Here is a 961347-nt window from a genome sequence, read left to right as displayed (position 1 = left end):
AAACTGAAAGACTGAACACCATAGGCCAAGTACCCCAGGTCTGGTTCATATTCGTCAACAGGTCCCGGTAGGGCTGGCCTATAGGGCAATCAAGCAGTGCCTGAAGGGGCAAGTGTGACAGGTCAGTGTGTAGTCCCATTTTATGGCTGTTTGTGGGTCTGTTTTATGGTCAGCTGGGTCCGTTTTTACTCTTGATGAACCTGATATTTCAACAAACTTCGCCTGCAGCAAGCTCAAATCCATGCATTCTTCCATACCTTACAAAATACTTATACAGCCTGTCCCTATAAGTTGGAAACTGCCCCAGTCTGCAAACATGGGACAATTTATTTGCTTTCTAATCCATCAATGAGCGCAATGTATATTTTTTTATTTTCCCTATGGTTGATAAAAGACTACACTGCCTTGTAAATCTTTGCCTGAGACACTGCCTATCTCAGAGCCCCACCATGGCATCCTTCATTATTGAATACCAATTGGGAAATGTTTGACTAGTGATATTAGTCCTGTGATCAGCTGTTTGTTCTCATTGCAGTAAAACTGTATGATATTTTTCTCCCTCAATTTGTTAAACAGAAATATCCCAATGAGAACATATTCCTCTTTTTTTATATACTACTTCTGCAAGTTCTCTCAACCCCATTGAACTAGGGTTTATTCTCTAAACAGGTCGCTCTTTAGGATAAGAAATCCTCTGATCCAAGGTGTTCTAATTCAGGGATGTAAGGCAAATCTGTAATACGATGGTAGGATTCAATATGGCATCTCAACCCAGTGAAGGTCTGAACTTCAGTTCATTGCTGTGTGCATGTAACTTGATTTGCTGAGAAAATATTATTTTTTTCGAGGATTTATTACATCATTATTTGCCAAATTCCAAGTGGGAGCAATTTGTCTATCAATGCAAGAAGTATCCTAGATATTATCTGGAGCCTCCTTCTACCCCAGGCTGGAAAAGTAAGTAATGTACTTAATACACTTGTTAAACAAGTTTATCTGTTATGGGTGCCCGCTGCAACAATGCACCCATGGCAATGAGTTATCATGCCGATCATGAGCATCACATTCTTTTGTAAATATGTTGGGCCCGTTGGGCCAAATTGAATGGGATTTGTTGCTTCTTTGCTACTGGTGAAGCGCTACAAACATTTACTGTGCTTTTGCATGCCTCCTGACCCCCCAATGTTTAATGTAACATTACAGATTCTGTACTCCATGGAGTGATCCCTCCTTCTTATTATATGGTTCCTCTCCTGTCTTCTCAAAGGTCCTACCCTAGTGCAGGGGTTAGAAAATTGAGATTGATTATATAAAGAATCTAGAGACGCCACATCACCCCTCTGCCACTGCCTGGTATTTCTTGGGAGCAGCCCCTGGGCTGTCCACCCCCTTCATAGCATTATGGAAATGTTTAAAGTTGCAATTGAAGCACAAATATGAATGCCCTCGCCCCTGAGACATACTTCCCCCATTCAGATGCGTTGTGCCTTCTCTGACTTTAAATGAAACGCCTGTGGTGACTGGTCCCAGAGTTCTGCTTGAGCTGACTTTGTCTTTGTTGAGATCATCCTGTCTTGGGTTGGTTGAGAGAGAAAATTAATTACCTTATGGTGACTTCTTCCTGCCTCTCCTCCTCCCAGGAAAAGGCTAATCCCTTCAAATCAATCTATTGTTCCGGATAAGCGTGGAGGTAGATTCTAGCCCAGAATAGTAATTAACTTGCCCAACAGCGTAGCTCAAAGCTTGCATTACCTTACGCGTGGCTCAAGAATGTTTTTACATGTTAAAGAACATAAACAAATGCAACCAGGACAAAACTGACTCTGCATTTAGGACCTAGGATAATATAGGAAAAACCATGTCCATGAATTGCCTATGTCATACCATTCTTAAGCTGTATTTTAGGTACATTATACCTGTGGTGTAAAATCAGTTACAAATTAGATATTCTGCCCTTAAGCTAGGCAAACATGGGAATTTTTTCTTGGGTATCCAACTAAATTATAAGGCTGTAGTAGGCCATAATCAATTTAATCACAATTCTGTCTGGAATAGTGTTCCCTGTGTGCCGATACTGGACCCAGACAAGCAGTACCCCTTTCAGGCTCTACACATGTGTGCATGCAGGTGAACCTACATCTTTGGCAATCAACTATAATTCCTTTTATCCAAGCTGTCCACAGCAGATGGCCATATTTTGAATGGTGGACACTAAGAATTGAAGCTCAAGTCAATTTTAATTTGGTACTTAAAGCGAGTGGAGTTCCAGTAGGGAGACTCACGCAGACCATAGGCTCAAAAACACAGACGTTCAAAAGAAACTGGGGAGTTTTATTGATCAGTGCTAACTTTTTTTGCAATAGTGAATTATTTCTGTTCCCCAAAATTACCATGGCCTGGTGGATTTCCTTCAAACTCATAAGGAGAGCATGTGTCTTTACAGCACTCTGATTTTCAAATCATGTACGTTTAATAGTAATGAATACTACATCAACCTGTAGTATTGGTGTTTTGTCTTTTGGAGAATGTGCATGTGTGTACATGATTGTGAGTGAATGTTTGTGCAATCTTGGGAATGCACTGTGTAGCTCTAATAAGACATCCCACAGTGATTGTGAGCACAGTACTTGGTGACCAGCCTGGAGACTGAGCGCTTGACAGACCCTCGCTTCATTGCAAGACCACATTTCGTTCACTATCATCCACCAAAATCTATGGTTTTCAAAGATATTTTGCTATGCATTCATAGATTCCTAACTGACAACTGCTAAACTAAGCAATAAGACAGATGTTAATGTTATGTTAATGTTAAGTGTTTTGTAGAATGTGCAAATACCAATAAGGTGTCTTGGCCCTGGTGTCCCAGAAACCAGAGCAAAATTGAAACAATGGTGAGAGATAACAATGGAGCAGAACTATAGACACCAGGAATCTAGAAAATAAAGTGAAATTAAGCTACGAAGTTTAAAAGCCAGGTTTTTAAACTCTTTCTGAATTTCAGAAGATTGGGTTGGATTCTTAGATGGTTGGGTATCAAATGACATCATTTTGCTGCAGAATAGGAAAAAAGTCTATGACCCCATTGGGATTTTCTTATTCTTGGGACCCATAAATTGTTTGGAGTACAAGACTGTAAGGTACAAGAAGGGGAGTACCAATTGAAGATGTCCTGCCATAAGGATGGACCGTCTTGATGTAATCCTTTGTGGACCCAACAAAGGGGCAGATTTATGAAGGCCCTGCCCCGCCGGTGCGTCACTTTTTCCCATGTTAAAAGTGACGCACCGGCGGCGCAAGGCCTTCATAAATCTGCCCCAAAGTGCTTTGAATTGAACTAGTGACTAGATGGGAAGCCAGTGAAGTTCCCTGATAGCGTTGGAGATCCAGCAGAATTTGCAAAGCTTCACCAGAACTCTGGCTGCTGCTTTTCGAAGTGTCTGGAATTATTTATGCAGACATGTTTGAGATCCTACAAATAAAGCATTACAGTAATCAATTTTCGAAATAACTAGGGCAAGAGTCAATGAGTAGAAGAAACAGCAGAATTCTTTTAAAGGAATTTGAGCATGAATAAACAGGAAGAGGTAATCTTTTTCAAATGCTCAGAAGAGTCTAATTTTTTGTAAAAATGACACCCACATTTCTTAGCATCTACACCGAAGCGGGAAAGGGGCCTAGATTCGGTGGCCACTAAGTATTTTTCCAGAAAGAAATATTGCTGCAGATCAATAGCACCTCCAGTTTACCAGAATTGAGCTTTAAAGGGTCCTACACCTGCTAACACTGATATTACCTCACCAGTGCCACTAGCCTTCTAGTGATTCATTATAAGTCAAGTCTATTACAGCACAGAAGTGCACAACCGACCCAATTTGCCTCTTATTTCCACGGTGGTGTATTTCGGCTGTCTCAGTTTCAGTTTATCATGTGTTTCGTAATGCACATTCCTAAATCTCCTATTCATGTTGCTACATCACAGCCAAGTATTGCTAAGAAATGACTATGTACAAAACACTGTCACGCTGTAAACCCTCTGCTTTAAAAATTACCAGGCTTGCAAACAAAAAGGAGATTTAGGAATGAACTAAACACCTTTTGTGAGTCAGAAAAATATTTTTATTATGATGATGATTAATATGATGATGATGATAATTATAATGATAAGGATTGTCATCATCATCATTATTATTATTGTATTTGTTGTTTTGTTGTTGTTATTGTTATTATTATTATTAGCCTTTAAGCCATTTGGCCTCAAGCCATTTAAACATAAAGGAAATAGGTCCAACAACAATAAAAAAACTCCAACAATGGTAAATAGTTCCTAATTACTTACAAACAATTTATACATTGAAAGGATACTAAACTTGAGTACCAAAAATATAATTTTATTAAAATTGTCCATTGGAGGTCATCAGCCCACAAAGACGTTCAGTGCACCACTCCAATGTATGCAGCACTGACACGGAAGCGTGTGATGCTAGGCCAAAGTCAGTCACCTGAATAGATGCATGATGATTCCATTTGGCAATATTGCAGACGGCGAAATGTGTATGCTAGAACATTTGTCTAGTTCAATGGAAACTTTATAGCTTTAAAAAGAGTCCTACTCCTGCTTTAGTAGGTCTTCTATATGCAGGTGAATAGTGCAAATACTGTAAGCAAGCAGGCTTCAGGCCTTTTAAGACTGCCTGCCGAAATACCAAATCGCACATCAACTGTTGATATTGATGCTGATAGACACTTTTCTTTCACTCCTCCTGCACACTGCTAGGCAAGCAGGATATTAAGCAAGCAGGAGAATTCAGCCAGAGTATCCGGTCCTCTTGAACACCCCCAGGACGTTCAGGCATATGTGCAATACACAGCATGCAGGCAGAGCAGGGCAGCCTATAGAGCACACCACTGGTCCCATGTTTTAAGTTTAGGGGTTGGCTGGTCCACCTTTGTGAGACAGGCTCCAATCCCCTAAGAACACAACAGACTTCTTCATCTTACTGAAATGGGGAGCAATCTTAAGGTTCCTGAACAGCTACAATGCTTACCTCTATAATTCTTTTCTGGGCCCTGTCTTAAGGTAACCACATACTGTAAGTAAACAAGCCTCTTCACTTATAGGCTTCTTAAATCTAATGTGTGACTTTCCCAAGATTTCAATGCGATGGCAAGCTGAAAATGTGTTTAAGACGTCCTTTGCTGTTGTGCCACAGACTTCTTGGTATATCAAATAGATCTCATGTCTTATGGCAGTACACAGGAAGAGGTTTACTTTTTCTTGAAGTAACAAAATGACTGACGTTTGAAGAATTACTGACAAATGTTCTTCCCAGGTCCTTAATTTCAAGCTGTTTGACCTTCTTTGCCAACTGGTTCTCAAAGTCCCTGTTGACCTGAATGTCTGCCTGCTTCTGCTTTTGAAGAACCCAGCCTCCTTTTTCCAGATGCAGTTTTTCCACTCTGTTTCATCTGGTGCACAACATTTGCATGAAGCTTTTTAACTGATTTTAATAGGATTAAAGTGGTTGAAGCACTCACTACATCTAGTTATGCGTGGCAGCTTTATTCCCTTTATCTCATGGATGTTCCATTTCAAAGTTCTATCCTGCATCTTTTGTCCTGCCAGACCTTTAACTGTGTCTGTATCTCTGGTTTCTTGAGAATGGAACACTGTTGATCACACCAAGAAAGCCCAACAAACGTTTTGCATAGCACCGATTCTAAGTGTGAAGTGTCAAAGAAACTAGGACCACCCTAGGCTCCACATGCACTTCCAAGCATTCCCAAGGCTGAAGCTTTTGCTCTACAGCTGGGAGTGTAATGCCTTCTAGGGTCTGAGTCTATAACTGCAGGTTATTTGGCTTGAAGGTTGTTAAAAAAACACAGTCATATGATTGATGTTTAAACACCGGTTAGAACAATCCTTTAACAGACGTGAACTATAAGAGTCAAGGGAAAGGGGTAACAGGGACTCGGGGGCGGAGGGCGGGGAGGAATGTTGCTGTCGCACGTTTACTGTACTTTGGCAGGGGGGAGGAAGGAGGAGAGGGAGGGCAGGGTGGGGGCATGGGGGGAGGGGACGAACTACACAAACATTAGCAAATCCGTGGAGACACTCTTTTTCTTTCTTCTTTCTGCTCTATCACCATTCCCAAGCACCCACTAAGACCCCAGGGGGGGGGGGCAAGTCCACACACAAACCAGTAGACATGGTCGCAGGTCACGCCGAGAGCCGGGGGAACATAGCGGAACAAGCGCAGGCATAAGCGAGGCACACACCACACCATGACTACACAGCCTACACACGCGCAGCCAAAACTAACCTCAGGCATCAAGATTGTGTCCATGAACGTCAAGGGCCTAAACCACCCTATAAAGCGCCGGAAGACACTAGAACACCTAAACAAACTCAAAGTAGACATTTTCGTCCTCCAAGAGACTAGAGTGAGCGAGGAGGACGCAAAACGACTTAAGGCACGGTGGATAAGCGAGGTGGTCAGCTCTCCGGCAGTAAACAAAAAGGGGGGAGTTATCACTATCATTAGCAAGAAAGCGAAACTTAAACTACAGGACTGCCGTGCAGACACAGAAGGTAGGAGGCTAATCACAAGTATGAAGAGAGGTGATGACACCATACACGTGGCTAATCTCTATGGCCCAACCTCAGCAAACAAACAATTTTGGGAGGAGGTAGAGTGCGAACTCAGTGACATCCTACTGGGAGAGATGCTAATAGTAGCGGGAGACCTGAACTTAGCGATGGATAACGCCACAGATAGACACCCACACAGAGCCAGCCATACGACACTAGAACAAACTACCCTCAAAAACCTCTGCGCCAAACTAACACTGTCAGACCCATGGAGACTACAACACCCCAGCACAAGGGAATACACCTTCTACTCACACCCACACAACTCATATAGCAGTATCGACTACATACTCATGTCCTCCACACACATGCACCTCACACAGGCAACAGAAATTGGGCCCATAACAATATCAGACCACGCACACATCACCCTCTCCCTAAGCGGGAAACACATTGTGAGGCCTACCCGCAACTGGCGCCTTAACAGTGACATTCTAGAGATCCCCTCGAACATAACGGAAATAGAAGAGGCAATTAGAGAGTACCTATCCTTCAATGACAACCCAGATACTGACACCTTTACCCTATGGGAGGCACTAAAGGCCACGGTAAGAGGGAAACTCCTGAGCATCAAGGGCAGGATGAACCGCAGCAGGAACAAAAAAATACAGGAGCTAGAGGACCAGATCAAAGAACTAGAAAAGAACCACTGTGCAAACCTAATAGACAGGAATACACTCACCGCACTAACGAAGAAAAAATACGAACTGAATAGGACAATAAGTGAGAGGGCCGGTAATTGGATCAACAAATACAAGTGCATCAATCTCTGCTCGCCCAACAAAGCGGGCAAAGCACTAGCAGGGTACCTCAAAGCCAAACAGAGGCAATACTCAGTCGCAGCAATTACAGACAACAAAGGCAGAACACACACGGACAACAAATCAATCCTGGAAACCTTCAGGGGTTTCTACAAGGAACTATGCGCGGCCGACAACTCGCTGGCCGCTGATGGAGGCATCAGCCTTCTAGACAAACTAGACCTGCCCAGCCTAACAGATGAACAGAAAATATCATTAGAGCAGGACATATCCGGGGCCGAGGTGGAGATGGCCATAATCTCCCTGAAACAGAACAAGGCGCCGGGGCCGGACGGCTTCACGGCGGCATTCTACAAGAAGTTCCAGCCCCTCCTAAAAGATACCATGGTCAGGGTCTTCCAAACATGTGCAGCCAGGGGGTGCATGACGAACTCTATGGCAGAGGCGAACATCATTGTCATCCCCAAAGAAGGGAAAGATCCACAATTCGCTCGGAACTACAGGCCTATCTCACTAATAAACGTGGACTGCAAGATCTACGCCAGAGTGATGGCGGCAAGGCTAAACACATACCTCCCTCACCTGATACACAGATCACAGGTAGGGTACCTTAAAAACAGACTTTCACAAGACAACACCAGACTTCTCTGTCACCTCATAAACCGCACAGCCAACAGCACAGAAAAGGCAGTAATGATAGCACTAGACGCCGAAAAGGCTTTTGATAGAGTCTCATGGCCATTCCTCAACGAATGCATGCGCACGTTCGGTTTAGGCGACAAATACAGAGGGATGATCATGTCGCTCTATCAAAACCCCCGAGCACGCGTGGTAGTCAACACATCCACGTCGGCGCTGCTCACCCTAGAAAGAGGGACAAGGCAGGGATGCCCTCTCTCGCCACGACTATTCCTACTAGCATTAGAACCACTCCTCCATATGATCAGAACCAACCCACTAATAACTGGAGTTCGCGTAGGGAAGCAGGCATTCAAACTGGCAGCGTACGCGGACGACATCCTGATCACCACCCACAACCCAGAATCATCAATCGAAGCCCTAATGACCACCATTGAGGAATATGCCCACGTCTCGGGCTACAAACTGAACCGTGACAAATCCGAATGCAAACCGATGAACTGCCACACGACAAGGGAGGTGCTAGGCGTCTCCGGTCTGGCGTGGCAGACAAAACCCCTGAAGTACCTAGGCCTCCTCTTCGGCAGAGACCTGAGGACAACGCTAGACCACAACGAGGAGGCAATGCTAAAGAAAATAAAGAGCAAACTGGAGGAGTGGAGCCCGAGATACATTAGCTGGTGGGGTCGGATCAAAACGATCAAAATGATGGTGACGCCTATGTTAAACTATCTGCTGAGCATGCTACCGCTAACACTAACGTCGGATTTACACAATAAATTAGACAAAGCGCTCAACATATTCCTATGGGAGGGGAAAAGAGCCAGAATCAGCCTCTCAAAACTCAGACTGAAGAAAGACCTAGGAGGGCTCAACCTAACTAACTACAAGGCATTCCAAATGGCATGTCTGGCGAAACAGGGCATACACTGGATCTCCCTCACACCGGACTATACGCCAGTGTGGTTGGATGTGGAAAGGAACATCCTAGGGGGGGCAGACCCACTGATGGCACTAACGGCAAGCAGACACCCAGAAGCGAAAAATGCAATCATCAGGAACACCAGGACAGCCATGCTCAGGGTGGACAAAGAACTGGAGGTCAGCATCAAAAACTCCAAATGGGAATCCTTGTGGCACAACCCCAGAATAACATACAAAGGAGACACACTAGTGAATGTGGGGTGGTGTAGCATAGGCATCACAGTACCGGCCCAACTGGAGCTAAACAACAACCCACTCACATTCGAGGCCCTACAGAGGGCACACAAGCTACATAACAGAGACTTTTACACCTTCCTCAGCATCAAAGCAACAATCACTAGAGCCAACTTATCAAAACAGAGGCCCTCAATCATACAATACACACAGAACCTAAACAAAGTGGGACACCAAACAGCGAATATCTATAAACGTATCAACCCCCTCACCACAACGCTCAACAACAAGACACTAGCATTCTGGGAGGGGGAGTACCAGAAACCACTGAACGAGCCAGCAAAAGCCAAACTATGGAATTCGGCGTCAAAAAACAAAGTTACACCCCAGCTAGCCCAAACAAAATACTGGCTACTGCATAGACTACACTGGACACCAGCCAAACTAGAGACAGTGGGAGCCAGAGACAGTGACACCTGCTGGAACTGCCAAAAGGCTAGGGGGGATCTAGCACACGTTATATACGAATGCCCCAAGGTTAAGGTCTTTTGGCGCAGGGTACACGAATTCACAGACACACTCACAGGCAGCCAAACCACACGCGGCCTACCAGGCATCACCATGGCCTTCATGGACACATCGCTTGACTCGAAAGGAAACAGTGACCTAGTGGATGTCCTGTTCACAGCTGCCGCCAAAACTATCTTGGGTAACTGAAAGGACACTGGGAAAGCACTTTCAAACGTTGGTTTAACTGGGTGACCTTCCTGCGGGTGGGCAGACAACATCACCGCAAACCACCAACCGGCCAACCATACAGCAAGAAAGGGGATGTGGGCAGCCCTAGACGCTCATCTGGAACAATAAACCCCCCGCCCCCCCTCTTTTCTCTTTCTCCTTCTTCTCCACCTAAAACCAAACAGCCAAGTAAATGTTTCAAACTGTATTGTATTGTATATGCAAAATTTTATTTTCAATAAAATACTTTGAATTAAAAAAAAAAGAACAATGCTTTATTTAAAAGTATAATTCACAAGGTTTTATTCAATGCGTTATTTAAAAAGGCTACTCACCATGCTTTATTTAAAAGTGTGGTTGGTATTGATAGTAATGCTTATTCCTGAAGGGCTGCACTACTATATTAATGATGTGAGTACATTAACACAATGCTTTATATGCCTAATAAGAGCAGAGGGATTATGGTTACTGAAGTCAGTGATGAATGAATCATTATCATGACATGTAATTCTGGTATTGAAGTGTGGTAACATTGATCTGATGTAAACTGACACCCCCTACATGGTTACGTGCTGTCTTTTGTATAGAAGGGGGTACAGTGAGGTTTGGGGACATGACCTTTTAGGGGTCACTTATAATGTTGCCAAAGGTTTTTTTCCACCAACCTTATATATATTTGTAAATAACTGAGTAGTACTGAGTAGTGTGTGTGTAATAAATGTACCTTTCCTTCTTTAAAGAAAAGGCACAGACTGGCCAATCATTTAATGATTATTATGGCGTGCCAGGGAATTGTGATTACTAGCCCACGCCACCTCCCTTTAATAGGCCTTCAACTACTCTGTATCAGTACCCTGAGAGTGTCAAGCGCTACAAAGGGATTTTGGTTCTCAGTGAAGGGCATATGTGGATTCATCACTTGTGCAGGCTACACAACTAATGGCCTGTTTCCGGACACTGCTGTGCTCTGTAGTCCTGCCTTCTGGGAAAAAGGTGTTCCCTCACCCAAGTTAAATAGCCATCTACTGGTCTATCTCCCACCGCCATCTTTTAGCAGAATCATAGAGAGGTAGGAGACAAGTCAGCTTCAAGATTATGCAGACCTACCCACCTTCTCTGTCATCACCAGTTTAAATTCATCCCTGGAAGGAGTGCCAAAACTACTTTGGCTAACATGTGGGAAACATTCCTACTGCACTTGAGTGAGAACTAAGAAGAGTGTGTGATGTCTTCAGATACAGATTTATTATTCTGATGCATGTACATGTGATGATGCTCTCGGAATGGGAATGAGGGGAGAATTTTAAGGAGAGCAGTTGTATTGTGCATCTGAGCTGTAGGTCCCCTACTTGTCATTTTCTGATGAGGAATAAAACCAGTACAGCCTTAAAGGAATCTGCGTAGATTATAACATATTTTTGGCGTCGAGTGTCTGCACAAGGGGCAGATTGTAAATAGTGACCTCCACCCCTGGATGGGTACCTTGATACCAACTGAGAAGGTATCGCAAAGAAGGATTGTGGAACTGGAACAGTAAGTTGCCTTTTGAGCTCCGTAGGGCAATTGTTTAGGACATTCAATCACGTGTGTAAGACATGACACTGTGACTCGATGCCTAGAATTGAAACTGAACTTCCCATGCTGAATGAAATATAGGCATTGTTGTATTTGTTTAAAATAAGCAATGTGCGCTCTTCTCTCCTGCACTTTAAAAAAAATATCAGCATCATTGTGTTTAAGGTAAGGATTGAAAGGAAGTTTTTACTAAAATATAACATAATATAGTTAAGTCACATGTGCAACGTTAATGTGCAACGTATTTTGAACTGACACAACATTAAAATATGTAAAAACGCAGTATGTAGTCAAACCTATTAGTACTAGGCCTCAAAATGTTTAAGCAAGATTATTTTTACAAATGATTAAAGCAAATGTGCTGAGATGAGCTTAAAGGGGCTTATTTACTAGTCCTCTACGCCACCGGTGTGTCACTTTTTGCGACACACTGCCGGCGCAACCTCCTGCCCCATATTTACAAGGACATGGAAAGCCACCCTGCGTGGCTTTCCATGTCCTTGTAAATATGGCCCATTCTCACGCAACACTTTGCGTGAATGGGGTGTGACATTGATGTTGCTGTGGGTGTTCCCACACAACACCCCTGTATTCTGCCGCACTTCCAGATTTACAAGAATTTGTAAATCTGGAAATGCGTAAGAATGCTATGTCACCCTTGAGGCGCAACAAGGAGAAAGTTTTAATTTCTACTAATTTTTTTCCACTTTCAAGTGGTGCTGCATTTTGCAGCACACATAAGAAGAGGAAAACACCTCTTTTTATTTTTTTTTGTAATTGTTTTTGTGCAGGAAGGTAGCCCTTCCTGCACAGAAACAATCTCCCTGCAACGCAGGCACCCTCGTACCATGATGATATGTGTCATATTGTTGTAAATATGATGCATCCCTGTGCTTTGAAAGTGCTGCAGAGTGGCGCAGCCAAAGGGCTTGTGGTGCCGCTCCATCGCTCTTTCTTGCAAATGAGCCCCAAATTTTTTTAAAGTTGAAATTACCCTGAAATGCTTTTAATGAAAGCTCATATTGTATTGCAGAATGTTCCTGATAAACAAAAACGTTTTGAAATGTTTTGCTATAAAACACTTTATTGTTGAATAAAATAAATTCTTATTTCACAATCTTAATACAATGCATGAATTGAAAATGTTGATTTCTTTTTACGTAATTTTATAATTTTATAATGAAGCGATGGGAAGCTGAATAATATTAGTTGCAGCTGGTGTTTCTATTTCACATAGCCTATTGTTTAGCTAACATTCGATTTATTTCATTAGAATCTTAAGAATATAGTCATGCTCACAGGAAAGGAGGTCTAAGAATCGAAAGGTTGAAGAGGCATACAACATATGCTGTTTTACTTGAGTAGTTTAATCTCTGTTCACCCACTACATGGAGCGTCCCACTGGCACGGAGGTAAACAGCAACTGACAATTGCTATTTGAACCCTTACCAGTGTCCGCTCCATGCACAAGTCTATGTTAAAACATAACAATTACACATTACACAGAACAGAGCAGGGAACGTACACGAGAACCATGTTCAATACAACATCACATTACACCACCTTCTCCCCTTTAAAACGAAACAGTAATAATGAAATTACTGAACGAAAATCAAGCCATATAAACTATATAGGTGTAACATTTAATATCTAATGAAGTCATCAAACATTTTTAGGAACGTTTCTGACCCGAAAACTATTCGTACTTCCCATACTATTATGACTGGGATCAACCCTTTTGGAATCTGAAGTTACCACCTGTCTGGTGCCATCATCCACACCACCAGACACCATTTTACCCTCCACATCAGACTGCAACCAGTGCGCCCAATCTTTGTCATTCAAGCAACACTTCTTCTGTTGCATGATGTTAGCTTGCTCCGACGTAACCTTCACAAGTTGTCTCCTGTTCCACCAACCTTTACCCACCACAAATGCTGCCACCGTGCTAACTTTATTCATTTGCTCTGGCATGGAAAATGTAGATTCCCCTTTCCTTACTTTGAGGGGTTTCTTAATTAAAGTCCAGCCACCGACTGACACGTCCCTGCCCCCAAAGCGACACTTCTTGTCAAAATTATTTTTCATAGCAACCTTAGAAGATACCTTTTCAGTAATAGACCTAGTACCACTTCTGGGCACAGTTTTCATCTCACTCAAACAGACAGGAACAAAGACGTGTGCACATCCTTGCCCCTTAACAGAGCAAATTAAGTAACCCTGGTGGTGCAGTGTGTTGACGTATTAAAATTACACACTCCACAAGGCCATTCAAAGTGGGTGAGTATAATACAACATTTAGGTGTTTTATGTCCTGTGAGCTCATGAATTTACACATCCTTTCTGACAGAAATGTGCGCCATTATCCTCGACTATGAGTTTGGGCGCACTTTCAGATAAAAATATTTTACTCAGGTACTGAATGGTTGTGTCCATAGCTGGTGTGTCCACAAACCTATAGTGAATCCATTTTGAGAAATAATCAACAGCCAGAATTAAATACCTCATATCTGAGGGCAATACTGAATATGGACCTGAAAAGTCCAAATCCACCTTTTCCCATGCTGTGCTTGGAAATTGAGTTGGGTGCAATGGAGTCTGTTCCATCCTGAAATGTTTATTTGATAGTAGACATTCGGACATTTATCATTTAACATTTTAACCTTAATATCAATAGCTGGCACCAATAATACTGCTTTATTTTCATCCCAGTTTTTGTGGAACCAAGATATCCGTGGTGTGCTTTATTTATGATTACATTACGCAGATCAGCAGGTGGGACAGCCTGTCACCCTGCAACACTATGTCATTTTCCACAAATAACTCCTCTGCTATGTGTGCAAAAAATTTCAAATCCCCACCTTAATCAAAGTCTGATCTTTACTGCAAGACTCCCTCCAATCCTCTACAGATATTCGTGACTAATACTCTGCCAAGGCGTCCACCACTGCTATACACTCAATGTCATCAACATGCAAATCATCCTCATCATCGTCTTCCATAAGAATTCTGGACAAACAATCGGCCCGGAAATTCTTCCCCCCAAGATGTGTTTGATCACAAAATTGGATTCTTGCAGCTTACACACTTATCTTGTGAGTCTGGCAGACATGTTATTGCTCCTAGCCTTACTAAAAATATAGACCAGTGGCTTGAGGTTTGTATATAACTCAAAATTTTAAACTTTTGCACCGCCCATACACATGCATGAGCTACCCGCTCGATCGTGCTGTATTGGCATTCAAATTACTTAAGTGACCTGGATGCAAACGCTATGATTTGCTCATGATCACCCAGCCTCTGGCTGAGCACAGCATCCAGACCATGTACGCTAGCATCAACAGTTATAAGTGAGGTGTAATCCTCATGAAATGCATGCAGCGCTTGTGCCGTTATGATTAACTCCTTCACTTTTCCATACACCCTGTCTAAATCCTCTGACCAATCAAACACTTGGCCCTTCCTGAGTGAGGTACATAATGGTTTCACCATTTGAGCATAATTAGGCACAAACCTGGCATAGTACTCTACCAATGCAAGAAATTAATGAGGAGTATTCTTCTCTGTGGATACCTCAGTATCGCTAATTACTCTAACAACAGAAAACTTGGGTTTTATACCAGCGTCCGACACGTTGAGCTCTAAGTATTCCAACTTCTGCACACCAAACTTGCACTTGTCTGCCCGACTGTCTTGTGTCTTTAATATAGATAGCACTTCCTTCAATATAACATCATGCTCCTCCAAGGTCTCTGCACATATCAGGACATCATCCAGATATGCTTGTACCCCCCTGGTGCCCTGAAACATTCTATCCATAGGTTTTTGGAACACACTGGCTGCTGAAGCCAGACCAGAGGAGACCCGTAGAAACTTATAGGCACCAAAGGGGGTCACAAACATTGTCAAATTCTGAGACTCAGCCATCAATGTCACTTGGTGACATGCTGACCTTACATCGATCAGGTAAAACCACTTGGCCCCCTGAGATTTGCCAACAACTCATGAATTCTGGACAGTGGGTGGCAGTCTATGATAATATTTTTGTTTTGGCCACGTAAATCAGCACAAAGTCTGATCCCTCATGACCTTTTCCCTGCGACGACAATGGGTACGACCCACTGCAACAAATCCGTATGTTGAATAATCCCTTGCTAGCATAAATTTTATAAAGTGATCGTCAATTCTTTCCTTCCTGACACTCATAAGCACAGGGCATATATTTTGTGCTACTGGCTGTGCATGTGATGGAATGAGGAAGTGGAACACGCTGCCAAATTGAAAGACAGAATCACAGAATTCGATGGCAGTTTAAAAGGGGAACCGGCACACACCGGGACCTTCTGGAAACGAAGGCGGTTTGGAAGCTTCTGCGAGCTGCCCATATCTACAACTCCGGACGGCTCGAAAGAAATTCATGATTGATGTGAAACAAGAGTGGCAAAACAATAAAAAGCCATAATTCAAAACAGAAAATCGCAGTAAACACCTGGTTCTCTTCTTGCCTTAGATCCAGAAGGCGCACAGACTCAACAAATCCATCTAAGTGTTTTGGATGAACTGAACTTACCTCAAGTCCCCAGAGGTTTAAAGAACGGGGGAAAGAATTCATTTGGCCCTGAAGAGAGTTTGTGAAGAAATCTCCCAAACTCGAAACGCGTAGGCGAACAGGATCAAGTCCTAAATCTTGAAATATAGATAAAACATTTAGGAATTTAAAGCCTACTAACATTTCCACCGAGAGGTTGTTTTGTTTTCACGCAGACTCATTGGAAGGCTGCTTTGTGGTCAAATATTGTTTTTTGTGATTAAGTGCATGTTTGCTTAAATGCTCATTATGATGTTACTGAAAAATACTTTGACAATTTTCCCTTCTTTGTGAAATGTTATCACTTTTTTGTAAATTATTTATTAGTTATATGTCTCTACACTGTATGTATTTTGATTCAAGTTTTCGTGTTGTAAAGATTAGGCATCACGTATTTTGATTCAAGTTTTGTGTTGTAAAGATTAGGCATCACGACTTTCATGGTCAGTACGTGAAAGGCAGTGGTATTTCTCTTGACTTAAATAATATCCACCAAAAGTTGCTTTTTTACAAAATTGATGAATAAAACGGCGCAAATAATCGCCAAGATAAACATATTAAGTTTTGTTTATCCTTTCATCCGAAATTGAATGGTGTGAAATATAATGAAGTGTGGGTTCCTTCCTCTCTTTTTTATAAAGTATTCGGGCCCTTACCCCACTTCTGTCCACATGGGCCAAACTCTTTTTTGAAAGACTGGCTGTGCATCCGGCATCAACTTAATGTGGTGTTTCACGCTCTTCACTGGTCCAACCTGGTCACTAAACACAGATTGGAATTCAGATAAGATTTCCTTTTTGGAACCACCACACAAGCCACCTGGCAAACTGACAATTCCCACCCCCTTACTGGGTTCTCGTCCCCCAGAACCAGCTACAGGCCCATACGTGCCAAGTCTCTCCAACCAATGATATTCTTTTCCTCCACAGCTACATAAACCCTTGTATTAATTTCTCTGCCCAAACATTGTACTTAGGTTAAAATCACCTCAATGTCTTTTTCCCCAAACACCTTGGGGTTTACATCTAACTGAGACAAAGAAAAATCCTTCCCCCATTTTTCATAAAAGGTAGTATCTCTTATGATGGTTATAGGTGACCCCGAATCGGCCAATGCCCGGCAAAGAAATGTTTTTAATGATGGCAGTACTTAATGAACCTTTGACCACCTTCATTCCATCATCACAGTCCAGGGGTAGAACTGCGTTATTAAGAGAATCTGAACATGTATCGATCTCCACATCAACACTGTCAACCCTTACTGGTTTCTTATTATTCCTGCAAACATTCTGAAAATGCCCTAATATTTTACGAATTAAGCAACTTTTGTTAACAGCTGGACACCCAGCAAATTGCTTATATGACTTTTGGAGCTTCATCTGAACCAAAAAATGGGCGATTCTTTGGACAGAAACGCTGACAATTTTCACATAGCAAATCATCCTGGTCCAAGTCTGCTGACGAAACCATACTGATACCAGTGATGGAATCTGCATGCATTGCTTTAGTAGAGATAGCAGATATTTGTATGCTCAGATCCAAATTAAAAACTTCCGACAGTGATGGATTTTTGCAGCTTAGTAATCTTTCCTTAATTTTCCGAGACACACAGTTAAATACAAATTGATCCCTAATTTATTCGTTCGACATAGGGTCAAAACCACGCGTAGTTGCCAAAACGCTGAGCGCTGAAATGTACTCCTCTACCTTTTCACCCTCCATTTGCTTTCATTTATAAAAATTATGGCATTCCAGCATAATGTTAGGTTTATCTGAAAGCAGTTTCTTAAGTCTTGCTACTGCCTCATTCCATTGCCAAGCACCAGGTAACATAATCAATTAGCCGATATATTGATAATGAAGTACAACAATATTGCATATCAATAAGACATAAAATGCAAAAAGTGTGTTCTAGAAATATGCTTCCTATTCTAAATAAATGAGAATTGAATGCAATAAGGAAAAAATGTGTCAGTTCAGATACCCATGAAGGTTTTTTTTGTAAAAGTATTTTTATTGAATTGAACAATAATAAATCACGTAGTAATTTGAAAGATATTTGGCATATTTTATCATACATAACAGTCATCTGGGTAATACAGTCATTGCAATCAGGGTGGATTTCTGTACGTTGCAGTTCTAATTCTGTTGATGGGGACACACATAAATCACCTTGATGCGCATTCCACTTGCCACACTTTTTATCCCATTTTTTAGGGCACCCACTCCCTTTGAACACCTCTTTTTCCAGAATCATGCATTTGTCATATTCTCCAACCCACGTCTGGAGTGAGGGTTTGTTCGCTACTCCCCATTTCCTCGCTAGCTCCCTCTCCCATGAAGGGTTTTGATGAGATGTAAATTGATACTTGTATAGCGCACTACTCACCCGCAAGGGTCTCAAGGCGCTTGTACGAATACCGCTGCGGAACCCATCCTGGCTTTCCCTGTGAGGTGTCCACTCCTGGGCACCCCCAAGGTGGAGGCCAGGCATCCTTAGCGTTGTGGGGGCCGTTGTGGAGATTAAGCAAGCTATTGCCCAGAGTTGCAGAGTGGGACTCCATGATTGGAATAGGCACCGAGGCGAGAATTATCAGGTCCGTGGACATTTTGAGCCCAAGACCCGCCGAGGCGGGGAATTGAACCCTGGTCCCGGGCCAGACTCCTGCATCAGGGTCTGCCGCTCTAACCATTGAGCCACACTTCTCCTGAGAGAATTGAGCATAAGCATTCCTTTGCCCAAAATTGGAAAAGATTCTAAGCTCAAATAACAGCTGCCCAAGAAATAAGACTTTTCATTAAGAGATGTCTACAAAAACTCGGTAGAGAGTCTCCTTCTCAGAGAGTCAGGAAAGGGACAAACATGAAATGCTGTTCTCATTCTAAGGAATCCAAAATGGGGTCTGAGCCTTCTAAGTCTAAAGAAGGAAAGGAATGGAGTGGATTTCCTAGTCTAAGAACATGCTCTAATATAAATATAAATATAAATATACATTTTGTATGTAGCGTTAGCAGTAGCAACATTGATGTTCTTTCTTCTTCACGTAACCGATAGGATTTCAGCATGCTCCTGGGAGCAGCTATACTCCCCAACTTCTCACCAGAGTACAATCTTCTTTCAGACATGTATCCTTGAATGTTACAAGCACATCCTCTGCATCTTTTGCGGTGATAACCTCACTATCAGTCATCTAGAACAACAAATGTCTATTCATTAGCTAAGAAACAGCATCTTCCAAAACTGGAACATCTGCAACAAAGAGAAGAAAAACATCTTGCACAATGGTAATTAAATGTGAAAAACAACCATTTTAATAATTATAATACTCTAATACATGACATTGCCAGTGATGTCAAACTTAAAATCCATGCCTCATTTCTATGTTACGAACCTATGGTTTATAATTATGGTGGACTACTACAATTTTTTCATTTAATAAACTTCATTTTTAAATGAAAACTCCGCACATTATGAATTTAAATAAAGCAATCTGCAAATAACTAAATGCATGTTAGCAGTCACATCCAAAAAGTCAGTATCAATCATTTAAATTGTCCATATGCCCAGCATTTGCAGCATTCCTGAAACATCATCCCTTTCTGTCTTATTTTGACATCTACATAAGTCCTCTGACAGACCTCCTTGAACAGTATCAGGTAAACGTTTACATGTATGGTGATGACATACAAATCCACTTCTGCTTGGAAAGTATTCCAGTGAACCATTCCAACATTTTTTCATGTTTGGATCATGTGTTCCACAGGATGGCGGATAGCTTCCTGTGCATGAAGACCAATATTCTAATATTTGAAGACACTGAGTGCAGAGCAGGGGGGTTTGAGAGGACCACGGCCAAGGTCACTTAGAGAATTAAGGCCTGATTTGAGAACTTGGGAAACGATTGCGGATACCCAGAGCAACAGGTCGAGGGATGATTTTGACCATGGAAACCAGGAAAATAGGGGGGTGTCTCACTGCGCGCCTAGCGGAAACAGGCCGGAATGGGATCGCGGAAGTGTGGAAAGTAGGGGGGGCGTCCTACCACGTGCCTAGCGATAATAGACAGGAGTGGGACCGCGAAGGTTGGGAAAACTGAAGGGTTCCCCATAACACACCTGAAGAAGACAGACGAGTGAGTCAGGACTGTGGTGGGAGGGACTCTAATGGAACTTCTAGCCAAGGTACATTGAGGGCGGCGATAAAGGCAAGAAGGATCGATGTGATGAGACTTAAATCAGAAGTGGAAGAAATAGTGGAAGGTACATTGCCACTAGAGAGAATCAAACTCTATGAAACAGATGAACTGTTGTTTGTGGCGAAAGATGTTACTCGAAGGGCTAGGACAGCTCATGAGAAATTGTCTGAATTAGCGAATAAGTATGCTGTGGATTTGACAAGGACAAAAGCATTACAGGGTGGCCATAGGTTGCAGTACTCGGACCAAGATCTAGAAGAGAAGAGGGTGATCGGATTAAAAACCCACATCAAGGAATTGGTTGTGGGACTCCGAACCTGGATCCAATTGGACAAATGGGAGGAAAGGTGGTCAAAGAAAAAGGGTGCTAGGCGAAGCGCTATTGAGACATCTCCGGGAGGAGGGTTGATGCATGTGGAGGCGTACCCCTTGCGGGAGGTGGCTCACAGGGGATACGTACATGTGCCCTGGAGTAGAGGAGATTTGGCTGCCTTTACGAACTCATTTCCGAAGTTGCGCGAGAGTCCAGTGGAATGGTACAAACAGGTAGAGAGGTTTGTTAAGATCTCAAAGATGCTGTGGATTGATCTAAACACACTGTTTGACATTGTGGTTCCAGGAGACCTGTGGATAGCATGCAAGGTCAGTGTTGAATGGCCCACAGTGGAGCCAGACCGAGATGCTGCCACGAATGGACCCTCACCCAGGGTGATGATAAAGTATGAGCAGGCGATCACGTGGTTGAAGACTAAGGTACCACCACAGGACATTGACTGAGTGAAGATAGATCGGACTAGGCAGGAACCAAAGGAGACAGTTCACGAGTATTATGAGCGACTATTACAGATTTTTAAGCAGTACAGTGGATTGGATGTGATGGATCCAAAGGACATGGGACAGTTTGTGTCTAAGTTTGTTCTGGGACTGAGACCTGATATCTGTCTCACGATACAACAACATTTAATTTGTTGGCAGAACAAACCTCTTGACGAGATCTTGAGGTACGCGAGGTATTGCAGTGACGAGATAGATTCTAAGACAAAGAAGCTCAAGGATAAACTGATGTTAGTCCAGATGCAATCGGGAGGACAAGGTCAGTCAGGAAATGGGACATTAGGGAGAAAATCGGGGGGACAAAAAAGGGACAATGAGGACGGCCCAAGACCCAGGATAGATCTGGCGACTCTGAAAAAGACGACCAAGTGTCATCAGTGTCATGAGGTCGGACATTGGAGACGCGAGTGTCCCCATAACCCAGAAAATCAAGAACAGGAAGAAGAGGAGGAGGAGGTTCAAGCCCCTCCGGTACAGAAAGTAACAGTAACCAAGTTCAAGACGGCTAAAGGGGGGACTTCAGCCCCTAGGGCTCCGGTTCCCCAGCCACCGAAGATTTCGACAGGGAACAAGGTTTACAAGCAGATGCCTTTCATAGTCGAAGGGGACGAGTACTATTACTTTGACCCAGTGACAGGACGGTGCCTGAGTGGGGAGGAGGACTGTACCCTTGGGGCAGTTTTGGAGGTAGACCAGAGGGGACCATTCGTAGAGGCCGATGTAGATGGACATCCCACCACCTTTTTGGTTGATACTGGTGCTACCCGTTCTACTGTATGGTCTGCGGTAGTCCTCAACGTACCCCTTTCAGGACAGACTATCCAAGTTGTAGGAGTTGCAAACAGAAGAATGACGAACCCACTGACTGAGCCGGTCCCAGTGAAGATCGGAAATTTCAGGGACAGACACCAATTCGTAGTGTGTGATTCCAGTCCTGTGTGTCTGTTAGGGAGAGATCTCCTGTGTAAACTCAATTGTACCATCTACTGTACCCCCAAGGGAGTGGAGTTGCAGACAAATGATGATGATGCTGCCTTTAAGGTTGCAAATACGCGTGTGTGCATATAATTGTATCCTGCTTTAACTGTGGAGGAACTCCCTTGGGATTTGAGGGATACAGTCTCACAGGAAGTGTGGGACTTTACAGGAGAGGAGATCGGTTTGATTAGAGGAGTAGTAAGGCCGAATGCTGAGTTCCCAAGAACGCCCCAATACAAGTTGACTCCGGAAACTATTGCAGGAATAAAACCTGTGATCGAATCCATGATTAGACAGGGAATTCTGAAGGAAGTCATGGGCAGTCCATGCAACTCCCCGATCATGGGTTTGCAGAAGCCTAGCGGGAAGTGCAGGATTTGCGAAAGGTGAACAACATAGTTGTTCCATGCTGTCCAGTGGTACCGAATCCATCAGTGATACTGTTTCAGATACCGTTCCAAGCTGAGTGGTTTACTGTGATTGATCTGTGTCAGGCTTTCTTCTCGATTCCTTTGCATGAGGAGAGCCAATTTCTTTTTGCGTTCAAGCTGGAGGATCGTGTTTTAACGTGGTGTCGTATCCCTCAGGGGTACACGGAGAGCCCATCGATCTTTAATCAGTTGCTGAAAAGGAATCTTGAGAGTCTGGTACTGCCGCAGAACTCCGTTCTTGTACAGTACATAGATGACCTCCTTGTTGCGTCAGAGACAGAAGAAGCTTGTAGAGTTGACACCATTGCCTTGTTGAACCATTTGGCAGAGAATGGGCACAAGGTATCCCCCAGCAAGTAACAGTACTGTTTGTCTGAAGTACAGTATCTGGGTCACAGGATAGAGAAGGGAAAGAGGAAAGTGTTGCCTGACAGGATTGAGGCGATCATGAAAATGATGGTGCCTTCGACCCAGAGAGAAGTTAGGATGTTCCTGGGTATGGTTGGCTACTGTCGCCAGTGGATTGCCAATTTTTCACTGAAGGCGAAAGCATTGCAGAGACTGACGCACAAGGATGTGAGTGATCCGGTACCATGGGACAAAGACTGTATGATGGCTTTCCTTGGGCTGCGAGAGGACTTGTATCGCGCTCCGGCTCTGGGAATGCCCGATTACACCAAATCATTTTCACTGTTCTGTTGTGAGCGGGAGGGGTGTGCTTTGGCAGTCTTAGCACAAGACCATGGAGGAGTCCGTAGACCAGTTGTTTACTTCTCGGCTACTTTAGACCCAGTAGCCGCAGCGTTGGCCGGATGTCTTAAATCCGTTGCCGCAACAGGTGTCAGCATTGAGAGGTGTGAAAGCATTGTGATGGGTCATTCACTGACTGTACATGTTCCCCACTCAGTGGAATTGTTAATGACCAGGACCAAGACGCAGCACTTGACAAATAATAGGCTCACAAGCTACGAGCAGGTTATACTTGCTGCGGAGAATGTGACCCTTAGGAGGTGCTCGGTCTTGAATCCTGCTACTTTGATGCCATTACCAAATTTCTTAGACGATGATTGTGAAGACCATGATTGCCTTGATGTGACTGAACTGTGTACCAAACCCAGACCGGATATTGTTGATGAGCCACTGATAGACCCTGATGAAATTTTCTTTGGTGATGGCTCATGTGTAAGGGACAATACTTGTCAGTTAAGAGCAGCTTTTGTTGTTTGTACTATCTCTGGAATAGTCGAAGCGCCTGCCTGGAAGGAGTACACTCCGCTCAGGTGGCTGAGATAATTGCGTTGACGTGTGCCTGTTTGGCAGCCAACAAGATTCGGATCACCATATATAATGACAGCCAATATGGGTTCGGTGTGGTTCATGACTTCGGTCAGTTGTGGTCTCAAAGGGGTTACATGACATCATCGGGTTCCCCTATCAGGAATGGAGAATTTGTCAGGTTACTGCTGGAGGCTTTGCAGGGTCCAGCAGAGATAGCCGTTGTGAAATGCACTGCACATAGCAAGGGTACCGACTTTGTGTCCCTGGGTAATCGTTATGCTGATGAAGTTGCACGTTACTGTGCCGAGCAGGGATACTCGTTTACTGAACAAACTGTCGAAGGGGCGCAGGGGAGGACTGAGTTAAACATGATGCTTGAGGTGGCTGATACCTGGCAAGAGTTGAAGAGCATGCAGGAGCAGGCGTCAGACTATGAGAAAAGGGTGTGGGGGACAGCTGGTTGTGTCAAAGGAGAGTTGGATTTGTGGGTTTCGGCTGATGGGAGAACGGTGTTGCCGAATGAACTGGTGAGTCCGATGGCACGACAGATACATGGTCCTGTACATCTGGGAAGAGATGCGATGATGCGTGTGTTCAGACAAACTTGGTACAACCCAAAATTCCGAACGGCTGCGGAAGCAGTGTGTCAGAGGTGTGTTACATGTCAACAAATGAACGTTGGGAAAAGAACACCAGTCACATTGAGTCACATTGGGAGGTCCGGCGGACCTTTCAATAGGATGCAACTGGATTTCATTGAGATGCCGAGGTGTAATTGCCTCAGGTATGTCTTAGTGATCGTGTGTGTGTTTTCCAGGTGGGTTGAGGCATACCCAACTCGTAGGTGCGATACACTCACAGTAGCAAAGTTATTGTTGAGGGAGCTTGTGCCACGTTTCGGGGTTCCGACCTCTTTGGAATCGGACAGACGGACGCATTTTAATAGCGAAATTGTGAAAATGCTCTGCTCTGCACTGAACATTGACCAGAGACTGCATTGTAGCTATCGACCAGAGGCGTCTGGCATAGTGGAGCAAATAAATGGAACCCTCAAGGCCCGAATGGCGAAAGTGTGCTCATCTACGTCCCTGAAATGGCCAGATGCATTACCGTTGGTGCTAATGAGCATGCGTAGTACGCCAGACAGGAGAACAGGTCTCTCACCTCACGAAGTATTGATGGGGAGGGCTATGAGGCTGCCATCTGTTCCTTCAACAGCCTTGCTAAATATCACAGATGATCTGATTCTTGATTATTGCAAAGGACTTTCTGATGTCATCCATTCTGTGTCCCTTCAGGTGCAGACTGCTGAAATTCCGGCTTCTAGAGACCTTTGTCACGACCTGTGTCCGGGTGACTGGGTCCTGGTGCGGAAACACGTAAGGAAAAGCTGCCTGGATGTACGCTGGAGAGGACCGTTTCAAGTTATCTTGGTGACGAACACTGCTATGAAGTGTGGAGGATTGCCAAACTGGGTCCATGGTTCTCACACCCGACGAGTCCCAGCACCTCTAGAAGAAACAGCTCCTCTTGTAAATGAAAATCCAGCCGTGGAGGAAGATCCACTAGAGGGGACAAGTCAAGCTGTGGGGGTGTCTGAAGAGGCTGGTAACTCATCTGATCGAGCTGAAGTAAATCACGACGACAGTGACGCTGAGTCTACCTCTGAATGGGGAAGTTGCTGTGAAGGTGATTTGAGCGCAGAACAAGCTGAAAGCAGTGATGAGCAGGGTGTGCAAAGGAGAAGCAGAAGAGTGAGATGCGCAGAGGCTCATTGGCCTGAGAGGCGGAGGCGATTGAACGTACGACTGGCTTCCGAAAGAGATCTTGCTCACGTATCTGAAGAATCAGACCAGGAAGAGGGAGAACAAGAAATAGAGCAAGGAGGTTCGAGAAGGTCCAGGAGGGTGAGAGTACCTTGTCGAAGATACGCCACTCCTGAGTGGACCTACCCTGTGACAGATGCCCGGTGTACTGAGATCAGGGAGGGTGAGGGCTGTGACAGTGATCAGTACGGATCCCAATGTTAAGTTGGATGTGGTGCTGTTGGTACCAGGACTTGAGATCGAAGGCGTACTGACACTCACCGTTCCTAATCCCTCTTACCTAAGCAAGATACGTGATTTAATCCTGAATAGAATGATCTTTCCTACATTTGGTCCAGAAATACCATCTCACGAATCGATTGTGCTTCGCATGGAACTTCTGGAATATGTGCTAAGTGCAGTTGGAGCAAGTGTGATCATTGATTATTAAAGACTTTTGTAAATAGCTGTTGAACTAACTGAGAGCCGAGTGGAAGAAGAAGAAATGTAGGGACTTTCCACAGAGGACAGAGAAGGGTTAGGGTTGTCTGTTGTTGATGCAAGTGAAGAACTAAAACGGGGATTTCTGCTTTCAGAGGTGTGGTTCGAGAGACTCAAATAACCAAGAAAGAGACTTTGGGTTGGTGCTGAGAATGAACTACCTTGTTCCGAGACCATGGAGGCTGGAAACCCGACTCGTAGGGCTAAGTGCATTGTAGGCACCCTTGTAGGAGGAGTGATACTCTTTATTTTCTTAGTAGTTATAGTTTCCTGTTTAGTACCACACGGGCAGGCAGTGGAGGTTGAGGGAACACCGACACCTACCACTCCTAGCAAGAAAGAGGTCAAATTAGGAGCAGAGAAGGCTTTGCTAGAAGAGAGTCGTAGGTTACATGCAGATCTGTCTAAGGGCAATTTTAAGCAGAATGCGTATGCAAAGTTGTTGTATGAATACATTGATGCGATGGATGCGAAAGACTGCTATGTGTGTATGCAATTGCCGGCTTCAGTAGATGAGGGTATCAGATACCATCACCTTCCATTGACATATGGAATTTCATGTAGTTTGCTGCTTAGCATATTTTATGGGCGAAACCATTTTGAGTATTTCTTTTCGAATTATGATGTTGTGCTTCCAGAAGTCCCTGCTTATAAACACCTGAATAAGTTTGATTATTATAAGTCAGAGGACAGACTTGGATATTTCTTCATTCCAACACAAGAATCAGACACCTCATATGCTCACCGACACAATTTGACATGTTTGCTATCAGAGACAGAGAAAAAGTTCATAGAGCAAGTAGAGGACAGGTACAAAATGCAAAAACAGTTGCAAGATTCAGGGCAAGGTAAAGTTGATTGGACGGATGAGGAAAAGCAGCACAGGTCAAGAGGGAGTTTTGGTCCCAATCTCTAGATGAAGTGCAGAAAGGGAAGTTGTGCATTCACAGACCACAGACGTATTATGAAAATGTGTATGTGGGTCATACTACATGTGAACACACTTTCACATTGGAATATTACACGAAGGATTTCTTGCAGAGCGTGGTGCAGGTGATTCCTACGGTTTATTTTGTCTGCGGAAGGAATGCGTATGTAAGATTGCCGGAGAAGTGGTATGGGACGTGTTATCTAGCGATTATTTTTCCTAAGATTTACCATACTGAAGATTTTGCTCTCTTGGAGGGAGGACATCAGACGAGGGTAAAGCGAGGGGAAAGTGCTGGTGCAATAGTTGGAGATGTGTTTGGAGCAGTGATACCCATGTTGGGAGTGATTTTGAACGACGTTAAGATACGGCGATTGGCAACTGTGGTGGATGAACTGTCAATGAGTACAGCTAAGTCATTAGTGTTGGTTGAGGGTGAGATGTTGTCGATAAGGACAATGGTTTTACAGAACCGTCTTGCCTTAGACGTCCTTCTAGCAAAAGAAGGAGGAGTCTGTAAACTTTTGAAGGTCCAGGAATGTTGCACGTATATTCCAGACAATTCCAAGGATCTGGAGAAATATATAAGTAACATTACTGCCATTCATTATGAAATTGAGGATTTAACGCAAGAGAACGTGTGGGAGAAGGTTGGCAAGGGATTTGGGAATGTTGGAAACTGGTTTGCAAATCTGGGAAGGAGTTTCCTTGGGTTTGTACTGAAACCCCTCATCATAGTTGTGGCCTGTGTGATTGGGTTGTGGGGTTTGGTAAGAATGTACAAGTGGTATAGGTCAACTAGATTGGAAAGATCGATAAGAGTGCAAGAGCAAAGAATGGAGAGACTGCAGGACAGTCAATATCGGAGCTTGAGAGCGATGGAGATGCTCAAGCGGGGGAAAGTGGCGACAGGCTCTGTTTAACTCGGTTCTTACCCTCCGGGATGGTGTGATGATGGTGATGACACAGGTCATTAAAGGGGGGAACTGAGAGAGCGCCAAACGGAAGTAAAATTTGTAGGGGTGTATCATATGCACAAGTTGTCAACACCCACATATATAGAGGATTTATTAATCGTGTTCAAATGCAATGTAGAGCTGAGAACTAATGTACTTGGTATTAAAAATACATGGAGAGCTAATGTTAAAGAGTTTTGAAAATCAATAATGCCGTTTTAACATAGAGATGTCGTTTGATGTGAAGTCCTTTACTAATAAGAGATGTGTTTTAATAGATCCCCATTGTGACTCTAGATCTGCTTTATTAAAATTCATAGTTGTGTCTTTTTAAACGTGCTAAAACTGCTGAGGTAGAAAATGTATTTTGCTTTAAGATGGAGGCTTAAAGAACGAAGGATATTGTTCATGTTAGGATGTTGGGCACATAAACGTGCAGAGGCCCAGTTCATGGAAATCGTGTAGGCCTGATTGAAGATGCCTTGCTTAGCATTAAATCGTAGAAATGTTTTTGGAAGAAAGCTGCCTTTAGCTAAAGTCAATTGCAACATTAAGAACTTGTGAGCCGATTCAAATGCCTTCCTTTGCAGGTGCAGGACCAAGTAGATACTGGAGTAGAAGGGCCCATTGTGTATGAGTGTTAGGATACTAGGCTCAGACGTGGAGGAGTAACCGAGGAATTTAAGGAAGCAACTTGAAGCAAAGGAGAGCCTGGGACCCAAGGACGTTTTAACGGACAAGGATGGAGAGGTGCCATAATGGAAAATTCTGAAAACCAACACCTTCGAGAGGGGCGTACCTGAAGGCGTGTCGTCCGCATTGTGGGGTTCTGTATTAGGGACAGCACCCCGAGGGAGAGGCAGAGTAGATGAGCGGAGGAGCGAGAGGGAGCGGTGGACCAGGCAGAGAGCTTAGCTATGATTGAGGAGTCTTTAGATTAAGTCGTATGAAAGTGAGTGAACTTCTTTGGAAGTCACCACTGCTGACACCTTTATTAGGTTGGGCTATTGTTGAGTAGGGATGTCACTTAGTATAGTGTAGGGACAGATTGACCTGAATTAATACCTTTTATCCATGCATACTAAAACTCAGGTTATAGCAATTCTTGTTAGCCTGATGATTCTTGAATTGATTCTTGTATTTTTCCTGAGCCGTCTGAGACTCTTCCGTAGGATTATGTTTGTATTAGTGCCTGTTTATCTTCTAAACCTTTTGCTGAGATGTTTATACATTCAGTTGTTTTTGGCTTTGTAATAAAATTTTTAACTTAGTCCTTAGTCGGTGGTTCTTTGGGGAAACAGTGGGAATCGTTGAAATTGATTGACTATTGGTAGATAGATTGCCTAATTCATTCTATGACAGGTAAAAAGGTCCAGTCAACCTGAGACGGGATTCTGGAGAATGGTATGCAGACTCTAGAAGGAAAATCCCGCCCTTTCAAGAGGATTAACATAAAGTCCAATCATATGTATAGTTAATTCCATTCTAAGCAAAGGAAAGTCTAAGCACAGCGTCAAATATTAATCTGTCATAGAGGCTGCCTTCCAAAAAAGAGCAAAATGTACTAAGTATAAAGTCAACAGACAGACTACCGTGGGTTCTGCCTTTGATAGGGTAATCGAAAAAGTCTGGTGCACAGACCAAAAAGAGAACATTTTATAGATGTTTAGACAGTCTTAGGCACACTCTTCACATGGTGTGAAGTGAGATCATAGGGCTCACAACAAATCATCATTCCTATAAACAAGAAACATTTAGTAACTTCTCCTTTGAATGCATAATTAAACATTAGGTCATATGGAAATACTTTTGCAACACCAACCAATAAGAGACTCAGGAAATAAATAGGCTACTAAACAAACCTGAGCAAAAGACCTTGAGTTGTAACTGTACTAGTACTCCAGGACACTGCTTCATTCTAAGGCACATAAGCAAATACATTTTATTCAACACTAGAAAAACAACACCATAAAATGGTTCACTTGAGGGAAAACATACATGTTAGAAAGCTTTTTCACAAGACAGTGAACTGTACATGGATGCAGTGGGAGCAGGCTGAGGTCCAGTAACGCTAACTTGAGGACTAGTTATATCTAAATGTGGCCTACTGATGTTAACTTAATCATATTGAAATTAGCATTATATTCTAAGCAACAAAAGCGCTCTAACACCTACAAACCCTGCACCTCGCTACACTCCTACTAACACCCTTAATGTAACATTTAAACAATTGTTCAAAAGAAAGAAACACAGAGGCAGATCACTGGGCATGGAAGGACACAGAATCAGGAACCTCTAACCATTTCATTTGATGTTCAGGAAACATCTGAAAACGGAACTGTTCTGCTGTCCTTGAACTAATATCTTCACAGAAGAGGGTTAAAAAGTGATGAATTTTGGACATGGTTCTCTTATCCTGTCCAGTTCGACTCCAATCTCCAATCCAATAAGTAAGCTCTAGTTCCATCCTGGAAAGTGCTCTAAAGTAACTGAAAGCTGACACAGAATCTATTCTAAGCTCCTACTAAATAAATAAACACATACACTTGTATTTCTTGTCATGCCTAGCGAAATGAGTTATGAACTATTAGTCTAAAAGGGTGTTGTACCCAGTAGCGGCAATTCACTGAGCAGCAATTACTTGGATGCTGCCATAGAGCATGAGTTGGCCCATGCAGGAATCATCACTGTGAAGAGGAGAACTGCCCTGGTACTTTTAAAATCTAAACTTAAGGCTGTCCCCAGCAGCTCCCCATTTAAGAGAGATTCATCATAATAAACTATTTGCCCAACTGATTGCAGTGGATCCTATTGGGTTCTCCTTCGCGGATTAGTCTGGGGTCCTAAGCAGGCTTGGCGGCTATTGTGTAGGCCAAGGCAAACTCCCCCACTCCCCCACTCTGTTGAACCTCTTTACCCACTCTGTGTACTTCTTGTCTCAATCCCACTTTCTCCCACATGTAAAGTGCTGCTGGCTGTGCCTATCTCAGCTCTCCAGTACATATATGTTACTGGCCTGGGGGGATGCAGTACTCTCTCATTAGTGCTGCTGTCCTGTTTGAATCTTATGGCAGGCTTGGCAGGAAGTAGCTGGTTCAGTGACAGCAAAACATCATGCACATGCTCATGGAAAAGGGCACCTAGGTGGGTAGTGCACAGCCACGACCATAATGGGTTGGGTGTCTGCATGTTTGTAGGTCTGTGTGAAAATTGGTGTCTGTTGGTTTGTTGGTCGGCATTCATGGATGCAAGCTGTACATATGCATGTGTACCTGTTCACTGTGCAGTTCTCTGTTCATGCACAATACAAAGCAAAACCTGATGGCACTGTTATTTTTAGGTCTGGCTTAACATCACAGCTGTCTGCAACATGTATTTGTACTAACTCTTTAAAATATACAGAATTGTCTTGGACTCCATCCAGTGGAGTATTACTCACTCACCACGTGCTATTGGCTATTTAGCTTACAATTGTGCCTCTGTGTACACATTGAGGCACCATTTTACATCTGAAAAACGCACTCAATCAAAATAAAATCAGTTCATTATCTCATACATGCATTGTATACAGAAAGCAGTCCATGTTGGTTGATTTGTTTACTGCAGTAGGCTTTCTTTTTTTTTTTTAACTTTATTTTTCAATTTTGCAAAATACAAATGAAGGAACCCCCCTCCCCCCAGCCCCCACCCCTAGGCATCGTTAAAAACATTTGTTTACAGATCAACAGGCACATCACGGATTAGGACAACATCTTAAAAAACGGAAGTTCATGTGGTACTATAGCATAAAACAGTATATTACGGACATTGTGAGGGAAGACAGGCCAGGCCCCGTACCGCTCACCCTGCAAGTAACCCCTCAGTGATCTTCACCCCCTCAGACTCTGATTCAAGTGCTGAAAATAATTCGCCACTAGTCCCCTCTGAGTCGCTGTGTGACGATTGCCCGTCTGTAGCGAGACCCGTCATACACGTGGTGTGCCACGCCAACAAATCATCGTGTAATTTTTCATCTTTCCTAGTGGTTTGCATGTGTGTTTGCTCTGCGAGGGTCCATTCCCTCACATCCTTAAGCCAAGTGTCCACCTCAGGGGCCCTCTGTCCCATCCATGTGATGGCGACCCTACGCCTAGCCAGCACCAACATCAGTTGTAACAATTTAAATGGAAGTTTCCTTTTCCTAGGCTTGGGTACTAATCCCAACAGACAATGCAAGGGGGATGGTTCGATTCGGAGGCCAGTCGTAGCCGTTATACGACCTACAACCCCTGTCCAGAAACTCCCCACCAACGGACATTCCCAGGCCAGATGGAGAAACCCCGCGCCCCCCACACCACACCTGGGGTAATTGTTCCTTCTATCTTCAGAGTAACGACTCCGCGATTTCGGAGTTAGGTATGTGCGGTGAAGAAAATTAAAATGAATAAGCTTAAAGCGTGCCTTGCAGGACACCCGCTGTGTCAAAATCCCTATGCGCTTGCGCTGCCCCTGGTCTAGGTTCGCACCCAAATCTTCCTCCCAGGCCGCCCACGATGGTGGCACCGGGGGGGCGGAATCACATTTAATAGCCGCGTAAAGTAAGGCTATCAACCTCCGTCCTCTGCCACAGGACAACAGTATATGTAAGGTATGGGTCATCGGGGGTATCTCCGGACACTGCGGCCAGACCAAGCGCACTATTGAGCGCAATCCTTGATAATGCAGGTATTGACCTCCGCTAAGGCCGAATGACTCCTCCGCCTGCTCGTGTGACAAGAAGCTCTCCGAGGGGTACAGATCTGCAAGAACCTCACACCCCCCCTCCTGCCATTCGCGAAATGACATATGCTGCTCTATTTCCACCATGGGTTCAAATATCCAAATCGGTAGTTCCCTGTGAAATGGCGCAGAGCGCAGGACCTTTTCTATAAAGCGTTGCCATACACCAGCTGTATCCCTCACCACGGAAGGGAGCTCAGCATTAGCTCCGGACCCACGCATCAAAGCCATCTGGAGCTCCTGCACCGTGGCCCGTCCCGCTAACAATCGTGTCTCCCACACATCTGTGTCTGCGAACCAACTGGCCGCCGGAAGGAGCTGCGCAGCGTAATAGTATAGATCGAAGCGCGGGGCCTCCAATCCTCCCTCCTCAAAGGAGCGCACAACGGTACTAAGGGCCACTCTGCTACGTCGCCCTGCCCAAAGCAGGGATGTGAGCAGCGTGTTGAGGGTCCGGAAAACCCTAGAAGGAAGAAGACACAACGAGTTTTGAAGGACATACAGTGTCCTCGGCAGCATCACCATTTTAGCGATCACTAGTTGCCCCATGAGGGACAGTGGTAGGGTATTCCAGAATGTTATGGATTGCCGGAGAGACGTGAGCACCCTATCCACGTTACGGGCGAGGGAGTATTCCTCCGTCAAGGTCACATGAATCCCCAGGTATCGCAAACTAGTTCGTTCCCATCATAGCCCAAGCTACGGTAAGTCCTCTAGAGGCACCATGTCAAAGCCGGAGAGTGGAAAAATTAGGGACTTACTACGATTAAGTCGCAAGCCCGACACCTCACCAAAACGATCCAGGAGGTGCAGCAACCTCGGGAGCGCCTATCTGGGGGTTGTCAAATAAAATAAAGATTTGTCTGCGTATAACGACAGGACATTGCACGTGTCCCCCACCTGGATGACCCATTGCCACAGTTCAGTACGAATCTTGACAGCAAACGGCACTATAGCCAGAGCAAAGAGTAGCGGCGAGAGAGGGCACCCCTGTCTCGTGCCCCGACCCAGCCGCCACTCCTCCGATCTCGCACCTCCCAGACGCACCGGAGCACTAGGGGAGCTGTATAGGATCCGAACCCAGCGGGCGAAGTTGGGCCCAAAGCCCAATGTCCGAAGGACCTCCTGCAGGTATCCCCAGTCGACAGTATCAAACGCCTTGGCCAGATCTATTGAGACCAAGACCGTCTGCTCTTCCTTGCCATGTACCTCATGCTGAATGTGGGTCAACCGTCTCAGGTTCATAGTCGTGTTGCGCCCGGGAATAAAACTGCATTGGTCTTGGTGCACTAAGTGCTCCATATGGGGTGCCAGCCGGATGGCCAATAGTTTTGTGAGAATTTTGATATCCGTGTTGATCATGGTGATCGGCCGATAGGAGGAGGGGTCATGCTTGTCCCCCCCAGGTTTAAGGATCATGCAGATTTCCCCTTGAGCCATGCTCTGTGGGAGTTCTCCCCTTTCGAAAACCTCAAGGTAGACCTGCAAAAGGAGCGGAGCTAAATTATCTCGGAATTCATGATAAAATTTCGGAGGGAACCAGTCGCTCCCCGGCGATTTTGCACGTGGCAAGCAGGCCAGCGCCCCACGAACTTTGAGCAATGTCAGGCCTGCGTCCAGTTCTTCCCGATCCGAATCCGAAAGGGTCGACACAGGCAACTCCTGCAAATCGGGGAGATAAGAGGCCTCATAAATATCCGAGTCCGCCACGTATACTTGCCGCAAATGGGAGTGGAGAACCCCCAGGAGGGCCTGCTCCGAGTAGACCAACTCTCCGTTACGGTCCCGAAGGGCAACAATACGCTCAGGGGTCTGCTCCCTTCTCAGAACCCAAGCCAGTAGCCTCCCTGACTTATTGCCCTCCCTGTGGAGGCGCTGCCTATATTGGCCCAGGGTGTACTTGTCAGGCCTATCTAGGGTGTCATGTAGCCGTGCCTGGGCAGCCTGTTCCTCTAGTCTCTGGTGCTCGCAAGGGTCCACCACATGTTGGGCCTGCAGGAGGGTATCTTCCGCCTTCTGGAGATCTTGAAGGAGCTGTTTCCGGACACCATAGGTGAGCCCCATACAAGCGCCCCTTACTACCGCCTTCAGGGCCTCCCACTTGGTGGCCAAGGACACGCTACCCTCCCCCCAATTGAGTTCGACATAGTCCCCGATGGCTTTACCCACGTGGTCCTTTCCCACTTGGTCTTGGAGGATATCCACTGGGAGCCTCCAAGTACGGGGGCGAATAACCGGGGACTCCCATTGAACCACGCAAGCTACTGGAGAGTGGTCTGACAAAAAACAGGACTGGTGCGTTACATCCACGGTCATGTTAAGCTCGGCGTTTGTCACTAAGACTCTATCTAGGCGACTGTATGTATTGTGTGTGAGGGAGAAGCATGTGTATACCTTCTGTGCCGGGTGTCTGAGGCGCCACAGGTCCACCACCCCCAAGTTTTCCATGACCTCCTTAAGCTGTGCAGTCATACGGGGTTTTGTGCCCGCCCAGGGTGGGGATCTATCTAGCACTGGGTCAAGAATACAGTTAAAGTCTCCAAACCAAAGTATCGGGGTCCCCAGGTCGTGAATCAGGGCATTCTGCAGAGTCCCGAAGAATGTCGGGTCATCAGTGTTGGGTGCATAGGAATTTAAGATAACTATTTCCCTGCCATCAAGCTTGGCCCTAAGGAGCAGGTATCGACCATTGATGTCCGCTTCCATATACTGGATAGCGAATGGTACCCCAGGCGCCACCCAAACCAGAACCCCCTAGCATATGTAGAGAAGGACGCATGAAACAGCTGACCGTGCCATTTTCTCCCCAACTTCTGCGCCCCGTCCTCCACCAGGTGGGTCTCCTGCAAGCAAGCGATGGATATTTTGTGTCTTCGAAGGAAGGAGAGGACTCTGTATCGTTTAGTGCATGTGCCTAGCCCCCTCACGTTCCAGCTCATAAACTTATACCCCATGATTTCCAGTAGAGTTCACCCTGCTGCATCAGGCTGTTCACAGAGTATGTCCCCTCCAGTGCCCGACTTGTAATACAAATTATGCCTAAAACATTTCCCCTCAACAATCCCCTCAAACAGTCCCCCCCCCTCCCGCGAGCAAAATATGAGCAACAACCATACACGCCAATATGCCCTTACCCTGCTGGTGCCAAGACGTGCACAGCCACCCCATTCGCCCAACGAGGCAAATTCACTCAAGAAATAATGAAAAAACTTCCCCTCCCACCCCAACTCCCTGCCAGACCCGTTATCAATGCAAAGAATACAGGCTTGACTAGGCGGTCCATATCCATACTCACTCATCCCCCTGTCCACAGTCGCACTCCCCCCTTCACTCATACACTACTCATAGAGAAGAAATCCCCCGTAAAGGATATGTCACACGGGCACTGTACACTGGAGTGGACCCAATGCGGTCCGAGGACCCGGCATATGCCGAACATGCATTATACTCAATCCATAGGTCCCTTCAAGAAGGATCCGCCGCCTCGGGTGTCTCGGTCCCCCCAGTCTCTGGGATCACCAGAGCGGTGAGTGACATGTCCTTCGCCGTGACCTGCAGTGTATCCGGTAAGCATGGGCGTAAAATACGTTCCGCTCGCGGAATCTGCGGATTTTCGGCAAATCCGCAATCCGTGAACTCTCGCGAATTTGCCGAAAATTCGCAAATTCGCACGAAGCGGATTTTTTTGCTTGGTCGCGCTTGACAAATACAATATTGCAGCGCGCGGCGTTCACTTACCGTCATTCAGCGTTTGAAGAGTTGTTTTTCTCCATGTTTGCGTGTGCTGCACCATTTTGGATCTTGCTGCGGGATCCCGCGGGAGTTTGTCGACCGCGATTACGTCATCGAGGCTTACCACCTTGCACAGCGAGAGTTTGTCAACGCGAGTACGTCATAAAGGCCCAGGATTACGCATCGCGTGAGTAAACACTTGCGAACACGTAGATGCGGCGGGCAACGACAATCTCGCGTTTGCGAAATTGCAAAATTTGCAATTCTGCACAAGAAATCCACCAGCAGGCGGCATAAACCTTCTGAAAATGATGATTTTTATCAGAATAACTCCTCAGGTTGACATTTGCCTGCACTTTTTTTGCAAGGAGTCTATTTTGGGGGGGGGGGGGGTTGGAGGAAGGAAGTGCCCCACAGTCGCCAACTTCCTGTTCCTGTCCAGCAGGCTCCTCCCAGTGCTTTCTTCATGTCCTGGTCACTTTGATTTGGATCTTGACCTGGTAGGATTACTTTTTGTGGATGCTGCTGGATATTTGGATTTGAGGCCTTTTTGACTTTCTTTGGATCACTTTTGGATTAGAAATTTCACAAGTAAGTTTGTTTGGGGCATCACAGTTGCTGCAACTACAATTTTGGAACTTTTTCAGAACATTAAATAAAATATATTGTGGGTAGCCACAGTAGTATCCAGTAGGACCAGGGTTAGTTATGGGTGCATGATACAACTGTTTTGTTGAATTTCAACATGATTTAGGGCATGGATGGCATTGGATTGTGGTGATTTTTGTGTGTTTTTCGATTTTTTGGCTGTTGTTGGGGCCTTTTGCCCAGGGGTACTCAGTGGTGCATGGGCCTAGTCTTTCTGTGGGGTCTCTTTAATGTAAACATCATGGAGGGCATGGATGGCATTGGATTGTGGTGATTTTTGTGTGTTTTTCGATTTTTGGGCTGTTGTTGGGGCCTTTTGCCCAGAGGTACTCAGTGGTGCATGGGCCTAGTCTTTCTGTGGGGTCTCTTGAATGTAAACATCATGGAGGGCCTGGATGGCATTGGATTGTGGTGAATTTTGTGTGTTTTTCGATTTTTGGGCTGTTGTTGGGGCCTTTTGCCCAGGGGTACTCAGTGGTGCATGGGCCTAGTCTTTCTGTGGGGTCTCTTTAATGTAAACATCATGGAGGGCATGGATGGCATTGGATTGTGGTGATTTTTGTGTGTTTTTCGATTTTTGGGCTGTTGTTGGGGCCTTTTGCCCAGGGGTACTCAGTGGTGCATGGGCCTAGTCTTTCTGTGGGGTGTCTTGAATGTAAACATCATGGAGGGCATGGATGGCATTGGATTGTGGTGATTTTTGTGTGTTTTTCGATTTTTGGGCTGTTGTTGGGGCCTTTTGCCCAGAGGTACTCAGTGGTGCATGGGCCTAGTCTTTCTGTGGGGTCTCTTGAATGTAAACATCATGGAGGGCATGGATGGCATTGGATTGTGGTGAATTTTGTGTGTTTTTCGATTTTTGGGCTGTTGTTGGGGCCTTTTGCCCAGGGGTACTCAGTGGTGCATGGGCCTAGTCTTTCTGTGGGGTCTCTTTAATGTAAACATCATGGAGGGCATGGATGGCATTGGATTGTGGTGATTTTTGTGTGTTTTTCGATTTTTGGGCTGTTGTTGGGGCCTTTTGCCCAGGGGTACTCAGTGGTGCATGGGCCTAGTCTTTCTGTGGGGTGTCTTGAATGTAAACATCATGGAGGGCATGGATGGCATTGGATTGTGGTGATTTTTGTGTGTTTTTCGATTTTTTGGGGTGTTGATGGGGCATGGCCATGTGGGTGGGGGCCATTTTGAGGACTGGTACAGGCAGGGCCTGGCCATGTGGTGGGGGTCAAGGGGCCATTTTGAATACAGGCAGTGTGCTTTGTGCCATAGTCCTGCATCCAATGTGCCTTGCTTTCATCCATTATGCCCAGGGTTACTCAGTGGTGCATGGGCCTAGTCTTTCTGTGGGGTCTCTTTAATGTAAACATCATGGAGGGCATGGATGGCATTGGATTGTGGTTATTTTGTGTGTTTTTCGATTTTTGGGCTGTTGGGGCCTTTTGCCCAGGGGTACTCAGTGGTGCATGGGCCTAGTCTTTCTGTTGGGTCTCTTGAATGTAAACATCATGGAGGGCATGGATGCCATTGGATTGTGGTGATTTTTGTGTGTTTTTCGATTTTTTGGGGTGTTGATGGGGCATGGCCATGTGGGTGGGGGCCATTTTGAGGACTGGTACAGGCAGGGCCTGGCCATGTGGTGGGGGTCAAGCGGCCATTTTGAATCCAGGGAGTATGCTTTGTGCCATAGGCCTGCATCCAATGTGCCTTGCTTTCATCCATTATGCCCAGGGTTACTCAATGGTGCATGGGCCTAGTCTTTCTGTGGGGTCTCTTTAATGTAAACATCATGGAGGGCATGGATGGCATTGGATTGTAGTGATTTTTGTGTGTTTTTTGATTTTTGGGCTGTTGTTGGGGCCTTTTGCCCAGGGGTACTCAGTGGTGCATGGGCCTAGTCTTTCTGTGGGGTGTCTTGAATGTAAACATCATGGAGGGCATGGATGGCATTGGATTGTGGTGATTTGTGTGTGTGTTTTTTGATTTTTTGGGGTGTTGATGGGGCATGGCCATGTGGGTGGGGATCTAGGGGCCATTTTGAAGCCAGGCAGTGTGCTTTGTTGTGCCATAGGCCTGCACTCAGTCTGCCATGCTTTCATCCATTATGCCCAGGGGTACTCTGTCAGTGGTGCATTTTATTGGTCTTTCCATTTTGGGGGGTGGGTATAATGATTACTTGCAAACTATTAATTGAAGCGCTACATATGCAACATTTATTTAACTGATGTTCCTCTGGCTTCGTTTGCTTTTAGGTGCAGAAAGACGAATCATCAACCTCATCGTTCCTCATGAGTGCCAGGAAGAAGTCCTGCTGCGGTGTGTGCAGCACAACGTCAAGTGTGGCCACAGACAACTCTGCAACTTGTGCAACTGCGGCCTGCTGTTCTGACATCTGAAGAAGATGGCCCCAAAAAAAGTTGCCCGTAGCTCCTCTAGCAACAAAGTTGCCAGTAAGGAGCAGAAGAAGCAAGTGGCGCCACTTACCAAGGAGACTGGTGTGCCGACTACCGCATTTTTTGGGGGAAAAAAGTACGCCTGCAGCAGCAGCGGGGTCTGCTGGGGACCAAGCTGGAAGCAGCACCTCTGCTCCATTGGGCTCAGTGCCACCACCACCACGCCAACTTAGGTCCAAGCCCTTGAGTGCTGCAGAGGCAGCCAGTATAGTTGTTCAATCACCATCGACCAGTGATGTTGGCTCATCGCAAGAAAGTAGCAGCATCCCTCAATCAACACAGGTTGTTGTAACTCATCTGACGAGTGTTCAACAACCACAGCCGCAACAACAACCACATGTGCAAGTACAAGCCCAAGTACATGTGGAAGGAGAGGCGGCGCAGGGAGAGGCGCAAGCAGAGGTGCATGGATCGGCACAAGTGCCCACAATAGTTGTTCCTCCCAAAGTAGGGGCACATCAGGAAATCGACATTCAAGCCGAGGTATCATATGAGGAAGCCACTCCTCCTGATGATTCATTGTCTTCCAGATCCCCAGCAAGGAAAAGATCAAAGATCATCTTCTTCAAGCCCCCTTCCTTCTGATGATATGGATGAAAATTGGGAACCACCAGCGCTGTCTGAGAGTGAGGCACACCATGATCTGACAAAGGTAGCTAAGCATAAAAGGAAGGTCCCCGAAAGTCTCATAGTTATGGAGTGTGATGATGACGCTGAACAAGAAGTGGCGTACACTCCTGCTGATGAAGACTCTCACCACGACGACGCAGTCATCATAGACGTCACTCCAGCCTCAGCGGGCATGCAGCAAACAGTTATTTTTAACCTATCCCAAAATGCTGTTGAGCGTGATGTTGGCGACGTGTCAATGGGACCACCACCAATGCATTTAACTAGTACACCACCACCTACAGCTTCCATATTTTTTCGCCAGAAGGGACCTCCATCCACCTCGACCTCCATTTCCTCAATTAGTGGTGCTGTAAGTGCACAACGTAGTAAATTTCGGCAACACACATCCTCCACTTCATCTGGCATTAGCATTCCCAGTATCGCCTCCTCCGCCCCCCACAGATATTTGAAGTCCGCAGTTTGGGGCTTCTTTAGTGTTAGCCCAACAAGGGAAAACATAGCCATTTGTACCATTTGTAAGGTTCGAGTTAGTCGTGGTAAGCTTGGTACCAACTATGGTACCGGAGGCCAGAGAGGTCATCTTGAGAGACAGCACACTGTCAAATGGCATGCGCACCTAAAGGAGATCAAGGCAGCCCGAATTGCAAGTCAACAAATTGTATCCGTTGATGCTTCATCTAATGATGACGAGGAGGAAGAAGCGTAAAACATTTCTTCACTTACACCCAGTACCCCTGTCAGCAGCACACCCCCTGCAAGATATATGAGCCACACTAAGAGTGTGGGAGAGAGTGAGACACCAATGCAAAAAAGTTCATCATCACCGAGTGTAACTGGGTCGAAGAAGTCATCATCATCCCGTAAAATGGTCCAGCCCACCATTAGAATCATGTTGTTTTCAGATGTGCCATTTGAACGCAACCACCCAACGGCACGTCTGTATAACAGTAAGCTGGCTAAAATGCTAGCGCTGGACCTTCTCCCTTTTTCTTTTGTGGAAGGGGTGGGTTTTCTTGAATTAGTGGCAACGCTCTGCGCTAAATGGAAGGTTCATAGCCGGTTCTATTTTGCCAGAGTTGCGGTTCCAGCACTACATGAAGATGTGCTGGAGGTGATTGGGGCAGCTTTGCAGAAGAGTGCTGTTCACACTATACATCTGACAACAGACATGTGGACCAGTTGCCAAGCCGTTGATTACATGTGCATCACTGCACACTGGGTCTCTTTTTCAGGGGTTAAAGCAAAGGTAACCGCAGGTGTTGACACGGACAAAGTTTATAAAGCTGCTCGGAAACATGCAACACTAGCCATGTTTGCCATGGAGAAAAATCATACAGGAGAAAACATTTTGCATGAGTTTAACACAAAGGTCTTTCAATGGCTGTCCACAAGAAAACGCATAATTGGTTATGTTTCCACGGATAATGGCGCCAATGTAGTTAAGGCCATGGATATGGGTAACTATTTCGGAGTGCCGTGTTTGGCGCACTGTATAAACCTGGCTGTTAAAAAATTCTTGAGTGAAGAAAGTCCAGTGTGCGAGTTACTGACCACCTGCCGAAGAATGTGCACACATTTCAACCATTCTTTTAAGGCCCGGAAGCAGCTGAGGTGCCTGCAACATGAACATAAAGTGCCAGTGAAAGCACTCATCCAGGAGGTGGTAACACGTTGGAACTCAACCTTCTACATGCTTGAGCGTCAGTATGAACAGTATGCGGTAGTCGATCAGTATTTCTTTCAACTGGGTACACCTATGATGGACCTGAGGATACAGGTGGAGCAATGGGGGCTAGTTAAAAGCCTGACAGACATGCTTCGTCCTTTTGAGGTCTTCACGCGTGCAGTCAGCAGGGAGGACTGTAATTTGGGAAAAGCTATCCCATTGTTGCGCATGCTAGAGCACCAACTGAAGGCGGTGTCTCCTACGTTACAAAAAGATGGAAAGCAAGAAGCATTTGAGTTGGCGGAGAAGTTATTACAGCGCCTACTTTGCGATGAACGTCTTCAAAAGATCCACACAGAACAGCATTACATTTCTGCTACTATTCTGGATCCACGGTACAAAAAGGCAGTGGCAGGCAGAGTATTCTTTCCTTTTGATGACGCAGATGTTACAAAGTACAAACATTGGCTAGCTGTGTCAGCCAGTCGGTTTGAAAGAGAATGGCAGGAAATTGAAGGAAAAGGCAGTACATCAGCATCAGCAGGCCATCCGGAGTCAAAAAAATCCACTTCTGCATCTGTGGCTGTGGCAGAAGTGAGTGATTTTCCCTCTCAGCCGTTAACGACACCAGCAACCGTATCATCTGCACCAGGCACAACAGTAACATTGTGTGAAGAAGAGTATTGGCTAACTCAGCTTGGGTTTGCTTCTCAAAAGGTCCCAGAAAAAAGTAAGCAAAGTGGAGGAACCCTGGAGAACCTTGAGTCGATGGTGCAGGACTATCTGAATGGCTCAACAGAGGTCTATGTTCATGATGACCCATTGGCATATTGGCATGGGAAAAGAGATGTGTGGCCAGAGATCACCAACCTGGCTATAAATTACTTGTCTTGCCCACTTGCAAGCGTGTCTTCTGAACGTGTTTTCAGTGCTGGTGGCATTGTAACTTCCAAAAGGACCCGCCTCTCGCCCAAAAATGTGGAGAGGTTAACAATGATCAAGATGAATCAGCACCTCATACCACCAGATTACAAAATACGAGAATGCACGCAGGAAGAAGACGAGGAGGACATAAACTTAGATGAGGGAAGTTCTTCTCTGTTAACTGACGCTGACCTACTCCCGTCTGAATTCGCAGAGTTTGAGGACGAGCTCTTATTCCCTGACACCGAGCCCTGAAAATGAGTCAATGAATCACTAACTTTCTTTTTTATCCTTATTCACTTTTATTCCTGTGTGTCTGTCTTTCTTTGTTTTGCAAAATCTATAAAAAAATACTTTAATCACCTAATCACAAAAACAAGCCCATCAGCAGAACTGTCTTCACTTATTTGCTTATTGATTTGAAGGTGCCGTAGTCTGCATTCCTCAGGTTCACAAGTTCACAAGAACATGCTCCTCTATCCTCCTTCTCCAGACTCCTATTTCCCTCAAAGCAGATGGCTGGATTACGCCCAATGAAGAAAGACTCTGCACTTGTGGGGGTGTTCTACTTCTTTGCGGGTGAGTTGATGGGTCTGGGGCATTGCTGTGAAGGTCTAATACCGGATAAAAGTGGTTTGGAGAAAATCGGAGCAGAAAAACTTTTTGCGCTTTTGATCACTTGCCTGTCTTTGGGGTGCTGTTTGGGGGCTTTTAGGTTGTTTGGGGTGGGTTTTGGGGTCTGTGAGCACTGCTGGCATATTCTAATGTTGATTGCGTTTGTTTTACAGGAAATCCATGGTGGAAAAGGGGAGTTGGGGCCTAGCTGCAGAGCGCATTTGGACTGCATTCCAGGTAGGCCAAAAGTTTCCTAAGTGTGGCTTTTCCCGGTTTTGCTTTTCAGCTTTTTGGGGGGGTGTAACTTGTTTTTGCCCGGGTTCACGGGTCTGGGGGCCTTGCTTGGAAGGTGTAATACCGGCTAAAAGTGGTTTGGAGAAAATCGGAGCAGAAAAACTTTTTGCGCTTTTGATCACTTGCCTGTCTTTGGGGTGCTGTTTGGGGGGCTTTTAGGTTGTTGGGGGTGGGTGTTGGGGTCTGTGAGCACTGCTGGCAAATTCTAATGTTGATTGCATTTGTTTTACAGGAAATCCATGGTGGAAAAGGGGAGTTGGGGCCTAGCTGCAGAGCGCATTTGGAATGCATTCCAGGTAGGCCCAAAGTTTCCTAAGTGTGGCTTTTCACGGTTTTGCTTTTCGGCTTTTTGGGGGGGTGAAACTTGTTTTTGCCCGGGTTGACAGTTCTGGGGCCATTGCTGGGAAGGTCTAATACCCGAAAGAAAGTGTTTTGGAGACAATCCCTGGGGAAAAAGTTTTTGCATTTTCTGAGATTTCGCTCACTCTACCGTTTTCGGGGGGCTGTTTGTGGAGGTTCCTGGTGTTTGTGGGGGGGTTTGCGAGTCTTGGAGCAATGCTGGGTATGGATACTTTTGCTTGCTTGCAAGTGGTTTGAATACAATCCATGGTGGGTAAGGGGAGATTTGGGCCTACTTTACTTTCAAAGTACGTTTTGTCACCATTTTCTACTAGGCCTCGTTTTTGGAGATCTGATTGGGGGTCTTCTACATTTTTGCGACTGGGTTTATTAAGGGTCTGGGAGCACTGCTGGGAAGGTCTAATTTTGTTCTAAAACACAGTTTACAGTACACCTAGCTTGAGGGGAAAGATCCGCTAAATTAATTCGCCCATACTTATTTATCCTTCAAAAGGAGACTCAGACAGAGTACGCACTTTCAAAAATATTGTACTGTCTATTAGGAAACTCAAAGTGTGACTTTTTGCACTACACAGCGTTCATACCTTATATTTATTTGTCAGTGGTGTTCTAATATCACTTGCTGTTTTTCCATCAATAATTACAGGCCGGGTTTCAGCCTGTGCAATGGGAAAAAAAGGTTGAAGTCAGGCTTCACATTAGCGAGCCGCAATTCAGTATTCGCCGGGCAGGCAGTGGACAGGGTGTATTCTGGTCACCAACATTGATGGACGGAGCGTCAGATGGAATGGAGGAGTCCCGCTAATAAGAGGAATGGTTGGATGCATGCAACTTACCAAATTCAACAGGACAACTACACAACATACAGATACAGTATCCGTTCTTTTCTAATTATCTTTTAAGTAATGTTATTGCTGTGAACTTCTATGAGTGTGACTCTGCATTTCTTTGATCTCTGCTTCTAAATTCATCCCTACAGCCATTGTATAGGTTTTACTTCTGCTATTTTTCAAACCTAATTTAATGTACGAAGTGTTTCTCTGAGTGCAGAGATAGGCAAGTGAAAATGCATAATTATTACTGCAGCCCTGTACTGTCGCATTCTTTCATTCACGGTTGTTGAAAGTACTACTTACTTTTCAGTAACCATGCATGCAGTAGTGCATGCACTTCCTTTATGTCACTTAAAAGATTTATGGATAGCTTTGTACCCAAAGATTTGTTTATCTTCAATTATTGTTTGTCCATGCTGTGCTTTTTTTTTCTTCTCTCAACAAAACTTTCCCAAAAAAACCCATTCCCATCCATTTTCCAAACCCTAACCCTCTTCCCCCGGGCTGTGTGGTTTTGATTGTTGTGTGACTAAATGACAGCAATAATTCCACACACTTGCTGGGGAGCATAAGGTCATAGCAACAGGCTGGTGAAGGAATCCGAGGATATATTCTTACTCAGCTTGATACAGAGTCACTATTGGCAAATGAAAGCAGATTTTCATGTGCGCCATCAACTTGATTGGTCATCAAGAACATCCTCCTCCTAGACGTGGCAAATTATTACGCTGCTGTGTCCTTCACCTTCAGTACTATTTCTTGTAGTAGTAGCCAATGTCAAAGAAATTCAACGCAAGTACTAGTTATACTTTCAATACTTTACCATTTGTTAGGCTACATTGTGGCACTGTTCTAGTGTACTGTCACCTGCTATATTCTCTATCGTACCGTTCTAATGCTACGTTAAGGACAAACAAGGTTTCATTTTCTTTTTTTTCATATGCTGCAACTGCCACTGTGTAACACCACTAGTACCACCGCAATGATGACATTTCATCCGCCCAGGATTGCCAACCTTAATCGCCATTTCCCGTGCAGCCAGCCCTGTGCCTAGCCCTATTTCCAAACACAAATTACAGGTAAGATAAGCGTTTGGGGGGAGATAGTATAATGGAGTATTAGGAGAGACGAGAGACTGAGGGTAGTACTAGTAAAGTCCTAGGACTATTGAATTCACTTACTCTGTGAGAGGCACTTAGTTTTGAAAACATTTGGGCAATTAGTAATTACTTACACAACTTGAATCAAGATGCCACTTACGTTTCAGGAAAACAAACTTACTGTTAAACCCCCACCCACCAGCCTCAAAAGCAGTAAAAAACATGTATGCTAAGATAAAGTTTAAAGTATATTTATATCCCTAACATAAATAATCTCCCGCAGGACCCAACCCACCCCCCATCCCTAACCCCAACGAATGTCCGTGAAAAGTCCCAAAAAACCAACTCCCAATTCCCACCCCCCAGAAGTCTTTAAAAAAGGGGCCAGGGACAGTCTCCTCCTACTGCTGGCTGCTGTTGACTTTTCGGGCCAGGTCGGCATGCTCCTTGCGGAGGGTCTCGAGCAGGGTTTTGGTGTTGAGCAGCTCCTGCTCGAGGTAGGACACCCTGAGTGAAAGGCAGTGCAACCTTTTTTTGGTACTGCTGTGGGGGGCAGCTGATCTTTTTGCTGCTCGGCGGTGGCGGGTGGCTGCGGTACCCCGGCTCCGTACCGCTGGAGACCTGCTGCGCTGACTGGCTGACCCAGGGAGCGCGGAGGAGGATGCAGCTGTACCGGTTGATGTTGTGGTCGACTGCGTGTCCCCCTCCTCCTGGGCCACCAGCCGCCGATATTCGGCGACAGTCGCCTCCAGCCTCCGTTGCCGGGCCCTTTTAGCCAGCTCCTTCCGTGTTGGTTTGGAAGGAGCATCTATATGAAGAAAGAAAGACATAGTCTGTAACCAATGCTCTTTAAGATTAACACAAAATGATTCAGCAGAAAGTTGTGTCACAGTAGAACTAGCAACTGGCAAGCGCAGTACATAACTATTGTGGCCAGTATCTATCTAACCTCCCACTTCTTCATCCTTGCTCTAACATTAGTGGGAGTTTAAGGAATCAATTCTACGAGCACTATGGACTCACTCCATTAGAGTCGACTATGACAGTACACCAGCCTTATTCTTCTTCTTCTCTCAGTCAACTTGCACCCGAGAAAAACAGACGCCCGCCATGATGAGTGAGACAGACTTGCGTTACTGTACCGGTCCAGTACATGCAGGTGGTGATGCTCTTACTTTTCTATTGCGGGTGGCACTGAGAATACTCTGTTACAAGGGCTACTGCTTAATTAATTTAACTTTCACCCTACAGTGCCAATGAATACTAGAAAAGTAAAATGAAGAAGATAAATAATCTGATTATCTATCACTGCACATGGTATGTATTTGCTTACATATAGGATGACTTTAGGTGCTTTGCTTTTTATTGAGTGAACAGTGATACATCCACTCATGAATGACCGAGTTCTACTAAACTTATTAACAGAGGTAGTGAATGGCCATCGTAATAGCCGGATATATGCTGTGCTTGCAATACAAACTACTGCTTCTATTCATGGTAGTATTAGGACAAAATTAAAACTTCTTTTCCTTGCCTTTCCTACACTGGAACGGACGTGCGGGTGCGGTGTTACATGCTCTTCAAAGTAACACTTAGTTCATCCAGTGACCGTCTACTCTCTTTAGATACACATATGCTATCTAAGAGTCAGATAGTACCATGATCCAGGCATCCATCCATTCAAACTATATGTCAATCATTCTTCTTCATGTCTCTCATCCGGACAAACCTTACGTTTTCTCACGGGGAAAACAACCTTTTCATTTTATTTGAGAAACCGCAAGCCATACATCCGTGCTTGACTTGCATTTGAATTTCAACCAAAGGATATATTGCACACACATACAGTTTCTGTTTCACCCACCAAGGCTGTTCTCCTTCTACCCATCCTTGCTTCATCCTTCACCCAGCCATGCATCATATTCCTTCCCAGCCACCTCGGGCACCAATCAAACACGTATCATTCTTCTCTGTCAGTCATCATTACTTTTAACTTGCTCGTCCTTCCACACTTACTTACACCCTTCTTTCGCTTTTCGTTCATCCCATCCATCAAGTTCAACTCTGATCTGATTTGGATTCTCAAAAAGAAATTCACCGCTGAGTTGAAGTACATTTAGAGGAGGCTACTACCTGGTTGATAAAAACTTCTAAATTTGAAAGTCTTCTTAACAGTATAGTAACTTAACTGTACAACATATATACGACACCCGTGCAGAGAGCACACTCTGCAGTCTGCAATCTTAATAAGTAAGGAATATAAGAGCTTACCACTGCCCGCCACTACCGTGGCAACCCTCACAGCAGTTTCCTCCGGCACTTGCACCGCCTCCTCCCCAGAAGTGTCCTCCTCCACCTCCGCGCTGGCCCCGGCACCAGATGTTCCACCTACAAAGTACATTTAAGAATGTTAGATGTCATAGACATACACCACTCACTAGTATTTTGTCTAGGAATGAAGAAATGTGAATACAGAAACCAATCTAATAATTTGTGACTGTCTACTCTAAAGTAAAAATGTCCCTTTTTCCAGGGAAGGGTGTTGTCTTGCTGCACTTTTTGGCACAACTGATGAATGCTTGCTTTTTAACACGCACCATTTTTCTCATAACAGACAGAAGCTTCACTTCTAAGAACAAGAGCAAGATCAGATCATCATCACTAGGACGGAGTGACCAACGATTCAGCACCAAAAAGAAAAATTAAAGTTCAAACCAGGTGAGGGCTCGGCTCGCCCACAATAAATGTGTGAAATAAATCACTAAGCACTTTTCCATTTTTAATCAACCGTTTATGTTTTTTGACAAACTTGATTTTTAATGAATGTTTTTACTTTTAATAAAGCTTTAAAACTTAAATAGACTCTGTGGTTTTTGGTCAAGAGTGACTGAGCAAAAGGTTTTGCAATTTGCAAGCATGAGTCCGTGCCTCTGACACTTCTGGACTCTGACTCCGTACTCTTGTCCTGCGTTGGATAATCATCATTGGGGATCAATCATCGATGAATTCGGGAGCTAAATGACTCTGCCACACTATCTAGTCAGTAAGGAGATTGGGGGTTCTTCAAAGTCTGTTATCACTGAGATATGTGGAAAGTCTACCTGCGCCTATTATAATTGATAAACAATGCACTATTTAGTGTCCATAGTTCTGTTTGTGCAGATTTGTCCCTGCAACAGTAGTAGTATGGATTGTCCTCCTATCCAAACCAAAAGTAAAGTAGTATCTTATTCTTTCGTGGTGGTCATTCGCATTTTATTGTTGGGAATTGTCAAAGCATTAACATTTTGAAGACTTTAATGGGAGTTTCGTTTGACACCTTTTGCCAACTGTGCAATCTTAGTTAGCTACACAGACAGACTAATAAGAATAATCTAGTAATACCACAGGGAGTCGTAGTAGAGGCAGGATAAGAATTTAGATACAGTCTACAAGAAGATCAAAGACGATTTAGAAAAAATCGAATGAGGAACGCTAGGAAAAAATAGGTACTCTATATTAAAATGAAAACTTACTGGGGCCAGCCCTCGCCTGACCAATCCTGGCCTTCTACAGCAGCAGCAGCAACCACCTCCTCCTCTGTCCTCATGCCCCTGGGGGGAGCTGATGTACAACATGAAAGAAAGAAAGACCCGAAAACATGGAGGATTGTTGTCAACCAAATCAAACATTTAAAAAGAACAATAACAAAATATTTTGGCGAAATAGCAAATAGACAACTATTCCACGGAATATATTGACCGATCTCATGTGGTCTACTACGATATTAGTATTGCTTGATTTGCGGACCGTCGACTTGGAAAGTTATGTACCTCACTAAACAAAGTACTAAAAAGGTTTGCCTAGGACTGGCAGGCAGCAGTCCGCAGCACGCGAAGTGACATACAAACTCCATTGTGATTGCAGATCAGTGACAACACTAAACAGTTTCCTACTACATTAACCAGTCATTAAAACACTCAAACTATCAATCCACCACCACTATTTCTTCTTATTGCCAGGTGTACAAAGGAAGGACTGGACTTGAGTCTGTAGGGGCAGATTTACAAGCCCCTTGCGGCTCTTTAACTCCGTTGTTGCGTGACTTTTGTGACGCAGCGGCAGAACAAAACAGGTGCCGTGGTGCGGTGTATATTAACAACGTGACGCATATGGGAGATGCATCATGTTATGAAGCCCTGCGCCATCAGGGGGCGTTCCGGCGCAAGGGAGGGCATTCCTGCGCAGGAACGCATCCTAAAAGTGGCTGAGGGAAATCTACAAGATTTCAATCAGTCACTTTTAGGACAATGATGCATCACTCAAACCCTGCGCCTGCTTGAAGCAGACGTATGGCTTGACGCAGCATTGGGGAGATAGGGCACCCCAGAGCATTGCTGGAGCTGCGCCATCGTTGCGACGCAACTCCAGCAATGCGCCGCCTTTACGGCACAGATGCGTAACGCTTCGGTGACGTTTTGGGCCCATGGTGCGCCGCATTGTAAATACGGCGCACCATGGGTGGTGGTGGCGTGGCGCACAATTACTGGTGCATCCCTGCTACTTTGCAGGGATGCGCCGGTAATTGCAAATCTGCCCCTTAGTGTCTAGCATTACGCAGTTCTGTAAACTACACTCATACATAATTTCTCAGGCCAATGAAATGAACACAAAATCCAAAACAAATAAGCATAGTAGCAACGCTACTGAGAAGGAGAGCAGTGCACCTGAAATGCACAGAAGATTTTGAAATATAATTAATTACCTACAATGTAATCGGCAGCATTACTGCTCTTGATAAAAAACACAAATTTGCAATATAATAACACACAGAGCAGGAGAAAACAGAGTAGTGATGAAATAGCTACTACTACTCACCAAGCCCGGGGATCTCGACGCCGAGCAGGTCGAGCAAGTCGCGTTCCCGGTCCAGGAGATCCGTCCAACGGTGGGTGGCCTGGTTGTAGGTGCGCCGGACCCGAGAGTGTTCAAACATGGCCCGGCACACCTTCTCCCACCGCTCCCGGAGCCCGTAGCCGCTTGCGATCTTGCCGCCTGCCGCGATGGTCCTGGGGAGGCGGTGCTGTACAAAGAACACTAGTGCGGCCACCTCCTCCGCGCTAAAGATCTCCCGTGCCATCACTAGCTCCCCCCTCAAACGCCCGCACGGGAGCCAGGCACGGGGTGCGGGACCCTTCCCCTTCTCGGGCTGCTTCCCGGCTCCCTTTACCATGGTCTGGGCAGAAAGGAAGGTAAATAATAAAGAAGAAATAGAATAGGGAAGAAGAAAAGAAAAGAGTTTAAAAAAGTAGTTTAAAATTAACCAAAAGTAGCAGAAAACACAAAAATATAGAGCTAGAAAAATAGAGGGATAGATAATAAGTAAAATAGATTAAAAAAACTTCAAACAAGCAAAGGATGGCAGAGATTGATAGAGGATACAGAAAGGATGCCCAGAACCATAGCAATGAATGAAAAACAAGATGGCCGCGCCCGTTCACGACCGCGTGGGTAAGTTCGCGCGAGATTTCCCCCGCGATCACACGCGAACTTGTACTAGCGAGCCGCACACTTTGCGAGATTACACGTAGCGCCCGGAAACGGAAATACGTCACGCAAACAAGATGGCCGCGCCCATGTACGACCGCTAGGGTACCTTCGCGTTGTTGCGCTATAAGCGGCTTGCGAAAACGCAAAAAATCACGCGAACTAACATGCCGCAAAAAAACAAATTGCATATTCGCACGAATTTGCGGCTTCGGAATTCGATCTCGCGCAAACTCGCGCCCCGCGAATCGCGCGAAATTGCAGAAAAACGTTTTTTGTAAAACTGAAAGCACTCAGCAGGTGCAAAAGTTCAATCTCATCATTAGTAACCATTCCCTGTAGTGCTTCCTGAGGGGCCCCTCCAGAGTTCAGTTGCCTACTTGCAACTATTCAATGACCCTGCTCTGACCCTCACAGTAGGCTCAGAGAATAGCTACAAGTATGCCACAAAGGTCCTGTTAAAAAAAATTACACTGCAACACAAAGCAATTACAGATAAGGAAGCAGGTGCCAGACTGGAAGTTCAAATTCAGTGACACATTAATCAGCCCCTAATTCATTCATGTCAGTTGAGGCAGGGCAGGTGTGCTAACGAATTTTGCAAAACTGAAAGCACTTAGCAGGTGCAAAAGTTCAAGCTCATCATTAATCAGGAAGCACTTACAGCTAAGGAAGCAGGTGCCAGCTCAAATTCAGTGACACATACATCAGCCCCAAATTAATTCATGTCAGTTGAGGCAGGGCAGGTGTGCTTTTCCCCCCATAATCTACAGTGATAAACCAGAGGGTGGCAGTGATGAACCAGAGGGTGGCATGGGTGAGCCAGAGGGTGGCAGTGGTGAAACAGAGGGTGCTGTGATGAACCAGACGTAGAAACAACATGGTCGCGACCGTTGCGACCCGACAAGTAAGTTCGCGTTTGCAAACTGGTAAAAAACCCTCGCGAACTGGCAGAAACCCTTGCGAACACAAAAAAAAAAATCCACAAATTCGCTAAAGTTCGCGAATTTTGCGGATTGCGAATTCGTAAATACGCAAATTCGTGAACCGCGAATTCGCAAAATTCGCCCATGCTTAGTATCCGGGACCAGTATGTCTTCGGGCTCATGAGGCTTCAAGGCCCCGGACTCGTCTTCAGCATCAGACGGGGCCAGATGTAGCGCCCCATCGTCCCCCACTGTGACTCTGCGGCGCTCCTCACTCCCTGCGGCCTCGGAGCGTCGTCGGCGTCTGTTGGGGCGTTTCCGTGGTTGTCGAGTTCCCCACTTCTCGCGGGGTCCCCCGCGCTCACCCGGTGGGAGGTCATCTCCCCTGATCTCCAGCCATTCCCAGACCTCTTCCGGGGAATCAAAGAAGTGCGGCTTCCCTTGGGACAGCACCTTGAGTTTGGCCGGGTATAGCAGCATGTACTGCAGGTGCATCGCCCGGAGCTTCTGCTTAACTCCCAAGAAGGACTTCCGTTGCTCTTGGACTTGCTGGGTACAATCCGTATAAATGGAGATCCTACTGTTTTCAAAGGTAAGGTCCGCTGTCTCCCTTGCCGCACGCAGAATACAGTCTCTGTCACAATAATTTAGAATTTTGGCAATGAGTGCCCGCGGTGGAGCCCCCGGCCGCGGCGGGGGAACCAGAGCCCGGTGGGCCCTCCCAATCACAAAGACCTCCGACAGGCCTCTCGGGCACAACTGAGTATGAATCCAGTTCTCGAGGAAGCGCTCTGCGTTGCCTGCCTCCTCTCGCTCCGGCACACCAAGAACCCTGATGTTGCTGCGACGTGCCCTCCCTTCCGCATCCTCCGCTCTCCGCTCCAGGGCTCCCGTCGTGGCCGTAAGTTGTGAGACCGTCTTCCTGTGGGAGGCCACCTCACCTTGCAACTGTTCTATATTTCCCTCGGCATCCGAGACTTTATCTGCCACCTTGCGGAGGTCCGTCCTCAACAGGTTGACATCAATGGACACTGTTTCTATTTGGCGTTCCAGTGCAGTGTGGGATCCCTGGATCGCCTTCAGCAACTCCGCCCGGAAGGGTTCGCCGGGGGCCTCCGCCCTCTCGTCCTGGACCGACTGCCGCGTGATCCGCTGAGACGGCAGCCGCTGGGTGGTGTACTACATTATCGTGTTGGGCTGCGTGGAGCGAGACATCCTGTCTTTGCGCATTGCCAGTGCCCCAAGTGTCCTTATCAGCTCCCTGAAGGGGTAGCAGGGACAGCACCCTGTAACGCCTGCTCTCTTTTAGTACAGTTCGCAACCCCAAGCCCTGGATGCACTCCGCAGCTCCACTCGGCAACCGATCCTCACCCCTCCGCCAGGTATCCGCAGCCAGTAGGGGGCAGCCAGTATCGTATGAGTGCCTATCTCTGCTACCTGTGACCGCAGCAAGGGATCAAGACCCACTGCCCGCCGGCGCTCCAAGCTTCAAACACCTCAAGATCAGGGGGATGATGTGGTGTAGGGACGCAGGAGGGCCACTAAACATCCGGGTTTCACTCGGTGCCTCAGTGATGGTGGAACCACCCCGCAATGGGACTGCCCCGTGAGTCTAGGCTCCCCAAGCGCCGCACCCCGAGGCGCCGACAGTTCTCTCCCGTTCACCAGTCTGCTGCGGCCAGCAGTAGTCCCCCCCGTACCTCCGGTCCACCTCCAGAGCGGCCCGACTCCTGGGGACGTGTCCGGCCCACTTCAAGGGCCACAAGCGTACCTGGCAGGCGCAGCAAACTGGGTCTCTGCTTTTCAATGTCCAATCCTCGGGGCAAGTGCTGCAGGGAGATCCTAGGAAAGGAGGACCGGCTCTCCAGCAACGCCAAATCCTCAGGGGTGCCGTGCAACCAGTGGCCCCCAGGACCTCCTCAGTGATTCTAGCTGCAAAGGAGCAGAGATCCAGCCGAGTACCCCCGAAGGCACACCACAAGGGACGAAGGCCACTGAGTCAGTTGGCAGGGCCCCGCCAGCGGCTGGGCCCTAGGCGCTGCAGGTTCCTGGATCACTTTGGGCCTGTTGCCGGAGTTGGGCAGCGCAGGCCGCCTCCCCCCACCAGTGCCGGCTGGCGCGTGTGATCTCCCAGTCGCCTCCCCGGCTGGGGGCTTATGGGCGTCAGGATTGGGCTTCTTCTGGCTGCCTGGGGACAGCGGGCCCCCCGCCGGGCCTACCGACACTCTCCACCAACCCCAAGGGCCGTACCCACCTGGGTCCGAGGCGCTGCCTCCACAGTTGCATAGGCCGCAGTCCGGGGCCCCACCTAGCAGCGGGCAGCCTCTGGTCTTCCGGACGAGGGTTCTTCCGAGACCCGCTGGCACCCCTCAGGTGTAGGGCGCCCCTCCAGTTGGGCAGCGTCTTCAGCAGTGATATTTTCCCCGCAAGAGAGAGGCACCGGGAGGAAGGGCCAGCTGCCGTGCCCGCCACTCCAGCCATAGGAACGGCAACAACAGCGCAGGTCTCCGTCGGCCCCAGCAGGTACCTCCCAGTCCTTTCCAAGTCGGAGCCCCAGCTGGCAGCGGACTCCGTCGTCCGGTCAGCGTCCCTGTAGGTGCCGTGTCTACGGGCCGCTGCCGGCACCCGATCTCGTTGCTCCGCCACCCTCCGACAGCAGGCCGCAGACCCCGGCCTCGCGTAGTCAGAGGTCCGGGGCGCCACAGCTCAGGCAGTTCACTCTGCTGTACTCGCGGGGGCCCGCCTCATTTCGCCAAAGTAGTTAGCCCCAGGCAGAAGGGGATCATGTGACCCACAATTCCGTCCCATAGGAGCCCGGACAGGATAGATTAGCAGGATTTCAGGGTCCGTTGGCCGGGAGCTGGCGGAGCTCACGTCCTGACGGCCATGCTGCTTGGCCATGCCCCACTGTAGGCTTTCTTACCTGTTTTGTCGGGACTAAAGTAAAAGTTGTTACCACCACCACCTATACAACCACCATCATTATAAACACAATTCCCAACAGCACCAAAATACCACCTTTTCCACAACTATTACCATCAGGGTCAGACTGATTTGCATTAGGCGATGTCTGAACTGGGGTGGCTGAGTGAGCTAAAGAATGGTGATGGATTACACCAAGATCAGTTGACTGGGGGTGAGTGTTTGATTTGCTCAAACGCTCCGTCCATCATCCCCTTTTGTATCGCTTTGTTCGCCCTAAGTTGGCAGGGTATGCTCAGACGTGATTCCCTTGCTCACTTGGCCACTGGATTCAAGATAGCCTGGCTGATGAGGATTATGAATCCGAAACCGGTCCCAGGATGCTTGTTCCCGGTCCAGGGAAGACATGGCTCAGCAGTTCGGGCTGGACTGTTCCCATGAGGCACAGGGTCAGACTGATTTGCATATGGCCATGTCTGAACTGGGGTGGCTGAGTGAGCTAAAGAATGGTGATGGATTACACCCAGATCAGTTGCCTGGGGGTGAGTGTTTGATTTGCTCAAACGCTGCGTCCATCATCCCCTTTTGTATCGCTTTGTTCGCCCTAAGTTGGCAGGGTATGCTCAGACGTGAGTCCCTTGCTCATTGGCCACTGGATTCAAGATAGCCTGGCTGATGAGGATTATGAATCCGAAACCGGTCCCAGGATGCTTGTTTCCGGTCCAGGGAAGACATGGCTTAGCAGTTTGGGCTGGACTGTTCCCATGAGGCACAGGGTCAGACTGATTTGCATTTGGTCATGTTTGAACTGGGGTGGATGAGTGAGCTAAAGAATGGTTATGGATTACACCCAGATCAGTTGACTGGGGGTGAGTGTTTGATTTGCTCAAACGTTCCGTCCATCATCCCCTTTTGTACCACTGTTACCACCCATCACCAATACCACAAAAACAATTACCACAAGGCCAGCAATTGGAAAAAGTTGAAATTTACTGATATCTTGTGGTCTGCTTCAATGATAAGGTCTCCTTCCTCCAACATAAGCAGGACCAGCAGAGGAAGGGTAACAATTTACTTTTAGCATTTAACTCATTTCTAAGTAATTTTTAACTAAGTTCTTCGAACTGTGCAAACTCTAACTCAAGGCCACAGTATATATAAACCTCCACCTGCATCTTAACTTGCACCCTAACAGCACTCTAATCCTGCGTTTGGGAGGCATTTTCACTCTTTTTAGGTCTCGTCTAGGCAGTGCATGCACTGTCTCGTCGAGAGATGCTGTATACAGTATAGTGGGGGAAGCTCCGCCCACTTTCCAGACTTATTTTTGATTTGCTTGAATCATAATTTCCGCATTCTGATTGGTGCTTGGCTTGGTAATCCCGCCTCCTGACGGGCATGTTGTCATTTTTTTCCCTCCGAGGCTATTGGCCCCTTTACTTTAAAAACATTATGGTTCCCCTGACTCTCCCCGTTCCCTCTCGTAGTCCGTGACTTCTTGAACCACCACCACCACTCCCACCCCCTCCCGTTTGTGCCTTCGTTGATGCCAGCACTTCCGTTTAAAATGCAATAGGTCTCGCGTAAATACGAGTCCTATTGCATTTTAAATGCTTGTTTGTCCTGTGATTGGTGGGTAAATTCGTACTCGTTTTTTATTTCGCATGCGCGCGATACCTCCTTGGCCTGCGCCAAACACACTGTATGCCATGATTTGCAAGGAGACCAGGGTGGAGAGCATTGTCAGCGCATTAGCCCAACTTAGCGTGATGAGAGGAGGTGCTGAAAAACTTTGTGTTCCCACGTTCATGCCTCATCGCTGCATGCAGTGTGGGAACCTCTAGCTGACCCCGCCCCAAGCCTGAGCCACGGGAGCTGCTCGTGAGCCAGCCTCTACCATCCGGGAGAGACAGAAGAGGTGAGGGCAAGAGAAGGGAATACAAACCTGTCAGCCAGCAGGACCCAAAACCAAACTGGACCAGGCGACCTAGCCGACCCAGCCCACCGCTCCCTTCCCAGCTCCGAAGATCAGCCTCGGGTCCGTAGCTGACGGCACGCAGCCAGCATCAATGCGGTACAGACCCAGGATGATGCCGGTAAATGCTGACCTCCTCTGCAAATGCTTGTTTTGTTCCTGCGCACGCGCAAACAGACCCCACTCCTAGGACGCCGTACTTTAATTTGTTATTCTTGCCTCCCTGTGCCTTGTTATTTATTTGTACATGCGTAAAAGTGTGTGTTACAAACCAAAGCAGGTACACAACTATCGTGTAAAGATGACTTTGCAATCACAAAATACGCAAATGTTGGCCAGAATTGCTAACCCGCTTGCAGTCTTATTATGATATAACCAGTAAAATGATTCTCTCACCAATAAAGTGACGAACCAGCTGGCTCACTTCTTCACCCCCTACCCTACCCTGACTCAGTTGCCTACTCGCTTGCCACCCGCCGACACACACGACCCCTCAGTGATTCCAAAACTTCCTGATGACTACCATACACGTCCTCTGTAGACGCAGGCTGACACTGCAGCCCCAGTGCTGGGGGGCGAATGGGTGGCCGGAAGCACACAGCCACTCTTCACATGCGTGCTTTCACTACATTAATAGACAGAATAAGGACTTCATGAAGACTGCATAATAGAGATGTTTGGTTTTCTCACCCGCGGGCGCACTTGCATTAATTAATTTCCTAGTGGACCTTCGGCATGCCGTGGGTATCATTCATACCAACAGGTTTTTATCAGTTCATTACAAAGCAAATTGCAGCGATCCAGCTTGGCCAAAGGTGAGCAATTAGTCTCTTGTTTCACTGGTTTCTACTTGTCCCTTTACCAGGCATTATAAGAATTCATGAGTGCTTCTCCCACACCTCAAGAAAGCGCTTTATGCGGTTCAATCTTAAGCCGATCAATATAATGAGAACTAAACCTACAAGTCCCAAAATGCAAAGTGCTTGCTAATTATGGGGTGAAATGCCACAATACAGGTCTCAACACTGTTGATTTATTTGGATATTCTGGACAGCCTCGCACGTTTCCTTGTTTTTAGTTGAAATCACATACCCTTACCATCATCCTTTTGTACTGCATGGCAGTAGCTTCAAGGAAGAAGGATGTTTGGGGTGTTACACCCCCTGATAATTGTATTATTTCATAAATAGTTGGGTGAAGGAGGTTTCAGTTAGGTCTGGTAATGTGCAAGTCAGATTTCATCTCAGATTTGTAAATTCTCACTCACTCTCTGTTTTAAACATCTTAAAACATGGTAAATTTACAAAAAATTTGTTTTAAGTACCTCTCTCTATCCGCGCTCCTTTTCCTTTTCACTGAGCCTTAACCCCTTTTCATGCGTTGCTTTCCCTCCATGATAAAGAACAGTAGATGTTTCAGCAACCACGCTAATATGCTGCATAGCTAAATACATGTGGGGTCCCAAAGGCAAGACTGTTTGCATTGCAAATGCTTGTTTATATTCATCTTCATTTTTAATTTACACATTAGCAGCTCTTCACCCCGATGATTTTGTAAAGTACTACACTGATGCATTGGTATGAATTGTTATTGACAGCCACTGATATTTTTATATCTCACTCATAGTCGATGCACTTTACCGCAGATGCATTTTAACTCATATGAGCTGCAATGGACATGGAGTCTTAAAGCCTAGTGTGTTGAAACTAAGTGTGACAAGAATTTTATTAAGGATGTGTGTTTTTAAGTATGAACTTAATAAAAATGTTTTATTCTGTTTTGTACTTCAATAGACTTCATTGTCTAAATAAGGTATTTCTCTACTTCAAGAACCACCCTTTCCACACCAATTATTATCACCACCACCGCTACCACCACTATTATTACTGCGCTGCATTTGAGAAGGTAGTTGTTTGCATGCTTTACACCACATGTGGTATTGTCTCATCAAAAATCGAGTGAGAGTGACAGCTTGAGTGACAGCAGAATGCGAGTGACAGCAGAGTGAGAGTGACAGCAGAGTGAGACTGACAGCATGAGTGACAGCAGAGTGAGAGTAGATAGCCTTTGCTGGAGATTTACATTGGCGGTTTCCGTGAGCTGTCGACAGTGTAGCACGAAGTGTAGATCTAGCGTTGCAGGTCGTCTATGGCGGTTGCTGTAGTATGAAGAGTTGGGTTCTCCGGAGCTTCGTGTTGGCGGGGGTGGTGTGTGTGGCAAGATCTTGGTGCAAATGGGCCTGCTACTCATTGCAAAGAGCCCAAAACTTCAGGATTTCTGCTTTTCCTCAAGAAATTAGAGCAAAAACAAGGGAACCCTACTCACTTGGAAACAGGGTAATGAAATTATTATCCTGTGGCCAATCAGTCAAACAATCTCATTGTATAAATGCACAATGGCAATGCAAAGGGGTATTATGATGTTGGAAAGAGACGGAGCCAAACACACCTTAGATTTGAATGTCATACACAATTATTTATATAATCTTTTTAGACAAAAAATGCATTGATGGTATTACATTAACCATTTAGTTTTTAGTGGGTAGTGTCCCAGTGAAAAAACGGAACCTAGAGAAATAGTGACATATTTGTGACATATATACAAGGTTTCCACGCTTTATACAATGATAAGTGCTGGTTTTGAATGGTTCGCTTTCAAAAACTGTCGATGGCGTTTCGACCCTGTGTGCAATGTAGGGTCTCTTCAGGACCTAAAATTGTAGGGACACCTGATGGGTAAATTTGCACAGTCTTGTGTAGAAGGTGTGGCACCGTGAAAGAAGTAAAGAATCGGATAATCACATGGGACCCAGCTGGGCGCCCATGTGAGGTTTGTGGTGAGCTGGTAAGATTCGAATGGGCATGGCAGGAAAATTCCACGTGTAAGATTTGGAATGCGCGGTGAATGTGCTGTCCAGGCATCTACTCCAATGGGTGTCTTAGCGCCTTATGGTAACAGGCCTCTTCTTCATTACGTCAGGACCGAGTAGAAAGAAGGCACGCTGGCTCTTTGTACCTCCAATGGTAGGAGATACTTCCCTCCAATGCGGGGTCTTAATAGCGGAGTGAATCTGCTGGAGCCTGTATCTGGATTCTCACGTGGCAGAACAGCGTCTGTCTGTCTGCTTGGGTACAGTGACCTCAAGGAATAGCACAACTGATGCCACACCAAGGGTTTAGGACCTGGGAAGCATCTCTTGGGGGTCATACATGCACTCCAGCAGAGGCCAGCAGGGCTCAGGCAGGTCCAGCTGCAGGTCCAGACAGGTTCAGTTGCAGTAGGTCAACTGGACAGTTACAGAGGGACCCTGGAGTTTATTGTGTCCTTATAGCTCAGAAAAGAGTCAGTCAGCTGACTCTTGGAGTCACTCAGCCTGGGATGAAGACAAAAGGCCCAATCTTCCTTCTCAGAAAGCAGGGCAGGCCTCAAGCAGCGGGGCAGCAATGCATCCTTCTTATGCAGTATCCACAGGTCCAGGTTGATAAGTGATATTGGTTTGTAGTTTTTGGCTCTTTTATATACTTCCTTCTTTGGTATGACCACTATGATGTCTTCTGCAGTTGTATCCTATATTTTCCCAGAGAGTGTGAAGTGTTGAAATAAGTCAATCACTGGTTTTCTTAGTTGAGATCAATACGTCTTATAGAATCAGGCTATAAAAATTGTCTGGAATTTGTACCTGCCTACATTTTAGAGTTGTATTATGTTGGATAAAGTCTTCAGAGGAGCCAGCCTGAGGGTTCCAACTTTATACCTGTTGCCCAGTTCGAAGTGGGAGAGCATCTGGAGGTGCCTAGAATAGTCTGCCTCTCTTTCCATGATTCCAGTCTGTTATGGGAAAAATAGGCTACATAAAGGACAATTGCCAACTACACCTAGTAATGTGACCCAGTAAACAGGCTGCAAGCACTAAATAGTTGGGACAAGAAAATGCCAGCTTTCTAAAAGTGCCATTTTTTGAATTGTGATTTACAATCCAACTTTACAATTAAATAGGGGTTTAAAATACAATTCCTCAGGCAGCACACATGACTTTTCTACCTGCTCCCAATCCAATGTTACTACTTATAAAATGTAATAAGGTAACCTCATGTTATCCTATGGTAGAGTTAGGCTTTGCAGTAGTGAAAAACGAATTTGAGAGTTTTTCACTACCTGGACATGTAAAACCTAAGTACATGTCCACCTTTTTAAATGCAATGCACCCTGCCCTAAGGGCTGTTTAGGGCCTACTTTAGGGGTGACTTACTTGTATAAAAAAGGAAGGTTTAGGCCTGGCAAAAGGTTAATTTTGCCAGGTTGAAATGACAGTTTATATTTCACACACAGGCTGCAGAGGTAGGCCTGGGACATGTTTGAAAGGCTACATAAGTGGGTGGCACAGTTAGTGCTGCAGGCCCACCACCTGCTTGGCAGTACAGTCTGTACTGTTCCCATGAGGCACAGGGTCAAGACTGATGGCTGGGTCTATACTGGGGTGGCATGGTGAGCAAAAGAACGATGGTTATAACCCAGATCTCTTGTCAGGGGGTGAATGTATGATTTATTCAGCATTCCGTCCATCATTTGTTTGCGTGGCCCTGGATACCTCTACTACAACTTTCCTAGGGACCTACAAGTAAACTAAATGTGCCAACTATGTGTAAGCCAGTTTCACCACGTTTGTAGGAGAGAGCACTAGCACTTCAGCACTGGTTAGCAGTTAAAAGTCTGCAGAGTTTTAAGGCCAGTAAAAAGGAATTCAGCAAACAGGAGGAGTGATGGCAAAATATTTAGGGGGAGACCTCCCTAAGGCTGACAGGTCTAATACAGAGGAAGCAAAACTATTGCATTTTATATGGTAAGCAGATAGCAACATCTTCGAAACTGGGAGTACCACACAAGTTGTTCTTAATGGGCAAAACACAACTTTTACTGTGGCAAGAATGAAATGTGCTAATTTGCACAAATTCATTGAAACATGCTGATACTCTATAAAGAACATCCATTAGAACTTCTTTTAAATTCTAATGATATGTGGAAAATGTATTTGTTGCATGTGTGGGGGAAGGGAAGGATGTTTCCTAGGGAGATTTGTTTATTGTTCGTGAATAGACCGTCCAGAGTGTGGCCTGCGGAGTGAGTGGGTTCTGTTACTAATTGAGTGAGTCCCGTTGCTACTAGTTCCTCTAGGAGGGCTGAAGAGTCATGGTTGTTGTGTGCTTCAATGTGGAAATTGAAGTCCCCTAGTAAGGTGAAGTTCCTTTCTTCAGCTGAGGGTTCTAGGAGATGCACTATGGAGGAGAGAAAATTGGCTCGAGGTCCTGGCGGGCGGTAGAGGAGAATGCCTTTGAAGGCGTATGAATGTGTGAGTAGTATTGTGAAGGCAAAGGCTTCGCGGGTATTGATAGGGATTAATTCTGTCCTTATTGAGTAATATTCACAATAGATAAATGCCAGTCCACCACCCTTTTTGGTAGATCTGTCGAATCTGCTGACGCAGTAGCCATCCGGGGTTACAATGGAAAAGTCTGGTCCTGAGGATTGATCTCCCCTTGTTTCTGTTCTGAAAAGGAGATCAAGTTTATAGTTTTCTAGAAGATTATAGTAGTTCATATTTGTGTTTGGGTAGGGAACGGCCCTTTATAAGAGCTGAATTGATTGTAGCGTGATTGATGGGGGATGGAGGGCGCATGGTGAGTGGGTGCTTTTGAGTGGTGTTTAGGGTGAAAGGGCAGTTGGGGCAGTGTGTGGGGGTTTGGGTGGATAAGGTTGCCAGGTTAAGGAGAGGGCAGGTATGTGTGTCCTTGGAGGCATCGGGAATGTCTTTAAGTTGTTTACTGAAATAGTATATTATATTATTGTGTAGGTTTGATTGGGATTGACCAGGGTGGGTGGCCTGGGCACAATCCAGGCGCAGAGGTGCGCAGACGGGCTTGCCTTTGGCGCGCCTTCAGCACACCGGCGGCACGTCCGCAGCGCGTGGAGAGAGGCATCCCGTTTGTAAAGAGGCGAGATCAGCTGCTGGTCAGCTGACTCTGCCGAAGTACCCGGAAGTAGTAATCACTTCCTGTCTGACTTAATTTTGTGAATTCCCTCCACTGCATCCGCTAGTCTGCGCTGGACTGGGGAATGCGTGTGAAACAGGTGAGTGCAGGGAGTAAATGTGAAAGTGGCGATAATATTTTAAAAGTGCAATTTAAAAACGAAGTGCAAGTTTGAGGAGCCCTTTACCAGGCACTCCTGGTCCCCGCAGTGTCAAGGTCTGTCTCACCTTAAACCTTACGATTCTGTAACTTGTTACCGAATCACAATTTGCTTTTGTGATTCGGTATTAGGAAGGGGTGTGTTTAGGGCATCCCTTCCTGGTACTGTATAGCACTGGTACGTATGATTGTTTTGCTACTGGAATGTGGTCGCAAAGCATTCATAATTTACCGATTCCGTAGAGGAGGTGGTAACCCATTTGCAAACAAAAAGCGATCCCCAAGGGACCCCTTCCCCTTAGTGAATGTGGGTGAAAATATTTTTTAAGAGCTGGCAGAGGACCACTGCCTGCTCTTAAAAAATGAAAAGAAAACTTTTCATTTTTATTTTTGTAATGCAGCCCATTTTCCTTTAAGGAAAACGGGCTGCATTACAAAAACAAAGATTGCTTTATTTAAAAAGCAGTCATGGGCATGGTGGTCTGCTGACCCCAGCAGGCCACCATCCCTGTGATTGTAAGTTGTTCCCAATGGGTCGCAAATTGCAACCTGCCTCATGAATATTGATGAGGCAGGTCCATTTGCAACCCATTGGGAATCACAGTGTCTGAGACACTGTTGTACATAGCTGTTTGTAATTTCCTAAATCGCAATTAGGAAATAGCAAACTGACTTTTTTGTACATCTGGCCCATAGTCACAACAATACCGGTTTTCCAGGGCGTTCTGCGGGTACGTTAATAAAAATATCTAAAATGCTATGCTTCCAGGGCATTGTGGGCAAAATATCAAGATATAATAAAGCCTTGAGGCCAAAATATTGTTTACCAAAATATTGTGAAGGTAAGTATAGGTTTACTGTAATTAGTATACTTATCTCCACATAAATGTATCTTGATGATATACACTCAAGATACAACGATCAGGAGAAGGAAACATAATAACAAAAAATTAAAAGAAAACTTTTAAATTGTATTTTTGTAATACAGCCCATTTACCTTTAAGGAAACTGGACACCATTACAAAAAAAAATTGCTTATTTAAAAAGCAATCGCAGACATAGTGGCCTACTGATCTCAGCAGGCCACTATCCCTGCAATTGTAGCCATTCCCAATGGATCGCAAATTGCAACCTGCCTCATGAATATTAATGAGGCAGGTCCATTTGCGACCCATTGGGAATGACAGTGTCTGAGACAATGTTGCACATAGCTGGTATTGTTTTTACTGTACATCATTGCTATCTTCCATCTCCTTTCATTTAAACACCCTGCCACCTTCAAATAGATGTCGAGTCATAAATTGTCCTAGAAATTCTAATACCATCTAAATAGAGGAGTGATTTAGCAAGAGCCAGCGACCCTTTTAACCCCTTGGGCGCGGCTGCGATTCTGCGCCTGTGCGGCGTTTTTTGAAGTGGGCGGGTTCATGACGGCCCCCAGGGCCGTCATCAGCATCGACGGGGTTAATGGAAGAAGGGGTTAGCAATTTTGGATTTAGGGCTTCTCGAAATTTCTAAAGTACAGCAAAGAAGGACTGCTGCAAGAGGAGATCGGTAGAGGGATGGATTTTGGAATCTATTTATCCCACTATTGTGGGTCATCCATCCATTTTTATATCGTTAAGCCATAAGGAAGCATGGTTAGATTTTTGCATTTTCACTCCAAGTTTAGGGCCATATGTATCAAGCCTTTTTCCCGTTTGCAAACGGGCAAATTGCCATTCATTCCTATGGGCCTCCTAGCCCATAGGAATGTATAGGAAGGTATTCCTTAATTGCGAATCTCAATTTGCGATTCGCAGGATTCGCTAAATTTTTAGCAAATACTACATACATTGCATTTTCACTAAAAATCACAATTTGAGAATCGCAAAACGCTTTTTTGATACATATGGCCCTTATGCCTTAGTAAGAGTGGGACTTAGTCATGATTTCTAAAGTCAGTTTTGAGTGTTTTTTAATGACACATTTTCATTCATTTTGTGGCTTTAATGGCACATTTTTATTCATTTTGTAGTCACAGCGCCGTAGGTGAAAGGCATAAACAAAGAATAAGTCAATCGTAATACACACAAAAATACCAAACAGAGAAAACCAATCCACCTTATCCACCCCCTCCCCGGTACCCTAACCTATCACCTGAATCCTAATTGCGATCCAAGGCAAAGAAACATAAACCTGTAGAAGACCTTGTTAATCAAGCCCCACTTGTCTGAGACATGACCATCTGGGGTCATGACCCCTCATTTCAGTATCAGTTAAAAGTGTTATTGGAGGCAATCAATCTATCACAATCTCTCTGTATTAGCACTAAACCGAACAAATCTTGGAGGGGTTCTGTGGGCAACCTATGGCCATGTATATGGACTTTTCCATGCTCATACAGAGTTCTAGTCCTTCTTTCACTCCCCCAACGAAGGGGGCAATTCCAAATACGGGCAACGTCTCTTTTGGCCGCTGATAATACATCTTGTTAGAGGCCTTATCATCCAACTTTTCTATATTAAGGATATAGCTTGATGCAAGGGAATATTGTTTGATAGTATTGATCAGGGTAGGTGTGGATTTTGGAGGTGATAATTATTGTTTTCCGTTTTTGATTGTATGATAGAAGAGTCTTGGGTTATAATTGTAACTAGAATAATTGTCTGTCATGAACTCTGTTTGTGTTGGGCGTATACTGCTAGGGAGGAGTCTCTCCAATCTGTGGACACCACCTTAGAGTATATCTTGCAGTCTAGATTAATAAGTCATTTTGGTCTGTAGTTTTTGGCTCTGTTAAATATTAGCTTTTTTGGTATGACCACTATGATGTCTTCCACTGTTGTATCCTGTATTTTCTCAGAGAATGTAAAGTGTTGAAATAAGTCAATCACTTTTGTTCTCAGTTGATTTCAGTTAGTCTTATAGAATCAGGCTATGAAATTGTCTGGGTCTTGTGATTGCTTACATTTTAGAGCCGTATTATGTTTTAAATTTCTGTTTGTTCCATTAGTTTATGTAAAAAGACTGCCTGTCTAGCTCGAAAATCGCGTGAAGGGTGTTATTCTGGAGATGCTTCAAATATATTTTAGTGTTTATAATTGAGTTGGTGGCATATAGATTTGAGTCAAATTTTCTGAAGATCTCAGCAAAATATTGTGGTTTTGTGTTGATTTCCCCTTTATTGCCTTTCAGGAAAGTGGATGGTGGATCGAGCCTTCTTGAATTCATGGGAGGATGCTAGAGTTACCCACTTTATTAGTGTTGCATACCTATGTTGTTTTATGTTTTGTGACACATATTCTGGCTCTGAAACTGAGAAATATAATATATTCATATCTTTGTTAGTTAAAAGTTTCTAGTAATGCAGTTAGAGAGTTGTATATTTTCTATCTGTAAAAGAGACAGTCTTACATCAGCCTCTATGTTGGCACCCATTAAACCATTCATCAGGCCTCTGACAGTATGATAAAAAGCATCACACAAAATGTGTGAGGTAGAGTGGGATTGTACATTCTCCACAAAAGCAGCCTGAGATGGATTTTTTAATTGAATTTTTATTGCCATGATCATTTAGCATATTTTTGTTCATTCTGTAGTATATATTAATAACAATGTCACCTTCCCACTCTAAAGTCATTAAAATGCACTTGGGTGTTATATAGGTTTCCTCTAATAGGTTAAGGTGAGGCCCCGGAAGAAGGAGGTAATCTATTAATTTATCCTAGAGTAAGTTTGGTTAGGGAATGGGAAGATCTTGAGCTCACAAGTGTCAGGTGTTAAAGACTCCTTACTGCCCATAGCGAATCTGTCATCAGACTAATCAAAGGAAAGGTTGTTACCTCCTAGCTCCCTAGGGCATTTTTCATCATATAAGATTTATTTTCTTTCTCAGGGTTGACACAAATAAAAGGTCGTCACCAGCTGATGAATAGATATTGTCATCTGCATCACAGCAATTACCTACATATTGGATTTTGTTTTAGATCTGAGTCACAATACCAATATTTGTATTTAGCAGGGGAGCCGTTAATATCATTTAACCAGTTATTTTTCCGTGCCATAGCTTTTTTCAGGCCTATTTTGGTCTCTTGAAGAAACACAATGTCACCCTTTAGTTTGTAGCAGTATTCTGAAATGGTCCTTTTCTTCACATTATGATTTATCCCTTTAGTATTGAGGGACAGGGTTATAGCTACGTTCTTTGTAGTATTCATTGAGAAGGAGTGAATGCAGTATTTTGAAATGATGATAACCGGCTCGCTACTATAGACATTTATGACTAAAGTACTACATTGCAATTGAGAATGATAACTAAGTCGCGGTGAATCAGTGGACTCTAAAGGAATCATTCAGAAACCGTTTCCATAACAACCATTGCACTCACCTACCAATCTACCACATAGGTATGGGTAAAAGAAGTAAGACGTTAGGGAATGAGAAGATTCTTCTTCAGAGCAACCTAGAACCAAGGTTTTGCACCCTTGAATACACCTAATGGCTGATGTGGCTAAGTGATCTGTGTACTAGCACAATCTTGAATGGACCTACTGTCCTTGTTCTATTCAAATTTTCATGCCACCAAGATTCAGTGCTTTCACAACCACAGAGGCAACCCACCAACCTGAACCAGGGGCAGTAAATAGGTATTCTGAACAACAGTTCAGGAGACAAATAATAAATCACAATGTCAAAAACAATAAATTTCGATTTATAGAAAAAAGTCAGAAAATTAAGAGAAAAAGAGAAAGAAGGAATAAAAGGCAGGGAGACACAGAATAAAAACTGTCAACAAGGAATTAAAAAAGTTATCACAAATTTATTATAAATAGTGCGCTCAGAAGAATAAGGGCTGGTTTATACAACAATACATAACCTACAAACAAAACCAAATATGTGGCAAACAATAAATATGTTCCAAAGAAAGGTACAACATATACAAAACTCATGTGTCCACTACAATTTATGAGCCACAGATACGTCAACGGCGTTTCAACCGCTGTTAAAAGTTGCGGTCATCATCAGGACAGGAATAATTCATAGAGCGACAAAGTTATTTAAAATCCAGGCCAAAGCTATCACGTTCTAATCACGTATGCTTACAGAAACTCCAAGGTTGATATATTAAAAAGTGATTGCAACATCCCAAAAGAATTTTTTGGGGGGGATTATAACTTGAATACTTCGTATAAAATATGTCAGGAGAAAAAAGGAATTCAGTCCTCCTTCGGGGGCTTTTCAATCAGGAGCCCGTCTTAACGACCAGCGGCAGGTCTGAAAAATCCTGCGGCGTGGTTACTTCAATGGAAAGATTTTATACGAAGTATTCAAGTTATAATCCCCCCCAAAAAATTCTTTTGGGATGTTGCAATCACTTTTTAATATATCAACCTTGGAGTTTCTGTAAGCATACGTGATTAGAACGTGATAGCTTTGGCCTGGATTTTAAATAACTTTGTCGCTCTATGAATTATTCCTGTCCTGATGATGACCGCAACTTTTAACAGCGGTTGAAACGCCGTTGACGTATCTGTGGCTCATAAATTGTAGTGGACACATGAGTTTTGTATATGTTGTACCTTTCTTTGGAACATATTTATTGTTTGCCACATGTGGGAGAGGTGTGGCGCCGCGGCCAGGGCGACTGACGCTGGAATCTGGGGACCACAGTTCGATCCCCGGCTCCGGCGGCAGGTTAGCCCAGCACCATGTGACTCTGGGCAATAGCTCGCTTAATCTTCCCGACGGCCCCCCAGCGCCTAGAGACCCTTACGGGTGATTGTGCGCTTTACAAATGTGGACTTTACTTTACATGTTTGGTTTTGTTTGTATGTTATGTATTGTTGTATAAACCAGCCCTTATTCTTCTGAGCGCACTATTTATAATAAATTTGTGATAACTTTTTTAATTCCTTGTTGACAGTTTTTATTCTGTGTCTCCCTGCCTTTTATTCCTTCTTTCTCTTTTTCTCTTCATTTTCTGACTTTTTTCTATAAATCGAAATGTATTGTTTTTGACATTGTGATTTATTATTTGTCTCCTGAACTGTTGTTCGGAATACCAAGATTCAGTGGTCAGCAGATTTTGCAGTTCGCAATTTGTATATGTTGGATTAGTGGATTTCAGGGAATCGCCATTGGTTTTGCGACCTATTTCCACCAGGATTATGTGGATTGCTTCTATCGGGTGAAGAGTTCCATAGATCTGCCATCTTCTTCTCTAATGTACATATCAGGGCCCTGTTTCTTAAACAATCTCTTAAATGTATTTATACAAGGGAAACGTTGATTAATCAATTGTCTTCTATTTTTTCAGTTCTCCCAATAAACAAACCATTGCAAAAACAAATGATTTTACACCTTTATTTCAAGATGTGTATTTTCTTTATATAATGAGTAAAAAAAGACTAATATCTATTGTTTCAGAAAATGTGTTATATCCGCTGCTGCTTCCTACACACATTTAAGAAAACACATGAAAAATGCAAGAACATAACAATACTGTGTTTACAATACTGTATCCACATAGAAATGTGGAAAACAAGGCTCATATTTTGTTTTCTGATGTTCTCCTTACTTTCTCTGTTAATGCTTTGCTGTTTTACATTTTCATTTTCTTTCTTCCAATTTTTATTTCTCTGTGTGAAAACTGCCCCATATCTGATTTGATCCATTTGGACAAGAAGGCAGGAGGTTGAAATGCATGGACCAACTTGTAAAAATTTATAAAACTTTAATTGTAGAAAGGTAACTGACTCATTCATGCCTTTTGATCTTGGTCAAACATGCCGCTGGCCCAGTCTTTCCAGTTTAGTGGCCCGTCTCTCCGGGTTAATGGAACTGCATTACATTTCTCTTTTTTTCCAAAGTTCCCAGCTCTGGAACAGTTGTCTGTCCTCCAATTCCAAAGGAGGCCTTGTGAGAATAGGTTACACATTTGTTTCGAGCTCGTTAATCTCTATGGTGCAGTGGTCCTTACTGTTGGAAGGCTCAATATGGTTCTCCACTGGATCAATTTCCGGCTCCATGTCTATGTGATGGGATTCTTTCACTGTATCCTGCTGGGGCATATCATTCATGTTTTTCACACAGCCATTTCTCTGATACGCCATTATCTGGTGGATGCTGATATTTTTTGTTTCGCAGATCAACGGCACCTACAGGTAGAAGTAAGATGTCCATGTTAAATCATCCATCAAGGTTTCAGATCTTTTATATATTAAAGCTATCTGTGATCTTTATAAATTTAGTTAACTTAAAGAAGAGTTTGAAATGTCAGACATCTTGATTCCACTGTTTTTTAACATTATTAGACATACAATACATAGAAGCAAAACACTACAAGGTTTTGTAATGCGTATAACTTATTAAAAATAGAGGGCACCATTAACGAAGGTATATTTGATTGTTAAAGCATGTTTATAACAGAATTCACCCTTTTTTATACCTTATATAAATTCCTGGCAAGCTTAAGTTCCCTAATGTGTGTGCAGATCTCTGATCCGAGTATGAAGTTCTCTGCGTGCATAAATCTCAATCAAGGGCAAGAAAAATGGGTGTTTTAATTCAAGTCATCCTTGGAACTTTGTGAACACTCATAAACATGAACATTTGTCACCATTCACTAAATCCCTCTTTCCCCTTTCTACCATGGAAAGGTCGGATTTTCACTTCAGCCAATAGCTTGCATAAATACCTTTCCGGGGTAGGATGAGGAATGGATTTAATCCAAAGTTGGTGACAAGATGTTTCTACAGAAGGAAAAAAGTTTTCACTGTGGATTAAAAAAAATGGCATTTGAACAAGTAATCCTATTATTCCTTACAAAGTTGTTCACTAGGGTGCCCTCTGCTTGAAGTAATTGGATCTAGCTGGGACATTCACAGGATAACACATGGAAACCTGCACCTAGCACAGGTTCTCATGCCTATTTCTGGGAGTACTCGAACAATGGTGCAAATCTGTGAGCGAGGGTTAACCACTTTCTTTGTAAATCAGGCTCTAACATCTTTGTATTACTACCCTAATTTGTTTTGTAGCCCAGGATATCAGTTAATGGATTTGTCTCTGCTTGAGTGTCTTTTTCAAGTTTTATTTTGAGCTATGACAGCACAGTTTAACATTGTATGGACTAAAACTGCAGTCGTCTAAAGAGGCTGCCATTGAATGGGCAAGGCTTTACATCTCAATAGTGCCAGAGAGGTAACAAATTAATGGACCCCCCCTGCAAAATGTGATGTGGGGCTCCTGAGTCTCCCAAGTGTTAGAGCTATTCATTGACCATTGGCTGATTAGGGGACCCCTTCAAGGTTTTGGGGGCCCTTTGGAAGGTTGGGTCCCCCGTGCACGGCAGGTGCTGCTAGGGTTTGCATTACACCCCTGCACTGTGCTGAATGACATCACTGTATTGACTCACAGTATTCACTCACAGGTCTCTGGAAGGCTTGCGATTCAAGATGTACTGACATGAGAAGCACCTATGCATCTGTGTGTGTATATGTGTGTGCACTCGTGCATTTAGGTGTGCTCTTTTAGTTGTAAATGAGGATTATTTAATGTTAATTGGGAGCCATCTGTGTTTAAGTTCTTAAATTCAATCGAGCGAGGAATGTGGAATTTTTGTGTAAAACAAATGGTCTCACAGACCTTGTGATTGTCACTAAGAGTCTGATAACTAGTTTGGTGGAGAGGTGCTGGGTGCAACCCACAGCTGGACTGCAAAACCCGTGGCTGGGCCGCCTACAAGTATTTCTCATGTCTGGTGGGCTTTTTTTGATGTTCCCATGGTCGTGCCCTGAAAATGGGCACGCCAAAACAGTTCCTGCACAACATGGACTGTAAAGTCCATGTCATACAGGAACTGGGGAGCATACTCACAGGGGGGCACATGTCGTGCCCCCCTGCATGCACCACAGAGTGCAGAAAAATAGACAGAATCAGTTCTATATTTGGAGCGACATATCCAGCCGGATAGAGGTCTTCAAATTTACTCAATAAACAAATGATTTACACAAAGAGAATACCTTCAACATTTCACCAGTGTGGTACACAAGCCTGTGCCCAGACACTGTCAGATCAAGTACAGAAGGAAGGTTTACGAACAAAGAAGGGCTTTTTAAGGCAAAAGTAACGTTTTCTGTTTCAGATTCAATTGTACAGAAATATAAACAAAGCACCATTACATCACGTATAAATCAGGTTTTGTATAGGGTGCTTAGATAGGTCGACGGCGTTTCGGACCCCTTAGTCAATCATGGGGACCATCATCAGGACATTCAATTAATGCCTTAACGTTATTAAGCCTCTAATTGCCAGGCCACTAAATCGGCCGTTTGAAGGCAAGGGGGTGACGGTAAAATGACCGCAGGTCAGCCCAGGGTCGGGCGATTTTTCTGAGCCGCGTTACAATAACGTAATCCGACGGCGCCAGGCTTCTACCGGATTAGTCGGCAGTTCGATCTGTGCCCTGGCGTGCTCCCGCGGTGGAAACACTGGGAATTGAGCGAGCAGAAAGATTCTGATATGTCGCTCCAAATATAGAACTGATTCTGTCTATATTTATTTCATTTATATCTACATGCATGGGACCGCTGTTGTTCTAAAAAGTATGTTCCCCGAGGTCCCCTGCTGACTGAATTGGGGTCCCTTGTTGTTGTTAATACCACAGAGTGCAGAGGCACAATTTCCTCTCTGCCACGGTTTTCAAGTAGGTGGAACCACCATGAAATCCGCAGCGGAAAGGAAACTCGTCATATGCTGGGAAGCATATTGGGGCCTCCTGACCGCTGCAACACCACCAGGGAACCACCATTCCCTGGCAGCTGCGGCGGTTCCCTGGAGGTCCAACAGCCCTAATTGTAATAGAGCATTTGGAAGATTTTTTAAATCTCAAAAACTAAAAAGACAAATGTTACTGAAGGAGGCAATTTTTTTAAATTATTCTATTAGAAATATTATTTTCAAATGAAATAAATAAATGTATTTAATAATTCAAAACTCATTTAAATGTATGGTAGATAGATAGATAGATTGTTTTATTGCACAATTAATTACAATCATTTCAATCATATTGAATTAAAATCAAATATAAAGTGAAAAATGTCCTATATTATGAAAAAGTATATAATAGTTTGTCATCCTGTGGATTTTTGAGATTAAAAATGTGGACACCGTTTTGTCAGCTGTGAAAACTTGAAGGTAAAAACGATTGCCGCGGCATTGTGACTTACAGTTCTGTGTATTTTTCAAAGTCCGGCATAGCTTTTACTGGGATGTATGACGTTACAACGCATACTTTTACAACGCCTACCTTTACATCGCAAGTTTTATAACGCATACCATTACAAAGCATAATGCTTTTGGGCGCTGGATAGTGAATAGTTTAATTTACTATTCCAACTCCAGTCCCCGTGGATAGTAGGGAAGGTGTTGGATAGTACATTAAACCTATTCCCTATTCTAGAGCGCCCCCCAGCGCTATGCGTTGTTATGGTTTGCGTTGTAAAAGTTGCGTTGTAATGGTAGTTCGTTGTAAAAGTTTCGTTGTAAAGGCTGTATACCCTTTTACTGCTGTCAACAATTTCATGAAGCTTGCTGCCAGTTGCACTTAGTCACCTTTCATGCACTCTACCAGCGCTTCTTAACATGTCTGCACATTTAAAATGTGGCAAATGGGGTGAAGCCAGTAGATTCTCAAGGTGCGCAATTTCTCACAGATGCACAATATGTGCACAGCACTGTATGGCTGTATGGCTACATTTCTTTTATGCCGTTGGCCATACTTGTATGCCAACAGCGGAATCAAGCCAAACCGTAGTCTCATTAGTTGGTGTCTCATTGTTGGCTTTAAGGGAGAGGAAAGGTAGTGTGGCAGGCCCCCGCTGTTGTAAGGTTTAGCCACCCAACTTCCGTGACTTAGATTTTTCAAGATTAATGCGTCAATTTTTTAGCCCATATTATCTTTGCTTGTTTGGTTAATAGTTTAGCTGCTGCCATTGTAGCTATGGAGGCAGACCATATTTTGCGAGCTTCCAGTGCTTCCACGCAGTGTGTTAAGAATTCGTGCCAGGTTAACCCCGGGTTGCTTATCATTAACCAGATGTATTTCTTTAGCGTTGTGTCCCGTGCTTGTTTGGCTTTCAGGCAGTAGTCTATGAACCTGGCTTTTAGCCAACCAGTGCTGTTAGTAGTGTACTGTTGGTGCCCCAATTTTAAATTTTAACCACAATCACGGGTGGGCCACACTGTCGTAAGCTGGTTGGAAATCTATATATGCTAGATACAGAGACCTCTCTGTTTTTTGCAAGCGTAGTCTCAATCAGGTGGAACATACAACCAAGCTATCTTCAATGTGAGATCTCTTTTAGAAGCCTGTTTGCGTTTACAGGATCAAATTACGTGCTTCCGCCCAAGCCGTCAGTTCTTGCAGTAATATACTGGCATAGCACTACCCATCTACATCTAGGAGTGCGATCATCCGGTAGTTTTTGGGTTGGATCGCAAGCCTTTCTTGTATGTTGGGACAAAGAGGGAGTCCCTCCATGATTCGGAGATACTTCTTCTCAACCTATACTCCCAATATAAAGGAGCCATTAATGAAGCCCATTTCCGTACCGTACCTTTGTACATCTTCTCCCTCATGAAGTACCCTGAAGACACCAGACTCAGCTTCCAGGAAGGAATGAAAGGCGTTGTAGCCTGAATGAGCAACAGCTGCCTAAAGCTCAGCTCGGAGAAGACAGAAGTCCCCGTCCTTGGACCCTCCCCACTGCCTGGGACAGCACCTGGTGGCCCTCCACCCTCGGAAGCCCACCCACCCCGACGGACTACGCCCAGAACCTCTGCGTCATTCTAGACTCTTCCCTTACCATGACTCACCAGGTCAATGCCGTCGCCTCCACTTGCTTCAACTACCTTTGCATCCTTCGCGAGGCGTTCAATCGGATTCCCCCAGAAACCAGAAAGACCATCACCCACGCACTCATAACTAACAGACTGGACTACAGAAACGCCCTCTCCACTGGAATCAACAAATCCCTGCAAAACAAACTCCAGACCATCCAGAACACTGCAGCCAGATTTGTCCTCGGCACCCCACGACATGAACACATGACCCAACACCTGCGAGACCTCCACTTGCTCCCCGTCGAGAAGAAAATAACCTTCAACCACTGCTTTTTAAAACTTCTTTTGTGATTACATGATCTCTGCAAAACAGCTGTGCTGTCACTCCTGACCAAACATCTATTGAAGGACAGAATTATAGGTGCTTTTGGGGACTAGTTCAAACATGAATTATAGGTAATTAAAATAATATTTCTCAGAACCCTACTTGTGTATGGTCAGTTTACATAACAAGTCTTTATGGAAGTGTGGAACATGGAAAGGTCTCTTGCATTCCTATTGAAGAATATATTCCCATTACTATGTCTTGTGCTACAATTGGGGATTTCATTAGGGCTTAAAATGCTCTAAATGAAGTAGCTCCAGATGGTTGGATCAAAAGCAATCATAAGCCACAAAGAAGCTGGAGGGTTTCCAGCTACTTCCAATTTATAGATCAATTCATAACGAAAGTAAAATGCCTCTAATTTGAATGGTAATATACTAATTCCAGTGTGATATAATATAACTGATACTTTAAATTACTGTTTGCTCTCCTTGCTTGGCCAACCAATCACAGTTACTTTTTTAAATAACCTAATACTCAATAGAACATTTAATATTTTTTGGAGTACATGCTTGTGTCAAGAGCTGGATGCTGAGATTTTCCAAGTAACTTGGTTCTAGCTTGTTTGAGGAAAAAGTGACACCTTCTGGTAATCAGACTTCCATTGCACTAATGTGAACTGAGTTTGGATCATGTGCTCATGGTGGAGAGTACAGGAGGAGAAAGCCGTACAGACATAGGAAACTTCCTGAAACAGTCTAATCCAGAAAAGACAGGAGAAAATAAAGTATGAAGAAAAGGAACCTGGAAAAGATCTGCTGCAACAGTGTCAGCCTTATATATGCTAAAAAAGGTAATTAACTCTTGACCTGGATGTTAAAACAAATGGAGCCATGTTGAATTGTTAATAGTACTCAACAATTTAGTACAGGGGGGCTGGAACAATGATGGAGTCAGAATAGAGCCAGAATGCCAGAACTCGTTCGTCATGTCAATAAACACCCGAGGAGGTCACCTCCCAAAGGTGTTATGCCCCATACATGCCAGACATGGTGGCAATGCAACATGGAGACCTCAGGTGGGAACACCACAATGAGCCAGAGATCATATGCCTGTAATGGGAAAACTGGAACAACATGCTCTGGGAGCTTTAACGGGCTGCTTCCCCTGCAGCAAGCAAGGTACGCTTCTGCTGCTTTAATGGAAATAAATAGGCACTTTTGTACTAGGGCCTATTTGGTGTAATATCTCAAGTTGGTGATTTTGAAAACATACTGGCAGCATTTACAATGAACCCCTCACTCCCAGACCCAGGAAAGACGTTTAATTCATCAATGCAATAGACATGAAAAGGATGCTTGCTATTGTTTCACTTTCTGTGTCTTATGTCAACCAGATAAGCAGAAAATAAGTTTTGACAAAACCCTAATTAGGATTTTTGGCTAATCCAGATTTTACTGGGAGCCCATTAGCAAGAAATACTCATCTTCCTAGCACAGACAAATATAGACACTGGGAGTGTCAGTATTATACTCACTTGCCTGCTACTTCTCCCTACAGCCCACATTTTTGCCTGAACTTCTCTTGAGGCCTCAAACCTGGTCACAATGGCTGAAATCTTGAAATCAGGCTGTGGTCCTCGGAAAGACTGCGCATCTCGGTTTGCCCATGGTTGTGCCATCTATTGACAAGCACCAGCAGCCACAGAGTCAGACGGCCACTCTCAGTACACCTGCATCCTCTGCTTGTCCACAGCTGGGCCAAACATATGTCCCAACGGCTGCCATCTTGGAAACAGACAGTCGCCTCAAGAGAGATTGCAACTCTCTGTCCACAAACACCTTAGCAGACACCTGCCCTCCTCTGGAAGTGTCAGTCCCTGCCTGAGGGCCTCTAGGCTACTCACCATAATGACCAACATGGTAAACTCCTCTCTCCAATAGGGCCTATTTCCAGAATGACTAAAAGTGGGTCAAGTTTCTCCTCTCTTTAAAAAACAATCTCTCAATCCAGAGAACATGAGCAACAACCATGTAGTATCCACACTCCCATATTTTTTAAGCAAAGTCATTGAAAGTTGTGTAGCATCCCAACTCGGTACAAACACCTCCTAACACTCTCCAATTGGGTTTCCGCCAGGGTCATAGTACAGAAACTGCAATCCTCCAACTAGTTGATGACTCTGTTTTAATCCGCGACTCCAGTAACTCCTGCCTCAAGGTCCTCCTGGACTTGTCCATTGTATTTGTCACTGTCAAACATCTGGACCTCCTTTGCACTCATGAATAACGCATGGCATGTGGAGTTCTGTGGTTCTGAAAAATCTGGATTTATATAATAGTACTGGACTCGAGAATAAAAACTTCGTCGAAATAGGACGAATTTGGTATCAAAAGACCGAGAATGACGAGTACATCAAGTACATGTATTTTCGGCGTATTCGAGTGACGATTTCACCTCGAAATCGTCATTTACATTCTAAACCCTTAGCTACATGTTGCCCTTTACATAGGCCTTAATCCAGTTGAATTTGATTCCACAAGGACACATACTCCTTAATCGACTTCTCCCTGACCCCAGTACAAGTTAGAACCATTGCCTCCAGGCCGAACTCGTTAGGTCAGTTCCCTCCCAGTGGCCGAGCAAGATAGCATCTAGGTTCAACCAGCCATAAAACCATTTGAGCGCGCACACCTGCCATATCTCGCTCACATCTTTTCTCCACTCCTTTTCTTCACTTGCTTTGTGATGGGGAGGTGACCGTTTTTATTAGGGGTCCAGCGATATCTGATGAAATGTTGGGCCTTGCCGGATGATTTGTTATGGGCAGCACGACGTGAAATATGTACATGTCATCATGACTCTGCTTTTCTTTTGTAATCAGTAACTATAAATGAAATACCACGAATCCAAGGAATGTTTTGCCCAAGGCTGAAAATTATGTATAAGAAGAGAAGCCTGACTTCGTGAAAGTGTGCAGTCTCCTGAGAATATACCCGTGTTGTACTTCTAGGACCCTGTTACCTTGGTTGCAGCCAATAAACTAATCTTTGACTTCACCTAGAAGACTCTGAGTTTCTGTAGGTCTGACTCAGGAGAACCCGAGGTCTCTGGGTGTTGATCCCCTGGCACCGCTGGGTTACCGGTTCTGTGCCGGTTCTTAAAAACCCAGTACCTCAGTTCTCAACTGGTTCTCCTCATACTTAGCCAACCGTTCCCAAATTGTAAAATAGGTAACTCTCTCTCAAGACCAGTCAGTGTACATGAGGGGGGGTTTCTCAAAGCTCAATCCTCTCCCCACCTCTCTTTAACCTGTACCTAGAACTCAGAAATTCTGGGATTCTCTTCTACCTCTACACTACCAGTCAAATATACATGAAAATCTCATTCCCTGAAACACTGACCTCCTTTCAAACATGCTCCTAAAGATTCAGAACTGGATGTCTACCACCATCTAAAACTCAACCCAACTAATGGATGGCCAACTTTACCGCCATGGGTGGTAGCCCTGCCATTGTCCAGAGTGCTTGATCACTTGCTATCATCCTTGACAGTCATCTGAATCTCCACACAACATAGCAGCCACGGCCATTAGCACATGACACCAACTTAGGCAGCTTAGGGGCATCAGATAATTGATCCCAGAACAAGACCTCAAAATAGTGATGCACTCTCTCATTCTCTCCACGCTAAATCATAGAATAGCCCTTCTCTCAGGCATTTCTAAAGTTCACCTAGGCCCACTGAGAGCAGCACTACATGCAGCAGTGCACCTCGTTTTAAGTCTCAAGTAATTTTATCACATTTCCCCTGCCCAACTAACCCTCCAATGGCTTCCCATTGAACCGTGTGCCCAATTTGAAACTGCAAGAAACTGAAAATCCCTGGGGTACATAGGGGTTCTAGTAATGTCCAATCCTACTCCTGGAACCCCCCACCTTCAGTCGCGAAAGGTACATAAGCCAGTCATTCTCTGGTAGTGCCATAGGAATATGGAACTCGCTACCTTCCTCCCTCCACCTAACCACTTTCCTGGTCACCTTCAAAATGGGCCTCAAGTTCCTCCTATTTCACAGACACCTTGGTTAATCACCCTCAACCATACTAAAGTACGCTCTACACCAGGATATGAACTAACTTCATTATGTGAACCCACCATCTTAATTGTTGTGGGGTGATGTGGTGAGCAAAAAAACGATGGACTAAACCCAGATCTGTGACCGGGGGTGAGTGTTTGAAACGTTTCAACACTCCGTCCATCATTTTATTTTGTGATGTTGCTATGTGAGTCCTAAGTGGCAATGGGTATGCCCAGATGTGGGTCCATTGTTTGCTGAACCACTGAATTCAAGCTATCCTGGCTAATAAGGTGTGATACCCTGAAACTGGTCCCAGGATGCTTGTTCCTGGTCCAGAGATGACCTGGCTTGGCAGTTTAGACTGGACTGTTCTCATGGGGAGCAGGGTCAATGGCTGAGTCCAAACTGGGGGGATGTGGTGAGCAAAATAATGATGGATTAAACCCAGATCTTTGACTGGGGGTGAGTGTTTAAAAGGTTTCAACACTCCATCCATCATTTTATTTTGTGATGTTGCTATGTACGTCCTAAGTGACTATGGGTATGCAGGGCCGGACTGGCTACCGGGCGCTTTTTGCTGGGATGGCAGGGCGGGGTCCAGGTTCACTGCTAAGGGGCTGATTTTGTTGCTGAGGAGCTGCCGGCACTCCGAAATAAACAATGCATAACAAATAGCTTTAAAGCGTACTTTTATAAACATTTGTTCTGCATTGTTTATTAAGGAAAGCCCGGTAGCCAGTCCAGCCCTGACGGTATGCCTAGACATGGGGCCCTTGCTCGCTGCACCACTGGATTCAAGCTAGCTTGGCTGATACATCAAAACTGGTCCCAGGATGCTTGCTTCCAGTCCAGAGAGGACCCGGCTTGGCAGTTTAGCAGTAGGGTCAAGACTGATTTGCATATGGCTGGGTCCAACTGGGGTGGTGTGGTGAGCAAAATAATGATGGATTAAATCTAGATCTGAGACTGGGGTGAGTGTTTGAAAAGTTTTAACACTCCACCCATCATTATATTTTGTAATGTTGCTTGAAAAGATTTAGGGCCAGATGTACGAAGGTAAGTGTTTGCAGTTACCAAATAGCAATTTTTGCGATTCATTATTTGGTAATCACAAACAGCAATTACAAATGTGTGTTTTACACATTTTGCAATTCCCAGTGGATCGCAAATAGACCTACCTCATTAATATTAATGAGGTATGTATCGGTTTACGACCCATTGGGAATCACAAAAATCACAGGCCTTCCGGGGTCAGCAGACCACCATGTATGTGACTGCTTTTCAAAAAAGCCATTTTTTTTAATGCAGCCGGTTTTCCTTAGAGGAAAACAGAATCTGTTCCCAAAAGAAAAATCTAAAGTTTTCTTTTCAATTTTTAAGAGTAGACACTGGTTCGATGTTTGACTCTTTCCGCTTATGGCGCAAAGAAGCCAAACAAAAAGAAATTAAATTAGCTAAGAAAAATAAGAGAGAAGGGGGACTTTCAGTAATGCAAGCTGCCGTGCAGTTTAAAGATAATGAGGAAGAGCAGATAAATGAGCAGTTGCACAGGCAACGTAAAATGGCAATAGATAAGTGTTATCCAGTTTTGCCGTCTCTTCAGCAAGGGACAGCAAAAGAGCGTGAAAAAGACCCACTAATGTCGCAATTATTAACTTCACCACCCCCCTATGCGCAGAATGCCACAGCACCCCCGCAACCTTTAGTTGCACAAGCTGCGCCTCCGGCTCTTCCACAGCACCCGCCAGCTGTTCTTCAGCTGGCTCCTACTTCTTTGGTGCAGCCTCCTCCAGGCCCACCGACCACTTCTGTTTCACCTGTGTTTTCTACGATTTTGCCTACTGTACTTTCTACATCTCCTAATGCCCCCTCATTGATTTTGCCTGGTACCACATCTATTATTCCTGATACCTCTTCTGCCATCTCTACCCCGCCTTATCTCACCCCGTTTTTTCATCTGTTTGTCCTTCAGTTTCACCTTCCATTCGGCAGAAAATGGCCAGCACTGTTACTAATCTTCTTCTACCTCTTTTCGGGTCGCCTGCTACGACCCCTAACATAGGAAGAAGACAGTTGCGAAGTCAACTGCCTGATTATCAAGAGAGAGATTCCCTGAATAGTTTAGCTCGGAAATGGGTCATGGACACTGCAAAATATGATGTACAGTCTGTCATGAAAGTCTTCCATCAATGGGAAGCAGCGACACAGAGATATGTGTTCGAACAGATGTGTGTTTTTCTTGGCGAGGATTTAGAAGACAACGATCAAGAATGCATCCCGCGAGAGATGTGTCGTGTACGATTTAAGTTTGGAGAGGGTATGATTGTAGGTCCCGATGTGGAAAAGGCAGTTGAAATGCTATTATCATATCGAAGTAAGGGAAGCAGTTCTGGGTCACCATCGGAATTTAGTGCATCTAGCAGGAAAAAGGCACGACAATACCCTATGAGAGAAGTTTGACCACAGTGGAGAGAGGGTGACGCGACAGCTGTCCCACCTGTCCTGCCCCACTTTCACCGCGTATGGGTACATGTCCCATGGAAGCGAGCTGAAGTTTTAGCACTCAAACAAACACTACCAGATCCGCGTAAAAATCCTGCAGGGTACTATAAAGAATTGTCGCAAACTGCTGGGTCATGTATAATGAATTTGGCCGATATCGATATGTTATTCGGGAACGTTGTTCCACAGCCTTTATGGGGAAAAATTCGTCATGTAGATCATGACCAGGAATTAGGTGACACGTGGGCTAATATTACTGCTGCAGATGCGCGACAAGTTGGTGGTGCCAAGCCTGAGCCTCTGATAGCGGAACTACCTGGTAGAATAGTAGATTACATGAAAACGATAATGCCTGCAATACGCGTAAATTGGGATAAGTTATCTGCATGCAAGCAAAAGAAAGAAGAAACTGTTTCAGATTTCTTCACCAGATTTGAAGAAATATTCATTGACCACAGCGGTCAAGATATGACCACAGAAGGTGGTCAGAGATTGTTTGTCGATAAATTTGTGCACAATCTGCTTCCCGATTTGTGTAGGAAATTAAAAGATTCGGAAAGTTCTTGGGCAGTCTCATCTTCAGCCCAGATATTAGCTACCGCACAGTACTACGAGAATAGAGACAAAGATGAGAAAGATAAAGTAGAAAAGAAAACTAGAGAACTCAAAACGAAAGTTTTGCTACAGCAAGCCTATCCGCCACGTGGTGGTGGTATTCAAAATAATAATGGTCAGAATCACTACCAGAACACTTTTCAGCAGCCTCAACAATATCAGAGAAACTTGCAAAGATTCGATTACACTCAACACCGCGTAGGTCCCAACCAGTGTTTATATTGCAAACAAGAGGGTCATTACAAATATAACTGTCCTGCCCTACCACAACGTGCAAATGGAATTTCTGGCGTAAGAGGTCGTGGCAGTCAGCAAGCGCCTCGAGGTAGAGGGCGTGGAAACGCCCCTCAGGACGCACGTCCCCTTCCACCACAAAACTCTATGAACAGGTTTGACCAGCAAAATACCGTATCTGACAGGACAGCTCAATACTACATTGATGAGTATTACACAGAAAATGAGCAGTGGGAGAATAATGATTGCTAGGACAGCCTTAGACAAGGAGAGGGAGTTGTTTCAGTTCCAGTAGATCAGAATGGACCTTACGTTGAGGTGATTACATCGGGTGTGTCAGAACCTTTTCTGTTGGATACTGGTGCTACAAAGAGTTCTATTATGCACTCCAAACTCCCTGGCACACCTTTGTCTGGCGAAATGAACGTTTCCGTAGGTTTTTCTGGCGCCCCGGTTAGAAATCCGATTTCTGACCCTTTATCTCTTTATGTTGGTCCTTGTGAATTCGAAGCACCCCTTATTTTGACAACAGGTTGTGGTGAAAATTTGCTAGGATTAGATTTGCTAAAAAGATTGTATGCGACTTTGTACTGTTCTCCCTCAGGAGTACAACTTACTTTATGTAAGAAAGTGGTTTCTCCCATGTATTTGTCGAGAAATGCACTTCCAGCAGAATTGGCACTTCTCCCAGATATTCTTTGGGCTACTGGTCCGAATGATGTAGGTCTTTTAGAAATTCCACCATATGTTGTAACATTGAAGTCGAATGTCAAAATGCCACGAATTCCCCAATACAGAATATCCAATGAGGGCGAAAAAGCTTTGCTAGCGATTGTTTACGAGTTGATTGAAAAAGACGTAATTGAAGAAACACGAGGCAATGTTTGCAATAGTCCTGTTCTGCCTGTTTTAAAACGAACTGACCCTTCTCAGCCACCTGTGTATAGATTTGTGATTGATCTTAGAGAAGTAAATAAGATAGTGGTGCTACAATTCCCAGCTGTCCCCGACATTACAACATTAGTGACTATGATTCCAGCCTCTGCCTCCTGGTTTTCGGTGATTGACCTGAAGAATGCTTTCTTCAGTATCCCGATTGCTGAGGAAAGCAGGGATATTTTTTCCTTTAGTTTAGGAGGTCGCAGCTTCCGCTTTAAACGCGCTCCCCAAGGCTACTGTGAAAGCCCCTCAATATACAGTCAAGCTCTGAAAAGTCAGCTTGACACAATGGTTTTGCCCAAGGGTGCCACTCTCGTACAGTACGTGGACGATTTGCTCATCGCTGCGGACACTGAGAAAATCTGTAAAATGGCCACTTTGACATTACTGCGTCATCTATGTGATCTGCATCACAAGGTGTCACTTTCCAAGCTTCAATATTGCCGACAAGAAGTGACCTACTTAGGTCATCTCTTATCGAAGGAGGGAAGGAAACTGACCCCAGAAAGAATTCAGGCAATAGCAAAATTGAATGTGCCAAGAACGCAGAGAGAAGTACGCGCTTTCTTGGGCATTACATCGTACTGTAGACAGTGGATTCCAAATTTTTCGTTATTAGCCAAACCCTTATTGGCACTAACGTGTAAAAATACACCCAATTCCATTCCTTGGTCTGATGAGTGTCAGAAAAGTTTTCTCGAATTACGCACAGCATTATGTTCGGCCCCTGTGTTAGGTAACCCCAACTACAGTAAGCCTTTCACATTATATGTCCACGAGAAGGAGGGCTGTGCATTGTCTGTGCTGACTCAGTTATACGGAGATAGACAGCGGCCATGCGCCTATTTTTCGTCAACTTTGGATCCGGTAGCAAGAGTATTGCCAAGTTGTTTAAGGGCCACAGCAGCAGCAGCTGTTTCTATTCGACAGTCTGCAGGTCTAGTAATGAATAATACACTAATCGTGATGGTCCCGCATGCAGTAGACACATTGTTAAATAGGACCAAGACACAGCACTTAACTAGTGCTCGACTGTCCAGTTATGAATTGACGCTACTGGCGAGCCATGTGCACATAAAAAGGTGCAGTACCTTGAACATAGCCACATTGTTACCAATTGCAGAGGAATCGGATGCTTCAGAACAGCACGATTGCTTCCTTAGAACAGAGGAAGAGACGAAAGGGAGAGTTCATTTGTTCGACACTCCTCTTGCTGAATGTGATGGTACATTATGGGTGGATGGTTCATGCTTTAAACTCCCAAATGGTAACGTGACTACAGCATATGCTGTCACAACTTTGCACACAGTCATTGAAACTGCACAAATACCACATGGTTCAGCTCAAGCCGCTGAACTCGTGGCACTGACGAGAGCATGTGTGTTATCTAAAGGAATGAAAGTGACTGTCTATACCGACAGCCAGTATGCTTTTGGAGTGGCTCACAGTTTTGGACGATTGTGGAGGGAACGTGGGTTCCTGACTTCGCATGGAGCTAAGATTCAGCATGGTCAGTTGGTGAATGAGCTTCTTGAATCACTGACGTTGCCCCTGAAAGTAGCGATCGTGAAATGTAGTGCTCACAAGAAAGTGATTGATGATGTTGGTCGTGGAAATGCATTTGCTGATGAAACTGCTAAGGAAACTGCAAAGAATATGATGAGCCGAATGTATGTTGCGAGCCCAGAAAGATGGACTGGTGATGTTGGAATATGTGAAGACCCGATAGAAAGTGTGAAGTCCATCCAAGCTGAGGCCACGGAGAAAGAGTTAAGCATGTGGAGAGAAAGTACAGGGAGAATGGATGCAAATGGTTGTTGGATTGAATCGACAGAGCAACAGAGATGGTTGTTACCCGATGCATATGTGCCTGCAGTGGTTACAATGGCTCATGGGATGGCCCATATCAGCGCGAAAGGGATTTGCGAGTTGTTGGCCCCAGTGTGGAAGAATTCGGGGATTCCCAAGTGTGCAGAGAATGTTGTCAAGAATTGCATGGTATGTCTGAAGCACAATCCTGGTAGGGGAACCCCAACTCCAGCTGGTCATTTTGCACCTCCTACGTATCTGTTCGAGGTTTTGCAGCTAGATTTCATACACATGGAGAGGTGCAACAACTTAAAATACGTGCTCGTGGTTGTTTGTGCCTTCTTAAGGTGGGTAGAAGCCTATCCCCTAAGGGACAATACTGCCTTGTCCACAGCGAAAGCCCTTGTGAAAGAGTTTTTCCCCAGGTTCGGAATGCCTAGAATGATCTGGTCTGACAACGGAAGTGAATTTGTGGGTTGTGTGATGAAAAGAGTGTGTGAAGGGCTAGGCATTAGGCAGAAGTTCCACGCTGCAAATCACCCCCAATCAGCTGGATTAGTGGAATGTTACAATGGCACGCTTAAACTTAAATTGGCCAAAATCCAAGCGAGCACAGGTGTCATGTATTCCTATAGGTTCTGAATCGATCCCCCTATTCCTGACCCTATTCTGGTTAAACTAACTATCAAGTTAACTAACAGTCAGCCCATGAGGCAAGACAAGCCCCCATGATGCAGATACCGTTATCTGACGCAGTCACACTACAGCACAGGAACGTGTTATCTGATTAGGTCATAACGCTTGAGATCTAATTAGACAAGCGACATTCCTCCAGCCCCTGATAAGGCATACGACGTTCTCATAACAAATCAAACCTATGACAACCTGGAAAATCCGTGCGACCATTGTTTTGATTTCACAGAGAACTTCAGTAAAAGAATGTGCTAACGAGCAAGTCGTATGACATCTTTATTGACGTATCTATGTCCATCCTTACGTCAATCTCGGCACCTTTAAGGTATAAATATTGCCGATCTTGCCCTATGCAAACACACGCGTGGTGACGAGACGGAGCAGCCACACTTGCCGAAGCCGAGAGCAGAGCAGACCCCGCTGGCAGCAGCCCCGCCTTCCTGATGCGCTGAGAGAAGCTGCTATCTCCTGCCGAGAGACCCAGCACCGGCGCTTTCGGGCAGCCCTCGCAGGCGGCCTGGAATATCGAGGAAAGAGATACCATTCCTCATTCATCCTAAATTCCAGGTACAGAACTGAATAACCCCTCACAGAGAATTCTTTAGTTATTCACTTGGCAAGAACAAACTTAACTTAAACTGTAACTTTCTATTCCCGCCCACGCATTAGACTTAGGTCAGGTACACGGGGTAGGCGTATTTAGAAACACCAGTTGAGTACGTTTAGTCAAATGTATATGTGTATGTAAATATATTTTAATCATTTTAAACATCATATGGCTCAGAAACCATATCAATGTTTTTACAGTATTATTTTATACTATTGCTTTTAATGTATGCACTTTACTTAACTATAAGTATTGCAATAATATCGATCCATTTCTCTCGTACGAGAAAAGAGACTGATCAATAAATAACACCTTTTTATTGAACACGCCCGTCTCTTCCTTTTCTCTACATTCTGATGAGACTAAGAATGCACGTACTGACTGAGTAAAATAATTGCCTTGTGCTCACACGACTCTGGAGATACACTCTTGATTAGGGGAGAGCAAAGTTGTCATGTTCTATGGTTGTCAGAAACTAAATCCCTTCTTGTCTAATCAGGGGAGTTAATTCTTTCCTGAACATTCGAGAAAGTTTCTAGCGAACTCTGAGCTACGCTGGCAAACCCAAAACTTAAGTCTAGTATCGACAGTAGTAGACCTAGTTAACGTCTGGCCTAGGCCTTTACTGCTGTAGGTATTATTCCAATGCGCAGAGCCTATTGGGAAGATAGGAACTACACTACATGGCGCCCAACGCGTTTGGAAAGGGCGATAAAACTAACGTAAGACATTTAGAGTAACTCAGTCGTGCTTTCTCACTCAGACCCCTTTTCCCACATACTCCAAAGACGTCTGGAGTGGGTGAAAGGTTATATCCTCCAAAACCTCGCAGGAGGGAACTCCTATGTATGGTTCTTGGTATAGTCAACGTTGAAGGATAAACAGTTCCAAAATATTGTGCATCTAATCTCTGTTTCCATAAAGAAACCTGATCTGCAAACAAACAAAATAACCTTCCTGACAGTAAAATGTCAGACAATGAAGAAGAAAGAGAAGCAGTTAGATTAGCAGCTGAAATAGCAGCAGCTGATACTGCAGCACTAGATGCGGACGGGGATATAATACTCATCCCGGTCGCCAAAAGGAAATCTATAACCTTAAAACTTATAGAAAATGGACTGACACCTAGAGGTGGTACAGTCATATTCGTAATTGAGGCACACGAATATCGGCAGACAGAGGTATACTATACATGGATACATTTTCCAGCAGCAAATGCTGTAACAAAGTACTTCCACTATTACAAAATAGAGGAACCTCCTAATGAGTACACTCCTTTCGAGGAGGTGGAAGTACCACTCAAATTCCAAGAGCATTTGCTCTTATTTGATGGCGCCCTAAAACATAACAATCACATCACCAGGCTCGGTCCTTTAGGTAGACCAGGAGCAACGTGGCCGGTCTTAGCCGGATACACACCACACCCAGACATCGAAGGAATGTCTACAGGAGAGCTGTTAATACAGCTAAAACAATTACTAAAAATTCATAGACAATTAGTACAGTATGTGATGCGGACTTCAACAATTCAGCCAGCGATTAAACTTCCACAGCTGACCCCTCACCAGGGGAATACAAATAAAATTACACCACAGAACATCCAATCCTGCCTAGGTAAAGTACCGGCTAAACGGGAACAAATACCATTCTGGTTGGCACAAAAAATCACCCAAATAGAGGCGGTGTTTCCTGACACCACGCCATTAGAAAAACACAGGATTCTGACTATCTGTCTTCCAATGGGAATCGCACCACACATAGAGGACTGTGACACTTGGGGTACAGTCTTTGCTTCCATCTACACAAAAACGCACGGTGTTCCATCCATTTCGGTGATACCAGATGTGCTAAAACAAATTCAAGACGAATACGGTCCAGAGCCCGCTTTAACTCTTGGTATGAAATTACTAAAAGACTTCAAGCAGGTCTCGGCTATATTATTAGCCAACATAAAGGGAGAAGCAGCAAACGTGGCGATCCGCCAGAGGTTAAAAGAGACAGATATAGCAGACCAACCAGCTGAAATTGCCAGAATCATAGAAAAATCCTATGAGGAACTAGGTAGAGATAGTTTAGGTGGAATACCAGTAAAACCGCAACTGACTGAAAGTCCAGAAAAAATATTCTTTAATAATAATTCACCAAAAAAGAACTGGGATGGAAACAAACAATCCAATCCTAAAGAAAAGAAATTCCAGTCCAGAGGAAGGTCTCCAAGGCGAAGAGAAAAATCTCCAAACCGAAGACAGAGGTCACCACAGAGTGACCCCTCTGGGAATAGATATAACCTTAGAAATAGGGATAATATTAAAAAACCTGATAGATATCAAGACATTGATACACGTCCCTCTCAATCTTTTCAGAATTCCTCGCAGAAATCGGAAAGAAGAGGACGATCAGAACAAAGAGAAGAGCACGCCAAGTCAAAAGACAAGGAACCTGCTCAGCTAAAAAAGAAATTACAATTTCCAAAAAAGAAGGTAGCCAGTATCAAGGTAGTTAACAATGCCGAGAATACTGAGGACACAACTGAAAAACGGAGAGTGGGCTCAGACAATGCTAGACAGTGCAGCAGAAGTGAGCATAGCTCGCAAAGTCCTTATGAATTATCTGGAGACAGTGGACACGAATGAATATCTTCAAGTGGAAACTGCAGACACCAGAGTTAGCAAACCCCACAAGATATACGAGATAACATTACGTATAGAGGGAGATAAGACTAGGAAGATAAGGGGACTATTTTGGGATAATCTCTCCAAGGGCTACGATATCCTTCTAGCTGAAAAAGACTGGCCACCAGAGTTTGTCAGGGAGTGCCCTCATGGCGAAGAAGTAATTATGCCTGCCTTCTCGAATAAAATCCCGATTCATAAAAAATATACACTTGCCAGAAAGTGGGCAGTGGCTCTAGCACCTGCTTTATATAAAAATCAAGTAGGATGGGATGAGGATTCTCCTCCTCACAAAATCCAGTTAAAATCACAACCAACTGCACAAAGGCAGTACCCAATTAAGCAAGAAGCTAAAAAACAGGTAAATGAAATACTAGATGAGCTAGAATACCAGGGGGTGATTGAAACTTGCACCTCACAAATGAACAATCCTTTGTTTCCGGTCTCCAAACCAGACAACTCATATCGTCTAGTTTTGGATTACCGACACCTTAACACATGTTGCAAAACTTTTGCAGTGCAAAACTCACACAGTGCTGCACTAATGAATAACATAGTGCGCAAAAAATACAAAACTACCTTGGACATCTCCAATGGATTCTTTTGTCAAAATATAGCACCAGAGAGCAGATATTTAACTGCATTCTCAGTAAATGGCACTCAAAAACAATTCTGTCGGTTAGCCCAGGGGTACAAGAACAGCCCGGGGGTATTCTCAGCGAGAGTAACAGAATTACTACAACTATATGATGATGAAGCATTATCTTATGTCGATGACATTTACTTAACAGATGATGACTTGGAGACTCACTTGAAAAGAGTGAACACCATAATACTTGGGTTCGCTGCAGAGGGTTACAAATTCAACTTTAAAAAGTCCAGAATTGCCCATCTGACAGTCTTGTACGTAGGATATGAATTATTAAATATAGCCTGGTTGACAATTTTCTAAAAACTAGAAGAAATGGAAAATCTAGAATATGAAAAAACATACCCTCTGCCAATCGACATTCTGCCTCTACGACATTACGCCTGTGTAATCTATACAGACGGACATGCTCAACCCTCAGTTTGGGGAGAACAAGCATACAACCCCACATGTGAGATTACAAAAGAAGTGTGGCGCGGAGGTAAACTAAGACCTCTATTAACAAAATCACACTCAGTAGAAACTAATTCAGAAAAACAAACTGAAATAATAGCATTGAAAATGGCGCTAGATAATGCGGATCGCGAATTCCCGACACTTATAGTGTCAGATTCATATTACTGCGTCAAATCATACAACAAGGATTTGCAGACATGGATTCAAAACGGTTAGAAAGATAACACAGATGCACCAATAAAGCAGAAACTGCTCTGGGAACAAATAGCTCTTTTACAAAAAGAACTACCAAAGACTCACGTGACTCACTCACTGAGTCATCAGCGTGATGGCGTTCACGTTGTAGGGAATTCATTGGCTGAAACAGCCGCAGCGGCAGCCACTAAATCGTCTCCCGTAGTTCGAAAAAAGCGTACATTAAAATACATTGACGGTAAAACAGTGCTGGCGGTGAAGACGTCATCAAAAGGCGACTGCTCAGCGTTACCGATCAACTATCCACTCAATTATACATACATAATCGATGCAAACTCCGTCCCTTTTGCTCGAATCCCTGGAGTGGGGGATAGAGTGATTCCAAACATGGACAGGAGAAACTTGTTAATCGCAGACGCACATATGGGCGAGGGTCTCAGACACCTCAAACTAAAAGATTCTCTGGAAGAATTACAATCAAGGTACTGGTGGCCAGGCATGAGCCTGCGTCACACCATGTTTGTAAAACGCTGCCCAAACTGCAATAGAGATCGCAATGGGGAGAGAAAGAGTTTGATACCTCGTCGTATTACGGCAGATAATATGACCAGTAAAAAATGGCTTGCGATTAACATATACAGGCTAGTTTCCACTTATAATGTAGATCCTCAGCACTCGGCTGACGTCCGGACTGTTATACAAAGATTTGCGAGTCTAAATGGCATATACGCTAAGAGCATGTTACGTTTGACCATTGTTTTCACTCAGGCCCACAAGCCTGGGGGGAAACATGGCCAAATGAGCACAGCCCAGCGGGAATCTTCTCACTTCCTTCCTGAGGGTACGGGATGGTGTAAAGAAAAAACCAAGGCAGAAAGCAATCTATAATAGAAAGGATATTAGGTTCGGGAGCTGGGTGGGTCAAACATCTAATAAGTGTCCAACGTAGTCTAAATAACTTGCCAAGAAATTCTCTGAAGGGATTCAGTCCGTACGAATTATTATTTGGAACTAGAATGATTATCTCTGACCTCGACAGTCAGACTTCAGTGGTTAAAGAAAAAAGCTTTGATGTCAAAGACCGTTTGGCTATTTTGCAGGACTTAAACAAAACAAGAAAAGACCTGAGCAACATACAGTTGAAACAACAGCCAACAACCACTGAAGAATCACCACCTGTCCCAGCAAGACCTGTCTGGATTCCAAAAGTCGGGGATCTAGTCAGGGAGAAGATCGCGGTAAAGAAGGAATTTGGGCCTTCTTACAGAAAAGCAGTTCCTGTCTTGTCTGTCAACGGGACAAGATCAGTTGTACTACCGCCACTTGCTGGTAAAAAGGAGAACCGAGTTGTATCCATCGACCTGGTAAAACCACAACATGTGGCCGATAACAAACAGTAGGCCAAGTGGACTCCCAATAAGTAGCAGAACACCAAGGTTTGCTACCAATACAGAGGTCCTATCAAAGAGGCTCATCACATTCGAAACGCCTACAGAAGAACAACAAGGACTATGCAACAATGCAATAGAACTCAGACCTCTGAAAACCCAAATAAAAACATTTAGCAGAGACACACCAATCTACAATGAAGTACCAAGTGAAAATGCAAGAAACAAAAATCCTGAACTAATTGGAACAATTGACAGAACTGCATCCGGCTACTTCATAAACTTCGATGATTCCTCTGAAAGCCTCAGTGAATCAAAGACACAGCCATCATCAAAAACCTTTAAAGACAAAGCTAAAGAACTTTTGAACCAACTGAAAGAAACATATCTAATTTCTCCATGGATTGAATTTTGGGTGGGTTTTGGTGCATTTATCCTCATACTTTGGCTCATCATGGTATTAACTTTGGGACGCTTCATTGAGGGAAAATATGCTAAAATGGACACAGCAAGTCAGAACATCAACTTGGTCCTCAAACCACACACATCTTCACACGTCGAGAAAAGAGAACTTTCTTCAGCCAACTTCACAGCCAATCCGATACCTGGTGGGGTAGCCTGGGACAACACTGACTATGAAATTTATGGTCCGGTCGAGATCCTGAAATATCCACACCAAATTAAGATCTCATTGAATGACTTTGCAAAACCAAACTCATTTGCTGATGATTGGGACTTCGAAAGCGTTAATAATATGATGTCTGACTTAGTAATGTCTGCTAAATTTACCAAACATGATTATTTGCAAGGTTCTACAAATTATGACAGTATGTATTGCTATAACCACTATGGTAATCACTTTTTACATAGATCTGCACTACCTAGAAATGTTTTAAATTATAATCAATGGGAACATTGTGCAACACCTCCAAAAGGGAGCTCCAGAAACGTTTACGACAAATATTCATATTTTTCAGGTTTTAACACAAGTAATGCTGAAACATTTTATTTTAAATTGTCAAACAAGACAGGGATGAAAACGATGATAACCAACACAAAATTGTTATATTCAGACTCATTTTTTGAAAAAATGAATACTTTTGGATTTGATTATTGGGACAAAAATGTTGATTTGAAAAGTGTTTGGGGTACAAAAGAATGGCAAGTACAGGGTATAGAAGCTTTGTTTAGAGCCTGCATGATCCCAGAACAAATGATATTTTTAAATGACACTGTTCAACAAACCACCTGTCTTGGCTTAGCCAAAATCAAAGATTTAAATAAACCGTCTATTCCAAAGCCAACAATGTTTAGCAATAGCTCTGATACAGATGAAGAGATAGACGTAAACCATATATTAAACCAAAACAGAACACATCCTGATTGGAAACAGTGGTTGATCTGGCCCACAGATACAAATAACTGTCAAGACAGATTCCTGAATAAAACACAGGGGTTCAAAATGACCAGGCCAGACCCTAGATATCCCCAAAGACATCACCCAGGGATAATAACAACCTACAGTGTGGGGAAATTATGCCTTCAATGGCTACAAACTTCCACACTGCCTGAAATTAAGCAACACCTAACTTTACTTACTGATGGTGCTGACTTGCGTGATTTCACTTTGGGACCACGCAAACAGCGTCAAAAGCGTTTCATAGCAGCCTCTGTATATGCAGCATACAATGAGGCCTGGAAGGTTACTCAAATTGAAACAGCAGAGAGAATACGGGAAATTGACCGTATTAATTTGGAAAAATCACTTTCTGTAGTGGACAATGGGTTAATGACTCTGTCCTCCAGAATTTTTTCATTGGACAGCATTGTGTCGTCAGCAATCGATATATTATCGCAAGACTTACTGTTATTACAACATGGTCAGTCACAATTGCGTTCTATTGTACAGCTTGGCTGGACGTTACAAAATCTGCGTTCAGGCTATGTGCCTTGGCGTTTAATCAACACAACGTCACTATTCCAAATCTTTAACCTTACTGATAGACAAATCGGTATGGCGCAAAAGGGTGCTGATTATACAATCTTGAGCATTGAAAAACTTGAAAGATTACCAATGACAATGTCAGAACGACCTGTCAGTGAATGGATAATACACGGAATCATAAATATTCCAATCTCAACCTTCAGGTTTCAATACTGCCAAAAATATATACAGGCTGGCATGTACGAGAAATTGGGAAAGGGGTACATTAAAACAACTTGGAACCTGCCCTATTCACATGCTTGTGTCAGTAATAAAGGACAGAAAGTGTTTCTTAGTGGCAACAATTGTGCTATGTCACTAAGCGGCACGCTTCTGTGTAACGGAATTAGTTTGCATGGAGCCTGTGAAGGGAATTCATACAACCTTTCATGTCACCAGCAAGGCGCACCTGCAACTGAAATAGAACCATTCTTTCAAAGACTCTATAATGGGAGTTACATTCTTATTGTAGACCGCAGATGTTGTAGTCTTATGCCCGGGACTCCTTATCTAGTCACTACGACTGCGAAGGTCAAGTGCTGTGGACGTTCTTTGTTCCCCAGTTCCTTTCCAGACAGGGAGGCAAGGGCATGGCCCAATTTGAAAATTACTTCTATTCGAATAGATACTTTAAGCAGAATGAAAACAGTGCTTCTTCAGACGCCTACCAGGCTCTCGTCATCTAAAGAAACGTATGATCTACAAGTCGCAAGGACGACTGCAGAGATACATACATTATTATCTACTAATTCCCCCGTACATTTCGCGGAAATCCTGAGCGAAATCTTAAATATTTCTGATACCACAGGGGTCTCAAAGGTATTTAAGACAGTATTTTCGATGGCATTAACACCATTCAAAGCCATACTGGGTATTTTTCCAGATTTCGTCCATTCGATTTTTGGCGGACTTCCCCTGATCCTGGGACTAATTGCAGGAATCCTATTCTTAGTCCTTATTTTTCGGTATGGCAACCCATGTCACAGATCAAACTCTCGCGACAATGGAAGATACAATCCTAGCCATTGGATACCGGGACCGGATATCAAAAATCCTGGGACTCTCCCGGCTTAGAGACCTAAACATGACTTGGTTTCTATCATTTCGACCAATGTGGCAAAGATGTGTTTTACCTGTATTGAGGTGTCTGCTATGCGGAGAAGAATGCGTGTTAGACACCTGTCTGACGCTACAATCGGATGCGCCAGTGGATGCAGATACATTGTTGGTTCCTACCAAGGTTCACGCTTTGTGCTGCCCTCAAAGGCTGCCAATCCTGATGACGGCATTCGTGGAATCTTCACCACTACGATTGAAGAGTAGTGAAGTTCAAGATGAAAGCAGCATCGAACAGGTACGACCTTCTGTCAGCAATGCGAATCAGAATGTCAATGGAGACAATCATGCGCACGAATGCATGGTTACACCTATTTCCGACTTAGTGGAACTTTCCCATGAAGCTGTTGACAGTTTTTTCGAAAGCCTTAATGATATGATGTTCTCTCCAGAACAGAAATAGAGACTTTTGAGCAAGCTCGCACACGGCGTTCCCTGAATTCGGCCTTCAATTTTAAAAATAAAGTCACATGAACAATTTTTCCCACCAGTTCACGGACAGCAATTTTTTAGCAGCCCCAAATTATTTTTTACAAAATTTTCGGGACACTTATCTTCTGCTTAAAGTAAGAAACTATTCCTAGAGAACTAAGATTTCTATTTTTAGATACTTTATAAACTTTAGTTGCCCGCTGGTATGTTCACAAACATTTTATTATGTGATGAAATGGTCTCGAACTTTCTTTCTGTATAGCCATATTAAGAGCCATTTCATGTGTATTTCTCATATACCAAATAAGCAATAATGTATACAAATGCGTGTTTACTTTAGCGTTTAATTCATAGCTTGCGTGTATACAAAATATATGACTGCAATTTTTCAGTATATTTGAAAATTTCAAAATGCATTTATGTATTTTGGGGTGGTAAGGTATACACTATACTCTATAGTATGTTGTACTATGTTATACTATGCATAGATTAGTAAATATGACCATAGTTAGCGTGGAGTGGGTGTCATGTATTCCTATAGGTTCTGAATCGATCCCCCTATTCCTGACCCTATTCTGGTTAAACTAACTATCAAGTTAACTAACAGTCAGCCCATGAGGCAAGACAAGCCCCCATGATGCAGATACCGTTATCTGACGCAGTCACACTACGGCACAGGAACGTGTTATCTGATTAGGTCATAACGCTTGAGATCTAATTAGACAAGCGACATTCCTCCAGCCCCTGATAAGGCATACGACGTTCTCATAACAAATCAAACCTATGACAACCTGGAAAATCCGTGCGGCCATTGTTTTGATTTCACAGAGAACTTCAGTAAAAGAATGTGCTAACGAGCAAGTCGTATGACATCTTTATTGACGTATCTATGTCCATCCTTACGTCAATCTCGGCACCTTTAAGGTATAAATATTGCCGATCTTGCCCTATGCAAACACACGCATGGTGACGAGACAGAGCAGCCACACTTGCCGAAGCCGAGAGCAGAGCAGACCCCGCTGGCAGCAGCCCCGCCTTCCTGACGCGCTGAGAGAAGCTGCTATCTCCTGCCGAGAGACCCAGCACCGGCGCTTTCGGGCAGCCCTCGCAGGCGGCCTGGAATATCGAGAACAGAGAAAGAGATACCATTCCTCATTCATCCTAAATTCCAGGTACAGAACTGAATAACCCCTCACAGAGAATTCTTTAGTTATTCACTTGGCAAAAACAAACTTAACTTAAACTGTAACTTTCTATTCCCGCCCACGCATTAGACTTAGGTCAGGTACACGGGGTAGGCGTATTTAGAAACACCAGTTGAGTACGTTTAGTCAAATGTATATGTGTATGTAAATATATTTTAATCATTTTAAACATCATATGGCTCAGAAACCATATCAATGTTTTTACAGTATTATTTTATACTATTGCTTTTAATGTATGCACTTTACTTAACTATAAGTATTGCAATAATATCGATCCATTTCTCTTGTACGAGAAAAGAGACTGATCAATAAATAACACCTTTTTATTGAACACGCCCGTCTCTTCCTTTTCTCTACATTCTGATGAGACTAAGAATGCACGTACTGACTGAGTAAAATAATTGCCTTGTGCTCACACGACTCTGGAGATACACTCTTGATTAGGGGAGAGCAAAGTTGTCATGTTCTATGGTTGTCAGAAACTAAATCCCTTCTTGTCTAATCAGGGGAGTTAATTCTTTCCTGAACATTCGAGAAAGTTTCTAGCGAACTCTGAGCTACGCTGGCAAACCCAAAACTTAATTCTAGTATCGACAGTAGTAGACCTAGTTAACGTCTGGCCTAGGCCTTTACTGCTGTAGGTATTATTCCAATGCGCAGAGCCTATTGGGAAGATAGGAACTACACTACACAGGTCTTAAATGGCCTGACGCTCTACCCTTAGCACTCCTATCCACCAGAATGACTGTGCATTCGCGAGTGAAACTCAGCCCCTATGAAATAATCTTTGGTCGGCCAGCCAACATATGGGGAGTGCCTAGGCCCACGAAGTTTAGCGAGCTGCAACACCCCATTTTGCTTGACTATTTGTATGAATTGACGGCTAAATTGCGTGTTTTATATCAACAGGTCCACAACACCTTGCCTCCGGTCTCTGAGACACCGGGTCACTCCATTGACCCCGGTTCCTGGGTGCTTGTCCGCAACTTCCAAAGAACAAGAAACGACCAGCCCAGATGGACCGGGCCTCACCTCGTCCTCCTGTCTACAAGGTCGGCTGTTAGGGTGGAGGCGAAGGGCCATTGGGTCCACGGGATCCATTGTAAGAAGATACCCTTCCCTCTGCCACATGACCAATGGGTCCGGAAAGGGGGCACTGACTCAGAGCGCACAACTGATGAACGTGTAAAAGAAGCTAATCCTGATTGTGAAAGTGGGAACATTTTTCAAGAAACTGCGCCACCACCAGAACAATTGAACTCTGTGGAACCTGAGCTACTATTTCTGGACCAGACAGTACCCGGGAAAAGACGCTACAATTTGCGACCAAGAAAAACAGACTAAAGTAAAAGTGATTTATTTTATGAGCCGAGAGAAAAACCTGTGGACTAATAAAAAAAATGTGTTTTTCCCCAAATCCTATTTTTGAAAGTGCAGATCTCCCATCTAGGTAACTTGCTTATTTTTGTTTTTTCGAACCGCCATCCGGGTTCCGCTGCTAGGGTCGCGGTTGATTAAAGACTTTTGGGTGCAGCTGACGACGTTAGGTCGCTGGTTCCGGTTGGTCCAAGGGAGCTGCCCTAGACTGACGGAAGCATCCTTTAGCAGAAACAACCTACCACCGCGGGCAGCACCTTAGAGAGGATGGAGTTTCCTGATGTGGAGAGGCCTGCCAAACAAATGAACTTTAAGCAGAGACTTTTGAACACGATGACGAAGAAAAATGTTATAATAGTGTGTATTTTTATGCTATTCAGCGTAATGGTCTTTTTGATAAGCTATGTTTTATTCTCTCTTCATGTGACATTTGCGCCCACTACATCACCCATACCTCCTCCTACTGTTTCCTCTCATTCTTTCCACCCTTTGCCTGACCACGAATCAAATAGGAGATTAGAATTCATCAATAACTCCTTCGTTCAGTTACTACACCAACACCAACTTGTAATGAACACAACTAACTGTTGGGTGTGTGGTCTCATGCCCCACACCACGGATAGAGGTATCCCCTATTTGGTCCTGCCATTTAGTCACAATGGGTCAGTATGGGCATATAGGACAATGTTCATATATGCACGAGAAATCCAACCCCTACGTTCTGTAAAAGACAACCTCAAGACTAGCGCCCTAGTCAAAGGTATAGTTGACATGATCAAGGAAGTAACTTCTTATGAAGATACCCCGGATGATGAGATACTTGCATATGTAGGTTGGAATGTGACCGGATATGGCACTACATTTAGTGAGAAACAGCAAGCCAAAAGATCGTCCCCTATCTGGATCGTACCCCATCAAGGTCACCTGTGTCTACAAGGTATTGGCAGGAATCCCAGAGCTCAGCTAGGGAAGAGTGTCTGTACAGAAACGTATGTTTTTGGATCTCAGACTTCCCCTGCCTTTTTAGCCGCTAAGGGTACTTATTTCATCTGCCATGATAGAGCCTATACATGGTTGCCCCCTGACTTCTCGGGCTCATGTTTTGTTTCATTCCTGTTACCTCCCACCTACACAGCAGCGGCGGATTACCATCGGACAAGGGTAGCTAGAGGTGTTTTGAGTAAAGAAGACACTGCAGGTCAAGAATTTGGTGACTTTGCAATGGGTTTTCAGCCGTTCTGGGGAGCCATGGCTAACAGCAGAAACATAAGGCAATTGACAAGGGTAGTTGAATCCACCGTGATTTAAACTGCTGGTGCCCTTAGTAACCTGACTGCTGAGCTCCAGTCGGATCGACTTATGACCCTTCAGAACCGGGTCGCTTTGGATGTAATACTTGCGGACCGAGGTGGAGTATGCAAATTGATCCAGTCCAGTTGTTGCATTTTTATTCCAGATAATGCTCCGACAGTGTACGGGGCCATCTCCAAACTACATAAGATTTCCGTATCTATTCATGTGGATAAAGGAGATTGGTCGTTAATGGGATGGTTCTGGGAACTGATATCTGCCTGGGGATGGAAAATTCTGATGGTCATTGGGATGGTCTTAGCCATTCTTTTCCTGTTCTGTCTATGCATACAGTGTGCTCCTGCAATATGTGGCCTCTGTGCTACATCATGTGTAAGGAAGCCTGTGTCAAGACATGAGCTCAGCACTAGAATGATGTTGCAGCAACATCTCAATGACTTTAGGAATATAGATCTGGACTCAGATTAACATGAGGATAGATTAATTGCCTATGTAAGGGCAAAAGGAGGGTCTGTGGTTCTGAAAAATCTGGATTCATATAATAGTACTGGACTCGAGAATAAAAACTTCGTCGAAATAGGACGAATTTGGTATCAAAAGACCGAGAATGACGAGTACTTCAAGTACATGTATTTTCGGCGTATTCGAGTGACGATTTCACCTCGAAATCGTCATTTACATTCTAAACCCTTAGCTATATGTTGCCCTTTACATAAGCCTTAATCCAGTTGAATTTGATTCCACAAGGACACATACTCCTTAATCGACTTCTCCCTGACCCCAGTACAAGTTAGAACCATTGCCCCAGGCCGAACTCGTTAGGTCAGTTCCCTCCCAGTGGCCGAGCAAGATAGCATCTAGGTTCAACCAGCCATAAAACCATTTGAGCGCGCACACCTGCCATATCTCGCTCACATCTTTTCTCCACTCCTTTTCTTCACTTGCTTTATGATGGGGAGGTGACCGTTTTTATTAGGGGTCCAGCGATATCTGATGAAATGTTGGGCCTTGCCGGATGATTTGTTATGGGCAGCACGACGTGAAATATGTACATGTCATCATGACTCTGCTTTTCTTTTTTAATCAGTAACTATAAATGAAATACCACAAATCCAAGGAATGTTTTGCCCAAGGCTGAAAATTATGTATAAGAAGAGAAGCCTGACTTCGTGAAAGTGTGCAGTCTCCTGAGAATATACCCGTGTTGTACTTCTAGGACCCTGTTACCTTGGTTGCAGCCAATAAACTAATCTTTGACTTCACCTAGAAGACTCTGAGTTTCTGTAGGTCTGACTCAGGAGAACCCGAGGTCTCTGGGTGTTGATCCCCTGGCACCGCTGGGTTACCGGTTCTGTGCCGGTTCTTAAAAACCCAGTACCTCAGTTCTCAACTGGTTCTCCTCATACTTAGCCAACCGTTCCCAAATTGTAAAATAGGTAACTCTCTCTCAAGACCAGTCAGTGTACATGAGGGGGGGTTTCTCAAAGCTCAATCCTCTCCCCACCTCTCTTTAACCTGTACCTAGAACTCAGAAATTCTGGGATTCTCTTCTACCTCTACACTACCAGTCAAATATACATGAAAATCTCATTCCCTGAAACACTGACCTCCTTTCAAACATGCTCCTAAAGATTCAGAACTGGATGTCTACCACCATCTAAAACTCAACCCAACTAATGGATGGCCAACTTTACCGCCATGGGTGGTAGCCCTGCCATTGTCCAGAGTGCTTGATCACTTGCTATCATCCTTGACAGTCATCTGAATCTCCACACAACATAGCAGCCACGGCCATGAGCACATGACACCAACTTAGGCAGCTTAGGGGCATCAGATAATTGATCCCAGAACAAGACCTCAAAATAGTGATGCACTCTCTCATTCTCTCCACGCTAAATCATAGAATAGCCCTTCTCTCAGGCATTTCTAAAGTTCACCTAGGCCCACTGAGAGCAGCACTACATGCAGCAGTGCACCTCGTTTTAAGTCTCAAGTAATTTTATCACATTTCCCCTGCCCAACTAACCCTCCAATGGCTTCCCATTGAACCGTGTGCCCAATTTGAAACTGCAAGAAACTGAAAATCCCTGGGGTACATAGGGGTTCTAGTAATGTCCAATCCTACTCCTGGAACCCCCCACCTTCAGTCGCGAAAGGTACATAAGCCAGTCATTCTCTGGTAGTGCCATAGGAATATGGAACTCGCTACCTTCCTCCCTCCACCTAACCACCTTCCTGGTCACCTTCAAAATGGGCCTCAAGTTCCTCCTATTTCACAGACACCTTGGTTAATCACCCTCAACCATACTAAAGTACGCTCTCCACCAGGATATGAACTAACTTCATTATGTGAACCCACCATCTTAATTGTTATGGGGTGATGTGGTGAGCAAAAAAACGATGGACTAAACCCAGATCTGTGACCGGGGGTGAGTGTTTGAAACGTTTCAACACTCCGTCCATCATTTTATTTTGTGATGTTGCTATGTGAGTCCTAAGTGGCAATGGGTATGCCCAGATGTGGGTCCATTGCTTGCTGAACCACTGAATTCAAGCTATCCTGGCTAATAAGGTGTGATACCCTGAAACTGGTCCCAGGATGCTTGTTCCTGGTCCAGAGATGACCTGGCTTGGCAGTTTAGACTGGACTGTTCTCATGGGGAGCAGGGTCAAGACTGATTTCCATATGGCTGAATCCAAACTGGGGGGATGTGGTGAGCAAAATAATGATGGATTAAACCCAGATCTTTGACTGGGGGTGAGTGTTTAAAAGGTTTCAACACTCCATCCATCATTTTATTTTGTGATGTTGCTATGTACGTCCTAAGTGACTATGGGTATGCAGGGCCGGACTGGCTACCAGGCGCTTTTTGCTGGGGTGGCAGGGCGGGGTCCAGGTTCACTGCTAAGGGGCTGATTTTGTTGCTGAGGAGCTGCCGGCACTCCGAAATAAACAATGCATAACAAATAGCTTTAAAGCGTACTTTTATAAACATTTGTTCTGCATTGTTTATTAAGGAAAGCCCGGTAGCCAGTATAGCCCTGACGGTATGCCTAGACATGGGGCCCTTGCTCGCTGCGCCACTGGATTCAAGCTAGCTTGGCTGATACCTCAAAACTGGTCCCAGGATGCTTGCTTCCAGTCCAGAGAGGACCCGGCTTGGCAGTTTAGCAGTAGGGTCAAGACTGATTTGCATATGGCTGGGTCCAACTGGGGTGGTGTGGTGAGCAAAATAATGATGGATTAAATCTAGATCTGAGACTGGGGTGAGTGTTTGAAAAGTTTTAACACTCCACCCATCATTATATTTTGTAATGTTGCTTGAAAAGATTTAGGGCCAGATGTACGAAGGTAAGTGTTTGCAGTTACCAAATAGCAATTTTTGCGATTCATTATTTGGTAATCACAAACAGCAATTACAAATGTGTGTTTTACACATTTTGCAATTCCCAGTGGATCGCAAATAGACCTACCTCATTAATATTAATGAGGTATGTATCGGTTTACGACCCATCGGGAATCACAAAAATCACAGGCCTTCCGGGGTCAGCAGACCACCATGTATGTGACTGCTTTTCAAAAAAGCCATTTTTTTTTAATGCAGCCGGTTTTCCTTAGAGGAAAACAGAATCTGTTCCCAAAAGAAAAATCAAAAGTTTTCTTTTCAATTTTTAAGAGTAGACACTGGTTCGTGGGGCCACCGCCTGCTCTAAGAAAAAAAAAATTCCAACCGTTCTCAGACGGGAAAGGGTCCCTTAGGGATCCCCCCCATTTCCGAATGGGTTACCAGTTAATAACTTTATTTCGGCCAACTCGGGCCATAAAAGTACATTAATGCAGTCATAAAACCACAAAAGGAAGCATAAAAATGTAGATAACGGTAAACAATACAATACAATCATATATCTACATTTGTTACAATATAAAAATATTGACGAACCATTATCCTAAAATCAAGTAAAAAACAACTGTAAAATTCATTTAAAGTTGTTAATTAAAAAATAGAATTGTTAAGTAGTGCAAATGTCCCCATTGTGTGAGCCTCCATAGATTTGTTGAAAAGGGGCACACATAAGGCTCTCCACACAATCACTTCAGGAAGCCCCTGCGCTTATGCCACATACCATTCAGGAAGCGCGAGACAGCAAAAACAATAGGGGGATGAGTGTCGTATTTTAATATCCTGTATGCCTGTAAACAATGCCTGAACCCAAGATGTCTGCATATTGGGGCTAACCATTGTTTGCGTGGTATAGAGTATACAGGGCAGAGGAAAAACACATGGGGCCTCACTTATGAGGCCTTTCGTCAATTTTGCGCTTCCGATGCGTCACTTTTTGTGACGCATCGGCGGCGTAAAACATGCCTCCTGTTGCGCACTATTTACAAAGTGACGAATCTAAGCAGATGCGTCACTTTGTAAACCCCTGCGCTACATTATACCTGCTTCAGGTATAATGTATGCAGGGACGCGTTCCCCCGCAAAAAGCCTCATAGAAGTGACGCAGTGAAATCTATGAGATTTCACTGCGTCACTTCTAGGACGCTGTTGCGTCAAAATCTTACGCCTGCCTCACAGCAGGCGTAAGACTGACGCAGGCCCTTTCACATGGGACTTGCCCCATGTGAAAGGATGCATTGCTGGAGTTGCGTCACTTTTGTGACACACTCCACCAATGCGTCACTTTTGCGCCATACAGACAAGTCAGAAATACTGACGCATCTGGAACTCCTTGCGACATGATGTGTCACACAGTAAATATGACGCATCAGGTATGTCGCAAGGAGTGTGCACTGAGAAGTGACGCATTGCTGCTTTCACAAAGCGATGCGTCATTTCTCATAAATGAGGCCCATGGATTTCAGACTCTACCCTATATTTACACGCCGGGCATTCTTCCTTCTTTTCTTTATCCCATTTACTGGTGAACGTCATAAGTGGAAGAGTCCCCAATCTAAATTGAATAAAGAGTTTCCTGGCCAAAGGAGGATAGATCACATCCAGGTACTCTTCTTTTCTATATTCAGCCTTCACTTGTAGAAACTCTAGTGTCAGCCGCCAACCGGTGGACCTTTCTTGGAGGATTGTTAGATTGTGGTGCCTTTAAAACCGCAAAAGATCTACCCTGGTTATTAGTGGGCACGCTAATTCGGGTGTTTTCCAGAGGTCCTGTCTTCTTATCTTGGTACTGAGAGCCTGTATGTGGTCAAGCCACAGGATTTTCTCATTAATTAGGCTAGGTAGGACCTCCCTGTGTTCGGCTCTGTAGCAGGACAACTCTGGCGTTGCCCAGAGCCTACGCCAGAATGTACTAGGCCTTAGGGCGATCTCTTCCCCGATGGGTTGCAGGCCCAAATCCATACGGAGGGGGACTAAAGGGGTGCTACGAGGGAGGCCCACCAAATGCCTCATTAAATTGTGCTCTATTTTCATGAGGTTACCACAAATTTGAAGTTGGTGTTAAAATGTGAATGTTTCGCGACTGCATTTCATTTTCAAAACATGGGAAGGGATGCCCTAAACACTCCACTTCCAAATACCGAATCGCAAACCCTAATTGCGATTCGATAACAGGTCACCGAATCGCAAATTGGTACATATAAAAATGCCTTTTTACGTTTGCAAAAGGCCCAATTCTGCAAATCAGACCGTTGCAAATGTAAAAATGTTTCACAGCCATAGCCTGTGCAGGTAAGAGTGGTGAGGCTGGGTGGGGGGGGGGGTATTTTGACGGGTGACGACAAGGGAAAATTAAAAAAATAATTAATTTCCCCTTGTCATCGTCCATCAAAATCCCCCCGACCCTACCGCTCTTACCTGCAGGGGCCGCGGTTGATGCTCCATACATCTGGTCCTTATATCCTTAAATGCACCGCATGACTTGAATAGTTGTGTGTCTTTAACCTTGACTAAATATTGTCCCATGCTCTTTGTGACACTAATAATTAGTATTGATTTGATGTTACCTATTGGTTTGTTTTACTACAGTTTTCTCATGAATGTAGCAAGTAGTCTTATACACAGCATGTTCAATGCTAGTAGAGGGCAATGGATACAAGTTTAAACCACTCAACCCATGTAAACTGTAAAGAAATGGCAACTGCAAAATTCATTGCTCAGTCAGATTTCTGTACCCTGCAACACTTGTAGTTTCTGATATGGTTTGATTTCTCAAAGCCACCCTCACAATAAAAGGTACTTCTGGGTATAGAAGAATATCATCAAATGTATTGTAAATGTTTACATATTTATAATCTGAAAAGAAAGGAAACATTATGGTAAAGTTTCTAATTGTTGTCGATAGTATAGTAACCTATCAATGCCTTTGGATAATCTGAAGACAATACTCATAAAGTTATTTGTCTATTAAGAACGTTTGCTACAATATTAATTAGTACTCTATGGAATATTAATCTGGTGTAAGGTAAAACTCTCATGCTTGCTAACAGGCATCATCTTACCTCATCATTCTGCTTTTCAAAGTCCTTTCTGCAGACGTGGGCCATGATACCGGCTGCCAAGGCATCTCCCAAAACGTTGATCATTGTTCTAAATCGATCTCTGCAAAATAATGCATTTCATTTGATTATCATTAGATATTCCAATGCAATGTTAAATGCCACTTTACTCCAGCCAGTACGGTTGTATGATGTTGCAACGCGATCTTTTAGATCGCGGTACATCACAACGCATCTTTTACAACGCAATTCATTACCACGACTTGCGCTGTAGGGTGCTGGACTTAGGAATAGTAAGATTTACTATTCCAACTCCAGCCTACGTACAGTAGCGAAGGTGTTGGAATAGTAAATCTACTATTCCTTAGTCTAGAGCGCCCTCCAGCACAAGTCGTGGTAACGACTTGCGTTGTAAAAGACGCGTGGTAATGGCAGCGCGGTGTTTTGACCGCGTTGTCATGGATGTTCCCCGCCAGGGCCCACCCTTTGTGTATAGATAGATCCCATGCTTTCCATAGTATCCCTTAAACTAGATGTACAGTCATCACAATGTATCTTTACTATGTCCTCAATATAGGGACACCAATGAAATACAGATTAAGCCAATGTGATTTCATTTACATTGTTAATAAATAAATGCACATTTCCAAAGTGCACAACCTAAATCACTAGATACTTCTGCAGTGCCCTTAGCTGTCAAAGACTATATCCTCACTTGCATAGTGACCCAAGGTGAAAAACTGAACAAAGAAAATTAAACAAACAAATGTTTTATCCAACATATTATGGAAAGTTAATGAGGATTTTCTACACACTTTTAGTACAATAGTAATACATGATTGAATGAATAATTAAAACTAACCAGCGATCTTTACTAACAGTCTCTATTTTTAGGTCTCGCCTGTCGATGCGCATGCGCATCGAGCTTGCGAGCCTATTGCGGCCTAACCACGCTTTAACTAACAAGCAAGGAATCGTGGCGATTCCTTGCAGTGCCCGTGACTTTTAAGCTCAATGCGCATGTGCATTGAGCTTAAAAGCGCGTGCACAGCCGCCCGCATTCCTCCGACACCTTTGAAGTGAAGCTTAGCTTCACTTCAAAGGCCCGGCTTCTTCACACCCACATGCCGCTCTCGCTCTCCCCGCTCTCCCCGCTCCGCCCCCTCCCCTGCCCGCCGTGTGACCTCGGCTTACACTCACCCCTCCTTTCTCCCCTTTAGGCTGCTTTCGGATGCTTTGTTCGCAGCTTGTTCTTCTAGCCACTACAGTTAGCCTAGCGCCGCACCATCACCCACCTCTGCAACTCCTCCCACAACACTGCCTGCTAAGTACACAGACTGTTCGCCGGTATGTGATGCGACTGCATTTCCTCTGACAGCGCCGCAGGGAGTTGTCAGCTGCTTCATGTTACTTTTGACAAATCAGGAGAGGATAAAAGAAACCACCAGTTTAAGCACATGCACAAGTAACTCTACGTTACGTCTGCCCCACCATCCGTTCTTGATGCAGACAGAATAGTTGCTAAACATTATGTATGTGCTACGTACATAACTCTGCCTTATTAAACAGAATTCCATTTTAAATAGCGCTTGTTACAGTTGTACTAATGTACCATTAGTCTAGACGTTAATTCCATTGGCACAGCTTCTGGGAGCTCGCATTCCATCATCAAAGGCATCAGCCTCGCTCTGGCCTCACTTCTCCTCCCCCCTAATTGCTCTCACTCTCCATCTCTTGCCACACGCATCAGTAGGCAGCCCACCCCCTCCCTCTCCATTTGTTTCTATGCCTACTGGTTTTGCAGCACTTGTGAAATCCTTCTGGTGGGTGATGCAAGCGAGGAACATACGTGGTGCACACTCAGCTCAGGCGCCTGGATTCCTTGCTGCTTGTGGCCTGGACGAATATATTAATTCTCCCATCTGGTAGTTATTGTTTGCTGTTCATTTTTTCGGGGGTGATGGGCTACGACACAGTGGACTTCTCTCTCTTTTTTTTTAAGGTATTAAATGAGAAGAAAATGTGTAGAGCAAGAATCGATCATCTAAAGGAATTTTTGCCCCAGCCGTGAACAGGAAATGCTAATTACCATACATCCCTCCAGAATCATTTGCGCACAAAACATCGTGTTTAGGAGGCTGACAGGTAATAGAGTACAGTTCGGAGTTTTGCTCCTGCTTTCTTATTGCCCATTGACACTGTGGTTTGCACACTCTGTCAATTTGTTTTTTATTCTACCACTGGGCAAAGTACCATTAGATGTGTGCTTAAAAATATCAGCAGTACTTATTCACTCGTGCACGGCTCACTCTTGGATTTATTTTTATTGGCCATTAACTCTGTGGTTTGCGCACTCTGTCAATTTCTTATATTCTCCCATTAGGCAAAGTAACATGTGCTGTGGGCTTAAAAATATCAGCATTCGTTAATCACTCGTGCATGGCTTACTTTTTTTTATCACTTGTGTTTTTTGTTTCTCTCTCTCTCTCTCTCTCTCTCTCTCCTTCCCTTCCCTTCCCTTCATTTACTCTCTCTCTCTCTCTCTCTCTCTCCTTCCCTTCCCTTCCCTTCCCTTCCCTTCATTTACTCTATCTCCCCTTATTTCTCTCTCTCTTTGACTCCCCTTCATTCACTCTCTATCACCTTTATTCTTTTTCCTCTTACTCTCTTTTCTCTCACTCATTCCCACACTTGACAGGACCAACAGTGGGCGCTTCTTACATACAGGTACAACAGAGCGCGCATCTCACACAGACAGGAACAGGGGCCACATCTCACACAGACAGGAACAGAGGATGCTTCTCACACAGACAGGAGCAACAGAGGGAGCATCTCACAGACAGGAACAACAGGGGGCGCATCTCACACAGGCAGGAACAGGGGGCACACACGCAACGCCACTCTCACACGCCACTCATCCACGCAACGCCACTCATCCACGCAACGCCACTCATCCACGCAACGCCACTCATCCACGCAACGCCACTCATCCATTTGCAAAACGAAAAAAGTTAAACTCTTCTATTGCGAGACCTATTGCATTTTCAATGCTTGTTCTATTTCTGGTGAATCCTGCCATAACAGCCTGCAAAGTACAAAGTGTTATTGCATGATTGATCACTGTGGTAGTCTAGGTGAGGAATAACAGACAGGAACATTGTTACTGATGGTGAATTATGCATCCTTCCTAGTCAGTTCAGTTCAGTTAGTTTTTATTTTGACAATTAAAAATTATCATAACAATACATAATAACAATACATTGTAACAATACATTTACCCGTAAAATATCATTAAATTACATTTCTGAACTTTACAGTAGTATTTAAAAACAGTTAGATAAAATTGAGCACCAGCAGCAGAACATATAAGTCACAAATAGAGGTAGACATGAGTTCCAATTCACAGTTAGATCAATTTCTTGTGTTTCTCAGTCTAACCGCTACTTTTAAAAAACTTGAGATAGCACACAAGGTATACATATCGTTTGCTTTCTGTAGGAATAGCTAGGCTGCTTTCGCATGACGTAGTTTCTGTTTTCTAAGGATGTGGACCAGGAATCGGCGCCTAGGCAGTTGATAAAATGAACATAAAAGTACAAAATGAAGGGTGTCCTGCGGAGACCTATTGTCGCAGCCGCAGGCACCCTTCTGCTCAATCGTTTTAGTAAAACCAGAAGGATAGGATAAAGTATTAGGTAAAAGATTGAGCCTAAAACGACACATTAAAAATCTCGCCTGTTGGTCATACATCAGGAACAAATAAGGTTCCATGCCCACCCCATTGGCCACTAAACCATGTGCAATTACTGACGTCTTGACCTTTGCCGCATTTGCTCTGGTTGTTGCAAACTTTTCTAGAAGCAATTTCTTTATAGTAATTTTACAATTGTTTGTAATTTGCGACAGGTCGTGAAACACATGAGACTGGTCAATATTTATCAAAGTGTTTTTAACATATCTTAACCAGGGGATTTGCATTGCATTGTCCCTTCGCAAACAGTCTTTGGTGATTTCCCTGCTCAATTCAGCCTCTGGGTTAGTCCATATTCTGATCCATGCCGTGATTGGCCTAATCTTCACTTGATCCGAGATGTATTGGATCCCCAGTTCTGAATGGGCAATATCAGCGGCGGTGGAAGGTGGGATTTTAAGAATTCTACGAAGAAATGTATCTTCTTCGGTCTGCAGCTTTTTCGCGTCCCTAAATCCCCACACCTCTGCACCATATAGTGTCTTTGGCATTGTGACTGATTTGTACAGGGTCATTATTTGTTCAGGGCACCAACGTCCCAGTCTATACGCAAAGCTTAGGATTGCCCCATTAGAAGACACCAGTTTTGAACAGTGTTCCTCCACCAATGGTTTAAAGTGCATATCGCCATCCAGCAAGAGGCCCAGGTAGGGGAAAGTATTAACTATTTCCAACGTGTGTGACCCTATTCTAAACACAGGCTTCTTAGCTGGTTTCTTGCCGGCCACCATAACAAAGGATTTTTTTAAATTTACCGACAGGTCCAGGTCGGCCATAAACTTCACAAAGCCATTCACCAGTTGTTGTAGGCTGCTCGATGTGCGGGCCAGGAGGACTGCGTCGTCCGCATATAACAGTACTGGGATCTGACGGGATCCTACTCTCGGGCAATCCAGGGCAAGGGAAGTGAGGCTGCTTTCAAGACCATTGATATATAACGAAAATAGAAAAGGCGCAAGGATGCATCCTTGCCTAACGCCTCCTGAACAGGGGAAATTGCTCAGTTCGCCCCCCCTCTGTGCTGAAGCGCACCCTAGCCGTGGTATTCCAATGGAGCTCTTTAAGAATGTTAATGAGCTCCACCTCCATTCCCATGTTGTACATCATGGCCCATAGTTTGCTTCTATTAACATTGTCAAAAGCGGCAACCAAGTCCATGAACCCCATAAAAACCGTACCACTACTTGCTTTGGTGTATTTGGCCGTTAACAGATACAGGTTCAAACACTGATCACTAGTAGATCTCCCCGTTCTGAAACCATACTGGGTATCCACTATGGTATGGTGTTCCTCCGTCCACTCCATTAGTCGATTCAAGATCACCCGCCCTAATATTTTCGCAGAGACATCGATTAAAGAAATCGGCCTATAGCATTTGGGATCTTCTCTGCTCCCTTTCTTGAAAATCGGTACAATCAGTGCGGTGGACCAAGAACGTGGTAGGCCAGACCTAATGGCTGCATTCAGGACCATTGTTAAAATTGGTGCCCAGAGATCTATATTACTTCTATAAAGGTCTGGGGGTGTTCCATCAGGTCCTGGTGCTTTATTGGGGGTAAGACCTCGAATCGCCGTTTTTAACTCTTCCACAGTGAAAGTTACTTCTACACTCCTGACGCCCTCCCATTCTCCCTCCTGCACGCCTAGTCAATTTTCCATCGAACTTCAGCTTGCGGTAGTCACTGCTGGAAATTAATGCAGGATTTTTAAATTCAGCAGGATGATAATACTGCCAAATAATCCTACAATTTTGATGCTTTTCTGCTAGTACATTGGCATATATAGAGAAGCGGTCAGTCCATGCATAACCTGATATACAGTGATGTCCCTTACAATGGATAAAACCAGATCTTGAGTTAAATAAGTGGTGTACTCATTGTATTTATTTGATGACCTTCGTAAGGAAGACATTTCCAAACCCTTTGTAGCTGGTAAAGAAAGCTCCTCTTATCTTTACAATGTAGTTTAACTTTTGGGACTACCACAGAGCAGTCTGTGGAAACTATAATTTTCAAAAGAGCTGGAAGAGATACAACTGAAATGTGCGATATGAGTGGGATACAGAGTGTGGGAAGGTAAGAGGACGTATATTACATTTCAGACCACAAATGACCTTTACACCCACTTGTGGCCACTCAAGACAATAGATGAGATTTCAAGACATTTAAAAACAGTGTCACTCAATAGACAATGGGTACTGGTTGCTGAACCAACAATTAACCCATTATTGTCTATTGTGAAATCTGTGTTCTTCAACCAAAAGTGAGAATTGTTGTCTAAGGTTCGTGTTACAGTCGATGTCTAACCTCCCCTATATTTTAAGTCTGGTACATCTTACAGACAAACAATTCCATAAAAATACTATAGCTTCATAAGAACATTTTTCAAATGTTTTCTACACAAAAGCACATATAGGTCTAAAGATTCTCCATTTACTTACAGTGCCCAATCAACGGCAATGATCAGGGTGATGTCATCAGTGGGCAGCCCAACGGAAGTGAGCACGATGACCATTGTAACGAGACCCGCTTGTGGAATTCCTGCTGCACCGATGCTGGCGGCTGTTGCTGTGATGCTTTCGAAAAACAAAAACAAAAAGACGCATTAAGCGTTTAATGTGCATGTTTTCTTTGCAATCATGAAATGCCAAAGGTATGCGAAACTAATGGACAAATTAGTATTTTTTCATATATCCTGCTCAAATTAAAGAGGCCAAATCCTTTAAACACGTGTTTGTTTGCGCATTCCCAAGTTCCGAGTTCGTAATAGCCTCTCCGAAATGTACATGAGCGCAGTGCTTAATTATAGCCGGTGGTTGCGAGTGAGGCCCAGTGTCACTAAGTTTTCAGGACATCTTCCTCAGATGTTGACCGCGAGTAAGAGAGGGAAAAAAACACAAACGGGAAAAAGGGGGAACAGAAAGACGGAGAACCGGCACAGAGGGCGAAAGCAGGGATGTCAAGGCTGAGATAAAGGCGGATATAGGCTGTAGCTGTCGGTGGTGGGAGTAGCTGCCGGGCGGTGACGTGGAGAGGGGCAGGGTGGGGGTAGTAATGTATGGATTACGGAGGATTACAGGTAAGTAAACATATAATTAAAAATAAAACAAATTTTGTTGCTGCGCACTGCATTCCCAAATGCGATGCAGTGGACGCAACGAAATTCGTTGCCCGGCAGCTACTCGCACCACCGACCGCTACTGGACATAGTGTCTGGTATTCAGTGGTGGAAGTGCATTTAAAAAAGTATGGGAACTGTCATCCTGAGTTCAATGCGGGTGGGGTCCGTTAGTTTGGGGGCGGGATCAAAGTCATGGTATAAAATAACACAATATTCTGTAACTATTTAGTTAGTCTTTCGCCTTCAAGTAACTGCATACAAAATAGCACACACATTAAATGAAAAAAGAAAATGCAAGTTAAACTAATCATTAAGAGATGCACTTTTTTTGGTAGTGCAGTGGGAAATAGTGTCTTGTGAGTTTTAAGCGTTAGGAGGTCCTTGCCTGCAACAAAAGCACTGTGAATAGGCACAGAGTTACACATGGTGTATATAAGATAGCCTTCCGCAAAGTGCACAAAAAGAATTAGGTTTAAGATTAAAAAAAGTGCTTCCAAAATAGAATACTGAGTAATATGCAGAACTGTTTTTGTTAAATTAAAAAAGTACAGGGACGTCATGACCCTCAGATCCTGCCTACTTCGACCTCTGCTGGTAGTGGACTAAAGATGCCTGCGATGAATCGAAGGCTCTACAGTATTCGGTGCGCTGGTATTTAGCAGCACTGCCTGAGCACAGCTTTGGGCACCTACACTCATTCATTTACAAATTAAGTAATGCAAGAGTGCAATACTTTGGTTCACTGTATAAGAAAGATAATATCCTAATTAAGAATATATTGTCAACTAGACACGCAATGTGAAAGAACTCACAAATGACTTTCCTTTGAGGTCGCATTGACAGCAACGCAGCTCTAAAGGTAGGTAAAGTACCAGGACCACACTGAGTCATGCTAGTCCTGGTAACATTGAATAGGAATATTTGGGCGTTTAAAAGGATTTTCAGCACTTACGGACTGATAACTATAGCGGTCGGTCGGAGCACCGTCTGCTATCACAGCAGACAGGAGACTGCCCGACAAGCAAGCGGTAGTTTGACTGCCACAGTACGATGCCACTGCCGGGCTGGTGGTTGCGGCCCAGGAAAAAGGCCACAGCAGAAGCCGCTGTGGAAAGGAGCACTTCCTGCACATCCATACATCGTGTCCCATGGCACACGGAGCATGGAGGTGAGTAGGGGCACTAGTTGTATCCTGGCCCACGATGGATGGGGGCCCTGTTTGGGGCCCACAAATCCATTTCCAAAAGCCTTTTCATGGCGGTCTTTCCGACATGAAAAGTCTGTCGAAAAGGGATAGCGTGATCCCAACGGCAGTGCCTGCCTAGGCACCGCCTCCATTTAGGATTGCTATTCTGACTGCCACCCCATCGGGATCAGGTGATCCTGTCATTGGTGGCGGTCTTCCCCTTAACAGTTTGCGTCCAACCGCCTGCATCGAAATGCGGCTGTTGGACAGAAGGTCTGTTAGCTGTCGGACTGCTACCGACGGCCTGTCAGTGTGCGGTCCAACCAGCATCATAATCAGGGACTTAGGGTCCGATATCCAACACCATTTCTGAACGGAGTGCTGGAAGCAGGAGTGAGGGAGTTGCTGCAACGCCCCCAAGGTAAACTAACAGCAGTTCAGAAAACCTCAAATGTTTTCTAGCACAGAAATACATTTACATACTGTAACGTTCGTTTCTCCCACAGAGCACACTGGAGCAGTAGGGTGAGTAACACTGGTTTATTATTTCACAACATTAGGAATTAACTGGAGCTAAGGGCGCCGAGCGTCTAACTGTCCCAAGCTCCGGTCGCCAACTCTCGTTATTGTCCTTCGCGCCTATTCCTTCCTGCTTCTTGCGCATGCGCCGCCTCTCCGCTCTAGTCTAGTGCGTGCCGCGTCATCGCGTATGCGCGCATAGACTAGAGCGCACACCACATATCTCCCCCCTTTAATGAAAACAAGGTTAAAGCGTTCCCCCCCACCAGGTTGAATGTCCTTCAACTGTGAATTGTCTTGGTGGGGCACCCAGGGAGGGCAGCACCCAGCTATTGTCCTTCCATCTCAAAGTCTCTATAACGAGAGGGCATAATAACTGCCCTTCCGCTGCGGGTGTGTCTTACCGGCATGTTCTCTCCCACTTCTGTCTCTCCTCGGGCCACCCCAGCTTCTCTCGCATCTGCTCTCTGTTCTGCATTCGCCTGTGCATCACCGCCGTCGGAAATCCTGGCTCCCCGGGCTTCCGCTTCACTGTCGTCCCTTGCACTTTCTTCGTGGTTGTCTGTGCCCTGCTCCGAGAGGGCTCTGGCCTCCTGGTCATTCATGCTACTCTCTTCCACCTCAACCTTGGGCCAGACTAATATTTTGTTGACTCTGGCCATGCGGTCTTGCGACCAGACCTTTCCGTCGCTGAGGAGAGCCGCCCTACCACGCACCTCCTTGACTTGTAGCGGCTGGCTAAATTTACTTTCGCCTTTCTTTTGCAGAGTGGGGAGTTTGATCCTAACCCACTCCCCTTGTTCCAACGCCGTGTCCTTCGTGCTGCGTCGCTTGTCATAGTGGGCTGCATAGATCCTCTGGGCCTTCTCCAGATTGTGTTGCACCACCGCTGGGACCACTTGCTGGTGATGGTCTTCTCCCTCCATGCTACATTGTCCCGGGTGAAGGGATGACGTCCCCTAAGCACTTGGAACGGACTGTACCCCACCACCGAGGGCGTTATCCGGTAGGCCCACAGCATGTTCATCACTTCCACCTCCCAGTCTTTTCCTTGCGAAATGGCCGCCTGAATGGAACCCATGAGCACCCTGTTAAACCTTTCGACCTGGCCATTGCAAGCCGGATGGTACACAGCCGTGTGTTTCACCTCGATCCCATTCCTCTTCATGTATCTCCCCCACTTGTCCGACACAAATTGCGGTCCATTGTCACTAAGAATGGATTTGGGTATTCCCTCTCTGAGGAACACCGAGGTTAGGAACTTAAGGATCGTCTCTGTGTCCATCGACTCTTGTATGTCCACTTCCGGCCATTTGGAATACTTGTCAATTATCACACAAATGTACTTATTCACTCCTCTGCTGTCCAGCACAGGCCCCAGAATGTCAACGGCCACTTCTTCCCACGGGCCTTGTGGGGTGTCGAACTTCCCCAGAGCTGGTCTGAGTGGGCGAAGCACCTTATCTGCTCCTTGGCACTGTTCGCACTCCCTCACTTGCCTCTCAATGTGATTATCCATTCCAGGCCACCAATACATCTGTTTGACCAGCGCCTTGGTTTTTACGATGCCCAAATGCCCCTCATGGAGCAATTTCAGCAGTCTTGGTATCAGTGTCACTGGGGGCACCACTTTCTCTCCTCTGTACAAGAATATTCCCGAGTCACTCAGGGACAATTCTTCCCTTATTTCATAGAATCGTCGCACACCCTCCTTGAGCTTCTTCTTGTCCGGCCAGCCCACGGTAAGGTGTTTCCTTACTTCCATCTTTTCCTCATCGAGCTCGTAAGCTGCCTGCCATTCCTGTGCACTGATTGACATTTCGTGATCCTCCATGCTGGCCACCATCTCCTCTGTGTCCGGGGTCTCACCCGGCGCCTCCTCCATTGCTGCTGCCCGGCTGAGGTAATCAGCTACCTTGTTCTGCGTTCCTGGAAGGTATTCTACATCATATGTATAGTCTAGCAACTTCAAGGTCATCTTCGCTATTCTCGGGGTGGCAGTGTCATGACCCGATGACGTCAACACTTTGATAAGTGGCTTGTGATCCGTTTGAAGTCTGAATCTCGTGCCCCATATGAACTGACGAAACTTGCTCAACGCCCACGTGACCGCCAGCATCTCTTTTTCAATTACGCTGTACCTTTGTTCCGTCGGGGACAGCGCCCTGGATGCAAAACAGATCGTTTCCTTGGCACCATCTTCCCTTTCTTGCGCCAAGACAGCTCCCAAACCCTTGTCGCTTGCGTCTGTCGTCACCACAGTTTTGCCGGTGGGGACATACCCTTGCAGTGGGATGGCGTGGCTGATACAGTCTTTAATGGACTCGAATTCGGATTGGGCCTCCGCATCCCATTCGAATTTTGCATTGTTTCTGATTAGTTGTCTCATCCTGTGCGTTCTAGTGGCAAAATGTCTGACAAACCGGCTGTAATACTCGGCCATTCCGAGGAATGACCGCACTTCCTCTTTGGTAGTTGGGGCCTTGGCGTCTTTTATTGCTTTCACATTTTGCTCCTTCGGTGATATGCCATGCGTCCCTATCTCGTGCCCCAGGTAGGTCACAGAGCGGGACCCTATTCTACACTTGCTCCATTCCGCCGTCAATCCCCTGCTTTGCAGCACTCCCAGCTCTCGATGTAGTTTCTTATCGTGCTCGCTTTTGTCGGAGCCCATCACTAGGATGTCATCTTGGAAGTATTGCACTCCCGAGATGTCCTTAAACAACCTGTGCATAAGTTTCTGGAACACGGCCGCAGCAGATGCTAGGCCGAACGGCATTCTCCTGAACTGGTAGCATCCAAAGGGCGTTATGAAGGCTGTGTACTTCCTACTCGACGGATGCAGTTCTATCTGGTAATACGCAGACGTCAGGTCTATAGTGGAGAAGTGGGTGATCCCTTTTGTCCTAGCCAGCATCTCATCTATTCTGGGGAGCGGGAATCTCTCCACTATGAGGCTTTTGTTGAGCTCCCTTAGGTCCACGCAGAGTCTGACCTTGCCATTTGGCTTCTTGACCACTACCAAGGGCGATAGCCATTCCGCACTGTCCACTGGTTCAATGATGTCTTGCTCTTCTAGCTTCAGTAGTTCTTGGCGCACCACCTCACTCGTGGACATCGGTATGTTCCGTACCTTATGCACCACTGGTACTGCTCCCTCCTTGAGGACCATCTTGTGCACGAATTTGTCCAGTTTTCCAACCGTGCCCTCAAAGACCTTGGGGTATGCTGCCTTCCAGTCCTCCTCCTTCGAGAGGGGCCATTCGTCTGTTAGCAAAATCTGTTCTTTCCCCCCAGGGTTGAGTATGATACCGAGATCACCTGCATCTCTCCATCCCAGTACCGACGGGCCTTTTTCTGCTACATACAGGGTGCACGTGGCTGACCGTCCTCTGAATTCGAACTCCAGGTCCCTGCACCCAACCAGGGGGATGGTATTCTCGGTATACGAGATGGGTCTGATGTCCGGCGGCATTAGGTCCGGGCCTATGGCAGGCGCGAAGTCCTCTTCCCATATCGACCTTTGTACAATGGTCCAGGGGGATCCTGAATCCACAGCCACATGTACTTTGACGCCCCCAATGAGCATGTCGGTGCGGGGCTTGTCTCTTCGCTTGCCGGACACGTCCAAAACTTGATCCTCTATGCACAGGACCAGATCATCATCATCCACTTCGTCTTCCTCACTTACGTTGGCCGTGGCTGCATCGATGCACTTAACAGTGGACTTCGTCCCTTTTTTCCGGCAGACTTTTTCGAAATGACCAGTCAACCCACAGAACGAACACCTGGCGCGGAACGCGGGACAACGCCTGTCCTGGGCCGCGTGTGCTGCACTGCCACATCTGTAGCATGCGAATTTTGTTCCCGGGCCGGAGCGAGCCATCTGTTTCCCAGACCCTCTTATATCCTTCCTCGGGTCCCCGTAATTGCTTTTGGGTTTACTGGATTGTGGTGCCTCATCAATCTTGTTGACCATCTGTCTTGGGCCACTTTCCCTTTTCGCCGCGTCTGCGCCTCTCTTCGACATTTCGGCCTTTTTGACCATCGCCACCACTTCTTTCAGGGTTGTCTCGTTCATTGCCCATAGCTTGTCTTGCACCGATCTGCTGGTGGTGTGCATTACAATTTGGTCCTTAATGTACTCATCCTGCAGGTTCCCATACCTACATGTGATTGCTAGTCGGCGAAGGGCTGCCACATAATCATCAATGGACTCTCCCGCCTCCTGTTTCCGCTGTTGGAAGTTATAGCGGTCTATCGAGACGCAGACCGCTGGGCGGTAATGGCTGTCCAGGTCATCCAGGGCATTCGCAAAAACATCCGTCTCCGCTGCACCCCTCTCCTTGGGCACCAGGTTCTTAAACACCCTCACCCCTTCCGGGCCTAAGTTGTGGAGCAACAGTCTCTTTTTTCTTTCCGGCGTGTATTCACCTTCACTCTCATCTCCCAGAGCCTCAATGTAATTTAGGAAATAATCCTTCCAGTCTTCCCATTTTAGTTGGGGTTCACCTGGTCTAGGTAGGAACGGGACTGGAGCCATCAGGGCTGACGCCTGATTCGCCATTCTTTCTTCGCCTCTAGGTTCGCCTTCCTGGGCCCTCCTTTGGGTGGGTTCACCAGACACTCCTGCGCTCTCTGACGTGTCAACTTGGCCCCTTGGGCTCCCTGGGGTGTTATCCCTCGCACTGTGCGCAGTCTGTGCACTCTCCCCCCTTTCCTCTGGCTTGGGGGAGTCTCCCTTGGTTGCCAGGTTGCTGCTTGGGGGCTCCTGGAGTCTTGGGCCACACTAACCTGGCTTGTGTAGTTGGTGTTCAGCTTAGTGCCGTGCTGCCGCGCTGCTGCCACGCCCTTTGCTCTTCTTTGCCAGTGATGTGCCTTACTGACTCGTGAGGGTGGCTGTGGGGGTGTTTGCTGTCGTCCCTGCACCTGGTGGTGTCCGGGTCCCAGCCTCGTCGCCACTGTAACGTTCGTTTCTCCCACAGAGCACACTGGAGCAGTAGGGTGAGTAACACTGGTTTATTATTTCACAACATTAGGAATTAACTGGAGCTAAGGGCGCCGAGCGTCTAACTGTCCCAAGCTCCGGTCGCCAACTCTCGTTATTGTCCTTCGCGCCTATTCCTTCCTGCTTCTTGCGCATGCGCCGCCTCTCCGCTCTAGTCTAGTGCGTGCCGCGTCATCGCGTATGCGCGCATAGACTAGAGCGCACACCACACATACATATAATTGAACTTTACAAATACTTCAAAATATATCTACAGCAAAAAAAGTCAAAACAATGAACTTCAGGCTTTTTTTGTAATTCTAAAGTGTGATGAAAAAAACGATTTTAATGGGATCAAAACAATCTAAGACACTTTACTTGTGCGATGGACAAGTGATAAATAATTGCAGAAATAAGATCACCAGAAGCTGTCATTTTTGCACTGAATAGGTTTAGTAGGAAAGCTGCATGACTGAAACACAATGGAAATGTGCTCTCCGTGAAAGGCAGTAACCTAGCACACAATCCATCATTCATACTTGGGACAGTCTGTTCTACAATGCACCACTAGACACGCACAACTCACCCAACATACTCCTGCCAGATGGATGTGGCCAATTTGCTACACTATGAGTCACTCACACATTCATTTTTTACAACCCCATTATTTTACTGATATAACATTGATGGCAGCACCCCTATCTCTGAAAATTGTTCCAGCTCCACCGATGAGAGGTGGTATTAAACAAATACTCGCTTAAGTACTCCTACATGCCGTTGTGACTCACCCTTGAAAACTCCAACTCCATGTTAGTAAAAGTTCAAAATGTATAGCCCTTTCCATTCATACTTATTATATACAAACATTCCCAGGATATTCACATTTTCGATCTAAGGCATGTAAGAGTATGCAAAAGAGTAGTACAAGAGTACTCGTTTACATGTTAAAACAATGCCTTTATGAATAGGCACCTTCATCTGTATCACAAGCATGGAAAAAGCTATAGTAATACTAGTATTTAAAAAAGATCAAACTAATGTTGGGCCTCATTACGATGCCGGTCAGACTGGCTATCGCAGTCCTGTGGGAGGCAGTCTCATCGAAAGAGGTCATTCTGAATGCCGGATTACGATGCATGCATCATGTACTTTGACTGACCGCTGAAAGACCGCGGACTCTGACAGCCTTTCTCCGACTGCCAAGATGGGTGTCAGAGAAAAACAGAATCCAGAGGGCAGCGCAGGGATCTCCGACCGCCGTCCGGATTGCAATGTGGGTTTCTGATGACCCGACTGTGGTGGTCCGACCGGCTGCTTTGAGTCATCGGAAATGAAGGATTTGGGGTGCACAATCACCCAAATCCACTTCTCTCCAGCAGTACCCGCTGTGATTCCCTTCCTCCAGGTACCCCCTATACCTGGGCAGCTGAACCCCAATGACTCTGATCCTGTGGATGCCGGAATCCAGGTAGGTCCTTCTGGGTTATGTATCCCCATTAACTTGACTGTGCACATTCAGCCACAATCTACCAATGGAGTACATGGTGTACAAGGCATATCCCCACATATGTCATGCATGTGTGTACAATTCACTGTTTTTATGCATTTGCAGTGACATGCTCTCCGATATGTGCTCTGCCATAGCTGCAACTGCCTCACGAGCAGCAGTTCCATCGTAATATGGCGGGGGGGCCTTCCCGGCCTCAACAGACGGATAGGGCTCTACCGTTGGTCCAATTGGCATTGTAATGACACCCTTTGTTCGTAGATAGCCATGATAAGGTGTTTGGTAAAATAGTTCCCTGTTTGCTGTAGAGATTGATGTTATGCTAATGGGGTCGCTGACAAATACAACTGCAGTAGATCAGTACCCAAACCTGTTCTGTAGTGCTGCAATATGAGTTATGGTGTACAGGAAGAATTTACAAAGGGCATCAATGGGCCTACAAACCACATTTGATACGGTTCATAGAGAAACTCTTTTGGGGCTCTTAAAATAGATGGAATCGAAACCTGAATTAGGTTTGATGTAAACACATATTAAACAATGGGATAGAAAGAGATAAGACAAGGTTTTGTTTTTGCACCACTTTACATGCTGTACATAAATGAATTTGAACAATGCTATCTGATGTGCCACAATTAGGAGGAACTCAATTCTATTGTTTGCAGATTTTGCCATGATTATTGCAATTACACTCCCAAGACTCACTGAGAGATTCAATACTGCTTTTCAGGACTTCAGCAACGGTAAGTTCCTTAAGATGAATCACAGCAATTGAAAAGTAACAATATTTGAGATACAATGCTGTATAAAATAATTTACATTTGAGTTAGCATATTAAAATGAATTAAATATTTATTTAAAAAATATGTTAATATGGCTGCCGCATTTATTTTTGTTCTACATTTAAAATAAATTTGTAAAATAATTTACATTAACAGCACAACAAATATTTCCATTAATTCTTTTAAAAAGTCGCTTTGAAAATTGTACCACCAGAAGATCTCTGCCCCGGTGGCAGAGAACTTGACCCACATGTGAAAAGAAAAGTTACTTGTAGTAACTTTACACTGTTAACTTAATTTTATATTAAATATTTATGAATTTAAATATATTACATACAAAAATCATTTTTAAAACTGTATTAGAAACATCCCACCTAAAGTAAAATGTTTGTACTTACCTATTATGTTTTAAAAATTACAAATATACATATTTTAAAAATTATTGGTAGATTATTTTTTTATTTATAAAGTATTACCTATTCTGTCACACAGTACATTTTATTATATTTGTATATACATATATATATATATAAATATATATATATATTTATATATATATATATATATATATATATATATATATATATAAAAAAAAACAGGGTCCTTCCGGGTACCTCCTCCCATAGTCAGGTGGCGTGGCAAATCGGCAAACCCACAGCCGAGTAAGTTTCAATCCGCTTTTTTTCAATTTTGCAAGTAAGCAAAGCCGCGCACTCAAGTATATGCCTCTCCCCTCTCCCCTGTTGCCAGCGCATTAAATACACGTCACGCGACGTGTATTTAATGCACTGGCAACAGGGGAGAGGTTGTCGTGTGATCAAGACACCGGGGGGTGTCGAAACGCGTAGCGTTATCTGGAAATAAAAATCTTGTGACTGCATATACTTGAGTGCGCGGCTTTGCTTACTTGCAAAATTGAAAAAAGCGGATATATATATATATGTATATATATATATATATATATATATATATATATATATATATATATACATATATATATAACGTTTTAACATTGAATTAAATGTAAAATTCAATCTTAAAGATTTATAAAAAAAATCGCACCTACAGCAAAATCTTTGAATTCACTTACTAAATAAAAAATTATGAACATTTATGTAGAGTGTAATTTAAATTAATGTAAGTATTTTTAGAAAAGTAATTAAAATATTTTATCATATATTTCTTTTTTATTTCTATATGATTGTCTAACATTGATTAAAATGGATATATATTTTCAAAGCATCAAAATAAACTAATTTATGTTAACATTATTTGCAATGAGGTTCTGTTGTTAGTCCATTATTTGTTGCAGTACCAGTGGCTGGCCTTGTGTGGTGCTGGACTTACTCAAGGTCTGAGCTGGAGTAAATGTATTACTATTTTGGGTGCCTTGTGGATGTAATAACTTTATACAAGTAAATATGGGTCAGGGTGGAGACATACAAGCTCCACTTTATAGTACATTTACACTCAGAAATGGTGAAAGCCCAAAGAACCATATCTATTACAAAATAAGTGCTTAATTTGTAAAATATTAAGTACCAGGGCTCTGACCAGGAGGCCACTGCAGCGAGCACAACCCATCGCCCCTGTCATTGCTGCCAAACCAGCTAATAACCATCTCTCTCGCATGTAAATGCGTCACTTCAGACTATTCCAGGTCCCCAAAGCTAAAGGAATGGCTGAGGAGGCAGGTATTAGCAATTTCAATGCATATTGTATTCCTAAACTATCGTTGCTCTGCTCATCTCTAAATTAGATGAGCAGCGCCACCATGTGGTGGACTGTTCTAAGTATGGTGTTGACAATTAGGTACAGTGCCGAGCACCGGAAACTAATTAAGTGCAGGTGCTTAACACCGGAAAGCTCTGGCTCAAATTAAGCACTGTAAAATGGAAGAGTACATTTATTCACATGCTAATTTTCTTTTTTGAATAAGCCCAGTCAGGATGAGGTAAGTGAGTGGTTCAAGGACATTGCATTTTTATTGTGATTTTATGGTCAAACTCTGAAATAGGTTGCTTTCACATCGAGTACGCCTTGCAGCGTTTCAAACTCATTAAATGGAGATCAAACTAAGGGTCAACAGTGAGTGTCCATACAGTTAGGGCACTTGGTAACACGTTACTAGCCTGTGGACCATCCTCCATAAAATATTTTCCATCCTAGTTGATTTGATTCTAATGTGGGGTGTTTGTGTTGGAGTGTGACACAAAAATCACTCACGTGTTCCTGGCATCCTGCTGCAAAGTTCACAAAATCACTTCTCCTTTGGCTTCTGCGATATGTTAAATCACGCCTTTGAATTTTAGACCCATCCTTAATGCTCCTACTAAACAATTTTGTTACAGCAATGCATTTATCCCGATAATCCTACCCAGATCATATTGTAAAACAAACCAAGGGATTTTTCTGTAAAGCCTGAATAGTCAGACACCGAGAAGAGAGAAGGCCTATAATACTTTCTTTGTATGTTTCATTTGCTCCAGTGAAACATCAGAGAGAACTCAACTGCATACTAATCTCAAACTCAAGGAAATCTGTAAAGCCCACTGCTTTTAAAATGTATGAGATACATCCTCTCAGAAGGCCTGTTCATCATGGGTCATAATCAAAATGCCACCTAAATAAATATTGGTACCGATGTATCAAGTCTTTTACTAGTCGCAAATGGGCCGATTCGGCCAGTTTGCGAACGGTAAAGAAGCCTTTTGGGATGTATCATCCCAAAAGGCATTAGCAAAATAGGGAATCGCAATATTTGCAATGACCTATTATGCAAATGCATTTAGGGAATCGCAAATTGCGATTCCCTAAATGCAATGCAGGAAGCAGTTAAAAATTGCGACCTTGCTTTAAGGAATTGCAAATTGCCACCAACTTCAAGTTGGTGGTAATTTGCAAATTCCTGGAAAAATGCAAATTTTTGCATTTTTCTTAGTGCCATGTGGCGCACACACATGCCCATGTGCACGCTTACCTTTTTTGGAGGGGCATCAAAGTGGCCTTTTGGCCCCCTATCACCCTTGTAATTGGATTCGCAATTTGCGATTACCAATTTGGTAATTGCAAATTGCGAATGATTTTCTATTCATTCCTATGGGCCTGTAGGCCCATAGGAAATGAATGGGAAGACATTCCTTTAATTGCGAATTATAATTTTCAATTCGCTATTAAGGAATATGAGTGAATTGCAATTTATTTTGCGAAACCTAAATACATTGCATTTTGCGATTCCATAATAGCGAATCGGTAAAATTCGCAATTATGGACTTACAAAATTCAATATTGATACATCTGGCCCATTGAGCCTTATTCCTCTCAAAATGAGCAACATTACTATAGGCTGAAAGGGCCAGATGTATCAACATTGAATTTAGTAAGTCCATAATAGCGAATTTTACCGATTCGCTATTATGGCATTGCAAAATGCAATGTATGTAGGTTTTTTGAAAAAAATGCAATTCCTACATATTCCTTAACAGCTAATCGCAAATTGCGATTCACTTTTAAGGAATGTCCTCCCATTCATTCCCATGGGCCTAGAGGTCCATAGGAATGAATAGGAAGATATTTGCAATTTGCGATTACCAAATTGGTAATCGCAAATTGCAAATGCAATTACAAGAGTGATGGGGGCCCAAAGGCCACCCTGATGCACCCCCAAAAAAGGTAAGTGTGCACATGTGTGTGCGCCACATGGCACTTAGAAAAATGCAAACATTTGCATATTTGTAGGAATTTGCAAATTACCACCAACTTGAAGTTGGTGGTAATTTGCGATTCCTTAAAGGAAGATCGCAATTTTTACCTACTTCCTGCATAGCATTTAGGGAATGGCAAATTGCGATTCCCTATTTTGCGAATTCCTTTTGAGATGATACATCCCAATTGGCTTTTTACCGTTCGCAAACGGGCCGATTCTGCGAATCTCTCTCTCTCTCTCTCTCGCTCTCTCTCTATTAAACCCAGTGCACACTCCTAGAAGTCACTGATGCAATGCTTAGTGAACAGGCGACAATTTCCGAAAAAATCTCCCCAACATTACTAATTACCTTGCCTTCATTTTCCACCCGGATAAAGAATTTTCCAAATGCATGCCAAAGGGATTCTCATGGTTACTTTAATTTAGGATACTCTTTACTTCACTCTTTGGTTGCAGTAAGCATAACAGTGTGGATCCATTTAGCTTAGATCCTTTTGAATGAATGAATGAATGAATGAATGGAGTCTTGTAACGCGCAACCTAGCCCAAGGGCATCATGAAGAATGATTGCATGGCTCATATGCTCTTTGATTCAGGATGCTCACAACATTTACACAAACAAAAGAGAAGGTAGCCAGGCTAAAGTAGGCACTCACAGGATGTCGGGAACTAATATCAATTCTCAATAGTTTAGTGGTGATCTAGAACCAGGCTGGCTACCAAACAGCCTTAACACACACCCACAGGATGGGGTAAATGCACTAAATAAATCATGAAAGTCCTGAGCACTCAAAAAGTCCCACAAGTTCCAGAAGATTAAATGGTTCAGGGCTTCTTTATTCAATTTCCCATCCATTTATAGGGGTGAAGACAAGCACTTCTGTAAAGCATCACAAGAACAACCAACACATGCCTTCAGTTTTGAATACTATTGCGTCTGTATCAGGAACGATCAGTAAATGCCAAGTGTAAAAATCACAGATCCCACCTGCAGTGTCCAGTATTGTCTCTACTGACTGCACGAAGTGTGTGGTAATTCAGTATAATGATGTCAAGTTTCCAAAAAACATTTAAACATCCAGATGCCCGAATGTTAAGGCCATCAGACAGAGAGTGCTCCGCATGACAAGTTTCAGCATTCACCCTTTAATGTAGTGCAGCAGAAAGTGCAGGGCCTGTAATACTGAGGTACCCATCACACTAGAGAAGTACCTTGTATAGCCCGTGTGTAGCCAATGGGAGATGAGCCATGGTCTAAGTAGGCACTTGAGATGTTGTTAAAAAATCCCTTAGAGTGTCTGGGGAGAAAAAGGAGGGAATTCTAGCAAATGCATGGCACATACACATGCTAGCTTCTCACTCTTCAACAAATGCCTTCTCAAATCATTTGATATCTTGTATTTTCCTTTCTATACATCTAAATATGTGCATTTTAACTAACTGAATAACAATGAAGGCTCCTTGACCATTCAGGAGCCTGTTACCTGTCATTATTCTCAGTCCCAATAATCTACTTCTTTCTTATTTGAAGGAGGTGAACTGTTGTTGAAACACACCAGCTTTGTCTAGCAAAGGGGCCTTTCACGGGATAAGAGACTTGGATAACAAATGACTTTGTCGTGTCTGGGAAAGGTGAGAATTGCCACAACTGAAGCACAGAGAGGTGAGAATAGCTCTCATGCATAGGAGCTAACTTACATCAAGACAAGATAACATTGGCACTGAAATCCCTTCATATTCTTACTAGGATCAGCAATCACAGACACCACCCCAGGTTTTGCACTACACAGATCAGGCAAGGTAGGGTATGCATGGGATTTGTAGCCCTAAAAAATAATGGGAGTTATAGCAGGTGGATCCTTGGCTTCAAGAAGACACCATGCAGCAACTTGCTCTTGAAAGAGAGCAGCCATGGTTGTATATATGTGTGTATGTTTGTGGTATTTATAAAGGCAGCCAAGCACTCTATAGGATCCAAGGCAAAGACACAGTAAACGTATGATTGGAGGGGGTAGCTGGTTTCTAAAAGCGAAAGTGGATTGCTACTGCATCATGCTGTAATGTTCTTTAAAAAGATGCATTTTTATCTCTTTGCTAAACTAGAGATGGGTTGAGAAGTCCTGATGGATACGCGTAAGTCACTTCAGATACCGTGTTCATAAATGGCAAAGGCGGGATGTCTTGCTTTTAGGTCTCGCTATGCAGTGCGTAAGCACTGCTTAGAGGGACCTATTGGAATCGCTCAGCACTTTACTTGAAACTCATGCATGTTTTGCACAGCTTCCTATGAGTGCTCGTGCATGTATGGCAATTCCCTTGCAGGATGACAGGCCTCTGTTATGAGAAAAAAGTTTTTGGATCGTGGTTATCCGCACAGACTCTTATACAAGAGCGCGAGTTTATGATCGCAATGCCTTATTAAGATTGAAGGAACCAGCTGCTAATGATCGACTTGTTTGCGTTACAAGACATTCAACTTTGAATGAACGCATCAGACAAATCATTAATGACAATTGGCATATCTTGAATTGCAATCCTACCTCTAAAAATAATATGGTGAAACCTCTTTTTGCACATAAGAGGAATAAAATTAACAAAAATCGTATTGTCCATTCTAAATTTGGAAAGAAGTTAATCCCTGCCGGATCAAATCAAAGTCCCTGTTAAACAACCTCCCAGTAAGTGGGACAGTTAAGTGTTCGTCATGTAAATCCTGTACTAACATTCTTGGGGGCGAACACTTTTCCCACAATGGATTCTCCACCAAAGCATGTGAAATTTGGAACTGCAAAACAGCGAATGTTGTGTATTTCATAAAATGCCCTTGTGGTTTAGGCTACGTTGGAGAAACCTGAAGACCCATCCAGGTAACCCTAACAGAACATAGATCTGCTGTTAAAACAGGTAAACTTACATCCCCCTTAGTGAAGCACTTCCTAGAAAACAACCACAAGGCAGATGATTTTCAATGGCGCATCCTGGAAAGAATTAGGCTACCTGACAGTAAGGGTGGTTGCGCCATTCGTAAAAAGAAAGAAGTGTATTGGATTTTTGCATTGAACACTTTCAAGCAGGGACTAAATGGCGAAATTCCATGGGAAAATGCGATATTTTAAACCATCTTGAGCATGGTGTTTTATTATTTGATACTGCTTTGATTGCTGCACAATGACTATGTTGAGATAAGTACCGTGCTGAAACTGACCTTACGCGATTCTGGGTTTCGAGGATCATTATTCTCTGGTCCATTTGAGTATAATTAGATTTGCCTGTACGTATTTAATAAGATATGCTAATAATAAATAATTAAAAAATATTGGGTACCCTTTGTTTGTTTGGTGCATGATTGCATCATTAACTGATGTTGGGTATTAGGTCAAATATAATAATATTAGAACGTTAGGTGATCCAGCATCTCTTGAGCAGAATGGGCGATACTCGTATTCCTGTTCTCTCATTGTATTACGGTAGTCTCCTCGATCCTGCGTTACATTTCACCTAATTGTCGCTGTTTCTTTAAATTCTACCGCGGTGTAAGTCACATGACCACCTAGAGGAATGTATTTAAATTCTAACTAGGCTCTGGGCCGGTGATGTAGAATCTAACCGCCAGAGGACGCCGACAGCCATCTTCTGTCTCGGCTCTCGTTGACCAGACAAGCGGCCACGTCCCGGTAAGTGGTCTTTAGCGTAGGGCATATATTCAACTTACAAGATTTAGATACAAGGACTAGCGGTATCTTAACTGATCAGAACTTTATTCTATTTTATTTATTTTTTGTTTCATGTAGACTCGCACAGTTTGAGCCTGTATCACGGTATTCAGCCATAAAGAGAGAAGTCGCATTTGAGTGTACGCTTCTGTCTGTCCCGTCGAAATAACCCGAATTGTTCACTATTACATAGGTGATATCGAAACCCCTTCTGGTGAGTATAGACTGTATAGATTTCATTGTGCGACCAAAGATAGCCGTTGTTTATATTAGACACACGCAATTAAGTATCTTTTTGCGGTGTGTCGTTTTTTCCAGACATTTTCATGTTAAAGAGTCTCAGTCGATCCGTCTGGAATACGTGCTACCGACTATCTATCAGTTTGCACGTTGATAAAAGAATAAAATAAAAAAAGAGAGAAATTTACTTGACGACAATCGTAACGATTGAGAAGGTAAGCGCATAAAGTTTCACTTTAATATATCTCTTAAGTTAGAAATAGCTTAGAATTGGAATATTTTATCGTTTGTTTTGTATGCTTTTTAGACACGACATAAATAACATTTAGAAAGCACCACCCCAAGGAAATTATATCTACAATCCGTCCTCGCTACGTTCCCGTGAAGGAACCAATTTTTAAGACATTATGACCAATTTGAATCGGTTAGCTAACTGGAATAATATTATTCCTATGGATATTGAGTCGCTGTATAGTTTGATTAGAACTGTATTCTTTTTTATAAAACAAATCTATTTTTGTTTCCATCGATCATAATTAGGCAAAGACTGCGATACTTTTAATACGGCTATATCCGATTCAAAAATAAAATCAGGCCATCATTATCACGATATTGAACATTGACATATGAAGTCAACCCCTCTTCTTTTTTAAGTAAGTCTTTGACTGTCGTTACAAATATTCTTCAGCATCGCAGTATAATGTTCCCTATATATAAAATGGTGTCTTTGAGCCGCAGAAATTGGGGCCCCTTGGCTTGCTTGGCATTATTAACCCATGTGTTCTCTAGATTATTTCTACGATCTGGAGGTGCATTAAGAGTGGTGTTACATTCACCTTTCTTTTATATTGTAGTCATCTTGATCAAATATTATCAGTACACGTGATTAGGTCCCACTGACAATTGTTGGAACTACAAAATTAGGGTTTATTAGGTCCCCTAAAATGCAACTGCTCAAATTTTCTATATATTTTTAATCTAAAAATATGTATACTATGTTTGTTGTATGTAGAGGGATAAGGGTTGCTCGTCTAATGAATTAGATTATGTATTTGGAAAAAGAGTTTTATGAATGTTTTTAACTTATAAAAAATTGTTTTATGCAAAAAGGTAAAAATAGTTATATTCATTTGTGTTTTTTTAAGAAATATTTGTGGCTCCTGAAGAAGGCGTTCTTCCAACGCCGAAACGCGCGTCAATACTAATGATCGCCACTTTTTGATTTTAATTGATTATTAGATAATTGCATATGAATTTTTGTAATTAATTGTTTGTAACTGTACTTTGTTAAATATGAATTACGTTTTTCATTATATGTATGTCTAATTAAAAATAATACCGTTTTTTAATAGATTTTGTCTCAATTGTTCCCTCTTTGCAATCCTGTTTACCTCTTTGTGGTTTTAAATGCCTAGGTTTGATATACACACTATGTTTTCCCTGTCCTAGGAATTGTATCTATTTTCTACAGGGGGTCCTTGTTGTTTACATATTAATTCCCTTGCAGGAGCCAGTAGCAGCTCCCTCTGTTAGCAATTATCGGGCATGCGCTGCTGGCTCCCGTAAAGGAAACGCTGTACATGCACAACTTTAACTTTCGCTGCCACGAGGCCGCGATGCTTGTTTCTTTTGTGCCCTTATTCGTCTCCAGTCTGATGATGCCCTGGTTAAGGAAGTGCTGAGCTTCTGGAGATAATTAGCTTGTGAACTTGATAGAAAAGAATCAGCCATAAATTCTTTGTGTTTGAGGCAGCTGGTTATGAAGATGGTGAGTGCTGGCAAGGGAAATTAGTGATGTTCCTTGAGGGTGGGGGTGATGCGGTCATATTCCTTCAGTCCCTTTATGAGATGTACTGCTGCTACATTTATTATGCTTTCGGGTGGAGGGGAGGTGAGGAGTTTGGGAGACCATGTAGAAGGGCATCACCAACATCAAGATGTTAGAGTATAATGGCTTGAACAGTAGTTACAGTAATTCTGAAGCCACTTTCTGGGAGGAAAAGATTAACTTTCTTTAGTAGAAGGAGCTGGAACCATGCCATCTTAGTTATCTTGGTGATGTGTTCCTTAAGGGTGAGATCAGTGTTCAGGGTGAATTCGAAAGGCTTGACCTTTGGTGAAAGTTGAGGTTTGAATCTATCCATGTTCATATCATTGAGCCTGGCCTGGCCTGGACAAGCTGTTGCTTGTCATACTCTGCAAACACTAATAATTCAGTTTTGGTAGGGTGAGCTTCAGGTACGAGCTGGACATTCAGATCTGGTTATGGTGCAAACTGTGTTCATGTTTTGTTACAGGGATGTATATGTAAATTGTGTTTTTCCATTTCTATGGCCTTAGAGCACTGTCAGAGATTTGCTACTTCCCCTGCATGGTTGCAAGGATTGTGTCACAGGCAAGAAGCTGATTTCTGGTTGTTGATAAGGGCTTTATTACATCTTTTTAGTGGTCCACCAGCAGCACCGCCACCGTGCCATCTGCTGGAGGGCCGCCTAGGCCATGGTGCGCCTGCCTGATTACAATTGTAATCAAAGGCATGTGGGCAGTGCAGCGGCAGTCTGATAGGAGTGGATTGTTAGGCTCATGGGAGACATGCAGACCGCCATAGTTAGAGGGCAGACTGCATGTTCTACACAGTGTGGCATGCGTGCCACACCATGCAGGAACTGGGGGTGCAAATCCAGTGGGGCACAACATGTGCCCCCCTGCATACACCTCCAGGGCCAGGAGCGGACTTAGTTGCCTCTGTCAACCTTTTCATGACATGCTCACCACTATGAAAGGGGCCGTTGAAAGCCAACTCATAATATGCTCTGCAGTGTTGCAGCGGCACCACCAGCATATTGGAGCACCTGACTGCTGTGTGACTGCCGTAGGATCCAGCAACCCCAGCGGATGAAGCGATCCTGTGGCAGTCCGACCACCACACTCGTAATACTGCGGGTAAGCCCACAGTGTGGCAGTGGTCAGCAGCCACTGTGAGTACCGTTAACAACAATGGGGAAACCCTATGTCCCTCGGAACCCAGGTAATAGTCATAAGAAGCCACAAGTGGTTCAAAAGAAAACTACTTTTTTTCCTCCAAAAACATTTAAAGCGACTGTGTTTAATGCAATCAATTATTGTCAGTATTTGCTCAAAAATTAAAGTAACACACCCCATAAGATGTACAATGAATGAATATTCAATTCAATTAGTTTTTCCAAAGAAACTAATTAGAACAGGCTGTCAAGCAAACACGAAAAGAACGATGACATCACAAAAAAAATTTGATAAGTGATTACAATGACTAGTAGTGAAACAAAAAGCAGCCCAGAGGCCCAGATGGCCAAAGACAAAACAGCTCCTCTATACATGGAAGGAGTATGTTCAAGGAGATGAAATTATTCACCTCTGGCAACTATCAAATGGTGGTGGGTTCGAACAGCACCTACAGGAGACTTCATGCGCACTACGTTCCGTCTGGCAAGATTAGCACAAGTCACTCATTTGTGATAAAGGTAACAACGCCCACTTTAGCGCCCTCTTACTCACTTTCTTTCCTCTATTTATTCCAAATGCCTCCGAGGACGTGCAGCGGACAAGTGCAGCGGGCGCGTCTAATGCGCGCCGAAGGTGCGCCAAAGGTAAGCCTGTCTGCGCCCGTCAGCGTCCTGGAGGTGCCAGGTGCTGGCCCGGTAGATGGATCCCTAGCCATCACTTCTGGTATTATGCATAGGTATGATTCAAGCTTTTTAAAAAGTTTAAGGGGAAATACTGGATGCTGCTGTCCTGTGCTCCCTATTAACCCCAAGGGCGTTTCACGCCGCACTAGTTGTGGTTGGACACTTTATAATATACCATCTAGTAAGGATATCGCGTGGTCTTCAGGCCCCTCTGACTCTGTGATGATCAGGGGAAACCATCAAAAAAACTACTCCTGCATGTTACTCAACACGCGGTCCCTGGGTAAACATGCCCTCGATCTTTTTAACCTATTAACCGAGTCTAACCCTGCATGCCTCTTTTTGACACAGACCTGGCTCGGTGATTCTTCGAGTCCTGACATATCTAATGCTCTCCCTCAAAATTATTATATAGTGAGGAAAGACCGCGCTGCGGGCAAGGGAGGAGGAGTCGCAATTGTGGTGGACAACCTCTACTCCTGTTCAGTTGTCACTACGGAGGATATTCCTGTGGTGGAGTCACTCGGTTTCTGTCTGTCATTTTCACCTCATCACTCGTGCGCCGGATTGTTGCTTTACAGACCACCTGGTCATGCTGGTTTCTTTCACGATGAACTTCATACTGCTATCTCCCCAATAATTATGAAATGTAAGTATTGTCTGCTTCTGGGTGATTTTAACATCCATATGGATGTTGCAGATGCAGCTGACACCATGAAATGAAGGTCATATCCTTGACCAAATTTTTTCAACAATTCCCATCATTTCTTCCCCTCCTCTACCTCTGACCTGGTCCGACCACTACTTATTGAACTTTGACATTTTGCGCGTGTCTAAAACGGCCAGTGCTGGCTCTGGCCCGCTGCCTATGGCCACTCGCTCCTATCATCGTGTCTCTGCTGACATGCTGGAGCAATCTTTTGCTATGCACCCTTGCCAGCTAACAGGTGATCTGGCCAGTGATCTAGTTCTTTTCCAGTCATGGCTCTCGCAGCGTCTTGCCGAGATAGCACCTCTTTCTATCCGGTCCAAAAGAAATTTGCGTGCTTCTGCACCTTGGTTCACCCCTGCGCTTCACGAGAGTATAAGGCTTTGTAAGAAAGCAGAAAGAGCTTGGCGTAAAAACTATGATGCCTCATTAAAAGAGGTATACAAGGAACTTATCAAAATGTACCATAAGGATATAGTTACAGAGAAAAAATCTAATTTCTCTAAAAGAATTGAATCAGTCAAAGGGATTTGGAGCACCCTGCTGACACGTCACAGCTGAATTACCTCATGCATCATGGTCGATGTGGTTCAGTGTTACTCGCTTCACACACAGTTCTCACAGTTTGTTGGCCAGTGCCAGTACCAGTATTCTTTTCAAGTGTATCCCCAGACACGTGTTTCTAGATTCCTCTTTCATCAGTGGGGAAAATGTTCATAGGTCGCTGGACGTGCTGCCGCAGTTTCCTCAGGGTTAGTGCCACTCTCAGCACGCAGGTGCTCACAGAGCTCGTCAGCTCACGGCCCACGGGAGCCATCTTAAACAGTCAAAGGGATTTGGAGCACCCTGCTGACACGTCACAGCTGAATTACCTCATGCATCATGGTCGATGTGGTTCAGTGTTACTCGCTTCACACACAGTTCTCACAGTTTGTTGGCCAGTGCCAGTACCAGTATTCTTTTCAAGTGTATCCCCAGACACGTGTTTCTAGTTTCCTCTTTCATCAGTGGGGAAAATGTTCATAGGTCGCTGGACGTGCTGCCGCAGTTTACAGCAGCTAATATTAGCAAAGAAATATTTTCAATAGTCAAGGAATTCACCTCCCCCGCTTCTCTAATCTGTAAATTCTCACCCACAGAACTTTGGATCAAACAACTGGCCAGCTTTTTCGCCAATAAAATCAAAAGTATTCAGGCTTCTTTTATGCCAATTGGCTCAATAGGCGACTCTGGTTCAATTCTTCCTGCGCCTCCTTCTCTCCCTGAGAGCCATACGCTCTCAATTTTTCCTCCCTTTTCCCTACAAGCTTCACTGGACTTACTATCTAAATTAAAGTCCGGTTCTCCGTCGGATCCTTGTCCTGCGAAGTTTTTGGCCAAGATAGCACACATTATTAATCCTATCATTAATCCGGTTATCAAATCCTCTCTCAAAACCGGTATTGTTCCCAGTACATGGAAAATGGCTCATATCCTTCCCCTTTTGAAAAAACCTAATTTGGACCCCCTCGCCCACTCTAATTATAGACCGATTTCGCTACTCCCTGCTTTTGCTAAAATTGTGGAAAAACATGTCCACTCCACCCTCTCGAATTTTCTCGAAACCCATGATATTCTCCATCATACTCAATCCGGGTTTTGCTCGAACCTAAGCACGGAGACTGCGTTGCTGGAGGTTACTGAGTCTATAAAGGAGGTTTTGGACAATGGAGGGAAGGCGATGTTGGTTCTACTCGATCTTTTGGAGGCTTTTGATACTGTCCCTCACAGCCGTCTTCTTTCAAGACTCCAGGAGATTGGTCTGAGAGGGACGGTATTCAGTTGGTTTGAATCTTTTCTATCGGTCGCCAACAATCGATTTGGGCCCCTCCATTCTCTGCTTCAGTTCCTCCGCTAGAGGTGGGAGTCTCACAGGGATCGATTTTGAGCCCCACGCTTTTTAATATTTACATGTCTCCCTTGGCTGATTTGGTTGAATCTTATGGAGCCCGGATTGTTTCCTACATCAACGATACGCCACTTCTGTTCACCTGCGATAAGAACACAGACTTCGCCGGCGACATCATCATGAGCTGCCTCGAGGCTGTTTTCTCGTGGTTCCAACTGAACCAGCTTAGATGCAACTCTGATAAATCAGAGGTCCTTTTTTTCGGCTGCTCCCCTGAAGCCAATTGGAAATCTTGGTGGCCTGCCGATATGTATCCTCCATCGTCGGCTACTTCAATGGCGAAAAATTTGGGCGTGAAAATTGATAATGCCCTAACCCTCAAACCCCAGATTCTTAGTGTAGTTGGCCAATGCTTTGGCCTTCTAAGAACTCTTAGGAAATGTCTTCCCTTTTTGTCACATACCCATAGGAGGATTACGGTACAGGCTCTGATCGGTTCACGGTTGGACTATGCCAACATACTCTATCTAGGCCTCCCTGAATATCTCCTTACCCGTCTCCAATCTGTTCAGAATGTGGCGGCAAGGGCCATTTTTGGCCTTAGCCGAAGGTCTCACACCTCTACTCTTCTGAATTCGCTCCACTGGCTGCCGGTGCGCAAACGAATTAATTTCAAGACTCTCATTACGGCGTTTAAATCTCTTCACGGCACCGGCGCTTTCTATCTAAGGAGAAGAGTGTGGTTCTATTTTCCCTCTAGATCTTTACGATCCGCCTCTCAAGCGCTGGCTATTGTTCCTGCAACCAAATGAGCGCACATTGGAGGACGCTCATACGGACTGTTGGCACCCCTACTATGGAACAAACTGCCTCTTTCCTACAGGAAACTAGACAACTTGCTCTCCTTTAGGAAGGGGCTTAAGACCTGGTTGTTTGGACAGTAGTTCGCCTGTTTTCAGCCTAGCTTCTGCAGGTCTGTATAGCGCCGGGACACTCTGCCCGAGTAGCCGAGCGCTTTATAAGACCACTATTAACATAACATAACATAACTGGTGAAGTCCCACAGGTCAGAGAGGGGACCAAATCCTAATAAGACCAAAATCTCAATGAGGTTGGGTTCCAAAAATCCCCCTCGGATTATAAGCACGTCTACATCACCTGCAGTCAATTTCTTACACCCGACGGCATGGTGTGCTCGATCCCGGCTGACCTCAGCATAGGACCACAGTACTCGTAATAAGGACCTTAGAGTGTGTGCTGCCTAACTTAAAGTTTCTGTCTGATATAATTGTGAGCATGGTTCCCTTTTAAGTTTCAAAAAATAAGTTTATTGAAAATATAACAAGATATAACATCACATAACATGACATCGCAATCTAATACAAAAGGTATCATCAATAGCATATAGGCAGGTATTCTTACAAGAAAAGAAACATTTATGGCTGGAAAAAAAAGAGTGAAAACGGGCTCAGACCTCATTAAGTGTACCACTAGAGTCAAATTAAATTGAGACAAATACATATTATAATAATCACAGAAAAAGAAACAGAAAAATTCAAGGGGGTTGAGCAACTTCTTGAGCACGTGGTTACGGAGCATAAGATCTTTTAGCACTGGTATCTAGAAATTGTGCAATCGGAGACCACAAAAGTAATCTTTTTTGTTTGAGAGATAAGGGAAATACAAAGGTTGTGTCAAGTCTATGGTTATGGCATGCAGAACACCACCAGGCTAAGTACGAGAGTTTTGAAGTATATGAGCATGGTTCCTTTTTGATGAGTCCATATTATCCCTTTCGCTGGGCATTCTGTGGAGGGTGAGGTGGATATTGGTTTGAGTGGTTATACATTTTTATGAAATGGTACACTGTTTTGTGAAGAGAGGGTTGCTGTTATGCTTGGAGACAAGAGGTCTCACTATATAGTATCCGTGAACTGCAGCGGCTATGTGCATGTGGGAGTGGAGTGGAGTGGTGTGGCTCACTGGTTAGAGGCGGCAGACCTGTAAGCAGAGAACGGCCGGGACCAGGGTTCAATTCCCGACGCGGCAGAATCTTGGACCAGGGTCAATGGACTCGATAATTCTCGCCTCAGTGCCTACTCTAACCAGACAACACACTCGGCAACTCTGGGCATTAAGCTTGCCTCATCTCTACAACGGCCCCCGACAGACGCTGGGGATGCCTGGTTTCACCCTGGGGATACCCAGAAAGGGACCATCTCACAGGGAAAACCAGGATGGGTTCCCCAGCGGTCTACAGCGCCAGGACACTCGGGTAGAGTAACAGTGCGCTTTACAAGAATCCCACAATTACAATTACAATTACAATTTCTGTATAATGATTAGTTTGGAGGTTATGATTGTAATTATGATTAGTACTATTCTGAGCCGAAACAAACTTTAGGGATTTTCAGAACTGTATTGGGTCTTTGGTGAGTGTTCTTCCTAATGTGTTCTTTGTTTATTGTGTGTCTTTTGCCAGGTGGAAGGTGGTGCCGTGTGTACAGTGATGTAAACGTACATTTTGCCCCACTGTGGTGCCACACCCATGTCTACAGCCTTGTCCAGTGTGCTCTGTGGTATATCTGTTGTTTATCATGGTGGAAAGTGTAGTAACCTCATTGTTTCCAAAAATATGCTGTGTGTCCGAGCTGCTTTGGATTGTAGTGCCCAATAAAGGTTAACAAGGTGTATCGAATATTAGCATGTTATTGAAGGGGCTGCGATTGTGAGTGTGATAATTCTCGACAATTCTTAGTGTTGGGTGTGTGAGATTGACTAAGTCTCATGATGCCTCTTGGATGCTGGGAGTTAAGAGTAGAGATAACCAGTTGTGTCAGCTCATTACTTGCCCTAGTGTGTCTCAGTATAAAATCTCTGACAAGAGGTTTGATGGACTTATTGTCGTCACCCCCATCCCCACCGCGCAATAACTCTCCCACTGGGGATAGAATATGTGCGTCAGTAGACTGTGTTGCAGATAATGAATGTCTAACACGCATTTTGCTCTATTCTCTCATCTCCATGCATTCATGACTGGGCGAGAACCAAAGCACTGCTCTCCTTCCAACACTATTTGATCTTGGCTGGTGTCTCCTTACTCCGTGAATGGCCTTCTAATCCTCTTTCATTTCCCTGATGCAAGTGTTGCTACATCAAAGCCATTTCTTTGGCCTGAAGAACATGTGTCCTGCCAGCAGATATGTGATCTGTGCAGTCAGTACCTTCCAGGAAAATAACTGGATTAGAGCCCCTTCCTCGAAGGGTACATTTCTTGGCATTTCTCTGTGGCAAGCAAAGAAAAGAGCTAACAATGTGTGAGAAACAAGATCACTAACTTCGTGTGAGTCTAGTTACTTATTTACCCGTCACAATATTTGCAATCTGTCGTTTTTGGCGCTCTGAGTGCAATATCTCCTATGTTCTATTATTTCTATCTTGGAAGGAAATTGTACTTAGCCCATTTCATTTAAGTCGGAGGGGAGACGATGCAATCCTGAATGTTAATAGGGAGATGAGCAAAAGAGAAGGAGATGAGAGTGTTTGGCGTCTGTTGTACCAGTACTGCACTCTTTCATCCCTCTATCCGACTCCTGCGGCTTCTTGCCCTGACAGTGGTGCTGATAACTTCTGTTGTAAATCCTAAACTCTCCCACAGCAGCAGTTATCACGTGTGTGCAAAAATTATGATTCTGCTGGTGGAATTGGGTGAAATGTGTAATTTTGACTTCATGATGTAATTACAAAGTTATGAACTCTATTGCGTAACTAAGCCTCTCGTAAAATACTTCAATTTTTAACATAATTTTCTCTGGTAAAACGTCAATGCGCTGGTATTTCTAACATTTTGTTTGAAACCCTCCTCGGGCGATTGATTGATTTCTTTTTGAGCCATAGTAAATGTGTCTGTTTTTCTCCCATCAATACGTATTGTTTCTCATTTTGAAGTATTAGCTGCCTGTTCTAAACAGAATCATAGAGTGGGCTTCCGGTCTGCTCTATACTGCCATTGGCTTACTTTGTTCAGCCTTGTTAGTTTCTTGTGTGGTCCATTTAGTAAATTATTGCTTTCTTCTACTTGTAAGAACAAGTACATTTTTTTGTGCTGATTTTGCTCTGATTAATTTTTTCTGTTGCTTTGTGGGACAACAGTTAGGAAAGTTGTACTGCCCGCTTAAATTATGAGCTCCAAATTCATGTATGTGTGAATACTTGATACTTTTATCTTGATTTTAGTGTGGTGGTGAAAAAGGGTTGCTGGTTGCCTGGGGTGTGAGCCAGAGTCAAGTAGCAGCCACAATCTTTGTCAAGGTGAGGCACAAGCCAACCCTAATTTAATCTGTGTTAAACCCTCTAGTAGCTTGGCACAGATCATTCAGGCTTAATTTAGAGGCAATGTGTAAAGTATGTATGCAAAACTTCAAGGGTAATACAGTTAAAAAAACAACACACACAAAAAAGATATCACACCAAGTTAGAAAAATAGAGTAAAATATAACACATAAAGCAAGCCCAAAATGAAAATAATCCTTTCCGGAGATATGCAATTTGAAAGATTTTAGTAAAAGTAGCACCACAAAGCGCCAAATTTGGCAATCAAGTCACACCGGACCTGGACAAAATCACAAATTCTGACCAACCGCCATGGAGTGTGGCTCAGCTACAGAGACCATGTACGGCCCACTGAACACAGTACCGTAAATCCTGGGTTGCGGAGCCTTGCAAGGATATGTGTCAAAGATACGTTGTTCAGCCAAAGCGATGGGTCGATTCTGAGGTGCGGCGAGGTTGTGAAGCAAGGAGCCTGCATTGTCATTGAGGATCCTGTCAACGGGGCTTGCGATGCGAAGTCCGGCATAGAGGATGCAGCGCGCAGTTGAGGCGATGAGTTACTTTCTATGAGAGCTGTTAGGATGTGATGTGGAGTCCGGCATCATTATCGAGGCTGCCGTCGATGAGGGATGTGGTTGCCTGCACCAAAGTTGCTTCACATAGTCAGGGCAATGCGTCAGTTCCAAAGGGCTGCAATGTGGATCTTTGTGACGGGTCCAATCCATGAGGCAGAGTTGATGCGTTGGTTTTACTCGGGTTTACGCCACACAGCAAAGGAGATGCGTAGGCTCCAAGGGTTCAGGACAGGGGTGGCACCACTTGGCAGGGTAGACTCACAGATAGCACAGTCCTGTTGCAGATGCAAGGTTGTTGGAAGCTTGTTGTGTCCCTGAGGCTTCAGATCGGCAGGCCAGTGAACTAGACCTTAGGGTCCTTCTGGTTTCTGGGTGCAAGAGATGCAGGTACAGTCCTTCTCACCCAGGCAAGAAGCACCAGGGAGCAGTTCAGTACAGCAGAGCAGCAGTTCCTTTAGTGCAGCAATCCAGAAGAGTGGCAGTCCTTTCAGCAGCACAGCAGTACTTGTTCCTGGCACAGTATTCACAGGTCCATTAGCCTACTGAAGTGGTGGTGTCTAATGGCCAGTATTTATCACAAACTGTGGCTTTAAGTGGGGAGGAGCATCCAGAGGCATGCTTTTGAAGTGCACAGGTGCCCTGCCTTCCTGGCCCTAGCTCATACTAACTACAGGGGGTATGCAGCCCTTTTGTGTGGAGACCGGACACAGCCTATTCACGTGTAAGTGGGGCTGGGCCCAGCTTACCCTACCATCCTGTCAATGATGGTGTACCCAGTCACACCTTAGCTCCCCATAGGGTCTGGCTGTCTAGGAGGAATACACAAAGCTGTTCTCAGTAGGACAGCTGCCGGGGGTAAGATCCAACAAGACCAGGATGACCCTGTTGCCCATGGCTGTTTCAGGGTCTAGAGGCCCAACAAAGTTGATGCCTACCCTTTCAAAGGGGGTGCCACTGACAGATAAAGGTTACATAGGAGCCTTGCGCTTACCTCCTGGCTTGCCACTAGCCTGGCAGGTAGAAAAGGGCCTGCAGAAAGCATCTGAGGTCCTCCTCATTTGATGACAATAAAAGTGAGTGACAAGCCTGTCAAAGGTCTTGTCCTTCCCCAAATGACCTGCCAGGGGTGCATCATGAACCAGCTCCAGTAGGAAGGCCCTGTAGCACCGAGGGACAACCAACACACATGTTGCCCCAGGTTCAGAAACCTTAGGCTCGCTATAGAAGAGATCATTCTCCCAGTAAATCAGGTTATCATGTGAAGTGTCACCAGTTGCCAGGCACCTATCCTGCTGCCGCAGGCCCTCAAGAGTAGGGCACTTCAACTACACCTTGAAGAACTCTTCCCTGGTGGGACCCTCTTCCTGCTGCCAGCTAGCCAGCTCCGTTATGTTCCCCCGGACGGCAATATCCTGGCCCATAGGCTCTGGGACATCCCCTCAGATTCAGCCTCATCCTGGACCGTGGGACTTTCAGGAGCGTGTTTCCCACACCCCTTTCCCTTCCCTTTTTTGCAGGCACCTGGGCCATTCTTCTAGACTCAAGGTCCTCCTGACTACCCTCTCTGGTGACCATGGACCGTGTGATCAGGCACACCCACTCAAGTAACTCGAACATCTCCAAGTGCAACATGAGTTGCACCTCTTACCAGATGATTTGCTACAGGTCATTGCCAAGCGGACAATCCACAGGCATGGAGGGACTCACAGCTACCCTCAAGGAACCGGAGGACCCCCCACACTCAAAGGGAACCAGAATCTTTGGGTAGTGACTCTCATGGTTGTCAGCTGCAACAATATGGTGGAACAAATTAGGGACTACCTGCTCCAAGGTCACCAGATGGATCTATGCCTTGCTCACAATCTGGGAATAATGATATCCAACAACCTGATCTTTACAGAACATGTAAAAAATGTCTGTACTACTAGTTTCCATCTCCTATTTATAATCAGGAAGATCCTTCTTTTCACACCATGCCTCTAGAAACGATTTGGTGCAAGCGCTGATTCTGTTCAGAACAGACTACTGCAATGCTTTACCAGTTGGTCTACCTAAACATCTACTTCAACAATTGCAGCTGCTTTAAAACACTGCTGCTAGGTGGATTCTAGGACTAAAGAAAAGTGCATCTATCTCAAAGCATCTGCAAAACCTTCACCAGTTGACAAGAGATGCTATGTTAAGGCCTGGTGTCTTTACCATAAGACCATCTCTGACACTGAACAGGAAGCCTACATGGCATCTTTTTTTCCTGGCACAAACTTTCACAGGATTTAAGATGTAAATATTTATCTTTGGTCAAAATGTCAAGATTACAAAAATCCAGATTAGGAGAATATAGGTGTGACATCTAAGGCTTGGAACTTGTGCTAATGTTCCTCCATCCAAACCAAAACACTCCATTTTCAGTAAACAACACAAGAATTAAAACATTTCTGCACACACACAATTTCTAGTGATGGGTAGAGAAAGTTCTTTGCAGTTTTGTCTTTTCTGTTCTTCTCTCTTCTGCACTCTCCTCTTTCCCCTTCTTGTACGTGATTGGACTGTCTCTGCTTGTTTTCTCAGGAGTACCAGGTCATCTGTTGGCACTCTATAAATGGTTTCAATTACTAAATATCTGTTGATCTTGCTCCGTTCTCTTTCTCGACTGACCAGACCAAATTCTGTCAAATGCAATCATTTGAACCCCATTGGAATTAACACGCAACTCACTAGGGCCGGTCTGTTGTCCTACATCTGCTGTAACTATGTAGCATTTTATGGTTCTGTAGTAAAATTAACTTGGGGAGATTGCTGTTTAGAAAAACATATTTTTAAGTTATTCACTAATTTATTTAGAGTTTAAAACATACTTTCCCCCAGCTGTTTTGTAAACTTTGTTTTGTTTAAGCTTTAACCTCTCTGCTGCTGAGGATATTCCCCTGCTGTGCTGGTAAATCGTGAATCCCATTGTTTCATGACGAGCTGGGCTCGTCATGAGCGTGCGAGGAGGCTACACCATGACGAGCCCAGCTCGTCATGAGCGTCGAAGGGGTTAAATAGAGAGCAACCATATATAAAAAGTTCCAACCCACAACAACGTTTTCAGTAACATATCAATGGTAAAAATGTCTTCATGAATTCAACAAGGATTAAGAAATAGTGGGAAGTTATAACTAATGTGCAACTCTATTTAGGTTTATACAACAATTGTAGATGTAAATATGTTAGAAGTAGTTAACAAAGGAAATAACTATAAACAAAACATTTCAAACAAAAAAGAAGTTTGGCCATGGCATTTTATTATTTTTTGTATGTGACATGGAATGTTTCTACCTCTTTCCCCAAACTCAAAACACTGGGTTGACGTTCAGGTCTTTATTGCAGCTATGATAATTTTGAGTTGGACTCTATCCAGACTCAACCCTACACCATGTTTTTGGAAATAAAACTTGAGTCGCGTCCACGCCTACTCTGATAATAAAGGGGACTTGGGAGGTATGTAGTGTTTCGCTCTGAAAAGACTAGAGACGACTCAATTACTACAAGGTAATCTTTCCATCACAGACTGAGGGCCTCATTATGATGCTGGTGGAACTGGCGTCTGCGGTCCTGTCGGAGGCGGCTGGACCGCAGCGGTCTCGACAGAAGCGGTCGGTCAACCGCAGACTACAATGCATGCATCGTGTCGTTTGACCGACCACCAACTGCCTTTCTCTGACCGCCAAGATGGTGGTCATAGGAAAAGAGCATCCATGAGATAGTACAGGAATCTCCGACAGCCATCCAGATTACGATGTAGATTTCCGATGGCCCGACCGTGGCGGTCCAACAGGCTGCCTTGAGTTGTCGGAAAAGTAGGATTGGGTTGCATAGTCACCTAAATATGCTTCTCTCCAGCAGTCTCCGCCATGATTACCTTCCTCTAGCTCCCCCACTACAAATGGGCAACTGAACCCTGATGACTACGATCCTGTGGGTGCATGAATCCAGGTAATTCATTCTGCAGCATGCATCCCCATCGACTGGACTGTGCACATTCTGCCACACTCCAGCAATGAGGTACATGGTGCACAAGGCATATCCCCACATGTCATGCATGTGTGTACAATTCATATGTTTAATGTGAGTTTTGTATGCATTTGCAGTGACATTTTCGGAGATATGCGCTCGGCTGTAGCTGTGACCACCAAGGTAGCAATGGTTGCATCATAATTTGGCGGGGGAACCTTCCCGGCCTCGGTGGTCAGAAAGGGCTAGCAAAGCCGGCAGTCAGACGGTCAGTCTGATTGGCATCGTAATGATCCCCTGAGTGTCTACTGTCCTGGTTAGTACAAAATACCCACATTCTCATCTTTTGTAGTCAATGTGTTCGGCCCTTCAACACCAAATATTGGGAAGAAAGTCCAACAGTTTGTCCCATGAATCAAGTAAACTGAAGATTACTTAAATTAGTAACCAGGTACAAGTGCTTCCAAGGTGTTTGGATCACTGACAAAATATCAAAACCAAAAATATCATGATACAGAAATATAGTGCCAAAAATATCGATCTCAAAAATATAGTTTTTCGATATATATAATGGTAAATACAAAAATATCGAAAAAAAATATTGTTTTACCCTAATATCGAATATTATCTTTTTTTAATATATATATATATAATCATTGGATCCTGACTCGCGGCCCACCTGGATTCTGCAAGAGAGGCTGGAACGTCAGTGGGGGCCAGAGGAAGTCTGTGGACAGCATTCCAAAACAGGGCCATCCATCATAACAGTACTCACCTTTCCCTGAGGATTTGGACATTCAAGTTGTCTCCCCCACGCACTGCCTCTTTCATTATGGTGAACTGTGGGAACTGTAGGCAAGATTCTAAAACTACAGCAGGCATGCACACTAAGGATCGTGGAACGGAGCTCTCCAATCAATGGGAGAGCGGCAGGAGATTCTAAGGTGAGGATGGAGCTGTGCATGGTCGCAAAGGCACCTGAGGAAGGTGAATGGTAGCCGAAATGCATTATGCCCAGTGTCCCATTAAAGGCTTCTGAAAGGATTAATTACCTACTGGCGGTCGCCAGTTGGTAGTTATAGTTAGGACCAAGTTTCCATAGGAAGAGCATTTTTTTGTTTTTGCTTATATCTTTGGCGTTGTTTATTTATTTGCGGGTTTATAACGCGCTTGAATCACTCCTACCGGAGTATCTCTGCACCCATAACACCAGAAGCATGATCAGCGGTCAGTGGATAGCAAATTACTTCTGAAAAAGGAAAGTTTTGAGCTTCTTTCTGAAGCTCAGATGTTTAGAACATTGCCTCAATTCAAGGGGAAGTTTATTCCATAGAACAGGACCAACTACAGATAAGGCCTTGCCACCCTGTCTGGCCTTTCTCACAGCAGGCACTCTCAGGAGAAGCTGGTTGCTGGACCTAAGGGACCGAACCGGGTTGTATGGAATGAATTTATCTCTCCAGTGCGATGGCCCTAGTCCGTTTAGGCTCTTATGTATTAAACAACAGGTCTTAAATTTTACCCTGTTACGGACTGAGAGCCAATGCAATTTATCCAAGAGAGGTTTAGACGGTGTTCTGGGGGGGGCGTTTAGTACCAGCCTGGCAGCAGTGTTTATAATCATCTGGAGTTTGGCTAGTACTCCCTCATTGGCTGACAGCAAAAGGCCGTTACAATAGTCAAAACGACTAAGTATCAGAGCTTGCACCAAGGTTTTCCTGGTGAAGTCCGGTAGCAGGGGAAGACCTTTCGAAACAGTCCAATAACATGGAAGCAGGAACCCACAGTGATGTTACAGTGCTGCTTAAAAGAGAGTTCACGATCCAAGCGCACTCCTAGATTCTTCACAACCAATTTAGGGTCTGGGACCGGGACAAGATCTTGCGGCCACCAGTCCGGGGTCCACAGAATCTTCGCTTCCCCAAAAAGTACAACCTCCGTTTTACCTACATTGCACTGTAGGCAATTAGAAGTCATCCAATTTGCTACCGCCTTCATGCCATTGCAGAAGGAAGTTTTCACTTCGTCTGTAAAGATTTTAAAAGGAAACAGGAGCTGGGTATCATCCGCGTATGATACTGGGATGAAATGAACTCTCTCAAGATTTTAGCCAGGGGGGCCACATAGATGTTGAAAAGAGTTGGGCTCAAACAAGAGCCCTGTGGCACCCCCTTGGTAATCTCAGTTTCCACCGAACGAAATGTGCCCATACTAACCGATTGAGTCCGGTTAGATAGGAAACTTCTTAACCAGGCCAGAGCTGTACTCACAAGACCGATCTTAGCAAGTCGTTCGAGCAGAATCTTATGGGAAATAGTATCGAACGCTGCCGACAGATCTAACAGCACCAGGACTACTGCATGACCCCTGTCCTGGTACATGTGTAGATCATCCGTTACTGACAGTAGTACCGTCTCAGTACTATGATTCGGCCTAAAGCCAAATTGCGAATAATCTAGACTGCCGGCACGTTCGATATAGTTCGAAAGATGCTTGTTCACATGTCTTTCAGTGAGCTTTTCCATGAATGGAAGCAGGGATATCGGTCTAAGATTAGACAAATCCGTCCAAGGGATTGTAGTGTTCTTCCTGATCGGTCTTACCGATGCCTTTTTCAATGCCATGGGCACTCGGCCTTCAGTCAATGATAGATTCACCAGGTGCTGAATCCCTGTGTCCAGTGTCTTAATCACCACCAGCATCATTTTAGCTGGAATAGAGTCCAAAGGGCTGCCACTCTTGGTTTGACTCACCAGGCATTGCACCTCGTCCAACGAAATAGGAGGGAATGCACTGAGAGTGGCTGAGCATGCTTCTTCTTCAGCTAATGGGGATGGTATTTCTCCCATAGAAAGCCGGTTGGTATTGACGATGGTATCATAGATCTTATCTATCTTCGTTGTAAAAAATTGCGATATTTCATCGCATAACTGTTGTGAGGAAAGTTCAACACTCTCACAAGCCACTGGTTTCACAAAGGATTGAAGAATTTGGTATAGTTCCCTGGGAGCATTTCCTGCGGCTGAAAGAAGGGACGCAATGTGATTCTTGCAAGCAATCCGAATAGCCTTATGATAGAAGGTAAGAGCTGACCAGTAATCTTTTCTGTCATCCACTCTATGTGATGTTCTCCAGACCTTTTCCAGCTTTCTGGCGGCCTTTTTTAGGGAGCGTAGATGTTCCGAAAACCACACTTCCTGCTTACGTGCAGGACGTGGATGAAACACTCTCACAGGGGCAATAGTATCTACCGCTGTGCGAATGGCGTGATCGTACTTAGCCAATGCCACTTCAATTCCCTCTGTAGGATTAAGAGAAGGCTCACAAACTTCTCTTGAAAAGCTTCGGAGGTCACCTTGTGCCATTGTCTCCTTCTATTGGGCAATGCCACCGGTCGAGGGAGAATCTTGTCTAGATTTAGTGTGTTAAATTCCACGATAAAAATGTCTGTCCATTTTACCTGGGTGGGAGTGAAGCAGGTGATATTTGAAGTATTCGAAAAAATAAGATCCAGGGTATGTGTTGGGCCTATGTTTTTCTGTGTAAGACCAAGTAGAGCAAGATCTGTCAATAATGACTGTGCATCACCACACTCCTTCGACTCACTATGGACATTGAAATCCCCAAGAAGTAGGAATTCACTTCCAGGATCTATGTGTGCAGCCAGAGTCTCCAACAGAGTAATGGAGAAATTTGCACAGGGACCAGGGGGGCGATAGACTAAAGCTCCCTTACGAACTATTTTATTTGCCATATTAATCTTAAAAATCATCAGTTCTAGATCAGAAGTGGTACATTCTTCCAGAATTGAGATAGAAAGGTGGCTTTTATAAACAATGGCTATACCTCCCCCCGTTTTAAGTGGGCGGTCCAGTCTTAGTATCCTATAGCCATCCGGGATCCCTAATGTAATTGCTGGGACAGAGTGTGGTTTTAACCAAGTTTCAGTAAGGAAACATAGGTCTGGCTTTCGTGACGAAATTAGCTCCCAAACTTCAGAATAATGTTTGGGTAGTGAACGAATGTTACACAATAAGTTCTTACAGCCTAATGGCATATTGGGTACCAGTTCTCTAATGGACACACGCTGTAGTCCATCCAATTTTTCATCCCATGATGCTTGGAAATGATAATTTTTACAAGAAAAAGGGCCCTCTGGTGGATTTATCGTCTCACCTGAACATCCCGGCTGGGAGGGTATACGTAAACCTAATAAGTCTCTAGCAGTATAGTTTACCTGAATAGGAGCAGGACAGCCTGGGACAGCAGTTGGTAATGCCATGGCCCCTGGCCCCGTCCAGTCGCGGACGGGCGCAGACGGGCTTCTCTCTGGCTTGTCTCAGGCGCGTCCTCAGGCGCTCCCCTGCACGCGACCGCTGCACGCTCTGAGCGACGAGAGGGCTAAGTAGCCCCTCCTTGTGGAAGACTAGACCGCTACCCGCTTCGTGCTAGCGGAAGTGGAGTGAATGTCTGGCTCTTACCTGTCCGTCCTCCGCTCTACGGCGCTAATTGCCGAGTCGTACCGGGGCAGGCAGGCTACACCATCGAGTACAGACTTCCTTGTATGTAAGTAAGTTTTAATCACCCCAGTTGTACCCAGCCGCGTGAGAAATTGTTTTAAAAACGGCGATACAAATTTGTTTTGAAAACTAATTCAGATTGTGCAATATTTAAAAAAACATCAATCTCCAAAATTCAGGACATAAAATGCTTGATCCGATTTTTAGTTAGGCTTGTAATAGCTTACTGGCGTCAAGCGGGTCGGGGAGACACTGCCACTGTCCTCCCTAGCCGCGGTCAGCCGGCAGCTCCTCGCTGCCTAAGTAGCCCCTCCTTGTGGAAGACTTGACGGCTACCCGCTTCGTGCTAGCGGAAGTGGAGTGAATGTCTGGCTCTTACCTGTCCGCCCTCCGCTCTACGGCGCTAATTGCCGAGTCGGACCGGGGCGGGCAGGCTACACCATCGAGCACAGACTTCCTTGTATGTAAGTAAGTTTTAATCACCCCTGTAGTACCCAGCAGCGTGAGAAATTGTTTTAAAAACGGCGATACAAATTTGTTTTCAAAACTAATTCAGATTGTGCAATATTTAAAAAAACATCAATCTCCAAAATTCAGGACATAAAATGCTTGATCCGATTTTTAGTTAGGCTTGTAATAGCTAACTGGCGTCAAGCGGGTCGGGGAGACACTGCCACTGTCCTCCCTAGCCGCGGTCAGCCGGCAGCTTCTCGCTGCCTAAGTAGCCCCTCCTTGTGGAAGACTAGACCGCTACCCGCTTCGTGCTAGCGGAAGTGGAGTGAATGTCTGGCTCTTACCTGTCCGCCCTCCGCTCTACGGCGCTAATTGCCGAGTCGGACCGGGGCGGGCAGGCTACACCATCGAGCACAGACTTCCTTGTATGTAAGTAAGTTTTAATCACCCCAGTAGTACCCAGCCGCGTGAGAAATTGTTTTAAAAACGGCGATACAAATTTGTTTTTAAAACTAATTCAGATTGTGCAATATTTAAAAAAACATCAATCTCCAAAATTCAGGACATAAAATGCTTGATCCAATTTTTAGTTAGGCTTGTAATAGCTAACTGGCGTCAAGCGGGTCGGGGAGACACTGCCACTGTCCTCCCTAGCCGCGGCCAGCCGGCAGCTCCTCGCTGCCTAAGTAGCCCCTCCTTGTGGAAGACTAGACCGCTACCCGCTTCGTGCTAGTGGAAGTGGAGTGAATGTCTGGCTCTTACCTGTCCGCCCTCCGCTCTACGGCGCTAATTGCCGAGTCGGACCGGGGCGGGCAGGCTACACCATCGAGTACAGACTTCCTTGTATGTAAGTAAGTTTTAATCACCCCAATAGTACCAAGCAGCGTGAGAAATTGTTTTAAAAACGGCGATACAAATTTGTTTTTAAAACTAATTCAGATTGTGCAATATTTAAAAAAAAACATCAATCTCCAAAATTCAGGACATAAAATGCTTGATCCGATTTTTAGTTAGGCTTGTAATAGCTAACTGGCGTCAAGCGGGTCGGGGAGACACTGCCACTGTCCTCCCTAGCCGCAGTCAGCCGGCAGCTCCTCGCTGCCTAAGTAGCCCCTCCTTGTGGAAGACTAGACCGCTACCCGCTTCGTGCTAGCGGAAGTGAAGTGAATGTCTGGCTCTTACCTGTCCGCCCTCCGCTCTACTGCTCTAATTGCCGAGTCGGACCGGGGCGGTCAGGCTACACCATCGAGCACAGACTTCCTTGTATGTAAGTACGTTTTAATCACCCCAGTAGTACCCAGCAGCGTGAGAAATTGTTTTAAAAACGGCGTTACAAATTTGTTTTTAAAACTAATTCAGATTGTGCAATATTTAAAAAAACATCAATCTCCAAAATTCAGGACATAAAATGCTTGATCCGATTTTTAGTTAGGCTTGTAATAGCTAACTGGCGTCAAGCGGGTCGGGGAAACACTGCCACTGTCCTCCCTAGCTCCCTAGAATCTTCATGACATTTTCCAAACTAATTCTTTGTTCATATCAGCTCCTATGTTGAAAGTTTGGGGGTGATTCATCAAGGGGGGGCTTAGAAAAAGGGGAGTCCCAAAACTTGTTTTCTCCATGCAATTTCCATAGGAACTTTACACAAGGCTACAGGTCAAACGGGTGAATGAAATTACCCCATATTTGCCAGGGAGAAGGGTCTTGGTCTAAAAAGCACGCTTTTGTTTATTTGATGTAAATCCGTTCAGTAGTTTTGGAGAAATATCGAAATTTACAGATATCCATATTTGGGAATTCTGCCATCTGATTGGCTGAGGCGTTGTGAGCATGAGCTTGCTGCTTATTGGCTGCGAACTGTTAAAACTAGGAACTGTTGGCAGCCATTTTGTGTTTCCGTTGAAGCAAGTAAGGGGGAAAAAGGGTAAACAAAAGTAGGAAAGAGGAGGGTAGGAGCGCTGTGAGCTCTGTGGGGTGGTTAGGGTGTGCTATACATGGAGTGTGAAGTGAAGTATTTACCCCTACCGGTGTGAAAGTGCTGTTTTGCCCACAGTGAGATGGTGCTGAGTTGAGGTGCCGGTACACTTGGGGAGAAAAGCGTGCGCCTAAACCGTGAGCTGAGTGCTGTAAACTGATGTGCTCTGGGCGCTGTAGCATAGTGGCCGAAGCAAAGTACTTACCCCTAACGGTGTGAAAGTGCTATTTTGCCCACAGTGGGATGGTGCTGAGGCGAGGTGCCAGTAAACTCAGGGATGAAAGCGTGCGCCTAAACCGTGAGCTGAGTGCTGTAAACTGATGTGCTCTGGGCGCTGTAGCATACTGGCCACTGTAGCATAGCTGTGCAGGTGGTGTTAGTATGCGTTTAGACTATAGCGGGAGTGGGAAGCAAACTGCTCACTGGTACCGGTCTGAAGACTCGGGGATTAAACCGTGAGCCCAAGCTGTGAGCTGATTGCTGTAAAGTGATGTGCTGTGGGCGCTGTAGGATAGTGGTCGCTGTAGCATACCTGTGTAAGTAGTGTTAGTATGCGTTTATACTATACAGAGAGTGGGAAGCAAACTACTCACCCCTATCGGTCTGAAGACTCGAATGCAGTGTTTTAGCAAGCAGGAATAAAGAAATAATCATGAAGAATATAATGCAGAATGTTGCAATGCCACGGAAGAGAATAGGTGAAATCAGGTGTGTCTAAGAAAGTGGCTGTGTGTAATAAAGCGATGGATTCTGAAAGTTATATAAAAAGTGTCTTTATTTAAGTGCCATAAATGGACCCACTGGTGCAAGAGCTAAGGCATCCGGCTGAGGCAAACTCGAACTGCTTCTGCTGTATTCAAACCTAAGCTTCTGCATCAGTCAATTTCACATTACATGTTACAGTTCCATGTGACATAATCAAAACCTATAGACTCTAAATTCTATAATGAAAATAAAGGTAGGATACGATTACCACATGTATCCTTTAAGAAAACAAAAAAGAAATTGCAAAATGTAATCATCAAACTTCTTAGGTACCCGGGTACTCCTTTTTTTGTAACACAAAATGATCAACAGTAGAACAGTCAGCAATCTCTTCTACAGTAGATTCAATCTGGTGTGTGTCAGAATTGATAATAGTTCTACCCACATCGGAACTTTGAGGAGGAACACAAACATTGCGCTTCTGAGAAGCACATTCGGTACCCTTCTTGGCAAACCATACATTATTGTCTTCAGCTCTTTCAAAAAAACATTCTTGTGCAAAGAGCTAAGGCATTGAGCTGAGGCAAACTCCAACTGCTTCTGCTGTATTCAAACCGAAGCTCCTGCATCACTGAATTCCACATTACATGTGACAGTTCCATGTGACATAAACAATAGCTATTAAACATGAATGACTAAATTCTATAATGAAACTAAAGGTAGGATACGATTACCACACTGTGCCAACCAGTTCCTAAACAATGTCCTGTTTTTTGATCTTGATCGGCAGCTCGTGAACAGAGGCTGAGGATGAGTAATTTTGTGTGAAAGGGCTTGATGGATAACAGGCAGGCAGAGAGACGTGTGCACAAAGAATAGACATGGTTTCAAAATGGATGTCGGGTTTAGGCTAATTTAGCAAGTAAATAGCGTATTTGCATAGGCCATACATCACCCATCCCTGGTTAGACTGGAGACGTAAGGGGCAATAATGAAAACAGAGTTTAAATGCCTGAGCATACTTAGAAAGCTATTATATGAAAATAGTTCAATTGAAGTGTATTAAAAAAATGTAAAGGAAAAAGTAAAAAAAGTTGGAAAAAATCAATCCAAGAATAACGTGAATTCCTTATAAGTCTTGGAGATTTCAGTCTGCAAGTTCTTCAGCAGCTTGAGATGCGTAATGTTCCAAGAGGTCATTGTTGCCATCGTGTGAGAAAAGCAAAGCGATCCAATTCATATCCTCGAAACGACAGTAATGTTCCCCAAATGTTGGAGCGGCAATTTGAATTGGCAGGCAAACTGCAGTATTGTCAAAGGTCGCACGTTGCAGGAGATCTTTTGCGGCTCTGCAGAAATCCTATTTCGCCACAATACATTTTTGCGTTGCATCCGCCATTTCTCCACTGCCCGAACAATCAAGTTCATGGTTTTCAAGATACTCCATTACCTGCTGGATATCGGGAGCGATTGTTGGGATGTTGGCAAGGCATAGATCCATTCGCCAGTCGAATGGGCAAGCTTTGCAATAAAAAGAGTGTTGCATGCAGATTGCATATGTGTAAATAAATGTCATGTTGTAGCTGGCTCCGATAATAGATAGAGGCAGACAGCCGAAAAGTTGTTCCATTTTTTCACTGTATTGATGTAGCTTCGCGTAGAGGCGTATTCTGTCGGACATGGTTGTTACCACAGGGAGCGCAGCCATTTTTTACAAGCAAAAATAGTAGCAGGATGGCCGCAAAGAGGGTGAGAATTATGGGCACTGTTCCTGATATTCCAGAGATGATCGAATGAATGAAGTCTGATATTATACCAAAAACAGTTTGAAAGCCTGTGACAAGGCCGGAAAAAGTGTGCCAGACTTTGAGTGTGAGATGTGTTAAAAAATGTGTAACAAATCACAAAGTATAATGGGAGATTAGTATTTAAAAGGGACTGTATTTTACTTGAAGTTTGTGCTATATGCATTCAATACATTTATTTTGCAGAAGTGAGGGACACTTCTGTTCTGAACAAAAGCGCTTTCAGTTTGGTCAGTTTAATGAAATCTGTTTTCAAAGTAGGTATTAAAGGCCAGGTTGAAGTTTGGGAGTTACTTTGTGTGGGTGGGAATAGACATTGCCACAGGAAGTTACTCAGTTTGAAATAGCATGGACATACGGTATGCCAGCTCACATTCCGTAGGAGTGGATGTTAATGAGAAGCAGATAACTGCCGTTAGAAAGCTGTGCGAATGTTGGTCTGATTGTGGGGGTTGGCGTGCTTTTAAGAAAGCACGGAAGATTGGGGGCTGTAAGCTTAGAAGCGTTGTGCAGGTGGACATTCTTGGATAGTAATGAATGACTGCCATTGTGGTCACACTTTTCACCTGTGAGAAAAAGTTCTGTCTCCTCTTCAAGACAGCGATATGTAAATGGGAGAAACCACTGCTCGTGAATAAACGTGCTACCTTGTATAATCACATACACTATGACAAACAACATGTACACCTAGTAGACACAACAACACTACGTACTGTGGGAACCGTGGCTAGCCATGTACACAAACCAAACATGGCATGGTACCTCTGTTATACAATGCAGAATACGGGGAGAGATGGGAGCAAAGTATGTGCGAAGGAAGCAAGTGATTCTCGATTATAAAAGTATACAATGCAAAGTGTTGACGGGATGTGCCGGACAGACTTGAGTATGCAGAGCACAGACATGTACATGTCAACATACACCGATGGTCTATTGAGTGAAGTAGACAGTGGACGCAACCATGATAGTACAGTCAGTAGGGAAGATTACGAAAACATAGCGGGTATGTGCCCCCTCCACCCCAAAATGTTTAGCGTAGCGGGCTGGCTCGGCATGCGCAAAGCTAGCGTAGAGGTATGAATAAAAGGCACATTTTGCTGGGTGTGATTTTGTTCCGGAATGGAGAACGTGTCTGCCAGGTCTGCGCAGCTTACACCGTCACAAGGTTGACCCCGTGAGCAAAGGTGGCTGCATGAATGATGCTCTCAGCCTGCTGGTACTCAGAAGCCGTCATGGCCGCTGCGACGCATATATGCCGCACAGTTCACCTTTCGACACCGCCGTATGTGAAAGAGGGCCCCCCACGTGCCGGCGGAAGCTCCTGGGCCGAGGTCTGTGAGCTCGGAAGGCTCCTGAGATCAACGCTGGATACCGCGACACAGGCACACAGTGCCCAGCCTGAGGCCCAGCACAGTGGAGTGCTCTGTATACTACAAACACAGTAGTCGAACAGGTACCAACAGTGGAAGGGTGTCTTGATCCCACAATGGACGATGTTAGAACTGCATCTGAGAGTGGAGATGAAGGTACTCCCTTCGACCAGGTGCAACCAACTCTAGATCCCAACAGTGGAACGGTGTCTTAATCCCACAATGGAAGATGTTAGAACTGCATCTGAGAGCGGCGATGGAGGTACTCCCTTCTACCAGGTGCAACCAACTCTAGGTCCCAATAGTAGAACGGTGTCTTGATCCCACAATGGACGGTGTCCGATATTACCTGCTGCTTGGTTTTCATAGAACTCCCTCCGTTGAGGTGCATCAGACTCCGTGCTTCTGTAGCTAACTGCTGCACATGAATATTGGGCTTAATTGACTGTAGTCGCTGGAATACACCGCAGTACAGCAGGTCCAAACAGTGAAACAGGGTCTTGATTCTATTTTTGAGGATGTCAGAAGTTAAAGTGTGTGATGATTTCTGTGTACCCCCTCTGATCAGGTGCAACCAACTCTAGGTCCCAACAGTGGAACGGTGTCTTGACCCCACAATGGATGATGTTAGAACTGCATCTGAGAGTAGAGATGAAGATACTCCCTTCAACCAGGTACAACCTACTCTAGGTCCCATCAGTGGAACGGTGTCTTGATCCCACAATGGACGATGTCCGATATTACTTGCTGCTTGATTTTACACAACTCCCTCCATTGAGGTGCATCAGACTCTGTGCTTCCATAGCTAACTGCTGTACATGATTATTGTGCTTGGTTGACACCAGTCGGTGGAGTACACCGTGGTACAGCAGGTCCGAACAGTGAAACGGGGTCTTGATTCTTTGATTGAGGATGCCAGAAGATAAAGTCTGTTATGATTTCTGTGTACCCCCTCCGATCAGGTGCAACCAACTCCATGGTTTCGAATCCAACGGCACGTGGCTGTGAGGCGTTAATGACCACTGCCTCTAGCCTACACTGCGGTCAGCAGGGCTCACAATTCAGATCGAGTGGTGATTGTTTAATTACAGAATCCAGTAGTCAAGTAACTACAACGTCTATTGAAATATACACAATATCCTTTTAGTATACTTGCTTGAAGAACTTTTTTAGATGAGTTATAGGTTTAGTACAAAGACCAAATTCTTCTTGGTAGAGGAAAAGAACACTGAATAACAATCTACACTGTGGACAGCAGAGATCGCAATTCAGATTATTTTGATTTATTTATTGCAGAGTTTTCTGCTATTTGTGTTGTTGTATTTTGTGAAGAGGAAGTGAGAAAAAGTATTCATGGATGTCTGTGTGACTACTGCCTTCAATTTACACTGCAGACAGCAGTGTTCACAATTCAGATTGAGTTGCTATTGTAGATGAAGCAGTCCTGTAGGCAAAAGACATTGCTCCAGTGTGCTCTGTCCGCACCACGCATACGCATCATTGCAGGCTCCGCGCACGCTTTTTGTTGCTTCGTGTATTACAAACTGGGCAGCTCAAGTCCACATTACGTGACTGTGGGCCCTTGCTGACCGCTCTCTCTGGCCTACACTGCAGACAGCAGTGTTCACAATTCAGATCGAGTCGCTATTGCAGATGATGCAGTGTTGATGGCAACAGACATTGCTCCTAGTATGGCCCGCCCGCAGCACGCATCATCGCTGGCAGTGCACATGCTGAATGCTTTTGATGTGGCTATCCGAGTGCACTAGAACTGATGGACCCTTTATGATACAATCTTTTTGTGTATTATTTTAGATCTATTGCCTGTGTCTCAGAATACCACAAGTTGTGGTTCTTTTACGATATATTTTTTTCTGTATTATTTCACATCTACTGTCCCTACCTTTCTACAGCACAAACTATTGACTCTTTTATTATTGAATCTCTGTGTGTGATACAATGATTACTGTTGTAGTTGATGCTAGCAGCAACCATTACCTGAGGGCTGGTTTACACTCACCCCACACGCACCCAGCACAGACGTCACTGGATATGTGACCCTGGTAATAAAAAGGTGTTGAGCGCACGTGCCCATACCCACTTCCACTATCTATCTGTGTCCGTGTGTTCATTATCTATGCATGATACTGCCCCTGGGCTGTACCACATTACATTGTGCTGTGGACAGCGTACACAACCATGTTACCTCTGGCAGTGGGGAAAACTTCGGTTATGTAACTTTTAGGTGCATGACTATCACAGGTGGAAGGCTACTTTACAGACTATGAATATTGATCAAGATGATCGTTGCATGTTGTGTGTAGTATAAGATATGTGTACACAGCAAAAAACTTTTCAAAAAAGCTCTCTGTACAGAAGGGGTGTGTCTCATCAAACGTTGTAGAGAGAATGACTAAAATGGGTGGGGTCCTCCAACTGTTTTAATGGGAAATGTTATGAACTAATCAAATGCTTTTTTAAGGTCACATGGCAATCGCGCATCGAGCGCGCAAGGAGACTGCACCCGACGTGATTTTGAGAAAATATATTTACCATGATATACGTTTATTACAGTTAGAAATATATAAATGTTTAAAATATTTTAGATTTTCACTTGCTCTCATATACATTTTAAAGTTATTCAGATATAGTTTTGAGACATAAAATAAAAATGAGGGAATGGCGTACTGGGCGCAACACCATACGTCTATGACATAACACAGGGCCTGGCAGCGTGCACTCACCGCATACGCAACGAGCAGCAGGCGCGACCCCATACGTACATGACGTAACGCGCGGCTTGGTACTGCGTACCCGTCCCATACCAAAGTAGCAGCTGGCACGACCTCATATGTATATGTTGTTACGCGGGACGCGGTGCCATGAACCCGTCGGATACGAAATGCGCATCATTTATGAGTTTAGCAATATGGCGATAGGATTCGCGTGCTGATGGAGCTTTGTAAACTACTGGTACGGGACTCTAGTTTTCTTAACAAAAAAAAAGATATACATTTTTTTTAGATATAAAATATTACATAATTTTTCAAGTTAGAAAAAAATGATAATAGAGTTCCAAAATACTAGAAAAAAATTTGAAAAAATATAGGTTTTATAAATATTAAAATATGAAATGAACATTTAAAAAATCTTCAAAATTCATTGAAAAAAACATAGGTTTTACAGACATTATAGTTAGGAATTAGCATTTAAAAAACCTTTGAAATTCACTGAAAAAAACGTAGGTTTCAGGGACGGTATAGTTAGTTGGACATTTGACTCATATAAAACCAGAGAAATTCGCCTGTTCTTGTTAGTTGAGCTAACTATAAATCGCACACCCGTAATGCACTGCTGATGACACACATATTACATCACTCATGACACGGTCAGTGACATCACTGATAACATCTCAAATGACATCACTGATGGCATCATCCAGTGAATGTGTGTTTCTGTAAAGTTTAAATATTTTTCATATATATCTATGCCAAGGTGTATTGAAGAATGAGTGGATTTACAAGTGCCTGAATGGATTATTTAGTGGGTGACTCTATAAGTGAGTAATTGAATGTATTTTACTGAATGCATGGGTTAGTGACTAAACTGTGTGAAAGTCTGTATTAGTCTCTCAGTTGGTGTGTACGCGGCTGCATGGGTTGGTGAGTAGCTACATGAGTGTCTATATGGGTTATTGATTTGTTGTCTGAGTATCTGTATGGGTGCCTGAGTGTCTGTGTGGGTGGGTGGGGGTGTGTGACTCTGTGCATAGATGTCTGAGTGGGTGATGCACTGGTTGTATGGATTCAAAAGTACATCTAGGAAGGGCTGTATGGGTGAGTTAGTGTGTGTATGGGTGTATTGGTGAGTGAATGAATGTGTCAGCGGTATATGTGTGAGTATCTACATATGTTTTAACCCCTTCGACGCTCATGACGAGCTGGGCTCGTCATGAGGTAGCCTCCTCGCACGCTCATGACGAGCCCAGCTCGTCATGTAAAGTGCGATTTAAAAAAATCTCAGCGCCGGAGCAGAATTCCGCACGCACGCATGCGGTTAAGGCAGTATATGTGAGTGTTGGAGTATATAAATGACTATACGTGAAAATAAGTTATTTGAAGAGTGGGTGTATAAATGAGTGTCTGCTTGTATCAGTGATGGTATAAGACAGTAAGTATTTGTTAGTATCTGCATAAATAAGTGATGTGGTGTGTGCATAAATAACTGAGTTGGTGTGTATAACTGTATACATGAGTAAATGGGTATGTGATTCATTCTTTGCATGACTGACTAGGTGTGTGAGTAACTCTATGGATGAGTGGCGGAGTGTGACTGTATGTATAGGTGCATGAGTGCATATTATAGAACTGTATTGATGAGTAACTGCATGTATAAGTGACTGGATGTGTGTATAGACCTAGGAAATAGTCGGTGGTATGTAGTATCTAGCATTGTTGGGTATATGGTTTCAAAAACAGTAGTCTGTATTTTAGAGTGGGTGTATCAAAGTTTATATTAGGGCATCGGTATGTGCATCAGATTATCACGTGGACGATGTCATCAGTGATGTCATTTGAGATGTCATCAGAGATGTCACTGACCATGTTATGAGTGATGTAATATGTGACGTCATCAGTAGTGCATTGTGGGCGTGCGAGTTATAGTTAGCTCAACTAAAGATAACAGGCGAATTTCTCTGGTTTATATGAGTCAAATGTCCAACGAATTACAATGTCCCTGAAACCTATGTTTTTTGAGTGAATATAAATATAAATATATATATATATATATATATATATATATATATATATATATATATATATATATATATATATATTTAAAACCAGTAGATATTTCAACATATAACATTATTATAATGTAAGTTAAATATGTTTAATTAATATTTAAAAATATATAAATGCAAACTTATTTAAACACACACACACATATATATGAATTTATTTATATACACATATATAATATAAAACTATTTTTTTTTAATAATTATAATCTATATTAAAATGTTCTAATGTTTTTTAAATCTACCACTATAACAACTATATATGAATATATTTTTCCATACTCATATAAAAATATTTAATGAATGTAACAAGTAAACAGCAAACATTGTAAAATATTTCTAATTTAAATATATATAAAACAGTAAACAATTTTCAAAATACATTTACTAAAAATATGTTACATTTACATAAATGTATATTTATATAAATATAAAATTAAATAAATAACCACATAATATTAATAAATACGTAAACAATACAACAAAAACTATTTAACTCCAAGAATAATATATATACTATTCCCACTCCAGTATGTGCAACGGCAGGGAAAGCATTAGAAACAGAAGGGGTAACATTTACTATTCCCACTCCAATGTGTGCAACAGGAGAGAAAGTGTAGGACTCAGGGGAGGTAACATTTACTAATCCCACTCAAGTGTGGATTCAGCAGGGGTGAAATTTAGCATTCCTACTCCAGTAGGTGTAAATAGAGAAAGCATTGGACTCAGGAGGAGGACAATGTACTATTCCCACCTCAGTGTGTGCAACAGTAGAGAAAACATTGGACTCAGGAGGGATTACAATTACTATTCCCACTCCTCTAGGGGCAACAGTGAGGAAAGTGTTCGACTCAGGAAAGCCTACATTAATAATTCCCACACCAGTTGGTGCAACAGTAGGGAAAGCGTTGGACTCAGTGGGGTCACATTTACTAAACCCGTTCCTGTCTGTGGAACAGTAGAGAAAGTGTTGAGCTCAGGAGGGGCAAAATGTACTATTTCCACACCAGTTGATGCAACAGTAGGAAAAGCATTAGACTCATAAGGGGTACAATTTACTATTCCCTCTCCATTCACTGGTACGGTACAGTACAGGGTATTTCAATTCAAACAAATAACATATTTTAACAACTCTATTAAATTACCCAGAATATAAAAATCAAGATATAAAAATATAACGTCTTAATTTTAACAAAAATAAAAAAATCTTAAATAATAAACTTTTTATACTTATTATCAATTAACACAAACATTATTAAAATAATTAGAACACAACACTATATTCCCACCAACATAACAGCCAACAATTAAAATGTAATAGAAATAAACAAAGTATAACACAATTTACATATTAAATAAAATAAAATACATTTAAATAAATTAATACAGAGGAGCTTCGCGCGCACCCAAGATGGTCGCGTGAGCACAAGGCTCCCGGACCCTCGCCACCTCCATCGACTATCCTGTACTTTATCCTGGTTCGGACGACGGGTGTTTATTGGCACAGTTCTACTGCTCATTTATTTGTTTCAGCGAACTTTTTTGGACTTCGGGGTCCGGAGCTACAGACTGTCGCAGTTTTCTGGCCTGCTCCATGGTGACGCCCCGTGCTATCTTGTCTCGCTTGCCGTCCAGTAAGTGAACAACAACGGACTGCCAGACTTGCGTGGGCTGGCGACCGCTTTCGGTTTCGATTCCTGTCCGGAGCTCAACCTGACTTTGTCGGCTCCGTGGACGGCCAGACGCTCCTACACCCTTGGTCTCTCCGCTTCTACTGCTGATCTCTAGCGGCTTCCAGATCTGAGACTGGCACCACCTTCGCCCTTTTGGTCCTACATTTGCCACCGCAGTCACCATTTTTACCCGTCAACAGGCGACCCGTATGGGTCCAGGATCGAAGATGGCCACCAAGCCTGAGGGTGAGAAGCGCGGGCCTAAACCGGGCGTTCGAGGGAGTGCTCTGCAAACGAACATTATGGACCGGTACACTCTAGCTAAGGGATCGCCGGGAGCAGCAGCTAAACCCTCGACGACAATGCCGGAGGACTCATCGATTGAGGACGAGCCCTTGCTGCGAGATCTCATGGGTGCCATCACCGGTATGAAGGCCTCATTGGGGCAACAATATGAGGCCTTGACTCTCAAATTGGACACGGTGTCGATTGATGTCAATCTGATCAGGGCGGAGTTGGCGAAGACAAATGAAAAGGTCAAATCCCTAGATCTTAAGACCTCTAGCCTGGTCACCGACGTCGCCGACTTACAGGCTGAAGTCGGGAATCTGAGGAAAGCCAATGATTATTACTCTGGGCGCCTAGAGGACTATGAAAGCCGTGCCAGGCGCAATAACATCCGCCTGATTGGGGTCCCGGAATCATCGACTGCTGCCTCGACGTACCTATTGGTGGAAGACCTGGTGCTGAATCACTTGGCGCCCAAGGGTCTCAGCAAGTTTTTCGCTGTCGAACGTGCACATAGGATCCCCGGCGGCACACCTAAATCGGGTGCTAACCCTCGACCCATCATTGCGAGGATCTTTCATTTCCGGGACAGAGACGCTATCCTGCAGGCTTCGCGGCAGTCTGGTCCCATTGCCTTTGAGAACTCTACTGTCAGCTTCTATCCGGACTTTACACAACAGGTCCAGAAACAGAGGCTGGGGTTTCAAGGGGTCCAGAAGAGACTCCGGGAAAGGTCTATGAAGTATGCCATGCTCTTTCCGGCCCGTTTGCGGGTGGTACATAGGGATCGTACTTTTTTCTTCGACCATCCTGGGGTCGTGAGTGACTGGCTTGACACGCTGCCTACGGATCATGAACCTTTTGAGGACTCTGGCAAGTCGGATCGGGCGGAAGGTGGCCCGACGGAGCAGGAGTAGCTGTTGACTTTGACCCCGTACACTTCCCGTTGGTTTTGAACTGTGGTATGCTGTGTTCTTAATGTTTGCAAGTAATAGTCTTTTTGGGGGTCGGTGGGGGGCGAACGGGTCCTTTCTCCTCCTGGGTTTCTTTTCGTAGATTAGTTGGGTGGTTGGGCGACAGGCACACTGCAAGTTTATGGGGCTCTTTGGTCTTCAGCAGGGGTGCGGGGTGGGGGGTATAGTTGTTTTGACAATGTTGGGGGAACTGGGTTGTTTGTTTGAATTTTATCGTTACTTGCAAGGCGAAGGAAAGGCGCGCTCCTGTTTTTTGCAGTTGCTCTGGGTGTGGGGCGGGGGAGGGGCTGAACACAGGGATGGGGGGTAGGGGACTTCGGTTATTGTGTTGGAACGTGAACGGGTTGGGGGATGGGATTAAGAGGAGGGTGGTGTTGCAATTGCTGAAACGTTTGACTCCAGATGTTGTTTTACTGCAGGAGACTCACTTGCTCGGCAACAAGTGCTACGCTTTGAATAGGCGTGGTTATCGCCTTGTGGCGCACTCGGGTTTCACTTCGGGCTCTAGGGGGGCGGGTATTCTGGTTCGGACCTCCCTCCCCTTGGCCATTGATGATGTCATACTGGATGATAAGGGACGATACGCTGCCATTGTGGGGCGCTGGGAGGGGAAGGTTCTTATTCTGATTTCTGTGTACGTGCCCCCGGGCCTCCAGGCCACCACATTTGCTGATCTGAGTGGACTTATCCTGGGTCTCCCCGAGGGTCTGCTTTTGGTTGGGGGTGACTTTAATGCGGTGGTCTCGGGGATGCGTGATCGTCACCCTCCCAGGGAACTGCCGAGGGCCCAGACTTGGTTGAGTGACTTCCTGGAGACGCTGGGGCTCACTGATTGCTGGCGGTTGCTTCATCCGGGCCATTTGCAATATACCTATCATTCTGGTGCTCATGGTAGTCTCTCGAGGTTAGATCATGTATTACTGCCCTCGGCCCATGCATCCCTCATACGGGAAGTTAAACATCTGGCACGGGGTATCTCGGACCATTCTCCGCTTTGGCTGGTGGTTGATGCACGGCAGGGTTCGGCGGGCCGAGTGGCTCCGATCAACCCCTGGTATTTGAAGGACCCCAGGGTCAGGGATGAGCTGGTTAAAGTACACAATTGTTACTTTGAGGAAAATGTGGGCTCTGTTTCCTCCCCTAGTTTACTTTGGGAAGCTTACAAGACAGTCATTCGTGGCCAGGCCCTCTCACTGATTGGTGGCGTGAAGTTGGCCAACCGCGCTGAGATGGTTCGACTTGAGGGGGAGGTCACGGCCCTGGAGGAGTGCTTGGAATCTGGGGTCACCGCTGAGGGGTTACATCTACTGGAGTTGAGACAACATGAATACAGAGCTCTGGTCACTGAAGCTGCTAAGGAAATGGGAAGGGAACAGCAGGGACGCCTGTATGATGTAGGTGATAAGGCTGGGAAACAGCTTGCTTGGTTGGATAAGAGAGAGAATGCAAGTCGTGTCGTCCCTGTGATTGTTGCGGAGAATGGAGAGGGTTGTACAGACCCTGTTGATATTGTTGCATGTTTTGCCGATTATTTCCGCGAGGTGTACTCCCAGGTGTCTGATCGATCAGAGCAGGACTCCCACCTGCTATTGCGTGATATTGCACTTCCCCGATTGTCTGATATTGATAGAGATGCTCTGGATGCTCCGCCTACTGTGGACGAGATTGCCGCTGCTGTCCGTTCGGTCCGATCCGGCAAGGCCTCGGGCCCTAATGGGCTCCCCATTGAGCTATATAAACTGCGCCCGGATTCGCTAGCTCCTCATCTGCGCTCTATGTTTCTTGAGTCTTTGGAGGTGGGTTCTCTCCCGCCAGACCAGAGACTGGCTTCCATTGTTATCATCCACAAGGATGGTAAACCTTGGGATCGCTGTGCCTCTTTTCGACCCATTTCGTTGATTAATGCGGAACCTAAAATCCTGGCCAGGCTGCTGGCGACACGTTTGGCGACCGTCATTGAGGACCTGGTTCACCCAGATCAATCCGGCTTTATACCGCATCGTAACACGGCGCTTAACCTCCGAAGGTTGCATGGCGTCCTGGCACGGGCCGAGACGCTGCGCGAGCCCGCCATCTTGGCGTCCTTAGACGCTACGATGGCGTTTGATACGATAGAATGGCCGTATTTGTGGGAGGTTCTTGCTAAGTTTGGTTTCGGTTCGGAGTTCGTTCGGTGGGTCAAATTGCTTTACGCCGGTCCCATGGCTCAGGTGGTGGTCAATGGTCGGGTCTCTGCGCCCTTTGCACTGAGCAGAGGGACGCGACAGGGCTGTCCCCTGTCCCCCTTGTTGTTTGCTCTCGCCTTGGAACTGCTGGCGGCCTGGTTGAGGTGGGAACCGTCCCTGAAGGGCATTAGATGGAATTCGGAGTTTGAGGACCGTGTATCTCTCTACGCTGATGATATTCTGCTGTATCTTACATCACCCCGTAAATCCCTCATTGTGCTGTTTGATGTCTTAACATCCTTCCGCAAAAACTCGGGTCTTGTCATCAACTGGTCGAAGTCCTGTGTATACGTCCTGTCGGGTGCCGCCCCCCTTCTGCCAAGTGGTTGTCCTATCGCGATTGTGAAAGATGGATTTAAATACCTAGGCATTTTTATCACGCTGAGCCCTGCACTGCGGTTTGACCGTAATTTACTGCCCCCTCTTCAGCGCCTTCGGGCAGATGTGGTCGCCTGGGGGAAACTTCCTCTCTCTCCCCTGGGTAGAGCGGCATTGTTTAAGATGATGTCACTGCCCCGCTTCCTCTACGCATTGCAAAACACACTTGACGTTGTCCCGGCTACATACTTCCGTGAGGTTGAGAGTTTACAGAGGCAACTGGTGTGGGGGGGTAGGCCCAGGATCGCCATTGCTAAATTGTCGCTCCCGTGGTACGACGGTGGAATTGCTTTGCCTGATATCCGTCGCTATTATTGGGCGTCTCAACTGGGGGCAATAAATCACTGCATGTATGGCCCTTTGCCGAATCCGGCCTTCGAGATGGACAAATGGTTGTTACCGGGGGGCGACTACAATAGAGCCCTCTACTCGAAACTCACCCCTCGCAACGTGACGGGCCCCACTAGGACGGCCGTCCAGGTGTGGCGACATGCTTCCATGGCGCTTGGGTGGACTGATAAATTGACTCGTGCCACCCCCCTGTACGCGTCTGATAGACTTGGCTCACTTTGGCAGTCCCGGGGGTTTGATAGGTGGGACTTGATTGGTATCAGCAGGATTGATCATGTTTGGACTAAGGGGAGAATGAAGACGTTCGAGGAATTGAAAACCGAGTACGCTTTGAGCAATCGCGAATTTTTTCGCTATGCGCAGGTCCGCCACGCGGTGCTCTCGGTCTTCCCTTCGGGTGTGGAGATTCCGGAGTCGTCCCCGCTTGAGGACAGGGTACTGGACGGACATGTTCCTGATAGTACGATTTCGCTTATTTATAAAAAATTAATCAACTCCAGGTCTGATCTCCTGTCTCGCCTCAGAGAGGTCTGGACTGGCGATGGGCTGGAGCTGGACGATGAGGACTGGCAGGCGGTGATCTCCTCCCCTAAAGAGGTGGCCATCCAGGCGCGCCTTAAATTTGTGCAACTTAAAATCCTGCATCGAGTGTATGTCACTGGTCCCCGTTTGGTACATATGGGCTTTTCTGTGGATGGTTTGTGTCAGCGTGGATGCGGTCTCCTAGGCACCTTTTTAAATATCATCTGGCAGTGCCCTGAGATAGTGCGATTCTGGACCCGTGTGCACGAGGTGATGAGTGAGGTTACGGGGGTGCGATCGATGCCGGAGGCTAGGAGATGCCTGCTGAACGTATGGGAACCGAATGATTACTCCGTGTCGCAGCTTCGGTGGGTGACCTTGGGTAATATGATTGCCAAAAGGGACATTGCGCAACTGTGGGGCGCTCAGGGGCCGCCCGGGATTCGGAAATGGTAACAAAACATGGATTGGTGCATGTTCAGAGAAAAAACTGTATATATTTCTCGAGGTACCCCCCGAAAATGGGGGAAGATATGGACTCAGTGGAACACTTACCGTGGCGATATATGTGCCCCTCCTCTTCCTGACCCAGATGTTGCACCTACGTCCCCGTAACCCGAGGGTTCCTCCACATACTATTGTATACTGATTGCAATTTGTTCTTCTGCCCCCCCCCTGTGAGACTCTTTCTCGATAGAACGAACGCTCATTGGATTGTCCTTCCCGCCCCAACACCATGTACTGCAACGTTGTGTATATTGATGTCTCTTTTTCTTCACTCCTTGCAAGTTGTTTGTGTTTGTGTTATAAAATCAATAAAAAGTTTTTTTAAAAAAAAGTTAAAAAAAAATTTAAAAAAAAATTAATACTTTTTCAAATGTATGATTACCTAAAAAACTCCCCCATTTCTCTACAAACTAAACTACACCCACCCAAAATATAACTTAACAAATATGATAAGTTCAACATTAACATAATTACCAATTAAATAATAAAGTAATAATTAATTAATAATACATTATTTCTTAATTAACTTCCAACCCTCTAATCCTAAAAACACAATCCCCACCAGCATATTGGAGCCTCTGACCGCCGCGCCACCTTCAGGGAACAACGGTCCGACTGCACAACTTGTAATTGGGTCGTCGGACCGCCGGTGCGGCAGTGGCTGGACTGCTATTTCCATGCCACCACAGGTGTGGTGGTCCTCGGACCTCTAGTCTTGTAATTTGGCGTTGAGTGGTAGATACAACTGTGTGTGTGTGTGTGTGTGTGCGCGCGAATGTGTTTCTGATGTAACTATTGGGTGCATGTGTGTTTTTAAGAGAGAGGGAGGGAAGAGAGATGGAGAGAAAGAGAGTAAGAGAAGAGAGGGAAAGAAGATGCATTAAGATAGATTCTGAGAGCATAACTTGTGAATCTGTTGAGGAAATGTAAAAAAAGGGAAGTGAAATGAAAAACTAAAGAATAAGTAAGATATATTATAAAGAAAGTCATGGGTCACTCATAGGCAGAGGGCATAGTTCATATTTCACTTCAGAAATCAATAGGGTGCACAAAAAACTAAAATTTGGTATACTGAGTAAAGGAGTCAACTGGATCAGATATTGCAGAACTAGGGTCAACATCAAACTACTTTAAGTAAGGTAAAGGAAAAGGTCACAAAATAATAGTTAAGAAATCTCTGGAAACCACTGGAATAGCAGAAGAACTGATGCTTTTTTTAAAGTTAATTCTGGAATTCGCTATAAAGATAACACAGTACCTTCAAGTAAAATAGTAATCATTGCAGTCTGTGTGCATTTTAGTGTGCATTTTAAACTTCCTTTTTGACCTGGCAAAAAAAACCTCTTGCCAGGCCTAACCCTTCCTTGTCAACCCTAGGGTAGGTACTAAACAGCCCATAGTGTACAGTGCATTGTATTTAAAAAATGTCTACATGTGCTTTTAAGTGTTACATGTCATGGTAGTAAAAAAAACTACATTTGGTTTTCACTATTGCAAGGCCTACCTCTCCCATAGGATAATATGGATTACCTTATTACATATCATGAGTGATCATTCTTGATTATGAACAGGTAGAAATGTCATGTTTGGTCTCTAAAGAATTGTAATTTAAAATCCTCTTATGGTAATTAAAAGACACAAATTAGTGGCATTCAGTCACAGTTCTGAAAACACCAGCTTTAGAAAGTTAGCATTTTCTAGTCCTAACCATTTGTTACCCGCAGCCTGTGTCCTGGGTCACATGACTAGGTGTAGTTGGCAGTTGACCTTTGTGTATTCCTTCAAGACAGTATCACAAAAGGTCACTTGATGTTGGCAGGATGGGGCACCATGGCCTGATGGGAGGGGCAGATATGTCTCCTACCACACTTGCAGTTCAAAAGAGCTGTCTTAGCACACACACAAAGAACTTCACGCAAGGCTTTTGCCTCCCAAAGTCCTGGCCCCTTGGTGAGCATCATAGTTCACTTCTCTGAACCCAAAGGAGAAATCCTAAAGTTCTGGGCTCTTTGTGACCACAAACAGGCCCGTTTGCGCCAAGGTCTCGCCACCCACCGTGACTGCCAACATGAAACTACGGTTGACCCCACTCTTCGCACTACAGCAACTGCCAGCGGCATCCACCAATGCAAAGCTCAAGCAAGGAGCAACCGCAATGGCAGAGAGGATCTTCACGCTCCAGTGATGACCATCTGTGACGTTCTCTCTACTCCTAGTGGCCTCTGTGCTCCTTGTGGCCTCATCCACTGTGAACTGGATTTTTTTTATTTTTTATTTTTTAGTGTGACCAACCTGGCCCCTTATTTGGCCCACACTTCATCATGGTCATCCTGGAATTGAGAGTTTCTCCTGGTCTCGCACAGCGGGGTGACACTGAGATGTGATTTCTGCTTTTAGGCATTATACTTGCCTAACAACTTTGAAATTGTATATCTCTGGTTCTACTGAATGGAATTTTGTTGTTTTGGTGTCAAATAATTTATTAAATGTTACCCTACTGTTCCAAATTGGTGTGGGATTTTTCTTTTGCAGTGTTTTAACTTTTTGTGTGCAGCATAAATACATTACACATTGCCTTAATCCTGACTGCTTTGTTCCAAGCTACCAGAGGGTTAGGCATAGGCTAATTTAGTGATTTGTTTGTGTTTCATCCTGACAAGGGGTTGTGTTGTTGCTTGAGGTGGGTTTCACCCCCCTTAACCAATATCTCAATTTCAGACACATAGCTGTGAATTTTTCCATTATCAATTACATAGGGCTTTTTTATAGGATGACTACATTTAGGGACAGGGATGCCAGAGGTTTAGAATCTTCAAATCTGGCTTGTATTGTATCTCGATTCCCCATAACTGAATCTTACCATTATGAGTAAGTATGAGCGCAAAATCCGTTCCGCTCGCGGATTTTGCGAATTTTCGGTAAATTCGCGATCCGCGAACTTCAGCGAATTTACCGAGAATTCGTAAATCCGCGAGCAGCGGATCCGGGGGCAAAAGTGGAAGCCTTGAGCTGCCTGGCCTGTTGTAACTATTTTACGATGGCGCCGGCAAGCTGCCAGAGCCATCCTAAAATAGTTACTAAGTTAGCTTCAACAGGAAGGTCTAATAGATAAAACAAACTGGTGCTCGATTTTATCTATTAGAGCTTCCTGTTGAAGCTAATTTAGTAACTATTTTAGGATGGCGCTGGCAGCTTGCCGGCACCATCGTAAAATAGTTACACAGGCCAGGCAGCTCTAATTCAGTGACTCATTCATCAGCCCAAAAACAATCGTGCGCGTCATCGAGGCTGGGCAGTTGTGCCTTCTTCCCAAATCTACCGTCGAAAATCAGCTGTGATGCTGGATAGAGGCCTTTGCATCCTTGACTTTCACGAGCGCAATCCCTTTGCTGTTCCTGTGACCAGGAGCTTCTGTCTCTTCATCTACTGCTCTGATCGGTCTCACACCTTTTAAACACACAAGAGGCATGTGCACTCGCATGGAAGCCCCGCCCACACACTCGCGGTGTGCACCGTCTTCCCGCCATTGACCCACTATGATGGACAGCTCACCCAAGGGACCCCTGCGCCCCTCGGGGCGATTGCACAGTAACACACACATGGTCGCTGGAACTAGTTGAAGCTCAAAATCAGTGACTCATTCAGCAGGGCAAATCCGCAGATCCGCAAATCCGCCGATTTTGCGGATCCACGATCCGCAAATCCGCAGATCGTGGATCCGCAAAATCCGCCCATGCTTAATTATGAGTGAGTTTTTGTCCCTGGAAGGGGGAATAAATGTTCACGCCCAGAATTATTGGGTCCTTTTTGGCTGGTTTTCCCTGATCCCAGGAACAAATCTGCTGATATTCACAAACTGCTCTGAGCAGATGGATAATGTAAGTGTGAGGCTGGTGCAGGTACAGAAGTATGGTTGAGGACCAGAAAGGGCTTCCAAAATGAGTGGAGGCTGTTTCCAGGAAGGGGGAGTGCAGTTTGCTAGCCCCGTGGTACTGACAGCGGTAAACTTCTCTGTACTGCCTTCTGACAACTGCTTTTCCCCTACCAACGTCGAGGCAGTCGGCGAATGGTTGGCAGTGGTGGCAGTGCTCCAGTGGTCTTTGTTCAGCAAACCGCCAACATCGTAATACGGCGGGCGGACAGAATAGTCGGTGGTGTGAATCCGACACCGATGCGACAACAGTCCGAACACCGCCAAAGTCATAATCAGGCCCTATATTTCCAGGCTATTTAAAAACATAGCAGTCAATACAGTTAACATCCGTCAATAATAAAAAACAAGTGAGAAATACTTAATGTATACCCTAAAATGAATGTGAATAAAAGAAATGAAAACATATAAGAATATCGGTGGTGCAAAGAAGATTTTCAAAAAAGGCATACTCTACTTCATTCTTAAGCAATAGAAAGATTTAGAAGGAAAATTAAGGCAGATTTACATTCCTTAATGCATATTAATTTTAAAATCAGAGTTAGGATTTGTTTATAGAAAGTGAGATAAAAGTTTAAAAAAATGTGAAATGCACTGGACTCTTATGTAAATATTAATCACACAGGCAAAGACAATTGACCCAGAGTCAAACTGTTTGAAGTGAAAACTCAACAGCCACCTAATGGAGCCAAATCTGAACCTTGTAAGCAAAGAGGGTGCCCTGGGGTTGATTGCTAGGCCCAGATAGGTTTCCCAGGCTACAGTAGTTTGGATTACATCCTATTCTCTAATAGAGGAAGTTTTGCATTTAGCCGTAAGTCTCGCTTTGTGTTGCATCCAAAAAGGCATGTTTTAACCAGGCCCTGTCTTTATTCTTAACTTTGATTTGAAAATAAAGACACCAGCCCAATTGGTCAAGTCTATTCCTGATATAAAAAAGCCAAGGTAGCTCAAGCCCATGGTCACACGCTGGACAATCTTCATGAATAACAAAATTGGGGCTGCTCAGATGCACCCCAGGAGGCATGGCAGAACATACTTTTCTTCAACTTGGAAGCTGCTTACATCCATATACCTCCAAATACTAGATCCATAGGTCAACACCAGAATACATTATCTGTTATAAATTTCCAACAATGATGCTAATGGTTTGTTGCCTATGTTCGCTGTCAGGTTAGACATGAACCCTACGGACTGAGCAAATAGTTGTTTCTTGCTCATCAGGCATTGCTCCATGTGCCCACACTAGGAAAAGTCACGCCTAAGTATGGAAACTGATAAGTCCTTTGATGTGATGGCCCTCTATTGGAAGAGTCTGGGTCTTAAGGTTTTTATGCCTGCCGGCCATGTAAGATGCCTTTGTAAGGTTAGTTTTAATGTTCAATTCCTTCATAAAGTGAACGGAGACTTAGATACGACGTATTTAAGCCATTTGCACTTCGGGCGATTAGAACCGCATCATCTGGATGCATCAGAATTGGTATAGGCTTGATCTTTACCACCGGCATCTCGTGCCACTTTTCAAATAAACACGTTTCTAGGTCATTGATATATAGGAGGAACAAAATTGGTGCTAGAACACATCCTTGGAGCATCGCACAGCTAATTTAAAAGAACTGATGCATTTGCCGTTCTCCCTGTATCTGACCATAGCGGATTAATTGCAATTTGGAGCCCGTGAAAAGTCCACCAGTTCTTTTTCAAGACCTTTAGCAAGCACAATTGGCCACAATTTGAATCTATTAATGCAGTCAAAAGTGCTCAATAGAGCCATAAAGGACAGGTATAGGGAACATGATTTTGATGCTGAGTATTTATTCATTAAAAGATGTAGATTTAAGCATTGTTCAAGTGTCCCAACACCTGTCCAAAACCCAATCAACACAGCCACACTGGACATAGGTTTTTCACAAAGATAGGGGTATTAGTAGCCTTCCAAAAAGCACCAATGTCTCCTGATTTACAAGAGGAGCCCAAATCTTCTCAGGCCTAAGTCTGAATTTCTTTTCTTCTGTTTTTAAGGGATTGTTTATGTATGGACAAACACTTAATTATCAAATCCCTATCTCTAGGCTCTCTTCTCTATGCCTGGCGTAGCCTTCTATTGGCGAGGCTGCATGCTTTGTCAAACCAGGCACTTGGATCTTGGCAAGTACGTTTTATAGGCTTTAATAGTAGTTCTCTTTTTTATGCCCAGCAAAATAAAAGCCTCAATCACCTTCACTGGGCTTGCATCCAGAAAAAACACAACAATAGATAAGCTCAAGATTGGCTGAAGCCAGTTCATTCAGCAAGGAACCCAGGTCAGCGAATTTCTAGGTTAGTCACATTTTCTTCAGTTCTTAATCTTAATCTGACAAAATCCCCCGCTTTTCCCTTTATATCGCCCTTTGGAATAAGGAGGGTGACGTAAAACAAAGTGTGGTGCGATGCTGGGAACATCTGCATCTAGGATATAGTTACACACGTTTATATATATAAAAATATATATTCAACCATGGACTTTTGATGAAAATCCTGAATAAAGGGGCCTTCAACAGGTATCAAAGTTATAAAACAAGGTAGAGTAACTCATAACCATTGCAGAATATGTCACTTGTCGCCTATGTCTCCTGCATTAACAAACTTTCAAAATCATGTGTGAATTCTAACCAAGACACCCAGATGTTACAGCTGCCAATCTAAATCATCGATGAAGTACCCTTTTGGTACATGGAGAGAAACAGAGGAGGATACGCTCTTCCATAATGTCAATCATTAGAGCTTGAGTCTGAAAGAGGGCAAACCTATTGCAGGGGCCAACCTGGAGAAAGGGTTCTCCTGAGAGTAGGTATTATTTGTTACCCTTGAGCCGCAAAGCTCACCCCTTAAGTGCCTGTATAAAACAGTCTTGTGGCAGTTTCCTTATCTGATGATGTCTCACTTGTTGTCAGAGAGCACTCCTATGGCCAGTTGAGGATATATACCGTTTATAATCAAACAACCCCTCTCAAAAGGGAGTGCCCAAGCCCAGAGAGCTCCCAGCTTAGTGGTGGAGAAAGGCATCAATGCAGCATACCCTCCAGCCCAATAAAACCCCAAATTAGCACCATTTTGGCAGAGCTACTAAAAACTAAATATCCCATTGGTCGCTCCCTGCAGCATCATCACATGGTTGGTGCACTAAGACAAGGTCTACTGCAGCTTATAATGCACATTATAAAGGGAAACAAATAGGAAGTGGCTTCTTGTGCAGATTCACACAACAACACAACAACTGTTCCAGTCAATTCATGAACAGGAAACACGTCATACATCATGGCAGATAGGTACAACAAACAATGGGATAATGAAAATTTCAACACCACTTATAAAAACCAAGAGAGAAGCTGTCCTACTGCATCAATACATATTGCATCGCTGACCCATATCATTGTTGTCTAGTGACTATATAAACTCTGTAAAATAGTTAGCGGTTTCCATAGCCAGACCTAAAAATTCCAAGTCAAAGCATACACACACATGTAAGTACATATATGATTAACTATGTATAGCATTCGAGCATCGTAAGTGTTTCAAACCCAAATGTACCTAAATGTAGTACTAGCTTGTATAAACAAGCATTTGCAATGCAATAGGTCTCGCAGCATTAAAGTTTGAGTTATTGGCATTGTATATGACAATGTGTTGCATTAAATATTTAGCAAAGTATGTATTGGTCTATAAAGATGATTTGCAAGATGATAGCGATGGAGTGGGGGATGGATGGATGGATGGAGGGATGGAGTGGAGGGGATGGATGGAGTGGGGGATGGATGATGGGGGATGGTTGGAGTGAGGTGGATGGAGTGGGGGGATGGAATTGATGTGTGCATTAAAAAGAGGAATCTAAGGATAGAAATAAACGGGGCACCCTCCACTCGCATAGTGTATATAAATACTAGCCCCATTTATGCACCGCTCATTTCATTGTAGTGGGTGGTGCCCTACCTTCTGTACTCAAGCGAAAGGGGCAGCTTTATCCCATCTTAGGTAGTGAGATCCAGCAAACTGACTGATGCAACAGTTGACAAACTTGGAGACAGCAACTTACTCACACTCCTTCATGTACAACATTCCCTAACTAGCACATATCCTGCCCCTTTCGCCTGCTTACCCTCACACAGAGGAACACTCAGATGGCGAAAAGCGCAGGGAACTGTACGACGTGTTCATTGCACCCTTGAATTCGTGAGGTGTCTCCTTTTATGCACGGGTGAACAATTGTGGCTTATGTGGCACTTCTCAGACAGGGCACCAGCAGCTCCAGAACGAGTTTAAGCTATCGGCATTGTAAATGACAATGCCATTCATTTATACTTTAAAAACAAAAATAAAAGGCTTTGTTATGTGCAATGTCAATAGCTTAAACTCACGTAAATGTGGGACCTATTGCATTGCAAATGCTTGTTTACAATGTGCCCAAAAAGAAGGTTATCTCTCAGAATAAGGTAAGCCAATGTCTTAAGTGGCCTGTTCTTGTGCCCCATTGTTGTGTCTGCAGTGGCCAAAACAAAAATGTGTATTAGAGAACAATGGATGGGCTGACTGACAGCCCCTATATTTATGTATAATATATGTAATATTACTAAAATCAACAAGCATTGGCAAAGCCAAAAGTCTGGCAAACAAGCAAAGCCAAAAGTCTGGAAAACAAAACCAGAACTATTAGGTTAGCCAATGCTTGTTTTGAATGTAGTAGATGTCAAAGAAGGCTGACTGAGCACACAGACAAGTATTTTTTGTGTACTACTTATGTTATATTTATACAGTGCACAAGTGCACAGCTTATTGGCACTAGCTAAAGTAACGTAACACATAAGAACAAAAAAAAGCATTAGCATAGCCAATAGGTCTCGCCTTTGGGATGGTGTAAGTTGTTGGTTAAAAAAAAAAGCTTCCCAAGGACCACACGCATAACGTGCTGAATTAACCGTTTAGAGTTGCTTGCACTTGAGCTGTAATAGGGGATGAGGCTACATTCAGAAGTGTCCTCATCACAAGCGAGCAAGAACCATTGCATGCACAAATTTGTCAACAAAAATACATATTATTAAAGCATGGGGGATGGGCCATGGTCGTACAATGTGCCCACATCTATGGAGCACCTTCAGCCCAGCTCTTAGAGTTCAAACCAACGTCGCAATCTTTAATAGAATACTGAACACCTTTACTTTATGGGAGCATTCAAATTAATGCTGGAAGCACGCTAATTCAGTAAAACATAAGCTGCGACATTCAATGAAAACAATGCACGCAATCCAGTTCCCATGCACTCACCTTGCATGCTTCTGTCTCTATCTTGCCACTATGAAATGGAACACATCGAACAACTCCACGTCTCCCATTGCTGGACAACGTACCACCCATATCCACGCTGCCCAGACTACATGCTGCTCTGTGCAATCACAACGAGAGCAATAAATTAACCAGAAGGCAACATATTTTACTCAATATCAAATTTAATGACAACAACAAATACAAAGGCTGCAGGTAGATCTCTGCAATGGACACACTAACAAATTGAGATACCCTTCCCGACTCATGGCTGTAACCTGTAAGCTGGCACAATAAGTGCACAGCTTTAGCAGCCACATGATCACCTGGGCTATCTTGCTATCGGTCAAAACGGTGACCTAAGGAATGCACACGGATCTCTCGTGCAGGTGCACAGCACACTCAGCTAGCTCACAAATATGTCATTAAAGGCAACAGGCATTCTAAAATATACATCTAAGCCGATGGCACACGAGTAGATGCAAACAAATATCAGCTAAACTGAATCAGAAGTAAAAACAATGTGTACATCGTAGCCCAAACAAACCGATAAACAAAATAAGTTGTAAACCATACGCAAGACAAACCAATGACAGGGAAAGAGTAAACATACGGAAAGAGTGAACTTTAAGAGAATGTATTCATAAATCACAGGCATTTTTCTGGTTTTAGAGGTAAGCATTAATCACAAAGGTTCACACAAAGGCACTGGATAAACAACTGCGATCAAACTCCAGGAAACAGAAGTAACTCGGTAATTAGACTGCTACCTGCCAAGCTGCCCTTTCTTTCCTTCACAGCACAAAAGCGGTCTCCAGTGATGAACTCATCACTGGCGATGTGTATTTCGTTTAATTAAACTTCTAAAACGCCACAGTATAAACGTGTATGCGTTAAACTGGCAGCGTTTGCACCCAGTGCTTTAAGTGGGATGAAACGGTGTGTGGGGGGTGGGGTGGGGGGGGGTATCTGTAAAATGGGTATGGCCCATATAGTTATAGCCCGCGTGCTGTGGTCTAAAAACGTAAAGTACATTTCTGGGATTCTCACTGTATGGTACCCAAGCAGTATTTTGCTTTGTCTGCGCTTTCTGTTAATGCATACAGATATAATAACACGGAAACTGACATACAACAAAAAAACAGCCTGGGTTATTGACTTTGGCAGTGGTGTGCGCTCTGCAGAGAGGTCAAACATTGAATGACCATGTATTCTGAACACCTTTGAGCCACTGATAAGCCACTGCTTGAAAGTTTCACTGCCATGAGTCTGAACACCAACATCATCATTTTCTAACTTGGCCATTATAAACACCTGGAGGCGACTCAGCTGAAAGTATGCACTATACAAGAGCTGAATGAAAAAACATACAAAAACACCACGTCCTGGCAATAACGAACACTATTGGAGTGCAAAATTCAGTAAAACGGGAAATATAAATGAAAACGAAATCACTGACATAAATTACTTGAGCATGTTGATACAAGCAGAGTCAGCTAGATACCAAACACACCAAGAGCCGACAGGAGCACATGGGCAGAGAGAGCCCACCCACCAGATGAAAGGATGTGCATTTTATCTATCCGGCATTGAGATAGAGGACTAGGTGGTTCATACAGATATAACAACAAACTGTGGTCTAACAGGTGCCCTTCTCGTCCATATGGCCCGTCAAAAGTAATGTAAGAAGATTTGAGAAGGGAACTCAAGGAACAATGCCAGCGTACCTTTTACAGTCACCCCTTCACGTTTCCGTCCTCAAATTTAGGCTTCATGTGTTGCCTCAGTTCCTCTCTTTCAATTGCCTCTTTCAATCACAGCAATATCGAAAGCTACTTGTACTGCGCCCTCTCGCTCGAAAGGAGGACAGCTGGCAACAAGTTCTGGCGTCCCGCGAGTGCTGCTAAATAAAACAAGCAAACAAATCCCCCCCCGGCCCTCACTTACCTACCTCCGGCCGCTGGAACACGCTGTGACGCACACCGCAAGTCGGCCTGGAGTGCGCCTCGGCAGAGACGCGGGAGGACAGGCGCGTGACGCGCGTGAACGTGCACGTTGACGTTCCCGCGCGTTCACGGACCTGAGTCGGCTCGTGCCCAGGTTTGGAGCTGCTCGTTCTCAGCTCTCACTCCCTTGGCAGGGAGGATAGTGACTATAGAACTCGCTGGCGGGAGCGCTTCGCGCTCCAACGCCAGGCGAGCCCTAATCACTCCCTTGGCAGGGAGGATAGTGACTATAGAACTCGCTGGCGGGAGCGCTTCGCGCTCCAACGCCAGGCGAGCCCTAAAAAGAGAACCGCTAGAGAATTCAGAGAAAAATAGTATTCCATTTGGTACCGTACCACAGTACGCTGAATTGTATCCACCACATTAAAGTAATTTCATGGAAAAACTTGATTAGAAACAGAATGGTCATGAAATACTTTAAAAGTCTTGACAGTTTCACAAACAGAGAAAGGCAGAAAGGGGTTAGAATGCTTCACATTAAGAAAGAAGCTGAAGAGACAGCCAAGAGTTAAGGTTTTTGAATGTAACGAGCCAAAACTGTGTTATTTGCTTATTTGGGGTGACAGAAGGTTAAACAAATCGATTTCCACTTGGAAAGAAAAATATTCTTGACAAGAAAAATGGTCATGAAACAGTTTTAATTTTTCAGTCAACAAAACCTGAATATACAGCTATTAAAAATATAACGACTTATTTCAGTAAGATAGAAAACTATATATTGCAACTCAAGAGGCATTATAAACAGATTATTAAAAACAGAACAAAAAAGGAAAAGGCAAGAAGAACTTAATTGACTTGCATAGCTATATTGTACTGAGGTAATGTGAGAACCGCCCTATAGTGCGTCACCTCTGTCTGTCCATCAAAGCCTACTAACTCAACATAGCTTTCTACATTCCCACCCCGACAAACATCTCCCTTGGAGGGCCACAAAACCAAACACTCTTATAAACCATTCTTAATGTCCATGCGCTCCAACTGGTGATCAACACTTAACACTCAGGTCTACTACAAAATCTCTATCACGCCAAGCGACTGTAGGTAAACCCTACACTGCCAGGCAGACATTCACTGATGGATGAACTACAACTGGAATTTCTTGAATGTCTCAAGAATGGAGGTTATGTTGGTCGGACTGAAAACTCCCACCACTGACTAATCACCAAACTGTATCTAATCTTAGAACCAACATATTCTCAGATCAGAAATGTCTTCAAGAATGCGTTCTGCTTACAAACAATGTAGGACAATCCAGCTTTCTGTTTGAAAAGAAGCCAGTGAAGGGTAACCAATACAGGGCTAATGTGATCCATATGTTTAAATCTAAGGATGCGGAGGGCCTCTTGTTATTGGAAACGTTAACGCACCATTGCAATATTGATGAAGAAACCTATATAAATTCCATTGCAGCACTCCATGCAGGAGAGCACCGCTGAAAAAGGGAAGGTAATACATTTGGACAGGGTTGGGAGGGACAGGAATTTCATACACTTAGCATTGTGCACAAGACCTTGTATCAACTTCACAATACCATCCGACAAAACAGAGAGACTATGTACATACAAATGAGACTCTAAAGTTTTGTGACAGTAACCTATGGGTTCAAGGTGTTTCCTTTGCAGCTTTCTGGCCATAACTCTATGCCATACACAGAACTAAAGAATGCCGGGGAGGTCTCAAACCCCACCTGTTCTAGCAGGTGTTTGGACTTCTTTTCAGCTAAAACAATAAACTGAAGAATGCCAGGAATATTTCAAATTCCACCTGCACTTCAAGACTTCCTTGCGGCTGAAACAGTACAATTTCACCTTCATACACTTGCCTTTTAAACATACAGGTCTTGGTGTAGACCACAGAGACTTCAGTGCAGCTTTCCAAACTGCATAACTTTCATCTTTTCATTTCGAATTGTGAGGGAAAACACCCTTGTAATTTCTTACTATGTGCGGTTAGATTCCATGTAAACTTATTTCTTTTTGAAAGCAAAGATCCTCCAGATATTACCATAACTTAAGTAAATATAGCACATAACCTGGATTCATCCTTGATGGAGCAATTGCTCCTCAGGAATGGCTGCCATCTTGAGCGCAGCCTACAGGAAAAAGTAGTTCAAATCACAGGAGTCGTTTTGGACTTGACTGGTTTGAAGAAAGCTTCATATACAAGGTTGATAAGGTGCAATAGAGAATGGCTGTTCCTGCATTCTTCCTTCAAATGTTAAAGGACAATGAACTTTGGTGTAATTTTTAACACCACATATTCAGGCTACCATGACTCGTTTTCGAATGACTACAAGGAGTAAACACTTTAGTTTAGAACAAACACAAACTAATCCACAAGGTAAAAATTAGGATACCCTTAAACTTCCTGTTTTGCTGAGGAATTTGAGGGATTGTAATATTAGAAGTGAATAAATTCTTAATCAAATCATTTTGTGTATGTATATGTCTATAAGTTTCTTAAACACAATGTGGTTAATAAATAATATTCATAACTTCACATCTACATAATTTGAAAATATTATATATATTTATATCTGTATTTGTAAATACGCGGCTGCCACGGTCTAGTTTTAGGGCCTTATTATGACGATGGACACACTGGCAGTCCGACTGCCCCATAACGATTCGGGTGGTCAGACCGCACTGGCACCACCACCAGGGATCCCTGGCAGTGTTGCAATAGTCTTGAAGTAGCAATATGCTTGGCAAGCCACTGTGACAAGTTCCTGCAAGGCATGAACTGTTAAGTCCATGCCCTGCAGGAACCTGCAATGGCGTTCCCATTGTGGTGCCCGTTACGGCTTACTTATGAGCCTTTAAACAGGCACTGCTGTGGGTCAGCCACGGCAGGACTGCCCGACCTGGATTCCAGTCAGAATCCGGCAAGCGGTCTAATTATGACTTTGGCGGTGCGGGAGCGGGGCACTGGCATGGCGGCCCGCTCCCACACCGCCAAAGTGATATAATAAGGCCCCTAGTTAGAACCAGATGTCTATAGGAAATTGATTTTTTGGTTTGCTAATAATTTTGGCGCTATTTGATGAATCTTCACAAGACTTTCCACAAAAAAAGATGAAGCAAACTCATCTCCTTCCTGACAAGTTTTGGGATGATCTGTCAAGTGGGAGGGCCAATAAAAAGGGGGTTCCAAAACGGATGTTCCCCATGCAGTTTCCCATCAGAAAATTGAACAGCACTACAGCCAAAATGGCTGAACATAATCACACCAAACTTGGAAGAAAGCTAGATCCTTACCCAAAAAGTGTGCTTTTCTGTTTTGGCGTAAATCTGTTCAGTAGTTTTAGAGTTTAAAGTTAAAATTTTAGGTATATCTAGAGACCCAGTAGTATGGCTACCGGCAGATCAAAAGGTAATGACTTGATTGATTGCAGTCAACATCTACACAGATGTTGCAGCAAGCATTCTAGGACTCAGACACTGAGTCCCTGTGTCCTTAAATAAAAAGAACATATAGGGAGGTAGGGTTGGTCTTGTGGAGGGGTTCCAGAGGGACACCCAGTGGGGCCATTTTGTTTTTTTGCGGCATTACTGTACTGCAGTAACTTTGAAAAAAAGGGCCGCCTTTTCGATTTGAATCGCCCCACGTGGGCCAGGGCTGGGGATCGCCACACCACCAATATAAGCAGAGAAGCCAAATAAGGGACAGACTTTGCTTCTACTGCCATCTAGAAAGCTGCTGCATGGGGCCCAAGTAATCCCTGCACACTGACGAGTAGACTCCTTGCCACATATTACCAGTTAACATACCCTGTGCATCTCTCTCTTCCGCAAGCAGTCTGCAAGCCTGCAAGGGACATGGATAGGGCTGCCACCTTTCTGCCATTTGTCATTGTTTTAAGTCTGCATAGGCCAGACGTGATACTAAATAGGATTTTAAACACAATCTTATGTATTTATTTGTACCATGAAACTTCTTTCTTTGTTAGCTTTAATTATTAGTCGTGGATCATTAACTCAGCTCTACAGCACATTTAAAAGTATTTTAATTCATATTTTTTGCTTGAGGTATGTACAAATAAGAGCTCAAACATCAGCTGTAGGTGATATGTCTTTTTTCTATCTAGCCGGGACATTAAAATGCCAGTGGAGGCAGCAGAAAAACGGCTAGGTGGCAAAATAGATCACTGAGAAGAATAATATTCTACATTATTAGAGGCCCTGTATGGTTATAGATGGCTGTAGGGTGCATACATGCCAATAGACCCAATTCCAGCAGGAGACTCCTGATTGTTGAAGCCAAAAATGGCTTGATTTTAGCTGTCTCGTGCATCAAATTGCCTCTGCTTCGAAAGAAGTTAACAGGGGAAATATATTCTCCCAATTTATCTTCCACCTTCATCTTCTAAAATGTTGGCATGTATTAGCGTGGTGAAATCTAAGTAAGGTACAATGTGAGGTAATGTTTGCAGTTGAATGCTCTGCATTGCTAGGCATGAAGAGCAATTGTACAAAAATGCCATTTACTGAGCATGTGCACCCTCTGCAATGCAAAGCAATGGATTTGGTGGAGAAATGTACTACGATAGCTGGGAGCTCAGACTCTGCTCCCACAGGTGTAAAGAACACATTAACAATTCCCAGTCAAGCGGTGTTCAGTGATTGAGAGGGTCTCGGCAATGCTCTGACAGTGGCACCATCAATCCTATGTTCATGCAATTCTATGCTCGCAGGTGTGACACTGCAGTCACCCCACCACCTGTGCTACCCACAGGAGCTCCTTGGCAGTCGGTGTGCAGGGTACCATGGCAGTGGATGCAGGTAGACTCCAATATTATACCAGCAAAATGCTATAATTGACCTGGATACCCAATGACTGTTATTTGGGCTTACCAAAAATTTGACTAAGACTGGCGTCAAAGTTTAGGAGTCTAGGGCAGAAGGGCGCTCACTCCTTGTCTGTTCGACAAATGCTGTTATGTGCACAAATCCAAAATGTGAATGCCAGTACAAATGAACATTGGCTTAAAGGGCTGCACAAAACCTTCTAACTACATAGCTGTATATTTATTGTAATATGTATTTCCAAGAGCCCGGCAGGCAGCTGAAGCAAGCAGGCCAATCCTAATAAAACGATAGGGCACAGAACTAATGACAAACCATCATAAGGATCCAACAATGCCCACAGACAATGACAAAGAGCTGGCCCAGGGCGGAACTGAGACGTAAAATATGAATTCAAATCAGAAAAGACTCCTGGACCCTGACCTATAATCGCTTCAGTCAGCAGAACCACCACCGAGGATTACCGTTCTAGGAGACTAGAAGAGACCATTAAACATATGTCTACAGAAATGGAACCACAAGCAGTGAAACTTTTCACACTAAAATCTGAGGTCTGGAAGGAAATGGGCAAGGGAAAAAACAGAGGTCCAGCATGCAGCAATTAATTGAGGAAACACCCTATAGAAAACCATAATCACCACCACAAATAGTATGTAAGCCAGGAGATACATGAAGTTCCATTAGCCCAAAAAAGGTGGGTTTTCTTTCAGATGAGAGAAGCCACCCGGAAGGGAGGGGGGACCTTCTAAACTGGTAAGAAAGATTCGGATACATTCTCCCGGAACCTGAATTTCAAACCAATCAAGTACGTGTCTGCGAATGCAAAAGAAACCCACAGAACCAAAATAACATTGTTGGGCGTCTTGAGATTTGCGGGAGGAAAAAGCTTTCCTTTTATATACAATCCTCACTCACTCTAGTAGTGACAAGCTTCATCATCATCGGGCTCATCCTGGCTGCTAAAATCCAGGGTGTGCTAGACCATACTCAAGGAAGCTCTTTGTATATATACTCTTTTTTAAATAGTGACTGGAGATTAATATTAAAAATCACTCATCCACGCCCAGGTATCCCTTTATTAGCAGGGTGGATGGGCACTATAAAAATAATTATACTAATGATAATTATAGGAAGAGGCAATCAAGGAGTACAATGGTCCTATGACCCTCAGCTTGTCAACATGTTTCTTCCCTATTCTGAGGGCCCACATTGACCCCAGGAATTCATCAGGACAAAACGAAAATCCAGGATGGAAATAGTTTGTGATTATCCTCACAGGTGTATGGATGTTTACTTACTTTGTAAGTCATTCTTGACCTGTAGGGCCCACTTCCTGCCCCTTGTGGCATATGTATTTCTACATGATATTACATCATGCTAGTATGATATGTGTGAGTAAATCGATTTTCGAGTGTAAAATGAAGCCGTAAATTTTCTCACATAAATCATACTATATGCATACCTAAGTGGAAATGAGATGTGAACATGGTTTTAATATTGGGCCCTACTTGTGATATTCATTAACTACACCATCTTGCCTCTTACAACTGGTAAACAATGTGACGTCAGTTGCGCTGATGCACCACAACAGTGTCTGGTCTTGGGCACATTTTCTTCTTTTCCTTTGCAGAACACTCAACACTAATTGTGCCAGGAAGTGCCTTTTTGCAGTTTTTCGTATCTGTCCCGTACCTATGAAATATCACTAATTTGTGGTGGTTCTTAGTGGATCGTCGGTGCACACGGTACAGGAGAGTGGTGAAATCGCATCCAGCGGAACAAATTTACAAAAACATGGCAAATTTGTTCCAAGAAGCGTAAGGTTTCTGCGGGTGAACTTAGCGATTTCACATTTCAGTGAAGTGTTTAGCCCTCACTACTGCTGATTTGCACAGTGAACCGGTTCTAAACTATTGCAAGAAGCCATGGCCTCTCAAGCAATGAATGGATGCACAGCTGCTCGGCAACCTGGATCTGATACATATTAACATCTGCAAGCAAGCTGTCGGAAAGTAGACGTGGAACAAATAAATATTTGAATCTGGCTTCCTGTTGCAGATCACACATCTCTCGGTTCCTATGCTATTTGTTAATCTATTTCCAGTCCCTGAAGAAGTCTGTCAGTGTTCTGCATTATGTGCCTAATAGTGTATAATTAAAAGATAAACTGCTATACTGTCTCTAAATAAATGTAATAACAGAAAGTGTTCACTTCATATTCTTTTGGTGCTCCATTCACAGAGTCCTAGAAAGACACCACCCTGCATGATTCCAAGTTTTAACACGTGGGGTCACGCAGTGGTAGTTGGGAGCTGCACGCGGTAATGGACCCTGCAATTCCAGGTGCTACAAATGGCTCTACATTCTGACCCGGAAATACATGCCATGAACGGGGAAGATAATAATGGCTGGAATGGATAACTAGGTCGATAACTTCTCATCCAGTGACCTGGGAATGAGGGTTTTGCTGGCTAAATTGTCAGTAGCTGGGTTATGGTAGTTGCAATAGTTCAACAAGTGTTGTGGAAAATAAATCCCAGAGTTTCTTGCTGGTGCGCTTTTCAAGTGTATATTTTTCAAGTGATATTGTGAAGGAGTATGTCCTGTTCAGTGACCTGTTATTGCTTCAAACGTCATTGTGATATAAATGGAGAGTGATGTCAAAAATAGGAGCGTCAGCGTTCGTGAAAACGCTCTTAACAGACCAAATGAGCCCCATATTCTGCAGCCTATGGGCCGGAGGGGTGGTGGCCGGTTCTGTGTCCACAGGGGCCGTTCTTTTCACTGCAGGCCGTTATTGCAGCAGTACTGCAATATCAGCCCCCTGTAACAAAAGTGGGAAGAGTACTTCTCACTACCTGGTCGAGCCGCAATCTGCCAAGGCTGGTTCCTGTTCCCAGGCCGGCCCTGTTAGCCTGAGCTGAACAATGTCAGTTACTGCCAGCGTTCTGAATCTTTCGAGAACACGAATGTTCGTGAATGCTGACATCAACCCTCATATCGTCATTGGAGCCAGGCCAAATGCAAACAAACTTTGGTGACAAAATACGAGGAAGATGCTGCAACTGTATGCTTCATACCTAATCATTCTATTGGGATGGTCCAGCTGGAGGGATGAACAACATTCATTGGAGGGACATGATGGGGCTGTGGAGAGAGAGGATGTAATGCAATACGTGGGAGACCCCCTCTGAAAAGGCAATGAAGGTCAGGGAGAAGAGGGGAAAATATGACACAACACAAAACGAGAGCTCCCTCTAGACCTTATTCTACAACTGATTTAATTTAAACTAACTAATGTGAGCACCCAAGACAGAAATATTTGACAAATACTCCAACAGTTACAAAAATATATTATTTTATTTCATTTCTGTTATCAAAAATGTTTTCATCATTATACTTTTTTTTGTGAATTGTTGTTTTTATCAGCATCAGGTATAGATTCATTCATAATCACAAAAAGGCAAAAACAATGATTACAATATAAATAGCACAGACCCAGGTAGAGAAATATAACCAAACTCATACACCACCATTCAAACCATACTCACACCAACCCAAACAGACCTTCACATTCATAACATCTCTGGGGAACTCAACTACAGAGTGACAATGTAATTGGAAGGACCAAGTACAACAACTGCATATAGCAATATGTAATCAAGGCAGTGGTTGACGCGTTTTGGTGGCTGCGAAATGTTGGAACGCCACCTTCCTCAGGACCTGCCAGATATGAACTACTCCACCTGGGAAAAAGGTAACACTGTAAAAGCAGTTCCACTGTGGTATATTGCAATACCAGGAGACGTATATGTATACAACGGCTCAAGACCTACCACTTCTCAAAGAGTGGTTACGGAATACGGCTCTCAAGTCCTAAAGCTCCTCAATGCTGTATATTTTCACTTGTCTCAGAGAGATAGTGGTCAGACTGTCCCCAAACTTCATTCCTTGGAGCACATATAATGGCACTAGAAGATCACTCTCCAAAATCCAAATACGCGGGAAAGAATGTTCTCCGACCTACTCAAGATGACGTTGCTTCTAAAATATGGTATGTGTCCTCACATAAGCTGTCTTCTGAACTATCATAGGCCACCTACACTCCAAGCTACCGGTTTCTCACATCTTCCACAGTACCTCCTTCCTCTATTTTTTTAAATAATCAACTTCAGTATTTATTTAAGCTTGTGTAGCGGAATACGGCTCCTACAACCGGTAACACGCAGTATCCTCAGTCCACCCTATCAAGAGAGAGAGAATGTACACATGAAGACTTGTACATGGGGTGTTGGAAGTAGGGCTGTGTATGGAAGTTCATGCCAATGCAGGTGGTCGTTTGATATTCACAGGACAAGTGTAACCCCTGGAGAGATGTTCACCATACAGATGGCTAGGAAGAGATGTTTAAGTGCCCTATGGGCTGTTGAGAGATATTCTTTTTAAAACATTTTTTTTATTGTCACAAAGGGAAACACCAATACATTTTTCATTATTACATAGCACGACATAAAATAACATAGCCGGTAGCAATACTAGTAATAATACATTCTAGTTCATATCCGGATTTTTACAGAAAATAAATAGATAAACATAAATATACCTTCTATGTATAGAGGGCAGCCACACAGTCTATGGCATACCATATCATCGTTAAAAAGAATAATAAAAACACATTCCAACTCCTTTCCAACCCCGCCCAAGGTTAATAATTAAATCTTAGTGTCTGCCTTCCTTTATTCTAGAAAGATACTCCAAATTGCTCTAGTACTTTTGGCACCTTCAATACAGCTCCATATAGAGTCACATTCCATTACTGAGGGAGGTTTAAGTGATATCCAAGCCCTGGCTATAGAAAGCAGAGCCGCCACCAACATAATTGAAATTATACGTGTATGCCCACAGCTATCCTCCTTGTAAACCAACACAATTTCAGTCGCTGATAAAACATAATCACCACCTAGTCTCAGCTTCATGACATGAGATATCTTCTGCCAGAATATTCATAAGTCAGGGCAAGTAACAACCATAAGCATGATGTTGGCTGCATACAATCCGCAGTTGGGGCATTTGCTGTGATCCCCCCCCCTGTTCCCCTCCCTGTCCTCCCCCTCTTAGGGCCCACCCAGCAATCCTCTCTGGAGTATAGTAAAGTGTGCAGATTGTACGGAACTGCTGAAATCTTAGACTAACAGAATGTATCAATCTGCCAATAGTACCCAACGCAGTCTCGATTACTTCAGACGGAACATTTATCCCCAGGGTCTCGCTTTATTTTGCTGCCAACTTTTCACACCCATTTGTTCTAAACTGACCCAGTCATCGATACATTTTACTAATGGCCAATCTCTGATTCTCCCCATACTAACACTCCCATACTCCAGATCTTGAGACCATTAAGAATGCCTGGTGTCTCATAATCTGAAGGTATTTAAAGAACATTTGGCGGGGAATGTCAAATGCAAGCTGCAGACTTTCAAATGACCGAAAACTATTATGGTCAAACAGGTGGACCAGTTGGTCAATGCCATAGATTGCCAACCGCCTACCCGCCAAATCCTGAAATACCTTCGGCAGCATTGGATTACCCCATAAGGGGAGATTGTCATGGAAGAAAGAGATAGAGCACTTGGGTATAATACCCTGACATATATGTACACCATCCCTGATGGTCTTAAACCGAATCAGTTCAAACTATTTAGGGTCATTAACTCTATATAGAAACAATTGACTGTCAGATCCTTAAACCAACAGATGCCAAAAATATTGTTTTTCAGGGTTCAAAAGGCTACGAAGCCGCCGGACAAACGCAGCCCAGTAGTACATTTTAAAATCCGGGTGCTCTAGCCTCCCTTGATTAAACGGAAGTTTCACTAAACCTATAGCCCATCGTAACTTTTTATACCCTAAATAAAGCTACTCAGCACCCCATCCAGGTTCCTAAAAAAGGAATTGGTGATACACAAAGGGATTGACCAGAATAGATACAAAAACTTTGGGAGCACCTTCATTTTTATAACGTTACACCTCCCCACTATGCTAATACGCAATTTATGCCAGCTTCTCAATTGCTTAGTTACAGCTTCCAGCAGTGGGTCATAGTTTAATGCAGGAATGAACTCAATCTTTGGAGAAATGCGTACCCCTAAATAGGTAGCTGTAGCGCAGACCCCAAAAATAGGTTGTTCCACCTGGAAGTTAAGAAGCACTTGCATCTTCTCCACATTCAGTCTACAATCTGTAATGTGGCCACATTTATTTGCTTCAGCTTCTATAGCATCCAATGCAGGTGCAGGATCAGTAGTACAGACGGCTATGTCATCCGCATAAGCGGTGACTTTGAGATGGCTCTCCCCTGTAGCTAGAGGGGATATCTGTACATTATTCTTCAGTGCCCTAATAAATGGCTCAATGTATAACGCAAAAAGGAGAAGGGAAAGAGGGCAGCCTTGTCTACACCAGATTGGGAAGGGAAATGTTTGTAAACTGTAATACAGTTTAGCCTAGGGCTTACTGTACAAGGCTTGTACCCATTTACTGTATCGCCCTCTAAGGCCAAATAATGAAAGTGTTGCCCACAGATACTCCCAAGTCACCCGGTCAAAGGCCTTTTCGGCATCTAGCAGAAACATGCCCAGCCTCAGCACTGATTTCCTAGCTAAATCAAAAGTCCCCACTGCAGTGTTGACATGAGCCGTGGTGTCTCTGCCCTGTATAGAGCCATGCTGCTGTGTAGGAAATAAGCCGGACATTGTAGGAGGCAACCGGGTGGCTAAAATGTTTGCAGAAATCTTGACATCTACATTTATAAGGCACAGCGGCCGGTAAGAGCTACACTCCTCAGGCGGCTTGCCTTTTTTCAAGAAAAAAACTACATTTGTCCTATTCCATGACTTCGGAGCCTGACCCTCTGATCCAGTAAGTTGAATGACCGCCCCCAGGAGAGGAACAAAAGCATTTTTAAAAGCCTTATAAAACTCAGCTGGAAATGAATCTTCCCTAACCGCTTTCCCCGATGTTAACCCAGATATTACCCCCCTGATTTCCTCACGCGTGATTTCCTGTTCCAGCAAGGCTGCATCCTCCTCACAAAAAGACGGCAACTTGCTCCCTCTTAGATGTTTCTGAAGTCCTCCCTCATTTGCCCCTACGTTTAGTATCTAAAGTTCCTGATAAAAGACAGAAAATTGCTCAGCTATTGCTTTTGGGTGCATATATAGGGGTCCATTACCATGTCGGGCGGATCGCCACCGCCATGGTGGCAGTGGCGATCCGCCCGACAGAAATGCCCGCCCGCCACCCTTTTCCCCCCCGCCACATTACAATGGCGGGGGGGACCGCAGCGGAGGCAAACACTGCCTGCCACTTTTCCGCGCCAGTCGCCTTGCGGCCGGGACGGAAAAGGGTTCATATGGTGGCGGGGTCTATTAGACACCGCCAGCCATATTTGGATGGGCGTCTGCAATTGCTTTTCCGTGGTGGCAATGCCGCCACGGAAAGGCAGGCGGACTTCACTCTGGGGGCCCGTGTGGGCCCCCAGAGTGATGGAGAGTACGGGGGTGCACACGGGGGGTACCTGTGGTACCCCCCTGCATTAGCATAATCGAAGCGGCAGGCACCGCGCGGTGCCTGCTGCTTTGATTATGCAAATGCTGAAATGCTTTTTTAGCATTGTGGCAGGGGGGTGCAGAGAGCACCGCCCGCCACAATGCTTAAAATACAGGATGTGCCCTCCACTGTGGCGGGCACATCCTAATAGTCCCCACGGGACCCCCGCCCTTATGGCGGGCGGTCCCGATTACCACGAGGATGGCGGTCGGGCAAAGTCCGGCCGCCATCCTAATGACCCCCATAGTATGCCGTTTTCCCCCTTAATAGCTTTTATCAATGTTTGAGCTCAATTATCTGCTAGCTGATGGGAAAGTACCTTCCCAATTCGGTCCCCATATTCATATTGTAACGATCTATGCTTATTATAACTTGCCGCAACTTTCTCCCTAAAAGACCTGCTTATTGCCAGTCGCTCATCTATTAAAGAGTTATACAACAAATCCTGATCGAGGGCACCATGCCGGATTGCATCTGCGTGGCGAAGTTCACTTGCTAATAACGTTTGAAGTGCAGCTCTATCCGCAGTATCCCACTCCCTATTATGGCGCCATATGTATTTCTGGATAATCCCCCTAATGTACGCCTTCACTGCGTCCCACACTACCCAGGGGGTAGCTGTTCCCATATTATTCTTAAGGAAGTCCGCAAGTTTTTGATGGGTAAAAAGGAAGTAGTCGCTATCAGAAAGTAAGTAACACTGGAATGAAAAAGACCGTTGTGTTTTAATCTCGATCTTGACCTGGAAGGATAGTAAAATGGGATTATGATCACAGACGATCCTAGGGCATACTTCCAGCAAAGCTATTGATAGTATTTTATCCGAAACCCAAGCCATATCTATTCTCAAGCACTGTCTGTGCGGGGCAGAATAGTAAGTATACCCAGGAGCCTCTGCGTGTAGAGAACGCCAAGCATCATTTAAGGAGTGCAGCCACCCCAGTTCAAGAATCGAAGCTCTCACCTTCCCCATTCTCAGAGTGGCTGCTCGATTTGGGGAATCAATAGCATAATTCATAACACAATTAAAATCCCCCATAATTAGGTGCTCCCCATGCCAGTCTAGTAACTCTAAACTGATAAAGTAAATACCGCAGGGTCATTGACATTGAGTCTGTAATTTTAACAAAAAACATACTTCAACCCCTTAATTTCCAGCTGCGCCCATCTCCCTCACTGGTCAGCCAGCATCTTAAGGACTCTATGATCTAATAACTTGCAGACCATTATAGCAGTTCCCCTTATTGGAGCACTCTGGGAAGTGTAGATGATTGTTTGATACCCCAGATGTTTCAATAAGCCTCGATCTTTATAAGCTACTTGAGTCTCTGTAAGAAGCACAATATGGCCTGTACGCTTCAGCTCCTCCCAAACTAGCTGGCGCTTAACTTCATTATTTAGTCCTGACACATTCCAGGCCATACATTTTATCAGAGCCATAATTATTGGTAGTCTATGCTCCTGCCACTTCCAAGTACTTTAACAATGACTCCCCTATCTATCTTCAGACCGCCTTTGTGTCCCCTAACCTTGCTACCAACCCCACTCCTTGCCTCCCTATGTGATCCCTTTGTGACCTTTTCCCCTATGCCCCCCTCATGTACCCCCTGCTTCCCTCATTCCCCTGTACCATAAAGAAGGAATTATCCTCCTTATAGGCTGCCATTGGATTGGCAGCTAACAGCCCACAGTACACTCCGGGCTGCCCACCGTCCACCCACCCCTGAAGTGCCCAATTGGCAAGAGAGGAAAAACAATCCAGAATCGAAATTGCAGTAAGAAAAACAAAATAAAAGGCAAAAGCATTCCAATTATCAATAGAGTCATGTTCCAAAGAAGAGAGAAAACCAAAAAAAGAAAGCATGCAAAAAAATTCTGTTGTCTTGGGCCTATAAGACCTTTTAGGTAAGTCTGGGCAAAGAACTCCCCTGCGCTCGTAGAGTTTGCAGATAATCTGCACTCTGAGTTACGCGGAGCTCGTGGAGTTCTGAAAAACTCTGCTTCGCGGAGTGGAGGTTTTTCCTCGCTCGTGTTTGACAACATCAAGGTGGCGAGCACGAGCGAGGAAAATCCACCTCCCGGCGAGATTTTTCCTCGTTCGCGATCATCAACATCAAGTTGGGGAGCATGGAAAATCAACCTCCCGGCGAGATTTCTCAACACGGGCGGTCAGATTTCTCATTGCGAGTGATCACGTATGCTCGTGGCTCGGGTTGAGAAAGCTGCCTTTCGAGTAAAAATCTACTTGAGCAGCAGAAAGGAAGAAGCGCTCGCTTGCACTGTGCATGGTGCTGTTTGCGATGATTGCACAGTGCGGACAAGCACCTGGCACTGAAAATCACAGCGAACAGCATTTATCTCATGCACTCCGCTGCTCGCGGGGCTCCGCGTAGCGCGGTGGAACATCACGAACTCTGCCTAGGCTTACTTTTAGGGGCCCCTTCCAACTGCCATTGGCTTAAAGCTTGCTGAATGTTGGAATAAGCGACATGTACTTCTTTGACTCACCTATAAGTGGTCCTTATTCGCCTTAAACGCTAAAACGGAAAATAATAAGTATAGAGATTATTGCTTTAGCCCTGAGGAAGTCTTTTTGGGGATGTACCAAAGACGAAACATGCATGTTGGCTGTTGAGTTGTGATCTAGATACAAGAGACACATTTCTGGAGAAAACTGTCTTGCAAATCCATGTGGAGAAGAGAATATTGTGATACAACATAAGATAAATTACATACTTCCTTGCTCAGGGAGACCAATCAAAAGGAGACTTTATCAATGCAAGTGTAACAAATTGCAATCAGGCAGTACAGGGTGGTGGCTGTCCGGACTCCCTTGGTAGCAGAGTGTAAATAATTTACAACAGAAACACCTAAACCATCAGACATTACGCAGGAATACCTTACTACCCAATTGTTGAAATTTAAAGCTTGCTTGGCCTCTTCATTCATGAGGAAGAACTGCCAATGTCCGCCTTTTATGGCTTTTAGTTGGGCCGGCTCTAGTAAGAAGACCTGAGCGCCTTCCGCCTTTAATGGATCAATAAGCTGCCTCAATTTCCACCGTCTATCCATTGTGGCTCCACACAGGTCTGACCTAACAAAGATAGAGAGGGTGTTGAATGCTAAAGGACTACAAGGGCAAGCTTTAATGGATATTGCCTGTCTTAATAAGAAGTTACCAAAATAGATCAACAGAGGTCTAGAATAGCGAGGGTTTGGCTTATGCAGGAATATTGGCAGTCTATGCGCTCGCTGAATTTGGCAGTCCCAATTCCAGTCCGCCAGATCTGGGAAGGCCTTTTGAAGTAGTTGGACAACGTAGGTGCGCCGGACAGAGCCCTCCTTGCCTTCTGGGACCCCAAACAGCCTTAAGTTATGCCGGCGCTGACAGTTTTCCAGATACTCTATCTTCGTTCCAATAGCTGATATCTGCTCGTCGTGGCTGTGTTCAATGATGGTTGTTGTAGTCAAAGTCTCTTCTATATTCGCGTTCCGTTGTTGCAGCTCTTCGATGTCTCTTGTTAGTGCCCACCCCTTGCTTGTCACCTCGGTTAGAGATTGCGGAATGCTGAGGTTATCAGCCCTAGCCTGCGCATAATGTTCTTGTACCGCCATCCTTTGATCCTTCAGTGCCTGCAATATTAAAGAGAGTGATGGCTCCTTGCTGCTTGGAGTATCATTTAGCAGTTTGTTCTCACCAGAAGCCTCCCCATCCCCTTCACCAGCAAGATTGAAATTCCCTGGGAGCTCCGGTGTATCAGGGGTTTGTGCCTGAGTGGTAGGGAGGGCAGGTATGTCTAACCGGGGGCCCGGAAGTGAGCTAGATAGATCCCTCGAAACACCAACTGAAGTCTTATGGTCCAAGCCTAATCCCAAGCCCGAGCCTGATATCCGTGAGATTAGGGATTTCACTACCCCTTTGATTGAACCCATTTGCGCAGGGGGCTGGCATCTACGGTGATCTTTTTGCAGGCACTGAGGCTATTATGTCGATTGCTACCATGCAGCGACTCTAAGCCTTCTTTCCAGGGTTTGCATGACTTAGATTTACCCTTGTTTCTTCCTGAAGGTGACTTGAGTCCGAACCTTTACGCATCTTTGATTTGACCAAGCCCAGCAAGGGGGAAGTATCAGAGCCTAACCCCAAGGCAGATAATGAGCAGTTATTGGCCTCTTGAGCCTCATATGATGTGAGCCTTTCATGTCTACCTGCTTTAGCCAGCAGCAGTTCCTGGACGGTGGCTTGTGTTACAGAGTCAAGGTCCTTACTAGACCGGTCCACCCCAGCGTTACCTCTCTCCTGGCCACTCTGGGCTGTTAACAATGCCTCCCTCCGGTCGCCTGAGTCAGGTTGTCTATCCTGATGAGCCCTGGGGATGTGGAGAGAGAGGATGTACACATGAAGACTTGTACATGGGGTGTTGGGAGTAGGGCTGTGTATGGAAGTTCATGTAAATGCATGTGGTCGTTTGATATTCACAGGACAAGTGCTCCTAATTCTGTTTCCTGCGCTCCCCTAACGGTGCCGCTCCTCCTGGCGTAACTGAGGCTCTAGCTGCTCGGCTTCCCTTCACAGTAGTTTTCGGTGGAGCCATCTCTTTGCCGCAGGAGAGAGCCAGGGCACCTGCCAGACCAGACCAATAGATTCCTGGCGAGTGGGAGCCAGCAGTCCAGAAGGCAAGTTGAATTAAGAACAAAAGTCACTTGGCAGTCCTCGTTGCTGAAGCGAGCATTTGTTCTTGAGACCCATGGGCAAGTCCCTTTCAACTCAGTTTCTTTTCCCCGCTATGCTTCATTCTCATTTCCCTCTCTTGCCGTTATTCCCCTAAGGCGCTTTAATGCTGTCTGCATGGAGAGGACCGGAGCTGCTCCCGGTGCCTGTGAGCAGAGGCGGCGTCAGTCCGCCATCTTCCTTCCCTTTCGGGCTGTTGAAAGATGTTCAAATGACAGACTAAGCTTGGAGAGAGATGTTTATAGAAGAGGTGGAGGCTGTGGAATGATGTACATGGGAGAACCTGGACATACTGAGACAAGTTCAGATTATACAGAGGCTTAGAAGAGGTGTTCATGGGAAATGTTAATGTAAGAGACTTGCCTTCTGGGGCAAGACACAGAATAGAGAGAGATGTTCAAAGGACAAGGGCTGAGGAGACCTGCTCCTTAGACTCGTTAGCCTATGAAGAGATGATCGCAAAACAAGTGCTATGAAAGAACATTCTTACTGGGAAGGGGCTGTGAAAAAACTGCATTCAGAAGTATGGGGAGATGGTCTAATCCGCATAATGTTCTTTTAGAAGGAATTACAAACAGTCTTATTCAAAATCAATCAATCAATCAGTCATTTGTTAAGCGCACTACATACCAGCGAGGGTCTCAAGGCGCTGGGGGGGAGGGAGGTGGGGGCCACTACTTTTCGAACAGCCAGGTCTTTAGTGTCCTCCTGAAGGTCAGCAGGTCTTGGGTATGTCCTAGGCTCAGTGGGAGGGTGTTCCATGTCTTGGTGGCGAGGTGGGAGAAGGATCTCCCGCCCGTGGTTGTTCTTCGGATGCACGGGACGGTGGCGAGTGAGAGGTCGGCTGAGCGTAGCTGGCAGTTGGGGGTGTAGAAGGAGAGCCGTCTGTTGAGGTAGGCTGGGCCGGTCTTGTGGAGTGCCTTGTGTGCGTAGATGAGGAGCTTGAAGGATATCCTCTTGTTGACAGGGAGCCAGTGCAGGTTTCTCAGGTGGGGGTGATGTGGCCGTGTCGTGGTACATCGAGGATCAGTCGTGCCGAGGCATTTTGGATGCGTTGAAGTCGATTGATGAGCTTGGTCGGGGCTCCCGCATAGAGGGCGTTTCCGTAGTCGAGTCTGCTGCTGACGAGGGCCTGGGTGACTGTCTTTCTTGTATCTGTCGGGATCCATCTGTAGATCTTGCGGAGCATGCAGGGGGTGTTGAAGCAGGAGGAGGAGACGGCGTTGACTTGCTTGGTCATTGAGAGCGTTGAGTCGAGGATGATTCCCAGGTTGCGTGCGTGGTCGGTGGGGGTCGGCCTGCCCCCAGTGCCGTTGGCCACCAGGAGTCATCCCAGGCTGATTGGTTGGAGCCAAGGATGAGGACCTTCGTCTTGTCCGAGTTCAGCTTCAGACGGCTGATCTTCATCCAGTCGGTGACGGCCTTCATTCCTTCATGGAGGTTGGCTTTGGCGGTGATGGGGTCCTTGGTGAGGGAGAGGATCAGTTGAGTGTCGTCAGCGTTGGAGATTATGTTGAGGTCGTGCTGTCGGGCAACATGTGCAAGCGGGGCCATGTAAATGTTGAACTGTGTCGGGCTGAGGGAGGATCCTTGGGGTACGCCGCAGATGATCTAGGAGGCTTCGGAATAGAACGGGGGAGGCGGACGCTCTGGGTTCTGCTGGGGAGGAAGGAGGTGGTCCATTCCAGAGCCTTGTCTCTGATCCCTGCGGCGTGGAGGCGTGCGCGTAGTGTGCGGTGGCAGACGGTGTCAAAGGCGGCGGAGAGGTCTAGGAGGATGAGTGCTGCAGTCTCCCTGTTGTCTAGCAGGGTCCTGATGTCGTCGGTGGAGGCGATGAGGGCGGTCTCGGTGCTGTGGTTGCTGCGGAACCCTGACTGGGAAGGGTCGAGGATTCTGTTCTCTTCGAGGTATCGGGTTAGCAGTCTGTTAACGATTTTCTCGATGACCTTGGCCGGGAAGGGGAGCAGAGAGAGATGGGTTGGAAATTCTTGAGGTCTCTTGGGTCTGCCTTGGGTTTTTTGAGTAGGGCGTTGATCTCGGCGTGTTTCCAGCTCTCTGGGAAGGTCGCGGTCTCAAGGGAGAGATTGATGACATTGCGTACGTGGGGTGCGATGGAGCTGCTTGCTTTGTTGAAGACGTGGTGCGGGAATGGGTCTGACGGAGAGCCGGAGTGGATTGTGCTCATGGTCTTGATGGTGTCATCAACGCTCACGCTGGTCCAGGCTAGCAAGGGGACTTGGCCGATGGTGTGCGGAGAGTCTTTTGTGCTGCTGTCTGTTGGAGCTGTCTGGGTGTTGAAGCTGTCATGAATGTCTGCTATCTTGTGGTGGAAGAAGGTGGCGAGGGAGTCGCACAGGGCTTGTGACGGCGGGATGTCGTTGGTGTTGGAGCTGGGGTTGGAGAGTTCCTTCACGATGCTGAAGAGCTCCTTGCTGTCATGCGCGTTGTTGTCGAGGCGGTCTTTGAAGGAGGTCTTCTTGGCAGCCCTGATGAGGTGGTGGTGGTTGCGGACAGCGTCCTTGTGTGCTGCGTGGCTGTCCGGAGTTTGTTCACTGTGCCATTTCTTCTCTAGTTTCCGGCAGGCTTGCTTGGCATCTAGGAGTTCTGCGGTGAACCAGCTGGCCCTCTTGCTGGTGTCTCTGTGGGGGGGGTTTCTTCAGCGGGGCAAGGGTGTTGGTGCAGTCCTTGATCCAGCGTCTGAGGTTGTGGGCAGCGACGTCGGTGTTGGAGGGTTCGGTGGGTAGGCTGAGAGCGAGGTTTGCATGTAGTTGGTCTTCAGTGATTTGGCTCCAGCGGCGGCGGGGGTTCTGTTGGGTGCGGTGGTGTGTGGTGGGTTTCTGGAAGGTGAAGTGGATGCAGCGGTGATCGGTCCAGAGGAGTTCGGTGGTGTGGCTGACGGAGACACGCAGGCTTGAGGAGAAGACGGGGTCGAGCGTGTGGCCGGCGGAGTGGGTGGGCACTGAAAAAACAAATAAAGCTAAAGGCCTGGTGCAGACATCAACTTGTGCAATTGTTCACACTGGTGGAATTATATTTCTGAGGAAAAGTGCATTCCTCTGGGTCAGGGGTGTGATGCGGTGTTCTCCAGAGTGCATCTGATTGGTTACTTAAGTTACCCTCTCTCCTTTTCATCAACCTCCTTTCACCGCCCTCATCCATCGCAGAAGCAACAGGAACAGTAAAATCTATCCCATTTATGCAGAAAACATAATCAGTTTGCAAGTGAATCACAAAACCAGTGAACTGAAATGTCCTACTTATTTGCTAAAGGACAGTCTGCTTACGGGGTGCTGCGCTGGCAACCATCCAGAAACTCCACGTCATGCAGAGGGTGTCAGGCCCCAGAAGGCATTGGCCCAGCGCACAGAGGGGAGCCTAGGGATAGATACACTTCTCACCTAATCGCTAGAAAACAATTCACTTGTTTCTTCAACACCAAATGAGATAAAGGTTCGCTCGTGAGTACTGATACATTGTTTAAAGTGCATGCAGTGAGAACATTTTACAAGGTAGGCGACTGCGCGGTCACTGAGGGAAAGAGGCAAATTTCCCATTTCGCTATAAAGGAGTAGGCAGCCTACAAGCAGCACTGCAAGATAGCATCAAAGGGGGTCACCAGAATGCTTGACAACGGGCACAGTACTTCATGGTGTACGTTTTGCACACTGCAGGGGCCCTGTACGGTGGTATGTGTTAAGAAAGAGTTTGAGTTTGTGCTATGCAAAACTACAAAAAACAGGTTAATGACAGGGCTCCGTATGCCATTGAGTTATATTCCCTCGCAGTCACCAGTATAGAAGCCTGAAGACTTCAGCTGTGCCGGTGCTGGGCCTACTGTATCCGTGTAGTGTACCTGCCTGCCAACACCATAGACCAGCTCCACCTTCACTTGGCAGAATGGAGCGGACTCGTCTGGCCAGTCCTGCAGCGAGATTGATTCAGGGACTGACCTGCACTATCAATATCCCGGATTGCGTTCAGTTCATCCGATGAATGTTGCAGGCAGCTGAGGCTGCAAAGAAAGGGGTGGCAGGTAGTACGAGGGAAGCAGAAAGACGAAATGACACGCTGGCTCTGTCCAAGAGTCGAGTCTAGGGAGCCCGACAAAATGTTTGGGGTGGGGGCATGGTTGCTTTTTTTAACTCAAGAGTACAAAAATTAAGTCTTCCCTTATGTAACTGAATTTAAAAAATTGCACTGCGAGCCAGCGCCCGGCATTTGAACACGTTGTGCTCTATCTTACCAGCTTACACGCTGGTCTTAGACCCCAGTACTTCCAGCGACATCTGTTACGAAGGAAAGAGTTCTGATAATGTGAGGACATCACCACTGCTGTCGCAGCAGATCTGTTGAGTCAGCAGAAAAGCAGCCCCCTTCTACACTGTACGTCATTGTGATACGAATAAAGAGTGATGTCAAAAACAGGAGCGCAGGTGAAAAACGTGCCTAACAAAATAAACTACAGCCCAGACCTAAAAAAGTATTCCTAAACAATGCATGAAAATGAGCACAGCATATGTTCAGGAGTGGTTGGCCGGTGCACTCATGGAGGGCTAAAGACCAGAAGAGGCATGACGTGTGCATGCCCTTGACAAATGCGGAGAGCACAAACTGGAGCGACAATCGTGACAGCATATGGAAAGCCTAGGGGCTGGCTGGAAGCCTCAAAGCAGATACAGCATGTCTCAGTTCGAGACAGCGCATGCACTCTATCTAGAGTGGAGACCTAAAAAGAGCATAAATACAAAGAGTTCCCTGGAATATGGTTGAGCCCATCCTGGCTATTAGCAGCCAGGATGAACTTGATAACGAAGCATGTCACTACGACAGTGAGTGAGGGTTGCACATACATAGAAAAGCTTTTCCCTTCCCTGACTCTCAAGTCACCCAACAACGTTATTTTGGTTCTGTGGGCTTCTTTTGCATTGGCAGGTGGGTAGTTTATTGGCTTGAAGACCACCAGACAATACAATAAGGATGAGTTTATATGCAGACAGGAAGATGACGCATGTCGATTGAACATAGATACACCTGCAAACTAAATACCGGATAGAAATATGATAACAATATTATAAAAGGGTATTCAGGAGCAATAGCTACTTGTAGAGATTGCCCATGGAAGAGTCACAAGGCAGGAACATCCAGCATATGTACATGCTTGTGGATATTGAGGAGCATCATTCTGAAATGAGGATAGGTAAAGGAGGATCATATTATATCAAACACAACATCACCAAAACCCATGCAGTCAAAGACAGCTCGAGTCACCAAAGGACTGGAATTGCAATAGAGTAAAGTGGACCTTGGAATAGTGGTATACGGGATACACTCATCTAAAAAGGATCAGAATTTCCAAGTTTCCCTTGGCTCAAATTCTGGTGGCAGTAGGACTTAGTCCATCTGCTCTGTTGACAAGCACTTTGGAGCACTGAGGAAATGCTTCACTGATGCAGGGATTTAACACTCTGAAATACACTTTTGTACGTTAACTCTTACGTTGGGAGTAGTTTTCTCAGATTTTTGGAATCCCTTATATATTCCTGGAATTCTAAAACATGTTTACACTACTAGTACTTTGGAATTTCCACAAGTAAATTCATTTTTCTGGGATAATATTTAAAATGTTCTCACATTGCCTGGATCCTCAATAAATTTAGGGATGATATCTTACCTTAAAGGCTATGGAGAACTCGGGTTTTTTAGAAGTTCAGGGAGATACTGGGCGCACAGCACACGCTAGTGTAGACAAAAGGTTAGGTCAGGGTGCAAAAAGGTGAGGGGAAAAGGCCCTAAACCCCTCTTAAGGGTGTGCAGGGCACACGCTTGACAAATACAAAAACAAATACCAAATGCACACCAATATACAGTACAGAAAGAGATGTCTCAATGGGCATAAATTAGTACAAATGACAAGGTTCAGAGCAGAAGAGGGGAAGCGAAGTAGTGCGATTCCTCTTTAATTGTATGGATGGCCAGCCGACACGTGTTTCGTCGTCAAGCGGTAACAATGCTTGTACGACTCATCAGGGCTGTAGCGCGAAGGATTAGGACCATAGGTCGCTAAGCCGGTGATACTTCCGACCCGGCCCCTGCTCGAGACCAGGTAGACGCTCGTCGGTGGTTATGGCTCCAAATTCAAGGGTCATGTAGTATGGGTGATGCTTTGTGTTGAAAAAACACTGCTCCAGGCTATTCAGGTATGTGAATGCCACAAGTGAAGTACAACAAAGCCTCTGCTTCTGGGGTGCTGGAGTGACTCAATGGGACGATCCGAATTGATCGTTAAGGTTCTTTTGATCACACATGGATGTGTGTTCTCAGAAGTTTGAGCACAAAGCTGATAGCGGAACCGCTGCGAGGAGGTACTCATCTCGCAGGTCGCGCTATCAGCTTTGTGCTCAAACTTCTGAGAACACACATCCATGTGTGATCAAAAGAACCTTAACGATCAATTCGGATCGTCCCATTGAGTCACTCCAGCACCCCAGAAGCAGAGGCTTTGTTGTACTTCACTTGTGGCATTCACATACCTGAATAGCCTGGAGCACTGTTTTTTCAACACAAAGCATCGCCCATACTACATGACCCTTGAATTTGGAGCCATAACCACCGACGAGCGTCTACCTGGTCTCGAGCAGGGGCCGGGTCGGAAGTATCACCGGCTTAGCGACCTATGGTCCTAATCCTTCGCGCTACAGCCCTGATGAGTCGTACAAGCATTGTTACCGCTTGACGACGAAACACGTGTCGGCTGGCCATCCACACAATTAAAGAGGAATCGCACTACTTCGCTTCCCCTCTTCTGTTCTGAACCTTGTCATTTGTACTAATTTATGCCCATTGAGACATCTCTTTCTGTACTGTATATTGGTGTGCATTTGGTATTTGTTTTTGTATGATATCTTACCTTACCCACACTGGAAAGGCACTTGCCCTAACAATTACCCCTCTTTGTGCAAGGCGTCCTACCCAGAAACACCTCCTGTCCCGTCACAATAAATGTAGGGCAGTGGAAATTGACCATGTCTCTTAGTAATTCCTTTTTTTTAAAAAATTGGATGGAATATTTAGCTGCTTTATTTGGGGCTACCGCAAAGCCCGGCGTTCTGTGGAGTTGCTCAAAGCCGCACCGGATAATGGGGGATTGAATTTCCCTGATTTTAAGTTGTATTTCTGGGCGACTTTTTTGGGACGCTTACGGGGCCTACTTAACACAGATAACCAACTTTACTTTTTTACTTTCAAGTTAAATACGGATTCCAACTTGTTTTTGCTTAGGATACACAATCCTAACTTTTTCAAACGGGTGAGATTCAAGACCGCCAGGGATTTAGTTAAAATTTGGCGCAATATTTTGGATTTTTGCCATACTTCTTTTTATCATCCTAAACTCCGACTATGGGAAAATCCTGGCCTCCCTGGAATTTTTAACGATGGTGCGTGTAATAGCTGGTCTACATGTGGTATAAAAACACTGGGGGACTTATATGGGGCGCAAGGTTTTTTGAGTTTTAAGTCGGTCAAGATTTTATATAAGGCTACAGAATTAATGAGGTTTAAATATATACAACTGCATGATTTTTTCATTCGTAAAATGAAACTTTTTGAGCTTTTGGATTCGGATATTTGGGATTGCTTGTATTCTGATAAGAATAAATCTTTAATTAGTATCGGGTATAAATGTTTTAATTCATATAAAGTTAGTGATTGTTCTAAACTAGAGGGAAAATGGAGTCAAATGTTAGGGATTAATATCACCCCGAATTTGATTAACTTATCACTTCGTAACAGTTATAACTCCACTTCCTCTTCTAGTTTAAGGCTTCAGCAGTTTAAAACCACTTGTATGCTCTACCATACTCCAGAAAAAATATCCAAATGGTCTACAAATGCCTTATATACTGAACGAACTAAATGCCCCAAGTGCGCACTAGCTGCTGCGGATTTGGCACACATGCTATTTGCGTGTCCTATGTTATCAGAATTTTGGTCGGCTCTGGACAAAATTATGAAACTAAAATTGATCTGTTCCCCTCTTTTAGCAGCACCGTTAATTTTACTTGATATTCATTCTGTTAATGTTCCACAGCAAACTTTAATCACTGTTATACTATCTTGTGCAAAAGTAATAATTGCTCGTGCTTGGATCTCTCCTATCGCTCCTCATATTATGGAATGGTGGTCTCTGCTTAATGAAATTTATTTGATGGAATCTGCTTTGGCTAAACAAAGAGGTGTACAATCACTAATGAAATTTGAGAGAATCTGGGACTCTTTCTGTAAGTGAAGGTTATTATGTGTTTAAAGCCGTCTTCTGTTTCTGCAACATTCAGTGTGCTATTATATGTATTCAGCTAAGATTCAGACTGATGGAAAAAAATTCATTCTGTTCTGTTATATTTGGAACCTTTTTGTTACAATGTGTATCTTTTTCTCTATGAGTTGCAATAAAAATAATTTTAAAAAAAAGGAAATCGACCATGCCCATGCCATTGAATTTACTGAAACAGATTGAGGTGACTTACGGCAGGCAATTTCTCTCCTGCAATTGGAAGTAATAACTTCTGTCGGCTTTCCGAATGTTGAGTGGTGAGAATGGGCTGTTGGGGCATCTCTAGTACAGTGTGAGAAATTGGGCAATTGCTTTGTAATATACATATTTGTGTGATGACACTATAGACACACATATGTTCCAAAGCATTTTTGAATGGCAGTGTGGTCTATGCACTGTTTTCAAGTATTGTCTGTACTACCTTGGTACAGAGAGATTGGTAGACTTAGCAGTTTGTGAGCTTCTGAAGTTGTTATATTGGTGGGTTTTTATGGTTTTATAATTTTCATACGAATAAAGATTTTCCATAACATTTTTTTTTTAAATCCACAAATATGTGTTTTGCTACATTTGTGGTGATTAGGTTTTTTTGGCACATATTTAACTTAATTCAATAAAGATGAAAAGTATTATTACTTGCGCTTTTTGATACATATTTCACTTAATTCAATAAAGAAGAGTCGTTGTGGTAGTTAGGGTTTTGGTACTTCTGTAACTTAATTGAGCAAATATGTGCCAAAAACATCAAAACAACGACAATGTATGGGGGAACACAACTTTACAAAAGTGGACCCCCCCCCCCCCCCCTCGCACACAGACACACACGTGGGCGCCCCGCCCGTAACGCCTCAGCTAGAGACGCCTTCACGGGCCGGACAGAGCCCCACCGGGAGGAGAGCCGCCAGATTGCGAGAGAGGGGGCTATGGAGAGAGGAAGTTCCCCGTGGTAGTGCACAGGTGCTAAAGCCAGCCCTGGGCTGCTGCATGAACTGTAAGAGGGCGCCCTGACCCGGCCTGCCCCCTGGCACAGGGCACGGGTGGTTTGAGGTGTGCACACACTGCAGCCGCCCACACCGCACGAGGCACGCGTCTGCTGTGTGACCCAAATCCAGACCTAAGACAACACAGCAGTACATTCAGAGCAATCTTTATCCAAACAGAACCAGAAGTTTGTTTTTCATTTTTTTATTCTGAAACTTTTTCTTTTAAGGTGAAGTCCCTGTGCCAGGCCGGCAGCTCCTCTGGGTGGCGCCGGGTGACCAGGACCTGAAATGAGCCCTTCTTTTGGGCGCTCCCGCGGCAGCACCATCTTTCATCGTCTGCCAAGGCGAGGTCTGGCCCGCGGCGCAGGCCTGTCATTTCCTCCACGTCTGGGCGAGACTTCCGGTGGGGTTTCCCAGCGGTGCGGCCCTGCCCTGCGGCCACCCGGCCAGGGCGGCGGGATAATGGGCGCCGGCGCCCCCTCATCACGGGGCGGGGGAGCGTGATCAAAAGAATCCATGCAGGCTTGCGCCCCCTGGTGGCTGCAGGACCTCATGCGACATCGCAGTATGCCCATCCGAAGCTTGGCACCTTGGCTGTGAGCTGGTTCACCCATCCCACAGGCTGGCACTGCCTGCTGGGCATGGAAGCTGACAGGACGTATGGTGAACGCATGCATTCCTATTTGGCCTCATGCGTACACCGCAGTGTGCCCATCCAAAGCTTGGCACCTTGGCTGTGTGCTGGCTCACCCATCCCAAAGGCTGGCACTGCCTGCTGGGCATGGAAGCTGACAGGACGTATGGTGAACGCATGCATTCCTCTTTGACTGTTCCCTGTGGCCCTACATTCAGGCAAAGGAGTGCTAAGGTGGGCTAGCCCCCGCCCTGACACCGCGTCACCCACCAGGTGCACAGGAATGCGGAATCAATGGTCTCGTTAAAGTGAACACATGACCAGCCCAACCACATCCCGGAAGCAGCTGGCAGCCTTCCATCTTAATTCGTGCACATTTCCAGGGCGGTGCCAAGTTTTTACCAAACTTTGCGAAGTATATGGGAACGTTGCAACTTCTTCTCGAGGTCAAGTTTTTTCACTTTGACACTTCCGCAAGCACCTCTTGACTTTGGTACCAATTTATGGCACTCACGTCATAATTAACGCCAACAAACGGTTCTGAATAAATCGTTCTCAGCGTACAATGGTGTTCTTTTTTTACGTACAGCTCGGTGCTTTAGTTACTCAGCCAATCGATAATCTTGCATTCTGGGATTTGTAGTCCTGATATTACAGCAAGTTAAACAATGTTATAAATCTCAGCAAGCAACCAAAAACCTGGACTGGATCTGGGACACTAGAGAGTTCTGTAGAATATGCTCAGCGGGAGGTAAAGATGCTGCTTGTCGATGAGAGGTACTAAGCCTTGTGGACTTGAACCTTTAGTAACACCAATACAGACTTAGCTAAAAATGTAATGCAACCCATTGTCATATACAATGCCAATAACTCAAACTTTAATGCTGCGAGACCTATTGCATTGCAAATGCTTGTTGGGATTATTGTTGTTAGAGCTGGCATGAAGCATCCCATGCTCTCCTTCGCCTTTTAATCAGAGCCAAGATGTTGTTATTCATTTATTTTATCAGCCCCAAACCTTAATAAAGAGTTGTACAGTGAATACAAAGACAATATGGATGTAAAACAATGATCAAGATTTGGTAAATACAGCATAAAAATAGTCTGAGGAAAAGCATTCCTTGGATGGGTGCAAGAGAGTGTAACATGATCCACATGAACATGATTACATTTAGGAGAGAGCACTGCATGAAAGCACTCAGCACGCTCAGAACCCACATCAAAGCAGCACAGGCAGGCAAAATAGACAGTGGACATCAAAGATAATAAATAGCTACAGACGAGGAGACAAGAGAGGACGCACATGAATATTTCTTCAGTTTGAGGGCCTTATGACCTTGAGATAAAGATGTGATTAATGATCAGAAGAAAGTCATGTGTGAAACTGTCAGGCACAGCTCAGGGTGAGCAGTGCCATAAGCAAACACAAGACAAAGTACAGATTTAACCATATGGCAATATTTCTGTTTTGTAAATAAACGTTCTAGTTGTGTGCACCTTCTACGTGCTATGTGTGTCCGCTTTCCCATGCAACACTATTGCACATGGCCACCTCTCATTGCATCTGCCTAAGTAAAGACTATCTGGTCTTTTTGATAAGCTCCACCCACAGCCAGCACATACAGAACACACTTTAAACTTACTACTCTTGTCACACAAACCAGCAAAAAATGCCATGTGTCTACTGTAGAAATCCCCACCAAACAAAAAATTGTTAGAAGTGAGTTTCTTTGTCACTGTCTTGTAGGCATACCTCCTCATCTGAGGGTCCTTCACATATGTTTTTTTAAACCTCGCACCTGCACTCTTGCCCCATCACTGAACTATGCGGTTGAGTGCTGGGTACAAACATGCATGGGGTCTTAAGAAGAATTACCACAGCACAAAAAAAATCAGATGAGACACTGCTGATACCAACCACACTTTTCGATGAGATGCATCAGCTGGGCTGGCCAATGTAAGGACCAGTTCTAGGATGGTCTTAAAATTGGGTCCTTTTATTTTTATGAGATGTGGGCAGAGACATTGTAAAAGTGCTCAGCCTCTCATGGATAATGAAATGAATGACTGCGCCCTCTTTATTGGTGAGCTCTGGGGTGCTCATCAAATGCCCAGTAGAAATGTTAGTCACTGAACAACCTTGCTGAACAAAAACATAAGACGAATGTATTCCAGCTAACAGTTATAGAAACCGCCCCCCCCCCAATTGACACTCTTGCTTCAAACATGCCCCCAATGACTAGCCAACAGTAAGGGAATTTCACACCTCATTCCCATTTCATTAATTTACTTGCAGCTCAGATGAGCTGTACACTAAATAAATAGAAATGTTACTCATTTAATTGCACTTCTTAGCATTTCACATGAATTTACTTTCCAAAGAGGATTTTTCTGGCACAAAAATGTTTCTAAAAAGCCTTAGAATGATTGGTGGAATGCTTGCAAAAGTTTCAGACACTGGTGATTACTTGGCCTGCATCCCACTTTTTGCTTTTTGACCACTATGCTGCTGCAAGTAGGAACTAACCTTATACCAAAACTGACCATGCTGTGCTCCAGCAAAAACAGTCCAGCACAAACATCCTGGACATCTACCATCTGAAAGAGAATATATCCTACCCCCTACTGTTTCTGGGCTTTCCTGACCTTATTCGTGTGGTGTCAATTGAGTCCTGGGGCACAGTGAGCACAAGCCCCACATCTGGGCATTGCATCTCACTCAGGGGTGTAGCTTTGTCTGTAAGACTGGGGGGTTGTGAGCTTCAGATTTTCCAACAATCACACTGGCATATCATGTTAACTATTATATGAGAAGCAGTGCATGAGAGGGGCATAAGGCCCAATGGAAAGGGAAAGGAGTGCGGATTGTGAGAGGTACTTAAAACACAGTATTTTGTAAAATAACTATTTTTTAAGACCTTCAAAACATAAGAATGTGCAGTAGCGGCCAGTGGAGGGAGTGCCGTGGGGCGGTAGAGCGGGGCAGGTGAGGGTCAGGGTGGGGGGTAGTAAACTGCGGCTCACGGCCGACCGGAGTAATGTAAATAAGTAAATAAAACAAATTTCATTGCGTGCGCTTAAACGCATTTGGCGTTTCAGCGCGCACAAAAAAATGTGTTTCATTTATTTAATTATTTACATTACTCTGGTCGGCCGTGAGCCAAAGTTTACTACCCCCACACTGCCTCTCCCCCGCCCCACCGCCCCGCGGCACTCCCTCCACGGGCCACTACTGAGAATATGTGTTTTTGTCTGAGTGAGTATATAAAAATCTGACAGACAGCTCAGCATACCCGACTGAAAGCTCCTGTGCCCAACTATTTACTAAATAATATATTTATTAGGGGGGTGTCACACCCCAAACACCCCCCTTGAAGCTACGCCCCTGATCACACTTAGGGCATAAAGTTGAGAAAAACAAAAGTGATGGGTTGGATATTTGCAAACATCTCCCCCACTGATTATTGCTTGGGGTCACATTCCAGCCATTACTGTTTGCACTCCCTTTGCCACGCTAGATAGGGTTCAGACCTTATGCAAATCAGAAAAGTTCCTAAACCAAGAAGAATAGTTCATTCTGAAATGCTAGGCCATGGTCCAACTGAAAATTTAAACAATTATGACAACCAGTACTCGTTGTTTCAGTAGCATAGACAAATGTAAATGTTTTAAAACGATCTGCGAAAGTAATCAATGGCTGCCCACAGAGAATCTAAATGACAATTTATTTATATTGATCTGAAATCGCCCTTTCCTAAGGGTTCCTAAACGTTATTAGACATGGTAAGTGAGGCCCCAGGAGATGCAGGGATTTAGCCAGGATCACAACACATTCAAATGCAAAAGCAAAGCCTAGAACTCGCTTCTACCTTCACAAACAAATTAAGGACTAGTCCATAGGTCTTAAATTGACTGGTTTTGTCACAAATTCTCAAGAAAAAGTGAAAAATTATGACATTTTAGACTTGATCATGAAGAAGGCTGATAAAATAAGCAAACTAGGTAGGCAGAGTCATACTTTTCTGTCATCACTTTCCATTTTCGTTGCTTATATTTTTCAAGCATATTGAAAGAAAGCATGGCATATCCACAGTCAGAACTATTAAAATGCAAATCACTATAGCATGCCTACTCTAAAGCAAAGTACTTGACTAAGTCAGCCAGCGGGGCTAGTGTATACCTTATGGTAATAATCTGCCCAAAGTCCAGTTCATAGTTGTTCACTTGAGCAATAAAGATGGCGGCCACGGCTTCGTAGAGCGCGGTTCCGTCCATGTTGATCGTTGCTCCCACAGGCAGCACAAACCTGGCGACTCTTCGGTCGATGTGATTATTCTCCAGCAAACACTTGAAGGTTATAGGCAAAGTGGCCGAGCTGCAAGAGACAATAACACGAAGCACTTAAAACAATACTTTACTGCTAGAAGTAATATTTACAAGAAACTCAAGCGTGGACTCCTGCCACACATGGTGGAATTTAATAGCTCACTTGGCTGCCATTTTGTTCGCTCTCTCTAGTGAAAGGTTCTTTTCTACTTCGTTAAGTTTTGCAAATACTGCTGGAAGCAGATCAGGACATTGCAGAGAGTTGCCAACCACAACAAGATGATGGAAAACACGCTCGGTGTCTGGATTTAAAAATGACTGAAGATTTGCTCTGTTATTTTCTGCATTATCCTCTGTGGGCTTGCTCCAAAGGTGTATTGCTTTGAGTTTAATGAGTTTAACTTACGCCAGAACATGTCAATAACAGTAAATAAAGGAAAAGGGAAAAATAATCTAAAAACTTTGCTAGAAAGGAGGGGCTAGTGTCAGCGAGTAATTGGGCGATCTACACCTTTATTTACAGTCAAGCCCCAGGGGTTATGGTAAAACAGAAACTGGCCGCCACCTGCTATGCCAATGAGCACAACTCTGTCTCCTGTGGGGCACAGCAAGGTACCTTCAGAATCATTGCAAAAGTACCTCACATCTTAGAAGATAAACATGCTTGTTACAGCTCAGAAGTCACCCTGTATGATTTATTTAAGAACAGCTGTAAAATGAATACTTCCAGCTGCTCAATCTGTCGTCCATCACCTACTGCAGTAAATAATACACACAAATCAACACAGAGCAACATTTATAATACAAAACAATTCAACAGTCAGCAGTTGTCAACCAAACGTTTAAATGAAAACAGATTATTAGGATTCTTTTATAAAGAAACATAATTTCATCTGATGTATCATTTACGTGGAATGCAATTTGTTTTCACAGTGAACCAGGGGGGGCAATGTACTTACTTTTGCGGTGACAAGCCCGGCGATTTGCAAAAAGGGGTCCTGCAACTCATTCTGAATTGCAATTAGAAGGGTGAGAGAAAGGGATGGACCCTCCTAATTATGATCTAATGGCTTGTGACCTCAATTGAGTTCGGAAACACTTAAGAAGTTACCAACCCCCAAATTGGTGTGATACTTAATTTGGAAAGGGAAGCTGTCTACAGGGAGTAAGTAGGTGGTGGTCCTGGGGGAAGCAGACAATGGTCCTTAGATGTCTTCTGAAATAGTTTTTAAAGCAGCACCTGACTCTTTAAAGAACATGGGTTGCTGGAAAAAATCCTATTAGAAATTGCAATGACAGAGACAGTATTTCGCAGTCCCTGTCCGGCCCCGATTCTTCCATTTGCAGCCAATCGCAGGGCACTACAGCTAGTGACTTTCTTATTCAATATTCATTAGGTAGATCACTTCATGAGCCACTGGAAATGGGCATTTTGCAATGCAACCTATTAGTGCATAAGATGCTTCGCAAGTTGACAATCAGGTCACAATCAGTTAGGGAGCAACTTGCACCCACTTTTTATGACCTCCCTGCATCTTTATCAGACCATTCATTTGATGTGATTGGAACCTCTTCTTAAGAACACATCTAAAGGTATTTTGCTGAGCATCATTGTATAGGGTAAAAAAGTAAAACAAACTGCCTACAGTTACATACACAAACACACACACAAAGTGAAGAATACATCACATTTCAAAAATAACTTCAATATAGTCCTCAAAACAATCTTCTCCACATTTCAAGAAAGTATTACCACACCTACAGTAGATGGGTGATGGACACCTGTAACAAGCAAGAAGAATAACAAGCAATTTGATACGGCCTTCTAGAATCACCTACACAAATATTTAAAGGTGCCACATACAAAAGAGGTACTTTTCCACTTACTATATTGACTGCAAATCTTCATTTGAAAAGTAATTCCTGGACTACTGAAAGCACTACAATGCCATACGAATGGCAGAATGTGTACAATACAAATGGCAATTTAAAATATCTAGAACACATTCCATAGTTTCCATCTTCAGCTTTCCGGGACCTGCAGTCTAACTTAACTTATGGTAAACTCAAGCTTTACAGACTGAGCCAACAGCTTGAGCACGGGGTATTTCGTGACTTGTCAAATAGAACACAATTATAAAGATACGTGGGTGCCTTTAGGAAACCAGACTGCTAAGCTAGGAGGTAGCTGTAGATGAAGCTGACCAGGCCAGGACTGGCCATAGCGGGCACCGGGCAATACCCCGGTGCGCCGCACGGGTGGGGGCCGGTTTTGGGCCCCTGGGGGCCGTTTTTGTTACAGGGCCGTTTTTGCAACAAAGCTGCAAAATCGGCCTTGTACCAAAATCGGCCGAAAACCGGCCCGGGCAAAGAGCTCGGCGACACCCCCAAACCCCCCGAGTGGGGAGGGGGGGCCGGCAGAGCACTTTGCCGGGGCCGGTTTTGTTTCCCAGTCCGGCCCTGAAGCTGACTCTCTAGATAGTGTACTAAAATTAAGTGCACTCTGCAGAGAGTCCAGTGGGTCCCAAATTGGTACACGGGGCAAAAGTAGATAATACTAACGCTATATTTGTGCTAGTCTTGGCAAGCAGGTATGCTTATCAGAGGGTAATATTATGCATTTGTTTTACTAACAGAGGCAATAAATTAGACACACACATGCAAGAATAAATCCAAAACCAATTTACACACACTGATTTTTATACAATTTTTACGACCAAAAACTTTGAACACAGGTAAGTTCTTTTTCAGTTATGAGTTTTCAAAGTTCGGAAAATAGTTCACTGTTGTGCGCAATTACACGCAATGATAGCGTATGAAAGAAAATAACAAAAATGCATTTTAAATCAGACAGTCGGTTCTAGGGGTTCACCTTCGGAGTTTAGGGTAGCAGCATGCCCAGGTTCAATGTTCACCAGGGGATTGCCAGAAGTGTCCTGGATTCCGCCAGGAGGAGGGTGCTGAGGACATTGGTAGCTGGAGCGCTAGGAAGAAGAGAGTCACCTAAAAATAGACTGCACAGGTTGACTTACAGGTAAGTCCGGGGGATCCCAAACAAGGGATCAGGTTGCAAGGGCCTCAGTACCACAGGAGAACAGCTGGTTTGTCAGTACCCAGGCACGGCAGGCTGGGTGCAGAGCAGATAGGTCAAACGGGCTATGTGCGTAAAAGCAGTCTTTGCGGTCATGGGGCAGGCAGGTTTCATTGACGATTTCCGGACAGCTGGGCCACTCACAAAGTGGGTTTCAGGGGTCTCGTTCTCCCATGATTGGTGCTTGCTTACTGGGCAGTTGGTGTCCGAATTGACCCTTCATCTCGGTTGCAGGTGGTCTGGTATGTTGTGTATTGCTACGGCACGGCTCCGGTAGGGCCTCGCATCCTCTCTCTCGTTGATAGGACAGGTCTAACCCTCCGGAGAAGGTGTACTTCTTCTTGCTTTGGTGCTGCGTTGGAGTTGTCGGGAAGCAGCAAGTTAGTAAACTCAATTCTGTGGGTTTGGTGCCTGTGGACTGAATGGGAGTAGTATCTCTACTACAAGGAAGTTTTCTGGTAATTGGTGAAGAGCTGGAGGTACGCCGAGGTTCTCCGAGGCCTCACAGCAGCAAGATGATACAGCACACCACAATTTTTGGGTCCTTAAGGCAGGGGGCATGTCAAAATTCTGTAGCAGGTACTCCGTTCTCGGGTCAGCAGCTCTTCTTTGTCTGTTGTCTTCTAAGGTCTGTTGAATCTAAAGTTCAGGGTCCAGGGGTGCCACCTAAATACTAAATTTAGAGGTGTTACAGGAGGTGACAGATAGTAGCCAGTGGGCTACCTATCTTTAGAGTGTCTACAGCCTTTATGTTACCACTTCATTCTCAATTAACGTAAGAAAGCAGGGGCAGGTTTGCTATTACACTGAGCAAGTGTCGGTCCCAAAAGGACCATTAAAATGGAGGGACCGTGAGGTTTCTATGACATCCACGAGTCCTGGCACAGGGAACATAGACTGGGGGTAGTGCTGGCACGTGCTGGTAAACAAAAGGATCGTCAAAGAGATGTTAATGTTCCTATATACATTATTGCAGTTTTCCAACATCTCCATTTCAACAGGCTGGAAAAGGATTATACTTTTATTTCTAAGCATTGTCCCCAGAGACATATCCCTGAAGTAGAAGGAAACAGTGCATCAGCTGCTGTTTATGTGCTGAATTTTCCTTCCAGTGTCTTCTGTGAGAGTAACCCAGCTGTCACAATTGCTTACCATTACTCGTTCCAGTAATGAGTGACTGCAGGAGTTGCTGGCTCGCACGGCATGCAGACTAGATAACACATCTGCAGTCATTTGGACATATTTTAACAATTTTAACTTTTTCATATAGCTAATTAGTCATACTACTTTCATAGCCATTCTAAGTTAATTTGTCCAATTTTTCTGTCAGGCCCCCACTGAGATGTACAAGGATTGAGTCATCCTAAAAAACGCCCATTCCTTCCACATCTGCTGCTTGTTGCACATTAGTCTAAGAAAGAACGGTTCCTGCCGTGTGTTAATTTCACTTGGCACACATCGATTCACAGGCTGTTTCAGTGTTATTTTATGGCCTCTCTAGGCCACATGATGCTGCCTCAGGCTGAGCTTGTCCCTCAACAGTGGAGTACACAAGAAATTCTAAACTTTTTGGCACTAGTCGCACTAGATTTCCAGATAGTGTATTCCTTGCTTAAAAGAGGCATATAGCGATGGGTGACAGACCACACCTTCACCATCCTAGATTACATCACTTTAAACACACTTCTTTAAAAAAAACAAAAAACGTCCTAGCTTTAGTATCTTAAAACAATCTCAAAGAGTTAATTCAGCGTGGGACTCATCTTGGCTTTCGGCTTGTGCGGACATGACTGCAAGAAATTGGGTTATTAATTGAGAGGGGAGAAAACCCCACAAAAGTAACAAACACAATACTTGTCAAGGTGTACCACAAAAGTCGCTAAATAAACCTGTCCATTAACCTTCTGGTAGCATGGCACAAAAGTTGCCAGGCAATGTGTAAAGCATTAACAGCAACACTTAAACAATAATAAAGCAAAAAGACAACACAAGAAAACCCCAAAACCAATTTTGAAAAATAAAGAGAATTAAACATTTTTAAAAATTACACTAAAACAACAAAAATCCAATCAGTAAAACAGGAGTAATGATTTCTTAAAGTTAATTGTGAAAATAGCACTAAAAAGGTGTGTGGAGCAAACTACAGGTATCCAATCACGCCAGGCCAGGACAAATTGAGAAGTTCAGGCTAACCTCATTGGGACATTGGTCAGGCACAGGAACAGGTGTGGCCTGCTGGGAGTGCAGTGCTGCTTTGCGAAGCTCTGCATCGCGCTTTGTCGGGTCCATTGAACCACGGTCAGAAGCTGTGCAGCCCTGAGTCCTCCTGCACCATTCTACTTCAAACCAGTGAATCCACCTGTCATGAGATATGAGGTGCTGCAATGTGAGGCCTTGTGTTGTTCTGCGCTACGCTGCATTAGATCTGGTGAGCAGTAAGGAGTACACTCTGACATCAGAAAAGGAGCTAGGAGCTTCGGGACAGCATTTGGGGTCAGAGGTGTGTCAGTACTCACTTCTACAGAGGCCAGCAATGGAGACCAGGTCACGTCCAGTTGGGCCTGGTCAGCTGGAAAGCAGGAAAAGCCTCTGGATGTTTGTGGGTGTCGTTCATGTAGCACAAACAGGAGATCGGCTAACTGACCCTTGAGTCGCTTCTGGCATACAGGGTTCAAGGCAAGTTGGTAAAATCTTTCTTTTTCATAAAACAGGGTAGTTCTCCTTCTGAATCTTCTCACATAAACAAGTGTTTTGATGGGAGGTTCTTAAGAGTGCCAATTTTATATCCAGTAATGACCTGTGTGGGCGAATACTCTCTTTGTCCAACCTTCCCCATTGAAAAAACAAACAGGTGTGTGGAGGGTCGGGGGGAAATATTTACTGACCTTGCTGCTCGCTCCCCTATACCAAGGTAAAAAAACACAAAAGAGCAGCCAAGGTCTACAGATGGTGTTTGACTGCAGTAGCAACCGTGAGGCACTGGTGGAGAGCGCATGGGACAAAGGGTTGTTAAAAATTAAAGACTATTAGTCACAAATAGGCTAAAATAATTCCCATCAGACCACCCATGTGGTGGAATTGCGTCATATGGGAATCAATGATCATCCCAACCCAAATCTGACCATATAGTGTCGATCCGGGAAGGGTTGTCAAAAAATAGTCCTGTTGTGACCACATGAAGTGTTGTGAATGGACAAAGTGCAGTGCTAACAAAAAATGTGTAAAATAAAATTAACTACCAGGACACCAGAGAGCATTACAATAGGAGTCCAAGTGTCAAAGATTAAAAACACGCCAAGTAGTAAGACTACTCAAAGGCGCTGTGCAGTACGGTCGACATGTTTCAGCTATAAGAGCCATTAGCTCAGCTTTCTTCAGGACCTTGAACAGGAAAACAGCTACTGCAACTACATATGATACGTATAAGTGAAAAACAATGTAAATATACTGATACAGAGTTACATGTATACCAGGAATTAGTATACTTAAATGTCCACTCGAGGGAAAGAAAAGTGTCTTCTTCCTAGCAAGAGAGAAAAAGAAAACGCAAAAGACAGTATGTCAAAACAACACCGAATCCAACACGCTCACCCACCGTACACACACAGAGACCGTACAGACACACCTGCAGGAATAATTTATATTCTGCATTCTAACAAGCAAATTAGCTATAATCACTCAGAGGCATTTCCTCTCAGTGATACTCACCCAGCTTTGTGTGGGTGATGACCTCACCTCACCCGGCAACCGCTCGGGAGTATGAGGCCCCGCTCTATAGTATAGAAATAAAAGACACAGTAAGCACACAACTTTACAATGTCCTACTCAATGGTTCTATACATATAACCCAACTGATGTGTGATAGTACACAAGATGTCACACCCAACCCTGAACACCACAGAGATTCATAAGGGGTACATAAAAATCGCACATCCTGCGATCCTTAACATCACACAGAAAACTGGTATCTATGTGTATCTCAAGGAAACTCCTTTGCCTATTGGGGACTCCAGCGTTACTATATGGGAGAGAGGTTTATTCAGGGGCATTACCCCTAAGTTGCTACCTAGGCCAACCCTATTAAGGGGCTGCTGAGCTCTCTCCCCATATCCAAAAAGCAGGATACCCAGGACCAACCAAACATGACAAGGTAGGGGCCCTACCGGGTCATCCTGAGCTGATTAGTAGACCGGGAATTCCCTGGCCTTAACCAAGATAGAAGAATAGGGGCCCGCCAGGTCCTCATAACCTGACTGGTACACCGTAAATAGATTCCTCACTGAACTCAAAAGCGGGCACTCACTGACTCACCTGTCCGTCGGTGCTCTCGCTGCAAATACGAGCGGAAGTGGAGGTGAAAAAACCACTCCATTAGCATGTCCCATCGTACGTATGACACCTGGAGACTCATGCTAATCACATTCTTGACCTGGGACAGCTGGTCCCCTATTTACAATTCTTGACCTGGGACAGTTGGTTCCCAATTTATAACCTATAATCACACGCTACGGTGGCAATAGTGCAACATTCTTTGTTTCCATCACTAATTGTTGATATATATTACAGGAGCTCTGCATGATGACATTCGCCGATTTGGTGCTATTTAAACTCTACCTTCCGGGGTGTTATGTAAATGTGATCCTCAGAGCACAATGGATCTGCCATCATACATGATAAAAATATTCGCTCGTTAAAGCTCCTACCGGGGATTTATATTTCCGCTGTTTGGCGAGTCCGAGGGTCGGCGCATGCGTTATAGATTAATGGTTCCTTACCTTCACGCATGCGCGAGAAAGTAGCAGCTTTCGCTACGCGATTTACCGCGACTACCTTTAACCCTGACTCATTACCCAACCAACGAAGGTTTAAAAGCAGGAAGGGTGTGAATATTTTTCACCTCCACTTCCGCTCGTATTTGCAGCGAGAGCACCGACGGACAGGTGAGTCAGTGAGTGCCCGCTTTTGAGTTCAGTGAGGAATCTATTTACGGTGTACCAGTCAGGTTATGAGGACCTGGCGGGCCCCTATTCTTCTATCTTGGTTAAGGCCAGGGAATTCCCGGTCTACTAATCAGCTCAGGATGACCCGGTAGGGCCCCTACCTTGTCATGTTTGGTTGGTCCTGGGTATCCTGCTTTTTGGATATGGGGAGAGAGCTCAGCAGCCCCTTAATAGGGTTGGCCTAGGTAGCAACTTAGGGGTAATGCCCCTGAATAAACCTCTCTCCCATATAGTAACGCTGGAGTCCCCAATAGGCAAAGGAGTTTCCTTGAGATACACATAGATACCAGTTTTCTGTGTGATGTTAAGGATCGCAGGATGTGCGATTTTTATGTACCCCTTATGAATCTCTGTGGTGTTCAGGGTTGGGTGTGACATCTTGTGTACTATCACACATCAGTTGGGTTATATGTATAGAACCATTGAGTAGGACATTGTAAAGTTGTGTGCTTACTGTGTCTTTTATTTCTATACTATAGAGCGGGGCCTCATACTCCCGAGCGGTTGGCGGGTGAGGTGAGGTCATCACCCACACAAAGCTGGGTGAGTATCACTGAGAGGAAATGCCTCTGAGTGATTATAGCTAATTTGCTTGTTAGAATGCAGAATATAAATTATTCCTGCAGGTGTGTCTGTACGGTCTCTGTGTGTGTACGGTGGGTGAGCGTGTTGGATTCGGTGTTGTTTTGACATACTGTCTTTTGCGTTTTCTTTTTCTCTCTTGCTAGGAAGAAGACACTTTTCTTTCCCTCGAGTGGACATTTAAGTATACTAATTCCTGGTATACATGTAACTCTGTATCAGTATATTTACATTGTTTTTCACTTATACGTATCATATGTAGTTGCAGTAGCTGTTTTCCTGTTCAAGGTCCTGAAGAAAGCTGAGCTAATGGCTCTTATAGCTGAAACATGTCGACCGTACTGCACAGCGCCTTTGAGTAGTCTTACTACTTGGCGTGTTTTTAATCTTTGACACTTGGACTCCGATTGTAATGCTCTCTGGTGTCCTGGTAGTTAATTTTATTTTACACATTTTTTGTTAGCACTGCACTTCGTCCATTCACAACACTTCATGTGGTCACAACAGGACTATTTTTTGACAACCCTTCCCGGATCGACACTATATGGTCAGATTTGGGTTGGGATGATCATTGATTCCCATATGACGCAATTCCACCACATGGGTGGTCTGATGGGAATTATTTTAGCCTATTTGTGACTAATAGTCTTTAATTTTTAACAACCCTTTGTCCCATGCGCTCTCCACCAGTGCCTCACGGTTGCTACTGCAGTCAAACACCATCTGTAGACCTTGGCTGCTCTTTTGTGTTTTTTTTTTTTTCAACCTTCCCCATTCCCTGTGCTTGGCTCCAATCTTTCTAGAAAAACAAAGGGCAAGCATTCGCCAGGGACATGATAGGCATCTTCAGAAGTCGGGAAGGGGCTGGGTACAGCCATCAGGTTACACTTTGAAGCTCAGGAAGGGCTGAGTGTATCCCCAGGCCATCCTTCTCAGGAGAGGAACAACCTTCCTCTCACCAAAGGCCTGTTTTTCCCCTGTCTGAAAGGAATCCACATCACACCACTGGAAAGCCATAAAGAGTAATGTGACCCTGTCAGCAAACTGCATTTGGTTTGGGCAGAAAAATATCAACTTTGTAAACATGGCATTTTCAGATTACAAACCAAAGTTACCATTAAAGAGGATATGTAACCCAGTGTTAGATTAGGGGAGAGGTAACCTTGCTGCAGTGAGAAATGACTGCAGATGTTTTTCACTTCCAGGACATGTAAAACTTAAGAACATATGTCCTACTTTTTAAATACCATTCATCCTGTCCTATGAGCTTTTAGGGCCTACCTTTGAGTTTATTTAGAAGTATTAAAATGGGAGGTTTAGGCCTGACAAAGGTTTATTTAAACTGCACCACAGGCTGAAGTGGCAGGACTGAGACATGTTTTAAAGTACTACTTTAGTGGGTGGCACAATGAGTGATGCCGCCCACTTGTAACATTGAATTTACAGGTTCTGGGAATATGTAGTTCAATATATTAAGGACCTATAAGTAAAGTAAATGTACCAATCAGGTGTATTTCAATTCTACAATGGTTAAAAAGGGGAGAGCACCAGTACGTCACCACTGTTTGGCAGGAGTAAAATGCGCTGAGTCCTAAAGCCAAGAAAAACAAGTTCAATAAAGGAGAGCAAAAATCGGTGGGTCCCTGCAGAAAGGGTCAAGTCCAACAATGATGCAAAGAAGGAGAAACATCTTTAAAGTAGAGATCCAATTGCAATGGTTCTATACACGGTGTTGTATGGTGGCTACCTCATATGTGAAATGGTAAATCATAAGCCCAACTTCAATGAGTTAATGTTGACATCACTCACAAATGCACAAATGGGTTATATGCAAAATAGACTGAATTATACACATGGCCGCCCTTGGTTTGTTGATGTATTTCAAAGGAATTTGATAACAATGTAAAACAAGGAATATGGGACTTATTATCAGTGGCACAGTAATCTCGCATTAGGTGCAAGCAGGTTTTTGCATCTATCTGAAATTACAAGCTGTGTGTTCTTTGCATACTCCCAAGATTTTGACCATACACATTTCACCAGAAAAAACCTGGTGAATTTTTCACTGGAAAAAAAAAGAAAGTAAATGAATCTGATCTCTAGTTATAAAGTTAAGGACATAACTATCCTTAGTGTAAAGGTATAAGGGGACTGCATCAAAGGGGTGTGAAGACTGAGGGGCATATTCTCAATAAAAGTATCCCCTCATTCACAAGCTGGTGCTTACCTGCGATAGCATCGGTAAAAAACATTGCCACAGATGACCCCTGCAACTAACGCTAATGATATGCAGAGTAGGCGTTCCCGTGCAAAAAAGCTGCAACAACACCACGTCACAACATTATCAATGACCAGTCAGATCTGCAATAAGATCACAAAACAGGCGATAAGGCGCGTTGGCAGCAGGAACTTAACACCTGCTCTTACCTGGTGTAAAGTCGGACCACAACATGCACCATAAAAGGGAGCCCAGCCCAGAGCCACACCTGAAGAACAACAGATGCCATAGAGGCAACGATCTTGCAGCTCGGACACCCAAGAGGGCCACAATACCCACTGCCACCACCCCCAGGACCTCCCCCACCCCCGGGGCCCTACCCTGGGCACTCCCACATCCCCCCGACCAAGATATTGCACATCAACTTCACGAAATCATGTACAAAATCTTTCGCCTGATGTCGCACAATTACAATAATTACCATTCATGTGTGGTCCGAAAAAGGAGAATCATTCATTCACCACTGAAAGTCCCAAGAAAATAATACAATTAAATTTGACTCGAAATAACTATTTGGAAGCGACATGGCGGGTCATCCCTGGACAATCTGTAAGTCACAGCCTGTAGGACAAAATCCAAGATAAGCAGGTGTGTCAGGCACTCATCAAAGGACAGACAGATAGAGAAAGAGAAAGAGAGAGAGAGAGAGAGAGAGAAAGAGAGAGAGAGAGAGAGAGAGAGAGAGAGAGAGAGAGAGAGAGAGAGAGAGAGAGAGAGAGAGAGAGAGAAGAGGGATAGAGAGAGAGAGAAAGAGGGATAGAGGGAGAGAGAGAAAGAGAGGGAGAGAGAGAGGGGGAGACAAAGAGAGAGAGAGAAAGAAAGAGAGAGAGATTGAACAAGGAGGGCAAGGCCAATCGGGCTCTTGGGTCATACATGCCAACTTTTGTGTGTGTATCGCAATTGATGCACCCAAAGTCTAAGACCTGGCATCATTTTCAGCGCGAAGGCCACATCACAGCTCAGAAATGCAAGCAGTAGTCAGACTAACATTAGGAAAGAAAGCTCCTTTGTCTCAATACACAAGGCGGACGGACATCTGAACCTACAACCTTGGTCTTGAATTCAGCTGGCACCCCCTGAGTGAGATGCCATACCAGATTTAGACGACTCCCACACCATGAACTGCGCTAATGAAAGACCAACGTGTCCACACCTCACACACACTTGTCCCTGCTTGAGGTACACCTGCATGAGATGGCCTTGACACAAAAGTAAAAAACAACCCATATGTCCAAACATTGCACACATATACAACTCATTGCTCAGAGCTGTGGCATGTCATCCAACACAACGGTAGCTGAACTGGATTATGACTTGTGTGTGTGCCCCCTGTTGGCCCAGTGCATGGGATGCCTTGATATGTGGCGAATGTGGTGGCAGTAGTGGATGGGAGATTGCACAAGTCCTCGTGTGCAGTGACCACCTCGAGGCGCTCCCCTATTGGACTGTGTTGCGGATTGGTGTAACGGCGTGGACGGAGCACATCTGTCCAATTAATGACCAATTAATGGTTTGGCTCTACCGCATGTTCGTTGAAATCGAGAACATCGTACTCCTGGAACTGATTGCCCATGAAGCTGCGCTGGCATTTATGGACGAGTAACTACGTTCCTGCAGCCACAACTGATTGTCACCCAGAGCACATGTCCCAACACTGTGTTGCATCTTGGAGGAATGGTCACAATTCCACCATAACAGTGGACATGACTGCATTCGACCGGACTCAGAATGCATGTGCGGGCACCTACCCGTGTTGGTACACACCTTTGCAAGGTGATGCTGTCCCATGGTTGGAGCTGCACAGCGTCGTTTGGCAAAGTTCACATATCTGACATACTGCTGGAGGGACAGTACACACATGGCAATGTAGTACGACATTTGACCTCGTTGGACCCTTTCACCTGCTCACTGTCAGCAGAGCATACAGTCTGCGCAGTCCAGTGGTACAGCTCTATGCAGATCCAATGGGCTGTGAGTTGTGTCCACTGACACGGGGCAATGAGCAGATGCCAAACATCACATGACTAGTCCAGCAAGGCAGGGTGGGCTGAGCGCATTGCCATACATAATGATTTGTGTTAATTTTTGCCTCCCCATTTCTTGCACCCCGACATTTTCCTATGCTGCCTGTAAGTGTCTTAAGCATTTGTCTGAATGTTGTGGCCCTTGCCTTGCCCGTACTGCCACGCACATGCTAATAAAGTCTGCGCAACTTCACCAGTGTTCAACTGTGATGAGTGTTGATTAGAATGACAAATCGAGTGCCTCAATGAGCATTGTCCGTACACAGGGACGGACTGACTGATGCATGTACATTGGGGGTGAGTCCCTATTGCCAGCTCCACCTCTGTGTGCCAGACATTGTGGTTGGGATTGTTGCTAGTAGACCTGTGCTCTTACCTGTCCTCAGCAATGTGAGTATGGTGTTCAACGTCTTGCCATGTGAATCAATGTGATCAAACAAAACTGGCTGTGTCGACACAGATGTGTGTGAGTAGATTATGCGAAGAGATGTTCTGTTGCCACATGTGATGGGGACACTACGTCAGGCCTGCTACCGATTGTGACATTTCTACACACAGGCCTGTTTAATACATGGACGTAGGGCTACGTTGGGGGGGTTGCGAGATTGTTGTTCATGTGCAATGAGGCCACAGCTAGTTCACACCTTCACAGTCATCTAATTGGCCATGTGGGTCAGGGTCAAACATGAGTGTCGGAGCTGGAGCAGTACATTGCCATGCCAGGCCCACATTACATGGTTGCACAGTGGAGGGCCGACCAGAGTCCTTGTGTGAATGAAAAGTTAATCGGAAGATGAAGAGTTCAGTCCGCAGCCGGATTGCAGTGTCATTGGGAACCAGAGCAGATATGGCAGTCCATGTCGGGGTCCAGGTGCATGTCGCAGAGTGTATCGGGGGGCAGTGGGAGGTGTTGTTCCATGGCATGATGCATACGGCTGAACCAGGCAGGGATAGGCTATATGGCAGGGATGAATGCTACAACCTCCTTCCTCACACAGTCATTACAATCCACATCCTACTCCTGACATACGTCTTCTGTGTCCGGTGTGTCAGGTGTGTGTGGTGGTGTTATGACTGCATCACTGTGTGCCACTGACACATCAAGGAGCCGAGGTGGTAGGGCCACATCACTGTGTGCCAATGACACATCAGGGGGCGGAGAGGTGTGTGTCAAAGTTCCTGCAGCAGTCATCTGGGACAGGCTCTGTGGCAACAATGGCAAGGTGAGGATCTGCAGGGCATGGAAGATCTCAGCTACATCTCGCTGGTGTTCAGCCGTCGCAGCCATACTTCCAGCCTGCATCTGCTCCATGGTTTCCATTGTCCTCCTCATCTGTGCCAACTCTGTGCTGTCATCGCTGGAGCCTGTCTGACTAGACAGTTCTTGTATCCGAGTAATGGCCCCAGCAATGTCAGCCAAGGATTGTTGGAGAGCATGGAGCGAACAGTCGTTGTCCGTTAGGGACTCTAAGTGGTCCCTGATGGGACTCAGACTCCCATGTATGGCATCTAGTGTGGCTGCCATGAGGTCGAACCCCACCCACAGCTGATCAGCCATCTTCTCCTGGCACCCTAACACATGCCATGTGTTGGTTGGTCGTGGGGGTCCTGTGAGCCAGCTGTGGTGGTGTGTGCTTCCTGCTTTGGGGTCACCTCGATGCAGCTGGGCTGCCTTTCTCCTGGAGGTGGGGTGCAGAGGCTGTCTACGATATGTTGGAGGGTGTCGGAGCAGATGACCAGGGGGTCCTCTTCATCATCACTGAAGATGTGTCTTGTCTGCTCTGCAGGAGGTGTACATTGTCCCTCTGCAATGTAAAGGGGTGATGCAGGTTAACAGTGTGTCCCATGTATGTTGACGCATTGTACATGTTTCCAGATAGACAGCATGACACTGTACACTGTACATTGTGACTGTTTTTGTGGAGCTGCCTATTTGATGCGGGACAGTGGACATTTCGACTACATGATGGATATGTGGTTGTACTCGTACATTATCATCTCACAGTTTCATGCAATGCCAGATGTGGTTGGCCAGTTTCTACGAACAAGCGGCACCAATTGTGTCCTCTGTCCTGAGGTGTAAGTGTTGCACTTTGTACCACATTGTCGTCAGTGTTAATGTGCTGTGATTGCTATGTTTGTGTGCTGCATTGTGGGAGAGTCGCCCCTGCAGCTCTGATTTAGCATCCCCTTATCCCTTTGAGGCCGTGTGCCTTTGACTTGTGTGCTTTTCGGGTGCTGAGGTTTGTACGACTTGGGTCATTTGTGCTCTTGGACAGTTTTTGTACTCTTGTGCATTGTTTGTCTGCAGATGTGTTGTTGACATTAGGGGTTGTCTGTGCATGTGGATGTGTCAGAGATTGACCTGCTACTTTGAGGATGTGATCTACACTGGTCCACCTCAGTGTTGTGTCGTGAATCATGTCATGTATTTTGGCTGCAGCCATGAAATGTCTCTTGCATTGTCAGTGTGGCTCACAGAGCCGCGGCTTTACTGGATTCAGCACATATGCATGGGTAGATTGTGGGATTGGTGATAGGGAGGGGGGCCCCTTTGTGCACATTGTGGACAGGGCCCTTCTTGGTGTTTCTATGTGTGCTGCAGTGTGCCAAGGGTATCAGGGACATGTTCCACAATCATTGTGGGTGTGCAGTGTGCTACACTTGAATGTGCATGCGTGCCATGGTGCCCATCTCCCTCCGTCCCCCCAGTCACTGGTTGTTACTCACCCTGTTGCTGTTGGGTCTGGTCATGTTGAGCTGTTTCTGGGCTCCCGACTCCTTGCACCGTATCCACACTGATGACTGTGGCCACCATTTCCTCCAGCTCATCCAGCTCCTCCTGTGGCGCATGACTACCACCTCCAGTCGCCTTTGCTGCCTTCCTGTTGGCAGCGAGTTTCTGTTTGGTTTGGCTTTGCACATCATGCCAGCGCCTCTTGACCTCCTTCATTGACCTCCTTGACACTCCGACTGCATTCACGTTGTTCACGATGGACTGCCATATTTCCGTTTGTGTTGCCAATGACACAGTGGAGGTGACGAACAGTTGTTGGTAGTGTTCTGTCACCTCTGTGACGATGATCCGGTCTTCCTGCGGACGGAACCCCGTCTTCCTCTTCCTCTTCTCCTTGCCCTTCTGAGTACACAGGGTTCCTGGCTGGTCCTCTGTGGGGCTTGTGGGGTTTGGGTTGTCCTCTGCACTTGGTCCAGGTGCATCCATGGTGCTACGCAGTTTGGTTTTGTTCTTGTGTTGCTTTTATAGTGCATTTTCCCGTATGACGCGTGGGAATTGTAGTCCTGTCGCTGGTTGTCGCTGATTTTTGTATCGCGATTTGGAGCGTCGCAACTTTTTTGGGGTTTGTGTTTTGCATTTTTTGGGCGTTGCATTGATTTTTACGTGGTCATTTGGCGCATTATCCTGCTACAATCACATGGTGGCGTCGGGTTGGGAATACAACTTTAACACAGTGTTATTTTGTCGAGAATAAACTGCGATGTGCAAAGTTGCGTATAGCTAATTTTGCGATGATTATCACACGTTCTTGAGAATATCCCCCAATATGTTTGTCTTTTACTACTCAACAGGGATGTGAGGGCCCATTTTCCTTGCTTTCATTAGGACCAATGGCACCATGCTGTACATCTGAAACAGCCATTACTGCATTGAAGTTTGGTAGTCGTGGAAAAGCTTACTCAGGACTCCATCATTTGTGCTGATAATCATTTTAGGTCTGGAATAAATCAAGACTTTATTACCAATAAATATAAAATACATATAATGGGCTTTGATTCAGCCTCTATCAGCCATTTGCCTTGTTGGCCCAGGACTCTTCAACCATTGGATTGAGACATTGCCAATTACACCTTGGATCAGCCCGCAAGATTATTTTAGTCTCACCATCATTCTGTTACTGTTTGTGTGTATCCTTCCAACTTCATTGTGATGAACGAGGGACTATTTTCAATCTGAAAGGTATAGGTAATCATTAAATTTTTGCCGCATTCAATTAGTTACGTAAGGGATGCATTTTTTTCATAAAAAAATTCTTTTTTTACTGTGGCATCCATTATTCAGATGCTTTTGAAAACACTCCAGGAGGAAAGTTGCTGACTGGTTCTCAAAATGGTAGATCGGACATTTCGAAATAGAAATGTACACAGTGAATTATTGTTTTACTAATAGTAGATGCCATTTAGAATTAATGCGGTAGTGGTGATGCAGTGTCACTATTTTTCATTTGCATTTAATAAAACATTATTATTTCATGTATATAGTAAACATTTTCATTATGTGCACAAGATATTTGCATTTAGGTTAACAATAATGAGTAGGTTTCAGATAATTATTAACCATGGTTAAAGCATATTCATACTAAGTTAAAGAGAGTTATGGTAGGCCTTAGAATAACTGACTCCATTTTAAAATGAAATGTTTTATTTCTGTTTTTTGTATATTATCTTTTTCTTGTTGCAGGCACCCAGAACTCCTGTGATCATGTTAGTCTGGAATGTTATCATTGAAACTTCATGTCAAGGTTACAGTATCTGCCAGTGGATTCCTCATTGGTCTCCCATATCAGGAGATCAGAAGATATACAGAGAATTCCATTTGGAGTAGAAACACATAAATTAGCTCTCTTCACCAATGATGTCATCCTTACATTGGGAGAACCATCTTGATCCTTAGAAGGCCTACTTAAACAACTGGTAGAATTTGAACGGCTGGTAGGGTATAAAATAAATGAGACATCAGGGATTCTAAATCGGCCGTTATTCCTGAACGAGGTAAACATTTTGTGCAACATGTATGTTAATTATCTAGGAGTTAGAACCACATTGCACATACAGAACTTGTATAAAGCAAACTACCCCTTTCTCCCGAATGAGATACACCGAGACCTAAACAGATGGGTCCCTATTCCTATCCTGGATTGGATGAATTAATGTAATGAAGATGAATGTCCTTACTAGAGTTCTCTACCATTTCCAGGTGTTACCAATCCAGATAAAGGAAAGATCTTTGCATCTTGAGAAAATGCAGTCAGTAGATTTATTTGGAAGCTTAGCCATTTAAATTTGTTGCCATGCGACAAAAAAGTTTGAGAATGTCTCGCCAGCTTATCGTCTCAGAAGGGCCTCATCTCTAAGACATATGCAATACTATTAATAACTAAAACTAAACCTAAATAGATTTTACAAATTAGGAGGGATAAGGCGATTGGTAGAGAAATCACACACAGTCAAGAAATTTGCTACAAGTTGCTTTTTGTATGGCATTACAACCCCACTAAAGTGCGCAGAATGTTTCCAACTGCTAACCCCATGTGCTGTCAACAATGCTGGTGGAGGAGCTCATCGATTCATGATTGGTGGGAATGCTCAGGTTTACAATAAATCTGGAAGGAGATAGCAGGGGCACTTAAGGAGATTTTGGGGTACCACCCTTCAGCACACACTTGACCTGCTCCTGTTGGGATTACAGCAACCTGGCCTTAGATACTTTACCAAAACCAACAATACTGTACAGTGCAATTTCCATGGAAAAGCCAGCTAGCATGAACCCTATGGTGGAAAACAAAGGATCCAACCTGTATCTTTGATTGGTATGTCTGTATGTGGAATATAGTTGCTGAGCAATTTGAGGGCGGAACATATGAGCGTTGAAGGAATCTGGGGCCTAGTAGTGTACTGTGTATGATGGGAATATTGCCATGATTAACTGCAGGTCATTAGTTGGGGTGCATAGTTGACTACTTCTAGATATATCAAATGATTTGAATTATGTTCACCAAGTTATCACGGTGCAAACACCATCCTTATTTTTTCCTCTATCAGTATCCATCATCATGTAATGGTAAAACAATTATATACTTTGTAAATAGCCGATCCAAGATGGCCACTATAATTAGGATCACATGGTGGGCATCTTAAAATCACTACCAGGATCAACGCCGAAGCCTACTTGTTTTTAATATATAAAACAAGCATTGGCAAAGCCATCAGATCTAGTTTTATTATGCCAACACGCACACACAGGCACAAATGCACACTGATGTGTGCCTATATGTGCATGTGTTAGCAAGTTCAAGTCAGGCTTGCTGGCATTGCCTATGCTTGTTTATCTCTTCGAGCCCCCTGAAGATACTCTTTAAGAACTGTCTATATTCGAAAACAGTGCATCCTGCAATAAAGCTAATTCAGCTAGCAATAGCCTACAGAGATCACTAACTGAGACAAGTTGACATTTGATCTTTTAATATTCGTTGTACAGTTGTGTATTCAATGTTTCCATTAACATGAAGAAACCGTGATTGTGGAACGTTGGCAGCCCCATCGCTCACCCCACTGCTAAACTACCCCTTCTGCACAAGAATGAAGCCCAGACGAGAAGGTTAATTGTTTAAATAAATTAAAGAATGTACTCACGCAAACAGTTTCTAAAATTAAACAATTTTATGTCACAAACCAGACACTATGAGGTTACATTTGTAAAAGAGAAGGACATGTTCCCCAGTAAAAGGTTGATTTATTCTAATAAAGCCCGGCACAGAATACTTAATGGCAAACACTATGGAAAACTCTTCTGGCAGAAATGCAAGCACCTGCAGTAATTGGACATAAACCGCAGGGCATATTTCCTTATGCCAAAACACGTGTCAGTGGCTGCAGTGAAAACAGCCCCCTGCAGCAAAAAGCGGCGACTGGAACTCAGTGCAAAAGAAATGTTTGGACTAATAAAGGACAGATCGGTTGTTCTTCTGGGAAATTTCCAGGGCTTTAAGTGCGCCGGGTCCCTTCGGGTCCCAGGCCCGATAGTAACTAAAAACGCACATTGAAACGCTTCCTTATCAGCCCCTATATTCATGTCCTCAACCCCACTGGCAAACATTGGTCGATATCTGAACAATTAATGTAAAAAACAAAAAGACAGTCCATGTCAGCGATTTAGTTCCTGTTTACATTTCACATGTTTTACCTAATGTTGCACCAATATACCGGTCAGTTGGCACACTATAGAGATCACACATGTAGCTTACGTATTTAGCAATGCCCTTAATTACACAGGCCAAAGTCCCCCTTTTTTTGCACGCCACTAAAAGCCATGAAAATTGCTATTTAGTTATAGTACTCTGCGATTCCCCACGGACCCTTTTGTGGATTTATAACAGCAAAAGCAAACTGTGTTTTAATAACGATCGGATTCAAATATCGGTACTTGTAAATCAAAAAGTGTGCTAAATTCACAGTTTTGTCGCACAATAAATGAAATTTACCATTGGCTGGTGCCACCCGTGAAAACTGCATGGAAGCGTACGAATGCCATGGGTACAGTAGAACATGTCTGGTTCGAGGATAACATGTCTCTCAGTATCACACTGTCTACTCACCCCGTCTCTCTCGTGCATAAATCATGCAAAATGTTCTGTTATGCAAAACGGTGAAAAGATCACGCTGTGTCATGCGAAATTCCAAAGTGATATGAGGTTTCGCCAGTGGAACAGGTATTTCGCACAGGCCTAGAGAAGCATCTCAGGTGTGTTTGAGAAACTAGGAGGCATACAGCCTGATTCATGTACGGGCCGTTTTGCGTGTCCCGAATAGCGATTTATAGCGACTCGCTATAGAGGAAACGCAAAACGGCATTCATGTACTTTTCGGGGAAAAAATAGCGACTCGCACGCGGGCGCTAAAGCCGTTAGCGACCAACTAAAAACGCAGAAAAATCGCTATTCCCGGCTACCTGCGATCGGGATTGCGACTCGCAATCCCGTGCGATCGGGATTGCGACTCGCGCGATCGGGAAAACGGGAAGACGCATTCCGAGCACCGTGATGACATCACATCCAGGAAGCAGGCAGTTCCCACCCCCAAACACCACAGTGACGCTATCCTACGAGTGAGCACGTCGGAAAGCAGACGCCTAACCAGCGATAGCGACTCCAGAAACGCCTGAAATAGCGACCGCCATGTCTGAGGAACCTGTCCCTGGCCCCAGCAACAGCGCAGGACGAAAGCGCAAGCTCAAGTTCTCTGAGCAGGAGCTCGAGAACCTAATTGAAGGGGTGGTGGCCAACCATGACAGGCTGTTCGGCCTCAACTCCAGGAAGGTCCCAGAGCAGGACAAGCGGAGGATCTGGCTGGGAATAGCCTCCAGCGTAAACTCGGTGGGTGTGGCCGATAGGTCATTGGAGGAGCTAAAGAAGCGCTGGTATGACCTCCGAGGTCGTGCCAAGGAGAGGGTGGCGGAGCGCCTTGGTGAGGCATCGGGCACTGGAGGTGGCGGACCGACAGTCCCACCCAACACACCCCTGGAGGACCAGGTTGAGAACACCTTGGAGAGGGAGGCGTGCGTTGGCGTGACCCCTCTGGACTCCTCCCGCCCCACCCAAGACACCCAAGGTAAGTGGCATGCGACTGCGACCCTGTCCCCTATGACCGTCCCTGACCAAATAGGCTCACTCATTGGCCCTTAGTCATGCCTATGTTGTGCATCAGGAAATGCCCTGAAGCATTGTGGGAGATGTAGTATGTCCACAATGTAGTAGTACCACAATGCAGCCAGAAAGGTTCCAAAGTACGCAAATCCACAGCCATCCAGGGAATGTCACCCAGCATGCATGTAACATCTGCACGTCTGACAGTCACATGCAACTAATGAGTATCCACTTACCCTCACAGGTGGCGCAGATAGCAGTGACAGCGAGAGGCTGCAGATTGATGAGGAGGCCCAGGAGGAGGATTCACAACCCGAAACCCAGGCACCAGCCCCTGCCGCTGCACCAACACCAGCAGCCAGGCCCCCCACCATACCTGCTCCTGCATCTGCCGCTGCACCAACACCAGCAGCCAGGCCCCCCACCGTTGTGGCCCCTGCATCTAGCATCCCACCGGCAGCCAAGGCCAGGCCCCCCACCGTAGCTGCATCTGGATCTGCCGCACCACCCGCAGCCAAGGCCAGGCCCCCCACCGTAGCTGCATCTGGATCTGCTGCACCACCCTCACCCAAGGCCAGGCCCCCCACCGTACCTGCTCCTGCATCTGCCGGCCCACCGGCAGCCAGAGCCAGGCACCCCACCAATGTGCCTCCAGTTCCTGCCGCACCAGCAACACCTGCTGCGACACCACCTGCAGCTCGTGCAACGAGATCTGGGCCTGCGACAGCGGCAACACAGCGGCCGATCAGCAGGAGGGGCAATGGGCATCTCCATGCCTGTATGAGCGTTGAGCGGCGCATGCTCAGAATCCACCAGCGCCAATCGCAGCAGCAAGGAGCCATCCAGCTCCAGCTGCACAAAATTGGCCGCAATGTGGCGGGAGTTGGAGACAGGATGGACCGCATGACGGCGGCCATGGGCCGCATGACTGCAGCCATGGAGGAGAACACTGCTGCGCTCATCAAGCACCGCAGTGTAGCAAGCAGGCGCCACCACCAGCTAATGAGCCGGCTGTCGTCCTATAGTAGGTCAAATTATGTGGCAGCAAATGCCACCACCCAGTTGTCGCGACGCTCTCTCACCCAGCAGCACCAACTGGTCCAGTGCTGCGAGGACATAACCAGGGTCCTGGAGCACCTAACCACCGCCGTGACGGCACTTCACACACCTGTGCTACCGGCCACTGTAGGGGGAGACGATGCCAGTGAGGGTGCCTCCAGCGTGAGCAGCCAATCTGCCACGCAGGTCCCGCCACCTAGGCGCAGCACCAGGGCAACGCCTGGTACAGCTGCCCAAGATGAGGATGAGCCTCACAGGCGCCTGGGCATTAAGCGCCGGAGGCGCCTTTGACACTGTCTGAGGGACACTGGCACAGGCTGACGCTAAGCCTGCCAAGAACCTTCACACTGCAGTATGCAGGAATACTGTAATTTATAAATAGTTGAAACCATAACCTTTTTCTTGTGAATGAAACAAATACATTTATTTTGCTGCACACATTAGCCTTGTGTAATCATTACATTTTGCATGCAATTGTGATATGTGGGTTGGGGGAAGAGGGTGGGCTAGAAATTGTTCGCTGTGATGTGGTTGCGACGTCTGTGGCCTTCAGCTGGGTTCTCCCCGCGTGCATGGTGCGCATGTGCTGGTGGCCGGTCGTCCCCCTCAGATTCACTGCCTGAGATGTCAACAGGTATCCGGCGCTTGGTTGCAATGTTATGAAGCATTGCACAGACAGCCACAATGCGGCAGCACGCTGCAGGACTGTAATACATCGCCCCACCTGTCTTGTGCAGAATACGGAACCTGCTCTTGAGCAGGCCAAATGTCCTTTCTATACAGTTCCTTGTCCGGATGTGCGCAACATTGTAGCGCCGTTGCTGAGGTGTGGCAGGGTTGAGGTAAGGGGTCAGGAGGTATTCCCGTAGGGCGTAGCCACTGTCACCTGAATGAGAGGAGCAGATGTTGATTGCCTGTGCAGCGCAGTTACTTCATAGCAATGTGACATTGTCGACAAAGTGTACTTACCAAGTAGGTGTCCTTCCCCAAACTCTCCCCTGAGCAGTCGTGTGTGGAGTCCGCTGTGCCTGAAGATAAAGGAGTCATGGGTACTCCCTGGGTACTGGGCCACAATGTCAGTGATGATGGTCTTGGCATTGCAGACCATCTGTATGTTGAGGGAGTGGTAGGACTTCCTGTTGCGGTACATATACTCCGTGGCAGCTGGTGGGCAGATGGCGACGTGGGTACAGTCTATGCAGCCGAGGACATGGGGAAAATGGGCGACATTATAAAATTGTAGTTTTGTCAGGTCCAATTCCTGTTGGGTTGTGGGAAATGTGATGTGGCGGTGGAGCTGGGTGAGCATGGCGTCAACAAAAGTGTGGAGGCAGCGTGACATGGTGGGCTGGGATATCCCCCCAGCAGCCGCTACTATGCCCTGGAAACTGCCGGAGGCCAGGAGGTGCAGGCTGCACAATACCTGCACATGTGTAGGCACAGAATTGTTTCGCCTTGTTGGGTGCTGCATGATGGGGTCGAGTTCTTGTATCAGCCAGGTGATCATTTCCCCATTCAGCCTGTATTTGGCATAAATCTGTTCTCTGGTTTGGCCCAGCAAGGTGACCCGCTGCCGGTAAATCCTTTCCTGCCTCATGCGTCTCCTCCGTGCTGCTCGCTGTAGCCTTCGCCGCCTCACCACCATGTACATTCCTGGCATTGTGGAACGCCTAATGCTGCTGCTGAATGTCCTTATGTGTGATTGGTCAGGCCTGGACCTGTTGGTGATTGGCCAACTGTTTTTCAAATTTTACTTAATCATGGCTTTTATGGTTACCACCTGCTTTGAGTTGTCCTTAATTTGTGCCGCGCAAAAATGCGATTTTGGGGTTTTCCGCTATTGTTTCTTTTTCATGAATGCCGATTGAGAATAAATTGCGTTTCGCTATTCATTTCGCAGATTCCGTCGCTATTCTGTGTTTGCGTATTCGCTATTTTGTACTTGAATGCCGATTCCGTGTTTTGCACCCGCAATTGCATTTTCGCAGCCATTGCGGGCGCTATTTCGCTTCATGAATCAGGCTGATAGTGATTACGATATCATGCAGCGCAGCGCAGCGCAGCGCAGTGCAGTGCAGAGAAAGGACAGGAATGCACCGTACTTAAAAATATACTGAGCATTCCTGCCATTTTCCAGCGCTGGGGTACAATGTGGCTGGTAGTCTTTCCAGGCACTCTTGCACCATGGTGCAAGGGCGCCTGCGTTGAAAGCAGTATTGTTTTTGAGCAGGAAGGCTCGCCTTCCTGCACAAAAACAATTCCCGGAGACATATTCCTCTATTGTGTGCGGCAGAATGCAGCCCACAGAGATGGAGGAAGTAACAAGGAGAAATAAAGATATTTCTCCTCGTTACGCCTCACCTGGGAAGGTGTAGCATTCTGACACATTCCCTGGTCCACTAGTAATGGTAAATCTGGGAATGCTTCAGAATTCATGGGTATATGTGTGGGAATACACAAGCTCCACCACAGGAATGTCTTCCCAGGGCAGAGTAATCCAACGCAGCGATGTGCGCTGCGTTGTGTTACTCTGGATTTACCAGGCCATTCAGGGCCAAGCAAGGTGGCCTCGCTTGGCTTGATAAATCCTACTTAAGTTTGGCATTACCCTTGAGCCCCCTTGCGTGGCACAAGGGTGATGGAAAACCTACAAAAATATGCCTCTGGGTTTCCATAATTTTTCCCACAAGGCACTGGTCATAACCACACACACATCATATACTGCGTCACAAATGACCACTAATGACAGCACTTCTGGGCATCACATATCGCGTAACCTTTGGCATCATCAATGACATCACTGAAATGAGTCAATGTCAATGTCTATTTATCTCAAAGCTCACTGGATTGAGTCTCTGGTCCTGCCAGGTGAGACCAAGAGCACTTCAATTTCCACAGGTCAAATGTCGTAATTAGGTTTTTCTATTGTTGGGGCATCAGTGTGATTTGCCAGAACATTGGCAGGCACGTCTGAAATATAAAGATTAGAAAGTATGGGAAAACCAATACATCCTTGTTTAAGGCCCTTAATAGAACTCATTTTCTTTCATTACTTCATCTCGCACCCACATTTTGCCATACATTTCTATTAGTATCAAAAGTAAACCATTTATCAATTACTTGCACATCTTGTCACAGTCAACTTTTTCAAACGCTGATGCGTTTTTCTTGGACATTGAAACTAAAACATGAAAAAAATAACTTTTTCAAATGCACCTGGGAAGCCTAAAATGTGCAACACATTTGTAAGGACTTTGTTTTTAGGTTTTGCCTTGATTACCTCATGTTACCAATTAAGTACACTTTAGTATGTGTATATAAGTAGTGGCTCAGTCACAGAATGCATGTTTAGTATGCAGCAGGCCACTGGTTTGTTCTCAGCATACTTCACTTTTCTGTTCTCTCCCCTCTAATTCCATTACTTTCACAGACTCAGCTGACCAGCCCTTCGGGTTAGCTTGGCCCTGCCAGAGACTGAGCTGAGGCACTCATACACTAGTCGTAAAACTAGTCCTATCTCAGATGCTTGCGTGAAGACAGTCAGTGTTTGGATGATGGGGTGGACCCACTATGTGCCTATTTACGAGTCTGGCAGTCTGAGGACTCATGGTGGCACGGCGCTGGTGGTGGTCTAGCCACCGCCGGTCTGACCGCCCTTTTACAAGTTGGGTGGTGGCACCATAATTGGACCACTGGCTCTGCTAGGGAACTATCATTCCCTGGCGGTAGCGCAGTGGTCAGGGCCATTGTAAGATGCAGGTGGTGCAGCTGCGGTACTGCCAAGCATAGTACAAGTTTCAGGACTGCCAGCCTTTTCATGGCAGTCTTTCCTCTATTAAAAGGCTGGTGGCATTGAAACAAAGGGGGCCTTGGGCCCCCTTTGCCCCCTCAGCCTGGGGATGCATGCAGAGGGGGGTGCAACATGTGCCCCCCTGTGTGCATGCGCCCCAGTACTTGCACGGCATGGACTTAAAAATCCATGCCATGAATGAAGCTGTGTGGCATTTTCATTGGGGTTCCTTTTTCAAAGGCACCGCCGCCTTTAAAAGAAGCAAAGCCGCGGGAACCGGCATGCCGCCCCCCATGCCAGAAAATGACTTGTGATCTGGCATGTGGCAGCAATTTTTGGCGGTGCAGGGACACGGCAGTGTCAGGTACTGACAAAATTCGTAATCGGGCTCTATGTATACACACAACAGTGTTCTCTGTTGCAGTCAGCGGCGGCTAGTGGAATTTGAAAGTGGTGAGGCGTGAGACTTGTTAGCGAATTTTGGTGTGAGGAACGAGCCAGAATTTTGTTATGGATGATCTACTATGAGATAATATTTTTAAATTGGTGCACAAAGGTACAATTTTCAGCACTATTTCTGTGATAAATGGGACAAAAACACAGTTCATATAGGCATTTATTAAGGAAAATTAATAAAATATTTCATACACAAAAGATATCTAAACTCGACCTGAAGGTATCGGAGCGCTTTACATGAACATTTGTTACATTACACAAGATCACATTTCATTAGGTCTCGTCCTACGCAGCGCGCATGCGCTACATAGGAAAGAGACCTCTTGAAATTGATGCAGCTTCCCAAGCAAAAACGTGCACGTGTTGCATTGTTTTCAATGCTGCACGTGCACGGTTTGGAGATTTTCTTGCGGGAGTACGCAGCGCCATTTTGACGCATACTCCCGCAAGGGAAGCGCTTCCTGCTCTTGGCTGCACCCCACCCCCCCCTCAGGTGCGCCTGCGCATAATGCTTGCTTTTGTAAGCATTGGCCGAGCGTGCACACAACTCCCGCTTCTCCCCCTCCTCACCTCGTGCGTGGCCAATGCTTGTTTGCATAGTTGTGCCCAGGAATCATTTCTGGAACAGTCATAAACTCCACGTCTGAAGTTTTAAGTCATTGTAATCACCCGACACGTAAACACACACAGTGATCAGGGAGAGCGCAGAGGGTGCCAAGAGAATAATCTCTCTTGTTGTTTGGGTGTGTTGTGCCTTGTTCCTCTGCCCTAGTTTCAAAGGAGAAGGCAGGCAGGGCCAGCCCACTCGGCGCTGACACATGTTGTAGAGATATGGGCGGCAAACAGAGCAGCCGGGCTCAGACCGGGTCCAAAGGCCATTGTCTGTTAAGAGAAAAGCAATACGCACTTCTTGCCCCAAATGCCACACTTTACCTCATCTACCCGCAACGCCCACCCCCTGGAAGCTCAGATGTGTGCGATTCTTAGCTGTTGATGACACGCCTTGTCTAAGTGGATTACAGCTCTCAGGAGATATATCGCTCGTAGGATCTCAGTCGCTTTGCCCACTCCATTCTTGAAGGCATTAGGGGGCTGGCATGGCCTGCTAGGTGCGAGTTAATGGGGGCGGGAGGGATAGGTGTGGTGTGAGTGGGGTAGGTGTGTATTGTCTTCTGCGCATCCGACGCACTGGATAAAAGCAGTGTACTGTCCAGGGCAGGGCACTGCTTCTTGCGTCCTCAGACCGGTTCCTGCCCAACAGTGACTGGGAAAAGTTCAGGAGGGGGGCAGAGGAAACAGTCACCCCACCGCTGGTCGTTGTACCGTGAGGACAAAGGAGAAGTCTCCTCAGAGGCAGCCCCTCTGCATTGGGGCCCATGGAGAGACCTCCTCACCACCAGGCATAGTGCTTTGAGACTGGGCCAGGCGGAAGTAGACTGCCCTTCACTTCCGTGCATGCTTGCGGCTCTTCGAGACCTGCCAGCAGGAGGGAACTGAACTTACTGAGCAAACAACAGACAGAACCGGTATAGAAAGCTTGTTAGTGGTTTTAGGTATAGGTATTTCGGCGTCACTTAGAACTTTCACACAATATTATACTAAGGGCTAAATTCATAACGGTGCTATAAGGTAAAGAGAACCACAAATCTTCTTTAAATCAGGCTACTGCCTTCTAGAAACAAACCACTCCTTAGCACACGTTATACATATGTTGAGACTCAAGTGAGTAAGTGTTTCCACACGTTCTTAAAGTAATAAAATGCAAGGGAAAATCTTTTCTTCTTTCTTGTCCACTTTTATTCCTGTGTGGTTTTATTCAGGAGATAGTTTCACAGCCGACACGTGTTTCGTCGTATAGGGAACAAGAAAGAAGAAAAGATTTTCCCTGCATTTTATTATTTTAAGAACGTGTGTCACATGATGCAACCCTGTAAAGAAATGATGTCGTCTTATTTCTCTTTGTTCCTTGCAAAGTTGTGTTCTTTAAAATTAATAAAATGTTTAAAAAAAAAAAAGAACGTGTGGAAACACTTACTCACTTGAGTCTCAACATATGTATTACGTGTGCTAAGGAGTGGTTTGTTTCTAACAGACAGAACCCTCAGGACCTTCGCAGGTACGTGGACCTAGTTCAAGGGAAAGGAAACGGGAGCCTGGCGGCATTAATGCTCTCGTGACCGGGTGAGAGGGATGTTGGGAGACACTCTCTCTCTCCCTTTTCTGTAGTGCAGGCTTTGATCTTCACCTGTCTCCTGCTCCTTCACTTTTCGCCATTGAGCTGTCTCTACTGGCTCTGTTTAGTTTCCACCAGTTACCGGTAGCCACCGAAGTAAAAAAAAAAACACGTATTCACCGGCATCTGCAGAAGCATTCTGGATGGGAACCATAGTGGTTTATGTGGTGTTAGTCAGGGATGGTTCCAGTCAGCAGTCCGTATAATATAATCAAAGTAACATTTTTACAGAATTGTGATCTGGATGAATTTGAGGTATGTTCACAAATAATGAGGCTAAAATTTGTATACTGCACACCACGAAGCATAAATACATAAAACTAGGGTTCTGGAGAATCCTGATTATTGACAAGAGTCATGAAAACGGGTGTATAGTAAAGGAATCATGTGGGTTCTTTATTTGAAAGTGGAAGGAGCTAAAGACGTACATATTTAAGGCTCTGTTCCTGTTGATACACAGCTTACCACCAAGGTCTGCTCTTGGTAATATCCATGCTGTCCTGAGCCTGGCCTCTGGCCTGAAAATCCGAGCAAGGTTGAGCTGTGGTTGAGGTGGAATTGGAGTTGAAATCTTTTCAGGTTTCTAAGTTGAACTGGGCTGTGAGTTAGGGTCTCTGTGGGACTGGGGGTGGTCTCTAGTTATAGGCTGGAAGACAGGCTGGCCTAGGCTGGGTTTTGGGCCCAGCCGGAGTGATTGATGAATTAGGTGCTCGTCTAGGATCTGAGCTGGCCAAAAAAACAAAACTCTAAACTTGAGTGGGCTCTGAGCTGTGCTGGGTCGTCAACTGGTCTGGGAATGGGCTAGAATCATTAACCCTCACCCGGTTGGACAGAGAACAGGACTGGAGTGAGCTGCAGACATGGGTGCGTTGAAAACTGGTGATAAAATGGCTGCACGAGGGAGGCTGATGCTGGAGTTTACTCACAGAAAGCACAACTGGATCAGATCCGCACCTGCCACACATTAGAAGGTGGGAGGCCCAACAGAATTGTCAGTCTTCCCTGTAGAATATCTCATCACCTGCAAGAATACACCTTAGACAGACTGACAACACTTACTACTCACACATCGCCTCACAAGAAAAGGGAGTGGCTCGCAAGCAGCTCTTGTTTCTGGCCCAGGCAGGGTTATGGGCTAGGTCATTCTGGCTAGGGTTGGGTTCTTCTGGACACGGTTGGGTTCTGCGCTGGTTTCTTCTGGGCAGGGTTGTCTTCTGAGTTGGGTTCTTCTGGACAGGGTTGGGTTCTGCACTGAGTTCTTCTGGGCAGGGTTGGGTTATGGGCGGGGTTCTTCTGGGCAGAGTTGGGTTCTGGACTGAGTTCTTCTGGGCAGTGTTAGGTTCTGCACTGCGTTCTTCTGGACAGGGTTGGGATCTGCACTGAGTTCTTCTGGGCAGGGTTGGGTTATGGGCTGCGTTCTTTCTGGGCAGGTTTGGCTTCTGAACTGTGTTTTCCAGGCAGGGTTGGGTTATAGTCTGGGTTCTTCTGGGCAGGGTTGTGTTCTGGATTGGGTTCTTCTAGATAGGGTTGGGTTCAGGGCTCGGTTCTTCTGGGCACGGTTGGGTTCTGGACTGAGTTCTTCTGGGCAGGGTTAGGTTCTGGACTGGGTTCTTGGGTTCTGGACTGGGTTCTTCTGGGCAGGATTGGATTCTGCACTGGGTTCTTCTGGGCAGAGTTGTGTTCTGGGTTGTGTTCTTCTGGACAAAGTTGGATGCTGCACTGGGTTCTTCTGGGCAGGTTTGGGTTCTGCAATGGGTTCTTCTAGACATAGCTGTGTTCTGGGCTGGGTCCTGTGTTAGGCCCTGAGCTGGACTCCACCCTCGTCTGAGCAGGGAAAAGACTGGCTCTTGGCTATGCTGTGAGAAGGAAAGGGCTGAGCCGAGGGTAGGATAGATTTAAGGGCAGGGTTGGGTTGCACTTGCAAAGAGAGGTGAGCTGAGGGCAGGACTGGTTCACTGAAGGAGATTAGCTCTAGACTTGGCTGGGGTGGGTTGGACCCAAGGCTGGGTTCTGGGATCTTCAGACTTGGGCTTGAAGTGAGATGTCTCTGTGTTGGCATAGCCAATAGGTCTCGCCTTTGGGACCTTATAAGTATTTATTTATGCAGCACAATATCCTTGGTGCAACAACATCAGCTGTTACACTTATAAAGTCCGAGACCCATTGGCTATGCCAATGCTTGTTTTTCTTTAGTCACAGGGAGATTAAGTGATTGAAATGTGTCCGGAATCACAGGATGTTGAGCCAACGCAGAGACTCAAACCTGGTTTCCCCAAGTTCCAAAGTTGTAAGCTCTGGCCTTAGGGCCACTTAGTCAAGTACACTGTTATGCAAAATATATGGCATATATATATTGCATAACAATGTACTGCCGCCATTAACCCCTTGCATTCTGCGCAGGTGAATTAATGAGTGGCCGGGTTTGGACGGTCCCTGGCCATCCTCCGCACACACCCACCGTGACGTCGGACGGCCAGTGGCCGTCTGAAGCACGCAAGGGGTTAAAGCACTCATTATCAAAACTGCTTTTTTACCATTAGAGAGTGGTGCCTCCTGTTTAGTTACAGGCGGCTTGGAGCCCACCCAATTCGAACTGTAGTGTAGTTCCTATATTCCCAATAGGCTCTGCGCATTGGAATAATATAAACAGCAGTGTAGACGTAGGACTGTGGTCATCTAGGTCTCTACTGACTATATTAGACTTAAGGTTTGCCAGCTAGCTCAGAGGTCACTAGAAACTCTCTCGAATAAACGAGGAGGAGTTTAACCTCCCTGGATAGACAAGAAGGGATTAGCTTCTGACAACCATAAAACATGACAACTATGCTCCCTCAGAATAAGAGTGTATCTCTAGAGTCGTGTGAAAACAATAGACAGCTATTTTACTCAGTCAAGTGTGCATACTTAGTTTCACCAAAGTGCAGAGAAAAGATAGACGGGCGTTTTCAATAAAAGGTGTTATTTATTGAGCAGTCTTCTTTCTCATGCAAGAGAAATGAATTGCCACAATTGCAATACTTATAGTAAAGTAAAGTGTGTACAGTAAAAGCAGGATTATAAAATAATACTGTAAAAGCATTGATATGGTTTCTTAGCCATATGATACTTTAAAATAGATCAAATATATACATACATATATACATTGACTAACGTACTCAACTGGTGCTTCTAAATACGCCTACCCCGGTGTACCTGACCTAAGCCTAATACGTGGGAAGGAGTAAGTAAGTAGCAGTTTAAGTTAAGTTGGGTTTGCCAAGAATCTGACTCAAGAATTCTCTTTAAGGGTTTAGTCAGCTCCGTACCTGGGTAATAGAAAGCAGGAGGTCTTGTATCTCTCTCTCAGGACTCGATATCCCAGTAACCCGCGAAGGTATCTGGAAACACCGGAGCTGTATTTCTCGGCAGGAGAAAAGACAGCGTCTCTCTCAGTGCGTCAAAAGGGAGGGGCAGCGTCCGTGGGCTCTCGCATCAGCTGGGCTCTCAGGCGAGTAGATAGCTGCTCTGCTCCAAAACCACCACCGTGTGTTTGCTTAAGGCAACGTTGGTATATTTATACCTGAAAGGTGCCGGGTTTGACGTAAGGTTGGACATAAGAAGTCAATAAAGATGTCACTAAGAACTGGCCGTTCTTACAGTGCTTCACAGGAGTTCTAGGACGGAATCAAAACAAAAGCAAGGGGGATTTCCCAGGTTGCTGGAGGTTCGGTTTGTTTAGAGAACTCGTTGTGCTTGCAGAGGCGGACCCCCGTAGGGGCTAGGGAGCCGTCGCCATAACCATACGGCGAGCCCCCGAAAGGGCAACAAAGGGGGGAAGACGGCCCGGGAAGGAAAGCAAAGTGCGGGAAAACGGGGTCTCCCGAGGAAGCAGGGGGACCCCGGAAGGGCCGGGCTCCCCCCCCCTCTCTGTTTCCTGGCTTCCCCCGCCGCGCGCCGGCCAATGGGGGGGCAAGCGATATTCAAACCCCCCAATGGGGGGGTTCCCCAGGTGGAGACATACTTGGTGGAGGGGCATATAAGCGCGCTCCCCCCAGTGATACTCCTATGCACAGGAGCGGGGGGAGCAGCACGGCGCAAAGGAATCTTGGTGGTGGGCACAGCAGACGACGACGGACGACGGTCGACGGGAGACCGTGCTGCCCCCGGAGGAGAGACACCGGCACTGGGAGCGAAGACGACCGCGGCAGGAGCCCACACGGCGCGGCGAGCCCAGGGATCGAGCCGGGGGGCGACGGGGATCGGGAGCATGCCGTAGCCTGCCCAGAAGCCTGGGAGAAGAGAGCGACCGGAGCCCACCGAGGCCCATACGGCGCGGCCGGCGCGGGGTAACGTACAGGCGACCCGGAGCGTGACCGGAGCCCACCCGGTTGTCAGGAAGGAGACTGCGACCGGAGCCCACCCGACGCGGCCTGCACCTAGCCTGGGCCATCGGGTGTGAGGGGCGGACAGGAGAACGACCGGTGCCCGCCCGGCGCTACACAACAGAAGACCGCGACCGGAGCCCACCCGGCGCGGCCTACCACCCGACGCGGCCTGCAAGTAGCCTGTGCCATCGGATGTGAGGGGCGGCAGGAGCTTGACCGGTGCCCGCCCGGCGCTGCACAACAAGAAGCCCGCGACCGGAGCCCACCCAGCGCGGCCTACCACCCGGCGCACCCCCCAGGACAGCGAGCACGACCGGAGCCACCCGGTGTGCCCAGGAGCCAGTTGACAAAGACAACGGTGCGCTCCGGAGCCCACCCGACGGCACCGGCAAGCACAGCCAACTCGGAGGTGAGGCCCCCCCCCTGAGTGAGGCCCCCCCCCCCCAGCGGTGTCCCCTGACTTACCGGTACGGGGAGACTCCCGGAGCCCGCCCGGCTCATCCGAGAGCCGACAGAAAGTGCAGGCAGGGAAACCGGTGGGCGCCCTCTGGTGACTGAAAGGAGGACTTGCAAGCAACGGAAAGGCCCAACAAACAGAGCCCAAACAACGGAGGCAGGGCAGCTCCTGCAGGGTCAGTGATCTTGGTGCATAACTTGCGGCGGCTGCACCCCGCCACGGAGAGCCCCAAAAGGGGGCTTTGGTGCACAACTTGCTAGCGGCAGCACCCCGCTTTACACACAGCCTACAGCAGGAACAAGGGCAGCCCAAGCACTAAGGCATGGCCAAGAAAGGGGGCCCAAAGAAGGGCCAGGACGACCTGAACGACCTACTGCGGAAGATCCGTGCAGCATCAGAGGCGCATGGGGACGGATGGCTGCAGGAGCATCTCAACCGCGACCCAGAAGAAGGAAGGAGCAGGGGACGGGGCAACGCGACCAAGCCCCCCTCGGCTAAGAGAAGCAGGAAGGCGCCAGCGAAGCTAGCGGATGGAGCACCGACCAAGAAAGCACCAAAAAGAACCCAGCCAATTGCAGCCAGCACGGCGGTGGCGGGGGCGGACAAGGGGACCAGCGACACGACAACCAATGGTGAGCATATTAGCACGATCATACGGGAATGTTGCAAAGCAATGGCGCCACTGTTGTTGCAAGGGCTGGGGGTCCAGAACACGGGGGGTGCAAGGGCACAGCCGGGTGAGGGACAAGGGACAGGGCGACCGGGGGGAACCACGCCCCCGCAGGGGGAAGGGGCCACAGGGGCTCCCTGGTACCTACTCAACCCGGGCGCGGCGCGACAGCAGCAGATAATAGAGCAAGCATATACTGGTACAGGGGGCGAGGGGGGGTCACCCACAGCAGCGTGGGGGGAGGCCCAACGGGCGAGTGGGCCCTCAATGACCACAGTAATAGCGGGGGCGTACGCCAGGCCCTCCCCAGGCCCCGCACCCCTGACCACCAGAGCGACAGGGTTAGCCAGCCTGATCCCCGTGGCAGTGAAAGAAAGAATATGGCGGAAAGAGTTCATAGACATCTTCTCCTTATTGGAAATACAACTAGAAGGGCTAGACCTGACCACATGTGACAAGAAGGAGGAAGACAGGAGGGAGAGGAGAAGGGAACGGAAAGAGCGCTCATTTGATAATTGGTTGGACGCATTCAGGATTATGGCATGCATAATAGTTGAAAAGTTCCCACAATGCGCAGCGGATTTATGGTTATATGAGGCAAACATACACAATGCGCAAAGGCAGTTCCCAGGGGAGGCGTGGCTGGAATACGATAAGGGTTTCAGGCTAAAAATGCAGACCCACCCCGAGATGGAGTGGAATGAGGAGGATGTGTCAGGTTTCATCCATAAGATGATGGTAGCAAAAGAGGCCAGGTCCTGGGGGGGGAGGGCCGAGCACTCTTATCGGAGCTCCTTTCAAAGAGGGAACGGAAGGCCATTTCAGAAACATAAACACTTCAACACAGGAAAAGTATCTCACACAAGCGGACCACCAGCAATATGCTGGAAATTCGAGACCAATGAATGCACATTTGGGGCGTCATGTAAATTCTCACACACATGTTCAGCATGCGGGGGAGGGCACCCGGCGGCAAACTGCAAGCGCAGAGAGAGCCAAAAGCACGACAAGAAAGAGGGGAAGAAGCAATGAGGCGTGCAGGGCGGACCACGAGGGGGAAGCGCGACAGGGTACCCCCTCCCTAGCCTGGTCCCCCATCAACACTCAACGGCTATGCGCGCTAGCCAACAGATACCACAACAAGTCAGACGCAGAAATATTGGTCCAGGGATTTGAGGAGGGTTTTACCATACCTTTCAAGGGCCCCCTCCCCCCCAGCTGTGGGCGGAACTTGGCATCGGCAATGCAGCACCCAGGGGTTGTGGCGAAAAAGATAGAGAAGGAGAGGCTGCTGGGCAGGATTGAGGGCCCCCTCCCAGCCTCGGCGAGGGAAGGACTGGTCACCTCCCCAGTGGGGGTGGTCCCCAAAAAGGAAGCAGGGCAGTTTAGACTGATCCACCACCTGTCGTTCCCAGACGGGCTGTCAGTCAATGACGGGATCGAGTCAGAGGTGTGCTCTGTTAGCTACAACACGATAGACGACGCAATAGACCTGATAAGGGCCTCAGGGGGCGGCACACTCATGGCAAAGGCAGACATCGAATCAGCGTTTCGCCTCCTCCCAGTCCACCCCGACAGCTTTCACCTTTTAGGCTTCCAGTGGGAGGGACAGTACTACCACGACAAGGCAATGCCAATGGGCTGCGCAGTGTCATGTGCCTACTTCGAGCTGTTCAGCACATTCGTCGAATTGGCATTACACGACCACCACCCAGCGGGCGGTAAGCTGCACTACTTAGACGATTTCCTATTTACCGGCCCCGCCGACTCCCCGGTGTGCAGGGACACGTTGAGGGCATTCATCAAACTTGCTGGGGAGTTAGGGATCCCTTTGTCCAAAGAGAAAACAGAAGGGCCCACAACAAGGATCACGTTCTTAGGGATAGAACTAGACTCAGTAGCAGGCACGTCAAGGCTCCCCCTAGAGAAGGTAGAGGACATCCGGGGAGAGATAAAAAGCATGCGCGGGCGGGACAAAGCCACACTGAGAGAGTTGCAGCAACTGATTGGGAAACTGAATTTCGCCACCAGGGTTATCCCAGCGGGCAGGGTGTTCGCAAGGAGGCTGACAAAACTCACGCGCGGCATCACACACAAGCACTACCATGTGCGCCTAGGGTCGGAGGTGAAAAGGGACCTGGAAGTGTAGGATGCCTTCCTAGCAGACTTCAACGGGGTGCTGATCTGAAGGGAAGGTTGGCTGACCTGCAAACAGGTCGAGCTGTACACGGATGCGTCAGGGAGCACAGGGTTTGGCGCGCTCTTGAGGGACAAGTGGTTGCGGGCCAGTGGCCTGACAGCTGGCGCAGGCAGGGTGTCACGACAAACATAACATTTTTAGAGCTGTTTCCCATTGTGGTAGCACTAGTAATTTGGAGAGAAGAACTCAAAAACATGAAACTGACCCTATGGTCGGACAACAAGGGCGTAGTGCAGGCTATCAACAGGGGGTCGGCCAGGTGCCCAGACACACTGAGACTAATGCGCCGTCTGGTTACATTGCAGTTGGAAGGCAACATAGACCTATGAGCAAGGCATGTGCCAGGGGTGGAGAATGAGATAGCGGACGCCCTGTCCAGAGGCATGATGAACAAATTCAGGGAGCTGGCCCCCAGGGCAGACTCGGAAATGACCCCTTTCCCGCCCCAGCTGTGGAAGCTGGCGGGGCAGACCTCTCGGAACTGATCACCCAAGCCCTGGCCCCAGGGGCTGCGAGGAGATACACAAAATACTTAGCCACAGTGCTGAAAGTAGGGGGCATACACTCACTAGCCATACCGAGCGCCACGCACAAGGCGGCAGAACAGCTGGGCATACAAGAACGGCAAATCCAGGTCATGGACACAAGCCCACCTTGCAGCCGTGTCACACCATGCGAAGCTGGAAACAGGACACAACCCACTGGCATCGCACTACATAAAGATCGCAATGAAGGGGTGGAAGAGGAAGGAAGAAAAGAAAGAGGACACAAGGCGCCCAATAGACTTCACCAGATTAGGGGCGCTGCTGCAGGCACTAGACAGAGTGACAGCGGGCGAATACGAGCGTGTGCTATTCAGGGCAGCATTCACCACGGCCTTCTTTGGGGCGTTCCGCATCAGCGAACTGGTGGCCCCCGCCAGGGAGGGCCAAGCAGAGCGCTGCCTATGGGCTAGCGATGTGACACCAGGTGCCGGGCGGGTAGATCTGGCGCTGCGGCGGTCAAAGACGGACCAGGAGGGAAGGGGGGCCACGGTGACCCTACACTGCATCCAGAACCAGGAACACTGCGCAGTATGCTGCCTCTTAGCCTTTATGGCAATACGCCCGGCGGGACATGGCCCCCTGCTCATCCACAGGGATGGGTCACACTTGAGTAAATTCCAGTTTATAGCAGTGATGCGCCAGGCCCTCAGCAGCGCGGGTCTGCCACCAGGGGCCTTTGGATCACACTCATTCCGAATAGGGGCGGCCACGACTGCAGCACATCACGGGATGCCCGAGGCAGGAATTCAGGCAGTGGGGAGGTGGCGATCGCGAGCATACAAATCTTACGTGAGGCCCCAGCTACTGTGACAAAAGGACAAGCAGGATAGGCGCGAGAGTGACCAGTCGCTTTACATTTGCGTCAACAGGGAGCAGACCCCGCCTCGTGTGGGTGGTGGGCCACTCTTTCATCAAGCGGATGGGTGCGTGGTGGGAGCACAAGGGGCGACAGCTCAAGAACAGACCACAACACACGTGCATCCGCTGGTTTGGCCTGTCAGGCATGCACTGGTTTCAACTCGGGACGGCCCTCAAGAGAATAAGGGAGGGGGCAGGGCGCCACCCAGACGTTCTGATCATCCACCTCGGGGGGAACGACCTGGCCACAATGGGTCGGAGGGCCCTCCTCTTTGGAATACAGAGCGACCTGGTGGAAACAGCCAGGAAGTGCGGGAAGACCGCGATAATTTGGTCTGAGGTGATCAGCAGGCAGGAGTGGCGAGGCGCCGAGTCGTATAAAGGCGTGGAAAACTCGAGGTAAAAGCTGAACCTCACAGTAAGCAAATTTTGCAGAGCAAACGGCCTGGGCTTCATCAGGCATGGGTTGATACACACCGGGCGCCCGGAATACTACGCAACCGACGGGGTGCACCTGTCCGAGCAGGGGATGGAGATCTTCTGGAGCAATCTGTGGGGCGCCATGGTGTTAGCAGGTTGCCAATGAATAGCAGGACGCAAGGGGGAAGCCGCAGGAAGACTGCAGCCTCCCTGACGGCGTGGCGAAGGGCTACGCGGAGAATGGTTGGTACGGAGGCACACCGGAGAGCGGTGCGCCAGAATAGGTACACTCACCTTCAGATGCCGCACGGCTGGGTGAGATGGCCTAAGGACAGCGGCCCTGGGATACCTCACGGCTGGGTGACATGCGACGAAGGGAAGGGGGAATATGCAGAGACGGCGCTCGCAGCCCAGCCCCCGCCGGATGGCAGGGCACAACAAGGTCCGAAAGGTAGCGAGGCAGCCTAACTCTGGGACAACGAATATCCCCTTCCCGCGCTGAGGAAGCGCAAGGAAATCCAACCTACAGAAAAACCGCCCTAAAAGGGCTAAGAGACATTGGCAAGGAAATGTATATGAAATAACATGCAAATGCAAGTAATACCTGTTTCCTTGTAACCCTTAATAAACTGCGGCCAACAAATGACCACCACGAAGAAAGGTGTAGTGGCTTTCTTGGTGGGAAGGGAAGTAAGAAAAGTTATGCGTAATTCACTGCGGGAGTGGGGGCAGAGTGCGTAGGTTATTGCAGAGGCTGACCCCCGTAGGGGCTAGGGAGCCGTCGCCATAACCATACGGCGAGCCCCCGAAAGGGCAACAAAGGGGGGAAGACGGCCCGGGAATGAAAGCAAAGTGTGGGAAAATGGGGTCTCCCGAGCAAGCAGGGGGACCCCGGAAGGGCCGGGCTCCCCCCCCTCTCTGTTTCCTGGCTTCCCCCGCCGCGCGCCGGCCAATGGGGGGGGCAAGCGATATTCAAACCCCCCAATGGGGGTTTCCCCAGGTGGAGACATACTTGGTGGAGGGGCATATAAGCGCGCTCCCCCCAGTGATACTCCTATGCACAGGAGCGGTGGGAGCAGCACGGCACGAAGGAATCTTGTCCCACCCACCCACACCAAGGGATCAGCATTGTCGCAGGGCTTAAATAGGGAAAGAGCTTCGCGAAGGGCTACGCGGAGAACGGTTGGTACGGAGGCACACCGGAGAGTGGTGCGCCAGAATAGGTACACTCACCTTCAGATGCCGCACGGCTGGGTGAGATGGCATAAGGACAGCGGCTCTGGGATGCCTCACGGCTGGGTGACATGCGACGAAGGGAAGGGGGAATATGCAGAGACGGCGCTCGCAGCCCAGCCCCCACCGGATGGCAGAGCACAACAAGGTCCGAAAGGTAGCGAGGCAACCTAACTCTGGGACAACGAATATCCCCTTCCCGCGCTGAGGAAGCGCAAGGAAATCCAACCTACAGAAAAACCGCCCTAAAAGGGCTAAGAGACATTGGCAAGGAAATGTATATGACATAACATGCAAATGCAAGTAATACCTGTTTCCTTGTAACCCTTAATAAACTGCGGGCAACAAATGACCACCACGAAGAAAGGTGTAGTGGCTTTCTTGGCGGGAAGGGAAGTAAGAAATGTTATGTGTAATTCACTGCGGGAGTGGGGGCAGAGTGCGTAGGTTATTTCTAGGAGTCCGGGGAAGTAGCCTTGCTTAATGTGACTGCATGGGCTACGACTAAATATCGATATGATTCCTATGCTTTTATAGGGATATTATTGATTATAACCGAACAAGGGCATAAAATAGAAATATCGATTTAGGTTCCTAGATAAAAACACAATAAAACTATTGGTTGACTCCATTATCCCTCTCATTTCCTTGCTTCTCATTGACCTGTGTGTGCGGGCTTCACATTGTCTAATGTTTGTCTCATCTGGGGAGCATGGACTAAGTTCTAATTAGTTCAGGTGCCCAGTGTCCTTCCACTGATCATGGTTGGAGTGAGGTACTATTTTTTTGGCTTCCTGCATACTGCATCGTTTGGCTGTCTCCCCACCCCCTCATTTAAAACTGCTGCTAAAATGCTGCCACAAGGTGCTTCTGCCAGGTACACTCCACCATTTTGAATGCATTTATTGACAGCCTGCATCTCTAATAATGATAATAATAAACAGGGATGAGAAAAATTAATGGAACATTTCGGACCTCCCTTGCTGCAATGTGAAGTTTATATCATCTGATCTGACGGAATGGATTATCAAGCTTTGAGGTCAGAGCATAATTGCAGCAAATAAGTAGCAGTTTCGAATGAACAGTGGGGTCATATAGAGGGTGAAAGGTTCAATTGACTCGGCCTATGATTAAATCTAATCTGTTTCTCACGGGCTCACGATGTAATCAGGACACTACACACAGTGTGCAAAGTACAAATTAGTAGGAGTCAATGCCAAGGTTGTTCACTATCCCAGATAAGAAGCTGATGCCTGCGTGACATGTTTTTTATATTAAACTTTTCCAGTTTGAACAGTCTGCTTTATAAAAGGTTTGTGTTAACATGCCTTATCACCTAAAATACGTGTTGTGATTTCTTTTGCTGTCCCAAAATATGACTTTATGACTGCTGAAACTTCTTCTGAAATTGGGATGGTAAACCAACACATTGTTCAGTTGCCTTAGAATAATGTAAATGTTGTAACACTTACACTACCCGTGAAAAACAGCGTGCTGCCAATAAAAGTGTGAAATTGCACACATCTCGCGAGGAGGAAAGCAGCTGTTTCCAGGTAACGTTGTCTAACACGCACTCATCTGGTGAGTGCCACTAAATGTGGGGAGAGGATGTATGTAGCCTTACAGCTAGAGCTGCCGACTTTGGAGCTGGGGAAGCGGGGTGGAACTGCGGCGTCGGTTCAGCTCCTGGCAAATAATTGTCCTTGTGCAAGGTAACTGGCGCTCATGTAAAGGAGTCCAATACCTTTGTGTCGAGTTCGCGCTATACGAATCTGCAAAAAGAAAGTAAACTGAGAGTCATTTTTCTTGCACTTTTATGAAAGGAACCAAACCGGTTTGACTCTCTTCAAACTTGCTCGGGTACACTAGTAATTGCATATACTACTTGCAGGGGCTGTGTTGGCGATCCACTATTTATTTACAAAAAGCGCCTAGAATCACAGGATGAGTCAAAGGCCGCAGGTAAAACTGAGACTCCCCACGAGAGATGGGGTGAATTCTGCAGACCCCCCTGCCCCCGCCTCAGTTCGTACACACAGCACTGTTAGTAGATACTATCAAACTTCACCAGAAAGTAAGTATATAAGCAGAGGACACTGAGTTTAACCCTGATTGTATGGTCGCATGTACATGCTGGGGCGGGAGAGGGGGGGCTTACAGAAGGTGAGACTTGAGACCACTTTACATGATGCTGCCTGCGCGGCATCTGTTCCTTTTTGAAGAGGTGCGTGCACCAAAGAAAAAAGTCTGAGCACTTCAAGAATATAATTAAATCTAACTTCATGCAGCAGTGGAGCACTTTACTAACAGCGGGAGGGCCCGTAACAAAATTCAATTCTCCAGCATGGAAAATGCAGTCACTGTCACTGGCGCTGTGCATGAGGGGAAAGCATTGCGTCACCCTTTAAGAAACATAGCCAATCATTGTGTGGCTTGATAATAACGCTAATCTGTGATGGGTTATGTTCTTTAATTATCGACACAGCCAGAACCCTGTCCAACCCCACATGCGCACTGGATCTCAGCAGGCTGCCATTGACAATCCTCAGGATTGGCGTCTCCCTGGCCCTACACCGCCAAACAAACACATGAGGCAAACGCAGTCTTCTAAGGAATCCGGCCTGAATTGGGAAGTTTAAAATGATATGATTGTGGCTGGCTGCACTCAGTAGGGGGTCAACGTCCCTACCCCCCGAAGACCAACCGCTGCTGGTTGCAGAGAACCAGCTCCTCTCACAGTAGGCAGATCTCGCTTGTAGAACTTGAAGATTTCCCAAGTTCCAGTGGGAGAGCTGCTGATCCCCATCCAAACCACCACAACCCCCAACACCTTCAGGTGGCTCTCGTCCAGAGATGGCCTACTCTGTGTACTGTTAGCCACCAATCGAAAATGTACACATAATGTAAACTGCAGTGAAATGCTATGGAAGATCCAAAACATGATAGACAGCACATCAAGCCAACGACTGACGAAGGTTGGCACAGAAACCCTTTCTGCATGTATGTTGTATATCTATGTGGTTTGTTTACATATGTCTGTGAGGTGCTGACATGAGATCTCGGGACACCAATCTATTTTATTGGCTCAAACACTGAGTAAACCCTGTTTTTAAATATTTCTGACTCTATACACTCTATTTCAGTTTTATGATGCCTGCCTAAAATTGAAATTAAATTGGATGGGCTCAAAAAGATTTTGATGGGAAAAAGTCTGGAATGGTAATTACTGGCACATTGCATAAATCATTCTTTGGAACCTACATCTGGGGTGGTGCAGAAGTTTACTTATCAAAGTGTTAATAACTAGAGCTATTAACTAATTAATCATAAATTGGGAATGTCACGAGAAGCATGAATAATCTGAACTAAATAAATATTACCTCTCTAGGTCTTTGTTGGTAAGTTGTCTTGCTAGAAGCCATTATCTGCACTCTGTTAAACTCAAAATGTAGCACTTTACTAAATCAGAAACATGTTTCTCATAATTGGCATGTTGCTATCATCACCAAAACCTTTGACTAGATCGAAACAATTTAGTTTATACTGATGTTCACCAACCTGTACGGAATGGGTACAGGTTGGTGAACCTGTACCAGTATCCATAGCTTGGCTCAATGGATCAGATTTCATATACTAATGCCACTGACAGTATGAAGCCTAAAAGTGTTGAGTGAGATTAGGTGGATGGCATCTAACAGGCTTATTGGGCATAGACTGGATATTCCCAGATTTGGGGCCTGGCTATTATCTTGGTGTAATGGTCCCCCTTCCCTTTTTAGACTCACAATAACTTGTACACAGTCACATATTGGAAAATACCTGCGAGTCGCATCTGTGAAAGGTGGTACAGTTGCCATTTACAATGAACAACTCATAAAGTTTGATGGTAAGTTGACTTTTGGAGCAGAATTGTCAACACAAGAGTGTATCCTGCTCTCGCACCCATTTTAAGAAGCAGAATCTAATTTAAAAATGTAATGGCTTTATTGAAGAGATGAGATACATACAAACCCCGGCAGGCTCTCTACGTCTCTCCAGTTCCAGAACTCCTTCACTTCACTGTAGATTTCCCAGCATTAAAACATAACAAAATCGAAATACAATATGTAGGACTGGGTCCTGGGAGACTCCAGAGAATAGAAAATATGTATGAGTGTGAACCCATTGTTTGGAGCGATCAGGCTCAAAATTAGTGTGGCATCAGGAAAGTCAGTACCTGGAGCACAGTGAAGAATATGTGAAAGAAAGCTCAGATCTAGCCACCCAGACCTTCAAGAGCCCCTCCAGTTGTTGACTGATGATTCGTCAAATTCAAGGTGATCTTTGGGTGCGAGTACAGAACACCTTCCTTTCCCTCTTCCATAAGATAAGTTAAAAGAAATATAACTGAACTGGACCCTATCCCGTTTTCTATTTGCTCTCCTACCTCCCCCAAGAGGAGGATCACTGGCATAATATTGATGCATACAATATCAAAACACAAAAATATCACAGAATAAATATCAATAATAAATATATAGACTTCCTATACTTAGCTATTAAAACCACATATATAGAAAACACAAATATCATTGATAAAAATATCAATTTGTACTTATTTCGACAACACAAATATTGAAAACCAAAAATATTGTTACCTTTAAATAAACATATATGTCAAACATATCGATTTACACAATATCACCCACAATAATATTGCTAACATAATTATTCAATAATATTAAAAAAATCCCTTTTTATGTAAAACAATAATGCCAAATAAACCTAAAACGGTTATACACATGTTTAAAATAAATAGAAATATGTTACATCAGCAAAGTGATTGCCATTCACCCCAATATATTATATAAATAAAATCATAACAATACAACCCAAAAACATATTATCATTAACTGCAAATATTTAGATAACAAACTATTAATAAATATATACACATAAATACATTTATATTTCATCCTCATAGAAAACTTTAGTCGATCCTTCATTAAATCAGATCATAAAAGTACATACAAAATACATAAAACCACTGTATAAAATCACATCTAAACACAAATCATATACTAAAAAGTCCAACCTAATCAAGTTCATAAATCCATGCCCCCATTACTACGCACTTAAGGTCATAAAAGATACAATAGATTAAAAAAGTTACTAAAAAGTTTTTTTTTTAAACCACAAGCAATGTAAGGATGCCCAAAATTCATTCATAAGCCACGTATTTCCTTTTCCGTATGCATGCCCACAAGAAGGATGTCACAGAAAAACAAACCAATGGGTTGGGTAATGATTATTTAAAATATAACGCAACCCGACATGAGCGAAAGTGGTACCTCTTTAAAATTGGGATAATACATTTCTTTCTTTCCTGGGCATACAGACTACAGAAAAGTACCAAGTGTGGATCGTTTTTGGGATGACTTGAGATCACAATGGCGCAGGGTCAAATCTGAATGCTTGAATCTTCGGGCCGGATATCCCAACATCAATGGAATCAGGTTCAGACAGAACCGCATCAAGATAAATTGATGGTTTGAGAATGAGACCTCTACTAAATAAGAGAACTCTCCCTCTACCAGTGGAGGGGACAGTTGATACATCTGGACAGTCTGCACTCCATAATTCCTCTCCCTGCGTTAGTATTGAGCCCTCAAGTTAAAAGTCTTAACCAGTCTATACTTAGAGAATTTTTTACAAAGATTGGGATCCTTAAAAGGATTTATCAAACCTAAGGCGGTGAGTTCACGCTCGACATAGTTTAACCATCTGCTCTTACTATGGTTTTCAAATTTTAGTAAATCGCTAATGATTAAGGGGAATAGTAACCCTACCACAGATTGATAGCCAGAGCAGTAGTGGGGCCATGCACATTAAGTCAGTGATATATGGAAGACCCAGTTCTTTATGGGTAACATAATTTGAATATGGTTATGGCAGGGAAGTTAATGATTTAAAAAATGTATTTTCAGTTGACTGAAGGGTGTCAATGGGGACCATCCCCCATACCCCTGCCCCACAAATCACAGCTGATACTGTTTTAGCGTGATAAATCTTTTTATGGGGTCTAGAGGTTTGAAGCCTAGCCTCCAATAAAAACAATTTTAATGCCGCTAAACTCCTGTCCATAACCATAACCCTTCCTTCCACCAGGTGTGTCCATGAAAGGTTGTTATCAAAAAGAACTCCCAAATAAGGCAAAAAGTTCGCCACCTCAATTTTTATGGAGTCCATATGGAAATATGAGATTTATTCCTTTTTTCCTGCCCATACAATTAATATAAAAGACTTTGCCTGATTAACTTTCAGATCCAAAGTGTTCATAAAGGCCGCATACTCTGTGATGAGGCGTTGGAGGCCTAAGCCCGTTCTGGAAAGGAGTACGGCATCGTCGGCGTATGTCAAAATGGGGATACGTTGGGAAACAAAAGTAGGGACGTCCAGTGTTTCACCCATCAGCGCCTCCTCCACACCGTTTGTGTAGATTGAAAAAAGTAGCTGTGCGATGACGCAGCCTTGCCTCACCCCTCTTAAGATGTTGAAGGGGCGGGTTCGCTCCCCATTCTTCCCATACCAAACTATCGCAGAGGCATGACAATACAGTTGCCCAATTAAATCAGTTAGGGGCTTATCGATTCAGCCATAATATTCCAGAGCTTAGGGTGGGACACGCAGTCAAAAGCTGAAGATAAATCCATAAAGGCAAGATATGCTTCCCACCCTTGGCTCTGGTATATTTGTCCATAGTAAGGGAGAGGTTCAGGCACTGATCAACAGTGCCCTTCCCTTGTTGGAATCCATACTGGGTCTGCATTAGAAGATTCCTGTCTCTGACCCGGAGTTCAAGTCTAGACAGGAGGAAACAAACCATCAATTTAGCTGTCATGTCTATAAGAGATATGGGTCTATAGTTTTTTGGATTCCCCTTATCTCTCTTTTTGTGAAAAGGGACTATTACACTCGTCCTCCACGAAGGTAGTGGACCTGTTTGTGCAATCTTGTTAAAAAATTTTGTCAGGTGGGGGACCCAGAGATCTTGATCCACCTGAAAGAAATCTATTGGAACCCCGTCCGGGCCTGCTGCTTTCCTCTTACTACATGACTCTAAGGCACACTTTACACCTAAGAGAGAGAACACTAATTTATCCTGAGAATTAAACCCTACTGGGTTATGGGGACTGGACGGGGTGTCCATAAGGGAAAAAATACTTGAATAATGTACCACCCAATCTTCTTCACCTACATGGGACTCTAATGTGGGGTCTCATTGCGTCTTAAAGTAGGGGGCATTAATCACATCCCAGAACTCTTTACAGTTTCCTGTTTCTGAGGACTCCTTTAATCTTCCCGTCCCTTAGTTTCCTTTCCCTGGACTTTCTTGCCAATTTAAACTCCCTACGCAGTGATGCAATTAAAAATGCGTCTCTAGGTTGGGTCCTGAGTGCAATTGCCAGAGAGATATTCGAATCCAAGCAGATTTCGATGCTATCAAGAGAGTTGTTCACCATTTTGAAAAGGAATTTAGAACTATCAATCTGGGCCCACTTGAGCTGGTATCCACTTCTTCTCGCTAAGAGTGGTGGATCAACGTCCTGTTTGGTGGGCACTTCTCTGGGGGCAGATCCAAACTCACAGGTTAAGATGGCTTGATCGCTAGAAGTCGTGAATTGGGCATCAACATTAGTACAGGTCTCATTTAAAGGGTTTGAGACCAGGATAAAATCAATAGTTGCTTCATAGTCAGACCGTAGCAAGGTTTTTAACAGGGAGTCTGAGAGGGAAGAATAGTTATTCACAATCACCAAATTCCTGGTTGATAGTATTCAATTAAGACTGTTACCATATGTGCAGTGTAAAAAATAACATAGCGGATTACCCGTGAGGTCCACCAAACCACATACATTATCTAGGTTATATTTACAAGGAAGAATGTTAAAATCTCCCAGCCATATAATATTTATGGGTTCCTTTAACCTTGGTAATATTTCATCCAAATTCCTATTTTCTTAGTCTACAGCCAGGTACATATTAGGCCCGAAATTGTTATTGTAGAAGTTTTTTTTTTTTTTTTTGTAAATTCTGTTTATTGATTTTGTAACATATAAAACAGATTAGAACTATCAACATACATGGATACGGAACCACGAGGCATTAAGACATCATGTGTGACAATGAGCAGTGACAGTATATAGCAGTTCGAAATCATAAGTAGCAGCACTATGTTGTTCTCGGGGTAAGTACAGTGTGCAGTGCTTAGAGGTAATGTCAAAGGACGAGTAAGTATGGTATGGAGGGCATAGCATAACACATGGTATAGAGATATGTAATGCGAGTAACTGGTGGTGTGGGCAGAGTCATAGTGGGTAGGGATGGAGCACGCTAGTCAGTAGAGCATAGGAGAATGTATGGGATTGTTGAGCTTAGTCTGAGGTCAACCAAAGGCGGACGTATCGGCGGGCAGAACCCCACATCCTCAAACGTCAGTATGAATCTGAGTGTCATCCCCCTCAGGGTTGTTGTCTCCATCTGTCTGATCCAGTAAGTAGCCAACCAGAGGACCCCAGATGTCTTTGGGTTGACATGAAATCAGTAGCAGCTCAGTGAACGTTATATGTTGCTCCTGACAATAAGTCATATCCGCAAGCCAGTCTTTGAATTTAGGGGCTCTTCCTCGGTTCCATCGGCATGCCACTCGTCGCTTCGCCAAGAGCAGTGCAATATCTAAGAATTTCCTGCAGGTCTTAGGGATACGTGGTGTGTGCCCAAGGAGCATAAGTAGTGGGTCTGTAGGTATGGCTTCTCCAGTCATTGATACTAGAGCGTCATGTATTTGTTGCCAATAAAGGCGAATAGGGGGGCATTCCCAAGCAAGATGCAGGAAACCCGCATGTTCTGCGTGGCAACGTTCGCATCTGTCGTTATCAGTCAGTCGGAACCTATGTTTTTTAACCGGGGTGTAGTATAATCTCTGCAGGAATTTGTAGTGTATTATCTTGAGTCTACTACTAGCCCATATTCGGGCCGTAAGGTTGCAACAATATAGCCATTGTTCATCGGTAATTTCTATTGCTAGGTCAGAGGCCCAGTGCGATCGAGCCCTGGCTTCAGGTATCGGGCCGCATTGTAGAAGTTAACGAAAAGCCATATGCCTTGTTTAGCCACCTCAAAAATAAGGATGTGGAAAAGCTGGCTCTTGTCTATAAACTTCTTTATTTTCAGGGCCGACGTGTTAGGGAACAGTGTAAACAAGCCCCCCTTAGACCTCCCTGATGACGACGGAGCAGCCCTAGTTTGAAAAGAGTGATAGTCATTTGCCCAGGTTTCTTGGAAGGAAATTATGTCGCAATTCTGCCAAGTTTTTACCCACTGTTCATCACCCAACTTATTTATTATGCCTGCAACATTCCAGGATGTTACCAAAAATGTACTAGGCTCCCTTGGCTTCTGGTCAGACAATCTAGGGGACTTGGTAATGTCATGTGGTACAGTTTGTAGTAGGGAGAGACCCTCAGGTGGCCTTGGGGGCAGTCTGTCGCAGAGGTCCATACCTGAGAGTGGGGCAAATCTATTTGGGGTAGGTATGCCCGAGTTTCCCAGGGAGGTAAGATTTGTATGACCCTCCATATAGTTCTGTATTGGTTCCAGAGCTATATGAGGTACAGGGGTATAAAAGTGACTTAAAGGGAGGGCTGCAAACAGGGCGACCCTAGGTGGTACTGTGTGTAACTGAAACAAAAACGATCTGGATATTGATGAGTTATTAAAGTTGAGTACCACACAATCGCCTTCCAGGTTTTTGGGGGTCAGTCCCAACCACCTTACCCTTCTTGCCATAATATTATGGCTTGCAAGGCGTGACACCCCCCTTCATCCAGCCTGTGGTATGGATAGACAACCAGTGAAGAGATTTATCAATTAACTGGATCATGGATTCAAACTGACCTTCCCTCAGAATGGGGACATTACCTAAAACCAATACAAGGGCAGCCGCTGAAGGAGGTAGATGCAGCAGTTCCGACCTAATATTTTCCCCCTGATTTAAACTGACAACATTGGCTCCTACGGTTTTACTTAAGTGTGGATTACAAACAGGTCTATCGGAGGTATTACTACGGATTAGGGGGGAAGTAGTTGCGAGTTCCCTCAAATTAGAGGAGTTGCCAGTCCTTTGCAAGATGGTGGTTAGCCCCTGCGGGGCAAGGGATGGAGCAAGAGTACTCAAGTACATATTTCAACAAGGTTTCTGTTTCTTTTCTCTATGAGTCTTTTGACCTTCTTCCATTCCCGCAGTGGAGTGTGATGTATGAGTGTGACCCTGCAAACCCAGTCCCTCTAGTTTGGCCAGCCTCCATTCAATTTCAGATAGCTTCAGCTGCAAGGGGCTTAGTGGCAGCATAACCAGGGTCTCCATTCATTGCCAAAATTCATCTCCGTCCAGCTGGGAGGGCAGTGTTGACTAGTCAGAGGCCAATGAAGTAGGACTTTGCCCCTGTGCGGGATCGCCGTGCCCTTTAGGTTTTGTGAGTTCGGCTAAACGAGCCCCTTTAGTTGGTTTAGGTTTTTGTGCCCCTTCGGCCCTCCTTCGCCTTACTGGAGGTTCACTCATTAGATCATCATTATGTGACTTGGAAGCCTGGTCCGTTATTCCTGTACTGGACCCATTTGGAGTATCAGAAGAGATAGGGGCATCCGGGTCTGGGGGAGGGTGAGGCGAAGGGGGGTTTATCCCAGCGATGGGAGATAATTGAGGAATGCTGGTCGAGTTGTCAATGCCTAATGAAGAACGTCTCTACAGGGTGAGTGGGTCAAGTGAAAGACGCCACTCAGTTAACTGGATCTCATGAGTAAGCATTGATTCAGTGCGTGTGATAAAAGCATCTAGGGTTCCCGCTACTCATGTACAATCAGGACACCCCTTGCGCTTACTCATTTTTGAATTTTGAGTTTCTTAAATAGGTGGGCTGGGGGAATGTTAATAACTGTTTAAAGAAATAAATAGTACGGTACCTGAAAGTTAAAGGTTCACTCTCTGCTGGACCAAATGTTAGTGGGGGGCCCAGCCCAGCCTCTGACGGGCGTGGACTGACCCGCCCTTTGCCCGTGCTTTGCCCAGAGGAGGGCCGGGCGCATCCACGCGGGCGTCCCATGCCACGGGACTCCAAGCGCACTATTAAGCGCGTTGACGGTGTTGGCAGTGATGGGGCTGCTGGGACTCAGAGTCCCTCCCAATTCACGGTGCTCCCAGGGGGAGGAAACAGCCAGGAGCAGCGGAAACTATCAAACTCTATGTCATGCATTATAAATTAAACCTAAATTAGAGTTTACCATAGAAGGACATAACTGATAGAACAACATTCAAACTTGAACTATCCCAACCAATAAAATAAAAGTATAAATAACTTTAACCAATAAAATCAAACAATTAAATCAACAATATAAATGGCACACTGATTTAAGCAACAAAATACTTCAAAAACGACAAGGACACTGCTGTATTCTCTGACCAGACCATTAAAGAAGAAATATATCAATCTCAACAACTACCTAAATAAGTTAGTAAAACTTATTTTTAAACTAAAACATACTTGTTAATATATTTAAAAATATAAAATATCAAATCATTAGTAAGACACTCTCCAACTTGTATATCTTTACATAGGCTTCCTAAAAGAAAAAAAACTGCCAGAAAAAACACAGGTATCACAAACCAGCAAAAAGATATAGGAAGTAAGTATAGATAAATCAAAAATTAACCTAATGACCTCAACCTCTACAAACTACCAATAAATTAACATTTAAAATGAAACTGACATTTTGTTTTTCATCTAACAGCAAAGAAAGCACCTGCTCCACATGATAACACCCCAATCAGAAAAGCTGCAAAACAGTGTGAAACATCTAAACAGAGCATACATGTAAAAATACAATAAAAGATGTAGTTGCATATTTTTATATGTAAATAACAAGCGTACAAACTTTAAGATCTTGTAAATATGTATACAATTAGACTACTTTCAGATACATCGACAAAGGCAGCAAAAAACATACCATTGCAGAAAGGAGAGTACTTGCAAAATCACACAGGTTACACATACAGCCAAGAAAGTGCATCAACAGAAAATATAAATAGCAAATATGGCAAAGCGACGAGCGTCTGACCGTCATTGCCGTCGGAATGAAACTGCTCGACATATAGTTAGCAGTTCCACCTGTCTAATTACAATGCAACTGCCATGTAGACGTTCGGAAAAATGCCTTTTTCCATTGCAGCTTGTGCTGAGGCCCGGACAAGTCGCAATGGAAAATGGCATTTTGCAAACATCCATGAACCATATGCCAGGCACCATGTGGTGCTTGGCTAACGGTGCATGGGTGTTTGAGGGGAGCCCACGTGTGCCCCCAGGCCCGATAGCGGAGGCCCTGCGGGAATGGGGACCCTGCTAGGGGCACCCAAAGCCCCTTTTTGTCTGCCTTTACATTGTGGTTGGACCGGCATGTAGCCAGAGGGAAAGGGACATCGTAATTCCTATGGAAGTGCCTCCACAGGAACCGCCCCCATTTTAGGCATTGCTGACGCTCCATCAGGGTACATGTCCCTGCACCGCTACGGGCCCCCAAAACTGTTTCTGCCATTCATTTTGCTGCGGTTTGTATGCAGCAAAACAAACGGAGGACAGGGATATCATAAACCCTACGGCAGTGCCGCAAAGTTAGCCAATGTTTTAGTGGCGGGAGGTCTCTACGAAAACAGTATTACGATCGCGGAGGGTCGGCCACTGACCAGCTGCTGGTAGCGGACCCTCCGCTATCGTAATGAGGCCCTAAACCCTCTATGAGAATATTTCAAAGACACTTGGGTGGGCAGACTGCATCACTCTGGACACAGACACCCACCCAAATTCCAAATACCATGGTGGAATGTCTAAGACAGCACCTTGGCACAGAAAGTAAAAAAAAACAACTCAGTAGAAGGATGGCACAATGCCATCCAATCCACCATAGGCAGAACCCAAAATACATTCTATACATTTATAGAAACATGGCAAAAAGACTAAAGTTACCAGCAACTAAAAATTGAGCAATCTGTTAGACAGATTGCCCCTATACTTAGCAAACAAACCAGAAGAATGTACAACATGTTATACTTTAAAGTGGAACTCTTCATAAATAACAAAGGAGTAGATGTTACTTCTGATAGCCAAAAGCATAAAAAAATAGTAACCAACCAAAGTTCCCAAAAACAATCACAAAATCTAAACCAACATGACAATTTTTTTTATAAATAATAAATATAATATTTATTGAATCAGTCTAAAAGGTCAATAAAGTTTCAATGTTAATGAAGAGTAAGATAATAAAATAATACTTAAATTATTTAAACAAAATATGTACCCGCAATAAACCAAGAAACTAAAAACAAACTCAATCCATCACATAAATTAATTAGAATATATAAACCACAAAATTCCAAATAACAATCACATAATATTAACAAAAACAATGAAACATAACATTTCCCAAAGTAAAACAAACAAAATAAATAAAACTTACTACTGTGTAGCTGCAGATCTTCCTTTGAATCCATGTAGTAAAAAATAATAATCCACCAAAAATAGGAAAAGTATTAACCAAAAGTCCAAAAAATATAAAATTAAAATGAATCCAATAGAAATCCCTTAAAGCAATCCAAAGTATATAGGAACCATAAAAAAACAGAAAACTTGTTAAAAAAAAGAACGCTCCTAGAAATCTGAAAAAGGAAATCGATGTAAGAAGCATGGGTTTATTATAAATCAAATTTGATTTCTGAAACTCTCAATGCCCATAGGACATGTTGGTAGACAAAAACCTATAAAGTAAATAGGAAAACACACTCGCAAAATTCACTACATTTCCAAAAATACATATGCATCACACTTAGAGCCTTATTACAAGTCTGGCTGTCCTGGGGACAGCTGTACTGGCTGGGAGGTCCAAGCATTGAGATCTCGGTGGTACGACCTTCGTATTACGAGTTGGGCGGATTGCTTTTGTGAAGACCGTGGGTGGACGTTTGAGACTGCCAGCAGACCGCCAGCAGTCTGCCAGGTTCATGGTCGGGCGAAGGCAGCCACCATAGGGCGGTACAGGGGAGTTGCACCACCAGACGTATTACAAGTTGCCTTTTCCACAAGCTGTCCACTGTGGTCCGACCACCTGCTTCAAGGTGGCAGACAGGATGGATTTGGGGTGCACGCTCACCCCTTTCTTGTCCTTCCAAGCAGATGTGGTTCCATTTCTCCTGATCCCCCCTTCAAAGCAGGATCTTCACTCCAAGGAATACAACCCCGTTTGAGACAATCTACAGGTGAGTCCTTTTCGTACCATATAACCATTGCCAGAACAGCCCACATATGGGCCAGACTCCAGCAATGGGTAGATTTTATTTTCCACATGTATCATGCAAATGTGTGCATTCGACACATATGTAGTTGAAACTCACACAAAGGCATCAATATAGTTGGTAAAAGTACTCACCACCACCACAAGTTCTCGGCATCCACACTGCCGGCACCGTGGTCTACTCGCAATATGGCGATCTTTGGACTGCCAGCTGTGGACTACCGGCAGGAGCAGATGCGGTCCTCGGGTAGTCGGACCGCCAAACTTGTTGCCAGGCCCTTAATCATCAAAATCTAAGTTACATAACAAAGTTTAACAAAACCTTATGATACATGACTAAAATAACATACGAGAGCCCAAATCTACAAACTAGTGAAAAACGATACTATTATACATCTAAATATACAAGAACCCAGAAACAACACTATCATTATTTTATACCTACCCTCAAAATTATAAAAAAATCGTTAAACTAGGACTTACTTGTTTGAATGAACAGCAGCACCTTACTGCAACCTGGTTCCAGGAAAATAGAGCAAAAAAACACCAATAGAATACAAAATAGAAGGCAGCAGTAAAAACAAAATGGCCACAAAATGAAACCAAAAAAAAGACTGTCTCCCCAAGAAATGAATGTGAAATAATGTATAAATATTGAATAAATAAAAAATGTTTTAAAAAAGTATTAAACATATAAATAATGTCAAAAATGTTGTAAGAAAATGTAAACAAATGTAAACTAAATGATAGTATAAAATATATACAATTATTTAATACATACGGAGTAAAACTTATGTTAAAATGATGTAGGAAATATGTAAATAAAACAATGTAAGAAATATTTTAAAAAATGTTAAGCAATGCAAAATAAAAGTGTAAAATTTACAATAGTATTTAAATGTAAATTGAATTTTTTCTTTAATAATAAAAAATTATAAAACTGCTTTATTTACTTAACTATATATAAATGTTTATTTTTAAGTTGAAATATATGTTTACAAAAGTAAATATATACATTAAATACATTTTTAAAACATATATACAATATATATATTCTATACAAAATATACCTAATAATATTATTGCTTACAAACATACTACAAAGTATTTTTTATTATATTTCTAAACACCCACAATACTAATGGTATAACACAAACTATTTCTACCACATACAAATAAAATGAAACAAAGCGTTTCAAACCAAGATTATAGAATTAAATAAATACACTCCAACATACACTATTTTGAAGAAACTGGTGGAAACTTCGGCCCGATTACGAGTCCACGGTAGTGACGGCCTCCTGACCGCACTATTAGGAGTCGGGTGGAGGAACTGCCACAGCCTCCCCGCAGCTGCCAGAGAGCCACCATTCCCTGGCAGTGTTGCAGCGATCAGGAGGCAGTATATGCTTTGCAGCACCGATGCGGTCCCGCCAAGTATATTACAAGTTTCCTCTCCGCGGGCGGTGTCATGGAGCTTCCTCCTCTATAAAAACCGTGGTGGAGAGGATACAAAGAGGGTTCTGCAGGGCCTCCTTTGCCTCTTCTGCATGGGGATGTCACAACACATTCTCCCCCCCTTAGTGCATGCATCTCAGTTACTGCACAGCATGGACTTTGCAGTCCATGCCATGCAGGAACTGTTTTTGACGTTTTTAGAAGCACTGCCGTAGGAACGATAAAAAACAGCCTGCCAGACAGGAAGAAATTTCTAATCTAGTGGGCGGTCTGACCACTGCTTTGAGGGTGTAGCGGAGGGGTGGATTCAGCACCGCACCGCTCAAGTCATAATCGGGCCCAAAAAGGGTGTCATTTACTATTTCCACTCCAATCCATATCAATTTGGAGAAGATGTTGGACACTAAAAGGGTAACATTTACTGTTCCCCAATTTATACCAATTTGAAGAAGGTGTGGGACACCAAAAGGGAGGAAAAATGCTATTCCCCTCAAATCTAACCACTTTGAGGGCAGTGTTGAACACTAAAGGGGTGATATATACTATTTCCACTCCAATCTAAACCAATTTGGGCACAGTGGGCACTGAGGGGGGGGGGGACATTTACTATTTCCACTCCAATCTATACCAATTTAAGGAAGGTGTCGAACACTAAAAAGATAACATTGACTATCCCAGCTCCAATCTACACCAATTTGAAGAATGTGCTGGACACTAAAGAGAGGAAATATACTATTTCCACTCCAATCTAAACCAAATTGGGGAAAGTGTTGGGCACTAAAGGGGTCATATGTACCATTCCCACTCCAATCTCAACCAATTTGGAGAAGGCTTTATACTGTAAAAGGGTGTCATTCACTGCTCCCACTCCAACCTATTCCAATTATGGGAAGGTGTTTGTCATTAAAAGGGTATAATTTACTATTCCCACTCCAATCTGACCATACTGAGGTGAGGTGATGGAGACTAAAGGGGTTACATTTACTAATCTCATTCCAATCTAACCATAGTAGGAGAAGGTGTTAGCACAAAAGGGGTGGTGTTTACTATTCCCATTCCAATTTAAGGCTATTTGAAGAAGGTATTGGACCCTAAACAGGTGAAGTTTACTATTTTCACTACAATCAAAAACATTTAAACTAGGTAATACAAATTAAACACTTTATATACACAGGCAATACTCCATACTCACACACATTTTTTAACTATAAAATGAACTACAACTTAATCTAAAAACACACTAACAAAACCAAACACACATATATATATTGATATTTAAAAATTAACATATAAAAAATATCTGTATTAATATTGATAATTAATATAGTTTTACAATACAATGTTTACTACCTTTCCTAAACTTTAACCCATAAAATAAACAATGTAATCATAATCCAAAATTGACAATCATAATATAAAAAAAATATATAAAAACAATTTCTATTTACAAAGGTATTTATTTTAAATATGGAACATAATTTAAAAAAAGTAAAATTTGTGTCATATTTATATTAATTTTCAGCAAAGATTTAAAAAATGTAAAACTTTGATATAAAAACATTCAAATTGCATTACTTTGTTAAAATGCATGTTTATACATTTTTGATTTTCACATAATTTTTTGTTCCAAAAAATATATATATTTAAACATTTTTATTTAATACTAATAATACCATTGAATATATTTGGATTATTTCAAAAATAACATTTATGAAATATATTAATGTAATAAAATACATTTAAAAAACTGGCATGTATTAATTTGCACATCAGTAACATAACATAACATGTATTTTAAAATATACATCTGTTTTAAATCAACTCTCCATCATCCCCTAAAAACCCAATAACCTACTACAAAAAAAGTATAAAACCATTATGTGTATACATTAACACAACCAAAAATATAAATCTCATCTATTTCATAATTAATACATTAACATTATAAAACACAAATGAAAAAATAATAAACATTTAGAATCAAACACTATAATAAATGACATACTAATTAACACTTACAAATGATATCACGTACAGCTATATTTTCTACATCAATATTTTTTACAATGATATTAAAAACAATATTTTTACCTTCAATATTCCTGTTGGTTATGTTTATGACATATCAAAATTCTTGACATGATATTTTTATATCATGATAAAGCTTTACCAATAATTTGTCACAACACCCCATGGGATAAGCTGTGCCCAAGACCTGCAGATCCTTCTGTGTTAACCAGAATGTGAGTGGATAATAAGAAAGTTGTGATGGGGCCCGGACAATCTAAACGAGTCACACCTTTTCCGAAATGAACTCCTGCACTTACTATATGCCGCCAATATTGTATACGCATTTACAAATACTTAAAGAAGATACTTCGGTTTACTAATGAGGATGCAAATAAGTCCTTTCCGGAACTTCAATACAAAACCCTAAGAATGGATGCCCAGCAGTGCCTCTCTACATACAGTGCAATGAGGAGGCACACAAGCAGCAAAAATATGATTCCAAGGTCCGGAGTATTATAAATACTCACGAGAAGCTGGAATATTAAATCAGCCACCTTAGGGATAGAGTCAGGGTGCTCTACCTGCTTCTCCTCCTGTATATCTATTCCCACAGATCATTGAGCCACAGGCACAAGGGAAAGAGTGCGAGGATCCAAAGGAGAAGAATCTGTTGGACATGTTCTTAATGCCAGGCTATAGGCCAGCGGGGTGCCACTAGTGTTGCACCCAGAAACGGAGCAGCGCCTGTGGGACAGGCGCACAAGAGGTTAATGTGCAAGCGAGTGAACCAATTGGCTAACAGCAAAGCAACCAGGTCAGAGGGTGATTCTACTTCTGCTACACTACTGTGGATCAGCCTAGAGCATATGCATGCTCTGCCCTGAATAGGGACCAGCAAGACTGCAGTCCCACGATCCTCCATGAAAGCTTAGGACAAACTGCAGGTCGACTACCTAGTTTGTTTCCTCCTTCCAACCAAGTGAAGATAATGATACATACCTGTTCTCCTTTACCTTTCTCCCTTTGAGGGACTATCCAATGGCCAGAGACAGAATTGAGGTTAATGTTCCATTGACCGCCCTCTGGCTTAATGAACATAAAGAAACATTTCTGAAGCATTCAGCAAAATGTAACTCAAACTCGAGAAGAATTACTGACTGTGATTGAGGTGCACAGACTACATTGGGCTATTGTGAATCAGTTGTGATTGATAGTGCCAAATTAAGTGAGAGAAATACTGGTGGGGAAAGCTCCATGGCCAAGGTAGGCTCCTGGGAAGCATGGGGAGTTGGATGCCACAAAGGATGCGCTGTTGAATGAGATTCCAGAGATATACCCACTGAAAATAGATTGAACTAGATTTTCCAATTGTAAGCTGAACATGGGGGATATATCAACTAACTATTTGGGCAGGCTTATGGATGTGTTTGAACAGTATTCATGTATAGCCCTTCAGATAGAGATGTTTCAGAAAGCTGCCAGTGCTGCTTTTGTGCAGGGGTTGTTGCCAAATGTTAAAAACTAAGGGGCTGAATATGATGGCGGGGAGACCGCCACCGACAGGCTTTCCCCACCATCGCATTAATGTTTCCTGCACGCCATATTACAATGGCGGGCGGGGGAGATGGGGGTCGGAAAGACCAACTGCCAGGCATGCAACAGGCTCCTTAAGCCCGCCGGTGCGTCAGGGAGAATTGTATTCCCTACAATGGTGGCATAGGTATTACAATGTTCCTTTCCACTGGCCTTTTCATGGCGGTTAACCCGCCATGAAAAAGCTGGCGAAAAGGGACACTTTGGGGTCCCGTAGTGAGTCCCCTTTCCCACCTAGCTCCCGGACATGGGACCACAGGTGCCCCCCCACATATCACTGCACCATGTGGCAGGCACCGCATGGCACCTGCCACGTGGAGCAGGGATATGTAAAATGGCCCTTTTTTACACTGTGGCGGGTGCTGCAGCCAGCAGCACCAACCATAATGAAAAAGATAGGCTCTGCGACCGCCGTGGTGGCGTTCGCATTGTGATGCCTATTGTGGGACCACCACGTTGTAGGCGGGCGGTCCCAGTCCCTGATACGATGGCCCACGGACTGAAGTCTGTCCACCATCGTAATCAGCCCCTAAATGACAACCAAATGTATTGGAATGCATACTAACAAGCTAGCAGAATTAGCAACAGTCTCCAATCACTGCTTCGCCACTGAGGAGAAAAAGAAAGAGCATATTGAATCAAAATTATTATCTCTGGAATTGCAGAATATGCAGCCAGTGGTTAAAGGATTGGGATGAGGGACTCAGCAATGGGGGGAATGCAAAAGACAGGAAGTTGTGAGAAATGGTAGGGGAAATGGGATGGGCTAGAGAGAGGCTGAGGGTCTATGAAGTTCTGACTTTTCATGTGGTCAGCTTGGACATTGGAAATGGGATTTCCCAAATACGACTCCCAATGTCCCTGGATTCTCACACCACCCTAGGTTTATCAAATTTTTCAAAATCCATACCTTCAATTTTAGGACAGCCCAAGAGGTCCAGACTGTGCCATGAATATCTTAAGCCTGGAAAATCAAAATGACCCCATGTAGTTTGTGTCATTAATGGTAATTGTACTACTTGTCTTATTGGCAAGGGTGTTCAAGTTCAAGTTCAAGTTCAGAAATTTGTATAGCGCGCTATTCACCCAGAGGGTCTCAAGGCGCTTGAGGGAGGGAGGTGAATTTACTTATCGAATATCCAGGTTTTTAGTTGCTTTCTGAAAAAGAGGTGGTTCTGAGTGAGGCGGAGGTGGGTGGAGAGAGAATTCCAGGTTTTAGCCGCTAAGTAGGAGAAGGATCTTCCCCCCATGGTGGATCTGTGGATGCGCGGGATTGCGGCGAGGGCTTGATTGGACGATCGTAGTTGGCGGAAGGGGGTGTAGAAGGATAGACGCGTGTTGAGGCATTCGGGTTCTAGGTCGTAGAGGGCTTTGTGTGCGTGGGTGAGTAGACGAAACGTAATTCTCTTGTTGACAGGTAGCCAATGGAGGTTTTTTAGGTGGTCGGAAATGTGAGCTTGCCGAGGGATGTCCAAAATGAGCCTGGCTGAGGCGTTTTGGATGCGTTGGAGTTTTTTCTGTAGTTTGGCTGTCGTTCCGGCGTAAAGGGTGTTGCCGTAATCCAATCAGCTAGTGATCAGTGCGTGGGTGACTGTCTTTCTTGTTTCGGTGGGGATCCAACGGAAGATTTTTTTGAGCATTCGTAGGATGTTGAAGCAAGAAGATGAGACGGCGTTGACTTGTCTGGTCATCGAGAGGGAGGAGTCTAGGATGAAGCCCAGGTTACGTGCGTGGTCCGTAGGTATGGGTGCGGTTCCGAGGGCCGGTGGCCACCATGAGTTGTCCCAGGCAGAGGGGGATGGTCCTAAGATGAGGACTTCTGTTCTGTCCGAGTTTAGTTTTAGACGGCTGTTTTTCATCCACTCGGCTACTTCTTTCATTCCTTCGTGTAGGTTAGTTTTGGCGGTGTTAGGGTCTTTTGTGAGGGAGAGGATCAGCTGGGTGTCGACTGCGTAAGAGATAACGTTGAGGTTGTGTTGGCGCGCGATGGATGCGAGGGGACTCATGTATACGTTGAAGAGGGTGGGGCTGAGTGATGATCCTTGTGGTACGCCGCAGATGACTTCGGTGGCCTCAGATTTGAAAGGGGGGAGGCGGACTCTCTGGGTTCTTCCGGTGAGGAACGATGTGATCCAGTCTAAAGCCTTTCCTTGTATTCCGATGTTGCTGAGGCGTTGTATGAGGGTGTTATGACATACTGTGTCGAAGGCTGCGGAGAGGTCAAGTAAGATGAGAGCAACTGTTTCTCCGTTGTCCAGTAGTGTTCGGATGTCATCTGTTGCTGCGATGAGGGCGGTTTCGGTGCTGTGTTTGGCACGGAATCCTGATTGAGAGGAGTCGAGGCATTTGTTGGATTCTAGGAAGGCGGTGAGCTGACTGTTGACGGCTTTCTCGATGACTTTGGCGGGGAATGGGAGGAGCGAGATGGGGCGGTAGTTCTTAAGTTCGGTTGGGTCAGCCATGGGTTTCTTCAGAAGGGCGCTGAGTTCGGCATGTTTCCAGTTTTCTGGGAAGGTGGCGGAGTTGAGGGAACAGTTGATTACGTCTCGAAGATGGGGTGCGATGATGGAGTCTGCTTTGTTGAAGATGTGGTGGGGACAAGGGTCGGTTGGCGATCCTGAGTGGATGGAATTCATCAGGCGGATGGTGTCTTCAGTGGTGATTGGGTTCCAGGCGCAGAGGTTGTTAGAGGGGGGTTTTGGTTCGGAGGTGGGTGGAGTGGGCCGGTCTTCGGACTGGTTTTGAAAGCTGTTGTGTATTTCGGCGATTTTGTTGTGGAAGAATGATGATAGAGAGTCGCAGAGGTCTTGGGAGAGGGTGATGTCGTCAGTGCTTGCGGAGGGGTTGGTGAATTCTTTGACGATGTTGAATAGTTCCTTGCTGTTTTGGGCATTGTTGTCAAGTCGATCTTTAAATGCTGATTTCTTGGTGGATCGGATGAGTTGGTGGTGTTTGCGGGTGGCATTCTTGAAGGAGGCCAGGTTGTCAGTGGTAGGGTTATTTCTCCAGGTTTTTTCGAGAGTCCGACAGAGCTTCTTGGATTTTTTAAGGTTATCGTTAAACCCGGGGGCTTTTTTGTTCCCTTGCTTGATTAGATGGTTTTTCAAGGGTGCTAGTTCGTCTGCGCTGTGGGTGATCCATTGTGTGAGGTTGGTGGCTGCTTGATCTGGGTCCGATGAATTGGTAGGAGTATTTTGTTGAAGCGACGAGAAGAGCTGGTCGGTGTTGATTTTGTTCCAGTTTCTTCGGGGAATAGGTTGTGGGGGGTTATGGGACGTGGATTTTTTGTTGTGGAAGTGAACGCAGCTGTGACCCGTCCAATGGAGAGCTGTGGTGTGATCGAAGGAGATGTGCTAGCTGGAGGTGAAGATAGGGTCGAGCGTGTGTCCGGCGGAGTGGGTGGAGGTGTCAACGAGTTGTTTGAGTCCGAGATTGGCCATGTTGTCCAGAAGGGTGGTGGTGTTGTTGTCGTTTTTCTTGTCCAGGTGGAAGTTGAGGTCTCCCAGTAGAATGTAGTTCTCGGATGGGATGGCATGTGGGCTGATGAAGTCAGCGATGTCTTCATTGAAATGTGAGCGGGGTCCTGGTGGTCTGTAGATGAGGGTGCCTCTGAGTGTGGTTTTGGGGTCGGTGTGTATCTGGAAGTGAAGGTTTTCGGCGGTAGCGAGGTTATCGTCGGAGCTGGTCGTGATGCGGATGGTGTTCTTATGGACGATGGCGATGCCTCCTCCTGTTTGGTTGATGCGGTCCTTTCGGATGATCTTGTAGGTGTACGGGATGGCTATGGCGATGTCGGGGGCTGATGAGGAAGGCGATATCCGGTGATGTAGTGTCGAGTAGGTTACAGAGTTCGATGGAGTGTCTGTGGACTGAGCGGGTGTTGAGCAGTAAGCACTTTAGGTGGTGTGACGGGGCGGGCGGACCGGACATGGTAGGACCCAAGGACTGGTGGTCTGCCACCCCCCTCTCACCGTGCCCATTGTCCCCACAGCTACCGCAATGCACCTGGACGGCTGACCCCGAGGCCGACTGGACCGACGATATCCACGGAGGCGGCCCCTTTAAGGAACTGTATAGTGAGGCCGAGGCTCCGCCCTTTGACGAAGACGTCAAGTCAAAAGCAGGAAGTGCCCAGAGCTCCGCGGACGGCGTTTCCCCGGAGAAGACGAGCGTGGAAGGAGACGAAAGGAGAGACTTCGAGCGTGGAGAGAGCGGCAAGCCAGGAGGCCAACAACAAAACGCATCGCCCAGCCACGGTCCCGCGGGAGGAGCGTGGCTCCAAGAGGTACGTGGACGGGTAGCGGGCTGGGTTGGGCGGAGGAAACAGCCCCGAGAGTGAAGAGCACCGCCCTTACTTCCCCTCCCTCTGCACGAGCACTGGCCCTCACACCCGACTGAGTGAAACGAGCACTATTGCATGGGAGTTGTGTCTTCACCCCCGGCCCTGTAATAATTCTGAAAGCGTTGCAAGTACCTGACCCCCGTTTCCCTTTTCTTTTGGTACCGGTGGGGGAAGCCTCGAAAGACGCACCTGGGACAGACATCACCACGCCTGTCAAGACCCCTGGATGTTAGAGCTGAATTGAAGCCGTATATGATTTGAGACCCTGTTATCTTATTGATTACAAGTGGACTGCCTTTGCCAATGAAAAAGACTTATATACCCATTAAACCTTCTTTAAAACCTCTCCTGAAGGCACCTGTGTTTCTCTTTACCAAAGCCTCACAAGACAGTCTCGTGGTAGATTCCCCACAAGTCCCAACCCCTCCGGGACAGGTGGTTAGTGTCGGAGCTCTGTTTGGGGATTGAGGATTTGGTGTGGGTCCAGATGCAGTCAAACTTGCAGGAGTGGCAGGTGAAGGGTCCATGGGTGTGTCTTGGAGCGGCTTGGTAGCAGTTAGGGAGTGGGCCGGGGTTAAGTGCTGAGAGGGTTGCGTCGTCGTATGTTATGCGGGTGGAATGGGAATTGCGTGGACCAGGGGGTCTGGCGCTGGGCGCGGTCCAGGCGCGGACGGGCGTAGACGGGCTTACCTTTGGCGCACCTTCGGCGCGCATGGGGCGCGACCGCTGCGCGTGAACGCTGCGCGCGTATGCATCTGTCATAAGTGGAGAGTGGAGGGGGGGAGGGGGGAGGGAGGATCAGCTGGGAGGCGGGAGCGGGGCGGAGATCCGGGCAGGGAGGTACAACAACAACAACAAAATGGCCGCAGGCCAAAATCAAAACCGGATTGGGGTACAAACACAACAACGCGATGCAAATGGCAGTGGCACCGGCACAATCAGGCACAAATGGTTTCAACAGGCAGCACAGCACAGTTCAAAAACTTGTACAAGCGCACTATGGCAGTCTAGCGCTACGGTAAGGGTGCTAGTCACTAGGCTCTTAAAATATTTTAATTCCCATTTTACCTCTCTCAGGCCTGTCCATAGATGCAGTCAGTATTTCTAATCAGAGTTCCCCACCATATTACAGACCCCATGTCCATTTCTGTAGGACCCATTAGTGATAAGCATTTTTCCTGCTCACCCAAGCATCTCACTCAAACTTGTTAGGTTCAAATAGCTTGTGAAAATTAAACAATATTGTGTTTCTATCCTGGAATGGTTGCTCTTGAACATACCTCGACAATAAGAGAGTAAACTGATTGCATTACTATATGAAAGCGTGAGTTGTTCAGAAGAATTAGGCCCTATTGTCATATCTCCCGATATAACAGTTATCTTCCCTGATACTGTCCATATTGTGGTACGCAGGAGACAATGATGAGGGGTACATCTTTTTTCTGGAACATGTAAAGGTACATTTTGACACTCAGAAGAAGGGTTAAAACCTGAGGTGGAGAAATAAATCCACCCTATAATAGCGGATCTGACAAAGCAAAGGGTTCTAGTACCTATTATTAGCATGTGTAGCACCCCGATTCTTATGATATGCAAGGCATGGAAAGTCATTGTATACACGTTCATATAGGATCTTAGGGCAATTAATAATGTGGTTATCCCAAAATTCCCTGTGGCCCCCAACCCTACTACTATTCTCTCCTGCATCCCTATGAAAGGCTCCATCACCTACAAATGACGATTGGTTCACCGTGGTTGATCTTTGCTCGGCTTTCTTTTCTATGGCAATTCATGGGACGAGTCTGTAGCTCTTGTTAACATTCCAAAGGTCTCAGTTTTCATGGATCTGACTCCCTCAAGGATTTACAGAGGCTCCCTCAATCTTTTCACAAGCCCTGTAGAAGGATTTGGACACATTGGTTTTCCTCTGGGGGTTTACTCTGATTCAATATATAGCTAATTTATTGCTCTTATACTGTAGATCGGTGCAAGAAGGATTCGATTTCCTCACAGAATTGGCTAAGTTAAGAAGGGGAATAAAACCTAAAATGAAAAGATTTAATTCTGCCTTCCCAGAGTGCAATGTCCATGTCATGAAATTTCTGCTTGAGGGGCGACTTGTCCTCTACACAAGTTGAAGCCATCCATAAGTTGCCCCACCTTGAAACTGTTTCCCAGGTAAGTACCTTTTTGGAAATGGTGGAATATTGCTGTAGTGCTGGACTAACTACAGTTTTTTTAGTAGTAACGTACGCTGGGAGTTTATGTATACCGAAAAGTAGTAAACTTACTCTAGAGTGTAAACCTATCCAAAGTGTCAGATACCTTGGTGTATCAGGCCCCCAAGGTTAAGTTCATTCAGATGTTACAAAATGTGTGCTACAGACCCTCATTACCATCTGTAATCAACATACCTTGAGGATGTAGCCAGAGCTATGAGCAAGGCTTGAAGAACACCCCGGATGAAGACAATTGGATTCTTCTTGGTGATGAAGAGATACATCATTGGCAAAATGAAAAGTCCATGCACGACTAGTCCACAAACCACGGTGATTGCGTAGAAGCCCAGCTTCTTCCCGATAGCTGTGGGGTCATCCATTTCTAGTATCTTTCCAGCGATGAGAAAAACAATGCCAAATGGGAAATACCTAATGAGAAGAAAAGGATGCCATAATGTTAAAATGTCACACAAACTAGTCAATATGCAAAAGGCATGCATCGAGGAGGCCAGGGAGAGTTTGACAGTGACAAAATTACCACAAAAAGAAGAAATTGTGATAAATATTACACCGTTGGCAAAGGGATGGAAATAAATGGACATTTCTAAAAAAACAACTTATCATATGAAATTTGTTCAAGTGTATTATGATTTGATAATCCCCTCTCCCGCACAAAAAGTTCACTTTCTAACCACTGTTAAACAAGCTTTGACACCGCCAATTGGTCTAGTTTTCTTGTGTTAAAACATACCAACTGAGGCATGAACAAATGCTTTAGTAAAGGTAATGGTGGTAATAAAGGTATTAATAGTAATGGTGGTGGCAATAGTGAGGGCACTGGTTATAATTGGGATAGTGATAATGATAGTAAAGCTGGTGGTGTAATAGTACACACAAGTCCTGAAAAAAACATTAAAAAAACCTCGTACTGCAGTAAATTACAGACAGGCGTTGTGAAAGCCAACTGGTGTCACATTTTACAAGCAATTATGAACTATTGATTTCGTTGATTTATTGCTGATTCTGTACCATATTGCAAAAAGAAAAAAATGTGGCTCTACCGATGTTGAACAGCATCGACATAAAAAAAAGAGATTGATGATATGTATGTGTACATGCCCACTGAAGCTAATGAAGCCCAGTATGATGCAGCCATCATTTAGCCTTTTTTATTTACTGTTCTAAGATGGCAAATGGCTAACTTAAAGTGGCACAGAAAAATAAATTAAGTTTGTGCAACATGTGTCACAAAAGGAGCATCCCAGCATTAAATTGGTTAGCATTGATGTGATTTAAATTTGAATATTGACTGCTTTTTCAATGATCTTGCCAATGATTTGTCGGTAAGTGATGGAGCGGTAGTTAGTAAGGTCCTTAGGGTCTTCTGAAGGTGTTGAGTAGTGAATTAGGGAGTTATGGTTGTGTTGGTTGCCATACACCTGGGAAATGTCAGTGGGGTTTAATATTTTGTAATGTAGCTATACAGTTTTTTATCCTGATGCTTATTTATAATGTTGTTTAGTTCTGCTCTTGGTAACTCATCATACCTTCCATTAACAAATGCTGTTCTGTAAATATTATAAATGTTCATATATATTTTAAGTCAAGAAACAATACACATTATTGTAATATATCAAAATCTTGTTTTATTCTTATCCGGGGTAGGTTGAGGGTAGTAAATGACTAAACACATTTTACATTCTTGCTCTGAAGGGGTGAGAGCCAGAGCGTCTGAGGAGGATGATTTTTTTGGGTGGGCCTGATGCGGGCAGGACATTCTGTATTGGTGTGTGCAGTATTGGAAGGATGCTTTCTTTCATGAGTGTATGTTGTGGTACCCCCCCTGCATTGTCATAAACATGGTGGCAGGCACCTCGCGGTGCCCGTCACTTTGTGCATGACAATGCACACAGTGCATTCCCTGCATTGTGGCGGGCGGTGCTGTGAGCACCGCTCACTACAATGCTGGGAAAGGAGGATGCCACGACCACGGTGACGGTGGCATCCTAATTGCACGTGCGGGACCGCCGCACTACTGGTGACCAGTCCCAGCACCACTAGGGTGGCGGGCGGACTTTAGCCATCCTAATGGGCCTCTAAGGGGTTCATTAGTATTGCAGGCGGACTTTGTCCGCCCACCATACCCCCGGGAAATGGGACCCGCCCGCAATGCATGCAGGTCCCGCACATCCCATGTGCGGGACCACTAGTGGAATCTGAAAGCTCAATGGGCTTTCTTTCGCACCTACATCATATTTTCAACTGCATATTCCTTTGTCAATTTAATCTCAACAGACCTCTCCAGTAATACTGTATCTTCCTTACACCATGGGGGCAGATACATTTTTTATGGGGACTACTACACCTTGTCTTTAAAATTCGTTCTAGACTGGTCAGCATGCTAGAAAAGTCACAATTATACTTGAATTAGCTATGAAAGTCTAAGATCAGGATCAAATGAGGCGAGCTATTTTCTATCAAGGTTGCACTTTTTTTATATTTGCTGCAACCCGATGGCTTACAGAATACCTGAAGAAATAAATGTTAGCATTTTACCTCATCATTTATTGCTGATTTGGGGAAAGCAATTGAGATAGAGCATCTTTCTGTATCTTCAAAGAAATAACAAATTATTCAGTCATTAGTCTACATAAATCGTAGTAATAGCACCACTCGAAAGGCCCATTTGCTTGTATCCATTTAAAACCACCTCTCTAGATGTGATTTTACTTTTGAAAACATCAAATCACTCTGAAAACAGGAAATGGTTACTTACCACACAGAAACAGCTACTATCTTCATCACAGATTCATTTAGACACTGACAAAAACTGACCACAGGGACACCACTGTTGCCCATCCTTCCCAGCATTATACCTGTAACACAAAAAGAGAGTTGCACTTTTTTATAATAAAGTGGTTGGAAGGAGGCAACCATGGGGTATTTAGGCAGGTAGTAGGGCAGGCAGGCAGGCACAGGGTAGAGGTTTGAGTGACTTGGGTGCTAGGGTTTCTAGGGAAGAATAAGGAGGGAGGATGCCTTTTTGATCACTCGCCACCCTCAGCAGTTCTTTCTGTTGGAAGGTATGCCTGTGTGGGTTGGAGAGGATTGGGTGATAGTGGCAGGTGTTGTGAGTAGGGGAGGTAGTAATGAGAGGATAGCAGTATTATAGATTCACTTGTGGCAGTAGTAAGAGGGTTGTGGCTGAGGTGTTATTGCTGAGGAATGCAGGTTAAGAGGATCTCTTGGTTGCCGCATGGGTGGAGCAGGTGTTTGTGTCCTTAGGTGGACCGGGTCACAACGACCGTCGCTGCAGGGGGTGGGTGTTGCATTTTTGGCCTGTTCACCTCTGTGGCAGTACCAGCATTGGGTGAAGTGGGCAGTTACAGCTGAAGCATGGAGGGGTTCCATTGGTTCGATGTTGTATGGGGAGGACAAAAAAAGGAGCGCATGTGGACTAAGGTATGGGAGAACACAATCCCTTCAAAGAAGCCAAAAGGTTAAGACTCAGGATGGAACCAATACACAGACCGACATGCTGCAGGCAGCAATTGACATGCCTCCAGCGCAAAACGCACCTACGCTGCAGGACATACTCTCGGCTGTCACAGCTGTGCGCACATCACTTGCATCTCGCATCGATTCTGTCTCCATAGAAATCGCACTCATCTGGGCAAACTTTCACAAAATAGACGAGTGAATGAAAGAAGTGGAAGGAGTAAGCCAGAACCTCACCAATACCGCTAAGAACCTTGAGAAACAGGTCCGGGAACTACAAGCTACCAGTCGGGCACTTGTGGATTAGCTTGATGACTATGAAGGCAGGGCTAGAAGGAATAATGTTAGTATCATTGGGGTTCCTGAGAAAGCAGAAGGTCATGCCGCTGATTTATTTGTGAAGGAGTTGATCACGCAATGTCTGCAGCCCATGACTCTCTCAAAATTTGTCTCTATTGAACGAGCACACCGAGAACCTGGGGGCAAACTCAAACTGGGCCAGCATCCCAGGCCCATACTAGCGTGGGTTTTCAATTTCCGTGAAAGGGATGTGATCCTGCAGACTGCGCGGTGTGCCTCTCCTCTCAAAATCAATGACAGCACCATCAAGTTTTTCCCAGATTTTACAATCAAGATCCAAAGGCAGCGCAGAAGTTTCCTTGAAGTCAAAAAAGCCCTGAGGGATAGAGAGTTGCCTTATGCTATGCTATTCCCCACAAAACTCAGGGTAGAGTCCGAAGGTAAAGCATGGTTCTTCACAGAACCAAAGGCTGCCTGGGAGTGGCTGGTGGATGGAGGCAGGTGGGAGACCCAAATAACTCAGACGGGCGTTGGAGGCGGACAGGGAAGGATCGCACTGAGGCTACATAGGATCGAGAAGAGAGTGACACCACTCACGCCGATCGAACGGAGAGCGGACGAACTGGCCCGGCGTGACACAGAGGCTATAGTTACTCACTCAGAGACACACATGTAAGGCCCAGGGACTACGCATACGAACTTTTAATCCGCATGGTTAAACAGTGTTATGTTAAAGACATGACAGACCCACCTGATTGCTTGTCAGTGAACAGACGGAGCAGAAGAGCTCTCGAGTTGGACTGGCTGAGTATACAATTTGTAAACTGATAATTACAGCCTGTTTAATATAATGGCATGCAGGTCCTAATGGATAGTGGGATCTAGACTCAATGATTCACATCTCCCCTGAAATTGGGTGCTCTGCAAAGTTGGGGTGGCGGGTAGTTTGAAGTCCGTCTTGCAAGGAAGAAGGGAGGAATGGGCACGTTAAAAGGGTTTTACACTGTTCAATTGTTTTGTACTTGGTCACAGCACGTACTGGTTACTGGTTCCCGAGCATTCCACCAGACATACATATACTGCCACATATAATATAAGCATCTACTTTACATGCTAACAAGACATCTTTGCCCCAAAACATACTCAAGACAATGAGCCTAATGCGGGCCTCACGCAAAAGCTATGAAGGTTATGGATGCCCCTGGAGACATAAGAGTTGAGGTGGCACTAAAATTGCTCTCCTGGAAGGTCAATGGGTTGGAGACAAAATCAAACGGGGGGTGGTGCTCCAGTATATCAAGCGGCAAGCTGCAGGTATTATTCTGCTGCAAGAGACTTACCTCGTTGGACACACCTGCAAGGCACTGAACCGATGGGGATAGAAGTTTATAGTCCACTCAGAATTCACTACCAGGTACAGAGGGGTGGGGATACAAATGAGGAAAAGTCTCCTATTCATAGTGACTCAGATGCATATGGGAAAATATGGGTGCTTTGTGGCGATGTCAGGGACCTGGGAGGGGAGGAGTGTGAATGTCCTTTCGGTATACATACACCCAGCCTTACATAATGTGGCCCTGCCGGACCTGAGTAAAATAGTTCTCGACTTACCAGAATGTGAACTAGTGATAGGAGGGGACCTCAACATGACGCTGTGTGACCAAATGGACAGATGTCCTCCTAGCGAGGCCCGATGAACAAAAAACACAATGGCTGAATTTCTGACAACTGTGGGCCTGATGGACGTATGGCGGGCGACTCATCCACATGCACGGCAATACACTCATTATTCAGCTTCCTATAAAAGCAACTCCCGAATTGATTACATACTCACACTGGCAGATACTGTGCATTATTTTGATGAGGTTCAACATTTAGCTAGAGGCCCTTCAGATCATGCCCCCATAACCACACGATACGCAATACGTACAGAACCCACTTGCAGGGCGATCACGATCAGCCCATGGAGCCTTAAAATCCCACATATAAGGACCACACTGTTCAAAGACACTGACCATTACTTTACGGAAAATGTGGGGTTGGTCCAATAATCGCAAGTGTTGTGGGAGGCCTACAAAGCCATGATTAAGGGCCGGGCCCTCTCCCTTGCAGTGGGCAATACGAAAGAGAAAGATAAAAAAACTAAGGGAACTAGAGCAGGACATCCTGGCATGGGAACAGGCCTTGGAGGGCACTCGGGATGGGACTGAAAATCACATTTTAGAACTCAAAAGGAAAGAATACAAGGATCTAGCAACTGAAACAGCCAGAGGGGAGCACTGTGCCAAAACATATAGAATATATTAACAGGGCAACAGAGCCAGTAAGCTCCTGGCATGGCTAGATAGAATGGAAAGAGCAGAGCGGTGGATTAGAGTAATACATGGGCAGAGTGGGACGTGCCTGCGGAACCCCAAACAAATTGCAGATGGGTTTGCATGTCATTATGTGCAACTCTATTCTCCCAGCTCAACAGCCACCATAGATGAGGAACGGGAGATAATTACTGACATACAATTCCCACAATTGACCACAGATGAGCAGCAGGCACTGGATGCGGACATCTCCACAGAGGAAATTACAGCAGCCATACTCAGCATACAGTTAGGGAAAGCTGGAGGGCCAAACGGCCTCCCAATCGAGCTCCTCAAAACCACGGTATCCAAAGTGGCACCCCATCTCCTAAATATGTACCTTAAAAGTAAAACTGTTGGCGCGCTGTCCAGGGACCAGAGGATTGCCTCATAGTCCTAATCCGCAAGACAGGTAAACCAGAAGAGGAATTTACATCGTACCGGCCAATATCCCTGTTAAATGTGGAAGCCAAAGTACTTGCTAAAGTACTGCTCCCCATAGTCACACAACTGGCCTGCCCGGATCAGTCTGGGTTAATCGCTGGCTGCAACACCGCACTAAACCTACGCCGGCTAAACGCAATACTTACGAGGAAAAGCACCATCAGTGAAAACGCAGCCATACTATCTCTAGACGCCTGTATGGCTTTCACCACGTTGAGTGGCTGTATATGTTTGCGGCCCTCGAGCGTATGGGCATGGGGACGACAAATCTTGAGTGGGTCAAACTCCTCTATGATGAGCCTCTTGCACAAGTGGTAGTAGATGGGCATATATCCAAAACATATACCATGGCCCGTGGTACGAGGCAGGGTTGCCCGATATCCCCCCTTATCTTTGCTCTTGTTCTAGAGCCTCTCGCTTGCTGGATATGTGGAGACCCATTAATACAGGGGCTGAAATGGGCCAACGAGAGGGAGGACAGAATTTCACTTTATGCAGATGACATCCTAATATACGTTGCCTCCTCCGTTCCTCAATTAACAAAATACTCCAGATCTGCTCTAATCACGGCAGATCTTCCGGGTACACTATTAACTGGTCTTATTGTATTACCTGTATTTGCTTCAGGGGCCATCGCCGTCCCTGCCGGCAGGTGTGATGATGTCCACAGTAACCACGGTCGCAGGGCACTAGGACCTGCCCGAGGTGGGACGAGGGCGGGCGGAAAGGGAGGAGCTGTTAGCCCAGGACGAAGAAGGACGTGAATAAAGACGCTGTTAACCATACCCTGTGTCCGTGTGTTCTTACAGCAGAAAGGACACTACAGAAGAGTTTCGCTATCTAGGCATATATGCAACGGCTGACCCATCACTCTTCTATGATCAAAACCTTCTGGGCCCTTTGACTCGACTGCAGAGCGATGTCCGCCACTGGCAGGCGTGCCTCTATCGGTGTCAGGACGTGCAGCGCTGTATCAAATTATGGCTCTGCATTAGCTCTTGAACGCGCTACAGAATACCCCTTACAGCGTGCCTGAGATGTATTTTAAGGCAATAGAGGGGGAAGATAGAAGCCTGCTTTGGGATGGTAAGCGCCACGTACTGCAGGGCCCAAACTAGTCTGGGGGTGGTATGACAGGGGAATCGCTTTGCCAGATATTTGCTACTATTATTGAGCTGCACACCTCTCAAACATAAACAAATGGGTATATTGCCTACAACTGGACCCAGCGTGTCAGATTGATACATGGAAGATGGGGTTGGGGGGATATAGAGAGGGACTATACACAAAATCACGGAGACAGTTCACCGGCCCTACCGCCCTAACGATCGTACTATAGCACTCCACCACTAAGAGATGAGGATGGTGTAATAGACTGACAATAAATGACTCTTCTATGGCACACAACCATATTGGGCAACTTAAGTAAAAGTAAAGGTTTCGACAAATGGGACACCATAGGCATATCGCAAGTGGGCAACTTAGTAAAGAAAGGGAAAATACTGACGTTTGCAGAACTACAAAAGGAATGTAAATTGTCCCACGCGAAACCTTTCGTTACTTACAAATACGGCATGCCTTGCAGGAGGTAACTAAAGAAGTAGACGAGGTCCTGGAGTCAACACCACTTGAGGATAGACTACTTGCAGACCCCATGGAAAGTAAAGTAATCTCACTCACTTATAGAAAAGTAATTAATATTTCATAAGTCCCACTGAAACGCCTTTATGCATGCTGGCAGATCGACTAGGGGGAATTAAAGGAAGAGGATTGGTGGGATGCGCACTCCTCACCGCTAGAGGTGGCCATACTATCACGACTGCGACTGGTCCAGCTAAATATTTAGCACCGCACATACATTGCATGCACCACACTGTTCAAGGTAGGTCGATACAGTAATGCAGAATGCAAACGGGGTGTGGGGCGACGGACACGTTTTAACATACACTCTGGGAATGCCCAATCATTCAGATATTTTGGGAAGCGGTTAACAAGGTGGTTAGTGAGGTATGTGGGATGACTCAGACTATGTCCCCCAAGACCTGCTTGCTTAATATTTGGGATGCCACCGACTTAATTTGAATGGACTAACTGTGGGAGGTCACTTGCGAAGCATAACATCGCTCGTAGATGGGGAGTTTCTGAACCGCCAACAATAATTGAGTGGGAGCGAGATGTCAATTGGTGCATGTTAGCTGAGTGGGCAGTTTACACAAACAGAGGATGCCCCAAAAAGTGCAAATAGGTTTGGGGGAAATGGAGCACATATAGTGGCAACATCTTCACCTCCCCGGCAGCACAGGGGATCGAGCCATTAGAGTTAATGCATTACACATTTCCTGTAGTGGTGGGGGTGGGGAGAGGGATACTTGAGATGTTTAGTGACAAAACTGATTGTCTGTTAAGATCCGATGATTATATACGTGTGTGTTCCGTATTATGCAGTGCCAAAATGTGCAACAAAAAGAATTTAAAAAAAATGAAGAAACCAAAAGGTGACTGGTTAAGTAAGAAGTGGGACAAAGGGAGCAGGGGGTCAGCCTCAAAGCCTGATTAGGAAGCTAGGGCGAGGATTTCTGCTGGCACAACTGAAAACCCTCCAAGTGTGGCTCATGGGACCAGTTGTCAGGTGGTGTTGCAGGCAATAATTAGGCCTACCAGTGCAGAAGTGGCAGCAGGTTGTACAGTATCAGAGAGCATGGCCCACAAAGAGGACTGGCAGAGGGAACAGGGGAGAAAAGGAATGCAGCTACAATCACCCAGGTAGGAAGAGCCTGGGAAATAATTTTGGCATCAGAAGAGGCAAAACATTAGCTTAGTATTAGAGGCACTAACACTGAATGGAGATGAGGTATAAAGGGGCAAGACACTGCTCTTTTCAGTGCAGGGTAAGAGAGTTTTTCCCCACTAATGCAGGAAGTGGTAGGAAGGGAAAGCTCAGGGAGGAGTCTAAAAAAAAAGAGGAATGGGCAAGGATGGGAAGCAGGATGCTTGGGTCTGGAGTACAGGTGTTATGAGGAAGCAGGGTGGAGGACAGCACGGCGGGTGCAACTGGGAGGTTGCTTTAGGTCCAGAGTGCAATATGAGGTGGAAGATCGGCAGAGTAAAGCTGATAGATGTATTTTTATTGACGATGCAGGTACTAAGGCACTTAGAGGTTCCAAAGGGGCCCAAGGTGACAAGGGTTAGGTATTCCCATAAGCTTAGGGAGGCCAGTGGGGTGCAAAGTTTGGTATGATAAGGAAAGTCACAGCTTCTGGGAGAATTTAGTGTGGCTTGATAACCCCATTCCATTGAGAAGGTCTGTCCCAGTGAAGCAGGCCTGACAGGAGCAGCAGATGTCAGTGATAAGAGGAATTGCTGTCATCACAGTGGACGAGCTGGGAGTTTCATTTATTCTAGATGCATAAGCGACTTTGTGGGTTACTATGTTTGCCATCCTCGCATAACCAGGAGGTCTGAGTATAACTAGAAGCAGGTTTTCCCCTGATGAAGGGACGGCTCATCCCAAAAAGCATTGGGCGAGGACCATTTCTTTGAAGAGATTGTTAATATAGACACTGAATGTTGTATAACCGTCCACTGTATTTAATATTATATGAAATGTGATGATTGATTTCTACACGAAACGTGATGTTTGAAAACATTCATGTGAAAATAAATACAGAAAAATTGTTTATCAAAATTATAATTGTGACACAATTGATGTAAATCATTTAAAGCAGTGCACGCTTGAGTCCAGGTCACCTCAAAAAACCTGGCCACACGTATAGCAGTGACAAAAAAGACACCTGAACGAGTTTAGAAATTCTAATTTTTGGCCAGCAAGATGGCAGGCCGGATGTAGCCCTGCAGAGTTCCTTCGTGGTCTCAGTTACCCTGATTTAAACCTGTGACCCTATGGCTCATCACTCTCCTAATTTCACAGAACGGTGTCTAATAACACTGGGGGCACATATTGGAGTGAATTTTGTTGCCCCACAGTGTCTGCCGTGGCCAATTGCTGAACTGCAACCAATGAGGAGCCACCCAAAGAGCCTCAAGATGGCGGCTGCTGGAACTGCTGTTAGCGGTGAGCTTCCTCCACCTACCCGCTGATACCTCAGGGTGGTACAGCGATGCTATTTCCTGGCCTGCGGTCCCCCCCACCTCCCCTGCCCTCGCCCGACCTGACGACTGATACAGACATGGGCTGGTGTCTGTGAGGGGTGTGGTGCAGTGTGTGGTGGGCCCTCGGTGCCTGGCGTTACTTGGATACTGGAGTTCCCCTTGAAAGTTGTGGTGCCCCTTCGGGCGGCTGCATGAGGCAGACCCCTGGCAGAGATGAAAGTTGGGGTGAACTGCATCAGTAGGCACATGGGACAGACTCAAAGAAGAAGCCTGCTGCCTGGTGTTGATTGAGATGGCAGCATACCAAAACATGGTGTGTGCAGCGGAGACTTGAGGGCCATGAGGGAGGAGATTGCCGGCACTGGATGCAGTCAGGGAGGATGGTGCCTCCCCTTTTGCCCCTCCCATTTGACTGATTTACACCCTGGATGAGACCTCTGGATGATAGAAACTGCCCCCCCCGTGGGCTGATGGTACTATGGGACCGTGCCCAGGCGGAGAGCGGTGGATCTGAAATACCGAGTCACAGTCGCAGACCCTGTCTGGCCCCCTGCTGTGGCTGTGTGAGGTCAGGCCCCTGGGGAAGTTCCCTTCTTTGACTTTGCAGCTGCCCCTGTGTGCCCTCCGTGCTGCGGCATAAGTCTAAGGGGGACACAGACTAAGGCGTATAACTACACACAAGCAACAACTGTGTTACCTCAATTGTAGGATCTGTTTCTGATTGGGAGAAGACTGATAGTAGTATAAGTGTGAATTTGTATGATTGTGCAAGTGTGACTGGTGATTTATGAGTATATATCAGGGTGATGTTTTGTATTATGTAACTCTCTGAGCTAGGTAGCTGTTACAAATGTTTTTTGATATGATGCAATGCACTTTTTATAAATTAATTAAATCTGTACTATCAATCATGTTACTGATGTATATGGAAGAAATGAACTAAATAGGGGGGAAAAAGGAAAAAAAATATATTTTTTATACACTACAGAAAAAATAAAACCAAATACAATTATAAAATGAAAATCGTGGATTGTGGTGTACCTATATGAATTAGAAGGCTAATGAAATAATTTGATGAGACTTATCCCATGATAAAGTAAATAATGACCACCGGGGAATCTCTTATATGTTAAGGAGAACTTACACCTTTGGGGAGAGTGCACTGCATCATCTAGGCTACGTTTGTTGCCGTGGCAGTCACTTGTAAAGGATGGGCCTTCCTGACACAGTGAGTCGGGAGGCGCTGGCTGGGGCCTGGCCCTGAGGACTGTGACTATTGCACCTCAGGTGTGGTCCCCTACATTGACACTGCTGCAGGGGGGAACCTGCCTGAGCCTCTCCATGTCACAAGGCGCCTGACTAGGAGCTGTGTTGAGGGGCATTGCAGAATGCTCTGCGGAGACTCTGCAGGAGGTTTTCTCCCTTGTCCCCCTAGGGCTTTGTGTGGCGGCTGTGAGACTCGGCAAAGTAGAGACTTTGAGGCGGCTGTCACCTTGGAGATATGCTCTGTGGGGGCCTGCTCCTTTCCCCCCTAATTCTCACTTTGCCCCTGCACTTGATTATGGCAGCAGTAACGGATGATATAGTGAGCGCCTCACTTTACTTTCCACGATGGTGACGGATAAAGATCTCAAACCTCCTCGCCAGTGGAAAATTAACAGGTACACTAAGGTGGTTGATCCTCTGCAGGATGACCCAGTGGTCCCCTCAGTGCCCGATAATACAGCCTTATTGGCTGTGATTCAAACATCTAGGATGGCCCTAGAAGCCAGGATTGGTGAAGTACAGTCTGAAGTCTCACTTCTGCAACAGGATCTGCGAAATACCACAGACTGTGTGACAGCCGCAAGGAATAGGGTGTCTTAGCTTGAAGATATAATACATTCCCTAGGAAAAGACCAGGCAGAGGTGAAGGCCATCACAAAGGACCTAGTGTGGAAGATTGATGATGCTAAAAACACACAGCACAACATTTTGAGACTGGTGAGATTCCCAGAGGGGGTTGGAGGCTCTAACATTGTCAGCTTCTGGGAAATTTACATGGATGATATTCTCCTTTGTGTCACGGAACCCCAAGCCACGCTTCTGGAAATGTTCAGCTATTCTGGCTACAAAATAAACTGGGGTAATAAATCTGTGCTTTTCAACCCTTATGGATCCCCGGATAGTGCTGTCCTACCGGATAGACTGCGAGTGCATACCTGAACAACGCATGCCTGTACCACGCGGTCTATACCACGACTGATTCTCTTAGCACACATGACTTTACCACTGATGGAGCGAGGTTCAGAATAATATTTTGTTCTGACTCGCAAAGTTATACTTCCATAATATAACCGTATTAATCGGTGTATGTTGAAATGTACTAATCAACCTAGTTTAAAATGCATTAGACGACACAAGGGAAAAACATATGTGCTTTATGTTGCAACTGCAATTTCGTAAAAACTAATAAATTAATCTTGTCTATTGTCTTTGTCAGTATTAAATGCGGCTGTTTTAATTAATGGCATGTGCTTATTTTGTGTGCTTATGTTAAGTCTTTCTGTCTTTTATGTGGCATGAGTTTGTAAACTCTTTGTGCTTCAGCTTTTGCTAGGTAATTTTAATTAACGGGTTAATAATTAGTAAAGGGGGTGGGTAACAGAAGGGTTTTCAATGCTCTAATTAATGGATGTCTTGTGTTTCTTTAAATACTAGTTCTCCATGAGGGAGGCCTAAGGCTTGAGGCCTAGCGTTTTGAAAATGAATGTTTGGAATCCTGTCGTGAAGAGCTGAGCACAGAGAAATAAATAATAAAATTGATTGTGCAAGATGAGCTCTGCAATTGACAAAATCAAGGACACACAGGATGTAGCAGACCTGCCAAGCCAAGGAAGCCACGGACTGTTTCAAATATTGTTGCATTTCCGAGGAAGCTAATGGTCTCGTGAGAAAATGGACAATGGTGTTTTAGAAAAGTTTAACTTTGGATTGAAAAGGAGGTGACCTCATATGGACTGACATCTGTCAGCCAATCCGGACTCTGGATGGTTGAGAAAAGAATACTTTTTGGTGAGATTAGCCAGTTAGAAAGGTATAAAAATGTAGCCCTAACACGGGAAGGGGCTGCTTGCCTCCCGAATCCTGAAGGGCGTGACGTGCTGACGGACATTTGGCACACGTAAGGATAGTAGGCCTTAATGACTTTTCCTTTTAGATGGAACGAGTTTTAGACAGGGAAAATAGAACTTAGGGTTTTGGAAAACTGAATATTTGCTTTAATTCAAGCTAATTGATGATTCTTTGAAATGTCAGTCTAATATGCTTAATCCTCATTCAATGCTGCTTAATTGCTAATAAATAATGATTTAATAAAGAAGATGCTTTTTCTTTCAAGAATAAAATTAATGAATTAGATTTTGAAACGACAAGCTGGTCTTGTTTATTCATGGTCAAGTTACCATCAGTTGATCCATTTACCTAAGTGACTTAATTAAAAATGTTATTTGCATAAAAACCATGGTAAGAGATGATAAACTGCAGATGTATATAAATGTGTAAATAGTTTTTAAATAGGTTTTGTTTAATTAGGTCACATGATTCAGCTGCCCAAAATTTGTCTCGGTAGTTTATGGGCCTTGTGAGAGTTTTATAAATAATGGTAAGTATTATGGAGAAGGGTAGTGTTGTTGAGACAGATTTTCTATAGGGGCGCTGCATCACCACAAATGCCTTTACCACACAATTTCATGGTACAGACATGAGGGGTAAAGGGGCATGTGGGCTAAAGATCATACCCCTGCCCCCTGCCCTGTAAACTGTCCCTCTCCCCCTACCTTGAGCCCTAAAAATTAACCCCACGCATCAAAAATTACCCCAGCCCGCCTGCCCTGAGCCCTAAAAAACAGTTCCCTACCTCCATGAAGTACCCCCAACTCAGCCCCTCACCTGCCCGGAGGCCAAAAATTGTCCTCTGCCCTGAGCCCTAAAAACTATCACCTACATCCCTAAGCCACCCCGTCCCTGCCTCCTGCCTTGTGAACTATCCCTTTTCCCCTGAGCCCTAAAAATTAAGCCCATGCCCCAAAAACTACCCGACCCCAGCCCCACTGCCTTGAGCCCTAAAAATGATCCCTTACATCCCTAAATTACCCCGACCATGCTTCCTGCCTTTTAAACTGTCCCTTTTTCCCCCACCCACACCCTAAAAACTACCCAACCCCCTCCTGTGTACTAAAACTTACCCCACCCCGAAAAACTACCCCTCCAGCCCCCAAGACCAAGCTCCAGTCCCACTTAACTCACTGTCTCCTCTCTCTATTCCCGATAGTCCTTCCTCTTCCTGTCTTCTCCTTCCTGTTCCTCCATTTGGCAACTAAACAGCGCATTACTTTAACCATACATATGCTTTGTTAAGGCACACGTGTGATTAAGGCAATCTTGGTACGGCTTGCGGGGAAACGGCACGCGTGGCTCAGCCCGCGTTGTTAAGGCCGTTTCCTATGTCTAACAACTAACCTGGGGATGGTATACACTGCCTTTCGAGGAGATGTAGAACGCTGCCGTGGGCTGCCCCTGACTATCCTGGGGAGAGATACCACCTTTAAGATGATAACACTCCCCAAGCTGCTGTATAGCCTCCAAAATACATACTATACAATGCCAGAGGATATGTTTAATAAAATAGAAAGAGCAGTAAGGCTATTCCTATGGGGTGGGAGACTCCCCAGAATGGCTTTGCGAACACTACATCGGAACTCTTACAATGGAAGAATATCCCTTCCAGATGTCTGGCCTACTATTGGGCTGCACACATCTGATACCCATCAACGATTGGCTGTTTGCACTACTGGATCGCCCGACTTTAATATTGGAGAGGGCCCGGTTCCCGCTGCCCACCCCATTACATTATATATATGAAGGTGCCGGGTCGGGTAGAATATTACTGGCAAAACAGGTGATGTTAGGAGAGTGTCGTAGAGCCTCTGAGACGATGGGCTGGGCATCAAAGGTTACATGGGAAACACCCCTGTGTGGAGAGGGCATGGGGAAAGAAGGATATAGCGAGGATTTGAGCCCTGGGATTTCATAGGCAAAGACAAAGTCGGTGATGTACTGGAGGATGAGACCCTCGTGTATTTCCCCTCTTTGAGGCGGGAATACAAAATCAATACCTGAAATCCATGCAACTCCCAGGCCTGTAATCTGGGCCTGATTGTTGCAAAAAGGCAAGAGGATAAATACTGGGGTGTACAGTGGCCCCCTACACTGATTGAATGGAAGGTGGGTATAGATATGTATATGGCTGCAATGAGGCATATAATTTACGTTTCCCTGCCCGAATCGTACTACCACATAGTAATGCAGTTACAGGTATTATTAGTTATTGTGGACACGTAGAGTTCTATACCTCTACCGCAGCGGATAGTGTATGTGTTGATGCTAATGATATGATCGAGATTTATGGACTTGGATTTCTGGATTTCTACAATTCTCGATGAATAAAACTTGAACTTTGGTAACAATGACATAATCTTCATTGGATGAAATAGGTTTACTGTGTCACTCTAATATAATATTGTGACTATGTTTTGATAATGTGGGGTTGCATGCTCAGGTCAATTTCTCCTTCTTGAAGAAGGTATATAGGATGTTTTGAGTGTTAACTTTGGGGATACATTAAGGACAATATTTGTTTTCAGTGTGTGACTGCAGGAGTGCTGTCCCAACGTGTTGACTCATGAATTTGGACCCTGGAGGCAACAGGGTAAGTGATAGCACGAGTGTTGAATGCTCACGTGTTTTTGCATGAAATCTTTTAAATAAAAGTGCATCACATGTGTGACACGTGCTACTATTTTATTAGCTGTCTTGGGTAAGTGACTCGCCTCAAATTTTTCTGTCACTTACTGTGGACAGAGTACCCAGATTAGATTAAAGTTGCATTTCTTGTCCCTCTTCCAGGAGAAGACGTTGATGTGACGGTTAGGTGTAAGACATATTCTTACCTTAGTGCGTGATTGCTCGCGCAGGATGGACGGTAGCGGTACTGTGCCATGCAGCAGGATGGACTGTAGCGGTACTGTGCCATGCCCTGATGAAGGCCCTGGACCCTCCCTCCCGGATTTTTATCGAAGGAGGGATCCTATTAATGGCTGAAACATATTGGCACTTAATTGGTGTGATGAGACATTGAATCTCAAAATCACCCAGGTTTAACACTTTTTAATCCTGCCCAGTGTGCCCTCTGAATAAAGGGGTAGTTTTTTAATATGATATCTGGACCCCTTGATTAACCAACATCTACTTTATTATGAGCTCCCTTGTACAATGGTTAAGACAACAGTGTTGGCACTGTTCTGACACAGTGGGGTAGACTGGCCAATGATGAAGCATCCCACAAATAAGTGGGTGATGCCTTTGCAGTCATAACACGCGGGTTTCTTTGTTCATGGAGAACGGGAATACCCTTAGAGTTGAGCCGAATGAGTAGTTGCCATACCGGGTGTGAATATATTTCAGTATGTTTCTCTCTACCCCTCTAGTTTGTTGATCAATGTTGTGGATGAGCCATTGGATTACCATGATGATTGGTCGAAGAGTTGGAAGAACGGGAACTGGTGGTGTGCTAGAGAAAAGAAGCAGTGATAGCAGTGATAGCAGTGCACAGTGTGAACAGCAGTGGTGGGTACATGAGTTGCTTTCATAAGGGAAGGGGGCAATGAAGGTTAACTGACTAAGCGGGATCACTGTTTTGCAGAATGTGGGCTGGTATGTAAACCTGGCACATAACAGAGGAAATTCTGAAAAATGCCTGGCTACCAGGAAGGGGGCTGCAGAGATGACAGCAGTGTTAAAGCCAGGTACAGAGAAGATTTTGATGATGGCTTAAGTGGAGTGAGATGTTGAGGGTGGTAAAGAAATAGAGATCTGTGGGAGGTGACCTGAACATTTTGGAGAGCAAAGGGTGGGCAGAAGACAGAAAAAAATATGCAGGACGAATAGATTGGTACATAGAAAGCTAAGGAAAATGCAGAGGAAGAGTAAGCACAGAAAATGGAGAATAATGGTGTGGCTAATTGTGTTTAAGGGAGTAATAATCAGGAAGGGGCAGAACAGAGTAAATCACAGAGATTGTATTACATGGGGATAACTAAGCGCCGGAGGCTCCTCTCCACACCAGGGCTGTATGGTTCTCCCGGACCTGCAGGATCACCATGCAGCCCCCGCCGAGAAAGGTGAGCCCTGGCCCCACTCCGCGGCCGCCCCACGTCTGCAGCAGCCCCCGCAATTCTGGGCCAGCAGAGACGGCCCGTGCGGAGCGGCCCTCGGGGCACACACACCCCTCCCCAAAACAAAGCAGCGGGCCGTGAAACACCAGATGCAGGCAGCAGCCCAGCAGCCACATTCGAATGAAAGAAACTACGTCACGCACTCTCATGGACTTCTTTACTTTTTCTTTTGTCCTGGCCTCCATTTTGCTGCTGCTCTCGGCCGCTTTTCTCTGGACCCTGACACGCTATCTTGTCCATTCCCTCGTCCTTTACCCTTTTCCCTCCTTTTCCCTTGACGATCCTCAAATGTTTCTTCCCTTTTCTGATTTGCCTTTTCTCCACTCCCTTGTATCCCTCCCACCCTCACTTGGTGCTGTGACTGCATCCCCCCTCCGACCCCACTTAATGGAACTCTGCTCTTCTGTTTTGTTTTTTTAGTCTTGACCTGAGAAAATCTACTATGTGTATATATGTATATAGAGATGACTCTAATCACTAATATATGCAGTAGACCTTTGTACTCTCTACCATTCCTATGTGACTCGTAGGGTATAACTATTTGTTCCTTGAGTTTCTTTACTATTTGTACATTTACAATTTTTCTTTCTGTTTGTATCTCTTCCTTGTGTGACTTTACATCTTGTACATTTGCAATTTTTTCTGTTTGTGTCTTTTATGTAACGCATGTAATCCTAAGTCCTTATGTTTTGCAACTGGTTCTTATGTAAAGCGCTCTAACACCTTCGAGTAAAGTTCGCGCTATTTAAAATCGCATAAAAAAAATTTGGGAACACATTTAATGGTATTGATTAAAGAGAAATTTTAAAGAGGGGAGTTCACTTAGGTTTTTCACATTTACATAGGGAGTTGAGAATATTGGGAAGAAAAATAGTGGGTGTTAGTAACTGGGCTTAAGGTTCCCATGATGATAGAAAAGTGGATGTCACCCTTTTTAGGTCTCGCCTACGCAGCGCGCATGCGCTGCATAGGAGACCTTTAGCCGTTATTTAGCTCTTTTTTGAAGCACATACTCGTGCTTGTGGCGGCATACACCTTGCGGGAGCGCACCACAAGCACAAGTATGTGCTTCCAAAAAGAGCAGACTGCTTTCCCCAGCGCGCACCACTCACTGGCTAATTAACTTTTGCGGCCGCGGGCCGCGCTTGTCTTCCTCCCCACTTTCCTCTGACTACTGTGTGCTTTTGTTTGCCAACTGCGCTTCTCTCATGCTATTTCACCCACCTGCTCTCCTATGCTGCTTTTCCCCCACCCTGCTGCACTTGCTTCCTGCTTTCAGCCCTTGCTTTCATCTCCCTGTACATTCCCTTCACTCCAGGAAAAGTCACATCCCCGAAAGTATGCACTTGCTCTACCGTAGGTTAACACACTTCATCCCAGGAACACTCCGATCACTAAAGGTGTGCGCTCCTCTCATTCCATGTACACCTCCTGCAACTCAGAGGATTTTACATCACATAGGGGCATTCCCCTCTCCCCATATACACACACCTTGCTCTAGCACACTCTATTGCCCCAGCTATGGTGCATTACCACATGCACACTCTATTCCTCTCCTAAAGGAGCACTCACCTTGGCCACCCCTGTCACACTTAAATGTAAATGGACTCGCCCATGACACCGTGCACTCCCCAAAAAAGGTTGATGTGTGTATTCTCATCCATTACACATTCCAGGTACACGCCTTTGAGCCAGGCTCACTTCCTTCAATCATGCATGCTTGCACAGAATATATCACACCCACCTCTTCCAAGGAACACACTTTCCAACTCTGACTCACTGCAGCTTCACACACCTCATCTAAGTTTCATTCCTTATATTCCAGTAAGCCCCTTTACTCATTTACTCATCTCTCAACTGGAGTACACGCACCTTATCCCAGACAAACTTCCTTCGTTTTGGTACTTTCAGTGCATCTCGGGAACACTCCTCAATCTAGTGCATTTATTTCTACCCAGATACATTCCCTCCTTCTTAATCCTTCAGTGGCGGCATGATGTGTGCTTTTGTGGATCACTTAAATGGCGACACGAAGCAGCTTCTAGAGGGGTGAGTGTATCATTTGGGAGGCAAGTGAACGCCTCCTTGCCACATCAATGTGTGCGAAGATGAGATCCATTGCTAGGGAGGATATGTTTGTCTAGTTAAATCAGAACTTACGGTACTGTCGACACACTTAGCACCACTCCAAGAATGTCCATAAAATAGAGGCAATAAGCCACCACTCCCTTCAACAGCAAAAATCTGTTGGAATTATTTTTTCACTCCAGCCAGCAGTTTCTAATATTCCACCATTTTAGGTCTTCACAACAGTCAGCTTTTAGCTGTCAGTGAAAGGCCTGTTGTGGACTATACCAACAAGCATTGGCATAGCCAATAGGTCTCGCCTTTGGGGCCTTACAAGTATTTAGTTATGCAGCACAATATCCTTACTGCAACTACATTAACTGTTGCATGGCTAAACACTTATAAGGTCCCAAAGGCGAGACATATTGGCTATGCCAATGCTTGTTAATATATGCCAGTGTATATTATGAATAGGTTTCTGTGAAGAATGTGGCATTATTTAAGTACATGGAGATAATATGAAAGGCTAAGTTGAGTTTTAAGAGATGTTTTTGTGTATGGTGCGATAAAAAGTTCCAATCGCTATTGACGGACGACTGTGGTGGGAAGCGGGGTGAGCTAGACAATGATTTATGATTACTGTGGATGGCAACTACAAGGCTGGGCCCATCAGGTGGCTAGCAGTGGAGGGACATGCAGTCAGGGACAGCCTGTAAGCCTCTCAACAAGTAATACAGCAACAAGGAAGGATTTTAAATATAATCATTAATGTACAAAATTTAGGGAGTAGTATCGAATCACCCAATGTTCCGGGCATGTAGGGAGCTAATGGCAAGTTCCTGTTGGCATGGAACAAGGTATCCCAAACACTATGGGAAATGACTCACACAGCAATTAAAAAGGCAGACCTGGAATACTGGCTGAGCTGGGCAAGGATGCGATTTTGTTGGAACATTTTCAGGACCATTTTACATTAGGCCAGGTTTCTCCAAAGTCGGTCCTGGAGGGACGGATCCATGCAAGATTTATAAGACAACTACATTTATATAAATGGGGAAATGCTAAACATCTGGCATGGATCCAGCCCTCCAGGACCGACTTTGGAGAACACTGGTTAGGCTATCAGTGACCGATGGCATGAAGGTGGGCAGAGATTACGAAGTTAGCAAAGAACTGTCCTCTAAAAGTGCAGCCTTACCATTGCAGCTACACCACAAGAATATCCACTTCTTATCATGCACAATAGCAGAAGACTTCCCACATAGGCCAAACTTGCACCCCACATCCTTCCAGACGCACCACTACTTATAAGCTTAAGCTCTCTGTCACTCATACCTTTTTGGTCCACTGCACATCCAGACTCAGTGATGTTTAACTCAACAAGACCACAACTGTGGAAATCATGAACAGCACCAGAACACTTCCCAAAGGAATTCACGAGGCAAATCTACATCCTTCCAGCCGAGCACAACCTAAGGAGTACCGTGCTAACCATTTCCCACCACATTTTGAGTCCTCGTAGGTAGTATGAAGTGTGATCTAATGCAACTGCAAAACAGTAGAATTAAAGGTAATGTGTTTGAAGTGGAGTGTGTGTACTGTACTCAGACATGGTTATCAACAGGTTTCAGTTGAGTTTACTGTGTTTTGTTCTTAAAATATAAACGCGTACTGCAGTTGTTACTGATCACACATACCTGCATAATCTTTGTTAGTATACACAGATGGTGGTGGTGAATGTACCCTCGAGTTCACAGGACATATAACCACCACACAGCTCTTTCAAAAAGTTTCTTATATCGACATGTTAATGTACTTAGATCACTGATGAGAACTGATTCCCTAAGTTTCGTATGATTGGTTGTTATTGTAATATTTTGACATTCCCTACACTCTTGTCTACTTCCAATGCAGAGGAAAAATGCTATCTCGTGATAAATTAGACATTGGAAGAATATGCTTTTCAACTGTGTTAATTTTTTAAGGTCTCACTCTCAGGTTTTTGCACAAATGACAAGAGAATAACATAATTCATGTTTTAATGAGATTTGTGTTTTGATAAAGTGCTGCTAAAAGTAAAAAAATCCTTTTATTGTCACATACTCGTAGTACACCTATATAAGGACAAAAACTAGACGAAGTACTTAAAGGTTTTATTAGAGTTTGTCTTTAAACATGGACTCCCACACCATGCGTCCTCGTCTTTAAGGAGGAAACTGCATCTCACACTGCAGCACCCACTCCCTGTCCTTCATATGAATATCAACATTTTTCTTAGCGCTTTGCTCCAGTATCCTTCCTGCCATGTTGTTTGGTCTTAAGCATTGAGGCTCAAATCCTCATGTATGAATGGTGTAAAAGACATGTTCAGATGCAGACATTTATTGAGCACTGGTAGATTCATGGCTGCCACGTCATGAAACCACCCAAGAGCTCATCCATCAATTACAACAATAACCCTCAACTGGAAAATCAAAATGGCGCAGCTCAGTAAGTGCGTGTGATTCTGTCTCCAAATCAAGCCACCGGGACACAACTTTCTAATACCGGTTTTACTTCTACACATCATTGTCATCTTAGGTTACTAGACGACTCCATGTTACCAGGGAGCATTTTAGATTAGTGTACCATTTACAAATAATTGTTTTTAGTTCCACAAGTTCCTCTCTGACCACTCCGCGCTACACACCCGTTAAAAGCCTGTTCACGCACATGGATAAACACTCGACACCGTTCTCATGTCCAAACCTTCTTCATCTGACTATGTCATCCTTTAGGTATTAGCTTAAATCTCTTTCAATGCATGCCTACAAAAACAGCCTCATAATCAAATGAACATATCCACAAAGACCTTTACCTTCAGTCTGAAACCAAATGCTTAACAGCCGTGAACGACTCTTTAACTCGACTTCTTCGGGCAATTTCAAGGGCACACTGAGACCTGCATTCATTTGAGCCAACTCTATGTAACATCACCTCAGACACCCCATGCCAACAGTCCAGGATTACATACAAAATCCACACTAAAACAAGAGTGTGTGCAGTCCTCTACAAATGGTGCAAGGATGCGACCTCAGAGCATTTAGATGCTTACAAAGATGTTATGAAAGACCTCACAGGCACTGAACACTCGCAAATTCAACTCCATTCTTGAATTATTTTCTTTTTTTGCTCACATCCTCACAAATCTGCCAGTAACATTCACTTTCCCCTACACCTACCTCTCTCATCTCTCACTAAATTGACTTTATCTCGCACAGACATTGCCTCTTTAATTGCATTAAACACACACCGTTACCTCCTTTCTAACAAACCCATCACTTTCCTTCTACTTCCCTCGTGTAGCCCCAATAATTGACAGTAAACTTTCTGCACTGAAGCCCACATCTGATGAATGTGTCTCCCTATTGAAATCTGCCAGTTCCTCTTGTGCACTGTCTGATCTCTTCGGTCTAGAGATTGTTAAATCCTTGGCTCTAAATTCCTGCCTTGCTTACCCTCTCTCAATTACTCTCTCATCTCTGGTTACTAGCCTCTATGCTTCAAGGAAGATGTACTATTACCTCTACTAAAATAACCCACTACTGACTTATTTATTCCATCCAACAATCATCCCAGGTTCCATGGTGCCTACTTCTCTATAGTTTAGGAACGTTTTGTCTTCAACAGATTATCTTCTTTTCTGACCTACCAAAACCTATTTGACGCACTATAATCAGGTTTCTAAGCCCTCCACTCCAATGATACTGCCCTCTCTCATGTGTCTAATATTATCTCATCCGCCCACATTACACTCTATTGTCTATCTTATCTTTCTAGACCTCTGAGCTGTCTTCAAAATTGTTGATGACTCCATGCTGATGCCTACCGTTCTCACTCTTGATATCACTGACAAAGCACTTATCTAGTCCTGCTCCTGACTTTCAAAATAAACTTTATCCCCCTCGTGGTACTCACTTTTATCATCAACAACTCCATAATCAGTTAATATCCCACTGGGTTTAGTTCTCAGCCATCATTTTTCTGGCTCTGTTCTACATCCTTCAGTAGCTTTATTTCCCTTTTTGCTTTTTCATAGCATCTCAATGCAGATAATACAAAAATTGTCTCTTTTCGATCTTTACTTCTGCCCTTCACGATTCCAACTGGCTCACTGCCACCTAGTACTAATTGGTTCTCCGGCCCCATATGCTAAACTCTTCTATGATGGAAACTAGCTATTTCTCGGCTACAACTGCACCCTACCTCTCACATACCCATAAAATTTTCCCCTCACTCCCTCATCCTGACTCCAGCATCAAGAAACGTTGGTGTAATATTCAACCTTACTCTGAACCTGGAGCCCTTCATAATAGCCACAGCCACTGCTGCCAGATGTCACTTCTGAACCTTTGCAAAATCTGCCCTAAGATCCGCTTCAACACTGGACTAATGCAACAGCTTATTAGTAGGCCTCCCCCAGCATTAATTTACCCTGCTGCATAAGGTACATTTTGCCTCCAATATTCTCGATAAACTCCAAGAAACACACTTACTTCAAAGTATCATCCTTCAAAGTATCATTCCCAGGCTAGAAGGAGATCTGCCAAACACAACAGGGCCTTAAACTAGTTGTCCTGTGTTTTCAACATTACAAACGAGACACTTTTTCTAAATTGCATTTAGCTACAGAGTTGACATCCTTGGGTACTCACCCTCAGGGCCAGCTTTAGTGCTGGGGGCGTCTGCACCTGTCACACTGACCTAAAACGGGCCCTGCTCACTATCCCTGAGTCTTCACTCAGCTAACTAAAATCTGCCCTCTCCATATTCAACATTGACATTAGACACCAATCCTTTATGGTATTTATATATGTTCCAAATTGAAGAGGCAAGATAACAGGTATAATGAGTTGTGGGCAAGAAGCCATGAATTATACAGAATACGTTCTTGATATCCCATGGATAATCACAATGCAAGATGGAGGAATGGACCACAATGATCATATGAAAGAAAATCTATCTGCATTCTCATGGCTCAATAAAGGCCAAGTAACCTCTCTGGTCAAATAATGTTTCCATATTAAATGGGGTAATTGTTTTATGTACATGTATTTGCACTGGTCCTAGGGTGTCTTATTTTGTACTGCCAAAATATACATCTGTATCAATAATCTCTTTGGGTTGGTTACAAACACCCCTAAAGCATTTGATAGACGTATGACTATCTGTGTTGACGGTCCATGGGTCTATAATTAGAATCTTTATATATCAGTATATATGAAAGCAGCACTTGTTCAGACAGAGACTTATATCACACAGGTTTCCATAAAACTTTAGAAATATGTCACTCAATTTCATGGATATTTTTTAACTTACCCATTGTTGCAGAAAAGATGACAATGCCCAGCACGTTCATTCCTTCACTGAAGCCTGGTTCAGATTTGTAAATCACCTCTGGAGGGGGAGTGATGTCCAGTGCAAAGTTCTGGATGTTTGATCCATTCTCATCCTGGATCCCATAGACCAGGATCCTATGTGTAATGCTTTCAGATTGAGAAGCCTTTCCAGCTTTGACTATAGGACTGTTCTTCGTACGGTACTAGAAAGAAAAAAAATATTATCACAGGGCATCCAGGAGTCCTTTAAATAGCAAAAAAAATATTGGTAGTCCAAAAACATTATGGTCTGAGATTAGTTTAAAAAATTGTTATTCTTTCCTTGGGACCCACATCTATTTACCATTTTAATGTCTTTCAAGTGACATATTAGTGTTTGCATTAAAAATGAATGAAAATGTAGAAAAACAAATGGAAAGAGACATAATTTAGACAAGTAGGAAATTAGACTATAAACATATAAAATATATATAGACGTCAAAGCAAATAGTACAAAAGGCATGTGATGGATTGGGTTAGGTTTTATAAAAAAGAATTTAAAAAAAATGTTATTGTCAGTAAGTAAACATCATTACAAAGTAGCAGAAAAAATCTTCATAAGTAATGCATCGAAACATGTAAAGAGAAAAAAAAAGCATTCCTAAAAGAGACCAGTATAGTATCATACCAATCTTATTATTGCTCAATCCCCGTTTCTTCTTACAAAAACCTGCCCTGCAAATTATAAATTTAGGGGTTCATACAATCAAATCTATTCATTTTATATATCTAATGACAAGGACCCCCATATAGTATCTAACTTTATCAAAGAGCAAGTTCCTCTTACTCGAGCGAGAGCTTTCTCCATCTCGTTAGTGTCCCTTACTATATCACACAATTCACTTATGGTGGGGGGTGTTAGAGATATCCAAGCCCTGGCTATAGTAGGTCGGGCAGCAACCAATAAGATTGTAATAAGCCCCTGCATACCCTGACTCTCTTCTTTATAGCCCAATATAATTTCCATAACTGTAAGAGTGAAATCTACCATATTGCCTTATCATCTGGGATATCTTCTGCCAAAACACTTCTAAGCGACAAACATATGTACTATGCCTGGAGCGTACAACAACATTTGGGGCATTTTTTCCTATCACCGCCTTGGGCCCTTGGAACCCAGATAGCGATCTTCTCAGGGGTATAATAGAGCATGCAAACTGTACGGAATTGCTGTAATCTTAAATTGACAGAATGAACTGATTCTTCTATAGTTCCTAATGCCAGCGTAATATTTTGTGGAGTGATCTTTGTCCCCAAAGTCTTAGACCATCTTGCCACCAGCTTTTGACAACCATTCTGTCTGAGACTGCTAAAACATTGATACACCCTGCTAATTTTCAATTTAGCTTTTTCCTCGTACAAACAATCCCAAACTTCTGAGTTAGACACTGTCATTAAACCCAGATGTTTCACTAGATAAACTCTAATTTTGGAAATACTTTCCTATCTGTAAGTAAATACCATGGGAATGAAAAAGATCTAGCTGTCTTTTGAACTATTTCGACCTTAAAGGGAAATAACATAGGATTGTTGTCATCATTCTGTGTCATTTTTCACATAATTGCCATCACATACATCCACTTTACTCCAAAACACACAAGCTAAAACCGTTTACCTTACAACACCAATAGCTCTAACTCTAAAAACAATGCGTGACCTATTGCATTGCAAATGCATGTTTATATTTTCTGCTCTTTTACCAACTTCCTCCGTTAAGGTTCTGTGCATTTTATACCCTCATCTGCTTTGATGGCATATGAAGGTGCTTTCATTTAAGCAGGTTTGTCCAGAGCCACTGTGATTCTGAGATCAAAGGATTGCTTCCTTTGGGCTTCAAAGGTGTCCTTTATGAGAACATTTCCATACGTGACAGTGGCCGTAGTGGGCATTGGGTGTTTTCCTGTGAGGCTGGAAGGGTTTTACAGCAGTCGGGATTTGTTTTGCAGCGGTGCAGCAATATCGGGCCCCAGTAACACTAGCAGTAGTGCTTCACTCTTGGACCCCCTGCCCCGCCCCAGGGCGGAGGGGGGCTGGTCCTACAAAATTGCCAGTGCTGCTTTGGGTTCCCAGTCCGGCCCTGCTGCTACGTTTAGCCTATTAAAAGTTACAGACAACCTACACTGCGTTTAGTATGAGAAGAGTGAAAGTCTTTGCAGGTGATCCTAATGTTTTAAACACTTTAGTACATCTACTTAGATATATAATGAAAATATCACTGACCTGTTTAAATGTAGCTTCAACAAGGTTCGACGGAAACATGTTCCTAAAAAACAAAACAAAAAATCTGTTAAGATTTTCGGAATCTGAAGTAGTCTAATTTTAATAAAGCTTTGTGACGTCACTAAGTTTGGGATGTGAGACAGTATGACGCAACATTATAAGCAGATGGGCAACCAATTCATGCTAGGAAACTACATTTACATTTAGTGCAGTAGCATGTGCATCACCACTTGCTCAGTGGCTGATTTGAAAACAGGCCTTGTTTGTAAGTAACTTTGTATTTTACAAACAGGCTCTAGTAAACACAATAGTGCAAATACAAGATAACCATAGAAACTGCAATAATGTACATATGTTCCTTAACCATTATTTTATAATTCAATTCAATTAAGCCCGTTTTTAAGACACCAGTGACCATTAGATTTCAATCAGAGAGTATGATTGAGTATAATACCTGGATGCCATGCTTACATTTTTATAAAAATACTTTATTTACTAAACACTAACATAGTTACATAATGTGTCAATGCAAACAGCAATGTGTTCCCAGTTGTGCCTTACAGCAAATAAGCATTGACAAAGCCAATTGGATTTGACTTTTATTTAGTGCTGGCACACATGCAGACAGATTAGACAACATACTCCATGTCATACATGACAGTTTCCAATCCTAAACTTCTGTAAGGCAACCAACTACATTTGTGGTGTTGCAGGCTTTTTTTTTCCATTGAACTAATGAAGAGCAGACTTGAGACCTGTGATTGGGTGGTTAAAATTCTGAACAATACAACGCATACTAAGAGCATCAACATTGTGTGTGGTAGGAAACTCCACCATTGATCAGAAAGTAGTCATTTCTATGCAGCACCCATACTTTTTGTCTCCTCCTGGGAATTCAGCGAATAGATGTATGAATGGACCACTAAAATCGTTTTAGGAGCCTCTCATATTCATCTGTGCATGTATCAGCGGGACCGCCACCCCCCGGGGCTTTATTATAAATTGTGCGTGGGGGGCTCATAGACCCCCAGCCCCAGGGACCGCCACCCCCGGGGCTTTAATCATAAGTGGGCGGGGGGCTCAAAGGCCCCCTAAGACCCAGGGACCGCCACCCCCAGGGCTTTTTTGCCAATATGTGTGGGGGGCTCATGCCCCCCGGGGCTTTTTTTAAATAACAAAACCTGTGTGGGGGGGCTTGAGCTCCCCCACATGCCCCGGGGACCGCCACCTCCCCGGGGCACTCAGTTTTTAATTTGGGGGTCCGTTATGGACCCCCAAGCCCCGGGGACCACCACCCCCGGGGCTTTTCAAATGATGGGAGGGGGGCCCTGCAGCCCCCCACCTGGAGCCCTTGATGGCCCTGGGGACCGCCACCACCCAGGGCCGGCTCCTGCAGTGTGCCGGGGTGCAGAGGGGGAACAAATTCCCCTTGAATACTGGGGGTCCCTGGGGGCCAACTAGCCCACCAGGTACCTCCAGTATGCGCCAGGGAGCTGTGTTGCAGAGAGGTATTCTGAGGCCACGCCCCTTTTTACAACACAGCTCTATGGCGCTTACTGGAGGTAGCTGGTGGGCTAGTTTCACCCCAGGGACCCTCAGTATTCAAGGGGAGTTAATCCCCCAACTTAAAACGTGCCACGGGGCGCATTTGAATAGTCATGAAGGGAAGGGGTGGGGCCTGAGTTCACATGTGTGCAAACACGCCCTGTGGCGCTTTTTAAGTTGGGGAATTAATTCCTTGTCAATATAGAGGGTCCCTGGGGGCCAACTAGCCCACCAGGTACCTCCAGTAAGCGCCACGGAGCATGCAAAGTGTATACTAATTTGCAAATTGCATGTAGTACAGTACCAAAACTGTGCTTAATCACATAGGTAGCAGCTAACTCAACCACACCCTAAGATGCTTTGAAAAAATAATGTTACATGCTTAAAAGCATATAACCAATTCATAAAAGTGAACCTTTACAATGAAAACATTAGGCAATGAGAGAGCTGATGATTTTGGGGTCCCCCCTAACCTAGGGGGAGGACCAAGCAGATGCCTTGAACACAAAGAGCATAAACAAAAAGCACATTTTGTTGAACTTCAGTGGTGGTCCCATCCTCTTAGGACCAACCCAAGCACAGTTATTGGCAAAAAAACAATCCCAACCAAAGGCCCTGCAAAGCATTATGGGACGAGATTAGCAGTGGGCAGTGAATATTATAGTATCCAATATCAAAATATTTCTACAAAGAGCTGCAGTTCACCTAGTCGTTACTAGATGTCCCTCACGAGTCAAATGCAAAGCACTGAAATTATTCTTACATCAAGCTGCAGTTCCACAAGTCGTTACTAGATGCCCCTCACGAATCAAATGCAAAACCATTGAAACCCTTTCATCAAGCATTTGCATTTGACTTGTGAGGGACATCTAGTAACCACAGGTTGAACTGCAGCTCTTTGTTGAATTATTTTGATATTGGATACCATATAATATTCACTGCCCACTGCTGATCTCACCCCATAATGCTTTGCAGGGCCTTTGGTTGGGAATGTTTTTTTGCCAATAACTGTAGTGTAGCAAAAGCACTATACATTTACCCAACGAGGTAGCACTTACTGATTAGCCAGTAGAAAGTACTCCAGTTGAATAGAGGTATGGCACAACGCGGTGGCATCTTCGTAGATAAATATGCAGGCAGGATTCATTTTGGCACGATGCTCCTGTCACAAAAATTAAACCTCAACAGGATATAAGCAGGTGCCCGAGTTGAAGCTCAAATTCAGTTGCGCATTATAATCAGCCCAAAAAACTAGAGAGCACGGTCCAGGTGTGCTTCCTCCCCATATCTACCACCTAAAATTAGATGTAATCCTTGATGGAGGTCTTTGCATCCACGAGTTTCTCGAGCGCAATCCCCGTGTACTTCCTGTGACCAGAAGGCTCCTTTTTTCTCATCTGCTGCTCTGATCGGTCTCTGATCCTTTATAAACAAGAGGCATGTGAACTCGCATAGAAGCCCCACCCGTTTGGCCCCGCCACACACACACACTAGGGTATGCAAGGTCTTCCCGCCTTTTCCTCACTATGATGAACAGCTCACTCGAGGGACCTCGGCGCCTTTCGGCGCAGTGGCAAAGTTACAGACACACGTGGTCACTGGAGACAACTCTTCTGGCCCTTTACGCAGCTGTAGTGTAGCAAAAGCACTATACATTTACCCAACGAGGTAGCACTTACTGATTAGCCAGTAGAAAGTACTCCAGATGAGTAGAGGTATGGCACAACACGTGCCATCTTCGTGGATAAATATGCAGGCAGGATTCATTCTGGCACGATGCTCCTGTCACATAAATTAAACCACAGTCCAGGTGTGCTTCCTCCCCATATCTACCGCCTACAATTAAATGTAATCCTTGATGGAGGTCTTTGCATCCACGAGTTTGTCTAATGCAATCCACGTGTACTTCCTGTGACCAGGAGGCTGCTTTCTTCTCATCTGCTGCTCTGATCGGTCTCTGACCCTTTATAAACAAGAGGCATGTGAACTCACGTAGAAGCCCCACCCGTTTGGCCCCGCCACACACACACTAGGGGTATGCAACAACTTCCCACCCTTTCCTCACTATGATTGAAAATCCGCGAACTTGCGGATTTTTTTGCTTTTTCGCGCGAATTCGCTGACCGCGAATCCGCAAAATTCCCCATACTTAATTGACACACCAATACCAATTTCTGAAAACCCACTCAGTGATTCCTACATCTACACACACATCTAAACACTTACCTATAGATTCACTCATACATGCTAACAAAGATCAATAGAACACTATTAAATATACTTATACACCTACATCGACATTACACACAGCACACATCCTATTCACTTATTCAGTCATCCTACTCAATTATGCAAACAATTGATCATACTTACATTTACTAAGCTACACACTTATACAAATACCACTTTATTGATTCATATAGATAGTAACTCATACTAAGTGTGTTATAAAATCACTATTACAAGTATACAGTTTTCGATTCAGTCACTGAGTCTTATGTATACTTATTTATAAACAACAACTGTCACATACACTGCCTTTTATATTTCTACTTTGTTGGACATGTATCATTGAGAAATATATTTACTCATCACCACACCCATAAAGAGATTCACTCACCCAAACATCTGTTTCCACATACAGTTTTATCCTCATATGCCCACTAAATCAACTATTTATACATCTTGAGACAGTAAAACACCTCCCACCTAACCACACACATATTCACTATCCCATACAAATACTCAATTAACTAGTTAATACTAATATAGACTTTCACAAAGCTAGTAACCAACTTATGTAGTAGTTTACACAACAAGAGATAGAGTGATACAGGTATTCGCACAGTTTAATCACTATCCCATATATTTAGTGAGACACTTTAAATTAGTCACTAAACAGTCAATCACATTGCTACTAAATCCTCCATTCAGACACTTATACATCCACTCAGTCTTCATTGCAGATTGCTATATATATAATACTTATTTAAATATCAAACCAAACCACATTCACTGGATGATGCCATCAGTGATGTCATCAGTGATGTCATTTGAGATGTCATCAGTGATGTCACTGACCATGTCATGAATGACATAATATGTGACATCATCAGCAGTGGATTGTGGGCGTGCGAGTTATACTTAGTACAACTAACTATAACGGAGGAATTTTAATGGTTTTGTACGAGTGAAATGTCAGCTAACTATAACACCCCTAAAACCTACGTTTTTTTCAGTGAATATATATATATATATATATATATATATATGTATATATATATATATATATATATATATTTATTTATTTTCTTTTAGATAACTGCTCATGACTTCCACTCTGTTTTTTATCAAAGCAGACACGGACCACAAGGTATGGGCTTCAAAGATGATTTATTTGTCGGTCATAACGCGTTTCGGTCTAGCCAGACCGTGATCACATGACAACGCTGCTACGTTTTTCACAACCCTTTTAAAGTGACAAGTGCATACTTTGATTGGTGGTAACTCGTAAACATGGAAGACATAGTTCACAGAGAGTTTATACTTTGGATGTTAGTCACATTTACATTGGAACAAGTTTTGCGGCCCCCAAATTTCATATTCAAGTAAAAAGTGCATTTTGTGTATATGTTAAGATAATTCTTGCATATTAAAGTGTATATATAAATAAATGTACTCTCAGGCCGTCTTGGATGGCCCGTTCTACACTACGGAGGTTGGAGTCGCAGTATATTATTGATCTTCAGACCAAGACTCCATGTGGTCTTAACAGTAGCGAATACCTTGCCATACATCTTGGGGAGTGATAACTGTAGTAATGATTCTTATGGAATGATCCCTTACCCCTACCAAGAATCTGTTATCATGTCTAGATATCTACATTACTGTTTAAATTAATATGATGAAATGTGCTCATGGTTGTACAAGTAATATTTTGTGCAAAAAGTAGCCATGGATTGGCTGTTTTAGTTCTAGTTTAACTGGTTCCACCCGAAGGTGTATTCACTATTTTGGTCTTACTCATTTTCCCTCTTAATTTTGCTGTGTGTATTTTGCCAGTATATCTGTGTATATTAATTTGGAGGCAGCAAACAGTCAAGTTGATTACAGCATTATGAATTTGTAATTAATATCTTACCCCATGAGCCCATTCAGGGCGTGATTGGTTTTGTAGATGATTGGTGATGGCCCATTTGTGGGCATTATGTAATATCATTTCACCTTGCGAATCAATTATATATATAATTTATATGTATAATGTGTGAATTTTGACATTTAAAGATGGCGCTGATTTAACTGAGCCAGGACACCATGACGCCGCAATACTGTGGCAGTCCCTTCTTTCTGTCCATGACTGGGAATGTATGTTTAAATACCTTGACTGTGTGGCGCTTCGGTAGACATAGAGAAAGGTCTTTACCGAAACGCATCTGTTTCTTTGTGCGAAGTTTGCTGTGAATAAATCAACAGTAATCAGCCCCCGTGAGTGCTTCCTTTCCCGACGGAGGTCATTCATGGGAGGAGAATTGAGCTACAATTACGATACGGGAGCACCCCCATAGGAAAGAGCACCCGCCTGCGAGTGCACCTCTTTGGTGTATTGGAGCGAACATATATATATATATATATATATATATATATTCCAAGAATAATCCGATGTAGCGCAGAGATTTCAGTCAGCTGGCAAAAACGGACTTGAACCCAAAATTCAGTGCAAAAGTGTTTTATTTAGCAAATAGTGTTCCCAAAGTCATCACGACGCGTTTCGCGCTTCACAGAGCGCTTGATCACATGACACAGGTAATCACCTGACACACGTTTAAATACAGTCTACCAATGAAAGGCTAAACTACAAGTAGGATAGAAATAGAAGAGTTCGCTCCATGCCAACTACTCACAGTTTTTCACTCCAATGTTTTACAGATACATTTCTTACTTGTAGTATACTTGAATGTATTACAGCATTAATGCTTAGAATGACCAATTGCAGACATGTAAAATACGTGCGAAGTGAATCTTAAGTGATAATAAATAAAAAGTGAGTTAAACCAAGTGAAAAATAATTTTGAATCAAGGTAAAAATAACCATTAAAATTCGTTATCAGTTTTTAAAGTGAGGTTTTCTGTAGTGGTCGAATTCTGATAATCATATCGGTATAATACCTTTTCCCAAGAGAACCCTACTGTTGTGGCAATCGTCCATGTGGAGCCCCACATGTGCATACAATGCCCAGTAGAATGTGCAAAAATACAAGTCACGGAGAGTGCTATAAAGTGCAAATGCAAAGTGCATGGACAGTTTCCAAATTACTGAGGACCCATTCTCCACTAGCAGCAACGACAATGCACAGTAAAATAGAGAGATGATTTCTGTAAAATACATGATATTTTATATTTTTTAGTGTCCATGTGGAGCCCCGCATGCGCATGAGATGCCCAGAAGAATGTACAAGATTACAAAGTTACAAAATTACAAAATTACTAGTCACGAGCAGTATTTCTAAAGTGCAAATGCGAGATACCTGGACAGTTACCACGTTTCTGAGGGCCTATTCACCACTAGCAGTATCGACATAACACAAGAGGTAAAAAACCCATTATTATATATATATATACGGTTTCTGTAAAATACATAATATAGACCAAGTGCTTGTCGTCCTCCCAGAGGAAGTATATGAAACAAATGTGCAATGTTAGCAAGAGTTATAGCATTATTTACAAAGAGTCAATTGTACAGTATACCAGGGTTGGCCCAGTGATTTAAAAGACATAAGACCAGTCATAATTCATACATAGACCTATAAAAACCTTAAAATGGTTGTTATCATAAAAAGTCAATGAATCTGTATCACATGTCTAAAATCTTCAAAATTTGTTAAAATAACAGTTATTTGATGTATGTGGTAAAAAAGATGTACAAAAAGACATAAATAATCTAAAATACTCTGTATGTAGGAGAGGCCCATAGGATACTTAAGTGTATTGTATACTGCGGAGTTTTCATAACATCTGTACATTTTATTCATAGGCAGGTATATAGGTCCTCTGTGATATTCAAACCTGAGGGGTGCTTGGTGTTGAGCTCAATGATATATTGCGTCTCGAGGCGGCGTAATTTGTCTTCTCTGTTGCCTCCTCTCCTGCTTGCCTGTACACAGTCAATTACATAATATCTAAGCTCACTGCTTCTAGAGTTATGTTTTGACTTGAAATGCCTCGCTACAGGATAAGTATTATCCTGATTCCCAATTGCCCGTAGGTGCTGCAGGATTCTTTTATGTACTGGGAGCTTTGTGCTCCCGACGTACAGCAGATTACAGGGACATATTAACACGTAAATGGCAAATTCTGTCTTACAAGTTAATAATTTGGTGATTCTATGTTCCCTGCTATCAAAGGGGGAATGGTAGCTCTTTTTGTTGATCGCTTGTTGGCATGCTTTGCAGACTTTACAGTTATAAAAGCCTGTGTGTGTTAGATACCAGGTTGACTCTTCCAGTACCTCAGGGCTGGTTTTGACCAATTCATCCCTCATTGACTGCCCTCTACTGTACGTTATGCTGGGCCTCTTGGGGAGATCCCTCCCTATCACTGGGTCACTCAGGATCAAAGGCCAGTTTTTGTAGATGATTTTAGCTATATCCTTATGTTGGGCATTATACTGTACAATAAATCTAAACTCACAATTTTTAGTAGTGGCATCCTCAGAAATTATTAATGGGGGCGGGTTGCCAACCAAAAGTGTAGTTCTATCTTTCTGATTAGATTTCAAGATTGCTGCATCTATGATTTTAGGGGGATACCCTCTAGCTAGGAATCTTGTTTTACTGTCACTCTGTGCCAGATCAAGGTCAATTTGCCTGCTGTGTATCCTTTTAAGGCGCAGCATCTCGCCATAGGGGATACTATTTATGAGGTGCTTAATATGGGAACTTGTAGCATGAAGAGTGGAGTTTCCGGCTGTTGTCTTGCGATGTAGTCTGGTTTCCATCTTGCCCTGTTCTATAAACACCTCAGTATCCAGGAATGTAATGGATGATTTGCTTAGTGTAGCTGTGAACTGGAGGTTCAAAGTGTTATTATTCAGGTCAGAGATAAACTTTTCTGCTGATGGCATGTCCCCCTTCCAGATCACAAAGAGATCGTCAATAAAACGTAACCAGGTAACTACCTGGGCCTGCATTGTTGTTGAGTGTGAATCCATGAGGACCCTCTCCTCCCACCAGCCCATGTGAAGACATGCGTAGCTGGGGGAGAAGCTGGCCCCCATGGCCACACCCCGCAACTGCCTGTATATGAGATTATTAAACATAAAGACGTTGTTATCCAGACACATTTTGACCATTTCCAACAACATTGTCCTATGTTCAGGCATGTTAGGCAGAGATCTCTGTAGATAATAATCAAGAGCATTTAGTCCATCCGTGTGTATGATGCTTGTATACAACGAGCAGACGTCCAGAGCAATGAGTATTTAGTTTTCCTGCCATTGGATATTTTTTATTTTGTTCAAAAAGTCACTGGTATCGCTGACGTATGATGGGAGTTTTTTAACTTCCCCCTGCAAGAAAAAATCTACATACTGAGACATATGTTCAAGACAACTGTTCCTCGCTGAGATGATGGGGCGTCCCGGAGGGTTTACAGGATTTTTATGCAGCTTGGGCAAAAAGTATATAGTTGGTACTACAGGGTACTCATTAAGTAGGAATTTGTGCTCCTGTTTGGTGATAAGTCCTTTTGATTTCCATTTAGAGAGATTCTTGTGGCAGCTTGAGTACATATTCTTGAGTTCTGCACTGGAGAATCTAGTGTAACACATTCTATCATTTAATTGAAGAAGTGCTTCTTTCACATACATTTCTCTATGAAGTAGCACGATATTCCCACCTTTGTCTGATGCTCGGATGATTACTTTTCGGTTACTCTGTAATTTAGAAATAAGAGCCCTGTAGTCCGCTATTTCTTTGTTGTACTTGTGTTTGCCTCTGTGTATCTTGGTATTCAGATCTTTCAATTGGTTGGTGACTTGTTCGTGGAATAGATCTATTGAGTCCTTAATATATATATACACACATATATATATATATATATATCTCGAAGCAAGAAGAAGCAAAACTGCCGTCCCGGATCCCCAGGAAAGCAGGCAACTCCACGAATCCAATATTCAGGCAAGAGTTTTTATTAAGCAACGCTTAACAGAGACAAGAAAACTGACGCGTTTCGGGCGGAATGCCCTTGATCACAGTCAATTGAAACCCCTCACACCTGAACTTTTTAAACTGCGTGTGCATACCATGTGACACCTATAAACATGGACAACATACTACCACTACATATATTCATGGCAATTGTTTGGGAAAAGAGGGATACAAAGACACATGAAATTAATGTGACTTAAATTGCCTGACACACAGTAAAAACTTAATTTCTGAATGAATTCATTTTCGTTAACAGTGGTGACAAAAATTATAACAGCATGAATGCCTAATGTCACCATTTTCTCAAAGTTTTTCAAAGGCAAGAGTAGTACAGATTCTTTCACTTGTAAATATCAACATTAAAGAAATAAATTGAATAAAGTAAATATCATAATTATATCACAAAATAACCCAAATTTTAAGTTAAATATGTTGACATTATTGATTAATCAATGTCTGTACAGGAATATAAATATACACCTACAAAAATTAATGTCACTTATATATGTACAAATATTTGTCGTTAGTTTACTCTATATACAAACGACCATATTTTCATATGTACACCTGTGTTGGGGAAACTATATTCAGTGAACGATATTTTGATACTCAATAAATACTATACAGATATATACAACACTACTTAAAAATCAAAAACTTCATGCCCTGTTTGTGTATAGATGGGGACATCGTTAGAAAAGGATGGCAACCCCACCTAACTGTGCTAGCTAAGAGGACATCAGACTACTGATGGCAGCCTCTATTTTCCCAAACAGCTTTCCTACGTCTGATAGTATAATTACCCCAACAAAATTACTGGGATTGTGTAACCACAACTAGTGAGGAACCAAAAAATAAACAAAATCATAAAATATCGTTTGACTTTGAATAAGGTAGTTGTACATGCATCATATTTCAACCTACAATGATGGAAAATTTGATTCAAAGTTCAAAACGTGAGATATATACAATGGGCGAAGTGAAGGAAAGTAAGACACCTTACTAACAAACAGAAAAAGGGGTGTATATACAATTATTAATTAACTTTGATGAATTAATTAAAGTGATCTACGTGGGGAGGCGGACTTCCTTAATGAGTATTTAGGCAAAGAAATACACAAAACCTCCTGATACCAGATGTTATATTCAGGGTTGTGTATACAAGGTAAAGTGACTTTATAGGAAATGATATAGGTCCTCAGTGGTGTTCAACCCATTTGGGACCTTAGTATCTAGCTCTAATATCATTCTGGATTCCAGTTGGCGAAGTAGTTTGTCTCTGTCTCCTCCTCTACGGGGACGAGGCACAGAGGTAAGGACAAAGTAGCTGAGACTTTCCAAGTTGTTATTGTGGACACTCTTGAAATGTCTCGCCACTGGGTAGGCATTATCATTATTTACAATTGCCCGGAGATGCTGCAAAATCCTGACGTGCACCGCAAGCCGAGTACTTCCAACGTACCGCAGGCCGCAAGTACACGTCAGGACATATACAGCAAACTCCGTTCTGCAATCATATTTGCCTTTGATTTTGATAGGCATGGGACTGAAAGGAGTCATGTAAGTACTGGTGTTTACACCGAACTTGCATGCCCGACAACTGGAGCATTTAAAAAAACCCTGATATATATATATATACACATTCACTCCGCGTTACACCAAAACCGGATCACTCCTGGACGGGTGCTGTGCATGGTGGTGCTCCACGTAATATCGCCGCTCCTTACTCTCTCCTTTTGCCACAAAGACTTAAAGCACTCACGGGGAGAATTTTCTCATGTTGTGTTATTTCGCAACAGATAGACAAACACGTTTCGGTATGCTTTCTTCAGTGTCTACTATTGACACTGTTTGGGGCCATTTTAAAGTATGTTACATCATTTTTTCATGAACATAGAAAGAGACTTCTTAGGTAACAGTGACTCTCCCGCCATCTTTGAGTGATTGAATACTTTAAAAACATCATTTCATGTATTAAATTTCATTCATTTACATTTGTGAAGTATAATCATACATGCTAAAGAGGTTGCGCGTTGATCAGAACTATGTTTACATATTTTAAAACATTCAATTCTTGCTCACATTCTGAACAGACAATATACTGCAATTACATGTTTGCAATTTCTAATAGTATGCGAGACCTCATAGGCTTGTACTGCCTGATTCAACATATCAAAGTACAACATTTTCAGTAATTTTAAAATCTCGCAAGACCTCGTTGAGCCTGTGTTGAGTGAGTTAGCCGTGGATCAGCAATTGTCACTGTATCCTACTTTTAATATCTCGCCAAGTAATGGCAAATCTCAATCACTATATTATAAAATATTGACACTCTGGAGGAGGTCAGGTATATGGGGTCTACAACCTCTCTTCTTATTTGCCCAAATGTACCGCCAGTTCCTCGCTTTAATTCAGTCCATAGGGCGCTAGATTATTATTATTGAATTTGTATGGCGCAACAGCTACCCGGAGGTTCCCCGGCGCCTTGGACTTTCACTGGGCCATGGAAGAGTCAAAGGAGGTATTGATTAAACAACCATGCCTTAATGCTCTTGTGGAATTTTACATAGTTCTGTTCATGTGGGTCATTCTAGGTAGATGGTATAACAGTCTGGCTGCAGTGTTTTGGGTCACTTGCAGTCGACGAAGAACATCTTTATTAGCTCCTAAGTATAAGATGTTCCCGTAGACCAGCCTTGATGTAATCAAGGCTTGGACTACTTTCCTTTGTGTCCCTTCTGGAAGCAGCCATAGGATTTTTCTCAACCATTTTAAAATGGCAAAGCATGTTGAGGTGGTCTTAACTGATTGTTGTTGCATGGACAATTGGTCATCAATAATGATGCCCAGGTTGCGGACGGACCGCGACGGTTGAGGAGTTGGACCCATTTCAGTCGGCCAGTGCAAAGTTCCCCAAAGCTCCTTCTGTTCACCAAAGATGAGAAGTTCTGTTTTACCGCCGTATAGCTTCAATTTATTGGAGTGCATCCATTCTGCAATGTTTTGAAGTCCTGTATGAAGGGGTGACACCTCAGACTTGTCCACTGACGATAATGAGAAGACAAGCTGGGTGTCATCTGCGTAGGAGAATATGGTAAGACCCGCTTTTTCTGATATAGTTGCTAACGGACTGATATAAACATTAAAAAGCAGTGTACTAAAAATAGAGCCTTGAGGCACTTCATGAGGGGAGGTGAGAGAGCTGGAATTATTATTCTTGGAGAAGACCTGGAAAGTACGATTTGATAAAAAAAACTCTCCAGCCATTTCACGGGCAGTGCCACCAACACCCTTGGATTTAAGAGTTTGGATTAGGGTCAACTGGGATATGGTATCAAAGGCGGCACTCAAATCAAGTAGTATGAGTGCCACTGTGCTACCCTTGTCCAGCCTCTGGCGAATTGTATCCGCCACTCCCAGGAGTGTGGACTCCTTTGAATAACCTGCTCTAAACCCAGATTGGGACGGGTGCAGGAGATTTTGAGAGTTCACAAATTCAGTCAGTTGATTATTGACATGCTTTTCCAAAGTTTTGGAAAAAGCAGGCAACAGTGATACAGGGCGGAAGTTGGAAAACACTTCTGGATCTGCGTTCGCTTTCTTCAGTGAGGGTAAAACCATTGCATGTTCCCATAAGTCCGGCACCACTGCTTCCTCAATTGAGGCATTGAGAAGATTCCTTATCTCATTTAAGATCCGGGTATCTAGCTCTTTCAGAATGCGTGCAGGGAAAGGGTCCCTCGGGGAGCCTGATTTAATACTGTTTACTATATCCATAAAGGATGTTGTATTTAGCAGTTGCCAACTAGTCAGTAATTCCCAGAGGGTTCTGCCGGCTCGCTGAAAGGATTGGAGGTAGTTGACATTTGAGTGGGTTCTGGACTCTGTACTTCGTTTATACTAAATTCGGTATACATTTTCTCAATTTTATCATTAAAGTAATTTGCTAGCTGATTACATTGTGTTACAGATAGTTTAGGGGGTTATGATTGGTGAGCTGCTCCTGACAATTCTTGTACTACTTTAAGAGAAGTTTCAGAATATTATGTGCAGCCAGAATGTTGTTTTTAGTGTATGCCGCCTTTGCCGCCTTGCTTGATGACTGGTAGGCTTTAATAGCTTGCTTGTAAGATAGTTTATTCACCGGGTCATAGTGTTTTCTCCACTGCCTCTCTAGCACCTTACATCTAGTTTTTTCCGCTTTAAGAGTCTCCAAAAACCATGGGGCTGGAGGTCGGTGGTGCCTCGGTTTGTTCTTCGTTAGTGGGATAAGAGTATCTGCCGCCGCAGTTAACCAGTTATTAATTATGTTTGTATCCGAGGTTTTGACTTCCTTTAAGTCTGGTTTAGAATTAAGTAATTGGGCGTTTAAGAGGTCCATGTTAAGCCTTTTCCAGTTTCTGGACCAAATTGCATCTACATTGTCAAATGATGATTTCTGATTCGTTCCCTGTTTGAGCTTGAAGCTAACTAAGTAATGATCTGACCATAATAAAGGTATATTAGGCTCACATGTTAGTTTATTTAAGTTGGAGAAGATAGGGTCTAACAAGTGCCCTGCTTTGTGTGTGGGTCCGGAGTTGCGTAGCGGCAAATTAAGAGCGTCTAAGTCGGAAAGTAGCGTCAAGCAAATGGAACAGTTGTGGTCGTCAAGATGTAAATTTATATCTCCTAAAATCGAGAAGTTAGTGGCTTCAAGTAGATAAGGGGAAATGAAATCCGGGACAGCAGCTGCCCAGGCTCCTGCTGATCCTGGGGGGCGATAAATTAGCATCCCTGAAAAGGTGAATTGGGGTGTGAGGGTTAATTTAAATAGGCCCGCTTCACAATTATTAAGCGGTAATTCCTCCCACTTACAGACGAATTCCTTTTTAAAAATAATGTCTAGGCCTCCACCTGTTTTATTTTTTTTACGATCCCTCCTGAAGATCGAGTAGTTCAGGGGAATTGCAGTTGCTATGTTTGGTCCAGAGCTGTCGTTAAGCCATGTTTCTGTCAGGAAAATGGCATCAGGTTGGAGATCACTTATTAAATCGTATATATCTTCTTTGTGTTTTGGCAGCGATCTACAGTTTATGCTAAAAAATTGATAGTCTTTGGTCGAATTTCCCTCTTTGTGCTTCACATAGGAAGTAGGATTATTCAGAACCAAAGTATCAGCTCCCAAAAGTAGAGGATTCGAGGAGAGGGAGAAGTTACAGCCCGGGCTAGGGACTGATGGATTACCTGGGTTCAGCATCTTACAGTTCTGTAGGCATTTAGGGCAAAGATTGCTGAGATCTTCGTAGGATTATATATGAGCAAGCTTGTTTCGAGCAGGGAATATGGCTCCTCCGCAGCTTCCGTACCCGATCCCCACCCCTTGGGTCTACTGGCACATGATCTAAAGCAAAGTATTGCAGCAGATCCCTGTTGCTTTTGTGTTTAATGGCGAAGTGTCTGGCCACTGGGTAATTAAAATATTTATTTGCAATAGCACGCTGATGTTCTAAGACCATAATCTTTACACTGTGTACAGTACTGCCTACATAAATGAGCCCACATTGGCAAATAAGACAATAGACAGCAGGTGTGGTGTGACATGTGAGGAATTTGTTGATTTTCTTCCTTTGTTTTAAACCTGGTATATCGTGCGATGTTACCTTTTTACTCTTCGCACACACACCTTGCATTTTCTGCAGGGATAGAAGCCTTGCATGTCTCTAATCATCCCTATTCTCTCTGGAATTTTTTTATATCATTATCATTATTGGAAAAGATGTTCCTCGGGTCCCCTTGATCACATTTAGAAAAGCAAGATCAATGCGGGACAGATTGGTACACAGCCATTTACAAATAATATCCACCAAAGTTGCCTCCTTTCTAAAACAACAGAGAACACAGCGGCTCTTGCACAGGTAGGTTTTATTTCGTCTTTGACATGACACGTTTCAGCAAATGCCTTCCTCAGATGCCAAACGTGCTATGCTGGCGCTCAATCACAGTTCCCAATTTAAATGCTTCATGCATGTCTCCCATTGGAGGTAAACAGAAACTGCAAGTCCCAGCATCCCATTTGATAGACACTTCAGCTTGCTGCCAGTCACCAGAGTCTTTACCTTTGAGACTCCTTAAGCCCATCTGTGCATAACCTACATCCTCTGCAGATTCCGAAGGCGGGTATGTTCGGGAGGGGCTGTGTGAGTACACTGCAACTCACCATGTAGTCATGGCCCTATTTCCGGCCAAACGTCTGCCCACCCGGGTCTGCATCGGTCCAGATTCATTAAATCCCTCGTCCACTGTCATAGCATATGCCACTCAATTCTGGACTCCCTGGGACCCTTAGCGTGTTGTGGCCACATGCAAAATATCCACCAAAGTTGCCTCCATTTTAAAACAACAGGGAGCACAGCGGCTATTGCACAGGTAGGTTTTCTTTCATCTTTGGCATGAAACGTTTCAGCTAATGCCTACCGTAGATGCCAAACGTACAGTACTGGCGCTCAATCACAGTTCCCAATTTCAAATCAAATCAGGTGTTTGTTAAGCGTGACTACTCACCCGTAAGGGTCTCAAGGCACTGGGGTTGTGGGGGGGGTTCGCAGGTTCCAAGTCCATCAAGAAGGGGGTCTGTCGAAGAGCTAGGTTTTGAGGTTTCTTGCGAAGATGGGGAGCAATGTTATCTGTCTGAGGTGGAACGGAAGGTCATTCCAGGCACTGGATGCGCAGAAGGAGAAGGAGTGGCCTCCCGATCTGGTCTTTCTGGTGCAAGGGACCACAGCGTAGGAGAGCTGGGCTGATCGATTTAAATGCTTCCTGCATTTCTCCCATTGGAGGAAACCAGAAACTGCAAGTCCCAGCATCCCATTCGATGGACAATTCAGGTTGCTGCCAGTCACTAGAGTCTTTACCTTGAGACTCCATAAGCCCATCTGTGCATAACCTACGTCCTCTGCAGATTCCGAAGGCGGGCATGTTTGGGAGGCGCCTTGTGAGTACACCGCGACTCCCCATGTAGTCATGGCCCTATTTACTTTAATGAAAGTCACTCATATATTTCGTTGAGTTATAAAGATGTATTTACCATAAAAGAAATGTATGCTTTCCTTAACCTACATTAATATAATCATTTATGCTGACTGTATTCCTTTAAGCCTGTTATATACCTAATGTGACATAACTTGTAACCAGGCCTCAGTGCACATGATACAGTTTACAAAATATTCTGCCAGTGTCATGTTTTTGTCTTTTCTGCAGGTGGCTTATGAAACACTTCTTAAGTTAGAATAACCATGTTGTTCAACTTGCAAGGTTAGGGAGGATTGTTTTTTAATTAAAATCCGGAGACGGTGGGAAAAAGCCATCCCATATCAGGTAGACCGGACTGATGTTGAATTCAAGGTCGTCCAGGTGATTGTTCCTTTGTTGGAAGCTGGGAAAGTTAGACTATTTTCTCCCAGGAACACCATTTATGATCGGCTTGTGATGGAAAGAGATAAAGAGAATCCTTTTTTTGTAATCCTTTTATTTCACTTTGTAAGTGTGCGCTGTTTAGAACAGGGACACAGACCCTTTCATGAATTTGCTGAGAGAAACCTACCAGATGGTTAAACTTCATGCTTGAATTCTCAGAGACTTACCACTGAACCTTGAATGTGGCTAAAATAGTGCTGACACCTTCCCCATAGAATTTCCCTTTGCTACTTTCTATACTATATTTAGAATAGGGAACTTTCTTTATGGAACCTGTTTGGGTGATACTTTGTTTGCTGTATGAGATACTTGCTTGAATTTTCTTTGTAATTATCTATAAATTTAGACTGCATGATCATTTGAACATGTATGCACTTATGATATGTTCACTTAACTTCTGTTGATTGATTCATTTTGTAATCTGAATTTATTTGATAATACACCTATAGATTTTGAACACCATCTTCTCTGATGTTATTGTGAAGCCACATGGGTTTCACTGTACTTGAAATGCATTCCTGATGTTAGCTGCTCTTTTACACTTCAAGTCGATAATCAAAGGTCCATACGACCTTAGGAGAAGTGTGGCTCACTGGTTAGAGGAGGCAGACCCTGAAGCAGAGGTCAGACCCGGGACCAGGGTTCAATTCTCGACGCAGCAGGGTCTTGAGCCCAAATATCCACGGACTCGATAATTCTCGCTTCGGTGCCTACTCAAATCACGGGTTCACACTCTGCAACTCTGGGCAATAGCTTGCTTAATCTCCACTACGGCCCCCCCGCGGCGGGATGCCTGGCTTTCACCTTGGGGATGCCCAGTTCGGGTTATCTCACAGGGAAAAAGCCAGGACGGGTTCCCAAAGCACGCGCCTTGAGACCGTGCGGTGATAAGGCGCTATATAAGAACCTTTGACATTGACATTGACATATGACCAGTGGGGGATTCTGTTGGATTATTTTACCTATGATTGACCCTGCTCCAACAACATAATTACATTTAGGAGGTATTAGACTCAGAATATTGCACCCTAATAATAACTATTGAACCCCTAGTCTTCCTGGGCTATTTGAGTATTCAGGCTCTAACTAGCCCCTAAATGACCTGGATACAGTACCACCACAATGATGGAAGAATGATAACAAAGAGCCATAACAGCAGAATACCCAAAATGTGACACACAAATGTAGTATATGCTGAGTCTTACTAATTGGAGGAACCGATGGGAATTGGAGAAGAGAAACAACATAATGGGGTAGGAATTCAGAAATGGGTGTGAACTAGATCATGAACAGCAAAGGGTCTCAGCAATAACTAAATAGTTTCCAGGCATGGGCTTCTGAGCTTAACTGCTCCTTGTACTGAGCCTTCGCCCGCTGCCTCCAGAACTGCACTGTTCCTTTTCCTGTTGCTGTTTTCTTTTATGTAAAACATAGGATTGTGTGCATGAGTGATCTGTGATAAACTATAATCTCCCCGTCTTTTATTTATTCTTCTTCCGTTGGCTATCTTACAGGTGACGGACAAACGAGTGCATGACCTACCCTAGTGACAACAGAAAAAACTCCAGCATACCACAGTATGACAAAACATAACAAAATACACCATACATTAGCCCCTTCCATGCTTCTGTCGGCCGTCGCGAGCACTACCTCCGTAGTGCTGCACACGTCCGTTGGCTGACGCGGCCCCGCCCACTGCGCTAAACAGCCGCACTGCGGCAGAATTGGTGCCGTGGCTAAGCGGTCATAAAGCATGATACTGCAAATATATATATGTATGTATATATATTTTTAGTATCATGCTATGTAATATATATATATATATATATATCACAAGCAAATGTCCCAGGCGGGGGGAGCTCCCCTCTGCCTGGGACATTTGCTCGTGATTGATTCTAAACATGGGGGAGAGCCCGGCATTCTAACATTGCGAAACCAAGGTGATTTGGGAAAAACGTCGAACATCCGAACAAGCTGAGTGCCGTGTAGCGGCTCTGAACTGAACTCTTTACTGACGCCATCAAGGGATTTTGCACTTACAGCCTGAAAGCAATGTGACTCGATTCAAAACGGAAAAGAAAAGCAGCCTGGATTTACCGGTTGAGCGCCGACTGGTAGTGTCGGAGGACACCAACAGCGACGGGAGTCTCCCGGGTAAGTTCAAACACTGAATCCAGTGCCGTTATTTCCATTTTCGACTGAATGCTGCAGCGAGTGTTATACAAGATTACGTCTTTGACTTACTAAAGCTGATCTTTCCTGTGCTCAACAAAAACCCAGAACAACACTCACTCCAAAAATCTTCAACTTCGCAAACGTGAGGAAATACTCGCTTTTAAACAGGTTCGATATCCATTCCCTACAACTTAACGAACTTGTCACGCAAAGATAACAATAATTAGTCTTTTGAAATATCAAAGAGACCACTTGGCTAATCACACCCCTGGCACTCAACATCTTTGTCTGAGGATGGAAAAACGAGCAGCCCTACGTCTTGAAAGAGCGGAAAGCATGTTTACAATAAACGCATCTGCTTCAAGCGGGACCGTAAATAAAACAAGCACATCTAAAACCCTCAATCCAAGTATAAAGCAGCTATTCCAACAAATGGAAAAATTACTGCGAAATAAAATCTCGCGCAGCTGGGAAATTATCACTCTTGAAAAATACATTGAATTGGGGCTAGTACCGCGAGGACTGCGAATTTTTACTTTGCCCAATCACCCAGATACGAGTGCGGAAATGTTGGAAGAATGGGGGCAAAACAATATGAACTGCTCACGCAGAATGATCCTAATCATAATTAAACATGCAAACAAGAATGTGGAAGATTTGCACACAAAAATAAAAGAATTGGAAGATCAAATACAAGCCCTAGGAGAAAGTGAAGACACAATGAAAAACTTGCGCCAATTAATGGAGAAAAACTTGGATAAACATGACGAAGAGATTCAAGAAAGAAAACAACACAAATTTAGACGTGATGAGTCTGACTTTGCTAATGGGACAATCTTTACCTTTGCGAAACGGTTTGATACTTTCAAAAAACAACAGTACACAAATCCTCAACCTATGGATAATGACACCATTCCCAGTGAAACAGAATCAGAAGTCAGTGATGGCGAACAAACACCTGTAGGGGCAAAGAAATGTTCTTTTTTAGAGGAAATGCAAATCCTCTACCAGGATCAACTAAAACCCAACACAAGGGGAAGAGGACGGGGAAACTTCCAAGTGAGAGGAGGAGGAAGAGGACAAATGACGAACCAAAGCCAAGGAGGAAAACCAGGAGAAGCCGTAAATCAAAGGTATCCCCTGCGAAACAGGACAGCACTAAAGAAGTAACCATAAAAAAACCAACAAAAACAGATCCAAATGTGGTTATTAACTTGTCAAATTACACACTAACATAATCGGAACATACTTTATTGAAAAAGGGTCTTACATTCTGCCCCGACAAACACCAGGATGAGGTTGAGACGCGAATTGATGTATATAAATACATTAGAAAATTAAAACTCAAGAAATTTTTCGCAAAAAAAAAGAAAAATTGAACGAACATCCATTGAATGTAATTCTGAGACAAATCAAGAACAATTTAGGGGGGGTGATGTACCAAGCATACGAGCAGCTAATGAATTGGCCCACCAACTTGAAAAAACAGAATACACTGACACTCAAGTAATTTCAGAAATGGGAATATCAACAAAATCATGTTCCAAAACAAACCTCAAAAGTAAATCCCGATTCTGTCCTGTCCTGTACCCTGGCAACCGCATAGACACTTACCACGATTTAGTGGTGACAGAATTGGAAATGATGAACAACACATTGACAAAAAAAGAAAATGTAACGAAAAAGGAACGCCTTGCCTGGAAAGCGCTTGAAATGAATCCCCTAATTGAAATAATACCGGCAAACAAAGGGGGGAATATAGTCATTTTGAACAAAACAGACTATGTGGAGGAAGCCAACCGCCAATTAGACAATGTGATGAACTACAAACAATTACAACGAAATCCATCTGTTGATATAATGATCAAACTACACAAATTAATTCAAGAATGGCAAGACAAGGGATTGATCAGCAAGGAGGAAGCAAAGTACCTCACTGTAACACATCCAATAACCCCTACCATATACTTCTTGCCAAAGATACACAAAACATTAATCAACCCACCAGCCCGACCAATAATATCCAGCTGTGGCTCTTTGTGTGAAACTGTAGCGTCATATGTGGATTATTTTTTGGCACCGATTGTCCCTACTCTCAACTCATTCTTCAAAGATACCGGTGACTTTTTAAGGATAATCATGGAGACAGATTGGCATTCTGAATATTGGCTAGCGACCATCGATGTCGTCTCGTTGTACACGTCAATACAACACGACATTGGCCTAACAGCAATCAAATATTTCTTGAAACAAAGACCATATCTGATTTGAGACACACCAACATGCTGTTAACCATGATAACTTTTTGTCTAACAAACAATGTATTCCTTTTCAACAAAAACTTTTATGAACAAATATGCGGTTGTGCCATGGGCGTTTCCTTCTCTCCAAGCTATGCTAATCTCACCATGGGTTGGTGGGAGAAAAACATAGCTTGGAGAGAAGAAAACGAAAAATACACCATGGACGTGGTGTTGTGGCTCAGGTTCATAGACGACCTGTTCCTCATCTGGAAAGGTCCAAAACACAAATTGATAGAGTATAAAGATATGCTCAACCAAAATGAAGTGGGACTGAAATTCACTTTTAATATCCAGAAAACAGCAATTGATTTTTTAGACACCAAAGTCTATGTGAAAAACAACAAATTAGAGACAACAGTATTCAGAAAGAAAACCTCTACGAACAGTGTATTACACGGCACGAGCTTCCACCCTACATCATTAAAACAAAGCATTCCATATGGCGAATTCTTACGCATGAAACGTAACTGTTCTGAACCATCAGAAATGGGAAATAAGTTCAAAGAAACCAAAGATCGTTTGGCTAATCGTGGTTACAAACACAAAGACATATTACGAGGTGAACAAAGAGCGAGGGCGAAAACAAGAACTGATACCCTCATATCAAAGGACAAAAAAATTCCAAAAGCAGATGATGACAAACCACGACTAATTCTCACTTATTCAAAGGAAAGCTTAAAAATACGACAAATCCTAACAAAATATTGGAGTGTTTTAAAAAAAGACACAGAAATAGGAACATTGATAGGAGAAAGACCACTGATCACATTTCGCAAAGCTCCTTCAATCCAAGACACGTTGGTAAACAGTCATTTCAGAAAAGATAAAATCATTACTTGGCTGGATAAACGACAAAGAGGCTTTGCCAAAGGCCAATCATGCAAAGCATGCAAAATTGGTCAGAATCTCAAATGTCTGAAAGATCCAAAAGGAAGAACCTTTGAAATAAAAGACAAAATAACTTGTGACTCACAGTTCGTGGTTTATCAACTCCAATGTTACTGCGGTCTAAAATACATTGGCTCAACCATATGTCCTCTGAAAAAGAGAATACTTGAACATATCAGATCAATTCAAAACAATGATCATAGTTATGCAATTGCGAAACATCTGAAAAGCCATCCAGGAAAAACTTGGAAAGATATCAGATATGCGGGAATTGCAATGATAAAAGAAAATGAACGTGGTGGAGATAGAAACAAAAAACTAAGACGCCTTGAATCAAAACTGATAATCAGATTCAAAACTCGTAGCCCTCGGGGACTGAATGCGGATGAGGAAATGCATGTACATCTCTGAAACTGTTATAAACTATGAACAATTAATGATTCATTATTAATGCTGACATGTAAAGTGAATAATAACCCGATTGAATTTAAACTTGGACCTGTATAAATGCAACATAATCTGTACTCTGATAAATACACGATCGAAAGACATGTTAAATGATGTTATAGAACTAATTGACACCCCAGCCTAGACAGACCTTAGATCGACATGAACGATTCAAGTGGACTACAGCAAATACAGGCACTAAGCCAATACTGCTTAATGACACTTAGTCAAAAATGAGAACAAACACGCGCTTATAAAATGCAAATTAGTAATTTATTTAATTACATCGGCAATCATTTAAAAGACTGAGTCCAATCATGTCCCATTTTGTCTTGAAAATGTCGAGCAGAGGCCTGCCAAAAGCTGGGGATGAGCCCAAAAAACGGGCACATTAAAAACTACCAAACCCATAATGCAACGTAACACTGGTACATGGTGCTTATGGTATAAAGAGGTGAAATAAACAAGGGACAAATGTTTGTTACAACCATGATCAGGGACATCTAGTGTCGGAAATGCGTAGGTGGGGAATACCTATATGAAATAAAAAACGAACAAGAACCTCTGGAGTGGTGTGCGGCGTTCTTCTTCATTGAAGGTCTGTTTGCTTCTAAAAATATATATATATATATATATATATATATATATATATATATATATATATATATATATATATATATATATATATATATATATATATATATATATATATATATATTAAAGCTCCAGATACACCGGTATCGTGGGTCACTCTTAGTGTCGGGTGCCGGGAAACGCAGCGGTGTACCGCGTTTTAAAATTGCAGCTCCAGTCCTCTTTACCCATACCCAGCCGGGCCGGGAACGAAGACACAGCACTCACGGGCTCAAGTAATACAGCAAAGTTTTTATTCAAGCAAACGCGTTTCGGGACTGCGTCCCTTCGTCAGTGGTTCAATAATGAAGAACGCGGCGCCATTCTTAAGAAACCCAAAATTGGTCACAAAAATGAAAGACGGACTGATCGTAACCGCAATTAGGTAGCGCCATCTTGGAGTGTCTATGAACGGCTTCAATGCCCACATTCGAGTGTACAATTCAAACGAGATTACTTTAGATTTTGAATTTCGACAAAACATTTCGCCGTGTATCGGCAAGCAAGCCTCTAAAATTATGGCATAACTCCCTCGTATATTGTGTATCTTGAGGTGTGTTCTCTCGATTTGGGCTCAGCAGTGTGAACTCAATTTATAAGTGTCATAATGACAGTCGCAGTCTACAAACCACAACATCAATTATATTTAGTAAAACCTACTAGAGGTTCAATCTTGCCGTGGATCGGCAATTGCAGCCAAACGGCTGCATGGAGTCACATATGCTTCGTCCCTCTCAGAGGACACCCTCAATGCCAATTGTTTTGGTTAAGCCGTCACATGTTCAAAAAACTCACAGACATCGATCCCCACCACCCACCACAACTTTTAAAATTTTTCTGTGTCATTACAGATCTCATCTTACATCATTCCAAAAATCACATCGTCTATTTCATATGCTTCTCAGTGTCATCCCAAATGAGTTGCCATTTCCTCCCCCATATTGAGACCTCCTGGTGCCTTCGTTTCAAGGTCAACAATGTAACGAGATTCAAGTCTCCTGAGAGTCAAAAGTCTGTTCCCTCCCCTTGAACTTTCCGGGACACAGTCTAAACAGAAAAACTTCATAAGGTCTCTGTTGCTGTTGTGCTTAATCGCAAAATGTCGAGCGACAGGGTAGGTGAAATCTTTGTTCATAATCGCTCTCATATGCTCTAAGACTCTCAGTTTTACAGGATTGATTGTGCTGCCAATATATTTTAATTGGCAGGGACACATAAGGCAATAAACCGCATGGTCTGTCTGGCAGGACATGAACTTACTGATCTTCCTTCCATCTCGGCACCCTCTCACTTGATAAGTTAATGTGCGTTTACTGAAAGCGCAGGCTTTACATCTCCCGCAGGGGAAGAAACCCTTTGCCTCCTTTAACGTACCTTTTGTGTTACGTAATGGCTCTAGTTGGCTGTGAACCATATGATCTCTTAAGGATCTTGCCTTCCTGAAGGTAATTTGTGGGGTTGCAGGTATATCTGACTCCACAATATGATCTGTCTTCAGGATATGCCAATGTTTGTTCATGATTGCTCTACGTTTGGAGGAGTTCGCCGAAAAGGCATTGGTATGTCTATTGTATTGAAAATGTTATTTTCTATTTTTCAATGTGTGTAATAAAAGTTATATTAGGGTGAGAGAAGATCTGCCACTCTTCCACAAGGATGATGTCATCAGTGATGTCATCAGTGATGTCATCAGTGTATCAAGTAAAAGGTTCGATTTGTAGCTGGGGGCGAAGCAGGTGCCCATAGCAGTACCACATATTTGGTGGTACAATTCACCATTGATAGAAAAAGAATTTGCTCTCTAGACATTTTGCAAACCATTCTTATGATCATCTCAGTGTGTGCCCACAATCATATAGGCCTCACCCCCAAAAAATGCTTCATAGCCTTGAGAGCATCTGTGTACCTAATGCTTGTATACAGTGTGGACACATCTATGTTGACCAACAAGTAATCGTCTTCCCATGGGAGATCGTAAATTCTTCTGAGAAAATCTCCTGAGTCCTGTATATACGAGGGGAGTGACTTGACTAAATTCTCAAAAAATAACCACATGCGTGCTCAAGACGAGCTGAGCTCGATGAGTGTGGTCATTTGAGATGTCATCAGTGATGTCACGAGTGATGTCACTGACCATGTCATGAGTGATGTAATATGTGACGTCATCAGCAGTGCATTTGCGGGCGCGCGAGTTATAGTTAGCTGAACTAACTATAACGGGGGAATTTCAATGCTTTTATATGAGTGAAATGTCCAGCTAACTATAACATGTGTCCAACCTACGTTTTTTTCAGTGAATTTCAAAGGTTTTGTAAATGCTACTTCCTAACTATAACGTGTGTAAAACCTACGGTTTTTTTCAGTGAATATATATGTATATATATATATCTCATCACGAAGTTGCCCCACCTATGAGAACGCACACAAGGAAACGGTAGAATTCCGCTTTTTTTGTCAGCATTTTCCTTTATTTTATGCAACCAGCAAGCAGTCTCTTGTCCCCACTGGAGGGCCGTCCACTGAAGGCAAGTAAGAACAAGAACAGGTGACCCTGACCTTAACCCCTTTCTGCCTCACTACATGACCGCCCGTGAACAAGGAACATGGAGTTCCGAAACGCGTAGGGCTTTAAATTAAACAAGAGACTGCTTGCTCGTTGCATAAAATAAAGGAAACTGCTGACAAAAAAAAAAAGCGGAATTCTACCGTTTCCTTGTGTGCGTTCTCAAAGGTGGGGCAACTTCGTGATGATATTGATATATATACATATATATCACCACATTCGACCCCTCCACCAGTAAGCAATCGGAGGCACCAGGGGCTTCAGAAAGATTCTTTTTTGACATGGCATGACGGGTTTCGGCAGGAGTGCCTTTTTCAATTGCCTTCACACTGGGCTATGGCTCCCAACGCAGTTTTAACAGTTTAGCGTATTCCCCTTTGATGGCAGGTTAGCTGGGCTGTGTTTTCTTTGGAGCAATGATGGAGCCCACGTCGGTGAGCAACATCTCCCAGCAAGCACCATGTCGGCATGCTTGGTAAGTATCTCTCCATAGACACCATATTTCTCATAGTGAGTGCTGAAGTATGGTATGCTAAAAACATAGTTGGCGCACATGTAGATGCGGGTCCGATGCTTTTGAAATATTCCTCTTTCTTGGCTCCCAGACGTCCAGCTACATCAGCCCAAGTCTTGCCAAACCAGAGACAGAAATGCAGTAATATTCATCTCTCCCTGCAGTCACGAACTGTGCCTTCACAGCAGTTTATTGCAATCATAGGACGCGGCAGTCACAGAGACATCCAATACCTTGGAGTCACCTTAGTTCTTTGCCCATGAAACTTCGGACACTTTTTGGATGGGTCACCTCAGCACACCAGGGGCTATTGCGCAAAATATCACCACATTCGACCCCTCCACCAGGAAGCAATCGGTGGGACCAGGGCTTCAGAAAGATTCTTTATTGACATGGCATGACGCGTTTCGGCAGGTGTGCCTTTTTCAAATGCCTTCACACTGGGCTATGGCTTCCAATGCAGGTTAAATATATGTAACTTAATACACCATATGGCAGCAGAGCATAGATCTTAAGACAGGCTAGCACTGCAGAACACAGTAAACCACAACAGACCACATCACAACACAATGAACAACATCTCACAGATTAGTAAAGCTTTACACAACAGTACATAGCTAGCACTACAGAACAACAGAGCACTGTGTACATGTAACAAAGAGCCATATGTACAGAGCGTTAGCGAATCAGTTTTCAGTTGCAAACTGAATACTGGTCCCTAAAGCGTAGAAATGGAATTGATGGAACCCCTTCTCAGTCCTCAAGTTAGCGTTGTAAATGGTCTCTCAGTCGGTAATTTAGCGGCTCAAAATAAGGATTCTCAAATAAGAAATTGTTATTTGTGAATCACTATTCATATCTCCATCACAGCTGCAAATAGCGAATTGTCACAAAACAGCAAATTACACATGCAATTTACCACCACCTCAACCCAGGTGGTAATCATGTGCAACCTGTATAAAGTGCCCCAGAATGCAGCAAAGGTTTTCCAAAATTACTGATCTGTATGTCATGGCACGGAGAATGCGTATTTTGGCTGGGTGACAGGGAAGGTGGAGAATACAAGCGAGGAATTTCATACTGAGGGTCACATTGTTTGAACAAACAGAGGAGGAGATATACACCAAGTATAGGCCATGTAGTGAAGCAATCCTAGATTTAATTGCTGAATTAAAGTCTCAGCTTGAGAGACACACCTTATTTAGCGAGGCAATTCCCACCCATGTGCATGTTTTATGCAGTTTGCATCGGTTAGTTTGTGGTAGCTATCAATATGTGATTGCAGCAGCTGGTGGTGTATCCTAGAGTTCAGTCTCGTGATTTTTCTGTGCATTCCTTTATTCTATGTTAATGCAAATCAAAACTCACATATATTGCCTAGCAATGACCATGAACTGCATGTAACCAAGCTTCAATTTTACAGGATAAGAACATTTCCAAATGATATTGGATGTGTAAATGGTACACGTGTCAATCTGCCTTCCCCCCACCGTATTTATTCCACAATAGGAAGGAAAAATAAACATTCTATAAATATAAATGTTCTGTGTGAAGAGTATATATTCCACAATAGGAAGGAAAAATAAACATTCTATAAATATACAAGTTCTGTGTGATGCAAAACATGTGATCACAGACATAGTAGCATGTTTTCCTGGGATCATCCATTAGTCATTCATATTTCGACACAGTGGCATCCATGCAAGGCTACAAAGTGAAGAGTTCAATTACACATACAATTTGGGTAATAAACCTTTTTGACATAACATCTTTTTAAAATGTGATGTGTAACAATATACATTACAATTTCAGGCTATAGTGCATATGCCATACGCCCCTGGATCATGACTCCATATATGAATCCATCCACACGCAGTGAGCGTCGCAACAACGTGGCACATGAGTGCGATTGGGTGTGCATTTGAAATCCTAAAAAAGTAGAATTAGAAGCCTGAATAGGAGTGGCGGTGCCTTACAGTAATCTCCCGGCATCTGCTGCAAGATTGTTCCAACATCTGCAATTCTTTACGATGTGCCAACTCACAGAGGTTTAACTGTTACTACATCTGACTCTGAAACTGATGAAGAACAGCTACCACCACGTCTGCAATATGATCAATTGGGAGTAGCAGAGGGTCTGTGCCAAAATTACCGATAATTATTGTTCTGGGTGAGGGAAATCTTGATAAACTAATAGTAAATAAAACTCAAAGCCATTTTGTGTAGGTAAAAAAAAAACCTACTTTTTTAGGACTGTAAGCATAGAAAATGGCATTACTACATATCACCAATAGTATAGAAACATAATTTGACATATGAGTTATGACATATAATGCAATCAACATAAGCACAAGGATATCAGACTATGACTTCCATTTGGTATGACCAGCAGTGTTGGCATGCAGATTTTCACCTCCAGCAGTATTTCACGCACACTTATGGTATCACTGACATACATACTACTCACACTAAAGAGGTCCTTGCTCTCAGGATTTACTACCTGGCTGACACCTGCTTTCTGAGTGGTTTGCAATGTCTCAACAGAATTAGTGATCTGTACCAGTCTATAGGCCACATCCCCGCTGTAGTGTCCCATTTCTACCTGGAGGTTGACAGTATGTCTTGATAACACAGATATTGTGTGTGCAAGTCTGTTTATTGGTTTTATTAACCCATCCATGCGGGCAGACTGCTGACATTCACTACATCTGTATTGTACATGGTCTGTATTGATATCTAGATATAGGGTATTCACATCTTTTGTCATATTATCAGTCTTAGCATTCAGGTGCTGTTGATTATCATCCAGAGATGCTGCAATGTTCTTCAGTCCTGGTACCATGCTATTCTGAATATTAGTAAGCTTGTTATTAATCTGCTTTATTTCCCTCTGTTCTAGGCACTGAACTTTCAGCATCGATGCCTCCAATCCAGCAAACATTGCAACATTTTGTGCGGTCACCACTTTCAAGGTTTGTGGGGGTTGGATTAGTAGACACACAATGAGTGTGACGTCTATGTATAAGTCTGCCACACGTTTCTTGTGACCAGACTACAGGTTCCTGGATCGTCTCATAGTGCTTCCTGCACTCCATACATTGGATGAATGTGACTGTATTTGCACTGTGCTGCTCATCGGTGTCAATTGTGGGAGTGGTTCTTCATTATCATCAACAAGAGGCCCTTCTTCTGGCACTGGAATATACTCAAGGACCTCACCTTCTGAAACATCAGTCCCATGGGCATGGTTATCCCTTTAAAGATGGAATAAATATTATTTACTGTATTATGGATGTGTTATGTGAGTATATATCAGCTGCATACTAAATTGTTTACAGCTGTGTAGTTTAATTTAGTGTTGCTACTTCATATGATTCGCGTGAACTGTGTTTCTAGATCAAGCTACGGAGTAGAGAGGTTGCACAATGTCGAACATCAGGGGAGCACTTAAGAAGAGAAAATGCTCATTAGAACAGAGTTCTGACAATCACAGCGCTATTTATTCTTAAAAGACTGACTTCGTTTTTATATATTTTTGAAATTTTTTATTGGTATTTTCACATTACAATATGTGACATGACATATAACAAGTAACAACATTTCGCGGCTGGTCACGCCGGGGCACTCGTCTTTCAGTTTTGGCTACATGTATTTGTGGGGCATACGATTTGGGCATATCAGCCTGCGCTTATTTGCCCTTCTGACTTGTACACAAATAACATAGAACATGCAGGTTTTTGTGGTTGTTCTCGGTTCTAAGAGGTTCACACAATATAACACAAAACATATAGGTCTTTGGCGGTTGTTTTGTGGCTGACCGTCAGCCTCGTGGGGAAGTTTTAATCCACTGACTAACTTGTCTCCCTATTTTGCCACTACATCGCTCTCCCTCAGCCGATCCCTTGTGGGTGTATATTACTGCAGGTGCAGCATACTTTACGTTGTTCATGGGGGTTCGTATGGGTCTAGGAATTTGTCTAGGGTTGACCACATCCCTCTGTTGGGGTTCTTCCATGGTGTGTTTCTTAGTGCTGTATTGTCGGCTCCCCTAAGGTATGTCACCCATTTCAGCTACCCCTTGAACTTGGCTTTGACTGTGTCCTTCCATTTGGCTAGCACTGTTTTGACTGCTGTTTTTAGGAGGAAGTCCAGGAGGTGTATGTCTTGTTGTGTGGCTATGTCCGCCGTTTTGAGTGCTGTGGGGATTGTGGCAAATTCTTCTTGTAGAGTACAGCCTAGGGCCTTATTAATGAATTCGACCACCTTTTTCCAGAAATTTCTAACCTTAATACATTGGAAAATAAGGTGCGCTAGGTCTCCCTTTTCCGAGCCACAGTTCCAACAGCAGTCGTTTTCTCTAAGTCCTAGCGAAGCTAAGCAAGCTGGTGTCCAGTATGTTTGTTAGCGGTGAGGAGAGCCATAGGGTCGGTGTTGTTTAGAATGGCCTTCTAGATGGAGAGCCAGGTTGGGATGTATTTCTGGTTTGGTAGTATCTAGTACATTCCTTGTCTAGCTATGAAGGCCATCTGGAATGTCGTGAGGTCCGCCATGTTTAGTCCTCCTAGTCTCTTATCTAGTTTTAGTTTTGGGAGGCTTATTCTAGGTTTTTTGTCTCGCCATATGAACTTGTTTATCATTTGGTCTACCCTGCGGTGGAATTCATCTGTGAGAGTGAGGGGGAGCATTCCCACTAGGTAGTTTACTACTGGAGTGATCGTCATCTTTATGATGTCTATTCTCTCCCACCAAGTGATGAACTTGGGCGACCAGGTTTCCAAGAGCCCTTTGATCTTTTCTAGGGTTAGTTTCTCATTCTGCTCGAGCGTGGTCTTCAGGTTCTTCACAAATTGGATCCCTAGGTATTTGACAAACCCTGGTTGCCAGGCTAACCCTGAGTCGCCTATTACCTCTCTGGTTGTGTGTATGTTAAGTGGCATACATTCAGATTTCTGTTGCGGCCTGAATTAACCAAGGGCCAGATGTACCAAGGATGTTAGCGGTCAGAAAGCATTTGGTGCAGTAAATCAGAGGGTTTGCGGACGCTAAAACTGTTTTTTAAATGTACTAAACCCACTTAATGATTGGAAAAGGATTTCCAAATTGTTAAATGGGTTTCGAAAATTATACTGAATTGGTGTTTGGAAGGGACCTGTTTAGGGTGTCCCTTCCAAATAGCAATTTCCTATGGTATGTACTAAAGTACTGCGACTGAAATCAGGTCACAATACATTAATAATTTATCAAATATAGTGGCAACTTATTTACAAACAGGAAGATATTTATTTAGAAGCAATCACGGACATTGTGGTCTGCTAACCCCAGCAGCCCTCCATCCCTGTGATGGTAATGAATCATAGTGAGCTGTAATTTGCGAGTCGACCTACCTCATTAATATGCATGAGGTAGGTCAGATTGTGACCCACTATGATTCAGATTTTTAAGAACCAGCCTCTTAGTTCATAGGTCAGTTCTCAACAATTCTTAACAATCTTTACTAATCGGAAAAATAATTTGCGACAAAATATGAGTTCAAATGCCCCCCCCCCCCCTCCCTAGTGACTTCATGCCTGTGTCCTAAAATGCCTTAGGGATTATAGAAGACAGGGTTTATGCATGATTCTAGTGTACTGAAGCAGGATCGCTAATAGAAAGGCCCTTTTAATTTCACTATTAAACATAGTAGAGAGGCCCTTTAAATTCACTATTAATTATTTTGGAATATTTGAGCAGCACCCTGATACTACAGATCTCGAAGTGAAACAGTTCTTGTCTGCTTTGGGAAAATGATCGGAATTGTTCTGAATAATGAGCGTTCATTCGGGAGTAAATGTGGAATCCTGATATATTTACCTAAAACTTTTGAGGGGATAACTCTTTAAAGTTTACTGGTTTTTTTGTTTGTTTTTTCCCAAATGGATGAATAAATGCTATATTGAATAGTTAATAAAGATAGCCTCCGTTTAAAAAGATCTCTCTACCTGCTTCTCAATATAGAATATTTAACTTTAAAGAAAAGTCACAGTCAAAGATATTCTGAAGGGAGAATGACTTTAGAAATACTCTCAAAAGTTTGTCTTGTTTGCTTTCTTGCTTGAGCCGTTCACTCTAATACTGGCTAATATTTTACAACCTTCCACCCCTTCTCCTAATCCACCATTTGAAAGGTTCTTAGCTTCCACTGGTTTATCAATGTTGTCTATTTTGATTTTGGAGTACTGTTTCTGTGCGCCATCGAGTTGTTGTTGTAGTTAGGTTTGTGATTAATAGGTCGACATTCATACATATATATTCTTTATTTTCACACAGAACTAAGGTGACGCATAGCGCTTAAGCCTCAAGCTTGGTGCCAGGCAAGCATGGAAATAGAAAAAGCAAAAATCCATTGAGGAAGAAATTCTGGCTTACTATCTGATAAAAAAAAGAGATGCGTGCTCATCAGAGGTTCATCGTGCACTGGCACTGCTTATATTTCGCATCCCAAAGGTTTTTTCTTTAAAGTATAGTACCATGCACTGTGTGTGCACCGTTTAGTGATTTACAATCAATGGATGAATGTTGGCGGGAAACATCATTTACTACGAAGTAATTACCACTAATAACGTTTTCCACGAGTCACTTACCACGAAAACGTCTTTTAAACGCGGGTGCCTTCCACGACCTCCACTACCACGCAAGTACGTTCTGCGTGGGCTTTGGGGGGGAGACGTGGTAATCCTTCCAGTCGTTCTGCGTGGGCTTGGGGGCTGGGGAGGGGCTGGGGGGGGTACTTGGGGGGGTTGGGGGGGTCTCCCCCCCCAAAAAAAAAAAACAAAGGAGCAGGTTACTTCGAAAATAAAAATACGCACTTCAGTATCACTGAAGAAAAAGGAAAGTGCCTCCCCCAAAGACGTGCCGTGTACGTCTAAATAGCAGTCCGTTTTTAATGTTGGTAGACGTGTTTTGACGCTTGTTTCGATGGTGGATGGAAGGAAGGGCTGCTGGTGAAAGACGGGAAGGTGTAAGGTAAGTAAATAATCTTTATTTAAAATATATAAATATTTAAGCGCACAGTAAAATAAAAGAATTTATAAATCTAGGGTAATTTGTTGTTTTTGAATGTTGAAAAAAAACGATCGAATGGGTTAAGCAGTTACTACAAACTCTAGACATACTTTTTTTGCCTATCAATTTCATTATGTTTCATTTGTGCTTAGTGGACGTTTCTACGCGTGTTATAATCCATTGTTGTAAATTCCAGCGTGGTAAAGCCACTTGCGAACTAAAATTCGCGTGGTAATGCCATGCGTGGAACTTGCAATCGTGGTAACATCATATATTCAATGTTGGCATAGTCGTGTTTTCCATCCGGAGACCATGCGATATGCCTGGTATTGCTGTGGCTACTTTCGGAGTGTTCCTGAAGCCACAATTAGTAGCGTTTAGGTCAATTTCAGATTGCTCTAAAAGCAAATGACATGCATCTCCGAGGTAGATTAACTGCTATCCAAATTTGTCGAGGATTGGAGCCTGTGTTTCTTATCCACCACTAGCCCGCACGCACGTGACAGCTGGCTGCTAATACTGGCGCTGGGACTGCCTCCAAAATACGTTAATATGTTGTTCCCATGACCTATTTTGTTGTCCGACTTGGCCGCTGCTGCTATACAATGCCAGCTGGATTGTTTCAAAATTCATTGAATACCTGTGTGTTAAATAAACTATTTGATGTTTTGTTCAGCTAATTTCTTCTTCTGTGTCTGACCCACAGTTGTGTTCTAAAATCAGTGCTTAACAATAAACCAACAAATGAAAACAGAGCACTATGGCGGCTTTTTATGCCATCTCCCAGGCTGTCTACCGTGGTCGTGGAGTATTGGAGAGACAGCTGTTCAGCGACAAAGGGGGCTCTACATTAAGGGGCCGATTAGGATGGCGGTTTTTCTGCATCCTCCGGGCCGGCGGACACTTCCGCCGGCCCGGAGGATGCGGAAAAACCGCGGCGGAGACTCCAAAGACCCACCGCCAAATTAGGATGGCTGGTGGGTCTGGAATTCCGTCCGCCGCTTTTCCGCTGCGGTCGGCTTCCGACCGCGGCGGAAAAGCTATAACATGGCAGGCGGTGTCTATGAGACACCGTCCGCCATATTATGATGGTTGTGTAAAACTGCTTTTCCACGGCGGCTTTTCCGCCATGGAAAAGCATACGGACATTCACTTTGGGGGCCCGTTGCAGGCCCCCTGGGTGAATGGGGGGTGGGGGGTGCACATGGGGGGTACCTATGGTACCCCCCTGCATTTGCGTGCACAAAGCAGCAGGCACCGTGCGGTGCCTGCCGCTTTGTGCATGTAAATGTAACACATGCTTTTTTAACATTGCGGCGGGTGCAGCTTGAAGCTGCACCCGCCGCAATGTTAAATATAGAGGATGTGACCGCCACCCTGGTGGTCACATCCTAATCAGCACGGAGGGAACGCCGCAGCCCCTGCGGACGTTCCCTCCTCCTCAAGGGTGGCGGACGGACGCAAGTCCGTCCGCCATCCTAATCGGCCCCATAGTCTTTAAATGATGTATATCATTGATTTGTGTGTGCCCTCGAGTTGTGTGCAGGGCACAAGTCCTAAAAAAATAAGTGGGGGGACGCTGCCACCGGAAGTGACATCACCACAGGAAGTGACGTCACGAAAGGTGGCTTGCACCATCGGGCTCATTGCCTCCCCTCACTCACCCCTAAGATGCGATTGCATCTGAGAAGTCAGCGCGTGAGCAGCATTGCTGTGAGCAGCGTGCTGTGCGCTCCGAGCTCCTCATCCCAGAGAGGCCAAAGAGTGAAGTCCTGCTGTTTGGCAGGGGTGACGGCGTCCACCCGGTAAAATAAGTGGGGGGACGCCGTCCACCTGCGTGGTACCCCCGACTTGAGCCCTGGTTGTGTCTTGAGCCTGTTTCGGTTCTTGTGGGATTCATGTTCTGGATTGCCCAGGCGAGTCGGGATTATTATAACAATTGCCAGTGGCGATTGGAGACTCGTCTTTACTGGATGCGCAAACAGCCCAGGCTCCCTTTAGTCAGAAATGAACTCTACTCAAATTTGCCCATTTTGGTATACGGATCACTCATTACATAACCGTGCAATAGCCTAACTCCAAGCTGTTAGTGAAGCGTAAAAGGCCATTTTATTAGGACAAGGTTGCAACAATGAAACTTTATTAACAATGCATCAATGTAAACATATAACTTTATCATAACCATAACTCTCGTTCTACCCCAGCCATTCTCAAACCATCTCACCAGTTTCACTTCTTCCCTTTCATTTTGCGACCTACTTCATATCTCCATTCTCCCCTGTCACTTGCCCTCCAAACATCTTCTCATGAATTTGTTTCTGTGCATTATTACATCCTGCGCCCCACCATCAGTCATCTATATACCCTTCGTCTCCGAATGTGACTCAGCACCCCTCCAAAGTACTCCAATGCCTATGCCCCACAACCTGTCCTAAACTGGCACACTAAACAACCAACCCCTAACCCTGTCCTACAAAGTGTAGGGTGGTAGGTGGACTAACTTAAACAAAAATCCTACCCTCCAGGTAGTGCTAGGTGTCAGGAAGAAGCTGGCTCCTCCCTTACCGACACATTTATATCCCCACCCTTACTCCCGCCCCTTCACTTGCTTTCAGTGAACCCCTCCCCACCTTGTCCTTTAGGCCCTGCACGAAGTACCCTGGGGTAAGACTAGTTTGCGACCTTCACTTCCCCCGAAGGCCGGCATTGGCGATGAAGAACTCCCTGAGAGCTCACCGTGTTGGTCGCACTTTGACACGGGCCATTTTTTTGGGCAAGCAGTCTGTATTGAAGACACATCAGTCGATACCAAAGTTTCAAGTTTCAATTCTTGTCATTTCACTGGTGTGAGGTACAGTTTATTATTTATTTTCATTTCGTTTTAGTGTTCTCCATGGCCTCTAATCAGCTGCTGCGAAAACTTTTTCTGCAACCCCAGGAAAACCTTCTGTTCACTAGTCTTGATCCCAAAAGGAAAGCAGTGTTATTTTTCGGTCATTTAGGTCAGGAGTGTCAGCAATTTTTTTTATATTTTACCTATAGCGTAAGCTTGTGTTGGTGTTGGTGATGTCTGGAATGAGCACGAGGAAACATTCATTCGACTTAAGAACAATTTTTCAGAACAACCGAGTGTGACTTTGGAAAGATTCATTTTTTTCAGAAGAAAACAAGCACCTGATGAAAGTACCTAGGAATTTTTGTCATGGTTAAGATTCCTGGCTTCAACCTAAAACTTTGGGGCTTTTCTTGATGTTTATATTAGGTATCGATTTTGTACAGTTGTACTTAAAAACAAATTCAGGAACGCCTGCCTAGCTGTAGAGATCCCACTTTAGCAGAAATTGTAGACATGACCAAACCTATTGAATACTCATTGGTGTCCAGTAAGCTCATGGCTTTGGAAATTGATTATTGTGTCCTGCATTTGTCAAATGTAGTGCTCACCATTCAAACTACCCTTTGTTCTGAAAATACTGTCACTTCCCAGGGTAAAATTAAAGGTCTATCGTGTGAGGTACACATAGGCAAAGTCACTCTATCTATGATAGCCAATTCGATACCATCATACCTAATGATGTTTTTCATTTAATTGGGGCAAGAATTGTCCTCTCAAATTACCAGATATCAACCTCAAAGCCTTTGGTGAGCATGACATCGATTTGATGGGTTATTTTGTTTAATCAATCTGCTGTCTGGGTATGTCTACCATTACTAAAGTGTATGTTGCATTAAAGGGCAGAAACTTAGTGGGTTTGGCGAAAATGGGTTTGATGTTGGTTTCAGGTTCGGAAACACAAGTTATGATCTCAAATGTTTGTGTTTCTTTAATTGATTCTAATCCCATGAACATTGTCACAACACTTTGTCAAAAATGTCCTGATGGATTTAGTGACAGTATTGGGTCTATCAGAAATGTTGAACACAGGATCAAACTCAAAGCTAACGCTATACCAGTAGTACACAGGCTTGTTCATTTCAGTAGTAGGGATGAACTAAAATCCCTGTTGCAGAAATTGACATTGGAAGACACCATACAGTACAGTCTAGTGATTTAGATGAATGCATCTGAGAAGTTATTGTTAGGAAAACGTCTGGTGATCTCTGGTTGTGTGCTGACTTCCGCACCCTTCACAGCAACATTGCGGTTGACTGTCACCCTTTGCTTAAGGTGCAGGATCTGTTAGCCAATGTGGGAGGAGCCAGATTTGTTTCCCTCATTGACTTGCGGTCTGTATATCATCAAATTCCCTTATCAATAGAATTGCAGGACTTAACCACATGCATAACACCATTTGGTGCATTCAAATGTTTCCACTTACTGTTTGAGGTAGCCTCTGCAGCAAGTGTTTTCCAAAAATTTACAGACACAATTTTGAATAGTAATACTGGAGTTTCGGCATTCCAGGACACTGTTTTAATTTTTGCACTTACTGTGGAGGAACATAACACTATCTTATAAATGTTTTATCTATTTTCAGGGATGTAAGCATCAGTCTCAGGTGTGAATAATGTATGTTTTTAATGCAAGAAGCTGATTATTCGGGTCATAGATTTAGAATTACTCCTATGGATGTTAACCTAATGTTTTCATTGATTCAAGCATTTCAGGAGGCCAAGTCACCTAAGGACAGAGAAACCCTTAGTTCTTTTTTAGGTCTCAGTAAATATTACTTCAGGTTTATACAGGACTGTGCATTTATTGTTTAACTGTTGTGTGCCCTATGCAAGAAAGGTGTGAAATGTGTTTGGGACACGTGATGATGAAGGTTTTACAAAATTCAAGGAGCTGATAACTTCTGCACCTGTCCCTTTTATAGCTGGAAAAAAAATTCTGACTATTGATGCTAGTCAGGTTGGATTAGGTGCAGTATTGTCGCAATGGATTGATGATAAAACACAAACAGTGGCTTTTGCTTCTCACGGTTTAAGTTCAGCTGAGCATAACTACGTATGTATGTAGGCATGTATGTATGTAGGCATACTTATAGAGCGCAGCTGTCACCCAAAGGGTATCCTGGCGCTTTGACCACAGACATTCCTACCGATGTTAACTACACTGCTCTCGGGAAGAGGTACGTTTTGAGATCCTTTTTAAAAGACGAGAGATCCTGCTGGCACCTTAGGGACAAAGGTAACAAATTCCAAAGCTTGGCGGCCGTAAAGCTGAATGAGCGGCCGCCCATTCTCACCCTTTTTATCCTGGGAACTGTGACCAGGAAGGCCTAAGAGGATCTCAAGAGTCTGGCAGCGGAGTACCAAGAGAATCGGTCTCGCAACATCACTGGGCCCAGCCCATGCAGGGCTCTGAAAACCAGACAGGAAGATTTAAAACAAATCCGTTTTTGAACCGGTAACCAATGAAGATCCGAAAGCGCAAGAGAAGACGAGGCAGACCAAGGCCGTGAGAGAGATAATTTGGCTGCCATGTTCTGCACCCGCTGTAGCTTCATGACCAAGATGTTGGGGGCCCCCAGAAGCAGTGCGTTACAGTAGTCTAATCTACTGAGGATAATACTACGCACTGCTTCCGTCCTTGCCGAGGGGGGAAGTAGCGGAAGAATTCTCCGCAACATGCGGAGCAATAACATGCAAGTCGCTGTGGTTTTGTTGACGAAGGCATCCAGCTGGAGGCTAGGCCCGAACAGGACGCCTAAGTTGCGGACAGATTCTGCCGCCGCTACAGAGCCTAGAGTAGAAGAAGGCCAAAACCCCTCTGGCAAAGGACGAGGCGTTCGGTCCAATGAACAATAGAGGACTTCAGTCTTTGCTCCATTGAACTGTAGCGAGTTCTGACGCAGCCAGTCCGCTGCTGCAGTCATGCAGCGGTGAAAGGATTCCATGGAGACCGCTTCCCTGCCCTCAACGGAAAAAATAAGTTGAGTGTCATCGGCATAATTGATGACAGACATGCCAAATGACTTCATCAAACGTATTAGAGGGCGAAGATAAAAATTAAAAAGGATCGGGCTGATTGCAGAGCCCTGCGGCACACCCTGTTTTACATCTCTTACAGCTGATCGAAAAGGCGGCAAGGCCACTGATTGCTGCCTATTACAGAGGTACGAGGCCAGCCAGTCTAAGGCCAAGCCAGTCACCCCGGACTCCCGGAGCCTGCCAAGTAAAACCGCATGGTCAACCGTATCGAACGCGGCCGACATGTTGAGCAGCACCAAAAAGCGGCTCCTCCCATGTCGACACGCGAACGCAGGTCGTCCAAAACGGTCACCAAGGCAGACTCCGTGCCGTGGGCCGGCCTGAATCCAAATTGGGCCACGTCCAAAAGATCGTTCGATTCAAGGAAGCTGGACAGGACCCTAGTGACCAATTTCTCTAAGATTTTTAACGAGAAAGGCAGAAGTGAAATAGGCCTATAATTGGTCGGACATAAAGGGTCCAAGGTGGCCTTTTTTAGCAGTGGCGTAACCACTGCCAGTTTCCAGCTACCCGGGACCGTGGCCGTGGCAAGGGACTGGCAGCAGATGGAATGGAGCGGTGGAAAAAGCTCCCCCTGAAACAGCTTCCAGAACTTATGTGGTAATGGGTCTAGCGGGGAGCCAGATGACACGCCATTAGCCAACAAACTGAAGTCCTCCAGGGAAGGAATGGGAAAGCAGGTCAGCCGGGGCTGTGCTGCCTCCTCCACAAGAACCTCCCGAGTTGCTCCACTGACCAGATCTAAAGAACAAGAGGCAGAAAGACTAGTCAGATTGGAGACAGAAAGTCCATTCAAGATGGTATTAATTTTTTCCTCAAAAGCCGAAGCTAGAGAGTCACATAGTTCCTGAGAGGCCGGAATTGTAGATGTAGCACAGGCTGGGTTAGAAAGGTTCTTAACCAATTTAAATAACGTTTGGGACTTATTACCTGCTTTAGCCAAGGTAGCCTCTAGGAACTTGGCTTTGGCCATCCTAATCTGAACTTTATACTCCTGGAGGGTTTTTTTATAAAGCAATTTATCTGCTTCCAAGTAGTGCCTTCTTCAGACCCGCTCCGCCTGTTTGCAGCGAAGTCTCTGCTGGAGAAGGTCCCTAGAGAACCAGGGGGTGGCTTTTAGCGGCTTGTCTTTCACCCTACGCAGTGGAATCACCTTATCAAGCGACTCAAGGAGCTGCTGGCAAAGAGTGGAAAAGCTCTCCTCCACATTCTGACCCAAGGCTAAAACCCTAGGCAGAAGTGTGGGTAAATTAGAGCCCTTCAATAGCCGAGCCCATTGCCTCCTAAATTTAGGCCTGGCCGGGACGCTATTACTCAGCGAACCAGATGGTAGGAGAATAGTAAAATGGATCAATGCATGATCTGTCCAGCATTGGGCCACAACATCCTTGATCGAGACTAACGATTCAGCTGCAAAGATCATATCCAAGACATGGCCTTTAACATGAGTATGGGCAGACACAAGCTGCATGAGGTGAAGATTATTGCACGCTTGTGGAAGGGCGAGATTTTGATCGATACCTTAGCACTATTGATCTAAACCTCGATCTGGTCGACTGAACCTTTGTTGCCTGTCTTTAAGGTACAAAGTACATCCATTTCCAAGTTAGTTCACCCAATAAAGGACTCTACTCCCAAAGATCACAAACAACTTCTAGCTTTCAAAAGTTTATTGTAAGGAAATGATAAGCTGCAAATACAGGCATCTCAGAATGAGATTCACGAGATACACAGGTCCAATTACATACATGTGCTCTCGGAAAGCCCTCAGACGAGCAACGGAAATCACTAACACAAGTTCTAAGAATAATAAAGCTATCAGCATTGACGCATATCTCTCCTTCATTTAAGTTGGAGGAAAACGCACAGGTTAGGCTGTCCCTACCCTGCTCTAGATGGTATCCCTACTTAACCAAGTCCCAACCTAACAAAGGTGTCAGCAGTGAATGACCCCCAAGGGAAGTCACTCACTCTAAGTCTCTTGGTGAAAACCTATAGTTCTCCAGTCATGACCCCTCTCTGCCTACCCATCCGCTCTCTAAAGGGTCCTCAGGTATCTGCTCTAACTCCACCCAGGGGTGCTGTCCCTAATACAAAACAGTCAACAACATTTGAGACGCCCCTCTCGAGACGCCCCTCACGTGGTGTAGCTTCTGGTTTTTTCCATGATGCCTTGTATTGGGCCTCGTACGTTAGAGTTGACCTTGCTTCTCAGACTCTTCTCCGGCCCGCTGATACCCCTTAAACATTCCGGAACCCTCCTCCATGTCTGGGCCGTCTACTGAACAGACCTCTATTCATTCATTTATAATTGGATCCCCCCTTTCCTCTTGCAGACAGATATCTGCAGCCAAGAACCCAACTCTCATAGACTTCCAAAATAAAGGCTTGCAACATTTCTCAGCCCAGACATGTACGTGTAAATCAATGTTAAAACATTTCAGGCCTACAATATTTCTCATAATGATTATAGCATTCAACTTCTTCATTAATTAAAGCATGTTAATACTCTTATTCTATTATTCAGTAAACATTTTTATAAATCCTGGCCCATTAATGCAATGACCAAAACATTAATACAATCTGTGTCGTGAAAAGAAACATCTTCCCTTTCCCTCCAGCTCTGGCCCTAAGGCCTACCACATTCTGCGTTTAACCACCTACCATCTTACATTTAAAACAGCTACACGACATGGATTCAGGAATAATCACATCTAATAAAATCATATAGTGTCACACATTTCTGTATTAGTTCCACTTCTACTTAAATCTCTATATTAGCTATACATTTAGAATATAATTGCAGATACTATTAGCACTCATGGCATTTCTCCTCATGATTTGTGCTTACTACAGGTAAGTGTGATGCACTCATACATTTAGGTCAGTTTGCGCTCTCTCAGTTCCCCCCTTTGATGACCTCTCGGGGTCATCACTAACATTTAAACTGCAGTAATTGGCAGCATAACTTGTCTCTGCGCTTCCAGAGCCCTCAGACTCCTGTACTGATTATCTTGTATGGCAGCCAATCTCTGCAGCTGCTCTCTTTGGGCCCTTTCTGACCTTCTTGCTCTGTACCATTTGAATACCCTCACCAATCCCCACAATATGATCCCACAGATCAATATTATGATGACAGGTTTTAGAATATACCACACAAAGCTTTTGCCTAAGGTGGAAAACCACCCTCCAACTGCACTCATTCCGTGGCCCACCTTTTCCCAAACATTTTCTCTACTCAAGTCTTCGATCTCCTTGTGAATATCAGTTATGTTCCTAATAACCTTCTCAAGGGGTTTTGAATTGTCTGGAATGTAAGTGCAACATTCCTGGACCTTCAAAGCCTTACAGACTCCGCCCTCTTTTGCTAGTAGGACATCTAATGCAAGACGGTTCTGAAGAACCATAGCCCTTATCGATTGCATCTCTCCTTCTACCAGCATTAAGGACTGAGCAGTGCTGGCAGACAACCTGTCGACGACTGTTGCCAGCCGTCTAATTTTAACATCATTAAGGATTAGACCTAAAAGAGGGAACATAGCTCCAAAGACATCTCCAACCATTTCGGCATCTCCTACATCTCTCCTTCCCCTCGATGTTGTCTTGCCCTCAATGATCACTAAGTCTTGTGCATGATATATTTTGGGGAAGACAATTGCTAGGTAACATGATCCATACCAGTTGTCAGGTAGTCTCACGTAGGCATTTCTTCCACATACAAAATACACATTTGGAATCACTTGCATTCCCTTCAGGAAATCTTTAGTATAGTACTCTATATTGAAAGCATGTTCACAGTCAACTTCTCCAACGTATACATTTTCATAATACGTTTTGGCTCGGTGAAGACATAGCTTCCCTCTCTGCGTTTTATCTAAAGCTATTGGACCACTACTACCCTTTCTCTTGTGTGCCTTCTCTTCCTCTGTCCAATCTGTTTTCCATTGTCCTGATTTTTTCAAAATCTTTTGTCTCCTGTAACGATCATCCACCTGCCCTATGAACTTCTTCTCGACTTCTGACACCTTGCATGTCAGGTTATTTCTACGGGCATGTGAAGTATCTAAAGTAATCCAAGGAATGAAGAACTTGGCCAATCTGTCTTCACTCTTCCAGTAATCCCATTTGTTCATCTGCTTATAATTTGGGACTTCTGGCAACACTGAATCATAATTGGAGAAATAGTATTCAAAACTATCTCTCTCATAAAATATACTAAGCAATAAGCTACATGTAATGCCATATGTCAGCGGGAGGTGATGATATCGAATTCCTTCATCTACAGACGCAGGCAACTGCATGCAGACATAGCAATCCTTAACCTCCATGGCATCCACGTATTCATATAAGAGTTTAGCATAAGCATTTGACCTAAAGTCTCCTTGGGACTCATCTACGTGTAACCTGCGGGCTTCTGCAGCTAATAACGCTTTCTCTTGAGTGTTTTCCCCTTTTTCACCAGCAACAGTAGGTGTAAGCGTTTCTACAGAATTCACATCAATTACCTTTGCCTCTTCCTCATGTCCCTTTACATAAGAAATTGTTACCACTAAAGCTATTAATATTATCACTCCTACTATTAGTGTACCTATTATACATTTTGCTCTGCGGTTCGGGGTGCCGGCCTCCATTTCGTCAGACAATATGGCTCTCTCTTATCTTTGCAAAAGTTCTTTTCCTCTCGTTCCTTTACAGTCTCTTTTTAATCCTTTTGTCTTTAGAATCCACACAACTGGAAGCTGACAACCTTCTCCGCAAACGTCCTTTAACAGTTCAATAAAGACAACCCTAGCCCTTCTCCATCAACTCAAGGGAAGTTCCCTAATATTCTCTGCTTCCTGGGCGCTAGGTAATCTTCTTTTTTCTGCTTGCTTTATTTACAAAGTCCTTAACAGTCTACTATCAAGCCTGTGCCTGCAGCTTCGATAGCATAGTTCAATATTTCCAAACGAAGATTGTGCTCTTCATGTGCTGTTATCGTGGTACCAAAGTCGGGGAATTGCAATTCTGAAAGAAACATGTGTTTTAACTTGCTGAGGCGGGGAGGTCTGGGGAGCATGAATGTTAGTGACCCTTCTTGTTCGACACCGGGTACCAACAGTCGTATTTCCACGGTGATAATGGGCTCAGAACTGGACACCACCACCGCTCGGATCCTCCCTGTCTCCGGTTTCACAGACATTTGTCGCCAGATATGTCCACTCAGGTGTGGAGTATCTTCTGTTAGGCACACGCACTCTTCTTGACCTTCTTCGGTCTGGTGCTTCAGCGCCCTGAGCACCTTCTTCCGGATCTGAGTCTTCTGATATTGGAGGAAGGGTTACTTCTGGAGTTGACCTCAGGCTCGAGCTCCTTCTTTGCGGCCAATTAGCTTCTCCACGTGCCCTTCTACTCCTTCTCCTTCTTGTCTGTTCTCTCTCTCTTTCAGACCTGTCAGGGTCTGACTCGTACTCCCAGCTACTTTCTCCTTCTGTAGCGTCGTCTGTTTCGCTGTTGTACTGACCGTCCTCAGCTTGGTCAGACTCTTCCCCTGCTTCCGCTGGCACCTCTACAGCTTGGCTAGCCCCCTCTATGGCTTCTCGGTCCTCTGCTGGACGTCTATCCGAGAGAGGAGCTGTTTCTTCCAGAGGTGCTGGAACCCTTCGCGTATGTGACGCGTGGATCCAATTGGGCAGGCCTCCCACCTTCACAGCTGTGTTCGTGATCAGGATGATCTGGAAGGGCCCACGCCAACGAACATCCAGACAGCTTCTTCTCACATGTTTTTTCACCAGGACCCAGTCCCCAGGATACAGGTCATGACACGGGCCCTGGCACGATGGAACCTCGGCAGCCTGCACCTGAAGGGACACAGAACGAATGGCGTCAGACAGTCCCTTACAATAGTCCAGGATCATATCATCTGTGATATTTAACAGTGCAGTAGTTGGGACAGATGGCAGCCTCATTGCTCTCCCCATTAACACCTCATGTGGTGACAACCCTGTTCTTCTGTCTGGGGTACTACGAAGGCTCATGAGGACCAATGGCAGGGCGTCAGGCCAACTCAGGGTCGTTGAGGAGCACACTTTTGCTATTCTGGCCTTGATTGTGCCATTGATCTGCTCCACAATCCCTGAAGCTTCTGGTCGGTAACTGCAATGCAACTTTTGGTCGATATTGAGCGCTACACAAATCATCTTCACAAGCTCGCTGTTAAAATGCGTTCCCCTATCTGATTCCAAAAAGGCCGGCACCCCGAAGCGCGGAATGAGTTCTCTGAGCAGTAACTTGGCCACGGTGAGGGTGTCGCACCTACGTGTAGGGTATGCCTCAACCCATCTGGAGAACACACAAACAACCACCAGGACATAGCGGAGGCGGTTGCATCTTGGCATTTCAATGAAATCTATCTGCATTCTGTTGAATGGACCTCCAGACCTTCCTATGTGACTCAGTGTAACTGGTGTTCTTTTTCCTACGTTCAGCTGCTGACAGGTCACACAACGCTGGCACACTGCTTCTGCTGCTATTCTAAACTTAGGATTGTACCAAGTCTGTCTAAACACTCTCAGCATAGCATCTCTCCCTAAGTGTACGGGACCATGTATGAGTCTGGCCATAGGACTCACCATCTCATTGGGCAACACTGCTCTGCCGTCTGCTGAGACCCAAAAATGGGACTCACCCATTACACATCCTGCCTTTTCCCACGTTTCCTTTTCAATATCAGGAGCATTTTCTTGCATGTTTGACAGTTCATCCCAAGTATCAACAGTTTCCAATATCATGGCTAATTCAGTTCTTACATTTATTCCGCCCACTTCCACCTCTGTGAAAGAGTACCCTTGCTCCGCGCAATACCGCGCAACTTCATCTGCATATCTATTGCCTTTTGAAACAAAGTCCTCATTTCTGGTATGTGCGGTGCACTTTACAACTGCGATACCTGCTGGGCATTGCAACGCCTCTAACAACAGGCGCACAAACTCTCCATTGCGAATGGGAGAGCCTGAAGAGGTCATGAACCCTCTTTGAGACCATAACTGCCCGTAATCATGAACTACCCCATAGCCATATTGGCTGTCGGTGTATATGGTGACTCGAATCTGATTGCTTGCTAAGCAAGCACGTGTCAGGGCAATGATCTCGGCTACCTGAGCGGAGTGTACTCCTTCCAGGCACCCAGCTTCCACAACTCCAGCAATTGTACAAACAGCGTAAGCTGCTCTCAACTGCCCAACCTCGTCTCTTACACATGAGCCATCGACAAAGAAAATTTCGTCTGGGTCGGTCAGTGGCTCATCTACGATGTCGGGTCTGGGTTTGGTGCATAGTTCAGTCACATCGAGGCAGTCATGGTCTGTACATTCATCATCATCATCGATATCATTTGGAAGTGGCATCAAGGTGGCAGGGTTCAAAACAGAGCATCTCTTGAGGGTCACATTCTCTGCAGCAAGAATAACTTGCTCATATCGCGTGAGCCTGCTGTTGGTCAGATGCTGTGTTTTGGTCCTGGTCATTAACAGTTCAACAGAATGGGGCACGCACACCTCTAACGGGTGCCCCATGACGATATTTTCACATCTTTCAATGCTGACACCCGTTGCAGCAACGGATTTGAGACATCCGGGCAACGCTGCGGCTACTGGGTCTAAAGTAGCCGAGAAATAAGCAACTGGTCTACGGGCATTCCCATGGATTTGGACCAACACAGACAACGCACAACCTTCTCTCTCACAACAGTAAAGAAAAAATTGTTTATTGTAATCAGGCATTCCCAATGCCGGAGCACGACACAGGTCCTCTCGCAGCTGTAAGAATGCCATCAAACAGTCTTTGTCCCATGGTACCGGATCGCTCACCTCCTTGTGCGTCAGTTTTTGCAAGGGTTTTGCTTTCAGTGAAAAGTTCGCGATCCACTGTCGGCAATAACCCACCATCCCTAGAAACATCCTGACCTCTCTCTGTGTCTTAGGCGCATTCATTTTCATGATCGCCTCTATCCTGTCTGGTGACACCTTTCGTTTGCCTTTCTCTATTCTGTGTCCTAAGTACTGCACTTCTGTCAGGCAGTACTGCAATTTTCCCGGGGACACCTTGTGCCCATTGGCAGCTAGGTGGTTTAACAAAGCAATGGAGTCCTCCCTGCAAGCTTCTTCTGTTTCTGACGCCACGAGGAGGTCGTCTATGTACTGGACCAGAACTGACTTCTGGGGCAGCACTAGACTTTCAAGATTTTTCTTCAAAAGCTGGTTAAAGATCGATGGACTCTCTGTATACCCCTGAGGGATACGACACCATGTTAGGACGCGATTTTCCAGCTTAAATGCGAAAAGAAAATGGCTTTCTTCGTCCAGAGGGATCGAAAAGAAAGCCTGACAAAGATCGATCACTGTGAACCACTCTGCTTGGAATGGAATCTGAAACAGTATCACTGATGGATTCGGTACCACTGGACAACACGAAACGACTATGTTATTAATCTTTCGAAGGTCCTGCACTATCCGAAATTTCCCATTTGGTTTCTGCAGACCCATAATCGGGGAGTTGCATGGACTACCCACGATTTCTTTCAGTATTCCCTGTTTAATCATGGACTCGATCACGGGTTTTATGCCTGCAATCGTTTCTGGAGTCAATTTATATTGGGGTGTTCTTGGGAACTCAGCATGCGGTTTCACTACAATTTTCACTGGGTCTACCCCTTTGACCAAACCTATCTCTTCCCCAGTGAAATCCCATACTTCTGGTGCCACTGTCTCTCTCAAGTCCCAGGGGAGCTCATCTACTGTCAAAGTAGGGTACAGCTCCACGCATATTCTTGAGTTTGCAACTTTGAAGTCTGCATCATCATCATTGGTCAATACCTCCACTCCCTGAGGTGTACAATATATAGTACAATTCAATTTACACAACAGGTCTCTTCCTAGCAGACACACAGGGCTTGAATCGCAAACCACAAATTGGTGCTCATCGCTGTACTTCCCTATTTTCACCTGTACTGGTTCCGTCAATTGGCTGGTTATTCTCCTATTTGCGACCCCTACCACTTGTATGGTCTCTCCAGACATGGGCAGGTCTGGAACTGCAGCTGATCTGATCGTGGACCTAGTGGCTCCTGTGTCCACCAGAAATGTCGTAGGGCACCCTGCTACTTCTGCTTCGACATAGGGTCCCCTCTGGTCCACCTCTAAGGCTGCCCCGAGGGTGCAGTCTTCCCTTTCTACTCTCTGTCCGGTTAATGGATCCACATAATAGCACTCTTCACCTTCCACAAACAGGGGCATTTGTCTATAGGTCTTACCCACAGTCCCTACTCGAGGAGGTTGCGGGAACTGGGCTCGGGGAGGAGCCCCCCCCCCTTTGAGCACCTTTCCTTGGTATGGCGTCACTCCTCTTGCAGGTGTGCTCTGGACCTCTTCCTCCTCTATCTCTTGTTCTCCTATCTCTACATTGTAGGGACACTCGCGTTTCCAATGCCCCACCTCGTTACACTGGTGGCACCTAGTCGTTTTCTTCAAGGCAGCTATGTCTATTCTGGGTCTAAAGGTAGAACTCTCCTCATTGCCCTTGTTCTGACTGTACTGCTTCTTTCCTCCTGTGCCTGTTCCTTGCTGCTGTTGCTGCGGTCCCCCCTTTCCTGCTGCCTGCATCTGTACCACCATCAACTTTTCTTTTAGTTTCTTAGCCTTGGAGTCTATCTCATCACAGCAGTACCTGGCATATCTCAGTATTTCGTCTAGGGGTTTACTTTGCCAACAAATCGAGTGTTGCTGAATCATTAAGCTAATATCCGGTCTCAGTCCCAGGACGAACTTGGACACAAATTGCCCTATGTCCTTTGGATCCATTACATCCAAGCCGCTATACTGTTTAAACGCCTTCAGCAATCTCTCGTAATATTCGTGGACTGTCTCTTTGGGTTCCTGTCTGGTTCGGTCTATTCTGACCCAATCTATGTCTTGCATTGGCACTTTCTCTTTCAGCCAAGTCATCACTCTCTCGAATTTTGCCATCACAATCTCGGACGGCCCATTAGTCTTAGCATCTCTCTCTGGCTCCGTTGTGGGCCACTCAGCGCTAACCTTGCATGCTGTCCACAGATCTCCTGGTACTACAATGTCAAACAGCGTGTTCAGATCTATCCATAGGACCTTTGAGATTTTTACAAACCTCTCGACTTGCTTGTACCACTCCACAGGGTTTTCCCGCAATTTGGGGAAGGAGGTGGTAAAAGCAGCTAAATCTCCCCTACTCCAAGGGACATGCACATAGTTCCCATTTGCGACTTCCCGCAAAGGGTATGCTTCTATTCCCTGCAGTCCTGGTGTCATACCAAGCGTGCTTCTCCTGCCGGTCCCTTTCTTGGACCACCTCTCTTCCCACTTATCTAGTGCCCTCCATGTCCTTATTCCAGCGATCAGTTCCCTTATGTGCGTTTTCAGCCCAATCGTTCTCCTCTCATCTAGGTCTCGATCTGTGTAATGTAGCCTGTGGTTACCCTGTAATGCTTTGGTTCTTGACAGATCCACCATATATTTGCCTGCTAGTTCGACTAGCTTCTCATGGACTGCTCTCGCCTTTCGAGTGATGTCCTTTGCCATATACAGTATTTCATCCTGCTCATACATTTCCATTCTTTCTAAAGGCAGGGTACCATCTACCATGTCATCCAGGTCTGACCTTAAGCTGGTGACATCAAGTCTCTTGGCTTTTATCTCAGCTCGCAATATGTCTTTCGAAGGGGGCTCACTGGTCTCCCTACCATCCCAACTTCGAGCTCTGCGTTTGGGCTCGGGAGAGTTAATGGGTGCCCTCCCTTGCTCCCATCTCTCCAGGTCCCATGCTTGGCCATCCGATCTTGGAAGGTGATGGAACACGGGCCTGTTACCCCTACTCTTGCTCTGCCCACTCTCTTCTTCTTCTCTCCTCTCACCGTACACCTCTCTGTTATTTTCCCTCTGGTCGCTACTCTCCCTTTGCCTCGTATCGCTCAGTATCCGATACGATCCTTCCTGGTTCCCCATATTCCCTGGGCTGCGCTCATTTCCGTCATCACAGGGTCTATGGTGCGACCTCTCACAACTCCCATTCAGTTCTCTGGTGCCAGGCACACAGTGTGGACACTTAAAGCTGTTTCTGTACTCTTGTGCTCTCCTCTCCCCTTCACTGAGTATTGGGGGCGACACCCCTTCACCCCCGGGACCCCCGTTTTCCAGGTCTGTTCTATCTCCACTCCGGGCCCAATGGGTGACTCCCCTACTATCTCTCTCTCTACAGTCCCACTCCGGGCTGCTCTCCCCAGCCCCGCAGTGAGTCCGAGCTCGGCTGTCCTGACTTTCCCTTTCAGCTTCCGCAGCTATGATGTTCTTTTGAGCCTTCACTGCCTCATCCCACTGCTTCATGTACTCATTTAGCTCTTGAAAGGATTTTCGTCCAGATCCCCTCAGATCCACTGGCCATCTAGGGCCCCCAGGATCTCCTCCTGGGTCCCCTCCTGGGTGCACCGGAGTGCTCCATTCTCTTGGTATCGGCATCTGACTTGGGGAATTAATCGTATCGTTCCTCCTTGCCGTCCCTGCTCTTTCTCTGTCCTTCTGTACCCGTTCTTCCCCTCTTGCTCTTTCTTGGTCATATATCGATATTATAGGACCTATGGTAACAGGTACCTGTAGTGCATCTGGTAATGTGTAGGATGTGGCTCTCTCCGTTTCCGGCGCTCTTTGCACCACAAACCTACCGACCACCTGTTGCACCTGACTAGGCTGGGACAGCTCTTTCTTTGCCTCAGGGTCCCACTCTGAACTGGGAAGCGGTCTATGCTCTCCTGCATTGCCCCCCTTTTCTCCTTCTGTATGCTCGACCTCTCCCCCTGCTCTATTATACGGGGGTGGCCTGTCTGTCAATAATCTGTTTATCAGGCTGTCCTCTGTTTCGCTCTCATCATCTTCTTCTAGGGGGCTTTTATTTACGGGCACCTCTAACACTGGGTACAGTTTATTTACTTCCAGGTTATGCACTCTCCATCTTTTAGCATCCGCATCCCACCTGGCATCCTGCACTGCCCTTACCGATCGTTTCACCCTTTCTTGTCGTCTGTTCATATTCTTTTCATGCGCTGCCCTAATCCATGCTTCAAGGGCTTCAAACTGGGTCGGTCTAGGCAAGGGTCTCATTGAGGTCATGACTGATTTTAATCGATGTAACACCTCTAATCTGAACGTCCCGTACTTCGGGAACGTCAGTTCCTCATTTCCTTCCGTAATCTTACTCCACTCTGATATCCAGAGGATCGTATGCAACCCAACATTCACTGCCATGTAACGAGCTGGCGTACCCTCCGGCGGGGCTTCTTCCCCTTCATACGATCCCCGCTTCTCTTTTTTAAACACCGCTTTCAACCATTTAAAACACTTCATAATTATGCGCACAATATCCAGCCTCGCTACTCTGTTTACTTCCTGGTGACAATCCACCAATCCTGTCGCGGCTTTGCTAACTTGGCCTATCGCAGCGCGGTCTTTCTCCGGTCGGCCAATCACGTCGCGACCCTGTCTGACGTATTTGCTAGCTGGCCTATCACAGCGCGGTCTTTCTCCGGTCAGCCAATCACGTCGCGACACTTTCTGACGTCACTTTTCTCCGCTTCGCAGCAGCACCCCTCCTTTCTCAACTCGTCTCCCGGTTATGCATGCGTCCCATTCATACACCGAAAAATGACTACTTCCGACCAAGCGGTCACTTCTCTCGACTGTACGTCCACAGTCTATATGTAATTGTCAACACAACTGACGAAATGTCTATCGTCTCTCTGATAGGTTGCTTACGCACACAGTAACTTCCGACCAGCGTCCGTTACTCACGCACTCACTCTTACGTTCCCCCTATCTCGGTCTTTCGGGTGATCAATGGTACCTCATGACCCCCTTCACACTAGTTGACAATTACTCTGGGTGTCCGATACACCCGAACCACTTAAGCTCTCCTTGAACTTAAGATTTCCACCGGTTGCGCGCGCTCACAACCTGTTCCACAGTCACTCTACAGACATTCAACTCCGCCTGACATTACAACATAGATACAATACAAAACACCGCAATCTAACACGCATAACCCTTTATACTCACTCTCGACCGATACTGCTGCTGTTTCTGTCTCACGTCATCCGGATCTTCTTCAGCGGGCTGTTCTTCCAATCATCGATTTCTAGGGGCCTTGGGGTAAGCTAACCTGGCCTAGGTTACCGTCCTCAAGAAGGCAACCATCCTCTATAGCTACCAACTGGAAGGGCGAGATTTTGATCGATACCTTAGCACTATTGATCTAAACCTCGATCTGGTCGACTGAACCTTTGTTGCCTGTCTTTAAGGTACAAAGTACATCCATTTCCAAGTTAGTTCACCCAATAAAGGACTCTACTCCCAAAGATCACAAACAACTTCTAGCTTTCAAAAGTTTATTGTAAGGAAATGATAAGCTGCAAATACAGGCATCTCAGAATGAGATTCACGAGATACACAGGTCCAATTACATACATGTGCTCTCGGAAAGCCCTCAGACGAGCAACGGAAATCACTAACACAAGTTCTAAGAATAATAAAGCTATCAGCATTGACGCATATCTCTCCTTCATTTAAGTTGGAGGAAAACGCACAGGTTAGGCTGTCCCTACCCTGCTCTAGATGGTATCCCTACTTAACCAAGTCCCAACCTAACAAAGGTGTCAGCAGTGAATGACCCCCAAGGGAAGTCACTCACTCTAAGTCTCTTGGTGAAAACCTATAGTTCTCCAGTCATGACCCCTCTCTGCCTACCCATCCGCTCTCTAAAGGGTCCTCAGGTATCTGCTCTAACTCCACCCAGGGGTGCTGTCCCTAATACAAAACAGTCAACAACATTTGAGACGCCCCTCTCGAGACGCCCCTCACGTGGTGTAGCTTCTGGTTTTTTCCATGATGCCTTGTATTGGGCCTCGTACGTTAGAGTTGACCTTGCTTCTCAGACTCTTCTCCGGCCCGCTGATACCCCTTAAACATTCCGGAACCCTCCTCCATGTCTGGGCCGTCTACTGAACAGACCTCTATTCATTCATTTATAATTGGATCCCCCCTTTCCTCTTGCAGACAGATATCTGCAGCCAAGAACCCAACTCTCATAGACTTCCAAAATAAAGGCTTGCAACATTTCTCAGCCCAGACATGTACGTGTAAATCAATGTTAAAACATTTCAGGCCTACAATATTTCTCATAATGATTATAGCATTCAACTTCTTCATTAATTAAAGCATGTTAATACTCTTATTCTATTATTCAGTAAACATTTTTATAAATCCTGGCCCATTAATGCAATGACCAAAACATTAATACAATCTGTGTCGTGAAAAGAAACATCTTCCCTTTCCCTCCAGCTCTGGCCCTAAGGCCTACCACATTCTGCGTTTAACCACCTACCATCTTACATTTAAAACAGCTACACGACATGGATTCAGGAATAATCACATCTAATAAAATCATATAGTGTCACACATTTCTGTATTAGTTCCACTTCTACTTAAATCTCTATATTAGCTATACATTTAGAATATAATTGCAGATACTATTAGCACTCATGGCATTTCTCCTCATGATTTGTGCTTACTACAGGTAAGTGTGATGCACTCATACATTTAGGTCAGTTTGCGCTCTCTCACTTGGCAAAAATCTCGATATGCGAGATCATAAGGACCACTGGGCCATAGATTAAAATCGCCCAAGATTAAAAATCTGGCATGGGAGTTGGATAGATTGTAGATCAGATCTATCAGATCTTGAAGAGATGGTATCGCACTGGTGGGAGGACGATAACAGAGTAGCCCTGCAACCAGTGTTCCACTCTGATCTTTCAGAGAGAAGCCCATGAGCTCAAAGCCCTTGACTGATTTAACTTCCAGATGAGAAAACGAAAGAGAGTCCTAAAAAATAAAGCCCACTCCACCGCCTCTCCCATTGGTTCGCGGGATGTACCTAATAGAATAACCTGGCGGGCAAGCCCAGCCAAGCTCCACACTGCTCTCCGACCTGGTCCACGTTTCAGTCAGAAACATAATATCCAGCTGCAGTGAATCAATAAGAAGAGCCGTCTCTGCATGATGTTTGCAGAGCGAACGGACATTCAATAGGCCGCAATTTACACTCACCAAAGGGACCACCGGGGAGGCCAGTTGTTCACCCATACTGAGGTGTTGGTTCACCAGGCAAAGTTCTTCCCTGGAGTATGCCAGGCGCGTTGGAGCAGCGTGTCCAGCGCTAAGCACGTCCGGAGCGCGAACGGGCGCAAACGGGCTTACCTCTGGCGCACCTCCGGCGCCCCACCGGCGAGCCCGCTGCGCGCTTGCCTATACATCTCCTCTTATAGTGTCCCGCGTGGGAGTCCTGAGAGTGAAGCCACTGGACCCACTCAAAGATGGCGCCTAAAGTTGGCCCGAATCGAAAGCAGCCCCACCTAAGATGGCGGCCAAAACACCACAAGCAGTGCCCAAAAGAAGCCCTAAGATCTAACCAAACCCCGCAAATGCGGGTGGGTCAACAATTACAGTGCAAGTGAGTACCTGACTGTATTCCCCCTAGATACCCCCTGAGTACAGCCACAAGCGCCCACAAAGACTTTACAGTCTACTACAGTACCATTGAAAGGGAGGTCTTCTCCTGTTCTTAAGCTGAAGAGAAATGTAAAACATTTTTTATGGGGTACTGAGTTTGAAATCTATCTGGATCACAAACCATTTATTTACCTGCTGAACGGTAATGGTGTTGGCAAAGCATCTTCGAGGCTCGTGAGACTGCTCTCACGTCTACAGGAATATTGTTTTCCATTAAATACATTCATGGAGGTAAGAACAAGAGATCAGACTTTCTTTACAGAATGCCTCTAGAATCAGACTTGTCAACTGATGGTTCTCATGAAGTTGAATGTGTTTTGTCTTAAGTGGATGATTTATTTGAAGGTAATGGAGCTATATCTTTGACTGATTAGTTGGGAGCTTTGCGTGCAGATGGGACTTTGCAAACAGTTATTACTTTTGTATGGTCTGGTTAGCCCGATGAAGGAAATCTGGACCTGGATGTGAGATGTTTTGCAAAGCTTTCTCAGGAATTGTCTTTCATCAAAGGTGTATGAGGAATGATGTGTTTGTACCCCCAATTTTGCTTTGTGATTCCCTGATCAAAATAACCCATGCAGGTCATCTGGTTATTGGGTGTACGTCTAAAAATGTGAAACAATATTTTTAGTGGCATTCATTGGACAGTCAAGTCAGCATTTGGGTCAATAATTGTCGAATGTGTCTCCTCTCTGATCAATATTGGGAAACTTATGAGTCACCCTTGCCTCTTATACCATTACCTGATGATGTTTAGATCAAAATAGCCTTCAACTTTGCAGGGACTTTTGGGATGTTACCTGCAGGAACGTTTTTAGTGGTCTTGACTACTTTTCAAAATGGGCTTATTTTGAGTTTGTGGCACCTCCCAATACCACTTCAGCAATCACGTTTCTAGAAAGAGTGTTCCAGTTTGAGGGGGCACCTTAGGAATTAGTTACGAATAATGGAATGCCTTTTACTACGATCAAAATGAGGAAGTTTATGGAGTGTTACTCTATCAAACATTTGAGTAGCGTTTTATTCACCCACCTCTAATGGCTTAGTGGAGTGAATGAATACATTTCTGAAAGAAGCTGTACAAATAGTGATGGTGATTAGTGTGGATATAGAAGAGTTTTTAGATAGAAAGATTGAGCGTGTTCTATTACTTTACAAAGCACTACAGGTGTGTTTCCATCCAATTTGTTGTAAAAGAGTACCCAGAGTGGATGTGTGTCCTGACTGGCTGAACCATCTTGTTTCCAAAGATGAAGTTGCTTGTTCACATAAGAATGTGACTGACAAAGTGTTATGAACGCAGACAGTTTCTAAAACTCTTTTTGATAAAAAAACATTGAGTCAAGGAAATTTCCATTGATTTTGGTGATTGGGTCCTTGTCAGGAAACCGTACAGGGTAAAGAAGGGGAAATCTAAGTTCACATCTCCGCTTAAAGTATTGAAAGTGTCTAAAGGTGCTGCTTTGATTGATGGTAGATTATGATGGAGCAGAAGATGTTTGGTGAAGGTGACTTCCAAGAAAGCTCAAATTGTATTGGGTGTTAAGAACAATGAGCTTGTCCCACTCTGTACCAAGTTATATAATCTAGTGGTCAGTTCACCGTGCCAGGGGCTGGTCAGGAGGACAGCCAGGGGCTCCCAATCAGCCCACTTTAGTAGATAAGCTTCTAGTAGATACAGCTCCTGCAAAAACAAGTGCTTATGTCGGGCTGTTTCAATCACAGGTTTGTGAATGGGCTGAACAATGTTTGTGGACGCTGACAATGATGGTTGTTGTAATGGAGCAATTGCACATACTACTGATTAGGCTCATTAAGATAGGTTGAACTTTTTTATTTGTTGGAAGCCTTTTATTCTTTAGACAACAATTAGCAATCCTGCATCATTACTCGCCTGAAAGGTGGGAAATCTGTTTAATGTAGGAAGCACATTTGATCTGAAAGACTAGCCCATATGTAATCAAGGTGGCTATCAATATTTCACCTCTGGCCCACAAAAAATAGGAGGGGTGGTAATCTTTTTAAATCACAAATTCTAGGGAGAAGTGACGTATTTGAGCAGGGAGGGTGGGAGGCCGTTGGTACTTGCCACATGTCAAGGCCATTACAAAAGGACAAATACCTCAATATATGCGCCCAACATTAACCCTGAAAAATACATCAAGCCTGTTCTCAAAGACGTCCTTCGGAGACCTGCGGGTGATATTATAATTAAGGCTCCCAGTTAATTGGTATTTAATTTTTGGACATTTCCATATTTATTTTTTGCTAATTTTATCTGTATTTATCCATATTTATTTTGGGTTTTGTGAAAAATGTGAAGGTAAAACTGGTATATTTCCACATTTATTTAACTGATAAATATGCTCTCAGGCTTGAACGCCTGCCAGACTTCAGTGATATGTATACCCAAATAAGATAAATCAATGCACTTATATGAATATATATGCAAATTTAACTATCAGCCTTGTGTATATTTACTGCTGTTTGAGCCTCTTTACTAAAATATTTTCTTTTTTAATCCCTTCCCTATCAATCCACACAGATATTTTTTTTTTTTTTTTTTTTTTTTGGGTAAGACGTTTATTACACATTGTCACTTGAATTGTACAGTCAATCTCGCCTACAACCACAGAAGGCCGGCTTTGCAAAATACACAGGAGTAAATAAACATCTTATCTTTACACAGCCCATCAGCCGACAACCATAGGTCCGGCGGCGTGAGTTCAGTAGCGGTGAAGCTGATGGTTTCGACAATGCAACCGTATGGTAGGTTCGCCTGATCAGTCTTACATTTTCCAGTTTTTCTTTTTCTGATCCTGTCAAACAAAAAGAAGACCCCCATAACCTAGGGGGGGTATCTCGAACAACATAATAACAATCCCCTGTGAAACCCAAAGCACTGTGTCACAGCATTCTTCCCCCCTCACTGCCCCATCAAGTGTAGCTCATAGCGGTCATAAGTCCTTTGCAGCCAGGCGCTCAGCCCTCACTATCTACAGACGCCACTGTCGTCAGATATTGTTGGAAAGGCTCCCAGAAGTCTCTGGGGCGGGAACCCATGGGCAACTCTTCCTCATACGTGACTAGGGTGTCTCTACAATAGGCCAGATCTTCCAGCCAGTGCTTCACTGTTGGCTTTCGCTTACTATTCCAATGCAGGGATATTCGTCTCTTCGCCACCAATAACGCAATCACACAAAGCTTACGCCTTCTTGCCCTCAAGTGTGGCACCAATCCCAGGAGACAGACTTTGGCAGTGCACGGCAGTTGGGCCCCCAGCATAGTGTTGAGTGTCCGTATCACCTGGTCCCAGTAACGTGCTACTACAGCGCAGTGCCATGCCAAGTGGATGAAATCTGCATGTTCCTGCCCGCACCTAGTGCATCTAGAGTCTTCTCTCAGACCATATCTGTGTAGACGTGCAGGGGTGTGGTACATCTGGTGCAAATATTTATAATGGATCAGTCTAAGATTCCCGTTAGGCGTTAGCATCCCCGTAAGCATGCAGGAGGCTTCCCAGTCCGCTTCCGTGAGATCTTCCCCCAGTGCCGTTTGCCATTTCTCCCTAGCTCTTGTTGAGGAGCCACCATTGCTAGATTGTGCACAGCGGTATAGTCGAGATACCAAGTGTGCCGCTGAGGGAGTGTTGATTACTAGTGTCAGTGGTGCGAGCTCTAGTGGTTCTGCCGGAAAAGACACAAAGTGTTCCTTCACCGCCCTCTGTAGCCTATAATAGTTGAAGCTAAACAACAGAGTCGGGTTCTGGATGTATGTGAGTTGCTTCAACTGTACAAACTGCCCTTCTTTGTACAGATCCCCAAGAGTGTCTATGCCTGCGCGCTTAAGAAGATCCATCCCCACCTGTTCCTGCGTGACAGACAGTGCCGGGTGGTGAGCCAATGGGAGTGCCGGTGCATAGAGTGGTGTGCAATGCGCCATCCTGCTAAGTGTCCTCCAAGCATCTATCGTGGTGTTCACAGGGTTTATATCATGGTCGTGTAGCCTGGGGCGTTTGTGTGTAAGGATGCTCGTTAGTGGGATGGGGTCAGCATCCCCATGTTCCACAGCCACGTGTGTCAGGAAGGGAATTTCGTGAAACCAGTAATGCGCATATTGCGCCTGCGCACACTGATAGTACAGGTAGATGTCCGGCACCTTGAATCCACCCTTGGCGTATGGGAGTGTCAATGTCTGCAGGTCTAATCTAGCCTGTTTACCCGCCCAGATGAGGGAAAGGATGAGGGATTTAATGTTACGGAACACCTCCGCCGGGGGCTTAATAGGTATATTATTGAAAAGATATAAGAATTTTGGCAGGAGCACCATCTTCACAATGGCAAGCCTGTCCGCCAAAGAGAGCGGGAGACCGATCCATCTCTTGACCTTGTCTTCCAAAGCAGAGACAGCCCTCCCATAGTTGGTGCGGAGTACGAGCTCTGGGTCCCTGTGAAACCAGACACCTAGGTACTTTGTCGGTTCCTCTTGCCATTCCATGGGATAATCCAGTTGCGTGGGCTGGGTGCCATCTGTTAGTGGGAGTACGAGGGACTTGCTCCAATTGATGTGGAGCCCTGAGTATTGGCCAAATTTAATGTATTCCCGCATTAGGGGGTTAAGGTTGGACTCCGGGTTTTTCACGTATAAGACCATGTCGTCAGCGTACAGGGCAATGTGTATGGGTCGTGTGGGTAGCTGAATAGCGGAGTAGTGGTGATGCTGTCTTATTTTACACGCCAGCGGTTCCAGTATAAGGGCAAACAGCATAGGCGACAGGGGGCAGCCTTGCCTGGTGCCGCGCCCTATGACGATCGGTGATGATAGATGTTTGTTTACCCGTATGCGGGCCGTTAGGCCCGAGTACAGCATCGTGATCCAGCCGATAAATAAGGGGGGGAACCCCATCCGGAGCAGGACTGCTTGTAGGAAAGGCCAGGCAATCGTATCAAATGCCTTAGCCGCGTCCAGTAGGACAGCCACCGCTTTGATATCCGGTGCCAGGTAGTGCGCCAGAGCAAAAAGGGTGCGAGTGTTATGCGCAGTGGACCGGTCCGGGATGAAACCCGCCTGGTCCGGTCTTATTAACATCGGCATTAATGGCTTCAGTCGGTCCGCCAGGATGCTGGCTAGGATCTTGGTGTCAACGTTTATCAATGAAAGAGGGCGGTATGAGTCGCACTGTTCTTCGTCCTTACCAGGTTTCAGAATGGCAATGATCAACGCCTCGCGCATTGACGGTGGTAGGGTTTGGGCTTCATGGGCGGCCTCGTACAAATTTACTAAATGAGGTGCCAGCGTGCTAGCGTACATTTTATAGAATTCTATGACGAAGCCGTCTGGGCCCGGCGCTTTGCCATTAGGGAGTCTTTTGATGGTGTCGATGACTTCCTGTGTCGTAAGGGGCCTAGCTAGATATTCCCTGTGTCCGTCCGCCAACCAGGCAATCTCAACATCAGCCATGTATTCTAGTATCTCCTCCCGTGGCACCTGCGCTCTGGCCTCATATAGAGCCCCATACGATTCCCTGAATGCATCCATAATGGTTGGCATGTCGTGTGCGCGTGTGCCCTGTTTAGTGCGTATGGACGCTATATGTTGTGTCGCTCTGCCCGAACAAATCTTTTCCGCCAAGGCCCTGCCCGGTCTACCTCCCTCCCCATAGCGTCTGGCCGATGTTCTCTTGAAAATATATTTGAGTTCGTCATCAGCAAACGTGTTATATTCTAACAGTATTGATTGTATGTCACTCAGTATTGCTGTGTCCCCAGTGTTCGTGTAGCGCTGTTCCAGGTCCCTAAGCATCTCCTCCCTCCTACTAAGTTGGTGACGAATGTCTTTCAGTATACCAGCAGATGTGTTAATGCACACGCCCCGTATAGTCGCTTTAAAAGCTTCCCATAGGAGGCACGGGTCCTCCGTGGTGGGGGTGTTTAGTTCGAAGTAGTCGGTGATCGCTTTTTGGATTGTGTCCACATAAAGCGGGTCGCGCAGAGCCTGCGCGTTGAAGCGCCAGGTGTAGGGTGGTGGGACATAGTGTGGAATTCGTAAACGTAGGAGCACAGGACTGTGGTCTGACAGTGTTCTCGGAAGATGCGTTATCTGTTCCACCCAGGTGAGAACGTCTTGTGTGGCTAGCCAGAAGTCCAGTCTGGACCAGCTCCTGTTCGCAGCATTCACGTGTGTGGCCACCTGCTCTCCCGGGTGTAGTATCCTCCACAAGTCACTGACATGCAATTCAGACATTACGTCAAGTAGCATTCCCCTCGCCTTAGTGTGTTGTTCCAGTGTGTGTGCAGCCCTGTCAAGCCCATCCTGTAACGTGACGTTGAAATCCCCTCCCCAGATAACGTTGTCCGCTTGGACACCAGCTACAATATGCCACAGCCTTTCAAAAAAACCTGCATCATCTATGTTTGGGCCATACACATTCACAAGTGCCAATTTATGGTGTCTCGTCTCGCCTACCACTATCACAAAGCGCCCCCCTGGGTCAGTGTGCGTGTCAGTGATTTTGAAGTGAGTCCCTTTTTTTATCATTATGCTGACGCCGCGGGAGTATGATGAGTAGTAGGAGCCAGTGGTGGATTCTGCCCATTTGTTGCCCAGCCCGCGTGTGGAAGTGGGTGCCATGTGAGTTTCTTGTAAGAAGGCCACATCGACCCTAAGCCTGTCAAAGTACGCAAACATTTGTCTTTTCTTTTTTGGGTTCCCCAGCCCCCTGACATTCCATGTTATGAAGTTGAGTGTGTCAAGGCGCGCCATTAGCATGCGTTACAGTAATAGTGTGCATCGCGTAGTCTGTGCGGCCATCTATGAAACAGCGCAATCCTGACAAATGCATTGAAGGCAGTAAAAGAGGTCGCAATGCTTCTCAGACACAGAGCAAACATAGTTATCACAATCCGCTTCCCCATCCCCCCCCCACCCACTTCAGCACCCAAACTTTGCCAAAGCCATTCCCCCCCGAACTTCAAAACAGTGAGTAAACTTTTTGTGGGGAACACCCTCCTGGGGGTGCCGCCCGAAGCACACTTCTCCATCCACATAGTGGATGTGGACGGGCGCAATTTGCGTGCTAGTTAAATCGACAATGTTTACACCCTATCCCCCCCATCCCGCCCCCGATCCCCCACAGGCTCTTAGTGACCATCATCGTTCCTCTCAGTCCCCCACAGTATAGGAACGCTCGTGGGTGATGCCAGTCTCCCCAGTGTCAGTGTCTCAGGGCACCCCAGTATGGCCGTACATAGCTTATCGTGCTAGCCACTTGTCCTTTGCCAGCGAAGGCCCCAATGTTCCTGTGGAGGTACTAGATTAAAGTCGCCACATAGTACTCACTGCGATTTCGCCCTGTACAGCTCCCGTTCATAGTCCGACAGCAGTGGGAGTCCCAGTCCCGTGGCGTATCACGTGAAGTTTCACCCAATTCGCAGTGTCCGTCGTGTGTCGCCAGCAGTGCTGAGGCTGTCTGAGCAAAAGACGCTCGGCGCGCCATCCTGTCGTCAGTCGTTGTCGCTCATTCTGCCCGCATTCTCTTGATGTTTTCGACGTTTGATGAGGGTCTTTATATATTCCTGTGCGGCTTGTACCGTCGTGAGGACCACCGGCTTGCCATCCGTCAGAATTTTAAGCTTTGCAGGGTACAGCATCGCGTATCCGATATCCAGCTCTCGAAGTTTCTTCTTGACAGGAGCAAACTCCTTCCTGGCCTGCTGTACCGCCATTGTGTGGTCTGGGTAGAATTGCAGCGAGTTGCCCTGATGTGTGATGGCTCCCTTCTCCCTCGCCAGCCGAAGTATGGTGTCCCTGTCTCTGTAGTTGAGTAATCTAGCGATAATTATGCGAGGCGGGGCCCCTGGTTTCGGAGTGGGGGCCAGAGAGCGGTGAGCACGTTCGATCAGGAAGACCTCAGAGAAGCTACCAGCCCCAAAGATGTCCTTCAGCAGGCCCTCCACGTACGTCTCCATCTTGCCCGTGTTGGTCGATTCCGGCAGGCCCGAGATGCGCACGTTGTTGCGACGGGACCTCGCTTCCTGGTCCTCCACCTTTGCCTTCAAGGTTTCCAGTGTCCTCTCAAGAGCGCTGTGCGTTTTGTCAGTGTCTCTGGAATGATCCTCCATCGAAGATATCCTGCGCTCTGCCTCCGTCAGCCTCTCCTCGTGTTTCTCCAGCGTGTTAGATAGAGAGTCTACCCGCGCCACGACACTGTCCATCTTGCCATTCATGTCGTGCAGGCTCTGCTGGATAGCCCTCAACACCGCTTCCATGCCAGTTCCTTCCTCTAGTGCCTGGTCTCCGTCATCATCGTGGGCAGCGCCCGTTTTCGTCGCGAGCTTCCTTGCTTCGAAGGGCAGCTTTGACTGTTGTTTGTCCGGCTTGCCCATTGTGCCCTGGGGGTCAGCTGAGCTGGAGACTGGTGAGCTCGTTGGGGTTGCCGGTTTGGCCGTCGGCCGTGTACGTCGTAGCAGTGCTCCAGTCGCCCTCCGCGCCAAAGCCCCACTCATCAGGCCGTGCTCATCGCTCAGTTGCAGTGCAGGTCAGCCCAGCGCGCCATGTAGGAGTGTCCTGCGGTGGTGTGAATGGCGTAGGGCGCTCGCCGCGCTCTTCCCTGGTCGTGTGTGGTAGTCGCGCTTGTACTCGCGGGTCTAGTATGTCCCCTCAGGGCGGCAGACAGCAGTGACCAGCAGCCTCCAGCCTGCGCGCTCCGCGCCGTTCACCTCCAGTCGCTTCTCCTTGCAATGCGCCGCAGTAGCTACGCATAGAAGTGTTTCCGCGCCTTTTGGTTCATCAGTGCTGTATACTGGGAGCTGGTATCGCCTGGCACAGGGTCTTCAAGTTTGCGTGTCACCGCCGCCGCCATTTTGGCCGCCGTGGAACGCACATCGTGCGCCGGGATTTCTGCATTGTCTGCAGGCACCTCGTACCTGCAAGTCGCCGTTTCTAGCAGCCTCTTGCTAGCGTGCCAGGGGGAGGTTCGTCCTGTGGCCGTCCAGCGGCGGTATCACTGGGTTTCATTCGCGGACATCCCAGTCGCTGTCCGCCATTTTGGGGAGCCGGTCCGGTCCGCGAGTGGTCTTGCCGTTTTCTCTAGCGTGCGGCTTCAGTCTCGGCTGGGACCGTCACAGCGCGTAGGCGAGCCCGTCAGCCATCCATTTCGCCGGTTTGCGTGAGGATCGGGACAGTTCTGGGGCCAGGGGTTCCGATGAGATGCGCCCGTCCGGCGGAGCCGACTTAGATGTCAGCCATCTCGCAGTGCGCCCTCTAGCGCCCCCCAATCCACACAGATATTAGCCTAGCAGTCATGTCAGAGGGTATTTAGAATCACACAAAAGTAACCCAATTTCTGTTTTTATCCACATTTAAAAATAAATACTGACAAAAAAGATTTTTTTGTCTGTAATTATCTGAAAAAACAGTAAACACGTAAAATAAGGATCATTAATTATAATGGGTGGTGATTTGAACTTGGTGATGAACGGGAATAGAGACAGGTCTTTGAGGATGACAGGACAGATGGGATACACTTCAGAACAAGCATTTGCAATGCAATCGTGCTCGGATTTGGGACTTTATATGCATTTAGCTATGCAGCACATTAGCCAGGGTGCTGAAATATTTACTGTTCTTTAACATGGAGGGAAAGTAAGCACCAAACTGCGCGACACACTAGGTATGGGAACACATGGCTAGAAATATTGCCTTTCAGCTGGAAATGGTATAATCCAAAGCTCTGTTTTAATATAAAAGCAGGGCCTTCGGGGGGCATATCACTAAAAATACAAGATTTGAATAAAATATTATTGTCTACTGGTGCTCGTGGAAAACAATCTCTATGGACTGGAATCTAGAGAATGGTAAAGTGATTCTGGTATTTTACTGACGTCTGCTGGTCGTTTTCTATCAAGAAAGTTAAATAGAGACAGTTGCCAGAAAAATGAAAAAAAGAAAGTCCCTCAGAAGAAAGCAATTGTGGTATTTTACTGACCTCTGCTGGTCGTTTTCCATCAAGACAGTTAAATAGAGGCAGTTGAACAGAAAAAAAAGTCCCTAAGCGGAAGCAGACAAGTCCTAGGGCTGATCTCTAAAGCCCACAAAGTACATACACATATAAGTATAGACTAAAGTTGATACTAAAGTATATATACTAAAGTATATACAAGAAGTCTTGAATGCCTTACCTAAAAATGTAAGATATAGTTACAACAAATTGGATTTGTAGATATATGATGGAAACACCACCCAAATAGTATTGGCTTCACACAATACTCTGCAGCATGCAAGACCTATGCACGCCTCCATAATTTTCTACAACAAGTTAGATGTAGCCCAGTATAGATTCAGCTAATACAGGCCCTATAACTTTGCTGGACAATGATCAATCACACCGACAATCCATCGTCCTCCAACTAACTATATGAATAGGGCTTGGAATCTGAGAGCTGCAATTCTGCTCAGTAGGGAGGGTATAACTGCTGTCGTAAAAGTTATCTTGAATTTCCTAGCGGAAAACAGGGAGGGCGAAATTAGTGAGTGGTAGATGGGAAACCCTGAAAACAGTGATGAGGGGCATTTAATTTCACACACTGCTTGACTCACACCAGACGATTCCTGAGGCGGAAAGCTGGGAATCTTAGCCTTCTGAGGTTTTTAACTTTTTCTTTGGTAATTTAAAAAGTAAACGGTATTGTATTGCTCATTACCTGCCGCACCACTCCACATTCTGCCCCGCAGCCAATTAGGAGCTGCTGGGAGACCTTGGAAGACTTCCCTGTGCAAACATAAGGCACCATCTTAGGGGGAAGGGGAGTCAGCGGGCTAGTTTCTTCCTGCACCACCTGACATTAGGGCATAAAAGCCGAACAAGGTTGGTCGCGCACACACTAGACGATTCCTGAGGCGGAAAGCCGGGAATTTTAGCCTACGAGGTTTTTAACTTTTTCTTTGCTAATTTTTTTAAAAAACGGTATTGTATTGCTCATTACCTGCCACACCACTCCACATTCTGCCCCGCAGCCGATTAGGAGCTGCTGGGAGACCTTGGAAGACTTCCCTGCGCAAACATTAGGCGCCATCTTAGGGGGAAGTGTAGTCAGTGGGCTAGTTTCTTCCTGCATTACCTGACATTAGGGCATAAAATGCTTCCACCATCCATCCATTCATGCCCCTCCAATTCAGGAGATTTGTAATTCCTCTATCTCTAAGGGCTTTATTCCAATTGCGTGGAAGGGAACCCATGTCCACCCAATTCTTAAAATACAAACAGCAGACCCGAAGGTCTTGAACAACTATAGACCGATATCGCTGCTACCTTTGTTGGGGAAGATATTGGAAACCTACATAAGCAAACAGTTCAACTTTCAACTTTATTCGGATACAATAGTACCCATAAAAGCACAAAAACATAAATACATCACAATAATTAATACAAAAATTAAAATTCCATATTTATATACCCAAAGTGCCTAGCACAAGACAAGCCATCATTTTAGCATATAATGGTTAAAACAATTCTCAAGTTGTGTCACATATAATCAAGGGTCCATGATAGACCTACGCGCCCTTATCGCAGTCTTAAGATAAGTGCCAGTGAGGAAAATCAGTTCAACATCATCTAAATCTAATATGCGCCGATATGCTACATCCAAGGTGATTGGTCTTCTCTTATTAAAATATGGATAACAAAACTGCTTAGAGTATTTAAGATAATATTTACAGAAGAATATAAAGTGCATAATAGATTGCTCACTCCTCCCAGCACAGGAGCACACATTTTGGTTAAAATTTGGGGTATAACCCAGTGGAAAACAAAGTGCAAATCGGATTGTGCCAGCTCTTAATCTAAACGAAAGGCTCCTTTCCCAACAACTCATCTGTAAGGTTAAATACATATGAAGCGGATAACAGTGCTGTTCAATGGCCATGTAGTTGCGCACAATTGTTTTCCTAGACTCCACCACATCCCGCACGTTGTTATATAGGGAGTTCAGAGCATTCCGCAGTTCCTTTTTTGGAACTGATTCTGCTGATATGGGGTCCAGGAAAACATTTTCTCTTTTTATACTGCGCAAACTGTGAAGCACACCACTTAGCCATGGGATTTCTAAGCTTTTATCACAATGTAAACAATCCATAATAATCTGCTGTGTCAGAGATGCCACTTTGTTCTTCCACACTGATACCCACAAAGTGCCGGTCATGCACGAATAAAATCAGTTATACAATTATTATTGAGCTCCTTGTGACATATATATTGGGAGGTTGAGATTGGGGGGGCTCAGTAATTTCCTGCTAAACCTATTATCTTCCTATGGATAATTAAGGAATTAGCTGTTACCCAAATCTCGGCACCATATGTAGCCACCGGGGTGCACTGGAGTTTTGTATATTTTCTGAACTGCTAGAAGAGCCTCAGTGGTCTTAGGGCGGGGTAGGCTTAAGATCAAATTGGTGGCCTTTGAGAACTTGCTCCTGGCATGAGCTAAATGCTCACTCCAGGAGCCGTTCGCAGCAAAGGGCAGCCCTTACAGAAGTCAGTTTTTGACTATCTACTGTGATCGAGCCTATTTCACGCTTCTCTGGCCCACTACACATTAAAACAGATTTCTTCAAATGTACCCGCAGAACTAACTCCTTCATATAATTGTTAACATTTTGGACCAGAAGACGCAGGGAATTTGGAGTGAGGCCCATAAGAACCGCGTCATCTGCTTAAAGGAGCACGGGGATGGGCTTCTTAATAATGTATGGGACATCTCGAGTAGCCATTTTCAAAGAGCTATTCAACCCATTAGTATATATATCAAAAAGCAGAGGGCCAACACGCAGCCTTGTCTGACCCCCCTGCCAATATCAATGGTCCCTGAAACCTCACCTCCCATGCTAATCCTTACTTGAGCCTGAAGGTCTCTATGTAAATACGCTAAGAATTTTACCAATGTTTCGTCAAACCCTCCTGCCAAAAGGATTGCCCACAACTTTGACCTATTCACTAGGTCAAAAGCTGTGGACAGATCCATAAAAGTCATATATATGGGGGTCCTCCGTGCAATAGTATATTTCCCGACAATTAGATTTAGGTTGAGACATTGTTCGATGGTTCCAACCTTGCCCCTAAAACCCAGCTAGCATGGATCTAAGATGGCATTCGCTTCTGTCCATACCAAAATTTTATTATACAAGACTCTTCCTAAAATTTTAAGAGTATTGTCTTTTAGGGAAATAGGTCTATAATTGCATGGAAGAGATCTATCTCCCTTCTTAAAAATCGGGACTATTATACTGCTAGCCCAAGTCTCGGGTACTTTTGTCAATGTTAAATTATTAAAAACATTCAAAAGCAAAGGGGCCCAGAAATCCGGGTTCCACTTAATTAAATCGATAGGGAGCCCGTCTGGACCCGGCACCTTATTACCTAGGCTCTGGTTGATGGCTTCTACAACTTCTAAAATACTTATTTCTATAGGTACTGGGCTACCTGGAGTAAAAGTTGCCTCACTTGAAAGTGGTGAGGCATAGATTCCTGAAAAATGTTCAACCCATGCATCACTGGAAATATTACAGTTAATCGGCATCGAAGACTGGCCCATAGAACGAAGGTCCCTTACTGCTGCCCAAAAGATGTTGCCCAATTTTTGGCTAGCAGCCTCAGACAATTTGTCCCAATGTTCACTCAGGAGATCCTTCTTCCTATCTCTGATCACCTCATTATACTTCTTTCTGGCCAGTTTAAGTTCTATTCTACACCTCGGAATAGCTGAAAGTACCCTACGTAAATTCCTATTTCCTTGTGTGCATTCATGGTTGAACCATCATGGGGTAGGTGCCATTTGAGGGGAGGGTCTGGAAAGGAGGATTTTGATCGTCTGACAAAGCTTACAGAAATCCTCAATTATCTGTGCTGATGGTAATTGTAATGAGAGGCAGGAATCAATAAGGGACATTTTGTCCCTTGCCAATTTCTTAAATATTTCGGAGTTGTCAACCCCCTTCCAACACAATCTTAAGTTGCCTGTTGACATCGTTAGATTTGTAGCCCCACATTCAGTCTGAAAAATCGGCCTATGGGCAGTGTGTATCAATATCTTAATAGGGTTATGGGCTCCAAAGTTAGAAGGAACAACTTCGGCAGATACTAACTGTTTTTCTATCAGAGGGCATACAAAGATAAAATCTATTATAGAACTGCAGCCCCTTCCCCTATAAGTTGGATGATTAGTCGTGGTTGACCCTACATAAACAAACAATTGAGCCACTACCTGAGACCAATAATATTCTGGATCCTTCACAGTCAGGCTTTCGGCCAGGTTTTAGTACTGAGTCTGCCCTATTGGCAGTCGAAAATTCAATAAGATTGACACTTGATAAGGGAGGATCCACAAAGCTCATTCTTTTAGACCTCTCTGCAGCATTCGATACTGTCTCCCATCGACTGCTTGTGGAGAGGCTGCAGGAATGTGGTGTTAGGGACCTTGCTCTCAAATGGCTGATAAGCTTTTTGGCTGACAGGAAACAAATGGTCATGTTAGGCCCTTTTAGGTCAAAAAAATTCCAGCTTGATAAGGGAGTCCCGCAGGGCTCATGCCTGAGCCGGACTCTTTTCAATGTTTATATGGCCCCGTTGGCCAAAATCGTCCGACATTATGGGTTTGAGGTGGTCTCATATGCGGACGATACTCAACTGGTCTTTTCCATCGGAGCAAATCTAGAAGAGAAGAAAGTGCGCTTTTCAGAGAGAATATTGGCTATTTCAAATTGGATGGCAGAATCCTGCCTCCAACTTAATCCAGAAAAAACAGAGCTGATGATTCTGGGAAAGGTGCAGGATCTGACTCTGGCCGATTTGTGGCCTGCCCAGTTAGGGACGGCTCCTACCCCCTCAACATCAGTAGAGAGCCTACGAATACAACTGGATGACAAAATGACCATGAAGGATCAGAAACATCATGAGTTCGTGCTACTACAGTCTCTGACTACTTCGTAGAATTATTCCATATCTACTAGTGAAACATCGCAGAACGGTGGTCCAGGCGATGGTGGTGAGCCTTCTGGATTACGGTAACACTCTACTGGCCGAGGTAGGTGAGACTCTGACAGCAAAACTCCAAGTCATCCAAAATACAGCAGCTAGGATGGTCTTAAACCACCCCCCCGGGCCCGCCGTCACTTCCCTTGTTGAAAGAGCTCCACTGGCTTCCAGTGAAGAAAAGGTCTTTTTTTAAGATTTGTTGGACGCGTTTAGGGGCCAAACCCTTCTCATACATTGCCCCTAAATATGGAACTCCCTACCGGAAGCTCTGCGCAAGTCCACATCCTATCTTGTTTTTAGGAAACTATTGAAGGCTTTTTTATTCTAAAATATCTCTGCAGCTTTGATACCTAATTTTTCCTCTTTAGTTTTCGTCTAGTAAGCGCTGAGATGCCCCTGGGTGACTCCTGCGCGCTAAAACAGACCCTTAACATAACATACCATAACCCAATGAAGAACGGGGAAAGAATTGTATTCCTTAGAAAATCAATTAAAAGAGCTCGGAACAACACGTGACAAACTCATAGAAAACATGTCTTAAACTTATTGCATTAAGAGCACAGGTGGAAGCCTTAGACATTGACAAAGCTGAATACCTCTTACTGAGAACTAAGCAAATACTATACAACTATCAATAAGCAAGTTAGGCAGCTGCCCTGAAACTACATCCCAAAAGGAATAAAGATGGGATGCACAGTATATAGAATAAGGATGCTCAAGTTAAAATGATGGACCAATAAGTAGCCAGAATCTTTAGAGACTTTTACAAGAATGCACTTCAGAAAGTGTATCCATTGATGAAATATCTCAATATCTGATGAACTTCCTAATTAATCCTCAAGGCTGAGCAGGCGAAATCTTTAGTAGACCCGATACAAACTAATTAGGTATTAGGAGTGATTGCTTAGCTCAAATTCAATAAAGCACCAGGTCCAGATGTCAATAGGGCCCTGCTTTATTTATTTATTTACTGAAAGTTTTGGGGGATTGTGCTACAAAGCAAACAGTACAACTCCAGATTCCTGGTTATCTCATGGAAGATCCTATTAATACACGGAGCATGTGCATACTCAACTGCTAAAATCAGAGGTTAGGTTTCCTCTGAGAAAACAAGAATAGACAAAGAGGAATCCGAAATGGAATACAGCAGTCAAAGTCTATGCTCACCAAAATAAAAAAAAGCTTTAGCAAAGTAAATAGGTCCTGCCTATGTAAGAGCCATTGGCTTTGCTAATCTGTTTTAGCTTATTGTACACCAGGGTGGCTGCTGTTCAGCATGGCTAAAAGCTAGTGAGGTAAGGGAGAGTGGCATGGAGTGGAGTGTTGCAAAGTAGAGTAGAGTGGAGTGTTATGGAGTGGCGTAGAGTAAAGTTGAGTGGCATGGAGTGGAGTCGGGTTTAATGGAGTAAACCATCATAGAGTGGAGTATCGTACAGTGTAGTATTGTAGAGTGGCGTAGAGTGAAGTGGCGTAAAGTGCAGGGAAGCGGAGTACACTGACATATAGTGCAGTGATGTAGAGTGCATTAGTTTTGACTAAAGTGGTGTAGAGTGCATTGTTGTAGAGTGGTGGTGGAGAGTAGGGTGGTACAGAGTAGGTTGCAGCAGTATAGAGTGCAGTGGCACAGAGTAGATTGTTTCAGAGAAGAGTGCAGTGGGGTAGAGTAGAGTGCAGTAGCGTGGAATGCAGTGGTTAGAATAGATTAGAATGCTGTGGTATAATGCAGAGTGTAATGGCAGAGAGTGTATTGGTATAAAGTGCAGTAGAGTGGCATTAAGTTGAGGGGTGCAGAATAAAGTGCAGTGGCATAGAGTTCCGTGGCATAGTGTTCAGTATTGCAGAGTAGAGTGGTACAGAGTACAGTGGAGCAGACTAGAGTGGCGCAGAGTAGAGTGGTGCAGATTAGAGTGACAGAGATTAGAGTGGTATAGAGAGCAGTGGTGTAGAGTGCAGTGGTGCAGAGTAGAATAGTGCCGTAGAGTGCAGTGATGTAGAATGCAATGGTGTAAAGTCACATAGCATGCAGTGGCATAGATTGCAGTGGTGCAGAGTAGAGTGGTGTTGAGTTCAGTGGCGGAGAGTGCAGCAATGTTGCAGAGTAGCAAGGAGTAGAGTGCAGTGGATGGTGCAAAGTAATTGGCATAGAGTGCAGTGGCATAGAGTACATTGATTTTGAGTAAAGTGGTGTTAAGTGCATCGTAGAGTCCAGTGGTTTAGAGTTGAGTGGCGTAGAGTGGTGCATCGTAGAGTAGAGTGGCATAGCGTGAAGTGGCATAGAGTAGAGTGGGGAATAGAGGAGTAGTGTTGCATGGCATGCAGTGGCATAGAGTGCAGTGGAGTAGAGTAGATTGTTTCAGAGTAGAGTGTGGCATAGAGCAGAGTGATTCAGGATAGAGTGCAGTGGCAGGCATAGAGCACAATGGCATAGAGTAGATTGTTTCAAAGTAGAGTGAAGTGGCATAGAGTGGAGTAGTGCAGGGTAGAGTGCAGTGGCATAGAGTAGTGGCATAAAGTGCAGTGGTATAGAGTAGAGTGGTGCATAATAGAATAGAGTGCAATGGCATAGAGTGAAGCTGCGCAGAGTGCAATAGAGTGGCATAGAGTGCAATGGCGTAGAGTAGATTATTTCATAGTGGAGGGAAGTGGCATAGAGTACAGTGGTGCAGGGTAGAGTGGAGTGGTGCATGCTAGACTGAAGTTGCATAGAGTAGTGGCGTAGAGGTCGTGGAGTGGTGCAGAGTAGAGTGGAGTGGCCTGGACTGGAGTGGTGTAGAGTGCAATAGTGAAGAGCCCCATGGTGCATAGTAGAGAAGGGTAGAGTGCAATGGCACAGAGTAGAGTGGATCAGAGTAGAGTGCTGCAGCATAGAGTGCAGTGGTGCAGAGTGGAGTGGCGTATTGTTCAGTGCAGGAAAGTGCAGTGTCTGAGTACAGGGTGCACAGTAGATTAAAGTGGCATAGAGTGTAGTGGTGCAGAGTTGAGTTCAGTTGTGCAGAGTAGAGTGGTGCAGAGTTCAGTGGTGGAGAGTGAGGTGCTGCAGAGTAGAGTGGTGCAGAGTACATTGGTTGTGAGTAAAGTGGTGTATAGTGTATTGGTTTAGGGTGCACTGGCATAGAATGAAGTTGTACAGACTAGAGTGGAGTATTGCAAGGTAGAGTGCAGTGGCCTAGAGTGCATTTGCATAGAGTGGCATGGAGTAGAATGCAGTACAGAGGCATAAAGTGCTATGGGGTAGACTAGAGTGGTGTAGTTTAGAGTGGCACAGAATGCAATGCTGCAAAGTAGGCTGTCATGGAGTGCAGTGGTGTTTAGTAGATTGACATAGAGTGCATTGACATGGACTGCAGTGGCATAGAGTGGTGCAGAATAGAGTGGCGTATAGACCAGTGGCATAGAGTATGGTGGTGCAGTGTAGAATAGAGTGTAGTGACATAGAGTAAAATGGCGTAGAATACAGTGATGTATAATGCAGTGGTGTAAAGTTTGGCTGAGTAGAGTATAGTGGTGTAGAGTGCAGTGGTGCAGAGCAGTTTGGCGTAAAGTTAATTGATTTTGAGTAAAGCGGTGTAGAGTGCATTGTGGTAGAGTGCAGTGATGCAGAGCAGAGATTAGTGGCACAGAGTAGAGTGGAGTGGCACAGAGTAGAGCGGAGTGAAGCAAAGTGGAGTGGCACAGAGTGTATTGGCACTGATTGCAGTAGCACCAGGTAGATTATTTTCAGAGTGGAGTGGTTTACAGTAGAGTGCAGTGACATAGAGTGGACTGAAGTGCAGAGTAGATTAGAGTGGTGTAGAGTGGATTGGCATAAAGTGCACTGTAGTAGAATGGAGTGGTACAGAGTAGAGTGCATTGGTGCAGAGTGCAGCGTTGCAGAGTAGAGTGGCATGGAGTGGTTTAGATTCCAGTGGCAAAGAGTGCAGTAGTGCATAGTAGAGCACTGTAGGGAAGAGTGCATTGGCATAGGGATGTGTAGAGAAGAGGGGCATTGAGTGACGTGGTGTAGAGTAAAGTGGTGCAGAGCAGAGTGCTGTAACAGTGTGGTGTGGTGTGCAGTGGAGTCGGGTGGGGTATGGTGGCATAGCATGGAATGGTGCAGGGTAGACTGGCGTAGGGTAAAGTGAAGTATACATGGTGCGGTAATACATTTGCACAGACATACAGTTTTACTGATAAAAGTATACCACGCACAAATGATAAGGTGTGGAAATGTCATCACCTAGTGCATTGATTTGCTCTGATCGTAATAAAATATTGGTTTCTACCACACATCAGAATTACCAGAAAATGTGCTTTATTTGTTGTTTTCTAATTTCGATATATTCTGAATTATCTGTAAAATGGGAAGGATTGGTCATGGCACGTTTTACCCCATTGGTTAGGCGTGCCCAAGGGTCAATACAACCAACTAGCTAGTGTGAGGCATAAATGTGGCATCTCCAGGCACCCAGTTCGGAACACCTGGACCTGTGGAAGATCAGAAGAGGACTGTACCTACTGTCTGAGACTCGAGAAGAATCCTAGAGGATTGAACCTGCTGTTCCCCATTTACCTAGAGCAAAGATGTGGACTCCAAGGGTCATAAGGCTGACCTACTGTTAAAGCTACAGGGACACACCAAGCTACAGGAGGTGTTTTCCTGCAACTACCCAGCTGACCAGTGGTACTGGAACCTGCTGTTTGGCCACAGCCTAACACCCTGTGAGTTTCTAAATACCTCACCTGAGGTACTAGGGTGCTTTAGAAGTGTACTCCTGTGGTGGATTGGGATTGAAATATTAAAGTCAGAAGGTAATTTTTTTGACCAGGAAGAACCTCGTTGGTGTATCCAACCTGTGCAACATAGCGGTCAGTTTCAAATTGTACTTAGCAGTCAACTATTGACTTTCACAGGCACTTTTTAGGTCTCGCCCAGCTATCGCGTAAACGATGCTCTGCGAGATATTAAGTAAGGGGCTTTTCAAAGTGCTCCCAAAGTCTGCAGGCGGATCAGGTACAGTGCTTGCGCGCCGGGCATGCGCACCATTTGTCAGCCTGCGTGATCACTTTCGCGGCCGCTTTGATGTTCTCAGTGAGCCGCGCGGCCACTGAGTACATCAAAGCGGCCGCGAAAGTGATCACACACACCCTGTACTGCTTCCTTCCCAATTTGCAGGTCATAAAGCATGCCCCTGCCACCAGGGTCGGAGTGTGCTACACAACTCTTACACTAAGCTGTTGCAGTAAGAGCACACGCTCTTGTAAGACACCTTGTTGCAATTAAATAGCTTCACGCTTGATTAGGTGTGTGCTATCACTGTGGGGGCCATAGTTCGAAATCATATATAGAGGAGGTGGAGTTGTGCATCACCCAGTCGGTACTATTTTAGTTTTCATAAACTGCACAGGAAAAACAAACATGCATCACTTTTATTTTATTTTCTCTCCTGCGCCCTCGCTAATTCAAACGTGTATGTGCCTGGCACTTCACAGCAGAGTGGATGCTGATGAGGAAAGATGTACCACATGTACTGCTGGGGCTAGCAGGCATCCCCGCACCCTCCCCTCTAACATTCAAAAGCATTTTCAGGTAATGTGTTCTCCGTCCTTTCTCCTGCAGAGACCAGCGCTGTGTCCCATGCTGCACCTGAGCGCTGCCAATAATGATGGTCTTTGGCGTGGGCACACGGGACATGCACTGTCCATGTGTAAAACCTCTTTACATGTGTGCCGAGCGCTGGGCTGCTGATCCCTACAGCCACAGAGCCAACCCTTTCAATCTGCCGATAGAAAAAAACACAGCCGTGTGCCCACGAATATCCTCCTGAAATGTAGCTATCAGGTTTGGCGAAATGCAGAATTATGGGCTGCAAGCGCAAGGAAGGTGCATACAATGTAATTCCATGAACAATCTGTTTACTCTTTTTAAATTAAATAGTGGTTTCTCTCAAAGCGTAACTGGTGATCAGTTCAACTTTGTTTTATGAATAATAGGTGACATATTTGTCAATCTGATTTTTTGTAACATCTTGCTCGGTTGTTGCTTGTTCCCTATCTCCCAGAGTGCACAATTTTTAAAACAAATTATTGTGAGGCTTCTCGGGTCCAACATATTGCAGAAGACAAAACAGGCTAATATGATTTGAAATAACATCATTATTTTTGTGTAGGCTTTGTCTGCTTCTGTTGTGCGTTCTCAACTACCTCCAGTTGCAAATTAGTCACGGGGTGAGATACAAATTAGCAGAGAAGCAATACATTAAAGCAATCAGTGATTTATTAAATTAGTCAGAAAACAGAACTACAAGTCCCACAATGCCTAGCGCTGTTGGTTTACATGTCAGAGTTTCCTGTAGATAAATCCATCCACTTGATCCCTCACTTGCCCCTCCCTCTCCAGAAGTGACAGCGCATAGAAAGCAATGTTAGAGCATTTGAGACCAGCTTTCCATTTATTTTCAATGGAATAATGTCTGCCTCTTGAGAACAAAAGCTCCCATTCATTATCATACATCATCATACATCAAGTAAAGCTGCCAAAGCCACCTCATGTCATGTTTGATTCTTTCAGCTCAGACGTCTTAGCCACCAGCAGGTTGCATTCTGTGACAAGTAGTGATTCTATATTGTGCGCAAGAGCTCCTAATTCCCCTGCATGTGCGTGGCTGAAGGATAACAAGCATTGGCATAGCCAATAGGTCTCGTTTTATTTTACAAAACACCTTCAGTTTCTGATAAAAGTGCACTGGTTTTGTGAGCGTTTGAGGAATGTGCTTCCTTGAGATAAGTGTTATGGGGCTTCCCTTGCTTGACCAGAAGAATTCCTTGGGTTTGCTTTTGAAGTGGAGTGGGGCGGGTGTTTTATGACCCCTCCGTCCGTTTGCTTAGAAACGTTTTGCAGAAGTGAGCTGCATCTGGTGCCGCGTTAGAAGTGTTGAGCCAACATATTTACTGTTTGTGATCAACAAAGGCTTGTTTTACTTACAGCTGACAAACCCGCGCTGCGCTGTATTATCTGGAGCAGCGGCTTTAAAATAGGATTTCCTCCCCCACCCCCAAGCAGTGCCCACGCAGTGCGTGCCACTTTCCTGCCTTCCCCACCAGTAGCCGGGCCAGAGTTTTAGCACTGATGCCGGACCCGAGCATTCATTACCTCCTGCCGACATACCAAGTTGCAGTCAAACTGAAAGTAAATTATTCCTGTCACCATTTCCGTTCCTCTGCGTTTTTACTGTTTTTAAAGAAAATGTGTGAAACGCATCTCTCAGCGAGTTGTCATTGGAGAGTCGGGCTTCCTTATCGCTGGAATGTCTGATTACAGAATACCACTTTCCTGCAACGAGCCAACAGCTCGCTCAGGTCATCCAGGGCAAAGCATCTCTCACCCACACATCTACCCATCCTCTCACCCACTCATCTAACCACCCTCTTACCCACTCATATCAGCATCCTCTGATAAATTCATCCATCCTTTCACCCACTTATTCAACCATCCTCTCACTCATTCATTATTCTATCCACCCAACCATCCATCTTTCACCCACCCACAAATGCATCCTTCTAGCCACCCATTCATCTTTCACCCACTCAGTGTTCATCCTTTCACCCATTCATCCATCCATCCATCTTTTCACCCACTCATACACCCATCCTCTCACAAATGTATCCATGATTTCATGCACCCACTCATCCATATATCCTCTTATCAACCCATTCTTTCATTAGCTCATCCATTCATCCTTTTTCCCCTTTTCTACTACAGAAGAGGTACATATAGAGCCCCACCCCGCTCTAACTGCTAAAGTGGAGGGTTTACAATGTCAATGCAATAGATCTATGATCTGTGGCTTGGAAGCTGGGGCGTGGCCTTTGGGGATGCTGCCCACCGGTTATTCGCAGCCGTCTCTCCCGCCTCCTTGTGTCCTGCCCCTCCTTTCACCAGAGGCTCCCCGTTTCTAACCCGGTCACTTATTTGATCTCGGCCTTTCAGTCTATCCTGTGGCACTCCCCACCACCACTCTAGGCTGTCTCTGCGCTTTCCTGGTCACCCTGTACCTTCCTTCACTAGAGTCTCTGCTTCTTCCCGGTCTCCTCCAATCACTTCACCCCTTCAGTCTCTCCTAATTGCCCTACCCTTGGGCTGTCTCTCCCTCTCCGAGTCACTCCGTTCCTCCTTTCACCAAAAGCTATCGGCTTCTTAGTGGACTCCTCCTGTCACTGTCTTCCAGTGGTACTGCCATCCTGTTCTACACGGGCTATCTCTCCCCTCGTCATTCTGTCCCTCCTTTCAGCAGAGGCTGTCCTTTTCTCAACCAGTCACTCATTTAATCTCAGTCTTGGTGAGGATGGGGATGGAAGAAAGACTTGAGGGGACACCAGGGTGGAACAACCACACACACAACTACACAACCACAACCACACACACAACCACACACACACACAACCACACACACAACCACACACACAGAACCACACACAACCACAAACACAACACACACAACCCCAACCACACACACAACCACACACACAACTACACACATAACCACACACACACAACCACACACACACAACCACACACACAACTACACACACAACCACAAACACAATACAGACAACCACAACCACACACACAACCACACACACAACCACACACACAACCACACACACACAACCACACACAAACACAACCACACACAACCACACACACAACTACACACACAACCACAAACACAATACACACAATCACAACCACACACACACAACCACACACACAACCACAAACACAACACACACAACCACACACACAACCACACATACAACCACACACAACACACAACCACACAACCACAACCACACACACAACCACACAAAGTCAAAGTCAAAAACAAAGTTTATTTAGACTATTGATCTATAAACCACAGTTCATCATATAAAATCTACATCTCACAAATTCATATTCTTAACAATTAAAAATCATATTGTCCTAAAAACTACATTTATACAATTTAAAATCAGGAATTCATTTGAATTATAGAGCTACTAGATACTTTTAAGCCTCCAGCCTTCCAGGGAACTTATACACACCCTGCATGTATTTCCCGATAGCTATCGCGATATCTAAATTTTCCATATCAACTAGTAGCTCCCATGCTTGTGAACGCTCCTTAACATCATATTTTAAAAATAACGGGCGCAAAAACTGTTTACGTAAATTTAAAATATATAACAATCCAATAAAATTTGCAAAATATTACATTTCATGTCTAATTTACAAACAGATTTACCATCAGGATGCGTTAGGGCAGCTTTTATTGCACTATTTGCGAATATCGGGCTAATACCTATTCTTAGCTTAAAAACTTCTATTCTTAGCTAACGGTTCGGTAGCAAATCTATATAAGGAAAGCTTACATCGTTCTCCCAACCTGGGAGCATACATTTTACAGAGTCTTTCTTTTTCAAATACTCTTGGTCTGTTACCCTAGAAATCTCTTTACCCTGCACTTTGAGTACACTCTTTATTACATTTATTTGGAGTGTCCTTGGGTCAATAGTCACATTTAGGTGCTCACAGATGGCCAGGAGTTTCCTTCTCGTTTCCTTAGCCCATTTTAACTCACTGGTCTGAATTTATTTCATGCACCATTGCGACACCTTTGTAATTTCCCCCTGCCCCAACCGATTCCAGAATCTGAGGAGGCTCTGCTGCACCTGTACATTCCATGCGGTTAGGCCTAATTCCAGTCTGACTGCCGGGATCATTACCGACCCAGGAAGAGACAGTAGGGATTTTAAACATTTCCCCTCCTCTTTGTCCCAAGAGCGTTTACCGTCAATGCAGAGTATTTCCGCCCCGTATTGGAGTTGTGGGGGAATCATGGCCTTAAAGGCTGTCAATAGAGGTTTGTGGGACATATCGCCATAACTATGGTTAAATCTTTTCAGCCCACATACCGCTAAGTGTGCTTTCAATTTCTGTGCTTCCAAATGTGAGCCCCACTGCAGAGACCTTGTAAACCATACTCCGAGGTATTTGTATTCGCTTACAGTATCCAGCTTGGTTTGGCCCAAATACCAGCTAAACTTCGTCCTCTTCTTCCCAAAGCACAACATTTTTGTTTTGTCCATATTTACTGTAAGTCGTTTTGTAGTGCAATAATCATTGAATACATTTAGCTTCCTCTGAAGCCCCACCTCTGTTTGATCCATTATTACAAGGTCATCAGCATACAGCAGACAAGACAGGTGCCTACCATTTATTTTTGGGCTTGCACCTCTGGCTGTGCCCAAGAGAAGCGGCAAGTCTGCTAAAAATATGGCAAAAAGCAGCGGGGCCAAGACGCAGCCTTGCCTCAACCCATTGTTTATCCCTATTTCCATTGTAAGGCTGCCAGAGGTGTCTTTAATTACCTGTGCCCAATTTTGCCAAACAGTTCCTGGATTACCCGCAGGAGATTAGCGGGGACCTCGTACTTTCTCAATGTCTCCCACAAACAGTACCTATCCACCAAATCAAAAGCCGCACGAAAGTCCACAAAGCAACAAAACAATTTGCCCTGCTGCTCCATGGACTTCCTTGCTACGGCCCATAATGCGAAGCAGTGATCAATAGTGGAATGTCCTTCCTTAAAGCCGCCCTGCTCTATTGAAACTATTGACTGCCGTCCCGCCCACTCTTTTAAGCTGCCGAGGATTATTTTTGAGAAGACCTTTTCCCCAATGTCCAATAAGTTGATCAACCTATAATTTTTGGGGTCCTTTTTTTCCCCTTTTTTATACAATGGTCTAATTATGGCCCCTCTCCAGGATTTGGGGAAGTGGCCTGAATCCAGAATTGCTATAAACATGTGGGATAAGAATCCTGCCCACCAATCTATCTGAATTTTAATTAAGACGGCGGGAAGATTATCGGGGCCTGCTGCACGTGATAAATTCAACTTCCTAATTGTTTCTTTTACTTTCTCTACAGAGAAAACAGATTTTAGTCTTTCTATACCCCCTGTCCAAGTTGGTCTATTCATCTCGATTTCCGAGGTCCTATTTGCTTTATATAGGTCGCTTAAATAGTTTACCCATGCCGCCTCTTCCACTACACAACTCATAGCACCCGGCACCCTTCCTGCAGCTTCCTGTATCAACCTCCAGAAACCTTTTATATTTTTATTTTCAATTGTCTCTAGAAGGGTTCCCCAACATTCTTCTTTAAAAATTCTTTTCTGCTGCCTTACTAGAGATTTATATTCTTTTTTCAAACTAAGAAGGAGCTCTACATTCCCAGGTCATAGCTCTTCCTCAGCCGTCGCTCTAATTTTCGAATCACACTTTTTTTACTCTTACATTCTTGGTTAAACTACCTGGGCTTTCCTTTGCTGGGCTGTGTTTTTACCTTTGTTTGTTTCTTATCTTTTAGGTACACTCTAAGACACGTCACCGCTTGTACTATTATACCCTCATACCATTCTACCTGATGACCTTCGAGCCTATCCTTCAGTAAATTTTGTTGAAAACATGCCAGTTTCTCAACATACTCGTCCGTCAGTTTCGTAGTCAAACGCTTGGGATATTCCACATTTTGGGGGATCACCCTTTCACAAGTACTTAATGACCCCCCTACAATTTCACAAAACAAGGCATTATGATCACTATCCCTACGTTCAATTACTTGGAACTTTTTTACTAGTACGTAGTTCCAGGCCTGGATAAAGATATAGTCTATGGGGCATTGTTGATTTCCTACTCTAAAGGTCTGGGAGGCAGGGCGGTCAGGATCCATCCTGCCATTTAAACATATTAAACCTTTAGAACCCAAGAATTTCCCAAGGGCTTCATCCTGCCTGGAGGTTAGACACAGTGGGAAATCTGCTCTTCCTATATTATAGGCACTCAGCATGTCCTCTAACCAACAATCTATCCTTCCAAAATTGAATTTGTGGTTAAAGTCTCCCATTATCACCAGAGTGTCCATCCCATACTTTTCTATTAGGTCAATTATATCCTTCTTGAAGAGGCCTAATTCCATATCATATTCTTTTTGAGACCCCCATTGAATGTATACATTTATAATAATCAAATGGGCTTCCTTCCCTTCAACGCCCGGGTGACATACCTTACAAACCAATAGTCATTTACATAGAGAGTTAATTAGTTTGGTCTCTTTAACAAGCCTAGTTGAGGCCAGAGTCATAATGCCCCCTGAGGGGCGACCAAATTTTTTCTTTTTACTGGCTGTTTTGTGGAATTGAACAAACCCTTCAACTACCTGAGTGTCGCCGCATAGCCATGTCTCCTGTAGACAGATAATATCTACGTACTTTGCAACCTGGTTTAAACCATCTGCTTTTGTTGTTCCTCCCAACCCATTTATATTCCATGAGATCAATTCCAGGCTATGCGGCAACTCGGTAACCTAGTCGATCTCACTGAGGCACCTTGACTCGTTCAAACCCCATGAGCAGGCACTATTATCCAAGCTCCAGCTACCCCAGTCATTACTATGCTTTGGGTTCTCTACAGCTATGGTGATGTTAGCCTTCTCCCTCCTACCACTAGTTTCCCACCTCACCTGTCTTTCCCCCAAACCTGCATGAAACCTCAGAAAGCCTCCGTCTTGCTGTTTGCCTGCTTCTACTTCTTCTTCCGGAATTACCCTTATACCTTCTTTTAGGATTTCTTTTTCAGCTTTCTGAATTGCAGCTTTAACGAGCCCTGAGTAGACTAGGACCTTTGTATATTCGGCACCATTCTTATCCCTGCCGAACTCTACCTGTCTCAGGTCCTTTGTACCAATTTCTTTCAGGGACGAACATTTTGCAAACGAATGTAAGAGATGGGAACGATTTAGTGGAACTACCTTTCCTTGTTTTTTCCTTCCATACTGTTGCTCCTTGGGTTTCAAGTAGATCCACATTGTATTATTGTTGCTTTTATATGAGGTTTTTAAAGCCCAAACGCCTCTTCCCTCCTGTACCTTTGTTCTAGGGAGAGTGTCTGCTAAGCTACCCCGAACAGCTGAGCTTCTTTGGGGTTCTTTCCCTTCTATCTTTTTACCAGTAGTTTTGGTGTTTGCCGCATCCCTAGGGGGTCTATTCGTATCTCTTCGTGGTGCCCTTTTCCTTTCAACTTCGGCCCCAGCTCCTGCAGGCACGAGTTGCCTCCCAGTTTTCCTTATTTCTCTTCCCTTATTTTTCGGCAGGGCATTTTCTTTACTTATTGCCTTAGCCTGCCTTTCCTTGATCTTCGCTTCATTTTGGACCCTCTGTCTTCCCTGGGCAAGGGATAGCCTTTTATAGGAGTTCCTAAAGTTCTGATGTTTAAAAGAATCTCCCCGCCTCCTTACCAACATTGGCCATCTAGAGATATAAACATCATTCAGGGAACCTCCCTCTACTGTATGCTCTTTGTTCCCTTCGATCTGGCCCTCTGTCGCTGAGTCATGTACTGATCTGACCATTGTGGGCATCAGTCCCCTTATCCCCTGTAATTCCTCTATCATTTTCTTAAACTGTATTTCGTGATTGTTTAACAGGGTATTTTTTAACACAGACACCTCTAACAGACCTTGCAGCATTTTTTGTAGCATCAACATAATGTCTAGCATCGAGGCAGAGGATGAAGTTGTAATATCCATGCCCAATGTACCATTCCGTAATATTTCGTTTAGGGAGTCTAAGGGTTTTGGACTTTGATTTTCTACTTGCTCCATACTTCTGTCAAAGCTAGTTCTTGCCGCTGGGTTTGACGTATTGGAGCTGTCCCCCACCTCTTTGGCCCCAAATCCTACCGAACCTTCCTCCTCAACCCTTAGTGAGGAAAAAATTCTCGGAGAGGATGAAAGTCTTGGTTCAGTTTGCAGGATCCTGCGGCTTAGATTACTCTGAATAAAGGAGGAATCAACAATCTCCACGACGTCTTCTATACTTGGTATCTCCTTATTAATCTCATTGACTTGGGCTTGAGCATGTCCTTTGCCCAGTGTGTGTGTTCTCTTAAAATGTTTCCCCACAAAGTCTTTTATTGATTTGGACACTAAGCCGCCATCTTTCTCGCAACCTTGTAGTTTACTCTCAATAGTGGCCTTCTTGGCAATTTTCTTCCTCTCCTTTTTATCATTTACCCCGGGAGAAATCGATATAGCCTCATCGGGTCCTTCTGCGACTGCTGTCACGTCGAACTCATCAGCTTTTTCCAGATGGTCTAGGCATATTTCCTTTGGCTTTGCCTTTCTTGGGGCCATATCCAAACGTCTCGCCTATTCCGTGGATTTTGCCAAGGTTTTGCCAGGAAGAATGGCCTTTCCCCTGTTCAACTGGGGGGCCTCCAAACCGTTTAGGCTTTTCCTCCCGCCCTTCTTCTTATGCTATGCTTACTTTGTATTTACTTGCGCGCTAATCCATATGCTTGAAAAATTTAATATAACATATAAAAGCTATTACCACTTACCTTCCCTGTGTGTCGACTGGCTGGCTGACCAAGGTTTTCTTCTATGTGGCTGCCTTAAACCTGCCCAGTACCCAGAGGGGCCCCTATAACGTCTCCCCGGGGTTTTTAGGCTTCCTTATCACAGTTCAGGAGGGAGCAAATTTTTAATGCTCTCTTGTTAGCGGCTCGACGCCCCCGCCTGGCCCAACTTGCACCAAACGAAGGGCCCAGGACTGGGGGGGGGGGTGGAACCTTTGGGAGCTGTGGCGTTTCTTAGCTGAAAAAGCCTCCATACGGCCCTTTCTCTGCGCTCCCGGGCGCGCCCGATCCGGCGTTTTCCACCGCGATTCCCCTGCGGGGGTGGGGAGGGGGCGGGGGGAAGATTTAAACTGGTGCGGATTACTCGCCGAATTACTGCTTCGCTCACTGCAACGCGACTTCTCCACTTCTCTCTCTGCCTCCGTCTCGCCGTCGGGCTTCAGCGTCACGTTCCACATACGTACGTTTGCCGTCAGCCACAGCTTACCACACAGGGAAGCAGGGGTTCCTGTGTCAGTCAATGTCTGTCAGTTGAATCGTGCAGGGACAGGCTGAGCACCATTTTGCATTGCAGTTTCAGTAATATAATATAATGTTTTTCACCTGTTTTTCAACTGTCCCCACATGCTCACAGGCGCATGCCAAACGCACTTCTCCACTCCTCACAGCCTCCTCACAGCGTCCCACTTACCTCTGTGTGCCTGGCCTCCTAGTGGACCTCGTGCCCGGCTCCTCTGCTCGCTTATTGCAGGGAGCTCCCTGCCCCCAACGTTTTCTGTCCTCCTCTTTCTTTCACGTTTTTTGATTTCCACACTTTATACTCTGTTTTTACCGATTTTCGGCTTCGTCCCGATTTCGGCTTTTTGTGCCTTGCTATGGGCTTCTTCACATTGCAGCCACGTCGCGTTTTCGAGCTGATTGTGCTCTCGGCTCTCCCGGCGCCCCCAGCACCTTCCTTCCGTTCCTTCGGCATCCTGCACCCTGCTCTTGCCGTCACCGTCACCATCTGACGCGGGGGCGGGGCGAGCTGTCTCTGAGGCGGAAGCGGATGCGGAGGCAGGGGCGGGCTACGGGCTGCGTGATCAGCAGTCAGGCAATCCACAACCACACACACAACCAAAACTACACACACAACCACACACACAACCACACACACACAACCACAACCACATGAACAACCACACACACACAACCACACACACAACCACAACACACACACACAACCACACACACATACACACAACCACACACACACACACACAACCACACACACCCAACCACACACAACCACACACACAACCACACACAACCACACACACACAACCACAAACACAACACACACAACCACAACCACACACACAACCACATACACACAACCCCAACCAGACACACAACCACAACCAGACACACAACCACACACACAACTACAACCACACAACCACACACACAACCACACACACAACCACAACCACACACACACACACTACCACAACCACACACACACACAACCATACACATACAGCCACACACAACCACACACACAACCACACACACAACCACACACACAACCACAACCACACTCACAACCACACACACAACCACATATACAACCACACACACAACCACACACACACAACCACACACACAACCACACACACAACTACACCATCAGTGCACACTTTCACCAGGCACAGACACCATCAGTCATAAGTGCACGCTTTCAACGGGCAGAAACACCATCCAGCCGTCAGCGCACGCTTTCACCGGGCACAAACACCACCAGAGGTCAGTGCACGCTTCCACCAGGCACACACCACCAGACGTCTGTGCACGCTTTCACCAGGCACACACACACAACCAGCCGTCGTGCGCGCTTTCACCAGGCACACACACACCACCAGCCATCAGTGTACGCTTTCACCAGGCACACACACACCACCAGCCGCCAGTGCACGCTTTCACCAGGCACACACCACCAGCCGTCAGCGCACACTTTCACCAGGTACACACACCACCAGCCATCAGTGCACGCTTCCACCAAGCACACACACCACCAGCCGGCAGTGCACACTTCCACCAGGCACACACAGCACCAGCCATCAGTGCACACATCAATTGTTAACGCATCCACAATTAACTATTGTAACAATTGCAGTATGACGCACTTAACGTTTAAACATATTTATCTGAAGCGCAGCATGCCAACATTGTAAATGCTTGTTGCTTCTTGGAGCTGTTCCTACTTAACTTCAAAAATTCATATCTCCTGTTCCCTTCATTGGATTTTTGTCACTTTGTGTAATACATTTTACTCTAATTTTCTTAATCCAGTTTGGGATTTTTATTGTTTGTATTTTTACTTTATTACTGTTTTGGCACTGAATAATTACTTTACATCTTGCCCTAAATTAAGCCTGTATTCTCCATGGAATAGCTACCAGGGGTTGAGCTCAGGTTAATTTAGTGACTTCAAGGGTGCACAGTGAAAAGGGCTGTGATTATTTCTTGAGGTGGGTAATCGCCCACTCCATAAAATAATCCAATTTCTTACAGTCTGCCTTGGTACTGGTAAAACGGAGAAGGGAGATGGAAGTTGGGGTGCACTATTTTGGTGAAAAACCTCCAGTACCATACCGGCCAATAGTTGTAGGCAATATATGTGTGGCTTGTTCTACTGAAAGCTGCAATTAGATCAAAGTTAAACCATTAAAATATTTGCTGATCCTACTGAGATTGCCAACTATAGACCTATTTCTCTTCTGTCATTTTCTACTAAAATTCCAGAGAGCTTTGGGAACACTCAGATATCCATCCATTCAGAGGCTAATTCTGTTTTAGGGCAACGTCAATCAAGCCTTTTGTGTGCTGCATTGAATGGAAAACATATTGTTCTCAGAGGTCAATAAAGTCTGCATGAAATTGTCAAGGCGGGTACACTTGCACTTCAACTGCTTTACCTTCCTGCAGCAATTCTCATTGTCTCTCACTCCATTTTACAGGCTTATGGGACTGTGTGAGAGGCTGTGCTCTGGTCTGGTTCACTCTGGGAATAAACAGCGATGCAGAGGAACAGATAAACCAATAATTATATATCTTTTATTGATTTTTTTGTTATTCACTCACAGTATTCAACATCAAATGAAGCGGGATAATTCAATATGACATCTTACAATCGTTCAAAGTGATGCAGAAAAAAGAAAGGAATCCATGAATTGCTACAAAGCATCTCATTTGTGTCACATCACATAAAGCAATACGAAGAAACTAAAGATTTAAAAAAAAAAAAGGGAAAAGCATAATTTGCTCTCACAAGGACCCTATCATGGTAAGGAGAAGTCATGTGTCTCAGAAGAGATAGCTCCATTGTAAATAGAAAGGGTAGTTTGTGAGCCAGGATTATGTGGTAAGGCCTCTAGCATAATCTGTGCGAGTGGAAAAGGTGCGTGCATTATAATTGGTTTTAGAAAGTGTACAGCCTTATAGGCATACAACTTGCGCTTTTCAGGTCTGCGCGCGTGTCAATGAGGTGTAATGACCTAGCCGTGTATATATATAAGGGAAAAAATATACTAGTCCCAATCTGTGAGTCCTAAATATCTACAATGCTTTATTTCTTTTATTTTCAAACCAATACTGAATCCAAAAATGGTTGTAAAAAACATATATTGTATCTGGTTTTTACCACAAAACACAAAAGAACAAGTGTGCAAATATACAAAAGTACATACATATATATATATATATTACCTACTGGCGGTCGCCAGTAGGTAGTTATAGTTAGGACCTAGTTTCCATAGGAAATCCGCAACATTCTATTGGGAATAACTTTGGACCTGGTGGATGAATGTTTGCGAATTTCTCAAAGAAGATGGCTCGGTCCGCTCCGCTCATTCTGTGAAAGTTTTGGGGGGATTGGTGAAGTGGGGGCTGAGATAAAAGGGGGGTCACAAAACGTGTTTTTCCCATGTTATTTTCCATAGGACGTTTAGACACGGCTACAGCTCGAACGGCTGAATGGATTTGTAAGAAATTTGGTAGAAAGGTAGAGTGTGGGTCGCAGATCACGCTTTTGTTTAAATGGTGTAAATCCGTTCAGTAGTTGCTGAGAAAATTAAAGTTGAAATCAGTTATATATCTGTAAGCGCGCATGGGTGCGCGCACTTATGCGGGTGTGCGCGAGCGGCATTCTGATTTGCTGTTAAACGTCTGTCAACATTCGATTCGGAGGAAATCAGGAAGTGTTGTCCTCCATTTTGTTAGTGCGAGTGAATATATAATACAGAACAAAGGGTTAGTACATGGAAAGGGGAGAAGGTAGAGATTGTCTCGCCGGGTAGGTTTTCTAAGGGGGTGCAGTATGGACCCTGAACGCGAAAAGACCATTTTTTTTTGGGAGAAAACATTTGCGGGGTGCATGCATTCGGTCGCGCACCCCTATTTACGAGACTGTGAAAAACTATAGTGGTGAGAATGGAAAGGGAGCAGGGTGGAGAGTGTTTGATTTGGTAGGTTTCTTGAGGGGTTTATTAAGGATGAGGAAAGTCTAAAAGTAGCTTTTTATCGTAAATAAGTTACGAGGTGCGCGCACTCGGTCGCGCACGGCGATGAAAAAACATAAAGAAAGATGGAGATAAATTACAAGTTTGAATGTTTAGATGTAAGGTGGCTCTTAAAAGAGCCCTTGTGTTAATTGAGTTTTTGTAGAACTTATAAGTAAGTTCCGATGCAGAGTCTCATGTTACAGAGGAAAATTTTATTTCCCTCATCCGTGAAATGAACACCATCTCTACGATAGATGCCTTCCATGTTGAAACGTAGGTTGTTGTTGTACATAGAACCCATGTTATATTCTCTGAGGAAAGCAGAAACAGATATATTTACATGTTTCCTTGCTTTCTCAATCTGTGGACAACGTTCATTGGACCAATTCCATTTTTGTCTTTGGCATATATTTGAATACTGAAAACATAAATGTGGGGGAGGGTCTAGGGGAATATTTAACGACCTGTCTGTTAGAACCCCTATTCATAATACTTAACACAACAAGAAAACAGAACAGGTCTACAGATAGTGTGTAGCCATGCCGGAAACAGCGAAACAGTTAGGTGTGTATGTGAAAAGATAACGTTACATGACAAGAGCTAGAACACTGGCTAGAACACATCCCATCAGGCCACCCTCGTGGCGGAATATCATCATATGGGAAGTGATGGTCACTCTCAAACTCAACCGACCATCAAGTGTCGGAAATCAAAGTGATAATACTTATCAAAAACGGTGAAGATGAAAATAATAATATTAATCATAAACACAAGGTGCAGTGCTAAAAATAATCGTGATGAGTAAGATTAACTACCCAGACTCAGGGAATGTTCTGACTGCAGTCAGGGTGTCAAGGTTAAAAACACGCTGAGTAGTAATAGACTGGAACTACTCCTTTGCGCTATGCAGAGTGGTCGACATGTTTCAGCTTATGGGGTAGAGTTACCCAGCTTTCTTCAGGACCTATAATATTATATGCTACTGCAACTTACAGTGAATTGTGAATACAAAAATGACACAGACAATACATATCTACCAGGAACTTAACAGTCCAATGTTCACTGGAGAGAGAGACATAATTTCTTCCTGTCAAGAAAACAGAGATACAGAATAGTGACTCAACTTATCCAAAGTTACATCTACACACACACACGTCTGCATGAATACACAGTCGCCGTACACTCAAACACACCTGCGCAAGTAATTTACATCGCGCTTAGTACAAGAAGCAGACTAACTTCATCACCCAGAGGCATTTCCTCATGGTGATACTCACCCAGCTTTGTGTGGGTGAAGACCTCACCTCACCCGGCAACCGCTCGGGAGAATGAGGCCCCGCTCTGCAGTGTAGAAATAGGACATAGTTAGCACACAACCTATACTACGCCCAGTCAGATTACACTGCATATAAACCCAACAGACGTGTGACAGACACCTAACTGTCCGACCAACACTCTGCAAAAACCCTACATACGTAGAGAGATAATCCTTGTGCCAAAATGTAGTGTCAGTGCTAATAAGCACCACTAGCTGTCTATCTTTAAAACTTACAAATCCAATGGAGGACAAACATTACCACAATATGGTCGAGATACATCTATTTGATGGAATATGGAGACTAAGATTGATGTAATTTAAACTCCAGAACAGGAAGGGAACTTCCCCAATGACTATCTTTAAACTACCCCCTCCTGCTAGGCTCTTAAAATACCACTAACGTGTGAGCAGGGTCTATATTAAACAGGGACTTTCCAAACCACTAGAGATAAGACTGCCTTGATATACACTCAAAAATAATGCAGCCCAAACGTCTTATGTCTCACCTATCCGTCGGTGCCCCTTGGTAAGGTCCAAGCGGAAGTGGAGGTGTTTGGTAAATGCCGCCCTCCTATTTTATACCGGGCGCGCGGGTTTACTAATTGGTCACGTGGGACTCCACATCTAATTAACCGATTACCAAAGTGTCCGCGTTCGTCAGACAAAGTAGAAAATCACTCGAGACGCCGAGATCAGTTTAGTTTGTTCAGAGTGTTGACGCGATTTCGCGCATGCGCGTAGAGCGAATGGTATTTCCTCGCGCATGCGCAGTAACAAACAGGGAAATGGAAAGGCTGACATACCCACAGGTATCGCCCCAGCCAATAAATCACCTGTTATATCATTTAAATTGGTTTTGGTGATAAACTGCAGTGAGAAAACTACCAAAAAGTGTGGAACATATATTATTATTAGTTTAAGAAAGGCTGACATACCTACAGGTATCGCCCCAACCAATGAATCACCTATTATACCATCTAAATTGGTTATGGTGATAAACTGCAATGTGAAAACTACCAAAAAGTGTAGGACATATATTATTACTAGTTTACTGTCCACTTATATTTGTTGGCGCAAGATGCACTACTTGTGCATATTTAGGAGACGGACACGGAGCTGGCGAAACAGTAGAAGCAGCTGGCAAAGCTCGTGCCTTGCAGACTATGCACTCACTGAAATACTTAATAATCAGGAGTAGAGTGGTCTCAAGAATAGACAGTCAATAATTCATGAAATCTGACCATCACAAATCTCATACAAGTCCCCCAGTGATGGACTGAGTTAGACATAGAAAAACATTTGGATGTTGCAGCAAAGAGATAGTGTTGACATAGGACGGCAGGGCGGTGCCATGCACAATTAAGTTGGGTGAGCCCAAATATAAACAACAAGGACGTTTACATCAATCATCAGACCCGCAACTAAAAAGTTGCTCTTAATACTGAAAACATAAATGTGGGGGAGGGTCTAGGGGAATATTTAACGACCTGTCTGTTAGAACCCCTATTCATAATACTTAACACAACAAGAAAACAGAACAGGTCTACAGATAGTGTGTAGCCATGCCGGAAACAGCGAAACAGTTAGGTGTGTATGTGAAAAGATAACGTTACATGACAAGAGCTAGAACACTGGCTAGAACACATCCCATCAGGCCACCCTCGTGGTGGAATATCATCATATGGGAAGTGATGGTCACTCTCAAACTCAACCGACCATCAAGTGTCGGAAATCAAAGTGATAATACTTATCAAAAACGGTGAAGATGAAAATAATAATATTAATCATAAACACAAGGTGCAGTGCTAAAAGTAATCGTGATGAGTAAGATTAACTACCCAGACTCAGGGAATGTTCTGACTGCAGTCAGGGTGTCAAGGTCAAAAACACGCTGAGTAGTAATAGACTGGAACTACTCCTTTGCGCTATGCAGAGTGGTCGACATGTTTCAGCTTATGGGGTAGAGTTACCCAGCTTTCTTCAGGACCTATAATATTATATGCTACTGCAACTTACAGTGAATTGTGAATACAAAAATGACACAGACAATACATATCTACCAGGAACTTAACAGTCCAATGTTCACTGGAGAGAGAGACATAATTTCTTCCTGTCAAGAAAACAGAGATACAGAATAGTGACTCAACTTATCCAAAGTTACATCTACACACACACACGTCTGCATGAATACACAGTCGCCGTACACTCAAACACACCTGCGCAAGTAATTTACATCGCGCTTAGTACAAGAAGCAGAATAACTTCATCACCCAGAGGCATTTCCTCATGGTGATACTCACCCAGCTTTGTGTGGGTGAAGACCTCACCTCACCCGGCAACCGCTCGGGAGAATGAGGCCCCGCTCTGCAGTGTAGAAATAGGACATAGTTAGCACACAACCTATACTACGCCCAGTCAGATTACACTGCATATAAACCCAACAGACGTGTGACAGACACCTAACTGTCCGACCAACACTCTGCCAAAACCCTACATACGTAGAGAGATAATCCTTGTGCCAAAATGTAGTGTCAGTGCTAATAAGCACCACTAGCTGTCTATCTTTAAAACTTACAAATCCAATGGAGGACAAACATTACCACAATATGGTCGAGATACATCTATTTGATGGAATATGGAGACTAAGATTGATGTAATTTAAACTCCAGAACAGGAAGGGAACTTCCCCAATGACTATCTTTAAACTACCCCCTCCTGCTAGGCTCTTAAAATACCACTAACGTGTGAGCAGGGTCTATATTAAACAGGGACTTTCCAAACCACTAGAGATAAGACTGCCTTGATATACACTCAAAAATAATGCAGCCCAAACGTCTTATGTCTCACCTATCCGTCGGTGCCCCTTGGTAAGGTCCAAGCGGAAGTGGAGGTGTTTGGTAAATGCCGCCCTCCTATTTTATACCGGGCGCGCGGGTTTACTAATTGGTCACGTGGGACTCCACATCTAATTAACCGATTACCAAAGTGTCCGCGTTCGTCAGACAAAGTAGAAAATCACTCGAGACGCCGAGATCAGTTTAGTTTGTTCGCGTTCCTCCTCAGAGTGTTGACGCGATTTCGCGCATGCGCGTAGAGCGAATGGTATTTCCTCGCGCATGCGCAGTAACAAACAGGGAAATGGAAAGGCTGACATACCCACAGGTATCGCCCCAGCCAATAAATCACCTGTTATATCATTTAAATTGGTTATGGTGATAAACTGCAGTGAGAAAACTACCAAAAAGTGTAGGACATATATTATTACTAGTTTACTGTCCACTTATATTTGTTGGCGCAAGATGCACTACTTGTGCATATTTAGGAGACGGACACGGAGCTGGCGAAACAGTAGAAGCAGCTGGCAAAGCTCGTGCCTTGCAGACTATGCACTCACTGAAATACTTAATAATCAGGAGTAGAGTGGTCTCAAGAATAGACAGTCAATAATTCATGAAATCTGACCATCACAAATCTCATACAAGTCCCCCAGTGATGGAATGAGTTAGACATAGAAAAACATTTGGATGTTGCAGCAAAGAGATAGTGTTGACATAGGACGGCAGGGCGGTGCCATGCACAATTAAGTTGGGTGAGCCCAAATATAAACAACAAGGACGTTTACATCAATCATCAGACCCGCAACTAAAAAGTTGCTCTTAATACTGAAAACATAAATGTGGGGGAGGGTCTAGGGGAATATTTAACGACCTGTCTGTTAGAACCCCTATTCATAATACTTAACACAACAAGAAAACAGAACAGGTCTACAGATAGTGTGTAGCCATGCCGGAAACAGCGAAACAGTTAGGTGCGTATGTGAAAAGATAACGTTACATGACAAGAGCTAGAACACTGGCTAGAACACATCCCATCAGGCCACCCTCGTGGTGGAATATCATCATATGGGAAGTGATGGTCACTCTCAAACTCAACCGACCATCAAGTGTCGGAAATCAAAGTGATAATACTTATCAAAAACGGTGAAGATGAAAATAATAATATTAATCATAAACACAAGGTGCAGTGCTAAAAGTAATCGTGATGAGTAAGATTAACTACCCAGACTCAGGGAATGTCCTGACTGCAGTCAGGGTGTCAAGGTTAAAAACACGCTGAGTAGTAATAGACTGGAACTACTCCTTTGCGCTATGCAGAGTGGTCGACATGTTTCAGCTTATGGGGTAGAGTTACCCAGCTTTCTTCAGGACCTATAATATTATATGCTACTGCAACTTACAGTGAATTGTGAATACAAAAATGACACAGACAATACATATCTACCAGGAACTTAACAGTCCAATGTTCACTGGAGAGAGAGACATAATTTCTTCCTGTCAAGAAAACAGAGATACAGAATAGTGACTCAACTTATCCAAAGTTACATCTACACAAACACACGTCTGCATGAATACACAGTCGCCGTACACTCAAACACACCTGCGCAAGTAATTTACATCGCGCTTAGTACAAGAAGCAGAATAACTTCATCACCCAGAGGCATTTCCTCATGGTGATACTCACCCAGCTTTGTGTGGGTGAAGACCTCACCTCACCTCACCCGGCAACCGCTCGGGAGAATGAGGCCCCGCTCTGCAGTGTAGAAATAGGACATAGTTAGCACACAACCTATACTACGCCCAGTCAGATTACAGATTACAGATGGTATAATAGGTGATTCATGGGTTGGGGCGATACCTGTAGGTATGTCAGCCTTTCTTAAACTAATAATAATATATGTTCCACACTTTTTGGTAGTTTTCTCACTGCAGTTTATCACCATAACCAATTTAAATGATATAACAGGTGATTTATTGGCTGGGGCGATACCTGTGGGTATGTCAGCCTTTCCATTTCCCTGTTTGTTACTGCGCATGCGCGAGGAAATACCATTCGCTCTACGCGCATGCGCGAAATCGCGTCAACACTCTGAGGAGGAACGCGAACAAACTAAACTGATCTCGGCGTCTCGAGTGATTTTCTACTTTGTCTGACGAACGCGGACACTTTGGTAATCGGTTAATTAGATGTGGAGTCCCACGTGACCAATTAGTAAACCCGCGCGCCCGGTATAAAATAGGAGGGCGGCATTTACCAAACACCTCCACTTCCGCTTGGACCTTACCAAGGGGCACCGACGGATAGGTGAGACATAAGACGTTTGGGCTGCATTATTTTTGAGTGTATATCAAGGCAGTCTTATCTCTAGTGGTTTGGAAAGTCCCTGTTTAATATAGACCCTGCTCACACGTTAGTGGTATTTTAAGAGCCTAGCAGGAGGGGGTAGTTTAAAGATAGTCATTGGGGAAGTTCCCTTCCTGTTCTGGAGTTTAAATTACATCAATCTTAGTCTCCATATTCCATCAAATAGATGTATCTCGACCATATTGTGGTAATGTTTGTCCTCCATTGGATTTGTAAGTTTTAAAGATAGACAGCTAGTGGTGCCTATTAGCACTGACACTACATTTTGGCACAAGGATTATCTCTCTACGTATGTAGGGTTTTGGCAGAGTGTTGGTCGGACAGTTAGGTGTCTGTCACACGTCTGTTGGGTTTATATGCAGTGTAATCTGACTGGGCGTAGTATAGGTTGTGTGCTAACTATGTCCTATTTCTACACTGCAGAGCGGGGCCTCATTCTCCCGAGCGGTTGCTGGGTGAGGTGAGGTCTTCACCCACACAAAGCTGGGTGAGTATCACCATGAGGAAATGCCTCTGGGTGATGAAGTTATTCTGCTTCTTGTACTAAGCGCGATGTAAATTACTTGCGCAGGTGTGTTTGAGTGTACGGCGACTGTGTATTCATGCAGACGTGTGTGTGTGTAGATGTAACTTTGGATAAGTTGAGTCACTATTCTGTATCTCTGTTTTCTTGACAGGAAGAAATTATGTCTCTCTCTCCAGTGAACATTGGACTGTTAAGTTCCTGGTAGATATGTATTGTCTGTGTCATTTTTGTATTCACAATTCACTGTAAGTTGCAGTAGCATATAATATTATAGGTCCTGAAGAAAGCTGGGTAACTCTACCCCATAAGCTGAAACATGTCGACCACTCTGCATAGCGCAAAGGAGTAGTTCCAGTCTATTACTACTCAGCGTGTTTTTAACCTTGACACCCTGACTGCAGTCAGAACATTCCCTGAGTCTGGGTAGTTAATCTTACTCATCACAATTACTTTTAGCACTGCACCTTGTGTTTATGAATAATATTATTATTTTCATCTTCACCGTTTTTGATAAGTATTATCACTTTGATTTCCGACACTTGATGGTCGGTTGAGTTTGAGAGTGACCATCACTTCCCATATGATGATATTCCACCACGAGGGTGGCCTGATGGGATGTGTTCTAGCCAGTGTTCTAGCTCTTGTCATGTAACGTTATCTTTTCACATACACACCTAACTGTTTCGCTGTTTCCGGCATGGCTACACACTATCTGTAGACCTGTTCTGTTTTCTTGTTGTGTTAAGTATTATGAATAGGGGTTCTAACAGACAGGTCGTTAAATATTCCCCTAGACCCTCCCCCACATTTATGTTTTCAGTATTAAGAGCAACTTTTTAGTTGCGGGTCTGATGATTGATGTAAACGTCCTTGTTGTTTATATTTGGGCTCACCCAACTTAATTGTGCATGGCACCGCCCTGCCGTCCTATGTCAACACTATCTCTTTGCTGCAACATCCAAATGTTTTTCTATGTCTAACTCAGTCCATCACTGGGGGACTTGTATGAGATTTGTGATGGTCAGATTTCATGAATTATTGACTGTCTATTCTTGAGACCACTCTACTCCTGATTATTAAGTATTTCAGTGAGTGCATAGTCTGCAAGGCACGAGCTTTGCCAGCTGCTTCTACTGTTTCGCCAGCTCCGTGTCCGTCTCCTAAATATGCACAAGTAGTGCATCTTGCGCCAACAAATATAAGTGGACAGTAAACTAGTAATAATATATGTCCTACACTTTTTGGTAGTTTTCACATTGCAGTTTATCACCATAACCAATTTAGATGGTATAATAGGTGATTCATTGGTTGGGGCGATACCTGTAGGTATGTCAGCCTTTCTTAAACTAATAATAATATATGTTCCACACTTTTTGGTAGTTTTCTCACTGCAGTTTATCACCATAACCAATTTAAATGATATAACAGGTGATTTATTGGCTGGGGCGATACCTGTGGGTATGTCAGCCTTTCCATTTCCCTGTTTGTTACTGCGCATGCGCGAGGAAATACCATTCGCTCTACGCGCATGCGCGAAATCGCGTCAACACTCTGAGGAGGAACGCGAACAAACTAAACTGATCTCGGCGTCTCGAGTGATTTTCTACTTTGTCTGACGAACGCGGACACTTTGGTAATCGGTTAATTAGATGTGGAGTCCCACGTGACCAATTAGGAAACCCGCGCGCCCGGTATAAAATAGGAGGGCGGCATTTACCAAACACCTCCACTTCCGCTTGGACCTTACCAAGGGGCACCGACGGATAGGTGAGACATAAGACGTTTGGGCTGCATTATTTTTGAGTGTATATCAAGGCAGTCTTATCTCTAGTGGTTTGGAAAGTCCCTGTTTAATATAGACCCTGCTCACACGTTAGTGATATTTTAAGAGCCTAGCAGGAGGGGGTAGTTTAAAGATAGTCATTGGGGAAGTTCCCTTCCTGTTCTGGAGTTTAAATTACATCAATCTTAGTCTCCATATTCCATCAAATAGATGTATCTCGACCATATTGTGGTAATGTTTGTCCTCCATTGGATTTGTAAGTTTTAAAGATAGACAGCTAGTGGTGCTTATTAGCACTGACACTACATTTTGGCACAAGGATTATCTCTCTACGTATGTAGGGTTTTGGCAGAGTGTTGGTCGGACAGTTAGGTGTCTGTCACACGTCTGTTGGGTTTATATGCAGTGTAATCTGACTGGGCGTAGTATAGGTTGTGTGCTAACTATGTCCTATTTCTACACTGCAGAGCGGGGCCTCATTCTCCCGAGCGGTTGCCGGGTGAGGTGAGGTCTTCACCCACACAAAGCTGGGTGAGTATCACCATGAGGAAATGCCTCTGGGTGATGAAGTTATTCTGCTTCTTGTACTAAGCGCGATGTAAATTACTTGCGCAGGTGTGTTTGAGTGTACGGCGACTGTGTATTCATGCAGACGTGTGTGTGTGTAGATGTAACTTTGGATAAGTTGAGTCACTATTCTGTATCTCTGTTTTCTTGACAGGAAGAAATTATGTCTCTCTCTCCAGTGAACATTGGACTGTTAAGTTCCTGGTAGATATGTATTGTCTGTGTCATTTTTGTATTCACAATTCACTGTAAGTTGCAGTAGCATATAATATTATAGGTCCTGAAGAAAGCTGGGTAACTCTACCCCATAAGCTGAAACATGTCGACCACTCTGCATAGCGCAAAGGAGTAGTTCCAGTCTATTACTACTCAGCGTGTTTTTAACCTTGACACCCTGACTGCAGTCAGAACATTCCCTGAGTCTGGGTAGTTAATCTTACTCATCACGATTACTTTTAGCACTGCACCTTGTGTTTATGATTAATATTATTATTTTCATCTTCACCGTTTTTGATAAGTATTATCACTTTGATTTCCGACACTTGATGGTCGGTTGAGTTGGAGAGTGACCATCACTTCCCATATGATGATATTCCACCACGAGGGTGGCCTGATGGGATGTGTTCTAGCCAGTGTTCTAGCTCTTGTCATGTAACGTTATCTTTTCACATACACACCTAACTGTTTCGCTGTTTCCGGCATGGCTACACACTATCTGTAGACCTGTTCTATATATTTGAATACACCAAGACAGTTCGAGGAAAAAGTGACATCAATTGAAGAAAGGTGTCTTTTAGAAGCATTTCTAGACCTACACCTGTTAATGTGCCTAGATCATTCCCACCACAGTGCACAATTATCAGGTTAGGTTCAGGGAGATGCATAAAAGTTTTCACCAATGGTATCAATTGGTGACATTTTAATCCTCTTTGCCCAATCCACGTAATCTGCACATTTGGTAAGTCAAGGTTAGAAATTCGTCTGTTTGCAGCATATTTTTCACTCCAGTGAATATAACTGTGTCCTACAAGCCAAACCTTCATTTTCAAGGTAGATGCAGTAGTACTCCGATGGGTTCTGGAAGTGGAATGGCAAGTAGATGGTGAAAGTCACGATAAAAAAGTGTGTGAGGTTTGGTGTTAATGAAAAACTGAACATGATTGGTTAATTGATATACATCAAGATTGAAGACTACGCTGTATGTTACAGTTTTTTTTACAAACAAATCTTCTATTGGTCGTGGAAAAAAAAGAAATGTAAAATAAGAGTGGATAGACAGGTGTGTTTGGAGGGAAATTACCGTTTTTGCTTGGATTTAGAACGTTGGGATATGAACTTTTGACCTGTGCCTTCAGCCAGGTGCAGAATGATCTGTTACCATGGTAACAGCCAGAGAAGGCAGAGGGTGAAGGGTGACCGTTATGTGACTTTGAAAATATTGAAAGGATAACCAACTGAAATGTTAATTTGAATATGAAATTGTGCGGGCACAAATATGATTGGTTGAAGAGACATATATGAGTGTGTATTGACAGAAAACCTATGCCATTATTCTTTGGTTGCAGTGATAGAAGTATTATTGAGAGCTCCGTCAAACGACTATCGTATTACAACTATCATTGTTCTACATCTGATAAAGCATTGGTAAAGGTGAGTGTATAACTGATTGTTTCATGATGTACCGTTAAATGTGGTTTGATCACTATATTTGATTATTTGAGTTTGTGTGTGTGTAAGGAAGCACATTTTTGAGTTACATACAGCTTGAGATAATTTCAACTAATGTTCCATTTTATAATATCAATGTTTTGGAACATTGTATCTTTGTAATTATTACATAAAAATTACGATTAATTAATTTGATTAAGGATAGTGGAGTTCAGTCATGTTTTTAAGTTATGAGGTACTGTTAGGTCTATGAATTAAATGACACTTAGAGACTGATCTGCAACGAAATTAGGGGGGGAAGGAAGGACGTAAAAAAATAATTTTTTGTAGGGGAACATGAACGTGTAATCAGTAGGTAGAGTAAAGGTGGAGGGGGTCAAATAATGGGTAAAAGAAGTGCAAGGCCAAATTAATATTGGAATAGTTCTTTATAGAGGTGTGAAACGCTCAGGTGCGGCTCTGTGTGTATCTGGGATGTGTTTTATTTTGGGTTTCCACAGCAGACTTGAGGGGGGGAGGGGTTGAAGTTCTGTAAAGTTAATGGAGGTTGTGCGCCGTTTCTTCACTTTCTTTTAAGTCTGAATTATAGTTTAGGATGTATTTGTGGTAAACTAAATAAAAAGAATATAAAATGTAATGAAATAGACAGAAATTAATAAACATTTGGGAGCGTTTAGACATAATTTGTAAAGTTGGTTACCGATCAAAAAAAAAAGGAATTGGTAGAGCATTGATAATGCATGTAGAGAGAAAAATTGTTGATTAAATGTAATATTGTTGAAAAAAAAGTGGTAAAGCTTTAGGTATTTTAAAATTTAAGTTTGATGAAAAAAATTACAGTATGGCTTAGAGCCGAGGGATGCAGTGGTGGGGGTGGGGTGAGAAGGAAAGGTGTCCCAGTATAATGAAATGAAAAATTGTGACCATGAGGTTGTACAGAGGTTTGTGAAGTATATGCTTTTGATAAATTGAAGTAGAAGACCAAATATATATAGAGGTTTCTGTGTACCACAATGTGAGAGACCATTTTTATCTGACTCTTGATTTCCATATCAGTTGCTTTGTGTTATCTTAGTGTGTGTATGTGTGTGTGTGTGTGTGCGTGCGTTCAGTCTGAGCTGAGGAAGTTTGTTCTGCAGGCAGAGACAGTTGTTACAGTGGAGATGAAAGGGTGATACGTACTGAAATAGGATATAGCGTGTGCTCTGTGGATGCGGGGGATCTGTGATTAATACACTGAGTGAACCCTAACTGCGGTCAAGTTTTGTTGCAGTAATAAATAATTTTTTTGTCAGAGGTACGATTGATGCTATGGTTCACAACTCGTAAAGAAAGGCTTGAGTGACCGTCGCAGGCCAGCGGGTTAAAGTATGAGAAATTCAGGTTGACAAATGAAAACATGATTTGAGTGCAGTTGAGATTACGTGAAACACATGAATACAGTTTTAGAATATATTATTTCAGTTGTAAATATGAGTTAAAAGAGGGAACGTATATTTTTCAAATTTTTATTCAATAATGCAGTGTTTTGATACGAGGTAGTGATTTGTTGTAATTAGAGCATCATGAAATGTTTTGAATAAAATCGAGGAGGTGTGGAAAGAAAATTAAGTCCACATAATTAAAAAAATTCACACCAGCCGGAAATTGCAATGTCCAATGTTAGTAAAGTCAATAGGTCATCTTTCATATAACATATAACAATAAAAAAAATAAGAAAAATTAGGAAGGTAAAAAAAAGTCAAGACGTCAATGGTTTACAGAACAGCTATACTTCCATTGAATAGGCAAAGTAAGTGGCAACTGCTTCTAATAGAAAGTCATTGTTATCATCCGAAAACAAGTCAGCCATCCAATTTAAAAGAGGAAATGAACAAACATGGTCATTAATTAGTGGAGCCTCTAGTTGCATCAGAGGGCAAGTCGGTGAATTTTCAATGTAGCTGTGTGCCAAGAAATCGCCGCTGCGAATATATTCCAATGACCCAGAACTCCATGTATCGCTGCAAAGGCCATAATCCCTCCGTCGGAACAAAGCTGTTCATGATCAAGTAACGGATTCATGAGATGATTGTAATTCACTTCAGGAGACACCGAGTTGCAGACACATAAGTCCAGGGCCCACATGAAATCACAGCTCAGGCAATGAAATACAGGTTGCACACAGGTGAAATAGGAAAATCAAAATGATAATCCATATGATGCACTCAAAGTCGCGAGTGGTAGGATGCTATAGTATTCAAGCATCTTGTGGCGAAATAGTTCTAAGTGTTCCAGCTCGTTTCCAAAGGCGGGACGGACCTCCATTTTGTAATAACGAAAATAGGAATAGAAAGGTTGCAGCTGCTGGTAATAGATGAGGATGTCAAGAAACATAGATCAGAGAATATGGAGTGAGAGTAGCAGAATGTCTTTAAATAATTTGGTGGAAAAAAAGCACCAAACCATTGGTTAGTAGTTGTAAAAAAATTAGTGCAGCTGGGAAGTGGAGGAGCGTTAAAGATTATGAGAGTCACCTTAGAAAATTGTAAAGGAAGGTCACTATTTAATAAGATATGCAGTTTTCTACGAGTGTTAGCTAAGTGAATGAGATATGTTTGTGAACAGATGCTCGGGTAGCTTGATTTTGGGACAATAAGGCTGTTGTTCAAGTTTTGGGATGGAACTTTGAGTTCAAGGTAGTTTTTTTTTGCGCCCAGATGCACACATGAAGGTTCTCATGCGTGGGTGGGTGAAGTTAATTTTTAGAGAGAAACATATGCAGAGTGACTACTTCAGACTAAAGCTTGTCGTTTAAAAAGTCAAACTAATTAACATTGCTTGAAAATCAATAGTTACTGTTGAGTGTTATGGTAAAATTAAGCATTATAGGGGATACCGGTGTACCTTTGAAAACACATGCAATATTACAGCGCTTTATGTTAAACAAGTTATGCAATTGGTAGTGCTTGGATGTGTACGATTATGTGCGACATTGATATTTTTGACAGTGTGGGCCTCATTTATGAAAATTTTGCACTATAGATGCGTTTCTTTTTCTCATGTTAAAAGTGACACACCGGTGGCGCAAGGGCTTCATAAATAAGGCTCTGTGGGGCAGATTTATGAAGGCCCTGCGCCGCCGGTGCGTCACTTTTTCCCATGTAAGGCCTTCATAAATCTGCCCCTGTGTACTTATGACAAATGGAGAAATGACGTAATGAAATGATGTTAGGTGAGTGTAGTGTAATTACGGGACGAAAAACCTTTAAAGAGAATTACATTTAGTATGGAATAATTTTAAATTTTTTCCACAAACTAAGGTATAAAAATATAGTAACTGTGTTAGCGGAACTGTAAGTTGAAGTTTGATAAAGATTAATGAAATAAGTAAATTTTGGGGAATTTAATATGTGCAGAGAATAATCTTTGAGAAAAGGTAATAGTCTACAAACTTGAAAATAGAGGTACGGAATCCAATGCGCGCACCAAGTAACTTTTTATGGAGAAAAAAAAAGTTTCGTTCAAATTCAGGGTCTATACTGGACTACCTGATAAAACTTACTCGGTTACATAATCTGTACCTTCTGTCCTTTCCATGTTCTAACCCTTTGATCAGTACAATACATTCACTCGCAGTTACAAAATGGCGGCGAACACTTTCGGATTTCCACTGATTCTAATGTTGGCAGATGTTAAACAGCAAATGAGAATTTTATAAAATGTTGTTTTGGCATTCAGGGTCTATAGTGCATTCCCTGAGAAAAAATAGTCGCTTAGATAATGTGTACTTTTTTCTCTTTCCATGTTCTCACCGTTTGTTCGGTAGAATATATGCAGTCGCATTAAGAAAATGGCGGCAACACTTCTTTATTTCTTCCGATTGGAATGTTGACAGACGTTGAGCAGCTAATTATAATAAATGCTATAAAAAACGGTTGCAATGCATGTATATTGTTAAAAAGTCAGCGATATTCATGCAATACCGAGCTAATGCTTTTAGCCATGTTATCTAGGTCCCATTGGATAAAATGACTTGATCAGTACAATATATTCACTCGCAGTTACAAAATGGCGGCGAACACTTTCGGATTTCCACTGATTCTAATGCTGACAGATGTTAAACAGCAAATGAGAATTTTTTAAACTGTATATTTTTGTAAATTTAAAAAATAGGCAAAATAAGTAAAGTTAAAGATCTGAAACGATCTTTAAGTGTCGTCTGCCTTTGCACCATTAAATTTTACTTATAAAGCATGTGAATCACAGTCTTGTAAATAGGGTTGCGCGATCGAGTGCGCGCACCACGTAACTTTTTACTGGAAAAAAAAATGTTGTTTTGGCGTTCAGGGTCTATAGTGCACTCCCTGAGAAAACGTACTCGCTTAGATAATGTGTACTTTTTTCTCTTTCCATGTTCTCACCGTTTGTTCGGTAGAATATATGCAGTTGCATTAAGAAAATGGTGGCAACACTTCTTTATTTCTTCCGATTGGAATGTTGACAGACGTTGAGCAGCTAATTATAAAAAATGCTAGAAAAAACGGCTGCAATGCATGCATATTGTTAAAAAGTCAGCGATATTCATGCAATACCGAGCTAATGCTCTTAGCCATGTTATCTAGGTCCCATTGGATAACATGACTAAAAACTGCTCAGGGCAGATGTTTGCTTTTGGAGATATTCATGCTTAGCGCAAATATCTGCAAACTTCGTAATAGGCGATAGTAATGTTAGCGCCTGTTTCCAGATGCTATCATCTTGCCACGTTCACTTTAGGATATCATTAGTGATAATTATTACTGAGAAGCAAAGTGGGGCACAAGATGGTTGCTATCTGCTAATAGGTGTTGCAAACTGGTGTTAGCGACAGCTACGTAATAGGGAGATAATTTTATCTTCGCTTTGTTGGCTCTTGAAGGCAAAAAAGTGGAGATAAACTCCCTTGATAATATGCCCTATTTGGGGGAATTCAGAAAGTGTGAAGCGTTATTATGTTAAAAAATTCCCTGCACATAATGTATATGTATTTACATAATAAATATAGAAAGTAAGGTTGTGTTGTAGTGCTTATCAAAAATATTGCATGTAGTTTCTTGGTAATGTTTGTTAAATTACATTGTATATAGTGATTGATTAAAACAAAATGTAGGGGGAAAAATGTTATAAAAAAATGTGGTTCACAAAGATATCTTGGGCTTTATTTATGAAGGTGTTGCGCCGCCCGTGCGTTATTTTTAACATGGAAAACAGTGACGCACCGGTGGCGCAAAGATTACATAAATAAGGCTTCTTAAACATAGATTTTATGATATATATTGGATAGAAAATTAAGGAATGTATATGATAGGTATGATATTTGGTAAAATGGGTGTATGTTGTGAAATATATATGTGTGTATTATGTTAACTAAAATTCAGTTGTGTATTTTTTTTAGAGAGTGTTTGGTGCTGAAAAGCAATAACCTGACGTTGAACGTGACAGTATAGAAACAGAAAATCTTTTTTTACAGGTGAGTTGATAAAATTAAAATGATAAGTTATTTGTGAGAAGATTATCATAATATGCATGTTTTTTAAAAAAAATTTAACACTGCTTCTGTTATACATAACGGTTTTAATTTGTACTTTAAACATATCTAAACATGCTTGTAGTACATATGTATTTTGAAATACAATTTTATACTCAATTGTTACCATCTTTTGATTGGCCAGGTTCATGTGTTATTTTATATACAGTTTGGGTTTATCTATTCTTTGACTGTAAGAGTTTGCTGTTTACCTTGGTTAATTTTTGCTAAGTCATCATTAACTCTCAACTTTATGCTGTATCATTTGTGTACAGTAATGATTGAGTAATTATAGAGGTATATTATGATATGGCTGTTGGCGTGATGGACAATTCGGATGCATTTTTGTGACTGTACTATCTATTTGCATTCTATTATATGCATTTGCAGAAGTGTATTATGATGAGGTCAGTCGGACGCCATCGAGGGAGTAATGGTAGGGCCTGGGAGCGAGGGAGGGGGAGGTGTAGGGTACAGAGATCTAAAATATGATACATAGATAAATGTAGGAAAGTATATATTTTAATTAATAAAATAATTTTTCCAGTGTACACTGCATCGCAATTTGGAATGTAGTGCACACTGCAAAATTAATTTAAATAATTAAATTATGTATTTACTACATATTATCTGTATCCTGGTTTTTAGGTCCCTCCAGCAAAGATCTTTCTCTCTTTGTCTCCCTGACGCACCATAATTGCCTCCACGAGTTGCGACTCATTGTGGTTTCATATGATTATGATGAAATGTTTTACATTAGATGAAATTTACATGACGAGTATTTTGTTAAAGGTAAAAGCAACTGCCTCTGTGGGAAGTAGCAATCGGTTTAGTGATTGTTTAATTGGTATACTGTGAGTTATTCTTTCACTTTGCATACAGTTTGAATGACAGTTTATAGTGGTAAAGTTAAAAATAGATCTGTACAATAAAATTAGAAAGTGTTTAAATAGTTCTACAGCCTGAAATGCAGAAAGCAAATTTCACAGTGAAATATATTTCTGTAGCACAATTGTAATTTACAAAATTAAATAGAAACCTGTTAATCTCTAGGATAAAAGTATCTGTTTCTTAATAAAATAAAGATGAAGGTATTATAATAATCAATGTAGTTAATGACTTTAAAAGTATGAAAGGGTATGTAGTGAAAAGATTACTCAAGGTAATCATTGGTTAACTAATTATAAAAAAAATATAATCTAGTCTTTATATTTTTTTAAAAGGAGACAGAATATAGAAAATTAATAAAAACATGGAAGATTTGAATGAAAATGAGAATATCAATTTTGAAATGGCACAAGAAGTCCTAGAAGAAATACTTGAAGGAGTATTTGAGGATGAGATTTCATCTGAAAATGAGGACTTTTTGGACAGCACATTTGACAGTGCATACTTAGAGATGGTGGAAGAAGAGAATGTGGAAGAGGAAAATAACAATGAAATATCAGATGAAATAATGCTAAATGTGATTCTAGAATATTAATTATTAAATGGATAAAATTATTTATGATTAAATAAAAAATGTTTTAAAAATATTATTGTTGTACTCTTAATTAGTATTCTCTTTTTTAAGAATGACAGTAAAAGTTGTGCAAAGGTGTATAAAAGATGAAAGTTATAAAAATAAAAAGTATTAGCAACATCGACAATGCTTGAAAGTCAGAATAGTACTTATATGTCTCAAGAAAAATAAATAAAACAAAACATGTGTAAGGATAACATAGATATGGAGTGTCACAAATTTAGAAACAATATTCAATTTAGGATTTGCTACTCTGACCAGAGACTGTTTCTTTGTCTTTATTCAAGTTATAAAATCAAGTATTGCTTATAATTTGTATGGTATATGAAAGTAGGGGTCTATAATATTTTTTAACTTTTTTCAAAACAGGTTATCATTGACATCAGAAACATCAATCAGTATGCCGACGAGAAATGAGAAAAGAAAGCTGTATAAAAATACATACCATTTGAAGAGAAAAGAGGGACAAGATTTACGTACACAACAAAGGACGGACAAAAACAAGAGTGCTCCTGGTAAGAGCAGTAAGGAATTTTTAAAAAAATTGTGCCAGAGAAAAAGTCAATTGGATAATATTGCTAAGGAAAAACAGTTTTCAGGATCTACAAGGAGAAATGGACAAAAAAAGAAAACTGTGTTGGAAAAGAGTGGTGAAGAAAATATGTACAGTAAAAGACGTACAAATCAATTTGCGGAAATAAGGAAACGTATGTTTCATAAGAGAGTTGTTATGAATTTATTACAAAAGGAAAAAGTTTCTAAAAGGAAATCTGCTTTTTATAAGAAAAAAATATATATAGAGGACGTTGTGGATGATGCGTTCGAGACGAAAAAAAAATTGTTTATTTTAGTGCTGAAAAGAATAAATACACTAAATAAGGCAATTAGAGTTTTAAAAGCTAAGAGTAAATGGAAGAGACACATAAATAGAAGTAATTTTTGTAAAATCTTTTCTGGTAAATGGATGCATACTTCAAACTCTGAGCCATTTTTTAATGAAGAGAGTTACTTTCAAAGTAACAAGTTGTTGCATGCAGTTGACACCAGTGGTCGAGCGTATGAAGTAAAGGATGGCTGTCCTATTGAGAAAGAGAAAATTGAGGTCAGAAATACAGAAGGGGAAATAGGTGGAGAAGTTTTACAGGGATCTGTTCATGCTCCTGTTTATAGTTGGAATTGTAGCAGTATTTGCAGTGTGCGACAGGATTCAATTGATTTCTTTCGCAATTTCTTACGTAAGTACACTAAGGAAAGTTTAAAGAAAAAAATGGTACTGTTGCAAGAATTAGATCGGTGCAGAGTGAGAGAAAAAATAGGTTTGCAAGGACATTCTTTGGCTTGTCTTTCAAAAAAAATATGCCAGAGTGTTTTTCACCATTTTAGGATGTTAGCAGTGCATCATACCAAAATGAGAAAATTAGTCAGAAATATGTATTATGCAAAAAGTCCAGCACTTAAATTGAAAGAGTTAAATAGTGCTCTTTTACATGGATGTGTATTAGATGTGAAGCATATTTGTGCAGAGATTGAGGTAAGTTATTTTGGTCGAGGTGAAGAGAATGTACAAACTGATGTAGTTATAGAAGGAAATGTGTTAGAAAATGTTGGACATTTTAATACTGAAGAATTTGAACAGGAAATAACAAAATTTAAGGTCATTGCAGGTGAAAAACCAAATTTCACTTGTGTGTGTTGTCGACGCATTCATTACAAAAGTCAAACTAGGTTAGTTGATTTATATTTAAAAAGTGAAGATGAAGATAATACTCAGTGGAGAGAGTTTGCAACTTATTTGCTGGTAGAAAACTATTTTGATTTGGGTTTTGAACAACGTATTTGTAAATATTGTTATAATAAATTAAATGAAAATAAAATGCCTGCTAGAGGTGTTCATAATAATCTTGAGTTGATAAATATTCCATCGGAACTGAAGGATTTAAATACTTATGAGACTATTTTGATTCAATGTGTACATCCTTTTCAGGCTATTGTTCGTATGGAGCCTAAGACTGGGAAATTAAATCCTACAGATTTACAAAGAGGATTAAAGGGTAGAGTTGTATATTTGCCACTTGATTTAAAGAAAAATATAGAGACAATTGGCATTGAAAATGTAGAAGAGGATCCTCTTGTTATTCTAGTTAATGGTGTACCTACAAAGAGTAAGAAAATCTGGCAAGATTTAGTGGATGTTAGGAAAGTGAAGAAGGCAACGTTGTATTTAGGTAAAAACAATAAATACTATAAAAATATGTATGTAGAACAAGAAGATGTAAGTGATGAAGAGAATAATGATTTCTCTACTGGACAAATTGAAAAAGTCGACATGTCCAGAAGTGAAGAAATTTATGAACATTACAGTGTTCATCCACTGCATTCCAAAGAAGCATTGGGGAATGCAATTGAGTTATTTCAGATGAAAAAAGCAGAAGGAAGTCCTATTAGTGTGTGGGAAAAAAGTTTGGAAGGTCGTTGTTTCCCACACTTATTCCCAACAGGTGAAGGTGCGCGATATGATGATCGTGCTATGCAGATTCCTGCATCTGAGTACCGGACAACAAGGTTATATGCAGAAGATCCCAGATTTCGTCAATGTATTCCATATTTGTTTCATCTTCTCTTTGAGAGTGACTTATCTGGTCTTTCTTATGCAGTAAACCATGTCTTAAAAAGTGGAGTGCATCTACATAATGTTTCAGCTAAGGATTTCATGGATAAAGTGCATCAGAAAGATAGTGTTTTGGATGCTCATCTAATTAACTTAATGGCATGTCAGCGTGGTACTAATGAATATTGGTACCATCGTCATGGAGATTTAAAATGCATGCTACGAAACTTGGGAGCACCAACATGGTTTGTAACTCTAAGCTGTGCAGAGTACGCCTGGGAAGATTTACTTGAATATCTTCGAGAGGCGAATGTAAATATTGAAAATATAAACTACAAGACACCAGGAGAATTGTGTTCGTTGGATCCAGTTAATGTTTGCCGATATTTTAATCATCGATTTGAAGCAATGATGTCGTTTCTTACAAACAAGAAGAATCCACCGCTTGGTGAAGTTTTAGATTTCTTCTGGAGAAAAGAGTATCAAGCTAGAGGTGCTCCACATATTCATATGTTACTATGGATCAAGGATGCTCCCAAATTTGGAAAAGACTCAGATGAAACTGTACTGTCTTTTATTGAGGAATATGCCACTTGTGACATACCTAACAGAACAAGTGATAAAGACTTAAGAGGAAAAGTGTTACGGTTTCAAAGACATCGTTGTGGAAAGTATTGTCTGCGCAAATTCAAAACAAAGGATAAGTTCTATACAAAATGTCGTTTTGGATTTGCACGACCAGTACTTTCAAAAGGAAGAGTGAATAATTTGATGTCATCTTTGCGACATAACATCACTAGAAGATCACCTAAAAATACTTATAATTTAAGAAGAGGAAAAGAGTCCAAATATATAAATGACTACAACCCTGTCATTTTGTCCATGTGGAATGCCAACATGGATATACAATATGTTGCGGACAACTCTATTGCTGTGGCTCGATATGTAACGTCTTACATCACAAAATCTGAAAAGACGGAATTGAAGGAGATGTGGGAAGATATTTCTCATGAAAAGAGCCTAAGCAAGAAATTGTATACATACAGTTTGAAGATGTTATCACATCGAGAAATTGGAGCATATGAATGCTGTGATCGATTGTCATCAGCAAGTCTTTATGCGAAATCTCGAAGTATCCTGTGGGTGAGTTTAGGTCTAGCAGGAACACGAAACCGTGTATTAAAAACTGTGCAAGAAATTGAATATTTAGCACAGAAAGAACCCAATAGTACAGACATTTTGAAAACAAATATGTTGGATACATACTATCCAAATAGAAGTACTCTGCTAGAAAATATTTGTCTGTATGAAGTTCTTGAAAAATACACATTTAAAAGGAATATTAGAGAAAATGTTGAAAAAGGTATCTACGCTGTAATTGGACAAGAAGGATGTCTGGTGAAACAAACAAAAGGACATTTGATTAATCACCAAAAACTGAGTTGCGAAAATCCAGAAAAAAGAGAATTTTACTATTTAGCTCTTTTGCAACTCTTTAAACCATGGCGTACCGAAGAGGAACTACTTGGAGAGTTTATAAGTTATGAGGATTCTTTTAATGCATCTAAAAGTAGTATAGAATGTCCTGCTTTTAGTAATTATCTGAAAATGTTGAACGACGAAATAGAGCAAGAAGCAACAATTGCAGCGGAGATGGCTAGAGAAAGTTCACAAGAAACACAAAGTTCAGCATCGTTGAGTCAGGATCCACTGGGAGAACCAATTATCCGAAATGAAGCAGCCACTGCCATGGATGAGGTGGAAAGAGCAATGGAGCAAGCTCAAGAGGATGTAATAAACTTAGAAGATTTGGAGAAGGAATTTAATCTTGAGCAAAGACAAATATATGTGGAAGTGACAGAGCACATTGAGCATGGTTTTCGTCATGAGAAAAAAGAATGCTCATGTATGTAATTTCAACCTATTCGACTATATGTAAGTGGAGAAGCTGGTACAGGGAAAAGTTTTCTTATAAAAGGAATTACTGCATATCTACAGCAAAAAACTCAGTCATCATTATCTTGTGTGGTGACAGCTCCAACAGGATTAGCAGCACATAATATTAAAGGTATTACTTTACATCGTTTATTGATGCTGCCAGTTGAACATGAAAACAAATTACAATATCACAAGCTATCTGGAGATGATTGTTATGAAGTTTCAAGAGTTCTTAAAGAAATAAAACTTCTTATTATTGATGAGGTAAGCATGGTATCTAATTTAATGCTTGCTTTTGTACATTTAAGAATGCAGCAGATACTTAAAACTGACTATGATGTATTATTTGGAGGGAAACATGTCATAGTTTTTGGAGACCTACTGCAACTAACTCCTGTAAAAGGACAATCTGTAATTGAAACTGTGAAACATGAAGACACCAGAAAGTGCCTTGGCAGTATTGGAAATGTAAATATATGGTCACATTTCAAATATACTGAACTGATTCAAAATATGCGACAAGCAAAGGATACTAAATATGGAGATATTCTTCAAGATATAAGGATTGGAAGACTAACTGAAGATGCAAAAGAAACTCTACAAACTCGATTAATATGTAAGTTGTTTCCCAATGAAGAAAATGTACCAGAAAAAATATATAGTAAAGAGGTAAAAGATAAGTCAGTTATATGCTTGATGCCAACTCTAAAAGAATCCTCAGTTTTCAATGAGAAAATGTTGAAGTTGGAAAATCAAGAAATTAAGAAACTGGAAGCAAAAGATAAAATAGAGTATGAAGGAAGTACTATTGTTTTGTCTGATAATTTAAAGTTAAAATTGGATAGTCTACAGACATCTATATCTAAAACTGCTGGTTTAGAGAAGAATCTGTATGTATGTTTAAATTGTTGGATTATTTTACGGAGAAATTTACTTGTAGAAAGAGGTCTGGTGAATGGAGCAATGGGTAATGTTGTTAGTTTTGTAAATTACCCAAATAGAGATGAGATTGAATTTTTACGAATAAAATTTGATGAAATTGAGGAAGTTCAACTAATCAGTCGCTGCTCAAGTAGTTTTTTACTTGTAAAAGACTTGTATGTCCGTCGGAAACAATTTCCAGTTTGTTTGGCACATGCAGTGACTATTCACAAATCGCAAGGTTTAAGTGTAGATTGTGCTTTGGTAAATATTGGAAATAGTGTATTCAAAGAGGGTATGGGATATGTTGCTTTATCACGAGTTAGAACTTTATCTGGGCTTTATCTAATTGATTTTGATGAGACAAAGATCAGTGCAGATTTAAAATGTGTACAGGAGTATAATAGGCTAAGAAGAGAATATGCTCCACATTTACCTCAATATCCTTTAATTAAAAAGCGTATAGTTGGTCAGAAAAGGAGAAATGAGAAACAATGTAGTGAAGTTTTAGAGAAAAGAAGAAAAAAAGATGAGACTGCCATTGATAAGAGTAAGAAAAACATAAGTTCTACAGAGATTGTTGGATTTAAATTTGAAAATAGGTCTGGTGTCAACTGCTATGCAAATGTAGTGGTTAATGTGTTTTTTTTTCTAAAAAGGTTACAGGAACAGATTAGAGAAAATCAGGAGCAGACATTTTGTTGTTCTTTAAATTCTGTGCTTGAAAAATGTACTAGTGGTAATAGTGAAGTAGCAAGTGTTTCAGAAGTAAGGAATGTTTTAGACATATGTGCAGAACTAAATCAATTTTCTCAGAATATTCAGCAAGATTGTCAGGAATTCATTATGTATATGCTTACAGTTTTGGAAGAAGAAGGTGTAGGTATTGATAGTCTATTTGGCCTTTCTTATAAATGGGAACATATTTGTGATAATTGCTCATTTACAAGTAGTACTGACATACACACAGAAAGATTTATATATTTAACAATACCAGATTGTAAAACAGTGTCCTTTAATAAACTAGTTAAAGATGCATATCAGAACATGGTCTGTTCTCAATGTAATTCAGAAATGTTATCTACGTTATTTATTCATAGATATGGACAATATCTTATTTTAATGCTTCAACGATGCAGAGCTGACGGAACTAAATTGTCAACTTTAATTCAAAATTTTGTGGCTTCTCAAATATCTATTTCTAGAAGAACATTTGTAACTGTAGCAATTATTTTTCATGAAGGGGCATCTATATCATCAGGACATTACATAGCTTATTTGAAGAGTGCAACTGGTTGGACGCTGTGCAATGATAGTCAATTAAGTTTTAAGAAACGTTTGCCTTCTGAGTTAAGAAATTCTTATCTGATATTTTTGCAACCAAAATTTCAGTGAAATTAGTTGGACGACTCAGAGTAATACTGTAAAGATATGAAAATGTGTCCTTTAGAAATATGATGTGATTAAGGGTGTTCAAATATGGAAATGAAACTATTATGTGACAAAGTGATAGCATCAGGTAAGGTTTCATTAATGTTTCTGGAAGACGAGACGTTGGAATTAACTTATACTATTTTGCAATACGGAAAACAATGAGATATGGAAATGTTGGCTTAAGATAAATGTTTTTAGAGTATACTTACTTGGAAGTTTGTGGAGATGTACTCAAAAAAAACGATTTAACTCATACCATTTGGCCTTGCGGAAATGTATGAGATATATTAATGTGGAATACAGATAAATGTTTCTAGAACATACTTAGTCGCGAGTTTGTTGACAGGTACTCAAAAAAGGACTTATCTGATAGTATTTGGACATGAGTAATCAAAATGTTGACTTCAGATAAATGTTTTAAGAACATAGATGCACGGTTATTTGTGGAGTGGTATTTTAAAGTAACTGCTATACTTTAGTTAGTTTATAATTGTGAAATATGTGGTGTACTTACTCAAGAAATTGCGAATTAGAGAAAAACATTTAAGACATGTTTTTTTCTAGGTATTTATAGTATGTATAGAGATCTTTTATGGGTTTTTTAAATACAATCATTTTGATTGTGTTTTTTTTCCCCGCAGTTACATGATGATTACTATTGAAATCACTGTTTATAGTGAATCAATTTATCTGAAGACAGCAAAAATAAACCAGTAAATATGTTATTTAAGATATTTTGTTACATTTGATTTAGAAGTATGTATTATAACAGATTTCTTTATTGTCTTCCACAGAAATTACATTTTTAAGGTAAGCACAACTAATCATATCTGAAAGTTTTGGGTATCTATCTCTTACTCTAATTTTCTTCATCCTCTTCCTTTGATAATGGTGTTTAGATATGGTTATTTTCTTTAACTCATGCTTTTACTTTTACATCTTTTTTGTTAGCATTCTATTCAGTCTTTCTATGTCTTCAGTTTCTAACTTACGTTGCTTTACAGAGAGTCACCTTCATTGATCTTTTATTGGCTTTCTTTCCTGAATCTTAATTTCTTTCTCTTACTATATCTTACAATTTTTTCCCTTACTCTGCTATCTTTATTTATGAATAATTTCCAATCTAAAATCTATAGTTTAGTTTTCTCACCCTACTTTATTTTGGTTTATATGTCTCTGTTATACTACATGTTTGTTTGTATTTTATTCATCTTCTGTTACTCTACCTTTTGACTCTTTTTCTCTTAGTGTTGATTCTTTATTTTATCTTTCTCTTTAAGATATTTAGGTACTCTTACTCTGTTTATTTCAGAGATTGTTTGGTTTGTGTATTGTCAATAATCATACTCTCAGTTTGGCTATCAGTTTACTTTGCTTCAGACTGTGATTCTTTGAGTGCTTTTATTTCTTTCAAAATATTCTGTCTCGGTCTCTTTCTGTCCTTCTGTTTTTTGTTTTTTCACTTTTTGGTTAAATCAATTCTACTTAGCTTTGTTTAATGAAATAACACTTTAACCATATTTTTACTTTTCTTTCACAGATACCATGTTTTTCAAATATTTAAAAGTTTTCATTTATTACTATTTCTTAGGTAAGTATAAATAATAAAAATTATTTTTAAACCCTGTGTTATTTCTTTGAGTATCCTGGTCATACTAGTGTTGTGTTTTATGTAAGCATTTCCATGGAGGAGCAGCTGCACAGTTACAAGGAGTGTCTAAGCAAATTACTGTAAGAAATGAGCAACATTTCAGTCACTCAGTTTACTAATGTTGATGTGTAAAAAAATTGCTGGTAAATGTAATGTATTACAGAACTTTTCAGGAAATTATCAAGGGAGTTTTATTCTGCATTTTTAATTTTAAAAGGCAAGATAGTGCAAATAAAATTGTCTCAGTAGTATGTAGCTGATGCTAACACCAGTTAGTGACAATTAATTATAGATAATAACTATATTGGGATTTGCTTTGTTTGTCTGTGAAATTTAATATAATTGACATATAAAGATAACATTGCAAAATGTGAATGTAAGTGTTGTTGTTTTCATGGCTTTACGTAGGGTCGGATTGGGATTTCATATCTTCCCGGGCAGTGACGAAAAAAGTGGGCTAAATTCATGAGACGTGGTCCATATTTAATGGGTGTGGTCCACATTCAAGGGGCGTGCCCTTTTATGAAACACCATTTGCATATACAAGGCATGAAAGTGGGAGGAAACTGTTGTTCCATAGGACACAAGACCAAGGTGACAATGGTAACATGGTGAGCAACTAAAACAAATAGCAAGGCCCTTTACTGTCACAAAATTATTTCAGCCCTTTAACACAGAAGCATTTGAAAAGCAAAGAAGCCGGCGCTATTACTAACCGACATAGGGGCATATTACCAAGCAATAGCGATAATTATCGCTATTGCTTGGTTAGAGACAAAGATTTACCGCTGAGCTGCGGCGATTTTTATCGCAGATAAACCTTGGTATTACCAAGGTTTATCGCAAATGCGATAAAAAACTACCGCAATGCATGAATATCGCTGAAAAGTCAGCGATATTCATGCATTACCGAGCTAATGCTCTTAGCCATGTTATCCACCTCCCATTGGATAACATGGCTAAGAACTGCTCAGGGCAGGTGTTAGCTTTTGGAGATATTCGCGCTTAGCGCGAATATCTCCAAAAGTTGGTAATAGGAGATAGCGATGTTAGCAACTGTTTCCAGTCGCTAACATCTTGGCACGCCCACTTTGCATGTCATTAGTGATAAATATCACTGACATGCAAAGTGGGGCCCAAGATGGTCGCTATCTCCTACTAGCTGTCGCTAACTGGTGTTAGCGACAGCTAGGTAATAGGGAGATAATTTTATCCCCGCTTTCTTGGCTTTTAAAGCCAAAAAAGCGGAGATAAACCCCCTTGATAATATGCCCCTTACTCCTTCCCAGGCCTTCAGCTTAGAAGTACTTGAAGAGAGGTAAGGCTCCTGCAATTAGTTAATTAATTAGGCCTCCAGGGCTCGGCAAAATATCCTGGCAGGGGAGCACAAAACATAGTCAGGTAGGCAGGGGAAAGTTGAGGTGTAGCTGGTGCATGGGAAGTGCCTTCCCAGTGTGTTGTGGCAGATTGAGTGTTTACAATTTAATGTAGTATTATCTATGTACTTGTGGATAGTACTCTTTTGTTACTAGTACACTTCACTTTTTGTTGGCATCACAGTGTATGCAACCTCTCATTTTTGTTTGTTTTAGAAACTTGCTGCATGGGCCGCTTGAGCCCCAGGAGGGCCGAGGTGAAAATGTCTGAAAGGTCTCAGAAACAACTGCCCCCCAGGGAGGTCGATTCTTGGTAACAATGAGCTCTCCCCAGCCCAGCATCAGCTTCATTGTTTGGTAGGGCAGGGGTGTTCGGTCGCACAGGGAGGCTGGTTTCATTTTCGCAGTCTGTCTCTGTGTACTCTGTGGGTCGGCTTTTTATTTTCTCCCCTTTTCAAGTGTACTCTAAGTGGACTGGGGAAGGGGACAATAAAACGGCCTACAGAGGGTCACGAGGCACTGGCCTTTCGGCCCATGTCCGCATGCCCACTTTGGTAATCCGCCCTTGACTTTCAGCACTGTTTTTTAAAAGTAAGGAGTTTTTTTAAAGAAGGTGTTGGATGTTGTTCTGTATGCAGATGAAAGCACCTAAACTAGAAATATGCGTGTAGTATAGTGTGGTGCACGACTGGAGGTATGTTGTATGTCTTATTGCATGTAGATATGTAGTTTAACAAATACTTTCATACAAAGAAGAAGCAAAGACTATTGCCTTTCAGAATAGGTGCTAGTACCTTTAAGTTGGAAAGCAGTAACCATGGAATTGTTGAATATGTTAATTAAAATATTGCTGTGTAAAATTTATGAGACAATGAAAGAACGTTAATCTGATTTAATAATTTTCATTCATAGACTTTTTAACAGAAACTGTTTCATAATAAGCCTTGATGGTGTTTTTACTTTTTTTATCTAAAACAATGGATGTATGACTAAACATCTACTCCCTTAACCACGACTTCCTGAACCACGAAAGCTTAACAACGAGCAATGCTAAACCACTACTACTTTTACGACGACTTCCTAAACCACGAAAAAAAAACACCTTGTTACTTGCCTATAGATGGCACTATTGTAATAATAATACTTCCATGAAATACGTTTTGGCAATACCACTGGGAAAGTACCTTAGCTTGAGATGAAATCTTCTGTCCGTATTTTTGTGATGTATTTGTTTTTATTACTGATCATACTCGTCACATATTCATTCTGGGACTAACCAGAGGTGTTTACTGAAGGGATAACTTCTTGTTCAATGGCAGCTCTCTAGCATCCTGATTCAATCGGGCAGTAATCAAGGGATGACCCGAAGGAGAAGAGTCAAGGCACTATGTTTTTTTTACCATGCCAGACGTTTGGATTTACTTTATGAAATTATGCAGAAATATGAGTTCATCTCATAAAAGTACAGACTACTGTAATTGAATTTACATCTGTGTCAAGGAACTGAGTCAATATTTTCATTCAAAGATATTTATTTGTGTCTATTCTTTACCTCGCCCGATTTCATTAGCTTTTCTTGATTCAATATTCAGCTCTACTTTCACAAGAATCTCTGCTGCCTATGCCCCTACCGGTGAGCTGTGTCTCAGCTTGCCTATAGTCTCAAACTCGAGCTGAGCAGTGAGAGAGATCTCACGCAGCACAGGCTGTTTACCTATTCTGTGCTTCGATCTCTGCTGCCTCCGCCCCTTCTGAGCAGTGAGAGTCCGAGTCGTGTTTAAGAACGTCGTGGTTCTGGAATTCGTTGTTCGGAATTCCTCGTTGTTCTTACTTCGTTGTTCAGGTAAGTCGTGATTTAGACTTCGTTGTTTAGGATGTTTCCCAAAACAATGTCTTCTGTTCATTGAGGTAGGAAGCTTTTTTTAGGATTCCAATGCGTGGGAGGGGTGCTCCTGCTGCAGTAAAATTCAAGGCCATTTTAGCATGGACTGTCAGCGTTATCATAGGGGAGGAGCGCGCAGCTCTCTGAGATGGATATAGTTACACATAAAAGGGTAGTGACGTCTGTGGAATTTACAGACGGTTAGGCAACCTTGAGTGCGCCGTGCCCTTGGCACCTTATTACGCGGAGTAGGGAGCCGCGGTGTACAGTTTGGGAATCATTAGTTTTAGAATTAAACTTTGATAATTGTATCACTCCTAAGCGTTAAAAGTCGCTGCTGGTCTACAAATAATTATTGGAAGTAAGCTAAGATAGTGATAATTTTTGTTAGTAGTATACGGTAAGTAGATTTCTAAAGGAAAAAATGGGACATTAAATGAAAATAGAAGGAGCATTATGCTTTCACTTCTAATGATGAGAGTGCATGTTAGCAGAGAATTACAAAAGAGGCAGTCTGAACATAATTTGAATAAATATGTAATACTATCCCTGTGACAGTTAACATTACCGCATGAAAACAAGTGTTCTTTTTATATGCACTAATGTGTGCTATGTAAATATGAGAGGGGGTTGATTTCGTTTCATTTTCACACCTCCACGTTAAGACTGCCAAATGCTTCATCAATGTTGCCCGTGGCACTCGTACGATAAATACGTTTATTTAAACTGTTTTTGTAACAGGAGCCGTGTACGAGATAGTATTTTTGCCTTTTAACAGGATTTGCAAGTAGTTTAACATACGTCTACTATGCATGTCATTAACTGTCTGTGCGCAACACATGTAAAGTGGTTTTATCGCAGGCGGTGTTATGACTTTCTCGTAATGTTAGATATAAACGCATATAACATACGTTTCAATTTGAATTTTGAAAAACATAGGGGCATATTACAATGGACAGTGAATGCATTTTCATCGACAGGAAATTGGCGATAAAGCGGCGATAATGGGTTTCATAATATGCCCTATGTTATGTTATACCCAGCTCCTCTTCACCTGTGAGAGGGGTGCGGATTTCGATGGAGGTAGGATCCAGGGTTGCCTTGAGGCTGTATTTCAGTGGTTCCAACATAACAGCCTCAAGTGCAACTCGGATAAATCCGAGGTCCTCTTTTTCGGGTGCAGTTCGGATCCGGACTGGAAAGTGTGGTGGCCTGAGAACATGTTTCCACCAGCAAGTTCGTCCCAGGTGGCAAAAAACCTTGGGATTAAGATTGACAACGGCCTCACACTGCGCTCACAGATAATTGGCCTCACGGGCACCTGTTTTGGCTTGCTCCGGATGTTGCGTAAGTTTCTCCCTTTGTTATCGGAGGAACACAGGAAGATCACAGTGCAGGCGATAATTGGCTCGAGAATTGACTATTCTAACGCTCTCTATCTCGGCCTGCCAGAATATCTGCTTCAACGGTTACAGGTGGTCCAGAATTCAGCAGCTCGGGCCATCTTTGGACTATCTCGCCGTGCTAGAGCCTCGGGTCTCCTGGAGGCACTGCACTGGCTTCCTGTCCGGAAGCGGATAATTTTTAAGACCCTGACTCTGGCGCACAAAGCTCTGCACGCCTCCGGTGCGAAATACCTCCAAAAAAGACTGACCTTCTACCACCCAGCCAGGTCGCTGAGGTCAGAATCCTTGTTCCTTGCTGCAGTGCCTCGTGTGAAGAGGGCACGCATTGGAGGCCGCTCTTTTAGACTACTGGCGTCCCAGTTGTGGAATAAGCTGCCAGTGGCCCTGCACAGCATTTCAAACTTGTTGGCTTTTAGGAAGGGGCTCAAAACCTGGCTTTTTACTTCTTAGTTTTTTCTGGGCTCCGTTGGTTTTCTTTCTGTTTTTTATCTGTTTTCCTCTTGTTATGTTGTGAGATCGGTGTGCAAAACAAAGCGCCGGGACACTCTTTGAGTAGCCGTGCGCTATATAAAACCCCAGTATAACATAACATAACATAACATAACGTAACATATGTCTCTTCATCGTATGAATTGAAAAAGAATATTTTTTGGATGGATTTCCTCTGGAAAGTACTGAGCCAGAAATTGTGCACGTTACTTTCGGAGCATTTACTTTTTTTTGACCTTGTGGAAAGGTAAAAAATTGCCAAATAAAAGATTCCTTTTTTTTTCTTAAAGGAGGATAAAGATTTTCTTCGGACTCCGAAGAAGAATTACGTGCAGTCGCCATTTCTGGATAGTGTCCGGAAAGATGAAAAAAGTTGTTTTCGCTTCAGCGCCAAATAGATAGTGAGGGAAGTTGGTGGTTTCTGCAAAAATTGCGGAATAGAAACTACTATGAACCAATAGGAAGTGTTCTTCTCAAGTCACATGATTTGACATGCGCGTATTAGAATGTGTACCCGGTGACGGAATCCGGACACGTACGTGACTTAGAAGTATCAGTCAAATTTAATAAAGTTTTAAAATGTGAAAATGAGGAAAGATATATATTGTCAAATATTAAATACCTTCATATGGGGACACTAGAACAATGCCGATAAAATTTCAAACCTTTTTTTTTTGTTTCAAGAGTGCGCGCACGCTGTCGCGCACCCTGGTACGTTTTACTACATGTGACAAATCTGAAAACGGTAAAATAAAGTTAAGGTGAAGACTTTGTAAAGATTTTGAGACTTGCATGGAGTTCTGAAGCAATTCTGACAGTGAAGAAAAGTTTATAATGCTATGAAACTATTTTTTGATAATCTAAAATATAAATCTAGAATATATTAAAAAATATTTTATATTTCCCAAAATATTATAACCTAAGTAATATAATGAAATAATATAATTTATAAACAGCTTATAGTTAAGAAGTAGCCTTTACAAAACCTATGAAATTCACTGAAAAAAACATAGGTTTTACACCCGTTATAGTTAGGAATTAGCATTTAAAAAACCTATGAAATTCACTGAAAAAACCATAGGTTTTACACACGTTATAGTTAGGAAGTAGCATTTAAAAAACCTATGAAATTCACTGAAAAAACCATAGGTTTTACACCAGTTATAGTTAGCTGAAAGTTTTACTCACATAAAACCATTGAAATTCCCGCGTTATAGTTAGTTGGACTCACTATAACTTGCGCGTGCAATGCACTGCTGATGACGTCACATATTACATCACTCATGACATGGTCAGTGACATCACTCATGACATCACTGATGACATCATCATTGTGACAGAGGGAGAGACCTCCTTTCACTGTAATGTAACCCTTGAAACACATATTAAAAAATAGAAGTTAATTCAGTAATACCACCATCAATATACACATCCACTCATTCACCAACAGTTCTATACAGTCACTCATACATATACTTACTCATCATATGTAGTGATATATCTATACATCCTGTTACACACCGACAGTCATTCAAAAGTTATAGACACACATACTCACACATGCAAATAAACTATTGAACATCCATTTATTTGCATATACAGCTATACACATACTACCACTTTTCTTCTGAGGAAACTTACACATACTTACTCTCTTAAATAATAACTTATAGAAACACATACTAACTTAAACAGGAACTCTTACAATCCCTCACTCTCACATATACTCACTTATATACATCAATATTCACATATACTAGATTAAATTAAATTAAAACATATGTAGTTATTGACAAAGACACTAGTGAGACAGTCATTCACTCACTTACACCCACATATACACACTCATCCACCCATACAGTCCTGCACATATGCTGTCTTCAAAACAGATACAAAGAGAGAGTTAGTCATTCATGCATTTATGTGTTAAGTAATACCCCCACCAAACCATACAGACACTCATACTGATACTAAAAAAACATCTAATAACCCATATACATACACATGTAGCTACTCAACCAACCCATGCAGCCACTTATACTCAAAGTGAAACACTAATACATATATTTAAATATTTAAACATTACTCACTAATATTTATTTATCAAAAAGACACACATTCACTGGATGGTGTCATCAGTGATGTCATGAGTGATGTCACTGACCATGTCATGAGTGATGTAATATGTGACATCATCAGCAGTGCATTGCACGCGCAAGTTATAGTGAGTCCAACTAACTATAACGTGGGAATTTCAATGGTTTTATGTGAGTAAAACTTTCAGCTAACTATAACTGGTGTAAAACCTATGGTTTTTTCAGTGAATTTCATAGGTTTTTTAAATGCTACTTCCTAACTATAACGCGTGTAAAACCTATGGTTTTTTCAGTGATTATATATATATATATATATATATGTATCATGTGATGAAGGCACTTTGGTGCTAAAACACGTAATAGCCGACGGATTTCAACCCAAGTAAAGGAGATTCTATGTTCTGTGCTCCTACTTTGTTTGTATGCAAGAGCCGGCTGGCAGTGGAGTTTAAAAAAAAAAACATATATATATATATATATCTCTATAATCAATCTTTCCTGCCTGTTATATTTACATATGGATGCAACAGCAACATAATTCAAAAAAGCAATCCCTTACAAAAAGAGGTAGTCACATACACATTCTAGGGGATACATCAATCCTCCACCAGCTTTAAGGAAAGTGTACACAAGTTTTTAAAACATTAATCAAGATCTGATGGACTCCTCCGTGTTGTAGGGTTGACGTGTTTTGGCCCATTCATTCGGGCCTTATCAGGATGGGAGAGGCAAGAAATGGAGAAGCTCGGGCAAATGTATAACTAATTATCACTGGAATCCCGGAAGAGCTTCCAAAGTACCAAATGGGGCAGCGTGGCTCCTCCTGAAATCATCCTTAAGGTCACTTTTTGCTTTTCCCACAACCTGAATGCATCCTGCTAACTTAGTGGAAATAGTCTGCTGCTATGGATCACAAAGCCCCGTGTTGTTAAAAACAAATCTCAAGATGTCATACCATTTGCTTACTGGTCCAATTTCAGATCCATTACTTGTGGGATGTCTGTGGGCTACAAACTCAGCTCCTCCCTTTTCACGCTCTTGGTTGGTCCTCTGGCATCATTGAAAAGCTACTTTAGCCCACTGTGTTTTGCCTATGCCAATGACACGATATTAATGTTGACCTTTTGATGATAGCTATAGTTTTCAAACACATTTTAGAAACTGTTTGTGAGCCATTAAAAACAGGATTAACAGTAAGTCACTGCACCTTAACGCTTCCAAGAATTAGAGGTTGAATTTCAGGAAATCTCTTGTCCTGAGGAGCAGACTGATGACGTAGTGAGCTTGATCTACCACTTTCATTCGTGTTCACAATCTGGGAATTACTTTTCACTTTTATCTTTTAAAGAACATATGTCCAATGTTGCAGTCACTTACTTTTTTTTATTAATAAAGGTCCTATGAGTTTTTCCCACCTTTTCCTGCTTCCTTTTGTGAAATGTTTGTGCAAGCACACAAGTTTCTAGACTCTGTTATGACAGCTCCCTCTATGTGTGTCTGCCGCAATCTGTGCACCATTCAAGCCCATTGAGTTAGGCAGTCTACTACTGGAAAATAGCCTGCACTGGAGACAATGATTTTGTTGTGATTTACTGTTGTATTACACCTATAGTTCTCCTACAATTCAAGCGTAAGCAAGGACTACAACAAGAATAAGTCACAATTCCTCATGAAAAAATCGTAGCAAACCAAGACCATTGTTTTTCTGAGCATTCAGTGTCTGTGGCTTGATGTTGACTGCTAGAGGAGCTAACCTTTTAGTCCTTCTTTTAATAGGACTAAATTGTCAGCTTCTTATTAACCATTTTTGACAAACTATGTTACTCCTTCTTCCTTGTTTGTTTATAAATGAGGGTTGGCTCTTAGAAAACTGACATTTTAGTCCTACATACATAGCTATTTTTTGACTGCTAGTCAGAGACAGTTCTAGGTCTCTTTCTTTATGTCTCTGTTAGAATAGAAACTATGTTTTAGCATTGTTAACGTAAAGTTAGCATTCGCTGCACCATTTTATGTATGGTCGCCATTTTAAATTGTAACCAAAACAAATCCTTGGCTGTTTTCGAGAAATGGCCTTCTCTAGGTTGTTTCTTCAGAGCTGGGTTCTGCTACACCAATGAATACACTGTTCTCGTTAGCGCAAACCTTTGTTGTTAGATGTAGACCTTCTCCCACTTGTCTAGCGGTGGGTACAGGCAGAATGACCTTGAAATGCGTGCCCGGCCTAGAATCGAAACTTACTCCTTTGTAATTTACTGTCCAGCTGCATCTGCTTAGAAAATTCCGTGGTGGGTGTGCTTTTATTGGTTTCGTAGTGTATATAATGTATCGTTATGCTTGCTGATGTAAGTCCCTCTGCAGCACTCCTAGGTGACTGGGCCGACCGGGCTCCACTCTGAGTGTATTTGAATAAACAAGTATTGGTTTGTATTCTCTATTGTTTGACCGACTCTTCATTTGGTATGGAAGGTGGTCGTGAGTGACTCGGGTGACCCTATTTGGGCATTTTCCTTCATCTCCACACTGTGGCTGAAGGTTGGTTAATGCTGCAAACTCTGCCACCTGATGCCTCTGGGAATGGTCCAGATCACTTGGCTTGCCAGGATTTCTTCAAAACATAAGTGTCCCTTCAAAATATCTATCAAAACATGGCTTTTTCAGACACTTTGTAGGGAAATTCTGCTGAAAGACTCACCATTTTGAACTGTTGAAATAAATAAAGGTAGGATATCTCTATAACCGCAAACTACCTTTAGGGAGAAGGGGAAATGAACTTGCTCATACAATGTAGCTTATACCCACCACTTTTCAAATTTGGCTGCTAGTGGTATGGATCAGTCTTTGAAAGATGTATGCTAAAATTAAGAGGCTGGAAAAAGAGAACTGCTTAATGAACTGGAAACTGCGGAAGCAGCTGGTAGAGGAAGAACTTAAGCTGGATATATGTTTATGTGTCTCAGTACCCATTCATTTCAAGAGTATATATTAGCATGGAGATAAATGGACAATTGCACCATTATATCGAAATCAAACAATTGCTAAGAGAAAAGATAAATGAGGATGTACCCAAGAGACAGATAAATACGTCATTAAATCACTACGAATCAAGATATTTTTATCTAAAGAGCAAGCTCACCTCAATAAGTTGACTTAAGGTCACAGACTCTTTAAAATGTTGGCCAGTCCCCTAAAACAATTCGATGAATGCTGCGATATAGGATACATTTTCTTCCAGTTGTTTGCTGTATTAATAACTAGAGTAATGAATTCCAGATGTAACTGAGATGCGGCCTAGGTATGACCCAAGATTATTTTTAATATTGAATAAAGAAATCTCAAGAATAATATCCCTATTTGTCTTCAAGGCATTATTCTTTAGAATGTTTGAATTCTTTTTAAAGATGCTGCTCCACTTCGCACAGACAGCAGAGGATTCAGCGAGCATATGAAGATGAACTACGCCCTCATCATGGCAACCAATGAGAAGTCTTTAAATTGGGACAGTGTACTGCAATATACAATGAAATTATGCAGTGCTGCTTTCAATACACACTTACACATTTTTTAAACGACATCAAATGCAAAGGCAGAGCCCTTCATTCTGAAGGGGTAGATGATATTGAGCACATAAACGTACTGGTAATTCCCTATGTGTGTTTCTTAGAGCAATTCAGAGTTAATGATCAGAGAATGAGGATTCACATGGTCTTTCTCACCGGTATAACCTCATGGTATTCCGCTTTGCCCACTGTCTGGGCCTTGAAATTTCTTCTAGGTAACAAGCAGCCAAATCCGTGATACATTTAACAAAAAAAAAGTCGATAAATGCCACAGTCGCATGAGAAAAAATGATTTGACCACCTTCAAGGCTTATTTGTACATTAGGTGTTTACAGTCATTTTCAGAGAGTATCCGAAAACATGGCGTGTGCAGTATGCATTGAAGCTATTCCCAATTAAAGTTCTGCATGTTTGGGGAATGGCTATCTAGACTGAAATAGTCATTACACAATAGAGCTCATATGAAGGTCACTTCATTAACTATCTGAAACACATAAGATCGAGTTTAAACAAATGTGAATTTCCTCTACTGAATGTGCAGTCTGATAAATGAAGACATTCTATCCAGTGCACATTTGAACCTTCGAACGTCCAGTTGCACCAGACAGATCCTCAGAAGCAAATGTGCATTCATATAGCATCTGGTTCTGGACTCAGTAAAGGAGGGGAGCAATTGGGAAAGTATTCCCTCATTGAAGAGGTCCTGGTCTTTTGTGTCTTCATTTAAACATTAATCTTGGAAAGAATGCCTCAATATAATTGGTCTATAGAATAAATGAGCTATATCCTCAACAGCCTCTGCGACGTTTGTGTGTACTTTTGTAAAGCAGGAAGAAGTGCACTTACCGAATGAGGTCTAACAAGGCATCGGCTGAGCTCATGATGGGCTTTCCACTCTGGTCGGTGTTCTCCTTCTGGGCGGCGCCTCCAGGATGAATGATGGAGACCATCACAATGCCCACTATCACCGCCACAAAGGTGGTCCACAGGTAGTAGGCTATGGTGAATATGCCAAGGCGGCTGGAAGTCTTGGCATCCAGAGCAGCCAACCCAGACATTAAGCTGCAAAGAAGAATACAACAGTTATGTCAGCATTTATATAGTTTTTAAGGTTGTCATACCATATCTGTTAAGAAACAATAACTGAAGTCGATGATTATAGAAAACTGCATGGAATGCGTTGCAAGGAAATAATAAGCCCTAGGCAACCGATGAACGACTACTAAGTTGGGCATTACGAATTGCGAATGTAAAGCATAAACTTCAATTCAGCAGTGAAATAACACATTATTTGACATCTGATGAAATCACAAGGTACAGAGAGTGTCCTACCATCAGCCCCATAATTTGCTACTAGGACTAGGGTAACACAAGCATTTGCAATGCAATAGGTCTCGCATTAACGCGAGTTTGAGCTATTGACATTGCAAATGACAATGCCTTTTATTTATGTTTTAAAAACAAAAAAAAGCCATTGTCATTTGCAATGTCATTAGCTCAGACTCGCGTAAATGCGAGACCTATTGCATTGCAAATGCTTGTTCCAACAGCTGTCCGCATTGTGAAAAGCACGTTGAAAGGTTCTGAAATAAAAACACAAAAAGATATATTTTTTTAATTAAATAACACCTTTCGCCTTCCATTCACCCAAGCTGTGGCCCAGATCAAAGTCTGCAAAACCTGTATTTAACAGGGGTCTCCCCCTGTCTACGTCAGCCGTCTTTAATGCCAGCTCTGCTGTTTCACGAGGTTGACCCCATGCCAGCACCTCACAGGGGCCCTCATCTTCCAGCTTAAAACAGGGCAGTTAGGGATCCAATTACAAAGTTAAGCTCTCTTCGGGTAAAGGCCGCGCTATATAAAAACGCATAAATACATTTAAAACAAGCATTACCCTGCTGCCGTTGTCCTCGTGGTAGACGCCCACGTGGGACGTGCTCGTGGTGCCTTGGCGGGGCTTGCTTGTGTGCTTCCCAGAGAGACAGGAGATTGGGAACGCGCGCGCGTGGCCGGCTCCGATCGCTTTCCTGAGCGTGCGCGCGCCAGTCTCCTGTCTCCTGGGAAGCAGACTCGGAAACTATAGTATCGCGCCTGGCGCGATGCATATGGCTTCGCCATATGCATCGCAGGCGCGAGACCTAAAAAAGGAATGGAAACTCCTGAAATATACAGGGCCCTGGAAGACCGTTGTCTTTTCCATTCCTACCGCAGCCATCACAATCCTTTACACCAGTGTTTCCCAAACTGTGGTCCGCGGTGACACATTCCCAGAGGGTCTGTAGGCAGCAGTTTTAAAAGCACAGAAACATTTCTTGTATAATTAGCAGCTTTCCAGCAACAATAAAAGTGTCAAGAGAATGCCAGTGATTAATGTACCTGCTGGAGCATGAGGAGAGCTTTGTTCAGTGGCAGCTTTGATTTAACTAATGAGGCACAGAGGGTTAATGTGCCTACTGCAAAGAACGTGTAACATGCATCTTAAAAAGCAGCATTTTATGTGCCTAGTTTCATGGCTGGTAGTGCCTTCTATGACGCACTCTTCCAATTTCCATTAGTGTCCACCTAATAGTGTGCAATGTCCTGGGTGCCTCCACCCTTCATAGCAGGGTCTCCTTCACCCTCAAGCAGCTCTTTTCAAGCGGCCTCGGTAAATACTTGAAGCTGCAGAAAAGTTGAGTCAACCGGACGGTATGTTCTCAGTCATAGATCAGCCAGTGTTTGTTCTTTGGGCTAAACAAGCTCTAGAACAACAGTTTGGGAGGTCAGTGAGTAGATCTGACTGGCTATAAATGAGGTGCATATAATTTTTGTTAAAAGCCTTGAGGGTGAGAAGGCTGTCTCTGTGTACAACGCCGGGCACACAATCTGTTTCTGAGTTCATGTAATTTTTAAGAAGTATATTGTGCATCGCTTAAATGGTATCATTCCTTTGCACTTGCAGCACAAGTTAACAAACATAGGGGCCAATTTGCAGTTTGGTGGAAAGGGTATTCTCTCGCAAAGGGGATGGAGTCCTGTGGCAGAGGACTTGCTCGCGGGTGGCATTTGACTTTTGATTTTAAAAATACCTTTGTCTTTCCATCGCTGACTACAAGCAGCCCAGCCCAGCCTCGCCGTCCTGCTGATTACGAGCGCTGGACGCTACTCTCTTTTTAAAAACCCCTCCCAACCTGCCCTGCTGACTCCGCCCACCCTGGTCATCAGCCTATTTAGGCTCCGCCCCTTTTTCGCCACTGTACTCGAGCAGTCCTGTGGCAGAGGACTTGCTCGCGGGTGGCATTTGACTTTTGATTTTAAAAATACCTTTGTCTTTCCATCGCTGACTACAAGCAGCCCAGCCCAGCCTCGCCGTCCTGCTGATTACGAGCGCTGGACGCTACTCTCTTTTTAAAAACCCCTCCCAACCTGCCCTGCTGACTCCGCCCACCCTGGTCATCAGCCTATTTAGGCTCCGCCCCTTTTTCGCCACTGTACTCGAGCAGTCCTGTGGCAGAGGACTTGCTCGCGGGTGGCATTTGACTTTTGATTTTAAAAATACCTTTGTCTTTCCATCGCTGACTACAAGCAGCCCAGCCCAGCCTCGCTGTCCTGCTGATTACGAGCGCTGGACGCTACTCTCTTTTTAAAAACCCCTCCCAACCTGCCCTGCTGACTCCGCCCACCCTGGTCATCAGCCTATTTAGGCTCCGCCCCTTTTTCGCCACTGTACTCGAGCAGTCCTGTGGCAGAGGACTTGCTCGCGGGTGGCATTTGACTTTTGATTTTAAAAATACCTTTGTCTTTCCATCGCTGACTACAAGCAGCCCAGCCCAGCCTCGCCGTCCTGCTGATTACGAGCGCTGGACGCTACTCTCTTTTTAAAAACCCCTCCCAACCTGCCCTGCTGACTCCGCCCACCCTGGTCATCAGCCTATTTAGGCTCCGCCCCTTTTTCGCCACTGTACTCGAGCAGTCCTGTGGCAGAGGACTTGCTCGCGGGTGGCATTTGACTTTTGATTTTAAAAATACCTTTGTCTTTCCATCGCTGACTACAAGCAGCCCAGCCCAGCCTCGCCGTCCTGCTGATTACGAGCGCTGGACGCTACTCTCTTTTTAAAAAACCCTCCCAACCTGCCCTGCTGACTCCGCCCACCCTGGTCATCAGCCTATTTAGGCTCCGCCCCTTTTTCGCCACTGTACTCGAGCAGTCCTGTGGCAGAGGACTTGCTCGCGGGTGGCATTTGACTTTTGATTTTAAAAATACCTTTGTCTTTCCATCGCTGACTACAAGCAGCCCAGCCCAGCCTCGCCGTCCTGCTGATTACGAGCGCTGGACGCTACTCTCTTTTTAAAAACCCCTCCCAACCTGCCCTGCTGACTCCGCCCACCCTGGTCATCAGCCTATTTAAACATCTCCCCATGCGTCAGCGCAGCGGACGAGCGCAGCGGGCGCGTCGGTGGCGCGCCGGAGTCGCGCCAGAGTTAAGCCCGTCTGCGCCCGTCCGCGGCCGACTGCGGCCTAGGGCTACTACCCCTGGTCGAAAGATCTACTGGACTAGGGAACAACTACTTGGTTTCCGCCCCCACACTGCCTCCTCCTGTATGCACGGGATGATGAGCAGCGACAGGGTATGCCCTCATTGCAGCTTTTGCATGACTACTATGCCGCGGGACACTACGGAGCAGGCACTGTCCTGCGGCCTCCTGAATGTCAGGTCGTTACGTAAACACAGGCTCGATGTGTTCGAGCTGATTACGGAAAAAAAACTTGATTTACTGTTTCTAACTGAAACGTGGTTAGATCAGTTTTCCGACTCTGACATTATTGAAGCTACACCGGAGAATTACTCCTGGGTCAGGCAAGATAGGCCTGAGGGGGTGGGAGGGGGGATTGCGATTATCTTTAAGGACACTTTGGGTTGCTGCTTAGAACGCACGCCGATCATGGAGAGTGAGGCGGGTCTCTTCTCGATTAAAATTAATGGGGCCATGACGCTTAATGGATGTCTGGTATATCGGCCCCCAGGGGCCTGCACTAAGTTTAGGGAGAGCCTGTTAGAAAGCCTCATGGAGGCGACCCTGCGCAGGGATAAATTTCTCCTTTTAGGAGATCTCAACCTGCACCTCAACTGCCCTGAGGCTATCGGGGTTGAGGATTTTGGTCGGGACATGCTTGCCCTGCAACTGGACCTGAAACTTAAGTCGCCTACGCATCGACTGGGACACCTCCTGGACCCGGTCTATGCTTATTGGGAAGGTGTGGAAGTGTCAGGTGTTGAACCCTTTCCCTGGACCGACCACTTCCTGGTGGCATTCTCCATACAGAGTAGAAACTCCAACAAAACCAGCCAGGTACCCGCTAACTATCTTAGGAGGAAGTGGGCCAAATTCTCGGTGGCAGCTTTTAACCAAGCCCTAACTAGGGACGGTTTGCCAGGGGGTGAGGACATAGAAACAGCTGTCCTCAATCTGAATCAGCGCATTACGGCAGCGCTTGACCAGACAGCCCCACTCTGCCGCCCTACTACTACAGGCGCCCGGAAAGATCGCTCAGCTCCTTGGTTCAGTGCTGAGTTGAGACTGACAAAGGCAGACTGTAGGCGGGCAGAAAAAGTCTGGAGGGTGTCTTATGACAACCAGGCCAGGGATCTATTTCTGGAAAAAAGGCGCATTCACCACAGGCTGATAAAAAAGTCTAAGGCAGCCTATTTTGCGGAACAAATTCAGGGGGCGGAAAACTCTGCCAAGGAACTTTTTGGCATCTATAAATCCTTGACGTCGGTGCAGGCATCTACAGAGCCGGAGAGCTGCTCTACGGAGTCTTGTGACCGAATTGCAAACTACTTCTCCGCTAAAGTAGAGAAGATTTATTCAACTTTCCCTATTCGGCCTATAGGGCTGGACCTAGAGGAAGCAATAGGGCACACAGAGACGGCAGGGCATATTACACGCTTTTGCACCCCTCCTCCTGAGGAATTATTAGTGGTGTGCCGCTCTGTAAAAACAGGTTCCCCGTGGGACCCGGTGTCGCCTAAACGCTTGGCAGACAGTCTGGTAGTCCTGGAGCCTTATATAAGGCATATCCTCGGTGTATCTTTCGGGTCAGGGAAGCTGCCGGTCGGATGGAAACAGGCGGTGGTGCTCCCGCTCAGGAAGAAACCACATTTAGGCTTCGAGGTATTAGAAAATCTGAGGCCCATCTCCCTCCTGCCTTTTCTGTCAAAAGTGGCGGAAAAGGTGGTTAATATCCAAATTATGAAGCACGTAGAGGAAAGGGGACTGCTCCATGCGACGCAGTTTGGTTTCAGGCCACGTCATTCCACTGAGTCCGCCCTCCTCATGGCAATGGAACATCTGAGAGAGGGCGTGGATGCAGGCCAAACTATGGCTCTGATCTTGTTGGACCTCAGCGCGGCGTTCGACACTGTAGCACACAACATCTTGCTACAGTGTCTGAACAGAGGTGGCATCTCTGGCACCGCGCTGAGATGGATCCAAGACTTCCTCAATGAGAGAAGTTTTCAAGTCAGGCAGGGAGACTGCTATTCTAGGGGGGTGCCTTTGGGCCAAGGCGTGCCGCAGGGCTCGTCCTTGAGCCCTACCCTTTTTAATTTGTACGTCGCGCCTGTTGCATCGATCGTGGAGAGTCATGGCCTCCAACTAGTCTCTTATGCCGACGACACGCAGCTGGTAATCTCCCTGTCGCAGGCGCCCTGTCTTGCTGCCGATGGCTTCCGTTCGTGTATGAAAGATCTTGCCGAATGGATGGCCAACAATTGCTTGAAGCTGAACGGCAGCAAGACAGAGGTGCTGGTGGTAGGGAGAGCCCAGTCTGCCTGGTCGCCGGCATGGTGGCCCTCCTGCCTTGGCCCCACCCCTACCCCGTGCCTAGAGGCGCGCAATTTGGGGGTATGGTTTGACGTAGGGCTCACCTTTGGCCCCCAGATTAATCGGGTGGTGGGAGTCTGCTTCGGGATTCTGAAGAAGCTGAGAAAGGTCCTGGACTTACTCCCGCTGGAAGCACGTCAAACCCTGGTTCATGCCCTGGTAACAGCTCGGGCGGACTATGGGAACCTGCTGTACCTGGGAGCGCCAGAAAAAAGCATGGCCCGGCTGCAAGTGCTGCAGAATGCGGCTGCACGGCTGATACTCAGACTGCCAAAAAGGGCGCACTCTAAGGCGGCCCTCCAGCAGCTACACTGGCTCCCTGTAAGGAGAAGAGTGGAGTATAAAGCCCTATGTACCTGTCACCGTATTTTGAATGGCAGGGCACCCGTCCCCCTGACGAATTTGATCGAAGCCTACATACCAACACGGGCACTTAGATCAACAGGGGGTGGCTTACTGAGGACCCCAAGAATCAAGAAGGCCCGCATGGGAGGCAGGTCTTTCAGATATTTGGCGGCAACTTACTGGAACAAACTGCCAACGGACCTGCGTCTGGAACTAGATGAGGCCAGATTCCGGGCAAAATTAAAAACCTATCTTTATAGCAAATAAGGGCCCGTGATGTCTTTGCTCCCTGTCATCTGTCTACTCCCACTCTCAGCGCGTGGACACGCCGGTGTGCGTAAGCGCAGCGCTCAATAAATGTCCCAATAATAATAATAATAATAATAATAGTACTCTTGTTGCCAAACTGAAGGTGCAACCGCCTCATTCAGAGACAGACAGGACTTCCGGATGTTCTTTCTCAAACACTTTCTGCTCTTCTGTCTCGTTCATTCACCACTTCCTTTACAAACTACCTATCCTTCTCTATCTTTCATTCTATCTATTCTGTGCAGCTCCCACTTCTATCTATTCACCATACCACATAATTCCACTACGCAAATACACCACACAATTCCACCCCACACATTCTACATCTAACAATTCAAATACAACCCACATAATTCCACTCCACACCACATACATCTATTACACTCCAAACCAAAACACATATGTTAAAGACATTGTTATTTACAACACCAATAGCTCTAACTCGCATAAACGCGAGACATATTGCATTGTAAATGCGTGTTATTTTATTGTCTTTATTTTCTTGTTTCAATGGAAATGGTGTGCGCAATACAGCCACACTTGTTTACCCTCTTATGGCGTGCATGCCTGGGGTTTTTTCAAGGCTGCATAGTTATAATAAATAATGAAAAATAAAGAATAACATCGTAATCAGCTACAGTTGATGATATGGTTTACAAGTTGTCCAACACATGGTAGTCACTGTAACTTGTGCCTGACATGATGATGTGGGATCACTCCATGTGACACTGCAAACATGATAATGCATAAAGGTTGAAATGCCCAGTTGTATTCTAGTGCTGGTGGATTTCACATGTGAAGAAGGAGACAGATCTAATAGTGCACACACCTTTTCCCATAAAACCGCACACAGCCACATGAATATTAACAAAAAAGCCCACTTAACCTGTATTTTTCCACATCTCTGGACTATAAACATGGTCCTATGACAATCTATCTGACCTACATTTTTTCTCACTGGAGAGCCACTTCTAACTTATTTTAAAACTATTTATAAAAACAACCCTTCTAGGGTATAACAGCCATGTTGCAACTTCAATGTATGCTGCTGCAAGCACTTGGAAAGTACCACCCCGAATGAGCCTTCTATCTCCTGTGTCCTCCAAATACCTCCAACACGGCAACCAGATTATGATCACCCAGTACAGACATGTGTAAACTATGTATTTAGCCACTTGATCTTCCATTCTTTCAATTGTCTTATCCTCAACATATGTTAGAATACTCCTGAGGCGGAAAGCCGGGAGTTAGAAACTTGCACGAGCGATTGCTTTTTTAATTTGTAAACTGTAACACCGAGTTCAGTTCTCATGTTTTAAACTTGCACTTACCTGACTAGAGAAATGCCTACTTCAGGAAAATTAAACTTGCACTTACCTGACTAGAGAAATGCCTACTTCAGGAAAATAAAACGCTCAAAATCAGACTTCTTCAGCCGTCAGCTTGACCAAGCCAAAAATCGTCCGAGAAAGCTGTTTGAGCTTCTCCGAACACAATCCAAAGAACAACCCCAACCTCTCAACACTATGTGCGAAGCTCCCTCCTGCGAAGACTTCGCCTCTTTCTTTAACCAAAAAACTGACAACATAAAGAATGATCTCCTCATGGACGCAAGCCTCTATCCCAAACCCCACTGCATAGCACCCACTAAACCAAAAAACAATGCCACTTGGTCAACCTTTGACACCTACACGGAAGAAGAAATACGCAGACTGCTCAGCACTCTGAAACCATCCAATCACCTCACGGACCCCCTTCCTGCTAACGCTGTCAAAGTCCTTACCCCGTCGCTCCTTCCACTCTGGACTAAAATCATTAACAGCTCACTTCAACAAGGGACCATTCCCGACTCCCTCAAAGTTGGACAAGTCACACCTTTGCTAAAGAAACCTACAGCCGACCCCTCTGACCTAAACAACTACCGTCCCATTACCAACATTCCGACTCTTGCCAAACTGCTGGAAAAATGCGCACAAATACAATTGACTAAACACATTACTCAGTTTGATCTCCTCAACTCTCATCAATCAGGCTTCCGAGCAAATCACAGTACTGAAACTGCTATGACTCACATAATTGACGACGCCCTTCAAATCCTAGATCATAACGATACCTGCCTCCTCATCCTCCTTGATCTCTCCTCCGCATTTGACACCGTCAAACATGAGAATTTACTTGAACTATTAAACACAAGAATGGGCCTATCTGGAACTGTGCTCAAATGGTTCACGTCCTTTCTGCATAACAGGTCGCAGAAATTCAAGAGCAACAACGTGATGTCCGCGCCAAGACCTGTATCGCTAGGCGTACCACAAGGATCCTCCCTATCCCCAACTTTGTTCAACCTAGTTATGGAACCTCTCACCACCTTACTACAAGAATCCAATGTACACTTCCACATGTATGCTGATGACACCCAACTTTATCTCAAACTACAATCACCCAAAGACATCACGCTCTTGAACTCAACGATCAGAAGCACCCAATCCTGGCTGGCCGCTAATCATCTCAAACTCAATGCCCTTAAAACAGAGTTCCTTCTGATCTCACATCCCGCGAAAATCACTACCGCACAAATGTGGCTTAAACACCTAACGGCCCTCAATGTTCAACCCACCATCGTGGACTCAGCAAAATCTTTGGGCATAACACTTGACACCAATCTCAGCATGCAGGAACACATCAACAAAGCAACTAAGGGAGCGAACTACCAAATCAACACCCTTAGGAAACTTAAACCCTTCCTTCCAGCCAAAGACTTCCAAACTGCGGTACAATCACTAGTCATACCTCGAATAGAATACGGCAGCACCGCCCTCTGCGGTCTCCCCCTAGCTACTACGGCACCCATAAGAGCCTCTTTAAACGCCGCAGCGAGACTTATCACTGGATCAAAAAAACACTCACACATTTCCCCTGACTTCAAATCCCTGAACTGGCTGCCTTTTGAAGCCAGAATACACCTGAAAATCGCTTGTTTGATGCACAAGGCTGTCCACCTGAGTTCACCTAGATACCTCGCTCAGAAGCTGACGATGTCTGGAGGCTCCAGAAACACTAGAGGCACAAACAATCTTTTGCTAAAGCCTAAAAGATTCCGCAAGGAAAAAACGTATAAACGCTCTTTCTCAGGAATGGCTCCCAGGATTTGGAACTCACTCCCCCCTGAAACCAGGCTCATCCCCTCTACCATACTTTTCAAGAAAGAAGTAAAAGCGATCCTCATGGCTAAATACACTTGAACCACTACTGGGGATCAACTTCAAAGACTCGATACTGATCTGTACTACTTGTTCGAACCCTTTGCATTTTTGTTTGACTTTGAAATTGACTTACTTGATTGTTTATGATATCACTTCACTGTACTTTTAACACTATGATGTATCTGTGTATATATGCTCCCCTCCTCTGTAAAGCGCTCTGATATCTGCAAAGATCTTGTTCGCGCTATATAAAACTTTCAAATAAATAAATAAATAAATAGAGGTTTCTTTGTCCCTCGCTCCACCGATTAGGTGCGGAGTCGCCATGTGTTTGTGAGCCTGCCGGTCACCCCACGCCCACCTTGCTGACGGGACAGTGGGGGCGGCGGCCTAGCCTTGTGACGCGCTTAGCGTTAGTACAAAGGGAGCTTCTGGTGCGCAGGCGCCCCACTTAGAACACTCCTGAGGCGGAAAGCCGGGAGTTTAGAAACTTGCACGAGCGATTGCTTTTGTAATTTGTAAATTGTGACACCGAGTTCAGTTCTCATGTTTTAAACTTGCACCTACCTGACTAGAGGTTTCTTTGTCCCTCGCTCCGCCGATTAGGTGCGGAGTCGCCATCTGTTTGTGACTGAGCCTGCCAGTCACCCCTCGCCCACCTTGCAGACGGGACGGTGGGGGCGGCGGCCTAGCCTTGTTACGCGCTTAGCGTTAGTACAAAGGAAGACGGCTATGACTCCGCGCAGCGGACGCGGACAGCGGGTGCCCCTTTTGTGCTCCGAAGGTGCGCCAAAGGTAAGCCCGTCTGCGCCCATCCGAGCCCCGACGAGTCCAGAGGCCATGATCCCTGCGCTTTTGCAGTCAGATTCTGAGGTGCAGTCCCAGATTAAAATTGCCTACTCTCCTATGGAGCTTTGAAATATATTGAGGGTAGCCTCCTTGCAACAGGTGGACATGCTAGTCTGTCCTCACAAATTTCCCTTTTCCATGGAAGGTCCGGTAACCTGTAGGAACTGCGCTTTCCAAGGTAACCAATTCCTCTGTCACGTCCCTCTAACTCGTTCCTTCAGGATCCCGCCACCGGATGGTTTATCCTACATTCTCTGCAATGTCCGTTCTTTAGCCAGACACCCTTTGGAAATCTGGGATCTGATACACTCGCATGCCCCAGAGATATGTTTCCTGGCGGAAACTTGGCTGAATCCTGCCAATTTGCCAATGGTAAACGTGGCTATCCCTGACAACTACGGTTTTATTCAGCTGGACAGGGTGGGGAAAATCGGGGGGGGGGGGCATTGCCATAGTTTTCAAAAAACATCTCAAAGTCACATGGGTTAGAAACATTTTCTGATAAAAATCTGGAGTTGGGACTTTTTAAAATTATTTTTTCACCATCGGAAAGTTGGACAGGTGCCTTAGTCTATCGGCCTCTAGGCCCTAAACTGGATTTCACAGACAGACTGGTGGATTTGATAGCCACTTACGCCCTGGCCTCCAGTAAATTTTTACTATTGGGCAATTTTAATTTTCATGGCGAGCTACACTCGTCCCCTGATGTGAATAAACTCTTCACAGACATGGAGCATCTGGGGCTGTCTCAAAAAATTCAAGGTCCCACCCATAAAGGGGGGCACACGCTTGATCTATTATTCACGAACATTGCCTCACTGGTGTATGAGGCCCCTTGGCCACTTACGTGGTCTGACCACTCTATGATTAAATTTACGAGTCATACCTGTTTGCTGACATCTACGGGACAGCCTCTTAGCAGAGGTCAACGGATCCAGCGACCATGGAATAAGTTAACTCCCCAGGCTTTTAAGGAAGTTTTCTCAGTACTTCCTATAGTAGAGGAAAGAGAGGTCTCTAAAGCTTTATCGACCTTTACGGTAGAGCTGGGGAGAGCTCTTGACTCAATCATTCCAGCGAAAAGGAAATCCAGACTTTTGCTGAACCACCGCTCAGCACGTTGGTATACCTCCGAATTAAAGCAGGAAAAATCCACCTGCAAAAGACTGGAAGGACTCTGGAGACGAAGCAAATCCCCCCAGTCGAAGACACTTTTTAAAGTCTCACTAAAAACCTACCACCATAATTTAAGGGTAGCGAGATGTTTGTTATTTGGCACATCAAATCAAGAACTCTACGAATTCTTCTAAAGCATTATTTGACATAGTAAATGATTTTGTATCCCCGGTGGCATGTAAGCAACCGTCCATTGAGTCCCAGGATTTATGCGACTCACTAGCTAGGTTTTTCCAGGAGAAAATCGAAACTATTTACTCCAAGTTTCCACTTTTTGCCCTCCCCCCCCTAACTTAGGTAGCCAACTCACACATACGGACTGCTCCCTTGAAACCTTTAGATCAATCTCCTTACTTGAAACTCTTAAAGCCCTGGAGACTGCGAAATCGGGCTCCCCGGTGGATCTATGCCCTCCAAAAGTTATGGCACTAGTCTCCCATTCATTGGCGCCTTTTATTCAGAAAATGTTTAACATCTATTTCAGAGGGCGAAATCCCGGTCTCCTGGAAGGAAGCGTTTGTCCACCCTATATTAAAAAAACCAGCTGCTAAACCACTAGAGCTGGGCAACTACCGGCCGATTTCGTTGCTCCCTCTTCTGGGTAAAACACTTGAAAGTATGATAAATCAGCAACTGAACATCTACCTCGAATCAAATTGTATTTTGGATGCCTTGCAATCCGGATTCCGCAGGGGTTTCAGCACAGAAACAGCGCTTTTAGCGGTAACTGACTCCCTGCGGATGACGGTGGATGCTGGAGGATCGGCAATTCTGATTCTTCTTCACCTCTCCGCGGCCTTCGATACCATCTCACATGCTAGGCTGGCAGAGAGGTTAAGAGCCATTGGGATCCAGGGACTGGCCTTAAAATGGCTACTGAACTTCCTGATGGATAGATCCCAAACAGTTATCATGGGCTCGTATCAGGCAGAGAAAACCCTGTTGGACAAAGGCGTTCCCCAGGGCTCCTGCCTTAGCCCCACCCTCTTTAACATCTATATGGCACCACTGGCTAAGGTAGCGGAAGCTCTGGGGTTCAAAACTATTTCATACGCCGATGACACCCAACTGTTGTTCAACATCGGTCCCAACCAGGAGGCGGACAGACTACGTTTTTCCACAGGCATCCTGGAAATCTCTAACTGGATGACCAATAATTTTCTCCAGTTGAATCCTGGGAAGACGGAAGTCCTGCTGCTGGGAAAGGCGGCAGAAATCTGGTCCAAGGAGTGGTGGCCTTCACAGCTGGGTGCCCCTCCCACACCAAAAGAGTGTGTTAACAACCTCGGTATTAAGATCAACCACTCGCACTTAATGCAAGATCATGTAGCGGCAGTGGCGGGGTCCTGCTATTTCAGGTTAAGGCTGCTGAGGAAGATCTTCCCCTTTATCCCATTAGAGCATCGCCAAACTCTGACCCAGGCCATGGTTATCAGCCGTTTGGATCACGGTAATGCCCTTTTAGCAGAAGCTGGGCCAACATCTCTCAAAAAGTTACAGGTGATCCAAAATACCGCAGCCAGGCTGGTCTTGAATATGCCTGCTAGATCATCTTCGATGCCACTGCTGAGAAAGCTGCACTGGCTGCCTGTAAAGCAAAGATCCATCTTTAAAGTTTGCTGCCTGACTTTCAATGCCCTCCAGGGGCGAGGCCCAAAATACTTGCAGAGTAAGCTGGTGAAACATATACCCATCCGGCCACTGAGATCTAGTTCACAACTACTGCTACATGTACCCCGAATTAGACGCCACAGGTCAGGAGGCAAGGCCTTCTCCTACCTAGCTCCAAAATATTGGAACAGCCTCCCTATTTCCATCCGAGAAATTTCATCCGATCAAACCTTTAGGAAACGTCTAAAGGCTTTCCTGTACTAAAGGCTTCTCTTTCTTTTGCTTCTTCTTCCTCCCTCGGATAGGGTTCTGAGTAAGCGCCGAGATGCCTCACGGTGATTCGTGCAATATACAAAAGGATATAACATAACATAACATAACATGTTCACAATTAAAAAACACAAAATAAGACTAAAGTCTACCAAACGGGTGAACTATTAGGGGCATCTGCAATAGTCATCCCTTCAAGCTGTACTAACTTAAAACACTTCCAATGCGGCCATTATTTTGGTTAAACAATTCTGAACATCCACATTGAGGGAGGACCCAACCTCAACTTTATGCTGGCATGCACCCAAGTAGCGCACACTCAAACATGGCAATCATGCCAGAGTATGTAACCAACAGTCATCAGACCGCATGCATGACTCCAGCACCAGAACTTCAATTCTTGAATGCTTCCTCACAGATAATTAGGTGTGCCACTTCTGCTCCCCTTAAAAAGTAGCCATGATTACTGCTCTCACTGTTTTAATCATGAAACCGGTTGCTGTTATAGTGACATCGCTCCTACACCCCCTCTGTTCTAGAAAGTGATTTCTACTTACATTACCCGAGCTAATAAAGACACCGCAAGTATATTTGTTGCTGCTATGCACTGTGCATCAGTGTCCTAGTGTTCCCATCGTCTATCTGCACAGGACGTGACATCAATGGTTTCCTGACAAAACCATCTTTAAAAGAAGATGCCAAGCAAGAGGACTTAATTTTCCATCATCCATGTGCACAGAAAGTGATATCACAGATTTCCCACCAAAATGTCATTAAAAGAAGAAGCAAAGCAAGAGGACTTAATTTCCCATCATCCATCTGCACAAGAAGTTTCATCAATGGATTTCCCATTATCCATCTGCACAGTAAGTGACATCACTGGATTTCTCATTATCCATCTGCCCAGGAAGTAACATTACTGGTTTACTGGCAAAAACATCTTTAAAAGAAGAAGCCACGCAAAAGGACTTCATTTCATATCATCCATCTGCACAGCAAGTGACATTATTGCATTTCCCATCATCCATCTGCACAGGAAGTGACATTATTGCAATTTCCCATCATCCATCTGCAAGAAAGTGACATCACTTCCTTCCTTCTCCCTACTTCAGTCAACATTTCAGCCCACCCCATTGCCCGGGCATCCACAGCAAAGGGTGGACACAGGCAAGGACATTGTCCGTTTAGGTCTGTTAGGGCCTCGAAGAGCCTTGGCCTACAACACCTGTTATAGTGAAACCTATATGGTCAATGAATCAATCAATCAAGCTGGATTTGTATAGCCTGGCTAATCACCCGCAAGGGTATCCAGGCACTGAGAGTACTGTTAAAGGGAGCTAGTTGAACATCCAGGTCTTGAATCCTTTTGTGAATTCCAGCAGAAATGATGAGGCAATTGGGAATCTATGGCAGTCTCAGATACCAGCTAGAGATTGGCAGCTGTGGGGGAGTGGCACGCTGACCAAGAGGTCAAGGAGAAGGTAAGATTATAATCATGTCCATCACTCAGCATCTCATTCTGCCAATCTGCACGATCAAAGACGAAGACTACACAAACACTCACATAGCTCTTGAACAACATATTGATCCTACCTCCTACATATACCATTAACTACTACACATCCTCAAACTACAGAATACACATTCCTATACATGCTTGTTAATGTTCACACTGCTGTACTCCACGCACCAGACATCACAGACCTCATTACCTATCACAAGCTTGATGCCCGTTAAATCACATAAATATGGTTCACTCCCCCTCACATCTTCGCACATCCTAGATGTCCTTCTTCCCACAGGCTACAGCATCCATTGTGTAGATGACGCATATAAGAGGGAGGAGGCCTCCCTGGAATCTATAAGTCTTCCAAGGCAGACAAGCAACATTAGCTGCATTGAGTTGCTGACATGTCATTTCCCTCTCTGTGCAACTCAGGCTGCCACATTCCATCTAATTTTTCGCCCTCCAGGGCAGAACAAGGACTTTATTGATTAATTCTCAGATCTCCTCACTACCTCCTCCATCCGACAAGCCCACACTGCCTTCTTGTATGACTTCAACCTCCCGGACAATAGAAGCTCAAAAAAATGAGAGACACCTTCTTCTTTTTAATCGATACACTCAACGTGCTACAGCATGTCACACAACCGGCACACTCCAAATGCCACACCCTCGTTCTTGTCTTCTCAACAACACCCACAATCCAATGCAAACCCCCTATAAACTCGGAATGGATTGACCACTTTGCCATTCTCATCTCCCTGTTCAGCATACTACAAACAATTCCAACAAACCAAGGTCAACACAAAAAAGAAAACCACACTTTCCGATCCTTCAAAGACTCCATAGACAAACTAATGCTGGAACTCATCTCTCGTCCCGTAAACTCCACGTCAAATGCCAACACCCTTTTAAACAACTTCAGCAATTGAGAAAGCGCAAACATAAGCCAAAGCTCTCAGCACCCTGGTATCCTACAGCTCTTGCTGACAATAAATGATCCATTTGTAGATAGGAAAGAAAATGGAAGAAAAACAGAACTCTTGAGGACCTCTTGATACTGAAGGCCCCCTGTGCAAATTCCGACAGACCATTAATAAGCTGGCTAGCCAGGTGGCTGGGCCTTTTAAAGATCTACTGAACCAAGTATGAGTTCAGGGTACTACCCCAACATTTGGAAGAGGGCCTCATTTCTTCCTATAGACCCCAAGCGGGTGGACAGTTACAGACCAATCACCAGACTCCCGTCTAGCACTAAGGTGCTAGAAAAGGCTATGAATGTGGAAATCTTGACATTTCTGGACACCCATCAATTGCTTGACCCCGTTCAATATGTGTTTAGAGCAAACCATTGTACGGAGATCGCACTGGTGGCCGCATCAGAGCAAATCAGAGTCAGGCAGAACAAGGGCGGCAGAGCTGCATTCATTTTACTTGATCTCTCTGCCTCCTTTGATACGGTCCATCACGTGCTTCTCATGAAACGCCTGCGTTGCTTCGGCTTCAGGAGCACTGCACTAACTCTGCTAAGCTCTTTTCTCAAAAACAGGGAAACAGTGGGTTGAGGTGGGGGATGCAAAATCCAGCTCCTTCTCCCTTCCCTGCGGGGTGCCTCAGGGAACAGTACTCATCCCCACACTTTTCAATGTGTACAACACCCCCCTGGTGAAGCTTATTCTGAGTTTCAGCCTGACCGTACTATCTTATGCAAATGACACTCAGATGGTGGTGTCCGTTTCATCCCAGTTTGAAAAGGATGCCAACAATTTCTGCAACTGTATGGCTGCAGTTGCAAGCTGGATGAAGGAGAATTGTTTTAAATTAAATTTGGAAAAACAGAGGTTCCTTATGCAATGGATCCTGGTGGCTCTGGAGCTGGGAGACCTGCCCAAGCCTGTGCAGAAGGCAAAAAACCTGGGAGTCATCTTTAACACCAAACTATGTTTCGATGCTCATATAAATGCAGTGACCACGGGGGGATACTTTATGCTTTAGGTTCTCCAAAACATTCTGAAAAAAAAAAATCCCAACGGATTTACAGAAGACCGTAATGTTGGCCCTTATAGGATACAAATTGGATTTCTGCAAAGCCCTTTATCTGTGCACTTCGAAATATCTGCTCAGAAAATTGCAGTCCATACAGAACGCTGTGGCCAGAACCCTCTTGAACATCCCCAAGTTCAAACCAGTATCTCACCTGCTACAAGGCCTTCATTGGCTACCGGTGGAGAAGAGAATTTCATTTAAGTCTCTGTGTCTAATACATAAGGCTCTTTATTGTACCGGTCCGCTCTTTTTCCAAAAACGTTTCACCTGGTATACGCCCAGTAGGACACTAAGACCGAGCTCTGCGCACGTGGTCCTGATCCCCAGAATCAAACAAGCAAACTGGGGCGGCAGAACGCTGACCTTCCTGGGCGGAAAGTTATAGAACTCTCTTCTTCTTCCACTCTGGTCTCTATCTAGCTTGCAGTTATTCAGAAAGCTGCTAAAGACCTGGCTCTTTTCTGCTGGTAACAACTAAGTGACATAGACCTATCTCGGCTTGCTGCCATGTCCTCGGTCCTTGATCCGCCTAGCACTAAGACACCTCCGGGTAATGCGCGCTTTATAAAATCACCTCATTCATTCATGGTTTGACAAAAGTGTAGATTACTCCTTCTCCACCGTGGCCAAACTTTTCTGACACCAGACAGCGTGCGGGCCATCAGAGGCTTGATTGCATGTCCTCCCACCATTTTTCAAATGCCTCCCACTGCCACAAAATTCCTGGCGGTAAGGGGCAATGAAAAGTGCCCATGGCAAGTGGGGCATTGCTTTTTTTTATTTTCAAAAAGAAAATTCAGCTTTGGGATTTTTTTTTTTAATATAAAACAATTGTAAGTTTGATGCAAGACTCTGTCGCGTTGACGGAGCAGTCCATCCACTTTCAATTCATTGACAGGAACTGTTGTGACAACGGTTCCTATTAATGCTTGAAATGTCTGCTGAGCCATCGGATAATTCACAGTTTTGTGGGTGGCTACTTCATCAGGATAACAGAGTAGTGTACTCCTTAACCCTGGCAGAGGATAGGCGGTCATCCAAAAATTAAATCGGGCTTAAAGACAACCTAGTACCAGCTCTCTCTTCTAAAGAAAAGCAAAACTATTTCTTTCAGAAAGAAACTTCAGAACTGCTTTTCAAGCCCTTGTACTCTTGCATTTGGATGATGATACTGCCCTCCCCTAATGCCTCTTTGATTCCACACAAGCACCCCCTTAGGGGCATCCTACATACCACTATATGTCCCATCCAGGACCTGAAGAAATGTAATTACATCAGCTACCACACAGATTCAACTCCATTGGCTCCTCTTGTCAGCCCACACCATCTTCAAAACTAGCTGATGATTACAAAGCCATCAAACCAGAACCCTGCTTATCTTGCAGACAAGCTCACCACCTCTGGTAGTTCTCGTCACACCCTCAGAAAGCACACCATCAGATTGCATACTAAATAATGTAAAAAAGAAAAACACAAGACAAAAGGTCTTTTCCATCTATGCATTCAGGATCTGAAACAACATCTCTGTATCCATCAGGTTCACCCTAATACTGCTTCAAACCTAGGAAGGAGTAGAAGACTCCCTTCTTTAAAGAACACCACGTCACAGTGCATTAATCATCCACAACTCAGCTTCCTCTCCTAATACTCGTCGACCTTATGCTTGTCTTTGACCATGTACAATGCCCAGCTGGTTTTGGCTAGGTTAGCGTTATAGAAATACCATGTACTTTCATACTGAGAGAAAGTGGATTATTAGTTGGGGTAGATTATAGTCCTCTAAAAGCAATAAAGCCACTATCCTTGTTAGGCCCAGTAAAGGGTTTGGTCTTTTAAACCTGTGCTCAAACCCTGGCAGCCATGGCACAAAGTAAACTGGCTTAACTTAAAAGCATGTGTAAAGAAAGCATTTAGAAGTACCAAAACAGTTGAAAAGTTGAAAATGTAATAAAAATCCCACTCCAATTTATAAAACTAGAGAATAATCTAGCGAACAAAATGATACTAAAATGACAAAAAATCCAATAAAGGCAACCGGAGATATGAATCTTTAAAGTTTGAAATAAAAATGGTGCCAAAAAAGCCTCAAGTGCCAACAGCTGAGGTGCCGTCTTTAAGGATCCCATCTGCTCTGTTATGTTGCTTTTGCTGTTCTTTGTTTTGACTTCTACCGTGAGCCTTGCCCCCACCACCCATCCCCCCATGTACTTCTCTTAATGACTAAACTGTCACTCATACAGGCGATGCTGGTAAAATTAGTGTGACCTAATACCAGTGAAGCCTATTGGACTGTTCTTGCACTATTTATTTCAATAAAACTTCACTTACTAATTGTGCTTCTAGCATGTGGTCGTACAGTCTCTGTTAGACTTGGGGTACACTTAAAGGAACAAACAAGTCTTTTCATCCTCCTGTGACCGTCTACCTGTATATTTGACTTTGTACGCACATGTAACACTCGCTTTCAAGAGGAGTCATGTCTCAAATGACTGCACGAAAAAAATAGAGATAGTTTTAAAGTTTTTCTGTCTTCAGCCAGGCTTTATCAAAAGAAAAAGTTATATAACAATTGTAATTCTGAAATTAGCTTTGTGTGAGCTTCTATATTATAGCATTATCATAAGACAAAGTATGAGTTTAATTTAGTTAATTCTAATACATAAAGTTTAACTTGATTGAACCAAAGCACTTGGTCATGAGTAGTGCAGGAGAGTCCATAAGGCGGGGTAAATTCTGTTTCACAACTCACGTAGCAGTTTAGTTTCTATCAGCATTTTAAGAATAATGTTGTTGCTTGACTTGGGTGTGATCCCTGATCAAGCAGGAACCATAGTCCTTGTCAGGGTAAGGCATAAGGCACGAGGAAACCCCAAATTAACCTGTGCTCAACTCTCCAGTGGCACAGATCAGTCAAACTTAACTTAAAGGCAAAGTGTACATTATTTGTGCAGCACTACCAACAGAAACACAATGATAACACACCACAAAAGGATTCCACATCAGTCTAGAACAATAGAGCAAACTTTAATAAATAAAACAAGACCATAATGACAAACACCCAGTCAGTAGAACCGGAGTTATGAATTTTTAAGAAGTTTAGGTTAAAATAGTGCCAAAAAGCATAAAGCGCCAACTGGGGATATCTGGTCAAAAGTTCAGGTCCACCACGGTGGGGTGCAGGTTGGATACAGTCACCAGGCTAGGCCCTCTGATGTTTGCATTGGAAGAGGCAGGGAAGAGCCCGATGAGCGTCACAGGAGGCTGCCGACGCACCGCAAAGAACAGGCCAGGCGTCGCAGGCAGACATTACTTGAGCTTTGTGTTGGCAGTCCCCAGGAATGGTTGATGCTGCAGTGCGAAGAGACGAGCTGCGGGAGCTTCGTGTTAAATCTAAGGCCTGCAGCACCACGGTGCAAACCAAGGAATTTGAACATAATTAACGCAAAGTGCAACTAAAATCACACACTAACTGCAATACATCTAATATAATCTATGCTATAGTGTGTCCTTGCAATCAGATCTACACTGGCCAGACTAAACAGAAGGCTAAAGTAGGGTTCCTTCAGCACACTAGTCGGATTCGATGCGAAGTACATGGTGCACCGCTTGTTAAACATTTCAAATCTGCCCCACATCCCCCAGACAGTTTTAAATGGGTGATTCTAGAGAAAGCAACCCTTGGACCCCGTGGTGGCAACATCATCAACATCTTAAACACACGGGAGTTGAAATGGAGGCTTTATTTTTATTCCATCCAGAATGGCCTGAATGAAAATGATAGCTCCTTCTCACAACTGGCCACGCTGAATTAATGTGGGTACTGGTGAACAATATATCTATCTCTGCCATACCTTGACTCTTTGTCACCAACCTCTAAGAGTTATGATAATGCTGTTTCTGTTTGATGTGGCCTTTACCGTCATATGACAGGTACGCCGCATTGTGATGTCCTAATGACAGATCTATATCCATGTATGATCCCTTGCCTAATTCACATAGTGATACATTGTTTCTATACTGTTGTATGCCCATTTCTGACCCCTGAGATGCTCGGCGGCAATTATGTCTTTAACTTCACTGTCAATATGCCCATGCTAATGATCTTGTACACGGGCAGGTATTTTACACATTTACTGTCCCTTCACTAATGTGAACGACATTGAGTTTTACAGCGCACCCGCTACTCCAACTAGGCGATTTATCATTTGACCTACTGGCACCAGTCCCACAGCCCCAGCTTTAGTCTCTCTTCCATTGTTGCATGGACCGTCAGAGGTCACGTGTTCATGTTGCCTTGGCCACCCGCCTAACAGGAAACAGCCGATCGCCATTGTTGGACGTGAGTCGGCACTGAGACGGATTAATTCTGCTCCCGGCAGGTTCATTTGAATCATGTCACTGCCCGAACCGCTATTGATGCCTCTTTTCAATCGTTCTCATCCCCATCATCCATCTTGGAGACGAGCAACCCCTGGTATGTCTTGTCTACCATTTTAGTGTGCTTAACTAATTAATTAATTTTTTGACTCAAACACCATACTTTATTGTAAATTGTAAACTCATTGTTCACCAAATAGGTCTCCTGCCCCATCCCCGTCCTGATGAAGACCCCGATGCAAGGATATAACTAACGCCTGCAATTACTAGAGGGTCGAAACGTCGACAGCTTTTATGTTTATTCAGCTTCACCCCATGATCCGGTCATTTATTGTGATATGTGGAGCATGATCTTTACCTAATGAATTATTGAACCAATGGTTTTTTGCTTTGTCTATGTTTGGACTTTGATACATAGTACAGTGAGGCCGTCTGGCCGGTTATTATATTGTCACTATCCTATACCCACACTACCTTGCACTATATCACTTCCCTCCCTTCTAGGGGGCACTACGAATATTCTGTGATTGTGTATTCAAACTGTATGATAATTAACATATACCTACATTGTGAATAAATAACAATGCAGGCTAATTGAGTTTTCTTACTATTATTTAATTGTTTGAATTTGTTGCTCATTGCTGGAACCCCTGTCCTCAGTACTAAATCTTGTTGAGAGCAGGCGCTTTCACGGTCACGAAAAGCAAATAAGCATGAATTTAGCACAAGTGAATTACACCAAAGGTTCAGGACCTGAGCGGCACCACTTGGGGTCAGGAACGCACTGCAGCTGGTTCCAGGGACTGGTGCAGGATGTTAGAGTGCCTTTTATGTCCCTGAGGTTCAGAACAGGAGGTCAGCTGACTAGTGGGCAGGCCGTCAAGGTGTGAAACAAACTGGCATGTGTTCGGCAGCATGATGCCATAATGTGCAAACCATATATCAAAAACAATGGTTCTTGTGGCATATTAGTTATATAATTAATAAATATAATAACCGTTAATCAATAACATATAGGAAGGGTTTTTAGAAGGATGTCCAAAAGCGAAAAAGAACTCTATTCTATTATTATTACAGATTTGTAGAGCGCATGGCTGCCCGTGAGCGTCCCAGCGCTAGTGCAGAACAAGAAGAGAGGGAGGGGGGAACTAAAGGAAACAGCCATGTCTTGAGAAGTTTCCGAAAGGGAAGGATGTCAGGTTGGGCTCGAATGTTCAGTGGGAGGGAGTTCCACAGTTTGGAAGCATTGTAGGCGAAACGACGGCCCCCTGAGCGAGCTTTCTTGATCCTGGGTATGGAAGTGAGGTGGAGGTGGGAAGATCGGAGTGTTCTATTGGTTATGTGTGGAGTGATGAGATCCTTCAATATAGGAGGGGCCTTATTGTGCAAGTTTTTATGGGTGGTGCATAGAGCCTTGAAGTGCACTCTTTCTTGAATCGGTAGCCAGTGAAGGGACTTGAGGGAGGATTTGGCCGAGCAGTAATTGCTTGTTCCCGTAAGAAGGCGTGCAGCCGTGTTTTGAACTACTTGGAGTTGTGAAATCACCTTTATAGGGGCTCCAAGGTAGAGGGCGTTGCCATAGTCCAGGCGGGACAATATTAATCCCTGTATCAGGAGTTTTTGGGACTGAGGGGGGAGCAGCGGAAGAATTTTCCTGGAGGTCCGTAAGAGGCCATGGCAAATACCCGCGGTTTTCCGTGATTGGGTGGAAAAGGTGAGTCCTTCATCTAGCCAGATCCCCAGACTTTTGATGGCACATTTGGGAATAGGGGGGGGCCCATACATGGGGGCCGGTGGGACTCTGGGCGAAAATGAAGTTTATTGCCCAGAACCATAACCTCGGTTTTTCCACTGTTCAACCTCAAGTGGGATCCATCCATCCACTTGGTGATTTCTCCGAGACATGTGTGGAGATCAGGGGAGGAGTGGTTGGGTTGGTTAAGTGATACTACCATCTGGGTGTCATCGGCGTAGGTGAGCAGCTTGATCCCAAATGGAGCGACAATCTTCTCCAGGGGGGACATATAAACATTAAAAAGGGTCGGGCTAAGCGACGAACCCTGGGGGACCCCACAATGAATTGGTAGGCTGTTGGAAAGTAGGTCCCAGTCCGCCACCTGGAAAGATCTATCGCTCAAAAAGGAGTCAAGCCACGACAAGGCAACCCCAGCGATACCCAGGTCATTAAGTCTACGGATCAGCAGAGAGTGGTTGACGGTGTCGAATGCCGCGCTGAGGTCTAGGAGGGTCACTGCCACTGATCCTCCTTCATCCATGATCTTTCTGGCTTCCTCGACCACCGCCACCATAGCGGTCTCCGTACTTTGGCCTGGCCTAAAGCCTGTCTGGGAGGGTCTAAGTAGGTTGTTCATTTCAGATATATGACGGTACCACGCGTACTTTTACAACGCGTACCGTTACAACGCTACTTTTACCACGCAAGTCGTTACAACGACTTGCGTGGAGGGGCGCTGGATAGTAAATTTTTTAATTTACTATTCCAACTCCAGTCCCCGTGGACTCTAGGGAAAGGAGTTGGATAGTAAATTAATCTATTTACTATCCTGGAGCGCCCCCAGCGCAAGTCGTTGTATCGACTTGCGTGGTAAAAGTAGTGTGGTAACAGTACCGCGTTGTTAAAAATGCGTGCTAACCGCTGTATACCGTTCATCTCTAGATAGTTGGAGATCTGTTGGTTGATTATTTTTTCAGCAATTTTACTGACACCCGGCAGAAGGGAGATCGGGCGGTAATTATTTATTTCAAGGGGGTCCAGCTTTGGTTTTTTAATCAGAGCTTTAACAATTGCCCTTTTCCAGGTGGGACTGTTCCATGGGAGAGGGACAGATTGATGAGGTCGACTAAGTGAGGCAAAATGGTCAAGGAAACTGATTTAAGAATGTTGAAAGGGGCAGGGTCCAATGGAGAACCACGTTTGATTGACTGGAGGACAGGCAGGAGTTTGTCTGCTGTAGTCAGGGCGAACCGGTCTAATTTGGGTTTTTGTTCTTGGGGTGGGACTTCAGCCTGTTCACGCAGTACAATAGTCTGTGGAGGGAGTGATGGAAGAGATATCAGAATATTTTTGATCTTAGTGTCAAAAAATTCAGCCAATTCATTACAACGGCTGACCGAAGGCTCCACTAGGGTGGAGGAGTCGGGAATTTTTAAAAGGGTTTTAACAATATTGAACGTCTCCCTCGAGGAGTTCGCCTATGCCCTGATTTTTTCTTCAAAGTAAGAGGATTGAGCAGATTTAAGTTTTTTTTTATAAGTAAGCATCAGGCGCTTGTATTCTAGCTTCTTTACCAGGTCAAAGTCCTTTCTCCACGCCCTTTCAGCTTTTTTACAAAGCTTTTTTTGAAGGCGTACTTCTGATGTATACCAGGGCGACGACGTTTTTTTTCCGGGGTTTACAGGTGGATCTTTTCGGGAGGACAACGTCCAGGGTGTCCCTTATCCAGAGTGAGAACTCAAAGTCGGCCAATATAGGATCTGATCCACCCCTTGGGGTGTTACGCTCCAAGTGGTGCTTCCAGATTTCTGGGTTGAGCTTGGCCCACAGGCGTGTAGGTCGGCTCGACGGAGGTATATGGCGCGGGGGGCTTGTAATCTGCCATTTAAATGTGACTACATAATGGTCTGACCAGGGTATTGGAGAAGGGGGGGAGATTGAAAGGTCCGGAACGTTGGAGAAGATAGGATCTAGGAGATGTCCCAGCCTATGGGTTGGAAGGCGACTTTCTAGCTGGAGATGAAAGGATGCCAAATCTAAAGCAAGGTCCGAGGCCAACTTATCTTCCTTCTTATTAAAATGTAAATTTAAGTCTCCTAGGATTATGAAATTGGAGTAGGTGGTGGCCATTGTAGAGGAGTGTGCCACTAGTGAGCTGCAGAATTGACCTGCGGCTCCCGGGGGGCGATAAATAAGAAGGCCTGATAGGGATTTGCATGGCGACACCTGAATTGTGAATAGAGTATTTTCACAGTCTGACAGGGGACTGCCTTGGAGCCGACATGAGAGGTGCTCCCTATAAATGATGGCAATTCCCCCTCCCTTGCCCTTAGGGCGGTCAAGATGTTGTATGAGGAAACCAGGTGGGAGAGACCTAACGATGTCCGGGTCGGTTGAAGGTCCTAACCAGGTTTCCGTCAAAAAGAGAACCTCCAACTGGAGATCCTCTAACATGCTATAGATTTCTTCGGCATGTTTAGGGAGCGATCGGCAAATCAGTAAGGCCATATGCATGTCCATGGAGGCGGAGGAACTAGGAACATTGGTGGTGAGTTTAAAAGAACAGTTATGACAGTGTTTAACGGAACCATTCACCAGGATAGAGTGGAGACAAGGTGGGGAGATCCTCGGTCTCATGAGGAGTAGAGCTTCATTAGAATACGAGAGGGGGTCCTGGGGAGTGATTTCCAAAGAGCTAGGCTCTAGGCTTGGTCGAGCGCAGACAGGCTTACCTCCGGCGCACCTCCGGCGCGCCAACGGCGCGCCCCCTGCGCTCGTCCGCTGCGCGTACGAGTGGGGGGAGGCATTTAGTAGTGGGAGGGCCTAAATCACCCTCACCACTAGACCGCCGAGCAAAATTACCCCAAAGATGGTGCTCGTAATCCTGAGCCCGCGTCCTAGGAGCCCTAAATCGGCAGCCTAAGGACGTGTGGGCCCTCGGGAAGGAAGTGGAAAGGTAAGGGTTTGTTTTGGAAGGTCGTGCACATTAAAATGCGATATTACGCTAAACAGACAATTTCCCACAATAAAGTTAAAAACGGGTAGAGAATTCCTCGAATTTAAAAACAGTTCTAAAATATCGCCCCTGACTCCCGGCTGTGCCTCAAGAGTCACGCTTCTAACTTCTAACTCTACACAATAAGATGTTGCATCATCATTTATATTTCATTTTTCATTTTTTCTTTTTAAACCATCATTTGAATTTTTTCAATCAAAGTTACATTTATACACATATAGCGTTTTAAATACAAAATGTGCAGAAGTGACTCAAAGTGTATTTAGAAGAACCAAAAAACCACATGAAATAACAATTACAAAGTGAATTATCAAAGGTTTCTAAGAGGATTATTATACAAGGAAAATTAGAAAAACGACCAGTTATTCAATGAAAAATGACAAGAATTTATGTCTCAGTGACTATCATGAATCATAGCCGCTGTTTGTAGGGTTCGTTTTCTAGGGGCGTCGACGGCGTTTCGACCCAATTAGTATAGTGGGTCTCGTCAGGACTGGAGAGGTGTAGGGGACTTCTGTGAGTTGGGAAAGTAAATAAAACACTATTACTGCCGTGCTTATTTTCATTTAGTTTACTTTAATGTAGGAGGCTTACTGGCGGGTTACCTGATTTACGTTGGCAAAACTGATATTAGGGTGGGAGTACAACACCATATGTGATGAAAATAATTACACTCACAGTTAACCCAGCCGGGTACTGTTGCGCGATGTATCAAGGAGAAGGGATGTAACAAGGAGAGAGAAATTAGTATCGAATTAGTGTCCTGTTACTTTACGTCTCATTCAATATAGTATGTTTCTCAAGTAACTTACCACTGTAGTGGTGTAATTATACAGTCCCTAGGTGGATGAAGACTGGATAAATCATTGTGGCAATCATGGTGGCACCTTTAAAAAAATTATTAGAAGTAAAGACCTTCGAATTACGTCAAAACACCTTATGTCATTTCACTAATGTAAAGAGAAATAGTTCTTACCCGATAATACAGGTATGCTCTTCTCTATATTCTTAGTCCATTGCCAAGTTGAATAAAAGATAAATTCAAAAATTAAGGAAAGTTGCGTAGTTGCACAATGGCAACAACCAGGCGGGATGATACCTTTAACATAATTGCAAATGTGGCACCAAACACAGTACACAACATTTCGAGTGTTACAGTTTGAGAAGAAATCCAATTTATATTCCGATTCACCTTGTCTAAATGTCGTTGTGTTTTCCGTGAATGGGCATATGACACAATTACCACATTTATGGTGGCCAACAACGGGTGGAACACCCCATACTGTTTCCAAAGTACCTGGGTTTTTTGTCAGATGGGGTAATGTTATCCTTTATCTCGTATGTAAAGTGGAGCGTGGTTATGATCCTCAATTCGGTGATCGGTGACTATGGCATTTAGTGATCCTACACGAGACGATCTACTACTCGTCTACACGTCCCTACGTAGACGTACAATGACGAGCGGCTCCATCTGCGTCCTCGCGCACCTTGTATAAACATGCGTGAGGTCGCGTAGTCCGTCATCGATTCCCATTGTAGGAAGAACGGATAGGCGATCCTGCTTCATGCCATCGGGTAAGACGCTGCCCGCTATATTAAACGCTTAATTACGTGAAATACAGGATATGAATTCTGTACTAGATTCACAGTGCCACATTTGCAATTATTTTAAAGGTATCATCCCGTCTGGTTGTTGCCATTGTGCAACTACGCAACTTTCCTTCATTTTTGAATTTATCTTTTATTCAACTTGGCAATGGACTAAGAATATAGAGAAGAGCATACCTGTATTATCGGGTAAGAACTATTTCTCTTTACATTAGTGAAATGACATAAGGTGTTTTGGCGTAATTCGAAGGTCTTTACTTCTAATCATTTTTTTAAAGGTGCCACCTTGATTGCCACAATGATTTATCCAGTCTTCATCCACCTAGGGACTGTATAATTACACCACTACAGTGGTAAGTTACTTGAGAATCATACTATATTGAATGAGACGTAAAGTAACAGGACACTAATTCGGTACTAATTTCTCTCTCCTTGTTACATCCCTTCTCCTTGATACATCGCGCAACAGTACCCGGCTGGGTTAACTGTGAGTGTAATTATTTTCATCACATATGGTGTTGTACTCCCACCCTAATATCAGTTTTGCCAACGTAAATCAGGTAACCCGCCAGTAAGCCTCCTACATTAAAGTAAACTAAATGAAAATAAGCACGGCAGTAATAGTGTTTTATTTACTTTCCCAACTCACAGAAGTCCCCTACACCTCTCCAGTCCTGACGAGACCCACTATACTAATTGGGTCGAAACGCCGTCGACGCCCCTAGAAAACGAACCCTACAAACAGCGGCTATGATTCATGATAGTCACTGAGACATATATTCTTGTCATTTTTCATTGAATAACTGGTCGTTTTTCTAATTTTCCTTGTATTATAATCCTCTTAGAAACCTTTGATAATTCACTTTGTAATTGTTATTTCATGTGGTTTTTTGGTTCTTCTAAATACACCTTGGGTCACTTCTGCACATTTTGTATTTAAAACGCTATATTTGTATAAATGTAACTTTGATTGAAAAAATTCAAATGATGGTTTAAAAAGAAAAAATGAAAAATGAAATATAAATGATGATGCAACATCTTATTGTGTAGAGTTCTTTTTCGCTTTTGGACATCCTTCTAAAAACCCTTCCTATATGTTATTGATTAACGGTTATTATATTTATTAATTATATAACTAATGTGCCACAAGAACCATTGTTTTTGATATATTGTGTATACCCTGGTTCTCTAGTGAGTAGGGTCTCCTTGTCCTTGTTGTGGATAATATGCAAACCAGCATGCAACGCAGTATGGGTGATGTTGCATGTGGGGCCTGTTGGGGCGCTGAAAGCCAGCATGATGATTCAGGCGGCGGTGTGGGGACTTTGAGGGCTCAGGCTGATTCGACCGCAGCAGGAGTCACTTTTGAACTGGCCGATGGGAGGCAGTGTTCTCGGGCCTGGCAATCCTGGGTTGGGATGAAGGAAACAGACAAGTGTGATTCTAACATTTTATGTTTGTTTTCCATGTGCGCAGCATAGCAGTAGTTGCAGCAGCTGCAAAATGGACGGACTTACATGGAGCAGTATATTTTTTTCCTGGAGAAAAGATAAGAATGCAGAGAACAGGCGGGACCCACAGTACAGGGGTGCAAACCGGGGCATATTGGCCTTGCAGATCCCCTCGAGGGGAGTCGTCTGCAAGTATATGGTTATCTTAAAGCCATTGCTTCTCAGCTCTGGTTAGGAGCAAGTAGTATCGGCTCTTATCAGTTTCATATCTGGTACATCCTCCATCTGGGGACCGTATGGGCCTAATTTACAAGCTCAACGGGGGGGGGCTATTTAAAATCAATTGCTTCTCATCTCTTGACTAAGATCAAGTGGTGTTAGTTCTTATCAAAATAATATCTGTTATGGCCTCTATCTGGTGATCATATCGGTCTAATTTACAATCACAAAAGTTGGGGCTCATGTACAGCACCCCGGTATTTTCGAAAAAAGGGCCTAGTTTGCGCTACATAGAACTAAAAAGTTGATCTATTATGGAAAGAAACGTCAACAACTTTGCTGTCTTTTGATTGACAGTCATGGCACCAAAACGTGTGCGTTCATCCACCGACAACTGGGCAACGCAGACGGAACTTTGTTCTTTCAGCAGCTGTGGAAGGCGTTAAAATTCACGGCTTTGACTGGGCACTGAAGAGGGTGTTGGCGGCCTTGGGGATGGAATAGCCAGCATGGGCAACGCATCTTAGGAGTGTTCCCAAGCGGTACAAGGACGCTCTTCCAGCGCCGGCATCAGTGGTTGGAAATCAGCCTCAAGCAACGCACAGTGCGGAGGGTGAGTCTGCAGGGCAAGTGGCACCTACTCCTCTGATGGACCAGGGCACCACATTGGCGGTTTACAATACAAACGTGAGGGTGGTGGGGCAAAGTAATGTGGTCAGGGCTCGAGTTGGGGTACCAGGCGGGTGGACGGCGTCCCCCCACTTATTTTACTCGGAGCTCAATAACTGGAGCAAATGGAGTCATACATTCACTCTTTGGCCTCTCTGGGGCGAGATCAGAGCTCATTCAGAACACTGCTCACACTCTGGCTTCTCTGATACAAGAGCATCTAAGGGTGAGCGAGGGGGGGCAATGAGTCTGATGGTGCAAGCCACCTTTCGTGATGTCACTTCCTGTTGAGACATCAGCGTCCCCTCACTTCTTTTTTTAGGACTTGTGCCCTTGATGGAGCAAGGTGGAGAAACAAAATTTTGTGCACCCCTTGTGAAGTCACACTTCCATAACAATAAACTGAACTAATGGATTGGTGTGTGGAACTAATCAATTTAGAGTAAAATTGCACCTACACAAGTACACGTGGGAACTAACTTTTCTTATGTGTTTGCAATCATAATTAACTAATCGTGTGATTTTGTCGTGTCCTAAACTAATAAGCAGCTTTGAAATAATAAAAATGCAGCATAAATGTGCTTTTGTTTACGTATTTGTGGCAGAAATCGAGGGATAAGTAAGTATATTACGCTTAAGTGTTGCTTATCTGCTAGGTAACTACTAATAGGGAAAACCTTAGCAAGGGGGGAGGTAAACATAAGGGCTAAAATTCTCAAATTAACGTCTATTTTGTGTTTGTTTCTATGATAGTTCCCATTCTGGCCCGTGAGGCCTACTAGAAAATGGCTGCCTTAGTAAACTGCGAAAGAAAGATGAACTGAGCATGTGCAGCTCCAGCCCGAGTCTGAATGCGAGCTGCCTGTGCCGGAATGAAGTTAGTTCAAGGACAGATTGCCCTGGAAGTCCAGATGACTGCCAAGTATGATGAATGCATAAGCTACTGAACGTGAGAAAAGACTCTGAAGTTGCGAACTGAGAACAAGGCTAGGCCGGACATTTCCGTAAAACAATAAGCCCTTTGGATTTTAGCTGACGGAAGCGGAATAGATGTTGTAATGATGAGATGATGTTCATCGACCCCAAAATTGTCCAATCAGAACTCGAATTTATGTTGAAAGTTACACTTTTAGATAGAAAGAGCTAGTGAAAAAGGTATAAAAAGGGCTGATTTTAGTGAGGGAAAAACTCCTTTTCGATTTCCTCTCGAGATGCTGTCCGTAAGCTGATTTTTCCTGAGATGTAAGACTTTGAATAATTTTCTTATTTCTTTAGAATGAGATTTGAACTTTAGGTGAGATTATTAGTTAGGGAAGTTAGGAGAAAGAATGAATTTTGGGAACTATCTGTCTTTTGCTAAAATACTTGCATTTCTGCAATCTAAATAAATGTCTATTTCTGAATTTTTTGAAATAAATGAAATTGACCGTTTTGAAATAAAATCCTTATTTTCCCTTTAAATGTTGTTTTTGAATAAAGAAATAAATAAAGTGAATAACATTTTAGACATGATAAAATTTGCTTTTAATAAAAATTAGATAAATGGAGAATTAAAAGCTGGTCTTGAGTTTTCCTACGCTTAATTTTTTTACTAGCATATCCGTCGACCACAGTGGCGGCGCGTCTAAATAAATGTCTTATTAATGAAAACCATTGTAAACTCCTTTAAACTGCAGGTGTAAATAGAATAAATATTCAGTTATAGTTTAGACATCCCGCTATGATACAGCAGCTCTCCTTTGAATCTCACCGATCCATGGAGTAAGGTGTAAGTATTTTGTGAGTGACTCGCAGTGTCATGGGCCCCACTGTCGAGTACATGTATGATTTTGTACTTCAGGGAAAGGTGTCATGGTTTTAGAAAATATTTCCAGAGAACTGCTGCATCACCCTGAATGTTCATCATATTCCCGACGCTACAGGTTAAGGCTATACCTATAGCTGTGACAGACCCCAGCACCTCGCAAACAGCTCCAAGCACATCCCTATTGCCTAATCTGGGTGTGGTTAACCAGAGAGTAGGGTGTGTGACCACGCAGTTGCCCATGCCAGTATCAGGCACAGAACCAGTGGTGTTGGCTGGGATAGTGGTGGAGGGTAGTAATTCCAATGCCAAAGCAGCGCAATTTGGGCACAACCAGGGATGGGGATGCCCCCTGCTAAGGGTGGCGGAGCAAAGGCCTCATTCAACTCCAGCCCTGTTCAGCAAGGCATTACCCACTGTGACTCCCTCATTGTCAATAGCATGGCACACACCGGCAGAGACGAGTTACAAGATTCGCAAGGGGAGGTTCTGTGATGTGTTCGATCTAATTAATGTGAGTGTGATCCCCGTGAAAGGTAAATTGGGGAAGGAAGGTGAACAGAAATCAAGGTATGGGTGGAATGTTCCCTGAAGAATTGAGTGACAGGCTTCTCCATTTATTCAGCTATCTTTACAGAGAAGTTCCCTCCTTTCACACCACAGCTATTTGGGTACGTCTTTGCAACACAGCCCCACGTCGTAATTCCAAGGCACAGCCTGGTTGCAATTTGACACAACATTTGGGCATATGAAGGCAATCAGACCTGAGGTGGCATGGGACCAGAGGAAGATTAATATTTGACACGCAGAATTCAACATGGGGTCCCCCAAGGGAGGTACTCCCTACCGCAGTCCTTTCGGCAGAGAGAGAAGCAGGGGACAAGGAGTTCAGCCTGCTGGCAGTACAAGTTTTCCCCTGAGGCGGAAGCCGGGGGCATTTTGCTTTCTCTGCTAACTACTAAAATCGAACCTGTATGATTGTGTGCTCAGAAATTGTTTGTGTGGTGACTTATGACCTGTATGCAGTCACGCTGACCGGCATTTTAAACATTGTAATTATTTTAATTGTGGCTCTTTTAAAAATCGGTTACTGACCGCCTGCATGTTTGGACGAGATTAAATCGTCACAGGGGTCCCGATCTCCACTTCTTCACCGGTGCAGCCGAGCACAGCGCTCTCGCCGGCTGGGCAAAGCGGAACCGCCATCTTGGGGGGAGGCCGGGTAGCGCTCCAGCTCCTGGACGCCTCCCGCCCTCCCTCACTACTTAAGGAGTGTTAGTAATTGTGGAAACTGACTACTAGTTTTCCCCTGAGGCGGAAGCCGGGGGCATTTTGCTTTCTCTGCTAACTACTAAAATCGAACCTGTATGATTGTGTGCTCAGAAATTGTTTGTGTGGTGACTTATGACCTGTATGCAGTCACGCTGACCGGCATTTTAAACATTGTAATTATTTTAATTGTGGCTCTTTTAAAAATCGGTTACTGACCGCCTGCATGTTTGGACGAGATTAAATCGTCACAGGGGTCCCGATCTCCACTTCTTCACCGGTGCAGCCGAGCACAGCGCTCTCGCCGGCTGGGCAAAGCGGAACCGCCATCTTGGGGGGAGGCAGGGTAGCGCTCCCGCTCCTGGACGCCTCCCACCCTCCTCCCACTCCCTTTACGCTATGGATATAAAAAAACGACTTTCCCATCCGCGCAGCGGGCGGGCGCAGCGGGCGCAGCGGGCGCGCCGATGGCGCGCCAAAGGCGCGCCTAAGGCAAGCCCGTCTGCGCCCATCCGCGCCGGACCCGCGCTCAGCGCCAGTCCCCCTGCCTCTCATACCTGCATGATCACCTGGTCTTCGGAGCAACTTACATTATTACGCCGTAACACTTGTAACCCGCACAAACACTGTAACCCCCAAACTTTGGACAATTGTTCTTATTCTTGCCCAGGGTGTAATCTTTTTATTCCCGCTTGCACTACACGCTGTTTACCATCCAACAGTGGTACTCACTGCTCATCCTCGCCTACCATTCATGCCGGCCTAATTAACTGCCGGTCTCTTCCTGCACATGCATCTGACATTTGGCTTCTACTAGATACAAACAAGTGGGATATTTTATTTCTCACTGAAACATGGCTTAAAGACTCGTCCATGCCAGATATTAACTTGGCCATTCCCTCCGGCTTCCGTTTGATAGGCATTAATCGTGACGGTCCTAAACCTGGAGGGGGTCTGGCGATCATTGCTAAATCTCATTTTACTCTGAGCTCGACTCAAATTATTAACCTCGGTTTGATCGAGGCCATGTATTTTGTAATTAAGGACGCTGCCCGCATTATCTTTGCTGGTATCCTTGTATATAACCCTCCCCCCGTTACTGCCTGTTCTCTCAGTGCCCTTGCGCACTCAATTGCGGATTTTTCCCTTAAACACTCGCACTTCACAGTGCTGGGAGATTTTAATCTTCACATAGATAATCCTTCCTGTGCTCAAGCCTCTTCAATTCTGGAAACCTTACAAGGACTGACCTTGTCCCAACTAGTAAAAGGCCCTACGCACAAAGCCGGTCACACATTAGATTTGATTTTTTCAAATCATCCTTGCATAACGGTTTTTCCATCTTTCCCTCTTACCTGGTCTGACCACTTTTTTATCCCCTTTCATATTGACAGACCTCCCCTTCCCCCTACCTCTTCCCTTAGCAGAGATAGTGGTCGTAAATGGGCTAAGGTGACCTGTGATGCCATTGAGTCTCAATTTCAGTTCCATTTTAATCAGACGGTGGATCTGGATACGGAAACGGCAAGATACAACTCTGTCCTTACCTCAGTACTTGATTCCATTGCTCCTCTTGCTCCCCTGGCATCCGCCAGATCTCGTCCCTCGGCTCCCTGGTTTACCCCCCTCCTTCGCGAGGAAAAAAGCAAATGTAAAAGGCTAGAACGCATTTGGCGTCAGAAATATGATCCAGAGGCTAAACTGGCCTATAAATCTGCTTTAAATAAATTTCAAATGCTCAAACGTTCTTCCATGAGATCATATTTCTCTAACCGTATTCAACAGGCACAGAATTCATCAAAAACTCTTTTCTCAATTGTGAAAGATTTTGTTACTCCTCAGGCCATAAAAACTCAATGCAGCCCTACCCAAGATCTTTGCAACGGTCTCTCTGATTTTTTTCAGGATAAAATTGCTAAACTTGCTTCTTCATTTGTCTCAGCCATGCCCAACCCAATTTCAGACTCCTCTCCCCTTGTGCAAAGTTCCTTCAACTCCTTTAATGAATTATCATTTGAGTCTGCTTTATCTCTTCTTCAGCAAGTCAAGTCTGGCTCACCTTTAGACCCTGTTCCTGCTAAAATAATGGGCAATCTTGCCCCTGTTTTAGCTAATCCCCTTCTTTCCATTTGGAACGCCTCCCTGACCCAGGGTCTTTTTCCTTCAGCATGGAAACAAGCTAGGCTGCTTCCCATTCTTAAAAAACCCAACGCTGATTCTTCCCTGTTCTGCAGCTACCGACCCATTTCGCTTCTGCCTAAGCCAGCTAAGATATTGGAGAAAGTTGTTCAGAAACAAATGGCCCAATTCTTGGAAACAAATAAACTGCTTCACGATTCCCAATCTGGGTTTCGAACCGGCTACAGCACCGAGACAGCGTTGCTGGAAGTCTCAGAGACAATTAGGGAATCGGTGGATAGGGGTGAGGAGGCCATGTTGGTTCTCCTCGACCTATCCGCCGCATTCGACACGGTTTCCCATGTCATTCTTACATCCAGACTCCAACAGCTGGGGATTGAGGGCACTGTTTTAGCATGGATCAAATCCTTTTTATCCGGACGGACCCAAAGGGTACTGCTGCATCCTTACCAATCTGAAGATAAACCCCTCCTGTGTGGCGTACCCCAGGGCTCAGCTTTGAGCCCTTTATTGTTTAATGTTTACCTGGCCCCTCTTGCCAAGGTAGTTGAGTCTTTCGGAGTCAGGGTGGTCTCGTATGCTGATGATACTCAGCTTGTTTTTTCATTTAGAGACCATTCTGACTCCCTCTTTTCCAACTTTCGAAACTGCCTTGGCAATATCTGCACTTGGATGGCTGCTAACCATCTTGCCCTTAACACTGAAAAAACAGAGGTCCTTTTTTTCAGCCAGAAAACTGCTCCCCCTTCTACCCTCTGGTGGCCTGCCATTCTGGACCCTCCTCCTGTACCAGTGCATTCAGCCCGCAACCTGGCCTTTATATTTGACAATACCTTGTCCGGAAAAATCCAGGTTAATAAAGTGGCGGCTGCTTGCTTTAATAAACTGCGCATGATCAGGAAGATTTTTCCCTATCTCCCCCAATCTTCCCGTAAAACAGTGGTTCAGGGACTTATTACGTCTCATCTTGATTATGCCAACAGCCTCTATGCCGGTGCCCCCCAATATCTCATTGATCGACTTCAGATTATACAAAATGCGGCTGCAAGGCTGATTGGCAACATCCCTCCACGCAACTCGGTCAGAGCCTATCGAGAGGAGCTTCATTGGCTCCCAATTGCCCGCCGCATTGATTTTAAGGTTCTGACCCTTGCCTTTAGGGCAATCAATGGCATTGGCCCCTGCTATTTGAGCAAAAGGCTTAATATAGCTTCTTCAGTTAGGCATCTGAGATCTAATAGTCTACGCCTGATGACGGTTCCTCGCTTCAGACTCACGCGTACTGGTGGTAGAACCTTTACCGTTCTGTCCGCTAAGCTTTGGAACAGTCTTCCCTTGGATCTCAGGTTTTCCGAATCAGAACAAGTCTTTCGCCGTAAACTGAAAACTTGGCTATTTTCTAAGCACTAGTCTACAAAGCTTCTGTACACTTCCAGATTTTTTATGAACTTGGTACTCCCCTCTGTGATAATCAAGTAGTCTTAGCGCCGGGACACCCCCTCTGGAGGTAGCCGTGCACTCTATAAAATTCTAAATAAATATAAATAAATAAATAAACAAGAAGGAGTGTCATAGCGTGTCGGCATGTAAGTTTGAGCACTTATGCACATTTTGTGGCACCCAAAGGTCACCCCGAAACCAAGTGTTTTAAAAATCACAGAACGGCAAGGGAGCAGCCCGTCCCCAAGGGGCACTTGCACCCACATTCCACTAGACAAGGCTAGCACCTCTATTCGCTTGCACATCCTGGCACACTTATTGGGTAAATTCAAAATTGGTCATGATGCCCACCTGCTTTGTTATGGGTTTAGGGGTGGATTCTGCATCCTGTCAAGTGCTACACCATCCCAAGACCCCCTGGGAATCAACAGTCAGTAGTGAGGCAGTTAGATATAGCAAGGGCAAAGATACTGAAGGAGGAGCATCCCCTTGGGTAGGCGGGGAGTGCGGGTAGCAGTGTTCTCAGCTTTGTCTAAGGTGAGGAAGAGGCTCCAGGAGCCACAATATGGTGGTCGGAGGCGATTCAGAGATAGCTTTGGTCTGGGGGTGGGACACCCGCGAGGGCAATGAATAACTCTGTTAAGAAGCTTATTCAATCTGTGGATTAGATATTGGTACCCTCTTCTATGAGCATGATTCTGCAAAAGTTGCTTCACAGCACATTCCTGAGGATCCTGGCTGAGGTAATCCTTGCATTGAAAAGGAAGAGGGCAAGTTCCCATATAATTTAATTGCCTTGTGGTGGAAGGACTAGATGCAGAGAAAAGGGGGATACCCCAAAAGTGGACTGATTTCATGGACTGATCCCTTGGCAGGGTAGGGATTTGAGAGCATGGGACAGGCAGGACCTTTCCGTCCTAACCCTGAGATGCCTGGATGTTAATGTTTAAATGCGGCTATTCTTGGTTTTAGGTACCCCGGCAAGGAGATATCACTATGTGGTGCCCTGGTGCTCTGTGTTGAGATCAAATGAAGGGTATTGCCCAACCCTCTGGGCAGAATAGGGGTAGTACACTGTAAATTTATGTCTTGAGGACTTTAATGTATATATGTATATGAAATTGTATATGGGATTGGGGCGTCCTGGTGCTGTTTCCAATAGCACAAAGCACATCCCACGAGAGTGTTTGGACCGCAGCTTTAAAAAGCTAGTGGCGCGAAAAATAGATGTTTCCTGGTTGCAGGGAGGGCGGAATAGACTGACTTCAACAGAAGAAGAGGGAGCAACAATTAAGGCTTGCGGCAGACTGAGGGCACTTTCTTTCTTCTTTTGAATGTAGAGCCCGGCTGTGGTGCATACGGTGTGCTTTTGTTTAGGTATTCATGTCAATTGCAGTGCCGTAACGAGCTGCGATTAACATGAATACTTTAAACAAACGCACATGATCTGCCCACAGTGGTTCTTTAGTAACAAAAGAAATTCAGCAAGTCTACAAACACAGCGTGTATAGCTCACGCCATGTTTGTAGACTTGCTGAATTTCTCTTCTTAACAGAGCTGGGCTACGGGGTGATTGTGTGACTTTGTTAAGGTTTTCAAGTTAATTGCAGCTCCAGACGGGCGCTGCGATTAACCTGAAATTTTTAACAAAGGCCCACAATCACCCCGCACCTGCGCTCTATTAAGAAAAGAAATGCAGCAACTCTACAAACATGGAGTGTAAAGCACACGCCGTGTTTGCAGACTTGCTGCATTTTTCTTCTTAACCTTTTCAGCGCGACCGCGATTCCCCCTCCGGTGCTGGGCCGTAATAAAAACGGGTGTGGTCGTCATGAGCACAGCTCAACCGTAGCTCATGACGGAACCGTTCCGTCATGAGCATGGAAGGGGTTAATAGAGCTGGGCTGCAGGGTCATTGTGTGACTTTTTAAAACTTTTCTTTGCTTGGCATAGTGTGCAGCCCGACTTTCTATTTTCCTGTTTCTGCCAGTGCATACAGAAATATGATACAACAAGTTGCATCATACCTACAACAAGTCGGACTATTGGCTTTGTAAGTGGTTGCTAGTTGCATAACATAAATAAGCAGCAACTATGGCTTTATAAATTAAATCCATCTGAATTTGAAAACAGCAAAATTCTCCAGCCATCTTTCTAGTTGTGATGAAGCTGCCAATGACAGAGACTTGCTTGAGTGTTTGTTATGGTCCCGCTGGTAGTACAATTTTAACAACCCCCTTAGACAAAATGTGACATTTTAACAAGAAGCAGTTTGACAGATAATGAGATTCCCATTTTGTACTTGCATATATTAGGGCGAAAGGGAGTGATCTTCTGTACAAAACTCAGCTCTGTAGATCATCAGGTTAAGCAGACTGTCTTGCGATAGGAGCTTGCCATACATCTATAGTGCAGCTACCGTACTGTGGTTAGGACAGAAAAGTGACTGATTGTAATTCAACAGTTGGCTTGCTTCTAAATATTGTTCAAATTTTAGGGTGATTATTCTTTCTAGGTTTAATGAGGTCAGAGAAAGGAAGAAATGGGAAATGTATGTGGTATTTCTTTGTTTTTTAATGTAAGTGCTCATTATAGGCAAGTCTGAAGAATAGATGAGATGAACCTTGACCCAGTGAGACACTGATGATGGTAACAGTAGCCTCGAGCAGTGAAGGAGCAGGGTCTTAATTATTGTTCTATTATTGTCTCGAGAAACTGACATCTAGAAAAAGTGGGATTTTTTTGCATGATGAGCCGTGACCTGAGCATTCCACGGGACTAGGTGATTTACAAGTGCAGTGATGGTGCAGGTTTTCACAGATCTCTTGTAAGCGTTGTACTGTTGTTCTAAGTTTGTATTTTTTCAAGGATTTGAAAGTTGCATGGCAGTTCAGTCATCACTTTTCTCACCTATAAAAACCGCTAAGCGCACTGCCCAATCTAAGTCATCCCGTTTCACTTCATCTGAAAGTTTTCTTGTTAATTGCAGCTCAAGACGGGTGCTGCGATTAACCTGAAATCTTTAACAAGGGCTCACAATCACCCCACACCTCCGCTCTATTAAGAAAAGTAATGCAAGAACTCTACAAACATGGTGTGTAAAGCATTTAGAGCTGGGCTGTGGGGTGATTGTGTAACTTTTTTAACTTTTCTATGCTTGGCATAGTGTGCCGCCCGACTAGTATTTTCCTGTTTCTGTCATTGCATCCAGAAATATGATACAACAAGTAGCATCAAACCTACAACAAGTCGGACTACTGGCTTTGTCAGTGGTTGTTAGTTGCATAAGATAAATAAGCAGCAACTATGGCTTGTATATAATATTGAAAAGGCTTGCACTTAAAGCCCTGGTGACACCACGACAATGTTGCTGCCCCTGAGTTTCAAAAAGAGAAGGGAAGCAAGGATTAGGGAAGAGAATACTCCTGACAGATGGATCAGTCATTTACACATTTGCAGCTGCCATCGGCTCAGACCTGTATCTTGGCAAGATTGAAACTCTTGGCAAGGCCTAACCAGCCTTCCACCCTTCTTAGTTCGTTCAGGTGAGCACAGTTACATAGAGCGGGTGTTTAGAAATGACAAGATGGTGGAAAATGCTCCATATAGAACCCCCAACGTCGATATGCAGAGACACTATTTCTGAAGTATTGCCATACCACACTCGCTGTCTTCTCTGACACGTCTTTTGTCCTTTTTTCTTCCACTCCCCAGCTGCTCTCGCCGTCTCCTTCTCTTCTTCTTTTTTTCTTCCACATATCAGTCCCGCTCCCCATTTACCCACTTTTCTCCCCATCCCATTCTTGTCTCCATGTCCCTCTCGCTGCCTGTTCTTTGCTTTCTCTCTTACCAGTTTTCCATTCTCTGTTCACCCTCCCAGTTCTTCAAAGCCTCTGGCTGCCTTTCTCTTTCCGTCCCTCTCTTAACAATTTCTCCATAACCCCTTCTTCATTTCTCGTATTTGTGCCCTGACTTTTTTTCTACTTTGTTCCTCTCTCCCCCTTTCTCTGCCAACATTTTTTATTTCTTACTAGTATCCTCTCCTTTTCCTTCTGGGTGCTACGCTACAATTTTGAAAACACACGCCACTATCCTTGAATATTAGATGGAAGCACATTTAGAACTTGGACCAGTGTGCCTCTGCAGTCTCGGTGACCTGGCCAAAAAGGACATGAAAACATTGAAATTGGATCATAAATCCAAAGCTGTTCTGATGAGAGGCTCCAGAAATAAGTTTGGCCCAGGGCCCTCAAAATCTTTAAGCTGTCCCTGTGCACTGTGCACTATTCGGGGGGTTCTGTCGGTGTAAACTTCAAATAAGCAGCAGCCGAGAGAACCCCCATTACAGCGATTTCCCATCACCAAGCAGGCTAATTGTTTCATGGCGGATGGCGCATTTTACCGGCTTATTTGAAGTTTACACCAACAGAACCCCCCGAATAGTGCATTCCCACCCATCATTAGATATTAGGTATCACTCCACGCATCTATTGAAGACTGTACACAGCCCATGTGAAGACAGCATTCAACAAGTGTAAACTTATCAGTTCCATCGCGTCTGCACCCAGACTCGAAGGCCTCATACTCCGCTGACATTACCAGGAATTTGTCTCTGGAATTACCTCCACTACGCGGACACATTTAGGTCCATACTCAGTTCTAACTAACCAAATTATCTTTGTGGCCCCCGTTTTTAGAACCATCTGTTCTTGGTCTGGTAGGCGTACCCCACATATCTCAATCTGGTCTCTACTCGAACTTGCCTATTTGTATTCAGTGCAATAGACGGTAACCTGATGAAGGCCCACATGCCGAAACACGCGTAGTTTTCATCTACCGCACTGCCTCCATCTAAATGAGCCTTATGTTATCCTGATTGTTTTTAATACGCCTGAGATATATACATGAATGTTTATAACCAATATCAATTTTTGAGATCAAATCTTTATATCTATACATAAAATGAAGCTAATATAGAGAGCTATGATCTCCCATATTCTTATAATTATATAAAAAAAATACCAAGAAATAAAATGAATATATTTTTTTCTATCACTTATGTGTGACACGTCTTGTATATGTGGGAAATAACTATTGAAACAATCATTTTTTCAACCTGGAATTTTTCATGAATTTTTTATGTATTTATTGTCAAATGTCTGACTGACTTAGCTACAGACCTTTATTCAAACTAGTTATTTTCCCTATGTGTAGCAAGTCTATTAGATCTATAGGGGTCCCCATTTTTTAAAAAAAGGCAAGGAACACAGCAGCAGGTGCTTTTAAAACTGTTTTGTACTTGAAAAAACAGCGCCCAGAAAGATATACATATCGGAAATAACACCCCTCTCTCCTCTTTTGGAATTCATGAGGGATTATTTTAAGACACTGAAAGGTTTGTCAATGCAATTTGGTATGTGATCAATGTTTAATAGAGGCACAGCAATTTATTTTAAATGCACTACTGCGAGCATGTTTTCTTTAGCTGTGAAGTTAAACATTCAAACATAGTTCTGTTGCAAAGGCTTGCTTTTATTTCATCTGCAGCTGTTTTTGAGAGGTTTTAGCCTTTCACAGACCTGCTCAATCACTAATGTCTTTCTCCAAGCAGAAACCCTAGTAAAATGCAGGTCATATAGTCCCTTCTTGCCAAGTACTATTCATGTTATAAATTAACTTGTCAAAACTCATAAATTACCAGACCTGAGCGCCCAACTGAACAAGTGAGCTCTTCCTTTCAGCATGGCTCTGGAGGCAGTCACATCTTTTCATATCCTGCCTCTCTCTCTGTAGAGAGGACTGTGCGACCTCCTCTGCTCTCCCAACAGTCACGCATGAGGGTAGGCAGTAGTGTGCAAATAAATATAATTGCCACTGTGCCTAACTAGTAAGTTCCTGTCGGCAAATGGGCACATTCACAGGATGCCAATGGCATGTGATGCGTTCTGGCTCGGGCTGCGTGACTCTCAGCAGCAATATGCAGCCAGCCCAAGTCAAGCGGAGAAGGCAGTATTGATCCCAGGTTTTCTGATACCACATTGTGCAATTTCATTCAAACACTAAGTGTTGGACCCGTCTGCTTCTAAGAGTCCCCTCACCAATATGATTTCTTTTGTTCCCCTGAACCTCCCAAAATTTGTCGCTTTTTATTTGTCTACCAGGACCTTTTTGTGTGTTGTTTCATGGGGCTAGGTGTTCCTTGACACCCAGTTGCTCACAAGGTTTCTGGCACCTATGTACAAGGCGCCTGGCGAAACCTGTGGACATGAAAACTGAGGTTGGCAACCTGTGTGTGTTTAACCTTGAAATGGTGGACACATATTTCCCTCATGTGAGTGACTCCCATTGGAGCCTCCTTGAACCCTGACCTTTTGAGGTTTTGGCGCCCTTTCTGGTTGGCGCGCTTTCCTGATAGGAATTTAATAACTTTCCTCAGGTACACAAAATGGCTTCTCCAGAGCCCCAGTACGGTGGCTCTGAGTGACCAAAAGACACCTCAAAAGTGCCATGCCATTGACACAGCCAGGGAAGGTTCTAGAACCTTCTGGCTCGTGCCAATACCTCAGGGCACTGGCTATATAAAGCCCAGTCCCTGGCGGCCATTTTAGATGTAATTCAGATCCCAGACTTGACACCAGAGTGACACCTGCCCTGCTGACCCCTGAGGTGGCTGAGAGCACAGGCAGCAGAGTGGCATGGGTTAATAGCCTGATTCCTGACTGGCGTTCCAGTCAGGCGTGTTCCAGTAACCTTGCGCCTACAGCGCCTGCCCAGCTAGTGCCTCATTGCCCCAAAAGACTGTGGGCAAGTTTATGTGCCTCCCCGCCCCCCCCCCCCCCGGTGGCAAAATCGTGAAGAAAAGGCGAGTCGCGACCTTCCACAGTGCCCCCTTCGTGAATAGCGCCTATCGCGGGGGACTCGGACGTCTCCGAGCCCCACCAGCGTTGCGCGCTTCCTGGTTGTGCAGTGATCGAAGGTGAGGTGGTGCGCCGGGGCGGGGCCGGCCTTCATTGGGCGGGATTAGCGTCCCTGCCCTTTCCCAGAGACCCGGGAAACTGTTGCCGTGGGCGGGACCAGCCCCCGTATGAGGAAGTCGGAGGGAGGTCCGTGAAGCCCCTGAGAACCCTGATGCTGGCGTAGGAAGTGCTGTGCCCCGACTGAATCGCTATTCGATTGCAGCCGTAGTGAGGTGGGTCGTTTCCCCTGGAGGGGTGCCGCGTTATCAAGGAACTGTGCACCGGCGTTGATTTGAGCGAGCGCTGAGACTGAGTGACCCCGCTGGCAGCCGTTCGTTCGTCTACTGACTTCGAACTGTGCTACCCTGGTGCCTGCGATATTGCCGTAGGCTCAAGTAAACCACACCGGCAAGCGGATATCCTTCCCCGGTGGCAGCGGAGGACCAAATGTCATATTTACCGTGTTTCCTTGTCTTTAGGTACACGCGCATGGGCCCCGCGTGAACATAAAAGAGTCCCCAGTGCACCGTGAATCCAGAGAAGCCCGCATGCATTCCCCATGATTCCACAAGTACTGTTATCCTTTTCAACGTGGGTTTATCTTGCAAATGTAAACTTCCTGATTTATTTAATTGGTGGCAGCGATACCAGAATGAAAATGTGGCTATGCATTTAAATAAACCAGGCTTTATTATTCCATGTATTGGTGATATATAAACCTGATATTTATTTTATTTATTGATAGAGCTATTCCTAATAGTTATGCAACACCAGTGTTCCTGAAGTCCTATTTACTGTATTTATTCTCAACCTGAATCCCAGAGTGCTGTAACAAATGAAATGTGAATGTGCTTCCCCAATTGATCCCTATTTACAGCAGAGAACTTTTATATAAAGGAATCGTATTTTTCTACAGCAGTGGTGTGGTGTCCTTCTTTTTGGTGTGACTGTGCAGAGGGTTATTATTGGGTCAGAGCCGGCTTAGCACTACAGCCTTCACTGCCTTGACACTTGAGCCAAGCTACCCCCTTTGTGCTGGGCTTGCCCATCGCAGGTCCAACATAAAATTGGTGCTCAGCGGTTGGGATTGCGAGCCGTGCTTGTTCTGTACCCCATAATAATTCAGTGTGCATCACAGGTACACACCCGGAGTTTTCTCCCAGTGGCCCTCTGATTTAACATTTAGTTTTTTCCAAATTCTCTTCTGGAGGTGGGTGGAGGTGACCCTCGGAATCTCATATCCTTATAACCTACTTCGTGGTGGTTGTCCACACTTTTCACTGACAAGATGGAATTCGAAATGTCAGAGCTGGAGTCCTATACTGTGGCACAGCTCAAGGATTTCTGTCAGGAACGGGGAGTGTTCCTTAGGCGAGGGGCCAAAAGAGAGGAGCTCCGTACTAGTCTGCGAGCCTGGGTAGAAGCACACCCGGAGGGAACGGTAGAGGAGGAGGAGTCAGACAGAGGTACTGTCATTGAGGGAACTGCGGAATGTCCCCTGGGGGTGGGTGAGATGTCAATCAGCCCCAAGGTAGCCTCACGGGAGGGCAGCAGTGTATCCTCAAGAGGGTTGTCAGAGAACGAGTTATCCGACAGGAGAGAGGAGAGACAGTTCAGATGGGAGTTGGCCAAGCTGGAGATGGAAGATAGGAGAGAGAGAGAAGGGAGGAGGATGGAACATGAGCTCAAGCTACGAGAGCTCGACCTCCAGGCCCGTAACATCACTCCGGGGGGTGTCGAGTCAAAGGAATTTGTCAGGGAGCCCAGGCCTCATTTACCCAAGGACGTGGTGGCCAGTTATACCGCTGGAGACGACATAGCCAAGTGGCTGACCGCCTATGAGGTCTCCTTAAGAGCCCATGGGATCCATGAGAAGCATTGGGGTGGTGGATTATACCGGTACATGCCTCCAACAGGTAGGGATGCCCTATTGGCCCTAGACCGGGAGGAGCAGGTAGATTACCCCGCCATGAAGGTGGCGCTCATCAGAAAGTTTGGGTTGACCCCAGAGAAATACCGGCAGAGGTTTAGGGGCAGCCACAAACTGAGCTCACAGAATTGGGTTGACTTCCTGGATTATGCCAAGAAAGCCCTAGGTGGGTGGGTCCAAGGTAGTGAGGTGGAAGACTATCGAGGGTTGTACGACCTAATACTCAAGGAACATCTACTCGAGAAATGTCTTCCCGAGCTGAGGCAACACCTGGTAGACAGCAAACTTACTTGCCCCCTTAAGCTTGCTGAGGAGGCGGACATTTGGACAAGTACCCGGGTGTCCACGAGGGGGACAGGAGGAGATTGTCAGAAGTACGGACAGGGCGCTCCCCAGAAGAAAGAGGGAGGAGATAACAAGAAAAAGGAGTTCTCCAAAGGCCCCCAAAATAATTTTAAGGGGAAAAGTTCCTTTCCCAACTCTAAGGCTAACCCGCTAAAGAACCCTAATCCTGGCCAGAGTCAGCAGCCAAGGGTTGTCCATTGCTTTGTGTGCGGTGGTGTTGGACATTATAAAGGAGACGTGAAATGCCCAAAGAGACCACCCCCTCCCACTGGAGGAAAAGCCCCGGGAGTCGCTAGTGTAGTGTTCGGGGAGGAGTGGGCGGGTGTCACCTTAGTGTCCCTGGGTGATCGGGAGATGGTTCCAAAGATCCAGGTGCCCTCAAATACTACCAAGTATGGGCAGTAGGTCACCATCAACGGCCATAGAGGGGAAGCTCTGAGAGATACAGGAGCCAGTATGACTATGGTAAGGAGTCATCTGGTGTCTTCAGAACAGGTGATTCCAGGCGTACTTCACCCAGCCGCGATGGCTGATGGCAGAATGTGCCACTATCCCGTGGCCGAGGTTCCCTTTGAGTGGGGAGGGGTTACAGGTTCACTTCGAGTTGCCGTAAGCCCTGCCGTGCTAGTCGACTGTCTACTGGGCAATGATATGGAGCACAATGCTTGGAAGGAGGTGGAATACCGGACTCATTCTGAGATGCTGGGTACACCTGATTGGGCCTGTGTGAGTACCAGGTCTGCGGCTGCTCGGGAGGAGAAGTTGCATGGGTTGGAGCCAGGAACAATGGCCCACCCAGCTGCTGATGAGGGAGCATCTCGAGGACAGGAGGAGCCTGCCTCTATGTCCGTGCCCCGTGAGACGGATAGGCCACCTGTGGAGGTGGACCCGGAGTCCGCGGAGGACATGGTTCTGATAGAGGACCTACCTATCCCCGCTGAGTGGCGAGTGGAGGGAGGACCGTCCAGGGAGGAACTAAGCAAGGGACAGAGGGAATGTCCCACCCTCGAGGGTCTGAGGCAACAGGCTGAAGCCCAGGCAGCAGGTAACGAGTCTGGGAACCATCGTGTTTACTGGGAGGAAGGTCTCCTCTACAGTGAACCCAGGGCGCCAGTGCACGGACTGTCACGGGCCCTGGTAGTCCCACAGTGTTACCGAGCCTTCCTATTAGAGTTGGCTCATGAGATTCCCTTGGCAGGACACTTGGGTCAGGACAAGACCTTTGCCCGGCTTGTCCCCCACTTTTATTGGCCTCGAATGAGGGTGGCGTCCGACACATACTGTTGGTCGTGCGTGTCATGCCAAGCCAGTGGGAAAACAGGGATGAAGCTGAAGGCTCCCCTGGAACCACTTCCCGTCGTTGGCACCCCCTTTGAAAGGGTGGGTATCGACATTGCCGGGCCCCTAGATCCACCGACATCATCCGGTCACAGGTTTATCCTGGTACTGGTGGATCATGTCACAAGGTATCCAGAGGCAGTTCCTCTGAGAACCATTACTGCACCGGTAGTGGCGAAGGCCCTGATGGGGATCTTTACCCAAGTGGGATTCCCCAAAGAAGTTGTGTCTGACAGGGGGACCAACTTCATGTCAGCGTATATGCGGGCAATGTGGAAGGAGTGTGGAGTGACCTACCGGTTCACCACTCCTTATCACCCACAGGCCAATGGCCTCGTGGAGAGGTTCAACCAAACCTTAAAGGGTATGATCAGAAGTCTACCCGAAAGCCTGCGGAGGAAATGGGACGTCCTCCTACCCTGTTTGCTCTTTTCCTACAGGGAAGTACCACAGAAGGGAGTGGGCTTCAGTCCCTTCGAGCTTTTGTATGGGCACCCTGTACGTGGACCTCTCAGCCTGGTGAGGGACTCCTGGGAAAAGTCTCCCCGGAAAGTTCCCCAGGATGTGGTGAGCTACATGCTGGCCTTCCGAAGCCAAATGGCTAAGTTGTGGAAGCAAGCTTCTGACAACTTGGAAGCCAGTCAAGCAGTTATGAAAGCGTGGTATGACCACAATGCTCACCCAGTGGAGTTGGAGCCTGGACAGAAGGTGTGGGTGATGGAGCCGGGGGAGCTGAGTGCTCTCCAGGACCGTTGGACAGGCCCCTACGAGGTATTGGAGAAGATGGGCAAGTCTACCTATCTGGTGGACGTAAGGACCCCTCGGCATCCGCATCGGGTGTTACATGCCAATCGCCTCAAGCCCCACTTCGAGAGGCCCGAAGTCATGTTGGTAATGGTGACTGACGGATCGGAGGAAGAGGACACAGAACCTCTCCCCGACCTCCTTGCGTCTCAAGAAAAGGATGGGTCAGAGGAGGGAGTAAAACTCTCACCATCCCTGACTCCTGAGCAGCAGGAGGAATGTCGCCAGGTCCTGGGGACATTCGCTCCGCTGTTCTCCCTTGTCCCGGGTAAGACACATCTGTGTACCCACGACGTGGACCCAGGAGACAGCCCACCTGTGAAGTCAAAGTCTTACCGGCTGTCTGACAAGGTGAAGGCCAGCAACCGAAGCGAGGTAGCCAAGATGCTGGAGCTAGGAGTCATCGAACCTTCTAACAGCCCTTGGTCCAGCCCGGTGGTTTTGGTACCCAAAGCTGCCCCACCTGGCACCACACCAGAATTACGATTCTGTGTGGATTACCGAGGACTCAATTCAGTTACGAAAACCGATGCTCATCCGATCCCTCTGGTGGATGAATTGATTGACCGGTTGGGAGCTGCCCAATATCTCAGTACCATTGACCTCACTGCAGGGTACTGGCAGATTCCCATGACTGATGGAGCCAAGGAAAGGTCAGCCTTCTCCACACCTGATGGACACTACCAGTTCTGCGTTATGCCTTTCGGGCTCAAGAACGCTCCTGCCACTTTCCAGCGGCTGGTGAACACGATCCTCACCGGGATGGAGTCATTCTCTGCTGCTTACTTGGATGACATAGCTGTCTTCAGTAGCAGTTGGGAGGATCACTTGCAGCACTTGCAAGCCGTTCTCCAGGCCCTGGAACGGGCTGGCTTGACGATCAAGGCCAGCAAATGTCAGATTGGACAGGGGTCGGTAGTGTACTTAGGTCACTTGGTGGGCCGGGGAACGGTGCAGCCCCTTCAGGCGAAGATTGAGGCAATCATGGCCTTGAAACCCCCAAAGACCCAGACTGAGGTCCGAGCCTTCCTGGGCCTCACAGGTTACTACAGACGGTTCGTGAAGGGGTATGGCACTATCGTGGCACCCCTTACAGAACTCACGGCCAAAAAGCAACCCAGGAGAGTCATCTGGATGGAGGCTTGCCAGCGAGCCTTCGACACTCTAAAACAAGCATTGTGTAAAGCTCCAGTCCTGAAGGCTCCAGATTTTTTGAAAGAGTTCATTGTCCAGACAGATGCATCCGATATTGGCATTGGGGCGGTGTTATCGCAACTCAATGAAGAGGGTCTGTATCAACCTGTGGTCTTTTTGTCACGGAGACTGCTTCCCCGGGAACAGAGGTGGAGTACCATTGAGCGGGAAGCCTTTGCGGTGGTCTGGGCACTGAAGAAGCTGCGACCATACTTGTTTGGTTCACACTTCCTTGTTCAGACAGACCACCGACCCCTTCGCTGGCTCATGCAGATGAAGGGGGAAAACCCCAAACTGTTGAGGTGGTCTATCTCCCTACAGGGAATGGACTTTCGGGTGGAACATCTGCCCGGAGTTGACCACGCCAATGCAGACGGTCTCTCCAGGTATTTCCGCCTTAGTGTTGAGGACTCCCAAGGGGTTGGGTAGTTCTCCCCACTTTCGGCTGGGGGGGACGTGTGTTGGACCCGTCTGCTTCTGAGAGTCCCCTCATCAATATGATTTCTTTTGTTCCCCTGAACCTCCCAAAATGTGTCGCTTTTTATTTGTCTACCAGGACCTTTTTGTGTGTTGTTTCATGGGGCTAGGTGTTCCTTGACACCCAGTTGCTCACAAGGTTTCTGGCACCTATGTAAAAGGCGCCTGGCGAAACCTGTGGACATGAAAACTGAGGTTGGCAACCTGTGTGTGTTTAACCTTAAAATGGTGGACACATATTTCCCTCATGTGAGTGACTCCCATTGGAGCCTCCTTGAACCCTGACCTTTTGAGGTTTTGGCGCCCTTTCTGGTTGGCGCGCTTTCCTGACAGGAATTTAATAACTTTCCTCAGGTACACAAAATGGCTGCTCCAGAGCCCCAGTACGGTGGCTCTGAGTGACCAAAAGACACCTCAAAAGTGCCATGCCATTGACACAGCCAGGGAAGGTTCTAGAACCTTCTGGCTCGTGCCAGTACCTCAGGGCACTGGCTATATAAAGCCCAGTCCCTGGTGGCCATTTTAGATGTAATTCAGATTCCAGACTTGACACCAGAGTGACACCTGCCCTGCTGACCCCTGAGGTGGCTGAGAGCACAGGCAGTAGAGTGCCAAGGGTTAATAGCCTGATTCCTGACTGGCGTTCCAGTCAGGCGTGTTCCAGTAACCTTGCGCCTACAGCGCCTGCCCAGCTAGTGCCTCATTGCCCCAAAAGACTGTGGCCAAGTTTATGTGCCTCCCCGCCCCCCTCCCCCCCGGTGGCGAAATCGTGAAGAAAAGGCGAATCGCGACCTTCCACAGTGCCCCCTTGGTGAATAGCGCCTATCGCGGGGGACTCGGACGTCTCCGAGCCCCACCGGCGTTGCGCGCTTCCTGGTTGTGCAGTGATCGAAGGTGAGGTGGTGCGCCGGGGCGGGGAGAGGCCGGCCTTCATTGGGCGGGATTAGCGTCCCTGCCCTTTCCCAGAGACCCGGGAAACTGTTGCCGTGGGCGGGACCAGCCCCCATATGAGGAAGTCGGAGGGAGGTCCGTGAAGCCCCTGAGAAACCTGATGCTGGCGTAGGAAGTGCTGTGCCCCGACTGAATCGCTATTCGATTGCAGCCGTAGTGAGGTGGGTCTTTTCCCCTGGAGGGGTGCCGCGTTATCAAGGAACTGTGCACCGGCGTTGATTTGAGCGAGCGCTGAGACTGAGTGACCCCGCTGGCAGCCGTTCGTTCGTCTACTGACTTCGAACTGTGCTACCCTGGTGCCTGCGATATTGCCGTAGGCTCAAGTAAACCACACCGGCAAGCGGACATCCTTCCCCGGTGGCAGCGGAGGTCCAAATGTCATATTTACCATGTTTCCTTGTCTTTAGGTACACGCGCATGGGCCCCGCGTGAACATAAAAGAGTCCCCAGTGCACAATGAATCCAGAGAAGTACTGTTATCCTTTTCAAAGTGGGTTTATCTTGCAAATGTAAACTTCCTGATTTATTTAATTGGTGGCAGCGATACCAGAATGAAAATGTGGCTATGCATTTAAATGAACCAGGCTTTATTATTCCATGTATTGGTGATATATAAACCTGATTTTTATTTTATTTATTGATAGTGCTATTCCTAATAGTTATGCAACACCAGTGTTCCTGAAGTCCTATTTACTGTATTTATTCTCAACCTGAATCCCAGAGTGCTGTAACAAATGAAATGTGAATGTGCTTCCCCAATTGATCCCTATTTACAGCAGAGAACTTTTATATAAAGGAATCGTATTTTTCTACAGCAGTGGTGTGGTGTCCTTCTTTTTGGTGTGACTGCAGGGGGTTATTATTGGGTCAGAGCCGGTTTAGCACTACAGCCTTCACTGCCTTGACACTTGAGCCAAGCTACCCCCTTTGTGCTGGGCTTGCCCATCGCAGGTCCAACACTAAGTCTACATTGTCCTATTTATTTTTTGTAAATCTTAGAGCCCTTGCTAACAATCTTGTCTTCAATTGCAAGTTTGCAGTCGGTATGGTATTTGAATTTGAATGGTCAGGTGTGAGTACCCACAAAGACAAGGTAATTCTGTTTACATTCCTTGTTGGATTGGGGGTTGCTGGGTAAATAGATTCACAATCTGCACCCCTTTTCTTTTGCAGGTTTGTGAGACCGTACTATGAATACAATTGCACAGGCAGAGCAAACAGGTAATTGTTTGGTAGAGTTAAACTGGTGTATCTTGTACATTGTAGTATATACCTTACCCGCGTTTTCTTCTGTTGCAGGTTTCGCAGATAGCACCGCACATATTTAAATGGGCATACGTGAGTACAAGCAGAACAGGTAATTGTTGGGTAGAGTTAAACTGGTACATCTTGTACATTGTAGTATAACAACATACCTTACCAATGTTTTCTTCTGTTGCAGGTTTCGCAGACAGCACCGCACACATTTAAACAGGCATACACGAGTACAAGCAGAACAGGTAATTGTTGGGTAGAGTTAAACTGGCGCATCTTGTACATTATAGTATAACAACATACCTTACACATGTTTTCTTCTGTTGCAGGTTTCACACACAGCACCACACATATTGACACAGGCATACATGAGTACAAGCAAATCAAACAGGTAATTGTTTGGTGGAGTTAAACTGGTGCATCTTGTACATTGTAGTATAACAACATACCTTACCCATGTTTTCTTCCGTTGCAGGTTTTGCAGACAGTACCCCAATTATTTGAACGGGCGTACGTGTGTACAAGCAGAACATGTAATTGTTTTAGTAGAGTTGCTTTATGGTGCACATGGTATATTGCTGTATCACAATGTGCTTTAGCAATCTTTACTTCTATTGCAGGCTGTACGGACAGTGCAACATATAAGCTTGGAAGGGCAGGGCAGAGAACAGAAAAATCCAGGTAATTACACTCTACGTTTTGCATGCGATGCCTCAGTACTATGTGACAGATAGCATTCATGAGCTTAGGCATCAACTTTAGCCATGTTCCTTTATTTTGCATGCTTTGCGGCACTGCACGACTAAACCGGTTTGCACAAAAATGTTCAAGCGCAAAGCTGTACCTTCTGCAGAGTGCGGTGCTTTACCACAAAGGACGAAATGTTGCCTTGTATTCAAGGAAGAGTGGGTGAAAGAAATTGTGGAGGCTGAGACACAGAAATCACGAAGTAAGATTTGCGTGCAACTTGGGGAACTATTTCAATACAGTCCAGAGGTGGGCTTGATTTGCAAAGCATGTGCCGAAGCTAAGATTGTTGGGGACTTTTCTACAGGGAAGAAATGGAGTAATGGCTGGAAACTGGATTACATGAAACGCCAACTAATTAGCAACTATCGCGAGTCTGCCTTGGTGATATTGAAAAACAGAAGTGCAGCTGCCAGGTTTGGTTATGGAGTACGGACAATGCTGACAGAAACTGCCACCGACAAAACAAACAGAATGGAAGTGGTTGAATGACAAAGATCCCTGCCTGATGAGTGAAAGATTCTTATGAACAACGTGTTGCTGGCAGTCAAGATGAATACTTCAATGTTTATTTTTATTTATTTATTTAATTTTATTTAATGCGATTTTATATAGCTCGAACATTACCCGAAGGTGTCAGAGCGCTTTACAAAAGAACCAGTTGCGATACATAAGGACTTAGGATTACATGAGTTACATAAAAGATACAAACAGAAAAAATTGCAAATGTACAAGTTGTAAAGTCACACAAGGAAGAGATACAAACAGAGAAAATTGCAAATGTACAAGTTGTAAAGTCACTCAAGGAAGAGATACAAACGAATAAACTAAGAATCACATAGGAATGGTAGTGAGTACAAGGGTCTACTACATATACAAGTGGTTAGAGTTATCTCTATATACATCTATATACAAATAGTAGATTTGCTCAGGATTACATTTTACTAGCGATTAGGCTGGACAAGTATATATCACATATTTACACAGTTAACGGGGAAATAAAAAAAATCAAACGGGGTAGAGAGCGGTAGGTGGGGCAGAAGAGTCGGAGGCTGAGATTGGTGAGAGGAGAGAGGGGGACCTGAGGGGGAGAAAGAGATAAGGCAGTCCAGCAAAAGAGAAATGACTGAAGGTCGGCAGAATGGAATCCAATGGACCAAAGGAAAGGACAAGAATCCACAAAATGGCAGACCTGGGTCGTGGGCATCGATGGAAACCATCCCAAAATAGCAAGATGCACCCAGGTCAGGACCCAAAAACCATGAGAGCAGAGTTCCATTAAGTGGGGTAGGAGGGGGGATGCAGGCAGATCACCGAGGAGCACTCCGCCATCTTGTGCTCAGCAAGCATGCATCTGACCCGGAGAGTTTAAGGCCGGTGGGGGGATAGGTCATCGGAGCCCCCCACCGTCAATAACAGAACATCTGGGGGAACACCAGAATGATTAGCAGTGCCCCTGGTCATTGTCTACCATCCCACGGTGCGTCACAGCAGACAGTGGAGAGACCCCATGCATCCAGCGCTGTCTGTCCAAGACATCCATGAACACCTAGCTTTGTATGTGAAGATACTAGACAGCTGGAGTAGCAAGAACTATGCCTTTGAGTTCCTTGAGGCCATCAATAGCGTGATACACTGTGAAGCTCTGGCAGAACTTTGTAACTCTTTGTATCATACATTGATAAGAGCACAGATATTTCTGTTACAAAAATGTTCATCCTGTATTTCAAGTTCTGACTTGTTACATCAATAGAGCACAAAACACTGTTTGGGGCAAGGTGAAGCTGATTAGTTGTAATGCTGTGAAAGAATTCTATGCTGCCAATGAACTGGACCTTGTGAAAATGGTCATGTTAACATCCAATGGTGTGTCTGTGATGCTGGGTAAGAATAATGGTGTTGCTACTCGCCTCAAACAATCCATTCCTCATCTAGTTGAGCAGCATTGTGTTGCCCATCGAGAAGATTTGGGAGTTGATGATGCGTTTAAGAAGGTTCCAATGATTAAAGAGATGGAGATATTATTGAGGACTATCTACACTGTGTTCTCCAGATCTTCTTCAAGGAAGACCAAGCTGGATGAAATTGCATCAGTCACTGAATGTGAAGTGGTCTCTTTTCGACCATTGAATGAAGTCCGGTGGCTTTCAAGGCATTTTGCAGTTGGTGCACTAATTCGGAATTACGAAGCTGTTAAGTACTTTGAGCATGAGAAAGTTTAGGAGAATGATCCAGTTGCTAAATGTTGTTACAAAAAGCTATCAGACTCAAACTACCATATTTCCCTTGCATTACTTAATGACATTCTGGGTGAATTTGCATCTGTGTGCAAACTGTTCCAAAAAAGTTATTTGACTACTGTTGAAGCTTTACAGTATTCAACGGCAAAGATTGGCCAATTTAAGGAACCGCGTTTGGGGGACACTGTGTTTTGGAGCAGCACAGTAAGAGATCTGATGGTGTTGCACAAGGAAAGGCATTAGTTTGACAGTGGACCTGTTTTGTCTTTTGTTTCCCTTCTTTGTAAGCAAGTTTTAAATTCCAGGCAGTTTCAACACAATCACATTTTGATTTTGGGACTTAGAATGTACTAAGACTTGTTGAAAGTATAAAAATGTCTTGGCCCTGAGTGATTGTGAAACATCGGAAGATGTTGTTCGACATTACAGAGAATATAAATATGTGGTGGTGGAACATGTAAATGGTGGGTTATTTACCACTTATCAAGACATGGTTAATTTCACTGAATGCAATGCTACTCATTATAGTGTGGCGTCTCAGCTTGTTCATGCCTGCGCAACATTTCAAGCAACTAGTGCAGATTGTGAACGAGGATTCAGCCTCATGAACACTATCAAGAGTAGATTGAGAAATAGACAAGAGCAGAAGCATTTGGATATGCCGATGAGGACAAAGACCTACCTCCTGAATGGGAAAGTTGATCTCGACAGAGTTCATCAGCACTGGAATAATGGCAAGGATGGACGTGAGAAGCAACCATGTCACCCATCTAGTGATGGCACTTGACTAGTGTGAACGGCCCTCTCCCACAGTCCATGTTTGCCTGGATGTCACACATTTGACAACTATCTCTGACGGGAGAGCCCAACATTACTCAGTAGCTTGCACATCAAATTGTAAATATGTAAATATGTTATGTAATTTTGTAACTTATTGTGTATATGTAATCTTGTATAGGCTCTCAACATTTCCCCACCCAATGAACAGTGCTCCAGTTAAGAATCTTAAGTAAAATCTTATGATGGTACCCCCGCTGGAGTCTTGTGCTTTTCTAAACCTGAAGTGTACTTGCCTGTGTAACCAATTTGTGTCATGGCGTATGTATCCAATTGCAAATCTGCCTTAAGACCTTAACGTGGCGCTGTATGTGTGGAAATGCACCGTCTTTTCATTTTTTTAAGCAAAAGTTTGGAGTTATATTTGGCGCTGCACACAAAGGCTGTCTGGTTCCTGGTGCACATTGCGATGGCTGCAGTGCACAGAACCCCTATACTGCGGCACACAGAGGAAAAACAATAGAGATAACTTTGCCTACTGGCACAATGCATTCTTTAACGCTTGTGCTCCAATGTAGAAAGTGTAAGACGCTGAGGTTTTGTTTTACAGCCTATGGGCTGTGGCTTCCACTGTATGCAATATCTGGTGAACCAATGCCAATGTTTCAGCTATTCCTTTTGGGAACCATGTGAATAATGGCTACGTCCCAGTAAACCACCATAACTGAGTTGAATTGTTTCATGGGACAAGGAAGGTAGGGGGCTGAGTCAGCAGGGGAGGGGCAGCGACTTGCTTGTTGTGTGCGTACAATCGAGGCAAAGGGAACTTTAGGTATTTGCCCAGAATCAGAGGGTGCTGAGCCCACACCGAGATTTCAACTTGCTTACCCAATTCCAAAGTGAGTAGTTCTTGCCACAAGGCCGCATCTCCTTCAGGTGTTACCATATGTCCAGTCCATGCTAACATTGACGTAGCGGACCAAAGCCTATTTAGGTATTGAGGACAGAAACGATAACTCGCAGGTTATACTGTCGGATATTGTAGCATTTCCACGCTCCTGCAAACTTTGCCCAGGTGAGGGGAGCCAGGGTCGGATTGGTAACGCGGGCACTCTGAAAATGCCGAAGGGCCGGTAGCCGAGTTCCAGCCATGGGCTGCTTTTTTGGACAGGCTGGGGGCTGTCTGTGCTGTTAGCATGCTACTAGCAGCCCAGTGGGCAACTAAGTGGCCTTTCTAGAGACAGATAGGTGGAGGTATCACTCCCTTTCTCTTGCTGGGCCGGCCCATTGTTTGCTGATTGAGCGGGGGCAGGTGGCCTGGGCAGAAGTGGTCTCACTTGCATTCATGTGTGGCTCAGCAGTGTGAACTAATCTGTGATTTTTTTTATCTAAGTGAGGTTAATAAAACATGCCCCCATCCCCTTTCTTTTCATAAAACTTCGCTGAAGCAGTGTTTTGCTGAAAGCAAAACGCAAATGTGAATACGCAAATGTAAGCCACGTTTTTTTTGGTGTGCCCGGGACGACTTTGATTCCAATCCGACCCTAGGCAGAATCTAAGTACGACTCTTGTGAATGAGGGTCTTGTCACTATTGCAATCTGAGTGTAGGTCTGTACTGTTTACATATTGTTAATCTGCCTCCGGACTTCGTAATTAGGTCTGAAATTGGTTTTCGTCATTGCAAGAACACGGTGGAAGGAGTTTGTATAACACATATTCAGATTATTTTAGCATTACAAAATATGACGAACAAGTCGCCCACTGAGCAAACAGAATACATTTGTTCCATCACGTTTTATAAATATTTTGGAAAGTGGTTACTTTTATTCAAAAGCCAAATTGCTATAAGTAAACAAAGCAAGTCAAAATGTTTCCTCTGCCTTGTAAAAACTACCCAGGGCTTTCAGGTGTTTCCTGTGCTCTCAATAAATCCAACAAATTACACAATTTTCTATGAAGCATAGCAACTACTTAGCGCGCAAATAAACACTGGAAAGGGCAAATGGAGCTAAAACCTCTCCTGTTATCCTGCATTATTTGACTCGGCCACGATCTTGTGCAGCATTGCACTTGCAGGAAGCCCTTGTGCGCTACCCGGAAGTTATTGACTAGGGAACTGGTGGGTGCGTCCTGAGGGGAAGCTAAGGACAGAATACTCTACCTCAGGGATACTCAAAGTACGGCCCGAGGGCCGCATGCAGTCCTCCTGACCTTTAATTGCGGCCCCCTTGTGAACAGCACTGGACTGTTGTTCACTTGGATGTACGTCTCACCACTGCATGATGAAATCCTCAGTTGTAAAATAATTTACTACTGCCAAGAATCTTTTTATGTATACTTGGCAGCAGTAATGACCAGGTAGAGCATGAGTACTCGCAAACATTTCTCTGGGGGCCACAAAATACGGTCTGTGGCTTTCTGAGGGCCGCACCGGTGCCAGCAGGTTGAGGGTCGGGTGTTGAAAGGTGGATGTAGGGGAATGCAAAGCAGATGCATGCTAAGGGTGAGTTGTCTAGGATACATGCTTTGGTTCTTTACCTTTAATTTCGTTAACGTGTAAATAAAGTATGCCCGTTTCATAGCTTTCTAAATGTTTCTACTCAATTCACCAATTTCAAGCAGGTGTTATAAATCAACCATTAGTGGAATTACAAGGCTCCAAGTTGTCCGTTTCTACTTATTTGTACAGATAAATACAGACAGAAAACAATGTGTTTCCTGTCTGTATTTATTTTTAAGTGTGGAAAAATACAGAAAATTGTGTTTATTTTGAGTGACTCTCTGTGTTGTCCACCATGATTTCCAGGTCAACAGCTGAACTAATACACAGCTTTAAGGATTTAAATAAAGGATGAGATTGTCTAAAATACAGACATATCTTAATATAGATTTGTATTTACTGTTAATATTTACCTGCGGTTGTATGGTTTTGTTATATTTGGCTGCTTTATTTGCTAAAACGAAATTGGTATCCATGTATAAGTGCGTGTTCAATTCAATAAAATGTGAAAATATACAATTTTATGACTCCATTTATTCTCAAAACATAAAATAAATATGCACAAACATGGAAATGCTAAAAAAAAAACATAAAACTGGGACTATCCTAACTAAAATCAGTGGTATATTCTTCCCATACATTAGAAAATAAAATACACTAAAGTTACCGGATGATTGCATGTCACCAAAGATTCAATATTCCAGTCCCGTGCTTTTCCCAGTGCTAATTATTCTTTTCAGGTGGTGATGTTTAATTGGATCCACTGAAATGCATCACAACTACAACTCCCAGAATGCATTAGGCTGCACACCAAATCCCAGCAATTACGCATTGCTGCCTTGATGGTATGAAGTTGTCTTGTAACCTTTGTGTACACGTCGTGGATGTTTCTTTTCAAGGTGAGCTTCAGATTCAAATTGAAAGCACGCTCCTGAAATGAACTGTGTCCTGATGCTAAACCCCAATCCCACGCGACAGTGTAAACCTAGTGAGCTAGAGGCCTCTGCATAATCACCGCCATCTTTTGTCTGCTGAGGTCACTGTCACACGTCTCCCGGGTTAACTTCTTAAAGGTAAATAATAAGCTTGTCCAGTGCTGTACGATCAAACCTTTCCGTCACTGCATCGCTACACCAGAAAAGTGCTGTAAACTAGTGTAAATTACATAAATAAATAAATGTATGCACGCACATTTACACAAAACACCGGCAGCTGCCCTCAGGTGAGGTAACCACAGAGCCTGTGCAAGGCAGGCCTTTGTCCCTCACAATGCGACGCCATCTGGATATTGCTTTGAAATAGATGGATTACGGATAAAGCTATCAAAAGGGATTGCTGTGATTAGGAAGACGTTAATCCTGTCAAGAAGTAACGGTCAAGTATTAACCACCAGTAGCCGTTACCGGCATCATGCCTGCTTTCGCTCACCCCTCCCCCATCGCTCATTTCGTAATTGCTCGCCATGAAAAGCCCTTCCCTAGGGAGGGATCTCCGCCTGGCGCGGCCGGCTGGGCACGCGGGGTGTGCACGAGATCCATTGACTTCACCCGGGCCCGCACGCGCCGATCGGATTGTTTAATAAGAATTTCCAGTTGTGTGATAATTATCGCATGCCTGCTGTTTCCCTTTGACTGATTCCAGCAAGCAAACTGCCTGAATGAATTAGAGGAAAAAGCAAGGGAAAAGGCACAATATGAGAATTCTTTTTGTTAATTAATTAAGTACTGATTCCTAGCCGTATACCTCCTTTCTAAGTGAAAAGCTTGGAACTGTAGTTGTTTATTGCTGACACTAAATACCTCACGCCTTTCTGACCCACTCAGATTGGAAGGCCCTGGCCTATTAGATTTTCTTTCACGTCAACAATTGTATGCATCTCATTTATGTACACATCAGGCAACTGTCGGGTGTTTTATTCGATTTTTTCTCTTTGCCCCCCCCCCCTTATTTCCCCTGTATTGATCTTCATTATTTGAAAAACTAAAAAAGCTTCTTGAACAAAAAAAGATAAGAATGTTGTAATGATAGTCCTACATCAAATTATTTTGGCGCTGTAAGAGTAAGGGGTTATTGTGATGTGTGGGACTACTCTGGGATTTGTGACTGGCTAAACAACAAAAGTATGTAACAGGTATGTTTCAGGAAGGAAGTTTAGATTTTGCCTGTGTTAGATCGGGGGGTCGCTAGTTGGTCTCTATCACCTTTGTCCAAATAGGGACCCTTACTTCTAAATCAGGATAAGGGGATTACACTCCTTAATAACCCCTGCACACCCCCTTGGTAGCTTGGCACGAGCAGACAGGCTTATCTCATGGCATGTTAGGGGTGGTCAAACCTGTCAACAGCGCAGTTCCTTGTGGAACCTTTAAAATTTTGAATTACACCAGATTCATTGGTAGCTCTGCAATCTAAGGCACCTGAAACTAGATGTTTTAAGAATGCTCGCCGCTTCTTTTTTTAACTCTTTTCCCGACTATATTAACGTGGTGGTCTGTTGAGTGGACATAAAGAGCTGCCAAGTGTCCCCTTAGCAAGTGTCCTACTTTAAGTCAGTCCTGACCTTTTAACAGACATCACATTGCATTAGAACCCCAGCAGTAAACTGCAGTTGGGTCAAAGCCAGAGATAGCTGAAGGTATCACACATAACAATGGACCACCTTGCCACTATGAATTTTTTTGGTATGTGGATAGTCTTATGTTTTGACTGATGTGCATGGTGACAACAGTCTTTTCATAGGAACCTGTCACTACACCTTACATTGAATGTTTAAAGTCTGGGGTGTTGGGCAGTTGACCTGCTAGCAATACCGACTTGTTAAAAAAGGGAGCTGATGTATCAAAGTGTATGCCCATTCTGTGACTGTGGGCAAATGTGATAGTATATATTGGCCAAGATTCGTATGAGCCAGTCATTTCGCTAATCACTGAAAGATTGAAACATAGCCAAAAGATCAACAATTTTCAGAGACTTCACAGTGTACAAAATAATTAGACCTTAAAAATGTGTCTAAACCCTACAACTTTAATCCAAGCACACAAAACTGGAGTAAACAAAAGGAAGAAAACCAATATTTTATTGACATTCCTAACAAACCTCAAGTAGAATAATCTTAGACCAGTTTTTCTTGCCCTTATCTTGCATAACACAGTTACATTGTGTTGCTCCTTCAGGAAGAAATTAAAATGGCTTGTTTTCTCTCTTACTTTCCTTTCTTTGAATGGTATTTTAGTTTTTGGTTGTGTAGCTGTTTATCCTCAGTGTTAATATGTTTACACTGATGAGACCTGTTTCCCTTTCATAGAGTTTAATCAGCTATCATAGGTGTAAACTTAAAACAGGATAACCTAATTTTTTAGTTTAAAATGGCTGGGAACAGCAGGAATATACTAAATTAAAGTCCTCTCACATGCACTTTTCACAAGCCGGCACTTATTCACACATTCTGGACTAAATTTACTACGGTTAGCGTTGGCACTTGTGCTGTGTATTTTGACACTGCACAAATCTCTGCAGTACTTGCGGGCCTGTTCAATGTTAAATAAATTGGGCCAATTCTCTGCACCATGCAAGTATCTACACAAACGCTAGTAAATAAAATAACATAACTATCCCCCTCTCTCTCTTTCTCTCTCTCTCTCTCTCTCGCTCACACATACACACCCTCTCTCTCACTCACCCACTCACTCTCTTATCACATAAATATAGTCATAAAAAGACATGGTCGCTAGTAATCTCACACATGCTCTAATACACACTTTCTGACATTGCTGTCTCAATCTTTAGCACACACATGCATACACACACAGGTTCAGAATAATGCTCACTGTCACAATAACTTTCTAGAGTGGCTTGCAGAAGAAATAGATGGAGGTCATAGAAAATCAAAGAGGGAGAATGAAGGCTGCAGAATTATAATAAATAAAATAGGACAGATTACTATGTCCTTAGAAGAGGGGCAGGCAAGAGTCTAAATGCTAGACTTATATGTACTAGTATGGGCTCCCTGTACTATGGGATGAAATTATACCCAGCTGTCTAAAGGGAATGCACGCTGTATTTCAATTTCATTGGCAGTTCAGGACAAGCATAGATAGACCAATAGAGCACACTGCAAGGGTTTTAGCAAGGGGTTTTGCCAGTTTGGTAAATAAGCGATTTACTACCACTGTCTGTCTCATCCTGGTCTATAGAGCAATCTGGCAGTTCCAGAAGGACTAACCTGACAGTCTAGTGTGTGGGTCGTTTTTTGGCTGGTTGCTGGCCTATGTTTTTGTCTGGTGAGTACTATTGATTACACTAATATTAACGCAAATATTGCCTGCTGCAAGCACAAATGCATACAGACTCCCATACTTTGCAAAACAATTATTCAACGTGTATAGTTCAAGCATGCCCTGATTTGCAATTGTGAGCCACTTTTTTTTTTTACCCGATTCGCTAGTGGGTGCTTGTTGCAAAGTTATCCTGTGCCCTGGGCACCCCCCAACTTTTTGTTTACTGATACTGGTGGTAACTGATTTTGACTGACCCTGGGCTCTGCCTAACCAGGCCCAGGGCCAGTGCTAAGCTGAAAGAGACACATTAGAATACAGTTAAAACACTTAACATACACCAGGGTACACTATGGTATGGTGGGATACCCCTGTAATTGGCATGACCTACCCCATAAGTCCCTAGTATATAATAGGGGAGGGGATTGAAACCACCTAGAAGTCCCCAGTACCCTGGAGCATGGCAGTTGAGAGGCCAGCAGCTCTTTTTGAACTTGCATGTGTGCACTGCTGAAGCCTGAGGTCAGTTTAAAAACAGACCTGGGTGCCAGGACTGCTTTTAAAAAGTAAATTATGCCCAAACTCGACTTTGGTGGTAGGGGCACTTAAAAATGGATAACCTAAAATGTTTCGGCATATTAGGGACCACCAGGGTCTCACCTCGGTATCTCAGGGGCGGGGGTCAGTTATCTATAAGGTACACCCTTATAAAATGAGTTTCTATATGCCTGGGTAAAGTGAAATTTCACATTTCCCTCCCCACATTGTGGTAAAGTGGTGCTCAAATTCGACTTTGATGCTAGGAGCACAGTAAAAGGAGAATCTACAATATTTCTACAGATTCAGAACCCCTAAAGCCTCCCCATGTTGCTCATGGGGCGGGGTTCCTGTAGATATAAGACAAGTACTTATAAAATATGTTTGTGTAAGCCCTGGTGCTTGAAAAATGGCCCAAGTAATTTTTCCCATTGCAAATCCCTTGTTACATAAGTTAACATTGTAGGAAGTTATTGCTTAACAACTATTGATAGGAGAGGACTAGACTGGCCATTCAAAGACTTCGCAGAATGGTAGTAGTAAATCCAACAATATCATATTGTTGAATTTCTCCTAAAGTGTATATACAAGAAGTTATAGGACTTTCTTGTTTGTAAGTCCAAATTCAGCCTTCCAGTGGTCTGCCCTGATTGGTCAGAGGTAAGATGATTAGCCAGGCTGCCTTGAAGAGGCCATAAAGAGCCCCTGGGGTTAACCAGCTCTGCTGGCTGGGCGGTGTGTTGTTCAATAGGGATGCCAGGCCAGGCCAGGGGGAGGGGTCGTAAACCATGGTCTTCAAAGACAGAGTGATGGCCACAGTGTCAGTTTCCACTTTACACTTTTGACCCCCACCAGACCCAGGATTAGGGAAGGTATGTGCAGACGATAGGGGGAGAGTCTACGGAAATAAGCCATCTAGGCAGTATGTTTAGCCAGCTCTTACCTCCTTGCTGGAAAATCAGCCATAATGGATTTGGAAGATTTGATGGATTCTCGGACAAAATATTGCCACACTCTACAGGATGTGGTCATAACTATGAGGAGTTACCCTGCTTCCATGAGTCAGAAGTGACCTCCTGCTTGACCCAGATAACTTGGAATAAGTATCTGAGAGGGCGAGAGCCCTCTAGATCTGCTGCTTGAAACTTAATGAAGCAAGAAATGCCCTGCTGAGAAGTTTTGCTGTGCAAAGATTTCTAAGGCCTGTGGATTGCACCAACTGAAACTGCAGCCCTGTGGATTACGTTGCTGTAAAAGGACTAAAGAGTGGACTCCCTGCAAGCTACAGGTTACCAAAGCTCACCTGGACATCCACCCAAAGAATTCCCAGCCTGGAGTACCAGTGGATTTGTAAGGATTGTGTTCAAGTGGATTGGGGAATTGAAGTTTCACACTTTCAAGGACCCTCTTGGAGATTCCAGAACCTTGGACGGTGTGTTGGATACTTTGGGACCCGCAAGCAGAACTTCAGGAAGGAGTTTTAACGGGACCCCGCCTGCTGGTGAAGGCAGCATAACACATTTGGTAAGATTCTCCAGAAAAATTTCTAAAGGTGTCCCTGTCAGAGAAAACAAAATGACTAAAAGGGGCACTGTTGGTTTCTAGGCACTAGAAAGTGACTAATCTTTAAACTTAATATCTCTGGTTCCCTACAGTGGATTATTTTCATTTTGTGTCATTTAAAAGATAAAAATGTTGCCTAATTTTATAAATTGTTGTTGGATTTATATTTTGTGTTGTGTCTTAATTATTTACTGAAATGGTGTGTTTAAATGCTTTACATACCTGTCTTTGAAGTTAAGCCTGTCTGCTCGCAGCCACGTTACCAAGGGTTGAGCATAGGAATAATTTTTTAAGACCTATGCTGGGTCCTACCATGCGTTAGTGGCCTTACTGCCAGTGGCAGACCTACATTTGCCCCTACCAATAACCCGCTATCCAACAGTGCTACATTAATTTTGGTGCCTGGGCCTATTCTCTACCCCAATCCAACTCTGACCACTGTCACATATTTATAACCGCCTCCCCTGGAAATGGGTGCAAATTCCCATAATAAAAGTAAAAGTGATGAAAAACCACAAAACCTGAGCTGCTGATGACAAATAGCTAGCCACTATGCTCAAGCAGCCTGTATTATGTGAACTGCCCTCACCCCAAAAAACTATCCAGCTCGGCATTTTTGATAATCTGCATGAAACACTTTGAAGGGGTGGAAGCAGGCATGCAGCTTTCTCCAGATGCAGTCATTCCCACCAGCTGCAGTAGCTCATAAAATGCCGAGCATAAGGCAGTGTCACACTGGTCTGGAACGATCACTCAATCAGGTACCACTTCACCCATCCACATCTGAACAGAAAAAAGACTAACACAAGAGAAATGAGGAGCATAGAACACATATTGCAGGGGATGTCATGTATTACTGCATCCGCCCATCAGTGAACACACCGGACGCCAGGTATGGTTTCAGTATTCTTTATTGAGATACATTCTTAGGGTGGCTCTGCACATCCGTCCTCGTCGTCGTCCTCGTCTGGAGTGTCCTCTTCCTGTCCGTCCACAGGAAGTCGTGTCCAGTGACCTGGATGCTGCCCTGTGGCCCACAAGGTCCTAGTGCCCTGTGTTGGTGGTCAGGTCACCACATCTCCCCCTTTGTCACCAACAGAACGTCTTTGTCACATGTACAAGTCCGTGGCACAGTATCTCATGACGATGAGATAATAGACCGATGGTGATGGAGAGAGAGAGAGAGAGAGAGAGAGAGAGAGAGAGAGAGAGAGAGAGAGAGAGAGAGAGAGAGAGCGTCTACATTTCTTCTAGTAGTCTTCTTGTCTTCTTGCACTCTCTTTTTGGTCTTTGGTCTCTGCTCTGTTCTTGTCCTCCGCTTTCCTCTTTTGGTGTTGTTGTCTCTCTTGTTGTTCCTTGCTCTCTGTCTTCTGTTGTTGTTGCACGTTCTTCCTCTTCCACTTTGAATTCCTTGAAATGGGAACTGTTTCTTGTTATTCTTCTGTTGTCAGAAGCTGCAGTCACCATTGACCCTTTTACGTCAGTCACAACCAGCGGGTCTCTTGAGAATGGGCTGTCCGACTTTCTTTGTTGTTTCTGTCGCACTACCACCAGATCCCCTTCAGTCAGCTGGTGTTCAGTTGCATTTCTCCTTTTGTCAGCATATTCTTTCATTCTCTTCTTTGCTTGGTGATCTCTGTCTGCGATGTCACTTCTGGTCGTGCTTTCCGTGGCGTCTATCTGAGGTAACCTTGTTTTGCTTGATCTCCCTAGCACCAGTTCTGCTGGGCACCTGCCAGTGGAGCTGTGAGGAGTATTCCTGTAGTCTCTGAGCACTTGACAAAGCGCTTGTCCAATTGATATCTGCGTCAATTTTGCCCGCTGGATGGCTTTCTTGATCGTCCCCATGAATCGTTCTGCCATTCCATTGGCCTGTGGCCACAAAGGAGTTATCTTCCGATGCTTGATCCCCAGATATTCCAGGAATCTACGGAATTCCTCTCCAGAAAATGGAGGACCATTATCTGTTTTCAGTGTCTGTGGGGAGCCCCAGGCGGCAAATATGTCGTCTAGCACTGGTAGTGTAGCACTTGCCGACGTCGACGATACTTCTCTCACTATTGTAAACCTTGAAAATTCGTCGATGACCACTAGCAGGTACTTTCCATTCTCCAGTGGCCCATAAAAGTCTGTTGCAAGCTCTGTCCATACTGCAGGTGGCAGTTCCGACATTTTCAGTGGTGTCGGTTTGGCAGGAGGTCCTGTTACTTGACAGGTGTGACAGTGCGATATCTCCTCCTCCACCATGTTGTCCAATCCCGGGAACCACACTTTTTCTCTCAACATCTACTTTGTCGCTACAATGCCTCGATGCGACTCGTGTGCTAGTTCGACTGTTCTCTTTCTTAGCCGACGTGGTATTACAATTCTTGAGCCCCTCATCAGAATTCCCTTTTCCGTTTCAGACAGCTCTTCGCCTATCTTTTTGAATGCCAGTAGTTCTTCTTTATTGACTCCTTTTTCTGTGATGGTGCTGCTGTTGACGTGTCTCCACCTCTGCTGCCGTACCACCACTCCGATGGCCTTCATTGTCGGGTCTCCTTTTGTTTCTCGCTCTAGTTCTTCATTTGTTATTGATGCCGGAGTGTTCTGTCTCACAATGAAGTTTAGATACTCTTCTGCCATTGTGGGGCCACCTTTTTGATAGGGAAGCGGATGCCGTGACATGTAGTCCGCTGGATTTTGATCTTTCCCTGGTTTGTGGACAATCGTGAAGTTGTAGTCCATCAGCCTGATCCCCCACCGTTCAATTCTTGGCGGTATCTTTGCGTTTGGGTTTCCGTATATTGTTACTAGGGCTTGATGATCTGTTATTATCGTGAACGGTTTTCCGTATATGAACATGTGATAGTGCTCACATGCCCATACCACCGCCAAGCTCTCCTTTTCTGGTTGAGAGTATGCCCTCTCAATGTCCGACAAACTCTTGCTTCCGTAAGCCACTATCTGTCGAGGGGAGTCTTTTCCTGGCTTGTGTTGTGCTAATATCGCGCCAAGGCCTAAAGGACTGGCATCTACTGTCAGTTCAGTGCATAGTCTCAGGTCGAAATAGGCTAGGTGGTCCACTGCCGTTACTGATGCCCTTATTTCTTCAAACGCCCTTTGACACTCTATGGTCCAGTCGAATTTTTGGCCCTGCTTTGTCAATTCTCTCAGTGGCGTGCTCACTGTCGCGAAGTCCTTTATGTATCTCGCGCAGTAGCTGGCAAGGCCGAGGAACGAGCGCACGTCAGCGACATCTTTTGGTTCTTTTGTTTTTTCAAGGGTGTCTATTTTTCCACGATCTGGTCTCATTCCTTTCTTTGAAAAGATGTGTCCGAAGAATACTAGTTCTTCTCTGCCCAGCTCACATTTCTTTTCGTTTACTGTTAGGCCCACCTCTACTAGCTGTGAACAAACTTCTCACAAAGCCTTATCGTGTTCGTCATCACATTTGCCAAACACCAGGATGTCATCACTATAGTTCAGACTGTTTTTGATCGGTCTGATGATCTGCCTGATCGTTTCCTGGAAAATCTCTGCTGCTGACGATATTCCGAAGCTTAATCTCTTGTAGCGAAATAATCGGAGGTGCGTTGAGAAGGTCGTTATGTATCTGGACTGCTGGTCCAGCTCCAGTTGGTGGTACCCTTTGCATAGGTCGAGCTTGGAGAATTTCCTCATTCCGGTCAGGCAACTTATCATGTCATCCTGGGTGTCGTTCTCGTTCGATGGCTGTGTTGGGTATTCTGATGTCCACACATATTCTAATTTGTGCAGCGTCCTTTTTTGGTACCGCCACTATTGGGGACACCCATGGCGTTGGCCCCTCTGCTGGCTCGATGATGTCCTGTTCTAGTAGTGCCTTTATTTCTTCCTCCACCTGAGGTTGTAGATGAATGGGCACCCTTCGGTGATGCTGGGCCACTGGCCTGACTGATTCATTTATGTGTAGAGTTATTTGTCTTCCTTTCAGCTTTCCAAGTCCGTTTGTTAGCTTTGGGTACTCTTGTAAAATGTTCTCTCTGTCCGACATGTGATACATCATCTTTAGTAGGCCCATTATTTTTGCCGTTACGTTGCTCAGTAGGCATGGTGTGGGAATGTCTCCTCGTAGCACATGTATTTCTTCTGTGACAGTCTTGCCCTTGTGCGTCATGGTGTCCGTGAATTTTCCCATGTTCGTTACTGGATTCTGTGCACCCCAGGTGAATACTTTGACATTTGACGGTCTAAGTGGTGGCTTCTTCTTCATCTTATCATATTCCGTAGCACACATGATGTTACATGGGGCCACACTATCCAGCACAAATTCTGTTTGATGGGGCCCTACGTCGATGGTCACCCAATCCGTCTTCTTTATTGACTTCCTATCCACTAATCTGATGTGCTCCTCTTCATGCCCTTCCTCCGTGGACATGAGGTAAAGGCGTTCCACCTTTCCAGCTGCTCTTTCCTCTTCTTCTCATCTCCCGACTCTGCCGACGAGTTTCTTGTTGTCGCTTCCATGTGCCGTACATGTCTGTTTGTTGTCGCCTGGTCTTCCTCGTTCATTTTTGAAATGTGCCCCTTGGCACATGGGGGCAAAATGGCCGCTTTTGTTGCATTTTCTGCATGTCTGACCGAATGCCGGGCATGCTCCTCGGTGTGGAAAATCCAGACCGCATCTGTAGCATTGAGAACCTTCTTTCCATGTCCCTTGTTCCTTTGCTCCTTTCTTCCAGTTGCCCATCTTGCGGGTATCTGTCATTCGGTGTATCTGTTCTCCTCTCCGGTCCATCTGCCTAGCTTGCACCATTGCCCTAGCTTCCGCTCTCGCTAAATCTAGAATTTTTTCTACAGTGGTGGGTTCTTTAAGTAGCCTTGTGCGAAAGTCTGTGTCGCGACAGCCTTCTATCAATCTTAGGCGAAGGGCCTGTTCATTGTCATAGTTTTCAAATTGACAGTGAGCCACTAGCTTTCTCAGCCTTGTTGCGAAATCATCCATTGACTCATCCAGCTGTTGAAATGCCATGTTGAAATTATATCTTTCAAAATCGACGTTTCTTTGGGGGTCGATCTTGGTCGTTAGACATTTTATCAATTTGTCGTATGTTTTTTTTTCGCTCGGGGGCAGTGTTATGAGGAGGTCCTCCACTTCATCCCCCGCGAGGTTGAGGAATAGTCCTAGTTTCTTTCCGTCCACTACATCGGTCGCCTCCACGTAGCGCTCGAATTTCACAATCCACTTCTCCCATCGTATTCCCACTTGTGGCTCTGATACACTGAATGGTAGTGGTGTGCGATACTGCGCACTTTGTTTTGTTTCTGGCATTTTCTCTTGTCTTGTTTCTTTTGGTGCCTTTGTGCTTTTATTTATTTCCTTGCCTTTCACCTGGCTGCCTTTTGCTCCCTCTTGTGCTGTCCTTTGTATTTTTTTATTTGCCCCTTTGCTTTCCTTCTTCTTTGACCTCTTTGCACCTTATTTCGGAGCTTTTTTTTTCTTCTTTGGGCCTTTTTCGACTTTTTTGCCTGTTTCTATGATGGCGGCCCGTTTTTCTGCTCTTCCTATTGGCCCGGGCGCCTGACCTTAAGATGGCCGCCAATTCTCGAGAGCTTTCGCGCCCAATCCTCGTTTGCCTGACTTCAAAATGGCTGCTCCGCTTTGCTGCGCTCCTATTGGTTCAGACCGCCTGACCCCAAGATGGCCGCCGAGACTCTCGCGAGAGCTCGCGCCAATTTCGTCTCCTTCGCGCGCTTCTCCCCAGCGCTTACCCGATCCGGTGGGGGCTCAGACGGCGATCCTGCTCCCAGTCCACTGTTAGTCGGGGTGGGCTCCCGCGTCACCGCACTATATCAAGGGGCAGCTCTTCCGTCGTATTCCGGCGACGCAGGGCGTGTTCCTGTTCTTCAGTCTTTCACGAGGGACACACACGCGTGGTGTCGTCAAGTTCCTTCATCGCCAGTTGTCATGTATTACTGCATCCGCCCATCAGTGAACACACCGGACGCCAGGTATGGTTTCAGTATTCTTTATTGAGATACATTCTTAGGGTGGCTCTGGACATCTGTCCTCGTCGTCGTCCTGGTCTGGAGTGTCCTCTTCCTGCCCGTCCACAGGAAGTCGTGTCCAGTGACCTGGACGCTGCCCTGTGGCCCACAGGGTCCTAGTGCCCTGTGTTGGTGGTCAGGTCACCACAGGGGAGAGTAACATAAAAGTGTATTTCAAGGGGGATAAGTGAAGGGGGCGAATGAGAGAACCTGCACTTTAAGAGAAGTAGCCTGTATAATGGAAAGAGGGATACCAAGAGGGAAGGGAAGGGGTGCTGGTGCATTTTATATGGGTAATGAGCGACACCAGGGACAAGCACCAAAAGTGCGGCATAAAGTAGTACAATGATGGTCTTTCTTATGCAATTTACCTCTTCCACGTGTGAGTAGCTGACGCAGACACGATGATTTTTCTTTGTATTCTCAAAGTTGTAGTACTCTTAAACCCATTAGAAAATCAGGACCACAAGTCCCAAAACACAGAGACAAAAGTTGGACTGAGTGAGCAACTCACTGGAGGATCTAAGAGTAATCGCAACTCTGCATACCCTATGCTGCAGCAGAGCATGAAGGGAATATACCTACAGTTTTTGTCAGTGCTCTGTTGTAAGATCAACATGCATTTTAAGGACATATAAGTCATGTTTAGCCCATTGAAAACCAAGCTGCCCTCTCCTTCCACACACGTTCCATGTATTATTATAATATTGTATGATCCATGGAAAACAAAGCTTTCTCCTCCTTCTACACACGTTCCATGTATTAATATATTACTGTGTGATGTAAAGAAGCAATTTGTAAGCCCCTGGAAACCTGCAGCCGCGATCATTAGTCGAAACAGCACTGATTTGGACCTTGAAGCTTTAACGGCAGTACAAAAAATGTCACGTTCTTTCAAGTCCTCTTTCAATCCAACCTGATGACTGGCTAATGATAGGCCAATCTTTTACTATTTTTTATGGGCTTTTCGATTTTACATATTGCTTACATTTTGACACACGTCATGCAGCTTCTCCACTCTTTTATGACAGGCAGATTGTTAGCTGAGGAGGCTTTAGAGTAAGGCTTTTATCCTTCCTTGTGGGGTCCCTCAAGCCCTACCCTTTTTAACCTCTATATGACCCCTCTGGCAGAGCTGGAAAGATCTTTCGGATTACAGGTGCTCTCCAATGCGGACGACACACAAATCATTGTCTCCACCACCAATGATTTGCAATCAGTCACAGAGAAGCTTAATCAGTGTATGTCAAGCATTATTTGGTGGATGAAGGGCAACTCATTAAACATCAATACAGACAAGACAGAGGTGCTAGTATTCGGCTCACAGAATTCCATCTGGTCTAATGCTTGGTGGCCTGCAGACTGCCGCCCACTTCCCGGTAAGGACAACAAAAAATATGGGGGTTATTTTTGATGAGGGCTTAACCTTTGATGCCCAAGTCTGCCGCACAGTCAGTCCCTGTTTCTACATTCTAAGAATTCGCAGAAAGGTGCTCCCTTATATTCCATCTGAACTTCACCGGAACACCATCATTGGACTGATTACCCTGCGTCTTGACTACTGCAACGTCCTATACCTTAACATCAATGTGGTATCACTGAATAAGCTGCAGGTGGTACAGAACGCAGTGGCAAGACTTATTCTAAACATTCCCAAACATCAGACCACCAGGGAGGGGATTCGAACCTTGCACTGGCTCCCGATCAGGAAGCATATCTCCATCAAGGTCCTGAGCCCGGTATACAAGGCCAAGGTTGACCCCAGCTTAAATCTATGTTTCAATGGTACACTGCCGGGAGGACCTTGAGATCATCCACACAGAAACAACTGGTCTCGGCCAGATTTCACAGGTCCAGATGGGGCGGCCGCTTCTACTCTGTTGCCGCCACCAAGCTCTGGAATTTGCTGCCCCCTTTCATTGCCAATGCAGGCTCTCTCTCGGTCTTCAGAAAACGTCTAAAAACTTAGCAATTCTCTTCATAATCGGCTGATTGCGCTTCTCTCTTTGGTTCTGTCTGCCCAGCGCCTTGACACCTTCGGGTATAGTGCGCTTTACAAATACCATCCTATTCTATCCTATCCTATCCTATATGTTGCATCAAAGTACAGGAAATTGGCATTGTTATGTTCAACTGTTTCTTTCATTCTAGATGGTTGCAATTTAAGGTCGAGGACAATCTATGGGAGATTGGTGAATATTCAATACTGATATAAACCCTTTCTTTGGACATATGAAGTGTCAGTTGTTCTTCAGCAAGAACTGTCTAAGACTTCACTGTACCCACTCCCAATTTCTTCTTCCGATCTCCTTTGATTTTATTATTCTATACTGTGCTCTGTAGTTACGCGTGAAAAATGTAATATGTAAGTTAAAATGTATAAACTAAATAGTAACAAAAAACCTTTCCTCATACGGTTTATGCTGTGCAGGTAGAGGTCTACCCCATCTTTCCTCCTACAGCACCCTGCAGTGTTTGCTGCGGTCAGAGCTCAGGCTCGTATGTATTTTTCTTCTCATCCATTGTGTACCAAACTCAAACTTACCCTTGTCTGTGATGAGTCGCCTGCCTGTGTCTGGTGTAGAAAATCTAGACACCTTCTCTGGGATGTAGTTTTAGAAAGTAGGGACCCCTACATGTAAAAATGGGCTAGCTAGCCGTAGGGAAATAAACATTAAAGGGAAAAAAAGCTTGAAGCAATTATGCAGTTAACAAAAATTATAAATTTCAAGGCAACACAACAATAATATATGAAAACAATGCACATTATTGTAAGGTAAAAAAACATGACTATGATGGCCACTAACATCATAAAGTTTAAGATATTGTCAATATACCAGTAAATACTGCTGTGCATCTGTAACACGAGAACCAAAATTACCACCACCTTTAGATATACCCATCTCTAATACAGAGGATACAAATCTCCATTTCCATCTGAAAATATCGAACATACTGTTCAATTATGAGAAATCCATACAATACAGATAGAGAGCACCAGAATTCTATGACTGTTGTGAAATTATTTTAATCTTTTATGCTAAATATAAGGAGACCATTTATAATTCTGCGTTTTCAATAACATCTGCAGGAAGTGAAAATAACAATTTTGAATATGTGGCATCCAACAGTACTTTTAGATCAGTGCACAGGAATTGAAAAAGACCCTGTCCAGCAGAAGATCATGTTTCCATATAAAACACAGGTACTATGAACACCTTGCATGCGTCGGACGGCCCCTGGCCATCCTAACTGCGCACGCGTGGAATTTTGCCGCAGCACGGCAAAATTCCAGCCAGGTTCAAGGGGTTAACCATCCCGGGTAATGACACATATTGATAGAGAGTCTGATATCTATGATGATTAGTTCCAGTAAAAGTCACTTGCGTTTTTCCCTATTTTTGACTCAATATAGATAGGCACTTTCAACGTATTATCCAGTCAAGAAGTAAAGTCTATGTCTTTTTGCACCCCTTTGTCGATATAGGAATTGGTAAACACATTTCTTGGAAGCCACCTCTATAAGGACCACATACTGGATAAGCATGGGATATCACCGATCACACGTTACCACGAGTAATGCATGTGTAGTTCACCAGGTAAGATCTCATTCAAATCTCAACTCATGCCGCTATGGCCCACCCTAACACTGCAATTTATATTCCTTGGGACAGAAGGTAACTGCTGTAAATAAGCAGGCTAGTAAATTTCTCTAGCACGCATACTCAAGATGACTATAAGTGGAATATGCTTTTAATTTTCCAATTTCTTTATTCTTCGTTTCCCTCACTGATCTGTACTTAACATAATCTATCAAGACGAAGAGAGTAAAATACTGAAACTAATTTGGGGCAACTAACATACATATGTGCATACATATCCTTATTTTTGTTTACTCTGTATTTCATGCAGTGAAAGTTGAGACAGTCCCCTGATGAAGGCACCCCAGTCGAAACGCGAGTAGCTTCCACCTACCACCATCCTTCCCATTGTTCACAGTGAATTTGGATCTCCCTACTTGTTCACAACATGCAATGACACAAATTATTACTTGCCTATTTCAATTGTATTGTTTTCTTATAGACACATGATTGTGTTGTATTATTTTCTATACATTGATGATTTTAACTATTCAACTATTTATCACAAGTTAAGATTTATTTTTTGACATTGGATATAAATATAACAAAAAAAAGAAAAATTAAAACTAAAATAAAAAGTTTTGATAATAAACATATCAACATGGTCATATTTTTCAACTTACAATAATGCACATTCTTTTATATATTATTATTGTTGTGTTGCCTTGAAATTTATAATTTTTGTTAACTGCACACTTGCTTCAAGTTGTTTTCCCTTTAACCTTCTCTGGGATGTAACAGGACATCTTGACTTCATTTTTTCGAAAACATTTTTCCATAAATGGCTTTGACTTAAAAACAAAATCATTTTCAACACTGACCAACAAAGATTCCCCAGCCCTAAACAACACTGGCAGCTGCGGCAGCTGGCTCCAGGTATGGCTATAAAACCACACAATTATAAGCAATACATTAACGCAATACGTTAATAAAAAAAAAACTAACAAAATAAGTCAAAATGAAAATTCTATATGAACAATGAACAAGACAGACCCCTATAGTTTCAGATGAGTTTTCTCTTCAAGAGCTGTGTTTTCAAGTTTCCGTTCATGTCTGTGTAGTTCACAAGAATAAACATGTTCTTTCTTCACCACCTGCAATTGTTGATGCCAATTTCCCATTAAAAAAATCCAGCACCTAAAAACAATGACCAACGTTCCGTGACCAGCAGATTGAATTCCAAATTATTGATGGCACACACTTTGGTGTAGACAAATTGGTCAACACAACTCTACAATGACGGGAGTCTGACCATGTACTGTCAAGTGGCTCAGAGCTGCATGGGCTCACCCTTCTACTTCATACTCTGCTGTACCTAGAATTGTGCTCCTGGTGCTGTAAAAATGTTTTGTGACCAAATGACTCATGATGATGGCAGGGGTGGCTCCTCCGTCATAGCGGAGGAGTATTCCCCACTGAAATGACCCGAGATGAAAAATAATCATTACCATTTTATTTTTTGTCACACCATCCCGAACGGAGTGTCAGGAAAGTGCGGGGCCTGCTGCACAGCAGGGTGGGATGCCTTTGCACTTGGTTAAAGTGTGCATGTCCCTTTGGCTGGTCACCTTGCAACGGCCAGCCAGACATGCGCACTTAAAGCCTCTCAACCCAGATGTATTAAGACAGCTGGGTTGATATAAGTGCATGCCTTCAGTGCGCTGTGGACACAGGCTACTCCCTCCAATCAGGGTGCTGCTTTCATGCTGGTTAACAGCATGAGAGGAGGTCAGGATTAGCTCAGGAGCCTGCCTAGAGGGGAGAAAATGATTGAGGACGTCACACTCATTGCAGAAAGGTAAGTGTGTTTTATTTAATTTATTGTATTTTTTATTGTGCCACCTGCCACACCACCCTTCTGGACATGCCAGCCACCACTGGATGATGGATGTCTGTGTTTCAAATCTTTCATACAACATCAACACATTAATGATTAACATAGAGCAATCTGGCCAAATGCTCAATGTCCTGTACGTGCTCATGAACGAACACCCACACACGTACTGTCCAACAATAATGTACGATGTTGGGGGCATGGCTTGGACAACAAGGCAATGGAAGCATAAATCTGCCACTCCCGTTAGAGCAGACCTTTGATGTGGATTTACATTTTTTTGTTTTTGCATGAATTTTATCACCGATATCTACAGTGACTGGAATCTCCTGGGAATGAAGTAAAACGGAAAACTTTTCTCCACTGTTTAATTCTGGGAACTCTGTGATGACTCCAGCTTTAAGAAATGCACCACAAAATGGCTGCTGCTGCCGATACAGCCAATCTTGACCATACAAACCTACAGGTACCCACACTAACTGAGGTAGCTGCTAATCTTTTTCGTACCTTAACACAAAACCGCTTCAGCACGTCACATCTCCTGCATTGCCCACGGTGACGACTCTGGCTGATCGTATTGAACTTGCTGAAGGTTCACTACACTAGCATACTTGACCCTAAGGTGGCGCCTGTGAGGATCACGTTTTCGTTCCCGCTCCATTAAATCTAAATCTGGGCACAAAAACATAGGTCAAACATTGCCCTACTAATCCAGCGCGATCGCACCTAATGTTGACTCATTCATAGGGGCTTTCTCTAAATCGGGATAGTCATGATGATTTATGCCAGTCTGCCGACTTTGCCTGACCCCAAGATGATGTTGCAGAGCTCGTTGAGCGTGAGGCCCTAACTTGCCTCCATCTCACGTTTGTCCTCCATGATCTTCTCCTTGACTGGCACCAGGGTGTTCCAGTGATTCTGAGCTACTTTGAAATGATTTGAGGTGAATCAAAACTCCTGAAGGACAGTGAGTGCCTGATGCTCTCTACAGGTACCCTGCTTTGTGTCTGCTGCTGCACCATTAAATGCTGCGAGTCCTTGACCGATCTATTCATCTATACCTCACCTGCAGCTCTATAACCCATAGATTATCGCACTAGCTCTGAAACTTCACTTTGTACTACTAACTGAGCATTTTGAGGCGCAAATGTTTTGGGTCATATTTGCTCTTTTCTGCTCATCTTGCACCATCTCCTGCACCAGCTACCACATTTTGTTCTTGCGTCTGGAAGTCTCTAAACCCCGATCACTAAGCTCCTCTGAACGCCTTCAAGCACCACCAAACCTTTACACCATCAGGGAAAAAGACTCCAAAGCGTCTCTAAAGCTGTCCACCCGGCTCCAGACTCACGGATAAAAGGGAAAATGGACATCAATGCAACAATGAAAATGATTCTAAAGAGGCTGGCTGATGTTCATGAGCTAGCCGGGTCTACTAAAATGAACAGGGACACCATGCAATTGGAACTATATACTGTAAGTTTGAACATCAGCAACATAATAAACAAACTCTCAAATGCAGACCAATGAATCAGCGTTGTGAAAGGCACCTCCTCAAAAACAGAAAAATAACTGAAATCACTCAGATAATCTACTAAAACACCACAATAACACTCCATAAAGAGGTCGAAGAGCTGGAAGACAGGAACTACAGGGGCAACCTGCTTATCTTTGGCGTCCCGAAGGGTTCAGAGGCCTCTAAGCCCTCCGGTCTAATTTTCCTTGAGAAATAGCTTCCACAAATTACTGACATACATTTCACCAAGGATTTTGAGCTTGAGCGTGCCTACCGTGCTCCTTCTTTCAAACCAGCAAACAAATCCATAGCTCATTAGATCATCTGAACACCTCTCCTCTTCTAGCACACGGAACTGATCCTCAACTACATGCGCAGCCAAATTCATATTTCCTGGAATGGCACAAAAATTTACATTTCCAAAGACAACTCCAAAGCAACCGTTAAGACAAGAAAAGGCTTCCTGGTCCTGCGCCAAAGAAACGGAATCTCCAGTTCTCTATTGCTGGCCAAGGAAAATTTAGAGTTCTGGTGGAAGGTACACACCACATTTGCCCAGAAGCAAAACACCTCTCTACTTTTCTAGCAGAACAAGAGGAGTACTCTATGGAAGTTCCAACAACCAGAACATTTGACATTGTGGTATTGCTATACTGAATGACTCTTGCTGACCCTAACATCACTTATTGACTGATAAGTTTCTATTCCTTTTGTCAAATTCAAGTTCAAAAGACTTTATTCGAATTGAAATCACAATTCATAAAAGTGTACAGATAAAAATCACAATTTAAAATGTCATTTTCCCTTCTGGATTAAACATTACTAAGGTTTGATTTCTTAGAGTAAAAAAGGAAGATTAAAAGGAATAAAACAGTACAATCAGTTAAAATGCATAGTAGTTAAGAGCATTTAACTAACTCTTATTATCCCATGACGATGGTCCTTCTCACTCTTAAAATTGTGTTCAGAAAGAGGTTCACTGTACTGATAGTAAGACAGTCATCTAAGGACCTAAGTTTATTATAGGCATCTCTTGTTTTCCTTAGGCCCCAAGTTAACAGGAGAGGTTTTAAAATTTGTCGTCTGGAATGGCTATATAAAGTGCAGAAAAGAGTACAGTGTATATTAGATTGAAATGATTTGTCATCACAAGGACAGCGCCTTTTTACCCTCGCCCAGTCGTTGCAGGTCGGGAATGATACGAGTCTATAAAAGGATTCCAGGCGAAAGTATGTCAGGAGCCTACGGTGTTGTAGGGGGTGATCTATTACAAGATACAACTGGGGACCCCTCTGAGATGTCACTTCATCATGTCTCATGATAGATTTTTTGGTCCTTTCACCCTTCCACCTTTGTAGTTCCAAATGTTCCAGCAGCATCTTTTTGAGCATAGATCGCGAGAGTAATTCCAATGAGGCTGGGTCAGTAAAATATTCAGGATGACCAATTTTACTGACAAAGTTCTTAATGTAAGTAAGCCATTTGATGTTTTTCAACCCATCACAGCTTAAGCAGTCCTCTATATGATGGATCTGTTCAGTTCTATGGCAGGGTTGGTCCAAACGTTATGCCAAAGTAAAACTGGGGCAAGTTTTATAATGTCCGTGATGAAAATAAGAGCAACTTCGGCATGTAATACATATATAGGAGTACTCCTCGGTGTAGCAGTTATAAATCGGAGGAACCTATTCTCAATTCGCTGAATCGCCTCCACTTGCTGCCAGCCCCAGATGCCAGCCCCATAGGTCCCAATAGCCACACATTTTGATTTGAATATTTGAAGGAGCTCCTTAACTGGCCTGTTTCCTATTTTTTTTGCAAAATTCATAAGAGCACCAACTGCTCTATTAAATGCCACGGCCCTAGCATTCACAGCAGACTGCCTGGTGCCTTGCCTATCGAAGTAAACCCCCAAATAACAGAAGATGTCGGCTAACTCCACCTTCCTTTTGTTTAAAATGATTGGGCATGGTAATCTATGTTTATTTGGGCCGCACGACATAGTGAACGTCTTCGAGACGTTTACACGTAGCCCTCTGGTGTTCATGAAGTTAGTGAAGGTCTGTACGGCTTTCTGGAGACCCACCTTGGTCTGTGAGAGGATAGCCGCATCGTCAGCATAAAGTAAAATGGGGATGGGTTTGCCATTGATTACGGGGTAATCATAATACTGTTGTGTTAGGCAAGAACCCACTCCATTGATATATAGGTTAAAAAGCAGGGGAGCCAAAATGCAACCCTGCCTTACCCCTCTATTAATATTAAAAAACTCTGTGCATTTTCCCCTCTGACCGTATCTAACTCGAGCACCTGCCTCCAGATAGAGATCTTTGATGTAGTCTATTATTTTGTTGTCCAGCCCGATATCCCTCAGAGTCTGCCAGAGATTGTCGTGCAGAACGCAATCAAATGCGGAACTGAGGTCCACATAGGTCACATACAAACTTGATTTCCTTGCATGAATATATTTCGAGATGATTAGGGAGAGGTTTAGCCCCTGCTCAATTGTCCCCCGCCCTCCCCTGAACCCATACTGGAAAGGTGATAGCACTTCCTGTCCCTCCACCCAGTCCTGAATGCGAGCAAGAATGACCCTGCCTGCCATCTTCATAAAGCCATCTAACAAAGAGATGGGCCGATAGCAGGCAGGGTCATTCCTGTCCCCCTTTTTGTATATCGGGACCAAAATTGCCTCCTTCTATGGCCATGCAGTTCAGGACTCTGGTGAGTAGAAGAGCCCAGAGGTCTGAATACATTTTAAACACATCAATAGGGACAGAGTCTGGTCCTGGTGCTTTCGAGGCTGAACTTTCCTTTAGAGCTTTATATACCTCCTCTAGTTTAAATTGAATGTCTAGAGGGAACGGGGAATCCTCAACTTCCATAGGTATTGCTGTTTCAGAGGCAAGTACAGGCAAAACCGTAGTGCCATACAGGGCTTGGAAGTGGGATACCCACTCCTGAGCCGTGATGGCATTGTCTAGATGAGGGCCTTGGTCGTCTTGATAAAAAGGAGCATTCACAGCCTTCCAAAAAGCAACAGTGTCCTTTTGTGTTGCTGCTGCATGGAGGGCCTTCCAGGCTTCAACTTTTAGATCTTTCTTTCTGCTAGTCAGAGCGGCACGGTACTTACGCCTTGCCCTTTGAACCTGTGCTCTATCTAGTGGGGTAGCATGCAATGCATTTTTGAGTTCCCGCAATGCCCTGGAGCAATTTGGATCAAACCACCCTGGGGATCTCTTAACTATGTTACGCGGATTTCTAGTCAGGAGGTGTTTGATTAAACAACAGATTTTATTAAAGGAGACCAGAACTTGTTCTTCATTCTCTTCTAACGTCAAACACTTAATGATTTCTTTGTGAGAAATAGTCACTAAATTTTTTTGGAAGCTCTCTGGTATTACCTTCTCCCATTTAATGCAAAATCCATTACGCTGACTAAGAATAGGGTTAAAGTCATAATTACATTGAGTATTAAGGGGCCGCGTATCCAGATTTAGCTTAAAAGTAACTGAGATGGGGTAATGATCGCTAATGCCACTTGTAAGTGTCTCCCAGTTATTAACTAATGAAGCATAACGTGACGATAGTAAGGTAAAATCAATAATTGACTTTGCCCCTCTTGCATTAAATGTAGGTGCAAATGTTTTTGGCGCTGAACAAGCCTCGTTAATAAATATCATAGAATGGTCCACCACTAAATTATTAAGCAAGTCCCCTAGTTTTGTATGGGCAAAGTGGCTTGTTGGCCCTATAGTTTCATCTTCCCAACCACACACTCCCTGTAGGCTCCTTGAACATAGTGGGCAATTAAAGTCCCCTACCCACAAGAGGGCCAAATCCCCTGAACAGCTATCTACGATCGTCTTGAGGGTACTTGACAATTTCTTAATTGTGATTTCCACTTGTGCTATCGGGATGTTATTATAAAAGTTAATGATAGCTAGATTTTCCAGAGCTCCCCAGGATACCCTTAAGATCTGATAATATGGGGAATCCAAGAAGCTCCCTAGGACCGTGGGACCTGAGCAGATAGACAGGTACATGGACAGACCTCCCTTATGTCTACCCATTTTGGTGGGAACTGCCGGAGTAAAGAAAGTTTTAAATCCCAACAAATGGGATTGCTCCCTAGCCCATGTTTCCTGGAGAGCTATAATTGAGTGGGTCATAGTTAATGATCGCCAGTCTGCATCATTGATTTTTTGGGGCCAAGCCCGCTATGTTCCACGTTATTATGCTGCCAGGAACTTCTATGTTTATTGGGGTTGTTACAACCGTAGGTATCACAAGGGCTGGTTCCATTATGTCACAGGGCATAATCCCAGACAAATTATCTAACTGGGGACGTAACGTTATTTCTTTCCCAGATACTTGTATTTCAAGATGAGGAACTATCACAGGGCAGGATTCTGGGGTGGTCGTGGTATGTACAGGAGCCAGAATATAACTTTGGGCAGTCGAATTATCCTTTTTGCCTTTTGTCCTATAGATTGGTGACATATTAACAGGGGGCCCCAACTGTCATTCGCAGTCATCCAAGCCTGAGAATGCTTCAAATCTGTTAGTGAGCTCAAAGGGGGTAAATGGCAACAAATGGTCCATTCCCCTAATTCCTTGTGAGTGGTCTGGCCCACTATAGTTATTTCCATGTCCCCTGTATGGAACGGTGTTCCACCCATAAACATTTTTTGGCATCATGGAATTGGGAGCTTACCACATGTATTGGTTATTAAATGTTATGGGAGGATTATTCCATAGGCCAGAAGGGACCCCTAGAGACATTAAGGGAGTTACCTGGGATCTTGGGTAGAAATAGGTTAGGTCACAAGGAGCAATGGTTGTACCATTGGTCCTTGGTTTCCAATTTAGGATGTGGTTGACCGCACCTGGATCTCTAAAGTTTATAATTATGAGATCACCCTCAATGTCTTTCTCTCTACTCCCCAACCAGGAGATTCGCCGAACATGGACGATCTCACCATTGATGTTACTTGGGAGCGGTCTGTGCTGGCTAAGCCAATGCATGGCTTTGTTTTTTAGTTGACTAAAGCCTTCTCTCCTGCCATCTTGTAAGGTGGGGACGCCCGTGAGTTCAACCACGTAGGGGACCGCGTCAGGTGGTAATTCGACTTGGCGGCCCCTATGGTTTCCTGGTCTGTGTGGTTGTGCCCTCCCCCCAAGCTCGTGCTTATTTCCTCCATGAGCTATACTTGCCCTCTTCTGGAATTCCTTAGGGATATGTGGGGCGAGTTGATGGACTGCTTTGGGTGGATTCGCCCCTTGGTGATTGCAGCTCACAGGGTTACTAGATGGATTTACATCCTTTTGGATTGCAGGGGTAGAGGTTGGGACTACGGCTGCGGGGAGTAGAACTGGCTTAGCTGAAACTTTCGTTAGACTTGCTTTGTTAGTAATGGCCATTTCTAAATCCCCCAGCCGTTGCTCCAACCTCCTCAGCCTCTCCAGTATGGGAGATGTAAACGACTTAAGTAAGTGTTCAATGTTGTCGAGGGAGACGGAGGACAATTGTTCCTTGGTGGTACAGTTCCTGGTAGATGTTGAGCCAGGACTGGATACACTCAGTGTGGGGGTATTTATAGATGATAGTATTTCGTGTGAGACCTCCTGACCTAGATCGGGAGGTAATATAGCCTTTGTGGTAAGAGCAGATGTATCAATAGCCTTATTTCCCTTCCCAAAGTCAGTATGGCTGATCTTAACTCTTTGTGGAGCACCTCCCCTCCTCCTTCTCTTGTTTGGTGGCGGTCCAAAGACTTTGACGACTTCCCGTTTCCCTGGTTTCTTTTGTATATTCCCCACCACTACTCGGGGAGTATCGGGTATGATTTCTATAGCTACGTTAGTGTCACTAGTAGTTAGAGTGTTATTTTGTTCCACGCTATTAAGGGCAGTCGCTGAGGGAGGCGTATCTCGCAGGAGCATAGGGATACCCTGCGTAGATAACGGATCCTCGGTTCCTAATATCAAACCTACACCCGCTGGATTCATCTGGAATGGTACGTCCAAAGGGAGTCTGTTTTTAATAGTTTCAATCAAGCGGCGCCGCTCTGCCCTGCGTTCAGCCAGTGAGCAATCCCTTTCCATATCGGGGGGAGGTTTTCTAAAGTAGTTATCCAGGGTACCTTTGCTATTTCCCACTGCTTCAGCTAGCATATTTTTTTCGGGGTTAGCGGCCATAGGTGCTGATAAAATCTATGTTAGTGATACAATGGTGCTCAATATCAAAGAGGTGGCAGACTTACTCCATAAGGTGGTGGCGTTTAAACAATATTAGAGAATGGGCCCAGCCCAGCCTCCTTCAGCCACCGAACGGCCACAAAACGGCCCGCCCTTTGCCCGGACTTCTCCCGGCACGCTCCCGCACACTCCCGCGTAGCGGTGGCCTGTGTTCTCCAAATAATACGCAAGACGTCCTGTGGGAGGGGCAGACAGGGAGCGCGGACCAGGTGTGCAGGGTCAGGCAGGGACTCCTGGGTGATTGAGTCCCTGCAGCGCTACAACCTGCCTGTTGCTTCTCAGGCCTCACGCGCCCATAGCGCCTCCAGTTCCCCTTTAAGCGCTGGTCGCGCTAATGATGGACAAAGCTGCTCCCGCGGAGCGGGTGCAGCGAACAGCTGGCCAGAAAGCCTCCCAGGCAAAAGTCTCCTCAGCTCCTCACGGGTTCCACTCGGCGAACAGCAAATGCACCCCACAGGTAGGCAGCAGGCAGGGGGATTTGAAGACTGCAGTAGCCAGTGGGCGTGGCAGACAGGGAGTGCGGACCAGGTGTGCAGGGTCAGGCAGGGACTCCTGGGTGATTGAGTCCCTGCAGCGCTACAACCTGCCTGTTGCTTCTCAGGCCTCACGCGCCCACAGCGCCTCCAGTTCCCCTTTAAGCGCTGGTCGCGCCAATGATGGACAAAGCTGCTCCCGCGGAGCGGGTGCAGCGAACAGCTGGCCAGAAAGCCTCCCAAGCAAAAGTCTCCTCAGCTCCTCACGGGTTCCACTCGGCAAACAGCAAATGCACCCCACAGGTAGACAGCAGGCAGGGGGATTTGAAGACTGCAGTAGCCAGTGGGAGGGGCAGACAGGGAGCGCGGACCAGGTGTGCAGGGTCAGGCAGGGACTCCTGCGTGATTGAGTCCTTGCAGCGCTACAACCTGCCTGTTGCTTCTCAGGCCTCACGCGCCCATAGCGCCTCCAGTTCCCCTTTAAGCGCAGGTCGCGCTAATGATGGACAAAGCTGCTCCCGCGGAGCGGGTGCAGCGAACAGCTGGCCAGAAAGCCTCCCAGGCAAAAGTCTCCTCAGCTCCTCACGGGTTCCACTCGGCGAACAGCAAATGCACCCCCTATTCCTTTTGTCTTTTTTGGTTCATTTCCACAAACATGTTGGTTGTTTGTGACCTCCTTAAACTGGTCTAGCTGCACATTGACAGCTCAGTTACAGCTCATTTACAGCTTTTACAAGCTCAATTGTCACTTTCTCAGTTTATTCTCCTCTACTTAATTGTTTAGGAGCCTTACCAGACACCTTCATCACAAATATCCATTGACACATCTTGCGCATGCATATAACAGGTTTTTCCATAAACTTACTACTGCCTTCCATTCCTATGAGTGTTCTAACACCTACATCAGACCTCAATTCGCAGCATAAAGCCTTGTCTTTCTCTCATGCTTACAAGCTTTCAAATACCACGTACCACAAAACTCTTGACGCTATTTACCATGCTCTCATCTACGAAACATACTCCGTCATTAAGTATCACTCATCGCATTGTTAAACATAATGATCTATAAGGATGTTCTCGATGACCAATAAAGTTGACTTACAAGGATGTTCTAGCATGAAACTGAACGGATCACTAATGTGTGATTAAGCTCATATACAATACTATTTTTACTTCCAGTTTCCTTATGATAGTAAATCTTCCTCCCAATTTGTTTCCAAAAATGTTACTATTTTACTGGTCTTGCAACCGTGGGGTGATGTCATGTTGTCGCCTCCTCCTATTTACCTCTTGTGGGTGAGTTGGTTGGAGGAGAGGGGGGTGGGAAGTTTTGGGACCTTTTTTAGGTGTTTTTGCAGGCATTTACTTTCAGTCATCTTCTTATATTTCTTTATGATTTGTTTCCAAATTGTCTTCTTAGTTCATTTCCACTTTACCAAGGACTGTGTAGGCAATGCAGGCCTGGGTGGAGTTCTCGGAGTCACAGTATGCGGAGCTCCGCCAAGTGCCAAAAAGCCGCTGCCATGCTACACTGAGTTCTGCTAGCGGCAGAGTCTAGTTCGTCACGCTGGTCATGCTGATTTTTAGCTCCAGGAGTTTCTTCTGTTCTGTAAAATGAGGGCAAACTGCATCATGCGGACTGCCAGAGCGTGCTGCTTCTCTCGGCATCTTGAGTAGATTTTCTACTCAAGTGGCAGTTTCTCAACGCAAGCTGCAGCTTTCTCAGCGCGAGCTGTAGCGACCTGCTGCAACCGGCAACATTCGAAATCTTGCCGGAGGTGGGCTAGTGCGCTACTTCTCTCACTCACTAACTTAATGTTGCTGAGCCGTGCACCACCCCCAATTCTCTTCTTTTCGTAGGGAGCGGTAACATGGCGGCGGTGTATTAGCCGCTAGCATCCGGAGTTCTGCGCCTACCCGCCACTATGGATCCAGGGGAGTGAAGGCACCCTGCCGTGACTAACTAGCAGAGGAGGAGGAGCAGGGGAGCTGTTAGCTGTTACCAGTAGTTGGCGGCTGCATTGGAGTGCTCCATTCCTGGCTTTTTTTGTTGCTCTGCTAGCCGCGGTCGGTGCTTGTGCTTTCTGCTGGCGGCGTGGTTTTCCCGGGGACGGGTGGCGAGGCAGGGAAGCACTGAGGAGCGTTCTGACAGGGGTGGCGCCTGGGACTTTCGCTACTCCCCCCGGCTTGGGCTGGCGTTTGCGGTGTGAGGCGAGGCTGTTTTCGCGGGGTTTTCTGGCAGAGGAGGGAGATACTGGAGCTGGACGCCCGGGTAGCCAGGTCAGCCAGGGATGTGAACAGGGATGTGCCTGTTGGAAGCCGCACTGGAGCTCCGGAGAGGGTGCAGGGCAGTAGCGCGGGGGCTCCTCAGGGGGAATAATAAAGCTAACAACACCGTTTTTTCCTGCGAGAGAAGGATTTAGACAGCGGCAATAAACAGGAGCAGAGACAAGAGCAGGAGGAGGACGGAGTTACCTGTAAGATTGGAGTGGAGGGAAGGGAGGCCACTGGTATATTAAAGAGAAGCAGTGAAGGTGCATTATTGAGTGTAGGGGGTCAGTCCCCTTAAGGTTGCAGTATTTTGGTAAACCACAGCCTCCTCTTAATATACAGGAGGTTATCTCTCCAGCCCTGTAAGTCCTCAAGTATAAGTAGGGGCAAAACAAAAGAAAACACCAATAGGGGCTACAAGGGACTCTAAGAAAGCTAGTGTAACCAGTAAAATGATTAAAAAACCTGCTGCTGAGACAATAAATATTGGTAAGGATCCCCCTGAGGCTGTGGCATTACAAAGCCTTACTGCAGCTGAGCTCTTTTCTTCCCGTGAAGCACAGTTGATAACAGCTGAAAGATCTAAATTTACCAGTGGCGACTCCGCTTTCCAGGTCTACCAGGTGAAAGGGATGTCTATTAAAGCTAAGAAGCAAAAAATTAAGGCGGCCAGCAGTGTGGTTAAAGTGACTCCTTCATTACGCTCCTACTTCAGAGTTCAGCCAGAACTGTTGGTTATTTATACACGCCCTGGACTATTGGGTCTAGGTTCAGCAAGTTATACTCCCTCTACACTATTATCTATGTCATCAGACACTTTTTCAGATACAGTGCCTATTATAGAGATGGAGTCTGGGGTCGATTTGAGGAAAGCAACAGACACAGACACATCCATACCAATCGCTCTAGTCCCCCAAATAACAACAGGTTTGATTGCCCAAACGGAAGATTTTGGGGGGTCTTCAGGGAATTTGTGTGCTCCTAGAGACGACCCTTTGCTCAGTGTCCCAAGTTTAACACAACCACTATCAGGAGTGTTTTATAATGGCACTGCAGAAGTCCCAGAGAGCGGCTCCTCCCAAGTGCAACCGGCACAGCCGGCTTTATCTTTGCCTGCAGGTCTGGAGAGTCTTTTTGTCGCACTAATTTCAGCTGACAACACACGGTTAGTACTCAGCGCTTGGACGCCCCCGGGCAGCTACTGTGCGCTTTACAAAACTCATTTTCATTTCATTTCATTTCATATAAAGAAAGGATTCGCTGCCTCAACAGCAAATCAAGGGGAGATCAGGAACTATTGTGAATCATTGGAGAAAAAAGTTGATCTTATAAATTCCAGAACTGTGACTCTAGAGAATGCAGTGGGGGAAATGAAAGAAGATTTGGGTCAGGCAAAGTTGGAAATCAGACTTTTAAAATCAGAGCACCAGGAACTTCGAGATAGGGTGGAGAAATTAGCGAACAACCCACGCAGGAACAATTTACGTTTACTGAATATACCTGAAGGAAGCGAAGGATCGGATATTCGGGCTTACGTTGTTTCTCTACTCAAGACTTCTTTGCAGCTCAAACTCTCTGAGGAAGAACTTAGCCGAGATACCCAGAGAATACATAGGGATCCTTTTCAGAGGAACCCTAACAGACCCAAACCTAGAAAAATCCTCATCAATTTCCTCACATTTGCCTTGAAGGACAAGATCTTAAATTTAGCAATAAAGTCCAAATCAGTGCGGACGAAGGACTTTTCATTTGAGATTCGGCCAGACCTCTCAAAGTGCACTCTAGAGAGGCAATGGGAGTTGGGCAAGAGGCTGGAAGAGTTTAAAAGGTTAGGGGCGGTAGCACAATTAAGATTCCCTGCCTTTTTAAAGGTGATGTATAATAATAAAATGTACAACATAAGGTAGGTACAGGAAGCAGATGAGTTGCTGAGCAACATCAGTAAGGGAAGTCAATAGTGGGCCCAAAGTATAGGATAGTCAGTGAGGTGATGCCCCGCCCACACGGGAAGTGTATAGTAATGAGATTTCTTAAATTTGAGAGGCTGTGCGGCGCGGTGGCGAGCGCCCCCTTTCTGGCTGCTTTAGCATAATCATGGCCTCTCTGTTTTTCTTTTGTGCTCTGTATCCTCTTCTTAGCTTTCTTTTTTGGGTGTCAGTCGAGTTATGTTTATAAAGGTGGTAGTGGCGCAGATATCTCCAGGACGCAATTGCCTGGACTCCATCTGTCCAGATAATTGGGGTATGGGTTCCTAAGGAGGGGGGGGGGGAGGGGTCGGGGCACGGGGTAGAGATGGGGTTTGGTGTAGAAGGAATTTGTTTTAAAAAAAATCCTCATTCGCCGTTCTTCTGATTTTTTATTAGATGTACTCATGTTAGGGTTTTGGAGCTAGGCTGGAATAATCGCTGGTATTATTGGTTGTTATATTTTCAAACCTCTGTTCTTAGGCTGTACTCTTCAAAAGATATAACATGAGTTCTATACAGATTTTCTCTTGGAATATTAATGCCCTGCGAACTAGACCCAGAATAGATAGGATAGTGTAGTATCGCCAAGATTCTTCAGCTCAGGTCCTGATCCTTCAGGAAACACATCTATTAAAAGAAGAGATATGTTCCCTTCTTAAAAATAAAAGATGGGTAGGTTAATACATATGTACGAACCAGACAGCTAACATTAGAGGAGTTCTCATAATATTTAAGAAATCATCCCACGCTCAAGTTGTACAACAATTAGTTGACCCAGGTGGCAGATGGATCATCGTTAAAGTTAAGATGATGAAGACCCTGTTTACGTTGGTCGGATATTATGGACCTAACCAAGAGGATCCTTCAATACTTAAGACTATCTTCTCCCATTTACTAGACTTTCCTGAGCCAATAATTATGGCCAGAGATTTTAATGTAGTCTTAAACCCGGACTTGGACAGAATGTAAATAGTAGAGCAGTAGTCCCTTTAAAATCGCGTGTTTTCCTCTTAGAGTTGATGCAGCAGTATGGTCTTTTAGACATATGGAGAGAAAGATCAGGCTTGCAGCAAGGGGTGTCATTCAAAAACTATAAATATCGACATCAATCTAGAATTGATTATATCCTGATAAGTTATTCGCTCAGGGACAGTGTTAATAATATCACCTATTTGGCTAATCATCTTTCTGACCACTCAGGGGTTCTCCTATGCCTGGATGCTCTACCTCCAGTGCCCATTCGTTCATGGTCATTTGATCGATCCTTACTTTTGATAGAGGATAAAAAAGTTTTCTTGCTACAAGAAACCGAATGGTTCTTTGAAGCAAACTTGGAATCAACATCAATATTAAATGTGTGGGACTCTTTTAAGGCCTTCTTGCGGGTTCAGATCACTAGCAGAGCAAGCTTCAGGAGCAAGAAATATAAGGAGGAGGTATCTTCCATCGAAGGGAAGTTGAAAGATCTAGAAGCCAATACATTCCTGTTAGCTTCGCTCGAAGCTCACCAAGAGTGGAAAGTTAAAAGGGATAACTTAAAAGGGCAACTAGAAAGTGTACTTCAGTCCAGGCTTATACGCAGATGGGAGGCCAGTAAAATTGCCCATTTTGAATATGGTGAAGGTGCTGGCAAACTCATTGCCTGGAAGGCTAAGTCTGATAGGGCAAGGAATCAGATTAATTAGATCATCAGTGGAGATGAGACTTTTTGGACGGATCGGGGTATTAGTCAGGCCTTTCAGAGGTATTTTCAAGATATATACTGTGAGGACCAAAATGTGGATGCTGCTAGTGTTCAAAACTGGTTAATGGATATCCCCCTCAGGTCTCTAGAACAGGACCAACAGCAACATTTGGATCAAGCCTTTACTCAAACAGAGGTTAGAGAACCCATCCAACGTTCTAAGTCGGGGAAAGCGGCGGGCCCTGATGGCCTCCCAGCAGAAATGTATAAGATGTTGGGAGAAAAGATCATTCCCGTCTTGACGCAGTTGTTCAATCATGTCTTGGGCCTCTCTCCCATTATCAATCTTGGGAAGAACCAATCTGGTCAAAATGACCTTACTCCCAAAGATCTCTTTTCTTTTAAATTGAATACCCCTCTATTTTGAAAGACCCATGATTGCAAAACTTCAGAGTGACATCAATTCCTTTATTTGGGCATCTAAGGGACCAAGGATTGCTTGGACGAAGCTGAGGCGGAAAAGGGAAAAGGGTGGCTTAGCCTTACCAGATCTCCAGCTATATGCTTGGGCCTTTCAATTTTCACACTCACGTATGTTATTGAAGATGTCCGTTGACACCGGGGCTGGAGGGATGTTTTTGGCCATGCTGAGGGGTGCTAAATTGGCAGAGACCAGATTTTTGTTTAAATTCGGAGATCCGAAGTTTAAAAAAAACAATCAGACTGAAGGTTCTTCAGGGGGCAGCTAAGACTTGGGCCGAAATCAAGGGGGCAGTGGGGTTAGACTATTTTTCCAGCTTAGCTCCCCTTTGGAACTCACCTGGCACCCCAGAATGTTTAAGGGACAGTTTGGCAAAACCCTTGAGTGATGCAGGGCTCTTGGTTTGGGGAGATCTTTTCGCAGGAGGCACACTCATCCCTTGGGAACATCTTCAGGATAGGGTTGGGGAGGTCTCTCTCGGTTTAAGTATTATCAACTTGTAAGTTGGGTGCATTCTCACCCACGGAAGCAGGCTTTGGGCAGTGGTAGCATTTTAGAACACCAGCTCGTGACTAAGCCCCCAGTGAAGAAAGAAGTCTCCTTTTGGTACCAAACCTTGTTGGAGGAAGTAGATGGTGAATTCAAGCTAGCCAAGGAACTGTGGGGGGGGGGACTTATGCCCACACAGATTGTGCTAAGCTATGGCAGAAATCATGTAAGATCTTATATGAAGCTGTGAAACCTGCTTGGCTGCAAAGAAATCACCTGTTCACCATCCACATGGACTACTTTACTCCACATAAACTGACATAAATTTCAGACGGGCCACCAGTCAGTTGTAAAAAATGGAGTGCCCTTCTCTCGCTACTTTCTGGCAGGAGGTTGGAGACTTTTTGACAAGTGTTTTAGGATGTGCTATCAACTTAGACTTGCCTTTAATAATATTTGGTCTCGCAGAAAACATCACTGGGCTTGCTGGAACTCTGCTTTTTTACTCTGTGTTGTTAGCCAGGAGGCAAATCTGCATAAAGTGGACGGAATCTAGTCCTCCTACTTTTGCGGACTGGCAGACATCAGTTCTTGCAGTCTCCAAACTGGATTTAGCTAGACAGGGAAGTAGCAAAGGGAAGGCATTCTGGAATCTTTTGCAACTTAGGTGGGGATCTTAGATGACAAGGAGAAATCGTGTTTTTTTTTTCCCCGGGGTCCTATGATTATGCTGTTAATACTCTTCTGGCTAAGCCGTGTGAGGTCAGGTGTTATGGCCAATTATCGGCAAAAGTCAACTAGCCTTTGGAGCTTGGTAGAAGAGGTATCTCAGTGGTTCCTTCATTTTATATCCAGGGTAGATCTGGTACTAGTAGGTGAGGCCCCACTCCAACAGCCTACTTTCCTCATTGTTGAGAGCGAGTACAGACGCCCAGGGTAGACATTGAAGTGAGATAGACGGCAAATGAGGACAACAACAAAAAATAAAAATAATTTAAAAATAATGTTGGTGAGCCGTGCAAGAAAAAAACAGCATGGCACTGCGATGGAGATTAGACCTGCTTGTGCAAGGAAAAGGTCGACATGTTTCAGCCAGTGACCTGAACAGTGTTGTGGCATTCTTCAGGGCCAAAAGAAGTGCTGCTGCTTATGGTGCTCAACAAAATGTAGAATAACAGGTATTTATACGGCACCCCTAGTGATCTCATGAAGCCTCAGTAGGTGAAGCATTCACTGGTGGTATATGATGTTGTTGGGTGTTTCACCTCAACTGACCAGGGTATGGGGTGCATGGAAGGGAGAGGTATTTTACCTCGATTCCGTTGTGTCGGCAAACGGCTCAACACGCACCATCAGCAGTGCCACGCTGTTTTTAATCCTAGCACATGGAAGCCTGAATAAAATACTGTATCTGCGAACCCTGGTTCATCAATTGTGTATTTAGAATGTACCTTTCAGCTTGAAAACATCCCTGTGCTCCTTCCTCTTAGAGAGGGTGTTGTAGCCCGTGTTGTGTCTAGGTTTCACACCACAAGGAGGTTTCCCAATGATGAAGAATGCCACTCTCAGGTAGATGAGGAAAACCGTCCTCTAAAAGGAATGCCCCCTTTTCCTTGTAGTCTCTCCCTTGTGTTATGGGTATGAATCATTGACTAGTTCAATAGACCCAAATGTCTGAGTTCTGCGTTTTCTGATTCTTGATAGGGGAGTCAACCTTTGTTGGTCTTTAAATCTCCTCTGCCCCACCCCTTGTGTGAGCTACCAATTGATTTTACCAGGCTGGGTGCCTTTTTACAGGCACTGCCCGACGTCTACAGAATAGACAGGGAATTAAGCCTGTTCAGGGCCACCTTTGCAGTGGCCGCTTTCAGAGCATACATGTTAAGTGAACTTGCAGCAGCATCCAGGAGCAATCTGGGCACCGCCTGCCTGCGTTTGAAGGATGTTTGCATGGGGTAGGTGCTCATGGTGATAAGACTGAGGTGGTCAGAAGGGGAAGGGAAAATTCACACGCCTAAACTGCATCACATCTCCCATGTTCTGCTCTGTATGCTTAGCACAGGAATACCTATGGATAATACCACAAGGGGGCACCCCACTATTTGTACACCAAGAGGGTATGTCTCAGCAAGTTCAGGTTCACAGCAGTACTGTGTCGGGTGCTAGATTGAGCATGTTTTCCCTCGCAGTGTTCCTCATAGAGGCAGCAGGAATCGCAGCAGTGCATGGTCTGGGGTAAGATAGCATCAAGCGACTCGCCAGGTGGAAATTCCTGCCTTCACGGTGTACATTAGACTTGAATACAGTTATGGCAAGGCATTTTTCTTGCTGCAGGGTGTCCTGAAGGGAGTCGGTAGGTCTGGGCCAATTTTACATCACACAGGCACAATGCTGGCAGCTTTGAGAAAGAACTACATAGGCATCTGGTTGCACAACACCACTGTGGTGTGGATAGGCAAACCAGGGATGAAGTAGGCTCACCTGTTGCAGACAGTATGTGAGGCTCTACAGACTCTGGGTAAGCCAGACGCATTCCACATACATTTGGGAGGGAACGACATTGCAGAGCTGGGGAGACCTAAATTCATGGAAGAAATGAAGACAGACCTAACGACGGCTGCCATGTGGTCTGTCCCGCCGACATTGCCTGGTCAGAAGTGATAGCGTGATTCAAATTGAAGGGGGCACTGAACCATGGGGCAGTGGAAAGGTCCAGGAGGCAACTGAATATCTTGATGAGCAAGTTCTGCAAAGGCATTGGCTGGGAATTCGTCAGGCACTGCCTCATTCATCTTAAGATTGAGGTCAACTACATGGTGGATAGGGTCCACCTATCTAGGATCGTGATGGACATGTTCCGCTTGAATATTGTGGGCGGCAGGAAAGGGTGGAGCTGACGGCGGTTGGAGCACCGTCTGCAACAAGGCAGAGATAACACCAATGAATGCCAGCGATAATGGGAGAGGAGTTGGCCTAACGGCTAGGGTGTCCGACTTCGAATCTGGGGAACTGGGTTCGAGTCTCGGCAATGAACGGCGCCACCCGCTCCTATGGGCGTGGCGCCCTTAGTGGCATCCGGGGCAGGAGCCAGCAGAGACGTTTTTGACTCAGAAAACAAGGACAGGGAAAGAGTCAGTAAGAATGGAGATTAGGCATGATTACGTGAGCCTATCACGCGAGCCCAACGTCAGCAGGCAGGCAGGGACGTCCTTCCCTCCCCCGAGGGTACAAAAGCCTCGGGGGAGGCTGAACTAACCCTCTTTGTCCTCTCCCCACAGCTCCGGCGGCAGAAGACCAGCAAAGAATTACCCACCCACCCATCCCTGCAACAAGGAAGAGAATGGCGGGGTCCCAGGCAAGAAAAGGGTGTGGACTTCCCCTTTTGGTATGGACTGGCGGCCCAGGGAAAGGGCAAGCAGTCATTGTGGGGCTCTGGGCTGGCGGGAGAGGGGGGACTGACCTGCTGGTGGTCCTGACCACTCCTGCCCTACCCGTATGACGGGGTCTCAGCTTATAAACATTGGAGGGGGTATACCCCGGTATGTTCGTCACAAGTATTGGCAGAATATTTACCTGCGGCTCTGTTGACCGGAGGGCGGTCAACTTAAGGAGAGCAGGCTATCTTGGTTGTGGCCTGCTGGCACAGCCCGAAGGACAACTAAAGACCCCTTGGAGAGCGGGGCGTAAATATAATGGCAATGTATAACTTTGAGATTATTTAATGCTGTGTGTTGATAAGCAAGTATTTTTAAAGATTTACCTAAATCATGATGAATAAAGGATTAATGACACTGCTTGAAGTTTTAATAAAAGACTATGCGGTGAACGACAACAACCTGCTTCATGTCTTCTATGGGGGGGGTGCGGCGACTCGCACCCGGTAGGCACACTATGACGCTGATCCTGTGATTCTGGGCAAATCACTCAATCTACCCGTGCCTAACAAAAACTGGTTCTATGTAAAGTGCTCTGATACCTGATTCGAGTCGAGTTTGCACTATATAAAACTCTGTTAAAAAAAAAAACGACAGTAGAGCAGAAAAAGAGCCGTTTGAACAGGGAAGGATGCCTCGTGGCATAGATACTGGAGGGCAAAACTAAAGGACGACAAAGGGTCAGTACAAGGTGGACATGGCTCTTGCAGCCCAGGCATGGTCAGAGGGCAGCAAGTACTAGACATCAGTAGCAAGGAAAGCCTAACAGCCAAGGCAATTAATACCAGGGGGGCTATTGAGCAAAAATGCTGTCAATTGGATGATTTATGGTGATGGACTAACGTGATTATGATGCAGCAAGGAGTGATATTTGGCTTTGAGGTCATTTATGACCCCCGATTGACCTGATGTACAATGTAATGATTGTTCTATGTTCTAAGTAGCGCATGCTGTATGGTCATATTAATGACTGATGTTTTGCGTTTAATTATGACCCAGAATGGTTTGAAAATCACTGTTTAAGAAACTGCACCCATTTACACTCTAAAGAAGGTCTTTCTTGAAAAGGGGGTGCCTGAAGGCTAGAGATTCAGAGAAGAACCTAAGCCAAATGTTTGCCCTTTTTAAGTTAACATAGACAGGGTATGGCTTGCAGCGACGCTATTTTGATTCACATATGAAAGGGCTATGGGCACATATGTTCCTGCCTGTGAGATCCTTTTCCCTCCACAACCCTATACTTTATTTTCCTGGTAGTGAGATTTCATGAACCCCGAATGAAGGACAGAACAGAATGGTCTACCGTTATTCAAACTCCCCAGGTTTAAGTAGCATAACTTCAGAAATCTGATGCAGGAAAACGAAACATTTGAAGTACAAAATGTTACATATTTTCTGAAACAATGCGTATGTAGATTAAGGAAACATGGAAAGTAAACATAGAAAATTCCAGGGATTTTCTTATTGTGTTTGGGTGAACTGAAAGAGGGAGCTTCTCCATCCGAGTCATAAGAGTGCATGAGGATGCTGGGGCTGTAAGCATCAGAGATCCAAAGCACCACTGGGTGCTTCCTAAGGGTAGTTAAAGCGCTGGGCACGTGGGTAAGAGGATACATTTTTCACTTCATTATCACTATTTCTGAAATTACATTTTGTGATACATTTTCAAATTCCAAATTCTGAAGGTTACTATAACCTTGATGGAGTGTGTGTCACATTGTCTACAAAATATGTGCAAGACTTTTGTGATCTGAAAGGCGGTTTACACGAAAGACATCCGCGAAGGTCAACTTCCACCTCTGCATGACCAGCATGTCCAGCATCGCCAACTGGATGAAAGACAACTGCCTCAGACTCAACCGAGAAAAAACTGAAGTAATGACTTTCAGAAACACTGCCTCACCTTAGGACGACTCCTGATGGCCCACCAACCTGGTCCCCCCACCACAGATCAAGCCTGAAACCTTGGTAGCATCCTCAGCAACAAACTCACCATGAGGAACCAGATCAAAGTAGTCTCCTCTGCCTGCTTCTTCACCCTCCGCATGCTCTGAACGATCTTTAAGTGCCTCCCAATCTCCTCTAGATGTACTGTCACACAAGCCCTCATCCCCTGCTGTCTGGAGTACAGCAGCGCTCTTTACGCTGGAATTACATCAGGAATTACATCACACCTCCCAAAGAGATTTCACGTCATACAAAACTCAGCAGCCAGAATCATCCTGAGCTACTCCAGGCAGACCCATATCATCGCACACCAGAGGAAACTCCACTGGCTCCCATTACACAAAAGATGCCAATCAAAGATGCTGACACACGCCTACAAAGCCCTTCAGCCATGACTGAGATTCCACTTTCCCTGCAGACCCTGTGTTCCGCCTCTCTCTCCCTCACCGAACCCCTGCATCTGCTGCTGCAACAGTGGAGGTCGATACTTCTCCTACCTCACCTCTAAGGCATGGAACAACCTCCCCATCCACCTCAGAACTTCCCCCTCTCTCTAAGATTTCAGAAAAGGACCCCAGATCTGGCTCTTCGACTGATGCATTTACCAGCCATACCATGCGCCTGGATACCCTCACGGGCTATTTGCGTGCTCTACAAATCCGCTTTTGATTTGATTTGAACACAGAAATAATGTTCATCGCCTTAGGAGTAGACCCTTTTATTACACATTCATGTAATAATGACCTGTGATTCCTTCACTGAAGGAAACCAGCCATCTAGTATATAAGTAAATCAAATTAGGTACAAAAAATAAGGCCTCTGAAAGCTGTGTCAAAGTAGCAAAATAATAGAACACAGATGGATTGGATGGGAAGAGACAGTAATCCAATTGCTAGCGGACCACTTAATATGGAGGCTATGTTGTAGATAGCGGGTATTTTTTTTTAATGAGCCAGATATCTTGGACAGATCACAAAAAGGTGTTGAAAATTGCACAGCAATGTTTTGCGATTGATGTACTAATAGGTCGTGTCGCAAAATCTCTGGTAACAGGGAGTCGCAGAACGACGTGCCTAATGACTATAAATTAAGATATTTGTAACCCCTTGGGATTGGCTGGAAACACAGAGAGGGTGGTGTGCAAGGAACATTTCCCAAATGGGAAACCTTTTATTTTAAAGCGTGTGTTTTCTCTCTGTGAATCAGTTTGTTGCTAACTGGTCAATAGTTTTCAACCAAAGCTGCGACTGCAAACCACTGATACATGTCATACTGAATCGCAATTAGGAAGGAACACCCCTTTTATGCCCCTTCCTAATTGCTAGTCAGCACGGGTCACAAAACCCATTTTTTTTATTCAAAAATGCATTTCCAGCTTGCAAAATGGGTTTAGTACATTTTTTAAAAACAGTTTTCGTTCACAAAGCTGGGATTTTGCAACTCACAAGTTTTGCGAATACAAAATGGCTGTGTACATGGCCCCCTCTATGTTCTGGTATTTGTATCCTCACATATGGCTGGCTGTAGATCAAAGAATGGCATCTCGTGACTAATAATCTGCTCCAGTAATTATATGTAATGGGTTCTTAACAAGCCCTGTGGGATAATTTCACAATTATTTGAACCTTCTGAGCATGCTTTTCCCTGTGCAGCTATAGTGAGGTGATTCTGCCTGACATGGGCCGACGCATCAAAACGATTTAGGGACCTATTTACAAAGGCACTTCGTTGAACATAAAGTTGTAACTCTGTAGTACTCCTTTACATATCCTTGCATGCCTTTCTTTGTGAAGTGGGCTCTAAACGTCTAAAATGGGAAAATCTGGGTAAAATGTATAAACAGCACACATAAAAAGGACTATGGGCCAGATGTAGGAAGGCAAATACCGGTCGGTAACGGCCGATTTTGGCCGTTACCGACCGGTATTTGTTTTTTGAGATGTAGGGGCCCCAAATTTTAACGATTCTGTAAATTTACCGTTTCTGTAAATTTACAGATTCGGTAAAATACCGAATCGGTAAATTTACCGAATCGGTAAATCTAGATGTAGGTGGCACTTAAAATAGTGCCACAGGCCCTTAAGAATTTGTTATTTACCATGAAATACTATTTCATGGTAAATAACGAATTCCTGTGTACATGCACATCTGTGCATGTACACCTGTGCCATGTATGTGTGTCACATGGCATGTATGTGTGTCACATGGCACACAAGCCAGAATCAGGGGTGCAACAGGGTGTCAAAGTGACACCCTTTCCCCCTTGTCAATTCGGTAATTTTACCGAATCGGTATTTACCGATTCGGTAATTGACATTGATTCCTATGGGCCTTAATGCCCATAGGAATCAATGGCAATTACCGAATCGCTAAATACCGATTGATTCGGTATTTTTTACCGATTTTTTACCTACATTGGATTTACCGAATCATAAATAACAAATCGGTAAAATTCGGTATTTATGAATCGGTAAATACAATTTACTTACATCTAGCACTAGGCCTTTATGACAAAAACAGTCAGAATTTGAAGGAACTCATAACTAATTGTGACATGTCAGCTGTATTGACCATCACAGATAACTCTCACTCGCCTATCTCCAGTGGTGCCGCTGCCACAGATAGGCCATTTAACAGAAACACTTTCAGGTTTTTTTGCTAAATGTGACCACTGCCACTCATGTAACTTTTTTTACCAGAATGAGAGACTTTGCAGTATCAGAAAGGAAAAGAGAGGGGGGACAAGTACTTTGAGTAGAAGAAACCATCTTTCTTTGGCAGAAAGAAGAAGAGCTGGGTTACAGAGAAGAGCTGGGGTTTTCTTTTTATATGTGCATGGAAGTAGGTGACTTTCTGAAACTTGTGGGACACATAAAAAAGTGATGAGTCTGTGAGGTCTAGGTAGGTTCCCTGGGCACACCAAGGTCGCCTAACTAGGTCTAAGGTAGTTTGTGGTTCTCTTCAAATGGGACTAGCCCTGGAAGGGTGGGATGGAATGTTCCCCTTGGAGTGTGACCAAGGCTGACTTGCACATGGATAGTTCTTATTTGAAATGGTGTGCTGGGCAAAGAAAACGATGGACTGAGATTGAACCAGACATTTCGTTTTCCTTATATCCTGACACCTGGGCAGAATACGTTGACGTGAGTCCAAGACTACAGAACAAATTTTGATTGGACACTTTGTTCAGTGTAAGAGGCCTGGACACAGGGAAGATCAAGGACCTTGCACAAACAGTCTGTGTAAAGACAGTGAGAAGATCAGAAAATGCAGCCGCTAATAACAAAGTAAGAAAAACACAGTGGAGGAGATATACCACCTTTAGCCAAAGATTTACTAAAAGTTCACAGAAAACTCACTGAGCCAGCTGGGCATATAAGCTGTCATGGTATTTGAAGAGCAACAATAAAGAACTGGTAGAAGTTGATTTACAAAATGATTGTCCCTTATAGATACAGTTCATTAAAAAATGGCATTAAATCTTAGGGCTGATTCACAAAGGCATTTATGAGTTTGGGAAGGAGTATTACCAGAGTACTTCTTTACATATTCTTACACGCTTTTGTGAATTGGCCCGAAACATCCAACTCCCTCGGTGAATGTGCAAAGAGAGTGCAGTTATTTTGGTTTGTACAAATGCAAATTGGTTATGAATTTTTCCTGAATGTTTCCATTTTATTCCCATTCTAAAAACAAAGTTGGATGCAAGGTAAAAGCATCCCGATGTCCCTAGTTTTTTTGTTTGCTGTGATTTAGAGCATGTTCGGTGCACTGACATCACTGTAAACACAGTAAAAGCAGACCACACAGTTAGGCACAGTCTGCTTTCACTTTGGTGCGTGCAGGGCATAACTCTGTCTCTCTGTCATTTCCAGCAGTGCCTCTCCAAAATGGATTCCTGCTTGAGGATCACCACAGGACCACACTCCCCAGCTAGAGATCCAACCAGGAGACCAGGGTGGACACATGCTCCCCCGTCCCAATTTAAAAAATCATATAGTCTTTCTTCTGCCCTCGGGGTGTGATTGTGGGAATTTACAGCAAATTGTCTCCCCGGGGGAGCAGCAAGCTGATTCTAGGGAATTGAAGAAAAATGAAGGGATGGAGGTGGCCCACCCTGTCATCTGGCCGTCCCCCACTCCCAAAAAAGGCCCCTGGTGCCTGTGTAGCTGGGCCTAATGACCACGACGGGAACAGAAACTGTGATTGTATAAAGTCAATGTGGTCTACGCGTTGTCCCTGGTATGCTCAGATCCTCGCCTGGCTGCTAGGCCGAGCCACACAAGTGGGAGAATTTTTTATCAGGAGAACAGTAGGAATTCTGGGTGGTAGGAAGTTTGTGGATCCCAAGTTTTCCAGACGTTTCCCCGACAGAAATGTGAGGAAAATGTGATTTTAGCCAAAGTATAGCTTTTGAATGGCCTTCTGGGTAAGAAACATTGTGGGATTCATGCAAGTCACACAACACTGTACTCCTCTAGGCGTCTAGTTGTCAGAAATGTCTGTGATTAGTAGGTTTGCTTGGGTGTTGTCTGAGCGAGAGCCCAAATACTGTAGGTACCCACATTGTCAAACTGCTTGTGAAAATTTGATGCCTCTGCTTTGTATTTTGGGGGCTTTCTTGTGACAAGCACATGGTACACCCACACTAGTGGGGTAACATTTTTATCAGGAGAAGTGTGGGAACACAAAATAGTAGAACATTTATTATTACCAATTTAATTTCTCTCCATTTTTGGCCTCCAAATGTATGCCGGTGTGCAAGAGAGAACACATTTTGCAAAATGCCCTCAAAATCTACATGACAGTATGTGTAACTTGTTTTTCTGGAAAATCAACTATGTATTTCTGTGACCAGAGGGATCTGACAGATTTAATGGTATATTATGTTTGTAAAGCATCCATGTGGGAAAAATTACAGATGAAAACATCACCAATTTTATTTTTTTCTCACGTTTTTACATTAATTTGAATTCAACAGTTAGTCTCTATGGGTAAACAAAGAGTGATCTGCTCAAATGACCCCTTGATGAATTAGGAATTTTGTCTTGTTCTCAGTAATTTATACCTTTCTGGATTCACCCATAGGTTTTACACCTGCTCCCATCACAAACTGCAAGCAGGTTGAGACCACAAGTGGGAAAAATGAATTACAACTTAGAAAAATGCAAACTCTGTGTTGCCTTTTTACAACTCTGGCTACTCCTGGAAGCAAGGGACATAGTGATCCTGGCGCAGCACAACTTTTGTTGATGCCATTTGTAGAAAAAAATACACTTTCTTGCACATTACTTTTTACCATTTAAAAAAAGACAAACTTTGCTATATTTTGGATATTTTCTTAATTCCCTCCAGGGGAATCCACAAACCCTGGGTATTTTTAGTACCACCAGCATGTAGGAACAAGCATTGGCATAGCCAATTGGTCTCGCCTTTGGGACCTTATAAGTGTTTAGCCATGCAACACTTGATGTTGTTGCACCAATGATATTGTGTTGGATAACTAAACACTTATAAGGTCCTAAAGGCGAGACCTATTGGCTATGCCAATGCTTGTTTTCCATCTCTTAAGGTATCCTGGCCCTGCTTTAACACATCCTATTGCCATAAGGGAGGAACTATGCATGTGGTGCTGTGTCCAATGAACCAAACCTCAAGTAGGTTCTCATTGCTCTGGATAATAAAGGTGTATTTAACACCTGCATTTGTTTTCAGAGCAGTGTCAACATAATGCAAACATCTGCACCTCAGCTCTACCCTCCTCTTGCCTGATAAACCATGTCATATTGTCAGAAATGTTACAGCAATTGTATGTTCTCTTTGTGGGTTGTGATGAATTGGTTCTGGTCACAATAAAAATCTTTCATATCACAACATAAAAAAAAATGTATGTTTAACTTTTATTTACCATACAAACGGTGTATAATTGTACAACATGGTGTAATAGCATATTAGCATCATTACAGGAACTACGCATTTCAAGCGTAACTTCAAATTGAGTGAGATTACGTCTGTGCAAAGGAAATTTTACTCAAGCATAGTTGTAATGGGAGCATTGCATAATACATCTGCTGTTCGTTTGGTGTCCCTGCTGCTTTAAATCTTCCCCCCAGGACACCTATTGTAGCCCAGGTGAGTGTGTATTATTATATAAGTGAAACTACAAGAAGCAATGAACAATAAAGCAGAGATAGAGGCCAATAAAGCTGTAAGTATTTCTCTAAACTCTAGCAGAATGAGAGTGCCCATCTGAGTGGGCTGTTGACGGAGGCCAGGGGGGCTGGAACCCTTTCAGCCCAATGGGTGTTGTGTCCCTGTAGCCCTTAGGTCTCAGTGGGCACCAAAAGGAGCTTTTTGTGAGGTGTGTGACTGTTTTGGAGAGTTCGAGATTCTTTGTTTTGTTTACAAGATTTTACTGAGAAAACCTTATTGAAAAACAAATTGCAACATATGCAGGTAATTTTGTTTTCCAGAGTTTTATATAGCGCGAAATAGACCTGAAGTTATCAGAATGCTTTACATGGGCACCAGTTGCGTTACAGACGGACACATTAATTTTGTTAGGTGTGGGGAGGTTACGTGATTTGCCCAGAATCACAGGATGTTGAGTCCCTGCCGAGACTCGTTCCCGGTTCCTCAGCCTTAAGGTCGACCACTCTAGCTGTTAGGCCACATCGGGCCTCATGTAGGTAAATGGTATTTACCGATTTGTAAATACCGTATTTTACCGATTCGGTATTAACAAATCGGTAAATGCTATGTAGGTAAATATTCAGTAAAAATTACCAAATCGTTAAGATTCGGTAATTACCAACTCGGTATTTACCGATTCGATAACTGCCATTGATTCCTATGGGCCTTGAGGCCCATAGGAATCAATGGCAATTACCGAATCGGTAAATACCGAGTCGGTAAAATTACCGAATTGTCAGGGGGGACAGGGTGTCACTTTGACACCCTGTTGCACCTCTGATTCTGGCTTGTGTGCCATGTGACACACATACATGCCCTTAGGGAATGTATGTGTGCCAAATGGCACAGGTGTACATGCACAGATGTGCATGTACATAGGAATTCGTTATTTACCATGAAATAGTATTCCATGGTAAATAACGAATTCTTAAGGGCCTGTGGCACTGTATTCAGTTCCACCTACATCTAGATTTACCGATTCGGTAAATTTACTGATTCGGTATTTTACAGAATAAGTAAATTTACCAAATCGGTAAATTTACCGAATCGTTAAAATTTGGGCCCCCTACATCTCAAAAACCAAATACCGGTCGGTAACGGCCGAAATCGGCCGTTACCGACCAGTATTTGGCCACCTACATATGGCCCATCATTGTTAAACACATTAAAAAATGTTTATAAAATTCGGTGAATATAGGAGAATGAGCAAGGGAAGGCATTGCAAGGTTTCTATGAATGCGTTTTAAGAAGAAAGGAAGGGTAGGAGGAGAAGGAGATGAAAGCTAATAATATATAGGATGAGCCAATTCATAGCAATCTGTAGTAAACTTAAGTGAAGAATATTTAAAAAGAAAACTGCAGAAGAAAAATAAAATACTCCAAGAATAAACATTAAATACAATAATAGAATACATTCAACAGGAATGAAAAGTAGTATCATTCCTAGCAGTAAGTGAAAAATAAGTGGTAAGGGGGTACATAACCAATCACATTTGCCTGATAACTGCTCAACAAATTTCCCAAACATTCTGTTAAAATACCAAACCTCATGCGAGCTACCAGAAAACAATAAATCATGTCAAAAGGATATTTGAACCTGAGTGATAGCTATAATATGTACCCACACCATAGTAGACCAAAAAGTGAATCTAGTTTGGCAAGAACAAAGCAAATGAAAATACGTTTCAGAACGACACCAGCAAGTGTAACTATCTGCAAGTCTAGCCCTAAAATGACGAGCGGAATGTACAAATATATATTGTAAAAAAAATATAAAGTTTGAGTGAGGCTAGCAGTACATGCTGTAGAGTGTATTTTGCACTAAACGCCATCCCACAATGAGATCCAGGAGATATAGAATAAGCAAGCTTCTCACAGTGTGTCTGTGGTTGTTTTGGGCCTGTCTGGGTCGGGTATTCTTAGGTGTTTATAGGTGATCGCAGCCTTAGCAGATATAGACAGTGCAATTGGGTGAGGAGATGGGCTAACATGGGAAAGTGCAAGAGAGGATTGTTGTGTAAAGAATCATGTACCAAAGCAGAGAACTCGGTGTACTGGGTGTGCATGACAGATGAGAAATTGTACAAGGACGATAACTCAGCAAATTAAATGAGAGAGCCTAAGTGGTGTAGCTGTTTATGCCTTTGTTCATACAGGTTTTCCATCTTAAAGTCTTTCCATTTTTCTTGAGTAAGTTGTTCTGCCAAATACGGCTGTTCAAGAACTTTTTGATAGGAGTTAGGGGAGAAACAAGAAAATGTTTCAATAACGTATGCATGGGACTCAGTGGCAGGCACCAAAAACTTAGGAGGGTTGGACATGAAATGAATATGATTGTGAGAAAATGGAGATAGCATAGCAGCTTCAAGAGAGAACCATAATTTGTGAGGATTGTCAAAATATTGGGACAAATAACATTGCATTTGCTTAATGCAAAACGCCCTGTGATTATGGCGTGGCTCCGAGCTACATGCGCTGCTAATTCCCCAATATCGAAAGCAGAATCTGTAACACTGCACCTGAGAAAATATAAACACCTGGAGCACCAAAATAATTAATCGTTTCTGCCCAGATGACAGAGGGAGCCGAACGAGGCCTTGAGGCAGAGCTGGGCCGGGCCAGGTGCAGAGCGGGACTACAATGGGCAACAACGCCTGGTCGAGGGATGGTGCTCGGAGTCGCCCATCCGGTGGTGCAGGATGTGGCGTCTCCAAGAAGATTGGAACTGTGTCCGTGTCACCGCCTGGCCCCCCGACACCTGCAGCGAGTGATACTCTGCAGGACCCAGGATGGTGAAAGGAGTGAGTGACCCGACAGCCTGGATAGTCCTGGAGCTTGACTGGGAGGGTGCCGAGGACTGCGGCCGCTGAACAGTAGTGAAGCAAGACATAGTACAATAGGCTTGTACAGGAAATAGAAGCTAAGGGGGAGTCTGAGTTATAGAACTGTTCAACCACCACAAACCATGTACAGCCCTGCAGTGGGCACGTCTTACGCCTTCAGCTAGACCAACCTAAGTAGACAAAGTAGTTTGCATTGCAGAACATCAAAGCGGCCGCAAAAGTGAAAGTGATCACGATCGCGATCAACGCGGCGAGCAATGCGCATAATGAGCATGACTAGGATAGGCCATATGGCGCCTCTGCTCGTAAGCGCACACCTGCGCACATGCACGCAAGCTGTAGGCCGGCCATGGTAGCATTTTTTAAGCCCTTACAAAAAGTCTCACCAGACCAGCACATGCACTCTGTCAGGTGAGACCTAAAAATGGACTTAAATTTGGCTGTGATACCTTTTTTGGAAAAAAGTTTTAAAAGCTTAAGAGGGAAGTGCCCCAATCATCAAAAAAGGGTTCAGCATTAGGGATAAACAAAGCAGCAGTTATGATTTTCTCATGGCAAAAGCTGCTACATGAATGCCCACTCAGGCTACAGTAAATGACAAGTAAGCATCCTTTATACTAAAAGATCCGGAAGCTTGAGCATGAACTGTGAAACAAAGCAATCAATATGTATCCCAGAGCCTCAAATTCAGGCACCAACCAATACCTTGTTTAACCCTTCTCAGGTCAATATATTCAGATTGTGAGGCGTCTCCTCAGCAGTGACTTGAGCCCCATCAAACTCCATCTGCCTGAAAGATCACTAGTAGTTTGGATTCCATAGCAACCCTAGAGTTTGGAAACATCACACACGCATCTTAACCTAATTCCCTGCAGCCTGGTGTGACCCTAGCTTTTCCCCTTTCTCAACAGGTCTCCCCATTTTGAAAGTACAGGCAGTGCTTTATGGTTCTGTCCGGCAGTGTTCAATGCTCACACATGGTTTACACACACAGTAATGTTAAGGCTTGCTGGCACACATATTATCTCATTTTAAAAACAGCCAGCATTCATAAAAACAGTTTAAGGAACAGGAGCTTTCCCTCATCTGCCGTAACAATTATTTTGTGTGCTAATGCTCAGTATTGTCATCATTACTACAACAGTACTAACAATTACATTAATTGCGACACCGTCTCTATATGACCTAAATAGTGTCTATACGCTAATTAGAACAATAGAACAGTGGGAGCCACACTGAAGATAATGGAGTGACTGGGGGTTAATAATGGCTGCTATAGACTGTCTGCTCTAACATTCCGAAGCTTACCTTTCTGTTTCTCCTTTTCTAATGTATTACATCCTACCTTAGTAGGTGGAATGCTCTAGTAGCCTTACACCCATTCTGTTTCATCTTATACCACTATTAAAGGCACTCTCTCTTATTATAGGCCTTTGCCTGCGGTTGGCTCTGAAACTCAGGTTCAGGACCTTTAGCAACCGTTATAGCCCCCTGCAGTGTTCATACTTTTTTATTACCTCCTCATCTATTTCTCCACCCTAGTGTTTACACTGTGAGGTTAGGTCTTATGTAATTCAACTTCTCACCACCTTCCAAGATTTCTACTATTTCCATATAATTAAGCCAGGCCAATACCCTACAAGTTATCCTCCCACGATAACCTATTCCTGTTTTAATCTGTTTTTATCTGCTCAAGCCATTCTCTTTCCTTTTGGCTTTCAAACTGCTTCTTGAGCAATCCAGATGATTTAAAAAAAATAATAAAGTTACATAGAGGTTTAAGAGGTCTCTGACCTCTTCATTTCGCGATGCAGGGGATCACCCTTCATTTCATCTTTTGTATTTGAAATTATACTATGCAGCAGCGCGGCGGGGCCTGCGGTATTGCTAGGCTGCAGCAGCGTAGTGAGGGCACACGACAGAGGTAGTTTCACTATCATGGCCGGAAGACCCCGAGCGGTCTCCGGCCGTTTGTTTATCCCCTCATGTCGAGCCCGCCTGAGGGGTGTGTGAATGCGTGAATGTTGGCAACAATGTAGTAGAGGTCCCGGGTATCTCTCTACATCCCTCCTTTCTTTCGGTTGTGGACCATCAAGTCCTCCCATTTCATGGAGAAGTATAGTCAGCTGCTGACTCGGCGCTGAATTCGGCCGGAGACCATACCTCTGGCTCCAGGATCGGGGACCTGCCAATGAACTGGAGGGGACACTCCCGGATGACTCAGCTGTGGAGTCTTGACACGACGGCCGTGTGGAATCAGCACAGTCTTGGCTGACTTGCCGGGTATCTCCTGCTGTGTATTCCCCAGGATGGGTGAAGAAGAAGGGGAGAAACTTGGAAAATCGCCCTCTCAGCGGTCTTCTTGAAGCTGGACACATTCCTCGTTACCGAGTGTGGTCCCCTTTGAGCAGTGACCATGGTCCCTTGAACACTCACCACAATCCATACTTCTGGCTCATAGGGCATCCTTAATTTCTACCCAGGTGTCGGTCTTTCATCACTACCAGGTCCCCCAATCTTATCTGAGGTTCTTGTGCTCTTCTGGCTTCGCTGGCCTTCCGATTCGTTGTCTCCCTCTTTGCTAGGACGGCTGCATCGTCCCGCTCCACGGGAACCCACGTCGGGTCTGAGGGGATACTATCTCGTGGGGCCCGCTTGAACAGTAGATGAGCCGGAGCACACTTGGTGGTGCTATGAGGGGTCTGTCGGTACGCACCAAGGAATTGGTCAAGAGCTGTCTCAGCGTCTTCTCCACTGTCCATAGCGATGCGCAATGCGTGGTTGAGTGTCCTCATTAGACGTTCCACTTCCCCGTTTGCTTGTGGCCATAGCGGGGTGATCTTCCGATGGTGAATTGCCTGATTCTTGAGATACTCCTGAAACTCTCGGCCCTGGAACGGGGGTCCGTTGTCAGACTTAACCTCTTCCGGTAGTCCCATCATTGCGACGATTCTGTACAGGACCCTTTTCACTTGGGGAAATGCTATTGATGACATCACCTCTACGAAGGGGAACTTCAAGAATGAGTCAACCATGACCAGCATGTGACGTCCATCTGGGAAGCTCCCAAAGTCCAGGCTGATGTGTGTCCAGGGAGTCTTGTTTGGTTCTTCCGTGATCACGGGTGCTGGCGCTGGGTCACCTCCGGTGATCGTGAATGCGTGGCACTGTCTTACCATCTCCTCCACCATGGAGTCCATCGCCGGGAACCAGACCTTGTCCCGCAACCTGGCCTTGGTCTTTGCCATTCCTTGATGGCCAATGTGTGCCAGTGTGAGGATCCGTTTCTGCAAATTTTCCGGGACCACTATCAGGTGTCCTCTCAAGACGACTCATTCTACCCCCATGCTGAGTTCATTAAGGACCTGCCAGAGTTGTTGGCAGGCATAGCTGACCTCCTGCCCCTGACCTTGCACCTTCCTCACCGCACTTCCTCGCCTTGCTGGGTGGCACAGCATCGCAGTGGAAAATTACGATCACCTTCCCCATACCTGTTGGGCTGATTAGGGTCCGCACGGCATTCTGGAACTGGTAGGCTGGGAGGCTGCACTGTGCATCAGCGGCCATCTTCGGGAGGACTGCTGACACGCTGGTCGGCGGACCAGGGGGGCGGTCTTTCCACCTGTAGCCTGACTGATATAAAACTGAGTAGAAGCCGGGCCGGACTGCCGTAGTACCCCCCTCGCTGCAATAGGAGGTGGATGCTGGGTGCGTCTGGGATCGTGGCATTTAGGATCACTGATGTGCTTTTTAACTCAATTGTTATCCGCGCTGACCGATAGCGCTTTTAACTGTATATTTTATTTCACCCTGTGTGCTTGCAGGAGTGCTACCGCGCGCAGATTGTGAGCGCGGTTGGGATAGCGCTGTACTGTTCTAGCTAATGCGCTGACTGCTAGCGCTGTGCCTCTCTTATCTCGGCTTCACCTGACGGCATACTACCTCTTTCCTTGCTCTCCTTTTTTTCCCACTCGAGGCGAACTAGCCGGGTGGTCTCCTGCCCCTGACCTTGCACCTTCCTCACCGCACTTCCTCGCCTTGCTGGGTGGCACAGCATCGCGGTGGAAAATTACGATCACCTTCCCCATACCTGTTGGGCTGATTAGGGTCCGCACGGCATTCTGGTACTGGTAGGCTGGGAGGCTGCACTGTGCATCAGCGGCCATCTTCGGGAGGACTGCTGACACGCTGGTCGGCAGACCAGGGGGGCGGTCTTTCCACCTGTAGCCTGACTGATATAAAACTGAGTAGAAGCCGGGCCGTACTGCCGTAGTACCCCCCTCGCTGCAATAGGAGGTGGATGCTGGGTGCGTCTGGGATCGTGGCATTTAGGATCACTGATGTGCTTTTTAACTCAATTGTTATCCGCGCTGACCGATAGCGCTTTTAACTGTATATTTTATTTCACCCTGTGTGCTTGCAGGAGTGCTACCGCACGCAGATTGTGAGCGCGGTTGGGATAGCGCTGTACTGTTCTAGCTAATGCGCTGACTGCTAGCGCTGTGCCTCTCTTATCTCGGCTTCACCTGACGGCATACTGCCTCTTTCCTTGCTCTCCTTTTTTTCCCACTTGAGGCGAACTAGCCGGGTGGTCTCCTGCCCCTGACCTTGCACCTTCCTCACCGCACTTCCTCGCCTTGCTGGGTGGCACAGCATCGCGGTGGAAAATTACGATCACCTTCCCCATACCTGTTGGGCTGATTAGGGTCCGCACGGCATTCTGGGACTGGTAGGCTGGGAGGCTGCACTGTGCATCAGCGGCCATCTTCGGGAGGACTGCTGACACGCTGGTCGGCGGACCAGAGTGGCGGTCTTTCCACCTATAGCCTGACTGATATAAAACTGAGTAGAAGCCGGGCCGGACTGCCGTAGTACCCCCCCTCGCTGCAATAGTAGGTGGATGCTGGGTGCGTCTGGGATCGTGGCATTTAGGATCACTGATGTGCTTTTTAACTCAATTGTTATCCGCGCTGACCGATATCGCTTTTAACTGTATATTTTATTTCACCCTGTGTGCTTGCAGGAGTGCTACCGCGCGCAGATTGTGAGCGCGGTTGGGATAGCGCTGTACTGTTCTAGCTAATGCGCTGACTGCTAGCGCTGTGCCTCTATTATCTCGGCTTCACCTGACAGCATACTGCCTCTTTCCTTGCTCTCCTTTTTTTCCCACTCGAGGCGAACTAGCCGGGTGGTCTCCTGCCCCTGACCTTGCACCTTCCTCACCGCACTTCCTTGCCTTGCTGAGTGGCACAGCATTGCGTTGGAAAATTACGATCACCTTCCCCATACCTGTTGGGCTGATTAGGGTCTGCACGGCATTCTGGGACTGGTAGGCTGGGAGGCTGCACTGTGCATCAGCGGCCATCTTCGGGAGGACTGCTGACACGCTGGTCGGCGGACCAGGGGGGGCGGTCTTTCCACCTACAGCCTGACTGATATAAAACTAGGGGCGTTTTTTCCGCGCAGCGGTCGCGCGGTGCGGACGCGCCTGCTATCGCGCCAAAGGAGCACCTAAGGAAAGCCCGTCTGCGCTGGTCAGCATCACGGAAGCGGACGGTGCTTTCCTACCGCTCCCCTTTTGGTCGCTCATCTCAAACTATGTGTACCTACACCGCCGCGGAGCTTCTTACCCTACGAGGAAATGCAGGCAACTGTCAGAGAATCTTCCCTGGGAGATACGCCTACAAAAAACGCTGCTCTGCCTGTGCATGGGGTTTGGCTGGATCTGCGGTTCCGCCTTCCCGCGACATGCCTAATTTTTTATCCTGCTTCTTGCTAAATACGAGATCTCTTAGCAAACACTGTCAGGATATTTATGCAATTTGTCCAGAGCACACAATATATGAGTAGACTGGTTTGTCTAAGAGTAATGATAGTAGGGATAGACCCGACACAGCGTGTAGCTTTTCAAGGGTTTTTATTCAACCACAGTATTCCCCACTTGGGAATCACTGTAAATACAATTCAAGCCGACACGTGTTTCATCACAACATATGGCTGTGACTCTTCAGGGCTGACGAAATTATTCAAACAGCGGGTTCGAGGGACCGGTGATAGTTCCAACCCGGTCCTGATCGGGTGGTTTAAGAAAAAAGGGGGGGCGGCAACAGATGATTTGCCGGTGCCCTGGTCTTAATTTGTTTCGGAACTTGTCAAGTTGTACAAGTTCAAAGAGGTAGAGGCAGTGTAGCGCCTTCCTCGTGGAGTCGAATAAGTCTCGGTTTCCGGATGCGGGAACACCGATTGTAGTTAGAAACGCCCTTTAAGAATGAAAAACTGTCAGGATATTTATAACCTTCTAGCTGACTCTAAACCTTCATGTCTTTTCCTTACTGAGACTTGGCTCGGGCCTTGTTCTGGCCCTGATCTGGCGGCAGCCATTCCTCCAAACTATGAACAAAATACAGGGGTCACCCATATAACCCATAGGCTTGTGGGTATATAACAAGGAAAAAACAACAATGTAAAGCCTACGGAACTCTATTTTGTTTTTTTAGTTTGAAAAGGCTGGATACCATTAATTATCCAGTCTTGAGACAATCCTTCTCCACACAATTTTAATTGAGAAATTTTCACATTAGAGTATCTCCAAAAAATAGCCAAACACATAAAGCAATAGATAACCAATGTATAGTTCAACTTTTTCTTTTAATCAAACCATTTTTGACCTCAATTACCGGTCTCTTGCTTTAAACAAAAAACTGTACACAATTTACATATATATATATACAAAAAAACACACACATATACTTTTAACTTACATACATATATACACTTTTTTGAGAACCAAACTCACGGTTCTAATGCCCCGTTTATTTGAACAAGGATGTCAATGTATAATTTTTTCACATGACATTCCTTCTCTTAAGATCACCAAAACAAGCCCAAAAGCAATGAAAAAAGGAGTGTATGAGGTTCTACCACTTTTGACCTCTCTTGAAATAGCACTCTCTTATATATTTATTTCTTAACAGTGTTCAAACAAATTTCTTGTTTTGAAGTCCTCCAATTAACGGTGTCGACGCGTTTCAGCCTCTGTTTATTCCAGGCCTCATCAGGACTACGAGGGCAGATATACTAGAATTCAAATGTGAATAAACTGTAGCCAGAGCTCCACCTTCTTACATAAATATTTTCATTTGTCCAGGCTCTATCAACTTGAAATCCTTCAGTCTCCGTGGGGAAGATACTCTTAGTGAAGGATTTCAAGTTGATAGAGCCTGGACAAATGAAAATATTTATGTAAGAAGGTGGAGCTCTGGCTACAGTTTATTCACATTTGTTTGAACACTGTTAAGAAATAAATATATAAGAGAGTGCTACTTCAAGACATCCTTGTTCAAATAAGTGGGGCATTAGAACCGTGAGTTTGGTTCTCAAAAAAGTGTATATATGTATGTAAGTTAAAAGTATATGTGTGTGTTTTTTTGTATATATATATGTAAATTGTGTACAGTTTTTTGTTTAAAGCAAGAGACCGGTTATTGAGGTCAAAAATGGTTTGATTAAAAGAAAAAGTTGAACTATACATTGGTTATCTATTGCTTTATGTGTTTGGCTATTTTTTGGAGATACTCTAATGTGAAAATTTCTCAATTAAAATTGTGTGGAGAAGGATTGTCTCAAGACTGGATAATTAATGGTATCCAGCCTTTTCAAACTAAAAAAACAAAATAGGGTTCCGTAGGCTTTACATTGTTGTTCCTTGTTGTTTATTCCTCCAAACTATGTCATCTTTAGGAAAGACAGGTCTCAGGGCAGAGGAGGTGGGATAGCCCTGATAGTCAACAAAAGCTTCCCTTGTATTTTAATCCCCACTGATGCTATTTCGGGATGTGATTCTTTGGGTTTCTCTTTGTCTCTGTCCCCCCACCAGACCTGGGGGGCTCCTGGTCTACCGACCCCCAGGACCCTTAGGGTCTTTTTTATGAAGACCTTCATGCAGCTGTTGCGGCGATATGTTTAAAAACTGATCAGTGCCTTCTGTTGAGGGATCTTAACGTTCATATGGACATAAGCTCTGATGTTGACACCATCAAACTTTTGGATGCTACTGCCCCTCTAGACCTTATTCCCTATATCACCATGCCCACACACAATAAAGGACATACCCTGGACAAGGTGTTTTCCACAATTCCTATTGTTGTACTGCCCCCTGAACCGGTCTTATGGTCTGATCATTATCTCATCAAATTTCAGCTTTCTCTGATTAATAAGTCCACTTTCCGACCTTCTGAGACTGGGCGTCAAACGTCAAGAGCTTTTAGCCGAGTGTTACCGGACATGCTAGCTCAAGCTCTCATTGTACATCCCTGCCAGCTGTCAGGCAGTCTTGAGGTCGACATCGACCGCCTGCAGAGCTGGCTGACGGAGCGTTTTGCCGAATTAGCCCCTGTTTCTTCTGTCCGCAATAACAGCGTTCGGACTTCTGCCCCTTGGTTTTCAACCTTCCTGGCTGTTTTGCGCCGCAGCTGTAAGAAAGCGGAAAGAGCCTGGCGACGCTTCTATGACACCTTGGACAAAATCGTTTACAGGGAGGCCATCAAGGGATATCATAGTTGCATTCTGGTGGAAAAGAAAGCCTACCTGGCTCGTAGAATAGAGGCTGCTGCCATGGTCAGTAGGGAAATATTCCTTATTGTTAAGGAATTCATCTCCCCCATCTCGGCCATGCCTACACTTCATCACTCGGAATCCTGGGTGTCTCTTATGGCTACTTTTTTCACATCTAAAATCATGACCATCCAAGACTCATTTCCTCTTTCCACTTTGATGCTCCCCTCTGATCTATATGCCCCTCTTTATGTATCACTCCCGGAGGATGGTCCGGTTTTGGCTACTTTTCCTTTTCTTTCTCCCGCCTCTTCTTTGGATTTGATTTCTAAACTTAAATTGGGATCTCCATTGGACCCTTGTCCAGCGAAGGTTTTGGCAAAAATGGCTCCTGTCATGAATGAGCTTATAAATCCTGTGCTCAATGGTTCGCTGAATCTGGGAGTTGTTCCTCAGACCTGGAAACGTGCCCTGATACTGCCGCTTCTGAAGAAGCCCAATCTTGACCCTCTGTTGCACGCCAACTATAGGCCTATCTCCCTCCTCCCGGCTTTGGCTAAAGTCGTGGAGAAGCACGTTCACTCCTCTCTTACGAACTTCCTGGAGAGCAATAACATCCTTCATGATACTCAGTCGGGCTTCCGGGCCAAAATGAGTACGGAGACTGCCCTACTGGAGGTGACGGATGCCATCAGAGAGGTGTTAGATGTGGGAGGTAAGGCCATGCTGATTATGTTGGACTTGTCGACGGCTTTTGACACCGTTCCCCACGGCAGTCTCCTTTTAAGACTCAGGGAGATTGGGCTGCGGGGAGCGGTGTTTAACTGGTTTAAGTCCTTCCTTGCTGGCCGTCGGCAAACGGTCTGGGCCCCTCCTTTCTCCGCCGAGATGCCACCTCTGTTTTGAGCCCTACGCTGTTTAATATCTATATGGCACACCTGGCAGCTCTGGCGGAGTCCTTCGGTGCCCAGATCGTGTCCTACGCTGATGACACCCAGCTTCTTTTTACCAGTCTGAAGGGGTCCGATTTCGATGGGGAGCAGATCAGAGGCTGTCTGGGAGCCGTTTTTGATTGGTTCGAACGGCACAGCCTGAAAAGTCGGAGTTGCTGTTTTTTGGCTGTCCCGCCGACCCCAGATGGCAGACCTGGTGGCCGCCGGCTATGTTTCCTCCTGCAGCTGTATCCTCCAGGACCAAGAATCTGGGAGTCCAGATAGACGACGGTCTTACCTTGAAGCCTCAGGTGTTGGGTCTTGTTGGCAAATGCTTCGGCATTATTAAGATGCTGAGAAAATTTCTTCCTCTGCTGGCCCTCTGTCACCGGAAGGTTACTGTCCAGGCGCTCATTGGCTCTCGTTTGGACTACTCCAATGTTCTCTACTTGGGCCTGCCGGAGTTTCTTCTTTCTCGCCTCCAGGTCATGCAGAATGCTGCCGCCAGAGCCATTTATGGGCTTCATCGCAGAACCAGTGCGACTATTTTATTAAAAAATCTCCACTGGCTCCCCATTAAAAAATGAGTGATTTTCAAGGCTCTCTCACTGACTTTTAAGGCGCTTCATGGCACAGGAGCTAAATACATTAGGAATCATTTGGCATTCTATCTGCCTACGAGGACGCTAAGGTCAGCTTCCCTGGCTCTGGCTCAAGTTCCATCAATCAGACGGGTCAGAATTGGTAGACGTTCTTTCTGCTATCTGGCGCCCAAGCTCTGGAACTCTCTGCCAGTGTCCATGAGACTTAATGCAAGTCTCTTAGGTTTTAGGAAGGAGCTAAAGTCTTGGCTTTTTGTCCAGTAGGTCCATATGTCTGATCCCTTTTCGCCCCGTTGTCTGTCTCCTAGTTTTTATTAAAGTGCCGGGACACTCTCCGGAGTAGCCGTGCGCTATATAAAATCTTTTTAACATTAACATTAACATCGATAGCCAATGCCTCCCTCTCGATTTGAGCATACCTGGTCTCGGTGTCGGTGAGAGCTTTGCTGGCATAGGCGACTGGTTTCCACACTTCCGGACCGTGTTCTTAAAGGAGAACTGCTCCTAGGCCCACCGAGCTGGCGTCGACGACCAGTTCCGTGCGTCGTCTTGGGTGGAAGTAGGCCATGACTGTCTTGTCCAGCAACCCTGCTTTAATGTCTTGGAACGCCTTGTTGACCGCCGGCGTCCACTCCCACTTGTGATCATGGCATGCAAGGACCCACAGTGGCTCTGACATGGCTGCACGGTTGGGGATGAAACACCCACAATATGTGGCCAGGCCAAGGAAGCTCCTCACTTCGGTGAGGTTTCGTGGAGTGCTAGTCCCTCGGATGGCTTCAGCCTTTTTCGGGTTTACCAGGAGCCCTTCTCGGGTGAACGTGTATCCAAAGAAGTCGACGCTCTCCTGGTAGAATGAGCACTTGGATTTGTGCAGAGTCAGGCCGCAGTCTACCAGCCTCTTCAGAGTGGCTCGGAGATGAGAGTTGTGTTCCTCGAGTGTGTTTGAGAACACAAGTATATCATCACTGAGGTTGATCACCCATTGAAGCCTCGACAGTGCTTCCCTGATGGCATTTTGGAAGACCTCGGCGGCTGATGATACTCCAAAGCTGAGCCTCTTGTAACTCCGGAGGCCAACGTGCGTTGAGAAGGTGGTGATATACCTGCTCTCGAGTTCCAGTTCCAGCTGATGGTAGCCGGCGTTCAGGTCTAGATTGGAATACCATTTCGCCCCATTTAGGTCCGCTACGATGTCGTCCATGGTGGAGGTGATGTGAGGTTCTCTCTTCACCGCGGTATTTGGCAGCCTCATGTCGACACAGAGCCGAATGGCTCCTGGTTGTTTGGGTTTGGGTGCAAAAACCAGTGGGGACACCCAGGGAGTGGGGCCAGAGAACTTTTCGATCACATCTAGATCTTCGAGCTTCTTCATCTCCTCCTCGACTTGCGGGTGTGGGTTGAATGGCACCCGCCGGTGCCGGAGGGCCACAGGTCGTACAGAAGGGTTAATGTGGAGCTTGAACTTCTTGCTCTTGAGCTTCTCTATTCCTTTGAAGAGAGCCGGGAACTTCTTCAGCATCGCTTCACGTGTGATTCATGAATCTGATTGGCGAATCCTAGGTCCTCGGCCGTGTGCCAGCTGACTAGAGTCCCCTTTTTGCCCTCGGTGACGTGGAACCTCGCCTCGGTGGAATAGCTTCAGCTGGCGACGGTGGTCTGGATGACGCGACGGTGGTCTGGATGACGCCCCGGAGAGGGAGCAGGTCAGTCCCTCCATACTTGTAGATTCGGGCTGTGGACGGTTCAAGTGGTGGTCGTGGTGACAAGTTGTCATACTGCTCCGAGTCTATCATTGACAGATGCACCAGTGTCAATGAGGGCTTGTACATCAGTGCCTTCGATGGAGACTGAGCACATGAGAGGTGGCCTTCGACGAGTACCTGTTCTGCTGACGTACAACATCACAAACACTTCCTCGTCCTCATCCTCATACATTGGGCGTCGTTCCTGTGGCTGGTCTTCCGATATTGGTGGTAGGTCGTCGAGGGAGATTTGGTGAATGCATTGGGGCATGCTTCTGGGTCTTGACGACTATTGTCTGAATTGACCACCTCGGCACACTTTGGCATAGTGGTTCAGCTTTCCGCAGTGGGAGCATGTTTTCCCTTTCGCCCCGCAGACGGCCATCGCGGGGTGATCCTCACCACAGTATCCACACTGTCCCCCTGGTGACGGTCTGGGCATCTGGCGAGACGTCGTTGGGCGTCTCTGGATTACTTCCACCCTTTCCTCCTTGATTGGCGGGTGTTTGGGCACATGCAAGGCGGCAACCGGTGTGTGGAGAGCAGCTGCCATCTCCTCTGCTCTGACGTCCGACAGCTCGTGGGAGCGGGCTAGGACCAGGATCTCGTCCAGTGAGATTCCAGGTTTCCGGAAGATTTGTTTCCGCAGGAGTTTTGAACGGCAACCCAGGATAATCTGGTCTCGGATCTCCTCCCGTTGGTCGCTGAAGGGGCATGTGCTAGCCAGCCGGCATAACCATGCATAGAACATATCGATTGATTCTGAGTCTGTCTGCCACGCCCTCCTGAACTTCAATTTCTCTAAATCGTGGTAGAGCTAGGGGTCAAAGTGTCTATTGAGCGCGGCGACCGCCGCTTCATAGTCGTCGTCATTTCCCATGTTGGGGAGCGTCTCGAACAGGTCGTAGATCTCCGCACCCCCGTAGTAGATGAGGAGTGACCGTTTCACGGTGCCATCTGTTTCCCTCGTCCCCTTAAAGTAGTGGTTGAGTCGTCCGACCCATGCCTTCCATCTTGGCGTGGCAGTGGCGGGATCCGAGGCCTCACTGAAGGTGGGTAGAGGTGCAACCGCAGTGTGGGTATGCACTGGTGGGGGCGGATTGGCACCTCCGTCTGGCTGGGCGGCAGCAGCAGCCGCTGGTGGGTTGCTCATTATGGCCGTGTGATGGTGCGTAGGAGCAGAGGCGTGGCCTGTTTGCTGGCGGTTTGCGCTTGGGCGCGTGTCGTAGCACATGGTCTTGCATCACGGGCTCTCCGGTGGCTCCACGTGGGGGCAGTGAATGAAAGGCAGTTCGCCCTCTGGCGCACCTGTGTGGTAGAGAGAGAGTGACTGTGGCAGGCCTGTGCGTCACTTTGCCGTGGTTCTCCTTTCCCCAGTGTCTCCTTTCAGCTGCAGTGGTGCAGTCCCGTTTGTGGTGCTTGCTACACGTGCCCCAGAATAGCCAGCTCCATCCACTTCTTCCTTTGCAGGAGAGCGTCCCCACACGCTGGACTACACAAAGCCCTCCTCAGCAGACACAGTGCGTGCAGACTGTGAGCCCCTCGTGACCCTGTAGTGGCATGCAGTGTCAGGCACAGGCAGCGGCAGTCGGTCCCGATGCAGCCCGGTGGGCCCAGGCGCAGCAGTTGGTCCCAGGGGGTCACGGGAGCAGATGCGACTCACTAATCAGCCCCGTGCAGGAGGGGCAGCCCAGACACAGCAAGGCGCTCCCAGCGCTCGCACACATGCGCACTTACCTGCGTGACTCAGGTCACCGCAGGCGCCACCAGCTGAACGTGCTCCCCTTGGTCAGGGAGACGCGTGGGCGGGCACAGGCCAGAGCGTCGCTGGGGCGGGCAGGCGCTGCGAGGACAGAGGGCGTGGACGATGAGGGTCTCCCGGAGCAGCAGGCGACAGACAGACTGCAGCGGCGCAGGCGGCGGAGGGAGCAGGGCAGCGCGGGCGAGCTCAGCACGCTCCCAGCAGGGCTCCGGAAGGTAGGCCAAACACGCGAGGAGTGCTACCGACCTCATCACCAATGTAGCGCGGCAGGGCCAGGGGTATTGCTAGGCCGCAGCAGCGCAGTGAGGGCACAGGACACATGTAGTTTCACTATCGTGGCCGGAAGACCCCAAGAGGTCTCCGGCCGTTTATTTATCCCCTTGGGTGGAGCCCGCCCTGAGGGGTGTGTGAATGCGTGAATGTTGGCAACAATGTAGTAGAGGGCCCGGGTGGCTCTCTACATATGCGTCACGTTCCAGACTCGTATTATGTTAATTCGAACCAGTGAGGTGCTGTGATGCTCTGGTGGCAGTGTGACCAGGCAGCATGGTGCAGGAGCTGGGACTGGATTTTACTCTATTGAGAAACTGGCGCTCGTTCAGGGGCCCATAGCTGACAGATCCAGCACCGGTGCAAGAGGCCGCGCCATTTTACTTTTTAATGTATCTTCTGAATGTTGACTGCTGAGGCCTCCAGTACGGGACAGGAGGCCCGCATCCGGGTCTCATTTAATTAAACCCCTGCCAGTAAAGCTCAGGTGCCTATTGGAGCGTGCATCTCCAGAGCGGGCTGAGGAGGGGGAGGAGCGCCCATTTTGTTTTCAGATTCACACGGTGCATGCAGCCGCCTGCACTGGGATTCCCTTTGGCGTTGCAATGTCCCACTTAAAAGATTTTCTTTTCAATATATTCAGTGGACGGTGCTGGGGCCAGTTTTTTATCTGCCATCAAGGAATCCTTACAGGTCAAAGGATACCTGATTTCTCCTTTAATTAGGTAAGAGGAACGTATTGTGCGTTATAGTGGGTGGGAGCTAGAGGAAGAAGTTGCACCTCTTTTTTTGACCTTTTCTGTGTTGTCTTTAAAATTGCCTGCTACCTCCCTCTTTTGTTATGGTTTCTGCATCTTGGATATGTATTTAATCTTTTTCCTATTTCTCCTATGTCGATCCAAGATCTCTAAGCTTCTATGAGAGCTCTTGCTCACTTTGTGATGGACATATCTCGGTGCATCACCGGCAAGGGTTCCTAAAAGAGATGTCAATAATTCCCTTCTTCACCAAGGGAAAGTGTTCTGCATGGGTCCAGGGCCATATCTCATGGTAGATGCCACTATTTCCCATGTCTGAAAAAAATGGTTCTCACTGAGTGTTAGATGTTTACAATTGTGACTCAGTCAGACGCATTTCCCCACAACTTTTACTGGTCTTTCTGATGCCTCTCAGTTTTCTGTGTCTTCTCCCTCCTCCAGTTCTACTTGTGCCTCTCTGGAGTATGATAAGTCCAGTGGCCCTAGAGGTAAATATCATCAGAAGGAAGAGATGAAACCTGCAATTTTCTATCTATTATCTAATCTTCAGCTGCATCTGATAATGAACAACCTTCTTCTAGTGGTGAATGGTTCCATCAATTCCACAGACCTGTAGTTCAAAACTTCTAGTTATCCCAGGTAGCCAGTGATTACTGCAAAGATAATAATAGAAGGACCCAGACAGGTTCTCAGCTCCACGAGCCCAGCCATCTCACCTTACAAAGGATATTGTTGTGTCTGATCCCATCAACAAGAAAGCAGGTGGTGAACTGAAAGTAGCTTATGCATTTCTTAGTTTATCAATGAAATAAATCTATTATCCCCATTCTTCACAATCCTTGATCAAATAATTCAGTCCCTCTCAATTAATATTCAGGAGATTGAGGACTGTTCTCTGTTACTGCCACGACTGGAGGTACAAGCTCAATTTCTCCCTGATGACATATTTGATAGACTGAGGGTCTCAGCCATAGTTTCAACTGGCATAGTGATGCTAGGCAGCATCTTCACCTAAGAGAATGGAAAGTTGTGCCCTCTCAAAAGAACTGTTTGCTCCAAATACCTTTCTTAGGTAACAGGTTGCTTAGCGGAGAGCTAGAAGAGGTGCAGCACAAATCCTTTTATAATCAGGAGCAAATATAACCCTTCTGTCACAAACATGGGAACGTTAGTAAAAACAGGAGAAGGTTTAAAAAGAACACACACAGAAACTTTGATTTCTTTTTCATCAGTTCTTGTTTCCAATCTAAATCAGCTCAGGAGATGGAGGCCTCTCAACAGTCTTCTAGTGCTCCCGAAAACAGTGTCCCTGATTACCCTGAGATCCCAGTACAGTCAAGCTTCATGGAAGGTCGTCTAGCCTCCTTTCAGGCTCACTGGGAGTCTATTGTGACACACAAATGGGTCTTGCAGGTTGTTTCTTCATGGAATACATGGACTTTCCCATTTTGCCTCTAGGATTCTGATTCAGGGATTGGGATTGAAAGAACTCTTTCGTGGACAGTTTCCAACTTTGTTGCAGAAGAGCACAATCAAACTGGTTCCCTTAGGGGTGCTTAGAACCAGTTGAAGTAGATAGTGTTTCTGGTCCAAATGGCTGCTGGGAAATACAGAATGATTATACACCAAATGCACGACAACAATTACACCCCCACAGTGCAATTCAAGATAAGCTCCCTTCAGCAGGTGTAAGAAAGGATATTATTAGTTAGGGCGGATGGTAATCTACCATAAATAATAATGTCCTTTTTCTTGTTTGGTCCCGTTAAGTTTTCAGTAATTTAAACCTGCGCTCAACCCCTGGAATCTATATCATAGGGCTTAACTTAAGAAAATGTGTAAAGCATTTAGAAGTACCAAAACAGTTAAGAAGTCAAAAACACTACACAATAAAAATGGCACTCCAATTTATGAAAACAGAGACTATTTTAATGAACAAAATAACGAAAAAATATATAATTAAATAAGGGGAGCGTGAGATATGAGTCTTTAATTTCGGAATTAAATTTTATCTCCAAAAAGCACAAAGTGTCAGCCATGGGCAAGTGGTTTTGCTAGACGGGAAAAATGTGAGGTTTAAGGCTAACTGTGAAGGAGCACGGGTAGGATATGAATACCAAGTAGGTCCCCTCTCAAAGAGTTACCTCCGCACTTGGACATTTTTCTGGATAAAAGGATGGTCATTGATGAGTCACTGGCGGGACAAACTGCAAACTGGATTTTCGAATTGCGACAATATCGGGTTGCTGAGGAGCAGGGTCCTAGTGCAGTCATTGACCAAGGAGGAAAAGCTTTGAGCTGGTGAAGTCCATCATCTGTGCCCAAGAAGGTCCCAATCAATCAATCAATCAGTACATTTATAGAGCGCGCTACTCACCCGTGGGGGGGGTGTCGCTACTGCTCGAATAGCCAGGCCTTGAGGTATTTCCTGAAGGTGAGATGGTCCTGGGTCAGTCGTAGGTGTGCGGGGAGGGAGTTCTATGTTTTGGTCGCCAGGTAGGAGAACGATCTTCCTCCGGTGGTGGTTCTGCGAATCTGTGCGATGGTGGCAAGGGCGAGGCTGGCGGAGCGGAGCTGATGGGCGGGAGTGTAGAATGAGAGACGGTTGTTAAGGTATTCAGGGCCCATGTCGTGGAGTGCTTTGTGTGCGTGGGTGAGGAGCCTGAACGTTATCCTCTTGCTGACAGGGAGCCAGTGCAGGTTTCTCAGGTGGGCCGATATGTGGCTGTGGCGAGGGATGTTGAGGATGAGTCGTGCGGCGCTCTGTATGCGCTGAAGTCATTTCTGAAGTTTGGCTGTGGTGCCTGCGTAAAGGGCGTAAATGGGCCAACATCAATAGGCTTTGGTTCTGCCTCTCTCTGGGTGAAGCTCTCAACATTTGGACTTGGAAACTTTTCCTGGAAGTCAGATATCCTTCAGCATGGCAGACCAGCAAGTTGGATCCGACCAGTGATTTAATTTTGATGGTTTTGGCTCTCCAGAAGTCACGGCCTCCCGCTGGTTCTTCAAAATAAAAGTTTGAAAAAAGGTTTAAGTCCCAGTTTTTGCAGTTTTGACAGGAAAAGTACACTCTAACACCAGCCAATAGTTCCAGGACCACCGAAACAGCACTCTGTGTCCGTCTCACTCCAACACGCTCAACTGCTAGAGCGTCCGACTTTGAAACTGGGGAACCAGGTTCGAGTTTGGCGGGAGGCTCAAACATCCTGTGATTCTGGGCAAATCGTTTAACCTCCACGTGACTAAAAATGAATGTGTCTGTATGTAATGCAACTGGTGCTCATGTAAAGTGCTTTGATATCTTTGGGTCGAGTTCGTGCTATATAAAATTGCAAAAATAAACAACAAAAAAAGCAGGTTCCAGGGCAGGTCCAGTTAAAACTGTTCAGCAGGGCTCTTCAGGAAAGAGGGTTTCTTGCCGTTTTTCTCTCCTTGTAGCATAAAAGGAGGTTAGCCCTTGAGGGTCTTGACTGTTGGAGTCCACTTTTTGCTCATGTTTCAAATGGGAGTTTGTCCGGCCTATAGGACGCTCCACAGAGGTCTCAACAGCAGGTGCCATTCTTCTTTTGTCTTTCACTGGTCCAGCAGTTTTCTGAAGAGGGTACTGTGGGTGCCACATTTATGCCCAATGCCAGCCTTCATGTGGAGGAACTACCTGGCTACTCCCCAACCAATGGGGTAAAAGCTACCAGGAGTGACCCTGCCCATGTTTTCAGCACTTCCTGTGTGTGTTATTGTTAACTATCCCACAGTACCCACTCTACCTAAAACCACCTTGGCAGAATCTTTATTCATATATTCAGAGCTCCCCGTGCCCACCCTGACGAATGACTATAATAATGGACAAACTCCCCCTTGTGGTTACTCAAAACTGGACCTGGGGCAGCTCCTCTCCCACTGTGAGTGGTACATGGCTGACTGGCAGGACAGTAGAAGAGGCAGACCCATATGTAAGCTAGATCTGGGTAGGCCTCCATTGAAGTTGTTTAGGTTCCTGGGCACAACCCAGATGGCTATCCTGTTTGGTTTCCTGATGAATCAGTGAAAATTCCTTCTGATTCCTTCACATAGTATTGAGTATATTGGAGCATGGTTTAGTATGGACTTGGGGAAGGTATTTCTCCCTCACACAAGGAGAATGAAGTTGTGCAACCACCTGGATTGGATGCTATTGATTCAGAAGGCCCCAACGAGGGAATGGCTAATGGGCAAGGAAGATATGGTAATGATTGTGCTATCATATCGGAAAAGAGATCGGAGTCCTCTTTCTTTTTCTAGGCAGTAACTGTGACAATGATTCATTGGGCCTTTGTTCAAAGGGGTCTGTTTTTTTTTGTTTTTTTTCCGGAGTTTTATATAGCGCAAACTAGAACCGAACCGAATCAGTTATCAGAGCGCTTTACATAGCACCAGTTACGTTACATGAGGACACACTTTCATTTTTTTAGGCACGGGGAGTTTAAGTGATTTGCCCAGATTCACAGGGGGTTTTTGGCGTCGTTACCGAGACTCGAACCCAGATCCCCAGGTCCGAGGTCGAGCGCCTTAGCCGTCAGGCCAACTCTCTGTTGTTTGGACACATTATTCAGCATTGGTCACTATTCAGAGAATTATGAGGACTGATACTCTGTGACAAGTTCCATATGGGAACAAATGGCTTAGTGGCTACAAACTCCAACTTTGGAACAGGGGACTCCATTCTACTTAACAGATGCAAATACTCTAACTACAGATGCCGGCAGGGAAGAGTGGTGTGCTGTGTTTTGGATCTCTCTGCGAAGGGACTTTGGACAATGGAGGAAGCAGTCCACTCCTCCACGTGGAAAGAATGGATGGAAATATGGAGGCCTCTTCAGGGCTCTGTATTCTGCCCTAAGTCACCCAGTATTTCAGGAGATTTATCTCAGGTGGGGAGTCTCAGAGACAGCTCTATTTGCAGATCAATTACATTAAAAAAGTTCCCCTGTTCTTTTTTAGATCTGCTGATCGAGAGGCTCTAGGTATTGATGCCTTCGTGCACCCATTGCCGAAGTAACTTCTTGTTTGCATTTCCCACAATCCCTTTACTTGCAGGGAAAAGGCAGTTGATCCTCCGACTATCACCTCAAGGAAGGGGAGGGTCTCCTAGAATATTAGCTGGTGAATTTCATATTTTTTTTTGTTTTTAAACATTAATTTTTCTATTATTAGAAGACCAACATACAGCTCTACTTTAACCATAGTTTTTTCCAGTGAATCTCTAAGGTTTTTTAATGTAAGTTAAAATGTTAGTACCATACTTACATATACCTCCACTTGTATTGTAGTTCCTATATTCCCAATAGGCTCTGCGCATTGGAATAACATAAACGATAGTTTAGACGTAGGACTTAGGTCGTCTAGGTCTCTATTGAATATGCTAGACTTAATTATGAATGCCAGCTAGCTCAGAGGTCACTAGAAACTTTCTAGAGTACACAAGAAGGGATTAGTTTCTGACAACCGCATAAACATGACAACTTTGCTCCCCAAGAACAAGGAGTATATCTCCAGAGTCGCGGAAACAACAGATAACTATTTTACTCAGTCAATCGTGCATGCTTAGTTTCACCAGAAGTGCAGAGAAACAGAGAGGCGGGCGTTTTCAATAAAAGAGGTTATTTTTTGAACAGTCTTCTTTCTCATGCAAGAGAAGTGAATTGCTACAATTGCAATACTTGTCATAAAGTAAAGTGCGTACAGTAAAAGGAGTATTACGAAGTAATACTGTAAAAGCATGGTATGGTTTCTAAGCCATACAGTGTTTGAAATGGGTACAATATATACAATGATAAAATCATGACTAAACGTACTCAACTGGTGCCTCTAAGATACGCCTACCCCGGTGTACCTAACCTAAGCCTAGTACGTGGGAAGGAGTAAGTGAGTTATAGTTTTAGTTAAGATAGTTTCTGCCAAGAATCTGAATCAAGAATTCTCTAAGGGTCTAATCGGCTCCATACCTTGGTTATAGAATGAAGGAGGTCTTGTATCTCTCTTTCAGGACTCGATCTCCCAGCAACCCGCAAGGGTGACAGGGAAACACTGGAGCTGGATTTCTCGGCAGGAAAAAAGACAGCGTCTCTCTCAGTGCGTCAATGGGAGGGTCGGCTTCCTTCGGCACTCGCTTCAGCAGGGCGTCGGGCAAGTAGATAGCTGATCTGCTCCAAACCACCGTGTGTTTTGCTAGGGCAGATGCTGGTATATTTATACCTGGAAGGTGCAGAGTTTGACGTAAGGTTGGACATAAGACGCCACTAAGAACTCGCAGTTCTTTCAGGACTCCAGGAGTTCTAGGACAAATCAATAAAGTAGCAGGGGGAATTCACGGGCTGCTGGAGACTTGGTTTGTTTAAGAACGCGTTGTGCTTTCTAGGAGTCTATGGGAGTAGCCTTGCCGTATTTGGACGGCATTGGCTATGACTTAATATGGGTATGATTCTTATGCCTTTATAAGGATATGATTTGATATAACCACATAAGGGCATAAATCGGGAATATTTAAATAGAGTCCTGGATTTGTCTACAACACACTTATACTTTTGTTTTATTGAGTGAATACAAATATATAACTATAAATATAGATATACATATGGCAACCAGGGTTTCCACAATTTCCATTCTATGCACCCACGTGTGTACACTCAGTAAGTCTATGATGTTTTGCCTGTATGCAATAACAACTTTAAAATAAATTATGTAAGGTTTTTTGAAGTAATATGAAAAGCAGTAGTGTGGATGATGTTATCCGTGATTTCATCAGTCATGTCATCCATGTTGTTACATAATATGATATGATATAATATATGAGACCATAAGCAATGCATGATGGGTGTAAAAGTCATGGTAACTTCATGAACTATAACTGGTGAATTTCAGAGGTTTTCAGTTTTTAATTATAGTTCATATTTCAACACCTGACTATAATTCCATTTCAACCTTTATGTTTTTTTCCAGTCAATTTCAGTTCCCCCCCTAAACTAATCTTCTATTAACACACCTAACTTTAACACTACTTTAACCTTTGTTTTTTACAGTGAATGTCTGTGGGCTTTTGATCATATTAAAACTTGAGCATATGCCCAACCTGTTTAAGCAAGCCCGCTACCTACTCCTCTGCTGCGGGCAGCCTCTGGGCAGGCTCTGCCCTGCACCTATCCATCCAAGGGCATGTGCCATGTTCAGCGGGGGTTGGTCACAGGGTCCGGCCTCCAATCACGCCCTGCGGACTGCCACCCCCACTGGGCACAGCCTTCAGCAGTTCACAGCAGTGTGATGGCCCTTCACACAACCCACTGCAGGCAACCAACCCCCACTCTGCACGGTCTACGCCCTGCACATCGGATTTTATTTAGTACTGCTGTACTCTTATCTCACAACAAGGTCTCTATTGGAGGAACTATTACCATCCACGGTACCACTCCACTATATAATACACACAAAAGGTAACCAGATGGTTTCCTAACTAGAATGTGAATATAGATGTGCATAAACAGAACTAAGAAAGAAGAGCATTTGCTTTTTAAAGACAAGAACCCTCACTCACCCATTGGGTGACATGCTTCATCATTGGGTTCCCTCTTGCACACAGTGCCCGCAAGGTGCACTGTGTGGGCTACAAGTCTCCCTCAGGAGAGGAGTGTGAGGGGTTTTTCATCTAATGTTTTATGTGTGTGAGTGGCAGAGTCCAAAAATAATATCAAAAGGGCATTAAAACCATCTCATATGGGAAACAATTATTTTAATGAGTATCCCCAATGGATGGAGTTAAAAAACAGGGTAACAATAGGGGTAAGGATGTTCCCTATCTGACTAGGTCAACATGTTTCTGCCAAATGACCAGCGGTTTGTGGCATTCTTCAGGACCAATATCTTGTCACTCTGCTAACATTGTGATAAAAGAAAAAAAACATACTTATTTATATGGGTGTTCTCAGGACCAACTTCAGTCTGGTCTGTTTGCTGTAACACACAAACACATTCCTGTGTTATAAACATACTCACAGTCCATGCCCATTGGCTAGTAACCGAGTGTAGTGAGAAGTAGTGCCACACCACCACAAACGTGAAAGGACACACACAGGTGAATTGATGCTTTCACCAGTATCAGACTAATTGTCTGACTCTACCTTTAACCAGTCCTCTATATGTGGGAACTTAAATGCAAAATCAAGGTCATAAAGATAACCATAATTTACATCAACAAATCTGAGGTAATTAAAAACACCTATTGACAGAAAACTCATTCCTGGTATAGTACATATATACTTCATCATATTCGAAGTGCGGGAGGAAGAGGAATAGAAGTGTTCACAAAAAAACACAGTGAATCACACGTTATGTATCTTTCATGAAAAGTCTGAATTTGATATGTCTAACCAGATAGATCGTTATGTATACCCCATGCTGTCAAATACAAAACTGCTCAATACCCTTACAGACAAGAGGCCTGACTTGTATATCACGGTGATGGTTAATCTGTCACAACGCAAAGGTAACTAGACAGGCGCGTCTATGCCTACTTGTCTGCCTAACTCACCGATTGTCCCGGCGTGTGTTGCCTGTAAATAGAGGCCAAAGGGAGAGCGTGCCCATCCTGCCTCTGCTTAAAATCATTTTTTCCACGTCTCCTGCTCTGGAAGTAAAACACACCACTTTCAGTTCATGGAGTGCGTAAATACCGGTAATTCAGCATGCTACAACAAGGTGGCCTTAAAAAGTATACATCACATCCCCCTATGCATTATAGGATTTGTAGTTAGTCTGATATCCCACATACATAGGGTGGGGAGACCCCAAACATTTCTTCTAGAAATACGTGTGCTACAGTCAGAACTAGATCACATGCCACCAAATAATTAAATTCAAATTAAAATGTGAATATAAACACTAGTTAGGAGGCACTGTTCATGGGAGTATGTGTCAATAAAGTACTCCATGGTATTTCTTCATTCAGTCCTGTGATATGACTCTTCATGCGGAACACCCATCTCTGTTCCCTTCGCAAGAGTACACTATCTAAGGGCCCCATGTTAATGTCATATTTCGGTTTATCAATAACAAGCCACACAAAATCGTCCTCTGTGTGTGCCATTTCAAAAAAGTGTCTTGTCATGCGGGTATTTGTTTTTCTGCATCGAAAAGCACTTCAGTGCTCCACCATCCTGTGTTTCACCTTTCTAGTAGTCATCCCAATATATACTAGTAAACACGGACATGTAATCATGTAAATGACCCCACTGGTGTTACAATTTGTATGTGAGTTTAGTACCCAACGTGTTGCTAGGCCCAAGTCCAATTGTGTCACATGTTTAGTGAATGGACACACAGAACATGACCCACATGGGAAGTGCCCTGTCACTGGCAATGCTCCCCATAACGTAGTTTGTCTAGTCTCCTGTTTTTTAAATGTTGTTCTTGTATGCACCAATACATCTCGGAGATTACTGCTTCATTTCAGTGCAAACAAGGGTCTTTCAAGGGACAATGTCCCTGTATTCAACATATGCCATGATTTGTTAACTGCCCTTTTAACCTTATCTGTGAAATTGCTAAAGGTAGTCACACAAACCATCCTTTTATTCTCAGGTTTCTCATATGACTCAAGGAGTGCCTCTCTATGATTGTTGTGGGCTCTTTTTTCGGCTCCATGCACCAATTTGGTCGGATAATTCCTTGCCAGTAATTCCTCACTTAAGTTCTTTGCATGTACTTTATATCTTGTGACTTCACTACAATTTCTACGTAACCTCAGAAACTGTCCTATCGGAAGGTTATTCAATAAGGCACGTGGGTGGAAACTGCAATAACTAAGTAAAGAATTCCTCGCCATAGGCTTCTGATATAATTCAGTCTGAATCTTCCCATTCTTAGGGTGCAGTCGTAAATCTAGATATGACACAGTCCTATTACTGGATTCACCAGTGAACCTTACTGCTGTACTACACAGGAGGCCTTGCTATGTAGCACAGTTCCAGCTGCTAGAATATTAGTTCCAACAACCAAAAATATATATTTAAAAAAATGTAATCTAAAGGAGAGTTCCTTTGAGACCTCCCCACATTGTACTCAGGTCAGGGAGTGTACACCCAGCCCCCAAATGCTCTCTCTTACTTTTTTTTCCAGGATCGGGGAACCTAATCTCCAAAATTAGTGAGTCCTTCAATAGCAGGTGCAACATTAGATGTTACAGCCAGCCAATGAGATCATTTTGGTACCACAGTACCAACATGGCCAATGGGCAGAAAACTCCTGCAGCTAATCAGAGGTGGCTGCTTTTAGGTCGAGCCTGAGTCAGCGTGCATGCACTGCTCTGGCGAACTGCTGTAGTGGTGTATATAAGAGAAGCCCCACCCACTCTCCGCCCATATTTGTCATTGACTTCTGTCTTTGTCCCTCGTAAATGCAGGATTCTGATTCAGTAATCAGTTTGTTAGTCCCTCCTTTGTAACGCCGTTTCTTCATTTGTAACCTCCCATGGCTACTGGCCCCATTACTTCTGTTGTTACTTGGTATGTGTTTATTAGTCTGTAAGTACTATTTTCTTTTTTCCTACTGCTGGCAAGATGTGCGCAGCCGGGACAATGGCAGCCGCTCATTTTAATTGTGAACAGACTTAAACGGTCAGCACTGCGCCAGCTTCACAAGCACTTCGCTTTATCTACTTGTTTTTTTCTTTTAACTAGAGCTGGTTTTCCAACAAAATGGTGTCCACTACCTCCAAGACTCTTGCGGCACCCACTTTACGAAGTCAATGCTTGTCTTTTTCTCCATCCCGGATTCTCATTATTTTTTAATTTCTTATAGTCTTTCTTCTTTGCTTCCCTCTTCTATTCCTTTTCTCTTTATCTTTCTCCTTACATTTGCACTCTGGCTCTCACATTTCTTCCCGCTGACTGTGTATGTGCTATCGGCTATGCAGCTATTAATACCACTAGTAAAGTGTAGGCTTAGTGCTTGGAGTGACCATCTTCACTGCCGCTAGGGGTGGATTAAAACGCTTCTGGGGGTCTCTAGGCTGGCAGCGACTACCAGGCCCCCCTTCCATGCCTGTCTCCGCATCGCAAAGAACCACGCACAGGTGATGCAAGCACTTAGAGGCAGGCACTGGGAGGGAGGTGCTGCTGAGGGCAGGTAGGTCAGGGCAGGCACCCGGTTCTCTCGCAACCTTCTCCTAATTAATGTACTTCCGAGTGGACCTGAAGCCCCCTCTGCTTCTCCCCGGGGGCTCAAGGCGCCCTCCGTTGTGGACTCCTTTGGTATAGTTAAAGGAAGGGTTGCATGACCCCCACTAGTGATCCCCAGTGCCCCCATTCCGGCCGAGACTCACCGTCAGCTCTCCTCCTCGTCCTCTGTATGCCTTGAGACAGGTTCAAATCTTCCACGAGGGGGGTGCAGCCAAGGTTTGAAAGAAGCGCCTTGATGAGATAGTCTCCTTGGATAATAAAGCTACTACGTCGGCGCTTCAGCGCCACACCCAATGGGAGAGGGCTCCGCTTGCTGCAGGGCAGCCCCGCCCACCCAGGTGAGAACCCCTCACCTGTGGGGCTCTGCGAGGTAGTTGATCCAAGGGGAGGGACCTGGAATGCCCCTGCAGTTTTTAGGGGGGGGGAATCACTAACCAGCTTTGTGCATGTGTGAGAGAAATGTGTTTGCGCGTTGGTTAAGTCCCTATGTAAAGTAACTGGTTCTATTGTAAAGCGCTCTGATTCCTTCGGGTAAAGTTTGCACTATATAAAAACACATTACAAAAATCCCTGGGAGACCCTACCCTATCGTCCTCCTCTGTGCTGTACACTGTATTTTCATTTACTGTTCCCTGTGTAAATTTCAGTCAATCTGTCTGCCTCCTTCACATACCAAGCATTTGCAATGGAATAGGTCTTACATTTGAGAAAGATTGAGCTTTTGGCATTGTAAATGACTATGCCTTTTATTTATGTGTTGGTTTTCAAAACAGACTTTTTAAAAAGGCATTGTTGTTTGCAATGCCAATAGCTTAAACTCTTGCAAATGCGAGACCTATTGCATTACAAATGCTTGTTTAATTTATAAGCACCGTAGGAGTACTGCAGTTACTCCTTCAGAATCAGCCATCCTGAGATCTCCACATTTTAGGTTAACCCCTTCATTTCTAACCAAGCTCCTCTTTAGATACAAATTTCTTAAAAACTGCTGAACAGATTTACACCTAATGTCAAATAGCACACTTTCTGAGTAAAGTTCTAACTTTGTGGCAAATTTGGTGTATTTCTAGTCCCATTCAGCTGTTTTTCTGTAAACGAGAGCAAACCTTTCTATGGGATTTAAAATGGGAAATTGCACTTTTGTAAGCCCCCCTTTTTCTCGGGACCACTTGCACATGAGGGCAAAGCCTTTTATGAAGGAAACAAAGAGGATGTACTTTTTCTTTTTAAGGCTCGTGAAGCCATGTAAATGTTATTAAGAAAACATTTAAATGTAAACACCCATATTCACTGAACAAAATAAAGGTTGAAGCAATGTTTAGTTATATCAGGTAATAATATTCTACTTTATGTTAAAAAAACCTCAGATATTCACTGAAAAGAACATAGCTTAAAGTGTGGTTTTAGTTAGATAAGGTACTAAGATTTTAGCTTACAATTAAAAAAAGAAATTCTCTGAAAAAGAATGGTTAAAGTGCAGTTACAGTTAGACCCTGTAATAAATATTAAAAAACACTTAAAAACAAAAAACAACTGAAATTCACCAGTTATAATTTACTGAACAAACTATAACCACCACCCTGCATTAAATATGCCTTCTTATATTACAACTCTCATGACAAGTTAAGTTACATCATTGATAATATCATACTATCATTCTGACACTGTCCCACAGAATTTGTGGCCTTGAACTAATTGCACATATTACAGGTGTGGAGAATTATTTTCTATTCACCTTAATGGGATTACACACTTAACTACTTCACATGACCTCAATTTTAAGTCAAGAGGTTGATATGTATGGACTACACTGTGCAGTTCAGTGCGATACACTATACACAGTCCTGAGATGGCCATAGTGGCTTGCAACCTTAGAGCCATGCTTATAGTACCAGTGAGAAACAAATCATCTCTAAGTGGAACACCCCTACATTCTGCATTATTTATTACTCTCCAATACCTCAAAATACTCACCCACTGCAATCACATTTTTATAAGTGCCCTCACTACGTAGAATTTGTCTAAGGCACTGTATTACAACGATTTATTATGGCCATGTGACCAAATACCCCCTGTTGGATAATCTATTGTGAATAGGTTTAGCCCTTCTCATAGATTTTTGGAATAGGCTTTGGCTTTAAGCCTCAACATACTTTCAGACATTCCTCTGCAACCTTCCTTAGGTGAGCTCAGACTTTATCTTGTTAATCTGGGTGTAATACTTGTACCCTAAATTTGGTGATTGTAAATGGTGCACCACATAACGTTCAACTTGTACATTTATGCTCTACTCAAAGTCTTATGCTATTTTCAAGGTTTAGACCCATACATGTCCACTTTGTACAATAAATCACAAAATTTTGACCTATAATTCCTCAAAACAACTGAACAAATGGACACCAAATCACTGGGCATGCTTTCTGAGAAAAGATCTAGCTTTTGGCAAAATTTGGTGTAATTCTGTTCAGCCGCTTTTTTCTGTATCCTTTTCTAAAATTCCTATGTTAAACTTACATCTAAAAAATATTAATAATCACATAGGCGAAACCTGTTGCATTTACTAATGCTTATTTTGTTTGTTCCTCGGGGTCCCCCACACACAGCCTCTTATAATATTTGTATTTTTACACTTCAAAATAGGGGACCAAGTCCGCAAGTCCTGCAGTGGCTGCCAGCAACATTTTTCTCATGTTGCTTGCAGCCAATTAGAGCCTGGCTCTCAGAGGTGTGAACAAATTAGTCACAGGGAAAAAGACTCCAATCAGAATGCTCTAATTTTAAAAATTGCGTTCGAGGGACTCTCTCAAGAGTGCCTTGAACCCAACTGTCCAGCTATACAAAAATATTTTAACCATCATTTCTGAAAAACTACTAAATGGATTTATACCAAATCACAAATACACACTTCCTGGATCAAGATCCAGCTTCCTGATAAATTTGATGTAATTCTAGTCAGAGTTTTGGATAAATTAAGGTTCAAAATCTATGTATATTTCACATCACAGAGAATCTGCAGAGCTGACAGATCTAAAGATAAGATCTGACTGGCTGCCACTACCTCAACAAAGGTTTGATGGCAGCCATTTTAGGACTTGAGGATTCAGTCCCCTATCCTTAAAATAAGTATTAGAAAATAAAGCGGGGGCAGAGTATAGCTACCCTGCCCCTCTAGGTGTAGGGGACCAAGACTTATTTAAAGAAAAATATATATATAGCAAAGTTGCAGAGTATCTGCGGATATGCAGTAAAAAAGATTTTTTTTTAAAAGCGGGCTCCTGCCTTATAAAAACAAAAAAAGCCCAGGGAATAGAATAGAATGAGGGGTTGGTGCTACATATTTTGAATGTGTGTTAGAGCATGTGGCCTCCTTCCTCAAACCTTTACGAGGCATTGGGTACCCCATCCATTTGATATTAAAAAGGGAGGGATGGGCAACCCTCTTTTCTGGGTCATTTCTGGGCCCCCATTCCCTGGGACTGATTGATGCAAAAGGGGAGAGGGGCTTGAGCCATTTCCGGTGAGTGTGGGTTAACTGAAACTGGTTAATTTCAGTGTTTTCTTTTAGTTTAAAATGGTATATTTTAACTGATATTTTCACTTACCTATAATCTCACTTTAACCTCTGTGTTTTTTCCAGTGAATAGTCAATGACCTTAGTGCCAAGGGACATAGAGAGCTATTTGGCAATATTAAAAATATTATGGGAGTCATGCCAAAAAACTCACACACACCCAAACTACAAGATCAGAACCATACCAAAAGTACTACACAGAAGCACCTAAATACAACACTGAAATAAAAACAAAACAGAAGATACCCCACTCAAAAACAAAAACATAACACCAAAACACCACAGCACAACAAAACAAATATATCAAAAAATATCACACTTAAAAAAATCTCAGCAGAACTGGAACAACTTTACAGCAATACAGCACAACACAAAACACAGCACCACAATAGTATAGCAACATAATACCAAGTCAACAACACAACACACACACAACACAAAGGATCAGTAATATTACACAAGAATGGCATAAAATGAAAACAAAACAAATAGGACGCCATAATATAACATCAATTATCAGCACAATAAAAACCCAATGGCATCAAAACAATACTCCACAACATCAATACTTAAAACACAAAACAAACAGCAGTCACACAATACCTCAACAGGCACAGAACACGAATGCAAAAACACAATACAACAAAATACCAACACCACAAAATTGCAATGCATTCAACATAACAATATGATAAAAAAACACAAAAGATCAAAGCACCATGTAACAACAGAACACACAAAAAAAATCACAACACCACTACAAGACAGCAATACAACAAAATAATAGGACAAATGCATTACACAACTCCATCCACCTCTGCATCCGTGTTCAGTATGATGTGGCAATTGAACAGTGTTGAGTTTCACATATGAAATAAGTAGTGCACATTATTTATGTATGTCTATGGGCCCCCTGAAGCTCACAGTTTTAATATGACTGTGACCACCCTTGAGTAGTTAAAATACAGTCCGTGTGTGTATACCAGTCAAAGGCAGTTTGCTGAAATGCATGGACCTCAAACGATTTTGTAGTGAACGGTATCATGAAATGACAAAAAATATTCTTTAAGTTGAAAGAGACATGTACGAAAGAGAGAAAGGTAGATAGAGAGACAATCAGACAGACAGGCAGACAGTGGTAATCATGGTTCGGCCACACATTCCATTGAAAAGGTATTTTTTGATTTACCTATCACCTTGGCCTCCATCAACGGATCTGCAACAAATTTGGCACTCTCTTTGCCAATTTGTTTGCGGTTCTGCACAGGGAAATTATAGTTAAAGGAGGGTAAAAAAAGATGAGTTTTGCAATTTTAGCCCTCGTAGGAAATTGTGCTCACACCTTCATCCAAAACGTCAGAACTGATTTATACCAAATATAGCATGACAGTAGAACTTTTCTGTGAAACTATGCCTTAGTTGGGTTGGTTTAAGGGAGTTCTTTAGCTTTTGAGATATTAGCATTTGAAAAGGGTATTGGGTGGGCTTTCAATTTCTTTTGTGTATCTTGTTGGTTTGAAAGCTGTTTGCTGATTTGCTCATAACTTTGGCACCATTTAGGAATATGTGTGAAAGTTGGCAGACAGATAGTATGGTGAGACTACACTTAGTAGTTTCAAATTAATGCAGCTCCATCAAGGGGGATCCAGTAAAAAAAGCAGAGGGGCAAAAAGGGTTCTTTTGATTTTGCACAAAATTTAGCAGGAGCTTTGAAGGATCACTTTACTATTAATCAGGATTCTTATAAAGCGCCACTACTCACCCATGAGGGTCTCAAGGCGCGGAGATGGGGGGCAGGGGATCAGTGGTTCAGTCGAAGAGCCAGGTCTTGAGGTCCTTCCTGAATTGCGGCAGCGATGGTGCTTGCCTAAGGTGCAGAGGCAGGGAGTTCCAAGTATTCACAGCAAGGTAAGAGAAGAATCGAGCTCCAGCCATGGTCTTGCGGATTTGTGGGATGGTGGCCAGGGCCAGTTGAGTGGAGCGTAGATGTCTGTTGGGAGTGTAGAAAGAGAGGCAGCGGTTGAGGTATGCAGATCCGGCGTTGTGGAGTCTGCTGCATATGAGTGCATGGGTGACCGTTTTCCTGGACTCCGTGAGAATCCACTTGAAGATCTTATCGGCAGAGCGTGTGGCAGAAGACGAAACAGCATTAATTTGACAGTTCATTAAGAGTAAGGAGACTAGGATGATGCCAAGGTTTTGTGCGTGGTCCGTGGGTGTGGGGGGTTCGGAGCGCTGCGGGCCATCAGAGTCGTTCCAGGTGGAGGGGGTGGAGCCCAAGATGAGGACTTTCTTTTGGCAAGTTAATTATTTTGCCACTCAATCAAGGGGAGCAAAGTTAAAAGGGGGGGGCAGGGCAGTAACATTTTCAATTGCTCATAACATTTTAGCACTGTTTGATGAATCTGCATCAAATGTGGCAGGCAATTAGCAACCTACACAAAGTGCAAGTATTTCAGGTATCATGCAGGTCCATGGGGGAGTGAGTTAAGAGGTATGGGGGTCAAAACATGTTTTATTTACTATTAACGCTGGCACCATTTGAGGGGCCATGTATGGGGGCAAGAGTCAAGGGGTGAGTCAAAGAATGGTTAATCTGCTAACAAATGTTTAGCAGGTTTAGCTAAATTATTTATTGGTGATTAATTAAAATCATACCAAAATTACAGACAATAAAAATGATGGTCCAGTTTAAAAATACAGTTTTATATTAAAAAAGAACAATAATTCATAGATCATTACAATAGGACATAGAGTTCCATGGTCCATGGTGCAGCACTATTAATTCCAGTTCCATCTAAAATTATTAATTTATTACGAGTTCCATTAACATAGCAAAAACAATCTTCATAAACTTCAAGTACAAACTTTCTTCCTTCTGTAAATAAACTTGGTTATGTCAACTTTTAAGCCGATCCTTCAAAGAACTGGGACAAAAATAAATGGATTACTAAAAGTTTAATTCCCTAATAACTTGGTGCTGGTCAATGAATCTGTATGAAATTTGACAGCTAGCAAATTAAGCTAATTTCCAAGCCATGCAGGCCCTGTTTCTAGCCCTCAGTGTGTGGACACTGAAGGCACTGGTCCAAGCCAAAGCCCACACACAGAGTAAATTGAGTACATAGGAGGTGATTCATCATTAGCAAACCCCATGAAATTCAATGCATATATTTGTAGACGTGGCCCAATAACACATTGTTTAGCCTTTTCGATGCGTCGGATGGCCCCTGGTCGTCTGACGTCACGGGGGCCGCCCGATCTGCGCACGTGTCGGATTCGGCCGCACCCGGCGGAATGTCTGCCGCGGCGAATCGTTTAGAGCAACTGTACTAATAAAGACACATTACTGCCTGCATTTATTACTGTTTTCCACAATACAGTCAAATTTCCATAAACAAACAATTTTTACTGCCTCACAGATTACATGTAACAATACCTTTAGACCGGGAATCACTCTCCTAATAATCACAAGTACTCTTCAGTCGTAGTGCAAACAATTTTACCCTTGCATCTTGGTTTTAATTAAATACCTTTTGTAAAAAAAAAAAAGAATTACACTTGGAAAAATACTATGGCATTAACCATACATGCAGCTATGCACAGTATAATATGCTGTTCTTACCATTGGTATCAGGGAGAGAAGCATCATAATTTACTTGAGGTTTTGCCTTTCATGAGTCATGGCCCCTCCCCGCTCTCGACAATGGTAATGAACAGCACTACATGGGCCATTCCACCCAGCGTGATGGAAAGGCTTTGGGCTCAGGGGCTGGACTTAGGCAAGGTACTGTGCCCTGTCCCCATCCTACACAGAGCTGCTGCACAGGGCATGTGGCTCTGTCTCATGGGATTTGGGCTCAGGACCTGGCCTGTGGCCAGTCCCCGAACCTCACTCCTGCCATGAGCATATGAGCCACTATCTCACCCAAACCAGCTCTGCAGAGCCTTAGGTAATGCATAATGCCCTCTGAGAGCATAGCCTAGCCTAAAGCTGGACCTTGTGCATAGCGCTTATCGAGGCTGTCATGTTTTCAGTGTTAATTTTTTGTGGATTTCAGTGGTGTTTTCTAAGTGTTTCCCAAAACTTTTGAAATCTGTGTTTATTTAGCTGCCTAACTCCTAACATATACAAAAATTATGTTTTGCCTGCGTTTACAAAACATTGTTATTTGCAGTGATTGTTGATTAGCTCATATTTAATTTAAAATAGAAGTAATGAAAGGTATGTAGTGTCTTACCATTGGCAGTGTGTCCATTGGACTTATGATAGATTGTTTTCAGCATAGAAAGTCTGTGTATTTTATTCTCCGTCACACTCACATCTACTTACCCTCACTCTTATCCCATTACCTCTCACACTCAATCTGCCAAGACACTGTCTGGTTTACAGGATTATTAATTAATTTAAAAATTAAGAGTGCTGCATTCAAATGTTTTAATAAACAGATTCTGAGACACAGCTGGGGGCACTCATCTTCCGCTTACAATATTATGACACTTTAGGGGTGGGCCCCCACGCCAATCATAAAAAAACCTGTTGGACATTGCCCTTTTTGCAGGGTCATCTCTAAACTTTTTGCCTTTCTCCTAGCTTTTTTGCTGACATGGTGTTGGTGGTTTTAGTCCTGTGGACACTTTAGCACTGCTGGGCTTGCAGCACTGATTGCGCCACCCACCAAAGTAGGCTTTCAAACCTATCTCAGGCCTCTGCCATTGCAGGGTCTTTGTGCGCAGTGTTACTGCCGCTGTGACGTGGCACCTAAAGTGTGTGCCATGTCCGTGACCCACCTTTTTACTGCATGTCAGTCACCCCTAAGGTAGGCCCTAGCTAGCCCTATGGGCAGGGTGCATTGTAGGTAAAAGATAGGACTTGTATATTAAGTGTGTGACATGTCCTGGTAGTGACAAACTCTCACTACTGTGGGGCTGCCCTCCCATAGGAATGCATTGGGGATTCCTTGATAAGTGTTTCAGTGGTAATTCCTGATATGAGAGGCGCAGTGTGGTCAAGTTTGATATGTTTGAAATAGTAATAACATTTGCTACGCAATGGTGTGCACAGATTTATTATAATTATTTTAGAAATGCCACTTTTTTGAAATTGGCATTTCTGTGTGCTATATGTCTGCCTGCCTGATGTGAATTGCACGTCTGGCTTTTGAGTGACAGGGGCTGGTGAGGTGTGTGTGGCAGAAAAAGTAAGAATCCAATGTATAGGATTCAGAGACCTAGTTTGTATGATGGTCACTGATCAAATTTTCTCAGTACAGACCAAGGAAGAAAGAAAAATTTCTTTCTAGTGTCCCCTCACTCACAGGGGTTTCCCCACAGTGACATGCTTCATCATTGGGGCCATCCCAGTTTTCTACGAAAAGGGGCGTGCTGCGACTAGCGAACTACGCAGGAGCACTTTTATTGTGAATGACTATGTGTGGTGTGAAGTGAAAATAGTGGCAGAGTGGGTGTGAGTGACTATTAAAAATACCGTGCTAGTGGGCCTCAACAGATTTTATTTCGCTCCTAGATTGGTATGTTAAAAGGGGCGACACTGCTATTTAACCTTTAGTCAGGGTTAAATCAGTGTGTGGTCAACATGTTTCAAGCTTCCCAGGCTTTTCGTCAGGACCATACAGGGACCAGCCCTGTATTTACCACTCCTATGCGTCCCTAATGTGGTGTATAAAATTTATTGAAAAATATTTAACGCTGTTAACTATAAAACATGCGTGTTATACATACGATTGTACTTTTTCGTTATTCATATAGTGGTGCCTAATAGCACTTCATGGTCTTAGGTGGGGGGCAGGATCACCTCATGGAAACATTGTTCCGTATTGGTGAAACCGCACTGTGTTACCTATTCGTTCCCCTCCGGACCGCATCTTGTGGTGTGTGTGGCTCCAGGAGGGGCAAGGTGATTCAGTGCTAGGCCGAATGGGACATCAGCATTTGAAGTGGTGGGAGGAGAAGTCCCTAGTCCCTGAATAGTATTGTGCCTGCCCTAGTGAATGCTGGCTCCACCCCCTGTGGTGTGTCTGATGGCCGAGCCCCCATCTCCCAAAGAAGGGGGTGAGCACTGTAAACAGAGTGCTCCAGAACCAGTTCTAGCTGGTCCACTCAAGCCCCTGTGCCAGCACAGACAAAGGAGGAATATGTGTATAAATGTAGGGGCTGTGACCCCATGAAGATGTGCTGTTCCTAACTTGGGGGCGTGCTGATGCTGGGGGCCCAGGTGGAACCGCCACGAGGGCTTGCCTCCCTGCTGGAGGGCCTTGTGTGCTGGCCTCCCTGGGTCCAGCTGTGCCTCATGAACCCTGATGGACTTAGTGCCTTGTGTGCATTTTATTTTTATCCAGGAGAGAGGAGCGCTGGAGCCTGCAGTGCTGTGCTGCACAGCCGTGGAGGAGGGAATTCCCGGGGTAGGGATTCCCCTGCATTGCTGATGAGGCGGGAGACCACCCCGCTTTTTTGCCCCAATGACTCTTTATTTTATAGTGGGTGCCCACCCCGCTTTATGGACATTCCGAGCAGGTGTCCACCCCGCAATTGCGTGTTTCTAGGCAGGTGCCCACCCCGCATTTGTGCCTTTTTAGGCGGGTGCCCACCCCGCTTTATGCACTGGTGATCGGCGGGTGCCCACCCAGCATTGTGATGCCTTTTTCGAGGGTGCCCACCCCACTTATGATATTGACAGCGGGTGCCCATCCCACAAGTGTCCTTGTGTGAAACGGGAGCCTACCCCGTATTGCTGATGCACAGAAGTGCCGCCGGCCTCCGCAGTGTGACCAGGAAGCCAGACGAGCTGCCTGACTCTGGGCGGAGCAGCGGGCTCCACGCTTGAGTCCTGGCCCCAGGAGAGGGACCGGGTGAAGAGGGGCAGAGTCATCGGCCAGGAGAAGAGCAGGAGAGTGAGGGTCCAGCCAGAGCCCACCCCGCCTTCGTGGTCCTGCCCTGTGAGCCTCACGCAGAAGTCTCGGGTCCCAGCAGGGGGCCCGGGTGAAGTCAGGTGAGCCTCCCCAGGACAGCCCGGTGAGTGGGGGGCTGCAGAGGGCACACAATTGAACTGAATGATGGTCCCAGGAGGAGCCAGGTGAACGGGGCTCGTCAGGCACCATGAGTGCCAGTGCAAAGTCCGTTATGGGCCACATCTGTTCTTAGGGCCCCAGTGGGGGTCCACAGGACACCGAGGTGCCCGTGCCAGTCTTCTTGATTCAAAGTTGCACCGCCATAGCAGGCAGCTGCAACATTGGCTGCATTTTTGTGATAAGAAGTCCCTGAGTGGGACAGGGGCGGCACAATAGTGCCAGGCCATTTTTTTGGGTTTATTCCCAGCTGCACCGCACCAGTGCGGGCAGTTTCAACAAGCGGGCATACTTGTTTAAGTTAGAGTCCCAGTGGGGCTCATCAGACACAGTTGGTGCCAGTATATATCCCTCATTACAGCTGCACGGCAATTAGCGGCAGCTGCAACGTTTAGGCTGACATTCCTTTGGGGCATTTAGTGAGACAGAAGTGAGGTACACTCCTGTACCCCAGCGCAATTGCGCGCTTTTGGATGTTGCTGCATTGGTAGCTGAGCCCTGACATTTGGGGACACAGGGCATTTGAGCCCCTTGAGAAGGGTCATTGTGGGTGAGATGGGTAGAGCGCCAGTCTCTACAAAACTAACTATGTGTTTTATGCCCCTTGTGATTGTGATTGCATAATGTGATTTATGTGATGTGATTTATGCACACTGATTTATGCCTCTAATGATGTTTATGCTCATAAGGTTATTGCATAATGTGTTTATGCTGGTGAGGCCTAATGCATAATGTGTGTATGCTTAGGAGGGTGTCTAACGCTAATGTTATGCCTAATGTCATGATATGATATTTTAGGATGGTGTCTAATGTTAATGTGATAATGCTTAGGTCATAATTGTACCAGTAGTTACTGGTCATGGTTTATATTTACTTACCTGTTCTAATGGTACTGACCATGGCCCGGTTGGCCTGGTCCTGTATATAATCCCCTGTGAGTATTGCCTAGTGCCAGTTGGTACAGTGTAAATGTGTGATTATGTTTCTAATGTGTTTATGACAATACAAAGGCTATTTTTTACATAATCTTGTGTGGAGCGCCTTTTGTGGTGTGCTTGGTGTGTTGCTGCTGCTGTGTGTGTGTGTGTTGCACAAACGCTTTACACATTGTCTCTGGGATAAGGTTGACTGCTCGTGCCAAGCTACCAAGGGGGTGAGCAGGGGTTATCATCAGTGTGTAACTCCCTTGCCCTGACTAGAGTGGTGGTTTCTGCCTGGTTTTGGCTCAAGCCTTAACCAACCACAAATCCCATTTCTAACAAAACCTTTAAGAGTTTAAAATTAAATCAGACTAATTTTTAGCCCTGCTTGCTAAGCCACCTGGAACTTGATGCTTTAAACATGTTTGCACTTCTTTTCTGCACTCTTTGCCTGACTCCATTAACGTGGTGCTGCTGTTGGTGGATCTTCATAACTGCCAAGTGTCCAATGTTTAACAAACATCACACAGTATTTTGGGACTAGAAATTTTGATTTTGACATTGAAAGCCAGGATGAGTTGAAGGTATCACAGATAGAAATGGGACACCTTGCAGCGATGAATTATAATGGTATGTGGAAAGTCTAGTGTTATGATTTCACCACTCATGAGTGACAAGTGCGCTAAAAAAATCTACATACCTATCCAATACCACACTTTTTTCACAGATAGTAGTCACTACACCTTCCATTGAATGTTTAATGCCTGAGGTGTTTGACTGTTGACCTGCTATCAATAGTGATTTGTTAGAAAAGGAGGCTGATGTATCAAAGCAGTTTACCCATTCTGTGTCTGTGAGTAAATGTGATACATATTGGTCAGGATTCCTAAGACCCAGCCATTTCAACAATCTGTGAAATTATTATACACTGCCAAAAGATCAAATATGATGTTAATATTCACAGGTTCTCTACAGTGTATAAATGATTAGATACAACTTAAAACATGCTTCTTAAACTCTGCATCATTAATCTAAGTATACAAAGCTGGGGGAAATGAGAGGAAGAAGGAACAATATTTTAGTGATATCCCTAAACAACAAAAACATCAAGAAGAAGAATCTTATACCAGTCGCTCTTGCTGCTATCTTGTATTCCAAAGTTACATTGTGTTGCCACCTTCAGGAAGAGATAAAACGATTCATTCGCTCATTTCTTTTTTCTTTTAATAGCATTTTATTTTGTGGTTGTGCAGGTGTTTATATGGTTACACTGATGAGGGCTGTTTCACTTTTCATGAGCTTTTATAATTTATTACAGGTTTAAACCTGAAATAGGACAGCCTATCCATTTTGAACAAAATAACAGCTACACATAGTCCTTGGCTCTGTGCCGAAACCCCACCCCCGTCGTATCCAAACGAGTAGCACACATCCTTCAGCCACCCACAATTGATTCTGGGTCTTGGACGTGGGATTGGCCAGTGGCAAAGTTAAAGAGAGGAATCAAAATGATGGGAAAAATATTCAAGTAAATAGTTAAGATTGTTCTGGAATTTTGGACCAACAACATAAGATAACTTGCTTTTTCAAAAAAAGAAAATTCTGGATGTTGAAGATAGAGATTGTTGAAGGTATTCTCTAACATTGGGTATGATTGAAATTAGAATGTTCAGGTTCTGTTTAACTTTCATGATATTAAAGTTGTTTATCGCCTTAATTGCTAAAGGTACCCTCTCAGTGCTGAGCCATTTTAGGCCAGTGCTAAAGAATCCTTTAGCTGTCTTGTCAGTTAAATGTTTTCCTTAATGTAAGGGAATGCCTTTTTTTGTGTGTTCAGCCCCACATTTTTTAACAGATGCTGCTGGTTTTTTCGACTCCGAGAGTGCACTGTTGTATGTCGTTTTAGATTCTGAATTAATTGTCCTGATTCATGCCCTTATGTAGGTATAATTCACATTGCCCTTCTATAGGCATAGAATTCCAACCCTTATTTAGGCGTAGCCCATGCTACCCTAATACAGGCATGGCTACTTCCATCCGTTCATCTATGTCACAACGATTTCTTGGAAAACCAGACTCTTAAGCAGAAGGGACTTCCCCTTGCCTGGAAATTGATTTCTCCAAGAACTCATTCTTGCATGAACAAATATTCCTTAGGGGTTCATCCATGACGTTCATATGCCTGACTTTATGTCAAACCTGGCATTCCTAAACACCTTCAAAGTATAAATATGCCTTCACTTGCTATAGCATTATGTGGAAATGTTCAAGCTTTGCTGCTCAAAGCCACAGCTACACAGGCGTTAGCAAAGGCAAAACAAATTAGCCTGACTGAACCCAAGACATTTTTTGCAAGTGTATTCTACGATAAGGTGCCATATCATATAAAACACACAAATCCTCACTCTAAACATATCATACAAAAATACATACTGACAGAGAGGCTCCCAATTAGCAGTCTTTCACCATTGGCCTGTTTACGTTTCACGCACATTATACTCCCTCACACCGCAGCAGAAGTTCTAAATCAAAAGACCAGCCCAGTCCAGCCATTGGATGCTTTCACTTTGACTGACTGCATTTTGCCCTTGCACATTTACAAATACAGCTAAAAATAGTTCCTCAAGAAGAGAAATTGTTAGACACTTGCAATTCCCAATACCCAATAGTCCTTATGTATAGTCAGGTTTAATCAACTATTTCCATAACTCAAGCAATTTATTGTAAATTACAATGCAGATCCCTATCTTTAAACCAGCTTGGTATATTTATTTATTCCCAGATCTTTGACTGGAGCTGAGGGTCTGAAAAGTTTCAGTGCTCCGTCCATCATCTCCTTGTGTTTGCTTTGTTCGCCCTAAGTTGGCAGGGTATGCCCAGACGTGGGACCCTTGCTCACTATGCCACTGGATTCAAGCTAGCCTGGCTGATGAGGGCTGTTAGCCCGAAACCGGTCCCAGGATGCTTGTTTCTGGTCCAGGGAAGACCTGGCTTAGCAGTTCCGGTTGGACTGTTCCCATGAGGCATATAGCTGTGTCTGAACTGGGGTGGCGAAGTGAGCTAAAGAACGATGATGAATTCAAACCAGATCTGTGACTGGGGGTGAGTGTCTGAAAAGTTTCAGCACTCCATCCATCATCTCCTTGTGTTTGCTATGTTTATTCATCCTACAGAAAATGAGCATCATTCATTAGAGTAGCTAGAGTGTATGAGCAGCTTTTTAGATTGAAGCCATACCCCCAGGTTTGACATTTACATTTCAGCCACTTGTACCTCCTCTTAACTAGTAACAGAAAACACTCACTAATGTATACATACCTTACATCCACTTAAAAAATAAACAGTTTAAATTAGTTATCTAAACACTTGGGGCCTGATTCACAAAAGTAATCTGAGACAAGATCCTACCTTTAAGACTTTCGGTATTCACAAAAGGCATTTAGTAGTTGCAAAGTTAGGATTCCTAACTTTACTACTACTAAACTGAGAAAAATCCTAACTTTACGACTTTAAGGTAGCTACTAAATGCCTTTTGTGAATACCGAAAGTCGTAAAGTTAGGATTTTGTCTCAGATTACTTTTGTGAATCTGGCCCTTGAACTTCCCAGTGGAAAAAACTGCTATATATTGTAGAGTGTAATCACTACAGAAATGTATTGAAATCTGTAATTTTGACTCATTATTATGAACCAGCTTTGGTGAATAATTCTATGAAAAACAAGCACAAACCACTAAAATACCAAAAAAGTATATGCAAATGTATACATAAATGTATACACATAAATTAAAAAGGGTGGCCCTTAGGTAGAGCCCTGTGGAACACCATAGCCAATGGGGTAAATAGCAGAGAGGAGGGATGCTTCACAGACCTGGAGGCTTCTCTTTTCCAGGAAAGCTGCAAGCCAATTGTAGGCAGCGGCTGTAATTCCAGCTTACTTTAACCTTTGATTGAGAATAGAGTGCAGGTCATTTGAAGCAACTGCACCTGACTTGAGCAAGACTTCTATTAGCAACAAGTAGAACTGAAGCTTCATGAAAGAATGCTTAAGCATTTGACATGAGACAGACACCTAGTTACAATAATGTAACTATGGTTTCATATCAGAATTTCAATGCTTTTGCATCAGACTCGATAGTGACACCTAGTAATGGCTAGTGGAACTGCAGCTTCATATAAGAATGTCAATGCTTTTGCATCTTCCTTGTGAGTGGCACCGAGAAACAGACGAGTGGAACTGCAGCTTTAGTAAATAATTTCAGTGCTTTTGCATCTGACTCAATAGAAACACCTAGTAACGACTATTGAAACTGTAGCTTCATATACAATTTTAAGTGCATTTGCATTTTACTTGTGAGGGGCACCTAGTCACAGACTAGCGTATTTGCAGCTTCATGTATGAATTTCAATGCTTTTACATTTGAGTGGAAAGGGACACCTTGCAACAAAAGTACAACTTCATGTAAGATTTTTTATATGCTTTTGTGTTTGACTCCAGAGGAATACCTTGTAAATCCCTAGCTTCAAGAAAAAATGTCAATGCCTTTGTATATGACTTGAGAGGGCCACCTAGTAACGACTAGAGGAAATGCACCTTTATGGAAGAATTTGATTTCTTTTGCATCTGACTCAATAGGAACACTTCATAAGGTTGAAGCTTCATGAAAGAATTTGAGTGTTTTTGAATTTGACTGGCGAATAAAACCTAGTAACAACTAGTGAAACTGCAGGTTTGTGAAATAATTTCAAAGCTTTTGTATTTGACTTGTGAGGGACACCTTGTAAGGACTGGTGGAACCACACCTTCATGAAAGAATATCAGTGTTTTTTCATTTGACTTTGTGAGGGGCCTAGTAACAGACTTGTGGATCTGCAACTTCATATATTAATTCCAATGCTTTGGCCTTTGACTCAAGAGGGGCACCTAGTAACGACTAATGGAACTGCAGCTTCATGAAAGAATTCCAATGCCTTTGCATGTGACTTGAGAGGGACATCTAGTAACCACTATTAAAACTGCATATTCACATACGAATTTCAATGCTTTTGCATCTGACTCAGATGAAACACCTAGTAACAACTAGTGCAACTGTGGCTTACTGTAAGAATTTTACTATGAACCAGCTTTGGCAAATAAATAATCCTATGGAAAACAAGCACAAATGATTAAAAAGGCTGAAGTGTGTATGCAAATATATATATTAAACCCAATCCCCCTCATCTTGGTGAAGTTTGTTTGAAGCAGCTTCATCTGACTTGAGTGGGACCCCTATTAACAAGTGAAACTGCAGCTTCATGTAAGTGTGGAAACTAGCTGAAATGGCTGTTAGCATCAGCTGAAGCCATTTTGTTTTTGGCAGCCATTTTAGTTAGCCATGTGCTCGCCATGTGCTTTCTCCCTGTTGCCTGCCCTTGTATTCTGCTTGAGTCATCAGTTACAGTTAACTCCTTCAGCACTGAGTCAGAGCACCACTGCACATGCTCAGAAAGGCCGGTAGTTGCTAAGATGCACCTGTTATACACTGTATTGTACAGGGGAGAGGAGTTGGCCTAACGGCTAGGGTGCTCGACCTCGGACCTGGAGGAACTGGGTTCGAGTCTCGGTAACGACGCCAAACATCCTGTGATTCTGGGCAAATCACTTAATCTCCTCGTGCCTAACAAAAAATGAATGTGTGTCCTCATGTAACGTAACTGGTGCTATGTAAAGCGCTCTGATACCCGGTTCGGTTCCGGTCTAGTTTGCGCTATATAAAACTCTGCAAAAAAAAAAAAAAAAAAAAACTGTCATGCTATTTAAACTAATGTCAGCAGTTCTGTTACTCCTCCTACTTTGTTGACTAAGTATTTTCTGTTAGTCCATATATGTAAAAATGCTATTTGTGTGTATACTTGTACTGCCTCTTTTTGAGTCTTCGTTCTAACTCTGGCCATAAAAGACACATGGTTTCTGTACTCCTTGGACTGCCTCATACAGTGGCCTGAGGGTACCGTATTGATGCAGTCTCCCTCATATGAGGTTAATAAATGTATTCTCTTTAATATTACAGCTTCCGTGCCAATCTCTTCTTTGTTGGTTTAAGGACCGGTGCATCAGTGAACCCCTAAAAAGGTTTTTTTCTACATAAGTATTGCAAATGTTTTGCTTGTAATTTGAGGGGGGCACCTAGAAACGACTTGTAGAACTGCAGCTTCATGAAAGAATGTCAATGATTATGCATTTTACCTGTGAAGGGCACCTAGTAATGACAAATGGAACTCAAAGCTTTTGCAGTTCACTTGAGAGGGACAAATAGCAAAGACTGTGGGACTGCAGCTTCTTGAAAGAATTTCAATGCCTTTGCATGAGACTCGAGAGGGACACCTATTAACGACTGCAGGTTCATGTAAGAATTTCGGTGCTTTTGCTTCTGACTCAGTACCTAGTAACGACTAGTGGAACTGTGACTTCATGTAAGAACTTCACAGAGAACCACCTTTGGCAAATAATTACACCTATAGAAAACAAGGACAAATGATTAAAGTAGCAAAATTGTGTATGCAAGTTTATATATTAAACCCACACATCCTCAGCTTGGTGGAGGTACTTTAAAGCAGCTTCATCTGACTTGAGTGGGACCTCTATTAACCACAAGTAACACAGCTGCTTCATGAATGAATATCACTGCTTTTGCATGTGACTTGAGAGGGACACCTGGTAACAGACTAGTGGAACTGCAGCTTCATGAAAGAATTACAAACCTTTCACATTTGATTTTTTTAGGGACATTTAGTAAGGATTAGTGGAAATGCACTTTTATGAAAAAATATTCATGCTTTTGCATTTGACTTGTGAGGGACATCTAGTAACCGACTTGTGGAACTGCAGCTTCATGTATGAATATCAGTGCTTTTGCATATAACTCCATAAGGACACCTAGTAATGACTAGCGGAATTGCAGGTTCATGTAAGAATTTCAAAGCGTTTGACTCTGACTCTGTAAGGACACCTTGTATATCTAATTAAAACAGTAGCTTCTTGTAAGAATTTCAAAGGCGCTCGGAGGTCGAGACCAAGTACAAACATGGATGTGCAAATCCCTGGCTCTGTAGTCCCTTCAAGTCACATATGTGCATGTATGAACACATTAAAATGAATTTCCACAGCAAGGCAGTCCTGGGTGGACATGTGACTGCCGAGAGGGCCATTTTTAAAACTCAAAGTGGGACCCTTCATATGTGCACACAGGGTGAGAGTGCAGCAATGCCACACACACATTCGGAAATCCTTGTGTGCGCACACACACACACCAAGTGCAATTAAACTGGGTGCACACACCCCAAAATGGCCTGGTGTATGTATGCATCTATAGTAAGGTGGCCATATATACACCCAGCCTGGTAAGATAATGGGCTGTGGTAGAATCCGGAAAAGTCTGGGCACTGCACAGAGATGGCAGTGTTTAGCTGCTTTCTGATTTTTCCTCTTTACCATCCCAAACAACTTTCATTTCACTAATTTAAAAACAAAGACAGCTTAGACGAACATATGAATGTCAGATCTTAGCGCTCTGAAGTGACCTAGGTGATATTTAGGTGATTTACAAAACTGTGTGTGTAGCACACACATTGTTAAGAACATGTGGGTCACTAGAGTGAAATAGAGTCCCTCGGAAGTAAGCACAGGGCAAGTTGAGATCCCAAAGCTTCGGCCCTCACAAGACATTGGTCTCGGGACAGAGTAAATGTAAATAAAGGTAAATACGTATTTGTAAAACACAAACTACTCACCTGGTCTCAAGTCACAAATGGGGGGGGGGGGGGGGGGTCGTCGTGGAAATTAAGTGAGCTATTGCCCAGAGTCACATGGTGCTGAGCTGAGCAGTTGTCGGAGACGGGGATCGAACCGTGTGCTACGAAGGTCAGCTGCCCCGGCCGCTGCACCACACCCCTTGAGTCAGTCACATACCTGTATTTAACATGAAAATACTCAGCCTTAACCCAACTTTTTCTCAGAGGCCCTGGCATGTCATGTGGTGAGGGGAGTGAGGGGGGGGGGGGGGGAGTGAGGGCATGGCGAGGGATTCGATTTTCGCTGCTTTCCATTCTGCCGTTGCTTTGTTTTTTCTCCAGCTCCTCTATGTTTTTTCAGATCATTATTGTCTTGTGATTATCACCATGTGAATATTTATAGTTTGGGCCCAGTTTTAGTTTAAATTTAAATACACCTGAGGTCACCACTACAAATTGTGTCACTTATAAACGTGGCCAAAAATGTCAGCGTGTTTTAAAACAGCATGTACCCTGCTGGTAGTTAATAGACTTGAGAATCTTCTAGGAAATTGACTAATGCAATGATGTGATTTCCAGTAACACAATCTTCACTTGCAACATGTCTCTTTTTTTATACCACATTTGTGACCATCCACACCTATATTTGACTGCAGATGATTGTTTCAGCTTAAATAAGCAAGCACTCCCAGGTCAGAACTGCACGTAGGGACTACGTGCACGTCGCTGCTCGTACTTGCGGCAATACTCCATGGGAGTGAATTTCTCATTAAAGGTGGTACATGCACCCACCATTAGCCCTTTGCAGGCTACGATTTTTAAATGACACACACAAAAACCCAATCCAAAGCAAGTAAAAAGAGGATCTCACTTTTCTTTGGAATATATTTTTTAAAAAGTGCAGAACTATTCGATTTTCTACAGCAGATAAGCAGGGTGTCATATAATCGTAGAGAGAGTCAGGGAAAGTAGAAAACAGGAAACAGACCGGACAGTCTTTAGCATAGAAATGAATCGCATACGTCTAAAAAGACTTGATAGAGGCTAATGGAATTTTGTAGAATAATGACCAATGAAGGAGTAGCCCTTCTCCCAGCACATGGAAAGTTACACTTGGTTTATCTTTGTTTTGAAAGTGTGCATAGGTTTTGCTTGTTGATTGCTGTGTCTATTGTTTTGACAATTTTGTGGGTGTAAATAAAAAACTCTTTATTTTCTCTTTGGCTATGTATTAGCTGTATATATGCCTATTGGCTGGTCAACAATCCAAAGAGACAACCAAAGAATAAGAACGATGACACGTAACAAATAGTTCCAGATGACAACACAAAAATACATCTTAGATACACCTACAACACATTTTCTAGCAAACACCACAACATTAAGAGTCCTACTGCTTGCTATGTGGCACTTTCCAGCATTTAAATTTCAAATTGCCAACATCCCTGCCAATGGCAAACGTATCCTCTCTCTTCTGAAATGTAACATCGATGACCTCTGAGTCATGTATAGCGCCCAATTTATAATAATTTAGGATAATAAACTATGTCCACATAAGAAGTCACAAACAAGCCAACCCAGAGCGGATCGGGTAATACCAATGACAGGCACATTCTACTTGGAATAACATAACACAGATTTACAAATACATATCATGTCCCTATTATAAGTGCTAAAAAGGAAGCTTGTTTCCGGTCCAGGGAAGGCATGGCTTAGCAGTTCGGGCTGGACTGTTCCCATGAGGCACAGGGTCCGACTGATTTACATATGGCCATGTCTGAGCTGGGGTGGCAGAGTGGGCTAAAGAATGGTGATGGATTCAACCCAGATCTGTTGACTGGGTGTGAGTGTTTGATTGGTTCAGATGCTCCGTCCATCACCACCGCTTTTTGTACCAAAAAGGGGTCATTCGGCACATTTTACTTGGAAAAGAAACGTATATGTGTAAGCAAAATGCAAAATGCATTAAAATGAGTGCAGAAAATGTCATGTACTAAGGGACCTGGTTATCGTGGCACTCACTTGTTACCGTTAATCTTGTAATGAGGTCCAACGACTTGTTGAGAATAGGCAGGGGGGAGTGCAATTGTATGAAATCATCTGTTCCATGCCCGAGCCGCACATTGCATTACATGTCCCCAGCAGGAACATCCTCAATAATTGTACATGGGCCCACAAAAAGAGATGTGAATTATCACAAAACCTTTCAGACTTCACCTATCTTTAAACGACTTTTTTTTAATAGCACTACTTCATAGGCGCATACTCTTTAGATTCCGAAAGAAGTGAAAGAATAGGAATTATGTTGTGAATGCTGCGACCTTCAACATTAGACCTTAACAAAAGTAACAAGAGGATTCCCAATGGGAACCCATTCTCCCTCATTCTGCTGCTGGCAGAAGTCTGTTGTCAAAAGGTATGTGTAGGGCACACTTGTGAAGAAACTGCTACTCAGACATTAAAACATTCGATCATATTACTGTGGGCGACGTGAAATGCCAACACAACTAAAACAAGCAGTTGCACGTGTCCCTCTCCTTTTAACCCACTTATCCCACTCATCTTGCTGGTTTTTGCTGGTGTTTTGTATGTGTTGGTCGGGTCGATGAAAAATAATACTAAATCCAGTGATGCATAGCTGCCAAGGTTTCAGATTGCTATGTGGGGCATTTTCATATTTTCAGTGTAATTATGAGTGCCTTTCAATGACTTGAGTGACACTCTCTTTGGAGGAAAATCAAGCAAATGACCAGAAATTTCACCCATTTGAAGAACAAGAAACTCTTGAACTGGTGGAAAGCAACTGATCTTTGCAGCATGCATTTGGCTCAGTGCTGCTCTTTGGCTTATGATTCTTTTTTACTGACCTCTATTACGGTCCCAGAGTGGCTGCTGTTCCCAGAGCTGCAGAAAGGCTCTCTTTGGCTGCTGACGACGTGGTACAGTGGGCGGGCGAAGTTTCAGTTTTATCGATGAAGACAATTTGTGCATGGTATAATGTACATGGGGCCTCTCGGCTCCCTGGGTGTGAACAACATGACAGAAGGGTGGCCAGCAGCATCACTGACGGTCATTATGTTGTCAGGGGGGAGGTGGGGACAGGAGCATTAGAGCCATGTGTTCACCTGATTTCCCTGTGGTTCAGGCCTTAACAAAACCAAAATAACCTAGAATCATATACCGGGGCTGCAAGGCATCAACATAGCTGACAAGGTTTCCAATTGCTATGTTTCACAATTATGAGTGACATTCAATGGTGGTCCACTGCTCTGAGCCAGTTTCACCAAAAGCAGGGTGACAGGCTGGGATTCATCTACCTCGATAGCACTTAAGTGTTGTGGGCAACGGCTGGGGAACCAAGCAGACACACAAACCTGGCAGTACCTGATTACCTTTGAGGGATGGATGACCCGATCTGTAGGGTCAACCCTATTGCAGAAAGGGCTTCACTGCGATGCCTCCCCAGGACACTACAAATCTGTTTGTATTACCGGAAGTTCTCCAAAGAGAGGCCGCCACAGAGCCACTTTTACCTGACCACTTTATCACTCGCAGCCGTTTGTCGGGTGCCGCTCGCAGCCGTTTGTCTGTGGGCACTTTGGCATACCATTGAACTTGCTAACCTGCTAACAAGGACCTTTCCTGAATTTTTAAAATCGCCGACTTTGGGCAGAATACAGCTTACCCTAAAGGTGCGGGACTGCGAGGACCAGCGAACACTGCACTTTATTATCCGACGCAGCTGGTGACTCTTCCTGCCCCCAGTCGACCTGCAGCATATTACGGCTTGCGGCCCCCGCTCCGCGGGAGCCGCTCGCAGCCGTTTGTCTGTGGGCACTTTGGAATACCATTGAACTTGCTAACCTGCTAACAAGGACCTTTCCTGCATTTTTAAAATCGCCGACTTTGGGCAGAATACAGCTTACCCTAAAGGTGCAGGACTGCGAGGACCAGCGAACACTGCGCTTCATTATCCGACGCAGCTGGTGACTCTTCCCGCCCCCAGTCGACCTGCAGCATATTACGGCTCGCGGCCCCCACTCCGCGGGAGCCGCTTGCAGCCGTTTGTCTGTGGGCACTTTGGGATACCATTGAACTTGCTAACCTGCTAACAAGGACCTTTCCTGCATTTTTAAAATCGCCGACTTTGGGCAGAATACAGCTTACCCTAAAGGTGCGGGACTGCGAGGACCAGCGAACACTGCGCTTCATTATCCGATGCAGCTGGTGACTCTTCCCGCTCTCAGCCTCTTCTATTTAGTCACGCCCATATCCGCGAATCGGGGGACGCGCGCGGGCGGGCGCGCCGGGCAAAGCCTGGGCAAAGGGTGGGCCGTCGGCGGCCGTCCGAGGCAGGACGAGGCAGGGCTGGGCCACCCCCCTAATGTAGGAGTTATTATACTTACAGTAAGCCTGTAGCATTTTCTGAGTGATACTTTGCTTTGAATAATTACCCTTTTTCTCGTGAAATACACACTGCTGCAACCCATCTACTGTTATTAACTCATTAGTTTTGTTCCAGTTGCCCTTTCTTCCAGTCATTTCAGTTTCTTCTCCTACAATTATGAGTTCGCGCCTTAGTAAAGGCAGGAAATCGCTGGTGGGTGGGTCGGTTAGAGGGACGCTAGATCAATTTATAACGAGGGCCGCTTCAGTGCTCGAACGTGAAATAGCTTTCACGGAACGGCGCTTGTCCTCAGAACCTTTATATAATAGACGTTCGTCCCTGGGTCCCATCCAGCAAGCGATTACACCACCAGTCGAAAGCACGCAAAAATATCTCATTGAGGACCCTGGCATTCCCTTACAATTACAAGATATAACTGACCCAATTGAGTTAAACAGGGATTTCTATACAAATAATGCAAACATAAATACACTAGTTGAAATTACATCTGAGGAAGATTTATCTATAAATTACCCCAAGAACGTCCCGAGAAAGAAGTCATCCAACAAAATTAATGGACCAGGGCAGCTATCAAAGAAAGGGAAGCGTAGGGGAAACAACCATAACGGTAGAAGTGCAAAAACACCGAAAGTACTTCTAAGACCTACACAGAACATAGGTCTAGATGTAGGTGAGATCAGGCAAGAACAACTTCCCCTACCTTCTGACTATACTCAGGAACTTATGGGAGGCATTGAGCAACTAGTTAAATCTCTTGTACTACCTCTTGTTGAGAGGATAAAAAGAATGGCAGAACAATTGGGGTCTATACAAAATGCAATTGCACGTTTACTGATTTATCGAAGGATTTGATAACCCACAGACAGGTCCACCCCACACACACGACATCATTAGGGCTGACACCAATAAATGTATTGAACACTGTGGTCCCTCCTCCTGTCCCCTTAGAGAATATTTCATCATCACTCCCCACAGAGAAGTCTATTATAATTGATAGGGGAGAAATACCGGGTGGCGTAATTAATAAACCAGCTAGTTTACAAGCTGTTCCCGCCAAGAAAATCCTTTCTCCTAAGAAGTTAAGGACGAACTTCCCAAAAATAGACTTGCCTCCTGAGGCGGCACCCTACGTTGTGGTATTAACTGGGGTCCCGAAACTAGAGGTTGGAAAAACCGAAGGTGACCAGGAACTAAAAAATGAAGGGGCATATTATCAAGGGGCTTTATCTCCGCTTTTTTGGCTTTAAAAGCCAAGAAAGCGGAGCTAAAATTATCTCCCTATTACCAAGCTGTCGCTAACACCAGTTAGCAACAGCTAATAGGAGATAGTGACCATCTTGGGCCCTGCTTTGCATGTCAGTGATATTTATCACTAATGACATGCAAAGTGGGCGTGCCAAGATGTTAGCGACTGGAAACAGTCGCTAACATCGCTATCTCCTATTACCAACTTTTGGAGATATTCGCGCTAAGCGCGAATATCTCCAAAAGCTAACACCTACCCAGTAGCAGTTCTTAGCCATGTTATCAAATGGGAGGTGGATAACATGGCTAAGAGCATTTGCTCGATATTGCATGAATATCGCTGACTTTTCAGCGATATTCATGCATTGCGGCCGTTTTTTATCGCATTTGCGATAAACCTTGCTAATAGCAAGGTTTATCTGCGATAAAAATCGCCGATTTGCGGCGATAATTTTTGTCTCTAAACAAGTTAGAGACAAAAATTATCTCTATTGGTTGGTAATATGCCCCAAAGTTGTATATTGGTTGAGGAACAATCGACCATTACCTCCTAACATCAACGGAGAAATCCTTCACTTAAGAAGACTTGACTGGCTGGGGTACAGACCGAAGGACATAAAGGGGGACGTCATTATAATTAATTTTAGAGACTATAGGGCCACTACCCACATTGGTGACTGGTATATGGAGAGAGGCAGGGAGGAAATCTCAACACACGATCTTAGTTATTTCTATCCCCAGTCTTTATTAACAAATCCTGCAAGATCCCGAAACCTTTACAGGTGTGATTTGAATTATAATATCCCCACCTTTAATCGTTTTACCATGCTCTCTGGTCTGGATGGAATAGATTGATGCCCCAACCTGTCACCCAGGACCCACTATACACTTAAACAACCGGAAATTCTATTGGCCTCAAAGTTTGGCTCTCAAGCCAGACCGATTAATCCATTGGAACCCATACAAGTAAACGAGGGAATAAAACCCAGCGAATGTGTGAGAGGAAACTCTGTAATAGGTATCAAGCAGATTGGGACAATAGAAATAACGCCAGCTTCTCTTCCCAAGGAAAAGGTTGTGAAACAGGGTCCAAATGTGGTTTCACGATTGAACTTGGTTAATATGGCATCGGGCAATAATCTAGGCTCAGATAACTCCTCCATAAGGGTACTTTCCTGGAATTTAGCCGGACTGCGCCCTAAGGTAGACAATAGTATTTGGCAGAATTTCATTTCGAATTTTGGAATATTATGTCTCCAGGAGATATGGACCACTACTGAAATTCACCTCGTAGGTTTTAAAACCTTTTTCTCTCCTGCTATAGCTGTACCCTCTGGTAGAGCTAAAGGGGGTTTAATTACATACATTTCCAATACACTAGGAGGTTTGAAGTAACCCCTATAAAACTGGAGGCGAATTTCCAGATACTTACCCTTTGTTTCAATAAGGCGGACACTCTATACCTGGTACATTTTTACAACAATCTTCCCAGAGGGAGAGTTATTGATAGTACTGCGACAGTTGCATGCTGAATTGTCGGCTTTGTTGAGGGGTTCTGTAAAAGGCGCTACAATTATCTGGGGGGGGCGACTTCAATCAGCATCTATGCCATCATATTAGCCCAATTTTTTTGCGGGAAAGTGGATGAAAAGGACGATTTAATAGCGCATTTTTCCCACTCCAACATTGGCAAATCAAAGAGAATGTTTCCTCTTTGCTGCACGTCCCAACCTTCCTCGGTAGGGGGAGGCAGAGTACAATAGATTATATTCTAATATCTAACACACTTGAAAAGGCGTGCTACAAAGTTTTCACTACATATAAATGCACTGAGCGACCACTGTGCGCTTAGTATAACACTTCGATTGCTTTATAAGCATAGCACGCAAAGTATAGTTGAAGCAAAACACTCTACATCTGGATAGAACCAATGGATTCTCCTTAAAATGGGAGAAAATTGATCCTCCAGAGGTTACTAGGAGAGTTCTAAATACAGCATTCTCTTCAATCCTTAAGTGCTTAGATCTGTCTACCCCAGACGAGGAAGTACTAAGTAATTTTAGGGCAATCCTAAATGCAATAAACAAGGAGCTTTTTGTAAAACTTAACAATACCCAAACAAAAAAAAGGGGTTGGTTCAACCATAAATGCACTGATGAAAAAGGGTTCAGGCAGATCAGGTCGTCTTTACCCCTTTCCTAGGTTTGCCCGGCGTTAGCCGCTTCTAACCCAACTCACGATTACCAAATAAAGAGGCAGGCGCTGGAGACTGGAAAGCGGGAAACAGGAGTTTATTTCCGACGGAACAGAACACGTCAAATCAGACAACAGGGTATCTTCTCGAGGTGCTCTAACAAGTTTCTTCCACGGCTCCGTCTTTTATACACAGGTTTATAATGCACAAACATTCCTTATGGCAATAAAGACACTTTGAAGTACAAAAGGGACATGTTTGGGATCCCAGCTCCAGACCTATTCCCATACCGGCCGCTCTGATGTTGGTTTCCCCTCCCAAATGTAACGTGTGATTGCAATCTGCAGCCGGACATTCCAACAGGACACGAGGGCAGGGGGGGTAGTCTGATCTAAGGTTGGGCAGGCGATAAGATCACGTTTGGCTATGCGGGGCCGGAGGGGGGGTACGTCCACGAGACCTAGTTTTATGATATGGGACTGGGTCGAGAGGCCAGGTGTAGCCGGGGGGGGTCATCAGAAGAGAGGAAGGGTGTTCCTGGGAGGAATGCAGGGGTGTCGGTCGGATCTAGGGGTGTGAAGGCCTTGACTAATCACCGCTCCTCTGATGTGAGGCGAGATCCTACTGTAGAGAGCAATAAACTGCATCTGTTGGACTAGGTGATGGCCTGGGATCAGGCCGGGCAATCGGGCAGGGAGGAAGAGGTTACCAAAAGGGCCTGTTCTATGGGTAGGATGAGTGAGCGAGGGGGCAGGGGTTCAGCACGGAGGCAGGGTCGTATTTAGAGGTGCGTTTATGGCCTGCATAGGAGAGACCGGGGGCTGTCAGGGCGCGGGGGAATACTCGCGGGGCTGGGGAGAGGGAGAGAGACGCAGGCCATTGGCAGTGGGCAGAGAGGTCATGCCACACAAAATGGCTACTATCCAGGTTGGTGATGGGGCCTAAAAGGGGACAAGATGGCGGGGCCACAGTGCAGTGACTTTCACTTTGTCTTCGACAGGGGCGAGGGTGAACACAAATGAACGCCGCTTATATACATATACATTGTCATTTTCCACAGTCGCCGCTTTTTACATAAGCTAAGTCATTTGTGTGATTATCATAGCTGACAGGGTGTACGTATAGTCGTGAGTTGTCAATGGAAATAGCATTTGTCAATACTGGTGTATTTGCATATAACCGTGTGCAGTGGATGCAACATACAAGGTGGAATACATATAAATTTACATTTGTCGTATTTAGAAAGTGACCGATGAAACATTTTCCAGGCAAAAAATATGGTTGAGGGGGGTTTAGTCCAATGCGAACAACTTAGTCAAGGGGTGTAGAAAGTTCCGTAGCAAGCCATCACGTGGTCAGCACTGATAGTTCGTTTTCCTTCGTTGGCGCTGTTGAGCACCGGCGGTGGAGCTATAGGTCCAGCTCGGGTCCTTCGTTACGCGTTGCAGGGTGTGATCTGTCCTTTGCCGTTTAGGCCACAGTCCTGTTTCCTAACTAGTCTCTTTCAAGGGTGCCTCATGCTGAGCACCTGCATCTCTTTCTCGGAGTCAAAATCCACATAGAAAGGAAAAAGGGGTTTCGTCGGATAATCGAGGGAGGAGAGGGCGGAGTGAGATCAGATCTTTAAGACAGACCAAGGGAGCAAAGGATAACGAGCAGGCAGGCCCATCGATCGGGCTAAAAGGGGCGGGGACTTCTGGCACGTGTGGGTCGGCGAGCAGAGGGCTTCAAAGCAGCTCTCCATCCTTTCATTTCCCACGTTTAAGAGTGGTGCCTCGTCCCGCGTCTCGCTGTTCTGCAGCTCCACCTTTGGTCGAGGTCACGTGTGCTTCGCGATCTGCGGCCAGACTGTGCGTCACGTCCGGCCCCTCTCCTTCGGTGATTGTGTATCTTTGGATGAGTACAAACCAAGCTTTAGAGAACTGGCAGGAGATACATTTATACATTTCAATATCACCCTCAACCTGAAGTAGTTGGGGAAACTTTCATCGGTCACAGTCAGAAGTTATCATTATGAAGTGGGTATGCAGACATTTTTACTGAGTTTGTTCTAAGCCTGTTGGCGTTGATTCACGATGTATATTGGAGAGAAAACAGACTCTTATTATTTCATCAACCTCGAAATCGGATTCTACGGTAGAGACTCGGTTTTCTGGCACAAGCCCGTAGTGAAGGTCATGGGAGAGGGATAGAGGCTAAACATTCTTTTCTCGGGGAGCAATAGTTAATCAGGGTCATCAGTTATACCTCCGGGTGTGGAGCAGGGGTCAATCGAGACGTTTGGACATCCATGCTTGGGCGCAGAGGGGTGGGGCAATCTGGGCGTTGTTTCTTACGAGCTGAGAACAGAAAGCCACTGACTTATAGTCCTCCTGTAAGACGGCCAAATTAGGAGACTTCAGTCGTCTAACCTGTCCTTTCCTTCATTGCCAATTCAAGTTTCATCATTTTACGGAAAGGAGAGGCAGTAATATGGCAAATTATAATTGGTTTAGCTTCTGTCAATTTGTCGAACACCTTTGTGTTCGAAAACCAATTAGCCTCGTGCCGGTGGGGCACAACGTTACCGTGCACAGGGAGGGGGAACAAGGGGGACCCTCGGAGGGAGAGTCGTCCGCAATCTAAATGAACTATTCGGTACACGTACAACATGAAGAGAGAGAAAAAGAGAAACGTGTACAATAATAGGCCATTTTTTATGCGCACACAACACAAAACAGTAGGGGTCGTGTTATATAGAGACACAGACTGAGGGACAACGTAAATCATATATTACGTACACACGAATTCAAGCGGGGGGGGTACATGTATTATATACAGAACTCAAGACAACACATAGTATAGTACTTGGCCAAAGATATTTCCTCCTGCATGCTGCGAATCCTTGGTATCCTATTTAATTCGTTTAGCTGTCTTCTGCTGTTGACCTCTGTTACATATTTTTACACATTCGTCAATTGTTCGGGAGCTAACCTGATCGGGCTAGTACTTACGGTGGGATTTTTGAATCGTTATTAGTGGATGGGTATTCAGGCTGAGGCAACGGGGGGTGTCAGTCGGGGGAACAATGGGCGTCTTCTAGTTTCATACCTAAAATATTCTTAATCTTCCAGGAGGAGGGTACATGGGTATACCTCACCCTGGAATAGCCCTGAACCTTTCCCAAATTAGTTGTCCTATGGGCCTACTCGTAGGTGCACGTCATTCTGGGCTGCTTCATACTGCCGTAACTCGTCAAGTTCCCGTTATCGTACAAAGGCATCTCTCTTATCAAGTCAATGCGTGAGTCGTATATCCAGTCGAGTTACACACATCTGGTCATACACGCATGCATTCATATCACCCAAAGTCGTCGTGTCCTCAGGGGCACTCCCCGTGGATACTGTATCATTTGTCCCCGCGGAACCATGGCGCGTTGCTTAGATCTTCTCCATATTTTGGTCGATGTTCCGATGTGACCTGCAGTTAAGAAAGGGAAAAAGAAGGGGGTGGGGGCAGCGTTCAAAGTACATCCGCGCGCATAAACCCAAAAAGGCTTTTACTCACCACGTACTCGACCTATCTCCCCGGGGTGCAGTCCCTTCAATCTCGGCACTTTAAGCCCAGAGGGACTGGTAGTGCGAGAGGCATAATCATTGATGAGCTGTGAAATACGTGGCATATAGAGTAAAACAGAACACCGGGACCTTTTTCGATTGCCTTATGTTTGCACAAAAATAAAAACACACGCATCAAGCTTGGACCGTTCATAATTTCACTATTTCTGGGTACTTTACCTTTTTCTTTTTACTTTTTATTAACCAACTTGCTTTATTTCGCCTGTATACTACGTAGATCGGAAACAATGGCTATGTATTCGAACTTACCAAATCAAGAGCTACAACTATATTCTGTTTTCACGAAATCTTTATTAAAAATTGACGATGCACAAATGCAGGCCTACAACCACGTGGGCCAGCCACGGAGCAGAACTGAGTCGGTGGTCGTTTTATTTCATCAAGGTACGATAAGTACAATAAAATCATATCAGAAAATTCATTTTGGGCGAGTACCGTCCGGGTTAGGAAAATTCGAACTTTCAATAATACTGTAATCACATACTGCGTCATAACTTAATGTCAATTCATTGTCCGAACGTTCAAGCAATACTCATCCCCTCCCGCCATGTGCTTCAGAAACTGCATACGTCTCATGATATCAAGTCTGAGCATCTGGAACACAACGGGGAATTGCGAGTTTCGTTTGTACCAGCGCCATTTTTGGGTGGGGTCAGGCGGGTCCAAGTATAGTCAAAATGTCTTCCCCAACTCGGGGTTGCACCAGAATCTCTTTCGGCAGTCCAGAAGTTTCGTTAAGGGGCAACAGAAGGGACCGGTGACATGAACCATCAATCAAAGAAAAGGGAGGGGCAACAATCTTTCCTACCGGGTCATACTGATGTTCCACCGGAACTGATCAAATCAGTAGTCTGCAGGATTTTTGGTCATTCAAAACTGAGGCTGGCGTCAGCGTGATGGCGCCAACGTCTCGTGGTTACATCTTGGTCGTTCTGTGGGCAATCATGGCAGTTCTTTACCATCGGGGGCGGTCGGGGGCCCGCGGAAGTCGAGGGCTCCCGCAGTTCTCATAGAATCTTCAAAGCTGAGGAGAACGCCTCCGAACGGGGGACCCGCCCTCCAGCCGGCCAGCGACCAGGCCATCCCTGCACGCCAGGGTCACTCCTGCCGAGTCGACCGCCCTTTTTAGAAGTTCTGCAGCCACCGGCAGAAACTGAGTCAAATGGGCAGACGGACTCCAGCCTGACGGGTGAGGTGTCGCAGTACCGCCACAGTGGACGAGACCCTGCCGGGTGCGTGGAGCGTCTCTATACTGCCAGAGTGGACGAACCCTTTTTCCGGGCACGTGTAGCGTCTCTGCACCGCAAGAGTGGACGAACCCGGTGCTGGGCGCATGGAGTGTTGGGGGTGCAGCTGAGGGGCCTCCACCTGGGGAGGTGGGAGAGGCTCGTCCGCGCCGCCTCTCCCTCCCAGCGCACCCCACAGCGTCTCGCTGACATTTGTTATGGCCGGACCAGGCGATGAAGAAGAGGGGGGTCAGAGGCATATGCAAGACATCCCCCCCCCCCCTCGCGGCCTGCAAGGCGCCGAAAGAGGAAGGGAATGGGAAGACCAGTACCCCTCGGGTCGGGCCCATGCCTTCTCCGGCCGATGGCGGCCGGCTGCTCCCTGCCACGGCCCCAGGAACGGGTCCCTTGGTTCATCCTGGGGACAGGCCTTGGTGCGTGGTGTCGCCTCCGGATTATTCGCGTAATGGTTCTCCACCCCAGGCCGTCGTCGACTGCTTTTGTAGACTTTCCTGACGCCCAAAAACCCTACTAGAAAGCAGCCCAAAGCAGCCCAATATTGCTACTTTGGGAAGGAGGGACAGGAACGGCGCCAAGCAGACGGCGAAATGCATTGTGGGTTTGTTGTTGCAGCCGTTTGTCATGTAAATAGTTGTTTAATTTTTTTTGTTCAACAATAAAAACGTTTAACCTGTTACTTTGCTATCGTGGTATATTTCTAATATTTGCCTAGGGTTTGTCGTTAATTGGGCGGGGTGATCGGTGGAGCCGAGTTGTCTCGCAGTCATCATGGCGTTGAGTTCGGCTTTCCTCACTAGTTCCATATTTCCTGTGGGGTCGTTCCTAATGTTTTCATTTCAGTGAGGTCGAAAAGAGCTCTCATCAGTGGCCTACTGATTTTACTCAATTCCTTTCGTTTTTCTTAACGAGTTTTATGTTCTTTTATTTGCTAGCACAATACAGCGGCTAATCCGCATTTTCTTTATATATGTCCTTTTTATTAGGGATGTCCTCCAGTGGAGCCAGGTGGTCTACCTCTAATAAACGGTCCGGGTTGAACCAACTACTGAGCAATGGGGGGAAGATAGGCATGACGGGTTACAACGGGGACAAAAGTCAGCACTACCTATCCTTCGCTACTTTGCGGAGACTAGGTAGAATATTTCTATTCTACAGTATTCGCAAATAGGGAATACCCAAAGAGAGAACCAATTCCAAACAGTCAAGTTCGGACAAACAATCAATCAATCAAATGAGGAATAAAATAGGCGCGACGGGTTACAACGGGGGCAAAAGCCTGCGCTGCCTACCCTTCACTATCTGCAAAGAGAGAGATTCCTGTTCCTCTCTGTTTGTAGGCAGCGAAGATCCTTTCCGAGAACCAATTCCGAACAATCAATGTTCGGTCAAACAATCAATCAGTGGGGGATAAAAATAGGCATGACGGATTACAACGGGGGCAAAAGCCTGCGTTACCTATCCTTCACTATCTGCAAAGACTAAACAGAGTATGGCGATTCTGTGCTTGTTTGCAAATAGAGAATGATCCAAAAAGAACCAATTCCAAAACAGTAAATGCTTGGATAACAATCAATCAAATGGAGAGGGAAGTAGGCGCGACGGGTTACAACGGGGGCAAAAGCCTGCGCTACCCACCCTTCACTATCTGCAAAGGGAGAATACTCCTTTCCTTCTCCGTTTGTAGGCAGAGAATCTCTCAGGATAAAACAATCAAATGCGTAATACTAGTATTTTCCAAGGACGATCAAACAATCAATTCGCAATTTGTCGTGTTTACACGACCTTACCCGGACCGTATGGACAGTTTCTCGTCTTCCGTTTCCAGCGCCCGATCGTCCTCTATTCTCCGTAATTGCTGTGGCACTCCTGATGGTTCCCAGTCAGGACCGTAGATCACTCGAGAGAGGTCTGTTCGGAACCAGTGAAGTTCGGATGATCGGCTGCCAGACAAGGGTCTATCGGGCAGGAGCTCTTCCCGATCGTTGCAGTCGTTCACTCTGTCGTTGGGACCTCTCTCACTGGATCCACGTGTCGCTGATGGGCCCCACGCTTGGGCCGCCAATTGATGAAAAAGGGTTCAGGCAGATTAGGTCGTCTTTACCCCTTTCCTAGGTTTGCCCGGCATTAGCCGCTTCTAACCCAACTCACGATTACCAAATAAAGAGGCAGGCGCTGGAGACTGGAAAGCGGGAAACAGGAGTTTATTTCCGACGGAACAGAACACGTCAAATCAGACAACAGGGTATCTTCTCGAGGTGCTCTAACAAGTTTCTTCCACGCTCCGTCTTTTATACACAGGTTTATAATGCACAAACATTCCTTATGGCAATAAAGACACTTTGAAGTACAAAAGGGACATGTTTGGGATCCCAGCTCCAGGCCTATTCCCATACCGGCCGCTCTGATGTTGGTTTCCCCTCCCAAATGTAACGTGTGATTGCAATCTGCAGCCGGACATTCCAACAGGACACGAGGGCAGGGGGGGTAGTCTGATCTAAGGTTGGGCAGGCGATAAGATCACGTTTGGCTATGCGGGGCCGGAGGGGGGGTACGTCCACGAGACCTAGTTTTATGATATGGGACTGGGTCGAGAGGCCAGGTGTAGCCGGGGGGGGGGTCATCAGAAGAGGGGAAGGGTGTTTCTGGGAGGAATGCAGGGGTGTCGGTCGGATCTAGGGGTGTGAAGGCCTTGACTAATCACCGCTCCTCTGATGTGAGGCGAGATCCTACTGTAGAGAGCAATAAACTGCATCTGTTGGACTAGGTGATGGCCTGCGATCAGGCCGGGCAATCGGGCAGGGAGGAAGAGGTTACCAAAAGGACCTGTTCTATGGGTAGGATGAGTGAGCGAGGGGGCAGGGGTTCAGCACGGAGGCAGGGTCGTATTTAGAGGTGCGTTTATGGCCTGCATAGGAGAGACCGGGGGCTGTCAGGGCGCGGGGGAATACTCGCGGGGCTGGGGAGAGGGAGAGAGACGCAGGCCATTGGCAGTGGGCAGAGAGGTCATGCCACACAAAATGGCTACTATCCAGGTTGGTGATGGGGCCTAAAAGGGGACAAGATGGCGGGGCCACAGTGCAGTGACTTTCACTTTGTCTTCGACAGGGGCGAGGGTGAACACAAATGAACGCCGCTTATATACATATACATTGTCATTTTCCACAGTACAGCTGCACATTCTAAATTAAAAATAGCCCGTCAAAAAACGAATAGGGTCCCCCAAGATATAATAATTCTCAGGAGGGAATATAACGCTGCAATTAAGGGTAGGAAATCTGAACTAAAACAGGCCTTATGGGATCAACTACACAAAAGCTGTACACAAAAAAATAGCTCTGCTTTTTGGGCAGTGGTTAAATCTCCATATTTAATGGATAATAAAGATACACCTACCATTGATGTTGCCATAGATGAAACAGTCTGGGTGGAGCATTTCTCAAAGATTTTTGCAAAAGGGCTAGAAAACATTGGGGGACATGAAGAAAAAACCGAAGTCCCCTTACCCAATCGTTTTAGATATCACTATAGAAGAGGTACTTCGGGCTCTAAAATCTAGTAGGAACGGTAAGGCCCCTGGCCCCGACAGGGTTCCAATAGATCTATTTAAATCAAATCTGGATCTATGGGCTCCATTGGTGACCAGAGTACTTAGGGCATCTTGCGAGGTGGGGCTTTTGGACTCCTGGTCCAAATCAATCATGGTCCTTATCTTTAAAAAGGGGGAACACCAGGAGATATCCTGCTATCGCCCGATCTCATTGCTGGATTCACTGGGAATAGTGGCAGGCAGAGTCATCCTTGAACGCCTTCAGCAATGGGCGGACGATGGCGCGATTCTCTCGGACCTTCAATACGGGTTCCGGGAAGGCCTAGGGACGACTGAACAAGCCCTAAACTTGGCAATGCTTTTAGGTAAATACGTTAGTGCAAAGGCAGGCTCTATGTATATGTTATACGTAGACTTATCAGCAGCCTTCGACTGCGTTGGCCACTCCAAACTTTGGACCGTTTTAACGGAAATGGGGGTTGAAGAACCACTGGTGAATTTTTTGCGTGAATTATATTCTAACGCATCAGCTAGGGTGAGGTTCGGGGCACAGGGCGAGCTAACCGCATCGTTCAGGGTAGAGAGAGGAGTCAGACAAGGATGCGTCTTGGCCCCATTCCTCTTCACGCTTTATACCAACGGGCTGGAGAGGAATATGATAAATGGGAGCCGGGACCTTCCTTTAATAAACAACCGACCGATTCCAGCGCTTCTCTACGCTGATGATGCGGTGATACTCGCCCGAACACCCTTAGAACTACAGATGGCATTAAATAGATATTCATAATTTATGGGTAATCTTGATCTGCGCATAAACATTAAAAAAAACTTTTGTCATGATAGCAGGTCCAGGGAAAAAAAGGCTAAAGAATATCTGTTTAGAAAAAGAGAAATTAGCCACCACAGACCAGTATCCTTACATGGGTATTATTATCGATCACAGACTCATTTGGAAACCAGCTATTGAGTCTAGGAAATTTCATCTTACGAGAGCCACCATGGCCCTCGTAAACTTTTCAAAAAAATTGGGTAAGAGGCCTCCGCCAGAGCTCCTACAGATATATACAGCCAAATGCCAATCACTTGCATTGTATAGGGCAGGCGTATGGGGGTTTGTTAATACTGACAGTTTACAATTAGTTGAAAATGCCTTTTTGAGGTTCCTTCTAGCGGTCCCATGGAGTACATCCACTTTCTCATGCCACACCAAATTGGGGATTTCGTAGCTATCAGATTTAGCTAAAATACAACCACTCCTCCTGTGGCATCGAATTTGGTCTCTGGATAAAAAAGTTTTTACCCAGGGGATCATTTTAGATTGCATGTCTCTTGATCGCTATCACAAAATTGGCTGGCTACTATATATAAAATGATTTTTAAGTGTTTTAGGGCTGGAAAAGTACTATTTTGTACCATCCTCAATCCGTTCTCTTTCCAGGAAGGCACTAAAGTACTGTGCCTAGCACATTTAGAAGAAATGAGAATGACCAGGAGGTTATTAAACCTTCTGTACAACATTCCATAGCTGTTCAAACTACTTTTTCTATCCAGCCTTATCTAACTCAAGACTTTTCCACTTTCGAGAGATTTCTCTTGATCAAATTCAGGCTAAATGTATTCCACCGTCTGGTTGCCTTTCCGCAGAGAAATAACTGGGCCCTAGAATTACCTTTATGTCCCTGGGATAACATTTCGGCTCAGGCAACCATTCATACCCTATTTTTCTGTAAATATTATACTGAACATAGAAGAATTTGGTTGATACCGATATTAGGATTCATGGGCCTTAGAAGATGCCGTCCGGCCTTGCTTTCTTTACAGTATTTGGGTGATGAGTGGATATCGAAGTACATTGTCAAATTCTTGAAATGTATATTTCGACATCGACCTAATCTATAACAAATATTGCATTTAATATGAATTTTAACAATGTTAATGTCTTAGTATAATTGAATAGATGTCCCTTTTTAAGGCCGCATGTAGATAGCTTGAACTTCCTTCAAGAGGCATAGCACAGATTATATTGTAAATAGATTCCTTTTTGAATATTGTATGTTCTATAAATAATATTTGTGTTTATTGGCTAGTATTTCGTTTTAATGTAAAACTTTGAAAACGAATTTTATTTGTGATAATGCTTTTATGTTTTTTTCTTGTGATACAAAACCGAATAAAGAAATACTTGACTTGACTTGACACTTTAAAAAAGGTATTCCAGAGGTGATCCCTGAATAATACTCAAAGTAAACAATTGCTGAAATGGCAAGTTTCAAATGAATAAATAACATCCAGTTTTGTTTAGTATTAGCTCTAGGCCTTTGCAGACTTTTTTAAGAGCAAGTAATGTCTCTCTTCGAAAGGTATCAATTCTAAGGTGACTCAACTGAGAGCCACATTTCAACAGTACCTGGGAGTGCATCTCAAAGCTGAGAGCCTAGCCAGTTAGCTTTGTTTACGATCTTGAGCTGCACGTCTTGGTGCTTCAGCCGGGAGGAGGACAAATGGCTTCAGCTGCAATGTAAATATGTCAGAGCACATGGAGAGCCATACTTCTCTTCTGGAGTTCCTCGCCCTGGCTCTTAGCAGTTTTATCTCCTTTGAGGACCCTCTGCATGCTGTTTCACAGAAGCCCGCCAGAACCCCAGCATTGCCTATGGTTAAATTAAAAACATGCATTTTAGCAGATCTGCAAGTCGCGCGCTGACAGCACTGTACGGGCTGGTCAGCACACACAGAGTGCACTGCCGTGGAGCCTCACACAGACTATAGGCCTTAACATGAGTAAGCAAATGGATAAGTGCTCCCTGGAGCCTCCACCTGTGACCCCAACCCTCATCCCCAGGCCCAGCAGCTCTCACTACCTGCGAGCAGCTCCCAGGTCCGAACTGCTGGGAGCGATCAGAGATCAGGCAGGCCCCCTCAGCCCAAGGCACACCCCACTCAGCCCGGGGGATGCAGAGGGTGGAGCTCAGCCACCTTCAGAACCGCCCAGCTCCTTCATGTCTGGCGTCCGCCTCCAGTCTCGGAAACAGGAGTCTGTGCAGGGGTCTGTGAGGACTCTGTGCACAGACTGTTTACAGTACTGTGTGGTCGAACTTGGAAAAAAATATTCCATGTTTCTTTGTCGAATACTGACACGCATACGTCTATCCCCTCCCATTTACTGCATGTTCACTAGTTTTGTGATTCAGTAGTATATTGTCACAATCTGTAATTTGCTGTTGAATTTAGACCTAAAAATGAGCACAAAATCCCTAACTAAGAGGGATATGTCACCAACGTGCCTAATAAATACCTTTACTATCATTTAGAAGCCACTGTCAATTAGTTGCAACAGGCTCTAAGCCTAACAGCTGATTAAAAAAAGTTAAGAACAAAAAAGAAAATGTATCACCAGACAACAATTGTAAATAAATAAAAGCTGGTCGCACCCACTTGAATATCAGTCTTTTAAAAATAGAGACGATAAAGGTTTTCCAGGGAGTCACATAATACATTAAAAAGCGAAGCATATCCTGTGGAGACATTCCATCGCAGCCACAGGACTCTAAAATCTGACCTCTACTACACCCGTGTGGCTGTGCCAACAGAAGGTGGAAGAGATCAAAGCGAAACCTGGACAATAAGAAACGCTCATAGGTACTGAGGCCCTAAAAGTATAGCCCAGTTGATTGTACAGTTTTCAGGAAAATTTAATTTATGGACACTAGGGTTCCTCAGTTTGCACTCTTCCCTGCCTAGTATACTCTGTTTTTGAAATGTCTCCTGCACCCAGCACAGGCCTTTCTTAGTCACTATGTCTTGGTTAGTAAATAATTTGGCTGTTTTCAGTCTTTCAAAACATCTCTTTATATGGTTAAGCCACGGAATGTGGTGAGCGTGGTCTAGAGCCATACACTCCTTCAAAATCAGTTTACTTAAAGGCAGACCTTCCTTTAACCATAATGTTAAGGGACGAAGAGCCAACAAGTCGAAAAGGTAGGGCACCCCCAGTTCTTCATGTACCATCATGTTAGATGTTCCCTGGGGCCACACATAAAAGACGTTTAAAAAAAGTATTCTCTGCCACTTTTAACGCATCCATAGCAACATAACCCTAAATTTCGCTACCATAGGAAGCTTTAGTGACGCATTTAGCCGGATATAACTTCAGGAGTGCAGCAATCGGTCTCCCGCCTTATCTTAAAGCGAAATAGAATTAGCCAAATTAGTGCGCACTAAGTCTCCCCTCTTTCTCTGTTTTAGTGGCCCCCATTTCATCTTTTCATCCATCAGCACACCAAGATAAGAGAAAACATCTGTACGGGGAACTTGAGCAGATGCGATAAAGCTTTATAGAACGATGTCCTACCTCCATCACATAGGATTTGGTGTCATTTATTGAGAGGTCCAGGTCCACCTTAAAGGAGGAAAAAGAGCTAAGCAGTACTTGCAACCCTTTTGCAGTCCGAGACATAAAGACTGCATCATCAGCGTATAATAAAACGGTAGGCCACGCCAACACACCTTAGGGTAATCTACCTTTGACTCTAACAGAACTTTTTCCAATTTGTTGATATACAAATTGAACAGAAAGGGGGCTAAGATACACCATTGACATACTCCTCTTTTTATTGAGATCTTGCGAGAGACCCTAAGATCTTGTGAATATCGAACCTCAGCCTTTGAGTCTCTGTGGAGGTCCTCCAAGAAATGAACCAGATCCCCATCCACCCGGATGGCCAACATGGTCTGCCAAAGCTTAACTCTGTTCACACGATCAAACGCGGACAACAGATCCATGAAGGCCAGATAGATGCTACCGGGCGGGCAACCGTATATTTATAAAGAATCATTTAATAAGTTAAGGCACTGGGCTACGGTGGACTGCCCAGGATGGAACCTGTACTCAACGTCAATCAAAATATCACTATCCTGTGCCCAGCTAGTTAATCTGTCTAGGAGAACTCGACTCACCATCTTAACCACAGAGTCAAACAAAGATATTGGTCTATAGCAATGGGTGCTATCCAACTTTTTAAATACAATGAATGCACCCAGGGCTGTTTAGAGCCTATCTTATGGGTGACTTATATCTATTAAATGGGGATTTTTAAGCTTGACAAAATGTTTATTTTCCCCAGTAAAATTGGTAGTTTAAAACTGCATCCAGGCTGCAATGGCTGGCCTGAAACATGTTTTTAGATGCTAACTAAGTGGGTGGCACAATAAATGTAGCAGGGCCACTAGTAGTATTTATTTTACCATCTCTGGTTATATGGTATACCACCTGACTAAGGATTTATAAGTAAATTCAATATGCCAATTAGTTGTAAGCCAATTTTACCATGTTTTAGGAAGTGAGCACATGAGCACAAGCACTTTAGCACTGGTCAAGCAGTGGTAAAGTGCACAGAGTCTTAAGGCTAGCAAAAATGACTTGAGCAAACATTGGAGGGAAGTAGGCAAAAAGCTTGGGGGAAGACCACCCTAATGCTGATAGGTATAGCAATTTCAGATAGTGATGACAGTGAGGCCGGCACTTCAGCTATGAGTTCCAAAAAGCACACGGCTGGTGCTAGCCATAGGAGATCCAGAGAGAAGAAAACTGAGGCACAGTACTATTGAAATAAGTAGATGCAAGCAGCACAATATAAAGATAGTTAAATGATATTATATATTTAACCTTTGCTGACAAATGTTATCCTTTCTATTTAATTACGCTTGTTCGTTGTACTGTCACTGTCCTGCAGCTTCAGTATGTCCTCAGTTGTAAATTGAGTTTATGCTTTGCAAGTAAATTCACAATGGCAACTGTTTTTCTAAATGTTTGTTTCCCATTCTACTCTGAAAAAGAAATACCATATTTTCTACTATGTACAACGGATATTCAGGACACAACCTGATTGATAGTGAGTTCAACACTGGGCCACACTGTGTTTTCCTGAGCATTGAACTTTCTCCCTGTGTACAGTTCACTTTTCAGTCAAACGTGGGAGTGCTTACGAAGACTGTATCATGAATTGGACGTTTATATTTGCGGGATATAGTTGGTATGCTCAATTTAGTGCTTGGCATGTTACAAAACATAGCAACCGGTCCAATCTTAAACTAGCAAGGCCAGGTTAAGGAGACTATTCAGTGCTTTAAGAACCGCGTGACAGATATAGATGGTCTAATCTTTCAGGTTATGCTACCTGCTTTTGTTTAGGTTACCCACTTGCTGCAAAGTGAAGACACCACCATTAACATTCTCTTTGATTCCATGATCAAACTTATTGGTGGAACCCTTGAAGAGATGGTTCTTGTTGATGACAAACAATAGTTCAAGAGGAATCCAGGTGCTAATGTGCCTGTTCCTGCAACATGGGAATGCTGGATCTCTGATTGTTGGTATGATTGTGAGAGGAAAGTTAAGAAACATGCTTTCTAGGAAGCATTAAAAAGTTTTCACATGATTGGAGTAAAAGTTTGACTCGAAAGTCCTTGTATTTCACAATGACATGCTCATACATTCAAAGGTCTTTAATGTTCTGAGAAACAAAAACATGGTTTTAATAGTGTGCTGGTTTGGTGGAACGTTTTGTTACATACATGAAGAACACCGATCATGATCAAGTTTCTTTAGGACAAGAATTTGCACAATACCAAGACACTGATTTGGAGAACATATCCAGAAAATGTGCTGCTATGAAAATAAACAGTGGTACTGGTGAGGTTGAGTGTTATAGGATGGATGTAATTTAGCACTCCCTTGAGGCAAAATACACTGTAATTGGGACTCAGATAAGTGAGTACTTCCTTCTTTCAAAAGTATTTAAACTTCTCTTCGTGCTACTCTACAGCAATGTTGATTAAGAAGGGATGTTCTCAAGAACAGCAATGAATAAAACCAAATTCTTCATGCTGCCCTACAGCAATGCTGATTAAGAAGGGGTGTTCTCAAGAACAGCAAAGAATAAAACCAAATTCCACCCCAGTTAATCAGTGGATAGAACCTTGTCTGCTACATTATTGTTTCAAATGAGCAGGTCTTGTGGTAAAAAGTTGTATAGATATTCTCATCTGCTAACATGAAAAGGAAGGCCAAAACTAGCTGCGGCTCTTCCACTAAGGTGGAGTAGCGCCGCCCGACTGCTCTTTGAGCAGTGGATAAAGGAAAAATAAAATGATAATAACATTATGTTGTTATAATTTTATTTTTCTGTGTCAAGCAGGTTAACGGAGCAGGGTGGGGTGTGCTGTCGTCACAGCCAGCATGCGGGGAGTGGTTGAGGCACTTAAGTGTGCATGACGGTTTGGCCAGCCATCTTGGGTTGACCAAACAGTCATGCGCACTGTGCATGTTCTCCAGCCAGGTTGTACTACAGCCTGGCTAAAGGACATGCAGAGGAGCAGAGTTCCCATCTGAGCCCCGAACCACAGGGCTCTGACCAATCATGCTGCTGCTCTCATGGTGACAGCAGCGTCATGATTAGCTTCCGGGAGCCCGTGTGTGCTTGATGCTTCCAGCAGGAACAGAAGAGGACGGAGGCGAGGCGGCGGCCTGCAGCAAGGTAAGTCATTTTTCATTTATTTTTCTATACCCCCGTCACACCCGCACTACTCAGTTGCAACCACCACTGGCTAGAACTGTGACTCAAGTCTACAACAAGTTACAAGGAAGGACAAAATAACACATTAGCATTATGTGCTATTTTGTTTTCAATTTGGTCTCAGATTTGAAGTAGAAAAACTCATTCTTTATGGTAATGTAGAGAACATGCACAGTTGCCACCTGAGTATCATTCTCTCAACACTGAGGATGCTGTGACTGAGGTGTTAGCCCCAGGTCTTAGTGTGGCACCTCCAATGGGGCACATGTTGAAGCCAGTCTATACTGTAATTAATTAATTTATGTACAGACTTTAAAATGCATATGCTGACTTGCAAGTCCTTTTCTTAATTAAACTGTGTATGTTTATGTAGTGCCCATACAACTTAGCAAAGCACTACTCGACTGTTGATCAATATCATGGTGTCTCAATTATTTACAATATGATAATTTTAGTAGTGGGAAGTAGGTTAGTAATCCTCCGTTTCAGGGGTTTTGCAGATCTTTCAATTACTTTTTTGAGCTTCTCATTGCTCAAAAGGGAGTCATTTCTGATAGTTATCTCTTTACATAGACTGCAAAGTGTCACACATTTGGCAGTAGAATGTCACTCATACTCACACTAAAACCCTGGAAATGTCACATATGAACAATATGAAAACCTGGCAGCAATGCTCTTTTGCTTCTGAGGCTTGCACTACCAAGTGTGCATTTATATACTTCACAGGCTGAATACAGTCACTCAACATCCTGGCAGCTATGCTCTTTTGCTTCTGAGGCTTGCACTACCAAGTGTGCATTTATATACTTCACAGGCTGAATACAGTCACTCAACATCCTGGCAGCCAAGCTCTTTTGCTTCTGAGGCTTGCACTACCAAGTGTGCATTTATATACTTCACAGGCTGGATACAGTCACTCAACATCCTGGCACTGAAAGCATCCAATGGCTGTACTTTGAGTTGACCCAAAAAGTGGAATATCTTTTACATAAAAAACAATAGTTGAAATGAGCTGATCCACTGCCCACTGTATACAGGCTTTCCTTTGGGCCGCACCAATAACTGATTGACACTTCAAAAAAATTACAGCAAAGGAAGGCTGACATAAAGCCCCTTTAATTATGTTTTATAACTTAGGCTTTCGTGGCTATTTTTTTTTAGATTACATTAGGCTGAAAATACAACTAAAGCTCCCTCTACGCCTGAATTAAAAACAGTATACTGTATATTGTCCAAATTTCCTATTGTCACTGCTACACACTATAGCTCTGAGACGTTTCGAATATTTCCCAGTGTCCTACAAACTAATCTTAATAGGTGATGTTTCCAGAGATTCTGTTCCCTAAAGATTCCTACTCCTTTCTGAGTTGGCCTATGGCCATGAATGTCACGTTGCCAGAAAAGGCTACTTATGTCTTCCTTTTGCGATGAAAACAAAACCTGCTCCTGTCTTCGAGACACATGAGTTCTTCACGCTGTGTAACACCTAATCCGAGATTCTCACGTGGCAGACTGATGAGATTTTGTGAGCTAATCCACTTCTTAGTGTTGAGCCAGGTCAATTGCTGCTATTGTTCTGGCAGTTCTTGTAACAGAAACAAAACAAAGCTGCCATCTGACTACGAAAAGGCTTTTTTTGGGGTGGGGGGGGAGGAGGGGGGAAGGTTCCCTAAGGTCAGTTCAGATATAAGGATTGTGAACGCTGTATTTGTAATTTTTATTTCCAGATATGGTAAAACCATGATTATCAAGCATTTGAAAAAGCAAATAGGTCTGGCTTCCTTTGCCAGCCTTTTGGCAATTCTTGTTTTGTTTTGTGGTGGCTTTTGCAAAACTTTATTGTTTGTGAAGCTGCCAGGAGTTTGTCAATCTAAACCAAATATTGACTAAATGCAATAATGTTTTTGGTCTCAAAAAAGCACACATTACCATAGTACTCCTTCGGCCTGAAGGGAACTACTTTGTGTGTAGATGTGCTCCTTGTGAAGGGGCAGCATGGCGTAACTCTTAGTGAAGTCAGTCAATGGATTAAGTAATTTGACGTGTTGTCCCTTCATGCTTGCTCGAGTGGGTTGGAGATTCCTCCATTTTTCTGAACCCGTTTTTGCTGGTAATAAAACTCTATGCAGCCTCCCACTGCTAACCAGTGTTAAGTGCACGTGCTCTCTCCCCTAAACATGGTAATATTGGTTCATCCCCAACTGGCATATTTACTTATAAGTCCCTAGTAAAGTGGTACCCCTTGTACCCGGGGCCCATACATTAAATGCTACTAGAGGGCATGACAACGGTGGGCAGTTCTCCGCCCAGAGAACGAGTATACAAGGGAAAGGGCTATCTTTGGCAATTTCGCTGAAGTCTCTAAAACACAAACTTTCTGGCCCCTCTCTTCTGCCCTTGACGCAAGTAATCCGCGCAAAACTTCTTCCAACAATTACCTATGGGAGTGAGGCACTTAGAGGAAGGGATGCCAAGATCCTTGATAATGCAATAACAGCTGCTTACAGAATCATCTTCAGCCTGCCCAAACAAACATCACCAGCTCAAATCAGGCTAGAATTTGGCATCGACCAACAGCTCCTAGCAAGGCAGGGAGCCTACATGATAGCCTGGGACAAAGAGAGAAAATCAAAACAGGGAATATTAAATGAACATCTGTGGAGAGAGTTAGTACAACATCCGTCCTCAGCAGCAGCCAAGTTCCTACTGGACAGCCGCACAAACACGGGACTAGAGCAGCTCTGGGATACCCCAGTAAACCATACAACTTTTAAAAAATTGGTCAAGAAATCGATCAAACAGTTATCATGGGTCAAAGATAAGGCAGCCCTCTCCAAAAGAACACATGGCTGGATGACCCTAAACTCCTATACTACTAAGGCACCACAGAGCTACTTTGGCGAGGGATACTCCAAACCCGTCAAAATGTGCTTCTTAAAGCACAGGTTGGGCCTGCTACCCTGTACTCAAAATCTCCCACACTGGATTAAAATAAAAGCTGATCCCCTTTGTCGGCTACGTGGCTTGGGGCAAGAGGATATGCTGCACTTGATATGCCCTTGCGAGAAATTACGTGATGAACGGAAACACTTGTTGAAACACCACTTCAATCGGCAAGGAATCCGCACACGAAGGAAGGCAGTTCTGGCTTGCTTTTCTCCCCATGACCCTCGCTTGAGCTGTAGCTTCGTAAAATTTATGAAGGCAGTGGAAAAAAAGATGCCTGAAATTAATTTATAACGGTCCCTGTACCATTGATCTAATATCGCTTTGTTGAATGACATTACTGACTCTATGAGGACATCGGGAAAGTAGAAACATTTTACAATTATAAAGTTGATTTAAAAAAAAAAAACTTTATTGCTTACGAAGTTGCTGCGTGCACATTCGAACTAAGGAAATGTGAATGTTTTATTCTCTTTTATTAGAACTGTATTTTTATTTTCTCTGTTCTTGACCTATTCTTGTATTGCAATGGTTTTAAGTAACTATGTGAAATAAAATTATTACTATTACTATTATTACTATTACTAGAGGGCATGCAGCACTGATTTTGCCTCCCACTTAAGTAGTCCCTTTAGCTATGTCTAAGGCCTGTCATTCCAGAGCCTGTGTGTACAGAATACTCTGCAATGTCGACCTGGCAAAACGAGTCTTTTGCCAGGCCCAAACCATACCTTTTTACACATATACGTCACCCCTAAGGTATGCCCTGTACAACCCACAGGGCAGGCTGCAATCTATTTAACAGGCAGGACAAGTTTGTGTACCTTTTATATGTCCTGGTAGTGAAAAACTCCCAAAATCCTTTTTTCACTATTGCAAGGCCTATCTCTCCCATACAATAACATTGGGATTACCTTATTACATTTTATAAGCATAATTTCCAATTGGGAAGCGATTGGACCTCCAAGTCTAGTGTCTCTGGATTCACAATTTAAAATCACAATTTATGGTCAAGTCAGATTTTAAAATGCAATTCTGAAAATGGCACTTTTAGAAAGTTTTTTTTTTCTTACTTTAGCCATTTGGAGCCTGCTACCTGTCTCTGTTCAGCAGATGAACTTTGCATATTCCCCCTAGACAGCCACATACAAAGGAAGATTACGTTTGTTTTGATGGGCCATCCTGGGTGGATGGGAGGGAGGAGGTGGACCCAACCACATTAACACTTGAATAGGCTGTGTTCGGTCCCCAGACAAAGGGCTACATAACCCCCTGTAGTGCGTCTGGAGCCAGGGCAGGAAGGGAGGACCTTGGTGCACTTCAAACCCTATCTTTAATGTCTCTTCACCCTTCAAATGCCCAACTGGGTGTGACGACTGGACCTCTGACACCATGTCTTCAGTACACTACCTGTCTCTGTTCAGTCTGGGGTGGGTGACAGCTGGGCTTTGTACATTCCCCCTAGACAGCCACTCACAAAAGGACCTTAGGTGTGACTAGATGGGGCATGCTGGGAGGATGGAAGGAAAGAGTTGGATCCAGCCTCACTTACACCTGAATAGGTTGTGTCTTGTGCCTACATAAAGGGCTGCATACCCACATGTAGTGAGTCTGGAGCCAGGGCAGAAAGGGAGGATCTTTGCACTTCAAAGCTCTGTCTTTAAAGTCTCCCCCAATTTAAAGGCCCAACTAAGTATAAGTAATGGACCGCTAACATGACTTCAGTACACTTCTTGACCAGTGACTACTCTGCCAGGAAGATTAGTGGTGCAGCTGAAAGGACTGCCACTTTGCTGGACTGCTGTTTGCTGGATTCTTGTCATGCTCTGTTGCCCTGCTGCTCTCTCTCGTCCGGGTGAGAAGGACTGGACCTTAATCACTTGAACCCAGAGTGACTCAAAAAACTAGCTGGCTGGCCTCCTGAACTGAAGTTTGAGGGACATAAAAGACAGTCAACTTACCTGCTTCTGGACTCAGCAATCTGTGAGTCTGCCCTGTCAAGTGGTGCCACCCCAGTCCTGGACCTTTGGAAGTGATGCCTAAGGTGCTTGCTTCAGCAAAACCCATGCATCCTCTGTTGAACTGGCACATCAGCACCATTGCGTGGATCAGAACCAGCACATCGCCCCTGTTGCATGGATTGGAACCAACACATCACTCATGTTGTGTGGATCGGAACCAGTGGATCGGTCCTGTTGCGGGGCCAGAACTGGCACATCACCTCTACTGCGACGCAGCGCCTACAGAATCCCCACTGAACAAGGTCTCCAGAGATGGCATCTTCGATGACAAATCTCTACATCGCAGCTCTTTGCTCATTGGAGTCAATGCTGCGTCTGCGCACCGTCCGCACTTCGTGAAACAATACCGACGCTTCGCTTTGGTGGTGGCCCCCATCTGTGATGTCGATGCAGCCAGGATCAAGGTACTTTTGTTCAGCGGATCTCACTGGGTCCCTGTAGCCATTGCAGTTGACCTAAACATTTGAGTTTGTCCCGGTCCAGCGCTACCAGATATCCCAAGTAAGCGCTTATTGCTTCTAGGCTCTATTTTACAGTTTATTCTTTAAAAATTCATATCTCAAGTTCTACATAATGGATTTCTGTTGTTTGGGTCTTGTTCTACCTATTAAAGTAAGTACTATTTTTCTAACCTGGTGTGGTATCTTTTTGTATGGTGTTTTCACTGTTTGAAGTGTTGCACAAATACTTTACACACTTCCTCCAAGGTAAGACTGAATGCTCTGTGCCAAGCTACCAGAGGCTGAGCAAAGGTTAATTTAGGGTTTGCCTGACCCTTACCCTGACTAGGATTGTGGTTTCTGCTTAACTAAGGTTCACACCCCAGTCAACCAACAACCCAGTTTCTAACAATGTCTTACATATAATTTTAGTAAAATCAAATGTTCTTGGCTAAAATAGACCTAAAACGACCAATATTAGTGCCATTGACTGCCAGCCTTTGAGAAAGAAAGAAGCAAAAAAAGAAGGAAAGAAAGAAAAAGAAAGGAAGGTAAGCAGTAAAAAAGGAAGGCAAGAAAGTAGCAAATAAAAAAGGAAAGATAAAGGAAAGAAAGAGGGAAACAAGCAGTCAAGAGGAAAGAAAATGGAAGGAAAGAAAAAAGAAAGAAAAAAGAAAGAAAGAATGGAAAGAAAGGAAAGAAAGAAAGAAAGAAAAAAGAAAGAAAGAAAGAAGGCAAGAAAAAGACCAGAACGAAAGAAGGCAAGAAAGAATGTCAGGAAGAAAGAAACAAAGAAAGAAAGAAGGCAAGAAAGAACTAATGAAGGAAGGCACGAAAAGAGAATAGAAAGGCAGACCGAAAAATAAAAGGAAATAAAAAAAGAAAGAAGGATAGAAAGACAGCTCCTTGTGAAAGAGCAAAATGCAGTCACTCAAATTGTAGTCATCCAGTGTATAAAGTGAGTTGATCACCTGCCCCATGCTATACGCTGTAGTGGGCAGAAGCAAAATGTGAATGACACATCAATGGAGCAGTGAATGAGAAAACTGACTGAAAGCATCTTACAAAAAGTATATTGTACAAATATATATTTTTTAAATCAAAAGGTCTTGGCTAACACCAGACCTAAAAATGTGCATTCCACTAGCACTTAAATATAGACCCTGGTTCAGTGACCACCCTACAGGTTATTGATGCTTGAAATTTATATTTAATTTCTGCTGATACGTGCAAGGCAGAACTTCATTACTTGAATCCATTCTGGGCAGTGTAAGATGACAATTTATTTGTTTTGTACAATGCTATCCACTGTTACCGTCATCTATTTCATCCACAGTGACCCTCCACCCCCATTCGTTCAATCCACAATAACTTTTACATATTTTATTTAGGAGGGTGTTGTCTTTGTTTTGATCATGTGTGGCAAGTGTTTGCATGTCATATGTGATGACCACCAAGGCGCAGTTATCATACTATTGGACGTAGCACTTAGCAGTGTGATGGATGAAGACGTGGAAGAGGCATGCACTCAGCTTTTGGTTTTCAGTAAACTAGCAGTTTTAATCAGCTCTGCAGGATTATAAGGTATTTGTTATGATCCCAGTCCGCTATGCTGACTACTGCACAGGGTAGTTCATGCTGAGATTTACAGGGTGCGTTTATGGACAGAAGAAGAAAAGAGAAGAAAAGAAAAGATTGTTAGGAGGTCTGCTGGTGTGAACTTTTGTTACATTCATACCTTATATGATTGTTACTGTGAAGGGTAACTGGTATTCTCCTTTAAGGTTGTAACCGCTTCGCCACGGCTCACATTCTGCAGCTGTGCAGGCAAATTCCACACGTGCTCAGATCGGACGGCCCCCGTCCGTCCGACGCACATGCCCACGTGACGTCGAACGGCCGGTGGCCGTCCGATACATGGAAGAGGTTAAGAGACTTTAAGTTATGCCTTGGTTCGAGAAGGCCTTGTTGAAAAGGTAGAACTTTTATGGTCCATGGGCCAATCTGGAGGAATTCTCTAATGCAAGAAATCTGAGACTAGCAAAGGGATGCCATTTAGAGAAACAACAGCCTGGAGTAAGGAGATGATCTAAATTCTGTTTTTCTCTATTCTGTGCTCTTTGTTGATTTTGTGAATCAATAGTGAATAGCGTTACAGGGTTCTGCATGCTATTATGCAATATGGCCGAACTCTAGCTCTGTGTAAGCTGCATGCATCTGACATTGTGCCTGCCTAACACCTAACGTTTTTGTACCACTGTTTTCACAACTAACAACCCTTCTCTGCAGGATATTTGCATACACCTACTGAAACTGATTGCCATTTGAAATGTCCAGTATTAAGCCCCATTCACTAACCTAAAATACGATTGTTACTCAACTCCACAGTGATCAATATGTACACCATGGAACACTGAAGAGACCAAAGGGTGATATGATACAAAACATCAAAATTAATCATTAAAACTGATTGTATACCATTGCATTGCATCCTCCTCCCCCGAGTGCCATTCATAAGGACACAATCTATTCCATTCCTGTGTACCATCATCAGTCCTAGCTTTTGCTTTTGATGCACTAGGCTAAGAGTCATAGAGGCTAAGTGCAGCTGATGGCTCAAGGGACCTTGCTCAAATGTTCAAGCTTCCTAGATTAATTTCATTTACTAAAGTCTCTGCCATGGGAAGCCTGGGACTTGGACGCTAATCAGCATCTTGGTCTAAGCATAAGAGGACAGACAAGATGGCCCTTATTCATAAATGGCATGCATGGATTGCTTATCTGTGAGAAAGTGGGTTGTTGGTTGAGGAGTGTGAGCCCTTCTCAAGCAACCACCACATCCTTAGTCACTAAAAAGTAAAAAGCCACTAAATTAGCCTGTGCTTAACCCTCTGGTAACTTTGCACAAAAGCAGTTAGGCTTAACTATGAGGCAATGTGTAAAGTATTTATGCAGCACTTCAAAATGTAATAAAGTGAGAACACAACACAAGGAAAATCCCACACCAATTTAGAAAAATAGACTTAAATCAGTAGACCCTGAGATATGCAATTTCAAAGATTTATGGTAAGTATAGCACCTAAAAGCACAAATTGCCAACTGTGGTTATGTTGTCACTGCAGACCGGGACGAGGGCCACAAGTTTAGGCTAGCTACGATGGAGCGCGGCCAGATACAAGGAACCAGGTTAGACCTGCTGAGAACTGTATCTTATGTCCTTGATGTGAGCCGTTGCGTCCTGCACTGCCGGTTCTGAGAAACAATGAGAGGTCCTGCATCAAGTTGCTTTGCGTAGCATTGGTGCTGAGGAGCAATGAGTCATCCTGTGTTGAATTGTGTCACGCAACATCAGTTCTGATGAGGAGCTGCAGGGGCAGCGATGCGAGGTAGTATGTTGAGTTAGATTCTGCTGTATCCATTCCGATGGGGAGCTATGAGGGCTGTGATGTGAAGCCCTGCATCAAGTTACGTCAACCTGTGTCGATTCTGATGAGGAGCTCTAAGGGCTGCAATGCGAGATCCTGCATTGAGATGTGTCGTGCTACGTTGGTTCTGATAAGGACCACAAATGGGCTCACACAGCATGTTTATCCTGACTTCCAAGGGTCCAGGGTTAGGGGTGATGGAGCACGGTGTAGAACAAGATTTTGTTCAAACTTGTGAAGTTAATCTCTCATAACATTAATTGAATTAATAAGCTTGTGGTGAAATTACTAATCAACTTAGTTTAAGAATACATGCATCAGTACACGCGGGATAAACTAATGTGCTTTTTGTTGCAAACGCAAAGAGAAAAATAATAAACTAACCTTGTCTATTGTCTTTGTCAGAATTAAATGCGGCTGTTTAATTAATAGCATGTGCCTATTTTGTGTGCTTATGTTATGTCCTTTCTGTGACAAAAGCTCAAGGAGTTCGTGCAGCAGTTCCCAAAGGAGAAGTAATAAGTCAATATAATGCTGCTTATTTGTGCTTTTGCTAGGTAACATAATTAACGGGATTAATTAGTAAAGGGGGTGGGTAACAGAATGGGTCTCAATTCTTTAATTAATTGATGTCTTGTGTTTGTTTAATAATAGTTTCCAAAGTGAGGCCTAAAGGTGGTTCAGAAAACATGGCTGACAGAGCTGCAGACACAAAAACGTGTCCAGAGTGATGTCTTTACACATGCGTGGTTGTGAAGATTTTTTCTGCACTCTCATCGTTAATCAGAAAAGCAATCCTTTGGCTGTGTTGAACGTGCTCTCGGAGAAAACGCTCAAGGACAGAAACTTAAAGTGTCTGCCAAGGCTAGGAAGTAAATGTTTGAATCTCGGGGAAAAGTATCTTTCCAGAGGAAGCTGAAAGATGTGGAAGTGAAAGACAATAGGGCTTATGTGAAGCCTGGACTTGGTCAAGAGACGGAGATGACCTAACAAACTTTATCGTGGACTGACACAGGACAGCCAATGAAAAGCTCGGATTTGTCGAGAAGAATGTAAAATGTAGAAAGTTTAGCTAGAAAGAAAGGTATAAAACCTGACACTAGGAGCAGAGAAAAAACTCTTGCTTTCCGATTCCTGACTGACGTGGCATGCTGATGGACTTTTGGCGCACGTAACGACAGTAGACTTTAAATGATTTTTCCTTTTCAGGAGAAGTGAGTAATAGTCAGGGAAATAGATTTAGGGAATGGAAGCTGTTATTTTGCTAATATTTCATGTTTCTGAGCTTGCTTTGAAAGTGTCAGTTTATTAATTCATTTCCTCGTTAAAAGCTGCTTTCTTAAATGCTTAAGAATAAAGATTCTAAAACGTTGATGCTCATTCTTTTGATAAATAAAGTTAATAAAATTAGATTTGAAATGACAAGCTGGTCTTGTTTATTCATGATCTAGTCACCATCAGTTGATCCATTCGCCTTGGTGGTCTGATTAATAAATGATAAATGTTTAAACCATGGTAAAAATAGGTAAACAGCTGTTGTATATAAATATGTAAATAATATGTGAGTAGTTTAGCTAATCAAACCACCTGATTCAGTCGCTCAAAAGTTGTCTCAGTGGTAGTATGGCCCTTCATATGTGTTTCATGAATATTGGTGAGTATTGAGGTGATAGGTAGCGTTATTGAGACAGTTTTTCAATAGGAGCGCTGGATCAATTACTTGGTAGCAGAGGATGGTTACTATGGTGATTTGTATGTTACATGGTAAATACATAGGATCGATGTCTAACACATGTTAAGTTTGGTCAGTTGTTATATGTAGTCGAAAGGTTTTTTCCAGCAGTGGGAAAATTCCTGGTTTGTGCCGGCATGAGAAGTGTGACAGGTGAAGTTACACAGTGCATTTGTTCTGTTTCAAATAGTGGTATCGCCGTATATCACAAGTATTGTGGACGTACAGCACAAGTTTAGGGATTTTAGGTGTGTAAGGTAGAATGCATAGTGAGGATTGTCTATGAAATCGTAGCTTTCGAGTATAGGGACTTGGATCCTGTTTTAAAACTCACTGTGAAAAGAGTAGTAGAATTTATCTAAGCTTGAGTGAAGGGTAAGGAAGCGTCGTCTATCTTACTGGCGAGTGAGGATTTCTATTGGTGGGTTAAAGTCTTACTAAAGATTATGTATGCATGGTTAGGGATTTTTCAGTATGAATGTGCGTAAATGGATTTGTAATATACGATCAAGTGAATCTCTGAATTGTCTCTAAGGAGGTGTAAAATATCTCTGTATGTGCATTTAGAGAGGAACGAGTTTGTTATTACCTGTTAGATGGGTAAAGTAGCCTTACTTTATCAACGAATTTAAATATTCTGTGAAAATAGCTTTGTCTATTTCACGTAAATGAATACTTGAATGATTGAAAAAGCTATCATTTTATTTTAGCGAAATAGACAAATGGTTTGTTATTTGTGGAGTTATTAACATAATTCAATTGAAAGATTTGTAAATATGGCGCTTTAAAATTGTAAAGGAGGTGTTAGTTTAAGGAGTGAGGGACAGAGAAGCTGCAGCGGCAGCATATGTCACAAGTGTCGCGCTGTGATTGGCTAACATACGTCACAGTGTTTGCGCACTGATTGGTTCACGTGACTGAGGCAAGCTACAGCTGATTGGCTCATCCTGAAAAGCAGTAATTCTATTGGTGGAGCAAAATAGTGACAAAGCTGAACCTGATTGGCTTGTTGGTGAGTTTCGTGCACGGATTGGCTGGCATTTCAATCAATCAATCAATCATGGCATTTGTAGGGTCTCAAGGCGCTGGGGGGAGGGGGTTGCTACTGCTTGAACAGCCAGGTCTTGAGTTGTTTCCTGAAGGCGAGGTGGTCCTGTGTCAGTCGGAGGTGGATGGGGAGGGAGTTGCATGTCTTGGCTGCCAGGTAGGAGAAGGATCTTCCTCCGGCGGTGGCTCTACGGATGCGTGGTACGGCGGCGAGGGCGAGGTTTGTAGAGCGTAGCTGGCGGGTGGGTGTGTAGAAGGTCAGGCGGTCGTTGAGGTACTTGGGGCCCAGGTCGTGGAGAGACTTGTGTGCATGGGTGAGAAGCCTGAATGTGATCCTTTTGCTGACGGGGAGCCAGTGCAGGTCCCTCAGGTGTCCAGAGATGTGGCTGCGTCGGGGGATGTCCAAGATGAGTCGGGCGGAGGCGTTCTGTATGCGCTGGAGTTTTTTCTGTAGTTTGGCTGTGGTTCCCGCGTAGAGGGTGTTCCCGTAGTCCAGTCGGCTGGTGACGAGTGCCTGGGTGACGGTCTTCCTGGTCTCGGTGGGGATCCATCGGAAGATCTTACGGAGCATACACAGGGTGTTGAAGCACGATGAGGAGACGGCGTTGACTTGTCTGGTCATCGAGAGGGAGGAGTCCAGGATGAAGCCCAGGTTGCGTGCGTGGTCTGTTGGCTTGGGAGCGGTGCCCAGGGCGGGAGGCCACCAGGAGTCGTCCCAGGCGGAGGACGATGGTCCCAGGATGAGGACTTCCGTCTTGTCTGAGTTCAGTTTCAGGCGGCTGTTCTTCATCCATTCTGCGACGTCTTTCATTCCTTCGTGTAGGCTCGTTCTGGCGGTGTCGGGGTCTCGGGTGAGAGAGAGGATCAGCTGTGTGTCATCGGCGTAGGAGATGATGTTGAGGTTGTGTTGGCGTGCGATGGTTGCAAGAGGTCTCATGTAGACGTTGAAGAGGGTTGGGCTGAGCGAAGATCCTTGGGGTACGGCGCAGATGACTTTGGTGGCCTCGGATCGGAACGGGGGGAGGCGGACTCTTTGTGTTCTTCCGGCGAGGAATGAGATGATCCACTACAGTGCCTTTTCCTGGATCCCGATGTTGCTGAGGCGTTGCACTAGGGTGCGGTGGCAGACGGTGTTGAACGCTGCAGAGAGGTCCAGGAGGATGAGGGCCGCTGTTTCCCCATTGTCGAGCAGGGCTCGGATGTCGTTGGTGGCTGCGATGAGGGCGGTCTCGGTGCTGTGGTTGGCTCGGAACCCGGACTGCGAGGGGTCGAGGGATCCGTTCGTCTCGAGGAAGGCTGCAAGCTGTCTGTTGACGGTCTTCTCGATGACTTTGGCAGGAAAGGGGAGGAGCGAGATGGAGCGGAAGTTCTTGAGGTCGGTGGGGTCCGCTGTTGGTTTCTTCAGTAGGGCGCTGAGCTCAGCATGCTTCCAGCTCTCCGGGAAGGTGGCGGTGTTGAAGGATGAGTTGATGATGTCCCGGAGTTGAGGTGCGATGATGGAGTCGGCCTTGTTGAAGACGTGGTGGGGGCAGGGGTCGGTTGGGGATCCGGAGTGGATGGTGTTCATCGTGCGGGCTGTGTCTTCGATGGTCACCGTGGTCCAGGTGCGGAGGGTGGCGGTGGGGGGCGTTGGTTTGACAATTGGGTGCGTGGAAGGTGCGCCGAAGCTGTTGTGGATGTCGGCGATCTAGCGGTGGAAGTACGAGGCGAGAGAGTCGCAGAGATCTTGTGAAGGAGTGATGTCGTTGTTGCTGGTGCTGGGATTAGAGAACTCCTTGACGATGTTGAAGAGTTCCTTGCTGTCGTGGGCATTGTTGTCCAGTCATTCCTTCAGTGATTTCTTCTTGGTGGTGCGGATGAGTTGGTGGTGCTTGCGGGTGGCGTCTTTGAGGGCGGTCCTGTTGTCTGTGGTCTGGTCGCGGAGCCAGGCTTTCGCGAGGGTGCGGCAGTTCTTCCTGGAATTCTTGAGTTCGTCGGTGAACCAGGAGGCTTTCTTGCTTCTGGGTCTGCTGGGCGGGTTCTTAAGTGGCGCGAGGTAGTCGGCGCAGGCGGTCAGCCATTGTGTGAGGTTGCGGGCTGCTTCGTTGGGGTCCGTTGTGTTGGCGGGTGGGTTCTGGCTGAGGGAGGTGGTGAGCTGCTCGGCGGTGATCTTGTTCCAGCTCCTGCGAGGTACCTGTTGCGGGTGGTGGTGGGTCGTGGTTCTTCTGAAGCTGAAGTGGACGCAGCTGTGGTCGGTCCAGTGAAGTCCGGTGGAGTGGCTGAAGGTGATGTGCTTGCTGGCTGAGAAGACGGGATCAAGCGTGTGGCCGGCGTAGTGGGTGGGGGTGTTGACAAGTTGCTTGAGTCCGAGGTTGGCGAGGTTGTCCAGCAGGGCGGTGGTGTTGCGGTCCTTGTTGTTCTCCAGGTGGAAGTTGAGGTCCCCTAGGAGGATGTAGTCAGCGGAGCGGAGGGCGTGCGGGCTGATGAAGTCCGTGATGTCTTCGCTGAATTGTGTACGTGGTCCTGGGGGTCTGTAGACGAGGGTGCCTCTGAGGGTCGTCTTTGGGTTGGTGTGTATCTGGAAGTAAAGATACTCGGCGGTGGTGAAGGTGTCGTTGGAGTCGGTCGTGATGCGGATGGTGTTCTTGTGTACGATGGCGATGCCTCCTCCAGTCTGGTTGGCGCTGTCTCTCCGGATCATCTTGTATCCGTCTGGGATGGTGATGGCGATGTCGGGTGCTGAGGAGGCGTTCATCCAGGTTTCCGTGAGGAAGGCCACGTCTGGTGAGGTTGTGTCAAGCAGGTTCCGAAGTTCGATGGCGTGTCTGTGGACGGAGCGGGTGTTGAGCAGGATGCACTTGAGGTGGTTGCTGCTGGTGCTTGGCTTGGCGGTTGCGGTGCAGGTCCGGAGGCAGGTGAACTTGCAGGCCTGACAGGTGAAGGGTCCGTGGGTGCGTCTCGTGGTGGCTCGGTGGCAGGCTCTCGGTCGGTTGGGTTTGAGTGCGATGAGGGTGGCGGCGTCATAGGTCCGTCGGGGGCCAGGGGTCCTGGCACTGGGCGTGGTCCAGGCGCGGAGGGGCGCAGACGGGCTTGCCTTTGGCGCGCCTTCGGAGCACAATCGGCACGCCCGCTGCGCGAGCGTGGAGGCGACATAAGAAGGGAGCCGGGAGGGAGGGTCCGCTGGGTGGCGGGAGCGGGGGGGCCAATCGGCTGGCGGGGGCGGGGCCGCAGGGAGGCAGCGGTGGGAAAAGGCGAGTGGCGAGTGGCGGCAAAAACGGCAACAGGAAACAGCAACTGGAAACCAGCAAAACAGGAGCAGGAGGATGCTGGGGGCGACCTGGTCTGGCAGGGCACAGTGGTCGCTCCCGAGGTCAGGACGAAGTCCCCTTAAGAAGGGAGCCGGGAGGGAGGGTCTGCTGGGTGGCGGGAGCGGGGGGGCCAATTGGCTGGCGGGGGGGTGGCCGCAGGGAGGCAGCGGCGGGAAAAGGCGAGTGGCGAGTGGCGGCAAAAACGGCAACAGGAAACAGCAACAGGAAACCAGCAAAACAGGAGCAGGAGGAGCTTGGGGGCGACCTGGCCTGGCAAGGCACAGTGGTCGCTGGAGTTGCAGAATAACAAGGAAGTTGTTACGATCTTTACCGAAGTAAGGGAAATTGATTATTATTACATGAAGGAGAAAAAGAAGCTTTCATGGTTTCAGAAATTGAAAAACAAACTTAAACCTGACAAGAAAATTTCAACGCGAGGTTAATTCATAAGTACAAAACACCTGCAGCGTATATGTTGGGTGAATATGGTTATCATACTTGTGTTTGGATTGAGAATTGGATGAAGTATACTGAGAATGATGGTGTATTAGCATGGCCGGAAGATGGATCATTTAACATGGCAGTTTTGAAAAACTTAAGAGAAAAAATGATGAAACTCGTACCAAAGCCTAGACCTACCCAATTTGAAGCTTTAGTTGAATGGGAGGATGAAATGTTTGAGTTACAACGAGAGAGTAGAGGAATATCAAGGACAACAGGATTAGATCTTAATAGAGAAACACATCAGGATAGAATGCGTCGATGGAGAAGCGCAGACATGTGTGATGGCTTGTACCCAGTGAGACTAATTGATGAGGTAACTGGACAAAAGTGTACCCAAAAGACAAATAGAAAAAGAGAAGAAAGTGATTTAGAAGATGCGGTATTAGAAGAAATTTATACTAGAAAACCGCCACCTTATCAACCAGTTTGTTCATGGACTTCTCCAAGTGCCCCACCAAGAGAAATTATTGATGAGACATCTCCTAAAACAAATTATAGAAAGACACCTGAAAGAGTAGAAACAAACTGTAATTCAAATATATCAGGAGAAAATAGAAATTTTATTGAAACCCCAGTTCTAAGTAATGAAACCCCAAGAAATGGAAAAAGAACGGAAAGGTATGAGGAATTACCAAATACTTCAGAAAACATTCGTTCTACGAATTAATTAATACAGCAGTTAACTAAAAGCATGGAAGCAGTAACAGTACCTGTAACGATTGGACCTGTTCTTCCAGTATTTGATCAAAAAGAAATTAGGCAATCAGCTTTATCTGTTCCATTAAATTCGGAAAAACTGAAAGTGACTGAAAAATTGTATTCAGACTTGTCTGAAATACATCGAGAGAAAATAATGATGCCTGACTTAACTTTTAATCAAAGTTTGACAAGTAAAACTCCATCTAGTGCAGAATCTGACTCTGGAACACCGGAAAAGAGTCTGAGTAAAATAGATTTAACACAAACCCCAGAATGTAAATGACTTGATGTTGCAAAATTGAAAGCAGATTTGGAGGAATTAATAATTGGAACGATTGGAACTGACAGTTTGAAAGGGATGTATGACGTTACAACGCATACTTTTACCACGACTACCATTACCACGCAATTTTTACAACGCAGGATCCATTACGACGCAGTACCATTACAACGCATGTATTTACAAAGCTGGTACCTTTACAACGCATACAATTACATCGTAAGTATTGGTAAGTTTAAAATTTTTTTTAATGTAAATTAATTAAATTAATATAATTTAATTTAATTTAATTAATTTTTTTTAATTTAATTAATTAAATTTAATTTAATGTAATTACTTTATTTTAATGTAATTTAAATTTAATTGTATTTAATTTTTACCCTGTACCCCTTTACCCAAAAACCCAAAACTGACCCTTAATCTTAAAAATACCCCTTTACCCAAAAACTAAAAACTGACCCTGAACCCTAAAAATACCCCTTTACCCAAAAACCAAAAACTGACTCTAAACCCTAAAAATACCCCTTTACCCAAAAACCCAAAACTGACCCTAAACCCTAAAAATACCCCTTTACCCAAAAACCCCAAACTGACCCTAAACCCTAAAAATACCCCTTTACCCAAAAACCCAAAACTGACCCTAAACCCTAAAAATACCCCTTTACCCAAAAACCCAAAACTGACCCTGAACCCTAAAAATACCCCTTTACCCAAAAACCCAAAACTGACCCTGAACCCTAAAAATACCCCTTTACCCAAAAACCCAAAACTGACCCTGAACCCTAAAAATACCCCTTTACCCAAAAACCCAAAACTGACCCTGAACCCTAAAAATACCCCTTTACCCAAAAACCCAAAACTGACCCTGAACCCTAAAAATACCCCTTTACCCAAAAACCCAAAACTGACCCTAAACCCTAAAAATACCCCTTTACCCAAAAACCCAAAACTGACCCTGAACCCTAAAAATACCCCTTTACCCAAAAACCCAAAACTGACCCTGAACCCTAAAAATACCCCTTTACCCAAAAACCCAAACTTATAATATTTTTAATAAAATGATATACTTACCAATACTTACGTTGTAATGGTATGCGTTGTAAAGGTACCTGCGTTGTAAATACATGCGTTGTAATGGTATTTCGTTGTAATGGATCTGCGTTGTAAAAAATGCGTGGTAATGGTAGGTCGTTGTAAAAGTTGCGTGGTAATGGTTGTATACCGTTTGAAAGCATATCAGGATGATGAATTATTATTTATTTGTGAAAGCATAACATGGAAAACGAAAAACAAATATGATCAATTGGAGGAGATGGCTGCTGAATTAGAAATAGATTTAAGCAAGCAGAAGAATTTGCAGAAAACGTATAGGGTGGATTTCTCTGAAAAAGATATTGAAAATATGAATACCACAGGAAGAATAATTCATATAAAAGACTTAATTGTGATTTTGAGAAAATGGGGTGAACTAAGTAAATGGAGAGTGAAATGGACAAAGAAAAGAGATGAAGACAGAACAAGCTTAGCTTTTCCTATCAGAGAAAAGAAAGAGGAAGTAGTAAATGAATTGCCAATGTGAGAAATACCGGGAGGAGGGTATGTGCATGTCCCATGGACCAGACAGGACATTTTAATGTTCACAAATGATTTTCCTCGATTAAGAGAAAAACCTGTAGAATGGTATCGACAGGTTGACAGATTTGTGAAAGTCTCAAAAGTTTTGCTGGATTGATCTTGATGGATTCTTTGTAATAGTTGTCCCATCAGATCTTAGGGCAGAATGTAAAATTAATATAAATTGGCCTAGAGAAGAATACCCTCGACATAAAGCAACAGGTGCTCCTTCACCAGAGGTAATGAGAAAGTACGATCAGGTAATTGTGTTTTTGAAGAACAAGGGGGCATATTATTAAGTAAGGGCGTTACATTATCGCCGCTTTTTTCGGCAGGAAACTGTCGATAAAGCGGCGATAATGGGCTTGATAATATGCTCTATGAATTCCAATCGAAGCCCATGTTAGATGTCTTCACATCTAACATGGGCTTCGATATATGCCCCAAGATTCCCCCAAAAGAAATAGATTGGGTTAAAATAGATAGAACAGCCCAAGAGCCAAAAGAATCAGTACATTCTTTTTATGAAAGGTTACTGCTGGTTTTCAAACAACACAGTGGTTATGAAAATTTAAGTGAAAAAGATATGAGCCATTTTATATACAGATTTGTATATGGCTTGAAACCTGAGATTAGTGAAATGGTAAGAACTGGAATTGTTGGTTGGCAATCAGACACAGTAGATGATATTTTGAGAAAAGCAAAATACTGTAGTGATGAAATAGATGTTAAACAAAAGAAGTTAAAAGAAAAGGCTATGTGGGCACAGGTAAAAGTGGCTGAACAACAAATAGCAAATTTGGGAAATAAAAATGTTGATCAGAATCAAGGGAAATTTAAAGGTAATTATAATGAACCAAAATTGATGGGAAATTTAGAAGAGTTAAAACAGAAACTCCCATGTTTTAATTGTGGCGAAATTGGACACTGGAAGCGCGAGTGTAAGAATCCGCCCAGAAATTATTTAAAAAATGCACCATTAAATCCACAGATGCAGAATGAGATAAATCAGCAGCAACAGCTACAGCGACAGGTAGTGATTCAGCAAAGTCAGTTACCACAACCGCCACTTCCAAACTGTGTAAATGTGCAGAGATACAGTGCAGAAACAGGATTCAACGGAGGTGAACATGTAAACAGATCGCCAAGAGTGAATGTGTCGAATGTGTCACAACAATATTGGTCGAAAGAAGATGGAGGGAGTGATTCTGAAGATTACTTCTGACGGTGCCTGAGAGAGGAGGAAGAGTGTGTGCTTGGAGCCACTCTTGAGGTAGATCAATCTGGTCCATTTGTAAATGGTAAAGTGAATGATGTAGAAATTACTTTCCTAGTGGATACAGGTGCTACCCGTTCTACTGTTAGATCAGTGGAAATAGAAAACCTTCCTCTCTCTGGAGATAAAATCCAAGTAGTAGGTGTAGCTAATCAACAGATAAAAACAGATCTAACTGAACCAGTTGAAGTTGAGATAGGTAAATTTAAAGACATGCATAGATTTATAGTTTGTGATAGCAGTCCTGTAAATCTGTTAGGTAGGGATATACTTTGCAAGATAAATTGTGCAATATACTGCTCACCTGATGGTATTGAGCTACAAACTCCAGAGGAAGATGAGCTTTACAAATTAACAATGTTAATGATTGAGGCAGAAGAAAGTAAATTATTTCCTGTGTTTGATAAGAATAATCTACCTGAAGAATTAAAAGACACAGTGAATGTTAAAATTTGGGATTTCACTGGAGATGAAATGGGTTTGATGAAAAATGTAGATCCAGTAAAAATATCAGTAAAACAAGGAGCAGATTATCCAAACATTCCTCAGTATAAAATGAAAGCAGAAGTGATTGAAGGAGTTATTCCTGTAATAGAGAAATTCATAAAACAAGGTGTGCAAAAAGAAATTGAGAGTAGCCCATGTAATTCACCGATTATGGGAATTAAAAAGGCAAACGGAACTTTCAGATTTGTTCAGGACCTGAGAAAGGTTAATAAAATTGTTGTTCCATGTTGCCCAGTTGTATTAAATCCAGCGGTAATTTTATATCAGATTCCGCATGATGCAGAATGGTATACGGTTATTGATTTGTGTAATGCATTCTTTACTGTTCCATTGCATCCAGAAACCCCAAAAAATTTTGCGTTCCGGTTCAAAGAGTGTATTCTAGCATGGTGTGGAATCCACCGAAAGTCCATCTATTTTTAATCAATTGTTAAAGAAATCCTTGGAAAATCTAGATTTACCTGGAAAATCTACGTTAGTGCAGTGCTCGCTTTGCAGGAATTGCCTTTTGTAATATTGTTTGTGCTTGTCTGTTAGATCGTAGCGCTGTATTTGTATGTGCCCGATTGTGCCTCTGCCCATTTCAATCTCGCCCGGTTTCGCTTTTGCTTTGCAGCCATTTTGTTGTTGTTGTGCCTCGTAGCCCGTCCCTCCGCCCCGCTCCCGCCTCCCAGCTGCTCCTCCCTCGCCCCACCCCCCTCCACAACCCACTTATGACGAACATATTTGCGCGCAGCGTTCACGCGCAGTGGATGCACCCCATGCGCGCCGAAGGTGCGCCAAAGGTAAGCCCGTCTATGCCCGTCCGCGCCTGGACTGCGCCCAGCGCCAGACCCCCTGGCCCCCGCAAAATCCACCCCACCCGCATAACGTACGACTCCGCATCCCTTTCAGCACTTAATCCCGGCCGACTGCCAGACTGCTACCAATCCGCCCCAGGACACACCCATGGACCCTTCAACTGCCACTCCTGCAATTTCGACTGCATCAGAACCCACACCAAATCCTCTAACTCCAAACAGAGCTCCGACACTAACAACCTGAAATGCATCCTACTCAACACCCACTCGGTCCACAGACACGCCATTGAACTTTGGAACCTACTCGACACCACATCGCCGGACGTCGCCTTTCTTACAGAAACCTGGATGAACGCCTCATCAGCACCCGACATCGCCATAGCCATCCAGGAAGGCTACAAGATCATCCGAAAGGACCGCATCAACCAAAAAGGAGGAGGCATCGCCATTGTCCATAAGAATACCATCCGCATCACGACCAGTTCCGACGATAACCTCGCAAACTCCGAACACCTTCACTTCCAGATCCACACCGACCCCAAGACCACACTCAGAGGCACCCTCATCTACAGGCCACCAGGACCCCGCACACAATTCAGCGAAGACATCACTGACTCCATCAGCCCACACGCCCTCCCCTCCGAGGACTTCATTCTCCTGGGAGACCTCAACTTCCACCTGGAAAATAACAACGACAGCAACACCACCACCCTCCTGGACAACCTCGCCAATCTCGGACTCAAACAACTCGTTGACACCCCCACCCACTATACCGGTCACACGCTCGACCCAATCTTCACTTCCAGCAAGCACATCTCCTTCAACCACACCACAGCTCTCCTTTGGACGGACCATAGCTGCGTTCACTTCAACTACAAAAAGACTACGACCCACAACCACCCACAACCAATTCCCTGCAGAAACTGGAACAAACATACCACCGATCAGCTCTTCTCATTGCTTCAACAAAACCCCTGACAAATCATCGGACCCAAACCAAGCAGCCACCAACCTCACACAATGGATCACCCACAGCGCTGACGAATTAGCACCCTTGAAAACCTTCAAATCAAGCAAGGTAGCAAAAAAGCCCCCTGGTTCAATGACGGCCTCAAGAATTCCAAGAAGATCTGTCGCACCCTCGAAAAAGCCTGGCGAAAAAACCCAACCACTGACAACCTGGCCACATTCAAGAAAGCCACCCGCAAACACCACCAACTGATCCGATCTGCCAAGAAATCAGCATTCAAGGATCGACTCGACAACAACGCCCACAACAGCAAAGAACTATTCAACAATGTCAAAGAGTTTACCAACCCCACCGCCGACACCAACGACATCACTCCATCCCAAGACCTCTGCGACTCCCTAGCCTCGTTCTTCCACAACAAAATCGCTGACATACATAACAGCTTTGGAAACCAGCCCACCCCACCTACCTCCGAACTAAAAACCCCCTCCAACAACCTCTGCGCCTGGAACCCAATCACCACTGAAGACTCCATTCGCCTGATGAACACCATTCACTCAGGATCGCCAACCGACCCATGTCCCCACCACATTTTCAACAAAGCAGACTCCATTATCGCACCACATCTCCGAGACGTCATCAACTGCTCCTTCAATTCCGCCACCTTCCCGGAAAGCTGGAAACATGCCAAACTCAGTGCCCTCCTGAAGAAACCTACAGCAGACCCCACTGAACTCAAGAACTACCGCCCCGTTTCGCCCCTCCCATTCCCTGCCAAAGTCATTGAGAAAGCCGTCAACAGTCAACTCGCCGCCTTCCTCGAATCCAACAAATCCCTCGACCCTTCACAGTCCGGCTTCCGAGCCAAACACAGCACCAAGACTTCCCTCATCGCAGCAACAGACGACATTCGTACTCTACTGGACAACGGAGAAACTGCTGCCCTCATCCTACTTGACCTCTCCGCAGCCTTCGACACAGTCCGTCATAGCACCCTCATACAACGCCTCAGCAACGTCGGAATACAAGGAAAAGCACTGGACTGGATAATCTCTTTCCTCACAGGAAGAACTCAGAGTGTCCGCCTCCCCCCTTTTAGATCAGAGGCCACCGAAGTCATCTGCGGCGTACCCAAAGGTTCTTCACTCAGTCCCACTCTCTTCAACGTATACATGAGTCCCCTCGCATCTATTGCGCGCCAACACAACCTCAACATTATCTCCTATGCAGACGACACCCAGCTGATCCTCTCCCTCACCAAAGACCCAAACACCGCCAAAACCGACCTACACGAAGGGATGAAAGAAGTAGCCGAGTGGATGAAGAACAGCCGTTTAAAACTGAACTCGGACAAAACGGAAGTCCTCATCTTAGGATCATCCCCCTCCGCCTGGGACGACTCATGGTGGCCACCGGCCCTGGGAACCGCACCCATACCAACGGACCACGCACGTAACCTGGGCTTCATCATGGACTCCTCCCTCTCGATGACCAAACAAGTCAACGCCGTCTCATCATCATGCTTCAACATCCTACGTATGCTCAAAAAAATCTTCTGTTGGATCCCCACCGAAACAAGAAAGACGGTCACACATGCACTGGTCACAAGCAGACTGGACTACGGAAACACCCTTTACGCCGGAACCACAGCCAAACTACAGAAAAAACTCCAACGCATCCAAAACGCCTCAGCCAAACTCATCCTAGACATCCCCCGCCAAGCTCACATTTCTGGTCACCTGAAAGACCTCCACTGGCTCCCCGTCAACAAGAGAAACACGTTCCGCCTCCTCACCCACGCACACAAAACCCTCTACGACCTACGACCCGAATACCTCAACACGCACCTGTCCTTTTACACCCCCACCTGCCAACTCGGATCCTCCAATCAAGCCCTCGCCGCAATTCCACGCATCCATAGATCCACCATGGGAGGAAGATCCTTCTCCTACTTAGCGGCCAAGACCTGGAATTCTCTCCCCACCCACCTCCGCCTCACACAGAACCACCTCTCCTTCAGAAAACAACTAAAAACCTGGCTATTTGATAAGTAAAGCTCCTCCCCTCCCTTAAGCGCCTTGAGACCCTCTGGGTGAGTAGTGCGCTATATAAATTTAAATTTGAACTATATTGATGATCTCCTTGTGGCTGCAAAAACAAGAGATAATTGTGTAACAGATACCATTACTCTTTTAAATCATCTGGCAGATGAGGGACATAAAGTATCTCCTGCAAAATTACAGTTTTGCAAACAAGAAGTAAAATATCTTGGTCACAGAATTGCAAAAGGAGTCAGACAGGTGACAACAGAAAGAATAAAAATTATTCAAGCAATGCAACATCCAAAAACACAGAGACAAGTTAGAATGTTTCTAGGAATGGTTGGTTATTGTCGCCAATAGATTAGTGGATTTTCAGTAATTGCAAAGCCACTGCAGAGACTGACAAAAGCAGACATAAAAGACCCGATTAGCCTAACAGAAACTGAATTAGAAGCTTTTGAACAATTAAAGAAAAGTTTGTGTGAAGCTCCAGCATTAGGAATGCCTGATTACGAAAAAGAATTTGAGCTGTATTGCAGTGAAAGAGAAGGATGTGCATAATCAGTTTTGATTCAAAGACATGGAAGACTGAGAAAGCCAATAGCTTATTTCTCAGCTGTTCTTGACCCAGTTGCAAAAGCATTACCAGGTTGCTTAAAATCAGTAGCTGCAACCAGTGTAAGTTTGGAACAAAGTGAAGAAACAATAATGGGATTTCCTGTAAAAGTATTCGTACCACACTCAGTTGATATTCTTCTTACGAGAAGCAGAACACAACATTTGACAAACAGTAGGCTAACGAAATATGAAAAGGTTATCCTTGGTTCGGATAATGTTTCAATTGCGAGATGTGTGAATCTAAATCCTTCTACATTATTACCTGACACTAATGAAACAGAAATCCGGGATGAGGCTGTTGATCATGAATGCCTGGATGTATTAGAATATTGCACAAAACCAAGACAGGACATAAAAGATGTCCCATTAGCTGAATCAGATTATGTTCTATTTGTTGATGGTTCATGCTTAAGAACAGATGAAGGTGTTCTGAGTGCAGCATATTCGGTGTGTACAGTTGCAGATGTAATTGAAGCTTCTTGTCTCAAAGGAATTCGTTCAGCTCAAGTAGCAGAATTGATTGCTTTGATTCGTGCATGTGAATTGGGAAAAGAGCAAAAAATTACCATAGTGACTGATAGTCAATATGGTTATGGCGTAGTCCATGACTATGGCCAGCTTTGGTCTCAAAGAGGTTATTTAACTTCTGCGGGATCACCAATTAGAAACGCACAGTTGATAAAAAGATTAATCGATGGAATTCAACTTCCAGAAAAAATTGCAGTGGTAAAATGCACAGCACATAAAAAAGGAGAGGATTACATAACAAAAGGAAACTCATATGCTGACTCAATAGCAAAATTCTGTGCAAAAAACAATGTCTCTGTTAATCGGAAAACGGAAAATGAACATGTTTTGAACTCACTTATGCTAACATCTGTAGTTGAGAATTGGCAGGGAGTAAAACAGTTGCAAGATGAGGCAGATGATGAAGAGAAAAACACATGGTTAAAAGCAGGATGCAGACAGAGAGAAGAAGATGAGGTTTGGGTTTACAAAGATGACGGACCAGTAATGCCAGATAGTATGATTTCTGACATGGCACGCATGCACCATGGTCCAGGACATAGTGGCAGAGATTCAATGATTAGATTATTCACACAAACATGGTACAATCCAAAATTCAGGATAATTGCAGAGACTCTTTGTCAGAGGTGTCTTATCTGTCAACAGATCAACCCAAATAGAAAAACTGTTGTGAGCATGGGAACCATAGGACGGGAGAGTGGTCCATTTACCAGATTACAGCTTGACTTCATTGACATGCCACCTCATAACAAACTCAGATATGTCTTGGTGATAATCTGTTTGTTTTCAAGATGGGTAGAAGCATTCCCAACACGCCGCAATGATTCAATTACTGTGGCAAAATTGCTTCTGAGAGAAATCATACCAAGGTATGGATTTCCGGTAACGGTCGAGACAGATCGTGGCACACATTTTGAAAACAGATTGCTACAATTGGTTTGTGAAGCTCTGTATATAAAACAAAAGTTACACTGTGCTTACAGACCAGAAGCATCAGGTGTTGTTGAGCAAGTGAATGGTACAATAAAAAACAGAATAGCAAAAATGTGCCTAGCAACAGGAATGAAGTGGACAGATGCACTTCCACTTGTTTTAATGTCATTGAGAAGCATTCCAGATAGAAAAACAGGTTTGAGCCCTCACGAAATCTTAATGGGTAGAGTAATGAGGCAAGCATTTGTTCCAGTTGATAAACTGTTGAGCATTAATGATAGCATCATTATGGATTACTGCAAAAATCTATCTGATGTGGTGACTTCTGTGTTCCGAAGAACTCTCACAAGTAGACCAATTACTTGAAAATAGGTGCGCGTGACTTATACATGAACCGCAATGGGATTCTTCACATCTGTAGAATATATTTTATTTTTCAATGTTCTGTTATAAAATGTTCCTTTTTCATCAAATTTGATTATTTCAATTCATAATCATGTATTTCCAAATGTTCAATATATAATACATCACGATGTTTAAATTCTTCATACCCAATGCATTTCGGGTCATAAACAAATTGACCCTTCGTCAGGGGTCTGTAACGAAATAAAAACAGGACCATTTAGTTCAATGTTCTGTTTGTCCTATCAGTTCCCTCTCATTCACATTCAACTTAGTACTTTCAAAAATGACAATATCAAAATCACTATGCAAAATACAGGTCGTGTGCAGACATGTCTTAATACGCTCTGATAAATCAAACAAACTATACATCATATGCAGTCTCAAGTTAACCTTTCTCGCTTCCCTGTAATCGTTAGTTATACCACATGATGATGAACGCTGCTCGCAAAACAGTTGCATTCAATTACGCTTAACAAAACGTGCACCCGCTTTTCACGCTGCTAGCTGCGCAATGCTTACAATTGGGATCAGCCGATCTCCTTCTGTGACGGAAAAACGCTCAAATGATGCAGTTTACCGCGCCCTGTTCCACTCAATGTTTAAAACGGAACTACATCAACATGTGACTAGAGAAAAGCCAATCAATAGTAACTGACTTCAAAATACCTGTGTCACGTGACAGGGGAGCCAATGCGCTGTTTTGTGTGATTCACGCTGCGTTTAAATAAAGATACAATTGTATCAACATATGTTACTCCTGAAATGAAAATACATCATACAACTTAAAAACGTGCATTCAAGCCAAATAACAATACCAGTTACATCCAATTTGAAAACTAAGCGCAAAACTGTACATAAAAAGCGGGTGCACGTTTTGTTAAGCGTAATTGAATGCAACTGTTTTGCGAGCAGCGTTCATCATCATATGATGTATAGTTTGTTTGATTTATCAGAGCGTATTAAGACATGTCTGCACACGACCTGTATTTTGCATAGTGATTTTGATATTGTCATTTTTGAAAGTACTAAGTTGAATGTTAATGAGAGGGAACTGATAGGACAAACAGAACATTGAACTAAATGGTCCTGTTTTTATTTCGTTACAGACCCCTGACGAAGGGTCAATTTGTTTATGACCCGAAATGCATTGGGTATGAAGAATTTAAACATCGTGATGTATTATATATTGAACATTTGGAAATACATGATTATGAATTGAAATAATCAAATTTGATGAAAAAGGAACATTTTATAACAGAACATTGGAAAATAAAATATATTCTACAGATGTGAAGAATCCCATTGTGGTTCATGTATAAGTCACGCGCACCTATTTTCAAGTAATTGGTCTACTTGTGAGAGTTCTTCGTTATTGAAGGCGCGGAAGGACGCCGCGCGACATAGGTGGCGCCAACCCCAAAAGGAGAAACTTTAGTATTGAACGTACAAAGTGAGTGCATAGGGATAGCACTTCTTCAGACTTCTGTGTTCCATCAGGTGGGAACTGAAGTAATTACAAAAGAGAAAGAACAAGCTCATGATCTGTTACCAGGTGACTGGGTGAGGACAAAAGTACACAGAAGAAGAAACTGCCTACTACCCAGGTGGCAGAAGGCAAGACAGGTGATATTAGTCACAACAAATGCAGTAAAGTGTAGGGGTTTGAAGAGATGGATTCATGCTAGCCACACCATACGTGTACTAGCACCTGAGAATCCTGACGAAGGTGATACAACAGCTGATTCAGATTCAGAAGAAGAACCTGAAAGAAATCCAGATCCTGAAGATCGACAAGAAAGTCGACATCTGGAAAATTCAAATGCGAATGAGGCATTGAATGAAGAAAATGAAGAAATTGTTATACAAGATTCAGAAGAAAATGAAAATGATGAAGATCTGCTAGATCAAGAAGCAGAAAGAGAAACTGAACAAGTAGTGATTCAAGATCAAGATCAGGAGAGTATTGAAAATCAGATTGGAAGCTCTGGAAGAAGGAACAAAAATTCTGAAACTGGAGAATTGGAAGTAATTGAAGAAGAAGAAGAAGAAGAAATTCCAAGTACCAGCTATAAGGACGATGTTCCTAACAGAGTGAAACTGCCGAGTAAAGAAGTTCCTGAATCTAGAGAAGAATCTGATACAGTAAAACTGATTATTAATGAACACAGAACGTGAGACAGACGATAGTGGAGAAGAATCTAAAGTGAAAAGATCAAGAAAAAGAGCTTGAAGAGTGGAATATAATTTGGCAGAACCAAAAAGAAAATTATCAAGAAAAGGAGATAATTGGCCAAATGTAAACGAAGGACTAAAATTTAAATTAGCAAAAGAGCAGGTGAACAAGATCACAAGTCAAAAAGAAGAAGTCTCAAATAAAAAAATTCAAGCAGGAAAGAAAATAGAAGTGATAAACAGTAGAGCAAAAAGAGTAATAAAGCCAAATCAGAAGTACAAATCACCTGAGTGGACCTACATAATAAATACCACCGGTGGTAGAAGTAAACAGTAGTCAAAGAAATTTTGATGATGCAAGTGATAATGATTGATTTCATTCATTAGGTGACACAAGGTTGAAGAAATTGTGTTAGGTGACACAAGGTCAAAGAAATTGTGTTAGTTGTAAAAAATGTGATGTATGACATTAGGTCGAAGAAAAGCTGTTAGAAAATAAAGTTATCTGTTAGTTGAAAAAAAAAAAGAGGGGAGTATATTTAGTAATTTTTCATTTTTCATCTTTATTTTAAAGATGCCTTCTTTTAATAATAATTCGAGATGCTCAATTTTCAAAAGATGTTGCAAATTGTCTTCAATATGTGTAATCTTGATAATTTTAGCTTGGTTAATTTTAGCTGTCATTGTTCGTTTTGGAATAGATAAAGAGATGTATAAAACTAACATGACTGGTAAAGTTGTGGTTAATCATGATAAAATTGATAAGACTAATACAATTATTGTACATAAACCAGAGATTCATCAAGATAGATCTGTTGGAGATTTTTCTAGTAATACCTTTTCTAGACTTTTATCTGAATATGTTAAAGTGATGGATGCAAAAGACTGCTACATTTGTGGAAGTTACCTACTTCTGTGTCTGAAGGTGTTACATATAATATGCTTCCTCTTACATATGGAATAACATGTAGTGTAATAGCTAGTTTCTTTTATCAAACTGGACGTTTAGAATATTATTATTCAGATTTTGATGAGATTTTTGCAAATTTAAAAGTTGTAGATAGCTTGAATAAAGTGAAATATGCTAAACAGATTAGGGAATTTTTCCTAGTGACTAATGAACTCACCTATGAGTATGCTTTTAGAAAGAATTTAACATGTAAATTGAGAGCAGAGGAGAGGTTGTTCTTAAATATTGTGGAAGAGAGAATGGCAATTTACAAGCTAAATGAGATGATGAAACATTCTAAGTCTACATTTTGGCAGATGGAAGACGAAAAGCTCAATGGTAGAAATGAAAATGTTGCAATTCACATAGATAAACCTGTTAGTGGAAAAGTATGTATAAGAAGAGATAATACTTTGTTTGATAATTATTTTGTTGGTGCAAGTCAATGTGAAGACACTTATCGTATTATAGGAGGTTGGGGATTCAAAGGAGGCAAAGATCCAATTTTCCCTGGAATTTATTTTGTTTGTGGGAACAAAGCTTATTACATTCTCCCAGACCACTGGTATGGGACATGTTATAGTGGTTTAGTTTTTCCCAAAATGTTTCATGTAGATAGAAATGCAAAAGGTTCATTTGAAATTAGCAATCACCTGAATAGATTTAGAAGGGAAAGCTTTTCAGAAATAATGGGAGACATATTTGGTGCAATAATACCTATGGTAGGTATAACCCTGAATGCGAATAAAATCAGAACAATATCTACAATTGTTGATAGATTGTCAACTGATAGAGCAAGTGGATTTCAATTAGTGAACACAGAGCTTATTGCTATGAGGACTATGGTGATGCAAAATCGTCTTGCTCTTGACATTTTGCTAGCAAAAGAGGGTGGAGTCTGTGGAATTTTGCATGTTCAACATTGTTGTACTTCTATACCAGACAAGAGTCAGAATATAGAGATGTACATTAGGTACATTACTGAATTACATAATGAAGTCGAACCTTTAGAAGATGATAATTTTTCAAAACACTTAAGTAAAAGATTTGCAGCAATTAAACACTGGTTTCAAGAAATTGGTAGTTCAATTACAGGTAAAATAGTTTTTCCTTTAATAGTCATAGCTATAGTGATACTTTTGTTATAAATTAGTTGCATGTTACACAAGAGAAGAAAATATGTAATAGAAAAGAAAAGAATTTGCAAACTTAGAAAGGAGAAAGAAAAAGAAATAGAATTAGAAGAGTTTCGGAGAACCCAATATGATAAATGCAGAAAAACAGATGAATCTAAAGTTTAGAAATACTAATATTAAGAAAGTCCAAAACATGTTCAAGGGTTGAAAATGTATACATTTTGGGTATTGTTTGGTGATTTAGAAATCACCAGATGAGGGAGTTGATGGAGCAAGGTGAAGAACAAGATTTTGTTCAAACTTGTGAAGTTAATCTCTCATAACATTAATTGAATTAATAAGCTTGTGGTGAAATTACTAATCAACTTAGTTTAAGAATACATGCATCAGTACACGCGGGATAAACTAATGTGCTTTTTGTTGCAAACGTAAAGAGAAAAATAATAAACTAACCTTGTCTATTGTCTTTGTCAGAATTAAATGCGGCTGTTTAATTAATAGCATGTGCTTATTTTGTGTGCTTATGTTATGTCCTTTCTGTGACAAAAGCTCAAGGAGTTCGTGCAGCAGTTCCCAAAGGAGAAGTAATAAGTAAATATAATGCTGCTTATTTGTGCTTTTGCTAGGTAACATAATTAACGGGATTAATTAGTAAAGGGGTTGGGTAACAGAATGGGTCTCAATTCTTTAATTAATTGATGTCTTGTGTTTGTTTAATAATAGTTTCCAAAGTGAGGCCTAAAGGTGGTTCAGAAAACATGGCTGACAGAGCTGCAGACACGAAAACTTGTCCAGAGTGATGTCTTTACACATGCGTGGTTGTGAAGATTTTTTCTGCACTCTCATCGTTAATCAGAAAAGCAATCCTTTGGCTGTGTTGAACGTGCTCTCGGAGAAAACGCTCAAGGACAGAAACTTAAAGTGTCTGCCAAGGCTAGGAAGTAAATGTTTGAATCTCGGGGAAAAGTATCTTTCCTGAGGAAGCTGAAAGATGTGGAAGTGAAAGACAATAGGGCTTATGTGAAGCCTGGACTTGGTCAAGAGATGGAGATGACCTAACAAACTTTATTGGGGACTGACACAGGACAGCCAATGAAAAGCTTGGATTTGTCGAGAAGAATGTAAAATGTAGAAAGTTTAGCTAGAAAGAAAGGTATAAAACCTGACACTAGGAGCAGAGAAAAAACTCTTGCTTTCCGATTCCTGACTGACGTGGCATGCTGATGGACGTTTGGCGCACGTAAGGACAGCAGACTTTAAATGATTTTTCCTTTCAGAGTCAGGGAAATAGATTTAGGGAATGGAAACTGTTATTTTGCTAATATTTCATGTTTCTGAGCTTGCTTTGAAAGTGTCAGTTTATTAATTAATTTCCTCATTAAAAGCTGCTTTCTTAAATGCTTAAGAATAAAGATTCTAAAACGTTGATGCTCATTCTTTTGATGAATAAAGTTAATAAAATTAGATTTGAAATGGCAAGCTGGTCTTGTTTATTCATGATCTAGTCACCATCAGTTGATACATTTGCCTTGGTGGTCTGATTAATAAATTATAAATGTTTAAACCATGGTAAAAATAGGTAAACAGCTGTTGTATATAAATATGTAAATAATATGTGAGTAGTTTAGCTAATCAAACCACCTGATTCAGTCACTCAAAAGTTGTCTCAGTGGTAGTATGGGCCTTCATGTGTTTCATGAATAATGATGAGTATTGAGGTGATAGGTAGCGTTATTGAGACAGTTTTTCAATAGGAGCGCTGGATCAGGGGGCACCACTTGGTGTGTCAGGTCTCACTCCAGGCAGAGTCCTGGTTCAAGGTTCAAGGGTGTTGGAGTCCCTATAGGTCAGGCAGCAGATCATCAGAGCAGTCCTTGCAGAAGAGCACCAGGGCAGTAGACCAGTCCCTCTTACAGCACAGCAGAAGGGCAGCAATGCAGTCCTTTGTCTGAGTTTTCCACAGGTCCAGAAGTGATCTGAAGTGTGGGTCTGAGGTACCTATTTATATGCCTAGTGCCCCCTTTGAAATGGGAGAAACGTCTGGAGGCTGCCCCCCACAGATGTGCCAAAATTTCCTGCCTCCATGCCCTGTTCTCAGTTTGTATCGGGGTACAATTGACTGGTGTGAAGTCCTTTGTGTAAGAGCTGGACCAGTGCCTTTGAGGTGCAAGCTAAGCCCCCCCCCCCATTCTGCCTGAGATGCCCCATCCAGGCAAAACCTAGTACCTATATTGTGTGGCTGTTGGGGAGGAATACAAAAAGGCCAACTACACCTAGTTATTTGACCCAGGAACTGGCGGCAGACACCAACAGGTTAAGATAGGAAGATGGCAAATTTTAAAAGTGGTATTTTCAGAATTGTGGCTTAAAATCTGACTTTACCATTAAAGAGGATTTTAAATTACAATTCATAAGACTCCAAACATGACATTTCTCCCTGCTTCCAATCAGAAACTGCTGCAGCAACAACCGATGAATGTAATACTGAATGAATCGAACATTCTACCCCAGTCAAGCGATCTGAGTTAAATCCATTGTTTTTTGCTCACTACACCACCCCAGTTTTTACCCAACCAAATGCACTCAGTCTGGGCCCTGCTCTTCAGTGGAACAGCCTAGCCCAAACTGTGCAGCCAGGTCCCACCTGGACCGCTAAGAAGCATTCTGCAACCGATTTTAGGATACATCACCCCTCAAGCATGCAAGCTTGAATTCAGTGGCACAGTGAGCAAGGGACCCATGTCTGAGCATACCCATCCCACTAAGGGCAAAAAGTGCTGCGGCAACACGTGATGGACAGAATACTGAATAAATCAATCATTCTCCCCCAGTCAAAAGATCTGGGTTAAATCCATCATCTTTTGCTCACTAAGTCACCCCAGTTTGGGTCCAGCGATATGCAAATCAGTCTTGACCCTGCTCCTCATGGGAACAGTCCAGCCTGAACTGCCAAGCCGGGTCCTCCCTGGACCGGAAGCAAGCATCCTGGAACTAGTTTCGAGGTACATCACCCCTCATCAACCAGGCTAGCTTGAATCCAGTGACACAGCAAGCAAGAGACTCATGTCTAGGCATACCCTTTCCATTTAGGGTGAAAAGTGCTGCAGCAACAAATGATGGACGGAATGCTGAATAAATCTAACATTCTCCCCATTCAAGAGATCTGGGTTAAATCCATTTTTCACTATAGCACCCATGTATGGACCAAGCCAAATGCAAATCAGTCTTGGCCCTGCTCCTCATGGGAACAGTTTAGCCTGAACTGCCAAGCCAGGACTTCCCTGAACCGGAAACAAGCATCCTGGTACCGGTTTTGGGGTATTTAACCCTTCATCATCCAGGCTAGCTTGAATCCAGTAGCACAGCGAGCAAGAGACCCAAGTCTGGGCATACCTATCCCACTTAGGGCGAAAAGTGCTGCGACAATAAATAATGGACGGAATGCTAAATAAATCAAATATTAGCACTTGTGAAATGTAATAAGGTACCCCAATGTTATCCTTTGAGAAGGGTAGACGTCACAATAGTGAAAAACAAGTTTGTGAGTTTTTCACAACCAAGATATGTAAAACCTAACATTACATAGCCTACATGTTTAATTACAATGCACCTTGCACTATGGGCTGTCTAGGGCCTACCTTAAGGGTGGCTTATTGTATTGGCAAGTCAAATTGACTATTTAAAAGTGCCCACAGACTGCAATGGAAGGCTTGAGACATGGTTTAGGGAGATATAAATAAAGCGGGTGGCACAATAAGTGCTGCAAGCTACCAGTCATATTACACATACAAGCCCTTTGTATATGGTGTACCACTTTACAATGAACTTATGAGTAAATTAAAATATGTCAATCAGATGTAAGCCAATGTAACCATGTTTTAGGGAGCGAGCACAAGCACTTTAGCACTGGTTAAAAGTGGTAAATTGCACAGACTACTAAGGCCATCAAAAACGACTTCAGAATATTAGGAGGGGAAAAGGGAAACTGTTTGGGTGTAACCAAGCAAAGGGTACCAAGTCTATCATTATCAAAAATAATAGGAAATACTTCACCCATGCACTGGTGGCAGTGTACCACGAAATTAGAGGCAGTTTTAGATTTCTGGATTTTATCACACAGTTAAGTGATATTTCTCTCTTGATTGTGGCTCTGTGCTTTTATGTACAAGGAACAGAATTGCTATGCCTTAGAGTATAACAAGTGCCTTGCTCTCAATACACAATACTGTGTACTTTATTTTGGCGTCCATTCCTGTTCTTTTTCCCGTGTTTTGAAAACAAGGTATAATGTCTATGGGCCCGATTCACAGAACAAACTTAAGACAAAATCCTAAACTTACTACCATTTTCGCATTCACAGAAGACACTTAATCATTTTGGTATTCACAGAAGACACTTACTTATTTCGGTATTCAGAGAAGTTAGGAGTCCTAACTTTAGAACTCCTAAATGCCTTCTGTGAATACCGAAAGTCTTAAAGTTAGGATTTTTCTCAGTTTAGTAGTAGTAAAGTTAGGACTCCTAACTTTAGGACTCCTAAATACCTTCTGTGAATACCGAAAGTCTTAAAATTAGGATTTTTTTCAGTATATCAAAACCTTGCATGCATACATACATACAAACATACATGTATGAATACATATATATAAAACCATGCAAACAAGCATGAACTAGAATACAGATGGGACACACCTTAAAGATAATGGCATAAAATATCATATGAGTCAGTTTGGCTAAAATATGTATATTTTCACTTCAAACACAAAATGCTTTTCCATATTTTGCATGTATTGTACTGAAAAAATGACTGTCCTTTGATGCACTACTTTACTCTCCAAATAGGCATTCACAGAACCACAAGTTACACTTTTTGGGTACGTTTACACTTTGTAGTAAGTTTACTTCTTTCTGTATTCATAAACTTTGAGTATAAACTTACTACAAAATCATGCGTTACATCTCTTGATCCTCCAGACTCATGTAGTTGGCTTACTCTTGTGAGAGTGGGTGACGCCCCTCCATATACCCCTCCCCTATCCACCTCAACCCCCACTTGCTGCTCCCTAATCCCAACCCCTTTGGTAGTAAATCTGCCCCTTTTCCTACCCACTCCCCTGTGTCCCTCCTACATTTGCTAATAAAATCTGTACCTGCATGTGCGGTTTCTCTGCAGTCGGGGTGGAGAACTCTGTGTGTATTAGTATGGGCAAAACGTACACTTTGTGATACTTTTTGTAGCACTAAAATGTACTACAAAGTGCAGTTTGTGAATTAGCCTCAAAATATCTAACTATTGAAACCAAAGAAAGCTTACCATTAAGATTACCTGTTGTTTGAAGTGGGGTTGTACTTTATTCACAAATCGTACAGCAGCACAATCCTTTATGGAACTCCTATCATGTACATTGACATTATGTGCACCAGTGGGCAGTATAATAGCACTTCTTTGCAATGAGTATTGCATTGTATTGTATTGCAACACTTAAATAGTGCTACCTAACCCATATGTGGGAAACAGAAGTACTTACCTACATGTGCCGCATCCTACATCGAAGAGGGTGTGTGGCAAGACAGGTGTAGTCTTTGATTTGATCTTATGTGAGGAAGTTGCCCTGTCATATGTGAGGACAGCTGTTATCATGTCAACGAACAAAGCACTTAGCACTGTGATGTATGAAGAAGTTTGAGGGATAGGCAGGCAGTTAATGGTTTGCAGTAAGATGGCATCTTTGAGTAGCTCTGCAGGCCCCTTTATGGTATTTCTTATGATCAAAGTCTACTTAACTGGTTACTCCTCTAGGTTGTCCTTTCTGAGATACTTTGCTTAGGGTTTACATTCCAGAGCACGCAAAGGTTGGAGGGAGACATAGTGGAGATATCTGCTGGGATGGACTTTTTAATTTGAACCAATACCTGAATACAATTGTGAGATGTCGAGAAGCAGTATGTCGCTTGGTGGGACCTGCAGTGGTGGACTAATTAAAATCCTCCATTGACCAGAAGTATGTGGCATATCTTTTCAGTTGTTCAACGCCTGTTCAGTTGGTGATGGGTGGTTTGTTGCTGTGGATTGACACAGTACTAGTTGATGGCCATGACTAGTAGCAGTTTTGTCTTATATATTTGTAAGAGTATCAAGCAGTACAAGTGAATTATTATGCAGGTTGTATGAATTACATTTCACTGCTCAACCGCAAAGTAATAGGGTTTTAGTATTAGTGTGGGACATGTAGGTTATATGTTCTATTGTATTCCAACACAGATAGCACTTACCACCCCTGACGAGGCTTCGAAGGGCTTTGCATTGGGCAGCAATCTGCTCCAGACCTAAGGTTATTGTTTTTTTCAGTGGTTATTTTTTATTATTGGGATTATTCTTGCAATTCTTAGCAAACCTTGCTATGCATTTACCCTAGTTCCCATGTGCTAGATTACTTAAATAGTAGTTAGGTGTGATCTTTAGGGGGGTGGGTTATGTGAATTCATCCAAAAGGTTGGTGACCACCCATCCCACCCATCCAACCCATCCAACCCATCCAAAAGTAGATTGAAACATAATAGCTGGTTCCACTTAATTGCCACACATGCAGAGCTGTAGTTTGCAGAGGTTTGAGTGAAATACCCTGCCTTGTAGTTGAGACAGCAGATATTCCTGAAGAGGTATGCAGGTGCTTGGGGTTCCAGTATTGAGTACCCAACCATGCTGTCTCAATCCCAATCCAGGGCCACCAGAATCAGATGTCCTCGATCCTACCTGATTTGTTTCCGGGCCTGCTGAATCAGCAGCAGAGGCGAAAATGCATATTGGAGGCCTGAATCCCAACAAAGACCGAATGTGTCCCTTAACAACCCTCAAGGAACAATCTCTAGAACGTAAAAGGTGTTTTACAAGTTACCCAAAAGATGTTCTGGGTGAAGATACCATGTGCCACTTTCAGATGCAGATGCAACTCATGATCTGCCAGAGGATCACTACTGAGCTTATCAGTCCTTAAGGATGCTGCGCGGTTCTCACTTCCAAACTGCCTCATTAATATATTTGTAAAGCCTCTAGAAATGCCACACACATATATGGAGGGACCTAAGAAGAATTCCCTAGGTCTTCCCAGGTCCATTCGTGGACCGTGCTGATGGGCAGAACAAGGACTAAGAGTAGCTATTACTTTTTTCTCTTGGTGTGAGTGAGGGAGGTGGGTGTTATGGGAGAGCATGGGAGCAGCCCAGTTCTGTCTACCCTCCCTTAAACCGCCCAAACCAATCCACTAAAAGAAGAACCATGTGATGGGAATTGGAAGGGAGGGACTAGGACTGCTTCTAGTCCTTCCCTTCCATTCCCCACTTTCTTCTTCAGTTCAAGAAAGCTCCTTCCGCTCCCATTACTTCTCTGTCAAAGTGCTGCTCGTTGGATTTTTTTAGAATCATAAAGAATCCAAATCTAAACAGCACCTCACTGCTTGCTGTAAAGAAATGGTAAATATTAGCAGTGCCTGGCTCCTGACTGGTGCTCAGATGCACACATATCTGTGTATCAGTGACGAGCCTAGATGCTGTTTGGATTTTTCTTAGAATCAGAAAAAATTTCAAAGAGCACCTGGATACACAGTGTGCCTACTTCCCTGCTGGGACACAGACACACACACATGCCTACATGCCAGCAAGGAGCCCATATGCTTTTTGGATTTTGTCTTAGCCTCAGAAAAAATCTAAACAGTATCCGGCTCCTTACTGTGGTTCAGACACACAGATTTGAGACAGCAAGGAGCTCAGACACTGTTTGGAGTTTTCTTAACTTAAGGAGAAATCTAAACAGGGGCCGGCTCCTTGCTGGGACACATGAATACACGTCTCAGCATGGGGTCATCCAGCACCCAGGGAAACCGACCAAGCCCAGTCCTTCAGTGCCTGGACCGTGCCCAACGCCAGAAACCCTGGTTCTTCCCCTACACACTGCTTCCCTGCAGAGCTCCCCCGTGCTGTCAACCACAGCCACCACTTGCTGCACTGCTGCCATGCCACATCACACCACACAACATGGAAGGGGTGTTCACATGCGCCCTCCAAGTTATCATCCACTCTCCCACACCCTACAATCACCACTCCTGCACCAACAGCGCCACACTCACACAAATCAGCCTCCTGTTCAGGCTCACACAGACAAAACTCCAATGACACAACATGCCACTCTCGCATGCATTCTTCTCAACACCTGCTTACTCACCAAATAAGCCACAGAGATGTGAGACCTACTACATGACAATGATCTGGACCTGCTCGTCTTCACAGAAACAGGGTAAACCAAACCTCTACACAGGACATCGCTACAGCCATTCCCGCCGGCTTCAAGATCACCAGGCAAGACACTCAGCACAAGTCTGGAGGTGGAGTCACCGTCATATTCAAAGATACCATCCACTGCACCACCTTCACGGACACACCCACAAGCTACATTGAACACCTCAAGTTCAAGATACTCATCACAGTCAACTTCTCCCTGGGTGAAACACTGATATAGAAACCACCAGGACCCAGCACCAATTTCGACAATGTCATCATGGACATTGTCACACCCCTCATCATCAATGCCAGGACCTACATCCTCTTCTAAGACCTTAACTTTCACTTAGAAGACTGCACCGACGCAAACTCCACAGTCATCTAAAAAATCTCAGAAACCTTGGCCTCCCCCAATACATTACCGAAACCCACACCACCAGACAGCTACTGGACCCAATTTTCTCCTCAATTAGCAACATCACAGTCTACAAGCCAGCAACTATGACCTGGACAGACCAAGCCCTCATCAGTTTCAGCATACCCACCCCGCACCACCAAAGAGCTACCACTACCGAAACCACCCTCTGCTGCTGGAAAGCAACTGAGAAGAGGAGTGAGCTTCCACCCTCTCTGTGATCTTGTCCAAGCACAGCAGCAACTTGCAGAAAGCCACCATGAACCTCAACAGCTGGATCACTGCATGTAATAACACCCTGGCTCCCCTCAAGTGCAACCCAATGGCAAGAGTTGATCACCAGCCAGCTGATACACAGAGGAACTCGGACTGACAAAACGCCATTGCAAGCAACTCGAGTGCAAATGGAGAACAAGTCAAGGCACCACAGATAAAGACCTCTTCAAATCAGCTCTAAGACGGTAATACCAGCAGATACAGAACACTAAGTGCACAGCTCTTGCACATCGCATCAGCACCTGCACTGACAGCAGCAAGGAAATCTTTGCCATCATCAAAGATTTCATCTCACATCCTGCCACCTCCAGCCACATTACAAGAACCTTGCAACAAGCTATCGTAAATCTTCTGTAGCAAAATCCCCTCCATATACTTCCAGTTTGACCTTCAACTGGGCACCGCCACACTTGCAACTCAACTTCCCATCACAACCAAAGAATGAACATTGACATCATGGCCCACCGCCACCACCATCAAAATCACTGCTATCATAAAGACCATCCACTAGGAGGGGGGTCTCATCCAACATTGCCCCAACCACACTTCACCAAACGACTCCTACCAGTCAGCAAAGTACTAACACCCATTCTCAATGCCTCCATTGACTTAGCCCCATTCCCAAACACCTGGAATATGCCACCTTCATGCCCCTGCTCAAGAAACCATTCATTGACCCAACCACGATTTCCAACTACAGACCAATCGCCCTCCTACCATACCCGGCAAAGGTCTTAAAGAAACTATTTAACCAATGCCTCACTGACCACCTCAGTAACCACCAGCTCCTCAATGCCATGCAGTCTGGATTCAGGCCCAACCACAGTACAGCAACAGCACTCATCGCCATGCAGACTACATTCACATGATCGTTCACAGAGAAGACACAGTAGCCCTCAATCTCTTGGACTTCTCTGTAGCATTTGACACGGTCTAACACCTCATCCTCATCAGGCGCCTGCACAAGATGACACCCAGGGATCCTCTCTTTGGATGATCTACCCCTTCTTAATGAATAGAATACAAGCTGTTGCCTTGCACCTTACTCCTTGAAAGCCTGCAAACTCATCTTCGTAGTGCCTCTAGATTCATCGCTCATTCCCACCCACTTCAAGGCATATATGATCCCTCTGGCCAATGTCATCTGTGCACACATCACCATCCACTCCTACACTGATTACACACAACTCATACTTTCCCTCTCAGACCAGACCCCCAACATAAGAAGAACATTCACAGCCTGCATGACTGAAGTCACTAAGTGGATACAAGCCAACTGTCTCAAGCTCAACACCGAAAAGACAGAAGAAGTGATGTTAGGCAAGAACACTTCATCATAAGACTCCAACAGGTGGCCGGTTAAACTTGGACCCACACCCAGCACCCAAGCCAGGAACCTTGGACTAATCATCAGCAGCAAACTGGACTTCATGGCACAAGTCGATGCCATCACTACATCCTGCTTCCATACCCTGAAGATGCCAACGAATATCTTCAAATGGCCCCAAAGCAACACTAGAAAAACTGTTACTCATGCTCTAGTGCCAGCAAGTTGGACTATGGGAGCACCCTCAATGCCGGGATCACAAAGTAAGTCACTAAAAGACTACAAACCATTCAGTACTTGGCAGCTAGATTCCTCCTCAACCTCCCACCCACCACATAGCAAAACAAAGCATTCTGGACGAAACACTTACCAAGGAACTGCATGTAGCAACAGTAACTAGCTCCATTGGAAATCCTACTGTGATTCTTACTCGCTCCTGACTCTCAGCACCATATTCCTGTGTTTAATGTCTTCATCCAGTCCACTTCCTGTTACTCATCCTGCCCTTATAAGTGATCCCTAGGCCAGTGTGTAACTGACTGCATACACACTCCCACGACCTGTGCATCAGATGCATGGTCAAGGACACCCATGGAAGCTGGGCCTGTCACTGGGCCGCCCGCGCTCCAGACATAGTGTAATATACAAAGTACACATTTTATTTTAAAATGAAGAACGTGTTTCATTTACAAGTTTCCGAGATAGAACACAGCTGTTCCATTGTCTCGTTTTACAAAACTTGCTTTGCGTATAGCTTGTTCATTTCTTAAAGTAAACTTTAGGCAATTTTAAACCATAGTACAAAAACATGCGGTTGTGGAATTCTAAATTAAATTGTGCTTCGGGTAGGTGTTCATTAAGTGCTTAAACAATTCTCTGGGTATTTGCATGAATCCCAGATCCCCAGAATTATGGCATTGAATGTATTTCAGTTTTAGGCTGTATTATGTGTGAAATACATTTACAATCACACAGACCTTTAGGTGTTTGAAGGCACATAATACAGTGCTTTGAAAAGTACATACCGTTTGGCTACCTAAAAGAAATTGCAGAACAGAAATAGCACATCTGCAGTTTGGTTCCAGTTTATGAGCATATAAAACGTGCATATAATAAAACGAGACACGTTCGAATGAAGACCCGTGTGGTTTTATGGAAAACAGTGAGAACGTCCATGATTTTCATTTTTAGCTTTTGCAAGAGTGCAGCCTCAATGTTTTATGTCCTGCATTTATAGAACACAGCAGGGTTCATTAAGAATGTCACGCAAATTCCCATTTTTCCTTGACCAGTAATTAGCACAACCCTCAGAATAACCTGCACTATACTTAATACGTCAAAACGTTCACCACATAACTAACAATTTTCTAATTTTCTAAAATAAAAAACGGAATTAAGAGGAAGCAAAGAGTAACTTTATGCCTCTCTGTCTTGCCGTAAAAGAAACACGTTAGTAGGCAAAACAAGCATGCATATGCATAGAATGATACATTCAGTTTAGATGAGCATCAATAGATGGATTTTTGTGCATTTTTGTTTAATAATCAAAAGATGTGTAACAAATAAAGGTACAAAAACAGCACACGATCAATACAGATGCAAAGCTTCTTTTCCTGAAATTGCAGAACCTCATTGGCACTTGGCTTGGCCCAGCGGTGGCTGGACTAACCCAGGCGAACACAACCAGGCTAGTGCAGTTATTGACAGAAACTGAACTTTCCCACATGGCGGGAGAATCTTCTGTAAAAATAAACAACAGATGCTCTTCCGTACCATGGCATGCTGGTGGGCATTTTGTTGCCCCAAAATAAACCCACATAGTAGATGGTGGCTTTTGGTAAATAAAAAGGCTAAGGGCCTGTTTTAGATCTTGGCGTATGGGGTACTCCGTCACAACGGTGACTAGGGCTGGACTGGCCATAGCGGGCGCAGGGCATTTCCCCAGTTGGCTGCCAGGGTGGGGGCTGGGTTTGGGCCCCTGGGGCAGATTTTGTTACAGGTCTGTGTTTACCACATAGCTGCAATATCGGACCCTGTCACAATATCATCCGAAACCGGCCATGGCAAACAGCTCCGCCGCACCCCCAACACCCTGGGGGAGCGACTGAGCACTTTGCCAGGGCCAGTTTTGGTTCCCAGTCCGGCCCTGACGGTGACGGATATCCCGTCCGACGGAATATAAATTTCATTATATCCTATGGGATTTATATTTCGCAGGATGGGATATCTGTCACTGTTGTAACGGCGTAACCTGCCTGCCAAGATCTAAATCATGCCCTAAGCCCATAACAAGATTTAACATTTCTTCCAACGTGTTTGCATCATGGGCATTGATTCACCAGATGCCAGGAGTAGTGGAAGTGACATCATATACCCTTTGATCTAAAAGACTTCACAGGAAGGGACATCTTAGGACCTTGACAGTGATCTTTCCAGTAAGGCACATCATACATATGGTACTTTTATCACAAAAACAAAATGTGGTAATGCCACATTACAAAAAAGAAAAATCAACAACCATGGTCATGTCGGGCCCCAGACAACCATGAAGCAATAGAGGAGGAGCTTGGCGGGCATCCGAGATGGCCGCGTGAGCACAGCGCTCCCCGGACCCCCGCCGCTCCCGGCTTAATATCCTGCTTTAATCCTGATTTTTGCGAAGATTCATATAGAGGACGTTGGGCTGATCTACCTGGACCTTTCAGAAACTGATTTGGACATCGGGTGCCTGAATTATGTTCAATTGAACTTTTGGGCTCCGCCCTCGAAGTGCGCCCGGGACTGGGTGAGGTTCGGTGGCCGTCTTGGAGTTGAACAACAACGGCAGGGGGATTGGTCTTGTGAGTCCCCCTCTTAAGTTTCGGTTTCGTTTCTGCCTCTGACTGGGACATTGGTGAGAGTGTCGGGCCAGAGCTGCGGCCGGGACACACGTAGGTTGTCTGGCCCTTGGCTGCTCTGTTCCTGGAGTGGGCTGCCTCTATCCTGGTGATACCCCTCTTGTAGTCCTTTGGTCCCTGGGCCTCCATTTCTGGTGCCCGGTCCGTCGACCCTAGTGACATTACTCGTGACGCATCTTCAAAATGGCGGGCAGAGGGGACCGAGAGACGCGCAAGACGAAGACATCTCTGCGCGGGGGTCCGGTTCAATCTAATGTTATGGATCGTTATACCCACTCTAAGGGGTCCCCCGGAGCTGCCCTGCCCGGTCCCACGGCGTCGGACCAAGTACTGGATGCGTCGACGGAGCCCTCCTTGCAGGTCATCATGGGCGCCATTTCTGGCATGAGGGAATCCATAGGCCAACAGTACGAAACTTTGGCCCACAAACTTGACACTATGGCAATTGAGGTGAATTTGATTCGAGCCGATCTCTCCAAGACGAACGAAAAGGTGAAGTCGTTGGATATCAAATCTTCCAGCCTCACGACGGACGTCTCTGATATTCAGATGGAGATTGGCAATCTCCGTAGGGTGAACGATTTCATGACCCGGCGCTTGGAGGATTTTGAGAACAGGGCACGTCGCTGTAATGTTCGCGTGGTTGGTGTGCCGGAGAACCCAGAACCCCACTCGGTTGATCTCCTGGTTGAAGACCTTATCCAGAACCACCTTTTTCCGTCTGGCCTTAGTAAATTTTTCGCAGTGGAGCGCGCACATCGTGTCCCGGGGGGCCAGGGCAAGCCAGGCGCCCCGCCGAGACCTATTGTGGCAAAGCTTTTCCACTACAGAGATCGGGACGCTATCCTGCAGGCCTCGCGGGTGAAGGGCCCGGTAGCCTTTGAAAATGCCACGGTGAACTTTTATCCGGACTTTTCCCAACAGGTCCAGAAGCAGCGTATGGGATTTCGTGGTGCCAAGAAACGTCTCAGGGACTTGGGGATGCGTTACGCAATGCTCTTTCCGACCAGGCTGCGGGTGGAGTATAATGATCGAACTTTCTTCTTTGATCGGCCAGATGCTGCGAATGACTGGCTGGACTCCCTGCCTAATCGTCCCCCTGAGACTGAGTCCGAAGCCCACCCGGGCGGTGCTGAAGGTGGTGTAGAGAGCTGAACGTTTCGTCTTTGACTGATGCCTTGTTTTGTATAACTGGTCCAGGGATGTAAGCCTATGTTCCTCTACCTCATTTGTGTTTTGATGTATGGTCTTCTTCTCGCTATTGGTTTGATCGGGGGGCGGGTGGGACGGAGCCTTTCCTCCTCCGGGGTCTTTGTGTAGAATAGGGGTTCTTGGGCGACAGGCACACTGCAGGTTGGGGTGGCTTTTTAGCTTTTTGCAGGGGTGCAGGGTGGGGGGTGTTTTCTTGTTATTGGGGGGGTGGGTGGTTGGGAAGTTTGTTGTTTGTGTGTTCTGTGTTCAAGGCGACTTTATTCTGTATTTGAATTGCTTTTTGTGGTCTTGCTCATTGATGGGGGGTTTGGGCTTTGTCGGGTGGGATGGGGGGTAGCGGGTTGCGATTTGTTTCGTGGAACGTTAATGGTCTGGGTGATCGTATCAAACGAAGTGTGGTGTTGAAATGTATACGACGTTTATCCCCTGACATTGTTTTCCTGCAGGAGACTCATTTGATAGGCAATGTTTGTCATGCAATGAATAGGTGGGCCTATCGCCTCGTAGCACATTCGGGGTTTACCTCGGGTTCCAGGGGTGTGGGTATGCTTATTCGGGCTTCCCTCCCCCTGGCTATTGCTGATGTTATTCAGGATGACCGGGGGCGGTTTGCTGTCCTTGTGGGTCGATATGAAGGCCGTGCCCTCTCCTTATTAACTGTTTATGTGCCCCCCGGCTTGCAGACTTCTACTTTTTCAGATTTGGGCCGTGTCTTGTTGGACCTTCCTGATAGTACTCTCTTTCTGGCTGGTGATTTTAATTCGGTAGTCTCTGGCCTCCATGATCGCCACCCCCCTAGGGATACCCCGGCGGCTCAGCAGTGGTTGGGTGGCTTTTTGGATACCTTCGGCCTGGTGGATTGCTGGAGGCTTTTGCATCCTACGCAGCTTCAGTACACCTTTCACTCTGGTGCCCATGGGAGTCTGTCTCGGCTGGATTATTTCCTGATGCCTGCGGCTCAGTCCCCGGCGGTGCGTGAGATTGTGCACATGCCCAGGGGTATCTCTGACCACTCTCCGCTCTGGCTTCGTTTTGAGGTTGGGGTGGAGGCAGTGGGCAGGGTGGCTCCTATTAATCCGTGGTACCTCACCTCCCCCGAGACCCGCACCCTTTTGCTTAAGTCCTTGGACTCGTATTTTCTGGATAACGAGGGGTCGGTTTCATCTGCTGTGTCCCTGTGGGAGGCCTTTAAGACCGTGATTCGTGGGCAGGCCCTCTCCCTTATTGTTGAGGCTAAGAGAGAGAGGAATAGAGAGGTGGTTGATCTTGAGGGGGAGATTTCTGTATTGGAGGAGGGTTTGGAATCTGGTATCACGCCTGAGAAACTCCATGCCCTGGGTCTGAAACAATTTGCTTATAAGTCCTTGGTCACGGATGCCGCCAAAGTGATGTTTCGGGAGCAACAGGGACGTCTGTATGATGTGGGTGACAAAGCGGGTAAATTGCTGGCGTGGCTGGATAAGAAGGAGAGAGCTAATCGTGTGGTACCCGTGATTCAGTCTGCATGTGGTGTGAGTGTAACGGACCCGATTGGGATAGTTGACCGGTTTGCCGAGTACTTCCGTGTGGTGTATACCCCTGTGTCTGTGAGGGATGTGGTTGACTCTCGCCTTCTGTTGCGTGATATAGCCCTGCCCATTGTTTCTGATTTAGACCGTGTGGCGTTGGACTCCCCCTTTACGGTTGATGAGATAGATACTGCTATCCGTTCCCTCCGTTCGGGCGAAGCATTGGGCCCGAACGGGTTGCCAATCGAATTGTACAAGTTGCGTCCCGATAGGATGGCTCCGTATCTCCGCGCCATGTTTCTGGAGTCCCGGGAACGGGGTATTCTCCCTTATGATCAGAGACTGGCCACGATAGTTGTCATCCCCAAGGAGGGTAAACCACGTGATCTTTGTTCCTCCTATAGGCCCATATCCCTACTAAATGTTGAACCCAAGGTATTGGCGAAACTCCTGGCATCCCGTCTCTTGACGGTCATTAGTGACTTGGTCCATCCGGATCAATCTGGATTTATCCCACATAGCAACACGGCTCTGAACCTACGTCGTCTTCACGGCGCGATCGCGAGGGCGGGGCTTCTGACGGAGCCGGCCATTTTGGCATCGTTGGATGCATCCATGGCCTTCGACACGGTGGAGTGGCCTTATCTCTGGGCGGCTCTTGAGAAATTTGGTTTTGGACCTGAGTTTATTGGTTGGGTCCAGTTACTGTACGCTGCACCTCTGGCGCAAGTAGTGGTGAATGGTAGGGTCTCGGCTCCTTTCACCCTTGGCAGGGGTACCCGTCAGGGATGCCCCTTGTCTCCGTTACTGTTTGCTCTCGCCTTGGAACCATTGGCTGCCTGGCTTCGGTGGGAACCGTCTCTCAAGGGGATTCGCTGGTCTCCGGACTTTGAGGACCGCGTTTCGCTTTACGCGGACGATATCCTTTTATATCTCACTTCCCCGCGTAAATCTCTGTCTGTTCTGTTTGACGTTCTTGCTTCTTTTGGAGCCAACTCGGGCCTCGTTATTAACTGGACCAAGTCCTGCGTATATGTTCTTTCGGGGGTTTTGCCCCCCTTGCCGAGCAGACTTCCTATCCAGGTGGTCCAATCGGGTTTCAAGTATTTAGGGATTTTTATTACGTTGGACCCGACGCTCTGCTTTGAGCGTAATCTCCTCCCACCGTTGCTTAGACTGCGCTTGGATGTGGCCCGTTGGCGCAAGCTTCCGTTGTCTCCTCTGGTCAGGGCGGCCCTGTTTAAAATGATGTCCTTGCCGCGATTCCTTTACGCGCTTCACAACTCCTATGACGCTATTCCTAAGACCTATTTCCAAGAGATTGAGAGTCTTCAACGGCAATTGATATGGGATGGGCGACCGCGTATCGCACTCGCGAAACTCACCATCCCCTGGTATGACGGGGGCATGGCGCTCCCCGATATCAAGCGATATTACTGGGCTTCCCAGTTGTCTGCCATTAATCATGTGATGTTTTCCCCGGGTCGTAATCCAGCATTCGAGATGGATAGACTCCAGCTTCCGGGTGGGGACTTTACCAGAGCGCTTTATTCCCGATCGGCCGGGCGCCATCTTGTGGGCCCATCCAAGATTGCAGTAACTGTATGGCGAGCTGCGACTGTGAGTTTGGGGTGGGAGGATCGATTGACTTTGGCGACGCCGCTTTATGCCTCGGAACGTTTGGGCGGACTCTGGTCTACCAAGGGTTTCGACCGCTGGGATGTGATTGGGATTTGTAAGGTGGGTGACGTGTACTCGAACGGTTGTGTGAAGTCGTTCCAGGCCCTCCAGGCGGAATATGGTTTGAGTGGTAGGGAATTTTTTCACTACCTGCAGGTCCGGCACGCCCTCGCCTCAGTCTTGGTTCCTGGGGAGGCCCTGCTTGAATCTTCCCCCCTCGAGGACCGTGTCCTTGATGGGCATCTTCCCGATAGCACTATTTCTCTGATTTACAAGAAATTGATTAATAATCGGGCGGACTTACTGGTCCGACTTCGGGAGGCTTGGGTTGGCGATGGGTTGGAACTGGACGACGAGGATTGGCAGTCAGCACTCTCTTCTCCCAAGGAGGTGGCCATTCCTGCCCGTCTCCGTTTGGTTCAACTTAAGATTCTTCATCGAGTCTATGTCACTGGTCCGCGTCTGGTTACGATGGGCTTTTCTTCGGATGGGCTATGTAAGCGTGGATGTGGTTTGAGTGCGACCTTTTTACATATCCTTTGGGAGTGCCCGGTTGTAGCTGCTTATTGGACTGCGGTGCTTGAGGTGATGACTGCTGTGACGGATGTGGCCCTGCGGCCGGAGCCTCGACGATGTCTGTTGAATGTGTGGGAGCCCACTGACTACTCTGTGGCCCAGACCAGATGGGCTACCCTTGGTTACATGATTGCGAAGCGGGATGTCGCGCAACTCTGGGGCGCTTCCAGGCCCCCTGAGGTCTCGAAGTGGGAAGACAACATGGACTGGTCCATGTTTCGTGAAAAGACGGTTTATGTGGCCAGGGGCAGACCCAGGGCGTGGACGAAGGTTTGGGGCCAGTGGAATGATTATCGTGGGGATATTTGCACCCCTCCCCTTGTAGACACTGCTGAGATTGTTCTTTCTCCCTAGACTAGCGTTCACGGAACCTTTCCATAAGGTTTTTTATATTTCCGGTTCTCCCCGTTGCTCCCCTCCCCCCCTCTCGACTTGATTGGAGCCTCCGGGCTCTGGGTGTGTTCTCCTGATCGTGGACCGTCCCCTCCGTTCTTTGGGCTGACCTTAATTCTTGTGCATTCGCCTTTTAGTGTTTGTTTTTCTTTTTGTAAAAAATAAAAATACAAATTGTTCTGTGATAGCGGTAGAGTAATGCTTTGTACTCGAGCTGTGCCTTACCACGGGTGTACATTTTTATTTCATGCATTGTGCCTTGTTATTAGCGGCCAGCCCGTGAGGTTGTAGGCCCATTCTTGTACTTTTCTATGCTTACTCCAATAAAGGTTTTTGAACAAAAAAAAAAAAACAAAAAAAAAAAAAAACCATGAAGCAATAGGACCTGGGCAACCGGGAGACCATTGCACCAATTAAGGTCAGTGGATGCCACTTCCTTTGTGGAAAGGTGGCAGGAAGTTTTGCAGAGGAGGCGACTTGGAGGCAGGCCTGCACAAACACATTATAATTAGAGACAATCCTCCTCAGATTTAAATGAATCAATACCACTAAGGAATGGTAAGTGAGGACTACTTTTGTGATACTTATTACCATACAGCTGTTCTTTATAGGCGAACGCAGAGACCACTGGCAGAAGAAATGGCTGCAGCAGACATCAATGTGGCATATATTAAAAGTATGAACTACTGAGGCTTACTTGTCTGGAAACAGAAAGCATGGAAATGCCCACATGACAAATACATATTGAAACTTGCAGTACATACAATTATAGTCAGTTTTTCTCTACACGTCTTTGAAAAACCAGAATCAGGAGAAATATAACTGATTCTAAATATGACAACATAATTACTGCATCACCATGATATGCCTTCAACACCGTTTACTTCTAAATAAGACCCAGAGGGTACATTAAACTCAGAACAATGTTAGTGGATTTTAAGGCCTGTTGATAAATGTAATGAAACAGCTTCACATTTCACTCAAACTGTGCGTCTTCTAAGTTATTCCAAAACAAACTATACAAAAATAAACATTGCAAAAACAATGAATTTGCAAATGCTGATGATTCATTACTGTACACGAATGCCTTCGAGCATGACATAATGTCTTTGTAATGTAAATGCTAAATCCTGAAAACACTCTCCCCATATCCACTGACCTGGAGACGACCAACGGCAGAATCAACATTTTCAGCATCCTCATCAAGAGCTCGCCAGGAAACTGGAAGTAATTAATTTCCTAAAAAACATAAATGGAGACATTGGTTTGATATGAGCTGTTGCCAGGTGTGGTGGAGTTTCAAACAAAAGACAATTAATCAACATTGCATTCTGCTTCCATAATGCACATATACCATTAATGCACATCACCTGTTTGTGCAATCAAAGACTCCGTGACACTGCTAAAACATATCTCTGGAAAAGTCCTGGTGCCTTTTGATACCTCTAACTCTAATTCCAACTCTACTTTGCAACATCCTCATCCTCAACTCTTTCCCGTCTGGTGCTTACAAAGCCGTTGTCCCCGTTATCAATGGCCTTCTCCATTTGAAGGATTCCAACAGATTGTTACTGTTCCTCTTGAATCAATCATGCACCCCCCAAAAGCTCCTTCTCCACCCCTTTGCAGTCTGTCACCTGAATGTCAGATCAATCGTTTTCTGCTTTGAGTTCTATCAGCACAAAAGATACATGAGGCATGACAAGGTCCTTTTGTGTTTTTCTCTTCAAGCCCCACAGGCAACAGTTCTTCTCAGCTGAACCCACCTGTTCAATCCTCCTTAGCTTTTTGGGCAGATTATTTGGAAATTGTACTGTAAAATGCACCATTAAGACCTATAAAATAAATTCTCTGAGGGCAAACCTTCCAAACGCATCTAGAGAACAAGTATTGGCAATGCAAACAGGTCTGGCCTAAAAATAATGTTGTATGGTACTGTGAAGCATTACATATAGATGGCATGGGAATGGATATGAATTTGTGTGGAAGCAAAGAACTGTAGTATAATATTGGTGAAAGTTAAAAGGTCAGGTGACAGTGGCACTGTCAAGCCAGCCCTAAAAAGTCATGTAGATTGCCTTGCTCCCATCTGTTTACTGCCAGAGAAAAACACCATAAACTATCTAGTTATCTAAGACACTTCAATAACATTATAAAGTCATGTGTGTGCCCCTGAAAGTTTAACCCCAGGCAGCTGGATAAATAAACAAAATGATAACAGTTGTGTGGAGGGCCAGCCTTTTTGGTAGAAGCAGACATCATTTCTGGCCAATGAAACATGTACACCTGACTCCCAACCTGTGGACAAAGACCTCTCCTGATGATTCTCACATAATTTGTGACCATAAAAATGGGCTTGCTTGCTTTGCCTGCTCATAGCCATACCTGATGTGGTTGAAAATGGGGGAGGGGGTTATTTTTTCTGGCCACTGCCATGCGTCAGAGGACCCTTTCTTTAGAATGATTTCCAACAGTACCTAAAGACAATACCAACTTCCCCTCTTTTCAAAGACTATTCAGAACGTTTTTTTCACTAAAACATTTGAGAAAGTTCCCCTCTACGTTCCATGCCGTCTCCTCCACGTCTCCAGATTCTTCGAGTGTTGTGCTCTAGATTATGCCTTATATGCGTTCCACCTAATATATTAAATATTATAGAAAGGTATATGCTGGTGGAAGAAAACTATGAAAGGTCAATCCGTTGCAACAAGTGCCTTACCCACTGCAATATGCCAATCTTCCTTCAATAACGGGGCGACATCTCACCCCAGCCAATCGCACAGCGAAAATGTAGCCACCATGGCAATCCATTATTTCTTCTTTTCTTTATTCATTTTTAACTTCATTATCCACCTTTGTTCCATCTATTACAACTTTCTTTCTTATTTTATCATCATTGTTTCAAATCCACAGGTGAAGTATAAACTGCCAATTTTTCATGTTTCTAGTGTTCAAACTGTGTCCACTTGATTATTTACAGATTACCACATTTCTATGCTTTATGCCAAACCCTACGTGGAGCCTTTCTATTTCTCTCCCCTCCACATAGGGTTCCTCGTAGGGTTTGGCATATAGCATAGAAATGTGATAATTGGAGGAGAACAGGGTGAATAAGGATTTTGAATTTTTCAACATGCTGTGGTTAGACTATGATGCGCGATGTGAAAAACGAAAGATAAAAAATGTTTACAATGTTTTGAAGCTGCATATACTGTCGGTTGGATAATCTGTAAATAATCAAGTGATGGTATAACATGGCGCTGAATGCTAATTGATGTCGTTTTATTGTGTGTTTACAGTGACCCCCGACGAAGGGCGCTAGATAGCCCGAAATGCATTGGGTTCTGATTTAATAAACGTTGCTTCAAAATGAACTTGGCACTAATCGTGTTCTTTCAAGAGGTCCGGATGGACACAGTTTGAACACTAGAAACATGAAAAATTGGCAGTTTATACTTCACGTGTTGATTTGAAACAATGATGATAAAATAAGAAAGAAAGTTGTAATAGATGGAACAAAGGTGGATAATGAAGTTAAAAATGAATAAAGAAAAGAAGAAATAATGGATTGCCATGGTGGCTACATTTTCGCTGTGCGATTGGCTGGGGTGAGATGTCGCCCCATTTTCGAAGGTCATTCTTACATTGGGGTGCCAGTTGGGCGAAGCACCTTTCCAATCAGCACGCACTCTTGCATGAAGTTTGAATAAACTGGAATAATTTGTTATAAGAAGGTGTGCATCCCACTCTTTCAAATGAACAATCTTCCTTCAATGCCATGCTTTTCCGAAGCTATCCTCAGATTGCCACCATTTGCACCCCTGACCTTTACTGACTTCATTTCCTTTATGCCAAGCACTATAGATGTATGCAGTTAGCATACTGCACTCTTCATCTGGGATTGCAGGACCAACATGATTGCAAAGCACATTTGTAATCTAGAGAGGAGTACTTACTGCAACTATTAATCTAGAACATTGTGGAGTGGAATTTTGAGCTTATCATCCAGATTTTTCAGTAATGCTTTTGTATGCAACACTACTGGGAAGCCTCTGTAACAAAAGCGAAAAGCGGTTTGACCCTCTGGATATCCCAGCAAAAGCACCCTTGAGAAGAAGACAGGCTTTCAATCATTGTATTTGTGTTTTTTTCTTTTTTTTATATTTAGGTTTCTGTTTTCTTTTTGTGTTAATAACTATATATAACTGCTGTTCTTGATTTATCTCTTATATAGTCTTTCTGTCAAGGAAATCTTGTTTATTTCGTCTATAACTGATTGCTGATGTATTCATTCCTTGCAAAAAAAGGGAAATAACTAATAAAAAAAACAATTTTAAAAAGAGAAGACGACAGACAGGGGCCTTCTGACAATTTGACAACGTCAAACGTTCATGCTTCTGTACAAGTAGATACTATATTGTATGTCAGCCTTGAGAGGAAATGCTTCATGAATGTGAATTAAATGAATGTTTACAGCACTGATAAGGAAGCAATGGAGATTTGCATTAATCCAGGTGCCCCAGTTCTACTTCGATGTGACTAAAAGATAATATTAATCTGATACAGCAAATAACAATTCTAATTGTGTCTCACTTTGGTGTCCCCAACCATGTCTACATTCGTATAGCATTAATATGGAATATGAAGAAGACCGGACTATATATCCAATGAAACAGGAAAGCACTTGCTATAGAAAATATGGGTGCCCATTACTGAGAATTCACTGATTACAGTTGCTGAGCAGACAGGTCCCTTTGGATATTTCATCTGAATATACTAAAGGATTTGACAAACAGTGCAGTATAATTGACAATTAGACTGGATGCAGTCTGGGACATGAAGGTACAACACAGACTAGAGAGAGACCACAACCTATTTATTGCTACATTTCAAGCTTCCATGATCATCCCCCAGTCTATATTCCAACATGCAAGAGTGATTTGACTCTTTCCCGTACCTAAGCCTAGAAATGGGCCAACCTCATGCAAAGATGATTGGTTACTCGCTATCAGAACAAGAAATCACACGTGCCATTATCCAACTTCCTAAAGACAAAACACCCGGTCCGGACGGTTTCGCTGTACGTTTTTTCTTCATTTCAAACAATTTCTGGTCCCTCAGTCGTTGTCCCTAATAAATCATGTTTTAGCTTCTGGTTCTTCACAAATTTCTTTTACTCAAGCTATGGTGTGTTAACTCCCGAAAAAAGGATAAAGACCCCTCCTTTTGTAAGAATTACCGACCCATCTCCCTAATTAATACTGATTGCAAAATCTTTCCCAAATTATTAGCCCTTCATATCAACCTGGTTATTACAGATCTAATCAATATACACCAATCCGGATTTGTTAAAGGACTGTCCATTACGGATAACTCAAGGACTCTTCTCAACATTACCCATTTGGCCTCCAAGGCGACTTCACTGATTGCTGCCATCGGGTTGGATGCTGAAAAAGCCTTCGAAAGGGTAAATTGGGAGTTCATTTTTGGTGCATTGAAATGGCATGGTTTTAGCCCTACTATTCTTAGATACATCCAGTTGTTATACTCTGCACCTTCCACTTCTAGCTAGGAAACGGTTGCCAATCCAAATACTTTTCACTCCATAGAGGAACCAGGCAAGGCTTCCCCTTATCCCCTCTTTTATTTATTTTGGCCCTAAAACCATTCTTTGAAAAATTACGTTTCTCCCCACTCTATACAGGTTTCCAATTTAAACACACAGAAATTAAGTTTACCGTTTATGCGGACGACATTTTATTATATCTTTCCAACCCCACTACCTCCTTACCAACGTTTTCTCTCTTTTAAAAGAGTATTCTCTAGTTTCTTGTTATAAACTCAATCTTGACAAATCTGAGGTTATGCCATTGACCAAACATTGCTCTTCCCATAGGTTTCATGATACCGGTTTCAAATGAGACCCCAACAATATTAAATGTTTAGGTATCCTCTACACTAATAGCATTAAAGAAACCATTAAAATCAATCTTGCAGAAATAGTAAAAAAACTATCCGCACTTACTGACAGTTGGTCTCAACTATTGTTGTCTTGGTGGGGTAGACTTGCTACGATCAAAATGATGTTGCTTCAGATCATAAATATTTACCTTTTAATGCTCCAAGTTACCCTCCCACTCTCTTTTTTAGATATCATTAACCGTTCCCTGACCACATTTCTTTGGAACAATCGTAAAACTAGGATCTCACTTACTCGACTTCAGCTGCCCAAATAATTAGGAGGGGTTAACTTTCCCAACATTAGAAGCTATCATTCTGCATTTACCCTTAAACAAGTCTGGACTTTTTTCTTTAACTTTTCACATATACCTCTTACGGCTTGGGGTTCGCTGGAACAATCTCAATATCCACCATTCTCTTTAATGTAGTTACCCGATTATCTCAACCTCCTAGATGTTTTTTATCTCCCGTTTTCACACATTCTAATGCAGTTATCAATTCCCTGCTTAGAGCTCATCCCTCTCATTTGGATAATTTCATACTAACTCCTATTTGGCATACTAAACACTTAAAGATTAACAATAGAGCCCTGTTCTGGAAAGAATGGATCGATAAATGCATTATTACATTTGAACACCTGGTGAAAAATGGTTCCTTCATGGATTTCACGGAGATCCAACAAAAATACGATATATCCCCTTTACACTCTTCTCATTTTTCTACCCTCCAATCCTCCATTATTCACCTCCATTCCCAATACTTTTCCTCCATCACACATACTCAATCACCCTCTCTTCCCCTGGACTACTCAACTCAACTCAAAGCCTCCCATATACATAAGATATTATCTCCCCCATCTGTTTCTAGAACCAAATCTAGTATTGAACTTTTATGGGAAAAGGATCTTGCAAAGGAATGTTCGTTTTTCACTCAGGGCTCTATCTGGGCAAAAATTCACACCCCCTCATGCTCCACAAGCATCACGCAGACTCTGTACTATTTCTATAATAGGCTTTTCCTCACCCCTACAGACCTCCATAAGTTCAAATTATTGGATGATACCAAATGCTGGTCCTGTCCTCACACTGCTAGTGATTTCCTTCATATGTTCTTTCTTTGCCCTATGGTTAAGAGTTTTTGGTCTCTCATTTGGAACAAGCTAAATGAGATTGTATCCACCAATGTTGCTTTTGAAATTATACACTTTTTTCTGGGCAGCTCCTCTCCTATTTGGGACGCTCAGAGAAATGTAGGTACATTTGTTGACTTGTTTTTAGCTATTACTTTCCAGATTATCACCGCCAATTGGAAAGACACTTCAAAAATGTTATATCAAGCCTGGTAGAACTTGTTATGCCATCACCACAGATTGGATCATGCATTTGCCACCTCTACATCTCTATTGATTAAAAAAGATGGTTACCACTCACTACATTTCTTTCCAGGTTACCCGTCTGACTTATTTTTCACTTATTTTGTGGGGAACCGTCTTATTAACATTGTTTAATATCATTATGTTCAATTTCTTCTTTCATGTGGTTTTTCCATGATTATTCAGCTGCTGATTACTATTTCCCCTTTTCTTTCTCTTCTCCCCCTCAACTTCCCCTTTATTTTCCCTCCCCTTTTCCTCCTCTCCTTCCTGTTAAAATTAAAAAATTGCTTTTGTCTAAGTATTAGTTTAGAAAGTTATACTTGTCTTTCATCATATATTTCTTAATATTGTCCTTATTTGTTATTTCAATTTTTTAGCTATGATACCGTTTGACCTTAATAGTCATGTTGTACACTTTTATTCTACTTTGTACTTCATCTCAATAAAGCATTCTAAACTCAAAAAAACAAAAACTGCCGACCAACCTTTTTTCCAACACCATCCACTAAATCTAATTGGTAATCCCCTGCTTAAAGGTCCTTATAGAATTTCAAAGTTTAGCTCTGTCACTATAACTCTCTCTCCATCATTCCTCACTTCACTATCTGTCTCTCCACTCCTTTCCAATAAAAATGCAAGCAAAACACTACCACTGCGTAAGCAAAGCTGTATCCATCCTTCATTGTGTACCATGGTAAGTCAGGACACATCTAGAATGGATCCCACTGGACCCAGCAATTATATATATATTGCATATGGTGTTATTCTTGTTTGGTGCTACATATATGCACTGTAAACAAGCACTCACCACACATACACACGATGTCAACACACGGGCAGTTGTGCTACACGCAAGCAGGACATTTAGCCAAGTATGGCCACTATACACTGAATGAGTTCACATATCACATCAACACTGGAGAATTACTGGATGATGTTATGAATCCCCTTCAGGATATGTCTAGTTAGAATGTGATTATCAGATAATAGCGTATATTGCTTTTGTTTTTAACTAATTGTGATGAAGGTGTGCGAGATTTTATAACAACAGATTACATGTATTTTTGATATATTTGAATAAAAGTGAAAATGTATTGAAATAAGTATGTATTAAGTGCTGAGTATCAATCAATCAATCAATCAATCAATCAATCAATCAATCAAAGCATTTGTATAGCGCGCTACTCACCCGGAGGGTCTCAAGGCGCTTGGGGGGGGGGGGGGTCCTCTACTGTTCGAACAGCCAGAGTTGCTTCCTGAAGGAGAGGTGGTCTTGGGTCAGGCGGAGGTGGATGGGGAGGGAGTTCCACGTCTTGGCAGCCAGGTAGGAGAAGGATCTTCCTCCCGTTGTGGCTCTTCGGATGCGGGGAACGACGGCGAGGGCGTGGTTGGTCGATCGTAGTTGGCGGGTGGGGCTGTAGAAGGTCAGGCGGACGTTGAGGTATCTGGGGCCTTGGTTGTGGAGAGCTTGTGTGCGTATCAAGACCTAAAGTAGGTGAGGTCATTATATGACTGGGATAGTTATCAAAGAGAACAATGAGTTTGCTTCCTTTGTGGTATGAAATGAGTATTGGGGTTAAGAATCCAGAGGGATTTCAGGCATTCAGCAGTAGATTGTCCCGTTTTCTAGCCCCTTCACTTGAGAAGTCTGTATATGGTAGCCAACAAGGCATGTTGAGGGTATGCCTCTAAGTGGATGGATTTGGCAAAGTACAAAAGGTTTGCCAGTTTGCTCAGGACTTGAACATTTTTGTGGTAGGTTCATAAGTAGGGCTCCCGGTTTTATGGTATTTTTTTGAGGCCATTTCAGTCTGTATTTATCCATATTAATTTTTTTATCAGTCTTATCTTCATTTATCCATATTTATTTTGTGTGTGGAGAAAAAAACAGCTGAAACTAGTTTATTTCCACATTTATTTAGCTGAAACATGTATACTCTTAGTTGAATGCCTGGCAGGATTCAATGATATAAACAATTACAAACAATAAATTGATAAACTTATATGAAAACATGGAAATGTTAGTATCAACCATGGGCATATCTGCTGCTGTTTAAACCTCGTTGCTAAAATATCTTTCTTTTTTCTTCCCTTTACCTCTCAATCTGCGAGGCTATTGGCCTGGTATTCATTTAGAATCACGTAAAAACAACTGAACTTCTGTTTTTATCCATATATAAAATTAAATACAGACAGGAAAATAAATGGTTTTCTGTCTGTATTTATTTGTAAAAATCTGTAAAAACAGAAAATAGGGCGCCTTAATCATAAGCACTCATAAATCCCTAGGTCAAACAACCCTATAATTACCAGGCATCATTGATGGTTTACCCTTTACATCTATACAAGCGATTGTGGCTTTCTTAAAGCAGGTAGTTGGGGCGTGGCTTGGCGCCCACTGAGTATGGCAGCACTGGGGTGAGCGCTCCCTCGGCGTTTCTGAAGACCCGCGGTTCGAGCTACTGCCCAGCTTCACCGAAGGCGGATTCCACTTCCGGAAGATGGAGGGCATGTAATAAGACTAATTTCGACGCCCGCAGTGGTTGCTTTCATCCTTTTTGGCCGCAGTAAGTTTTTTGCGGCTTAATGCCATTCGCGGCCGCCATTTTGTTTTTTCTCGCGCGATGAGCGCGAAGCAGTTTTTGATTCCCAATCTCCTCACACTTTGAACGGGCCTCTTACAATGCTCTGCACAGCGGTTTTCCTCTCACCATACCACGTTTACCACCGCAATTGGGCACATTCCTCTCAATGCCGCTCCTCTTCGCTGATATAGAAGATATTACCTTTTTCCACATGTGGCAGCCATTTTGTAATCCTCTTCAGCCCTGCCTTTTCTCTACAAATCGCTGCTCATTTATGCTGCTGCAGAGGGCCTAACGGTGATGCTTTTCCTTATTTATGGAATGACGCTTCGTACTTCTTGCCTGCAGTTCATCTCTTGATTTACTGGCTGGTACTTAGCTTCCTACTGCATGAGCCTGACGACCTCCAACTTTGCACTGACCACGACGTCCTGTTGCCTGCTTCTTCCATAACGCAGCTTTTTCTTTTCTTCTTCTCCTCACGCCTTCCCATTGGTTCTCATATTCACCAGAGTCCGTGTTTTTGAGAATACATTTTCCTGTCTTGTCTGCATTAAGAGACGTTCTTCGGTGTCTGTCTCTTATGGGCAGAAATAACGGACACATTGTCTCTAACAATTTGAAGCACAGTTTTATTAAGAACTCCAAGATAATCTCCGCATTTGCCCAATTTGAGGCCTCACAGTTATCTTCCTTTTCAAGACACAAAGTTTGCGATGGAACCGCCTGCGACAGTCCCAGGGAAAGCCACCTCCAAACGGCTGAAAAAAGATCCTCCCTCTCCACCTAAGTCACTATCGCCAGTCTCTGTGGAGCTTCTATTGGAGGAAATAAGGGCTCTTCGTCCTTTTATGGAGGAAACGAACGCCAAGCTGCAAATCTTAACAGATAACTGGTCGCAAATGGATGTCAGAGTCACATCAGTGGAACAAAGTGTTACATCTTTTCAAGATACAACAACCAAGGACTCCCACTTGCACGCGCAGGTTTCTTCCCTTCAGCGACGGGTGGAGGAGCTTGAAAATCGCAACAGGCGCAATAATTTGCGCATCTATGGCCTGGTGGAAGGGTGCGAGGGGAATGACCCTATCGCCTTCTTCAAATCTTTTTTACCTAAGCTCCTGCACTTACCGGAGGACACTGTGCTTAACATCCAACGTGCTCACAGACTTGGGCGGATTCCTTCTTCAGGTTAAACTTCGTCACGACCGAGAGGAGTCATCATGTATTTCTTAGAAAACACAGATCTTTTGAAAGTTTTATCAGCGGCTAGAGCATCTCGCCGGCTTACTTGGTCAGGATCCTCCCTGTTCTTCGCACAAGATTATGCTAAGGTTACAGCAAACCGACGCAAAGCTTTTCTGGACATGAGAGCTGGTCTTCGATCCATAGGTGCCCGATATGGACTTTTAGACCTGTGTCTCTTCAAGGTCACCCATAATAACTAAACAACAACATATGAAGATCCTGTACGCCTTCAAATCTTCCTGAATTCCTGCAGGACTGCCGATATGGACCTTTCTGGTCCTTCTTCTTTTTTTCCTACTTGAGTTTCTTGATTTTTATGTGACTCTTCTCAATACCGTTCCTTCTTTGCATGTTCCTTAACTTCTATTATCATTCCTTTGTTTTCCATGGTTGTGAATATTTTTGGAATGATTTGTTACAGTTGTGTTTTCTCTAGTTCATCTCTGCATTTTCAGCAATTTATACATTGTTGCTTTTCCTATCTGTTTTTGATATCCTTTTTCATTGTTATCCTCCTGTCTTTGTAGATTTTGGAAGTGTACACACGACCTCCTTATTTTATTGGTCAATACATCAAAACGATTACCGGATGAACTGCTCACCAAGATTCAGATTGCAGAAAATGCACTGAAGAGTGCCGGGCAGAATTCAGGCTTCAAAACCAAGCTGGCTGAATTGAACAAAGAAATCTCTGAACATAAAGAATTTCTGATGAAGCAAAAGGTAACCAAGTTACAGAAAGATATCCAGCGTTTTTCTAAAGAAAAGGTCTATCCATATTTAAAGGATGACTGCGTCCCTCCGGGGACGAGCTACCTTTCAGACTCCAGTGCCAATTCCTCCAGGAGAGGATCAAATAGTGACAGCAACTCTAGCGGTGATGATTGGCAATCACAACCCCGGAGGGGGAAGAGAGGAGGGGGACGTGGACAATCATTTTACCCACACCCTCCTCTTCAGGGCCCACCGTTTTGGCAATACCCCCAATTTCCATACCCTGTGCCACCGTATGCACCCCAGTATCCACCTCAATTTGCCCCCCATGGCATCAACCAGCAGCCTTTTTTAGACAGAGGCCGGGGCAGAGGACGCGGGCGCAAGCGAGGAAACGGGCCAGACAAGAGGGTACAATGGGAGGACACTCAAGGTCAAGGGATGGACACCAGGAGCAAGACAGCACGAAAGTAAGCTTATTAGTGAATCTTTCTTCACGCCAACTTACTGCAGGCGAAGAAGAAGTGCTCCAGAAGGGACTCGGGTTCGTCCCTACACCTAAGATTGACCACTTCCAACAGAGCTGTGAAATCCAGAAATGTTTCCGTAAGATCAGGTTAAGAGCTTTCTGTGATGGGAGACCACAAGAGATTCCAACAGATTCAGGTCTCCATAACCCTCGAACTTCACCCCACATAGTGGGATGGTCCCCAATGAAATCCTCACGTATGAGCAGGCTGTGCTCAAAGACATTGGGTCTATGAGACAGAGCAAGAAACACCACAACCTCTCTAATTCTGAAAGACAGATGCTAGATTCCTTAGCCAACGATCAGACCATTACTATTAAACAGGCAGACAAGGATGGGGCTACAGTCCTAATGGATACCACTGACTATGACACTGAATGTCTTCGACAACTAGGGGATAGGCGATACTATACTCCCATCCCATCCAACCCCACTGAGCACCTGAAAACCGCTATCACTGGGCTGGTTGAGTCTGCTGAATGTCAGGAGTGGATCTCTAAAAAGGAGGCTGATTTTCTATCCAAAAAAGAACCCAAGGTCCCCTATTTCTACATCCTCCCTAAAATACATAAGGGGACCACCCCCGTACCAGGACGCCCGATTGTATCAGGCATTGACTCTGTCCTAGAGCCTTTATCACAGTTTTGTGACCACTTTCTATAGCCGCTGGTAAAACGAATACCTTCCTACGTCCAGGACACCACTGATGTCCTACGCCTGCTGGATAATCTACAGGGGGATATCCAGGTCGATTTTCTCATCACCCTAGACGTGGAGGCCCTCTATACCAACATCCCTCAGAGGGCCTCACGAGGGGTGATAGAGAGAATCCTCAGTGCTGAAGACTGGAGCTCTCCTACGCCACCTTCCTTCATTATGGAATGTGCTACCCTTGCCCTTACGGAGAACTACTTTGAGTTTCAAGGGCAGCATTACCATCAGACCCAGGGGACTTCCATGGGCAGCACGTTTGCCCCCTCGGTAGCCTGCCTCTACATGGCAGACTTCGAAGAAAGACACATCAATGGGCCAGCGAACCCCTACCATCTTAACATCAAACTATGGAGGAGGTTCATTGATGATATCCTGGTACTTTGGACAGGCACTGAAGATCTATACAAAGAGTTCTTCAGTTGGCTAAACACGCTGAACGAATACCTCCACTTCACCATAACGGCGTCTGCATCCAAAATTGCCTTCTTGGATCTCACTGTCAGACTGGAGGGGGGTAAAATCGATACCACCATGTATCGCAAACCAACAGACCGCAACAGTTTGCTACATTTTACCAGCCACCACCCTAAGGCCCTGAGACTGAACCTGCCTTTCGGACAATTCCTGCGGGTCAGGCACAACTGTTCCAACCTGCCAGATTACAAAAATGAGTCCTCCCTACTATCCAGAAACCTGAGGGATAGAGGGTACCCACCCAGAGAGATATCTAGGGCACGCAAACGTGCACAAAACAACCATAGGGGTGCCCTCCTTGAATACAATACCCGGACGACAGAGGAGGCAGATTTCCTTACTTGTGTCACCACCTTTTCGCCTGCCTCAAACGAAATCAAAAAGATAATCAAACGACACTGGCAAATTCTGAACACGGGCGACCTTAATCCTACCACACCCAGATTTGCCTTTAAAAGGTCAAGGAATATTAAAAATATTCTGGTGCACACTAGAACAAAGAAGGCTGAGCCACCTAAACAAACCACTCTGTGGCAACTACCGCCTGTACGGGGACACTAACACTGCAGCTCCTGCAGTGTGTGCCCCTTCACCAGCACATACAAAACTATCCTCCTGACGGACACCTTCCGCTGGGAATTACGGGGTCACACAAACTGCAACACTCCCAACTGCATCTACTTATTGAGATGCCCATGCGGTCTCCAATACGTGGGCATGACCTCCCGCCCCGTGAAAATCCGAATCTCTGAACATAGAAGCAACTTCCATTGCAAGAAAACAAACACTAAGATGTGCAGACACTACTTAGAAGAGAACCACACGGCTGACTCATTGTCCTGGCTAGTTCTTGAAACCTCCCCAGACAGATCCAAGCACAATCTTTTCCTGAAGGAACATAGGTGGATACACCGATTATCCACAGATAGCCGGGGATTGAATGAGGATATTCCATGGAGCGCTCTGTGACCACGTCTCTGCATATACATCCCTTATCTGCCTAGCGACCTATGCCTAGTTCAATGTACTTCCTCTGGTTTGCCCTAATATTTGAGACTATGGTTAATTCCTGTGACAATATCTGTCTAACAACACTGAACAAATGCCAGATTAAGAGACCAGACAGAATATGGCTAATTCGCTTACCACTGCACAACGTTGCCACATAGCGTTAAAACCCAGGCTATATTTACTTACTTTTTATACACTACCCTCCACTCCATCATGGCCGCCCGATCAACCACCTTAAGCACATGACCTACCGGGGAGTTCTACTTCCTGTTTGGGATTCTTAGACCACACCCTGGTTGCTACTTAATGAGGAGAAACACGACCGGCTCTCCACTATCCGGACCTGGTGAGATGGGAAGGCATTACTGGCCCTGACACAAGCAGTAGAAAGTAAGTGTACCATCTATACAACACCAACAGTGGGGCTCTAACTACTGGAAAAACATGTATCTAGGGTTACTACTTACCTTAATACCAGCCCACTCTTATCCTTCCCTCCTCAGCCTCAAACCCTATGGCTTCTCCCTTGATGTCAGACCCACCGGGTACTGTTGACACCCCATAACTCTAACCTTTAGGTGAGTAACAGTATTTCTGATCCCCTGGGTCTGTGATTAAGTTTTAATGGATACTGCTGCTACCAGTTTTTTAACTTGTTTTTAACCACATACTAGTCACTATCTCCACTAGTATGTCACTTTTTCACAGTGTGTTCACGGTCACTACAGGGTCACATGTTGTTACTTACCTGTGGTAATGTTCTCCTTTGTCTCCCCTCTTTAGGCAAGAGCAGGGTCAAACAGGTAGCACAACTTATGTGCTGTATTTAACACTGATACTAATCATTAGGTCATGTTTTGTAGATTGTAGTTTTTTACTAGGTCCTGAAGAATCGCAGTCAATGTACTAGAAGCGAGAAACATGTTGACCACACCACTTGCACTTTAGCCCCGGTCCATTCTGGGAAACCAAAGTTCCCATGAACACCGGCTGCCCTTGATTTTAATTGTGGTAGAGGACCACCAGAATAAAATTGTTTTCCGGTACCTTGTACCACATTTTATCCTCACCCGCACTATCTACTCTGTCCTGGCCCCTCACCCCCACTTCACCCATAGGCAGTTGGATAAAAGATCTCCGATACAGAGCCCCTCTTTGAAGTGAGCCCATTGGGCATTGCACCGCCTGCCCGACGAGGAGCATTGCCTATGATGAAGCATGACACTCGCAAGGGTGTGTGAGGCCATTATATCCAACAAATTGGATACCCAGGGGTGGTCCTCCATTGAGCACTAGCCCTTATACCTTAGTGACCTTCTCCTTCTTTCTTTCTCCCCCTAGGAACAGCCCAGTCATCTCTCTTGTTGTCTTTGTAGATTTTGAACCTCGTCCCGTGGTTTTCTTCAGGCTGTGCGCCTCGCTGACCCTACAAGTTCTGCCTGCTCCATGTGGTTCCACCCCCCCCCCCCCCTTTTGCTCCTGACTCCGCTCCTGGTTGTTCTTCCTCACCTTCCCCTCCTTTGTAGGTATGTCTTTCCTTCCAATGTTTCACATATTTGGCTTTTTATATGTCTTCCTTCTCTCTTCCTTCTTTTTCCGTTTTCATTTTTTAGTGGGTGTCACTGCTCTGTCTATTATTTCATTTTCTCTACTATTCTCTTTTTTCTACCATCTTGCTTACTCATCAGCGATATGGTTCCTCTTTTCCTCCACTTTTCAATCTCTCCATGACCTATCTCTCTTCTTGTTCTCTGATTTTTCTACTTCTTTTTACCTTGCATTCTCTTTTATCAAATTATTCTTACTTCTCTTTTTCTTTCTTTACTATGTAACTTTACTAATTTTGGATTTTCCTTTTCTTGTGGGGTTTCTTTATGCTTTTATCCAATTTGTCTATCATATTTTGTATCTTACTGTATGTCGTTAAGACTTGTTTCCTGGAACGTTAAGGGTCTTAATTCTCCCATTAAAAGACAAAGACTTTTATCCCATCTAGCCAAACTGAATGTTGACTTTGCATTTTTGCAAAAAAGTCATCTTTCTGATGTTGAATCTGTTAAACTCAAAAGAGGTTGGGTGGGTGAAGTGTTTTATTCTCCTGGCGATGGTAAGCGCAATGGTGTAGCGATCTTATGTCGTAAATCCCTTTCTTGTTCTCTAATAACTCAAGAGTCAGACACTGATGGCAGATGGCTTTATGTCAAGTTGTCTTTAAGGGGTGGTCCAATCTCTTTTCTTAATGTCTATGCCCCTACAGGAGGTGATCCCAGTTTTTGGACTTGATGGCTACACACATCACCAAATTTATGGATGATAACTTCAACTTCGCTGGTGATTGTAATCAACCTCTTGATCCCTTTCTTGACAGGCATTCTAAGGCCTCCTTTATTCCTAACAAGCCCCATAAACTCTTTGCTCAGGCAGTCTCACAACATAAGTTTATTGATGCTTGGCGCCTCTGCAACCCGACCACCAAAGAGTTTACTTTTTACTCACCATCCCATCACTCCCAATCTAGAATTGATTATATTTTTGTATCCCATAATATTGCACAAACTCTCAGTAATGCTGAAATCGGTCCTATCTTACTGTCAGACCATGCTCCTGTCTCAAATAATATTGATATCTTGCCTAAAATTGAGGGACCCAGGAGATGGCGTTTTAATAACACTCTCCTATTAGATCCTAAATTTAACGCATCTTTTACTAATTTTTTTAATGAATTTTTTTAACTCATTCCATACCCAAACACACTATTTGGGACGCTTTCAAAGCTGCTGCGAGAGACTTTATAATTAATTTTGTTGCCAAAAAATGGAAGATCGCTATGAAATTCACTGGAGATCTTCTTCAGAAAATTAAGAAATTGGAGCACTCCTATTATACTTCCCATTCTCAGGATAGTTTGACAGCTCTTATTGAAGCTAAGATGCAATTCAACAAGAAATCTACGGAAGATGCCTCTCTGTTTTTATTAAAATCTAGTGCAACATTTTATGGGGGTAAGAATAAAGCTGGGAAAATTTTGGCTAACTATTTGAAAGTTAAACACAATAAGTTAAACATTGAATCTATTTATGATGATGATTTGATTTAGATCTTAAGCATAAAGATGCTGATATTTTGACTGAATTTTCTCCCTTCTATAACACTCTTTACTCCTCAGAAACTCAACCCTCCACTCAATCACTTTCGAACTTCTTCTCCAACATACATGCACCACGTCACTTCCCTCTTGATTTAACCTCTTTGGAATCAGATATATCCCAGAAGGAATTACTTACTGCACTTCAACATCTTAAGAAAGACAAAGCCCCTGGACCAGATGGTTTCACTGTTGAATTTTATCTTCAATTTTCCAAATTACTGTTACCAAAATTACATTCTCTAATAGACTCCTTTGTCACATTGGGTAGCTCCTCAGCTTCCTTTTCTGATGCTCACATTTGCCTTATACCTAAAGAAGGAAAGGATCCCAAATATTGTAAAAATTACAGACCTATTTCCTTGGTTAACATTGACTATAAACTATTTGCCAAATCACTTGCAGCGCGGTTAGATCCCTTTCTACCTGACCTTTTAGAGACGGAACAATCTGGTTTTGTTAAAGGGTGTTTCATTACCGATAACACTAGACTCCTGTTTAATGTCCTGTCCAAATCTTCACGTTTACAACATCATCTTGCAGCGATTGCCTAGGATGCCGAAAAAGCTTTTGATTGGGTTGAATGGACCTACCTATTCTATGCCCTTAAATAGTTTGGTTTTGATCCTCAATGTATTTCTTTAATATCCCTCCTCTATTCTAATCCACGTGCAGCAGTCTGTGCCAATGGCTTAGTTTCTTCTTTTTTTAACTTAGGTAGAGGCATTCGCCAAGGATGCCCCCTATCCCCGTTTCTCTTTAATTTGGCTTTAGAGCCTTTCTTTTCCAAGCTCCATCAAAACCCTAACATTAATGGTTTTCAAACGATGCACTCTCACATCAAACTTGCCGCCTATGCTGACGACATTTTACTCTTTATATCTAACCCTCATGTTTCTATACCTGCCTTTCTAGAAGTAGGACGCGAATACTCCACAATTTCTGGATACAAATTGAATAACGACAAGTGCGAGATCTTACCCCTAACGAAATTTACTTTTAAACCCGACTTTAGTGCTTCCAATTTCACCTGGAATTCGTCTCACAATAAATATTTAGAACTACATGTTACCCCCTCAATTTCGGGCACGGTCTCACTCTGCTTAAACAAATGCATTCAGAAAATCTCAGACTTAACGACTAGATGGCATCCTCTTTATTTATCATGGTGGGGCTGCCTTGATACCATTAAGATGATGTTGTCCCCCATAATCCTCTTTATGATCTCTAACATCCCAGTTCCTATTCCCACTAAATTTTTCAGAAAATCAATTCAATTCTCTCTACCTTTCTCTGGATTGGCAAGAAACCACGGATGTCCATTCTTAGACTGATACGTCCCAAGTCAGAAGGTGGAGTCAACTTCCCGGACTTCCCGCTTATCAAAAGGCATTCCTTTTACGACAAGCATACTTTTGGCTACAAGACCCTGATGCTACCTGTCCATTGTGGGTGACGATTGAACGTCTCTCACTATCCCCTTTCTCCTTTGCTAAGTATCTTTCTTTCTTCCGTAAACCACACGCAGTATCCACTCCCATTCACAAATTTAGTACCAAATTACTTTTATCTTTCAACCCTACCCCTCCAACTACAGTTGCCGATTTTCTTACTTCCACCATTTGGCATAATAAAAATTTGCTAATTAATAATAAACCCTTTTACTGGAAGTCCTGGAGGCAAAAAGGACTACTTTGGATATCTCAACTATTCTCACGTTCTACCTTCATACCTTTCTCAACTCTTAGCCAATCTTTTAACTTACCTGTATCTTTTGCTTCTAAATACCTTTTACTCAAGGAGGCGGCAACGATGACTTATAATCATCTCTTAAACTCTCAGGCACCTCCCTCGCCTCTTAAACCTACTTCACAACTCCATTCCTTTTTACGTACCACGTCTAAAGACTCCAATATTTACAAATTCCTCCACACTACAGACTCAATAAGACCGAAGTCTAAGGTAGAAGAGCAATGGGAACATGATTTTACGACGACTTGGCCAATATCTTTGTGGAATAAGATATGGGCCAAAATTAGCAGATCTTCCAGAGCAGCGACTATAACACAAACATTTTTCTTTATTTATAATAGACTTCTCTTCACACCACATGATCTAAATAAAAAAAAATCCGCAATTCCTGACCTTTGTTGGACTTGCTCTTCCTCACATGCCACTTTATTTCATATGCTATTCTCCTGCACTGTTTTTATGCAATTTTTTACACTCAAGTTCTTTTTCTTTCATTCATATTTTCCTGGGTAGCCTTTCTTCCTGCTGGGATGATACCACACTATATGTTCAAAATATTGATTTATTGCTGGCCGTTGCATTCCAACAGATTACAGCTAACTGGAAAAACCTTTCGAACATTTCTTTTAGAGCATGGTGGTATAATGTTTGTCACAACCATAGACTGGATACTGTTTTTGTCTATCCTATTCATATGGCAACAAAACGCATGAATTTATGGCTTCCTATTACATTATACCTTGATGCATGTGCTAAACGCTCCTTCCATTTGAGACCTGACCAACAGGAAGTTTCGAAACCCCCTTAATTGATTGCCTTGATGTTCCTTATTTCTCCACTTTTTTATTATATCCCATCACCATTTTTTATTCTATCCCATCACCATTTGCATTATCCCATGTTTATGATATTTTACCTTATTTGTTTTGCCTTAAAACCCTTTTTGATTATTATTATTATTGATGTACTGCTATATTTGACTGTTTTTACTTCTTCACTGTATTGCTTTTGTACCATTTATTGACACCCTTCTTTTGAACAATAAAAGTTCTTTTTAAACTGCAGAGCAGGTAGTTGACATTTCTGCCACAGGTAATAGTGCTTTGGGTTTCTTCATGACTGAAACGGGACAGGATTTATGTACCTAATGCAGATATGCATAGAAGCGGAAGCAGTGCACTGCACAGATTTCCGCAAATGGAATTATGAAATATGGTCACAATCTGTCTAAGGCGCTCCTTTCAAGTGGCCTTTTAAATCCGATGCAGCCCACAGGAATAATGAGATGCGCAGTAACTCAGCAGATCGCCTGATCTTCTCCCAGAGTCTCCACTTGCTAAAAGAGATGCTCTACATTGTTTGCTCTTCAGTGCTCAGAATTAAAAATCATCCCTATTCACACTTCTTAAACAACAATAGTAGTTGGTGTTCATTACCACAGTCTCTTTAACTTTGACCTCACAGCTCTTACCCAACTGAACATGTACTTATGTGGAAGTCATTATCAACACTCATCAACTTGTTACTCATAGCCTAACTTAATCATCTATAGGGTCTATTGACAAAGGCATTTTAGCATAGATAAAGAAGTACTCCTGCACTTTTACAGACTCTTACACGCCTTTGGGAATTGCCGCAGAATTTCAAAAATGTGAATACAATAGAAATGTTCAGAGAATATCCATATACAAATACTGAAAATAGAAATGACTGTACCCTCTGAACTTTTACTAATAGGGATTAGGGCATTTTGTAGCCCATTCACTGAGGCAGGTAAGAATATATAAAACAGTACTCCTTTGATATTATTTCCCCTGTACTCGTAAATTAATTTGTGAATCAGCCCCACAATGTTTCTGGGTTATCCTTCTCAAAACCTCAAAATAGAAAGTCAGTGCTGCAACCCTCCTCATAAAGACTCTTGCTCAATTACAAAATATTCTGTATCTGATACAGACTGTACCTATGTGCTTATTAGGTACTTCCCAACATGGCAGTCTCAGAGCAGAGTTCAGACTCCCCAATATGGCAATGTCTGGGTGGGGTGCAGACTCTCCAAAATGGTATCCTCAGAAAGGATGGGCACTCAGAGCGGCAGTCAATGGAAACAAGTGGGGTATCTTCTAAAATGGAGGTGAACCGAGGGGGTGGTCACTGTGAGAAATTGAGTTGTTGATTGAGTTGCGTGTGAGCCCTTCTCAAGCTACCGCCACAATCCTGGTCGGGGTGAACCACAAAAGTCACTAAATTAACCTGTAAGTAACTCTCTTGTAGCTTATTTGGAATGGGGGGTAGCAGATAGTACGATGTCTTGAATCACTATTACTGTATTATATGTATATGTATTTCCTTTGCTCGCCACTGGGTGCAAACCCATGGTTATGTTATTGAAAAATGTTAAATAAAGATTATAAAAAAAAGAAATTCCAAAAAACCCTCTCGTAGCTTGCCATAAAAGCAGTTAGGCAATGTGTTACGGTATTTATGCAGCACACAAACAGGAATAAAGTTAAAACACAACACAAGATCCCACACTAATTTCGAAAAACAGAGTAAAATGTTATAAATTATTTGACAACCAATTGACAAAATCCTATCAGTAGAACAGGATATTAGCAATTTTAAAGATGTATGGTAAGTTTAGTGCCTAAAACCATAAAATACCACTTGTGGGTATCTGGGCCCGTGTTACAGTGAGTGCTCCAGGGTCTCAATGGGCATTTACGCTCGCTTTGCACACCCCGGGGCACTTTGGTATTACAGTAGGGACCGCAGATGCTTGTGGTGCCCCTTTTGTAATACCGATAGTGCTGGCGCACATAAAGGGCCAGCGCTATCTGCAGTGTGGGTTCCCTCATTTGCATGGGGGCGTGCCCCACGCAAATGAGGGAAATCCTTTTGCCTCTGCGCCTCCGCCAAATTACAGACACAGGCACAGAGGCAAGGAAGCCCTCAGGGGGCTCCCTCACAGTGTGCCACATAAAGTTGACGCAATGTGGGTGCGCCTCCTCATGGCAGCCCTCTGGTGGGAGGAAAGGTGGTCCCATGGACGCCCCAGACATCCCTTTGCAGGCGGGTTCAGTCACTGACTGCCCCCTCCTGCAAGGGGATCTCTAATCCCCTTCAAAAGTGCAGGTAGGTGTCACCTGCAATGAAAGCACAGAGCAGCTGTAAAGAAGCTAGTCCAGTTGTCACCAGTATGCACTGCCCCCAGGGCAGCACAAGTTTACGGCTGCCCGGGGCAGCGCATTCATGGCAATAGAGCGCATTTTCACTGTTTGCGCCCGGCGCACATTTTAAACGTGCAAACGGCGCAAACAATGAAAATACGCCTCTAATCCAGATCCTGGTTGTTTGAGAGTCATACGTTCAGGCCAACCTCGATAGAGCGCGGGTCGGATACACGGACCAGGTTAGTTCCCTTCTAAATTCCAGCACAAAGAGTTCTGTTCACTGTGAAGGAGGCCTCAAGGAGCAGGGATAGTGTCGCAGATGGTTGTTGCTGTAGTATGAAGAGCAGGTTGGGCGTTGGGGACGGCCATCACTGTAGTGATCCTATCAGGCATCGCGGACAGTCATTGCTGGAACAAATTTGTGTGTTTTTCACTGTCAGGACATGTGAAACTTAAAAGTTAATGTCCAGCTTTTTAAACACGACACCCTTCCGTGAGGGCTGTTTAGGACCTACTTTAGGAGTCACTTATATGTGATAAAAAGGAAGGTTTAGACCGTTAAAAAGTTTTGCCAGGTTGAATTGGCAGTTTAAAACTGTACACACAGGCTGCAGTGGCAAGCCTGAGACATGTAAAAAAGACTTCTTGAGTGGGTGACACAGCACGTTCTGCCTGCCCACTAGCAGCATTTAAATACCAGCCCAGGGTACAGGTAGTACCACTTTACAAGAGACGTACAAGTGAATTAAATGTGCAAATTGGGTTTAAGCCAATTTTTCCATGTTTAAAAGTGAGAGCACAAGCACTTTATCACTAGTTAGCAGCGGTAAACTGCATAGAGTCCTAAAAGTCAACAAAAACGGGATCCGAAATAATGGGGTGTGAAGGCAAAATGTTTGGGGATCACCCTGCAGAGAGAGCAGTCCAACAGTCATCTTCCACAAAAAGGAGGCAGATCCACTGCAAAGGGTGCTGCCACTGTTGAAGATTGCTGTGACTTTCTTTGAAAGATAGTCAGCTCGCCCAGGGCTCCTACAATTCATACCCGGATTCTAAATCTAACATGTTTGTGGGTCTCCTTCCTTCAGAGCCCTGTGGGTTTCTATCGACCCTTAGTACTTCTCTTTGCGTTTGTTAAAAAAACTGCACTCCTGCATGCTCCGGGAAGGTCCATCAGAAAGGGTCTGTGCATCGTACACCACTTACTAGAGTACTGTTGTGGGTTTTATTAATGTGCTACCTTATTGCAGGCCAATTCGTGTTCGCTGAAGTTCTGGAATTCCCTGCCTTTCCCCATCTCCCCCCATGTTTTCGTCCTCTTGTTAGGAGGTGGTCTCCATGTGAGTGCCAAGACATTTGGGAGGTTAGGGATTGGCAACACTGCTGAAGGGTTGTTTCCATCAGAGTCTGGCACATTCTCTGGTCATAACATGTGTTTTGACTCAGAGAAAGGAGCATTGCTTTCTCAGTAGGGCTGTGAAATTAGATACTCGATGAGAGAAAACATATTTCACAATGAAACTGAAAGGACGAAAACCACGCATTTTGCTAAACTAAGGACACTGTCTCACCATCTATGATTATTCCGTAAACCACTATCCATTGCCACGTTTCCGAATGTAAAGTCGTGGGCTCTAAACCCACATACTTTGGAAATAAGAATGACACAGACACATGGTATATGGTACTTAGAACTGCCCACGAGCATGTGCACTCAGACTCTTTAATTGGCAGGGTCACCTGACTGGTGACACCTGCGTTGGATGGATATGGGGTGGGTATATGGACCAGCCCACGTGAGAGTGGCTGGTAAGACACTAGACTGTGTCAAGCAGGACACAACATTCCTCCAAAATGTTATAAAAAAAACAAGTCCAACCTGTGGGAAAAAATTAAAAACAACTAAAACAACACAGTCTCACAGCCTCAAGAGGAAGTCTGCAGGAAAGCGTAGGACTGGTGCAGCTAGAAGCACCCAGACATAACTGCATGCATTCCTAATTTAACCACCTACCTCTGAACATGAATACAGTGCTGATGAAGTCAGGATCCCTCAGCATCACGTCAATTGGGTGACAGTCCACCTATGTAATGTTGATCAGTCCAGCATGCTCTTGCTGTGATGCAGTGGGTGTTTTACAGTTCAAACTTGGTGCATCAGGCGCATCGGGTGAGTCTATTGCGAACATTTGATGATGGTGTTGTTCTATCCACTGATGACAGTCTTGGTGTGCTGTGACCTGTTGAAGTCTTCGTTACATGGCCTGGCTACCTCCTGGAATCCATTGGTGGGGAAAAGTCAAATCCATCTCTCAGGTTTAGGGGAGGCCCCTTGGTTGGGTTGCCATGGTCGGCCTGCCTTGTGTGTCTTTTGTGGGCTGCACTCTGGCTACATATATGCAGCCACAATACCACCTCAGAGCCACTACTTAGTCACTTGTGCAACCTCTAAGGTAGATGTGTCCTGTTCAGAATGTGCTTTCACTTCTGGGATCAGGATGCAAGCCAGGTGAGCAGATAGTCACTGGTTCTTCAGATTGTCACTGTTGCTTCTTGTCAGATGATATGGCAATGGTGCAGGACAGCAGTCTGGTTATTTGATGCTCAATGGGTGGTGGTGATGCACGTGGCACTGATGGAGTGGTTGCCATTAGATAATCCATATGATCTGTGGCAATGACTTGCATGGAGTAGGTGTGACTGGATAGACTTTGCAGCAACATAGCTTGTTGCATAGTTGGTGCAGCTCTTCTTCTTTGGTATGTATGTTTGCAAGCAGGGATGCCGTTTGCTTCAAGCAGCTGGTGGCAGATGGCTAGACAGTCACACTGTGAAGGTTGGGAAGATACATAGTTCGCGCATACAGGTGGCTTGGGGTTGGCACTCCCGCTGAGCTGTCTCTTGTGACATCACTGCACCCAAGTGGCTGACTGTGTTAGGAGGTGCACTCAGATAGTGGTACGAGTCCTCAGTCTTGTACCCTTGTTAATTCCTCCTTTGCACTTGTGGTTGTCCGTTCTTCAGTGTGACAGGATTGTCACACTCCTTTCTCTCCTCTCCTTTACTTTTTTTCTTCACAATATGGCAATGTGTCACGCTCTCCTCTTTCTCGGTTTTTGCTTGCATTGTGATGTGGCAACCAGCCACATGTCTTCTCTGCACATGATGCGAAGTGGCGACAGGCCACGCGTTGCATGTCTTCTCTGAAACATGCTGCAAAATGGCATCAGGCCACTTGCATGTTTTCACTGCACATGCTGTGAAGTGGCATCAGGCCACATGTTGCATGTTTTCTCTTCTTCGTGTTGTGGTGGTCGCAGCTTGCCCCTTTGGTTGTGCAACTCTCCTTTTGCCTGTAATGGGCCGATGTATGACACAGTCTTAAGGCAGTGTTGGGGGCCCTCCCTGACTAGACTCTGGCCCACTGCGGGGCAGTGCTTCTGCAGTTGAGATGTAGAGGCTCTCTTTCCTGCATTCAGGCCATGCTAGGCCTTGATCCCTCTCTTCTCTGGGGGAGCTCTGGTGATGCTGAACATGTGGAGCGTCTCTTTCGCGAGTGTCTAAGAGGCAACCAGGCTCCCTCTGTAACTGACATTGTCTCCTGGTGGGTGCCCTCTGTTGGCTCCTGGTGTACTTGCTCTTCTATCTTGCAGTGGTGGGCACTTGCAACCAGGGGTGTGCAATGCTCTTCTTGCCACCAGAGGCTTGCGATGCTCTGCTTACCACCTACAGGTAGAGAGAGATGGTCAGTTTCTCCTTTCAGCTGAAATAGCTTGGGGTTTCTGCTAAGCCTTTGTTTTCTCTTATCACTGTGGTCTCCACTACAGCATGGGAGACGAGGTGATATTCAAGCCACTATGTACCTCTGGAAAGTTGGTGCTTTGTATAAATGCGTTATATAAATGTTTCTATACCATAGCTGAGGCTGCCTTTTTGTGAGCGGAATTCTTAAATTACTGTGGCCACTTGCGTTGCATTGAGTGGCCGCCAGGTGGCGCTACATCGCCTTTAGGAGGCTGCTGCAGTGACGGCATCACTGGGGCCTCCTGTGCGTGGACTAAAGCATGTGAGGCACCGCAGGCCCTTTATGCGTGCCGGGCAACAGGGCGGCATGTCCCCTCTAAAGTTTGAGTCCCATCGGGGCTGCTTCATGCCGGTCACTACTGCCGGGTAGCACTGCAGCTTCAGGTGCGGGGATTTCACACCGTGCTGGTGCGGCCTCGGTTTTCTGTTTATACTAGCCCCGGCCAGGGCCGCAGAATACAAGGTACTCAATGCTGCCAGGGCACAGATGGGTCATATCAGCCGCTCTGTGCATGTCTCTGCAGGGGGAAAGATCAGTGGGCCGATCCACGCTCTTCTCCCCTGTGGGCGGGGCATCAGCAGGCTCTCCGTGCAGCCGAAGCAATGCGCCTGCCCGAGGCCACGCAGTGGCCATAGAGAGGGCGGGCCACTAGTCTCGGAGGGCTGTCCCGCCCCCAGCAGGATGTTCAGCTTCACCTCCTCTCTGGTTGGAGGAGGCGGCTGGCGGTGATTCACGTCCGGGGCGGCTGGGAGGGGCCTCCATGGGTACTTAAGTTCCAGTACCCCGTTGGAGGGCCTCTTTGCCGCTCCAGACGCCGTCGTGAGCTCGTCGGGACACTCTTTTTCACAGTTTTCGCATCGGCTTCATGGGGCAGCTCCTAGCGCCATTGGCCAGGGGTTGGCCAACCACAGCTGGGTCAGCCGGACTAAGCAGGGCATGCAAGCATGACTATTACTCTGGCATGTTAAGCTAGCGAGAATAAGAGCACGTGCGGGCACGCGCCTGTAGACGCCCTTCGTTAGCCTCTGGTAGGCCTCTGGTTGTGGCTGCCGGCAAGTATTGTTGGGATCTTTATGTTCACACCCAGTCTTTTGATAGAATCTGCACGACCAGACTCCTGGTTGTGAGAGTTATTCATTTATGACAGTCCTTTGGGCCATCTCTCCTGGGGTGTCTTATGCTATATATGGAGGGGCACAGTTTCATTAGCGGTCCAAACTCAGAGAGAGGGTAGCATGTTGTCAACATGTTGTTGTGGCAGACTTCCATATCTCCTGAACTCTCCGATGTGGACTTTCCTGGGCCTAGGGGAATTTATATACTAGATTAGAGGGCCCCTTACTAACAATAGCGAGGGCATGTTAATTCAGGAGCAAAGTATCAGGGCAGCAGTCAGCATACATACTGTTAGATTATGCAATCCTGTCCCTCTCATTCCTGAATGTAGGGGGTTGTCCTGCTTTTAGTCGCTGTCAATCAGACTTGCCCTTGGTTATGTGCGGCATTGAGGGCCTTGCCCATCACGGTGTACGCATACTGTTAGGTGAGGGGACAGCCGCATTTTCAGGAGCTTCTGCTTGTTATGCGGAATCACGCTGGAGAACTTCCCTACCCGCGGCAGTCATTTTGACTCATCTTCAAAATAAGTAATACAGTTTCTACCTGTCCCTCACATTATGGAATGTAGGTGGTTTACCTGCTTCTGGTTTCTGTCATTCGGACTCGACCTTGTTAGGGTGCGGCTCTGAGGGCCTTGTCCCAACACAGTGTACGCATATAGTTATGCGAGGGTGGACAGACCTTTGTCTGGTAGTCTGTTTCCTCTGCAGGAACCACCTAAACCGTGTGCTTACTTGCCCGTCAGCAGGACACGTGACTTTCGGGTAATTTCATAAGCTTCTATGTACATGTAGAGGTTTAATGCTTTACAGGTCAGAAAGTTACCAAGGGACCAAACTGGTGTGCAAGTCCGGGGAGCATGCATTGCAAGAGACAGTAGCCGGTTCTCGTGTTCTGCAGGCTCCTTGCGGTACTTTCTCAGACATGCTATGTGGGGCATGGTATAGCATAGGCATTGCAACTTTATTACTTGTCAGTCTCTCCTTTTCAGGCATGCCTTTGCCGCACTCGCTGGGGGAGGGCTAGCCATTTTTCGGCTGCACACATGGTTCGTTCCTCTACTGAGGTCACTTTGGGCAGCAGGTCCTGGGAGCCTCTAACTAGGGCAGGATAGGTGTTGACCGCCCAGTAGGCGGGGGCATGCCTTTGTCAGATACTGGAGGTCAGTCTCCTCCCAACTTGAGCAGGCTTGGTGTCGTTGCCTCCAAGTCCTGGTGGCGTCCTGTACCAGTCTATGCAATCCCTCATGTTTGTGGGGTCAGGTCTACTCAGATATGCGATCTTAGAGTTCGCAGGGATCAAGGTGTCTCCGGGCGAAAAGCATGTGAACATGTGGTGCCTGCGGTTCTCCCCGTTAGTCCTGTTACATTAGTAAGGTACACCCCACTAGCCAAGGAACAGATACTCCGTATTTTCCCTACATTCATCGCCTGTATTCTGAGTTTAGAAGCACAAGCGCTCAAACGGAAGCACTATGCACGTCAGACTCACCCTGAAGCAGTGGTGCCTGGGCCTTGGTCTGCGACAGTTCCTGTTGCAGGAATCATGCATGCGTTGGGGCTGTTCAGGTGTACGAGCCTCGAGGGCAGCAATACAGGACACCCCCCACTCTCGTGGCGGTCTGGTACCTCGGGCTCGCTATGCCAGTTTTCTTGGAATAAGTGGGATGTCGGTGCAGGCATTGACGTTTAAGATGTAGGTATGCTACATAGCCCTGTCGCGTCTGAGATGACTGGGCGTGCTTATAGCTCCTCCCTGCGATCAGAGTATGATCCGCTTGGAACTCAGCTGCACTACTTCTTAGAACAAAGGGATAGCTTTACCCCCTTCAGTCTCATGTAAATAGTGTGCTCAGCGTAGGATCTACACAGTCCTATGTCAGCGTGAGTGGCCTTGGCCGGCGAAATTGTTTGGGGCAACAGCTTCGGCCTTTTTGCAGGGATAGGTTCCCCTGCCCTCCTCCTTCACGCATGTGGGATAGTCTACACTATTGATGTAGAGGGATTCTGCCAGGGGGGTATATGCTGCTTAAGTTCAGAGGTGGAACTCGTTGGTTCAGCCTACTCATCCCTTGGCGGGGGTCGTCAGTCAACTTTTTAGAAAGCTACTTATTGTTGGCAGCAGGGTCCAAGCAGTCTCCGGATCTAAGCAGTTCGGGTCTAGCAGTCTCCGGCCTCCTGGGGCCATGTGTTTCGGCTGTTTACCTAAAGGCGAGTTCACCACTCAAGCTATACTATTTTGCACCGAGCACTTAAAATAGCCTGCAGTACTTTGCCTGAGGATAGTTGCTCAAGCGTACACGAGGCACAGTTTACAGTTGTTTTGTGCCTAGCAGTTCACCAGAAGTAGTACATTACTGGGTGTTGTCTGCTGATGCTTTGTGCGAAGGTGTGTGGTGGGTATCAGTGTCATGCGCTGGTTCTGCTATGGTTTTGATCAGGGAGCGATATCAGCAGGGGAGGTCCCCTTATCTCTTGGGCTCTTTCCAGGGGTATTACCTCTAGAACCATGGTTAGTCTACACTATTGCTGTAGAGGGATTCTTTCCCTGGGGTATTTGCTGACTAATGTCAGTGGGCTTGTGGTGTCAGCGGGCGTGTCTGGTCGCAGGTCGGGATCTTACCGGGGCACTTGGTTCTGTCCCAGCAATCCCTGCTGGTGGTCTTAAGTCATTCTTACAGACAAGCTATCTACAGGTAGCGTGGCCTAAGCTGCTTCCAGACTAAACCCGAGAGGGCTGGTGATGCCTGCTGTTAATACCTGTTCAATCCCGTGTGGCATATGCAAAGCCATCGCCCAGGTATATAGTATAATATGTATTTATCACTTCGATGCCCCTGTGCTCTTTCGAGTATCGCTGCACAAGCATCATTGTAAGCACACTTTCTCCATGTTATGCGGAGAACGGCGTACAGCAGGAGTGTGACTTGCTGGGTATCGCCTGCTGTCGCTTGTTGTGAAAGGGTGTGGTTGAGTTGTTGGGCATGTGCTGGAACGCCTATTGTTGTTTCGAAGCACCTTCAGTAGTGGGGCCCCTCCTCATCACTTTGTCATTTACCTGGTGGTATGACTTCAGGTAACCGGGTTAGGTTACACCCTGGTTGCATAGCATTAAAACACCCGGGGTATCTGCAGATTAGGGGCAGAGGGGCCTGGGTGACTTCAGGCATGTAATGTTCATGTCAGGATCAGGTCGCTTCGAGGTGGAAAGGGTCCACCGCTCACCTGCTGTTTGGTCTTGTTCTTTAGACCGTTAAAATGCTCTGCAGAGCAAAGGTTACAGGTTTCCCTAAAATCTAAGTGGTGGGGGCCGTGAAAAGATTCCCCCAACGGAGGGGCCTGGGTTTCAGCAAACACAAGATGTTTCAGGACAAGGTCAAGGGTTACCTCGAGGAGGATGGTGTTCTCTCACGCCCGCAGGCTTAGACCTGTTCCTCCTAGATCTTAAGAAGCATTGATGAGCAAAGGTTGCAGGTAATGAGGAGTAGCAGTGGTGGGGGGGCCCGTGCGGCAGCGGGTACCACCGCACGGGCTGTGGCGGAGTTACTGGGCGATCCGGAAGAAGAGAGGTGCAAACGCTGGACGTCAGCGGGCACATAAGGGTGCCAGAGCATTACCTCAGAGCCTAACCTGTAACCTCATGGGAGGTGCAGGAATTCGTGTCGGCGCCCCAGTAGTCCTTCGGGCGGTTGTGGGCCTGTGCAACCGGGGGTTTGCCTAGTCACGCCCCGCAAATGGGCGTGTCAGTATAATTATGGTAATTGTGCAACAGTTGGGTGGTTCGCCACTGTGTTGTTTGGCTCAACAGGCGGGCAGGTGGCGAGAATGCAGCCGGCCCGGGATCGCCCGTAATGTTTACCCACCTTCATTACATATGTTGTATGTAATAAACCTGCAGCAAATTTTTCCCAAACTAATACGTTGTCAGTGTATTATTTTGCACGTTTGGGGAATGTGGGGGCGGGGGATTTCCTGTGGCCCTGATGTGACTATGAGCAGGCACCTCAAACACGGTGCTGTGGACGATAACCAAACCGCGACCGGTCGGTACAGAGGAAGGTGTCTGCTCTTGCTTACAGGCATCACTGAGGTTTGCCTGTGGCTATCTCTTCATTGGGAGGGCGCTCCTCACCCCTCCCACTGGAACAGTAGTGCCATGCAGGGGTAGCTTGCTGGTGTCTCTCAGGTAGGGGCATGACGGTGTGGGTCTGGTCCTACCTGGAGAGGTCTGGACACTTGATTCTCGACATTCTGCTGACAACGATATCCACCCTTCTCTCTCTCTCCGAAGCAGTCTCTTTCTTCTCCCCCCTGAACAACAGAGGGCTACAGCCGCACTGCTGAGCCCAATTTCCTCCTCGGGGCAGTTGGTAGCGGCGGTGCAATATTACATGTGTCCTCTCCTTTCACGGCGGATGACCACTGGCAGCATGGCATGGGGGTTCTGCATCACTCGTCACCAATGTAAAGTTGTGGGCTCTGTGCCCACGTACCTTGGAAATAAGTATGACACAGACGCATGATATATGGTACTTAGAACTGGCCATGAGCACGTGCACTTGGGCTCTTTTATTGGCGGGGTCACCTGACCAGTGATGCCTGTGTTGTTTGGGTGTGGGATGGGTGTATGGGCCAACCCTCGTGAGAGTGGCTGGGAAAATACTGGCCTGTGTCCAGCAGGACACAACATCGACCACACCATTGTTTACCCAAAATGCATTGGAAGTATAGCCAAACAAAGTCTGTGCTGGGTCTTTTACAAAGTGACTGCACAGAGAGCAACAAAAAAAACCTGCAAAGCTTACTTGGTTTCACATGACAACAGTTGAGTTTATTCTATAGTACCAGTCTGTGTGTAGTGGAAAACAAAATTGGGCATTTATCAGGAAAGTACTGTGGGAACTCGTGACTAAATCTAGGTTTCCATGTGAGAGACTCACATGTTTACGCTTCTTTTTCCATTTCACTTCCTTGGAGTGGTGCAACCTCCTCTTTGAATGTCGAGATGCTCAGTTTTCACCTCCCACTCACCAGCGTAGGCAGGCACCGGGCCAATGCACATTTGCAGAACACCGCATTTTTCATTCCCAGATGCACAGCTTTGGAAAATACTTGGATTAACTGTACATTTCCTGACGCTCGCATTCCAAAAGGTAGGCAAGAAGTGACATTTTAGACCTGGTAGAAGACAATTAAGACCCTGTCACAATATAAATCTTAAGCTAAACAGAAGGACAGGAACGCTAAATAGAAACTTGACATGCATTAATTATATAACATATATAACTATATACGCTCTCTAAGATTAGTGAAACTCAGAGATACTTTTTACTCTATGTTTTCTGCAGCTGTGATGCATAAGACCTAAAGAGTATTTGAAGAGCACACTTTACATAGCATGTATCTAGGCGCTGTTCAGTTCTGAGATGACTGGATGAAGGTGGTGTTAAGAGTGAAAAGTAGTTAGGCAAACAGATGTAGTTTTTGTTGAACTTTGTGAAAGAGGGTGCCAATTAAAAATGTACTGGGCGTGACTCCTTGAATGAAAATGTGTGCCCTCCCTCGCCCTTCCGCCCCAAGCGCTCGATCGTGGGCAGCAGGTAAGGTGGGGGCGGAATACTGCCCTTGTTGAAAGGCCAAAGCCCCCTGCAGTCCTCGAGATGATGTAATCTGTATTATAGGTGCTGTGAAGCAGTTTCACATTTAACAGGGTGCATAGACATTTAAAGTGGTCTGGTCCTCAACAAACATCCTATGAATTCTATGTCTGGCTGTCAAGGTGCTATTGTACTGCCTTATGCCAAGAGCTACAACAACACCCTCGTTGTGGGCCAAGGTAGATTTCTGCATCAGTTTCATACGGATGCTCATGCACAGTGGTGTTGCATAGTCTAATCTTGGGTTGACTCCTGAGGTCATCCCTAAGCTCCTAAAAGTTGGTGGAATGGGTTGGGCTACTTTTCTCTTTGACAACACTAAGCAGAAACTGTTACTTGCTGAGGAGGTCACCTAGGTTCACATCTAAAGGCAAGAATCTAAGAGGCCAGAGACCCCATAGAGAGAACAATGTAACAAGCTATTGAACATTTCACCATACATTTTGCTACATAGTTGTAAGTCAGAGCTACAATATTTATTTTTACATTTGTGACAGCGACATTTGGAATAAAATAATAGAATTCTTTCACTAGCCCGCAGATGGGTATTCATTCACTGAGCTCTCACACTAGCTACATTGGATACATTAGAGGGGTACTCTACATGTTTATTACTAAATAGATAATTACATTTTGTAATGTAATCATAACTTTTATTAAGTGTTTTGAGTTCCTAGAGCAACAAAGTGACCTACTTTGTCAGCTACATAATATGCCGGAACTTGAATTTGTTTTTCTCCTCGTGTCGAAATCTGTCTGTGGTTTTAATGTTGCCACTGAGACTGTCCTTTCTAGGGTGGCCTGCTGCTGTTTCCATTCGGTCATTTGAGTTCAGTCTGGATGGCTCTGTGAGACCACAGAAGCTAATTTTGCTTTTATTGCTTCCAACATGGATTGACAAAGAGCAACATGGAAGTGAGGTATAACACTGTAATGAGGAGCAAATGTTAATAAAAGATGGTTCACGTTAGATCCTTCTGTCATATAGTGAAGTATAAAATATCATCCAGATGACATAATCTAGTGGAAAATAACATCATGGCGACGTCATAAAGTGGAACATACATATACTGTAGAGGAGAGAATTAACAGAATATGAAATTCTATTAAGAAATATTAATACCCTTTCGTCCTCACCCTCAAACCATACACACACAGACACCCACACCTTGGGCCTGATTACTATTGGGCTACTAATTCCATTTCAGATTCAAACTCTCTTTTGTGTCCCAAAAACGGATTACAAGTCAAGTGCACCTTGCTCTTGATGTGGGCGTTTACCCTCTTGGTGTTAGCCACATAAAACTTAGTGGAATCTAGGAGACCAAACAATAAAATTAGTTGAATTGCAATAGAAAATTGTTGAACGCACACACCAGAATGGGGTAAATGTGCACAATTTGCACCGTATCCAATATTCCAAGGTGTGTAACTCCCAAATATGTGTGCAAATTGCACACATATTAACCCCTTCCCTGCTCATGACGAGCTCGCACGCTGATGACGAGCTGAGCTCGTCATGTAATGCGCGTTTTAAAAAAACGCCGCACAGCGCGAAAAAAGCCGCTGCACGCATGCGGTTAAGGACCCAGGGCCACATGCATCAAAAGAAAAACCGGTCGCAAACGGGCAGAGTCTCAGAATCTGCCACTTTGTGACCGGTATTTTTGCATTTGGGATGTATCATCCCAAATGCAAAAATCGCAATTTAAGGAATTGCAAAGATTGTGATTACTTAAATTGCGATTGCATGTAAGGAAATTACAAATTGCTATGCCTCAATTGCAATGCATGATGCCATTGAAAATAGCGATTTCGCTATTAGGGGACGCAAATTACCAGCAAATGAAACTTGACGGTAATTTGCAAAAACTTTGAAAAATGCACCATTGTGCATTTTTCAAAGTTCCTGGTTACACAAACACATGCTCTTGGGGCATGTGTGCGCAACATGTGTTCGCATTACAATTTCAGGGGTGCAACAGAGTGTCCTTTTGGCACCCTTGCACCCTTGAAATTACATGTGCAATTTGCGAGTACCTATTGGGTATTCGCAAATTGCGCATGAATGGGGTGCCATTCCTTAATTGTGCCTCGCAATTTGCGACTCGCAATTAAGGAATGTGTAGTAATTGCTATTTTTGTGTGATTCCTACATGCATAGGCTTTTGCGATTCCTTAATAATCACAATTAATGAATCGTAAAAGCCTACCTTGATGCATGTGCCCCCAAATCCCTCAGTAGTGGTAAAAGCAGTTATGCAATTTGCAATGGCAATGACGTATACATTGTAATAGGGTCCCTTGTATTTTATCAATTAGCTCCTATTGTAACCATGGATTTTTAGTCTGCACACTTTTTAGGTTTAATAACATATTTGCTGCCATATTTTGAAGTCCCCGTAACCATTGACTATGAGATGAGGGAGTCTTATACAAACATTATAACAGTAGATGCGACTTTGGCATGTTGGTAGCCAAATTTCTTGAAAAGGAAATAAGACATAAGATGTCGATCTACCTATGACAAAGTTCAGAGAGTTGACAGGGTATGTGGCAAAAGTTATAAGCGACTATTTTTCAGAGAAGTTCCCATTTGTTTAGTGGGCCTCAAAAAACAGACTAACCGTTTCCCATTGTGCCATTTTGGCAGTCTATCGGGTCCTTTTGTTAACTAACAAATGATCTTGCTTGCCATGCCAGACTATAAGTTGTTTTTACAGGGCAAGACGATCTTACCATTGACTCTGTCGAGGAAACAGTAATATCTCCAATTATCAATGGCTTCGGTGAGTGCGTTGCTAGAGCTCCAAGTGCCTTGAGGTCCAGAAAGCAGTGCTTGGTGAATTTGGGGAGGTTGACGTGCTAGTCTCCCCCTTCGCCCTCACTACATTAGGGCGGGAGTCACTTGCGCGCGATTAATTGACTAACGAAGATCGCTGCGCTAGCGCTTGGCAGTGAATAGGACTGCTGCAAGCGTTTTATTGCTTTTTAAACATTTACTTCTGACTGTGATAAATTGTGTTTTTATCTGCACTTGTTGGGATCCTACCTGCATTTTGCTCGCCCACTCCCCGGTCCACCGCAGCTTCTAGTGCTGATTGTTGTGGAGGGAGGTCAAGCGGCACCACTTCCTGGTTGCTCCATTTAGGGCGGCCATCTTGGGGAGGTTGACGTGCTAGTCTCCACCTTCGCCTAATCTATATGGTCCCTCTTCTCCCCGCGCAGCTGTGACGCGCAGCGGTGACGCGCAGCGGTAGCGCCGTAGACGCGCCGAAGAGGCGCCAAAGAGAAGCCAGTCTGCGCCAGTCCGCGTCCAGACGCTTCTCGCTGGCCCTAGACCCGACTATTACTATGGTAGGGAATCGTATAACCTACAACTCTCCGTTGCTACATGCCCTACGACCCTCCACCAGTCTGCCTTGTCGTCACTCTTTTTTCCCCACTAATGTAGAACACTATTGCAAGCATTGCAAGTGGAGTACTTCTCTCCCATATAGCTGCCATTCTCCCTCTGTACAGAAATGGAGACTGTATCTCCTCAATTGTCGGTCCCTACCGAAACACTTTACTGAGCTGTACATGCTGATTGAAGAGCTCAATCCTGATGCTCTTTTTCTCACAGAAACCTGGCTCCAGATGGACAATGACCAGACTACAACGTGGGTCACACCTCAAGGCTATACCCTCAAACGACTTGACCATCAGTCTGGGAGAGGTGGTGGTCTGGCCATAATATATAGAGATAGCTTTAGGTGTCGTGTTATTCCAACCACCTCACCGGCCTGCGAGAGTTTACACTTCTCGTTAGATTTTTCCTCTACCATCACTTTCTCCGGTATTTTGGTTTACCGTCCACCAGGCACCCTTAATAATTTCATCACTAAGATCACGGACCTCACTGCAAATGTTGTGCTGACCTCGCCCAATTTCACTCTGCTCGGGGATTTCAACCTCCATCTTGATGACCCCCATGATACGTCAGCCAATAACTTACGTTCTAATTTGCAAGCGATTGACCTTTGTCAAAGGGGCCATCAGGCAACCCATAATAGGGGTCATCTTCTTGATCATATTTATAGCAACATAGACCTTATTGTAGAGACTCCCGTCCCATTACCCTGGACGGACCATTTTTTAATACCTTTTACCTGGCTCTCTAATCCTCCCTCCTCCCCTCAAGACTCTGTCAAGCACCTGGGACGGAAATGGTCTTCACTCTCCCTCCCTGACTGGACAGCTGCTCTTGTCCGAGATCCACCGAGGAAGGCCGTAAATCCCGCCTCGGCCACCAATAACTTTGATAACTGGATCTCCAGTACCCTTGACCAGGTTTTTCCTAAATGCCCGTGTAAATCCATAAGAAGACCCAAAGTTGCACCATGGTATACACCTGCTCTTAGGTCTATAAAACTTGAGTGCCGTAAACTTGAGAGAGCTTGGAGGAAGGACCACTCTCAGCCTAGGAAAGCTGAATATAGGGCTGCAATAAAGCTTTATAAATTAGAGATCAAGATGGCACAAGTTCTCTTTTACGAAGGGAAAATTAATGCAGCGGCCAACGCGCCAAGGGAAATTTTTAAGATAGCAAAGTCCCTCATCTCACCTCCTGCTGAGCGTCCCTCCGCTGATGGCGCGCAAGACCGCTGCAATGAGCTGGCTGTTTTCTTTTCCAAAAAAATTCAGACCATATATTCCTCATTTAGCAATCCTAAGGACGATGCAGGATTTTTCACACCCAAAATATCTGATCCTTCGGTCCCTTGCGGGCTTGACATAATCCCACTCCTCGATGCATGTGGTCTAGACAGATTAATTTCTAAGGTCACCTCTGGGTCGCCTAACGACCCAGCACCCCCGCGGACCCGTATCAAGGTCCTGGACGTTATTCATCCGGTTATTTTAGAAGTTCTAAACACTTCCATCGTTGCTAAATCTGTTCCATCTTCCTGGAAGTGTGCTATGGTGAGGGCATTGCTGAAAAAGCCCACCCTGGACCAGAGTAACTTGGCTAACTACCGCCCTATTTCGTTACTCCCGTGGTTGAGTAAACTGCTTGAGAGGCACGTTAATAACATCTTAACGGACTATTTGGAATCCAATGGTCTGTTGCGTGCCTCCCAGACAGGATTTCGTCCTCAACACGGAACCGAAACCGCCCTTCTAGCGGTAACAGAAGAAGCAAGAGCCGTACTGGATCGGGGAGGAAAGGTGGCCATCATCTTATTAGACCTCAGCGCCGCGTTCGACACGGTCAACCATGCCACGCTACTACAACGATTGGCGGGCATGGGCGTGTCGGGCGCGGCCCTGGAATGGCTGGCATCCTTTTTGAGCGAGCGATTCTTCCAGGTCTTTGAGGGTGAGGTAGCTTCTCCCAAACATCCTCTCAGGTGCGGGGTCCCTCAGGGCTCCTCCCTGAGTCCCACCCTATTTAATGCCTACATGGAACCTCTGGACAGGATAGTCCATCCCTTTGGTGTGCGTATTGTCACCTACGCGGATGATACACAGCTGGTGGTCTCTTTAGACCACTCAGAAGGATCATCCAACACCTTAGGTCCCTGTCTAGAGGCGGTTGCCAGGTGGATGCAAGCTTCCTGTTTGAAACTCAACGGGGAGAAGACAGACATCATCCTTCTTGGCAATCCTCCCCCGTCTGCTCTTGCATCCATCTGGCCACCATGTTTAGGCTTGCCTCCCGCCCCGAAGTCCCAGATAAAGAGCCTTGGGATCTGGCTTGACACTGCACTTGACTTCTCGGTCCAAGCCACCAAGACTGCCGCTACCTGCTTTGGACTAATGAGGATGCTCCGTAAGGTGCTTCCTCTGCTCCCTTTCCAGGCGAGGAGGATCATGGTTCAGGCCCTGATACTCTCCCGCCTGGACTATGGGAATGCTCTTTATTTGGGAGCCCCGGCCTCGGTCATACAGAGGCTTCAGGTCACCCAAAATAGTGCGGCCCGCTTACTGTACAACCTGCCTCGTTGGCAGTCAGCGAAGAAGGCCCTAAAAGAGCTCCACTGGCTCCCAATGGCTGCCAGAGTGCAATTTAAGGCTATGTGCATTTTGCACAAATCCTTTCATCGAGCAGGCCCGGCAATTTTGCATTCCATGGTAAGGCCTTATGTTCCATCTCGCCCCCTTCGTTCTGGCACCCTCCAGCTGGCTACCTCTCTTAAAATCAACAGAGCCCGCTGGGGTGGCCGCTCTTTTTCCCACTCGGCGGCTAGACTCTGGAACTCTCTTCCCCTCTCTATCCGAGGAAACAGTAATCTCATGTCCTTTAGGAAAGCCTTGAAAACGCACTTGTTTGCTAAAGCCTACTGATCTACCCTGAGCCCGCGTTAAGCAATTTAGTCACTAGCGCTGTGAGGCCTCCGGGTAGTTACGCGCTATACAAGTGCAATTTTTCATTTCATGTGGTGCCCTGGCCTTTATATTCAGATAGAAGAAGTCCCTTGTTAAGCATGAGGGTATTTAGCAGAAGACAGACCTCTCCAAAGACCAGAGCTGATTCCTGAAGCTAATGTGTGCCATCTGGGTTTCCACAAGTATGAGGCAGCTGCTACAACAAACACTGAGCAACATCATGTTATTTGTAAGCAGAGTCCAACAAAGACCCACGTTTGATTGGGATTAACTGAAATCAAAGAGGCTGTCTGACCAGATCCACTTGTGTCACAGCCCTTACCTTTATCCAAGTCCTACCACAACCATTACAACACTTGCAGTAAAAGAAATATGAGTGTTTCTAACCTCGCATGACAAATATCATGCATACTCATTAAAAGACCACATAAAAAATGAAAAAAGGTCTACTTTTTTCCCTCTCATATTTTTTGGGCCAATGGTTACAACAGAATTGATATCAAATTGTTGAATTTGTCTTTTTCTGCATCTTATATCTGAAACTCTTGACTGTATTGAATTGTACCTGTTGATTTAAATATCCTAAGTTCCTCTCAAAAGGTTAAGCCTTGAGGTTGGCCAAACTATGCCAAGGCAGAGTCAAGGATAATGCAATATGGGTTTGGTCGCACTTCAGTGTGCGGGGGTGTTGTAAAAGCACATCCATTGTGAATTAAAGGTTCAGTTTTGTTCAATGTCCAATTTACTTAAGGCTCCGCGCACATACATTTCCATTACTTGTGTGGTTATAGGTTCCACACAAACATTATTCATTTCAAATCCTGCAATTTGCTAGTATGACATAATAACTGTGATTAAAAATGTAAAATTCCACGTAGGAAGTCATTCCATTGAATTACAGATTGATGTCAGAGTCCTCACATTCTTTAATAAGAGCAATAATAAAAGACATAAAAGATAGCATTTGTATTAATATACTTTAATAAATGTGAGAGTATTAGCTCAGTATGAATGGTGGTTCAGGTTCTTCTCCTCATTTATGCCTTCTGATAGCTAAGCATGCTTCCCATAAGAAAATCAACAACTCACTTGTAATACCGTATTACAGAAATGTTGTGATGTCAGGATTCTCACGCCTCTACACCAATGGGCTGCTGGTTTCTGGGATGTTGCCTTTTCCAGCTACAAGAGCCTGACCCCTGCAGCTCTTGTTATTGGCGAGGCAATAGGTCGTGGAGTGGTCAGACGATGGTGTGCGTGTAGAGCATTGGCCATTTTCACTGCACCAGTCTGTTTGAATCAGGCATTGCATAGCCTGGGATTCCCCAGGTTGGTCTGTTCTTCCATCTCCATGCTTTGACTTATTGGATACCTCGCCATCTGACACACCCATTGTAGTATGAGCTCCAGTTATTGCATATATGCATTACAGCTATAAAGGCTGCTCAAGACCTAGGGAGTATGCCCTACACCCCTTAGTAGGGACGGACTGGGGTCAGGTCCAGTAATGTCCGGTATAAAAATGCACTGACCTCAGTGAAGGCACTCATGCACTGCCCACTCACCACCGAGCATCCAGCCTCTGGAAGCCTGGTGAATGACAGTGGGAGTAAGAACCATCTATAAACAGGCATTGGCAAAACCAACAGGGTTTGCCTATGAAAAATCTATTGGCTTTGTCAACGTATTTTTTACATATTGTCCAGTTTTTAAAAAAAGCGCACAAAAAAGCCCATTGTTAACCGCATCATAGCACTTTTTTTCCCTTTAAGCCATGTTGAACAGCAGCCCGTGCAGCTCTGCAACATGTAAAAGAACAGCAGTGGGGTACCTGCCAGGGGTGATAGGGGCGCAACACATTAGAGACAAAAAAAATTGAAGGGCTGAGGGGGTGGGTGAACATGGGCAGGATGATAAGAGTTACTTTCGGACATGCTCTCAATAAGATTGGATGTCTAAAAGTAACAGAAGATTACCTGCAGAAGCCTGTGGCCACTGGAAGGGCACTGACCACAGAAAGCTATACTTGGGCCATGCTCCATGGCATGGGCATGCAGAGAAGTTCTAGGAAGAAGCTGAGGTGAGGAAGAAGGGCTGACCAATTGTGAGTAAAGAAATCTGACTGACGTGGTAACCAATCAATGGTAAGTAATGGGTGGGGTCTAAGTCCTTTTTAAGATTTTTTTTTTTAGAATAATAGCTTTCACAGACCGCGCATGTGTGCAGTAGGTGAAACCATAATAGGTATGGCAGGATAAGACTCTTTCTTGCAGCATGAAAACTATTTCAAGCTAAATGGAAAGATTACAATTTGCTTGCATTGGATCTGAAAACAAACAGCCCGTTTGACTTGAATTGCGACTGCAAATTGAAACCCGTATGTGCTCTCTGGAAGGAAATAGCCTTGCAAACTTAGAAAGGAAGAAGGAAGTCTGAAAAGTCTAACCATTCTTTTGATAAAAGGTGTGTGATAATCAGACCCAACCTTTTAACCTGGCACACCCAGAAACTTTCATAGGGTAGCAGGAGACAAGCAATGAGAACTTCCATTAATCCAAGGAAGCCATTTCATCTCATCTTGATTGTCTTTCTATCACCGTCCATTGCACTGTCATTGTTATTGTACTTCAATATTAAGGCAAGTAATTTACATTTTAATATACCTTATTAAGTTACTTATTTCTTTGTTAAAAGACACAGGAAATTAGAGGTAACTGGGTCTCAGTTGTATCACCGGGGGCCTTTTACCTCTGGTGTTCCGGGGTCACCATAACGCAGACATTGAGGGAGGATTTACTAACATTTTGTACTGGCTGTGCGTCAAAAATGTGACGCAAACAGCACAAATCTTTTTGTATTATTTACTTATTACAAAACAAAGGAGAAATATTGTCCTTTCTCTTTTCTTTTCGAACCTTACATGTGTGCTGCACTGTACAGCACACATACAAAGGAGCAAAAGTTCTGGGGTCTAGGTATAGCTAGACTCATGCACACACCCTTGCACTATAGCCCAAAGGTGTGTGCATGGTGCTTGGCAGCAAAATTATGTCTTGGCGCTAGGGAGAGAGGAGGAGAGAGACTCATATCTCTGTAAATGTAACTTTCTCTTGCTCTCTCCCTGTCATGCAAGGCAGCACAGCATGTTTGGCTGCTGCACTGTGTTGCATGAGACATTAGTGAATCTGCTCATAAACTGGGAACCAACTTTCTCTTTGCGCACTGGAGAGGGAAGCAGAGTAATCCAACAGTGACTCAGGAAGGTCGTTATGGCTAGAAACGTATGGGCTTATTTACAAGTCTCTTATGCCGCCAGTGCGTCACTTTTTGTGATGCACAAGCAGCACAACCACTGCCCCATATTGACAAGGACACGAAAAGCCACCCTGCGTGGCTTTTCATGTCCTTGTAAATATGGCCCCTTTTACATGCAACACTTTGCATGAAAGGGGCATGTCATGAGTGTTGCTGTGGGTGTTCCCACCAACACCCATGGCTTCTGCCGCATTTCCAGATTTATGAGAAATTGTGAACCTGGAAATGTGTCAGAATGTTACTCCTCCCCAGGGGAGGCATAGGGAGGCACAATGAAGAGAAATGTTTTAATTTCTCCTCGTTTTTCTCCTCTTTCTATGCACACTGCATTCTGCGGCACACATTGGAAGAGGAAATCACCTTTTCTGTTTGGTTTTCTGCAGGAAGGTGTCTCTTCTTACACTAAAACAATCATTCCCTTCCTGCACAAAAACAATCTTCCCTGTGACGCAGGCACCCTTGCACCATGTGCAAGGGTGCCTGTGTCAATGCATGGCAGCTAATTGTGCACCAGCAGAGGGGAGAGAAAAGGGATCCATCATATTGTAGATATGACACATCCCTTTGCTTCAGAATTAACGCAGCACGGTGCAGCCAAATAGCTTGCAGCACCACGCTTCGTTAATTCCTTGTGAATAAGGCACATAGAATTCAGCAATGCACACAAGTAACATTCAATACTTCCAGCTACAGCCAGTAATACTATGCACAAAATGACCAATTTAAACTAAATTAAAGTGGGTATTAACAAGTTAAATCCCTCCACAAAGGATGTTGCAGAATAACCTAGGTGCAAATCAACATAAGGGGAAACTACGTCCTTATACCTACAACTTGCATTCCTAATATTTATGGGTTAGTTTGAAAGAGAAAGAAAGGAAAGAGAAACATATGCATGTTATTATTGGAATCCTTTGCAAACAGAGAGTGCATAGACAATTCTGCTTCCCTTTGTTTGAGACCACGTACACCTAGTCTGGTCACCTTATTTCCAAAGTACAATTTGCGTGCTGACAGACCATAACCCTGGAAACCAGTAATATATCAGTGCACATCTATCATATGTAGTTTTTCACAATAACAGGCATTAGGCCTACAGCCTTTTTCAGCTGTTTTCACAATTCAAAGAAAGGGTCTCCAGCCTTTGGCAATACATTTTCCACAATTAAATCCATAAGTCTGCTGGTTTTTCATCAACCTGAGTTTCCACCTATTGAGAGTAAAAGCAGCATTTTAGGCAGACCTAAAGCCGAGCAACATAGCCATTAACATCGTACCTCTACAGACAACACCACATTCACAGGGCTGGAAACAAAAATAATTCCTGGTACAAATGTTCAACCCAGTCCCCCCACTGTAAGTGGCTAGAATGCTCCAGAGGTGCATGATCATGCAGCCCACCCTGCACTGTAATGAGCCCCACAGCCTTAAGCCTATAAGAGAAATGCCACTGGCAGAATGGCCAGTCCAGCCATCAACATTCCCTAAGCCAAAACAAAAAATATATGGCATATTAGCATGTGCCCTCTCCCCAGTGAGAGTATCCAGCCTTCTAGCCAAAGTAAATTTCTATAAAGCGAGCCAAAGCTCATGAGTTCACTCTTTGAGGGTTGCTTAGCAACACCACACACTGATTCTTTTAGAACACGTTTCCCAGTTACACTTTTTTAGGTCTTGCTACCAGACAGTGCATGCTGTCTAGTTGCGAAAGACCTATTGTGGGTTTACCAAAAACTTACATTGGGCTTAGAGCCCACCTTTGCTTACCATTGATTGGCTTTATTGTCACTCACATTTGCCTTCCTCTTCTTCTCTTTATCCCTCTCCTGGAGCATAGCCTCTCTAATATTATTTTGGTCGGATGGCTTGTATCTTCCATTGTTCACATTTGTGAAACTCCTTTCTGATTTTTCTTTCAGCACTGCATGAGAGTGCATGTTTTGCTCCCAACCCACAAACCTGCCACACCTGATGCATCTTCTGTGTTGCTTTCTCTCGTGCGCTGCTCTCTCTTGTTTCCTTCTATCCCCACTCCCTCTGCTCTCTGTGTTGCTCTCTTCATAGTGTGCCACTTTGGCCCTTCTCCCTCCAACCGACTGTAATTTTATTTTATCCACTCCCATTGCTTCTAGGGGTGTGCTCAAGTCATGTCATTTGCTTTTGTGCAATGGTGCAAAATTTTGGGAAAATGTTGCGAAATTACAAGTAATTGTGCAAAATGCAAATTCATCATTTAGTGCTATATTTTGACATGAAATGCATTCTCCTGTCCATTTTGGACAGGAGGATGCATTCTGTGTAAAAGAATATCACAGAAACATAAGTGCCAGAACAAACAGCCACTTAAATTGTGGTCAATCGCCTTGTTGCCACACTCCTGCACCCTAACTTTGCTGCAGTGTAATTATGCATAATGCCAGTATTTTGGGAATTCCGCAAAGCATGTGTTTTTAATGCTTTTAATGCATTTAAGTTATTTTAACGTATGGTTCCAAGAGTGGTGTCTGCCATTTCGGAATGGTAAATTAAAAGTAAAAAGAAAAAAATGTCTGCCGTGGTGTGTCACATACATGTACATGTGTAATGAAACATTCACACACATAGGTTACTGTAATTCCCATCATCCATTTGCACAGGAAGCAACATCACTCATCCCCACCCCCCTCCGGACCTACTTAATGGTGGCCACAGTGTGGACATGCAGCCAGTTCGCTGCTAGCGCTAATGACGACATGTCAAAGGCAAGCCCTTCTGCACCCATCCACACCTGGACCGAGCCTAGTACCATGACCTCTGGTCTTTCCCCCTCTTGCCCCTACTCCACTCCAACCCTCTGCAGCCTCAACCCTAGCTACTGCTCCCCATGATGCTGCACTGCACACCACACAATACCAAGGGAGCATTCTTCTGCACTTCTTGCAAGTTTGCATGCACTCACCCACACCTAATACTCATCACACCCACACCAAGAGCACCCAACACCCCACTCTCTTACACTCACATATTACTGCAACCACACACACAACACTATACACTCTCATGCATGTTTTTATACACCCGCTCACTCACCAAATACATGACAGTGAGCTGGCACCTAATGTACAACAATGCCCCAGACCTACTTTTCCTCATAGAAACCTGGCTGAACCCCACATCAGCACCTGCCATCGCCACAGCCACCCACCCCCCCCAGCACCTGCCATCGCCACAGCCACCCACCCCCCCAGATACAATTTCACCAGTCAACTTTAGAGGTCTGCAACCCATCAGCGCATGCTCACACCCATTCTGAACACCTAATTCCCTTCCAGACATTTCTAGAAGCTAAGACACACACAACTGTCCTCCCATTACTGAAGAACCCCTCCACAGACTCATCAACACTTGGTAACTACAGACCGATCTACCTGCGATCATTCATGGTTAAGGCTAACCCCAGCTCAGAATCTGCCCTCATTGCCTATATGGATGTTATCCACCTGACTGTGGACATAGGAAACATGGCTGCCCTCATCCTTCTGGATTTCTCTGCAGTTTTTCACTTGATCTCCCACCCTATCCTCATCCAACACTTACACAACTTCAGAATCCGGGGACAGGCACTCCGATGGATCTATTCCTTTCTGACTGGAAGGACTTAGTCAGTCTGGCATTGTACACCTGGGAAGCCCACAACCTCATCTGTGGAGTTCCTTAAGGATCCTCCCTGAGTCGGACCCTCTTCAATGCATACATGATCCTTCTAACCAGCATCCTCTGCTCTCAGGAGATCAACGTCCCCTCCTATGCTCACAACTCACAACTTATTCACTCCATCATGGATAAGCTGGGCAGTACCCTGATCAAGTTTAACATACGCCTGACTAAAATCATCCACTGGGTAAAGACCAACTGTCTGCAGCTGAAAGCTGACTGGGACAAAATCATGATCGTCAGTATGACAATTTCACAGTGGACTCCATGTGGTGGCCAACAAAGCTAGGACCGACACCCACCCTTACCGCCAATGCCAAGAACCTCCATATAGTCATCCACAGCAAACTAGACCTGACCACTCAAATAAACACCGTCACCATCTCATGCTTTGATACACTGAAGATTCTGTGGATATGTTCAAATGGCTCCCTATCAGCACCTGGAAAACCATCCATCATGCCCTCATCACAAGCAAGTTGGACTATGGGAACACCCTCTATGCCGGGATCAACAAAAGGCAAAACTCACCAGAAGACTGCAAACCATTCAGAACAGGCAGACTCACTCTCCTCCTCCCATGCCACACTCACACCACACTTGTAGGAGCTCTGCTGACTCCCCATACATAAACAAGCACAATTCAAACTCCACACCCACGGCACTACATTACAATGGACCAGCATACCGGAACAATCGCATATGCTTTCCCAAACCTTCCAGGCACCTCCACTTGTTCCGACTCCTACTTATACATATCCCATACATATGGGAAACCATCTCTGGCAGTCAAGCCTTCTATGGCGCTCCTAAAGTGTGGGACCATATGCCACTACACATAAGAGCCTCCTATTCACTTCTTGAATTGCACAAGAAGCTGAGGACCTGTCCTACTAGTCCTTAGGTCGGGCTATACTCACATCTGCTCAGGGCCAGGATACCTTCATGGCTGATAGCGCACTCTACAAATCTGCATAAAATAACATAACATAAGAATGCTGTTGCAGATTTCATTTTGCCAATGCTGTTCTGAATCCATAGCATTTTTTTCTTTTCTATGTGCGGAACAGCATTTGCGAAAAAAATACTTGTGCTACAAAGCCTGCACAGTGAAGGGATACAGGAACAGCGGGTTCCACACATCGCAATATCCTGTGGTGGAAGTGATAGACGCCTGAAAGTTTGTGCTTTCCTCGCTCCCTCATTCCCCATACTGCTTCCTAAAAACCCCCTGCTCACCTGTGCTACATTTCCATTTCAAGTCAGACTGGCTGAGCTTTGTATCTCCATTGGAAATCATTAGCACGCTCTCTATCTTTCGGTCCTTTATGCATCATTGTATATCCCTCCCTCCTGCTCCACTGTATCCAATCCTGCCTCTTTTTGTCCTGCACACAAAGACAATTGCTTTCCTCATCTTACAGAAGCAATGTTAGAAATGGGGTTTCTGGTTGGCTAGGGTATGTGTAAAGCGTTTGTGCAACACACTCACACCAGCAACACAGTAAATACACCACAGTAGAGACTCCACACAGTGATATATAAAAATATAGGGGCATATTTACAAGCCCCTATCACCACTGTAATGTGACTTTTTGTGACGCTCCGGTGGCATTGCGGTATTTCCCATATTTTCAATGTGGCGCTAAGCAACTTAATGTGGCTTAACGCCTCCTTGTAAATATGCCCCTTTCCCCAGTAGTCCTCTGCGACAAAAGGTGTTGCAGTGGGCGTTCCACCATATCACCCATTGCTTTTTGACACTGCCCGAGCCTTGACAAGGCTGGGGCAGCACCAAAACCTAAGGACAGGGAATACCTGGTCTTAGAATGGCGATTCGAGGAGAAATTATTAATTTCTCCTTGTTGTTTGCTCAGCGAGCAGCAGCTGCACTGGAGGTAAGGGTAAAGCAGCAGAAAGTAGGAGACAGTGCTCAGTGGATTAATCTGCGATCAAGACGGAGGGCACCGGCCTTGATGGACTGCAGTGGTGAGCAGAGGCAGGAGGTGCAATCTACATCCTCATAGCAGGGAGGCTCAAAACGCATGCAAGGGCATGAATTATAATGCCACATTCGTAAGGAGCTGGCTGCAATGTCCTATTGAGGTTACATTACATCATAGTCCAGTACCCGCAATGTGGTCCGTCCATGTATGTGACATCCTGGGGGCAGATCTCGATGCTGTTTTTTGATGACGGTACCCTAGTGATGTAGCGCAAAAGCTGATTATTCTTTACACGGCACATCTTCTGATTAAGACACAGAACCTTAAGGTGCACTTCGCACAGGTTGAGAAAAAACAACACAGAAACTGAGAAAAGTGGAAGTAACAGCTCCATAAAAGTATGCATGAATTCATTCGTAGAAATAGAAGAATTTAAATGCAATAAGTTTAATATGCTTATTAATTAAGTGTAATAACAATATAGTTGTGAAAATTGATGATGAAAAGGCTTTCACTGATAAAATAGTGCAATTCTTAATGATGAGACTCTATTGCTTTCATTGTAATGCATCATGAAAAAGAATGTGGCGCAAAATAAATATGCCAAATACTACATGAATGACATTTGCAGAATTACATCTTGGCATTATTAGGATCATGAAAATGGAAAATGGAAAAAAGATTTTAGTAAAATTATTTTTAAGAATAATTTACATGTATGTACTTTGAAAATCGTAGAAGTAGGCCATATTCAGGTTTAGTCATTTCTATGCAATAATCACCAACAGTATTACCATTATTACGTTATATGAAATGCATGATTTATTTCATTATGTTTGAATCTAACTATAAGTTTAATTTCCTAAAAAAGAAATGCTAACCTTAAATGCATTTAATTTGCTTTCGTTCCAATGCAGCATTATTTCATAGATTGATGCAATGGACTTTTTTTGACACATCTTCTGTGTATGCAACATTTCTTATGAATAGGACATTTTTCTATTGTTCATTGTGGAGTGAATTGGTGAGAACCTAACCTTTTGACTGAAACCATGAAGAGAAACAAAGTATATAGCTCTTTGTCAACTGACCTGTGAGGACGGTATGGACAGTCGTTTGCTGGGGTATCAAAATTGTACATGACAAATGGAAGAATCACCGCATGAGGATCAGATCATTGTGGAAGGATGACTGATGTCATGTGCGAATCATTTGAACTATAAAAGGTGTCTCCCCAAAGGAGGGGGGACTCTTTTTGGAACGCTTTCATTGAGAACTCTTTCGCAGATTCTTCCTTGTTTGCCTTTCTCCGGCAGCTGCTGATCGATTTGGAATCCTTCTTGCTGACATCCTATTCGATTACTTTTCTATGCCTATGCCCTTTTATCTTTGCAATGAACTTGCCTGCTGAACTATTTGAAGCTATCTTGTGAGAGACCAGATCTGAACCTTTCTGATTTTGCTCCATTCCCCTTTTTGCCCATGCCAATGGACCTCTTCTTAGTGGACTTTAACTTGGTTCCTTTGTCCTTTTTAGAGAACTCTTATGAACCAGAAAACCATCCTCCTGCCTTTTACTGGTGGTAGAAATCTGTAACCATAACCATCCTCTTTATGGATTAGAATACTTTGACTAATGTGTTGTTTTATACTACATGCTGTAAGATTTTTGAATGAAATGCCTAAAATGCTGCTTATATGCATTGATTTTGGATCATTAATACAATAACCAAATTATCTAATAATAATAATCCACATAATAATCCACATTTGTAAAACGCACAATCACCCTCAAGGGTCTCTAGGCGCTGGGGGCCGTCGGGAAGATTAAGCAAGCTATTGCCCAGAGTCACATGGTGCTGGGCTAATCTGCCGCCGGTGCCGAAGATCGAACCGTGATCCCCAGATTCCGGAGTCAGTCGCCCTAGCCGCGGCGCCACACCTCTTCCATATCTAAAATTGCCTGAGTCTGTTATTTTGTCCTAATGTTCTTTATTTAGAAACTGTGTTATTGGACATTGACTCTAATAGCGTGAATGAGAAAATTATAGATTGTTTTCAGAGCATCAAGTTCTGCTGCTTTTATTCTGTGTTTCGACTCCAGAACGTTTGGTGTATAATCTTGGATAGACTAAATTTCTTTAGCAGGTTGGTTCCTCCTATTGCAATACTTTATTTCTATGGCCTGGTTCTGAGAGTAGTGTACTTATCCCTCATCTCTAACTTGTGAGTTGGCTACCAATTAATGGTCCTCATTGGGTGGCCAATGGTCTTGGACATTCTTATTTCTCACCCCTCACTATGACGGAAAAAGATCCATCTGAGGACCATCCCCTATGTGGTAAAATGCAGTGATGTGATTTGTCAAATCATAATAAGGGCCCAGTACGATTAGAGAGTTAGTGAAGTTTTAAAAAACACTTGAGCTGGATCACTAGCTTGCACTCATTCTAAATGCAGCATCTAATTATAGTGGATTGGAGAGATGTTTGGATTATTGTCACAGCTTGTATCACTGGTAAGTAGAGTGAGTTGTCAGTATATAGTACGGAAGAGTAACAGTCTACTCTTCCCTGTGGTATAATACTGGAGAAAGGCTACATTAAATGCATGACATGTGTTAATAATGTCAGTTGTTGACATTATCCCTTGTAAAATCCAACAAACTTGTCAGTTCAGGTATGTTCTGGAAGAAGATCCTGTTTCAAGCTAATATGCATCACTCACAGAGCAATAAATGGCAAAGGATCAAAATCTCTTTTCTCAAAAAACATCAAACACTTCAGAGTGATAGTGAATAAAACAGGTTTGGAAAGATGTGACACAAAAGTTAGACACGCAGACCTCTGCTGACAGAGTAGCTACACATAGTAAAAGTTGCAAAAAACACAGTTGATGGACAGAATGTAGAACAATGTCATACATTCACCCCAGTACAAGGATCTGGGCCTAAATCCATCGTTTTTTGCACTCCACACCACCCTGGGTTAGACACTGGCTATATGCAAATCAGCTCTGACCCTGTGCCTCATGGGAACAGTCCAGTCCGAACTACCTAGCCCTGTCTTTCCCAGACCGGAATCAAGCATCCAAGGACCGGTTTCTGGCTATCAGCCTTCATCAGCCTGGATAGCTTGACTCCAGTGGTGTGGAGAGCCTGGGACTCACGTCTGAGCATACCCAGCCCACTCGGGGTGAAAATTGCAATAAACACAGTTGATGGACAGAATGTAGAACAATGTCATACATTCACCCCAGTACAAGGATCTGGGCCTAAATCCATCGTTTTTTTGCACTCCACACCACCCTGGGTTAGACACTGGCTATATGCAAATCAGCTCTGACCCTGTGCCTCATGGGAACAGTCCAGTCCGAACTACCAAGTCCTGTCTTTCCCAGACCGGAATCAAGCATCCAAGGACCGGTTTCTGGCTATCAGCCTTCATCAGCCTGGATAGCTTGACTCCAGTGGTGTGGAGAGCCTGGGACTCACGTCTGAGCATACCCAGCCCACTCGGGGTGAAAATTGCAAAAAACACAGTTGATGGACAGAATGTAGAACAATGTCATACATTCACCCCAGTACAAGGATCTGGGCCTAAATCCATCGTTTTTTGCACTCCACACCACCCTGGGTTAGACACTGGCTATATGCAAATCAGCTCTGACCCTGTGCCTCATGGGAACAGTCCAGTCCGAACTACCAAGCCCTGTCTTTCCCAGACCGGAATCAAGCATCCAAGGACCGGTTTCTGGCTATCAGCCTTCATCAGCCTGGATAGCTTGACTCCAGTGGTGTGGAGAGCCTGGGACTCACGTCTGAGCATACCCAGCCCACTCGGGGTGAAAATTGCAAAAAACACAGTTGATGGACAGAATGTAGAACAATGTCATACATTCACCCCAGTACAAGGATCTGGGCCTAAATCCATCGTTTTTTTGCACTCCACACCACCCTGGGTTAGACACTGGCTATATGCAAATCAGCTCTGACCCTGTGCCTCATGGGAACAGTCCAGTCCGAACTACCAAGCCCTGTCTTTCCCAGACCGGAATCAAGCATCCAAGGACCGGTTTCTGGCTATCAGCCTTCATCAGCCTGGATAGCTTGACTCCAGTGGTGTGGAGAGCCTGGGACTCACGTCTGAGCATACCCAGCCCACTCGGGGTGAAAATTGCAAAAAACACAGTTGATGGACAGAATGTAGAACAATGTCATACATTCACCCCAGTACAAGGATCTGGGCCTAAATCCATCGTTTTTTTGCACTCCACACCACCCTGGGTTAGACACTGGCTATATGCAAATCAGCTCTGACCCTGTGCCTCATGGGAACAGTCCAGTCCGAACTACCAAGCCCTGTCTTTCCCAGACCGGAATCAAGCATCCAAGGACCGGTTTCTGGCTATCAGCCTTCATCAGCCTGGATAGCTTGACTCCAGTGGTGTGGAGAGCCTGGGACTCACGTCTGAGCATACCCAGCCCACTCGGGGTGAAAATTGCAAAAAACACAGTTGATGGACAGAATGTAGAACAATGTCATACATTCACCCCAGTACAAGGATCTGGGCCTAAATCCATCGTTTTTTTGCACTCCACACCACCCTGGGTTAGACACTGGCTATATGCAAATCAGCTCTGACCGGGTGCCTCATGGGAACAGTCCAGTCCGAACTACCAAGCCCTGTCTTTCCCAGACCGGAATCAAGCATCCAAGGACCGGTTTCTGGCTATCAGCCTTCATCAGCCTGGATAGCTTGACTCCAGTGGTGTGGAGAGCCTGGGACTCACGTCTGAGCATACCCAGCCCACTCGGGGTGAAAATTGCAAAAAACACAGTTGATGGACAGAATGTAGAACAATGTCATACATTCACCCCAGTACAAGGATCTGGGCCTAAATCCATCGTTTTTTTGCACTCCACACCACCCTGGGTTAGACACTGGCTATATGCAAATCAGCTCTGACCCTGTGCCTCATGGGAACAGTCCAGTCCGAACTACCAAGCCCTGTCTTTCCCAGACCGGAATCAAGCATCCAAGGACCGGTTTCTGGCTATCAGCCTTCATCAGCCTGGATAGCTTGACTCCAGTGGTGTGGAGAGCCTGGGACTCACGTCTGAGCATACCCAGCCCACTCGGGGTGAAAATTGCAAAAAACACAGTTGATGGACAGAATGTAGAACAATGTCATACATTCACCCCAGTACAAGGATCTGGGCCTAAATCCATCGTTTTTTTGCACTCCACACCACCCTGGGTTAGACACTGGCTATATGCAAATCAGCTCTGACCCTGTGCCTCATGGGAACAGTCCAGTCCGAACTACCAAGCCCTGTCTTTCCCAGACCGGAATCAAGCATCCAAGGACCGGTTTCTGGCTATCAGCCTTCATCAGCCTGGATAGCTTGACTCCAGTGGTGTGGAGAGCCTGGGACTCACGTCTGAGCATACCCAGCCCACTCGGGGTGAAAATTGCAAAAAACACAGTTGATGGACAGAATGTAGAACAATGTCATACATTCACCCCAGTACAAGGATCTGGGCCTAAATCCATCGTTTTTTTGCACTCCACACCACCCTGGGTTAGACACTGGCTATATGCAAATCAGCTCTGACCCTGTGCCTCATGGGAACAGTCCAGTCCGAACTACCAAGCCCTGTCTTTCCCAGACCGGAATCAAGCATCCAAGGACCGGTTTCTGGCTATCAGCCTTCATCAGCCTGGATAGCTTGACTCCAGTGGTGTGGAGAGCCTGGGACTCACGTCTGAGCATACCCAGCCCACTCGGGGTGAAAATTGCAAAAAACACAGTTGATGGACAGAATGTAGAACAATGTCATACATTCACCCCAGTACAAGGATCTGGGCCTAAATCCATCGTTTTTTTGCACTCCACACCACCCTGGGTTAGACACTGGCTATATGCAAATCAGCTCTGACCCTGTGCCTCATGGGAACAGTCCAGTCCGAACTACCAAGCCCTGTCTTTCCCAGACCGGAATCAAGCATCCAAGGACCGGTTTCTGGCTATCAGCCTTCATCAGCCTGGATAGCTTGACTCCAGTGGTGTGGAGAGCCTGGGACTCACGTCTGAGCATACCCAGCCCACTCGGGGTGAAAATTGCAAAAAACACAGTTGATGGACAGAATGTAGAACAATGTCATACATTCACCCCAGTACAAGGATCTGGGCCTAAATCCATCGTTTTTTTGCACTCCACACCACCCTGGGTTAGACACTGGCTATATGCAAATCAGCTCTGACCCTGTGCCTCATGGGAACAGTCCAGTACGAACTACCAAGCCCTGTGTTTCCCAGACCGGAATCAAGCATCCAAGGACCGGTTTCTGGCTATCAGCCTTCATCAGCCTGGATAGCTTGACTCCAGTGGTGTGGAGAGCCTGGGACTCACGTGTGAGCATACCCAGCCCACTCGGGGTGAAAATTGCAAAAAACACAGTTGATGGACAGAATGTAGAACAATGTCATTCATTCACCCCAGTACAAGGATCTGGGCCTAAATCCATCGTTTTTTTGCACTCCACACCACCCTGGGTTAGACACTGGCTATATGCAAATCAGCTCTGACCCTGTGCCTCATGGGAACAGTCCAGTCCGAACTACCAAGCCCTGTCTTTCCCAGACCGGAATCAAGCATCCAAGGACCGGTTTCTGGCTATCAGCCTTCATCAGCCTGGATAGCTTGACTCCAGTGGTGTGGAGAGCCTGGGACTCACGTCTGAGCATACCCAGCCCACTCGGGGTGAAAATTGCAAAAAACACAGTTGATGGACAGAATGTAGAACAATGTCATACATTCACCCCAGTACAAGGATCTGGGCCTAAATCCATCGTTTTTTTGCACTCCACACCACCCTGGGTTAGACACTGGCTATATGCAAATCAGCTCTGACCCTGTGCCTCATGGGAACAGTCCAGTCCGAACTACCAAGCCCTGTCTTTCCCAGACCGGAATCAAGCATCCAAGGACCGGTTTCTGGCTATCAGCCTTCATCAGCCTGGATAGCTTGACTCCAGTGGTGTGGAGAGCCTGGGACTCACGTCTGAGCATACCCAGCCCACTCGGGGTGAAAATTGCAAAAAACACAGTTGATGGACAGAATGTAGAACAATGTCATACATTCACCCCAGTACAAGGATCTGGGCCTAAATCCATCGTTTTTTTGCACTCCACACCACCCTGGGTTAGACACTGGCTATATGCAAATCAGCTCTGACCCTGTGCCTCATGGGAACAGTCCAGTCCGAACTACCAAGCCCTGTCTTTCCCAGACCGGAATCAAGCATCCAAGGACCGGTTTCTGGCTATCAGCCTTCATCAGCCTGGATAGCTTGACTCCAGTGGTGTGGAGAGCCTGGGACTCACGTCTGAGCATACCCAGCCCACTCGGGGTGAAAATTGCAAAAAACACAGTTGATGGACAGAATGTAGAACAATGTCATACATTCACCCCAGTACAAGGATCTGGGCCTAAATCCATCGTTTTTTTGCACTCCACACCACCCTGGGTTAGACACTGGCTATATGCAAATCAGCTCTGACCCTGTGCCTCATGGGAACAGTCCAGTCCGAACTACCAAGCCCTGTCTTTCCCAGACCGGAATCAAGCATCCAAGGACCGGTTTCTGGCTATCAGCCTTCATCAGCCTGGATAGCTTGACTCCAGTGGTGTGGAGAGCCTGGGACTCACGTCTGAGCATACCCAGCCCACTCGGGGTGAAAATTGCAAAAAACACAGTTGATGGACAGAATGTAGAACAATGTCATACATTCACCCCAGTACAAGGATCTGGGCCTAAATCCATCGTTTTTTTGCACTCCACACCACCCTGGGTTAGACACTGGCTATATGCAAATCAGCTCTGACCCTGTGCCTCATGGGAACAGTCCAGTCCGAACTACCAAGCCCTGTCTTTCCCAGACCGGAATCAAGCATCCAAGGCACTCCACACCACTGGAATCAAGCTAGCCGGGCTGAAGAGAGGTGTTACCTCGAAACCGGGCCGGTCCTCGGATGCTTGTTTCCGTTCTGGGAAGGACATGGCTTTTGTAGTTCGGACTGGACTGTTCCCATGGGGCACAGGGTCAGCGCTGATTTGCATATCGCCATTGTCTAACCCAGGGTGGTGTGGAGTGGAAAAACGATGGATTTGGGCCCAGATCTTTGGACTGGGGTGAATGTGTGACATTGATCCACATTCTGTCCATCATTGTTGTGTTTGCAGTTACCGCTCTAAGTGTACTGGGGATGCTCAGACGTGAGTCCCAGGCACTCCACACCACTGGAATCAAGCTAGCCGGGCTGAAGAGAGGTGTTACCTCGAAACCGGGCCGGTCCTCGGATGCTTGTTTCCGTTCTGGGAAGGACATGGCTTTTGTAGTTCGGACTGGACTGTTCCCATGGGGCACAGGGTCAGCGCTGATTTGCATATCGCCATTGTCTAACCCAGGGTGGTGTGGAGTGGAAAAACGATGGATTTGGGCCCAGATCTTTGGACTGGGGTGAATGTGTGACATTGATCCACATTCTGTCCATCATTGTTGTGTTTGCAGTTACCGCTCTAAGTGTACTGGGGATGCTCAGACGTGAGTCCCAGGCACTCCACACCACTGGAATCAAGCTAGCCGGGCTGAAGAGAGGTGTTACCTCGAAACCGGGCCGGTCCTCGGATGCTTGTTTCCGTTCTGGGAAGGACATGGCTTTTGTAGTTCGGACTGGACTGTTCCCATGGGGCACAGGGTCAGCGCTGATTTGCATATCGCCATTGTCTAACCCAGGGTGGTGTGGAGTGGAAAAACGATGGATTTGGGCCCAGATCTTTGGACTGGGGTGAATGTGTGACATTGATCCACATTCTGTCCATCATTGTTGTGTTTGCAGTTACCGCTCTAAGTGTACTGGGGATGCTCAGACGTGAGTCCCAGGCACTCCACACCACTGGAATCAAGCTAGCCGGGCTGAAGAGAGGTGTTACCTCGAAACCGGGCCGGTCCTCGGATGCTTGTTTCCGTTCTGGGAAGGACATGGCTTTTGTAGTTCGGACTGGACTGTTCCCATGGGGCACAGGGTCAGCGCTGATTTGCATATCGCCATTGTCTAACCCAGGGTGGTGTGGAGTGGAAAAACGATGGATTTGGGCCCAGATCTTTGGACTGGGGTGAATGTGTGACATTGATCCACATTCTGTCCATCATTGTTGGGTTTGCAGTTACCGCTCTAAGTGTACTGGGGATGCTCAGACGTGAGTCCCAGGCACTCCACACCACTGGAATCAAGCTAGCCGGGCTGAAGAGAGGTGTTACCTCGAAACCGGGCCGGTCCTCGGATGCTTGTTTCCGTTCTGGGAAGGACATGGCTTTTGTAGTTCGGACTGGACTGTTCCCATGGGGCACAGGGTCAGCGCTGATTTGCATATCGCCATTGTCTAACCCAGGGTGGTGTGGAGTGGAAAAACGATGGATTTGGGCCCAGATCTTTGGACTGGGGTGAATGTGTGACATTGATCCACATTCTGTCCATCATTGTTGTGTTTGCAGTTACCGCTCTAAGTGTACTGGGGATGCTCAGACGTGAGTCCCAGGCACTCCACACCACTGGAATCAAGCTAGCCGGGCTGAAGAGAGGTGTTACCTCGAAACCGGGCCGGTCCTCGGATGCTTGTTTCCGTTCTGGGAAGGACATGGCTTTTGTAGTTCGGACTGGACTGTTCCCATGGGGCACAGGGTCAGCGCTGATTTGCATATCGCCATTGTCTAACCCAGGGTGGTGTGGAGTGGAAAAACGATGGATTTGGGCCCAGATCTTTGGACTGGGGTGAATGTGTGACATTGATCCACATTCTGTCCATCATTGTTGTGTTTGCAGTTACCGCTCTAAGTGTACTGGGGATGCTCAGACGTGAGTCCCAGGCACTCCACACCACTGGAATCAAACTAGCCGGGCTGAAGAGAGGTGTTACCTCGAAACCGGGCCGGTCCTCGGATGCTTGTTTCCGTTCTGGGAAGGACATGGCTTTTGTAGTTCGGACTGGACTGTTCCCATGGGGCACAGGGTCAGCGCTGATTTGCATATCGCCATTGTCTAACCCAGGGTGGTGTGGAGTGGAAAAACGATGGATTTGGGCCCAGATCTTTGGACTGGGGTGAATGTGTGACATTGATCCACATTCTGTCCATCATTGTTGTGTTTGCAGTTACCGCTCTAAGTGTACTGGGGATGCTCAGACGTGAGTCCCAGGCACTCCACACCACTGGAATCAAGCTAGCCGGGCTGAAGAGAGGTGTTACCTCGAAACCGGGCCGGTCCTCGGATGCTTGTTTCCGTTCTGGGAAGGACATGGCTTTTGTAGTTCGGACTGGACTGTTCCCATGGGGCACAGGGTCAGCGCTGATTTGCATATCGCCATTGTCTAACCCAGGGTGGTGTGGAGTGGAAAAACGATGGATTTGGGCCCAGATCTTTGGACTGGGGTGAATGTGTGACATTGATCCACATTCTGTCCATCATTGTTGTGTTTGCAGTTACCGCTCTAAGTGTACTGGGGATGCTCAGACGTGAGTCCCAGGCACTCCACACCACTGGAATCAAGCTAGCCGGGCTGAAGAGAGGTGTTACCTCGAAACCGGGCCGGTCCTCGGATGCTTGTTTCCGTTCTGGGAAGGACATGGCTTTTGTAGTTTGGACTGGACTGTTCCCATGGGGCACAGGGTCAGCGCTGATTTGCATATCGCCATTGTCTAACCCAGGGTGGTGTGGAGTGGAAAAACGATGGATTTGGGCCCAGATCTTTGGACTGGGGTGAATGTGTGACATTGATCCACATTCTGTCCATCATTGTTGTGTTTGCAGTTACCGCTCTAAGTGTACTGGGGATGCTCAGACGTGAGTCCCAGGCACTCCACACCACTGGAATCAAGCTAGCCGGGCTGAAGAGAGGTGTTACCTCGAAACCGGGCCGGTCCTCGGATGCTTGTTTCCGTTCTGGGAAGGACATGGCTTTTGTAGTTCGGACTGGACTGTTCCCATAGGGCACAGGGTCAGCGCTGATTTGCATATCGCCATTGTCTAACCCAGGGTGGTGTGGAGTGGAAAAACGATGGATTTGGGCCCAGATCTTTGGACTGGGGTGAATGTGTGACATTGATCCACATTCTGTCCATCATTGTTGTGTTTGCAGTTACCGCTCTAAGTGTACTGGGGATGCTCAGACGTGAGTCCCAGGCACTCCACACCACTGGAATCAAGCTAGCCGGGCTGAAGAGAGGTGTTACCTCGAAACCGGGCCGGTCCTCGGATGCTTGTTTCCGTTCTGGGAAGGACATGGCTTTTGTAGTTCGGACTGGACTGTTCCCATGGGGCACAGGGTCAGCGCTGATTTGCATATCGCCATTGTCTAACCCAGGGTGGTGTGGAGTGGAAAAACGATGGATTTGGGCCCAGATCTTTGGACTGGGGTGAATGTGTGACATTGATCCACATTCTGTCCATCATTGTTGTTTTTGCAGTTACCGCTCTAAGTGTACTGGGGATGCTCAGACGTGAGTCCCAGGCACTCCACACCACTGGAATCAAGCTAGCCGGGCTGAAGAGAGGTGTTACCTCGAAACCGGGCCGGTCCTCGGATGCTTGTTTCCGTTCTGGGAAGGACATGGCTTTTGTAGTTCGGACTGGACTGTTCCCATGGGGCACAGGGTCAGCGCTGATTTGCATATCGCCATTGTCTAACCCAGGGTGGTGTGGAGTGGAAAAACGATGGATTTGGGCCCAGATCTTTGGACTGGGGTGAATGTGTGACATTGATCCACATTCTGTCCATCATTGTTGTGTTTGCAGTTACCGCTCTAAGTGTACTGGGGATGCTCAGACGTGAGTCCCAGGCACTCCACACCACTGGAATCAAGCTAGCCGGGCTGAAGAGAGGTGTTACCTCGAAACCGGGCCGGTCCTCGGATGCTTGTTTCCGTTCTGGGAAGGACATGGCTTTTGTAGTTCGGACTGGACTGTTCCCATGGGGCACAGGGTCAGCGCTGATTTGCATATCGCCATTGTCTAACCCAGGGTGGTGTGGAGTGGAAAAACGATGGATTTGGGCCCAGATCTTTGGACTGGGGTGAATGTGTGACATTGATCCACATTCTGTCCATCATTGTTGTGTTTGCAGTTACCGCTCTAAGTGTACTGGGGATGCTCAGACGTGAGTCCCAGGCACTCCACACCACTGGAATCAAGCTAGCCGGGCTGAAGAGAGGTGTTACCTCGAAACCGGGCCGGTCCTCGGATGCTTGTTTCCGTTCTGGGAAGGACATGGCTTTTGTAGTTCGGACTGGACTGTTCCCATGGGGCACAGGGTCAGCGCTGATTTGCATATCGCCATTGTCTAACCCAGGGTGGTGTGGAGTGGAAAAACGATGGATTTGGGCCCAGATCTTTGGACTGGGGTGAATGTGTGACATTGATCCACATTCTGTCCATCATTGTTGTGTTTGCAGTTACCGCTCTAAGTGTACTGGGGATGCTCAGACGTGAGTCCCAGGCACTCCACACCACTGGAATCAAGCTAGCCGGGCTGAAGAGAGGTGTTACCTCGAAACCGGGCCGGTCCTCGGATGCTTGTTTCCGTTCTGGGAAGGACATGGCTTTTGTAGTTCGGACTGGACTGTTCCCATGGGGCACAGGGTCAGCGCTGATTTGCATATCGCCATTGTCTAACCCAGGGTGGTGTGGAGTGGAAAAACGATGGATTTGGGCCCAGATCTTTGGACTGGGGTGAATGTGTGACATTGATCCACATTCTGTCCATCATTGTTGTGTTTGCAGTTACCGCTCTAAGTGTACTGGGGATGCTCAGACGTGAGTCCCAGGCACTCCCCACCACTGGAATCAAGCTAGCCGGGCTGAAGAGAGGTGTTACCTCGAAACCGGGCCGGTCCTCGGATGCTTGTTTCCGTTCTGGGAAGGACATGGCTTTTGTAGTTCGGACTGGACTGTTCCCATGGGGCACAGGGTCAGCGCTGATTTGCATATCGCCATTGTCTAACCCAGGGTGGTGTGGAGTGGAAAAACGATGGATTTGGGCCCAGATCTTTGGACTGGGGTGAATGTGTGACATTGATCCACATTCTGTCCATCATTGTTGTGTTTGCAGTTACCGCTCTAAGTGTACTGGGGATGCTCAGACGTGAGTCCCAGGCACTCCACACCACTGGAATCAAGCTAGCCGGGCTGAAGAGAGGTGTTACCTCGAAACCGGGCCGGTCCTCGGATGCTTGTTTCCGTTCTGGGAAGGACATGGCTTTTGTAGTTCGGACTGGACTGTTCCCATGGGGCACAGGGTCAGCGCTGATTTGCATATCGCCATTGTCTAACCCAGGGTGGTGTGGAGTGGAAAAACGATGGATTTGGGCCCAGATCTTTGGACTGGGGTGAATGTGTGACATTGATCCACATTCTGTCCATCATTGTTGTGTTTGCAGTTACCGCTCTAAGTGTACTGGGGATGCTCAGACGTGAGTCCCAGGCACTCCACACCACTGGAATCAAGCTAGCCGGGCTGAAGAGAGGTGTTACCTCGAAACCGGGCCGGTCCTCGGATGCTTGTTTCCGTTCTGGGAAGGACATGGCTTTTGTAGTTCGGACTGGACTGTTCCCATGGGGCACAGGGTCAGCGCTGATTTGCATATCGCCATTGTCTAACCCAGGGTGGTGTGGAGTGGAAAAACGATGGATTTGGGCCCAGATCTTTGGACTGGGGTGAATGTGTGACATTGATCCACATTCTGTCCATCATTGTTGTTTTTGCAGTTACCGCTCTAAGTGTACTGGGGATGCTCAGACGTGAGTCCCAGGCACTCCACACCACTGGAATCAAGCTAGCCGGGCTGAAGAGAGGTGTTACCTCGAAACCGGGCCGGTCCTCGGATGCTTGTTTCCGTTCTGGGAAGGACATGGCTTTTGTAGTTCGGACTGGACTGTTCCCATGGGGCACAGGGTCAGCGCTGATTTGCATATCGCCATTGTCTAACCCAGGGTGGTGTGGAGTGGAAAAACGAGGGATTTGGGCCCAGATCTTTGGACTGGGGTGAATGTGTGACATTGATCCACATTCTGTCCATCATTGTTGTGTTTGCAGTTACCGCTCTAAGTGTACTGGGGATGCTCAGACGTGAGTCCCAGGCACTCCACACCACTGGAACCAAGCTAGCCGGGCTGAAGAGAGGTGTTACCTCGAAACCGGGCCGGTCCTCGGATGCTTGTTTCCGTTCTGGGAAGGACATGGCTTTTGTAGTTCGGACTGGACTGTTCCCATGGGGCACAGGGTCAGCGCTGATTTGCATATCGCCATTGTCTAACCCAGGGTGGTGTGGAGTGGAAAAACGATGGATTTGGGCCCAGATCTTTGGACTGGGGTGAATGTGTGACATTGATCCACATTCTGTCCATCATTGTTGTGTTTGCAGTTACCGCTCTAAGTGTACTGGGGATGCTCAGACGTGAGTCCCAGGCACTCCACACCACTGGAATCAAGCTAGCCGGGCTGAAGAGAGGTGTTACCTCGAAACCGGGCCGGTCCTCGGATGCTTGTTTCCGTTCTGGGAAGGACATGGCTTTTGTAGTTCGGACTGGACTGTTCCCATGGGGCACAGGGTCAGCGCTGATTTGCATATCGCCATTGTCTAACCCAGGGTGGTGTGGAGTGGAAAAACGATGGATTTGGGCCCAGATCTTTGGACTGGGGTGAATGTGTGACATTGATCCACATTCTGTCCATCATTGTTGTGTTTGCAGTTACCGCTCTAAGTGTACTGGGGATGCTCAGACGTGAGTCCCAGGCACTCCACACCACTGGAATCAAGCTAGCCGGGCTGAAGAGAGGTGTTACCTCGAAACCGGGCCGGTCCTCGGATGCTTGTTTCCGTTCTGGGAAGGACATGGCTTTTGTAGTTCGGACTGGACTGTTCCCATGGGGCACAGGGTCAGCGCTGATTTGCATATCGCCATTGTCTAACCCAGGGTGGTGTGGAGTGGAAAAACGATGGATTTGGGCCCAGATCTTTGGACTGGGGTGAATGTGTGACATTGATCCACATTCTGTCCATCATTGTTGTGTTTGCAGTTACCGCTCTAAGTGTACTGGGGATGCTCAGACGTGAGTCCCAGGCACTCCACACCACTGGAATCAAGCTAGCCGGGCTGAAGAGAGGTGTTACCTCGAAACCGGGCCGGTCCTCGGATGCTTGTTTCCGTTCTGGGAAGGACATGGCTTTTGTAGTTCGGACTGGACTGTTCCCATGGGGCACAGGGTCAGCGCTGATTTGCATATCGCCATTGTCTAACCCAGGGTGGTGTGGAGTGGAAAAACGATGGATTTGGGCCCAGATCTTTGGACTGGGGTGAATGTGTGACATTGATCCACATTCTGCCCATCATTGTTGTGTTTGCAGTTACCACACATAGTAAAAGTAACAGTTTTATTTCCAAAGTATAACGGGGCTGGAACTAGCCTAGAGGAACATTGCATTACAGTGGAAAGGTTCAGCAGCACCAGGTTTTAAAACCTAGGAGGTAGACTTGATTAGATAGATAGCAGTGGAATGTGCAGTATAAAAGAAGGGAGGCAAATGAAGGCATGGTATGAGAAATATTACTGATGGAACACCAAGGTGATGAGTTAGAACACCAAGGTGGTGCGTTAGATGAAACATACAAGTCGACCAACACAGAGCAGAACCTGAGAGTTGACACTCAAGAATAAAACAGGAGATGGCAATGATGATATAAGTAAATTTGAAAATGATGACAGAAGCTGCCACTATAAATCTGTATGAATCAATATAAAAAAGTAACATGTGATGAACTTCCCATTAATGAGTAGAATGGTTTTTGTAAGCAATGCAATGTTGATAAATTAAAGAACATCAATACAGATTGGGTTTTAAAAAAAAAAATAAGCTAATTCTTCATCCTAAAGAACGTACATTCCAGGCTGGCATTGTGTCTTATTTCAAGTTTACAGGAAGAAAACCATGGGGGGTAACTACTTTCTGTCAAATTTTGAAATTTGCTACCTGCAAAGATTAGAGCCAATGAGAGTCACTTAGAGTTCAGAAGGAACGGTTGATCCTTGGTTATTCTCAACGTAATTCATCAGAGAATCTATATTATCTTATTCACAAAGATGAGTGACAACACACATTCTGGCCTCTCAGGCTACAGGCAAATAGCCTGGCAGTACTTTCTAATGATCAAGGAAGATCCAAATCCCCTAACTGACGTCAAAGGATAAGCAGGCCAACCCAATTACACTACAAACATGCCATGCAAGCCTATGTTTTACACAAAAATGTACTAGAATGATCAATACAAATCGCAGAGACAATCCTCCGAATCTTACTTGTCAGACCCTCAGGGCCAGCAATTCGGACATACCACATAATATGGTACTTAGAAAGAGCCAAGCACTAATCAAAAAGAATGGCAATAATTTTAACTTTCATTTTTACCTGTCAATGGATGAAGTTTCAGTACCATTGACAGCCAACAGAACACTAAAAATCCTTCAACACCCACTTCTCCCACATGCGCTACCTCTTATTAACATACACACACTATCACAAATTCCTTTCTAACCCTAAATACACCTTCCCACAGGACATAATATTTCCTAACCACATAATTATCCTGCTCACCTCACTATGCACTTGTATCTTTGTAAAAAATGTATAGTTGCAATTACTTTTCATACTCCTCTAGATTATATAATTAATCGCTTACAATTCTATCCCCTTAACTAACCAATCTATACTAAATTTCTCTAAAAACAACCTAGATATAAGGCATGAAATTCATCTTAAAAATACAATAGAAAAAGCTACTAAATGTCAAGCATGCATAAAACACTATTATTATCATTATTATTATTAATAATAATATTATTACTACCAATAGAATAAATACTAGACTACTCCTCTAACCCAGTCTACCCTATTCTCTATTACAGTATCTCTGTAAAGGGCACACACCTTATTTCATTGATCACAACCTCTCCTTCTTTGAAATCTTATCCCTAGAACCTACCAATAGCCAATCACCTCTCTAGTCACGGCACCAAATATTGGCATGAACTCAAATATCCTAAACTAATGATCAAACTTACCTCCTATTAATTTAATTTACCGCAAAGAAAATGAAATAAATGTATGGAATGGTTTCTTTGAGAGCACACGACTAAAAGTAATGAGGTTTATGTATATAGTCAACAAATATCACTATAGAAACTGACATCTACATGAGGCATTTCAATCAGTCAACAAAGTGAGACTCTGGCAAAAGACGTAATCACATGGTGGGGATTAGCACACTCCTCGAAAGCTTAACGAGACTTTAGCTTGTTCATCAATTTGCACACATTCAGGGCTGGATGGTCAACTCAGAAAACAAAACACCCGACAACAATACAAAAACAAACACGGCTGCATACTAGCTCCAACAGGTTTACAATGGGTTCTCGTCAGGGTTGCGTCATTTTGTGACGTAAACCTGATGCAAAATCCTTTTTGATATTTACAAATCCACTCAAATGTTGATTTTATGTATTTGAAATTAATGCTTGCAGCGCATTTCATTGTCTTGTGTTACTTTGCATCAGCTAGGCATTCTGCAGCAATAAGCAAAGAGGAAATAGTATCAAAGTATTGTTTTTGTGCCGGAAGGTCCCCTTTCCTTCACCAAAACTATCCTGACCATACCGCAGGCAGCCGTGCACTATAGCACAAGGGTGCCTGCATTGAAGATAGGCAGCCCTATTTGCCCCAGCTCGTGAAGACAGCAGAAATGTGCCATTTCTTTGTAGATATAGTGTAGTTCTGATCTCTCCAGGTGAGGCAACGCGGCACAGCTACTTTGCTTGATGCACTGTGTTGTGTCACTTCTTTGCAAATGTGCCTCCATTTGTAAGTGATATCTATGATGTAGCGAGGGCAGCATCTGAGGATATTTCATAGACCTGCTACTTTCCAGTGCCCATCTGTTTCTATGCTGATCCTGCCATAACTGTAAAAACTACCATGGCCCTGCAAAAACAATTAACCATCACATGAAAGGAGAACAGTCTGGAATTGAACAATAAAGAATATACGATAAAGCAGTGGGGACTAAAAAGTGGCAAACACCCCTCAAGAGCACTCCGGGGCCTGACTTTGAAGATCAGGTGCACTGTCCCTTGATGCCCCCAGTGCCAGTGCATCTGATTACAGAAAATGCACTATTCCCAGTGCAGGAGTAAACCCACTCCTGCACGGGGAACAACATATTAGTGAAAGACCAGCCAGCAGTTTGGACTTGCTGGCCTGCCTTACACTGCATGAGGCATTCTGCAATGGATCCTTGTGCAGATGGGTGCAGTACATGACTGTTCCTTTCTGAAGGGGATCCTTTGGGTGTCCCTGGGACACCCCTTACCTCCAACAAAGAGGGCCTTCAAAGGAAGGACAATGACAACACCTCCTCAGAATGGCACACAATCAGTACCTACTAATAGCCTTCTTGCCTCTGCATCTTTAATACAGCACAGGCACAAAGGATTAGCTCCTTTTCACTGGGCCACACCACCATGCAAATGATGAAATGCCCCCTTATCATTGCATCAGTGGAAAATGTGCACCAGAGCAATCTGTATTACAGTAGCGACTACATGGGCATCTACAGCCCCCATCTGTAATGGAAAAGTGCCCCAAAGGTTGCAGAAATTGGGCATACTTTGTATAATAGGGTCGATATAGACAATATCAAACTGGAAAAAGGGGAACAATTTAATTTCTTGATGTTAACAGTGATAGAAATCCTCTCATTTAGTGCCTGCATATATGCAACATACAGAAAGAAGAGCATTGTAGCAAGAGGTATGTCCCTTTCATCCAGGCAAGAATACCCACCTATACGCATCATCATCACGTAGACCAAGTCTGGAGGAATACTGATTTAGGGAAGTGGAACATGGGGGTTAGACTCAAAATCTCAGCTGCCAGACAAATAAAAGCACAACAGGAATAGCATACTGCATGTAGTCCATGGATACCCAACAGCACCACTGAAGTCAAACATCCACTACTGATGCAGCTTAAATGCTGCTCATTCTTTACACGATACAGTAACATATAATGCGATGACAAAATGAATGTGCACTTTGTACACGTTTTAGAAAATGATTACGAGAGAAAATATAGTAAAAACACTGTAAAAAGCATGATTAGGTTGTGGAAGTAGTGGGAAACCATATAAGATGTGTCTAATATAGGTAACAATTGAATATTATTCAATGATCAATACGAATTCACTTGTGTTATAACTGAAATGCATTGCTAAGCTTTACCTGCAACTAAAATGAGTCATATGCTGTATTATTATGATGAATGTAAATATAAAATATATTACTGAAAATCGTTCTTTTTCTTATCATTGTATTGTACTAATAAATCATGATTATCTGGTGCTAAACCACCTTGCTAATAGCCAGAAAGCTAAAACCTTCCAAATATGACTCCAGTGACTAGCACACAAGAAGCTTGCGAAACTAAATAGCCTATTATGATTTAACCTGTGTGCTCATGACGGACACTCATGCCCATACTCTATGTGGGAAAATCTCTGAATGTTGCTAGTTTTGCACCTTGTGAGCGGAAGATCACCTTATGTATGTTAGACATTGATGGTATGACACAGTGGGTGTCTGTAGTGACTAGGTTTCTTTGTAGAGTAGAATGCAAAGTGTAGAACTGTAGTATGTCATAGGGAATCTGTATTTAGGATGGAACTTAGAATGTATGTGGCAGAGAGAGCCTCTATCCTGCTTGGTGTTGCAAGCCCCCTTACTGCCGTACGCACAACTTAAGAATAAAGAATATTAAATATCCAAGATTGTGTGAGAGTCTTCACTACAATTTTGGTGAAGAGGATGGGATACGAACCCACGTGTGCAAATTAGCAACTTAGTTAAGGGTTTGTGATCAGATCGGAGAATTAACTTTTTGCCCTAAATACATTTCCTAAAGTGCTCCATCGCCCATATGCAAGTCAATGTCTCCCGTTCAATTACCGAGTACTTCTCCTCACAAGGAAAGAGAGAACGTGAAGCGAAAGCTATCATTACTTCTACGCCTTGCTCCGACAATTGTGAAAAAACACCACCAAGCCCAGTACCACTCGCATCCGTGGTGACAAAAGTATCTGCTGATGGGTCAAAACCTTGTACGGTTGGCGCATTGGTAATGGCAGTTTTTATATCTTGCAATGCACTTTGGCAAGCCTCACTTCAAATAAAAGTGGTCTTGTTTTTCATTAACTGACACATTTCATATGTTTTATGTGAAAATTGGTTGACACATTTAGAATAGAACTCAGCTAAGCCCAGGAAGGACCTGAGTTCATCCTTTGACTTGGGTGCAGGAGAATTGACAATAGCATCAACTAGTTTGGCTTTAGGTTTAATTCCTGTATCACAAATCTCATGCTCCAAGTATGTAACCGTTTTCTCTGCAAATTTGCATTTGCTGCCTTCAGCAGCCAAGCCATTGACTTTTAGTATCCTTAGAACTTCCCTGAGAATAGCATCATGGTAAGATTTACTCTTTCCTATGATTAAGATGTCGTATTGAAAGAAGACAACTTCAGGAATATGACCAAACAGATTAGACATCAACCTTTGGAATACTGCACCTGCAGACGCCAAGCCGAAAGGCATGCGTTTGAATCTGAAACAACCAAAGGGAGTGCAAAATGTGCTCAAATGTCTACTCCCAGGATTAAGAACAACCTGATGGTATGTGGCAGATAAATCCAATGTTGAAAACCATCTAGCATTACGTGTAAGAGACAACATTTCATCAATTCTAGAAAGCGGGAATTGATCTACTAAAATGTTGTTATTCAAATATCTAAAATCAATCGGATCAATAATAGAGATAACCATAGATTTTTCCCTGAACACCAGGTTCTGGTGCTGCTGTTCTGTGTCACGACAATGTTCAACATTAGGTCCATCATCTTTTTGTGTTGCGTTCTGTTTCACGACAGCAGGTGTGTTAGTCTAAGTGATTCTAACTCGTATTAACTTTTTCAGGAGATTAGGACTTAAAGTTGCTATCCTATATCTTTACAGTATGATCCTAAGGGTTGTATATTTGAATCTGATTACTAATCTGTAATTTGGTTACTCTTTCCTGGTCCTCATTGGGTAACCAAAGATGACCACCCTAATTTCCTTCACCCCTCAATGCGATAAGCAAGTTTCATCGGAGGACCAAGTGAAGCGAAATGAGACAGAGACGATAATAACATTTGAGGGCCCATTAAACAATGAAACAAATCCTCCCAATAAACAAAACACCATCCATTTTCTACTCAGCAAACTATGAAATTAGCCGATATATAAACCTAATCACCAATACCTGGACAGGGCTGAAGCAAAAGTGGTGGAGGGGTGCTTTGGGTCTTACACCCCCCATGCTCAATAAATTAATTAACTACTTGGTAGTTGGGTTTTGAGATTCTCAGTTGATCTGGCAGTGCTTCTGTCGGAATACTTTTCTCTTTAGCAGCACTGGAGAGCCAGAGGCACATCCATCTAAATGTTTAAAGTATGTAATCAGTGGCTGCTCCTCCGCTACGGCAGAGGAGCGTCACCCCACTTCTTCAGCGGCAGCTAAATACAAACAATAAAATGATAATAACGTTCATTATCATTTTGTTTTTTTGTATTTAGCTTGCCACCTGCCGGCAGGCGGTGCTGGGCTCCCTGCTGGGGAGAAGTGGTGGCAGCACCTAAAGTGTGCATGGCACTTTGGCTAGCCGTCTCGGGCCAGCCAAAACGTCATGCACACTCATCATGTTCTCCACACAGGCTGTTTACCAGCCCCTGTCTGAGCACAGAACCAAGGCTCTCAGACCAATCACAATGCTGCTAAGGCAGCGTTGTGATTGGTCAGGGGATTCTGGAAGGCTGTGTTCTTCCTGCCGAGAGGAGGACGGAGAAAGAAGAGGCGGCGGCCGGTGGTCGGCAGTAAAGAGGTAAGTGCTATTTTTTTATTGTTCCCCCTCCCCCTTGTTTCCACTCCCCTCGCACCATCACCCCTGGTTGGTAGCAGCCGTTACTGCATGTAATGCAAACTTTCATTCCTTCTCCCTAACCACACAAACGTGGAAGGACATGAGAAAACAAAAAAAACAATGAATGCCTGGAAGCCCTATTTTCAACAAAATAAAGCTATGTGCCACCTGCTCTTCAGGTTGGGCCGAATTCACAGATCATGAGTAACTGCAACTGAGATTTACGGCTCTACGTAGACTTAAATGAATTTATTTTGGGTATTCACAGACATTTTTCAGGTTACTCTTGAAAATGTATCCAGATGTATTCATTGAAACCTTAGCATAGGCTCTTATGCTTTTGCATGTAAACAAATTCAGAGGAGTTGCAAATACACTTAATCGATTCTTTCTCCACAGGGAACTATTTTTCACCCTGGAGAAAACACTTTCACTAAATACCCACTCGTTTTGTGGGTGGTGGATGCTCCCTTAGTCTTTCCATCAAGGAAATTGATTTACTTTTGCCATTGACATTAATAAACCTCCAAACTTTTTCAGAGGGGGAAGGGAGTTGGAGAGAAGTTTGTGAACATTGACATACGTTAGGTTGCGGGTGCTTATTAACTTATAGGCCATTTGGGCCCTGTAACACTCATTCTCCACCCCCTCAACAAACCTGGGCAAAGATTTGATGTCACAAAAAACTTTGTGAGAGTAAAACCATATACATGTGCAAGACTATATTATAAAAAGTAGATTTTCATTCAGAAAAAGGGCTAGTTGAGTGTGTGAGTCTGACTTGCAATGCCAAATAACTTTGAGAATAATGTCCATTGTGGTGTGGGAGTACAGCAGGGTTGGTAGACATCAGCATGGCAGTGTACGATGTTCTTTATGCTTAGTGGCCCTGCAGGGACGCTTAGAGGAAAAAGTATCTTGCAATGACCTCAAGGCCCTTTGGCTGTGGGATATTTCCAGGATTCCTCCATGCACGGTTCTAAGGAGCCTTAGTAACTCTTAAGATTACCCACACTGGTATATGCAAGCACATGTCCTCCTTTAGAGAAAATTAGAATCCAATGTATTGCTTTGTAAGTACCATGCATGCCCCTTGCATTCTTTTTGCAAGGTGATGCATAAACACTCCGTGAAAGGTAATCCTAAGAATTCACATGATGCCTTGGGTTGCTGGAGTGACAACAGCCATTTTTCTTACCCCCAGGGGTTCAGGGAATCCCTAGAGATACCCACAGAGGTACCCACAGGAGATTTTAGGGGGTGGGGCTGGTTTTAGGGCTCAGGGAGGGGGGATGGGGTCAGAGTAGTTTTTAGGGGGCTGAGTTTTAGGGTTGGGGCGGGGGACAAGAAAGGGGAAGTTTTCAGGCTGAGGAGGCAGTTGGGCTGGGGCAGGGTGAGAGGTGGGGGTAGGTTTTGGGGGAGTGGGGACTGGTTTTTAGGGCTCAGGAATGGGGGAAATGGTAGTTTATAGGGCTGGGGAAGGTAGAATAGACTGAAGGAGGTCCATATTTTAGGGCTTAGGGCAGAGTTGCAGGAGTATGATCTTTGCCACACATGTCCCTTTACCAATGATGTCTTTACCACAAAATTGCGTGGTAAAGGCATGCATGGTAAAGACGCGGTCGTGGTTCTGGCATTCGTTGTTGAGGCATGCGTTGTTCCATCACACAACCACCCACAGGTGCACCAGCCATGTGTATTAGGCTTGGGGAATTCTAGGGGATCCCTTGATCTTTGGCGAGGGACAATGAGGGGAACTACATCCAACTCTGTGATACCAGTCCCCAGCACCATCTTCCTGCTAGTGCAAGGAAAAATAATGACAAGTCATATTTAGAAGTCATGAACTCTGCAAAACAATGTTTTGCATGATGCTAAGCACTGAGCTGTGGTGCAAAGTAGAGCTACTGTTTTTTTGTGTGAAATTTGTACTTAAGGGAGTTCTTTCAGTAAAAATGTTGCACAATGGTAACTGTTAAAAAGTAAGTCGCACAAAATGTGTAATGGAAGTTAAACATGTTAGGGTTGGGAATAACATGCTATATTCTGCTTGCCCCTTGTTTGTGCCTGGTTCAATTTGGCACTGGGTTTTAATGCAAAACCACATGGCATTACTTTCGCAGATCTTGCTTTGGTGTGAAATGTCTGAGTCTGTACTATTCTTGCCCAGTTTTGCCCTAGCTACATAGATAGGAGGACTTGCACTCCATACTGAAAAGCTATTTTGCACTGTTCTCATGTAAAGTCCTCAGCATAGAATATATTAAATATGTTTTGATCAATGCTGTTGCTTGCATCGCGACATGCTACTTGGTGTAGTGCTATATAATAGTAAACCAGGGCCTTACTTGGGTACACCACGGCAACTGCTGGGATAACTCTCGCCCTATCCCTGCCCCCAGCTCCTCCGAATTTCAATGGCCAAGCTTAGCCCCTGCACCAGGACTGAAATCAAAGCTCACAACCCTAAAAAACACTGCTGAAGATCACCAGTCGATAGGCATAGTTAGAGAATATCGTGGCCTAAAATATCGTCTGTCAATAAAAATAGTGTCCTAAATATAGTTTAAAAAATATATATATATTGGGCTACTAGAGATCACAAGAGAAAATATACATCCAGTGGAGTGGTATTTATGCAAATTGATATGTAAGCCACAAAATGTATGTTAGACATTTTTTTTATATTCTGACATACAACCGATAGAGGAGACCAATTCAAGCTTTTAGACAATGCTATTTGGGTCTATAAAAGGCAATCTTTTTATGTAGGCAAGGGTGGAGATCCTCAAGTGGGCAACACAAGTTTATGCTGGGGCAAGGGTTGCCTGTGGGAGAAATTAGCACAAATCTAGAAAACCGACTTACTCAATGTGTTAGAATTGCACTTTAAAATGGTTTAAATGCTGTAGAAATGTTTACGCTAGAAAATGACTTGTTAAAAAAAGCATAAACGCATAATGTTTAGAATCCTAGTAATTTAAGTGTGAAAATACTTAGTTAATCATGTTTAGGATTAAGAATGTTCTTAGAATGTTTGTAAATTAATGTGTGTTTCAAAAATCTTTGCACCAGGCAACCATTTCTCAACGTGTATATTAACAAAGCCCAAAAGTCTTTTCACTCGACTCTTGCTCACTGTCACATTAAGAAAACATTTAGTAAAATTGCTTAGCATTATTAACATCCTTTCGAAATGTGCTGACTATAACATCCTGTTCATCCAGCGCCTCACCCCATGTTAGATCATATGTTGGAATAATGTTAAATGATGACTTAGAAATGGTTATGAATGTTGTTCCCGAATAACATTGGTAGTTGCTTATATATCACTGACTAGCCATTGTTCACACATCAAGCTCATAGTGCATCCTTTAGCCTAGGTAAGAGGGTTCTCATGAGAACCTTCCCTCATGTAACAAATGTGGTAACAATTGTATCGATCATGGCAACAAGAGTACAGACTGTGGGAATTGGAAGAAGCATCATCTGACTGATGACACCAACACATGAACTATTCTCCTTGGTTCATGTGATTTTTTTGGTAAGCTGAGAATTAAACCACGGAACAGCAGCTGGCACAGAGAATAAGATTGCATTGAAAAAGGGACATTTACAGAGTGATGGAGACTAATTGGAGGAGAGAAGGAGCGGTACAGAGGACAGGTACATTGTAGGAACAATCAGAGAGAGTGGAAGAGAGGGATTTAAGCATGCCTTGAAAAGGGAAAGCAATAGAGAAAATGAGGAGGCAAAGTGCACCTTAGGAGAAGAGGAAGACACGATTATCAACAGAATGGAAAGTGAGCAACCACCAAGAAAAGGCATGGTTCCAGGGTGGCAGTGATCACTGGGGTTTACTGGCAAAGCATGCATTCCCCAGAGCTGCTTGGAGCTAAAAAGAAAGAAAAAGCAAGAACATGAGCATAGAAGAATTTCCATCTGACTAAACAGAAAGGACTTCGGAGCACAAACTCTAGAACAAGACAAGCCCGTCACACCCAAGGAGACTGGAGTGGGGACACTAGCATTGGCTAGTGGCAAAGCCCCGGAAACTGATGGTCTCCCTTCTGACTACTATAAAATGTATGCAAACGTTGTGACAATGCATCTTCAGCAGCTGTATAATGCAGCACTGGATGAAGGCATTCTCCCTCCCTCCATGCGTGAAGCATTATTAGTATCACTACTCAAACCAGATAAAGAGTGACCAATACTGGATCATACCACCCATTAGCGTTGCTAAATACGGACTACAAAATATTATCTAGGGTGTTCGCTGACCGTTTGACCCAGATGGGGCCATTGCTGGTGGGGACTGATCAGTATGGCTTTGTCCGAGCCCATAACACGTCCTTGAACCTCTGCCGTTTCTTTAAGGTTGACACCTATTCCCTCTGTAACTGGTCACACTCGAGTTGCCTGATGCTGGATCTGGAGAAGGAGTTTGACTCCCTGTAGTGGCCTTACTTATTTGTGGTACTTAGTAAACTAGGCATCATAGGACGCCTTCTCTGTCAAGTCTAATTGCTGTACACACAACCAACGGCAAGAGTGAAAACATGCACTTATATTTCCGAACCCATACCGATTGGGCACGGAACCCGTCAGGGGTGCCTTTTGTCCCTACTATTGTTCACCTTAGCGGTGGAGCCACTGGCTGGGTTGCTTAGAAAGCAGGGTGTTGAGTGTGGCATTCCACTGGGAGAAGTCGTACACTAAGTATCATTGCATGCGGATGACACTATGATATACCTTAAAGATGTGTGCCCTGTCCCACTTACGCTTATGAACATGCTGGTGACCTTTGCTGATTTGTCAGGGTTGAAGGTCAACTGGAGTAAATCCTGCCTCTACCCCTTTAGTCATGCACAGTCGGTCCCTGTACTCGGATGAGGTGATGTAGGTATACCCTGGCCGCCTGACACCTTCAGATACCTTGGGATCCACATATATCACAGTCAGGAGGACTTGTTGGAGGGCAATACAGGCAGGGCAATCCCTGCACTGCATTTGCAAATGTCCTTCTGGCGTATGCTCCCGCTATCGGTTGCAGGCCGCATTGGTGAAGATGGTGGTGCTTACCAAGGCTATTATATCATTTTACAAACTTACCCGTCTACTTGACCCAAGGCATTTTTCAGAGATTTGAAACTACCCTAAGGGAATTTATATGGAACAGCTCCCGCTGCGGTGTAGGCCTCACAAAACTTTATCTTCCAATTGACCGGGTGGCCTAGCAGTCCCTAACATGGCGCAGTATTATTTAGCTTCACAACTCCAGGGGGTTGCGAGATGGCTGGTGGGACTACAAGTGACTGACAATGCAGAGGAGAGCCCGCCATGGACTGTGGGGGACATACTTCGCCTATGTCACCCGTGCGCCAGGCGCCGTCCACTGAGTCAACTGCTATTACAGGTTGAATACAAAACTTACCGTAGAAGCCTTTACATAACACACGCAACAACACCGTGCGCACTGGCCTTACCATTACAGGGCACACCTATTAGTAATGGCTCCGTGACTGCTGCGGAATTATGGGGGTGCAAACACTGGGGTTCTTCAACCAAGATGGGACACTTACTCCATTTAAAGAACTGACAGAGGCAAACGAAATTGCTACCCGGTCAGTTTCTATTATATTACTGAGTCCTGGCAATGCTTAGGGGCAGATGGAGAGACATGAGTGCGGAGCATCCAACTCATCACACTATACAATATTTGCATGTTATGGGAAGGGGCAGTCACCACACAAGTTGGTTTGTGGAGTCACTCCACCTCCACATGGCGATCCCAATTACATCTTTTAGGCAGCAGTGGGAAGCAGATAAGGGGCAGCCATTTACTGACAAAGAATGGTCTGAAATTCTGCTTAGTCCCACAAACATCCCTCGTAACTCACGCTTTGGACTCATACAACACTATATACTCCAGAGGGCCTATCTCACTCCAGAGAAAATCAACAAAATGTATGGGCGGACAGACGGGGCATGTCCTAGATGCAAGCACATGGGGGCTGACTTGCTGGACATGCCGTGGTCCTATACCTCCCTACATGTATATTGGAGACGAGTCTGTGACATCTTGGGGACGTCCATGGATCTTCAACTAGAATGCAATTGGGAGGAGTATATACTGCATCTCTACCCTGGGGGCAAGAAACTGAGAGCAACAACCTGTTTCCTGGATTTGGGTATGGTAACGGCAAAGCGTCTATTAACTAAGAGGTGGAAAAGCCAGACCCGTCGGCAATATCAGCCTGGATACAATCATTCTTAGTATGGGCTATAGCGGAGGGTAAGGCGCTCCGTGTAGAAGATACCAGGGGCCTTCGCAAAGTGCCCATAGCGATGCAAAGGGAAGCAACGCTGCAGGAATTTCATGGGTTATTGGAGGATAGTGGCGGGGACTCAACCACTGTCCCCGCCCCCCTGGGCTGTCGTACTAGACGGGAACACACAACCGGTGGCTCTCTCTAGAATATAATAGACCAGAGGGGTCATCTCTTCTCCCTGTTTCTACACCTGGTCTCCTATGGTCCTGGGATTGGAGAGCTGATGGTTGGTGGGCGATTTGCCCCGGCAAAGGCAATTCAAACAAATATGTGTACAGTAATCCATCACAACCCAAAATAACATAGTGGCAATGCATGGTATAATTACTGTACAGGAAGTGGTACTCACCCCTCTTAGTCTTACATCATTTGTAAAAAGAAGGGAAACAAAACTTCAACAGAAATGTTTTATACATGTAATGTCGTTAATTGCATCCATACAGCACTGTGTAAACGTAGGGGAAAAAAGAAAATCTAATGCGATCACATCAGTATGCTCAGAAATTCTTGTTACACCTGTTCAAATCTGTTGCACAATGTTTAACTAGTAGTCCTTGCAATTCAATTAAATACCGGGTTGGTGCCTCAATATGCCACCCTATGGGAGGCCTTTAATGACTACATTAGGGGCATTTGCATTGCTAAACCGCCTGGGGTGCTTCGAAAAATTTACCGTGACCTGGAGGTCGCTGAGCGGGAGTTGTGGGAGTTAGATGCACAGGCATTGACTTGTGGGTGACCGGCTCTGCTACATCTGCACGCCACATTACTGAGTGAGTTCCAGGAATTGGCACAACAGGAAATGTCGTATTTGGGGAAGTATGCCTGTGCCCGGGTTTATGGTGAGGGAGAGCGGCCAGAGCACACTCTGGCGCGCTTACTTACTCCCAGACACCGCTACACAGCTCCAAGAGACAAATAGTGCCCATATTACAGACGGTGCTGACATTCAAGCTTGCTTTTTATCCTATTACACTCGCTTGCATACAACATGTTTGCCACCAATTGGTGAGTCGTTGACAGAATATCTCAATGAGATAGCAATGGTGTGGATCGAGGTGAGGGCAACAAGACTTCCTGGCCTCGCCCATTAGCGCAGATGAAATTATTGAGGCAATAGATAGCCTGGAAGGCTCACGGGCCCCTGGCACGGATGGCCTCACTGGGGCATTTTACAAGGCTTACAAGTAGCAGCTCGTTCCCCAGTTGCTGGAGGTCTACTCAGAGGTGCTGGACTCAGGTGAACCCCCCCTCAAAATATGCACCCCAATAGTAACTTTACTATTAAAACTTGGTAAACCGTCCGGCAGCTGTGCCTTGTCCCTTCTAAATGAGGACTATAAAATATTGGCTAAGATGTTGGCCAAGCGAATTTCGCTCATAACCAGGCAGATTATATTTCCCTTTCCTTTGGGTTTCATCCCTAACAGGTCACCCTCAGTGAACCTACGCAAAATATTCCCCATCATTAACCAGAGTAATCATGAGCTCCCTGTTGCAGCAATTTTATTAGATGTTGAAAATGCATTTAATTCTTTGGAGTGGGATTTCTTGCATGCAACGCCGGGTAAACTTGGCTTCAGTCAACATTTTCAGTCCCTGGTCTGCCTTCTGCACACTAACCCAGTTGCACAACTATGAAAAACGGGGTGCTGTCTAGTAAGTTTTCCCTGTCGAGGGGCACCCGGCAGGGATGTCTGCTATCACCTCTACCTTTTATTATCGCAATGGATCTGCTGGTGCGGCAACTGCAAGAACAGCACCTGAAGCGGGGGATAGGGTTCCATCAAGGTCCCTTTCTAATATCCTTTTATTTGTCTGTGAACCTGCCCTGAATCTTCTGCCTATTATGAGGGAGGTGGGGTGGTTTGGCGTCTTCTCTGGACTAGTCATCAAATTTTTCAGTTAACTGACGCTACCACGCCATTTACGTTGGAGATCCCGTTGAGCTGGTGTGATGAACCCCCTAAATACCTTGGGGTCACTATACACCGCATTGCTTTGGAAGTAGTGCGGTTAAATTATGGTCTGGCTATAGATAAACTCTTTGGGCAGATAGATTGCGGGATTACATTGCCCCTGTCAATGGCGGGACGCATTGCCATAGTTAAGATGGTCGTGCTGCCCAGGTTTTTGTATCTTTTTTAAATATTCCCATCCCCCTCACGGTAACCTTTTTTAAAACCCTTAAAGGGATGCTGACTCGATTTATATGGGCTGGGAGATAACCGCTAGTGGGTTGGACGATACTTATTCAACCCTTGGAGAGGTGAGGGTTCGGGGTACCTGATTTCAAATTGTATTATTTAATAGTGCAGGCGCATTACGCCTACTTTTGGCATCACCCAGACGCTCGCCTCCAATTGCTGAAACCTGAGCACACCCAGGCCCGTCCATAACCACTCTCCTCCATTCTTCCGCGGGGACTTAGGAGAACTCCGTCTGCAATTCATACCCTGCAGACCACAAGTTGGGCCTGGGAGCACCTGCGTAGGTATCTGGAGTAACCCTGGGCAAAGCACTACGCTACGCTCGCGGAGTTTGCGAAGTTTTCGCAACTTCGCACTATGCGAGCTGCACGTAGCACAGTGCGAACATGCGTAGTGCAGCGTAGCATAGTGCAGCGGTCATTTTTTGCTTGTTCGCGGTCCTGAACGTCATGTTCGCAACCGCGAGCAAGCAAAATGACATCCCGGCGAGATTCTCAACGCGAGGAGGTCAGGTTTCTCATTGTGAGTGGTTGCACATGCTCGCGACCGCTCTCAATGAGAAACTACCTGTTCGCGTTGAGAAAGCTGCCGCTCGAGAAATAATCTACTTGAGCAGCAGAAAACTACAGCTCGCACTGTGCAAGATGCCGTTTTCAATGCTTGCACAGTGCCGGATGCTTGTCCGCACTGTGCAATCATTGAAAACGCATCTTGCACAGTGCGAACATGCTACTACGCAGCTTGCATAGTGCTATGTGAAGTTCGCGTAGTGCGAAGTGCACTTCGCGTAGCGCTACTTCGCGAACTACGCCCACCCTTAATGGAGGCTGAATGGCTGTATACTTCTCACTTATCGATATTAAATAATCCCTGGATAGCGCCCACTACTGAAACGTTGACACAGAAGGCACTCACCGGCTGTCTAGTACACAATGTAGGCGGCATGTTCAAGAATGGCCGACTACGGACGATGGCGGATATAACGGCGGATCGAGATGTTAGCATACTTGATTGCTTTCTGGTGCACAGAACGCGGACTGCGCCTGCTGATGCACTTTGCCCTGTAACTGGGGAACCTACAGAACTTCCCCATTTGGCTACAGTTATTGCGACTGCTGATGGCGCGCATTTAGTTGCTAGATTATACCGACAGGCCCAAGCGCTGCTACCAATGATGGGTGGTCGTGCCTGCACGACTTGGGAGAGGGATTTAGCACACCCTGTGACTCAAAAGATGTGGGCATATTGTTATAGGCAGACAAGGCTGGTGTCCAATAATTTTAAACATAAACTCTTGCATTTCAAGTATCTACATAGAATTTATGTCACCACAGTGTTAGTCGCTAAAATGGACCGCTTGAAGCAAGATCATTGCCAGAGATGCACGGCGGCACAGGATGATTTTATCCATTTAGCATGGAACTATCCTGCTGTGTTGACATACTGGGAAGCGGTGTTTGGATATATCGAGCAGATGGTGGAGGCTGAGCTTTCACACACGCACTTGCTTGCCCTGCTGTTATATGTACTTCCGCTGAGTCGGGGATCAGACGTTTTGCTGCCATTGCGTTAGTATTAGCTAAAAAACAGGTCTCACTAAACTGGGGAGGCACTGCGGCGCCCTCGGTAAAGGCATGTCTCAGAGATATGATGTACTGTGATATGACAAGCGATGTGTACTCTTCCCTGCTTCCACTTGCCGCCTGCCCCAAAAATATCTGGCAGCCACTTCGCTCCTATTGTAGTAGTAAAGAATACTTTATTGCATTAATCATTTGATTACAATAAATAGAGAGAATAAGCAAGCTCCTATTTATTATCACACCCTGAGCTTACTGATTGAAGTATTAAATAGAATGTAATGATTATTGGATCAGCCATCCGGTCCTGTGGATCGGGCTTGCTAAGCTGTTTTTATTTCATGTGCCTTTGTTGTTTTGTTTTAGTACATTGAAAGGATATGGATCAATGAGTGTTAAATGCGGATAAATTTATATCAGTACTCATCAATTTGTACTTCGAGTAATCCGCATTGTGACAATGAAAATGTACCATTCTGTTTTTTATTTTCTTATATATTTTGATGAAAACTGCAAAAAAAACAGTAGTCCTAGCAAGTCTAGGCTACCAAACCCCAGTGGGAACGACTGGTAATATCACTAATGTACTGCACTATATGGTCAGTAGGAGGACAGGAGCTGACAAAATAGTTGTAACTAGCGATTGTGCATTAAAGCTGTTAAGATCCTGTATTATTGTACAAACGACATATCTAGAACATGTAAGCAGATGCTTATTAACAAAAACTCAATAAAAAGATTTTTTTTAAAACCAGATAGGACTTCAGACTTTTTCTAAACTGACGAAAGTTAGGTTTATAGAGCGGAGGCAGGCAGGGAGAGAGCTTTGTGTCTTCGCCATGGCCACTGAGAAAGATCTGTCCATATATTTTAAGCATGTGATCTTGGGACTGACAACAAAAGTGACTGGACTTAAAGCACAGTATGCTTAGTTGAGCACAATTGACATTTAGTCAGAAAGTCTGTAAAATGCTGGAACACTGCCCTGTGAACTTTCACCATTGTTTGAAAAATTACACGATGTTTAATTTGAAGGCAGCATGCCTGGTGTAAAATGAGAGAAATATGTTAGAAGTTGGGGTCATCCACAATACACCCAGAAGCTAATTCCCATAATTTGATGGAATTGGATAAGGGTATTTTGGATAATAACCATTAGGGAACCTTCTAAGCAAATCTGGAATCCTCTACCATCTCTACGCTGATGACACCCAAATCTACCTCAAGGTGTCTTCCCCCCATGATCTCTCACTACTCAGCTCTAATCTTAACGCTATTCACAACTGGATGCTAGTTCACCAACTCATTCTCAATCCCTCCAAAACGGAATTCCTCCTAATATCTAACTCTCTCTCGCCGCCTCCTGTTCAAGCCTGGATGGATCAATCAAATCTACTCAACAGTAAACCCGTCATTGTGGACTGCGCTAAATCCCTAGGTGTCATACTAGACAAAAGACTCAACCTAGTCTCACACATCAACTCCATGGCCAAGAGCGCACGTTATCAACTGCGACTCTTATGGGGGATTTGTCGATTCTTCCCGGAGAATGACCTTAAAAACCTTGGTCCAATCGCTAGTTCTCTCTAGACTTGACTATTGCAATTCTCTTCTGACTGGCCTTCCCAAATCTCACCTCTCTCCCCTGAAATCTGTCCTCCATTCAGCAGCTCGCTTCATCTCAGGGTCCAAACGAAATGACCACATCACTCCTATCCTGTCTTCTCTCCGTTGGCTTCCCATTGAGGCTAGAGCTATCTACAAAACAGCGTGCATCACCCACAAAGCTTTGCACTCTTCCTCCCCTCGCTATCTGGCGAATAAACTCAAACTGTCTGGAGGCTCAAGACCTTTTCGGAATGCAGAAAAGTTCCTTCTTGAACCCCCCTCCTTCAAAAGAAAAAAACTGTTGGCACAATCGTTCTCAGGGAATGCAGTGAGAAGCTGGAACTCGCTTCCTCCTTCACTCCGTGCCATCACCTCCATCCAGATCTTCAAGGCGGACCTCAAATCTCTTTTATTCCAAAGACACTTTCAGAACTAATTCCCTCCTCCTCAGACCCTGCCAGGAAGTTCTTTAGTCTTTGTAAATTTGTCACATATGTTTATATTTTTGATGTACATCCTGTGCTTGCTGTGTTTGAAATTGTTTTCCGTTTGCCTGCGTTGTTTTGATTCTATGGCCTGCTATTGTTCGCCAGGAAGTTCTTTAGTCATTGTAAAATGTATCATATTTATTCTTACTTTTGCTTGTACACTCTGTTCAGGCCATTTTTGTTTGTTCTATTCCTGCAACAGTTCTCTCATGTAACGTAACTGGTTCTATTGTACAGTGCTCTGACACCTTTGGGTAAAGTCCGCGCTTTATAAAAATGCATTAAATAAATTTGATTGGGTTAGGACACATAGCGAGGAAGGGTCGTAAGGACTACGAGTTTTTAATTGTCAAAAATAGAATTTTGCCACATTGGGTGCCTGGGTTTGCAGTGATAAATCAGCAGTGATATGAGAACTAAGGTTTTGGACTCAGTTTGGCTGCTCTCATTTTTGACACATAACTGGCAGCCAGTCCAGGAAGGGTGTTTTAGATGGCTCAAATGGATGCAAGAGGAGTTCCGTTTTGAATTAATAAAATGTTTTGGCCATTTTTTATCGGGTAACCAATGGGCAAATTACTCATAAGAGCAGGGGAAGCCCACTTTTCCAGTGGTTAAACCAATAGGCAATTAGTCATGGAATCTTGTGGGAAGTCTGCTTCCTCCATTAAACCCAGCCTTAAATGGGGAAACAGAGGAAGCAGGAACAAGAACCCTAAATGCAATTACATTGAACAGCGGAGCTGTGGGAGCTTACAAGTTCCAGTTATCATTGCTCTGTGACAGGAATTAGAATATGCATTTTAAAGTTGGGCAGTATAAGTCATCATGATTGCAGTTCGCAGGAAACCGGAGAGCTATCCTGGCCACCTTGCCCTCTTTCTACCGTCTTCAGATACGGCTGCAGTCCACATACTTCAAAGACAGGCACACTCGCCTGCAGTACTAGGACAGTGGTTGGCACTGTGAGCAACACTTACACATCTACTGCAGTGGAGAAAGTGAAGCTATCTCTGTTTCCGGTGATAGAGCATAAACGTAATGTTTTATCTATCCATCCAATATTAGCCTGACAAAGATTTGTGACATAATTTTACAATTAATGACAAATGTGTGTCAGGTTATCAAGTTTAAGAAAACAGAGAAACAAAGCAGTGTTTAGCTACTGCATCGTAAAAGCATGCAGAACGTTAGAAGTAGGTTTTGGTAACACTCAACTGTCAATGAATAAGCTAATGTGAAGTTTAACAAATACATTGATATATGTTTTTATATGTATAGATGAATGATGTAATAAATGATAACATAACATTTTCAATATAAGAATAAAACTGCTTTATGTCTTACTAAAATTGGTTAATAATAATACTGGAATGTTTCATGTGAGCACTGACATTGACAAGAAAAATAGATGCTATAATTCGTACTATGTAAAAGCTTATTTTAAATGTGCCTTTCAAACCTGAATGATTTATTAACCGATAACGAGCAAAGAGACTTACAAGATTATATGTGAGATAATAGTGGTGATAAAAATATTTGAGTACCCTATTCTTACGTGAATAAATTACAAACTATACTGAGATGATATTAAAACGTTTAATCGAAGAACTAATGCACTGTTTTATGTAATGTGAGATTCATATTTTAGCACAAATTGATCGTGCACATGCTGTTTCCAAAAGGCCTCAAAATATGCTTTCTTTCCTAATATGAACTTATGAACTGAATAGTTTGAAGCCTATGTGAACCTTTCGTAAAGTTTCTACTTGTGCTCTAACACTCAAATAATTCCTCTCATGTTTGTAGCTTACTTGACTAGACTTGCAACAAAACTGCTACTTCATAGAGCACATGCTTGGGAAAGGACTGACAAGGAATGAGAACATTGTCTCGCCTTCTTCCTAGGTGTCACAACCAATCATATGACTAAAGTACAGTGGTCCTAAGGAAAATGCACGGAATGGATTACGTAATTCTTCTGGATTTGTATACTTTTATCTACTACATCATCTCATCCTATCAAAACTGACCAACGGGAGAGAGTTGACCAACAAATTTGGTGATGTGAAGGGGTGTAAACCTGAAATAGATGGAGTATAATTGCCTACACTGTAGACAGGGGCGGTTTCTATCTTGCCATCTCCCCACTGCCCATCTTGCGGTACAGAGACTGATGATTTGGACTTCCAGAAATAACACGAACTGATGAAATACTGCGTTTGCTACTGGCTGGTATGCTTGCGTAGTGGAAATGGTTCCGACAAGCATCTGTGGCACTGATGCTACAGTGCGGACAGGTGCAGACAATCCTGTCCATAAACTGGAACTGGTCATTCGAAATTTTACTGAACTTTCACTAATTGGGTTCGTATGAAAAACAACTGATTTTCCTAATATATTTACATTCTTAGGATAAAATCTCCCTCGCCTGAGGAAGATAGCTCCCTTCATATCAGGATTTCTCAAGCTTGTTAATGCTTATTGAATCTGATCATATTTTAAAATTAGATAGTATGCCAATTATTTGAAGCTAGATGAAAATGCAATTCAATATAAATATTCTGCTGATTCTTTTTCATTATTTGCTGTGGCTAAATTAATCTGATTTAAGCTTAACTAACCCTGAGGTAGAATTACCTGGGAAAACTCCATCAGAAATAATTGAATGTTAACAACTTGGCCGGCATTAATCGCCGTTGTGGGGGCGGGGGTCGTGTGGGGAAGGTCACGCTGGGAGGGGGGTGGGGGTAAATTTAATAATTAATAATAAAATATACCTGTCCACCGGCCGGGTCCCATGTTTTCTCTGCTCCTGCTCCTGCTCTCCTGCCTCCGGCAGGAACAGGAAGCAGGCAGCCTCCCTCCCCTCCTCTAAGCCAATCACAATGCTGCAATAGCAGCGTTGTGATTGGTGGGACGGCACCCAGCCAGGGTCTTGCGGAGAGCCATTTTCTCCATGTAGGCTGCATTGCAGCTTCCATGTAGAAAGGGTAGAGTGCGCATGACTGGTTTGGGCGGCCCTGGATGGCCAAGCAAACAGTAATTGCGCCCTCAGGAGTGGGCACACCAATCCTTCCCTGCCCAGCCGTGCTCGCAGAGCAGCCCTGAGCAACCAAAACCTTCTGCTTTCTCGCAGTGCAATGATAGTTATTGCTGTTTTATGTTTCTGCTTCTTGCACTGTGAGAAAGGATTGAGGCGACACTCCTCTGCCCTAGTGGAGGAGCCGCCCCTGGTCGTCTTATGATAATTCTTCAACCCCCAAGTATTCTGGTCCCTTTCAGCATGGAAGAAAATCCACCAGAGGACCTAAGAGATTTAGTTTGGTAGCTGAGGTTATTCTGAGATAAGAGAAATTAGATTAAATATAATCATTTATGAGGCCCAAGGCGTATGCGCTACAACACCGGTGATCAGTTTTTAACAGCACTGTGCAGTGGCTGGGCATGTGATTAAAGTGGCCACATCTCATCTCTAATCATGATATTGCAGCAAGTATTTGCATATTTTGCACCTCAAACAATTAAAATATTGCCATACATAATGGTGTATTTTGCCATAATTTTGCAGCCTTTTCATTTATCCTTTTTTCTTAAAATGATCTATTCTTGGGTTTTCATCCTCCTCACACCCAAAGGATCCATACCCTTCTAAGATATGTGACGTGGCAAGCCTCAGATCTCATCCCTTCAATTGCATGAAGATGGTCTGCACACAAGACATGCCAAGATATGTGTTCTAAATGAGGGAGGATAGAGGGAAATGATGTAATTCTCATTACCCTCCCCTACACTTCCACCTTTGGAGCTCGCCATCCATCAATCAATCAATCAATACAACCAGCATCATTTGCAGAGCACACGGCTAACTCAATTGAGGCATCCCGCCGCTCAAAAGCAGAGACTGAAGAACGGGACTGGCCACTCATATCTACACTTGATTAAAGAGCCACGTTTTTAGATTTTCTTGAAATAGTGCTCGGACTCAGCCATGCGAAGGTGGATGGGCAAGGTGTGCCAAAGCTTGGCTGTCAGTACTGAGAAAGACCTGCTGCCCAATGAACCTTGTCAAACCTCAGGATGCACACGAGTCACAGTTGATTTGATCTCAAGGCTCTCTCCTGATGGTACCAGTTGAGTCTATTTCTCAGGTATTGCCGGCCTTTGCTCCTAATGGCTCTGGATGCCAATGTAGGGGCTTTGAACTCAACCCTCTTGAAACCAGAAGCCAGTGAAGCTTCTTCAAATGAGGTGAGATGTGATGTTGGAAGGGGACCCATTGAATCAACCTGGCCACCTCATTCTCTATCATTTGAAGTCTAAGAGTCAAGAAAACAGAAAGACCCAGGTATATGTTGTTAGTGTAATCCAAATGCGATGTCACATGCTCGTGGATTATGATCAATAGGATGCCTTCTGGGAGTAGAGGCTATAGCTTTGACATATCCGTATTTTCAGTGCACATCTCTAAAGTTTCTCTCAAATCCATGTATAATGTATTCAGGGCAAGTTTTATATTTACATTCTGGTACATATATGTCTGAAAGAAAAACATTCTAATTGCTCCAATGGCAGTGACACTTAGCATGGTCAGTAGCCCATTTGTCGTGGTGATGCACTCACCGTGTTGGGGTTTCTCGGTGTAGCACAATCAATACGTTTTGCACATAATTTCAAAGCGCTTTACAGGAGGCTAAAAACCACATAGTGTGTATGAGATAATGTAATATAAGCGTTATAAAGCTTAATTTAAAAATGCACAAAGTATGTGACAAAACATTTAGCAGTGAACAGAACACGGCCGTTTTTAGGTCGATGCGAACGGTGCAGCCACAGCTGGAGCTCACCTGAGGGGGGCGCTGTGTTAAAAATAACTTATGGGTTTAAAGGCGCTGCTGCAGAGTTCCTTGTGTGTACAGCAGTCTTCAGGCAACAATACAAATGTCAAGATAACTCTGGTAATTCATGTTCCTGCTAGAGAGAGAGAAGACTTTTAACTACTAGCAGTTTTGACTCATCCGAAAGTAATGCAGAGGGTTGATGTGCCTGCTGCAACCTGAACGTGAAACATGCAGATCACAGAACTGAGTGTGAGTAAACTATGAGTAATGCTGTAAAAAAGAAATGTATGTCAAAGAAGCGCTATAGTGATATGAGGGGCAGTGATAGAGGGTGGTAAAGAGGGAATTCATGGAGAAGGAGGCCAATGAGAGGGCACCAAGAAGATTGTCACAATGGGCGCCACCAGCTCTAAAGAACCTGCCGACAAATATAATCCTGCGTGAGGTCTGCAAGAAAGCACATTTTATGGCTTCACTTCTGAGGTCAGAATAAAGTTGGGCAGATGCGCTGTGTGGAAGACTTGACCTCTTGGTCAACACCCCCCTCAGCGCCACTCTGTTTCAGTCTCCTTGTGTGATGCCCTCAGAGCACTTTTCCTCCTCTGCAGTATTTTACCATCACTCCTGCTAGGCCCTCCTCAAGTCACCGTCCTGAATGCGGATTCCTGCTCACACATTCCCCCTTGTCCTTTTCAGTGCCTCCTTCTCTCTTAGCTTCCAAGCAGCCCGTTTCATATGACATCAGCTGTTTCTGACTTTCTGTCTAACAGCACCTTGTAGGCTGAGATATGAGAAACTTGCAACTACAAGTCCCAGAATGCAAAGTGTCATTGGTCTTTGTTTTCTTTAACTTTTAGTCAAGGGTCATTAGGGCAGCAGTAGAACACATTTAAAGTGCTTTCTTCTAACATTTACTGTTTAAAATACGCATTGATAATGGGAGAAAAAAACGGCTTTGCGGATTCTTTATAATTTTAATACCTGCATGACATACCTTCCTTTTATTTGAATCATTGGCACTGCTGGAACCAACGGAAGGCGTGGTGAGGGGTGCACTTAAACTTTTTAGGGACTATTGTAAAAATAAAAGCAGGCACTTTACAAAAGTACATATTTTGCAATTTTTGGGGCGATTTAGTGATCACTACATACAATGTCAGACCTATACCAATAGGGCAGATTCAGAGATCAGGGAGCTAATCCTACTTTTTTTTTTACATCAGCAGTATTAGCCATACAGTAAAGCCCTTCAATTTTCAGTTTCCTGTATTTGTTCTGACCTGAAGGTCGGGAGCCCCATTATCTGCTTTCCGAAGTTTCCCAGGTCTATTTATGAGTAGCTAAACTACTTAAGGTTTTTTTCTTTGTATTCTGGGCTTTATAGTCCTGACTTTACAATGATATATAGAAGACTGCAAGTCCCAGAATGCAAAGAAAGAAATTTGGACACGCTCAGCCACTCAAGCATGCAGAGACAAAGAAAGTTGGACTGCTCTGTGGTTAACACATTTTGGGGCTGATAGAGATGGAGTTTATGTTATGCATCTAGATGATGCAGCAAGTGTTCTGGGGAGGGCAGGAATAATGCAGATGTGGCAGTGATCCAATGTCTCCCTTTGTTTTCAGGTCTCGCCTACGCAGCGCGCATGCGCTGCCTAAGAGAACTTTAGCCGTCGTGCAGCTCTTTTTCAAAGCACATAGTCGTGCTTGTGGTGGCATACGCCTTGCGAGAGTGCACTGCGGCACGCCACAAGCATGAGTATGTGCTTTGAAAAAGAGCAGACTGCTCTCCCCAGAGCGCACGCACACCACTCGCGGGTGCACCCCTCCGCCTCTCTCTCCCACTGCAGCCTGCACGCCTTTTGTTTTTTTAAACTTTCAGCGCGCGCACATGTCTCTCTTTACCCATCTCCCTCTTGTTTCTCTTCTTTTAGCACTCTTGTTCTCTTCTGTTGCTTTTTTACCTTTTTTTTTTCCTAATTCGTCATTCTCTGCCCATGGAGGCGTGCACGCTTGTCTTTCTCTTTACCCATCTCCCTCTTGTTTCCCTTCTTTTTAGCACTCTTTTTCTCTTCTGTTGCTTTTTTGCCTTTTTTTTTTTAATTCGTCATTCTCTGCCCATTTCTCCTTCTGTCTGTTTTTGTTGCTGACCCATCGGACGGACCCAGGATGGACTTTACGGCATGCACCCCCACCAGGGAGCCCGGGAGGAGGGGTCTGCCGCCCACGCCAGGCGTCGGCCTTTCTCTGTTGTATCCAGCCACTGCCTCTACAGCATCCCAGAGAAGGAGCTACTCCCCAAGCTAACTTACCTGCTCCCCTGATTTCAGTGAAACTGCATCAGACCGCTGCTTTTCCTGCATCTCTGTGTAAGAGCTTTCGAGGGAGGGACTCCGTTGTAATGTATCTTACCTGTTTCTTATCTTCATTGCCATTAGCTCTTCCTTTGTGTCCTTTCCCATTTAGTGTTCCAGAGTGTTAAGTGGTTCTAAGCTCTTGCCTTATTCCCAATGATTCTGTCTTGTGACAGTTGCGAGTTGGGTCAGCTTGGAGGAGGATTACTTCTGTCATTTGCTGAAATAAATCACTATGTTGATATCCATTTATTCGCCGGTATTCTGCCTATTTACTTTACAACATTTGGCGAAGTTTTGAGTAGCTGACCTGTGTCGAGGATCCGGCGCTTCAGCAGAATTGGATGCAGTGAAGTTCCTCTCTCTCAAAAGACGGATCAGGCGTGCAGTGGTTCCCGTTTCGTGCCACCCTTGTGACGCTCTGCAGGTTCCGGTGGATTTTGGCTATTTTGGGCTGTTTTCCCGTTCTTTGGCTAAGTGCAGTATACGTCACTTCTAACGACACTGTCTCGAGCGGAGCCGCAAGACCGTCATCAGAAGTGCTCTCGTGAAGCTTAACCACGTATCGAGGTATCTTAGCAACATTGCTGCTTTGCCTGCGTCACCTGCGCTAAGACGTCACCACGTATAACGTGCGGCCATTTTGGATTCCTGTGTTTACTTTCGTCATTGATTCTTCCCGTGAACATTACATGCCGAATATTTGAGCATCAAGTTCACTATTGGAGTGCCTGCATTTAACGGTGACTTATTTTGGTTTTCTCTTTATGGGTGCTGTTTTGACTGTCTGCTACAGTGGGTATTCGTTTGGTGCACTGTTTTGATCCTTTTGGTGCTATTTTCCTTTTGCCAAATTTGTTTACCGTATATAATTATGTATACGTGTGTAACTTATCTTCTGGGCAATATGGCACAGCAAATAAATGTATCTCTTCCTCCACCGTTTTTATCAGAGCCAGGCACTCCGCCGATTCCATGGGAGGATTGGATAGTTATGTTCGATAACTATCTGGATGCTTTGGATGGCCAGCAATTTCCTGCTAAGCGTAAAAAGGCATTGTTATTAAGCGCTTTGGGAAAAGAGGCACAGCGCATTTTTAAATACTTACCTCAACAGTTACATTCCTCTGCACAATCAGCTCCTGACAAGTATACTGATGCTATGTCTCGTTTGGAGATCAGATTTGCAAAAGAAGAAAATTTGGTTTTAAATCGATTTAGGTTTTATACACATAAACAACGTGCAGAGGAGTCAATTGACGATTTTGTGGCACGGCTTAGAGAATTATCTGTTAAATGCAACTTTGGGGCGATAGCTGATGAGATGGTGAGAGACCAACTTATCGTACAGTGCAACAACAAGAAGATCCAGGAGCGTTTGTGGGCAGCAAAAAATCCTTCTCTGAAAACACCCATTGACCTTGCCAAAGTAGTGGAACTATCGGAAAGTCAACTCCTGTTTCTATTGTTTCTGATTGTACTTCACAAGAATGTGAGGGTTTTGATGATGAGTCTGTAGCTGTTCTTAAATCCAAAGGGAAGCTTGTTTAAAAACAAAAGCAGTATGTAAAGCCTAATGCAAGATTTTGCTCAAGGTGTGGGAGCAATACTCACTCTTCTGACGCAAGGTTTTGTTTTGCATGTAATAAAGAGTGTTTAAAGTGGGGAAAAGTGGGGCACTTTTCTGAAATGTGTCGCTTCAAGGGTAAGCAAAAAATAGCTGTCGTACAAGACGACTGTATTGACATCCACAGGGATAAAGACAAAATCTTGGTGGTGGAAGAGTCTATTTCAGATGTAAACCTTATAAATGAAAAGAGGGAAATACGTCCTAAGGCTGATTTTAATATCAATGGTCATCTGGTCACTTTGATGGTGGACACTGGCTCTAGGTATACAATAATTCCAGAACCTTTATTTAAAAGGGAATGGCCTGATGTTTCCTTGTTACAATGTGATATTGCCCCCACTGGGTTCCAAGGGGAACACATAGAAATGTTAGGATATTTTGATGCTAAGATTTCTTTTTCAGGCAGAACTATCAATGGGAAAGTATATGTAGCGTTAGATGGGCCTCCAATTCTTGGTTGATTCATCAGTACGACCTTCATAGTAGAGTGGATCCCAGAGCTGAATGTCAAGTGATGGTAGTGAATGAAGAGTCATTGAACGACATCTTGCATAAGTTTGAGAGCGTTTTCAGAAATGAATTGGGACGACTTGATGGGTATGTCCATAAAATTTTGTTTAAAAAAAAATGCTATTCCCATTCAGCATAAGCTTCGCAGAGTTCCTTTAAGTGTTAGAGGCGAAGTTAAAGACCTGATAAACGAAATGTTACAAGGGGGATCATAGAACCCGTTGAGGCTTCCAATTGGATATCTCCGGTCGTGATTTCACGCAAATCGGATGGAAAAATTAGGTTTTGTGTGGACCTTAGGTCTCTTAACAAAAATGTTATTGCGGATACTTTTCCACTTCCCAATATAGGAGAATTGGTGTCTACTTTGAATGGGGCTACATTTTTTACGAAACTTGATCTTAAAAGTGCATACCACCAGATTCATCTTCATGATGAATCAAAGAGTTTCACAGCTTTTATTACCCCTGAGGGTACCTTTCAGTTTACCCGCCTCCCATTTGGTCTCACATCAGCTGCCAGCGTTTTTCAACGCATGGTAATGGAATTATTTAAAGGCAGAGACAGGGCAGTGTATTTTCAGGATGATATCGTGATCTTTGGGAAGACAGTGGAGGATCATAACTCTACTCTTATGGAAGTTCTGTTTAGGATTGAGGAGGCGGGTTTGACCTTACGCAAGGAGAAATATTCTTTCTTGGTGCCGGAAATTGAATATTTAGGTATGACATTTCTGCACAGGGTGTTAAACTTAAGAAGGATCTGATAGAGGCGATACGTTTGGCACCTTGCCCCGTTGATAAAGATCAACTTAGGTCCTTTATGGATCTCATAGAGTTTTATTCTAAATTTGTAAGAAACTTTTCAGATAAGACAGTTGTGTTGAGATCGCTATTGAAGAAAGGGGTGAAGTTTGTATGGAATGACTCTCATACCAAATGCTTTAATGATATCAAACAAGAATTGTGTGATGCAAAAATGTTGGCGCCTTTTGATGTTAAGCGTTTGTCCACTCTTATGGTTGATGCCAGTTCAACTGGATTAGGGGCTGTTCTCTTGCAGAAGTATGATGAGGGTGAGAAAGCCGTTGCATTTGCCTCACGTACCTTGTCTCTTTCTGAGAAAAACTACTCGGTTATCGAGAAAAAAGCCTTAGCGGCTGTTTGGGCAGTACAGTATTTCAGGACGTATTTGTGGGGTACTCGATTCAAGCTTGTCACGGACCACAAACCCCTTATCAGTATTTTTTCTCCTAGTAGTTCCGGTAAAGGTTCTCCTAGACTTGCTAGGCTGGCCTCTAGACTCCAGGAGTACCAGTATTATATTTCTTTTATTCAGGGTTGGCGTAACATTCAAGCAGATTGTCTATCTAGACTTCCTATCCACTGTCATGTTGACAATGAGTTAATATTGCAAGATGATATTGCAATAGCTTTTATACAAGATGTTTTGACTTTGGGTGTTGGTGCTTTTACTCAAGTTGATTGGTCTTCTGCAATGTCTCAAGACACTGTTTTGAAGACTGTTGTGGATATGGTGAGGTTAGGCGTACGACGTGAAAGTTGTGTCCCTGCCTCTGTTCGTCCTTATATTAAAATCTTGGATGAGTTGTCTCTTTCTGATGATGTTATTTTGATGCGAGGCGATAAGTTTGTTCCTCTGGTTTCGTTTAGATCTAAAGTTATTGCTCTAGCTCACGAGGGCCATCTTGGACAAACTTTCACTCAGCATAGATTTAAAACTGATTTTTGGTGGCCAGCTATGGATGCTGAGGTCTCTTCTTGGGTTCAAAATTGTTCCTGGTGTAAGAATAGTGAACATAGACTTAAATTAGCGGGTAGCCACACCTGTGGTGAGATTTGTGTTCCACAGCAACCTTGGCATAGTATTTGTCTTGATTTTATTGGTCCTATGTCTGAGTTGCCTCTTGATCAGCATTTTTCTATTGTTGTTATTGATCTTTTTTCAAAGTGGCTTACTGGAAAGTTTGTTCGTGACATAACTACTGATTCAACAATAAAATTTTGTCTGTCTTGTTTTGTGAGGAGGGGTGTCCTCATACACTGATTACAGACAACGGTACTCAACTCACTTCACATGACATGCGTAATTTTTTGGCTACTTGTGGTATTACACATCACAGAACTTCTTTATATAATCCCAGGACTAACGGAGTTTGTGAGAGGGCTAATAGACTCATTAAGGAGATTATTCAGATGTCTTTGGCTTCAGGTGGGTTTTCTCACGATGCGGTGCGTGACATGGTCTGGGCTTATCGCTCTACTCCACTTGAGCCTAATGGTAAGTCTCCATTTGAATTGATGAGGGGTAGGCGTCCAGGTACTAAATTGAATCCTTCTTGGTTGAAGAATAAGACTCTTGGATTTTATGGCGTGACTCAACCAAGTGATACTGTATTCCTTCCCCGGGTTACATCTGCCCTTTCTGCCGCTATCCAAATGCAGCCAAAAAGAATGTGACAAAACTTCTCGGTTTTGACTTAGGCTTGTTTTCATGATGCCTGAAAAAAACACGAGCTTGCAGCCATGCAGATGGATGGGCCCGGGAGGTAACAGAAAATTCTCTGCATTACTTAATTTACCTGTGTGTGTGTGTGTGTGTGTGTGTGTGTGTGTGTGTGCGTGAGTGTTTTATTACGAGTCCATAATAAAATATAGACCCGGGTGAATCTCTGACCCTGCTGCCACTAAAAGGTGTGCTCCTTCTTAAGGGTCTCAAAGTTCCTCGTTTACTTTTCCCTATTACCAACCTTGTCTCCTGTCCTATTACTCCACTCCTTTCCTCTTTCTTCTCTTCCTTTCTTCTCATCTTTTGTCTGTCCCTCCTTATTCCCTCCCTTCTTCCTCTCTGACATGCTCTTCCCGTGCCTCGTTTGTTCGTTCTTATGTTCTTTCTCTCATCATTATCCCTTTCTCCAATCTTATCATTTTTTTCGCTGCATTTTTTTAATCCTTTTTCTCTCCTCTTTCACTTATTTTCATCTATCTCCCACAGTACTCTACCCAAACTCCTCGAAGCGTAAACTGGCAGGCTCTGGGCTTACCAGTTTCTGAGTGGGTTCTAAAAGTAATGCACTAGGTACAGGGCAGGCTCCCACCTCTAGGCCAGGCATTACCAGGCAGCTGCACAATTGATCAATAGGCTACTATTCACAAAATATTGTATAAAGCTTTGAAACTTTACAGATTTTAGGGACTGGTACAAATTAATTTGATTATTCAGTGAAAGTTACTAAATATACATTTGCATGCTAGGCTAAACCATGGCTAGAAATATACAAGCATTGGCATAGCCAATAGACCTCGCCTTTGTGACCTTATAAGTGTTTAGCCATGCAACAGTTGATGTTTTTGCACCAAGGATATTGTGCTGCATAACTAAATACTTATCAGCTCCCAAAGGCGAGACCTATTGGCTATGCCAAAGCTTGTTCTTCATTGAGTCCATGAAGCAGTCAGAACAACAAGCGAAGCACAGATTTATACTCACTTGTTTGTTCCCACTGCTACAGTCCAGAGGCATCTTTCTTAAATGTCTATACTTTCCTGCCCTTGGGCAGTATTGTTATCATGACCTGGAGAAGACTGTCCCTGGCTTGTGTTCAGCAGCGCACACAAATGAAATACAATGAAAGCTATGTCTGAGCTTGGCTAACACTGCAGCCTGACTGATAGCATGTGATGCTGAGCTCTGACTGAGAGGAAAGCTGGATGCGGAAGAGCACACACCCCTAAACTGCAGCCTATCCAGCTCATCATCAATGCCTCCCACCCACTCAAGTTGTAACAACAAATTGTTACTTTGGATTTCAGGAAGCAGCTCCTGACTGTCTCACTAACTGCACACAGCACAAGCACAAGCTGCTGCTGCTTCACTAGGCCAAAACAGCGGTCGAGTCATGTGACTGAGGGCCCCCCTAGCACTGCTGACCCTATGGCTGCCTTAACAGTATTATAGGCCCCCGTGCAAAGGAGTGCTCTGGGACCTGCCTACACAACCACTCACAGGAATAACAATGTTTAACGGGCAATTAGTGTTAAATTCTGGTCTGCATGGGGCCCCTATCATCGTGGGGCGCCCGGCCCATTGCCCAGCGGGCTCATGTTTTAAGACGTCACCGGGTGGCCCCCCACAACGCATGGGCAGCTAGGATTTTTGTTACGTCCCTGCTTGCTCACAAGCAAAAGAGTTGGCGGGAGAATAAATAGAGATGGAAGAGGGGAATTTTCCTTCCAGCACTAAGTACTGGCTTTAGGGCAGTGCGACCACTGCCATTGCTCCTGGCAACTGTGTTGAGGGGGTGCCATTTGAATGTCAGGCTGAGGAGAGATAAGAGCAACCGGCAGATATCTTTACTTTGTGTGTGCTCCATTTTTCATATGATAATAACAACAGCATATTAACTTTGGTGATTAATGCACTTGTTGGAGACTTCTGTGACTTTCTAGTGATAGTTTTGAAAGTAGCATAGAGGGTTAATGTACCTTCAGCAAGGCACAAATGTGGCATGCATATCACAAATTTGTATTTTTTGTAGCAAGCTCAGTGGGTAACTGCTTTTGTCACAGAGCTTGTTCTGTTACTTGCACTTCATAAATTACCATCTTTCTAACATAGCGCAGTGAGCTATAAACTGGAATCGAAGTGCTCCACATTCATTCATTGTCTCTGTTAAAAGTGTGTGATGTAAAGTGCTCTAACGCCCTGCATTGGTATGAGAAGCTCTATAAAAGAAATTAAATAAATGTGAGAGAGGGGCTAAGGAGATATGAGGGGCACCAGTGGAGAGTGGTAGTGAAGGAATCCCTGGGGAAGGATATCACTGCGGTATGGGGTGGGGGTACCAACAAAGATTGTTCCACTGGGTTCCACCAACACTAAAACTGGCCCTGCCTCCACTGAATATTTCATGACCACATTCTGCCAACAAGGCCATGATCACTAATCACTGACTGTCAAACAGACAAACAAACAGAAATATTTTTAACCACATGCACCCCAATGAGCAGTAGGCAGCTGACCTCCTGCTGGTTGTTCTTAGGGTTTGTGAGTTTGTTATCAACCTCAACAGCATTTAGGACTTAGCACGAGTTTGCCGTTAGACCAGGCAATGGCTAGTTGACCGGTACAAGAGGGATTTGGAAGATAACCATGTGCAGTTGTTAAGACTTCCTCACTAGTGGGAGTAGTAGATTTTCACAGAACACAAAGTGGCCAATAGATGTGTGAAATCAGAGAACTGTGGGACAGTTGGCCAGCTTCCCTCACAATTGACCATCTCTAGGCTACAAGGTTTACAAAAGACTTATAACCAGATTCTCCAGATGAAAGAAATCCAGGATTTTGTCCAGGGAAAGGAAAATGTTAAAGACTGTTTTTCATGCAAATGACCAAAAAACACGCACACAGCAACAAGCCTTCACTTGTACTCACTATGCAGCGGTTTGTACAGTTTTTGGAGTTGGACTGATTATAATAGACCAATTGATCTTTTTAAAGACATAGATCGACCAGATCACCACGCATGCACATATGGTGGCTATTGCCCAATGAATGAAAATTAGTTCTTGTTTTTTCGCCTTTTAATGTTTCTCCTTTGTTTTCTTTCATTGTATGTGCACACCTATTTGCTTCACGTAAAATATTATTACATGATTAGGTAAACGCAAAATTAGTAGGAACTTCACTTTTCAATGTGAAAGAGGTTAACCTTGTCAAATCTGCTCTTTACAACAATAGCACAATCTGTAGATGTAATAAACTGTAACTAGAACAGTGGTTCTTAACCTGTGGTTCGGGAACCCCTTAGGGTCCATGAAACCTCCTCAGGGTGATCTGCCACTGTTTAGAAAATTAATATTAATAGATTAATAAAGTGTATATAAATAGAGACACAAAGTGTACAAATGAACATTTTAAAACATTCTGAAAATGTGAAGGAATTTAAAATTGGAGGCTAAAATGTAACTTAGTATCCTCTCTATGGAAGCAGTGCAAGTATATCAAGCAGAATATATTATGGGGATCCGTGTCCTCACTTGAATTTAGAAAAACCTCCAACCTTCCTTTTGATTTTTTATACTTGTGAACTAAATAACGTGTTTTATTATGTGTATGCTTGTTTGATCAATGCTGGTATATGTAGTTGTTATGTATGGTTTTGCGGTTCAAATCCTCCAAAATGGTTAGGCCGGCGTCCCCTGCTTTCAATAATGACTCTAGTTGGGTCCACAGATTCCAATAGTGATTCAGTGGGGGTCTCTGGGTTCCAGTAATGATTAAGTACGGGTCCACAGAAGTAAAAATGTTGAGAACCACTTATCTAAATTAACAAGGATCAGTGAATAAAACTGTGCCACAAAACTACTCAGAATAGTAAAAACATGGCAGCAGAAACCTTACTTTTTATGGTTAATACAATGTGAATAGCTGTGGCTCTGAATGTAGTTGCACCACCCTGCAAATCCAGCAAAACCTTGGAAATATTTCAATATTGCTCGATTAATATATCAAGAGCCACACTCATACATCACGGTAGGGCCCCTATTATGAACTTTTAATGCAATTATGACAGGAAAGGGTTCAGGCAGAACTGAAAGCAACAGATTGATAATATATTTGCGAGACCACCAATTTTCTCATCATTATATAACATTGGCAAGACTGACTATTCCAACATTTCTGTGGTATTTATAAACAGTACGCTTTCATGAATTCTATGCATTAAAAGCAGTTTTCTCAGTGGATTTCCCAAACTTAGCGCGGACATAATCCATTAAAACGTTCCTAAAGCCTACTGCAACCGATAAAAACTGTTAGACTCCTGCTTATTGGCAAATGAACAAACCAGATGGCAACAGTGCATGTGCACGCAAGCCTGGCGCCATCTTTGAATGTGTTTTTCTTTTTAAACAAATAACATTAATTCACAGATGACCACTGCATGTCAAAATAGCCAGGATTCTTCAAAGACACATATACATAATAAATGCATTTATTTGAAGATCCACTACTTATATTTCAAATAAAAGGATATATATGACTGAGATAATCTAGCATTTTGAGTATTCACACATATTTCAAAGATTATGGTTCTACACAATTTGCATTTTAGGGTGATTCTCTTGTAAAGACAAGTGACCAGATTTTTGAGCAAGACATATTGAACACAAATATGAAATGATGTTGGCAATAGTACTTTGACAAACTTGCAGCAGGAATTTCTCCACAATGATGTGCCCAAAAAACTAACTCATAAAAATGTCACAAAAGTTCAGGACACATGCTGATGCCCTTTTATGGCAAAGGTATGTGCGACTGGGAAAATGAATACTTTGTGCAGAGAGTGACGTAATTCAACGGGCGCAGCACAACTGTTTTCCCCATATCAGGAGGGTTTCACGATTTTGTTTTCCCTGTCATCAAGATTATTTTTTGTCTCTAACTCATCAAAAGAAGAATATAGACAATGCAGATTTGCAGAGCATTATGGCCCTCATGAATAAAACTCGTTTGCAATTTCAACGCCTTCGAACTACAAAAACAAGCATTTGCAATGAAATAGGTCTCGCATTTATGAGAGTTTGATTTATTGGCATTGTAACTAACAATGTCAATAGCTTAAACTCTCGCAAAAGCGAGACCTATTGCATTGCAAATGCAATTTTAAAAAGCGCCCCGTGTCGCGCTTTCACGTTAATGTCGGCCACTCCCCTTTCTTTGGATGAGCCGCGTATAAAGAACGGGCTGTGGCCACCATTAAAGTGAATGCGCCGCATGGGGCACTTTTACAATAAAAAGCATCTGTTTTTCAAGTTGACAAACAAATTCTTTTTTTTTGTAAAAGTGCCTCCTGCTGCAGTTTTACTTTAATAGCGGCCGCGCACCTTTCTTTAGACGCGGCTCGTCTAAAGAAAGAGGCGTGGCTGACAGTAAAGTGAAAGCGCTGTACGGGGCGCTTTTACAAAAAAGTATTTGCAATGGAATAGGTCACGCATTTGCGAGCGTTTAAACTATTGTCATTCATAATGCCAATAGCTCAAACTCTCGTAAATATGAGATCTATTTCATTGCAAAGGAGCAGCCACAATTGTCCTTGCAGCTTTGAAAGTGAAAGCGTATATGGCATGCTGAATGTTGCAGGAAAGCACGTCGTGCCTGAAAAACTAGAAACTCTTTAAACAAAATAATGCCTACAGACTAAATAAACATACCATGTAACACAGAATTAAAAGAGCCAGTTCCTATTAATGAATCAGAAGCCAGCATTTATAAAGGACAATGACACAAGCCAATGAAAAATATGGGTGGAGAGTGGGCGGGACTTCAAGTACATACTCGAATACAGCATGCCTCTCAGAGCAGCGCATGCGCTGCCCAGGCTCATCCTAAAAACAAATGCCTCTACGAATACACTGACAGCGTTCACAGGGGACTGAGGCTGCAAAGCTTAACCTGTTAATTAATACTCATTAATCAGATTGTTTTATAACACCCTGAGGATGGGTATTTTGCAATGTGATTGTTTAATAGTCCAGTCGCTTTCCAAATCACATAACCATTCCCAAACCAGCGGTGTGCAATTTGCACATCCAGATTTGCCAATGGATCTTAGTAAATTAGGCCCCTACATTACTAACGCCAAGCTGTTTACACCTTTGCACAAAAAATTGTGCTAAATGGCATATACTATGACGTCTGCTCTCTAACAGCTCTTAGGCATTCAGGGGTACAGAAATATGCTCGGATTTAGGTGACAGCTTAGGAGGACTGTGTGTATAGTGCAGATCATTCAACCATATGAGGCACTGTATTATGAGGTGCTGTGTTATGTGGTGCTGTATCAAGTGGTACTGTGCTAGCAAAGGCTAGTAGTAACACGTAGTGGTGTTGTAAATGTTATTGCTGTTGTGTCGGCATATGTACTGCAAATGAAAGTATGAAAATGTGTATTCACGTTTTGACACACGTGAAATTGTTGGGACTGTCAGCAACACATAGGGTGTAGTGGATACGTATCACCGACCATTTTCTTGGACTCTGTAGGTCTAGTCAAAAGTAAAACAAAACAAAACTCAAGTGGTGAGTAAAGAAACAGAAAAACACTATGCAAAAAGAAACCGCAGATATATACCTTAGTATTCATTGCATTGCACTCTAGGTAGACACATTTACATGATTAACATGACCATGTTTAAAATAGAGAGTGGCTAAAGAGACCCAAGGAAAAACTTCCCACGACCAGAAATTCAAAATCACGAGCTGTAAAACTATAAGATTATAAATTATGTCGCTTTTGTGTACATAGAGAACAGTGGCAATATAATTAAATAGATACAACTCAGAAAGACAAAAATTAACGAAGAAAAAGGTGAAAAGAAAAATACAACAAGAGCAAAAAGTTAAAAAAAGTAGGAAAAAGAAAAATTAAACAAAAGGGAAAAGAAAAACAAACATTGGCAAATACTATAAGTCTGTCTATACTCAGCCAGATAAGCTTTATTCGATTTTAGTTTAAAAATCATAAAAGCATCAACAATACATAAATAAAAACGGTAAACATTTCATTTCATAGGCACAATAAAAGATCGTACCAGATTATTAAAACAAGATTAAATAAATATAACGAATCAGCTAATCGATATGTAGGGGTTTCGTTATCAATAAAACAACGATAGAACAATATACTTATCAGTTACAGCCTACCCTATCAGTTTAACTCAAACTTATGGGTGGCCACTTGATAGTAGAGTCTTAAAAAAAATCAATTTTGGTCAAAAGTTCAATAACTATTAAAGGCTAAAAAGTTGGTTCTATGTAATATGTGGGGAGCTCGGGTAGAAATCGTACAGATCCCAAATACGAATAGTGCCTTGTCTTTCTTTGGGGGGGCAAAATCGTAAAAAGGGGGCAACATTCCTGTTTTTGAACTTGATTAGTACCAGGTCCCCAGCTATGTATTTGGGCAGCGTCCCTAACCATCCCACCCTCCTGACACTCAAGATACCACCATCTAACTCAGGTGGCAAGGGTCTATTGTTTTGTAGCCAGAAAATGGCCTTATTTAGCAGGTCCTGCTGGGATTCGCGTGTTCCCTGGGTGAGGGCAGGGACCCCAGAGAGGACAGACACATACGGGGCGGCCTCAGGGGGCAGGTTGATACGTGGCATTCTTACCAAAGTGGATCTAGCCACTGTATGAGTTTTTGATGCAGGTTTTAAGATTACTTTGGGGCCTGTTGGAGTAGGTGTACAGGGAGGCTGTATTTGAGTGACACCGTTACCAGACTTATACTTTTCGGGGGCGATGGGAGGGTTAGGGCAGACGGATGTGGCCATTATATTAGATGAATGAGGATACTTTCTGATTACTGTCTCAATGTTAATCAGCCTTTCCCCTAAATTGTTGATTTTTGTGACCAAGGGAGAGATGACAGCTAACAGCAGTTGCTCAATTTGAGCCAATAAGGTCAAATTGGGAGACAAAAGAGGGTCCTCTAATTTGTCTGCAGCCGGGTCCTCCATAAATGCTGTTGGGATAGCTGGAGATAATATTGCGCTGGTGCACAGATTGTTCCCATTGTCTATTTCGCTGTCGTGCTTCCCTCTATTGTTGGAACCCAGGGGCGCAGCATTTACTTGGTTGTAGTCTTTATTTACGGAAGGAGCAAGGACCCGTGGGGAGCCATTAGACTTATCACAAAACATGCCCACAGTAGGGGAGGTTGTAGCATCAGGGACGTACTTTGTGCCACACAGGGCGTTGAGCTCTTCCCAAATGGACATAGTGTTTATGATAGTAAATACGCCAGAAAAGTCAATAAAATTGCAGCACAATACCTCCTTCTGTGATGAGATCAAGTGGGATGGCCCGTCCCGTCCTCCTTGTGCCTCTGAGGGCCACAGAGGGCCCGCCCTTTGCCCGGGCTTAGCCCCGGGCGCCGCCCGCACGCGGGGGCTCGCGCTGACCTTAAGCGCACCTCCGGGGGCGGGACAGGATGCACGCCTTCCTAGGCGCAAGCGGTGCTGGGGGATGTAGTCCCCGCTCTGCCGCCTCGCAGGCAGCAGAGAAGTGGAGAGCCTGGTGGGTGTTGGGTGTTGCAGCAATGCAGCGCTGGGGCTGTGGTGGGGCTGTGGTAGACGGAGAGCCCAAACGAAGACCTCCCAGGTCAGTGTCAGCCCATGTCCCCCGCTCCCCCGGGGCTCGCGCTGACCTTAAGCGCACCTCCGGGGGCGGGACAGGATGCACGCCTTCCTAGGCGCAAGCGGTGCTGGGGGATGTAGTCCCCGGTCTGCCGCCTCGCAGGCAGCAGAGAAGTGGAGAGCCTGGTGGGTGTTGGGTGTTGCAGCAATGCAGCGCTGGGGCTGTGGTGGGGCTGTGGTAGACGGAGAGCCCAAACGAAGACCTCCCAGGTCAGTGTCAGCCCAAGTCCCCCGCTCCCCCGGGGCTCGCGCTGACCTTAAGCGCACCTCCGGGGGCGGGACAGGATGCACGCCTTCCTAGGCGCAAGCGGTGCTGGGGGATGTAGTCCCCGGTCTGCCGCCTCGCAGGCAGCAGAGAAGTGGAGAGCCTGGTGGGTGTTGGGTGTTGCAGCAATGCAGCGCTGGGGCTGTGGTGGGGCTGTGGTAGACGGAGAGCCCAAACGAAGACCTCCCAGGTCAGTGTCAGCCCAAGTCCCCCGCTCCCCGGGGCTCGCGCTGACCTTAAGCGCACCTCCGGGGGCAGGACAGGATGCACGCCTTCCTAGGCGCAAGCGGTGCTGGGGGATGTAGTCCCCGGTCTGCCGCCTCGCAGGCAGCAGAGAAGTGGAGAGCCTGGTGGGTGTTGGGTGTTGCAGCAATGCAGCGCTGGGGCTGTGGTAGACGGAGAGCCCAAACGAAGACCTCCCAGGTCAGTGTCAGCCCAAGTCCCCCGCTCCCCCGGGGCTCGCGCTGACCTTAAGCGCACCTCCGGGGGCGGGACAGGATGCACGCCTTCCTAGGCGCAAGCGGTGATGGGGGATGTAGTCCCCGGTCTGCCGCCTCGCAGGCAGCAGAGAAGTGGAGAGCCTGGTGGGTGTTGGGTGTTGCAGCAATGCAGCGCTGGGGCTGTGGTGGGGCTGTGGTAGACGGAGAGCCCAAACGAAGACCTCCCAGGTCAGTGTCAGCCCAAGTCCCCCGCTCCCCTGGGGCTCGCGCTGACCTTAAGCGCACCTCCGGGGGCGGGACAGGATGCACGCCTTCCTAGGCGCAAGCGGTGCTGGGGGATGTAGTCCCCGGTCTGCCGCCTCGCAGGCAGCAGAGAAGTGGAGAGCCTGGTGGGTGTTGGGTGTTGCAGCAATGCAGCGCTGGGGCTGTGGTGGGGCTGTGGTAGACGGAGAGCCCAAACGAAGACATCCCAGGTCAGTGTCAGCCCAAGTCCCCCGCTCCCCCGGGGCTTGCGCTGACCTTAAGCGCACCTCCGGGGGCGGGACAGGATGCACGCCTTCCTAGGCGCAAGCGGTGCTGGGGGATGTAGTCCCCGGTCTGCCGCCTCACAGGCAGCAGAGAAGTGGAGAGCCTGGTGGGTGTTGGGTGTTGCAGCAATGCAGCGCTGGGGCTGTGGTAGACGGAGAGCCCAAACGAAGACCTCCCAGGTCAGTGTCAGCCCAAGTCCCCCCTATAAGTCTGTCTATAATTACTTAACACATGCAAATACAGGTGTGCAGAAATTCTATTTGCATCCATTAGCAATGTTAAAGCCAATCGTATTGTAGTTGCCAGAGAGGCAAGGATTTTGAGTGTTCTTCCATAAAGGAGGTTATGATGTTTGGTATCCCTCTTTGCTCTTGCAACAATGGCCGTTAAAGCCATATAATGTAATTTGGCACCATATTGTGGTCATCTAACATGGCACCAGTAGGCACCGGCTTACAACGGCATTAATATAGTACATGTTGTGGCTAAATCTGTGCAGATGAAGTATAGTGCAGGTGATGACATCCTAAAAGTAAACACTTCACATGCATAAAAGTTCGAAGCTGTGTTGCCATTCCTGAGGCCCACACACATTGGGGATCTCATGGAAGCACACATAGTTAAATGTTAAATGTTAGGAGATTTCTAAAGCGCATGGCTGCCCGTGAGCGTCCCAGCGCTGAACAGAAGTACAGGCGGAGTCATGAGGGGAAGCTTACGGGAACAGCCAGGTCTTCAGAGATTTTCGGAAGGTCAAAAGGTTGAGTTGTGCTCTGAGATCAGGAGGGAGGGAGTTCCACAATTTGGAGGCGTTATAGGAGAAACGCCGACCTCCTGATCGTGCTCTCTTTATCCTGGGTAGCAGAGTTAGGTGAGCATTAGAAGATCGAAGAGGTCTGAAGGTGGTATATGGAATAACCAGATCTTTGAGAATGGGGGGGGCTTTGCCGTGTAGAATTTTGTGCGTTAGGCAGAGTGCCTTAAACTGCACTCTTTCCGAAACGGGTAGCCAGTGTAGCGCTCTGATGGCCGGCTTGGCCGAGCACCGACTCTTGGTGTTAGTAAGGATCCATGCTGCCGCATTCTGCACTACCTGGAGTTTAGTTGTTACTTTCCGCGGTGTCTGCCCTACAGAGATGCTACACAGGCAGTAAAATACATGCCTGGTCGCTGGCTTTTTAATCCTACTCCTTCGTTCAAATTAGAAGATTTCAGGCCATATTTACTAATGTGTGACATAAGGCAGAACATGCATTATCTTAAGCATTGCTTTTGTACTGGAAAGGGACTAAAACCCATCCTTTAATACTCTTCCCAGTTTGTATGTTGGTTGTTTAAAGTCGAAAAATGAGGAAAAATTAAAGCATTTCTCCTCATTACGCCTGCCTCAAGAAGGCATAAGGGATTACCTCAAATCATTGTCTATGAATGCTGATAGATTTGATTTGCATCTAAACCCATGGGTGGTTACATGGTAACACCCATGTACCACCTATGGAACACATCCTTGATGTTCAGTACGGAAAAGAGGCACGTAGCTCAACTTTGTATTACTTTGAGATACCTTTCAACACAAATCCTGGTGTGCGTTGGATAGTAAATCCCACTCCAACACTTTGCCCTGAGTCTGCATCACAAAAAGTGCCTGCAGGGGCAGAGGCTGTGGGCAGCATCACAGCCTTGACCACTTAAACCAATAGCACTCGTATCCACAGTAAAATAATATCTCACATCACCAACATACAGCTTTAAAGAAGGTGTATTTTGAAGAAGTTTTTTTACCTCTTCAAAACACCATTTTCCACACTACCTCAATTACATTTCTGTCTTTTCCTTGCCATGTTTTTCTACTGCTTCATGAGAGCAGCGCACCCACACACAAAGCAATAATAATATTTACTGAATCCAAATTCAATGAATCTTTAACAGTGGGGGTAAAGGCCCTCACCAAATCCTACTTGGGCTTGACACTTTCAGACAAAATGCAATTTTCAAAGTAGTCTACCTTCACCTCGAAGGATTTGGTTTTATCCTTCCTAATTGTTAAGTCTGGATCTTTTAAGGTACTGAGCATTTTGGCCAGAGTCTTGTTATCCTGTTCTACTGTGTCGACAAAAATTATGTTCCCGGAACACTTGAACTCCAAGAATTCTGTAAACATGACATCAATTACCTTCTTAAATACACTAGCAACTGATAAGAGACCAAATAGCCATCTGAAATATATGAAGGCTCCAAAGGTGTCACACAAGTACCACATGCCTGTGAGAGCTTTAAGTACTTGGTTGTAAGCTGCTTTGAGGTCTATTATTGAGAAGAATTTAGCATTTCAAAGATGTGCCAGCATTTCTTGGATTTTTGGTGATTATTGTCAATCATCTACTTTCCCTTTGATAAAACATCTTTGTTTGCACATAACCAAATCTTGCTTGGTTTTTTTCTAGCAATAATGCTCACTGAAACCCATTCAGAAGAATATAAAGGTTGAATAATGTTATCAGCGAACATATTAGCACAAATTCATTAAACTTTCCATGCACACTCAAAGGCACATTTCTTATTTTATGGGTAACTGGAAACACATCTTTCCTCAGAAAAATGTGATTTTCAAAACCCTGACAAAACTGACCTTATCTGCAAAGAATTAATTTTAACTTCTTCAAATCATCCTCACATTCATGATTAAAACATTCTTCCACAAGCATAATGGAACACTGGATATCTGGCCTCAAAGCTATCACTAACTTGCCTTGATCCAGCAGCCCCATATCATCTCTGCCTCTAATGGTAACATATATTTTAGTCAAAACATTTAAATCCTGAAACTGCAAAATGTAATTGAAGTACCTCAACATAAATATGTCTCATCAGCTAAATAGTTATGCGTGATCTAAAATCTGCCATAAAAATGATGGAGCAGGGATATTTAAATCTCAATCAGTTGGTAAAACCATCAAACAGTATCCCTCAATGGTCGTATGGACCTTTGATTGTTGGCTTGAAACATTGGGGAAGCTAACACTGGTAATATATTTCAATCACAGTGAAACCAATGTGGTTCCGCAATAATGACAGAGGATGGCATTCCACCATAAAGGTTTATTTTACAGGTATTAGTCAAATCATAAATCAGTAAAATTGGTAATGGTTAAGAAAATATATATATAAGAGGTACAATGGAAAAATTTGATCCGCTTCAAAAATGAATCTGGTCGCATGCTGACATAATTGCTACTCCTCAGTGAAGTGCTGAACTTCCACTCAGCGTTTGAGCCTCTCCATATATTAATTACATATTATATGCTTGATGTGAACCGTACAAGGGGCGGAGCCTGAGATTGGTGCATCTGAACCGAACTGATTCTGCGCAACCCTCTGATGATTCTGATAACAACTCATCCCTGGGGGCTCCATTCCTACCCCTGCAACCCAAAATGGCCCGTAACGATCCCAAACAGCACCAGCTTAGTTTTGAGGGTGGGAAGACCCCTCGGCGTGAGGATGCTGAGAGTGCCACTGAACCGGAGCCGAGCAGTTGGAGGGCACAGCCACCACAATGGCCGAAGTCCGGGCCGTGTTTCATTCTATAGATGCCCATTTGGACATGCTCACCAGTCGACATTCACGGTCAAATGGAAGCACTAGGTACCCAGATTGGCCATGCTGAACAGCGGATTTCAGACCTCGAAGACGCACAACCCTCAAGGATGGAGAGAACTGAAGGCCTACTTAAGCAGCTTGCTACTAAGGCAGAAGATTTAGAGGTGCATTCTCGCAAAAATAACATCCGCAATCACAGTATTGCCGAACTTTGGTCAGATTTGGTGAATCCGTCCTCCTGGAGATATTCGGGACAGAGGCCTTTTCCACAACTTTTGCAGTTGAGCGGGCGCAACGAGCATTGGGACCCCCCGGTGTCAGGAACATCCCGAGGATAATGATTGCCAAAATTCTCAATTATTACGATCGAGATGTGGCACTCCGGCTGTCACAAGAGCGTGGCTCGCTCAATTACCAGGGTTCAAACATTTCTATATTCCCGGATTTTTCACCAATAGTGCAAGATACGCGCCGCAAATACATGGACATTAATCGGTCCCTCCAGAAAGTGAATATCAAATACGCCATGCTGTATCCGGCCTGGCTTTGATTTTATATCGGTAGCAAAGCACATGTTTTCGACACCCCAGATGAAGCGGCCAAATTCTGGAAGAAACAACAGACCATGAATAAACAGCATAGACAAGATGGTGAACACAACTCTGGTTCTTGATGAGTAACGGCTGTATTCTACGCTGCCATACACTTAAAACACTTTTTAGCAGTGGCGGGACGTTTGAGCAGTTAGTAAATCTGGTATGTGACGGGTAGAAGATGTTGCACAAAATTCAGAAGCTGAAGATTTCCTCCATTGCTCCTTCAAGCAGCAAAAACTTACTGTTGAGATGCAGACGCATGGTGGGTAGACAAGTCACTGTCATTGAATATCTTACAAACTGATTGCTCCAATGGAGCATTGCCTTCCCCTCAGGATGTTCTCCTGCTCTTTCCTCCCTCCCCTCCGCTTCCCCCCCTTTCCTCATGTTCATTACTCCTTAATTGGGATTCACCGGGTGTCTAGTTTTTGCGTATCCGATGGGGTGGGGTTGGAGTGGGGTTTTCTTGTATGATCATTATTGTTTTGGCATATGTTGGTCTGGAGCAAATCCAATTTACATGGTACGGTATATCACTGCTACATATCCACAGCTTGTAACGATTGGACTAATAGTGATTAGATGATTCTCGATGACAAAAACAGCCCTGGCCCGCGCCTTAGGTGCCTGTCTTGGAATGTGCAAGGGATGTCTGGTACTAAAAAAAGTAGGCAGGTTCTGGCATACTTGACCAGACACTCTATTCAAGTCACCTTCCTTAAGGAGACGCACTACGCACAACTCCCAACACATGGGTTTGCAGCATCGTGGGGTGGTAATCGCTTCTTCTCCTGCTATAGTTCATATTCGTGTGGGGTGTGTATACTGACTCACCATTCCCTTCAATTTCAGGCCTCAGAGGTGGTGATGTATTCTGGAGGCAGATATGTCATTGTGCAGGGATTGCAGGGGGGAGAGTCAGTTCTTTTTATTAACATAAATGCTCCAAATATCGACACCTCTGAATTTTTTCCTAAAATAACTGCATATATTGACCGTCTAGTCACACATAATATACTGATGGGAGGAGACTTCAACCTCACGCTAGACCCCACCACTGATACTACTGGCCCTGTGCTCCTCACAAAACCACACGCTATGCAGGGACTTATCAATTTATTACAAATAGCACTGATGGAAGATCCCTGTTGTGCGAATCAAAGGGAAGTCCGTAGCTATTAATTTTACTCTCCCCACACAGCTCATGTTCCCAAATAGATCATTGATACCTTCCGCCACAACTACTTTTGGAGGTACAAAAGATTGAATATTTGCCCCACATGATATCAGAACATGCCCCTGTCCTTCTTTTGGTGTGTTTCCCTATGATCGCCAAGCAGCGACCACTTTGGAGGTTCCCTGCTAGACTCTGTGTTTCGTAGTGACGTAGGTGACTTCATCGGGGAGTACTTTCTACTAAACGAAGGGACAGTGTATTCACAACTGGCACTACGGGATGCCTTTAAAGCATTCATACGTGGGGTCTGTATCTCGAAACATGCTGGTGTACTTCGCTCTATACGGGTAGAGTTGGAGAAAATAGAGCAGAAACTAAAAGACATAGACACAACCGTACAGACTGCCTCATCACCGGAATCGCTACGCGACCGAGCAACATTAATGACAGAATTCACTGATGCAGCCGCCCGAGAAGTTAAATATCTTGGCAAATATGCAATAGCTTGGGTGTACGGGGAGGGTGAGAGGCCCAGGAGGACACTTGCCTGCCTCCTCAGACCCCAATATCAATCGGCATTTGTCACACATATAGATACCGAAACTGACGTTCCGCTGACAAAAGGAGCAGATATCTCGGCGGCCTTTCTCAAATACTATACTCATTTATAAACGACACGCAATCCCCCTGCGAGACAGGCCCTTACAGACTACTTGCAGAAGACAGCTATGGTTTGGCTGGAGATGGGGCATCACAAGTACCTTGCCTCCCCGATAGTTGTAGATAAAATCAAACAAGCAATAAAGGACCTGGCTAGTAGCCAAGCCCCTGGTTCTGCTGGTCTTTCCGGGGAATTTTATATAACCTATCAACATGAATTGGCTCCACTTCTATTAGAGGTATATGATGAAGCTTTAAAGAGAGGATACCTTTCTCCAACTAATCATGAGGATAAAATTCTAGCTATAATATTAGTCACCCATCTGTCACTATTAGTAGACACCACATTATGCCTCTTTCAAGCTGGTTTTGTTCCCGGCAGATCTAAAGCACTCAACCTACAAGCGATTTTCTCAGTAGTGAACCAAATGGAGCCCATGCTGCCTGCAGCAGTCGTTTTCTTAAATGCCGAAAAGGCTTTTGATTAATTAGAATGGCCTTTTCTGTATGGGGTGATGCAGAAATTAGGCATCCCTATCGGCTTTTTAAACCTAGTCTGCCTGTTGTACTCTCACCCAGGGGCTCAGCTGAAAGTAAAAAGGGTAATAACAACCCAGTTCCCCCTATCATGTGGCAGCAGGCAGGGGTGCCCTCCCTCACCACTAATATTTATTGTAGCTATGGACCCCTTAGCATGCCACGTACAGGAGCGACACCTCCACCGTGGACTACAGTTACATACGGGTCCTCTTGCCTCTCCGTTCTATGTGGATGATGTAATGTTTGTACGGAAACCGGCTGAGAATCTGTCTTCACTATTGAGAGAGGTGGTGCGTTTTGGGGTATATTCGGGGTTGGTTATTAACTGGACCAAGTCAGGAATGTTTCCACTGACCCCAGCGACTACCCAAGTGGATCTCAAGTTCCCCCTAAAGAGGTGCACTGAGCCCCCCAAATACCTCAGCATTTACTTGCATTGTAGTGCCCCCTATGTCATTCATTTGAATTATGGCCCCGCAATAGACCAACTTGAGATGCAAGATGACAAGTGGACAAAACTTCCCCTCTCCATGGCTGGCAGGATCGCCATACTGAAAATGGTGGTTCTGCCATTATTTTTATATCTCTTTTTAAACATTCCCATTGCTCTGACTGCAAACTTTTTTGGCACACTTCGGTCACTTCTGACTCGTCTGATCTGGGCAGGTAAACAGCTGCGTATAAACTGGACCACTTTGAATATGCCTTATAAACGGGGGGATTTGGGGTCCCTGATTTTTACCTGTACTACCTGGTTGCTCAAGTTCACTTTACATACTATTGGTATCACCCAGATGCCCGACTTCAATATCTCAAACCCGAAAGATCTCAAATACATCTGAACTTGCTCTCTACGATATTGCCGCACGTCCTACCATGCTGCCCCACTGAAATCCAAACACTACCCACGACATGTTGGGCATGGACCAAATTGCGATGGAACTTACAAAAAAAGTCCTTATACTCTGCACACATACCATTAGCAGATAATCCGTGGCTACCCCCTACCACTGAAACTCTTACCAAAAGAACATTAGCCAAGCATAAACTACAGAAGGTGGGGGACTTGTTCAAAGACTCAAGACCATGTACAACAGCTGTACTTGTGGCCCAGGGGGACGCCACGTACATGGATAGTTTCCTCCTCCATAGAGTCCGGGGATCCTTGCTAGAGGCTATTCCAGATGCATCGACGGAACCAGATGATTATCTCCCACTCTTGCTTGTTATATGCTCGCCGGACAGTACTCACTTAGTCTCTCGCATATACCACCTATCGCAATTTCTCCGCCCTGCAGTAGTTGCCAAAGCACGGACAGCCTGGGAACGGGACCTTGGCGCACCAATAACTGACAATATGTGGTAATATTGTTGTGCACAAATACAAAAAATCTCAAATAATCAGGGACATAAATTATTACTTTTTAAATACATCCATAGAGTTTTTGTAACCCCGAAGTTAATATCTAAGATTAACCCTAACGAATCAAGCACATGTGCTAAGTGAGCTGACTCTGAGACTGATTTTTCACACCTCGCATGGAACTCTACACCAGTGAGGGCGTATTGGGAAGAAATCTTTCACCACTTGTCTCTCATGGTGGAACAAACTGTACAACCCACACCACTGATGGCATTATTGGGGTATGTTAAGCTACTAAAGAGAAGTATTAGGAGATTCACTGCAATTGCCATACTCATTGCAAAACATCAAATTTCTCTGCATTGGGGCAGAGCACAAACACCAACGGTAAAGGCCCATGACCATATTCACTGTGACACCATGAGTGATTTCTATGCCACATTATTACCCCTACCTCCCATCCGATGAAGAACTATTTACATACATACCCCCTTGATGATAGTTGAAATAGGCATACATAAGCAACTGTATGAAGTGCCACGCTAGGAAATTGGGAATAGGTGCTAACTGGGTGGCTCGATAATAGAAAACACTAAAATTGAGACCAACTCTAATGGTCTGTGGACATTGTTATGATAAATGTAATGAATATACCACATTGTAATTATAATTGTATATTTGCTTTTGCTTGGAAATTGCTCCTCTGTACTCTGGTTGTTAGGATATGGGAGTGTTATATATTGTCATTACGGCACTTTATGGCCTGTACAAGCTGTACATTAACATGCACTCCCTGATTGATTGTTCGCTTTGAAAAAATGCAATAAAATCAATTTACATTAAAAAAGAAGGTTTCAGAACATCCATATCTCATTCATACCATCAGGAGCTAATCCCATGATAGCATTTGCTGGGAGTCGGTAACCCCCCTAAATTCCGATCCTCACACAATTACGTACACATCTGCTCATCCTTGAAAGTGGCATCTTTCTAGTATGATGGGTACAGGAGACTCCTTTCACCGTCATCTCTCCATGCCCGTTGCCAGCTTTTCTTTCTCAGACCTCATTATCCGTCTATTACATAACAATAAGCCTTTCTCTAGCTAACGAGGAACCAATAATGCACCTGCGGAGGAAAAGAACACAGCATGTGCAATGCTTAGCTAAGGCCTAACGTCGAGATAAGTTAACTCAAGAAAAAAAATGGAAGCACAGTACTGTATTAATAGTCCTTAGTACTTAGATCATTATTAATGAATGTAATAATTTTAGTAAATGCTGTTACATTGAATATTTCTCATTTCAGTACAACTACATGTAATTTTTAACATGCCCAAAAGTGATGGCCCACTGCAATTTTATTAGGGTGAAACACACAAGTTAATGAAATGAATCCCACATTGCATATACAGGTTACAAGTTAATGCTCATAAATGACATATAGAAGGTAAAGCCTGATTTTATGCTGCTCCAATATATTATTTCTATCTCCAATTCAAATGCCATTCGCCCTAGTAGAATTAATATGATAATTACTACTTTTGTAAAATTCCCTTATTTTCTTTCAATCAATCAATCAATCAGGTCATTTATAGAGCGCACTACTCACCCGTAGGGTCTCAAGGCGCTGGGTGGGGGGGGGGGTGCCGTTACTGCTCGAACAGCCAGGTCTTGAGCTTCTTCCTGAAGGAGAGGTGGTCTTGGGTCAGGCGCAGGTCAGTCGGGAGTGAGTTCCAGGTCTTGGCGGCCAGGTAGGAGAAGGACCTTCCTCCTGTTGTTGCTCTTCGGATGCGGGGGACGGCGGCGAGGGCGTGGTTGGTTGATCTGAGGAGGCGCTTGGGAGTGTAGAAGTTGATCCGGTTGTTGAGGTAGCTCGGGCCTTGGTCGTGTAGGGCTTTGTGCGCGTGGGTGAGGAGACGGAAGGTGATTCTCTTGTTGATCGGGAGCCAGTGCAGATCTCTCAGGTGTCCGGAGATGTGGCTGCGTCGGGGGATGTCGAGGATGAGTCTGGCCGAGGCGTTCTGGATCCGCTGGAGTCTCTTCTGGAGCTTGGCGGTGGTTCCGGCGTAGAGGGCGTTGCCGTAGTCCAGTCGGCTGGTGACGAGGGCCTGGGTGACCGTCTGCCTTGTCTCGGTGGGGATCCACCGGAAGATCTTACGTAGCATGCGCAGGATGTTGAAGCAAGACGAGGAGACGGCGTTTACTTGTCTGGTCATGGAGAGGGAGGAGTCCAGGATGAAGCCCAGGTTGCGTGCGTGGTCCGTTGGTTTGGGTGCGGTGCCTAGGGCGGGGGGCCACCAGGAGTCGTCCCAGGTGGAGGGCGAGGAGCCCAGGATGAGGACCTCCGTCTTGTCCGAGTTCAGTTTCAGGCGGCTGGTCATCATCCATTCGGCTACATCTCTCATCCCTTCGTGCAGGTTGGCTCTGGCGGCGGCGGGGTCGTTGGTCAGGGAGAGGATCAGCTGGGTGTCGTCGGCGTAGGAGATTATGTTGAGGTTGTGTTGGCGTACGATGGCCGCGAGGGGGCTCATGTAGACGTTGAAGAGGGTGGGGCTCAGTGAGGATCCTTGAGGGACGCCGCAGATGACTTTGGTGGCCTCTGACTTGTACGGTGGTAGGCGGACTCTCTGTGTTCTTCCGTCGAGGAAGGAGGTGATCCATTCCAGTGCCTTGTCCTGGATTCCGATGTTGCCGAGGCCCTGTACTAGGGTGCAGTGGCAGACAGTGTCGAAAGCCGCGGAGAGGTCCAGGAGGATGAGGGCCGCTGTTTCTCCGTTGTCCATCAGGGTTCGAAGGTCATCGGTGGCAGCGATGAGGGCGGTCTCGGTGCTGTGGTTCGCTCGGAAGCCCGACTGTGAGGGGTCGAGGGATCCATTCGTCTCGAGGAAGGCGGCCAGCTGTTTGTTGACGGTCTTCTCGATGACTTTGGCCGGGAACGGGAGGAGCGAGATGGGACGGTAGTTCTTGAGGTCGGTGGGGTCTGCTGTGGGTTTCTTGAGGAGAGCGCTGAGTTTGGCGTGCTTCCAGCTCTCAGGGAAGGTGGCGGTGTCGAAGGAGGTGTTGATGATGTCCCGCAGGTGGGGTGCGATGACAGCGTCGGCCTTGTTGAAGACGTGGTGAGGGCAGGGGTCAGTCGGAGATCCGGAATGGATGGAGTTCATTGTGCGGATGGTGTCTTCGGTGCTGATGGGAGTCCAGGTGCGGAGGGTGGTGGTGGGTGGCGTTGTTGCGGTTGTGGCTTGCGTTGGTTGGTTGCTGAAGCTGTTGTGTATGTCCGTGATCTTGTTGTGGAAGTAGGACGCGAGGGAGTTGCAGAGGTCTTGCGACGGGGTGATGTCATTGTTTCCGGCGTTGGGTTTGGAGAGCTCTTTCACGATGTTGAAGAGTTCCTTGCAGTTGTGTGCGTTGTTGTCCAGTCGGTCCTTGTATGTATTTTTCTTGGTGGCGCGGATTAGTTGGTGGTGTTTCCGGGTGGCGAGCTTGAGGGTGGTCATGTTGTCCGTAGTTGGTTCCCTTCTCCAGACTTTCTCGAGGGCTCGACAGTTCTTCTTGGAGCTCTTGAGTTCGTCGGTGAACCATGGTGTTTTTCTGCTGCAGGGTCTGCTGGGTGGGGTTCTCAGAGGGGCGAGTTCGTCCGCGCAGTTGTTGATCCACTTCGTGAGGTTGTCGGCGGCCTGGCTTGGGTTCGCTGAGCTGGCGGGAGGGTGCTGGTTCAGGGAAACGGTGAGCTGGTCGGCTGTGATCTTGTTCCAGCTTCTTCGGGCAACCTGTTGCTGGTGGTGGTGGATCGTCGTTCTTCTGAAGGTGAAGTGGACGCAGCTGTGGTCCGTCCAGTGGAGTCCTGTTGCGTGGCTGAAGGTGACGTCTTTGCTAGATGAGAAGACGGCGTCGAGTGTGTGTCCGGCGAGGTGGGTGGGGGTGGACACCAGCTGCTTGAGTCCGAGGTTGGCGAGGTTGTCGAGCAGGCTGATGGTGTTGCGGTCGCTGTTGTTCTCCAGGTGGAAGTTGAGGTCCCCCAGGAGGATGTAGTCGGCGGAGGGAAGGGCATGCGGGCTGACGAAGTCGGCGATGTCCTCGCTGAATCGTGTGCGTGGCCCGGGGGTCGGTAGATCAGGGTGCCTCTGAGGGTGGTGTTCGGGTTGGTGTGGATCTGGAAGTGCAGGTGTTCAGCGGTGGTTAGGGTGTCGTCGGTGTTGGTCGTGATGCGGATGGTGTCTCTGTGGATGATGGCGATGCCTCCTCCCGTCTGGTTGGCGGTGCGGTCTCTCCGGATGATCTTGTAGCCCTCTGGGATGGTGATGGCGATGTCGGGGGCTGAGGAGGCGTTCATCCAGGTCTCGGTGAGGAAGGCAACGTCAGGGGCGGTGGTGTCGAGGAGGTTCCAGAGTTCGATGGCGTGTCTGTGGAAGGAGCGGGTGTTGAGCAGGATGGTTGCTGCTGGTGTTCGGCTTGGCGGGTGCAGGGAAGGTCCGGATGCAGGTGAACTTACAGGCGTGGCAGCTGAAGGGTCCGTGGGTGTGCTTCGGGGCGGCTCGATGACATCCTGGGATGCGGCCGGTGTTGAGTGCGATGAGATCGGCGGCGGTGTAGGGTCGTCGGGTCGGTTTCCGTCGGTGGGGGCCAGGGGTCCTGGCGCTGGTCGCGATCCGGTCGCGGACGGGCGCAGACGGGCTTACCTTTGGCGCGCCTTCGGCGCACAATCGGCGCGCCCGCTGCGCGTTCGCACGGTCGCCATTTAAGGCGAAGTGCGCGGGTGGGCGGAGCAGCTGGGAGTCGGGAGCGGGGAGGGAACAGAAGGAAAAAAGGGGCGGGGTCGGCGGTGGTGGCGGGAAGCGGGGGGCGGCGAGGAAGGCGGGAAACACGAAGGCGAGCGGGCAGCGACTACGGGGGAAACAAGCACAAATGACAATCAATAACACGCTAACACGGGCAGAGCTACGTACTACAAGCACAAAAGAAGGTCAAAATAACACTTAGCACTGGCAAAAACAACGAGGGGAAAAAACAGGCACAAAGGATTGTAAAAACAGAACAGAGCAGAGCAACGACAGCAGGGTCAGCCGGCAGCGCGGCTGGCAGCGAGGCAGAGGGCACAGCAGGGGGGCACATGCAGCAGCTGGTGGCCGTGCGGCGCGGGGATGTCCCACAAGTGGGTCACACTCACCTGTGTCGCACGGTCGCCTTTTAAGGCCAAGTGCGCGGGTGGGCGGAGCAGCTGGGAGGCGGGAGCGGGGAGGGAACAGAAGGAAAAAAGGGGCGGGGTCGGCGGTGGTGGCGGGAAGCGGGGGGCGGCGAGGAAGGCGGGAAACACGAAGGCGAGCGGGCAGCGACTACGGGGGAAACAAGCACAAATGACAATCAATAACACGCTAACACGGGCAGAGCTACGTACTACAAGCACAAAAGAAGGTCAAAATAACACTTAGCACTGGCAAAAACAACGAGGGGAAAAAACAGGCACAAAGGATTGTAAAAACAGAACAGAGCAGAGCAACGACAGCAGGGTCAGCCGGCAGCGCGGCTGGCAGCGAGGCAGAGGGCACAGCAGGGGGGCACACGCAGCAGCTGGTGGCCGTGCGGCGCGGGGGTGTCCCACAAGTGGGTCTTTACATTTGACAAATCTTTTCCCTTTTGTAGGACGGTATTCCATATTAACCAAATGTGATACCTATATCAGATACTATTTTTATGCCTTGCAAATGGTCTATTGTCTATTTAGACTTTGCTATTAACATCCCTAACTTGGAAAGCCACTGCTTAGTGATTTCCCCCAGTGAGTGCTTCTTCTACAGTGGAATGTATTGATCCCAAAAAATTGTTCTTACATCTTTTTCGAATAGCACTTCAGAACTATTTAATTTCTTAATAGGTATCAATATAGCTTTCAAAGTTACAGGTAACAGTGAGGGCACAAAGATGTGCCAAATGCTCCATTCTTCTTCTGATTCATGACTGGCTTCTTTCCTTAAGAAGAATCTTTCTTCCATAGCACTAGATTATTGTTCAACATGTTTTTTCCAGTCTGGATGCTGCTTCTTTGTTCTCATCTCAATGCTTGATTTGGTCTAAGGTCAAGTATTCAAAATTATCTTGACTGTCAGCTCCCAAACAAATAAAAAGAAAAACGTACTGCTGCTCAGTCACATATCCTTTATTCATAAATAGCTACTAAATTGTTTTCTAAAGCCCTAAACAAACATTTCTCCTTAGTAGTTGGTATGCCAGGGCACTGGAAGAAGAGTTTAGGTGGGTAGCACTTTGCTGTGAAGCTCTGGTAGTGTTCTGTAGTTATGTAACATATAAAACCGTTCTTTTCAATAGATCAAGTTACATGTCAAGGCAGGCTGTGAAGCCTAAGATAATGTGTCATTCGAACATTATATGAATATCTATAATATTGGCATACTGCTTGAGAGTAGCTTAATTCTCAGACTATGGGGCCTATTAGGATTGCGTTTTTTCCGCATCCTCCGGGCCGGCGGAAGCCACCGCCGGCCCAGAGGATGCGGAAAAACCGCAGCGGACCCACCAGAGACCCACCGCCACATTAGGATGGCTGGTGGGTCCTGGTTTCCGTCCGCAGCTATTCCGCCGCAGTTGGCTTACAACCGCGGCGGAAAAGCTCTAATATGGTGGCGGTGTCTCTCAGACACCGTCCACCATATTAGGAAATGCCTGAAAAGATGCTTTTCCGCGGCGGATTTTCCGCCGTGGAAAAGCATGTGGAACTTCACTGCGGGGGCCCGTTGCGGGCCCCCTAGGTGAAGGGGGGGTGGGGGTGCACATGGGGGGTACCTATGGTACCCCCCTGCATTTGAATGCAGAGATCGGCAGGCACCGCGCGGTGCCTGCCGCTTTCTGCATACAAATGCAAAGTATGCATTTTTAACATTGCGGCGGGTGCAGCTTGAAGCTGCACCCGCCGCAATGTTAAGGATAGAGGATGTGACCGCCACCCTGGCGGTCACATCCTAATCTTCACGGGGGGAACGCCGCTGCCCATGCGGACGTTCCCCCCTACTCAATGGTGGCGGACGGACTCAGGTCCGTCCGCCATCATAATCGGCCCCTAAATGTAGAATTCAGCACTAAGCAAGATTTGTGATCTTCACACTATGAATTTTTTATTGTGTACACTAGTCTGACAGCATATCGAGCACATCGATCTGTGATTGATCCAAAAATCAGCTGTTGGGTATTTGTTTTGCATGAATTACTTGACCACTTACTGCAGTGCAGTTCTTAACCCTGGTCCTCGTAAATTAGGTCCCCCTGGATCTGGTTCTTGTCCTGGTCATTGTGGCTCTGGTCATCCCAGTGTTCCTGTGGTCCACCTCCTTGTCCTTATCCTCCTACTAGTCATCCTCCTCCTCCTACAGGTCCTACTTCTTCCGTACCCAAGGACTTTAGTTATGTAACAGCCTCCAAGTCTGTCACTCAGAATTATTTTTTTTATTTTTTTATTTTTTTAGCTACAAGATTGATTTGCTGAGACAGCACTGTCAGGAACTTGCACACTTAAAACACTGCTTAGCAGGTTAAAAACTGGAAATACCATTCTGAAGATACATTGTGTAGGTCACTAAAATGTCAATGTGGCTAACGGTCTTCATATGACATGGGACCAATACGAATCTATGCCCAAAACCCACTCTTTTCAGTGAATAATATTTAAAAGTGTGTTTTTTCTCAAGCAGCAGGATGAACTCCTGTGAATTACCTAAATGCATTCTCTTTCTCCTGCTTTGACTTCCTCATTCCACAATGTCCCAAAGCACTTTGCCACCAAACAACAATTGCCTACTGGTGGTGTCCCTCTCTCTGGGGCACATATGCCGCCTGTCTGCATTCCCTGTTTGCTGCTGCCTCTCGACTGCTGCTGTGTTGCCAGGTTTGAAATACTAAGCAAGCACAATTCCCCTTAAAACGAAGCCTAAAGCCACCACAACACCTTCCATAAGAAGCCTAAAAAGAGCCAAACCCTCACAAATCATCAAAAGAAGATCATGAACATTAAAAAAACAATGGCCCACATGCATCAAGCATTTTTGTAGTCGCAAACGGTGCGATTCCTTAAAATCGGCCGTTTGCGAATGCAAAAGTGCTTGTTGGGATGCATCATGCCATTTTAGAAGTCGCATCTTTTTTACGATTTCTAAAATTGCGTTAGCACTTAAGAAATCGCAATTGTGCGATTTCTTAAATGCTATGCATCATTACAGAAAAATATGCGTTTTTTAAAATTGGAAGTGCAAATTACCACGAAGTTCATCTTCGTGGTAAATTGCGAAATTGATTAAAAATGCACAAAATGCATTTTTTAAACTGTAAAGTTACACACACACATGTCTTTAGGACATGTGTGTATGTAACTTATGCTGAAAAGTACATTTCATGGGTGAAGGGGGGGGGTCATTTTGACCCCCCTCTCCACCCTTGAAATGCATTGATGAATTGCAATTGCACATTGCGAATTCGCAATTCCCATTCATTCCTATGGGCATTTTGGCCCATAGGAATGAATGGGAATTGTGAATTCGCAATTTCAAATTCGCATTTTTTATGCATTTCGGTAAAAATAGCGATTTTTACCGATTTGCAAAAAAAATAAGAAAATATTCATGCATAGGCTTTTGCGAATTCTAAATTGCGAATCGTTATTTTTCGCAATTTAGAACTCGCAAAAGCCGATATTGATGCATGTGGGCCAATGTATTCTCGTGAATGAATAAAAGATCTACATAACAAGCTTTAACACCATAGTCATTATTTGATTCCTACTTTTTGTATTTGAATATGTAAATAACATAAATACTTTGATCCAAATGTACTTTACTATGTTTTCATCCGTAAACATCTTAGCTTAATTCATGCACTTACCTCTGTACAAACTATTCTACAACTGAATATTGACTTACTTTCAAATGCTTCATGCTTCTTGCATCCCCATAACAAGATGGCAACCACACTACCATTACCGGGAGTCCCTTTTTTCTTCATGGCTGGCTAAATAAAGACCTCCTTTACACTATGTTTCGGGCCGCCAGTCAAATAGTGCATCATTGGTATTTTACCAATCAGAAATTGTAATACTGTGTCTGGAGTGGTAAGGGGCTTTTGTCATATTTCAGCTCAATGTGGATGGCACTGTGCTAATCCTATGCTTAAAAACTTTGCTAGAGAAGCAGACATTTGAGGTGAGCAGATTCAGAGTGTTGGTGGTGTTGTAGATTGCATCAAATAAAGGAGTTGCTCTCCAACTAAACTTGGGAACTACTCAGAGTTCTCTGCTTCCTTTTTTGCATAATTTATGTGGGTCTCTAAGCCTGAAATCATATTGTCTTGATCTTACACACACACACACACATATGGAGAAAGAGCGTGAGAGGGAGATAAATAATACCACAAAATGTGGGACAACAATATAATATATAACTTGAGTCGCAATGGCATGCATTGTAAAGACATACAAGATGTCACTCGTCACCAGTTGCAACTCCATAATGAATATGTTTTGTGTTCTGTGTGAACAATGCAATGCTGTATGTGACTATATCAACGTTAAATCAAATCACTGATTATGATGCAGTGCCATTTCTAAAGCAAAACGTGACCCTATTATATATAGAGCTCACATTCTCTGTTTGCACCATGGTGCATCACCAAACAGGTGCGCTGTGCGCCAAAACTGGGAAAGTGCATCCAATTATGTTAAATGTGCTGCTCTCTGGGTAGCCGCAAACTCGTGCTGCCCTTGGGTCAGTACATTTAAGTGAAATACGGAGCGGCTGCTTCAAAGCCGCTCTGTTACACAATGCAGATAGCAACCCGCCTGCGCTTTCAAAAGGGATTAGAGATCCCCTTTCAGGTGGGTGCAATGAGTGACTGCACCCGTGTGCAAGTAGATATTTGGTTGGTTCATAGGACCCCCTTTCGCCTCTCGAGAGGGCAGCCCTCTAGGGCACATTGAGAGTACACCTCCTGACAACTTCTTTGCCTTTGGACCTGCATCCATAATACGGCGCAGGCACAGATGCAAAGAGATTCCCTCATTTGCATGGGTCCGCCCTCTTGAGATAGTGCTGGTGCTACATGTGCGCCAGCATGATCTGTATTATAAAAGGGTTAGCACAACTGTCTGTGGGCCCTTCTGTAATACGAAAGTGCCCGGGAGCACAAAGTGGAAGCACATGCGTGTTGCATCCCCAGGGCACTTTCTGTAATACAGCCCTGTACGAAGCTGTCTCTTTATATAGTGGACCAAAAAGAGGAACACCATGTAAAGAGTCCAGGCAACCCCAATTGGTGTACAGAGGCACAAATGATAACCCGAATGCTTTTGTTTGTGGTAGTGTGGGCAAGCAGTTAGGCTTATCAGAGGGCAGTGCTAAGCATGTGTTAACACACACAGACAATAAATGAGACACACACTCAAGAATAAATCTGAGACCAATTTGGAAAAATAAGTCATATTTTTGTATAACTTTTTATACCAAAACCGTTGTTATCAAGTAAATATCGATTTTAGCAGGTAAGTAAAATGTTCACTTAAATGCACTTTTACTTACAATACTTTCCTACTGGAGAAAAGGCAATCATAGCATACAGTTATTTGCGTTCGGTTTCTGTGGGTCTCCTTCAGTACTTAGAATCGTAGGGGGCCAAAGTCCACAGTACCACCAGCAGTTACCCCTTACCTGCCCTTCGGCGTCCGGTTGCAGAGGTGATGGTTGTGATGGTAGCTGTGCACGCTATGCCTGTAGAAAAAAGAGGGGCCACCTGGAAACAGGCTGCAAAGGAGGACTTGGGGACAGGTCCGGTAACTCCCAACGAGGGGCTTGGGTCACAAGGGTCCGGACAAGGGAGCACAGTCTGTTCATCAGTACCCGGGCTGAGGCGCAGAGTAGAAAGGTTGGCTGGGCTCTGTGCGCCTTGGAACCTTGCGGTCATCGGTCTCACCGGTTGAGGGTGCAAACATCAGGACAGCTGGGGCACTCTGGAATTGGGTCTCTGCAGTGTTGATGTCACTTGACGGCTGCTTTGTCTTGGAGTCACTGGAGTCCCGACTGGACTCATGCAGTCTCTGTTAGCTGCAAGGGGTCCGGTACCCAGGGTATTGATCCTATGTGACTCCAGTTGGTCCTGGTGCCCTCTCACATGTTATTTCTCCTGGAGGCGCTGCATCAGGTTGGCTGTGGAACGGCAACATGGCAGTCCGGACTTTGTGTTTCGATGCCTGTGGTCTCCAAGGGAGATTGCTTGTCAATTTGCAAAGGCTGACACTCTCCCAGGGCTCTTGGAAGCTGATCAGCTGCAGTACGAGTCTCTGGGTGGCAATTTATGAGACTTAGTGCGGTAGGCAGGATTTGCCGCCAAAAGACCACAGCAGTCTTCAGTTCTTGCTTTTTCTTGTGACTCTTGGTGTCATTCTCTTCTTGATCGATTGAATCTGTATTCCTGGTCTAAGGGTTGTCCACCTAAATGCTCAATTTATGGTTGTTCCAGGGATTGACAGGTAATAGCCAATGGGCTACTTACCTTATGGGTGTCTACACCCTCGGTATGAACACTTCCAATGGGACATGGGCATAACCCTGACCAGAGCCTAATTCTACCAAAATTAAGATGGTGGGATTCTGAAAGTTGTGTCAAGGTCAAGTAGCCCACTTAGGGGTGAAACTAGCCTGAGTGGGACACTCCTCTTGACTAGCTAATTCTCCCACCTGTCCTGGTGCCAAATAGGCCTGGAGCAGGGGGGTGGGCAGATAGGTGGCATTTCCCCTGTCTGGGGAAATCTGGGGTCACATATCAAAGGAGGCAGATGCCTTTGAAGCCTTCTGCCTTGATATGCTGATCACGTAGCTGTTCCTCTTGAGGAAGTGACAACACCTTCAGCAGGAGCAGACATTGTTTCTGTCCTCAGAAAGCCCATGCTCTCACTTGCAGGGGGTCAGAGAGCTGTCTGTGGTGGCAGGCTGGTATACACCAGTAGACAGAGGTTTTCAGGGGGCTCCTGTAAGGTGTCCTCTGGGTTCATATATTAATAAATCCATCACTGGAATCAGTGTGGGGTTATTAATACTAGATGTTTGATACCAAACAACTGTAGTAACTGTGAAGCCATTATGAAGCTGTGGAACTTGTAAATACCAGTGTCCACCACATGTACTCAAAATGGCTTCCCTGTCCACTTGTAATATTTAAGAATTGACTCAGACATCACAGGGCATATCTGCTCATGCAGATATATCCACACATGTGGCATAGTGCACCCTGCCTTAGGGTTGTATGGCCTGCTGTAGAGGTTACTTACCTATACTGCATGCAGGGTCTGCAGGCATGGCACACAGGAGGTGTGCCAGGTCATGACTTCACTTTTCTCTGAACAATAGCATGCAGCCTGTACTAGTTTTCATGTTGGTGCTGAGGGGTCCCTTGCTGTGGCACAATACATGCTGCAGCCCTTAGAGACCCTCTTCAGCCTCCTTGTCTAGGTACAAGGGGTATCATCTACTAGGGATTTACAAGGGGTGCTAAAGGTATTTCCAATTGGGGGATCAATTGTACAGTTTTAGGGAAAGAGATCTGGTACTGGGGACCTGGATAGCAGGAACCCAATGCAGTTCTCCCACAAATGCATCAGATACCAGGCAAAAATAGGGGGTGACCATATCACAAAGGGGCACTTTTCTACAGGCCCCAGATGTTCTGGCAATGGGTGAACGCTCTGATTACACATGGGGATAACATTGTCAGTGAGAAAAGCAAGGCCAATGAGGTGTCTCAAAGGAATAAGCGGAATAGGAGCTCAGTGCTGGTCTCGAGCATGAGTCTAGCAGCTGAGTTCTGAATGATTTGAAGATCATGGAGATACATTTTGGTAATTCCAAGTAAAAAACACTGCCATAGTCAATAAAAAGTAATCGCCGACTGCACAACCTCTTTCCATTGGCGAGGAGGGATGATAAGAATAATATTTCTAAGAGTTTTTAGGACGTCGGGGCTGTTAAACTAGGGGATAAAAGCTTAGGAGTAGTCAAAGATAAAGCCATGGCTTGTTGAATGAAAGGGCTGCGCAGTTTTAAGGTATTGTCGGGTACAGCCTTATTTCTGTTGTACTATTAAGCAGAAGCCCTAGCTTTGTAGCAAGACAGGGTTTGTATTTGGGCACTTGAAACATGAATTTGAAAAGTGCTTTGACTGTCGAAGCCTTTTTCCTGTGAAGATACTTTCGAAGGGCACTATCTCTGAATTTTTCTGAGCACATAATGTCAGAATTGCAACTATATGCTACAAAAATCAAAACTTAAGTCCATGTGACACAATTCTAGAATCTTCTCAGACTGGCCTATATTTGTATACCATTCTCCTCATACAGGGCTCCTCTCTTTGGCAAATGATGTGGAGACGTCAACCCAATTTTCTGGGATCACTACAGTTTTTAACACATTTTGCAGTCTCCTCCCAAATACAAAGTACTACAGTTTTGTTTAATGCATTGTATGTCTCAGTGACAGGCACAGGGAAAGAGCCAAGAGAGCTGGGCCACAGGTCTCAGATGACTCGGATTGAGAACTATTGGGATTGATTTGTGTGTTGTTTCCTGGTTGAGTTTCAGGGAGTTTTAGTCATCTACAAAGCAACAGAGGCTATTAATTTGGTAAACTTTGCACACGTGTTCTGCAAGTCATTCTCCATCCAATGGATAAACTGTGTGTCGTCTGCACAGGCAAAAACTTTAAAACCAGAGGGAATGACGTTGGTGAGAGACACACATCCAAATATTAAATAAGGGTTGAGGTTAGAGACTGCCCAGTTGCCCAATAGACTGCCCAGAGTAGAAATCTGACCTTAAGAGGGAGTGAACTAGCCTGAAAGTAGCCAGTAATGGAAGATGTATTCCAAACCAGAGTTGTTTTTGATGCCAGGACTACAGAGCATAAAACAAGGATAGAGAAATTGATATTGTTGAATGCCACAAATTAATATGATCATGAACGCAGTCTCCTCTCATCTAGAGTACCTCTGAGGTCCTCCAGAGTTACCTTCAATACTGTTTCAGACCTGTACATGGAGGGGAACATAGCTTGTGTCCAGGTAATTGTGAGACTCAAAAAGAAATGTTTCACTCGAGTAGTCATAGAAGATCTTGACTCCCAAAGGGTGATAGATTAGCAGGATCTGCCTAGAGCTTTGTGAGCAGAGGTCTTAAAACACATGTAATAATGGCAGTGATGTTAGATGAATTTAGGCAGGCACCAATTATAGGGGACAGCAGAAGAGGCCATATTTCTTTTAGCAAGAATGGAAAGAAATCGTCCATTGAGAGCAAGAATTAATTAAGATGTACAATTCTGACGCAGGAAAGGAGGAGAGGACAGGCTCAAGAATGATGCCAATCACAGATTTCTGAGAAAACAGACCTACTCACTTCCATTTAATTTACTTTTTTTTTTAATTAGGGTTCATTGGACAGGAGGATAGAAGGATTCATATTCATGAAGAAGCAAGCTGTGTTGAATAGTACTTAGCAACTACAAAGACCTATTCTTCACTGAAAGCAGATCATATGGACCTGACGATTGGTAATAGAAAATGGCTTTTGCATAAAACCAAGGGGCATATTTACAAGGGCTCTATCTTCGCTTTTTTGGCTTAAAAAGACAAAAAAGCGGAGATAAAACTATCGCCCTATTTACAAGAGGGTGCTAACATGCCTAATCGCATGTTAGCACCCTTTTTCCGAAGGCCTCCCTTTGCATCTCTAATGAGATGCAAAGTGGGCATCACTGGGCATACCCCGGATGGACTACCTTGCAAATATGGCTGATGTTCACATCGCGATATTTACAAGGCAGCCCACAGGATTTTAGCACCCGTTAGTTTTTGGAGAAAACCGCTGTTTTCTCCATAAACTAAAGTCTGCTAAAATGCAGACTTACCTATCCCTGACATTGGGGTGGATTGAGCTGATTGCAGTTTTTCAGGGAACATCGCTGGGAAAACCAGTGATGTTCCCTGCAAAACTGTGATTTCCCCACTATCTCTGGAATTTTTATCGCCCTGGAGTAACGCGTTGTTAATAACTCCATTCCAGGGCGAGAAATTACAGAGACAGACGCGATAAATAACAAACCGCTAAGCGGGCTGGGTGTTTATTTATCGCCGTCCTTGTAGATATGCCCCTAAATAGTGAAAATTTACCATAGTACAATAATGAACTCACCACACTCTTTCTGCCCTTTTAAACAAAGAATTAGGCATGAAAGCTAGAACGTGAAACAGGGAACCAAAGAACGTGTGTGGCGGCATGTAAAGTTATCTCACTGCTAGTAAATCTATTGCCACCAAAGAGTAAGATTGGGTATGGAGGGAGTACATGATGAGAACACAAAATTGCCAAGGGCTTCTTATGCGTGATGGGAGAGATTTTCTTCCTAGCACCAGAATTGATTGAGGATTTGTCAATGGACTTGGCAGTAGGTTTGCTGAAAGCAGAAAAGGGGTTGGCCAGGTGGTCCGACCAACAGAGAGGGAAAAACTCAGAAGTCTCAAGCACCATTTTGGAAAAGACACGGTAAGAACGAAGCGCTTAAAATGTGTAAGTAACTCCAGGTGGTGAGCACCAGATCCCATTATTATAGACCTGAAATGAGCAGAACCAGAGAGAGAAAATGCCAAAAAGAGAGAAAAGACGAATAGGAAAACAGTGACAAGGGAAGATTGCAGGATTGAGAAAGAACATGCATGAGTGAGATAAAGAGACAGGAAAAGATGTGAGATGGATAATTGAAGGTGTATGATTTTTGTTGTCAAACATTGTACACATTCCAAAATAAAGTTAGAAAGTAAGAGTAATAATGTAGAGCAGCTGCTGCTGCCTTTGAGTTATTATTTTAAATACTGACTGCCATGATATTTATTAAAAGTGTAAAGCTTCAGCCAACGGTGATATAAGTAGCCAAGGACTGACACTGTGTCACACAGGCCTGGAGAAGGCGGGCGTGTGGGGTGAAGTGTCACTTCGGGGAGCAATCGACCTACAGAGGTTTGGAGTGGGATACAGATAGGGCCTGGGAATAAACATTTCTTTCCCTGTTGAACAGCTGGGCTGACACTTAGAAAAGGGCAGTTGTACAGCTGTCTATCGGGGAAATGGGCACCGGCCAGGGGTTGCAGAAAGGGCATGCTGGGGATGTAAAGCTGCTGCTTGAAGGCCAAACTTTCATTCGGATAGAGGTTGTAACACCTCACATCCAAGAGTTGAGGCACAGCTTAATTCTGAAAGTGGGGGACACTGCCCATGTCAGGGGAGGGGCAGGGTGTACAGTAGGACGGCATGGGTGCTTCTGATGGAAAGCAGTGCTTAATTTGAGCCAGTGGTTTATGGTGCTAAGCACCAGCACTTAATCAACAACACAAGTGCTTTTCATGAGCACCAGTTAAGGACACATTCATTTATGGGAAGATTAAGAAATTTGTCCAGAATCACAGGTTGTTGGGCTGACACCGAGACCTTAATCTGGTTCCCCAGCTCTGAAGTCTGCAGCTCTGGCCATTACACCACATCCTCTACCCACTTTCTTGGTTAGTAGTTTGTTCTGTTATAGACGGCGCTAACAGGAGAATAAGGCTGGTGCAAGCTGCTTCTTGATGAGAGCACCAGTACCTTTTTTTTTTTACAAATTAACCACGGCTTGAAAGTTGGAGAATATCTAATGTCCAGCACGAGCGCTGTGCAGGCGAACCCTAAAAAGGAAAGACAATCAGAACCTGCAAGCCATTGGGTGCTAACACTGTCTTGAGCTAAATCAAAAATTATAAAGGGAAACATTATATCATGAAAAAAGACCAGAAACAATATAAAACATGGAAAAACGGTGAATCTAATCTTATCTATCTAACTGTGGATGTAGCAGAAAACGTTCGTTAGAGGATAAAGTCAAACTCAGATCAGCAAAAGGAAAACTACTCTTATGTACTGTAACTGTAAATAGCCACAAAAACAATCGAGTTGTGGATGATATGCCCTGGAGTAAGAGAACAATGATGGTAAAATGCATTGCCTCAGGGAGAACCGATGCCGAGAAGAGGATCTGAAAGAACGCAGACATGTTCTGAGTGATGTTAAACATTTCGTGTGCTGTGCCCTCAGATCTTAAGTGTCCCCTTTATCAGCTGAAGAGAACAGTTGACAAGGATGAAGGATACAGTTCACCGTAAAATGTAGACACCCACATTCAAAAAGACTCCTCACCTGCCGTGAAATCCAATGTTTTGATGAAAAGCAGGTTGCACGATAAAACTCTTGCTAACATGTGCAGACTGCTCACGTGAGAACACATTGCATGTGGGAAGGAATGAAGGGAGGTCAAACCTGAGTGCTTGGACCTAGACCTGGGCTCCAAAATCTTCCAGCTGAGATTTGCCATGCAAGCCATGTCCTGCTACCACTTGGTTCTGTCCTGACACGGAAGGTCACAGTTAATGTGGACAGTGATGAAGGAATACATACACTGTACATTTCTGCAGTGTAGTAACAACATGGCAGCCTGCTTAAAATGGGTTGCAGCAGGGCTGCTGCGGGGGCTGTGCCCTGACCATGGAGGAGAACCCTGGGTAGTGCTGCCATGAGACGTGCATGGTGCTCGGACAACTGAGCCTCTGCTCTGCCACTGCCTTTGCCTCGCTAGATCACAGGAAGAGGGGTGGCATGTTCGGGCAGCTTATAGTGAGGCTCCTCTCCCCAGCTCACTCGTAAACAAAGGGCAGGCGGGATGTACTCGGACAGCGTGTGTGATCTACCCCTGTTCATTGTTCTGTGGAACAGCAGATGTCCTCGCGAATTGAGCCACACATGGAAGAGGGCATAGAAGCTGGGCCAGAATGGGAAGACAAGCTGCTGCACCTGGGTAAGAGATCAGGGGAAGAGGGGATAAGCAGTGGTGCTGACACGCTTACTCAGAAAAAAGTTTGATGCGCATGAAAAGGAGTACTTGGGCCCTGGGATACTGATAAGAAGAACACACTGAAGAATAACAGAAAATGGCATGCTACAACCAATACAAACAAAGGAAAGGTAAGTGGCTAGCACACCAACCAATGAAAAGTAAGGGCAGGATGTAAGCCCTTTTTAAGATTTATATTAAATACAATAGATTTCACAATGCACAGCGCAAGCTCTGTGCGGGTGAAACCTAAAAATGGTGAGAAAGGAAGGAGGAAGTAGTTAACAACGAAGCCCACACAGGAGAATGCACTCAGAAAACCGGGAAGGAAGCAGAGCGGAGCAGTAGCACGGGAGAGCTGGGGCTGTGCAGGTGAAACCTAAAAATGGTGAGAAAGGAAGGAGAAAGCAGTAAACAACGAAGCCCACGCAGGAGAATGCACTCAGAAAACCGGGAAGGAAGCATAGCGGAGCAGTAGCATGGGAGAGCTGGGCCTGTGCCCATTTATGAGATAAAGTAATCACAAGGTCAACACAGTATCCCCAAAATAGCTTGTTACATGTCCTAGAGTGAAAATAGCTCATTAACTCCTTCCATGCTCATGACGAGCTCAGCTCGTCATGCAGTACACTGCTTGTGTGCTCATGACGAGCATAGCTCGTCATGAACAATGGGAATAAATGAGTGCCAGCGCTCAGGGGAAATTGCTGCAGCATTGATGGTGTTAAGTCCTGTTTTTATTTTTGAAGCTCACACATGTTGTTTGAATGTTATTGTCCCAAAAGTCAAAGCAAAAATGGGCAATGGTGTTGTACAAATCTCTAAGGCCAGTAGGGAGCAGTACAGCCTCAGGGTGGGTGAGTACAGCAATAGGTAGCGTAATATATTGACGCACCCTCACAAACGTTTTAAATATTTTCTCAGATCCACCCATTGATTACTTCCTCACATCACTCTGCTCACAACATCACATATAGAGACAGCAGGTGAGGCAGAACCAGTGTGTGTGTTGGGGGGGGGGGGTTCTAATATGTGGCAGGCAGGCAGCCATGAAAAAGTAGGACCTTTGATTGGTGTGTTACCTCCAAATGATATAATATGGTTTGCTCCTTTAGAGGGTGAGGTCAGGCAGATCATAGGAGGGGAACTTTAAGACTAATGATGGTAACTGGTAAGAAGAGACACAGTAATGTTACAAATTGCTTGTAACAACTCATTGCAGGCTCATTCCAAAAATCACAAGGGCCATGTAAAAGGCACATGAAGGCAGGAGTTTAGACAGTTATAATACATGGGAGCCTGTAATCCTTGTATTAAAACCTGTTTCTAATTCCCTTATTTAATGCATCTAGCCACCACTAACAAAGAATTGGCATAGTCGTTCAACTGTAATAAGATATTACAGTTGAGTACTGATGCCATAATGCTCGCAGCCAGAGTCAGCAACCAGGCTGAAAGGCAGGCCATGAAGCATAATTGCTGGTGTAGACAAGGAAAATGTGAACTGTCTTTTCCGTCTTCTACTATGTTTTTTCAAAAATGAAAAGTATCAGCCAAAGGTGATATTTTTACAATGTGTTTCTTTTTCCTATGCTACAGGTCATTACAGGAAAGATAGAATCTCTGCAAGTTTCAACACAACATTTGTTAAATCTTATTTACATGAAATTGACCCTAACATGTTTTGCAACAATTACAAAACTGACTTTTGGTGTGTTTCGCAATACAGATTATGCTTTTATTCTACATGTCTGCAATGAACATGAGAAAGCAAGAGACCAATCCATTGAAGCATTTACTCTTTCTATGAGTTTTGCAGATAGCAGCCCACACAGAGGAAAAAACAAGGAGATATTAAGATATATCTCTTTGTTACGCCTCACCTGGAGAGGCAAGGCATTTTGACACATTCACAGGTTTACCAGTGTTAGTAAATATGGGAATGCTCAAAATCCCATGGGTGGATGCATTGGAACATCCACACTCCGCCAATGGAATGCCTCCCTGGGACGATTTGCACTGCGTTGTGTTACTCTAGATTTATAAAACCACACAGGGCCGTGGAAAGGGGTCTTGCGTGGCTTGAAAAACTTTACTTAGCAGTTGCGTCGTCCTTGTGCCCCATTGTGTGCCACAAGGGCAACACAACTACTCGATAAATATGCCCCTAAAGATTTAACCTGTTTATTGTAATGGTGACTGTGTGACCATGAATTATATAGAATACAGTACCCTCTGTCGTACATTAAAATGATATTGCAAGTCACCTCAGACTCCCATGGCTTTATAAAGGAACTTGGCCTTTGGTGTTGCAGTACACCTCACTGAAATGTATTCTTGTCTTTGTATTGTAGAGAGCAAGGTAAGGCTCCAGTACTCCCTCTTAGTAGAGACTGTTCAATGCTTAGAAGTTCTTAAGAATAGTACCAGGCTCAAACTTTCCTGGGCTCTACAGCACATGTTGTCTCAAAGAAGAGTCTCTTTTATGTGACAAACCACACGAGACATTTAAAAACACAAGTTTTTTTTTTTATAATTTCCCATGTTTTATTTGTTCAACAGCTTTTCTGAAATATTATTTTGTAACAACGAACCATCACCTACTTCTCTAAATATAAGCTAGATGTTTTAACAGAAAAACAGGTGATCTTTGTCACACTTGGTGTCAAATAAAGTCCAGAGCAATTGATCCCAAGTGATTTATACACCCAACTAGGATAAAGATCAAAACACATCAAGAGAAGAAATAAACGTACAGGTTATTGATTTATGTGATGTGTAAATGTAGCACAGAACATACACATGTTGAAGTATGCACAAGTGGCCTTTCCCTATTGCATTTCGTGACATATTCAGTAATGTCATGCCTAACTGAATATTGGATAGGATCAATGTCATGCCTAACTGAATATTGGATAGGATCAATGTAATGCCTAACTGAATATTGGATAGGATGAATGTCATGCCTAACTGAATATTGGATAGGATCAATGATGTCATCAGAAATATCACTAATGATGTCATTGTTAAAGAAATGATATAGCTCATAATTCATAAATAGGTCAATATTTGCAGCTAGGCTAGGCCTTGTGATACAATTGGACTAAGGGGAAGCAATAGTAGATGGGTCGCCTATGAACCTTCTAGCTGGCCCGCCTAAAAGGTCTGTTCTTTCGAGGAACTTCTCTTTACTTTTGTGTTTTACTTTTAATGATCTCAACTCATATTCATGTTATTTTCCATTTTTTCGTGGAAAAAAATTTATTTGAGCAAATGAAGCATTATAATTACATTTTTGGAAAGGTAACTATAGCAGAGAGTGAGGGCCAATTTATTAATGAGCTGTGCCGCCCCTGCACCATGCAAGGGGGCGCAAGAGTGATGCAACTCATGAGATAGATTTACCTAGCCATGCAAAGCCCACTTGTGAGACACTGAATGGCTGGATACATCTAGAGTAACGCAGCGCAGTGCAACCTGCTGCTTTGCTTTACTCTGCCCCAGGGAGGTGTACGATGCGTGGTGGGTTGGTGTGCGTCAAAATGCTACACATCCCTAGGGGAGGCATAACTCGGAGAAATAGCTTCATTTGTCCTCGTTTTTTTCTCTTACAATTCTGAAGCACACGTAGAAAGAGGAAAATGCCTCAGGAGATTGTTTTTGTGCAGGAAGTTGTCACTTCCTGCAGAAAAGCGATCTCAGCTTACAACGCAGGGTGTATGATGCAAAGGTGCCTGCGTTGGCACTAAGCAGCACATTGTGTGCCAGCATTGGGAAATGGTAGGAAAGCGCCGTATTATGTTAAATACGATGCATTCCTGCGCTTTTTCTGTCATGCAGCGCAGTGTAGCAAGGTAGTTTGCTGCCGGGCGTGACCTTTTGATAAATATGCCCCGGCGTCTCTGTTACATATGTTTTCTCGTAAGACGTGAATCCTCTGATGCTGATAGGCCAGGGGTTCGCGGGCCAGTGCAAAAAGATCAACACCTTATAGCGGCCACCACCTGACGCACTTAGTGAAATTTTGAGCAGGCAAAAACAAAAAATTGATCTTCGGAGGCACATTGTCATAATTTACTTGCGCTGATGTGCCCTCCTTTCGCACAAGTAAAGGATTAAGCTAAATCTGGGTCAAAATCTGTGAGGCACATTCCCAATTTAGAAATCAACAAACATGCAAGTAGCAAACGTTGCCTAACATAAAACAGTAACAAATATACCCTGAGCGTAGAAAATGAATAGCTTTAGTAGATTGAGTCCTACAGAGAGATATCAAATGGATTTCATTATTCCACTCAAGAAGGGCAACGTTGAGTTTCTTATGAACTTTTTGACCCCTCACTCAACACAACATGGCTTTTAGATGTTGCTGCTGGCCACTGACCTGCTCAGAGAGACGCCGAGTCCTCAAGAAGAACCCCAAGAGACACCCAATGATGACCGACAAGACGGACAGGATGAGTAGGCCATTCCTCTTGCAGACATCCTTGACCCGGGCCAGTATCGCTGCCAGAGTCACAGCCATGGCGTCCTAGCGGGTCTTTGGGTCCAGGTCAGCTTCCCATGAAGACGCGTCAGCGGCACCCCTTATTGGAACGGACAGCTCCCCGGCCGCAGAGATCAGGTCAACGCGCTCCCCGCGCCGCTTAACTGACCCACAAGGTCGTCCGTCTACCAATAGCCAGCGAGCAGGCTTGCTGCTGGTATTATTCTTCCAAATTAATACCGATAATCCTATTATCGACTGCATCATTAGGAACCTGCAGGGAGATTAGCGAGCTCTAGGAAATGAGATGTGGGCCTGCCCTGCTGGAGGGCTGGGAGTGCTTCCCAGAAGGTAGAAAGCAAATGCATGGAAAGAGTAGCTGAATCAGAGAGCTGAACCTTTCCCAGGCAAAGAGAAATGGAAAGCAGTGTCTGTGGAATATTGAACTCTGCTGGTAAAATGAAGATGAGATTAATAATTGGTCAAAGGTGAAAAGCTCTGTTGGAGAGCAGCCGGTTAAGTGAGCATGTAACTCTTTCCGACAGGACAACGTGTGCATTGGTGCTTTACAAGCATTGCACACGTCACCCATGTGCACGTGGGTGATAATGTGTGCACCTGCTTGTAAGACACTGATGCATATACCTCTTTAAGCATAAATTCTAATTACAGAGCAACAGAGTGAGGGAGTCAGAGGAAACACATTTCCATAAACAGAATTGACTGCAGTTAGGCACCGTTTTGCCTCATTCAATCACATTATTATTTTTTATTTTCACATTATTTTTTAACGTCACTCTTTTACTCCAACTTTTAGTCACCAATAGACGACAGTATTGACTTCCTGTCCCTCACACAGATGCCTCCAGTTTATCTAGCTACAAGTTCCAGTGCCATTTTGCACACTCTTGTGAATGACACGCTGTCATTTTTTCACGTGCTGTGTCACTTTCATCTTCATACACATAGGCCCTGCCCTGCGTATCCCTCAACAACAGCTCATTATGTCACGTGTATGTTTAAAGCAACAGTGTATGGTTCCTGGGCCAAAAGCAGAAGGTGATCTCTCATACGGATACTTTATGGCAATCTCTTATACCGAAAGGCTGGAAAAATTATAGCACTGCATAAAAAATAAAAAATAAAAATCTTGTAGAAAAGTAGCATATCTCTCCCTTCGTGAGATATAGCGGTAAGCATCACGGCTGTTATGAATCAGTGCAGTTTCTAAAATGTGTGACATTCATTTTCCGTTGTGGGGGGAAATATCCTTTTTAATTGTGTAAGCACCTGGAAGCCAGAAGCATCGTGGCCTATCAGTCAGCTGTTGCCTGACCTTGAAATAAAAATCACTATTTTATCACTGGCCAGTATCAATCTGAAGCCGACGGGCAGAGAGGCCAGTCCCCATGAGAAGCCTCTGTTCTGGCAGAGTAAATGCACACCAAATGCACAACACGGGTGATGCCCAGTCCACAGCAGATCTCATAATTCAAGAGCACAAAACTAAAACAAAACAATGAAAACACAACAGGCGGATGCAATTTCTTCCTGATGCCCATCCAGCTCCTGGTGAAAGCCGAACTCCCCAAGTCAAGTGGTGATTTCACTATAGAAGCAAAACACCCCTCAGAGTTCATCTGTATTGGCATGGCATTTGCCAGGTCAGTGTCGCACCCTACACACAGTCTTCGAATCTCTCCCATCATTGCATGTTCAGCCTCAGAGTAATAAAGGGGCATGTTATCAAACATTATCGCCGCTTTAGTGGCAGGAAATTGCCGCTAAAGCGGCGATAATGGGCTTGATAATATGTTCTTGTGAATTCCCATAGCAGCCCAGGTTCTGGTGTTAACCTGGGCTTCTATGGGAATTCACAAGGGCATGTTATTAAGCCCATTATCGCCTCTTTAGCGGCAGTTTCCTGCCGATAAAAGCGGTGATAATTTTATCACCGTTCTTGATAATATGCTCCATAATTCCTGTCCTCCCTTGGCCAATGACACAAGGAGCCGGGGTGGGGGAAACCATATCAAGCCCCACAGAAATCGAAATAAGTTGGCCTCTTTGTACCCCTCTGCCCGGGCCTGCCACCCTTCGCAGTTGTTACAGACTGGATTGAGGTGCAGGATGCAGTTGGCACTGGGGTGGCCTTGTGCTGTATATGATGAAGTCAAACGGCGGTTTATTATTTTTATTTTGCAGTTTTTTATAGTGCGAACTCGCCCCAAGGTATTGGAGCGCTTTACATGAGCACCAGTTACCTTACACAATAACACATTTCTTTTTTAGTAGGTACAAGGAGATTAAGTAATTTGCGGAAAATCACAAGATGATGAGCCGACGCCGAAACTCGAACCTGGTTCCCCAGTTCCAAAGTTGGCAGGTCTGGCTGTTAAGCCATATTAATAATGGTTTACAGTGTCTGAGGACAAACCTTGTCTCTCAACCGCTTTAAACAGTTGCAGGGGACAACTGATCAATGCCAGTCTATGCTGCATTGTAACTTTTAGCAAATCGCTCTAACGGATGCAGTGTCAATCCAGCTATTGCTTATCTCTGAGTTCTGAAAATTCGAATTTAAAAAATCTATTTACGAAGTCTCTCGTAAAAGAGATACTGCTCTGTGTGCAGCGCACTCCAATAACGACATCATAGTGGGGAGTAGTATTTATAAACAGCCACAACCTTATGTTATATGGAACCTCCCCCATGGAGTGCACAGAGTTATGTTGTTGCTCCAGTTGGATTTGCTTCCCTTGCGAACATTAACAGGAGCTTGGGAGGGTCTTCCTAGGCAGGATAGACTTTGTCACCTATGTGGTACCTGTGTGCAGGACTTAAATCATGTCTTATTTGTCTGTCCCCTACTACAACCTTTACAACGTCGTTATCTAAGACCATTGTTTTTAAAGTATAACATTGCTACAGCCGAGGAGGCCCGAAACTATCTTCTGCCCCCCCCGAACCAGCTTGCCTCAAAATGTTAATCTTTTTAAAACAATTTCTAAATATATTTTAGAGCAAGACTATGTTGCCCCGTTTAGTTGTAGTTGGCCGCATAGGTTTCCTTCTGAGCAAAATTTGATGTATCTCATAAGTAGTACTTTCAGGGTTCTTTTATCAAAAGGTTGGAATTGTTAGAGTTTAAGGGTATGATATGTTTTATATTGACTATGTTATGGTTGCACTTTAAAGGATTTTTGGGGAATTGGTGCTATAGTTGCGCTTTTGCATTTCTATTGCTTCATATGCTACTATGAATACCTTTATATGTAATTGAATATCTATTGACCAGGAAAATTGTATTTGCTTTGTGTATGTAAACTGAATAATAATCAGAATATTTTTTGGCATTTGTTACTATGCTCGAGCACTTGCACTTTTTGTCAACTTATACGCTGCTAGTTACTGTGTACTATATACCGAAATTTAGAATTTTAAAAATCTCTTTTGTATCTTAATCCTTGTTGAACTAAATGTATTTTTAAATATATATTTTAGCATCATCATAAATGCACAGCTGAATTCGTTTGAGAATCTAACAGTGTAACCTGCTTTGCCCTGCCCGTTTTAGATTTGTATTTGAAAAGATTCCAAAAGCGATTTTGTGCTTATATCGCACCACCTTGCAATTCACGTGCAACTATGAATTTTGCACTATATTGTGAAAACTGTAACTCCCAATGCCTTGTGTTTTAGCTTGTTTCTAAACATCGCTGTTCTGGTAAACTGGAGTTGTTTGTACACATTTTTATGTGGAACTCCCTAATTGAATGTAATTGAATTGCTTATCTCATTGTCTGTCCATGTGGTGCACACCAGACACACAAGATGGCATAACGCCCCCTTATAATGAAAGACCCACGTCCTTCTTCAGATTCCCCCTACTAACATCACTTAAGCATTTTCAAACAAAATGTGCTGCAGACTTACACCATTTATTAATTGTTTAAGGTTTATTCCTTGCTCCAGGGAAGGCGATGCATTGGTTCCTTACTAATATGCAGGGGAGGTGATGCGTAAGTTCCTTACCAAGAGAGGAGTCGATGTGTCAGTTTCTTACTGCGTCAATTCTCTGGACACACGGCCTCAGTTCCTTACTGAAGCCCAGCATCGGTGTAGACTTGGCACCCAAGTATGATGCGTAGAAACTCAGGATACTCTGTAATCGATGCAGCAGTTGTGAAACAGGCACTGCACAAATTCTTCAAGCCACGAGCAGGTGATGCGCCAATTCCTTCAGCCACACAGCAGGGTCGGAGTCTCAGCGTGGGTCTGGGATGTAGGAGACACTGTACACAGGACTCGGGCTGTGGCGGTTCTTCTGTCTGCGAGCAGCGATGCATTGATCTTTTCTGCCGCACCGAGCGATGCATTGCTTTTTCAACTGCATGGCAAGCTTGTGGCAGGAAAAACAGCACTGCAGGGTGATGTGTGGATTTCCAGCTCTCCTAGCAGCAGAAGCAACCTCCAAGGGCCCTGAACTGGAATTGGCACTACTTGACAGGTCAGAACTCCCAGCAGGGGAGTTAAGGGGCAGGAGAGGATGTCTTTGATGGCCCTAAGACTTCTTAACAGGAGGTACGCACACACAAGCCCTTGGAGAAACTTCTCAAGCAGGATACGAAAGCAAAAGTTTAGTCCTTAGTCCCTCCAAGACAGAAGCAGCAACTGCAGGCCAGCCCAGCAAAGCAAACACAGCAAAGGGGCAGCACTCCCCCTGAAAGCTCTCCAACTGCTCCCCTTGGCAGAGTTTCCTCTTCATCCAGATGTATCACAGAAAGGTGGAGTTACAGGTCCAATACTTATACCCCTTTTGGTCTTTAAAGTAGCTTAAGGGGTGCCTTACATATATATAGTAAGAGGGAAGGTTTGGGCCTGGCAAGTGGGTGCAGTTGTCAGGTCGACATGGGAGTTTAAAATTGCACTCACAGACACTGCAATGGCAGGTCAGAGACATGTTTACAGGGCTACTCATGTGGGTGGCACAACTAGTGCTGCAGGCCCACAAGTAGTATTTGATTTACAGTCCATGGGCACACACGGTGTGGACTTTACTAGGGACTTACCAGTAAATCATATCTGCCAATCATGGATAAACCAATTACCAATACAATTTAGACAGAGAGCATTTGCACTTCAGCACTGATCAGCAGTGGTAAAGTGCCCAGAGTCCTAAAGCCAACAAAAACAGGTCAGAAGAAATAGGAGAAACAAGGCAAAAAGTTTGGGGATAACTCTGCAAAAAGAGCCAGGTCCAACAATAACCAATATTTTGAGGACTTTCAAAACAGAGAGTGAGAGAGTGTGTGTGGGGTTTTGTCTGTGTGTATGTAAACATCCCTGGTAAAATCCGACTGGCATCTCACAAAACCTGATTGAAAGCACCTGTATTTAACTATTCATCAGAAAATACATTTATTAGTGGGGTGTAACACCCAAACACCCCTCCTGAAGCTACGCCCCTGTATCTTCTACATACTGTGCAAGCTTCATTTTAATACCTGGTAGAAATTACATAACGTATTCTGCAAATGCAAAGGTCAAGAGTCTCTTTCTCCTTTGAGTTTTGGTAGGGCTGCATCTTAGCACCAGTTCTATTCAATGCTTTAGTGTTATAAACCCCAATATACCCCAATATAGACCAAGGTAGTTGCACGACCTTTTAACTACAGTTGTCCTACCATTGTTCTACATAACGGTCTGGCTCAGACCTTTTACCTAGTTAGGTGCTGAATACATTTTGTGTGGTTTTCTCTGAAAATTAGCCTCATTTATTATGCATGAGGATTCTCAGTATCACAGCAGGATTACCATCTTCCGCATTATAGCTCTGTATAAGGGTCACCACTAACGTCATCCTTGGCCGACATGCCCACAGTACCATGACACATCTACGTAGAAGCCCTGAAGGTACCTTTTGAGTATATAAGCCCTAACCCTGGGTGTAGCAGGCGTAGTGCCTCAACGCGTATTTCCACAGAGTAAAAAAAACTCAGTCGAAATACGCTACGCTCCCTCCCCCCTCCCAAAGTCTTTAAAAATGTTAAAGAAGCCACTTACCTGTTGTCTGCCGCCTCCCCTGTCTGGCCGCTCTCCGTCTTGCTCTTCGGTTCTCGCGTCCCCTTCTGTAATTAAAAAAACACTACATTGTACATCTGACATGCATTCGCACGCACGTTAGATGTACAATATAGTGATTTTTTAATTACAGAAGGAGACGCGAGGACTGAGGAGCAGGACAGAGAGCGGCCAGGCAGGTGAGGCAACAGACAGCCGGTTTGTGGCTTCTCTAACATTTTTAAAGACTTTGGGAGGGGGGAGGGAGCGGATACCTCAGCTCTGCTATGGAGGCTGAGTTTTTTGCCTACTCCGTGTTTGCCACGCAGTGCGGAGTAGGCAAATCTCCGCAAACTCCGCTGGCAGAGCGGAGTTACCTGCCCAGAGTTAATATGCACCACATTTTCGCTGGTCAAACCAGAGGAGAAGAAACTTCCATGCTGACACGAGATGCTGAAGTCCCTGCACACAGACACTCCAGCACGCAGTGGTCTGACATCCCTTGCAGGGTGTCCAACTCAAGACCAAGATGGGGTTCTTCACTCTCTCACATCAGGTAATGGGGTTGACTCTTTCCTAGGGGAATTCTTGGCTACATACCCACATACATGCTAGGTACACTTAGCTACAACTAGCTAGGGTGTGCATTGTAATAGTACGCATTATTACTGTCATGTATTTATATGCCTGCATATATTCACAGTTTTAGCACTATGGAAAAATTCTACCTTTTATTTACTCTGCTGGTGCTTATAATCGTATATATCTTTTTCTATCTCATGGTTGGTGCACCACACGTATTTTATACTAGAATGTCGCTGGTTTAATAAATACTTATTGAAAACGTCCCCACCGTTTATTCTGTGTCTCTCTCTGAGACAAAGTGAGGACGAGTGACCGAGCGAAAAGTACTGTATTGTTTCCATGATCCCTGAGGGATCTGGGTTGTCATGTTCGATAGTTGGCAGAAACTACTTGCTCCTTGGTAAGGTTGGCTAGCTGGTCTACAGGCTAGCATATCCGTCGGGGGTGTCTTTAACCAGTCTGGACACCAATCCCTTAAGTAATGTTGTCTAAATGCACAATTTCCTATATAGATTTATAGGAACTACTCAACATGGCACCGCCAATGTTGGTTTAGTTCTTCTTTTTTTTAAAATCTTTTTATTCCACAATAAGAAACATTACAACAAATAAAGAAAGAAAAAAAAAAGGAGTCTCAGGCAAAAGCATACGATTGCAACACACAGGTCTAGGCGGCACAATACAGGTTCTGACAGATGACAATCAACACTGGGGTCAAGGGGATTCCTGTGCTTCTAGATCAGGCTCCGACATGGGCGGCTCACAAAGTTCCCCGCAATAACAGTTCCAAGCTCCCCATATCTTCCCCCACTTCCGCGGACAACTCCATGCCACATATACTGATCTTTCCCGGAACATGCACTAGTCAAGGTCCTCCAACCACTTGCCGATGCGAGGTGGTAGACTAGCGCCCCAATGCTGAGCTATATTACGCTTGGCCACCATATATGCTAGCGTAACCCACTGCTTTTGGTTGGCATTCAAATCAGTCGGCTCCCATACGTTCAACAAACATCTCCGAGCCTCGGGCCGCATCTCCACCCCCAACACCTCTCTCAACTTGTCATGAATCTTCATCCAATACATCTGTATCACCTCACAGTGCCAGAGGATATGCATCAGGGTACCCACATCTCCGCACCCTCTCCGACAATCTCCACTCTCAGCTCTCCCCATTCGCACCAGGCGTGGCCCGGTAATGTAGGACCTATGCAATACCTTCAGCTGTACCAATCGAAGCCGCATCTGGACAGCAACTACTCTGGGGGATGACACCGCCTCTGTCCAATCTTCATCATCCAGCCCTAACCCATCCGCACTCCACTGAGTCCTGATCTTCAACAGCGGGTTCTCAGAGTTATTAACCAACTTCCTATATATCAATGAGATAGCCTTCCCTGGGAGATGTCCTTCCAGTACCCGGTCTTCAAGAGGGGGCGCCTCCGGGAGCTCTGTGCCCCTGGGGGACGTGAGCGGCAAGAGCATGCCTCACCTGCTGATATCGGAAGTATTCGTTCGGGTGCAGACTATATTGCTTGACTAGGGAGTCGAACGTATGTACAGAGTCTTTACCCCACACATCCTTAATCTGGGTAATACCTATAAGGTCCCACCTATCGAACCCCTTGATCTTCCACAGACTGCCCAACCTCTCAGAATTGAACAAGGGGGTAGCAAGCGTCAATCTGCCCTCCCACCCAAGAAATTTAGTGGCAGCGTGCCATACCTGTACCGCATGAGCAGTCGGACCAGTCAACAGAAACCTCCCTGGCTTAGAATACAAAGCTCTGTCTATCATCCCACCCGGGGCCAAGGACCAATCAATCGCATAGCCTGGATCTCCAGGGAGTCCGTAGATTATGTGGTTTACCGCAGCTAATTGCGAGGCCCAATAGTACTTCCGTAAGTCTGGAAGGCCAATCCCGCCATCATACCATGGGAGAGTCAATTTATTAAAAGCGATTCGGGCCCCACTATTCCACAGAAGCTGCCTCTGCAGGGCCTCAATCTCCTTGAGTCAAGCGTGATAAATATACCCAAATACTGAAATCCTGTAGTCTCAATGTGGATAGGGCACGTCTCTGGGATCACCGGCGGGTCTCCGGATAATACAAACATCACTGATTTAGTCCAGTTAATGGCTAACCCAGAATACCTCCCAAAAACAGCAAGCACATCAAGGAAGTTACGAAAAGAGGCCCCAGGGTTTGTGAGATAAAGGAGCACATCGTCAGCATATAGCGAGATCTTGTCCTCCCAGGTAGGCGTCCACCGCAAGCCGCGTATCGTAATGTCCCATCTGACCCAGGCAGCCAGCGGTTCCATCGCAAGAGCGAAGAGCAACGGAGACAGCGGGCAACCCTGTCTGGTGCCCCTCCCCAGGGAGAAATCCCTGGATTTACAGTTATTCACGACCACCTTTGCGAGGGGGTTCGCATACAACAAGCGCATCCAACCAATAAATCCATCTCCAAAGCCTAGCTTTGTCAATACTGCAAACAAATAGTGCCACTCCACTCTATCAAAGGCCATCGTGGCGTCCAAGGACACCAGGACGGCCTGTTCATGCAGCCACGGGGACGCTCCAAGAACACCATGCAGCCTACGCAGGTTTAGCGCCGTGTTCCGGCGTGGCATGAACTCGGATTGATCCGGGTGTATCAAAGTCATGATCACCTTAACAAGTCTAGTTGCCAACAGTTTCGCCAGTATTTTGGGCTCCGCGTTGAGAAGCGATATGGGCCGATAGGAGGAACAGGATGTCTTTGGTTTGCCAACTTGTGTAGGACTACTATATTTGCCACATGCTGGTCGTATGGAAGCTCCCCTCTCTCTCTACTCTCCACAAACATGGCACGCAAGCGAGGGGTGAGTTTATTGGCGTTCAATTTGTACATTTCAATAGGTATCCCGTTAGGACCCGTCGCCTTGCCGGACTTAACCTGCCTAATCACCTGTGCAATTTCATCGTCCGAGAGCGCCGAATCAAGATAACGCATATCGTCATCTGATAGGCGTGGCATAATTATATCCCGAATCATGTCACTGTTGTCTCATTCTGTAAAGTCGCTACCCGCCGTATCTGCCACGCTGGTGAGAGCAGTGTGAGCTGGCGCTGACAGCGTGAGGAATATTTTAACCGAGTGTCTGGCACTGGTGCGGTTGATTTCAAACCGGCCAGCGCAACTTTCTTTTGTGTAAGCACCTGGTGCACGTATTTTAAAAAATCTATCAACTTGATTGGGGGGTGAACTGTGTGCTTATTAGATCTTTGTTACTACCTAGCACCCACCTGAGTCAGTCCCCGGTCCGTCACGGCGATCTTGTGCCGATTGAACGGAGGGACGCGACTCCTCCCCCTGCTGCCTACATAGCTGCCTGAAAAATCTGCCGCGCTGGTGAGAGCAGTGTGAGCTGGCGCTGACAGCGTGAGGAATATTTTAACCGAGTGTCTGGCACTGGTGCGGTTGATTTCAAACCGGCCAGCGCAACTTTCTTTTGTGTAAGCACCTGGTGCACGTATTTTTAAAAATCTATCAACTTGATTGGGGGGTGAACTGTGTGCTTATTAGATCTTTGTTACTACCTAGCACCCACCTGAGTCAGTCCCCGGTCCGTCACGGCGATCTTGTGCCGATTGAACGGAGGGACGCGACTCCTCCCCCTGCTGCGTCACTTCCTTTACCTCCTATATGAGCAATGGCCACTCGTCCGCGCAGCGGGCGAGCGCAGCGGGCGCGCCTAAGGCAAGCCCGTCTGCGCCCGTCCGTGGCCGGACGGGGACAGGGGCCGCGACCCCTGGTCAAAATGGGTCAACTATACATTGGAGCGCACAACAACTCCGCGCCCTACGTCCGGTAGTTGCTGATGCCTGTCTCCACAGTCTCAATGTGGAAGGGTTCAGCAATTGTAAGGTATTCCAGTATAACTGGCGCTCTACACCCAGGCCTAGGGCTGAGGCTATTAGTCTTACATGTGCACTACTAAACACCCAATCCATGCGGAAGCACAGTCTCGATATATACGACCTGCTTATAGACCTGAAACTTGACCTCCTTTTCCTCACTGAGACATGGCTAGATGTAAACTCAGAACCGGATATAGTTGCTTCCCTCCCTGTCGGCTACTCCATGGGAAGGTTAGACAGAATTGGGGGCAGAGGTGGCGGGATAGCTATTATTTTTAAGCGACCACTCTGCTGTCAACTTGAACCCCATGCTATCGCCGACAGCGAGACAGGAGCCTTCTCTATTAAAGTCAATGCTGTCAACAGGTAAAAAACCTTGGGGTAATGTTTGACTCTGCCCTTCCATTTGCTTCCCAGGTAGACCGGGTAACCGGGTTGTGCTTTGGTATACTCAAGAGTCTACGAAAGATCTACTTCCGGTTGGTGCCAGACAGACTCTTGTGCACGCCTTGGTTACATCAAGATTGGATTATTCCAATCTTCTCTATCTGGGAATAACAGCAAAAAGCCTCAACCGCCTCCAGGTACTACAAAATGCCACAGCCCGGCTGGTGCTAAGGCTCCCAAGATGAACTACTTCTAGAGTTGCTCTAAAAACCCTCCATTGGCTCCCGGTAAAGGAGAGGATAACTTTTAAAGCACTATGCGTATGTCATCGTATCATCAATGGCAAAGCACCTAATCCCCTATTATCCCTCATCACCCCCTATAGCCCTGGACGGAGGCTTAGATCCTCTGACACCGGGTTACTCGCTGTCCCCAAAATTCATAAAACCCGGATGGGTGGCAGATCCTTCAGGCTACTGGCGGCGAAGAGCTGGAACACGCTTCCGAGAGAGCTTCGTCTCGAACCCTCCGAAGTAAAATTCCGTAGAGCTCTAAAAACTTATCTCTTTCGCTCAGCTTTGATATAGCCTCCCCGTTGTGTCTCTTTCACTGTCTCTCCTAGCGCGGGGACACGCCGGTGTGCGTAATGCCATGCGCTTTATAAAACTCCAAAATAAATAAATAAATAAATATACCTTCTGGTAATAGTCAGAGAATTCATCCGCTACGGCCTGCGGGTCAGTGATCCTACTCGACCCCAGCCCCTCTAGCTCAGGAACCAACCTAGACGCCCGCTCCCCACGCTCCAGCCAAGCAATCAACTAGCCCGCCTTATCCCCATGTTCGTACATGCGGCTCTGGACCTCATTGTGGTGGGCCACTGCACGATCTCTAACAAGAAGTCTATATTCCTCCTCACGAAGTCACAGCAGATGAAGGTCAGCCGGCTCGTGCGACCCAGCCACCCTCTCCTCCAGAAGCAAGACCTCATCCTCGTTTTTAGCCACTTCCGCCTGCCCCTCCTTCCTTTTCCTCGACACCATGGATAGTACCTCACCTCTGGCTACCATTTTGTATGCCTCCCAGAGGGATTGGGCAGATTCTACCGACCCCTTGTTCTCCCGGAAGTATCGGTCTGACATCTTAAGCACCTCCTTCTTTATCAATGGGTCCTTCAACCGCCAAGCCCCTATTGGCGCCACTCTGCCTACAGGCGACAACCCGAGATCGAGGCTTAGCCACATAGGGGAGTGATCTGAAATCCCTCTGCCGAGATGCTTAATTTCGCGAATCCTGTACACCAGTGCTGCCGGAAGCAGCATATAGTCCAATCGTGACAGGCTGCCATGAGCCGCTGAAACGTCGGTGTAGTGTGCAGATGCCGGATGGAGCACCCGCCAACCGTCCACCAGACCCAGGGTGCCCAGGAAATCAGAACGCCATCACTGTGCTGGCGCTAGCACTAGGGGCGGGCTACGGTCCATCTCCCCATCTAGGACAGAGTTAAAGTCCCCACCTAACACCAGGTCACCAAGGGGTAGCGTTAGGAAGATAGTAGTGAGGTCTCGAAAGGTCTCAGTCTGCAGGCCAGGCGGCACATAAACGGACAGGAGTGTGATCTTCTGGCCCCCCATCTGCCCCGAGACTCCCGCATATCTGCCCCTCTGATCAATCCAAGTCGACTGCACTGACAATGGAAAGGAGTTCTTGACCAGGATCCAAACTCCCCTGGAACCGGACGTAAAGCCTGCATGCACCACAAGCTTATATCCTCCTTTATGAAGGGCTATGCATTTATTACCAACCAGGTGCGTCTCTTGAAGCAGGACCACATCCGGGGAATGTCGCCTAAAAAGTTGACCAACCATCCCCCTCTTGATCTTATCACCTAGTCCATTCACGTTCCAACTCAAAACACTCATCCCCGACCCTTGACTATTCCGTGCTGCCGAACCCATGAGAAAGAATTGTCAACAACTGTTTGTCGCCTGAGACTAAAAAATAACTGAATAAACCACACATACTAATCTTCAATCCCCGCATCCATCTCTTCCCCCTCCCCCCACCCTGCACCCCTGCACTCGGCTATCGCCAACCCCCAACTCGCAGTGTGCCTGTTGCCCCATACACTAACTAACCGACTATCTGAAAGTAGATCGAAGGAGGAGTTCGGTGTCCCACTGCCCCGCACACCACTAGGATAGTATCGCATCGAGCACAACACCCCTTACAAGAAACATAATAACAATGATATCCCCTTGCTGACCCCCACCCCCGCAGGACTGCGCTCCACAGAAGGCGGCAATACTTATTATTCCTGTTCTTGCGAGCCCTCTCCCTCTTCACCGCTCCGTGTCTGAGAGTCACCCTGGGAGGAAAGGCTCTCCACCCAGTCTGAGGCAATTTCGGGGTTATCAAAAAACCAGACTTTCCCCCCAGTCTCAACACGCAATTTGGCAGGATACATCATAGCATATTTAAACCCTTTCTCACGAAGTCGCTGCTTCACTCCGAGAAAGCTCTGCCGCTGCCACTGGACCATCTGGGTGAAGTCCGGGAAAAAGTTAAGGGTGGAGTTTTCATACCTCAAAGGGCCCCCAGTTCTGGAGGCTTGCAGGATGGCATCTCTGTCTCTGAAGTTGAGTACCCCCCAATCATCGGCCGAGGTGGAGCCCCGGGCCGTGGCCGAACCCCCGGAATCCTTTGCACTCGCTCCACTGTGAAAAAGTTCCCCAATCCCTTTGGTTTCAAGTGGTTAAGGATGATGTCCTCCACAAACAAATCAGGCGCCTGACCCTCGGCCTTCTCTGGAACTCCGATGATGCGCACATTGTTCCTCCGGGCCCTCCCTTTGTATTCGTCTAGCTTACGGCTCGCCTGCTCGCCGAAGACCCTAAGGTGCCGAACCTCCTGCAGCAGTTGCGCTACGTCATCCGTCAAACTCGCTGTTTTGATATTCAACGACTTCACCTTCTTAATCGTTTTGGTAAGATCGGCTCGGATTAGGTTGACCTCAATGGTCACAGTGTCCAGCTTATGATCTAAGGACTCCATCTTTTGACCAAGGGAAGTTTTAAACCCGTCTATTGCTGCCATCACATCCAGTAATGTAGGCTCTGACGCTGATCCCGAGGCCCCACCACCCCCGTCCTGCGGCTTCCCGGATCCTGCGGGCGAACCCCTAGGTTGCGTATAGCGATCCATTTTATTCGATTGGACGGGTCGGGACTCACTAGAGGATTTAGATTGCTGTTTCTCTGTCTCCAGTTTGGTCGCCATCTCTCCACCGATTCCTGATCTGGCCAATCAACGTCTCGACGTTCAACAATGAGCAGGGGCTGTGGTCGTCACAGGCAGAGAATCTGGGCTTCTCTCGGAGTCTAGCCAATACGGATGCCGTTGGGTCTGCGCCCACAGAGACGCAGGAGCAGCTGGGCTCTCAGCAATCCTGACGTGCCGCGGCCGGCACAGCCTCATCCATCGGCCTGCACAGCAGCCTCGCAAGTAGATCGCCACCTCCGCCGCACCGCAGCCAGGAATCAGTAGACCTCCAACGATCAGGCACTGAGTCCAGGATCAATCCCTGCCAGCCGCTCCGCAAACCATCCAGCCGACTAACAACAGCAGCCGCGTCCTCAGGACCAACGCCCACCTCTGCAGGTGCCTCTGGTAGTCAGGGTGTCAGTGTCTCACCCTCCAGCCCCAGCCGCCGAGCAATAAGAGTCCCCAAGAGGATCCCTCCAGGGACTGTCTGGTGTCCCCCGCTAAACCTGCGGGGCTCAGCTACCTCTTCCGGCCACTACGCCACATCCACACTCCCTGCAGGCACATGCGGGGGGGCCCACCTCCAGTCACCGTGGGGAGTTAGTTGCAGCCACCAGGGGACCGCACCCCACGGCCTCATCACCACACAGGAGCCTTAGGGCGTCTCTCCACCCCGCCAGGAGTCTTCCGCCGGCTGCTCCCTCTTTGCCGCTGCCAGGCGCGAGCTGCGACCACGGCATCAATAAGAAAGAAAAAAGGGGGGGTTCCGTCTCGCCCCTAGTAGAAGGTCGATGGGAAGGCCGGAGTCCAGGCAGGCCCCGGGTGCAATCAGATTGCGGGCGCCAAACCGAACCGGGGACTTCCGGTTTGTGGGCCCGCTGTTGTTCACTCCCAGTCGGGGTCTGTAATCACTCGAGACCCCGGTGCCAACAATCCACAGGCCCCATTCCTCCCGACGATGTCGCTCGGCCCTCCAGCGTCAGAATCGGCTGCGGGACACAACCACCGGCACCGCTTCACCGGAGCTGCAATTCCCCAACCTCAAATGCCAGGATGGGTGACAGGATAGTCTCTGTGGCGGCGGTGGACTCGGGAGCCCCGAGCTCACGCGGCCATCTTTGTACGCGTGCAAAGCTCCTCGGTTTAGTTCTTATTTAATGGTCAAATCTGAGAAGCTCAGTCATGCTTTCTCAGAGACCCCAACTCACGTTTAACCAGAGACGCCTGGAGTGGGGAGGGAAAAATCCACCACAGCTGAGTAGGCATACATTATGTTTTGGCTGTAGGTTTATACAAACTTGAAGGATATAGTTGCCTGCATTGTGCAAAACCTCATCTCTTTTTCTATAACCTTCATCCATAATGTCTCAGACACCAAACACTGCTGCTGATGGCATGGCTAGTACTAGTAGGGAGGATGCTGAGTAGGAAAGTGCTATACATATTTCAGAAAATTGCAGAAACACAGTTGCTTCAAAATTAGAAAATGTTGGTCTTTCAGAATTAGGTGGGACCATAAGCTTCGTGATTGAGGCACACAAAGCATTTAGGACAGAGATATTCTATTCATTGGTTAAATTCCCACCTGCAGATTCACGTCCAAATACATTTCATTCTTATACTCTGGATGAAATACCAGATGAATCTTGTCCATAGGAGGGAATAGAAGTTCTGCTTATTTACCAAGAGCATATAAATTGGTTCAAAGGCGCCTCCCACATACTAAGATAAAGTGAGACTATAAATATTTCAGAAAATTGCAGAAATGCACTTGCTGCAAAATTAGAAAATGTTGATCTTTCAGCATTAGGTGAGACCATAACCTTCGTGATTGAGGCACACAAAGCATTTAGGACAGAGATATTCTATTCATGAGTTACATTCCCACCTGCAGATCCACGTCCTAATACATTTCATTCTTATACTCCGGATGAAATACCAGATGAATACTGTCCATAGGAGGTAATAGAAGTTCCGCTCACTTACCAAGAGCATATAAATTGGTTTAAAGGCGCCTCCCACATACTAAGATAAAGTGAGACTCGCTCTGCTCAGAGGAGACGGAGCGACTAGGCCGGTCCTGGCTGCTTACACACCGCATCCAGAAATTGACACACTACCAGTAGTAGACTTATGTCCACTTCACAAACAAATAATAAAACTTTACAGTAATCTGACAGTTTGGCATGAGAACACTCACACTTCAACCTACAAGAGTTACTCCAGCAGGTCAACTTCAAGGGACTGCAGCAAAAATCACCCCACAAACACTAAACACGGTTATGGAAAGAATGCCCACTAAATGTGAGCAAATGCCATTCTGGATGACACAGAAAATAGCACAACTTGAGGCAGTGTTTCCACACACAAGCCCACAAGAAAAACACAGAATGCTGACAATTTGCTTGCCAATGGGGATAGCTTCCCCGATAGAGTATTGTACCACTTGGGCTACAGTTTTTACTGCCATCTACACCAAGATTCATGGCACACCTTCAATAGCAGTGATACCAGAGCTATTAAGACAAATACAAAATGATTACATGGCAGAACCTGGCCTGAACTAACTTAGTGATGAAATTAATGGCAATTTTTCACAAGTATATACGATTATGTTGACAGGAGGTATAACCTTAGAAACCATGATAACATTAAAAAACCTGACAGGTATCAGGATACTGATACACGCTCCTCTCGTTCCTTTCAGGGTTCATCAAAAAACTCCGAGAGGGAAGGACGGTCAGAACGCAGAAGAGCGAGAAAAGTCAAGAAATACACATTGCGCTTCAGAATATAATATCAAAAAAGAAGATAAACCCAAGAGCAAAGCTCAATTTAAAAAGAAGAAGGTAGTTGGCCTAAAATAATAAATGCCCAGGCTACTGAGGAATCAATTTCTGAGCGGGGAATGGGCTCAGACGATGCTAAACAGCACAGCAGAAGTAACAATAGCTCACTAGAACCTGATTGAATTTCTGTTGTATGAACATATCACAGTGGAGACACCTGATACTAGGGTAAGTGTCCCACACCAGTTATATGAAATAACACTCCATATGGAGGGGGACATACCCAGGAAAGTTAAGGAGAACCTGACTTTTGGATACCATATCCTTTTGGCTGAAAAAGATTGGCCACCTGAGTTTGTTATGGATTGCCCAAAAGGCAAAACAGTAATTTTACCAGCTTTCTCCGACCTCTTTCCAAAATCACTTAAATATTCATACACACATGAGTAGCACTAGCTCCTGCGTTATACCGTAATCATGTAGGGTGGGATGCTGAGTCACCTCACCATGTAATCCACTAAAAACTACTTCAACTCCGCGAAGACGGTACCCAATAAAACATGATGCAAAAAACAAGTCAGGGAGATCTTAGATCAAATCGAAGGTCAAGGTATAATAGAGAATTGCACCTCTTCGATGAATAATCCTTTGTTTCCCGGAATGAAACGGGACAATTCATACTGCCTAGTTTTAGACTAAAGGGATTTTAACACTTGCACGAAAACATTTGCAGTATAGAATGCACACAGTGCCGCAGTATTTAATAACATTGTGAGGAAGAAATGCAAATCAACAGTAGATATCTCAAATGGATTTTCTGCCAAAATATAACACCTGTGAGCAGATATTTGACAGCATTTTCCCCCCTCAACTCTCACCGTCAATTCTGTAGATTCCCCCAAGGGTATAAGAATGGCCCCAGGTTGTTCTCAGCAAGAGTATCGGAGTTGCTTTAAAATTTTGATGAGGAGGCATTGTCCTATATCCTATGTAGATGTTATCCATCTGACAGACAATGAATTATTGGATCATTTGACGAGAATGAACAACATAATTTTGGGGTTCACCTCTGAGGGTTATAAATTTAACTTTAAAAAATCAAAACACCCGCACCTCAACATCGTATTTTTAGGATGTAAGCTTTCAAGTGAAGGGAAAAGCCTTGCCGCTAATCTTTTAGAGAAATGTGCACTGCTGCAACCTTCTAAAACTCTGAAAAACTTACAGTCCATTTCAGGATTCCTTCATTTTGGCAGAACATACATTTTAGATTACGAAGAAAAAGTAAAACCTTTCTACGATTTGATTAGACCTGATTTCTCAGATCGACCTTGGACACAGGAACATGCAGGAATTCTTTGTTCCCTACAAGCTTATATGATAGCTTTCAAACACTTAAATACATGTGTAAACACTACAAGTTTGGTGATCCGTGTAGTCGCGGGTCAATCCGGGTGCACTTCCCTAGCCTTCAATGAAAGCGAAAGTGTACCCTTTGCATACAGAACTCATTTATACACAAACGCTGAAATGTGTTTTGCATCAACTAAAAAAATACTGATGGCAGTACAGACTGTTGTAGTGAGAGAAATAGCACTGGCTCAGGCGAAGCGTATAATTGTCGTGACTAAGTACCAACCTTAGAGGCTGTTACAAAATGAAGCATTCCTAACACAAATGCATTGCATCCACGATGGATACAATTGGCTAATTCTCTCACTGCAACAGATGTAGACTGCAAATTTGATTCTACGTTAAAAACACAAGCATTTTTGCAGTATGAAAAAGAATTCTCCCTTCCAAATGAAATAATGCCTCTAGATCAGTCACAAAAAAATTGGAATCTGCACCCATCAATTGTATAAGCATTTAAAGTCCGTTAGACACTGATTGTTTGTGACAATCTGAAGAATATGCCAAGCCGTTGTGTTCTCATTTCCTTAATTTCTTTATTGATATCGATGAACATATAAAGATGTTAAAATCCACTATTAACAATCCTTTTAGCCAACGCATTTCATCCCAATAGGGACGTATTCAGGGCTAAAGAGAAACATATATACAAGACACTTAAAATATATACATATTTACATATGTAAACCCACATACACAAATCTTCATACTATTTACATAAGTACCAGATTGTTGAAGAGTTAGCTAATCACAGGTGTTATAGAATTTCTCTAATGTACAAATAGGCATAAGAATTCCTTCAACGGTCTCAAATCAATTTTTTAAATACAATGGATAATTGAAAAAGAAGGTGAGATTGCCTAATTATATACAATTTCAGCCAGATATCTGCATTGGGACATACCTCAAAGTTATAAACACGGTATATGTTTGTTTTCTTATAAAAGTCAACAGAGGAATCCTAAAACACAAGTAGATAGAGTGTCTTCAAAGTCACCTGTAACAACAGGGACATTTTATAGAATGTGCTCTTATTCTCAATGCAGGCAATACTTTTGAGCCTTTGTAGTATATAACAACTTTTTTTATGAAAAAAATGAAAAACATAAACCTTTGTGTTTCTTGGTGATATCACAAAACATACTCTTATTCTTAGCATGTACACTGACATTCCACTCCTAAAATGTGAAATCCCTTTTGGAACAATAAAAACATGACAAACAGTCCCTCCAATAATTAATAATGGTATCACAAAACACATTTATGTTTTATTCTTATAAGTGCAGTTATCATTCTAATGCTAATGACATCCTTAGTATATCATAGTTTATGGTAGACCTTTATATTATATAAAACCACTATTCATCCACATGAAACCCATGTTAACCGAGAGATGTTTTAAGGACACATTATCAGCTCATGGATCAATTCTTTAAATCGGCTAGCACCTGCATGCTCAGTGGAAGTCCCTAACGGGTTCATACTGTACTATAGGTGGTATGTCAAAGTTAATATTGAAGTTAATAAACCGATCCAAAACGAATCGTGCAGCCCTTACCAGACGTAGTAGGGCATTTAATGAATAATGACTATATGTGTCATAAATGTCCATTTATCAAGAGAGCTGTCACCCTTTTATAACATTTAATTCATAAAAAAGAAGCATTCTATCCTGATAGCCTTCATTTGCAAAATGAATGTTTTTTTCTGAATGTTTACCTTGACTTAAATCTTATATAGATAGAATAGGAACAGATAAGGGTGTAGGCAGGATATCATGCTTTAAAAAAAAAAAAAATTAAATGCTATAAGATGGCGACTGCTCCCTTGATGAATTACTTTTCATAAGATGTTCACTGATACTATTGTAAAATTATATTTAGTCTGTTTTCCCGATTATTTATTTTAACCTTACCTAAACCCATTTTTTGGACATTTATGACACATGTAGTCATTATTCATTAAATGCCCGACTATGTCTGGTCAGGGCTGCACGATCCGTTTTGGATCGGTTTCTCAACTTCGATATTAACTTTGACATACCACCTATAGTACAGGATGTACCATTAGAGACTTCCACTGAGCATGCAGGTGCCAGACCATTTTAAGAATTAACCTATGAGCTGATAATATATCCTTAAAACATTGTTTGGTTAACATGGGTTTCATGTGGATGAATAGTGGTTTTATATAAGATAAAATTCTACGGTAAGCTATTATATACTAAGGAGGCCATTAGCATTAGAATGATAACTGCACTTATAAGAATAAAACATATATGGGCCTTATTTATGAGGCCTTGCAACAGTTTTGCGCTTCCGTTGCGTCACTTTTTGTGATGCATCTGCGGTGTAAAATATGCCTTCTGTTGCACCCAATTTACAAAGTGAGGCATCTAAGCAGATGCGTCACTTTAAAAACCCCTGGCCTACAATATACCTGCGTCAGGTATAACGTATGCAGGGTGGGCGTTACCACGTAAGTAAGCCTCGTAGAAGTGACGCAATGAAATCTACCAGATTTCACTGCACCACTTCTAAGGTGCAAATGCGTCAATATCTTACACCTGCCTCACGGCAGGCGTAAGACTCATGCAAGTCCTTTCACATGGGGCTTGCGCCATGTGAAAGGACACTTTGCTGGAGTTGCGTCACTATTGTAACACACTGCAGCCATGCGTCACTTTTGCGCCATACAGATACATCAGAATTAGTGACGTATCTGTAACTCCTTGCGACATGATGCGTCATACAGTAAATATGACGAATCAATCATGTCGCAAGGAGGGCGCACTGAAAAGTGACGCATCGCTGCTTTCACGCAGCAATGCGTCACTTCTCATAAATGAGGCCCATATGTGTTTTGTGATACCATTATTAATTATTGAAGGGACTGTTTGTCATGTTGTTTATTCTTCCAAAAGGGGTTTCACATTTTAGGAGTGGAATGTCAGTGTCCATGCTGAGAATAAGAGCATGTTTTGTGATATCATCAAGAAACACAGGAGTGTATGTTTTTAATTCGCTTCATTTTTTTAAAAAAGTTGTTATATACTACAAAGGCTCAAAAGTATTGCATGTGGTGAGAGCATATTCTATACCATTTCCCTGTTGTTACAGGTAACTTTGAAGACACTCTACCTACTTGTGTATTAGGATTCCTCTGTTGACTTGTATCAGAAAACAAACATATATAGTGTTTTATAACCTTGAGGTGTGTCCCAATGCAGATATCTGGCTGAAATTGTATATAATTAAGGAATCTCACCTTCTTTTTCAATTAGCAATTGTATTTAAAAAATAATTTGAGACCTTGGGAGCAGCTCCTATGCTTATTTGTGCATTAGAAAAATTCTATAACACCTTTGATTAGCTAACTCTTCAACAATCTGGTACTAGTATGAAGATTTGGAAGATTTGTGTATGTGGGTTTATATATGTAAATACGTATATATTTTAATTGTCTTGTATATATGTTTCTTCTAAGCCCTGAAGAAGTCCCTATTGGGACGAAACGCTTTGGCTAAAAGGATTGTGAATAGTGGATTTTAACATCTTTATATGTTCATCGATATCAATAAAGAAATTAAGCATATAAGAACATAACGCCTTGGCATATTCCTTAGATCGTCACAAATAATCAGTGTCTAACGGACTTTAAATGCTTATAGAATTGATGGGTGCGTATTCCAATTTGTTTGTGATTGTTCTTTGGGGTTTTCCGAAATAGGGAGAGGAGAGGGGTGCACTTCCTGGTTTCCCTGCACCATCACTACTTTGCCAAATTATTCTTGTTGAGAGGTGCGGTACCATTGCCTCAACCCTCAGTTGTCTGATTCATAGTCTCTAGATCAGTATGAATATATTATTTACACTGACGGTTCTATTCAACCTGACGTAGAAAGTAAATAGCAATACAGCGCAGCTTGTGAGATTGTGAAGGGACGTATGGCGGATGATAAGTTCAATCCTAGCAATACGCAGACGCAGTCTTTAGTAGATTGCATGGCACAGCTGGCAGAACTAAAAGCCCTGATACTGGCACTAAAGAATATGGATTGCGAGTTCCCCACACTTATTGTGTGCGATTCATTTTATTGTGTCCAGTCTTGCAATAAATATCTTCACTACCGAGGCCAGAATGGGTTTAGTGATTCAAAAGGTTGCACAATAAAGCACAAATTGCTTTGCGAACATGTGGCAGGACTGGAAAAGGGCTTGCCCCGGGCTCACGTGATTCATACCCTGAGTCATCAACATGTTCGCGTGCATGTTGAAGGGAATTCATTGGCTGATGAAGCCGCCAAGGCGACAGTGCAAACTGCTGCCATAGCTGCAATCACTCGTTCTAGGACAAGGATAGACGGACATATAATGGTTAATGGCAGATGTCATCGCTTCGCAAAAAAAAAAGAAAATCAGCCTTGCCAAAAGGTTTTCCACTAAAATACTCCTACAAGTTAGATGCACAAAATATTCCATAAGCCCAAATTTCACGAATGGGGGATAGAGTAATACCAAATGTAGATCACAGATTACGTTTATTTCTACCAGCACACAAGGGTCTGGGTTCTGCACATGCAGGTATTACTGCAACAGTTTCACTACTGAAACAACGTTATTGGTAGCCTGATCTTACCAAGCAGTAGAAACAATTGATGGACAGAATGCTGGACAATGCAAACATTCACCCCCAGTCACAAGGATCTGGGTTAAATCCATCAATCTTTTGCTCACCACACCCCCCCAGTTTGAACCCAGCCATATGCAAATCAGGATTGACCATGTTCTTTGTGGGAACAGCCCAGCCCGAACTGCCAAGTGAGGTCCTCACTGGACCGGAAACAAGCATCTCGGGACCGGTTAGCTTGAATCCTGTGATGGAGTGAGCACGGGGCTCACGTCTAGGCATACCCTTCCCACTTAGGGCGGCATATACAAAAGAAGCAATTGATGGACGGAATGCTGGACAATGCAAACATTCACCCCCAGTCACAAGGATCAGGGTTAAATTCATCATTTTTTTGCTCACCACACCACCCCAGTTTGGACCCAGCCATATGCAAATCAGTCTTGACCCTGTACCTTGTGGGAACAGTCCAGCCCGAACTGCCAAGCCAGGTCCTCCCTGGACTGGAAACAAGCATCCTGGGACCAGTTTCAGGGCATTACCCTTCATCAGACAGGTTAGCTTGAATCCAGTGGTGAAGTAAGCACGAGACCCACGTCTGGGAATACCCTTCACAATTAAAGTGACATATGCAAAAGAAATAATTGATGGATGGAATGCTAGACAATGCAAACATTCACCCCCAGTCACAAGGATCTGGGTTAAACTCATCATTCTTTTGCTCACCACACTACCCCAGTTTGGACCCAGCCATATGCAAATCAGTCTTGACTCTCTTCCTTGTGGGAACATTCCAGCCCGAACTGCCAAGCCAGGTTCTACCTGAACCGAAAAGAAGCATACTGGGACCGGCTTCAGGGCACCACCCTTCATCAGCTAGGTTAGCTTCAATCCAGTGGTGTAGCGAGCACGGGACCCATGTCTGGGCATACCCTTCCCACTTACGGCGACATATGCAAAAGAAACAATTGATGGATGGAATGCTGAACAATGCAAACATTCACCCCCAGTCACAAGGATCTGGGTTAAATCCATCATTCTTTTGATCACCACACCACCCAAGTTTGGACCCAGCCATATGCAAATCACTCCTTGTGGGAACAGTCCAGCCCGAACTGCCAAGCCAGGTTCTCCCTGGACCGGAAACAAGCATCCTGGTACCGGTTTTAGGGCCAAGCAGACCAAGGGCTTTGTCCTTAAGTGCCACATCTGTCAGCAGGTGAAGGATTCCACCGTAGCATGTCCGCCACAAACACCACTACTGAAATCAGACAAACCTCTCTCATGTATTTATTTGGACCACTGCAGCCCCTTACAATCTGATGGGGCTTACAATTACATCTTGGTGGCAGTGGATTCATGCTTTAGATTCCTGAGGGTTTTGCCCCAGCGCTCAGCTGACACTCAAACTGTTATGAAGGACTTGCAAGTTTTTATAGGGACATAGAAAGTTGGCACATTACGTTCTGACCGTGGCCCTGCGTTTAGCTCTCGGGCTTACAAGGAAGCCATGGGAAGTTTGGGTGTTGCATTGCGGACTGATGGTACTCCATCTGCTGGAGGTTAAATTTGGCCAACAGCTTGGAAGCACCAATTTAGAGTACATTTGCAGATATACTTTATAACACTTTTATATTCAGGTTGGAGTTATACTTTATTCCATGGTAGGCACATTCATTAGAGAGGATGTAGCCTAACAGCTAGGGCGGTCGATCTCTAATCTGGGGAACCGGGTTCGAGTCTTGGCAATGAGGCTCAACATTCTGTGATTCTGGGCAACTCACTTAATCCCCTGTGCCTACAAAAAATGAATGTGTCCTTGTGTAACGCATCTGGTGCTCATGTAAAGCGCTCTGACACCTTCGGGTCACGTCTGCCCTATATAAAACCACAAAAAAGAAAATTAGAGCTTCTTTTAGTTAGTCACTGAGCAGATTGTTGTCAAATACTCTTAAGTAGAGCATTGGCTAAAATAATTAACAGTAAAGGTACATATTGAAATGATGCTATGTTTTTATTTTATGTGGACTACAGTAATGAATCTGTAAACATTTTTTATTATTTCGCGTTTTTATTTACTTTGCTTATGATGACTGTGAAAAAATCTGGAATGTGTTGTTTACACCAAGCAGATTAGGCTTCACTGGTTCCGGAAAGACCTTAATGACCTTCTACTACTGACTGTGTAAGTCACGACTAAGTCCAAGCAAGCCATGAACCAGGCACTTTACTATGATATAGCTATATTTTCATTTGCCTCATTCTTCCTTTTCTCTGAATTCCTCTTTCCCTGTGGTGCTTAAACTCTCCCTGCTTGTCTTCCCTCGTTTCCCATTCTCTTCCACTATCCAATGCCTGAACTACACAGAGCCCTACCTCCAGTCTAGTCTAGGTCTACACTCCCAACAATTCCCGGCCCTTGTTTCTTCATTCCCTGGATTATATGTAGCCAGTGACCAGCTTTTCTTGCCTGATTTGAGGTCCTATAATTATTTGTTTCTCCTCTTCTCCCTTGTGAAAGTCAATCCAAGGTCCCACAAAAAAAGTTTTTACATACATGTGCCTTCAATGAAGTTTAGGTAAAGACTCCCTTATGCTACTACGGCATTCCACACTGTGCGCCTGCCATGTATTTATGATGACTTGCTATTTTTGCCCTTGTTAGTCATGTTTTTTTCTCCACTACCACCAGGCAGGAATTAGCCGCTTTTCTATGCTGTGTAGTTTTCATTTGCTTCAAGCCTCATATTTAGGGTCAAGCCTGTGAGGGCATGTGCTAGCGTGTGCCTCTTGCTTGCGACACACTGTTGAATACAAAACACTAAGGGGCATATTATCAAGACAGGCGATAAAATTATCGCTGTTTCAGCGGCAGAAAACTGCCGCTAAAACGGTGATAATGGGCTTGATAATATTCTCTATGGAATTCCAATTGAAGCCCATGTTAGATGTGAAGGACATCTAACCTGAGCTTCAATTGGAATTCCATAGAGCATATTATCAAGCCCATTATTGCCGTTTTAGCTGCAGTTTTCTGCTGCTAAAACAGCGATAATTTTATCGCCTGTCTTGATAATATGCCCCTATATGTCCAGCTCCAGAGGTGAGGGATTAGCACCACAGTGCATTCGTTGATTACTAATTTTAGGCAAAATGTTTTTAATGAATGTTGCTGCTCAGTCCTCGTGGTCCACTGCACATCAACCACTGTTGAATACAGTAAAGGGCTTGACGCCTGTCCATGCTTCTCATTTGTGCACTTCAGCGTCACTCTTCTTTGCAGGCTCTTTAATTGGACATTGAATGAATGAATGTTGGATTTAGAGAGCGTGTTGTTACCCTGCAGGGTCCCAGGGCTGTACCACTGGGGAACCCGTCCTGGCTTTCCCTGTGAGATGGTCCCTTTACTGGGCATCCCCAAGGTGAAGCCAGGCATCCCCGGCGGTGGTGTGGCCGGAGTGGAGATTAAGCAAGCTATTGCCCAGAGTTGCAGCGGGGGACCCCATGGTTAGAGTGGCACCGAGGCGAGATTTATCGGGCCCGCTGACATTCCCGCGTCGGGAATTGAACCCTGGTCCCGGGCCGACCTCAGCCTCCGGGTCTGCCGCCTCTAACCGTTGAGCCACACTTCTCCACATTGCTGGTGAAACGTCAATTCCGGACATTTCTGTGGAGCAGGGACCAAGCACAGATTAATTAAAGTTAATCAGCAGTGCCCGTCAGCTGCTCTCGACTTCATTGAGGTACTATTTCTTCCCCCGCCACTGCCTGCTGCTCCCTCCATAGAGCGTGTCCATGTGTCTAGAATGTTCCCTAATCTTCTTCTAAAAAGTTGTTTCAAGCCTCAATTCTTGGCCCCGGTCCATGCATCTAGATAGATAAAAACAGTTAAGGATGAACTAGATCAAATCCTAACCCAGTCAGAGCAGCTGGCTGCTTACCGTTTCGCAGCGCCACTAACCTCTTGGCCCTTTTAAACAAGAGCAGCAGTAGTCACGGCGATGGCTTTCCAAATCTAAAATCAATTTATGGTGATTATTTTAAGCGCTACAATAAACCAGTTAATATTAAAACAGCCATCACGCATAATGCATTAATCCCAAAGTAAGCGCAGTACAACTGAAATTGGAAGTTGCTCGCATATCCTCCATACAATGAAAAATACATCAAGTAAGAAAAGAATGCAGCAATGGCATGAACAGTCCCTTATAAAACATGAAGGAGATTAAAAATGAAGGCGCTGCACACGATGATTTAAGAAATCGGCGTGTTCCTCTGTCGAACAGACAGTCCCATGAGATGAGACATTTTTTATTTATATTACACATCAAATTTATCGGTGTAATGTGCTAGGTGCATAGAATTACTCTTCTTTCTTTTTATGTTTGCGAACTGCAAATAGTTTGTATTAGAAATATCAGGTTTGTCAGAAACATACCAGATGCTTTTGAAGCCAATTTCTATCACAGTCAAACCAAACGCGTTCTATTCTCCAATTGTGGTCTCTTTCCCAAGCTTCAGCCGGGGTCTTTTCACGCTAGTGTCGTCATCTCGGTAACTCCGCCCTTTATGAACCAGATGATGCTTGAAATAAAGGATGTATGTTGGTCTTTCTCTTTCTCTTTCTCTCTTTAGCTCTCATAGTTCCATTATCGGCGCAAGATAATCCCCACCCGCACCAAAGTAGAAAAGGCATGCATAAATAAATACACAACACAACTTTTTTGTTTGGAGAAAATATGGCTGCAGGTTTATTCCATTTAACAGAATGCAAATTATGGTGGGTTATTTTACGGTCGATCCAAGGGCAGCTAGCTGTACTAACCTATGCTACCCTGACTGCCTGATAAGCCAAGCACTGTGGAAACCCAATCAGCGCTACCCTTATAGGGGTGATCCCCTTACTGGATTACGTGACACATTGGTCCCTTATTACTCACGCCCCTTTCAGGGCAGAGTGTAGCAAGGCAAGCCCCCGGTTGTTCAGGCCCACAAGCGCCCGAAGGACTAATGGGGTGCCGATGTCATTGTTCCAGGACCCTCCCCTGAGGCTCCTGGGATTTGGATCTGGCACCTTTATTGTGCTCTTGCAGAGGTATCCTGCTGTACCCAGACTGCTTCCAGATCGCCCTGTAACTCCGCCACAGCTCTGGAGGCGGCCCCCGTCACCCACTGAGCCCCCCACCAACCAAACAGCACTTTCTGCACTTGCAACCGGCTCCTTCCAGTGACTCTTGCAGGTCCAAGAGGATCAGGTCCATTCCAACCTGTGACAAGTGAACCTCATCAGCATCAAAATAGCCTCACCTTCCTTTGGATCGGCTCATGTCTGATAAACCCAAAACCTCTTTGGTCTGAACTTGCGCATAGCACTAGTCACCCTTGCGGGAATGCTCCACTGTTTAATTAGACTTGGCCCCATACCAAGACAGGCGTAGCCCATGCCTGCTGAAGCCAAAGCCCCTTGCTCAGCGAACTTGCGCATGGAGTGGGTTATCCTTCTCTGGGAATGTACCAGTGCCTCACATGCCCTGCAAGACTGTAATGGCTTCCCAGGAGGCAGCTCTCTCTTAAACATTGCTATGTCACCCTGCAAGCTGATGTGGCTCCCACCTCCTGTAACCTGTAGTTGCAGCCCTTCCAGCATTTTATGGAACAGCAGCACACTTGCTGAGAAGACTACTTCCACAACCAGCCTATATACTCTGGCTATGTGGACGAGGCATGTCATGCTTCACTGAAGCAGCCCATGACCTGCCCTGGGAGCAGAGTGCACCTACCTTGGGGTTGACCAGTCATGTGCACAAACCTTTGCGGTAATAAACCATGGCGAACAAGACTGTTCGCATAGTGCACATTATCGCAGTCACAGCAACCATATGGAGTGACAACTTACGCCAACTACCAGGCTTGCTTAACTAAAGCTCGATCACAGAAACCCACATACCTGCTAACCAGCTGTGACCCTTGATGCAATATAGGTCTTTCCCCCACTCTATACAGATTCCTGCAATGTACCCTTCTGCTACTGTATGGGGGGGAAAATACCTGTAACATTGCAAATCCCACTGCACTCGCATTCTCAGGCAGCCCAGTGGTGGAGGGTCCTTAGCATTGTTTCTGCTACATTACCTGGCCTCCTAACCCGCAAGCACCCTCGTCCAGACATGACGTGTCCAGCGCGCCCTGTAAGGGGACTCCTCCTGGAGTCCCGCAAAAGCGAGTGGGGAGGCGCCTAAATGCCACTAAGGGGTGGCCGCACTCCGACGTGGCCCCCTGCGGGGGCCGCGGGTAGCATGCTGGATAAGTGCCTGCTGAAACTTCTCTCCCGGCTGTAGGTTATTTCCACAAATCCTGTGCCGCTGTGTTCAAGGCACAGCATATTAGTATTTTCAAAAGTTATGTTTGAATAGTTATTTTCCTTGAGTGATTTGCCAATCTAGGAGCTACACGTGCCTCATCCATCAAACTATTTTGTATGTACTTCTGAGTTGTTCGCATTCATTGTCCTGCTTCGTAATCACTGTGCTATGGGTGTCCACTTTCCAAATGTCAGCAATACTTTGCAAAGAGTATAAATGACAGCATAGTTTAAGAGGTTCCAGCAACTGCTGACTATGTCCCTCATCTTGGAATGAGTCTATCTGGTTGTCACGTTACATGAAGAAGCACAACAGATTCGGTCTTATTCAGAAGAGCTGTTGTCATTAGTAGTTTCGCCATCTCTTACAAGTGCCTCAAATATGCCCATCCAGACAACTAGATAATATTAAGGTAAAGTAGCTAATAATGTGACTCAGTGAGTTGTTAGTCGACACAATCTTTTAACAGTCTAAGTGCCTGCTGAGAGTCTTGCAGGTCACATATTTAAATCCTAATGTGGACAACTCAACTTGTAATACTTCAGAGGCAGATCTAGGTTATTTTAATTCCTATCCAAGTCTGAGAAACAGTTCAGTTTTTGTATTTGACAAAAAAGCACTGTGTTAGCCATCATGGGGCAAATTCATCAAACAATAGTAAATCCTTGCTGACATAGACATGTTCCTAGGATTGATTTGCTTTATCATGAGGAAATCTAAAAAATAAAAATTGTGTGTGACTGAAAACCCATGGCTGTCAGTGTTTTTAGGTCAAAGCCTACCCGTTAGCACAGCTGTCTGGTTTGCTAAAGATATCTTAGGGACATTCAGAAACCTTCCATGGGAATGTATTCTGCCTACTGCTGACCATTGGCTCTGTGTCTTTTAGGCTGTCCAGGTTTAATTCATCCGTCTCAATGAGCAAAGCCTTTTCACTCTACCGCTCGTTGTATTCTTCCACAAGTGCTCCTTTCTGTAAACAGACCTGTAAATCTTGTTCTTACTTTGTCTCATTTGCTGTGCATTCAAATGCAGAAGTCAAATGTCAGAATCTGTCTTCTGAGGGAGCTTGGTGTTTACTTTTCTTTCTCTTACTTTAAAGTGAGAGGATTTATGTTGCAATCTTGCCTGATACTGGGAGTAGAGGGAAGGGTTTGGTTCTAGCACACAGCAACATTTAAATGAACCCTGTAAGTATTTCAGAATATATCAGAATTAGAAAAGTACAAATGAAACACATATTTTGTTACATCAGGAGTGTGTTGGAAACGAATTCTTTAATATGATCAAAACAAATCATTTCACTGGGCTATACCAATTCCACACATTATCATTTGTGCGCTGTATAGTTTTATTAGTAAAACTGTATGTCTGTGCATGTGTGAATGTGTGGTCTGTAATAGCAGTGAGCTACCACACCATGCATACCCCATTCTAAGCCACTGCACTTTTCTTAGCACCACTCCACTTTACACTACACAGCTGCACTTCGCACCATTACACTCTACTCCACTCAACCCACTTCATTCCACTCTATGCCACTCTACTTTGCCCCATTCTATGCCCCTCACTCTATACCACTCTACTCTACACAACTGCACTCTATGCTACTGTATACTATGCCACTGCATTCTATGCTACTTTACTCTGAAACATGGCACTGCACTGTCTGTCATTGAACTATATACCACTAAAATCGACTTTACACCACTGCACTCTATGCCACTTTACTCTGCACCACTCTACACACTGCACTCTATGCCATTCTACTCTACACAACTCTACCCTACACAAGTGCACTTTATGCTGCATTATTCTATGCCACTGCACTCTATGTCACTCTACTTTGCATCACTGCACCATACACCACTGAACTCTACTATGCACCTATCTAATCTAGGCCACTGCATTCTATGATGCTGCATTATATGCCGCTGAATTCTATGCCGCTGTTCTCTATACCAAAGCACTCTACACTGTACACCAATGTACTCTACACCAGTCCACTCTGTTGTACGCCTCTGCACTATACTCTGGATCACGCTTCTCTACCATACTGCACTCTACAGCACTCTACTCTACACCTCTGCACTCTGCTCTGCAACACTATACTCAAAGCCACTGCATTTTCGCCACTCCTGCCAAGTCTACACCACTGCATACTATGGGCTCGATTCACAGAACTAATTTAAGACAAAATCCTAAACTTACTGCCATTTTGGTATTCACAGAAGGCACTTACTCATTTTGGTATTCACAGAAGGCACTCGCTCATCAATGATTAGGTGCCTTCTGTGAATACCAAAATGAGTAAGTGCCTTCTGTGAATACCAAATTGAGTAAGTGCCTTCTATGAATACCAAAATGAGTAAGTGTCTTCTGTGAATACCCAAATGGTAGTAAGTTTAGGATTTTGTCTTAAGTTAGTTCTGTGAATCGGGCCCTATGCCAGTGCATGTTGTGCCACTCTACACCACTGCACCCTATGACACTCTACTCTGCAACACTGCATTCTATACTGCTGACCTCTACTCCTCTCTATTTTGCACTACTGCGTTGTATACCAGTGCACTCTACACAACTCTACTCTGCATCACTCCACTCTGCACAACGTCACTCTGCAGCACTCCACTCTGTACCACTGCATTCTAAGGAACTGTACTCTACTCTGCACCACTCTACGCCACTGCTCTGTATCCACTTTATTCTGTATCACTGCACTCTAATCCATTGTATTTTAAAAAAAACTCTACTCTGCACCACTCCATTCTGCACCACTGCACTATATATCAGTACACCCTACTACGCAACACTCTAATCTACGTCACTGTATTCTATGATGCTGCATTGTACTTTGCTGAATTCTATGGCCCTACACTCTACGCCACTGCACTCTATGCCACTATACTCTTCAACACTCTACGCCAATGCACTCTGCACCAGTGCACTCTACTCTGCGCCACTCCACTGTACGCCACTCTACACAACTCCCTCTTTGCCACTCCAATACATGACACTCTGTGCCACTCCATTATACAACACCCCACTCCACTCTTCGCCAGTCCACACTATGACTCTTCACACCACTCTCCTCTACTCAACTCTACACCACTGCACACTAAGCCAGAGCGCTGTGTGCCACTCTACACCACTGCACTCTACAACGCTCTACTCTGCAACAGAGCATTCCAGGCCACTGAACTGGACCCTACTCTATTCTCTACTACTGCAGTCTATACAAATGCACTTTATGTCACTCTACTCAGCATAACTCCACTCAATGCTACTGTACTTTGAGGCACTGCACTCTATGCCACTGCACTCTATGAGACTGTACCCTACTCCTCACCACTCTACTCTGCACCATTGCAATCTATGCCATTGTACTTTACGCCTCTCTATTCTGCACCACTCCACACTGCACCTCTGCACTCTACATCACTGCTCTCTACTATGTAGGCCTGTAATCTATGCCACCACATTCTACAATGCTGCATTGAACGCTGCTGAATTCTATGGCACTGCACTCCTAATCACTGCACTCTATGCCACTATACTCTATAACACTCTACGCCAATGCACACTGCACCAGTCCACTCTACCCTACGCCACTCCACTGTACGCCACTCCACTCTATGCCACTCAAATGCACAGCACTCTGTGCCACTCCAATATATGATACTCTACTCCACTCTTTGCCAGTACACTCTACGACTCTCCACACCACTGTCCTCTTCTCAACTCTACACCACTGCACACTATGCCTGTGCACTTTGCACCACTCTACACTGCACTCTACAACACTATACTCTGGATCACTGCACTCTATGCCACTGAACTCTACCCCACTCTATCCCACTCCATGATACAAAACTCTACTCCACTCTTCGCCAGCCCACTCTATGACTATCCACACCACTCTGCTATACACCACTAACTTTTAGCCAAGCTGAACAGCAGCCACGTTGGTGTACAACATGGCTAAAACACATTGGCAAAGCCAATAGCTCCTGCCTAGGTGAGACCTATCGCTTTGCCAATGTTTGTTCTCCCTTTTGTTTCCTTTTCTCTTAAATCTTTTTTCCTTTTTTCCTGCAGCTTCACATCTTTCCCTCTACTTTTCTGCTTCTCCCTTCTCCCTCTTTTACCCTTACTTTCCTTCAGCTGAAAGGCATGACAATAAAGGAGTTTGCCCACTGGGTAGTATGTGTTTGGGCCTGAGAGGGAAGGGTAATATCATCTTGCTGAAGAACCTTCCTACTCTTATTTCTTAGTTTTATGTAGTGAAAACTTCTCCCAGGGGCATCAGAACAGTTTACAGGTACACCAGTTCACATTACGCAAAGTCAGTTTCATGTTTTTATGCAGAGAGATTAAGGGCCTGATTTACAAAGGTACATTTACACGTTTGTTTAATTTAATAGTTGTAATAACGTTACTGCTTTTCGGTATTCACAAACTATGAGTGTAATTTTACTACTTGTAAATTTACTAGTAGTAAAATTGCACTCGTAGTTTATGAATACCAAAACAGTAGTAAAGTTATTACTATCTGACTAGATGCTTCCACCAGCACCAATTTCAAGAGGTTGCCCCTCTGTAGCTCCTGGAATACCCTAGAGAGCAGGTGTTATGGGTTGCTCTACGCCAATCCTGTATTGAATTTCCAGAGCACAGGCCATGACAAGATCTAAAATGTTCATTCATGTGTATTGCTCAATTAAAAGGCAGAGCCAATAGGTGTGATGTTGGCTGCCAGCCTACGGGCTTTGCCAGTGGCGAAGATTTTTTTTTTTTTATGGTTTTGTAAAAACATTTTTACATGTATATAAAAAACAAGAAAGAGAGAGAGTGTGTGCGTGCGTGAGTGTGAAAGCCATTTAATGTTTCTATAAATAAAATTGAAGAAAAATGGACGTCCATTGGTGCACATTTGCAACCGTGCACAATCAAGGACATTAAAATGTCGCCATTTTGCAATGGACCAAAAGCTAATTTTAAAGGGAAACAGCCTTAACCATGAAGCGCGAACTACGTCGGGCTGAACCATGCATGCGGTACCACACACATCTAAACTAAGATAATACGGTAACCACGCATGTGCGTGCTAAGGATAATGCGCGGTCTAGGTGCTGTTGCTGCCAGGCCGAAAAGCAGGAAGCAGGCAGGAAGGATCGGGACGAGTCGGAGAGGTAAGTAGGGTTTTGAGGGGGTGGGGTAGTTTGTAGAGGTTGTGGGGTCGTTTTCAGGGCTGAGAGGGGTTCAGGGTAGTTTACAGGGACGACAGAGGGTCTGGAGTTTTAGGGCTCAGGGCAGGGGACGGAGGTAGGGGTAGATAATTTGCGCTGGGGTAGTTTTGGGGGTGGAGGACAGGGTAGTTTTCAGGGATGGGGGCCGGGAGTTTTAGAGCTCAGGGCAGGGGACACGGAAGGGGCAGTTTTAAGGCTGAGGGGGCAGTTGGGCTGGGGTGGGGGTAGGTGGGGTTAGTTTGTGGTGGTGGGGCTTGTGTTAGGACTCAGGGAGGGGACTGGGGGTCTGAGTAGTTTTTAGGAGGCTGAGTTATTTGGCTCACTCAGGGCAGGGGACAGGATAGGGCAGTTTTCAGGGGGAGGGGCAGTTGGGAGTTTTAGGGCTCAGGGGATGGAGGTGGAGGTACATTATTTGGGTTAGGGTTAGATCTGGGGGTGGGAGGTTGAGGTACTTTTCAGGTCTGGTGGGGTCGGAGTTCTAGGGCTCAGGGCAAGGGACAGGAAAGGGGGAGTTTTAAGGCTGAGAAGGCAGTTAGGCTGGTGCGGGGTAGGTGGAGATAGGTTTTAGGGGGTTGGGGCTTGTTTTAGGGCTCGAGGCGCGGGCTGGGTTTGGAGTGGTTTGAAGGGGGCTAAGTTGTAGGACTCAGGGTAGGGGACAGAATAGGGGCAGTTTTCAGGTCGATGGGGCAATTGAGCTGGGATAGGAAGGAGGTAGGCATTTTAGGTTTAGGGTGTTTTTAGGGCTTAAGGCATGGGGGCAGGATTGTGATCTTAACCCCACATGATCATTTACCAAACATGTCTTTACCAATAAATTGTGTAGTAAAGGCATGCGTGGTAAAGACGCGGTCGAGGTTTAGACCACATGGTCAAGGCATGAGTTGTTGAGGTATGCATTTTTCCGTCATTCAACCCATTTTGAAACAAGGCCACGGCAAGCCGTGCACATGTAATTCATTGCGCTGCAAGCGGCTGTGAAGGTCAGATAACAGTATCTGGGAGCTGCCAGCCCCTCAGGAATTTTAGAATAAGAATATATATATATATATATATATATATATATATATATATATATCTCGCTCCAAGTTACCCACAGGCAAGGATGCACTAAACAGCAAGATCACGGGTAAGAGCGAACACCACAGTCCGATATGTTTCCAGCTCCCATGTCATAGATTTTAGCCTGACGCGTTTCTGAACTTCTTGTTCTCATCAGAGGCTCGACAAATGAGTTCGTGCTGACACACCCACACTTAAATACCTTGTTTAGCGTCCTTTATGTGCGCAATGCTTTCTGGATTTTGTAGTGTGTGTCATCATTGATCCACAGATGGAGGCACGTTAATTACCAAGCTGCCTTCATTCAAAGCCCTTGGATGGGCCTCAGACTGCGTGCCACTCATAAATCCCATATTGTCAGCTGTTTCACTCCTTGGGCTCGGCAGAATATCCGGGCACCGTGACCCCCAGTGATCCCGGGGTCGTGCAACCTTCGCAGCTGGGCTGCCGCGTTAACATCTCGCTCCAAGTTACCCACAGGCAAGGATGCACTAAACAGCAAGATCACGGGTAAGAGCGAACACCACAGTCCGATATGTTTCCAGCTCTCATGTCATAGATTTTAGCCTGACGCGTTTCTGAACTTCTTGTTCTCATCAGAGGCTCGACAAATGAGTTCGTGCTGACACACCCACACTTAAATACCTTGTTTAGCGTCCTTTATGTGCGCAATGCTTTCTGGATTTTGTAGTGTGTGTCATCATTGATCCACAGATGGAGGCACGTTAATTACCAAGCTGCCTTCATTCAAAGCCCTTGGATGGGCCTCAGACTGCGTGCCACTCATAAATCCCATATTGTCAGCTGTTTCACTCCTTGGGCTCGGCAGAATATCCGGGCACCGTGACCCCCAGTGATCCCGGGGTCGTGCAACCTTCGCGGCTGGGCTGCCGCGTTAACATCTCGCTCCAAGTTACCCACAGGCAAGGATGCACTAAACAGCAAGATCACGGGTAAGAGCGAACACCACAGTCCGATATGTTTCCAGCTCTCATGTCATAGATTTTAGCCTGACGCGTTTCTGAACTTCTTGTTCTCATTAACGGGCTTGTACCTTAGCGCTGCTGCATGAGTGCTTTTTACATGTTGGGCAACCAGGAGCAGTGATCTATACGCGGCGCCCTGCCGCGAGAAAGCACCACCCCGGGAAGCCAGGGGGCCGCGAAGCTTGGGCAATTGGCAAGCTGGTAACGCGGTGCAGGGGGGCAGGATTGAGGACAGACCTGCATACAGAGGCCCATCCGAGGGCTTTGAATGTGTTCAGCAGAAAATTATGTGCATCCATAAGCGGATTAAATCTTTCTGGCACTACAACTCCCATAAGACTTTGCAGAATTTTTCGACCATACAGGTGCGTGCAATTAAGGACTTTTAAAGGGAGTGCGTGACCAGTTTGTGCACTTTTCCAACCGCTAAGCCTCTGAGGAAGGAGTCATTGAACTTTGAAACGCGTCAGGCGATTAAAGCGGATCGGCTGTGAAGGATATCTGGATGCCGGTTGTGGTCCATACCTATTAAAGGGCTTGTACCTTAGCGCTGCTGCATGAGTGCTTTTTACATGTTGGGCAACCAGGAGCAGTGATATATATATATATATATATATATATATATATATATATATATATATATATATATATATATATATAATTTTTTATTAAAGAAATGCCCACACTGGCACACAAGATCCTTTAAGTGAAAGGGACCACCTTCTGTATGGGTGGTGACATGTTTAGGTAGAATTCCATCACTCACATAGAAAAGAAAACAACGGCTCAAGTAAGCTAACCCGCTGGTTATGTTATAAGCATAGGCACTGAAGTAGGGATGCGGGGGAGGGGTTTGGATGAAGGGTGGGGGTTGCAGCTGCCCAACAATAACCATGCTGAAAATCAGAAGGTGACTGGACAGTAAAGAAGGCTTTGAATTTTGACTCTGTTTTGTCACAATTGCTGTGCATTCAAAGACAAAAGTCAAACGTCAGTAAGTATTCTAACACATTGCTGCTTATTTGGAAACTGGTGTTTACTTTTCTTTCCTTGGCAGCAGAGTGAGAGTGCTAGGGTACAGGGAGTGAAAGGAAAGAGTGTAGGATGTTAAAAAATTCTAATATACAATAACTTTTAAATAATGATTTATACACATATATCAGCAATTAGGAAAGCACAAAGGTAGCACATTTGTTTGTAGTTCAGAAGAATGATGGAACGAAAGATTTTAATAGGATCAAAACAAATCTAGACACTTTGCTTGGTGATGGGCAAATGATAAATAGTCGCTGAAACCCTATTTTCATATATTATCGTTTGTGCGCTGTGCAGTCTGGTCTTAGCAGTAAAACTGCATGTCTATGTAAATTTGGTGGCATTTCAATGGTAAATGTGCTGTCTGTAAATTACAGTCTGCTCCCGCTCCAGTGCTCCAAGATTCACCTCAGCCTACATACCACACCCATGCTGCTGTGCAACTCTTGGATTTTTCACAATCCCTGTGACTTTAGTTATATAACATATATTGCACTCTCACTGTGAAAATTGCTTTTAAGAAGGACTATCTGACTTTTCTGCGAAGTGTGTTGCAAATCACTCTGGCCTAGATTTACTATAGGTAGCACCGGTGATCACGTGGCGCTGCACAATTTTGTGCTGCATCCACAGCAGGTTGCAAAAAACACAGTTGATGGACAGAATGTAGAACAATGTCATACATTCACCCCAGTACAATGATCTGGGCCTAAATCCATCGTTTTTTTGCACTCCACACCACCCTGGGTTAGACACTGGCTATATGCAAATCAGCTCTGACCCTGTGCCTCATGGGAACAGTCCAGTCCGAACTACCAAGCCATGTCTTTCCCAGACCGGAATCAAGCATCCAAGGACCGGTTTCTGGCTATCAGCCTTCATTCAGCCTGGATAGCTTGACTCCAGTGGTGTGGAGAGCCTGGGACTCACGTCTGAGCATACCCAGCCCACTCGGGGTGAAAATTGCAAAAAGCACAGTTGATGGACAGAATGTAGAACAATGTCATACATTCACCCCAGTACAATGATCTGGGCCTAAATCCATCGTTTTTTTGCACTCCACACCACCCTGGGTTAGACACTGGCTATATGCAAATCAGCTCTGACCCTGTGCCTCATGGGAACAGTCCAGTCCGAACTACCAAGCCATGTCTTTCCCAGACCGGAACCAAGCATCCAAGGACCGGTTTCTGGCTATCAGCCTTCATTCAGCCTGGATAGCTTGACTCCAGTGGTGTGGAGAGCCTGGGACTCACGTCTGAGCATACCCAGCCCACTCGGGGTGAAAATTGCAAAAAACACAGTTGATGGACAGAATGTAGAACAATGTCATACATTCACCCCAGTACAATGATCTGGGCCTAAATCCATCGTTTTTTTGCACTCCACACCACCCTGGGTTAGACACTGCAAGGAAAATGGCTCCTTTGCTGCTGGGGTAGTAAAGTACAGCAATTATCAGGGCTCTGGGCCCCTGTGCACTACACCTGATGCACTAATGGTAGCTAAGACCCGACAGGCTTTTACAATGGTGTGTGAACTGACGCCATACACTTCATACCACATGGCAAACACACTAAATCTTAGTAAATTACCCCTTAAGTGCACTGAGGCTGTTGTGATAGGAGTGACAATGTATTCCCCAAAGGTGTGCAGCCCCCCTCTTCCATCTTCGAATGTCCTGTAGGCCAAGGAGTGATCTTTAGGATGGCAGAGCACACATACATACCTAGCATTACTATTCAGTTTCAGACTGGAGGGTCTGTCCTGGAGGCACAGTTTAGTTTCACTCAAAATTATGGGGGGTCATGGTACCTGAGCCCCCAACACATTCCATTCCATGCAGGTCGGTGGGCAGAATACACCTGTTTTAAGAAAAATTCTAATGGGGCAGATTTACAAGCCCATTGCGCCTTCTTGCGCCACCATTGCGTCACTTTTTTTAATGCAATGGCGGCACAAATAATGTGGCCAATTTACAACGTGACGCATCTAGGGAGATGCGTCACATTGTAAAGCCCTAAGTCCAGGGCAGGCTCTAGGGCGGTGCAACGGGTGCCCCCACACCGTGTGCTGGCTTCCTGGGGGCACCATATTTGCAAGGTTATTATATTTTTTAAACACCTGCTGCTGCGTTCCTTTCCTCCAGCAATTACCAGGCAACACAAAAATGTAAAGATAACTTCCATGATTAATGTTCCTCCTGGAAAGAGATCGGAGTTATGTATAGTTGGGGTTTTGACTTATGTGAATGTAGTGCAGAGGGTTAATATGCTTCCTGCAAAGAACGTGTATCATGCAGATTACAAAGCGCATATAATGTAATTAGGTCAGCAGGCTACTGCTTGTAAAAGAGACATCCTTTTGTAACTTGCAATTTATAACTTAAAGTCCTAATATAGAACAGTGAGCTATTCATTTTCATCATAGATCTGCATACACTTTGCAAAGTATACATTAGAGCATAGATTAATGTTGCAAAAAGGGTCAATTTTGGTAGAAATTGTTTCTAAATATTAAAGAAAACTACCAACTATGCTTTTACTTTTTCAATTCTGAGTTTGTGTTTATCCACACCAAGCACTCCTAAACTATACTACCTACCAGTATGGAAGACAAATGGCTCTTACACCCTGTAGTCCTTTGGCTTATGTAACATTTCCTATACACTGGTTTACACACGTATGATTGAGTGACTGTGTAATGTGTGTGTGAGGCAAAGTGCTCTGACATCCTTTACTGGTATGAGTGGTGCAATATAACTAATACAACTAATACAATGCATCTGAGGGGGACGGTGCTTAGCTGGTTTAGATCCTTTTTAGCGGGACGTCGACAAACGGTCTGGGCCTCATTCAGCTCGGCTGAGATGCCGCCTCTGGGAGTCGGAGTCCCGCAGGGCTCGGTGCTGAGCCCGACTCTATTCAACATCTTTATGGCCCCTCTGGCGGCACTGGCTGAGTCTTTTGGGGCCCAGATCGTATCATATGCCGACGATACCCAGCTCCTTTTCACCTGCAGGAAAGGAGAGGATTATGATGGAGAGAGTATCCGTGAGTGCCTTGGGGCTGTTTTTGAATGGTTCCAGCTGAACAGCCTCATGTGCAACTCCGATAAATCGGAGGTACTCTTCTTCGGTGGTCAATCTGATCCAGACTGGCAGGAATGGTGGCCCGCTGACATGTCTCCTCCAGCCCGCTCGTCTCAGTCGGCTAAGAACCTGGGAATCAGGATGGACAATGGTCTAACATTTAGATCTCAGATCCTTGCCCTTTCTGGCACCTGCTTTGCCCTCCTCAGGATGCTTCGGAAGTTTCTTCCTTTGCTCTCTGAGGAGCACAGGAGGACGACGGTACAGGCCCTAATTGGGTCGAGATTGGACTATGCCAACGTCCTCTATCTAGGCCTGCCAGAGTACCTCCTGCAACGGCTGCAGGTGGTCCAGAATACGGCCGCGCGAGCCATATTTGGCCTGCATAGGCGAGCCAGAGCCGCTGGTCTTCTGCAGTCCCTTCATTGGCTGCCTATCCGGAAGCGGATAGTTTTTAAGGCTCTGACCTTGGCCTTTAAGGCTCTCCATGCATCTGGGGCGAAATATTTGCAAAGGAGGCTCGCTTTCTACCATCCGACACGATCTCCGCGTGTGAAGAAGGCCCGTATTGGAGGGCGTTCCTTTAGGCTGCGGGCTCCACAGCTCTGGAACACGGTGCCTTTTGCACTGCGCAGCACCCCGAGCCTTCTGGCTTTCAGGAAGGGCCTGAAAACTTGGCTCTTTGCCCTTTAGACTCCCCTCTTTTTAACAGTCTCCTTCTTTTGTTCGTGGTTGTGTCTGTCTCTTTTGGTTGTCAATAAAGCGCCGGGACACTCTTTGGAGTAGCCGTGCGCTATAAAAGACAACAATTAACATAACATTAACATAACATAACTTCTGAGAGAGAGTGGTTATGGAGACTTTGTCACTGTTAAAGGGTGCTAGCGAGATAATCTGTGGTGGAGATGATCATTGGGGGCGCCAACTAACATTGTCGCACTGGGCGCCACCAGCATTAAAGCCGGCCCTGCAACAGGTATAATGTATGCAGGGTGGGAGTTCCCGCACAAAAAGCCATGTAGAACTGATGCCGTGAAATTTACAACATTTCACTGCGTCACCTATGCCTTCACTGCGACAAAATCGCTATGCCTCCTCAAACCAGGTGTATGGATGACGCAGGGCTTTTTGTATGGGACTCACCTATCTGTTGTGGCTCATTGCTGGAGTTGCGTCACTTTCATGAGCAACTCCAGCAATGGGTCACTTTTGTGCCAACAGATGCGTCGGTATTTCTGATGCATCTGTTAATCCTTGCACCATGGAGCACTGTATTATAAATACAGCGCATCCATGGTGGCGCAAGGACATTTGGCACTGGTGCAAGGAAACTGACGCAGCTATGCAGATGCGTCAGTTCCTTGTAAATCTGTCCCAATGTATGTATTCCAACATGAAATCTGTCACTGGAAGATATTTCACTTTGCGTCGCCAATCAGTGACTGTCCTTGTCAAAATCAAAAATTAATTTTTCTGCTCTTCAGTTAGACTGCATGATGCCTGGACTCAGTGGAATACACTTTAGATGCAGTTAGGGGTAAAATGACGTCGCTTGTCACAAATAATGATCTTTATTTAAAACCCCCTTTACTTTCAAAGAGTGAAAACTGGCGCAGTTGAAAAGGCTGATGATCGCCCGTCTAGGCACGAATATACGTATGATTGCAATGCAACACGAATTTATACCGATTCTTTAAGATAAAGATGTTGGGTATCTTATCTTTTGAATAAAATGCACCGCTGTCAGTAGGATTTCAAAATTAAATCTGTAAAACAAAGGAACATGTTTTTCTTGACACAAAAAACAATTATTAACCCATATCATGATAAAAAAACTGCGAAACCTTCTTTTATATTGTATTTTCTCAATTGCATATACTATCTTTAAAATGCACTCGTAGCCATATCTGCTTTAACGCAAAACTTGGCTTTCACTGAGGAGAAAAAAGATTCTAACTATGTTGTGTAGATCCTCGGGTATTGACATAATGGACAAATCACGCAATGACGCCTGCCTTTACTGTACACTGTCTTTCCATGCTGTGAGCGCCCTCTAGTGACAAACTATTAAACTGCCTGCCTCCGAATTAATCTTTTCTTTTATTATTCTTTTGTTTTGTTTTCTTTTGGTATCTCTAGTAATTTCCATCAACCCATTGAGCGCGTGTGGTACCGTACTGCGTTTGCATTTATGGGCATTTCATTACCCTAACGAGTAATAAACCGTAGGTTGAGCTGGGCTGGAAGGATGTTAGTTTGCAGGGTGGCCTATGTGGGAAGTGATTTGGTGTCACACGTGATAGGACCAGTGGTGACCTTCTTATCCTTTTCAATGTTGCTGCTTAAGTGGGTAATAGAGTGATGGAGACTAAGGGGCACAATGCTTGAGTCTGGCTAGAAGACTGCAGGGTGTGGGCGCGGCTTGTTTGGAAAGTGTTAATTTGGTGTCGCTCATGAGAAGTCACTACGGTATTGTAGGGATGTGCATATGAACATAGCCACCATTCTTCTGCGGAGCTCGGCTCTGTGATGTTGCAGAGGGGGCCACCCTCCTGCAGCCTGTCGTACGCTAGCGGGCCTCACAACGCGCGGCTTTAAACACACAGACACACAGTATGCCTATTAAACGCAGCTCCGCCTACTTTATTTATATACGCACCCACGCGTGAGTGCAGAGGCGGGAATTGGCGAACGCGCGCCAGGCAGCGGGGAATGCTGGTGCGCTAACTATTACATCCCATCTTAACTCAGTCCTTGACTTGATTATGAAAAAGACTCAGGGCATATTACCAATAACTAGCGATAATTATCGCTATGTTGGCTTAGCGGCAATAATTTAATCGCCGTGTTGCGGTGATTTTTATCGCTTAGGAGCCTTGCTACTATCAAGGTTTATCTCCTAAGCGATCAAAAATCGGCCGAAATGCATGAATATCGCTGTAAAGTCAGCGATATTCATGCATTACCGAGCTAATGCTCTTAGCCATGTTATCCACCTCCCATTGGATAACATGGCTAAGAACTGCTCAGGGCAGGTGTTAGCTTTTGGAGATATTCGCGCTTAGCCCGAATATCTCCAAAAGTTGGTAATAGGAGATAGCGATGTTAGCGACTGTTTCCAGTCGCTAACATCTTGGCACGCCCACTTTGCATGTCATTAGTGATAAATATCTCTGACATGCAAAGCGGGGCCCAAGATGGTCGCTATCTCCTACTAGCTGTCGCTAACTGGTGTTAGCGACAGCTAGGTAATAGGGAGATAATTTTATATCCGCTTTTTTGGCTTTAAAATCCCTTGATAATATGCCCCATAGAGCTCACTTATGTGCAGGCAAAGTCTCTCAGGCGGGTGCTTGGTGGAAGATTCTCCCGCAGAGCATACCTTTTGGCACCTCGGCTGGGTGTGGGTGCAGGAACCGGGATGCTAGGGACAGGAGGCAGATCTGTTGTGGCCCTGGCATCTCCTGGACTCCCCGGGGAGGGGGGCACCGTTGGCAGTTGGTCATCGGCTCTCTGGGCCTCACCCTGGCTGCCCTTGGTTTCCTCGGTGTGGTCTTCAATGGCAGTAGGGGAGACGGGCTTGTCTATCTGCTTGAACCATGATATGTTACGCTTCACCGTTTCTCCTGCTTACTCGACCGCCGCCATGGTTCCTTGTCTGCTGACCACTGTCCTGTTCCCTTGTTCGTACCGAGTTCGAAACTTCCCTCCGGGCCTTCGGTCTCTTAGGATGACACTGTCTCCTTGCTGGAGCGGGTGAACTTTCGCTCTCTGGGTCTGGCTGGCATTGTTGTTACGCTTTTCTCTCCTCCTGAATGCCTCTTCTTCTTCGAACGGAGGAGGTGACCAGTCTGGGGCGGTAGGGATACCATCCATTGAGCATTAGCGTCCAGGGTTTTTGGTACGTGGAGCAATGTGGCGTGCTCCGATATTCTCACAGGAACCTCTGGAGTTCTTGCTCGGGGTCACTCTGCTCTGCTATGGCAACACGAAGGGTCTTGTTCATCGTTCTCATGAAACATTCAACCTCCCCATTGGCTTGGGGGCCATTGTGGGGCGATGCGCTGGTGCCAGATGCCGTGGTGGTGCATGAATTCGCGGAACTCATGTCCTTGAAAAGTAGGTCTGTTGTCACTGCGGAGTTCCTTCGGACATCCGAACATCCCGAATATCTTCTCCAGGGCAGGGCCCACATGTATGAAGGCTGTTGAGTTCACACCTTCTACTAGTTTATATTTGGAGGAGCTGTCAATGAGGGCTAGGGTGACTCGCCCATCAGGGAAACTCCCAAAGTCCGCACTCACTTTCTCCCATGGGCTCTGACCGTGCTCTTCTGTGTGGACAGGTGCTGGCCTCACGGGGCCGCCTGTTATTTGGCATGATGGGCACTTCCGGACTATTTCCTCTATCTGGGCATCCATCACTGGGAACCAGAACTTCTCTCTCATTTGGGCCTTCATCTTTTCCATTCCTTGGTGTCCTTCGTGGGTCAATTGTGTTACCCGCAGTTGCAGAGATGCTGGAATGACGATGTGGGGCCCTCTGAGGTCAATGCCCCCTTGGGTGAGGCTCAGTTTGTTCCTTACCCTTCACATGTGCATCAGGCTTTCTATCTCTGGGCTTGACCACGTGTTCGCTGACCGCAGGAACTGACGCCATAGCCTCCTTGGATAGTGTCTCGAACTTTGATCATGACGGGGTGTTCTCCGGCTGCGGTGGCTATTTCTTCAAGCGTCAGTGTTCGGGGGCACGTCAGTGCCGCTATCATGTCCAGGTGGGCTTCCATGCCCTCACAGTTCCACTCCTCTCTTTCTTCTTCGGCTATGTCCGGCTGCCTCGACAGGAAGTCGGCCGGGTTCTTGGCGCTGGGCCAGTAGATCACGTCCATATCATAGTGTTGGAGCCCAATGGTCCACCTTTCAATGCGAGGTGGGAAATGGGTTGCTGATCCTCTGAATAGTGATACCTGGGGTTGGTGATCTGTGACAATGGTGAACGGGTGTCCGCATATGTATAGGTGAAAGTGTCTGCAGCCCCAGCGAATCGCAAGGGCTTCTCTTTCAGTTTGCGAGTATCGTTTTTCCGTCGGGCATAGTGCCTTGTTGGCGTACGCCAGGTCAGCCCATCTTCCGGGTTCTTGCTCTTGTGTGAGGACGGCTTGTAAACCCACGGGGCTGGTATCTACAAGTATTTCGGTTTTCTTCGCAGGGTCGAAGTACACCAGCATGGTGTGGTCAAGGAGAGCTTTCTTGACCGCCTGGAACACTGGCACTTCGGCTGTTCCCCATCGCCACATGGCGTCTGCCCGGGTGAGGTTTCGGAGAGGTTCCGCAAGGGTAGCTAGGTCAGGGATGGCCATTCCCAGGAAACTGCGGACCTCTGCTACCGTGAGTGGTGCAGCTGCAGTTTTAATAGCTTGGGACTTCCGTGGGTTGACCTGTATGCCCTCTTGAGTAAACGTGTGTCCGAAGAATTCAATTGTTGGTTGGAACAGCAGGCATTTCTCTTTGTGCAAAATAACTCCGTGTTCCAGCAGTCGCTTCAGCGTAGCTCTCATGTGTTGGTAGTGTTCTTTCACTGTCTTCGCGTGGATGAGGATATCATCGCTCACGTTTATGACCCCGGAGATTCCGAATTGGATTTCTTTGATGGTTTTTGGAATATCTGCAGAGGTTGATATGCTGAAATTTAGCCTTTTGTACCTCCGGAGACCTAGGTGAGTGCTGAACGTAGTTATGTACTGGCTGTCCTTGGCAAGTGTTAGTTGGTGATAGCCTGCGGTCAGATCCAGCGTCGAGAACCACCTGGAGCCGTTTAGATCGGCCACAATGTCATCCATTGTCGGCGTTATGTGACGTTCACGCCGAATGGCTTTATTTGGGAGGCGCATGTCTATGCAGAGCCTGATCTTCCCTGGCTGATGTGGCTTTTCCGCTATTACCATGGGTGACACCCACAGTGTGGGCACTGACACATTCTCAATGACCCCTTGGTCTTCGAGTTTCAGTAGTTCTTCTTCTACCAGTGGCCGGAGGTGAAAAGGGACTCTCCGGTGCCTTAGGGCTGTCGGTGGGACAGTCGGGATGTGTAATTTGATTGGGGCTCTCCTTATTTTGTCTAGTCCCTTGAACGGCTCTTCGAATTGGCTTACAGCTCTTCCGTCTGGTCCATCTGCACCCTCCTGGCGAATGTCACCAGGCCTAAATCCTTGCCTGCTTGGCTGCTGAGTAGTGTGTCCACCTCCTGGTTAATCACGTGGATGTCGATGGTGATTTCGATGCCTCCGGCCCGCACTGGCACAGGCATCTTTCCTTTGAGTGGCAGCGGCTAATCGCTGCCGTATGCGAAAATTTGGGCTTTTGACGCTCTGAGTTCTGGACTCGGTCTCAGCTTGTTGTACTACTGGATCCCCATTACCGTCACTGATGCACCAGTGTCAATCACTGCATTGACGTCAGACCATGCAATTTGGATCGTGCAGCGAGGTAGGGGTCACCTCCTACTTTTCAGGGCTCGGGTGAATGAGACTAGATAAGTCTATCCTTCGTCTTCCGATGTGGACTCATCCTCTTGATATGCAGTCTGTTCCTTTTCCTTGCCTCCAGTTTGTGACATTAGTGAGACGTGCGACAATTGGCGGACCAACCTCCGCATTGGTTTGGGCCGGTTTCCTTCCTTGCGCTGGGTCTTCCTCCTGCACACTGATGCGAAGTGGTTCGCGACGCCACCGTTGGTGCAGGTCTTCCCTTGTGCAGGGCACGACTGTGAGGGATGTTCTTCATACCCACAGTACCCGCAGTGACTCTTTGGGGCCTGCGGCTGGCAATCCCGTGGTCTGTAGGTCTTGTCTCTTGTCCTGACTGCGTCCGTTCTTTCCGATTTGACTGTAACACTCTTCTCCGCCCCTCGCATCAATGCCATGTCCATCGTAAGACCGTGCTAGTACCAGGATATCGTTTATCAGTATGTTCGGTTGCCTCAGTATGAGGCCACGTAGGACTTTAATGCGTATCCCAAGGATCAGCTGGGCTTTGATTTCTTCTGCAGCCCGGTCACCTACCAGGTGAGTGTCGGCTATCTCTCTGAGCCGGGCGTGAAAAACGCCTACTAACTAGCCTTCTCTTTAATTCGCTTTTCTTCAGCTTGAAATGTTCGAAGTCTGGTTCATTTGGGGATCGAAATGGGCATTGAGGGCTGTGACTGCTGCAGCATAATCAACGGGGGCCTGTGTTCGGTAGATGCTTGAACAAGAGGCAGATTTCTTCCCCCGCATAATGGAGTAAGAGCGAGCGTTTTACTGCCCTATCCTTTTCTCGCGTGGCGATAAAATAGTTCTCCAGGCGGCCAAGCCATGTTTGCTACGTCAGTGCAGCTGTGGAGGGGTCTGCCGACTCGCTGAAAGGAGGCAAGACACCAGAGAGGGGGTGTTGTGTGGTCGCTGGCACCACACATCACCCCCTCTGATGCTTGTAGCTGTGGACGACTTATGAGTGTAGCTGCACTGGGCGTCGTGTGGGCCCATGTGTGCAAATCAGTCTGACCCTTGCTCACTTTGCCACTGGATTCAAGCAAGCCAGGCTGAAGACGGCTGGAATGCCAGAAACCGGTCCTTGGGAGCTTGTTTCCGGTCTAGGGAAGACATGGCTTGGCAGTTCGGGCACAGGGTCAGACTGGTGTGCATATAGCCATGTCTGAACTGGGGTGGCAGAGTGGGCTAAAGAACGGTGATGGATTAAACCCAGATCTTTTGACTGGGTGTGAGTGTTTGATTGATTCAGATGCTCCGTCCATCACCACCCCCTTTTGTACCGTTAATTTTATTTACAGCTTCAAAGCGCTGTGCTTTAATTTTATTTGTGCCTGCTATGCTTTTTTCACCATTGCTCGCCAACCTCCATTTCTTTTTGTTAAGAGCTGTGATATCTACAGGCCGTGTCACATACTGCGTTAAATCACTAAAATAAATAAATAAAGTCTCTGAGGCTGACAGTGCTTGCAATGCTTTGAGGACTGTATACTCCCTGGCCCAGGGAGCTTGGATAAAAGACATGTATGACAGCATTTCAGTGCACATGCCCACTCGCATAATAAGGAGTATGCATCCAGTAATGATGGAATGATGCTCCCTGTCAGCCTCATTGAGCAGGTGTTTACTTTGGTAGTAGGCGGCCTTCCTGTCACTTTTGGGGGGCCAATTGGGGGTGTGCTGCGAGCCGAGCGTGCACGCCACAGCCCCTACCATCTTCCTGAACTGCTGGGGCCATAGAAGAAGCAGATTTACAATTGTCCGAATGTGGGAGATCTCAGTACCTAGAAGCCGCTGCAGTAGGATTGCAAGGGGTGGTGGCGATCAATAAGTTACATGGTTTAACAGACTAACGTTGTGTGGTGTGACTATACCAATGTGTCTTATAAAGTGACTAATCATTAGTCTGTGAGTGCGAGAATCGCTCTATGTTAGAGGCTCTTCGGATGCTTTTAATGGCTACAGCTTGAGGGTGCTTACCCAAACTCTGTTTTAAAACGCTGAATTCCCGTGAGTTCCTGTATGGCCTTCTTTCTTTAACCTCAGCCACAGTTCCAAACTTGAAAATGTTTAAACCCTTCGCTGCTAGGCCTTTTCCCCTCCTGTGCTAAGGCTTTTTTTGGCGTTTTGGAGTAGTGCGCGCTTAGGCCCTTGTAACTTTTTGACCACATAAGGTATCCACGCCAAATTTGCGTCCTTTTCTTCCAACATCATGTGGATTCTAAAGGCGCCCAGGGTTTGTGGATTCCCTTGGAGGGGTCCCAGAAATTAACCAAAATATAGTGATTTTTTTGTTTTTTTCAGAAAAATGGGAAAAACGGGCTGCAAATGAAAGCCTCTGGGTTTTTCCCTGAAAATGGTATCACAAAAGGGTTTGTGGGGCTGAAATCTCCATTTTCTCAGCTTTTAGGGAATGACAGTCTTTTGTGAGAGAACCGAAATTTTTCACTCAGTTTTGGCATTTTTCTGGGACATAGCCTATTTTTGCTATTTTTAGAGCTTTCCACCTCCTTCCAGTTAATGGTATAAATGAGTTTGAAAGCAATAATGGATCCTGGAAAGCTTTACATTTTCGAAAAGTAGACTACATTATGAATTCAGAAAGGGGTCATTTGTCTAAATCCATGAAGGTTTCGTTATAGAAACTAACAGTTAGATATTGGAATATTTGAAAATTTGTTGAAAAAAACAGCCTTTTGTCTCAACGTTTTCACCTATAACTTTTTCTAATTTTGACAGCTCTTGGAAAGCAATATACCGTTACATCCGTTAGACCTTCCTGGTTGTGGGGATATATAGGACTTGTAGTTTCACCAAGAACCTGACGAACCCAGATCCAAAAACTGAGCAGCAACTTGCAATGGTATTTTTTCATTTACTGGGTATAGTGCACTTTGTCTTGGAAAATGTATACATGGAATAATCTGTATGAAAGACACCTATGTATTTCTGAATTGGTTACAAATTATAGAGTTCAGAAACAGTATATAATTGCACATTTTCAAAGTTGGGAATACTCATACTAGCATGAGAATTATTGGTCATTTTTCATAAAGATTTTTTTTTTACACAATGTCTTTCATTGAAAGGGAGAAATGCATGAAAGCTCAATTGGTAATAACAGTTGATTTACAAATCTGAATTACCACAAGTGTCCCCGATAAAAACGGTACCTCACTTGTGTGGGTCGGCCTTGTGCCTGCGACAGGAAACGGCGCAAAATGCAACGTGGTCACACCTAAATTTTGCAGTTACAAATTGACCCTTTTTTGGCAAAGTGCCTACCTGTAGTTTTTGCACCCTAGCTCTGCCGGCACCTAGGGAAACCTAGCATACCTATACATTTTTGAAAAGTAGACACCCAGGGGAATTCAGGATGGGGTGACTCGACTGCCTGCCACCAGGTTTTGTTACCCAGAATCCCTTGCAAAGCTAAGATTTTGACAAAACAAACACATTTTCCTCACATTTCTGTGGTGGAAAGTTCTGGAATCTGGGTGGATCAACAAATTTCCACCCACCCAGTGTGCCCCCAGGTCTCCTGAAAATAATGGTACCTCACTTGCGTGGGTAGGCATAGTGGCTGCGACATGAAACAGCGCAAAACGCAGCATGGTCGCACCTCAATTTCCCAGTGAAATTTAGCACGTTTCGGACAAAAAGACTACCTTTTGTTTTTGCGCCGTAGCTCTGCCAGCACCTAGGGAAACCTAGCAAACCTATACATTTATGAAAACTAGACACCCAGGGCAATTCAGGATGGGGTGACTCGTCTGCCTACCCCCAGGTTTTGTTAGCCAGAATCCCTTGCAAACCTAAATATTTGACAAACAAAACACATTTTCCTCACATTTCTGTGGTGGAAAGTTCTGGAATGTGCGTGGACCAACAAATTTCCACCCACCCAGCGTGCCCCCAGGTCTCCCGAGAAAAATGGTACCTCACTTGCGTGGGTAGGCATAGTGGCTGCGACATGAAACAGCGCAAAACGCAGCATGGTCGCACCTCAATTTCCCAGTGAAATTTAGCACATTTCGGACAAAAAGACTACCTTTTGTTTTTGCGCCGTAGCTCTGCCAGCACCTAGGGAAACCTAGCAAACCTATGCATTTTTGAAAACTAGACACCCAGGGAAATTCAGGATGGGGTGACTCGTCTGCCTACCCCCAGGTTGTGTTACCCAGAATCCCTTGCAAACATAAACATTTGACAAAAAAAACACATTTTCCTCACATTTCTGTGGTGGAAAGTTCTGGAATCTGCGTGGATCAACACATTTCCACCCACCCAGCGTGCCCCCAGGTCTCCCGAAAAAAATGGTACCTCACTTGCGTGGGTAGGCATAGTGGCTGAGACATGAAACAGCGCAAAACGCAGCATGGTCGCACCTCAATTTCCCAGTGAAATTTAGCACGTTTCGGACAAAAAGACTACCTTTTGTTTTTGCACCGTAGCTCTGCCAGCACCTAGGGAAATCTAGCAAACCTATACATTTTTTAAAACTAGACACCCAGGGTAATTTAGGATGGGGTGACTGGTCTGCCTACCCCCAGGTTTTGTTACCCAGAATCCCTTGCAAACATAAAAAATGTGACAAAAAAAACACATTTTCCTCACATTTCTGTGGTGGAAAGTTCTGGAATCTGCGTGGATCAACACATTTCCACCCACCCAGCGTGCCCCCAGGTCTCCCAAAAAAATGGTACCTCACTTGCGTGGGTAGGCATAGTGGCTGCGACATGAAACAGCGCAAAACGCAGCATGGTCGCACCTCAATTTCCCAGTGAAATTTAGCACGTTTCGGACAAAAAGACTACCTTTTGTTTTTGCGCCGTAGCTCTGCCAGCACCTAGGGAAATCTAGCAAACCTATGCATTTTTGAAAACTAGACACCCAGGGCAATTCGGAATGGGGTGACTCATCTGCCTACCCCCAGGTTTTGTTACCCAGAATCCCTTGCAAACATAAAAATTTGACAAAAAAAACAAATTTTCCTCACATTTCTGTGGTGGAAAGTTCTGGAACCTGTGTGGATCAACAAATTTCCACCCACCCAGCGTGCCCCCAGGTCTCCCGAAAAAAATGGTACCTCACTTGCGTGGGTAGGCATAGTGGCTGCGACATGAAACAGCGCAAAACGCAGCATGGTCGCACCTCAATTTCCCAGTGAAATTTAGCACGTTTCGGACAAAAAGACTACCTTTTGTTTTTGCGCCGTAGCTCTGCCAGCACCTAGGGAAATTTAGCAAACCTATGCATTTTTGAAAACTAGACACCCAGGGCAATTCGGAATGGGGTGACTCGTCTGCCTACCCCCAGGTTTTGTTACCCAGAATCCCTTGCAAACATAAATATTTGACAAAAAAACACATTTTCCTCACATTTCTGTGGTGGAAAGTTCTGGAATCTGCGTGGATCAACAAATTTCCACCCACCCAGCGTGCCCCCAGGTCTCCCGAAAAAAATGGTACCTCACTTGCGTGGGTAGGCATAGTGGCTGCGACATGAAACAGCGCAAAACGCAGCATGGTCGCACCTCAATTTCCCAGTGAAATTTAGCACGTTTCGGACAAAAAGACTACCTTTTGTTTTTGCGCCGTAGCTCTGCCAGCACCTAGGGAAACCTAGCAAACCTATACATTTTTGAAAACTAGACACCCAGGGGAATTTAGGATGGGGTGACTCGTCTGCCTACCTCAAGGTTTTGTTACCCAGAATCCCTTGCAAACATAAAAATTTGACAAACAAAACACATTTTCCTCACATTTCTGTGGTGGAAAGTTCTGGAATCTGTGTGGATCAACAAATTTCCACCCACCCAGCGTGCCCCCAGGTCTCCCGAAAAAAATGGTACCTCACTTGCGTGGGTAGGCATAGTGGCTGCGACATGAAACAGCGGAAAACGCAGCATGGTCGCACCTCAATTTCCCAGTGAAATTTAGCACGTTTTGGACAAAAAGACTACCTTTTGTTTTTGCGCCGTAGCTCTGCCAGCACCTAGGGAAACCTAGCAAACCTATACATTTTTGAAAACTAGACACCCAGGGGAATTAAGGATGGGGTGACTCGTCTGCCTACCTCCAGGTTTTGTTACCCAGAATCCCTTGCAAACATAAAAAGTTGACAAAAAAAACACATTTTCCTCACATTTCTGTGGTGGAAAGTACTGGAATCTGTGTGGATCAACAAATTTCCACCCACCCAGTGTGCCCCCAGGTCTCCCGAAAAAAATAGTACCTCACTTGCGTGGGTAGGCATAGTGGCTGCGACATAAAACAGCGCAAAACGCAGCATGGTCGCACCTCAATTTCCCAGTGAAATTTAGCACGCTTTGGACAAAAAGACTACCTTTTCTTTTTGCGCCAAAGCTCTGCCAGCATCTAGGGAAACCTAGCAAACCTATACATTTTTGAAAACTAGACACCCAGGGGAATTCAGGATGGGGTGACTCGTCTGCCTACCCCCAGGTTTTGTTACCCAGAATCCCTTGCAAACATAAAAACTTGACAAAAAAAACACATTTTCCTCATATTTCTGTGGTGGAAAGTTCTGGAATCTGCGTGGATCCACAAAATTCCACCCACCCAGCGTGCCCCCAGGTCTCCTGAAAAGAATGGTACCTCACTTGCGTGGATAGACATAGTGGCTGCAACAGGAAACGGTTCAAATCGTACGGTGGTGAATTTACATTACCTTATTGCAAAACTACCTTGATTTTGGGGGGGAGGGGCATCTGAGTTTGTGGCCCGGGGCTCGGTGGTATTCTTTGCAAAGTAGCAAACCCAAACAGTTCTGAAAACTAGACACCCGGGGGAGTCCAGGGAGGTATGGCATGCGTGGGTCCCCCAATGTTTTTTTACCCAGAACTCCTTGCAAACCTTAAAATCAGGTAAAAATAGCACTTTTCCAAACTTTTTGGCGTGGGATCGCCGTGCCGGCAAAAAAGTCCTACCACCCTGCGTTCCCCTTGTTCTCCCGAGTAAAAGGATACCTCACTTGTGTGGGTACCCCAAAGCAGAACACGCCAAAAATGAATTTTGAAAAAATTAGTTTTTAGTCATATTTAAGTTTGACACATTAAGCCCCCCAGCCTGAGTCACATGCCTTTGGCCCACCCACACAAGTGAGGTATCATTTTACTCGGGAGAACAAGGGAAACACTGGGTGGTAGGACATTTGTTCCGGCAGCGAGATCCCACCCAAAAAAGTACGGAAAAGTGGGTTTTTTGACCAAAATTTCAGGTTTGCAGGGGTTTCTGGGTCGGGAAAACATTGGGGGACCCACGCATGCCATACCTCCCTGGACTCCCCCGGGTGTCTAGTTCTCAGAACTGTTTGGGTTTGGTAGTTTCCAAAGATGCCCGCCAAGCCCCGGGCCATAAGCTCAGGTGACCCCCTCAAAAAATAAGATTATTTGGCTAAAGGTAATGTCTTGGTCTCCACAGTATGAATTGGGCCTTTTCCTAAAGCAGCCACTATGCCTACCCACGCAAGTGAGGTACCATTTTTATCGGGAGACCTTGGGGAACGCTGGGTGGGAGGTAATTTGTGTGAGCCCAGTGATGCCACGCTTTCCCACACTAAAACGTGTGAAAAAACTGATTTTTTCCAAGCAAAAAATGAGGTTTGCAAGGGATTCTGGGTAAAGGAACGTTGGAGGATCCACGCAAGCCATACCTCCTTGGAAGCCCCCGGGTGTCTACTTTTCAGAAATGTGTGGGTTTGGTAGGTTTCCCTAGATGGCTGTCTCGCACGGGGCCAAAAACCCAGGTAACCCCTCTTGCAAAAGCTGGTGAACTTAACATTTTCACCATTGTTAAATTCACCAGCTTTTGCAAGAGGGGTTACCTGGGTTTCTGGCCCCGTGCGAGACAGCCATCTATGGAAACCTACCAAACCCACACATTTCTAAAAGGTAGACACCCGGGGGCTTCCAAGGAGGTATGGCTTGCGTGGATCCTCCAACGTTCCTTTACCCAAAATCCCTTGCAAACCTCAATTTTAGCAGAAAAAAATAAATTTTTTCACACGTTGTAGTCTGGGAAAGCGTGGCATCACTGGGCTCACACAAATTACCTCCTACCCAGCGTTCCCCCAGGTCTCCCGATAAAAACGGTACCTCACTTGCGTGGGTAGCCATAGAGGCTGCAACAGGAAAAGGTCCAAATCGTACGGTGGTGAATTTAAAATACCCTGAAGCAATATAACTTTGATTTGGGGGGGGGACCTGAGTTTTTGGCCCGGGGCTGGGTGGTATTCTTTGGAAAGTAGCAAACCCAAACAGTTCTGAAAACTAGACACCCGGGAGAGTCCAGGGAGGTATGGCATGCGTGGGTCCCCCAATGTTTTCCTACCCAGAACTCATTGCAAACCTTAAAATTAGGTAAAAATAGCACTTTTCCAAACTTTTTGGCATGGGATCGCCGTGCCGGCAAAAAAGTCCTACCACCCTGCGTTTCCCTTGTTCTCCCGAGTAAAAGCATACCTCACTTGTGTGGGTGCCCCAAAGCAGAACACGCCAAAAATGAGTTTTGAAAAAAGTAGTTTTTAGTCATATTTAAGTTTTACAAATTAAGCCCCCCAGCCTTAGTCACATGCCTTTGGCCCACCCACACAAGTGAGGTATCATTTTACTCGGGAGAACAAGGGAAACGCTGGGTGGTAGGACATTTGTTCCGGCAGCGAGATCCCACCCAAAAAAGAACGGAAAAGTGGGGTTTTTGACCAAAATTTCAGGTTTGCAGGGGTTTCTGGGTAGGAAAACATTGGGGGACCCACGCATGCCATACCTCCCTGGACTCCCCTGGGTGTCTAGTTCTCAGAACTGTTTGGGTTTGGTAGTTTCCAAAGATGCCCGCCAAGCCCCGGGCCAAAAGCTCAGGTGACCCCCTCAAAAAATAAGATTATTTGGCTAAAGGTAATGTTTTGGTCTCCACAGTATGAATTGGGTCTTTTCCTAAATCAGCCACTATGCCTACCCACGCAAGTGAGGTACCATTTTTATCGGGAGACCTTGGGGATCGCTGGGTGGGAGGTAATTTGTGTGAGCCCAGTGATGCCACGCTTTCCCACACTAAAACGTGTGAAAAACAGATTTTTTCCAAGCAAAAAAATGAGGTTTGCAAGGGATTCTGGGTAAAGGAACGTTGGAGGATCCACGCAAGCCATACCTCCTTGGAAGCCCCCGGGTGTCTACTTTTCAGAAATGTGTGGGTATGGTAGGTTTCCCTAGATGGCTGTCTCGCACGGGGCCAAAAACCCAGGTAACCCCTCTTGCAAAAGCTGGTGAACTTAACATTTTCACCATTGTTAAATTCACCAGCTTTTGCAAGAGGGCTTCCCTGGGTTTCTGGCCCCGTGCGAGACAGCCATCTATGGAAACCTACCAAACCCACACATTTCTGAAAAGTAGACACCCGGGGGCTTCCAAGGAGGTATGGCTTGCGTGGATCCTCCAACGTTCCTTTACCCAGAATCCCTTGCAAACCTCAATTTTAGCAGAAAAAAATCAATTTTTTCACACGTTGTAGTCTGGGAAAGCGTGGCATCACTGGGCTCACACAAATTACCTCCCACCCAGCGTTCCCCCAGGTCTCCTGATAAAAACGGTACCTCACTTGCGTGGGTAGCCATAGTGGCTGCAACAGGAAAAGGTCCAAATCGTACGGTGGTGAATTTAAAATACCCTGAAGCAATATAACTTTGATTTGGGGGTGGGGGGGCACCTGAGTTTTTGGCCCGGGGCTGGGTGGTATTCTTTGGAAAGTAGCAAACCCAAACAGTTCTGAAAACTAGACACCCGGGAGAGTCCAGGGAGGTATGGCATGCGTGGGTCCCCCAATATTTTCCTACCCGGAACTCCTTGCAAACCTTAACATTAGGTAAAAATAGCACTTTTCCAAACTTTTTGGCGTGGGATCGCCGTGCCGGCAAAAAAGTCCTACCACCCTGCGTTCCCCTTGTTCTCCCGAGTAAAAGGATACCACACCTTAACAGAGTTACTCAAAAGTCAAACATTCAAGCACGGCTATCTATTCCCCAAAGACACACACATACAGGTTGGATTTGGCACGAGGGCGAGTGATGGTTCAGTACATAAAATTTTATTAACAAGATATTTCAAAAAAATGAAATGCTCCGTCAATAAATAAATGCATAAAAACTGAACCAGTGACTCGCAACTCGTGAGCTGTAAAGCCACGACAAGGCACCAACCGTTTTACAGGCCATTCACGCACCTTTCATACCTGATACAAACCAGACCATTGACACCATCCGAATGGAAAAGCAACACATAACAACAATCACAATAAGGGACAAGGTACACCCTACTGCAGAAAGAGAAAAAAAACAATTATTACTGCACACCCATCTAATCCGCAAGCACACACACATACTGGTTGGATTTGGCACGAGGGTGAGTGATGATTCAGTACATACAATTGTATACGCAAGTAATTTCACAAAAATGAAATACACTGTGTATAATTGAAAGTATGATAAACTGAGCCACTGACTCACAGCTCGTGAGCTGTAAAGCCACGTCAAGGCACCAACCTCTTTACAGGCCATTCATACACCTTTCGTACGCGTGACACATACAAAACATTCACACCGCCAGCCGCGGACCCATCATATTCCAACACTCACACCAGCAAACAGTGCCATTCAAGGGCCCATCACTTTCACACGCCCACATTTCTGACACTGCAACTACACAAAATGATGGACTGTGTGGAGTGTCACTCAACTAGCAGTGTGTGTAGTGACCAACAGAAAGTAACTACTCACACACCGCCTGCCGAACGCCAGTCCACCCACACCACCATCCAAGCACCAGACCATGCACACCGCCAGCCAAACACCACTCAGCGCACACCGACAGCCAAGTACCACTCCACACACACCGCCAGCCAAGCACCACTCCGTGCACAGACATCCAAGTACCACTCCACGCACACCGTCCAGCCAAGTGCCACTCCACACACACCGCCAGCCAAGCACCACTCCACACACACCGCCATCCAAGCACCACTCCGTGCACAGACAGCCAAGTACCACTCCATGCACACCACCAGCCAAGCGCCCCTCCACACACACCACCAGCCAAGCGCCACTCCACAAACACAACACCAGCCAAGCACCACTCCGTGCACAGACAGCCAAGTACCACTCCACGCACACCACCAGCCAAGCGCCACTCCACACACACCACCAGCCAAGCGCCACTCAACACACACCACCAGCCAAGCACAACTCCACACACACCGCCAGCCAAGCACCACTCCACGAACACCACCAGCCAAAGACAAATCCAAACACAACACCAATCAAGCGCAAGAGCACGCACACCGCCAACCAAACACCAGACCACGCACACCGCCAGTCAAGCACCAGTCCGCAGACACCGCCAGACAAGCACCAGTCCACAGACACCGGCAGCCAAGCGCCAAACCATGCACTCAGTCAGACAATGGACACTACACGCAAACCAACATCATACTTTAGTTTTTTTTTTAAATAAAAGAGAAACAACAACAAATTGCAAATTGATACAAATCTACTAACTCGTCAACTAAATCTAAGAAGACTACACAAATACATATTTGGAACTGAACAATAACTTTTACAGAATAAAGACCAACCAGTTCACTTTACCACTCATTGATACTCCCAAAAATTCTTTTGCGTGTGGTACAATCTAAAACAAGCAGGTACACACAGCCCGGGGTTTGAAGGGCAGTCGGGGCAGTACATGCGAACCTCCTTCCGCAAACCTCTTCGCCAACAGACTCTACATCTCCGACTGGGAAAGTCTTTTGAGGTTGTAGGAGGAATTGTATCAGGAAAGTGGCGATCTTTCAATCTGGCAACATCCTCCACCACTCCAACTCTAGGAACACTTGCCTGTTCCACTAAAACAAGGCTGCCTATTACAGACTCCTGAAACTTTACAAAAGTCATCTTTGACTGGGGACAATATTTCTGGAACACAATAAAAGCATTAAAGGTTGCCAAGTGGAAAAGATGGCTAGCCAACTTCTTGTACCAAATGTAAGCCTTACGAAGAGCAGCATACGGTTCCAACCTCTGATCAACTCTGTCAACACCACCCATGTACTTATTGTAGTCCAGTATGCACACAGGTTTGCGCACTTCTGCAACCTGACCCCAAACAGTCCGCGGTTCAGTGCTTTCATCATGTATTGTAGTCAACATGTAGACATCTCTCCTGTCTGTAAACTTCACAGCTAGAAGCTCCTCACAACGCAATGCACTGCACTGTCCCCGAGCAAGCTTTCGACAAACAAGTTCTTTTGGGAAACCTTTACGGTTTGAGCGGATTGTGCCACAAGCAACAGTGTCCACTTTGGCCAATTCCCTGAACAACCGCACACCAGTGTAGAAGTTATCGACATACAAATGATGGCCTTTGTTAAACAATCCACGACCAAGTTCCCACACAATTTTCTCAGTCTCTCCAAAAGTCGACGGACAACCAGGGGGGTTAATCCTGGATTCCTTACCAGTGTACACCCTGAAATTAGAGACATATCCAGTCTCACTGTCACACAGCATATACAGTTTGATTCCATAGCGTATCCTCTTACTAGGAATGTATTGCCGAAATACCAAGCGGCCCTTGAACAACAGCAAAGACTCATCCACTGCAATTTCTTTCCCGGGATAAAAGATCTCAGAAAATCGATCAACCAAATGATCAATGACAGGCCGAATCTTGAAAAGACGGTCACAATCAGGGTGATCTCGTGGCAAAGCAAGACTATTGTGAACAAAATGCATCATCCGCAGCAGAAGCAAATACCTATCACGAGTCATGACTGCCGGAAATATAGCTGTTGCCATCAAGGGACTAGTAGACCAATATGAAGCCATTGATGGTTTCCTAAGCAAGCCCATCAAAAGAGTTAAACCCAAAAACTTTTTCATCTCCTCCAAATTGGTGGGAGTCCACCGGGTAGCTCTAGCGTGGGGCTTAAGGCTGGCACTGTTCACCCTCAAAAAAATTTCAGCATACAAATTAGTCTGCTCTACAATCTCTGCCAAAAACACATCATCCATAAACAACTTGAAAAAATCAATAGGCAAAAAGTTTTCAGTGTTCACCCTACACCCTGGAACACCAGTAAATTCAGGCAATGCCGGCTGCACCATGCCTGGTGCAACCCAGAGGTCAGAACTTTCATCGTCAAGTCTTGCAGCCGCAGGCGGCCGCCCAGCTACCTCTTGTCTCACTACACCAACTGGAAGTCTAGCAGCCCCAGGCTGCAGCCCAGATGTCTCTTGCCGCACAATTGGCACATCAATGTCCTCCGCAACCACAGGCACAACAATGTCCTCCCAAACCGTAAACACAGCAATGTCCTCCCCAACCACAGGCACATCATCCACACCAAAAGTAGCTTCATCAGCACTCAAAGTGTCTTCATCATCAGATGAAGCCATGTGTAGAGAAAACTCACTACCTGAATCTTCACCTCCCACCTCTGGCTCAGAATCAGAGTCAGACTCTGGACCATGGTCAGAGGAAGAATCAAAAAGCATTCCAACAACTTGCTGAGCAGTAATCCGGCGGCTAGCCATTATCCTTACAAATAAAGGAGTCTGCACAAACAACTCAACAACCCCAACACTGCGCAAAGTAAGATAAAAATGTAAGACTTTTTCACAAAAAAATATATTTAGAAAAAATATACAATTCACTTACAAGACACAACTACACTCACCAGCACCTACTCTGCAAAGACACAGCAAATAGGCAACGATATCCCACTAGAAAGAAGAAAAAAAAACTTACATCTACAGAAGGACACATCAAAAACAAATGCAAAACATGTTTTACAATCACAACAAACAGCAACAAAACATACTCGTATTACTACACACTTTGCAAAATAAACAATTACATTACAATTGAACAAAAAAAAGGTCTCTTACCAAACACATGCAACTACAGAAACAGCAGAACAACAGAACCACCAGTAACAGAACCGCACACTGCAACAATCTAAAGAGAAAAAAACCCAATACACATTAGAAGAAACAAAAACAACACACATTACAACAGGCTATGTCACAGGGTATGTCACAAATGGGGTGTCTGTCCCCAAGGGGGGAAGATTATAAATCATTATAAACGTGGGCCCCCTGGAAGCAACCCTACGGAGGGCAGAGAGGCCAAATAAAGACACGGCAGAACATACTGAAAACAAATGGGCCCAAGGAAGCAACCCTTGGCCAAGGGGTCGCTCCCCCCCCCCCCCCCTGGGGCAGAAAAGTAAAAAAAAATATTAGGGCCACTAGGAAGCGACCCTTCCCCAAGGGGTCGCTTCCTTTTCAAATAAAAAACAAATCCCTGGTGACTAGTGGGCTTTTCTGCTCCCCCTGGGTGCAGATCGACCGAAAAAACGGCCGATCTGCCCCAGGGGGGGCAGAAAAGTCTGATTTTTTTTTATCCCCCTAAGGAAGCAACCCTTGCCCAAGGGGTCGCTTCCTTTATAAATAAAAAACAATCCCTGGTGTCTAGTGGGCTTTTCTGCTCCCAATGGGTGCAGATCGGCCGAAAAAACGGCCGATCTGCCCCAGGGGGGGCAGAAAAGTCTGAAAAATATTTTATCCCCCTAAGGAAGCGACCCTTGCCCAAGGGGTCGCTTCCTTTATAAATAAACAACAATCCCTGGTGTCTAGTGGGCTTTTCTGCCCCCACTGGGTGCAGATCGGCCAAACAAAACGGCCGATCTGCCCCGGGGGGGCAGAAAAGTCAGAAACATTATTTGGCCCCAAAAGGAAGCGACCCTTGCCCAAGGGGTCGCTTCCTCGACAAAGAAATATGCCCAAAAACAATCCCTGGCATCTAGTGGGCTTTTCTGCCCCCCCTGGGTGCAGATCGGCCAAACAAAACGGCCGATCTGCACCAGGGGGGGCAGAAAAGTCTAAAACATTACTTGGCCCCCTAAGGAAGCGACCCTTGCCCAAGGGGTCGCTTCCTGCACAAAAAAAACCAAACACAAGCAATCCCTGGTGTCTAGTGGGGCATTCCTGGTGCACGATCGCGACGCTGTGCGCGATCGTGCACCAGGAATGCCGTGCATTGGGACATCAGGGGAGAGGAAACACAGTTTCCTCCCCCCCGATGCCTCAAGGCACCGAAAAACGGCCCCCCGCCCCACCAGAGCAGCAAACACGCACCTCGTTGCTGGACGCGCTGGAAACAAATGGCTTCCAGCGCGTCCAGCGCTTCCTGATGACGTCGAATTGAATTGCGCTTTTGGTGGTATTGTTGTCCTTCTGTGTCCAAAGGGGAGAGCTTTTTTATGGCAGGTACCCGATTCATTTTTCCATCCGTGAAATTCACAGAATTTTGCCAAAGAGTTTGCAGAGCTGAGCCAGCAGTATACGCAGTGCTTCTAGTGTCAAAGTCCTCAAAGCCTCGTTTGAGATCACAACATGTGGAAAGGTTATTTTCACAGTTTCAGCTTTTTTACATATCAAAAATGTAAAATGCTCGTATTGTCTTTGCTTTTTAATAAACATTTTCTGCTAGTCTGTAAAATGTATATATATATATATATTCACTGAAAAAACCATAGGTTATAGACCATATATAGTTAGGAATTAGCATTTACAAAACCTTGAAAATTCACTGAAAAAACCATAGGTTATAGACCATATATAGTTAGGAATTAGCATTTAAAAAACCTTTCTTTACTCGCACAAAACCATTGAAATTCCATATATAGTTAGTTGTACTAACTATATATCGCGCACCCGCAATCCACTGCTGATCATGTCACATATTACATCATTCATGACATGGTCAGTGACATCACTGATGACATCACTGATGACATCTCAAATGACATCACTGATGACATCACTGATGACATCACTGATGACATCTCAAATGACATCACTGATGACATCACTGATGACTACATCCAGTGACTGTATGTTTCTGTAAAGTTAAAATATGTCTTACATATTGAAGAATGAGTGGAGGTATAAGTGTCTGGATGAAGGATTTATTAGGTGCATGATTGACTGTATGAGTGAGTGAATAAATGTGTGTCACTGAGTGCATGAGTTAGTGACTAAACTGTCTTAATTTGTGCATCATTATGTCTGTTGTTCTGTAAACTGCTGCATGTGTTGATCAGTAGCTATATGAGTAAGTATAGGGGTTATTAATTGGTTGCCCAAGTATTTGTATGGGAGACTGAGTGTGTGTGTGTGGGTGGCTGGGAGGTGTATGACTCTGTGCATAGATGTGTGAGCAGTTGATTCACTAGATGTATGGGTTCAAAAGTGCATGTGGAAACACCTGTATGGGCGGTTGACTGAGTGCATTGGTGAGTGAATGGATATCTCAGTGCTACATGTCAAAGTAAGTACATATGTAAAACACAGTACATGTGACATTTGACATATATAAATAACTGTGCATAAGAGCCAGTGAATGTGTGAGTGGCTGTATGGATCATTGTGTACTTGTATCAGGCATTGTAAAAGAGAGTAAATATGTGTTAGTATATGTTTGAATAAGTAAGGTGTGTATAACTGTGTAGTTGAGAAAATGGAGGTGTGATTGATTCTTTGCATGACTGACTAAGTGTGTGAATAACTCCATGGATGAGTGACAGTCTGTGAGTGTCTGTTTACACTGAGTGTATATAAGGTTATATTAGAGTCTGAAGAGGTTCATCGTATTATCACATGAATGATGTCATCAGTGATGTGATCAGTAATGTCAAATGAGATGTCATCAGTGATGTCATCAGTGATGTCATTTGAGATGTCATCAGTGATGTCATCAGTGATGTTATTTGAGTTTTGTGTGAGTAAAAAAAGGTTTTTTAAATGCTAATTCCTAACTATATATGGTCTATAACCTATGGTTTTTTCAGTGAATTTTCAAGGTTTTGTAAATGCTAATTCCTAACTATATATGGTCTATAACCTATGGTTTTTTCAGTGAATTTCATTGGTTTTTTAAAAGCTAATATCTATAGCTGTCAAATGTATTCTTCTTTAAATCAAAAAATATATTTTATATGTTTATTAATAATTTTTTTATTATTATTATTTTTTGTTCGCTCCCAGTTCACGAACCGGGAAGCTTCCCGTTAGCTCAATTTGGTGCCGCGACCCGGTCCACGAACCGGTAAACGTTCCGTTTGCGCAACTGCCGCGTTAGAAATCAACAACGTGACGCGTCGCGGAAGCGCGACGTATCACGTTGTCGCGTAATGCGTCTTATGACGCGCCGCGTTAGCGCACCCGGAAGTGCTCCGGTACGCAAACTGAGACGCGAAGCGCAGCTCCCCGGAAGCGATCCGGGGCGCGTCGCGAAAGCGCGACGTATCGCGTTGCCGCGTAATGCGTCTTATGACGCGCCGCGTTAGCGCACCCGGAAGTGCTCCGGAGCGCGAACCGAGGCGCGAAGCGCAGCTCCCCGGAAGCTATCCGGGGCGCGTTCCGCAGCGCGTAACATAAGCGTAACAGGTCATGTGACTTGTTAATACAATTTTTCATTGGTTCATTTCACTTTTGGTTTCCTAATGATGTAAGGCTAGGTCAGGTGACCTAAAAATAACACTTTTCATTGGTTTAGAACTATTTTTTTCCCAAATGATGAAAGCCCCCACCTTTTTTCTCACTCTGACTTTCAACTTTGTGAAAGGAAGACCTATTTTGCTCAGTGGAAAATGGCTTCACTAGTAGCTGCAGCTGGTGCACCCCCACCACCACCACCACCACCTCATAGGAAGAGAGGACCACCTCCACAGTTCCTTTCCAACACAGAGGAGGAAGAGGATCAAGAAGAGGAAGAGGAAATACAGGCAACACAGTTTTTACAAGAGGAGCCCCGGGTATCTCATCATAAAAATAGTTTCATTTGGCAGTTTTTTTCTTTTCCTGAAGGACAGAAAAAAGTTAATGCTCGGTATGTGACGTTCCTCATATGCAAAGAGGACTTATCTAGAGGCACAGATAAGAAGTATAGTTACGGCAACTATACTATGCACCGTCACATGCTGAGGTGGCATCCACTAAATTACAACCGGGCACAGATGCGTGACCTCCAGGACAACCCACCAACTCCTGTGGCCAGGACATCGGCACAGGTATCTCTGTCGGGGCCAGAGGCACGGGAAACAGTGCCAAACATTCAGGATAACTTTGTCCACATGAAGATTGTCTGTTTATATTGCGGTACCTTACTCTCATGTGCCAATATGAGCATTAACTTAATAAACAGAGCATTTGAAAACCACAAGTGCTCTAAACGCCCCCAAAAAAAATCTTTTTTTTTTGCTCCTGTTGAGCCCTTTCCAATGCCTGTTTTTTGTTGTTTCCCCCCCAAAAAACCAAAAAAACATAAAATTGTTCAAAAAATACAAAAAAAACAAAAAATGGTCAGAAAAATAAAAAAAATATATAAAACAACAAAAACATTAAAAAAAAAGTTCTTTTCAGAACTACCTCCCCTTTATAAAAAAAATTGCTAGAATGTTTAGCACTCTGGCAAGCTCTATTTCTTTTGGTTCGCTTCCCGGTTCGCGAACCGGTACGCGAACCGGGAGCGAACCAAAAAAATATTTTTTTTTCAAAAAGAAGAGTAAGTATAAGGGAAGTAAACAGAGAGTAATGTTAAAAGAAAGACAGCTATAGGGACTAAACCAGAGATACTGTTTAATAGATTTATTTACCGAAGAAAAGATGGAAGAGGATATAATTGTGAAAAACAAAATAGATAAGGAAGTGAAAGAAAAAAAGGAGAGTAGAAGAATAACACAGAAGAGTTTCTTAGAGAATGTGAGTGAATGTTCAAAATAAGATTAAAACATGTGGAATAACAGAGAGAAAAAACAGAAAGCAGAAAAGAAGAAGTAACAGAAAAAGAATAATTGAAACAGCAAAGAAATGTAAATAACATAGGGCCATATTATCAACATAGGCAATAAAAGTTTTGCAGCTTTTATCGGCAGAAATGTGTCGCTAAAGCCGCTTTTGCGGCAGAAAACTGCCGCTAAAACCGCTTTTGCAGCAGTTTTCTGCCGATAAAAACAGCAATAATTTTATTAGCTCTGTTCATAATATGCCCCTTAGTGTGCTTCAACTACACAGAGAAAGCATAATGAACAAGTAGTGAAAGAGTGATCAGTCAAAGACACTAAGAGTAATAGAGACGGAGTGAGTGAACAAGAGTGAGGAACTATGAGAAGAGAGGGACTGAGAAAAGGAGTGGAAGGAGTAGAGTAAGTAAGTAATAGAGAAAGGAATGAGGGAAGTAGCAAAGGCAGGAAAGTGAGGGTTAAAGAAATGAAGCAGTGGAACTAATAGTAGTTAAATGTGATAGAAATGTAATGAAAAGAGTACAAAACATTTACCTTATAATTGTCGTTAACTTAGTCACTTGTTATTTTTATACTTTCAATCTGTGAAAGAGAGAACAAACATTTGAAAAATATTAAAACATGTATTTACAATTAGAAAAGACAAGGGAAAAGATTGAAGGACAAACAGTTTTTCAACAACTTTGACACTTACAGAAGCTTCTGCTTCTCCAGGCCCCCTACACAGTCCTAAAGATATACATTTTAAACTAACAGTATCTTGATGCAGATGAAGTGAGGCCTATCTTGGAACATGGTGCATCTTTTGCACTGCTGTTGTCTCACAAAAGTGACGCAATGGCAGCGCAAAAGAGGTGCACAATCATCATAAAACTGTTCCTAACATTTTAAATGATTGTTTCAGGATGGCAATAAGGTGTGTCCTATCCAGACGTTTGTTTCAGGTGAGGCCTACTCAGGGTTGCAGATCAAATTTAGCCTTGTTGAAGAGTACAGAGGAGATAATACATGTGCAGGCCAACCAATAAAGTTCAGACTTCCTCTGTTTCCCTGGACAGGCCTAAACTTTATCTGCACAATTTGATTCGTAATGTTACGAAACACAGGTAATGTATTTGAAAAATGTGCAATATTTTTTGCTCATTTCACAATCACATCACTTGTGTTTCCTTTGGTTAGGTATCTCATTGTGCAGATGTAGTCCAGCATATGAAAGAGTACGCACTGCATGCAACAACTTTGACACTTACTGAAGCCTCAGCTTCTCCATACCCCCTACACAGTCCTAATTATAAACATTTTAAACTGACGGTATCTTGCTGGAAAAGAACTGAGGCCTATCTTGCAACATGGTGCATCTTTTACACAAAAGTGACGGAACAGCGGCGTAAAAGAGGCACACAGCCTTCATAAAACTGCCCTTAACATTTTAAATGATTGTTTCTAGATGCTGATAAGGTGTAACCTATCCACAGATTTGTTTCAGGTAAGTCCTACTCAGGGTTGCAGATGAAATTTAGGCTTGTTGAAGAGTATAGAGGAGATAATACATGTGCAGGCCTACTAACGAAGTGAGTCATGCCCACTGCACTCTTGAACAAATGTCAGACCTCCTCTGTCTCCTGGAACAGGCCTAAACCTCATCTACACAATGTGATGTGTAATGTTAGGAAACACAGGTAATATAATAGAAAAACGTGCAATTTTTTTTGCTCATTCCACAATCACATCACCTGTGTTTCCTTTGCTTAGGTATCTCATTGTGGAAATGTAGTCTATCATATGAAAGACTACGTAGAATATGAGCACTGTATGCAACAACTTTGACACTTACAGAAGCCTCACCTTCTCCATGCCTCCTACACAGTTCTAAATGTACATCATAAATACAAACAGTACAGAATTAATTATACATGTTAAATGGTTTATTTTTGCTGTTCTCAGAATGTATCAATTTTCACTAAAAACAGTGACTTGAAGGTATTCATCATATAACAGCGGGGAAAAAAAAACACAATCAAAATGATTGTGTTTAAAAAACACATATAACATAACCAATCAGAAATCAGAACTCCTCAAAAGTAACTTACTTTCCATGACGTCGAAGGATGTCCTATGAACAGCTTACACTCGGTTGTGCTGTTTTTATTTTCAGCCCGCCACTTTCTGAAAGAAAACCTCCATCGTTTTGAGAAATATGTTACATACAATAAATGACTTCTCGCTCTCTACCACACGTTTCCACAAGGCCAAATCATGTAAGAGCCATTTATAACTCTTGGATCTTGTAAGCAAATCCGGTCATTTTCTATTTCCGCAACTTTCAGAAAGAAAACGTTCAAGATCACTTTCACAATCCTAGACTAGTAATATCTTACCTTTCTTGCTCACTCATGTTCTACATTTCCTATGACACTGATACTGCTTACTATGAAGCAGACTTACACTACCTCTATGACTACTACAATTATTTAATTCTCTACATCACTTTTAATCACAAAGCAATATAAAACAGTAGATAAAATTATATCAACCCCTAGAATCATTATACGCCAGTTACCTACCCTAAATTCTCTTTTCTGAAAACAGAAAGTAAGAATATTTTTAACTAAAAAGGCAACATTGTATCGTAGTCAAATGGCAATAATTTCCGAAACAGCAAATTTTTTTACATTTTCAATAAGCTGTGTAATAAGCGGATCTTCTCAAATGACCATCATGCCATATAATAGCTGCAGTTACAAATGCTCTTCCTAAAATCAACGACTGTGTAGCCACAACATTTGTAATTAAAGTTGAAGACTTACTTTCATCAGGTTTAAATAGTTGGATTTTTAAAATGACATTATAATCAAAAGTTTGGACCAATAATCTAGACAGCATTGCAGACTTACATTCCCTCTACTCCATGTTTTGATTGGCTGCTTGAATTAGCTTATAAAAAGAAACAGTTTTTCTGAACTCATTCAAAGTGCAGTTATTTTTCCATGACGTCAAGTGTTATGGTAAGAAGACCGTTTGCTTTGGGAAATACTCTGTTGTCCTTCAACTAATCTGTGCCCACCACTTTCTGTAAGAAAATCTTCTTTTTTTCCAGGAACTATTTAATACTCAAAAATAACTTATGTCTCTGTACTACACTTATCCTCAAGGCCAAATCATGTAGGAGCCATTAGAACCTCTTGAAATTCCTCAGAGCACATCCCGAGATTCTTTCCCTAAACATTTGGTTTTAAAAACACCAGGTAAGAATTTTTAAGGTCATACGGCAATTTTTTTTTTTAAGTTAAAACAGAATCGTTGCAGAATGACCAGCCGTTTCTAGACTTTAAATAAGCTGTGTAATGTCCTGATGTTATTGAAGGACCGTCATGATATATAATTGCTGCAGTTACAAAAGTCCTTCCAGATATTGACAACTGCGAAGCTACAAAAATTTTAATTAAAGTTGTCAATTTTGTTCCATCAGGCCTACATCGTTGGAACATTAAAATGACATACTGGCCATATGTTCGTATAAATAATGTTGACATCATTTCAGATTTACATTGGCTACACTCCATGTTGTGATCAGCTGCTTTTACTAGCTTATTAAAGGACACTGATTTACTGTCTGGCAAAGTTAAATATATAAATCTTTCTGAGTCTACACTAGTAATACTTGATACCCTACAGTTCTCGCAGTCATGCTGCCATTGATAAGAAAGCCCAAACAGGTGATCTACATCTACACCTTCAGCATGCAATACATCAAGCATATACATTAAAAACTCCTGACAATCTTGCTGAATATTTTGAGAGAATTGTGTTTGACCTGAACATCTGTCTAACAGATTTCGAATTTCAGACACACTTTCTATTTTTGTTCTATCAGTGCTACATTTCTCTAACACAGAATTTAACAAACTGCAAAATCTGTGATCCGAATTGACCACAATCTCTTCTTTTACATTTTCTAGAGAAAACAAAACATTAACCACTACATTAGCATAGCAGTTGACACCAGAACTGTTTTCAAATTGAAAACCAACAACATCTTCAACAGAATCCTTTTTCTTTCTGCTTATAATTTCAGGTTCATCAACTTTTCGTCTTTTTGCTACAACCTCTCTAGTATTGGTCACATTTCTTCGTTTCCGGCCTACCACACGTTTCTCAAACAAAGGATATTGAGGCAAATGTGGCGCATACTCTCTTCTTAACCTATTGTATTCCTTAACACAATCTAGATCCGCACAAATGTTTGTGACATCACACTCAATCAAGTACAATCCCGATAAAGTTCTAACTCGTGACAATGCCACATATGCCAGACCCTCCTTGAACACAGTGTAGTGTAGTTCCTATCATCCCAATAGGCTCTGCGCATTGGAATAATACCTACAGCAGTAAAGGCCTAGACCAGACGTTAACTAGGTCTACTACTGTCGATACTAGACTTAAAGTTTTGGGTTTGCCAGCTTAGCTCAGAGTTCACTAGAAACTTTTTTGAATGTTCAAGGAGGAATTAACTTCCCTGATTAGACAAGAAGGGATTTAGTTTCTGACAACCATAGAACATGACAACTTTGCTCTCCCCTAATCAAGAGTAAATCTCGAGAGTCGTGTGAACAAAAGGCAAATTATTTTACTCAGTCAGTACGTGCATTCTTAGTCTCATCAGAATGTAGAGAAAAGGAAGAGACGGGCGTGTTCAATAAAAAGGTGTTATTTATTGATCAGTCTCTTTTCTCATACAAGAGAAATGGATCGATATTATTGCAATACTTATAGTTAAGTAAAGTGCATACATTAAAAGCAATAGTATAAAATAATACTGTAAAAACATTGATATGGTTTCTAAGCCATAAGATGTTTTAAAATGAATAAAATATATTACATACACATATACATTTGACTAAACGTACTCAACTGGTGTTTCTAAATACGCCTACCCCGTGTACCTGACCTAAGCCTAATACGTGGACGGGAATAGAAAGTTACAGTTTAAGTTAAGTTTGTTTTTGCCAAGTGAATAACTAAAGAATTCTCTGTGAGGGGTTATTCAGTTCTGTACCTGGAAGTTAGGATGAATGAGGAATGGTATCTCTCTCTCTGGTCTCGATATTCCAGGCTGCCTGCGAGGGCTGCCCAGAAACGCCGGTGCTGGATTCTCGGCAGGAGAAAGCAGCGGGTCTCTCAGCGCGTCAGGAAGGCGGGGCTGCTGCCAGCGGGGTCTGCTCTGCTCTTGGCTTCGGCAAGTATGGCTGCTCCGTCTCGTCACCACGCGTGTGTTTTGCATAGGGCAAGATCGGTAATATTTATACCTTTAAGGTGCCGAGATTGACGTAAGGATGGACATAGATACGTCAATAAGGATGTCATACGACTTGCTCGTTAGCACATTCTTTTACTGAAGTTCTCGGTGAAATCAAAACAATGGCCGCAGGGTTTTGCCCAGGTTGTCATAGGTTTGATTTGTTATGAGAACTCCGTATGCCTTATCAGGGGCTGGAGGAATATCGCTTGTCTAATTAGATCGCAAGCGTTATGACCTAATCAGATAACACGTTCCTGTGCCGTAGTGTGACTGCGTCAGATAACGGTATCTGCATCATGGGGGTTTTCTGCCTCATGGGCTGACTGCTAGTTAACTTGTTGGTTTGTTTAACTAGAATAGGGTCAGGAATAGGGGGATCGATTCAGAACCTATAGGAATACATCACACCCACTCCACGCTAACTATGTACATATTTACTAATCTATGCATAGTATAACATAATACAACATACTATAGAGTATAGTGTATACCTTACCACCCCAAAATACATGAAAGCATTTTGAAATTTTCAAATATACGGAAAAATTGCAGACATATGTATTGTATGCACTCAAGCTGTAGAATAATGCCAAAGTAATCGCATTTGTATACATCATTGCTTAATTGGTATATGAGAATTACACATGGAATGGCTTCTTAATACAGAAAAAAGTTCGAGACCATTCCATCACAGAATAAAATATTTATGAACGTATCAGCGGGCAGCTAATGTCTATAAGCTATCTAAAATTTAGAAACCTTAGTTCTCTAAGAATAGTTCTTACTTTAAGCAGAAGATAGTGTCCCGAAAAATATGCAAAAATATTTGGGGCTGCTGAAAAATTGCTGTCCGTGAACTGGAGGGAAAATTGTTCATGTGACTTTATTTTTAAAGTTGAAGGCCGAATTCAGGGAACGCCGTGTGCGAGCTTGCTCAAAAGTCTCTATTTCTGTTCTGGAGAGAACATCATATCGTTCAGGCTTTCGAAAAAACTGTCAACAGCTTCCTGGGAAAGTTCCACTAACTCGGAAATAGGTGTAATCATGCATTCTTGCGCATGATTGTCTCCATTGACATTCTGATTTGCATTACTGACAGAAGGTCGTACCTGTTCGATGCTGCTTTCATCTTGAACTTCACTACCCATCAATCGTAGTGGTGAAGCTTCCACGAATGCCGTCATCAGGATTGGTAGCCTTTGAGGGCAGCACAAAGCATGAACCTTGATCGGGCTCAACAATGTTTCTGCATCCATCGGCGCATCCGATTGTAGCGTCAGACAGGTGTCTAACACGCATTCTTCTCCGCATAGCAGACACCTCAATACAGGTAAAAAACATCTTTGCCACATTGGTCGAAATGATAGAAACCAAGTCATGTTCAGGTCTCTAAGCCGGGAGAGTCCCAGGATTTTTGATATCCGGTCCCGGTATCCAATGGCTAGGATTGTTTCTTCTCTTGTCGCCAGAGTTTTGTCTGTGACATGGGTTGCCATAACGAAAAATAAGGACTAGGAATAGGATTCCTGCAATTAGTCCCAGGATCAGGGGAAGTCCGCCAAAAATCGAATGGACTAAATCTGGAAAAATACCCAGTATGGCTTTGAATGGTGTTAATGCCATCGAAAATACTGTCTTAAATACCTTTGAGATCCCATTGGTATCAGAAATATTTAAGATTTCATTCAGGATTTCCGCGAAATGTACGGGGGAATTAGTTGATAATAATGTATGTATCTCTGCAGTCGTCCTTGCGACTTGTAGATCATACGTTTCTTTTGATGACGAAAGCCTGGTAGGCGTCTCAAGAAGCACTGTTTTCATTCTGCTTAAAGTATCTATTCGAATAGAAGTAATTTTCAAATCGGGCCATGCCCTTGCCTCCTTGTCTGGGAAGTAGCTGGGGAACAATGAGCGTCCACAGCACTTGACCTTCGCAGTCGTAGTTACTAGATAAGGAGTCCCGGGCATAAGACTACAACATCTGCGGTCTACAATAAAAATGTAACTCCCATTATAGAGTCTTTGAAAGAATGGTTCTATTTCTGTTGCAGGTGCGCCTTGTTGGTGACATGAAAGGTTGTATGAATTCCCTTCACAGGCTCCATGCAAACTAATTCCGTTACACAGAAGTGTGCCACTTAGTGACATCGCACAATTGTTGCCACTAAGAAACACTTTCTGTCCTTTATTACTGACACATGCATGTGAATAGGGCAGGTTCCATGTTGTTTTAAGGTACCCCTTTCCCAATTTCTCGTACATGCCAGCCTGTATATATTTTTGGCAGTATTGAAACCTGAAGGTTGAGATTGGAATATTTATTATCCCATGTATTATCCATTCACTGACAGGTCGTTCTGACATTGTCACTGGTAATCTTTCGAGTTTTTCAATGCTCAAGATTGTATAATCAGCACCCTTTTGTGCCATACTGATTTGTCTATCAGTAAGGTTAAAGATTTGGAATAGTGACGTTGTGTTGATTAAACGCCAAGGCACATAGCCTGAACGCAGATTTTGTAACGTCCAGCCAAGCTGTACAATAGAACGCAATTGAGACTGACCGTGTTGTAATAACAGCAAGTCCTGCGATAATATGTCGATTGCTGAAGACACAATGCTGTCCAAAGAAAAAATTCTGGAGGACAGAGTCATTAACCCATTGTCCACTACAGAAAGTGATTTTTCCAAATTAATACGGTCAATGTCCTGTATCCTCTCTGCTGTTTCAATTTGAGTAACCTTCCAGGCCTCATTGTATGCTGCATATACAGAGGCTGCTATGAAACGCTTTTGACGCTGTTTGCGTGGTCCCAAAGTGAAATCACGCAAGTCAGCACCATCAGTAAGTAAAGTTAGGTGTTGCTTAATTTCTGCCAGTGTGGAAGTTTGTAGCCACTGAAGGCATAATTTGCCCACACTGTAGGTGGTTATTATCCCTGGGTGATGTCTTTGAGGATATCTAGGGTCTGGCCTGGTCATTTTGAACCCCTGTGTTTTGTTCAGGAATCTGTCTTGACAGTTATTAGTATCTGTGGGCCAGATCAACCACTGTTTCCAATCAGTATGTGTTCTGTATTGGTTTAATATATGGTTTACGTCTATCTCTTCATCTGTAGAAGTGTTGCTAAACATTGTTGGCTTTGGAATAGACGGTTTATTTAAATCTTTGATTTTGGCTAGGCCAAGACAGGTGGTTTGTTGAACAGTGTCATTTAAAAATATCATTTGTTCTGGGATCACGCAGGCTCTAAACAAAGCTTCTATACCCTGTACTTGCCATTCTTTTGTACCCCAAACACTTTTCAATTCAACATTTTTGTCCCAATAATCAAAACCAAAAGTATTCATTTTTTCAAAGAATGAGTCTGAATATAACAATTTTGTGTTGGTTATCATGGTCTTGGTCCCTGTTTTGTTTGACAATTTAAAATAAAATGTTTCAGCATTACTTGTGTTAAAACCTGAAAAATATGAATATTTGTCGTAAACGGTTCTTGAGCTCCCTTTTGGAGGTGTTGCACAATGTTCCCATTGATTATAATTTAAAACATTTCTAGGTTGTGCAGATCTATGTAAAAAATGGTTACCATAGTGGTTATAACAGTACATACTATCATAATTTGTAGAACCCTGCAAATAATCATGTTTGGTAAATTTAGCAGACATTACTAAGTCAGACATCATATTATTAATGCTTTCGAAGTCCCAATCATCAGCAAATGAGTTTGGTTTTACAAAGTCACTCAAGGAGATCTTAATTTGGTGTGGATATTTCAGGATCTCGACCGGACCATAAATTTCATAGTCAGTGTTGTCCCATACCAGGTATCGGATTGGCTGTGAAGTTGGCTGAAGAAAGTTCTCTTTTCTCGACGTGTGAAGATGTGTGTGGTTTGAGGATCAAGTTGATTTTCTGACTTGCTGTGTCCATTTTTGCATATTTTCCCTCAATGAAGCGTCCCAAAGTAAGTACCATGATGAGCCAAAGTATGAGGATAAATGCACCAAAACCCACCCAAAATTCGATCCATGGAGAAATCAGATATGTTTCTTTCAGTTGTTTCAAAAGTTCCTTAGCTTTATCTTTAAAGGTTTTTGATGATGGCTGTGTCTTTGATTCACTGAAGCCTTCAGAGGAATCATCGAAGTTTATGAAGTAGCCGGATGCAGTTCTGTCAATAGTTCCAATTGCTTCAGGATTTCTGTTACTTGCATTTTCACTTGTTACTTCATTATAGATTGGTGTGTCTCTGCTAAATATTATTTGGGTTTTCAGAGGTCTTAGTTCTATTGCATTGTTGCATAGTCCATGTTGTTCTTCTGTAGGCGTTTCGAATGTGATGAGCCTCTTTGTTAGGACCTCTGTACTGGTAGCAAACCTTGGTGTTCTGCTACTTATTGGGAGTCCACTTGGCCTACTGTTTGTTATCGGCCACATGTTGTGGTTTTACCAGGTCGATGGATACAACCCGGTTCTCCTTTTTACCAGCAAGTGGCGGTAGTACAACTGATCTTGTCCCGTTGACAGACAAGACAGGAACTGCTTTTCTGTAAGAAGGCCCAAATTCCTTCTTTACCGCGATCTTTTCCCTGACTAGATCCCCGACTTTTGGAATCCAGACAGGTCTTGCTGGGACAGGTGGTGGTTCTTCAGTGGTTGTTGGCTGTTGTTTCAACTTTATGTTGCTCAGGTCTTTTCTTGTTTTGTTTAAGTCCTGCAAAATAGCCAAACGGTCTTTGATATCAAAGCTTTTTTCTTTCACCACTGAAGTCTGACTATCAATGTCAGAGATCATCATCCTAGTTCCAAATAATAATTCGTACGCACTGAATCCCTTCAGAGAATTTCTTGGCAAGTTATTGAGACTACGTTGGACACTTATTAGATGTTTGACCCACCCAGCTCCCGAACCTAATACCTTTGCCGTTATAGATTGCTTTATGTCACGGTTTTTTCTTTCAACAATTCCGTTCCCCTCAGGGTGAAATGGACAAGAGTACCGCAATTGCACGCCCATGCTGACCATGGCCTCCTTATAAGCCCGAGAGCTAAAAGCAGGACCGTGGTCTGAATGCAGCATGCCAATTGCGTATGTGCCGATAAAGACTCGCAAATCTTTTATAACAGTTCTGGCGTCAGCCGTTCGCTGGGGCCACATCCATATGAATCTCGTGCATGAATCCACTGCGACCAGGATATATTTATAGTTACCATCCCTTTGTAAGGGACCACAGTGGTCTAGGTAAACACAGGCTAATGGTTTATCCGAGATTAGAAGGGGCGTCTGAGCTGGACGTCTCACAGTTGATACTTTCATTTTTTGACATATCTCGCATTCTAGAACATAGTTCCTTGTTTGTCTTCTCATTTGTGGCCACCAGTATCTCTGTTTTAATAATGATACTGTGGCTGAGACGCCAGCATGGATAGAAGCAAGCCCTTCGTGTGCCGCTATTATTAGTCCTAACCTATGTTCCATGTTTGGAATTGCCCTATCCCCCACTCCAGGGATTCGAGCAAAAGGAACATTGTTTGCATCAGTTATGTATGAGTATTTTACTGGAAAGCCTTTCGGGAGTGTTTCTATCGAATCCTTTTCTGAAGCGCTGACAGCTTGTAATATTTCGCTGTCTATTTTTGTTTTTGACCGGGTGATGGCAGCTACGGAAGCCGTTTGCACAGCTGCCTTCGCGGCCTCATCAGCCAATGAATTCCCTGCAACGTGAACGCCATCACATTGATGACTCAGTGTATGTATCACGTGAGTCTTTGGTGGTTCTTTTTGTAAAAGAACTACTTGTTCCCAGAGCATTTTATGCTTGATTGTGCCACCTTTCGCATCCTTGAAACCATTCTGAAGCCAGATCTGCAAGTATTCATTGTAAGACTGAACGCAATAATACGAATCGCACACTATGAGTGTGGGGAATTCTCGATCGGTATTTTCAAGCGCCATCTTGAACGCCAGTAGTTCAGCTCGCTGAGCTGTACAATCTCCTAAAGATTGTGTTTTAGTGATTGCTGGTTTAAATTTTCCTTCGTGCCAGCGACCTTTAACGATCGCGCACGCAGCACTGTAAGCTTGCTTACCCCCCACTGCGGGTTGTGCTGATCCGTCTGTATATATTATACAGCCGTACTGGTCTAGAGGCAGAATTTCGGTCGGCGGAGGACATTCAAATTCATATTGGAGAAATTCTTGTGTTTTTAAGTAAGGATCAAATTTGTACGCCACGTCTGTTGCAGCAAGAGAATTAGCCCATTGTATCCATCTCGGATGGAGTGCTTTAGCATTTGGAATGCTTGCCTTTGTTACCGCCTCTAGGGCTGGTATTGGTGTCACGATTATTATTCGTTTACCTTGTGCCAGGGCTCGTTCTTTTGCTATAGCTGTCTGTGTTGCCGTAAGAATTTTTTCCGTTGGGCTAAATTTCATTTCAGCCTTAGTGTACAAGTGTGATTTGAATGCAATTGGTACCTTTTCTCCCTCATTAGAGGTCAGGTATGTGAATCCGCATCTCCCTGGGATGACTCGAATCACAAGATTGCGTGTGTTATCACGTGTTTCTAATTTTGTTTTAATTAGCATGTCTGTTTGTAGGGATCTCAAAATTTCTGTGTGTATTTGAGTCCAATTGGATCTTTTAAAATCTGGTTTTATCAGATCATAAAGGGGTTTGACCCTTTCTGCGTAATTTGCAATGTATGTTCTTCCGAAATTTAGGAAGCCTAGAATCGACTGTAGGTTTTTTAGTGTTCTAGGTGCTTGGATTACGGCACATTTCTCTAGGAAATTGTCAGCCAGGCTTTTGCCTTCACTTGATAATTCATATCCTAAGAACAGGACTTTCAGATGGGCAATTCTGGATTTTTTAAAGTTGAATTTGTAACCCTCTGCAGCGAACCCAAGTATTATGGTGTTCACTCTCTTCAAGTGAGTCTCCAAGTCATCATCTGTTAAGTAAATGTCATCGACATAAGATAATGCTTCATCATCATATAGTTGTAGTAATTCTGTTACTCTCGCTGAGAATACCCCCGGGCTGTTCTTGTACCCCTGGGCTAACCGACAGAATTGTTTTTGAGTGCCATTTATTGAGAATGCAGTTAAATATCTGCTCTCTGGTGCTATGTTTTGACAAAAGAATCCATTAGAGATGTCTAATGTTGTTTTGTATTTTTTGCGCACTATGTTATTCATTAGTGCAGCACTGTGTGAGTTTTGCACTGCAAAAGTTTTGCAACATGTGTTAAGGTGTCGGTAATCCAAAACTAGACGATATGAATTGTCTGGTTTGGAGACCGGAAACAAAGGGTTGTTCATTTGTGAGGAGCAAGTTTCAATCACCCCCTGGTATTCTAGCTGATCTAGTATTTCATTTACCTGTTTTTTAGCTTCTTGCTTAATTGGGTACTGCCTTTGTGCAGTTGGTTGTGATTTCAACTGGATTTTGTGAGGAGGAGAATCCTCATCCCATCCCACGTGATTTTTATATAAAGCAGGAGCTAGAGCCACTGCCCACTTTCTAGCAAGTGTGTATTTTTTATGAATTGGAATTTGATTTGAGAAGGCAGGCATAATTACTTCTTCGCCATGAGGGCACTCCCTGACAAACTCTGGTGGCCAGTCTTTTTCAGCTAGAAGGATATCATAGCCCTTGGAGAGATTATCCCAAAATAGTCCCCTTATTTTCCTAATCTTATCTCCCTCTATACGCAATGTTATTTCGTATATTTTGTGAGGTTTGCTAACTCTGGTGTCCGCAGTTTCCACTTGAAGATATTCATTCGTGTCCACTGTCTCCAGATGATTCATAAGGACTTCGCGAGCTATGCTCACGTCTGCTGCGCTGTCTAGCATTGTCTGAGCCCATTCTCCGTTTTTCAGTTGCGTCCTCAGTATTCTCGGCATTGTTAACTACCTTGATACTGGCTACCTTCTTTTTTTGGAAATTGTAATTTCTTTTTTAGTTGAGCAGGTTCCTTGTCTTTGGACTTGGTGTGCTCTTCTCTTTGTTCTGATCGTCCTCTTCTTTCCGATTTCTGCGAGGAAGTCTGAAAAGATTGAGAGGGACGTGTATCAATGTCTTGATATCTATCAGGTTTTTTAATATTATCCCTATTTCTAAGGTTATATCTTTTCCCAGAGGGGTCACTCTGAGGTGACCTGTGTCTTTGGTTCGGAGATTTTTCTCTTCGCCTAGGAGACTTTCCTCGGGACTGGAATTTCTTTTCTTTAGGATTGGATTGTTTGTTTCCATCCCAGTTCTTTTTTGGTGATGTAGAATTATTATTAAAAAATATTTTTTCAGGACTTTCAATTAGTTGCGGTTTTACTGGTATTCCACCTAAACTATCTCTACCTAGTTCCTCATAGGATTTTTCTATGATTCTGGCAATTTCAGCTGGTTGGTCTGCTATATCTGTCTCTTTTAACCTCTGGCGGATCGCCACGTTTGCTGCTTCACCTTTTATGTTGGCTAATAATATAGCCGAGACCTGCTTGAAGTCTTTCAGTAATTTCATACCAAGAGTTAAAGCGGGTTCTGGACCATATTCATCTTGAATTTGTTTTAGCACATCTGGTATTACCGAAATGGATGGAACACCGTGCGTTTTTGTGTAGATGGAAGCAAAGACTGTACCCCAAGTGTCACAGTCCTCAATGTGTGGTGCGATTCCCATTGGAAGGCAGATAGTCAGAATCCTGTGCTTTTCTAGCGGGGTGGTGTCAGGAAACACCGTCTCTATTTGAGTGATTTTTTGCGCTAGCCAGAATGGTATTTGTTCCCGTTTAGCCGGTACTTTACCTAGGCAGGACTGGATGTTCTGTGGTGTAATTTTATTTGTGTTCCCCTGGTGAGGGGTCAGCTGTGGGAGTTTAATCGCTGGCTGAATTGTTGAAGTCCGCATCACATACTGGACTAATTGTCTATGTATTTTTATTAATTGTTTTAGCTGTGTTAACAGCTCTGCTGCCGGCATCTCATTGATGTCTGGATGTGGTGTGTATCCGGCTAGGACCGGCCACGTTGCTCCTGGTCTACCTAAAGGACCGAGCCTGGTGATGTGATTATTATGTTTTAGGGCGCCATCAAATAAGAGCAAATGCTCTTGAAATTTGAGTGGTACTTCCACCTCCTCGAAAGGAGTGTACTCATTAGGAGGTTCCTCTATTTTGTAATAGTGGAAGTACTTTGTTACAGCATTTGCTGCTGGAAAATGTATCCATGAATAGTATACCTCTGTCTGCCGATATTCGTGTGCCTCAATTACGAATATGACTGTGCCACCTCTAGGTGTCAGTCCATTTTCTATAAGTTTTAGGGTTATAGATCTCCTTTTGATGACCGGGATGTGTATTATATCCTGGTCTGCTGCCTGCATGGTAGCATCAGCTGCTGCGAGTTCAGTTGTTAATCTAACTGCCTCTCTTTCATCCTCATTCTCTGACATTTTACTGACAGGATGGTTATTTCTTTTGTTTGCAGATCAGGTTTCTTATGGAAACAAAGGTTAGATGCACAATATTTTGGAACTGTTTATCCTTCAACGTTGACTATACCAAGAACCATACATAGGAGTTCCCTCCTGCGAGGTCTGGCGGATATAACCTTTCACCCACTCCAGACGTCTTTGGAGTATTATGGGAAAAGGGGTCTGAGTGAGAAAGCACGACTGAGTTACTCTAAATGTCTTACGTTAGTTTTATCGCCCTTTCCAAACGCGTTGGGCGCCATGTAGTGTAGTTCCTATCATCCCAATAGGCTCTGCGCATTGGAATAATACCTACAGCAGTAAAGGCCTAGACCAGACGTTAACTAGGTCTACTACTGTCGATACTAGACTTAAAGTTTTGGGTTTGCCAGCTTAGCTCAGAGTTCACTAGAAACTTTCTCGAATGTTCAAGGAGGAATTAACTTCCCTGATTAGACAAGAAGGGATTTAGTTTCTGACAACCATAGAACATGACAACTTTGCTCTCCCCTAATCAAGAGTAAATCTCGAGAGTCGTGTGAACAAAAGGCAAATTATTTTACTCAGTCAGTACGTGCATTCTTAGTCTCATCAGAATGTAGAGAAAAGGAAGAGACGGGCGTGTTCAATAAAAAGGTGTTATTTATTGATCAGTCTCTTTTCTCATACAAGAGAAATGGATCGATATTATTGCAATACTTATAGTTAAGTAAAGTGCATACATTAAAAGCAATAGTATAAAATAATACTGTAAAAACATTGATATGGTTTCTAAGCCATAAGATGTTTTAAAATGAATAAAATATATTACATACACATACATTTGACTAAACGTACTCAACTGGTGTTTCTAAATACGCCTACCCCGTGTACCTGACCTAAGCCTAATACGTGGGCGGGAATAGAAAGTTACAGTTTAAGTTAAGTTTGTTTTTGCCAAGTGAATAACTAAAGAATTCTCTGTGAGGGGTTATTCAGTTCTGTACCTGGAAGTTAGGATGAATGAGGAATGGTATCTCTCTCTCTGGTCTCGATATTCCAGGCTGCCTGCGAGGGCTGCCCAGAAACGCCGGTGCTGGATTCTCGGCAGGAGAAAGCAGCGCGTCTCTCAGCGCGTCAGGAAGGCGGGGCTGCTGCCAGCGGGGTCTGCTCTGCTCTTGGCTTCGGCAAGTATGGCTGCTCCGTCTCGTCACCACGCGTGTGTTTTGCATAGGGCAAGATCGGTAATATTTATACCTTTAAGGTGCCGAGATTGACGTAAGGATGGACATAGATACGTCAATAAGGATGTCATACGACTTGCTCGTTAGCACATTCTTTTACTGAAGTTCTCGGTGAAATCAAAACAATGGCCGCAGGGTTTTGCCCAGGTTGTCATAGGTTTGATTTGTTATGAGAACTCCGTATGCCTTATCAGGGGCTGGAGGAATATCGCTTGTCTAATTAGATCGCAAGCGTTATGACCTAATCAGATAACACGTTCCTGTGCCGTAGTGTGACTGCGTCAGATAACGGTATCTGCATCATGGGGGTTTTCTGCCTCATGGGCTGACTGCTAGTTAACTTGTTGGTTTGTTTAACTAGAATAGGGTCAGGAATAGGGGGATCGATTCAGAACCTATAGGAATACATCACAACAGAACTGCCAATATTCACCAATGCACTGACTACACTTAAACCTTGTGATTTATGGATTGTCACCGCATATGCCAAGCAAACAGGAAACTGCTTACGGCGAACATATAAGTCTTTTACAAGCAAAAATCTAGCAGAACAACGACCAATTAGCTGTACTTCCTCAATGCCATCAAATTTAATTTTTAAAAATTCAATTCCATCTCTATTTCTGTATTTCACAAAATCAACAACATTACCCATTGATCCATTTACCAGACCTCTTTCAACATGTAAATTCCTTCTTAAAATTATACGGCAATTTAAGCACACATTCAAAGTCTTTTCAAAACCTGCAGTTTTAGATATAGTCTTCTCTAATGAATCCAATTTTGTTTTCAAATTCTCAGACAAAATAATTGTTGATCCCATATGCTCTACTCTGTCAATAGCTTCCAGTTTCACAATCTCTTGGTTTTCTAAATGCAACATTTTGTTGTTGAAGATGGCACATTCTGCAAGAGTTGGCATCAAACATATTCCAGATTTCTTCTCAGTAATTTTCTGAAAAATATTCTCAGGCACAACGTCTTGTTCTGGATATAAATTTGACAGTAATCGTGCATGTAAAGCTTCTTTCCCATGCTCGGTCACTTTTCCAATTCTAACATCTTGTAGAATATTCTTGTAAACTTCATCCTTCGCCTGACGCATATTTTCATGCAGTTCAGCATAATTGAAGTTTAACCATATATTGACGTTGCCAATGCTCCCTAGGCACTTCCTGGTATCTTCATGCGTGAGCATTTTGAACACAGGTTGTCCTTTCACTGGTGTCAGCTGCAGAAGATCTCCGAAAACAATGATGTGTTTGCCACCAAATAACACATCATACTCTGTTTTAAGAACTTCTTGCATTCTCAAATGCACAAAGGCAAGCATGACATTGGAAACCATGCTTACTTCGTCAATGATAAGAAGTTTCATTTTCCTCAAGACTCTTGAAACTTCACAACAAGCATCTCCAGATAACTTGTGGTATTGTAATTTGTTATCATGCTCCACTGGCAGCATCAGTAGACGATGCAAAGTAATACCTTTAATGTTATGTGCTGCCAGTCCAGTTGGAGCGGTGACAACACAAGACAGCGATGACTCAGTCCTTTCCTTCAAATAACATGAAATTGCTTTAATGAGGAAACTCTTTCCAGTTCCCGCTTCTCCACTCACGTACAGTCGGACAGGCTTCAACGACGTACATGAGCACTCTTTCTTCTCATGACTTAATCCATGATCAATTTGCTTGGTAACTTCGTCATATATTTTCCTCTGCTCAACGTTGAGTTGTCTTTCCAAGTCTTCTAAGTTAACCGCATCCTCCTGAGCATGTGCCATGGCTCTTTCCACTTCATTCATGGCAGTGGCAGCTTCATTTTCGATAACAGGTCCTCCTAGTGGATCCTGACTCAATGAAACAGAACTCTGACTGTCCTAAGAACTGTCTCTGGCAATCTCGGCTGCAATCGTTGCTTCCTGCTCGATTTCCGCATTCAACATTTCTACATATTTGGGAAAAGCAGGACATTCTATGGTCTCCTTGGCGGCAGTGAAAGAGTCTTCGTAACAGAGGAAATCTCCAAGCAGTTCCTCTTCTGCACGCCAAGGCTTGAAAAGTTGCAAAAGTGCTAAATAGAAAAACTCCTTTTTTTCAGGAGATTCGCCACTCAATTTTCGATGGTTTACCAAGTGGCATTTTCTTTGCTTGACCAGACATCCCTCACTTCCAATTACAGCATACACTCCTTTATCAATATCTTCTTTGATGTTCCTCTTGAATATGTAATTTTGTAGAACCTCATACAGACAAACATTCTCGAGGTGACTGCTTCGATTTGGATAATATGTATCCAACATGTTGGTCTTCAAAATGTCGGTACTGTTTGGCTCCTTTTCCGCCAAATACTCAATTTCCCGCACAGGTTTCAGAACTCGATTACGCGTTGCAGCAAGACCAAGACTCGCCCAAACGATACTCCTAGATTTGGCATAGAGACTTGCTGAAGACAACCGGTCAGAACATTCGTAAGCTCCGATTTCTCGATGCGACAACATCTTCAGACTGAAACTGTACAACTTCTTACTGAGGCTCTTTTCATGGGAAATGTCCTCCCACATATCCTTCAATTCTGTCTTTTCTTTTTTGGTGATGTAAGATGTCACATACCGAGCCACAGCCATACAGTTATCAGCCACAAACTGTATATCCATGTTAGCATTCCACATGGACAAAATCACTGGGTTGTAGTTGTTGATGTACTTGGACTCTTCGTTCCTCTTCAAATTGTATGTGTTTTTAGGTGATTTCTTCATCACATTATGTCGCAGCGAAGACATCAAACTGTTCACTCTTCCTTTAGAAATCACCGGTCGTGGAAAGGCGAAACGACATTTGGTGTAGAACTTGTCCTTGTTTCTGAATTTACGACGACAGTACTTTCCGCAACGATGGCTTTGGAAGCGTAGAACTTGTTCTCTTAGACTTTTGTCCTCCTTTGCGTTTGGAACAGCACATGTAGAATACTGTTCTATGAAACTCATCACTAAGTCTTCTGGATCTGTTCCAAATTTAGGTGCATCCTTGATCCACAGCAGCATATGTATATGAGGAGCACCTCTTGCTTGGTACTCCTTTCTCCAGAAGAAATCCAACACCTCTCCAAGAGGTGGATTCTTCTTATTCATGATGAAAGACATCATAGCTTCAAATCTATGATTGAAGTACCTGCATACATTCACTGGATCCAAAGAGCACAGTTCTCCGGGTGTCTTGAATTCGATGTTTTCGATGTTTCCATTTGCCTCTCGTAGAAATTCAAGTAAGTCTTCCCAGCCATACTCGGCACAGCTCAGAGTGAGGAACCATGTGGGAGTTCCTAAGTTCCTCAGCATACATTTTAAATCACCATGACGACGGTACCAGTACTCATTAGTACCACGCTGACACGCCATGAGATTAATCAGGTGACAATCCAAAATACTGTCTTGGACATTGACTTTATCCATAAAGTCACTTGCCGAGATGTTTTGCATCTGTATACCACTTTTCAAGATGTGGTTCACTGCATATGACAGTCCAGACAGATCGCTTTCAAACAGGAGATGAAACAAATAGGGAATGCATTGTCGAAACCTAGCATCTTCTGCATACAATCGTAAAGTCCGGTATTCAGAAGCAGGAATTTGATGAGGTCGCTCATCATATCTTCCTCCTTGACCTGTTGGAAATAGCTGTGGGAAACACCGAGCTTCCAAACTTTCCTCCCAGACACTAATGGGACTCCCTTTGGCTTGTTTCATTTGAAACAACTCAATAGCATTCCCCATGACTTCCTTGGAATGCAAAGGATGAACACTATAATGTTCATATATTTCTTCACTTTTAGAGGGTTCTACTTTCTCAATTTGACCAGCACACAAATCGCTATCCTCTTCCTCACTTACTTCCTCTTCTGCAAAATATACATTCTTATAGTACTTATTATTTTTTTTCAAATACAATGTTGCCTTTTTGACTTTCCTAACATCCACTAAATCTTGCCATATTTTTTTATTCTTTGTCGGAACCCCATTAACTAAGATAACCAGAGGTTCCTCTTCCACTTTTTCTACTCCAATTGTGTTAATGTTTTTCTTCAAATCTAGAGGCAAATAAACAACTCTTCCCTTTAATCCTCTCTGTAAATCTGATGGAGGCAATTTCCCTGTCTTTGGCTCCATTCTTACAATAGCCTGAAAGGGATTGATACTTTGAATCAAAATAGATTCATAAGTATTTAAATCCTTCAATTCAGAAGGAATCTCAACCAATTCCAGATTATTATGAACCGCTCTAGCAGGCATCTGGTTTTGATTTAATTTATTACAACAATAAGTACAAACACGTTGATCCGATCCCAAATCAAAACAATTTTCTACCATCAAGTATGTAGCGAAATCCTTCCATTCACTATTATTTTCCCTTTCACTTTTTGCATATAAATCCACTAACTTAGTCTAATTCTTATAATAAGTGCGGCGACAACACACACAAGTGAAATTAGGCCTCTCACTTGATTTCACCTGAAACGTGGCAATTTCCTTATGAAAATTATCTGTACTGGAAACCTGTACACTATCTTCCACATTACCCTCTTCTTCTGGGTCAATTTCAACATTCTCCTCTTTACTTCCAAAGTAACAAAACTCAATTTCTTCACACATATTCTTCACATCTATTTCAGAACCATGCAAAAGAGCAGCGCATAATTGTTTAAGCATAACTGCTGGACTCTTAGCATAATACAACATTCTAACTAATTTCCTCACTTTATTATGATGCACTGCTAGCATCCTGAAATGATGAAAAACACTCTGGCATACTCTCCTGGAAAGACAAGCCAGTGAATGACCATGCAAACCTGTCACTTCTCTCACTCTGCAAGGATCTAATTCTTGCAACAACTTCATTTTCTGCTTCAAACTTTTCTTATTAAATGTCCGTACAAAATCACAAAGCAAATTAATGGAATCCTGTCGCACACTGCAAATACTACTACACTTCCAGGTGTACACAGGTCCCTTAGGACGTCTTCCTAAAACCTCATTACCTAAAATCTCTTCTGCCTCTGTTGTCACAAGTTTTTCTTTTTCAACTGGACAACCATCTTTCACCTCATAAGCTCGACCGCTGGTGTCAACTGCATGCACCAAATCATTATCCTGGAAATAACTCTCCTCATTGAAAAATGCCTCACAACTTGAACTATGCATCCATTCTCCGGAAAAAACTACGATTAACTATTCTCTTCCATCTACTATTTCTTTTGAAATCATAAATTGCCTTGTTTAGCTTCCTAATTCTATTGATTATCAAAATAAATAACTTTCGTTTAATTTCAAATGCCTGATCAATAACTTTCTCAACTTTTTTTTTTCTCTTATAAAAAACCACTTTCTGTTGACCTTTCTTAATATTTTTTAACAAATTGCCAATTATCCTGTTGCGGAACATTTGTTTACGAATGTCCCTAAACTGTTGTTTCCTTCTACTATCATGCACAGAGTTATCTCTTGCTCTAGCAGTAACATTTTTGATTGGCCTTTCCTTTCTGTTTAAATTGCTTCTCTTTTTCTGGACAAAAACATTTTCTGTAGTACTACTTTTTTTTCTAGAAATGTTTCTTATGAATGTTTTCGTGGTCTTACCCGGTGCTTTCTTGGTGACTTGACGATTTTTTATTGTAGAGGACTGCTGCAGTAAATGATGGACCTGCTGTCTTTGACGTTTTGTAGCCTTTCTCATTCTATCCTTAGTTGGCATTCTGAAATTTTGAAATGATCTGCAGTTGAATCTGTGGTAAAATATAATAAAAAATGTTATTAACCACTATTACCAAACAGTAAATCAATAACAGTCATCAAAAACTTAACACACTACTTGTTATTTTTACATAGAACAATTTTTAGTGCATTGGCAAATTTAGAAATCACAAATAGTAGCAAAGAAATTGAATGCGACATGACTCCTGCAATGCACAGGTGCAAGCCACACATTGCATGGTGTTTCAAACAGCCATAAGGATTTGATTCAGCAATGCTATAAAGCTGACTCAGTAAAATCTTCTAAATTTCACTGTGTTAGTTTTACAGGGCTTTCATGCAAATGAAGTCCACCCTGCAACAAAACGCCTATATGAAACCTGACGCAGGTTTCATGTGGCACAGGACTTTACAGCATAACACATCTGCCTAGATGCATCAAGTTGTAAATATATCACAACATAGCAAATCTTTTGCTCCGCCGCTGCATCACAAAAGTGACGCACAGCGGCGCAAAAGAGGCACACACCTATCATAAATCTGTCCCTAACATTTTAAATGATTGATTCAGGATGACGATAAGGTGTGGCCTATCCAGAGGTTTGTTTAAGGGGAGGCCTACTCAGGGTTGCAGATGAAATTTATGCTTGTTGAAGAGTACAGAGGAGATAATACATGTGAAGGCCTACCAATGAAGTAAGTCATATCCACTTCACTCTTGAACAAACGCCAGACCTCTTCTGTGTCCGTGGACAGACCTAAACCTCATCTGCACAATGTCATTCGTAAACTTAGGAAACACAGGTGATGTAATTGAAAAATGTGGAGTTTCTTTTCCTCATTTCACAATCACATCACCTGTGTTTCCTTTGCTTTGGTATCTCATAGTGCAGATGGACTCTAGCATATCAAAGAGTACACATAAGTTGAGCAGTGTATACAACAATTTTGACATTTACAGAAGATTCAGCTTCTTATCTTGTTGGAGATGAAATGAGGCCTGTCTTGCAACATGGTGCATCTTTTGCATCACTGCTGCATCGGTTTCATGTGGCACGGGACTTTACAGCATGACACATCTGCCTAGATGCATCAAGTTGTAAATATGTCGCCACATAGCAAATCTTTTGCACCGCCGCTGCGTCACAAAAGTCACGCACAGCGGCGCAAAAGAGGCACACACCTATCATAAATCTGTCCCTAACATTTTAAATGATTGATTCAGGATGACGATAAGGTGTGGCCTATCCAGAGGTTTGTTTGAGGTGAGGCCTACTCAGGGTTGCAGATGAGATTTACACTTGTTGAAGAGTACAGAGGAGATAATATATGTGAAGGCCTACCAATGAAGTAAGTCATGTCCACTTCACTCTTCAACAAAGGCCAGACCTCTTCTGTGTCCGTGGACAGACCTAAACCTCATCTGCACAATGTCATTCGTAAACTTAGGAAACACAGGTGATGTAATTGAAAAATGTGGAGTTTCTTTTCCTCATTTCACAATCACATCACCTGTGTTTCCTTTGCTTAGGTATCTCATAGTGCAGATGGACTCTAGCATATCAAAGAGTACACAGAAGTTGAGCAGTGTATACAACAATTTTGACATTTACAGAAGATTCAGCTTCTAATCTTGTTGGAGATGAAATGAGGCCTGTCTTGCAACATGGTGCATCTTTTGCATCACTGCTGCATCGGTTTCATGTGGCACGGGACTTTACAGCATGACACATCTGCCTAGATGCATCAAGTTGTAAATATGTCGCCACATAGCAAATCTTTTGCACCGCCGCTGTGTCACAAAAATGACGCACAGTGACGCAAAAGAGGCATACACCTATCATAAATCTGTCCCTAACATGTTAAATGATTGATTCAGGATGACGATAAGGTGTGGCCTATCCAGAGGTTTGTTTAAGGTGAGGCCTACTCAGGGTTGCAGATTAAATTTACACTTGTTGAAGAGTACAGAGGAGATAATACATGTGAAGACCTACCAATGAAGTTAGTCATGTCCACTTCACTCTTGAACAAAGGCCAGACCTTTTCTGTGTCCGTGGACAGACCTAAACCTCATCTGCACAATGTCATTCGTAAACTTAGGAAACACAGCTGATGTAATTGAAAAATGTGGAGTTTCTTTTCCTCATTTCACAATCACATCACCTGTGTTTCCTTTGCTTAGGTATCTCATAGTGCAGATGGACTCTAGCATATCAAAGAGTACACATAAGTTGAGCAGTGTATACAACAATTTTGACATTTACAGAAGATTCAGCTTCTTATCTTGTTGGAGATGAAATGAGGCCTGTCTTGCAACATGGTGCATGTTTTGCATCACTGCTGCATCGGTTTCATGTGGCACGGGACTTTACAGCATGACACATCTGCCTAGATGCATCAAGTTGTAAATATGTCGCCACATAGCAAATCTTTTGCACCGCCGCTGCGTCACAAAAGTGACGCACAGTGATGCAAAAGAGGCATACATGGCTATGTAAGTTAAATAATCAAAATCTAAATTTGCCAAGCACACATGGGTGTGTATTTACAAGGACCTTCCACCACGAGGAAATGAGAGAAATAACATCAAAGGGACTCAAATGCCTTTTAAATATACCCCAAGCAACCTATGAAACTTTAGCACTACATATCAAGTAAACTAATTGATTTCAAAAATCGTTTTTAAACACATCATCTAAATCAATTATATACCTACATTCAAGGGGAAATGACTTAAAATGGCCTAAGACACATGAAAGCGTTTTTTTAAGGCCCTTGCACCATTTCTGGGTCACTTTTAACATGGCTATGTTAGTGATCCAGCGGGCTATAGAAAATATATCATAAACTACGCTACCCAATTTCATAACCTATAAACAAAATTCTAAACTATACATGGACCCATTTATGAACCTGATATATTTTTGGGCCTACTGAATCAGGTGGTCAAATAAATCTATATACACATTATTTACAAACTATAAACATTTTATACATTTGCAGAAAGAATATTGTCATTAGAATAAAACCCAACCATTTAAACGACCACCATAGACGACGTGATCTAGCTAAAGGTAACCTATACTTCTAAATAACCAAGACCAGCTTGTTTGTCAAAAGTAAGATTTTATTTTCTAGATTATGGTATATAAGTTGTAAGTTTTATAAATGAAATTTATTTGCAATAAAGCAAGCATGATGGTAAGAAATATGGAAAAATACAATTTAAGCAATTTAATCAAATTTAAAGAAATTATATAAAGTTTAGCATTTCTAAAACCTATTTCCCTAACTGAGCTAAATAGACAGAAATTAAAGTAAAGTTCTTTGAGGATTCTTACGTGCTCCACGCAAAGTCCAGCAGCACATCACCCTCATCGGAAAGTCAGAAAGCAGCAGCCAGCCCAACCCTAAGGGCATGACTTTTTATACCTTTCTACGCTAACTAAACTAGCAAAGGAAAGTTTTCAGAAATACTCGACGTCCCATTGGCTGAAAGTGACAAGTGACATGTCACCCGATTCTTAAAAAGTTCCACAAAATCATGTCTTACAAAGACCATTGTCTCTTCCACGTGAAGCCAGAGGCTTCCTGCTATTGCAACTTTGTAACAGATCATCCTCGCAGCTTCCATAGCTTTTCAGAGCAACTTCCGCGGATGCCAAGTTAAGGACTGACAAAAAGTTCACTTTCGACCTTGGCCATGTCCGACAGAATGATGTCAGCTCATCAGTTTTTGCTTTGTGAATGCAGCTTCAATAAACGTTTTAATTCAGAATGGGCGTCTCGTGACTTTCTGCAGAATTATAGATCAGCTTTTATTTTGCGGCTCAAATAGCTAGGCCTCAAAAGCAGGCAACTTATGATTTCTAGTATAAAACAAACACAAGAAAAGTATTAATGTAAGAAATAAAGTATATTCTGTATCCACCCCATGGTTTACTAAATAATTAGCCCACCCGATTAATCAAAATGTTACCTAGCCATTGCAAACAAATAAAGCAGCGTTTATATTTACCAGTCTCCGTTTTTCTATGAGACCCATATGCACCTAGAATAGTAGAAATGACATCACACAGACAAGAAAAAGCAAAACAAGCACATGCTTATTTTAAATATGCAGCAGTTAGTAATGACAAAAACGAAAACAATAAATTATTTTATTATTTTGCACGAACAAAAAGATGCAACATTTATGCACGTTTATGAGCACACATGTTAGTCCCCCCACGTGTAAAGTTTAATCTAGGTTGTATTAGCACGACATATCACAAATCATTAATAATTTTATTCATGTTATGGAAATGTGACTTTGCGAGTTTAAACAAAATTTTGTTTTCTATCTCGCTCCATCAACTCCCTCATCTGGTGATTAACAAATCACCACACCAGCACTCAAAATTTTGGTAAAATTAAATTTATAAGAAATCGATTCAAATTCATTGTATTAGTAAACCTAAAAGTCTGTTTCAGCATAATCCTTGCAATTAACATGACGCTCTCTATGTAACTCCTGCAACTCAATTTCCCTTTCCTCTTCTTTTCTCAGTTTATAAATTCTCTTCTTTTCTCTCAAATGCTTCTTTCTTTTATGTAACAAACAACCTACTTTAGTCAAAATAAAAATGAATATAATTATAATCAAAGGTGCCAGAATCTTGCCAAGAATTGAACTTCCGATATTATGAAACCAGTTTTTAATTGCTTGAAACCTATTTGAAAGTTTCCCAGTAAAATCTTCTTCTTCTAAAGGAATTATTTCAGAATGCATTTGTGTAATATTCTTAATATACATTTCAATATTTTTACTTTCATCCGGTATATATGTACAGCAATGTTGGACATGTAAAATGCCACAGACTCCTCCCTCTTTTGCTAAGAGTATGTCTAAAGCAAGACGATCTTGAATTACCATAGATCTAATTGCAATAACTTCAACATTCACTAATTGAAATCCATCAGCAGTGTCAGTTGATAATCTATCAACTATAGTGGACAATTTTCTGATTCTCCCTGCATTTAAGGTTATACCAACAAAAGGTATTACAGCTTGAAAAATATCTCCCAGAACTTCAGTAAAAGTTTCTCTTTTAGCTCTATTTACATAATTATGGATTTTAAATAATCCTTCTGAATCTCTGTCAACATGAAACACTTTAGGAAAAACAATTCCCACATAACAAGTTCCATACCAATGGTCTGGAAGGTTGTAGTAGGCTTTGTCACCACAAACAAAATAAATTCCAGGAAAGATAGGATCTTTTCCACCTTTAAATCCCCAACCTCCCATAATCTGATAAGTATCTTCACAGTTGCTTGCACCTACAAAATAATTATCAAAAAGTGTGTTATCTCTTCTAATGCAAAGCTTTCCACTAACAGGTTTGTCTATGTGAATTGCAATATTTTCAAGCATTTTGCCATTTAGTTTCTCATCCTCTTTTTGCCAGAATGATGACTTAGTCTGCTTGACTAATTCATTTCTCTTATAAATTGCTCTTCTCTCCTCAACCATATTCAGAAATTTCTTCCCTTCAGCACTTAATTTACATGTTAGATTATTCTTGTAAGCATACTCATAAGTGAGTTCATTAGTAACAAGGAAATATTCTCTCAATTGTTTAGCTTTCTTATGCTTATTTAAAGCATTATCAATCTTGACATTAGCAAAAATCTCATCATAATTTGAATAGTAATATTCTAAACGACCAGTTTGATAAAATAAACTAGTTAATACACTACATGTAACAGCATAAGTGAGAGGAAGCATATTATATGTTACTCCCTCAGAAACAGAAGCGGGTAACTTAACGCACACATAACAATCCTTTGCATCCATTACCTTTACATATTCACTCAAAAGCTTTGTGAAAGTATTGCTTGAAAAATCACCTATTGATTTATCTTGATGAATGTTAGGCTGATGATCAATTACTTTTGCAGATGCACTATGTTTAGTTTGGCTAACCAGAGCTTTGCTTGTTAAGTTAACTTTGTGTAATTCTCTATTCATTTCTAAAGGTATAATCACAGCTAGTATCAACCAGAGCAGAACTAAAATGAGCAGACACACCAGAGTCATCTTACAGCATCTTTTAAAAACAGAGCATTTTGAAGTGCTCTCCTTAATGTAAGGCATTTTTAGGTTAGTTTTAGCCTCAAAAATAAAATTAAAAATAAATTTAAAATTTATATACACCCCCCTTTTAAAATATATTTTTCTTTTATAACCCTAAACAAGATTTCTTCGACCTTATGTCATACATAAGTTTTCTTCTACTAGACAGTTTTTCTTCGACCTTGTGTCAACTAACAGGATTTCTTCAGCCTTATGCCAATTTAATAAATTTGTACTTCAATCATTGTCACTAATTTCTTGAATTTCGTTTTCTTCTTCACTACTATCATATATGTCTATAACAGGTGGAATTACTAAGTAAGTCCACTCAGGAGACTTGTATTTCTGGTTTGGTCTAATTATTCTCTTCCCTTTTCTTGATATCACTTCTATTTTCCTCCCAACTCCAACTTCTGTTCCAGGACTCTTTTGACTACTTATTTCTTCAACTTGTTCTATTGGCTTTTTGATTAATCTCACTCTCAACCTTCCACCAGGCCAGAAGTCTGCTTTTCTCACGTACTTTTTCTTTGGTTCAGAATTATTTGATTCTGATTTCCAAGTCCTTTTCTTTCTGTTTTCACTTCCACCTTCCACGTCACTTTCCTCAGTTTCGTAGTCTGAAATTTCAATTGACTCAGGAACTTCTCTATACGGCAATTTCACTCCTTCAGGAACTTCACTTTGTCTTCCATCACTGGTACTCGGTAATTCGTTCTCCTCCTCTTCCTCAATTACCTCTAGCTTCCCAGATTTCGGATTTTTGTTCCTTACTTCAGAGCTCGTTCTCTGCCTTTCGATACTCTCCTGGTCTGAAACTTCTTTTGGTTCAGCTTCTTTGTCTTCAATATAGACAACCGAATCCTCAGTTATCTTTCCTTTTAACAGATTCTCTTCACCTTCAGAATCTATTTCAATTATTTCTAAGTCTTTTCTTGTCAGATTTCCATTCACTGGCACAGTTTCCAGATGTCGACTTTCTTGTCGATCTTCAGAATCTGGAATTATTTCACCTTCTGTTCTGTCTTCTGCTTCAGAATCAGAGTCATCTGTGGTATCACTTTCAACATCAGAATTCTCAGGAGTTGGTATTGGAATAGTATGACTTGGATGAATCCAGCGCTTCAATCCTCTGCACTTTACAGCATTAGTAGTGATCAAGATTACCTGCCTAGGTTTCTGCCATCTAGGAGATAGACAATTCCTCCTCCGATGTACTTTCGTTCTGACCCAGTCTCCAGGTCTCAGATCATGTGTCAAAACTTTGTCATTTGATTGTGCTTCAGTTCCCACCTGATTAGATACAGAAGTTACCATATCAGATAACCTTTTACAGTAATCCAAAATTGCACTGTCATTTATGCTCAACAGTTTACCTACAGGTACAAAAGCTTGCCTCATAACTCTTCCCATCAAAATTTCATGAGGACTCAAACCTGTCTTTTTATCTGGTGTACTTCTTATTGACATCAAAACAAGTGGAAGAGCATCAGTCCACTTCACTCCTGTCTCTAGACACATTTTCCCAATTCTGTTTTTGATAGTTCCATTTATTTGTTCAACTACACCTGATGCCTCTGGTCTGTATGCACAGTGTATTTTCTGCTCAATACTCATAGCTTCGCAAATTAATTTCAACAGTTTGTTATCAAAATGACTTCCTCCATCACTCTCAATAGTAACTGGAAAACCGTACCTTGGGATGATTTCTCTAAGCATTAGTTTTGCTACTGTAATTGAATCACAATGTCTTGTAGGAAAAGCCTCTACCCACCTTGAGAACAAGCATACAATTACAAGTACATATTTCAAACAGTTGTGTAAGGGCATTTCAATGAAATCTATTTGTAACCTGGTAAAGGGACCACCCTCTCGACCAATTATTCCTGTCCCCACCACTGATTTTCTGTTTGGATTCATTTGTTGGCATGACAAACACCTTTGACAAAAAGATTCTGCAATGGTTCTAAATTTGGTGTTGAACCATGTTTCTTTAAACAGTCTAACCATAGAATCTCTTCCCAAATGTGCAGGACCATGATATAATCTGGCCATGTCAGAAATCATGCAATTTGGTAAAACTACTCTTCCATCTTTGTAAACCCACACTCCATCTTCATCACGTTGTCTACAATCTGATCTTAACCACTGGTCTTTTTCTTCATCATCTGCTTCGTTTTGTAAATCTCTAATCTCATTCCATGTTTCTACAACAGTTGTTAGCATTAATGAATTTGAATCAGTTTCTGTACTTCTATTCCGATTGTAAGAATAATTTTTCCTTGCGCAGTACTTTGCTGTTTCATCTGCGAAGGCATTTCCTTTGGAAATATAATCAGTCCCTCTAGTGTGTGCTGCACACTTGACTATGGCAATTTCTTTTGGCAATTGTATTGCTTCAATTAATCTTCTAATGAAAACTGCATTTTTAATTGGTGACCCTGTTGATGTCATGTATCCTCTCTGTGACCAGAGTTGTCCATAATCATGCACAACTCCGTATCCATACTGACTATCAGTAATGATGGTAACTCTTATATCTTTTGATATTTCACATGCACGAATTAAAGCAATCAATTCAGCCACTTGTGCTGAACGAACTCCTTCAAGACATGATGCCTCTTCAACATCTTCGACTGTACAAACTGAGTATGAAGCTTTCAAGACACCACCTTCGGATCTTAAGCATGAGCCATCTACAAAGTAGACAAAATCCGATTCAGGCAAAGGTCTGTCTTTGATGTCTTTTCTTGGTTTTGTGCAGAATTCCATGACATCTAAACATTCATGTTCTGTCTCGATGTCATCAACAATTTCAGAATCAGGCAGTAATGTAGAAGGATTCAGATTCAAACATCTTGAAATTGAAACATTATCTGCTCCCAGTATGATTTTCTCATACTTTGTCAATCTGCTACTTGTTAAATGTTGAGTCTTACCTCTTGTCAGTAATATTTCAACTGAATGAGGCACAAAAACTTTTACAGGAAATCCCATAATGATTCCTTCACTTTGTTCAAGACTGATACTTGTAGCTGCAACTGCTTTTAAACAACCTGGTAATGCTTTTGCAATTGGATCAAGAACTGCAGAGAAATATGCAATAGGTTTCTTTAGGTTCCCATGTCTCTGAATTAACACAGATAATGCACATCCTTCTCTCTCACTGCAATACAGTTCAAAATCTTTTTCATAATTTGGCATACCCAAAGCAGGAGCTTGGCATAAGCTCTTTTTCAAGTTTTCAAAAGATTCCATCTCAACATCATTGAGAATAATTGGATCTTTTACATCTGATTTGGTCAGTCTTTGTAGTGGTTTCGCAATTACTGAAAATCCACTTATCCATTGTCGACAGTAACCTACCATTCCCAGGAACATTCTGACCTGTCTTTGTGTTCTTGGCGGTAACATTGCTTGAATCATTTTTATTCTCTCTATTGTTACTTGTCTTTTTCCCTTTGCAATTCTGTGACCAAGATATTTTACTTCCTGTTTGCAAAACTGTAGTTTTGCTGGGGACACTTTATGTCCTTCTTCTGCAAGGCGATTTAACAGAATTATTGTGTCTGTTATACAATTTTCTCTTGTCTTTGCAGCTATTAACAAATCATCAATATACTGCACCAACGTAGACCTACCTGGTAAGTCTAAATCTTCTAATGATCTTTTTAACAGTTCGTTAAAGATTGAAGGACTTTCTGTATAGCCCTGAGGGATTCTTGTCCATCCAAGGGTCTTACCTTGGAATCTGAAAGCAAAGATTTCATAACTGTCTGGGTGTAGAGGAACAGTAAAGAATGCATTGCAAAGGTCAATGACTGTGTACCATTCAGCATCATATGGAATCTGAAATAGAATTACTGCTGGATTTGGAACCACAGGACAACATGGAATAACAATTTGATTAACCTTTCTCAAATCTTGTACGATCCTAAATGTTCCGTTAGCCTTTTTAACTCCCATAATTGGTGAATTACAAGAGCTACTCTTCATTTCTTTCAATACACCTTGCTTGATTAATTTTTCAATTACAGGTGTAATACCTTCAATTGTCTCTGTTTTCATTTTATATTGTGGAGTGTTTGGAAATTCTATTCCCTGCTTTAATGCAATTTTAACAGGATCTACGTTTTTCATCAGACCCATCTCATTCCCAGTAAAATCCCATATTTCAGATTTCACTGTTTCTTTTAGCTCTTCAGGTAAATCTTTTTCTTCAAATGCAGGAAACAATTTTGTTTCTTCTGCTTCCATCATCATCATTGTCATTCTGTACAAACCATCTTCTTCCATTGTTTGTAATTCAACTCCTTCAGGAGAACAATATATTCTGCAATTCATTTTACATAGGATGTCCCTACCTAATAGATTTACTGGACTACTATTACAAACCACAAATGTGTGTTTGTCTCTGTAATTTCCAATTTCAACTGGTACTGGATCAGTTAAGTCTGTTTTAATTTGCTGATTACTTACTCCGACAACTTGGATGGTATCCCCAGAGAGAGGTAGGTTTTCAATTTCCACTGATCTAACAGTAGAACGGGTAGCACCAGTGTCCACTAGAAAAGTGATGTCTACATCATTAACTTTCCCGTTTACATAAGGACCAGACTGGTCAACCTCAAGAGTGGCTCCAACAACACACTCTTCCTCCTCTCTCGGGCACCGTCAGCAATAATCATCAGAATCACTGTCTTGGCTTTCTGTTAATAAAAATTGTTGTGAAGCATTTTGCATTTGAACCCTTTGCTGTTTTTGCTGTTTTTGTGGTTTTATTACCTGTTCACATCCCTGAAATCCCACGTTTGGATTATATTTTTGAACTCCCCCACAATTCGGAAAAGGTGGTTGTGGCAACTGGTCCTGACGATTATTCACCTGTTGTTGTTGCTGTTGTTGTAATTGTCGCTGAATATTAAATTCATTTAACCCCTGTTGCATCTGTAGCTGTTGCTGCACGTTAACACCATTCTGCATCTGTGGATTCAATAAGGGATTCTTTAAGTTTCTAGGAGGATGAGGACACTCGTCCCTCCAATGTCCAATTTCGCCACAATTAAAACAAGGTAATCTTTGTTTCAGCTCTTCTATCTTTGGGCTAAATTTCTTTTGGAAATTATTACCTTTAAACTTTCCTTGTATCTGGTTCGTATTTCCAGTTTGAACAAAATTAGTGTTCTTATTTCCCATGCTGGCAATCTGTTGTTCAGCTACCTTTACCTGTGCCCACATGGCTTTCTCCTTTAGCTTCTTCTGTTTTACTTCTAATTCATCGCTACAATATTTTGCTTTTCTCAGAATATCATCTATAGATAGTGCTTGCCATCCGACAATACTAGTTCTGATCATTTCTCCAATTTCAGGCTTTAGTCCATAAACAAATCTATAGATAAAATGACTCATGTCTTTCTCATCTAATTTTTCATAACCACTGTATTGTTTAAAGATTAACAGTAGTCTTTCATAAAAAGAATGAACTGATTCTTTTGTTTCCTGCTCTGTTCTTTCTATTTTAACCCAATCAACTTCTTTGGGTGGAATTTTGTTTTTCATCCAAACAATTACTTTCTCATAAAAATCCATTACGAGTGGATTTGGGGCACCTGTTTCTTTAATTCGCTCAGGTTCTGTTTTTGGCCAACTAATAGATATTTTACATTCTGTCCAAAGATCAGATGGAACAACAATGTCAAAAAATCCATCCAAATCAATCCACAGAACTTTTGACACTTTGATAAATCTATCGACTTGCCTGTACCACTCAACAGGTTTCTCTCTTAATTTTGGAAAGTCATTTGTGAATAACAGAATGTCCTGTCTCGACCATGGGACATGAACATATCCTCCACCTGCAACTTCTCTCATTGGAAATTGTTTTGACATTCTTTCTAATCTTTCATCTTCCTTCCTTTTGGTCCATTTCACTCTCCATTTGTTCAGTTCTCCTAGCTTTTTGATATAGACAATTAAATCTTTAATGTGAACTATTCTTCCCATTGAGTTCAAACTCTCAATGTCGCTTTCTGAGAAATCTAATCTATAATGTTTTGCAAAATTCTTTTGTTTATTCACATCGATTTCAAGTTCTGCAGCTAGATCCTCTAATTGATTATATTTATTTTTCGTTTTCCATTGAATACTTTTGCAAATGAATAATAGTTCATCATCCCGATAGTAATTTAAACTATCTGGGCCAATTGTTCCAATTATTAATTCTTCTATATTTGCTTTTAATTTGGCCACATCAAGCTTTGGTGTAGTTACCCTGACTTCAGGACTTCCTACATCTGACATAGCACCCATTGGTGTTTTTGGAGATAAATCCTCATTGAAAGTTAAATCAGGCATTCTCGATCTAGAAGTGTTTAATTCTGTCAAATCTGAATAAAATTTTTCAGCAGGCTTTTGAATTTCTGTATTTAAAGGAATAGTTAATCCAGTTTTGTTTGTATTTCTTTGATCAAATACAGGCTGAACAGGACCTATTGTTACTGGAACTGTAACAGCTTCCATGCCTTTTGTCATTCTTTTGATTAATTCTTCTTTAGACCTTAAGTATTCATTATAATCATCATCCTCAACATTTCTTGTCTCTCTTGTATAATCTTTTGGAGGTTCCCTTGCTCTTGGAGTCATTGAAAAATGTCTACCCTCATTTCGAGCATTCTCAAATTCTGGTCTTCTAGGAGTTTCAGTGATTTCACAATTATTTGGATAAAGTTTAGGAGCTTCATTAATTGGAGGTGCACTCGGTGAAGTTTCAGTAGAAACCACCGGAGTAGACCATGATCTAGGAGGTCTCAAAGGCTGATTCGGCTGTTTATTTCTAGCAGTTGTATATATTTCTTCCATAATTGCATCCTCAGATTCACTTTCCATAGATTTCCCTGTAGGAGAACCCATTACCATTTCATGAATTAAATACAATCCTTCACTCATGTTTCCCTGTCTCCACATTCGTAATCTATCTTCATGAGTTTCTCTTTTCCATGATGGATTTTTAGAAGGTCTTTTAATTCCACTAGCTTCTCTTTGTAACTGATACATCTCATCTTCCCACTCAACTAAAGCTTCAAATTGAGTTGGTCTCGGTTTTGGAACAAGAGCATTCATTTTCTCTCGTAAGTTTCTTAAAACTCTTACATTAAATGAACCATCATCAGGCCAAGCCAAAACACCATCGTTTTTAGTATAACGTTTCCAACTGTCGAACCATAAGACAGTATGATATCCGTATTCACCTTCCATGTATGCTGCAGGTGTTTTATACTTATGAAGTAGTTTACCACCTCGCGTTTCGATTTTCTTGTCAGGTGAAAATAAATTCTTAAATTTCTGAAATAATGTTGTCTTTTTCTCAACATGTTTAAAATGATAACTCATTTTTAAAAGTTAAATTTAATTCACAAAATCGTTCGTAAAATATTTCCGGGATGTTCCGCAAAACAACCAATCCGTGCGCGAAACACACCAACAAGCCAATGGCGGTTGAGCTGAATCACTTTTCAGTTCGACCAATAAATTTAGAGTTTTTCTGAACCACCAATCAGCTCACTGGCCGTCAGAGACTCAGGAGCCAATCAGAATACAGCTTGTGACGTAGGTCACCCAATCCCAGCGCGGCTCTGTGACGTACACAGCAGCTGCGGTTTCTCGCTTCTCACTCCTGGCGTTTACCCCTCCTTCACAAAATCTTTTCACAGCGCCATTTTAAGAACACTTTTCAGTGTAAATTAATTCTTAACAATGACTTATAAAGACAACATCTGTTCGTTTCACTAATTAGGATAGTTTACATACATTCAAGTATCCACACTTCAGAATAGACGGCGCTATTCACACTAAGGATAATATTCAATTGTCAGTAGAGTAACCTTACCCCACCCTTCTAACACGTATAATTATGAACTCGCTTTGCTCTGAACCCACCGCGAAGTGAAAGTTCTAAGAGTTCCACTTGAACATAAAATACAATTCAAACTCGCACTTTTACACGGAAAATTCCCTAATTTCAAACACACACGAAATCCGTACAGGACTCTCACCTGTTTATAGAAATCATGCACCGTTAGCAAAATAACGACGTTATCCGTACAGGGCTCTCACCTGTTTATAGATATGAAACATGTACCCGTACAGGACTCTAACCTGTTTATAGATAATCATGCACCGACGTTAAATTTTACCCTTCACTCAAGCTCGGATATAACTAATACTCTCATCACAGTGAGTTTTATGGAAGGCGCTTTGTCCCTATTCTCATGCTGCTTTGATTTCTTAGAAAATCCTCACTATACAAGATTCAGACCTAGCCCTAAAACTGTGCTGCTCGGCGACAACACTATGGTACACGGCGATACCTCTTGTGATACTCGGCGATATCACTACAAACGAACAGATGGCTTGCGTGACTAATTTCTCGCCACACAATCTATACCGGTATAGCTTACAGATAGGCACGAAAAACGAACTTAACAAGTGTTAAAACATTAATCCTATTTGCATACCATGACGTAATCCTTAGCAACCAACATGTTACCTTGGTTACCCCTTAGCAACCATCAATTTCTGCTACCAGATAATTGATCTAGCGGGCTATAGAAAATATATCATAAACTACGCTACCCAATTTCATAACCTATAAACAAAATTCTAAACTATACATGGACCCATTTATGAACCTGATATATTTTTGGGCCTACTGAATCAGGTGGTCAAATAAATCTATATACACATTATTTACAAACTATAAACATTTTATACATTTGCAGAAAGAATATTGTCATTAGAATAAAACCCAACCATTTAAACGACCACCATAGACGACGTGATCTAGCTAAAGGTAACCTATACTTCTAAATAACCAAGACCAGCTTGTTTGTCAAAAGTAAGATTTTATTTTCTAGATTATGGTATATAAGTTGTAAGTTTTATAAATGAAATTTATTTGCAATAAAGCAAGCATGATGGTAAGAAATATGGAAAAATACAATTTAAGCAATTTAATCAAATTTAAAGAAATTATATAAAGTTTAGCATTTCTAAAACCTATTTCCCTAACTGAGCTAAATAGACAGAAATTAAAGTAAAGTTCTTTGAGGATTCTTACGTGCTCCACGCAAAGTCCAGCAGCACATCACCCTCATCGGAAAGTCAGAAAGCAGCAGCCAGCCCAACCCTAAGGGCATGACTTTTTATACCTTTCTACGCTAACTAAACTAGCAAAGGAAAGTTTTCAGAAATACTCGACGTCCCATTGGCTGAAAGTGACAAGTGACATGTCACCCGATTCTTAAAAAGTTCCACAAAATCATGTCTTACAAAGACCATTGTCTCTTCCACGTGAAGCCAGAGGCTTCCTGCTATTGCAACTTTGTAACAGATCATCCTCGCAGCTTCCATAGCTTTTCAGAGCAACTTCCGCGGATGCCAAGTTAAGGACTGACAAAAAGTTCACTTTCGACCTTGGCCATGTCCGACAGAATGATGTCAGCTCATCAGTTTTTGCTTTGTGAATGCAGCTTCAATAAACGTTTTAATTCAGAATGGGCGTCTCGTGACTTTCTGCAGAATTATAGATCAGCTTTTATTTTGCGGCTCAAATAGCTAGGCCTCAAAAGCAGGCAACTTATGATTTCTAGTATAAAACAAACACAAGAAAAGTATTAATGTAAGAAATAAAGTATATTCTGTATCCACCCCATGGTTTACTAAATAATTAGCCCACCCGATTAATCAAAATGTTACCTAGCCATTGCAAACAAATAAAGCAGCGTTTATATTTACCAGTCTCCGTTTTTCTATGAGACCCATATGCACCTAGAATAGTAGAAATGACATCACACAGACAAGAAAAAGCAAAACAAGCACATGCTTATTTTAAATATGCAGCAGTTAGTAATGACAAAAACGAAAACAATAAATTATTTTATTATTTTGCACGAACAAAAAGATGCAACATTTATGCACGTTTATGAGCACACATGTTAGTCCCCCCACGTGTAAAGTTTAATCTAGGTTGTATTAGCACGACATATCACAAATCATTAATAATTTTATTCATGTTATGGAAATGTGACTTTGCGAGTTTAAACAAAATTTTGTTTTCTATCTCGCTCCATCATTAGTCAAAGAATTAAAATCTAAATTTGCCAAGCACAGATGGGGGCGTATTTACAAGGAGCTTGCACCACGGGGAAAGGTCTTAAATTAAAATGGGAAAAATAATATCAGAGAGACTCAAAGGCCTTATAAATATGCCCCAAGCAACCTATGAAGCTCTAGCAGAACATATCAAGAAACCTAATTGTTTTCAAAAAACGATTTTAAACACATCATATAAATCAATTATATACCTACATTCATCGGGAAATGACTTACAATGCCCTAAGACACATGAAAGCGTTTTTTTAAAACCTTTGCACCATTTTTGCATTACTTTTAACATGTCAATGTAACTCAAAGAATTAAAATCTAAATTTGCTAAACACACATGGGGGCGTATTTACAAGGACCTTGCACCACGGGGAAAGGTCTTAAATTAAAATGGGAAAAATAATATCAGAGAGACTCAAAGGCCTAAAAACGTTTTTAAACACATCATCTAAATCAATTATATACCTACATTCATCGGGAAATGACTTAAAATGCCCTAAGACACATGAAAGCGTTTTTTAAGGGTCACTTTTAACATGGCTATGTAACTCAAAGAAACACAATCTATTTGTAAAACACTTGACACAAAGCAACATTTTAAATACAGAACTTTCTTCATAATTTTCTCCCTAAAGCATACTATTGTCTATCTAAATTAAATGAATCTTTTCTCACGTTAGCAAATACTTTATGAGTTTCAAAACAGTCTCAGAAACACACCAATTTGTCTTTAGCAGAGCAAAAGGTATGCACTCCAGAGTCTGCAGCTATGAAAAGCACAGAAATGCTGTAACTCATCACACATATCTCTCATGTCACCCAATCAAAACTCTTCCCTCACTTTTTTCAAATCAACACCCTTCCCCCCTCTGGTCTTTCTGCCTTTTTTGCATAGCAACCACCTCCTGAAAGACCTCTGATGTTTGCAAGTTCACACAACAATGTTTCAATTGAACTCTGAACTCTCAGTGCACCTGCGTATCCAGTGCAATCTTTCATTAAATGATTTTTTCTTGACCATTCAAATTACATCTTTCAAAGAACACATCCATGCACCCTAACTTTCTGTTTTCAGCAATCAAAATCCACCAATCACTGCTACTGCTTCCTTAACACAGAAACCCCACAGTTTTTTTCATTTTAAACTCTTATTTTTCCAACTGCCATTTCATTGCCACACTTCATCTGGCTGCAGCAGAACCTTCTCTCACCATGTTTTCTGTCTGGATTGTTGGACATAGTTACATCTACTGGGCTCAAAGGTATGCTGAGAACAGAAATTTACCTAACCTCAATTTACAAGATGTGGAAATTAAGTGGTTTGGCCACAGAGGATTAAAATGTCACCAATTGATACCATTGGTGAAAACCTTTATGCATTTGCCTAAACCTGACCTGTTAATTTTGCACTGTGGAGGTAATGATTTGGGCACTTTGACTGGTGTAGGTCTGGAAATGCTTTTAAAGGACACCTTTGAGCAATTGATGGCACTTTTTCCTCAAACTGCCTTGGTATATTCAAATATATGCCAAAGACAGAAATGGAGGTGGTCGAACCAATTTTGTCCACAAATTGAGAAGTCGAGGAAGCATGTAAACAAATCTGTTTCAGCTTACATGAGAGACCATGGAATGGGCTCCATGTACAACAATAACTTGCGTTACTACATGCAAGATATCTACAGAGGAGATGGAGTTCACTTCTCAGATGAGGGCAACAGAGTTTTCATTTAGAATTTAAGACTGTGCATTGGTACCTACTTATAAGTACCTAAATGTACCATAAACCCAAAAGCTCTTCTCAGAGCTACCCTACATCTGATCACTCACAATTATTATTTTACTCTAACTTTTTTCACAAATTTTCAACAAAGTACGCTCCCCGGAGCGCTACCCGGTACGCGAACCGGAAGCTAACCGAGCGAAATTTTTAAAAAAAATGTTTTTTTTCCGCACATATGGGCCTCCTCAGCCACCCTCAGAAAACCTAGGGGGTCAAGATACGTCTACCGTGCCCCCTTCTACCCATTCTGAACATTATTTGCCCTCCATCTTGTATTTTAATTCGACCGAAACACAAAATGGTGGACTCCCGTAACGCTGCAGGTTCGCGTACCGGGGCGCTCACCGGGAAGCGCTCCATTAAAAAAGGTGGGAAAGTAATTTACAGAAGAAACCCTGGAGACACTTTCACCAAATATAGATTTGCTCATACTACATACCAATCCCTACCATTTTCACAAATTTGGTTGGAATTCCATTTAGCCATTTAGCCTGTAGACCTCTCTAAATACCCTGAGGTAAATTACTTCACAAAACACATCTGAAGTGTTGGAATTGACAACCAATTAAAATGTTACTTTCATTTTCTATTTTTTTTACCTGACATTTGATTGGTTATGTACCTGAATATATATAAAGGAAGAGAAGGAAACACAGCCATTTTGACTACTACTTCCTGGTGTACATTTCAATAGGATTTTCACTAATAACTTCAACTTCTTTTTAAAGGTAAGTTGTTATTTTAAAAACTGAAGTATATTGTGCACTTTAAGTTAATATGGTAAACTTTTTCTGATAGTTATATACTATCCCTCTGTAGTAGTTATAGATTTAGATAGACTTCTCTGTTATAGTTATGGATGGAGTTAGGCTTCTCTTGTATAATTATGAATTTACTTACGTTAAATCACATACACTTTTTTATATTCCTACTTCCACTCTGATACTATACACTGCCCAAAGATAAATTCACTGTTAAAAACTGCCTATCTAAAATTAATCCCAACAGTGCCCTATCTCTACTAATATATATTTTTTTAATGCAAATTTCAGGCAAAATGGAAGGCGAACAGAAAGTTTCATTTGAAATTGTCCTTGCAGAGACCAACCAAGAAATCATTGATCCAAATGATAGTGAATTTATGGATGAAACTTGGGACCAAGAACTACTGCAATGTGTGCAATCAGTAGATGTCCTCCTTGAAAATGAGGACATTTTACACACTCAAACATTACAAGCTATGTTCAATGAAAATAACGACATTTCAGACAGTGAAATGTTAGACATTTTATTAAATTTTGAAACACAATCACAATAATAAATAATTGCTTAAAAAATAAAGAAATAAAAAAAAATCAACAAAACAAACAATCAATTAACATACAATATTTGAAAAGTCTATCATTCTTTTTTCCTTATAGTACGCTCCCCGGACCGCTTCCCGGTTCGCGAACCGGGCGCTCCCCACGGGGCCCATTTAAAGCCTCCACATCAAACCTATGGGGTCAGGGAGGATCTACTATGCCCCCTTATGGTCATTTCCCCCTTTGTTTTGGCCTCCTCTTGTCTCTCGATCCTACCGAGAGACAAGATGGCGGCCGCTCCGGACTGTTTAGAATGTTGACAGACACCGGAGAGCCAATCAGCTTCGCTACGCGAAGTTCCGTTACGCGTCAAGTACGCGAACCGGAGCGCTACCCGGAACGCGCTTACAGATATATATCTTTTTTTGAACGTTAATTTCTCAAAATCCACTGGAGCACATATCTTGAGACCTAGCAAAGGCACATCGGGCTAACAGTCCCTACAATTTTGCCAAGTTTCGTGCAAATCCATTCAGCCGTTCGGGCTAAAAGTGAGGCCAACCGCCCTATGGAAATGAACATGGGAAAAACACGTTTTGGGACCCCCCTTTTTTCTCAGCCCCCCCTTGACAAACCCCCCCCCAAATTTTCAGTGGCTGCTCAGAAACAAAATGTTCCATTTTCCTGAAAATTTCAGCCAATTCCGTCCACAAACGCCAAAGTTATTAGACATAGAATTTTCAAAAATCCCATAGAGAAAAAATCCTAACTATATATACCTACTGGCGACCGCCAGTAGGTAATATATATATATATAGTGGCAGTCATTAACGTTTACCTTGCACTGCCACGACAGAGCTGCTAAGATGTATAAATAGAAGTCAGAATGTATTTTATTAAAGTGCTCTTTGTATATTTGATGTAATAGATCTTGCATACAATCTTTATAACCTTAATTCTGACTGTTGCAAAAGAGCTCCTCAATTGCAGTGGATTGTGGAAGAATGCTTTTTGCCAATTAGTAAGGACGCAGACAGTCAATTGTGCAATCCAACCTCTAAGCCCATTTTTAGGTCGAGCCTAGAGCAGGGCATGCGCTGCTTGCTCGACATTTAGTAAGGGGTAAAAAAAGTGCTACCAGATGCAGCTATGGCCGGCCTAAAGCTTGAGTCCATGTGCCCGGGCGCGCGCTTTCCTTGCGTCTCTCCATGCTTCAATTCCCTCCCCCCTTGCGTTCCTCTCTCTATGCTTCCAATTCCACCACAGATGCTGGCCTCCACTCACCTCCCACCCGCCACCACCTTCTATACTGCAGCAGGCAGCGCAATCACTTTCATTAGTTTCACTTTCGCGGCATTCATCAGTTTCACTTTCGGGTCAATGCTTGTTGAAGGCATGCTGTATGGAAACATCTTCCACTCGCGTTTATTTTTACATTTTTAGAAAGGCACCGTTTGTTTGTGGTAACAATGATTACTCTGTTCGATATATTTACCACATGCATTGATAATTGTTCACTAGTCACATTTGTTCGTTTGCCTCGCTAGGTTGTAACTTTAAACAGTATATTTATTTCCTTAACTTGTTCGATGGAAAATAAACACATTTTTTGAGCTGCTTTTCCACTGTTTATTTTGTAACAAAAGAGGTAGCAAACTTTGAACAATGCAACAACATTTTGTGTGTTGTGCTACAAATACGTAAATACGTAATTTGCAACAAATAAAGTGCCACCTAAAAGAAAATACCCTGAAATACAGCTTAATCTGTTATTTTTATTATCACGTGCTGCTGCTCAGTGCCACAATCAACCAGTTTATATTTAGTATTGAGCTATCCGTGCTTAATTTGTTACGGGAAAGTGCCGGGGCTATGATCTTGCCACAGCTATACCCAAATTTTTGGGGTACATTGCATTTAAACGCAACAAAATCGGTTTGTTTGTAGCTGTTTTTTCACTCTTTACGTAACTACTTCCGATAGGTTAAAAATAAATGAAATGATCTTAATTTGTAGTTATTTTTATTATTACGTGCTGCTGTTGAGCACCACAATGTAACAGTTTATATTTAACATTGCTCTATCCCTGCTTAATTTGTGACTGGAAAGTGCCGGGACTTTAATCTTGCTGCAGCTTTACCTCAAATTCTTTGTAGTTTAGCATGTGTAAATAATGTACATAGTCATGTTTTAAACCACACTTTTTTTATTTATAAAACTATAACATTAAACAAAGTTATTTAGTTTGCTTTAGAAAGCACTGCAACAGGGACTATAGTCATTAAAAGAGGTGCCGTAGCTGATATGAGGCGGCAACTTTACAAAGCCTGTGTTTTATTTACCCTGCTTGATGCAAAGCTCACGAACGTTAAGACAAATGGGGAGGGTATGGCGTTTTAAGGCTAAATATTTTGCGTTTTGAATTCGTTTATATTTAGAATTGCACTATCACTGCTGAGAGAGCACGAGTTTGAAAAAAAATGTATAAGTACACCATATTTACAAGCACGTAGTTAGTTTAAACATGTTTTGCACACGAGTGGTTTATATTCAGTAGTGAAACGTATAGAATGTTAAGTAGAGTAACTATAATTATAACGGTGTGAGATTAATGTAGAAATGTTGGAATATATGTGAAAACCTCATGTTCTCATGTTAAAAGAATCATGTCCGAATTAAATGTAACTTTGAAAATCCAGTATTATGTGTAGGCCTTAGGGCAATTCACAGCAAACCTGAACGTGCTGCTAAATTTACGTGAGATAAGGTTGACATGGTTCTTCCAAAATGTACTATTGAACTTAGGGTTAAAAGTATATGCTTTATAGATGTGTTATTTTAGAAACGTATGCTAGTTAAGAATGTTTGCTGTTTAAATCAAGTTAACGTTTTAAGAGTGCAGGGACCTGCTGCATGTAAATCAAGTAGGCCAGAGCAGATAATGTCATGTAGTTTAAATTGCCATGTGCTCGTTAGAGGAGAGGTCGTGAGGTGTCCAGCATGGAGCTTTGAGAGTGTTTTATGACCAAAGATATGGTGGAGTCTGGAATTTGAGGCCCACTGCAGGATGAGCTGTATGCAGGTGCGAGGGTCCTAATCAGCTCGAATGAAAGGGACTTTGTTCAGTGGCGCCTTGCGCAGGCCTGTAGGAGTTTCCAGGAATTTCAGGGGGTATCAGCGCACGGAAGAAGGAGCCTGGGAACCAAGGTCAACTATAACGAGGGTCTTCAAGAGTACCATCATGGAGTTTACCGCGCAAAGATGTACCACGTGAGGGGCGTCCCAAGGGGCGTTTCTATTGGAAATGTGATTTGGTATTAGGGAAAGTGACCCGGGAGGAGAGCAGAGCAGATGATTTTGGGAGCCTAAGGAAGCGGATGGGTAGGCAGATAGGCTGATCAGGAGAGACCCATTATCAGAGAAGAGACAAAGAGAAGTGCGTGATCTTCTTAGGAAGTCACCACGGCTGACACCTAGAGGGTTAAGATCTTGCTAAGTAGGGATGTCATTTAGTGTAGTGTAGGGACAGACTAACCTTAATTTTTCTTTTCTGTAATGACTTTGAGGTTGCAACTTGTATCCATTTTAGCAACCCTGATGGTTTTCGAGCTTGTACTTATTATTTTGTTCTTCAGACTCAGACTATTCAAAAAGTTCATGTTCATAGTGATACCGATTTACCTTCCTAATCTCATTTTGAGAAGTTTGTATCTTCAGTTATCTTTGACTTTATATTAAATCTTTAAAACTTAATTTTGGTCAGTGGTCATTTAGAGTGGTGTAAGTTTTTAAATTGATTGCTTTATTGCGAGATTACCTTTTACTCAAGACAGGTACCAACGATTCAGTCGACAGGAAATGGGATTTGGTAAGATAATTAGTAACCAGTAATCCCGCGTTAGCAGTTGGTAGCAGAGTGAGGATGGTTATCTTCTTGAGGAAGGTAATCTAGAGAGGTTAGTTTACCCCAAGGCCCGAGACGCCGAGAGACGAGCAGCGGAAGAATCGTGTGCCGAAAGGTGCAGACGGTGCGAGAAAAGCAGCAGTATCGGAGAGTGAGTATAAAAAGGGTCATGCGTGAACAGATTGCGGTGTTTTGTGTTGTATTTGTATTGTAATGTCTTGCGGAGTTGAATGCCTGTAGCGTGAATGAGAGACGGTTGTGAGCGCGCGCAACCTGGTAAACTGGTAACCTGGTAAACGGGTGAACTGGTGAAATCTTAAGTTCAGGCCAGAGCTTAAGTGGTTTTGGGTGTATCGAACATCCAGGGTAGTTGTCGACCATAGTACGGAGGTCACGAGGTACCATTGACCGCCGTGGATCCAAGATAGGGGGAGTGTAAGAGTGAGTGTATGAGTAACGGACGCTGGTCGAAAGTTACTGCGTGTGAGTAACCTATCGGAGAAGGCGATTGTCTGGAAGTAAACGGAAAGACATTTCGCCAAGTTAGGGTGACAACTACAGAAAGACTGTGGGCGTACAGTCAAAGAAAGGTGATCGCTTGGACGGAAGTAATCATTTTTCAGAGTATGAATGGGATGCGTGCATGACCGAGGAGACGAGCTGAGAAAGGAGGGGAACTGCTGCGAAGGGGGACGGGTGACGTCGGCTAGAGCCGCGCTGTGATTGAGCGGTTGGTGTGACGTTAGCTAGAGCCGCGCTCTGGTTGGGCGGCTAGCGTGACGTCGGAGGAAAGTCGCGTACGGATAGGCCAGTTAGTGAGGACAGTGCTGAGATTGGTGGAGTGTCATCAGGAAGTAAACAAACGCGGAGAAAAGAGAAATCATGAAGTGTTTTAAGTGTTTAAAAGGGATTTTTAAACGTAAACGAAGTGAACATTATTACGGGGAAGAGGCTCCCCCAGAGGGTACGCCAGCTCATTATATGGCAACGAATGTTGGGCTGCATACGATATTGTGGATTGGGGCTTGGAATAAGCTTACGGAAGGGAATGAGGAAATGCAGTTCCCGAAGTACGGGACGTTTAAATTAGAGGTGTTACATCGGCTGAAAGCAACCATGTCCTCATTGAAACCCTCGCCCAGACCAACACAGTTTGAGGCTCTTAATGCATGGATTAAGGCTGCACACGACCGAAATTTGAACAGGCGTCAACAAAGGCTGACGCGATCGGTAAGGGCAGTGCGAGATTCCAAATGGGATGAGGAGGAAAAGCGTTGGAGGGTACAGACTATTGAGGTGGAGAAAATGTATCCGATGAGGGAGGTGTCAGGAGGAGGAAACCTAATGGAAGAAGACGAGGAAAGCGAGTCGGAGGACAATCTGATAAACAGATTGTTAATGGATAGACCACCTCCGAGAGTGGAGTTGATAGAAGATAGAGGGCTCGCAAGGGAGGATGGGAATGAGATAGAGGGATATACACCACTCCCTATATCGGAATGGACACCTAGCAAAGGCGGAGAAACACCTCCAAACAACACTGTACAGAGTGTAGTGGGAAGGTTTGTGGTGCAGAAAACGCCAACCACAGAAAGGGTTGAGTCTGTGGGATTGCCAGACGCTCTTCAAGTGCCTGTTACCATAGGACCCATAGTTTCGATCTATAATTCTGAGAGAGATAGAGGGGAACAACAAAGGCAATTGGATAGGGAAAGGATTGAGATGGAAAGGAGGAATAATGTGACGAATGCATGGAAACAATTACCAGGTTCGGTAACATGGAACACCCCATTAGACACAACTGTCGGTCCCAATTCAGAACAGGGAGGTCCGAGAGGACCAATGGATCTAAGGGGACCGCGACCAAGACCCTATTCAGAATTAAGAGCTGATTTGAGGGAATGGGACGGGTCCATAGTATCTCCGAGTAACAGGACAAGAACGGAACCAGAGTGGGAAAGCAGGGGTAACGGGACTGTATCTCATTGTGGCGCCAGCGAAAGCAGTCAGGGCCGGGAAGGCCAAAGTCAAGAGAATAGAGGGGATGCATGTCCTACAAATCAGAGAGAACAGCCGGAACAAAATACTAGGATTGTAGAATGTGAGGAAATGTCCCGTCTCTGGGGTAAAGGAGGAGATGAGGCGGTACGGGCTTTTCAGAATAGGTTTAGGTGCCTTCATCATACACTCGGGGAAGACGTTCAACATTGGAGAAAGGAGAACAGCGATAAGTCCCGCCACGCCTCGAATAATCAGGAATCACAGGGAAGTAGGGAAGAAAGAGGGAGTAATGGAACATCTTACCCTGCATCCCGTGAAACTAGCCCGGAGGGGGAGAGAGGGGCTATGAGGCATGAAGGAGTGTTTCACCACCCACCCCGAGAAGACGGAAAGGCATGGGATCTAGAGAGATGGGAACAGGGGAGGACTCCTTATAATTCACCCATACCTAAACGTAGATCTCGGAGCTGGGATGGGAGAGATGCGGATGGAGGAGCTAAATTGAGTGTCTTGAAAGCTGAAATTAAGGCAAAAAGGCTTGATGTTACCAGTTTAAAATCAGATGTTGATGAGATAATAGATGGAACATTGCCTTTGGAAAGGATAGAATTGTACGAACAGGATGAGTTATTGTTCATGGCAAAGGATATTACTAGGAAAGCTAGAGCGTTTCATGAAAAACTGACTGATTTGGCAGACAAGTATGCCGTGGATTTGTCTAGGACAAGGGCATTACAGAGTAACCACAGATTACAGTACGCAGACCAGGATCTAGATGAGAAGAGAACTACTGGATTAAAAACACACATAAGAGAGCTGGTAACAGGGATAAGAGTGTGGAGAGAACTGGATAAATGGGAAGAAAGGTGGTCGAAAAAGGGCACAGTTAGGCGAAGTACAAATGTGATGACCCCTGAGGGAAGGGTAATGCAGATGGAGGCATTCCCTTTGCGAGAAATATCAAACGGAAATTATGTACATGTGCCCTGGAGTAGAGGAGATTTAGCTGCATTTACCAACTCATTTCCGAAGTTGCGGGACAATCCAGTCGAATGGTATAAGCAGGTAGAGAGGTTTGTTAAAATCTCGAAAGTACTGTGGATAGATTTGAACACGTTGTTTGACATCGTGGTCCCATCTGATTTGTGGACCCCTTGTAAGACTAGTGTCGAATGGCCAAATGCTGAACCATTGAGGGATGCTCGAACAAATGGACCATCTGAGATTGTCATGCGAAAGTATGAAAGGGTAATAGCATGGCTGAAAGATAAGGTACCACCACAGGACATAGATTGGGTAAAAATAGACCGAACAAGGCAGGAACCCAAGGAGACAGTTCACGAGTTTTATGAAAGATTGTTGAAAACATTCAAGCAATACAGTGGACTAGATGTAATGGATCCCAAAGACATAGGGCAGTTCGTGTCAAAGTTTGTCTTGGGGTTGAGACCTGATATTTGTTTGATGATACAGCAACATTTAATCTGTTGGCAGAACAAACCACTAGATGAGATTTTACGATATGCGAGGTACTGCAGTGACGAGATAGATTCTAAAGCCAAGAATCTAAAGGAGAAATTGATGGTGGTGCAAATGCAGTCCGCTGGGAAGGGTGGCCAGCAGAAGCAGGGGATGGGACGAAAACCAAATGGTCAGAGCAAAGATAATGAAGAAGGGCAGAGACCTAGGATAGACTTTGCCACTCTAAAGAAAACGACAAAGTGTCATCAGTGTCACCAGGTGGGGCATTGGCGACGCGAGTGTCCCTTTAACCCTGAAAATGGAGAGCTAGAAGTAGAAGAACAGGTCCAAGAAGACCCAGTGCAAAAGGTGACAGTCCCAAGCAGTAAGGTGGCCAAAGGGGGGACTTCGGCTCCACGGGCCCAATTCCCACAGCCACCGAAGATAGCAGCTGGAGGAAAGGTCTTTAAACAAATGCCTCTGTTTATCGAGGAAGAAAAATTTTATTACATTGATCCATTGACAGGACAACGGGTGAGCAGTGAAGAGGACTGTACCCTCGGGGCAGTTCTAGAAGTGGATCAGAGAGGGCCATTTGTTGAGGCAGAAGTGGCAGGGTGTCCCACTACGTTCTTAGTGGATACTGGGGCTACTCGTTCGACTCTGAGATCAGCGGTGGTTCCAGACTTGCCGATGTCAGGGGAAACAATTCAGGTGGTAGGAGTCGCAAATAAAAGAATGACTAGTCCGTTGACAGAACCAGTATCTGTGAAAATAGGCAATCATATGAACGAACATCAGTTTGTGGTTTGTGACTCGAGTCCGGTATGTCTGTTAGGAAGGGATTTGTTGTGCAAATTGAACTGCACCATATACTGCACCCCGCAAGGAGTGGAGGTACAGACTACCGACGATGATGCTACCTTTAAGGTGGCCAATTCAAAATTCTGTGTAGAACTATATCCTACTCTGACTGTAGAAGATCTTCCCCAAGACCTACGAGATGCAGTGGCGTCAGAGGTATGGGATTTCACAGGAGAAGAAATAGGATTGATTAAGGGGGTAGAACCGGTAAAAATATTGGTAAAACCAAAATGTTGAGTTTCCAAGAACGCCTCAATATAAATTGTCACAGGAAACGATTGCAGGAATAAAGCCTGTGATCGAGTCAATGATACATCAGGGAATACTGAAAGAAATCGTGGGTAGTCCTTGTAACTCCCCGATTATGGGCTTGCAGAAACCTAGCGGGAAGTTTAGGATAGTTCAGGATTTACGAAAGATTAACAACATAGTCGTTTCATGTTGTCCCGTGGTACCGAATCCATCAGTAATATTGTTTCAAATACCATGTCAAGCAGAATGGTTCACAGTGATAGATCTTTGCCAGGCTTTCTTTTCAATCCCATTGGATGAAGAGAGCCGGTACCTTTTCGCTTTTAAAATGGAAGATCGCGTTTTAACATGGTGTCGAATCCCACAAGGATTCACAGACAGCCCATCCATCTTTAATCAGTTGCTGAAGAAGAATCTTGAGAATCTAGTACTGCCACAGAATTCGGTTCTGGTACAGTACATAGATGACCTACTTGTTGCGTCAGAGACAGAGGAAGCTTGTAAAGTAGATTCAATTGCCTTACTGAATCATTTAGCTGAAAATGGACATAAGGTATCTCCGAGCAAGTTGCAATATTGTTTGACAGAAGTACAGTATCTAGGGCACAGGTTAGAAAAAGGGAAACGTAAGGTGTCCCCAGAGAGGATTGAGGCGATAATGAAAATGAATGCGCCTACAACTCAGAGAGAGGTTAGAATGTTCCTAGGAATGGTGGGTTACTGCCGACAGTGGATAGTTAACTTTTCACTGAAAGCAAAGCCCTTACAGAAACTGACGCACAAGGAGGTGAGTGATCCGGTACCATGGGATGAAGAATGTCTGGTGGCGTTTTTACAGCTGAGAGACGATTTATGTCGTGCTCCGGCTCTGGGAATGCCAGATTACGAAAAGTCATTTTCACTCTATTGCTGTGAGAGAGAGGGATGTGCTTTGTCAGTCTTGGCACAGACCCACGGTAATGCCCGTAGACCAGTTGCATACTTTTCGGCTACATTAGATCCAGTAGCCGCAGCGTTGCCCGGATGTCTCAAATCCGTTGCTGCAACGGGTGTCAGCATTGAAAGGAGCGAGAGTATTGTGATGGGACATCCAGTAGTGGTGTATGTACCACATTCAGTTGAATTATTAATGACCAGGACGAAGACGCAGCATCTGACCAATAGCAGGCTCACGCGTTACGAGCAAGTTATACTTGCCGCAGAAAACGTGACTCTCAGGAGATGCTCTGTCTTGAATCCTGCTACTTTGATGCCATTACCTACGGTAATAGAAGGCGAAGGATGTGAAGACCACGATTGCCTTGATGTGACTGAACTATGCACGAAACCCAGACCAGATATTGTGGATGAGCCATTGTCTGACCCCGATGAAATTTACTTTGTTGATGGCTCATGTTTAAGAGACGATACTGGTCGGTTGAGAGCAGCTTATGCTGTTTGTACCATTACTGGAGTTGTGGAAGCCGCTTGCCTGGAAGGAGTACATTCCGCACAGGTAGCAGAGATTATTGCCCTAACTCGTGCCTGCATAGCAGGAAATGGAAAGAGAGTCACCATCTACACGGACAGCCAATATGGTTTCGGTGTGGTTCATGATTTCGGGCAGTTGTGGTCTCAGAGGGGTTACATGACCTCCTCTGGTTCGCCCATTCGAAATGGAGAATTTGTGCGATTGCTGATAGAAGCATTACAAGGTCCTGTTGACATTGCAGTGGTGAAGTGTGTAGCTCATACTAAGAATACAGATTTTGTGTCACAAGGTAATAGATATGCTGATGAAGTCGCACGCTATTGTGCGGAACAAAGTTATTCTTTCTCAAAGGTGGAAATAGAAGGTGCAGAAGAAAAGACTGAATTAAGTATGATGTTAGAAACTGTAGACACTTGGGAGGATTTAAGAATAATGCAGGAGAACGCACCTGAAACAGAGAAAAAGGCATGGGAAATAGCAGGTTGTGTGCGAAGTGAAATGGATTTTTGGGTTTCAGCAGATGGGAGAGCTGTGTTACCTGAAGAATTAGCTAATCCCATGGCGAGAGAAATACATGGTCCAGTACATCTAGGAAGGGATGCTATGATGAGAGTGTTTAGGCAAACTTGGTATTGCCCTAAATTTAGAATAGCAGCAGAATCAGTATGTAAACGATGTGTTACTTGCCAACAGCTGAACGTAGGCAAACGAACCCCAGTCACACTGAGTCACATTGGGAGGTCGGGGGGGCCTTTCAATAGAATGCAACTAGATTTCATCGAAATGCCAAGAGTCAATCGCCTTCGGTATGTGTTGGTGATTGTATGCGTATTTTCCAGATGGGTTGAAGCGTACCCTACACGTAGGTGCGATACACTCACAGTGGCTAAATTGTTGCTCAGGGAGTTGATACCGCGCTTCGGGGTGCCTGCCTCTTTGGAATCTGACAGAGGAAAACATTTTAACAGCGAAATAGTGAAGATGTTGTGCTCCACACTGAATATCGATCAAAAGCTGCATTGTAGTTATCGACCAGAAGCTTCAGGAATTGTGGAACAAGTGAATGGCACTTTGAAGAATAGATTGGCTAAAGTAGTGGCATCCACATCTTTGAGTTGGCCAGATGCTCTTCCATTAGTGCTCATGAGCATGCGCAGCACACCTGATAGGAGGACAGGTCTCTCTCCCCACGAGATCCTGATGGGGAGGGCCATGAGACTTCCTACAGTTCCAACTACTGCTCTATTGAATATTACAGATGATCTGATCTTGGATTATTGTAAAGGACTGTCTGACGCCATCCATTCTGTGTCCCTTCAGGTGCATGCGGCTGAAGTTCCAGCAGCGAGGAACCTGTGTCATGACCTGAACCCAGGGGACTGGGTCTTAGTTAAAAAGCACGTCCGGAAGAACTGCCTAGATGTTCGCTGGCGTGGGCCCTTTCAGGTAATCCTGATCACGAACACCGCGGTGAAGTGCGGGGGGCTGCCAAATTGGATCCATGCATCCCATACTAGAAGAGTTCCAGCACCTCTAGAAGGAACAGCTCCCATCCCAGACGAAAGCCCGGAAGTGGAAGAAGAGTCGCAAGAAGGGATTGAGGCAGCTGAGGGGGTGTCGGAAGAAGTTGGGATCGCAACGGATTCAGAAGAAGAGCGAAGGCAGGACGGCAGTGAAACAGAAGACGCAACTGAAGGAGAGAGCAGAAGTGAATACGACTCAGACTCAGATCCGTATCGGAGCGACCAAGAACCAAGTGGGAGGACAAGAAATAGGAGAATAAGGCTTGGAGCTGCCACTTGGCCAACAAGGAGAAGAAGGCTAAGTTTGAGGTCGGCCCAGGAAGAAACGCTTACTCCTATATCCGAAGACTCAGATCCAGAAGAAGATATCCAGGATCAAGCCGAGGAGGGTCTTAGAAGATCAAGAAGGGTGCGAGTGCCTAGCAGAAGATACTCTACTCCCGACTGGACCTACCTTGTTGCAGATGTCTGGGAGACACAGAACAGGGAGGATCAGGGAAGTGGAACTGATCAGAACTGACCCGATCATCACAGTGCAAATAAAGTTTCTACTGCCAGGAGCGGAGACCGAAAGGTTGCTGACACTCAACATCGTTCATCCTGCTCTCCTGAGTGGAATAAGAAAGTTGATTTTAGAAACAGTTGAGTTTCCAGTTTGCTGTTCACGATATCCAATATTGGAGGGAACTCTTCTTCGTTTGGAAATGCTTGAGCGAGTAGTAGAAATGCTAGGAGCGCTTATTGTTGTGGACTAATATCATATTGCGAATGTCTTCAAGGGGGTGCAGAACTGGGAAGGTGAAGAAAGTGATCTTGATTAGAACGAACCCCTTTGTAATTGTGGATGTAGAACTGATAGTACCAGGAGTGGAAATTGAAAAAACGCTAACTCTCAATTTTGTCCGTCCACTCGTCTTGAGCGAAATAAGGAGAATAATCCTAGAAAAAGTTGACTTTCCATGTTGTGGTACGAACTGTCCAGAACCTGAGGGAATGATACTTCGGATGGACATTTATGAAGAAGTAGTGTCACTCCTTGAGTCATACATAACTTCAGACGAAAATAAGACTGTTGCAAAGAAATTGTAAAAACTTGTTGCAAGATAACCTAGCGCCGAGTGGAAGTAGAAAAGTGATAGGGGTTTCATTTTAGTGGATGGAGAAGGGCTAGGGTTGTCTATTTTCTACTGGACTTTGAACTGTTTTGCGGAAACAAATTGTCAAGCTTCCAAGTGTTCAAAGAAAGACATTGCAAGAGAGAAAGACTTTGTTTGAAAAGAAGAGGAAGTGAAGGCTGGAAGAAAGTCGAAAACTACACTGTTTGAGAACATGGAGGCTGGCAACCCGAACCGCAGGGCAAAATGTATAGCTGTTATATTTTTAGGAGTAGTGGTTTCTCTTATAATTTTAGTGGTAACTGTTTCATTCCTAGCGGGACACGAAGGGGATGAAACCACAGTTAAGGAGGATAAGGGAGTGTCAACACCGAAAACTACCGTTATTAAAGAGAAGGGAAACATCAATGAAAAAGACAAAGCATTGTTAGATGCAGAAGTAAAAAGGTTACACATGGATGAGTCACAGGGGAATTACAAGTCAAATGCTTATGCTAAGTTGCTTTATGAATATGTTGATGCCATGGAAGTAAAGGATTGTTATGTTTGTATGCAATTACCAGCTTCAGTGGAGGAGGGTATCAGATACCATCATCTCCCGTTGACATATGGAATAACGTGCAGTTTATTGTTAAGTATGTTTTATGGACGAGACGGATTTGAGTATTACTTCTCGAATTTCGACTCGACATTGCCAGAGGTTCCGAATTTCAAGCATTTGAACAAATGGGACTACTACAAAAGCGAAGACAGATTACACAAATGGTTTATTCCATGGAAAACGTTAGATACTTCACATGCTCGAAGGAACAATCTGACTTGTCAAATATCAGAAGTTGAGAAAAAGTTTATAGCACAGGTAGATACTAGATACAGGAGGCAGAAGATATTGAAGGCATCAGGACAAGGGGAAACAGATTGGACCAAGGAGGAAAGGGCACAACAACGAAAAGGAAGTATTGGTCCAATTGCTTTGGATAAGGAGAAACGGGGGAAACTGTGCATTCACAGGAGTTACTCCTATTATGAAAACGTTTATGTAGGACAAGTCAATTGTGAACATGCCTTTCAATTGGAGTATTACTCTAAGAACTTCATGAAAGGGATGCAAGCAATACCAAATGTATATTTTGTATGTGGAAAATATGCCTATGTGAAGTTACCAGATAATTGGTACGGATCATGCTATCTGGCTGTTGTCTTCCCTAAAATATATCATGTTGAGAATTTAGACACGCCTAAGAAAGAAATATCAACTAGATGGAAGCGAGGGCTGGGTGCAGCAGAAGTAGTTGGAGATGTAATAGGTGCTGCATTCCCTTTCTTAGGATTGATAATGAATGACATTAAGATCAGGAGGTTAGCTACAGTCGTAGATAGGCTATCTGCCAGTACTGCAAGATCCTTGATGCTGATAGAAGGGGAGATGCAATCGATTAGGGCAATGGTTCTTCAGAACCGACTTGCTTTAGATGTTCTGTTAGCAAAAGAGGGAGGAGTCTGTAGGGCCTTGAAGGTCCAGGAATGCTGTACTTACATTCCAGACAATTCAAAGCCTCCAGAGAAGTATATACAAAACATCACTGCCATACACTACGAAATTGAGGACTTGGCAAAGGTAAATGTGTGGGAAAAGGTAGGCCATGGAATGGGTAAAGTTGGAAGTTGGTTTGCCAACTTAGGAAAGGGTATCGTTTGGTACATATTGAAGCCCATCATCATAGTAGTGATTTGTGTAATCACTTTGTGGGGATTGGTGCGTTTGTATCAATGTTATAGAGCAAATAGGTTGCAGAGAACTATGAAGAAACAGGAAGAAGAGTTGACAGCGATGCAGGACACTCAATATAAAAGTCTGAAAGCATTAGAGAGTATGAAAAGAAGTGGTACTGTCCTGACTTCACTTTAAAAGGTTCTACATTTTTAGTGTCTTGGTGATGATGACCCCTGAAGGTCATCAAAGGGGGGACTGAGAGAGCACGAGTTTGAAAAAAAATGTATAAGTACACCATATTTACAAGCACGTAGTTAGTTTAAACATGTTTTGCACACGAGTGGTTTATATTCAGTAGTGAAACGTATAGAATGTTAAGTAGAGTAACTATAATTATAACGGTGTGAGATTAATGTAGAAATGTTGGAATATATGTGAAAACCTCATGTTCTCATGTTAAAAGAATCATGTCCGAATTAAATGTAACTTTGAAAATCCAGTATTATGTGTAGGCCTTAGGGCAATTCACAGCAAACCTGAACGTGCTGCTAAATTTACGTGAGATAAGGTTGACATGGTTCTTCCAAAATGTACTATTGAACTTAGGGTTAAAAGTATATGCTTTATAGATGTGTTATTTTAGAAACGTATGCTAGTTAAGAATGTTTGCTGTTTAAATCAAGTTAAAGTTTTAAGAGTGCAGGGACCTGCTGCATGTAAATCAAGTAGGCCAGAGCAGATAATGTCATGTAGTTTAAATTGCCATGTGCTCGTTAGAGGAGAGGTCGTGAGGTGTCCAGCATGGAGCTTTGAGAGTGTTTTATGACCAAAGATATGGTGGAGTCTGGAATTTGAGGCCCACTGCAGGATGAGCTGTATGCAGGTGCGAGGGTCCTAATCAGCTCGAATGAAAGGGACTTTGTTCAGTGGCGCCTTGCGCAGGCCTGTAGGAGTTTCCAGGAATTTCAGGGGGTATCAGCGCACGGAAGAAGGAGCCTGGGAACCAAGGTCAACTATAACGAGGGTCTTCAAGAGTACCATCATGGAGTTTACCGCGCAAAGATGTACCACGTGAGGGGCGTCCCAAGGGGCGTTTCTATTGGAAATGTGATTTGGTATTAGGGAAAGTGACCCGGGAGGAGAGCAGAGCAGATGATTTTGGGAGCCTAAGGAAGCGGATGGGTAGGCAGATAGGCTGATCAGGAGAGACCCATTATCAGAGAAGAGACAAAGAGAAGTGCGTGATCTTCTTAGGAAGTCACCACGGCTGACACCTAGAGGGTTAAGATCTTGCTAAGTAGGGATGTCATTTAGTGTAGTGTAGGGACAGACTAACCTTAATTTTTCTTTTCTGTAATGACTTTGAGGTTGCAACTTGTATCCATTTTAGAAACCCTGATGGTTTTCGAGCTTGTACTTATTATTTTGTTCTTCAGACTCAGACTATTCAAAAAGTTCATGTTCATAGTGATACCGATTTACCTTCTTAATCTCATTTTGAGAAGTTTGTATCTTCAGTTATCTTTGACTTTATATTAAATCTTTAAAACTTAATTTTGGTCAGTGGTCATTTAGAGTGGTGTAAGTTTTTAAATTGATTGCTTTATTGCGAGATTACCTTTTACTCAAGACAGGTACCAACGATTCAGTCGACAGGAAATGGGATTTGGTAAGATAATTAGTAACCAGTAATCCCGCGTTAGCAGTTGGTAGCAGAGTGAGGATGGTTATCTTCTTGAGGAAGGTAATCTAGAGAGGTTAGTTTACCCCATGGGAAAGTGCCCGTGCTCTGATCTTGCAACAGCTTCACCCAATCATTTTTGTAGTTTAGCCTGTGTAAAGAACGTACGTAGACGTTTTTTACCCCACACTTGATTGTTATAAAACTATAATATTAAACAAAGCTATTTACTTTGCTTAAAATACCACTGCAACTGGGACTATAGTCAAAAGGTTTCATTAAAAGAGGTGCCGGGCTCTTATAAGGTGGCAACTTTACAGAGTGTATGTTCTGTTTAATCTGCTTAATCCAAAAATCACAAACGTTAATACAAATGGGGAGGGGATAGTGTTTGAAGGCCAAACCTGTTGTGTTTTAGATTATGCAGCAACTTTATACTGTACATTATTTTTTATTTAGTGAATCTCCGAGCGAAATTATTTTTTTCCCTAACTTTAGTGGTGCCATGTGTTACTTTAACAACCTCAGCGTCCTGCAGTCCTTGATTTGCATGCCACAGATGCTGTAGACGAAAGATTACAATCTTTCTCGCTCAGCTACTTCGCCCTTAGTTAGCCTGTCCTGGTTCCCTTTCTCAAGTGTAGGGATTTACACATAAATTCACACTCCAGGCTGCCTTTTTTCCCCAAACAATTTGAGTTTAGTTGCACACACGTAGCTCCAGCCTTCCTTTTAAGAAAGGAAGTGCTGGTATTGTAAATAGGCAGCAGCTTTACATTTTATATGTATTTTACTACAAACATGCATGTAACTCTACATTTGTTGTTTTGTTTCTTAAATAAAAAGGTTTTTTGTGTGCTTCTTACTTTGAGGGAATAGCAGTACTTAGTAAAAAATACACATGATCAAAAAATATCGCCTTTAGTGGAGCTACGATGCCAACTCAATTTATGTGTACCTACAAACACTCGGCTACAGCCGCTGTCCTAGTACGTAACTTGCAAGAAATAAAGGGCCGGTGCTTTTATGAGACAGCACCTTTACACTGTGTATTTTTTTTTAATTAGCAAAACAAAGAGCATATAAGCTAAAAATGTAAACTGTATTAATTACAGTGTTTTTTTCTACTGCTTTATTTGAAAGGAAACGTGCTGGGGCTATTATCAGACAGCAATTGTCTGCTGCTGCTGAGCGCCACAACCCACCAGTTTATATGTAGCATTGCGCGATCTCTGTTTATTTGGAGACGGAAATGTGCTGTGGCTTTGGACATGAAGCAGCTACACGCCAAATATTTTTGTAGTTTAGCCTGTCTAAAAAGATGACCATAGACCTGTTTTACCCCACTCTTGCTATTTACCTAACTATAACGACAAACATAGCGATTTACTCCGCCTTTCCAATGAGTGCAAATGCCCCGGTTACTTACCGGTAATCTTCATTACTCCGAGTCCATGTCTTCCTCGCCACAGTAATAAACATATGAGCCTCCGGCTCCACACAGAACTCCAAGTAAATTAAAAGAGCAGCGCTCTAGTCTCCCCTCCCTCCTCCAATATGGCCCCAGAGGCTTCCACCAATCATATAAAAGGACACATATCAAGCATCACAGCCTGAAAAACCAAGCCGCAGACATGAAGCCACCACCAGGGCCGGGAGGGAAGGGAAACTATACTGTGGCGAGGAAGACATGGACTCGGAGTAATGAAGATTACCGGTAAGTAACCGGGGCATTACCTCCTCGTACAGTCTTCCTCGCCACAGTAATAAACATATGAGCCGATACCAAAGCAATCAGCTTCATGTAAGGAAACAGACCACACCATCAGTGCAGCGAAAACATATTTTAATATACAGAGGCATAACAACCCAAAAAATGGACAACCTCTCAAGGTACCCCAGCAGACAAAACAGAAGAGGCAAACGAAACAGAACCCCCACCCCCAATTTGGAGGCGGTAATGGTTCATGAAAGTATGTGGAGAAGACCACGTAGCAGCCCTGCAAACATCCTCCATAGACACCCCTTTGAAAGAAGCCCAGGATACAGCCACCGACCTGGTGGAACGACCCTGAACCGGAAGAGAAGGAACCACAGAGACCGAAGCATAAGCCAAAAGAATGGCCTCCTTAATCCACCGACTTATCGTAGACAGGGAGGGCTTCAGACCCTGACGTGACAAACCATAATTCACAAACAAGCAGTCAACTTTACAAAAGGTAGAAGTGCGAGATATGTAAATCATCAAGGCACGCCGAACATCTAAGAGGTGCAAAAGGGACTCTTCAGCCGAGGAGGGATCAGGACACAGAACCGGAAGAACCACCTCGGCAGACCGGTGAAAAAAAGAATTCACTTTAGGAACAAAAGTGGGATGAGGGCGCAAGACCACACGGTCCGCCAAAACCAACAAAAACGGTGCAGAACGGAGGAAAGCCCCCAACTCCCCCACACCCCTGGCAGAGGCAATCGCCACCAGAAACACCACCTTGAGAGTCAAAAACTTCAGGTCCACAGACTCCAAAGGCTCGAAAGGAGCCAATTGCAAGGAACGCAAAACCAAAGGAAGGTCCCAAGGAGGAGGACACAAGATAGGACGTGGTCGCTGGAAAGAAAGAGACTTAAAAAGTCGAGCAACCAACGGAGAAATGGCAACCAAAGGCAGGACATGAAAAGCCCGAATGGCGGCCCACTGAGCCCGAAGGGTCGAAATGGCCAATCCCAACACAAACCCATCGTTCAGAAAGTCCAGAATGCGAGCCGGATCCAAAGAATCCAACGTCAGCCCATGAACAACACACCAAGAAGCAAAATGATCCCAATGCTTGGCGTAAGACTTAAGCGTAGAAGGCCTCCGGGACTGTTGAATGACACCAGCCACAGCCACCGAACAACCCTCACGTATCAGAGACTCCCTCTCAAGAGCCAGGCCCGCAGACCCAGGGAACGGAACACAGGCAGAGGAAGAAGAGGACCCATCAGAGGGTACGGCACGAACGGCAAGGGCCACCCCGGAGACACAGCCAATTCCTTCAGAAGGGGAAACCAAGGGCGCCGCCGCCAACAAGGAGCAATCAGAAGCACCAACGACCCCTCCCTCTTGATCTTCTGTAACACAGCAGGAAGCAGGGGAACAGGGGGAAAAGCATACAGCAGACCCTCCGGCCAAGGGAACGAAAGGGCGTCCACCCTCCAGGCATCCTGGCAAGGCATAATCGTGCAAAAACAACGGGTCTGGGCATTGTCCTGGGAGGCAAACAGTTCCACAATCGGACACCCAAACATCACCCACAACCTCCTGAACATCCACCTCGTGAGAGACAAGGACCCCATGGAAGGAAACACCCGGCTCAGACAATCCGCCATAGTGTTCTCCGCACCAGGCAGGTAGATGGCAGACAGGGACTCCAGATGCACCTCCGCCCAAGAACCAATCCGACGAGCCAGGCAACTGAGGGAGCGAACCCTGCACCCCCCTTGATGGTTCACATAAGACATCACAACCTGATTGTCCGTCCGGATCTGCACGTGGTGACCCTGAACAAGATCCGAGAAGTCCAACAGACCCAGAAGGACGGCCTTCAGTTCCTTGTAGTTGGAGGAACACGACAAAACCGACTGAGGCCAAATCCCTTGAGTCGCCGAAACACCCAGAGTAGCACCCCAACCCAGCAGGCTGGCATCGGTAGTGACCACGCGGGTGGGAACAATCAGAAAAGGGCGGCCCTTGGACAGATGATCCACGTCCAACCACCAACCCAGGACCACCCGAACCTCCTCCGACATAGGAACCAGAACATCCATATCGAGGGAACAGGGGTCCCAATGCGATAAAATGTGGGACACCACCGGGTACATATGGAGGCGAGCCCACGGCACCGTCAACAAGGAAGCCGACATCAGACCCTGAACTCGTAACCACAGGCTCACAGGATGAGAAACCCCCACCAACAGGGAACGAACAGCAGACATCAGGGACAAAACACGGGGAGGGGGCAGGAACACCATCCCCAACTGAGTCTTGAACAGAGCCCCAATGAAAGTCAATTCTTGAGCTGGAACCAGGGAGGACTTCGGCACATTCACGAGGAACCCATGATGCTCCAGGACATGGCACACCTTCTGGACATGCAACTCCGCCTTAGGAAGAGAAGAAGCAGAAATTAGAATGTCGTCCAGATAAGGAAAAACACAAACTCCCTCTTCATGCAAATGTCCAATAAGAGGAGCCAGAACCTTAGTAAAGATCCGGGGAGCAGAGCAGAGCCCAAAAGGCAATACCTGGAATTGGTAATGAAGACCCCGCACACAAAACCGGAAAAACTTCCGAAAGTCTGGATGAAGAGGAACATGAAGGTAAGCATCCTTCAGGTCCAGCGAAGCAAGGAAATCCCCTTGAGAGATCAGAGGAAGGATCAAGGGAAGGGAAACCATCTTGAACCGTTGGTGAGGGATGAAAGTATTCACCCACTTCAGGTCCATCACTGGCCGAAGATCCCCGTTGCGCTTGGACACTAGGAAAAGGATCGAATACACCCCTTGCCCCAACTGATCGCTGGGCGCAGGAACGATCGCCTTCTTGACCAACAGGGACGCAATGCCGTCCAAAAGCGCCAATCGTTTCACAGGATCTCTCGGGCAAGGAGTGGCCCTGAAACAGTCTGGGGGTGTCCGGGCAAATCCAATGCGCAAACCCTCCGAGATCACCTGAAGCACCCATTGGTCCGACACAGTCGCCCGCCAAGAGTCCAGGAAGCAAGTGAGCCGACCCCCAACCGGACCCACACCAGGAGCGATCCAGTCATGATTTGGAAGCGGGAGTGGAGGAGGCAGAAGCTCCGGAGAACCGGGATTTATCAAAGGAGGGAGCACCCCGGCCACGCCCCCGTCCACGAAAGGGCTGACCTGCCCGACCCCTCTTCGAGGCACCAAAAGACCGCTGAGAACCAAAGGCACGGAACCTGCCAGGACGGTCAGGAGCAAGCAGTTTACGGTCCTCCGCCGTCTTCTTCACCATGTCGTCAAGAGAGGAACCAAAAAGTTTAACCCCAGAAAAAGGGATTTTCATAAGCAAGTTTTTCTGGGCAGCATCAGCCTTCCATGAGCGGAGCCACAACTGACGCCTCGCAGCCACAGAGGATCCGGCCGCAGAAGCAGCAGCCCCCAGCGAATCAAAGGAGACATCGGATAGTAGACGAACCTGTTGCTCCATCATCGCCAGGGTAGAAGAAACATCCTCCCCCTGGTCCAACAACTCCGACAGAGACTGAAAATCCTTGAGCAAGGACTGGATCGTGTAAGACGAATAGGCCGCAGCCCTGATAGAAAAATTGGCAGCCGCAAAAGTGCGTTTCACAGCACCATCCACCTTACGGTCAACTGGGTCAGCAGGAGAAGAGTCCTCCGAGACAACGGACCCATGCGAAGACATGCTCGCCAACAAGGAGTCAACCTTCACGGAGGCAGGGTATTTCACCGCAAAATCCTGAAAAGGGTACCTCCTACCCAAGAAACGAGGAAAGGAACCCTTGTCCACATCCTTCCATTCATTCTCCAGGACCTTCAAGACAGAGGAATGGAGAGGCAAAGAATCAGGCTCGGGACGACGATATTGCGAAAACAGATCGTCATCCAGAGGCACCACAGAAGCAGGGAACACCAAGTTTTCGCGAATGTGGCCCAGCACCTCCTTCAGGTCGGCACCTTGCACAAAGCGACCCCTGACATCAACCTCCTCCTCAGTATCAGAATTTGCATCAGCAGCAGCGCCATCAACCCTCGCCTTCTTAGGAGGAGGGATAGGAACACAATCCTGCAAAGCAGCAGAAACAGCAGTATTAATCATCTGCTGCAAAAGTTCCATAGAGGGAACATGCACCCCCGAACCGGAAGCCACATCCAAAGGAACAGGAATATTCATGTTAGAAGAATCCATGACCGACAGCCAAGTGAAATCAAACTAACACAGGCATCACGGAGAACAGCCAGGTAAATAGGACCCCAGGTTGCTAGGCAACGTAAGAAACCCCACCCGGACCGAAGCCGAAGGAAATAAAGCAACCGGAAGAGCCGCGCGCCGCAGTAGGAGGAGGCCCAGACCGCAGCGCGCCAAGCTCAATCAGCCCCAAACACGCCTCCCGCTCAGCAGGAGACGAAGAGGCAAGAAAACGCCGCCGCCGTGAAGACCGGCATCAGGTAAGGCATGAGAACGGCAAATTTCACACACGGAAGCCCTCGGCCCCCATAGATCCCGCACCCGGCCGTGCAACGTCCGCTCAGCAGGACGCGCGGCCGGGAAAGGAAAACAAATGTGAAACGGCAATTAGGAAAACATCCCGCATAGGTGAAAAGACATACTAACCCAGCCGATAAACCAAACCACGGAAGTCCGCTTAAGCAGGACACGAGGTAGCCAGGCAATAGCAGGGGGAAACAAAACTTTAAGAAAACGAAAGTGACAAAGTATGTAAAAACCAACATCAGGCAGCACACCGCAAACTAACAACCCCCAACTAGATACCACAGGACAAGGGGAACCGCTAAAGCAGGAACCCCGTCCCACTCACCTGACCAGCAGGGAAACCACAGCACTCGGAGAAGTGCAGAAAAAAAGAACAGGCTGTGATGCTTGATATGTGTCCTTTTATATGATTGGTGGAAGCCTCTGGGGCCATATTGGAGGAGGGAGGGGAGACTAGAGCGCTGCTCTTTTAATTTACTTGGAGTTCTGTGTGGAGCCGGAGGCTCATATGTTTATTACTGTGGCGAGGAAGACTGGACGAGGAGGTAATGCATCTGTGCCCAGCTGGCTTGAATAAGTAAAACATGCCTGAAGTGTTCTTTTAGGGACTAACAGCGCTTAGGAGAACATACACATGACCAAAAAAGTACACCTAAAGTGGAGCTACGCTACAACAAAAAATGATGTGTACCTACAAACACGTGGCTACCGCCGCTTTCATAGTGCCTAATTTGCAGAATATAAAGGTCCGGTTCTTTAATGAGCCAGCAGCTTTACACGGTGTGTGTTTTGTTTACCCTGCTTAACACAAAACTCACGAACAGTACAAATGGGGAGGGGATAGTGTTTAAAGGTTAAGCGTGCATATGTGCAAATTTTTAAAAACATGTTTAATTGTGTAATGGTAATGTATAACCTCTAATTGTAGACTGAGGACTTAATATCTATTTACACACGTAGAATATATATGAAGGAAACTGGAGTTATGCTATTTATTGTATTTCTGTCTAGCTATGAATATGTGGGTAAAGTCGCCTCTAGTGCTTAATTTGTCTCAAATGGAGAGCCGGTGTTTTCAATAGGCAGCACTATTACATTGGGGCGTTTTAGTTTGCAAACCAGCTTTTAAAGTCTGAATCTGCTTTCTAGCTCATAATTGTGGAACAATACTTTTAGAAATATATACACTACATAAATAATTGAGAACTTGAATGGAACTATATTTTTTTCATAATTAAGGCTAAATATTTTGGGGCAGATTTACGTTAACTGGCGCATCCCCAGGGATGCGCCAGTTAATGTGCGCCACAGTGCGCCACAGCTCCGCCACCCATGGTGCGCCGCATTTACAATGCGGTGCACCATGGTGCAAGGCAGGGAAGATGCGTGACGCATCTTTCAGCGTACGGGCGGCGCATTGCTGGACTCATGTCGCAAGTGCGACATGACTCCTGCAATGCACAGGGGCCACCCCTACATTGCATGTTGCATCACCCTTACGCCTGCTTCAAGCAGGCGTAAGGAATTGACGTAGAAAGTGACTCAGTGAAATCTTGTAGATTTCACTGAGTCACATTCCAGGGGCGTTCCTGCGACGGAACGCCCACCCCTGCACCGTAACGCCTACATGAAACCTGACGCAGGTTCCATGTGGCGCAGGGCCTTACACCGTGACGCATTTCCATAGATGCGTCACGTTGTAAATGCCTCGAAGGGATGCGCCACGTTTACGCCGCCTTGCGTGACGCAACAGCGGCGTAAACTTTGCGCAAGGGCCTCATAAATCTGCCCCTTTGTGTTTTAAATTAGTTTATATTTAGAATTGCACTATCCCTGCTTATTTTGTGATGGGAAAGTGCCGATTCTCTGATCTTGCAGCAGGTTTACCCAATCATTTTTTGTAGTTTAGCCTGTGTAAAAAACGTACATAGATGTTTTTTACCCCACACTTGATGCAATACATTTGTATTCATTGTTCTATATATGTGCCTCACCACTAATGTGTCTTACAACTCACACATGTATCCTCTTACAAACGTAGCTTTAACGTCCACCTATATGTAATCCAAACGGCCATATGTGCTTTGTGTATTCTTTTACATTCTATTGTTCATGAGCGCATTTTACTTCCATATAATGCATGTGTGTTCAGTTAGCTGGAGTTTATTTTACTTTTTGTCTATCAGTTAAAGGACATAAAAACGTGAGAGAATGACTATTCGCGTGTATATTAATTTTAAAGGCAACTTCCCACACAATGCACGTGGTCTACGCAGCTGCAGTTACTTGCTGTTTAGTGGTGACTTTTGTTGCCTTAACGACTTTAGTATTCTGCTGTCATTGATTTGCATCCCACAGATGCTGCAGACGAATAGAGTTGGGAATCTCACAGAAAGTCACACTTCAGCAGACTTTCAGGCGGCCTTTTTTCACTATACATACGATTATTCAATACTTTACAGTAACCCAGTTACTAAAGCAACGTGCAAGCTATTTTATAAAAAAATTGTTGCCTATTTTTACAAATTAATTTTGATTTTATTCAACGCTACTAATTTTGGTTGTGTGTACCTGCAAACATGTGGCTCTAGTTGTTCTGTTAGATATGTATCTACTGCTGCATTCCTTGTTCGGTCTCGCTGACTCAGCGCGCGTGAGCTGCTCGGAGAGACTTTAGTAGGTGAGTTTTCAAAGTGCTGCTGGCTGGCCTCGCGCTTGCGTTCACGCAAGCGTGCACTCGCGAAACGCCAGCCTTCAGCGCCATCTGTCTTTCATTAGCACCACACGGCTGCAAGTCTTTCGCTTGGATTGCGAATGCGATCACTAAACTCCTTGAATCATACAACAGTTTCTGCTGTTTCACTGTTTTTCCCTCCTGAGGCGGAAATCCGGGAGGAGGGCTGCTGTGTGTATACTGTGGATTACTAGTGTGTGTGCCTCTATCTCGCCACCGATTTTAACGCGGCAAATTTTTTAATGTATTCTTACTTCCCACATCACTCACCATCATTCTGCTGACCCTTTGGCAGTTTTAATCCCCTTTCCCCGCATTTTGGGCAGTCCCAGCCGATCTAGGTGCTGAGTACCGGGACCCGGGCGGTGAAATACGGCAGCGGCCATCTTGGGTGGGAGGCGGCAGCACCTTCAGCGCTCTAGTCCTCCCTACTTAAGGAGCACTTTCGGGGCAGACGCCAGTTTCTGCTGTTTGACTGTTGTTCCCTCCTGAGGCGGAAAGCCGGGAGGTGGGCTGCTGTGTGTATACTGCTGATTACTAGCGTGTGTGCCTCTATCTCGCCACCGATTTTAACGAGGCGAATTTTAAAATGTATTCTTACTTCCCACATCACTCACCATCATTCTGCTGACCCTTTGGCAGTTTTAATCGCCTTTCCCCGCATTTTGGGCAGTCCCAGCCGATCTAGGTGCTGTACCGGGACCCGGGCGGTGAAATCCGGCAGCGGCCATCTTGGGTGGGAGGCGGCAGCACCTTCAGCGCTCTAGTCCTCCCTACTTAAGGAGACAGGCATGCCTCCGCGCAGCAGATGCGATCAGCGGACGCGCCGCATCAGCGCCGGAGTCATGCCAGAGTCCAGCCCGTCTGCGCCCGTCAGCGACAAGGAAGCACCAGGGGCTAGGGAGGCCGATGCCACTAACATCCCTGACTCAATAAGTCTTACCAACTCCCTGTGTGCACTTCTTGCTCTTAAGCCATCCTGGCAGCCCTGTCATCACAGGTTCTCACCCGAGACACTGCGGGATGCATTCAAGTGCTGTTGCACTAGGGGGGTTAAAAATGGCACCCTGCCCGTACTCTTAGGAAATCCGATCGCGAAGAAGGGAACAAATTTCCCCTCTCCAACCAGGGAAACGGGTTTTTTAATCAATGCCCGATTCCTAGTCAAAAACAACTTCGCTTTTAGAGACTTCATTTCGGAGAGCAAGCCCTCGTGGGCCTTTATTACTGAAACCTGGGCCTCAGAATTCTCCGGACACGAACTTGTCAATGCTATTCCCGAGGGCTATGCCCTAGCGAGAATGGACAGAGAAGGGCGCAGGGGGGGATTGGCATTCTACACAAAAGTTCCATAAATTGCCGAATTGATTGCCTCCCTTCCCCTCAGTTTAGGAACAACAAGGGGCCCCAATTCAGTCAGCACAGGACCTCGGGGAACATACTATTTAAGAACAACAGCGGTCCCATGCATACACAATGCTGTAGAACAATAAATATAGACAGAATCAATTCTATATTCGGAGTGACATGTCCAGCCGGACAGCGGTCTTCAAATTTACTCAATATGCAAAGAATTACAACCAGAAGGAATACCTTCAACCTTCAACAGTGTGGGGCACAAGCCTGTACCCTGACACTCCTAGATTCCACACTGAGAGGAGAAAAAGGAGGGCTTTTGTAAGGCAAAAGTGACGTTTTCTGTTTCAACAATTCATATGTACAGAAATATCATGGAGCACCATTTACAATACATTACATATAAATCAGGTTATGTATAAGGTGCGAGGCAGGTCGACGGCGTTTCGGTCCCACTACTTTAGATCTTGGGGACCATCATCAGGACATTAAGTAATGCCTTAGCGTATATTAAGCCTCTAAATGCCTAAGGGAGGGAAAGAGGAGAGGAATTGGCATATGTACATTTACATAAAATTATTTCGGTGACTTCAAGTGAACTAATTTATAAACAGACGCGGTGACTTTGTGACGTTTCCTACAAACTTTGGGTGGATGCCATGCGGACAATTAACTCTCATTCACACAGCGCCTTGAGACCCTACGGGTGAGTAGTGCGCTCTACAAATGACCTGATTGATTGATTGATTGATTGACTTCCAAGGGTAAATGCACAATTGAGGGTCGATCATGCGTTGGCGAAACGGTGACCGTGTGGGTAACCAGTTGTGAGCTATATGATCGTGCGTTTGGGTGGAGTGATTAGATGGAGTGATTAAGTGGAGTACACGGAGTGCTGACAGAGATGTGCAGCGTGTGGGCTCGATGATAGAAAAGGGGGTCGGTCCAGGTGGTGATTGGAGCGGGTCGCAAGTGCTGGAGGGTGGAAGGGGGCCACGGACTTGTGCAGCGAGTGAACTAGAATTGAGGTAAATCGGTGGTGGAAAAGTGGACGGTACAGGTGGTGATTGAAGCGGGTCGCAAGCGCTTGGAGGGTGCTTACCGCGTTAGGAGTACACACCGGATAAGCGGCAACGGGGAATTGGCCGATTTGTAGCGGGGAGCCCTGAAAAAAGATTAAATAAAGGGATTCACCTCCGTGAATTGCAAGATCCGGTTGCACAGTGAAAGAACGGTGCCGGTCGGGTCACAACCGGTTACCCACACGGTCACCGTTTCGCCAACGCATGATCGACCCTCAATTGTGCATTTACCCTTGGAAGTGACACCAAATGTGAATGAGAGTTAATTGTCCGCATGGCATCCACCCAAAGTTTGTAGGAAACGTCACGAAGTCACCGCGTCTGTTTATAAAAAAGTTCACTTGAAGTCACCGAAATATTTTTATGTAAATGTACATATGCCAATTCCTCTCCTCTTTCTCTCCCTTAGGCATCTAGAGGCTTAATATACGCTAAGGCATTACTTAATGTCCTGATGATGGTCCCCATGATCTAAAGTAGTGGGACCGAAACGCCGTCGACCTGCCTCGCACCTTATACATAACCTGATTTATATGTAATGTATTGTAAATGGTGCCCCATGATATTTCTGTACATATGAATTGTTGAAACAGAAAACGTCACTTTTGCCTTACAAAAGCCCTCCTTTTTCTCCTCTCAGTGTGGAATCTAGGAGTGTCAGGGTACAGGCTTGTGCCCCACACTGGTGAAGGTTGAAGGTATTCCTTCTGGTTGTAATTCTTTGCATATTGAGTAAATTTGAAGACCGCTGTCCGGCTGGACATGTCGCTCCGAATATAGAATTGATTCTGTCTATATTTATTGTTCTACAGCATTGTGTATGCATTGGACCGCTGTTGTTCTTAAATAGTCCCTTCCCCTCAGGACTCCTTCCAGGCTTTGCATTTTACGTTAAATTCCTCCCCTACGGTGTCCTTCGTGGGCATCCTAATCTACAGACCGGCTGGTCCCAGGTCTGCTTTCAGCCCCGACCTCCTGGAAATTTTGGAACCCTTTATTGATAAACCTAACTTTACCATCCTTAATGACTTTAATTTCCATCTGGAAAATTCTAACTCGGCTGATACTATATTTCTGGTTGACTCGCTTGCATCTTGTGGTCTCTCGCAAAGAGTTGGAAGTCCCACCCACTCCGCTGGCCACACTTTGGATAGGGTATTTACCAACGACCCTAGGTTGGAAATAGGCCCCCCCTCCCTCTATCCTGGTCGGACCATATGGCTGTCCCACTTGAGTTCACTTCTCGTCCTTCCGCCGTGACCACAAAGGATACTAACAATTGGGTTTTAAAAAGGAACTATAGGGGCCTGAATAACGAGTCCCTCTGCCCTATTATCGCCAATGTTAAGTTCCCTTGAATAATGGACACCGATGCGGCTGCCCTCGATCTTGCCAACACTATTTTGAATGCCATAAACATCCTAGCCCGGGCTAAACCACACTATTCTGCCAGGAAACGTCCTTCGGCTCCCTGGTTTTCAGATTCCCTTAGACTGCTTAGGCAGGAATGCAGGAAACAAGAAAGACTCTGGAGGTCCTATCTTGATCCCAATGAAAGGGCTAAGCATAAAAGTATGCTTAAAGGATACAAAGCTGCAGTTTTGTCAGAAAAAAGGCATATTTCACCAAACTGACGGCCTCCCTTAGCTCGCCCAGAGAGCTATTTAAAATCGTAGACTCTCTATCTCTTGCTCAACTTCCCGATCCCATTGTGGCAACCCAAGAACTGTGTGATCAGATCTCCACCTTTTTTCACACCAAAATCATGGATATCTACACAGCCTTGGAAGCCCTCAATCCTAATCTAGAGGCTGCCCTTCCCCCTGTCACACTCCCCCTGCAGGACCTTACCACTCAGCCTCGCGGCAACCTGTCCAATTTTCCTCTTCTTACCCTGGAACTTCTCAATCAGCTCCTTGAGAAGCTCAAATCTGGATCCCCCTTGGATCCATGTCCCTTAAAGACTCTGAAGGAGTGCAGAGATGTTTTGCTACCCCCCTTTCTGGAGATAATGAATCAGGCAATCTCCAAGGGTGTCTTCCCCACTCCTTGGAAGATGGCCACTGTTAAGCCCCTTTTGAAGAAGGCTACCCAAGACCCTGCAATTCTAAAAAACTTTCGTCCCATATACCTGCGTCCTGCCCCCTCCAAGATGCTCGAGGCCCATCTTAGCTACCATCTGAGCGCCTTCCTGGATAATTCTAGCCTGCTACATTCTTCTCAGCATGGCTTTCGGAAGGCGCATAGTACGGAGTCAGCCCTCACAGTGGTGGTCAATAACATCCGCGCTAAGGTCGACAGTGGTCAGACTACCCTTCTGATCCTCTGATCCTGCTCGACCTTACAGCCGCATTTGACACCCTGTCCCCTACCATCCTGGCCACCCGCCTCAGTGAGATGAGAGTGGATGGGCCCGCTTTGAGCCTCTTGACGTCGTTTCTCAATCAGCGTGAGCAAAGGGTTAAACTGGGCGACTTCCTCTCCCCCGCTAAGCCTGTGCAGTGTGGGGTCCCTCAGGGCTCATCCTTGAGCCCCACACTTTTTAACATCTATGTGGCTCCACTTGCCAGGCTAGTAAGATTGTTCGGATTGGAAGTACTGTTGTATGCTGACGACACCCAGATTATGGTTTCCCTCTCTCAATCTGCAGAGACTGCGGCTTTAAATTTTAAGAATTGCATGGAGGCAGTGGCAGGCTGGATGACCAATAACTTCCTTAAATTAAATGGGGAAAAGACAGAGGTCCTCATCTTCGGAGGTAAACAGGAGGTCTGGTCGGCTGACTGGTGGCCGTCTGCCTTTGGAGCCTGTCCCACATCCTCTCTTGCTGCTCGCAATTTGGGTGTAATTCTTGACACCACACTTTCCTTTGACAAGCAAGTCAATAGGTCTGTTTCCACCTGTTGTGGTGTCTTAAGGATCTTGAGAAAACTTTCACACTACCTCTCCTTGGAAGCTCGGAAACAACTCTCGGTAGCTATCATCTCCTCACGGTTAGATTACTGTAACGCACTCTATTTAGTCATAAATAAGAGGCTGGTCCAATGCTTACAAGTTGTGCAGAATGCGGCAGCTAGGTTCGTTGTTGATGCCCCCAGGCGGTCATCAGGCTCCTCCATCAGAAAAAACCTTCATTGGCTTCCTATGCAGGCCAGGATAAACTTTAAGGTTCTGTGTCTTACCCACCGTGCTCTCCATGGATCCGGTGCAGAAGACATTAGTTCTCTTGTGTCCTCTTATACCCCGGGCAGGGCTCTGCGCTCTGCCAACAAGAACCTTCTGTCGGTTCCCCGAACCGTTAAGGCCAGATGGGGAGGGAAGGCCTTTTTCTCCCTTGCCGCGAAACTCTGGAACATGCTTCCAGTTGAACTCAAGGGCCATGCGTCCCTCGTTCTTTTCCGCAAAGCCCTAAAGACCTGGCTCTACACAGAAGCCTACCAATAGTCGACATCTGGTTTTACCTCTCATTCAGCTGTACCATCTGATGAGCCTTGATGCCTTGGGGCTTTCATTCATTCATTCATTCATTTCATTTTATTCATTTATTCATTCATACTTGTTTCATAACTTTCTCAGTAGCACACAACATTGCAACCAAGGTTCATTCTCTCACCATCAAGTTACAATCCATTCAGCGTTAAGAAAGATTCAATGATGCCCAGGATAAAACGTTTATAGGATGTATTTCTCATTAAAGTGAGATTGCAAAAAGTGTATAACAATAGCAAAATGCCAAGTGCACCATTATTCATACTGGCATTGAGCCACTAGACCACCAGCATGTATGCCATCTACACAGGCTTTGTAAAGGTAATCTTCTCAGAAAGGATTTCACTGACCCATTTCTAATTGTTTTGCTTTTGAGGAAATTTGTCTATTTCTAATAACAAACTCGGTGCTGTATTATTTTTCTCAGACTGCCAAGCGTACCTCTTATAATGCTATACATCACTGTAATATTCGAACGTTGCTTACTCTATTAATATGCGAATAGGTTTCACATAGGTTGAACGCTGCACACCTGCCGAACTAACATCTACCCGTGTCAAAGGCATGGTAGAATTATTAGCCATGTTGTACCATGCACTTACTGGTCCATAGTAAGCGTATGGGAACAATGCCTATTATTAGTATCCTAAAGTGTATTTAGGTCAACCAGGCTTCTTGGTGTTGACATGATTAAATACAGTGCCAGAGTGCCTCGGATAAATTACTTAGTGAATACCCAAGTCTTTACACCGTATGCGCTGATCAGAATTTGGCATGGAATTCTACAACCTGTGGACTTCATGCAGAAGGTTGATCCTTTCTTCTGTAGCTGTCTAGAGATGGGCGTCGAAACATTATGTGTAAAATAATGGGGTGATTTAAGTCAGAAAGAGGGGCCTTATCAAGAACTTCCAGATTTGTAACAAATGAACCAGGGTCTCTAGGAGTTTGCTAAAAGAAAATGCACTAGAAATCGAAGCCCCAAGAAGTGCCTGTTCACATTAATAAAGTTTCCCACCAACCAATATGGCAGTGCCAAAAGACATTCGAGTAAAGCAGAACAGGTTCTAGGATATTTTCTATTGATCATCAGAAAGATCCAAAGTGCATACGTAAAAGAGGACATTTTAAGTTTGAATAACGAAATAAGGGAAGCTAGGCACACAATCAACTGTACATGGAACGACAAGCCGAGCTTGCCGAAATGCCAAAGTATGAACCTGCATTTCTTCGCCAATTAAGGGCAGAGATCTCCACGCACACACACCACCAGACGGCAGTGCACGCTTCCACCAAGCATACACACCACCAGCTATAAATGCACACTTTCACCAGGCACACACACCACCTGTCATCAGTGCACGCTTTCACCGGACACAAACACCACCCGCCGTCAGTGCACACTTTCACCAGGCACAAACACCACCCGCCGTCAGTGCACACTTTCACCAGGCACACACACCTTCAGTCATCAGTGCACGCTTTCAGTGAATACAAACACCACCAGCCGTCAGTGCACGCTTCCACCAGGCACACACCACCAGCCGTCAGTGCACGCTTCCACCAGGCACACAGCACCAGCCATCAGTGCACGCTTTCACCAGGCACACACACACCACCACTTCAAATAGAACATGAAAGAGCAACCCTGCCCATATGATATGATCGTCCCGGAGGGGATCCAGCAAATTTTTATAGGGTGATTTATCTAGGAGCCAATATTGCACAACACACAAGTCAGTTCAGTCTAGATATACTCAGAGATGATATATTTTTTTTAAACATGAAGTTATTTATTCTTTATCTTGGAGTTTTTTTTGTATCAAATGGTGTAAACATAATTTACATTCTTTAGATCCACATTATATATACAATATACAGTACAAATGATAGAAAAGGATAAAAATAGACAGTGATGGTCCTACACCTGTATCAAATTCTACCCAGTAACATACCACATAACATTCATTCTCTAACATTCACTCATTCCATTTCAATCACTATAGTGTTCTTTCATTCCACTTGTATTCACTAATATGGGCCCAGTGCTTGCAACATAAAGATGTTTAAATTTGTTGCATAGATCAGGGTATTGTTCCAGGGGAGGACGACTTGAAGGGATCCTGATGAATATGGAATATTATGTCGTCTTCCTGGAAGCGCAAGCCGACGCGCGTTTCGGTGATAGGCCAGGGGGGCCACACCTTCTTCAGGGCTCGGGGTGGTTAACTGGGAGGGGGACAGGCCTGAAATCTAGGGATAAAAACAGTGTCTTAGATCTTCATTCAGAATACAGGTTCAAAACATACATATATACATTTTCTATTTATTTTACGAATACCAATAACATTAAAACATGTCCTTTTTACTTTGTTTTTACCCAAACATTATTTCTAGATGGATAGATCTATGGTTAAATTCCTGTGACTGTGCAAAACTGGACTACCTATGAGCACTCCTTGGAAAAGACTTCCCGTTCGGTGAGGTCTACTAAAGGCAACTTGATAGCCTTATCTAGGCAAACCATTGGATACATATCATCATTTTTCATATATTATGACTATTTACACTTCCCTCATACATACACACATTTATTAAAAGGCGCGTAGATTCAGTTTACCTAATAGGGGATATCATGTGACATTCTTATTCCCATTATTATGGCGGTCAGACAATTCATTTTTGATGCCCAGTTAAACATAGCTTAATTGGCCCTATCTAATATTAAGTTTTACTGCTGGCGTAGTACTTACATAGTGTTGGTAACAATATGTTTGATTGTTCACTAGATTCACGAGGGACTTCACTTTCTACACCGGACGCCAGCTAGAGATAAGTAAACATGACACGTTGAGCTTTCACATGCTGTCTATACTATGGTAAGGTTTAGCTGCTAGGGACGGGAGGATACTATTTAGGGGTCAGTATTAAGTGTAACAGATGGATAATAAGATCATTAAATGCCGATAATAATGCATAAATGGGTAGCAGGTTACCAGGGTTTGTTTAAAGCATTACCTCTATGTTAGTGGAGAGGGGGAACTAGGACTTCCGTATTAATCTCATGTGAGCGTATGACTGGTTTCTGCATGGAGGCTCAATGGTCTTATTAGAATATTCATCGAAGTTAGGGTAGGTCTGTGAATCCAACATCCTATGGATTCAACATCCTATACTGGCAAATGGTTATTTCACAACACGGAGGCTGCTTACCCAGAAAGATTTCAGGTTGGTTTTCCGGGGCGGAAAAAGGGAGGTGACTTTAGGGTTTTCACAAATGGTGTTCACTTCCGCGAATAGGAGTTTCTAGCGGATGAAAAAGAGACCGTTTTTAATAAGAGTGGCCATTTATTCTTGATATAAGATGATTTAACCTAGACTTCTGTGGCCCAGGTAGATGAAACAGCCCCCAGCTGGGTAGTGGATCGCTTACCAGAGCGCGATAGAAAGCTGCTCCCCTGCGGCGAAGTTCAAAATTAGCGGTACCATAGGTCCATGCCGATGTTATCGATAGAGGTTCCTGTCAAAGAACAGGAAAACTAATTTTACACACGGTTTTAGTAGGTGGCATTGGCTCTCACTAAGCGCTAAAATATGTGCACGCAGAGGTAGGGATCCTTACCAAGAATTTCGGATAATTCCTCCTTTCATGGGGTTCCGTCGGCTCCAATCCGACCGACCAACCGTGGTAGGGGGCAGGTACCTTACTCAGTCTCAGGCATATCACATTTAAATAGGATGGCAGTTCCGATAATTATGATCGGCTGTGTTCTGGCTGTCGACATAGAGGACAGACACGTATAATGCAGTAGACGGATGGACGCCATCTTGGAACGGGAAATCACGTTATCGTGGAAATAAACAAATTACTTCCATTTACTGTTTTAAAGGTTTTTTGTTATCGATATTGTTCCCCAGGGAAGAGTTCTACCCCTTTCCTTCAAAAAAACACAATTCTTTCTTTATGCATATACATATATATGAAGTGTCTTGATACTAGCAAGAAAATATATATATATAAATTGTCATGGTACTAGCCTGACGTTTATTGGAACGCCTATGAGATATACTATTTTGTTATTTATTTTCAAAAAAGGGGGGAATTTTTTTACCGCATGGTGGTCCAAGTGAATATAATTACAAGAGCCCCGAGTAGGGGGGGTATAAATCGTGGAGTGGCTGGAAATCCAATCTTGTATGATGTGCATGGTTGAGTCTCGTCCAGGGGGTACAAGTCTCATTATGTATTCACTCAGTGAATCCCATAGAGATAGTTTTCCCCTTTGTTTCACAGCTCATTTTCTGGGGATCACTTTATAAGAATGCCTGGTGCCAAGGGCAATCTTCGTTCAATCCCTCCGTCACAGCATTCAAAAAAAAGATCCAAAAGACCTCTCGTTTTTTCCGGAGGCCAACAGGGTCACTTCCTGGTGTGGCCTTTATTTTTTCCAGAATGAACCAGCGCAGTTCAGATTCATTATGATCTTTTTCCAACCAATGTGCTACAATGGGGGCTGCGGTTTTCTTATTCCTGATGTTAGACTTGTGCTCCCCTATTCGTACCCGACATTCTCTGCCTGTTTCCCCAACATAGGGGAGGTTACAAGGACAGAGTATCAGGTAAATGATGTTGCTGGTGCGGCAGTTGGTCATGGTGGCATTGCACCGTACGGACACAGTACGAGTCTTGGTATTGACATTTTCACCCACAATGGCTTGTGGGCAAGCATGGCATGTCCCACATTTGTGGTTGCCATATATAGGTTCCAATCCAGTTAAAGAAGTTTGGGCATTTTCAGATATTTGTGGAAGCTTGCCTCTAACCAGATGGTTTTTCAGATTAGGGTTTTTTTTAAAGCGAATATGGGTCTGCTCAAATTGGCTCTGTCTTTCTCAAAATTCAAGATATTCCAGCTTGAATTGATGGCTTGTCGGATTTTATGGTTCATCTCCGAGTGGCGGGTGATGCATACGAGTTGGTTGGCTCCTTCGGTGTTTTTAGATGTGAGCATCTCCTCTCTGTTTGTGTATCTAGCCCGTTTAAAGGATTCCTTTATCAACTTAGCAGGGTATCCTCGGAAGAGTAGTTTTTCTTTCAAAATATCCGCTTGGGACAGAAAATCACACATATCAGAACAGTTCCTTCTGATGCGAAGGAACTGGCTGTATGGGATACTGTCCCTCTGGCTTCGCGGGTGGAAGCTGGCATATTGGAGGAGGGTGTTTCGTGCGGTAGGTTTGGTGTATAGGGAAACCTTAATCGTATTCTCGTGGTGTTCTATCCAGATATCCAAAAACTCAATTTTGGATGTACTGGTATGGCTGGTGAATTTGAGGTTGGCATCTGCCGCATTGAGCCATTCGATGAATTCAAGGAGTAGTTCCTGTGTTCCCTTCCAAATAAAAAAGATGTCATCAATGAATCGCTTCCAGTTCTTAACATTCTCATAGAAAGGAGCCATTTCATTGAAGATGTTCATTCTTTAAAATTCTCCCATGTACAGGCATGCTATACTGGGTGCACAGCTCGCTCCCATGCTCACTCCAGTGGCCTGTCTGTACATGGTTTGGTCGAATTCAAAGTAATTCTCGAAGAGCACTATTTTGAGACATTGTAAGATAAATTCACCATTGGTGATGTCATTGTTTCTGGATAATATGATTTCAATGGTCTCATATGCACCTTTTTGGGGGATGTTTGAATACAAAGATTCAACATCTAGGGTGACAAGTATCTCAGAGCTCTCAATGAAAGGAATGCCTTCCACCTGTTGGATAAAATGTCCCGTATCTCGTACGTATGACTTAAGGGCCATGACCATCGGATTTAGGAATTTGGCGATATACTTCGACAATGGCTCTGTAGCAGAGCCAATGGTTGACACGATCGGTCGCAGTGGTGGATCGGTACTGCTTTTATGTGTCTTAGGCACTCCATATATGATTGGCATTTTGGTGTTGCTGGGAGTGAGAAATTCGGCTTCTGCCTCACAGATATGGTTTTGATGGACAGCTCTCTGCACCATGGTTAGTATCCGTTTTTTCAAGGCATTTTCAGGGTTCCGTTTGATAGGTATGTAATGACCTGAGGCAGATAGTAATTCTGTCATTCTCCTTTTGTAGTCTGTGGTGTCAAATAAGACGATACCACCCCCTTTATCACAAGGTTTAATTGTGATGTTTTTGTTTTGTTGAAGTTCCTTTAGCGCCCTGTTCTCTTGTGTGGGCAGATTCGCCTTGGGTAGGGGTACATATCGTGTCAGTTTGTTCACTTTGTTCATGACTGTCTTTTCGAAGATATTTACCTCAGGGCCTACCATTTCCAATGAGGGAGTGAATGACGAGGGTGGTCTACATCCAGATTTGTTATCCTCATGGTTGGCGGGTGCGGCCTCCAGGAAATTTTTTTTGAGGCGAACCTTCCTAAAGAATAGTTGTAAGTCCTTATTCAATTCAAATTTGTTAAAGTTAGCTGATGGTACAAATGATAGGCCCCTCGTTAGAAGTTGAATGGCCGTGGGGTCTATCATTTCCCCAGAGAGGTTGAACACAGGGAGCCCCCTTATGTTCGCCAATACTGTTGCTGACGGGTCTGGACATACTTCTGCGGCTGTCCGCGACCCTGATGGTAATTCCTCGTTTGAGGGGTCCTCGAGGGGGGACGAGTGTTGCCCCGGCGGTTCCCTAAAAAACGGTTCTGTTGATGATTCCGATCATAGCTTCCATTTCTATTTCCACGATTGGAGTTATGTCCTTGGTCATAACTGGGGTCATATTCTTCGGGAGCATCCCCTTCAGAGTCAGTGGTCTCTGAGAAGGTTGTGATCTTCCTCTGGTCCCATCTGAGTACCTGTCCCCGTGATGTATTTTCCTCCTGGTTGGTATAGAAGTTTGAGGCTAGGTAGGGGTATGCCCTTTCTTGGGTGAATAGCCGAATATCTTTACGCAGTTTTTCCGCTTTCTTTTGAGTAAATATTCGGAAAAGGATTCTAGTTCAAATTGGATCTCTTCCAGTTTCTTTTTACCTTCATCAACTGCATCTCCCTCTTTAAGTTTATCTTCCAATTCACGGATTTCTTTATTAAGGATGTCAATCACAGCGCGGGCTGTTTCTACAATGAGCATCATCCAGTCCCTGGAGCAACGGTTGGAAATCAGGGCCCATCGCTCCAGGAACTGTCTGATCTCAATGAACATCCCTGGGATATTACGTACTCTGAGTCCAATAGGGATGGTGCCAGCTCTTAAGTAATCGAGCATAAATTTAGCGTGTAGTTCTGTTCTCTTAGATTTTGTTCGGAGATTAAGTAGTTTGTTCCAGTCTCCATTAAGTCCTTTAGGTAAGGAGAAACCCTGATTTCCCTCGACAGGAAGCCCAAGCATTTTGGCAAAATCCTCGTCAGAGAAGCCAAACGTTTTAATGGCATCCATTTTAGGAATGACTAACGTCAGGATTTATTAAAGCTATGTTGCTCTTTTATTATATTTTATTTGATATATATGAAGGGTTTAAGCAAGGCCGCCTGGAGGGATAGAGTTAAATAAATAGTACTCAAGAACACCACACGTTCCTAACTCAGGTTTACATAGATTATTCACACCAATTATTTCATTTTACACAAAAACCAATGGTTTACCTAGATCAGCACCCAGAACACCCCCACAGCACAGGGCTGTGAGACAAATGAAGAAAGAAGGGGGTTCCCCAGTGGGATTTAATGATGGGGGCAGGCAACAGGGGGAAAAAACACTTCAAATAGAACATGAAAGAGCAACCCTGCCCATATGATATGATCGTCCCCGAGGGGATCCAGCAAATTTTTATAGGGTGATTTATCTAGGAGCCAATATTGCACAACACACAAGTCAGTTCAGTCTAGATATACTCAGAGATGATATATTTTTTTTAAACATGAAGTTATTTATTCTTTATCTTGGAGTTTTTTTTGTATCAAATGGTGTAAACATAATTTACATTCTTTAGATCCACATTATATATACAATATACAGTACAAATGATAGAAAAGGATAAAAATAGACAGTGATGGTCCTACACCTGTATCAAATTCTACCGAGTAACATACCACATAACATTCATTCTCCAACATTCACTCATTCCAATTCAATCACTATAGTGTTCTTTCATTCCACTTGTATTCACTAATATGGGCCCAGTGCTTGCAACATAAATATGTTTAAATGTGTTGCATAGATCAGGGTATTGTTCCAGGGGAGGACGACTTGAAGGGATCCTGATGAATATGGAATATTATGTCGTCTTCCTGGAAGCGCAAGCCGACGCGCGTTTCGGTGATAGGCCAGGGGGGCCACACCTTCAGGGCTCGGGGTGGTTAACTGGGAGGGGGACAGGCCTGAAATCTAGGGATAAAAACAGTGTCTTAGATCTTCATTCAGAATACAGGTTCAAAACATACATATATACATTTTCTATTTATTTTACGAATACCAATAACATTAAAACATGTCCTTTTTACTTTGTTTTTACCCAAACATTATTTCTAGATGGATAGATCTATGGTTAAATTCCTGTGACTGTGCAAAACTGGACTACCTATGAGCACTCCTTGGAAAAGACTTCCCGTTCGGTGAGGTCTACTAAAGGCAACTTGATAGCCTTATCTAGGCAAACCATTGGATACATATCATCATTTTTCATATATTATGACTATTTACACTTCCCTCATACATACACACATTTATTAAAAGGCGCGTAGATTCAGTTTACCTAATAGGGGATATCATGTGACATTCTTATTCCCATTATTATGGCGGTCAGACAATTCATTTTTGATGCCCAGTTAAACATAGCTTAATTGGCCCTATCTAATATTAAGTTTTACTGCTGGCGTAGTACTTACATAGTGTTGGTAACAATATGTTTGATTGTTCACTAGATTCACGAGGGACTTCACTTTCTACACCGGACGCCAGCTAGAGATAAGTAAACATGACACGTTGAGCTTTCACATGCTGTCTATACTATGGTAAGGTTTAGCTGCTAGGGACGGGAGGATACTATTTAGGGGTCAGTATTAAGTGTAACAGATGGATAACAAGATCATTAAATGCCGATAATGCATAAATGGGTAGCAGGTTACCAGGGTTTGTTTAAAGCATTACCTCTATGTTAGTGGAGAGGGGGAACTAGGGCTTCCGTATTAATCTCATGTGAGCGTATGACTGGTTTCTGCATGGAGGCTCCATGGTCTTATTAGAATATTCATCGAAGTTAGGGTAGGTCTGTGAATCCAACATCCTATGGATTCAACATCCTATACTGGCAAATGGTTATTTCACAACACGGAGGCTGCTTACCCAGAAAGATTTCAGGTTGTTTTTCCGGGGCGGAAAAAGGGAGGTGACTTTAGGGTTTTCACAAATGGTGTTCACTTCCGCGAATAGGAGTTTCTAGCGGATGAAAAAGAGACCGTTTTTAATAAGAGTGGCCATTTATTCTTGATATAAATTAATTTAACCTAGACTTCTGTGGCCCAGGTAGATGAAACAGCCCCCAGCTGGGTAGTGGATCGCTTACCGGAGCGCGATAGAAAGCTGCTCCCCTTCGGCGAAGTTCAAAATTAGCGGTACCATAGGTCCATGCCGATGTTATCGATAGAGGTTCCTGTCAAAGAACAGGAAAACTAATTTTACACACGGTTTTAGTAGGTGGCATTGGCTCTCACTAAGCGCTAAAATATGTGCACGCAGAGGTAGGGATCCTTACCAAGAATTTCGGATAATTCCTCCTTTCATGGGGTTCCGTCGGCTCCAATCCGACCGTCCAACCGTGGTAGGGGGCAGGTACCTTACTCAGTCTCAGGCATATCACATTTAAATAGGATGCCGGTATGATCGATAGAGGTTCCTGTCATAGAGGTTCCTGCCAAAGAACAGGAAAACTCATTTTACACACGGTTTTAGCAGGTGTCATTGGCTCTCACTAAGCGCTAAAATACGTGCCCTCAGAGGTAGGGATCCTTACCAAGAATTTCGGATAATTCCTCCTTTCATGGGGTTCCGTCGGCTCCAATCCGACCGACCAACCGTGGTAGGGGGCAGGTACCTTACTCAGTCTCAGGCATATCACATTTAAATAGGATGGCAGTTCCGATAATTATGATCAGCTGTGTTCTGGCTGTCGACATAGAGGACAGACACGTATAATGCAGTAGACGGATGGACGCCATCTTGGAACGGGGAATCACGTTATCGTGGAAATAAACAAATTACTTCCATTTACTGTTTTAAAGGTTTTTTGTTATTGATATTGTTCCCCAGGGAAGAGTTCTACCCCTTTCCTTCAAAAAAACACAATTCTTTCTTTATGCATATACATATATATGAAGTGTCTTGATACTAGCAAGAAAATATATATATATATAAATTGTCATGGTACTAGCCTGACGTTTATTGGAACGCCTTTGAGATATACTATTTTGTTATTTATTTTCGAAAAAGGGGGGAATTTTTTTACCGCATGGTGGTCCAAGTGAATATAATTACAAGAGCCCCGAGTAGGGGGGGTATAAATCGTGGAGTGGCTGGAAATCCAATCTTGTATGATGTGCATGGTTGAGTCTCGTCCAGGGGGTACAAGTCTCATTATGTATTCACTCAGTGAATCCCATAGAGATAGTTTTCCCCTTTGTTTCACAGCTCATTTTCTGGGGATCACTTTATAAGAATGCCTGGTGCCAAGGGCAATCTTCGTTCAATCCCTCCGTCACAGCATTCAAAAAAAAGATCCAAAAGACCTCTCGTTTTTTCTGGAGGCCAACAGGGTCACTTCCTGGTGTGGCCTTTATTTTTTCCAGAATGAACCAGCGCAGTTCAGATTCATTATGATCTTTTTCCAACCAATGTGCTACAATGGGGGCTGCGGTTTTCTTATTCCTGATGTTAGACTTGTGCTCCCCTATTCGTACCCGACATTCTCTGCCTGTTTCCCCAACATAGGGGAGGTTACAAGGACAGAGTATCAGGTAAATGATGTTGCTGGTGCGGCAGTTGGTCATGGTGGCATTGCGCCGTACGGACACAGTACGAGTCTTGGTATTGACATTTTCACCCACAATGGCTTGTGGGCAAGCATGGCATGTCCCACATTTGTGGTTGCCATATATAGGTTCCAATCCAGTTAAAGAAGTTTGGGCATTTTCAGATATTTGTGGAAGCTTGCCTCTAACCAGATGGTTTTTCAGATTAGGGTTTTTTTTAAAGCGAATATGGGTCTGCTCAAATGGCTCTGTCTTTCTCAAAATTCAAGATATTCCAGCTTGAATTGCTGGTTTGTCGGATTTTATGGTTCATCTCCGAGTGGCGGGTGATGCATACGAGTTGGTTGGCTCCTTCGGTGTTTTTAGATGTGAGCATCTCCTCTCTGTTTGTGTATCTAGCCCGTTTAAAGGATTCCTTTATCAACTTAGCAGGGTATCCTCGGAAGAGTAGTTTTTCTTTTAAAATATCCGCTTGGGACAGAAAATCACACATATCAGAACAGTTCCTTCTGATGCGAAGGAACTGGCTGTATGGGATACTGTCCCTCTGGCTTCGCGGGTGGAAGCTGGCATATTGGAGGAGGGTGTTTCGTGCGGTAGGTTTGGTGTATAGGGAAACCTTAATCGTATTCTCGTGGTGTTCTATCCAGATATCCAAAAACTCAATTTTGGATGTACTGGTATGGCTGGTGAATTTGAGGTTGGCATCTGCCGCATTGAGCCATTCGATGAATTCAAGGAGTAGTTCCTGTGTTCCCTTCCAAATAAAAAAGATATCAAGGACCATCACTGTCTATTTGTATCCTTTTCTATCATTTGTACTGTATATTGTATATATAATGTGGATCTAAAGAATGTAAATTATGTTTACACCATTTGATACAAAAAAAACTCCAAGATAAAGAATAAATAACTTCATGTAAAAAAAAATATATCATCTCTGAGTATATCTAGACTGAACTGACTTGTGTGTTGTGCAATATTGGCTCCTAGATAAATCACCCTATAAAAATTTGCTGGATCCCCTCAGGGACGATCATATCATATGGGCAGGGTTGCTCTTTCATGTTCTATTTGAAGTGTTTTTTCCCCCTGTTGCCTGCCCCCGTCATTAAATCCCACTGGGGAACCCCCTTCTTTCTTCACACACACACCACCAGCCGTCAGTGCACGCTTTCACCGGGCACACACACCATCAGCCGTCAGTGCACACTTTCAACAGGCACACACACACACCACCAGCCATCAGTGCACGCTTTCACCAGGCATACACACCACCAGCCGTCAGTGCACACTTTCACCAGGCACAGACACCATCAGTCATCAGTGCAGGCTTTCACCGGGCACAAACACCACCAGCCGTCAGTGCACGCTTTCACCGGGCACACACACCACCAGCCGTCAGTGCACACTTTCACCAGGCACACACCACCAGCCGTCAGTACATGCTTTCACCAGGCACACACACCACCAGCCGGCAGTGCACACTTCCGCCAGGCACACACACCACCAGCCAGCAGTGCAAACTTCCACCAGGCACACACACCACCAGCCGGCATTGCACGCTTCCAACAGGCACACACACCACCAGACATCAGTGCACGCTTTCACCAGGCACGCACACCACCAGCCGGCAGTGCACACTTCCAGCAGGCACACACACCACCAGCCATAAGTGCACAATTTCTACAGGCACACACACCACCAGCCATCAGTGCACGCATCAATTGTTAACGTATCCACAATCAACTATTGTAGCAATTGCAGTATGGCGCACTTTACTTTTAAACATATTCATCTAAAGCGCAGCATGCCACCATTGCTACAAAAATAAATACAAATGTTTTGGGCCTACAATTTATAGACTTTTGTTGCAATTGGTGTTGCAATATTTAGCAATGCCAATAGCTCAAACTTAATTATTGCGAGACCTGTTGCATTGCAAATGCTTGTATCATTTTATTTTTCCTTTTTCCACTGGAAAAATGCAGTGGGGCAGTGCTCCTTCGCCTTAGCGGAGGAGCCGCCATTGCCTCGCACCTGTGCTGTAACCAGTAGCAGATGTACAACTTCAATATCAGGGCAACGGTCTCCAGCACCTATAAGGCATCATAATAAAACCTGTGACGCTGGAGGTACTGAATGCACTTCAATTCAGATATTGGGAATGGAATACATATTTAAGTTTAAATAGATGATTTTGCATCTGTAAGATGTAGTTAGGTCAGGGTGGCCAGCACATGTAGGTTTGCCATAGATTGCTGTTTACTGGGACCAGGAACACTAGTTTACACAACCGGGGTGGATACAACATGGCTGCATCTTCAACAGGACACCGCTCAAGTGGCTCATTTGTTCTTATTTAGGTAGGTTAAAGCCTACAAGACTTTGTACATTCAGCGGGAACAAATCTTGCTAACACACATGTTTAATGGGTGGGCCATAACAGTAAAGTGCGAAAAACCAACAGAACTGTTTTTCTTACCCAATGAACATTGGTTTAGGTGAAAATGCTGCTCTGAGGATTGCAGTGGATTCCACTACACAGTAACAAAAGACAATTTATGGTGGAAGGTCCTTAGCAATCTGGCATTACAACATATGCAACTCGCAGACATACACAGCCCAAAAGGGTACCTTGAACAGTGTCAAAGGTTTCTGCTTTTCCGTGTATTCTTCACGTATATCCTGGGAAATCACAACGATCGCAAGTTGAAACAAGTTGCCATCCTGAACTGGAACAGTCAGAGCTTTCCACACATGGGTGTAGGCAAAGGATGAGCCGCACCTCGTCAGCCGAAGGTGAGTCACTCCCTCCAAGCCTCAGGAGTGGTTTGATTTACAGAGATCTGTTCCACAACCGAGAGTGAAGTCCAAGTATGGAGCCGGTCACCTGGACGTTGTGTCCCTCAGACACATACTATCAGCTCTATGAAAACCCCACTTCACTAGAAAGCCTGCGCCTCAACTCCACGACATGTTTGATACTGGCAGCAGGACAAAGAATCCCCCAGACAAAGAAAAGATAAGCATAGAAGAGGTGTTGTGCAAATGCTATCAAGGGTGTGGTTCTTGAACAAGAGGCAATAGGATCAGACTTGTCAGTTCGATGCTGGGAAGAGGGATAAAGGCTCTTCCTAGAAGAAGTGTTGCATGCGTGGAACTCGCTTCAACCTGAAGACCTGAGTGTAAGTTTGGAAATTAGCAATCACTGGCTTGGCTTGGCTGTATGTGTAGGCTTTAGTGTGGTGTACGTATGGGGTATCCACTGGGCAACAGGACATCACTCGCTGAGGGAAATCGGCATTCACAAACTGTAGCGCAGTGAAATAGTTGGCTCTTGTATTTTTTTCCTTTTAACAGATGGAGGAGAAAGTAGGGGGTCTCAGGACCTGGAGGACAGAAAGGGTCTCCCACAGATTGATGCGCTCCGGCACAGTCGTCTGCAGCAGATGTGCCAGAGCATACAGAAGAAGCACACAAACAATATTTCAGCTCAGGAGAAAGGTTACAACTTCAGAAGTTGAACTTCTGATAGCTTACCTTGACTCCATGTGCACAGCATGAGCCTTAAAAGTCACCAAACGGCAAAAACATCCAGACCAACATAGGATAGGCCGAGGGAGCAATCGGGTGACGATATAGACTTCTAGACAAATTAACATCAACTGCATTATAGCAGGCAAGGATATGGGCAGATATAGGGCCATATGTATCAACATCCTGAGTTGCGATTCTCAAATAGCGTTTTTTTAGAAATCGCTATTTGAGAATTGCAAATAGGGATGTATGTAAAAAATTCGCAATTTCTTAATATTCCTTAATTGCGATTAGGAAATTGCGAATCGCAATTAAGGAATACTTTCCCATTCATTTATATGGGGCAGGAGGCCCATAGGAATGAATGGGAAGTTATTCTCAATTTGCGATTCTCAATTTAAGAATTCCAAATTGAGAATAATTTCAAGGGTGCAAGGGTGTCATAAGGACACCCTAATGCACCCCTGAAATTTACATGTGTGCGCATATGGCGCACATACATACCCTAAGGGCATGTATGTATGTGCGCCACATGGCACCTTTACAAATGCCAAAAAGTGCATTTGTGAAAGAAATCGCAATTTACCACCAACTTCAAGTTAGTGGTAATTTGCGATTTCTTAATGAGAAATCGCACAACTTGGGTGCTTCTTACATTGCATTTAAGGAATCGCAAAATATGCGATTCCTTAAATGCAATCGCAAAATAAGGAATCGCAAATTTTGCGATTCCTTATTTTGCCTTAATACATACCATTTGGCAAAATTGCATTTGAAAACGCCGAAATTCTGCGAATTTCGGCGTTTGCGAATGCAATTTTGCTTGATACATATGGCCCTAAGTGGGTTATCCAGGACTGACCAGAGTCTTATTTGGTTTGCAGCGATGTAACCAGAGACTGGGTAAGAATGCATCCATGTTGGGTTGGCGAATAAGCTGTGGTGCATTATGAGTGAAAGTCTGGATCATTGTGCAGTACCAAACTCATATTGGAGCCTTCTGTCAGTAAGCATGCACCTCGACCCACAATTAAAAAATAAAATAAAGAAGGCTACTGTTATTAAATGCGCTATGCCTTCTCCTTGCTTACAGTTTTAAGGAAGACAAAAGCATCTTCGAGCAATGCCTGAAAAGGTCTGCCTCTGCAGTTCCCAATCACAGGCGGTAAAAGCTTTATTAGGTTGTCAGACCCAGGCACAGCCAGTAGTTCGTCATGTGACTTTCCAGGTAAGAGCACCTCAAAGATCGGCCCGCAGGAAGTCTGCCTAAACAGAGCCATTCATGCTAAGTCAAAACTGCTAAAACAAATATTACACGACTATGGTGCAGGTACATACACCCGGTTTAGCTTTAACAGTGGTGCCACAATGACATATCAATCATTTTGGCCTTTCCTTTGTCCCCACTCCCTACGTGGACACAATAGTCACAGTGCACTGGAGATGCTCATCGTATCATGATTTTTTACCCGAAAGTACAGTCTAGACTACTCATTTAATGATGCACCCTTCGTGCACCACACCCAGGGCCCGATTCACAGAACTAACTTATGACAAAATCCTAAACTTACTACCATTTTGCTATTCACAGAAGGCACTTACTCATTTCGGTATTCACAGAAGTTAGTAGTCCTAACTTTAGGACTCCTAAATGCGTTCTGAGAATACCGAAAGCCTTAAAGTTAGGATTTTCTCAATTTAGTAGTAGTCCTAACTTTACTACTACTAAACTGAGAAAAATCCTAATTTTAAGACTTTCGGTATTCACAGAAGGCATTTAGCAGTCCTAAAGTTAGGACTCCTAACTTTACTACTACTAAATTGAGAAAAATCCTAATTTTAAGACTTTCGGTATCCGCAGAAGGCATTTAGGAGTCCTAAAGTTAGGACTCCTAACTTTACTACTACTAAACTGAGAAAAATCCTAATTTTAGGACTTTTGGTATTCACAGAAGGCATTTAGCAGTCCTAAAGTTAGGACTCCTAACTTTACTACTACTAAATTGAGAAAAATCCTAATTTTAAGACATTCGGTATCCACAGAAGGCATTTAGGAGTCCTAAAGTTAGGAGTCCTTACTTCTGTGAATACAGAAATGAGTAAGTGCCTTCTGTGAATACCAAAATGAGTAAGTGCCTTTTGTGAATAGCAAAATGGCAGTAGGTTTAGGATTTTGTCTTAAGTTAGTGTGTGAATCGGGCCCCGAGACTCAAGGGTTGGTATGATCCAGAATGCGGCAGCTCGCCTTCTGATGAACATGCCAAAAATACAACACATTAGCCCTCCTTTGAAGCACTTCACTGGTTGCCCATTAGGGAGAGGATTACATTTAAGACCCTGATTCTGGTATCTGAGGCTCTGTATCAAACGGGCACTGTATACCTTAGAGCCAGATGTAGCTTTTAAACCCAACCAGACAGTTAAGCTCCACCAAAAAACTACTAGCAGTAGTCCCAAAGCACCAGTGCCAAAGGTCAGGAGGCAGATCACTAACTTTTTTGGGTGCCTCAGTGTGGAGCCAGCTCCAGATTGAGATGCGCTTGGTTGGTAACTATTTGCTGTTCAGGAAGAAACTGAAAGCCTGCCTTTTTGTGCAAATTTAACTCCCCCCCTCACCCTCCCCCTCCCGACCTCACTATGTCTGCGCCGGGACACTCTTGGGAGTAGCTGCATGCATTATAAATTACCCATCATATCATATCATATTGTCCTCTTATACCAGGTCCTGGTGAGACCGGCTGGTGGTGGCAGATATTTACAGGGTCACAATCCTGTTTATCACAGGACACCAGTCTCTCACTTAAAAAGCTGTTGTGTTGTGCGTGGGTGTCCAAAAGACACTTCACTGGGTGAGCAGTTCATCAAGGGCTGTGTTGGGCGTTGCCCAAAATTATGGTACATATACAAGTCGCTTCAGCGGTCCCGGGCCCTTGACAACTTTTGCGTCCTTCTACCCACGGAAGCTAGCCCTCCTCTGCATTGCAGAAAGCGTAAGGACGAAAACTGAGAAGTGCACACCATGATAAAAGGAAGAGTGTTTGGACTCAAAAAAATATCTTCTGGATGGCCCAGGCTTCCTGGAGGTGGCCAGAGCCTTGGATAAAAACTGTCCCATAGTAATTTGCCTGGACTTCATACGGACTGTGCGCCAGGCCAGAGCATTAATTTGCCAGCGACAGACTTTGCTGGTGGTAGTCCACCCCCAACTCCCCCCCACCACCCCCTCACTAGGTCTAGCATTGGTATAGACAGTGGATTATCCCCACTTAGTGTGAAATGTCCCTAACCAGGGCAGGAGACCAAACAAGCATGCCAGGAATCCCAATGAGCTGCTTTTTACCCCTTGTTACACTTAAAAAAACAAATCCGGGATAAAAAAAAGATAGCACTGCACTGTCCCTTTACTGCAGACTGTTATAGCAAAGTAAGGAAACCAGTGTCATGCACCCATATCTGCATAAGGATTCGCTCTATCGCTCTTCACTCCACCAAGGATAGTCCCTCATCCCTCCAATACTTCAAAAGTGTCAAGAGAACTGAGACACCAACTTTACAGGTCTGCTGTAAGATCTAGCCTTTGTAGAAAAACATGATGCTAGCAATAACCGAAAAGCAAACAAGCTAAGGTTTATACATTGCCTTTGCTCACCACCAGGACAAGCCGATGCTGGGGAAAAGAAGGTTGTTGCATGTAAAGGGAGCCTTCTCTCTCACTTTTGCTTTTTACACATTTAGTTAGGTTTGTACAACAAGACAGAGACGATAAAAGTTTAGTTTCAGTGATCATCTAACATTAGGGTCTACTTGCACATGGGCCAATCAGCTGACAAATAAATGATTCATCTTTTCATGACACTGCCTTGTGGTAAAATGAAAAAGTGTTATTTGTGGAGGGTATTTCACTTTGGGTTGGCTTTTAATCACAAAATTCTTAGTGTTGATTTGCAAATCTATATTTTAACTCTTTCAAGCGAATTAGTATTTCAAACCTATACACTGCAGTAGCAGTAACATCTTGTGCACACCTACCCCACATAGATGAATAGTTTTGCCACAGCAATCTGTCTGTAACCTGCAGATCACTAGTTTGACAGGCCAGTTGCGCTAAACCAGTCTTCCATCCAGGACTGATTAAAAACAAGCATTGGCATAGCCAATAGGTCTCGCTTTTGGGACCTACTAAGTATTTAGTTATGCAGCACAATATCCTTGGTGCAACAACATTAACTGTTGCATGGCTAAACATTTACAAGGTCCAAAAGACAAGACCTATTGGCTATGCCAATGCTTGTTTCTTTTTTCTAAACGAGTTTTATATAGCTCGAACTTGACCCAAAGGTATCGGGTATCAGAGCGATTTACACAACCACCATTTGCGTTACATTAGGATACATTATTTTTTGTTAGTCACGGGGAGATTAAGTGATTTGCCCAGAATCACAGGATGTTGGGCGTCCCTGCCGAGACTCGGACCAGGTTCCCTAGCTCTGAGGTCGACCGCCCTAGCCGTTAGGCCAACTCCTCTCCCCCGGCAGTGCATTGCTTTGTTCCCTTGGCGCAAATCTGTTGTGTTAAATCCCCTCTTTACTCTCTGCCTTGAGGGTCCCTTACCTAGATCTTTGTATCTCCCTCTCCTCACTGTCATACCATTGCCTTCAGTTTCTGCTGCCGGTGCTGACCTTCAGTAGAGGGCTAAACACCCTGCTTTATCTCACAGTTGTATTGCACAGCTCTGGAAAGACATTGCTTTTGAACACAGCAGACATGCCAGGCCAGCATCTGGAAATGTTGCACTGCTATGGATAAGTAGGGATCATCTTGGTCTTGCCACTGGCCTGCCAGATTTTGGTGTCTGTGTTTGTGAAGCTGATGCCCTTCAGTGTCTACTTATGACATGACATAGGAAAAAGTAAACTTGTGGCAGTGCAGCTTTACTCCTACATAGTTTGAGGATAAGTTTTTGTAACTGGGATGTTGGACATAGAAAGCATTTTCTGAACAAACATGACTAGAAGAGAGGAGTAAAGGAATCACCAACTAAAGCATACACTTTTAAACGGTGCGGTGAAAACCAAAAGTACTCTAGGGTAAGAAGCAACATAGGGACACTGTTGTTTAGTTTTGAAGTTAATTCAGTTGTCATATGATGTGCAAGTAGTCCACACTTGTTAGAATGATAATTTTCTTCCTAGGCCTACTTTTTATTTAAAAACATTATTGAGTTTTCATTTTCAATCCTGGTAAAACAAAACAGAAAATAAACAGGCACGTTCTTGGCTGACAGTATCCATAAAACATAAACGGTGTTATAGAACATAAGTTTGATTTCAAATTTGTCTCTCATTGTTGATCATCTAGGAATTAGAAGAACCCCCATGTCAGGGCATGTGTGGGTAGGTATATGTCTCTTCATATCTTGTGGGCTTCCCTGCATTTGTGGCATTCATGTATTGGTATTCCCATCAAATGTCTCAAATATGTGTGCTTGTGGGGGTATTCCCTATCCTTGTACAAAAAATCCAAAAATTGAACCGCAATCAATAATTCTGGCCTACTCTTGGGAGGACGGGGCTCAGCTGGTTCAGATCTTTTTTAGCAGGCCGCTGCCAAACGGTCTGGGCCCCCCCTTGTTCTGCGGTAGTGCCGCCACTGGAGGTCGGAGTTCCCCAGGGCTCTGTTTTGAGCCCTACTCTCTTTAATATCTTTATGACCCCTCTGGCGGCACTGGCGGAGTCGTTTGGGGCCCAGATAGTGTTGTATGCCGACGACACTCAGCTCCTCTTCAAGTGTGGGAAGGGGACTGAGTTCGACGGTGAGAACATCCGAGGGTGCCTTGGGGCTGTTTTTAAATGGTTCCAGCTAAACAGCCTCGAGTGTAACTCAGACAAATCTGAGGTGCTCTTTTTCGGCTGTCGGTCTGATCCAAGCTGGCAGGATTGGTGGCCTGTAAATATGTTTCCTTCATCGGCTGCATCTACGATGGCCAAGAACCTTGGAGTTAAAATCGATAATGGCTTAACGCTGAAGTCCCAGATTCTTGGCTTAGCAGGAACATGCTTCGGCCTCCTTAAGATGCTCCGTAAGTTCCTTCCCTTGTTCTCGTTGGCACACAGGAATACTACGTTGCAAGCCCTTATTGAATCGCGGCTTGATTATGCAAATGTCCTGTATTTGGGCCTGCCGGAGTACCTTCTCCAATGTCTACAGGTGGTTCAGAACTCGGCGGCTCGGGCCATTTTTGGCCTACATGGGCGAGCCAGAGCGTCTGACCTCCTGTACATTCTTCACTGGTTGCCTATCCGGAAACGGATAGTTTACAAGGCACTTACTTTGGCCCACAAGGCTTTTCATGCTACCGGGGCCAAATATATTCAGAAGCGGCTGGCTCTCTATCAGCCTGCCAGATCTCTGAGGTCAGAGTCGCAGGCTCTGGCTGCGGTCCCAGTCATAAGAAGAGTACGGACTGGTGGCCGGTCTTTCAAGCGCTTGGCGCCTCAGCTCTGGAATACCCTGCCGATTACTCTTCGTAGGAATACCAAATTGTTGGTCTTTAGGAAGGACCTAAAATCCTGGCTTTTTGCTCAGTAGACCTGCCCCCTCTCCGCCTGCCACCCTGTTTCCACTGTAGGTCATAAAAGCGCCGGGACACTCCTCGGAGTAGCCGAGCGCTATATAAAACACCACCTAACATTAACATTAACATTAACAAGTTCATCTCCCACTTTCATGCAATATCCCTCTCTGCAATTAAGCAGCCCATTCATTGTGCAGATGCTCCTGATGCTTCCCGTAGTCCCAGGAGAACAATTCTGACTGTAAGGCTAATGTGTTGCTCCACTGCTTTGGTCTTTCATCAGCTTTAAACGTTTAGACTCCTGGACCATGGGAGGGTTGAGGGTAGCTTTTGTGCCTATTAGTGTCGAAGCTTCCATGTTAAACAACAGTAGATATTACAGCACCCAGCATAATGTGCTGCATCGCTAAATATTTATAAGGTCCCAAAGGCGAGACCGATTGCAGTGCAAATGCTTGTTATCCTTTGGAGTATAAAGGCTGGACCTACAGATGAAGCCTGGATAGTACAGAAGGGACATGATAGGGAGAAAAGTGCCCTTTAACTCTTGCAGGAAACTTTTATTTATGTATTTTCTTTTATTTATTTCACCCATTTTTTCACACAACTCAAAACATTTCGAGAAATGCAATAGTAGCAGTAAGTAGAACATCTAGCAGTTTTGGTTGTATGCACAGCGGTATTGGTGGGTTAAAATAGCTGCTCTATTACAGCAATACTTGATATCACATTCATTAATTATGAGATTACATACATTTGTCACATAGTTACAGTGACAGGGCTGCATGGATAAGCAATTGGTTTTAATTCTTGTAAGATGAGGTGTTCCTCGAGAGCAGATCTGAATCTTGCCAGCAGAGAGATTGAGGACATTTCAGCCAGAAGAGTGTTCCCGTGCAGCTACCTTACCCGTAAATGAATACAGGGAACCTCCATTTCGCATATGAAGAGTCGGCTGTGGCTAGGTGGTTTCTGTTTGCTGGTTATAGTTCGGGAGTAGACACATGACAACTAAGGACTGAGGCTTATAGAGAGGCAGTTTATGAAGGGATCATGCATTTGAAATTGAAACTATTCCTTGATACTTGGTTCACGTTGGGGAGCAGGAAAGGCTTGCTGATATCACTGGGTATTGGTGGCGGTAGTTTAAGTTCCTTGGGCTACACTATGGGGCTGATTTACTATGTTTTGGAGCAATGCATTACGTCAAACGATGAGAGGAAAACAGGACCATCTCTTACTATAGGGTGCTGTTTGTGTCTCCACCAGCGCTGGCGCACTTTAGGCTGCCATGCACCAAGGCACACACCCTTGCATTAGACCAGAAATGCGTAGGAGTCCTATCAAGCATAGGTTTGTCCTCAAAGGGAGGCCTTCCAGCACAAATAGTATGCTTTAATACTTTCCCCACTTTGTTTCTGTGCTGTAACATGCAGCACGCATGCGAAAGTCGACAAATGTGGAGTCTTTTAAAAGTTGCTCTACTGCTACACTTGCTTGTAGGAGGCATCATTTATTAGCACAAATCCCTGTCTACCAAAGTTAGTTGACAGCAATTTGCGTCATCACCCATGGGTGGCTCTATGGGAATGCCAGGTATGCCCCATGTCCCAGTTACCTGGCGGTAAGGAGAGTTACTTTATGCAACTTTACAGCGTAAATTATGATTTGTCTTGAAAAGTGGGTCGGCTCTAGGGCGGAGCGATTGTTGTCACGGCACTGGGCGCTGATATCAGGTGGGGCGCCATGATTGCCAGTATACGATCATTTTAAAGGCACTTGCTGCCGCGTTCTTTGCCTCCAACAATTTTCAGGCATCAGTAAAAACGTCACGATAACTCCGGTGATTAATGTTCTTCCTGGAGAGAGACCAGAGTTTTGTCTAGTGGAAGTTTTGACTCCTGGATGAGGTAGCGCAGAGGGTTAATATGTCTGCTGCAAAGAACATGTACCATGCAGATTACAAAGTGCATATAACATAAATAGGTTAGTGGATTAATGCTTTTGTCGGAGAGATCCTTTTGTTATTTTTGCTATTAACTGTCATCAAAGAGCTGCAAGCAAACTGCAAGGTATAGATTAGAGCAAAATGTTTTTTTGCAGAGTCATTCATTATGCTAATCTTGCAAAAGGATTAATTTGGGTAGTCAATTCTTATTATTAAAGAGAACCCCTAACAAAGGTTTTACATTCTGAATTTGTGTTTTTCCAGATTAAGGACTCAAACTATACTGTCTCCCAGTATGGATTACATGTGACTCCTATGAGGAACAAGGTCAAGACTGATTTGCATACAGCTGGGTCCAGGCGCGCAAAACCCATTGGGCTCACCGGGCTTCAGCCCCCCCCCCCCCCCCCCGTCGCCTCCTCTGCCCGGGCTAAGATGACACGCACTGAAATGATGCAAGAAGGCTGCGCATCGGAGCCGAGAATGTGATTTTTATTATGCTTTCTGAGAGGCCCAGCAGCCCGAGCTAGACAGCCAGCCTCTGAAGAGTTTCAGCGAGTGACCCCCCTGCCCCCACCTCTTGTTTTCCTTTAGAGTGGCGCTGAGGTGAAATCCTTGCCTGAAGGCAGGGATTTCACCCAAGCACTTGATGTATTGCGAGCATGGGGTGTGAAGTGCACAGCAGGGGGAAAGGGCTGGCCAGTACAGGTGACACTTTTCCTTTGTAAAGGAATTTCTGCTGGCATCCTAGCCCAGGGTGTGCTGTCTGTGCACTTGTATAGATGTGTATTCCATACAAGTGCACAGACAGCAAACCCTGGGCTATGACACCAGCAGGAATTAATTTACAAAGGAAAAGCTTCACCTGCGCTGGCCATCCCTTTCACCCTGCTGTCTGTGCACTTGACCCACATTGATCTACACAGTGAGACCTTCGGGAGGGGCTGGATGCCAGGACACAGTGCTGCTGATCAGCCAGACTCCACAGTATAGCATTAGAAGAGCAGGCAGCAGTTTTTTGTGTAAGTTCCAGTAACTTTAATGCATTTTTCAGCACAGCATTACCTACTGCCTGCATATCTAGGTTACTGTGAATGTTGTTCTTGACTTACATACATAGAAACGTCAAAGAGGACAGTCCCCTCCAAATATGCAAATGTAGTGTAAGTTTGTAGTGTTCATTTTTTTTTTGGGGTGCTAGTGGGTAATTTTAGAGTTCAGGGTGGGTGTGGGTTTTAGGGTGCCAGTGAGTAATTTTATGGTTCAGGGTGGGTTACGGATTGGGGTACCAGGGGGTAATTTTAGGGTTCTGAGTGGGTATGGGTTTTGGGGTGCCAGGGGACATTTTAGGGTTCAGCGTGGGTATGTGTTTTGGTGTGCCAGGGGTAATTTTAGGGTTCAGGGCAGGTGTGGGTTTTGGGGTGTCAGGGGGCAATTTTATGGTTTAGGGTGGGTATGGGGTGCCAGGGGGGAATTTATGGTTCAGGGTGGGTATGGGTTATGGGGTGCCGGGGGGAATTTATGGTTCAGCATGGGTATGGGTTTTGGGGTGCCAGGGGTAATTTTAGGGTTTAGGGCAGGTGTGGGTTTTGGGATGTCAGGGGGCTATTTTAGGGTTCAGGGTGGGTATGGGGTGCCAGGGGACATTTTAGGGTTCAGCGTGGGTATGTGTTTTGGTGTGCCAGGGGTAATTTTAGGGTTCAGGGCAGGTGTGGGTTTTGGGGTGCCAGGGGGGAATTTATGGTTCAGGGTGGGTATGGGTTATGGGGTTTGGGGTGCCAGGGGTAATTTTAAGGTACAGAGTGGGTTTGGGTTTTGGGGTGCCATGGGATTAATTTTAGGGTTCAGAGTGGGTATGTGTTTTATAGTGCCAGGGGTAATTTTAGGGTTTAGGGCAGGTGTGGGTTTTGGGATGTCAGGGGGCTATTTTAGAGTTCCGGGTGGGTATGGGTTATGGGGTGCCAGGGGACATTTTAGGGTTCAGCGTGGGTATGTGTTTTGGTGTGCCAGGGGTAATTTTAGGGCTCAGGGCAGGTGTGGGTTTTGGGGTGTCAGGGGGAAATTTTAGGGTTCAGGGTGGGTTTGGGTTATGGGGTGCCAGGGGGAAATTTATGGTTCAGGGAGGGTGTGGGTTATGGGTTGCCGGGGGGCATTTATGGTTCAGGATGGGTATGGGGTTTGGGGTGCCAGGGGTAATTTTAAGGTTCAGGGTGGGTGTGGGTTTTGGGGTGCCATGGGATTAATTTTAGGGTTCAGCGTGGGTATGTGTTTTATAGTGCCAGGGGTAATTTTAGGGTTCAGGGTGGGTTTGGGTTATGGGGTGCCAGGGGGAAATTTATGGTTCAGGGAGGGTGTGGGTTATGGGTTGCCGGGGGGCATTTATGGTTCAGGATGGGTATGGGGTTTGGGGTGCCAGGGGTAATTTTAAGGTTCAGGGTGGGTGTGGGTTTTGGGGTGCCATGGGATTAATTTTAGGGTTCAGCGTGGGTATGTGTTTTATAGTGCCAGGGGTAATTTTAGGGTTTAGGGCAGATGTGGGTTTGGGATGTCAGGGGGCTATTTTAGGGTTCAGGGTGAGTATGGGTTATGGGGTGCCAGAGGAGAATTTATGGTTCAGCATGGGTATGGTTTCTGGGGTGCCAGGGGTAATTTAAGGTTCAGGGCGGGTATGGGTTTTGGGGCTCCAGGGGGGTGATTTTAGGGTTCAGGGTGGTAATGGGTTTTGGGGTGCCAGGGGGTAATTTTAGGGTGTGGGGTGGGTATGGGTTTTGGGGTGCCGGGGGGAGGATAATTTTAGGGATAGGATGGGTATGGGTTTTGGGGTGCCAGGGGTAATTATAGATTTCAGGGCGGGTATGGATTTTAGGGTGTGAAGGGGTTAATTTTAGGGTTCAGCGTGGGTATGTGTTTTGGTGTGCCAGGGGTAATTTTAAGATTCAGGGTGAGTATGGGTTTTGGGGGGCAATGCATCAAACTAACAAAAACATGTGCTTTAATTGTTGTCCAGTTTCAAATGCAGAATTCACCACGTTTTTTTCTCAGCTTGACCTGAGCATTAACCGATCCTGATTATCTGCCATTTTAGCTCCGCCCCATTGATTTACATTAGCCACGCCCCTGCATCTGCCATGTTAGCCCCCCCCGAAATTAAGACCTAGTTGCGCCCCTGGCTGGGTCCAAACTGGGGTGGCATAGTGAGCAAAAGAACGATAGATTAAACCCAGATCTGTGACTGGGGGTGAGTGGTTGAAAAGTTTCAGCGCTCCGTCCATCATCTTATTGTGTTTTTTTCTATATACAGTATAGTGCCTGTCAGCCTGCAACCAACAATTCACCCAGATTCAATGCTGGCCCCATCATTTTGGAGGAGGTCTTTTTTTAAAATGCCTTAACCTTTCAAGCTAGCCTGTAGGAACTACCTTGGTTCAGTCACAGTAGCAGAAATGTTTCTCTCTACTCCAGGAAACAAAATGTGAATTTCAAGCCAGAAATGCATATGGCTTTACAACGCACTCTACAGTGAGGGCAGAATCAAGAAAGTATATCAGTGGTGGTCACACAGGGAGAAGTAGAGGCAGCAGGACTATGAGGTATGGAACAGCAGCAAGAGCAGCTGACTCCGGAGTGCGAGGCTCATGGTTCGATCGCCGGCTGCAGCTCAGCATCATGTGACTCTAGGAAATAGCTCACTGAGGGCCCGATGTAAGTAATCCCAGATTACCGATTCTTAAATACCGAATCATACCGATTTGGTATTTAAGAACTGGCAATCGGGATGTAGGTAATTTTACCGATTTAATTACCGAATTGGTTTGATTTGGTAATTACCAAATCGGTATTTACCGATTTGGTAATTGCCATTCATTCCTATGGGCCTGGAGGTGGTAGTGAGAGAATTCAAGGAGGCAGTCATGAGGTGTGGGGCGCCAAAAATGATTGTCGCACTAGGCGCCAGCAGCACTAAAGCCGGCCCTGCTTTGAGGGGCACTGCCTCTAGAAATGCAATTTAGGATCCAAGATGGTGGATGGGCTTTAAGCTCCATCACAGCCCGCTATTAACGACAACTATTAATGTCAAATGGCATCTTTTTCCTCACCTTTGTGTGCATATTTTGATTTATAAATACCCTGGCTTGCACTTTCAGCTTCCACAACATTTCTGCAGGTTCAGAGGCTTCTGTCTTGCCCTTATGTTGATTCTATGCCTAGACTGCACAGGTGAAGACTGCCTGTGGAAGGTAAAAGAAAGGCGTTCCTATCAATCTCCTTGCTCTCTCTTAAAGGTACTGCCTCCACTATTTCACTCCCTTTCTTAACAGTGAGGTCTGCGGATCTAGGTATCTCTCAATTAAAAAAAGAAGCCTATTTCACCTCATGTTTACTATTTACCAGCTGCCTATTCCTTTCAGTCGCCACTACTTGGAGTAATTGGTTTTAACTTCACGCTTGCTTATTTACCTGCACTGTGCTTAAACCAGGAGTGGTCTCCCTATAATATTCAGAATGGATGTTAAACCTCTTCAGAATCTCCCTAATAAATGCAAACAAGCATCCTCTCCACTGTCTGCAAAAACTAAAATAGTGAATTCACATTTTAAATCATTGGCAAAAATATTGGAAGATATTCAAGCCATACACAATAATACAGACACCATATGTTGTGACATTAAGCTTATTCAGAGGGACATGGCAGACCTCACTATGAAGATATCTGATAATACCGTCAAAATTAGAGATAATAAGGCTGTCATTGACCAATTAATATCTCAAGCTAACCTTATACCACCTATAGCGCCTATGAAGAAACAGCTTTTAGACCTTGAAAATAGAAATCTGCAAAATAATTTGTGCATTTTCAAATTACTAGAGAATATTGAAGGAGAGAATAGCAAATTCTTCTTGGAAAACCTTATACCTTAACTACTAAAAATAACATTTTCTGAAAAATCAGAAGTTGCCAAGGGTCATTGAGTACCTTCTTATCGTAAACCTCATCATTCTATACCAAGACAAGCGATTGTCAAAGTATTACGCCACCATCATCTAAAACTTATCTGGAAGGTTCTTCGAGAGATTCCAACTATAATGGTGGAAGGAAATAAAATCTACATTCATCAAGACTTTGCAAAAGAAACAGTCGCCATGCACAAATAATTCTAAGATTTAAGGGGCCCATTATGATGTCGGGCGGATTGCCCCCGCCAGGCTGGCGGTAGCCACCGCCAGCCTGGCGGGGGCAGTCCGCCCGACATCAACACTCGTTTTCCCCCCGCCATATTAGTATGGCGCGGGGGACCTCGGTGGACGGAAAGACCGTCCACCGCTTTTCCACCCCGGTCGCCTTGCGGCCAGGGCGGAAAAGGAATAATATGGTGGCGGTGTCTATCAGACACCGCCAGCCATATCATGATGGTTGTCTTCAGGTGCCTTTCCGCGGTGGCGATGCCGCCACGGAAAGGCATGCGGTCTTCACAGAGTGAAGTATAGGTGGGGGGTGCACACGGGGGGTACCTGTGGTACCCCCCTTCATTTGCATTAACAAAGCGGAAGGCACCGAGCGGTGCCTGCTGCTTTGTTAATGCAGATGCTGAACTGCATTTTTAGCATTGTGGCGGGTGGTGCAGAGAGCACCGCCCGCCCCAATGCTAAAAATGCAGGATGTGCCCGCCACTGTGACGGGCACATCCTAATACCCCCCCCCCACGGGACCCCCGCCCTTATGGCGGGTGGTCCTGAATTCCGACAGGATGGCGGGCGGACAAAGTCCGTCCGTCATCCTAATGACCCCATAAGCCTCATCTTGACAGAAGCTGGATACAAATATGGTTTATTCGACACAGCAGTTATGCGCATTTGGAAAAATGATGTTACCAAATCTTTCACTTCACCAGCAGTTCTATTTGCATATCTTGAACTTCAAGCTCCAGTGGCAATGGACTTGATTTTTTATGCTGTATAATTACAACTGTTCCTTTCTTCCTTCAGCAGGCAAAATGGTGTTCTATCTAATTCCTGGATTGTACCTTTGTGGATTCACTATTTTCTTTCATGTGTTTTCTTTTCTAGAGGTTATATGTATTCTGTCAATCCTGTTTGCTGGTCTGTGTTTATATATGGGCTACTTTCTGGTTCTATCTTCTCTCATTTTTCCTGTCATCTGTTTTTCTCCTATTCGATTGTAATTTATCTGTCCACTATACTTTTTATGGAAAATAGTTGGAAGTTAAACTTTGGTCCGCTAAATGTTAAAGGATTATGTCATCCAGTAAAAAAGGCAGAAAATCCTAGATTACTTACATAAATGTAATTTATTGACCATATCACCACCGTACATATTATACTATAGCTTATTGAAGATTACACCTTGGTATCCGGTTATACATTGAACATTAATAAGACTGAGCTTTTCCCCTTAAGTGTTAATTATACAGCTGATATGTTTAGTGGCACTAACATACTCTTGAACGTATCCGGTCTTAAGTATTGAGGAATTAATTTTCCTAAATTCAATAAAGGGTACGGTTGATAGTAATTCTAAACAACTAGTCTCCAATCTTTCACAGACATTAGACAAATCTTCATCTTTACAATTGTCTAGGTGGGGCAAGCTGAAGCTATAAAAATGGTAATAACCCCACAAATATTATATGCATTGTCAAGGTTACCTGTGTAATTTCCAGTGACATTTTTTAAAAACTATTAATACATTTCTCACTAAATTACTTTGGAATAATAAACCCTTGTGGTTCCAATTTAGAATATTACAATCCTCTAACTTGGAAGGAGGTGTTGGTATCCATACATTTCAGAAATATCACTTCTAGTTTTTAACTGCACAAGGGGTTCATCGGTTTTCAAACCCAGAACTCATATTTTTCCTTCACCAGTAATCCTGACCATGGACCCTCGAAAACTAAGGTCTCATTCTCCATTTCTCAATGTAACGAAACTTGCCCTAACTTCTGTTGACACCCTATTTATCTATTTATCAACAAGATTGTGCCCTCTAAAAATGTATCACTATGGTATGATTGGTAAATCGAACTACATACATCAGTGTCCGATTGGAATAGATGGATTGATACAGGAATATTATAAATTTCTGACATTTGTCACAGCAATATGTTTTTGTCCTTCTCAGATATACAAGCTAAGTTCCACTTTTCCATCTCTGATTAATGTTAATACTATACAAAGCAATACTAAATGCTTATACAGCCTCTATTCCGCATCCTCACTGCTCGGGCATGGAGCCTTTCTTTAATATCCATAGCTTTTCTGGTCATATTGCTTCCAAAACATATACAAAATTAATATTCAATACTTCTTACCCATCTAATGAAATTGTGTGAACTCTGGAATCATATTTTTGTACTAAGTATACCCCACACCCAATGTAGAATATTTGGCTTTTTAATATCTTTTGTAATATCTCCAGCTGGTTACCATCCTCTATTTGTCTATCTTAGCTCATTTATATAAAATAATAACTATTGGTCTCCTGTCAAATTATATGATCCACATCTATGCGACAATTCAGATTGCTGGCACTGTAACCTGGAACATGGTATTTTAAAACATATGCTCTTTGAATGTCTGATTATTTAAAATATTTGGTCTCATATCTTGGATAGAATTTCTCTAATCTGCCACATCACCATTCCTCTAACCTTTGAAATTGTTGAAAGTAAATCCTCCACCCTACCTCTTCCTTTATCATTTACAAATGTGAAAATATTTTATCTTTTAAAACAATGCGCTGTTAAATCGATTACTATGCATTGAAAATGGTTTCTTCTCTTACCCGTACAGGTATGGTGGAATTAGTAGCCTCGTATATGTTCTTTTCTTTTAGGTTTCTTCAACAGTTTTCACCTCTCTTTTATTATATGGTTATATCTTATGTAATATATTATTGTTCCTAAAAATTTTTACAGATTTGTTTGATTATTTCAAGGTTCATGTAGTTTATTAAATTCTTTGAAAACATATCACATATTTAAGGAAGCTCTTCTATTATAACCCTATAAAACCTATCTTTTAAAAAAAAAAAATCCATTTAGGCCCAAGCACCTCATAGTTTTATTTTGCAACCTGTTAACTTATCAGTCAAACATAAGTTCTAATTCTGATGTCAGCACAAAAAAGTAAAACTACAACAATGAATTTATGTATGGCTTTTAAAAACTAGCATCAAATGCGATTTAAAAAAAACAAACAGTTGCTTATTGTACTTAGGTTTCCCCAGCTAAAGGTTTCTAGCAAAACAGAGCACACAAAGGCTGGGTGCAACAACAAGTGTAATTTGTTTTGAATATGCTCTAGTTCTTCTCGAAAAAGTTCTACGATTGGTAAAGTCTGCCACAAAAGGATAAGATTGTCCAACTTAATATGAAATGCTAGATGTCTAGAGACGTAGATGTACCAGGGCTTCTTTTTAAAATGATGGTATCCTTAAATCAGCACATAGTATAATGGACCAAAAGGATGACTATTAGTGCATATTTACCTTCAGAAGTGGAGGATGCTCCTTCTCCTACTTCGCAGTAAAGACCTGGAACAACCTCCCCAATCAATCAATCAATCATAACACTTGTAAAGCGCACTACTTACCCGCAAGGGTCTCAATGCGCTAGGGGTGGGGAGAGCTGCTACTGCTCAAAGAGCCAGGTCTAGAGGAGTCTTCTGAAGGTCAGTAGGTCTTGGGTCAGCCGTAGGTGGATGGGGAGGGTGTTCCAGGTCTTGGTGGTGAGGTGGGATTAAGATCTGCCGCCGGAAGTCGTTCTTTGGATGCGAGGACGGGGCCGGCAGAGCGGAGCTGGCGGTTGGGGGTGTGGATGCTGAGTCGTCTGATGAGGTATGCTGGTCCGGTGTTGTGGAGTACTTTGTGTGCTTGGGTGAGGAGTTTAAAGGTTATCCTCCTGTTGATGGGGAGCCAGTGCAGGTCTCTCAAGTGGGGTGTGATGTGGCTGTGGCGAGGGATGTTGAGGATCAGACGTGCAGAGGCGTTCTGGATGTGTTGCAGCCATCTCAGGAGTTTGGCCGAAGTTCCTGCGTAGAGGGCGTTTCCGTAGTCCAACCTTCTGATGACGAGGGCCTTGGTGACTGTTCTTCTTGTTTCGGTGGGGGTCCACTTGTAGATCATGCGGAGCATGCGGAGGGTGTTGAAGCAGGAGGAGGAGACTGCAAAGACCTGCATAGTCATGGAGAGGGAGGAGTCGAGGATGACCCCTAGATTGCGTGCGTGGTCGGTAGGTGTAGGGGCTGTTCCCAGAGTGGTCGGCCACCAGGAATCGTCCGAGGCCGAAGGGGTGGATCTGAAGATGAGGACCTCCGTCTTGTCTTAGTTCAGCTTTAGTCGGCTGTTCCTCATCCATTCAGCGAGGGACTTCATTCCAAGCAACTCCGGACCATCACTTCACTTTCGATATTCCAAGGAGCCTTCAAGACCTGGCTGTTGAAATAAGATGCCAGGATTTGCAGACGCCTGGAGACCCTATCCGGTGATTAGCCATACTTTATAAATCTGGGATTGATTGACTGATTTGTGACAAACCATATACAACAGGCTCCTAGGCTGTTTGATATTTTGGGCTGCATTAAGATTGTCAGTAGCAGGTGATGGAGCTGAAATAGGACAAGGCAGGATGCTTTTATGAAGACATTGAGCCTTAGGTTTGTTTAGAGAGTAATAATGCTGCA

At 44.4% G+C, this 961347-nt stretch overlaps 1 protein-coding gene across 1 annotated transcript; it reads right to left on the bottom strand.

The window, feature by feature from the left end:
* Nucleotides 1-69890: 69890 nt before the first annotated feature.
* On the bottom strand, nucleotides 69891-790399 carry SLC1A7 (solute carrier family 1 member 7). The gene is made up of 11 exons (XM_078673458.1): nucleotides 790229-790399; nucleotides 656394-656473; nucleotides 431353-431568; nucleotides 303688-303730; nucleotides 301409-301631; nucleotides 278780-278879; nucleotides 276199-276432; nucleotides 210162-210356; nucleotides 112627-112761; nucleotides 106439-106538; nucleotides 69891-70700 (listed from the first exon to the last, which is right to left on the bottom strand). Exons 1-11 carry the CDS (start codon nucleotides 790367-790369, stop codon nucleotides 70473-70475), a joined length of 1695 nt encoding a protein of 564 aa, XP_078529584.1. The 5' UTR covers nucleotides 790370-790399; the 3' UTR covers nucleotides 69891-70472.
* Between the last annotated feature and the right edge of the window lie 170948 nt (nucleotides 790400-961347).

This window comes from Lissotriton helveticus, chromosome 1_2 (assembly GCF_964261635.1).
Source record: "Lissotriton helveticus chromosome 1_2, aLisHel1.1, whole genome shotgun sequence".
Lineage (NCBI taxonomy): Eukaryota > Metazoa > Chordata > Amphibia > Caudata > Salamandridae > Lissotriton > Lissotriton helveticus.
The sequence above is the reverse complement of the archived record's forward strand: the minus strand, read 5'-3'. Positions and strand labels throughout refer to the sequence as shown.

Coding starts and splice junctions, on each gene's coding strand:
- SLC1A7 (XM_078673458.1), bottom strand. CDS start 790,369: ATGGCTGTGACTCTGGCAGCGATACTGGCCCGGGTCAAGGATGTCTGC. Junction 303,731..431,352: donor GCCTTGTTAGACCTCATTCG/GTAAGTGCACTT, acceptor TTTGTTTTTTAG/GAACATGTTTCCGTCGAACC. Junction 278,880..301,408: donor CATCTTTTCTGCAACAATGG/GTAAGTTAAAAA, acceptor TTTGTGTTACAG/GTATAATGCTGGGAAGGATG.